General features: G+C 44.7%; 1 protein-coding gene and 1 pseudogene across 3 annotated transcripts; both read left to right on the forward strand.

The window, feature by feature from the left end:
- Nucleotides 1-142,637: 142,637 nt before the first annotated feature.
- GOLGA4 (golgin A4) lies at nucleotides 142,638-900,639 on the forward strand. 3 transcript variants are annotated; one of them, XM_069215119.1, is made up of 26 exons: nucleotides 142,638-143,019; nucleotides 247,404-247,487; nucleotides 266,159-266,257; nucleotides 281,241-281,300; nucleotides 304,214-304,528; nucleotides 318,403-318,450; nucleotides 331,903-331,959; nucleotides 338,031-338,129; nucleotides 371,918-372,050; nucleotides 391,802-391,989; nucleotides 430,062-430,145; nucleotides 447,118-447,265; nucleotides 518,928-519,106; nucleotides 550,819-550,950; nucleotides 580,862-581,014; nucleotides 616,818-621,070; nucleotides 656,126-656,247; nucleotides 665,290-665,420; nucleotides 754,633-754,746; nucleotides 758,265-758,285; nucleotides 758,446-758,514; nucleotides 758,599-758,674; nucleotides 798,271-798,374; nucleotides 848,201-848,287; nucleotides 875,909-875,972; nucleotides 899,914-900,639. In XM_069215119.1, exons 1-25 carry the CDS (start codon nucleotides 142,939-142,941, stop codon nucleotides 875,936-875,938), a joined length of 6,867 nt encoding a protein of 2,288 aa, XP_069071220.1. In that variant the 5' UTR covers nucleotides 142,638-142,938; the 3' UTR covers nucleotides 875,939-875,972; nucleotides 899,914-900,639. The 3 variants fall into 3 exon arrangements, with proteins under 3 accessions (XP_069071220.1, XP_069071230.1, XP_069071239.1); XM_069215129.1 differs by lacking the exon at nucleotides 875,909-875,972; XM_069215138.1 differs by lacking the exon at nucleotides 266,159-266,257.
- A 245,907-nt stretch (nucleotides 900,640-1,146,546) lies between these two features.
- The window catches only part of LOC138260026 (thioredoxin domain-containing protein 5-like), a 25,044-nt pseudogene continuing 18,157 nt past the window's right edge, over nucleotides 1,146,547-1,153,433 (forward strand).

Consider the following 1,153,433-nt stretch of genomic DNA (forward strand, 5'->3'; position numbering starts at 1 on the left):
AATTTCGGGGAAAAATGTTGGAGAAGGTCAAGTTCAGCAGAGGACAGCAGCCCGCGGTGTCCAAAGAGTAGGCATTGTCATTGGGAAGCTGCTGGATGGAGTTGTGGTGAAGATTTCTACGTTCAGTCCACCGGGACAAAGCTGCAGGCTAGAGGCGAAAAGAGTTCCACCAGGCCAGCTACCCTCCGAGAGGAGCCACTGAACAGGATTTGCTGCTGCAGAGAAGAAAGTAGTGGAAGTTACAGTGAAGTCAGACTGACCCATGGTACACCTTGGGCTGATTGGTATGCAGGTGGGTTAGGGTCTTCTGTCGCTTCTCAGACCACTTTTTGGTGGAAAATTGTCTAAGTTCCAAGTTTCCATTTTTGGCTGTTTGGGCACCTTTAGCACCATTTCCAAAAGTCCAGGAATAGCAGGGTACTACTTGGTGGGCAGGATTCACTTCAGGCAGGGTCCAGGTGAAGGTTCAAGGTTGATGGAGCGTGGTAAATCCCTGTAGGTCAGAAGAGGAGGCCAACCAACTATCATTAGAAGTCACTTTGGTAGTCCTGGGACCAAGCAGCAAGACAGACCTCAAGCAGCAGGGCAGTCTTCTGAGGGTACAAGGCTGGCTTCAAGCAGCAGGGCATTCCTCTGCTAGCAGCGTAGCAGAAGGGAAGTCCTCTGCAGTACGAAGCAGAACTCAAGCAGCAGGGTAGTCCTCTGAAATACAAGACAGTCCTTCTGTGTTTTTTTCCCAGGGTTGAACTGTAGTGTTGGTCGGAGGGTCCAATACTGATAACTGATGCCAGCCTTTAAAATGGGAGAAATTTCTAAACTTCCCCCCACATTTGGTTGTGAAAATTGTCCTTCCCCCCCTGCCCAGGCTGTAAGAGGTCTAAGGTAACAAAAGACTGGTGTCAAGTTATTTTTGAGTGTGCTGAGGAAGCCCATTAGAAATGTAAGTGGGGTAGGGAACATCTCCACCTCTCCCATTCTGGCAGGGTGGCCCATCCTGCCAACTTCTAGTCCCCCTTTGTCTCACTATTTGGGAGGAGCACACAAATGGCTACTGCCAACTCCCAGTTGCCAATTCACAGTCATGCGACTTAGGACAAAGGCTGCAGGCACCAAATGGTGGGACAAGAAAATGCCAACTTTCTAAAAGTGGCATTTTCAGAATTGTAACTTAAAATCCAACTTTACCATTAAAGAGGATTTTAAATTACAATTATTTTGAGATATAGCATTACTTTTCTGTCTGTTCCCTGTCAAATGTTAGCACTTATTAAATGCAATAATGTAATCCAATGTTATCCTATGGGAGAGGTGAGCCCCACACTACTGAAAAATGAATACAGGTGTTTTTCACTACCAGGACATGTAAAGCTTAAATGTACATGTCTGGCTTTTTAAATACACTGCATATTGCCCTGTAGGCTGTTTAGGGAATATCTTAGGGGTAACATATGTATTAGAAAGAGAGGTTTAGGCCTGACATATGGTTTATTTTGCCAGATCAAATTAGCAGTTTAAAACTGCACACCAGCTGCAATGGTAGGCCGTGACATGTTTTGTAGAGCTACATAATTGGGTGGAACAATAGGCACAATAAGTGCTGCAGACCCACTAGTAGAATTTATTTTACATGTTGTACCACTTTACTAGTGGCATATAAGAAAATAAAAGGCATCAATCAAGTGTAGGCCAGTTTTACCATGTTTTAGGAGTGAGCTCAAGCACTTTAGCACTGGTTAGCAGTGGTAAGGTGCACAGAGTCCTAAAGCAAACAAAAACAAATTTCCGCAAAAAGAGGTGAGTAGGCAAAACGTTTGAGGGAAGACCATCCTAAGGGCTGTCAGTTCTAACAATTAGCTATAACTACATAGATCAAGGTATTGGCTGTAATTAAAATGGTAAAGACTGATTGGCGAGCTGGAAAATGATGGCACTCCTATGGCTCGACGGTATTGCACCCCTTAAAATGACTATATTGCCAACACTCTTGTATATGTTTCAAACATTAGCATTCACATTAAGAGAGACTACTATGCACACTTACAAAGTATGTGGACGGATTCCATTTGGCTTGCAAAAACGGGCCAAGCTTGGTAAAGAACATTGTATGGTGCCCATTTTACAGCGAGGATTGAGAGTCCCCAGTTTGCTTAGGTATTTTCAGGCATCCCTATTGACATATATAGTAGAATAGACAAGGAGGCAAATAAAAAAAGCCAACGTGAGTTACCTATGCGAAAAACCATGGACTCCAAGGGTTTACAGAAATCACAGCCATATATTTCTCCCATCACATGTGCTAACATTAGAGTATAGGATGCAATGGCGGTCTAGTAAGGTCTGACGTAACATCCTTCCCAAATTACCCCACTGTGGAACAATAAAGAGTTTACACCAGGTAGGGACATAATGAATCAACAGGAGGTGGTTGGATGGGGGTGGTGTAAAACATTACAAAATGTATGTAGTACTGGAGAGGCTAAGTTCTTTGAACAGGTTCCAGGGAGATTTGGCTCTCAGAGTTGGAGTGACATCTAAATACAGCATTGAGTCTTAAGCCCTCTAATCATAGAGAGACACGAGCATTAACGTCCTTTGTAAAATATCTGCTTATTTTTTATTATGAGAAGTATATCGAATCCTGCATTTACATCACCTTCATTGCTGGGAAAAAGACTGGAAAACTACCATTTCAAAAAAACTGGGAAAAGGAGCTGAGAATAGTCCTTGATGCTAAGCAGCAAGAAAATATACAAGCAAGGGCCAATATAGTAGCTACTTATGCTGAGTGATGGCAAAAGAGCTCTATAAAATCCTCTATATAATGGTGCCTAATTTGAGCCAGTGGTTGCCATGGGGGGCACCAGCACTTATTTTTTGGGGCCACCACTTAATTTTCTGCATCAGAAGTGTACTGTGAGTAAAAGGCACATATGGGAAAGATGGAAGAAGAGAAAGATGGAAAAGTGTCACAAAGGGAGAAAGCAGAAAGCTGCAGGAGTGAGCTGAAGGGGTAGGGAGTGGCTGTAAATGGATAAAGAGGCCTGAGATATCATTAAGATTATGCTGCCTTGGTATTCTGTGCTTGCACATTTAATTGCAGCAGACTTGTGTTTCAGAGGAGCGCTTTGAGCACCAGCATATTTTTATCTACAAATTAAGCACTGCTCTAGATCAGTGGTTCCCAACCTGTTGGCCGGGGACCCCTGGGGGTCCGCGAAGCCTCCTCAGGGGGTCCGCAACTGCTTAGAAAATGTAATAATATTCGTTTTTAAATATCAGTAATGACTCAGTGGGGGTCCCTGGATTCCAATAATGAGTCATTGGGGGTCCCCGGGCTCCAGTATTGATAAAATGGGGGTCCACGGAAGTCAAAAGGTTGGGAATCACTGCTCTAGATGGTGCTACATCATGGATAAATGGGTCTCAGGGGGTTCAATGAGTTTGTAGGGGATGTGGGTTGAAATTGGCACGTTGACATACATTTTGTGGTCATGAAATAAAATGGTGTACCTTTTGAGAAGAAATGCTCAAAACTATTCAAGAAGTGTCCGTTTCCATTATAGCAGTATGCCCAAAGTTAATATTGCTTGGAAGCATTTCCAAGGAAGTATACCCCTTTTTCATCCACAAAGATTAAACTATATACCCATATGTTAGTGCTGGATGAAACAATCAATATTGGGATTCTGGGGGTTAGTGGTGATGCCAGCTGAAGCTTGATGGATGGCTTTGTTGTGATGGATGCTGGCCAGGGGGGGAATGGCTCTAATAGCAGAAGGGAAGGAGAAGGATTTTCATAAGCAATGGAATATTATACTGCAATATTTGAGCAGACACTTCAAGGAATTGCTGCGCCCTAAGAGACTGAGAATGCTACAGATTTCAGAGAAATGTATTTGGATGATGGTCACATGATTAGAAAAGGAATAGTACTGAGCAGGAGTGACCATAATTAATTCAGCACATGGCAGAGTAACATTAGTTGTACAATGGCATTACAGTTCTTCAATTTGCGTAGAGAGTAAATATGAATGTGATGTGAAAGATGGTATGGCTGACCAGATTGTGGGGGTGGGGGGTGGGGGTTGGGGTGGGGGGCCTATTTTCTTTTTTGCTCTTTACTGAACTATCAGTTATTTGTCATGCAACAAAATACATTAATAAAAATGTATTTAAACTAAAATGAAGTAAATAAAAATATTTCGAAAGAGTAATCTCTACTCTACTTTGTAAATACGAAAGGAAATGTATTTTCCCATGTAAGAGGTAAAATTATAAGAAAAAAATGCCTGCTCACGATATTAAATATTTAACAGGTCATTTAAAATGAAAAAAAATCACTGGTAAAATAGAAAACAAAAAGCAAAAGGTGGTGTTAACTTTCCTAAATGTTTACTGTATTTCAGCCTTTATCCTCAAACAGATCTGGTCCTCTTTAGGTACATCACCTTCTACCTCCTCTCCCCTCTTGTGCTTCATTTAGCTTTCACCAATCTCTCCCTAATCACGTCTTCAATTTGCCCTTATTGCTCAAACACCTACATCTATGTCTTCTCCAGTATTGAATCATTCCAGTCATAATGCTAAAAGTTTATCCCTCAGCTATACACACCTTCTCAGCTGTTGTTATTATCCTCTATTTGGTACAATCCAAATATCAGGATAGCCAACAAAGTCCTCACGTGGTCTCCCTGGTTGGCTAGAGGTATTACATTGATTTCCCAGATCATCTCTATTAATCAGTTTATCTTCTTTAAGGAATTTCATATCCGTTTCCGAATTCCCCCCTCAGAGAGACCCAAATATGCTCTTATCTTAGTCGTTCTTAAACAAAACTGTCATGGATCGCTCTTTTACTTTTTCTTAGTCCCTGTCAATCCTACAACCCCTCATGATTTCTCCACAGAAATCAAAGCTTCTTTTCTATATAAATAGCTTTCTACTTCAGATTTAGGTAGGGCCAAAACTAAAAATTTCCAGTCCACTTTCTCCATTTCTATATGGAATAAAGTATGGCTTAAAATGCATCATACTTCTTGTTCTGGCAGCACTACTCAGACCATGTTTTTCTATTACAATAGGTTGTTCTAACTCCTTACTCTTTATTCAAAATGAAACTCTTGAACAATAACAACTGCTGGACTTGCAACACTTCTAATGGAGACTTTATTCATATGTTTTTCAATGTCCAAAGCTCTCTTCTTTTTAACAGCAGCAAGTATGGTGCAGACTGTCTCAGTAGTTTGTATTTCAACTCCTCTCGACTGTCAATCTTTTTCTTGGTGGGTGTTCAGATATATGGCCTACAGATAAGACTAAGGGTATATTGGTAGCCTTGCAGGTTACTAACTCTAATTGAAAGAACTTTAATAATGTTTATTTTTTAACAAGGTGGAACTTGGTTTGTCATAACCATAGATTGGATACCGCTCACTCATCCACACTACAGATAGCCAATAAGAGAGATTTTCTACGGATGTCTTTGGCATACCATTATTATTAGAAATGTTGAAGTTTATAAACTTCCCTGAATTCCTTCTATTACCCTTCGTTTTCTTCACGCAATGCACTAAATGGGTCACTGTATACTTCTTGGTTATTTGTACCATCATTACCTTGACGTCTTCTTTTCCTTTTTATTTCCTTATTAAAACGTATGTGGTCTAGTTAATTTCCTCCTTTTATGTTCCCCCTCTCCTTCCTTAAAAAATACGTAAAAACACATAAAATGCTATTATTTCTATGTTGCAAAATTGTTTCCTTGTTTTGTTTGAGAGATATATATTACTTTACATAGGCCATGTAATTGTATTTTGTGATGTATTTGATTCTTCTTCAAAATTAATGCCGTTTCTACTATGACATGTCTCATCTTTTTGTATAATCCAATATTTTGCTGTATTTCTGTATGTTATTTCCTCAGTAAAGCATTTTAAGATAAAAAAAAAAAGAAAAGAGAAAAATAACTCAAATAACGCTTGAATCGGCTTATGGTTTCACACTGGCCAGAAAAGCTGACATTGATAACAATGCAAGTAAAAATCTCTTATTTCTCTTACCAACATTCCACTGCATTATTCTTTAGCTTTCTCTAAACAAGAAAAGCGTGTTGTTTATAACCATGCAAGGGATCCACGTCATATGAAATAGCTCCAGGGTTAATAAGAGTCTTCATCGAAGGGATCAAGTGCTCCTGTGCCAATCGATCCGCTTTTGAAAAACATACTACTACCCACAATTCTATATATTAAATGCAAGCATTTTACATCTTAAGACTGCTGTCGGGGTGGCGCCCGCAATACGAGAAATGTAAATGATAATGGGCGGGGAAGGGATGGGTGAGGTCATGAGTAACATCAGAAATCGTGTGTTCAATGGAAAGGGTACAGTGGTGGAGGCATACAACTGCCTCCTGCTGGACGTGGGGAAAACAAAAATGGAATATTCATGGAAAAGACCTAGGGCGCAGCCGTTGAATAATAGTATTGGGCCTGCAAGAATATTCCTGAATAAATATCCTGATCGAGTATTCTGCTACTCAGTTAGGGACCGGTTCACAAAAATGTTACAGTGCCTCACTTCTTAGTTCCATGAGCGAGCCGGAAGTAACCCCGTGGCTCTGCATGTACCCTGGCATGCTGGTCACCCACCCCTCGACAGGTTTTTAAACCTTATTTTCTGGTCCCCTAGGTCATTGCATAACAGCTAAACACATTACCCACTCCTCCAGTTAAGAGCTCCACAAGGAGCCCAACTTGTGTATGTCTCCAGGACAAAGAATGGCCGATGATGAAGCGTCACTTCGAGGAGTCAGGGCCTTTGTCCTTTTTAGAAAAAGAACTAGTTATTGTGCCTCGTCTTTTTAATGGGTATTTCCATTTAGGTGAGGGTTCCTAGTATTCAAGTATTATAGTTTTTTTTTTTTCATTCATGTAAACCGCTTGAGTTTTGTAGAAGTAAGGAGAGAGTATATCATGATACCAAATAGTGAGTTGTTCCTTCTCCACCACCTCCCCTATCATGGAATATACAAGCCATAATTAAGCTTGGATCACCCGTGGAGTTCAGTAGTAAGTCAGTGGTATTACAAGAGTAAGTCACAAGTTCTCATAGCAAAATATTTATGCATGAAGCCTATAGTATTTCTGCTAAGCAGCATCTGAAGAGAACAATACGGCATTTGGTGCGATAGGCTCTGGCTCTAAGAGCCTGTGTGACATGCAGACCAGAGGTTCCCATCGTGGCAAGGACTACTCAGTCCTTCATCCTCATAAAGTAGATTAAATAAGAAACAATCATAAATGAGGAGCAATATAACCTGCTACTTGCTGGGAACATAAGGTGCCCTCTAAGGTCATGCCATTATTGCCTCATTTTTCATGCAAAAAAAGAGGGTAGGTGTAAAATGCACTGGGGACCCACAAGTCCACAGCTTCTGTAAATAAGATTTGTAACTCTCCATACAGCTCACGACTCCAAATGTGCTTTAATGTAACAAACAAATTGGTTGGCGCACACAGGCCTACCTATTTTAAATATCATTTTTAGGTCAAGCATACGGGACGACCTCTTGTATACTTTTAAGTATGTTTCTTATTTAACTATTTAATTTGTTAGTTTAAGTGTTGTTTAAAAATCCTTGCTCGCTAGTGGTCAGTCATGCCTTTTTCTCCCTGCTTCTTCTGTGTGGGAGCAGGGACCAATTACTGGATAATTATGCTTTGTCCTGTTTATCTGGTCTGTAAGAAACTTTTTTTTACTCCTATCCTGCTCTTGTGCAGGGAAGTTCCCCTTTTCATTTGAGGAGCATTCTTGCTCTGAGTTTAGCTGTAAACAAGGCTATAAATCAGGCTATTTTGGTCACATTTGCTCTTTGTGAGCTCTCTGCGCCCTCTCTCAGGAGCCTGGTGGCTTAGATTTTCTTTACTGACTATGCCTGCCTGCAATCCAGGTGCTGACAGCAAGGGCAGAGGATCGCTTGTTTTCTTAATTACTTGTTTAGTTAATTACTTGTTATAAATAGCATATCTATCGAGACTTTCATTGGCTTGCTGTCCCAGTCTCACCATTGGGCTTTTCCATCAATGATCACAGCTGGGGGCCATCACATACCTGTGAAAACACAACTTTTCCACCAAAGTCGCAGAGCTCTTACCAGCGGACGTGCTCAGCGCTGAGGTGAGGAGATCTCCTGAGTGCGTGTCTGAGGCTGGCCGGAGTATCTGCACCCTGAGGTGTCTGCTGTGTGTACCACCTGCTGTGTGTGTGCCTTGACACTTAGGTAGAGGACAGAGAACTTTCCGCCCAGTCGTCACCACTGCGTAAGTGGTGAGTTGTGCAAGGGATCCTCTGAAGCGGTGCTATATAACCCTTGCCGATCTCTGTGCCCATTTAGGATAAAACCTGCGAGAGCCCATGCCCGTGCCAGCTGCACCGAGGCGCCGCACTTGTTGCAAACTTCAGCTTTCTTTTAACTAACTTTTCTGGTCCTGTGTTTGTTGCACAGTAGACAGTGTTTTTGATGAGTACCCTCAAGAGGTATGCCTTCATAATTTGTAGTAGTGCTGTAACGTATTTTAAGGCTAAATGCTATGTGTACTTGGTGTAGAACTTTACATGCCTAATCGCATCAAGGATCTGTTTATATTTTTCTTGTGTATGTGTTTTTGGTAAACAGCGGTATATACTGTCTAAAAAGTGTAGTTTATCCTCGGCGGGGTTGGGCTTAGGAGATTCACGCCCCCTAGTGCTCCTGCCCCACACACACTTAAATTCACACAAACATGCCTTTATTTACTTCTCGGAGTTGTGCATGTTTGAACGCAGGACTTCAAAAAGCTCCAACATTCTGAATGTTATCCTTAGCCAATGGATGGTTTACATGCCAATGTGGCTAGTAACAGTACATTTATTAGCACAGCAGGGCCTTGATACCTATGGTGATCTCTGTAGAATGCCTCATTGCTGTTCTTTGCCCACTTGAGCGCTCACTGATTGTGACTCTCACAGATGAGACGCATTCACCTCTCCCCCTTCTTCCCTGGAGGTGCTGTTATTTTCCCACCATGCCTTCTGCTTTTATGGGGAGTTCTCGTGATTAAAGCGGGCTTCTGCCAGAGAGCTGCAAGTGCAGACAAAGTGCACACTGCTCCCCCCCACGCATCCATCATCCTGACACAGCACACATGACAGGCTGCGCCTGTCCTCGCTGCTTCCACCACGCAGCCCAACTTTTAATGGCTAGGCAGAGGCAGCAGGGCCTATTTAATCCCCCTCTGCCTCAACACTGCATTAACATATTCATTCACATGTTTACAGCCTGGGGTTTGTTTGTGAGGAACACTGACAAATATGTCCGCACATGGCTGGAGCTAGTAAGCTTGTACGAGGGAGAACATGACATTCACCAGAGATAGATTTCAGAAAGTGTTTTTTGCCTCAAATAAACATCCATTTATATAGCTGGTGTGTTGCATTCTTACTGCAGAGTTAACCTCTGTTTTTGTGGTGGGTATGCTGGGAGGACAATGAATGATCATCGGCCTTCGCCCCTCATCTTTCTCATGCCTGTCCCATAGATCAATAGGTTACTGGACATGCAGCAGAGCTAAGTATGAACACTGAATCTCAGGTGCTGGAACACTATGTGAGCAGCCTGAAACTTCATTTCATCTGAAGCTGGTAACACATATACGTGGGTTAATGCACCTGCGGCAGAGGTCAGCTTGAAACCTTAGCGAAGGGGTCTGACTGAGCCTTTCATCCTTCTCTAGTGCCATCCTTCCCTAGAGCTAACCATTGCTCCTAATAATCATCACAGCAATACAGCTGCCGCTCTGCACTAGTAACTTGAGAAATGTTATTGCTAAATTATGTATTTATTTGGGATATTTGTTTGGCGCAGCTTTCTTCCTCATAGAGTGCCTTGGTGCTGTGCAGGTTCTTACTAGCTCATTTTAGACACACTCTGTTGAACTGTCTGGGCATACCACTGAAGCAGCGGAGGGCCCATTCTGTTAGTATGACACATGTCACATTGTGCCAGCACTCATATCTACATTAAGATTTTAAATGGTGTCTCACGCGAGGTAGCGACTAGTAGGTAATCACTGTAATATCATTGCAGTAGACCTGCTAGCCTTGGAAATATGTAATGCACTATGTCCTTCAGGGGCTAAATATATGGTTACACTGCATTAATTTCACCTGTTTTTTTCATAGGGTTATGCTTTTTAGGGGCTTACAATATGTTTCTTAAAAATTATATTTTTGTTATGGTGGTTTGAGCATTATAGTCTAATGGCAAAAGTTTATTTCTGATAAAGATTATATAAAAATGATATATGTTTTAATAATCTCTCCTTATTACAGTTATGACGATGATTCAGGCCAACTTAAGATCCTTATTACACTATGACTGTTTGGACACTTTTGTGATGTTTGGGTGACCCTTCTAGTTTATTTCTCCTCTGTGGCTGTCTTGTGTCTTTTTTGGGGGAATTGTATTAGCCACCCAGCCACTCTGATGGTGGGGTTGTGAAAGTGGTTTTCTATTGGAATTAGCATGTCAGATTTAAATTAGGATGCTAAATAGCAACATTTTCATTGTTTGCTGCAGATAGAGGAAGACGGTAAATGGAAGTGCTTTTGTTATACGCGGGGCCACTTGAATTATATGGCAGGAAAAGATGACATTAGGAGGCAGGGTGGACCAATGTATGTGGCAAGAAAAGTCCAGTTATGAATTTACAATGCCAATAGCTCTACCTCAAGAAAATGTGAGACCTATTGCATTGCAAATGCTTGTTTGGCTTCCACCAGCTGCCAGAAATGCAATTTTCTCTTCTAGCAGCACCTGGAAATACAATTAAGAGGATATTTTTTTGTTTCATGCTTCTAAGCACTAAGTAATGTTAAAAACACCACGATTAATATATTTAGCATTCCACTCACCACACAAAAATCAGATTAAGCATATTCATCAGTGAATAAATAGTCTGTGCCGGCTTCATAGCCCTGTCACTGCTATAGTTTGCCTGCCCCTGTCAGTCTGATGTTCTTTTCGATTTTGATATGCAGGACAACACACAGGATGTCAGGGATGCCACATCAGGATAAACAACACACCGGAGGTCAGGGATGCTAAAAAGTGTAAAGTGTAAACCGAACAGAGAACGCATGAATGTCTCACTACGAGGCTCCCAGTAATCCTTGAAAGCACTGGTAATTGTATTTGCGAGCGAATTTGAATTACAAGATCTGTAGTAACTCCTCAGATCTGTGGTGTTCGCTTGCTAAAATCAGTTGAAGGCTCCGGTGCAATTTTGGAGAAAACCAAGAGCATCTAGATGAATTGGGAGCGGAAATGCCGTGTCCTCTGATAATTCCTTGTTTCTAAGACCGGCACGAGCTCCCCACTTGTGGTCTCCGAAAAGCTTGCCTCCCTCTTTTACCCTTGTTGCCTGTAAGCCGTGCGGAGGGCAAAGTTACCAAGGGGGTTACCAGGGGCCACGTAATTTCGTTCACTGCTCCCCAGATGCACAGAAAACACATTGCCACAAAGGGAGAAAGTTGTTCAACAAAAACATTGGTAATTGACGAATGAATGTGTCACCACCAGTATCACTTCTTGCCATTTGAGTTTATATTCAGTGGTTAATCAGACATTCCATACAGGCACAGCTACAGCCCCTTACAGGCTTGAAGGCTAGAGGAGATCGAGGCACTGAATCCTTGTGCCAGGCTCGCGCCAAAATCATTGCTGTGGCTCAGCTCGAGATCCTCGTAGAACCTCGAGTTCAAAATGGGCCAAGCCTTCAAATGGCTTCTGCTAGTCCTGCTGCTCACACTTTTACCTCATTGCTCTATCCTGGCATCCCAACCCCTCTTTCCCAGCATTCTTGCTGCACAGGGTCTACCGCCTCCCACACACGAGGGGCTCATTTAAATTCAGAAAGAATAATGGCGAATTGCGCAGTGTGAATCCAGGAAACCTGTGATCAATCCCGGATTCCTCACTGCAGTCGAATAAACTATGTGATCATAGTCAATTATGTTTACTGCCTCCATTTCATTTATCAGAGCATTTGACAGCATCTTGAATTAAATTATCTCAGGATATTAGATGCATAAAATCCTCTCTTGTGCGTGAGCTACATGGAGGAGGCAGACGGCACATGACTTGCCACTTGATTAGCTACTCGCATCGTCCTCAGGGCAGGGTGGGTGGTGGCAGGAATGTTTCCAAGCTCACCCTAAGAAGTTATCAGTACTTACAAATGACTCTTGATAGCGCATCAGATCCTTGATAAGTAAACTTACAAGGAGACACGCCTAGGTCGATGAACCTTATGGACCACGTTCGGGGACTTCCCAGTACGAAATGTCTCTTGTCATCACAGATCAATAGATCAATATCTCAACAACAATCACAATAACTAATCATCAAGCTAATCAGTAACCTTTGATGAGAGTCAATAAGTTGAACACACCATGACCTTTCAATCTTATAATAACCACACCAATTTAGTTAAGTGTTAGGATATTTATTTCCCTATCAGTTACAATCTAATGTCATTTCTGTTAAACTCATTGGCAATTCATCTCATTAGTAACTCTTCAGATTTGCAATTAGAAACGCAATTAATCAATGTATAGAGAATATTCATTCAGTATTAATACGTCATCAATAAGAAGCAACTTAGCAAAATCTCAGTAGTGCATGATTCAACAAAGCAAGAACTCAGTCATTTGTCTATTTGCGTCAAATATTATTGAACACGTCAACTAACCTCGAATTAGCATCAGCATGTTGGGCTTCATGCAAAACAATTTAGCAAACACAAATTTGGAAAACATCTAAACTATGGCCTCTATCAAAAGAGCAGTTGGTACCTAGAAAGAAAAGGCAAACAGACAATTACAATTTTTCATCAGATAGTTACCCATCCAATGGAGCAGTAAACAGCGTCAGTCTTCGTCCTCAGGACATCAGTCGTTTTAATCATCAGCAAAGATAGGACTGGGCAAATTCTCAGTATAGCATAGCTAAGGAACGAGAGCTTCCCTCATATGGAGGAGAAGTAAGTATCAGGTAAAGGAATAAGTAGAGGATGACTTAGAGTATCAGGACGAATAAATGGCAAAGTCTCAAAGGAATGGCCCAAAATGTCTCAGTAGAATGGCAAAGGATGGCTTGGAGTGGAATGTCCGACTTCTCCTCGGATCATGCGGTTAAATCAAAACTGCCTAATTTACTCCTAATGCCTCATTGGATAATATCTGGTGCATCGTTATCTCTGTCCAATAATTCTCCACGCACTTCACTAGAATTTTCCACAAAACACAGTTCTAATCTCGTTGATTGGCCCATGCTATTGACGTCTTCATCGGGTGGAATGTCAGGTAAGAAAAGTTACACTTTACGCTCCAGTCAGTGGCTCTATTGTTTTCTCCTACTCCAGGCAGCCTTGCACCTGTTACAAATTACACTGTTGCATTCAGCAAGAATGTCTCCTTGAGCAAGTCGAGTCTCATGAGAAAGAATTTACTACGGCTACACACACATCTAGCTTCTGGAAAAGTACAGTTTTTTGCCCTTCAAGAAAACAGCACATTGCACGTTAGAAAAATGCAGTTTAGTATGAGACCAGGCAGCTAGGCCCAGACCCTCGCTAAACTAAGGCCTAATGCTTAATGAGCAAACTCCTAATACATGACTCTAATTATGATATGCTAATATAAATTCAAAACATTAGTAATTCAACATTAATAACTTTCATTAGTCTTCGTATACATTGATAGCCACTCCCCGTGGGCACATTTCAAACATGTGCATTATTTTCTACATTAACACATTTACTATGCAGCTTCTTTACACAATATATTGCAAGCTTTTCATATTAATATTGCTTTTAAAAGACACACTCCAACAATCCCTCCTCTGATGACTCTTGTCATCACACAAAACCTTCCCCACAAATTTTACACACTAAAATTCCCTCATCTCAATCTCTTCCCTTATTTGCTTCCCCTTTGATCTTGCCCTGAATAATTTTTCCCTTTGTTTTTCTTCCCTCCACTTATTATTTTTCTCCATCTTCAATTTTATTCTTTTACTAATTTTACATGCCACCCACAAACCAAATAAGCAAGATATAACAATCAATGTCCCCTGTATTATTTTAGACAATATCCCATGCCAAATGTTACTAAGCCAATTTCCCACTGAAGCAAATCCTTTCCCAACCTTTTCCCAAACACCTGGTTCTTTCAAATCCTTCAAGTCCGTACTAACCCTAGTCAAGTTAGTAAGCATACTTCTAGTCTCATTACTATTATCTGGTATGTAAGCGCAACAATGACGCTCATTGAGCATCTTACAAACTCAGCCGTTTTGCGCTAAAAGAATGTCTAAAGCAAGTCTGTTTTGAAGAGTCATAGCCCTCTCCGCAGCAAGTTCAGTATCCATCAGGAGTATAGCCCCTGAAAAGTTTGTCAGCCTGTCATCAACAATAGTAGACAACTTTCGAATCTTTATGGAGTTCAAGATAACTCCCACTGAACGAATTATCGCCCCAAATATGTCTCCTACTACACCAGCAGCAGTCTCTCTCTTTTGTCTAGTACGATGTAATTCAGACAATTTCGGAAACCTTTTCAAGTTGTCAAGTTGATATTTCTTTGAGAAAACTATCCCCAAATAACATGTCCCATACCATCCCTTTGGAAGACGGTAATAAGCATTAAGTCCACATATATAATCGATCCCGGCGATTGCTGTATCCTGTCCATTTAACATGAACGTCCATTTACTCTGAAACAAAAACACATGCTTACATTCACTCATTCCCACAAGCACATTGTCATAGTTTGATTGTGGCCTAGATATACAAAGCTTCCCTACATGTAGTGCATCTAAAGTTAGCTTCCCTTGTTCTCTAATTGCACCATAACCTTCACTACTAGCAAAAGCCTGTTACTGTAATCCTTTCTCTAGTTTAGCCTTCAATGCCCTTCTTCTATCTTCCGTATGATCTAAAAAGCTTTTCTCTACAGGTGTAAGCAAGCATGTCAAGATATTGCGGTGTGCATAAGATGTACTAATCGTTAATGTTGTCTCAAAGAATCCTTTAACTAACTTTATACTATAGTATCTAGCTACCCCACTCAAATCCTCTATGATAGGCACATAGGAAAACACAAGATCATAATTTGAGTAAAAATATTGAATCTCTTCCTGATCATAGAATCTTGTTAGTAACAGACTACAACTTATCCCATACGTTAGTGGCAAACTATGATAGGTAACCCCCTCTTGTACCGAAACAGGAATTTGCGTACACACAAAACAATCTTTTGCATCCATTGTGTCAACATACTCACTCAGCAAGTGATAGAAAACGTTAGTAGATAGTTCCCCTTTCGCATTAGTTCTCTCATGCAAATATCTTGTATCCAGCTCAAACCTCTCCCAAGCTGTTAGTGCAGTGGTAGTCTCAGGAATTGTAGCATTGTTAGTCACACTCTTATCCATTAGAGTCGTACCCACAACCACGACCATAATGAATATCACACACACAACACCCAAACGAACACCCAAATATTTACAACGCCTACTCCCTCTATTATCCTCTCTAATGTCAGCCATGATCTGTAAAGAATCAGAAAGTGAAGTATGGTTAATTCAAACAACAACAGAGGATGGTTAGAATTTAAAAAAAATCTCCTCTCTTTTTTTTTTTTCTTCTCTCAGCAAGTCAAAACAAGCAATTATTTACAGCTCTCAGTTTCACTCCCAGGATCCTTGTCAATTCAGGCTAGCAGCTTGTCAAAATCGTTTTTCAAAAGTCACTTCAGGTTTTCAAAGTCTCATCCGGTAAATTCTCAGTTTCTTTTCTCAGTTTTCTTTTCTTTTTAATTCAATTCTTATGCCAATTCAGTCTCTTCGGCCAGACTCAGGTACCAAAGTACTGACCTGGAATTTCTCGATCAAAGCAAAATGCCAAGAAGTCTTGTTACCATTCAGCTGTTGTTGCATACTCCCATTCAGGACCTGCGTATCTTCTGTTTGCTACTCTATTTCTCTTCAACTTGCAATCACCTTGCAACTCTCCTTCACTTAGATCTTCTCTCCTTGTTGTATCAACCTTTTCCTCTATTGCATCTTCCACAACCACTTCTCCCCTTTTCACTTGCAATTCTGGCCACTTGTCTCCTTTCAGTATCTCTCTGGTCTTTGATATTTCCTGTGGCAAACCTTCGCCCTCCTCTAGCTCTATGGTGTTTTCACTTGATGGACCTGCAATCTGCTCAGGAGGAGTTTGGACACTCTGACTCTCTTCCACCTCAACTCCTTCACCTTCTGGGTCTAACAAATGCTCTAGCTCATTTCCATAATTGTCTGCTTCTGGGAGAACCTACCTCTGATTAGGCTCTCCTGTTGCCTCAGTTGAGATGTTCTCACCGTCACCCCTCTGGATCTCTTCTCCTTCGTCTCTTACTGGAGTGACCAAGCCGTCCTCAACGGGCTCTGCTTCTGTCTCAGTTCCCCTTCGATCACTCTCCAGCCCTGAGACTTCCTTCTCTGTTGTTGGTACTTTCAACAACTCAACTTCCTCATCAGTTGGACACGTCACCTTTTTCGTGTGACTGGCATGGATCCAGTTCGGAATTCCCGCACACTTCACAGCAGTAGTAGTCGTTAGTATCACTTGATATGGCCCCTTCCAACGTGGCTCCAAACACGACTTCCTTACTTGTTTCTTGATCACAACCCAGTCAACAGCTTTTAAGTTGTGTCCTGGATCATTTATCGGTGGCAGGGTGGTAGCTTCCACCTGGTGAGAAAAAGAGCGGACCACATCAGCCAGACCCTTGCAGTAGTCCAACACCATATCATCTGTGATATTCACAAGAGCATTCGCAGACACTGCGGGCAGTCTCATAGCTCTGCCAATGAGAATCTCATGAGGGGACAGTCCTGTTTTCTTGTTAGGTGTATTTCTCATTGACATTAGCACCAAAGGCAACGCATCGGGTCATTTCAAATTTGTGGCTGCACACATTTTCGCAATTCTCGACTTTAGGGTACCATTCATCTGCTCCACTAGTCCTGATGCTTCTGTGCGGTAACTACAATGCAACTTCTGCTCAATATTCAATGCTGCACAGAATAGCTTAACCACCTCGTTGTTGAAGTGACTTCCCCTATCTGATTCTAATGAGATCGGAAACCCGAAACGTGGTATCAATTCTCTAAGCAGCAGCTTCACTACTGTGAGTCTGTCATTCCTGCGTGTAGGGTATGCTTCAATCCAGTGACTAAAGATACACTTAATCACCAACACATATCTCAAACCTCCACACACGGGCATCTCAATAAAATCCAATTGCATTCTGCTAAATGGACCTCCAGCTCTCGCAATATGGCTCAAATTCACCACTGTCCCTTTCCCCGCATTCATCTATTGACAGATGATACACCTATGACAAATCACTTCTGCAGCTTGTCTGAACTTCGGGTTAAACCAGTCAATCTTGAACAACCTGATCATGGCATCCCTCCCAATATGTGCTTGACCATGGTAAACCCTTGCAAATTGTGACAAAAGACTGTTCGGCAAGACCATTTTCCCTTCGTCTGAGACCCATAAGTCATCTGGCCTTTGTACGCATTGCATCCTAACTGAAGAATGCTTCTCAACTTTGCTAGCACGTCCCTGCAACAATCTCAACTCTTCCAACGTGTAAATCACCCTTAATGCGTAACCTGTGCATGTCTCATTTTCTCTTTCGGGTAACAATTCCCACTGATCCTTAAACAATATACAGTTCAATGCGCAGAACCTTGCGACTTGATCCGCATATCCATTTCCCATTGAAAAAAAGTCTTGCGACTTCAGGTGTGCACTGCATTTCACCACGGCAATTTCATGAGGTAACTGAATCGCGTGCAACAACTCCTTAATTCTCTCACCATTTTTCAGTGGTGAACCAGAAGAGGTCAAGAAACCCCTCTGTGACCATAATTAGCCAAAGTCATGGACAATTCCGAATCCGCATCAGCTATCAGTATAGATAGTCACTCTCAACTGGGCAGCAGCATGGCAAGCTCTACTAAGAGCAACCAATTCAGCTACTTCAGCAGAATATACTCTTTCAAGCCAAGACGCTTCCAGGATAACAGAAATCGTACATACAGCATATCCGGCTCTCAGCACACCTACTGAGTCTCTCAAACATGAACCATCGACAAATATAATTTGGTCATTTTCTTCCAATTGGGTATCTTTAATATCAGGCCTCGGTTTGGTGCACATTTCTGTTACCTCAAGACAATCATGTTCTACATCTTTGACATTTTCAACCTCTGTGTTTTCATTTGGAAGCAAAGTTGCCGGGTTCAACACTGTACATCTTTTCAACGTTACATTTGGTGACCCCAATATAATCGTTTCATATTTGGTCAGTCTTGCATTTGTCATGTGCTGCGTTTTAGTACGGGTCAACAGGATTTCAACTGAGTGAGGGACCAGGACTGTTGAAGGATGTCCCATCACTATGCCTTCACACTGTGTGAGGCTTTGTCCAACTGCTGCTACTGCACCCAGACAACCTGGTAAGGCTGCTGCAACTGGGTCCAAAGTAGCTGAAAAATATGTTACTGGTCGGTTTACACCTCCATGGACCTGTGTCAGGACAGACAAAGAACATACATCACGTTCATGACAAAACAGAACAAAAGGCTTCGTGTAATCAGGCATACCTAGAGCTGGAGCCCTGCACATGCTCTCTCTTAATTCAGTAAACACTGTCATTTCCTTCTCCTTCAACACTATGACATCTGGCCCTTCCTTGACTGTCAGTCTCACCAATGGCTTGGAGATGACTGAGAAATTCGGGATCCACTGACAACAGTAACCCACCATTCCAAGATCCTAACATCTCTCCGTGTTGTTGGGGGATTCATCTGTAATAGTGCAGTTACTCTTTCCCTGGATAGCTTCCTCGATCCTTTCTCAATTAGATGACCCAAGTACTTCACCTCCTTCTGGCAATATTGCAATTTCTGTGGGGACACCTTGTGTCCGTTCTTTCCCAGGTGATTCAGTAAGGCAATCGAATCATACTTGCACTCATCCCTCGTTTTGGATGCAATCAGCAAATCATCAATGTACTGCACTAGAGTCGATTGAAAAGGCAATTCCAATGACTCCAAATCCTTCTTCAGTATTTGATTGAATATGGAAGGTGATTCCGAAAACCCTTGAGGAATTCGACACCAACTGTAAACCTTGTCCAGGAATTTAAAACTAAAGAGAAATTGGCTGTCCTCATGAAGAGGCACAGAAAAGAACGCTTGGGACAAATTGATTACTGTGAACCACTCTGCATCGCATGGTATCTGGAACATAATCACAGCTGGATTTGGCACCACTGGGCAGCATTTCACCACTACGTCATTGATCTTTCTCAAATCTTGGACAATTCGAACCTTCCCACAAGGCTTTCTCAGTCCCATTATTGGTGAATTACATGGACTGCTCATCACTTATTTCAAGACTCCCTGTTTCACAAAGTCTGCAATTAATTGCACCACCTTTATAAGGATATCTTGCACCATATGGTACTGCGGTACCAGGGGGAACACAGTATTCAGCTTTACATTGACTTTAACTGGTTCCACTCCTTTTATCAGTCCTACTTCTTTCCCTGTCAAGTCCCACACCTTCTCTTGGACTGTTCCTTGCAAGCCTGCCGGGAGATCAGCCACTGTGAACATCGGGAATAAGTTAATCAGAGGATATTCCTCGTCTGTAGTCTCCGTTTCAGGCTCTGAAACCTGCTCTTCTTCCCCTTCATCATCACTGTATGTCTGAAACTCAATTCCCTCATTGGAACAGATGATTGAACACCTTGCCTTGCACAATAAGTCTCTCCCCAGTAGGGACACAGGACTTGAATCACAGACCACAAACCTGTGCAATCCCTGAAAAGTGCCAAGCTCAACCTGAACCGGATCTCTGATCGGGTTTGTCAGGAGTTGATTTGCCACTCCTACTACCTTGACTGTACGTCCCGAAATTGGCAGTTTCGGAACCTCTGCACTTCTGACTGTAGAGCGTGTAGCTCCTGTGTCAACCAAGAGCGAAATCTTGTGACCCATTACCTTCCCCTGAAAATAGGGCCCTTTCTGATCTACCTCTAAGGACGCTGCAAGCCTACACTCCTCGCTATCTGAACTCTCATCCGACCATTCATTGTTTATTCCATTCTCACCACGCAATGGGAACTGTTGCACTGTGTTATTTTGACTCATTCTTTTACCTGTGGCCTGCTGAGGAAGCATCACCTAATGCTGTTCCATTGGCGCTAAAGGCACTTACATTTGCTGTCTAGGTACCACAGGAACCTGCTGCTGCATTTGTTGCATCTGCATCAGCTGTATACGTGGCATCTGCGCCTGCTGCATGGGTTGAAAACCCTGCATCTGATTCATGTTGTTCTGAAAGTTCGGATTAGGACCTCTCAGCCTCGGCCCTTTCACATTTTGAAATGCACTGACATCATTGCTTTGTTGAATAACCCCCTCCTGCACCATCATCGGGCACTCCCGTTTCCAATGTCCTATGACCCTGCAAGCATGACAAGGTAACATCTTCTTAATTCCCTGTCAGTGGCGGTTTCTGCACGAGGGCGTCGGGGCTCCGCCCTCGTAAACATAAAAAAAAAAAAAAAAAGGTGAAAACAAACTCCCGTAACTCCCAGTCCCTCCCTTAAAGAAATGCACACACCTCTTTCTTGCTTGGGGCTGGGTCACGTGAGATTAGACTGGCAGGATCAGGCCAGGCCCTCCCCTGACTGAGTCTATGTTTGCTGGGCTGATAAGCTCACAGCCTGAGGCCTGTGAGGTCATCAGCTCGGCAAAGACATAGCTCAGAGGACCAGTCTCCACCCCCTAATGACGTGTAGATAAACTTAGCCCAGGGCGCTTCAGGTTGAAGCCCTGTAGCGCTAGGGGCTTCACATCAGTCAGGGTAGTGGAGGATGGTCACCCCACCCTTTCCCAATTCGTCACGGAGGATGGGTGTAGTCCTGTGACAAGTTGGGAAATGGTGGGCGGGGCTTCAGGCAGGAAGGCAGCGGCAAGCTCAAAATCGAGTCTGCGCACTGCGCAGTTTATGCACTGTCAGCAAACACGAGGTGTTTGCTTCCCGCGCCTCCTGCTCCTGAGCAGCCCGCACCAGCAGCAGCACGGCTTCCAGGCGCCTCGTAGCCGTGCTCCGGGCCGGCACCGCTGCCACCCTCGCCTTTCTGCTCTCGCCCCCAGAGGACGGGTGAGGATGGCCCCTGCCTGCCCCCCGGCCTTCCGCGACCGCGACTCCTCCTTTTTGTAGGTAGCGTAGCCGGGACCCAGAGGAGCCCCTGGGGGCAGAAGAAGACGCTGCGTCGCCGAAAAAGACAGGGCTGTCTCTGTTTACAGTAGGTGAGTCATGGCTCGTGTCCATCTTTCATTCCTATGAGCTCTGACCAGTGCAGGTGAACGTTCATACACAGCTCCACTCACTCAGACACGCACATAGGGAGACATTCAAAGTTAGGAACTTGCCAATTTAGGCAAAGGTACAGTAAATGCGTGCAACATCTCACTGCACAGGTTGTAGATAATGAAGGAATAAACAGATTCAGCGTGTCAACGGTTCGGGAGAGTGCATAAAGCGTGTGTCTCTCTGTTGCAGCAGCCTTTGGGTTGAAGCAGCACTGATTTCAGATTTTAAACAACATTTATCTCGAAAACCACAGACTAACGCGCATACCCGTGCATTATGAGGTTAAAAAGATCCCACCACCATTGGGGTCAGATTTGGACCTATAGTTTGATTCAATTGGCAGAAGGCTGGATCCAACTTTATTTTCTAAACCAGGGAGCTTAGAAGTAAGAAAGGTCCCTTGTATCAAGTCACTATAGAAAATGAAAGACTCGATGACGGACCTGCCAAGGGCCAGGGACACCACGTTATTAAAGCACGAAAAAATGCAGGCTGCACCAAATCCAAACATGCCTTAAATAAATGTATGAACACATTGTATTACAGCACTGAAAAATATAACACTTCAGATTCTTGCTGCACTTTTTAAAATTATTTCAGGCACTTCAGGACTACGTGTATGATGCCAATGTGGGCATATTTCAGTGTCTTCAGATTAGATTTTTAACGAGCTGGGCGCTTATTGTCATTACGAAGATTTGCATGTCTGCGGGGTCACGGTGCACCGGGATGCATCATGATTTTCTAACTGAATGCTAAAAAATTGGATATATTACAGTTTAAATTTAGGCTAACAACATCATCTGTGGTTGAAGAAATGTATCACCAAGATATGTGGCTGACCTGACACAGCAAGAATCTAGCGTGTCTTGGCAGATGTATTGCTCACAACCTTAGTTTTCTATCTATTTAGTTTGCAGCCTGGCATCTGGATTACAACATCTGGACAAATTGAGCTGCCTGTTTGATTGGAAACAGAGCACTGGACATTGCTCCACGTACACCACACTTCTAGAGCTGTGTGTACTTGTGTGTCCTGTCATAATATCCATAGCTGTGCTTCCTGCTGGCTTCCGCACACCCACTGAGCTGCTACCGGAGCTGTGCACTTCAGTGCACCCCCCAGGCCTCATTGAGCTCCAGACAGGCCTGCATACTCATGTACCTTTGTCATTCTTACATGTGTACAACTTGGACCCATTCCCATAGTTGTGCTCCAGAGCACCTTCAAGTCATTTCAATACATGTGCTTCTGTGCACTCGCATGACTGCTGCTAGGCTGCCCATTTCTCCTTCCCTTGAGATTTTGTCCGGTGTTCTCCCACAGAATTGCTGCCCAAGCTGCATATTCCATTGTACATCGGAACCATTTTAAGGACTGTGGCAACAGTTTAAGTGGCTGGGCAGAAGAGCTGTGTATGCTCCTGTGCAGCTGCTGAGCGACTTCCAGTGCTGTGTCTGCAGAATTGTTGCTGCACAAAGTATGTCCCTTTTAATTCTGTTTGTGCCTTTTAAATGTTCTTGAAGCAGTTTCTTCCTTCATTGCTCCCACACTGAACTCATTCTCTTAAAGTGCTTTATATACTCTGAGGAGCAGGGAATCCTGTAGAAGCAGTGATTCCTACACAATTGCATCTCATGGCTCAGTTCTTTTTGTTTTAACTGCTTTACTTTTCTCTCGTTTACACTTATTACCAAAGAATAACGTATGGACTGTAAATATGGAATTACAAATTATTTTTCCCTCTGCGTTATCATTACAAGGTAGGTCTGGCGGTGTGGCACTTGTGAAGGGGATCTTTCTTTCCTCAGTTATTTTCTCCTTCCTCTCGGATCATTCTACCTACAAGGGTTCACTTGTTGGCGCTCTTAGCAATAGTCCTTCCTCTTCCCATTACACTAAGGTTATATATGGCCGAAGCAGTCCTGTGACTCGTCCAGATTGAGTCAGATCTGCAAATCAGACTTGTTGACATCCAAGAGTGGGTCTTAGAGTGAGTCATTCCAGTATTGGCTTGCGAGAAACAGTGATCTTCTTTAACTCCAAGAGATACCACCATAATATTGCATTAGAAAAATCGGCCTCCACCTAGAAGTGTGTCCTGTGTACAAAAGCCTATGAAAGCCATTGTTTTTTATTTGAAGAAATCCTGGAAAATGCTTCATTTTATCCCATTGTTTAAAAAAAAAAGATTTGCACAGGAGATGGCCACCCAAAAAATGCTGTGTCCCCTTAATGTGAACCCCAACACCACCCGTCCCCTCACCGCGTGCAGCCCAGCCCCACCACTCTTAAACGTCACCAGCCGCCACTGTTCCCTGTACATCGTTTTGAACTACTACAGTGTTCAAATCTGGACTTCTGTTCACAAAACCTCCTCGAACTCTGCCTCTTACTTGTGCCTGAAACATCCCGTTTCCTTGCGGCTGTTGCACCATCTGCTGTAAACAACCTCCCTGCATTCCTGACTGTGATGCCTTAATTTGCATCACCATCGCTTTCTCTTTCAACTTCCTCTGCTTTAACTCAATCTCGTCACTACAGTATTTCGCATACTGCAACACCTCGTCAATCGGCTTTGCTTGCCAACAAATCAAGTGACTCTTAATCATCTGGCTAATCTCCGGTCTCAACCCTTCAACAAACCTAAACACAAGGTGATTCATGTCCTTCGCCTCAACAACCTCTGTACCACTGTAGTGTTTAAACGGCTTCAACAACCTCTCATAATAGGCAGGTATCGACTCTTTGGCTTCCTGAGCCGTCCGATCAATCTTTTGCCAATCAATATTCTTCGGCGAAACTCTCGATTTCAAAAACTCAATCACCTTGTAGTAATACTTCATCACCTCGGGGGATGGTGCTCCTGTGATTCTGTCCCTTGCCGGTTCCTCCGTCGGCCAATCCACACCCCTCTTGCACTCAAGCCACAGATCAGCTGGAACTATGATCTCAAAAAGAGTATTCAGGTCTTCCCAGAGACATTTCGCTAGTTTCACAAACCTATCCGTCTGCTGATACCACTCTATTGGCTTCTCCCACAGCCTGGGAAAGTCATTCGTAAATGACAGAATGTCACCTCTAGTCCACGGCACATGGACAAGAACCCCTCCAGCCGTTTCTCTCATTGGTAACATCTTTACCGTACCGGTATCCTGTAAGGCTTTTGCTGGCTGCTCTAAGCAGTCACTTTTCCTCTTGTCTCTTTTCTTCGCCCATCTGCCTTCCCACTTTTCTAAGGCTCCCCAAACCTGTGCACTCTGCAGTATTTCCTTGAGGTGTGCCTTCATCCCAGTAGACCTCATGTGCTCAAAATCCTTAGGCTCAAAGTCTAACCTGTAACTCCTCTTCAGATGTTTGGTATTTTCTGAGTCTATTCCATATTTATCTGCCAAATTTGCCAACTTCTGGTGCACCCTACTCACTTCTTTAGTTATCTTTGGGCACAAGTATCTCAATTCTGTTTCCGTGTATGATTCTAACCTGTTCACTCCCATGCTCCTTTCAACAAGTTAATTTGCCTCCATGCCCAACCTCACAAAATTCAGGTATTCATCTCCTTCCGTTCTCCCTGCTGCTGCAGGAGTCATTTGTGGTGAATTTAACTTGTCTAACCAGTCATTCAGCTGTTGGGCTGTCAAACCCTGTAGTGAGATATTCCCAGCCTACGCTAAAGGTGTCTGCGGTATATTCTCACTCGAGATCTGCGGAGTTAACAGTCTCGAACCTGTCTGTCTCATTGCTTCTGGAGGAGCCCCAATCGGACTGAAGTCTAACAAAGACCTAGATCCTTCGAATGTCAGTTCTATTGGAGTCCTCCCTTGAGAGCTCCCTACGAACCTTCCTCTTGTCATCTCTTGAGTCATTATCCCTTGCTCGCACACACTAGGTTTAGCCTGCGCATACAATAGTACTGGTGGACCAACTGTAATGGGCAAAGATATGGCGGCTGGCATCTGCCTGCTTCCCAAAACCTGTGGAGTATTAACTCCCATATTCTGGTTTATTACTGGTGCCATAGCAGACTGCTGTCCTGTGACCGAAGTATAATTCAGGATCATTTGTTGCTGTACCTGGGGCAGTAAAGGTGGAGTGGGATCAGTCTGAATCAGCTTTGGTCTCAAGTATGCCAGCTCCATCGGCACCATCAGATTTGTTGTAGTCTCTAAGATTGGGACATCAGGGTAAAGTCTCTGAACCTGTGGTGGTTGCAGCTGAAATTGCATACCTTGGGCTGTGAACTCGCTAAAACTACTCTGCACCAGAACTGGTGTTGGGACAGGACTAATCTGTACCGGATTCATTGTCACCTTTTCTTGAGTCGAACCTGCAGGGCATGTACTAGTACTCGGTCTATTGTCATCTATTGCATATGGCGTTGGTCGGTCATTCAGTAACTGATTAAGAAACTCATCATCGTCTGAGTCATCTACATCTGACCAGGGCTTCCTAGCCTCTTTGTCTTTGGAAGGACTTTTTTCGGTCTTACAAGGAGGTTTTTCCCCTTTGTCTTAACCTTCTTGAGCTATTGCTGGGTACAGCCTGACCCCATCTATCGTCTCTCTTCTCCAAACTCTCTGTGCATTATCCCACCTAGCCTCCGCTAGTGTCTTTTCTGCCTTCTTCATTCTCCTCTCGAATTTCTGTTGCTGTTGTCGTATTGCCATCAGTTCACAAATTGCCAATGCCTCAAGCTGTGCTGGCTTCGGAGGTGGCTTTAGCTCATTTAGCACCCTCCGCAAATTTTCCAAAATACTTAAATTGAATGTTCCGTGCTCCGGAAACGCCAAACACCCTTCTTTCTCTGTCGCTTTGCACCACTGCTTTAGCCAAAGACATGGCGCGACCCCCTTTTCCTCCATTACAGCGTAAGCCGGTGTATCCTCCGGCGGTATAACTTCCCCTACACTCGCAGTAATATATACGTCTCCCCTCAAAGCACTCTTTAAAGCCTTGAAAAATGTCATTTTTTGCGTCTTTTATTTTTGTTCACAATCGAATCAGGAAATGACTTTAATTCTCTTCGCCTAACTTCTCAACCAATTGCCTCTCACGGACGGCTGACAACCCGTGCGCGACCCTTCTCACTAACCAACCTCTCCCAGCGCAGCACCAATGACGTCACACTCACACACTCTGCAGCTGACAAAGTCTTGTGGCTTGTCTTCCCACTCTCAATTCACACAAAACGAATGCAATATATTGCGAGCACCAACAAAAACAAACTCAAATTAGCCGGTTTACTACAGGAAAAGGGTAACACAATCGCTTCAGAACTTTACAGAGATTTCGCTTAGCCTCGGCCGCTACTCTCTCCTTTTCAGATCCCACACTCGCAAGCAAAATTTGACCCGCAAATTTTACTCTCGACTTGTCAATGGGTTGTTCTAGTGCACTTTAGAACTCACCAAATCTCCATCGAAGTTTCCATTCACTCACTTTGACTCATACACGACTCGTCGATTTCGCCATCGACCTATTAAACTGTACAAATTACAACATACACAAAGTGTCTCATGCACTTATCAATATACTATAGAGTCTTAGACCACGCAGGGTCCGTACATCATCAACAACCACGTGGACAATTTTTGAGCACAAAGCGCCACACTCACATGAAGTTCGCCGATTTCCCTACTCTCATACTGCGGAGTACGCACACTCCTACTAAAACATCATCATCTGGCCTAAAATCCTCACAAACCTCACAATTCACCTGCGGTATGCATAAGCTGTGCAAGCGCAAACCCTACTTCACTCACTCTATCACTAGAACGCCGGGAACATACTCAAACTCCCTTCAGCAAGCTCCGAGATTCCGGGAAAGTCATTCGGGACTTAGGGGCACATCATTTCTCCAATTTGCATAACTGAAAAATAACAATTTTCCCAAAACCCAATTTTCTGACACACCTTGCTTACTTCCAAACCACGCCCATCAATTTCTACTAGACCTTTTGAACCATCAACTCTTTCAAACCGTAGCCCCTCGTTCTGGGGCCCCAAAGGGCCAAATCGTCCGCACTGCTAGCAAAACTGTTATCAACTGTGATCTTCCGTACTGGGGCCCCAAAGAGCTGAACCGTCCTCTGCTACCAGAAACTGATAGCGCGTCAGATCCTTTATAAGTAAACTTACAAGGAGACACGCCTAGGTCGATGAACCTTATGGACCAAGTTCGGGGACTTCCTAGTACGAGATGTCTTTTGTCATCACAAATCAATAGATCAATATCTCAACAAAAATCGCAATAACTAATCATCAAGATAATCAGTAACCTTTAATGAGAGTCAATAAGTTGAACACACTATGACCTTTCAATCATGAATAACCACACCAATTTAGTTAAGTGTTAGGGTATTTATTTCCCTAATAGTTACAATCTAATGTCATTTCTGTTAATCTCATTAGCAATTCATCTCATTAGTTAACTCTTCAGATTTGCAATTAGAAATGCAATTAATCAATGTATAGAGAATATTCATTCAGTATTAACACGTCATCAATAAGAACTTAGCAAAGTCTCAGTAGTGCATGATTCAACAAAGCAAGAACTCAGTCATTTGTCTACTTGCGTCAAATATTAGTGAACACCTTAACTAACCTTGAATTACCATCAGCATGTTGGGCTTCATGCAAAACAATTTAGCAAACACAAATTTGGAAAACATCTAAACTATGGCCTCTATGAAAAGAGCAGTTGGGACCTAGAAAGAAAAGGCAAACAGACAATTACAATTTTTCATCAGATAGTTACCCATCCAACGGATCAGCAAACAGCGTCAGTCTTCGTCCTCAGGAGGTCAGTCATTTTCATCATCAGCAAAGATAGGACAGGGCAAAGTCTCAGTATAGCATAGCTAAGGAACGAGAGCTTCCCTCATATGGAGGAGAAGTAAGTATCAGGTAAAGGAATAAGTAGAGGATGACTTAGAGTATCAGGACAAATAAATGGCAAAGTCTCAACGGAATGGCCCAAAATGGCTCAGTAGAATGGCAAAGGATGGCTTGGAGTGGAATGTCTGACTTCTCCTCGGATCATGCGGTTAAATCAAAACTGCCTAATTTACTTCTAATGCCTCATTGGATAATATCTGGTGCATAGTTATCTCTGTCCAATAATTCTTCACTAGAATTTTCCACAAAACACAGTTCTCATGTCGTTGATCGGCCCATGCTATTGACGTCTTCATCGGGTGGAATGTCAGGTAAGAAAAGTTACACTTTACGCTCCAGTCAGTCGCTCTATTGTTTTCTCTTACTCCAGTCAGCCTTGCACCTGTTACGAATTACACTGTTGCATTCAGCAAGAATATCTCCTTGAGCAAGTCGAGTCTCATGAGAAAGAATTTACTACGGCTACACACACATCTAGCTTCTGGAAAAGTACAGGTTTATGTCCTTCATGAAAACAGCACATTGCACGTTATAAAAATGCAGTTTAATATGAGACCAGGCAGCTAGGCCCAGACCTCGCTAAACTAAGGCCTCATGCTTAATGAGCAAACTCCTAATACATGACTATAATTATGCCATGCTAATATAAACTCAGAAAATTAGTACATAATTAATTCAGCATTAATAACTTTCATTAGTCTCCATATACATTGGTAGCCACTCCCCGTGGCCACATTTCAAACATGTGCATTATTTTCTACATTAACACATTTACTATGCAGCTTCATTACACAATATATTGCAAGCTTTTCATATTAATATTGCTTTTAAAAGACACACTCCAACACTCTCAGTTGTAAGATATAAACTACAGTACTAAAGTGAATCCCACGTTACAAGGGCACCTTTTTTGAAATGTCAAACCTCTTTGCTCTGTGTTTACATGATGTTTGTTGCACGATCTACTGTCCAAATATTTTGGTGGCTCTGCTCGTCCTTGGGCTCTTAGAGCCCAGGCTGAACCCTGGCTCAACTCAGGTTCGACTCTCCCTCTTGGTTTGCTAGCTTGCCCACCTCTAATAAATACAGAGGACGGGATGGGTTAAGAGCAGGCAGTATATGTTGGAAAAAAATCTATTAACTCAGACCTGTTATATAGTTGAGACATTCATTGAAGCCTACTTGTTAATAAACCTTGGTCAAAAAGGCTTGAAGGTACACGGCAGCTTTTGTCTGTGTTGCTGTAGCAGCTTTGGGTCTAGACAGTGATAAGGGTGTGGTATGTGGCCACTGGTGCCTTTTGGAGTAGTGGTGTTGTAGCACACTGTCATTTACAAACAACACATTTTCTGTTGATATGGCCACTAAGTTTGCATAGACATGCAGTTTTACCAGTAAAGCTATATAGTGTACAAATGATAATGTGTGGTGAAGATGGGGTCTGGTAGGTCTCTGGCAATTGCAAGGTGAGTCTGAAGTTTGGCAGTCTTGCTGGGTTCAGTAAGGTCCCCTAGGAGGTAATTGAGGTCACTATGGAGGATGAAGGTGCTGGGGTCGAGGATCAGGCGGTCGACAAAGGTGAGCAATGGTGCTGCCTATGTTAGTGCATGGTTGGGCGGGTGGTGGTAGATGAGGGTGCCATTCCGGGTGTAGTTGGCGATGATGAGGAGTTTGAGGGTAAAGTGTTCCTTGTTGCTCGTGGTGCTTTCTGAGGTGGTGGAGCATCGGATGGCCACTTTGGACAATGATGCCTATTCTGCTTCTGGGTCTTTTTGTTCTGTCCTGTCTTCTGATCTTGTATCCAGAGGTGATTGCCATGGCGATGTCAGGGGCAGATGAGGAAGTCAGTCAGGTTTTGCTCAGGGAGAGCAGGTCTGGTGAGTGGGTGTGTGGCAGATTATAACTTTCTGTGGCATGTTTAGTGAGGGAGTGAGTATTGAGGAGTATGCAGGAGAAGGATGCAGTGTAGTGAGGAGTTGGCTGTGTATGGTCATATGTGTTGAATGTGTTTCGTGCATAAGGGGTGGGGAGGTGTGAGGTGGTTGCGGGAGGGTGCATGTGAAATGGCAGGAGGTGCAGGAGAAAGTATCTTCATTGTTGGGCATGGAAGCGAGGCAGCAGCATGAGGAGACTTGACTGGGATTCAGGGCACAGAGGGTGGTGGTGGAATAATGATGGGATGGTGGTCGGTGTTAGGAGGATTAGGGTCCTGGTGCTGGGCGTGGGTGGGGTAGTGACTGGCACAGATTGGTTTGTCCTTGGCACACCATGCTTGTGTTGCTGCTGCCATGAAGCAGGGGGAAGAGCTTCAGTGGTGGGGAGTGGTGCAACTGTGATGTTGAAAGAAAGCATGGTGCTGGAGGAGGACACAAAAGAGTGAGAAAGGAAGAAGGGCATGAAGAAGCAAAAAGGAAGAAACAAGGAGGTGAGTGAAAGAGGCAAGAATGGGAGGAAAAATGCACAGAAGGCGGCAAAGAAAGCACAGAGCATCAACAAAAAGCGAAAAGTGAGAAAATGGCACACAAATGTCAAAAGAGGGTGAAAAGGCATACGATGGAGCGGAGAATGCGAGAAAAGGAGTGAAAAAGGCACAAGCATAGATACAGAAAACAAAAAAGGGCGAAAAAGGTACAGGAAAAGGAGGCATACAGCGAATGGGGGACAGTGAGAGGGGCAAAAAATTAAGAACAGGGAGGTTGACAAAAAAAGTACAAAAGCCGAAAGGTTAAGGATGAATGGGAGCAGTGCATAACGAGCACATAAAGAGTGAAAGAAGCCAGAAAGAGGCAACGAGGGCAAAGGGGAAGCACAGAAAGTTGTCAGGAAAGACTGAGAGGCACAGCGAGTGACAGTGGGAAAGAGCGCAGAAAAAGTGAAAGGTCGAGGACAAGAGAGAAAGGTGGTCGAGGGTGCCTCGTGGTAGATCAGGAGCAGGAGCGCAGGCAACGGTGCAGGCACAAGGTGGAGGCAGGTGAAATAAGCAACCTACCAACATTCAAGAAGTTTTCTTCCTTTGTTTTTTTATTTGTTTTTAACAAACTAGGATAGTTCGGATACCTACCATTATTTGATTACTCCGAAATATGATCAGGCGTCTCATTCTGTTTGTTCCCATGTATATGCTATATAATAACTATAAATTCCAAACAGTAAGCTCAACAACTCTGGATACCCTATTCAGCTTTGCAGTTCCCTGAATAATTTACCAATTCAAAATTCTTTCATCATTTCTATTCCTTTTCTTAGTCGGCTGACCTCCCAATTTTCATTAGACCACCGCCAGCCCCCACGGAGCTCAATCACTGGGTTCTATAAACATTACTATTTCATTCCACAGGTCTTCTATGGGGCGCCTGTACACTCACAGTCTCTCTTCTACTTGCAGTACTATATACTTGCAGCTTTTGCTCACCCACCAGCACACCTTTCAATGGGACGTGCCTTCAGGTGAGAACAAGTGCATCGCAAAACTTCTTTTAGCCAAAACCAGCGCAATTCCAGGAACTTACATCAAACTTTTTTTGGTTTTCGGGCAGTGGGGTATACCCAGTAAGTATACCTCTAAGCTACTGAGTTTAGTCCTATTTAATGTTCTTTCCATATAGGACGTGATCCCTGACCGGAAGCAAGTTATTATAGGGCTACTCCAGACCATGTCCCAGCCTCTGCTAGCTCAGACCTAGGCCACCTCTTGTCTTCAGTCTTCAGCAAAGATATTTAGTTTGTGGGGTATTAAATAGGTAGTGTGCAAAGATTAAACTGTTTGCATTTAAATCAAGTATTCCTAGAAACCTTATGAGGATATTGCAAGACGGTTTCCCATTCTTTGTTTCTCTGATCCCTACCTTTCTTCCCTTTTCAGACTGCTTTTAGACTTGTCAGGCTTCATTTTATCATTGATAGAAGGCTTTTGTAGAGCCAGGATTACTAGCTGTGTCTGCTCCCAAATATGAGGAGGAAAAGCAGCACCTCCTGCTTTTGTGGCTCAGGAATGTCCGGCCCCCGCACCCTCCATACCATTTGTACAACCGCTTAGTATGTTAAAAACTGTCTTTCTGGTAGCCCTTCTTCCTCAGTCATGGCAGTCAGACTCTTAATTACTCCAGCCTTACAGCAGTTGCTTATGTTGGGTAGCCCATCACCCCTCCATTCTATCATTCTATGGGGTGTACAAAACCCTTCCCTGATAACTAGGAGGCCAATCAATAGGTAGGTCAGGTTTAGCAGGCTTATCTTGATAACTCTCTTCCAACATTGTTGGGCAGTAGAAAGGAGCTTAATTTTTCTCGCAGGACCTTTGAGGACCCTACTATAATTGTGACCAGTGCTCCCTCTTGTGGCTTGTCCTCTCTTCCTATTTGTATACTCTCAAGCCATTTAACCAGTTGTGCAGCCATGCAATATAGCTCATAATTGGGAGCTCCTAAGTTCCTTTCCTTGTTCGGATGCCGCAGTATGGGGGGATACTCTCAGTATGCCCCTCTTGCAGAGTAACTCTTGGAGTGAAATGTTCGATGCCCTGAACCAATCAAGTGGGATTCAAATTGACAAAACTCTCTGCAAGTTTACCATTTTGGACAGCGCTATCCTGACAATGAGTGGGAACTTGAGTGGGTCCCATAATTTTACCTTTCCCCTCAACCTTTACCCTTAGGACATATTACACACTTCATGTCTTTTTGCATCATTGCAAGATGGTGGGGTCTTTATAATGACTCTTTTCTTTACTGTTCTGTTCCTTGCACTGTTCATTATCTTAATCATTGCAGCCCATGCAACTTATCGCAGATTGCAGTTGTGTTAAATAAATACTATTGAAACTTTACTGCATCTTCGTTATTACCTGTGTTTGATTGAGACATGATGTATCTGTGAGAAAGGGGTAATCTCCGTTCAACCACAACACTCACTGAGATGACATACTCTTGAGTCCATGCGTAAAGGCTGCCACAAATCACCATTAACTGTTTGGGTTTTGGTGAGGTGCTGCTAGTGAGCCGGAAAGGTTGGGATTACAGTCGCAACTTGTTGTAGGATAGGCATAGTCACCTACAAACATAAGTACTGTCAGCATTAAACCTGCAGTCTTGCCCAGAGCAAGAGTCCAACTTACCGCAGGCCTGTTGGCTGTATTACCACCACTTTATCACCGACCGCCAGGGTTGTAATGAGGACCTAAATCTTAGAAAACCACTTCAAAACACAATAGCTTCAACTGGGGCAATCATGGCGCCTTAACAGAGTCATTCCCAACAGTCCAACATCACTCATGATAGAGTGCGGGTCCGTTATGAAGTCACACGGACCCAAGGTACATTACCTTGGAAAACAATGAGGAGGGGAGGTGAGGTGTTGCAGGAGCTGGTGTGGCATTGGTTCCTTACTGCTACTGGAGAGGTGAAGCATAGGTTCTATATTGCAAGGCACGGGAGGTTAGGCATTGGTTCCTTACTGTTGCAGGGGAGGTGATGCAGCATTGGTGGTGAGGCACTGGTTCCTTACGGCCCAACAGGGTCAATGAATCTAGCAGGGGAAAATGCGAGTTGTCGATCTTGCAGTGTTGCGATCACACCACTGGATAACAGGTGCTGCAGCGGAGTCAGGTGTCACGGATGACGGTGACACAGCACTTGAGACTCACCCTCTGGAGGGAATTCTGAGGCACTGTGGAAGCATCATGCCTGTGTTGAAGGTCACGGTCATTGCACTCAGTGGGAACTACGGTTCTGGTGCAGGTGGCAGCACAGAGTCGGACAGCGGCGCCGATTCCAAAGTCGCTCTGGAGTCAATGTGCTTAGTTACTTCTTAGTTGCACTAGCGCTCACTTCCAAGGGCCCAGGAACTGGATTTGGCACCACTGGGCAAGTCAGGACTCCCAGCAAGAGAGCCCAGGCACTGGTGGCACTGGTGGGTGAAGTGTTTGAAGGTCCTGAGACTTCTTAACAGGAGGTAAGCTAAGTTCAAACCCTTGGAGAACCTTTGAAAGCAGGATGTAGAAAGCAAGTTTCACTTGTTTCACTCCCAGAACAGAAGCAGCAAGCAGCAAGCCAGCACAACAAAGCAACAGGCAGAGTGGTAGTCCCTCCTACAGCATCCAGCTCTTCTTCCTGGCAGAATGTCCTTATTCCAGAAGTGTTCTAAATATGTGGGGTCAAGGGTCAAGTACTTATACCCATTTCTGTGTTTGAAGTAGGCAAAATTCAAAGAGAAGTCTTTCTAGTACACAAGACCCTGTCCCAGACACACTTCAGGGGGGTTGGAGATTGCTTTGTGTTAGGACAGGCATTGCTCTATTCATGTGTAGGTGTCAGCTCCTCCCATCACTCTAGCGTAGGAAGACCCATCAGCCTGATAATGGGCCATCAGGATATGCAGGGCACACCTCATCTCCCTGTGTATGACTGTCTAGAATAAATGCACAAACAGCCCAGCTGTCATCCTGACCCATACGTGTATTCCACAGACAGGCAGAGTCACAGAATGGTTAAGCAAGAAAATGCTTCCATTCTAAAAGTGCCATTTTCAAACTTACAATTAAAAAACCAACTACACCAAAAATTGTATTTTTAAATTGTGAGTTCAAAGACCCCAAACTCCAGATCTCTATCTGCTCCCAATGGGAAATCACACTTAAAAGATATTTCAAGGCAATCCCTTTGCTACCCTATGGGAGAGATAGGCCTTGCAATAGTGAAAAACAAATTTAGCAGTATTATACTATCAGGACATGTAAAAAAAACACCAGTACTTGTTCTACCTTTTAAATACATTGTACCCTGCCCATGGGGCTACCTTGAGCTTACCCTAGGGGTGACTTACATATAATAAACGGGAAGGTTTGGGCCTAGCAAGTGGGTGAACTAGCCAGGTCTACATGGCAGTTTAAAGCTGCCCACACAGACACTGCAGTGGTAGGTCTGGTACATGTGTTCAGGGCTACTCATGTGTGTGGCACAATCAGTGCTTCAGGCCTACTAGTAGCGGTACAAATAAATAACATAACATAACATTTGATTCACAGGCCCTGGGCACACATGGTGCACTACACCAGGGACATACCCATAAATAAAATATGCCAATCATGGATAAACCAATCACCAAGACAATTTAAACAGAGAGCACTTGCACTGTAGCACTGGTCAGCAGTGGTACAGAGCCCATAGTCCCAAAGCCAGCAAAAACGAAATACAGCATAGGATAAAAGAACAGGAATTCAGAAGCAAAAAGACAGGGGAAACCATGCCAAAAGTTGGCAGGTCTAATTCGTGCCCCTAACCTACCCCCCCCGAGCTGAAAGTTGGGAAAACTACCCAACATCATAGAAGTTCTCATAACTAAGACAGAAGAACCTGGACAGATCATCAGCATTGGAGAGTTCTGTTCCCGGGGCGGTGTTCCACCGTAAAGTCTATTCCCTGTAGGGAGATGGACCAGTTCCCTATAGTTTAGGATTCTCACCCCTCATCTGCATTAACCATCTGAGGGGCCTGTGGTCTGTCTGAATCTGGAAGTGAGTTCCAAACAAGTAGCGTCTTAGCTTCTTCAGGGCCCAGACCACAGCAAAAGCTTCCCTTTCAATTACGCTCCACCTCTGTTCTCTGGGAAGTAACCTACTTTTGAAGGCTACAGGTTGATCTAGGCCCTCCTCGTCTAGCCATGAAAGAATGGCTCCCACACCATGCTCTGAGGTATTTCTCTGCAACACAAATTCCTTGGAAAAGTCAGGAGCCTTGAGCACAGGAGCCGTACACATGGCCTCCTTCAGGACGTCAAAAGCAGTCTGACACGCCTCTGTCCAAATCATCTGACGGTGCTTCTTCCTGGAAGTCAGCTCTGTCAAGGGGGCAACAATGGTGCCATACCCCTTCACGAATCTTTTGTAATACCGCAGACACCTGCCCAATCTAGCACCTACTGGCCTTGATAGTGAGGCCGGCACTCAGCAGAGCCCTCAACACTTCCTGGAGGTAGTACAAGTGGTCCTCCTCTCTAGAGCTGAAGATAGCAATGTCATTTAAGTAGGCGCATTGAAGTTCTCCACCCCAGCCAGGACCTGGTTGACTAGCCTCTGGAATATGGCAGGGACATTCTTCAACCCAACGGGCATCACACAGAAGTGATAATACCCCTCTGGCATTGAGAACGCAAACCTCTCCTTGGCTCCGTCAGTTAAGGAAATCTGCCAGTACCCAGGTATTAGATCAAACATGCTGAGGAACTTGGCAGCTCCTAACCGGTCGATGAGCTCATCAGCTCAGGGGATGGGGTGCGCTTCAGTCTTGGTGAAGCCATTGAGCCCCAAGTAGTAAACACAGAACCTCAGTTCAGGTGTGACACCGGGTGGAGTAGCCTTGGGGACCAGAACCACTGGGCTGGACCAAGGACTGTTAGAGTGCTCAGTCACCCCTAACTCCAGCATCTTAGAGACTTCCTCTTTGATGCTGTTCCTCACTCTATCAGTCAGTCTGTAAGACTCGGGCTTAACAGGCAGGGTGTCCCCAGTGTCAATATCTTGGGTACACCAGTGGGTGACTCCAGGGATGAGTGAGAACATAGAGGCGAAGTGTCTCAGTAACTCCCGACAGTCCCTCTGCTGTTTTACGGTCAGAATAGGGGAGAGGTTCACACCCTCCACTGACCCATTCTGCTCTATGGAAGACAGGAAGTCAGGGAGAGGTTTGCTCTCCTCTTCCACCCCATCATCCGTGGCCAAGAGCATGGTCAACTCTGACCTGTCAAAATGTAGCTTGAGTTGGTTCAAAATGCACAAACCTCAAAGGGTTCCTAGGAGTCTGCATGTCTACCATGTAGGTGACATCACTCTTGTGCTTCTTCACCTCAAATGGCCCAGACCAACAGTCTTGGAGAGCATGGGGTTCTACCGGCACCATCACCCACACTTTCTGGACAGGCTGAACCTCAACTTGAGTTGTATTTTGGTCATACCAACATTTCATGTACTCCTGGCCAGCTTCCAAATTCTTCTGGGTGAGTTTCCAGAAGCGAGCTGTCTGGGCCCTGAAAGCCAGCATGTAACTGAAAATATCCTGGGGAGTCTTCTGATGAGTTTGCTCCAAGCCCTCCATCACCAAACTGAGAGGCCCTCTCACAGGGTGCCCATACAGAAGCTCAAAAGGGCCGAAGTCAACCCCCTTCTGCGGTACCTCCCTGTAGGCAAACAACAGGCATGGTAACAGGACGTCCCACTTACGCCTCATGGGTTTTGAGAAACCCATAATTGTGCCCTTCAGGGTACGGTTGAACCTCTCAACCAAACCCATTGCCTTGCGGGTGGTAAGGTGTGGTGAACTTGTAGGTAACACCACATGCCTTCCACATGGCTTTCATGCACAATGACATGAAATTGGTACCCTGCTCAGATACCTCCTCTTTGGGGAAACCCACAAGGGTAAAGATCCCCATAAGTGCCCTGGCCATGGTGGGCACAGTCACTGTCCTCAGAGGGATAGATTCCCGGTACTGGGTGTCATGGTCCACAGAGACCAAGATAAACCTGTTACCCATGGCAGTCTTGGGATTGAGAGGCTCCACAATGCTCAAAAGGGGTGCTCACGACAGGAAACCGATGAAGAGGAGCCTTGCACCTCTTCCCAGATTTGCCACTCGCCTGGCAGGTTTGACAGGTCCTGTAGAACACATCTGAAGCCTTCCTCATTTGGGGCCAATAGAAGTGGATGACAAGCCTGTCAAAGGTCTTGTCATACCTCGAATGACCTGCTAGTGGCACATCATGAGCCATATCCAGTTGGAAGGCTCTGAAACACTTGTGTACCCCTAGCACATGGGTTGCCCCAGGTTTGGCAACCTTAGGCTCGCTATACAGGAGATAATTCTCCCAATAGATCAGATGAGATCCAGAGGTATCACCAGCTGCCTGGGCTTCAGCCTGTTTTTGAAGACCCTCAAGTGTGGGGCACTCTTTCTGTGCTGCACAGAACTCCTCCCTGGTGGGGCGTCCTTCCTGTTGTCAATGGGTCAGCTAGGTAGGTCCCCCAGTTCGGCCAGTTCTTCCCCTGTAGGTTCCGAGATGTCCCCCTCAGGTCCAGCCTCCTCCTGGACCGTGGGAATCTCAGGACCGGGTTTCCCACACCCTTTGCCCCTCCTCCTCTTGGCAGACTCACGGGCTACTGTTTCAGGTTCCAGGTCCTTCTGATCACCCGCCCTGGTGACCATGGACTGTGAGGTCATGCACACCCACTCTAGCAATCCTAACATTTCCACGTGCGACCTGAGCTCCACCTCCTTCCAGGTGTTATGCTCCATGTCTTTCCCTAGCAGACAATCAACAGGCATGGATAGACTCACAGCGACCCTCAAGGACTTGAGACCCCCCCATTCAAAGGAAACCTGAGCTAATACACATTGGCACTCACTGTTGTCTACTGCTACAATATGGTGGACTACATTAGGGATAACCTACTCCTCAGACACCAGATGACAGCGGACAGTTGTCATACTGGCTCCTGTGTCTCTCAGAGCCTCCACCTGCCTCCCATTGTTGATCACCCACTGTCTGTACTTCTTAGTGTTGTCAGTCATGAGGGTTCTCTGGACCACCTCACCCTCACCCAGGGAGACTGGGGTTATCTCAGGTAGCTCCCCACCATTAACTGGGGCCACCTCCTCCCCAAGCGCTACACTGGGCACCCCTAGTGTCTGTCCATCGGTGGGGGACTGTGCACACTTGGGACACTTGGGTCTCTCCCTGAAATACCCTTCTTGATTACAGGTGAAACACTTAAGGAGTCCCTTCCCTGCAGGCTTTCCTGAAGGGAACCAACCCTTCTTCTCAACAGGGGAATCCTTACCCTGGGAACTAGTTTGGGGCCCTTTTGAAAACTCCTTACTTGTATCTTTGTTTCCCTCTCACCCCCATCCTTCTGCTGTGGACCCTGCCCACCCTTGGCTGAGTCTCCCACATACAACTTCTTGTTGACCTTGGTACTCATCCAGTGGGCAGCCTACTGAGCAAGTTTCCTGGGGTCAGAAAGCCTGCTGTCAATCAAGTGCTGGCGCAGCTCTGTAAAACACAGACTAGACAAGTGCTCCCATACAAACAAATTGTACAGCCCCTGAAAGTCTGTTACCTCGCTGCCCTTCACCTAACCATCCAGTGCTCTGACAAAGGAATCTACAAACTCAAGCCAGGTCTGGGAATCAAGTTTCCTACTCTCTCTAAACTTCCTTCTGTACATCTCTTGTGTCAGACCACAAGTAGCGATAAGGGCACCCTTCATGGTAGTCCGGGTGAGCTCGCTTGCTGCCTCTAGTGCTAACAAGGTGTCCCTCGCTTCCACTGTGAAGTAGTTCCACAGACCAGCCCCCAATCTTTCTCAGGGATCCCGTGCATGTAGAGAGCCCTGAAACCACCAGTGCATGTCATCCTACTTAGTCCCTAGATTCTTGGGTAGGTGCACCCTATTTTCAGACTGCACTGATGAAATGCTGTGACCAACTGTGCTGGCATTACCTTTCAAGGCCAGCTTCTTTAAGCTCAGCTCATAAGACAAGATCATTTTCCTTTCTTCTATGGCCAGTTTCTTTGCCTCCATTTCCAGCCTGAGCCTTTCAGCTCCAACGTGTGCTTCTTAGCTTACTGCCTGTCTTCTAGCTCCTCAGGGGTCACATCCTTTGAAGAAACATTGCTGCCTAACCTGGAGGGTGCCTTTTCCCTGGGTAGATCCTGTTACGCCACTAAATCCACAGGCAGGCTCTGTTTCTCCAGATCCAGACTGCCCAACTTTGCATGCTCATCAGCTTCCCTGGCTGCCAACCAGGCCCTCAGTGCCTTTACCAGCTCCTCCTTTCGAGTGAGGCCTTTTAAAGGATACCTGAACTCCTTGCAGACCTTTTTGAGCAGAGGCCCCATATAGGGTGTCACCCTCTCCTGCTCAAACATCAAATCTGCAATAACTGCTGATGGCTCACCAGACTGAGACATGATTGTGGATGAAACTCAGAAGTTGCCCAAGAATCCCAGAAGGCAAAAAAAGAGAATGCCAAAAAGGAAAAAACAGTATGTGGTTGCTTAATGGTCTGCAATATCGAAGTAGTGCACACCAATCACTGAATGTCAAATACAAATACAAGTCCTATCCTCACCACTGATCACCAATGTTAGAAATGGGGTCTCAAGTAGGCAGTGGTTTGCACCTTATCCAAGTAGGGACCCTCACTCTAGTCAGGGTAAGGCAGTCACACAGCTAGGTTAACCCCTGCTAACCCCCTTGGTAGCTTGGCTCAAGCAGTCAGGCATATTTCAGAAGTAATGTATAAAGTATGTGTACCCACACACAGTAAGACAGTGAAAACAGCACAAAAGTAGTTCACACCAGTTTAGACAAATAGCCAATATTTATCTGAGTAAAACAAGATCAAAACTCCAAAACTCCAACATACACAAGTAAAGATGGGAATTTTCAAAGATTCAATCTTAGTAAAGCGCTTAGAAAAACAAAAGCTCCAACTGAGGCTATCACATTGTCTTGACAGAGTCGTTCCCAACAGTCCAACTCGCAAAGGAGTGTGGGCCAGTCACCAAGTCGCATGGACCCCAGGTACAGTACCTTGGAAAACGATGAGGAAATAAAGATGTTGCGTGGAGTCGGGGTGGTAAGGCACAGCTGGAGCCAGTGTGGTGTATCTTACTGCTACTGGGGAGATGAGGTGTTGGTTCCTTATTGCTAGGCATGGGGGGTGAGGCGTCGGTTCCTTATACTTGCAAGGGAGGTGATGTGGTGTTGGTGGCGCGGCATTGGTTCCTTACAACCCTGTGAATTCAACCAGTCAAGATGCAAGGCGTCGACTTTGCGGTGTTGTGATCATACCATGGGGCCACAGGTGCTGCGGCGGAGTCGAAGTAAGGTGTCACAGACATTGGTGACAAGGCACTTGGTACTCATGATGTAGCGGGACTTTGGAGGTGCTGTGGTGGCATTGGGTCTGTGTTGTAGGTCACAATCATTGCACTCAGCGGGGACCATGGCTCCGGTTCAGGAAGCAGCACGGAGTCAGACAGTGGCGCTGGTTCCGAAATCGCTCTTGGAGTCGATGTGCTTTGTTACTTCTTAGTTGCACTACAGCACAGCACCACAGCTCACTTCCAAGGGCCCATGGACTGGATTTGAAATCACTTGGCAAGTCAGGACTCTAAGAAAGAGAGCCCAGGTGCTGGCACGTGAAGTTTTTGGTGTCCTTAAGACTTCTTAACAAGAGGCAAGTTCGGTTCAAGCCCTTGGAAAACCTTGGAAAGCAGGATGTAGAAAGCAATGTCCAGTCCTTTCACTCCCAGGACAAAAGGAGCAAGCAGCAGGCCAGCACAACAAAGCAACAGGCAGAGTGGCAGTCCCTCCTCCAGCATCCAACTTTTCTTCTGGGCAGAATAGCCTTAGTCCAAAAATGTTCTAAAGATGTGGAGTCAGAGGTCCAGTAGGTAGACTTATTTCTGTCTTTGAAGTAGGCAATCTTCAAAGAGGTCTTTGTAGTGCACAAGACTGCCTTTCCCTGCCCCCAGACACACTTCAGGGGGTTAGGGACTGCTTTGTGTGAGGACAGACCACACCCTATTCAGGTGCAAGTATCAGCTTCTCCCACCACTCTAGCTCAGGAAGACCCATCAGCCTGGTGAAGGGCCATCAGGATATGCAGGGCACACCTCAGCTCCCTTTGTGTGTCTTTCTAGAGTGAATACACAAAAAGCCCAACTGTCATCCTGACCCAGATGTGTATTCAGCCGACAGGCAAAGTCACAGAACGGTTAAGCAAGAAAATGCCCACTTTCTAAAAGTGGCATTTTCAAACTTATAATTAAAAAACAACTTCACCAAAAGATGCATATTTAAAATGGGAGTTGAGAGACCCCAAACTCCACATCTCTATCTGCTCCCAAAGGTAAATTTCAATTAAAAGGTATCTCTAGGCAATCCCCATGTTACCCTATGGGAGAGATAGGCCTTGCAATAGTGAAACCCAAATGTAGCAGTATTTCATTATCAGGACATTTAAAACACAACGGTACATGTCCTACCTTTTAAATACACTGCACCCTGCCCATGGGGCTTCCTTAGACTTACTTTAGGGGTGACGTACATGTAGTAAAAGGGAAGGTTTGGGCGTGACAAGTGGGTGCACTTGCCAGGTCAACATGGCAGTGTACAATTGCACACACAGTCACTGCAATGGCAGGCCTGAGGCATGTTCGCAGGGTTAGTCATGTGGGTGGCACAATCAATGCTGTGGGCCCACATGTAGCATTTGATTTACTGGGCCTGGGCACACCTGGTGCACTATACTAGGGACTTACTAGTAAATCAGATATGCAAATCATGGATACACCGACCACCAGTACATTTTAGACAGAGAACATATGCACTCTAGCACTGGTTAGCAGTGGTAAGGTGCCCAGAGTCCTACAGCCAACAAAAACAAGTCAGAAAATAATAGGAGGAAAAAGGCAAAACGTTTGGGGAGAACTGTGAAAATAGGGCCAGGTCTAACAATGTGGATACAATCAGGGCACAAGTCTTAAATAATTAAGTGTGGGGACCAACCAAGTTAGGCAGTATGCAAGTGACATCACAGCTCGTGATATCACAGAGCATAACATCGCACATGTTATCACAGAAAGTGGCACCACAACCCATGACCTCACAGCAAGGGACATCAAATGTAGTGAGATCAGATCTTAAGACCTCCCACATATGTTTAGCAGTGAGATTTTGCATCAAAGTTGTGACAAAAAAAGTTATGCAATCCCAACATAAGTTCTGGGCCTCAGCTAATACATTTATTGTTTTAAACTACTACAAAGAAATTGGCAACAAGAAGCATGGCAGTAAATCTGTTCTGTTTAATTGGTTGCCTAGTCTACATTTTAAAATACCTTATGGGGTTAACGCTCCTGCTGTATAGATCTTTGTGTGCCCAGTAAATATGAGGGAATACAAAAAATTGTAAGATAATTCTGGAGATTAATGCACTTGCTGTAGAGATCATTGTTTTGTCTAGTCTCAATTTTGAATCAAAGTAGCATATAGGGTTAATATGAATCCTGCAAAGCACATCATGTGACACACAGATGACAGATTTGTATTTTATGTTGACGGATAAGGGGGCTACTGCTTTCAACACAGACATCATTTTATTACTTGCAGTTCATAAATTGTAATCCTTCTAATAAAGCACAGTGAGCTATGAAGGGCACGCGACTCCTACACCTTATAATCCTCACTGTCATATGTAACACATCCTGTACTTTGATTTACACACATATGACTTGTTGTCAATGTATAATGTGTATGTGTGATGTAAAGCACCCAGACACCCTGGCCTAGGATGAGTACTGCCACAAAAGACATAAACCAAACTAGTGATATTTAAATTGTTATTTGTGTAAAAATTGGGACCGACCAACATATCTGACATTCTTACAGTGCATGCATATCTCGTATCTATGGTGACCAATAAAAGTCAAAAGCATGCCTTTGGAAAGTACCTGTAAAATAATATCAAGCTGTGACTTTCCTTTCCTTCTCATTTGCAGGTAGGTGTGAGCCTCCAGACAAAAGAAGGTCTGAAGGCCACTTATCTTCATCCTTTGTATGGGGTCCAGCTGGAATCCGCAATATGAAAGCCTCCTCACCGTCTGCATGTTGCTGCTCAGAATGAAAACAAACAACGTGTAGGCATGGCTGAATATGTCCTGGTGTCTAAAAATGACACTGAGACAGGTTCAGCATAATTCTGTGGGGCCCAATGTCTTGGCAGGTAGATGGAAAAAAGTGGGTAAACACAGCCTACCCACGGCACCCATCAACTTGTGCCTTGATAACAAGGCTCTTCTACACTTCTTCCATCCTAATAGCAACTTATTAAATTTTACATTCAACAATAAAACAGCATTCCTAATACCGACAATACAGTAATAATTGTAACTATATAAACATCTAACACATTAAACCACAATAAAATCTTTGAATTTTTATATTCAACAGTAAAATAGCACTCTTAATAAATAAACACATTTACACATCAACCAATAAATAAATCCTTGTATTTTCCCGGTTGCACTACCCCCCTCCACCCCTAGTAAGCCTAGGAGATGGGATATTGTTACTAGGGTGACCGTCACAATCGCCTGCAACTTCATCCAAAATAGGTAATTTACCCCAGCACCCAGGTCAGATACTCCTGGAATATTCACTTCCTCACAACCATTTTCCTCCCTGTTTACATCCATTTTATCCAAACAGTTAACATCATCCCACCATTCAGCGTTAGCTGCAACAGCATCATTCTCCATATAAGAATTATACTGCACTTCACCAACTTGCCAAAGCACCACACTTTCTTATTACTCAACTCAACTGCCTTTGGGAACATTTTGACACCACTCACTCTTTGGCAACACTCTTCACACGATGTTTACTGTCATACTGTTACTTGTAAACAACTTGTGCTTTCTTAATGTTTTCTTTAACTACTTTGCATGATCACTCTTTTTTCCCGTATCCTGACAGTCAAGCAATATTATTGTTGGTAAGCAGTTCCCTTCGTCTGAGTACTTTGAAGGGACTGTAAGCTGTAAGCACAGGGGTGATCCTGTATGCCCATCCCAATTTGCTGAGTTCCACCTTCCATCTCACCCCAGTTCTCATGGGAATTTGTACACTTCCCTTGTTAACCCTATTGAAGTGTTACATTCCCCTATTGCTGACAAGAAAATATAATGAGTTATGTTTGCTTCCCACCCCAATCTTGACCCAAAAGTATTTTGTGTAACTTGACAAAATTGAAGATGATTATCACTCAATAACACCTTAGGAATTCCTTCTCTAATAAATACTTTCTTCAGAAATGCACAACAGCTTTAGAATCCACTTCTGGCCATTTTGGAAACAACACTACCACAAATTGTGGTGCACCATAGAGATCCAAAATAGTCTGCAGTATATCAATAGCCAGAAATTCACATGGACCTCAATCGGACACAGAGACGGTCTCAAGGTCCTTTGACTCTAGTCAGCACATTCACTCCAGGCCACCAATAAGAAGCTTTCACTCTTAATTTAGCCTTAATGATTCCAAGATGGCCTTCGTGCATCAAATTTATAATTTCCGTCTTCATGGTGCTAGGTGGAACTATCCTACTACTTCTTAACAAGAACCAAAATACTGTAATGGAAAGTTCACTCCTAAATCCCCAATATTGTTTTACAAACTTCATCCAGTACACATTTATTTGGACACCCAACTTGCGTATATTCTCTAATTTTGTTAAATACGTGGTCATCACCATATTCCTTGTTCCATTCTTCTTATTCTAAGATGGCACATAAATTTGCATTTTCAACTGGAGCTACACAATACTCATCCCACTCATTTGCAAATGCTCATCCATATGTATAGGAGACTTAATAAGGAGGTCTGCAACCTTGTTCTGTGCTCCTGGCACATATTCTACTGCATAGTTATAATCAAGCAGCCAACTGGCAAGGGGAAAGATCCTTTATGCCGACTTTTTTAGAACGAAGTCCTGGTTAACGAAAGCGGAACAACGCTTTCTTTAACCACGACTTCGTTATTTTGTGCCTTAACCACGCATGTCCTGAATAATGAACATGCATGGTTAAGGTACAAACAAGGGAATTGGCTGAGGAGGACGACGCAGATGACGAGGCGACGACTCAGGTAAGTGGGGTTTTTAGGTTTTGGGGATGGGGTGGGGGGTCGGGGGTTTTAGGTTTTGGGGTGGGGTTGGGGGGGTCGGGCGTTTTTGGTTTTGGGGAGGGGGTGGGGGGCCGGGGTTTTAGATTTTAGGGTGGGGTTGGGGGGGTGGGGCGTTTTTGGTTCTGGGGAGGGGGTGTGGGGTCGGGGGTTTTAGGTTTTGGGGTGGGGTTGGGGCGTTTTAGGTTTTGGGGAGGGGTGGGGGGGTCAGGGTTTTAGGTTTTGGGGTGGGGTTGGGGAGGTGGGGCGTTTTAGGTTTTGGGGAGGGGGTTGGGGGTCGGGGTTTTAGGTTTTGGGGTGGGGTTGGGGGGGTGGGGCGTTTTTGGTTTTGGGGAGGGGGTGGGGGGTCGGGATTTTAGGTTTTGGGGTGGTGTTGGGGGGGTGGGGCGTTTTTGGTTTTGGGGAGGGGGTGGGGGGCCGGGGTTTTAGGTTTTGGGGTGGGGTTGGGGGGGTGGGGCGTTTTTGGTTTTGGGGAGGGGGTGTGGGGTCGGGGGTTTTAGGTTTTGGGGTGGGGTTGGGGCGTTTTAGGTTTTGAGGAGGGGGTGGGGGGTCAGGGTTTTAGGTTTTGGGGTGGGGTTGGGGGGGTGGGGCGTTTTAAGTTTTGGGGAGGGGGTTGGGGTTTTAGGTTTTGGGGTGGGTTGGGGGTGGGGCGTTTTTGGTTTTGGGGAGGGGGTGGGGGGTCGGGGTTTTAGGTTTTGGGGTGGGGTTGGGGGGGTGGGGGGTCGGGGTTTTAGGTTTTGGGGTGGGGTTCGGGGGGTGGGGCGTTTTTGGTTTTGGGGAGGGGGTGGGGGGTCGGGGGTTTTAGGTTTTGGGGTGGGGTTGGGGTTGGGGGGGTGGGGTGAGGCATGCAGGATCAATGGGTACCTGTTACTAATGACTTTACCAGGAATGCCTTTACAACGAAATATCGTTGTTAAGGCATTCGTGGTAAAGGCATTAGTAGTAACAACGAGGTCGGTGTTCCGACCTCGTTGTTTAGGCACCCGTTGTTTTGTCAGTCGGCATTCCGTCGTATAACCACTGGCAAGACTTGGGGAGTCATTACAACATTGGCGGTAAAAGGCGCTTACCGCCGTGCAGAAGACCGCCAATACACCGCCGCCGTGGCGGCATTCCGCCACAACTATTATGACACACATCTTGGAATCCGCCGAAATTCAGACACCCACACAACACCGCCACACCAAAGGTCAGTGATAAACTGGCGGAAACAAATCCTCCACCTCCACGGCAACAGAAACACGCTCATGCTATTACGACCCACGAATCCACGCGGCGGTCTTTCAACTGCGGTATTCCATTGGCGGTACACACTGCCGCGCTCAAAATACACACACATCTCCAAAACACCGCCACATTGGACAATTCAAAATACACACACCTGATACACATACACACACCACTCCCACACACCCAATACAATATAAAACTATAAAACACACACCCACATCACCCACAAACCCCTATGACAAAAAATTAGACACGAAGGCGACAGAGAGAGAGCACAGAATAGACAACCCCACTACACAGAGGCACACAACACCATCACCCACACAACATCCACGCACAAAACACCACACACCACTACACTCACCACAACCATCACCACATACACCACCCCACACATCACCCACACCACCCCATGGCACGCCAAAGACACCCCCGCTTCCCCGAGGAGGAGCTCAGGGTCATGGTGGAGGAAATCGTCCAGGTAGAGCCACAGCTATTTGGCTCACAGGTACAGCACACATCAATAGCCAGGAAGATGGAGTTATGGCGCAGAATAGTGGACAGGGTGAACGCCGTGGGACAGCACCCAAGAAATAGGGAGGACATCAGGAAGAGCTGGAACGACCTACGGGGGAAGGTGCGTTCAACGGTCTCCAGGCACAACATCGCGGTACAGCGGACTGGTGGCGGACCCCCACTTCCTCCCCCACAACTAACAACATGGGAGGAGCAAGTCTTGACCATCTTGTATCCTGAGGGCCTCGCAGGAGTCGGTGGAGGATGGGACACTGGTAAGTCAATTCTTAACTATCATATCCCCCACCCTACATGCATGCTATCACACACCCCCTCCCTCATCCCCTCCCCTATCACTACAACTCCTCACTAATGTACCCATGACACAAACCACCCATCCCAACACCAAGCCCTGCATGACACAACTAAGCATGGACACCCCTCACTAAAGCATGCCCACTGCACATACCCAGTACACCCCCCCAACCATCACCACACAAACCCACACACAGGAATGCATGCAGTGGGGTACACAAACACCCACCCATTGCACACCATTACACACACACATGCAATAATCATGCTCTCATGCCCCTGCAGGAACCCGAAGGACCGTCACCACACCAGAGGGACCAGACAACACCACTCCACCCCCAGGAGAGACCCACAGTGACGAGAGCAGCTCTGCCCTACTGGATCCTGATGACCAGCCCGGACCATCGTGGGCCTCGGGACAGTCGGTTCCCCTTGCACAGGCACTGCCCAACACCGACCTTCCACCCTCTGGTAACACCAGCACAGCACCCACCCAGCGGGCCCAAACCTCCCTACCCAGGACAGGTCAATCAGCGGTGTGTCCACCACTACAGGGCACCCAGGGTAACCCACCACCCCAACAACAACAGGGACCTGGGGGCAGTGGTAGTGGGCACACGGTCCAGGGGACGGAGGCACAGGAACACAGGGGAACTGGGAGAGCTGCTGTGCGACTGGGGGCGGACAGGCCAAGGGAACCCACTCTCCACGAGGCCCTATCCTCCATCATGGGAGCATACCACCACTCCCAGGAGACGATGGCAACGGTTCTGGACAAGTTGCAGGAGACCCTGCACCTGCAGGACGAACTGTATTTGGGGTTCAGGGAGGAGCTCAGGACCATCAGCTCCGCCCTGGCCACCATCGTAGGGGTGCTGAAGGACATACAGCAGACCTTGAGGGACACCGTGGCACTCCAAGGGGCCCCTGACACTAGCCAGGACGATGAACTGCCCACCACCTCCGCCGGCGCTAGTGGACAGGACGCCCCGCCACAGGACCAACACACCAGCACCCCACCCCCTGCAGACGGACAACCACCACACAAGCGGTCCCTGAGATCCAGGAACAGGACAGAGCAAGATGGCAAGACCCCGCCAGGAAATGAGACCACCCTGATTGTCCTCCCACTGTCCCACTTTGTTACCCTGTCCATACTTTAAATGCCCCAGCTCCACTTCCTATACCCAGATGGGCAGTGCACCTGTGAGACTAATAGACTGGACTCTGCCATGGACACTCCTCCACCATCACCCATCCTCATTTTACAACCCCCTCCCATTTCTGAGCACTTCAATAAACACCCTTGAAACACAAAACAATCTGGAGTCAGTCTGTGATTTAGCAAAAATTTATTATCAATGACAGTGTCATAATGGGTGTACCATTCTAAAGCTAACATACCTATGTCACACATCACAAGCCCTTGAAGGATGCAAGCAGTTGACACGTAGGTAACCACACCTGTGAAACCGTAATGGAAGGGTAAAACTCAGTTACCAAATGTTGACTTAAATCGAAAAACAGGATAGAGGTAGACGTGTGAAAGTTAATGTAATGCTAAAAATGAAAATGTTCTCACCTGTGTCTCACTGGAAATATTGCTGTATGACTGACTCCCTGTTGTCGTTGTCTTCTTCATCAGCTTCATCCTCATCACTGTCCACAGGCTCCACAGGCTCCACAGCTGCTACAACACCGTCATCTAGATCATCCTCCTGCAGAAAAGGCACCTGGCGTCGCAAAGCCAAATTATGGAGCATGGAGCAGGCGATGATGATGTCGCACACCTTCTTCGGTGAGTAGAATAGGGATCCACCTGTCATATGGAGGCACCTGAACCTGGCCTTCAGGAGGCCGAAGGTGCGTTCGATCACCCTCCTAGTCCGCCCATGGGCCTCATTGTACCGTTCCTCTGCCCTGGTCCTGGGATTCCTCACTGGGGTCAATAGCCACGAAAGGTTGGGGTAACCAGAGTCCCCCAATAGCCATACACGGTGCCTCTGGAGTTGACCCATCATATCAGGGATGCTGCTATTCCGCAGGATGTAGGCGTAATGCACAGAGCCAGGGAACATAGTATTTACCTGCAAGATGTACTGGTCTGCCAAACAGACCATCTGGACATTCATGGAATGATAACTCTTCCTGTTCCTGTACACCTGTTCACTCCTGTGGGGGGACCAGAGCTACATGGGTACCATCAATAGCACCTATGATGTTGGGGATATGTCCAAGGGCATAGAAGTCACCTTTCACTGTAGGCAAATCCTCCACCTCAGGGAAAATGATTTATCTCCTTACGTGTTTCAGCATGGCAGACAACACTCTGGACAACACGTTGGAAAACATAGGCTGGGACATCCCTGATGCCATGGCCACTGTTGTCTGAAAAGACCCACTTGCAAGGAAAAGGAGCACTGACAGCACCTGCACGTCAGGGGGGACTCCAGTCGGATGGCGGGTTGGTGACATCAGGTCTGGCTCCAACTGGGTACATAGTTCCTGGATTGTGGCACGGTCAAACCGGTAGGTTACAATGACATGTCGCTCTTCCATTGTCAACAGGTCCACCAGCGGTCGGTACACCGGAGGATTCCGCCATCTTCTCATATGTTCCAGCAGACGGTGCCTACGAAGGACAACAGCGAAGAAACAGTCATTATTCCTCCAGGTATGTACCCACAGTCACACACAAGACTACACCACTCACAAAACCCTTCCTGTATGTGTGCTGAGTGTAGGCCTAGCTATGTGTGACGCAGTAGGAAATGAAGCCATGTGGGCCCCTGAAATGGCGTCTGCCTGACCTCTAAACTGGGACAATGGGATTGTGGGGTAACAGTGCTGGAGTTACACACCGTCGCGGTAGGCGGTCGTAGACCGCAGCGCAGTGCTGCATTGGTTAACATTGGACCCTATGGGTCCCAGGAGCCAATGAACAGGTGCGCTGGCGGTGATGATGTGCACGCCATTTTCTATCCGTTCAATCACTAGATACCTGACCTTCGACAGGAGAGGACCTACACTGCAAGTGCTGCTGTGACCTCGGTCTGGAAGCGACGATGGCTGCTGCATCTGGGGAAAGGGCCCCTGCCTTCACTGCACAGGAGTTGGAGAAACTGGTAGATGGGGTCCTCCCCCAGTACACGTTACTCTACGGTCCTCCAGACCAACAGGTTAGTACTCAGGGAGCACGTTGGATGGGCTAGGCCTGGGTGGAGAGGGCTGGTTGGAAGAGGGAAGGGGGCAGAGTCCATAGAACATTAATGCATGGGAATGAATGGGCCACATGGCCAGAGTAGGGAGGGGGCCACTCACAACGACGGTGCAGTTGGTAATGACTGTTCCTCTTTCCTTGTGCATGTCATGTAGGTCAGCGCCCACCAGAAGAGGGACATTTGGCGTGCCATCGGCAAGGAGGTCCGGACCCTGGGGGCCCACCAGAGACGGGGCACCCACTGCCGTAAGAGATGGAGGACATTCGCTGCTGCAGCAAGAAGACGGCGGAGGCTCAGCTGGGGATGGCCTCCCAACGTGGGAGGGGTGCCCGTCGCACCATGACCCCCCTGATGTTCCGGATCCTGGCGGTGGCCTACCCGGAGTTGGATGGGCGCTTGAGGGCATCACAGCAGACACAAGGGGGTGAGTACAACCTCATTCTGCGGACTTTGCGCACAGTGAAGGTGTCTGGGTGGGGGAGGAGGGCTGTGGGTGTCCCTAGGCCAGGGCGAGTTCGGTAGGCAAGGCCCCTCCGTAATGTAGCCCATGTGGCACTCTACCCCACCTCAGCAGAGTGCCAAGTCGAGGTATAGTTGCCCCTGTGGCATCCATGTGCGCCGATGTCCACCATTGTTATATAGGTCATATCCCAGAAATTGCATGTGCAGAGGGCAGGAGCACGGCGTAATGCAGGGGGCATCTGCGTTTGTCTTGTCCGCCATCGGTAGCGGTATGCCATGCACTAAAACCCTCTTTCTTCTGTCTCCCCCCCTTTGTCTGCTCTCCCTGTCCTTTTGTACATCAGCATCAACAGGCGGAGGTACAGTGGCACCGGAGCACGAGGGAGCTGCATCCCACATGGAGGGCCACACCACGAACTCTGAATGCACCAGTGGATCGGAGGGCGAGGGGAGCTTCACGTCGGCCACCGGATAACCAAGCAGCGACACGGACTCGTTCAACGATGTGGGCTCCCTTGTGGTGGCGGCACCATCTGTGCCCCCCACCTCTACAGGTACAGCCGCCACCTCCCCTACCAGCACCGCCCTCCCAGCAACCCCTCAGCGTTCGCCCCGTGCCCGCTCACCCAGGAGGGTGGGCATCACCTTCGCCCCAGGCACCTCAGGCCCTGCCCCAGTCACCCCTGCTGCCCTCAGTGAGGAGGCCATTGACCTCCTCAGGTCACTCACTGTTGGGCAGTCTACCATTGTGAATGCCATCCAGGGTGTAGAATGAGAGCTGCAACACGGTAATGCATTCCTGGAAGGCATTCATTCTGGTCAGGCTGTCCTTCAGCGAACCCTGCAATCTTTGGCCTCAGCACTGATGCCAGCAATTGTCCCTGTGTCTAGCCTCCCCCCTCCAACTTCCTCCACCCATGCCCAATCTCCTGTACCCCAGCCCATCCCAAGCACACCTACAGACCAGCATGCACACAAGTCAACACACACAAGTAGCTCAAGCAAACATAGGCACCACACACACCACAAGCACTCACGCAAGCCTCAGCCACATACAGACACAACAACATCCACTGCCTCCACTGTGTCCCCCTCCTCCTCTTCTCCCTCCTCCCTCCCAGTCTCGTCTACACACACACCTGCATGCACCACATCTACAGGCACCATGAATTGCACCAGGACACCCAGCACCACAAGCCGCTCACCTGCACTCACCACCTCCACTGCCATTTACATGTCCCCTGTGTCCTCTCCCAGTGTGTCTGTGACGCCCCCTCCCAAAGTACACAAACGCTGGCAGTCACTCACCCAACCTCCATCCACCTCACGACAGCCTCCAATACCTGCACCTGCACCCAAAACACCTAAAGTGACACCTCCGACAACCACCTCCTCTTCCTCCACTCCCAGACCCCCTCCAGCTACCCATCCCAGTGTTCTTCAGAAACTGTCCCTCTGTAAAGTTGACCTTTTTGCCCCCACCCCCTCCAATTCATCAGTCCCGTCGTAGCGCCTCAGCCAAAAAGCCTCCAATACCAGTGGTGCCTGTTCAAGGTTTTTGGAGTGCACCGGCCACCAGGGCAGGCAATAGGACCCGGAGCCAAGGCACTGGCAGCCCACCCCCTGTAAAGGCTATAAAATTGGAGAGTGGACGACTGGACCGTGTTAAGACTCCAGGTGGGAAAACAACTGACATGGGTTCCAAGGGGATTGGAGAGTCAGCTGTGACTCCAACAAAGGTTGGGAAGGGCCAGAGGAAGTCTGCCCAGCCTGTTGTGAGTGTCACGGCGGAGAACTGCGCCATCATTTCCGGCGGTCGAGACACAACCGCCAGCACCGTCATTACTGGTCCAGAGACCACCGCCATAGTCACAGCCCAGGAGGGCCCAAGTATCGTCACTGGTCAGGAGACCACCGCCAGAGTCACAGGCCAGGAGGGCCCAAGTATCGTCACTGGTCGGGAGACCACCGCCAGAGTCACAGGCCAGGAGGGCCCAAGTATTGTCACTGGTCCGGAGACCACCGCCAGAGTCACAGCCCAGGAGGGCCCAAGTATCGTCACTGGTCGGGAGACCACCGCCAGAGTCACAGCCCAGGAGGGCCCAAGTATCGTCACTGGTCCGGAGACCACCGCCAGAGTCACAGCCCAGGAGGGCCTATGTATCATCACTGGTCAGGAGACCACCGCCATAGTCACAGCCCAGGAGGGCCCAAGTATCGTCACTGGTCAGGAGACCACCGCCACAGTCACAGCCCAGGAGGGCCCAAGTATCGTCAGTGGTCAGGAGACCACTGCCACCGCCAGAGTCAGTGCCCTGGAGGGCCCCGGCTGCTACAGCCCCGCTGGGCAATGATGAAACGTCATGCCACACACCAATGTACAGTGTATAGAACGTCATGCCACACACCAATGTCCTTATCAGAACCGCCATGGCAAAGCACCGCTGAACAGTCCTGAACCGCCATGGCAAAGCATCGCTGAACAGTCCTGAACCGCCATGTCAAAGCATCGCTGAACAGGGCAAAGACCGCCATGGCAAAGCACCGCTGAACAGGGCAAAGACCGCCATGTCAAAGCACCGCTGAACAGGGCAAAGACCGCCATGGCAAAGCACTGCTGAACAGGGCAAAGACCGCCATGGCAAAGCACCGCTGAACAGTCCTGAACCGCCATGTCAAAGCACCGCTGAACAGGGCAAAGACCGCCATGGCAAAGCACCACTGAAGAGGGCAAAGACCGACATGTCAAAGCACCGCTGAACAGGGCAAAGACCGCCATGGCAAAGCACCGCTGAACAGGGCAAAGACCGCCATGACAAAGCACCGCTGAACAAGGCAATGCACCAGGTAGGAATGAATGGCCCGCCACATCAGGCATCCTTATCCCATGTGCAGCTGGGACAGTGACAGGACACGACCTTTCACGGGGAGACTCATCCAGTCTGGGCACCAGTCCCCCCCCGGGACCAGTAGAGACCTGCATCAACTTGAGAGACTGTGGCTCTGCACTCCCCAGGATGGCACAGTGGGCAAACCACCCACTGTAGAGACTTGAGAGACTGTGGCTTTGCACTCCCCAGGATGGCACAGTGGGCAAACCACCCACTGTAGAGACTTGAGAGACTGTGGCTTTGCACTCCCCAGGATTGAACAGTGGGCAAACCACCCACTGTAGAGACTTGAGAGACTGTGGCTTTGCACTCCCCAGGATGTAACAGTGGGCAACTCACCCACTGCATAGACTTGAGAGACTGTGGCTTTGCACTCCCCAGGATGTAACAGTGGGCAAACCACCCACTGTATAGACTTGAGAGACTGTGGCTTTGCACTCCCCAGGATGGCATAAATGGGCATGGAGCCCCGTCGTGGATCTGGCTTTGCAGTCATCCGGCTGAGGTGCCCCCCTTTCCCTTCCCCCTGAGGTGCCTGTAGTATTTCTATCTGATGGCCCGGCAGTGTTCTATCCGATTGTGGTCAGGTATCGTTTGTGGACCTCGCCCATGTATTTTTGGACTGATGGTGCACGGACATTGTTATGTACATATCTGCACTACTTCTCGTATTGTAAATAATTATGACTGATTTTCAAATATATATCTGTATATTTTTGTATGACATGTATATTGGCACAATACATTGTTTGACCGATTTTCGCTTTGTGTATTCATTCTTCCGGGGGGATTGTGGGTTGTTACTGTGATTTTTGTTAATGCATTGGTGTGTATGTTGTAATATGCGAGGGTGGGGGTGGGGGTGTTTGGTGTGTGTCCCCCTAACTTTTGCCTCCCCCCCATGTCATAGGTGCAGTACTCACCGTTGTCTGCGGCGCCTACGTAGCTGTTGGTCGTAGAAGAGCAAAAACACAAGGGCAGGGAGTATTTGGAGTTCCGGCTCCATGGATTCCTCGTTCCTCGTGGGATATGTTAAGGTGAGCGTTTTCCCATAGCAAAAGCTGTTTCCGCTGTGTTTTTATCCACGGTGAATCCGCCCCGGAAAAGGTGGCGGATTGGCGGGTTGTAATACTGTGGGTGGTACATTGTCTTCCGCCTGTCTGTTGGCGGTGACCACCGCGCTGCTTGTCTGTACCGCCGTGGCGGGTGAAGTGTTAAAGTGGCTGTCTTTGTTGGCGGTTTCCGCCAGGGTCATAATTCCCTTTTTTTGTCCGCCGGCCTGTTTGCGGTATTACCGCTGCTTTAACACCGTCCGCCAGGATTGTAATGACCCCCTTGGTGTTGCTCTTAACATTCCAGATGTAGTATCAATTTTTGTTTGAGATTTATGGTCCATGCAGAGTATGAATTTAGATCCCCACAGGTACTGTCTGAAGTTTTCCATTGTCCACACACACAGAAGCAGTGCACTTTTAATCAATGAAAATGTTTCTGCTGAGGGTGACAGAGAATAGGAGAAAAAGACAAAACATACTCCCATCTTCTGAAATTTACGCAAATATTATTTCTAATCTTTTCCCACTGGCATCAGAAGTAATCAATGATTCCCTGTAAGATAATAACATTGCAAATTTCACTTTTAATATACTCAGACTCTTTTTGTAACTCCTCTCTCCAGCAGAACTCACAATAATGCTTAAGCAGCTGTCTTAAATCATACATCTTACTAGCATAACTCCTCACAAACTTGAATAAAATTCCACCAACCCTAGAAAATATCTCACCTCATCCTTACATGTGGGGGTGGGGAGCATCTGTAATAGAGCTTAAGATGTCCTTCTTTGGCTGTATGCCTGTTCTGCTGACCTCTTGGCCAAGGTACGTAACCGATTCCACTGCAAATTTGCATTTCCTCAATTCAGCAGTCAGGCCCCTTTCCCTCAAAATGCTTAACATCTTCCTTAGCTTATCATCATGATCTTCTTAGTTTTTCCCCATACCAAGTATGCTGTCCTGAAAAAACACAACTCCTGTCACTCCCTTGAATAGTTGGTGCATTCACCTCTGAAATCCAGCCAAACAGGATTACAAAGGCAGTAATGTCCCTGCTCTCAGGATGCAATGTCACCAGATGGTAGACTGGGGTCAAATCAGTAGTGGAAAACCACTTCACACCTTTAGTGTGCACAAGCAATTCATTATTTTGTGGTAAAGGGAATTTATTGACAACAATGTTCCTACTGAAGTCCCTCAAGTCAATACAAACACACTTGGCTAGAGGCCTTATATGCCACAACCAAAGGGGACAAGGATTCAGTACTCTCCACTGGTCTATAATTCCATTCCTGAACTACTTATTTAGCTCAGACTGCACTTCATCTCTGAACCTAAAAGGTATGTTTCTGACTTTATGACACACTGATTTTGCCCCTACCTTCAATACAATTTTGCAGGAACACCCCTTGAGTTTACCAATGTGCCCAAAAACACGCTAGAGAGCTCCCTTCCCTCTTGCTTCCAACATGACAGGCTCCACGCTGTTGGAATTCAGTACTATACCTAATGCTTTCTGATCCATCCAACCTAATACAGAGGGTCCACTACTGGCAACATACAGCTTGCATTTGGCTTGTCTACATTTGATTATGAACAACACATTTTTGTGTCCTAACATGGGGATTTATTCCCCTGTATAACTCACTGGACACACATCTGGTGACAATAGCTTATTACCTAATTTTTCACAGAAATTGTTATCTCAAACAGATTTGTTTACAATTGAGTAAGATGAGCTTAAATCAATGAATGAATCAATGGTCATCTGATAACCTGGTTTGGTTTTCCTATTACAAATATTCAAATCTGCATGGTTAATGCTCAAAACACAATCTGTAGGAGAACCTTCTTCAACCTCCGAAGATTCAGACTTAGGGGGTCATTCTGACCCCGGCCGGCGGCAGAAGCCGCCGGCCTGGCTGGAACCGCCAGAATACCGCTGCGCGGTCAAAAGACCGCCGCAGGTATTCTGGGTTTCCCGCTGGGCTGGCGGGCGACCGCCAGAAGGCCGCCCGCCAGCCCAGCGGGAAACACCCTTCCATGAGGATGCCGGCTCCGAATGGAGCCAGCGGAGTGGAAGGGGTGCAACGGGTGCAGTTGCACCGTCGTGATTTTCAGTGTCTGCATAGCAGACACTGAAAATCTTTGTGGGGCCCTGTTACGGGGGCCCCTGCAGTGCCCATGCCATTGGCCCCCAGGGGCCCCACGACACCCCATACCGCCATTCTGTTCCTGGCAGCCAAAACCGCCAGGAACAGGATGGCGGTATGGGGGTCAGAATCCCCATGGCGGCGCAGCAAGCTGCGCCGCCATGGAGGATTCCCCAGGGCAGTGGGAAACCGGCGGTACACCGCCGGTTTTCCGTTTCTAACCGCGGCTGTACCGCCGCGGTCAGAATGCCCATGGGAGCACCGCCAGCCTGTTGGCGGTGCTCCCACGGTCGTTGGCCCTGGCGGATTTTACCGCCAGGGTCAGAATGACCCCCTTAGACTTTTCCACCACACACTTCACAGACTTCTATTTCCTCCTGTACAGCTTTGGTCTTCGGCAGGATGATCAAAACTGCCACGTCTGAAACAATAAAGGTTCCTGTTCGTCTTTTGATCTTGAACATAATGCTTTTCTGACCACTCTTGGTCACAGACATCTACTCAGGTTTCAAAGTAACCTTGCACACGACTGGACTGCCAGCATCATGTGCTGTATTGGGTGCACTATTTATAGTAGCTCCTTGGCCCATATTTAGACAGTTTTGCCTTCTTTGCGATGGCAACAACTTCTTATAAGGAAGCATCACCTTTTAACCCATAATCTCTCTTGGAGATTAGAATCACTGGTATGCATGATAACTTGACCATGTATAAGTTTTTCATGCAAAATCCCAATCTTACAAGTAATAGCAAATTTCTTTAATGTTTCAACATAGTCATCAATTGACTCAGAAACACCTTGCTTGCGTTGGCAAAAATTAAACCTGTTAATAGCCACACACGCTGTCAGCTGAAAGTAGTTCTCCAGATCTTCTATTGTATCCTTGAACACATCTTTTTCTCACTTGTTCTAACGTTTGTATCTATTTGCCATAAATTCTCAATCCTCCTGGGCCCAACATTTGCAACAAAATCTTCTTCCTCAACAAAGGAAATTCTTCCAGTGGGTCATCTTCAATAGTTGAGATATATTTTACAAAGATACCTTCCCTTCTGCCCATTTCATTGGAGGTTCCGCATGAACTGAAAAGAAGGTCTGAGGAGAAGTAAGACTGAAGGTTTGTGCAGTAGCATACATGTTCACACAGTACATGTAAACCAAAACTAAATTAACAGGACTTCGTATGAACAGGATGGAGCTATAATTGCGTATGAATTGCATTTGAAAGTTGTCAAAAAGCCTTTAACATTTGCTCAGGAAGTTAAACACAGAAAAGTAATGGAATGGGTTAAGCATAAAGTTCACAAATTGCTTGTATTTATCACATCTAAATATATTCAATAGCTGAAATTATTAAGAAAGCTACCTTGAAATTCCCAGGAACAATGTAGGGGTTGGCTGTGACACACCAACTGAGGTAAAAGCAGTATTACAGAGCTTGGAGTTCTCAACTACAATCAAGCTGTAGCGGCTCGCGGGCCGCTGAAGGGGCGGGCCGGGGGGGGCGACACCTAAAATTAAATTACATTTAAAAAACACCTTACCTTTTTCAGCACGGTCCCGCACTGCTCTGCTCCTCTTCCTTTCTGGCTGCACAGGAACAGGCTCCCAGCCTGCCCTGCAGCCAATCCTGACACTTCCCAAAGCAGCTTCAGGATTGGCTGGGACTGCCCTGGCTGGGCGCTCCCAGGCAGACTGGGAGCCTGTGCAGGCTCTCTTGCCGGGCTGGAGACACCCTAAAGCGCATGTATGTTTGGCCGGTCCGAGATGGCCGAACAAATACACATGCACTCTGAGGGGGGGTGTTGAGCACTCCCCCAGTGCACGTCACCCATGTGGCCCCACCCCCTTTTAAACAAAACGATAATAAACATAGTGTGTTATCGTTTTGTTTAAAAGGTTGTGCAGCTGCCGCTGTTGGCGGGGGCGATGCTCCTCCGCCCATACGGAGGAGCCACCACTGCAGTTAGGATGCCCGCCACATATTGCATGCACTGCGTGAAGGTTGCGTAGAAGACATCACGTAAGAAATGAGACCGAAAGCTTTGCACGTGCAGTGTCTCACAGCATACAACACTGCCACGCACTTACCAGGCTCGCAGTTTCCAACGTGGTGAAAAGGGGCTTCTGAAAACTTCAGAGGAGTCTAGAAACTGCCAACACTGCCCGGATACTGTACAATGCAGAAAAACGTTGCCCGCCTGAATGTCTCTGTCTGGATCATACCAGCACTGAGAACGAGCAGCAGTACACAAATCTCCATAGTCGACAAGTCCACTCATCGCCAACATAAAGTTGGTGTGAGGTATTTACTGGAATAAAGTCTTCATTCAGTATGCTGGTACATACTATCACACATCCGCTTCCAGTAGCTGCATCCAACCGATTAACCGCCTATCATTCCACGAAAGCATAACTCATGCAGAACTCTGCACGAAGGTAACAAGGATCTACCACACATATCTGTCCAATGTTTCCAGCTTACAGAAAACCATAAAACCTGTGTCTAGTGCTCATTCTTCAGCCATCACACTGCTAACCACTGAGTCCTGTAACATACCATTGGTGGTCATCACGCACAACCTGGAAGCACTTCCCACATAGAATCAAAACAAAAACAACACACTTCCAACCACACATCCTACATGGTGTAGCAAGCTACCCATGTAGACAAGCACTTCATAGGGATAGTAAACGCGATATAATTGTTACGGTACAATAAACACAAAACTTTAGAGCTGAGTTATGCACTGTAGTGTAGTTTTTTTTTTTGTATACTGCATTTGTCTATCCGTGTGAGTCATTTGTGTTCTAGTTGGAGTAGGAGTTGTGTTACGTGGGAGAATGTGTGAAAATCAACAGTTGTTGTTCTTCTTAAGTTTAGCTTTTTGAATACATTCTTTAATTTATTTGGAGCCCAGTGTTTTATTGGAGGAACATGACATAAAATAAGTATTGGCAAAGCCAATAGTTTTTGCCTATGCAAGAGGTATTGTCTTTGCTAATGTGTTTTAGACATGCTGTACCCCACCATGGATGCTGTTCAGCATGGCTAAACGTTTGTGGTGTAGAGGAGTGGGTTAGAGTTGAATAATGAAGAGTGGAGAACAGTGCTGTGTACTGAAGTGGCATAGTGTGGAGTCACGTAGGATGGCATACTCTGGAGTGGCACAGAGTAGAGTGGATTGGTATAGAAAGCATTGGCATAGAGTATTGCAGAGTATAGAGGCTTTGAGAGCAGTGGCATTGAATTCAGCGGCATACAATGCAGCATTGTTGAGTGCAGTGGCATAGATTAGATTTGTGCATAGTAAAGTGGAGTGGTGCAGAGTGGAGTGTCACAGAGTGGAGTGGTGCAGAGTGGAATGGTGTGGGACAGACAGGAGTGGAGTGGTGCAGAGTGCAGTAGAGTGGCGCACAGTGGAGTAGAGTGTCATACAGTAGAGTGGTGCAGAGTGGAGTTGGCACAGAGTACAGTATAGTGTTGCAGTGTGGAGTGGTGCAAAGTAGAGTGGTGTAAAGTGGAGCGGTGTAGAGTAGAGTGCTGTGGTGTGGAGTGGTGCAGAGTATAGCGGAGTGGCATATAGGGGGTCATTTAAGACCGCAGCAGGCATTCTGGCTTTCCCGCTGGGCCGGCGGGTGACCGCCAGAAGGCCGCCCGCCGGCCCAGCGGGAAACCCCCTTCTACGAGGATGCCGGCTCCGAATGGAGCCGGCGGAGTCGAAGGGGTGCGACGGGTGCAGTGGCACCCGTTGCGATTTTGAGTGCCTGCTTTGCAGACACTGAAAATCTTAGTGGGGCCCTGTTAGGGGGCGCCTGCAGTGCCCATGCCTGTGGCATGGGCACTGCAGGGGCCCCCAGGGGCCCCACGACACCTGTTACCGCCATCCCTGGGCCAGGGGTAAACCGGCGGGAAACCGCTGGTTGCCCTTTTCTGACCGCGGCTTTACCGCCGCGGTCAGAATGGCCAAGGAAGCACCGCCAGCCTGTTGTCGGTGCTTCCGTAATTTTAGCCCTGGCGGTCGCCGACCGCCAGGGTTAGAATGACCCCTATAGTAAGTATTCATGGTGTGGTAGCACACTGTCAATTGAAATGACCATTACATTTACACAGACATACAATTTTACTAATAAAACTTTACAGTGCACAGACAAAAACGTGTGGAAATTGCATCACCTAATGTAATGATTTGTTTCAGTCATATTAAAGTATTTGTTTCCAACACACTTCAGAAATAACAACAAATTTGCTTCATTTGTGTTCCAAATTCTCATGCATTTGGAAATACTTACTTGTTTAAAGTGCGCTAGAAAAAACTTGTTCCTACCCCCAGTATTCAGCAACGTTGTCACATAAATCCTCTCACTTTGAAGTCAGAGAAAGAAAAGAAACAAGCGCCCTCGGAAGACAGTGCCTGACATTTGACCTCGGTCTTTGAATGCACAGCAAATGTGAAGGGAAAAGGACAAGATTTATAGGCCTGTTTACAGAAAAGGAGCATTCAGAAGGCTACTATAAATATAGTTTGGGCAAGGGAAGATACAAATTCAAGTTGGACGGCCTAAAACAAATAAAGCCAGCAAATGGAAAGCAAGAAAATGTGAGTTACAAACCAAAAAGACAATGGTAAACAAATGGCTGAATGCATTCCTAGGTCAGCTTTCTGAATTGCACCCAGATGTGTGAAAGCTGAATTAATTACTACTGAAAATTTGCATTGATTAATGGTTGAGGGTTACATGAATTAGGCTAACAGAGAAACTAATGTGCTTTGGAGAATGTGCCCACTTGAGTGGCCATCATGACGCATATGGCAAATAATAAAGAATTCGTACTTAAGGTTTTAATAATGCGCACATGTAGAAAAAAATATATATGAGCATTGATTAACTATAGAGGTTTGGGCCTATGTTGACTAAGTCCTATGTTAAGTTTCATGGCATAAATAAATGTCGTGAATGTTTTGTGAAAGCAGATAATTAATGTTGTCCATTATTCACACAGCACTGACCAATCAATTTGTAAATGTCTTAAACTTTCTCATGAGAACTGCCTGCTGTAATGTTCTGTACTAGATGTTTATACATTGTAATTTTGATGCCTGAGAAGCAAAGGTTCCCAGGAGCTGACAATGGCTGCACTGACTTCAGCTGTGATGTGCAACAAAAGTTACCTGACAAAACTGGTGACAGGAACGGGAGAAGAGGAGCCAATCATCGACTTGTGAAAGTCAGTCTAGTTACATTTTAGATTTAGAATTTAGAGACTATTGGTCCTACTGTGAACGTATGATTTACTGACCAATGACAGTGTGAGAAAATGCTTTCGGGACTTGAATTTATCCAGACTGCACTTGGAAGAAGAGTGTCAGACGCTTTGCCCAGCGCAGTTGCTTGTCCTTTTGAGTTACTTTTCTATTCTAGTCCTGTTCAGGTCAAGTCCCTGTCCTTTGTCAGTCATTTCAGGAGTTGAGCAGTTCCTGATGCCCCTTTTCCTCATAACCACCCTTTAGAGTAATTGGGTTAATGCTGATTCTTAGCTTGATGACCTTTAACTTGGTTCAGCTAACTTAGAACCCAATCATGGCTGAGCTATTTCCTTCACCGTCCCGTTGCTGAAGCTGACCAAAATGGATGTCCAACTGACGAAGAGAAATCGCAGCTTGCTGATCCATTGAGGAGAGGTATAATGAAATGTTATGGCTTCTGCTAAAGTTTGTTGTTCTTCTTTTAGGTACCAACGCTATTTTGATAGAACCCTAGTTAGATGTTTTTTAAATAGATTTTTGACTAAATTACTTTTGCATGAAGTCCAAACATGCCATTCAAATTGGAGGGTTCGTTAGAGTGTTACATGGTTACAAATGTCATTAACTAAGACTTTACATTGTTCACCTGTTGAATCTAGATGTATGCCATCTATGTGGTTCAGTTATTGATGCTACTAATTTGTACTGTAACTCTTGGAGGTTCAATCATCAATACATTAGTTAAATTGAGATTCTTTCAACGTTTTGGCCAGCCTGTGTTGTTTATTTACGTGTATCTTTTGGTTTTAAGACTAATCTACGTGATATTAGCATTGTTAACATAGGGAAATAAATCTTCTGATTCTACTTTAAGGTGTGGTTATTCATGGCCGCATGGGTCATGCTGTGTAAATTTTATTGACTTAAAAATTTTAATGATGTTAAATTGAATATGTTGCTGTATTGCTAACTGAAGTTATGGTATATGGTGGAATCACTCTAAGCGTAGTCAAAAGGTCCATTGAACCTCTAACGCATCCCCTTATAAATAAATTACTAAAGACCAAATAAGGCGAGACGCGCTCACAGGTTTTGGCAGCAGAAGATGGTTAGTCTCTTTAAAAGGCCACCATAATTTTCCAGTTAATGATAGAAGAGTCGGATGGTACATCTCCTTAAGAAGCCACCATAAATTTGTCAGATTTTCATGGCAATAACGGAGTGTTGCATCTCCTTAAGAGATCACTATGATTTCCCATATATAACAGCAATAATATTCCAGATCTTGGTAGTGGAAACGAAAGATTATGTCACCCCAAGAACCTACCATGACTTTCCCAGAACCTTGGAGTTTGCCAATGCTTGTTTGAAGATGTTCTCAGCGTTCCTAGTGAAAGTGTGAATGGAGTAGTTTTTGCACTTGCAAGGCTTAAGCAAATCGCAGGTGAATTGTGATGTTTGAGAATGATTAGGTAGTTTGCGTACTCCAATCAAGTTTTTTAGGGAGTTTGCGTACTCCAAAGAGTGTGTGTAGGGAAGTTGTCGAACTTCACATGTGTGTGGGGCTTTGTGCTAAAAAAAAAATGCCCACGTGGTTGTTGGTATATGGACCTTGCGTGGTCTAAGACTCCAGACTAATGGTTATTGTACAAGTATAGAAGATACTTGGGTTGATGTTGTAATTTGTCTGTTTAATTGGTCAATCGGGTGTGGTTGACAAACTCAGAGTGCGTGTTGAGGTGAGTGTTAGTTTTCAACGGAGATTTGGTGAATCCTATGTGCACCAGGAGGACCCAATGATGAGTTGAGAGTAAAATTTGCTGGTAACATGTTACTTGCAAGTCAGGGAAACTGAGATAGAAGGAGTATCTGTTAGAGCTAAATGCCTCAGTTGAAAATTCAGTAAGGTTTCTGAAGCGACTGTGCTACCTACCTGTAGTAAACAGACAATTTGTGTGTTGATTTTATTTAGTGCTCGTGATATTTGCATTTAGTTGGCGCGGATCTGAATTGAGGAATACAAACCAAAGGGCTTTGTCAGCCACTGCGCGTGTGAGTGTGACGACACTAAAGCCACGCTGGGATAGGTTGGTTAGTGAGAAAGGCCGCAAACAGATTGGTAGACAACCGTGAAGCGTCATTGGTTGAGGAGACAGACGAAAAGGATTTTGGGATTGAAATTTACTTCCTGATTCGATTAAAGAGTAGTGTAAGATACAGATATTAAATGCTTCAAAGCTTTAAAGAGTGCCCTTAGGGAAGATGTGTTAATTCCAGTTAGAGTAGGAGACGTTACACCACCAGAATGTACACCCATATACATTGTATTTGAAGAACAAGGTGCTGCGCCATGTCTTTGGTTAAAACAATGGTGCAAAGAGACAGAGAAAAAGGGGAGTTTAGCGTTTCCTGCCCATGGAACATTTAATTTGAGAATCTTAGAAAATCTGAGGAGAGTACTGTCTGACTTGAAACCTCCTCCGAGACCTGCACACTTTGAAGCTTTAGCTAATTGGGGGTTACTGGCTAGATAGCAACAGCAACAGAAATTTGAGAGAAGAATGAGAAAAGAAGAGAAAACTTTAGCTGAAGTGAGATGGGATAGTGAGCAAAAATGTTGGAGAACTGAGACTTTACACAGAATTAAGACGTTTCCTGCAATTATACAAGAGAATGAAAACCATGCCAGAAAGAGTACCAAAAAGAGGGATGCGTATCCTTCTGAGGAAAGGGAGCAGAGTTCAAAGGAATCTAGAAAATATTTGACCTATGATGATGAATCAGACAATGATGAGTTTAGTTTGCAGCTACTCAGAAGTCATTTCCCACCATATGCAGCACATGAGATAGGTCCAAGTACTAGTGCGGATCCTACAGCTCTGGTACATATTGAAACTACATGGTTAGCCACAATGTTCCTACCACTTCTATAGTTCAGACACCTATGCCGCAGGTTGATATACCGAGAATTTATCCAGACATGCCTATTGTAGATAATGCGACAAATGTAATGGTGCCAACAGAACAAGTTTCACAGACGAGACAGATCTATCGGAAAATTACATTGCTCCAAATAGATTCTACTCAAAATTTGCTGCCCCCAATGCAAGCACAGACAGTCCCGAGATACACCCCCATAGCAGGGTCACAGGCAGAAATGTCAGCAATCACAAGTCAGAACGTAGGAGTAATGTACCCTAGATATCAAAATGTCTGACCGAGTCCAGACGCTGTGTCAGTATCTGTTACTATTGGTCCAGTCAAACAATAAAAGCAATTAACAGAGGATTTTGAATTCAAGTGTAGAAATGGAAAGATTTAATTTAAATACAGGAGTTATGTCTCCGATGAAGCAGACTTTTGAAATGACAGGCCCCTTAATTGACTTGAGTTGTTCCAGGACTCCACCGAAAAATCTGGGAAGACCAGAGATAGGTCCCAACCCATTTTTGAGGACACCAGAGACTCCATGCCTAATGTTGCAACAATTGCCCAATGTAAGTAATAACCATATCTAGTTACAAGGTTTAACAGCCCAACAACTAACAGAGTGCCGGGAAAAGATGAATAGTACACCAGGAGATTCAAATAGAGGCAGTTCACTAAATTTGACTAGGCTTAAATTAGAGGTGGAAGAATTAATCAAGGGAACAATTGGATTGAGCAAACTTGACTCATATGGCGAAGATGAGCTGCGCTTTTTGTGCAAACTAATTACCAACAAAGCAGGATTGGTTCATCAGAAATTAGCAGACCTAGCAGGGAAATGCAACATAGAAATTGAGAAAATGAAGCATTTGAGAAGAAGCTACAGATTAGAATTTGACTCAAAAGACATTGAGAACATGAGGATACCAAGAATGAAAATTCACATTAGGGAATTAATCCAGAACATTCAGACATAGGGAGCATTAGATAAGTGGGCAGGCAGATGGGTAAAGAAACGAGAGGAGAAGAAGAAGGATTCTACAAATTTAACTCTTAATGCGCAGCAGACTGATAAACCAGTAAAAATATTACCAATGAGAGAGATTCCCAGAGGGAATGTTTCCCGTGTCCCTTGGAGCAGAAGTGACATTCTGTTGTTTACCAATGATTACCCCAGGTTGAGAGAGAAACCAGTAGAATGGTACCCGCAAACAGATAGGTTTGTGTAGCTTGCAAAATGTCTGTGAGAAGATTTGAACACCCTATTAGAAATAGTGGTTCCTGCAGATTTATGGGTCGAAAGCAAAAGAAGTGTAGATTGGCCAACAAGAGAATCTCCAAGAGATCCAGCTACAAGTGCACCATCTCCTGATGCAATGAAATATTACTATAGGGTTATTGATTTTTTGAAAACAATGATTTTGCCCAAGAATATCGATTGGCAGAGAATAGGCAGGACAGCTCAGGAAAGAAAGGAGTCCATACATGCGTACTATGAGAGATTGTTGCAGGCATTCAAACATTACAATGGTAGAGAAATAATTGAGCCGAAGGACATGATTCATCTTGTGTTCAGGTTTATTAAAGGACTGAGACCTGAAGTTGGCCAGATGATTGAGTCATTTGATTTGCTGGCAAGCAAAGCCAACTGATGAAGTACTGCAATATGCTAAGTACTGCAGTGATGAGATTGAATTAAAGCAGAGAAAGTTGAAAGGGAAGGCAATGGTCATGCAGATTAAAGAGGCACAATCAGGAATGCAAGGAAGTTTTATGCAGCAGCAGCAGGAAAACGTGGTTTCTGAATCAGGCAAAAGATAGAGGTGGAGTTGGAATTGGAAATGTGAACCGTGGTCCCTATTTGAATACTGTGATTACTCAGAATGATATGCAAGCAATGAAAGGAACATTTCCTTGTCAAGCTTGCGGAGGCCTCTGGCATTGGAAGCAGGAGTGTCTCAAATGAAATCAATTATTTTCCAAACATGAGAGGACCAAGAATGAGAGGTCGAAATGTTGGTTTTCAAAACTATGTGAATCAGGTGTAAGGTCCTCAGCCCATGCAGCAGATGCAAATGCCACGTTTGGAGATTTCACAGTCACAGCAAATGTAAAGCCAAGTTCAAATGGTACCAAGAAAACAAATTCAGATACCTGATTCCCCAATGGAGCAGCAGCAGATGATGCTTCCTCAGCAGGGCACAGGTCAAAGATTAACACTAGTAATAACACAATACGCCAATACCCCCCATTGCACAGTGAGGATGAAGCGAATGATGACTGGGGAAGTGAGAGTTCAGATGAAGAAGAATGTGTGTTAGCAGCTTCATTAGAAGTAGACCAGAAAGGTCCATATGTGAAGGGAAAAGTGATGGGTCACAAAGTCTCATTTTTAGTCAACACAGGAGCTACACGCTCTACAGTGAGAACTGCAGAAGTTCCCAACTGCCCCTTTCAGGAAAGACAGTACAGATTGAAGGAGTTGCCAACCAGTATTTGACAAACTTGATTACAGAACCAGATATAGCTAAAATTAGAAACTTCAAAGGATTACACAAATTCGTACTTTGTGACTCGAGCCCAGTTTCCTTATTTGGAAGAGATTTGCTATGCAAAATGAGATGTTCAATTGCCTGTTCAAATTATGGGATTGCCATTCAGACAAATAGTGATGATGAAGATGACCAGCCTGAGGGAAAAGACTGTGACATAGTGAATGAAGAGTACCACTTGATCAGTTTCTTTCCTGTTTTTACAGTACGAGATCTTCCTTCTGACTTACAGGGAACAGTCAAAATGAATGTATGGAATTTCACAGGGAAAGACGTTGGCCTAATCAAAGGAGTTGAGCCAGTTAAGGTCCCAGTCAAGCCAAATGACATTTTCCCACAGATTCTCCAATACCACATGACACAAGATACTATTGAAGGGATTGCCCCTATAATTGCAGAATTTGTAATGCAAGGCATCTTAAAAGAAGTGTTGAGCAGCCCATGTAATTCACCTATAATGGGATTGCGAAAGCCATGTGGGAAATTTTGGATTGTTCAGGATCAATGATATTGTGATTAAATGTGGTCCAGTGGTGCCAAATCCCGCAGTGATATTGTTTCAGATCCCATGTGATGCTGAATGGTTCACTGTAGTGGACCTATCACAAGCATTCTTTTCTATACCTCTTCAAAAGAATAGCCAGTTTCTCTTCTGTTTTAAATTCCTAGATCGATCACGTATATTGTTGGTGTAGAATTCCTCAAGGATTTTCAGACTCACCTTCAATTTTCAATCAAATACTGAAGAAGAATTTGAAGTAATTGGAAATACCTTTTCAATTGACATTGGTTCAGTACATTAATGATTTATTGGTGACCTCAAAGACGAAGGAAGAGTACAGGCAAGATACTATTGCCTTACTAAATAATTTGGGAAAGAATGGACATAAAGGCCCTCATTACAACCCTAGCGATCGGTGATAAAGCAGCATTAATACCGCAGTCAGGCCAGTGGTAAAAAAAATGGAATTATGACCATGGCGGAAACCACCAACACAGACAGCCACTTTAACACACCGACCACCACAGCGGTAGCAACAAGCACCGTGGCGGTAACCGCCAACAGCCAGGCGGAAGACAAGGTTCCGTCCACTGTATTATGAGACACCAATCCAGAAACAGTACACAGAAGACAAAGGACTCACCTCTGGAGACTCAAGGAAGAACCACAACACCATGGAGCCCAAACTGCAGGCGCTCCCCATGCTGGTCTACCTCCTCCTACACCAGGAATACCAACATTGGCTATGACGACCACGGTGAGTGCTTGCGCCTCGCACACAGGGGAGGGGGAGGAAAAAGAGAGTGACACACACACGCAACATGCAACACCCCCACCCCAACAACATACACACAAGCAGATGCAACAATATTACATATTCACCCCCACCCCTCAGGAATAATACAAGGACAAAATGATTTTAAGAAAGTGAGCGTAATAATATAAAATACTAGAAATACGTCTTCAAAAATCAAAACAGTATTTACAGATATACAAATGAAGGGACACTTCCCTGTCAATAATGTCAGTGGGCCACAGGGCCATTTCACTTAGGCCACGGTCCCACTTGACTCCTGCCTCAATATGGAGCGAACACTACTGGGGCATCAGGTCGAAAATACACAGGCACCTCAGGGGGAAAGTGAAGAGAGGGCACCTCAGCCGGAAGATGGTACAACGCTACTGCTCCTGGAGGGGGCTACATGCCCTCTGCAATGGCCTGGGGACTGCAAAGCATCAGTCTCTCAAGTGGGTGGTTTGCCCACTGCTTGGTCCTGGGGAGTGCAAGGCCACAGTCTCTCAAGTGGGTGGTTTGCCCACTGCTTGGTCCTGGGGAGTGCAAGGCTGCAGTCTCTCTAGTGGATGGCTTCTCCACTGGTTATGGAGGGGGCCTTTTGCCCAGTGTGTTTCATCCTGACAAGGAGGAGGTGAGTGGATGCCTTCTTCCACTGGTTCTGGAGGGGGCTTTGTGCCCAGTGTGCTTCATCTTGCCAAGGAGGGGGTGAGTGGATGCCTTCTTCCACTGGTTCTGGAGGGGGCTTTGTGCTCAGTGTGCTTCATCCTGGCAAGGAGGGGGTGAGTGGATGCCTTCTTCTACTGGTTCCGGAGGGGGCCTTGTGCCCTGTGATGCAGCACATGGGGAGTGCAAGGTCACAGTCTCTCACCTGGGTGTCAGATCCACGAGATTTGCTGTGGGCAGGAAGCATGACACTCTATGGAAGCAGGACTACAGTCCATCTGCCAGCGGTGACGGCTGTACAGTGGTGGCAGTGCTGGTGTCCGTGCTGCCAGTGGTGGGGAGAGGCTCCAGCTCTTCCCCTGCAGCCTCGGACGGCTGCCCACTGGGGCTACTGCCAGTGGTGCTGGTGGCGGTGCTGCCAGTCGTGGGGGGAGGCTCCAGCCACCACTTCCCCTGCAGCCTCGGACGGCTGCCCACTGGGGCTGCTGCTGCTGCCAGTGGTGCTGGTGGCGGTGCTGGTGCTGCTGGCAGTGCTGCTAGTGGTGGAGGGAGGCTCCAGCCTTTCCCCTGGAGCCTTGGACGGCTGAAGCGGCATGGTTGGTGGTGGGGGCTCAGATCCTGTCCCTGCACCAAGCCTCCTGTCCCTCCTGCCTGCAGGGGCAGGCCCTTTGCCCTTGCCCTTGGCAGCTGGTGGTGCCTTCTTGCCCTTGGCAGCTGGTGGTGCATCCTTGCCCTTGGCAGCTGGTGGTGCGTTCTTGCTCTTGGCAGCTGGTGGTGCATCCTTGGCCTTGGTAGCTGGTGGTGCCTCCTTGACCTTGGCAGCTGGTGGTCCCTTCTTGCGCTTGGCAGCTGGTGGCTGTTCCTTGGCCTTGCCCTTGGCAGCTGATGCAGGTACACTGCCAGTGCTGATGGGTGTCTCCTTGGAGCCGCTCACACCTGCAGTAGCTGCCGAAACTACAGTGGGCGTGGACTGGGTGGCTGAGGTGCTGCCCTGGGTTCTGCCCACCCTGGCCCGAAGTGAAGGACGGGGGGAAGGGGCAGGGAAGAGGTCAAGGGTGGAGAGGAAAAGCTTTTTAGGGACACTGGGGCGGGAAGAGGGTGAAGGTTTGGGAGTGGAGAAAGAGGGAGTGGTGGTTCAAGGTGTCTGCTGTGTTTGGGTGCAGGTGCATGGGCTGGATGGCTGTTGGGTGTCTGAGTGCTTGCGTTTGTGTACCTTGGGAGGAGGGGGCACAGACACAGTGGGAGAGGACACAGGGGACGTGTGCATGGATGTTGGGGTGGTGACTGCCAGTGAGGGGTGTGTAGTGATAGGCGTGATGGTGATGGAGGTAGTGGATGAGGATGTAGTGCATGCAGATGTGAGTGGAAACGCAACTGGGAGGGAGGTGGGTGAGGAGGAGGAGGGGACACAGTGGAGGCAGTGGATGTTGGCATGTCTGATTTTGGATGGTGTTTGTGTGAGTGCCTGTATGATGATGTGTGGTGCTTGTGTTTGCCTGAGCCACTCCTGTGTGCTGTCTTGGGTGCATGCTGGTCTGATGGTGTGCTTGGGATAGGCTGGGGTTGAGGGGAATGGGAGTGGGTAGAGGAAGTTGGAGTGGAGAGGCTAGAGACAGGGACAATGGCTGCCATCAGGGAGGAAGCCAGAGCCTGGAATGATCTCTGTTGGGCCACCACGCCAGAGTGAATGTCCTTTAGGAATGCATTTGTTTGTTGCAAATGCCCTGCCAGCCCCTGGATGGCATTCACTATGGTTGACTGCCCAACAGAGATGGATCGCAGGAGGTCAATAGACTCTTCACTCAGGGCTGTAGGGCTGACTGGGGCAGGGCCTGAGATGCCTGGGGCGAAAGAGATGCCCACCCTCCTGGGTGAGCGGGCACGGGAAACACGCTGAGGGGCTGCTGGGAGGGCGATGCTGGTACTGGGGTGGCGGCTGTACCTGTAGTTGGGGTGGGCACAGAGGTGTCCACCACGACCAGGTAGCTTCTATCGGAGGAGGTATCACTGTCAGAACTGTCTCCTCCAGACTCTGCTGTGGTGCTCCCCTCACCCTCCGTCCCACTGGTGCCCTCACCGTCGGTGGATTTAGCCTCATGAGCCCTGGGGGATGCAGCTCCCTCCGTCGCCCGTGCCTCTGCTCCTCCGCCAGATGAAGCTAATGCACATAAGGACAGGGTGACAAAACAAAAAGGGGGGAAGAGACAGAGGACAAACTTCGTCAATGCCAGCAACAACAACACTGTTGGCGTACACAACACACAGGGAACAGCCCTAGGCACTAGGCGATGCACTACCAGTTACAATGCTAGTCACCAGGCCATGGAGAATAATGGCTAATGTCAATAGCAGCATACCTGAGACCAACAGAACCCTGCCCAGTAGTAGATGCCCACTAGCATGTTTGGGGTTGGAGTGCAACAGATCCTGCCCAACATGGAACCTACCCTGCAATGAACGACCTTTAGTGATAGGTGTCCATGCAGGTCTGTGAGTGCTGTCCGTGCATTGGTATGGCATGCAGGGCTTGGCATTGGGATGAGTGAGATGTGATGGTGGGGGGTGGGGGACATGGTGATGTGATGGGAGTGAGGGTGAGAGTAGGTGATGGCATGCAGGCATGGAGGTGATAGAAATACAGAGTCCAGTCCTCCTGCTACTCCTGCCAGTCCCTCAGGATGCATGATTGCCAAGACTTGCTCCTCCCATGTTGTTAGTTGTGGGGGAGGAGATGGGGGTCCACCGCCAGTCCTCTGTACAGCGTGTTGGTGTCTTGCTGCAATGGAAAGTACCTTCCCCCGTAGATTGTTCCACCTCTTCATGATGTCATCATTAGTTCTTGGGTGCTGTCCCACGCCGCTGACCCTGTCCACGATCCTCCGCCATAGCTACATCTCCCTAGCAATGGATATCTGCTGCACCTGTGCTCCAAATAGCTGTGGCTCTACCCTGATGATTTCCTCCACCATGACCCTTATCTCCTCCTCAGAGAATCTGGGGTGTCGTTGTGGTGCCATTGGTGTTGTGTGAGTGGTGTGGGTGTGTAGGGTTATGTGTTGGGGTATGTGATGTAAGGTGCGTGGGTGGTGTATAGGTGATGGTGGTGTGTGGGTCTGGTCTTGTCTGTAGTCGTGATGTCAGTCTGTTGGCAATGGTTTGTAGTCGTAAAGGGTTGTGGGTAATGTGGGTGTGTGTTTTATAGTGGTGTGGGTGTGTGGGTGTGTGGGTGTGGTGTGTGTATGGGTGTCAGGTGTGTGTTGTTTGAATTGTCCAATGTGATGTTGTTTTGTATGTGTGTGTGTATTTTTAGCGCAGCGGTATGTACCGCCAATGGTTTACCGCCATTGAATTGTCCAATGTGATGTTGTTTTGTATGTGTGTGTGTATTTTGAGCGCAGAGGTATGTACCGCCAATGGTTTACCGCCATTGAATGTCTGCCATGGTGATTCGTGGGTCATAAAGTGGTGGGCGTTGTTCTGTTGTCGTAACGGTGTGGGTTTTGATACCACCAGTTTATCACTGACCTTTGGTGTGGCAGAATTGTGTATGTGGCTGAATAGTGACGGATTGGTGGGTGGGTGTCATAATATGGTGAACGGATATCTGCGGCAGCGGCAGTATGTTGGCGGCAGTCAGCGTGGCGGTAAGTGGGATTTACCGCCAAGGTCAAAATGAGGGCCTGTGTCCTAGCCCTTTGGTGAGAAAAGAACACGCAGACATGCAGAATAGAAAACACTTGTTGCATAACATGTATTGTACGGAAAAATACGTGCACTTTTAACGTGGCGGTGAAGCTAAGGCTAACTTGGCAGTGAGGCTAAGGCTAAGCTGAATACAAAATGGAGTCTGTAACTTGTGACTTCTAATGTGACGGTGGACAGCTAAGCCAAGTGCAAAGTGGTGCACCATGGAGTCAGTGGTCAAAACACAAATATCACTACACTCCGCCCTTTGACCAGTGACTCGTGTAGCCTATAGGCTTAAAATCAATGTTTTTTCAGTCTAAACATTGTAAGCAAATTAGGAATACATTGTACACAGCAACATAATGATATAATAAGAGCTAATACCACGAACATTCCACCCAAAACTTTGCGTAATTGTCCAAAATCAGGTAACCACTGAAACAACCAGTCTCAATATCCCTTATCCATATCCTGTTGTACCTATTTCACTAATGTATGTAGTGTATCAGGGTGGGCCTGGATAGATTTAGAGTGGTCAGAAAGGTTAAAACAACACATGCCTTCAAATTCCGCACAACCATGATTATGTTTCAACAACAGATAGTCTATAGCAGCCCTGTTTTGTAATGCAGCTTTTCTAGTACCACGCACATCTAATAGAAATTCAGATAAAGCAATAGAAGTATGGTTCATGTTTTTAACCATTAGACATGCTAACTTATTAATCATTCTAGTATTGTATACAGCTAAGCCAGGCAAGGCTACAATAGACTTAAGCTTAGGTACTCTGATTGGGACAATATTTGAATATCTGAATCTTCACTTAATTGCATAGTGTCTCTAGGATAACAAGTATGTATAGAGTTGGATAGAAACATTATGAGTCCCAGGTGTGTAAAAGTACATGGTCTGCCTGTTATGCTAGCTGGAATGTAGAACAGCCAGCCAACTGGCAACTTAACATGTTTAATGTGACTGGCAGCAGTCACAAGCCATGTGATTTGTCATGTTTTTACAATGTCGGTCCGTTCGGTAAAACACAAAACTATGTGTTCCTACGGTATGTTTTGAGAAGTTGATGTTTTCTTTTCTAAATGCAATTGAATGCATTTTCCAACATCACGAGAGTTGCAGGACAAGTGGTAACACATGTCACCAGTAGTAATGTTGTATGTAATTATCTAAGTGAAATTGTCCCACTTCTCATTGCTTGTTTCCTGACAGTCCCTGCAATACTCAGATGGACTGCAGTGGGTTTCCACATCATACTGTTGCACATCTTTATCCTGGTTAGTGGTATTGAAGATTTATAACAAAATGCTTGTTGGTGTTGGTATGGCAATCAAACATGTTGACAAAACATCCACAGTGCTTCTCATGGTGCCCATGCAGAAATCAGATCTGTTGAGCACTGTTTGAGCCAAATGAATCCAAATATTGTCATTCAGATGCAGTAAAGGTGTTGTGCGACGTGGTCGATCAATCAGGTCGAAGTTGGGGGTGTTAGGTCTTTCCCTACTCCACACGCACAAGCCCAAAAGGAGACCAGATGGCACACTCACGGCAAAGGCTAGCAGTAGTATGATCTGTAAAAGAAACAAGTATGATCATTCTCACAAATAACATTGCCCCCCTGTAAGTGGCTTTTTCTCCCAGATGTCCACATTTTTCTTGCACCCAATTAGCCATCCCCACCAACTCAGAATCCTGTATTGCCACTTCTGTCTCTGAGATTTTGGCTTTGTCATCTGCAAGGGAAATCAACCAGGGTCTAATGAGTCAATGGGACACTGAGCATCCACATGACAAACAATAACTGTGCTGTGTTCTAGGATTTCCAAAATTTATTGCCACAACTCTTTACCCCACACCTCCTTTGAGTGGATAAACCAGTTATGTGCATGCCATGTGGGAAGCCCAATGGCTAACCCATTGGCAGTGGACCAAGAATCAGTGTAAATATGACAAGGTCCAGGCAGCTCTTGCTTTAGAGCCTGATACACAGCGTACAACTCATATTGGCTGCTTTTCCGTTCTCCTGTGGTGGTCAACAACGTTTTGGTAACTAGATTATATGACACCACGTTCCAATGTCTTTTGGTACCCACGTATTTGGATGAACCATCAGTAAACCATACGTGCTTCCTATCCTCAAGGGACAAGGATTCAAATGGTGCACCCCATCTCGCTGGTGACTCTTTTACCTGTGGTACCTCCTGCACCCACTCCTCATCCTGTACAGGGGCTTGTGACACCTGTTCATGTAGGGCTGCAGTTCCTGCCGGTCCTGCTTTTGTATGTACCATTTCCAGTGTATGATACTAGCCTCTTATGCATGTCCTATATGGTGAGATTTAGGTGAACTCATCATCCACTGCAGGTCTCAGAGTTACATTATGACCTAGTATTATTTGCTCAGTATCCACTAGAGCCAAATAACAGTCCAAAAGCTGTTTTTTCAAAAGGAGTATAACTCTCCCCAGATTCAGGTAGTTTTCTAGTCCAAAACCCCTGGGGCACCCTCGTCCTTCCTTGTTTTTGCCACATACTCCAATTTGCATATTGTCCCTGAACAGCTACATGTAACTCAATGTCTCCCTCCTGCACTGGCCATAGGTCTAAAGCCTGTTGAATTGCTTCCTTTGCCAAATCAAAAGCACACTGCTGCTCTTCACCCCATCCAAACTCATGCTTCTTCCTTGTTACTTTGTACAGAGGGGCCAAAATCTGACTCAAATGAGGGATCCGATGTATCCCAAAACCCAACAATCCAAGAAATCTCTGTGTCTCCTGCTTAGTGCGGGATGTGGCAAACACGAGCATCTTTTGCTTCGCTTGTGGTAACACGTCTCTGTGTCCCTGAGTCTACTGACTGCCTAAAATCTTCATTTTGAGATGGTCCTTGTGTCTTATCTGTGTTAATCATCCACCCCTTACTCTACAAGAGTTCCACCACTCTCTCCAACTGAATAACTGAATCTGCACCTATTCTTCTGTCTCTCCCTGAATCATCACATCATCAATGTAATGGGTCAATTGCACACCTGGAATGACAGATTCTTCATCCAGGTGCTCTGCCACCAGCCGGTGACAGATAGTGGGACTATGTATGTACCCCATTGGCAAAGATAACATACAAAACTGTCTTCCACTGTGTGAAAATTAGAATTGTTCCTCAAATTCTGGCGCCAAGGGTATAGAGAAGAATGCATTTGAAATATTGATGGTGGCATACCATGTTCCAGTATGTTTCTGAATTCGTTCAATCAAAGTGATGGTGTTGGGACCGCAGCTGTCAAAGGGGGTATATGTTTATTCAGCTCATAGTAATCAATTGTCATTCTGTACCGCCCGTCGGGTTTACGCTCGGGCCAAAGGCGATTGTTCCATTCAGTAGTAATTGGAGCTATCACACCAGCCTCAATCATATCTTTTAGAGTTTCACTTATTTCCTTATGCCCTCCTGGAATGCGGAACTGTTTCAAAGAATTACCTTGTTTGCCGGGGGCACCTTCAATGAGCGTATCTTCAAATGACCCACTCTTATGGCTGCCATTGAAATGTATCTTTTTGTTCCAAACTGATAACAACCATCATCCAAATACAAAGTCATTCCTTTCAAAATGTCAATTCGCAGTATGTATACTAAAAGAAGTACAATCAACACAGTATATTCTCTTTTAGGTGTTCTCCTTATTTTCATTTGTACTGTAATTTGCACAGCAGCCTTCCCCCCAACCCTGTGATGGTGTAATGCGGTCTGTTAAACTTCTTAGGGTTCCCATAAATCAAAGAGGCCTCTGCCCCGGTGTCAACTAAGGCTCAGACTTTTTGCATATTTTTGTGTTTCCAATGTATTTCTAAATCAAAATGAGGTCTGTTATCTCCACGAGCCCATCTTTGTACCGGAGCTTGGCCAGTTTCCTAGTCTGATTTAAACCTGTTTACTTTTGCCCAAGTGAGGTCTGGATATATGCTTTCATATTTGCGAGCAGGCTTGCCCCTGTCCTTGTTCTCAAAAGTTAACCAGTCACTGTCCAGATTTTCCTCCGTCTCTCGTGAGGAAAAATTCTCTCCCTTTCTTTTCCTTCCCCTGATAACTATGACTGGCTCTGCGTTTCACACTTGTTATCTTGCTGGTTTATCTCTCTGCTGCCTTCCTTACCATCCAAACCCCTTTTACGGTATCTCTCCCACAAATGTTTGGTATCTATCCCATCAATCTGCTCTTTCTTGACACCATCTTTTAGTAACGCCGTAAACATGTCTCTCATGGACACTCTGTTGTTATCTGTGTGACCCTCAGATCTTGAAGATCGCTTAGGTTTATCCCATTGTCCTAAATCCCCTAACTCTCTGACAGCCTGTAGCACATCTTTTAAAGCCTGCCCTGTCTGATTAATTGGGAGAGTCATGATTACTTGTTTGTAGGCTGGTGGAGCAAGGCGAATAATTCTGTTGCGCACTGAGACAGCGAGTAGTCCATCTAACAAATGGTGTGCATTTTTCAGGAAAATGGCTGTTTCCATACTTTCCTATTTAAGTCTCTGCATTGCATCTCTTAAGGTGCACCAGGGCTTATCATTAGGCGGCCAATCTGATTCTGTAGGGTACTTATGATTGCAACCCTCAGAGGTTAACTGCAGCAAAGTAATTTGGTGTGGACCTTGAAAACTTCTGAACTGTTCCTGTATGAGGGGATCTGTGCTTAGAGTGCAGAATTTAGAAGCATAACGCCCAAAGCGCCACAATCGAACAATTGCACCATCCAGGTAAGTACTGACTCTCCTGCCCGTTGCCTAAATCTATCTATGATATCATTCTTCTTGCTGTGTGTAGTCTTCTAAGGAATTCATTTTAATCCCTGCATGATTTTGTGGTGTGTGCTGCAATTTTTATCTAAATATTGGCTGTGCATGCACTGCATTCTGCTCCTGTGGGTCCTCCTGTCCCCCACCTTTTTTACTCCCCTCATCACTAGAGTTTGAAAGATCACTGCTAGTCAAAATGTAAGTATCCCAAGATGAATCTGGGCACCAGTCCAAACCAACATTAGCGATGACTAAATTAACCTTTTTCTGATTTATCCTTCCTCTAAGTTTACGATATTTATCTTGAGCTACTTTGATAGGAGCACATTCTGCAATGGTTCGATACATGTCTGCCTTATCTTGCAATAATTTATTTTGACAAGACAACATAGTTACAGTATTCTTTGAGTCAACAAGCTGCTTTTCTACCTGTTCATTCACTCTTTCTAACTATTTAAATTTTTCATGCATTTTACTGTAGGCAGACAAAGGTATCCTCCCCCGTCTGCCAAGAACTGAAAGATCATTCCCTTCAACCGGTACTTTTCTTAAGCAAGACAAAACATCTGCTGGTTCTGCTTCATTCAGTCATACATCCCAAATCTCCGATAAACCAGCCAAATGTGAAAATTCATTAGCTAATACATTATAAGGTGCCCGGCACCATCCAGGAATTTAAAAAACACTCTGTTCACACACGTTTTCAGAAGCAGATGTTTTAGTCTTCTTGCTAAACATATTTTCACTTTTAAACGTACACTTTCAACTTATAATACCTTCCCCTCTGCTGACCTACGCCAAAGTGTTTTGCGTTACTGCTGACCAAGCCAAAATACACACACTGAGAGGAGTCAAAAAGAATCTCTGGAATGCACTTCTTAGTCTAAAGAAGACATTTATTATATCACTTCGCAAGGCTCGTGAAGGAAGTATAAACGAAAGTGCACTTTTAAAATGTGAACAATAAAGTGAGAACATGTACAAGGAATCTTCAATCTATAAACAGCAAATATATACAAGCAAAGATACAAACACCTATATTGATATATTTATTTGTACACAATACAAAGCAAATAATTAGTAAAAATTCATCTGGTGCTTCATCCTTCTCCTGCCAGGAAGTCGTTGACCTCGGTGCGACTGCAACGAGAAAGAGAGAAATCTACCCTCACGGGAAATGTATCAGGCATTCGACGTCTCAATCCTGATTGAGGTTTTTGAATCATTCACTGTCAACCTGGGTCTCTAATATACCTTAAACAGGCGAGGAAGGAGATTTCTAGAAAACCTTTCCTGCTCCACAAGAAGAATTCAGAAATGCTGGCTACTTTAGGTCAGTTTTGAATGAAACAGGTTGGAACTGCCCAAAACTAAACCTTTCCCTGCTGTACATAAACATCATTCTAGTACATCCTTATCTTGCTGACTGACTGACTCCGCCACGTTATGTCCCAGCCCCTTGGTGAGAAAAGAACACACAGATGCGCAGAATAGAAAACACGTTGCAAAACATGTTTTGATGGAAAAATGCTCGCACTTTTAACGTGGTGGTGAAGCTAAGGCTAACATGGTAGTGAAGCTAAGGCTCAGCCGAATACAAAATGGAGTCTGTAACTTGTGACTGCTAATATTATGGTGGACAGCTAAGCCAAGTGCAAAGTGGTGCGACACGGAGGCTGTGGTCAAAACCCAAATATCACTACAGTGGCTACCATAACGTGTATGGCAACTAATAAAGAATTCTTTTTTAAGGTTTTAATAATGTGCACATGCAGAATAAAATGTATTAGTGGATCACAATAATGTACTAATATTATGTATTTGTCTAAGAATATATGAGCATTGATGAACTATAGAGGTTTGGGCCTAAGTTGACTAAGCCCCATGTTAAGTTTCATGGCATAAATAAATGTTGTAAATGTTTTATGAAAGCAGAGAATTAATGTTGTCCATTATTCACACAGCACTGACCAAGCGACTTGTAAATGTCTTTAACTTTCTCTTGAGAACTGCTTGCTGTAATGTTCTCTACTAGATGTTGATACATTGTAATTTTGATGCCTGAGAAGCAAAGTTTCCAAGGAGCTGACAATGGCCGCACTGACTGGAGCTGTGATGTGCAACAAAAGTTACCTGACGAAACTGGTGACAGGAACGGGAGAAGATGAGACAATCATCAATGTGTGAAAGACTGTCTAGTTATATTTTAGATTTAGAATTTAGAGAATATTGGTCCTACTGTGAACGTACGATTTCCTAACCAATGACGGCATGAGAAAATGCTTTAGGGACTTTAGTATAGCCAGACTACACTTGGAAGAAGAGAGTCAGTCATTTTTCACACTTGTCCTTTCGAGTTACTTTTCTATTCTAGTCCTGTTCAGGTCCATTCCCTGTCCTCTGTCAGTCAGTCGAGGAGCTGAGTAGTTCCTTATGTTCCTTTCCTTCACAACCACCCTTTAGAGTAATTGTGTTAATGCTGATTCTTAGCTTGATGACCTTTAAGTTGGTTCAGCTAACTTGGAGCCCAACCGTGGCTGAACCATTTCCTTCCCCACCCTGTTACTTAAGCTGACCAAGACGGATGTCCATCTGACGAAGAGAAATCGCAACTTGCTGATCCATTGAGGAGAGGTATAATGAAATGCTATTGCTTCTGCTAAAGATTGTTGTTGTTCTTTTAGGTACCAACCTCTATTTTGATAAAGCCCTAGTTAGATGTTTTCTAACTATATTCTTGACTAAGTTACTTTTGCATGAAGTCCAAACATGCCATTCGAATTGAAGGGTTAGTTAGAGTGTCACATGCTTACAAATGTCATTAACTAAGAACTGACTTTGTTTACCTGTTGAATCAAGATGTATGCTATCTCTGTGGTTTAGTTATTGATGCTACTAATTTGTACTGTAACTCTTGAAGGTTTAATCATCAATGCTTTATTTAAATTGAGATTCTTTTGACGTTTTGGCCAGCCTGTGTTGTTTGTTTACACCTATCATTTGGTTTTGAGAATAATCTACATGTTTTAGACCTGACAGCCTTAGGGTGGTCATCCCCCAACTTTTTGCCTGCCTCCCTCCACTTTTCTGACACTGTTTGTGCTATTTTTAGGACTCTGCGCACTTTACAACTGCTAACTAGTGCTAAAGTACATATGCTCTATCCCTACAAACATGGGAACATTGGTTCATACCCAATTGGCATATTTGATTTACTTGTAGGTCCCCAGTAAAGTGCACTACACTCTACTGGGACTTAGCACTTTGAATGCTACAAGTGGGCCTGCAGCACTGGTTGTGCCACCCACATAAGTAGCCCCTAACCATGTCTCAGGCCTGTCATTGCAATGCCTAGTGTGTGCAATTTCACTGCCACTTTGACTTGGTATTTAAAGGTACTTGCCAAGCTCTAAACTCCCTTTTCAACATATAAGTCACCCCTAGGGTAGGCCATGGGTATCCCATAGGACAGGGTGCCATGTAGTTAAAAGGCAGGACATGTATGTGTGGTTTATATGTCCTGGTGGTGGAAAACTCCTAAATTGGTTTTCCACTACAGTTGGGCCTACTCCTTTCATAGTATAACATTAGGGCTACCCTCATATACTGTTTGAGTGTTAGATTCTGATCATAAAGGGATAACCAGGTCATATTTAATATGGTCAGAATGGTAATACAAAATCCTGCTTATTGGTGAGGTGGGATTTTATATTACTATTTTAGAAATGCCACTTTTAGAAAGTGAGCATTTCTCTGCACTTAACATCTATCTGTGCCTTATAGCCCGTTTCCAACCCACGTCTGGGCTGGTTGACAGCTCCCTTGTGCAGACCTGTACTGAAAGTGGACCTTGTGCACTTCCAAACCACTCTTTGAAGTCTTCCCCACTTCAAAGGCATTTTGGGTATAAAAATGGGTCTCTGACCCCACCAACAGAAACACTTCTGGGCCAGAGCCTGCAGCCTGTCAAGAGGAACTGCCTGGCTGCCCAAAGGACTCAGCTGGACTGCTTTGCTGTGATGCCCTGCTGTTGCCTTAATGCCCTGCTGCCCTCTGACTTTGCTGAGAAGTGCTCTCCAAGAGCTTGGATTGAGCTTGCTTCCTGTTTTCTGAAGTCTCAGGGCCAAAAAGACTTCATCTCTTCAAGAAAACTCCTGGTGCACCAAACATTGATGCACAGCCTGCCTGACACAACGCACAGCCTGCTCTGCGATGAGAAAATAGCCACACAGCTGAGCCGGAATGACGCAGCCCAACTTCTAGAGCAAAGATCGACGCATCGGCTGTGTTGCAACCGGTAATTCGACACACGGCCCTACCTGATCGACGCAATGCCTGTGATGTCTTCTTGCATTGCCCAGGATTTCCCCTGCATCGTCCCTGGGCATCCAAAGATCCCACCTCGCAATGTGGAACCAAGACTGCGTGCCGGAAAGCGACGCAAAGTCCCTTGCAGCGTGGAAAGAAACAACGCATTGTCTGTGACACATTGGAAAATCCAAAGCACATCTTATTTTTCCACGCATCTCCGCCTCTGCGGTCTCTGTGCGTGGTAATATTGATGTAAACCAGGTACTTTGTGCAATCAAGAGACAAATGTTGATTTCTAAGATTTAAGACACTTTTTAAACTTGCAAAAGTGATATCTCAAATTGTGCTTATTGAATCTTTATTGTTTTGACCTGAATTTAACCAGGTAACTATCTTATATTTTTCTAAACCTGTGTGGTGTATTTGTGTGGTGTTTTCACTGTCACTGTATGATTTACTGCACAAATACTTTACACATTGCCTTCTAAATTAAGCCTGACTGCTTCAGTGCCAAGTTACCAGAGGGTGGGCACAGGATAATGTACATTTTCCTAGTAATTTATGAAGGAAAGTCTTACTTTTATTAAAGACACGGAGGCGAGTATTATGCCTTCTTTTCTTGTTTATTTTAAATAGCAGCAGTCAAGACAAAGAAACTACAAATCCCAAGAGGCAAACGATAGGAGCCAAATAGAAAAAACGTGTTGTTTCAAATGATACACCAATCACGAACAAGCTGCCCCCATAATACTTATCTTGACCGTGAACAGCCCTCTTTTCTTGTGCGAGGGTTTAGAAAGTAACAAATAATGGAATGATAGCACAACATATGCATATTGCCATGAGTACAGATAAAAGTTCTTTGTAAAAAATTCACAACTCCAGAAACGAAATTTGGAAGAACCCATACGTCTGAGTAAACATCATTGCGCTTGACCATCGATGTTGCAGGAGCTCCCATAAGGCGTTGATTAGAGATTAAGACTTTAGGAGGAAGCCTGAGAAGTTGTCGATGACGCTGTTAGGGAGGTAACAAATAATTGGTAAGAAATTGTAGAGGTGGGATAATACTCGCCTTCGTGTCTTTAATAAAATTAAGACTTTCCTTCATAAATTAATAAGAAGATCTACATTTTATGACAAGACCGGGGGCTCCTATTATGCGTTCTTAAAGCAAATTAATTACATTTAACGAGGCCTGTTGTACTGATTTACAAAAAATACTTTAAAAACATTATCGTTAGACCAGTCAGCCGATCTGAGAATGTCCTCAAGCCGGGAACCAGCCCAGAAAGCTTTAGAAGCCATAGCTCCTCTAGCTGAATGAGCACCAAAGGAAAAAGTATCAATGCCAGCTAAGGACATTATCCACTTAACTCATCCAGCAAGAGTAGGGGAAGAGACAGGTTTAAAAGGTTTCCTGAATTAAGTAAGGAGTTGGGATGCTGAGGAATTTCTCAAGTCGGCTGTCTGTTATTCATAAACTTTCAAACATTGACCCACACATAACTTAGGGTGGTCAGGGAAATAGGGATAAAATACAGATGAAAGATTAGTCTTAGTACGTCTACAGATATCAAACAAAACACCTGTTGGAGTAAAATGACGAGCAATGATATCTAGAACTCTTACATCTGAAAGTCGTTTAAAGGACACAAGGCATAACAACATGGTAAGTTTAGCCGATAACTTCTTCAAAGTAAGCACTGAATTATCTGGCCAAGAAACAAATAGGTTTAAATCATCATTGACTTCCCACAATAAACTGTATTTTGGTTATTGAGGATTGGAAAATTTTACTCTCTTCAAAAGACGGCAGACCAACGGGTGTCCTCCAAATGGCTTTCTATTAATGGAAGGGTGAGATTAGGAAATGGCTGATCTGTACACATTAATGGTACGATGAGTCTTACCTTTACTAGATTCCGCTGCAAGGAAATTAACAATAAAGGTTACATCCGCTGAAAAGGAATTAATATGTTTTCCCATGCACCAGCTATGCCATAGTAACCAAGCTGATTTGTACTCCTTCTTTGTTCCTGGAGCCCAAGAGAATTCGATTAAGTTTGACGCTTCTGTCGAAATAGTAGGGAGTGACTAGGATTCCCTGATATTTTTCAGGCAGAAAGGATAAGTAGATTCTATAAGATTAAGCTGTGAGAGGGAACAAGAAAATTGGACAGCAGTTCCGGAAAGGAGGGAAGAAGAAAGGGGGAGTCTACTGATAGTTCCAGAAGGGTGGGAAGCCACACCTGAGATTGCGAAAGGGGGCTATGAGAATCATCACAGCATGTTGGCGTCTTGCTTGTCCTAACAACCTGGTGATCATAATGAATGGAGGAAAAGTATAGTTGGGAGAGGTTGACCAGTCCTGAGAAAAAGCATTGAAGGCTAGTGCTAAGGAATCTGGGCGCCAACTGAAGAACTGGGGAAGCTATGCGTTGAAACGAGAAGCAAAGAGATCTATGTGAAAAGGACCCCATTTCTAATGAATAGTCTCGAAAATCTTGGGATGGAGCTTTCAATCGCTTGAGTCCAGAAGGTGGCGAGAATGCCAATCTGCTACTGAATTCAGATTGCCTGGTAAATACTCTGCATGAACTGAAATCCTGTTTCGGAGGCAAAAGTCCCAAAACCCTTTCGCTAATTCCGCTAAAGGTTTGGATTTTGTGTCCCCTAGCCAGTTGACGAAACCAACTGATGAAATGTTGTCCATTCTGAGAAGAACCAAACAGCAAACTCTGTCTCTTGCCAGGCTTTTGATCGCAAAGGAGCCGGCAAGCATCTCTAAACAGTTGATGTGCAATTTTGACTCCTATAGAGACCATGTACCTCCAGTCGAGATTGGACCACACCGGGCCCCCCAACCCGACAGGCTTGCATCTGATTCTAATACAAGATCTGGGGCTGATGCAAAGATGGTCCTGCCATTCCAGGCATCTAAATGGTCTATCCACCACTGCAATTGTATTTGAGATTCTTGATCTAGGATGATAGAGTCTGAGTAAGTGAGACCTTTTTGAAGATGATGTATCTTCAACCTTTGAATGGCCAGATAATGAAACAGGTCTGAAAAAATGGTTTGAATTGACAAAGACAAAAGGCCTACTATCCTTGCTAGGGATCTGATGGAAAAAGAGAACTGCGTAAAGTTTGAAGAATTTCTGATTTTATGGACTTTATTTTCACTGGAGGAAAAAGAAGAATAGCCGAGACGGAATCCACTAGGAATCCTAAAAACTCTATCCATTGAACAGGAACTAGAAAAGGTTTTTCGTCGTTGATAATAAAATCGAGATCTGTCGAAAGAGTACAAGATAGTTGGACGTGACATAGAAGAGACATACGATTTTGGTTCATAAGAAGGATATCGTCCAAGTAAATGATCAACCTGACTCCCTGAGCTCTGAGAAAACCTACTGCCGGCTTCATGAGCTTTGTGAAACACCATGGAGTGGAAGAAAGGCCGAAAGGTAGGGATGAAAAATTATAAGACTGGATTAGCCATTGGAATTGTAAAAACGTCCTTGAATCCAGATGCATGGGGACGGTGAGATATGCATCCTGAAGATCTAAGCAAACCATCCAGTCACCCTGAAGTAGAGAATCCCTGAGATGTAAGATGGTTTCCATCTTGAAGTGTCGATAAATGACAAAGTGATTGAACTGTTTCAAATTGATAACAGGGCAAATTTTTCTGGGGGGTTTTTGGACTTGAAAACCGAACTGATGAAGCCTGAAGGATCGAGTGAAAAAGGGACAATAACTCGCTTTTGAAGAAGAGTTTGAATTTCTGAGGAGATTAAGTTTGTCATTTCCATAGAAAACTGGGGAGGATGAGGAAGAGTTAACTGAAAAGCTCGATAGTATATCCCTGAACAGTGTTTAAAACCCATGGATCCGTTGTTAGTGACTGCCATTTTGGAAGAAATAGTAAAAGGCGACCTCCTACAATAGGAAGGCCAGAAGATTGACTTACAGGGCTGGGAAGTGTATTGGGAGTCTCTGTTGCCTTTAGTACAGAAACCACAGCTTCTCTGTGGATAGGACTGTGGTCTGTACTCCTGGTAAGAATTGTTGTAGGCACCACGGGAACCTTGGTTGTTGTATGCACAGCCAGCAAAGTGGATCCTGCCTCTGCCGGCCCTGGCAAGAACCTGACTGGAAAACATCTTCTTAAGCGATTGTTGAGCTTTGTCCAATGATGCAAACGTCGCCACATATTTGCTAAGCTTCTTTATGAATAAGTCCCAAACAGGAGACCTTCCCCTTTAATTCCTGAACCTGTAACTGCCAGACTCACCAGCTTTGGATCCAGCTTGAGCAGGAGCCCCTTCCAGCGCTCGTGGGTGATCGTTGAGTTGGCATTACCCAGTAAACATACTGCTCGCTGCACCCATAAAGACAGATCAACAGGGTGAGCAGTAGCATTATCCAAGCGAGCTGCCTCAGCCATGTCCAAAAATGTGGGTTAAAGGCCCCACAATCTCCAGCAGTTTGTCCTGGCATGTGGACCATGCCTTATCCACTCCCTTGAGGGGATCCTTGCTGAACTTTGTAAAATAGGTATGAGGGAAGAGTCAATAGTAGGAGTTACAGTTATTTTTTAATATAGGGACGGACGAGGACATTTCAACCTTAGTTTTGCTCTGACTTGCTTGTCTAGAGGTGTGCGTAGTCTGGAAGCTACCTATTCTAGCTATGGTCCGCAGGAAACCATTCAGTGGAATGTGTATGCTGAATATCATTTGGGTCGAACATAGGAACCCCTTCAGTGTCAGTAATTTTACATGGTTTAGATAATTCTTGAGCCACAAGTAAGGCTTTCTTGGGAGGAGGGGGGGGAAACAAATCCCCATCATCATTGTCAGATTTATCCATATCAGGTCAGCATCATGCAACTCATCATCAGTATCAAGGATTTTAGAAATAATAATGGGGGAAGATAAGTGCTTGGACTTAGACGCACATTTTTTAGACAATTTATTTATGGTTAACCCCTCCCTTAAGGGGGACCTTTGAAGAACCATGTCCTCTGCCTTTTGTGAGGAACCCTCACCAACCAATAGCGCCACCTTAGAATTTTTAGAAGAAAAAGGACGCTTTCTGCTATCCCCCGCAGACTGGGCCAAAATCGTCTTTGAAACCAACTTGACAACAGAGTTTACTACATTTTTGGACAGTTTATCTAATGAAGTAGAGACTGCCCGCTCCACAGAAAGCTGAATAAAATAATTTACATTTTCTTTAATAGCCTCCTCCTCCTCATTCAGAGCATGGGAAATAGGAGAACTGTCCATCTCCATAATAAATAAAGAGAAAAACTGTAAACTTTGAGAGTACTGATGAGGAAAGGGTTAACAACCTCACGAGTGTGAGAGAGTAGCCTCCTTCTAGCCTTGTTACCCCCACTTTTGGCCTGTTTGTGAGTATATGTCAGGATGTTTTCACTGTCTCACTGGGATCCTGCTAGCCAGGGCCCAGTGCTCATAGTGAAAACCCTATGTTGTTAGTATGTTTGTTATGTGTCACTGGGACCCTGCTAGCCAGGACCCCAGTGCTCATAAGTTTGTGGCCTATATGTGTTCGCTGTGTGATGCCTAACTGTCTCACTGAGGCTCTGCTAACCAGAACCTCAGTGGTTATGCTCTCTCTGCTTTCCAAATTTGTCACTAACAGGCTAGTGACTAAATTTGCCAATTCACATTGGCATACTGGTACACCCATATAATTCACTAATATATGGTACTGAGGTACCCAGGGCAATGGGGTTCCAAGAGATCCCTATGGGCTTCAGCATTTCTTTTGCCACCCATAGGGAGCTCTGACAATTCTTACATAAGCCTGCCAATGCAGCCTGCGTGAAATAACGTCCACGTTATTTTGCAGCCATTTACCACTGCACTTAAGTAACTTATAAGCCACCTATATGTCTAACCTTCACCTGCAAAGTTACTTAGTGTGTGGGCACCCTGGCACTAGCCAAGGTGCCCCCACATCGTTCAGGGCAAATTCCCCGGACTTTGTGAATGCGGGGACACCATTACACGTGTGCACTATACATAGGTCACTACCTATGTATAGCGTCACAATGGTAACCTTGAACATGGCCATGTAACATGTCTAAGATCATGGAATTGTCACCACAATGCCATTCTGGCATTGGGGGGACAATTCCATGATCCCCCGGGTCTCTAGCATAGTACCCGGGTACTGCCAAACTGCCTTTCCGGGGTCTCCACTGCAGCTGCTGCTGCCAACCCCTCAAACAGGTTTCTGCCCCCCTGGGGTCCAGGCAGCCCTGGCCCAGGAAGGCAGAACAAAGGACTTCCTCTGAGAGAGGGTGTAACACCCTATCCCTTTGGAAATAGGTGTGAGGGCTGGGGAGGAGTAGCCTCATCCAGCCTCTGGAAATGCTTTGATGGGCACAGATGGTGCCCATCTCTGCATAAGCCAGTCTACACCGGTTTAGGGATCCCCCAGCCCTGCTCTGGCACGAAACTGGACAAAGGAAAGGGGAGTGAGCACTCCCCTGACCTGCACCTCCCAGGGGAGGTGCCCAGAGCCCCTCCAGTGTGTCCCAGACCTCTGCCATCTTGGAAACAGAGGTGTTTGTGGCACACTGGACTGCTCTAAGTGGCCAATGCCAGCAGGTGACGTCAGAGGCTCCTTCTGATAGGCTCTTACCTCTCTTGGTAGCCAATCCTCCTTCCTAGGTAGCCAAACCTCCTTTTCTGGCTAGTTAGAGTGTGTGCTTTGGGGATCTCACGAGATAACGAATGCAAGAGCTCATCAGAGTTCCTCTGCATCTCCCTCTTCACCTTCTGCCAAAGGATCGACCGCTGACTGCTCAGGACACCTGCAAAACCGCAACAAAGTAGCAAGACGACTACTAGCAACCTTGTATCGCTTCATCCTGACGGCTTTCTCGACTGTTTCCAAGTGGTGCATGCTCTGGGGGTAGCCTGCCTCCTCTCTGCACCAGGAGCTCTGAAGAAATCTCCCGTGGGTTGACGGAATCTTCCCCCTGCAACCTCAGGCACCAAAAGACTGCATCACTGGTCCTCTGGGTCCCCTCTCAGCACGACGAGCGTGGTCCCTGGAACTCAGCAACTCTGTCCAAGTGACTCCCACAGTCCGGTGACTCTTCAGTCCAAGTTTGGTGGAGGTAAGTCCTTGCCTCCCCACACTAGACTGCATTGCTGGGTACCGCATGATTTGCAGCTGCTCTGGCTCCTGTGCACTCTTCCAGGATTTCCTTCATGCACAGCCAAGCCTGGGTCCCCGACACTGTAACCTGCAGTGCACAACCTTCTGAGTTGTCCTCCAGGGCCCTTTTGTGACTTTGCATGGACTCTGGTTCACTCTTCTTCCAAGTGCCTGTTCAGGTACTTCTGCGGGTGCTGCCTGCTTCTGTGAGGGCTCCCTGACTTGCTGTGTGCCCCCTCAGTCTCCTCCTCCAAGTGGCGACATCCTGGTCCCTCCTGGGCCACAGCAGCACCCAAAAATCCCCTACTGCAACCCTTACAGCTATCAAGACTTGTTTGGGGTCTTTCTGCGTGGGAACACCTCTGCAAGCTTCATTGTGACGTGGGACATCCATCCTCCAAAGGAGAAGTTCCTAGTCCTCTTCTTTCTTGCAGAACTCCAAGCTTCTTCCAACAGGTGGCAGCTTCCTTGCATTTTCATCTGGCATTTCCTGGGCTCCTGCCCACTCTCGACACTGTCACGACTATTGGACTTGGTCCCCTTGTCTTACAGGTACTCAGGTCCGGAAATCCACTGTTGTTGCATTGCTGGTGTTTGTTCTTCCTGCAGAATCCCCCTATCACGACTTCTGTGCTCTCTGGGGGTAGTAGGTGCACTTTACACCTACTTTTCAGGGTCTTGGGGTGGGCTATTTTTCTAACCCTCACTGTTTTCTTACAGTCCCAGCGACCCTCTACAAGCTCACATAGGTTTGGGGTCCATTCGTGGTTCGCATTCCACTTTTGGATTATATGGTTTATGTTGCCCCTATACCTATGTGCTCCTATTGCAATCTACTGTACCTTTACACTGCTTGCATTACTTTTCTTGCTATTACCTGCATAATTTTGGTTTGTGTACATATATCTTGTGTATATATCTTATCCTCATACTGAGGGTACTCACTGAGAAACTTTTGACATATTGTCATAAAAATAAAGGGGGTGATTCTAAGTCTGGCGGGCGGCAGAGGCCGCCCGCCAGACTTCCCCCTCCAAAATACCGCTCCGCGGTCGGAAGACCGCTGAGGGTATTCTGGGTTGTGCACTGGGCTGGCGGGCGACCGCCAAAAGGCCGCCCGCCAGCCCAGTGCAAAACTACCTTCCCTCGAGGACGCCGGCTCCGAATGGAGCCGGCGGAGTGGGAAGGTGCGACGAGTGCAGTGGCACCCGTCGCAAATTTCACTGTCTGCAATGCAGACAGTGAAATACTTTGTGGGGCCCCCAGGGGCCCCACGACAACCCATACCGCCATCCTGTTCCTGGCGGGCGAACCGCCAGCAACAGGATGGCGGTATGGGCTGTCAGAATCCTCATGGCGGCGCAGCGAGCTGCGCCGCCATGGAGGATTCAAATGGGCAGCGGAAAACCGGCGGGAGACCGCCGGTTTTCCACTTCTGACCGTGGTCAAACCGCCGCGGTCAGAATGCCCAGCGGGGCACCGCCAGCCTGTTGGCGGTGCCCCCGTCATTTTAGCCCTGGCGGTCTTGGACCGCCAGGGTTAGAATGACCCCCAAAGTGCCTTTATTTTTAGTACTTCTGTGTATTGTGTTTTCTTATGATATTGTGCATATGACACCAGTGGTATAGTAGGAGCTTTACATGCCTCCTAGTTCAGCCTAAGCTGCTTTGCCATAGCTACCTTCTATCAGCCTAAGCTGCTAGAAACACCTCTTCTACACTAATAAGGGATAACTGGACCTGGCACAAGGTGTAAGTACCTCTGGTACCCACTACAAGCCAGGCCAGCCTCCTACAACGAGTGCAGGAAAAAATGGCTAAGCTCCACCTATGGGTGGAGAAAAGGGAGTGGCTGGCAAGGAGAAATGTCAAAGGAAAACAGGATCGACCTTCAGAAGGACCGCAATGCCAGCGGTCGGAAATTCAAAGCCCTAAGCCGACGACACAGGAATCCGAAAGATGCTGAGGGCGCAATGGTAAGAATTTGACGTTTCCCCTCAACCATCGTCTAAAATGGCAACCGAAAGCTTAGGACAAAGGTGAAGATTCTAAGCGGCAGGCACGCGCGAGGCAGGAGCAAAAGGAAACGTGAGGCTACAAGCCGTCTAAGGAGAAAAAGTTGCGCGATAAGCAGACGTGCATACATTGCTACATATAAAGTTAGCAACCACAGCAAATAACACCGCTTTAGTAATAACATAAAAAATATATTCTTATCTTGACTGCAAGCAGCAAGAAAAGAGGGCTGTTCACGGTCAAGATAAGTATTATGGGGGCAGCTTGTTCGTGATTGGTGTGTTATTTGGAACTAGAAATTTTTTACCATTGGCTACTATTGTTTGCCTCTTAGGATTTGTAGTTTCTTTGTCTTAACTGCTGCTGTTTAAAATAAACAAGAAAAGAAGGCATAATAGAAGCTTCTGGTCTTGTCCAAAAATGTAGATTATATGTGACTTACCCTGACTAGGATTGTGGTCCCTACTTGGACAAGGGTGTATACCTCTGCCAACTAGAGACCCCATTTCTAACAACGTGATATTAGCATGTTGTTAATATAGGGAAATAAATCTTCTGATTTTACTATAAGGTGGGGTTATTCACGGCCGCATGGTACGTAAAGTTTATTGAATCCAAAATGTTAATGTTAAATTGAATACATTGCTGTATTGCTAATTGAAGTTATGATATATGGTGGAATCACTCTAGGTGTAGTCAAAAGGTCCATCGAACCTCTAACATGTCCCCTTTTCAACAAATTACTAAAGAAAATAAGGCCAGAAGCGCTCACAGCTGCCTCTAGTAAACCAGTCTGGTACGCTGTGACCTAAAAATGACTGAGCATACATGTTAACGTCTGGAAGAAGGAAAGAGTGAGATTTTGAAAAATTGATCAGGAAGTATGGCTATTCATTCACTCACTTGAGTAGGGTGTATTAGATTCTATGTCAGGACCGAAGGCTCCGATTATGCTTCTCTTTCTTCACTTTTTATTCCACAGCAGCCAGTCACAAAAGTTGAACAGAAAAAATTACATGTTCCAAGTGTATGCATAAAACGTGATAACCATAGAGGCAGACCCCCTATATAACGCTGGTAAACATGAAACAACTCCTCTGTCTTTGCTGGTTGGCAGTCAGTTAAGTGCTTTTGTTTTTCCTTATTATTACGCAAATGTTACGGCATTGTGTTTGCGCTGCGAGCGTGTGGTTGTCTAATCATTTATTGCCTGGGGAGCATTTTTATATCTCCCGGGTGAGGCCGATTGGGTTGCATCCCCTGTCAGTGGAGTGGTAGCAAGGGAGTGAGGATGGACGGCGTTGCCGCACAGTCCTCTTTCTATTGCCACAGCTTTTTGCCCAGCATGTATGCGCGAAGCCCGAGTACTTATGAACACTATGAGATGCGTGTTTTTCGTCTCTACACGATTGCTGGCTGTGTTCTCCCTGTTTTACACCCCAAGTGTGGTATTCTTAGGGTTGCAATAATTTTGATACAGGCTGGGGCTTTTTTTGTTTGGGCAGAGCTCCCTCCACATCCTAACTAATATATTTACCCTGTTTCAGGGCTGATATTCTGCCCCATTTGGCCTGCATCACCTATTTTCCTGCTCCTTCGGAGCCCTTTTTGTTTTCTGTCAGCATGGCTGCTTATGATGACCAAGGAAGTGATGAATATTCTGTGGATGATTCTGCTGGATCTTTTGAGCAAGTCTACGCTTTACATGCTGGGATGCGTCAAACAGTCAATCAAGCCTTGGCTCAGGCTATCAGGTCCATTAAACACCACCTTTTTGGTTTTGCAGAGCAGCAAGAATGGGTAATTACCTCAGGGTCTCAGGAGCACACAGAGCCTTCCTTGTCTGGTGGTTCACAAGCCATCAAGTAGGGTAAGAATCTTCATGCTGCGGACTTTGAGAGCCTTATCAGGTCCCTGGCCAGTGATCATGACTATAATGCTGCTTAATCCCAGAAGTCTAAGGCCAAGGAGGATTTAGCTTCTTCCTCGTCTGACCATTCCTCTGATCAAGGGGATGATCCCCACAGAAAGTGCAAAAAGAAGTTGCACCACCAGGAAGAGCCTATCACTGCTCCAAAAGTCCTTACTTTTGAACCCGAAGGACATTGGTCATCCCTGATCTCCCCAATGGTTGCTTCCAGCGGAAGTTACAGACTATGTGGAATCCCACATCAGGCATGGGTTTGAGAGGGAGGTTCGCTCCAGTTTGCATTCTGAATGTCTGAGACCTGATTTTCCCTCCACAGTGACTGAAACCTCTGTACTTGTGTCAACATCAGGACAGTGCGCGCTCTACGGGCGACGTAATGCAATTAACTAACTCTTGTGAAATGTAATAATTCATGCATTATGTATTAATTCAGTATGTTAACCTTTTGCATTGCAGAGATTCATGTTAAAACATCATTAATGCTGTTTGCTATGTATTGCTAATTTTCAAGGCTTTGCTGCAGTATTAAAAGGTGTGGTTAGGGTGTGGTCCCTATTCTAAGCCTTTCTAGAATCCCTTCCTGCAGCCTGGCTGGGTGTGGCACGTGGGCGGGGCCTGGGTCTATTTAAGGGACCCAGCCCAGCTCCACGTGCTCACTATTCAGAGGTCCCGGTGCAGAGCAGCAGCATTTTCCTGAGCTCCTGTTCGGAAGGCCTACCTAGGATTTCCATGCCCTGTCTTCATTTCCTTGGTGATCTTCAAGCAGGGCGGTAAGGCGGAGGTCAGTTCAGGCCCCAACTCTGTTTTCAGAAATACTCGAGTTTTGAGCCTTTTGGTTACATCGTGTGTGTGATGGTTTTCTTGGCATTTAACTCCTGCAGTTTGGATCGACAGTGTGCGCGATCGTATCTTGCCATTTAACTCTTGATGGTTCAATCGGCAACAGAGTGCTTGATTCATTCTTGGCATTTAACTCCTGCAGTTCGGATTGGCAGTGTGCGCGATCGTATCTTGGCATTTAACTCTTGATGGTTGAATCGACAACAGAGTGCTCGATTCATTCTTGGCATTTAACTCTTGCAGTTCGGATCGGCAGTGTGCGTGATCGTATTTTGGCATTTAAACCTTGATGGTTGAATCGGCAACAGTGTGCACGATTCATTCTTGGCCTTTAACTTTCACAGTTCGGATCGGCAGAGTGCGCAATCGTATCCTGGCATTTAAACCTTGGTGGTTGAATCGGCAGCAGTGTGCGCGATTCATTCTTGGCATTTAACTTTCACAGTTCGGATCGGCAGAGTGCGCAATCGTATCCTGGCATTTAAACCTTGGTGGTTGAATCGGCAGCAGTGTGCGCGATTCATTCTTGGCATTTAACTTTCACAGTTCGGATCGGCAGAGTGGGCAATCGTATTTTGACATTTGAATCCTGATGGTTGAATCAATGACAGAGTGTGAAAGTCATTCTTGGCATTTAAACCTTGTGTTTCAGATGAGCGGAAAGCGCAATCATTTCTAGACATTGAAATCTTGATGCACATTTTTTATATTTAAAGTGTATAATAATTCTTAAACAATTGAATCTTGAAGATCTAGACAAAGTGTATCCTTGCAGTATCATTCATGAGCTTATCACAGTTTATTCCAAAAAACCAATGTGTTCATTGATTACTGTTATAGTGTACCTTTGCAGTGTCATTCATGAACCTAACGCAGATTATTCCTGAAAACTAACATGTTTATTGATCACTGTTATTAAGTAGTTTCTATTCAAAGAATAACTTGATTTAGTTCAAGGTTCTGAGCCTCAGATTGTATTCAAAAGAAACTCTCACATGAAAGTTTGCACAATCCTTATTTATTTTCCAGGTATTCAGAGCTAATGAGGTCATGATGTATAAAGGCGCTTTATCATTCATGTTATCAGTCCATAGCTATCCTGAACAAAGTTTATGAGAGTCAAAGTGCATAATCTGATGATTGTGTTCTTAACTTTTCTTCCACAGGTCTCCTTCCACGCTGTTCCCAACCTAAAACCCCTTTCCCCACTTGGCCATTCTTTAACTCTGTGCTATAACGGCTAGTAGAGTTTGGAGCTGCCAAGAGGTGGACATATTGGGAACAGGCGCAAACCCCGAGGATCCGGACTCCCTGACAACTTGATCCTACTCTAGACACTCATTTGAAAAAGTTTTCAAAAGACCCAAAGAAAGGCATAGATCGTGCCTGGCATGGTTGCCAGGACAAGCTTTTGGACATGACTGGCCCCTTGACCAACATTTTGGCGCTTGAATTTCAGACCAAGGATTCTGGCAAGTCCATTGACCCCGATGTTCTGGTGGGTTGGGCTCAAAGGGCCCTGTGCTTTCTGGGGAACGCTAATTGTGGGCTTTCCAATGAACGTAGTTGCTCCATATTGATCAAGATGGATCCCAAATTGGCAGACCTTGCTTCATCTGAGTCAGGTCCTTTGGTTCAGGGCTTGCTTTTTGGCTCTCCTTTCCTTAAGGAACTTTCCAAATTTGCAGCAACTTATGCCAATTTGGACAAGGCTCAAGGGTCTATCAATAAGGTTCTTTGCCCACTTTTTCGTTGGGCTGGATGCTACAGAGGGCGTGCTTTCGGCCATTTCAACCAGCAAGGCCCTCAGCGAGGTTACTATCATCAAGGAAGAGGTGGCTTCCAAGACTACTACTCCTCTGCCTCAACCTTCTCCCCCTCCCATATGAGAGCGGGTCATTCCAGTTTCTGCAGAGGGAGATCTAGAGGCACCCAGTCCTACTCCCAGGACGCAGGATCTACAGGTGAGCCTGATTGTAAGCTCAGAGGTTGTTTTAGGGGGTAGGACAGAAGGCTTTCTGCAAGCATGGAGCAAGATCACTTGAGATGCTTGGGTCCTGGACACCATTCAGGGCTTCAAGCTTTAGTTTTACGAGTCCCCCTCTCAGTCGTTGCCTCCACGTCCGACGTATTTTTCCCTTCAAGAGCCCAGTTTCGTTTCCGCAGAACTCTCATCGCTTTTGAAAAAAGGCGCTATTGTCGATGTTTCAAAGCATCCTGTAGGCTTTCTCAGCTCGGTGTTTTTAATGGACAAGAAAGGGGGTGGCTCCCGTCTTGTTTTGAACCTCAAAGAGTTCAACGGATGCCTGGTTTATCGTCATTTCAAGATGGAGGGCCTCCACTTATTGAGGGATATTCTTCAGAAAGGAGACTGGATGGTTCGTGTAGATTTAAAGGCTGCGTATCTGACCATTCCTATATTTCCTCCCCACCGTCGATTCCTCCAGTTTCTGTGGGAGGGTCTTTGTTACGAATACAAGGTTTTCCTTTTGACCTCTCTTCGGCCCTCTAGTGCTTCACGAAGGTGATGCGGCCGGTAGTCTAATCCCTCCGTGCATTAGGGCTGCATCTAATAATTTACCTCAACGACATTCTTATTATGGCTGAATGTCCCAGTCTAGTCCTCTCCCATCTGGAGTGGTCCATTTCCTTTCTTCAGTCCTGGGGTTCATAATCAACACCCAAAAGTCGGTCTTAATTCCGTCTCAGCGGGTAGATTTTCTGGGCTTTCGGACTGATTCCATCCTAGCTCAGTTGATCCTTCCCCCTCAGAAGATTCATCTAATCTAGAGAGAATTGAGGTTACTGTTGTCCAGACAGACTGTATCATTGAGGGCGATTGACCGCATGGTGGGCCTGCTCTCTTCCTCCATCCAGGCAATATTTCCGGGGCCCCTAAATTACAGAGCTCACAGAGGTTGAAAATGTTTCATCTTCACAGAGGCCTCAGGTATGCAGACCAGGTTCCCCATTCGGAGGAGGCTCAGTCAGAGATGAGTTGGTGGTTGGGCAACATGGAGGCTTGGAATGGCAGGGCTATCTTCAGTTCCTCCCCGGAGATTGTGATAGAATCCGATGCTGGTCTTTGGGGATGGGGGGCCCGTTGCACATCGATTTCCACAGGGCGTCGTTGGTCCAAAGCGGAACTGGACCTTCATATCAATTGTCTGGAGCTTCTAGCGAACTTGTTTGCAATAAGGAGCTTGTCTCCTCTCAAGGCGAATTGTTGTATACTTATTTGAATGGACAATATTTTAGCAGCGAGATATGTCAACAAATTGGGTGGGAATACCAGCCGGGGAGCAGCAATTCAGTTGCGGATTGGCACTCTCGTCACCTTCGGGATGTAAGCAACTGGAGGGCTTCACCCCAAGGTTTTTCTAGCTCTCTGCTCTTGGTGGGGTAATTTCTCAATAGATATTTTTGCTTCCCGCCTCAACCAACAGATGAAGAGATTTGTCAGTTGGAGGCCGGATCCTAAAGCGCTAGCAAGAGACTCTTTCCTCCAGGATTGGTCTCTGGATGTAGGGTATGCGTTCCCACCCTTTTTGATGATTGCCAGGGTGTTGGCTGAGATCCGTCATCAACAGGTGGATCTTATTCTGGTGAATCCTCTATGGAGGTCCCAGGCATGGTTTCCGGTGGCTCTGGAATTGAGTTGCAGACATCCTCTCTTAATCCCGTTGAGACAGAACCTCCTTCTGGATCCTCTGGGCCTTCCTCATCCTCTTATTCTTTTGGGACAGCTGGCCCTGGCAGCTTGGAGGCTTTCAGGGAAAGATGGAGTGTCCCAGCTCTTTTGCAGGAGTCTTCTGCTTTTATTGCGGGATCCAGGTCTTCCAGTACCCACAAGAGATATGCTTCCACTTGGAACCGATTGTGTTCTTGGTGCGGTGCACGGAACGCTGATCCTTCTTCAGCAGATTGCAGTTTGGTCCTGAATTTTCTGTCCTCTCTAGCTTTGTCAGGTTTGGCATATAAATCAGTTAATAATTATATGTCGGCCATTTCGGCAAGTCATTTACCAATAGATGGTAAACCAGTGGCGGAATTACCCATCGTTTGCAAGCTTTTGAAAGGTATAAAGTTAGCTAATCCTCCTCGTCCTCGTTATTTTTTATCCTTTGGGATGTGAATGTAGTCCTATGATTTTTAGAGTCGTGGCCGGCTGATAGATTCCTTTCCAGAAGCAACTTTCGGCCAAACTCACTATGTTATTATGTTTAATATCATGCAAACGGGTTTCTGATGTTAGAGCCCTGGATTTAGCAGGCAGGGTTTTCTCCCCTGAGGGAGTAACATTTTCTATTTCCCGTCGTACCAAGTGCAATTTAAAACCAGTTTTCTATCCTAGTATTTTGGACAATCCAAAATTGTGTGTGGTACAATGTCTGAGAGCTTATGAGGTGAGTACGGAGGAATTTTGTTCTGATATGGGGGGGTCAGTTGTTGATTTCATTGGTTAAACCTTATCATCCTGTCTTGTCCGCCACTTTGGCCAGATGGATTTGCTGGCTCTTGTGTGAAGTGGGCATTGATATTTCTAAATTTGGTGCCCATTCCACTAGAGGGGCCATGGCCTTGAAATCTTTTGCCTTAGCTTCTCGATTGGAGGATATTTTAAGGGCTGCAGATTTGTCGCCTGAATCTACATTTAAAGCCTATTGTGGATATTGCATCTGTAGTTGGGGTCAGCTTTAAACAAGCACAATCGGAGCCTCCAGTCCTGACACAGAATAAAATAGCATTTGCGTTAAGAATTTTAAATTCTATTAAGGACATCAAAGGCGAGGATTATCCCACACGCACTGTTAAAGTATTACTGTCTCAATATTTGATCGTTGTGTTATTGTTTTGTTACAATGTTTTTTACAGTATTTTTCAGTATTTTTAACCTCTCTGTTACTGTCTATATGATTATGTTTTCCTGGTTCAGCTTTATGGCTTGGTTTTTTCATTTCCTTGCAGGTACTGAGGACAAATGATGTGTGGATGTTTCCAGTGTTTTTCTATGGTTATGGAAATGGAAATAGAATTCTATTTCAGGACCGGAGGCTCAGATTATGCTTCTCTTTCTTTACTACTCATAAAACAGCAGCCAATCTCAAAAGAGAAAAAATATCAACTACATTTCCCATATTGCACATCCTAATATGTCCACCAATCACACCTCTCCAGGCCTTATTAGAGACCCGAACACCATCTTGAACCCCTATTTCTTTGCTGCTCGAGCATAAGAAAAGTGCCTCTCACTTTTCTCATATGTTTGCTTTTTACAGAGTGTTACCTTAGTGCTTTGTTACTTGCGTCTTGCTCAGGATCTCTCCTGTCCGCGCGATGCTCAATCTGTGCTTTTGGCCTTGCTTGCAGCATCTGCATTCCTTGGTATTTCGTTTTTTTCTGACCAGCTGCCGTCCGTGACAAGTTGCGGTAGCAGTCGGCCTTCCAAAGACGTTGAGACAGGTTGGTAGTTTTCAGCGTGCGGCGCACTTGGTGTTTATGATAATTTCTTCTGCAGTATTTCTTTTCCCCTCATGGCAGCGGATCTGCGATGGCCCAGAACCTTTCCCTTGTCAGGCCCAGGCAGAGAGCCTGAGACGAGCGCGTAGCCCATTTGGGCTATTTTGGTAGGATTTAATTACGTGCTGTCCTACATTTATTTCTCCTCCTCTGACACTGACAGGACGCCGGGAATTGCATGCATTTTTCTCATTCCTGGCTTTCTGTCAGTGCAGTAGACGCCATACTCAGGCTGTAACAACAGAGTTGGCCCTGAAATTGAGCGGAGTGCACGCTCGTATATATATTGATTTTTCCTTCATAACTTGTGGCTCTCAGGACGTCCTCCTTCTTTGGGGGCTGTTATAATTGGTGGACAGATTTTGCTGAGGAGTCAATAAAATTTTTCTTTGCACTAGGGGTGGCTCCCCCCTTGAAGTCTGAGTGACTTCTGCTATTTGACAGTTCGCTAATATGACCGATTGGGTGCCCTTCGAGGAGGAGGAGTATGGGCATTATGACGAAGATGGTCAGTTTCTGGGCTTTGGTTCAGCAGTCGGTCAGCAGGGCCCTAGAAGCTTCTGTCCCTCTGCCGATCAGTCAAGCGTTGGTGGTAACTCTAAAGCCTTTCACGCAGCAATTGGAGACCTTCGCTAAAACCCAAAGCCTTATTCCCTTACCAGAGAGTAATTCCATTGAAGGGAGTTCTTCCCTCCCTAGTACATCAAAAGATGCTCCCTCCTCTTGGTCTCATGATGGAGTCATGGCCACACTGCACCAGCCCTCTGCTGTTGACCACCAGTACTGTTCACTTCCAGTGTTTTCCCTAGAGGGGTTCATGCTTCATCAGACTCTGATCCAGTGATTCAGAATCATCTGATTCCAGCACCTCCTTACGCAAGAGCAAAAGATCAAAGAAATCACTTTCCTTTAAGACGCAGGTGAACCCCGTTTCTCCTTCCAATCCTTTTCAGTTCAATCCAGAGGACATAGTGCATCCCCGTTCTGCGAATTGGGCTCCTGCGCAGGCGGTAACGTAATACTAACATGGTAAGCTGCGCAGGAGTTTTAACAAAGAGGTCCGCAATAGGTGGCGAGCTGAATGTCCTAGGCCCGAAATCCCACATAAGGTGGCGGAAATGCCTGAGATTGATGCCAGCATGCTAACATTCCTAAAACATTTTGCAAAAGACCCAAAGAAAGGGACTGACCAGGTCTGGCGCTCCAGCCAGGACAAACCTCTTGATCTGACGGGTCCTCTGGCAAACATCCTTGAGATGGCATTGAGAGCCAAGGAAACTGGTGCCTCTATTGACCCCCACATCCTAGCTGAGTGGACTCAGAGGGCGATATGTCTGTTGGGTAATGCCATCTGCGCCATCTCGTCTGAAAGGCACAAGTCCCTCCACATGAGGATCGATTCCAATTTAACGGATCTTGCCACTGCAGATGCGGGTCCCCTGGCAGAGGGTCGCCTTTTCGGCGACAAATACGTAACGACATTTACAACCTTAGGCAAGGCAAAAGCTAACTTAACGAAGGTGTTTCATTCTGGCCTTTTCGGTCGGGTTCGGCGAGTCAGGGGCCGCTCGTCAGGCCACGTATAATATCAAGGCCCCCAGAGAGGAACCTATAAGCGAGGCCAAGATTACACCTGAGGTGGTAGCTTTTTCCCCTCCCGCTCCCATTTCCAACGGCGCAGAGGACAGCGGGGAGGTTCACGGGCTAGCACCCCTACTGGTTACTGAGCAGGTAAGACTTTTGGATTCTTCACTAATTCAGTTGGGGGGTCATTGCAGTTCTAGCTTCACAATTGGATTCGGGTCACTCAGGATGCGTGGGTGTTGTAGACTGTGCAGGGTTTTCATTTAGAGTTTTATCTAACTCCATGTCAACTGTCTCAGTCTCCTCCTCTCTGTTTTTCCCTACCAGAGACAAACTTTGGTTGGTCCCAACAGGAACTCCAGTTTCATATCAATTGTCTGGAGCTACTAGCAGGACCCTTTACGATCAAGACCTTGTCCCCAAGGAAAGACTTATGCTCCATCCTCTTACGGATGGACAACATCTCGGCAGTCTATTATATCAACAAGTTGGGGGGTACGAGATCCCCTCTGCTAACGGAGATAGCTAAGGACTTCTGGCACTGTTGCCTGTCTCACAGGCTGACTGTGGTGGCGGAGTATATCCTGGGGCAATCCAATGTAATTGCCGATTGAAATTTCAGGTACCTCAAAGATCACAGCGACTGGAAGCTGCTTCCCCAACTATTCCGCCTGACCCAGGACATATGGTGTCCTTGCAAGATAGATCTTTTTGCCTCCTGTCTGAATTGGCAGCTGGAGGATTTCTTCAGTTGGAGGCCGGACCCTCTCGCGAGGGCCACGGATACCTCCTACCAGGACTGGTCAGAAGGCCTCAATTATTCTTTTCCTCCCTTTGCGATGATTCCGAGGGTAGCAACTCACATCAAGAAGCAGGCGGCGGAGGTGATTTTGATCACTCTGGTCTGGAAGGCGCAACCGAGGTTTCCTCTTCCGCTAGAGTTAGCCTGTGACTCTCCCCTACTCCTTCCATGGTCTCAGGACATGCTGCTGGGTCCCCAAGGGGAGTTTCACCCTCTTGTGGTGGAGAGACAATTGCGTTTCATGGCATGGAGGCTTTCAGGTAACAGTGGTACTTGCCAGGTTTTTCGGACACAGCTACAAGTTTTATCAGCAGAGTGTGGGCACCGTCTACCCGGAAGCGATATTCCTCAGCATGGAGAGCTTAGTGGAGTTGGTGCATGGGAAGGCACGTGGATCCTGTGGAAGCAGGAATAGTGGAAATAGTAAATATTTTGTCGCAAAAGGCGGCAGAAGGCATGTCCTATAGGACAATAAACAATTTTCGTTCCGCCATTTTGGCGGGTCACGCCAAAGTCGACAATAATCCAGTGGGAATGCATTCGATTATTTCTAAGCTTCTTAAGGTCATTAGAGTTTCTAATTCTCCAAATCCTAAATATACGTTTCTGTAGGTCGTTAGCCTCGTGCTTAAGTTGTTTGAGAGATGGCCTGATAATGAATTTTAATCTAGGAAACAATTATCGGCGAAATTGGCCATGTTGTTGTGCCTTGCAGCATGTCGTTGATCGTCGGACGTGAAAGCTCTGGACCTTGCAGGTAGAGTGTTTACACCAGAAGGTGTTTCTTTCTCTTTTACTAGAAGGACAAAAACGATGTCTGCAAGTATAGAGTACGTTGCATTTCCCTTCAGTTCAAAACTGTGCGTAGTGAATTGTTTGAAACAGTATGAAGAATGTACCAGAGTTTTCAGATCAGATGAGGAGGGTCAATTACTGATTTCATTGCAAAAACCTTTCAAACCGGTTTCTGCAGTGACCAATGTCAGATGGTTAAGAGGAGTGATGGTTGAAGTAGGGATTGATGTTACTCAGTTTGGCACTCATTCAGTTAGAGGAGCTATGGCCTCCAGATCTCTCGAATTGGGAGTGACTATTCAAGATATTATGAAATCAGCTGATTGGTCTTCCGATTCCACTTTCAAGCAGTTTTATTATAAACCGGTGGGTGATATTGCGACAAGATTTTTTCAGTCAGCTTTAAACTAGCATAATCTGATCCTCCGGTCCTGAAATAGAATAAATAATTTGCCAGCATTCGTGCCAAGAATTTTCAATTCTATTAAGGACAAAGAGGCGAGGATTATCCCACCAGGTTGATCTGATAATGTATGGGAATCCTGTATGATTACGTCAGCCTATAACAAACTATGGGGGTCATTACGACCTTGGCGGGCAGCTACTGCCGCCCGCCAAGCGGTAACCAATGCGGCCGCACTCCCGCGGCCCCCATTACGACATCCCCGCTGGGCCGGCGGGGATAAGGCCGCAACATAGGAGCCGGCTCCTAATGGAGCCAGCGGTGTTGCGGCCAGGCGACGGGTGCAGTTGCACCTGTCGCGCTTTTCACTGTCTGCTATGCAGAAAGTGAAAAGCTGGCCGGGGCCCTGTTAGGGGGCCCCTGCACTGCCCATGCCAGTGACATTGGCAGTGCAGGGGCCCCCAGGGGCCCCAGGACACCCCTTACCGCCAGCCTCTTCCTGGCGGTGCAAACCGCCAGAAACAGGCTGGCGGTAGGGGTGTCATAATCCCTAGGGCAGCGCTGCTTGCAGCGCTGCCCTGGCGGATTATCACCGCCGGGGCTAAAACGGTGGGAAACCGCCGGCCCCGGCGGTGCGACCGCGGCGCTACCGCCGTGGTCGTAATAAGGGCCTCCGTACCGCCAGCCTGTTGGCGGTACGGGCGCCACATTACCCCTGGCGGTCTCTGACCGCCAGGGTCGTAATGACCACCTATGTATATGTAATGTCTATATTTCCCCCGCCCTGATAATGTCAAGGTGAGATTGTAGGAGTTACTCTAATGTTCTGTCTGATTATCTCAGGAGCAGAACAAAAAGCGGAATGAGGAACTATTTGGCCTATCAAGAGGTCGAGGTGTTCAAGGACATTCATTGTGTTGAAATCCTACAAGTTTTATCGGAAGAAGTTTGATCCTAGTTGTTTTTCCACACAAGGGGAGTTCAAGATGGTGCTCGGGTCTCTAATAAGGCCTGGAGAATGTGATTGGTGGACATATTATGATGTACAATATGGGAAATGTAGTTGATATTTTTTCTGTTTTGTGATTGGCTGCTGTTTTATGAGTAGTAAAGAAAGAGAAGCATAATCCTCGCCTCTGTGTCCTTAATAGAATTGAAAATTCTTGGCGCGAATGCTAGCATTTTTTATTTTTTTTCGTTGTTCTTCGTTCTTCATGTTCATCTTCTGGGTTGCTCCTCTGCTTTTTGATGGAATCCAGGCAGCTTGTGTTTGAATACACTTTTATTGGATGTTTGAGCAAAGAAAGAGGAGTTGATTCATGTTTACCAGCGTTATAAAGGGAGTCTGCCTCTATGGTTGTCACGTGTTATGCTATGTTATTGAGACTTATATAGCACCAGCTACCCGGAGGCCTCGTATGTGTACACTTGGGATATGTAGTTTTTTTCTGTTCCGGTTCAACTTTTCTGATTGGCTGCTGTGGATTGTAAAATTTGCTAGCAATCATGCCAAGAATTTTCAATTCTATTAAGGACACGGAGGCGAGGATTATGCTTCTCTTTCTTTACTACTCAAAATTCAGCAGCCAATCAAAACACAGAAAAAACATTAACTACATTTCCCAACAAGCTTTGCACAATATGTCCACCAATCAGCAGCTCCTTCACCCTATTAAAGTCCATAACGCTCAGTAGAACTCCTCTTTCTTTGCTTCACGAACTGCCTCACGAAGAGTCCTAAACCAAGAACTTGGAAGAACTCCCACAAAGGAGAAACAACTGCTTGAACACGATCATTCGCCAAGAAAGAACATCCCACCATAATGCACCGGGAAGGAAATCCCTGTTATTCCAACTTTTGCTCCGATCCTAGGAAAAAGGAAAAAAAAATAATAATAATAACAATAATATCCTGGTCATCTTTACAACAACTGTATAACTCGGGAGGGAACATTAAAACATATCCAGATATATTCTCCAATTAACATATTGCCACCCAAAACAACAAATAAACCCTTGGGAGGGATAATTTTTGCCTCCGTGTCGTTAATAGAATTGAAAATTCTTGGCGCGATTGCTAGCAAATTTTACATTCTATGGCAGGACCGGAGGCTCAGATTATGCTAGTTCAAAGCTGCTTGAAACACTCTAGATGCAAAATCACCAACTGGTTTGTAATAAAACTGTTTAAAAGTAGAGTCCGAAGACCAATCAGCTGATTTCTTAATATCCTGCACAGAAACACCCAAACCTACAGATTTAGAAGCCATCGCACCCCGAACCTAGTGAGCTCCAAATAAAGGCATATCAATACCAGCTTCGACCATTACAAGGCGCAACCGCCTGGCAATGGTAGCTGCAGAGAAAGGTTTAAAAGGTTTACGGAGTGAAATCAACAAGCACTCAACAGGCACTCTGCGAGCTAACTCTGTGGTTGCTACCTTAGCCCTGGTGGAGTGGGCTCTCAGTCATAATAGAGGCTGGACTCTCCTCTACTTCGCGGGTCCCGCTGCGGCGCGAGAGCCACTTGTGCAAAACCTCTGAGCTCCACTCCTCTGGGATACCGTCGGACTTGCTGTTTGCTGCTGGTTTGCCTTTGGACTCTCCTCTTCGCGGGTCCCGCTGCGGCGTGAGAGCCGCTTGTGCAAAACCTACAGACAGTTCCAGTGAGGGACTGGGCGAGTGCAGGGGCTGCGAGCGTCGGGACAGGACTACGTCTCCCAGCAGTCCCCGCAAGCCCCGCCCCACTCACAGCCTGAAAAACCACCTCTGAGCTCCACTCCCCTGGGATACCGTCGGACTTGCTGTTTGCTGCTGGTTTGCCTTTGGACTCTCCTCTACTTCTTCGCGGGTCCTGCTGCGGCGTGAGAGCCGCTTGTGCAAAACCTACGGACAGTTTCAGTGAGGGACTGGGCGAGTGCAGGGCTGCGAGCGTCGGGACAGGACTACGTTTCCCAGTAGTCCTGTTAACCCGTGCCTCCTGTCACCTGGCCGCTCTCCCTGCAAGCCCCGCCCCACTCATAGCTTAACTTTTCTCTTATAAATTCAATCAGCTACTTCCGCGTCGCGGGAGCCCGGGACAAGGGCGGGACCGTCTGTGGCCGTCAGGGCACGCAGGAGGCTGTGCTGGGCCCACTCTCTTTCACCTGCATTTCCTTGATCCTACTTGGTATATGAAAAAGGTTCTGGGTATGCCATCATCAGCCCTAGGTGGAACAGCAGCGAAGGAGGGGGGAGCCAACATTGGGACTCTGGACAATTACTTTAAATCGGTAAAGGGTGATGGGGGAATCGAAACCTCTTTGGAGATGCGTAGGACAGAGCGTCGTCGCTCGATTGAACATATGAAAAATAGGCCCCTCAGTGACATAACTCCCTATCCTATCTCCCAAGAGGAAGGTTCCCTCAATGGCAGCCCGGATCTTTCATCCCAAGAAGACGTTCCCCTATTACTCCGGGATAGTTCTCCCATTTCTGGCCCACCTCCTAAACAAACTACGGATATCACTCCACTATTAGTTGCCAGTAGTTCGGCAGTTGACTTATTCACCCAAACACACACCAGAGCCAAAATCAAGATTAATAAGCTAAAGCAAACTGTGGTGGCAGAGGTGTATAACCTACCACCAAATAAACGCAGAAGGAAGATGAGGGGTGGTCAGGGGAAGAAAAAGATCCCCCACTCTGATTTTGGAAAGTCACTCAAGTCCGTACCTATGTTAGACAGGCCTTTAGTTAATGTGCAGAGGGCTACTCCCCTCAAGGGTACTAATATTATTACCACTGCTTCCATTAGCGACAAAGGGAAGAGTCCACTTAACACATTACTTCCCGGTAGCTCTTTGGGGAGCATTGAATCTTTAATTAGATCACTCTTGTTGCCCATTAGCGAGAGCTTGCAGAAAATAGAATTCAGGCTGACCACTCTGGAGGCAACTTTAACCACCCTGAAAATTTTGGACAACAAACAGAGTAGAACCACTGAGTCCATTCTACCAATAGGAACCTTCCCCAATATACAAAACCCACCGATCCACACGGGGCCTCCCTTGGGCACTACTGCCGCCCCTCTTTTACAGCCACTTATGGCTATCCCAGTTCCAATTTTACCTACTAACTCTAACATCCTACCATCAGAAACAGATGGCCCATCACTCCAACGTACACTCCCTGGTAAGCCTGCCCCTAGACCACGAGGACCCGACCTACCACCAGAGGCTAACAGCCTCATGGTGGTGTTGGCTGGTGTTCCCTCTCTAGAATTGGGTGAAAATGAGAACTATCACTCACTCAAGAGGAAAACCATTAAATGGTTGAATTGGAACAGACCTCTTCCAGCTCACCTCAACAATGAGATCATTATGGTAAGAAGGGTACCATGGTTGGGGAAGTCGGGGAAATCAATAGCAGGGGACTGTATCATTGTGTCTTTTCGAGACCCTGGAACAGTACTATACATTTGTGCTGGGTCAAATAGATCACTGGATTCTACCATACAGACTTTGCCAGTTTCTTTCTTTTTCCCTCCCTTTTGCTTGCACCATGACTTGTCACAAGGTAACTGGACAAGGGTGGAACGAAGATCTAGATACAGGGGATATGCTCCACGTCCAGTTTATCGACCTTCGGAGACTTCCTTTTTGGACTACAATCGTTTTAACTGTCTGAATGGTCTGGATGGTGTGGACTGACTGCCCCCAAACCCGAACTTAAATCCTGTGACCTTGGATAATGGTCCCAGTAAACTGCCTGATCTGGCTGAATCCACTTCTGAAAATGACCCTGTTAGAGTAATTGGTGTAGTTTCTGGCTTTGGTACTGGCTCTTCCCCCCACTCCATCCCTGCAATCTGTTCTGTGGCTTCTCCAGCGCACATGAGACTAATTTGGTGGAATGTGGCTGGTTTAGCCAGCAAACTGGGCACCCAAGATTGGATAACTTACATTGAGTCCGGGGATGTTTGCATGTTCCAAGAGACTTGGGCAAGGGAAGATTATAACCATCAAGGTTACGAGTCATTTTCCATCTCGGCTAGGTGGGAGGGTAAGGGCCGCCCCTCTGGTGGACTCACAACTTGGGTGGCTTCCCACTTAGGATGTCAGGCTTCACGCCTACCGGTGCCATCAGATGATATCCTAGTGGTTTTATTAGCCTGGCCGAACCTAGCGAAACTTGCCTTGATAAATATTTACTCCAGGTCAGTGGGAGCTTCGCGTGAATCCCCCACTATAGAGGAGCTTTCAGTATATTTAGCGGAAATGCCAAGAGATATCCCTTACATAGTGGGAGGGGATTTAAATTCCCATTTCGAGCCGTTGGTCGGTCTCGTAGAGGGATTTCCCATGGAAGAAGAGTTCAGGTGGTCAGTACCCTCTGTTGTAGCACCTTCCCCAAAGGCATGGACGCCTGTGGCTTTGCAGATTACTGCTCTCACCCTAAAGTATGGAATTAGAGCCTGCAATGGACGTATTAAGTCTGATGTACCAAGAAAAACCACGTACAACAGAGTGGGAAGAGAGTCCCGCTTGGACTATGCTCTTGTACAGATAGTGAACTGGTCTTCTATCCTGGACTTTAGGGTGGTGGAGAGACTGGATAGTGACCATAACGCCCTTGAACTCGATCTTAGCCATCCTGGGCCAAAGGCCTCCATAACAACCATGGGGAAGTCCAAACCTGAACTACTATTAGACAATAACAGGAGAAGAATCAGGTGGGATAAACTAGCTATGAGCCAAGTGAAACTTTCGAAGCTCTACGCAGGTTTAATCCCCATTTTGGAAAAAGTGGGAGAGCTAGCCAACGATGTGGGCAATATAGTCCACCATGAGAAATTATACCAGGCTCATGAGGACCTTATAAAGGGAGCGGCCTCTGAGCTTTTTACCAGGGTCCAGAATCAGAAGAGGATCCAACAACATAACTCCTTATGGTACAATGCAGTCTGTAGGAAGGCAAAGGGAGAACTCCTCAGATGCATCAAGGAGGGAACAGATAGAGAGAAGCTGCGAGAAAGTAGACGGGCTTATAAAAAACTGGTCATCCATGCTAAAACCGAATGGGAGGAGAACCAGTGGGAGGAGCTTACCTCTTCCCTTGCAACAAGAGACCACCGAATGTTTTGGAGAGTAGTAAACGGGGGGTCGGGGAACCTCCATTCGGCAATAGAACCAAATATTGCAGCAGGGGTGTGGCAGGCACACTTCCAGTCTCTCTACAGTTCCGAGCAGGGAGAAACTAAGATTGATTTCGGTACTGGACTGGTAGAGTATGGCGGGGATTTGATAACAGTGGGGGAGGTGAAGGTAGCACTAATGGGACTTAAAGCTGGAAAGACGCCAGGATTGGACGGCCTGCCCGGGGACCTGTTCAAGCAGGAGCCCGGTGTTTGGGCCCCCTATCTGGCTGCAGTGTTTAATGGAGTTCTGTGTGGCATGGAAATTCCGAGTACTTGGCTGGGGGCAGAGGTGGTTCCTATATTTAAAAAGGGCTCGCCCCTGCTCCCTGCCAACTACAGACCAATCAGTCTAATTGACGTGTCACAGAAGCTGTTTGGCAGGATACTGCTGAATCGGCTTCAGGACTGGGTGGAAGAAACGGGTGCCCTCAGTCCGTATCAGGCGGGATTTAGAAAGGGAGTTTCTACAGTGGACCAGGTTTTTCGTCTGAACGTTATCTATTGGAGGGCAGCAATATTGGAAGGGGGTAGTTTATACACTATATTTGTGGACCTGAGGGCTGCGTTCGACCTCGTGCCCAGAGGGAAACTCTGGAGTGTTCTGGCTGAGATGGGGGTCCCCCCAGACATCCTGATAATTTTAAAGAGATTGCACCATAATAACTATGCTCGGGTCAGGTGCGGGAAATACGGGGAATTAACGGACAGATTCCCCGTTGACAGGGGGGTTAGACAGGGCTGTGTATTGGCACCGACCCTGTTCTGCCTCTTCGTCAACGGGGTAATCACCCATCTCAATGGAACTGAATACACTGATGCCCCAAAATTGAATGGCAGCAGGGTGCCTGCAATCATGTTTGCAGATGACACCCTGCTGCTGTCCAAAACCCCCATGGGGATACAGAGGATCCTTGATTCTTTTGTGGCTTTTTGCACAGATAGGGGGTTAGAAATTAATGCTAACAAAACCAAGTTTATGGTTATGAACCCAACCCCAAGATCACGCCCGAACCCCTTACTGGGAGCTTCACGTTTAGAGAGAGTCTCCACCTTTGAATATCTAGGTGTAACGTTGAATGAAACCATGTCCTGGGGAACTCACCAGACTAGGGTTAATCTTAAATTAGTGCAGACCACTGGCGGCATTGCTCGGTTGATGAGAAGCTCCACATATCGACCGCTGGGGCCGCTTATCCAGATATACAAGGCACAGGCTAGAGGAGCTCTGATGTACGGGGCGGAACTGTGGGGTCACACAGCTTCCTGCAGTTTGTCTATAACTGAGAACAACTTCATTAGACAGATAGTAGCACTCCCGTCCAGTACTCCGCTCCTCCCCCTGAGGATGGATCTGGGTCTGAGACCAATAGCAGATGAATTAGGTCTCAGACCCATAGTCTTCTGGCGAAGGCTATGGAGCACCGAAGAACTCTCTTCTTATAGGGCGGAACTGAGGGAGTTTTTAACCCACCCTAAAGCTCTACAGATCCCGTGGATAAAATATATAAAAAAAGTCCTGTATGGGATTGGGCCTCCCTGACCTGTGGTCGGATCCAGCTAACGCCTCACTAAGGATCCCACGAAGAGCTTTGGTCAGTGCTTACCACGAGCAGAAATTAGTTATGGCCCTAGACTGCAAGAATGAGGGGTCATTAACATCTGTATTCGCGCAAAGCAAGGACTCATACCGCCTGGAGAGGGTTCTGGATGCTATGTCTCCTGTGCTGGCCAGGAAGCTATTTCTCCAATGGAGATATGGCACATTGCCTCTGCGATCTTACACCTGCTCCTGGTCAACACTGCCATCTACCAAGCTATGTCCGACATGTGTGGGAGCAGAGGAAAGCGATATGCATGTGGTCTTGTTTTGTCCAACTTACAAGGCCGCCAGGAAATATTGGCTCCTACCACTTATTAGAAACCTTGGTTTTAAGGAGTACCTCCCGGTGTACAGAATTTTAAAAACTGATGTTTCAGGTCCAATTGTGTTTGCACTAGCCAAATTCCTTACCAATGTCTGGCATATTCGTACCCGTATTTCAAAGTTGCAGGCTCCTATCTAACTTTAAGTTTTCATTTTAATTGTATGGTCTTTTATCTGATGTGTTTCCTGTTTACTCTTCCTTGATGGTTTTACATGTTCATATGTGTGTTTTTTGTGTACATCTTTTATGGCCAAATTGGCCGAAATAAAGATTAATTGATTGATTGATTGAAATCAACAATTAGGCCGTCAGATTCTGCCTAAGAAATCTAGTACACTGTTCATCTAGTACACTGTTCATATTCTTTCAAGCAATCAACAACACACAACTTTTTAGAAAATGTTAATGCAAAGTATTCTAAACTGGTAGACATTGTCTTAGTCCTTCCAGAAATCGAAAAAGAAACACCTTCTGGTGTAAAAACTCTACCTGCAAGATCCAAGGCCTTCACGTCAGAAGATCGTTGACAAGCCGCCAAGCATAGAAGCATTGCTAACTTCGCTGATAATTGCTTCCTAGACAAATCTGAATTATCAGGCCATCTCTCAAACAAATGGAGAACTAAGTTCACGTCCCAAAGGAACGTATACTTGGGAGAAGGAGGATTGGAAACCCTCACACTCTTCAAAAGCTTAGTCACCACTGGATGCATGCCTACCAGGATTCCATCGACCTTGACATGGCCTGCAGAAATGGCTGAGCGAAAATGATTTACCGACCTGTACAACAATCCTTCCTCAGCTTTCTGCGACAAAAAATCCACGATTTGGACAAGCCCGGTTGCCACCGGATCCAAATGCCGTTCCAGGCACCAACTCCTCCAGACTCTCCAAGCGGAGAAATACCTCTTCCTAGTGGAGGGTGCCCAAGCCCTATTGATAAACCTTTTAGCCGACTGCGAAATGTCTGGCAAGTGCCACTGTTGCCTGAAATCCTCCAAACCATCAGCTGCAACTGTCTCTCCAGCACCAGAGGATGCTTCTCACCCTGCGGACCCAGAAGCATGTCCGGAGACCAAGGGAGATGTAGAGGAGAGTCGCATGCCAGTTCCAACAGTATCGGAAACCAAGGCTGAGCTCTCCAAATTGGAGTGATCATGATTACCTCTGCTTTCTGCCGTTTGATCTGAGTCGCCACCCTCGGGATCATGGCGAAAGGGGGAAAAGCATAATTGAGGGACCCGGCCCAATCTTGAAGAAAAGCATCCGTGGCCCTCGCCAACGGATCCGGTCTCCAACTGAAAAACTCCTCTAACTGCTTGTTCAGACGTGAGGCAAACAGATCTATCCTGCACGGGCCGCACAATTGCTGAGTCAAACGAAATAATTGAGGCAGAAGCTTCCAGTCGCTGTAATCCCTGAGATACCTGGAATTCCAATCCGCTACCACATTGATCTGACCCGGAAGGTACTCCGCCGTCACCTGAAGACTGTATTCCAAACAGTAATGCCAAAACTCCTTGGCTATCTCGGCCAGGACGGCCGACCGGGTGCCCCCCAACTTGTTGATGTACCTGAATGCCGATATATTGTCCATCAGTAGAAGAATGGAACACAAAACCTTCTTGGGCGATAGAGTCCTTATTGCAAAGGAACCCACTAATAACAGCAATAGATGTGCAACTGAAGTTCCTTCGGAGACCATCTCCTCCCTATCGAGATGTCCCCGCATCTCGCCCCCCAGCCCCAAAGGCTGGCATCCGATTCTATCACCGTCTCAGGCTGGGAGCTGAAAATAGCTCTGCCATTCCACGCGTCATCCTGCGTCAACCACCAGTTCGTCCATCAGCAGGACCAAATCCGAATAGGTCAAGCCTACCAGAAGATGATGGATCTTGAGTCTCTTTAACACTCTGCCGTTGGAGGGGCCCTTGAAAAATCGCCCGAATTGAAGAGGCCAGCAGCCCCACAATCAGAGCGATTTTCCTCCGGGACAAACAGGTTTTGGCTAAAGCTATCTGAAGCTCCTTCTTGATGTCCCGAAGCCTGGACTTGGGAAGGACCAATAGCGACCTCTCTGAATCTATCAGAAAACCTAAGAATTCTACAGTCTTGGTAGGCATTAGGATCGATTTCTTTTCGTTTATGATGAAACCTAGATCTTGAAGAAGGGAGATGATTGAGAGCCCGTGCTGCTTGAGCAACTCCTGGGATTGCGCCATGATCAGAATATCATTGAGATATATGATCAAGCGGATCCCTATCTCCCTCAGATATGCAACTACTGGCTTGAGCAGCTTGGTAAAACACCAAGGCGCCGTGGAGAGCCCGAAGGGCCGGACCAAATACTCCATCCAACTGCCCCTCCACCGAAACTGGAAGAAACGCCTGTGAGGGTGCCAAATGGGAACCGTCAGATATGCATCTTTGAGATCTAGTCGCATCAACCAGTCTCCCGTCTGAAGAAGATCTGGTAAGAGATGAAGACCCTCCATTTTGAAATGCCGGTAGACAATTAATTAATTGAATTCTCGAAGGTTTAACACCAAGCAATGCCCTCCTCCTCTTTTTTGTACCAGAAAGACGTTGCTGCAGAACCCGGAAGGATGGGGTTTGCAAAAAGCAATCGCTCTTTTCTGGAGCAAATCCAGAATCTCAGAATCGATCACGCTGGCGTCTTGTAGGGAAAAATTGAGAGGAGGAGGAATACTCTCCTGCTGCAGAGTCTGAAAGAACTCCAAACGGAAACCCTGAACAGTCTGCAACACCCATGCATCCTGAGTCACGCGATACCAATTGTGAAGGAAATGCTGCACTCGACCCCCCAACTGAATGACAGAACAATCCTGAAGTCTCACCTGCAGACAAACTTGACTGAGTGTTTGTTCTTGAACCTCCTCGCTGGCCACGCAGACGAAGGAAACGGGAGCAGAAGGGGAAGAAAGCACCTCCTCTGGCATAGTCCTGGCCCCTACTGAAAGAGACTTGCTGGGAGTCTTGGAAGGTTGAAGGGCCTGACGAGCGGCCCCTGACTCGCCCGTCCCGCCAAAAAGGCCCGACTGGAAAACGTTTTTTAAATTCGCCTGCGCCTTATCCAGATTTGTAAAAGTGGTCACATTCTTGGATATATCTTTGACAAACCTGTCACCAAAGAGACGACCCTCAGCCAGGGGACCCGCATCAGCAGCTGCTAACTGCGTCAAGGTAGAATCAATCCTCATGAGGAGAGACTTACGCCTTTCTGTTGATATGGCGCAGTTAGCATTTCCTAACAAACAAATCGCCCTCTGCGTCCACTCAGCCAGAGTATGAGGGTCAACTGGGTCACCAAACTCTTTAGCCCTTAAGGACATCTCCAAGATCTTGGCCAAAGGACCCGAAAGGTCCAACAGCTTATTTTGACACGAGTGCTGAGTCCTGTCAATGCCTTTTTTGGGGTCCTTGGTGAACTTTTTAAGGAAAGTAAGCATGCTGGGGTCAATGATGGGTGTCTCCGCCACCTTATCCGGAATTTCCGGCCTGGGACACTCAACCCGCAACCTATTCTGAACCTCCTTGTCGAAGCTCTTCCTCAATTTATCATGGAGTTAATCTGCCACGGCCTGCGCCGGGGCCCAATCCGCTGAGCGAGAATGAATAATATCCTCTGGGTTAAACGGAAAGGGATTAGAAGGCGACTTAGGCCTTTCCTTGGCATGGGAAGAACCTGAATTCCGAGCCCTCTTGTGCTTACGCAAGGGGCTACTAGAATGGGAGGAGTCAGAAGTGGCTGAATCTGACACAGACGAGACTGCTGCCTCAAGGGAAGATCCTTTGGAAGAAGACGGGAGGTAGCAATAAACGTGGTCAGAAGAAGACTGGGTCAACACCGACATGGCGCCGTCATGCGCCCACGAAGAGGTCTGAGGTTTCGGAGTAGCCGCAGCCGAAGGGCCTTCATCCGTCAACTTGTCATCTGACAAGGGAACCAACCCTTGTTTCTCAACAAAGCATTCGAATTGCTGAGTGAGGGGCTTCAAAGCTGCCAGAACAGCTTGGTTGATCTTTTGCGGTACGGAAACCGCCAAAGCCCTGCTAAGAGACTGCTGCACTGAGGCATTAATCACCTCAAACAAGCCTTCTCCCAACTGAGGACCGAGGGCCTCCTCGTAGCCTTGCCCAAATTCCTCCTCCTCAAAGGGCAGCCACTCGGTCATTGTAGCCCAATACACTGCCACAGGCAATTAACAAAAAACTGTTGCAACACTGGATTCAACAGGGGGGAGCCACCCCAGGTGCAATAGGAACAAATTCCAACAAGGCTCCTCAGCCACAGCCATATAAAAATTATTGCAGCCCACCAAAATATCTGTGGGGGCGTAAATGAGAGCCTAAATGAACTGCTTGGCAAGCATGCCCACCGTTAATAAGGCAGGGAAGCTCAGTTATTGCAGCCAGAGACAGGCGTCTATGTCGATGACAGGCACGTCAGGAATGCGAAAAACTTGCGATTGCGGCGTGCTCTCAACAGCTGGAGGAGGAGAAACTAATGACGGAAAGCGCGTAGCCCAACTAGTAGATCTCGTAGGATTTGGCCTACGCGCTCCGACTGAACTCTCCTACCTGGGCCGTATCATGGAAGACACCGGTCTCATGCAAAAGAGCAAAGAAAAAGACATCAAGGGCCAGAGGGCCAGGGAATCAAAGTAGACGGCAACAAATGCACCTGCCCGATCCGCGGAAGCAGGCGCGTCCTAAAACGCGGGACCCTGCCCGGATCGGAAAAGCCTTGAGAGCAAGAACAACAAGTTTACAATGGGCGCCACAGCAACCAAGCATGCGCGCCACCAAACCAAAATCCCAACACAGGTAAAGCCAGAATAAAGGATAAGAACAATGAGTACTTGTAAGGAAATGCCTCCTTGGCATGGTTACCCCCTGACTTTTTGCCTTTGCTGATGCCAAGTTATGATTTGAAAGTGTGCTGAGGCCTGCTAATCAGGCCCCAGCACCAGTGTTCTTTCCCTAACCTGTACTTTTGTTTCCACAATTGGCACACCCTGGCATCCAGGTAAGTCCCTTGTAACTGGTACCCCTGGTACCAAGGGCCCTGATGCCAGGGAAGGTCTCTAAGGCCTGCAGCCACCCTGGGGACCCCTCACTCAGCACAGACACACTGCTTGCCAGCTTGTGTGTGCTAGTGGGGATAAAAAGACTAAGTCAACATGGCCCTCCCCTCAGGGTGCCATGCCAACCTCACACTGCCTATAGGTATAGATAAGTCACCCCTCTAGCAGGCCTTACAGCCCTAAGGCAGGGTGCACTATACCATAGGTGAGGGCATAAGTGCATGAGCACTATGCCCCTACAGTGTCTAAGCAAAACCTTAGACATTGTAAGTGCAGGGTAGCCATAAGAGTATATGGTCTGGGAGTCTGTCATGCACGAACTCCACAGCACCATAATGGCTACACTGAAAACTGGGAAGTTTGGTTTCAAACTTCTCAGCACAATAAATGCACACTGATGCCAGTGTACATTTTATTGTAACATACACCCCAGAGGGCACCTTAGAGGTGCCCCCTGAAACCTTAACCGACTACCCGTGTAGGCTGACTGGTTTTAGCAGCCTGCCACACACCAGACATGTTGCTGGCCACATGGGAAGAGTGCCTTTGTCACTCTGTGGCAAGTAACAAAGCCTGTACTGGGTGGAGATGCTTCTCACCTCCCCCTGCAGGAAATGTAACACCTGGCGGTGAGCCTAAAAGGCTCACCCCCTTTGTTACAGCACCCCAGGGCACTCCAGCTAGTGGAGTTGCCCGCCCCCTCCGGCCACGGCCCCACTTTTGGCGGCAAGGTCGGAGGAGATAATGAGAAAAACAAGGAGGAGTCACGGGCCAGTCAGGACAGCCCCTAAGGTGTCCTGAGCTGAGGTGACTCTGACTTTTAGAAATCCTACATCTTGCGGATGGAGGATTCCCCCAATAGGGATAGGAATGTGCCCCCATCCCCTCAGGGAGGAGGCACAAAGAGGGTGTAGCCACCCTCAAGGACAGTAGCCATTGGCTACTGCCCTCCCAGACCTAAACACACCCCTAAATTCTGTATTTAGGGGCTCCCAGAACACAGCAAGATAGATTCCTGCAACCTAAGAAGAAGAGGACTGCTGAACTGAAAACCTGCAGAGAAGACGGAGGTACCAACTGCTTTGGCCCCAGCTCTACCGGCCTGTCTCCCCACTTCTAAAGACACTGCTCCAGCGACACGTTCCACAGGGACCAGCGACCTCTGAAGCCTCAGAGGACTGCCCTGCATCTAGAAGGACCAAGAACTCCCGAGGACAGCGGCTCTGTCCCACAAAGACTGCAACTTTGCAACAAAGAAGCAACCTTGAAACAACACACGTTTCCCGCCGGAAGCGTGAGACTTTGCATTCTGCACCCGACGCCCCCGGCTCGACTTGTGGAGAACAAACACCACATAGAGGACTCCCCGGCGACTACGAGACCGTGAGTAGCCAGAGTTGACCCCCCTGAGCCCCCACAGCGACGCCTGCAGAGGGAATCCCGAGGCTCCCCCTGACCGCGACTGCCTGCTTCAAAGACCCGACACCTGGTAAAGACTCTGCATCCGCAGCCCCCAGGACCTGAAGGATCCGACCTCCAGTGCAGGAGCGACCCCCAGGTGGCCCTCTCCCTTGCCCAGGTGGTGGCTACCCCGAGGAGCCCCCCCCCTTGCCTGCCTGCATCGCTGAAGAGACCCCTTGGTCTCCCATTGAATCCTACTGCAAACCCGACGCTTGTTTGCACACTGCACCCGGCCGCCCCTGTGCCGCTGAGGGTGTACTTTTTGTGTGGACTTGTGTCCCCCCCGGTGCCCTACGAAACCCCCCTGGTCTGCCCTCCGAAGACGCGGGTACTTACCTGCTGGGAGACTGGAACCGGGGCACCCCCTTCTCCATTGAAGCCTATGCGTGTTGGGCACCACTTTGACCTCTGCACCTGACCGGCCATGAGCTGCTGGTGTGATAACTTTGGGGTTGCCCTGAACCCCCAACAGTGGGCTACCTTGGACCAAAACTTGAACCCCGTAGGTGGTTTACTTACCTGCAAAAACTAACACTTACCTCCTCCAGGAACTGTTGAAAATTGCACTGTCTAGTTTTAAAATAGCTATATGTCATTTATGTGAAAACTGTATATGCTATTTTGCTAATTCAAAGTTCCTAAAGTTCCTAAGTGAAGTACCTTTCATTTAAAGCATTACTTGTAAATCTTGAACCTGTGGTTCTTAAAATAAACTAAGAAAATATATTTTTCTATACAAAAACCGATTGGCCTGGAATTGTCTCTGAGTGTGTGTTCCTCATTTATTGCTTGTGTGTGTACAACAAATGCTTAACACTACCCTCTGATAAGCCTACTGCTCGACCACACTACCACAAAATAGAGCATTAGAATTATCTCTTTTTGCCACTATCTTACCTCTAAGGGGAACTCTTGGACTCTGTGCATACTATTCCTTACTTTGAAATAGTGCATACAGAGCCAACTTCCTACATTGGTGGATCAGCGGTGGGGTACAAGACTTTGCATTTGCTGGACTACTCAGCCAATACCTGATCACACGACTAAATTCCCAAAATTGTCATTAGAAACTGATTTTTGAAATTTGAGCTATTTTTCTAAAATTTTAAAAGTCCTGCTTGGGCCTTGTGTTAGTCCCTGTTAGCATTTCTTTTAGAGTTTAAAAGTTTTATAAAAGTTTGAATTAAGTTCTAGAGATAGTTTTAGATTCTTAAAAAGTATTCCAACTTTTAGAAACATAGGGGGTCATTACAACATTGGCGGTAAAAGCTGCTTACCGCCGTGCAGAAAACCGCCAATACACCGCAGCGGCCGCGGAATTCCGCCACAGCTATTATGACACACATCTCGGAATCCGCCGAAATACAGACACCCACACAAGTCCGCCACACCAAAGGTCAGTGTTAAACTGGCGAAAACAAAACCTTCACCTCCACGCCAACAGAAACACGCCCATGCTATTACGACCCATGAATCCACGCAGCGGTCTTTCAACCGCGGTATTCCATTGGCTGTGCACACCGCCGCGCTCAAAATACACACACATCTCCAAAACACCGCCACATTGGACAATTCAAAATACACACACCTGATACACATACAAACACCACTCCCACACACCCAACACAATATAAAACACACACCCACATCACCCACAAACACCTACGACCAAAGATTTGTCACGAAGGCCAGAGAGACAGCACAGAATAGACAATCCCACCACACAGAGGCACACAACACCATCACCCACACAACATCCACGCACAAAACACCACACACCACTACACATCACCACACACATCAACACTGAAACCGCCCTATACATCACACACACCACCCCATGTCACACCAAAGACACCCCGCTTTTCCGAGGAGGAGCTCCGGGTCATGGTGGATGAAATCCTATGGGTAGAGCCACAGCTATTTGGCTCACAGGTGCAGCACACATCCATAGCCAGGAAGATGGAGCTATGGCGCAGAATCGTGGACAGGGTCAATGCTGTGGGACAGCATCCAAGAAATCGGGAGGACATCAGGAAGAGGTGGAACGACCTACGGGGGAAGGTGCGTTCAGCGGTCTCCAGGCACAACATCACGGTTCAGCGGACTGGCGGCGGACCCCCACCTCCTCCCCCACAACTAACAACATGGGAGGAGCAAGTCTTGACCATCATGCATCCAGAGGGCCTCGGAGGAGTCGGTGGAGGAATGGACACTGGTAAGTCAAATCTTAACTATCATATCCCCCACCCTACCTGCATGCTATCACACACCCCCACCCTCACCCCCTCCCCTATCACCCAAACTCCTCACTAATGTACTAAGAACACAAACCACACATCCCAACACCAAGCCCTGCATGACACAACTAAGCATGGACACCCATCACTAAAGCATGCTCACTGCACATACCCATAACAACCCCTAACCATCATCACACAAGCCCCCACACAGGAATGCTTGCACTGGGGTACACGCACACCCACTCATTGCACACCATGACACACACACATGCAATAATCATGCTTTTATGCCCCTGCAGGATCACGAAGGACCGTCACCACACCGGAGGGTCCAGACAACTCCACTCCACCCACAGAAGAGGCCCACAGTGACGAAAGCAGCTCTGCCCTACTGGATCCTGATGACCAGCCCGGACCATCGTGGGCCTCGGGACAGTCGGTTCCCCTTGCACAGGCACAGCCCAACACTGACCTTCCACCCTCTGGTAACACCAGCACAGCACCCACCCAGCGGGCCCAAACCTCCGTACCCAGGACAGGTCAATCAGCTGTGTGTCCACCACTACAGGGAACCCAGGTTAACCCACCACCCCAACAACAACAGGGACCTGGGGGCAGTGGTAGTGGGCACACGGTCCAGGGGGCGGAGGCACAGGAACACAGGGGAACTGGGAGGGCTGCTGAGCGATAGGGGGCGGACAGGCCAAGGGAACCCACTCTCCACGAGGCCCTCTCCTCCATCATGGGAGCATACCACCACTCCCAGGAGACGATGGCGACGGTCCTGGTCAAGTTTCAGGAGACCCAGCGCCTGCAGGAGGACCAGTATTTGGGGTTCAGGGAGGAGCTCAGGCCCATCAGCTCCGCCTTGGGCACCATCATAGGGGTGCTGAAGGACATACAGCAGACCTTGAGGGACCCCGTGGCACTGCAAGGGGCCCCTGACACTAGCATGGACGATGAACTGCCCACCACCTCCGCTAGTGGACAGGACGCCCGCCACAGGACCACCACACCAGCACCCCACCCCCTGCAGACGGACAACCACCACGCAAGCGGTCCCTGAGATCCAGGAACAGGACAGAGCAAGATGGCAAGACCCCGCCAGGAAATTAGACCACCCTGATTGTCCTCCCACTGTCCCACTTTGTTACCCTGTCCATACTTAAACTGCCCCAGCTCCACTTCCTATGCCCATATGGGCAGTGCACCTGTGAGACTAATAGACTGGACTCTGCCATGGACATTCCTCCACCATCACCCATCACCATTTTACAACCCCCCTCCATTTTTGAGCACTTAAATAAACACCCTTGAACCACAAAACAATGTTGAGTCAGTCTATGATTTGGTAAAATGTATAATCAATGACAGTGTCAAAATGCGTTTCTAGTTGTAAAGGCAACATACCTATGTCACACATCACAGGTCCTTGAAGGATGCATGCAGATGACACACGTTGGTAAGCACACCTGTGAAACCGTAATGGAAAGGAACAACTCAGTTACCAAATAATCCCATGAAATTACACACAGGATAGAGGAAGACGTGTGAGAGTGAATGTAATGGTAAAAATGAAAATGTTCTCACCTGTGTGTCACTGGAAATATTGCTGTATGACTGACTCCCTGTTGTCGTTGTCTTCTTCCTCAGCTACCTCCTCATCACTGTCCACAGGCTCCACAGCTGCCACAAACCCGTCATCTGGACCATCCTCCTGCAGAAAAGGCACCTGGCGTTGCAATGCAAGATTGTGAAGCATAGAGCAGGCGATGATGATCTGGCACACCTTCTTCGGTGGGTAGAATAGGGAACCACCTGTCATATGGAGGCACCTGAACCTGGCCTTCAGGAGGCCGAAGGTGCGTTCGATCACCCTCCTACTCCGCCCATGGGCCTCATTGTACCGTTCCTCTGCCCTGGTCCTGGGATTCCTCTCTGGGGTCAATAGCCAGGACAGGTTGGGGTAACCAGAGTCTCCTAATAGCCACACACAGTGCCTCTGGAGTTGACCCATCATATCAGGGATGCTGCTATTCCCCAGGATGTAGGCGTCATGCACTGAGCCAGGAAACATAGCATTTACCTGAGAGATGTACTGGTCTGCTAAACATACCATCTGTACATTCATGGAATGATAACTCTTCCGGTTCCTGTACACCTGTTCAGTCCTGTGGGGGGGGACCAGAGCTACATGGGTCCCATCAATAGTACCTATGATGTTTGGGATATGTCCAAGGGCATAGAAGTCACCTTTCACTGTAGCCAAATCTTCCACCTCAGGGAAAATGATGTATCTCCTTACGTGTTTCAGCAGGGCAGACAACACTCTGGACAGCATGTTGGAAAACATAGGCTGGGACATCCCTGATGCCATGGCCACTGTTGTTTGAAATGACCCACTTGCAAGGAAATGGAGCACTGACAGCACCTGCACGCCAGGGGGGATTCCAGTGGGATGGCGGATTGGTGACATCAGGTCTGGCTTCAACTGGGTACATAGTTCATGGATAGTGGCATGGTCAAACCTGTAGGTGACGATTAAATGTCGCTCCTCCATTGTCAACAGGTCCACCAGTGGTAGGTACACCGGAGGATTCCGCCATCTTCTCAATTGTCCCAAATGATGGTGCCTAGGAAGGACAACAGCGACCACAGAGTCAACTTTTTTCCAGGTATGTACCCACAGTTACACAGAACACGACACCAAACACAAAACCCTTCCTGTATGTGTGTTGAGTGTAGGCCTAGCTATGTGTGACGCAGAAGTAAATGAAGCCATGTGGGCCCCTGAAATGGCGGCTGCCTGACCGCTAAACTGGGACAATGGGATTGTGGGGAAACTGCGTTGCCGTTGCACACCGTCACGGTAGGCGGTCGTAGACCGCGGCGCAATGCTGCATTGGTTAACATTGGCCCCTATGGGTCCCAGGAGCCAATGAACAAGTGCGCCGCCGGTGATGATACGCACCGCCGCGGACGTCACCGCCATTTTCTATCTGTTCAATCACTAGATACCTGATCTTCGACAGGAGAGGACCTACACTGGAAGTGCTGCTGTGACCTCAGTCTGGAAGCGGCGATGGCTGCTGCGTCTGGGGAAAGGGCCCCTGCCTTCACTGCTCAGGAGTTGGAGAAACTAGTAGACGGGGTCCTCCCCAGTACACGCTACTCTACGGTCCTCCAGACCAACAGGTTAGTACACAGGTAGCACGTTGTATGGGCTAGGCCTGGGTGGAGAGGGCTGATTGTAAGAGGGAAGGGGGCAGAGTTCAGGGAACATTAATGCATGTGAATGAATGTGCCACATGGCTAGGGTAGGGAGGGGGGACACTCACATCGACGGTGCAGTTGGTAATGACTTTTCTTCCCTTGTGCATGTCATGTAGGTCAGCGCCCACCAGAAGAAGGACATTTGGCGTGCCATCGCCAAGGACGTCCGGACCATGGTGGTCCACCAGAGACGGGGCACCCACTGCCGGAAAAGATGGGAGGACATTCGCCGCTGGAGCAAGAAGACGGCGGAGGCTCAGCTGGGGATGGCCTCCCAACGTGGGAGGGGTGCCCGCCGCACCATGACCCCCCTGATGTTCCGGATCCTGGCGTTGGCCTACCTGGAGTTGGATAGGCACTTGAGGGCATCACAGCAGGCACAAGGGGGTGAGTACAACCTCATTCTGGGTACTTGGCGCGCAGTGGAGGGGCTGGCTGATGGAGGAGGGCTGTGGGTGTACCTAGGCCAGGCAGAAATACGTAGGCTAGGCCCCTCTGTAATGCAGGCCATGTGGCACTCTACCCCACCGCAGTAGAGTGTCAAGTACAGGTATACATGCCCCTGTGGCATCCATGTGTGCAGATGTCCACCATAGCCATGTAGGCCAGATACCAGAAATTGCATCTGTAGAGGCCAGGAGCACGGCGTAGTGCAGGTGGCTGCTGTGTCTGTATTGTCCGCCAACGGTAGCGGTATGCCATGCACTCAACCTGTCTTTCTTCTGTCTTCTCCCCCCCTTTTTGTGCTCTCCCTGTTCTTTTGTGCATCAGCATCATCAGGCAGAGGTACAGTGGCACCGGAGCACGAGGGAGCTGCATCCCACATGGCCATGGAGGGCCACACCACAGACTTAGAATGCACCAGTGGGACGGAGGGGAGCTTCACGTCGGCCACCGGATCACCAACCAGCGACACGGACTCGTCCGCCGATGGGAGCTCCCTTGTGGTGGCGGCACCATCTGTGTGCTCCACTTCTACAGGTGCAGCCGCCACCTCCCCTACCAGCACCGCCCTCCCAGCAGCCCCTCAGCGTTCGCCCCGTGCCCGCTCACCCAGGAGGGTGGGCATCACCTTCGCCCCAGGCACCTCAAGCCCTGCCCCAGTCACCCCTGCTGCCCTCAGTGAGGAGGCCATTGACCTCCTCAGGCCACTCACTGTTGGGCAGTCTACCATTGTGAATGCCATCCAGGATGTAGAAAGGGAGTTGCAACACGGTAATGCATTCCTGGAGGGCATTCATTCTGGTCAGGCTGTCCTTCAGCGAACCCTGCAATCTCTGGCCTCGGCACTGATGGCAGCCATTTTCCCTGTGTCTAGCCTCCCCCCTCCAACCTCCTCCACCCAGACCCAATCCCCTGTACCCCAGCCCATCCCAAGCACACCATCAGACTAGCATGCACACACCTCAACACACAAAAGTAGCTCAGGCAAACATAGACACCACACATCCCACAGGCACTTACACAAGCATCACACACATAAGGACACAGCAACATCCACTGCCTCCACTGTGTCCCCCTCCCCATCGTCTCCCTCCTCCCTCCCAGTGTCGTCTACACTCTCACCTGCATGCACTACATCTACAGGCACCAGGACTCGCACCAGAACACCCAGCACCACACCCCGCTCACCTGCAATCACCACCTCCACTCCCATTTACACGTCCCGTGTCCTCTCCCAGTGTGTCTGTGACACCCCCTCCCAAAGTACACAAACGCAGGCACCCACACACCCAACATCCATTCACCTCACGACAGCCTCCAGTACTTGCACCTGCACCCAAAACACCTAAAGTGACACCTCCTAAAACCACCTCCTCTTCCTCCACTCTCAGACCCCCTCCAGCTACCCATCCCAGTGTTCGTCAGAAACTGTCCCTCTGCAAAGCTGACCTTTTTGCCCCCACCCCCCCTCCAATTCATCAGTCCCGTCGTAGTGCCTCAGCCAAAAAGCCTCCAGTACCAGTGGTGCGTGTTCAAGGTGTGTGGAGTGCACCGGCCACCAGGACAGGCAGTGTGACACGGAGCCAAGGCACTGCCAGTCCACCCCCTGTAAAGGCTCTGAAGTTGGAAAGTGGCCGACGGGACCGTGTGAAGACTCCTGGAGGCAAAACAACTCACAAGGGTCCCAGGGGGATTGCAGAGTCAGCTGTGACTCCTCCAAAAGTGGGGAAGGGCCAGAAGAAGTCTGCAGAGCCTGGTGTGAGCATCACGCCGGAGAAGGGCGGCATCCTTCCCGGCGGCCGGGACGCCACCGCCAGCACCGTCGTCACTGGTCAGGAGACCACCGCCGGAGTCAGTGCCCAGGAGGGCCCAAGTATCGTCACTGGTCAGGAGGCCACCGCCAGAGTCAGTGCCCAGGAGGGCCCAAGTATCGTCACTGGTCAGGAGACCACCGCCACCGCCGGAGTCAGTGCCCAGGAGGGCCCAAGTATCGTCACTGGTCAGGAGACCACCGCCAGAGTCATTGCCCAGGAGGGCCCCGGCAGCCACAGCCCCGCTGGGCAATGAGGGACCGTCATGCCACACACCAATGCCCAGTCCAGAGAACGTCATGCCACACACCAATGCCCAGTCCAGAACCGCCATGGCAAAGCACCACTGAAAAGTCCAGAGACCGCCATGGCAAAGCACCGCTGAACAGTCCAGAGACCGCCATGGCAAAGCACCGCTGAACAGTCCAGAGACCGCCATGGCAAAGCACCGCTGAACAGTCCAGAGACCGCCATGGCAAAGCACCGCTGAACAGTCCAGAACCGCCATGGCAAAGCACCGCTGAACAGTCCAGAACCGCCATGGCAAAGCACCGCTGAACAGTCCAGAGGCCGCCATGGCAAAGCACCGCTGAACAGTCCAGAGACCGCCATGGCAAAGCACCGCTGAACAGTCCAGAGACCGCCATGGCAAAGCACCGCCGAACAGGGCATGCACCGCTGAACAGGGCAAGCACCGCTGAACAGGGCATGCACCGCTGAAGAAGGAAAAGACCGCCACATCAAGCATCGTTATCCCATGTGCAGCTGGGACAGTGACGGGACAGGAACTGTCACGGGGAGACTAATCCAGTCTGGGCACCATTCCCCCTCCAGAACCAGTGGAGAGATCCATCCACTCTGTCTGTCCTTCACAGGATGAAGCACTCTGGGCACCAGTCCCCCTCCAGAACCAGTGGAGGCTGTTATCTACTTGAGAGACTGTGGCTTTGCACTCCCTAGGATGGTCCAGTGGGCAACCCACCCACTGTAGAGACTTGAGAAACTGTGGCTTTGCACTCCCCAGCATGGTCCAGTGGGCAACCCACCCACTGTAGAGACTTGAGAGACTGTGGCTTTGCACTCCCCAGGATACATCAATGGGCATGGAGCCCCGTCGTGGATCTGGCTTTGCACTCATCCGGCTGAGGTGCCACCCCTTCCCTCCCCCCTGAGGTGCCTGTTGTATTTCTCTCTGATGCCCCGGCAGTGTTCTCTCCGTTTGTGGACAGGTATCTTGTGTGGTGCTCACCCATGCATTTTTGGACTAGTGGTGCACGAACATTGATATGTGCATATCTGCTATCTGCAATACTTCTCGTAATGTATATACTTTTGAATGATTTTATAATATATCTGTATATATTTGATACATGTATATTGATACATTACAATGTTTGAACCGATTTCGTTTTATCTTTGCATTCTTCCGGGGGGTTTTGGGTTGTTACTGTGATGTTTCTACATGCATTGGTGTGTGTGTTGTAATATGCGAGGGTGGGGGTGGGGGTGTTGCGTGTGTGTCCCCCTGACTTTTGCCTCCCCTATGTCGTAGGTGCAGTACTCACAGTTGTCTTCGCCGACGCCGGCGTTGGTCTTCGTAGATGAGTAGGAATACAAGGGCCGGTAGGATTTGTAATTCCGGCTCCATGGTGTCCTCCTTCCTCGTGGGATGTGTTCAGGTGAGCGTTTTCACATTGCAGAAACTGTTTTTTGCCGTGTTTTTATCCACGGTGAATCCGCCCCGGAAAAGGTGGCGGATTGGCGGGTTGTGATAATATGGGTGGTACATTGTCTTCCGCCTGTCTTTTGGCGGTGACCGCCGCGCTGCTTGTCTGTACCGCCGTGGCGGGCGGTGTGTTAAAGTGACTGTCTTTGTTGGCGGTTTCCGCCACGGTCATGATTCCCTTTTTTTCTCCGCCAGCCTGTTTGCGGTATTACCGCCGCTTTAACACCGACCGCCAATGTTGTAATGACCCCCCTAATGTCTAATGCAGAAGAGAATGTGATGGAACTCGACATCACCCCTTACCTGAATCTTTGGATGAAAGAGTTAAGGTCTCTCTGCAAAACAAAAAAGATTAGAACTGGTTCAAACCCACCAAAATACAGCTCCAGGAGCTTTTGGCAGAGTTTGCCAAGAACAACCCCTCTGAGGATGACCTCACAGAGGAGGAAGCTATTGATGGGGAGGAAGTCCCACCTCCAGTCCCTCAAACCCTGACTCCAAATGTGATAGTTAGAGATGCTGCTTCTCTCACAGGAGGGTCCAGCACCTGTGAAGTCACTGAGGATAGCCTCAGTGAAGATGACCTACTGTTAGCCAGGATGGTCAAAAGATTGGCTTTAGAGAGACAGCTCCTAGCCATAGAAAAGGAAAGACAAGAGATGGGTTTTGGTCCCATCAATGGTGGCAGTAACATAAATAGGGTCAGAGATTCTCCTGACATGTTGAAAATCCCTAAAGGGATTGTAACAAAATATGAAGATGGTGATGACATCACCAAATGGTTCACAGCTTTTGAGAGGGCTTGTGCAACCAGAAAAGTAAATAGATCTCATTGGGGTGCTCTCCTTGGGAAATGTTCACTGGAAAGTGTAGGGATAGACTCCTCACACTCTCTGGAAAAGATGCAGAATCCTATGACCTCATGAAGGCTATCCTGATTGAGGGCTTTGGATTCTCCACTGAGGAGTATAGAATTAGATTCAGGGGGGCTCAAAAATCCTCGAGCCAGTCCTGGGTTGATTTTGTTGACTACTCAGTGAAAACACTGGATGGTTGGATTCAAGGCAGTGGTGTAAATGATTATGATGGGCTGTACAATTTATTTGTGAAAGAACACCTGTTAAGTAATTGTTTCAATGATAAACTGCATCAGCATCTGGTAGACCTAAGACCAATTTCTCCCCAAGAATTGGGAAAGAAGGCGGACCATTGGGTCGAGACTAGGGTGACCAAGACTTCCACAGGGGGTGACCAAAAGAAAGGGGTCACAAAGACTCCCCAGGGAAAGAGTGTTGAGACATCCAAAGGGAAAAATAGTTAAGAGTCTTCTACAGGGCCCCAAAAACCTGCTCAGGAGGGAGGACCCAGAGCCTCTTCACAATCCAATTTTGGGTACAAGGGTAAAAACTTTGATCCCAAAAAGGCCTGGTGTCGTAGCTGTAATCAGCCAGGACACCAAACTGGAGACAAGGCCTGTCCCAAGAAAGGTTCCACTTGTAACTCTACTCCAGCTAACACTGGAATGGCCAGTCTCCAAGTGGGATCAACAGTGTGCCCAGAGCAAATCAGGGTTCACACTGAAGCTACACTAGTCTCTGAGGGTCGGGTGGATTTAGCCACACTGGCTGCCTGGCCCCCTAATAAGCAAAAATACAACAACTCTTAATTAATGGGCAAAGTGTAGAAGGCCTGAGGGATACAGGTGCCAGTGTCACCATGGTGACAGAGAAACTGGTTTACCCTGGTCAATACCTGGCTGGACAAACTTATCCAGTCACCAACGCTGACAATCAGACTAAAGTACATCCCATGGCTATGGTAACTTTAGAGTGGGGAGGGGTCAATGGCCTGGAACAGGTGGTGGTCTCCTCAAATATCCCTGTAGACTGTTTGCTTGGAAATGACCTGGAGTCCTCAGCATGGGCTGAGGTAGAACTGAAGACCCATGCAGCCATGCTGGGTATCCCTGAACTTGTGTGTGTCAAGACAAGGGCACAGTGCAAGGCTCAGGGTGAAAAAGTGGTGTTGGAGCCTGGAAAAAGGACCCAACCCTCCAAGAGAAAAGGAAAGACAACTGGGGAACCAGTTGCAACACAACAAGAACAAGAGAACCTCTCTTCTCAGGAAGAAGTTCTGCCCTCTGAGGGAACTGAGCCCCTGGATTTAGAACCTTATCAGGTTGAGCTCCTAGGCCCAGGGGGACCCTCAAGGGAGCAGTTGTGTAAGGGGCAAGAAACCTGTCCCTCTCTTGAAGGCCTTAGGCAGCAAGCTGCTGAAGAGTCCAATGTAAAAATAACAGGAACACATAGTCTATTGGGAAGATGGACTCCTCTACACTGAGGCAAGAGATCCCAAACCTGGTGCCACAAGGAGAGTGGTAGTGCCTCAGGAGTTTAGGGAGTTCATTCTAAACTTAGCTCATGACATTCCTCTTGCTGGGCATTTGGGACAGACCAAGACGTGGGAGAGACTAGTCAACCACATCTATTGGCCCAACATGTCCCAGAAGGTCAAGGAGTTTTGTGTCTCCTGTGCCACCTGTCAAGCCAGTGGTAAGACAGGTGGACACCCAAAGGCCCTCCTCATTCCACTTTCAGTGGTGGGGGTCCCCTTTGAAAGAGTGGGTGTGGACATAGTGGGTCCACTTGAACCTCCCACAGCCTCAGGGAACCAATACATACTAGTAGTAGTAGATCATGCTACTAGATACCCTGAAGCAATTCCCCTTAGGTCGACTTCTGCCCCTGCAGTAGCCAAAGCACTCATTGGTATTTTTACCATAGTGGGTTTTCCTAAGGAGGTGGTGTCTGACAGAGGTACCAATTTTATGTCAGCATACCTGAAACACATGTGGAATGAGTGTGGGGTGACTTACAAATTCACCACACCATACCATCCACAAACCAATGGTCTTGTTGAAAGGTTTAACAGGACATTGAAGGGCATGATCATGGGGCTCCCTGAAAAACTCAAAAGAAGATGGGATGTCCTCTTGCCATGTCTGCTTTTCGCTTACAGAGAGGTGCCTCAGAAGGGAGTAGGGTTTTCTCCCTTTGAACTTCTGTTTGGCCATCCTGTAAGGGGACCACTAGCTTTTGGGAAAGAAGGCTGGGAGAGACCTCTTCATGAGCCTAAGCAAGATATAGTGCACTATGTACTAGGCCCATGTTCAAGGATGGCAGAGTATATGGAAAAGGCAAGTAAAAACCTTGAGGCCAGCCAACAGCTCCAGAAGTTTTGGTATGACCAAAAGGCTGCTATGGTTGAATTTCAGCCAGGGCAGAAAGTCTGGGTTCTGGAGCCTGTGGCTCCCAGGGCACTTCAGGACAGATGGAGTGGTCCTTACCCAGAGCTAGAAAAGAAGAGTCAGGTCACCTACCTGGTGGACCTAGGCACAAGCAGGGCCCCCAAAAGGGTGATCCATGTGAACCGCCTCAAGCTCTTCCATGACAGGGCAGATGTGAATCTGTTGATGGTAACAAATGAGGACCAGGAAGCTGAGAGTGAACCTCTCCCTGATCTCCTCTCCACAGACCCTAAAGATGGCTCAGTTTATGGAGTGATCTATTCAGACACCCTCTCTGGCCAACAGCAATCTGACTGCAGGAAGGTCCTGCAACAGTTTGCTGAGCTCTTTTCCCTAACCCCTGGTCAGACACACATGTGTACCCATGATGTGGACACAGGAGACAGCATGCCTGTCAAAAACAAAATATTCAGACAGTCTGACCAAGTTAAGGAAAGCATCAAGGTGGAAGTCCACAAGATGCTGGAATTGGGAGTCATTGAGATCTCTGACAGCCCCTGGGCTAGCCCAGTGGTCTTAGTCCCCAAACCTCACACCTAAGATGGAAAGAGAGAGATGAGGTTTTGTGTGGACTACAGAGGACTTAATTCTGTCACCAAGACAGATTCCCATCCCATTCCAAGGGCAGAAGAGCTGATAGACAAACTAGGTGCTGCCAAATTCCTAAGTACCTTTGAATTGACAGCAGGGTACTGGCAAATCAAAATGGCACCAGGAGCAAAACAAAAGACAGCATTCTCCACACCTGATGGGCATTATTAGTTTACTGTTATGCCTTTTGGTTTAAAGAATGCCCCTGCCAACTTCCAAAGGTTGGTGAATCAAGTCCTTGCTGGCTTGGAGTCCTTTAGTGCAGCTTATCTTGATGATATTGCTGTCTTTAGCTCCAGCTGGCAGGATCACCTAGTCCACCTGAAGAAGGTTTTGAAGGCTCTGCGAGCAGCAGGCCTCTCTATCAAGGCATCCAAATGCCAGATAGGGCAGGGAACTGTGGTTTACTTGGGACACCTTGTAGGTGGAGGCCAAGTTCAGCCACTCCAGCATAAGATCCAGACTATTCTGGACTGGGCAGCCCCAAAAACCCAGACTCAAGTCAGGGCATTCCTTGGCTTGACTGGGTACTACAGGAGGTTTGTGAAGGGATATGGATCTATAGTGACAGACCTCACAGAACTTACCTCCACGAAAATGCCCAAGAAAGTAAACTGGACTGTAGAATGCCAACAGGCCTTTGACACCCTGAAACAAGCAATGTGCACAGCACCAGTTCTCAAAGCTCCAGATTACTCCAAGCAGTTCATTGTGCAGACTGATGCCTCTGAACATGGGATAGGGGCAGTGTTGTCCCAAACAAATGATGATGGCCTTGACCAGCCTGTTGCTTTCATTAGCAGGAGGTTACTCCCCAGGGAGCAGCGTTGGAGTGCCATTGAGAGGGAGGCCTTTGCTGTGGTTTGATCCCTGAAGAAGCTAAGACCATACCTCTTTGGTACTCACTTTGTAGTTCAGACTGACCACAGACATCTCAGATGGCTGATGCAAATGAAAGGTGAAAATCCAAAACTGTTGAGGTGGTCCATCTCCCTACAGGGAATGGACTTTATAGTGGAACACAGACCTGGGACTGCCCGTGTCAATGCAGATGGCCTTTCCAGGTTCTTCCACTTAGAAAATGAAGACTCTCTTGGGAAAGGTTAGTCTCATCCTCTTTCGTTTGGGGGGGGGGGGGGTTGTGTAAGGAAATGCCTCCTTGGCATGGTTACCCCCTGAATTTTTGCCTTTGCTGATGCCAAGTTATGATCTGAAAGTGTGCTGAGGCCTGCTAATCAGGCCCCAGCACCAGTGTTCTTTCCCTAACCTGTACTTTTGTTTCCACAATTGGCACACCCTGGCATCCAGGTAAGTCCCTTGTAACTGGTACCCCTGGTACCAAGGGCCCTACTGCCAGGGAAGGTCTCTAAGGGCTGCAGCATGTCTTATGCCACCCTGGGGACCCCTCACTCAGCACAGACACACTGCTTGCCAGCTTGTGTGTGCTAGTGGGGATAAAAAGACTAAGTCGACATGGCACTCCCTTCAGGGTGCCATGCCAACCTCACACTGCCTACAGGTATAGATAAGTCACCCCTCTAGGAGGCCTTACAGCCCTAAGGCAGGGTGCACTATACCATAGGTGAGGGCATAAGTGCATGAACACTATGCCCCTACAGTGTCTAAGCAAAACCTTAGACATTGTAAGTGCAGGGTAGCCATAAGAGTATATGGTCTGGGAGTCTGTCATGCACGAACTCCACAGCACCATAATGGCTACACTGAAAACTGGGACGTTTGGTATCAAACTTCTCAGCACAATAAATGCACACTGATGCCAGTATTCATTTTATTGTAACATACACCCCACAGGGCACCTTAGAGGTGCCCTCTGAAACCTTAATCGACTACCCGTGTAGGATGACTGGTTTTAGCAGCCTGCCACACACCAGACATGTTGCTGGCCACATGGGGAGAGTGCCTTTGTCACTCTGTGGCTAGTAACAAAGCCTGTACTGGGTGGAGATGCTTTTCACCTCCCCCTGCAGGAACTGTAACACCTGGCGGTGAGCCTAAAAGGCTCACCCGCTTTGTTACAGCACCCCAGGGCACTCCAGCTAGTGGAGTTGCCCGCCCCCTCCGGCCACTGCCCCACTTTTGGCGGCAAAGTCGGAGGAGATAATGAGAAAAACAAGGAGGAGTCACTGGCCAGTCAGGAGAGCCCCTAAGGTTTCCTGAGCTGAGGTGACTCTGACTTTTAGAAATTCTACATCTTGCAGATGGAGGATTCCCCCAATAGGGATAGGAATGTGCCCCCATTCCCTCAGGGAGGAGGCACAAAGAGGGTGCCTAAACCTAGACCTAAACACACCCCTAAATTCTGTATTTAGGGGCTCCCAGAACACAACAAGATAGATTCCTGCAACCTAAGAAGAAGAGGACTGCTGAACTGAAAACCTGCAGAGAAGACGGAGACACCAACTGCTTTGGCCCCAGCTCTACCGGCCTGTCTCCCCACTTCTAAAGACACTGCTCCAGCGACGCGTTCCACAGAGACCAGCGACCTCTGAAGCCTCAGAGGACTGCCCTGCATCTAGAAGGACCAAGAACTCCCGAGGACAGCGGCTCTGTTCCACAAAGACTGCAACTTTGCAACAAAGAAGCAACTTTGAAACAACACACGTTTCCCGCCGGAAGCGTGAGACTTTGCATTCTGCACCTGACGCCCCAAGCTCGACTTGTGGAGAACAAACACCACAGGGAGGACTCCCCGGCGACTACGAGACTGTGGGTAGCCAGAGTTGACCCCTCTGATCCCCCACAGCGACGCCTGCAGAGGGAATCCCGAGGCTCCCCCTGACCGCGACTGCCTGCTTCAAAGACCCGACACCTGGTAAAGACTCTGCATCCGCAGCCCCCAGGACCTGAAGGATCCGACCTCCAGTGCAGGAGCGACCCCCAGGTGGCCCTCTCCCTTGCCCAGGTGGTAGCTACCCCGAGGAGCCCCCCCCTTGCCTGCCTGCATCTCTGAAGAGACCCCTTGGTCTCCCATTGAATCCTATTGCGAACCCGACGATTGTTTGCACACTGCACCCGGCCGCCCCCGTGCCGCTGAGGGTGTACTTTTTGTGGGGATTTGTGTCCCCCCCGGTGCCCTACGAAACCCCCCTGGTCTGCCCTCCGAAGACGCGGGTACTTACCTGCTGGGAGACTGGAACCGGGGCACCCCCTTCTCCATTGAAGCCTATGCGTGTTGGGCACCACTTTGACCTCTGCACCTGACCGGCCCTGAGCTGCTGGTGTGATAACTTTGGGGTTGACCTGAACACCCAACGGTGGGCTACCTTGGACCCAAACTTGAACCCCGTAGGTAGTTTACTTACCTGCAAAAACTAACAAACACTTACCTCCCCCAGGAACTGTTGAAAATTGAACTGTGTCTAGTTTTAAAATAGCTATATGTCATTTATGTGAAAACTGTATATGCTATTTTGCTAATTCAAAGTTCTTAAAGTTCCTAAGTGAAGTACCTTTCATTTAAAGCATTACTTGTAAATCTTGAACCTGTGGTTCTTAAAATAAACTAAGAAAATATATTTTTCTATACAAAAACCTATTGGCCTGGAATTGTCTCTGAGCGTGTGTTCCTCATGTATTGCTTGTGTGTGTACAACAAATGCTTAACACTACCCTCTGATAAGCCTACTGCTCGACCACACTACCACAAAATAGAGCATTAGAATTATCTCTTTTTGCCACTATCTTACCTCTAAGGGGAACCCTTGGACTCTGTGCATACTATTCCTTACTTTGAAATAGTGCATACAGAGCCAACTTCCTACAGTACTTATCTTACGGATGAGCAGCAAAGAGGAGTTCTCCTGAGCCTTATAGACTCTAATAGGGTCAAGGAGCTGCTGATTGGTGGACATATTGTACAAAGCTTGTTGGGAAATGTAGTTAATGTTTTTTCTGTGTTTTGATTGGCTGCTGAATTTTGAGTAGTAAAGAAAGAGAAGCATAATCTGAGCCTCCGGTCCTGCCATAGAATGAAACATTTCCTAACTATCGTGAAGGAAACTTTCAATTCTATTAAGGACACGGAGGCGAGGATTATGCAGTCCTTTCTTCACTTAATTGATAACAGCAAGTTCAAACACAATAAACTACAACTCCCATGATGCCCACAAAAAACCATGACAACAAGTAACCAATCCCAAGTCCATCACAGTGTATATATAAATAACTGGTGGGCGCAGTCCTTCCTCTTCTTGACTGAAGAAAGTTAAGGAACTTGCGACTTCAATCTCCTTTAGAATCACCTCCTACAAGACAAGGAAGCGATTAGACATAGCAAGAGACCAAACTCAAAGAAGTAAAACTCCAAAGAGAGCTAACAAGTATTAAGTAAAATATATACATAAGTATATATAACTCAGAAATATAGCCATAACAAAGCATAAGAAATGCGTCCAATATTTAATCAACACCAAGAAAAATACCATACACCTGCCAAGAGGACTCCTACATCACCAAGCCGGCAGTTCAATCCCGGGTGGGTAATACTAAAAATAGTATATGGGTGGGATAATCCTCGCCTCCGTGTCCTTAATAGAATTGAAAGTTTCTTTCACGATAGTTAGGAACTTTTTCATTCTATAGCAGGACCGGAGGTGAGGATTATGCAGGTTCAAAACTTACTTACCACCAACGAGGTGGCCTCATGGAGTGGTTTAAAATAAAACTTCTTGAAAACCGACTCCAAAGACCAATCAGCCGAACTCATAATATCCTCTAATCGCCCACTGACCAAAATGACCTTGGAAGCCATGGCCCCTCTAGTAGAGTGAGCCCCAAAACGTCCAATGTCAATGCCAGATTCTGACATAATCCAACAAACCCACCTAGCAATGGTAGGCGAAGACACTGCCTTAAACGGTTTCTTGACAGCAATCAAAAGCTGCCTCTCCCCGGGAGGTCTAACCTCCTCAGTGACCACTTCATAGGTCTGAAGGCATCTCACCACGCATAACCTAGGATCAAAACTAGGGTAAGATACAAACCTGGTACCTGTTTTCGTCCGTCGGGAAACAGTTAAAGTAACCCCATTTGGGGTGAAGACCCTGGCGGGCACATCCAAAGCCCGCACATCGGAAACACACTTGCAAAAGACCAAGCACAAGAGCATCGCCAATTTTGCGGAAAGCTGTTTCCTGGATAAGAAACAATTATCCGGTCAAGCAGATAAAAAATTAAGAACTTGGTTCACGTCCCATAACCGCGAATAACGAGGTTCGGGAGGACGAGACAAACAAACCCCTTTCAAGAGTTTACTCACCCAGGGGTGCTCCCCCACTGGAACATCACAGATAGTACTATGTCCCGCCGAAATCGCAGAACGAAAAGAATTATTAGTACAATAGGACAGACCAGAAGAAAAAAGTTCAGCCAAAAAATTGACTATAAATTCAATGGGGGCCCGCACGGGATCCACCGCCCTCTCCATACACCAACTGGCCCATCTGTTCCAAGCCGATCTATATCGCTTGATGGTACCTGGGGCCCATGCCTGTCTAATAAGGGCTGTAGCTTCCCGTGAAAGGCAGAGTTTTCCCAAAGTCCCCTGAAATCCTCCATGCCATGAGATCGAGAAGATCCTGAAGCACCAGAGGATGATGGCGACCCTGTGGGTCCTGGAGGACTCCCGGAACACAGGGGAGTCTGATAGGAGCCATCCAACACAGCTCCAGAAGAGTGGGAACCACGGCTGAGCCTTCCAGATCGGAGATATCAGTATCAGGGACGCTCGCTGGCGACGCACCTGGGCCACCACTCTGGTATCACTGATCGTTCGACCAATCCTGTAAGAAGGCATCCACTGCTCTCGCCCCCGGATCGGGTTTCCAACTGAAGTAAGTCGGAAGTTGAGCATTCCATCGGGATGCAAACAAATCCACTGCACAAGGACCCCAACGGTCCATCAGGGACCGAAATATCTCCGGATCCAGATGCCAATCGCTGGAATCCTTGAGGTACCGGGAATTCCAATCCACCACCTGATTTTGAGTTCCCGGAAGATATTCCGCCGTGACTGAAATCTGCCTCTGAAGACAATAATTCCAGAAATCCTTCGCTAAGTCCGCTAAAACCTTGGAGCGAGTGCCCCCCAGTCTGTTGATATACTGGACAGCTGATATATTGTCCATCCGAAGAAGGACACAACAGGAAACCCTGTCTCGTGTCAAAGAGCGGATCGCAAATGACCCCGCCAGAAGCTCCAAGCAGTTGATGTGGAGGTTCAACTCCTCCGAGGTCCACTGACCTCCCATGGAAATCTGACCACATCTGGCTCCCTAGCCCAACCTGATGGCATCCGACTCGATCACCAGGTCGGGGAGAGAGCCGAAAAAATGGCCTTACCATTCCATGCCTCCATGTTGTCCAACCACCACTGCATCTCCAGACGAGCCTCCGAAGAGAGCTCTACCAGGGCTGAATAAGAATGCCCTTTCCGGAGATGAGAAGCCTTCAGCCGCTGCAGGGGCCTGTAATGAAGAGGACCCGGGAATATAGACTGGATCGACGACGACAGGAGTCCCACAATCCTGGCAATCTGCCAGAGGGAGGTCCTGTCCCTGCGGAGCACCCTGGCGATCTCCTTCTTTATCTTGGAGATCTTGTGCCCCGGAAGGTGCAGCGTTGCTGACGTCGTGTCCACCACAAACCCCAGAAACGTTGTAGATTGGGACAGGCACAGAGATGACTTCTCCGAATTGATCACGAAGCCCAGGTCTTGTAGTAATGCAATAGTCATGTTCGTGTAAGACAGTAGTTGTGCTTTGGACTGGTCCATCAGAAGGATGTCGTCCAAGTAAATAATCAGTCTTGCGCCCTGAGTCCGCAAGAACTCGACCACCGGTCTCAGCAGTTTTGTGAAGCACCAAGGTGCTGACGAAAGACCGAAGGGAAGACACGTGAACTCGTAGACCTGACTCCGCCATTGAAAATGCAGAAACCTGCAGTGAGGGTGGTAAATGGGGACAGTAAGATACGTGTCCTTGAGGTCCAAACGTATCAACCAATCCCCTTGACATAAAAGCTCCCTGAGAAGATGGATACCCTCCGTCTTGAAATGACGATAAACCACCCATTCGTTGAACGCCCTGAGATTTATCACTGGGCGAAACCCTTTGTCTTTCTAATCGACCAGAAAAATATTGCTCAGAAACCCCCTCGGATGAAGAGAGGTCTGAACAACGGCTCCTTTGCCCAGAAGAAGGCGGACTTCTGCATCGATCAGCAGTGAATCCTGTACACTGAATCGAATGGGAGGAGGACGAACCGGTTGAACAGGTGTCCCAAAGAACTCTATGCGAAAACCTGCAACCGTCTGTAGAACCCAAGGGTCGGACGTAAGCCGGGCTCAATTGTTTGCGAAGAGCGCAATCCTGCCTCCCAGCTCTAGAGGGGAAGAAAGAGGGGTGCTCACCTGTACTTCCTCCTTGGGAACTGGAATTTCCCCGTTGGAAACGCGAGGAGCGTCCTCGGCCGGAACCCCTGTTCGGGAAGAAGGTCCCATGACGGCCATCACTCCAGCCGTTGTTGCGCTTGCCTTGGGTCCTGGAGGGGCCTGACTGTTGAGAGCGGCCGGAGGAGCGACCCCTTCCTCTTCCGGCCCCGCCGAAAACCTTCCCGGGAAATATCTTGCACATTGAGGACTGCGCCTTATCCAAAGCGGAGAAAGTAGAGACGTATCACCCAAGATCCTTCACAAAGGGGTCCCTGAAGAGATTGCCCTGGGCTATCAAGCCAGCCTCCGATGTTGCCAGCTCCCTCAACTTAGGATCGATTTTTATCAGGAGAGAGCGGCGTCTCTCCGTGGAAATGGCACAACTGGCGTTGCCTAATAGACAAACTGCCCTTTGCGCCCATCCGGCTACTAGATCTGCCTGCAAGGGCTCCCCTGTAGTCTTGGCTGCATCCGCCAATTCAATAATCTTCGTTAGGGGGCCCAACACATCCAAGACATTTTGTTCTGGCATGACCGCCAAGAACGATCTATCCCCTTTTTGGGATCGCGCATGTACTTCGAAAAGAAAGTACATAATTTTGGGTCCAACACAGGTGTTGCAGCCACCTTGTCCCCCAGCGTCGGCCGAGGACATTCCGCTCGTAAGCGGGCCCGGACCCCTTGCTCCAAGGGGTGTCGGATAGACTTAGCCACATAGGCCGCCACTTTAGAACTGGGGACCCATTCAGAGGACCGAGGATGATAAATGTCCTCAGGGTCGAACATATCAGAATCCCAACCTTCTTACTCCACACTAGAGGTCGCAGATGGGCGCCAAGGCCTCCCCACAATGCCACCCTCATCCGATGAGCCCTCATCATCGGAGTCACCCCCCCCCCGAATGGGTTGATCCCACGAAGGGATCTAGTGCCAGAGCAGCAGCGCTGCCATGCTCTCCAGGTGGGCCATCCTCCCGGCAGGGTACAGGGTCTAGCGTTCGCGAACTCTTGGCAAAGGCCTCCTGTAACCGGGTGAAACCCTCCAGGTGCTCCGCGTCACGCTTCCTAGAGGAAGAAGGAACTTTAGATGTACTGGCCCGAGGGGCCGAATCCCCCAAAACACTCGCTGAGTGGGACACCTTCTGCATAAGCCTGTCCACCCTATCCTGCAGAGGCGCTAAGGCTTTCGCCACCGCCTGCGACACGAGTTTGTCCATCCCCTCATGAATGTTACTCTGAGGCGGCAAAACCTCCTCCGACCCCAAAGATGGGGCGTAGGCGTGATCCAAAAAAGAATCCACTGAGGGGGAAGAAGAATTCATCGCACTCAACAAAACCAACTCAGCGCAAAATATACGGGAAGGACCCAGAGGAACCAGCAGCAAATCGCCACTTACCTCACCAAGGGGCGTCAATAAGAGGGGTGAGAGCACAATAAATAACACCCAACCTAAATACAATGGGTAGCCCCATTGCCGTGCTCCAAGAAAACTTGTGACAGCACCAAGTAAAAAATGCGTGCACAAGAACCAGAATAGTGAGGTTCCCAAAGGGAAATCTGAATGCAGGCTGGCCTGCTCTTACAGCTATGCGGTGTCGGCAAGGGTTGGGGGCCAAAGCGGCAAGCAACCCCGAGGGCGGGTGCTTGCCAGGCCCAGAAAGCGATCGGGAAATCAGCGCGCGAAGCGCTGCCTTCCTTAGATCAGGAGCTAGGCCGTCACTGCACCACGCGCTCGGGCAAAAGCCTGCCGCGCAAGATGACAGACCGGGAATGCGAGGAATGCAGCTACCTCGCACCCGGCACGCCCACGACCAAGCGCTAAAAGCAAACAAGGCTCAACTAGCAAATCTGACAGCAAAAAATGCTAAGCACAAAGGCAATCCCCGATCCCCCGAAACGAGAAGGAGCGAGGACTTAACTGACAGGCAGCAGTGAAGAAAGAGGAAGGACTGCCACAGCCAGTTATTTATAGATACACTGTGGTGGACTTGGGATTGGTTACTTGTTGTCATGGTTTTTTTGTGGGCATCATGGGAGTTGTAGTTTATTGTGTTTGAACTTGCTGTTATCAATAAAGTGAAGAAAGGACTGCATAATCCTCGCCTCCGGTCCTGCTATAGAATTTAAACTGAAGAAAGAGAAGCATAATCCTCGCTTCCGTGTCCTCAATAGAATTTCAAATTCTTAACGCAAATGCTAGAAAAAATGTTACTGTACATTTATGAATGACTCGCTGTGGTTTTCAGACGTAGTTAATCCTTGGAGTTATTTACACCTCGTACTTTTCTGCAGCTTTCTCGGCATTTACATTGGTGAGCAGAGGACACGAACCCGTTTCAAGATGGATCCATCGTGACGTGCAGGTCATGTTAGGTCGTCCTTCTTCTGTGTTTCAATGGAGTCCACCTTCGCCAATGTTTCCTTTTAATTAAAGCTGGTATGACCCTACTGGCGAGCCGTAGCCGGGTTGAACGGAGAGAGCTCCACGTTGCCGCGCATGCGCATCGCTAACCTGTCATCTCCTGGATGGTGCTCAGAGTAGAAAGGGGAGCAGAGGACCCTAAGGGTGACAGCGGGGCTGAGCCTGCAGCTGCGCGTGCGCAAGGACCCTGCATCAGCAGTGCAGACTTCACTGCCCACACTTCCTTCTTCCGGGTTCGGTAGCGCGGGGGCGGGACGAGTTAGTAAGGTGGAGCTACACAGACCCCTAAGTATCATCGCTGTGAGCCGAATCCCCCACGGAGCCCGCCCCCAGGACCCCTCCGACCGCCCACGGGAAAAGCGGTAGGATGTTCAAGAACCTGAAGAAGAAGATAAGCGAGGAGCAGTCACCTCAGAGGAACGTTGTGGGAACCAATAGGCAGCAGCAGGTGAGGAACAACTCTGAGTTGATGGCATTGGGGAATCTGACACAGACTGAACCCGTGGAGGGGGCGAATGTTCTTTGAGAACTATGTATGGATGTTAGCTCGTCTATACAAGCCTAACCTTGCCGCTTCGGGTTGCCAGGTCTATCAGTGTACGAGGAGCAACATGAGTCTGTCTTACAAATATTATTTTGCTGGTGCGTTGTGTTTGACTCATTTGTACACATCTGTCAGATTTTTAGTTTGATTATGTGTGACATTTCCATGATTCAGTGTGACATTTGTCTCTTAGGAGTGATACTTTGAGTGACCCTTCCTGAACAGAGCAAAACATTTATCTCCATATAATAGTGTTACATTAGGAAGGCATCACATTTTTGCAATATAATGGTTTAGAAATTATCTTAAACAGATACCACTTTTTTGAAGCACTTTTGCATGTTGACCAAACCATTTATTTTCTAACTGGGACTCTTTCTGATGGAAAAAGATTGGACCAGAACTCATGATGACTGACATTGTGGAATAGTAAACAAATAGACACACACTACAGCAGCAGCCAGTGATGATTGCCTGCCACGGTTGACACGCAGAGTTAGCTTTGGGTAGCCTGGCTCATAATTATGGAGCTTCACTGGAGGTAATGTTAATCCCCTCCCTGGTCTGGGGACCGATAAGTGCGAGAACCGGATCCTTATAGTGCTCTAGAGGAGAGAGACTGTATCTGCATCCTCACATGCGCCTTCTGATCTGAACAGTCAAAGATCCCACACAGCTGCAGTGTTCACCCAACAAACTTAACCTTCACCAGTACTTGTAAAACAGACTCTTGATAGTGGGTAACCCAGCTCTCCAAATAGCAAAGCACTGAAGCATTTGTAGTTGTGGAGTATTTCATTGCTTCCCCACAAAGTGGAGTGGCTTGTAAGATAGAAAGTAAAATTCAAGCCCAGAATGATAATTTATTGTATCATTAGGGGGAGTCGCGGTAGTGAGGCTGAGGGCACTCTGACCAAGCAGCATGTTTGCAGAGGGCATTATGGGTTTTATTGCTAAAGTTGCCGTAAGTGGCCAGGGTATGTCCAGACGTGGGTCCCTTGCTCACTGTGCCAATGAATTCATGCAAGCCTGGTTGATGAGGGGTGATACTACGAAACTGGTCCCATGATCCTTGTTTCTGGTCCAGATAGACCCTGACCTGGGAGTTCGGGCTGCACTGTTCCCATGGGGAGCAGGGTCGAGGTTTATTTTCATATGGCTGGGTCCACACTGGGGTGGCATGGTGAGCAAAAGAACAATGGATTCAACCCAGATCTGTGACTGGGGGTGAGTGTTTGAAAAGTTTCAGCACTCCATCCATCATAATTTTGTGTTGCTAATGTTAATCCCCTCCCTGGTCTGGGGACAGAGAAGTGCGAGAACCGGATCCTCAAAGTGCTCTAGATAGGAGAGCCAATATCTGCATCATCGTATACGCCTTCTGATCTGAACCGACAAAGATTCCACACAGCTCCAGTGTTCACCCAACTAACGCAACCTTCTTCAGTAACTGTATAACAGCCTCTTGACACTGGGTAACCCAGCTATCCAAATATCAAAACACAGTAGCATTTGTAGTTGCAGAGTATTTCAGTGATTCCCCAAAAAGTGCAGTGACCTGTAAGATAGAGAGTAAAATGCCTGCCCTCAATGTTATTTAATTGTATTAATCTGGGGAGGCGAAGTAGTGAGGTCGAGGGCACTCTGACCAAGCAGCGTGTTTGCAGAGGGCATTGTGGATTTTCTCTTGCCCTCCCGCCCCCCCAAAGCAACCTTGTCATAAAATGAGCATATTGCAGATTTTTTTTTTTTTTTTTTGCAAAACATAGCAATGCAAACTGTAATGTATCATCATTGAAACAAAATTGCAAGGCGTTCGCTGCCTGTGGATAATTCTTGCAGTTGAGATTTTACAGCAAGTTGTGTGAAACAAATGATTCCTTCATTTTCAATGAGCCACTTCTCATACCAAGTCCTTATATCGTGTCTCAGTGTAGCAAGTTCAAAGTTTATTGGCACTGAATGCAGCATAGCTGTCGGGTGTTCCCATGTAATTTCTGACACTGTACCTACTTAGCCAACATAATGTTGCATTCTTGGACTTGTAGTCTCGCGTTTGACATTGAATGTATGGGCTCAGAAATCTCTGTATGCAAAGTAACGTTGACCAAACAGATCAGACCGGCCTAGGGTCCCATACGTGATCACTATGTTAAAATAAAACCCTCTCCATCGCTGCCTGTCAAAATGGAGCTCACTTTACAGTAGTTATGCAGCATGCCGATCACAGATCACGCCCCCTTTGTTAGAGCTGTGAAAGTCTGTCAAGTAGCTGAGACCTGACGTTCTGGTACTATTTGCTAACAATTTCAAATGTTGATTTTGCTACCTTCCGGGCAAACGAAAGCGAGTGTGCAAAACTGGGATTAAGAACAGTTAGATTATTGATTTTCAAGGCATATTGAGAATCTATCACAGCTGAGCTCAACTAAAGCACCATTGGAAAACGAGCCAACAGCGATTCTCTCTTTGTGAGACCATTCTTTCTAGTTTGAAGACACTAAATGATCGGTCACTGGTCAGCTGTCTGTTTTATTGGTTCAAAGGGCTTGGCTGGACCCTCTAGTAGAACTCAATGTATATTCTTAGTGCATTGGAAAACTTGAAATAAAACTTGAACAGAGTACTGTCTCTGACTTTAGCTTTGTGGTGCAGTTTTCAGATTATTTAGAAAAAAATTAAGCTTTAATGATGACTTCTGTGAACACTCCATCGAGCTAGGTACCAGTCATAATAGTTCCTTGCATAGAGACTTTAGCAGACCAAGGAAGGCCCCAAGGCTGAGTTCGATAGGTGCAGTTGTTTGATGGAAATAATGTCACTCTCTCATTTGTTGAATGTCCACCAATTTACATATTTGTGAACCAGGTTAGCAACAGTGTGGTAAGATAAATTATCTATGAGAATATCCTCCACCTTTGCAATACTTTTATTGCTAGATGAGAGAGTTGTAGTATTCCTGCCTCTTTTACCTGACGGAGTTCAAAGTGAAGGCTATAACTTTTATCTTTGAGCGCATTACAAACCTGTCTGTTAACAAGCAATGCTAGAGGTAGGGTCTTGCAATAAAATGCGTTGAAATTCAGTATAATAAAATATGCAGAAGATCCCAGACTACCACCATTTTAAGAGTAACACATGCCGACAGGAGGATCTACAGCCTGCAGGAACATTACATGTTAGTGTGGTGTAAGCGAGCTGTAGCTGGTCAGAGATTCAGCACGTAGCTACTTATTTGAGACACCTGAATGGCGACGTGAGTGACGATATGTCTATCCTGTTAGTTCAACACTCACGCAAACAGTCTCAGCTTGGCAAAATCTGGTGCCACTGACGGGCTGTTTCTTGTGTGCAGGGCATCCTATTGAGGCACTAAGAAACTAAAATGTTTGTAGAACATCTTTATTGGCTGACCTTGGCTGAGAAGCGCGACAAAATCGAAACCTGTTGTGGTGTAGAAAATGTGAAGACATTTGTTAATCTGACTTGCGATGTGTGGCACTTCGCAAGGATGTTCAAAGCAAACATGAACTTAATTTTCCAGAACGCACTGCTTTGTTGAATGAACGCCTGTAACTAGATTCATGGTTTTAAGAAAGCATAGAACGGCCTTGCAGCCTAATGTATTCATGGTGATATCTGCATAGCCATTGGCAAACTCTGTGCTCCTCGTAACTATGACAAAAGCACTTCTCATCTGTAGCTGTACCTTCTTCGGACATACCCCCAGGTGAAATGAGCGCCCACTCATACCTTTGTATCCCCCAACCAGGCCATCATGCTTGTACCCCTCAGTCACGCCAACCTGCCCTCTCTGGCAATCAGAAGAGGGCTCTCCTCAGCTATGGCAATACAACTTTCTTTTGTTCAATCATTCATATCTAGTAAACCTACCCTTGCCATATTAGCACAGTCTGTCTCTGTTGCGTCTCCTGTCCTCTGAACACCCCAGAGCCATTTTGTATTTTGGTTTGAGCAGTGGCGGTTGAGGGGAGACGCCTGCGTCGATATTACAAGAATGGGTCAAAGGGATACAGTGCATTTCACATTTTCTTGCTGAAATGTATTGTATATTGGTGTAGGCATGGCACATCAAACCTTATTAATGAAAGCTAGTGCTTACTAAGAAATGGAAACTATTGTCCTTTCTCCTGACAAGAACCGAGTGCACATGCACTACATTGAATTTTATAGGAAGGAGCAGTTTCGTCTGTGTCCCTATCCCCATGAAATCCTATTACAGTTACTCCTACTATCTCCTCCTTTCCTTTGTGGCTGCTGTAGTAAGTGAGAAAATGAGAAATGATTGGTCTTCCATTTGTAATTTTCCTTTAGTGTCACATTCTCGAAGATACTGTCCCTTAGGTCTTTAATAACCAAGATAACTGCAGTGCATGCTTGCTCCCACATGCACCTTCACACAGGAGAATGTGCCTATTCTTTTCCCATTATTACCTATTTAGGAAATGCAAGTCTCTGCCATCCAGGTCACTTGGTAACTTTTTAGGTCTCCCCTGTTCATCCGGTGTGCCAAGAACTGGCAGGCTTTTGGTTTTCATGTTTTTCCATCTGTTGCAGGATGCTATCTGTTTGATTCTGATGCCTCACGTCTGTCATAGTCTAATCTTGTATCCTGATTAAGCATCAATCCATGCAGTCTGGTTTGGACTACATTAACGTTTGAACTTGTGTCACTTTTTGTAATAAAACCGTCACAGTCTTCTAAAGTTCATTACTTTTATTGAAAATCATTGAAGTATATTTATTAATTCTTCGGGGCACTTCTCTAATTTCTGATCTCAAGAGGGTGTAGTCCTATGGGAGCAAGAGTAGTGTATGTTCCCAGACCTTTTCATGCTTTAGTGATTCCTAAGAGTTTATTTTTTATTTTTTATATTGTGTAGTGACTGGGATTCTACTGTTGCTGGGAGATAATACTCTTGGGAAAGTACCATCTTGCCTGGCATGTTACCCCCATTTTTCACTGTATATATGTTGTTTTAGTTGTATGTGTCACTGGGACCCTGGTAACCCAGGGCCCCAGTGCTCATAAGTGTGCCTGTATGTGTTACCTGTGTAGTGACTAACTGTCTCACTGAGGCTCTGCTAATCAGAACCTCAGTGGTTATGCTCTCTCATTTCTTTCCAAATTGTCACTGACAGGCTAGTGACCATTTTTACCAATTTACATTGGCTTACTGGAACACCCTTATAATCCCCTAGTATATGGTACTGAGGTACCCAGGGTATTGGGGTTCCAGGAGATCCCTATGGGCTGCAGCATTTCTTTTGCCACCCATAGGGAGCTCTGACAATTCATACACAGGCCTGCCACTGCAGCCTGAGTGAAATAACGTCCACGTTATTTCACAGCCATTTTACACTGCACTTAAGTAACTTATAAGTCACCTATATGTCTAACCTTTACCTGGTAAAGGTTAGGTGCAAAGTTACTTAGTGTGAGGGCACCCTGGCACTAGCCAAGGTGCCCCCACATTGTTCAGAGCCAATTCACTGAACTTTGTGAGTGCGGGGACACCATTACACGCGTGCACTACATATAGGTCACTACCTAGTTGTAGCTTCACCATGGTAACTCCGAATATGGCCATGTAACATGTCTATGATCATGGAATTGCCCCCTCTATGCCATCCTGGCATTGTTGGTACAATTCCATGATCCCAGTGGTCTGTAGCACAGACCCTGGTACTGCCAGACTGCCCTTCCTGGGGTTTCACTGCAGCTGCTGCTGCTGCCAACCCCTCAGACAGGCAGCTGCCCTCCTGGGGTCCAGCCAGGCCTGGCCCAGGATGGCAGAACAAAGAACTTCCTCTGAGAGAGGGTGTGACACCCTCTCCCTTTGGAAAATGGTGTGAAGGCAGGGGAGGAGTAGCCTCCCCCAGCCTCTGGAAATGCTTTGTTGGGCACAGAGGTGCCCAATTCTGCATAAGCCAGTCTACACCGGTTCAGGGACCCCTTAGCCCCTGCTCTGGCGCGAAACTGGACAAAGGAAAGGGGAGTGACCACTCCCCTGACCTGCACCTCCCCTGGGAGGTGTCCAGAGCTCCTCCAGTGTGCTCCAGACCTCTGCCATCTTGGAAACAGAGGTGCTGCTGGCACACTGGACTGCTCTGAGTGGCCAGTGCCACCAGGTGACGTCAGAGACTCCTTGTGATAGGCTCCTTCAGGTGTTAGTAGCCTTTCCTCTCTCCTAGGTAGCCAAACCCTCTTTTCTGGCTATTTAGGGTCTCTGTCTCTGGGGAAACTTCAGATAACGAATGCATGAGCTCAGCCGAGTTCCTCTGCATCTCCCTCTTCACCTTCTGATAAGGAATCGACCGCTGACCGCGCTGGAAGCCTGCAAACCTGCAACATAGTAGCAAAGACGACTACTGCAACTCTGTAACGCTGATCCTGCCGCCTTCTCGACTGTTTTCCTGCTTGTGCATGCTGTGGGGGTAGTCTGCCTCCTCTCTGCACCAGAAGCTCCGAAGAAATCTCCCGTGGGTCGACGGAATCGTCCCCCTGCAACCGCAGGCACCAAAAAGCTGCATCTCCGGTCCCTTGGGTCTCCTCTCAGCACGACGAGCGAGGTCCCTCGAATCCAGCGACACCGTCCAAGTGACCCCCACAGTCCAGTGACTCTTCAGCCCAAGTTTGGTGGAGGTAAGTCCTTGCCTCACCTCGCTGGGCTGCATTGCTGGGAACCGCGACTTTGCAAGCTACTCCGGCCCCTGTGCACTTCCGGCGGAAATCCTTCGTGCACAGCCAAGCCTGGGTCCACGGCACTCTAACCTGCATTGCACGACTTTCTAAGTTGGTCTCCGGCGACGTGGGACTCCTTTGTGCAACTTCGGCGAGCACCGTTTCACGCATCCTCGTAGTGCCTGTTTCTGGCACTTCTCCGGGTGCTACCTGCTTCAGTGAGGGCTCTTTGTCTTGCTCGACGTCCCCTCTCTCTGCAGGTCCAATTTGCGACCTTCTGGTCCCTCCTGGGCCCCAGCAGCGTCCAAAAACGCCAAACGCACGATTTGCGTGTAGCAAGGCTTGTTGGCGTCCATCCGGCGGGAAAACACTTCTGCACGACTCTCCAAGGCGTGGGGGATCCGTCCTCCAAAGGGGAAGTCTCTAACCCTTGTCGTTCCTGCAGTATTCACAGTTCTTCAGCCTAGTAAGAGCTTCTTTGCACCAACCGCTGGCATTTCTTGGGCATCTGCCCATCTCCGAGCTGCTTGTGACTTTTGGACTTGGTCCCCTTGTTCCACAGGTACCTTCAGACAGGAATCCATCGTTGTTGCATTGCTGATTTGTGTTTTCCTTGCATTCTCCCTCTAACACGACTATTTTGTCCTTAGGGGAACTTTAGTGCACTTTGCACTCACTTTTCAGGGTCTTGGGGAGGGTTATTTTTCTAACTCTCACTATTTTCTGATAGTCCCAGCGACCCTCTACAAGGTCACATAGGTTTGGGGTCCATTCGTGGTTCGCATTCCACTTCTGGAGTATATGGTTTGTGTTGCCCCTATCCCTATGTTTCCCCATTGCATCCTATTGTAACTATACATTGTTTGCACTGTTTTCTAAGACTATACTGCATATTTTTGCTATTGTGTATATATATCTTGTGTATATTTCCTATCCTCTTACTGAGGGTACACTCTAAGATACTTTGGCATATTGTCATAAAAATAAAGTACCTTTATTTTTAGTATAACTGTGTATTGTGTTTTCTTATGATATTGTGCATATGACACTAAGTGGTACTGTAGTAGCTTCACACGTCTCCTAGTTCAGCCTGAGCTGCTTTGCTAAGCTACCATTATCTATCAGCCTAAGCTGCTAGACACCCTATACACTAATAAGGGATAACTGGGCCTGGTGCAAGGTGCAAGTACCCCTTGGTACTCACTACAAGCCAGTCCAGCCTCCTACATTGGTTGTGCAGTGGTGGGATAAGTGCTTTGAGACTACTTACCACTCTTGTCATTGTACTTTTCATAAGAGAAAAATATACAAAACAAGGTCAGTGTATATACACATAGCCAAAAAGTTTTGCATTTCCTCTTTTCACTCTTTTCTAAGTGCTGAAAAGTACTTCTAAACTTTCAAAAAGTTCTTAAAAGTTTAAAAAGTTTTTTTCTGTCTTTCCAAAAAGTTCTGAAAACTTTTTTCTCTTTGTCTATCACTTTAACTCTCTCTAAAAAATGTCTGGCACAGGCCAAAAAGTTGAACTGTCCAAACTTGCATATGATCACCTTAGCTGGAAAGGAGCAAGGAGTCTCTGCATAGAGAGAGGTTTGAGTGTAGGGAAGAATCCTTCTTTAGAACTGTTAATTAATATGCTTAGAGTACAGGATAAGGCCATAAGTGCCCAATCTGTAGAAAAAGTAGCTAATGGTTCTCAATCTGATCCAGGGACTCCCCCAGGAAAAGGTTCAGGAAAGAAACTTCTCAGCCTGCCCATTACTAGACAGTCTAGCATAGTTGGTACAGAGGTTGAATCACATCATACTGATGATGTGCTCTCACATTATACTGGTAGCCAAGCTGTTAGGGTGCCCTCTGTAAGGGACAGGTCTCCTTCTGTTCATTCCCATCATACCTCTGTATCTAGAAATGTCCCTCCCACCCACCCTGATGACAGATTGTTGGAAAGGGAGCTCAATAGATTGAGAGTGGAGCAAACCAGACTGAAGCTCAAGAAGCAACAGCTGGATTTGGATAGACAGTCTTTAGAAATAGAGAGGGAAAGACAGAAAATGGGTTTAGATACCCATGGTGGCAGCAGCAGTATTCCCCATAGTCATCCTGCAAAAGAGCATGATTCCAGGAATCTGCATAAGATAGTTCCCCCTTACAAGGAGGGGGATGACATTAACAAGTGGTTTGCTGCACTTGAGAGGGCCTGTGCTGTACAGGATGTCCCTCAAAGGCAGTGGGCTGCTATCCTATGGCTATCATTTACTGGAAAAGGTAGGGATAGGCTCCTTACTGTAAAAGAAAATGATGCTAACAATTTCCAAGTTCTTAAGAATGCACTCCTGGATGGTTATGGCTTAACCACTGAACAGTACAGGATCAAGTTCAGAGATACCAAAAAGGAGTCTTCACAAGACTGGGTTGATTTCATTGACCAGGCAGTGAAGGCCTTGGAGGGGTGGTTACATGGCAGTAAAGTTACTGATTATGACAGCCTGTATAACTTAATCCTGAGAGAGCATATTCTTAATAATTGTGTGTCTGATTTGTTGCACCAGTACTTGGTGGACTCTGATCTGACCTCTCCCCAAGAATTGGGAAAGAAGGCAGACAAATGGGTCAGAACAAGAGTGAACAGAAAAGTTCATACAGGGGGTGACAAAGATGGCAACAAAAAGAAGGATGGTAAGTCTTCTGACAAGGGTGGGGACAAATCTAAAAATGAGTCTTCATCAGGCCCACAAAAACACTCTGGTGGGGGTGGTGGGCCCAAACCCTCCTCTAATCAGAACAAGGAAAAGAAACCATGGTGCTATTTATGTAAGATAAAAGGCCATTGGACAACAGATCCCAGTTGTCCAAAGAAAGGCACCACAGCTCCTACCACTACAACCCCTACTGCTACACCTAGTGTCCCTACTAATAGCAGTGGTGGTGGGAGCAAACCTACTAATAGCCAATCCAAGGGAGTAGCTGGGCTCACTTTTGGTAATTTAGTTGGGGTTGGTCTGATTAGGGAGACCACAGAGGCTACTTTAGTCTCTGAAGGGGCTATTGACTTAGCCACTTTGGTTGCTTGCCCCCATAACTTGGAGAAGTACAAGCAACTAACCCTAATAAATGGTGTTGAGGTCCAGGCCTACAGGGACACAGGTGCCAGTGTCACAATGGTGATTGAGAAACTGGTGCACCCTGAACAACACATACTTGGACACCAGTACCAAGTAACCGATGCTCACAACATAACACAAAGCCACCCCATGGCTGTTGTAAATCTCAACTGGGGGGGGGTATCTGGTCCAAAGAAAGTTGTGGTAGCTTCAGATTTACCTGTAGACTGTCTATTAGGGAACGATTTGGAGACATCAGCTTGGTCAGATGTGGAGTTGGAGGCCCATGCAGCAATGCTGGGCATCCCAGGGCATATTTTTGCTTTGACAAGGGCTCAGGCCAAAAAGCAAAAAGGACAGGGAAGCTTGGATCCTGGAACAATGGACCAAGTGCTCCCTAAAGCTAGGGCTAGTAGAAGCAAACCACTTCCTACTATCCCTCCCTCTACAGTGGATTCTAATTCTGAGGAAGAAGAATTCCCTCCCTGTGCAGAACCTACACCGGAGGAGCTGGAAGCAGACACTGCTGAGCTTTTGGGTGAAGGGGGGCCTGCCAGAGAGGAGCTGAGTGTGGCACAGCAAACCTGTCCCACATTAGAGTGTCTCAGACAGCAAGCTGTCAAACAGGCTAATGGGGATGTCAGTGACTCACACAGAGTTTACTGGGAGGACAACCTCTTGTACACTGAGCAAAGGGATCCTAAACCTGGAGCTGCCAGGAGATTAGTGATTCCTCAGGAGTACAGAAAGTTCCTCCTAACACTGGCACATGACATTCCCTTAGCTGGGCACCTGGGTCAAATGAAAACTTGGGACAGATTGGTACCACTGTTTCATTGGCCTAGGATGTCTGAGGACACAAAAGAATTTTGTAAGTCCTGTGAAACCTGTCAAGCCAGTGGCAAGACAGGTGGCACTCCAAAGGCACCCCTTATCCCACTGCCTGTGGTTGGGGTTCCCTTTGAAAGGGTAGGGGTTGACATAGTTGGCCCCCTTGACCCTCCTACTGCTTCAGGCAATAGGTTTATCTTGGTGGTAGTGGACCATGCCACAAGATATCCTGAAGCTATTCCTTTAAGGACCACTACAGCTCCTGCAGTGGCAAAGGCCCTCCTGGGAATATTTTCCAGGGTGGGCTTCCCAAAGGAAGTAGTATCAGACAGAGGAAGCAATTTCATGTCTGCATACTTAAAGGCCATGTGGAAGGAGTGTGGTGTAACTTACAAGTTCACAACACCCTATCATCCACAAACAAATGGACTGGTGGAGAGATTTAATAAAACTCTCAAAGGCATGATTATGGGACTCCCTGAAAAACTCCGCAGGAGATGGGATATCCTTCTACCATGCCTCCTTTTTGCCTACAGGGAGGTACCCCAGAAAGGAGTGGGCTTCAGCCCCTTTGAACTTCTTTTTGGACACCCTGTTAGGGGTCCACTCACACTTGTAAAGGAGGGTTGGGAACAACCTTTAAAAGCTCCTAAGCAGGATATTGTGGACTATGTACTTGGCCTCAGATCAAGGATGGCTGAGTACATGAAAAAGGCCAGTAAAAACCTTCAGGCCAGCCAAGAGCTCCAGAAGCAATGGCATGATCAGAAGGCTGTTTTGGTTCAGTACCAACCAGGGCAGAAAGTGTGGGTCTTGGAGCCTGTGGCCCCAAGAGCACTCCAAGATAAATGGAGTGGTCCACACACAATTGTTGAAAAGAAGGGTGAAGTCACCTACTTGGTTGACTTAGGCACTGCCAGGAGTCCCCTTAGGGTGCTCCATGTCAACCGCCTGAAACCCTACTATGACAGGGCTGATCTCACCCTGCTCATGGCAACAGATGAGGGACAGGAAGAAGACAGTGATCCTCTACCTGATCTCTTCTCTTCCACAGAACAAGATGCTCTTGTGGAAGGGGTAGTTTTGGCTGATTGTCTTACTGCTGAGCAGAAAGATAATTGCATAAATCTCCTAGGACAATTTTCAGAACTCTTCTCCATTGTGCCAGGCACCACTTCTTGGTGTGAGCACACTATAGATACTGGAGACAGTTTACCTGTCAAAAGTAAGATCTATAGGCAGCCTGACCATGTCAGGGACTGCATAAAGCAAGAAGTTCAGAAGATGTTGGAACTAGGAGTGGTTGAGCACTCTGACAGTCCATGGGCTTCTCCTGTGGTACTGGTACCAAAACCCAATTCTAAAAATGGAAAGAAGGAAATGAGGTTTTGTGTAGACTATAGAGGTCTCAACTTGGTAACCAAAACAGATGCTCACCCTATACCCAGGGCAGATGAGCTAATAGATACACTGGCATCTGCCAAGTATCTAAGCACTTTTGATTTGACTGCAGGGTATTGGCAGATCAAAATGTCAGAAGATGCTAAACCTAAGACTGCATTTTCTACCATTGGAGGACATTACCAGTTTACTGTAATGCCTTTTGGTTTGAAAAATGCACCTGCCACTTTTCAGAGGTTGGTGAACACAGTCCTGCAAGGGCTGGAAGCTTTCAGTGCAGCATATTTGGATGATATAGCTGTCTTTAGCTCCAGCTGGGATGATCACCTGGTCCACCTTTGGAAAGTTTTGGAGGCCCTGCAAAAGGCAGGCCTCACTATCAAGGCTTCAAAGTGCCAGATAGGGCAGGGTAAGGTGGTTTATCTGGGACACCTTGTTGGTGGGGAACAGATTGCACCACTTCAGGGGAAAATCCAAACTATTATTGATTGGATTCCCCCTACCACTCAGACTCAGGTGAGAGCCTTCCTAGGCCTCACTGGGTATTACAGGAGGTTCATTAAGAACTATGGCTCCATTGCAGCCCCTCTTAATGACCTCACATCCAAGAAAATGCCTAAAAAGGTATTATGGACAGCAAACTGTCAGAAAGCTTTTGAGGAGCTGAAGCAGGCCATGTGCTCTGCACCTGTCCTGAAAAGCCCTTGTTACTCTAAAAAATTCTATGTCCAGACTGATGCATCTGAATTAGGAGTAGGGGCAGTCCTATCACAACTTAATTCTGAGGGCCAGGATCAACCTGTTGCTTTTATTAGTAGAAGGTTGACCCCTAGAGAAAAGCGTTGGTCTGCCATTGAGAGGGAGGCCTTTGCTGTGGTCTGGGCTCTGAAGAAGTTGAGGCCATACCTGTTTGGCACTCACTTCATTGTTCAGACAGACCACAAACCTCTACTTTGGCTAAAACAAATGAAAGGTGAAAATCCTAAATTGTTGAGGTGGTCCATATCCCTACAGGGAATGGACTATACAGTGGAACATAGACCTGGGAGTAGCCACTCCAATGCAGATGGACTCTCCAGATATTTCCACTTAGACAATGAAGACTCATCAGGTAATGGCTAGTCTTATTGTCCTTCGTTTGGGGGGGGGTTGTGTAGGAAAGTACCATCTTGCCTGGCATGTTACCCCCATTTTTCACTGTATATATGTTGTTTTAGTTGTATGTGTCACTGGGACCCTGGTAACCCAGGGCCCCAGTGCTCATAAGTGTGCCTGTATGTGTTACCTGTGTAGTGACTAACTGTCTCACTGAGGCTCTGCTAATCAGAACCTCAGTGGTTATGCTCTCTCATTTCTTTCCAAATTGTCACTGACAGGCTAGTGACCATTTTTACCAATTTACATTGGCTTACTGGAACACCCTTATAATCCCCTAGTATATGGTACTGAGGTACCCAGGGTATTGGGGTTCCAGGAGATCCCTATGGGCTGCAGCATTTCTTTTGCCACCCATAGGGAGCTCTGACAATTCATACACAGGCCTGCCACTGCAGCCTGAGTGAAATAACGTCCACGTTATTTCACAGCCATTTTACACTGCACTTAAGTAACTTATAAGTCACCTATATGTCTAACCTTTACCTGGTAAAGGTTAGGTGCAAAGTTACTTAGTGTGAGGGCACCCTGGCACTAGCCAAGGTGCCCCCACATTGTTCAGAGCCAATTCACTGAACTTTGTGAGTGCGGGGACACCATTACACGCGTGCACTACATATAGGTCACTACCTATATGTAGCTTCACCATGGTAACTCCGAATATGGCCATGTAACATGTCTATGATCATGGAATTGCCCCCTCTATGCCATCCTGGCATTGTTGGTACAATTCCATGATCCCAGTGGTCTGTAGCACAGACCCTGGTACTGCCAGACTGCCCTTCCTGGGGTTTCACTGCAGCTGCTGCTGCTGCCAACCCCTCAGACAGGCAGCTGCCCTCCTGGGGTCCAGCCAGGCCTGGCCCAGGATGGCAGAACAAAGAACTTCCTCTGAGAGAGGGTGTGACACCCTCTCCCTTTGGAAAATGGTGTGAAGGCAGGGGAGGAGTAGCCTCCCCCAGCCTCTGGAAATGCTTTGTTGGGCACAGAGGTGCCCAATTCTGCATAAGCCAGTCTACACCGGTTCAGGGACCCCTTAGCCCCTGCTCTGGCGCGAAACTGGACAAAGGAAAGGGGAGTGACCACTCCCCTGACCTGCACCTCCCCTGGGAGGTGTCCAGAGCTCCTCCAGTGTGCTCCAGACCTCTGCCATCTTGGAAACAGAGGTGCTGCTGGCACACTGGACTGCTCTGAGTGGCCAGTGCCACCAGGTGACGTCAGAGACTCCTTGTGATAGGCTCCTTCAGGTGTTAGTAGCCTTTCCTCTCTCCTAGGTAGCCAAACCCTCTTTTCTGGCTATTTAGGGTCTCTGTCTCTGGGGAAACTTCAGATAACGAATGCATGAGCTCAGCCGAGTTCCTCTGCATCTCCCTCTTCACCTTCTGATAAGGAATCGACCGCTGACCGCGCTGGAAGCCTGCAAACCTGCAACATAGTAGCAAAGACGACTACTGCAACTCTGTAACGCTGATCCTGCCGCCTTCTCGACTGTTTTCCTGCTTGTGCATGCTGTGGGGGTAGTCTGCCTCCTCTCTGCACCAGAAGCTCCGAAGAAATCTCCCGTGGGTCGACGGAATCGTCCCCCTGCAACCGCAGGCACCAAAAAGCTGCATCTCCGGTCCCTTGGGTCTCCTCTCAGCACGACGAGCGAGGTCCCTCGAATCCAGCGACACCGTCCAAGTGACCCCCACAGTCCAGTGACTCTTCAGCCCAAGTTTGGTGGAGGTAAGTCCTTGCCTCACCTCGCTGGGCTGCATTGCTGGGAACCGCGACTTTGCAAGCTACTCCGGCCCCTGTGCACTTCCGGCGGAAATCCTTCGTGCACAGCCAAGCCTGGGTCCACGGCACTCTAACCTGCATTGCACGACTTTCTAAGTTGGTCTCCGGCGACGTGGGACTCCTTTGTGCAACTTCGGCGAGCACCGTTTCACGCATCCTCGTAGTGCCTGTTTCTGGCACTTCTCCGGGTGCTACCTGCTTCAGTGAGGGCTCTTTGTCTTGCTCGACGTCCCCTCTCTCTGCAGGTCCAATTTGCGACCTTCTGGTCCCTCCTGGGCCCCAGCAGCGTCCAAAAACGCCAAACGCACGATTTGCGTGTAGCAAGGCTTGTTGGCGTCCATCCGGCGGGAAAACACTTCTGCACGACTCTCCAAGGCGTGGGGGATCCGTCCTCCAAAGGGGAAGTCTCTAACCCTTGTCGTTCCTGCAGTATTCACAGTTCTTCAGCCTAGTAAGAGCTTCTTTGCACCAACCGCTGGCATTTCTTGGGCATCTGCCCATCTCCGAGCTGCTTGTGACTTTTGGACTTGGTCCCCTTGTTCCACAGGTACCTTCAGACAGGAATCCATCGTTGTTGCATTGCTGATTTGTGTTTTCCTTGCATTCTCCCTCTAACACGACTATTTTGTCCTTAGGGGAACTTTAGTGCACTTTGCACTCACTTTTCAGGGTCTTGGGGAGGGTTATTTTTCTAACTCTCACTATTTTCTGATAGTCCCAGCGACCCTCTACAAGGTCACATAGGTTTGGGGTCCATTCGTGGTTCGCATTCCACTTCTGGAGTATATGGTTTGTGTTGCCCCTATCCCTATGTTTCCCCATTGCATCCTATTGTAACTATACATTGTTTGCACTGTTTTCTAAGACTATACTGCATATTTTTGCTATTGTGTATATATATCTTGTGTATATTTCCTATCCTCTTACTGAGGGTACACTCTAAGATACTTTGGCATATTGTCATAAAAATAAAGTACCTTTATTTTTAGTATAACTGTGTATTGTGTTTTCTTATGATATTGTGCATATGACACTAAGTGGTACTGTAGTAGCTTCACACGTCTCCTAGTTCAGCCTGAGCTGCTTTGCTAAGCTACCATTATCTATCAGCCTAAGCTGCTAGACACCCTATACACTAATAAGGGATAACTGGGCCTGGTGCAAGGTGCAAGTACCCCTTGGTACTCACTACAAGCCAGTCCAGCCTCCTACATTGGTTGTGCAGTGGTGGGATAAGTGCTTTGAGACTACTTACCACTCTTGTCATTGTACTTTTCATAAGAGAAAAATATACAAAACAAGGTCAGTGTATATACACATAGCCAAAAAGTTTTGCATTTCCTCTTTTCACTCTTTTCTAAGTGCTGAAAAGTACTTCTAAACTTTCAAAAAGTTCTTAAAAGTTTAAAAAGTTTTTTTCTGTCTTTCCAAAAAGTTCTGAAAACTTTTTTCTCTTTGTCTATCACTTTAACTCTCTCTAAAAAATGTCTGGCACAGGCCAAAAAGTTGAACTGTCCAAACTTGCATATGATCACCTTAGCTGGAAAGGAGCAAGGAGTCTCTGCATAGAGAGAGGTTTGAGTGTAGGGAAGAATCCTTCTTTAGAACTGTTAATTAATATGCTTAGAGTACAGGATAAGGCCATAAGTGCCCAATCTGTAGAAAAAGTAGCTAATGGTTCTCAATCTGATCCAGGGACTCCCCCAGGAAAAGGTTCAGGAAAGAAACTTCTCAGCCTGCCCATTACTAGACAGTCTAGCATAGTTGGTACAGAGGTTGAATCACATCATACTGATGATGTGCTCTCACATTATACTGGTAGCCAAGCTGTTAGGGTGCCCTCTGTAAGGGACAGGTCTCCTTCTGTTCATTCCCATCATACCTCTGTATCTAGAAATGTCCCTCCCACCCACCCTGATGACAGATTGTTGGAAAGGGAGCTCAATAGATTGAGAGTGGAGCAAACCAGACTGAAGCTCAAGAAGCAACAGCTGGATTTGGATAGACAGTCTTTAGAAATAGAGAGGGAAAGACAGAAAATGGGTTTAGATACCCATGGTGGCAGCAGCAGTATTCCCCATAGTCATCCTGCAAAAGAGCATGATTCCAGGAATCTGCATAAGATAGTTCCCCCTTACAAGGAGGGGGATGACATTAACAAGTGGTTTGCTGCACTTGAGAGGGCCTGTGCTGTACAGGATGTCCCTCAAAGGCAGTGGGCTGCTATCCTATGGCTATCATTTACTGGAAAAGGTAGGGATAGGCTCCTTACTGTAAAAGAAAATGATGCTAACAATTTCCAAGTTCTTAAGAATGCACTCCTGGATGGTTATGGCTTAACCACTGAACAGTACAGGATCAAGTTCAGAGATACCAAAAAGGAGTCTTCACAAGACTGGGTTGATTTCATTGACCAGGCAGTGAAGGCCTTGGAGGGGTGGTTACATGGCAGTAAAGTTACTGATTATGACAGCCTGTATAACTTAATCCTGAGAGAGCATATTCTTAATAATTGTGTGTCTGATTTGTTGCACCAGTACTTGGTGGACTCTGATCTGACCTCTCCCCAAGAATTGGGAAAGAAGGCAGACAAATGGGTCAGAACAAGAGTGAACAGAAAAGTTCATACAGGGGGTGACAAAGATGGCAACAAAAAGAAGGATGGTAAGTCTTCTGACAAGGGTGGGGACAAATCTAAAAATGAGTCTTCATCAGGCCCACAAAAACACTCTGGTGGGGGTGGTGGGCCCAAACCCTCCTCTAATCAGAACAAGGAAAAGAAACCATGGTGCTATTTATGTAAGATAAAAGGCCATTGGACAACAGATCCCAGTTGTCCAAAGAAAGGCACCACAGCTCCTACCACTACAACCCCTACTGCTACACCTAGTGTCCCTACTAATAGCAGTGGTGGTGGGAGCAAACCTACTAATAGCCAATCCAAGGGAGTAGCTGGGCTCACTTTTGGTAATTTAGTTGGGGTTGGTCTGATTAGGGAGACCACAGAGGCTACTTTAGTCTCTGAAGGGGCTATTGACTTAGCCACTTTGGTTGCTTGCCCCCATAACTTGGAGAAGTACAAGCAACTAACCCTAATAAATGGTGTTGAGGTCCAGGCCTACAGGGACACAGGTGCCAGTGTCACAATGGTGATTGAGAAACTGGTGCACCCTGAACAACACATACTTGGACACCAGTACCAAGTAACCGATGCTCACAACATAACACAAAGCCACCCCATGGCTGTTGTAAATCTCAACTGGGGGGGGGTATCTGGTCCAAAGAAAGTTGTGGTAGCTTCAGATTTACCTGTAGACTGTCTATTAGGGAACGATTTGGAGACATCAGCTTGGTCAGATGTGGAGTTGGAGGCCCATGCAGCAATGCTGGGCATCCCAGGGCATATTTTTGCTTTGACAAGGGCTCAGGCCAAAAAGCAAAAAGGACAGGGAAGCTTGGATCCTGGAACAATGGACCAAGTGCTCCCTAAAGCTAGGGCTAGTAGAAGCAAACCACTTCCTACTATCCCTCCCTCTACAGTGGATTCTAATTCTGAGGAAGAAGAATTCCCTCCCTGTGCAGAACCTACACCGGAGGAGCTGGAAGCAGACACTGCTGAGCTTTTGGGTGAAGGGGGGCCTGCCAGAGAGGAGCTGAGTGTGGCACAGCAAACCTGTCCCACATTAGAGTGTCTCAGACAGCAAGCTGTCAAACAGGCTAATGGGGATGTCAGTGACTCACACAGAGTTTACTGGGAGGACAACCTCTTGTACACTGAGCAAAGGGATCCTAAACCTGGAGCTGCCAGGAGATTAGTGATTCCTCAGGAGTACAGAAAGTTCCTCCTAACACTGGCACATGACATTCCCTTAGCTGGGCACCTGGGTCAAATGAAAACTTGGGACAGATTGGTACCACTGTTTCATTGGCCTAGGATGTCTGAGGACACAAAAGAATTTTGTAAGTCCTGTGAAACCTGTCAAGCCAGTGGCAAGACAGGTGGCACTCCAAAGGCACCCCTTATCCCACTGCCTGTGGTTGGGGTTCCCTTTGAAAGGGTAGGGGTTGACATAGTTGGCCCCCTTGACCCTCCTACTGCTTCAGGCAATAGGTTTATCTTGGTGGTAGTGGACCATGCCACAAGATATCCTGAAGCTATTCCTTTAAGGACCACTACAGCTCCTGCAGTGGCAAAGGCCCTCCTGGGAATATTTTCCAGGGTGGGCTTCCCAAAGGAAGTAGTATCAGACAGAGGAAGCAATTTCATGTCTGCATACTTAAAGGCCATGTGGAAGGAGTGTGGTGTAACTTACAAGTTCACAACACCCTATCATCCACAAACAAATGGACTGGTGGAGAGATTTAATAAAACTCTCAAAGGCATGATTATGGGACTCCCTGAAAAACTCCGCAGGAGATGGGATATCCTTCTACCATGCCTCCTTTTTGCCTACAGGGAGGTACCCCAGAAAGGAGTGGGCTTCAGCCCCTTTGAACTTCTTTTTGGACACCCTGTTAGGGGTCCACTCACACTTGTAAAGGAGGGTTGGGAACAACCTTTAAAAGCTCCTAAGCAGGATATTGTGGACTATGTACTTGGCCTCAGATCAAGGATGGCTGAGTACATGAAAAAGGCCAGTAAAAACCTTCAGGCCAGCCAAGAGCTCCAGAAGCAATGGCATGATCAGAAGGCTGTTTTGGTTCAGTACCAACCAGGGCAGAAAGTGTGGGTCTTGGAGCCTGTGGCCCCAAGAGCACTCCAAGATAAATGGAGTGGTCCACACACAATTGTTGAAAAGAAGGGTGAAGTCACCTACTTGGTTGACTTAGGCACTGCCAGGAGTCCCCTTAGGGTGCTCCATGTCAACCGCCTGAAACCCTACTATGACAGGGCTGATCTCACCCTGCTCATGGCAACAGATGAGGGACAGGAAGAAGACAGTGATCCTCTACCTGATCTCTTCTCTTCCACAGAACAAGATGCTCTTGTGGAAGGGGTAGTTTTGGCTGATTGTCTTACTGCTGAGCAGAAAGATAATTGCATAAATCTCCTAGGACAATTTTCAGAACTCTTCTCCATTGTGCCAGGCACCACTTCTTGGTGTGAGCACACTATAGATACTGGAGACAGTTTACCTGTCAAAAGTAAGATCTATAGGCAGCCTGACCATGTCAGGGACTGCATAAAGCAAGAAGTTCAGAAGATGTTGGAACTAGGAGTGGTTGAGCACTCTGACAGTCCATGGGCTTCTCCTGTGGTACTGGTACCAAAACCCAATTCTAAAAATGGAAAGAAGGAAATGAGGTTTTGTGTAGACTATAGAGGTCTCAACTTGGTAACCAAAACAGATGCTCACCCTATACCCAGGGCAGATGAGCTAATAGATACACTGGCATCTGCCAAGTATCTAAGCACTTTTGATTTGACTGCAGGGTATTGGCAGATCAAAATGTCAGAAGATGCTAAACCTAAGACTGCATTTTCTACCATTGGAGGACATTACCAGTTTACTGTAATGCCTTTTGGTTTGAAAAATGCACCTGCCACTTTTCAGAGGTTGGTGAACACAGTCCTGCAAGGGCTGGAAGCTTTCAGTGCAGCATATTTGGATGATATAGCTGTCTTTAGCTCCAGCTGGGATGATCACCTGGTCCACCTTTGGAAAGTTTTGGAGGCCCTGCAAAAGGCAGGCCTCACTATCAAGGCTTCAAAGTGCCAGATAGGGCAGGGTAAGGTGGTTTATCTGGGACACCTTGTTGGTGGGGAACAGATTGCACCACTTCAGGGGAAAATCCAAACTATTATTGATTGGATTCCCCCTACCACTCAGACTCAGGTGAGAGCCTTCCTAGGCCTCACTGGGTATTACAGGAGGTTCATTAAGAACTATGGCTCCATTGCAGCCCCTCTTAATGACCTCACATCCAAGAAAATGCCTAAAAAGGTATTATGGACAGCAAACTGTCAGAAAGCTTTTGAGGAGCTGAAGCAGGCCATGTGCTCTGCACCTGTCCTGAAAAGCCCTTGTTACTCTAAAAAATTCTATGTCCAGACTGATGCATCTGAATTAGGAGTAGGGGCAGTCCTATCACAACTTAATTCTGAGGGCCAGGATCAACCTGTTGCTTTTATTAGTAGAAGGTTGACCCCTAGAGAAAAGCGTTGGTCTGCCATTGAGAGGGAGGCCTTTGCTGTGGTCTGGGCTCTGAAGAAGTTGAGGCCATACCTGTTTGGCACTCACTTCATTGTTCAGACAGACCACAAACCTCTACTTTGGCTAAAACAAATGAAAGGTGAAAATCCTAAATTGTTGAGGTGGTCCATATCCCTACAGGGAATGGACTATACAGTGGAACATAGACCTGGGAGTAGCCACTCCAATGCAGATGGACTCTCCAGATATTTCCACTTAGACAATGAAGACTCATCAGGTAATGGCTAGTCTTATTGTCCTTCGTTTGGGGGGGGGTTGTGTAGGAAAGTACCATCTTGCCTGGCATGTTACCCCCATTTTTCACTGTATATATGTTGTTTTAGTTGTATGTGTCACTGGGACCCTGGTAACCCAGGGCCCCAGTGCTCATAAGTGTGCCTGTATGTGTTACCTGTGTAGTGACTAACTGTCTCACTGAGGCTCTGCTAATCAGAACCTCAGTGGTTATGCTCTCTCATTTCTTTCCAAATTGTCACTGACAGGCTAGTGACCATTTTTACCAATTTACATTGGCTTACTGGAACACCCTTATAATCCCCTAGTATATGGTACTGAGGTACCCAGGGTATTGGGGTTCCAGGAGATCCCTATGGGCTGCAGCATTTCTTTTGCCACCCATAGGGAGCTCTGACAATTCATACACAGGCCTGCCACTGCAGCCTGAGTGAAATAACGTCCACGTTATTTCACAGCCATTTTACACTGCACTTAAGTAACTTATAAGTCACCTATATGTCTAACCTTTACCTGGTAAAGGTTAGGTGCAAAGTTACTTAGTGTGAGGGCACCCTGGCACTAGCCAAGGTGCCCCCACATTGTTCAGAGCCAATTCACTGAACTTTGTGAGTGCGGGGACACCATTACACGCGTGCACTACATATAGGTCACTACCTATATGTAGCTTCACCATGGTAACTCCGAATATGGCCATGTAACATGTCTATGATCATGGAATTGCCCCCTCTATGCCATCCTGGCATTGTTGGTACAATTCCATGATCCCAGTGGTCTGTAGCACAGACCCTGGTACTGCCAGACTGCCCTTCCTGGGGTTTCACTGCAGCTGCTGCTGCTGCCAACCCCTCAGACAGGCAGCTGCCCTCCTGGGGTCCAGCCAGGCCTGGCCCAGGATGGCAGAACAAAGAACTTCCTCTGAGAGAGGGTGTGACACCCTCTCCCTTTGGAAAATGGTGTGAAGGCAGGGGAGGAGTAGCCTCCCCCAGCCTCTGGAAATGCTTTGTTGGGCACAGAGGTGCCCAATTCTGCATAAGCCAGTCTACACCGGTTCAGGGACCCCTTAGCCCCTGCTCTGGCGCGAAACTGGACAAAGGAAAGGGGAGTGACCACTCCCCTGACCTGCACCTCCCCTGGGAGGTGTCCAGAGCTCCTCCAGTGTGCTCCAGACCTCTGCCATCTTGGAAACAGAGGTGCTGCTGGCACACTGGACTGCTCTGAGTGGCCAGTGCCACCAGGTGACGTCAGAGACTCCTTGTGATAGGCTCCTTCAGGTGTTAGTAGCCTTTCCTCTCTCCTAGGTAGCCAAACCCTCTTTTCTGGCTATTTAGGGTCTCTGTCTCTGGGGAAACTTCAGATAACGAATGCATGAGCTCAGCCGAGTTCCTCTGCATCTCCCTCTTCACCTTCTGATAAGGAATCGACCGCTGACCGCGCTGGAAGCCTGCAAACCTGCAACATAGTAGCAAAGACGACTACTGCAACTCTGTAACGCTGATCCTGCCGCCTTCTCGACTGTTTTCCTGCTTGTGCATGCTGTGGGGGTAGTCTGCCTCCTCTCTGCACCAGAAGCTCCGAAGAAATCTCCCGTGGGTCGACGGAATCGTCCCCCTGCAACCGCAGGCACCAAAAAGCTGCATCTCCGGTCCCTTGGGTCTCCTCTCAGCACGACGAGCGAGGTCCCTCGAATCCAGCGACACCGTCCAAGTGACCCCCACAGTCCAGTGACTCTTCAGCCCAAGTTTGGTGGAGGTAAGTCCTTGCCTCACCTCGCTGGGCTGCATTGCTGGGAACCGCGACTTTGCAAGCTACTCCGGCCCCTGTGCACTTCCGGCGGAAATCCTTCGTGCACAGCCAAGCCTGGGTCCACGGCACTCTAACCTGCATTGCACGACTTTCTAAGTTGGTCTCCGGCGACGTGGGACTCCTTTGTGCAACTTCGGCGAGCACCGTTTCACGCATCCTCGTAGTGCCTGTTTCTGGCACTTCTCCGGGTGCTACCTGCTTCAGTGAGGGCTCTTTGTCTTGCTCGACGTCCCCTCTCTCTGCAGGTCCAATTTGCGACCTTCTGGTCCCTCCTGGGCCCCAGCAGCGTCCAAAAACGCCAAACGCACGATTTGCGTGTAGCAAGGCTTGTTGGCGTCCATCCGGCGGGAAAACACTTCTGCACGACTCTCCAAGGCGTGGGGGATCCGTCCTCCAAAGGGGAAGTCTCTAACCCTTGTCGTTCCTGCAGTATTCACAGTTCTTCAGCCTAGTAAGAGCTTCTTTGCACCAACCGCTGGCATTTCTTGGGCATCTGCCCATCTCCGAGCTGCTTGTGACTTTTGGACTTGGTCCCCTTGTTCCACAGGTACCTTCAGACAGGAATCCATCGTTGTTGCATTGCTGATTTGTGTTTTCCTTGCATTCTCCCTCTAACACGACTATTTTGTCCTTAGGGGAACTTTAGTGCACTTTGCACTCACTTTTCAGGGTCTTGGGGAGGGTTATTTTTCTAACTCTCACTATTTTCTGATAGTCCCAGCGACCCTCTACAAGGTCACATAGGTTTGGGGTCCATTCGTGGTTCGCATTCCACTTCTGGAGTATATGGTTTGTGTTGCCCCTATCCCTATGTTTCCCCATTGCATCCTATTGTAACTATACATTGTTTGCACTGTTTTCTAAGACTATACTGCATATTTTTGCTATTGTGTATATATATCTTGTGTATATTTCCTATCCTCTTACTGAGGGTACACTCTAAGATACTTTGGCATATTGTCATAAAAATAAAGTACCTTTATTTTTAGTATAACTGTGTATTGTGTTTTCTTATGATATTGTGCATATGACACTAAGTGGTACTGTAGTAGCTTCACACGTCTCCTAGTTCAGCCTGAGCTGCTTTGCTAAGCTACCATTATCTATCAGCCTAAGCTGCTAGACACCCTATACACTAATAAGGGATAACTGGGCCTGGTGCAAGGTGCAAGTACCCCTTGGTACTCACTACAAGCCAGTCCAGCCTCCTACAGAAACTCCTTTCAAATTTTCTTTTTTTAATCCACAAACCATCGACACACTACCTGAGCGTCTTGCTGGTATGGAATGTTTTGTAGTCATTTGGTGTACTCGGGCCCAAGTGTAAAAGAAAATACCACTCTTAGTTAATAGTAATTTGCTCTGGGAAAATGTATATTGTACATTTCAAAGAAAGCAGCAGGACCCGGGGCTAAACCTTGCCTTAGGTTCTTAGAGTGCACTCCCAGCTGAATGTGAGGTTTTCTTCGGCTTTGAAAACGCACTAGTGGAATCCTAAATAACAGAGAAAATCAGGTACTTTATTAGTCTAATGTCTATTTTCAGTAGTGCATATATCGTGTTAAGTGAATGTAAAACCTTATCAACTGGTGTCTTTTTTTCCTAAAATGTAAAAGTGCATTATTCTTTAAAACATAATCTTTCAAAGGGAGACTGAAAAAAAGATAAATCCATGTCAGGAAGAGATGGAAATGTAACTAAGTATGCACGCCCTATCTACCATTCCGAATCACCTGTCTCTTGTGAAATATCAATGCCCCTAGTGGCTGTTCCGGTTCTGTAATCTTGCATGTTCTTTTCCAAAGTAGTAGAAGGTGAAGGTGTCTATTGCATCCCTTTTGTGGCCCTCTAACGCGGTGAAGTGAGCAGTGTAAAGTACTAAATAATCTGCACACAAAGTGAAAAATGCACTGTAGTGATTCTTAATGCATCAAAAGTAACTCATGAAGTTTCTTTGGATTGCACAAATGGTGGATGGCAGTTTGGAGTAGGGCAGAGTCGTGATTAGATGGCAGGTATTAGTGTGTGTGATGTGGAGAGTGTGTAGACAAGCTGTGAGCATAGAGATGGGGCTGAGAGATTCGATCAGAGGCGAGAGGGAGTGAAGGAGTGGTGTAAGTAGAGAGATTTTCCGTGAAGTGATGTGAGAATCTGTCCAGGCAGAAGTTTTGGGAAACCTACTTGTACTTCTCCGAGCAGACAGACGCCTACCAACCAGCAGAGTTTCAGACACGCCGTTGTCATCAATGTCATCCCAGCCTCAAGTGGATAAAGTTCTGCCAGTAGGTAGCTATTTACCAGCAACATTGGCATTGCCTTTAGATGACCTGCGCGTTCCCACGTTTGTGGACATGAGATGTTCTACAGAATTAGCTTTGGCTGTGTGGTTCATGCTGCCCACAGCATCTCGGCATCCTGGATCCTGGTTATACAGACCATGAGAAAAAGTGTAGTGTCTCTAGCACCAATTTATTCCTGAACCACGGAATATGAAATAAGGCAGGTCTACGCCTGCTCAGATTTTAACATTTGACATATTGGATGTTCTGTCTCCCTACCTTTATACAATTCATTCTGAATTTGGACACTGATTAGTGTGAGACGTAGGCTTAGATTAACTTTTCATTAACATTAATTAGGTAAACCTTATGCATGATGTGTGCTTCATGGGCAATGATGCAATTATTATTGATTCATCAGCAGAAATGCTTGACATATACTGCAGCCCCTGTTGATGTCTTTGGTACTGCCTTCAAAGTTGTGGGGAAAATGTTATGCCTGTTCATATTGAGAGGAGTTAATGCACACAAATAAACGGAATTGTCTCCATGCTTTTATAAGACAGTGGAACGGACAATGGGTGTTTGCTGACTTTCCGGTAAGACAAGAATGTGTTAGTATGAGGGAAATGCAAACATTAGGAGTAGACTGCAATGATGGTTACTGTTTTTGTGGTTATACTGCTGTACATACTGTTAATGCAGGATCTTAGCTGCTATACTATGCTACGGGAGATGACTGCCCGTCAGGGTGACACTTTGGGTTATTATATACCTTGAAAATGTGAACACTCCGGAAACTCAAGCACACAATCGATCCTAGGTTTGATACACCATCCAGTTGACACTGGAGGAAACTTTTATTGCCAATGAAATGTACAGTACTCTACAAGTTAACTTGATGAATTAGATATGATGTAACAGGATCTATGCTTCTGACTATTTCACGCTGTAATAATTAATGCTCATTATGCTTGTTTTCATGTCTGAAATGAAATAAAAAGATTCGGGGAAAAAAAATGAGGGGAGTGCAAAAAAGCATGGGGATCTGCCAGCACAGACCACTCCACATAAAGATCAAGCTTATAGAGATTTTCCTTCTAGAGAGTGGGGGTGTTGTGGAATCTAAACTGAGTGCAGAGGAAAACAACTTGTTTCTGTATTTTGACATCTTCCCCTGAGGGAGCGTAAATCTTCTGTTGCGTGTTCATACGCTTTCAAACAGCGAATGACACATAGCTTGGGGACCTTGTCGAAGGCAGGATAAGATATCATTCTGGAATCGGTTTCTGTTCTCTTGGAGACATGGAAAGCTACACCCTGAGAAGTAAAGACCCTGCTTGAGATGCTCAGAGCTCTCACATCCAAGACCCTACGGCAGGAAACCAGGCACAGTGGCATTCCCAGTTTTGCCGACAATTCTTTGCGTGAAAGATATTAGTTAATTTGCCAAGATTGAAAGAGGTTCGGAGCAACATTAATGTCCCTCAAGGTTGAATGCCCAGGTTGTGGTGGCAGAGCGAGACAAATACCCCTCAGGAGTTTACAAACCAGCAGGTATTTCTCACAGGAAAGTTTTGAATGGGGAAATGCCCTGAGGAGATGGCCAATAGGTAGGAGTTAACAGTGCAATAGGCCATGCCCTTAGATGCGTGAGAGGCCAGAAAGTTCAGGATAGGGACAACGCCGCACCCCGTGGAATATTCTTTGCATTGAATACACCAACGCAGCCATTTGCACCATGCAGAATTGTACCGTTTGGAAGTGCTGTCCGCCCAGGCTACGGCCAGTAGTCTTTCAGTGTCTGATGAAAGGCTTGGGACTCTCCATCTCTCCGGTAATCCTCCATGCCATGAGAGGAAGATGGCCTTGGAGGAGTAGTGGGTGACTTTGACCCATGGAATCCTTCAGAATATTGGGATCATGGGGAAGAGTAATTGGAAAATCCCAGGAAAGTTCCAGAATAACTGGAAACCACACTTGAGATCTCCACTCTGGGGTGATCACAACCACATGTGCCTTCTGTCTCCACGCATGGGCTGCCAGTCATGTGATCATGGCGAAAGGAGGGAAAGCAGAATCCCTCTCCTTCGACCAATCCTGAAGGAAGGCGTCTGTTGCTAAAACCTGCAGATCTGGCTTCCAGCTGACGTATCGAGGGGTCTGATGGTCCAGCCGAGAAGCAAAAAGTTCTATAGTAAATGGGGCCCCATCGGATCTAACTGCCACAAACTTGTCTGGCCATTCCCTCGAGCACCAATCTGCTATTTGATAGCAGGTCCCCAGAAGGTATTCCGTGACTAATATATTGTAAGCTAGACAGTACGCCCAAAGGTCTTTGGCCAGGTTCACCAGGACTTTGGATCTGGGGCTTCCCAAATGGTTGATATAACAGACCGCTGACAAGTTGTCCATTTCATCAGGACACAGCAATTCACCTTGTCTTTGGGCCAAAATTGAATGGCGAAGGACCCCGCCAAAAGCTCTAGGCAGTTGACGTGTGGGGACTGTTTATTCTCAGACCACTTCCCGCCTGTGTAAAAGTCCCTGCACTGTGCACCCCAACCAGAGCCGCTGGCATTCGATTCTATGGTGATATCCGGGTCAGAGCCGAAAATGGCGCAACTGTCCCATGCTTCCATGTGGGACAGCCATCGAAGCATTTTGGTCTTCACCTCATCCGTCAGGGGAACATGTTCTGAGTATGTCAGACCCCTGTGTAAATGGAAAGTTTTGAGTCGTTGTAGGGCCCTGTAGTGTTGGGGACCAGGAAATAATATTTGGATCGAAGAAGATAGTAAACCCACTATCCGGGCTATCTGGCATAGGGAAGTCGACTGTTTGGAGATTGTCTTCCTCAGTTTTCTGCAAATTTTGGCTATTGTTCAGCAGGGTAAACTGAGTGTCTTGTCCTCTGAGTTGATGACAAAACCCGGAAAGGTAGTTTGTCTGGAGGGCGACAACTGCGACTTTTACATTGATGAGAAAGTCTAGATTCTCGAGGAGGGAAATGGTGTAGTTTAGCTGAGTTCGCTGTCTGCATGGGCATTGGTCCATCAATAGGAGATCATCGAGGTAGATGATCAGACAGTAACCCCTTGCCCTTAGATGTTTCACTACTGGTTTCAGAACCTTGGTGAAACACCAAGGTGCAGGGCAGAGACCAAATGGTAGGGTTGTGAATTCGTAAACCCAACCTCTCCATTGGAATTGTAGGAAGCGGTGATGGGGAGGAAAAATTCCTCCATCCTCCATCTTGAAATGGTGGTAAACCACCCAGCCATTGAATTCTCTCAGATTAGTGACAGGACTTTGCCCATCATCCCTTTTGTCCACTACTAAGAGGTTGCTCAGGAAGCCAAAAGGATGAAGAGAAGACGGGGATATCGCTTCTGTGTTGAGCAATTCCTGTACTTCTTGATCCACCAGGGCCATTTGTTCCTGTGAGAAGGCCAAAAGACACGAGCATGAGGATTAAACGGAGGAGCCGTAGAACTCCTATCTGAAAAGGAGGACCCAAGCATCCGAAGTAAGGGATTCTCAATTGGTAAGAAATTTAGCCAACCGCTCCCCCATTGGTAATAAAAACCCAGACAGAACACTCACAGGCTTGAGATCCTTAAAGCTTATCGGGGCAGGTAAAGGTCCAGTTTTAACTTCCTGTATAAACTGTCTATTCACCGGTATGATTAGATGTTCGTGGGAGCTCAAACCAGGGGGAATGGACCCTAGTCCCCCATAAATGAAGTAATCCGACTGATGGAAGGTGAGTTCCCGCTTGTTTGTATTAATTTATAGGCATCTGATTGCCATAGGCGTACATCATCTGGTAAGCATGCGATGTTCCAATGTTATTGTGAGAAGATTCTGAGACGTATATCAAGCTTATGGTTTGTGAAGGTATTTTTATTTCAGCATGTCGTACGATATATAGATAACACGTAGAACATAAAGAGTGCTCAGCCAACACGTGTTTCGCCCTCTGCGGTTTGTCCACCGGGTCTTTCTCAAGGCCGTATCGTGAGTCGCGTAGCGACTGATTGAATTTTCGCATGCTATTAAGCAGTCACGATACAGCCTTGAGAAAGCCTCAGAAACTTCTCTCACAATAACATTGGAACATCGCATGCTTACCAGATGATGTACGCCTATGGCAATCAGATGCCTATAAATTAATACAAACAAGCGGGAACTCACCTTCCATCAGTCAGATCCTTAAAGCTGGCCTCTTAGTGTCCCTTTGGCACATCTATCACGTTGGCCTCGTCTGGTGGGGAAGAACTCCATGTAATGGGGTTGGTCTTCACTTATGTGGAAGGCTTATCTGGTGGAGCCCTGCATGTAGAATCGACTGGTCGAGCTCCCTCTACCACAACCGGCCCTGATGAAAAAGCATGGCAGGGAAACCTTCCTAATTGAGTACTGAACTTTATTGAGGGATGTGAACATGGCCACAAACTTCAACAGTTCTGTGATGAATGGTTCACCGAAGCGACACCCTTGTGCCACTGCCCCGTCCTCAGTAAAAGCAAGACCCCTAGTTTGGGGTCTACTTTAATTAGGAGGGATCTGCATCTCTTAGCCGAGAGGGCACAGTTGGTGTTGCCTAGTAAAATTATTGTCCTTTGGGCCCACCCTGAGATCGACTCCGGTGCCAATGGTCCAGTTCCAGGACTTTCGTGAGGGGCCTAATGGTACCTAAAAACATGTTCTGGCAAGACATCCAAGATCTGTTGATCCCTTTTTTTAGGATTGTGAATAAACTTTTGCAAGAATGTGCCCATTCTAGGTTTGTTTTTGTGGGTGGAAGAGACTTTGCTGGGCAAGGAGGCACGGGGACATTCTGCACACAATTTGACACAGACTGCCTTCTCCAGAGGTTATCTCCGACGGCCAGCGATTTAGGAACTGACCTTATTCGACGGAAACCATTCTGATGACTGGGGGTGGACTAGGTTGTCTGGGTCTAGCATGTAGGAGGATTCTGTTGCGTGGGGGGTCTCAAAGTGACCTTGGGACGGTCTCCTGGGCCTTGATGGGCCGCCTCGTCATTGGAATCCCCTTGAGAGTCGTCATCATAAGATTCCGCTGAGGGTAATACCAAATGGGAATCCCCGTCGGCATTTAAGGCATCCAGGGAGGTCGGAAGTGAAGGAGAGAGTGAGTGCTCTAAAAACACCTGCTTCACCTTATTGAAAGCTGCCATGTAAACCCCAGAGTACATCCTGCGTTTGAGGGGACAATGCATCCTCTGGTCGCAGACTGTAGAGGGGCCTTTGGATGGGGTTAGAGAGAGGTTTAGGGGGACTGGGTAGGTGTACGCCAGTTGAATCAGGCGCCTCTCCAGGGGGTCGATGGCCGAGGCCATCGCATGGTGAATGGAGGCTTCCATGGCCTTGCAGAATTCGTTATCTATGGGGAGGACCAATATGGTTTCCTCCTCCATATAATCATTGACTGCATAATAGTGTAAGATTTATGGGGCGCACAGGCCTTTGTCCAGTTATAGTGGAAGCCAAGAAAATTAAATTATGCTGAAATACTGATGTCTGGGCTGACTAAGATCAGCATTATAGTGTGTGGCAGGCACAGGAGATTTTTGAATGGACAAACAAGCAGTTTAAGCGCAACCACTGTGGCAAGCCAGAATAGTTAGGCTGGGGAACCAGCTGTGAAGAAACTTGGCCAGATGCCTTATGAAATACGGGGTAATCCCCCTAGGTCCACCTCCCTTTATACAATGGGACTTTCACCTAGGCCTGGCACCTGCAGCTCTGTGGTTATCTAAAGGGATCTATTATTGCTTCTTTTAGTGGCATTGTTTTAATTTCATTATCAGCTGCTATTCTGCAAAAGCGTCATGTGCTAGGGATGACATACTTTGCATCATGTTCTTTTCCTCAGAATCACAAGATCGGAAAGCGAGGTGCACAGAAGAATATTTTGCATTGCTGGCCCCAAGACTGCATAAACAATCCAACGCTTAGGTACATACCCACATCAGGCTTCTGTACATAAACATATCCCCTATAAAAACATCTTGTAGCACAAACGGCATTAGAGGGGATTCCAGACAGACTTTCCATCCATGCTGCATGCCTGTTTTAGGCCAACCTCAGCGTTTGGGTCTCCACCGATACTGATCTGGAGACCGGCAACCTGACCTTGTACCAAGGTAACGGGGGTAGGGTGTGCTTCTCATGGACACTGCATGGACAGGTTTGGCTTATATCGCCATGCTCTCACTCGGGGACTAGAGATTAGGCTTGTAGGTAGGAATTGTATGTCATGACAATATGATAGTTGTTTATATTTACATTTCTAATTCTCACAATCCTGATTTTGTATTCATTATTATCCTAATCATTGCAGCTCATGCATTTTATTGTAGATAGAAGTATTTTCAATAAATGTATTGAAAACTATCCTGCATCTATTTTCTTGCCCGTGTGTGTGTAAGACACTTGTATGTGGGGGAGAAAAGGGCTAGATTTGTTCACCATGATTTTCCCTGAGGGGTTTTCGAGTTCCATGCTATGCTGCCACAAATCGCCTTTACCTGTTGAGCTTTGGTGAGGTACGGCTAATGTGCTTGGAGGGTTGGGCCAACAGCTGCCAACTGGTGTGGGAGTGACTCAATCGCCTACACCACAGAGGTGCTGCTGCTCCAAATCCAGCAGTCTCATTATAAAGCGAGTGTCCTTATGACCGTGTATTCGGAGACAGGCAAAGGCACAGAGTGGTTAAAGTTAGAAAATTCCAACTTTTAAAAGTGACATTTTCAGACTTGCATTTTAAAATCTGACTTCACCATGAGATTGAATTTTAAATTGTGAGTCCAGCGACCCCAAACTCGAAATATCTGTTTTGAGCCAATTTGGAAATCACACTTCTAGAATGTAATAAGGCATCCCACTTTTAACCTACAGGAGCGATAGGTTTTGCAGTAGTGAAAAACAAATTTAAGAGTTTTTCACTGCTTGGACATGTAAAACATAAAAGTACATTCCCAACTTTTTAAATTCAATGCACCCTGCCCTTGGGGCTGTCCCGGGCCTAGCTTATGTGTGACTTGTTTGCATTAAAAAGGAAGGTTTGGTCTGGTAAGTGTATTAACTTGCCAGGTCGATATGGCAGATTAAAACTGCTCCCCCAGGGTCCTCAATGACAGACCTGAGCTTTGCTTGAAGGGCTACTGACATGGGTGGCACAATCAGTGCTGCAGACCCACCAGTACCATTTAATTTACTGACCCTAGGCCCAAATAGTGCACTTTTCGAGGGACTTATAAGTAAATTGAACATGCCAGTTGTGTACAAGTCAATGTTACCAAGTTTTAAGGAAAGAGCATGTGCACTTCAGCACTGGTCAGCAGTGGTAAAGAGCCCAGAATTCTAGAGCCAGCAAAAACAAAATCTGCAAAACAGGAGGTCGGAAGGCAAAAAGTCAGGGGGAACGATGTTTGGTCTAACAATGCGCAAGATGTGTAAAGGAACAACTTTAGATGACGGCTAAATCTTTGAATAAAATCGATTTTAAAATGTACTTGATTTAAAAGAGCTATACTCTCTTGTTTAAGAGAGTCTGGGCAGAACCTAATGGCATAGCCATGTCTCTCTGAGTTACTGAATCCCCTAATGCTAATATTGAAATTTCAAACAGGTCTAAATCCAGTTTTGTGTACAGAAATGGAGTAAAAGCCCTTGTAGGTAGAGACAGTAACTGTGGGTTAAGGGTGTGCTACTTGAATGTACACATTTATATTGATAAGGCAAAACCTGTTTTTATTAAATCTGGGCTAAGGACCAGGATGAGTGCAATAAGGTTTTTATATGATATGCTGCTGTTTTGATGTAATCTGTGCAGCGGGTATGATTTTATTGGCTGTGATGATATAGGTTGCGTTTTATGTGTTTTTGAATGATTTATATAAATTAAATAACACTCCATAGTTTAACTGACTACACTGTTAATACATGTACTTTTACTACTACTGTTAGTGTGTAGAACCTTCTAGAGGGAAAGAAGACCAACCTTTTTAGGGAGGAGCTGAACCCAGAAGCCATTGCTGTATAACAAAGTTTGCATTTTTTCTCTTCTTTCTACTATAGCTGTTTTTCCTGTTACATGTTGTCAAACCTGTTTCTCGCCTCTGCGTCACTATTGTTCAGAACTGTAATGTCTACAGCTGTCGAACTCTGTATATTTTTCAGTTAAATCTCTTCTGTGCATTTCTTTGACAGATTACGATTCTGCATGTAGCTCTTCATTTGTGTTATAACCATTGAAATTCTAAACTCTCTGGTTGAAAATCGTGCCACCTACTTCCCATTTATCTGTATTGTATTCCAAGTGGAGAGGGTAGATGTGTCAGACTTACTAGACCTCAAATTTCAGTTAGGTGAATGTTTCTGTGCATTTGCAATTTAAAAACCTTCAGGATCCATTTTTGCATTCATTTTTTCTTAATACACATCGATTTGAAAGGGGTGGCTCCTTCAAATTAATTTTGGTGTGTGTTGTTATACTATTTGAAATGTTCCACATGGGTTGACGAGGGCCCTCAGGCACTAGTTGGGCGGGGTGAGCTGACTTTCCAGACCATGAATGTATTGCATATTTTCAGTCATTTTAAATTTTAAATAAATTGTATGGCTCGTTAGCTAATTTCTTCGATAATTTGTACTGTAAAACTCACCATTTACCCACCTTGTTTTAAAAGAATTCACCAGGGGAAGAGCCCCTAGGACTATCCTTAATGGGCTGGGTTGGGCCTGAGTGATGGTGAAAGGCCGCCTAGCTTGCCACGTCAAGTTGAGTGGCTGTAACTGTGAGAAACTTGAAAGACCTGCTCCTTAAAACTAGCGTTTCTGATGGGTCACAATCATTTTATGGTACAATGTCTGTATGTTAAAAGAAATCTGTAGTTATGTATACATCATAAGTGCAGCCACTAGAATTGACGCCATATAAATACTGCTATTTTCCTTCAGGAGTTACATCACCTGTTCCTTAATTGACAAAGCTTTTTTTTTTTAATTTAGGCTTTTAAGTTCATCGCTTAACAAAGCAGAGCTCAGAGGAGCATATTTGAAACAGACAAGTGCATATGTGTTTATAGTGTCTGGATTAGCTACTATTCACCTACTGCAGCACACTAACTCCGCGTATCTTTTTACAGTAATGAACTGTGCATTTATGTATATTGAAAGATTTGCAGCGGATATTTCCCCCTTCTCCCTGCATTTAGTCAGGGATGCCCTTACCTTGTAATATGGGCCCACAAAACCCTGAAGAACTACGATTTAGTAAGTGGATGGGTCACAGTATGTTATTGCAATAAACCCCCAACATTGCAAGGTGTGTAGTGTATTGTTCGGCTTACTCAGATGCGATGCTTAACGCCTCACACCAGGCTTGCTAAATATTACAAGTGCTTTCAACTATGGATCAGTGTATTTTGCTGGTAAAGAAATGACACTCCAGGAGTTAACCTTTTGAATCACTTCACGTAGGTTGCAGCATTCACCGGCTCATTCACTCGCACATTATCTTCCATTTGCCAGCGCCCCCTCACTGTTTAACGTGTTGATCAGCTCTTTGCATGACACAAATTTACAGCTTTGCTTGTGTATCTGTTCTTTATGTAATGCAGAAGCTTTAAAAAAAACTCAGTTACACTCTCGGTGCATATTTTTTAACTTAAGACAAGCAGCTAAAGCAGGTTTAGTTACAAACAATGCATTACTTTCCTGAACTACACCGGATTTTAACCACGTTTGTAGTTGTTTTTATCATGGGAATATTCAGAATATGCCGCACTGATCATTATCAGCCTGCTAAAATAAGATCATATTATCTCTGCTTTAAAGGAACTACTTTCGCCTGCTAGGAAACCAGGGCGACATTACAAACCCTTCACATTTAAAAAAATCTCTTTCCATAGCTCGAATAAGACACGTGTCTGCTGACAGGCAACACTCTTGATCTACCATTACATGTCTCTAACCGCCATCTTCCACACTTTTGGTGTTATTCGATTTACGGCATTATCTATTTCTAATAATAATAATGCGTGTTCTTATTTTGTAAAATGGAATGCAGTGGTAGATTTTAGTTTACTCTGCTATTCTTTAGATCAAAACAAGTATAACAACCTACTTGTGTCATGTAGCTTGTCAACTTAATTGGCTTCCTACTTTGAGTCCTGTTTTCCCGTTTCATTTTCCTTCTAAATTTGAGGTGTGCATGTGGCTTTAGGGAATTACGTCGATAAAAGAATGAAGTAAATATTATGCATGGCATTCTGTACTTCTTGCATTGTTGCTTTTATCATCCCTTGTTTCATTAGGTGGCAGACTCTAAAACTATGCATACATTATCGATGTGTTTATGGTGGTGAAGATTTCATGTTATTTCACGTTGAGACTATTTAACGTGCACAGAAAACGGAATAGTCTTCCAATACAATAAGACAGTTGATTGGGGCATGTAGTAGTTGCTGCCTCACTAGCAAGATGACAATCTGTTATTGTGTAGGTTTACATAACCTTCTAAAGCAGTGGTTCCAAACCTGTGGGCCGGGGACCCCTGGGGGCCTGCAAAGCCTCCTCGGGGGATCAGCGACTGCTTAGAAAATTAAACAATATTCACAGATTAGATTTACAGCTTTCAGTAACGACTCAGTGGTTGGTCCCCGGACTCCAATTATGATTCAGTGGGGGTTCCAGTAAAGTCAAAAGTTTGGGAATCACTGTTCTAAAGGTAGAGGACCGGAAGAACCAACATCTTAAGAAGGAGCTGATTCCATAATGTAATGAGCATTCTGTTTAACACATCTGCGACATATTACCATTATTGAGTTGTTATTTAGCTTTTCTAGGGGACAGTCTTATTTCAGAGACGTGAGAAACCTGATAAACATTTATGGTTAAACAGTAGTTTTTGCTTGCTCCTACTTTTGATGGTCAGATCATGGTAAATGCTTTGTAATTTTAGTACGTTTTGGTTTTATAATGCTTTCATCTATCTTCAGAGTCTATGAGAAAATCTTGTATTTCTGATGGATACAACTACCTGTGGATTCCTCAGGACCTTATGAATTCGATCCTTGCGCCAGCATCCGACGGAAAGTCTTCTTCCTAGCTATCTACGTCGACGAGGACGTCATAATGGTACGGCTCCACGTGACTCCGTCTGACGTCATCGTGCCAATAAGAGGTCCTCGTCGGCATACTGACGTCAGTTTCACCTCATTTTTTTTGTGCCTTTGAGGCGAACAGGTGTAAACCGACCATGAAAATAGATATATATAAATATATACGAACACAAAAATCTTGTCCATTGAATCCATATATTTACATTATTACCTTAAATACATGAATATACAAAATATATATACACAAATATATTTCTATTCCAAAAACAATTCTATTCCAGATAAAAGGCTGTTCACACCCGTGGCCCTAGGGCACACAAAGATCTTAGTGGATGCTCTTCAATGCATTTGAGACACCTGCCAATCAGCCTGAAGGGACATGAGTCTAACACGCATGAACAATTCCTGAGTTATAAATGAAAGTACCTCCTCAGTCAGTGATGGGTGTAGGCACTCTACAAGTCATCATATATTCACTCCGTTGCTCTTTCTTCCACCCCTGCCTTCATTCATCCACCTGCACATTCATTCTTGCATTCACACACTTGCACAGCCACAACAAAACGCATGCAAACTCAACAGCATATGGAAGATACATTAAATGAATCAAGTAGAAGAAAAAAATGCGGGCTGCTGCCAAGACATGGTGTGCATATGCTTGCAAATAAAGCTGAACAAAGCAGTGCATGACCACCTTGTAATGCTAATACAAAGATAAACTTTGGGCAGTATCTTTCTTCTGAAAATATTTGGGTGGGTGTGTGTGGGTGTGTGTGTGTGTGTGTGTGTGTGTGTTTTTGTTCACAAAAAAACCGAATGTTACAGGGACGTTATAGGTAGATACTGAATTTACTCGCACAAAACCATAGAAAGCAGTCCTAGTTAGCAGCCCTAGCTATAACTTACACTCCCGCAATGCACTGCTTATGGCCTCGCATATTACTTCACTCATGGCATGGTCAGTGACATCACTGATGACATCACGGGTGACATCATCCAGTCTTTGCAAGTGTTAAAAACGTTTACGTGAGTTAAAAGTGCGTTCAGTTAAAGGTACGTTCAAAGGAATTAAATAAGTTAAATTAGTACTTTTCTATAGCTACTTTCAGTGATAGTATTTGTAATGTATGCCATGTGTGTGTGTGTGTCCATTTGTATGTAAGTGGTTGTGTGAGTGGCTCTACAGTTGAGTGAGTGGTTATATCAATAGTTGTTTTACTGAGTGAGTGGGTTTCTGTGTAGTAGCATGGGTAAACAAGTGGATGTGTGAGTAGTTCTGTTTGTGAGTGACTGGTTTTCTCAGTAGTTGTGCTAAGTGAGAGGCTGAGTGCATCTATGGGTGAGTGAGTAGCTGCATGAGTGGCTCTTTGAGTGAGTTAGAGTGAGTGAGTGAGTTAGAGGTTGTGTCAGTACCTTTATGGGTGAGTTGGTGGTTGTGTCAGTGACTATGCGTCCGTGTCAGTGAATTTATGGGTGAATGTGTACTTGTATCAGTGACGGTACACGAGCATGCATATAGGTGTTAGTTTCTATATGACTTAGTGAGTGGGTGCGTGAGTAACTGGGTGGGTGGGTGGGTGAGTGCGTGGTTGTGTTACTTGTACGGGTGAGTGAGTGGGTGTAGAGGTAGTTTTATGGATGGGTGACTTATTTTCTGGTTGGCTATATGTCCGTATGACGGGTGTCAGTGTGTCTGTATTGCTGAGTAAGTGGGTGTATGGGTATGTGAGTTGGTCTGTCAGTGGCTGTATATGAGAATAAGTAAAGATTGATTTAGCTGTGTAGGTGGCTGTGTAGCTGTCTGAATGGCTTTATGGCTGTATACGTTGGTGTGTGAATTGCATGGCAAAGTGAGTTGTGTGTGTGACTGGCTACATGAGTAATGGAATAGGTGTATGACTGCATTTAACTGAGCAAGTGTTTTCTGTGCAGTTGCATGTGTGTGCGAATGGGAATGTGAGTAATAGAGTGAGTGGTTGTATGAGAGGTCTGTATAGGAGTGTGAATGGGCTGTGAGAGTCTCTAGGTGGATGATGTCATCAGTGATGTCACTGATCATGTCATGAGTGATGTAACATGTGAGGTCATAAGCAGTGTATTGCGGGGTGTAAGTTACAGTTTGGGCTGGTAACTATAACTGCTGAATTTCTATAGTTTTGTTCGAGTAAATTCAGTACCTAACAATAACGTCCCTGTAACCTTTGTTTTTTTTCTGTGTGAATTTCTAATGTTTTTTTTAGTTCTTATTAACTATAACGTCACTGCAGTGTTTGTTTTTACTGAATTTGTGATGTTTTGTAAAATGGTTCAAATATACTAAACTAATTTACTTTTCAGTTGGTCAGGGGTTGCCAAATTTGTCAGTTGGTCAGAATTTATAAAATGTCTATAGGAAATTGTCATAGCTAAGGTTTCTGTGCATTTATCTGGGCTGCTTTCACCTGAGGGACAGAACAGGTTACACATTGTGTGACAGCAGCGCAAATCTCTGTGGCCCTCGTGTGTTGTCATCATAAGATTTAATAAGAATTCACCTCTAGTGTCACAGAAATGACGGAAATGTTACGTATAAGCATATTGAGGACAAAACGCATGTCACACATAAGTAAAATGAGCATGTGCAAGGCTAGACTGTCTGTACCAGGGATCGGGCATTTCCCTGGGAGGCTGGAAGGTTGGGGGTGCTTTTGTTACTGTGGGTGATTTATAGCAGTGCAGCAGTTTTAAAAGCACTGAACAGCTCCTTGTATCTCCAACAGTTTTCAGGCAACAGTAAAAATGCCAAGATAACTCTGGTTAATAATGTAGCTGTTGGAGAGATATCATGTTTTGCCTAGTGGCAGTTTTGAGTCATCTAAGGTAGTGCCAAGAGTTAATGTGCTTGCTGCAAAGAAGGCGTACTATGCATATCACAGAACAGTATTTTATGTGCATAGCTCAGTGTGATATTGCTTTTGCCCCAGAGCTCATTTTGTTACTTTGCAGTTCATAAGTTGCATCACAGGGAGCTACAAACTGCCATGAAAGGGTGCCATACAAACTGCATGGTACACGTTAGAAAGTAGTTTTTTCTCCAGTCTTTTATTATCCTAATTATACGAAAAAGATTTGTTTGGGTAGAAATAAATTGCTTAGTAAAGTCAGCCCTAACCACTATCTCATGTTCTGAATCTTGAGTTTATGCATCCCCAGACCAAGCAATCTTAAAAAAAAAACTCCTACTAGTATGGATGACATGTGAATAGTACGCCCTGTAGTCCCTTGTTCAACATTATCTATACAGTAATTTACACACATATTATTTATTGTCGTTGTGTGTGTGTGTGTGTGTGTGTGTTTGTGTGTGTGAGATGTAAAGGGCTCCAACACCCTACGCTGGTAAGAGATGCACATTAAAACAAATAAAATACATGTGAGGGGGATATGGAGAAATGAGTCACTGTTGAAGAGTGATGGTGGGAATCATTAAAGAACCTCATTAAAGATCACTGTATCCTGGTGCATTGTAAGGCCATTGTTTACTGTGCTTTAAACACATATATAATTCAGTATATAAAGGACAATGTACTGTAAAATGCACAGTTTTTGCAAACTGTTCCCAAATTTTGTCGGAGGGGGGAGAACCTCTCAAGCCCCGTTGTAGTGGTGAGGCTTGCTCGCTCGCTATGCAGCGTATGAGTTGGTTTGACAAAATTTGACAGTCCTGCTTAGGGTTCCCAGTCTGGCCCTCATAATGTGTTAACTATCTTTCTGTATTTTCACTTTGTATTAATTTTTCGACCTTTGTGAATCCTTCCCAAACTGTCCTCTCACGTAGATTCCGGTTTCGCTGTAGATTCGTGGAACTTACCGTGATTTTTACTAAGTGGTAAAATGATATATAGGCATTCTTAAAATTAGTTTGGAGGTGGGAGATTTATTAATTTGTTGGTTTTAGATAGGTTCCCATGAGAAACGTAACTTTATAAATGCGTTTTAATATATATTTGAGTATTCACAGTGACGTTACGATGTCATCGCAACGTCGTGACACAGGAATAAAGAGATCTGATTGGCTAAAACAGACTTCATGTGTGAAAAGGAAGTCTACTTTCAATTTTTCCCCATTTGCCCTTTGCTATAAGGTTATATAGGCTGTTTCAGACCTTTCAGCATTTTTTTCTTTTGGGTTCGTTTACTTCTTAAAATGGCAGCCTCTTCATCTTCTCAGGCTCCAGAGGAAAATTCACCCTCTTTTTCTGAAGAACAACAACCAAGACATAAAAAAAGCATCACTTGGAAATGTTTTTCCATCCCATCAGGCGGAAAGAAGGGTGTGGCATGGCAAGTGCAGTGTAGTGTAAGCATTGTCTGTGGAGCCTGCAAAGAAATGCAGTCATGGGACCACTTCCATATTGAAGCATTTCCAGGTGATGCATCCTAGACATTTATTCCATGCAGAGAAGAAGTGTGATGAAGCATCTCAGTGAAAAACTGGAAAGCTACAGGTGGGAGACCCTATTGCGGTGCCTGGTACAAAAAGTTTTTCTAACCCTTATCCCGATTTAAAGGGCATAGACACTTTTTGTTGCAAGTACAACAAGGTTATTTCTGTATGGGAGCAATCTTTTTTCTGCTATCTAGTCAAGCATTGCCCTAAGTGCTAATGTTTTTTTTGTTTTTCAAAGTTTAACCTGTATACAGTAATTATGTGACCTTGTTTTTGTATTTGTTGTTGCAGGTTTTCCACTTTTAAAAAGCAAAAAACACCCCAAAAAAAGTTCGTTTTTTTTTTTCCATTTTTTTTTTTCTTCAAAAAACAAAATGTCTTATCTGGTTAAAAGCAGGATTAAGTATGTTTTTGTGTATGTGTCTTTGTATGCACCTGTTACATCATGTGTCAGTGTCTGCCTGGGCGTCTTAGTGCATGCATCAGTGTGTCCCTAGATGTATCAGTTTATAGATGTGTGTGGTTGCTGTGTTATGGTAGTTTATGTATGAATATGTGTCTGGGTGTTTTAGTGTATGTATGAGTTTGTGACTGGGTGTCTTATTGCTATAATTCAGTGTCTGCCTGGGTGCTATATTGTATGCATCAGAGTGTTTCTGGATGTATCAGTATATGGGTGAGTGTGTACCTGGGTATGTCATTGTATGCATATCATGTGCTAGGTTATGTTAGTTTATGCATATCATCTGCAAGGTTATGTTAGTGTACGCATCAGTGTGTGCCAGGGTGTGTTAGTATATACATCAGTGGGTGGCAGAGTATATCAGTGTATGCATGAATGTGTGCCTGGCTGTGGTAGTGTATGCACCAGTTTGTGGCTCGGTGTGTTAGTGTATGCACCTGTGTGTGTCAGGATGTATGTGTGTGTACCTGGGTGTGTCGGCATATGGATTAGCATGTGCCTGGGTATGTCTGTTTATGCATAAGTGTGTGCCTGGTATGTCAGTGTTTGCATAAGTATGTGCCTGGTTGTGTTAGTATATGCATTAGTGGATGTCCGAGGGTGTCAGTATATGTATAAGTGTGTGCCTGGGTGTGGTAGTTTAGGCATCAGTTTGTGCCTGGGTGTGTCAGTATATGCATCAGTGTGTGCCTTAATGTGTTAGTGTATAGATATGTATGTGTGTGGGTGTGTTAGCATATGCATCAGTGTGGGCCTGGGTGTATTGGTGTATGTATGAGTGTGAGTCTGGGCGACTTAGTGTATGCATCAGAGCCTGCCTGGGTGTGTTAGTTTATGAATCCGTGTCTGCCTGGATGTATCAGTGTATGGATGTGTTTATTAGTGGATGCATGAGTGCCTGCCTGGGTGGGGTATTGCATGCATCAGTGTTTGCCTGGGTGTGTCACCATATGTGTCAGTGTGTGTCTGGGTGTGTTAGTGTATGCATTAGTGTGTGACTGGGCATCTTACTGTATGCATCAGTGTGTGCCTGGGTGTGTTAGTATATGCATCAGTGTGTGCTTGGATATATCTATGGATGAGTGTATACCTGGGTGTGTCGGCATATAGATTAGCATGTTCCTGGCTATGTCAGTGTATGCATAAGTGTGTGCCTGGTTGTTAGTGTATGCATTAGTAGGTGCCACAGTGTGTCAGTGTACGTGTGTGCGCCTTGGTGTTGTAGTGTATGCATCTGTTTCTGCCTGGGTGTTGTTAGTTTATTCATCAGTGTGCGTCTGAATGTATCTGTTTATTAATTAATGTGTTAGTTTATGCATCAGTGTGTGTCTGTGTTCTGGTAGTGTATGTAAGAGTGTGTCCCTGGGTGTGTCGGAATATGCTTGAGTATGTGCTTGGGTGTGCTAGTGTGTGTGACTGCGTGTCTTGGTGTATGCATATGTGTGTCTGGGTGTGTTGGTATATTCATTAGTGGATACCAGAGTGTTTCAGTGTATGTATGGGTGTGTGGCCGGGTGTGGTAGTGTATGCATAAGTTTCTGCCTGGGTGTGTTAGTATATGCATCGGTGTGTGCCTTGGTGTGTAAGTATACGCATCAGTGTGTGCCTGGATGATTCAGTTTATGGATGAGTGTGTAACCTGGTGTGTCAGTGTATGGATATGTATGTGCCTGGGTATGTCCGTGTATGCATCAGTGTGTGCCTGGTTGTGTTACTATATGTGTCAGTGGGTGCCTGAGTATATTAGTGTATGTATCAGTTTGTGCCTGGGTGTGTCAGCATTTGAATCAGTGTTTGCCTAGGTGTATTAGTGTATGCATCAATATGTGCCTGGGTGTCTTCGTGTATGCAACAGTGTCTAACTGTCTGTGTAAGTGTGTCCCTAAATGTGTATATGGGAGTGTTAGTGCCTGCCTCAGTGTAAACCTGGTTGTGCCAGAGTATGGATGAGTGTATGCCATGATGGGTTTGTCTGTATACAAGTGGATCTTTTAGTGTTTTCATTATTGTGTATTAGTTTGTAACTATAATTACTGATGTTTTATTTGGGTATATTTATGGATATATCATAGTCCACCCATTTATACTGATTACTCGAATCTAGGAGGTCCTTTGAACCCTGGCAAAAGTCCCCCTGTCTCTTCTTGGAACCAATGTGACCAGTTAGAAGCCTCGGGCCACCATGGCAAGTGGGGTGCAGCTCTATGTCCTCATGGAGTGAGGAGTGTGGACCTGGAGGTAGAGGCAATTGGAGATTCTACATCCCAGCTAAATGGGGTGACAGTAGCAATTTAGGACATTGCAGGCGCTTGCAATAAGTTAAAGAACCCAGATTGGTACAAGCTGGTTGCGTCTTGACATTCTCTGTGTTCAAGAAACATGGATGTTAAATCCCTTCTATATAGATGGTTATACATCTTTGTTTCAACCTGCTCTTGCTTCCTTGTCAGGAAGGGCACAAGGTGGTCTTGAAACCTTTGTTGCTCTTAAAATTTTAAACGTATATGTTGCTCATAAATGGTCCTCCCCCACAGTTTTTGGTATCATTGATCTCACGGTCCGAGTAATGTGACATTTTGTTGATAAACTTTTATTATAACAACTTTGCCCATCACAAAGTAAACAAAGAGCTGAGTGACTTTGATTTTATAAATACTTTCCTCGCTCACCATGAGAAAAATATAATTTTAATATGGGTAGGTGATTTTCATATCACCTTGTGCTCGGTTGGTAATAATCATGCTTGCGTTTTTTTACCGACGAACATGAGGATAGGGCTCATTTTAAACATACTAAGCTGGGGGCCGCTTTGTATACGCCGATGTTGAAATACAACCTTATAATTCTTGGCAAGGCCCAGTCAAATAACTCCGATCAGATTCCAACGTTCATAGGGGGGGCTTCAGAGAGTGCTATTGATTTTTTTTTTTTTTTTTTTTTTTTTTTTTAAATTAATTTCTGCAGCTGCTGCACCTCTAGCTTCGAATTTCAATATAATGGTAAACTGTCTTAGTGATCATAATCCTGTATGCTTTACCTTGGAGTCAAAAATACTCAAAAATTCTGCAGTGGCGGAATGCAATACGGGCCTCTTTAAGAATAAAGGACTCTGGCTCAACTGGGCAAAGGTCGACCCTATTATTAGTTTTAACCAGAAAATTGCCCAGGATAATATAGAGTCCATTTTTGCATGTTTGGATGAGAATTGTATTAACAGCTCAGTCCTAATGGAATTTAAAATCTTATGCTGGGCAATTTCTGAAGGTTTGGTCATTCATAATCCCCGCCCTAGGATTTCTTTGCATCACTGGTTTAACGCCGCCTGTTCGGCGGTGCACAAGCATCTAGAGGCGGTGCTTAAAAATTCCCAGCGTAACCCTGTGGACGTTAAAAAGGCTAGGTGTGACTATCAGTCAGCCGTTGAAGAAAGGAAGAGGTTTATAAGAGATGAGGCCTGGGAAGAGCTGGCCCTGGCCTCACCATTTAGGGACAATGCGAGGTTTTGGGTCATCATAAATCGGCCTTATTTTTGTAAGGATGACATGCCCAAATTGGAAGCTATAATTCCGGAGGCCCAGTGGGTGACACACTTCAAGGGTATTTTTCAACCAACTGAAAGTGGCCGCCCCCTTTATGGGCCCCTGTTTGTTTTTTTCAACCAGAGCCAGCCCCAGTACCTCTGAATTTCCCCATAGAAATTAGTGAGGCATTCTTTATACTTGGAAAATCTACTTCTGGTAAAGCCCGAGATCTGGATGGGGTCCCTGTTGATATCTTTAAATCAAACATAGGTTTATGGGCTTCAGTTGTGACAAATGTTTTAAGAAGTGCTGTGGTGGGGGAAATCCCTGAGACATGGACATCCTTGTCCTTATTTTTAAAAAGGGAGATAAATCGTGCCCAGCCTGTTATAGGCAAAAATCTCTAATAGACTCCACAGCAAAGATCCTGGGAAGGGTCATCCTCGCCTGACTTGAGACATGCCAAAGAGAACAACATTTTAACTCCTGTTTAGATTGGTTTCCGGCCGGGTATAGGGACTGTCGAGCAAATACTAAATCTAAGTTTTATTGTTAGTAACTAGTAAAGGCAAAGGGTGGTGCCATCTATTAGGCATTTATTGACCTGTCAAGTGCCTTTGACTTGGTTAATAGGGATATATTATGGAAGATCATGCAGACAATGGGGGTGGATTCAGACTTGCTTATTTCATTGAGACATTTGCACCATGATCTCAAAGTATCAGTCCGATACAGCCCACTTGGGATCTATCGTCTCCAATAAAGTCCATGAGAGGTGTCAGACAGGGTTGTATTTTAGCACCTTTCCTGTTCTTAATTTATATTAATGGTATTACAGCTCATTTATCCCAGGCTGGTGTGGATGTCCCAAAAGTGGGGGATCATTCTGTGCCAATGCTTTTGTATGCGGATGATGCAGTTCTGATAGCTCGCACACCAATTGCACTGTAGAAGCTGTTATATCTCTATACTGGATATATGGAAGGCCTGGACTTAAAAGTAAACCATTCAAAATCATATACCATGATCTGTGGGCCATTACGCCCGAAAATGACGCACTTTAGAATGTGGGGGTACCATTTTAAAATGTACAAAGGATTTCAGTTATTTAGGTATCGTTTTTAGCTCTTCCCAGGATTGGAAATCACACATCTTTACGAAAGTACAACAATTGGAAAGAAATGTGGAGGGCATTTTTCGTTTTGCTAGGTTATTAGGCCACAAACCTCTGGCAGCGATGGTCACCCTGTACAAAGCTAAGTGCATTGCTGCAACTATTTATGGGGCAGGGGTTTGGGTGTTCCAAAAATCAGATAATCTCCAATATATTGAGAATGCTTTTACTCGTCGGTTGCTTGCAGTCCCATAAAATACAGCAAATTTTATAGGAGGTGGTGGGCCTCCCTTATATAACTGATAAAATAAACGTTTTGCCACTCTTATTGTGGATTAAGTGTTGGCAAAACCCAGAGGCAGAATTAGTTAGAGCCTGTATTTTAGATTGTCTAGCTCTAGATAATGTGAACAAGATATCGTGGTTGATGTATGTAAAATTGGCCCTTCAGAATTTAGGTTTAATTGATTGGTTTAAGTCCCCCACATGTCTTCCAATGAACACCAAGTTGATTGTGAATGCTGGGTATGCATTCCGCTGTGGGGAAGAGAGGCTAAGAGGTGTTCTGGTCATGAAATCGGTGGACTTTTATTTGCTGATTGTTACGGTTAAAGCCCTGGAACCATATTTGAGATCAGTAGAGAACCCAAATCACCAGCTTCTTTTAACATATTTTAGACTTAATATGATCCATTTTAAAGTATCTTTCCCGTCACAGTGTTTTTGGCTGCTGGACTTACCCTCCTGTTATTGTGATCTTATCACTAAACAAAGCACTTGACACTTTATTTTATTCTGTCCCCTCTATGCAGATCCAAGAAGGACTTTTCTGACTCCAATGTTGCATCAAGGGTCGCTTAGGCAATACTGTCCTGCAATGGAATTTTTAAAAAAATTAACTGCGATTAATTTGTGGCATGCGGTGTTAAATTTTATTAAGAGTGCAATTCGAATTAGAGACGGGCATGGGCTTGTAAATTAAACCTGAGATTTTAATGTGAAAGAGATCTAACTCCCTCCTGATCTTTTGGAATTGTATTGATTGTGATATTATAAGTTTTATTGTCCTTTGGTATTATTTATATGACCTTTTTTATGTTGGTGCATTGTACTACCTTGCTTTTTATGGCTTATTGCCGAAATAAAGTTGATTGACTGACTGATTCCTGATCTGTAATAAAAAAAAATATTGTTAATATTAAAACACAAAACATGTATTTCATTTTATAGCAATTATACTAATTATTAAAAGATCTCATTATCCCTTTTTCACTGTTCTCACCTTCCATAATTTTACACCATAAATGAAGTGTTTGATAGATACTCATCACTGAACATTGGGGAGAAAAACAATCATATAGACTGTTAAAAAACAAAACAAAAAAAAAAACACATAAGTGCATAGTACGTTATTATAAATTAACATTACCGTGCATTGCACTCACTACAAATAATTAACTATTTTCCCACACTTATTAAGTAGTGTAACAGATATAAGTCTGATATAAGTATTTTCCTATATTAAGATTTGCATAGTAGAATTAATACGTATCAAGGGTGGTAGTAGATGAAAAGCCTTATAAAGACATCACCCTTGGTAGGGTGGATGACGTTGTAGAATCTGGTAATCCGTTAACAAGGAGTAGAGTATACACAATTCTAATACTTTTTTTAAATAATTTTGAAGGTGTTCTTGAGACATTTGTTTGAATGTGACAGTCTTCTTATGATGTTGTGTGCATCCATTTTTACTTTCTAAAAACTAGTTGAATATCCAATAACATGTTTAACTTTAATAACTTGATTCGTTTTTGTTTCTATATAAAATTATTGTTTGCACTGGTTTTTAGCTTCAGATCTGTTTTTCTGTTTAGTGGTATGTCTTTTTTTTTTTTTTTTTTTTTTTTTTAAGGAGTAAGTCCATTTTAATATTCATACACCCTTATAAAGACCTCATCCTTGGGAGGCAGTATGATATCTAAAAAAAAATCAGGCAAGTTATCCCATGCATATTTTAGCACAACTGAGTGTCGGGAACCAAGTAGATGCACCTAAATTTCTCAACATGCATTTCAGCTTACTGTGACGACAATACCAATACTCTGTTCCACGTTGGCACAATTTCAAATTAATCAAGCTGTACTCCAACCTTGATACTTTCTCAACTTTTTTAAACAAACTCCTGTGCAGCTAGGTTTTGAAGGTTTACTTCTGTCTTCAGTATATGGCTTACAACGCTTGAAAATCTAGACAAGTCACTTTTAAAGAGGAGATGAAAAATATATGAAATATGCTGGTGAACTTTAGGATCTTCTGACTATAATCTGGTTGACCAGTATTCAGCTGCTGGTATCTGTATGAGTCAATCATCATAGTGTCCAACTTCTCCAGTGTGAAACAGCTGTGGAAAACAGTGAGCCTCAACTTTTCTCCCACACGCTCATGGAAGCTCCTTTTGCTTCATTTGAAACAGATCAGTGACATCACCAGTAACTCCTTTAGAATGAAGAGGATGGATGCTGTAGTGTTCATAAATTTCTTCTGATCTTGATTGATCCACCTTTTCAATCTGACCACTTGACAGTAATATTTTATCCTTTATATTTGTTATATCTTGAAGAACATCAGCATTTTTATAGTAAATGCTATTTTGCACCAGGTATAATGTTGCTTTTTTTAACCTTATTATTATTCACTAATTCTTGCCATATCTTTTTGTTCTTTGTAGGGACACCATTTACCAAAGTAATAAATGCATCTTCTAAATATTTCATTACTCCTATAGTTTCAATATTCTTTTTGAAATCAAATGGGAAGTGCACAACTCTACCCTTAATACCTTTTTGTAGCTCTGCTGGAGGTAATTTCTCTGCTTTCAGTTACATACAAACTATGGCTTGGAAAGGATATACACATTGTACAACAATTGATTCATAAACATTAAAATCTTGAAGTTCTTGTGGAATTGAAATAAATTCTTACTTGTTATGTACTGTTCTAGCTGGCATTATAGTATCCTCTAACTTATCATAGCAGTACTTGCATACAATTTGTTGTATGGACAAATCAAACTGTTCTAGAAATAAATAAGGAGCAGATTCTTGACATTTATTTCTCATCTCTTCTTCAGTTTTAGAGTACACAAGAATGTTTTGAGTTTGAATTTTGTAGTGAGTGCATCGACAACATACACAAACACAATTTGGTTCCTCTGATGAAATTGTGTTGAACTTTCTAATCTCTTCTGTAAAGTTATCAATACTAACAGCTGTATCTAGTTCTGCTACAGCTGCACATACCAGCACTTCATGTTCCCTATGCTGCTGATCTGGACTAAAGAAATGAAATTCAACATGTTTACAAACTCATTCCACATCTGCTACGGTACCATGTAAAAGTACTTTATTCATTTATCCTAAACATAGAACAGGAGTCTTGACATAGTAAAGCCTCCTAACTAAAGTTCACATTTTTGAGTGGTGTACAGCTAACATTCTAAAATGATTAAGGTGCTTTGGCACACTTTCTTCGATAGACATGCCAGTGAATGTCCTTGTAAATTTTTGTACTTCCTCACTTTGCATGGATCTAATCTTTATTATATACTTATTTTTCTTTTTCAGACTTTTGAAGGGAAATATATGAAGGAAAGTTATCAATATATCAATTGATTCTTGTCGTACACTGCAAATACTGCAGCAGTTCCACGTATACCCAGGTGTCTGTCTACCCCTTCCTTGTACCTCTTCAGCTATCACTTTCTCTACATTTCTAGATACCATCCCCTCTTTTGCAATAGGTCTACCATCCTTCAGCTCATAACATCGTCCAGATGTTTTAACTGCATGCACTAATGTGTTTTCTTAAAAGTAGCTTTCTTCATTAAAATGAGGCTCAGTACTGGATGTATGCTTCCATTCACCACTGAAAATTTTGCAAAGTTACCTCTATTCACAAGGCTTTTCCTTTTGCTTCTCTGCCCCATAGTCAACACTTTTTTACCCAGAGTTCTCATTCTCAGCAGAGTCAAAATAAAAGCTTCCTCTTGAGGGCAAAGGCCTTATCAACTATAGCTTAAAGGTTCCTTTTGTTCGATTGCTTCTCTTCTCCTTTTTAACTGCGGCATAGTTTTTACGAGATTCTGAATTACCCTATTGCAAAACATTCTAACTCTTATTTCCTTAAACTGCTTCTGTCTCCTGGTTAAAGTATCTACTTTATTGTTTGATGTTTTACTCTTAATATCATGCACTCTTTCTCCTATCCTAGCTAACTTAAAACTCTGCTTTCTGTTGACTTGCTTTTGCTCATCTTGCAGTTTTCCACACACTGTTTGAAAAAACGTTTTTGTTTTCCTACCAGCAGCTTTTTTCTCTTTCATGCCTTTATCTGCTTTTTGCCCCCTTTGTTTCTCAGTTGGGAGGGGATAATATCCTTTCCTCTCTTGCTTTCTTATTTAACTTTTTGTTTACATTCTAATATTCTTCATTTAAGCATTAGTAGATTTAAGCATAAGAATTCGACAATTAAAAAAAAAAAAACATTTAACTGATGTACGTACTCACAGATCCACTGAGGTCCTAATGCGCAAATGCAGAGACCCACTCAGATACTTGTGCATGCACTCATAGAGTGACAGACTCATGCTCTATGCTCATATATCATGTATCTATGTATCGTGCCTTTATGCTTCTGTAAATAGGTTTGTCAGTTGCAGGACGGTTGGGAGCCTGGATGTATTACTGGGCATAGGGGTATGCAATTGCATTGTTACTGAGAGATTCTGAAATTAACTTGCCTTACATTTTAACCACAAAGCGCTGTGCTCTATGCCCTACCTACAGCCTAGCTGAGTGGTAACCTGTTTACTGCAATGAGTTTAAATCTTGGCAAGATGTTTTTCTAATTTGAGCTGGCAGTACAGCTGTACACATAGGCTCTGCAGTAGTAGGTGCAAGCCATGTATATGGTACTACTTATCTGAATGGGTAAGTTGTGTCACTACTTGTCTAAATAGCTGAGTGACTATATCAGTGTCTCTATGGGTGTGCCACCTGATGTTGAAGTAAGTATACCAGTATATGACTGGCTAATATAGTAACTCCATGGTCTCTAAATGTGTGTGTAACTGGCTGCACGAATGGCTCGCTGGCTGTGTTGCTGAATACAGAGTCATGTAGCTGTGTGTTCATTTGGCTCTGATACTTGTGCACACATCATTGCTGTCTAACTGTGTACAACATGCTCCAGTACCATTGGATATATAACTGCTGTCTGTGTGTGTGTTTGAATGTATAACTGATGATTTAGTGTCTGACTGGGTGTGTGAGTGGCTCTATCCTCTTAGGAATACGTTTGTCACTTGCAGTATGGGTGGGGGACTGTATATACAACCGGGTATAGGGGTCTGCAAGTGTTGGTGTAGCTCAGTGAAAGTCCGAAGGATGTTTTCATCACAAAGTAACCTGCTTCATGAACTACCTACATCCAAGCTGAGAGATGAGTTTTCTTTAGTAAAAGGAGGGTTTAAGACTTACACGTTTTTTTATTTTAATGCCATACTGAGCTGACAGTAAAACTCCACGCTCAAGCTCAGCAGTAGTAGGCAACAGACATGTTTAAAGGACTACTTCTCTGGATGGATGACTAGGTTTTGTCAGTATCTGCTTACATTTCCGGATGAGTGTATGAGTCCCTGAATGAGTGTGCCACCATATGTCTAAGTAAATATGCCGGTACATCACTGGATCTTTTAGTAAGTCTATACACCTGTAAATGTGCATATAAGTGACTGTATGAATTGCTTCCTAACTGTGTTATTGAGTATAGGGTTATTTAAAGGTCTCTGCAACTTGCTCTGGTACTGCTGGATACAAAACTGCTGTCTGGGTATGTACATTAATGTTTAAGTGGTTCTTTCATTGTCTGAGTGTGTGTGGATTTATGCTTTTGTAAATAGGTATGCGAGTTGCAGTATGGGTAGTAGATTGCATATATACCGGGGTATAGGGTGTGGGTAACAGCACATCTAAATCAGTTAATCCCAAATGCACATTTTTCTCCTTTTATTAACAAAGCACCCTGCTCTTTGGCCTACTTACAGCCTAGCTAAGCGGTGACTTTTCTGAAGTAAAACATGAGTTCAAAGCTTTTCAAGCAGATTTTTACTGCCAACTCAAGGTGACTGTAAAACTGCACAGTTATGCTCACCAGTAGTGTATGCCCAAATAATCGTTATAGGACTAGTTGTCTGAATGAGCAACTAAAGTTACGTGGGTAGTTCACTACATATTGTAGTGATTGTTTGAGTTGCCAGTTGAGTCTGGTACTGCAGTATACACAGGTACTGCAGTATACACAGCTGCTGTTTGGATGTGTGCAAGAATATAGAAGTGGCTCTTTCAGTGTCTGACTTAATGTGTGACTAATTCTGTCCTTTAAAAAAAAAAGCTATGTGAGTAGTAGTATGAGTGGGTCACTAGCTATATATCTGGGTTTAGGGGTTTACAAGTGCACATGTAATGCAGTAAATCTCAGACGACATGTTTCACCTTTTAATCAGAAAGGACCTTGTTCTGTGGCCTACCGACAGCTTAGCTGTGGGTTGAGTTTTCCGTACTTAAAGGACACTTTCAGACTTGTTAGGCAGGTTTTGTAATGCCTAGTCGAGCTAATGTTAAAACTACTCATTGAGGCTCAGCAGTGGTATGCCTGACCCATGCTGTAAGGAAATGCCTCCTTGGCATGGTTACCCCCTGACTTTTTGCCTTTGCTGATGCCAAGTTATGATTTGAAAGTGTGCTGAGGCCTGCTAACCAGGCCCCAGCACCAGTGTTCTTTCCATAACCTGTACCTTTGTTTCCACAATTTGCACACCCTGGCATCCAGGTAAGTCCCTTGTAACTGGTACCCCTGGTACCAAGGGCCCTGATGCCAGGGAAGGTCTCTAAGGGGTGCAGCATGTCTTATGACACCCTGGAGACCCCTCACTCAGCACAGACACACTGCTTGGCAACTTGTGTGTGCTGGTGGGGATAAAAAGACTAAGTCAACATGGCCCTCCCCTCAGGGTGCCATGCCAACCTCACACTGCCTATAGGTATAGATAAGTCACCCCTCTAGCAGGCCTTACAGCCCTAAGGCAGGGTGCACTATACCATAGGTGAGGGCATAAGTGCATGAGCACTATGCCCCTACAGTGTCTAAGCAAAACCTTAGACATTGTAAGTGCAGGGTAGCCATAAGCGTATATGGTCTGGGAGTCTGTCATGCACAAACTCCACAGCACCATAATGGCTACACTGAAAACTGGGAAGTTTGGTATCAAACTTCTCAGCACAATAAATGCACACTGATGCCAGTGTACATTTTATTGTAAAATACACCCCAGAGGGCATCTTAGAGATGCCCCCTGAAACCATACCCGACTACCAGTGTGGGCTGACTAGTTTTAGCAGCCTGCCACACACCAGACATGTTGCTGGCCCCATGGGGAGAGTGCCTTTGTCACTCTGTGGCTAGTAACAAAGCCTGTACTGGGTAGAGGTGCTTCTCACCTCACCTGCAGGAACTTAACACCTGGCGGTGAGCCTCAAAGGCTCACCCCCTTTGTTACAGCACCCCAGGGCACTCCAGCTAGAGGAGTTGCCCGCCCCCTCCGGCCACGGCTCCACTTTTGGCGGCAAGGCCGGAGGAGATAATGAGAAAAACAAGGAGGAGTCACTGGCCAGTCAGGACAGCCCCTAAGGTGTCCTGAGCTGAGGTGACTCTGACTTTTAGAAATCCTCTATCTTGCAGATGGAGGATTCCCCCAATAGGATTAGGGATGTGCCCCCCTCCCCTCAGGGAGGAGGCACAAAGAGGGTGTAGCCACCCTCAGGGCTAGTAGCCATTGGCTACTAACCCCCCAGACCTAAACACACCCCTATATCGAGTTTTTTATGGGCTCCCAGAACCTAGGTAACAAGATTCCTGCAACCTAAGACGAAGAAGGACTGCTGACCTGAAAGCCCTGCAGAGAAGATGGAGACACCAACTGCTTTGGCCCCAGCTCTACCGGCCTGTCTCCCCACTTCAGGAAAAACTGCAACAGCGACGCGTTCCACAGGGTCCAGCGACCTCTGAAGCCTCGGAGGACTACCCTGCATCTAAAAGGACCAAGAACTCCTGAGGACAGCGGCTCTGCTCCAAAGAAGAAACATCTTTGCAACAAAGAAGCAACTTTTAAAGAACACACGTTTCCTGCCGGAAGCGTAAGACTTTACACTCTGCACCCGACGCCCCCGGCTCGACTTGTGGAGAAACAACACTACAGGGAGGACTCCCCGGTGACTGCGAGCCCATGAGTAGCCAGAGTTGACCCCCCTGAGCCCGCACAGCGATGCCTGCAGAGGGAATCCAGAGGCTCCCCCTGACCGCAACTGCCTGCTTCTAAGAACCTGACGCCTGGTAAAGAAACTGCACCGCAGCCCCCAGGACCTGAAGGATCCGACCTCCAGTGCAGGAGCAACCCCCAGGTGGCCCTTTCCCTTGCCCAGGTGGTGGCTTCCCCGAGGAGCACCCCCCCCCCCCCCCCTTGCCTGCCTGCTTCGCTGAAGAGACCCCTGGGTCTCCCATTGCATCCTATTGCAAACCGACGCCTGTTTGCACACTGCACCCGGCCGCCCCTGTGCCGCTGAGGGTGTACTTTTTGTGCTGACTTGTGTCCCCCCCTGGTGCCCTACAAAACCCTCCTGGTCTGCCCTCCGAAGACGCGGGTACTTACCTGCTGGCAGACTGGAACCGGGGCACCCCCTTCTCCATTGAAGCCTATGTGTTTTGGGCACCACTTTGACCTCTGCACCTGACCGGCCCTGACTGCTGGTGTGGTAACTTTGGGGTTGCTCTGAACCCCCAACGGTGGGCTACCTTGAACCCAACTTTGAACCCTTTAGGTGGTTTACTTACCTGCAAAACTAACAAACACTTACCTCCCCCCAGGAACTGTTGAAAATTGCACTGTGTCCAGTTTTAAAATAGCTTATTGCCACTTGTGTGAAAACTGTATATGCTATTTTGCTAATTCAAAGTTCCTAAGTGAAATACCTTTCATTTAAAGTATTGTTTGTAAATCTTGAACCTGTGGTTCTTAAAATAAACTAAGAAAATAGATTTTTCTATATAAAAACCTATTGGCCTGAAATTGTCTGTGAGTGTGTGTTCCCCATTTATTGCCTGTTTGTGTACAACAAATGCTTAACACTACCCTCTGATAAGCCTACTGCTCAACCACACTACCACAAAATAGAGCATTAGAATTATCTCTGTTTGCCACTAACTTATCTCTAAGGGGAACCCTTGGACTCTGTACATGCTATTTCTTACTTTGAAATAGTACATTCAGAGCCAATTAGAGGAGTACTTGTCTGTCTTGGGTGAGCAGGTTGTGTCTGTACTTGGCTACATATCACAGTGTGTGTAGGAGTCCATGTATAGGAGTACCATCAGATGTTCAAGTAAGTATGCCACAATATGACAGTCTCTTTTAGCATCCCTATGGGTCTCTAAATTTGTATTTAAGTGTCTGAAAGAATACGTTAGTATCTGTGTTGGTGAGTACAGAAGCATGTAAGTGTTTCTGCAACTACTTCTCATATTGCTGGATACATACCTAGCTTCTGAGTATTTGAGTTAATGTAGAAGTGCCTCTGTCACTGTCTGACTGGGTGAAAGTAACTCTGTGCTTTTAAAAATATGTATCTGAGTTGATTTAATAGTGCTATACTGTATGTAGTACTTAGCATACGGGTCTGCAAGTTTCAGTAGTTGGCAATATATATTCAGTGCTGCATACATAACTGCTGTATATTCATGTCACTAAATATCTACATAGCTCTGCCTGTCTCTCACAGTCTAGGTAAATAAGAATGGTTTTCTACTTATTTATAAAACTTGTACTATAGGTGAAAGACTGCATATTTCACTTTCGGTAGGGGTATCAAAATACCCAAGTGGCTCACAATGACTTGAAAAAGCATGTGTTCCTATCTAAACAAATGTAAACCTGCCCTATAACATACCTACACCCTACCTTGAAGGTATCTAGTATGTACCTGGTAAGTTTCACGTGTGAATGTTATATACTGTTCCACTCTAAAATTTTTACTATCAATTCTTGGACTTCTAATGCTCATTTATAATGGAACAAAGGAGTCTACAAGTGCCATTGTTCAAACAAAAACCTCATTATACATAATCGTTCGATGGCATGTGTAGCTGCAGATACACATGCTGTGCACATCCCGCCATCTGGTGTTGGGCTCGGAGTGTTACAAGTTGTTTTTCTTCGAAGAAGTCTTTTCGAGTCACGAGACCGAGGGACTCCTCCCATTTCGACTCCATTGCGCATGGGCGTCGACTCCATCTTAGATTGTTTTTTTTCCACCATCGGGTTGTGACGTGTTCCTTTTCGCTCCGTGTTTCGGGTCGGAAAGTTAGTTAGAATCTCGGAAAAAACGGTGTTTTTTCGATCTCCCGTCGGGGCCTGGTCGGCCCGGCCACGTGTGACTTCAAGGCTGATGGAACGGACCCCATTCCGCTTCTGTCCAAAATGCCATAACAAGTATCCGTATACGGATCAGCATCTGGTCTGTACCTTGTGCTTGTCCCCAGAGCACAAGGAAGATACTTGTGTGGCCTGTCGAGCGTTTCGGTCCAGAAAGACGTTAAGAGACCGAAGAGCCAGAAGACTGCAGATGGCGTCGGCGCCGACAGGACAAGAGCTTTTCGAGGAGGAAGAAGAAGCTTTCTCTATCCACGAGTCGGACTCGGAAGAGCTCGAGGCCGAAGAAATGCCGAAAACCGTGAGTAAGACGTTGAAACATAAGACTCACGAGAAGTCAACAAAAGCCCAGGGGACGCCACCGCCAACAGGCCATGGCTTAACCCAAAAAATAGGTGACCGAGCCAAGGCACCGAAAAAGGGCACGCTGGTGTCGAAGTCATCCGACTCCGGTCGAGATACCGCCACACAGCAATCTCGGACCCGAGACATCGGCTCAGAGAAATTTCGGCACCGTGACAGCGGCACCGAACAAATTCGGCACCGAGAAACCACCACGCCGAAAATTACAAAGGTTTCTTCAGAGCCTAAAAAGACGTCCGAAAAAGTTTTGGTTCCGAAACATCCAGCCTCGGAGCCGAAAACCGGTTCCTATACAGAGGAACAAGGATTGTCCTCCCAAATGCAAAAACATAGATTTGGAGAGGAACTTCAAGCTGTAGAGCCAGACTATACTCAAAGGAGGCTCCACATTCATCAAGACACAGGGAAGATAACCACTCTTCCCCCAATTAAAATAAAAAGAAAACTTGCCTTTCAAAAAAAAGGACAAGGAGCCACAGGCAAAGGTGGCAAAGTAAACAACTCCACCACCGTCTCCACCACCATCAGTGCACACATCACCAGTAGCAACTCCTCCACTGATGCACTCCCCGACTCATACTGCCATGAGTCAAGATGATCCCGATGCATGGGACCTTTACGATGCTCCAGTATCGGACAACAGCCCAGACTCGTACCCTGCCAGGCCGTCCCCTCCTGAGGACAGTACATCTTACACACAGGTGATCGCAAGGGCAGCTGCTTTCCATAACGTCACCTTGCATTCCGAACCAATTGAGGATGACTTTTTGTTCAACACGCTATCCTCCACTCATAGCCAATACCAAAGACTACCTATGCTCCCAGGAATTCTAAAACATTCTAAACAAATCTTTCTGGATCCTGTTAAAGGCCGAGCCATAACTCCAAGGGTGGAGAAAAAGTACAAGCCACCGCCAACAGATCTTGTTTATATTACAACCTAGTTAACACCAGACTCAGTAGTTGTCGGGGCAGCTCGTAAGAGAGCGAACTCTCATACCTCGGGGGACGCACCACCTCCAGACAAAGAGAGTCGCAAATTTGATGCTGCGGGCAAAAGGGTTGCAGCACAAGCAGCAAACCAATGGCGCATTGCCAATTCACAAGCACTTTTGGCAAGATATGATAGAGCTCACTGGGATGAGATGCAACATTTGATAGAACACTTACCCAAGGAGTTCCAAAAAAGAGCACAACAAGTGGTGGAAGAAGGACAAAGTATCTCTAATAATCAGATACGGGCTTCAATGGATGCAGCAGATACGGCTGCAAGGACAGTAAATACTGCAATAACAATAAGAAGGCACGCATGGCTGCGCACGTCAGGTTTCAAGCCGGAAATTCAACAAGCCGTGCTAAATATGCCATTTAATGAACAGCAGTTGTTTGGGCCGGAAGTCTACACTGCTATTGATAAACTCAAGAAAGACACTGATACAGCAAAAGCCATGGGCGCACTCTACTCCCCGCAGAGCAGAGGCACATTTCGCAAAACACCTTTTAGGGGAGGGTTTCGAGGACAACCTACAGAAACCACAACATCACAAACAAAGCCCACTTACCAAAGCCAATATCAGCGGGGAAGTTTTCGGGGGCAATATAGAGGGGGACAATTCCCAAAAAATAGAGGAAAATTCCAAAGCCCCAAAAGTCCTCAAAATAAGCAGTGACTTACAAGTCACACATCCCCATCACATAACACCTGTGGGGGGAAGACTAAGCCAATTTTACAAACATTGGGAGGAGATAACAACAGATACTTGGGTACTAGCAATTATCCAGCATGGTTATTGCATAGAATTTCTCGAATTCCCTCCAACAGTCCCACCGAAAACACACAGTATGTCAAAACAACATATAAATCTTCTAGGATTAGAAGTTCAAGCATTGCTCCAAAAAGAGGCAATAGAATTAGTACCAAAACAAGAACTAAACACAGGAGTTTACTCACTGTACTTTCTGATACCCAAAAAAGACAAAACTCTAAGACCTATACTAGATCTCAGAATATTAAATACATACATCAAATCAGACCACTTTCACATGGTTACATTACAAGAAGTAATCCCACTGCTCAAACAACAAGACTACATGACAACACTGGATCTAAAGGATGCATATTTCCATATACCAATACATCCTTCACACAGAAAGTACCTAAGGTTTGTATTCCAAGGGATACATTACCAATTCAAAGTGTTGCCATTCGGAATAACGACTGCGCCAAGAGTTTTTACAAAATGTCTAGCAGTAGTAGCTGCACATATCAGAAGGCAGCAAATACATGTGTTCCCGTACCTAGACGATTGGTTAATCAAAACCAACACGCAAATACACTGTTCACAACACACAAATTATGTCATAGAAACCCTACACAAACTAGGTTTCTCAATCAATTACTCAAAGTCACACCTTCTGCCGTGTCAAACACAGCAATACCTAGGAGCAACAATCAACACAGTAAAAGGAATTGCCACTCCAAGTCCACAAAGAGTCCAAACATTCCACAATGTAATACAAGCCATGTATCCAAACCAAAAGATACAGGTCAAATTAGTAATGAAACTCCTAGGCATGATGTCCTCATGCATAGCCATTGTCCCAAACGCAAGGTTGCACATGCGGCCCTTACAACAGTGCCTAGCATCACAGTGGTCACAGGCACAGGGTCAACTTCTAGATCTGGTGTTGATAGACCGCCAAACATACATCTCGCTTCAATGGTGGAACAGTATAAATTTAAACCAAGGGCGGCCTTTTCAAGACCCAGTGCCACAATACGTAATAACGACAGATGCATCCATGACAGGGTGGGGAGCACACCTCAATCAGCACAGCATCCAAGTACAATGGGACATTCAGCAAAGACAGTTTCATATAAACCACTTAGAACTGTTAGCTGTGTTTCTAGCGCTGAAAGCATTTCAACCCATAATAACCCACAAATACACTCTTGTCAAAACAGACAACATGACAACAATGTATTACCTAAACAAACAGGGAGGAACACACTCGACACAGTTGTGTCTCCTAACACAAAAAATATGGCATTGGGCGATTCACAACCACATTCGCCTGATAGCACAATTTATTCCAGGGATTCAGAATCAGTTAGCAGACAATCTCTCTCTGGATCACCAACAGATCCACGAATGTGAAATTCACCCCCAAATACTGAACACTTACTTCAGAATGTGGGGAACGCCACAAATAGATCTATTTGCAACAAAAGAAAACTCAAAATGCCAAAACTTCGCATCCAGGTACCCACAACATCAGTCTCAGGGCAATGCACTATGGATGAACTGGTCAGGGATATTTGCGTACGCTTTTCCCCCTCTCCCACTTCTTCCATATCTAGTAAACAAGTTGAGTCAAAACAAACTCAAACTCATACTAATAGCACCAAAATGGGCAAGGCAACCTTGGTACACAACACTACTAGACCTTTCAGTAGTACCTCATGCCAAACTGCCAAACAGACCAGATCTGTTAACACAACAGATCAGACATCCAAATCCAGCATCGCTGAATCTAGCAATTTGGCTCCTGAAATCCTAGAATTCTGGCACTTAGACCTCACACAGGAATGTATGGAGGTCATAAAACAAGCTAGAAAACCTACCACTAGACACTGCTATGCAAATAAGTGGAAAAGATTTGTTTATTACTGCCATAATAATCAAATTCAACCTTTACACATCTGCAAAAGAGATAGTAGGATACTTACTACATTTGCAAAAATCTAAACTAGCTTTCTCTTCCATTAAAATACATCTTACGGCAATTTCAGCTTACCTGCAAATTACGCACTCAACTTCATTGTTTAGGATACCAGTCATAAAAGCGTTTATGGAAGGCTTAAAGAGAATTATACCACCAAGAACACCACCAGTTCCTTCATGGAACCTCAACATTGTCTTAACACGACTCATGGGTCCACCTTTTGAGCCCATGCACTCTTGTGAAATGCAATACTTAACGTGGAAAGTTGCATTTTTAATTGCCATCACATCTCTAAGAAGAGTGAGTGAAATTCAAGCATTTACCATTCAATAACCATTTATTCAAATACACAAAAATAAAGTTGTTCTACGGACCAATCCTAAATTTTTACCAAAAGTAATCTCACCGTTCCACTTGAATCAAACGGTAGAATTACCAGTGTTCTTCCCACAGCCAGATTCTGTAGCTGAAAGAGCACTACATACATTAGACATCAAAAGAGCACTAATGTACTACATTGACAGAACAAAACTAATTCGAAAGACAAAACAACTATTTATCGCCTTTCAAAAACCTCATACAGGAAATCCAATTTCAAAACAAGGCATTGCTAGATGGATAGTTAAGTGCATTCAAACCTGCTATCTTAAAGCTAAAAGAGAACTGCCTATTACACCAAAGGCACACTCAACCAGAAAGAAGGGTGCTACCATGGCCTTTCTAGGAAATATTCCAATGAACGAAATATGTAAGGCAGCAACATGGTCTACGCCTCATACATTTACCAAGCACTACTGTGTAGATGTGTTAACTGCACAACAAGCAACAGTAGGTCAAGCTGTACTAAGAACATTTATTTCAAACTACTTCAACTCCTACAGGCTGAACCACCGCTTTTGGGGAGATAACTGCTTACTAGTCTATGCACAGCATGTGTATCTGCAGCTACACATGCCATCGAACGGAAAATGTCACTTACCCAGTGTACATCTGTTCGTGGCATTAGTCGCTGCAGATTCACATGCGCCCACCCGCCTCCCCGGGAGCCTGTAGCCGTTTAGAAGTAGATCTTAAACATTTGTACATTTGTAAATATATTACTTGAAACTTCATTTTGTACATACGCATTCACTCCATTGCTTGGGCACTATTACTAGCATACACAACTCCTACCTCACCCTCTGCGAGGAAAACAATCTAAGATGGAGTCGACGCCCATGCGCAATGGAGTCGAAATGGGAGGAGTCCCTCGGTCTCGTGACTCGAAAAGACTTCTTCGAAGAAAAACAACTTGTAACACTCTGAGCCCAACACCAGATGGCGGGATGTGCACAGCATGTGAATCTGCAGCGACTAATGCCACGAACAGATGTACACTGGGTAAGTGACATTTTCCACATCATGCATGGACCTGTGAAATATGTAACAACATTCACACAACCACTCAGAGATCCTTATATTTCATGGTGATTGTTATGAACCTGAAGTACACATATACATTTTAAATTCATTTTTTCATAATGTAATCTAATTTGAATACCTGAAAATTGAGCTTGTTGGTCATATTTTTAGTTTTTCTGCTTTTATTAGATAGATTCAAATCTCTCAGAAAATATTAAAACTCAGCATAAAAATGGTACACCACTCTCATACAAAGCAACCATTTAATGGCAACCTTTCCAACTTTACACTCTCTGATACTGGTGAAAATAGCAAATCAAAACACACTTTCCATTTTTAACTTTCTTTACTCTACTTGTGAATGGCTATTGTTTGTTAGACCAGTCTTCACTTCTATGAAGAAGCCATAGATTCTAGGCTATTTGTGGGTATTTGCAAATTCTTCGTGATCTTCAGCGCAGCCCCCTGTGTAACTTTGCAACAAATTTGTGAATATTTATGGGGATTCAAAAACATTCTTATTTAAATACACTTTACTACCACATTACAGTTACATAAAAACTCAACATGAGGAAAACAGTTCCTCATTATTGTACATTAACCGTAAAGACCTCTCATTTAAGTTTTAAAAAGTTCTGTTTCTTTAACACCCTTCCCCCAACACTCCCTTACAAAGCTTTCCTTAACAACCCACTAGAAGTACTAGGCCAGACGTGTACTGTATATTTTACAAACTGCACATGAGTGTCCAATTGAAATGCACCAGGTATGCTTGACTCTTTCCAAATGTAACCATATCCAAGATTACATTACATTTTATTTTATTTTAAGCACAGCAAATCACAGACATACTTACTTACTCTTACAAATCATAACCTGATTTTTAACTATCTGCATAGGAACACCATCCAGTGAAAAGTAACCTTTTTTCATAGAACTCCTTCCCTCCATTTTAACTGCCTTTCATTTTCAAAACACCTCATTCTCTACCAGTTGTCGGCTATGAGCATTCTGGAAGCAAGCAGAAATACCTCAGAGTGTGGATTGTAGGTCACAACTTTGTGTTCTGGGCTAGGGAGTATGCAAGAAAGAGTGGCATTGACAGGGACCTGTTTTGGCCAAATGTGGAAATTACTTGGATTGGCCACAGAGGATTAAAGTGGCATCAGTTGCTCCCTTTGGTAAAAACATTAGGGATTCGCAACCCAATCACCTCTTGATTGTGCACTGTGGTGGTAATGACCTGTGCATACTACTGGGGTAGGACTGGAGATCCTAATGAAGGCTACCTTTGCACAATTAATGGTACTTTTCCTTACACTGCCTTGGTATTCTGCAGAGTATGCCAAAGGCATACATGGAAATGATCAAACAAATTCTGTCCACAGATAGACAAAGCCAAGAAACATGTAATTATACTGTTTCAGCATTCCTCAGAGACCATAACATGGGCTCTTTCTATAAAAACAACCTGCACTTTGACATGGATGGAATCTATAGAAGGAATGGAGTTCATTACTCAGACAAAGGCAATAGGGTGTTTCTCACCAACTTGAAACACTGCATCCTATATTATGTGTAGTTATCATCCACTACACAATAAACAAAAAGGGTCTTGTCAGAGCCATCCTATTTCCCAAACAGTAGTTTATTTTATTTTATTTTGAGGCCTTTTTTAACATTTAAAAATTTGAGTATACATTGCTAAAGCACAAAACAAAAGGAGACATTCAATTCAGACCACCACATTTACAATTTACAAGTGCTTAAATGATTCTGTCCACCTCTCTGACTCTGTGTGCATGCATGAGTCTCTTAGTGGGTCTGTGAGTGTGTGCATGAGTACCTCAGTTGGTCTGTAAGTGGATGAATGAGTCTAAGTGGGAATATGAGTGGATGCATTTTATTGCAAATGTTGCAGTGATATTATCAATAAGGCCATAAAAGACATCATGAATGATGTAACATGTGAGGTAATTAGCTGTGCTCATGAGGGTGTGGGATTTAGTTATCTTAGGGCACGAGGTATAGTTACTTGAAATAAGTCGAACTATAACAGCTGAATTTCTATGGTTTTCTTTGTATAAATTCATAACCTAACTATATCATACCTCTAACCTTTGGTTTTTGCAGTGGAAATATTTTATATATATTATTTCTGCCACATTATTCAAATAGGAGAAAAGAAAGTCGCACACAGCATGTCAGCTTCTCAAACCAAAGGCTTTATTTGGTTTAACAATCCAAAGTCTACTTCTAATATGGCAACGCGTTTCAACACCAAAGTGTCTTCACCATGGCCCAATTGAAAAAAATATGTGCTCATTCTCCTCTGACCTTAAATACACCCAGTTCATAAACATTGAAAAAATACAACCATGAACAGAGAACGCAAAAATGGTTTCACTCAGTACTCCATAATTTAAAAAAAGAAAAAAAATAATAATAATATAAACAATCAAATTTTCGTCATTAGGTGTGGAACTAAAATAACACCTGCAACACAGTTACCAATTAATTAATCATTTAACTGTTCCTATTAAAATGAACAGATGCCAAAATTTCCATACATCTCCTAATTATAAGGAAATTTCATTATGTCTTATATATAAATTAACCGATCCCCCATATTTAATTATTATTACATCTCATTCCTGGCCAAGTGGCCACAATTAATCTGTCATCATAACGCAACAAACACACCCTCCCCGTGAAACCATTCATATGTGACACTAATATAAAAAAATCCCACAAATTGTGTCAAATATCAATAGTCAATCCAAAGAAAGCGCCTAATGGAGAAATTGGTGAAAAAAAAAAACCAGGTCACTATTTTTCATCACATCAACCCAACATGTACATAAAGTTCCTCATCCTTGTTCAAGCCCCCCGGTGTTTTACTCACAAGGAGAATAATATAGTCAGATTCCCTTACTCTAAGGAGCCTTTCTCGATCACCACCACTTATATCAAATAAAGCTGAGAAGCTGACACGCTGGGTGTGACTTTCTTTTCTACTATTTGAATAATGTGTCAGAAATAATATATTATTTTGTAACCTTTTGTATCCTTTTGAATGCGGAGTGGCCAAGCACTCCCATTCCCTCCCCCCCCCTTCCACTCCCCTGGGGACCTCCACTGCCTGGGGCTTAAATCATAAGAACTGCAGAGGGGCCGTGGCCGTCCCCCCAACCCCTCCCCTTTCTGCAGCCCCAGGGACTGCCATCTCCCAGGGGCTTGGATGAAAATTAATGCGGTGGGGCCACGCTTTGAGGCTCCCCCCGTGGTCCTGTCACTCTCTCTCTTTTCCATCTCATAATGGGATGGAAGAGAGAGAGAGAGATTTATATTCAATAGTCACTCAATACAATGACTTCAAAGCGGCAAACTAGCAAAATGTTTGGCACAGATATTATAGTTAGGTTTTGATGGATCGCATACCAGGGTCACTTCTGGCCTAATGGTAAAAGTCTTGGACTGTCAGTAGATTGAAGGTTCAAATCCTAGAATCTCATGACAATGTGTTTATTTATTAGTGTTTTGCGGTTAAACGTTCCTAGTGATGTAACATTGAAGTCTTTTTCCCCTCAGAATTTGTGGGTTGAATGTCATAGCCAAGTCTGGCCACTGCACAGTAAGGAGTCACCTCTGGCCTAGTGATTAAGGTCTCAGACATGCACACTGAAGGTTAAGGGTTCCAGTTTAGTTCCAGTTTAGGTGAGTCTGTGGTCATTTTCTGCCTTAGTCTCTTTTGAACTATAAATATTTAAGTTACATAATGAAAGGTTATCTCACTCTTTTTAATTGACAAAAACATTATTTATTTCAATTTGTGCGGAAATATCTAATTCTAAGTATAGCATTCATCAAAGCCTAAAACAACCCTATTTCGCTGTTGACCTGCAGTCAACCCCCTCAGAGCACAGTCAAAGGCTGTGTGTGGCAGTGGTTGGATTAACATATAGTAATGAAAATTACTATAGAAATTCCCCAGTTATAGTTATTTCAAGTAACTAACTCGTGCCCTAAGGTAACTTTAACTTGCACCCTGGACATGCACTGCTAATTGCCCCAAATATTACAGCAATCATGATATCTTTTATAACATCATTGCTAATACCACTGTAACATTTGTTGTAAAATTATTCATTAAAAAACTGTGCATGGCGGGGGGCATTCTAGTTACCTTATGGCACGAGCTATAGTTAGACCCATTTAACATACAACATTCTGAGAACAGCCACCAGCAGTGTACATCAAGGCACAGTCCGCATCATTGAATCTTGTCCAAAATATTTAGATAATTTACCCCAGATCTTAGTGTGTTTCTGTAAACATTCTCTCGCTGCATATATAGGCTCTTCCTGTTAGGCACACCAGTCTATCCCCTCCATGCCACACGTTGAGTGTGGTTGGTCCCAAATGGTTTTGCCATCAATATAGCCGCTCCTACCAGTATTGTGCTCCCCTTGGTAGTGCCCAGATCATCTAGGATTCCCAATAAGGCACTCTTTGGTGATAGTGTGATGTGATATTCCAGTATTCGGGATAAAGTATTACTGATTCTGTTTCTGTGGCGAGATATGAGGGGACATAGCCAAGTCATATGGTAGAAGTCAGCTTCAACTTGGTAGCAGAGTGCGCATGCCAAGGACAATGTCTGACCAGCTAGCCGTAATCACTGAGGTGTGAAGTATGTAATGTTGCAATTGTTGATTCCGAACATCCAGAGGTGGTAGGACATCGCCAGCGTGCGAGGTGCCGTTCATGCTTCACACCAGTCTGTCTTCAAGGAGGCCCACCCTTTCCTCCCATTTGAGTCTGAGGAGACCCAAAGGGCATGGGGTGTTGAGTATCGGAGATCTGCATATTTGAGAGACCTCTTTACGTCCCTGGGACCCCATGAGGAGTTTAGCTTCTAGGGGGTTGTAGCTGGGCAAGTCTGCTAACTCTGTGTTGTGTTCCATAAGTACGTGGCAGAGTTGGAGGTATTTATGGAACTGGGTTTTAGAGAGCTGAGACTGTGTTTGTATGATCCGACACAGCATGCCTGGAAGTCCAATTTGGAATGGTGCACTAGTTTTTTGCCCTCATGCACCATTCCAAATTGGACTCCCAGGCATGCTGTGTCAGAATATTTTCCTGCCCCCACAGTCAAATCACATTACTCGACCATCAGGGCTGTATTGCAGAAGAGCAGTTTGTAGTGGTCCATGGTTTGCCCCCTCATCCCCCACATGCTCAGAATCACCAAACGTGCTAGAGTGTGTGTATCAGAGTGTCTTTCGGTCTGCAACCCCTTAAGCAGAGGTATCTATTGGTCCTCCCCACATGAAACAATCTAGTCCTCGTAAAATAGGCTCTATGTAGTATTTTCAATTGGAGCCTTAGTCCTCTGACTCCCTACTCAAGGTCTGCGGGCTGGGGGCACCCCTTTCTATCTGACAGCTGCAAAAGCATTGCAGCTGACCCCTTACGGCAGACCTGAGGATGCCCAACCCTTCTCAGTCTGCAGCCACCATCTTGCCCGTCCTGCCCTGGGAACTCCCTGTCGGCATCTCCTGCAGAGTGTCCACTTGTCATATGGTGTCCCAGGCTCCTTGCCCCGAGACATCAGTCAGGTGGCCGTTCACTGGAGCTAGAAGCTCACATGGCCATCTTCTTCTGCTGGAATCCCCCCCCCCCCCAATGGTAACCCAGATTTTGTAAAATTAAGCCATGTTGCATAGTTCCACTACAAACTGTAATTATGTCCTGTGGTGTAATTTTAGCATAGGAGTACGGGAACAATATAAATTACCAGAACAGGAGAGGCTGGTGTCAGCTGAACTTGTGTTCTGCTGCACTGTGTCCTTGCATCCAAAATGGAAGTTAGGATGCATTACATGCTAAAATATAACTATAATTGCCACTTCGTGCATTTTATGTCCCACCTGCCGTCAGACATGTAACTTCCCTCAACACATTGATACCATTATAGTACCACATAGGGGCATATGGATACCAGGAGGGACAAGATATCTTATTTTAAGGTTTATCTCCTCGATATGAGATCCCTTCTGAAGCATAAATTAAAACACTTTGTTTTTATCTCAGAATGGAACTCCAACGCCATTTTTCTAACTAACACTTCTTAAACAATGTTCTTCGCCAGATAGCTCCACCATGCTACTTGCTTGTTAACAAGATAACACTCCAATAAAAATGGTGGGGTATCATCATCATTGTTTTTAAACAACCGGCCACCTGCACCATTTCCCCCATCAAGGGCTTTGCACAGGCATTTTTGTTTTTAATCTCAACCTTACTCCCATATATGCCATTTCTGGTGCCGTAGACCTCCAGGACATCCCGGTTCTTTCTCTAAAGTCCTTATAGATGGGCTTGCCGCTTCCCTTATAAAGAAATCTTCTAATTTGACAGTCCTAGAAGATTTTAACCACAGGATAGATGTTAGCACCGATGCCTCTGCAAGATGGTTGTTAGAGGACCTGACCTTCTTAAATCTTGACCAAAAGGAAACGTTTCCTACACAGGTTGCATGACACACTTTGGACTTTTAAAAATCATAATAATTTTATTGGGGGGGAAAAAGCCTTGCCCATTTGCTATTCCCTTCTTTATACCAAGACCTAAGCCTGCAACTAAATGCAGTAGTACAATCATTCGGAAAAGACCTTGGCATCTTGACTCCTTTTTAAGTTTTTCTCCCCCTCTCTTTCTTCTGTTATTTAATATAGCACTTACTGCCCTTGGCGAGGCGATGCAGCGCTTTACAGCGAGTACCACTCTAATCTGGAACCCAATATTAGAGATTAATAATAAATTATTAACCACTTTTTGTGCATTACTTTTGTTAGGTTTGTGGTCTGGATTTCTTGTGTATTTAGTATAGTTTAGAGTAGGGATAGGATGATGATATTGGATTTGAAACAAGACTTAGTAAGATGTGTTTGTAAGTAGTGGTTGTGTGTACCTGTTGGGTGACATGGCTAAAATAAAGAGGGAAAAGTTTGAGCAGGATTTTTGGGGGTTTATAGTGTCCCGAAAAGATTGGGATGAGACAGAAAGTGGAGGGATAGGGCAAAAGTAAAAAAAAAAACTAAAATTATACACACACACACACACACACACACACACACACACACACACACACACACACACACACACACACACACACACACACACACACACACACACACACACACACACACACACACACACACACGAGACTTGGTAAAGTTTTAGGAGCTGGAGAAAAAAGCGTTAAATAAATACCCATATGTGCATAGAGTAGCAATATTTACATGGTTGGTTCTGCACATTTATCTTGTGAAGTCTGCAAAGTCTTTCATTACATTTCTTTAAGGTTTTGTATAAGGCATAAACTCTTCTATGTGTAAATAAATTCAGCATTTATGGCATTGACATGTATCTTATGTAAAATACATTTTGTCACTTTTATCTCAGGGATGTAGAATTCATATGCCCGGAACATATTGTTTGGGGTCAAGGGCAAAAGGTTTTCATGTTTATTGTGTACTTGGGACAAGCAGGCCCAACCCCCTTGTTTTGCTTTTCACTAATGACTGAGCGGAAACACTCATGCTCTGACAAGAATCTCAGGAATGCGCTTCTTAGTCCAAAGAAGACAGTTATTATTTCACTGCGCAAGGTTCCTAAAAGGAGATTAGCATGTTGAAAGCACACGTTTAAAGATGGTCACAGCAATGAAAACATACACAAATGATTCTCCACTGCAATATACCCAGCAAACATATGTATCTACATTATAATGCAAAGCAAATAATCAATAAAAATGCATCACGTAGGGCCTGTCAGGTGCTTCATCTTTCTCCTGTTAGCAAGCCGATGACCCAGTTCGACTGCGAGAAAGAGCGAACTCTACCCTCACGGGAAATATATATCAGGCATTCGACGTCTAAAATCCTGATTGAGGTCTCTGAATCTCCCACTGTCAATCTGGGTCTCGCATATATTTTAAACAAATGAGGAAGGAGCTTGCTGGAAAAACCCCTCCTGCTGCGCAAGAAGTATTCAAACATGCTGGCTAGTTTATGTAAGCTTTGAAAATAACACGTTGGGATTTGGCCACAATCCCAAGGTGCCAAGCCAAAACAAGGCCGTTCCCTGCCGTCTGAGTACATGCTTATCAGCCAAAGCCCTTGGTGGGAAAAAGTATGAAAACAAGACAGAATGCACATTGTACAATGTGAAAAATCACTTGCAGCTTTTAACATGGCATTGTCTAATGCTAAGATAAAGTCTATAGGCAGAATGAAGTTAAGACTAAGCTGAATACAAAAGGGAGTCTGTAACTGGTGACCACTGGACTGCTAAGCCAGGTGCAAAGTGCTGCAACATGAAGTCAGTGGTCAAAACCACACATTTCACTACACCCCTCCAGCACAAACCCTTTGGCTGCCAGTTTTGAGGGAAGGGAACTGTCTGCAGTTAAGGTAATGTGTGTCCATATGTTAATGCTGTTCGAACTTTTACTTATGGTTCATCAATTAAAAGCCTCCATTGTTGGGGTGAGTGCTGTAAATAAATGTTTTAAGGTCACTTCTGACAGTGTTTCCAGTAAAAAAAAAAAAAAAAAGTGAACCTGTTTCAAAGGTTTAACAATATAAGGCTAAGTATAATGCTCCCAAAATATTCTCTGGTTAGTCGCAAATGTTTGTAGAAGCTTGTAAGCAAGAGAGATCATTATTTGCTTTCAAAATAAAATGTTCAGAAAAAAATGCAAGTAGGGGAAAAAAAAAATGTTTCACTACTATGATTTTAGGTGCTATTTCTTTGAAGCGTCTTTTTCTAAAATATGTGGATGCATGCTAGTATTTCCAAAAAATATTCCTAATGGAATATCAGTGTAACCATTTTCAACAAGATTATTTTTTTGTGAGTCTTTTCGTTTCGCCAATGCCTGTCTTGTTTTAACATGGCTTTTGTACCACTTTCATTTTGTGGGAGCTGCCATGCCCTCACCATAGTAACAAATACTGTCAAAAAGGAAAAAGAAGGTTTTGGTCTCAAAAAGCACACATTGCCACCAGCTAAGGGGGCCTCCTTAGCATAGCACCTGCCCCGAGTGAGTCTGGAGGGGGGCCCTCCATGTTCTTTGCAGAGGGGCCCCATCCAGTTTCGTTACACCACTGATTGCCACAGTGGTTCCTGGTAGTGAACAAAACTACTTTGTGTGCCAATATGCTGCTTGTGGAACAGCAAAAGGCGATCACTCACAGTAAAACCACCTGATAGGGAGAGAGAGAAATAAGTTTAATAAAAACAAAATGTCTTTGTTAACGCCAGACCTAATTAGGGACCCGATTCTTAAAGAAATTCACAAAAGTGCACCCGTAGTATATGTCTTTAAATTAGAGGCTTTCATGAATTCACAAGAACTTACAGAAGTAGACCAGGAAACTGTACTCCTAGATAACATTTGTGAACTGTATTTTAGGACAAGCAAATATGCGTGTGTAGATTTGCTCATATGAAAATCTATTCAGTGTTTTACCATTTCACTTTCCCCCAAACCACTTTTTTCCCCAACCCTGGAAGAATTTCTTCTTCTACCCTTGTCGGGGGAGTAAATCTCCAACTTTCTCATTATGGGAAAAGTTTAGAGAAGAGCTGGTGACAATCCTTAAAACATGCAAGTTAGTAGGTTTGCAGACTCCAAGGCATTTCAGCCCTGGAACTATTGCTTACTGCTTCCTCCAGCCCCAGTATGTAGATCTGTCGAAAGGTGGCAAAATAAGGAAATTGCTATAGTAGGGATTGAAATTGCAAGAATTCAAGCCCTACTATAGTAGTAGGCCTGGCATAATCAGGGAGGCTATTATCAGAGCTCTTACATAATGAGATTGCTGCCGTAATTTGTCGCTGCACTACATGACAGCAAAGGGACAAGTAGATTTTTTTTTTTTTTTTACTGGACAATTAGATTTAAGAAGCAACCTTCCCCATGGGCAAGTAGATATTTTATTAAACTCCACACCCCTGGTTCTGCTTATAACAGGATTTATAGTTCAATGTACAGTGCCACATGTATAATAAGAGCTTCATCTTTGTGCCATGAGAAGCATAGTTAGTTATGTCTTAAAATACCGGTGTGGTACACTGTTGTGTTGTGAGTACAGTTGTCATGGGAAGAAGAGCCAGCTCTTGGCTAATCTTCTGAAGTTAAGATGGTTGTTAATGGATCATATGTGTGTGGGTAGTGAATTAAATAGTTTGGCTGCTTGAACAGAAAATAATGTTCCACCCATGTGTTTTTCACACTTGTATTTGGATTGTTAAGGCAGGGAGTTCTTCCTGAGCATAGGTTCCTTTGTTATATGTATTTGGTGATTTTGTTCCTGATGAAGAGTGGTCCTTTGCCATGTATTGCTTTGTGTGTGATATAGTGCAGCTTCAAGGTAGATCTTGTGGCAGGTGGTAACCAGTGTAGGGTCTTCAAGCAAGGGTGGATGTGTGCTTGTGGCTTTACCTCTTAGCATCTAGCAGCATTCTGAATTATCAGTAATCTCATAGTTGACAAAAGAGTGCATTGATAAAGACAATAAGCGTAATCCAGTTCAGATAGGAAAAGAGAGATAGTAGCATGAACATTGTGAGGTAATCCTAAGCGTGCAGTGTTTTTGTTGTCAGAAAGATTAATGTGGCTACCTTATCCACATGTGCTTTCATTGACAGAAGCTTATAAATCAACAACTTTCTCACTATCTGCCAATCAATAATATTCTTCTTTCCTCTCAGTTTGGCTTCTGGGCACGGCACAGCACATAATCAATACTTTTGCCTGTATCCAACCACTTACAGGGATACTGCAGCCTTATCCTCCTTGATATGTCCGCTACATTTGACACCACTTCTCATCAAATTCTTATCCACATACTATTAGAGGTAGAAATTAAAGGGGCAGCCATTTTGTGGATTACCAACTTCTTTGCTGACAGAATGCTGGCTATCAATCTTCTTCTTTTCTCTTCAGAAGCATTGCTGCTGCCTCATGGAGTACCTCTGGTGTCATTATTGAGCCCAACGCTCTTTATCATTTATATGACCCCTCTAACATCTCTGATTTGTAGCTTTGGCTTTGAAGTTCTGTCCTGTGGGGACAACACACAAATCTTGCTATCTCTTACCAACGTGAATCCCTCCATCAAGATGGATTCAGGCAATGCCTTCTCTCGGTAGTGACTTTGATAAATATCACTTGCCTTAAATTGAAATCTGGAAAGACCAAGATTCTGGTCTTGGGGGGAACAGAATGCCACATTGTGGTTGGCCCAGAGATGACTTGTATAACTTGGTGCCATTCTCTCGAGTTGGCTAGGAATTCAGGTGTCAAATTTGGAAACCAACTAATTTTTTGACCTGAAATCACTTTGATTGTGGTGACTTGCTTCTGAATGATTAAAATAATAACGAAAGTGTTTGGGTCCTGTCATAAATGACCGTAAAAAACTGCCAGCTCAATGATTAAACGCTGGTGTAACTTCTGAATATTTAAAGGTAAATAATCACGTTGGAGCCATCATGATCAATTATTCATACCACTGAATGAACTATTTGAGAAAGGATGTTTATTGGCTCATACAGCTTAGTATATCTCACTTTTTATTTTAGAACAGAATTGGTAAATTTCACATTTGTGAAACAATCAAAAACAAATAATACTCATACTCAAAAACAAATAATACTCTCTGAGCAGTACCAACCATGCCCCAAATACACTAAAATCAGTTCACACACCCAATCATATTTCAGGCATACTTCATTAGTACTAGACATACTTCTCCCCATCCAAACCAATTAAAATATGAAATGCTAGGGTCGAAGAACAATCACAAAATATGAGCGGAAGAAAATGTTCATAAACTGATACTAGTGCACACAAAAAATAAATTACATCAGTGTCCTTGACATTATCATATAACTTCACATATATATTTTCTCTCTAGTCTTACGTATAGTGCACATTCACCTAGGTTACTGTTGGTAGCTTGTCACACTCGGAATACTTTACATCGTTCTGCTCATTTTACATCTCTTATGTTTTTTTTTTTTTTTTAATATTTTTTAGGTATTTTTCCTTCCTAACTTTTGGTCTCCTTGCTTCTTAGCTCTATTACCTCATTTCTGTAGGTGGATCTTGAGACATATTCCTCTGCCTCTTCAGACCCATATCCACGTGGTCCTTTCTTTTTCATACTTGGTACAGTATTTTTATGGCACATTATGGTTGCCCCCGTATGAGTTCTCCTTGCGGGATTAAACAGGGATTGCTGGTTCTTCCTCCCTAAGTCTAATGTTGAGTCTATTCAGTATAGGGGCTACACTGTTACCCTTGGAGCAGGGTCAGCTTAGTCTTTCCCTAATGTTGCATAGTCCCAATGGAGGTCTGCTAGGACAATTATCTCTTTTGTTTATCCCAGTGACTTCTCCAGCCTTTGTCATGTGACTGGTCTTTGAAACTTTATACAGCGTATCTCAGTTCATCTTTATGAACCAGCTGACCAGAGGCGGGTTCTTGAACCTTCGTTCTTCGTGAGGGGACCATCAGAACTTATGTACCCCGTTCCCTGTGACTCTTTCTGGCTTACCTCATCCTTTGGATTACAAGCCTGTCTTTTACCCTCGGACCCCCTTATGCTTTCTGTCCCGTGTTCATTACCAGACCGTGTGCCATTCTTATTTTAGCAGCCACCCATTCTCGGGCGCCTTTACTTTGATGTCTCCATCCTAGCTTTGTATGAATTTTTTCGCGGCCTCTGGATGTTGGACAGACCTTCTCGGGATGCGAGGACCTCCTGGCGCCCAGGATGGTCAGTTATTTTCCAAAACAGTATAGTCCTGGGTGGCTTGCGCTCACTGGAGCTGTAGATTCCACCATGGCAATGACCCATATTTGAGCCTGTTATATGTCACTCCGACGGATAGGTTTTGCTTTGTTTTGCCTCATTTCTAGTGCTGACTTGTGCTGACACCGGCGATCGTATATTTTCCCAGTCTTTCCAGGGCTATACTTTATATAAATTGGCACCATTACTTGTATTCTTCTGGAGAGTTGGTCTGTATTACCCTCAAGTACACCCCTTCTTACACAGTTATTGGTTGGGGTCTGCTCCCAAACAGGCCCCTATTTCTGCAGACCTTTCTTCCTGTGACCTAGTTCATATTACCCTAAACTTTCATAGGTCATTTAGCTGCATCCTCTTTTATCCTCCTCTTTTTGGAGTCTCTCGCTAAACCCTGATTGGACCTCAGATCTGTGAGTGCCCCTCTGGAAACAGACGTATCTGATCTGAATGGAACCCTTGTGGGTTCCTCCCTGAGCTTACTTTGTGGCTCCCTTATTTCGCTTCCTACTGCCCTAGGTATGTTCTCTCTGCTTGATCTATAAGATGGCAGTTAGACTACACCCTCTTCACGGCTTATGTGGCTGTCTTTTTATCTCTTAGTGATGCCTACCTTATCTGAGGGGACTCTAGTGTACAACCAATCCCCACTCCACTGCTCCCCTCCAATGTTTTTCTTGATGTATTAGGCAGCCCTGTTTCATCCCATGCTGTGGAGGTAAGTTCCTGAGATGATCCCTTCATGGTGTTGGAGACCTCACATATACCCTTAGGACCCAGATCGAATGTCTTGTCAGCAGCAAGGTGTGATGTATGAAGAGGATTTATGTATTTGCACCCAGTTGGTGGTTGGTATTTAAGGCACTTTAGTTTACTATCTACACACTGGTGTATATTTGTAAGCTTTAACTTTTGTCACTAACTCTAGTTTTGTCTTTTTGTGGCGCAAGTGCAATTACTGTAGCAATATAGTGGTTGTTAAGCCTTTACCTTTGTACAATTGGAGCATAATATTATTAACATTGCAGTATATTGTTATCTTCTATCCGATTTCCTCTCTCAGGGTGGTTCCTCAAACCTTCATCTGCTCGTGTTACTTTTTGCACCCTGAAAAAGGTGGTCTGTACATTGGGACTTAACACCAAAACATGTCAACGCTCCTTGAATGGGTGTCTGAAGACCACAATATGTTTGGAGAGTGTTGAAGAATACTCCGAGTGTTACAAGTTACCAACTATAACAACTTATGTGAATGTGCACTATACGTAAATAGAGACCATAGTGCACCATTGGCTGAGACAAGACAGAAAATATATTCAAAGTTATATGATATCTTTAAGGACATTGATGTAATTTATTTTTTTGTATGCACTCATCAGTTTATTTAAATGTTCTTCTGCTCATTTTGTTATTGGTCTTCGGCCCTAGCATTAAATGTTTTAATTGGTCTGGATGGGGAGAAGTATGTCTAGTACAAATGAAGTATGCCTGTGATATGATTGGATGTGTGAACTGATTTTAGTGTAAGTGGGGAGGGTTGGTACTGTGGAAAGTATTTTGTCATGAGTATTCTTTGTATTCATTACACAAATGTGAAATTCACCAATTCTGTTCTAAAAAGTGAGATATACTAAGCTACATGACCCAAGAAATATATTTCTCAAAGAGTCCATTCAGTGGTATGAATTGTTGATTGTGATGGTTCCAACGTGATCATTTACTTTTAAGTATTCAGGAGTTACAGCAGTGTTTAAATATTTAGCAGGCAGTTTTTTTGTTGTTGTTGTTTTGTTACGTGTTTCTCCTGATCTGCCGCTCTGCATTCTTATTGCCAGAGGCCCTTGTTTGTCTTTGAAGTGATTGGGTTCCTACTCTCCCCAATGCCATAAAGATTGTAGGTCAGGCTCTTATTACATCAAGATAGGTCTGTGTCAACTCTCTATATCTGGGCCTACCATCTTGTCAGATTAGGAAACTTCAACTTGTTCGAAATGCTGCAGCAAGGATCCTCCTTAACTCCGTAACCTCCGCTTCAATTCTGACAAACTCTGGGATTTGCATTGGCTACCTGTTTATAAAAGGATTATGCTTAAACCTCTTTCCTTTGTTCATAGCGCCTTTAATAAGACTGGGCTGTGCAACCCTCAAAATCTTGTCTCTTCCTATTTTCGTTCTAGGAATCTTAGATCTTCTAACTCCAGGCTTTTGTTAACCCCAGGTTTTTGTTAACCCTGAGATAGCGACTGAGTTGTAGGAGAGGTCGGTCCTTTGCGGTTCTCGGTCCCAGAAGGTGGAAACCGAGTCCACCTAAGCTGCATACCATTTTAGATTGCCCTTGCTTAAGCCCAGGACATATTGTTTGGGGACAAGAACAAGTGTCATGTTTATTTTGTCCTTGAGACAAGTAGGCCCAACCGCCTGCAGCACAAAACCTTTGGCTGCCAGTTTACAGGGAAGGGAACTGCCTGCAGTTGAGGTAATATTTGGGTCCATATGTTAATACTTCTCAAATTTGTATTTATGGTTCATCAATGCAAAGCCGTTATTAGGGTGAGCACTCAAAATAAACGTTGTAAGGTCACACTGCACTACTGACAGTAGTTCCAGTAAAAAGAATAGTGAATACACATTTGAAAAGTTTAACAATAAGAGGCTACTTGTAATGCTCCCAGAATCCTCTCTGATTAGATGCAAATATTTGCAGAAGCTTGTAAGCAAGACTGACGATTCTTTGCTTTCAAAATAAAATGTTCACAAAAGCAAGCAAATAGGAAAAAACGTTTTTCTAAGTCATTGTTAAATTTGAGGTACTATTGCTTTGAAGCATCATTTAGTAAAATGTGCTGATGCAAGCTAGTATTTCCAAAAAATATTCATAATGGGAAATCAGTCTAATCATTTTCACAGCAAGATTATGGGAAACATGAAAATAAACAAGCATTGGCGAAACCAACCAATTCAACATTGGTTATCTATCTATTGGTTTTGTGACTGGGTGTCTTGTTTTAACATGGGTTTTATAATACTTTATTGTTGTGGGAGCTGCCAGGCCCTTACCATTGTAACAAACATTAACAAAAACAAAAAAAGTTTTTGGTCTCAAAAAGCACACATTTTCACAGTAGTTCCTGACACTGAAGAAAATTACTTTGTGCGCCAAAATGCCCCTTGTAGAAGAACAGAATGCTGTCACTCACAGTAAAGCCAGCTGATGGATGGAAAGAGCGAGCAATAGAATTTTAATAAAAACAGAATACCTTGGTTAGTAGGTAAAGCTGGGGTGTCTGGCTTGGTGTTTCAATTCACGAGTCTTAAACCCAAGGTCGCAGCCAACTCCTCTACTGGTGCAGCCACCCCTGTAATTTTCCTAGACTGACCCTGGACAGCCCTAGACCTACCCATAGGCTCAACGTGATGGCAGGGCAACAATGAGTCCCTCAGATCATGTTAAATATGGGTTTTACAGTCCCCTGCCATAATTAATTGAGCTCCCCTATTCAACTGGGTCAGCATCTCCACTGTTACTGATTGAGTAGTTATAGGGGCAGATCTTAGTTAAATGTTAACAATGGTCAAGTATTACATCCCTGTGTGAGTAGCAGTTTTGAGCTCAACAGCCAATACTTCCCTACTCTTAGTGGAAATAGCCTTTACAGCTGGAAATAAATCCTGCTGAAATCAGATTACCAAACTGCCTGGAATTCACCCTGCAGGTGAGGGAGCTGAAATCGTGGTCTAAATACGGTTTTGGTTGCCCAAGTTTCATGTAACAATAATATGGTGTTGGTCTATAGAATTACACCATTCTGGATCACCAAGTTTCACTCTAATTCCAGCTACGTTCCATGAGAGTAACTTAATAATATCCCCTGCAGGTGCTCCACTCTGAGCTACAAACTTGGGGTTACAACTCTGCTGCCCCACGTTTATCACCTTCATTTTCTGAGAGCCCTCTTGATTATTGCATTTTGAAACTTTCTCCTCCATAGCGGGCATAAGTGGGGTAAATTCAGTGGGTTATTGACAGTACAAGCCTTCATGCCCCACATGTCTGCCTGCGGCTTTTTGAGTCTTCATTTTATTTTATGAAGGGCACTGCATGTACATCAAAAGGCTGTCAACTCCTGCGCTGACTTGTTATGAATGCACCCATTTAGATAACAATTGTGTCCAAGCCACAGTCCAGCCTACCATAGTTTAACAGTATGATTACTTGCAATTAACTCACAGTAATCCCCCATACATATTCGACAATAATCCCCCACAAAATTTTACTCCTCAAATGCTGGCTTTATGCACTAGTAAACATAATTCATAATTACTTGTCTAACATCTCTTCCTTCGTGATGCTCTAGTCCACTCACTTTATCTATCCCCTTCCTGCTTCTCTACTTCACTCTTCTCAAAACTTCACAGTTTTAAGCCATTCACGCTTCCCACTCATACATTGTCTTGTAGCCACGCCTCTGCTAACAGTCATGCCGTTTATCTGCACATCACCAACCTTTCAAATCTACCAACACCCAATTTCCATATATGTCAAGATAAAACTCCAAAATAGTCAGAATATTGCAAGGGTAATGCTAGTAAATTCTTTCTTTTGACAATTGAACCCCAAGTCTGTCTGCAACAAGTCTTTCTTAATTCCGAAATATTTGACTATTACTCCTTCCCTTTTCAATTTATAGCTATTACAGAACCCTGGATCGATTACAAAAGACACTTCCTCACTAAATGCCCTCCTCACTGATTTTTGGCACTTTTAAATACCCCATGCAGTGACCTAAAGGCACCCATCAATCCACTCATCACTCTTAACTCTTAAATTAATCACAAAAATCCAGAACACCTTACTCGCCAATCTCCTCTCAAATCACTCACCTATAAACTCCAAATATTATTTTTTTGGTTGTTGACACACTCAGGCCATGTCATTGACTCCTAATATCCTTAAACCATGGCTACAGTGACCACACCTCTTGGCAGAATACTACCATATTTGACTTGTAGATGGTCAGTAACCAGCATACTTGGACCACAATATGCAGACCAATCCTTGCTGTTGCTGGTCTGCATTCTGTTGACCAAGTTAGGATAAGATTTAGTACCACAAGACATTGCTTTGCTTTGTTCTCCAGAGATCCTTCAATAATGTTCAGCAGTCACATACATGTTTTGCTCTGCCTGGGCCTCATCAGTACAGTGGCATTCATGAGCCTATAAAGTGCAAGTGAAGAGAAGAAATGAAATAAAAGCAAAGTTATGACAAGTAAGAAAATGGGAAAAATAATCCACTGTAACATGCAGTAAGAGAAGAAGAAATAAAGCCTTGTTCTTTGTGGACCATACATGATACATTCTCCCTCGAAATCTGTAGGAAATTTGCTCTATATATACTATCTCAAAGTGAGAGATAGTGTGCACAGAGTCCAAGGGTTCTCCTTAGAGGTTGATAGTGGCAAAATTAGATAATACTAATGCTCTATTTTGTAGTAGTGTGGTCAAGCAGTAGGCTTATCAGAGGGTAGTGTTAAGCATTTGTTGTACACACATAGGCAATAAATGAGATACACACACTCAAAGACTTAACTCCAGGCCAATATGTTAGGTTTTTATATAGAAAAATATATTTTCTTTATTTTTAGAACCACAAGATTCAAATTTGAAGTAAGTATATAGAATGCAAGGTACTTCACACAGATAAGTATAGAACTTTGATTTAAAACAGTAGTACACCCAGTTTTGGTTAAAATGGCAAATAGCTGTTTTAAAAGTGGACACTGTGCAATAATCAAAACTTCCTCAGAGAGGTAAGTATTGGTTAGTTTTTCAGATAAGTAAAGCACTTAGTCAGTCTCCTGGGACAGTTGGGGGTTCAAGGCAACCCCAAAGCCACAGCACCAGCAACACAGGGCCGGTCAGGTGCAGAGGTCAAAGGAGGGCCCAAAACACATAGGTGCCTATGGAAAACAGGGGTTCTCCGGTTCCAATCTGCTAGCAGGTAAGTACCTGCATCCTCGGGGAGCAGACAAGGGGGTTTTGTAGAGCACTTGGGGGGGGGGGGGGGGGGACACACACAAGCACAAAAACACACCCTCAGCGGCACAGGGGCGGCCGGGTGCAGTGTGCAAAGTAGGTGTCAGGTTTGCCATAGAAAACAATGGAGGGACCGGGGGTCACTCTGGCGATGTATGCAAGGCACAGGGGGGCTTCTCAGGCCAGCCACCGACTGGACTAGGATGAGGGCTGCCTGCTGGTCACTCCTGCACTGGTAGGCGGTTCCTCTCGGGCCTTGGGGCTCCGGGTGCAGTGCTAGGTCCAGGCGTCAGGTTCCTTTGTTACCAGGCAGTCGCGGTCAGGGGGGGCCTCTGGATCCTCTATGCAGGCGTTGCTGTGGGGGTGCAGGGAGGTCGACTCTGGGTGTCTATGTCATTGGAGTTGCCTGGGAGTCCTCTCTGCAGTGTTGGTTTCTCCAAACTCAAGCCGGGGGCGTCGGGTGCAGAGTGTGAAGACTCACGCTTTTGGCAGGAAGTTCGAGTCTCTTTAAAGTTGCTCCTTTGTTGCTGTTTCTGGACAGAGCCGCTGACCTAAAGAGGTTCTTGGTCCTTTAGGTGCAGGTCAGTCCTTTGAGTCCTCAGAGGTCGCTGGTCCTGCTGGATGCGTTGCTGTGCAGGTTCTTTGAGTCTGGAGACAGGCCGGTAGGGCTGGGGCCAAGTCAGTTGTTCTCTCCGTCGTCTCTGCGGGGCTTTCAGGTCAGCAGTCTTATTACTTGTTGTAGGTTGCAGGAATCGATTTCCTGGGTTCAGGGTCGTCCCTAAACACTAAATGTAGGGGTGTGTTTAGGTCTGGGGGGCAGTAGTCAATGGCTATTGTCCTTGAGGGTGGCTACACCCCCCTTGTGCCTCCTCCCTGAGGGGGGGGGGGGACATCCCTATTCCTATTGGGGGAATCCTCCAAAACCAAGATGGAGGATTTCTTAAGGCAAGAGTCCCCTTAGCTCAGGACACCTTACGGGCTGTCCTGACTGGTGGGTGACTCTCCTTGTTTTTCTCATTATCACCTCCGGACTTGCCCCCAAAAGTGGGGGCTGTGTCCGGAGGGGCAGGCATCTCCACTAGCTGGAGTGCCCTGGGGCATTGTAACACGAAGACTGAGCCTTTGAGTCTCACTGCTAGGTGTTAAAGTTCCTGCAGGGGGGAGGTGTGAAGCACCTCCACCCAGTAAAGGCTTTGTTTCTGGCCTCGGAGAGCAAAAACGCTCTTTCCCCCTGGGGTCGGAAACTCGCCTCAGTGGCAGGCTGGCACAGACCAGTCAGTCCTGCACTGAAGGATTGGGTAAAATACAGGGGGCATCTCTAAGATGCCCTCTGTGTGCATTTTTTAATAAATCCAACACTGGAATCAGTGTGGGTTTATTATTCTGAGAAGTTGATACCATAATTCCCAGTGTTCAGTATAGCCATTATGGAGATGTGGAGTTTGTTTTGACAAACTCCCAGACCATATACTTAATATGACCACGCTGTACTTACAATATCTAATACTAGACTTAGACACTGTAGGGTCATACTGCTCATGCAGCTATGCCCTTACCTGTGGTGTAGTGCACCCTGCCTTAGGGCTTTAAGGCCTGCTAGAGTGGTGACTTACCTATGCCACAGGCAGTATTTTGTGTGCATGGCACCCTGAGGGGGATGCCATGACGACTTTGCCTTTTTCTTCCCACCAACACACACAATCGGCAATGGCAGTGTGCATGTGTTAGGTGAGGGGTCCCTTGGGGTGGCACAACACATGCTGCAGCCCTTAGGGACCTTCCCTGGTCACAGGGCCCTTGGTACCACTGGTACCTTTTACAAGGGACTTATCTGTGTGCCAGGGGTGTGCCAATTGTGGAAACAATAGTACATTTTTAGTGAAAGAACACTGGTGCTGGGGCCTGGTTAGCAGGGTCCCAGCACACTTCTTATTGAAGTCAGCATCAATATTAGGCAAAAAGTGGGGGCTAACTGCAACAGGGAGCCATTTTCCTACAAAAACCCATTCACAAGGGATTTCATTGTCGAGAAGATGCTGAGGGTGCTTACATTCTTACACTGGTATTGGGGGTGGGCAGTCCCCTGGAAGCTCAAACCAGACTTCAGCCAGAGGTCTTGCTCTGGCTCAGCTTGAATGAGGTCCTGTTGAAACCTCAAGCCCAAAACGAGCCGAGCTATCAAAAGATTTCATGTGGCTTATTGGTTACAAATGCCAACCATGTAATGTAGTGAATCAAGTTTGAAGTCTGGACTTGGCTCTGCATCCTGTTAATCCTGGCAATTTTTCCTGTGTCATAAAATAACCTATAAAGTAGTCTGCATTGCAAACCTTGACCACAGCAATACAAGTGATGAATTGTTGTTGTTATTATTTTTTTTATTTTTTTACAGGGGAGGAGTGGCCCCTTAGGGAAAGGGTCGCTCCCCAAGGAGGGCAAATTTATTTTAGGCCATTTCTGCCTCCCTTTGGGGAAGATCAGCATATTTTTATCAGGCCAGTCTGCCCCCATGGGGGACAGAAACCACTAGACACCAGTGAACTTTTTTCATTTTTTTTATTTATTTTTATTTTACAGGAGGGGAGCGACCCCTTAGGCAAGGGTCACTCCCCTGAAAGCCAAATTATTTTAGGCCATTTCTGCCCCCTTTGGGGACAGATCAGCCTATTTTTATTAGGCCAGCCTGCCCCAAAGGGGGCCAGCAACCACTTAGGCACGAGAGAGAGACATTTTTTTTTGTGGGGGTGGAGGGCAGCCCCTTGGGCAAGGGTCGCTCCCAATGGGGCACATTACTGTTGGCCATTTCTGTCCCCCTTTGTGGCAGATCAGCCTATTTCTGTAAGGCCCATCTGCCCCTAAGGGGGGCAGAAAACTCACCAGACAATACCCCCACCCCAAATAAATAGGGACAAAGATGTTCTGCCCACCAGTGGGCAGATGGGGCAATTACCCCCCCCCCATCCACTCCCCAGGAGGGGGGCAGAAAGTCTACTAGATGCCAGGGAATAAAAAATATAAAAAAATTGTGGGGTATGGCTAGCACCCAGTATGGACAGGGTTATGCCCCCACCCCAACTAAAGGGGGTAAAAGTCTTTCAGCTCCCCCCGCACACTAAAAGATCTTATCCCAACGGCAAGCAAGAGGACATTTGATTAATTTGGGTTTTGGTTTTACATTTGGGCCACGAGAGCTTGTCTGACTCTCAAAATCGTCCCACTTAGAATGGCGAGGGCTGCACATTTTGGACTTTGGGACGCTGCCATGTAGAGAAATATGCAAAACCTAGACACATCTGAAAACTAAACATTTGGGTGAGTCTAGGGTGGTGTGCTTCACATGCGCCTGCACCAATTTAACACCCACAATGCCCTGCAAACCTCCAACTTTGCTTGAAATCACACATTTTCCACACAGTTTTGTGATGGAACCTTCCGGAATCTGCAGGAATCCACAAAATTCCTACCACCCAGCATTGTTGCATCTATACCGATTAAAAATTCTGCCCCTATTGTCAGCCTAAAATGTTTTTTTTCAAACTGCCCTTTCAGACCGGCTTTGGTTCCCCCTCAATTTCAGCATGTTTTTGCCTCTTTCCTGTTACAGGCACTTAGATCCATGTACAGAAGTGAGGTATCATTTTTATCGGGAGGCTGATGGGAACGTTGGGTGGTATGAAATTTGTGCCCGTGCAGTGATCCCACACATAAATGTGGGGAAAATGTGATATATATATATATATATATATATACAGGGAGTGCAGAATTATTAGGCAAATTAGTATTTTGACCACATCATCCTCTTCATGCATGTTGTCTTACTCCAAGCTGTATAGGCTCGAAAGCCTACTACCAATTAAGCATATTAGGTGATGTGCATCTCTGTAATGAGAAGGGGTGTGGTCTAATGACATCAACACCCTATATCAGGTGTGCATAATTATTAGGCAACTTCCTTTCCTTTGGCAAAATGGGTCAAAAGAAGGACTTGACAGGCTCAGAAAAGTCAAAAATAGTGAGATATCTTGCAGAGGGATGCAGCACTCTTAAAATTGCAAAGCTTCTGAAGCGTGATCATCGAACAATCAAGCGTTTCATTCAAAATAGTTAACAGGGTCGCAAGAAGCGTGTGGAAAAACCAAGGCGCAAAATAACTGCCCATGAACTGAGAAAAGTCAAGCGTGCAGCTGCTACAATGCCACTTGCCACCAGTTTGGCCATATTTCAGAGCTGCAACATCACTGGAGTGCCCAAAAGCACAAGGTGTGCAATACTCAGAGACATGGCCAAGGTAAGAAAGGCTGAAAGACGACCACCACTGAACAAGACACACAAGCTGAAACGTCAAGACTGGGCCAATAAATATCTCAAGACTGATTTTTCTAAGGTTTTATGGACTGATGAAATGAGAGTGAGTCTTGATGGGCCAGATGGATGGGCCCGTGGCTGGATTGGTAAAGGGCAGAGAGCTCCAGTCCGACTCAGACGCCAGCAAGGTGGAGGTGGAGTACTGGTTTGGGCTGGTATCATCAAAGATGAGCTTGTGGGGCCTTTTCGGGTTGAGGATGGAGTCAAGCTCAACTCCCAGTCCTACTGCCAGTTCCTGGAAGACACCTTCTTCAAGCAGTGGTACAGGAAGAAGTCTGCATCCTTCAAGAAAAACATGGTTTTCATGCAGGACAATGCTCCATCACACGCGTCCAAGTTCTCCACAGCGTGGCTGGCAAGAAAGGGTATAAAAGAAGGAAATCTAATGACATGGCCTCCTTGTTCACCTGATCTGAACCCCATTGAGAACCTGTGGTCCATCATCAAATGTGAGATTTACAAGGAGGGAAAACAGTACACCTCTCTGAACAGTGTCTGGGAGGCTGTGGTTGCTGCTGCACGCAATGTTGATGGTGAACAGATCAAAACACTGACAGAATCCATGGATGGCAGGCTTTTGAGTGTCCTTGCAAAGACAGGTGGCTATATTGGTCACTTATTTGTTTTTGTTTTGTTTTTGAATGTCAGAAATGTATATTTGTGAATGTTGAGATGTTATATTGGTTTCACTGGTAATAATAAATAATTGATATGGGTATATATTTTTCTTTGTTAAGTTGCCTAATAATTATGCACAGTGATAGTCACCTGCACACACAGATATCCCCCTAACATAGCTAAAACTAAAAACAAACTAAAAACTACTTCCAAAAATATTCAGCTTTGATATTAATGAGTTTTTTGGGTTCATTGAGAACATGGTTGTTGTTCAATAATAAAATTAATCCTCAAAAATACAACTTGCCTAATAATTCTGCACTCCCTGTATATATATATATATATATATATATTTTTAGCTAAATTTGAGGCTTGTCGAGGATTCTGGGTAAGAAAACACTGGGCATCCAAGTCACACCTCCCGAGACTCCCTTGGGTGTCTATTTTTCAGAAATGTCTGGGTTTGGTAGGTTTTCCTAGATGGCTGCTGAGCCCAGGACCAAAAACGCAGGTGTCCACAACATCCCACACCTCCCCTCCCCCGCTCGCAAAAACAGGTAGTTTTGTATTTGATAATTTTGATGTGTCCACCTACTGTTTTGGGGCTTTTCATGTCACGGGCACTAGGCCTACCCACACAAGTGAGGTACCATTTTTATCAGGAGGCCCAGGGGAATGCTGGATAGAAGGAAGTTTGTGGATCCCCTCAGATTCCAGAACTTTGCAGCACTGAAATGTGGGGAAAAAGTGTTTTTTTTTTTTGTGCCAAATTTTGAGGTTTGCAAAGGATTCTGGGTAAAAACCTGGTGAGAGCGCCACAAGTTACCACATCATAGGTTCCCATAGGTGTCTAGTTTTAAAAAATGCACCGGTTTGGTAGGTTTCCCTAGGTGAGGCCAAAATCCACAGCTGTGCACTTTGCAAAAAACAGGTCAGTTTTCTTTGGGAAAAGGTTGTGTGCATGTTGTGTTTTGGGGCATTTCTTGTTGCATGCACTAGGCCTACCCACACAAGTGAGGTACCATTTTTATTGGGAGACTTGGGGGAATGCTGGGCGGAAGGAGATTTGTGGCTTCTCTCAGACTCAAGAACTTTCTGTCACTGCAATGTGAGGAAAAAGTGTATTCCCTCCCTCCCCCCCCCCCCCCCATATTTTGAGGTTTGCAAAGGATTCTGGGTAACAGGACCTGGCAAGAGCCCCACAGGTCACCCCGTTCTGAATTCCCCTAGGTGTCTAGTTTTTAAAAATGTTTAGGTTTGCTAGGTTTCCGTAGGTGCAGCCGGTGGTAGAGGCCAAAATCCACAGCTAGGCACTTTGCAAAAAACACGCCAGTTTTCTTTGGGAAAATGCGATGTGTCCATGTTGCGGTTCCTGTCGCGGGAATTAGGCCTACCCACACAAGTGAGGTACCATTTGTATCGGGAGACCTGGGGGGAACACAGAATAGAAGAACAAGTGTTACTGCCCCTTGTCTTTGTCTACATTTTTTCCTTCCAAATGTAAGACAGTGTGTAAAAAGATGTCTATTTGAGAAATTCCCAGTAATTCATATGCTAGTATGGGGACCCCCGGAATTTAGAGATGCGCAAATAATCACTTCTTCTCAAAACCTCATCTTGTGCCCATTTTGGAAATACAAAGGTTTCCTTGATCCCTATTTTTCACTCTTTATATTTCTCCAAATGAATTGCTGTGTACCTGGTATACAAAGAAAACACACTTCAAGGTCAGCTCCCTTATTGGCTCTGGGTACCTAGGGTTCTGGATGAACCTACAAGCCCTATATCCCCGCAACCTGAAAAGTCCAGCAGACGTAACGGTATATTGCTTTCAAGAATCTGCTATAGCTGGAAAAAGTTATAGAAGAAAACGTTGACAGAAACTGCTCTTTTTTTTTTTTTTCCACTTCAATTTCAATATTTTGTTTTCTTTTAGCTGTTACATTCTGAAGGAAAACCTTGAATGAACTACACAAATGACCCGTTGCTGAATCCGGATTTTTGTCCACTTTTCAGAAATGTTTAGCTGTCTGGGATCAAGCATTCGTTCACACCCATTTCTGTCACTAACTGGAAGGAGGCTGAAAGCACAAAAAATAGTAAAAATGGGGTATCTCCCAGTAAAATGCCAAAATTGTGTTGAAAAATGTGGTTTTCTGATTCAAGTCTGTCTGTTCCTGAAAAGCTTGGAAGATTGTGATTTTAGCACCGCAAACCCTTTGTTGATGCCATTTTCAGGGGGGAAAAACACAAGCTTTCTTCTACAGCCCTTTTTAACAAACTTTTAGCTGTATTTTGGCTAATTTCTTGGTCTCCTCCAGGGGAACTCACAAACTCTGGGTACCTCTCGAATCCCTAGGATGTTGGAAAAAAAGGACACAAATGTGGCGTGGGTAGCTTATTTTGACAAAAAGTTATGAGGGCCTAAGCGCAAACTGCACCAAATAGCCCAAAAAAGGCTTGCCACAGGAGGGGAAAATGTCATATTTGTTTGTCCCTCTTTATTTTTATTGAGGAAAATTGGCTGAAACCCCTCTTTTTGAACTTTAATGTACTCTTAGAATGTCAAGCTCTGGAAGCATTGTTTAACCCTCCGAATGAAATATTCTGTTTTAGGATTTTTTTCAATTTTTTAAGGCATTTTTAAATTTATATTGATTGTTTCTATTTGTAGGAGGTTTTATTTTTAGAATGTAGTCATTTAAATGGATGTAAGAAGTTTATATGTTGTTGCACTAATAACGTAAATTAAGTGGGTTGTGATATGGATGCACTTTATTTTGTAAATAATATGAACTATGATGTAGATTTTATCTAATTGATTTTGTATTGTCTCTTATGAATTGTATTGTTTATATGAACCTCCTTGGAGTTCTAAAACATGAATAAATAAAATGAATTGAATTGTATAACAAAAGAGCACCATGATGTGGCCAGTGCTGACCGTGAAAGGCAGTGACCCGTTTTCTTAGTATGGGATTGGATATGGGACCTAAAAGGTCATGCAGAGCAGGGAGTTCAGCTCCGTCTGCATCTTTGTAACATCTTGAACCCCACTGGCACCAATGTTTGTGTGTTTTTTTTATTTTTTTATTTTTTTTATGGAAATGGGGTCAAGCAACTAAGGGGCAGGAGATTAAAATGGATGGGCCAAACAATATACAGGGGACGGGCGAGCAGACTGGATGAGCAAAACTGCAGGGGGATGGTGGGAGGATTTAGGACAAACAACCGAGTGAGAGGTTGAAAAGAGGAAGTTGGTGCAAGTAAAAGGAAGAACAGTATCTTTGAAAGCAGCAAGTAGAGGGTCGACACTGGGCAAGGGAAGCAGTACCTGAGCCTTGCTCCATAGTAGGGATATAACACAAAGAGGAAGTGAATCGCACACTTGCTGGCCGAAGAGAAGCAAGGAAATGAGAGTAACAATGAAGCCAACCATTTGTAAGCAATGGGCAGGCTCTAAGCCCCCCTGTAAGTAAACAAAATGTCTTGCAGTGTAAAGTGAGATCTTAAGTGCAGGGTTTCTGGGGGACAGAGAGGACAGAGGGGATAAAGTGTTTAAAGAAACCAAGGTGCCTGCTAAACATACTGAATGGCAAAAAATAACCAACAGGGGCCCCAAAACTTTAGGGACACAAGGGTGAAGGCAGGAGAGCGTTTAAGGAATGGGTGTGGACGTGCTCAAACTGAGGGGAAACCATGCCGTCATTACCACGCAGGTAAGTATTTATACTTTTAATATGCAGTCCTTTACCACGCAGGTAAGATTTTTTTTTTTAATACCACACTTTCTATGTTACTTTAACAATAAGCGAATTTAGAGTTTAAGGATGGCTAGAGGTAAACTGAGATGAGGGTGACTTGAGGTTTACGGGGTGGGTGGAGGTAAAATAAGTTGAGAGTGGCTTAAGGGCTCTGGTGGGTAGAGGGAGAGAGAGAGGTAAGGGTGACTTGAGGACTCGGTGGGTAAAGGTGAGGGTGACCTGAAGGTTATGGGGAGGGTAGAGGCAAAGGAAGGTGATCGTGACTTGAGGATTCAGGGGTGGGTGGAGGTAAAGGGAGGTGAGCGCGACTTGAGGATTCAGGGGTGAGAGGAGGTAAAGGGAAGTGAGCGTGACTTGAGGATTCAGGGGGGTTGGAGGTAAAGGGAGGTGAGCGTGACTTGAGGATTCAGGGGTGGGTGGAGGAAAAGGGAGGTGAGCGCGACTTGAGGATTCAGGGGTGGGTGGAAGTAAAGGAAGGTGAGCGCGACTTGAGGATTCAGGGGTGAGTGGAGGTAAAGAGAGGTGAGCGTGACTTGAGGATTCAGGGGTGGGTGGAGGAAAAGGGAGGTGAGCGCGACTTGAGGATTCAGGGGTGGGTGGAAGTAAAGGGAGGTGAGCGTGACTTTGAGGATTCAGGGGAGGTGAGCGTGACTTTGAGGATTCAGGGGAGGTTGGAGGTTAAGGGAGGTGAGCGTGACTTGATTCAGGGGTGGGTGGAGGTAAAGGGAGGTGAGCGCGACTTGAGGATTCAGGGGTGGGTGGCGGTAAAGGGAGGTGAGCGTGACTTGAGGGCTCAGGTGGCTAGAGGTACGTAGAGGTGAGGATGACTTAATGGCTCAGGGTGACTAGAGGTAAAGACAAGTGAGAATGACGTGATGGTTCGGCAGTGGCTACAGGTAAGGGGAGGTAGCTCCTAGCAATGCAGTAGTGCTAGCAGTGCAGAGCCTTAAGTTAGTAAACATACATAGTTACTGCATGAATTGGACCACGAGGACAGAATAAAAGCTCTTTTGGAAGGAGGTTGGAAGTAGGGGTGTTCAAAATGCGCATTAATGCCAAAAACAAACCGACATTTAGTGCTGTATTTTACCGCAAAATGCATCCTCACAGCAACACATTTTGCTTTATAGAATGCTGCCGAAACGCTAGTACCTCAAACCGGAATCGTTTTCTTGTCTTTCGTGTTGATGGAGCTATTTCTTTTCTTGCAAACAGCTTGTTATTATGCACTGTGACATAATAGTGTAATTTTGGTAATTTCACTTAGCAGATGTAACATGAAAGTTCTGACATAATGCAAGATTACGCTAGCATAATGGAAATTAAGCTCAGGCCTGGCTGAAAGGAAGCCATGACCTCAATGGACGTTTGTAAAGTTTAAGTTATCCAGCAATTTATTTTTCCTGATGGGGATATGGACGAGGAAAAGCAATTGTATCCCCAACAATGAGTATTTACTTTCCTATTTTAATTAAGTTGAGCATGTGTGTTTCTTTTTAAGTACAACCATAGGAAGGGGACTTCGAGCAGAACGTGGTTATTTCGATAAACGTAATAAAACCAATTTAGACTGTGACATGTGAGAAATTATTAAACTGAAAAAGCACTTGTGAAACAGCTGCAGGTCATGCGCTTCTGTTTATAGCTGGGATGCATATGTGTGCAAGCTATTTTTATTTTGATTTCACCCCTTCCTGAGTCACAAAGTAATTTGGGTTTTTGTTTAATAGGTCACTGAAACTATAGGTAGTGTGGCGGGTGTTTTGCCTTGTAGCAGCATTCTTTGATGTGAACTGAGAAGCAAAGGTGGTCCTAATCTCAAGGGGCAATTACTTTTGAGTTCAAGCCAGTAACCGTTGAAGGTCCTAAACACCACTACGTAGCTAAAATCGAAAAACATTTTCTTTCCTGAATACCTTAAACTTAGCTCTTCAAGCTTTATGCTCCTGGCTGATTCTGAGTTCTCACCGAGATAACACAGACTAATCTCTCAAATTCAGAGACCTACGTATTAAAAAGCCAGTCAACGTGGCTATTGCTTTAGTCGAACAAGGACTGCTGGCATATTTTCCCTGAAGACTTACATGCCATACCTATGGTCCACATCAAGACCTAACCAGTTTGGGAGCACGCCCACCAGGCAATGATTGATTAATCACTTTAGCGGAAGAAAGGTTGTATGAAGCATGCTTTTCCTCACCCCACATAACCTTATAATTTTGCCATGCATGACAGTGAGGCCATGTGTCAAAATCACCCATCACACCCAATCTTCCAACGTAGGACATACAGTGCCAAACTCTCCCAACCAAACAAACAGGTATGACTGTAATCTCTCCAGCGGTTTAAGCACTCGGATACCACACTGCTAGAAGTTGCTCACTACATACATGATTGATAGTCTTACATGTAGAGCTTTATAGGGACTGAACAGGCATATTTGAAGTGCTCACATGTGGTTAATATATTACAGGAAAGAAGAATTGTGGTGTTTTTTTTTTTTTGGCAGGTGCTTCACATTGTCATAGTTTCATTTTTACATAGACATCTGGAAAATGTTGCATTTTTCTTTGCCTTAGAAATCCTGTTAATGACTGTTATGAGGATGGAAGTTTTCAGCGAAATTTGTAGACCTCATTTAGTCACAAATTCAACATTTTTCTGTAACAATATGTCCACCTCTTATTTGTGGTGTCTTTCCAATATTGAATTATATGATCATTTATAATTAGTTGCAAAAAATATGTGGGATATTTGCAGGTAATTTGGTTTACCTTTCATTCCAAACCCAATGCCCAAGGTGAATACCATACTGAGTGCCCATGTTTAGTGGGTATGCGTTTGCATCATTTTTCAAACCGTGTTTTTTAAATGATCAGAATATTGATAACAGTGGCAGTGATCATGCTTTTTGGGATGACCGATCCAGAATCTCTCCTTTTCTGACATTGGTGGCTGATGTTCAGGTCCTCCTTTTTCCCTATCTGTTGAACCAGGAAGGAAACCTCTATGACCAGCACCTGTGATTACCGTAAAGTAATGGTTTGTCTTATTTCAGTAGTTCATGGTTTGCCCTCTGGCCTTTTGGTGACCTCCCCATCCCTTGATTTAGAGTTCAGGCTTCATATTGCAGGCTAGGATCACTAGTATGAGGACAGTGTCTGAATCTTGTTTTAGGATCAGAAATTGTAAGTTCTCGTTTTAATCATTTTAATGAAGGTGAACCATACATGGCATTCATAGTTTGGCAGTCTCCATGCTTCTGTGCAGGTGGGTTTAATAGAATGGGCCTATTGATGTTTGCATTTGTAAAGGAATTGGCAGATGGATGGATGAGTTGTAAAGACTAGTTGGCTTGGGGCAGTAGCTTCCATGTGAATATTAAATTAAATTAGAACATTGGAATACTGGGGGCTCCATTGAAGACAATGGAGTGCTGCGGGCTTTTACTGGCCGGTAAAAGCCCGCAGCGCCAACATTCCAATGTTCGCTTTGTTCACAGCAGCAGCTGTGAACAAAGCCTCACGGAGCCCGAGGGGATTTTAATCCCCTCGGGCTCCGTGAACATTTTTTTTTTTAATATAACATTCTGCCCTGAGTGGCAGAATGTTCTAATAGCCTTAGAACCCGCCGTAGCGGGCTCTGCCGGCTATGAAAGTCCCTCTCCCTTGTTAAATGCCCTCTCCTTCGGCTCGGGCATTTAACGCGGAGAGCGAGCCTTTAATAGCCGGTAGAGCCCTCTACGGCGGGTTCTAAGGCTATATTAAAACATTGGAATGTTAGGAGCTCTATTGGAGACAATGGAGCGCTCTGGACTTTTACTGGCTGGTTAAAGCCCAGAGAGTTAACATTCCAATGTTCTTTGTTCACAGCAATAGCTGTGAACAAAGGTCTCCCGAAGCCCGAGGAGATTTCAGTTTCCTCTGGCTCGTGAGGGCTTTGTTTTATTTTTTAGAACATTCTGCCCTCTTTTGGCAGAATGCTCTAATAACCTTATAGCCCTTTCTAGCTGGGCGATACTGGCAATTAAAGTCCCTCTCCCTTGTTAAAGGCCTTCGTCTTTGGCTCAGGCCTTTAACGCTGGAGCGGGCTTTTAATATAACCTTAGAACCCGCCGTAGCGGGCTCTACCGGCTATTGAAGGCCTGCTCCCCGCGTTAAATGCCCGAGCCGAAGGTGAGGGCATTTAACAAGGGAGAGGGACTTTAATAGCCGGTAGAGCCCGCTACGGCGGGTTTTAAGGCTATTAGAACATTCTGCCACTCAGGGCAGAATGTTCTATTAAAAAAAAAAAAATGTTCACGGAGCCCGAGGGGATTAAAATCCCCTCGGGCTCCGTGAGGCTTTGTTCACAGCTGTTGCTGTGAACAAAGCGAACATTGGAATGTTGGCGCTGCGGGCTTTTACCGGCCTGTAAAAGCCCGCAGCACTCCATTGTTTTCAATGGAGCCCCCAGCATTCCAATGTTCTAATGGAAGAGAGAATTCGGTTTGGCAGAGAACAGAGGCCTGGCGATATGTAGAATAATGCACCAGAAACCAAAAAAGGGTCCAGTTGGGATTAATATACCTGAAAATGTTGCATAGAAACAATGACAAACCATATTGAAAGGAAGCGCTCTGGACTTTTACTGGCTGGTTAAAGCCCAGAGAGTTAACATTCCAATGTTCTTTGTTCACAGCAATAGCTGTGAACAAAGGTCTCCCGAAGCCCGAGGAGATTTCAGTTTCCTCTGGCTCGTGAGGGCTTTGTTTTATTTTTTAGAACATTCTGCCCTCTTTTGGCAGAATGCTCTAATAACCTTATAGCCCTTTCTAGCTGGGCGATAGTGGCAATTAAAGTCCCTCTCCCTTGTTAAAGGCCTTCTTCTTTGGCTCAGGCCTTTAACGCTGGAGCGGGCTTTTAATGGCCGGTATAGCCTGCTACGGTGGGCTCTAAGTCTATAAAAGAGCTTAAGGTTTACCAGTTAATCCTTCAGGATGTCCTTTAAAATATTTTACTTTAAGTAAATCTTGTTAATTAAACTCTAAAGTGGCATACGTGTATCTAAAATCTGTATATACTATCCTTATTTTCTTATTTGTTGGCATGGGGATATTCCCTGTATAGTATACAGGGGTGTTCTCCTGCTGTGAGTGCCCAACTTTATGTCTGCATTTGTATCCTGACTTTTATTGTGGCGCAAGTCTTGCACTAATCCAAGCGTGTGTGCAGAGGCCTTAGCCTGTCCCTGACTAGGTGCATTCCTGTGACTAGTAGGGCAATAACAAGCATGCCATAATAGTGGACATAGCACATGAGCATATAGCACATGAAATTAAGGATGCTGCATATTGTGTTTTAGGAATTGATAGCATGACCAGCCATTTTTTCTGTGTCGCTTGGTTCCACTGTTTGAATGCTCAAAGCCCTATGACATCCTGCATGCACGTAGAGTGTGTGTGCGTTGCTTGTAGCACATGTGCATTTTTACGATTCTGTGTGTGTCTGAGTGTTGAAGTCTGTGAAATCGCTTTAGGATGTCACTGGCTTGATGGGACAAAACATGAGGATGGCTACGGCTTTCCCAGACAGTGGAAGTGTATTGCTTCTGATCCTTTACTTGGAGGATAGAGATCTAGACACTGCAGTGAAGAGGATGGAGACGTGGCTATCTTGAGTCAATCTATGTAGTAGACTTTTGTCTAGGGGTTACTGAGTAGTTCTTTTTGCACACTGTCATTTGGTTGATAGTGCTGGTGAGCAGTGGGCCTACAGTTTCTGGCAAGCTGGGAACGGATGTTCCTAGGTGAGGTCTTTCCTTTTGTCTGCCCCTGATTACTGCTTCAGAGATGCTCCTAGCAGCTAGATGAGGACACCTCACACTTCATTGTAGCTTGGTTGTGGATGGATACGTTTGAAGACAGCCCAAGTGCCATCTGCTATGAGAAGTATTCCTCTACACAAAGGCTGTGTCTGGTGAGCAGCCTGAGAAGGACACTTGAAAAAGAACCATTCCAAATCTGCCCTGAAGACTTTTAGACAGTGGATTCACACCCCCTGTTTAAAAAATGAGTAACAAAACATGGTGCCCAAAATACCCCTCTTTGTTCCAGTTCCAAGCCCTCCATGTCCAAGGAAGATGGTGCTCAGCAGTGTACTGGTACTGCTTTTTGACAAAGGTTGGTGTTTGTCTGACAGTCCGTTTCACAGAGGTTGGATGACATCACCTGAATTCCTCATTTAATGTTGGAGGAGTTGAGAGTCTGCCTAGAGGTTTGCAGTGAAAGGGAAGGAGTCTACCTGACACTGCAGGAGGAGAGATCATCTAGAAGAGATGCCTAGCATGTCCCAGGACCGAGGACACCCAGTGAAAGCAGAATGCCCAAAAGCAAGGCCAGGAACGACCAGTGCTGCAGAGGGCCCCACTGCTCTCTTAGGAAGGTTGCTGACAGGCACCACTGCAAGCCTTTGTGATTGCCATGGCCTGATCAGAACTATACCTGCCAGGGTGACTATATAGTCCCCATTGGGCCTGAAACTGCCTGGGTGACTGGGTCAGCCTAGTCGTGGCTGCAACTGTGTCGGTGAAAGTCTGATTGAGACAACAATTGCCATAGGGACTGATGACTCGGTTAGGGCCTGTACCTACTTTGGCCACATAACCCAGTTTGGGCTACCCTTCTTTCTGTGGCCAGATGGGCTGTAGTAGCTGGGGCTGCAGGAGCTATTGCTGCACTTGCACACAAGCCCCAAAGCAGCCACTCACCTCTTCTCTCCGCCAAACTGAGTCTAGGTGGCCCGTTCACCAAAAGGCAGGCCACACTTGCCTTCATCCAAGCCCCTAAGATTGCCTTCAATCGCCGTCGGTCTTCGCTTTCAGGACACATCAAGTTATCAAGTTAATCAAAATAGATATTGTCATTATCACACCTCTGATAGATCCATGTTCTACATGGACACTTAGCAAAAATAATTTTTTACAATCTATCACTAAATATGTCCACATTTCATACTGTTTCCAAAGTACAAGTGGATACATTGTAATAGAGGTTTCTTTCTTCCAAAACCCATACTAAACTAACCGTGGTATGTCTTTTTTGTATTTTAAATAAAACACAGTTTATGATAAACCTAAATACTAACATATCAGTTTCCTATTCATACTGCTCCATAGCTTTTAAGGCAACCCAAAATTGGATAATAAAATTTGAATGAGAAACAACCTTTATTTAATGCAACAACATAGAATGACTAGACTTTTCCCTTGTGAATTTTTTTAAAACGTGTTTTAATTCATTTTATTTATTAAAGAGTATCAGCGCAAGTTACAGAGTTTGTTATGAATCCTATACTTTCTGATACATAGTTTAGTAATATCATAATTGCCCGTCTTGTGGTATAGGTCGAACAGCTTTCATTCCAATCAATTAAACCATAAAACAACCTAGAACGCCCTTCATGTGACCCCTAACCCACCCCCATTAATCCTTCATGTCCGGTCTATCCTCCCAGTAAGCCAATATTAAATAAAGGTGCTTGCAGTCATGGTTCATTCTGTTATTGTGGTTATGTAGTGGGTTGCAGATAAACCCCCCCCCCTTCCCTTCCACTGTTTCTGTACCCTCATGTTGATCAATTAGTGTCCTGTTCTTGCGACGTAGGTGCCTCAGTCACCACCTCAGCATATGAGAGCTGGGTCCTAGTCATCTGGGCCTTTTTGTCATGCCTAGTCCTCCGCAAGTGTATCTTTTCTGCCCCAGCCCACTCCGCAATATCTGTCTCCCACCCAAGTCTTGTGGGGGGCCTGGAGCTACACCATTGCATGGCGATAGTGTTTTGCCACCACAAGGCCCAACATAGTGTAACACCTACTACGTTTCTTGGCAGGGTTCTGTGGAAGTAGACCTAACATACATTTTTCGATCTCCAATGAAACCCACCATCCCGTGATGGCTTTTAACTGGGGAAGTATTTCTTTCCTGATATTTTGTATAATGGGGCAGCTCCATGCCAGATGGAGGAAATCGGCTTCTCCCTCCCGCATTTGGAATATGTATGATCTTGGTGGGGTAGATAGTGTGTAGTCGCCTAGGGGTGAGTTATGCCATATATATATATGAAGTTGTATTGTACAAGTTTAAAGCTTGCCCCAGCTGCCACTTCTTTGACCCCCAAATATATTTTGCTATAGTCCTTAGGGGTTAGTTCTTTTCCCAGGCTCTCATGCCACGTCTTCTCCACCAGCAGGGATTAGTTTATCTGCACACCAAGTTTGGTACAGGTGGGTTATGAGTATGCATCCCCGCAGGCATGTTGAGCAGAAATCTCGGAGATCAATGTCCACGCATGCGCGACGGTCGAAATAGAGAGAGAGAACAGAGTTTTCTAGGCAATGCTCTTCTGGCCTTCTTCGGAGGCCAGGACCAACATCAGCAATATAAATCTACGCGTTCCCCAGCGATCGGACCATAATATGAACACGCTCCTATGCTGAGGTAAGCACAAGGTATAATTATGCAAACCGGACCCACAAAGGGGAATGGGTCAAGCGCGAAAAAGTGTGTGTGCTAGTTTCATTAGATACAAAGGAAGACCCTTTAAAGATTGCTGCCCAGCCCCGCTCTCTCTCCACGGGCCTAATCAATAAACATACAGAAACAGCAAATATCAATCAAAAAGTTGTGAGTACTTATATTCGGCTGCACAGCAGCAAAGAAAGAGGAAGGACTTTAGAGTCTGTGATATTTATAGAGAGAGCCGGCCTGAGATTGGGCATGCTAGGACTACAAGTGCTGTTGAAATATGTAGTTTTGGTTTTCTTAAAGTTTACTGAAAGCTGTAGAAATTTCAGTAAAGAAACAGAATCATAATCCAAAGCCTCTGGTCCTGACATAAAATCCAGACATTGTTAGCTAGTGTGGTGTGAGCAAAGATAAGTTAGTCAGCAGTTCCTGTATCCACAGTTTGCCAGCTTGGCTCAGCAGATAAAAAAATCATGCCCTAAAGTGTAGTTTGGTTGAAAGATGTTTTTCAGGGCAGCATCAATCTACCGTCTTGATTTACAAATGTTTTTATTATGCTGGATATTTTTGTGGTCTTTTTCATATACCCTCTTCTCTTCCATTTGCTCATGTCTAATCTTTTGTTGGTCGATTGTTCCTTTCTTTACTTCGCGTCCTCGTGTTTATGTTTTGTGATTTTCTTTTGACCTCGACAACTTTTAATGTATCCCAAGTAAGGGTTTGCAACGTTACTCGTAAATTAGGTGCAGTGTACTTTGAGGTATTTTGGGCGAAAACGTAATACGAGATCACACCTCACTTTCAAAAGTCGCTCAAGATACTGACAAGGTGAATGGTTCACAGAGAGTTTTTCTCACAACACATTTTCGGTTAAAACATATCTCCAATTCCACATTTTCTTCAGCCAATCATTTAAAAGCAAATACTTTGGGCGAAGTTATCACTTTGAGCACTTGACACGGGTCTGTGCAAGCCTTAGGGAGGTGCTGTGGGCTTGAAAGTCTTTTAAAAATTGAACATATTTTAATACACATTCAACTAAATACTAATCTTACATTTAAAATCATATACAAATTGGCAGTTGAAAAAAACAATATGAACACTCCCTCTAACACCCTTATGATTTTCAGGGGCTGGGAACTAAATAAAGCTCACAGAATTGAACTAATCCCCCTTAAGGCAGACTAGACCTCAGCCTGAGGCAACTTAAATGGTTTGCGTGCTAGCAGACCATAACCAATAAAAGCACAAGACCCAATAGAAGGCTGTAGCAATCATCAGGTGTTAGACCGCATTCAGGACTCTGGGCAGGCAAAGGCTACTGGTCCTCAACCGTGGGAGTTGAGGTTGTTTGCCACTGCTGTCTTGGGTCCATCCTACTATGTCTCTGCAAATTGTTCCCAGTACAAACATTTCCATACTCGCCTTTCAGTGTAGGTAGGGCAAGAAGGCTTCTCATTGAACTGGTGTGGGGTGCTTGGGCTCAGAGCTCAACACTCACTCAGCATACCCAACAACTTGAATGTTCAGTCCAGTGCTTATGGTAGCAACAAAGAAAATACTTCAGTCTCTTAGTTGTACTAACTGCTACACACTTCATTAACTATATAAAAATCCTGTGAGGATGAGGTTGAGGATCCAGCTGCACTGGTCTGGATGGCGCAGCTTTGCTGTAGGAAGTGCAGGCCGGGGGCGTAGATCTGGCAGTTGGCAATCCTTAAGGGATGTGGTCATGACTGGACCACATGTAGGTGCAGTTCCACGTGGTGTCCTCCACAATAGGCAGTTTCATTCCTTGTCCTGGCTGACTGTATGTCTCTGACCAGGCCTTTAACAGATCAGGATCTATTGCCCCACTTGACCTTGTGCAAATCAGCCATTGAAGACCCGACTGTTAAGCAGATGTCCGCCTGACACGGCCCTCAGCAAATTAGCTGTGGGTGCTGACTGGGCCTTCACCAAATCAGCAGCTGCAGTCCTGACTGGGCCTTCAGCAAATCATCAGCTGCAATCTTGACTGGGTCTCAAGCTTTGGGGTTCCCATGAGGAACAGAAGTCAAAGTCTGGGGGTCCTTATGCACCAAGACCCTTCTAGATCATACAGTCTGCCCCTTCTTGGGTGCTCCACAAACATGGACAGGTCTGTCTCAGAGGATAGAAAGGGAATGTGCGGTCAGCTGCCCCCCCCCCCACCAATTTGGTCCTCGGTGTTGCATGCATGCAAATACAGTCTGGAACAGAAAGAACTAAAAGAGCAAACAACACAATAACAAACTACCCAATCCTCCTAATTCCTCCCCCAAACATTTCTCCTTTAGAAGCATCTGTCTCCCTCAAACATTTTGAAAACCAACACTTCAACAATGTAGAGAGCAAAACATTAGCACAGAACCTTCTTCAATGCAGGATAGAGCACGACTTAAGTAGCACATAGGGTGATAGGTTCTTAGTGGATTTGCAACAGGGGTGATGTCACTGCTAGAGCCCAGGTGTGGTACCCGTGCCCGGGTGAGGCCCTCAGTGATCAAGCGGGCAGGGAGGCACTGAGTGATGACCACAGTTCATTCTGTCCCTCTCACTGCGCAGTTCTCTGCTTCGGAGTGATTGCCAAACCCCAGAAGCCTCAGAGGGATACCAAGCGGTTGTCTGCTCCTTGTGTGAGCGCGCTGTCTGGCGCATCCTGGGTCGCATGCGAGGGCCGGGATCAAAATGACCTGCTTGAAGATTTGGGTGCTTGGTTACCCACTCATAGGCATCCTCCGGGGAGTCAAAGAAGTATGTTTTTTTAGAGTTGTGGTTTGACCTTAAGCCTTGTGCGGAAAATGAGCATATACTGAATGTTCATGGCTTTGAGTTTGTTTCACCTCCTCATAGGGCTTCCTGTGCTGTTGGACCATGATTTGACAGGAGTTGTGGGTCAGAGTACCTACCAGTTGGGCTTCACGCAGAATTGCGTCCCTGTCTTTGTAGTTGAGACTCCGACTATGAAGGGCCAGAGGGGGCCATGGGAGAGGGGACTCTGAGCCAAGGAACGGTGGGCCATTCTCAGCCACAAATCAGGGGGACAGTTTCCTCTCAAGTATCCAGGACAAAAGCCAGGCTTCCAGGATCTTCTCAGGGTGCAGGTCCTCAACGCCTTTAGGGAAACATACAAACCACAAGTTGTCATGACGAGACTTGTTTTCAGAGTCTTTGGCATGATCTTCCAGGGTGTTAGCTGTGGTTGCTTATTTGGCTACAGAGTGGGTGGAGACCCCTGCCTTCGCCTTCACCTTCTGACCACTTTGCACACATCTTGGCACAGCAGCGCCACATCTATTCCAACCTCACCAATCATGGTCTCCACCGCTTCTTTAGAAGCCTGTATAGCTTGTGAGATGGTGGCTAGGTCTGCAGTGGCAGCCATGGGTCATGTCGAGGGGAGGGCCAGCTGTGGGGTACAGCCCAGAGGCGCTTGGACCTTTAACTTGTCCATCTTTGTTTGGGTGTGGGCCATGTGATCTTTGCCTTAGCTAATGGCGCAAGGGACCCAGCAGGTCTCTTCCTGCAGGAAAGACGTAAGGATTCACCTGGGGAATCCTATTCAGGTGATCACAGCATGGTTATGTGGGACCGACACACCCAAATGGTCAACATCCATCTTTAGAGTGCCACTGAAACAGTCTGTAGTGTCCTCCACCAGCAGCCCGCAGCAGTGGGTAAGGGCCCCTCTCCCTTTCAGACCCCCAAGAAAACCAGGATCACTGGGTCCAAAGTGTACAGGGCTGGGCAAAAGCCCCATAAGGCATGGGCCCAATTCCCCCACATCACAGGTGCAAGCAATACTCTGGTCTCATTGGCCACAGGGAGGGTCCCCTTCACCCAGCCTGCTTGCCACTGACCACAAAAGGCCAGGGCAGCATGAGCTGCCAGGCCACTGGCAGATCTGGAATGTCGCGTGGGCCGCAGTGATCACCTATGCAGCCCTCAACACTACACTACACCACACCACACCACACCACACTACACCACACTACACCACACCACACTACACCACACCACACTACACCACACTACACCACACTACACTACACTACACTACACTACACTACACGTGGGATCTGCAGCCCCACTTTCCCAGCTCACCACCTGTGAGAGGGTAGTGTGAGTGAACGGCAGGACCCAGCTGCAACATGCCCTAGAAGGCTGCTGTCTTCTCTTCTTCAACCCTGGCTGCCATGGCGGATCATTCACTCACAGCTGTGATTTGGGTGGTTTGTGGGCCCCAAGGATAAAGATTCTGACCATGGCCGGCAGGCAACACCACTAGGCGCGATGAAGGGCTCCACAAGCAGCAGGATTACTCAGGATGCTGGACGAGGTACCGGAGCATCTCTAGGTCGAGGGCTCGTCTTGGCCTGCTCGGCCACGCCCCGTAGCTAACGTTACTTGTAAGTCTACGTTATGTGAGCTTCAATAGTATTCTCAAACGGTGAATAGAATATCATGCTCTTCCCGTTAAATGGGAGAGAGGAGAACCATGAGTAATGGAAGCAAGAGGAGTAGACTAATATGGCATGGACAATTTAAATATGTATTTGTAGAGAAAGCTGATCTATTCAGGAACCAGCTTCGGAGTCAAGATAAAGAGAAAATACTTGAATAACTTTTCTTTTCAAATAACCCTAGGAAGAAAATTCATAATGCAAGTTGGAATCTTTGGCTCTCTACTTTTGAGAAATGCGATGGTGCCCCATCCCAACTATGGGCTTGCTAACTTTTTAGTAAGACATGCAAACCCTAACAACTAGATGTCCACGCTCTGTGCCAGTGCAGCCAAGTATGCAAAGACAATGTAATATATTACTATGTACCTTCATACTTGTTAGTGCCTTTGCTGTAATGCCAATAGCAAAGATTACTTTGTAAGTGGGACGAAAAGAATGCCTATTTATGTAGAAGTAGACAGATACGTGACCGCAAGAACTATGTCTATGCCAATACAGTGTAATCCTAAGAAAGAACGGAAAGAGGTTATGTAAACAGGCCTCGTTATTCCTTGAGAAATTAGAGGTTACAGTAAGCTCCACTGAACAAACTGAATTCCACTAGTCTACTGACATCAGATATATGGCTCAGTTTAAGACTAATACTTTTCAGATCGGCACAATCCACCGTTCAGTCTTTAAAAGAGGGCATTTTAAAATGGGCCTGGAGAGATATATCTATGTCTGTGTGTGTATTAAATGATAAATAGAAAAATGCTTGTTTTCTGCATTGACTACTTCCCAGCCCTTGAGTTTCCTGTCTTTGTTACGATCATCTTCATAAGGTGCCTTGCCTTTCAATTCCTACTGTCTGTTGTCACAGACTTGTTACCTATATGTGCACTGAAGTGAAGCAGGCACATAACTGTTTCACGGTGTAGGCATCTCTGGTGGTTAATAAGGAGATGGCCTATAAGGGTGCTTGTAGTTGAAATTAGTTATTAAATCGTGTCTGATCTTGCTCTGCATGTTTGTTGTCCTATCCTTTAATTTTTGGGGATCTCTGCTGCCCATTGCCTTTTGCTTTTTACCGGTTTGCTAACAACCTGAATTTTCCATTTTGGAGAACTAAAAATGCATTCTATACTTAATACACTTACAGCACACTTTACTGATAACCCGTAGAACTCTTGACAGCTCTTCATACACTGAAAAATTGAAAAAGATAAACTTTAGAGTTTGCAAAAATGTCACTAATCTTCTGGTAGACCCTCCTTCAGCCACTAAACTGGCAAAATGGATAATGTGATCACATAATATCATTTTCTGTTTTGCCAATATTACTAAATGTATTTTAAAATGAATAGTACAAGTGGTATGCCTTTTGCCTTACTGTTTTTTTTTCGTTTCAAATTGAACAGGGTCTTCCTCCAAGTGGAAACAGGAGCCGGACTTCATCATTGACAGGGCAGCAAGATGATGGCAGCTCAACCCCAGACAAAGAGGTTTGTTCTAGCCATGGTTCTATCATTGTGTATTTTAGTGAATAAAAAATATAAAAGGAATGTTTAAGTATAAATGTCTTGGACTGGTGAAATGACAAGGTTTGTTTTCAGTACTGCAGCTCATAATATTCAAAAACAGAAAGCACTTCCTGAGCCATTAGATCCATATTTTGTTGTGTGCAGAATAAATGTTATTTTTCTGGGCTCGTGTTTTAGGAGTTGAGAGGCAAATGATGGATACCAAGTTGCTTGTTGAGCAGACTCCAGTTTGTAAGGAGAGTACACCGACATGGGTTTAGCACCTGACAATGAAGAGCAGCTACTATGCAGCATCATAAACTTTGAAACAAGGAAAAGATGTTGCTAGAGCAATGGGACAATGAAATAAGATCATGGTGTTGTTTCAATGGCCTTATTTATCCAAAGCATCTAATATATTTTCTATAGTTTTTGCATTATATTAGGAATATATCAATATTTCTTGGTTATATAGTCAATGATAGTGATTCTGAAATTATGGTTCACAGAGTAAGGCAATAGGATAGCATTTTTATGACTAATATTTTGGCTCCAATTGAAGAACATGAAGAAAATGTTTCAAACATGTACACATGCATATAAATTTGATCCGTTAAAGTTTTGAGTTAATTGGTGGGACATGTCAAGTTTTACTTGGTCCCAAACGTGCCCTAAAGTGTTAATTTGCTGTTGAAACTCCCATAGGAAAATTTGCTGTAATACGCCAGGAAAAAAAAGTTGCACACTTTTGTGAACAACAATGTTGCTTGGGCAATCTTAGTAGCGACACCCATTTCAAGTTAGTTTTGGTTAAGGAACATGAGATATTTGAGGCGGAAAACAGGTTATAGAAACAAGATTGAAAGGGAAATGGTAAACCTTTCTCTCCCCTTGAACCCATGCAAATGATTCAACAATTAATACTTGGTACTGCGTTTCAATGGGTGTCTAAACATTTAAGGTTTTAAGTAATGAAACTGACTAATTCAAGGGCATACTATTGAGGTCTGGTATATATGTAACTGTATGAGAGATATCAAAACAGTGCCACTTTTATATTCATGGTACCTATTCTTTGCAAAATTATAGTCCTAAAAATCATTATCTTCTAGCTCTTATTATCAAGCCTTACCGCTGACCATATCCAAAAATAGGCTACTGACATTCCAAAAGAACCAAATTCAAAAGATATGGGAGGGGTGTATGTGTAGAGTCTCGCACAATCTACTCATGGCCCCAAAGTACACAGATGGGCCCGCTTGCCCAAATACCTTTTTGGGTGTGAAGAGAGAAAGCATTATCCTGCCCTTCTAGACAGAGGACATAACAAGGTAGTTGATTTGGATTACATGGATGGTACATTTATTTATTGTGTCTAATTAAAGTTTAGATATAGAACGGATGCAAATTATAGTTAATTTGGATAACTATAAATGCAAAGATACTAAAGAACCACGCGTTTACATCTAGGCACTAGGATGAACTCTTTCTTCTTGATCTTATGTTTTTTTTTCAGCCTTTTAGCCATTGGGTATATGCCAGCAGAGCACACTTCTGAACACCAAGCAGTAGATGTTTCCAGAACATCTCAACAGTGAAGACCAGTTAGGCATTACATGGTTAAATAGATTAGATAGACTGAAACAAATATACAGTGACCCAACACTATAATTCACAACTGGAATTTTAGACAAAACATGTAGGCTTCACTCAGCGGCAATGTTGTTCTTTCCTCTAACCCCTATTAGAGAAAATCAAGGAATGAACTGACAAGTATTTTAAAAGTGTGAAGGGGGGGGTCTCTACATAAATGTAATGTTTTAAAGTCCGTGGTTGTTTTTTACTTTTGAATAATGCAGATGTGTTTTTTTTTTTTTTTTAAACTGAGCATGAGAGTTTATTTTTTAACAATGGAGGCACTGGTTAAGCAATGCAAATGGCAGGAATTTCCAACCTCAGTGCTTTGAAGCCCCTTTTAGTAAATGGTGGTATCCCTGAAAATCTGATCTGTACATGGTCCTAGGCCTCCGAAAACCTTCTGACACAATTTGGTACCCAGAGTCTGAGGGAAAGCCTGCATGGCACTGATCAGCTTTTCCAGATTTTGTGAATATTGGAGTTAATGTGTGAAAAAGGCTCTTAAAATTATTCTGCCCTCCTTTTCCGAAAATATTTCCTTTCCTTGATCGACATTAGAGGGGCTAAAGCACTGAAAGTTGTCAAAATGTCATCCCTAGGTTAATGAGAAAAAGTGGATGAATATGGACTAGATTGCCCAAAAACTAACTGGTCACCCACTTGTTAGTTGCTGCCATGAACGCCATCATTCATTACAGTGTCCTGGGATTGATGTGTTGTGTAGTAAGGTGTGATTCACACTGGCTATGGGAAAAATCACTTGATTGAGGAAGAATGACTCCTCTAAATTCCCGCAGTATATCTCAATTCACAATAACAACAATAGGGAGGATATCAGTCAGGCCATATATGCCTGCCAAATGTTGTCCTGTGCTAGTGTTTGGTTGGCTGACTGGGTTTAGAAAACTCTTTTAGAAGTCTAATGTCAAAGAAATTATTTCAATTGTAGTATTTGAGAGTCTAATAGGTAGTGTTTGACCTCAATACTTGTTGGGTATTCACAGTGGGAGTAGAGGGTTAACTGCCTTGTTTCATATTAGTATAAACATATTTCACTAGTGCTTTCTGAAACTTATTTGATTTATTCCAGCTATCAAACTGTTAAAAACTATTTAGTAATTTGCATAATTGTGAAGGAAACACATTTATTCTAAATGAATGTCAGAAAGTGCAACCTGCATACACTTCATATATGATGTGTCAGCATTTTCACTGGTGATCCCTTATTGAGAGCATTGAGCATAATTACATTATGCTTCTAAGTCTAGACCAGTCTCCTTTGTAACAGCTAAAGATCAGCCCTACCAGATTTTGTGTTTCTGGACCAGCAAGTGGGTACAGATTTAACATACAGTTAGCAAAAATGTTTCTTACTTTCTCCACAACTTTTGTCATAAAATACTATTTAATCTGGCCACCAGTTGAATGTTTTACTTGCAGATTTTTTTAATCTAATGTAGTCTTATCTGTAATAGTTTTCTGTGATTGCCTTCTTATGGATGGGCAAAATCCATATTTTCAAAACAGACACACATACACATGTCCGAGTTTATTCCCACCCACCCCCGAGTTTATTCCCAGCATGGGGATCAGGCATTGAACCCTGTGCCCAAACAACCCATTACCTCCAGGTTAGCCACTACGCTTTGGCTTGCGTCGGCACAGCAGCATGGTGCTAGAGCCAAGACAGGATCCAGCTACAGGCCTGTCACTGATTGGACCTCTGCCTCATCTAAAAAAAAAAAAATGTGCCTAAAAAGCGGAGACTCTCTTTCAAAAACACACCACAACCGGATGCTCCTCTGCAGCCTGCGCCTGCTACACAGTCCAAGGATAAGGCTGCCAGGCTTTCAGGCCCCTCCTACCACCACGTTTGCCACTACCGCTTCTGCTTCCACCTCCTGTGACTTCCTAAAAGTCCCCGGAATATTACTCCAACTCAAGTAGTCCTAAATCCTACTCCCTTGCAGTGGACTTCTAGGCGCTCGTTTACCAACATCCTACAGACAATCCTTGGGAGGAGTTTGATGTGGACCTCCCACACCCCTACCAGGAGATTCTGACTTTGAGCATGTTCCCGTTGGAGCTTTCCACCAGATGATACCACTGCATAACGTGGTGTCATTCAGTATACACCTTCCTATCACAAGGTGGACATTCATGGCAAACCTGAGGATGAGGATTTTCTGGTGGAGACACTGTCCAAAAATAAATGCCTCCATTTTATCCCTATGCTACAGGGTATGGTCAAATCTGCCCCAGACATTTTCAGGGAGCCTGTGAAATCCCAGGTGGAGATCAAGTTTAAACCTGCACCATTTGATCCTCTGTACATCAGAAGCCATGTCCCCTTGGACTCCCTAGTGGACTCCACCAGTTGTAAGAGTACGCCATCTCAAGCCAAAGGTAATGTTGCCTCTCTTAATAAAGAGAGTAAGCCCATTGATGCAGCCAGCAATCGGGTGTCAGTTGGTGCTGTCAGACACTGGCGCCTTGCCAATTAGTGGGTTTCTTCTCCAGATACGACCAAGCCTAATGGAAAGAAATGGAGGTCTTGGTCCAACTTCTTCCCAATCAGTATAGGAAGTGTTGGGGAAGAGGTCGGAAAGCCGAAATTTTCGCCATCATACTGTGGACATTACATTCAGCAGATACTCCTGAAAGAGGGGTAATAACTTTGTTTTCCTCTGCTGTCACTCCTAGGTGTGTTTTTCTGGATTTAGGCCAGAGGTCCATCAATATTTCATCAACCTGTCTTTTGACGACGAGCACCTCCTTGCGGAAGAACACCAATATCGCTAAGGCCATGGGTGCTCATCAAGTACCACCAATCGGAGGCTTCTTCTGAAAGCAGCATGCAAAGTGTGGATTGAAAGCTACCCATTCTCCCACACTCAACACAGTCATACCAGTGACACTGTAAGGTCTAGCACCAACAGGGCGGTACGGGATTGCAACATCTGTGTCCCTTAAGGTCAGGCATGTGTCAACAAAAGTGATTTTGCGGGGGTATGGCCTTACCGAGGAATATGGCGGCCACACATTAACTTTGCTCCTGGTGGCCTTTCACTAATCTGCTACCATCCTTCTCCCCACTGCACAAAAATCCCTACCTTGACGCTCCCGGGCCAGAGGAACGAACGGGGGTGGGGCAGATTGTGGCCAAGCCTTGCGGCAGGCAGTGGCAGAAAAGAGGCGCTGGAGACTGTGCTGCCAGGCCTCCAAGCAGAGGAGGTTGGAATTGGAAGCTCGCCTGGATGTGCCGGTGACTAGCGGACTTTGCAGTTGCCCGCACTGATTCGGCTGGGGGATAGCTTGTTGCCCGTCCCCCTCTCCCCCCAACCCCTATGGGCTCCCATGTGCTACACTGGTATTAGCTGGAAACCCCTAATTTCCTCCTATCTGGGGGCGAAGTCTCACCTTGAGCAGGCTGCAAGGGCACGTTCCGGCTTCAGAGGTGGTCAGCCCTGGCGGTGAAGTGGCGTTTTCCTTCCTTTGGGGGGATCATGGGACCTCACGGGGGAAGGTGCAGGTGGAGCACAGCTCCTCATCTAACCTGGGCCGTGACCCACGAAGGATGGACAGCCAGCCCGGCGGAGGCAGGCGAGACCAGGAGAGACGCAGCAGGCCCCCAGGGCAGTACTGCTTACAACAGTGACACTGATATGTTATAAGACTACAGTTCATTAGCCTTGGCCCTGGGGCTCATTACTTAGGCGGTGCCACATTCCTGTCCTGTGTGAAAACCGGTGCCTTCTCTCACTGGGGCCCCTGTGCAGGCTGAGAAGCTGGTGCCGCAGTGGCGAATAGACATTCCAACCTGGTGGTTGGCCTAGTTCTCTGGGGCTCCCAGCTGCACATGTGGGTCCGTACAGACACAAACAGTTCATAATTTTAGGGAGAGTCACCCGGTGACTGATACCGAGCTGCTGCATCATCTCATGGTAGGTTGAGCACGAAAGCACTGCTGGACGTAGTGGGTGGCCCGGGGGGGCACTATACCCCCTGTATATACTGTACAGAGCTACAGGGTCGTATTATTTATTTGGGGTGTGATAGAAGACTGATGGTGTGGGCAGAATCGTACAGTGTTTTGCCAATAGACTCATCTGGCCTTGGGGGTGCAGCCATGTGGCTAGACCGCATTGGTGACAGCTTCCATTGGGCACCCTGGACTGAGACAGGTGGTGGGATGTCGAGAGGCCGGACCGGTGCCCTGGAACTGTCCAGGGCTAGTAGACTGGTACTGGCGAGTGCCCTCAGTGGCGAACTACTAACATACCTGGCATCATTGGGGGTATCAGTCGCCAGCCGGATTGCCATGATCAAGACAAAACCCTTCTGGCCGTCAGACAGAACACCATGGACAAATATGCCCACCTGGGACAAGCAGAAACAGGAGAAAGGAAGTCACTGGTGGGGGTACCTAACAATGTGGCACTCCTGGAGGCCATAACCCTGTCACGAGATATGCTGGATGCTAAAATAGATGTCACACTGCTCCAACAAGATCTTAGACAAGCAATAGAGCAAATAACAGAAGCGGAGACACGAGTATCTGGATTAGAAGACTCAGTCACAGCTCTACAAAAGAATGTAAACTCATGGACGATGGTCACGAAAGAACTTGATGCACAGGTGGAAGACACAGAGGAACGAGCCCTAGGTTTTACCAGCTTTCCTGGGGATGTGAAGGATAGTCATTGGACACATTCATAACGTAGTGGCTCCGCTCACATTGTAACGTAGTGGCTCCGCTCAATTGTGCCTGAACAAAACAGTTCTTCATGTTTCATGGTGGAGTACACCCATAAAGCCCTAGTGCAGAAGCCTCCCCCTGGGGCGAGGCCCTGGCTAGTAGTTTCAATTTTGAACTACATTGACAGATGAAGTCCTTAAGCATGCATGAAATCAAGATAACCTCTTATATCAATCTCACCATATCATGTTCTTTCCAGCTTACACACACATGATGGAACAGCAACGACAATCCTTTGCAGCAGCCATATGACAATAGTGCAACGTCAAGCAGTTCTACATGCTCCTCTATCTGGCACGCCTCCGAGTAGTGTTTAATTCCCCGACACACTTCTTTGATTCTCCAGAAGAGGTCTTCAAGTGGAGGGGTGAAAATATGTGACCTCTATCCCACAGGACACCAGGCCTAGACTCTGACTCTTTGCAGAGGAGAGACCGTCCGGCAAGGGCTCTGGCTAAAGGGTGTCATCGCTTCAGATCCTAGTGGCAGAGTTCTCACAGACATGGAGAGTCCTGAGACCTACGAGCCGGTCCATTTCAGGCTTTCCGTTTATATGCTGTGCTTAGATGGTGAGACTGTGTCTTGAAGATGGGAAGTTCTTTCTTTTCACCCTCTTGTCCCACCCACCCTCGAGCCCCCCTTTTCCTTTTCACTTTGCATGATCTGCAGTGGGAGTGGAAACCTTGTAAGACTGCAAGCTACTGAAGATGTGTAATAATCTTTAGTGTTTACTACCTGTTGGGATAGGGTATTCGTTGGGAGGGCCCCCTTAGTGCCTCATGATGGGACCTAGGTGGGTACCTCCTGCAACAGATACTTCATGGTTCTTGAAGTATGGCGGTGGGGGGAAGTGGGGAAGATTCAGGGGATGTTTCCATCCTTATTGTTGTTATGTGCAGTCCCACCACACACCCACTCCACAGATGGTGACCTAAACAAGCCCATCCTACTTACTCTATTAGTGATTCAACAGACCCAGCACCTGCTAGGCTCCTCTGTGTAATCTCATGGAACATTTAGGGGGTTCTCGATAAGATCAAATGGAGGACAATATTGAAACATGCAAAAATAGTAGGTGCAGATGTATTGATGCTCCAGGAGACACACCTCATGGGCACCAAAGCCCCCTGTCTCGCCCGATATGGCTATAATCAAGTATTCCCTTCTCAATTCACTAGGGGTTCCAGGGGCACTGGCATTCTGATCCAGCAAAGAATCCCATTTGTGCTGGGCAAGATATGTTTGGATAATTATGCCAGATACACATTGATAGAGGGCACCCTTTATGGTGAGCCCTTTACCTTAGGTAGCATATACTTTCTCCGCCCCCCCCCCCCTCAAAATGGGTCAATGATTTGCTGATATGGTGATGCGCCTGTGGAGTGGGCTGCCAAGCAGCCTATCAGTCTTTGGAGGAGATTGAAACTATCTTATGGTCCTAAATTTGGACAGGTGGAGGTCTATGGACAGAGACATAGATACATCCCAATCCAGGTAAACTCTGGCATCTACTCTGGGGCTGGCAAACGTCTGGAGATTACACCATCCATCCATCAATACTTACACATACATTTCCTCGGCCCGAAGATCTTTCTCCCGCTTAGATTACTTTTTTCTTCCCTCCTCACACGCGCACAGAGTACAGGTTTCTGACATTATGGTATGTGGGCTTTCTGATCACTCTCCAGTAGCCATTAGAGTTCCTGTGGGACCAGATAGGCCTGCCTTCCGCTGGCGCCTCTCGCCATGGCACCTGCTCAACCCCACAAAACGCCTACATATTGCATGTTCAATAGAAAAATACTTCACCCTTAATGCGGGCAATGTGGCATCTGCAGCAGATTTGTGGGAAGCCTGTAAATCAACCTTACGTGGCATTGATATCAGTTATTGTACCAAGAAGCGTTGCTGTAGGGACCAGGCCCTTACCGACCTCAAACAATAAACCCAGTTGCTAGAGGAGCACAGTAGACAGACAAATGGTAGTGAAATGCTCCGACTGTAGTGGTGGACTCAACAGCAACACCAACAACTGCTACTTGATGAGGCCAAACAGTCTTGGCGCACTGCACAGAGTAGAATGTATCAGTGGGGGACAAATCAAGTAAGATGCTCAGTAGACTTTGTCAATCTAATCGTCTACCGACCATGGTCCCTATAGTCTGAGATGACTCGGGTCGAATATTAATGAATCCCCGAGATGTGGCTCAGAGTTTTGCAGAGTACTACAAGACAGCATACTCTTAACTAGAAGTGTTGACCCTGGAGTGGGTTGAGGAATTTGTGACTGTCCTCTCCCTCTGGGCCCTTTCGGATACTACCTGTATGCAGCTGGAGCAAGTCATCTCTGAGGTGGGACTTGTGCCTGCCTTATTGAGAATGCAGGATTGGAAACATCTCCAAGAGGCGATACAGTCGGTGATGGATAGTGAACCACTCCGACTCAACTAGCGCCATGTGGAGGTTGTGGTTTTCCCCAAGCCTGGCTGGCTGCCAGAGAAACACTCATCTTACTGCCCGATCTCCATCTGAATATGGAGATGAAACTTCTGGCAAAGACGCTAGCAAACCGACTGACCAAATATATGACTGAGTTAGTGCACCTAGATGAGTCGGGTTTCATGCCTACACACGCTATGTGGCATAACATTATGCACGGCTGTAATGCCTTAGCACTTGCAAGCCGATTATAGGCACAAGCAGTTATGCTCCTAGACAGAGCTTTCGATTCTGTCAGCTGGTTATACTTATTTGTTCTGCGTAAAAGGCTAAACTTTGTTCCAAGATTGACTTCCTATATGCAGTTGCTATACACTTACCTATCTGCCGTGATGCGTGTAGCTGGAGCCTTGTCGGAACCCTTCCCAATTTGTCAGGGTACTTAATAGGTGGTGTCCTCTATCCCTGCACCTGTTTGCGTTAGCTATGAAGCCACTAGCCATATGCATTAGAAGGGATGCACAGGTCAGACGGTTCCAGTGGGACACTGGGGTCTCGGACTGGATCGCTCTCAATGCGGGTTACATCTTTTTTTTCTTACCCAGCTGGAGACCTCGGGACCACGCATAACACACATCCTGCTTAAAGTCAGGGAGACCTCTGGTCTCTATATAAATGCCACAAAATCCCAAATCTTCCCTGTTAATGGCTACACCGGCAAGAGGGCGGCTTTCAATACTTGTGTCTTCGTGTCCCCCAATGCAGGTATATCCTGGGCTTGCTACGCAGCTGCCTCATTGGCTTGGGTGAGGGTGCAGTTTTGGTCACAGTTGCCCATGTCCTTGACTGGCAGATAGGCCATTTTTAAGATGGTCTCCCTGCCCCGCTTATTATATCAGTTACAAAATTGCTCATACATTATCCCCCATTGCATGGTTCTGGCAGGTCAACTCCATCTTGGGGGGGGGGGGGCTTCCTTTGGGGAGGGATTGCACTCCAGACCTGCTTCCAGTCCACCTACTGTGGCGGCACAACAGCTGCTGATATCCAATCATATTACTCAGCTTCCCACCTTCTAGTGGTTAATGATTAGTGCTACGGCCTGCCAGGTGAACCGGTCCATGCAATGGAGAGGTGGGCGATGAAATCCACCGCCTTCCTACATTATTTATGTGACTGGGAGGGATGTCTTCTCTTCTGCCGGCCACTCAGGTAGTCCTTCGAATATGGCAGCACTCCCTGAGGCGGATGGGGTGGTGGGGGAGACTTACATGGCCAGGTAGGGTACTGCGCCAAGTGGTGCAATTGGAGGGTTTCCAGACATGGAACGTTATTGGGATTTCCACCTTGGGAGACATCATGCAGGGAACTGTGTTAAAAGCATTTCAGGTAATGAAGACAGAGTTTAAGCGACACAGCCAATTCCATTGCTATCTCTAGTTGAGACATGTCCTTACCCCATATATTAGACACCTGAGTGATCTTCCAGAATTAAGTCCCCTGGAGGGCAAGCTTTTCATGGAAGACTTAAGCAATCATAAAATAACAAAGATATATCGATCGCATGTTAGTAATACCTCCACACAGTTACCTACCCCTCGACTTGAATGGGAGGCAGACCTGGATCACTAGATAATAACGATTGGGAGAAGGCTGTAGTTGCTCCTAGAGAGGTGGCCATTTCGGCCCGCCTCCTCATGATACAACTTAAATCCCATCATTGATCTTACTATACGAGACATCGCTTGTGGCGAATGGGTGCTATTGCATCACTGACATGCCTTCGAAGTGGTGAGATGATGGCACCTTCGTCCATACTGTGTGGAGCTGTGCGGCCCTGAACTAGTTTTGGAGGGGTACGACCTCTTGCCTCAGCAAGGTCCTCTCGTGGCCGATCCCCAGGGACCCGAAGCTGGTGCTCCTCCAGTGTACAGACAATATGGGGGAAATAGATATAAAAGGTTGCTTCTTTTTCCGGGTCCCACAATTGCTAAAAGAGACATTACCAGAGCATGAAAGTTTGCAACACCCCGTCTTTAGCAGCGTGGAAATGGGGCATTGATCACTGCATGTGGCTTGAGGCGGCGGTGTACCTCGCCAGAGGGTGCCCCAGAAAGTATGGGAAAATATGGCAGTGGTGGACTACCTATAGTGGGATCGTACTTGATCCCATTCACCACATCACACACAGTTTAGACAAAGAAATCGGGAGTTATAGACCAGAACTGCAGGGACATGGCACACTGGAGGGCTGATAGTCATTAAGTGCTAACATACTTGTGATGTGGGATAGACTGTGCAAGTTACAAGTTTACGTTATTGGATACACTGATTGTGATGGTCACTGTCTAATCCGCCGTCAATGTGTCCCTGTTTTTCTGCAAAAACCCAACATTTTTTGGGGGAAAAAAACAAAAATTAACCTGATTTTGCAAGCTGGTGACGCAAGCACAACCATGCAATCTCCTTGGGAGTTCCTAGCTCTGTTCAAACGCTGCAATGGAGGCTGGATATTTAGTAACTATCAAAATACCGAAATGGCAAAATCCCGAGACTTTAAACAACAGTGGCTGAGATGAATTTGTGTGTACCTTTCAGCACTTTATTATTCCAGTCTGTTTGGTCAGAACACCAGAGCAGCCGGTGTCAACACTGAGCTTCGGAAATGTGTACTTTGACTATGGTTGGGAATAATTTGTGAACTTGGAGATAAATAACCACTTTCTGGGATATCTGAAATAAATGGCTACTTTCATAATGGTGTATATGCAAAGTGGTTGGAAAGCTAGTTCGGTGTTTTAGTACAGCGACTTTTAGCAAATTGAAAATCGAATGATAGTCCCCTCTGACACACGCATGCCTAGTAGTGATACAACGTGAAAATCAACTCGTTTTCAACCTTGACCTCTCCTTGGACACGTTATTTGTTGAGTGCCCTTTTTGGGGCTGAAATTTAAGTTGTGAACACTGTGGCTCTCTCCCCCTTTGCAGGATTAGAAATAAGGTCCAGGTGTTAATTCTAGAATTCGTTCTCCTTATATTAGTAATTGTAGCAAGTTTGCAAAGAAATGTAAGTCGCGATCCGCATTTTTCTGCGCTTTCGTGCCTCAGGCTCTTACTTCTGCTGTACACACAACCAACAGTGATTCTTGCTTGCAGCACAGAAGTTGTCATGCGTTGACGCCATCATGACAGTCAGGCATCCTAGCACACTCATCCCCAGCAGACAGGGTGTGACAATTTTGTTCTGCAAGTAGGGTGGTGGATATATAAGAGATAGGTTCTGTAGGTAGGGTGGTGGATATATATCTGACTGGTATTTCAGTGTTCTAAAGAGGGCAGTGTTCTGATCTAGGTCCATGGTTTAAGGCTATATTAAGTGCCTCTACTATTCAGTGATTTATAGTCCTTAACAAAGTCACCGGAGTCTGTCTTGCCCCATCCCACAGTAAACACCCATATGTTTATTTTAAAAGATTAATGATACTACTTGTGTTTGCATTTTAGTACACCCCTATCCAAAGAACTTTACTCGTCTTCACATATTGACTTAACATTATGCTTTGGACACCCATATGATTGTAAATAACAACATGACGACCCTAAAGCCTATTGAAATGGCAATATTTTTGAACTGGGTGGAAAAAAATTCTCTCACCCACCTGGGTACACTGCTGCCGGTTTAAACCTGGAAATTAATCGCATAGTGTGGTACAGTTGAACGAATTGGTATGCTACATGAAACACGGTAGGTACAGTTATAAAAAACAGAGACATTACATCGGCTTATTTAGAAAATAAGGTACAAGCATAGATCCTCAATGACCATGAACTGTATTGGCTGAAACATGGTCATGCTGAAAGGATAAAACATTGGTAACCGTGATGGAGTGCAGAAGCCTGAGAGTGCAGGTAGTGTGTGAATTTGCGGAACAGTCCATCAACCTAAGTCACGACAAAAAAACAATCTATTCTGCCCCCCCACACACACAAGTCTGCCCCAGCTTTCTCAAATTATTCTCCAAGATGCTGCAAAAGCCCATTTTACCGTTAGATTGTTTTTCAAGACTAGATTACATTTCACCTTTGAAAACATAGAGCGCTTTAAGTGAGCTAGAGACGTGCACTTTCTGTCATGTGGATTTGATGTCTCTGCTCTTAGGTGCTGAAACCTATTATCATTATATTAACTTTAGTCATGTCGAAATTGTTTAATGTAAAATAATGTATTTTGTTCGTGTTAGGAACATTCTTGAGACGACCGGCCTTTTCTCTCTCGCTCCAAAAATGAGCTACTAGCGTAGCCGCCTCTGGTGTTAAATTGAAGTACAGCCTGTAGAAAATACATTTCTCAAGCACCATGTTTTCCTCTCGACGCAGCGTAGAAACATCACTGGTAAAACGTATCCTGTCTTTCTCTGGAGGCACCAGCCTTCTTTAGAGTTAAGGGTACTCTCGCTGCCCTCCTGCAAATGTCAGCTGTAGTCTGCATTATGAGCACTTTCAGGTAGCTGTGGAGTCATATACTGCTGACACAGGCAGAACCGGTCACACTTCTTACATGCAGTCAAAAGGTGTGTTAGTGCAAGTCAGACAGACAGAAGTTTTTTGGATGCTATTGATAGAAATACGTGTTTTTTGTTGTTCTTTTGTGGCTGTGGTATTTGTAGTGAATATGTTGATCAATCTGCAATTGGAAAAAATTGTGGAAGGACTTTTTGATTTTATAGGCCTACCAAGATGTTCCCAGAGAACTTGCAGAGTTTGTCAACGTTGAAAGTCCGGTGCTTTGCATGCTGTTATTACACTGGTTTGTGTGGCTAAGTTTATAGGGTTTGTAAGTTTCTAAGGGTGTCTAATGGCCAACGAGGCTTGTACACAGGAAATTGTTTACCTGCAAATATGGAAAGTAATTTGTTAAAAAATCAAGGTGTATTGAAAGACGTGTAAAGGATTTGATAACTTAGAGGAGCTCACTCAGCAAATTGCACCTTTGTGGAATTGCTTAATCCACTTTGAACATAGCAAATCTAGGAGTTTTGTATTTTGTGATGTAAGCAAACATATAGGTCACAAGTGTTTGTGGCATAGCTATGGTATTGATGTTTAATATCTTCAAATAAACCTAGATTTAATTAAGTTAGATTTCATCCATTTATTTGATATTTATCTTGTTTTTGCAAGTAGGTACACAGCTACCTTTGAATTGTGCTCTACCCACAATTGCTTCAGAAGTAACATGCTTGTTGTTTTTGCTAGAATAACACTGGCTGTAATGTGAAACTGCTTCCTAATCTTGGTTCAGTGCACAAGAATTAAATATGTGGTGTGAAAGAAAACATTTCAGTAAGTCATTTTCACTGAGTTTATTTACAAGAGATTTTAAATCCTCCCACTGACCTCTTATTCCAGATATTTAAAGTAAGCTTATCGCAGTGCTACTTTATTGTATTGTTTCCTTCTTATGTTGCCACAGTACATTGTTGTTAGAAGTGGGGTCTCTAGTTGGCAGCGGTTTGCACCCTGGCCAAGTAGGGACGCTAACTCTAGTCAGGGTAAGGGAGTCACACAGCTAAGACACCCCCTTGGTAGCTTGGCACAAGCAGTCTGGCTTATCTCAGAGACAATGGGTCAAGTATTTGTACACCCACACACAGCAACACAGTTAAAACACTACAAAAGGACTCCACAGCATTAAAACATTTTTTTTAATGAGTCTTAATCCGTAGGAATCAATGATTGTATTGCTTTAGCACAAAGTACTTGGGATGCGTCAAAAACAAAGAAGATGTTGGTCACAGGGGTGGTGAGGCTCAGAAAAGCAAAGCGACATGTCTGTTACTTACTGTGCAGGGGAGGTGATGCGTAAATTCTTTCCTCACAGCAGAGGTGATGCGTCGGTTCCTTATTGGCAGGGGAGGTGATGTGTACTTTCCTTGCAGGAAAGGTGAGGCGTTGATTTCTGGACATGCAGCCTCTGTTCCTTACTGTGGTGCGGTGTCAATGACAAATTGATGCCCGGGGGGATGATGTGTTGAAAATGCAAATGCATGGTGTTGATAGAGCCGCGGTGAGACAGGCGCTGCGTCAATTCTTCAGGTGCAAAACAGGCACTGTGTCGGTTTTTCTGCTGCGGTGCATCAGTACATGGATTTTCTGTTTCAGGTGACCAGCTTACACTTACAAACGCTCAGGGACTGGAGTTGGCACCACTTGGCAAGTGATGACTCTCAGCAGAAGAGCCCAGTTACTAGGAGATAAAGTCTTTGTCCCTGAGACTTAACAGGAGGCACACTCAGTTCATGCCCTTGGAGAACATTGGAAAGCAGGATGTAGAAAGCAAAGACCGGTCCTTTCACTCCCAGGACAGAAGGTGCAAGCAGCTGGCCAGCACAGCAATGCTACGGGCAGAGTGGCAGTCCTTCCTACAACATCCAGCTCTTCTTCCTGGCAGAATGCCCTCAGCACAGAAGTGTTCCAACTATGTAGGGTCAAAGGTCCAGTACTTATGACCATTTCTGTCTTAAGTAGGCAAACTTTAAAGAGAAGTCTTTGTAGTGCACAACACCCTGCCTTTCCCTGCCCTGGCCCCAGATACACTCCGGGGGGGTTGGAGGCTGCTTTGTGTAATGACATGCACAACCCTATTCAGGTGCAGGTGTCAGCTCCTCCTATCACTCTAGCTCAGGAAGACCCATCAGCCTGATTATAGGCCATCAGGATATGCAGGGTACACCTCAGCTTCCTATGTGTTACTGTCTACAGTGAATTGACAAACAGCCCAGCTGTCATCCTGACCCAGACGTATATTTCACAGACAGGCAGAGGCACAGAATGGATAAGCAAGAAAATGGCCACTTTCTAAAAGTGACATTTTCAAACATATAATTCAAAAAACAACTTCACCAAAAAATGTATTTTTAAATTGTGAGTTCAGAGACCCCCAACTCCATATCTACATCTGCTCTCAATGGGAAATTACACTTAAAAGATATTGCAAGGAAATCCCTATGCTACCCAATGGTAGAAATAGGCCTTGCAATAGTGAAAAACGAATTTAGCAGTATTTCACCTTCAGGACATGTAAAACTCAACATTGCATGTCCTTCCTTTTAATTACACTGCACCTTTTCCAAGGGCCTGCCTTGGGCCTACCTTAACGTTAACTTACATGTAGTAAAAGGGAAGGTTTGGGCCTGACACATGAGTACACTTGCCAATTCGAAATGACAATTTAAAACTGCACACACAGGAACTACAATTGCAGACCTGAGACATTGCAGGGCTACTCGTGTGTGGCACAATCAGTGCTTCAGGCCCACTAGTAGCATTTGATTTACAGGCCCTGGGCACACCTGGCGCACTTTACCAGAGACTTACTAGTAAATCAGATATGCCAATCATGGATCAACCAATCACCAATACAATTTAAACAGAGAGCATATGCAATTTAACACTGGTTAGCAGTGGTAAAGTGCCCAGAGTCCTAAAGTCAACAAAACAGGTCAGAAAAAATAGAAGGAAGAAGACAAAATGTTTGGGGATAACCCTGCAAAAAGTACCAAGTCCAACATTTATGAACCAGCCATATGTTTCACACCATAACTATATTGATCTTATAATTATGAAACATGCTTGCTCCAAATCATGGAATCCACTGGATTTGAGGTTTCCCGTGCTTTTGATCATGGGGATCATACACCCCCCTCACTTTTTGGTACAATGTTGTATTTTCTAAAAATAAAATCCCTGCAAACAACCCTGCAAATTACACCACTGATTTTAAAAGGGCTGCAGAAATATTTAACTTTGCTTGCTTTCTACTTTACCTATTCAACTAACACAGAGCGTTTTTTTCTAATTGTAAGTATGGCCTTCTATTGCTTAAACATTTCACCAACGCTTAAAGCTTCTGTCTTTGACCCAAATGTAGTTAAAGCTTTAGCTGTCAGACCTGCAAATAAATAATGGCAAGCTTAAGAATACTAGGAGTAAACTTTCAACTGAGCTTGTTGCATCTGTGGCACTTTATTTTAATTTTATTTCTGTGCCCAGAATACTTCATGATCAAGAAAGTAAACTCTTGGATTATTGGGACGGAAGATACGTAGGTTTGTTTAGCACTAAAAATAAACAATGTTACACTTTTGAGGCCAAGGTATGAAAGGGTTTTTTGTATCAAATTGTAGTCTGCAGCCAGTAGCATCAATTTTCACAAGTAAATAAGGATTCTGGTGTATGCTATTTAAAGGTTTATGGTGTGCTGCAGTAACTGAGGTCATTGTGAGCAGGAATAGTAGTACCTAATATGGTGACTGCCATTGTTGAGTTTGACGGGTGACATTTTCAGAATGCAGGCACAGGTTTGCATCATTACTTGGTGAGGTATTTCCTGAAGATTTGACTTTCGAGCTTCAAAAGTTAAACAGATCAGGGCCCTGTCTCATCTCAGGCAGTAGTCCATTCCAGGATCTTGTAACACAACTTAAGAAGGAGTTATTAAGGGTTTGTTATTTCTTGACCTTCATGATTGTAGGCATAGCAGGACTTCGCAGAATATCCTTTATCGTTCTTGTAAATCACTCCTAGGCTGGCATAGGGGACAACATGGAAGTATTATGTCCTGTCAAAGCCTACAAGCATGCTCCCATGTCCTGATGGAAATGCGAACATTGAGTAACGATTCTGGCCTCTTTTGTTATAACCACGATGGGTGGGGGCAAGAATCAGAAAAGAAAATAGTAGCAAATTCTTGCCTTAGATGTGGGTATTACTTTGTTAATAAACCTGAGAAGATGACATATATAGAGTTAATAATGAGTTTAGCACTGAGCCTCTGGTTAGGGCCTGGTGTTGCTTTTAGTAGTCTCAGCACTATAATTACTTTATGTGATGCAGGAAGACTCTTAATTGTAATATGAATTGCTATATTTACAGAGTGCTACATACAATGTGATCGGTTTCCTGGTTAAAGGATGGGACTTAGTCAGATAATATATTTCAAAGTTTTTTGGCTTCCAAAACACCATCCATTGATGTTATGACCCACTACAAAGTTAGTCTCACATGAGCTACTAATAAGAAGTTTAAAAAAAAGTAATTAAATGTAAACTCTGAAAAGATGTTTAATGTAGGAAATGTAAGTTGAATAGCTCTGAGAGTGGTTTGGAGTAGCAGTAACAGTTTTAATTAGGTGAGATCTTTAATGGAGGTATTTTTAAGCCACACATTAATACACTGGTGTGTGATTCATTCAGCATGTGCCATCCTTTAGCCAATTGGGATGGCGTGTCTGGGACTGCTAGACCCATACCTAATTTAGGAAAAGTTAAACTACATGTGGAAAATGCAAAATTATTTTGGTTTAAGTGCCAGGACAGACAGAAAGTTTCGCACACGTGGTAGTTAATGCGATGTCCCTCGATTATGGAATCCAAACTTACAAAGTAGTGAATCAAGTTGATCGAAAGGAATGTGTTTCGCAGTATAAATATTTGATGTGTCACACAAAAAGAAAATGAATACTCTTTCCTGTGTCGTTATTGCATTATTTTCTCACACACCCCATTGGTGTGACTTGTATGATGATCGAAGGATGTTAAATATTATCCATAATGGTTTTACGCCCTACCTGTTTCCTGCTTGCATTTTCCCTTCCAGCACATTTGGACTGTGACACATAAGCGTTGTTCTGGATCTGTCTGATGTGTACTGCTTTTGCGGGACTTGAGATGGGCTATTTTAACTGCGCTGTATGTGTCTCCCCCCTCATTACTGTTTTATTTCCGTCTCCCTGCTACTGCCTCGAATGCCACAGCTGCTGGCCGGGATGATAGCAGAGCCGGCTTTCCTCTCTGAGTACACTATCTTTGCCGTGGAAGATCCCAAGCGGCCTAAGCCACAGACTGGCAGCGCGGTGAGTCCCGCCCGCCCCCGGCCTCCCCCCAGCAATGCCTGTAGCTGCGGGAGGAAAGTAATTCTAGGACGCAAACTAGTACTGCTGCTTCTGGCTTCCAGTTTCACAAAGGTCTGCTGTGCAGCACCCTCCTCTCGCCCCCACCCACGACCTTTAACCCTGCACTAAAATTAGCGCTGCTGTACTGGCGTAGATAATGGCTAGTGTGCTGTCTGTATGCACTGACCTTTTAACAAAAATATTAACATGCTTGTGTCTGTGATATTTTTTCTTCTTCTTGTGGTGGCGCCACACGCCCCTCCTCGTCTTTCCATCACAAAATGACACTGATTTGTTTGTCCGTGCTCAGGAGCTGTAAACGGCATTAAATCCTATTTCCAGTAGCCGATATGGGTTTTAATTTCATTCAAAGCAGATTTTTTTGTTGTTGATTGTTTGTATGTGTTTCAGTTGCGACTCTAAGAAGTAATGTATTATCTTGAGTGTGAATTGCATTAATGTTGCAGTTGTAGCCTGTGGCATCCAGGTTTCGATTTGAAAACAAGTCATCGGTACAGTTTAGCGAAATCAAAGGAAACGCAAGTGGCGGAGTCCTGATGGATAACATTCGTGGCTGTCTTGAGGCTCTCGCCCTTGAGCACCCTGCCCTCTAGCGGATGGATCTGTGAAGCATCGGAAAAAGTAAACTCAAATGTCATACGTTCAAATCCAGGACATGCGAAGAGTGCTTAACATGGGTGTTGTTACCCATACATGTTTACTGCAGTTTATAAATATGTGTGTTTTTTTAGATTAAAATGTTTATTTTTGTATAAGTGTTTGTGATTTTTTGTTTTTGTTTCAAGTACTTTTTTTGTTTAAATGACGTCATCCTTCGGGTTGAACTTTTTCGGCCTGTGCGCGCTCTATATGTTTTCCTACCATGAGCTTATTCTGACTTCGTTGGTGCTTTCTGTTTTCTTTGGAACCCACCTTTATCTTATCCAGTTTGTGCTCTCTGCTGCTGTCAGGCAGTCTTCACTGCATTTTTTAACTTTGGGTGTTACCCATTTCGAGCGATTGCACCACTTCTTTTTTTGCCCTCCTGTTTGCCCCTGTGTACTTCCTTCACTGCCACCCTTTCTGGGTCTTTGATCCCACGCAAACAGGCCTCCTTCACTGCTCTCCACCCTCTTCCCTTCGCAAGGCTGTGCCCCTTTTTAGGTCGAGCCTAGGCAGCACACAAGTGCTCTCTCTTGATATGTTGTAATCTACACCTGTGGGCTTGCGCCATGCCCATCTCACGCTCATCACTTTCATTCGTTCCTTGGCCTGCATTTCAAATTTCCTCTGATTTCGTTGGTAAACGCTATACGTTTGTCTGGCCTTGAGGCTGCTTTGTTACCGCCTTTGAGACTGACCCTATTACTTGGATTATTGCACGATTGGCCCTATACCTTAGTGTGGTGCACTACTTTTTTCTTTTGCTTTGCCGCTTTGCACTACGTGGCTGCATGTTGATTCTTTCTCTTCCTTGTTTTGGCCATGCCACTGTATCTTTGTGGTGCCTGCACACAAAGGCTGCAAGCTGAAGGAGGGTTCTTTTTCATTTTTTTTTTTTTTTTTTTTAAAGTGCAAACTCGATTGGAGGAGGGTTTTCCTGAGGGCATGAAGTTTCATATAGCAAAACTTCAATCTGAGGAACGCTTTACATGAGTACTACATATGTACAAGCTTAGCAGTTGAAAAATATACAAACTGCAGCATTTAAAACAGAAAAAAACACAATGTTTAAAGTGGCTCTCCCGGCACAGCGGGAGAGCCAATACTACAATATTCACTGCACTCAGGAAACTCGCCCCATAATGCTTTGTGGAGCATTTCTTTTTAAAACCATTTTGCCCATAACTCAGCCTGTGGTGGTCCTACCACAATGAGACCACCATCAAATTGTTCAGCACAACACACTCTTTCTGTCTAGGTCATCCATAGGTCTCCACATTAGGTAAAAGAGGGCAAAATAGTAACCTCTTCCACCATTCAATGTCTTTTTAAGCTCTCTCATGGCTGCAACATTTATTTTACAGCTGGGAGTAGTTTGTGTTTTAAGGGCCTTGTTTGTAACAGTATTGTTGTAGGCCTGCTAGGCCTGAAAATGTGTAAGGCACTATGCCCTGTAGAGGCTACATTACTTTCGGCCTTTCTGTTTTTGTCATTATGCCCTCTAGGGGCTGACTGTATGGTTACATGACCATGTTTCCTACAAATGCTATTTTTTATAATGGTGTCCTCTAGGGGCTATTCTAAGCATTACAGTCAAAATACTAGACTATTCGCTGCACTCTAAAAATTGCCCCATACTGCTTTGTGGGGCATTCTTTTTACAAAACATTTTTGCCTATAACGTGCCACACAACGTGCTCTTCTGTCTAGGTCATCTCTAGGTCCCCACGCTAGGTTGGGTGGGTGACCCCAAAATAATAATATAAAAAAATATATATATATTAATGACAATATTTTCATTTTGTGCTGCAGATAGAGGAAGAAGGTAAATGGAAGTACTTGAGTTATATGCAGGGCCACTGTATCATGTGGCAGAGAGGACCAAATTATGCTTCAGGGTTTCCCAGTTTTTGTGGCAGGAAAAGTCAATTTATGAATTTACAACGCCAGTAACCATAACCCAAGCAAATGCAGGCATATTGCATTGCAAATGCTTGTTAAAGTATGTCCCTTGAGACATCTATGCTGTCAGCTAGACTATTGAGTTTCCCCAAAATGATGCATAACATTCAGATATTAAAAAGGCTTTTGCTCAACAGGCACCACTCACTGGTCTGTTAAACTGCTATTTGTATTTTACGTGCACTCACAACAGCATATTCCATGGGGTAATGGGTCAGCAAATTTTACAGATTAGCTCCATTCACTTTGATTGAGTGCAAAAAGTCTAAGTGACATTGTACATATCCACCGAAAAATAGTTCCTGTCTCTTTAGTTGCAAGGCTGGTTCAGAGTGTATTTTTTATATTATTTATTGGCCATATTAACTTTAAATGTCGGCTATGTATTTTGACAACACTCCTTTTAAAGTTAATTAGTTTAAATGAATTGTAATGTAGTTGCCGACAATTTTAGTGTTTGGTTAATTGATAAATTGTTTGTCAACTTCACAAATAGTAATAATAGCGGAAATAAAATAATGAAATGCATGGCATAGATGAAAGGTTTATTGTATAAAAAACATCACCAGTGAAACAGCTGCATCTGAATATTTTTAAATATAAAATCTTAAGTACAACCATAAGTGGTGACAACATATTTTATTTTTTTGTTATTTGTTTGTTTTATGAAATATGCTTGCAGTAAAACCCAATTTGAAAAATTAACCATGGGACATGCTTGCCAAGGCCCGGCGTATTGTCTTTGCCAATATTTATTTCTTGTTCGCAGTGCATCTTTTACAACTGCCTAGTCACTTAACCATCTCTTGTCTGTGTCCATCTTTAAGTTTGTTTATGTTTGTTCTGTTTATAACAAGCTTACTTCTTTTTACTCGCACTCGCCCAATTTGAGGCCACGTCATATTTCTCAAAAGAAAACCATAAATGCCAGATCTGTTAATAGTCCTTTTTTTCGAATGTAGTTAATATTGCCTGTTGGTGGAATTCTTATAATTCTCTATGTAAAGTGGGTACCCGTTTTTTTGGCTTTTGCCGTTCTACTATGCTATGACAAAAAGCTTTGTTACATACACAAGAGTTGTTTCTCAGTAATCTGGATATCAAAGAAAACTTTGGACTATTTGCTGACTGAAAACAGAAAAAACATTTTGCATGCAACAATTACTTCGAAAATTGACTATGCCAATGTCTTGTATTTAGGTTTGACCATCTATCTAATAGTTTGCCTGCAGAAAGTGCTGCAGTAAGGCTGACCTTACACGTCCCTCATCGAGAATCCGTTATGACACGCCTTAAAAAGGTACACAATGGCTGCCAGTAAAAAAAATCCTTCGTTTTGGTCCATGATTCTTTTTACAGTATCTCTCCAAAATTCTTGAGCACTAGTCTTTGCCATTGTCAACAAGCAAGAGCTCTAAAATCTTAGGACGACCTGCCACTGACATGTCCTAAGTTCAGACTTATGACCCCCGGGGGGGGGGGGGGAGGCTTCTTTTACCTGTCTGGCCTCCAGAGCCTGGAATCGCCTCTGCACCATCTTGAAAAAAACAATTTAGACATGAACTTATATCTTGTATCTCCAAATGCAAACTTCATGAAAATATATGTGTTCTTAGCCAACCTCTAGTCTTGGGACACTAGTCTTGCAATTGCGCACTTTATACATTTGAAGCCATGTGCCGTTTAGAAGATACCTAGGACGCTGCACATCAACAGGACAGTAACCTGCTGACAAGGTAAGGAGGCATCGAGTCAAGGACAGCCCCTGCTTCCCTTACCTTCAGCAGTCACTTGAGCTAGATGAGTAAGTGATAAATGTTGCTATGAGATACAAAACGATGAACACATTGCTGTTCTGTTACTTTTTTGGCATTTGGCAAATTGTATTTTTTGGTGCCAGTAATGCTTCCTCAGTACCTTGCTCCAACCTGATGTGCAGTAAGGATGTAATAGATAATAGTTTTCCAAAAATCATTTTCTCCTGCTGCATAGTGATACTTTCTTATTTGGAATAGTTGAAATGGGGCAGAATATTTCATGCTTGGCAGGGCTTGAGGACAGATTATTTTAAGTTTGAGGTGACTCTCTGATATATGGAGTAGCACAACCTGAATGCAACAACAATGTGATTGTCAAGGCTGTAGGCCTCAGGAATCATGAAAGGCAGATGAAATGAAGAATATGTAGCTGTCGATTGTAGGAGCATTAGTACAATAAGGTTTAGTGGAAGACTTTTCTTATTTATTTTATGCCAATTCAGCTAATGGTAAGGTTTGTCCACCGACAATGGTAGGACTTCAGTTTGGCCTTCCTGTAAGACTGTTGATTGTGCTGGGGTCAATAAGGAGAACAATTGCATGCGTTACAGTTTTCGCAGCTTTTCTTCCAGAAGCTTCAGATAACTTGTACTGCTATGTTGGTGATTGTTTTTTTCTGGTGCTCAGGTACCAGTGTGATTGTAGCAATATTTTGGTAATCAAATTGTTTTCATGATATCGTAGTGTGCAGTCTTGATACAAGAATCTATTTTGCCAAATATGAGGCAGTTCCTTGAATTGGCAGACTGTCTATGACGAAGTCCATGCCCCTAATATGCCCTCTATTGGTAATAGTATTAAACCTTATAGCAGTCCTATAGGTGCCCCATGGCTGTTCTGTGATGTGGAAAAACGAACACAGTTATTGACATACACCAGACATGCCATTCAGCATGGCCTGTCAGAAACCAGTAGTGGAATGTCTACAGACATATGTTGCCTATTACCTAGAGGCTTCCATATATACTGAAAATGCTTATTACTGAAGACTATAGCACCAAATGCAGGGCACTGACAAATAGGTAGAGGTAAAGGAGAAACAACCTACTATTAATTCTAGTGAAGCAGCAAATCCACAAATATGTATATTTGCCAATTGATTTATGGTTCTTTCATGCCTCTGCATGACATGACCTGGAAGGGGAAACCCCACAATGCTTCCTGTCAGTTAAAATACCAGTACATTTCCTCTTGGGATAGAAAAGAGGGTTCTCATTGAATTTTCATATGTTCACTTGTATGAATCATTCCCCTTTGTCGAGTTTGGAACCTCCAGTTTTCAATATTAGCATTAAGCACATCATTTTGCTTAATACACACACACACACATATATATATATATATTTTGCTGTAGCAGAGCATGTGTCCCCACTTTAGAGGATTATTCAATGTGGTTATTCATAATGGCAACATTTTGTGTTAAGCACTGTGTTTCACTCATTGATTTATGTGATCCAGGGAAGGTTGTAAGCTCCCTTGCAGTGTGACCCACCAACTTTCCTTACTGAAAAATGTGAAACCGTTCATTCTACCTTCAGGCGTCCAAGATCGCAGTACAGTCACTAGTTGTATCCAACTGGACTGTGGGGGTGGGACCCTGACAGGTTTACCAAAATCACAAACCGCTCCACTCAAGGCAACCCTTTATGCTGCAGCAAGATTGATAACAGGGACACAATGCTTCAACCATTTCACTCCTCTCAAGACTCTCCTCTGGCTTATTTTCGATGCCCAATCCATGTACAAATTATGTGACTGACTCGGAGTCCTACACTACGATGTTGCATGATACCTCAAACATAAGCTCACAATATCAAGAGGTAGTCACTCCCTTAGGAGTACTGAGTCACTATGGCGTGAACCCCAGAGAGTCAGAAAGTTAAAGTCCTACTCTTATGTTTTCTTGCCCTGAGAATATGGAGCTGTCTTCCACCTGAGATTTGTACGAACCTTCCCACCTTAGCCTTAAAAAAATAAGTTTAAAAACTGATACTTAACAGAATCCTCCAGTAAAGCACGATATCAAGGATGACCCTAGGTCCTCTTGACTCCATTCTGCTATAAAGCAGGAGTGTGAGTCTCTTGAACAAGACTCGCTTAATATCAGTTGCCTACAAACGTTTACAGTAGGCTATATTTGTGTGTATACTTTGTCAACAGATTTTATTTGTTCTGTAAAGGGGTGGGTTGCTCTTTATTCAGTGCTCTGAAAACCTCGGGTCATGTATGCCTTTTATAAAATTCTTCAAATAAAAATAAATAAAATAAACATTTAAAATAAATAATGAAGAATGGCTATCAGACTAATAGGATATTTGTTCTTTGTTACTTTGTTAACTTTCCAGTGGTTAATTAAGGGGGTGCAGTTCCCCATGTGGGCAAGATAGCGAAAAAGGTGATCCAGCACCCCATAACCATACTGGGTGGCACCCAATGTCAGATTCTTTTAGACTTACTTTTTGTTCTTCATTTCTGTTGCAAGTCTTTGTCCCTGAGGGAACCCATGATGTGATGAATTATGTCCTGGACCTCCATGATAGGATGGCCACAACACTCAAACTATACCTCACTTGTGAGGCCTAAGTAGGCTATAACTGGTCTGGCTGGAGTTACTTGTGTTCCTGTTCAGAGGAGACCTAGCTTGGCAGTTCAAGCTGGACTGTTCTTATTGGGTAGTGGCATAGTGGGTGAAAAACGTTAAACTGGACTGTTATACGAACGATTGTTGGTGACTAAGAATTTTTGCAAGAATTCCATAAATCATTTTTCTGTTTTTCTCATGCAGCAAGCATAGGTCAATCTTCAGGCTGGTAAAGCACTGATAAAGTGGCGGTACGACCAGAAGGCTAGTCTTACTGGCTACCTATAGGGGCAGGAAGTGTGACCTCTGAAGTGTATTTTCCCTTTGTGCTCTGGAAGACAAATGGTGTGTCCCTATATTGTTGTCCTATGGATTTCTGATCCCAGGTTGACATAGCTGCCACAAGGGAGACCCAGTGTTAAGAGGCTTAAACCTTTAAGTCCAGAGGGGCTGAAAGACTAGCTGTCCTTGCAGTCTCTAAAGCCTCACCCTGGCCTGCTGCAAGGAGATGAGAAAGATGGATCACTAGCAGAAGTTAAATTTACCTCTGATTGAACCACTGCACAGCAGATTAATCTCAAGGAAGTATTGGTTTACCTGGCTCAGTTGTTCTTTCTCTCTCCAGGGGTAACAACCCAATGTGTTGATGACATTGACACTCGGATAACATGCCTGTCAAATAGCGAAATATACTGGATGATAGAAATAGTACAGAAATGCATGAAGGCAAAGGTGATCAAGATGCTGGACCTGTGTGTAATTAAGTGCTCGCTCAGCTCATTGACGAGATCTGAATTACTGGTATCCAAATAAGGGTCAATGAACCTGCACTTTTATCCTGTCACAAAGCATGATGTCCTCCTCTACCACCTTGAGCTGAATAGGTAGTTGATAAGTTGGATGCATTAATGGGAGATCACCTTGACACCTGATGCCTAGTAGAAGACATTTTTCTCCACTCTGTGTGCCTCTGTCAGCTTAAGGTTATGTCTTTGCACAGGCACATGAACTTGGAACTTTTCAGTGCCTTGTCAACTATGTGTTGTTTAGCCTGGAAGTGTTATTTGTGACTTATTTCAGGTCATGTGAAGACCACACGGAGCAGATTGAGCCAGTGCTGATTAGGATTTACGGGCTGTCCTGACAATCAAGACAAGCAAGTGCAACACGCAGAACTTTTACCTCTGGCAGTGAAAGCTCAAGTATTGTTTTTCTGAGACTATCACATTACCGAGATCCAAGTGAGGATCTTCTTTGGCTATTCTAGGCCTTCGTGGACCCTTGTAGGATGCTGTGGGGAATATACAGTCGCCCCTTTGACAGTCCCGACCTTCAAAAAGTAGCCCCAAAAAAAGTTCTGGACTGAGGAGCTTAAAAAAAAAAAAAAAAAAGCCTCAAATGACTTTAAGGTCTCAGTTTGTTATGCACCGTTCTGAAAGCTCCTGACTATGGCCAGCTTTCACAACCGTTCGGGTGGATGCTTTGGACAAATTAGTTGGGGCACTGAAGTGGATGATGGCCATGAAGGATGAGAAACTGAAGATATTCCAATAATCCGTTTTCCTCCAGAATTATACTTCTGTGCAGAGAAAATACATGGTTGTTTCATGGGAATGGAGCATTAGCAAGTTAAATGACTGATTCTCCTTCCTTTGAGCAAGACCAGGTCAGTGTGACATGAAGAGGTGTCTGCTGGACCGGAAAGGTAAGTGCATTGCTCTAGATAGTCATGCTGCCGTACCTTGTGTCCATTTTCCTCTTTTGTTTTCTTTCAGTGGGCTTGATACCCTTCATAGCTTTCTGAGAGTCCTCTCCCCATTTACATGACCTGGAAGTGTACTGTGAGGCAGAGTGGGTACCCAAAGTACACCTCTTTTATTAATCAGTGGCTAATACCCTCTCATCCCTGATTCTGAGGATTGCAGTTGCAGCACTTTGATTATAGTGAAGGTGTATGCATTTTTACCTGCATCCTTTTAACAGAAGATGCCTGGTTGCCTCATCCTTGTGAAAGATATGCCCAGTCTCCCTTTGCCGGGGTTTATTTACCTTCATATGCGATATGCTTAGTAGGTGTTCATGTTTGTACCTGTCAGATCTGAATGAGTAGGAAGCAGTTGGATAGGACTGTCTGGGTGCATGGTGTGGTGCATTAGACTCCACATAAATGTCACAAGAGAAATAGTGGCTGGCTTTGTGTAGAGGTTGCCTAAATCCAGGGCCTGTATGTTCACATTCCCTATCTCCCTAGTAGAGTTATTCTTGACAGGTGCAGTTTTTTAAATTCCTGTCCTTTATAGTAACCACAGTGCCTCTGCGGAAAAACGGTGGAACTCTTTAAAGGATAATGTCTGCTGTATTAACATTCATTATTTGTTTCAAAAAGCTCTTAAAAATTTTTTTTTTGCTCAGGCCTGCTACTTGTTCATCATCCTGGATGAATCTATTTTTCGTGCTGAGATAAACAATGGGACGGGTGATGTGTTTTTTACAAATTTGTATTCATTCACTTTCTCACCTGTCTCCATCTCTGTGTCCCTAAGCATCCACGCATCTATCTCCGTCACGTCTCTCACATACCTGTCCTTGTCTCTCTGCTGTCTCTTGATCAACTTTAAGACCTGTTTGTCTTGCTCCCTCTGGTCATCTTCGCATTCCTCCTTGTCTATCATTCTATTTTTTATGTGCTGTATTTCTTTACTTTCTCTCTTTGCTAAGATGTTCCGAGACCAAAGAGACGTGGAAGTGCATTCTCACTTGGGCTACCCGAGTAATCAACAATACAATAATAATTTGCTATTTTTCTCTTGAACTTCGAGAAGCCAGGATATTGAGGTGGCAACTGCTATTCGTTTTTTTATATGCCTTCAAACATGCCACAGAAGTGGCTGGCACAGGGCTTGAGTCATATGAGTAGCTTCTTCAAGGTGGGATGCCTGATATGTCCTGCGGAATACCTAGTCAACCTGTCTCATAGTCCATATAAACGAACAAGGAATTATTGAACACTCTCAGACTCGAGAAGCATGAATCATCCTCTTATTTATTAATTTTGTACACCACTAACCGCCAGTGCTGGGCACCCAGGCCATCCTGCCTTGAACTCCGAAAGGAGTGAACAAGTCCTGATAAAACAGATGAGGAAATATTTAGCATAGTAAAGGTGACTTCATTGTGGGAAGGACTGTCATCAATTCACCACACCGCATTTGAAGTTGCAGAACAGGTATAAACTTTGCAGTATATATTATATGCGCATATGACCTATTATTCACAATGTCTATTCTGATATATAAGCTACATGCAGAGATCCCTGAGGTTTTTGTTAGTGCCCCACTGAAACCGTTCCACTGTCCGAGCATTATACAAAAGAACAATAATGTAGATATTAGCACAAATGGAAATTTGAAACTACCATTTAAAGTTTATTTTATCTCCTGTAATTTACATGTATATTTTCCAAATAGTAAGATGTGGTTGACATTATAAATTACTTACAATGGTAACGTTTAAAACAAAAGGGAGATAAATTTGCTTTGTGCCTTTTAAAAGGACATCTCAACAAGTAGAACAGATGTCCTTCATAAGAAGTCAAAGCGTGACTCAACCCCATCCTGCCACTCTGTCTACAGCGAAGTCTCAAGGACATCAAAGTGCCAATCGATCTTGCTTCTGATCTCAAGATTGAGGAGAAGATGCACCTATGTGTCCTGAGTTGCCCAGGTCATCGACAACACTGCCAAAGGTTGAGGCCTTTAAGGAGGCCATGCTGTGTATTGTTGGCACTCTTATTGCTCCCTGTGGTGCTCCCTCAAGCCAAAGTTCCACAGAGGCTTCAGTTGGGTTACTGCCAGCAGTTCTGTTCTCTTCACTGTCAGAATCTCTGGAGCCCCCCTCTGCTTCTGCACCAACTCTGGTGCTGACTTCCATTCCAGCTCTCTGAACCTCACCCATCTCTTTCATAGATTCCCAATGTCTGTGGCACCAGAAGGGAACCCTGTTCTGACTCCTATGTCTAACCACAAGCCTAACAGTCTCAGCCCTGACCAAAGTCATGCTCCAACTCCTCTCTACTGCACCCATCTCTGGTGCATTCTGGTTCGCACACTCGTACTACTGCAGAGCCATCCTCAGAGGCCCCATTATGTTTTTGGTCCTGATTCTGAACAGAGTTTGCTGACACCTGGAGAAGACGATGATGATGATGTGAATGATTTAACCCCACATTATGATGAAGAACGTTTATGCATTGACGTATAAGATGTCAGTGAGTTTAATACTTCTGTGCTGATTTTGCCCCTTGAACCTCCAATAGAAGCAAGAGCTTCTTTTGCTCTTATTGTAATTAGATGAACAGCTGAAATCCTGGACCTTCAACTATCTTCCATTGAAGTCAAGACAAATGTCCTAACTGAGGTTTTGCACCCCAGGCCAGCCTCATCGGAGCCTGGTCTTCCATTCAATGAAGCCATATCTGATACGCTTAAGGGTACTTAATTTAAACCTTGCTCTTGCCCACCAGTGAATATTCGTGTCGCCAGACTCCACAGACAGATGCCATGAGACCCTAATTTTCCTATGGAGCATTCTAGCTTTATGGTCCGAGGTTCTACCAGCAAGGTGAATACTAATTCATTCTTTACAATCTCTCCAGACAGGCAGTCAAAAAGAATTGAGATGTTCGAGAAGCAAATGCTCTCTTTGGTTAACCTAGCCTTGAGATTGGTCATTGCATTCTGCTTGTTCTGTGTTTATATGCTCACCCTCTGGGACATAGCCAACTAGATCTTGATGGCAGTCCTGGAGTAGTTTAGGCTTCCCTTGGCTTAAACTATTCAAGATAGTCTGCATGCAACCAAATATGTGATTTGGTTGGGTCTGTATACTACAGACTGCTTTGGATGAGCAGTTGTCTCTAGTGTGGTGCTCCGTTGCCTTGTGTGGTTGCGATCCACAGAAGTTTCTAAAGATGTGTAGGTATGACTTACAGATATGGTGTTTGATGTATCCCGTCTCTATCACAAAAAGGCGGATTCCGCCCTCAAGTACTTCAAGGAAAATAGAACCAAGTTGTGTTCATTACGTCTTTCTACCTGTACTAGATAGTTTTGTCATCCGTTTCAACCCTTCTGAGGCTACTCATGCAACAGTCACACCAGTCATTTTGTGTTCTTCTCAGACCAGCTCCCCTGCAGTATCCGCCCCCATGTTGCTTTAGTTTTCCCATAGCTGCACATGAACACCCGGCGGGAGGCTGCCATAGCTGTACACGAACACCCTGCGGGAGGCTGGATCAAACATTTTATCTAAGGTTGACATTCTATCCCATCAGACAGATAGGCCTCCCAGATCCTCCAACAGTGTTATTCTCTTCTGTTCCTTTCTGACCTGCTTCAGCTTCTAGCCAAAACAGAGTAGCTTTCAGAGGAGCACCTATCAATCTTATTAGCAGAGGTGTGAAATCTACTCTCCAAAAGAGCCATCAACAAGGCTCCAACACCAGGGTATCTTCCTGATTGTAAACCACCTTGGCGGGATCTTTAAACATAAGGGTGGATGATCTCAGCCACCGGCGCCTATTGGATCATGAATGGTGCTTGCTCCCTAGGATGGCGCATAGCAGCTTCTGACAGTTGGAAGAAGCCTTATTGGATCTTTTCACCACCATCAAAGATGCAGTTTCAAAACTTCTATGCATTAAGGTTCCCAAGCAAGCTCTCTAGGAGACGCACTGTGGCTAGAGTAGAACACAGTACTCATGTATGCCTTTTTCCCTTTGCCTTCCCTGCACTGAATTGCAAAAAAGATCAGGAACAACTTAGCACAAGTTATCCCAGTGGCTAAGGATTGTGCCAGGAGAGTGTGGTACTCAGGCCTTCTGAGAATGAGCATCTGCCCTCTCATCAGGCTACTGCTGTGAGAAAATCTTATGTCATAGCAGTGCGGCAGGGTTCTGCACCCATAACCTGCACACTTTACACATTTATGGATTGAGATTGAGATTGAGTGGCAACAGTTGTCTGCGTTCAATCCGTCACTTCTTGGGTTAGGACGTCATCCTCATTCCCCAGTGTCCCTTTACAAAGTCGATTCATGAAAGTAGCTGGGTCGAATTTGTGACCTGCTGTGAAGTCCACAACAGACTCCTTAAAAGCCAAGCTCTGATATCTTTTTGTTTGTTTTGTCTTTGGCACAGCAAGGTCTTGCAGTGGAACTAGTAAATGTTTTTTGCAGGCTTTTTTTAGACTTTTTGCATTTTCTAGACCAACCATCCTTGTTTAAGTCACCTGTTGTAATGCAGTTTATGAAACCTTTGCCACACATTCGCTCCTATACCGTTTGTAGTGCCAAAGTGGGATCTTAATTTGGTCAGGATATTTTGTAGGTGCACCAACATTGGAGCCAATGCACAGCTTCCTGTTACAGCTTCTGACTCTCAAAATACACTTCCTGATTGAGACGAGCTGAAGTGATTGCCTCACTAAGGTTCTCGGTGCAGCCTCACTTCATCACCTTTTTTTCCCCAAACATGCTGGTTTTGAGGCGCAGGGCTTGTCTCTTTGACAAGTCATGACTCCTTTTTATGTTGGGCAGTCCATCACCCCGCCAGCATTCTTTGCTTCACATCACCCCTCGAAAGAGGCTGACTCACAAAAGAACTTTCAGCTTTTACATTGATTGCTCTATAGACTGTTAGGTGGAGGATCAGCTTTTTGTGATGTTTCTTGGGGCAAAGAAAGGTGAAGCGATGCAGAAAAGAACTCTGTCAAGGTGGATAGTCCTCTGTAATAAAATTCCTTTACTCATTGGTCAAGAAGCAGCCTCCAGAAGCACTCGGGGCTCATTCCTCCAGGGCTAATGCTGCTACACTGCTCTACCATGCACGTCTGTCAGGCTGTCATGTGGGTTTCAGTGCATATCGCCTTGATAGCCAGGTTCGATTGGAAGGACATTTCGTCTGTTCGATCCTACAGGACATTTTAGACTGAGCTCACTCTGGTACTGCGTTGGTATTTATTCTAAATATGTAAAATCTTCAGTTACAAGTATTCATCAGAAGAACAAGTTACTGACCTGCGGTAACGCTCTTTCTGGTGGCTACTCTATCTAACTGTAGATTTTTCATTGCCCTCCTACCTCAGGTTTCTGTGGAGTAGCTCCTTTTAGCCTCTAAAAGGTCCCAGCTTTGAGATCTTCTTTAGTTTGACACTTGCAAGGACGCGGATAGTGTCAAGCAAGAAACTGCTGTTGATTTGCAAGGGTGGTACTTATTTGCAGGTCTGCTATGTCGCTTTTGGTGTAAACTAAGGCCAGTGTAGAGTCAAACAGTGCCACCTACTGGCTCGAGGGAGCACTGCAGTGAAAATGTCTTGGTCCAAGCTGTCACCTGGTTAATATTCTGAAGATGAGCAATATGCAGTTAGAGTACCTACGAGAAAGAACATGACATTTTAAATATGACATCACAGACTCTGTGCTGACACGTGTAGTCACAGAGTACAGTAGTGATTGCTTTTATTCATAAATGATTTTGATATTGTTCCTTGAGCACTGCTTTCCACTTTATACATTTTAGGAATTAAAACTTTTTGTTAAGAATCACACTGCGAGATGGGTTATTTTTTGGTCTGTGAACAACATTGTGAGTTCTTGTGTCTAACCTTCAGTACATTCATCACTGCGCTGGCAGAAAATGTACGGTGTGCTTTTTAATTGGTTTACTTAATTCATCCTACAAAAAAGTGCTCTATATAACATCTTTGTTTGACCACGCATGATCATTTAAAAAAATAAAGCCTGCCTAAAATTGTTCTAACTACTCCACTAAATACACTTAAACAGCAAAAGGTGGTGGGTGGCACTGTTTAAAGACTGCTCTTTGTTTCCTAAAGATCTATCCTATATTTCATTCCCTTTTTAGGTTGTATCCAAATCTCCACTTCCCACCTCTCCAGATGCAATTAATGGAAACGAATCTCAGGTATGTTAAACTAAAAAAAAAAAAAAAACAGTGGATGATTGATGTTTATGTGAATGATGTGGTGACACTGTAGCCAAACGGCGATGCATGGGTTGCCCCAGGCACTCTTGCATCTTTTCTTTCCTTTAATCTGTTATCTCGTCTCCTAGATGTCTAAATCTCTTCTCCTTTTTGCCTATATGTGAAGTCTCTTAACACTCTTTCATCATATCCGAAGTCTACCCTTCACTTTCTCAGACATCATGAATTTTTTCCCGCAAATTCCTACTTTTTTCTAGTCTCCTCTTTCCGCAAGCCTGACGCCTCTCCTCCCACGGTATACTTATCTCGTCTTCTGTCTCTGCTTTTCATAATTCTCCCATTCTTCAAAGATTGAAGTTTCTTCCCCACTCCAGCACACCTTCTTTTTTCTCTCCTGGTTCACTTATCTGATGTTTTCACTCTTCTATTTTATGTGCACAGCACTTGCACCTGTCGGCATCTTGGTATTATGAAAACGGATTAAAGCAAAACTGGCAGAGATTACAGTGGATAGACCAAGGATTTAAAGCCCTTTTTAATATTAAAATAGTCTGATTGAGCATGTGTTCTGAGGGTTGCTTGTTCCTGATCAAGGTGGCCAGATAATAAAGGACTTTTCTTCCATCAGATGCTCTGTTTATGACCGACACAATCTGTGTTCAGGAGTCTCTTGACCATCAATCAATCAAACAATCGTACTATTTGTAGAGCGCGCTACTCACCTGTGAGGGTCTCAAGGCGCTTTTGAGGGGGGGGGGAGCTGCTACTGCTCGAACAGCCAGGCCTTGAGGAGTCTCCTGAAGGTCAGTAGGACCTTGCTCTGCTGTAGGTGCCATCCACCTCATCCCCATCGGAGGGTGTTCCAGGTCTTGGCCGCGAGGTAGGAGAATGATCTGCCGCCGGATGTTGTCCTGTGGATGCGTGGGATGGTGGCGAGGGCGTAATCGGCGGAGCGGAGCTGATGGTTCGGGATGTAGAAGGTGATACCATTGTTGAGGTATGTTGGTCCGGCGTTGTGGCGTGCTTTGTGGGCGTGGGTTAGGAGATTGAATGTGATCCTTTTGTTGACGGGAAGGCAGTGTAGGTTTCTCAGGTGGGCTGTGATATGGCTGTGGCTGGGATGTTGAGGATGAGGCGTGCGGAGGCGTTCTGTATCCGTTGCAGTCTTTTCTGAAGAGCTGCTGTGGTTTCTGCGTACAGGGCGTTGCCGTAGTCCAGTCTGTTGCTGACGAGGGCCTGGGTAACCGTCCTTCTGGTTTCGGTGGGGATCCATCTGTAGATTTTGCGGAGAATGTGAAGGGTGTGTTGAAGCAGGAGGACAAGACGCGTTGACTTGCTGGGTCATGGAGAGTGATGAGTCAAGGATGAAACCCAGGTTGTGGGCATGGTTGGTGGGCGTTGGTGTGACTCCCAATGAGGGCGGCCACTAGGAGGTGTCCCAGGCGGAGGGGGTGGGGCTGAAGATGAGAACCTCCATCTTATCCGAGTTAAGTTTTAGTCGACTGTTCTTCATCCAGTTGGCTACGGCCTTCATTCCCTCATGGAAGTCGGTTTTAGCCATGGAGGGGTCCTTGGTGAGGGAGAGGATCAGCTCGGTGTCGTCAGCGTAAGAGATGATGTTGAGGTTGTCATAAGCCATGTGACTTTCTTTCGTTTTTCGAACAAATCTTTTTATTGAGTTTGCATAGATAAAAGACAAGGGGTTACTGCGGGAGATCTTCTCGTAAATGTATAATGCAGTCATACAAAAAACAGCATGTAGATCCTCTCAAGAGAGTGGGAACTGGGGTGAGAAGGGCAGATGTAGAAGGAAAAGTGAGAGATGGGTGGGTGGGTGGAGTGGTTTCTGAATCTGAGGATCGTGGAGGGGAGGGTGGGTGGCTGGAGAATCCTACAGGTAGTCAAAGAATTGAAGGGCCATAAGCCATTGAGGTTGTATTCAGGATTCTGCAGACAGCGTATGAATGGTTGCCATATCTGAATGAAACCATAACACTCTTGGCAGGGGATCTTTCTTCGTCCAATATAGGGCGATCAATTCTTTGGTCGCCTCTGTCGTGGTGTATGTGAGTCCAGTTCATGCACTTCCTCCCCTCTAGTTTGGTAGGTTGTAGCCCCAAGAGGGCTATTAACGGTTCACCAGAAAGGGGGGGGGGGAAGGGTGCAAACTTGGTGTGGTCCTTGATCTCCTTCCAGAATGTTTGAATGAGGATGCAGCCCAACCAAATGTGCCTGAAGGTGCCCCAGTATTTACCACATTGCCAGCAGATGTGAGATGATTTGAGGAACATGTGTCGTAGTCTGGTTGGGGTGAGATACCTCTGGACATTGCTTTGTATGCCGATTCTCGTTGGGGAAGGCTGCCTGGGGATTTGGTATGCTCACCTCCATTATGTCCATGCTTTTGGGGAAATATCTATCTCTAATACTCTTGTCCAACTATTTTGATAAGCGTGAGGTGTTTTAGGCTTGGAGTCTTTAATGGCCAGATAGGTTTTAGAGATTAGTTCTTTCGTCCCCTCAAATGACCTCACCAGTTTATCGAATGGGGTGAGTAGCCTAGTGACAGCCCTAGCATTGGTGAGGTGGAGGGCACAGTGTATCTGATACTCCTGTTTGCATTGTTCAAATGGCTTGATGTTGTTGCTCTGGTTGAGGTCACTAGGGGTTTTACACTCGCCCCTGTTCCTTTCCAAAAATGTGGTATGGGAGAGGGGTGGGCGTGAAGTTTGGATTTCTGGTAATTTGGGGGTGTTAAGAGGCGGTAGGGTGGTGAGACCAGATATCCTGGACTGTTCTAGTTGGGTTGGCGATATAAGCGATTTTGCGGTTTGTGGGGTGTGGGAGCCAAACTGGATCCCACAGAGGGCAGCACACCACTGCTGTATCCATATAGAGACTGTGCTTTTCACTTTCTCGGGCTACCCTTTCTGAAATGTATTGGAGGTGGGCAGCCCAATAGCATTCCAAGAGAATAGGACATGCCAAGCCTCTCCCCTTGTCTTGTGAACATTATCTTTTTTTAGCGCTCTGGGTGTCATGCCTTCCCAGATGAAATCTCAGATGTTGATTTTAGGTCGAGTGCACAAGTGCTTCGACCTGTTGTTAGTATTGTGGAATTTTAACCACACCCACCTCATGCCCATCACTTTCACTCGTTCGTGGGCTTGCCTTTCAAAAATCTTTTGCTATCATTGGTAAATGCTTTACGTTTGTCCCTACTTGTGGAGGTTTTGTTACCGCCTTGCAGACTGACCCTGTTACATGGATAATTGCACGATTGAAGATATATTTGACTGTGAGAGAACTTCTTTTTCCTTTTGTGTCTCTAATTTGCGCTCATGCTCATGGCTGCCATGGCACTTTGAATCGGCTCGCTTTTGTCAACTAAGGTTTTACTTTTAATTTTCAATTTATGTGGCAAGAAAAGTCCAGTTAGGAATTTACAATGCCAATAGCTCTAACTGGAGCAAATGCGAGACACATTGCATTGTAAATGCTTGTTTAGTTTGGTTATGTCCTGTGCGAGTATGGGGATGGGCAGTGTTTGGAACAGATATAGTACCCTGGGGAGGATGTTCATTGTGATGACATTTATGCAGCCCAGCTTTGCCCGCCACCTTCATCAGTCATCGAGGATAGTTTCGCAGAGTGGTTTCCAGTTAGCCTTTGACCAGTCTTTGAGGTGTCTTGTGATAGTAAGACCCAGATATTTAATGAACTGACTCACCCAGTGAAAGGGAGTAGGGTAAGCCAGATGTATGATGTCATCCTCTGGTATTGTAATGTTGAGAATATGGGACTTTGCGGAGTTTAGCATGAAGCCTGACACCAGTTCAGATTCCTCCAGTGATGGAGGAGTGATGCAAGGGGCTGAGCTGAGTTGGTCAGCTTCTTTCTTTTTAACAACAGGCAAGCTGTACATTTTTGGATATATGTAGTGCATAAGCTTTGGGAAGTCTTGGCTAAATGACACCGCAGTAGTCCAGCTCAGGTGATATAAAGGAATTTTCTATTGTTTCCCTGTTGCAAAATGGAAAAAATCAAGTACTCGTAACTTAAAGAAACACATCTTGGAAACAGATTTTCCTTTCGGAGCGTGCATGAATGTAGAGGCACATTTTATTCCCATTTGTCTTGCCAGAGTGATTGAATTAGGGTTAGGTCCATAGACAATAGCCAAAACCTGGTAATTCGTGAAAGGTGTGCAGTTTAATTAATTATGATACATGCATGCATTTACTACTTGAACATAGAATTTAAAATTAAAGATAGAAGGATCAAGTCACTTTCCCTGCCACTTTGAGAATGACCTAGTTATCATCCACATACATGTAAACACATCCCATTGGGTCAACAAGATGAGTTGGTAGAATGAAATACATTTACAAAAAGAAGAGGCCAATGAGCAGACCCCACCCCTTCTACTCTGAGTGTAAGCGCTTTAGGAGAGAATTCATTGGGAGGCATTGTGGTGATCAATTGTCAAAGACCCTTGAAGGAAGAAGTATCAAGTGTCTACAGCTGGTTTACAAACTTGTTGTGGAACATGACTGACAAGTCAAATAAAACTAGAGGAATGGCACATCCATCATTTGCTTTGAGTCGTAGGTCATCTAATGCAGCACCCATCACCAGCTATCTCTCCATTCGACTTCTAAAGCCTTTATATGCATACTACAGAGATGACCTGGCCTGGTTGTTTGCGCTAATCTGTTTCCATTGGAGCAGTGTCAAGAATGATTTGCATATGGATGAGTCCAAACAAAGCTGGCAGGATGTGCAGATTAACTATAGACTGGGATGCGGGACAAGTGTTTACTAGTGGTTGGGATTAAGTCCAGCATTCCATTCATCACTGTGTTTTTGTATACTTCAAGACATGGGAGCCAGCAGCACATTTAAAGTGGTGCAGTTAGCCCACTAAAGAGGAGGAGGAAAAGGATGAGAAAATTGCAGAATTAGGGCTTGTCACATTAATGTCCTTCCTCTGCCCTTTTCTCTATATCTGAGGCACCCAGTTCATACATTGAAATGAACTAAGCTGAACTGTAGCACATCCACAGTGACCGCAGGACACATTGTTATATTGCTCTAACCAAGGCACATTAGCTTATTCAGACCGTAGAGCCATATTAATGAGCAGTGATTAATTGGTTAATTAAACATAATTGCTGTTTCTTATATGACTTTGTAATTCTTTTCTATGGGCACAGGTTGACAGGAGTGTGATAAACTTGACGTTAACATTAGTCTGATTCACACTGTACACATAGTTTTCTATCAGTGGCAGGTCCCTCCCTTTCTCCCAACCTGAAGCCACTGTAGTGACCGATTTGTCACTCTTGGGATGGGGCGGCCACATGGGAGAGGCAGAGATCCGAGGCGTCCAAGCTCCATATGAACCTTTTGGAGCTCAGGGTGATCAGACTAGCATTGAAAGCATTCTTACCCTTTTAAAAAGGGAAAGTGGTGCAGGTGTTCACAGATGACACCACCGCCATTTGGTAATGCAACAAACAGAGCGGGGTGGGGTCGTGGACCCTTTACGAAGAGGCTCTCTGCCTCTGGACATGGCTGGAACATCAGGGCATATCCCTAGTGGTTCAACATCTGGCAGACTATTTGAACATCAGAGCAGGCAAACTCAGCCGTAAATGCCTGGTTGATCACGAATGGTGTCTCCATTCGGAGGTAGTGGAAGGTCTCTTTCAGCAGTGGGGTGAGCCTTGGCTAGATCTGTTCACCTTCACAGAGAATGCACAATGTCAGCTGTTTTGCACGTTGGAGTTTCCAAGACGGCTCTCGCTCAGCAACACTTTTCATCTCGAGTGGAACTCAGAGATTTCGCCTTTCCTCCAATACCACTTCTGCACAGAGTTCTGAAGAAGGTCCAGGACGACCGGGCCCAAGTCATTCTTGTGGCTCTAAACTTGGCATGAAAAGTATGGTATTCCGAACTTTTGAAGATGGCCATCGGTCCTCTGATCAGACTGCCTCTTCGAGAGGATCTTTTGTCGCAGCAGTGGGGGATGGTTCTCCACCCGAACCTGCCCAGTCTCTGCCTTCTTGCGTGGAGATTGAACAGCGGCATCTGACAGCTTTTGACCTTTCACTCAAAGTCTGTAACGTTATCTTGGCAGCCAGGCATCCCTCCACCAAAACGGTATACTCCTGTTGTTGGAACAAATTTGTGGCGTGGTGTACCAACAAGTCTGTTGGTCCTCTCTGCCTCTCTTTCTGAAGTTCTTTTTTTGTTCTTTCTTTAGCCCTGCAGGGCTCTGCTCTGGGAACCCTGAAGGGTTGTTTGTCTGCCATCTTGGCTTTCTGCCGATTGCCCGACTAACCCTCCCTGTTTAAATCTCCCATTGTTGGACGATTTCTTAGGGCCTTAGCCATCTCTTTCCTCTTTCCCCTTTCATAATGCCCCATGGGATTTGAACTTAGTTATTACCTACCTAACCTATCTCCTTTGAGCTGCTCCGCAACTGTCCACTTCGCCTGCTTACTTTGTAAACAGTCTTCCTCTTAGCTATCACCACTGCCCGTAAAGTGAGTGGGCTGCAGGCTCTTTCATCTTCACCCACCCTGACCAGGTGGTGCTTTGTAAGAGGGCTTCTTTTCTGCCTAAAGTGGTCACGTCCTTCGATGTAGGTCAATCGATGACCTTACCTAATTCTTACGCGCCCCCCACACCCTTCTAAGAAAAAGGAGTGACTCCACCGCCTGGACCCAAAAAGATCGCTGGCGTTTTATCTTGATCGTATAAAAGAGTTATGGTGGACAATCAAATCTTTATGGGTTATGTGGGTGTAAAGAAAGATAAGGGAGTGCACAAGAGAACCATCTCTAGATAGGTGGTTCTCTGCATTACAGTGTGCTATGCATTGGTGAAGAAGCAACCTCTGGAAGGCTTATGTGCTCATTCTGCTAGCCTAGGTCTTCAAACTGGGGGGCGGGCCCCCCTTGGGGGGCCTCAAGTGATCCCAGGGGGGGCGCCAAACTCTTATACAGATAACATGCCTTTGTTTTAAGCAGAAGCATGTTATTGCAGTTTTAAAAAGGTAACAGTACTTACCTGCCATGTTTAAATAGGTTTAGACCTATTTAAACATTGCCATTTAAAAAAAATAATTGTGAAAAATTCTGAGGGGGGGGGGCAATGATTTTTATTTTTCAACTGGGGGGGCGCGGCATTAAAAAGTTTGAAGACCACTGTGCTAGAGCAACCACTGCAACCACTGCATTAGCAAGTAAAGTTCCAGTCTGGGACATCTGCCAGGCAGCATCGTGGGCATCTTTGCACATGTTTAGTAAACACTACTACCTGGATAGCCAGGTTCGAAGGCATGGGTACTTTGCCCATTCGGTACTGCAGGGCTTGCTATTATGGTCTTGGTTTGCAGACCCGCTTCCGCGGATGGTATTGCTTAGGTATCTATTCTAAGGTAAGGAATCTGCAACTAGAAGTCTCTATCAGGTGAACAAGTTACTTGCGTTCGGTAACAAATTATCTGGTAGAGACATGTTTTAGTTGCAGATTCCATACCAACCCACCCACCCTCCCCGCTTTGAGAACTGATTTCTAAGGACAGGGACTTTCCTTTCAGGGCCCTAGTTCTGGCGCACCAGAGTCTGTTTTCTTCATGGCTCTGCTTTTCTGGCAGTTGTGAAAAGAAACTGACGTCAACGCGCTGAGGTGGTGCCTATTTACGACCCACAACGTCATATCTGGTGATCACGATGCCAATGACGGACGCGGCGCGCAAGGGTATACTGCTCGAAGAAAAATCTGCACATCTAGACTGGCACCTGAGGGAAATTCTAACGTTAGGAATCTACAACTAAAATATGTCTCTACCAGATAATTCATTACTGACGGTAAGTAACTTGTTCTTTAAAAAATGTTTTCATTACAAAAGGTGAAGGAAAATGGTGAGCATTGCTCAACAAACAAAAGCCACAACCATCCTGCTTGATGGAAAACTTGATATGCGGTAAGGTCTCCCAAGTCTACAACAACTGCCCCGCCCAAAACATTTTGTTTTTACATCTAATCACGTCCTGGAAAAATGTAAAAGATAACAAAAGAGGGAGACTTGAAAATTATGGGGTAGAATGAAAACAAAGATGAAATTGCAGGAGGGTTTTTGGGAGTGCATGTGCTCCAAACATTCTCCCTTGATGAAGAGTGATGTTAGCTTGAAGAACACAAAAGTCACCGCATAAAGCATGACTCGATTGTAGATCAAAAGGTAGAGTGTGTACGTCAGCGCTTCATTTGAGGAGGAACGAGTTAATGCCACCAGTGTCTCTCAAACTGTTCTTAAGTAGATCTGGATGCAGACGAGCCAGAAGCTCTGAAAGGCAAATAATATTAATTTTTACTGTTGTCAAACCACCAAGACCATTAGTCCAGTTTTTCGCAAAAATAACAGTGTATCAATGTTGTAAGAAATTCCTCTTTAAGCAGAGATGAGATGTGCAGAATTCTAACATTTGAAGCACTCCTTATGTTAAAGTTTTTATCCGGTTTTCAAACATAAGGATGATGACTGAAGCACCCATATGAATCTCGAACAACTCTCCAACCTCCCTACATATAGTGGATCTTTGTACCTCCTTGCTTTATGACTCTTCTTTCAAACTTGACACCAATCAGGCCTCTTCTCAAAATTCTAGTCTCATTTTATCCAAATAGTTCTCCATGGTATTAATATATTTTTTGATGTGGTCCAGCTTTACTTCAGTGTTCTCTAAGGTAGACATAATCTGTTTCTGCTCCTCATTAAAGTCTCTTAAGTCACCACTTTCAAGATCTTTTCCCTACTGCATACTACATCCCCTTTGCCAAAAAGTCTTTCTTCTCTGTCTTTTTTGATATTGCTAGTGTAATGCTCCACTGTCAGACTGCACCCAAGCCAGGCAGTAAGCCTAGGCAAGGATGAACCTCACCAGGCATGTATTCCTCCTCTCTGCTCAACCCACCCAGCAGACTATGAGAGTGACATGTGCAGGTTCAGTGCCAACTGTGTTGAGAGAAAAAGATCTCCTCCATGTTTATCCTTTTGCCTAGAGTAAGAAGGCCCCTTTGCTCTGCGTCTCCCTCTCACAGTGTAGTGCAGGGCTTCTGGGGTCACACGTCATGCCATTATTGTGATGCTATTAATTGTGTTTGACCAATGACTTTGTGTTTCACCACTGCACATATTAGTTGTTCAATGTTCACTAGTAGCACATTAAATGTTTTGTTCAGTTTAGCTGCATATTGGCTTTGACATGGCGTTAGACATTACATTTTGTATTCAGTTTAGCTGCCTATTGGCTTTGACATGGCGTTAGACAATACATTTTGTATTCAGTTTAGGTGCCTATTGGCCTTGACATGACATTAGACATTACATTTGATATTTAGGTTAGCTGCCTATTGGCTTTAACGTGGGGTTAGACATTGCAGTTGAGACATTGCAGATGAGCTGTGTTTTTCCAAGCTGTGTTTTTCCACAAGATGGACCAAGACGTTTTCTTCACTCCAGGCCGTAGCTGATAAGAGCACGTAGATTTTTTGTTTACCTCGCAATCCAGTCTGAGAGCAAGTGAGCTCAGGAGAATTGGCCTCTCCAAGGTTCTTCGGCTCTCACACTGAGTTTGCTTTTAAGGATGACTGGGTTACAGAGAGGTAGATTGAATCTGCTTGACTTCAGACAGGAACTAGACGTCAGTTGCCTGTCTCCCGTTTGGGTAGAGAATCTCTTTCTCGCAGTTGACCGGAGTCATCAACTTGCAGACCCCAGAAAGATGAAGCTGAATATAGGCCCTACCGTCTTGCACATACGGTGATGAATTTGTACTTTTATGCTTTGCTTTGAAGTTATGCTATGATATAATCACATATATTTGCTGTGTACATTGCAACTGAAAAGTACTTTGATATATTTTGCTTTCATTGCTGCGACTACTTTTGAACGTGTGCTTCCAATCTACTAATTTCGTCTCTCAGGAACTTGTGGGTGGGGAATTAATAACAATAAATGTCTTCTTTAAACTCAGAAGTGCATTCCAGAGAGGTTCTGTAAGCTCGGTTATGAGATAAGAGGGAAAGCAGAACAATTATCACATTGGACCTGCCTTTCTAGACCAGGGAAACTTTTCACTGCTTCATTTGATGTGCTGTCCAAGATGGGTTTTACCAGCAGTTTTGTCTGCCCCGTCACCATTTCTAACGTTGATATTTTGATTCTGAAAGGTTACAGGTTATTTAGCAGTGTTATGTTTCTTAGTAATTTTAGCGCTTAAAAGTAAGTGAAATAATATTTTAATGCTGTTCAGTGACCTGCAACCTTAGTTCTTCTGATTGGTGGAAGGTAGTCCAGGCTCCTCCCATGAAAATAACAAGTATTTACCCTAATTTGCTTATGTGACCTGGCAACTGAAGCTATTTTAAGTTAGGATTGGTGCCTGGTAGTTACCAAGGTTTCTGATGCTTGGCATATTTGATCAGCTGATTGGCTCATACCTTCTGGACTAACATCCAAGTCTCTGTTAAATAAGGGAATAAGATATACAGTGACATAGAGTGTATCTGATCTGTATGTTTAGTGGTAGTTTTTAAGCCCTCTGTTGCCCACAAAGAGTCAGGTTCCTTTAGACCTGTTTAGGTGGGTTCAGTAAAAGAATCTTATATTACCCGTTCCTTTACATTACACTTAGATTGAAACATTTGGTAAAGATGGACTTGTCAGAGTCTAGATGCTGACCGCTGCTGTAACTTAAAGTACATGATCTGTTGTCTTGAGAAGGTATATACTTGTGAAACCAATCTTAAGGGAGTGTGTGTGTGTGTGTGTGTGTGTGTGTGTGTGTGTGTGTGTGTGTAGGGCTTGCCTCCCAATCTGTATAAGACAGGAGTGTCATAATGTTTACTGAAATAACAGGCATGTATGTCAACAAGCTTGGTGGCAAGTGTACCCTACATTTTTGCCTACTTGCAGTGGAATTATGTCATCTGCTACTGTGGGGAAATGACCTGTTGGGTACACATTTGTTAGGAGTGTTCATTTTATATATATATATACACTGCCTCATCCGGTTAATGTACACCTATTATGAGCAGTAGATGCATAAATATATTTTCTCATTCCTTTTCTAGTCCGGGGATCTCTCTAAAATAAGGCTTTTGCAGCCAGTATGTTTTGATGCTATTACACACATTATTAACTTAGGCCCAAAAATATATCCTTCTCAAACCTGTGCTGTAAAGGACTGGAATGATGCAGGTTGTCAAGGTATGCTACAACGCTTGCGCAACCAGACTGGAATTCTCCCTATACTGGGTGGTGCATACAAGTTGGTAGTGTCTCTTTTAATGGAAGTAAGGTGTGTGCCTTCAAAGACAGAGTGGTTTTGAGTGGCAGTTGGGTGTTGTTGGACTTGCCCTCTCTGCAGGTCACCTCCAAACCTTTTGCCTTCTTCCATCCTCTTCTCTTTATTTCGTTTTTGTTGGCATTAGGACTGTGCACTTTACTACTGCTAATCAGTGCTAAAGTGCTTGTATTCACTTCCTAAAACTGTCTTTCACCTGATAGGTGCACTTAATTTACTTATAGGTCACTAGTAAAGTGGTATGCCATATACCCAGAGCTGGTAAATTAAACGCTACTAGTGGGGCTGCAGCACTGAGTGTGTCACCCACTTAAGTAGCACCTTAAAACATATCTCAGGCCTGGCATTGCAGCCTATGTGCAGTTTTACACTGCCAATTCGACTTGGCAAAATAAACCTTTTGCCTAGCTCGAAATGTGCTTTTGAATATGTATGTGTCATCCTTAGGGTAGGCCTAAACATCCCAAAGGGAAGGGTGCATTGTATTTAAAACCTGGGCATGTACGTTTAAGTTTTACATGTCCTTGTAGTGAATAACATACAGATTAGTTTTTCATTACTGTGAGGCCTACCTTTCAAATGGGACAACATTGCAAGACCTAATTACATTTAATAAATTATATATTTTGTGTGAGAGTAGGTAGAAATATCATGTTTTGTGCCTAAGATATTGTAATTTAAAATCCTCCTCAATGGTAAAGTCAGATTTTAAGACACAATTCTGAAAATGGCACTTTTAGAAAAAAGGCATTTTCTTATTTTAACTACTTGGTGACTGCAGCCTGTTTCCTGGGTCACATGACTAGGTGTAGTTAGCAGTTGGCCTTTGTGTATTCCTCCCAAACAACCGCACAATTGGGGGACTGGATATTGGCATGGTGGGCTATTGGCAGGATAGGGGGAAGGAGCTGTGCACAGCCTCACTTGCACTTCAAAGCAGCTCCCTGAGCCCATACACAAAGAACTTCATGCTAGCCTTTTGGGTCCCCAGACATTCTGGGACCAGTGCAAGGAAGAAAGAAATTACAACATCTTTAGAGAGGGAAACTTCTAATATTTATTCCACTTTAAAGCTGATACCAGATATAAAATTAGGACCTTCAGACCCACTCTTCATTTCACTTCTGGACCTGTGGAGGACTCTGAGGGCTGCTCTACTTCCTGACGCCTGCCAGTGCCCCTCAGAGGACTGCCGTGCTGCTTGAGACCTGTTATTCTACTTTATCCCTGCTTTTATGCTTGAACCCAGGACTGCCGGATTGACTCCAAGGATTAATTGTCTGGCCTCCTGATCAGAGCCTCAGGGACAGAAACCATCTTGAACCTCTCACCTGTACTCAGCCAGAGCGAGTCCTGACCCTCTAATTGGTGCCCCTCCAGTCCTGGACCCTAGAAAGTGACGGTAAAGATGCCCAAGTAGCCCAAATGCAAAACTTGGTACACAGAAAGAATTTCAGCCAAAAACTGCCCTAGGAGCCGAGAGGAGACCAGAACCTAACTGCTCGCTGACTCGCGCAAAGTGAACCACTGGTCAGCCTGACTTCTGATAAGTTCTTATCTGCAGCAGCAAATCCTGTTCAGTGGCTCCTCTCAGAAAGAGTATTCAACCTCATTGAACCCACATTGGCTATGGTCCAGATATAGAAAACTTTACATTGACTTCGTACAGTGGCTCCCAGGCGCCAACGCCTCTGACACAGTCAGCTGTCATGCCACACTGAGCTTTTCATTATGAGACATTTGTTCTAAAAAATTCTTATAAGTCCAAAGGTGAGTGGAGTCTGGGCTCAATCCACTTTGTGTATCTGAATTGCGCTCCATCCAAGTCGGTCATAACATTTCAACTTTGCCCCAATCGTGTGCGAATAGATGTCTGCAGTTGGCACTGTGGTGTTTTACGTGCATTTTTTTTTTACTTTAAGCTATAAATATTCATAACTCCAGTTCACCTGATTGGATTTTTGTTGCTTAAGTGTTTTTCTAAATTAGTGTGACATTTTTCTTGGGTGTGTTTGCACTTTATTACCATTGAAATGCTGCATAAATACTTTACACGTTGCCTGTACATTAAACCTGACTGCTTTTGTGCCAACTTACCAGAGGGTTAAGCACAGGTTAATTTAGTGACTCTTTTGTAGTTCACCGTGGCAATGATTATGGCTGTTGCTGGAAGAGGGCTCACACTGCCCTCAACCAACAACCCTGTTTCACACAGGTACATCTTTTGTCTCCATATTGACCTATTCCTAAAATATGAGCATGTGTCTCTAGTGATCTGTCACCTGACATCTTAACTAATTCTGTTAGAATCCACTTGCATGTGTGTGTCAGCATTGCTCTGCCTGATAACTGTTGGGGTTGTCTCTTCAGCTTTAACCCATTTCTGCACTTCCATCAACCAGGCCAGGAGGTCTGGGAGATTTCCAGCTCATAGCAGTTTTACATTTGGCCAACACGAATGTCCTTTCTGTGAATACAAATATCAGTGTCTCCTTCTTTGGATGAACTATTAACCCATGTAGACAACTCTAAAATTGAAATAAACCAGCATTTCTTCTGTGTGCAGCGGCTTTGTTTGATTTCCTGACAGTACTCCAGTATCTAGGGGAAACCCTCAAACCATCTGATAAAAATCCTGTTTGCCACCCTACAACTGTTGTATTTGCTAAGGTTTCCTTGGATACATTTTCATCACAAGGTTAGATAAGTTCCTCTGAAGATTTAAATGACTACTTACATGGAGAGAGTCAATATAAATCTTTTATATAATTGGGTGGGACCACAGGAAGTACATCACAGAGTTCTAAAGTTGTCTTTGTAAGTTTCTATTCATGATGTGATTGAATATTTTTACTTAATGTGGAGAAGAGGTTGCCACCTTGTCACTCTATGGTATGCATATAGGAAGTACTGGAAGTACACTAGAGAGCTTGGAAGATTATTTCTGTTAGTTGATAATTATGATGTGATTGGGAACCTCTACAAGGTGTTGAAAAGCAACTGCTGTGCACTGCAGCTGACCTGGAGGGTTATCATGAAGTTAGGAGGGTAGCAAATAAGCCAGGTTTCTTGAACTGGGGGAGGTAACGATGCATGCTCTCCTTGATCGGCTCCACTTTTGGGTGTTTTGCAAAAATAGTAAAGATCAAATTATTTAAAAAAATAAAAACCTTAGGATGACATTGGTGAATGGGTTCGCGTTGAGAGAGACATGCCAGACATCCCAAGTATGTTTGATCTGTTGCTTGTTGCACCAGAGAACTGGGCTTTCCAGGTAGCCTAACTGATTTGAAGCAGGTGTAATTACAGGATGGATCTCTGGGCTAAATGTAATTTTCATCTTAGAGACCCGTCTTGCTAAAACTCCTACAGAGTTTCTGAGGTGCTTGTCACAGGGACTTCGCCAAGGAAAGTAAAGCTGAAAAACGTTTTCCCCCCAATGCAGTTTTGTGCTGCATCAGTGTATCCTTGTAGAGAACATAATTATTAGTACAGCATCACAGTTGTCGGCATGTCTTATGTAATCACATCGATGTAGCACGTGCCCAAACACCCCACTTGTTTTCTCAGAGATCGCCAGTCTTTCAGTAGCCTGGTAGAGGAACAATAGATACACTACACCGTGGATGGAAGGGTGCTCTTTGGGGACTTGCTCTGTCAAGGGTCACTATAAAACATTGCGAAGCACCCCTTGGTGACTCGAGTATCGTGAGCCAACTGTCGAGAACCATAAAGACTGATTCAGAAAAGTTGCAGATTTTGAAAAGCTGTACACACTGTTCAGTTATGTATGTCCATACTGGGAGAGAGACAGAACATATTTATTTTCTTTCGTTCATCTAGATTTTAAGTGACAATTTCTGAATATATTACTTGGTTTCTAGTGTGCTGCATATATTGAAATCATCAGAACGCTGACTGGTGTTTAAAGTGTTTAGCCTGTAAACCAAGAGATTCTTATTTTTTCAATAATTACTTTATAAACCCATTGCTCCCTTTTTAGGAGGTGCTTTCGTACTATCAGCCAATATGGTCCTTTGCACCTATTTGGGACTCTTTGATTCCAGTCTAAAGATTATTCTACAAAGCCTTAATACAAGAGTAAATTCCTTGATTTATGTCCCAGGGCTTTTGTACGCTGGATAAAACCCTATTTTTTTGTTTTTCACCTTGTCCTTTAGCTCACTATCCACGAGAGTCTGGTAGTTCAAGGTAAGCAGAACATAGGTCCTAAAGGAAACTTCTATAGTGCTTGGAGTTGGAAGATATCCTATGCAAAATGAAAACACAGTATATTTTCTTCCTCCTGTTGTCAATATAGTTCACTGTTCATAAAGAAACAGACTTCATTCAGAGACAAATGACCCTCGAAACATGGGTACTAAGTAATATAGACTTTAAATGTAAAGTGAATGGCATATCTAAGACCTAACTGAGGCCAGATAGGTTTTTCCTTTTTTTCCTTTTAGAGAAATCACCTGCATGTTAACAGTTTTCTTAGGATGCACTTCTAACCAAGTGGCAGCTCATTCCAAATAAAGTGTACCTTCCTCAGAGCTCAGAAAAGAGCCTCTTTTGCTGCTGTTCTGATGGCACTCAATTGTTGATTAAGATGAAGATGAAAGGTTAAGTTGAACCTCCTCATTGTAACTTTCAGATATCTGTTAGCAGAGTGGATGATAGAAAACAAGCTCCACCTCTAAGACAGAACTGTTGATAGTGAGTAAGAATTCAAACAGTGTCGCTGTATCGCTGAGTCTCTCTTTTGGTGCTTAACTTTGCCTCCCAGGTACCTCAGGCACAACTTCTTAAGGGCTTTACATATAAGAAATTCAATATTGAAAGACTGTTTCCTCTCAAGCTACCTATTAGTGGCCTTGTGCATCTTGAGTCGTCTTTGTACATATGAGAGAAGGCCATTGTAGTCTCTTAGCTGGAATTTAAGTCACATTCCACGATGCTTTTCTTGTCCCAGGGAAAGAAAGAAAGGGCCCCATATACCTTACTATAGATTTTTAGATACTATAGATAGTTTTTACTGTGGTGCCCTGGGTAGGGGGGAAAGTATGACATCTTTAAACTTTAGATTTTGAATAGTCTTCACAAAATCTCAGGTAGTAGGGAGCAGAGATTTCCCAAAGTCAAATTCTTTGGTTCAAAAAATGGTCATCTATGTTTTGGATGCACGTAACTGGAAACAGATCTTTGCCATTCAGTTCTCTGTTTTATTGAATCCATAATTATCCCAAGTTGAGAGGGAAAAATTTAAATATGTCCGTGTCATTCTTGTGTGAATGAATTTAGGGGTGTGGAATTCCCTTAGCACTGCACCCAGTACATATTGTTTGGAGTCAAGGAAAACAAGTTTTCATGTTGATTTTGCCCGTGGGCCAAGTAGCCCCAACCCCCTGCAACACAAACCTTTTTGGCTGCCAGTTTAGAGTACCACATTATGGGGCAAGGAAGGGGATTGTCTGCAGTTGAGGTAATATTTGTGTCCATATGTTTATGCTGTTCAAACTTGTAGTTATGGTACATTAATGTAAAGCCTTTATTATTAGTATGAGCGCGCTAAATAAATGTTGTAAACTTGGACTACGCTACGGACAGCGGTTCCAGTAAAAAATTTCTACACTTTTGCAAAGTTTAGCAATATGAGGCTATGTATAATGCTCCCAGAATGCTCTCTGATTAGATGCAAATATTTGCAGACGCTTGAAAGCAAAATTGAGTATTATTTTCTTTCAAAACAAAATGTTAACAAAAAATGCAACTAGGAAAAAAAACATTTTACTAAACTACTCTGAAATTTTTTGTATCATTTCTTAGAAACATCATCTAGTAAAATGTGTTGATGCATGCTATTATTGGCAAAACATATTCATAATGAAAAATCAGTTTCATCAATATTATAGAAAAATGAAAGTAAACAAGCACTAGCAAAGCCAATAGGCCTGAAAATAGTGGTCAGTCTTTTGGTTTTGCTAATGAGTGCCAGCCTCTCACCATTGTAACAGACATTGGCAAACAGGAAAAATATTTTTTGTTCTCAAAAACCACACATTGCCACAGTAGTTGCTGGCACGGGACAAAAAGATATTGTGTACCATAAGCTCCAAGTATATATATATATATATATATATATATATATATATATATATATATATATATATATATATATACATATATACATATATATATATACATATATATATATAAAAGCAAAAAGGTCTTGGTTAAAGCCAGACCTAATTAGGAGCCCAATTCTTAAAGAAAGTCACAAAAGTGCACCCATGGTAAATGTCTTTGCATAAGTTCAGATTTACGTATTTCATAAATTCACAAGAATTTATAGAAGTAGGCCAGGAAATCATACAGCCAGAAATTATTTCTGAACTAAATTTTAACGCGAGCAAATATGCATGTGTAAATTTGCTCATGCGAAAATCTGTTGAGCATGATTAAGTTCACTTTCCCTCCAACCCTGTGGTCTTCAACATTTTTAATACGGTCTCCCCAATTTCCCTACCCATGCCCCCCACCTCCCACCACCCTGGTCGGAACAAAAATCATTGTACCCCCTTCCGAATTTCTCACAAATATTCTATTAAATTAGCAATGTTTAAATATATTTAGACTTATTTAAACATTTCAGTTAAAGTTATGTTACTGGTTTAAAAATGCAATCAAATACATGATGCCAAATCTTTACTATTAGGATCAGGCAGGACTTCCTAGTGTGCAAACGTATTCACAACGTGATTAATAGAAGTGAGGGTAGAGGTTTTGAAGAGTTTTGGGGCCAGCTTCCTTTTGACACATACTCACATGCTTTCTCATATATATTTAAGATGGAAGTGCTGGCCCATTACAGAATGGCTTACTGCTGCTCATTTTTTCTTTTTAAAACAGTCATGTTATTACCATAATGCTTCTTTTGACCAGAGCCTAAATCCCCCCCCCCCCCCCCCAAACAAATAGGCCCAACCCCCAGTTTGAAGACCCGTGCTTCAATCACTTTGTTCCAGTCCTGGAAGTTTTACTTCTGCCTTTGTCTAGAGAAAATGTCCAAGTTTTCTCAGTATGGGGAATGATTAAACAGCTGATGAAAACCCTAGGAATGAAAGTCAGTAGGGTTGCACAGGCTCCAAAGGGGGAATTCCAACCTCAGAACTATTGCTTCCTGCTTCCTCCTACCACACTATGTAGATCTGCAGAAAGGTTCCAAAATAAGGAAATTGCTAGTATTCAAATCCTACTATAGTATTAGCCTTGGCATACTCAGAGCTATTAAGTAATGCAATTGCTGCCATAAATGTCGCGGTACCACATGGCACTAAAGGGACATGCAGAATCTTTTTTTACAGGACTAGTAGATTTTTACAGGACAAGTAGATATTTTATTGAATTCCCCACCCCTGAATGATCCTGCTATAAATAACATTGAAATCCATTTTTGATGATGGGCTTGAGAAGAAGGTCCATATAGATAAAAGAGACAGAATCATTTTTGTTCATCAGCTGATTGGCCAGCGCTACTTCTATTGCAGAGTGAGAGGAGCTGTTTCAGAGCTATATTCTATATTTTGTCTTTATCAATGCACTGGACACCATTAACTTAAATATGTAACAATGAACTAACCCAATAAAAATGACGCACTGAAACTTCACCATTTGGCCCCAGTTCTCTACTTATATTAACCCAATTGTATGAAATACAATTAAACTAACCCAGATGATGTAGTTACAAACAACTAATGATTTAGTTTATTAGCTAGGTTGTAAAGGTGAGTGAACTCTTCCTATCAGTTCTTGTAGCATTTGACCTTCCACTTTTGCACTACTTATGTTGCCATTTTTCACTTCACTCCCCTTCCCTTCCCTTCTCACATGTCTCCTGAGCAACCACCCCAGGATATCTAACTTAACTCTTCATTCATTAAGTTTAGTAACATATGGAGTTGCCTTCTTTGACATTGAATACCCCTCACTAGCTATCAATACAAGCCAAAAAGACAATTTAAAAGTTCTCCACTCAGCCTGGAAGGCCCTTTTGAATGACCAGTGCAACTGCCACTTTAAAGCAAAGACAAAACTGGCCTTTTTTCCTTTACCCAAGGCCTAGAACAAAAAACATATACCCTACCTTTTTTTCTAAAGTCTGAAAAATGTGTTAACTTAATATCTATACATCTTGAAAGTTCAGGCCCCAGTAATTTCAGTGCAATCAGGGAGCATTTGTCGGTTTCTTTTCCTTTGTTCAAACAATTTCCAACCACAGCACAGCTCTCAATCAATTGCCAACCCCTAGAGCTGCCACCATCCAACTATGAACCCTTGACGCCACCCATCATAATGTTTCCTTTGAAATTGCTCCTTGATTCCTGCATCCTGCTTATGCTCATGAAGCTAACCGTCCTGAAAGTATGAAGAAGTATCCCTCTGCCTACAGAACCTGTGCCATTGCTCAGTTATCAGGACTGGGATTTCTTGTGGTCTTAGAATCCAGCCTGGTTGTGGTATAACAACAAGAATGAAATCAAGGCAAAGCTGAAATCCCTACCACCTTAAGATCTTCCATTTTATTGGACCAACCCCTGTGCCTCATTCACTGCAGTCACCTTTTATAGAAGAGTACTCACATGTCAAACATATAAATGAAATATTCAATATTTTCCCTCTTTTGTTCACTGTCACTTAATCTTGGATCACTAACGCACCATCTTGCAACTTCAAGATTTCCTTCTGCCAGCTTTCATTATCCTCACCCAGGATAGAACATCAGGTCATGGAGCGTTACAAAAGATCTAAGTTACAAGTCAGAGAGTACTTCTGAACTGTATCCTAGAAACAGCCTGTTAATTTGTCTTCCACACTCTGAAAATATGGCAGTCAATTGTTTCACTATCCTTTGAGTATATGGCTTAACACATGCAGACCACCTTGAAACGCACACTCCTTGTTTGGTGACCTTAATAGTTAGATGCTCCCCTCCCCCCCCCCAAACTTTGCCTTGATCCACAACATAGGTAATCTCAGCTTTTCCAACATATTTGCCTCCTCCATTCAGTTAGCCAGTGGTAATCTCCCAGATCCAGTACCCTGTAATTTTAAAATACCTTTCACAATTTTTGTCGGAACATGCTCTTTCAAAGTGTGTTCATTTCTGGTTCACACAGAGCTAAGAGGACACCTTTTCTTCCCTTACTCCCAACCATCAAATCTGCTACCTCTTGATCCCTGAATCTCAAAATTGTCACTGCCGACCTCCTTATCCAAGTGCTAAAAAAGGGTACATTCCCACTACCCCTTAATGACATCTTTCTCCTGATTGAAAAGAATTGGAACATAGCCCTTGACAAAGTAGCCACTTACTCCAAAACCAACGAGAAATCAGTGAAAGCCCCCACTGGAAAGACAGTGGAGTAACTAATACTTACCTCTGATTTCAGAGCAGTAGGATAAATATGTACTTTGGTGAACCAGTTGTCCGTATTATGAAAGCTGACAATCCAGCCAAAGAATGCAGGCAACTCTTGCATCCCAGTCGTCCTTGCTAGCATAATTGTAGCAATTAATTAAGGTTCTCATGCCACAGTTTTTGCAACAAAACCTACACTCTTCACACTAAAATATATCCTGCAACGTCTCCACATTTTGCTCAGAGTTCAGGTAAAAATATTTCAGGTCACTATATTCACCAAATGGTCCATGGTCCAAGAGGGTCAGATATTCAAGATCATCAGTGTCGTAAGGCTCATAGCCTGGCTTGATGAAAACTGCAATTTCAGGTCAGACTTCAATTTAAGATAATCAGATTCTGCTCCCACCTCGTACATGTTGATTAAAAACATGTCAGTACTGTCATGCAGCTTCAAGAATTTCCACAACCTCTAAGGCAGCCACTTTTTTGTGAACTTGGGGTGCACTAGCAATACACACAAACGTAGAGCATATCAAGTTAAGTTGTATAGAGAATTACGTTTCTTGTAAACAATTTCCTTCATACTGGTATTCTTCATAAAGGTTTCTTGCTAATTGTCATTGCATTGTAAACTGCATTTTCCATTGTTCTTAAGACATAATTCAGTTTGAAACATGCAGCTGTTAAAGTGACTAAACTACTTGTCATATTTGTTGTTAAGAACAATCCACCGACCGGGCCAAGTCTGACATCTAAAAGTCATAGAAGGCATGAAGACCAAAAACTCTAAGGGCCTATATTTCACCGACTAGCAGGATCTGTAGTATCCTCATTTAAATTTAAAATATGCCTCACAGGTCCCTGAGATAAATTGTTCGCAGTTACTGTCACTGGTGTTTGTTTGTTGCTTGATGATAACGACGGAGGACAATTCAACAGATTTGGTATGTGCTGTGACATTTCATTCAAATTGGTGAATTGCATCTGAGGTAAATTCTAAGGTGCTCTGACTGTCTAAGTGCTGGTGATCGTTGGAGTGTAGGTGTGTTGAGAGGCTTTCTAGACCTACTTAAAGGACGTTGGATTAGAATTTCCGGGATACACAAAATTGTCTTTTATTGCTCTCTTAATGTTCACAGAAGAAAAACATTCTTGATTCATTGGAATGGACATATTTTTAATTTCTCTTACAACAAAAATAAATGTTCTGACCCTGGATTTGAAGGTCATTAACCTGTAATGTAAACTAGATTTTGTTAGTGAAGCTGAGCTCTTCTTGATGATTCTACTCAAAGGAAAAATTGAATAATGATTTAAAATAATTATGTTTATTTGTAAAGCTTGTTATTACCCACAAGGGTTTCCTGGCTCTGAGCAGGGGTGGGAGCGACTAATCAGGCCTGGGCTTCTGCTACTTGCGGAACTCAGAGCGAGGTGGAGGCTCTGGTGTGTAGTAGTAGGTTGTTCCATGGGATAGAAGTGATGTAAGAGAAGACCCGGACACTGGATGTGAAAGTATTTTGATACCTGCCTCTCGTTATTGGCCCTCCAGCGGAGGCCTTGGAGCGGGAAAAAGAATGAGCTATACATCCATTCAAGATTGACCACGGCATTAATATTTTGTTGCCAGATATTCAGGCCACACTGGATTGTGATCCAGGGCTGCGGGAATATTGTAACAAGTGTTGCACTTTCTTAACATGAATTCCAAGTTCCCTAATAATGAATTCCAAGTTACCTAAATGTTTTAGGTTGCACCTGTGTATAAAACTGCACAAAATCACTGATTTACAAGTGTGTTTAATTGTTAATGCCTAATAACGTTAATTTTCTTTAAAAAAGTGAACTTAGAATGAAATGTTTTGATTATTATGTTTTAAAGTTAAAACATTGTACATTTGAGGCATTCCCCTAATTTCAATAACTTGACCTGCACAAATATTTATCAGCCTTGCCTGGAATGGAAAATGTGTTTGTCAGTCTTTGATAGACCGTATCTCTCTCTGCTTTTAGTACTGTTGAGCTGTCTTCGTTAAAAACAGCTAATTAAAAACAGTCCATTCTGGTAAACTTTTTTTTTTTTTAGAGAAATGATCAGCAGTCTTTTACACAAAAACTCCAGCTTCGAGTTCCCTCCATGGAATCACTGTTCCGAAGTCCAGTCAAGGAAACACTTTTCCGTTCTCCCTCCAAAGAATCTTTGGTACGCAGCGGTTCGAGGGACTCCTTAAATCGGATTGACAGTGATGGTCCCGCTACGACATTCGATCCTCCGTCTGACATTGAAAGTGAAGCGGAAGAGTCATCAACAAACCTGGAAGGTCTCACTAAGGAGCAGCTCTTTCAGCGGTTGCGAAGGATGGAACGCAGCTTAGGCAACTACAGGGGGAAATATTCGGAGGTAGGAATATATCTTTTTACACTGGAGAAATAACTTAAAAAACAATGAATTAAACTGCACGCTATGAAAAGTTAACTTGCATTTTGAAACGTTTGTTCTACAGATGGATGCCACTTGACGTGCTATTGCTTTGTGCTCTTAAGGAGGGTTATTTTTCAATAACTACCACAAAACAATAGTTTCCATGAAAATTGCAGGGTGATTTTTGTAAATCTGTGTGTTTGTTTTGGTGAATAGGCATACATAGCGTATAAACATCAGTGTACTTGCGGGCTCGCATGGTTCTCAAGAGCTGGTCTCTCAAGCAAGCTGTGAATCTGCCCTCACTCAGCGAAAGGACCTTCCTTGTTTAATTAGTCGCAATGATTTATCTTCAACTTCAAGCTTTTCATAAAGTGTATTTGAAGTTCTCCTGCCCCATACACCCCCATAAGACAGTGGAATTGGTGGGATGAAAACCACTTTACTCAGAAGCGTACGTCCTAGCTGTTCCTTTACAGGTGAAACAGCTTTGATTTACTGACCTAGACTTCAGCTGTTGATGAGTGCTTTCCTTCTTAATCCGTCCCAAAACAATGCACACCAGTTCCACTAAAATGTTACCCTCTTTCTGAAGGGGTCACAGGCTTTTAAGAGCAATTATTGAATGATTTGGGGCACTTATGGATAATTTGAGGGACGAATTAAGTTCACTTGAATGGTTTACTAGGGTGGCAACAAGTCATTAATTTTATGTATCACTGAAAAAATTGCAAATTACCTCATTTACTATCCATCATAAGCAAATGCTTTTTGTGAATGTTCTCTGTATGACGTGACTTAGTGTGGCCCTTAAGAGCGATCAGTCAATGTTGTGATTGAAAAGCTACCACGAATCCGGATTTAAATTAAAGGTTGGTATTCTTAACAGAGTACAACATACCCTCTCTTCTTCACACTGAAAAAACACAAGAATGAAATTAACAATAAAATACTACAGTGATAGGTTAAAAAGCAAAAAGGGAATAACAATAAAGAGAAAAACAAAAGCATAGGAATAATGTTTGAAAACATCGGTTCTTGGAAAAAAAAAAAAAAAAACAAGTAACATTTCCTAAGAACTTTTAACGTTGTAAAATAACTGCATGGCATAATCATTTAAGTAACTCAGTAACTTCCTCACCCTTGACGGTCTTTGTCTCATAAAAGCCCTTATGTCATCTCTTGAACTAATGTCTCTCATCCCATCCTCGTCGCCAAAAATAAATGTGATTGAAAAGCTCCCACGAATCCGATATGAAGAATATGTCTTTATTAGCAACCTTCCTGTCGTGGCATCCCCTCTCCACAGCTAGCGGTAACTGCTGCTTCTGCTGTAGCGCTAGGAATTCCATAGCGCAAGGAATGCCATGACAACAGAATCATGCATTCTCAACCTTCGATTTAAATCGAAGGTTGATATTCTTAACAGAGTACAACAGTCAGCAAATGTTCATTTACTAGGATGAAATATGAAGAATGCCAATACAGAAAAGTAAAAAAAAAAAAAAAGAAAAACCAGAAAATGCTAAAATGTATGATTGGGGCAACCACATTTGTGACCTATACTACACTTGCTTATTACGGGATGTTCGGTTATACGTTAAACATTCTGTTAAGATGCTTTGACTGAAAAATGTAATGTTGTATCCGAAAACTACAATTACTAATGAGTGCGGTCACATTTCCTCTAGACTTGTTAGTTGTCTTGGCTAGGAGATTAGAAGGACAAGTACCCATTTTGTTTCAGCATAATCTTCACTTAATAGTTAAACAATCACCTACCTTCCTTTCTCCACATCAAAGCTTTGGGTCTAATTAGTCCTCACCCCTAGGATAATTTGTCTGTTAAGGCAGATGTTCAGATTCTCCTTCCCTCTCTCCACCTGCTTCTTCCCCTCTTCTCACCCATTTTGTTTCTCCTGTGCTGTAGTCCAAGATCCAGAAGGACCTGATGTTTGGCACCATAGCATATGTCTAGTATTCAGAAAAAGCAGTAGAAAAATATCGATACCTGTGTGTAATCTATCAGATCCTTTACTCCTTCAGCCTCTTCTTAGGGAGTTATTTATAATGTTGACCCCACCACAGCGTTTGATGCTTTTACATTACAGTCCACAAAATCCTCTTATATCTGCATTATCGATTGGAAGATGGGAAATCCATCTTTTGGGGCAAGAAGTTTGTTTATGCATTTCTTCTTTCTCCTTTATCACGCAATGGATTGCACATTTATCTGATGTTTTGAGGGTGTTAAAATGTTGCTTGAATGTGGATTTACCTTAAAAAATGAAAGACGCAGCCTTTAGCAAAACAGGTACAGTTGGTTTAATTAAACGCAGTGGCCGGGAGAGCAGTACAGAGTTGGAGTCAGACGACTGTCTTAACATATATTGCTCCTGAGCGCCATTATATACATTTCTCGAAATGTTAAAATATAATTAAATGCATTTTTTGGAGAATGGAATCCGGTCCTAGTCACGGAGTACCAAGTCTGACCATCTGATAAATTGCGTAGGTGGATCTCGATCTTGCATGGACAATAATGCGGGCTAGTAGGTAACATGTCTAGATGTCTGGCATGGGGAGCACGTGATCACTGCATGTTGTGTGTGTGCTGTGTTCTGATTGGCTGAGTGTTCTTAACTTCATGTGGTATCTAAATTTTATGATGTTTGAGAATGTGAACCCCTCCGGCCAAACATGTTTTATTGGGGACCATTGTGGTGTTGCTGCCTATCTGAAGGATCGATCTGGGTTCTTACTGTTTGCAAGTTTGTCTATGGGCTATGTGTCACCCCACCTGTGATCTATCAATCAGTAGCTTTAGGCCTAGGTCGCAGGGCTTGGCTGACCACGTATTTCGGACTCTGGGTTTATGAAGAGGTCACACAAGGTGGATTCAACAACAGTGATGGAGTTCATTGTTATGTATACATATATCATGGCGTACATGGACGTTATTTTTATCAATTTTAACATCCCCCCTCTAATTGAATTTTCAGCTACATTATCCACCCCATGCTTAATGATAGTCACAACATTTGAGGTTTGGCATGTTTCTGTTGTGTCTATTACTATTTCTCTAGTTAATTGCATTCTGCCTAATTTGAGGGATGAATTTTTGCAGCAGGAACTCCCCACTTGTAGGAAATAACACAAAACAGCGCAGGAATGACATGCACAGTCTGATCACCCACCAGAGAAGCCAGGAAAACAAATCAAATAACCAGTCCTGCTCAGGGGCACCTCCCTCCTTCTTCATGCCGGCTTATAGACAATGCAGTGCTTGGATGGCAAAAGTTAGTGTCCCATTGTTCAGGTCGTTGCCAGGGATAAATGTACAACAGGATGCACCAATCTTGGAGCACACCCCACCCTCCATTGTGGTCATCAAATCCAACACATACCCATGTTGCATCACCATGAGGTGGATGGCTCTTGATTCTTCTTTGATAGCACTTAGGCTGAGCTCAGTACTGTACCGCATCTCCCACCTTATGTGCAGCCAGTGGGCATTAGCTTTTGTCAGTGGGGTGAAAAAGGATACTGACCCTCACAAATTTACTTGAGCATCAATGAATAATCTAAATTCTTCCAGAATGTGCTTGTACTGAACCCAGCCAAAATAATCAGCAGGTATTTTTTCTCGTTTTTTTCTGTAGCGAATGTTGGAACAACTCAGACAGGTTTTCTTCAGCGATTACCAGGGTTGGGGTGTGTATAGTCACGAGGGAGCAAAGGCCCTGTCATCCGGGAAGACCTGAGCATAGGCAAATTCTACACACTGCCAGTAGAAATCCATCAGCATGGAGGTGCCCCAGTACATGTCTGGAACGTGCATTATTGCTTCACAATTCTCATTCGTGCCGAACGGGATTGTCCCTTTGCCTCTGATACACATGGAATACAGTGTAAGTTTCCGTACAATTAGGGGTTGCCTCTTCCCTTCGAACCATGTGTACCTATCTACTTAAGCATCCTAGATTTCCTTACATGGGGTATAATATCTCTTGTATCATTGAGGTGGAGGGCCCTACATTGGAACTTATCGTCTGGGTCCATTTGTTATTAAAGAAGACTGCCCTAGTCATCCTAAGGGCCACCCTGGGACCACAGACAGAGGCTGGAGTGGATGCGTTTGTGCATTAGTGCAGTGGTTTTGCTACCTCCAAGAATCTCTTTTCCTGAAAGTCTTGGAGCCAAACAGTGTCCTCCCCTACAGTGCCTCACCTGCACATCCTGTCTAGCTTGGTTTGAATATTGCTAGGCTCGGTGTAAAGGTACAGTGCGGTGGGATTGTTTTCATATTGAGTTAAGTTTACTATCACCCTATGGGGTTCCACTCTACTAGGTTGTAATTTGGCCCTAATCCTACATAAATAGAGATGGATGAGACATTTTCCTTTTTCAAGGCCAATCTTCTGGGATAAATAAAGCCTATCTGTGCCTACGGTGTGTGGTATCAGTGAACAGATATAGCATGGTTTCACAGCGGTCATGTTCTGATACCATGTGTTGTGCAAGAGAGCACCGTGTAGTGCGTATGGTATACTAATAGGTTTAGTCTAATTGTAAATAATGTGGGAAAGGCCCCTATGCAAGCACTGTAGAAATGTCCAGATAGGCTCCATGTGACTAGGCAGATTTCTGGCTATGGGTGGATGCTGCCGCACCCACAGCAAACAGAGGGTATACATTGGTGCAAAAATACATAACTTTTGGAACTTTGCAGGTTTCAGGATGGCTTCCTGGGGAAATACGAGCGGTCTTCTGGTGATCAGGGATGTCTCCTTCTGGCAAGGTGCAGCTGTACTGGGGGTTTCTTTGCTTTTGGAAAAAGAGTTTGTATAAGAAGGTCCATGAACAACAGTCCAGCACTGTTCGTGGTCTTTGTCTGGCACACTTGGGTCTTGTTGGGGTTCTAGAAATTGCTGCTGAAGAGGTGGCGGGCCTTTGCAAAGGTGGTGCACTCGTGGCTCAGTTGCAAACATGTTGAATAAGAGCTGTGGGTTTTAGGTTAGCATTAGAAAACATACATCATTATTTAGTCTCGGCGATACCTGTGGCTTTCTTTTTTACGTACGTTCTGTACATTTATTTTGAAGGTGGTTCCAGATGGCCCAACTATTTTTTGGGAGCGGTGAGTGTTTTTGTTATTGATCACCCAAGTTTAATTTTGCGGGCCACTTGGTCCTCTCTGCTCTCCATGACAGAAGAGAGTGCTTTTATGGGGTGATCTTCATGGAATTATTGCTTTTTCCAAACTATTTTTCTCTAGTGTGTGTGTGTGTGTGTGTGTGTGTGTATGTGTTTCACCGATGCGGGTGGAATCTTTTGACTAACACATGCATGGAGCGATTTGAAAAGAAGTGGTGTGTTGCAATATGGGGGTTGCTGGTGATCACAACATGCTCAGAGGACACGTGTATGCCCCTCTAGTCCCTGCACGTGGCGTGCAGTGAGGTTCTCTGTAATAGTCGGGTTTCTTGGCTATGCCCTTTTTCTGGAAACTTCGTTTTGGACTAATTGTTTGGGTTTGTTGGGTGCTTTCCTAGTTCTTCATGTAATGATGCCTTTATTGCGGTATAACAGAGGGGGTTGGAGAGGTGCTCTGTGGCCCCAGTGTGATATTGATGCAGCAATGACTGGTACCAGGCCCATTGCCTCATCGGTCAGAGCATGGGAGGTCTTATGTGATCTGAACGCTAGGCCGGACACAGCAGTGAGTATATCCGTGCACCTTGCATGTGGCTGTGATGGTAATTTACAGAATCCCTTTCCCTCCCGGCACCCCCTTCTCCCTTAAATCCAGGATGTTTGGGTCTGCCGCACTGGCTCAGATCAGGGACTTCTTCCTGGCAACATGCGACTCTCCCTGTGTTGAGGGGCATGATCTGACAAGCAGTCTTTGGATGTTTGGAAGCCTATTGGGCAGAGGAGTAGGCAGTGCGTTTACTTAAGATGGGAGCCAGGTGCGTGGCCAGGACTCGTCGGCATTTGCCCGATATAGGTGATGAACTCGGGCGACTGTTTGCTGTTGTGAATTTCCCAACTGGCTTGGTGCCATGTTGTTGCTTCATAATCTGTTGGATTTGTGCGTGGACTTTGAAGTTTTATTGGGGACATCATTATCCCAAGAGCGCGGAAACCTGGCTCCTGGCACTGGAACATCACTTTGTTTCGGAACCAAAAGGGGGACCTCCATTGGCCTGAAGGTTACTGGTTTTGGAGGTGCTGCAGATGGGACTACACACCACAAGGGAACCTTGGTCCCAGGCTAAGTGTCCTTGAATGGAAACCGTTTGGTCTGGTTATTGGTGTCCGTGCTAATTGACTTGGACGAGGGTACCTGGGTGCTTGCTTTTATGCAGTGGTTGGGGGGCAGGGGTTGCCTCTCCCCTTGTCAAACTGCCCTGTCACCTGGGGCATGGCCAACAAACCCCGCCTTGGGGAAGGAGCAGCAGAGTGGGGCATACGCCTCTACAGGCACCCGAATGGCAGACTGTAGGGCAGATTCCCGATCATCAAAATGTCCAGCAGCCCTGAGTTTTTCCCGGATGCAAGTAGAGCCATGAGTGTTTCTACTAATGTCACTAGTCTTTGACATGAGTTTTGAAGTGGTTATGATGTGAATGGAAACTTATTGGGGTTTTGGACTACCTACGTATTTGGATTTTGTGATTGTTTAAAGGCTGTGCCCTCCCAGACAGTCACCCCTCTCTGTCGTGGTTGTGGCCCAGGTCCTTGCTGGGCTGGGTTCCCTTTCCATTTCCCTGTCTGCAGTTGTTGTTGCCATCTGTTTGGCCAACCACCTGATCCCTGCTTTAGTGGTGTGGTGGCTGCCTGGTTTTCCTGTGGCTGAACGTAGGATACATTTGGGTTGACCTGGGCTTGGTGTTGTGGATGAGGATTTTGCTGGGACTAGTCAAGGCTTATCGCTGTTTGCTCATGATACGCCTTTAGGTGACTTTGCTCGGTCATGTGACCACTCTGTGGTCTGGGTGCTGCCCGCCTACTTGACCTCAGCAGTTAGGACTGGGTGGAAACCCTCTGGGGTTCTGAGGTCGAACTCCGTTCAAGACTGCATGCTTGCGGCCAATGCAGCTCCTTTGAGGGCAGTCTTTTTTAATTTATGTTGGTCCAGCTTAGCGGTGTCTCTTTGGGCTTACTCCTGCTTTTCCCTGTTTTTTCCTGTTTCTTTCTGTAGTAGTGCAATGTGTGGGTCTGTATTTGGTACAAGGTTTGGTGTCTAATCCTACTACATTGTCCAATCCACTCAGTATTTCAGTGGGCAGCCTCTTTTTGAGGATGTTGTAAAAGAATGCAAACTGGGAGCCCGTTTCAGTCCGTGGCTGTCCTGTCTCTTGTCCCCATCGTTACCTCATTCTGTCTAGAAAGTCAATATTGGTTTCCTCCGGCTTCATGCTCCCCGCCAGCAATCCTCCTACATCCGGGCAGTCATAGAACATTCTCCTCAGTGCCGTTCTTGTCTTTTGTCTGAATGAATTGAATGCAGCCCCGTCATGCTCAGTGTTAGTCAGCTTGACTGCTGGGTTGCAGGCTCTGGAAAACACAGTGTTAGTCTGCTCTCTGAGGTTGCTGAGCAGATTCTTGACATCGCCTATTGCTAAGTTTAATCCTGCGGGGTGTTTTTCTTTAAAAATGAGATCCATTTTCCTGCCCTGTCCATCAGTGGGGACAGTTTGGTCCTGAGCCCTTCTTTGTCCATCTGGACCCATTGCACATAGATGGTCCCTGAAGTACCTTTCTGTAACAACAGGCATATTTTGGCTTGGAGCAGCTCTGCTGGTTTCTCCTCAACATAGCGCTCTCATCTTCTTAAGCATTCCTGCATATGGGAGAATTTCCAATTTGGATCCCCCCTTCCGTGACGAAAACAATTTTCCAAAACCACCATGTCCTCTGGTTCAAAGGATCCTCCTCCAGCCATGGTCTATCATACTGGCCCTCCCTTTCGGTCCAGCGAGCCAGCAGGTGGCAAAATGGTCAGGCGAACCTCACCTTCTTTTCTGGACACTCTCTCTCTAGTGGTGAGTTAGTCTGACTGGATCGTTTGGGAGGAGCAGTGGACGTCTTTTTTGCTGCTCTCCTTGTACGTGTGTAAGGGTGCCATTCTGCTTCTACTATGCCTTAATTTGGTTTGGACTAGACTACTAAGATCTCTTATTTCGTGGTCAGCCTCCGCTGACGATCTGGTGGGGTTCAGGGCCTCCCTTCTGGTTCTACTTCAGAAACCTTTTTGTGTGGAGCCGGGGGCCTAGCTTCGCTCTTCTCTCTGGGACGGCGTGCTGTTCTGCTCTCCCTTTGCGCTTTCCAGGCGATAGCTGTCTCTGTCTCTCTCTCTCTCATAAACCTGTGCCTCTCTTCTAACTCCCACCGAGGCTCCTTTGTTCACTCGGTGCTGTGTGTGGTTCTCCTTGATGAGAATGTGCCCTCACGCTCGCTTTCGGTCATCTCTTCTGTTGCCTGGGCACACCTTGGGGGAGTGTACCCTGTGGTTCCCTCCTCGACGTCAGACTCTGGAAGGCTGGGTTACCCCCCCAACCCACCCCCCACCCAATGGTAGTGTCTCTGTCCAGGACCACTATGAACCTCCCAGTTACCTGAGAGCTCTTTACCAGACGGTTTGGCTCACCTGGCTGCTGGGGTTCGAGCGGCTGAACGTGACGGATAGGGTTCAGGATTTGGGGTACCCTAGCGCCAAACTTGGATGGGGCTGGAATCATCTGTGCCTGCCGGTCTGGCGACACCCCCCACAGCCCTAGATTTAGTGGCTCGCTCGCCGGCACTGGGCCCTCCAGGCCCCATAACTGACGTTTTGTGTAACCTAGTGCAGGAACGGCTGGGATGGCAGGAATCTGAGAGCACCTACGTATGGTGGGGGAAGTGCAGACCCCTTGCTTGCGGGTTCTGGGTGGTTACAGGTTGGGGGTCACCTTGGAGATGGCCCATAGTTCTAACAGTACCTCTCTTTGAGCCTTCTGGCGCCCTATAAATTTGGTCTGAATGTGTGTCCTCGCGTGTTCTGTTATCTTGATTTTGAAGGGTTTCCCCCCCTCTAGCCAGGGAAACGCGTGTGCCTTAGTATGTGCGTGCCTTTCATGGCAAAATTATCTATCTTTTTAGCCTGCATGGGAATCTAGTTTGTATGAGGCCTAACGGCGTCTCCATGATTGGTTGGAAACCTTTAAGAGACTGGTATATTTCTAACTTTCTTGAGTTTTAAATAATCCTAAATTGTACTGTGATTGTGGGGAAATATGTACACAGGGTTAGGCCGGCATTAACTATTAGCTCAACTTTAGACAGAAATGCATCAAACAGACTTTTCACAGTACATTAAACAATTAATATGATGGGTCACAACCGGAAAGAAAGTGCAATGGCTAATTCAAAACATTATGAACTTTTTTTTTTAGCAGCAGAATGACAGATATAGAATAGCAATTTGTGGGAGAAGGATAGCGACTTCTTTGTGTGTCCATTAAATCACTCAAAAAGACAAAGCATTTCAACATGAAATATAGTTGCAATAGTTTATCAGCACCTCAACATCAACAATGCATAAATTGAAAACCACAATGGAAATACAAAGAGAAGAGAGAAAAAAATGGACAGAAAAAAATAATGGCTTTGTAAAAAAAACAAAAAAAAAACCTTAGCCCCCTCCTAGCACATGCTGCCTGTTGCCGAGGGATGGCTCTGCGAGGTACGTGGGACCAAGTGATCTCGATAGTCTGTCAATATCGGCTTGTGAAGAAGCAGCAACAACTTGACAACTGCAGGCCCTCCTTGGCTAACCACAAGCTACACCTAATCTCCAAGATCCAAATCTTTCCCTAATGTCCGAATTGCACCCTATATCACATGCGTAGCATCTGTCACACCCAGCGATCCAAGCAAATAACACCTCTTACTTCTTTCAGTTTTCACAAGTGTTAAGAAACCAATAGCACTGAGAAAACCCTTTTAGACTAAAAATAGGATTGAAGTGTTCGCTCTATATCACACCCAGGGCCTATGTGTACTGTGTGTCACATCCAGTATTCCAGCGGTGAGGCCTCGCTCCTATATCACTTTCAGGGGTCAAGCGTATCATCTGTGACACGCCTAGCGGTCCAAGTGGTAACCTATATCACACGAGGGTCCAAGCGACTAAACAACACTTTCACCTTCCTTAGCCGTGTGCCGACTATCATAGGTGGCCTCTGCGGGATTGCCTCCGAGGCTGCCTTGCGACTACTTAGTTCAGACACATGAAATGTGCCGTATGTTAGATTTCTGTCAGTGGAAGGGTGCTCAAGTTAAATTTTTACACTTCTTCCTAGTTTGTCATACACCAAATGCTGCAACTGAGGATCAGATATAGTCTCTTACTCACTGATGGCAGCTTCAGAGTGGAGCTCTGCCCCACAGATTCAGCAGAACTTTAATCAATTACAGTCTCTGCTCACCTCTTTTGTTACGCAGATGTGAATCCGCCTGGGTGGGGTCCTCATCCTTCAGCTTCAGTCGGATTCAAACATCCAGTCTCTCCTGGCTGGCTCGTCAATATGTTGCTTGAACGTGGATTTACCTTGAAAAAATTAAAGACAAGAGGCGTTTGGCAACACAGGAAAGTTGGTTTAATTTAACTCAGCAGCTGGGAGAGCAGTACAGAGTTGGGGTCTGATGACTGCCACAAGGTATGTTGGTTCTGAGCTCCATTATAAACATTTCTCAAAGCATCCTAGAACACTGATATGCCTTTTTGTTTGTGAAAGGAATTCAGGTATAGTCACTGCAGGTGGGTCTCGAACTTGCGTGGGTATAATGCTGTAGGTAACATGTCTAGATGTCCAGCATGGGGAGCACGTGATCACTGCATGTTGTGTGTGTGTGTTGTGTTCTGATTGGCTGAGAGTTCCTAACTTAATATGGCATCTAACCTTGATGCTGTTTTGGGAACGTGCACCCCCCCCCCCCGGCCAAATGTGTTATGATTGGGGACCAATCTCCTAGGACCATTGTGGTGTCGCTGCCTATCTGAGGGATCGATCTGGGTTTTTCCTGTTTGCGCATTTGTCTGCAGAGTTCGTGTCACCCAACTTGTGATCGGTCAATCAGTTGCTTCAGGCTTTGTCGCAGGGCTTCTCTGACCATGTGTTTCTGACTTGGAGTTGATGAGGAGGTCACTTCGGGTGAATTCGACCACTGTGAGGCGAGTTCTTGTTATGCGTACATATATCATAGCGTACATTGACATAGTTTTTATCGATATTAACAAAATGATTCTGGTAATTTGCCTATCCCAATTTGATCCGGTTCTAGGACACCCTGAGCCTTTCTGTAGTCATTCCAATTCTTTGATCTGTTTGTGGATTCCTGCCATCTGAGCAGTGTGAGTGGATTTTCTGTTCTCCCGATGCCCGTGTGCATTTAGAAACTCATTGGTGTGAATCTAAAAAATGATTTGGGCTGTCAAATGTGTCTCTGCTTGGTGCCAGGGTCTGCTATTAGTCTGTCCCCTAAAGCATTACCCTGTCTATTCACACATTGAGGGTTTTTAAGCAGTGAAGCAGTACTATTGAAACTACATATCGCTTACTCCTGTCAGCTAACAACAATATTAACATCTCAGGAAGCATTGGAAAATCAGACTTCAACAGAAGCGGCTGGGGAGCCAGATGCAGGGAGTTCTCCACAAGGGGACAGTGGTCCCAAGCCGAGCTCTCCCCGTGCTGCTGCATCACTCTTGCTCCTGTTATTCTCCCTGCTTTTTCCCCTGTTTTTGTGAGTGCCTTCTCCTTGCTTTTCCCTCATTCTCATTTCTCTCTCCTAGCTTTTTCCCCAGTTATTTGTGTGCCTTCTCTTTGCTTTTCCCTCATTTTTACTGCTCCCCCCTTTATATATCCCCTGTTTTTTGTGCGGCCTCACCACACAACTCTGATACATTACCTCACTTTCTGAATTCCTCAAGACCTGGCTCTTCGAATGAGCCTGCAGGACCCATAAGCACCTGGATACCCTTTTGGGTGATTAGCCTCGCTTTAGAAATCCTGATTGAGTGATTGATGATTGGTCAGTTCAAGAGAAATGTCTGCATATCAATTGCCTGGAACTGCTTGAGGGGTCATTCACACGGCAGTGTTGGAGTGTTTGGACAAAGAGCAGGATTCAGTGTTCTGTTTTTCTGATGGACAGCATTGCAGCAGTTTATTATATCAGTCACCTAAGTGGGATGAAGTTGTGTGTCCTCTTGGATCTGGCCAAGTACTTCTGGGATCACTGCCTCAAGAACCAAATGTTGGAGTCTTTATAATATCTTCCATCTAGGTTGTGATTTGAGCCTATGGAAAGTAGATCCCACGGTTTTCAAGCTAATGTCAGACAAATGGCTCTTTATGTAAACTAAGACTCTGGCTTGGATCTACAAGGTTTGTTTCACACCCACGGGTGACACAAGTGAACTTGGGTCAATGCACCAGCAATTGAATGTGAAGGTCAGGTTACTGGAGCTCCACAGCACCCCAACCAATACATAATTGAAGTGGAATTGGTGCTTTTTGGTTACTAACAGTCCCTAAACAGAGATTCAGGGACACAGTGGTATTTCGAGATGCCCAGTTTCACTCTTTACAATATCTCACACACAAACTGCACTAAGAACAACACACTTTAATTATAAAGCATTTATTTTTACAGTCTCATCCTCTTGCTTAGTACATCTAAAATACCCATACAGAATATTAATAAAACCACACAAATGCATGTTGCAAACAATTAAAATAAAATTTACATTTCTACCATAGTTAAAATGTAATCTGGCAACCTAACACCCTAAACCCTACTTTAGTGCTCTACACTAGGACACAGTGCAGCTGTCTGCTTGACATATTGTTACTAACCCTTTAAAAAATACATGTTGGCCTTTTCTCAATCCAGAAGAGCATTTTTCTCGTATATGACAGTGTTTGGTTTATCATTTTGCCATCCAAGGAGTGATTGCATTACTTCGACCAAACAAAAATCAGAAATTCAATGAAGTTCAATGAAGGGGTGGTAGAACGAACTATCAATACCCTGATCGTGCTCTTTTTTTTTTTTTATTTCTAGGCCGGAAAAGGACAATTGTACATATAAGGATATAGCTAGTACTCCTTGATCACTTACACCCATGATTCACCAGACCACGAGTCATGGCGGCTTAGGGACTTTCTCCTTAGTTTTTTCACTTCGGAAATGGGTCACAATGGATACGCTAACGTTTCCAGATGGTATATAGTGAAGTAGTCGATATGTAGTTTCCAGCAGGTATATGGTGAAATGCTTATGATAAGGGCTTTACATTAAATCTGTGTTCCACTAGGAGCTAGTGTAGCGCTTTCCAGTGAAGCTAGATAGGCAATTCCTTAACTAAAAATGCACATTTTACTGCCATTGGCACCCAATCCAAGAAAACTGTAGTCATTTGCATGGAAGTTTTGCCAAAAGGGGTCCCTTAACATAACCAGTAGATCTGAGTTTCATCTGAGTCCTGACTGAAATTTGTTAAAAAGCCTGATGTAGTGAAAAACGCAAAAGGAAAATTGTTTACGATGTACATACTTTTAAGTTCCTTGACCGGGATAACCCTTGTGCCCCATCTCTTTACTTGTAGAGTAGTAATAAACAGTAATTTGTGTTGTAATGCTGTAAATGTTGGTGTATTGATGAATGAGTTGTAATTAAAATGTGCTGGTTTAGGTTTACCTCCTACAGTTCACTTCATAACGGCAATCATATTTTGTCATATTCAATTTGTTTAATGATACGAAGAATTGTTACTAATGGACACCATTTGTGTATTTCAGTTGGTCACAACCTACAGAATCGTGCAGAGAGAAAGGGAAAAGTTGCAGGTAAGAACAAGAATTGGTTTACTGTTGTACTGTGTGTTTTGTAAAGTGGTATGGTATTCACTAGTTTATTTTTTTGCTGTGCAGTCCACTAGTTTGTTTGTCTGTCTTTGTAGTATCTGGACAGTTGAATAAAGTCCTTGTTCCGAGTTCGGTTATTGTCTGTAATGTAATGTAATTCGAGATTTATAAAGCGCGTTCCTACTCCGAGAGCATCGAAGCGCTGGGAAGAAAGCACGTAGTAAAAAATAGACAGAGGATAAGAAAAATAACAGAAATAATGAAGATAGAAAAACATCCAATAGAAGAAACTGAAACAAACTAAATCAAAGACCCTGATCTTGATGTACCAAAAAATTAACGAGGAAAGAGCCAAGTTTTCACCATTTTCCTAAATTTCATATAACCTGATTCTTGCCTAATATTCTGTGGGAGAGAGTTCCATCCTCTGGCTGCAGCTACTGTAAAAGCTTTGTCTCCCCATTTGGCTTTGTGTGCGAGGGACCTGAATCAAGTGAGCTTGGGAAGACCTCAAGCTTCTTTTAGGTACATGCAGGAGGAGTCTGGAAGTCAGGTACCATGGTCCTATTCCATGAACTGCCATAAAAGTGAGACAGAGCGACTTAAACTGGATACGCTGCGCCACTGGTAACCAATGTAATTTCATAAGACTCTCTCTAACTGATATACATCGTGGGAGATTAAGAACCGCTCTGACAGCGGAATTCTGAACTAATTGGAGTCTTTTTTATCAGCCCCTTATCCAGATTAAGGAACAGTGCATTACAGTAGTCTGCTTGGACATTACCAATGCCAGGATAGCAGATACTCTCCATTCATGTAACAGATAGGGGAAGATTTTTCTGAGCATTTTAATTGACCATAAACTGATGTTTACCACATGATTAATCTGTTTTTTAAAAGACAGATGTTCGTCGAACAAGATGCCTAGGTTTCTAGTAACAGTAGTGGGCACAGGGCAGTTACCACATTCAGAGGGCCGCCACCGTGAGTTCCATAAATTCTTTCCAGGCCCAAAACATAAAACTTCAGTTTTGGTGGCATTCATATTTAGCCAATTGGTCTTCATCCATTTACTCACTTCCACCATACAATTACTAAACCGATCTGCAACCTCCTCCCATGGCTGATTAATAGGAATAATAAGCTGGGAGTCATCAGCATAGGAAGATGGAATGAAACCAAAAGTACGAATTAGACTAGCCAAAGGCGCTACATACACATTAAACAATGTGGGGCTGAGAGAAGATCCCTGCGGAATCCCACATGGCAGAAGATAAGGTCTAGATTTGAAATCACCACAGCTAACTGTAGTCCATCTATTTGTAAGAAAAGACTTCAAAAGTTTAAGAGCCTTGTCCCTCAAACCCACATGATGCAAACGGGACATTAATAGTGTGGGAGAGATAGTGTCAAAGGCAGCGGATAAATCTAAAAGAACCAAAACGGCCCCCTTACCTTCATCAACCATCCTTCGAATAGTATCAGAGGATGAGATTAGGGCAGTTTCAGTACTATGCCCTTTTCTGAACCCGTGTTGGGAGATATCAAGAGCATCCGCTTTTGTTAAAAACTCGATCAATTCAGAGTTCAACATTTTTTCTAGAATCTTTGCCAAAAACGGGAGACGTGCTATTGGCCGCAAATTACTCATGTCCTGATTATCCCCCTCTGTTTTTTTCTTGAGTGGTACTACTATTGTTTCTTTCCAGATAGATGGGTACTCCCCAGACATAGCTACCTCTTGGTAAATGGGGACCAACATCCGTGCTATTAAATCCGGAACCAAGTGAAAAATGGAAGGAGGACATGGATCCAGAGGGGAGCCCGATTTTAATTTAAAGAATCTTCTTTTTAGTAGTATCCAAGGAATGGGGTTGGAAATATGACATTAGTGACTGGTCATCTGCTGTAGCACTCTCTGTTATCATGGGGAGTAATACTTCGGGAATAATCTGGGTATCAAAGTTGATATGTATTTGCAATATCTTATTTTCAAAATGAAAAGCAACTTTGTCACAGAAACTCTGAGAGTTTTCTAGACCAGCCGGCTTCATGGGCACAGTTAGGGCCTTAATAGTCTTAAAAAATTCCCTGGGGGTATTAATAGCCTCCTTTACTTTGGTAGTATAAAATTTAGATTTGGCCATAAATTGTGCTGCTTTATAAGCCTTTAGAGTGGACTTAAGGGCCACCCTTTCCTCAGGTACTGGATTAAGTTTCCACCGTCTTTCCTACTTTCGATACTTTCTTTGAAGGAGTTTGTCTTTTGTAAACCAAGGGTGACCTGGTTTCTTCTGACTATTATGTGCTTTTAAGTATTTTGCTGTCCTTAGTCCCCCGTTTTGCCTTTCCCCCATAGCTATTATCTAAGCTTGTTCAGAGTTCACTGCTGTGCTGTAATTGTGATCAATACTACTTTGTCCACTAAACACATGCTGAGAATGAAATGAGGACTGATTGGTCTGTCATATTAAAACCTGAGATTAAGGCAAAGCAAAGCTTCTTTCCACAAGCACGTAGGACAAGCATTTGCACAATGTGGTATCGTACTTGCCTGCATACACCAAATGTGAACTGGAAGAGAGGAAGGAGTGAGAAACCACCTTTGTAATCTTAATTTTGTCACTATAAATATTTTTGAAAAGTACAATTTTAGAGGCATTTACCTTAAGTATATGTTGAAAAACGTGGATCGGGATGGCATCTTTAACGAAGCATTCACAATGTGTTCAGGAAGTGTTATGTCCACTCAGATGGCGTTCTGGTTTGCTTAGGAGGTCCAGTACGTTTTCAAATTTAAATTAAACTCCGAGACTTTAATGCAGTAGTTGGAAAATATTTGTGAAACCCTGGCAAAGAAGGGGTGGTAGAAGTTTTTTTTTTAAACAATAAAGACAAATTGTGTTACTGAGTCCTCTCGGTCAAAAAAATAATGTCTCCTCATCCCTTCCTATAAAACAGTAAGCCAAGTTAAACGAAAAGCCATAATTATTGTTTTTGAACTCTGCTAGAATCATCAGTTGTATTTCCCGCAAAGGAAGTGAACCAAAGCTACTGTATAACAAACATTTTGAATGATAACAGATTAAAGGGTATTGACTCAAGCAAACCCTTTTAAAGGGTTAATTGTTTTTTTTTCGATCAAACACATAAGAACTCTTACTTAACATGTTGGGCAATAATCCTTCTCACACGTGCTCATTTTCAAACCTGCCAGCAATGTCTAAAATGTATGCCCTGATGAAGACATGCCAAGCTAAAACAAATAAAAACATTGAAAACGATGAACAATGCACTTTTGAAGATCAACGATCAAGTGCTGATAATAAACAGCAGAAGGAGGGTGAAAGGTGTCAAACATGTAAGGCCAGATGTACGGTTCACTGCTTACTGGCCCAGTTTGTGACTAAAACATAATTTACTTTTTCTGTGAACTCTTTTTATTTGAACATTGCTTGTTACACAGTAGAGAAAAATAGTAACAAAAGTTGATTGCAAAGGAGGCACAGCAATGTCGGTAGCAACGAACATTAGGTGAGGATAGAGTATAAAACAGAGTTGACCTTTTGCAGCCAGCATCATTTCCTTAAAGATAGTACCATGTTCAAGATAGTAGAAGTGTTTTCCCCTCCTCTCCCCTTTAGTCCCTTATTCCTCATTGCCTGGAAATTATTCCAGGCACCCCAAACCCTATCTCACTTCTTGGGCACCCCTACTCTGGTAAAACCACCTTCTCTACTGTCTGGCACAAGTATAGGTCCGATTCCCAATCTACAACTTGTGAGGGAGTGGATTTGCCCCAGGACTATGCTATATTTTGTTTAGCTACCTCTGTCACCAATGACACCCATATTTTCTAATATTTCAGCTATGCTTCATCTCCTGCTATTACATCATTTTCTGAACCCAACTATGTACAAATAAGTTGGTTCGGAAAAAACAGATTTAGAGTGGGTTGCAATCCAACCTACCTAATTAATACTCATGAGGTAGGTCGCAGATGGCTACTCACTCCAACTGGGGGACAACATAGGTTTGGTGGACTGCTAGAGTCAACAGGTAACCATGCCTTTGATTGCTTTTTAGTATTTTTATTTTTTATTTTTTAAATGCAGCTGGTTTTCTATAAAGGAACTGAGAGTGCGTTTAACCCCTTTGCTGCCAGGCCTTTTCCCCCTTCAGGTGCAAGCCTTTTTTTTTGCTGTTTGGGGCAGTTCGCACTTAGGCCCTCATAACTTTTTGTCCACACAAGCTACCCACACCAAATTTGCTGCAGAAGGCGGCTTGTGGTTTTTCACCTTTAAAATTGCATCAACAAAGGGTTTGCGATGCTCAAATCACCATCTTCTCAGCTTTCAGGAACAGGCAGACTTGAATCAGAAAACCACGTTTTTCAACACAATTTTGGCATTGTCCTGGGGACATACCCCATTTTTACTATTTTTTGTGCTTTCAGCCTCTTTCCAGTTAGTGACAGAAATGGGTGTAAAACCAATGCTGGATCCCAGAAAGCTAAACATTTCTAAAAAATAGACAACATTCTGAATACAGCAAGGGGTAATTTGTGTAGATCCTACAAGGGTTTCCTACAGAAATAACAGCTGAAATATAAAAATATTGAAATTGAGGTGAAAAAAAACAGCCATTTTTCTCCATGTTGTACTCTGTACCTTTTTCCTGCGATGTCAGATTTTTTAAAGCAATATAATGTTACTTCTGCTGGACTCTTCTGGTTGCGGGGATATATAGGGCTTGTAGGTTCATCAAGAACCCTGGGTACCCAGAGCCAATTAATGAGCTGCACCTTGCAATGGGTTTTCATTCTATACCGGGTATACAGCAGTTCATTTGCTGAAGTATAAAGAGTGATAATAGGTATCAAGAACCCTTTGTATTTCCAAAATGGGCACAAGATAAGGTGTTGAGAAGCAGTGGTTATTTGCACATCTCTAAATTCCGGGGTGCCCACACTAGCATGTGAATTACAGGGCATTTCTCAAATAGAAGTAATTTTTTTTTTTTACACACTGTCTTATATTTGTAAGGAAAAAATGTAGAGAAAGACAAGGGGCAATAACACTTGTTTTGTTATTCTGTGCTCCCCCAAGTCTCCTGATAAAAATGGTACCTCACTTGCGTTAGTAGGCCTAATGCTTGCGTCAAGAAACACAACATGGACACATCATATTTTTACATTGAAATCTGACATGTTTTTTTGCATAGTGCCTAGCTGTAGGTTTTGGCCTTTAGCTCAGCCAGCACTTAGGGAAACCTACCAAACATGTGCATTTTTAAAAACTAGACACCTAGATGGAATCCAAGATGGGGTGACTTGTGGGGCTCTCAGCGGGTTCTGTTACCCCTCCGGAGGCAGATCAGCCTAAGCATAATAGACCGATCTGCCTCCGGTGGGGGGGGGGGGCAGAAATGTCCTAAAATAAATTTTTTCCCCCGGGGAGCGACCCTTGCCAAAGGTGTTGCTCCCCACATAAACAAAAAAATAGCCCTCGTGTCTTGGGGGTTTCTGCCGCCCCTGGGGGCAGAAATGGCCTAAAAATAATTTGGCCTCCTGGGGAGTGGCCCTTGCCCAAAGGGCTGCTCCCCTCATGTCAATTACCTGAAAAAAATAAATCCCTGGTATCTAGTGGGCGTTTCTGCTGGATCGGGCAGCAGAAATGCAGAGAAAGGCATCAAAGGAAAGGAAAGGCCTTTACTTTACTTTGACGCCTTTCTCGACCCTTCCCCCCCCCCCCCCTCCCCTCCATGTGATCAGAGGAGAAATGCAAAAGCATGGCTCATGGGCAGAGCACTAGCGCTCCCCCATGAGCCAGTCCAAGGACGTAGCCATTACGTCCTTGGCTGCCAACGGGTTAAAAAGAAAAGTTCACTTTATGAAAAATAAAAAGAGAGTTTGTATGAGAGTTGGTAGATCACTGCCGACTGCCTTTCAAACTTGTTTTTTTGACAGTCACGAAAGGGAAGGGGTGTCTTCCCTTTTTTTTTAATTGATTACTTCCCCCAACCTGAGTGTCGGCAAGGTTTTAGTGGTTGATGATTGTTAGTTCTCTCTTGACCCATTGATACATATCAATAGGAATCGCTGTTGGAAGGGACACCTACAACACGCCCATTCCAAATTGCAATTACTTATCCTTTTCTAAACCCATTTTAGAAGTTGGAAAAAAGTTACCAACCTCTAAAATGGCTTTAGTGCATTTCAAAACACAGTTTATGCAGTGCAAACTCTGAATTGGAACACTTGCAACCACAAAAGTGCATTGTACATTCAGCTCTTAGTTAAGATTTGCTGAAACAATTTGGCATGCAGGAATCTTTGTACAGTAAAGTTCGGAAATAGGACAAGAAGAACTAACCAACTTTTTCTTGTAGGTCCCATAAATAACCTGAGGATGAGGATTGATGGCCCTACATGGTGGAATCAATTGAGAACGTGTTTCAAACATAAAGAAAGAGGGCAACTCATACCAATAGAATGCTTCTTAAATTTAGAGTTAGTAAACCATAAAGAAGAATAGAATCTTGTTACTTTTTCTAAGCTTTCAGGAAGGAGCTAATTTTCTTTTTTGCTTCTCAGTCATGCCTGGGCATGTGAATATCCAAGTTAGATAACCAGATCAGAGTTTAGAAGAGGAATAATGGTTAACACGGACAGTTGCGAAAATATATTATATATTTCAGTTAAGAAAATCTGATGTTTATTTGCAGGAAATAACGAAACTGAAGATCTGCCTAAAGGCATGATATACTTTTCATTCCCCAGAACAGTGGTTCCCCCAACCTGTGGTCCGGGGTCCCCGTTGGGTCCGCAGAGCCTCCTCAGGGGGTCCGCAAATGCTTTGAAAATATTATTTACAGATTATTAAAGTAAATATAGATAAAGTGAGTAAATGTAAAACTGAACATTTTAAAACATACTGTAAATGTCAAGGAATTTGAAATTGGAGGCTAAAAATGAAGTTAGTATCCTCAAATGTATTTGTGGGAGCAGCGCAGGTACATCAAACAGAATATAGTACGGACAATGTGTGGCTTAAACTGAATTTAGAAAAGTTCCAGCCTTCCTATTATCATTATTTTTATTTTTTTTTTATTTTTTTTATTTGTTTGTAAATTAGGTTAAATGTGTTATTGTGTGTATATGTTTGATGAATGCTTGTTTCTGTATTTTTTGTGTATAGTGTTATGGTTCAAATAAACAGCAATGTTTAGGATGCTTGGCTTCCAGTAATGAGTCAGTGGACGGTCCCCCGACTCAGTGGGGGTCCCCGGGTTCCAATAATGATAAAGTGGGGTTCCACAGAAGTCAAAAGGTTGGAAACAAATGCTCTAGAGGAAGATGATTTGCTCTGTAAAATTTTCAAGGTTAAAGTACACTGTATCACATTCTTAAATTCTCACAGCCATTGACCTCAGTTTATTAGGTGTTGAACAGCAGTTAGCAGTAAACCTTACAAGCTAGCTTTCCTAACATCATTTAGGGTAATCCCATTACTTACCCTGCAAAAAACCTCTCTACTCACATAAATTCCCTTAAATAATACAACCTAGTATCCAAATACCTTACTAATAGCACCACTTCCCAGAGTGTAATAGGAGGAGTAGCAGGGTCTATCCATGTCATCTTAATTTGTCATCTAGCAACAGTCAATGAAAGCAGATTTGCATTACTTATCATGTTTTCAAGAAATCCTTATCCAAGATATAAAAAATCAAACGTACCATGATACTGTTCAAAGCTACTCTTGAGAGACTCAATCCCTGTGACTACCCACTTATGATATTAATTAAGAAAATTGAGTGGCATTGTATGAAGGCTAGCCACTTTCTGTTGAAATTTCAGACATTTTTATACTTTTAATGTGGCGCAATGAGTTGGTTGCCCCTCATGTAAACCAGGCCACACTTTTGATGCTGTGTGGAACACTCTTACTGGATGGTAAAAGATATAGATTGAGCATTAATTTGTTCTATTCACTTTCATTGCTATCATGTGTGTCCCTTCAACTAATTTGCAGATCCACTCAGTAAAACTGTACCTTTTGTTGGAGGATACTCTACTTTTCTCTCCTGGCTTTCTAAGCCACCAATATGATTGCATCTCCGTCACCACTTGGAACACACAGTAAACCTGTTCCAGGTAAATCTCACAATGGTGTCAGAAAACTAGGATTTGTCAGTCTCATTAGGCTTGGTGCTATCAGTATGACCCCAGTCTTAGAGTGACAGACAGAATATTATACTAAAATATCATTTGCTTCAAATTTTCTGAAAGTCCTTATGTAAACTACCTTTATCTCTATGTCTTTGTGACAACATCAATTTCTAGTTAGATGATGAAATCAAAGCAATTATCTGTTTCCTTCCAGCATAAGGTCACCCAGACTACTGCTCCTTCCTTGACTGATTTCTCACCTGTCCATACAACACTATCTTTCGTTGCCCCTTTTACTGACTGCTCTTGGGAAGCAGCTTTAATAAATCCTCTGTTGGTGGCAGGAATTAATGCCCTGTGAAAGATGGTAATGCTACAGAACTTGCTTTATTAATTTGTTAACTTCCAGATTTATTTGCACAGATTCTTTTTTGTCACATTAGAATGCCTGCTTGGCGACTTCATCTGGTCTTGCAGTCTCTGCCTAGCAGCTAACCTGCACTATGCTTGCCCTCTGATAGGGGTGGGCAAGGGGCTCCCACTTTTGAGCATTACTGCCCTGATGCTCAACTCCAGTGGATAGTGTGGTTTGCTGAGCGCAACTTAGATGCACAGCAACACTGACATCATCAGGGGTGTGGAATTTATTAAAATATCTACTTGTCCAGGGGACAGGTTGCTTCTCAAATCTACTTGTCCTGTAAAAAGATCTACTTATCCCTTTGGTGCCATGTAGTGTGGCGACAAATTATGGCAGCAATCTCATTATGTGAGGGCTCTGATAATAGCCGCTCTGATTATGCCAGGGCTACTACCATAGTAGGGCTTGAATACTTGCAGTTTCAATCCCTACTGTAGCAATTTCCTTATTTTGCCACCTTTCTGCAGATCTGCATACTGGGGCTGGAGGAAGCAGTAAGCAATAGTTCCAGGGCTGGAATGCCTTTGAGTCTGCAAACCTACTAACCTGCATGTTTTAAATACTTTCACCAGCTTCTCTCTAATATTTTCCCATAATAAGAAAGGTTGGACATTTACTCCTGACAATGACAGAATTAGAACTTCTTCCAGGGTTGTGAAGAAAGTGCTGGAGGGAAAATTAACTTGCAAATGCTCAATAGATTTTCACATTAGCAAATCTACACATCGTATTTAACCATGCTAAAATACAGTTCACAAAAATTTTATAGGGGTACGACATATACCATGGGTGCACTTTTGTGACTTTCTTTAAGAATTTGGGGCCACATGTAGGTAGGTTCAGATTTGCGACCCGCAAATTGCGAGTCAGAGCGATTCGCAATTTGCGAGTCGCAAATCCGAGTGATTCGCAAGGGCTTTGCAAATGCCCACCTCATGAATAATCATGAGGTGGGTCGCAATTTGCGACCCCCTTGCGAATGGCGGCCCTCACAGGGATGGTGGCCTGCTGGAGACAGCCGACCACCATGTCTGTGACTGCTTTTCAATAAAGCATTTTTTTTTTTGTAATGCAGCCCGTTTTCCTTAAAGGAAAACGAGATGCATTATGAAAACAAAAAACGAAACGTTTTCGTTTCATTTTTTCAGAGCAGGCAGTGGTCCGCAGGACCACTGCCTGCTCTGACAAAATGTTTACAGTGACATTCACAATGGGGAATGGGTCCCATGGGGACCCCTTCCTTTTTGCGAAAGTGTTAGCACCCATTTGAAATGGGTGCTAACTCCAATTTGTTTGCACCCGCGTTCGTGGTCACAAAACAATCCTACATTGCACTGTGAGTCGCAATTAGGAAGGGAACACCCCTTCCTAATTGCGAGTCGCAAACCCGTTTTGTGATTCGGTAACCAGGTTACCGAATCGCAAAACTGGGTTTGTGCATCGCAATGTGCTTTTTTGCACGTCGCAAACAGCGAAAGTCGCTGTTTGCGACATGCAAAAAGCTACCTACATGTGGGTCTTGATCCCTAATTAGGTCTGGTGTTAACAAAGACATTTTGTTTTTATTAAACTTCTATTTCTCTCTCTTTCGGCTGGCTTTACTGTGAGTGATCGCATTCTGCTCTTCCACAAGGAGCATATTGGCACACAAAGTAGTTTTGTTCAGTGTCAGGAACTACAGTGGCAATCAGTGACGTAACGAAACTGGAGGGTGCCCCTTTGCAAAGAACATGGAGGAGCCCCCTCTCCAGACTCACTCAGGGCAGGTGCTGTGCTGAAGGGGGCCCCTGGAGGGTGGCTGCGGGGCCTTTGTTATGCCACTGGTGGCAATGTGTGCTTTTAGAGTTCAAAAACGTTTTTTTTTTTTTTTTTTTTGCCAGTGTTTGTTACAATCTTGAGGGCCTGGTAGATGCCACAACAATAAAGTGTTACAAAAGCCATCTAAAAACAAGACACGCATTGATGAAACTAAAAGACTTATAAAAATATGTCAGATCAGTTGGCTTTGTCAGTGTTTGTTTATTTTCATGCTTCCCATAATCGTGTTGAAAATGGTTACACTGATTTTCCATTAGAAATATTTTTGGGAAATACTAGCATGCATCAACACATTTTACTAAATGACACTTCATTTGCATCTAATCAGAGAGCATTCTGGGAGCATTATATTTAGCCTCATAACCTAAACTTTTCAAACATGTGTATACACTTTTTTTTTTTGGTACTGGAACCAACGTCAGTAATGAAGTGTGACCTTAAAACATTTATTTACAGCACTCACCCTAATAATGAAGGCTTTCAAATAATGAACCATAAATACAAGTTCGAACAGCATTATCTTTTGGAAACACATTTACCTCAACTGCAGAGAGTTCCACTCTCTGTAAACAGGCAGCCAAAGAGTTTGTGCTGCAGAGGGTTGGGCCTACTTGTCCCAAGGACAAAGTAAACATAACAACTTGTTGCCCTTGACCCAAACAAGATGTCCCGGCGTCGGGCGATAGGAATTCCACATCCCTGCATCATACACTGACATCATACATGGGCATTAGAGCACTTGGTTACACCTTCCGCCCACTAGTTTGAGACCCATGCCCCTTCTGTCTGTAGAGCTGCACTGTTTTCGCCATTTCCTCAGTCTTCTTAACGCCTCAGTGCTGTATGCCCACTTGCTTCCAAACCTCGGCACACACAGAAGGAGGACACACCTCACCGTGGTGGCTATTGCCCCTTGACATGAGGCTTTGGTTGACTGTTTTCAAATACTACATACACTCATTCCATTTGCTGACCTTAGGGACCAATCTGGTCTCCCTGGGGCAGTTCCTTATATACAACTTGATCATAGACACATTGCAAATAATCTAGGGACTATTGCAGCCTGAACCGGCCACACAACAGGTACTTCAATTTCTATTTCTCCTGGGCATGGGTTGCCACCTGGTCACATGATTCACCAAAGCGCTGCACAAGCACACCTGCTTGCCTCTCCACAGTTTGCGACTGGTGGAGTGAGGACTCAGGTAGGGCATGCAGTGATGTGGGGTAGGCCACGATCCTAGGCTACCCCACCATGGGCTCCTGGAATGTGCATTTTAAATTAATACAGTACTATGTCCTGCTTAGGGTATATCTCACTCCTTTGAAAATTAGCTGTTTCTTTCATTGCACAGATGCCTCCTGCCCCCATTGCATGTGTAAGAATGCAGACTTAGACATGTGTCGGTCCTGCCCACAGCTGGCCCGTTACTGGCCTTCTGTTGCGGCTTGCCTTTCCTGTGCCACTGGAGTTTACATACTGTGCTTATAGGGCACATGGCCTCTTGGCTTGTTTAAGCATCCTAAGAGAAAGAGGGCAGTTGCCAAGTTCCTTGACCAGGCTTTTATGTTGGCTAAGTGGGAAACCACATGCACCTGGAAGTCTACTGCCCCCTCCCCCACCCCTCCCCCCTCACCCTCGGCCATTTTCTTGGGCTTGGCTCTGGCATTGTGGGGAACTGCCTTGCAGTTAGATGAGCTGCAGGGTCTTCGTAAGTACCCAGTTATGCACTAGTAGGATGCCCTGCTTGAGGCTTTTACATTTGGGGTGGATGCTTATGACCCTCTACCGCCTGCCCAGCCACTCACTTTCTCCTTTTCCTCCCCTGACACAGAAACCCGCTTCACAGCCCAGCAGTCCAGACCTGTTCACTGCCACAGATGCCTGTTCTGTCACCCCACTTGGCTGCCTCCCACTGAAGACCTTACTCTGTCTTCTTCCTTTCACAATCTCCTCTTCCCTCTTTCTCCCCTTGGTTCAGCCCCTTGTCTGCATTTTTTCAGTTGCTCGACCATTGCAATTTGTCTGGTTCAGTAGCAGCAAATGTTTGGGTGAGTGTGATGAAAGACTGGACACCTCTGTGCGCGGGATGTGTGTGCTATTGTTGTTCACTTATCTCCCCCTACTCTTTTTCTTGCACCTGGACGCAGGCACTTGCCTGTGCTATATACTGTTACCGTGCTATTGATTTGTAACAAATTCATGTCAAGCACTGTTGAAATAACAATACTGTTTGTAAAATGCTTAATACAAATATGTTTAAAAAAATAATCAGACAGGGACAGTGATGCACCATTTGTTATCAGCACAGGTAGATATGTCAGGAATGTTCCCAATGTAGCATGGTCAGCAGCTGTAGCCAGTAGGTCATATCTCCCCTGTTAAAGCTTGGCTCTTTTTGTGCTTGTGGGTCCAAAATGACCCCAAGCTGAACAAAAGCAAAGCTTCTAGCTCGAGCTTCCAGTGGTTCACCCACCTCTTGTTCATAACCATGAGAAAAAGGCCTCTTGGGAGTTTCCTCTACCTGTAAAATATCTCAGTTTGGAGTCTGCATTCACATGCAGTCAGCATTGCAGCATCATGGGTCCGTGAACGTGTTTCGATCATTTGTATATCTTGTCCAAATCTCCATTGAGTTCTCTATAACATTGTTAATTCTTAGATGAAAGGCATACACATTTTGAAATGAAGAGATCACCAAGCTAGTTGAGTTGTAGCCTAGAGCTTTTGCTACATTCATTGCAAGCCCTCATCTCCCATTTAATTTCTGGTCATTAATTTACATAGGATAACATGAAGAGTTTGTAATTAGTATGATCACTTTTACTCTAAGTTAAGTGGTTAATTCAGAGTACAAATAGCACCTTTATAAGCAAGACATTCTGCCTGACATTTAATTATGCTATGATGACTTTTGCTCAGTTTGGCCTCTGCAGTGTGTGTTAGTTTGCTTAAAGTGTTGAGCATGTAGTCATTTTACATTTGTGAATTTATAACCTTATGTTTTCTCTCTTTCAGTCTATTTTGAGCCAAAGCCAGGATAAGGCATTGCGGCGGATTTCAGAGCTGCGTGAGGTGAGCTTCTAGTTCGATGTATCATGTGAATTCCCCAAAACACCAGAACCTCCAGATAAGTAATTTTTTGTCATGGGAGGAGGGGAAGAGAGAAAACAGTTTCTCAAAGGGAGTGTAGGATACAGTCTCCCTAATTGAAAACCGACTTACACAGGTATCCTACGGACCAAAATTGTTACAAAGAGCAAGAATAAAGGAAAAACCCTATTCGGGAATTCCTGTTCTGTTTTTTAGACTCTCACCCACTCTATTAGTGGCATACTTCATCATCAGGTCTTTCCTTGGTCCCTGTAAACCATGATGGGCCAAACGATGTTCTTTGGATAATACCTGGCATGGTCTATGATATAAAAATACCTTAGTAACACCTGGTTTCCTTTTTTGTTGGTGTCCTAGGTGTGGTTAAGAACATGCAATAACTAGGTGTAGCAAAGTAAATTAACTAACCTAGAACTTCTTATATTCTCTCAACATGTGTTTGAAATTGGGTTTTTAGTTGCCACAGGTTTGCGCTCTCTCCAAGTAGGAACCACAGTCCTAGTCAGGGCAAGTAAGATACACACTAGACGTTTACCTGTGCTCACCCTCTTATAGCTTGGCACAGAGCAGCCAGGCTAAACTTAAGATGCAATGTATAAAGTATTTGTTCACACACACTCACACTAGCACAGTGAAAACACCACAAAAGGACTCCACTCCAAAACAACAAAAATCCAACACACACCAGTTAAGTTATGAATTTTTAAAGGTCAAATCAAAATACGGTGCATCTAAGACAATAGCTCCAACCAGAGTGATCAGGTTGGACGGGGCAAATCCAAAAGTGCAGTCCAACAGAGATGGAGGGCGAGCCGTGTAGAGGGGTCACACCCCCGCTGACAGTACCTTTGTTGCGTCAATGCTTGGTGACGATGCTTTGCTCTAGAGGAGGGGATGGATCGCATTTACAGGTGTTGCGTTGTTTCCTAATCTGGCAACCTCATTGATGCATTGATGTCCAGAAGCGAGGAGTACTGGTTCTGATGCATCGGTGCTGTGTTAGCCAAGCCGGGGCAGTATTTCAAGTCGGGTTATTGCATTATGCATTTGGTGAGTGATGTCCGCAGATTCCATGCAGGCACCAGCAAAGCAGCGTTTCTACAGCAGGATGCGAAGGTTCCAAGTGACACGCCGGTGTCATTGTATCAGTTCTTGTGTTGCAGCACCACTCCCACCTCCAAGGACCCCGGACTGGATTTTGCACTGCTTGGCAGAGCAGGACTATCAGCAGAGGAGCCCAGGTGCTGGTAGCAAGATGCAGGTGAAGTCTTTAATATCCCTGAGACTTCCGAAACAGGAGGCCAGATCAGTCAGGCCCTTGGAAAAACTTTAGATTGAAGGATGTAGAGAGTTAGATCCAGTCTTTTCACTCTCGGGCAAGAAGTAGCAGGCCAACACAGCAGAGCAAATCGCAAAGTGGCAGTCATTCCTGAAAGCCCAGTGTTCCTTCTCCTTTTTAGAATGTCTTCATACCAGAAGTATTCTGAGTATATGGTGTCAGAGGCCCAGTACTTATACCCAAAATGGCCTTTGATGTATAGGTAACTTCAGAAGAATTCTATGAAGTGCAAAATGATCCCAGACTGCCAGTAGGGGGTAATCAGCCCTTTGTGTAAGGGCAGGACACAGTCTATTCAGATGTAAATGTGAACTGTTTCTCCTGCTCCCTGCCCGGGACAAGTATCAGTGTGCAGATGAATGCAGAGGTATCCCCTGTCACACCCAGCCCTTCCTGTTTGTGGCTGTCTGGAGAGAATGCACAAATGTTGCTGTCACCTAAACCCAGATGTGTATTCAGATACAGGCTAAGGCACAGAAGTGTTAAAATAAGAAAATGCCAACTTTCTAAAGGCGGGCATTTTTACACCTGCCGTTTAAAAACCTCCTTCATGGTTGTATGGATGTATGTTGAAATTATTAAGCCAGACACACCAAACTCCATATTTCTATTTTTTCCCAGTTGGAAATTACGCTTAAAAGACGTTTTAATGCAACCCCCATGTTAGCCTCTGGGACAGTATTTCACTATCTGGACATGTTAAACTTAAAAGCACATGTCCAACTTGTTAACTACACTGCACCCTTCTATTGGGGCTAACTAAGGCCTTCCTTAGGGGTGACTTACATGTAATAAAAACAAAGGTTTGGCTCTGGGAAGTAGTTACACTTGCCAGGACGAAATGGCAGTTTAAACTTGCACACAGGCTCTGCAGTGGCTCTGGCAATGTTTTGTAGTACTGCTGTACAGCTCCACGTATTTTTCATAGTGAGGCTAAACCTAATTTAAGAAAACACTATGATGGAGTCAGGTCTAATGCGTTTTTTTTTTTAAAGTGCATTAGTGCTGTATGCATAATAGTCTTTTTTTATTATTATCATCATTTTTGCCATGCTGGTACACAGCATGGCTACATAATATTATCAAAGTGTGCAGTGCGCATACCGTACAGCATAAACAAAAGAGAGACCTATAGACTTTGCCAATGCTTGTTAGGTCTTGACACAGTGCCCCCTTCTGGAAAAATCATTTATCCTCCCCATGCAGTTAAAAGAAAAAAAAATATCTGGCAAAAAAAATCCTATCAAATAAAGAAAGGGATTGTGCTATGTCCATGTCTTGTTGAAAATACATTTGGAATCGGTAACATTTGTGGTCAAAATAAAAGCAGATAAATCTATTGTCACAACAATCATCCATGTCAAAGTATAAAACTGTTTCTTTGTGTGTGTGCACAGAACAAAATAGCTACAAATGGCAATAGGTTCAACAAAGACAGCTAGAGAGAAGAAACAAATAAAAGTAGTAACTGAATCACACCGTGATCAGCGGAAGGAGAGCAATCAAGCTGAAGCAATCAGTATTTGTTCCATGCTCCAGCCGAACGAAGAGGAAGTGAAGACAGCACACGTTGGCCAATTAGATTATAGCAAAGAAGAGGGACAATGAAACCAACAAATGCTAAACAGCTGAAAGGCTCAAGCCCCTTGTGTACAATATCTTTCACAAGCAGGAGCACATGCAGCGCACATGAGCATTCGCAAGCAAGACTTAATAACTGCATCAAAAGTGGACTGAAAAGAGTACACATTAAAACTATCAATCAAATGATTTGAGTAAATAGAATGGCAAACAAGAAATAAGTTCAAGGTTCAGTGTGATAGTAAACCATATAAGTATGTTTGTGATGACTTCATTAAAAAATGTGAACTTCTGTTTTTTATTTAAATTTGATAAACTGACAACCAAGACGGGGGTTGTGGATAAGAAAAAAGCAGGAAACGGGCATTGGAGTTGATACAGAGTAAGAAACTTTCAGTGATGAGTGGATGTTGCTTGGAAGTGAGTGGGCCTGTGTTGGGAAAGAGGAACAAAGAACTGAATAGTGATGAGCCGCAGTACAGGGCTAGAATGGCAGTAGAGCACAAATAAGGTTGAGAAATGAGTTATGAACGCAAACTAAGTGAGAAGAGCATTGTTTTTGTTTTGTTATAGTGGGAATTATTTTGTTTTTATTTGTGAGGGTGCTTTGATTTTCCTCTCACTTGGAATTGGCATTCACAAATTATTTGTATTTACGCCTGCAATATTTTGCTTGTAAGCCAGATGCTTCATGGCAAGAAGTTACTCTGGTGCTCTGTCATTCTTTGCGATGCCTTCATCCAAATATAAATGCACATAGAAAGGTTCCCATAGGTGTGCATTCATAGAAATCTTATTTCAAGTCTGCACCTAAGATGATATAAGTAAACCGTACTCTCAATGGAAGGCAAAAATATCAATTCTATGGGCAAAACCATATACCATTTTATTTACTCAAAACTTCATTGTTAAACTTTGTAAAGGGATTTAGAAAATGATCAGTTTCTGTAGTCATGCTGAAAGGCTTGTTTTGGAAAGTTTATTGATATTTACACAATGTTGTATCTACAGCAGCCACAAAGCAAAACATTAAACTACAGGCAGGTGTGTTGACATTTTGTACGTGCAGTATTTAGTGCTTTAATCCTTGCTTAATAATTACATAATGTAAAGTAAGAAATAAGCAATATCTACATGTATCTGTCTAGTAGACCCAGGTACATGAATATAACATAGTGATCCTAACATTTTTAAGAGTGATTCAAAGAGGATTCCTGTTAGTTATCTTGAGTGTCCAAATTGATGTCCTCTTTCCAGGCCTAAGGCTAAGATCCTACCTGCCATCATCAGCAAAAACAACCTTAAAATTCACAAAAGCTACATCTTTGAAAATATCAATATAGCGGTTTACAATTATACTGATTGAAAATTCAAGATCATTCAAAAGTTGCAGAGTAAGTTTTAACAATCATGCGGGAAAACCTCACATGAAGATTATGCTTCAAGTAATTATTATAGGGATTAGTCAGTGTTTTCTAATGAATCATGTCTAAAACATTAGCATATTCTCTGACAGGAACTTGAAGAATATCAATATATCACAAAGTGAAATTGCAGGGCGAATAGGCTTCTAAGAAATCCTAAAAAGACTCCCGCCCAAGGATTAGTACAAATTACCATAAGAGGGTTAAAGCTTGCAGCAAGCTTGCAGCAAGGTTTTTTTTTTTTTTTTACAATCCAGTTTCAAGAAGATATATATGTACTCATTGTAATTCAATCATACAAAGATAAGAGCAAAACCTCATCTTTGTATGATTGCATAATCATATTGATCCAAGAGGCAGGGGCTGATTTTCAAGCCACAAGTGACAGCAAATAAAAATTGCTATGTTATGGATGTACATTAGAAGAACTATTAAAAGTCAGGGTGTCTATTTAGGAGCACAGAACAAAAAGTTCAGACATCTGTTTATACCATAGGCTTATACTAACAGGTATTTATTTGCAGATTGGCAATAGAGTATGCACTCTGGATAAAGGATTGAAAGTTCAAAGGAGGCCCTCAATTCACATTTTAAAAACTGCATAGCTGAAGTTGTTTGTACATTGAAGGAAAACATAGAGTGCAATAAAACCTGGCGATGAAGATGGGTACCAGGATATTGGGTTTGCCAGCTGATGTGGTTCAAGAATCTACTCAAAGTCACACAAATTAGAGGTTTGGGAAGAATTAGATTGCCCTTCAGACTACCATGTAAGATTATATAGAAAGATTTCAGGCTGTCAGTATTATCATTGCTGTGTTGAGAGGCCACTGACACAGATGATTTTGTGGATGTGGCTGCTAAGTTGATGGGGTTTACACTGGACGTGTTTCAGAGCCAAAGTGATTTAAAAAAGGTAGTGGCAGGACATAAGAAAGAGGATGATGAAGCTGATGACACAAGAATCTATCAGGGTGCCTTTTGTGCTAGAAGTGACTTACCAAGCAGATCACACTTTTTTTTTTATATATAAATACAACTACATCCCCTGGGCAGTATTATTAGTGATTAAGATAAGTCGTCCTAGCAAAACATTCTTGTGCTTTTGAAAAATATATGTTTATTTTGAAACATGTTACTGATCATCCTGATTTAGTGCATCACAGCTTTGTTGGACACTGGGGAGGGGAAGGATGATCAAGGTGTTCTTCTCTTCAGAATAGAAAGCAAACTGACAATTTATGCATAATATATTCTTCTACCGCCTCATCCTCCATTAGCTACTACTGACGGGTATAACCAAAGTGCTAATGAAGCTGGATTATTCTAATGAACTAGTTCTGTGCAAGTTACTAGAATGGCTTGGAGAAGGTTCGCATAGGGAGACATCAAAGGTACATTGTTGGTGTATTTTTCATCCCACTGTCTCACTTGCACATATACCATTAGGTGAATACAACTTGAATTATCAACGGGCCAGTGATTCTCCCAGTCAAGCTAAGACATTTCTTCGCACAGCAAACTAAGTTATGTATGCAGCGTCTTCAAAAGGATATTTTAGGTCCACTTTAAACCTTACGAATTATTACAAATGATATCACCCCGTTTTAATTCACTCTATTGTCCCAAGAAGCTCAGCTCATAATATTCAGATTATAAACATATTTACTTTTGGAACTATAATTTAGGAACTACAGATGGATCAACAGGCTAAGAAACATCTCCAGGAGGAGTTTGATGCATCACTAGAAGAGAAGGATCAACTCATCACAGTTTTGCAGACTCAGGTAATATCATACTTTTAAAATGGATTCCCCCCTGTAAAACTATGAAACATCAAACATCTCAAGAGATCTTAGGAAAGTTGACAGATGCATTATGTGTTATAAAATTAAAGGTTGCTGGGAGGTTATAGTTAGGTTCAGATTTTACACGCACAGAACCATAGAAATTCAGCTTTTATAGTAATTTCAAGTAACTTTAACTTGTGCCCTAAGGTAACTATAACTCATGCTCTCGCTATGTAAGTTTTCTCATCAATAATTCTGCCGCAAATGTTACAGTGATTATGAATGATGTTACAGAAGATGTCATGAGTGATATAATATCTGTGGTAATTTGCAGTGCAAGGTGAGGACACAATTCATAGTTCTCTTAGTGCATGAGTTATAGTTATTTGAAATAACTCTAACTAAAAGTTGAATTTCTATGGTTTTGTGCATGTAAAATCTGAACCAAACTAGAACATCCCTGTAAACTTTTTTTTTTTTTTTCAGTGAACTGCTAGTTTTTTTTTTTTTACTGCATTGTGTGTGTGTGTGTGTGTGTGTGTGTGTGTGTGTGTGTGTGTGGGGGGGGGGGGGGTTGTACTCAGGGCCTGGCCCGGCATTGTGCTGCCCTCACCCAAACCTGCGGCTCTAGCCCCCTCCTCCTTGTCATCCATTGTCCAGGTCAATGCCCTTGCTCCCTCATTACAGCCCTGTGTGGCCATTGTTCTGCCACAGCGCTTTCCTTCTGCCCTGAACAGCTATCTTGCTGCCCCATCCACCTCCTCCGTATGCTTTGTTGTCCAAGTCCATGCACCAGCCCCCTCCCTCCTGCCCTGTATGGGCCGATTTGCTGTCGCTACCCTACATTTTGCTTGATGGCGCAACCCACTCCTCCTGCCCCCGTTGCCCAATTCTGTGCCCCATTATTGTCCTCCTACGTAGTCTCTATGCTTAGCTTGCTGTCCCTACCCTCCTTCCACCTACCCTCCAATGCCTGTGTGCATGCCTCGGCTCCCTCCTTTTTACCCTCCATGGTCCAGTGTTCTATTGAGCGGCCACTGCCCCTCCCACCTGCCCAGCCTGATCAGATGGCTGCTGCCTGCCCATGCCACTTCCACCCTGACTGTCCAAGTTCCCTATCCCCTCCTTCCTGTCCTCCATGGTCCATTTTGCTGCCACTCCCTTCTGACCTCCATGATCTGTTGTACTGCAACTGCTCCTCCTGCCTGCCCTGCATGGTCTGTTGGGAATCCCCTTCCCTTGTCCTCTCTTTTCTGTGTCCAGCCCCCACACCTCCATTCTGTCCTCCATGGCCCTTTGTGCACACCCCCTGACCCCCCCCCAGCCATGCATGGTCTTCTGTGCTGCCACAGCACCTCCCACCTTCCCTCTGTTGTCTGTGTGTATGCCATTGTAATAAAGTGAATCCACACCAGATGAAGATATGTGGTAGGAGGTATTTATTACAGCCTCAACCAACAGCCAGCATATCAACTGTCATGCAGAGAACCCTGCATCACAGAACCTCAGAACAAGCTGGTTCCATGCCCAGTGTTCTGGCATGGAGCCATGTTACATCATTACACTTCTTCCTCTTTACATTAGAACAGAAGTAACATGAGAACAAAAAACACATTTGAACAGAAAGAAAAAGAGGGTAGAAAGAACTACACAAAATCACGCAAATGTAAAGGAAACCTGCGTGTTCTGACACTCCGAGTATTATCAGACCTTAAATCAATGTCGGAGGGAAAACGATAAGAAGTATCATCTCTCCTGTCGGCCACACCACACCCCCCAAAATGTGCTACACGACTATGATTCCAGATGCGACCATCATCCGTCTTGACAGCATTTTTAAACAGCTTAATGATAGTTTTTGGAGAGGTATATTTTGACCAATTTTGACACCCAACAGGAGCTTTGACCTTTACTTTATCTCCAACCTCAAAATTTGTAACTTTCGCATTATTCCTTTTATCAACATAAATCTTCCTTTTGCTTTGCAGAGACACTTCTTTGTCTCTCCAATCCCCAATACCATTGTTTTTCAAACCCTTCCCAGCAACCATCCAGCCAGGACACAAACAAGTATTTGGAGACCTTCCCCTGAGCAGTTCAAAAGGAGACTTCCCCGTTGATGCATGAGGAGTGTACCTGTAAGCTGTTATACGACCCTGCAGTTCTTTTCTCCAATCTAAACAGTTTACCTTTGCTAATTGTATACTCTCTTTTAAAGTCCTGTTAAATCTCTCCAAAGCACCATTCGCCTCTGGATGATATAACGCAATTTTTGTATGTACAATTCCACATTTTACAACATACTCCTCCATCTGAGCAGAACAGAACTGCGGACCATTGTCAGAAAGAATAGAGTTAGGAAAACTCTCGCGTTTGAACACAGATTCTAAAAAACTGATCACAGATTGAGAAGTGATCTCTCTCACCAAACTCACCTCCACCCATCGTGAATACAAATCCAGCAACACCAACAGGTAAGGAGTCTGATGTTCTCCATACAATGGCCCCACAATATCGATAGCTAATTCATCCCATGGACTTTTTGGTAAACTTCTGCAAACCGTAGGTGAACATCTTGGTTTGAGCACCTTATCACTAGCTTGACAAGGTGTACACTCCCTAACAGTACGTTCCACCATCAAATCTAATCCAGGCCACCAGAAATCCTGACGGATGCGCTCTTTGGTTTTAGAAATGCCCATATGCCCTTCATGAGCCATGTTCACGATGACTTCTCTCAAACTCAATGGGGGAATCATTCCTGTGCCCCTCATTAGAACACCATCAACAACGGCTAACTCATTCGCAACTAACGACCAAGGTTTAACCAGACTTCGAGACTTATGCTGTTCCAAAAGAGACATCGCAGAACACAATTCACTATCCTTTTTCAACTCATCCCTCCATTCATCTTCCTTTACAGCCCCCAGCGTAACATCACAAACTCTTATGCCACACTCAGCATCACATTGATCATTTTCATCCTGAGATTTATCATTCTCTACCACCTCCACCAATCTCGACAGACAGTCTGCCGTTACATTTGTCTTTCCCGGAATGTATTCAAACATGAAGTTATACTCCTGTAAGGAAATGACCCATCTCCTGATCCTCGAGGAAATTGAGTCCAAACCCTTCTTCTCAAAAATTTCTTTCAGGGGTTTATGATCAGACCTGACTACGAAAGAAGATCCCCACACAAATTTTCTGAACTTGTTTATGGCCCAGAAAATTGCCAACGCTTCCTTCTCTAGAACAGAATACCCTATCTCTGCCCCTTTCAAGCATCTTGAAGCACAAGCTATTAGCACCTCTTGGCCCTTCCTGATCTGAAAAAGAAGAGCACCCAGCCCCTTTATACTCGCATCAGTAACAATGAAAGTGGGATTCCCAGGTACAAAAGCTTGTAAGTTTGGTGCATTCCTGAGATCATTTTTTACTTGTTTAAATTCTGTACCACACTCTTCCGTCCAAACAAACTCTGCATTCTTACACATCAACTTCCTTAGATTTACTGTCTTATCTGCAAAATTTCGTATAAATTTGTTATAAAATTCTGCCATACCTAAGAATGAAGAAACCTCATATTTTGTACACGGTTCTTTTAACATATCAATAGTGTCCACCAAATCCTTTTTAGGACTCACCCCCGCCGTGAAATATGATGACCCAAATAATCCACTTCAGTGACTCCAAATTTACATTTGCTTCGCCTAAGAGATAACCCAGCATCAAGCATCCTTTTAAGCACAGCATGCACCCTCTCATCATGTTCTCTCACGTCTCTCCCACATATTAATACATCGTCCTGGTAGCACTTTACGCCTGAAATGCCTTTAAAAAGATCTTCCATAATCCTCTGAAATACTGAGGCCGCAGAAACCAGCCCAAACGGCATACGCAAAAACTTGAAGGCCCCCATTGGCGTAATAAAAGCTGTTAATTCTTGACACTCTCTACTCAACGGAACCTGATGGTATGCTGATGCCATATCCAGAGTGGTAAAATAACAAGCACCATCCAACGATGATACTAATTCCTCAATATTGGGAAGTGGGAACTTGTCATCCACCACTTCTTTATTTAAGGCACGAAGATCCACACATAGACGGATTTCATTATTTGGTTTACGTGCCACAACAATGGGAGCTAACCACTCCGTTGCCTCTACAGGCTGTATAACACCAGTGGACAACAATTTATCTATCTCTTTTTGTACAGCGTCTTGGACACAAATGGGAATGCGTCTAACTTTTGCCACAACTGGTACTGCGCCCTGTTTCAACTTAATATGGTGATTGTACCCCTTTAAACACCCCAAGGTGTCACTGAACAATTCACCAAAAGCTCTCACAAACTTGTTTTCGTCACCCTCAATAGATTGTACCTGAACAGATGGATGTGCATTAGGATTGAGAATGACACCCAAACGTGCTTGATGACTCCAGCTCAACAAATTATCACCCCTCTCAGCAACATAAATCCTAGCATCAGTGAACCTACCATTGTACTCAATGCAGTCATCAAAATAACCTAATAACTTAATTGGCAACCCACCATAACCTGTAGGTTTAATATTTGGTTTGAACAGTTTCTTCCTTCCTTGAAAATTCTTCATAAAAAAATCCTTTGAGAGAAACGTGATGTGAGAGCACGAATCAAATTTCATTTTGACTCTAACATCCCCCACCAAAACCCATTCAGAGGGATGTTCCACCTCACTCTCACTAACTTGAAAACTGACTTCCTTTATTTCTGATCTAAAATCTCTCCTATTCCTCATCCTACAATTTTTCCAAAAATTTCCTCTTTTTCCGCAAACATTACAAGTAATCCTATTAGCAGGACACTCACTTGCATTAGCCATGTGTCCAAATCTTCCACATCTGTAGCAATTTCCTTGAAAAGGTGTTGCAAACCTCCTATTCCCCTGTGTCTTTTCTGCGCTATTTTCTATTACAACACCTTTCTCACGGACACCCTCATACTTTTTTTTCTTCTCATCTTTTTGTATGACTTGACACTCCACTTCTTGTGCTTTTACACTGACCTTGTCTTCTTTATGTACTTTACTTAGTTCTCCAACACACTTTAACATATGCTCTACCCTTTTTGCAATACTAACAACCTCATCCAACAGTGGCTCGTCCTTTAGCCAGAGTTCTTCCCTCACTTTATCACTGCAACACCTCAGCACAAACTGATCTCTAATCCTTTCTTCTACCAACGCCCCAAATTTACAACTTGAAGCCAACTTCCGTAAAGCCGTAATATATTCTTCAACACTCTCCTCTTTCCCTTGCTCCCGCAAACCAAAATGGTACCTTTCCATAATAGTACTAATCTTTGGCAAGTAATGTAAATCTAGTTGTCTTGCACATATTTCATTTTCATTGAACCCCCTCTGATCAGCTTGCGACAATGGAGGTAGATTTTCCAACACCTCCTGTCCTTCACCCCCTAAACAATGTAACAAAAGTGCCTGCTTCCTTTCACCACTCAAATTCGTACCACACACCCTGGCATAATTCTCAAAAATCTTTTTCCATTTCTTCCACTTAATAACCGGTTCTCCTGGATCTGACAAGAAAAACGGCGGCGCCGTAACATTCTGCATACTCACAAGAGGTGTAAAACACTTCTTCCCCACAATATATTCCAAACCCTACTAGTTGCTAAAAGTACTTAAAGTCCAAAAGGTGTGCCAGTCACCGTATGTCCCAGCACGATGCCGCTATATCAAACACGGGTCTTCAGGTGTGTTTGTCACCGCAGAGACAACCTTTTCAGTTTAATTCATTTTACAACGCCCAATACTTGTATTCCACAAGTGCAATAAAGTTTCCCAAAAAATTGTATATTCCCGTGACCACAAACCAATATAGTGATCCTTATCCAGTCTCCGTCTAAGTTTCAACTTCCAATAGACCGTTGATGTTCTTCTTCGATGTCCTCCAACAATTGCGCTGTAAAAAAAATAATAAAAAAAATTGTTTTTAAATAAAAAAAATTCCTTCTTCCTCATCTAAGATGGCCTCCACGAAACATTTAGTCCGTTTTCTTCAGGAAGTTGGGCTTGCTTTCTCTTTGAGCAATCTTGGATCGTTTTCCTCACTCAAAATGGCCGCAACCAAACATCCAGTCTATTTTCTTCAGTCAATCTGGCTTGTTTTTCTCCTTTCACCACACTCAAGATGGCCGCCAACAATTCCCACAGCTTACAGTCCTTTTTCAATTGCTCACTGACCTTCTGACGTCGTGAAGCATACAGAGACCACTTTGATCCTTAGTAAATGCTCAAACAGCTTTCCACAAAGCCCCTACAACCGCAATTTCACACTTTTCTCCGCTAGAACATGCTGCAAGACGCTCTCCTCTCCCAGCACGTCTCTGTAAGTTATCTCCGTTTTTCTCTTAAATAATCCAAGCTCTTCCTTCTTTGTTGTTGTTGAGGCTGTCCCTTCCTCTGGGTTCCTTTCTCCGCCCCCTCGCGCCAGTGTAATAAAGTGAATCCACACCAGATGAAGATATGTGGTAGGAGGTATTTATTACAGCCTCAACCAACAGCCAGCATATCAACTGTCATGCAGAGAACCCTGCATCACAGAACCTCAGAACAAGCTGGTTCCATGCCCAGTGTTCTGGCATGGAGCCATGTTACATCATTACACATTCTGTCCTCCATGGCCCTTTGTGCACACCCCCTGACCCCCCCCAGCCATGCATGGTCTTCTGTGCTGCCACAGCACCTCCCACCTTCCCTCTGTTGTCTGTGTGTATGCCATTATATTCTCACTGTTGCACACCATTGTGTGTTGTGCTTCCAGTGGCCATTCCGCCTGCCCTCCGTGATCAGCCGGCTGCTCCTGCCCTGCTCTCTTGCCCTCTGTTTTCCATGTGCAGTCCCCTGTCCCTCCCTCCTGCCTTGTCTTGTCCATTGTAATGTCCCTGGCCCCTCCATCCTGCCCTTCGTGGTCTGCTATGCTGCAACTCTCCCTCCTGTCTGTCCATTATGGGCCACTTGCTGCCCTTTCTCTGCTCTCTGTAGTCCATGTGCATAGCTACATCTGCTGCCTATTGCTTTACATGGTCCGTTGTGCTGCACTGCTGTCCTGCTTGCCCTGTGTGCTGTAGTGTGGTGCTCCAACCCCTGACGCTTGCTCTGCATGGTCAGTTTTGTGCATCTACCCATCTCCCTCCTGCCCTCTATTATCGGAGTTCATGTCCCCCAACCCCATTCCTCTCCTGCCCTCCGTGATCCAATGTATCATATTTGCCAACATTTTGAATTTGGAAAAAGGAGGATTTTGAAAAAAACGTACGGAATTGATTTTCCCCATTGGCTTACATTGAAAAAGATGAGATTTTAAGCAGGAGACAGATCAAATGATTTTAAGCCAAAACAGGCTCTATTTTGAGTATCTAGCCTATATCGGGTATGTTGGTATGTATGATTGTACTGCCACTGTCTCTTTCTTCTGGCATTAATGGTCTATTATATTTCCACAGCCTCTCTTGTCTGTCCCGCATGAACGGTTTGCTGCCCTTGCCCCCTCTTTCCTCTGCCCTTCATGGTCTGTTGTACTGCCACTGTCCCTCCCTTCTGCCACGCCAGCGTAGTCAACGTGTCTTCTCTGCACCCTCCTCCCTGCCCGCAATTATCTGAGTCTGTCCACCCGTTATCTGCTACCCCACAGTATTCTAATGCACAACTAGATTGCTCACATTCTATATTTATTACAAAAGTGTGTCACGTCTGACGTCTTCTTGATGTATTCAGAACTGTAATAACTAAAGCGTTTCCTTCAGAAATTATTAAAAATGAAAGGGTCTTATTCTCATGGAAATTATGGTTAGTGCTCTAACAAACTAAATTGAGGTCATATTTTCTAAGCTGTCAAATCGCTACAAAGCACTTTAAAATTATTTGCTATCTTTGTTTTTTATCCAATTGACCATTTGATTATATGTTACACATGGGGCAGAGGATGTGACATTATGGCCAGAGCTCGACAGCCTGTGATTCTGGGCAAATCACTTAATCTCCCCATGCCTAAAACCAAAATGTGTCCTTGTGTAATGTAACTGATGCTCATGTACTGATGCCTTTATCTTTGTGTCAAATCTGCACTGTATAGCACTTCAAAAAAATAAGTCTTTTGCACACTTCTGTTATTGGGCTATACTTGGGCTCCGTAATGGTTATATTTGTGCTACGTTTGGCCCCCTTTTTTTTCCTCTGGTAGCCATCTTGGAAGACTTGTATTGTTCTTAAGCGCCCTAATTTCCTCATTTACTGCAGTGTCCTCAGTAGAAAATGCTTTCAGTTTTCCACTTCTGTTTCATTAAGGGGGCGTAAATTCTGAATGTTAGCACTCTAGATGCTCATTAAAACACTGCGGTATAGGTGCTGATTACCAGGGAGTTAAATGGCAGTCAGCTGCTGGTGTTGAAAGTGCAGAATGTTTTAATGAAATAGAAAAGAAATATATTTGTGATCTCACTTAAAAAAACGTGTCTTAATTTTTCTTTCTATAGCACTAACCATAATTTCTATGACCAAATGAACCCCCTCGTTTTGTTCCTTTCTAAATCAAATGTTTTTAGTCCTACCAGTTTGATTGAATCAAGATGGCTTCAGGTGTGCCATATTTTGGTCATAAGTAAGACTGTTAGCAGTCTAGTTGTTCTTTAGAACACTCTGGGAGGCTGCAGTAGAACTCAAGAGAATCAACTGGCAGACTCCTCCTGTTGGAAGTACGTTTTACTGAGAATGTCAGACTTCATTCTCATATGGCTGAGAAAGGTAGTGTGAATGAAAAATTTGCTAGCAGTTGCGTCAAGAATTTTCAATTATTTGAAGGACACGAAGGCGGCGAGGGTTATGATTCTCTTTCTTTACTACTCAAAATACAGCAGCCAATCACAAAACAGAAAAACTTCAACTACATTTCCCAGTATGCTTAGCCCAATATGTCTTCTAATCACATTACATTATACCCTATTATGAGTCCTTAACACCATCTTGAATTCCTCTTTCTTTGCTATGTTGAACTCTATCTTGACTGATGAACTGAGTACACGCAGCTTGAAAGGACTTCAACAAGACAGGGCCCTCTGTAATTCCTGATCCACTCAACCAGCGAACTCTGGCACATCAACTTTGTGCTGAAAACACTTCTTTTTCATTCCACTATCTGGTCCGTTCCTAACAAATCAAGAAACACACTCATGGTAATTTCAAGTTTGTCAGTGTTGAATTACCTGGGTGGGATAAAAGCCTTATACCCCTAATTTGTTTTTTTGTTTGCTCATTATACAATGTCATATTCATACATTACCAGATCATTAATTGGGTGGGATAATCCTTGTCTCCGTGTCCTTAATAGAATTGAAAATTCTTGACGGAAATGCTAGCAAATTTTTCATTCTATGTTGGGACCGGAGGCTCAGATTATGCTAGTTCAAAGCTGATTGAAAGACTCTTGATGCAAAATCACCAAAAGGTTTATAATAGAACTGTTTGAACGTACATTCTGAAGACCAATCAGCTGATTTCATAATATTTTGCACTGTCACTCCTATCTCTACAAATTTGGAAGCCATCGCTCCCCTAATCGAATGAGCTCCAAATTGTTTACCATCAATGCCTGCCTCGACCATTACCCCTCTTAACCATCTGGCAATGGTCGCAGCAGACATAGCTTTGAAAGGTTTAAATAATTAAATCAATAATTGGCCTGAAACATCGGACCTCAGTGCTCTAGTACATTCTTCTTCATATTGTTTCATACAATTCACGACACACAATTTTGCATTAAATGGATATTCATAGTACTCAATACATGATGACAACATTTTTGTTCTTCTTGGGATATTGAAAGAGACACCTTCCGGTGTAAACACTCTACTTGTAAGATCTAGAACTTTAACATCTGATGACTGCCTACATGCCGTAAAGCATGGAAGCATTGCTAGTTGGCAGATACTTGTTTCCCAGTCAAATAAATGTTATTGGGCCAACTCTCCAATAACTTGAGAACCAAATTCACATCCCCCAGAAACATATACTTTGGCTTAGGAGGATTAGACACTAATGCCTTTATGAAGCTTACAAATGACTGGATGCATTCCGACTGAATTATTATTGACTTTTACGTGTCCTGGCGAAATAGCTGAGTGAAAATTATTTATTGACCTGTAAAATATTCGCTTTTTGCGAAAGGAAGTTTACTATTTCAAATATCTCTGCTGCCACAGGATCCACGTGCCTTTCCTAGCACCAACCCCACCAAGTTCTCCATGCTGAGGAGTATCTTTTCCTAGTAGACGGGACCCATGCTTTTCTGATGAAGCTTGCATGTGCTCCTGAAATGCCTGGTAAGCACCATTGTTGCTTGAAAGCCTCCAGGCCATCAGCTGTAACTGCCTCTCTACTACCAGAGGGTGCATCTCTCTTGGGGTCCTAATAGCATCTCCTGCGAAAAAGGAAGGAACAGGGTAGAATTGCATGCTAGTTCTAGAAGAAGCAGAAACCAAGGTTGCGCTATCCATACTTCAGTGATCAACACCACCTCCGCTGCTTGTCTCTTGATTTGAGTCGCTACTCTTGGTATCATTGAGAAAGGAGGAAAAGCATAATTGAGGTCCCCTGACCAATCCTGGGAAAAAGCATCTGTGGCCCTCACGAGAGGGTACGGCCTCCAGCTGAAGAACTCCTCTACCTGGCGATTCAAGCGGGAGGCAAACAGATCTATCCTGCACTGACACCATACCTCTTGGGTTAACTGGAAGAGCTGAGGGAGAAGCTTCCAGTCGCTGTGGTCCTTGAGATACCTGGAATACCAGTCTGCTATTTCATTGGCTTGCCCCGGGATGTATTCCGCTACTACTACCAGCCTGTGGGTCAAACAATAGCGCCAGAAATCTTTGGCTGTTTAAGCCAGAAGAGGCGATCTGGTACCCCCCAGCTTGTTAAGGTAATGGACCGCCGATATATTGTTCATCCTGAACAGAATGGAACACAAAACTTTCTTGGGAGACAGTCTTGGTGGCAAAGCAGCCTGCTAGTAGTTCCAGGCAGTTGCAACTGGAGCTCCTGCTGAGACCTTCTCCCTCCCGTCGAGATGTTCCCGCATCGAGCTCCCCAGCCCCACCAACTGGCATCGGACGAAATTATCGTCTCAAGTTGCGAACTGAAAATGGCTCTGCCATTCCAGGCATCCACATGTGTCAACTGCCACTTGAGCTCTGCTCTTACCTTCTCCATCAGTGGAACTTGATCTGAATATGCCAGGTCCCTCTGGAGATGTTGAATCTTGAGCCTGTGTAATGCTCTGTAGTGCAGAGGGCCCGGTAATATCGCCTGTATCGAGGAAGCTAAGAGGCCCACAATGCGCTCAGTTGTTCTCAGGGACAGCGAGGGTTGTGCTAAGGTTACATTTTCAAATGTCTCTTGATGTCCTGAAGCTTAGACCTGAGGAGTATCAACTGATATGTCTCTGAGTTGATCACAAAACCCAGGAATTCCACAGATCTGACATGGAAAAGACTCAACTTGCTCTTGTTTATAATGAACCCCAGATCCTGCAAGAGAGATATTGTCATGAGACCGTGCTGCATCACCAATTCCTGGGATTGAGCCATGATTAAAATATCGTCGAGATATATGATCATGAGAATCCCCTGCTCTCGCAAGTGAGCTACCAGAGGCTTGAGCATTTTGGTGAAGCATCAGGGAACTGACGAAAGCCTGAAAGGCAGGACCAAATATTCCAGCCACTTGCCCCTCCATCTGAACTGGAGGAATCTCCTGTGCGGATGCCAAGTGGGAAAAGTGAGGTAGGCATCCTTTAATTCTAAATGAATCAGCCAGTCTCCTGCCTGAAGTAAATCTGACAGTAGATGAAGACCCTCCATCTTGAAGTGCCGGTATACAATGAAATAATTGAAGTATCTGAGATTTAAAACTAACCGGTGTCCTCCTCTCATTTTAGGACAAGACATATGTTGCTGCAAAACCCAGTAGGGTAGGGTTCGCAAAAGGCTATAACTCGTTTCTTCAGCAAATCCTGGATTTTTAAGTCTCTAAAACTGGCCTCTTGTAGGGAAAAACTCAGAGGAGGTGGAGAAGCTCGCTGTTGTGGGGTCTGACAAAATTCAAGATGAAACCCATGAATAGTCTGTAACACCCATGTATCCTGAGTCACTTGATGCCAAATGTGTATAAAATATTGAACTCGACCCCCCAGTTGAATGAGAGATGTATCTAGAAATCTTACCTGTGGAAAAACTTAATTGGAAGTTATTCCCGTCGCCTCCCCACTGACCTCTGCGCCGTGGGAAGCGGGAGGGGAAGAGCGTGCCTCCTCTGGTGTAGTCATGCCCCCGATTAAAAGATCCTCTTTGAGGGCCTTGAGAGTATGGGCGGCCCTACGAGCAGCCCCTGCCTTGTCCGGCCTGACCAAAAAGGCCAGAGTGAAAGACTTTTTCAAGGTTAGCTTGCGTCGTGAAGGCGGTGACATATTTTTCTATGTCCTTCACAAATTTGTCCCCGAAGATGCATCCCTCAGCCAGAGGACCTGTGTCCTCAGCAGCAAGTTCTGTTAAGTTAGAATAAATTCTCATCAGGAGGGATTTGCACCTTTCTGATGACATGATGCAGTTGGCGTTGCCTAGTAAGCAGCTCGTCCTCTGTGTCCATTCTGCTAGTGTGTCGCGATCTACAGGGGCGCCAGTTTCCTTTGCCCTCCAGGCCATTTAAAGAATTTTTGCCAGAGCACCCGATAAATCCAGCAATTTATCCTGGCAGGATCGCCAGGCTCGATCGATCCCTTTCTTCAGGTCCTTCGCAAATGTTTTCAGGAAGGTCAGCATGCTCGCATCGGTCTCAGGTGTTTCTGCCACCTTGCTTGGGATCTTGGGACTAGGACATTCCGCCCACATCCTATTGCGTACCTCTTTGTCAAAGCTTTTCTGCAACTTATTGTGTAAATACTCCGCTACAGCCTGCACAGGCAACCAGTCAGCTGACCGGGGATGCACTATGTCTTCCGGGTTAACTTGGACTGGGTTGGGAGGGGAACCAAAAGGTTCCTGCGCTTTGGAGGAAGAAACTTTCTTTGTTCTTTTAATTTTGTGCAAGGATTTTCTGGAGTGGGAAGAATCGGAGTCACTGGGGTCGGAATTTGATGATGCATTAGCTCCAATGGGAGCCTCATTAGGGGTGAACAGGATCGAGCAATATTGGTGGTCATTCGTGGAGCTTTGTGTTAGTACTAACATGGCTCTGTTGTGAGGCCAAGAGTGGGAGGTGTCTTTAGACTTGCCGGTAAGGGATAGGCCCCCTTCCACCGAACTGGTCTCAGGTAATTGGACATATCCTTGCCTTTTCTCCAACTGCTGGGTTATAGGTTTTAGCGCAGCCACCAGAGCCAGGTTGATTTTCTGCCGAACAGAAGCTGCTAGTGCCCCACTGAATGACTGACTGCTAAACTGAGGCATCCATTGCCTCAGACAGACCGTCCCCTAAAACATGACTGTGTGTATCAACCTCATAATATTGCCCATACTCCACCTCCTCGAAGGGCACCCAATCGGTCATTTTGTATATATAATGCTGTGGAAAGCAGTCAGTCGAAGTCCAGATAATTTACTGGATATCAAAGCCGGAGGGAGCCACCCCTAATGCAATCTTAAATCCAGCAAGCTCCTCAACGTAAGCTGTTTTGATTATTGCAGCCTCGTCCATGTGAAGGGCGTCAGGGAGAGACACAAATGTTAATTATTTGTCTTCAAGAGCGTGCACTCCGCTCTGTGTGCAGGGCCTGCTCTATTATTGATGCTGGAGGGCGGCGTCTATTGCGCTGACAGGAATGCTAGGAATGTGAACAATGTGCGCAGTTTCCGGTGTCCTGTCAGCACTTAGGAGGAGGTGAAATTGACGGAGAACTGCACATAGCCCATTCCTACTAGTATGGCCCAACCGGGCTACGCGCACGTCCCCTGCTCTCAACCCGGGCCTGATCAGGGGAGTGTCCGGGCAACCGCTGGCTGAAGCGCAGCGACAACAAAGGGGACAGTACCTCCAGAAAGGGAAACCGTGCATGATGCGATGCGTCCATGTGGTTTCAGGAGAAGGCTCCTCCTCGCAACTGCACCGACTGCAAGGATTGGATGCGTGCGAAGCGGCCTGCCTGAGAGAGCAGCTATGCCCCATCGAGCAAGCAGCTCAGGGCAAAATCACAGACGTCGAGCGTCCACTAATCAGGTACTGCAAGCGCAATGACACCCAATAAAGCCTAAATCGAATATGAACACACACATTTTTTTAACCAAAGTAATGTACTGAAGAGAAAAGCACTTATTTTGGTCTCCTGAGCAGCAAAGAAAGGGAAAATCAAGATGGTGTTAAGGACTCTAATAGGGTCTAATTTAATGTGATTGGTGGACATATAGGGTTAAGCATACTGGGAAATGTAGTTGAAGTTTTTCTGTTTTGCGATTGGCTGTTGTATTTTGAGTAGTAAAGAAAGAGAAGTCTGAGCCTCCGGTCCTGACAGAATTAATAGAAAATATGCTCTTATTTTAACTTCTGGAGCACCTTCCGTAACCTGTATGGGAAAATCATGAGAAAACAGTTTTCTCTCAAACATAATTCATGAAGTCACAACAAAAGGCTTTTTCACAGGGCAACATCACCTTAAAACACACAATTCCTAAAATTAGTATGGTACCATCAACAAATTATTTATATTGTAACCTGTTTTATTTTGTAAATCTGTTATCACCTTTATATATTCTCCTTTTTGTGACCCTCAAGATCTGCCATTCACTACAATGCATTTCAATGGGGACCATACTTCAGAGTCCCATAAGTGGTGTCATAGTGGTCCATGTTGTGGCCAGACAATAAAGGGGGGGGGTCTATTGGGACCCCCATATATGCCCTTTGGGGTCTGGGTATCCTCACCCCACCCACTTGCATATTTTGTAATTCATTTAATTTTGTAGAACACAGGGACCAAGTCCCTGAGTCTTGTAATGGCTGCCAAATATATATTGTTCACATTGTCACCAACCAATCAGGATTGACTAGTCTCCTTTAAATTGGCCATTCAGAGCATATCTGAACACCAACTGTCCAGATATCTATACCTCTTTTTCCTTTAATATCTCAAAAACTACTGAAAGGATTTGCACCAAATTCCAATGAGCAGGATCTGTGCACCAATAGCTAGCTTACTGCAAATTCTGTGGAATTCCGTTCAGCGGTACGGGCTCCATATTGGAAAATAAATGGGGAAAATGTGTTTTGGGAACCCCCCACTTTTTCTCGTCCCCGCTTGACAGATCACCCCAAAACTCTCAAGACAGCAGTTGAATTGAGTGGCTTAATAATTTTTAAAATTTTGTGAAGAATCATCAAACGGTGCCAAAGGTATTGGCAAAACAAACCTATGGAAAAGACTATCTGTCCTCCTGTACTCAAATGCCAAGAAGGTTCTTGTATGGGTTAGTTGGACCTCCCTGAAAAAATGTTTTGAAATTTGCTGGATCGAGTAGTGTTTTGAGAATAGATCATGCAATTTATGCTGACCCAATGGCAAAGATCAATCTTAATGGGTATGAATCAGAAAAGGTTTTGTGTAAAGAGGGACAAAACAGCGATGCCTCTTTTTCTGTTAAATTAAGCCCTTATCCAGCTGAAACAGCAAATGGAGCCACTGTTCCTCTATTATGAAGCATTCATGGACTGTTTAGGGGCATTCATCAGTGTCACAATCCTATCTGTCTGTCTATCTTTTTAAGAGATGAGGAAGAAACTCAACATTTATTCAGGTGTACTTGTTTCATAGAATCTCTTGCCCTTCCCTAACCTGCAATTATTGTTTGTATTTTTGCTTCACTAAATGTACCTGAAGGGATTTTCAGGTAAGCGTAGCAGAGGCAGCATGGAGTAGCCTGAAGAAGATGCTGGCACAAATAGTTGGAACAGTCTCTGAAGAGAGATAGATCAAAGTGCAGATGCATTCAACAACAAAATATCAGTTTATCTTCAACTGGTATTTTACTATTTGACAAAGTGTTCCCAGTTTCAGCTGTTATATGCTAAAGTGGAGTTTGTTGATAGATAATGTTTTGAACGGAATTCATTAGTGTGACTAAGTGCTTGTTATGTTATCTGATTATTATGAAATCTAATAATACTATTTTGGTGGTGTGAAGTGTTGAGAGATGTCTAAATAGGATCGTGAAATTCTAGATTCCCTTTTGTCTGCTAAATTGGCAGTAACTTCTGATTGGATGATAGAACTATGTCCGATGACAATGCAATGCAAGCAAAGTCTTTGGGACATAACTTGCCATGCAGGATATTACACTTTCAAGAATTTAAGATCATAAACTGCATGTTGACGTCATGTCTTCTCATTGACTGCAATGCATGAATAGAGAGAACTCTAATACAGGCTTATATACTTTAGCAAAGAGTGTAGTTTCAGGTATGTTGTAGTTACACTTCCACAAACACTTAGATTAATTTGCATTCCATCTTGGACATGTAATTAAAGTGTCCGATGCCAGAAGACTTCTATTTCTTTTCATGCTCCTGTTTAGATTCAGCCTGAATCTCTTCCTACTTGCTTCCTCTCCATTCTTAATATTAAGTACAGGAGTGTCCTTGTTGGCCTATGGTTTCTCTCTTCCTTAATTTCGGTGCTCCTTTCTTGCTGAACATAAAATTTAAATCCACTTGGATATGGGGTGCTGATGTGGCCACCCCTCAAGCCAGCAATTGTCCTGTACCGTTTTGCTCACTATTTCTATATTTGAAGTGGAAATGTATGATGTACTTTTTGATGCTGGCTAGTGCTCGGACTATTTGTTTAGTGCATATTACTTATAAATTTAGATATGTTTCTTTCCAGGTTAGTGTGAAAATGCTCAACCCATCAGTCAGAGGTCTGTGAGTGCTTTTTCAAGTCTACTAGGAATGCCACCAAGTGCTTTTTTAATCAAACCCAAGACCTTTTAGGCCACCGTAGCTTGTTCAGTGTATACTGTTTGTGATGTTCGTAGTTTTGCTTTGCGGAAGAAACAAGCATTTGCAAAGCAGATAGGTTTGATCTTTATACTGCAGGCGGATCAGTTGTGTCAATGCTGTGCTAATGTCATACCTTTGTGCGTTCGCAAGTGCTTCTGTTCTTTGTAGCAATGAGGAGTGAGTGCAGGCAATACCAACTGAAAATTTGATTCCACTTAAAAAAAAAAAAAGTGTACCAGACACTCTCCTTGTGAGTTTAGATATAAAATGCTCCATTGAGTATTTCAGTAGAGCCAGAAGGAAATACCCAAAACACTAAAAGCCAGAAGGTTCAGGAGCAATAGAAACCAGTGGCTGACAGAGACTAGTACAAAGTCCCTGACAGCAAGTGTAGTTTGCTCTGTTTTATATACAAATTTTTACACAACATGGATAGCCAAATTTCTAAACGGACCCTGCTACGATACATATCTTTATATTTTGTGAGAAAAGTCAAACATTTCAAATAGATCTTTTGTTGGTGCATATGCTTACATTTCCAAGGTGTCCCCTATTTTGATTTGTAATTGTTCATTGCTGGAACGTACACTTTTTTTAGCTTGAGTCTTTTGATTGGCGTTTAGTAGTTATACAATACAATTATACTATAAGAAACAAGCAATATACTTATTTAGTGCAAAGCAACATGACTCAAACAATATATTGTTGCAGGTATATTATGCCATCAGTGCGTTGATGTACATAGTTAGTAGCCTTTGGAGCTTAGTTCTAATTAGGTCACATTTTTAAGTTTACTTAATCGCATGATAGGCGATATTGCTCTATGGCAGCTTCTACAATACAAGAGTGTTGTTTTGTGTCTTAGGATAAGGCAGTGTGCTGGTGAAGCTAGTGCTTGCTATAGTAACAGGTCCATTCTCTTTAATAAACATATAACCATATTAACATAACCCAACTCATCTTAATAACGGCCCTCCACCCCTTCCCCTCATTCCTTATTTGGGTGTGATTGTGCTTCTAGCACCAAACGCTAGTAGCCTTGATTACTCTATACACAAAAGCACATCATAGTCATCAGGATTAATGATTATGGCCCGTTGCTTTGGCCTGTGTGTCTTGGACTCACACTTCCGTCTCAACACTATCGCCTGTCTCGTACAAAGGAGTGGACTGTATGTGAGATAAAATGGTATCCTAATAATTAGCAATGGGGTGTTTCCGCAGCTCAAGAGTGTCTTCCCTATGTAAAGTCACACTTTCCACTTGTTCCCAATTGACCATCGATCGTTCCCACGCAATAGCCCTTGGGGGCTCAGAGGATTTCCATCTGCAGGTAATGAGACGTTTAGCTACTATGAACCCAAATTCAGAAAGCGAGAAGTAGCCACATGTTTCTTGCTCCTAAGGTACAATCCTAGGAGGCATACTTCCCATTTATGCAAATGTGGCCGTTCAGTGCAGGCAGTTAAGCTTGTTGTCATACCAGACCAATATGTATGCAAATTAGGGCATGTGCAGCAAACCAGCATCTACCTGATTACATTGGGGGCAGACTGCATCTCCTCTATTATAGAATCTATTGATGTATATTAAGCTGAATAAGTTCATGTTGGGCATTGGGTGGCAAGTGTTTTGGGCCTTCTAACAAGGCAGCCCATTCCTTCTCAGTGCAAGGACATATGCTGGAGACTGAGGAGTTGCGGGACAGTGTGAGAGCGGAGCGAATCCGCAAAACATCATATGAGGTGACTGCGCCTGCCCATCACATATAAGTATTGGATCGTAAGAAGCATGGACAGTTCTGGGTCATGTCTCTCCAGTGTTGTCCAAGAGTTGCGATTAATGATTTATCGAGCACAAATCGACCAGGGGGAAGTCAATCCTCTTCCGTTAACTGGCTAACGGGCCTTTTTTATACAGGTACCCCATTGTGTGTAGAACTACAGCGTGCCACATCATGAGTTCCGCAGACGAAGTGGGCTTTCCAACCCTGGGTGTGCCCAACAGTGCTAGCCTCGACGCATATGGATTACATGTTTAGTAGTACGTGGGCATCTATGATATCGATACGCCACCCCCATTAACGGTGATTCAGGCTTCCGCGTGCAAAAGTGAAACAGATGTAAAATGGCGGGCAGGTTCCTACTAGAATAGGATGTGACTGTGTCTGACAGATAAAGACCTGCTAGCCACTTAGCAACCCATTGCATTTGGGCTGCAAGATAGTATTGCTCAAAATGAGGAGCAACTAGACCTCCCTTGTCTGTAGGCAAATAGAGTTTCGTGATGCTACCCTGCATCTTGATTCATTCCAGATTAATTCTCTAACCTATTGGTAAAATGTATGGAAATAGGTATGTAAATGTGTAGGTTGGTAAAGAGATAAAAAAGGCGGGTTAAGACCACCATCTTCAACAATGTCACTCTCCCCACCACCACCAGCGGCAGCGTGCGCCAAAATACCATCTGCCCTTGCGGAGATGTTACTGAACAAGTGACATTGCCCTCGAACAGATCTGTCATAGAGTGGTATACCTGTACCTGCTAATATCGAAATGTATGTCTTTGTCATTCCAATTGTGTCCCATCTAGAATGAAGCATGGATCGTGGAGATCGGTAAGAAAGGAAAATAGACATGACTTTGGTAAAGTTTACATGCAATCTGGAAATGGTTGCAAAATTGGCTATTGTTGCCTTTGATATATAGCAGCATGTCGTCTGCATGCAATGAGATAACATGTATTCCATCACCCAAAGGCATACCCCAGTTTGTCCCATCTTGACCAATTGCCAGCGCTAGTGCTTCAATAGCCAGCACAACAGTAGGAGTGATAACGGGCAGCCCTGTCTCACTCCTCTGTGTACATTTGTGGTATCAAACAGGAGGGGCCCTCTACTGACCCAAACAATCGGCCCAAAGCCGTGCTTGGTGAGCGTAAGTCATGACGTACATTTAGGGATGTATTACGTTTGGGAACACAACCATTTTGATCGGTGTGAACCAGGGATGTGACCAGAGGTGCCAATCGATCTGCCAATTTCTTCAACAGAACCTTTTAGTCAGTGTTGAGTAATGCTAATGCCTATAGGAGCTCACACGTACTGGGTCTTTGTTGGGTTTAGGTCAAGAGATGGCTGCTGCTTCTCTCTGGGAGGCGAATAGAGTGCTGATAGTAGGGGCCTCATCGTACATTTTCAATAAGTGTGGGGACACATGTGATGCATAAGCTTTGTATAGATCCGCCGGCGGACTGTCAGGTCCCGGAGACCTACCAGAAGCCAAAGCCTTGATTGCATCTTTAATTTCTACCAACGTAATAGGGCCATCTAGTGCCTCTTGCTGGTCCATGGTAGTGCAGGGCAATGTCAGGTTGGCAAGGAAGGAATCTTCTGCACCAGAGTTTGCGTTCATTGATGACTGATACACCTGTGTATAATGGTGTGTAAGTTTGTTGAGTATAGCATGTTGTGCATAAAGGAGTGAACCCATATTGCCGCTATAGGCCGTTGAGGCTGTTCTTGGTGAATAAGCCACACCAAAAGTCACCCCTCTTTGTCTTCTATGGTGTAATTTAAACATTGCAGCCTTTCAAGCAGAGTTGTGTTCACTCTCTACCTGTGCCAGCCCCACTACAATAGTGGGGCCCCTAGTTGCCTTTGTTTCCAAGCCCGGTAGTGTGTGTTCTACACTAGATAGGTCACTGTTAATGAGTTGCCTCATGTTTCCTTGTTTCCCCAGGCAATGCCCCTGCAAAGTCACCTTAAACGCATGGCATTCTGTTGATTTATTCAAAGCTGTACCAGTGTTGTCTTTAAATTAGACGGTAATTACAGCTGCCAGGGAGGCTCTGAATGGGGGGTCTTCTAGTAGTGGGGCTGTAGGTGCCAGTGAGGAATGGGTAGTGGGTCGCTCATCCATTGTAGTTTTAAGCTTGGTGATTATGATCGGAGTGCGTGCTTCCCATGTACTCCACCTGTTTTATAGACGGAGGTAATGACTGTGTACCTACCAACCTGTCTATACATACATGTAATTTGTGAGGTGCGGAATAGAAGGGAATATACCTTTGTTTCTGGGTTATGAAGCACCACATATCAACCATTTGCCATCCCTGAGGTCAATCTGACAACATTTGTGTGTTGGAGGTCAGTTTTGTCCGAGATACTGGGGGTGAAGGAGCCATCAAGCGCGGGTCTTGTACACTGTTAAAGTCCCCTCCAGATGCCACATTAGGTCACTCCATTGCAATAGCGTAGTTGAGAGCGTGCTAAAAAAGGAAATCTTATACAAGTTCGGGTGCAAATAGAACCCCTTAGAACTGAGTGGCCGTCTAGACAGCCCACCAATATGACATACTTACCCTCCGAATCTAGCAGAGTGTCCTCTTCCAGAAATGGGGTTCTGGGCCTAATCCATATTAGCACCCCCTGGGCACAGGTGGAGTAGTTGGCAGCAAACACCTGCCATCGCCGTTGTAGTTTGGAGCTTTCTCTGTGAATGAAATGTGTCTCTTGTATTAGCGCAATATATTTGGAGCGGCGTTTCAGGTAGGAATAAACTGCGTAGCAGCACTGTGGCGTATGTATACCTCTCACGTTCCATGTAAGTATACTAAAATGGGTCATATGTGATGGTTAGCATTGCCCACTTGCTGCACACTTGCACATGGCAGCTAAATTGTGGCTGTGCGCATTGTGTATGAGAAGCACTATTGTTAGCTATCTGGGCCAGGGTGGAATCATGGATCATAACTAAGAACACTCTAAATTTAAACAAAAGAACAGGAATACCAAAAGAGCAGAGAGACAACATAACTCCGCCCAAATCAATTGATAAATTGAACTCGGCAAGAGTTAACCAGTCTTGTGACTGACAGGATTAGGCTAGGCAGTCAATGAAGGAGCACCCTTATTGGAGCCCATGCTACTGGCAGATTCTATAACATCGGCCTCCCAAAGTTTTCGTGAGAGCAAGAGAAATTACCCACCGTCTGGTCCAGTGTTTTGGCCCCCATCGTAGTCCCTCACCTTTGCAAGGGAAGGTAAGCAGATGAATTGCACAATACGAGAGTACATACTTCTGCAGCTAGGCTGGGAATGGCAGCGTTCAGCAGTTAAGCACTACAGTCTTCAGATAAGCTTGTCAGATGTATGCAGTGCGACTTCAGGTAGCATTGATGAGTCTGCTTTAGAGAGCCATGTGCTCGAAGAGCCATCCTCGCTGCTGAATTTATAAGTTCCGTCTTCGAATTCCAAACCTCTGTCTTGCTCATGTATCAGTGCAGCAATCTGCAAAGCTTGCCCTCTTTCACGGATGGCCTGTTTTAAGTTGGGGGCGACTCCCATCTGTGTAGAGTGTTGCAGTCAGTATCGTGTGCTGCATTGTCTCGGACGTCCTCTCATTTGTGTCACTGTGTTAGGTCTCGCAGTACGGGCAGCAGCTTTATGTCCCATCGCCTCCAAACAGTCCCATGTGTCTTCAGGTGTGTTGAAGTGTGTCTTAGCCCCGCCGCAATACACAGTCGCGCCGGAAATTGAAGAGCATATTGGATGTCAAGTTTGCAAAATTGACACTTGACTGCAAGAAAGGAACTTCGTTGTTTCTGAACCATTACAGTGTAGTCCGGGAAAAGCAGTACCTTTGCATTATCCACCACAGTCTCCTGTAGTTTGCATGTCTCGTGCAAAATAGCAGCTCTGTCTCTATAGTGTAATAATTGAAATAAGAATGATCTAGGATTAGCACCCCGTGGTGGACTGGGAGCCGGAACTAGGTGGGCACGTTCCACTGAGAAAAAATTTGAGAAAGTGTATTGTGGTAGCAGCTGCTTCAACCACTGCTCAGTGTATGCAACAGTATCCAATCCCTCCACTCCTTCTGGCTGCCCTACTATGCATATGTTGTTACAGCGTGAGTAGCCATCTGCATTCTCTATACTGTGCTCCAGTATCTCCACTTGCTCTGCCATCAGGCGTATGAATGAGTCAATCTGGTGCTGGTTGCATGTCCACATCCCGCATCTCAATTCCCCCCCCCCCCCCCCCCCCCCCCCCCCCACCACCAAGGCCTTCCTCGCTGACTATGACCCTCTGCTCACCCAGATGATATGTGGTTGGAGCATTGCCGGATTGGCCTTGGCGGCGGGTTCCTCCCCCGGTTCGGTTGCCTACGCGTACGGCAGGTGAGCGTCAGAAGCGCATCTCCAGCCGTTCTCATACCTCCCTCCTCTGGGCTATCAAAAAGTGTGCATTTCCTTGGGCTAGAACTTTCAGTCTGGCTGGGAACAAGAGCATGTACTGTAACCGGAGCCACCTGTGGGACCCTACGTCCTGTCAGACATCTTGCCTGGTCACGCCCCCCAGAAGTAAACACTTTAAAATGTGTTCTATGTTTACTCTTATGACCTCTGACTTAAAATTAAAGTTAACAAGGACAGAAAGACCATGTAAAAAATGAATACAGAGATTTCATGTGAAGTTCTACTTAAGAAGCATGTCTTAAGTCTGGGCATTTGCAGAAACTCAAAAGTCAGACAGCTGGTATTTTTCTGTAGGAAAGGTGGCAACTCTACTCCTGCTCTAGAGGCTTCCTTAGAGGCAGATCTTAGGAGAGAAGGCTTCAAAGGAAGCGGCGTCGCTTCCGATTGAAATCGAGGAGTATCATGTCTAACAGTCTGATGTCAAAAATAGGCAATTTGCACACTTGTTTTAACATGTATACTGCAGAAACAACAATTAACGTCAGAACACCATTCTTCATTGAAATATACTTGACAATTCAGTCAAAACTGTTTGGTTTTTTTAAAAACACCTGCATCAGTGTTTAGAGTCATCAGGTGATGCCGAATCAACTACTGTTGATGCTGAGACCATCTTCAAAAAGTCCATCAAAACCCAGATCTAGATCCAAGATAAAATCTCAATCACCATCAATATAAATATTGCCTAGATAGCTTCAAAGAGCATGACAACAAGCCGACACACCAGATTCAGGTACCTCCCTATCTAGGAATACTCCTGAGACAGTACATTCCATCTTAACTGAGATTTCGCCATGTCCCTTGTCATCTCCTGGAATGCCAAGAACACTGGCTACACTTCTGTCTCCTCCAACAAGGCATCAAGCCATTAACTTCATTGTGTCTGTTGGATTGTTTAGCTCAACCTGCTCCACACAACCTCCTGATAAGCCTGTGACTGTGCAACCCATTCCTCAAATGTCTGTCAGAGTAGTTATGACTACTCTGACAGACATTTGAGGAATGGGTTGCACTTGGCTCAGTTTACAGATCTATAGTATGGCGGACTCTGGGTTTCCAGTGGCAAGTGACCTCAACTCTCACGTTTGAGGACAGTGGCCCCTTCCTGCCCCATGTTCCCCCTGAACTGAGTCTGATGTTTCTCTGATTAGGCCCATCTGCTGCCCATTCCCGCGACATCACAAAGGCACTTAATTTGTCACATTGGTTAATCACCATTCTAGAATTTTCTGTTGCAGCCTGTGATCAAAACAACATTGTCTGCCTCATCCCTCTCTGTCCTTCTTATAGTCGTTCTGCCTAATTTGGTTGGTCACAGACACTAATTCTACCCGTAAACAGTTTTCTCCCATGTTTTTCCATTACTGTGAGCAGAAGCAATCCTTGAGTCAAGGCTACTGCGCTATCGGCCACTCACTCCGATGGTGAAAAAGCTTTCCCTGGAGGCTAAGACAAGGCCAAAATACTGTGGTATTCACTCTCTACACTCTTTTTCAGTCACTTTTTTGTTACTCGAACATGGCAGCTGTTATTTTGAGTTCAGTCATTGTTTTTACTTCCTGTGGTCCCATAATGCATACTTCGGAGTCTTCGTCTTGTTGCAAGCATCACACAGGTGTTTCCACTCCTCATGACTGGGGTACAACCTCTGCACTGCCAGAGACGGAATCTGGCATTGTGTGTGAATACACTAGGCTGGTCTCATAGGTGGATTAGATGTGTCTTCTCCAACTAAAAATTGCATCTAGCCGAGCCACTGCCCATAATTGCCATTCCGTTCTTTCGGTCACAGTCTGGTGCTCCTCAGAGCTTGGATGTAGAGGTACTAATCTGCCACCAGTTGGTCGATTCTGAGCACTTTCTCAAAAAACAAACCTATAAATTTGTAAAAAACAAAAAACAAAACTAGAACAGAAATATGAATGAATATCAATCCCAGCAACTAGCCTGTGCTGTGCACTGGAGAATGTGAAGCCAATAGACGGCATTATGTTTCATAGACTGTTATATTGTGCTCGCGGTGTGCTTGGTTTTATGAGAATTGTTTACTAAAAATGACCAAAGGCAGAGTCAGTATTGCAACCTAGATTACTGCCCTTAAAGTAAGTCCGTACTCCTTATATTGGAACAACTCCTACTGAAAGAGCCTTTATTTTGTTTTGGGCCCATGTCCTATCTTGGCTAGTAATGAATATTTACAAGAGTGAAAGTAGGGACTGATGGCAGGCCCACTACTCTCACTACTTTCCTTTTCCCTTGTCATGCGATTTGTCTGTAATGCCAGAGTCGCTCTTCCTTTTTTGAGGAAAATATGTCTGAGGCAGCATACCTGTCTGCCATCTCAGTAAGTTGCATGACACTTTAAGTAAATAGGTTGTGTTGGTTTGAAACGTGTAACTATAGGTTGCATGCTGTGCACTCACCTTCCTTTTTTTTTCACTTTGCTTTTTTTTTTTAAATTTTTTTTTTTATTCTTTTTATTGCAGGTGAAATTACATTTACATAAATCAAAGCTTGGCCCTAATTCTATCTTGACATACAATTTCTATAAACCAATTTAATGTGCTGCCATTCTTTCAGGTACACTTATCCCAGTAGTATTTATTGACCTCTCCTTCCCCATTCCTGACCTAATCGTTATCTAGGTTGCTTATCTTCTCCCATATACCCTAATATCTCCGCAGAACTCCAACCTGTTGCGCATATAATTTTTCTTTTACCCGTTTTGCCTCCCATACCATACACGTAGGGGGTATTGGTGATTTCCACGCCTGGAGAATCAACAATTTGGCTATCAAGGTAGCCACAAATATGATTTGTCTAGAAGAAATACACAAGTCTGCGCATTGCGAGATACCCCATAATGCCACTAATGGGCTAGGGACTAACTCATACGATATCATAACACTAATCCTTTGAAAAATCTTCTCCCAATACCCTGCCAGGTGTGTGCATGCGAAACGCATATGGAGCCAATCCCCTGGGTCGATAGGCAACGAGGGCACAAATATGATGTCTTTGGGTACATTTCCTTTATTCTAGCAGGGGTATAGTAAAGCAACCATTTGGAATAGAATGCAGTTTTTTTTAATTCACCCCCCCTAAGTGTTTTTTGTGACCTCTCGTACTTTCTCCATTGTTATATCCCTGTTTTACACCAAGTAAGGTTTTCTACTTTGACCAAAAATTGGGAAATTGCATTAATTGAACACCCTCCCTGGAGTGTCTTATACCATCTGCCGATGCCCAATTGATTATTATAAAAAGCCAGAAAAATAGCTTGATTGGGGCCATCATTTACTTTTTCCGTTATTTGTATAAAATGTTGAATTTGGCAATAGGAACATTTTAGACTTTCTGGAATGTCATTTTTTCCCTTACACACTACGCTCAAGGTTTTAATATGATCACCTATTACAAAATCCACTAGGGTCCTAACTGGCCTCTTCCCAGTTCTGATCATATCTTTGACCAAGTTTTAACCCTACCATCCATACATCCCAAAGTCTGATTAACGGATGGATCTTACAAATTTGGTATTTGGCTTGTATCAGCAAAATACTAGTCTGGATCATTACCGGTAGTTTATATCTTACCCGTTCTGGGAGGCGGGGTATTTAAGAAATCACGAAAGCTGCATGTTTGTTTCTGCCAACATCTGGTTAAGATAGAAATTGACATTTGGTATTTGCGCAGCTCTTGAAGCCCAATCCAATACAGAAGCTTCATAATAAGTTTGATCATTGGGGAGTGTCAGCCCCCCATCTTCCACTGCAAAAGTTAGCTTCTCTGTCTGTAACAAAGGTTTCTTATGGTTCCTTATGAAATGTCTAATCAGTGAATCCAGCTCGTGAAAAAACTTTTTAGGGACTCTCAGAACTATACTAGAAAAAACAAATAGCAGCAAGGAGAGATTTCTTCATTTTGATCAATGTGGTCCTTCCTATAATCGTCATAGTAGATTCCTGCCATTTTAGAAGTAATCTTTAAATCTTTTTAAAAACCCTTGTGGAATTCAACTGAAACAGACCTGCCAAGTTATTGGACACATATATGCCTAGATATCTAATAGGGCTAGAGGATAAGGATAGCACCTGAATATCCTTTGGTAGAACTGATGTTTCTGCATTATATAAGAGAGCCTCTGATTTGTACTGATTGATTTTGTACCCACCCAAGTCCAAAAAGTCTTAATCTTTGAGAAAGCTCTGTCGATATTATGTAAAGCCACACGAACGTACAGGATCATATCATCGGCAAATAATTTCACCTTAGGTGCTAAGAGAAGCGGAGCCTGTATATGTTGATCCTGCCGAATTGTTGCAGCCATTGGCTAAATGAAAAGCGCAAACAGCACTGGGGACAGAGGACAACCCTGCCACATGCCCAGTGATATATGGACCAGTCCTGCTATTTGTGCGTTTACTGAGACCTTGGCTTCGGCCCCTATGTATAACCTACTTAGTGTCTGAATGAACTTCCCTGGGAAGCCGAATTTACCTAAGACCATAAACAATGCTTTCCATTGAACTAGATCAAATGCCTTCTCAGCATCGAGCATTATGATCACCACTGGATGATGATTATGAGATAAATCATCCATCGCCTGGACAAGAAAACTAGTATTAGTGGACAGCAACCTGCCAGGTAGAAATCCACATTGATCCTCATGTATCAGTCCTTGCGCCACCTGAGCCGTACCGACTCCGAGTATCTTGGGGAATAATTTGTGGTCCTGATTTAGAAGACTAATCAGGCGATATGAGCCCAGATTTTCCGATGGTTTATACCTTTTAACAAAGCTAACCACTACAGCCCTAGAGAATGAAGAAGGGACCTCTACTCCTTCTAATATTTTGTTGAATAGTTCTACTGGTATTTTGGCGATTTGACCCTCTAATACTTTAAAAACCTCCATCGAGAGACCATCTTCTTCTGGAGCTTTACCATTAGGGGCTCCCCGTATTCCCTCTACTACTTCAGTGAGAGTGATAGGGGACGTTAGTATATTCTGTGCTCCTTGGTCTAAGCCTGGCAGTGCCACTGAATCTAAATACTGTTTGATTTGTAAACATTTTGCTTGCATCGTCTCATTATATAGCTTACTATAATGCCAGAGGAATATTCTTTCTATCTCTTTGGGCTGGCTGACCATTATACCCCACTCCTCATCAAAAATAGCTTTTAGCAAATTAGAATTTGATTTCTTTTTGACTGACCAGGCCAAAACTCTACCTGCATGCTCGCTCTCTTTCTACTGCCTCTGAAAACTTGTGTCTCTATTGAGTATCTCCCGAGACAGATAGAAATCCCTTAATTTATCCTGAGCTCTTCCCAGTATTGATTCCGTCTCTGGACTGGGTAGTGATTGATTTCTTTTTAGCGCTTGCTATAACTCCCATTGGAGTAGATTGCTTTTCTCGCGAGCTGTTTTCCCTAGATAGGCCTTAAAAGAGATTGCCTCCCCTCATATATAAGCTTTAGTGGCTCCCCAAATGTTAAAGTGAGAGGCTGAGTCCTTGTTAATCTCGAAGAATTCAGTAACTGATACTTTAAGAGTTGCTACCCAGCCCTCCTCTGACAAGAGGGATTTATCCAATCGCCATTGCGGACAACTCTGTTGATTTCCTGATTGATTAATATTAATCCAAGGAACAGAGTGGTCAGAAAAAGGATTTGCCAGTATTCCTGACCCCTGCCACGTCAGTGCAAATGAAATTAGCATATAATCGATTCTTGATGCGGTATTGTTCCTTTTAGAATAGTACGTGAATTCTTTTTCCTGGGGATGATCAGCTCACCACACATCTACCAATGCTAGATCCAAAATCAGTTTGGAAAGCATTTGACAAGCTCTTGACTTATTCTGCGCTTTGTTCTTACGTGATGTGTCCCATTGAATATTGGGTATAATATTAAAATCCCCTCCTAATTTAAAGTAGCCTGAAAGTGAACACAAATGCGCTTATGGGGACTGTCTTTGTGCTACATCGTCCTCTATTGGGTAGTAAAAACTTACAAAATTAATCACCTTATCTGCCAACATAGCAGTAACTACTATCCATCTTGCCTGCAGATCTCTAAAGACTCCCTTTATCCTCCCTAAAAAGATTCTGGAGAACAAGACCGCCACACCCCGTACTGCGCCATTAGCCGTTGCAAAGAACGAATGGTCAATGCACCCAGGAAGTTGGGGCAACTTAGCATCAACCTTCAAATGGGTTTCCTGCAAAAGGGCAACTTGTTCTTGAGATGTTTCAAGCCAGTTAAGTATTGCTTGGAATTTAACTTTGTTGTTAGCCCCATTTAAGTTGCATAAAGCTACTTTTACCTTGTATCTATTTATTTCTAATACTCCACACTATCATCTCTATGGTCGATTCTGTTTCAGGTGCATTCTTGAATGCGTTCCCGTCCTGTATCTTAACCTTGGATAAAAGATGTAACTGACTGACCTTCAGCTGCATTTGTGCTCTAGCTCCACCGTGCGCTCCCCCCCCCCCCTCCCAGGAGTCGTCGAAGGCCTTGCCCGTCCTGGCCCCTCCCTCCCTTGACACCCTGCACTCACATTCTGTAGGAAGTTGGCTCTGTATATACCATCTCAAAGTGAGAGATAGTGTGCACAGAGTCCAAGGGTTCCCCATAGAGGTTGATAGTGGCAAAATTAGATAATACTAATGCTCCATTTTGTGGTAGTGTGGTCTAGAAGTAGGCTTATCAGGGGGTAGTGTTAAGCATTTGTACACACACAGGCAATAAATGAGAACACACACTCAAAGACTTAACTTCAGGCCAATAGGTTTTTATATAGAAACATATTATTTTCTTAATTTATTTTAGAACCACAGGATTCAGAATTTAGGTAAGTACATAAATTGTAAGGTACTTCACATAGGTAAGTATAGAACTTTGATTTAAAACAGTAGTACACACAGTTTTGGTAAAAATGACAATAAGCTATTTTAAAAGTGGACACTGCAAAAATCAACAGTTCCTGGGGGAGGTAAGTATTGGTTAGTTTCTCAGGTAAATAAAGCACTTACAAGTTCAGTCTCCTGGGCATAGGCAGCCCACCATTGGGGGTTCTAGGCAACCCCAAAGCCACCGCACCAGCAACACAGGGCCGGTCCGGTGCAGAGGTCAAAGGAGGGCCCAAATAACATAGGTGCCTATGGAGAACAGGGTTGCTCCGGTTCCAGTCTGTTAGCAGGTAAGTACCTGCATCCTCGGGGACCAGACAAGGGGTGGGTTTGTAGAGCACTGGGGGGAACACACACAAGCACAAAAACATATCCTCAGCGGCACAGGGGCGGCTGGGTGCAGTGTGCAAAGTAGGTGTCGGGTTTGACACGGAAAACAATGGAGGGGCCTGGGGGTCACTGGCGATACAGGCAGGGCACGGGGGGCTTCTCAGGCCAGCCACCGACTGGGCTAGGATGAAGGCCGCCTGCTGGTCACTCCAGCACTGGTAGGTGGTTCCTCTCGGTCCTGGGGGCTGCGGGTGCAGTGCTTGGTCCAGGCGTCTGGTTCCTTTGTTACCATGCAGTTGCGGTCAGGGGGAGTCTCTGGATCCTCTCTGCAGGTGTCGGTGTGGGGGTGCAGGGAGGTCGACTCAGGGTGTCCACACCGTTGGAGTTGCCTGGGAGTCCTCTCTGTGGTGTTGGTTTTCCTGAAGTCGAGCCAGAGGCGTCAGGTGCAGTGTGAAGACTCACACTTCTGGCGGGGAGTTAGAGTCTCTTTAAAGTTGCTTTCTTTGTTGTTGTTTCTGGACAGAGCCACTGTCCTCTGGAGGTTCTTGGTTCTTTAGGTGCAGGTCAGTCCTCAGAGGTCGCTGGTCCCGCTGGATGCGTCGCTGTGCAAGTTCTTTGAGTCAGGAGACAGGCCGGTAGGGCTGGGGCCAAGTCAATTGTTGTCTATGTCATCTCTGCGGGGCTTTCAGCTGAGCAGTCCTTCTTTCTTCAGGATGCAGGAATCTGATTTCCTGGGTTCAAGGTTGTCCCTAAATACTAAATTTAGGGGTGTGTTTAGGTCTGGGGGGCAGTAGCCAATGGCTACCGTCCTGGAGGGTGGCTATACCTTCTTTGTGCCTCCTCCCTGAGGGCAGGGGGGCAAATCCCTATTCCTATTGGGGAAATCCTCCAAAACAAAGATGGAGGATTTCTTAAGGCAGGGGTCACGTCAGTTCAGGACACCTTAGGGGCTGTTCTAGCTGGTGGGTGACTCCTCCTTGTTTTTCTCATTATCTCCTCTGAACTTGCTGCCAAAAGTGGGGGCTGAGTACGGAGGGGCAGGCATCTCCACTATCTGGGATGCCCTAGTGCGCTGTAACAACAGGCATGAACCTTTAGGGCTCAACGCCCGGTGTTACATTTCCTGCAGGGAGGGGTGAGAAGCACCTTCACCCAGTGCAGGCTTTGTTCCTGGCCACAGAGTGACAAAGGCACTCACCCCATGTATCTGGTTGTGGCAGGCTGGCAGGAACTGGTCAGCCTAACACTGGTGTTTGGACTGGTATTCAGGGGGCATCTCAATGATGACCTTTGTGTGCATTTTTCAATAAATCCCACACTGGACACTGGAATCAGTGTGGATTTATTGTGCTGAGAAGTTTGATTCCAAACTTTCCATATTTCAGTGTAGCCATTATGGAACTGTGGAGTTTGTGTTTGACAAACTCCCAGACCATATACTCCTTATGGCTACCCTACACTTAAAATGTTTTAAGATTTGGCTTAGACACTGTAGGGGCATAGTGCTCATGCAACTATGCCCTCACCTGTGGTATAGTGCCCCCTGCCTTAGGGCTGTAAGGCCTGCTAGAGGGGTGACTTACCTATGCCACAGGCAGTGGGATGTGGGCATGGCACACTGAGGGGAGTGCCATGTCAACTTAGTCATTTTCTCCCCACTAGCACACACAAGCTGTGAGCTAGGGTGCATAATACATGCTGCAGCCCTTGGGGACCTTCCCCAGCCACAGGGCCCTTGGTACCAGTTACAAGGGATGTATCTGTTTGCCAGGGCTGTACCAACTGTGGGAACAAAGGAACAGTTTAGGGAAAGAACACTAGTGCTGCGGCCTGGCTAGCAGGATCCCAGCACACTTTCAATCATAACTAGCATCAACAAAAGGCAAAACGTTAGGGGGTAACCATGCCAAGGGAGGCATTTCCCTACACCTTCCATCTAGTTTTGACAGTGATGATAACAAGTTGGTTTTATTTGAAGGTTTTGAGGTACCTTTGATCTCATCGGCTACCGCCCTCGACACAGACTCGCTGGAGTTTTGCAGCTCCATTTTGGAACAGTGCACGCATCTACTGTCCTGTCTCTGCTGGCTTGTCTATTATTGTTGCCTTGTCTTTTTAGATGGAAGGGTGTTACTGAGCAGGCTATCCCATTGTGATTCCTTGGTGAACAGAGGTTACATGTGCAATCTTTCTATTGCGAGAAGTACAGAAGTTGAATGGAGTGTCTCCATACCATACATACCCAAATGAGTTACTGTCATATTGATCCTTGACTCGATGGATGTCAGTGTAGTTGGTGTCAGTTATCTGGTATAAGCTTTCTTCAATACTGCAAAGCTCTCTGCTTGTCATGTTTTGGGTAGCAACAGTGGCATGCCATGCCTAGGCCCGAAGGCAGAAAAGAAACTAACTAAAATGAAGCCTTTTGTCTGGTGCATTATTGATTTCAGGGAAGGTACTATGAGTCTTCTCAAAACCAAAACTCCTTCTTTGAAGAAATGCACCTAAGACTAAATGGAAAATGAATACACTGCACGTGGATCTACAGAACCATAAACGGAATACTGCGAGTTACAGGCTAGTAACATTTTCCTCTAGCAATTGGCAAGGTGTTTTGTGCGAAAGATGCTTATCCTCCTCTTAGTCCACTAGTGTGGTAGTGAAGTGCACAAAGATGATTTTTGTATTTCGAGTTTAATCCACTTTTTGTTTTATGAAGGAGCTTGTGTCTGATGTCATACGCCTAATTAAATTATAATGGGACATGATGAAAACAAGCTTTATTGGTCCTGAAACAATCATGCAATCTAAGAAAGAAAATACTATATTTGGTCAGATTGTAGTTGCCCAGTGCATATTGTCCACCTGCACCTGACCCCACTTGATCCAAAAGGATAAATTCTGCTACTTTAGCATTATTACCGAGTGCTGTAGGATCACAATGACCAACTACTTGCTTACACCAAGCATAAATGTTCAGACTTTATGATAATCTAAATCAATCAATCGGGTATTTGTAAAGCGCACTACTCAGCCGTGAGGGTCTCAATACATTTTAAATTTATATTTCATCTGATAATTAACCTAGAACTTGCAACTAATGTATGCATGTAGATTTGCATCAACTTCAGGGAACGTTTTATTCCTGTGTTAAACATGTTAAATAAATTGCCATAATCCCACTATAAAAAGTACACTATTGTGATTAACAATACAACAACACTTTTTAGGTGTCGTTATTAAAGCAACGGTTAGGCAGCAGCCAGGCAAATACAGATTTACCTGAACAAACTGTTGAGTCCGATTCTCAGACACAGAACTTGACACAAGAAATCAATTCGGAAAATGCCTTTGTACCAGGAGGTAAGACCTTTTTTTTTTTTAGAGATATATGTACTGCATGCATGGTGAAACTCAATAGCTGTAGAGAATTTGCTTATTATACACATAAGAAGCATAATGTTTGTTTTGACAGTCTAGATCTTCAATTAATATGTTTCAACCATGATGGTGGTCTATACAAAAGTAACAAGTGATCCCTACTTTCTTAGGAGAGACATCCTTTGTTAAATACATCATCATCTTGTGACAAGAACTTTCAAATACTGAATACTTGAAAATGTGCAATATAAATAGATCACAATTGTATTTAAAAAAAATTATGGTTAGTTGTGTATCTGTATTTTTAATCAAGGGAAGCAGATAGACTGATTCAGATTTCAATGATTCCTGAAAGTAAGGTTTGTAGGCAACTGCAGATTCCCATAGAGCAATGTGGGTGTATCTAGGCTTATGATAGGATGTTGATTGTTAGAAACTAAAGAAAATCTTATAAGATACAGAGATTTGCATATGAGATATCCTGGATACCCAGCTGTGGCATATTCGAAAGAATGATTTGTTTATCTCAAGAAATGTCCCATTACATTAGAAAACACTTTTAATAAACTAACAACCAGGTCAGGGGTTTAAGAATATGGAGAGGAACAGTAGGGCACTATAGAAATTAAGAAAAGCTAAATGAGAAACCATGCTTGTTAGAATATGAGAGCCTGTGAGACTTGAGAAATGGTTGATGGTATGAGTGTTTACCGAGGCTGTGATGTAATCTAGCTCCGGGCAGCACCAGGCAATTATAATGCTTTGTTTTCATTGGTAAATGTTTTTATCCTGTGCATTAATAGTGGGAGGGGCAGTTGTTGTGAATTTGTTCATGAATGCTGGTTTGAAGTATATTATTGGATTTGGGCAGATGTTTTTGATAGGCCTTGGCCAAAGGCATGACTCCTGAATCATCTGTGCTTGCCATTATATAGATTTTAATGTTGACTTAGTGTGTTCTCTAGTACATTTGTTAGACCGTAGGCAAGCAGCAGCAGCATTCTGAACATTCTGTAGTTTGACCTTTAGTTAACATGAAGTATTACTGGCAGTGGTCTTAATTTTTTAAAAGGGGCTGATAGTCTTGTAAAAAATCACATCTTAAATAGGTATACAGCAATAATGCAAAAAATATCCAGACCATTGCTCACTTACTTATCAAAGGTTCTAAATAATTTCAGACCAGACAGTGGATTTCTGAATGTAGGGTAGCTTAATTGTTCCAGTTTTGTCATTGACTAATTGTAATGAGTTGATTTTAATTTTGTGTCCCCTTTGGGCATCTTTGTGACTCAATGCAAATGCTCTCAAAAGGAGAAATTTCATATGAACATTTAAGAGATCAAGACAGACCACCTAGCTCTGAATTCTTTTCATCCATCCCTCCATCCCCCTCCCTTCCTCTCCTTCCGTCTTTCCCTCCCTACCCTCCCTGTTGAACAAGCAAGAGTATACTGGTCATGGAATATATTGCAGGAATTAAGAGCCAAAAGGTGGAGAAGCTCAGCAGGTGTTTCTTGGAGCAGCACAAATGAATGTCAATTCACAGTGGTTTCGGAAACCTCTTTGATTCATGTGATATTCCAAGCTTATTTCTCTACGCGACTCAAAACTACACAATGTCTAGACTTTACTTCCAGGGCTTCAGATCCTTTTGATAAACTGGCCATTTCTCTGTACTTTTCCAGCATTCCCTTCATTGCTGAAAGTAATGTCCAAATTAAAGCAGTGCAAATCCAAAATTATTTTTATTCCACCTGACTATCTCAATCAGCGGTGGTATCCAGGCCTTCTAGAACACTGTTGATCCACTGAGAAGTCTTCCATGCAGGTCAACCCTACTATCCATTGCTGAGGTTTACCAATTGGGTTTTGAATATAATCAGTGTGGACTTTAGAAAACATCCAGCTTAATACATGAAAATCCTGATAATAGCCAAACACACTTTAAAGAGGTCTTTTCAGAGAGCTGCATTTTTTCAACCTGCTAAATCTGCTTGCAATTTGCTTGTGTATTTGGTTTCTATTACTGCCCAAAGGAAGTGTCATTCTCGAATCTTTTTTTGTAAAACCATGTGAATAAAGATTCTCTGGAGGCCTTTAATAAAGTGACCCCCCCCCCTTATCACTTCAGAAGGGTGAGTACGTTTTAGGCCATTTGCTCTGATAAACCTTACCTGATTTACAGACTTATTTATCTTTTCATGCTAAAGGCAAGCTTTGATTTTTCAAATCAATGGGATCATTTAGCTGGTGACTTTGTTCTTTACTCTTCAAAGTGATCTTGTTGTTAAAAAGGGTACATGTTGTTACCTAGTTCGAAACAAGGATGTATATATGACTAAACATGGATTTGTAAGCCGTACATACAGAGATTCTAGAATCTAAAATCATCACCAGATGAATAATGACTTGTATGTTTACATGTTAGCCGAAAGTGCATAGACCCCTCTTCTTCCAAGACCTGAAGCTCATGCAACAAAGAGTAAAGTATACACTGCTGCATCTATGGGAAGTGTCTCTACTCCTAATTTCTGATGGATACTTAAAGCCACAGATTACTTACTTTTTAAATCTCCATAGGTGCACTGAAGCATCTGGATAACCATGGAGTTGCTCCCACACTTCATCAGGTGGTGCTATCAGTCTCCCTTACAACTTCATCATGCCTCTGAACGTGATGTCAGTTTAGCTTTTTCTGCACTATATGATGTAGATCTAGAGCTTTGCTTCCAACCTTAATCAGATTTTTCCAAAACATCTTCAAAGTCTTTATAGCATGCAGGGATGCCCCCCCCCCCACCCCAATACAATGGGGTTTTAGTCTTGCCACACTTGCAGGAACCAGATGCAAGTCAAGGACTCACATACTGTCTATCTGCAACCAGAGGCCAACAGAGAGTTGGGAGGTAAGTACTACGTCTCTGAGCACAAAAAGAGGACACAGTCCCATCCCACCTAGCCAGGTCATTCCATGCTCCATTCACCATCCTCTGGTAAGTCGAGGACAAAGTTGAAAGGCAAGTCCAAATGCAGATATAGCAAGTCAGATTGGCATTTGATACCTCTCAAGTGCTCTGGTTCACTGGAGAAGTTGGTTGGTGACCAAAGTGCCTGACTCCGGCTTCAGTATCCTATTCTGAGCTGATGGCAATGATGAGCCTATCTAACCCGAGTTCCCCAGGCCATAATTCTCTCCACAGCAGATTTATGCCTTCAAGGAAGCCCACTTCAGCTATTTAAAATGGTTCCGGTTCCCACTGATGTGCATTTGCACACCGGTGATCTGTCAGGCCTCTTGATGGACTTCCATTGCCAGTGTTGGGCCATGCCTCACCCTTGCCACAGTCCTTGCTCATTTCTCCTGCTGCGATGTCGGCCTCGGTACCAGTGATGTTGGTTCCGGACTCAATACATACTCTACCAACAGATCCAGCGCTAGGTTCAGTGACAGCTTGTCCCATGTTGCTATAAGAAATCACTAAGATGCAGTATGTGGTTGAAGATAACGTCCCTCCTCCTATGCTTGACATCTATTACAGGAGAATTGAGGCCAATTTTATGTTATGACAGATGACATCCAGTGGCTTAAATAGGTTCCCTACAATGAGGATGGTGATGTAGAGGTGGACAATGCACTAGCCCCTCATGATGATGATGGCCTATACGTCAGCCTTTAGAGTGCCAGTAGCCTGGACACTTCACTTGAGACCAAATTAAATTCACCCATGTGGCCTCCTACTGAGGAAAGTGCCTCCTTTGTGGTGGTGGTGCATAGGGCTCTGGAGGTCTTGGACTTGCAGTGAAGACTAAGGCAAACTAGCTCACTGAAATTCTGCAGCCCTATCCCTGGCTACTGTTTAACAAGTTCCTAATTAAGGTCCACACCCGATTGACAAGCCCTAAATAGGGTGAAACGTGTCTTGCGTTGCTTGTATTCTGGTTCAGAGTGGACCTGGACTGAACCGTTCCTGTTGGAGCAGGATCAAAGTTTGTTGATTTGCATATAGCTGGGTCTTATCTGAGGTGGCACTGTGGGAAAAAACAAATGATGGACTGGGATGTGGCCCGAATAATTATCAGTGGCTGAGTTTACTTCAGGTATCCCACTCATCGCTTTTTTTTTTTTTTCAATATTTTCTTGAGATCCTTATGTAGGCATGGTTCAAATCTGGCATGGTGACAATCCAGCTAGGGGCACCTGTACTTTCTCATGCAGCACCAGAGAGTCTAGTCACGTAGGCCTTGATGAGCAAGGTGTGCCCTAATGCTTCTCAACTACTCTTCCTAATAGGGACTCCAGAAGTATTGATAACCTGGGCAAAAGAGTTTTTTAATCTGCCAGTCTAGCTCTCTTGTTCGTAAACGTGTACGTCTTCAGCTGCTACACACCTGCCTCCAGGACATAGCAAGCAAGATTATTTCATCTTTCCTTAGGATTCAAGGAACTCCTTTGCTCAGACTGTACATGGTGACCAGGGAACAACTCAATACATCCAGAGTGCCAGCCTGTAATCCATAGACTGTGTCACCAGGGACATAAGCATTGTTATTTGGTGCCATGCTTTAATGCACGGTACCTGCTTATATCAGAGATATCTAAGCTTCCCAAGAAAGATGGAGCCTGAGACTGATACTATACTTCAGGATTCTGAACAATGCTGAAGCTGGCACAGCCCCTATTAGCTTTGGAACTTAGAAAACTGGATTGTGTCCTTGGAATTGCATGATGCGTACTTTAATGGGCCAATTCTGCAGTGTCACAGGTGCTACCTTCAGTTTGTTATTGGGTTGGAACATTTTCAGTTCACTATCTTTTCCCTGCAGCTTAGCCTTCGCCCCCCCTACTGAGGTAGTGATTGTACCCCATCTTTGCAGGTTGAGGATACATATATTCCTGTACCTCCACGACTGGCTGTTGAAGGCCACTTACCTCAGCAAATCTTGGTTCTCCTGCATTCAACAGTTTTGTTGTCCACCCTGGGTTTCTCTATCAGTGAACTGAAATCATGTTTTCACCAGTACAGATGATTCCCTTTATAGGCACAATCTGGAACACTGACTTTAAAGACCTTTCTGCTGCTGCAACTAATCCATGACATTAAGATTATGCTCCAGATGTTTCGTGCACAAGCCATTTTTCCAGCCTGGATTGTTCTGAGGCTTCTTTGTCTCCTCACCTTGTGGGTACCACTAGATCTCAAGCCCACTGACACATGTAGGCCCTGCAGTAGAACCTTGTCCTTCAATTAGCACATCACTGAGGGATCTATCTAGCAACAATTGTTTTTCGGATTCCACCCTGAAGCATGGCTTTATCCAGGCATCTCAGTTATGAAGGATGCATAATCTCTGGGCTGGGGTGGGGGGACATTTATGTAAAGTGGAGGTCAAAGTACTTTGATCTCTGATGGAGCGGCGCTTCTCTATCTGGCCCTCTAACCCTTTCTGCCTTCTTACAAGGGCAGGTCTGTCAAGGTCCTGATGGACAGCACTACCACCAGATGGTATTTAAGCAAGCAGTCTGCTGAATCTCAGCATACACCCTCCACTTCAAGAGGACTTGCTGTCCAAGCAAGGGTTTGTATCTAAACCTCCATATTCTACCTTTCCATGCGTGGAGATTGAACAGAATCAACTGAGAGGCTTTGATTTTCCATTGAAGGTGGTCCATGTTATTCTGGCTGCTTATAACCAACCCACCCAATTAGTTCATCTGTTCTGGCCATTGTTCTAAATTTAATGCCTGGTTTGAGGAAAGGTATGTTGACTCTTTATGGGATTACCTGTCTGATGTTCTTCTGTTCATTTTTTTCCCTGGGCCAGCAAGGCTTTTTAGAGGGCCCTAGCTAAGGCTTACCTGTAAGCCCTTACGATCCTGTTTGATGAGCCTGATCAGCCATCTTTATTCAAGTCAACTGTTATGATGCATTTCATATTCCTCCAAACTCCATTTATTTTGCCTCAGCAGGTCCTTAATTTGGTTCTTACCTTTCTGATGTGTGTTTCCTTTAAACTGTTGTACAGTTGCACCCTGAAACTTCTTTAGGTGTCTCCTGATTTTTATAGCGAAAGGACTAGGTAGCATTTAGTGGACGATAACCTTTTTTGTGAGATTTACTGGTCCAAAGAAAAGGAAGGCAGTCTCTGACCGCTTTTTCCACTGAGCAGTTTAACAAGTGATTGTCTACAAAAAAAAAAAAACAAGCCAGGAATTAAATATTAGTTTGCAGTTCACTCAGTGTTTTGGCACTATGACCTATGATACCATGATTTTCGTTTTCTCAGCCAACAAACATATTCCATTGTGGAACTTGCAGTTTTGCTTTTAACAGTTCATCATGGGCTCCAATGCCTCAGCATACAAAGTGCTGCTGGCTAAAATGGCAGAACTGCCCACTTGTCAGCTCTTTCTAAAATACATTTTTACAGTCATATTGTCAGCTGCTTCAAAATTCAACTACGTGATAAAAAAAAAAAATGAAAAACAGCTTGTTAATGCTCAAATCCCAAAGTAAACTCTGCTCATATATTTTGTGAGCGTTCACTCGCATCATTAATTAAAACAAGCATTGGCAATGTGAATCATTTTTCCTTACCTGCAGTGAAAAGTTTTATACAGTGTTTCAAAAAACAATAAAGCTACAGCATGGATAGCATAAGCACAATCTTCCCTAACACAGATAGGTGACAGTAGCAAAAGGACCATAACACAGTTGTCTCACACATGCTCGACAGGTACCACCCAGTTAGCTAACACAATACAGAGTGAATGAGAGGCGCAAATGACTGTTTTGCGATTTCCATAAGCAGAGAAGAAATACAAAACTCCTGGAAGAAACAGTCAAAACTCTTGTGGAAATAAGATGCATTTATATAATAATATAGGATGATGAACACTAGTGTGGTATGCATCATCAGTGGGTTCCATATATTGCACTCCTAAGCATTCAAGAATAGTACTGTTCACTGGTTGTACAGTCTCCTAGTTATGAGTTCCCTAATTGTGGTGCGGTTATCTCACCTACGCTTACTTTTATGTTCTGTCAGACCTATATTAAAATTTTATGTGGGTGAGCTAAAATGTTTAATGAACTTTCCCTCACACAAAATGAAAAACAGGAGGGCTGAGCTATCAACCCTACTTCTCTTTTCCGTCTGCATTTTAGATCGTTTCACATTAGCACCTTAGATTATATTATTACACCAGTAGCCTTTCTTAGAAATAGCAAACCACACCTTTTCTGCTAACACAGTTTTATTTAGGCCTGGATGGAGTTCGAGGATTTGTGCTATGCAGAACTCTGCAAAGTGCTGAAAAAATTCTGCAGTGCTACGCGGAGTTCACCGATTGTCAGAGTTTGGGTAAGTGGTGCTGTTTGCGCTGATTTTCAGTGCCAGGAATTTCTCCTGCGCTGTAAAATCAGCACGAATGGCATCATTTGGAGCGCCACAGGGCGCTCAGTTCTTTCTGCCGCTCGAGTAGACTTAGGGTAAACACAAGAAAGATATGAATAAAGGTTTTCACACATTTATTGAAACAATCATATTCTTGCGTAGAAAGAATCAGCTGCGATTATTAGGCAGATGAAACAGAGCACTGTAACCAGTGTGAATAACATGGTGAAAACAATGAACGGTCCAACCATGGTCTTAGATCTGTTTCTTCCTACCTATCACTGCCTGCACTCTAAGAGCATAGCAGATGTACCCTCTGCCCGTTCCTTGGCGATAGGCTGAGAACTCCATGCCCGAGAGCCGAGCCTTGTTGCCGGTCTAGAGTGAAGTTGGCAATCCTTCTCTGCAAGATGGAAGATCAGCGTAAGCAGAGCTGCATGTTGAACACAGGATTTGTTCCAGGACAGTAGAGGCCGGAGTGCTCTTGTGACCAATCTGGGGCAGTGCACTATTTTATATAATCAAATTCACACTGTATTAGAGGCACAGCTCTGATGCAATGATATGTCTAGATGTTAGAAGCTGTCTGAATAGGCAACACAAGCATCTTGTTCTATGTTCTCAGCCTTGAACAGAGTGTACAGATTACATATAGATAAATGCTACCTAAAAACGAGCAGCATGTACAATGTATTCTTGTGATAATATTTTGCAAGCCTCAAGTGTGTAAAATTCATTTGCAAATGTAGCAATTTCAGCCTAAAATGTGTGAAGTATAAAACTAAACTAGAATGGAGAACCAGAGTGGGCCGAAGAAGGCCTCACGAGAAGGGTCACACAGTTTGGTCAAGATGGGAAACTGTGTCTTAAATAGGACCTCTGGGTCGGAGGGCTGAGGCTAACTTTTGCCTTGGGTTCAGCAAAAGCTTCAGGGTGGCCTCAGCACGTTAGGCAAGTACATTCAAAATACATTTTGTATTTTTATAAGATGGGACAATACCATTGGAAACATCCCTTTTCATAGAACAGGTGCAAATTGATCAAAAGCAGTCCTAGCATCCCAGCTTCAGTGGATGTGGACACCTAGGGTTGCATCAGCACAAGCCTTTTCCTTTACAGAGGAAGGTCAAATGGACAGTGGCAATGCAAACTTTAGATCCTCCCAACACCAGGACTGTACAACAGTAAAAAAACAACTCTCTCTCTCTCTCTCTCTCTCTCTCTCTCTCTCTCTCTCTCTCTCTCTCTCTCTCTCTCTCTCTCTCTCTCTCTCTCTCTCTCTCTCTCTCTCTCTCTCTCTCTCAGAAGGCATAATGTGCAGTCTTCCCACAGAACAGAGATTTCATCTCTCACAGAACATGTACAGCAAAGGCATGAGTGACATGTTAAATATAGATAGATTTGTGGTGTAGGTGTTTGTTACGAATATGGATGTATATGTGGATGAGTGAGTGAATATGCATGTTTTGACAAGATTCTCACTTAGGTTCCAGGTCAGCATCCTGAAACTCCTGCTGTTGTCAGTTGGAGAGATCCTGTTTGAGTTGATTCTTTGGAGAAGTAGACATCACCTCATTATTCATTGTTATTCGGGGCAGCCACACTACTGTATAAATGACTATGCCAACTTCTTTGAAAAGTTATTTTTTTTAACTTTTTTTATTTTAGCTTTTTCCAACAAACATACAACATATCACAAATTACATGCTATTGTCCCTACTACCGTGTGTGCCCTGTGTGTTCTGCTGCTTCCCACACCCTCTCCCTCTACAGTACTGTACAGTGGTGGTCTGATAATACAGAGGCAGCCCCTAGGCAAACGAGCTCACAGTGCACTCTCTCAGTTCTGCTGACAAGGGTCAGCAGTGACCATGTAGTGAGTTACATATAGGTCGAGCCCGACTCTTGTGCTCCCCCGCCTGTAGTCTGTCAATTTATGCTGTACAGCGTTCCATGTTATCCGCCACTTTGTCATCCTTTCTAGTCATTCAAATCCATGCCTTTTCTTTTAGGGCCCATTCTTACATGCTTTGTGTCCACAGCTTAACACTCAGGTCCAATCTATACCCGTCCAATCTATGGCTATGCTCTGTTTGGCCAACAACAACACGAATTGTACAAACTTGTATTGTATTTTTCCCTTGCTCTCGGTCTGTGATGCACAATAAGCAGTGTTTAGGAGAGAAAAGTACCTTAGTCTCCTTTGCCCCTCCTATTTTCACGGAAACCATAGTCCAGAAGGCCATAACTTCTTGGCAGTTCCACCATGTGTGCAAAAAGGAGGCACTGTGTTCCCCACACAATAGGCAAATTGTAGATCTAGTAGGATAGATTGTACTCCGTATTATTGTTGCTAAATTTGTGCAGTGCAAGAAGTTAATGTGAAGCAATTTGAACCTGGCATTTCCTGACACTTTCCTGATTAGTTCACCTTCCATTTTTTGTCAGTGAGCAGTTCTTTCAGATCAGCATCCCATGCACATCTAACCTTACATGGATTTCTATCAAGTGTCATGGCTTTGTACATTTTTGTGATTAAATGCCTACCCTCCCCATAGCAAGGAATGCCATCCAGCATGTTTGATGTGGGTGGGATCTAGGGGAATCCCCTCCCAATCCCCTGCGTCATAATGTCAAGTTAAGCATATTGGAGAAATTGTCCAGGGCCAACCCCAAAGGTCTCAGTGGCCTAACAAAAATGAATTGTCTCCTCAGGGTATAGATCACCAAGGTTCTGGCATCCTCCCTCTCACCACGAGCAATCTCCATAATGTCGCCAATACGACAGAAGAGTTGTAAATCCAATATGATAAACTGGTGAAAGATGAATGTCTAATCACCCACATAACAACTCTTCTCCACAGAGACACAGTCTGGTGTACCGCATAGGGGTACATGGAGTCCAGACCATCACACCTCATAAGCATAACCAGCAGAGTCTCTTTCCCATACATTTGCTACGGAAGACATTTTTCCCAATTATCTTTTGCGGTTAACATCTTGGCCTCATGCTGCATAAGCTCTGTGTAGTATTAAAGTTCCAAGTTGGGGAGACCAGAGCCACCTGACTCTTGATCCATGAACAGGACCTCCACATTGCATCTACCCACCCACACCAAGGACACCACAATGCTAGTTAGCTCTTTCTAGTGGTGGTACAAGCAGCATGGCAGGCTAAATATCTTGGAGGTGGCTGTGCATCCTGCCATACATAGGGGAATCTCATTCCAAAGCCACACAGAGAAGTTCAACTCCTCAAATACTCATCCCATATTGTAGGCATATTGTTTTTTGGCAGTCTATGCAACCTGGATGTCCAGGTGATGGAAGCCTTTCAATTCCCAGCGCAATCCCATCAATCAATCAGTATCAATTTGTATAGCGCTACTACTGATCCGTGAGGGTCTCAAGGTGCTGACAGGGAACTGTTCTTTAGAGCAGTTTACCAACCTTCCCTGGGTAAATAAGCTCTTGTGGCAGTTCAATCAAAAGTCCAATACTTTCCCAATGACCCCAACAGGTGCATCAGTCGTGGAAGTGATGTTTGAGGAGTCCTAAGATAGAAAAGAGCATCACTTGCATACGAAAACACCACATGTTTTGTTTCTCCCACTGGTATTCCCCAGTTATGCAGCTCCCTCTGAAGCAGAATAGTGAGTGCCTCCCAGGGGAAGAGCCGATAACAATGGTGATAGAGGTCAACCCTTTCTCATGCCTCGTTCAACATTCCATTGTTTTGAAATTACCCCTTCCGATTTAATGAGTGCCGTAGAGTTTGTATTCAGCAACTGCATCAACCGCAAACAAAAGGGCCAAAGCTAAATTAATTGAAGCACCTCCAACGTGTATTCCCAGCTCACAGTGGCAAAGATCCACTGTGATCAGAGAAAGCTCCTGGGGGTTATCGACGACAGAGTGCATAACATGACAGAGCCTCCTTATGTTCCTAGAGGTGCTTTGACACGGATTAAAGCCACAGTGATCCTAATGAACCAGTTGCCCCACTGTGTCATGGAGGCAGTTGGCCAGGATTTTGCACAGTAGCTTAAAAGCTGGTGTTGATCATAGAGGGTGATAAAACTAGGGATCAGCCTGTGTCCTTCTGGGTTGGAAAGCATATATGTCATGCCTTCTCACATGACTGTGGGAAGCATCTCTTTTTCTCTTGCCTCATGCAATACCTCCAATAACTTTTCAGTCAGGTGGGGTGAAAAGGTCTGATAGAATTCAACTGGGAAGTCATTGCTCCTCAGAATTTTACCTCTAAACAAGGGGTGCCAGTGCTGGTCATATCTCTTCAAGCATTACATTGTATCATGCTCCTCCATTATCTCCCACAGCATCCTGGGCCGATCAAGCCCAGACAGGAAGTCCTACATAATTTCAGGAGTGCAAGCATCTACTCTATGGTATACACCACGAAGGTGTACTCTGAACGTTTCACTTATTTGTATACACAGGTGGGGGGGACCCACCTTAAGACTCCAACTTAATAACCGTACAGGCAATTTACTAGGCCTGTCCCCTTTTTATACAGTCTCTGCATGCTTTGAGTGTCAGTTTGTCCAACCTTTCATCTGTTGTGCCCAAGGCATGCCGTGTCTCAGGCACCTCCTGATGAGCTTCCGGAGTCTCCAATTCTCATTGTTGGGCCTCAACAAGTTTAATTGCCTAGTCTACCAGTTTCCCCCTGTTTTTGCCTCTGTACCTATAATTCAATGCCCAGAAATACAACTCTCATTAACGCTTTCATGGCCTCAAATTCATTTGGTCTCAGGGATGTAGATCCCCAGTTATCTTCCATCTACACCTCAACTGCAGTGATAAGGTCTGCTAGACACACCTCATCTGCAAGCATATCTGGTGGATTCTGTCAAAAGTAATGGGCCCTGTTGTTGCCACCCTCAAATACACTCTAGGAGCAGTGGGAAATGGTCTGGGAGAGATCAACCTTAATATTTGCAGAGACCCATCTGTGGTGGCCTACCCCAGCAACCAAGATACGGTCCAGGCTCCTAAAGGTATTGTGCATTAAGGAATGGCATGAATATTCCTTGGAGTTGGGATTGAGGGCCCTCCAGATATATATGAGGCCCACATTGGACATTACTGCGGCCAGCGCCCCGCCATTCCTGATTTAATGTGTTCTCAGTGGTACTCTCTCCATCTTCCCATCTAGTACACAGTTAAAGTGTCACACCCAAAATACATGGACCCCCAACATAACCCTTGACAAAGTCTTACATGGTGAAATTAAAGTCTTTATCATCTGTGTTCAGAGCATAAGAATTCAGTGTACAGAACTCCTGTCCAGCTAGCATTTCATGAAGCAGGACATACCAACCTTTCACATCCACTGGCATGTAGCTAAGGTGAAATGGTATCCCTGAAATTATCCATTCGGCCACCCCCTGGCATATGCAGAACAAGTGGCTGAGTGCAATTGGCCCTATATTCTTTCGTCAGTTTGAAAGACTCATCTTCTATGAGACAAGTTTCTTGCAAGAATGCAACTGCTAACCTGTGGTGTTTTAGAAATGGCAGGAACCTACGTTGTTTCGTGTAGTTATTAGGACCCCGGGCATCCCATGTGAGTAGTTTTTAGTTGCCTATCATTTTGGGTTAAGTGTGAGTGAAAGTAAAATCACAGCCGTAGACACGATTCATCATTCATCTTCCAGAGTGTGAGGTTACAAAGCACCACCCATGGTTCAAAGGAGCCAAAAGCATGCTAGTGATAACACAACATAGTGCATTGTAGAACATTAAACAATCCCTCCCCATTACCTTCCCCAGATCAACACAGAAAATAAAACTATAACTTTGTTTGCCCATTCTTTCCCGGCTCAAGCAGTAGCCTAGCACAGGTCCACAACAAGTAATGAAACCGCAACTTTTAAGGTTTATTTTAATGTAAAGTAAGATCTCCATTGTATTGCACAGCAAGGAGCAGAGGGACTGTACACAGGGCCTGGCATTTTCCATTGTGCTGCCCCACCAAGGCTTGCGGCCCCTGTTCCTCTGTGCGTTCCATTGTCCAAGTGCAAACCACTGCCCCCGCATTCTGGCCCTGCGTGGCTATTGTTCGGCCATTGCCCTTTCTACCATTGCCCTTCCTGCCTGGTCTGCACTGTTAGCTTGCTGTTCCTAACCACCTCCTCCCTGCCTTCTGTTGTCTGAGTTCATGCACTTGCCCCCTCCCACCTGCGCTGCATGGACCAATGTGCTGTCACAGTTAGCTTGATGTCCCCGCCCACTCCTCCTGCTTTCCGTTGAGCAAGTCTATGCCCCGTCACTGCCCTCTTGCTTAGCTTGCTGCTTTTACCCTCCTTCCCTCTGTCCCCCAGTGTCTGTGTGCATGCCTGTGCTCCCTGTCTTTTGCCCACCATGTTCCATGCAGCTACCCCACCTGTCTACTCAGAGTGTCCTGTTGAGCTGCCACTGCCCCTCCCACCTGCCCAGCATGGTCTGATGGCTGCTGCCTGTCCCTGCCCCTCCACCCTACCCTCCATTGTCCGAGTTCCATGCTCCTAACCCCTCCCTTCTGTCCTCTATGGTGTATTTTCCTTCCACTCTCTTCTGCACTCCATGTTCTGTTGTGCTGCAGCTGCTCCTCCTGCCCGCCCTGCCTGGTCTGTTGTGAAGCCCCTGCCCCAGTTCTCTACCCTCTCTTGTCTCTGTCCAGCTCCTCCCTTCTGCCCTCCATGGTCATTTATGTATGCCCTTGCCTCCTCTCTCCTGCCCCTAACCCTCCTGTTTGCCATTCATGGTCTTTGTGCTGCCACTGTCCCTCCCATCTACCCTGTGTGGTCTGCTTGCAACCCCTGACCCTGTCCCACTTTCCCTCCGTTGTCCATGTGTATGCCATTATAGTCTCCCTGTTGCCCTCCATAGTGTGTTTTGCATCCAGTGTCCATCCTGCCTGCCCTTCATGGAAAGCTTGCTGCACTTGCCCTGCCCCCTGTCGAGACGGGGCCACTCACTTGAAAAGCAGGATGTCTGCAGGGGCGATGGTATTCCCCCAGACCTCCTGGAACACCTCTCAGGACTTCCTGGTGGACACAGAAGCCCCGGCAGATGTCCCAAAATGAAAGGGGGGAGTGGAAGAGAAAGAGACAAAACACTGCCATGTCTTGCCGGTCCAGCCAGGCAACCTGTATCTTTGGTGGGGGAGGGGGGGAAGGTTGTTGTTGACAGAGTGATAGTAGAGTTAGTGCACTCAACTTCCTTGAAACTGAATCTCTCTTTCTGATATGGGCACGCGAGCGGTAGAAGAACACCGGGATGCTCCAGCACTTTTCTTGGATAATAACTTTTGGCACAATTACTAACACTGCATTACCAAAAACTCAAACTGAGTACCATAACAATAAGTACTTCGACACTAGGGCTGGCTTCACTGAGATTCCCTGTTGCACACTACAATTAGAACTGTGGTTGCACTTACCATGCACAAGAAAGACAAACAAGGGCATTAATTATATCACATATAACTTTCCTGCATGCATAGGGTTAAACTAAAAGGAACAAAAACAATCAAATAAATACAAATGTCCGTTCTGGGTTCAAACTGTTAGGGTGGCACAGTTTGGTTTGGTTTCACTGTGTGTGTGAAAAACCCTTCAAAAAGCAAATTCCCCAAACCTGAAACACAGGCATGAATGCCACAATTTAAATCCAAGAGTTATGCTATTAGAGAAAGAAAAGTCACTTAAATGCTCTTTTAAAATTGCACTGTCACTTTTTGTAGACTTGAGCTCAAGCAGCACATTTAGGCAAGTAACTACAATAATAATGTAGAATGTTTAAAAATGAATTTGTCTCTTCAAGATAAGCACTCTGCCAAAATACAAGGTCTAGAATACACTAGCTGTTCTAGGAAAGCGCAGCGCTCAAAGAACAAACTCCGTGGAGAATACTAGTCACTTAGCTGCAGTCTTTTCCGGAGTGCTGGAGGAATGCCTGGTGTCAGCTGGTACAGGAACGAAGAAAAGAATTGCCTCAAAAGTCCTGAATACGAGGATGATAGGAGGGGCTGGACTGCCAAGTCAGATGCTGAGATCAGGAAGCAAAACAAAGCCAAGCAGGGAGGCACGCTTCACTCTGCTATTTATAGCCAAACAGGAAAGCAGTTGAGTATCCACGTATGGATGAAAATAACATCACCACGCCCAATTAGAAGCACATGTCTACACCTGCTCACATTAGTAAACAAGCACTGGCAAAACAAGCATTGATAAAACCAATTGTGTAGCACAGCACATTATGTTTACTTAGAAACATGAAGGTTTAACCAAGAACAGAGATATGATTTAACCCTAATCCCTGGGGATGCTGACAGATAACGCAGGAGGCACCTTGGGGATTCCTGACACCCACTTGCCTTCTCCCCTCCGTTGTCTATGTGTGGGCACCTATCCCCTCCTTCCTGCCTTCCATGGGTCGTTGGCATGCCCCTGCCCCCTCCCTCCTGCCCTTTAAGGTCTTTTATGCTGCAGCTGCCCCTCCTGTCTGTCCTGTATGGGCAGCTTGCTACCCTTGCTCTCTGTAGTCCATGTGCATGGTCCTGTTCCCTTCTTATTGCCTTCCATGGTCTGTTGTGCTGTACTGCCCTCCCAATTGCCCTGAGTGATGTATTGTTCTGCTGCAAACCCTGGTGCCTGCCCTGTAAGGTCAGTTTGGTGCCCCTGCCCGCCTTCCTCCTGCCCTTTGTTGTCCAAGCCCATGCCCTACCCATTCCTCCTTCCCTCATTGGTCAAATGTACATTTGTACTGCCACTGCCTCTGAATGGTCTGATGTGTTGCCACAGCCTCTCTTGCCTGTCCTGTATGGTTGGTTTGTTGCCCCTGCCCCTCTTTTCCCTGCCCTCCATGGTCCAGTGTGCTTCCACTGCTCCCCCTGCTTGCCCATGCTGATCAAGTTGCTGTCTCTGCCCCCTCCTTCCTGCCCTCTGTTTGGCTGAGTCTGTGCCCGTGACCACTGCCTCCCCACAGTTTCCTAATGAACAACTAGATCACTAACATTATATTTATTACAAAAGTGTGACACACCTGAAGTCATCTTGATGGAGTCAAAACTGTAAAACCTAAAGCATTTCTGGTAGAAATTATAAAAATGAGGGGGTCTTTTTCCCATAGAAATTCTAGTTAGTGCTGTAAAAAACTAAAATGAGGACACATTTTATGAGTTCTCAAATATTGACAAAGCAGTTTTAAATTATTTGATATCTTAGTTTTTTTATCCAGTTTCTCACTTGATTATTGGTTATACTTAGGGGAGAGGATGCGCTGTTCTGGTCAGCGCTGCCAACTTTGCAATTGGGGAACCAGGTTGGAGTTTGTGAATTATCACAACATCTGGAGATTTTGGGCAAATCACTTAAAAGCAAAACGATTATGTCCTTCTGTAATGTAACTGATGCTCATGTAAAGCACTCCAATAACTTTGCGTCATGTCTGTGCTACATAAAACTGCCAAAAGAAAAAGCTGTTAGCATACTTCTGTCATTGAACTGTACTTGGGTGATATTTGGGCTTTTTGACTCTGGTGTCCATGTAGGTAGACTTTTTTTGTAATGGAGCTCCCTAGTTTCCTCATTTACTACAGCATCCTTAGTAGAAAATGCTCCCTGTTTGCCACTTAGAGTCCATCAACATGGAGTTCAAATGTGCCGTACTTTTGGCATAAATTGAGAATGTTAGCACTCTAGGTGCTCATTGGAATACTGTGGAAAAGCTGCTGATCACCAGGGGGTTAACTGGCAGTCTGCTGCTGGTATTGAAAGTGCATGTTTCAGTCTGCATGTCGGAATGTTTTAATGAAATAGAAGAGGAAGATATTTGAGAACTCATTTAAAATGTCTTACTTTTGCTTTCTACATCACTAACCAGATTTTCTGTGGCAAAATGACCCCCCCCCCCAGTTTGTTCCTTTCTAAATTAAATGTTTTAAGTTTTACCAGCTTGATTCAATCACGATGGCTTTAGAACTGTCACACTTTTGTCATAAGTAAGGCTGTTAGCGCTTTACTTGTTCTGGGAGGCTGCAGTAGAACCCAGGGAAATCAAATGGTAGACGGCTGCTGGAGAAGATAGAGGGGATTTGCAGAAAATATGCTTTTATTTTTGCTTATGGAGTACCTTTAATACCCTCTGGGAAAATCATGAGAGAAAACAGTTTTCTCTGAAACATGATGCGTGAAATCCCAGCACAAGGTCAGCATTTTTCAGAGGGTAAAATCACTTTAGAAAACACCAAAATTGGTATGGTACAACCAACAAATGTTTTATATTGTAACTAAAATCTGTTATCACCCTTTATATGAACCTGCAGTTCCCTACATTGCATTTCAGTAGGAGTCCATGTCCCAGAGTCCTGTAACGACTACCACAGCATGTTGTCCATGTTGTGGGCAGCCAATAAGGGGGCAAGGGCTGCTTTGGGAGCACTCCTCCTACTTCCAATTGCCCTTTGCAGTCTGGATTTGCTCACCCTGCCCCCCTTCTGTATGTTTTTGAATTAATTTACAGGACACAGGGACCAAGCCCCTGAGTCTTGTAATGGCTGCCAAAACATATCGTTCAGGTTATCACCAACCAATCAGGATTGACGAGTATTCGTTAAAATGGCCAGAGTAAATCTGGCCACCAACTATCCAGATATCTGTACATTTTGAACCTTAATTTCTCAAAAACTACTGAATGGATTTGCACCAGATCACACAGTTTCTGGACCAAGATCTAGCTTCCTGCCGAATTTGGTATAATTCCATTAAACCTTTTTTTGCGCTAGTGCTTCTGAAAGTCTTTGGAAAATGCATATGAATTGTGTGTTTCGGCACCCTCACACTTTTTCTTGGCCCCTGCTTGATGAATCACCCTAAACATTTCCATGCACAAACTAGATAAAAAATAATACTTTTTTGGGCATTTTTCTGAAAATTTGTCAAAGAGTGTAAACACTGATTGAAGTTTTGGCAGCCAATCAAATCGCTGCACGCAATCGTGAGAATTCTCTAATTACTTGTGCACCTGGATATACACATTTAGATTTTCTTTGAAATCTCAAAAACTACTGAATGGATTTACACCAAATAACAAAAGGTGTGCTTTCTGGGCCAAAAGCTACCTTCCTGCCAAATTTGGTGTAATTCCATTCAGCGGATCAGGTTGCAGACATGTCTAAAATCTCTAAGAAAATTAACATGGTAAACTCGCATTTGTTGACACCCCCCTTTTTCTTGGCCACCGCTTGAGGAATCACCCCGAAACTTTTCATGCACAACAACACCCAACCCAACACTTTTTTGGAAAATGTCATGAAGATTTGTCAAACAGCGCCAAAGATATAGTCAAATCAAAAAGCTCTTATACACTTTAATTTGACCCAAAGCAACATATTAGAACAGAAACAAGGTAATGTGAATGAGAACCAACACCACATGATTAGGTTTATTTCGAGTGTTATTTTTCAGTCACCATGCAGTTTAGATCAGCACTGTGCTAAGCATACACTATACTTTGTTAGTGACCAGAACTTGTCTGTTAATATACATGGCATCATATGACATCCACAACAGTAGCTTATGTATCTAGGGTGTATCATTGTATATCATGTCAGGATAGAAAAGTGTGCACACAAGTGCTGCCAATGTTATCTCCAGGGCCTAACCTGCACTCTCAGTGGGAATGCTAAACGAGGCGTGGGTTAAGCAACCCCAAGTCATACCTTTTTCCGCTTGATGAGAGGGCGTGAATCAATGTATATATGGTGTATATGGTGGTTAAGAAAACATATTACCGTCCACCTATTTCTACAGGGGCCGTACAGATACAGCATTACTTCTTCGTCCCCTTCCCTGTTCCTTTCATTACGAAATAAGGCATGAATGCCTTATTTTGTAATGAGCGGAAGAGGGAAGTTTGGACTCAGAGTAATGACATTATCTGTAAGTAATATATGCATTTGTCATTCTTCATGATTTGCGCTGTTTATTTTTTGCTTCTTCTGTGATTAACAAATTACCTGCATATCATGATGGTATTCTAAGCCAATCCCGTGATATCTTTCTTTTCTGACATGTACATGTGCACATCAGCATCTGTTTGGAATTTGAAGGCTGTTGTGTAGCTTTTTAATAACGAGTGCACTACTGAGTATTAATGTGTTGGCGGCATCAGTGCCATATCTATAGGTCAATGGGTAGCAGGGAATATAAGTTAACAGATTGTAGCAGCGTGGTCTGCCCTTTTAAAATTGACTTGAATTGTAAGTATGTGGCAAAGATTACGATTAAAATAGGTGCATGAAAGTAGTATGCTTGTTATGTCTGCAGATGGGAGTGGAGATACCGTAAAAACCCTAGAAAGTCTTCAGGTGAGGGTGAGACGGCAAGAAAATTTACTTCAGCGCTGTAAAGAAATGATTCGGTCTCACAAGGAGCGCAACGCCCAGCTGAGCAGCGAAAAAGAAACATTGCAAGAACAGTTGGAAGAGCGACTGCAGGAGCTCGAAAAGATGAAGGTATGTTACTCTGTTAGTATTTCCATTTTTCATGCGCGAGAAATCAGACATAGTTGGTTGAGAGCCCTACTGGAGGAGGTGGGGGAACCGCAGCGAGACCGGTCATATCTCAACCAGACATACAATTACTCACCCTTCATATGGCAAATTATACGAGAAGGATCCAATGCAAGCCAGTTTCTTGTGTTAGAGAATATAACATTCTCCGGCCGTATTTATTACATTTCATAAACATGACAACTGTTTTGTTTTCCACATAAATATGACAATAAATATAGTACAGCATAATGGTTGCATGGGCATATCTAATACATAAAATCTCCTATCATATATTCCATAGCTAATACATGAATACATTAAATTTCATATCAAATTAAGGAGTCCTAATTGACCACCCTTAGGCCCTTGTGGTGCTGACTGATTCAACTGACTTGACTTAATTGACTTGGACCCAGGGCAACACCCTGCCGGTCTCTCCATACGTTGTCGTATACAAGGCCAACTCACTTGCCCCCTCAAGACAGAGGGAGCTTAGGCCAGTATAACAGCTGTACCCCCAAACAACCATGCAGAGCTATCAATGCAGGAATTCCCCCTGGCAATCATTGGGAGGTGAGCCTTGGCCAACCGGGACATACCTTGATCCCTATAACAACCCACCATCCCCCGTATCACCAGGGCTGTGTAATGGAGTACCCCGGCTGACTATGGACAACCGTGGCAGCGGGCGTCCCCAGCCATCCGGTAGTGACCGCAGTACCACCGCCCCGGATTGAGCTAAATGCTGAAACAATCCATTTTCTTCCACAATTTGCCTACACATATTCTTGATGCCAAGGTTGTCTACCTGTTTTTAGTGGCCAAACAAGACTCCTCCTCTGCCACAGGCCTGGGTGGTTTCCCGACCAACCAGGCCCCCAACCCCCCCACATTCTGTTACTGAGGACTGCAGCTGAAGCCATCACGGCCTTCGAAACCAGACTTGTTGCCCCTGGGCTAAACAATAAACTTTATCCCTGTTGAAGGACAACTGTCCATCTTCAAAATGGCCTGACCATCTTATTCGGGCCTGCCAAAGACGGGCCCCATGTAGAAACCACTCCCTGGGATGACAAGAGACCATGCAATGGTGGAGTGTTGTAGCTCCTTGTTTATGACCTCCTGGGCAAGCTGGCATGTCCCATTCCAACAAAGACCTCTCTTCACTTCCCAGTAGAAGAGAAGGTCTGCTTTTCCGGCCTGTCTTTTAACCCAGTTCTGGGCAGAAGTTGACTTCGAATACCACCTGGCAGTGTGACCAAGGATCAATGTACTGGCTGTAACCATATAACCTAAAGATCAGATTTGAAAGGAGATAAAAGAAGTATCATTAGACATATTAAAAAAGTGCGAGTCAATTGCAGTTACATCATTTTAGGTAGCATGAAGCCCTTTTTCACTCAAACTTTCAGGGTGAAGTTGTGTTCTCCCGGGAATGAGGGGATGACCCTCTCCCTCACCTAACAGGGGGTGAACTTAGTGTTAACAATGATTGTAGACCAGGTGTCTCTAGGGAGTGACTTGTGGTTAACTAGCAGCCTTCGAGCCACCCATAAGTAGCTCTCCTGTGTGTTGGCCAGTCTATCAAAACTAACATATGTTTAAACGACTCATGTACACTTGTCCTCATGTGGACGATACCAAGATTCCTACAAAAATTCTGCAGCTCGGGATGATTGCCAGCAACATAAGTAACCTTTAGTACAAGTGCAGCATTTGAGCACGACGGACCCCTGGGACCAAGTGGTCGCCCCCTCCTAGGTTCCTCAGCTGCACTCCTGCTGTACCAGCAAATCCCCCAACAGGAGCTGACGTTTAAGCAAGGGCTCTGCTGCGACACAGTGAAGTTTGAGAAGTGATGTGATGTTTCAAGCCTGGTGAGAAATTCACACAGCCTCAGACTCATCTCCAGAGCGCTCACTCATATCTCATCCTGAATACTCCCCCACAGCCAGACGTCCAGGAGGGATTTGAAAAGAGTTATATGCTGCACATTAAAAGTATAGAGACACAACATGTGTGAAAAAGAATACTCTTAGAGCATGCAAGACAACGTTAAAAATGTAATATAAACATGGACTGTATCGCGTCTATGGCTTACTTCAAGGATTTCTGGAGTGTGTGTAGCTCAGATCTTGAAAGGAAGCGAGACAGACTTGTCTTCCACAGAGGTGTGCTCTGGGCGAGTGGAGTCCCTACTGAAAAACAACAGGGGAGGATGCCTGCTCATTGATCTACAAGAGAAGTCATCAAATATAAATTAAAACACAAATGAGCACACTCAAGGCGAGGGCATGCACCACCCGAAGGGAAACATTACTAGTAACAAACCCACATGCATGAAAGAAGTGCACACCCAGTGAGTACAAGTGTAGCTCAGAGCGCACAAAACCACCCCAAGCATGCCCTCTAGACAAAGATGTCCACAACTAAGATAGTACAGAAATCCAAAACACATCAATACCAAGAACCTGTTAGCACCCAAGACCCCTCGGCGCCACACGTGAATCTATACACAGTACACCCTAGTGACAGCAAGTGCTCCACGCCTAGTACACACAACAAACAGGTTAACACCTAGGACCAAAACAAAGACCCATCAGCAGGGTGCTTGAATCCTTTCAAGGCACATCCGAGTCCAGCAAGGGTACTACGCTGTGTACAGACAATAAACAGGTTCACAACCCAACTGAGCAAAGGCCTGAGCTAAGCCAGCCCCCAAAATGAAGTACATGAGTTGAACAAAGGCTCAACACGAGCATACGAGAGGTCCAAGCGACTGTCCAAGCTGAGCACGTCAAAGACTAATCTTAGGTAGAAATAACCCAAGTAGATGTGCAAGAGGGGTAACTGCTGCACATAGACAAGAACAAATGTGCCTTTTCTGAATTGCAAGTTAAATAAATCTTCCTTGTATCTACCTACGGTAAGTTCACACTCTATAAAACACATACACCCCTAGGAAAGATCCTAGGGGTGAAAGATAACTGATCAGTAATTGGGGAAGTGAAAAACCACTGCCACTGACCAGGAAATCGCGCAGCTCACAGTAAATGCCGGCATGAGGTTAGCAATGTGAACATTTGAAGCATGCTGAAGATTTTCCCTTTACAAGAAATACTAGGAGACGATGATTCAATTTCGAATCTTTTTTCAATCCTCCACTGCTTTCCTCAAAAAGATCACATTAATCTTGTGTGCAATGTTCGAAAAACAATCCATGGCGAAACCGAATATACACAATTGCAGTCAGAAAGAGCTCCAACAGCTGTACAGCAACGCCACCTAATGCCCTTTGGGAGCAACTGCAATCAAATAACTATCGTAACTAAACGAATGAAGCCTCATAGTCTAGAACGGTCCTTCAGCGCCCTTCTTTAACTGCTGATGTGAAATTTTACACAACACTTGATTAATTGTGAATACTGCACCTTCACACTGAGATCTCTAAATTTTTTATTTATTGGCACTCACTTGGTTGACAAAAAACGCATCACATAACATTGCTCCCGTGTACTAAATATGTTTCCGTCGCCAAAGAGTTTAGACGGCGTGGACACCTGCTGCAGAGATGTGTGTGTAAGCTGCTAGTGAAGGATCTGAACCTACCTGCACAGGTTTCATTTTTTCCGAAGTTGGATAAATGTGTTTTATAAAGGCACCTATGGGAAACCACAGTAGCTTAGAGTGCTCTGTATGTATAAGCAGTAGCAATACTGTTGTAATAATTGTTTCTTGTTACTCGGATTCTGTACGTCCATACTAGCAGTATCACTTAAAGCATTTTATTCTGTAGTTACTGCTGAGTATTTCTTTCAATCTTCTGCATAGGCATTCTATTTTGTATATTTATTATACTCATTATATTCCACTACTGAAACACTCATTTGCAAGGCATGCATTTAAGGTAACAAGTTTGAAATTAAATAGGTCCACTCTACAACTTAAACTACAAAAGCTATTTATTTTTACAGTGCTCCGCCTCCAAGTGGCCACTTCAGTGAGCTATGCAGAAAGTTGCTCTACTAGCTAATTTACCTGAATGTTCCTCGTAATGTTCATGCTTTTATTGTATGTAGTATATGTACTGCACTGGACACTGTACCATTTCGCAGCACTGCTAATCAGGAGTTACTAAGGGCCATATTTATACTCTGTTTGCGCCGGATTTGCGTTGTTTTTTTTTACGCAAATTTGACGCAAAACGAACTCCATATTTATACTCTGGCGTTAGACGCGTCTAGCGCCAAAGTTCATGGAGTTTGCGTCATTTTTTTGCGTGGACACCTACTTTGCGTTAATGATATGCAAGGTAGGCATTCCCTTCTAAAAAATGACTCCGAGGCATGTGCGCCGTATTTATACTCCCGGACAAAAATGATGCCCGGGAGTGGACGGGTCAAAAAAAATGACGTCCAGCCGCTTTTGCGTCGTTTTTTAGCGCCTGGTCAGGGCAGGCGTTAAGGGACCTGTGGGCTCGGAAGGAGCCCAGAGGTGCCCTCCAATGCCCCCAGGGACACCCCCTGCCACCCTTGCCCACCCCAGGAGGACGCCCAAGGATGGAGGGACCCATCCCAGGGAACTTAAGGTAAGTTCAGGTAAGTATATTTCTTTTTTTTTTTTGTGGCATAGGGGGGCCTGATTTGTGCCCCCCTACATGCCACTATGCCCAATGACCATGCCCAGGGGACATAAGTCCCCTGGGCATGGCCATGACTCCTGTCTTTGCTAAGACAGGAGTCATTTCAATGGGGGTTGGGAGTCAAAAAAAAATGGCGCAAATCGGGTTGAGGCGAAAATTTTGCCTCAGCCTGACTTGCCCCATTTTTTGACGCCCAAGCTCCATATTACCCTACGCCGGTGCTGCCTGGTGTAAGTAATTTTTTTTGACGCAAACCAGGCAGCTCCGCCGGCTAATGCCGGCTAACGTCATTGAATAAATACGGCGCCCGCATGGCGTTTCAGAATGGCGTTAGCCGGCGTTAGATTTTTTGACGCACAACTGCGTTGGCGCAGTTGTGCGTCGAAAAGTATAAATATGGCCCTAACTCCCTTGTCAATAAGCGTCATTTTCTCGACCTCCAAAGGATGAAGAACGATCCAGCCCTAATGTATTTCGAACCCTTGATATGTCGTCGACTGAACAACAATCTAAGTGACAAGAACCACAAAGCAGCAATACCGTCAAAGTAACGTCAGACATTAAAAAACATCGCACCGACCCCCAGAGGAGGCCGCTGCTCCCACCCTCCATCAGCCTCGGAGCACACGGCCAGACTCTCCCCACCTCACATCTGATCCCACATGGCCGCCTCCACACAAAGGTCCCTGACACGGCAACAGGGGTCCCCTCTGAAAAAAGAAGGGGAAAACATCCTTCACCTATTGCTGCATCATGAGCCCCAGGGAGGTGACCCTTCAGCAGGTCCATGGAGGGGTCCACAAACGGAGAGGGAAAAATAAGCACTCTGTTGCTCGAGCAGCAAAAAAGGGTGGCAGTAGCGATCGTCAGGGGGCACCGGGCAGCGATGTGTAACCTGGGTGACCTTGCGTGCTACTTTACATGCCCTGCTGCCCCTGACGACTGCCCGGCGACCCCGCCACCAATGGAAGCAACCAATGGTTGCTCACCGTGGGAGAGAGGGAAATTCAAAACGGTGGCCACCGATGGCCACTGCCCCTGACTGGTCCGATCTAGCCCACACCTGTCTTTAGTGCCTGTGACCTGGAGGCTTGGCCCCTTGTCCATAAGCTTAATATCTTTGGCCCAGATGGAGAGTTTTTATTTCTTTAGAGAGGCATCACTGCCCCTCACCCTGAGGGAGGAGAGCACGTGTTTACTTAATTGAGCTGAGCAGGGCATCATCTCGTGCACCACCACCATGGCAGTTAGCCTGGGCCAGTATTTTATTGTACCACATATACAGGGAGTGCAGAATTATTAGGCAAGTTGTATTTTTGAGGATTAATTTTATTATTGAACAACAACCATGTTCTCAATGAACCCAAAAAACTCATTAATATCAAAGCTGAATATTTTTGGAAGTAGTTTTTAGTTTGTTTTTAGTTTTAGCTATGTTAGGGGGATATCTGTGTGTGCAGGTGACTATCACTGTGCATAATTATTAGGCAACTTAACAAAAAATAATATATACCCATTTCAATTATTTATTATTACCAGTGAAACCAATATAACATCTCAACATTCACAAATATACATTTCTGACATTCAAAAACAAAACAAAAACAAATCAGTGACCAATATAGCCACCTTTCTTTGCAAGGACACTCAAAAGCCTGCCATCCATGGATTCTGTCAGTGTTTTGATCTGTTCACCATCAACATTGCGTGCAGCAGCAACCACAGCCTCCCAGACACTGTTCAGAGAGGTGTACTGTTTTCCCTCCTTGTAAATCTCACATTTGATGATGGACCACAGGTTCTCAATGGGGTTCAGATCAGGTGAACAAGGAGGCCATGTCATTAGATTTCCTTCTTTTATACCCTTTCTTGCCAGCCACGCTGTGGAGTACTTGGACGCGTGTGATGGAGCATTGTCCTGCATGAAAATCATGTTTTTCTTGAAGGATGCAGACTTCTTCCTGTACCACTGCTTGAAGAAGGTGTCTTCCAGGAACTGGCAGTAGGACTGGGAGTTGAGCTTGACTCCATCCTCAACCCGAAAAGGCCCCACAAGCTCATCTTTGATGATACCAGCCCAAACCAGTACTCCACCTCCACCTTGCTGGCGTCTGAGTCGGACTGGAGCTCTCTGCCCTTTACCAATCCAGCCACGGGCCCATCCATCTGGCCCATCAAGACTCACTCTCATTTCATCAGTCCATAAAACCTTAGAAAAATCAGTCTTGAGATATTTCTTGGCCCAGTCTTGACGTTTCAGCTTGTGTGTCTTGTTCAGTGGTGGTCGTCTTTCAGCCTTTCTTACCTTGGCCATGTCTCTGAGTATTGCACACCTTGTGCTTTTGGGCACTCCAGTGATGTTGCAGCTCTGAAATATGGCCAAACTGGTGGCAAGTGGCATCGTGGCAGCTGCACGCTTGACTTTTCTCAGTTCATGGGCAGTTATTTTGCGCCTTGGTTTTTCCACACGCTTCTTGCTACCCTGTTGACTATTTTGAATGAAACGCTTGATTGTTCGATGATCACGCTTCAGAAGCTTTGCAATTTTAAGAGTGCTGCATCCCTCTGCAAGATATCTCACTATTTTTGACTTTTCTGAGCATGTCAAGTCCTTCTTTTGACCCATTTTGCCAAAGGAAAGGAAGTTGCCTAATAATTATGCACACCTGATATAGGGTGTTGATGTCATTAGACCACACCCCTTCTCATCACAGAGATGCACATCACCTAATATGCTTAATTGGTAGTAGGCTTTCGAGCCTATACAGCTTGGAGTAAGACAACATGCATAAAGAGGATGATGTGGTCAAAATACTCATTTGCCTAATAATTCTGCACTCCCTGTACACTAAGTAAGGTCTTTGCCCCCCTTCGCTGCATCCACTTTATCTCTGACACAGGTCATGGCAGGAGTCTTTCTGTAATAATGAACTGAGGAATTTGCTTTGATTGAACTGAGAACATTCCTGCAACCTTTTTATTTCATTAAGAACTAGTACTTTACACAGTATATTTAAACAGTTATTATCTTCCTGTCTAACCAGAAACTAATTTTATTGGCTTTGCAAGTATGAAAAGATTGAGTTGAAAATGTTTGAGTTTAAACCTGTGATTAGGTCACAAACAGTTCTCATCATTGAGTGCGTCGTCCACTAAATTTCAAATGCAGATGTAGGTTTTTTTAAGCTAACAACGCAGAAGTTGCATAATGAAAGACGAATGTATGATGCATAAATCTGTCTATTCCTGTAAAGTTCACTAGTCAAAAAGCATCTAGGGTAAATACATAAAATATTCAACTTTTACAGACTGCAGCATATAAAGCAACAACCACTTTTATTAAAGTTAAGGATCTAGGGCATCAGTCTAGGACGGCACCTGCTGTGATACTATTGGACCATGCACGTGCCAATTTGCTGCTCCTTTTTAGGGCTTCTACCCTATTTATGGTATTGCGTTTGCTTTTTCAAGAGGTCCTGCCTTGATGTTTGAACTTGTGGGGGTATTTACGTTTCTTTCTATAGACGTGTACTTGCAGGTTCGAATCTCAACAGGTATGAATTACTTCCTCTTCCTTCTTGGGTCGATGACGTGAGTATCATGAAGTTTGTTATTGCAAAAATGTTCTCCATAATGTGATGTTTACTGATATTCATTAACCTTGAATGGCTCCTACCCCAAGCTGGACATGAAACACTTTTTTAATGAGAAAACATGTATTTCTCTAGCATTGGATCTTTCATAGATTCACATGCTTGAATTATCCCCGTAGTCGAAGTGGGAGTACCACGGTAACCTTAAATATACATAGCAGTAATTGTATTATGCTGGACCTCATTGGCCTACACAGACACTGTTATAGCCTATCCATGTTCTTTAAAAAAAAAAAAAAGAAAAAAGGACCAAATCTGAACTACAACCAATCAGGCGACAGCACCCTCTAGAACACTCCCAACAGAGGCTGTTTCCCTCAGATTTTCTTCCGCACGTCGTGTGAAGGGAGTCTACCAGAGCTCTGTTTCAACTTCTTGTTTCTGTCAGGAAAATTTATTTCAGAGATTTTAGATTTCCAGTGGACAGGATGTCCCAACAAACTAAAAAAGGACTTTTCAGAAATTGTGACAGTTACGGGAGAAAAAGACTTCATAGTGATGACCCCCACAAGAAGTGCATATACTGTCACCGTCCATAAGGTGAGAGATTGCAAGATTTGTTGCACCTTCAGTCATAAAACCCTGAAAGACAGAGAGAGTAGACTTTTGTTATGGCTACAAAAGCAGAAGGGTATGGAATACCCTTTTTCTGAAGAGAGTGAAGCCTCCTCACAGACTTCAGTCCCTAAAAAGGCATAAAGGTGAAGAAAAACTTTCTGCAGTACCTCCAAAGAAAGTTTTAAAAAAATCTAAATACCTTTCTTTAGAAAAACAAAAAGGACAAGAAAGCTCTGCCTCATCATTGTCTGAAACCTGGTTAAAAGCCTTTAAAAAGGTCTACTCGGACCCTGCAACACCTTTGGGGGAAAAAGGCACCTCCAAAAAGTGCTTCTCTGTCGCTGAGCAAAAAAACGGGAAAATACTTTTCAGACTGACGAAAAAGGCTTGTCGACCACAATACTGTTGACAATCACGTCTACACTAACGACGATAACGTCGACGTTCACCATGGCAGTGTCCCCTATGATAGTCATGTTGTCGCCACTTTCGTCGACCATGATCATCACAGATAAAATCCACACACCATCGACGACTTTTCAGCCATCAGATATGCACGTGCCGACGGGGAAATAGTCGACGGGAGACAAACCACCTAAGACTCCTTCGACATCAGATCCATCGACGAGACACAAAGCGAAGACCCCATCGACGAGGCACCTGTCGACGAGGCACCTGTCGACGAGGCACCCGTCGAAGAGGGACCCGTCGAAGGGGGACCCGTCGAAGGGGGACCCTTCAACACCAATAACACCCCCGCCAGATAGAGAAGGATGCCGTCTGGACAACATAGGGAAAAGGTTCTCCTCAATAGCAGCAATAACAGTCAAAGCTGCCAACTCGTTGGTCATTCTAGGCAGATATGATCGCCAAATGTGGGCAGACATGTCCTCTTACATTGACTTCTTGCCCGAGGACGCTAAACTAGAGGCAAAGAAAGAGTTGCGGGAGGGAGAGCGGATCGCAGCCGAAGTGATTGATTGCACAATTGATATCTCACTAACGGGATTTAGACAACTGGCGAGGGCAGCGGTGTTGCGCATACATGGCTGGCTGAAATCTACTTCTTTTAGGCCAGAGGTTCAAAGTAGGATACTTGACATGGCATATGATGGGGAAGCCTCTTCGGCAAGCATATGGATGAAATGTTACAATCCATAAAGGCGGATACAGACATGGCCAAATCCCTAGGTATGTTGCAGTACAAAAGGCAGCCATTTCGAGGGACTAGAGGCAGAGGAAGTTTATTCCTTTTGTTGTGGTTTCCAAACATATAGACCACAATACCAAACGGCTCAAGCAGGTTTTCGACAGCAGTCCGGACAACACCAGAAGCAATACAGATTACCACCTACAGATGCCTATAGACACCCCACGAGGGGAAGAACCGCTGCCCGTGGCAGAGACACGGGTAGAAAACAATGACCATGCAGTCATACCAGCTACCAACCCCCCCTGTGTTGCAAAGATTGGAGGTCGCATCTCTTACCACATCCTTCAGTGGTCGGGGATAACATCAGACAAGTGGGTACTAGATATAGTGTCCAGGGGACATACTCAAGAATTAATTCTGAAGCCTCCAAATACCCCTCCGTCAGGACCACCACCTGCACGGTTAAAAGAGCTCCTCAAGGAAGTATATGCAATGTTCAGAGGGGCAATAGAACATGTTCCAACTCTGCACAGGAACTGGGGATTCTATTCCTGCTTTTTTCTAGTAAAAAAGCCTTAGGGGGATTGGCGTCCCATTCTAGATTTGAGGTCCTCAAACAAGTTCCTGAAAAAACAAATGTTTCGTACGGTAACGTTTCAAGACATTGTATGCGTCTTGAACACAGGAGATCACATGACATCTCTAGACCTCCGGGACGCGTATTTTGATATCCCAGTACATTGAAACCATCTGAAATTTCTCAGGTTCAAAGTAGCTGGTATCCATCTACAGTTTTGTGTCCTCCCATTCGGATTAAAATCAGCCCCCAGAATTTTTACCAAAGTGATAGCCCAAGTAACGGCTCACATAAGCCAGCTGGGCATACAAGTCTTTCCATATATGGACGACTGGATCATAAAGGCACCCACAAGAACTCAGGTGGTAAACCACACATCCACTTGCCTCCAGTTGTTCAAAACTCTAGGTCTTACCATCAATTATCGCAAGTCAATCTTTCATCCCATACAGAAGCTTAATTTCCTAGGAGCGATACTGGATACTATCAAAAGCAAAGTGTTTCCATCTCAAGAGAACAGCGAAAGATTTCTAAACTAGCTCAAAAGTGATCAACAAGAAAGTTTATTTCAGTTCGGAATTACAAATCATTAATGGGAATTATTTCTTCATGTATTCCACTGATCCCAAATTGCCAACTGCACATGCGGGCTCTACAGGAGCCACTAGACACTCAGTGGCTCCAAGTGAATGGCTCCTTCAACATTCAAATTCTCATCACACCGGAAATAAGAACTGCCATGTCTTGGTGGGAAAAACAGACCCACTTTTCCAAGGGCCTTTATTATCTTCCACAAGTGCCTTAATATATAACAACAACAGATGCATCGCTCGAAGGTTGGGGTGCCCACCTTCAAGATCTGCGGATAAGTGGCAACTGGACACAAAAGGACAAACAGCTTTACATAAACCAACTGGAGCCGAAAGCAATAGATCTGGCATTGAAGGCTTTCTTACCAAGAATACAGAACCCCAAAATTCTCATCAGAATGGACAATACCACAAGTATGTTTTAACTGAACAAACAGGGCGGCACAAAGTCTTTGCAGCTTTCACGTCAAGCTCAGATCATTGGGAATGGGCCATAGAGAACCAAATTTCTCTGAAAGCAGAACACTTGCCAGGGCAAAACAACCTCCTAGTGGACACTATGAGCAGGGCATTCTTCCCTTAGCAAGAGTGGGAACTTGACCAACAAGTTCTCAACCAATTTTTTCAAAAGTGGGGCAAGCCAAATCTGGATCTTTCTGGCACATACAAGAACAAGAAATGCCGATATTACGCAAGCTGGCATCCCCAAAAAGGGTTGTGAGGAAATGCCTTTTTGATGAGATGGTCAGGAATCTAAGCCTATGCTTTCCCCCCCGATTCTGCTCATGCCCAGAGTGATCAACAAAATGAAAGAAGAGGGATGTCGTCTCCTCCTAGTAGCACCCAAATGGCCCAGGCAGGTCTGGTTCTCAAAACTCCTTCTGTGTTCGGAATAACCACATGTTCGACTCAGATAGACACGAACCCTACTGACCATGCACCAGGGCCAAGTCAAGCATCCGGATCCTTCATCTCTACACTTATCGGCCTGGCTCCTGAATTCCATGAATACTCCACCTTAAACATTTCATCGGAATGTAGAGAAATCTTGGCCAAAGCCAGAGCAGACACCACCAATAAAATGGAAGCGTTTCTGTTTGTGGTGTGCTGCTGAAGGAGTCCATCCTATGTCGTCGACCCCAGAACAAATACTTCCTTATTTGTTACATTTAGCAAAATCTGGCCTTTCTTACTCCTCAATACGGGTACATGTGGCTGCAATTTCAAGATTCCGCCGTTCTCAGCACACCTCCTCACTGTATTCTGGCAGGATTGTGAAACAATTCCCCAGGACTTTTTAGAGTATTTCCACCGCTACTTAAGCTTCCACCGTTATGGTCTCTAAACATAGTGTTGGGACAACTCATGAAGCCTCCTTTCGAACCAATCCACAGGTCAGAGTTAAAATTCATCCCTTGGAAGACATTGCTTTTACTGGCTCTCACTTCAGCAAAAAGGGTGAGTGACATACAAGCCTTCATCATCAAAGACACTTTTCTTCAGTTTACTCCAAATGGTGTTACACTTCAAACAAATCCTAAGTATATACCAAAAGTACCATCAAACTTCCATCTAAAGGAGCCAGTGGTCTTAAAATTGTTTTTTCCTAACCCACAGACGGTTGTGGATAAAGCGCTGCATTCGTTAGATATAAGAAGGTGTTTAAAGTTCTATCTTCAAAGAACACATAGCATTCGGAAATCGGACCAGCTATTCGTAGCATAAGGAGATACAAGAAAGGGCTCTGCGATATCTAAGCAGACCATTGCCAGGTGGATCAGATTAGCTATACAATTTTGTCATGCCCAGACAGGAAAATCGCTCCACAGTAAGGTTAAAGCCCACTCTACTAGAGCGGTAGCCACGTGAGCGGCACTGTTCGCGAGAGTACCCCTGCATCACATTTGCAGGGCACCAAGATGGTCCAGCCTGCATACATTTACAAAGCACTACTGCCTAGATGGGACGAACAAGATACGGCCGTTGGGCAAGCAGTACTGAGACATCTATTCCATTAAGGTGAGCTTCTCTGGTTATCCCACCTTCCACTTGAAAGGGTTTGTGTTCTCTACTGGGTGAATGTTAACGTTCTTAATGTTCCTATTGCTATTATTATTCATATTATAATTATTATTATTATTTGGTTCTTGTCATTCTCAATACATGTGTAGATTGCTTTCTGATATTCACTGAATGTAGCATCTTTCCTGTTATCGAGGTTATGGCTAGAGGTAAATTATGTAACTGCTCGCTACTCTAATTCAAGCATGTGAATCTATGAAAGATTTAATACTGGAGAAGAAAATTTGTTACTTACCTGTAACTGTAGTTCTCCAGTATTGTTATCTTTCATAGATTCACTTGAGACACACCCTCCTCCCCTCAGAGGCTCCCCTTATTTTTAAAGACTATATACTTCACACTTGTACGGTAAAATCTGAGGGAAACAGCCTCTGTTAGGAGTGTTCTAGCGGGTACTGTCGCCTGATTGGTTTTAGTTCAGATTAGGTTCTTTTTTTTTAGAAAAGAACATGTATAGGCCATTGAGGCATAGTGTAATACAATTACTGCAATTTATATTAAGGGTAACGTGGGACTCCCACCTCGACCACAGGGATAATTCAAGCATATGAATCTATGAAAGATACCAATACTGGATAAGTACAGTTACAGGTAAGTAACTAATTTTCTTTTTATTTACACTTATGCGTGTGCCTACCTTTAGGCATATTTCACAAAAAAGAGAGTCATATTAAAAAGTCATCTGACAACGCTTGCTTTGCACTTAAATTTCAGTAAAGCAAAACTAAAAAATAACAGGCATTAGTCCGCAAGAGTAAAGAACAAACAACACTGTCAACTTTTGCCTTGAGGCTGACCCCTTGTGATCTCACAGGGCACAGCAGCTCCCTCCGAAACACTTCATTTTGGAGTTCTCATGATTGTGTACACATCTTGAGTTAACACTGTCCTGCAAAGAAACCTTCCTCTTGGTCCTATATTTATGAATTCATTAACAAGGCTAATGATGCAGAGCTACGATTACAAGTACATAGCATTTCTTCATTATTTCATCCTTGAATTCAGTAGCATCTGTAGGTGAAATGCCTATTATAAGAGTTTAAGAATGAGGTTGGACATCATTAATCAGATTCCTGTTATGTATTTCATTGCTACCCACTTAACGTAATCATACTGTCCCGTATACTCTAGTACACTCATCACCTACCAGTAGTCCATCTCCCTCAGACTGTGCCGTCAAATACATGTCAGCCATCACCTCAATCATGCCACAGCTTCCACTCAAGACCCCTACCGAAGAACCACACTCACTGAGCACCCTCCCGTCAGTTCTCAATCAAATACACAACAACTTGTAATAAATACTGAAAGGCACATCTTTAGACCAATTCAACAACACACCGAGGACTTCATTTGGCTTATACTTTTGATTTTTTGTACTTTCATCCTAGCAGCCCCTCGCTCCCACTTATTTCGGTATTAAAAATCGTAGTGCATGCAGTCCTCCTTCTCAGGTGGAGGACAACCCATCCAAATGAAAACATTATAGTAAGATAAGCATGCTGTTGTAAATACTTCTCAGACGGGTTTATTGCTTCAGACATGAGTTTAATTCCAAGACGACACAACCTGGCGTTCAGCCATTAATCTCCCTCGCGTCAACCGTCTTCCTCCGAATCTGGCCTCCGCTCCCATTCTAGAACCTAAAGCACCATCATAACACATCCACACATCCTCTCTTGTTCAATAACAAACATTAAATAAGAAGGCTATTTCACAATTACATAAAATTCAAAACTAATAAATACTAATTCTAAAAACAATAAAATTAGAACATTAAAAATAGGAGAAATAACAAAGAATCACATGAAACCAAAATAAAATGAGCAAGACCTTTAGCAATAGATATGTTTTCATAGTTCAAGTCTACTCATAAGGCTGCATGTAGCAGTGTTCATCTAACAAAATCATAACACATGCCCTCCTCATTACAAACACTCCCTAATCACCTCTACTTCACAATCATTCTCCACTCTTTACTCACCCTCCTCAACTGATAACTTTGCATCCTATTTCTTCTGTAAAATCTCAGACATTAAAAATAGTGTGACAGCTATATTTTGAGGTCCACGCCCTCTTTCTTTATAATTCTTATGCTGTGCAACATCTCAGTAAAGCACTGTACTTTGTGACCCGTATTTCCCATCGAGCTAATACACATACTGATAGGAGCCAACTCACCATGTGCTCAGACCCTTTCACACCCCAAATCAATAAAGCTGACTTTCTCATCCCAGTTTGCTATCGTACCAGAATTCTCTCTTCAGTCACTCTCTCAGCACATGCCCAATCAATCAGTCAGAACTTGCAAAGCACGGCTTATCAGCCATGGGGTCTCAAGGTGCTGTTGGGGCGTGTTGCTCACTCGAAGAGCCACGTCTTGAGATCCTTCCTGAACTGCTTCAGCGAGGTGGCCTGTCTGAGGTTGAGTTGAAGTGTGTTCCATGTCCAGGCTGTGTGGTAAAAGAAGGATCTGCCTCCAGCTGTGCTGTTCCTGATTCTGGGGATGGCGACGAGGGCGAGTTGGGAGGATTGGAGCTGCCTGGTGGGGGTGTAGTAGATCAGGCGGTGGTTGAGGCAGGCCAGTCTGATGTTGTGCAGTGCCTTGTAGGTGTGTGTGTCAATAGCTTGTAAGTGATGCTTTTGTCGACCAGGAGCCAGTGCAGGTCCCTGAGGTGGGCAGACGTGTTGGGTGTGGCAGAGGATGTCCAGGATGAGTCTGAATGCTGCGTTCTAAATTCTCTGTAGTCTTGTTTGAAGCTTCATTGTGATGCCAGCTTAGAGTGCGTTGCCGTAGTCCAGTTTGCTGCTGACAAGCGTGTGGGTGACCGTCCTTCTTGTCTTGTTGGGGATCCACTTGATATTCTTCTGAAGGAGGCTCAGAGTGTGGAAGCATGCCAATGAAACGGCACGGACTTGACGGGTCATGGAAAGCATGGGGTCCAGAATAATGCCCAGGTTGCGTGTGTGGTCGGTAGGGGCGTTTCATTGAGGTGTTGGCCACCAGGAATCATCCCAGGCAGAGGGGGTGGAGCTGAGTACGAGGATCTCTGTTTACTACTGCCACAATAATAAAATTCAACCACTACATGCTTCTGCAAAAAACATTGTAAGTTACTTATTACACTTACAAAAATCTAACCTAGCATTCTCTTCTATTAAAATACATCTCACAGCAATATCTGCAGATTAAACATTCAATATCGCTCTTTCGAATCCCAGTCATCAAAGCATTTATGGAAGGATTAAAAATAATTATACCCCAGAGAACACCACCAGTACCTTCGTGGAACCTCAATATTGTATTAACACGACTCCTGGGACCACCATTTGAACCCATGCACTCTTGTGAAATGCAATACTTAGCTATTAGGAAGGCTACCTTCTAAGTTATCACTTCTCTTAGAAGAGTAAGCGAAATACAAGCATTCCACCTAAACCAAACAGTGGAATATCTGTAAGGCAGCCACATGGTCCATGCCTCATACATTCACAAAACATTACTGTGTAGATGTGTTAACAACACAACAAGCCACAGTAGGACAGGCTGTACTACGAACATTATTCCAAACAACTCCAACTCCTACAGGCTAAGCCACCGCTTTTTAGGAAGATTACTGCTTACTAGTCTATGCACAGCATGAGTATCTGCAGCTACACATGCCATCGAACGGAAAATTTCACTTACCCAGTGTACATCTGTTCGTGGCATGAGATGCTGCAGATTCACATGCGCCCTCACACCTCCCTGGCAGCCTGTAGCCGTTATAAGTTGGTTCAAAACTGTAAAAACTGTAAACTTGTAAGTTTGTAAATATACTTTTTAAGGTACATACATACTTACTCCATTGCATGGGCACAATTACTATATTCACTACTCCTACCTCACCCTCTGCGGGGAAAACAATCTAAGATGGAGTCGACGTCCATGCGCAATGGAGCCGAGAGGGAGGAGTCCCTCGGTCTCGTGACTCGAAAAGACTTCTTCGAAGAAAAACAACTTGTAACACTCCGAGCCCAACACTAGATGGCAGGATAATGCACAGCATGTGAATCTGCAGCGTCTCATGCCACGAACAGAGGTACACTGGGTAAGTGACATTTTCCATATAAATATATATATATATATATATATATATATATATATATATATATATATTGTCTGGATTAGCACTTTCTGCATTTTGTACTTCACATCATAAATAAAGAAGATACCTTTCGAGTTGTTGACGGTGCGGGTGTCATTCTTGCGGTGAGCAGCTGAGAATCCAGGCTCCCGCTGCTATTTAGTGACTTTTGGTGAAATATATTTATAATGATCTGGTTTTAATTAGTCTTATGAATTGTTGTTCTTGACGATGAGGTAAATGATTTCTAAGTCAATAAGCAATCTTAACCCAATCTTTATGCCCTTGTTATTGTTAAAAACATTTTAATTGTGGTAAGTGTTTCATCGTTGGACTCTAGACCACTGAGGACTTCCTCTTTCATCCTCTGTGTTCACTCGAAGTGCAGATTAGTCAGTGTTGAAGTTGAGAGGGATTCAGACATGGACAGATATTATCATAGGTTTTCACTTCGGATACACTGATTTCAGGGTTAGAATGTAATTTACAAGAAGTTAGTCTATTCTAGTAAAAATATTGTGGAGGTGATAGAGGGTGTAATCCAAGGCCTATTGGATTGTATAAACACCAAATTAGATTTAGAGTGTTTTGACTTTGAAGGATTTCCATTTGTGCATAGGATTCATTCGGTCTATATTTGCAAGAGGAAATACTCATTTCTGACCCCACTGGAGATAAGGCTCCCTTTAGAATTATCCAAACTTTGTGTGGAATTTCACGTATTCTTTATTTAGACCAGTCCAAAATCTTGGCTTCATCACCTGTTGGTGCACCACCTAATGCTGATTACAATTAAAAGCCTTGAACCTGTGTAATTAGCGATCACCCATCTCTTGACATTATTCATCAGCGAGAAATTGAAAGTTTTGTAATCAATGATATTAGTGAGTACACATGTAGCAGTGTAGTTAGTATGTCCTGTTATGGAGTTGCCATATTGTTGAGTCTAAAGGGGTTTTAGAGCGGTTGTAAAGTATAGCAATAAAAATGTTAGTGTGTCGATCAGGTCTCCAGAAAAGTAGCACATAGAGGAAGGAAAGAGTAAAAGGGATTTAGAATGTGCATGTAAGAAATACATGTCATTTGGACCATGCCCACACCTCCCGTGTCCCCCTTCCTTGCCTCCCCAAAAACTGACAGTGGGCTGTGGAAACCTTGAGTGGCCATAGCCTAAACAGTTCTAGCATCAGACAGAGTAATTAACTTGAACATATGGCAATCATAACAAGTAGTAGCCTAGTGGTAGAAAGAGCAACAGCAGCTTGCATACTTCCAGCACATCAAGAACCAAACTGTGAGGTGAAACGTATTCTGGAATGATGAGAGAGCTATAAAGCCGTTTGTGAAAATACTATTATTGAAGGATTGAATCTGATACCTATTATACTGAACCGAGTTCTCTCATAAACCTATTGGTTGTTTAATAGTATAATAAAATGAATTGAGTGTTTAAGAGTAAACCAACATCGACCCTACCAACAGTGTCAACAACGATTAGTATGTATTCCAAACTTGGATGGAGATTGTATATTACTAGTGCTGTGGTATAAAATTTAGGAGTATAGTTTTTTTTTTTTTTTAATATATATTTTTATTTTATTGATCATTGCATAATACAGAACAAGCAACATCACAAACGGTCCCCCCCCCCCATTATAACAACAGACTGTACATACTACAACCCTCCTCAACTTCAGGATTTATCCCGCTCAGCAAAACTCCAAGCGTTTCTAGCAGTGTGCATCAAGAGCGGGAGCCACATCTCCGGCCCAACCCCCGGACTTCCAGTCGACACAGTCCGCATATCCAGTCCAGGAGTGATTGTCGTATCTGACATCGAAGTCAATAGACCAACAAAAGAGGGGTGAAGCAACAAAAAGAAAAACAAGAAAGGCAGGTAGGGCGCACAAGCCAGGCTACACCAGCCGACCTCAACTATACACAATCCTTAACCCAATGAGGGGGAGCAGGGGAAAGCATCAAACGCGGCAAACACTCATCATTCCGCCTACTCATTCCTGGACATCAGGTACTCACGCAGTGGAGCCCAGATATCCCTCGGCCGGGAACCTTCAGGCATAAGCTCCCAAAAGACCATCAACCCATCCTAACAAAAGGCAGCATCCCGCAGCCATTCAGACCTACGCGGCGCCCGCCCCCTTCCCCAGCAAATGGCAACCCTGCACTTGGCCAATAGCAAAAGTAAGCCAGCCAGCCGCCTATGCGGCCCGTTAATCTCATTCACACACCCAAGCAGCGCAACCCTAGGGGAGATGGGTATCTCAAAGCCAGTTACCACAGCAATTGTGTGCAAAACCTCCACCCAGAAAGCGTGAACTTCCGCACATTCCCACGACAGGTGCATGAAACCTGCGTCCGGCGCATGACAGCGCTCACAGCATGCATCCGCGCGCAGACCCATGGAGTGGAGCCTGCTGGGTGTATAATATAAACGATACAAAAACTTAAAATGCAGCAGCCGTAGCCTATAGTTCGGGGACAGCACTCATGTGGGCACAGCAGCCTCGCCACATTGCCTCTGTGATAGGTTCCCCCACGTCTCTCTCCCACCTGACCCTAGAAGACTCCCCAGAGCCGCCTCTCTGCTCCTGTATGCAGTTATACAGTTTGGTAACTAGCTTACTTCGCGACCGCGCGCAGCACAGCTCCTCCAGAGCATGAAACTCCATGGGCGCCTCCGGCAAGCCTGGAAATCGAGCCCGCAGCAAAGCCCTAACCCTGAGAGCATACATTCGCTGCAACGCCGTCCCGCCACTGTCATCTAGTACCTCCGAAAGGTTAATCAGGCGACCATCCACAAACCAGTCCCCCAGTCCCGTCAAGCCGGCTTCCCGAAGAAAACCACACACACCTCCGTCCTGGAACATCTGAGCATCAGCAACCGCCATAACGGGCAACGAAGGAGCAAACGGTACATTAACACCAGAACGCTGCATCAGCATCCCCCACGCTCTCGCCGTAAATGCCACTGTGTCAACTCCCCTAGGTCGAGACCGATCCTGGCCCCCAAACACACGCAACAACCCATCCGGCCACACCGCATCGCTCTCGGGTGCCAGATGCGGCAAGCATCGAATCGGACGCAACCAGTAGTATGCAAAGTGCGCTTGCGCACAGTTATAGTATAACTCCAGATCCTGAGCAGCAAGCCCACCCATCTCGAACGGCAGCGTCAGCCTCTCCCAAGAGATGCGGGCCCGGCGACCCGCCCATACCAAGCGAATCAGCGCAGAGTGCAGGCGTCGCAGGAAACCCTGCGCGAGCGGAAGTGGGAGGTTAACGAAGAGATGCAGGAATTTAGGAAGAATCACCATCTTCGTAATAGCGATACGCCCAATTAACGATAATGGTAGGGAGCGCCAAGTCTCAATCTTCTCCTCTAGCCACGACATTGCAGCACCGTAATTAGCCAGCCAAAGTGTATCAACATCACAGCTCAGCTGAACTCCGAAATAGCGCACCGGGCCCTCCGCCCAAGCCATGGGGTACCGCGAATCGAACTTCGCCACGCTCGGAGTCAAAGGCAAGACCACCGACTTCGACCAGTTGATCGTGATGCCGGAAAAGGTGCCAAAGTTCACGATCTCGTCCAATAAAATATCCAAGTTTCGATCGGGATTCCGCACGTATAGCTCAATATCATCAGCATACGTAGATACCAAGATAGGCCTCTGTCGGAACTGCAAACCCTTATCATTATACTTCTGTCACAGCCCCGCCGCCAGAGGCTCCATCGCCGCCGCAAAAAGTAGCGGGAACAGCGGACAACCCTGATGCGTACCGCGAGCAACAGGAAATGGGGCCGACACGCACCCGCTGAGACGCAACCGAGCAGTAGGCAGGGTATACAATAATCTAATCAACTGCACGAACCGCACGCTAAGACCCACCCGGGCCAGATGTGCAAACATATACTCCCATTCCAGATTGTCAAAAGCTTTGGCAGCATCATGAAACACCGCCAACGCCCTGTCCTCCGCACCCAAAGAGCCCACCACCGCGAAGAATGTGCGCAAGTTGTGACATGTGGACCTCCCGGGGACAAATCCCGACTGATCCGGGAGCACCAGTTTGGGAAGGAGCGGCTGCAAACGTGCAGCAATCATTTTAGCCAGGATTTTGTTGTCAATGTTAATCATAGAGAGTGGGCGATACGAGTCGCATCGAGCCGGATCCTTTCCAGGTTTAAGAATCGTTACTATCAGTGCCTCCCGGAGTGAAGCAGGAAGGGACCCAGTCTCCAAGGACTCCGCGTATGCCTCCAGGAGGCACGGGGCGAGGATATCCGCATATTCCTTATAAAACGCTGGAGTCAGGCCATCAGTACCAGGAGACTTATCACCAGGCAGGCTGCGGATCGCCGCCGTCACCTCCTCCACAGAAAACGGAACATCCAGGTACGACCTGTGTGCATCATCAAACCACACAAGTGCAATATCCGAAAAAAACGTCTGCGCATCCGCCGCGTCCAGGCCCTCTGGGGCAGCATACAGCTGCGCAAAATACAAAAAACTTACATTACACCATTCGTCCCAGTCACCCTCTCATCCTCAGTGCCAACAACCTCAGTGACATAGTTACTGGCCCAGGGCCTGCGCATCATATCAGCGAGCGCACGCCCAGCTCTCTCTCCCTCTCCCTCTCCATAGCGGCGAGACCGCGTATGCCTCCCCGTAAAACAAACTTCTCTGAGGGAAGCCTCCTCATACAAGGACACCTCTCGTCGGATCTCCGCTAGCACCTCACCCGACCAGCTCTCAGTCAGACGCCGCTCCAACTCCACAAGTCTCCCCTCTATGTCAGCCATCTCCCGCCAAAGGGCCTTCAATGTTCCATACTGTTTCGAGAGGCATATTCCCCTAATGACCACCTTAAATGCCTCCCATAATGTACCGGCCGACCTCACTGAACCCCGATTCTCAGTGAAAAACAACACAATAGCCTCTCGCACGTCCGCCCGAAAGGCAGCATCACGGAGTGCCCCGCAGGGCAACCGCCACATGAATGACTGGCCCAACTCGCTGGGTACCTCCAACACCAATCTAACCGGCGAGTGGTCAGACAGAGTGCGAGGAAGATGATCTACCGATCTCGTCCAGGCCTCCACATCTCTGGTGCCCAGCCAGCGATCAATACGGGACCAGCTACCGTGAACGTAATTCACGCACGTACCCTCTTTAGCATCTCCATGCTTCTGCCTCCACAGATCTACTAAAGCACCACTCTGCATCACCGCCGCCAGCGACTTTGCTGCCGTAACATGCTGCACTCTGGCCACACTCTCGCAATCCATCCTAGAATCCAAAGTCACGTTAAAATCCACATTCGGCCCGTAAACAGCAACAAGCCGGCAGGCTCTTTCAGACAGCGTACCACTCAGTAGGACATATCTGCCATTTGGGTCAACAATCACATCACAGGTACGCCACTGCAAACCCTTGCGCAACAAGATTGCCACTCCACGAGCGTAACTTGAGTATGTCGAGCAGTGGGTCTCGCCAGCCCACCCAGCTCTCAGTCTGCCCAGCGCAGACGCCACCAGATGGGTCTCCTGCAGCATACAAATATAAATTCCATGCCGTTTACCATACGCTGCCACCAGCCGCGCCTTCCGCCTGTCATTGAGCCCACTCACATTCCACGTCAAGCCCGAACCGCAGTCACACTATCAGCCACCACCTCTCCCCCACACGCATACATCACATCGCCAGGAAGCCCAGCCCCACTTGCCAAGGACTTGAAAGAAAACAGCCATAGCAACATAAGGAACAGATGACCCGCAACCCAACAAAGCCCGCTCCCACCCCCTCCCACTCAGGCCCCCCAGTTGGACCATTTCAAAAACCCACCCACTCAACCCCAAAACCCACCCCTTTAAATCAAAAGCACAACTATCAGGACTCATCCTAGGGGCGATAGCCGGCCTATCAGCTCTTCACCCAGTATGCACTAGGGAAGAGGGGCACATGGGCCGAACAGCAAAGCTGTACTCCGGGTGATTTCATGCACGGAGGCGAATCCGCGCACCTCAGCAGCTTCAGCCAGTACCACCAGCCCAGCAGCGAGCCAACTAGTCATTGTCACTCAAGGCAGCACTCTCAGCTCCCGACTCCCCTGGCCCCACAGCCCCCGGCCGCCTAGGCAACCGCTGAGCAAACCTGGCTGTCTGGTTTGGGTCCGTGAAGTACAGTACCTTCCCCTCATGCCGCACCCTCAGCTTAGCAGGATACAGCAAGGAAAATCTGACTCCAGCCTGGTTCAACAATCATTTGGTCGTTAAAAAAGCACGTTGCAGCGCCTGTATGCCCGGGGTATAATCAGGGAAGAAACTGAGTTCTGAGTTTTTGTATACCAGCGGCTTCCTCTCCCTCGCCAAACGAAGAACCGTATCTCGATAATTCAATAGGCGCGCTATAATTGGGCACGAAGGAGTACCCGGCGGAGCCTGAGGCCCCAAGGATCTGTGCGCCTTCTCAACCACCAGCATCTGGGAGAGCTCGCCTGCAAACAGATACGACAGCATGCTCTCCACAAAGTCCTCCATGCGGCCCATATTGGTAGCCTCCGGCAGGCCCACAATGCGAACATTGTTGCGGCGCGACCTCGCCTCCAAGTCCTCATTTTTATTCCGTATCGCCTCCAAAATGCGCTCCATTTGTGCAATCTGGTCTCTATCCCCCCCGATGTGCGTCCTCCATCTCCGACGTACGAGACTCCTTAACCTCAGATCTGGAATCGTGATCATCCACCCGGGCTTTAATGCGTCAAGTTGTTCAGTCACATGGTCCAGCTTCGCATCAATGCCTGCCAGGCTATTCTTGAGCTCTAAAAACATAGACCGCACAGACTCCTCCGGGATTCCCTCTCCGACTTCATCACCACGGGACTGAGAGGCAGGAGCCGCGTTTCTCTTTTTCCCACCCTCAAAGGTGAGCTTTCCTTGACGCTGATCAGCCTTGCCCATGATTCCAGCTCAGTCCATAACCGACTCCTATCTGCACAAAAAGGGTAAATAATATCCAGATCTGAGGACGTCCACAATCAGGCAGCCCCTTCACAGCCACTCAGATTTCGCCTCCGGCCTACCAGACGGCACACGAGGTGGCAGACCAGCGCCAAGACACTCCACACGGCTGGCCAATCCGTGCCAGCTCTACCGTGAGCCACCGCCAACACCACCTCCAGCACTGTGAGTCCTCCGTACACAAAACAGCGTCTGGGCCCCAGTTAAGACCAGCATGCTGGCGCAGGGCCCTCCCCCCCCCCCCCCCCAGCTCCAGGCCCCCAAGCGATCACCGCCGGTCTGGCCGCGACCCACCAGGATCGGTTCACCTCCTCCTGCTCTCCATCGCCCGGCCGCCACGTCTGACCAGTCACTCTCAGGCAGCTCAGTGCATGTCAGCCGACCCAGACCTGCCAAGCAATCCAGAGACGTCACTCCCCACAAGGTGCTCTCCAGCGACACTCCTCTGGCACCTCTGTCCATCCACACGCCAGCAGCAGGCCTCCACGTCCAGCAGAGATCCGCGGGGCCACCAAGCCGGTACCGCCTCCTCCCCGAGACAATCTGCCGCCGGATCTAGCCCAGCTCCGCTCGCGCTCGCCCACACCACCAGGCCGCCGGGGAGCAGAGACCACCAGAACCACCAGAGCCGCGGGGTCCGTAAGGCCGCGGAATCCACGAGGGGCGCGGCTCGATCCAGCTGCCGAATAGGCCTCCAAAGCGTTCATTCGCACAGTATGTTCGCCGGGAGCAGCACCCCGCAGGCGCCCCGACTACCGGAGCGCGCGCGCATACAGCGGCCTGCAGCTAGGCCTCCACCCGCGAGCTGGGAACTTCAGCACGAGTGCCGATCGCGGGCCGCCGCACCCAAAGTGACGGCGAGACCCACCCCGGACCGCGCCTCAATCCGCCTCCGCCAGCGCCGCCCTTTAGGGGAAATAAACGGATAAACGGCCCGCGGCCCTGCAGAGCCTCACAGAGTGCCGGCCATCTTGCCCGGCAGCCAGGCCACGCCCCCAAATTTAGGAGTATAGTTAGTGTCAAAGTTGTGGTTTGCTTGATTGGCTTATATGTAACCATTGTATGTAGACATATTGGCCTATATGTATACATTAATCATTTTTGATGGTTTTTAATTTAAGTATGTTATGTGTGTTGTTTATTATCTAGTGTATAATAATAGTGTGTGTACAGTGGTAGTATATTAAACTGATTAGTATAGAACTCTCAACACAGATGCTTGTTAGATTATATATTATAAAAATCATAGTGTGTATAATAGTGTGTTTAAGTGATTCATATAGAACTCTCAAAACAGAAGATGCTAGTTAGATATATTATAACCATCATAGGATGCATAATTTTAATCAAGTGTCTCACTACATTTGTAGCACAAATATAGTGACAGTATGTTGTATCTGAATAGATGCATAATTAATGTTTGATGTCATGTATGGAGAACTAAGTGTGAACTCTAGATATGATGCAGTGAACGTCCCAAAATGTTATGGTAAGTGCAATTCTGAGAAAATATTACATGTGGCTCATATATATTGTTTAGACTGTTGTGAAAGACGTTAGAAAATATCAACAGAAACATTAATAAGACCAGCTTAGTCGGTAATTAAATGGAATAGGGTCAATCGAGCTTATCAGGTATAGAGTCAGTATGATGATCTCATGAGAACTTCAGATGAGCATTGCAAACTTTTAAGATGAAGTGATTATCATTGGTCCTTTTCAGGTCATGTTAGATTGTCTATGAAGTTACTAGTTCTTAGGGTTAATGAAAATGATGGTCTTCTTATTGAGGGCAAGTTTCATTTGGATACCCACAAATGCAAAGGTGTATTGTTCAGTGATCTTAAGGACTTCTTTAGGCCCAGAAAGCCCTTCCTATGTGAGGCATTCTCTTTGGCGTAGTCCTGTGAAATACCATTGTTTGCCTATTGCCATGCAATTGTTTTGATTTTCCTAATTTGTTTAAGGATTGATTTGTTTCAATGATAATGCAGAGACTTAAAGGTCATGGGTCAAATAGATATCAAAGTCCTTAGCAAACGTTATCCTCAGGACATATGGAACTAAAAAAGGCTGCACTGGATTTTGCATCTTTTTCAGAGATTTCTGTGACACCCAAACAACTCAAGCTTCCTATTCTGTTTCTATTTTCCAGCTTTGTGATTTCCTTTAAGAAATAAGATCCATTTGCTTCTGTATCACAATTTTCTCAACTTTCACTCTTCTTCTGTAAGTCTAATTGAGAGATCCTCAACATCTTTTCTCAGGCCCAGCATTTCTGATTGTAGGAGATATGTGGTAGCTTTAGTGCTTTGAGTCAAGTCATTTAGGATGGTTAATCACTGTAAGTTTAAGTCCATATATGCATTGGGCTGTGACTTCCCTTCAGTTAGTGACTCCGGTATCTGAGGTTCAGACTTGGCTCTCTTCTGACCTGTTTTCAGTTCTTTGTTGTTTTTGGTGTTTTCCTCCTGCGGTTCAGTTATTCTCTATAGACTCTATGTATTGTTTTTTGTGTGTCAGAAGGTGACAGGAGGTGGCTGATAGAATATTAAGCTGCAGCTTCTTAACAGAGAGTGCACGGGTAAAAATACTTTAGTTGTTGACTAGCTCTCACCGACTGCATTGTTCTGTTGTCTCTCATAACAATGAGACTGCTGGATTTGGTTGGCAGCACCACCGGATTGTGGGGTAATGAGTCCAATTCTATACCATGTGATAACTGTCGGCCTAACCCTTCCGATCAGCTAGCAGTACCTTACCACTACCCAACATTAGAGGTGATTTGTGGCAGCCGTGCACATGATATTCTAATTTCTCAGGAAAATCGTGGTGGAACAAATCTTGCCCTTTTCGGTCAGTTACATTCATCTCCGACATACAAATACAAACTGAAGCAGGAATTGGTTGAATACATTTTATTGAATCAACTGCATTCCAGATAAAAAGGCATGTACTGCAATAATAAAGATAATGAAACATAATAATAGCAGAGCGGTGATGAAAAAAGTGAAACCTAGGAAAAGGCCCACCATAGGGTCACGATGCTAGGTTTCAGAATTCCTACCTACGCCGCTAAAGTTCTGTAATGGAGCACAGCAGTGTTAGCCATAATCCGCCCTTCAGTTCCCCTGGGAAGATGACATTCCCCATACCTGAATCTGGTGGTAGCGAGGAGGGCTGTTAGTCTACCGAAAATCTTCTCCCATGTAGGTGAAAAAGATGTCTAGTCTCAGCAGACAGCTGCAATGAAGTGAACAGCAAGTCGTGGCTTCTTCTGGATGGAGTTTTCCTCTAAAATATAGGGGGCAGAGAGGTATTTTGTAATAAAACATCTGATGTTCTAAGAAAACTACCCTCGTAAAAACAAGCATGTTTCCATGAAATGACAGGGGATATGATGTTCTCTTTTGTACCAACAACATTATTGTGTGCAGCCTTCAGCAAAGCACAGAGCGAAAATGTTGTGCTAAAAAAAAAATGAAAACAATTTCTAAGCTGAGCGAACAACAGATAAAAGAATAATAACATCCCCACAAAATGAAGCTTCTGCTAAAATAATAAAAGGAATTATTTTCTATTGTGAAGGGCACAAGCTGCAGGCCTCTGGCTAAAATAACGTGTCCAATAAATGCTTCTAAAATAACCTCACAACATCCTCCCCTTGTCAGTTCAAAGTGTAGAGGTCTGACCAATTGTACTGCATGAAAAATGAACTAAAATATATGCACAAATGTCCAAGTTGACAAGGAAAACATACTGAAGTGGGCCAAATAAAATCGGTCAATTTAGAATTTAGCAATATTGTTAATAAAGGCCGAATGTCAACCTTATATCAAAAGCCATTGTCATTTTGAAAATCGCCAAATATATCCATGACAATTGAATCAAGGAAAGACCTCACTTCAGCAGGTGTTAATGTGACTAAACTGGTGCCAGGAAAACCAAAGAGCACTCCTGTTCCAAAGCCTTGGCTCTAGCCAAGGCAGCAGTTTTCTGTGTAGTGCCAGATGGAGCCACTTAATCCACAAAGGGCAGCTCATAGGAGGCTACCCGTAGCAAATGCACCCTCAGTGTGCCTGTCCGGTAATGAGCCCTCAGCGAGAACATCAACAGATCAGTGTCCAATCAAAGAAAGCGCAGCATAGAAAGACATAATTGCAGTGCACATTCGAAAAAGCACCCAAAGGCAATGAAACACGGGCTGCACACAGTCCCGGACCGGTCTAAATAATAAAGACCAGTTGCACTTCAATTCTTCAAGGATTGGTGCCCCAAAATATGGCATCATGCGTTCACGACAGTTGCGCTTGTGGAAGCGCCATCAGTCCTCCTTGCTGAGATGGGGCAGCCATTAAAAATAAAAAATAGCAACACCAAAATTCCACCAATTAAGGCCAAAGTAATTGGGAATCCCTCGAAAATACCCACAAATATTGAGTTTATTGGCCCGAAGGTATTATACCAAATATAGACGAAAAGTTGCAGACGAACCCAGAACCAACAGCCTTAAAGAAATGTGCAATCCCAGCAGTATTGAACCTGTTGAAAATTTGTCCCACAAGTTCACCAAAGTGTCTCAGAAAGTTTGTATGTAAAAGGGACTGTATCTCTGCAGATGACCTCACTACTTGGAGTGCCGAGGTTTCATGGGCAGATGTTAGCGCTACGTGTTTCTGAAACAATAGAGCTTTTAGTCTGCTTATCTTGTCAAAATATACAATAGAAGTAGCAATATGAGGCCAAATGTCTCCTATGTTTGTCTGTTGCGTGGGAGGAAAAGCATGTTACCACAGCAAGTAACGATTTTGGAGACCGAAACTACGTCGGCAATTCCGGCTCGCATTCCACAACAGCCCTCGCAGTTTAGAAGCACATAACTTCCATTTGAGAGCCCTGGAACACTGGTAAAATCAAGGGTACAGTAACTCCCTTCAGATAACAAGCCAAATTTGTTGCAGAATCGTTACATGCTCCGTGCGAGGATAGCTGTTTGCAAACCATTGAATGGTTCACAGAGGTCTAGCATTCACTGCCACTAAGAAAGACCTCTTTCATGTCATTGAAACCTTTGTACGAGAATGGTAGCTCCCACACCTCATGAATGTAGCTAGTTCCTAGCCTTTCATATCTGCCTACTGGAATGTGTTTCAAGCAAGGTTTGAACTCTAGTGTTGATATAGGCAGATTTATAAGCCCATGAATTAACCATACTGCAGATGGAATTTCTACCCCAGTAAAAGGAAGCTTTTCTAACTTTTCGATGTTCGACATAACATAAGTTGCTTCTTTCTTAGCCATTATTTGTTGCTGTCGCATCAAATTAAATGTGGCAAACAGGTCTTACGCTTTAACGTATTGCCAGAGAACACAACCACTTAGTGTCCAACCCAACTGCATAATGGACCTAAGTTGACTCTGCCACGTTGCAAAGATGATATGTCAGTTTTCATAGTGCCAATTGCAGAAGAAATTATGTTGTTAAGAATGCAAGTGTTGTCAGACAAGGTGTTAATCCCATTATGTACAACGGCTAATGCGTTCTGTAAGTTTTCCTGCTATTTACCTTAACCGGGCAGTGGCTTCTTGTTGTGAATGTTTCCCAATTATGTTGTAAATTGCATGTAAGATGCACTTTATGTTGTCTTCTGGGGCCTAACAGGAAATCTTGAAAGTCTGTGTTATTTGACAGAAGACTGAGATGTTCTTTTAAAGCGTCTAGTGAGGAAATTTTTTACAATTGCTGGCATATTTTCCTACACGGCATGTTGTCACAAAACCCGAATGTTCTGATGATTCATAACAAGGATCTGGTCTGCTCGCTCTGACACCCCCCCATGGAGTTTACAGAATGCACATCACAGCTATTTGTGTCCTCTGGACTTAATAACCACCCACCAGGACTTGAAAGTGTAGTGTTAAATGTTCCATTCTGGACCCACCCATCGAGCTATTCTTCAGTTGCATTAATATATTTTTTACATTTTTAAAATTTTGTGGGAGTGGGAATACTAGGTGCATTCAATTCTTTAATTTTTGCCAAGCATAGACAACTTGTCTGCTGCACTGTCATTCAAAAATATAATTTGTAAAGCGATCAGGCATGCTCTAAATAAAGCTTCCCTTCCCTGTGTTTTCCAATTTTTAGTTCCCTAAACACTCTTTAAGTCAATCGACTTCATCCAATATTCATGGCCTTCTATAGCCAACTAGGAAACAGAGGAATCAGAATAAAAAAATTTGTGTCCGTTAACAGTACATTGTTCATTTCCATTGGAGGCAATTTAAAATAATATGACACAGAATTTTTTAACATTATGCCCAGAAAGATATGTAAATCTTTCCATGTGTGTTTTAGAACTCCTCACTGGTGGTTGGGGGAGTGGGGTAGGGGGAGGTAGGACAGTGTTCCTATTGTGTATAATTAAAAACAGTCTTCCAGGTGCTTGCTCTCTGAGTGAATTTATATCCATAATAATTATAACAGAATATATCTCCATGATTTTTTTTTGTATGGTAAATAGCTTCACTTTCAAACACTGTAAAATATTCAAGCTTAGAAAGCATAGTATCAACTGTTTTTACATCCAGTCATCAGAAACGGCCCCAGTGTCATCACATCATTCAATGAAAGTTTGAAAACATCTGGAAATTGATGAACATCTGTTAGGCCAAATATATCAAAAGATACTTTAGCCCAAACAGTCCCATCAGGAATTAGTATAGCTGAAATGTTCACTAGGGACAAGTCTCAACGAACCTTATGTGAGGAAAGATGTGGTTTTAGAACCTCATCCACCAGTTCGACTGTTGAAAGTTCAGGAAGGTAATGACCATGGATAAGTAAGAAAAGGATTATGACAAATCCAATCCAGAGGAGAACAGCAAGAAAAGGATTATGACAAATCCAATCCAAAGGAGAACGGCAAGTACAGTTAACAAGAGCCATAGATAGTTTGTTTCATAGATGAATAAAATAGTTAATTTCTAGCCAGTTCATCAGCTTACGTGCACTTGACAGTGGTGTTGCAGAAGAAGTAAATGAGTCGGTGAAAGAGTCACTGATGTCTAAAAAATATCCAAAAGCAGTTTGTGCAAAGACTGGAGCTGTGTGAGGAAGTGGAAAACTGGCGAAAGTCTCCTTTGGTGGTTCGTAGGAAACGATTCCATCAGTTTGAGTTGAATTTGAGTAGAATTGCTTGTTAATTTGGTTGTTTCTTGTCGCAGATGAAGATAGTGGTACTAATGAAAGATCATTTTCCACCCTCCAAGCTCGGGGAAGTGTCAGCTTCACTGTTCATTACTTGTAGAGAAACTTCCTGGTCTGTAGGGAGAAGGATTCGGGAACTACCCAGGATTCCTCTAGGTCTGCTGTGTAGGATCACCCACGTGGTTTAACTTTAACATTTTCAATGGAAACAAAGCTGTTTTCCTTTGAACCTGGCAGCGGTGGTAGAATAACAGTTCTGGTACTGTGTTCTCCTAGGACTGGACCAGTGCACGATATGAATGACCAAACTCCTTTTTCACAGCAATCTTTTCTCGCACTAGATCCCCAACTTTTGAAATTCAGCCAGTAGATTGTATTGGTGCATCCCTTATTCCTAAGGAGACGGCACAGGCAGATGTGTTTTCATCACAGAACTGTTGTAATTTCTGCAAGACAGTGACACATTAATTTATGCCAAAAGGTGCGTCTGCCTCCTCCGTATCAGAGTCATAAAGATCTGGAACATAAATTTGTGTTCCAAACTGCACCTCAACTGGGGTGAGCCCCCCACCAGGAACCTTCTGGGCAGATTATTAGGGTGCTCTCTGGACTCCATAAAGGTGATTAAGGCAACTACGACCTGTGCCTAGTGCTCTTGTTGTTAAGGAGTGCTTTAAGTCTTGGTTCTTCCATTCCAGTACACTGTTACTCTCAGGATGGTAGGATGCAAGAAACACACTTGGACCCCTAGCGAAGCTATGGTGTCCTTGAATGCCTACAAAAGCAAAAGCAGGGCTCTGGTCTGAGTGGAATGCCACAACTGCATATGTCCTGATAAAGACCCCCAAATCTTTAATAGCAGTTAGAGCGTCAGCTGATCGTTGTGACCTTACCCATAGAAACCTGGAGCACGAGTCGACAGTGACTAATATGTATTTGTATTAGATGTCAGAGGTCCAGGTACACCACAATGGTCTAGGTACTCACATTGTAGTGTTTTTTTTTTTTAAATAGGAAGAGGTGTCTACGGTGGGCATTTGATGGTGGATCCTTTTATTTGCTGACAGATGTCTCATCAAAGGACATTCCGTTTTGTCTTTTGTATAGACCTAGCCACCAGTAGAGTTTTTGTAGTAAAGAAATAGTAGCCACCACACCTGCATGAGCAAAAGCAACTCCCTCATGTGCCGCTTTTGTAAACTCAAATATTTGGTCTTGGTTGAGGATTACAAGATCACCCACGCCTGGTATTGTTACTAAGGCAGTACTCAGGCTAGTTATGCGGTAGGAATATGTAGCAGAATATGGCTTTGGAAATGGTGTGCCGTCAGCCGAAGCTTTAATAGCAGCCAATGTTTCATCATCTAACCTTGTTCGTGAACAAGTAAGTGCAGCAGCAGAAGCCGTAGCTACTGCTGACTTTGCTGCTTCATCAGCCAAGGAATTGCCTGCAACGTGTATTCCTACACGTTGATGTCCCAATGTATGAACTACATGGGCATTGGGTAGCGTTTCTTTCAGATCCGCTACTCCCCCCCACCCACAGTAACTTGTGTTTGATGGTGTTACCTTTTGAATCTCTAAATCCATTCTGGCTCCAGTAATGCAGATAATCATTGAAGGACTGTAGGCAGTGATATGAATCACAAACTAATAATGTTAGTTTGTCTGGATCCGTGTGTTCTAGTGCCATCACAAGAGACTTGAGCTCTGCTAGTTGTGCAGTCTCCTAAAGTCTGCTTGTAAGTATTTTGTGTAAGGAATTTTCCTCTTTCATGTAGGAACTCACAGCCGTGCAAGCAGCGGAGTATTGGTGTTTAGTGCTTATTTCTGGTTGGGCTGAACCGTCAGTGTAAATAATTGTGTGATATTGGTCACTAGGCAAAGTGTTTGCTGGTATTGGATATTCCAGTCTGTATTGGAGAAATTCTTGAGTTTGTAATTTTGGGTCAAAAATGAAATCTACATCAGTGGCTGTCAGACATTGCCCATTGGGTCCAGCGTGGATGTAATGCTTTTGCATTTGGAATGCTGCCCTTTGTGTCAGCCTCAAGGACTGGGATCGAAGACACAACAGTGATGCGTTTCCCCTGAGTCAGAGGTCTCTTTTTAATGACAGCCATTTGAACAGCAGTCAGAATCTTTTCTGCGCGAGCAAAGCGTTGTTCCGCTGTGGAATGCAAACGTGATTTGTATACTATAGACACAGTATCATCCTCATTAAATGTTACACAGGTTAAGCTAATGGCACCAGCAATTACTATGATGACCAAATGTGTTTTGTTGTCCCTTGTGTGTAAATGTTTTGCTGCAAGCATGTCTTGTTTGCAATGTGTGTGTGTTTGACTGTCCAATATTTGCTTGAATTGTTGGGGCATATTAAATCATATAGTAGTTTAATGCGTTGTGCATAATTTGGGATAAACGTTCTGCCAAAGTTTAAAAATCCCAACAAAGACTGTAGCTTTTTATAGTATTTGGTGGTTGCAGTAGTGCACATTTTTCCAGAAAGTGGGCAGCGAGGCTCTTTCCTAAATCTGGTAACTCGTAACCCATAAATTGGACACTGAGAAAGGCAATTTTTGTTTTCTTGAAATTGAATTTGTAGCCAAATTCGGCAAGTCCTGCAACGTGGGCCACCCGTTTTATATATTGAATGATATCATCATCCGTAGATGTCGTCTACATAGGACAACTCCTCAGGTTCAGTGTTGTGTAAAATGGACAGCCCAGGACTGCTCTTTTGCCCCTAAGGGGGTCTACAATTTTTTTTATGCGGCCTAAACTGCTACATGCTATAAGAGCTCTTCTTTCAGGTGATATATTTTGGCAGAAAAATCAGTTTGAAATATCCAACGTGGTTTTGTATTTTTTTAGCATTATATTGTTAATGAGTGCTATGTGCATTTTGGATAGCAAATGTGTCTGTATGACTGTTTAAATGTCTGTAGTCTAAGACTATTCTATATGAATGGTCCTGCTTAGCAATGGGAAATAAGGGGTTATTAATTGATGAGACACAGGGTTCAGTTACACCCTAGTATTCTAGCTGTGTCAGAATCTCTCTCACAGGTGCTTTAGCCTCATGCTTAATAAGATATTGAGGTTGAGGCTGTGGATGGGACCTAGTTGGTATTATGTGGTAGGGAGAATCTTTATCCCACACCGCATGGTTGTGATACAGCCCAGGGGCTTGTGCTAATGCCCAGGCAAATGTGTAAGTATCTCTTAACTCTACAGGAACCGGGGGTCAGAAAGAAGGTATTATATCTTTCACTCGTTGGATATTATGGACAAATTCTGGTGGCCAATCTTTTTCTGACATATTAAGTTTTCATAAATACTAGTTAGTTATCCCAATATATATCATCAGTTATGGGCTCAGTGTCTCTCTCTAATTGTATTTTCATTTTATACACCCTGTCGGGAGGGGAGTCGCACATGTCTGCAGTTTGGACTTTTAAAAAGTCATCAGTTGCTTTCACCTCCAGATGCTCTTGAAGATTCCGACGAACTATTGTGACCTCAGCTTTGCTGTCTAGCAGAGTCAATGCTCAGTTCCTGTTCGTCAGTAAAACTCTCATCTTGTGTGGTATTTCTTGCAGAAATACCTGCCACATTCTTTTTGAATTATGGTTTATGTTGTGGAAGTTTCTCTTCTTTTTTAGTTGAATCTTCTGATGAGCGTTGTGAATCTTTTTTTGCTTTGACGTATTCTGTTCATTGTTGTGACCACCCACCTCTCTCACTACATTTATCCAGTGAGTCCTGCAAGGAACGGGGTTAGCGTGTATCATAGTATTGATATCTATCAGGAATTTTTAAATTATCCTTATTTCTTAAGTTATAGCGTTTTTCAGAGGTCTCAGAATGTCTTTTTTAGGTGTTTGTTTTTGTTTATCCCAGCGTTTATTAGAACCCTCATCTGCTTGCTTGTTAGAATCCTTGTTAGATTTACCTTCTAACTGTGGTTTACTAGGTGTGGCTCCCAAACTATCCCAACCAATACTTGAATAGGTTTTGGCAATAATCTTAGGCAGCTCACATTCTTGATCATGTGGAGGAACATCCCAGAGCTTCTGGTGTACTCCCGGAGCTACTGCTTCTCCTTTAAGGTTAACTAATATTATTGAGAACACAGTAGCAAAATTATCCATTAATTGCATCCCCAAATCCAGGGCCGGGACAGCCCCGTATTCATCTTGAATTTGTTTTAACACTCCTGGAGGATTGGCTAGTGTTGATGTACGATGTGCGGTAGTGTTGAGTGCGGCAAACACCGTTCCCCAGGTGGAGCAGTTATCCACAAAAGGAACCAGCCCAAATGGCAAGCACATATTGAGAATTGTGTGTTTATCTTGGGGGTCCGTATGAGAAAACGCTACTTCCAGTGCATTTACGTTCTGAGCTAGCCTGGTCAATCGCGAGCAACCGGTAGCTCGCTGAAACCCCCGAGTAGCTTGCACTGTAGCATCTCAATTTCGTAGCTCATTAACATTTAAACATTTAGGCTTTTTTTTTTTTTTGGCGACATTGCCCACCCTCCAGCTGCCCAGATTGGCTTAGCTGAGCTTAGCTGGGGCCAGGCAGGCTGAAGAAAAGGACGTTGGTCCTCCCTGGCCCCATCTCTGTGCCACCTGCCTTTCACAGCCTAGCATCGCACTTTTCATCCTATGTGAGAGTGCCGGTGTGGAGTAGCAGGTTCGGCAGAGGGGAACATCTGGAGCAGGAAAGCGGTGCAAGCAGGATTGAACTGCTACCAGGCCCCACGCCACACTGCCTTGTTAAGCCTTCCACCAATCGGAGCAGCAGGTAACGTTTAAAGCAGCCCTTTGCTTCCCAGATAAGCTCCGCTCCCATAGTGAGCCCAGGTCCTGGCCCAATTATGTATAGGCAGGCGGCTTATTTCTAATCTGCTGTAAGCAGCATTGGGGCCAGTACCAGTATTTTATACTATTATTCAATATTCATATAAAATACTGGCCCCAGTGCTGCTGTTGCTTACAGGAGATCAAATGATACACGTTCCATGGATATATAAAAAAAAACTTTTTGTGGCCCTGGCACGTGGCGTGACAATAGTCATTATTTTCATGCTGCATGCCAGGGCCACAAAAAGTGTTTGTGGCCCTGGCTCTCTTGACAATAATTCATATAAAACCAGTTGGAGACCACTAACCTATACCAATAAACTTGCCTTACAGCAGAGTATGCTTAGAGGAGCATTCAGGTTGCACTTTCTGCAACACCACAGCACGCTGGAAGAACAGTTGATAGAACATGATTGACAGACAGCGCGTGTTCTGATTCAGTTTCACAATATATAAAAGTTTATAATGTTTATTCATTCGTTATGGTGCTTGACTGCTTTTACAACTGAAATTACTTCTTTTCCCAAGGTTGTTTGCCTGAATTGGATTGTCAGTTGGAGCAATGTGCTTCCTCTTTGCCTGAGCACCTCTTTGGTACGGACTTAAGATGGGTGCTGTAATAGCGGCCAGGCCTTACAGGTTATTTTTGGAACTATGTAGGGAGATGTAATTCACCAGTGTGTGGAGTGATGTATGAACACTGTGATATTAGTCTTGCCTTACAGGGCCTTTTTGGAGCAAGTTGGAAGAGCTGCTTTAATTCACCAACGATGCATTCTGGTGTGGCACAGAGCAGGTGGTGAGAAAGCATAAAGTCACTATGGGAGTAAGTGCCATTATTCTTAACTCGTGTTCGACCACCCTACTCCACTCTGCCTCATCCAGTATACAGACTTAACTGTAGCTTGATGTTCAAGATGGGCTCTTAATTTTAACTGGCAGTTCATATGCTGCTCATTAAATTGGAGATAAGTAGTATTGTAATGCAATGCAACATGACTTTACATATATGGCAGGTGGGTACCATCTTGACTTCACCTCACATTTGTATTGTCCTGTGTAAGGAAACTTATGTAATAGGTGAATGTAGTCCACTGGAATGACTGTAGCACAAAATGGTGGTTTCCTCCACAAGGTGAAGGGTTTTAACCTCCTTGGTGTTCTTCCTGGCGTCTGTGCCTAAGTCATCTTATATTATTAGGGAATCTGATTTTTTCTTCTGTGTTGGAGAGGTAAACTTTAGAAAATATGAAATGAATTTTAAGACAAGATTAACAAGAAAGGTTTATATAATATAGATATTTGCAAAATACGCAGAACATTGTTAGGCTAATCTTAGTCATACGTAGGCATCATGTCCCATTATTCAAAGATGTCTGATGTTTCTCTTTGTGTAGCTATAAGACTATTTCCTCCTTGTTGTTTAAATAATATATTGGAAGCTGTCCTAAATGGTAGAGAGAATGAGTACTACAGAGCACTTTAGAAAGTCTAACATTTTTTCATGTTTTTGTACTTTGATTAGGAACTTCACACCAATGAGAAAACCAAACTGATTACTCAACTGCGTGATGCAAAAAATTTGATTGAGCAGCTTGAGCAAGATAAGGTAAATGAAAAATGGAAGGAAAGTGATGAAAACTAAAACTAAATTGATACAACAAATATGTGTATGGTATGGCACAAAGGGGTGGTATCATGAGGAGCAAAGACAATGATGGCTCATGATCTCCCAGTACATATCCAGAATAAAAAAAAAGAAATATGCAACACAGAATGTCCTGGCAACTTTATTGGTAAAAACAGATCTCATTGTAGGGTTCCAGTAGAAACTGAGGCCTTGCATATCATTTGTGCACCTTCGGCAATTGGATTAATGGTTAAGACGTCCTTTGAAATGGTCAGAGTGCATTTTTTGACTCTGGATGCAGATCCAGATTTTTGCTACAAGATATTAGTTCTTAAAAAAATTGTTTCAACATGGGAGAGAGGGTAACTAAAGTACTATGTTTGGTTGTCTGAGTTTGCAGGTCTGATTGAGAGTGTATATTTTTAGATGATATCTTTGAGCTGAGGAGAGAGTGTTATTTTTGGGGTCTCTGGCAATATGAGCTGTGTTGGCTTTACAGAACAGTTGAAAAAGCAATCTAATTTGAGAAAGCTACAAGGTTCTAACATGGTGTTAACCTATTTGGTATTTAGTGAGCGCATGCTCTCTAAAGCTTCATGGCACTAAAGTAGAAAAAGGTCAAATAAAAATCTGCAAAAGAAAGTAATGCCAGTGCTATGAGGATATTAATGTCCGTGGAGCAGATGATTACGGCAGCTTAAGCAGATATGTTTTTAATGCTTTACGGAAGGGAAGCAATTGAGAAATGCCCAGAATATTGTTGCAGGTCTTGTTCCATTCTCTAGCTCTGTCACTGAAGGTCTTCCTGAGGGTTGCATGGATTCAAGGGTCAAATAGCTTCTAAATCACAGTCCTCTGGGTGGCCATATAAGGTGAAATTGGCTTTTAAATAGTATGCAGCTGTGTCATTATTAATATGACCTTAAAAGGGACTCAAGTTTGCACTGGTAACCAGTGTTTCTGGCGCAACATAGGTGAGATATTTTGAAACCTAGGACTGACCATTAGCAAATTAACTGCTGCTGCATTCTGAACTGCCTGTTTTAGTTTAAAAGACCTGTCTGTAATTCCTTGTCAGAAAGCGTTCCCATAGTCAAGATGTGATAAAGTCAGTGCCTAGACTATTAACATATGGTGGGTGCAAATTTTAATAACATGCCACCTGCTTTTCTAGAGATAGCGTACTGTTTATCTAGATATCCAAGTTGTGCACTAACTTGGCAGGATAGGGTCACAGGCTTATAGATGCGACCCAAACGACAGCATCAAGTTCGGCGATGTTATAAGTTGTATTGTTGGGCTGCGCTATACTGACCAAATGACTTTTGCTGGTGCCAATTAAATATGAGCCGCCTGTCATCCGTGTACATGTAAACATTCACCCCTGGTTTGCCTAGTAGCCCTGCCAGAAGTCTCATATAGATATTAAAAAGAAGCTGGGATAGAATGTATCCCTGGAGGACCCCACAAGGAGTAACTCTGGGCTGTGCTGTAAAAGACAACAGGAGCCCTGATAGTAAGAAAACATGGGAACCATTAAGCTGTTGGAGGGTCGCAGTCAATGTTCTTCAGTCTCTGTAACTTTATGACATCTTCAGTGCTGTCAGATGCCTGTGAGAGGTCCAAAGGCTACAAAGAAGCAGTATCCCCACTGTACACCAAAATCCATAGGTCAGAAAGAATAGAAAGACCACCAGTTTGATGCTATGACTGGGCCTGAATGCGACTTGAAAATGATGCAATAGTTTTTTCGTTGATAAATGCTGAGTTGTGGAGGGGACATTTAAGGATTTTTTTAAGCAAGGGGGCTCTGGGACCTTCCTGCTCCAAAGCAAAAGGTGAATAGCTCAGTGATCTCCTTACATGCTAGCTTACATGCAAAAATCTACATCATGATGGTTACTGGACAAAGACCTAATAGTGGTCCAGAAGATTTGACTTGGGAGAAAGCGTCTGATATCAGCTCACAAGAGAGTTCAGTGAAAGAGAAACTACTACTGTTGTTGGCAATAGACCCTTCCGTCCTTCCTAAGATATGTAGTTGGTCGGCATATCTATTTCTGCTGACTTGGCTTATTGTTTTTTTTTCTTATTCATTTGAGTTTTCTTTTGCCAGCTTTCAGTGTGGCATTCTGTCTCTGATCGGGTGCAAATTTGTTTCTGTTAGATGATTGTGTGAAGTGCTTTCAACAGCGATTTATTGAAATTGACAATACCTGATGATAGACAACTGCAGGTTTTAATTGTGGTTTTTGAGCTAATTACAATAATTTTGAGATTCCAATTTCAGATACCTACAAACAGGATGTTATATTCCTGCAGAAAACGGTCTTCTGGAGTTGCAGGGTTCTTCTAATGAAATGGCAAGATTGTTTCTCCACGTCGGAGGAATATGTTTGAAGATGGTTATGTTGCTGGTGTGCCCTGTAGAGTACCTTGTCGTTGATGAGCTTCCTGCTGCAAGAGTCAAAGCCCTGAGATTAGTTCTCTCATTGATGGTTGTTATATTTTTTTGATCCATATTTTGAAGTTGTCTAAAAACATTGAGGTTACTGCGGCTTAATTTGAGGGAGTAACATAATAACAGAGAAATTCTGTCCTAGAGTTGGAGGTGATAAATTTAAAACTGGATATTGTGTCATGGGTGGTAGTTCGTGTTTGATTATTGAGAGCTTTTGGATTCCAGTGCTGAAACAAACATGTTGGTACAAGGTATTCAAAGACACCTTGGGCAGAATTTCAATTCCTTTAGCCCACTATTCAGGTAGTTTTTCAGGATGATTTTATGTTGTGGTGGTATTGCCTATGCATTATGGCTAGTATTAGCCAGTATTTCCTTGATTACGCTGTTTTACCTGTTATTTAAATATGTGCTTCGCATTGATCCTGCCACCTAGTGGTTGGAATCAGAGACTGCTATTGTCGTGTGTGTGCTGCTTAATAGAAATATTGCATTGATGGGCATGCATTTTTGTTTTTTTGATCCATTTTGAGGATTGATCGGGTTGGGTTGACTCTTTTCTATGCCAGGTTGGACAGTCTGCCTGCATGGTGGACCTGTTTTGGAGTTGTGTTGGTATTTTGTTGTGGTGGCAAAGGCTGTTCATTTTCACGCTTATGTTGGTTGCCAGGAGGGGTGGTGAAAGTATTGATACTTCTCATGGATGGGGCAAATAGCTGGTTGGCCTCATCTATTCTATTCTGGTATGTCTTGATGTTTATGGATACCAGGCTGGGGTGTCAGCTGACGTTCCAGTGTTGACTGGAAGTTCTGCAGTGCCGGAACATCATGGCTCATGCTTCTATATTGAAGTCACTTACATAAGTTAGCAGATCTGTCACTTGTCTGCATCAGAACTGATAGTTAACTTGGTTTGTAGTTTCCTTTCAGTGCTGTTTTGGTCATTGACATCCCGTCCCAGCATAGCTAATGGTGTCCAGCATATCAGGTGAGTCTTTTCAATGCCTGGATAAATCACTGGTGTGAGCTGAATGTCAGCTGGGACGATTGTGTGTAACAGTGTCCTTTCCTCTGGATCTGCACGTCGCTGAACAAAAGGCCCACCTTCCGGCGTCACCAACTCAGAAAGCTATTATAGTACAGAGTTATGATGAAGCCAGTCGGGGGGGAAGGGAAATAGGGTGGGGAACAGCAGAGAGAGAGATCTGAAAAGTAAAGGTTAGAACAAATATGCATTTACTCATTCATAGAAATGTAACTCATTAATAGACTCTTGACTAAATGCATCTCCAAGATATCAGGTGGAGACCCCTTTTGAAATGAGGGCAAAGCCCCTTTCTTTGAAACATGGAACAAGAGTAAACTACGACTTCAGAATCATGAGATGGCAAGAACTTTAAACTATGATTATACTCAGAATATCAATCCTGTAACATCTATGTATTCACAACATAAACCTTTGATCATGACTTAGAAAATCTCAAATAATTAAATATGCTTTTCACATCTCAAGCTTTTCAAAGAACAATGAAAACTATGATTTGTTTATCTTCAGAAATACTTTCACATTCACAACAATAAAGGCCAAAAAGTTTTTACTCCTAGAACTTTAAACGCTTCGCTTAATAATACCAGCAAGCGCTTTTACGTGTCTTGCCTTAAAGCACTACGCTCATTATACTAAGGGGGTGCTTTTACTCAAGTGGCCTAAATCACTTTGATTGTTGTGCCAAGAACCTTTTACTCCTGTGAACTGAAGCACTTGAATTGCCGTGCCTAGAGCGCTTTACATCTGTGAACTGAAGCGCTTAAATTGCCGTGCCAAGAGCACTTTACATCTGTGAACTGAAGCGCTTGCATTGCCGTGCCAGGAGCGCTTTACATCTGTGAACTGAAGTGCTTGAATTGCCGTGCCAAGAGCGCTTTACATCTGTGAACTGAAGCGCTTGAATTGCCGTGCCAAGAGCGCTTTACATCTGTGAACTGAAGCTCTTGAATTGCCGTGCAAAGAGCATTTTACATCTGTGAACTGAAGCACTTGAATTGTCGTGCCAAGAGCGCTTTACATCTGTGAATTGAATCGCTTGAATTGCCGTGCAAAGAGCGCTTTACACCTGTGCTCTGAAATGCCTTTGATCGTTGCACCAAGGCTGCTGTACTCTAGAAACTGAAAACGCCTTGCTCGTTATGCTAAGGGGCGCTTTACCTTTTGGAAATAACGACTTCCTCCAAACTTGGATTCAGCAAGGCCTTACCGCTACGAGTACGACCTACTCGTTCTTGAATGCACCATAAAAACAAGGATACTTCGGTTGGATGACACTCTGTCATTCAGGAACTCTGCTTTTCTCGAGAGAAACCCCCATGAGGTCTGGCTGCATCGAAGTCTTCAAAATAGTGAGCAAAAGTGCTTGGGTGTGGCTGGGCTTTATAGGCCTGCCACACCCCAACATGGCTGCTGCCTCTAAAAACATGGGAATTGTAGTCCCTTCATAGAATAGCACTGATAAGTGCATCTTGTCCACCAATGTCCTGAACCTGCAGCTCTATGAGCTTTGCCACAGGGCAGACGACGCTGATGGTCACCTTTGGAACAAGAGGGGATGACAAGTGGTGCGCATAAAGCGCTGCAGAGTCGCGCAACGGAGTTTCGGGCGAGACCTGGACTGCGCATGGCCTTATTCCTGACATTGTGTTTGTTTTTTGGAGGAAGTGGCCTTTGGATGGGCGGAACAGAATTTGGGAGTGTAGGCTGTCTTGGGATCAGAGTTGATGGTTTGACGTAACACAGTTGGAGAAGGAGTGTGCAAGGAGTAAAAATGTTAATTTCTTTTTTGTGTTTTGGCTTGTGAGAATTGGCTCTGCTGATGTTTTTTGGAGAGATGCTAGAGAGGTAAGGAGAGCCAAGATGTTGCGGTTGATTTGTTAGACTTTTTAATATCATTGAGAGGAAGGAATGGTGAGAAGCAGTGGCTTAGGATAGTCGAGGGATGGTCAAGAGCAAGAGATACTGGCTTGTACTTTGAGGGATGTGCATGATAGCCAGGGCAAGATTGCAGGAGAGTTGAACAACGATAAGAGTTATTTAACTCTATTGTGCTTAAGAGGGTATGTAGAGGAGTATTCCGAAGCATCATGAAGGGGAGAGATTGATTTGATAGGGTATGGTTTGTTTTTGCTCTTTCCTGCTCCATTCCTTCCCAGGGTTGTATGTAGACATCGAGGAGAGGGCAGCCCGTATTGTCTGACCGCATTGTTTCAGCTTCTGCAACAAAGCAGAAATTTATGATTGGGTTCCAATCTTGACAGTGGATATGGTCAAATCACCTTGCTTAGTAGCCGAGAGCATTTTAACCTCTGCAGCCGTGTGGCACCTAATGACAAGTCTACCACCGTTGTACTCACGTAAGACTTCCCACTTGAACCTGACAGGTATACCTGACATGTTGAAGTGGCCTCTTTCACCGTTTTGGTGGAGGGTTATTGGGCCTGCACAACTACCACCTATGCCCTACATTGACTTTTCCACCATCTGGAACAATACGCTGTGTCAACATCGCGTCAGAATGTGTCCAGAGTAGTTAAGAGCTCTACTCACTTCCTACCACCTGAGTGGGCTGTCACAGAACACTGTGAGGTGCTCCTCATGTCGAATTCAGCTGAAAACTAATGGGTGCACCCAGCATAATGTGGCTTTGTACCAAAAGTGAGAGATTGAACCCAAATTAAAATACTTGACCAGATTTGTGATTTTAATTTTTTTTTTACAGCTAGAAGGCACAAGGGTAGGGATACATGAAAGAAAGAGGATTGCCACAGAGGGTGTGAGGCCCGCACCGAGTAGAGCATGCATGGCTCACACCCGTGTCTTGTTTCTTGCCCCTTCCCACCTTCAGTGTTGTTGCGTGCCCCTCCTGCCACCTCCCACCCTCCATATTGTTGCTTGCCCCCTTCCTCTCTTTACATTGTTGCTTTCTCCCTCCCGCCCCCAACTCTCCCTCTTGTTGCTTGCTCCACCTACTGTTTGTGTTGTTTTGCCCCCACACTTTCCTGCTGAAACTGAAAAATCACTATGATGTGGTGCAGCACTTTAAAAAAAACTTTCAGACATGCACCCATTTCCCCTGATTCTCCCCACCCCCCACATTCTCTTTACCATTACTTGCCTCCGCCCATCTGCTTTGACTAAAAAAGCAGCATTATGACATGGACGCTAATGGCCATGCCTTAGCACTTTTTTTTCTCCACACCCTCTATGCTGCTCACCCTTTTTCTGAGATACCTCTTGCCACACCCCCCTGCCAGCAATAAAAAAAAAGCCTTGGTTGTGTCATAGCACTTTTTTCTACCTTCAGTCATGCTGCACTGCTGTATAACATGACTAAAAAGTTTGACAAAACCAATAGCTCTTTTACAGGTGAGACCTATTGGTTTTGCCAATACTTGTTTTTTTATAAGTGATGCGTTTGGGACAGTCATTCCCTGATTGTACTGAGTTTCTTGTTTTTAACAAGAAAGCACTTGTATGGTTTACTGGGTATTTTTTTGTGAACCATCCTTATAAATGTGCACGCATTCCCCATGTAAAATAGTGACTTTACCATTAACTACTTGCAAATTATTTTATGTTCAGTATGTTGAAAAGTATTTTAGTAGGGATTGCAAGTTACAGTTCATGAAAATCCGGAAAAAGCACACCAGTCATTCATATGTTGTCTTATGTCCGTACTGTCACTCTTGTGCCCTTTGTCATGTCTCGCAGGTCCCATAATTCGTAATCCATATTTAATGAGCAAATGTATATGCAATACAATATTCCTTTCTCAAGTAACAACACATTAGGAGGTTATTCTGCTGCTTTAGTTGTAGGGTCAAAAATCTGCTTTAGCTACGTGTACCTGCATATTCTCCAAAAAGTGATTTAGTAAGAGAGTAAGTGCATTTTCTCCAGCATTGCATATTCTATTGAATCAAATGCTATTTGAGTACCCCCAACATCAACCTGGTAATCATTCAGTACATAACAAGGACCTTTAACCAAAACAACCTGGAACAGTTAGTTGAGCTCCTATTTACCCAAGCCCTCCTGTCCTGGAGTGATCCCTCCCTTTAGTGCCTCGCTTATTCAGATTCTGTGCATGTCCTGAAAAAACACGCAACACCAAGAGCAAGTCATTTGAGCAAGTTAGAGTGAGAAAGAGTGGCTGGGATGCATTTGAATCTATACGATTCTAAAAAAAAAAAAACATATAATAGAATCTATAAAAATGTATAGCAGCTTATGCAGTATCCTGAGGAATCAGCTTTACAGGTGATTAATGTATTCTTCTCCAGCACTAAATCTTTTATCGATTCATATGATATCTGAATGGAAACCTAAGCAGTCGGACGTCAAACACAGGTGAAGAGTTTGAGCATCATTGTAAATAGGTGCTTCAGCACCACTTGTCACAAAAAGCATCAGCACTTGAAGCTGCATCCAAGCAGTAGCGCTCTCAGAAAGTCTGTGATGACTTCAGGTGGCTGCTTTACAGTTGTCCAAAAGTAGTGTGTTGGCCATCGATGCTACTGTGGAAGCCTTCCTTCTTTTTGGGTGGGCAGTTATTCAATCAGGTAATTGTTAGTCATTTGGTAGAGAAGACTGATGCAGTCTACAAGCTGTTGGAATACGGTGGCTTTGGCTGCCTTCTGGTCTTGCTGGCCCAGTATGGAGGCCACAAACAGTTTAGTTGTAGATTTAGTGTCCTAGTTTTGTTAGTCTAGTAGCTAAATGCCCCTTTTCTCGCAAAGCATATGTAGCTATTTCCCTTAGATATTGGTGACGTGAAGAGCACCTACAAGGGACACCATCTGATTGAGATGAAACTCACTCATCCTTTGGAAAGCTCTTTTCTCCAGTAAGAAACTAAAACTCCTTAGCCACTGTTGTTTAACCAGTGGAACCAACAACAGCAGACCTTTGAAGAAGGGAAGTATTTCTGGTTGAGCAAGCAAGGTACATTCTTGAGGCCTTTTCAGTAGCTTGAGATTACTTTGCCAAGTACATTGTTAAGGATGCATGTTGCAGTCCAGGATTTGCCAAGCACATAGGTAATACTAACAGTGTAGGTGGTAAGAACTGCAGCTGATGTTGTCCCATCTCAGAATGTCATGCACAGAACCTCTTTTGTTTCTAATCATATTGTTGGTACAGCACACCCTGGCGTGACCTGCACCTTCTTGTAGGCACGTATTATACCTAGCACTGATTTTTTTTTTAAATCAACAACCAAAACAAAATCTGCTGAACAGAGTAAACTCATATGTGCCTCTGCAAGTAGATATGTATAGAAGGCTTGCAAAGCCTGTGTTTATCTTGGATTTTAATCATTCCCACACAATAGCTATTTCACCATTTCAGCATTACTGTAGATCAGCGTGCAAGCGTGCCCCTATCTCCACAGAAGACACCCGGAAACCTGCGAACTCCATCCAGTCAGGGGCACCCTCAGACCCGTGCCCACATCACATTTTCTACCTGGCTATTGCCACCATCGCACCAGAGCTCTGACGGACTATCAACCTTTCCATCGAAAAACAGCCACCTTCCCATCCAACTGGAAGCACACAGTGATCAACCCACTCCTAAAGAAACCCTCCGCTGACCCAAGGGATGTGAAGAATTACAGACCCATCTCTCTGCTCCCCTTCCCAGCCAAGATAACTGAAAAGGCCATCAACGTGCAACTCAAGGAGTTCCTCAAAGCAAACCAGATCCTACATCCCTTCTAGTCCGGATTCAGGAGCAACAACAGCACCGAAACAGTCCTCATCGCAGCCACCGACGACATCCGTGCCATACTGGACCATGGAGACATGGCTGCCCTCACCCTTCAGGTTCCATGACTCCGGCATCTGTGTTAAAGCACTGAAATGGATTTGATCCTTCATCACCATCAGAACCCAGAGTGTCAGACTCCTGCCGTTCACCTCGGCACCCAAAGAAACTTGCTGTGGAGTACCCCAGGGATCCTCACTAAGCCTGACCCTCTTCAACATCTACATGACCTGCTTGCTAAAATTGTCGCAGCACAGCCTAAACATCATATCCTTCACCGACGATACCCAACTGATCCTCTCCTTGACCGACGTCCTATCAACAGCCAAGAGAAATTTCCATGACGGAATGAGAGCAGTCGCCTCCTGGATGGAAACCAGCTGCCTCAAACTCAACTCGGACAAGACACAGATCCTCATAATTGGCTCCAACCCCTCCGCCTGGGACGACTCCTGGTTGTCAACTGCCCTAGGAAATGCCCCCACCGACCACGCATGCAGCCGGGACATCATCTTGGACTCCACGGTCTCCATGACACACTGTCTCATCGTCTTGCTTCCACACCCTGTGCCTACTTAGGAAGATTTTCAACTGGATCCCCACCGAGACAAGAAGGACGGTGACCCACGCGCTTGTCAGCTGCAAACTAGACTATGGCAACTCACTTTACGCCCGCATCATACAGAAGCTTCAAACAAGACTACAAAGAATCCAGAACGCAGTAGCCAGACTCATCCTGGACATCCCATGCCACAGCCACATCACTGCCAACCTCAGAGACCTGCACTGGCTCCTGATTGACAAATGCATCACCTACAAGCTACTGATGCACACCTACAAGGCACTGCACAACATAGGACTGGCGTACCTTAACCACCGCCTGACCTTCTACACCCTCACCAGGCAACTCTGATCCTCCCAACTCGCCCTCGCTACCATCCCCAGAATCGGGGTGACCACAGCTGGAGACAGATCCTTGTCTTATCTCGCAGCCCGGGCACGGAACATGCTCCCACTCAACTTCAGGCAGGCAACCTCGCTGAAGCAGTTCAGGAAGGATCTCAAGACCTGGCTTTTTGAGTGAGCAGCATGCCCGCAATAGCACCTTGAGATCCTACAGGTGATAAGTCGCGCTTTGCAAGTGATTGATTGAATGCCTCATTTATTAGCTGCATACCAGGAAGATAGTAGACTGACGGTAGTCTACAAATATTTGTCTTGAAAGAAATGTTGCCTTGCCTGCAGTTGGAATCTGGAGGCTTCCCTTGGCAATGCCCACCTGTTTCTTCCTTCCTGAATGTAATTAAAGAGCTTGCTTATCCCTATTCCTTTCAGGTCATTTAAAAATAAACAACAAGAACTGGAATTCTCTGCTTGGTTTCCAAACCTTATTTGAAAAGTTTACATGTGATTTCATACACAGCATTTTAACACTACTGGGCATTCTATTGCCAGCCTGTTATACTTGGGGCTCTGAAAGACCTGTTGAAGGGCAGATCTCTCTAATGACATAAGAACAGAGGGGCGTGTTCTGAGTGCCTTTAGTTCCCTGAACGTATTGATAGTGAACAGTATCTCTTTACGTAGTCTGACCAGGGAACAAGTGCTGATGTGGTGTTACAAGCATCGAAACACTAAAGTTGTGTGTGTGTGGGGGGGGTGTTTGTGTAACTGGAGGGGACTGGACTATTGTGTCCAGCACACAAGGCGCTAATTAAGCACGTCTTTATCAGATTGAGAGGAGTGTAGGAAGTGGCTGTGTCTTTAGGAGGGAGTTCCCTTTACGGACTAGGTGGTCTCACACACATTATAGTGTCATGCTTCATCATTTGAACACCTAGCCCCACCCAGGTAAGATGATACTACCTGGGAGGACTCAACCTTGTTGTTAAAAGAAGTGCTGTGGGATTTCTGAGATTAAATCTGACTGGATATTACAGAGATCCAGATAAGAAATGAAATAAAATCACCTTACAAATCACCTATTTCAAGTAGAAGTAGTTTAATAAAGGTGTTTGTAGGTAAGAGTAAAGTTGAGAATGATGACTCATAGAGTCTAAAAATGAGGAACCAACATGTTTCTGCCCACACAATGAGCTGGAAGGTCTGGGACATTCATCAGGGTCAGGGATCCCTATCAGCAAAGGGGCATGGAAGCATGCCTAGAAAATAAGCTGAGTAAATGAATGGCCTACCTGAACATTTTGTTCTATGGGTGGCCTAAGGGGAAAATAAAAGACATTGGTGAATTGGAAGTGCCACTACAATCAAAAACACTGCACACAAAGGTGACAAAAATCATGCTGTGAATGTCACACACACACACACACTCTCATGCAATAGAGCAGCAGGCAGGGGAGCCCAATTAGGTGGACTTGCCCTGCGAGATAAGGCGAATTGCCTCTGGCCTGGGAAGTAACGGAGTGGGGGGGGTACCCCTTGTAGTCACACTCTGTTAGAGAAGACAAGCACAAAGACTAAAAAGGCAAAAACTAGAAGTAGGTCATGGCAGTCAAGGAATAATCAAAGGAGATAAAAAGGGCTCATGTACATCACACAAGTATAAGACAGAAATATATGTTCTCAGGGGAAATATGAGGGTGTCACATAGAGTACAGTAGGCTTAAACGTCCGAGAATTGATGGTGGTGAAATCTTGTTGCAAAGAACATAGTTATAACGTGACCAAATTCAATGGGGGCCCCTCTGGTCAAGGTGAAAGAGTTCGCAAGACTTACCACTCCAAAGGTTTACCCGGTATAAGCACCTACAATCCGTCACCCAGCTGCTCGAATGGTGCTATGAGCGAGCGCTGGGGTTTTAAAGGTATGTCTGGTGCTAATTGGCACATCGTTAATTTTTTAATGAGGTGCAGCTGAAGCCGTTCTTTCACGGCTGCAGCTGAGCAGCGCGGCTCCGGGTGGGGTCTCGCAGAAGCAAGAGCCGTTCTGTGGATGACAAGTACATCCCCAATAAGATCCAAGCTAATAGTTACATTTATAACTATTACAATCAATACAAGCATTAGCTACATAGGCTTTATAGGCATGGCAACAGGAATAGCCTACAATGAGGAGGAACTCCAGGCCATCCTCTCTGCACCATCCCTACTAGGAGATTCCTCACTAACCAAGACAATAGCACAAATGGGAGACTGGGACACCTTGATAGAACTGAAGAGAACACAGATAAAAACAATCCTTCACGGTGTATCTGTGTAACAACGCAGCTCTGAATTGACTTCTCGTGACTACTGAACCCCGTATCTTTTTAGAAGATAAGGAATTCAGAAACATTTGGTCACTGATAGCCTGGAAATGCACACGAGATTGGCTTATCTTGATTATAAAAACAGCAACCAGGCTTTCGGAGGCCTTCGTAATAGAAATAAAGGCAGCAGAGAACAATCTTAAAATGGGTCTGACAACGACATCTTTCAAAAAGAAATTAGAAGAAACTAACAAAACCATCAATGAATTTAAAAAGTATCTAACTCATTGTAAAAATCTTCCTTACCATCTGACACCTCCTCGGGGGGTATACGAGCTCTGATTCAGAGACAGACCCCAGTCAATCCGCACGCCCGAGGTGGGGACGACGGGGCACTCCTAGGAAAAGATGGTTCCCACCACATGCAGTCTCCCAGGCTCCCCAGGTAAATATGCCTCCCTGGGGATGGCCCTCTCACTATGGGCCTCCCAATCAATTCCAACCCCCACTCTACCCGGCACCACCGGTATCCTGGGCCTACCCTAATGTGCCTTTTTTAGGAAGAGGTCCAGGAAGGATGAGGGGAAAGAGAAAGGGAGTAAGCTGGAAACCAAGAGAGGAACAATCAGACAGCGAGACACCCAGTACGAGCAAAATATAACAGTTAGAACAACCACAGTGATTACCCTGAGTCAAAAGACATTGAACTAAAAGCTCTAGAGAAGGGCCTAGGCTTTGTTCCTACACCAAAACTTGATATCTTCAAGCTGAGAATCGAAATAGCTGAATTCTTCCGGAAGATAAGACTTAAGACTTTTTTTCTAGACCATCCTGTATCTAATACAGGACTGTGACTAAAATCAAAATTTACTCCCCCAAGTCAACAAATGCCGCCGGAAGTGCTGGCTTTCGAAAAATGAGTAAGCCACAAAATAGATACCTCACGACAGAATCACACTGAGGTTTTCCACAATATCAGTAAGCAAGAAAAAGCAGCCCTGCTAAACCTCACTAACGACACCTCGATAACTATCAAACCAGCAGACAAGGGAGGTGCCATAGTAATTGTGCCAACAGCCATGTACGATAAAGAATGCCTACGTCTACTAGAGAATACCTGGCACTATAAGAAACTGCCTAGAGACCCAACACCAGAAATTAAAGAAGAAATAGCCTTCTTAGTAGGTAAGGGCTTGGACAATGGATGGATCACCAAGCATGAGGCAGCTTTTTTGAATCAAGTAAATCCCAAAACAGCTTACTTTTACATTCTACCAAAAATACATAAGAATAAGCACCCACCTCCAGGGATTCATATAGTATCCAGAATTGGATCCATCCTGGAAACCTCTCTCGCAATTTTGATATTGTTTTTTGTAACCATTTGTAAGACAAATACCAACATATCTTAAAGACACGAAAGATGTTCTTGTCTTACTAGATGGTTTAGAATTTGACAAAGAAAGTGAACATCTGATAACTCTAGACGTCGAGTCCCTTTATTCAAACATCCCACAGGAAGCTACCATTGAAGTTATCAGCACGCTGTTGAATAATAGTGTATGGGACTCTAACACCTCCAGAATTTGCCCTAGATCTTGCACATACAGCACTTACAACAAACTTTTTCGAATTAAAAAAAAGCTTCTCCCTCCAGGTGCAAGGTACCTCGATGGGAAGTACCTTTGCCCCAAGTCTAGCCTGTTTGTACGTAGATCACTTCGAGAGAGAATCCGTTCTGACTGAAGAAAACCCATATTATAACAATATTAAGATATGGAAGCGTTACATTGATGACATTTTCCTGATTTGGAAAGGAACAAAAGATGAAGCAACCACCATTGTGACCTGGCTTAACGCCTTATATCCTTTTCTGAAATTTACATCAACCATAGGCAACCCAGAAATTTCCTTTCTTGACCTTCTCATCACGGAAAAAGATGGCTTCCTGAAGACAGAAGTCTATTAAAAACCAACTGACAGGAATAGTCTGTTACAATTCCAAAGTTTCCATCCACGCTAACTAAAGGAGAACTTACCAGTAGGCCAATTCTTACGCCTACGACGTAACTGTACAGAAATAACAGATTACAACAAACATGCCAAAAAACTCACCAATAAACTACGGGCCAAATGATACCCCGCACATCTTACGAGAAGAGCCGAAAAGCAAGCTCGCTCAAGTAACAGGGATACGCTGTTGCTACCCACTGCAAGGACCGACAACAATGACAATATAATCTGTGTGACAACTTTTAATCCTGTATCTAACACAGTAAAAAAGATAATTAAAGAGGATTAGAAAATCCTAACCACAGGTGACCTCCCGTTCCAGCCCTCCCTCAATGCTTTCAAGAAAGCTAAAAGGATTCGCAATATGATCATCCAAACCCGACCACAGGATAAGCCCCCAAGCAGCAGACAAGGGGCCTTGTGGGACTTACCACCACCGAAAGGCTATTTCCCATGTGAAAATTCTGGTTTAATGTAGACTATACTGTAGAATTTGATGGGGGTGACCCTGAAGGTAGATCCGGGTCTGCAGACACCCTGGGAGTTGATGAACCTCACTAATTGTAACAGAAAACATTTTATTTACATGATAAAATGCCCGTGTGGGCTCATGTACATTGGTATGACTACTTGCATCTGTGAACACCGCAGTACTATCAGATGCAAATGAGACGCCTCTCGGCTGACCGAACACTACATTACCAACAATCACAGTCCCAACGACATGGAGTGGTGTGTCATCGATACACTAAACCACCAAACCATGAACTTGAAGCAGAAACTTCTGTTTTATGAACAGAGATGGGTATTGAGGCTGCATACCGACACCATGGGACTGAACGATAATATTCAATGGTCAACCCTGGGATAATTTGAGGACTCCTACCCTGCTTGTTACTCTCATGTTCTACCTTCACTCTTCCCCTCCCTTCATTCTGTACTTTTTCCTTTTCTCTTCTTCCCTTCCCCCCTTTTTTTTTTCTTTCTCCTTTTTTTCTTTTTGTTTCTTCTTCCTTTTTTCTTTTTTATTCTTTCCTTCTTCTTTTTTCCCCCACTCCCCACCTTTTTCCCACCCCACACCCAAACCCACCCCACAACCCCCCTCTTTTTCTTTCCCTTTCTTCTTCCCCCAAACCCCCTGCTGTCTCTCTCCTCTTTTTCTCTTTTTTTCTTTTCCCCGTTATAACTGCGTTCTTTGCAACAAGATTTCACCACCTTCAATTCTCTGACGTTTAAGCCTACTGTACTCTGTGACACCCTCATATTTCCCCTGAGAATATATATTTCTGTCTTATACTTGTGTGATGTACATGAACCCTTTTTATCTCTTTTGATTATTCCTTGACTGCCATGACCTACTTCTAGTTTTTGCCTTTTTAGTCTTTGTGCTTGTCTTCTCTAACAGAGTGTGACTATAGGGGGTACCCCCCCTCTGTTACTTCCCAGACCAGAGGCACTTCGCCTTGTCTTGCAGGGTAAGTCCACCTAATTGGGCTCCGCTACCTGCTGCTCTATTGCATGAGAGTGTGTGTGTGACATTCACAGCATGTTTTTTGTCACCTTTGTGTGCAGTGTTCATTTTTGATTGTAGTGGCACTTCCAATTCACCACTATCTTTTATTTTACCCTTAGGCCACCCATAGAACAAAATGTTGAGGTAGGCCATCCATTTACTCACCTTATTTTCTAGGCATGCTTCCATGCCCCTTTGCTGCTAGTGATTCCTGACCCTGACGGATGCCCCAGACCTTCCAGCTCACTGTGTGGGCAGAAACATGTTGGTCCCTCATTTTTAGACTCAGAGTCATCATTCTCAACTGAGTCCTTACCCTAGTTTTTTACTCTTACCTACAAACACCTTTATTAAACTACTTCTACTTGAAATAGGTGATTTGTAAGGTAATTTTATTTCATTTCTTATCTGGATCCCTGTAATATCCAGTCAGATTTAATCTCAGAAATCCCACAGCACTTCTTTTAACAACAAGGTTGAGTCCGCCCAGGTAGTATCTTACCTGGGTGGGGCTAGGTGGTCAAATGATGAAGCATGACACTATAATGTGTGTGAGACCACCTAGTCTGTAAAGGTAACTCCCTCCTAAAGAGACAGTCACTTCCTACACTCCCCTCAATCTGATAAAGACGTGCTTAATTAGCGCCTTGTGTGCTGGACACAATAGTCCAGTCCCCTCCAGTTACACAATAAACCCTCCCCCCCCCCCACACCTTTAGTGTTTCGATGGTTCTGTAATCCATTCGGGAGCAAGTGTGGGAGTGAACCACTCCCGATACTCTCTTTTTGTGTTTTAAGTGTTACAAGCATCCCATTGTTAGAGCTGCCGCCTAGTCCTACAGATAGGATGTCATGCTTGGCTGCAGTTATGGACAGGATGGTTTTGATCAGATTTGTGTAATAGCTCTGAATTTCACCCATTGTGTGCTTTCATTAAGGGCATGGTTATTGCGGAGACCAAAAGACAAATGCATGAAACACTAGAAATGAAAGAAGAAGAAGTTACTCAGCTTCGTGTTCGACTCAAGCAGTTGACTACACAGTGTGATGAGCTCCGTGAGCAAAAAGAAAAGTCTGAAAAGGCGGGTAAGAGTCTTGTTACATGTCTCACATTGTGTTAAAGGCACTGCTTAAGTGTTACAAAGATAAACAGCTGAGCAATTGAGCAATATTAGACTAATACATTTTGTTCCTTTAGCACACTAGACTTGACTTGCTGTTCTTTTTGGACACAATTTTTTTTTAAAAAATAGATTACAGTAGAATTGGCACAGTGGCATAAAGTAATTTGGTTGTGTCCTCCTGCAAACTTTGGAGTGAAAGAGCTACAGACTTACTTAGGATCTCTGCTTTAAGATAGACAAACCTTTTGAGCCCAATTGAGTTCCCCTCAGGCTATCCAGGTCTCTATACTATGAACACAGCTGATAATGTAATTGTAGTCCTGCTTGTTTTATTTTACTTGTTTAGGGTAACAACATTCAAGTGTTTCTGTGTATCAGTGATGGCACCAAGATCACTTAAAACCTTAATATTTTACCTATATCGAGGGTCTTTCAACAACTTGCTGATAATGTTTATTTATGCCTCCTGGCACAGTTATTCACAATTTATAGCTCAGCATTGCACTTGGTGACCAGGTCATATTGTATTTCAGGAAGATGATCTTTCCCTTTCTTGTGATACTTTCAATAGACTGTGCAGGTCTTTCTCTGGACTGGAGAGGAGGACTGACAGTGACGGTATGCTGCACTTCCTATACAGCAGGCCGGACTGTTACGGCTGGCAGGAGCCGTGAGTGTTCCCGGCTTTCTCACCTCTTTCACAGGAGTTCAGATGTGGTGGCAGACATCATTGCACTGTGACGAAAGCTGGTGACTGTGGATCACCGGGCCCAAGGTGCACAGCCAGCTAGTGGGCCAGTGGGCCAATGAAATACCAGTAACATGTAGTCATCACTTAATTGCACACCAGACCCATACACGTGGCGGGGGTCCTTTCTTGTAATTGAAAAGTTGGAGTGCACTTTATACTCCGCACAGAAGGCTCAGTTAGTTTATCATCCAATCAAGTGAATAAATCTCCATATTCTTTGCTTTGTGATGTTATAAATGAAAGCCCATTTTTACTGAGACTATTATGGGCCCTGTGCCTCCTGATCTCCGGTCTCAGTTATCATACTGTTCTTGAAAGAAATCCACATTACAACCAACTTTGAAACATCCTTGATGACGCAGCACACTAATTGTTATGAGCTGAAATGAATTGCTTTTGTACATTTTGATCATATGTGTGCTTTGAGATACATACCTGAAAGATGGTTGTTGTAGGGATATGACCTGCTCACCTCTATGTGATTTCTCCACAGTGGGTCACTGAGCACCCTATTTTATGTGTTCTTCTTCTTTATATGTACAGACCAGGGGGACTGGGAGGGATGGGGCTTAGGCATTTCCCTTGACTTCCCACTGTACTAGCAATTGAAACATGACCTGCTGAATGCATCTGATGCTGTCTTCATCCATGCCCAATAAAAGTGGGTGACAAGCCTGACAAAGGTGTTGTCCTTGCCCAGATGCCCTGCCATGGGCTCGATCCAGTAGGAATGCTTTATAATACTGGGGGACCACCAACACATGAGTTGGCTCAGGAACCGTAGGCTCGGGATATGCAATGTCATTCTCCCAATACATAAGATGATCTCAGGTGTCCTTAGCCTCCCGGGCCTCAGCTTACTGCTGCAAGCCTTCAAGAGTTGGACTCTTCCTCTGAGCTTTGCAGCACTCCATCTTGGTGGGCCCACCCTCAACGTGCATCTAGCCAGCTGAAGCACACATCCCAGGGCTGCAATGTCCTCCCCTGTAGGCTCCAGGATGTTGCTCTCAGGCTCAGCCTGCTCCAAGCCCATGGGGGTTTCAGGGCTGGGTTTTCCATGCTCCTTGCCCTTCCTCCTCTTGCCAACTAACTGGGCAGGTTTTCCAGGTCTCCTTGACTACCCTGTAGCGTTTGGACTTTGTGATGAGGCACACCCACTCAGGCAACCCTAACATCTCCTGGTGGGACCTGAGCTCCACTTCTTCCTAGATGGTATGCTCCAAGTCATTCCCTAGCATACAATCAACAGGCATGGCAGGGGTCACAGCTACTTTAGGAGAACCTGATATCCCACCTGACACCTCCTCCCCCCCCAAAGGGAACCGCAGCTACTGGGTAGTGACTCTCACATTTGTTTGCTGCCATAACCTGTTAGAATGTATTCGGGATTACCTGCTCTGAGAACATCAAATTATACCTCTTTACAGTAGTCATCCTGGCACCTGTGTCCTTCAAAGCCTTCACCTTCTGCCCATTGATGGTGACCCACTGCTTTTACTTGGATGTTAGCAGGCATGTGGGCTTTGGGCCCCATCTCTTAGTTGCCCAAGGACACTAAGGCAACCTCTGCTCTTTCACTGGACCACATCTGTAGTACTGATAGCACTGAAGACAAACTTCCTTGTCTTCTTAACCACAAACCCTTTCTTTTTTGGTCAGATTGGGGCTCGGTATGCCCCCCCTTGATACTGTTTGGGGGGGCCTTTTGAGATAGCCTTACTTCACTTTTTCTTTGCTCTCTTTTGTCTGTTTGGAACCCTGGCCACCCTTTTTGTGAATACTGTTCCTGAGCCAGTGGTCTGCCTCCTTAGCAATCTCACTTGGGTCAGAGAACTTACTATCAACAAGGTTTCGACCCACCTCTGTAAAACAGCAGCTGAACATGTGTTCCCTCGCAAACAAATTTTGCAGCACCTTGTCGCCATCCACCATACTGCCCTTCACCCAACCATCCAGTGCCTTGCATAGGTAGTCCACAAAATCCACCCAGGTCTTTTGGGGCAACTTCTGGATGTCCCTAAATATCTGCCTATACTTCTCTGGAGTGATAGCATACCCTTGTGTCCCTCATGAGTGGATATCTCATCCTGTCTCCATCTGTAGTGCCAACAGTGCATCCCTCCCTTCATTGGGAATGTGCCTCCAGAACACCACTCCACAATCTTCCTCATTAGACCCTGTTCATCTCTAAGGCAACCTCATTGGCCTAAAACCCTTGTCAGTTTCATCTCCCACAAAAATGTTATGCACCAGGTCCCTGGGGACAGGGACACTTGTCTCCATTGGGCACTGGGGTATCGCTGCCACCTTTATTGCTGGACTGTGAGAGTTGCTTGGCTTTGAGGTCCAGCTCTTGTTTACTAAGTCCATGAGCCAGCAGAATTTTCTTTTCCTCCAAGACCAATTTCTTCTTCTCGAAGGACTTGGGGCAGCAGCCTCCTCCTTGGCTGTCTTCTTTTTTGCTGCTGCTTCCTCCTTCTTGAGGCTGGCCAGTTGTAGCCTGAACTCCCCCTCACCCTTCATGTCTTCCAGCTCCTCAGGGGACAGGTTCTGGGAGGACACACTGCACCCTGCCCTAGCAGGGCTCTATTCATGCAAACAAGTTGTCCTCCTCAGGTTGCTGCAGCTCAAAGCCTGTGACAAGGCTGCCTCCTCCTCTAAATCCACATTCTCCTTCTCAGGACCATACTCCTTCTGCTCTTCCAGGGAGGGCTGCATCCATTTGACTTCCTCAAAAGCTCTGAGGGCGCCCCCCTTTATGGCCTTCTTCCCCAAATCTAGCCCCCTTCCTTGCAGATCTTCTGCAGCTCTGCCCTGCTGAGGTTATCCATGATGATCAGCTAATTTCCACTCTGAGCAAAAAGTAAGTGAGGGAACTTAAATTTGGAAAAAGGTCAAAATAACCAAATCAAGAACTAAGGAAAGTTAAAACAAAAAAATCAAATTTAATGTCAGATTATTTCTGAGTGACACTTAGCAAATTCAGCTACTGGATCCCATCACTGATCACTAATGTAGAACATTTGGTTTTTGATTCAGGAAGGTGAGAATCCTACACAAGCAACAAACACAATCCTTGTCAGGGTAACCCACAAAAGTTACTAAATTATCTTGTGCTTAACCCTAGAGTAGCTTGGCACAAAAGCGTTCAGGCTTATCTTAGAAGCAGCTTTTTAAGTATGTATGCAGCACAGAGCAATAAAGTGAAGACACAACACAAGATAAATCCCATACACATTTAGAAAATAAGAACCATTGTAATAAATAAAATGACACTAAAACAAATGCAATCCAATCAGTGGAACCAAAGTTATGCATTTTTAAAGTTTTTAATGAGAAATGGTGGCTAATAGCTCGAAGCGCCAACCATGAACTTCTAGTAGTGCGAGACTGGGGTAAAGTCAAAAGTTATGGCCAACCAAGATGGAGCACAGTTCGGATACACAAGGTAAATTGGGCCCGGTCTCAGCTTACCTTTGAACATAAGAAAAAATTGGTCCCAGTCTTGGATTAGATTCAGACTTAAAAAAGAAATTTTTAGAAAAAGTTCCTGAGAAGGTGAAGTTCAGTGGGGTAAAGCAGCCAGTGGTGTCTGAGGAGGAGGCATCGTTGTCAGGAATCTGCTTAACGAAGTCACAGTGAAGGTTTCTGCTTTCAGACTTTGTCACTTTTTTGGAAGTAGAAAATCTCCAGTGGGATGAAGGCGCAGGCTGTAGCTGACGAGGGCTCCATAAGGCCGAATACCCTTACTGAGATGAGCCACTGAACAGGATTTGCTGCTGTAGGGAAGAACGTAGCTGGAGCTACCGCAAAGTCAGACTGACTGGCAATGCACTTTAAGCAGATCAGCAAGCATGTATGTCCCAATCACCTGTTGATTCTTAGGCCACTTTTGGTGAAACATTTTTCTAAGTCCCAGGTTAATTTTTTTGTTGTTTGGGCACCTTAAGCACACTTCCAAGGGTCCAAGACTGATGGGAAACCACTTGGAGGGTAGGACTCACTTCAGAAGGATCTAGATACAGGGAAAGGTTGTTGGGACCTCTTGTGTCCCTGTACCTTGAAGCAGGAGCCCACCTAACTATCCCTTGGAGTAATTCTGGTAGTCCTGGGTTCAAGCAGCAAGGCAGCCCTCAAGCAGAAAAGCTGTCCTGTAAGGGTGCAAGGCAGGCTCCAAGCAGCAGGGCAGACCTCTGAAATACAAGGCAAGTCCTTCTGGGGGTCCTCTGCAGGTCCAGGAGTGAACTGAAGTGTTGCCTTGCTGGTCCATTATTAGTACCTGGTGTCATCCTTTGAAGTGGGAGGAAATTCTAGGCACCAACGCCCCACAATCTTATCTAAGAGGCAAGTTCTAGAAACTTCCTACCTTCCCAGCCCAAGCTCCAAGTAATTTAGAATGACAATCAATCAATCATTAGGTATTTGCAAAGTACAGCACCTCACTCTGCAAGCTTGTAGCCTCTCGTCAAAGAACCATGTATTTAGCTGCCTCCTGAAGTTGAGGAGGGTGTGAGTGGTACGCAGGTGAGGTGGTGGGGGCATTCCAGATTCTTTGCGGCAAACACTTTGGACTTGAACGAGGGTGCGGGTGGTAGAATCGAGCTCTCTGGTGGGCCGGTGGAAGGAGAGTCTGTGGTTGATGCAATTGGGGACGATGTTGTGGAAGGCTTTGTATGCGAGGGTGAGAACCTTGGATTTGTACCTCTTGTCAACCGGCAGCCAATGGAGACTGCTGAGGTGGGGGTGATGCAGGTCCACCTGGGAAAGTCCAAGATCCATTTGAGGGTGATGCTTCACATCCCAACATGGTGGAGTCTGGAGGGTGAGGGTGTCGTGGGAGACAGTCTAGAACGCGGCAGAGAAGTCGAGGAGGATCAGGGCAGCCCTCTCTCCGCAGTCGAGGAAGGACCTGAAGTTGTCCATTGCAGCGATTAGGGCGGTCTCTGTGCTTTGGTTGGTGTAGAAACCGCATTCGGAGGTGTCCAGTAGATTGTCTTTCCAGATGTTCGGAGAGCTGTTGGTTAATTTCTCTTTCCAGAACCTTAGCTGGAAAGGGGAGCTGTGACATAGGGTAGTAATTTTTGAGTTTGCTGGGAGTGGCATGATCTCTGCTTGCTTCCATGCTTCGGGATGGTGGTAGTCCTGTTGGAAGAGTTCAGGATGAGAGCGATAATGCTGCTGATTTCTCTCTCCCCCACGATGCAATGGACGTTGTGTGAGCTGGAGTGGGTCGAACTCATGAGTGCTGCTGTTTCCTGGATGGATAGAGGCTTCCAGTCAGTGATCAAGTAGCTGGGGGAGCTTCCTAAAGGAGCCAGAAGGTGGTTGACGCTGATGGGTTGGGGGTAAAAGTTGCTGTAGATGGCTGTGATTTGTTTCATGGAAGTAGTCAGCTAGTGTGTCACAGAGGGTCTTAAAGGGTTGGATTGTGTATTCAGTGGCTGCTAGGCAGGAGAATTCTTTGAAAATCTTTAAAAGACAACAAGCTGGTGTGAAGTTCTTTGTGAGTGTGGTAGAGGCAGTTCCTTTGAAATAAAAGTGGGACAGGGAGTAGCTTAACTCCTCCCATCCTGGCAAGACCTAGTCCCCCTTTCTCTGCCTGGAAGGAATACACAAGGGCCAACTGCCAACTACAGTCGTGACCCAGAACAAAGGCTGTAGGCACTAAATGTTTAGGACAAGAAAATGCCAACTTTCTAAAAAGTGGAATTTTTAGAATTGTGACTTAAATCTGACTTAAGCATTTAAGAGGATTTTAAATTTGATTTTTTTCACACCAAATATGTCTACTCATGCCCAATCAAAAGTTATGACTAAATAAATGTAATAAGGTAACTCAATGTTATCCTCTGGGAGAGGTAGGCCTCATAGTAGTGAGAAACTAGTTTAGGAGATTTTCACTACTAAGACATATACAACTTTAAATTCCAGCACTTTATATACAATGCAGTTTGCTGTAGGTGCTGTTTAGGACCCAGCTCAGTAAGTATTAAAAAAGGAGGTTTAGGCCTGGCAAACGTTTTTCTTTTCTGCAAGGTTAAATAGGCAGTTTACAGCTGCACACAGGCTGCAGTGACAGGCCAGATACATGTTTTAAAGGGCTACTTAAGTGGGTGGCACAATAAATGCTGAAGGACCTCTAGTAGCATGTAGTTTACAGGCCCTTAGTACATATAGAACAACTTTACTAGGGGCTGACAGGTAAATTACATGTGCTAATTGGGAGTAAGTAATTTTAACCATGTTTAAGGGGGTGAGCACAACCACGTTAGCACTGAGTAGCAGTGGTAAAATGCACAGAGTCCTAATGCCAACAAAAATGGCAATTGATACACAACAGGCAATTGCCACAGCTGCAGAGAAGACCGCTAATATCTTTCAATGTCTTCCAGTGGCATCTTTTCAAGATATAATGGCCTCTCACAATGACAGAAGGAATGTAGATGTTGGTGATGTAAGTATACTGCATTGTTTGGAAAGCAAAGCTAATTTTGCATATAAAAATGCTGCAGCAGTTGAACACATGCAATTGTTACAATCTGGGCAACAGGAGCTATCTCTTGTAACGAGTAAGGTAGTGAAATTCTTGCATTGTTGAGACGTGTACAGTTTATCAGAGGGGAGGATGTTCACGGACTCTGAAAGTCACTTTACCATTATGATAGATTTATCCTTAGTAGAAATGCAGATTTGCAGAACCTGATACTGCATAGCAAAATTTCCCAGAACGTCGATAGGCAGTGCTATTAGGCGTAGTACCATTTCAAGATGAATCACATAAATAGCTGAGCACGTAACAGGAGTAGAAAATGAGGCAGCAGTTTGTGAGATTTCACATTTGAGATTCATATGTATAGGGATATGTTTAAATCAGACTACGAGAACTATTTCTGCTCTGTACACCACAGATTGATCCGTTAACCAAAAATGTGAACCAAAAAATTGCCGAGGCTTTACATTGAGCACCTTCAACAGATACAGCAGAACAATATACTTTTTCTACAATTGCTTCTGTTCATTGGCAGTGATCACACAATGAACAAGGTACGCATATGGTGATAATTTTGGTAGCACATATTAGTTCAGTGTGACTGATAGAGTATTTTAAAACGATATATCTGTCTAGTGGGACGCACTCAACTATGGGCACATCAAACCTACTAACCATGAAGCACAGGGCGGCTATCTTATTTATCCAATTCTAAATAAGACCTTAAACTGAAATAAAAATTATTGATGAAACATATTCTCATACTCTCATCATGCTAATGTTCAGTGTTAGCTCCTGTCTGTGGTTGGACACACATTTCCCCTGTGTCTTCCCAATAGAAAACTGCTGATTGAAGTTTTTCTCTGTAAACCTGGTGTTCGAAGGCATTAAATTGAAGTTTATAAGTGCAAAACGCCATCCTCAAGTCTTCGCTAAGTGACGGATATTCTGAACGAGAGAATCTACCAACATTTTTAATTGATTTGGTCTGGTTAATCCAAGTTTTTAAGATTTTCCAGCTATTTGAAATATATAGCACAAATATTAAAGACAACACTTTTTTGAAAAGTATTTTCTCTTTTGATTTTGATCTATCGCAGAGCCGTCTAGTGTTGTATACTCTGAAGTTGAACACAGGATGTTGAATGAAGTTTATTTAAATAGGATAATTGTATTATGGTTAATAATGCTATTGTTAATTTTTGTGTTTGATTTTTAACGGGTTGCATTTGTTCTTCCGATGCCGTGACTTTACCTGTTATATTAGTTAAAGGTGTGCATTGTTCTCCAGTATTGAATCTTTCATAGATTCATATGCTCGAATCATTCCCCGTCGTCGAAGTGGGAGTCCCCGGTATCATAATAAGTAGTGTACCTTATGATAACAGACTTTAAAAGGAAAGCAAAGCTCAATTTAATAGCCTATCTATTTCCCTTCTTAAAAAAGGACCAAAGCTATACATGGACCAATCAGGCGACGGCACCCTATAGAACCCTCACCACAGAGGCTCCAGTTCCTCAGATTTTCTACCGCACGTCAGGTGGTAAGAGTCTCCCTAAACTCTGCTCATTTTTTATTTTCAGAGGTTACTTCAAGTGAATACTTGTCAGGTCAGCTTTAAAAACGTATATTTTATTACAGCCTGGCCTTTTTAAACGATGTCACACCTGTGGCAAAAAGAGACTTTACTCAGAAGACTCTCACAGTGAGTGTATTTATTGTCTCTATCCAAAGCATACGGTTGTGGACTGCAAAATCTGTAGAACTTTCTCACAGAAAACCCTAAAAGACAGAGAAGGAAGGCTCCTCCTGTGGTTGTGAAAACGTAAATCGAAAGAACATATATTCTTTGGGGAAGAGAGTGATGACTGTGCAAACTGCGAAATCCCACAAGAGAGAAAGATCTTTGAATGCAGAGCTTCCAGGGCCCCACAAAAAAAGCACTTAAAAATCTCATGCAGGATTACAACGAGACCTCCGTCGACTAAAGAGAGTAAGGTACTACCGCCGACGAGCACTACAACTGCAGTGACATCCTTGCTGTCAATGATACCACCATCGACGAGGGTTACTAAGAGATCATCTTCACTGCCGAAACTGCTGTGGACAACCTCATCGTCGACAAAGCCACCGTCGACGACCTCACCGTCTACGACGATACTATTGTCGTCACCATCGATGAAGTTACCTCCAACAACCACGTTGCCTTCAACAACCTTGATGCCTGTAACTGGCTTGTCCCCTGCAGACCAACTATTATGTCCGGAGCACACCTCCCCATGTAAAGTCATGCCATTTCCACTGCATCATTTATTTGACGATGAGTCCGAGGACGAAGGTCCTTTTGGAGTAGCGCACAGCCCATTCATATTGCGGGTTAAGTGCCAGGATGATGAAGAGGATGACGACCAGTACTATCATTCCAATGGTTACCTCACTGAGAACGTACAACAGACCTACCAGCCTAGCAATACAGGATCACACAGTCCAGATGCCACAGGACTTGATTTTTAACCTACAAGCAATGCTGCAGGATTACTATAAATGCCTTCCCGAACCTGCAAAATCTGCACCTCCATCGCAGCTTCAAACACCGGCAAGATCACCTCTACAAATGGCACCTACTCGCCCTTCTTTGCTGTCCTTTTCAGGGATTTCGCTGTCTACAATGCCATTAGCGGATCCACCGTCAGACGATGAACATACATTGCAGGATGAACAGGAAGATGAAGGGGAAGTAAGGGATCAAGCCTCCACGTCTTCAGAATGGGACAACTACGTCATACAGCCATCATCATCACCTCCACAGCTACCTCCTGTTGACTCTCCACCGGACAACATTGGAGGTTTTCATAGTATAATGTGGTGTGTAGCAAAAAGGTTTCAGTTACCTATAACCTCTAAATAAACAGATTGTTTTTTTGTTGTTGTTTTTTTAAGGAACCCAGGGAGAGAAGTCAGGGAAAGCAATAACCAAAATTGATTCCATCTGGCAAGAGTGTATTCGTACTATGAAGACTCCAGCTATCATTGCAGCAGTCATGCTAAGACTGGATCAGAAATATAAAGTTTCAGACAAAGCACCAGCTTGTTTATTAGGACATCCGAAGCCAAACTCTTTGATAAGTCAAACTGCCTAGAGGCGTTCCAAAAACCCATCAGCACCAATTACAACACCATCTGATAGAGATGGGCGCCAACTCGATTCTATTGGAAAGCGATTCTTGAGTATGGCAGGGCTGACAGTTCGTGCAGCTAATTCTCCTGCGATTCTGGCAAGGTTCTAGAGGTAAATGTGGTCGGATATGTCACAATACATAGATCTCCTTCCAGAGGAGCCTAGAGAAGAAACCAGAAAAATTCTTCTTGAGGGTCAGAAGACATCTGCAGAAATCATAGACTGCGCTATTGACATCTCTGCAACAGGTTTTCGGCAGCTAGCAGGAGCAGCTGTGGTCAGAAGACAAGCCTGGCTAAAGGCCACATCCTCTAGGCCTGACGTACAGAGTAAGATTTTGGACATGCCTTATGATGGCGAATCAGTATTCAGAAAACACACAGACTACGCATTACAGGCTATTAAGACTAATACTGACACTGCCAGATCATTGGGTGCGTTGCAGTCGAAAAGGCAACCCTTTTGAGGAGCCAGAGGCAGGATCACTTTTACCTTTAGTGAAGGTTTACAGCCTTATAGACAGCAATATCAACCTTACCAAGGACAGTACTGTTCTCAATACACTCGGCAGTATAGACAACCGCCTACAGCAGCCTACAAGCAGCCAGCTAGGGGAAAACAACCCACCAGAGGTAGAGACTCATCGAGGAAGCAATGACCTAACACCTGCGCAGGCTACCCTACATTCGTAGTTAATACACAAATTAGGAGGTCGTGTCTCCCATTTTTTTCTACCAATGGGCTACTATAACAACAGACAAATGGGTCCTGGATGTCATATCTCGAGGACACACCTTCTAATTTTTCAACAAACCGCCAGATCACCCGCCCAAGGGTCCACCCCCTCCATGTCTAAAGCAGTTACTAAAGGAAATTTCCCTCATGATATCAAAAGGAGCAATAGAAAGAGTACCATCTACTCAAAAGGGAATGGGGTTTTATTCCTGTTTCTTTCTCATCAGGAATAAATCAGGAGATTGACGTCCGATATTAGACCTTAAACAAATATCTCAAAAAACAATCCTTTCGGATAGTCACCTTACAGGACATTCTACAACTTCTAAACCACAGCAACTATATGACATCTATAGACCTCAAGGATGCGTATTTCCACATACCCATTCATCTAAATCATCGAAAATACTTATGATTCCAGGTAGCCGGTGCTCATTTTCAGTTCAAAGTGCTCCCCTTCAGTATTTACAAAGAGGCTAGCCCCCGTAGCAGCACGTCTGAGGCAAAAAGGAGTCCAAGTGTTCCCATACTTGGACGATTGGTTGATCAAAGCTCCTTCACTGCAAACAAGCACAGACCACACAAACATGTGTCTCGAACTGTTCAAAACCTTGGGTCTCACAGAAAATCTTCAGAAACCCTTTCTCACTCCAAAAACAAAAATTACATTCCTAGGTGCAGTTATCAATACCAACACAGACAAAGCAATGGCATCTTTGGACAGACAGACAGATAAGAATACAACAATTAGCTCACAATGTAATCAAAAGAAGGTACATTTCAGTTTGGATATACAAATCGTTCCTAGGAATGCTATCATCTTGCATTCCTTTAATTCCAAACTGCGGACTTCACATGAGGCTAGAGGAGCTAGACAAGCAGTGGAAACCATCTCAAGGCTCCTTCGACGACACCATACAAATAACCCACGTAATGAGATCATGCAGTGGTAGACACAGAAAAAGAATTTGGCAAAGGGACTAACTTTTCTGTCCACAGTGACTTATTACGTAATAACGACAGATGTGTCACTACAAGGCTTGGGCGTGCACTTGCAAGATCTTTCCATCAGTGGGAAATGGACAATCTCGACTAGAAAATGCACAACTATCTCGAACTCAGTGCCATAGCTGTTGCGCTCCGTTCGTTCCTTCCCAGAATCGAAAAATCATCAGCGCTCATAAGAGCAGACAGCACTACATGCATGCACTACCAAAACAAGCAGGTGGGAACAAGGTCAGAAGCCTTGTTGCATCAAGTGCAGGAAATCTGGAACGGACGATATAGAGTAAAATATCTTTGAGTGGATATTTGTCAGGAGCATCAAATGTGCTGGTAGACACTCAGAGCAGATCGACTTCAACCTGCCACGAATGGGAGTTAGACCAGCAAACATTGCAGAACATATTTATCCGATGGGGCACGCCAAAACTAAACCTCTTCGCCACCACGAACAACAGGAAATGCCAGTACTACGCAAGTTGGCATCACTAAAAAGGGTCATGGGGAAATGCATTTTTGATAAGATGGTCGAAAATATTTGCCTGCGCTTTTCCCTAGATTCCTCTAATCCCATGGATACTACGCAAAATGAAGAGAGAACCATGTAGGATCATCCTCATAGCTCCCAAATTGCCCAGGCAGTTGTGGTACACAGAACTTCTGCTGTTATCAGAAAAGCCGCACGTACAGTTACTGCCCAGTTGGGCAAGGCTAACAATGAGCAAAGGCCAGATCTTGCATCCCAATCCGAAGCATCTACATTTAGCGGCTTGGCTCCTGAACACCATGAATTTAAAGACCTAGACATTCCACCTCATTGTAGATAGATTCTAGCCAAGGCTAGAGCAGAGTCTACCAATAAATCATACCAGCTAAAATGGAAATGTTTTTGTATTTGGTGCTACCAAAGAAATTTGCACCCATTTTCTTCCAGTCCTGAACAAAGTTTTCCATATCTTTTGCAACTAGCAAAATCAGGGCTCGCACACTCATCCATAAGAGTTCACTTGACAGCAATATCTTGATTTAGACGAGAGGACAAAAAACCCTCCCTCTGGTCGTCGAGAGTTATCAAGCAATGTATGAAAGGCCTCTTCAGAGTTGTTCCCCCAGTAAGAAAGCCACATCCTACATGGCATCTTAATATTTTCTTAAGCCAGCTAATTAGGGCCCCATTTGAGCCTATGCACAAAGCAGACCTCAAATAGGGAAAACTGCATTGTTAGCACTAACATCTGCTAGAAGACTGGGTGAGATACAAGTCTTTATCATTAAAGAGCCCTTCATGCAGTTCAAGTAGGACAGTATACTCCTTAGAACAAACCCTAAGTTCATACCTAAGATTCCATCAGATTTCCATCTTAACGAACCCATCATTCTGAAAACATTTTTTCCAAATACCCAGTCGACTGCCGAACAGACGCTTCACAGTTTAGATGTTAGAAGGTGCAATAGATTCTATTTACATAGAACACAACAATTTCGCAAATCAAGCCAGTTATTTGTTTCGTATGGAAACTTCAGGAAATACTTTCCAGCAACCAAAGCCACAGTCAGAAGATGGTTTGCTGAAACCATTCAGCTCTGCCATGCAAAGGCAAGGAAACCATTGACTAGTAGGGTGAAACCTCCCTCTACTAGAGCTATATCTACATCAACAGCTCTATTTGCGGGTGTGTCTATCCAGCAGATCTGCAGAGCAGCGACATGGTCTGACAGACACACCTTCACGCAACATTATTGTTTGGAGGAGGCTGATAAATCGGATGCAGCAGTGGGGCAAGCAGTTTTACGCCATCTATTCCAATAAAGTGCGCCATTATAAATTAATCTACCCACCATCCGCTTGCTTTGTATATGCATATGAATTGAAATTACGGACTGCTGATTATTCTGATTCAAGAATGTCAATCTATGAAAGATTCAATACTGGAGAAGGAAATGAGTTACTTACCTGGAACTGTAGTTCTCCAGTATTATAGTCTTTCATGGATTCACATGCGACCCACCCTCCTCCCCATGAATGCTCACCTTTTATTATCAGGCCTTCAGTACTAACTCACCTTTGTGCGTAAAAATCTGAGGAACTGGAACCTCCGTGGTGAGGGTTCTAGAGGATGCTGTCGCCTAATTGGTCAATGTATAGCTTTGATCCTTTTTTAAGAAAGGACATAGATAGGCTATTGAATTGAGCTTTGCTATCATTTTAAAGCCTATTATTTTAATGTACACTACTTATTATGATACCTGGTACTCCCACTTCGATGACGGGGAATGATTCAAGCATGTGAATCTATAAAAGATTACAATACTGGAGAACTACAGTTACAGGTAAGTAACTCATTTTCTTCTTCTCTAGTTAGTTCTGCTACCTGTCCGACATTCCAAACTCCGTCTTGAAAAATAGTAATACAGCTTGTGCAGCAAGGATTTTAGACATTTCCGTAAGTCATGTAACAAATTCCTAAAACATTTTTTTAGATTTACCTTGATAGTGAAGGCCTGTCAGTGTTTTAAACAGTTTTTCATTATGCTGTGCTGAATGGACTTGGATTGTAACCCATAGGTTATTTTTTCAAACGTTTTGTTGTTGAACCCGGCCCTATTTAGTTAGGTTGCAGTTCTGACTTCATATTTGCAGTTCGACTTAATATTTGTAGTTCGACGTCATAGATGTTTTAGTTTTATACAGCAGCCTAGCTACCTGCAAAGCTACTTGGAAGCATTCGAGCACGCACTATTTAGAACTTTGCACATGTTCACAGGTTGCAAAAGCAGCATCCATGAGGAGAAAGTGATGAAAAATCCATTCCACCTTGAAGAAAATGGACATTCTTGATAGAAGCTCACCTGTCCTTCGTTAGTGATAGGGTTCGTTTTTACTGTATTAGTTATAAGGGCACTGGTGTACTTTAGATTCTAGAATAGGAACATTTGCAAAAATAGCACACCTTAGCAAATGAATCGGGAATCTATAAATTGTGACTGGGAACTGTGATTACTAAATAAGAATTCCAGAATTTTTAATTGATAAATGCATATGTGAAAAAGTTACAACTAGTGAACCATGACAAGTACGTCAGACTGCATTTTACCGTCAAGAGGGAAAAGACGGTAAACTGATGCAAATTGTAAAAGAAGACACAAATTGTAACACCAAGTTTCAAAATGCAGACCCTTTCTGTCATGGTGAGATGCACGTTGCTGGGAATTGTGAAGTGGAGGGAGAGAATTTTACACTTATGTCGAATAGAGGTGGAAATGTACGACAGGCTAATAATTTGATACCTCATACTAGAGTTACAGATTGTGCTTGACACAGTTGCCCATACACAACCTAGGTAGACTATCCTTACAGATCTACTGGTTCTGTGTGCACACCAACCCCTTGCACTAGGCAGCTTCTAGAGCACAAAACTGTCCAGGTGGCATCTCTTGCAGTGTCCTGTCCAGAGTATTTAGAATTTTTTGAATGCTCTGTTGTCTAGAATTCATGTACACATAGCCATTCCCATTATCCTCGTGACTTACTGGGCATCAAGGTGTAATTTTTCAGAATTGGTGTGCTCCCTCATTTTATAGGCAGCATAGACGGCACACACATCTTGAATTGTGAGCGAGGTATCTACAAGAATAAGAAGAGTTAGCACTCCCTGAGTACTCCCTAAGTTGTGTGCAATGCAACTCCGTCGTATGCTATCTTTGGAACACACATAACTGCTACATCATTGCCACTGTGCCATATGACTAGCTTGTGGGAGGAGACCCAAGGGGGTTATTTAAGTAATTCACTTCCACTGTACTCTCAAAATGTTCATCAGTTCATTTCCAGTACCTTTGTAAACCTTTGTATCCATGCTATAAGGCGGCAATGCATACGGCATATCACTGTGAATCACAACACCTCATCTGAATTCACTGCTTCAGGGAAAATCTGCACTACACAGCACAAAGGTGGTCCTTGCTCTCCAAGCACTGACAAACCAGCACTTATTTTTGCATTTGATTTCCGAGTTCCTCAGATGCAGATGTGACCTGCATAATGCCCCTTGACACATTACCCCATTATGCATTAGCTCCACTTGTGAAGTGACAGAACTTCTGTACAAGTTTGAAGTTGGACAATTACTCTATCCATTGATTGAGTAAAGGTCTGTAGGTGGGACTCTAAATGTTGTTGGTGATGCCTGTGTGCCACACATTCGGCCTGCGAAGCTGAAAACAGTGTGATAACTTCTTCAAATATCTCAGTCATACTAAGTGTGAGTGTCAAAAAACCATTACTCACAGTGATTTCAGCTTCTGCTACATAAAAGCTGATTTGCCCTGACTCTTTGGGGAGTTGTAGAGTTGTAGAGGCATGGATGTAGCACCCTCCCACTTCTGTTTGTCCCTACTTTATCATTGTCCTCTTTTTCTACATGAATGTCCTCAGGGCTTTATAGGGTGGCCAGGTCTGTAAACCGATGGGGCAGGAAGCATGTCAGAGGAAGTTTAAACTGGAGAGCCTGATGACACAGGCCTGTCCAGTGATTTTGTTGTCACTGATATCTCATTACTTCCGGTGGCTTCCCTAGCACAGTTAGGGCTGCTTAAACAGCTTCTGGTTGAAAGGACCTTGTTATTTTTTCCTCCATGAAGGTGGGTAGCGGTCTGTGTTTAGTTACCCTCGCTCGTTAGTGCAGCCTCTAATACTACCATGGCCATCTTACTTTTTTGTGACCGTAGGATGTACTTCTTATTTCATCCATTGTATAGTTGATCATGCCAACTGCATTAATCCTGTTCTGGATGCGTGTCCATATCATTTAATTTTGTGGGTGGCTTCAAGGACAGCAAGGCAAGATTTCCCTAACAGCTTTCCAGGATACATTATTAAACAAGGATCCATGTGTTAATAACAATTTAACTTTTTCTTTCTGTTCCTGTCAGATTTATCCTTACCTTGTGACTTGTGCCTCGTCATATTGCTTCATGGGTATTTGCTAGTGCTATTTTGCTCTCCTGTACTGCAGAATCCCAGGAATAATGCACTTCCTAATTTCGTGATTTCATCAGGGACTGCTGATGTAATGGTTTCAATTCACAAGTTTTATGAATTGCAGTGTTTGATTCCTTGTTTAGCAACTGCGAATATTACAGAATCGCCATTTTATAACTGCACGAGTATGTACATACAGTGTAGCAAATTCTATTTTGCAAACCGTAGGTTTCTCAAATACCGAATGAGTTTGTGCATTTTGTACATCATGTTATAGATCACAAGCATTGCACATTGTAGGCTTTAAACTGGTTGGGCAAATCTTTATTCTTATTTGCTATTTTTTTATAAAGTTATTTTTCGGTTGAACCGACTTTTTCTTCTGTTTTTTAGTTTGCCTGGTAAGTAATAAACCATTCTTATGTTTTTTTAATAGTAGAATTTCCTAATCATTCGATGTCGTTTTAGCATTCACCGTGTATCTTCTTTTGTTGCTGTTGGGTAGTAAGTTTAGGTTAATACCTACATTTCCTGAAGTTGCAGATTACTAGATGTTCCGTTTTGCAGTACGTTATCCCATTCCAGAAGATACTGAACTTGTTTATGCATCAATTTCATTGGTTATGAGTACATATTTATTGACTTTAGCAGTCTTAAATTTAGATATGGTAACATCGTATTTTAAGTTTGAATGGAAATATTTATTTAGTCATGTTACTTCAATTTGAAAAAAAAAAAAAATACCATGGAAGATGTCTTGTAGAGTTTCAATCAGGTGGTTGTTTGGTACATCTTGTATCTATTTGAGTTTGCTGCACATCTTTAGGTTTTCTTTAGAACATGTTACTGCTTCTCATTGTCTGGTTTTGCTTTCCATACATTGCTAGCACCTGTATTGGGACTGTTTTAGTGCACTGACAGGTTTTGGGTTTTCTTTATTGTCCTCTTCTACATTTTGCATGGCTTCGGTTCGATAATTAGCCACTCTTTTACTTTTTAGCCAGATAGTGAGCATGCTTTAGCTTTACCTAGTTAATGGCTAGTACATTTGTCTTGCTGAGTTAATTCTAACCTTACTATTCTGGTGTTTCAACGTGTGTGTTTTAGAATGTGCATTATGTGTTAAACATTCCACGTGATGTCGTATTATTGAATCAAGGCTGTCATTTTACCTTTTGACGGACTGATGAAACGGTCTGATGTTCAGATTCAATATGTACTTGATACCAGTCTTGTGATTGTAACAGTTGTGTACTATGTTTCATGTGAAGTTCTATACGCAAATGCTGTTTTAGATAACATGTATATTCTTTTCATATAGTAGAATATGTGATAATTTCAGTGATATCTCTTGAAATGACTACTTTGATTTGTTTTAAACTATAGGTTGTTGTTGGAAAAAAAAAAAAGTAATAATCTCACAAATCGCATCTTATTTTTGTACATTCATGCACGCCTTGCCTATAAGTGACTCAAGGTGCCTTTTATTAGCCTTATTTGAACAGGATTGGGGTAAGGGTTTTTTCTTATCTTGTTAACTTATCTTGCTTTTGGGGCACACTCCTCAAAGTTAGTTTTATGTACCTCAGGCAAACTATTGATTTGATAGCACACCAATGGCTGAACATTTTTTCTAGAACTGTGCTGATCTTTTTAATCGGAGATTTTTGCAAATTGGATATATTATCCTTTCTATCAATATGCTGTAACCAGATATTTTGTTCATACACCCAAAAGTGTATTCGAACAGGCCAGTAGCACATAAACGTCAGATGTGGGAAGGCAGTGTCTTGCATTACTCTTTGTAGGCATTTTTTTGATTGTCCTTCAGCAATATTATTTAAAAAATTCGTTTTATTTGGTTTTGAGCTTTATGAACTGGAAATGTTGGAAATAAGAATATACACTAGGCTGGATAAAACAGGCGATTGTTTATATGCATATCAGAGGTCCTCATTAATGCAAGGCTTTATAAATGTTAAAACTTTCAGTCTTGGATATGATTTTATAGCAGATAGTGTAAGGTGAGAAGGTGTACTGGATCGCATGTGAACTCAAAATGTTCATTGTGCGAACTTGTAATTGCTGTTAAAAGTGAGGTCTCTGGTGGACAAATAATTTTTGCATAATGAAGGTCAGAAGGAAAAGGCCACATTCTATAGTTAATAAACAGTAATTTTCTGAAATAAATGTTGGCACAACAGATTGATGATAAGTTAGTGCTATTGTTGCCTTTTCATCTCCTGATACAGCCACAAGTCCAGCTCTGGCTTCCAGATTTCAGTTTATTCTGTACCCCAATTTTTGTATATCCAGAGTTTATATACTGTGAAAACGTCATAGGATCTGTACGTTGTAGCTTGGGAAATGCTGAAACCACCTGAATGAATGGCACTTTGATGCCAGGAGGGTTCAGACCAAGTTGGAGATTGTTATAGTGTAAAGCAGTGGCTCTTAACCTTTTGACTTCTGTGGACACCCACTTAATCATCACTGGAACCTGGGGACACCTTACTGAATCATTATTGGAATCCAGGAACCCCCACTGAGTAATTTCTGGAAGCCTCGGACCCCGGCCTAAGCATTTTTGATGATGCGAACCGCAAAATAATACACAGCGGCTACTCAACGTCCATGATGTATTCTGTATGATACAATTGCACTGCTCCCATGAACCAATCTAATTACTAACTGAATTTTTAGCCTACAGTTTCAAAGTCCTACACATTTACAGAATGTTTTTAAAGTTCAGAGTTGTACATTTTGCTGCTTTATGTATATACTTTTTATCAATCTGTTAATAATATGTAGTTTTCTGAGCAGATGCAGACCCCCTGAGTAGACATTGTGGACCCCAGTGGTCCCTGGACCACAGGTTAAAAAACACTAGTGTAGAGAATATACATTGAACCTCACGTTTATACTACCCTATGTGTATTCAATCTTTTCTAAAATCCTCATGTTAGGAATATTATCATCTTATGCCCTGATGGCTGCATACATTATGTTGGTGACTTTTTTTTTCTTACTGGATAATTGTTAATATTCGTCCAAGTCATTAGGATCTTGCCCTTCATCAATTTTCCTGTTGCTGACAGGCATTTTAACATCTCCCACTGCAAGGGCGTTTGTGTTCCTCTATCATTGTTGTGGCATAACTTATTGCAGTAATCTGGAACTTTTCTTAATCACTCTATCCACAGGTGTCAAGACAACATAAGGTTTGGATTAGCCAGTATGAAACCTGCTACAGAAGACAGCTGTCAGAAGCAGGAATGGTCAGAGGGATCTCTCATTTATGGTGGCATTGTCTGCTCTAAGACAACTGCTCAGTCATTTACTAGTTTTAATACCAGATACAAAATGCATTTTTTAATCAGAAGTTCTCTTGCTCTCAACGTTTATGTATCTCATTGAACAGCGGACTCGTTGAGGCCAATAAAAGCCTTTTCAGTAGTGAAACACTGCTTGTAAAAACTGTTGAATTGGATGAATTCAAATCTTAGAATTGCCAGAGATCTTCTCGCCATTTGCACATGCTTTATTTTACTTTGCACTCCCCTCTGATTTGCCTGAGTTTTCTTATTTGTTCCTGCTATACATTAACATCTGTATAGTGAAGCTTTCTGACTATGATTATCTGCTCTTAAAGCTAGACTTTAAACAAATATGCTAATGGGACCCAGTCCAAACAGAGGCTGTAAACAGTGTAGCACATCACATCTATTCTGTTCCCATCTTCATTGTACGGTTTGGTTTCAGGCCTGTCACACTCCTATAAACCATTAGGTTTTCCTCAGTGTGAAGACGCTAGGTTTAGCTGGTATACTTTTAACCTGAATGCCAATCAAGTGCTCTAATTCCTGTCTAAGCACATACATCAGTAGGCTATTGGTCTCTGAAAGGTGAGTCTTCGTATTACGGACACAGAGACATGAGAGAAGAGATGAATGTCAATAATTCAGTTGCTACTTCTGGTTGTTAACTTCCAGTCACATTATTAAACTCTGGCCAGTTTCAGAGGAGCAGTATTTGCTGGCATGCACAGTCATCGCCAAACCTGTCCATCAATTAGAGGAAGAGTCAGTTGCGGAAGATCCACAGCACTTGCATCTCTTCTGCCCCTCCTCTCTGAGGTGGGAAAGCACAGTGGCTAAACAGGGAAGACAGTGAGAGGAATCCTTCCCACCTCGTGGCTCCTGCTGTTCATGGTACAAAGGTTCCTGTGGGAGCTGAGCCGTTTTCACTTGCTTTTGTAGCCTCACAGGGCCTGTCTCTCGCTTTGCCCTCCTAAAATCCATTGGAGAGTTGAGATCTGATGCAATAAATTGGAACACTTACCGCCCACTGCAATGCCATTGTTCTCAATAGGGTGAATATTATCCACTGTTCTAATGTAAATTACAAAGCCAAATATGTTTTCCCCACATACATCCCAAAGGCAGTAATGTGCTTTTTAGAACATAAAAGAAGCTCCCACCTTACTCTTCCTCATCTGCTCTGTTTCTGGTGAATACACTTTACTGCACATTCCTCTGTTTAAGAACTGTCCTACCAGGCTTCACACTGGTAGGAAAGATTTTACAAACAGTGTCTCTCCAGTGCTGCCAGGTGGTGCTACGTGTCTTCAGCAGCGAGTCCACCTCCAGGTATCATGACTATGGTATGTCTTAGGTAGCAAGCAGCACCCTTGTTTCAGTTCCTATTTTTCTGCACTCCATCAGTATGGGTCTGAAGCGTTCTAGATGTCTCACTAACAATACTCTTCAGCACATGGACAGAGGTGAGTTTAAAAGACTCTTCCAAAAGTTTCAGGGTTTAAGCCTTATCACAAATGCCATTGAAAAAGTCCCCATTGGACCCACAAATCTGCATGTGGATGGTAGGACTGGAGCAAGAGTGCTGCAGCCTGCAAATTTGGTGGATAATTATCCTTCCAGGTTCCATGGACCTGGTATCTTTGCCAAACTCAAACCGGAAACTTGAAATAGCTCTACTGCACCAATACGTGGCTCATTTGCTCCATTCAGCTTTGCTATCCACTCTGGATATGACATCACAGGGTCATATAACCCTTGCGCACTGACCTACATCCCTTTGTTTTCCCCTTGTCATTCAATGCAAATCCATAGTTGCTCTCATATTAATATTTGTTGCCAACATTCTCATTTTTGTGGAGTTTTGACAGGATTTCTCCCTGGAAAACATTAGTGTCTCAGCCATATTGATTCTGCCACAAATAGATATTATGCTTGGGTCTTCATAGTTTCTGTCTTTGGTGCGTGGGTCCCAAATCTCAGTTGAGGTCATGCACTGAAAGTGGCCTCATAAACTCCTAGGACCATTGTGAGAAAGTGAAGATTTTGAGGGGGCAACTATGGTTTTGTTTCATTACACATCCCCTGTAGGAGATTAGTTAAACCGGTGCTCTACCTGGTTCAGTTGCACATGAACGAATTATAGTAATCAACAGACAAACATTTGAGAGGAGGCCCTCAAAACATCACAACAGAGAGACATTTCATTGCTTTGAGTCACAACTGCATATTGCATAGAGGTTTGTCACCTTTGTACTCTAATCTTTAAGTGCTTTAAAGGTTCGATTTTGATGCATGAAGCGCAGATCACAGCCACTTTAGTTTCAGGATCCCAATCGTCAGATTCACCTTTTTTCTGAATGTAAGTTGCCCTAATGTCCGGCCTCGTGATCTCTCCAGTTTTTTGGCACTTGATAGTTTTCTTATTGACTTACAGGCATGTGGTTCGCATATAAGACGATTTCTGACAACTGTGCTGCTTGCTCTCCAGAACGTGAGAATTATTAAGCCCCCAGGTAGTCCTTGTGTGGATGAAACACGTTGCTTGGGCTGACTTGTGTGTTTTTAACAGTATCTTGGATGTGCAGTAAAGAAGATAAATGAGCTATTTGGGTACTAATCAATAATGAAGACCCATATTGATTTTGGAACTGGTGGTTAACGGTTCTGCCATTTGGACTGATGACAGCAACAAATGTTTTCACAAAGTCAATGGTAATTGTAACAGCTTCATTATGTAGATCAGGAGACCATGTATTCAGTACTTGCATTACCAGCTAGTGAAAACCAAGTCCTTAACACTGGTCAGGGGACACCATCAGGAGATCATGAATCACCTCCATGACTTTGGCTTTACAATTAATGCCCACACAGAGACTAACCTTCATAATGACGATACAGGTCACAACCCACTTGAATATCTTTCCTGCTCTTCAGAAGATTGCAAATATATGAAACTCTCCAAACTCTATCACAGTTCTTTGGGTATTGATTTCGCTTGGCCTCATTGCTTTGTGCATTCTGCAGGTCCCATATGAGGGGTTTGTCAAGCCTGATGAAATATTGGCACGGCATGATGGGGACCTCTTGGCTTAGGTGAAGATTTTCCAGTTACCTCATTTGAATCAGCACTGGTGGGAGGTCTCCTCCAGTATTCTCTTGGACCGTTCAGTTCAGCCCTATGCAAACACTGACTAGTGTTGTTACAGGCACCTCCCCCATGTGGGTGACTTGACAGTATAGGGCCTGTGCACCACGTTGGAGCAGCACCTGGCCGTAAATGTTTTCGAGCAGCAGGTGGTCCTTCTAGCGATGAAGGCAATTTCCCTTCCATCTGTGGAAAAAACATTCCACATTTTATCGAATTACACCACTTCCATTCATTACATCAACAGAAAAGGCAGTGTGGGGTAGTGGACCCTGTGTTGGGAGGTGATTCACCTGTAGCCGTGGTTGCAGCTGTGAGAAATATTCTTGGTAGGAGTTTATCTAGCAGGCTCTCTGTGTGATGGTGGAAACCCTCTTGTCTCTCACTGGAGGACTACAAGTCGGTGATGCACCCTGAAGTGACAGAGGTAATCGTCAACAATTTGGGGTGTCTATTTGTTGATCTCCACACCACAGCCTAGGACATGGAATGTCCTGAGCGTTTTTGGCATACACTACTCTGAGTAATTCCCTATGGGTAACCTTCATGTTCAGTTGCTCTCTGGGGTTCTGTGAGTTGTTAGCTGTTTTTTCCTCGGTGTGTGGAGCGGATCTGCCTTGCAGCAGAATGGTAATGTATTCCACCTCAAGCTCCCATCACTGCGGCTACATGCTTGGAGATTGAGCAGTGCCAGTTACAGTCCTTTCACCTTCCTAATGAGATTGGAGGTGCCATCTTGGCAACAAGGAAGCCCACTACCAAATACATCTGTACTGGTCACTGGAACATATTTGTTCAGTGGGGAGAGGAAGAAGCTCTCAATACTTTATTTCACGCTTATCAATTTTTTATAATCTGCATTGTCCATTGCACCACAGGGTCTGGTGACGGCTAAAGTGAAAGGTAATTTTGCTTATCTAACTGCTTTCATGGCTTTTCCTGATCAGCCCTTTTTCTGTACATCGCCATTAGTGGTGCGTTCTCTAAAGGGATTGCTTTACTTGCTTCCTCCCATTCCATTTTATGTTCTCTGTAATATTTGAATCTTTTGTTGACTTTCTTGTATGCATCCCCGTTCAAGTCAAGGCAAAGTTGCCCCATTCAACTTCTTATCCTGAGTTTTATTGTTTAAGACATGCGAGGAGGTACATTTCTCATCTGATTATTATCTGTATCAACATATGCTACTCTTTGCTCATAGTTACCTCCAGTGCACTCTGCAGAGGGGTCATGGTTTGCTGACATCGACAAGATGGCTACACTGTCACTTTTGCCACACTCCGTTGCCTTCAATCTTTGGCATTCAGAGATGGGGTACTTTGCCTTAGCTGTGTTTATTAATTTCTTTGGTTAACCAACACTAATAAGCCCCACTTTCCATAGAGGTTTTTCTTTGGGATGCTTAGTTGATAAATTTGTGGGACGATGTATTCGTCAGAAGAAGTTGCTTACCTTCGATAACATTATGTTCATAGCATGTGTCGGTGTAGATATGCATACTCTGCACAATATTGCCATCTAGTGTTGAGCTTGGATGAATGCAACCTTTTTTTTTCTTTGAAGACATCTTTTAAGTCCCGAGGGATAGTGACTCCTCCTTTATTTGGCAATGCTCACGGGCACCACTGCCTTTGTTAGGTTGTTTTTTTGCTTCCATCGGATTTAGAGGTGTTCTGATCGAGCTCTGCATTCGTCACCTAACAATGCTTTACTGCTTGTCCCACTCAACTACTCAGCTCTCATTCCTAAAGCAAACCTCACAGCAGTGGATACTCCATCTTATTTTTTCTTCTCAACTCCATGTTGTTATATTTTAATTCAATGTTATACTTACCAAATTATACGTATGTAGACCAAATTATATGTGTGTAGTTCCATGAAGGTATAGTCGGTAGATAAGTATGGTTATCTGGTTATTAATATCATTGACATCAAACTGTATTAGGTACTGATAAGATTTAGTTCATAATGGTATGATCCACCTTCCCCTACTGGGAGATTAAAGATGGAATGATCTGTAGGTGGTTGGGATCTGGAGTGCATGATAGAATGTTGGAGTTGTGAGAGAAGGTGATGAAGGAGGAGAAGGAAGGCACAGAGTGGAGAAGAAACAATAAAGTCTGAATTTGAAGTAAAGAAGTTTTGGAGTGGACTTTATAATACTGGCGACGAGGAGTGCGTAAGGGGGCACATTCTTCTTCACCCCTTTTTTCAGGTTGGTGACACTCCACCTATCCTGTGTCCTTCTATTTGACTCTTGAATAAGTAATCTACATAACAAACAACTCGAAAATGTAAATACTCTTTCAAGTATTCGAGTTAAATATACCTTCATAATTGACAGTAAACATGCATGTAGAAAGTCCTGTCATCTGACTAAAAAACGAAGTGTAATCTGCACCGCAATGTTTTGGAGCGGCAAATGCTTACAAAGAAAAGATATGGAGTAAGAAACTAAGCGCGTTCAGAGTGTGTTTAGTGTCAGGAAGTGAAGCCGTGTTTCTGGTAATTGTACACAGAACCATGGTGAACGGCATTCGGGGGTGAAATTTGGAAGCGAAGCAGCACCGCGGCAATTAGCGAGGGAATTCTGTCAGACAAAATTGTTCGTCAGCCAAAGCGAATGCCATCCAGATTCCAAGCGTGTTATTGTCTGGATTGGAAACCGTGATTCATATAAGTGAAGGTAGAACCGCAGGAAACGGAATTTGTGAGTGAAATATAGAACCGAAGAATCACCGCGTCAGTTAACAAGGAAGCGCTGTCACTCAAAGCAAAATTTTTCGGCAGCCAAAGCGAACGGCATTCAGATGTTATATTCGTGTGTCTTCGGAATTCTCTTCAAGCGACGGAGCTTCTGTTTATGTGAAGCCTGACTGGGATTCCATTAGAACTTGAGATCAAGTTCTGTCAACGGCAAAGGTCAAACTTAATTCAACAACGCGGTGACTAAACAGCAGGCCAACATTCTGTTCTGTTAAGGAAAATCGTAAAATTTAATTCTTCGAATTACATTCCCTTACAAGCGTGTACTTCAAAACGCTAACTGAACATTGCTGACAGGCACAGCATTTAAAGAAGCACACATTTGCCTGTTAAGCAATTACGCTGACAGGCACAGCTTATTAACAAATTGGACATATTTTGAATAGTTTTCTCTTCTCTATAAGCATTGATACTGATAATAATATTCTTATATTGGTTATTCAGTACATTTTTACTCGGACATTTCTGTTCTAATTAAATGAGAATGTTTGCACATACAAAACATATGTATTGATCTACTGTAATCGATTATTGGTATTCTAAGGTATAAGTATAATTCAATTCTTGTCAAGGGGTAGTTATTAGAATATTATCTGTAAATTTGTAATAACTGGAACAATGGCAGCAGCAGGGATGTCACAACCAGTTACATTCTTGAATGAGATGGGGGAACCGAATGTACCTTGGAAAGATTGGTTCAAAATTTTTGAGTCTTACTTGATTGCAATTGGAGGGGATAAGTTCAATCCCATTAGGAAGCAACATATTTTGCTTCATAATCTAGGAACTCATGGGAGGAAAATATATGAATCCCTCCCTGATCCAATCTTTCCTGAGGGACAAGCCCAGGATGAGTATGTAACTACGTACTCGAAACTAGAAAAGCAATTTGGAGATAGAATCAATGTAGTTTTAGAAAGACATACATTTTTTTCCCGATGTCAAGGCAAGCAGGAGAGTGTAATAAACTATATTGCGGCTTTAAGAGGATTGAGTACGTTATGCGAGTTCGGAGATTTGAATGATTCTCTAATTAGGGATCAGTTAGTCCGTTGTACTAACAATATTAAAATACAAGAAAAGCTTCTGCAGAAGCAACCAGGGTTGGTAGAAGCAGTTGAATTAGCCAAATCAATTGAACATACAGCTATTTGTCTACAGGAAATTAATTCCACTTCCTCTGAAACACAGGTAAATGAAATAGTGGAGGAAGTAAAAGAGGAGAAAATTCTAAAAATTAAGGGTAATGAGAAACAAAACCAAAGGTATAATAGTAACAAAACACATTTCACTTGTTATCGCTGTGGCAGCAGCAATCACCTTGCCAATTCCACATCCTGCCAAGCTAGATCCGCAATTTGCAGGAAGTGCAATCGTAGAGGTCACTTTGCAAGGGTGTGTAAAGATAGTTCCAAGAATGGGGATAACAAAAAATCTGAAGAACCACCGCAATTAATAAAAAAAAATATTCTACAGGTGAACAGTGAGGATAAAATCAATACTCAATACCCTGTGTGTACAATCGCAATTGATAAAGAGAACATCAGAATGTATGCTGACTCATGTTCTCCATTCACCATAATAGATGCAATGAACTTTCACAAAATTCAAAAGAATGGTATAATTGAACTACAGAATCCAGATATAAGTCCAAAAGGTTCAAACAGAGATCCAATAATCTTGAAAGGCATGTTTAAAAGCATAATTTCTTTTAAGGAGAGATCCACGGTTGGTAAAGTATATGTGGTAGAGGAAGGTTCCAATCTATTAGGTTGGCAACATCAAAGAGAACTGGGGATAACATTAGATCCTAACAATTCTGAACAAGTTATGTGTACTGATAATTCTAATTTGGGAGAAGCTTTCGTTCAAGAATTCCCAGATATTTTTTGTGAGCGGTTAGGATTACTGAAAAACTTCCAGCATAAAATCAAACTCAAACCAAAAAATAAGCCCACGGTGCATAAAGCCAGACCTGTTCCACACCTGCTGAAGCAATTAGTCAAAGAAGAATTAGAAAAGCTAGAGTCACAGGGAATTATTCAACCCATCGAATGCTCCGAATGGTTGGCCCCCATTGTGGTGGCCAAGAAAAATAACAAAAATGAAATTAGAATTTGCGTGGATTTAAGAGACCTAAACAAGAATATCTGGGTTGAGAGGCATCCTCTTCCAAGAATACACGAAATACTGAGCACTATGGGGGAAGCTTCATACTTTTCTGTGTTAGATCTTTCGAGTGCATACCATCAAGTGGAACTGCACCCGGAGTCTAAATGGCTTACAGCATTCACCACTCCATTTGGATCCTACATGTTCAATAGAATGCCTTTCGGGCTGGCATCAGCTGCAGCAGTTTTCCCAAAAATTATGCAGAACATTCTGGGCAATGTGTCCAACACTCTGTACTTCCAAGATGATGTACTTATATACGGAGCGACTGAAATAGAGCATGACAAAATACTTAGGAGTGTCCTAGGAAAATTAAAAGCAGCAGGACTCACATTAAAGAAAGAAAAGTGTAGGCTGAAGGTAAATTCGGTAGAATACTTAGGGCATGTTATATCAAAAGATGGCTTTAAACCCAAAGTTTCTCTTGTTGACGCAGTAGAGAATGCCAGTGCACCTAAAAACAAAGATGAGCTAAAATCCTTCCTGGGCCTTGCCGAGTTTATGGCAAAATATGTAAAAAAAATTCTCAGCGGTCTCTGCGAGTCTTAGAGAGCTGTTGAAAAACAAAGCTCCTTATGAATGGAAGGATGTCCAGGACGAAGCGTTTAAGAATATCAAGTCAGCCATTGTGAATGCCCCATATTTGTGCAATTTTGACCACCGTAGGAAAACTTTCCTTACAACCGATGCCAGCAAGTTAGGTTTGGGTGCCACCTTATCGCAGATTATCGATGGAGAGGAAAGAATAGTAGCGTTTGCATCGAGGACTTTGAGCAAGGCTGAGGCTAATTATTCGGTAATCGAAAGGGAGACTCTCGCATGCTTCTGGGCAGTGAAACATTTTAAATTTTTACTGTGGGGCACTCAGTTCATATTACGCACTGACCATAAGCCATTGGTGTATGTATTTTCTACAAAGGGGTTTAATAGTAGCACACCCCGGATAGCTAGATGGATTCTAGCCTTAGAAAACTTCTGTTTTACAGTGGAATATCTTCCAGGGTATAAGAACTGTGCAGCTGATTTTCTCTCGAGAAGCCCAATTGACTGTATCGAAAACTTTGACACCATAGAGAACCCTATTTTAGCAGTTGACGTACCATCCATTAGTGATGAGGAGTGGAAATCTGCATATCAACAAGATGAGTCTTTAGCTCTTTTGAGGGTGAAGGCGAGAGAGGGGTGGCCTAAGATGAAAAAAGACTTAGAGGACATCATCAAAGACTATTGGGAGGTGAGATTGGAAATTAATGGAAAAGACAACTATATTCTCAGGAATGACAAAATAATACCTCCTCAGAATCTCAGACAAAAAATAATAAAACTTGCTCACGAGGGTCATTTAGGGAGAAGTCTTACGAAGGCCCGAGTAAGAGAAAGATTTTGGTTTCCCAATATGGATTCCACAATTGAGAATGAAGTTAAAGAATGCACCTTTTGTGCGTTAAGTGACAAGTCCAAGATTACACGCAAGACACCCATTTCCCCAGTACAGGTTCCTGACAAGCCATGGACTAAGTTAGCGTTAGACATCATTGGGCCCCTTAATTATACTGGTCTGCCTACGAAATTTGTAATTGTACTTATAGATTATCAATCGCACTGGATCACAACCAAATTAGTTAACATAATTACTACCGAATCAGTCATCAACTTCCTGAAAGATGTGTTTAGCATAGAAGGAATTCCAGAATTTCTTATAACGGATAATGGGGTCCAATTAACTTCAAGCCCAATGAAACAGTTTTTGGATTCTATTGGGGTAAAACATTATACCACAGCCTTATATTGTCCTAGAGCCAATGGCTTAGCAGAACGAGCTAACAGAATGATAAAGGAGTGTATCCAGTTAGCAAGTATTAACAGGTTGAACATTGAGAATGCCATTAGAGAAATGCTATGGGCCTATCACACCACTCCTAACTCTATAACGAAAATATCACCTTTCTCAGCATTACGAGGCAGAGTACCATGTACCAAATTCTTTCCCTCATGGTTGGGGGGGGGGAGGAGACAATGCAAAAATACATCTCCAGGGGCTAAAACAAAAGTAGCAATGTACCAGGAAAAGTATAGAGAAAGGTATAACGCCAAATTCGGTGTTAAAAAACAATGCTGGAGGGTGGGAGATGATGTGATGATCAGGAAACCAGCAGGTTGCTCGAGAAAGGGTTTGAGAGAGTCCAAATTCATGGGACCATATTGCATTTCAAAAGTAAAAAAAAATGTTGTTATTTTAGAAAATGGACAATGCTGGAGCATGGACAGAGTTGCAAAATATGTACCGATCACTGTTAAGGTTGCAGACAAAGTTCCAACTTGGAAGCAACCATCACGGTTAAAGGTCCGGGACAACGTACAGAGATCACCCAGTAGTCGAGTGACCAAGCCGCCTGCATGGAGCAAGGATTATGTAAGATAGTCCAGCAATCTCATGAAACACATCTGAATTCCGGGATCTATCCTATGTTCAAATTCTTGCTAATATCACAATTTTAATTTAATTGACTCCTTGTTAGTGTAAACTCTTCCTCTTCCAGTTTTTGGTTATTTTATTGTGAGGGGAAGATGTGTTATATTTTAATTCAATGTTATACTTACCAAATTATACGTATGTAGACCAAATTATATGTGTGTAGTTCCATGAAGGTATAGTCGGTACATAAGTATGGTTATCTGGTTATTAATATCATTGACATCAAACTGTATTAGGTACTGATAAGATTTAGTTCATAATGGTATGATCCGCCTTCCCCTACTGGGAGATTAAAGATGGAATGATCTGTAGGTGGTTGGGATCTGGAGTGCATGATAGAATGTTGGAGTTGTGAGAGAAGGTGATGAAGGAGGAGAAGGAAGGCACAGAGTGGAGAAGAAACAATAAAGTCTGAATTTGAAGTAAAGAAGTTTTGGAGTGGACTTTATAATACATGTACTTCGAAGAGCTAGCTTTTCTTGGCTCTTTACAGCCGGGCCTTTCTCTGCCTCTTGTCTTTAGCTGGTGAGAATGTGAGAACAGTAATGTAAAGGACACCCTTCCAGTACTGCCCCAGTGCAATTCAAAGTTTCTGTGGGCCGACCATCTTCCAAGTCTTCAATCTCTGCATTTCCTCCGAGCACGACGACACCACGTGCGAGGCCTCCCTCTTCTTTAGGGTGAAGAAGGCTCTTTAGTACTGATGCGAGCAGAGGTGGGCCCTTAGGAAGATACAGAGAAAGGAGTCAGACAACAGCCTTAATATTATTGGGGAGCATGACGTTGAAGTAGCAGAAGAGGCTGGTCCTGCAGAGGCCCAGTTGGTCCAGTCCTGCTCAGAGGCATGCTCCCTGTACGAGTCTGAGGCAGAACAACAGCAGGAACCTGGTGCTTCAGAACCACAGAAGAGGACTTCGATCGTGAGCATGCTCCACACTCAACCCACAACGTGAAGGGGCCACATGTGGAGGCAAAGCAAAGCCTGAGCCAACGTCGGTGTCACAGCCCAAATCAGCGCAACAATCACCCTTTAGGTCAAAGACTTCCTTGACACCAAAACCGTATTCAGTGCAGAAAACACTGATGACAACCAGCTTTTAGGGTTCGGAGTCACCCATCCCCCAACAAGGCGGTAAATTCTCACCAGAAGCATCCGTTTCTTTACACCTGCAAACAGGCAAAATTTCACAAAGCTTCCACCAAAGCCACAGAGGACTGTCTCAAGGAAGAGGAAATTGACTTTTGAGGAACAGATTGCTACTGTAGAGCCTCTTTCAACTCCCAAGCATAAGAGACACAAGGACAGGGGTAGTAGCCCCTTCCCTTCTCAGCTTCCTCTTTCGAAACCATCTCATGCTCCACCTCCTCCATTTTCACTGGAGTGGTCACCACACTCGCCTTATGGGTTGGACAGACCACTCCACCCTACCTAACCCTATGACTCACCCTATGCACCTGAGCCTACGTGTGGTTCGACTATAACATTCATCCGCCTGATGATACAGACCCAGATCTATACCCAACTAAATCCCATAGCCCCCACAATGACACTACTACATAATGGAAGGGCATGCAGAGGGCAGCCGCATATTACAAAGTTGACATGCATGTTGTCCAGGAAGACAGTTTTCAGGTTGAAACATTCTCCAAGATCCAATGCACCCTTCAGTTTTCCCTATGCTTAAGGGTATACTCTGGACCACTGCTGACAACTTTAATGATCCTAATTGTATGTGATGTGTGTCTAATCTTCCTTGATGTTGTCACAACACAAATGTTGTTTCAATTTGAGACATTCACTTTCACCATGCGTTGGAGAACACAAACTTCATTGATGCTCCAATAATTGAAATAAACTTGTTTTATTATTCTTAAACCCTTAGCTGCTTCACCCCCACCACCACCACCACCACCCAGGGCTGAGCCCTTTTTTGGCTATTTGGGATAGTTGGCGCTTATGTCCTTATAACTTTTTGTCCACATAAGCTAACAGGGCAAATTTGCATCCTTTTTTTTCCAACATCCTAGGGATTCTAAAGGTACCCAGACTTTGCGGGTTCCCCTGGAGGACACCAAGAAATTAGCCAAAATACAGCTACAATTTTGTTTTGTTTTTCAGAAAAATTGGAAAAAAATGGCTGCAGAAGAAAGCATGTGATTTTTTTTTCCCTGGAAATGGCATCAACTATGGGTTTGCATTGTTAAAATCCCCATCTTCCCAGTTTTCAGTGACAGGCAGACTTGAATCAGAAAACCACATTTTCAACACAATTTTAGCATTTTACTGGGGCAAACTTATTTTTGCTACTTTTTGTGTGCTTTTTAGCCTCCTGCCAGTTAGTGACAGAAATGGGTGTGAAACCAATGCCGGATCCCGGACATCTAAACATTTCTGCAAAGTAGACAAAATTCTGAATTCAGCAAAGGGTCGTTTGTGTAGAATCTACAGGGTTTTCCAGCAGAAAATAACACCTGAAATTAAAAAATATTGAAATTAAAGTGAAAAAAGCAGCCATTTTTCTCCACGTTTTACTCTGTCACTTTTTTCCAGCTATGTCATATTTTCAAAAGTAATGTACCGTTATGGCTGCTGGACTCTTCTGGTTGCGGGGATATATAGGGCTTGTAGGTTCATCAAGAACCCTAGGTACCTAGAGCCAATAAAGGAGCTGCACCTTGCAATGGGTTTTCATTGTATACCGGGTGTACAGCAATTCATTTGGTGAGATATAAGGAGTGAAAAATAGGTATCAAGGAAACCTTTGTATTTCCAATAAGGGCACACAATAAGGTGTTGAGAAGCAGTGGTTATTTGCACATCTCTGAATTCTGGGGTGCCCATCCTAGCATATGGATTACAGGGCATTTCTCAAATAGATGTATTTTTTTTTACACACTGTCTTACATTTGGAAGGAAAAAATGTAGAGAACGACAAGGGTCAATAACACTTGTTCTGTTATTCTGTGTTCCCCCAAGTCTCCCAATAAAAATGGTTCCTCACTTGTGTGGGTAGACCTAATGGCAGCGACAGGAAACGCAGCATGGACACATCACATGTTTACATTGAAATCTGACGTGTTTTTTGGAAAGTGCCTAGCTGTGGATTTTGGCCTCTAGCTCAGCCGACACCTAGGGAAACCTACCAAACCTGTGCATTTTTTTTTAAACTAGACACATAGGGGAGTTAAGGATAGGATGACTTGTGGAGCTCTCACCAGGTTCTGTTACCCAGAATCCTTTGCAAACCTCAAAATTTGGCAAAAAGATACTTTTTCCTCACATTTCGATGATGGAAAGGTCTTGAATCTGAGGGGAGCCACAAATGTCCTTCCACCCAGCATTCTCCTAAGTCTCCCAATAAAAATGGTACCTCACTTGTGTGGGTAGGGCTAGTGCCTGTGTCAGGACTAGATCACACAACGGTCAATGTTGGTCCTTACATGAGGGCAACTGTTGACCCTGAGGTGATCCATTCCTGATGCAGGCACTAGGTACAGGTACTCAAGTGGAGTAGCGTTTTTATCAGGACAGGTGGGGAAACACTGGGTGGTAGGAATTTTGTGGATCCCAGCAAATTCCTGTAGTTTGCGTGACAGAAATGCAAGAAAGAAATATAGTTGTTTTTTATTCAACATTTCACCTTTGCAGGGTATTCTGGGTAAGAAAACTTTGGGGAATCCACACAAGTCACACCTCTGTGGACTCCCTCTGGGTGTCTAATTTCCAGAAATGTATGGGTTTGGTAGGTTTCCCTGTATGGCCGCCAACCCCAGGACCAAAAACGCAGATGCCTGCCTTACAAAACCAGGTTGTTTTGTGATAGATAATTTTGATTTCACCACATTACAATTTGAACTGTGGATTTTGGGGCTGAACTAAATTGGGAAGCTCCGAAGAGAGCATTCTCTGTGTGCTTGCTGCCGCATACATCTGCTCTCTGCATTGGGCTAACCCGCTACTGTTCTGCTGCACAGACTGCTTGCGAAGGGACAGAAGGACTGTCCTCATCACCTCCCTTATAATCACTCCGACTCAAAAATCACTCCCAGAGTCTGCGCCATAGTCCTATCCCTCAGATGCTGTCTCAGTATCTGCTGTCTCAGTCTCTGATCCTACGTCAGAGCTGTCCTTTATAACCTAAGTGAGGTTAAGAACAGCAGTCATCCAACGATATGCCATCTATGCTACTGGCTAAACTGTCGCTCTAAGACACTAGCCTACGTCGACAGTCACAAAATTGCTGGTGTGTGTGTGTGATATGTGCGACAGTAGAGGTCACCTTACCTTAGCTTCTTTCCTCTATCGGCACGTTCTCTCAAGACACTCAAAAAAAAGACAAACTATTACTTCACCTTGTCACATACCAATTGTGACAGTCTTTAGCGCCTCTAGCGCCCAGTCCAACAGTCATTATTGGTGTTCCCACGCCCATTGCCACCTTCTCCGAATCCCTCACTACCACCCAGCAAAAATGCCCTTCATCTCTCCATTGCCCCCCTCGCACATACACTTCATTTGTATTATAGCGCAGGTAATGGCTGGCTTTACTAATATACTCAGCTATTTACATAAAATGCAGATTAAATCTTTGCAGTAGGCATATAAACCTTCTGCGCTACTTTATGGCATCAAAACTGCCACTAGACAAAAGTCAGATCCTTTTGTACTAGAAACATAATCACAAGACTTACCTGATTTTTTTTTATTGCTGCCTAAAAGCTACAGTTGGAACACGTCAGTTGAAGTATGTACATTGCTTTGAAGACACAAGCTGCAACTGCAAGAGAACTTGTGGTAAATGAAAATTTAAATATATATATATATATATATATATATATCTATATATATATATATATCTATATATCTATCATTCTACCAACTTAACAATCGAGTTAAAGATGCTGCACTCACAGAATAATGATTAGTCCTCTTTTATTAGATAAGAAAAATCCCCACCAACTAACTAGGTGTTAGTTGGTGGGGATTTTTCTTATCTAATAAAAGAGGACTAATCATTATTCTGTGAGTGCAGCATCATTAACTCGATTGTTAAGTTGGTAGAATGATTTATGGGAACAGGTCCTTCCCTGATGCCTGCACCGACGAGTAGAGCGCGCCTTGTGTGTGGACCTGCTGGAGCTCATATATATATATATATATATATATATATATATATATATATATATATATATGTGTGTATATATATATTTGATGGCATGTGTAGCTGCAGATACACATGCTGTGCATTATCTTGCCATCTAGTGTTGGGCTCGGAGTGTTACAAGTTGTTTTTCTTCAAAGAAGTCTTTTCGATTCACGAGACCGAGGGACTCCTCCCCTTTCGGCTAAATTGCGCATGGGCGTCGACTCCATCTTAGATTGTTTTTTTTCCGCTATCGGGTTCAGACGTGTTCCTCTTCGCTCCGTATTTCGGTTTGGAAAAGTTAGTTAATAAACAGAAAATTTGACGGTATTGTTTGCGATCGGTATTGGGTTAGACATAGCACATCGACACCGAAGAAAAGAAGAGCTCCGGCAGCCCTTCGGGCTTCCACGCCTCGACGGGGCGTGGTCGGCCCGACCGCGTGCATCTTCAAGGCTCATGGAACAGACCACATTCCGCTTCTGCCCCAAATGCCACGCTAAGTATCCTTATACAGACCAACATTTGGTCTGTAATCTGTGTTTGTCCCCCGAACACAAAGAGGATACGTGCGAGGCCTGTCGGGCATTTCGGTCCAAGAAGACGCTGAACGACGGAGAGCTCGAAGGCTTCAAATGGAGTCGACACCAGCCGGACACCCCGACGTTGAAGAGGAGGAGACATTCTCCATCCCAGATTCAGACTCGGAGCCCGAGAGTGAGCAGCCAGCGAGGCAACAAACCGTGAGTAAACCAGCCCCGGCCAAAACTCACTAAAAAATCATGAAGGCCCAGGGGACGCCACCGCCGACAGGCCATGGCTTTACCCGAAAGCACGATGACCAAGCATCGGCACCGAAAAAGGGCACACAGCAGCCGAAGACATCCGACTCTGGTTAAGATACCGGCTCAGAATATACTCGGCACCGAGATACCGGCTCCGACCAAACTCGGCACCAAGAGATCGGCACCCCGAAAGCAAAAAAGGTTTCTTCAGAGCCTAAAAGACTGCTGAGAAGGTTTCGGTGCCGAAACACCCAGCCTCGGAGACGAAACAAAGCTCCTATACGGAAGAACAGGGCCTTCCTCACAACTACAAGGCCACAAGTTTGGACAAGAACTGGAGATGGGAGAGCCAGATCATACACAGAGGAGGCTCCATATACAAAAAGGCACGGGGAAAATAAGAACTCTTCCCCCAATTAAAATGAAGCGGAAGCTCGCATTCCATGAAACGGAAATGCAGCCCAAAGCAAAGGTGGCTAAAGAAAAAACACCACCACAGTTTTCTCCACAGCCAACGCCACCACCCTCACCACATCTGTCCCCAATAGCAACACCCCCAATGATGCAGTCACCAACGCACACAGAGATGAGCCAAGATGACCCAGATGCATGGGATCTATACGATGCACCAGTCGCTGATAATAGTCCGGACTGTTACCCAGCAAGGCCATCCCCACCAGAGGACAGTACTGCTTATATGCAGGTGGTTTCCAGGGCAGCTACTTTCCATAACGTAGCATTACATTCGGAACCTATAGAAGATGATTTTCTATTCAATACCCTGTCATCAACACATAGCCAATACCAAAGCTTGCCAATGTTACCAGGCATGTTAAAACACGCCAAACAGGTGTTTCAAGACTCCGTGCCATCACACCTAGGGTGGAGAAAAAATATAAACCTCCCCTATAGACCCTGTTTACATTACGCAACTGACTCAGTAGTAGTAGGAGCAGCCCGGAAAAGAGCAAACTCACAAACTTCTGGGGACGCACCACCACCCGACAAAGAAAGTCGGAAATTCGATGCAGCAGGCAAAAGGGTGGCAGCACAGTCAGCCAATCAATGGCGAATTGCCAATTCGCACGCTCTACTGGCAAGATACGACAGGGCACATCGGGACGAAACGCAACATTTCATTGAACACCTTCCCAAAGAGTTTCAGAAGCGTGCCCAACAGGCTGTAGAGGAGGGCCAAAGTATCTCCAACAACCCACAGCTCCCCACAGAGCAGAGGCACTTTTAGGAAGCCAAACTTTAGAGGGGGGTTTTGGGCCCAAGCCACAGAACCTTCCACCTCACAGGCACATGCAATATCTGCCTATCTGCTGATTACACATTCAACATCAATCTTTAGAATCTCAGTTATCAAAGCATTTATGGAGGGTCTAAAGAGAATCATACCCCCGAGAACACCACCAGTTCCCTCATGGAACCTCAATATTGTATTAACAAGACTCATGGGTCCACCACTCGAACCCATGCACTCTTGTGAGATGCAATACTTAACCTGGAAAGTAGCCTTCCTAATAGCTATCACATCTCTTAGAAGAGTAAGTGAAATACAAGCATTTACTATACAAGAACCCTTTATACAAATACACAAACATAAAGTGGTTCTACGTACAAATCCCAAATTTTTACCAAAAGTTATATCCCCGTTCCACCTAAACCAAACAGTGGAACTCCCAGTTTTTTTTTCCACAACCAGACTCTGTAGCAGAAACAGCATTACATACATTAGACATCAAAAGGGCACTAATGTATTACATTGATAGGACAAAACAATTTCGCAAAACAAAACAATTGTTTGTAGCCTTCCAAAAACCTCATGCAGGAAATCCAGTATCCAAACCAGGCATTGCCAGGTGGATAGTGAAATGTATTCAAACTTGCTATGTTAAAGCAAAGAGAGACCTGCCTATTACGCCAAAGGCACACTCCATTAGAAAGAAAGGCGCCACAATGGCCTTTCTAGGAAATATACCTATGACCGAAATCTGTAAGGCAGCCACATGGTCTACGCCTCATACATTCACAAAACATTACTGTGTAGATGTGTTAACAACACAACAAGCCACAGTAGGACAGGCAGTATTACGAACATTATTTCAAACAACTTCAACTCCTACAGGCTAAACCACCGCTTTTGGGGAGATAACTGCTTACTAGTCTATGCACAGCATGTGTATCTGCAGCTACACATACCATTGAACGGAAAATGACACTTACCCAGTGTACATCTGTTCGTGGCATGAGACGCTGTAGATTCACATGCGCCCTCCAGCCTCCCAGGGAGCCTGTAGCCGTTATAAGTTGATGAAAATTGTATATTATATGTTGATAAAACTTGTACATTTGTAAATTTGTAAATATATATCATTTTTAGACACATTATGTACATACATACATACTCCATTGCATGGGCACCTTTACTATATACACAACTCCTACCTCACCCTCTGCGTGAAAAACAATCAAAGATGGAGTCGACGCCCATGCGTAATGGAGCCGAAAGGGGAGGAGTCCCTCGGTCTCGTGACTCGAAAAGACTTCTTCGAAGAAAAACAACTTGTAACACTCCGAGCCCAACTCTAGATGGCAGGATAATGCACAGCATGTGAATCTGCAGTGTCTCATGCCACGAACAGATGTACACTGGGTAAGTGACATTATATATATATATATATATATATAAATATATTTATATATATATATACATATATATAATAATATATGTGTGTGTAAAGAGATCACTTATATATGTGGGTGTGGTTTTCCTGTGGGCCGATCGTAGCCCCCAGAGAAACCACACACGCATTGACAAAAGTGATGGTTATATCTAATATATATATATGTTTAAATCTATCTACCTATAGATAGATCTATCCATATATATAGATAGATCTATATATTTTTTTAATAGCTGTATGGTTTCCTTGGGGGCCATAGTGGCCGCTTCCTGCTTCAGTTGAGAAAACAAATAGTATTGTCATCTTCTGTGTCTTCCGGGTTTTTTTTAAGTTGAAGAAAAAAAAATCCTCTGGTGCGGAGGATTTCTTTCAACCCCTCAGTGGCCGACGCCCACGCCAATGGGGTTAATTCATCCAAATGAAGCACTTGATGCCGTAGTACATCATGTAAAGTACTGGTAGTCTTGATTTAATTTTACTTATTTCTCATGATTTATGAAGTTAAGCACTTGTAGAAATAATACATCAGATTGAGTACGTTTGGCCAACACGTTTCACCCCTTTAAGTTGGGGGAAAGCGAGGGCTTTTTCATGGCTCGTATCTCCTAATTAACGTTTATCCCAGAATCTGCTTATCACTCTGTTTTATTCTATACTTTGTCAGTGTGAGAGAACCGGACCGCAGAGATTAAAACCAAAGCATACGGATAACTCATTCATGAATTATGACAACATCAAGGAAAATTAGACACTTGTCACATACAATTAGGATTTATTGAATAAGAGTTGGCCCAATTACTAAGGAGTGTCCCAGAGTTTTCTGTACCAAATGAACAACATGATTTAAAATTGGGCACTACAGGCTGGAAGAGGAGCAGGTTGGGCCTCAATACCTAATCAACTTTAAACATCCTGTTAAGGAAGGGTAGTTACACCTAGTGTGGATTAAAAATATAAAACCTTACCCAGTAACCAACCTTACATCAGTGGCCAAGTTAATCTGCACTCGCTAGTGGTCCACATAGTACATAAATGCTAGAATGTCCATCCTACAGAAGATGCTCCCCTTCCTAATAAGTAGAGTAAAAAGCTGAATGCAGTAAGTAGAGTAAAAAGCTGAATGCTACGGGGAAGAGGGTAGCAGTGCAAGTGGCCACACATAGCACTGCCAAGCCAGTTGCTCTGCTTTCTCGATACGAGAGGGCACACTGGGACAAGATGCAGGACCTCCTTAAACACCTCTCCAAAGAAAATACGAAGCAAGGGACAAGAGCTGGTAACAAAGAGGAAAACCATATCTAATTCCACAAACTGCTTGTGCCCAAGACGCTCCCAACATAGCAGACGGAGGGATAAACACCAGACTTCTGGTCAGATGTCATTCCTGGCTTGGTGTCTCTGGCTTTAAACCAGAGGTAGAAGAGGATTTACTAAACCTTAAGTTCGAAAGTGCACATCGGTTCGGGACGCAGATAGACCAGATGCTGAAGAAAATTAAAAAATAAATAGACACAGCCAAGGCTATGGATGCCCTTGAGACATGTACTTCAAGCACATCCTTTCAGAGCTTACAGTGCAGTGCTTAGAGAGCAGGGTGCAGGCAGTAAACCTACCTTCCCAGACCACCCCTGCCTCCTATCAGAGCCAACAGTTTGCCTACCAACAGCAGTCATCCGGGGGATAATCCAGAGGGGCCTACAGAAGCAACAATGTTAGGAGTGTAGGCAAAGGTGGCTCAGACAAAGTAGCCTTCTCCCAACAGTGTCTTCCATCAAACCCCACATCCTAACCCCCAACCGATCATATAGCATATGTCGGGGGGGAAACTTCCAGGGTTCCTTCTTTGCTAGGAAGAGATAACCTCTGATCAGTGGTTTCTCTCCAGTATAGAGCATGGCTACTGCTGTAAGCTAACCGCAACTCCACCGGTGACTTTGCAGACCAGCTCAGCAGGATGCAGGACCAAGTCCATTAGTGGGAACTACTCCTACAAGTTCTACCTGTTGTTGGGGAGTCCCCACGGTTGACCTTAACCTTCAAACAAAATGCCAGAACTCTACCCCCCATGTTCCCACAGTCCATGGGCAATACTTTATGGATTAATTGGTCAGGGACCTTTGCCTACACTTTTCTTCCTCTTCCACTCCTTCCGTACATCGTCTGGAAACTTCAGAAAATGTCCCTCTCTGTCTTTTTGATGGCTTTCACGTTGACAAGACAATGCTGGTTCTTAACCCTCCACAAGATGTCTGTTGTTCCCTGCAAGAAGCTCCCCAACAGGTCGGACCTTATCTCTCGGGACCAAGGCCGAATTAGAGATCCCACTTACAGGCAGCACAATTTAGCATTTTTTCTCCTGAGTTCCTAGAGTGTGGTTATCTCAACCTGCCTCATGAATCCATGGCTATCCTGAAGAATCACACATGCCCCACTATGCAAGCCTGTTACTCTGTTGAGTTGATAAGTTTTACCTGTTGCTGCATTTCCAAGTATCTGAAACCTCTCTGCATTTTGAGATGTTTTCTTTAACTTCCTTTACTTCCAAAAATCAGGCTTGGCCTACACTTCCATTTACCTTCAGTTAGTCGCTGTTGCAGCTTACTTGCAAAACAGAGTACACTACTCTTTATTCAAAATCACTGTCATTGAAGCTTTCATGGAAGAACTCAAACGTGTCATCCCACCCAGAATTCCCCCCTTTCCCATTCATAATCCTTGAAATAATTCCAACCAGACTTATGGGCCTGCCGTTTGAACCACTGCACTCATGCCGTTTACAGTTCCTCAACTGAAAGGTCACCTTCCTTGTCGCTATTACGCCCATAAAATGCATTTGGAAGAGCCTTTCCTATAGGTTCATAATGACAGGATTGTCCTTAGGACCAACCCTACATTTCAAACGTGCTTCCTCCTGTTCACCTCAACCAGACCATAGAGCTCCCTGTCTTTTTCCCCCTGCCATACCCAATAGCAAAAAGGGCCCTTCACACCTTTGGTGTCAAGTGGGCCCTCATGTACTACATTGATATGACCAAACCCATTTACAAAACTCAACAACTTTTTGTTGCTTTTGCTAAATGTCACAAAGGACATACACTGTCAAAGGTGGGCATAGTCAGATGAATTGTCAAATACAATCTGATAGAGGCTTCTAGTTGCAGATTCCTTACCTTAGAATTTCCCCCAGGCGTCAGTCTGGATCCGGATATATTTCTCGAGCAGTACCCGCCATTGATGTCGTGCTTGCTGGATATGACTTTGCCGGTTTTATATAGGCGCCACCCCGGCACAATGACCTCAGTTCTTTACTTTCCATACCAGCATGCGTACAGGTCTGAAGAAGCGCTACTCCACAGTCACTTTTTGACTGGCCTTTTCAGCTTTTTGCACAGATTTTTTTACATTCTGGTGTGTTGAGCTATTGTCATGGAAGACCGGGTTCAAGCCCTGTGACTCCTGCCATCAGATGATGTCTGTGATGGATCCGCACCTCGTGTGTCTTTGGTGTTTGGAGCGTGACCACGACCTGAAGTTGTGCTTCCAGTGCCAGGCCATGAACCAGAAGGCTTTGAGGGAGCTGTCCCTAAAGCTTCTTGTGGCCTGGCCTGGGGCTCTGCATCGCTGTTGGTCGAGAGGAAGGTCCAGAGACCTCTTGTGGATTCCTCACTCTTCGTCGTCCCATTTGAAATCTTCAGGATGCTCGGGTAAGCATGAGAAGTCGAAGAAGAACAAACAGTCTTTGACTTCACCCCATCGGTCTGGTGACATGACAGGGGAAAAGGAGTGTTGTTGCTCTAGGCCTCCGTCCTGAAGCCTACTTCTAAGTTGGCACTGCGCCTCCCTGAGTTTCTGGGAGCCAGAGCCACCCCAGCCCAACTCCGCGAGTTCTCTGAGACCATGCACCTATTTTTGAGCAGTCTGACCCTGCTGTAGTGCCTTCGGGCTCGGCGGGGTTAGAAGGGCCCCCCTCGGATTCCATGCCGGTGGCTTCGGCCTCCACTCTGGAGGGCCCCTATGGATCTGTTTCCAGATCCGCACCAGTGTCGGTCGTGCCCTGCGACCTTCCACTACAACAGTGCAGATCTCGACGCTTCTGACGTTGCCCTGGCCCGCATTTGGTATTGATCCCATACTTAATGCTGACTCTGACATGGAGCCGGACCGGTGTCGCTTGACACCGGTTCCCACTTCTACGAGGCCCTCGCTCCCTAGGTCGGATCCGGACATTTATTCATATGGTTATGGTGAAAGCATGGAGGGGTTGCTGGACCCTTTAGAATACCGTCCTGTGCCCAGTCCATGGGTGAAACCAGTGGTCTAGACACTTCCTCTTATGCTGGCATGCTTTCTCCCTTAACTGTGGCTATGGCGGATTGTGCGTCCTATTCATTGGTGGTGAGGAGAGCGGCTGAGGTCCTGGGCCTCGAGCTGCCTTCTGTGGCTGTGAGGACCAACCTCCTGACTGAGGTGCTTTAGCTTGGGGCTTCCTCTTCAGAACCCCTCATGCCCTTCAATGAGGCCCACACTGATGTCCTGATGAGGACTTGGTCCAAACCCAGCACAGGGGCTCCTGGTAATAGGACAACTGCCCACTGCCATAGGTCTGCGCCTAATGACCCAGTATTCCTGACCCAGCACCCCCCACCTCTGAGAGCTTGATTATCCAGGCCTCTACATTCCCAAGTGCATTCCTTTCTGCACCCCCCGATAGGGAATCCAAAAGACTGGATCAGCATGGGAAGGAAATGTTCTCTTCCTCCAGTCTGTCCATGAACACCCCATGCCTTTTGGGACATTACTCCCATACTTTATGGAACACAGTTGCGCACGTGCTGCCACAGGTCCCGCAGTAGGCTCGGGCCATTCTCTCTCAAGCTGTTGCTGATGGGACGGGCACAGCTAAGTTCACAATACAATGTGGCCTGGATAAGACCGACACTGGGTAGATTGATTGCATCGACGATGGCCTTGAGGCGCCACGCTTGGTCGAGGACATCTGGCTTTTTGAGGAATGTCCAAGCTGCGCTTATAGACATGCCCTTCAATGGCACCCGTCTCTTAGGATAAAAAGCATACTGGGCGCTCGAGTGCTTTGAGGAGTCCTGGGCTACAGCTCATCATCATGTCAGACAGGTGGGTTTTGCAAATAATCCAAAGGGGCTACTCCTTCCCCTTCGAGACTAGCCCTCCATCCATGCCATCATCCTACAGTTGGATGGGGGAGGATCACCTGCCACTTCTCCACAAAGAGGTTACGGCTCTTTTGATCAAGGGAGCCCTAAAGAGGGTACCTGTGCCAGAAGTAGGTCGTGGTTGATATTCCAGCTACTTTCTAGTGCCCAAAAAGGGCATGGGCCTGGGCCCTATCCAGGACATCCTGTCCCTTAATCTCTTCCTCAAAAAGGAGAAGTTCAAAATGCTCACTCCGGCTCAGGTCCTATCTGTCCTGGACCCAGGAGACTGAACGGTAGCATTGGACTTGCAGAACACATATTCCCATATTCCCGTCCTGCCTGCCCACAGATGTTCATGGTAGGCCACAAGCATTTTCAGTTTACTGTGCTCCCCTTTGGCCTTACCAGTGCCCCTCGGGTATTACACAAAGTGATGGCGGTGGTCACAGCTCATCTACGCAGGTTAGAAGTTTCAGTCTTCCCCTACCTCGAAGACTGGCTGATAAAAGCAGGCTCACCCCAGGCTGTTGTATCTCACCTCCAGACTACAGCGTATCTCCTGCATTTGCTTGGGTTGACTAGAAATGTGCCGAAGTCACACTACTCCCTCCCAGATGCTCACTTTCATCGGAGCAGTTCTGGAGACAGTGCATTTTCAAGCCTATCCTCCCGAGCAGCGAGTCCAGGATATTCAGGCAATGATACAGATGTTTCGGCCTCTATCCTGGATTTAGATGAGAATGACTCTGAGGCTGATGGGCCTCGTGGCCTCCTGTATCCTGCTTGTGACACATGCCAGATGGCATATACGGGCTCTGCAGTGGGACCTGAAGTTCCAGTGGGCGCAGCATCAGGGAAATCTCTCCAACATGGTCCAGATCTCAGACTGAACTGCGCAAGATCTGCAGTTGTTGCTTTTGAACCTTGATTGGGTCAGAGGCACATCCCTCTCCCTTCCCCAACCAGATCGACAGTAGTGACAGATGTGTCTGGGCTCCATACCAGTCTTTTGGAGCTCCTGGCAATCAGGCTAGCATTGGAAGCATTCCTTTCCTCTCTCAAAGGGAAAGTGGTGCATGTTTTTACAGACAACACCACTGCCATATGGTACTGCAACAGGCAGGGCGGTGTGGGGTCGTGGACCCTTTGTCAGGAGACTCTGTGCCTCTGAAGATGGCTGGAACATCAGGGCATATCCCTGGTGGTTCAACATCTGGCAGGCTCTCTGAATGCAGGAGCAAATGCCAGAGCAGACAAACCCGGCTGTCAAAGCCTGGTCGATCACTAATGACGTCTCCATCCGGAGGTGGCGCAAGGTTTCTTTCAGCAGTGGTAACAGCCTTGGTTAGATCTGTTCACCTCCGCAGAGAAAGTGCAATGTCAACTGTTTTGCAGGTTGGAGTTTAAAGGCGACACTCGCTCGGTGATGCTTTTTGTCTTGAGTGGAACTCAGGCCTCCTTTATGCCTTTCTGTCAATATCACTTCTGCCCAGAGTTCTCAAGAAGATCAAGAACCACCAGACTCAAGTAATTCTTGTGGCTCCGGACTGGGCACAAAGAGTCTGGTATCCCGAGCTTTTGAGCTTAGCCATCTGTCCTCTAATCGGACTGCCCCTTCGGTAGGATCTTCTGTCACAGCAGCAGGGGATAGTTCTCCACCTGAACCTATCCAGTCTCCGACTTCTTGTATGGAGATTGAGCGGCAGCAGTTGACAGCTTTTGGCCTTCCGCCAGAGGTCTGTAATGTTATCTTGGCAGCCAGGCGTTGTTCACCGAAACAGCCATTGGAACAAATTTGGGGTATGATGTACAATCAAGTCTGTTGACCCCCTCTTTTTCTGAGGTCCTTTTGTTTGTTCTTTCTCTAGCCCAGCAGGGCTATGCTTTGGGCAACCTCAAGGGTCTGCCATCTTGGATTTCCTGAGATTACCTGACCAACCCTCTTTGATTAAATCTCCTATTTTTGGTAGATTCCTGAAGGATCTTACCCATATGCTTCCTCCTTCTCTGTTCATAATGCTGCAATGGGATTTGAACTTCCCTGATGTGTGCTCCTTTTGAGCCACTACACCACTGTTCAATTCAGTTTCTTACTCTAAAGACAGCCTTCCTTGTTGCCATCACTTATGCCCGCAGAGTGAGTGAGCTGCAGGCCCCTTCCTCGAAGCCACCTTTCATTTCCATCAATCCTGCCATGGTGGTGCTTCATACCAGGGCTTACTTTTTACCTAAAGTGGTCACACCCTTTCATGTACACCAATCCATCGACTACCTACTTTTTACTCGCCCCCACATCTTTCTGAGGGAGAGTAGAGGAGAGGCTCCACTGCCTGGACACAAAAAGAGCATTGGCATTCTACCTTGATAATACCAAGGAGTTCCAGGTGAATGATCAACTCTTTGTGGGCTATGTGGGTGAGAAGAAAGGTTGGGCAGTGCAGAACAGAACAATCTCTAGATGGGTTGTACTCTGCATTAAAATGTTTTACACATTGGCTAAGAAGCAACCCCTGGAGGGCTTGCGTGCTCACTCAGTCAGAGCAACACCTGCAACCACTGCGTTAGCACATGGGCTTCCAGTCCTGGACATCTGCCAGGCAGCAACATGGGTGTCTTTGTACACGTTCACCAAACACTACAGCCTGGACAGTCTGGTTCAAAGAGACTGGTACTTTGCCTGTTCAGGCCTGCAGGACTTCCTAGTATGATCTTGGTTTGCAGACCCACCTCCAGGGATGGTATTGCTTAGGTATTATTCTAAAGTAAGAAATCTGCAACTAAAAGTCTCTATCAGGTGTTACTTACCTTTGGTAACGATTTATCTGGTAGAGACATTTCCTAGGTGCAGATTCCTTACCGACTCACCCATCCTCCCCACTCTGTGAACTGATTTCTTGGGATAGGGACTTCCCTTTCAGGGCCTTCCATTTCAGGACCCTAGGTCTGACGCACCAGGGTCAGTGTTATTCATGGCTCTGCACTTCTGGCCTGGAAAGTAATGAAAAGAAACTGACGACAGCACGCCGGGTGGTGCCTCTATACGAACTGCGATGTCGTATCTGGCGAGTACGACACCAATGATGGATGTGAAGTCGACCAACAGCACCTAACAGCGCATAGGCGGAGTGCTCTAGAAAAATCTCCGGATCCAGACTGACACCTGCGGGAAATTCTAAGGTAAGGAATCTGCAACTAGAATATGTCTCTACCAGATAATTAGTTACCGAAGGTAAGCAACTTGTTCTTCAAACCTGCTCCATTGAGGCTGAAACAACTTTATCCTCCGCCTAGGCCACACTGCACATGTAAAAAAGATACCACTATGGCTCTCCTTACGAACATTCCCGCAGCTGATATTTATAAGGCAGCTACATGGTCAACTCCGCACACATTTACCAAGCATTACTGTGAAGATGTCTTAAAATGTCAACAAGCTAAAGTTGGTCAGGCTGTTTTAAGAACTTTATTTCAATCATCTGCACCATCCACAGACTAGCCACCACCTAGGGAAGTACTGCTCTGTAGAGAATGAGTATCGACAATCACACATGCTGTGAATGGAATATGTAACTTACCTGGTAAGTATCTGTTCAGAGCATGTAGGGCTCCAGATTCACATGCACCACCCGCCTCCACTGGATCCATTGGCTGCTGCTGATGTACACTTCTTCATTTACAAACTTAAACTTTTTGCATAAAACATCTTGCATGGTCACCACACTACCCTATCTACTGTTCCAACTGTACGCTCACGTGCTTTGCTAAAAACAGTCTGACAATGGAGCTGATGCCTAAAGGCATTGCCAGCTGAGGTAGGATGTCACTATACCTTGTGACTTGAAATACTGTTTTGAAGAAGAACAAATGCAAATGTCAAAGCCCAACACTAAATGGCAGGAGTATGCAGAGCATATTTCTTCTGATGATACATCATCTCTTTGCGGATTCTTTACTGCCCCTCTATTGCTGTGATTAATAAGACTCCAAGATATGCAGACTTATTATGTTGTTTGTCCCTCTACTCGATAAACGCTCCTCTACTCACACTTTGATGGGATGTATCAGGAACTGACACCATCATGCTTGTTGATATCTAATATACCATGGTGTCCTTATGACAGGAAATGAAGTCCTGAAGATAGCTGAAGAGGCACAGTGAAAACTGGCAGCCCTGAAGTCATATTGCTGGGGGAAAAAATCCCTACCAATCTGAAGACTAGAAAGATAGTTCTTAGATGAGAAATCTGTAGGAAGATAATATATCCACCTCAATTATTTTTACCAAAGGTAAATAGCTATTATTTATTTCATGTTTCTGACCTATGTGTACTCTTCGACCTGCAGGAAGTGCCATAAATTGATACTGAGACTGTTAAAATGTATAGTTTTGGATCACTGGCATTCATATCCTGGATTTAGATGAGAATGCCTCTGAGGCTGCTTGGCCTTATGGCCTCCTGCATCCTGCTTGTGACAGATGCCAGATGGCATATGCGGGCTCCGCAGTGGGACCTGAAGTTCCGTGGGCGCAGCATCAGAGAAATCTCTCCGACATGGTCCAGATCTCGGACTGAACTGCGCAAGATGTGCAGTGGTTGCTTTTGAACCTTGATTGGGTCAAAGGCACATCCCTCTCCCATCCCCAAACAGATCTGACAGTAGTGACAGATGTGTCTGGCCTCCGGTGGAGTCTGGGCTCCATACCAGTCTTTTGGAGCTCCTGGCAATCAGGCCAGCATTGGAAGCATTCCTTTCCTCTCTCAAAGGCTAGTAGAACAGCCTTCATCAGTGGGCATTCTCTTGTTGCATCCCAGCCATTAAAGGCAAGTCTTGCTCCTAATGACCTATTCCCTCCATTGGCTAAATTTTACTTCTGCGTGGCGCAGGAGGTTGTTGGTGAGGAGGAGGGCAAAGCCTATTGAAAAAAGCCCTACAGTGCAAAAGGAAGCAAAGAGCAATGTCTTCAAAGTCTCACACAGTATGCATCATAATTTAGTGATGTTTATTTGGACTAGGAAAATGCACATCTACTGAGAAGTACTGATATCTACTGTGATCATTACAGCAGAGCTTTGTCTAAACCACTCTTAGGTCTGGGTAGTATGTAGCCACAGCAACCTCTCTTCCTTAGCTGATTCTGTAGAGTGAGTACAGTACTCTTAGGTCTTTTCCTTGCAATGATATTCATTGTTTACAGTAGAATGGATGCTTCCATGAGAGAGATCTCCTTTTTGATAATTCTCACAATAAATCCAAGCCTCAGTGGATCCAAGTAATGATGTATATATTTATTATGTATTAACTTTTTTGATGTGAGAACTATCCATTTTGTTTTTAGTACTTAAAATTATGGATTTAAGTGTTTTTCTCTAATATATACGTATATTGTATTGTAATCGTATTTATATAGCGCTTACTACCCCTGACGAGGCGTCAAAGCGCTTTTCGGTGAGTAGCACGCTACTCTGGAACCCAACAAGAATTAGTGATGGATTAGTATCGGAAATGAGTACAGTTTTAGTATTATTATGAGTTAATTTGAGCAGCGGATATGAGTGTTTGTTAGTTAGATTGACTGGAGTAATGGAGGGGTGGAGGAGGAAAGAAATTCAGAAGTGTTAATTGGGAGTATATCCTTCATTTACTCAACCCAAAGGCTTGGGATGTGTAAAGGGGGGTGGAGGAGGGAAGAGTATGTGGAAGGGTTAGGGAGAGCATAGTAGCAGGGTGAGATAAATGCGAGAGAATTTAGTAGGGTTGTGTGGGAGGTCACGGTAGTAGAGTGAGGTTTGGTGAGTTAGATGTGGAAGCGGAGGGAAGAGCTTAGGCAGAGTTATTTAGGAGATGAAAGTAGTAGAAAGGATTTGGGATGAGTCAGAGTGAGAATGGAGGATAGTTTGATAGAGACATGACATATGATAATGGGTAGATAAGTGTGATAAGATGAGAGCAGGAATTCATAGATATCTAGTATAACAACCCACCTAGGAGCCATGCAATGACCCACGAACATGCCAAGCACAGAAACAACATATTCACACACACACACACATATGTATATACACACACACACACACACACATGAATACACACACATATGCACATACAATACATAATTAGAACCATGGGTAAAATATACTTAGTCAAACAGGTTTAAAGAGTGTGTGTATTTTATTGTTATGACATAGTAGCGATACATATTTTCTAAAGAAACTATAAATAACTAGAAATATACACATAATCTGAAAAAAATATTTATCAACATAGGCATATGCAGTTCATAGTTGTTTGAATATGGTGGTTATGAAGGAAAGAGCCAACTTTTCACCTCTTCTTTCATATATACCACTTCTTGAAAATATTCTTATATGGAGGTGTGTACTTTTATATTTAATGGTAACCTCTTTTTAATAAACATTTATCTGTTGATGAAATGGAATGGTACAGCATGCAGTGCCATATAATTAGAGGCCAGGTTGATGTAATGGTAGGAGAAAGTAAGGGAAGCAATTGAGTGGACATAAACCCATTTAGTTGCTCATTTTAGAGAGACATTGAACTACATGCTTGATAGGTTCAATGGGAGCAGTGAGATTAGGAGTTACAAGTATTTGGACTCCAGTGTAGGCTTTGCCACAATGTGGTCTTCGATCCCTAGGTTGGACTCTGTCTTGGATACCTTGGGTGTGACGTTTAAGGCTAGATGTTCAGTCATGTCTCCTTGGTCTTCAATGTAGGTGCAGCTTCTATCTATCCTAGGGCTTTTCCTGCTGCCCCAGGTTTAGTTTGCCTTATGCTCCATTTCAGGCTTGAGTCCGCCCTAAGTGCCTACCAGTTCTCTGGTTTCTATCAGACTCCTATCAGTTCTCTGCTGTCTACCAACAGTTGGTCGCAGTTCATCTGCTAGTCCCAGATCTTCCCACAATTTAAATAATTCATCCTTTCAGATCTGTGATTAATATGACATGTTTGGGGGAGATACAGACACTAAAAAGTACCAGAGGTCACATGACCTGCTTCCAATTAGGCACGCTTGTTCAGCCAATCCCATTGATGCCCCAGTGACACATCTGGTGAGTGAGGGCATGCCATGATGCCTGCAAAAGATTATCCAGCAAAGTTTGCCCTGGCCATAGATACTCAAGCCCTCACAGCGGCATCAGAATATATAGAAGAAGCTGTTTTCTGTGCTATCAATCTCAAAATCCTTTGCATGTCAGTACTGGGTCTCAGAGATAGTCCAATCTTTGTCTCTGAGAATCCTGAAAGCGATGTGTTATGGGGATGGCTGTTTCCTTGAAGGCACAGAATTGTGCTCTCACATGGACATGGAGGCCAAGTCTCTCAAGACATATGAGAAGAAATTGTACCAAATATGCAGTCTCTTCCTGAGGCAGGCCAACACCATCATGGCACGTTAAAGCAAAGTCTGTGGCACCAGTTTAACAGCGACATCCCCTTGCTGCCATACAATGTCCAAGAAGCAACGTTAACCTGGGAAAGAAAGCTGCAGATGAAAAGTGCTGTTGACCTTGTGATCTCATTGTTACTGTTGCCAAGACAATGAACTCTGGTCTGTCCATCAATCGGCTAATATGATTTAGCCCAAGACCCATGAAAAAGTAATTGAGCCCTCCTTTGTTGGATTCCTCAATGGGTGTAGCCCTCCAGCACTACAACATGGGTATAGTCATGGCAAATTTGCTTTGTGAGATAAAATCTATATTACCGAAAAGTGAATTTAGTCTAGGTTGTCCCTTCTGCTTAGACTTCGTAGTTCCAAAATTATACAGAAAGAGGTATTAACAGTATATCGAGTTAACTGATAAAGGCTTCAAGAATGTCAGCTATCATTCTCAAATCGTTTGTAATCAGCTGGTCACCTTTTTAGAAGATAAAATTATTACTATAAGTGGAAACACAGAAATATTGATTTAGTCAACTTCTGATATTACTCCAACACCCACCAATTTCCCGCTCTTGGATTCTGAGGACTCAAAATTACCAACCTACAATTTCTTAAAGCGATAGTAATGAATTGCAGTGCTGGTTCCCCTTTGGATCTGATTCAGGTTATATTTTAACCCACCATTGTTCTCTTTTAGTCCTCTTTATACTTCCCATCAAAAAGTCATCTTTCTCTCTCTCTCTCTTTATTTCTCGTAATGGATGCCTAAGCTTGAGATTTGTCATTAATCCTTTATTGAAAAAACCTGGTCTGGCTAGCACTAATACTGTTAACTGTTGCCTTTTTCTCCTGATATTTCCCAAAATGATTCAGTCTCACATGGCTAAAGAACTACTTGCTCCCTTAGAAAATAACCAGCTTTCTAGATGATGTCCAAGTGGGTTTTAAACTGGGTAGAAGCACTGAACTCGCAATGATTACTACTCCGAATGACCTTTGCCTAATTGCAGTTGAGAGCACTGTATGTCTTCTGTTACTATTAGATCTGTCTGCTGCGTTTCATGCTGTAGACTGTAAAATCTTGCTCAACAGATTATCAGCCAGCATCAAGGGCACAGTATGCCAGTGATTTTCTATCTTCCCATTGCAAAAGGTCATGCTTAGATTTCACCGGTCAAAATCTTTTTCTAAAGGTGGGTTCCTGTCGGGTTCTTCCCAGCCCCCCTACCTTTTTAATGTTTGTTCATGACTATGCATTAATATGCTCCCATGGCATTACATTTTTACTTATGTCAGTGGTATCCACATCTTATTTTGTCTGGATTTTAAGAATAATGACTCTCATAAAATATGTATTTGAGAAATATACTCTTAGATGAACAGTCACTGGTTTAAAGGAACACCTGTAAGGCTAAGGTGCTAGTATCTGAATTTCCCCATCGAGCTCATGCAACTCTTTCTGGCCCTCTTCAATGCATGAATGACATGTCCGAGCTAAGATAGTCAGTGTTGACATTCAGATGACTTTGAAAGTTATTTCTCTTTCATCTTGTACATTTCAGTTACATTGTCTCAGTCAACCTTCTCCCATTAATCACCAGGAAATCAGTAATCTCAGCATTGATGGGAGTCTAGACTGGACCACTGCAACTTGGTCTAACTGGGTATAAAGGTCTCCTTATTAAACCACCTCCAAATCATTCAAAATCAAGCAACCCTTCTAGCTCTTGGTCCTTCTCAAAGGAGCATCACTTGTAACTTGATGCACATTCTAGATTGGCTATTACTTGTTTATTGTTTACGGCAAAAAAAATGTATTGCAAGCTTCCTTTTTATCTTGTTCTATATAATTATCAAATTTCACCCATTACATGCACACTTTGGTGTTCTAGCAAGATGCTGCTTACTTTTCCTTGTTTCCAGCCATCAAAATTAAGCAACACAGCTTTTTCGGTCTTCCCTCCAGCCCTTTGGAATACCTAGGTCAGTGATCTGTGCTTGACTAATCTCATGTAGCCTTCTGCAAATAAATGATTTCTCTAGGAGACCTCCATAAATTCACATTACAATAACATACGATTACATAACAAAATCCATTGCTACACCTGTCTGGTCTATTGTCTCATCTAAACAGCTTCAACAATGAGACAGAACCTGTCTTACCCATGACCCACATCAATGTATACAATCCTTCTTTGGTTCTCTCCAACATAATTCAGTTCCTTGGGCGTTTCTGAACTCCAGAGTCTTTTATCATTTAACCATGATAACAGCCAGTTGACAGATATCTTGATGAGTGGTGGGTCAGTGGTGGCCTAATTTCTCCAGATCCTTCTGAGACAATAGGAGTGCTGCATAATGTCGGACCCGATGCCAGTCCCGCATGCTACCCCATCTTCTGCAACTCCATCTTGTGGACCATTGGGACCAGCTGCTGAGTGATGAGCCTGTGCCAATCCCAGTCCTGATCCTGGCTTTGAGATCATGAGCACACACTTTAAACTTGTGGTGTAAAGCCCAAAACAATCACAGTTATCACCAATTTCAAATTGGCGCTAACCCATTCGCAAATGGGAAGGGGTCCCCAAGAGACCCCTTCCCCTTTGTGAATAGAGCCAATAAAAAGGGTCTGCCTTTAAAAAAAAAAAAGCTGCTTTAATGAAAAAGCATTCACAGGCAAGGTGGGCTGTTGTCCCCAACAGGCCACCATCCCTGTGAGTGCAGCCATTCCCATTGGGGTCGCAAATTGCAACCTGCATCATGAATATTGATGAGCTAGGTAATTTGCGACCCCATTGGGTCTGTAGTACCGTTTGATTTGCGACTCACAATTTGCGATTACAAAACGGATCGCAAATTGTGAGTCGCAAAACAAAAGGGAGTACATCTGGCTCTATATAATCTTTAGGGCTCAAAAAAACGCTTGTATGATCTCAAATACTAATTTCACGTGCCTCCTTGGCACCCGATTATCACTTAGTTTTAAAAAAGTATCAAAACGGGAGTGGTTTTGTTATGACACAGAGAAAAAGTAAAGGCCGTTACAAGGTTTGTGGAAGATAAAGGGCTAATGTATTCTGCATAAATGCGTCTATGGAAGAAGTGCACCTTTGAAGCTGTGAATGCTGTTTAAACACTTCCAAGCACCGTGATATTGATGTAGGGGTGTCTAGTCTATCCAGTTTAATACCTTTTGGCGGCCCCTCAATCTGTTTCAGCAGTGAATTTGAATGGTAGCCGGTGTCCAGAGTAAATGTCGCAGCCTAGTTAGTTTCTATTTTTTCCAGACCATAGAAAAACCTGTGCTGAGTTACCTTCGTTTTGAGGGAGATCTGAATCGCGCTTAAAAAGGTTGCTACTGCTTAGCATCCCTAGACCTGTAATTTGTGAGGGAAGTGTGTTGCGACCACGCCTCTTCCCCTCACAAGATATTTCTGTCCATTCTTTAACATGTTTATTTACAGACTTTTGCAAACTGTAGCAAAATTAGTAAAATCCTCGGGATGTTATTTTTTTTAAATGAAAAAGGCAGTGGACCATTTCAAGCTACTTTTCTGCCTGTATTGCCTTCTACGTTTGTACCATTGGGTGGCGCGCTTGCACTTTTTTCTAAACCAATAACGCAAAGACTATTTTTTAAATGCTGCTGCGAAAATGACAGGTTGCAACAGAAATTGAATTAATATTTATGACAGTGTGAGCAACCGTCCCTTAGAACATGTTAATTTTCTGAAATGTAGATGAGCACCTTTGTCTCTGTTTTCTGGTGCATACATAAACACGTTTAGTTGGTTTTAAGAGTCTATTATCCTTTGTGTGTGGGTTCATCCTTTAACCCATTATTAATGGATTTCGTTAACCAGTTAAAGCATACTCGGCGAGGGACGACGGTTAGCAGTGAGTAAACAGCTCTGTTGCTGGTCAAATGATGCGATTCACTTTTTTATCCAGAATTTAAGTTCAAGTGGTGGTTGACGTTCTGCGGTTTTGTAGTACTCTTGTCATCCTATTCCGACATCATACAATTCGCTCTACAGGAATTTGCATTACAGTATTAGTTGTCCCTCATCACTGCATCTTCCTAGCCCTCAACTCCCTGCCACCTAGGTAGTCATGCCACCGTATCACATGAATCACAACAAGATTGTTTCTAAAAATCTGAACGATGAATTTGTAACGTGTTGTGACGTTTTAGGATATAATAAATAATCATAAAATCTTCCCGGAACGTCTGTTCCATTTTTGATGTTCAGTTGCCCAATCCCCTACCTCATTGTCTCCTATATGTGTTCGTATTGTCTGATGAAAACGGACCCACTCATCGCCCCTCTTTAACTTTCTGTCTCAGGTGTCATAATGAGATGCACAGAGGGGGAGAATTATACGGAGAGAGTGCAGTGATTTCGGTCACCCTTGGCCAGGGGATATTTCTCCGCCCCTTCTCCCGGTGATAAGAAATATTAGTTAAATAATTAAACAATATGCCAGACCTGCCTTTTGTAAGCGCCGTGAATAGCCGATATCCGATTTAATAGTTCTCACTTCACCGATCACAGAAGGCCGAGTATGCCTTGCAGATATTCAGACTCGTGACGTAAATGCCACTGCACATACCCGTGGTGATTGGCAGAAGTGTGCTAAATGCTGGATGAAATATTGTGAGCCAGGTAAAGTGCAACATAGAAATATCCAGCTCTGTTATGATGTTACCATTACAGAAATTATTTTTTGACAACGTCAAGTCAATTAATAATCTGGGAAATTGACTCGTCGCTAATGAAAAAAATGAATTGACTGACATTCCCGACATTTTCCAAAAACGTGCCAACCTGGCCTGCCACCTGATACATATGAGGAAACTGAGCAAATGTACAAATTCTCCTCCGTGCCTCTTACTGCGAGCGTCATTTCCAAATCTTTGATAATTACACGTTCATTCGTTTAAAAATTGAGTGTCCGGAGCATTATGATAAGCAGGTCCTTTGGGTCATAGAGACTGTGTGCTTGGATCCCTCAACGTTGGTTTATATTTCTTAATTTCTTTATTTTTTCTACAAAGACACAGCTTGTTTAAACGTATATTAACACAATTCCAGAAATCTTCAACCAGGACATAACACTAGATTAAAGGGTGAACAGTCTTCCTGTGTGATAATGCATGCTCTCCAGAGGTCCCAGCTAACCCCCAGTTTTCCCACTAGAGGTGAGTGCTCCATTTTGCGACTTGGGTCCGAAAACACAGGAATCCTCTCTCCAGTAACATGCGGTGGAATCGACTCATAATTTATGTAAATGTCTTAAACATTATTTCTTCACGACTTAGAGCTGTCATTTCCATGGGTCATGGTAGCCTACTCCCCTCTGTGATGCAGTCAATGAGTAGTTCAGGGGCTAGAACACTTTCTTATGGCTCCAAGCATTCCTAGTTGACATTATTCGGTTTAGTCCTCTTGTACCTGTCATTTGAAATAGCGTTGTTTGCTAGCTAAAGAGTGTTTCCTATGCAAGAAATGCAGTTGATCAACTATGTCAAAGGCTGCAAATATGTCTGTGGTAAGCATGGCTCCTTGTGCCTTGGCTGTCACTTTATCAACCACTTTCAAATTAACATTTTTCTGGATATTCTTATTTACATTTCGACAGCTGTGACTTAGTACTCTGTGGCGCATATCTAACACAGAAATTCTACCCAGTGAGTTTTGTCAGTGGACATACTTCAACCTAAAGTCAAGTCACTCCTGTAGGCTCGAGGGTGGTAAATTAATTTGTATAAAGTTATAGTTATCAAAGGCTCTATTTTCCCAAGTTCAGAGTTAGACACTTACAAGAGGGGCTTAGCTCTGTAGTGATTTCTTGTGTGTTCTGGAAAACTTACTCTACCAAATGATACTTAATTCATGTGCCAAAAAACCCTTTTCATTATTAAAGAGCCAAAGTTTTGTTTTTTGTGTTTCCAGAAGAATGATCAGTGTATTTATTGTTCCTAACATAGACATTTCTCCCAATTGTTTGACAAAATTAAGTGACGAAAATATATGTTTTCAAATAAAGCCTACGTGTAACTCTTAGCAAAGTAGATCACTGGCATGCTCGCATAAAAATTGTGCCACCATCATCAGTATGATTGTTCTAATTCCTTCCTTTTTTTTTTTTACCATGCACCATTTGAGAAGTTTTTTGCCTGAGTGCCATACAATTTCACTTTGAGGAGATTGTGCATGCTGCTGTGAATATGTTGTCATCAACGCACATTGTTTTTCTGCTTGTGCTCTTAGTGTTGTCTTGTGCCTTGCTGTGATGTATCATGAACATTCTAACTGCATGTGTAACTTCTACGTTTTGACTCCGAAGTATTACATTCTGAAGTTGGTTCAGTTGCTGCTTTTAAAACATTCATTGCTTCGTTATAAACTCAGAAAAAGCTTGCCATGGTGAAAACATTCAGTTCCTGAGATATTTATCATCTAAATTCTGTTGCTATAAAAAGTTTATGTGAAAGCTAGTTATTCACAAGGCGTCTATCATTGCAATGCATGCAGACCTCTCTGAGTTGCAATTGTCTTCTTTATGATGTTGTATTGTAACATACAGTGTTAAAGTAAAAAGAACGTAATTTCTTACACCTTAATGTAGCCCATCAGAGTGGGTATACTGGCAATAATGGCCAGTTCTGATTGGCTTGTACAAAAAGGGAAGAGCCCATAGCAAACGGTATAAGACAGTTAAAACATTCCGAGGTACGGGGACACCATGTCCTAATTCAAAAATTAAAGACAACTCTAACAAGACGAGTTGAGCTAGGGAACAATGGCTTACAGTAGCTTTTTAGGGTCGAGTGCAAAGCGCTCCGTCCCTGGTGTAATCTCTCCATGGGCTTTTAACCACGCCCATGTCGAGCCCATCAGTTTGGTTCGTAGGCTTGCCTTTTAAAATTAGCTTTGATATAATTAGTGAAAGGCATGCATACATCATGCCTTTTCCGGTGTTTAGCCCGCCTCGAGCACACCGGCCAACTATTGAAAACATACGAGGCTCCATGTTTTCCATATGGCTTCTGCACTATTTTTTCTCTATATTTCATAGGCAGCGCAATCTCGCTGGGCAGTAGTAGAGCGCTAGGCATGACATTGTAATTGTGACATGGATAATTGCACTTTTGCCGATAGGTGACACTGCGAACAAACCTGTTTCCTTTTGTGTGTTTGCTTTGCGCTCACGACGGCAGTCGGCTCGCTTATGTGAAACAGTTTTACTTTTCAGTTTATGTGGCAAGAAAAGTCTGGTTAGGAGTTTGCAACGCTAATAGCTTTAATTAGAGTAAACGCGAGACCCAATGCATTTCAAATGCTTGATTTGTTTGGGGTTCTAATCGGTGTGAGCAGTCCCGTTAAAAACTCATAATTGCTAGTGTGAGCTGCAGAAGGAAAAAGGTCAAAAGCTTATTCTGCCCTTTGCTTTGCCCTCTGCTCTGCGAAAGTGCTTTCACCCCCTTATTAGACAGGGCTGTGGGACTAGCAGTGCCATTACATTCCAATGACAGGGAAGCTGCAAGAGGAAGGCGGGTAATGCCTCCTCCTCTGCCTATTTATCAAACTTACAGAACTTCATTGATCTTGTGGGAGAAGGATGGAATTGTCAGAGGTTTTAGATTAGGCTACTGGATTGCTGATTGCAGCATGAAATACCAGTGTTTATGGCCTGGTGCCCCTCCATTGTTCTCAATAGCGTATCAACAGTCCAGAATTAAAATGTATATTCTTTTTGCCTTCGGAAATAAAGATTTCAATTTTAAACACAATTAGGGTTGGGCTGCTGTCCTGATTTACTACAGTGGTAGAGTGAGGTATAATAGGTTTGTTGGGCTGCCAGATTTCAACATTACTTTGTACAGTGGGAATTTGAGGCCCTCTCATAAACAGAGGAAAAAGCATACACTTGAATGTTTAAATATTGATTCTTGAAAATGTACTTAGGCGAACATGGAAAACTAGTGATGATGTTTCGTAAACTTTTAAAAAGTGGTGGCCTGTAAATATTGCACCTCAAACTGCATTGATTAAGCAAGTTAGCCACACTCTTGTCAGCCCGACAGAGGTTTGGACGGTTGACTGTTCCCATTGAAACATTTTAAGAACACTGTATAAAATGTTGCTTAACTTTCAAACAGATGGGCTATCAACATTTTTTTATAGATACTTGAGCCTTCAGATTCCTCACCTCTGACTACCCCAGCTAATAGACAGGATCTAGAAACGTCTGAGAAATCTCTTCTTTTAAGGCAGGCAGCAGTCCCCTTTGGACCACTGTTAGGCCCCATTGGTCCAAAGGTGCTCTGCTTGGATACCCACCAACTGGCCTCTTAGCACCAAGAGACTTAACTTTTTGTTGGTGCACCCCTCACCGAGGTGCCTTGTGGTCCTGGCCTCATCTACCATTACATTGAACCTGGGTGCATTACCACACTCATCCCACCTGCTGAGAAGCTAAAGAGCTGGAAAGGGTGAGTAAGAAAGTGTTCTCTGCTCGATGTCTGCCATTGCAGTCATTCACCGTCTAGTTTTTTGGGGCGTTAAATCCCTGCCCTATGGGACATGGTGGCAATGATGGTTCCAAATTTGCCTGAGTATATTAAGGACCATTTTGAAGAAGAAGTCTGAAGCTGCAAGAGTGCTTTCCTGGATACAGCTGACTCCATTGCAGGACAATGGGATCTTCTGTGTCTCTGCATAAGAATGCTTGCCTGCACTCTATGGGATTCTCTGGCAATGTGCAGAATACCCTAATGGATATGTCATTCAATGATGAGTGATTTTTGATGTAAAGACAGACAACTATTTGAAGCATATTAAAGCTAGAAGAGCTATAGCCAGATTGCTTGTCCTAAAGACGTAATCTGGTGAGCATTAGAAATTAGTCTTTCTCAAGAGAAGTCCTTGGTCCCCCTCCTGCCATGGCCATGATGGTGACTGATGCATCCACCTTTGTGTGTGGCATACATCTGGGGGGAAAAGGAGATCAGAGGCCTGGTCTCCAGAGGAGCAGAGGCTGCACATCAATCTGCTCTGTATGATCTGTTTTGAACGTAAGGGTGCCTTCTTGTCCTTTACTGATCAATCAGTCCTGATCCTGAACCCATTCCAGTTCAACAAACTCAGCATCTCCGGTATCCTTTAACGAGACGCCAGCAACATTTCTGAAAGGATCATCAACAACGCAAACCAAGTCACCCCTGCAAGGAGCTCCACCTCCAGAAGATCCAGCAAGCCTATTAGGTGGTTCACCTCCGAACTATGCACACTCAAGAGAGAATGCAAAAGGCTAGAAAGACGTTGGCGTTGCACGAGGGACCTCGTGGACTGCACCACCCTGAAAGATGCACTGAATAAGTACCATCGCTGCCTCAGAGAAGCAAAGAAGGTTGCCCTACTCAGCCTCATCGAGGAAATCACCAACCACCCAAAGGAACTCTTCAAGATTGTCAAAGAGTTCTCCTACCCCGCAGCCACCTAAAACATGATCTAACCTTCCCAGACCCTTTGTAGCTCCCTTGCAGACTACTTCAGAACAAGATCGCAGCCATCTAAAGCAACTTTCCTCCGCAACCCACCAACATAGACCACCTTTTGACTTCATCTGAGGACTGCGCCGGCCACCTCATCAGACTGGATGACACTATCCATACAAAAAACAGACGCCCTCATGACCTCGACCCACTACGGCACACCCAGTGACCCCTGCACACATTACATCTTCAACCTCGGTCAGGAGATCAACAGCTTCCTCGCTCACAATGCAAAACCTCCATTGAGACTGCCACCATCCCAGAGGCATGGAAACCAGCACAGGTCACACAACGCTCCTGAAGAAACCATCATCCGACCCTAACAAGCTCAAATATTACCGCCCCATATTTCTGCTCCCCTTTTCAGCCAAGGTCCTGGAAAAAGCCATCAACAAGCAACTCTCCAAACACCTTGAAAAACTCAACCTGCTAGACTCCACCCAGTGCGGTTTCCGCTCCAACCAGAACACAGAGACTGCCCTCATCGTTGCACAGATGACATCTGGACCACAGAGAGAAAGTGGGCCTGATCCTCATAGACCTTTCCGCTGTGTTCAACATTTTCACCCTCACTCCAGACTCTACCACATTGGGATCCAAAGCAATGCCCTCAAATGGATCCATGCCTCCATCACAGGCCGCACCCAGAGGTCTGCCCCCCACCCTCTTCAATGGCTACATGACGCTGTTAGGCCGAGTTTGTCCACTTCCATGGACTCAACATCATCTCCTACTCCGATGACACACAACTAATACTCTCCCTCTCTGAATACCACGCCACCCCCAGAGACAACTTCAACAACACCGTGGCACACGTTTCCAAATGGATGAGATCCAGCTGCCTGACACTGAACACCGACAAAATGGAGGTGATCGTCTTCAGAGGCAACCCCTTCCCCCTAGGACGAGTCCTGGTGACCATCCACGCTTGGACAACCTCTGACCCCTACAGACAATGCACGCAACCTTGGCATCATCATCGACCGCAACCTCCTACAGCTTCCGTAACCTCTTCATGCTATGTAAGCTCTTCAAATGGATCCCCATCGAAAGCAGAAAGGCGGTCATCATCAGCAGAGTAGACTACGGAAACGCCCTCTGTGTCAGACTCTTAGCCCAGCTCCTCCACCGCCTCCAGACCATTCAGAACGCAGCTGCAAGACTCGTCCTAGCCCTATCCAGAAGGGCCCACATCACCCCCCACCTCAGAGAGCTACACTGGCTGTCGGTGCACATGAGATGAAAACTCAGGGTTCTCACCACATCAATCAAAGCCCTCCACAACATCGGACTCGGGCCTATCAATCATAGACTCTCCTTCCACAAGCCTACAAGGCTGCTTTGCTCTACAACCCTTGCCCTAGCTCAGGTCCTGAGAATCCAACGCAGCTGCAGCAGAGGAGGCTCCTTCTCCTACCTTGCCACTAAAACCTGGAAAGTCCTCCCCCCTCCACGGCTCCCCAGCGCGCATCTCACATCGTCCTCGACTTCAGGAAAAAGCTCAAGACATGGCTGTTTGAGGAACAGCCACTGGCGCACAACCATCCTCCCTGAGTGCCTGGGTACCCCCTAGGATGATAAGCCACGCTTTACAAATGTATTCATTGATTGATGGATTGATTGATTGATCTTGACTGACAACATGACTGTAATGTGGTTCGTCAACACGTAGGATGGTGGGTCTCAACTTCTCACCATATCAAGCAAAGCCCTCCACAACATCAGACTCAGGCCTATCAATCATAGACTCTCCTTCCACAAGGCTGCTTCGCTCTACAACTCTTGCCCTAGCTCAGGTCCTGAGAATCCAACGCAGCTGCAGCAGAGGAGACTCCTTCTCCTACCTCACCACTAAGTCCTGGAAAGTCCCCCCTCCACAGCTCCCCAGCACGCATCGCACACCCTCCTCGACTTCAGGAAAAAGCTCAAGACATGGCTGTTTGAGGAACAGCCTCTGGCGCACAACCATCCTCCCTGAGTGCCTGGGTACCCCCTGGGGTGATAAGCCACGCTTTACAAATCTATTCATTGATTGATTGATTGATCTTGACTGACAACATGACTGTAATGTGGTTCGTCAACACGCAGGGTAGTGGGGTCTCAACTTCTCTGTCAAAAAGTGAAGCAGCTCTGGACTGGGGCCCACCAACGGGGGTTGCCAGTCATCTGGCCTTCTCACTGAACATGAAGGCCGGCAGCCTCCATATGTGTCATCTTGCCATTCACAAGTGGCGTCTTCACTCAGAGGTGCATGGACACATCTTTCACATGTTGGGCACCCCCTAGGTGGACCTCTTTGCCACTCATGAAAACGTCCCCAGCTTGATGTTGTGTGCCCTCCAGTATCTGTTGTGGGGATCCATGTGGGTGGCATTCCTCTTGAAGTCAAAGTTTCAATTTCCGTATGCGTTTTGTCCTTTAACCTTGATTCCTTGAGTTTTGAGGAAAATTCGCTAGGAGCAGGCCCAAATCATTCAATGCCCCCAGACTGGCTGAGAAGCATGCACCTCTTTCTGAGCTCCGCTGCTTCTTTCTCTTAAGGGGGACCTTCTCTCCCAATCGGGTGAACAGGTTCTATCCCCCAACCTCCAATCTTACATCTTCATTTGTGGTGATTCAGTGGGGTGATGGCAGTTCCTTTCAGCTGCCACAAGAGGCGTTACACTTAATGCCTGTCCTCTAAGTCGGTCTGTTCCAGAAGTTGGAACACATTTGTTGCATGGTGTTCCAAACATCAAGTGGACCTCTTGAAGGTCACCTTGTCTAACATTTACAAGTTTTATCTCTCCTTGGCCCACTAGGGTTGTACATTGGGCACAGTCAAGGGGTACATTGCAACCATTTTAGCTTTTTTGTGTCTTCCCAACCAGTGATCGTTATTTAGTCACCAGTGGTTGTACGGTTTTTCGAAGTGTCTGACAAACATGTTTTCTGGGCAAGTTCACCATCAAACTAAAGTAGCTTCCCTCCATGAGCTGGTGACCCCCTTTCATCTATCGCTATCGCACCTTGCTCACCTTTTTATCACTTGCCCCACTCAAATAAGGAGGAAGAGCCTTTACATCCTCTGTACCTGAAGTGGGCAGCTAGGTACCACATTGACCTCACAATGGAGATTAGGTCTAATGTCCATCTCTTTTTAGGGTAAAGTGGGAAACACTTCAGAAGAGAACTGTCATGCTTTGACACTGCTTTGCATCAAGATCTGCTACCTTTTTGCAAAGAAAAAAAAATCACTGGATGGAATCTGAGCAGACTCCACTAGGTGAAATGTTGGCTATGGGCAGACCCATGATGTAGGTATAGCTTACATGTTCACCAATTATTATAAAGCGCTTTATGACACCAAATCAGGGGTGATAAAGCTCATTTGATGGACTTTCTCTGAGGTTTGGAGATTTGGTAAATTAAACAGTGGACAAACTCACAGATGAAGTATTAATTCTATAGGAAGTAATGGATATGATGCATCAGCTGCGGAGCAGTAAAGCTCAGGGTCCTAATGGTTTCCTGGTAGAACTGTTTAAGGGTCTGCATGGACAGGGGGTCTATTTGACATGTTCAGTGAGGTGAACAGAGTGGCCAGACTGTCTGAACATCTCCAATATGCAGTGCGTCTTATAGGGACATATGTCAATCCTGAATGGAGAAAGCATGATTCTGGCAACGGTGTTAATATGTTCATCCACTTGAATCCACCTGACTGAATCTTGTTAGTTGTCTGTCAAACGATGTGGAGGAATCTATAGCTATCCTATCATTAGTTATTGAAAAAGATTGTCATTCAGTTGAATGGGACACCCATTGCAGTGCTGCAAAAGTTCAGCTTTGGGACAGGGTGTCATGCTTGGCCACAGTCCCTGTATACAAAACTGACTTCTTTTGGAAAAGTAAACAGTGTGTTACCCTTCGCCTTTGGTGTGACGAGGAAGACATGAGTATGTTCCACCTCCTTTCTCCTTTCTGCTGTTTGCACTGCCCATCGATCCTTTGACATCTTGGATTGGAATGTGTCTACTGGAGCGTTATTTTTGCTGTATTCTCAAGCTGGAGATAGATTCCTTCTATATATAGATGGCATCGCAGATAAGTAAATGACATCCTGCTTTACAATCTGACCATTTCTAGGTTGATGCATACTGTTTGAACTTATGGGAATTAAAATGAGTATTGGAATATTTAGTACACCCAATTCCAGGTTTGTCTTCAGTGGTTGCAAGGACCTGTTTGCCATTTTATGAATGTAACTTGGAGGTATGGTTAGCGGTATTTCCCACTGATGTGCGTCACTGGCACACACTTCACCTCTCATGATGGCATGAGCTGCAGTTGTAAAAATTATTACTTTGTCCACATTTTTGTGCATCTTGTAGAATACTTCCTACTGTGTGGCAGGAGCATTTGTTAAGGAAAACCGGGAACAGAAGAACTTAATTTTAGGACCTCTAGAACAGACCTAGCTGTTCTGTATGAGTCAGTTTATGATGCTGTGATGCAGACATCTCTCCCCATAGTCATCACTTTATTACTGGGTTTCCTAGCTAATTTTGGTGAATGACTAGGTATATGCCCCGACCAAGGTGGCGTAGGTTAGTCTGGACCAGATGATAATGGTTGCAAATACTTATCTCCATTACCTTGATGATGTAGGGTGAACTAAACTTCCCAGTGGTGATGTTTTGTAAGCAAAATCTGTAAGATGGCAACCTAGTTGTATGGAAGACTGATAGGGACTTTGTCAAAAAAGTCAGGGTTGCAGGATTTTGAATGTTGAGACCTGATTAGGATTTGCACCTTTAGATGTATTTCTGGTAATGCAGTCAGTAAGTCCTTTGATGCATTGACTATGACCTTGATATTCATGGAGAACACATGAATAAATTAGATGTGCTGTGGCGGCCCACTTGGCTTGTTGGAAGGATATTCCCTAGAATCTAGGGTTATTTCTAGAGAATAGAATAAAGAGAGTGTTGTCCATAGTCCACAAGGCATTTGTTAATAATGTGACCAGCAACGTGGTGCAATGGAGAGCCAAATATTAAGGGAACTAGGGTCCAAGGGAAGATGTAGATTGGGAGGCAGCATTGTGTCACCCATAGAAAGTGACCATTGAAACTATTTTATTTATGATTCAACTTCTAGTCCAGTGCCTGATTTGATTGGTACTTGAATTTCCCGAACACCTCAAATAAGCATACCCAACGATGTTGACTTTTCAAAATATGGCATGATTTTATACTTTCTGTAGTCCAATGGGTTTTTGCTATCAAATGGGGAAACTCAAAGAACCAGTCGAGAATGCAATGGTCTCAGGCCATGGATTGATTACTGATATCTGAAATGGTTATGAATGAAAGTTGAGGTGATGACACCATCATTTTGACAGAGGTTTATGGTTGAGCTGGAGGGAGCCTACGATTAGTGATGCCTTCAATTATTCTTGTTATTATCCTGTTGTTACTGCTTGTGGTGCTTTTATTCCTGACTCACCTGCATGACTTGTTTAAATGTTAAGCAAAATAGTAATAAAGAGGTTTTCAAAATACATTTGTAACAGAAATGGTGCACATTTTGTCAGTTTCACTAATTGTTGATAAAAAAACATAGTATTAAATTGTCTAGGTGTGCATCTTAACATAGACTTTGTCACTATCCAAAAGGCATGTGGTATCTCACTTTTGCTCTACCTCCATTTTCTTTCAGTTTATCATCCAAAACCTTCCAATTATATCCTGACTCTTCCTCTAAAACTACTTGGAAGGGAGAGGGTGGGAAATTGAAAAGTTTCACGGATCCCATAGTTTCAGGTCCTAGACAGAAAAGGTACCCCGAACATTAGACTGCTATCCCATGCCTAGATTTTAGAGCTCCACTCTGTTTACAAATAACTTTAAGGTTCAGTCAGCTGACATGATGTAACTAAAACTATTCTTACTATATCTGGCTTCTGACAGCAGTAGCAATGATAATGTAAAAGAAAGCTATATTTATATGGATTTCGAAATGACTCCGCATCAGATATGAAATTGCCTACAATACGTGCAAAGGAGGGTCACAATAGTGCAAAGAATGCCTACCATTTGCTAAGAATGCCCACCAATTTGCCTGCACGCACACCATACCCAGCACTTAATCTCACTATGGGCACAGCTCTCATCTTTACAGTACTTTCCTGTCACATGCATGACACACAGCATGGTACAAGACATTTACTGTGCTCAGAAAACCGAGAGATACAGGCTATCCCTCTTCTCACTGTTTTTAACACTAATGGACGCAGACCAAGTGACGTTGTGGCCGATGTTTTTTACCGTGTGCTTTTTGAAAAGATAAATCAAGCTATACATTGAAATACCTGTGTGATACCCATAAGTCTCTATTGGGTTCCACTACCTCAGCCAATTAGTGTGAATTGTTTTGGATGGACACACTTTTATAAGAGTAATCAAGGTTCAATAAGCCTTTTTTGATAGAGAGGATTTTGCCTAAGGATCACCACAGAGTGATCATTGGATACACAAAATATAATATATTCATTTGGGGAAGAGTCATTATAAATTTGTCCTGACAAAGGTGGTATGTATGGTTTAAGGCCACAGAAACACATAAACATAAACACGACCTACAGTGCATGGACAGTTACAATATGTCACTGAACATATTCATCAACATCCAGTGACACACTAAGTGGGAACGTATTGTCTTACGAGAAACTAGTTGGAGTGTCTTTTAAATTCTCCCCTTTACTGATGTTGTTTTGTATATTTGTTTTTTATCTTGTTCTTAACTTGGTACATTGATTGTGCTATGTAATTATGCTTTTTAATATATGAATTTTTTATAATTCTATAATTAAATGATATATGTGTTTTTTCCAAATTCTCATGGTATTACATTAGTGTGATTGTTATGAGTGGATTTAAGTTCATTTACGTTTAAGTGATTCATCAAGGTAATTCTTTAGTGTTGTTTGGTTGCTCAAATCTTGTTCCCTTTTTCTGTCTGTTTGTCAGTTCTCTCTTTTTAGCCCAGGAGGACCCCAACATCACACAAGCAGGGCCCTGTGCATAGGATAGTTTCAAGTAGCAAGCAAGTGAGGCACAGTGGCAGGTGTTTGCAGAAATTACTACTGCATACTTGGTTTTGCTCACATTTTATAGGCTACTTCTCTCAATATTGAGCTTCCACGAGGCTCATAAAATTATAACTAGGGGGCATTGATCTTGTGGGACTTTGACCCCGTGGGACGTTGCCCCATATGCACAGATAGTAGAACCACCACTGGTTTTGTCTTCAATGTGACTTTAATATTCTTCATCATGACAAAATTATGTTATAACTAACAGCAGAGGTTATCCTGAAATAGCTTCAGAGCGCACTATTGCAAAAAGAATAACATCTGTAGTGACATTTTAGGTAGCTGTGAGACATAACTACATCTATCAACACAAATTAGAAAATAATATTCCCTATTCCTACAGTATGGGTTTGATTGCTAGGCAAATATTAGTGTCAGTACAAAATTAAACCTGTAACTAGAGAGAAATCCATGTTCAGAACAAATTTATTTTTCAAGTTGAGGTGAATTAAATTAGGAGTATGCAAAGTTGGGCAGCTTTTCATCTGTCCATTTTATAAAGTTGTTAAAAAAATCTTTTTTTGAGCACCACAAAGTTTGTGCCATTAAAAAAAAAAAAGAAAACCCTATAAGGGGTGTGGGGTCATTGAGACATACAGAACACATTTTTATGCGAGGATTGTTAAGGAAACCTTTTTTGAGTGTGGAACATTTCACCCACTGCTTGAGTTTGTGCAAAGTACACAAACCTTACAGCCCTAAAGCTGATTCCTTGCCGAAGAGAGCAGTATGAATGCTTAAATCTGTTTGAACTTTTGTAGACCTTTAGTGCATTCTTGGTAAGCAATTGATCCTTGGCTTACTTTTTGGTAGCTCTGTGTCTGTGTTTTCAACATTTGAGCCCCTCTTTTTAAACACTGTCTTCTGTTCTTTAACAAAGAATAAATCTTTTTGCCATACATACTGCACCCTCATTGTTTAGAAACACACTGGAACAGATTTCGTTTTGCCTAGAAACAAAATTAAGAATGTAATTATCGATACCAAAATCTAAAATGGCGTATTTGTGATGTCACTGCCTAGTGTCTGTGTAAAATAACTTACTTTTGCAAATGTGATGACACAAAACATTTTAAGAAAGAATCACATGGAAAGTATTTACAATACTATAATGTGGTCTGGTTATATGGACACTTGAACATTTGGAGTACAGTTCCTCCCTTTTTAGGAAGACTGTCCATTCTGGCACCTTGAAAGATGTCTTGGAAAGGATTAATGGACATGGTAAGTCTCTAAGAGGGTTAAAACATTTGAGAAGGTGTTGGTGTATTTGAGCTGTGGCTTTAAAATATGGTTGTTGGTTTATCCCTTACCAATTGATAGGTCTTCGTATTTTAAGTAGATTAGCCCACAGGATGTTCACTGTTATTTAGAACATTTCGTAGCATCCAGTAGGTATAGTTTTTGGTAAAGATGTATTCATATACATCAAAGTGTTAATGATCTAATTAAAAACAATCAGAGTTGGTACTAGGATGAGAACTGTCTGAGCCTTTATGAGACTAAATCCTGTTACCAAACAACTAGAACCTTCACTTTACAATAATTCATGTTTAAACCTTTAATGTTTATTTAAAAGTAGGATTAACAGAGAACGCAGAAAGTTGCCTGTCAAATACATGGGTAATCAGCATTTATAATAAGTCAAAGTCAAATAATGCAAGAGGATCAACAAAAGGTCCAACTTCAAAGTAAGCAAATAGACAGAACCAGAGTATAGTTCAGCAAGAGGACTGGCTGTCTGCCTCCACAGAAGGAGCAAAAAAACTCTAAGAATTCATTTTTAAAAAAACAGACGAGGGCAGAGTCTGCGTAGTAAAAAGGTCAGGTAAAGTTTGAGTATAAATGAATAGACAGACTGACACAGAGTCTGCCTCCACAAAGGAGCAAGAAAGCTCCAAGAATAAAAGAAAATACAGACTAGTGCAGAGTCTGCTTAGTAAAAGTGGCAGGGAAAGTTTGAGTATAAATGAATAGACAGACTGACATAGAGTCTGCTCTCTAAACAAATGCAAAAGGCTCTAGCAAATATCCCAAAAAGAAGGCATTTCATAGGGTTTTAGACAGAAAGGCCACACACACATCAGGATGTGAAATAGCATGATAGACCTGGATAATCAAAGAATGTGAATTAACCAATGGCTATTTGAATACACAAGATACATCAAATAAGTTACACATAGTAAACACAGACTTTGCTGCATAATGATATGTTTCGTGTATAAAGGAATTGAAGGAAATGTCAGTGCATTTATGTACCTTGACAGTAACATGTTCAGGGAATGAATGGTGCTTGTGTTCGAACTTGGGTAAAGGGCCTTGAATATTTTAACAACAGGAACTTCTTGAACATGACTTCCTCCGACGAAAGCAAATGAATACAATTGTGGTATTATGAATAAATTGACACTGTAGTGAGAGCTTCTATTTTGTATATTTTTCTGAAATGAAAAAGCACAGAGGTACACATGCACTTATAAAGCTTGTTCATATAAAATAAAAGTGCATTTTCTTTCCGCCTGTGTGACATGTTAGTACAAACTGTTTGAGGCCTAGTCTTGTCAACTTAAGCACATCTGAATTAAGCATTAATTTATATTCTTTAAAACACTTCTACCAAAGCTTGCTTGTTTAGCTGAACACCTGCCCTTAGTTCAGAACTCTGACAATCATGAATCTCTCATTTGTGCATTTCTCTCTCAGCATTTGAAGAGCTTGAGAAGGCTCTTCATACAACCCAAAAGACAGAGGAAGCCCGGAAAAAAGGGAAAGTGCAAATGGATGAGCAGATTAAAGCAATCGAAAAAGCCAGTGAAGATGAGCGCAAGAATCTTCAGCAGGAGCTCTCAAGGGTGAAGCAGGAGGTGGTGGACATTATGAAGGTGACAGTGAAATGCCTAGATAGAAACACTCTGATCATAAATTAAAGCCATTTCATTTGACAGCCAATCATGCAAGTTTTCCATACCTAGACAATATGATTGTGTGGCAAGGGTAGTATTTTTTCCAGTATGCACTGTTTGAAGCATATTGTAAGACCTGAAGTGCAAATCTGTACAATGTTGAGTTTAAGCTTTTCTTCAGACAACTCCATCTGATGAAACAAGTATTAATTTTTCTTTACATTTGTAGTTATTTCTATCGCCATATTCTCTCAAGCATAAACCAAGAAGAGGGTATGTAATCCAGTCAAAGGGCTTGTAAATACAGATAGTTGCATGCATACTGGGATACATACAGTGAAAAAATGTTGGTGATGCAAGCAGGTATATCCTGCTAAACTCCTGCCTTTGAAGTCTTACTCAGCAATCCGTTTAATATCATGTAATCACAAAACTATATCAATTAAAGTAAATAGGGAGAACAAACACGCATTGCATTGGGGTTTATTAATTATCCTACATGCTCTCTGTAGTGCAGCTTTTGCTTAAAATTGTCATTTCCTTTAGCTGATGAGGTTACTTTGAGATTTTGCAAGGAATTCCTAATGAAAGAATCTTGTATTTTGATAGGAATTACTTACATGGGCTCCACTACTGGACTATTGTACATGCTAAATGTATAGAATATGAAACAATGATCAAATTAAGTACAGTGAAGACTGCTTGAGGGGTGATTTAAAAAATATTTGTCTCTGATAAAATGTATCTTTCAGTCCCCAATTCTAAGAAAATTTTGATTTATTTCCGAAAGCCTGACAAATAGCTCTAGTTAGTGGTAACAGACCAGACCCGCATTAAAAAACTTCTGGTCTGCTTGCAGTGCATACTGAAGGATCTTTTGCTGCAACTGATAAATGTAATTTACTCTTGCTCCTGTTGTCTTCCTAGAACTCTTTTGTGCTTGCACAGAAACATCAACAGAAAAGGTGAAATGGCACGTCTCAAGATGCAGGAGTATGAGGACTCCTCTCTTTCCACTCTTAAGAAAATGAAGGTTTTTCAAGACTAGCATGTTAGAGAAGTGCATGTTTTGCATTGTAAAGCAACGTAGTACCAAGTAGTGCCAAGTCAGAAGGGAAACTTCGGTTTGCCAGGTTTAACAGTAGTGTTTCCTCATCTCCTCCTTGACTCAACCACTACTTTAAGGAAGGTGTGAATAGTGCTTTACAGTCCACCAATCTCAATTAAGTGGCTCACAGTTTCCTTGGAAACTCACTGAAGGTAACTGCAAGTTAAACACAATGCAGTCACAGCCTGCAGGGGTGCTTCATGAATAGACCGATTCCCTTTGCTATGCTGGTCACATACTATTTTAACCAAAAGGTCTGGTGCATCTGTAGCTAGGATATTAACTGATTTGGCACATGGAGCTCAATACTTAACAGTGTATTAGAGAATTAGGGGTTCCTCCTTATTAGCACAGAGTAGCATATATCTGTTTACAGAGATGCAGGTGGAAAAACAAGTAGTTTCACATTTCATCTTGAATGGATTCCTCACCTGGTGAATTATCCTTAGGTGCCAGACTGGATCCAGAAACTTAAAAAGCATTGCTTGTGCACTCAGGTAGAATGTGCTGTGTGACACCATGCCAACCTAGTTCCGCTCTGGAAGTGGTGAGCAAAGCCGCATATAGATGTCCCTATGCTTGCTGACATCCATTCCTTTCATTCTGCGCCTTCAGGCGCAGATCCAGAGCTCCACTCCTCTTCTTCATACTTTAAAGAGGAGATTTTTCCCCAAGGATTACATTCTTCTAGTGTGCAAAGGAACAAGTCATCTCCTAAGACTACTAGATTTAAACCTTATATGAACTGTTGCAGACAGATGTCTGTGACAGATCACCATCAGGTGCCTCTGGTTTTTGGGTCTGGTGCACAACTCTAAGCCCTGTGCCCAGATGAATTCAAAAACCACCCGAGAACGTGAAACAAAGTTCTATGTGGTAAAACACCACAGGACCCCAAGCAGGTTTTACTCCTGATTTAAGCCAAAAGTGCGGACCCACTCAGTCATTCCTGCAGTAGACTTTTATTTTAGTCAAAGTCTTGGGGGGACAGTCCAAAAAGAAGCATAAGAAATCCATGTGAGACTTGGCCACTTCTTGCCACTATTGATCTTCAGAAAAGGCACAAGGGCATCACCATGCCCATACATCTCACTCCCATTCCACTGATGAGCTGATTCCAACCATTGTCCAGTTGCAACCTGAGTTTCTGGGTACATTAGTGATATTGCAGCAATTCCAAGCCTTTTAACCAGGCAATGCTGCACATCTTTGGCACATTTCTGGTTCTCTCTGGTGCACCTTCTTGCCCAAAGTATCTGAAGGGTCCTCCATTTGGGTTACTTCTATCTCCTATCTATCCTCAGGGCTGTCTATGTCCCTTGAAACTGCATTGGGTTGCACACCAGTGCTGGTCGGGGTTTGGGTCAGTCGCCAAAATCAGCTACCGTCCCTTGCACATTGACACAAGCACTGTTGCTGCCAGGGGAGGATCCAGAACTTAATATAGTATCGAACTTTCAGCCAATTTTGTCTAGACTGAGGCTGCATCGAGATCTTGAGGTAAAACAGCCGATGCTCATCCTCCTTGACTGAGATTGTATATCATTATCGCGGAAACAGACACTGCACCAAGTTTTTGGTAATGACACCGACCAGAGTATAGTCAGACAACAGTGGGGGTAATAGGCATGAGTTTGCCCCACCCAATAATGAGGATAAATAGATTGTGGACCTTCAAAATGTCAATGTATCGCATACATCACTTGAGATCAAATGTATGGAAACATTAGGTAAGAGGATTTTTTTCGCTGATTGTTGCCCTCAGGTCGGTCAACAGCAGCTGACTCCTAAGATGCTACATCCATGCACTGTGGGACATGGTTGATGAGATCAAACCATTAATTATGATCACAATGCGGGTAAATTGTCATCTAAGGACTAAGGGCCATATGTACGAAAGCTTTTTCCCATAGACACAGAATGAGTAAAATCCTATGGTACATCTGGCCCTAAGTTCCACTGATTGTCTAGAGTGGGCTGTTGGGACAAGTGCCGTGCTTTGGTGCCACACATAAATGAGATCCACAGGCTTCTCTGATGGACATCCCTAATGGACATGCCTTTTGATGGATACCACTTGTTAGATGAAAAAATGGATTCAGTGCTTGTGAGCCTTTTTTCACAATATCTTTATTGAGTTTTTAGAACACCAAAAGTGCATAACCGAAATAGAATATAACCACATTATACATATTATAAACCAGTCATGGACATGAGACAGTGGCTTAACTGCTCCAGTCCTGGAAAAGAACAACAGGGTACATACATTTTGAAGCTCCTACCAATAACAAACAGGACTTCATCCCATGGGAGGAACAGAGGTTTACTACAGAGGCTGGACCACAGTGCAACTTTCCTCTGATGAACAATATCATTCCATCCCTCCCCTCCCCGAATCCCTCCACTCTTGCCAACCCCAGAGGAGTGAACCAGAGATATCAACTGATGCCCATAAACATTAGACCAAAGTTCTTACCGTTACTAATAGCGGGGCAAACCCATATGGATCATCATTCAGGCACTGGGTTGGGAGCGAAATCAGTAGTCTTGTGCCTTTCCTGAGCACCCCTTCTCCTGCTCTTGTGACCAGACGAGTGGCCAACTCCACAAACATATAAACATGGGGCTGTGATAATGTGACCCCGGGAAGGAAATCCTTCCCTCACCTGGCTCCCAAATCCTCTAGGGGTCCCTAGGCCTGTTCCCAAGTTGCCTGAAGGTCTCAGAGATCGCATCATAAAGTTTCATGTAGTCGTTCAATATGCGTATTATAATTCCACAGTCTGCTATTTTTTCTAGCTCTGCAAACCATTCCTTTCCCAAAAGGAATGATGGTTGCCTCCAATTTTGCATGATACACAGCTTAGCCATCGCCAGTCCTGTAGCCCTCCAGCATTTCCTATGTTTGGTGGGAACAACAGCACCAGACATATCATGCAGGAGGTCCATACAGCAGAGGGAAATGCCATAGGAGATGTACCATATCGCAGCTGTGTTCCCCGCAGTGCCAACACGAGTCAGTTAGGAGCAGTCCTGCCATGTGCAGCTTAGCTGGAGACCAGTACCAATGGTGCAGCAGTTTAAAGTATGCACATTTTAATCTAGCTTCTCAGAGTAGGGTATTGTTGTCACTGTCAGCGACACCCAGCCTTTGAGTGAGTAGGTGTGTCCCACAGACATCTGCCAATGAAGCTGGGTGCTTCAAGTGTGGTGATAAAGTGGCAGCAATTCATCAACAACCTGTTCATCCCTGACAATGTTCCCCTGTTGGTACATCGCTTCTTAGTGTATGTGCAAATTGATGAAGGGCCCACTGATAACCCCCCTCCTTTCAGTTTGTCCTCAAAACAGTGCTACATTTGGATATAAGGAGAGGTGGCTGGCTAGGTAGTATGATTCCATATGGGGCAAATGGAGACCACCCACCTTGGTACTGGCATACAATTTGGATATTCAGAAACAGGGGTTGGCACCTTGCTAAGCAAAACCTTTGATCACTGAATCAGTTTCCTTGAGCATCTATTGGAGAAGAGGAAGAGGAAGCAGCACCACTGTATAGTTGAACATTTTCACTGCCTGGACTCTACCCCACTGGAAGAGCTGTAGAGTAGTCCACTTGGCAGTGTCAAGCTTTATCTTGTGCGGCAGAAGTGTAATGTTAACCTCAACCATGTGACTCAAACCTCCATTTAATAACACCTCTCTCAAAATCCATTTCAGGTACATACTTTCTGTGTATTCCCTGGTCATAGCCCTGGTCATAGACAGCACCCAGCTTTTTTCCTTATTTCACCTTGTAACTGGAGAACAAAGAAAAGTAGTAAAAAAAGGTGACTAATGCTGCCAAATAAGTCCGAGGGTCACTCAGTCATCAGGATGTTGTCCACAATAAAGAAAAGACTAGTGTGGCCCTGCTCTCTTCAGAGCCTGCTGGATAAAAGGATGCGCTCAAATGTCCGCTGCCAGCAAGTCAAGGGCCAGTAGAAAGAGTAGCATAGAAATCTATTATCCCTGTCGAGTGCCTCTGCAGATCCATATGGGATGTGAGAAGTGACTCCCGCACTAGATCTGTGCTGTTGTGTCCACGTAGAGCCTCCTCACTTTGCATATAAAATCTGGTCCCAATCCAAACCGGGACATGACCATAAAGAGATACAGCCACTTATCACAGTTGAAGTCCTTCGGGAGAGGGCTGAGCAACAGTGTGCTCTTTTGGCCTTTCAACTACAGTTAGGCAATCAGTTCAGTTTAAATAATAGTACCTGATTACTTATAACCATTGTAATAGAATTAAAATGATAAGAAAGAATAATAGCATGTTAAAAAGTACTAGACGCCTATTAGATCTTGATCATAAGAGCTATATAATAATAAGATGCATATGTAATAGTGTTGTTGCTTCTTGGCTGGAAGCTTCCCCGTGAAGTTATGTAAGTGCCTACAGGTTGACCTGAAGGGGCGCAAGTAGCCCGTTTGGCTCTCTGAAGGTTTGAACAATAGTGTTATGAGCCAGGCTAGATGCTGCCGAGGCATTACTAGTTGCCTGGGGGTTAGTAGGTGCCTAAGTAAGAAGCATATAATCTGTAATTAGTTTTTGGGTGAAGTTCAGTGGCTTGTTTTCTATGGGTCGTGGGCAAAGGAGGGCTCTGAGATTACTGACATAGTTAGCACATCTTGCTAGGGTTCTTACGTCTGTTTGTGCAAAGCATGTCGCAGAAGCCTCCTTGCAGGTGTGGGCACCTTTGAATAAACATGCCGGCTTCAATAGTGACTTCCTAGCAGCCTCTAAGACAGGGCAGCAGCACAGTAGAGGGAACCAAAGACACTTACGGGGTTTAATAGCTTCAAGAAGGTAAGGCTGAGGTTTTCCCATCAGATATGATGCTTTCAGGGGGCATAAGATATGATTCCTCCAGTGATATCGTGTCTTGCTGAAATGATACACGGTGCACCTGTTTGTTGATGGCCCTGTTCTATGATGGCAGATCCACTGTATCGAGTGCCAAGGCTGCTGTATCTATTTGAAGTGATTGAATTACCTTCTGCAGTTGGCCTGAGTTGGGGACCCTGGTCTTTCAAATGTGACTTTCAGACAGGCTTTCAGGGAATTGATTGGAGCCCTTAGTATCCAAATGTAGAATTTCAGAATGTCTGATGCACATACTAGTTGTTGGCTTGATAGTCCAAATTCCAGACGGACTTTTGATCTTTTCACATATCTGGAAAATTGGAAAACTTTTTTGTATCCTAGGGTCTCCACGTGGTCCAAGGTGGTAGCGCAGACCTCCGGGAATGCCTGGTGCCCGTAGTGGAGTGCCGGTAAGAGGCAGGCCTTCATAACTTTCAGCATTGGGGCATCAGATGCACTTATAAAATTATTGTTCCGATTTGCAAGTCAATATGTTATTGCTGCTGCTTTCCTTCTTAATGAAACTTTATGTGCTATGGATTTAGATGTTTCAGAAAACCAGACCCCAAAGTAGTTGTAGTTCTTTTCGTTTTGGTTATATTATCCCCCATTCTCCATGTTAATGTTTGCTTTTTCTTATGGCGCCCAAATATTATAACCTCGATCTTGTCTTGGTTAATTTTGGAAAAGTTTGTCTTGTTGTAGGTGTGGAGACTGTTTAATGCACACTTCAGACCTGCTGTGGTATGGTCCATTATAACGGTGTCATCAGTGTATTGTAGTATTTGAAAGGTCGCATGGCCAAGTTTTGGAGGTAGCAGGCCGCTATTCACTAAAACTCTCCCCATATCTGCAGTATATAGGTTGAAGAGGAGTGGGGCAAGAAGGCAACCCTGTTTCAAGCCTCCCAGGGTAGGGATTCTGGAAGTAACTGAGTGAGGGCCAGTTTTGAAGTGTACCCAAGTCTGAGTGTAAAGGGAAACAATGGCAGCAGGAGGATGGGGGATGCCCCATGTGCTTAATTTCCTCCATAACATTGGTCGGTGGACTTTATCAAAGGCGGAGCTATAGTCAGTAAAACAGGAGAAGAGGGGATGCTGTCCCCTTTGGGCTGCTCGTTGACTTAAGGCAGCAAAAGCTATGATGTTATCCGTAGTTGATACCGTTGGCCAGTAGCCTGTTTGGAAGAAAGGAAGTATGTTGTTTTCCTGCACCTCGGCTTCTAGCTCCCTAAGCAAAAGTCATGCATAGGTCTTCGCCTCTAGGTCTAGCATGGCTATTACTCTGTAGTTGTATGTCACTGTAGGATCTCACTTTTTCAAGACTGTGCACAGAATCGAGCCCATCCACTCCTCCGGGATATGTGTAGTCTGGAAGGTGTAGTTTTAGAGGGGTGTTAGTAGCATGGCCCAGTCCTCCACTGCGCATTTGAAGATTCCAGCGGGAGCCCATTTGGTCCGGGGGCACCATTGTTTTTCATTTTTTAATGAGGCAGCAAACCTGAGTCGTGTTTGTAAATGGTGGCAAATTCTCCATCAGCTGGATGTCCCTTTCCACTTTACCCTGGTCTGTTGGGGCCATATGGTCGCTTGAGTATAACGTTGTTACATGGGTCACCCAGTCTTCTTCTGGAATTCCATGTTCTCTAGTAGGGTGCGGGGATTTTAAATTGCTGACGTAGTTCCAGAAGCGAGTGAGACCTCTTTCCTGTAGCATACCGTGGACTTTTGTGCATTGTTTTGCTACCTTGGAGTTCTTCAGTTCCCAGGCCGCCTTTTTTTGTGCCTTGTGGGCTTCGCTCAGTTGCCTTGCGGTTGTTACTGTGCAGTGGGATTTATGAACTTGCCATGTCCTTCGTAGCTGACTTGTGAGTTTACCGTGATGGTGTTGTGCGGCCTTGTATCCTGCGGCTTCCTCACTCTATTTGGAGGTACTATCCTAGACCCCGATGCTTGAAGAGTTCCCATAAATTCTGTTAGAAGGCTTCTCCATCCAGTGAAGGGTTCATATAGCAGGCTTCTAAGGCCTGTGATGACCTTGCGGAGCCGTTCAGTCACTGGTATGGTGCCTGCCGTCGTCCTTTTCGCCTTCTGATTAGTTTGGATACTTCTATGCTTATGGAAGATCCTACTGTCAGGTGTTTTTCAGGTACAAGACATCCTATTTCTATGTTTAGCGACAATGGATTATGGTAGCTTTCTGTCCTGTTAAGTTTCTCATAGTTTGTAAAGTTGCTATCCAGGTTTTCCGATAAAAACACATAGGCCCTGATTCTAACCGGATGGTCGGCGGGAGCACCGCCGACAGACCGGCGGTGCCCCGCAGGGCATTCTGACCGCGGCGCTTTGGCAGCGGTCAGAAAGGGTAAACCGGCGGTCTCCCGCCGGTTTACCGCTGCCCTCAGAATCCCCCATGGCGGCGCAGCTTGCTGCGCCGCCATGGGGGATTCTGACCCCCCCTACCGCCATCCTGTTCATGGCGGGAAAGCCGCCATGAACAGGATGGCGGTAGGGGGGGGTCGCGGGGCCCCTGGGGGCCCCTGCCGTGCCCATGCCAATGGCATGGGCACGGCAGGGGCCCCCGTAAGAGGGCCCCGCAAGGTATTTCAGTGTCTGCCTTGCAGACACTGAAATACGCGACGGGTGCTACTGCACCCGTCGCACCTTCCCACTCCGCCGGCTCGATTACGAGCCGGCATCCTCGTGGGAAGGGAGTTTTTCCCTGGGCTGGCGGGCGGTCTTTTGGAGACCGCCCGCCAGCCCAGGGAAAAACTCATAATACCCTCCGCGGTCTTCTGACCGCGGAGCGGTATTATGGGGGCGGAATTCTGGCGGGCGACCTCCGCCGCCCGCCAGAATTAGAATGACCCCCATAGTCTGTTGCTGACATACCTCTAAATGTTTGAGAAAGACGTGTTTCAGCTGATGTGAGTTTTATCACTTGTGCTGACGAAACTAGTTTGAAGGTGTTCAGTAGTGAATTCATTTCGTTGTGTGCCTTGCTATTTCTGCTGGTGGCTACCTTGGATCTCAGGCCCCTCAGGTTAAAATCACCTGTCAGAAGGACCTCGTGTGAGGTGTATTCCAGGAGGAGGGATTCCAAGCTGTTGCAGAGCACTTCTGTTGCATGTTGTTTTGATGTTTTCGATATATTATGATAACAGTTAATCAGGAGCAGAGGTCTTTTGCTGTGGCTGATGGTCAAACCTGTGACTTTTGCCGCTTGCAGGGCCAGTGAGCTAGGTGCCGGAGGCACAGCTTTTATTCATCCACTTTGTTTGATGAAAATTGAGTGACCTCCTGAGGGTCTGCATAATAGGCTTGGTTTGCTTGCTGCTTTGAAGAGCTCGTAGTAGCCATATAATGTTGCTGGGGCTAATGTCCATGTTTCCTGCAGGCAAATGATCTCACGTCCTTGCAGGAATGCCACTACTGATTTGCTGTTTAGGACGGTTTTGAGACCTGACACATTCCAGGAGGTTATTGTAAGCTTGACAATCTCCCCAATACTTTTGTCCTTTTTCAGGGCTTGGCTTATTGACAGCATCAGGCCCTGCCACTGGGCAACAGGCCCCTCAGCCCTTTCGAGGTTGGATCCGTAAGACGACCAGGCTATCAGGGGCAGAGTAATTCACAGTCCCACAGCCCTCCTACAACAACTTCAAAACACCCTTAGTGTGTTGTTTGTGGCACACAACCACCCTGTAGGAGGCAGTGTCTGCCACTTCCTCCAGGGTGCGCAGAGCATCACTTCCAAAAGGTGTGTTCTTCAGATCATCCAAATGGGCTTTGTCCTTCCATTCCTTTTCAACCTGCCACATCAACCATAGCAGCTTTAGGAATGCTATCTGTCTGTTCTGCATCAGAAGGTGCAGGCTTCTTTGGCCAAAGGTTCCTTGGAGAGGGTAAGGTTGTAATAAGTGGAGACTGGATGTAATTCCCTTTACCTCCTTGGACCGTAGAAGGATGCAGATCTTCATTCGAATTTGGCTCCTTACCCTTTCAACAACTTTCTGCACAAAGATAAATTTAGGTTGCTTACACTGGCCCAAATTCTATCTGCCTGGGGTCCAGGAAACCGGATAGTGGTGTTGGACCTGCAGGATGCATATTTTCATATTTCCGTTTTGCAGGCTGTTTGAAATTGGGTTACTGGTTCCGTAGGGTGAAACTCTACTCAAGCAGTGTGCTTAACCCTCTAGTAGCTTGGCTCAAAAGCAGTCAGGCTTAACTTAGAGGCAATGTGTAAAATATTTATGCAGTACCTCAAACAGTAATAAAGTGAAAACAAAACACAAGAAAAAACCTACACCAATTTAGAATCAAAGACTAAAGTATAATTATTTGAAACCAAAACTACAAAAATCCAGGTAGTAGAACCAGAGAGATGCAATTTCAAAGATTTCAGGTAAACAAACCACCTAAAAGCACAGAGTGCCACTTGTGGTTATTTGGTCAAGCAAGACCAGGTAAAGGTCACAAATTCAGGCCAACGATGAGCGAGCTTGGGCTGAATATGGAAAATTACCTTCAAAAGTCTGGTGCGAAAAGTTCTGGTTTCAGTGAAGGTGGTCACAAGGAGCAGGAAGAGCGTTGTGCATGGTCGTTGATGTAGTGAGAAGAGCAGTCTGGGTGTTGCAGATGATAGTTGCTGTAGCACGAAATTCTTGTCTGGTGCCGCGGCCAGTCGTTGCTGGAGCTTTACATTAACTATCACAGTAAGCTGTTAATGTTGTAACGTGAAGTGCAGATCTTGCATTGCCAGGCACTGCTGGCAGTCACTGTGGCACAAAGAGTTGGGTTTACTGGAACTTCCCATTGGTGGGCAGCACAGACAGCAAGATCTTGGAGAGAACAGGCCTGTTAAGGGTTGTGAAGAGCCGTAAACTTTAGGGTTTCTCCTTTTCTTGAGAAGAGATCTCAACTGATGCCACACCAAGGGTCCAAGACCTGAAGGACACATTTGGGGGTCAGGAACCTCCATCAGAGGGCAGCAGAGCTCAGGCAGGTCCAGGCAGCAGGTCAGCTGGGCAGCTGCAAAGAGACTGTGGAACTTTTGTCGTCATAGCTCAGAGCAGGAGGTCAGGCAGCTGACCTTGGAGTCGATTCAGCTTGAGATAAAGGGGTGCAGGCCCAGTCTTTCTTCTCAGCAAGCAGGGGACCAGTCCTTTTGTAGTACCCACAGGTCCACAAGTGTACTGAAGAGTGGTGTGAGGGTACTATTTTTAAACCTAGTGTGTTCTTTGAAGTAGTAGTTTCTAGACAATTCCCTTTGAAGTCCTTAAAGTTTCCTGCCTTTCCTGCCCTCACTCCAAACTGGCAGCATGAACAAGGCAATGATGACAAGTCTTCTGTATGGAGGCAGGGCACATCCTATTCATTTGCAGGTGGGGCTGCACCCAGCTCCTCCCCCATCCAATCCTGTCAGTTGATGGCCCATCCAGACATACCTAATCCCTCTATTGTTTGGCTGTCTATGAGGAATAAACAAAATTCAATTGCACCTGCACTCAGCCATGTTACCCAGGAACAGGCTGCATGCTAATGGATGGGACAAGAAAATGCCAACTTTCTAAAAGCGGCGTCAACGAGTCCAGGATATTTGCGCTATGAGCTTGATGTTTTCTGTATCCTGGATCTAAGGAGGAAGGCTCTGAGGCTTCTTGGTCTAAAGGCGGCCTGTATCCTGCTCACCAACCACGCCAGATGACACATGCAATCTCTGCAGTGGGATGATCTGAAGTCTCTGTGGGCCCAGCACCAGGGAAATCTGTCATATTCCATTCAGGTTTTGGAGGAGACTGCTAAATATCTGTTGTGGTGGCTACTCAACTATAGTTGGACCAGCAGTATACCCCCTCCCTTTCCCATCTAGAGTTGATGGTGATGGACGCGCCACTACTGGGTTGGTCAGGAATAATTGTAATGGTGAAGATTAGAGGAGTCGACTAGAGTCCTGACTTTACATGACTTTGCTGAAGTTGTAGGATTTTGTTTGTCTTTGCAGGCCTTCCTTCAAATGGAGGCTGCAACAAACAAGGCATGGAGGTGTCCTGGGTCAGGCAGCTATGCGTCTCTGAAACTGGCAGGGTGGTCAATTCATCTCCCTGGTCGTGAACCACCTGGTGGAATCTTTGAATTCCAGGATGGATGAAGTCAGCTGGTGACACATCGCAGGTCACTAGTGGCAGTTATGCCCGGAGGTGACGCAGGGCTTCTTCCAGTTGTGGGGAGAAATCTGGTTTATCTTTTAGCCACCGCTAAGAACATGCAGTGTCAGCACTTTTGGTGTTGGAGTGCCCAAGAGGCCCGAATTGAAGCACAGCCCTCCTGTATGCCTTCCCGCTGTTACCTCTCTTGCCCCAAGCTCTGAAGATAATTTTGGGCTTGAGCATCTGTCTTCCGAACAGGCTTCCACTTCGGGAGCAAATTCTGTTGCAGCAGCAGGGCAGAGTCTTGCATCCGAGCCTGCGTAATCTGCAACTTCAGGCATTTAGACTGAATGATGGAAGTTGACAACATTTGATTTGCCAACCTAAGCTGTGGATGTCATCCTGGCTTCCAGGTGCCCTTCCACAGTCTGTTTGTGCTGGGTGTTGGGACAAATCTATAGCCTGGTGTGACATCCACAGGACAGAGCCTTTTCAAGTGAAGCTGTCAGATGTGTTATTTGCCTGGTCCTGAAGTGCTTATCAAATGTTATTTATTGTCCTTTCTGGGCTTTTTGCGTTTATCTGACCAAATGCCCATCTTTGAATCACCTGTTGTGATCTGTTTTCATAACGTTTTGACAGATGTTTGTTTACAAACTGTTTCTGATGCCACAGTGAGACCATAATTTGGTCCTGACATTTCTCTTGTTGGCTCCCTTTGAGCAAATAGGCAGCTGCTTTTTGTTGCTTTTTACCCAAAAGAATGTCTTCCTTGTCTCAATCACTTGAGCTTGTCATGTGAGCGAGCTTCAGGCTCTCTCGGGGAAACCACCCTACACCACCTTTGTAGTGGACAGACTGGTACTGAGGACTAGGGCAGTAATCTTGCAAAAAGTTGAGCCCAATCCATCACCCTTGCAACATTCTTTGCACTGCCTTGCCCCTTTGGAAGAGGAGGAGAGACTCCATCAGCTGGACCTCAAATGAGCTTTAAGGTTTTACATTGATTGCACGGAACACCTTTGGGTGGCCGATCAACTTTTTGTTGGGTCTCTGGTGCCGTGAAAGGTAAGGCAGTGCAGAAAAGGACTCTATAGAAGCCAATAGTCCTTTGTATTATAATCTGCTATGCATTGGCCAAAAAGCCGCTTTCAAAAGGCCAAGGCTGTCACCATTGCATTGGCACATTGAGTGCTTGTCCTTAAAATCTATCAGGCTGTGTTGTGGACGTCAGTGTGCACGTTCATGAGGCACTACTGCCTTGACAGGTTGGACAAGAAAGCTTCCTAGCCATTCAGCCCTGCAAGACTTTTTGCTCTGAGTCCACCATGTACACCCTCCAACTTAGGGAGGTACTGCTATGACATCTATTCTAAAGGCAAAGAATCTGCAGTTATACATATAATTCAAAAGAAAGAGTTACTTACCTTTGGTAATGCTCTTTCTAGTAGACACTCGATCTAACCGCAGATTCTCCACTGCCTTCCCACCTCCCTGTTCTATGGAGTGGCTTTCTTTTTACCATCTAAAAAGGCTTACACCCTATAGACTTACGGGATGTTGTCCGTTGCGCACTGGAAAATATGAAGAAAAATCGTCTTAACAAGTAAAAGAAAAAGAGAAGAAACCTCTGGATCGGCCTTTGAAGGTGCATATAGAACGGAACTGATATCAGTGCGCATGACTGGAGTTTATATACGGCTCCATTCATCATTTCCAGAGCAGAGTTGCATGGCGCCAGCAGCCGGCACACAGGAGCATTATTTAGAAATTTCTAGATCCATTCTGTCACCTTGATAGAGTATCCATCTGAAAGGGCTTTGCTGAAGGTAAGTATTTTGCTCATCTGATAGAGTGTAGACTTTAGAATATCCCCAGGCACTAGACTGGATCTGGCAGATTTTCGAGCAGTGCTCCTGTATGTGGGTAGATGGCGTTGTTCAGTGCTGCATTGCTTGCATCTTCTGCGCCATAAGTGACTTGTGGTACCTATCTAGGCACCCCCTCTTTCTATGCCAGATAGCGCTAATCTAGTCTAAGTTACCCCTAGTCACTTTTTGACTGGCCTTTTTTGATGTTTTGTCAAACAAAAATTTGTGGAGAAGTATTTTACTGTTGTGAGGTGTGTTGCCCAAAAAACTGACTGGTTTCAAACAATGTGGTGCTGGTCACAGGCAAATGTCGATGACAGACTCCCACTTGGGGTGTTTGTGGTGCTTGGAGTGGGCCCACAACTCCAAGATCTGCAAGGGCTGCTGTACCATGCATCCAAAGGTGCTGAGCGAGCTCTCCTTTGAGATCATCACCTCCCAATTTCTGTTGACTCGTGAGGTGTCGATCTCATGGAAGGTCCTGGGACCATTTGCAGAGCCCTTCTCGACAGTCACCTTTCAACGAGACGCAAAAGCCTTGGCACACCAGACCCTGCAATTCAGAGGAGCCTGAACCTGGGTTCATACTTTCCCAAAACCGTAGTGACCCCCGCCACGTTAATGGAGTTCCAAGAGGCCTTGTGTCTCATATTTGGGCATCCTGGCCCCGCAGGAGTGCCTTTGGGGCCCGTCGGCATGGGAGGGGCCCCTCCTGGACCGACACCGACAGGTTCAACCTCAGCACCAGTCAGACCCAATGCATTCCATATTAAATCCAAAGCAGAGCTGCTGCTGAGACTGAGACCTTCCTCGACACCCACTTCAGGGCCAACTCCGCTAAGGCCCCTAGCCAGCGCTGCTCCATCATTATTCCAGACTCCAAACCAATTTTTAAAGGAACAGTATTTCTTCTCGGAACATATATGAATATGCGATATCATAAATTCAGAATTTTTGCTATATTTCCAGTAGTTTGAGACATTGAAAAGGGAAGCCTTGTCAACGCTAACAAAATAAATAATAAACTACAAACCAAAAAACGTTCTAATATATTATGCAAAATTTACATATGACAGTGTAGCAACCCTAGAGAAAACCGTGGATCCAAAACCTATATAAAAAAAACATACACATTGACACGTTAACACGTGTAAAAAGGTTTCCAGTCTCACTCAGAAAGACCTAAACTAATTCACATCCATACTGGTGACCTAATGTGTCTCAAAGTGTCACATCTTAGGTTCATTCTCAGTACAGTCGACGACATTTCGACCCTTTACATAATATAGGGTCTCATCCGGACAGAACAGATAGAAGGGGACACCTAAAAAAGACATAAACATGTAACCATAAGTACATCAAAAAAATGTGAAACACTCACAAGTGAAGAAAGAAAAAAAGTGAGCAGAACAACTACCCGATCTCACGATAAATCACTACGTGTGCACGACACCACCATGTAATCATCAGAAACATATATTTACAGGGGTCACTAAGGACTGAACAAAGAAAGGGGAAAAAGGATAGTCCCAAGTCCACCTTTGTTATTTTAATAAATACTTAATCTTTTCAAAGGGTATTTGCCTTGCAGACCAATGCCTCAGATTCACTTTGAATAAAGTGCAAACGCTGACCCTTTGCTCATTGGGTGCTCGAGCTCCTCCCCTCCCCGCGTGCAAATCTAGTTCATGCCTGTGAGATATTTTAGGAGCCGATGCACACATGGAAGGGTGATAGTGGGATTGGGGGGGCAGTGAGAGAAGCATCACCAGCTGCTGAGTGTATCAGAATCTTACTTTTGTTCTGCATTGAAGAACATTACTTCAGCTCTCGGAAGCTCTGTTTCCAACGAGTGGGGCTGAGTAAAACCTTGAATTCGCTAAGGAGCGCTTGGATAAGAAATAGACGTAAACTGTTAGTCATGCAGGGCACTCAGTTACTGCTGAGCGAGATTGTACTGTGTAGGAAATAAAAAGAAAAAGTAGTCCAGAAACCATGCGGAAAACATGGGGCTGCGTATGTTTTCAGTAATTTGCTGGTGCTCTTGAGGAGGGCTAACCCTCAAAAAGGCATAACGTAAGCATGCTTTTCACAAATGAAATCAAGGGAATTTTAAAAGGCAAGACAACGAACGATTGAAAGTGATAGGCGTGACTTGGGTGTGTTTAAAAGCCCAATAGAAAACAACCGATTGGAAGTGGGTGCGCGCTCAGCCTAAAAACACCAACATGGCCGTACCATCTCTTAGACCATTGATATGCAAAGCACGCCCCATGGCTGTATTCAGCCCTTCTGACCTTTACATGTGGCTCCTCTGGCCAACAGCAGTACTGGGTAGTCAGCACTAAACATTAAAAATATGTTAAACTGGTAAGCATTTAAAGGTCAATTGATGTTAAAGAAGGGAAGTAACTTTAGGAACACCTTAATTTTTCAAGACATCTTGCAGCAAAAGTATTATAGTCTCTTAAAAATTCAAAAAGTGTATTTAATTAACATGCAGAACCTTCGTACATCAGATTATATCAGTGCATTGAGAAGAATATTTTTTTTAAGTAATAGTTTTCAAACATTAATGTTTCTAAATTCATATTTTCCCACCACCTTGACAAAAATGTCAGTAGTGAAATAGGAGGCAAGTCAGTTGTTGTGTGCACTCTTTGGGTGGCCTGGGTTCCTATTATACATGAACAACATTACACTTTAATAAATCAAATTATTGCTTAGGATCACATAGTTGGGGAAGCTGGGTTTAATCCCAGGTTTTCTGGTTTCTCATTGTGCAATTCAGCCACTTGATGTATGGATGTATATGCTTCACTTCCCCTACACCCACCTTGCTGACAAACACTGCACCCTCCCTTCCTGCATTCAACCCCCTCGACCAACTGCCACTATTGTCTGCCATCAATGCGACCCTCGGTCACATCACAGACCACATTTTTTGTTCCCTGGGAACATTTTTGCAAGTACCCATGTTTTAGACAAACGTGCTAAAAGCCAGTGCATTTGTGTTGGTGTTTTTAGAGTTGTAGCACAATGCTGCTTTTCACTGTTTGTGAAAACCAATAAGCTGTTACAACATAAAAAATACCATCACTATTGCATTCTCTGTTAGTAAATGATGCCAGTAGAAAATGTGTCAGTGTTTGTTTCTCGACTGGGGGGGAAGGGGCTGGGCTTGAACTATTTTGGGCTTGAGGGTCTATGGGGACACCGAGCCCAGCCAGGGCTTGGCATCTGGCTCTAGCTTTTAAGGGCTTGCCCACTTCTACAGACAAGAAGCATAATCAAACAATATGTAAATATATATACAAGGGGAGATTTCCTGAAGAAAAGTCGTGGATTCTCTGATACACAGCTACGGCTCGTTTTGAATCGCCATGAGAATCAGATAAACTTACTACCGCCACTGTTCACGACCAGTTTGTCTAGTAGAATCACCCGAAAGATGGCTTAAGTCACAAGAAGACGCTGGAATTATGTTAACATTGTTACACCAGTTCATCCCTTCAACCTCCATATATTGGCACAAAAGTTTAAATTGAGTCTGAAGGGTGTATGAGGGCATATATTGCCTCAAAACAAATGCACCTCTCCCTCACTTTTAATAAATAAAATAGCCTTGGTCCATTGTTAAAGAAGTAGCTTGTCTTTAGATATGACCAAGTCACAACACAACAAACCGAAATTCCAGGTGGTCATTGGAGCTTACGTGGCATAGTACTAAAGGCCCAGACAAAACTTTAAGCATAGTTTTTGCTGCATGATGATCATTAATCACACTCCAGTCAAATCGAATAGAGGTACTGTATAGTATAAGGCTACTGTTGTATTTATATGCCTGTTAGCACATCCAGTACAGACTGGCTGGCCAGCTGTACATGACACTGACAATTTAGGTTTTTCTTTATATTTACTTTACTGCTTGTGCTGTTCCTGTATAAAATGTTTTACATCTTAATACACTTTCTGAACTAAACAATTGCTTTCCGGATCTACCTGAACTAAAAATAAAGCATAGGTTTAAGGACTTGCTCGTGTACCTGCCGATAAGAGGAAGTCTGGTATTTACATGCCATGCCCGAGGCACCAAGAGGAGAATCCATTTGCACTGCTTAACTATACAATATCTTACATCCATGTATGCACTAATTCGTATACAGGTGCACTTCTGTGCTTTACTCCATGAAGTCTGAATCCAAAACTACTGGGCTAGTTTGTAAATCTGCCCATCAGTACAGCGGCTAAAGGCTGGATGTATCCAGAATGAAATACTAAATGAAACAGCTGTAAAATATGCACTTGCTTGTCTAGAGTCACAATTTGCAAATCACTGGAAACAAATTTAAATCAACATGAAAACAAGTGAGTATATGTTAAGTATGTAATCTTCTTATGTATATGTCAGCTGTCTGGACCCTTCTTTTAAGTCCTGCAAACCCTCCTTCTAATCATCACTGAGCCCTCAAAAGACCCTGTGTGTGTGGGACGGAGGGATAAGAATTTATTATGGCAGAGAGAGGCTCCGGTGGCTGGAGATTTGCGGGCTGGTGTTCTGCCTGGTGTCACTGGTCCTTCTCTCCCTCTTCCATTCCTTGTTGGCTAGTGCGACTAGCAAATGCAGACAAGCATTTGCAATGCAGTAGGTCTCGCATTTGCTTGAGTTAGAGCTATTGGCATTGTAAATGCATAAATGGACTCTTCTCGCCACATAAATTGGTCAACCCTGCCTCATAATTTCGTCTTTTCCTGCCATATAATTCCAGTGACTCTGCATAAAACTAAAGCACTTCCATTTATCTTCTTCCTCTAGCTGCAGCAAAAAATGAAAATGTTGCCCTTTAGCATCGTAATTTAAATCTGACATGCTAATTCCAATAGAATACCACTTTCACCACCCCACCATCAGAGTTGCTGGCTGGCTAACACGATTCCCCCAAAAACAGACACGAGACAGCCAGAGAGGGGAAATAAACTAGAAAGGTCACCCAAACCTATCAAGAGTGTTGAAACAGTCATAGTGTAATAAAGATGTTAAGTTGGCCTGAATCATGGTCAGAATTGCAATAAGAAGAGATTAGTAAAGCATATACAATTATCATATAAACCTTTATCATAAATACACTTTTGGCATTAGACTGTAATGCTAAAAGCAGCCCTTATATGGCCCCATAACAAAGATATAATTTGTAAGAAACATGGTCATGTAATCATATTGTTAGCCCCTCGAGGGCATACCCCCGGGAAAAAGACAGGAGAAAATAATAAAGTGTAACCATATACTTAGCCTCTAAAGGGTGTGTATAGGGCTAGAAGGCCAACTGCAATGATATTACAAACAAGGCCTTTAAAACAAAACTTCTCCCCATTGTAAAACAAAAGTCATGAGAAAGCTTTAAAGACACTGAATGGTGGTAGGGGCTATTATTTTGGGGTCCGCAATAACCTAGTGTGGTGACCCAGCAATGTTGTAGACAGAGAGTGTTTCGAAGGCGGTCCCTTTGTCCTAGGACCACCACAGGCTGACTTACCAGCAAAACTGTTTTGTAAGAATAATGCCCTGCATAGCACTGTGGGGCACGTTTTTGTGCTGCAAATATTATAGTATGTTGACTGTAATGCTCAGAAGAGCCCATAGAGAGCACCACAAGAAAAATAGCATGTGGAAGAAACATGGTCGTGTAACCAGCCCTTAGAGAGCATAACCACATGAGAAAAAGAATGGGAGAAAGTAATGCAATGTAACCATAGCTAGAGGGTGTAGTGCATTAAACAATTTCAAGGCTAGCAGGCTTGTTGCAGAGATATTACAAACAAAGCCCATAACACATAACCTCTCCCAGCTGTAAAACAAAAGTTCCAACCATGAGAGAGCTTAAAAAGATAATGATAATGTAGGAAGCTGGCTCTGTATATACTGTATCAAAATGAGATATAGTGTGCACAAAGTCCAGGGGTTCACCAGGAGGCTTGACAGAGGCAATAAAAGATAATGCTAATGGTCTATTTTTGTGGTAGTGTGGTCAAGCAGTTAGGCTTATCAGAGGGTAGTGTTAAGCATTTGTTGTACACACACAAGTAATAAGTGAAAACACACACTCAATTACTTAACTCCAGACCAATAGGTTTTTGTATTGAAAAATATTCTTTTGTTAATTTATTTCTAGAATCACAAAATTAATTTAGCATGTAAGTACATTAAGGTACTTTGCATAGTAATACTTGGAACTTTGAATGGAATCAACAATGTACACAGTTTTCTTTAAAATGGCAAAAAGCTATTTTAAAAGTGGACACAGTGCAATTTTCGCAACACGAAAGGATGATGGACGGAGTGCTGAACAATGCAAACACTCACCCCCAGTCATAGATCTGGGTTTAATCCATCGTTCTTTTGCTCACCATGCCACCCCAGTTTGGACCCAGCCATTTGCAAATCAGTCTTGACCCTGTTCCTCATGGGAATAGTCCAGCCCGAACTGCCAGGCCACGCCCTGCCTGGACCGGAAACAAGCATCCTAGGACCGGTTTCAGGGTATCACCCTTCATCAGCCAATCTAGCTTGAATCCAGTGGCACAGTGAGAAAGGGGCCCACGTCTGGGCATACCCTTCCCGCTCAGGGCAACTTTAGCAACACAAAAGGATGATGGATGGAGTGCTGAACAATGCAAACACTCACCACCAGTCACAGTTCTGGGTTTAATCCATCGTTCTTTTGCTCACCATGCCACCCCAGTTTGGACCCAGCCATATGCAAATCAGTCTTGACCCTGTTGTTCATGGGAACAGTCCAGTCCAGTGCAATTTTCAACAGTTCTTAGGGGAGGTAAGTAAAGTATATTTTTTGAGATAAGTAACACACTTACAGGTTCAATCTCCGAGGCATAGGTAGCCCACCGTTGGGAGTTCAAGTTAACCCCAAACACCCAGTGACAGCATCACAGGGCCGGTTATGTGCAGGGGTGAAACCGGAGCCAAAATAACGTTGGCCCCTATGGAGACAGGAGTACTCCGGTTCCGGTCTGCTTGCAGGTAAGTACCCATGTTGGAGGGCAGACCAGTGAGTTTGAGGGAGAACTGGAGGGGCCCCAAATAGGCACAAAAACCACACCCTCAGTGGCACAGGGGCGGCCGGGTGCAGTGTGCAAACAGGGCATTGGGTTCTCATTAGAACTCTATGGAGGGACCTGGGGGTCACTTAGGCGCTGAAGGCAGGGCATGGAGGGCTTCTCAGGCAAGCCGCCGACTGGGCAAGGGTGAGGGCAGCCTGCTGGTCATTGCTGAACCAGTGGTTGGTTTCTCACGGACCTAGTGGCAGCGGGTGCATTGCTTCTCCTGGTGACGGATGTCTTCGTCCCGGACAGATGCAGTCAGAGGGGTCCTCGGGATTCCCTCTTCAGGCGTCGTCATGGGGGTCTGGAGAGGTCAGCCCAGGGTGGACACGTAGTCGGAATCGCATGGGATGCTCTCTGGCTCGTTGGTTTCTCTGCACACAGGCCGGGGGAATCAGGTGCAGAGTAGGTTGGACTCACGCTTCTGGAGTGAGGTGAGAGTCCCTCTAAAGATGGTTTCTTTGTCTTCTTGTTGGACAGGTCCACCATCCACAGGAGTTTCTTGGTCCTCGGTGAAGCAGGCAGTCCTCTGGAGGCTTTTCAGGGGTCGCTGGTCTTGCAAAACGTGTTGCTTCTTCTCTTGCAGCTTTTTGAAACAGGAGACGGGGTGCTATGGCCCAGTTATTTGCTGTCCCCTTCTCTTCTCTGCGGGGTTTTTCTACTCAGCAGTCCTTCTTCTTTCTTGAGTTTGACACATTTTAGTGACTGTCAAACCACGCTAAAATTGAGCTCAGCTGCCCATTGCCTCCGCTGTACAGTTTAATAGACCTTGGGTGTCTTCCTGTTGGCTCCACGTAGAGTGGTGTGTCGTATTTAATCTGCATGCCTCCCAAAATGACTCATTCAAACAGTCTTGCACTATTTTTAGCCCTCAGAAACCTGAAGCCCACATTTACCTACAAACCCTGAAAGTGACACGGCGCTGACTAAAGAGGACTTTTCGTCATACCTTAAAAGCTGCGGTCGGCACTTAAGACTGACCTTGCGGCCTCTTTGGAGACACTCCATGCTGACCTCTTCTCCAAGTTGTCCATCCTCCAGGTTCAGTCGGAGCTCGAGCTCTAGATCTCAAGAACACCTGCCAAACAACGTGTAAATGTCTTGCCTAACTCCCCCACCCTCCTCAATAACAATTATAAGCCACAGTTCCAAAATGCGAGGACCTAGAAAACTGGTCCAACCCGGACAACATCCATCTCTGCAGCATACAGGAGGGCGGAGAAGGACCAGACCTCGGAGCATTCATTGTGGGGCTCTTCTCAGAACTGCTTGGCAGTTCCGATCCACAAATCAATCTCGAACGAGTCCACTGGGTCAGCACCTCTCCTCAGGGCAAAGGGAAGAACCCCAGGGGCGACCTGGCAAAGCTCCACTCATTCAAGAATAAAGAAGTCATCCTGCAGGCTGCACATAGGGACGTCATGTTCACTGTCCCAGGACATTGCTCCTGCCACTCTAACCAGGAGGTAGCAATTTAAGCCAATTACTGACAAGCTACGACAAAGCAATATTAAATACTGGTGGACATACCCGTCTGGCTAGGCTTTTACATGTAAAAATAAACCACACCAAGGTGCGGTTCTGCTAGGAGTTCAGATTTCAGACCCCGATGATACAGCGGACCAAAAGAGGATTTCAGCTACCAATTCTAATGCCATCCCTACTGGCGGACAATGGCTCCCACACCATGGTGTTGGAAATCAAACGAGTAGTATGCAAGGATTATATCTTGCCAACATGTTCTTATTGAATTGGGGAAACAGGTTCCCCTTTGTTACTGTTGTTGTTTTTCAATGTTTTATTATTGTTTTAGTTTCCTGTGTATCTTCTTGATGATTTTTGGTTCATTGGGGGCTAGAGAGGCAAAAGGAGTGCCTCCTAAAGAGATTTCTCCCAACTATGACATATCCTTAAATGCTCAGTTCTGCATACTACACGTTTTATTACATCACCCTCTAAGAGAGACAAATTCTGGAAATACCTCTTAGACCAACGACATGACTAATGAATCTTGACTGAAACACAAAGCATACCCAATGGTATACTGCTCCTTTGCACCTACTAAACATAAGGAAGTGGCCCTCCTTGTTCACTCTTCTCTCCTATTCCAACCTCAAGCCCACAAAACAGATAAGAATATGGCAGGATTCTATTAGTCAAGGGGCTGTATGTGTACCATAGCGACAGTATCTGTCCCAAACTCAGCACAAATTACCTTTCTCCACTCATTCCTCCTGCTATTAGGGGTCTTTGCTGAAGGTGACATTATACTTATTTGGGACTTTAACTTGGTCTGCGACTCACAATTGGACAGCACATACGCGCAGAGAGCAAATACAGGAGGGGTTACAAAGGCACTTAAACATACACTTCACTCCCTCGGCTTGCTTGGTGCTTGCCACATACTCCATCTAACTGCTAGGGATTATACACCCCCCCCCCCCCCCACCATACATACTCCTGCCTAGACCATGTATTCATTAGCCGATCCCTAAAACAAAATCTTTGAAATGTAAAATTTTATCCGGTTGCGATTTCGGACCATGCTCTGGTGGGGCCTTACATTTGACTGGTGTGCTCCAACTCCTAAACTTCACAAATGTTCTTCCCAGGGTCCTTTACCAAGAGATCGGATGTTGTGCGACGAGCTACGGAAATCTATTAGAGTATTTCTGGGAGAATGATCCTTGAAACACTGATATATATCAACCACCTGGGACGCCTTTAAGGCTGTGATACGGGGTAAATGTATATCTCTTGCGAGCCTACTTGCTAATCAGAAAACCCAAGTAGAATGAAACTAGAGGTCTAGCTCCACCTAGCTGAGCCCACCCATAAATATAACCCCACCTTAGGGCATCAAAGGAAAGTTATGGCCTTACAGGGCAAACTAAACTGGATTTACGGCAGCAGGGCAGAGTTCACCTTATTCCGACTTAAGAACTTAATATATGAAAGGGGAAACAAAGTGGGCACTCATCTAGTCCACCAACTGCGACTTAAACATGAAAAAACATACATCGGCCTCATACATAAAGACTCCTCATCTGAAAGAGACAAAAATCAGGCCTTTCAGGATTTATACAAAGCCCCATACACTTTTGAACCAGTAGATGAATAGGCTCAAATGGCCTACCTAAATGAGTGACCCTACCTCAAGTCACAGCTCATCAAAATGAAACTTTGAGCAGCCCGATAAAGGAGGGTGAGATTCAGGAGGCTGTATCCTCTCTCAAGCCACATAAATCCCCAGGGTCTGATGGGTTTACAACACAGTTTTCTAAGACCTTCAGTGTCAAATTAGTTCCACAGCTCACGCTCCTTTTTAATCATATGGCTACTATTACACTGGTCACCCCCACTTTGAGTGAAGCGCTTATTTCATTCTTTCCTAAACCGCATAAAGCTCAACAGTGTGCTTGTTACAGGCCTATTGCTTTGCTTAATCTGGACGCTAAGCTTTACACTAAAATATTAGCATCCCAGCTCCAGGGAATTCTGCCTGACTTAGTCTACCCCAATCAATAGGGATTCATCGAGGGGAGACAAACACATCATAACCCTAGAAGTGTGATCCACCTTGTTTTGAAGGCAACCAAAAAACAACTTCCAGCTGTCCTAGTAGCCCTAGATGCGGAGAAGGCCTTTAACCGGATGGATAGGTCTTTCCTTTTTCACACCCTTCGTAAATTCAGTTTTAATGAACGTTTTATCCATATGGTTCAGGCAAACTATTGTGTTGCATATAGTGGTCAACAGAGTGGGCTCTAAATATTTTCATTACAACTTGGCACACTGCGGGCCTGCCCACTTTTGCCACTCTTGTTGGCTTTTAGCACAAAGCCATTGGTGGCGAAAATATGAGTTACACCAGAGATACAAGGTGTTCCCTTTGGCTCCTATGAACTTAAAATATCGCTCTTTGCAGATGACGTACTGCTGTCCCTCACTGCTCCCACCACTTCTCAAGAGGCCCTACAACTTGAATTATCAACCTATGAGACTGTATCAGGTTACTGTATCAAACATCACAAAGCCTTCATTCTGAGCCTCACCCTTCCATCCCCTGAGATGGCAGCCCTAGCTCCCTTTAAGTGGGTGAAAAGAGACATTACGTATTTAAGAATCAAACTCACCCCTAAGATTTCCAACCTATACCACACTAATTTTCCCCCTTTGCTCTTCCAACTTAAAGAAGATTTTAAACGATGGGTATCCATTTATTTCTCATGGCTGGGGAAAATCAATCTGATCAAGATGTTAGTCATGTCACGGGTGCTATATCTCTTTCAAGGCCTCCCGATAGAGATACCCAGGGAATTTTGTGTGGATCTCCACACATTAGTGATCCGCTTTCTATGGCAAGGAAATAGGGCTTGCCTTCTCTACAAACACCTAAGATTACAGAAAGAAGCAGGAGGACTAGCGCTTCCAGATGTTCAATTATATTATATGGCGGCACAATTACAGATAATCAAAGTGTGGGCTTTGAGAGAATCAAATAAACATTGGCTCCACGTGGGTAGGGCCATAGTAGGCAAATATGTGTGGTATAATCTTTGTAAACCGAAAAAAGATAGGCCTCCTAATGCATAGCTTAGCACACCCACTTGACTACCCTCAAGGTGTGGGACACGGTTATGAGAACATCTGGGTGAACCACTTTCCCTTCCCGTTCCCCTTATATTCCCATACATTTCAGTCTGGCCTCCCCCCCCCCACACTGACTTCAGGTGCCTTTGATAAATGGAGAGAAGGGTGATGTCTTATGACATCAGACCTCTCTCATGGGTGGGACATATCGCCCTCTGAGAACTGCCAGCAAGATTTCGGGCTACCAGATACTGAACAATATCACTACAACCAGTTGAAACACTGGGTGCTGAGCCCTGATATGCATCTCATGGCCACTTGAGAAATTTGTGAGGCAGATGACTGGCACCAAAGGTTCCATCTCTTTCTTATATGCCTACTTTCTTCATGATGTAGTGTGCCATGTCAGTGTCTGGAATGGGGTCTTAATCACCCCAGTTTCAGATTCCCAATGGCAGGAGTTGTGGCATGATATCGCCAGGTTCAGTCATTCATTGGGACTTAGGGAGGCCCACTATAAAATTCTGTATGACTGGTACCTCTATCACATTAAACTGTAAAATATTTTTCCTACAAATTCGGATTTTTGTTGTAGAAGATGTGACCTCCTTGGTGATTTTCAGCACATTTGTTGGGATTGTCCAACTATCAGGCCATTCTGGACTGAAATCTTAGCAACAATATTGGGCTGTCCCATCCCTTCCACCTTGGGCTTACGCTTCGGTTACTTTGGTTCCCTGTGCCATCAAACTGCAAGGGACCGATCTATTGTGTGGCTTTGTCTAGGGGCTGCTAAGATGGCTGTAGCGGGCAACTGGAAAAAAGGTGCAGCGCTGTTGTCACAATGGCATGCTAGACTCTGGCAAAGTTTAATAATGGAATGGGTGACTGACATCCTTCAGGACACGGGTAAGAACTTTGAATATCATTTGGGAGCTCTTATCACCTATTTATCGTAATGACTCCCACTTACTGCTTGTCGCGCTCGCATAAGTGCACTTCACCTCTTTTATGTTTAGATAACTTCTGACTCTGACCCCTGTACCGCCTGGCTGAACACTTCATGACTTAGGCCCTCATTACAACCCTGGCGGACGGCGGTATTTTGGAGAAAGGTACTGCCAACAGGCTGGTGGTACCTTTCCCCAAAATATAACATTGGTGGTTTGGCTCAAGCCAAACCGCCAATGTACCACTCTGTCCACCAGGGCGTTAACAGTCGCCGGGCTGAAGACTTCAGTCTCCAGCCAGGTGGCCGTCACTTTCCCACCCACAGGATTATGAACCTACCTACCACCATGTTTTTCGTGGCTTTCTTACCGCCACGAAAACCATGGCCGTAGGCACTATCAGTGCTAGGGTATTCCTTCCCTGACAGTGATAGGGGTCTCCTACGCCCCCTCCCCCTCCTCAGAGTCGTCCTCCAACCTCACCCTCCCGACCCCCCCACGACATTCATGCACCAACATACACATGCATGCACACACTAATACCCACATTCACCCACGCTTGCATACATACATTCACACATCCACACACACTGACATACATACAAGCATACACACATTCACACAACACAACATACATGCACACTCACACCCATTCATTCACACACCTGCATGCACGCACACAGACACATACACCCACACCACCACCACACACACACACACAAAACATCCCCCAATCCCCTCCCCTGTCGGAGCACCCGACTTACCTGTTTGCGGGGGGTCCACCGGCAGGAGACAGGACGTGGCCCTGCTGCCAGCAGCAGCATCCGCCAGCAGAACACCGCCAGGCCGTATCATGGATCTTGATATGGTCCGCGGCGGTCTACTGGCGTGGCACTTCTGCTGGCAGCAGCACCACCGTCCGCCGCCATGACCGTAGCCGGGATTCCACCATTCTTCTGGCAGAATTCCGACTACGGTCATAATATGGCAGACAGTATGTAGCCACGGCGACGATGTTTTGGCGGCCGTCGCCGCGGCGTTAGGTCGTCATTACCGCCATTGACATAATCAGGGCCATAGTCTCTGTCCCCTGACCTACACCTTAAGCAAGTACTACCACATGTGTTTTATATTGTACACTGTGAAAATATTTTTCTTTTTGGGTTTTGGTTTCCTTAGGTGGGTGGTGAGAGAGTGTCTTAATGGCACCATGACGCTGTTAGATTCTGCAAAGTTACTTTTGAAACTTTCATATCTACTGTTTGTATAAGGAAGTCTTGGCTGTATCATAACTGTGTACCTCATTAGCACTGTATTGTTTTTCCTGTTGACGTATGACAAATGCAATCCATAAACCTAATGTTGTGCCAAAAATTCAACACAAACAGTTTGAAACAACAAAAAAGTATTCACAACAAGTATACATCAGACATGTGACTAAAAGGTGCAAACAATGAAGAAGCTAGCGTTGCTGATTTTCAGCCATCTGATTCTGCTTCTGCTCCCATAGACGCAGTGGGTAATCACTGCAAATCACTGAATACCAGCAAAACCTGTAAAATCACATCTGCGTCATTCACACACTACCTTAACCTTGCTTATGCTTGAAAAGACCTGGTGTAGAAAGTAAGGAGGAGAGCCATGTAGTCACACTATATCAAGAGAGTAATCTAGTCAAATTGTGGTCCCTTGCAAATACCGTCCAAGGAATCCGGTGCCTCCCACATTATAGAGGAGCACTTTCTTCAAACGTCTTACCTTGCTGTGCAACCTATTTACTGCGTGTACCCCCACAATGATCGCTAGCTTTTGGCCTGCTGTCCCTTAAATGTTCACACAAGCGGGAGGTGTAAAGTAACATGACATTCTGTGAGCTGTGTCATGATCGTGGGAGATGTTGTCCCTGCTCAGAAGAATTTATTGGGAGCCAGGCGGACCGCCAGAGATGAAATATCCTGATTTCATTAAGGCCTTTATATTATAATAGCCATGGTGAGTAAGTGGAAGATGTTGTAACAGTCCGGGTTCACATGAACAGTAGTCCCTGCCCAGTCCAGATCCATGAAGTAGGGCATGGTTATTTTAGAAAGCCCCGGATGCGTGCTATTGGAAAATGTAGTCTCACCTGGTAATAAGAGAACTGTGGTGCATATCTGGTCAGAATTCCAGAGGCCGGGCATTGAACCCACGATCAGGTTATTATAATTCATATATATTGTAGATAGTCTAGGATCAGCTGGCATGGTTGGCCTCAAGTTAGTTGCGAAGTAAGGTCTCAGCCCGGAAAAGTGCAGAAATTACGATATAATATATTATAATTTGCATGAAAAATCACAGATGGGCTCATAACAATATTCAAGGTCTTCACTGTCTCGTTGCCTGAGCTTCATACTCTATAAATTTGATATCTATATCTGTATTAACATCCAGATAGGATAATGTCCGCCCCACAGTCATGGTCTCTTTTGTGGACCCCATGTAATTAGGCATACGCATATGTATCTCATGGGGTGAGCTTTAGCCAGAGTATTTTGTTGTAAGCCCATGGGTATGTTCTTTGTTTAAGAGGATCTGAATTATGTTAGAATGTAGAACTGAGATTGAGGGAAAGAAAAAGACAGAAAGAAAGAAATACCATGAAAAACATTTTGGTATAGACTGGAGCAGAGCTTCTTCACCTTCTCCCTTCTGTGTACTCCCCCTGAATCAATTCTGGATTCAGGGAACTCCCACTGAGTGATTATTGAAAGGTGGGGCCTCCCAGCCTAAACAAATTCCATGATTTGGACCTCAAAACAATACCCAAAAACAAGTATACACAAAACAAATGCTCAAATATTTAATATTTCGGGTAATTGCCATCAAGTACAGAAAAGGTTTTCAAATGTTCAATTTTTCTTCTTTATATAAACTTAATTTTATTTGATTCATTTTAATATTATTTAATTTTGTAAATCAGTCGCGTACTCCCTGAATAGGCCTGGTGGACCCATAGGAGTCCTTGGACCATAGGTAAAGAACCACTGGACTAGAGTTGTAAACTGCTACCACTCTCACACCAATGCTTCCCAGGAGCTTTGTATCCTCCTCATCTCTCCACTGCTGCACTGGTGGCCAGTCCCCCTTCTCTTGCTCTTCCAGCTGTTCCAGCATGGCGCCAGCCCTTGTTGTAACTCTCCTGTAAATAAGCCGAAGTGCAGTTATTACCTTCAAACTCTTGGAGCTGTGCACCTCAGTGTAAGAAGGTGAGGACAGGGACTAGATTGTTGCTGTCTGGTGGCAAAAAGTAACTCAGTGTGTATGACATTGGGGGGCTCATGTTTAATAGTGGCTTTAGGTGCTTGTTGAAATTTTTATATGTACATATTAATCTATGATATGTATTTGCTAGTATATTTTTTTCCTGTAGCTTATCTTTTTATGCTGAGTTCTTCTAAGTCATGTTATATTCTTTCACAGAGTCAGCATCTTAATCTGATACAATTAATAATTTATGTTGTACGATCACATTCAATCACAAACAATTAGAGAGTAGGAGGAAAAACAGTCACTCATCCTCAAAATATCCAAGAAAACACAACCAAATGTGACTGCTACAGATAGAAAAACCACCTCCTGGTTCTCTTTTCTACGAAAGCCTCCACTTGAGGTTTTAAGTACAGGGTCTTAGCCGCTGAGGAGGGGGGGTGGGGTCATTCCATTTATAGAAGGGGAAGCCATCGGCTTCCTCTCCCCATCCCCCAGTAGAACAGTGCCACTCGGGCAGACTCAACCTCCTGACGGATCAATGCAGAAGGGAGTTCTTACATGAGTTAGCCACTGGATAAAAACTGGTATGAGATCACTAAACTAAAAATACCTTTTGTTACCCTGGTTTGTCACCTTTATTAATAGGGAACACAGGTAATAATAAAATCAGTAAAAGGTGATACCTCAAGAATTATTACTCGAGTCACCTAGTATACAGCCAACATGTTTCTGCCCATTTTTGTAAGACATAGTGGGTCTCAGGCGTTTTTCAGGGTCATGGATCCCTACTCAGTCTTGCTGGCTGTTCTGCCCTATTCAGTGCAAGGAAAATAAGTGCAGGTCTATCCTACCTGAGTAAGTGCAAAGAAGTTCTTAAGCCACACACAGGGGCATAAAATCACAACTCGTGGTAAATTCTGTGGTAATTTATAAAACAACAAAGCCATCACTCTTTGATAAAACGTGACACAGCACGCATCACTGCAAACACTTATGACGAGTGACCCGAACGCATGCAATAGACCCTCCTATTCATGCTTATTCACTTTCTAGCTACTAACACTTTACAAAAGTAGCATAATGTTATGTCTAGTATTACTAGACTTAATCCTGTAAGATGTATTACAATTTGTTGCACTCTATTGTCACCCTTACCCTAGTTTTGGGGGCTGTCTGCTTCCTGGTCAAGGAAAGGGACAATGCCCTTTGTAGCCAGACTCTGTAAGTTAGAGATACAAAAACAAGGACAAAACACACAACTGCAGACCGACACTCCCAAAACAAAAAGACATGTAAGAAAAAGCATCATGGGTGAAGTTCTTGTCACATTGCATATTACTTATCCTTCAAGTTGCCTAAACCAAATCATCTGGTTAATCAGATCTGCATGCTACATCCACTTGCTCATTTACATCACATAGAGCAATTTAGCGGTGTACATCCAGCTACACGCTGTGTTGTCTGCTAGCCAAAAATGCTACCCAAGCTTACTCTTTGTTTGTCCCATTTAAAATAATAGCAATCACGTAGTCTCCACCACGCCTAAGCATTCTGCTCTACTGTAGTCTGCCCCCTGCAGGAATCCCCCAAATAAGACCCCATAATAAGAGTCAAAAAACGTTTATTTCTTACATCACAGTTTGTTTGGGTGGGAGAGGATCTGCCTTGTTAATTTAACAAAACTTCTTCATATAAAGTATTTCGATTTTAACACATTGTGTTTTTGCCCATCTATGACCCTCAGAAGTCTTCAGAAGAGCGTATTGCTAAGTTAGAGCAGTTGCATGCTGAAGAATTGGCACGCAAAGAACAAGAGCTGAAGGACAGGTTACAGACCCAAGAACAGCAGTTTGCTGAACAGATGAAGGCAGCTCTGGTAAGCTTTTCTTCCACCATTTAATCATAAATGCACCAAAAGTCTCAGAATTACTTATGGTATCTTCTATTAATTTGTCTCTTTTTAAAATTTCCTTTTGTTAAATACGATTATAAATACCTTGCTGACTTAGATTACATCTTGTTTTCAGGTAAGGATCTCATGTTTTCTTTATTTGTGGTTTAAGGTGAATGTCGTTTGGCCTCAGTGTGTGTTGCAGTTGGCATTCATTGAGTGTGCATTCACACCCTTCCCCAAGAATCAGTTTTATTGAAGCGGCATACTATGTAAGCAAATGTGTTATAAAACATGTGAGGGAAAACATATTGAGGTCAACCATTCTCCTGATTCATACAACTACTATTCACTATGTCGCATGGGGCCACGGTCACAACAAGGAACGGGTTCCAAATAACATTTTCTTAGCAATGGGAGCCCCTTAGTTCTTGGTGGCACCAGTTGGGTCACTAAGGATGCAGAAACATATTCAGTGAAATAAGACCACACATTTACTTTCTTCAGAAATGATACTCCTTACTGTTGCTGGGATTTTGTTTTCTGCATCTTGGTCCCTCAGGGAGAGTCAAGTGATTGATTTGTGGGCTATGCACAGTCTACTGGAAAAAGGCACCAAGTTGTCAAGTGGAATAGTTGGGGACTGCAATGTTTGCAGTGCCTCTGTTAGTACAACCAGTGGATTACACATCTTATCCAGCTTGAAGGGTCAGAGGCAGGGGAATTTAATGCACAGTTTGGTTGATGATATGTTCTAACTAAACAGTATTTGGTGCATGTTATCTTTGTGCAGCATACACTTGATAACTGCTATGCTCTTACTCATCTAGATTGGCATCCTTCTGGAGCTGTGTGTCTAATCCTGTTCCATCATTCTCCACTTGTAAAACTATCTGAGTATGAGGTGTCATTGTCCTTGTGTACCTTAGAGATTGCCTCTAGGGTTCACAGATTATGACTCAGCATTGTGAATGTTGTGAGAGCCCAGTTCTAACATTTTGTTTAGCCAAGAGGTAAGTGTCCCCAGTGGATATTGGAAACTGGTACTGATAAGAAGTTTGAGTATTTTGTTGAGGGTGATGGGCGTGAGAATATCCTCTGAAATTTAACAAGATATGAAATACTCAAGAGTTGAGACCTTGGAGCACAGTGGCATTGTGTTGAGGGGATCTGTGTGTACTAGATTATCACAACAGGTTTTCTAAAAGAGCAGACAATTAGCCATTCTCAAGGGCCAGGCAGTGTTCATTATGACTGTCTATGTTTCATCCTTTTATTGCTTTGAACTAAGCATCAAACGTGTTTATAGATTATGCAGGACCTCCCTGGACTTGGGACTGGACAGGTACCTTGGGACATGCATGCTGCATCTGCTTCATAATTGACAGCAGGAGTTTTATTGACAATGTTTGGACCTTGTCAAAAATACAGGGAATGATTTTTGAGACAAGAAGTGAATTTTTATAGAGCGTACTATGAGTAACCCTGAAATTTCCAAGACTTGTGCAAATCCTTGTGATAATCTTTGAGCATGTTTTGGACATTATCTTTAGTAACATGTTGGCAGGTGATCTTCCAAGTAGCTCTATGCATGCAGACATATAGACATATTTGATATTGTTTATCTTGAGCACATACTTTCACTACCTCATAATTCACTTGGTTTCATGCCATAAACATCCACTCTGGTAGTAACTTAGCTTCTAGTTTTTAGCCTTTATTTAAAGCAAGTGGGGTTCCCGTCAAAATATGAGACATAACTCAATATGCACAAAACTGGTCATCCACAACAAACTTCACATCCAATCCAATTGGCTAGTACCAGTTGAATGAGCCTTTTCTCACTTTTACACATATACCACTAACCCTTTAACCCTTGGATGATGAAAGATGGTGAGTGTATGGTTGATGTGAAGAGGGATTTTGTGGGCTGTCTTTCTAAAGGAAGAGCCTGTTTCTCACATGGTAAGTGCATAGCTTTTGCAAAATTATATCTTGAATCCTGAGACCGATTTAAATGCTTCCAATTTCATATGGCTCCAATTCCCAAACTATTTGTGGCAGAGTAGGTATGGTATCCCTCATTAGATATGTGTTTTCAGCCCCAAGGAAATACAGATTTTGCCCATCTTCAATGCTGGGGAAGCATCTGATGACTGCTTTGGACTAATGTTTAAGCATCAGTGCAAAATTCCAGGGAGGGTATGGGGCAGCCCTTGTTGTTGCTCCTGGGGTTATACTACCTTCAAAACAGAATTAATGCCATCCATTCTCCCATTTCTTGTCTAACCCCTATTTCACAAAAGCAAAGTAGATGACACACAAATACTCCTTTTTTTATTTATGTTTATTTCCTTTTCATAGAAACTTGAACAAAACATGAGTCACACTGGCCATTGGCAACATATATGGTGTTCACGCGTATAACTGCTATACAATTTAATAACTGCAGGTAAGTATCGGATAACAGACCCATTAGAGAAAGATAATCTAAAAGTATCGACCGAAGAAATAAAGTAATAACCAAAACCGTTTTTCTCAATGTTACATACATTATGACATAGTTTTGAGAGGGAAAAGAAATCATGAGACTGAAGTGTTTGCTACACACCTGCTATCTGAACAGTTAGGGTACTACGACAGAAGACTCATGCATTCCCAGTTACGATTCAACTAGGTAGCCTAATATTATTGGTCTCATGAAAGTATTGCAAGTCTATCAAGCCCCCTAAGGCAATCCTAAATCCTTTTTTTACGAATTTGCCCAACACTGGGGCCTCTAATCAGCATTTCACCCAAACCATGTTCAAGGGGGACGCTCATCATTTTTGGTCTCCACCTTCAGTACAAAAATATCCCAACAGTCCTCTCCTTGTATTGGTACACCCTGTAGTTTCAGTTTCCGGTAATAATCAGCTTCAGCTCGTGTCCATGTCAAAAGCATTTTCAGCCACTCCCTCACATTAAGGGCAGGCGGTGCCTTCCAGTGCATCGCTATTTGACGCTTAAGTAGGACAAAAGATAAGTCAATAAATTTGTGTATGTGTTTGTCTATTGACGTTCTCGTATGCCCCCTTGTAAGCATGATTTGGATAGAGGGCCAGTGTATGATTAGCAATTTTGCTTGTGATTGTCACAATCTGGTTCCAAGCATGCTGGAGTGGTTCACAGTTCAGGCCATATGATAAAAGCTTGCCCCACAGTGTGACATCGGAGACACTCTGAATTCGGCCCTGGGAACGTTCTAGTTATCCTGTGCGGGGAGAGATATGTCTAATGGAGGTATTTGAACTGTGTGTAATGGAACCAAACCTTACGGGATACCTCTTTTATTTGGCACACCACCCGGTTCCACGGTTCATCGACAACACTGTATTCCATTTCGCCCGTGCTTGTGTGAGCTCTTTGAATTCTCTGTGCTGCAGAGCTAAATAAATGTTGGTGATGGCATGTCTGGTACCCACATGTGTGAGCAGAGTGTGAAGTGTCGGGAAACAAGGAGCCCCTCTACCCTCTGCTCCCCACATGACTAACATCTGTCCCTCTATTGCATAATATGTCAGAAAGTGACCAACCTGCAGATTATATTTATCTCTGAGTTCCTGGAATGACAAAAGGGCTGGATCTATGTATAGAGCACCCATGGTAGCAAGGCCGGCCTTCTGCATGTTGGTCACAACAGCTCGACAAGTCACTGTATTCAGACCCGGTGTCTGCTAAAGTGGGGCCAAGGTAGAATAAGGTAACCCCCCACCTTGATTCAGTGCATGTCTCTCCCAGCACAAACGGGCTACCTTCATCTGCCTGCTTTCCACCAAGTGCTGGAGCCTTGGCGCACTGTGGCCATTTGGGGGGGGGATCACTGGTCCCAAGCCACCACATTGGCCACTGGAGCTGAGCTGCTGCATAACACCATTCATAATTGGGTGCAGCGAGTCCTCCCTCCGTTTGTGGTTTCTGTAATACCTGCAAGGTCACCCGTCTTCTGCCCCTGCCTCAAATCACTTCTGTAAGTAGGCTATGCACTTCCCTAAAACAAAAAAAAAGTCTTAGGTAAATATAATGGAAGAGTTGTGAAATAGTATAGTAGCTGAGGCCACATTAGCATCTTAGTTATCACAACTCGTCCATTGGCAACAGTGGAAGGGAAGTCCAGAAGGGAAGAAACCTACAGATCCCTCTCAAGGCCCTATGTAGGTTACCTTCTTTCAAGTCATCTGGTTCGTGAAAGATCTGTACCCCGAGGTACTTAAAAGTGTCATGGCACCACTTTAATTTACAATCAGGGAGGAGAAACCTTTCCGGGACCGGTACGGGTGCCATTGAGTATATAGAGGACTTGTCCCAATTGACTTTCAGGCCAGATATCTCCCCAAAAGCATCCATCAGAACCATTAAGCGGGAGAGTGTAGAGGGGGTGTCGCACAGGAATACTAACACATCGTCTGCGTATAATGAGATCACCTGGTGCTCACTGTGGACCGGTACACCCTCTTGTCTCGTCTGGAGCCTTAGTTCACATGCCAAGGGCTCCATGGCCAGGGCGAACAATAAAGGCGACAATGGACAACCCTGTCTAGTGCCCCTGTGGATAGCTAAGGCGTCTGATATAGTAATACATGTGTGCACCCTTGCCACTGGGGCGCCATATAGTGTTGTGATCCAGCTCACAAAAGCAGATCCGAATTCCATCTGCTTGAGCATGGCTTCAAGGAAGCCCCATCCCAGGGTATCAGTAGCCTTCACTATATCCAAGGACACTGCACATATTTCCCTGCCTTGATCTGGAGTCAGCTCCATAAGTCAGGGCAATTGTGAGACATTAATGAATGTATTATGACCAGGGATGAAACCTGATTGATATGTGTGCACCAGTCTATGAATAATAGTAACCTGTTGGCTAATAATTTACCCAGGATTTTACAATCCAAGTTCAATAGGGATAATGGCTGATACGATTGTACATCTAATGGGTCATGACAAGGTTTGAGTACGACCACTATCAAAGCCTCCCTAAGTGTACGGGGCAACTGACCTGCCTTGTGTGCCTCATTTAAACCTCCAGGAACTTGGGTGCTAATGTGGCTATGTTTTGTACCTAGTATTCAATAGGGAGACAATCAGTGCCCGGTATCTTATTCCTGACTATCTGTTTTATGACTAGTTTAATTTCTTCTAACTCTAGGGGGGCCTCCAAATCCTCCCTGCAAGTCAGTGAGAGCTTGGGCAGTGCCAGCTCTTCTAGTGCATGCAGTCCGTTGGAGGCGGCTGAGTAACCTAAAATAATAACTGATAATCTTTGAAAGTAGAGTTGATGGCTGTATCTGTATTTAATATTGTACCATCCTGTAAGTGTATGGCACCAATTGGCTGTCTCTGCACATCTTCCTTAACTAGCCACGCCAATATTTGCCAGTGCGGTCTCCTGTATCTATAGTAGCTAAACGTCTTACATAATCATGCCTCTCTAATCGTGTTTCAGAATTTCTATATTCCCCCCTCAGGGTGCACAACTGCTCGACATTATCAGGGTTGACGTGCTGTCTCCCGTTCTAGGGTTGTCATCTCACTCTCTAAACAAAAAAGATCAGCTGTCAGTACTTTTAGAACCCCCCGCAAGTCACCCCCATGCAGTGGCCCCTCACGAGTGCCTTATGAGCCTCCCACTCCAAAGCCCTAAATGTTGCTGTCTTGTGGTTATATGTGAAGAACCTATCAATTAGTTTAGCAAGGTGTAAAGAAATGGCTCCCTGTTGCAGTTACCCCCCACTTTTTGCCTGATACTGATGCTGACTTGACTGAGAAGTGTGCTGGGACCCTGCTAACCAGGCCCCAGCACCAGTGTTCCTTCCCCTAAAATGTACCATTGTATCCACAATTGGCACACCCTGGCATTCAGATAAGTCCCTTGTAACTGGTACTGCTAGTACCAAGGGCCCTGATGCCAAGAAAGGTCTCTAAGGGCTGCAGCATGTCTTATGCCACCCTAGAGACCCCTCACTCAGCACAGACACACTGCTTACAAGCCTGTGTGTGCTAGTGAGAACAAAATGAGTAAGTCGACATGGCACTCCCCTCAGAGTGCCATGCCAGCCTCTCACTGCCTAGGCAGTATAGGTAAGACACCCCTCTAGCAGGCCTTACAGCCCTAAGGCAGGGTGCACTATACCATAGGTGAGGGTACCAGTGCATGAGCACTGTGCCCCTACAGTGTCTACACAAAACCTTAGACATTGTAAGTGCAGGGTAGCCATAAGAGTATACGGTCTGGGAGTCTGTCAAACACGAACTCCACAGCACCATAATGGCTACACTGAAAACTGGGAAGTTTGGTATCAAACTTCTCAGCACAATAAATGCACACTGATGCCAGTGTACATTTTATTGTAAAATACACCCCAGAGGGCACCTTAGAGGTGCCCCCTGAAACTTAACCGACTATCTGTGTAGGCTGACTAGTTTTAGCAGCCTGCCACAAACCGAGACATGTTGCTGGCCCCATGGGGAGAGTGCCTTTGTCACTCTGAGGCCAGTAACAAAGCCTGCACTGGGTGGAGATGCTAACACCTCTCCCAGGCAGGAATTGTCACACCTGGCGGTGAGCCTCAAAGGCTCACCTCCTTTGTGCCAACCCAGCAGGACACTCCAGCTAGTGGAGTTGCCCGCCCCCTCCGGCCAGGCCCCACTTTTGGCGGCAAGGCCGGAGAAAATAATGAGAATAACAAGGAGGAGTCACTGGCCAGTCAGGACAGCCCCTAAGGTGTCCTGAGCTGAGGTGACTCTAACTTTTAGAAATCCTCCATCTTGCAGATGGAGGATTCCCCCAATAGGGTTAGGATTGTGACCCCCTCCCCTTGGGAGGAGGCACAAAGAGGGTGTACCCACCCTCAGGGCTAAGTAGCCATTGGCTACTAACCCCCCAGACCTAAACACGCCCTTAAATTTAGTATTTAAGGGCTACCCTGAACCCTAGAAAATTAGATTCCTGCAACAAGAAGAAGGACTGCCCAGCTGAAAACCCCTGCAGCGGAAGACCAGAAGACGACAACTGCCTTGGCTCCAGAAACTCACCGGCCTGTCTCCTGCCTTCCAAAGATCCTGCTCCAGCGACGCCTTCCGAAGGGACCAGCGACCTCGACATCCTCTGAGGACTGCCCCTGCTTCGAAAAGACAAGAAACTCCCGAGGACAGCGGACCTGCTCCAAGAAAAGCTGCAACTTTGTTTCCAGCAGCTTTAAAGAACCCTGCAAGCTCCCCGCAAGAAGCGTGAGACTTGCAACACTGCACCCGGCGACCCCGACTCGGCTGGTGGAGATCCGACACCTCCGGAGGGACCCCAGGACTACTCTGATACTGTGAGTACCAAAACCTGTCCCCCCTGAGTCCCCACAGCGCCGCCTGCAGAGGGAATCCCGAGGCTTCCCCTGACCGCGACTCTTTGAACCTAAAGTCCCGACGCCTGGGAGAGACCCTGCACCCGCAGCCCCCAGGACCTGAAGGACCGGACTTTCACTGGAGAAGTGACCCCCAGGAGTCCCTCTCCCTTGCCCAAGTGGAGGTTTCCCCGAGGAACCCCCCCCTTGCCTGCCTGCAGCGCTGAAGAGATCCCGAGATCTCTCATAGACTAACATTGCGAACCCGACGCTTGTTTCTACACTGCACCCGGCCGCCCCCGCGCCGCTGAGGGTGAAATTTCTGTGTGGACTGGTGTCCCCCCCGGTGCCCTACAAACCCCCCTGGTCTGCCCTCCGAAGACGCGGGTACTTACCTGCAAGCAGACCGGAACCGGGGCACCCCCTTCTCTCCATTCTAGCCTATGTGTTTTGGGCACCGCTTTGAACTCTGCACCTGACCGGCCCTGAGCTGCTGGTGTGGTGACTTTGGGGTTGCTCTGAACCCCCAACGGTGGGCTACCTTGGACCAAGAACTGAACCCTGTAAGTGTCTTACTTACCTGGTAAACCTAAACAAATACTTACCTCCCCTAGGAACTGTGAAAATTGCACTAAGTGTCCACTTTTAAAACAGCTATTTGTCAATAACTTGAAAAGTATACATGCAATTTTGATGATTTGAAGTTCCTAAAGTACTTACCTGCAATACCTTTCGAATGAGATATTACATGTAGAATTTGAACCTGTGGTTCTTAAAATAAACTAAGAAAAGATATTTTTCTATATAAAAAACCTATTGGCTGGATTTGTCTCTGAGTGTGTGTACCTCATTTATTGTCTATGTGTATGTACAACAAATGCTTAACACTACTCCTTGGATAAGCCTACTGCTCGACCACACTACCACAAAATAGAGCATTAGTATTATCTCTTTTTACCACTATTTTACCTCTAAGGGGAACCCTTGGACTCTGTGCATGCTATTCCTTACTTTGAAATAGCACATACAGAGCCAACTTCCTACATTGGTGGATCAGCGGTGGGGTACAAGACTTTGCATTTGCTGGACTACTCAGCCAATACCTGATCACACGACAAATTCCAAAATTGTCATTAGAAATTCATTTTTGCAATTTGAAAAGTTTTCTAAATTCTTAAAAGACCTGCTAGGGCCTTGTGTTAGATCCTGTTTAGCATTTCTTTTAGAGTTTAAAAGTTTGTAAAAGTTTGAATTAGATTCTAGAACCAGTTATAGATTCTTAAAAAGTATTCCAACTTTTAGAAGCAAAATGTCTAGCACAGATGTGAATGTGGTGGAACTCGACACCACACCTTACCTCCATCTACAGATGAGAGAGCTAAGGTCACTCTGTAAACTAAAGAAAATAACAATGGGCCCCAAACCTACCAAAATACAGCTCCAGGAGCTTTTGGCAGAGTTTGAAAAGGCCAACCCCTCTGAGGGTGGCAACTCAGAGGAAGAGGATAGTGACTTGGAGGACAATTCCCCCCTACCAGTCCTATCTAGGGAGAACAGGGTCCCTCAAACCCTGACTCCAAAAATAATAGTCAGAGATGCTGGTTCCCTCACAGGAGAGACCAACACCTCTGAAATCACTGAGGATAACCCCAGTGAAGAGGACATCCAGTTAGCCAGGATGGCCAAAAGATTGGCTTTGGAAAAGCAGCTCCTAGCCATAGAAAGGGAAAGAAAAGAGATGGGCCTAGGTCCCATCAATGGTGGCAGCAACTTAAATAGGGTCAGAGATTCTCCTGACATCCTAAAAATCCCCAAAGGGATTGTAACAAAATATGAAGATGGTGATGACATCACCAAATGGTTCACAGCTTTTGAGAGGGCTTGTGTAACCAGAAAAGTAAACAGATCTCACTGGGGTGCTCTCCTTTGGGAAAGGTTCACTGGAAAGTGTAGGGATAGACTCCTCACACTCTCTGGAAAAGATGCAGAATCTTATGACCTCATGAAGGGTACCCTGATTGAGGGCTTTGGATTCTCCACTGAGGAGTATAGAATTAGGTTCAGGGGGGCTCACAAATCCTCGAGCCAGACCTGGGTTGATTTTGTAGACTACTCAGTAAAAACACTAGATGGTTGGTTAACTGGAAATGAAGTGTGTGACTATGTTGGGCTTTATAATTTGTTTATGAAAGAACACATTTTAAGTAACTGCTTCAATGAAAAGTTGCATCAGTATCTGGTAGACCTAGGTCCAATTTCTCCCCAAGAATTGGGAAAGAAGGCAGACCACTGGGTCAAGACTAGGGTAACCAAAACTTCCACTGGGGGTGACCAAAAGAAAGGGGTTACAAAAACTCCCCAGGAGAAAGTGGGTGACACTAGAAACAAAGAAAAAGAGTCCTCTGTAGGCCCCCAAAAACCAGAACAGGTGGGTGGGCCCCAAGACACAACCCAAAACAAAGGTGGGTACCAGGGTAAGAACTGGGATGCCACTAAGGCATGGTGCCACAACTGTAAACAGTCTGGGCACCACACCAAGGACACTTCTTGTCCCAAAAACAAACCCCAGAACAAAATTCCAGAGGTAACCAGTGTAGCCATGGGAGATGACTCCTCAGAGGAGGAGGTCTTCATAGCCTTCAACTGGAAACAGGGCCCAACAGGTGAGTTGGAGATTCCAGAGGGAAGTAGACACTTCCACCACCTACTGGTGAATGGAATCCCAACCACTGCCCTGAGAGACACTTGTGCCAGTCACACTATTGTGCATGACAGGCTGGTGCTCTCAAACCAGTACATCCCAGGTGAGACTGCCAGGGTAAGAGTTAGCCTAGACAGGGTCACTAAGAGGCCTGTGGCTTTAGTACCCATAGAAGTGGGTGGCACTCTTAGCTGGAGAAGGGTAGTAGTCAGTACAGACCTCCCCCTTGATTGTCTCCTTGGAAATGACTACCCAGAGGTTAGTCAGAGCCCAAGAGAGGAACTGGTCCAGTGCCAGTCCTCTCCCAAGGATTCTGGAAGTCCTGCCTCTGCAGTAAATGCAAGCAGACCCCAGAAGAAGAAGAAAAGAAAACAGAGTAGGAAGGGTGGACAACCTTTAGCCAAGGTTACAGCAAGCCAAGGAGATTCTGCTCCAGTAGGGGAGAACTCCAAAAATGGCTCTGATAAAGTCCAACCTGACCCACAAGAAGTCCTGGCTAGTCAGGCAACTGTTAAGCCTGAGTGGGTGGCTCCTCAGCTAACAGAAGAAAGAGTGGAAGAAGGGTGTTTACTACAAGATGTGGTAACCCCCCACTCTAATACAGCAGACAGGCACCCTGAACCCAAAGAAGTCTGTAACTTAGCCCCTTCCCTTGTAGGTGAAGAGCTAAGGGTGTGGTTCTGGGCACTGACAGCTGTCAGTGGCCTCTGCTGGGTGTTAGCCTTTATGGCTGCACTATCCTTGGCATGGTGGTCTGACCCCCTGCCAAATAACAAGTTAGGCCCCCTGACCCTGTTGGTCATGGTGGGGTTACTCCAGCTCTGGGTAACCTCTTTGGGTAAGCTAGGGGTGACCCTGGCTAAGATAAGATTAGCAGAGGTGGATACCTCTGACCTCAAAATAGAGAGAATGGGTGAAGACATAAAAAGCACAGACAAGAGGCAGTTCAGACTAGGTCCTATCACTGTGGAAGTGGGTCAGTTCCCCAGAGGGAATGACCTGAACAGGAGGATGTAAGGCAGAGTAGGCCCTGCAACAAACCAGCCATTTCCTCTACTCTTCCTCGCCTGACAGACTAGGAAGACTCTTCCAGCGTTGGCTGAGTCTCCTGGCCTGTGGGCTGGGGGGGGCTTGTGTAAAGAAATGGCTCCCTGTTGCAGTTACCCCCCACTTTTTGCCTGATACTGATGCTGACTTGACTGAGAAGTGTGCTGGGACCCTGCTAACCAGGCCCCAGCACCAGTGTTCCTTCCCCTAAAATGTACCATTGTATCCACAATTGGCACACCCTGGCATTCAGATAAGTCCCTTGTAACTGGTACTGCTAGTACCAAGGGCCCTGATGCCAAGAAAGGTCTCTAAGGGCTGCAGCATGTCTTATGCCACCCTAGAGACCCCTCACTCAGCACAGACACACTGCTTACAAGCCTGTGTGTGCTAGTGAGAACAAAATGAGTAAGTCGACATGGCACTCCCCTCAGAGTGCCATGCCAGCCTCTCACTGCCTAGGCAGTATAGGTAAGACACCCCTCTAGCAGGCCTTACAGCCCTAAGGCAGGGTGCACTATACCATAGGTGAGGGTACCAGTGCATGAGCACTGTGCCCCTACAGTGTCTACACAAAACCTTAGACATTGTAAGTGCAGGGTAGCCATAAGAGTATATGGTCTGGGAGTCTGTCAAACACGAACTCCACAGCACCATAATGGCTACACTGAAAACTGGGAAGTTTGGTATCAAACTTCTCAGCACAATAAATGCACACTGATGCCAGTGTACATTTTATTGTAAAATACACCCCAGAGGGCACCTTAGAGGTGCCCCCTGAAACTTAACCGACTATCTGTGTAGGCTGACTAGTTTTAGCAGCCTGCCACAAACCGAGACATGTTGCTGGCCCCATGGGGAGAGTGCCTTTGTCACTCTGAGGCCAGTAACAAAGCCTGCACTGGGTGGAGATGCTAACACCTCTCCCAGGCAGGAATTGTCACACCTGGCGGTGAGCCTCAAAGGCTCACCTCCTTTGTGCCAACCCAGCAGGACACTCCAGCTAGTGGAGTTGCCCGCCCCCTCCGGCCAGGCCCCACTTTTGGCGGCAAGGCCGGAGAAAATAATGAGAATAACAAGGAGGAGTCACTGGCCAGTCAGGACAGCCCCTAAGGTGTCCTGAGCTGAGGTGACTCTAACTTTTAGAAATCCTCCATCTTGCAGATGGAGGATTCCCCCAATAGGGTTAGGATTGTGACCCCCTCCCCTTGGGAGGAGGCACAAAGAGGGTGTACCCACCCTCAGGGCTAAGTAGCCATTGGCTACTAACCCCCCAGACCTAAACACGCCCTTAAATTTAGTATTTAAGGGCTACCCTGAACCCTAGAAAATTAGATTCCTGCAACAAGAAGAAGGACTGCCCAGCTGAAAACCCCTGCAGCGGAAGACCAGAAGACGACAACTGCCTTGGCTCCAGAAACTCACCGGCCTGTCTCCTGCCTTCCAAAGATCCTGCTCCAGCGACGCCTTCCGAAGGGACCAGCGACCTCGACATCCTCTGAGGACTGCCCCTGCTTCGAAAAGACAAGAAACTCCCGAGGACAGCGGACCTGCTCCAAGAAAAGCTGCAACTTTGTTTCCAGCAGCTTTAAAGAACCCTGCAAGCTCCCCGCAAGAAGCGCGAGACTTGCAACACTGCACCCGGCGACCCCGACTCGGCTGGTGGAGATCCGACACCTCCGGAGGGACCCCAGGACTACTCTGATACTGTGAGTACCAAAACCTGTCCCCCCTGAGTCCCCACAGCGCCGCCTGCAGAGGGAATCCCGAGGCTTCCCCTGACCGCGACTCTTTGAACCTAAAGTCCCGACGCCTGGGAGAGACCCTGCACCCGCAGCCCCCAGGACCTGAAGGACCGGACTTTCACTGGAGAAGTGACCCCCAGGAGTCCCTCTCCCTTGCCCAAGTGGAGGTTTCCCCGAGGAACCCCCCCCTTGCCTGCCTGCAGCGCTGAAGAGATCCCGAGATCTCTCATAGACTAACATTGCGAACCCGACGCTTGTTTCTACACTGCACCCGGCCGCCCCCGCGCCGCTGAGGGTGAAATTTCTGTGTGGACTGGTGTCCCCCCCGGTGCCCTACAAACCCCCCTGGTCTGCCCTCCGAAGACGCGGGTACTTACCTGCAAGCAGACCGGAACCGGGGCACCCCCTTCTCTCCATTCTAGCCTATGTGTTTTGGGCACCGCTTTGAACTCTGCACCTGACCGGCCCTGAGCTGCTGGTGTGGTGACTTTGGGGTTGCTCTGAACCCCCAACGGTGGGCTACCTTGGACCAAGAACTGAACCCTGTAAGTGTCTTACTTACCTGGTAAACCTAAACAAATACTTACCTCCCCTAGGAACTGTGAAAATTGCACTAAGTGTCCACTTTTAAAACAGCTATTTGTCAATAACTTGAAAAGTATACATGCAATTTTGATGATTTGAAGTTCCTAAAGTACTTACCTGCAATACCTTTCGAATGAGATATTACATGTAGAATTTGAACCTGTGGTTCTTAAAATAAACTAAGAAAAGATATTTTTCTATATAAAAAACCTATTGGCTGGATTTGTCTCTGAGTGTGTGTACCTCATTTATTGTCTATGTGTATGTACAACAAATGCTTAACACTACTCCTTGGATAAGCCTACTGCTCGACCACACTACCACAAAATAGAGCATTAGTATTATCTCTTTTTACCACTATTTTACCTCTAAGGGGAACCCTTGGACTCTGTGCATGCTATTCCTTACTTTGAAATAGCACATACAGAGCCAACTTCCTACACAAGGTTATCCCTATTTGGAGGGTCTAGCAAGGCCTCTGATTAGAGCCACCCAGTGGGTATCACGATTCGTTCTCTGCCTCAAGACAGTGTGAGTATCAGAGGTGAACGTCAGAGAGGGTGCGCGACAGGTATTCAGGACCCCCGACTCTCCCGCCCAGTGACTCTCTGCATAAAAACAAGTCTGTTGCTTTTCCTACTTTTTTACACTCTGCCTCATCCTTCTAAGGAAAGGGAGAGACTCCACTGCCTGGACCCAAAAAGAGCATTGGCATTCTGCCTTGGTTGTACAGAAGAGTTCTGCCTGGACGACCAACTTTTTGTAGGGTATGTGGGTGCGAAGAAAGATCGGGCCGTGCACCAGGGTCAAAATGACCACCATAGTCTCTACCTGATAAGGCGTTACTGAAAGTAAGTAATTTGCTCTTCTCAGCAAGGATGCAATAGTTGTAATGGCAGAGTACCAGTGACTTGCGGAGGCAAGCAGGTACTTTGGATTAACAAGTTTCCATCCATATGTATTTCAATTTCAAACACTGGCTACATCTAAGTCCGTGTTTACTGTCATTCCATATTGAGCGTTTCTTAGGGGGACTGATTGTTTGAGGGGTTTATCCTATTACGAACTGTCTTCTCTCATTTAGTGGTTACAATATTGATGTCACCTTAATTGTTTCTCCAATATCTTAGCTAGTCTAAAACGGTCTCGAGAGACCCTCATAAATAAGCTTTCTGATGCTTGGAAGACGTCTGTTGGAGGCTAACATGCTGGACAATATCAGCATGGTGGTGTAAAGCAGAAAAAGAGTAGTGGCATTTCAAGAGGCTCCATTTATGGCATTCAGCCCCATGTTGTTTGCCTTCTCTTTTAACCCAACTAGTCTTTAAAGTCTAGGAGTATTTTCACCTTTCCTGTGAGGGAGGGCGAGGTACACTGCTTTGTATAAATATTCTCAAAGCTCCATAGACTTAACTGATAGCTATAATAATATATGCACTCTGGTGTTTCCTGCATTATCGAGCGCTACCATTGCAGTTTTCTAGCTTGTAGAGATAAGAGGGATCTTCAAATCAGTCTTAAGCACCAATAAGACTAGCAAATGCCAAAACTATCAAATTAACGATGACTTATTTGTCATTGTTTTTCCCCGCTCCTTGTATCAGGCAACATTGAGATGTGCAAAAATTGCCCTAGACTCTTTACTCTGCAAGTGCCTGTTCAGCAGCATATTTATTGCACAAGATCGACAAGTTTAAGTTCTTTTTTTACAAGCCAGCTCCAGTGAGAATGTTCCTATACTCGCACTGTGTCCTCGTAAAGCCCCCTCATTTTGTAACATGCACAAAGCTGGGCTGGCGGTAGCGGGCTTTGAGTGTTTTCCCGGTGGGCTGGAAGGGTGACTGCTGGTTTTTCAGCGGTGGGCCGATTTTGTAGCAGTGCTGCAATATCGGCCCCCATTAACAAAAGAACAATACTGCAGTGCTTCGTACCCCACCAGCTCCCCCTCGCTATCCATATCTCCCCCCCCCCACCACCATCCATATCTCCCCGCCTCCCCCACCCACCATTCATATCCCTCCACCCCCTACACCACAGGGGCTGGTCTGACAAAATTGCCAGGGATGCTTTGGGTTCCCAGTCTGTCCCTGAACATTGCGGTTTCACATATTCAGGAGTTTCTCATTGCGTGTAGAGTCAGGCCAACCCACCTCATCTTGTACCACATATCATCTGGGGGAGAGAGAGAGAGTCATTGTTCTAGCTACGTGTATCTAACATGCGAAACTTGAGATTTCCCATTAACTCTCATGCTGGTTGTCATTGTCTGATCACTCAGTCACGGTTCATTCTCTGTGCCATTCTGATACAAAGAAAGTGCTTTTAGACAGAATTAGCATGTGCGATCGGTCTCCAAATAAGTTTTTTTGTTATATAAACAGTTCTATTATGTCTATATAGAGACGAGTGGGATACACTTATTGTTCCTCCTTATGGCTTAAACAGGACTTCATGAGGTCTGTTAGTCAAATAAAAGCTCAGAGGTCCCACAGAACCATGATGAGGCAATTGCTTAAAAAGGGTTAAAAATATATATATATGTTCGATGGCATGTGTAGCTGCAGATACACATGCTGTGCACATCCCGCCATCTGGTGTTGGGCTCGGAGTGTTACAAGTTGTTTTTCTTCGAAGAAGTCTTTTCGAGTCACGAGATCGAGGGACTCCTCCCATTTCGGCTCCATTGCGCATGGGCGTCGACTCCATCTTAGATTGTTTTTTTTCCGCCATCGGGTTCGGACGTGTTCCTTTTCGCTCCGTGTTTCGGGTCGGAAAGTTAGTTAGAATCTCGGAAAAATCGTCGGTATTGTTTGCGTTCGGTATCGGGTTAGTTATAACAGATCAACAACGACTTTTGAAGAGCTCCGGTGGCCCTTCGGGGTTTTTTCGATTCCCCCCCGTCGGGGCCTGGTCTGCCCGGCCACATGTTTCTTCAAGGCTGATGGAACGGACCCCATTCCGCTTCTGCCCAAAATGTCATAACAAGTATCCATATACAGATCAGCATCTGGTCTGTAACTTGTGTCTGTCTCCAGAGCACAAGGAGGATACCTGTGAAGCCTGTCGAGCGTTTCGGTCGAGGAAGACATTAAGAGACCGAAGAGCAAGAAGACTGCAGATGGCGTTGGCGCCGACAGGACAAGGGCGTTTCGAGGAGGAAGAAGAAAGCTTCTCCATCCATGAATCGGACTCGGACAAGCTCGATCCCGAAGAAACGCCGAAAACCGTGAGTAAGACGTTGAAACATAAAACTCACAAGAAGACAACAAAAGCCCAGGGGACGCCACCGCCAACAGGCCATGGCTTAACCCGAAAAATAGGTGACCGATCATCGGCACCGAAAAAGGGCATGCATGTGGCGAAGTCATCCGACTCCGGTCAAGATACCGCCACACAACAATCTCGGGCCCGAGACAGTGGCTCCGAACAGATTCGGCACCGAGACAGTGGCACAGAAATGGTTCGGCACCGAGACACCACGACGCCGAAAATAAAGAAGGTTGCCTTGGAGCCCAAAAAGGCGACCGAAAAGATTTCGATTCCGAAACATCCAGCCTCGGAACCGAAAACAGGTTCCTACAAAGAGGAACAGGGATTGTCCTCCCAGATGCAAGGACATAAGTTCGGAGAGGAACTTCAATCTGTTGAGCCAGACTACACTCAAAGAAGGCTCCACATTCAAAAAGACACAGGGAAGATAAGCACTCTTCCCCCAATTAAGATGAAAACAAGACTTGCCTTTCAAGAAAAGGACAAGCAGCCACAGGCAAAGGTGGCAAGACAAACAACTCCACCACCATCTCCACCACCATCAATGCACACATCACCGGTAGCCACTCCACCACTGATGCAATCCCCGACTCATACTGCAATGAGTCAAGATGATCCTGATGCATGGGACCTTTATGATGCTCCTGTATCAGATAACAGCCCAGACTGTTACCCTACGAGGCCGTCGCCACCTGAAGACAGTACATCCTACACGCAGGTGGTCCCAAGGGCAGCTGCGTTTCATAACGTCACCTTGCATTCAGAACCAATTGAGGATGACTTTTTATTTAATACACTCTCCTCCACTCATAGCCAATACCAAAGCTTACCTATGCTCCCGGGAATGCTAAAACATTCAAAACAAATATTTCAGGATCCTGTTAAAGGCAGAGCCATAACTCCAAGGGTGGAAAAAAAGTACAAGCCACCACCAACAGACCCTGTTTATATTACGCAGCAATTAACACCAGATTCTGTGGTTGTTGGGGCAGCTCGCAAGAGAGCAAACTCTCATACCTCGGGAGATGCACCACCTCCAGACAAGGAGAGTCGCAAATTCGATGCTGCGGGTAAAAGAGTTGCAGCACAAGCAGCAAACCAATGGCGTATTGCCAATTCACAAGCACTTTTGGCAAGATACGATAGAGCTCATTGGGACGAAATGCAGCATTTCATAGAACACTTACCCAAAGAGTTCCAGAAAAGGGCACAACAAGTGGTAGAAGAAGGACAAAGTATCTCCAATAATCCGATACGGTCATCAATGGACGCAGCAGATACAGCTGCAAGGACAGTAAATACTGCAATAACAATAAGGAGACACGCATGGTTGCGTAGGTCAGGATTCAAGCCGGAAATACAACAAGCCGTGCTGAATATGCCCTTTAATGAACAGCAGTTGTTTGGGCCGGAAGTCGACACTGCTACTGAAAAACTCAAAAAAGATACTGATACCGCAAAAGCCATGGGCGCACTCTACTCCCCACAAAGCAGAGGCACATTTCGCAAAGCACCATTTAGGGGAGGGTTTCGAGGTCAACCTACAGAGGCCACAACCTCACAAGCAAGGCCCACTTATCAAAGCCAATAACAGCGGTGAAGTTTTCGGGGGCAATATAGAGGGGCACAATTCCAAAAAAATAGAGGGAAGTTCCAAAGCCCCAAAACCCCTCAAAACAAGCAGTGACTTCCAAGTCACACATCCCCAACACATAACACCTGTGGGGGGGAGACTAAGCCAATTTTACAAACATTGGGAGGAGATAACAACAGACACTTGGGTACTGGCAATTATCCAGCATGGTTATTGCATAGAATTTCTCAAATTCCCTCCAAACGTACCACCGAAAACACACAATATGTCAAAACAACATATAGATCTTCTAGGACTAGAAGTTCAAGCATTACTACTAAAAGAAGCAATAGAATTAGTACCAGAACACCAGAAAGGAACAGGAGTTTACTCTCTGTACTTTCTCATACCCAAAAAAGACAAGACTCTGAGACCTATATTAGATCTCCGAACATTAAATACCTACATCAAATCAAATCACTTTCACATGGTGACATTACAAGACGTAATCCCACTACTCAAACAACAAGACTACATGACAACACTAGACCTAAAGGATGCATATTTCCATATACCGATACATCCTTCACACAGAAAGTACTTAAGGTTTGTATTCCAAGGGACACATTACCAATTCAAGGTGTTGCCATTCGGAATAACAACTGCGCCAAGAGTTTTTACAAAGTGCCTAGCAGTCGTAGCTGCACATATCAGAAGGCAGCAAATACATGTGTTCCCGTACCTAGACGATTGGTTAATCAAAACCAACAGGCTAGAAAGGTGTTCACAACACACAGAGTATGTCATAGAAACCCTCCACAAACTAGGTTTCACAATCAACTACACAAAGTCACACCTTCTGCCGTGTCAAACACAGCAATACTTAGGGGCGACAATCAACACAGCAAAAGGGATTGCCACTCCAAGTCCCCAAAGAGTTCAGGCAGTTCACAATGTAATACAGGCCATGTATCCAAATAAAAAAATACAAGTCAAAATGGTGATGAAACTCTTAGGCATGATGTCCTCATGCATAGCCATTGTCCCAAACGCAAGGTTACACATGCAGCCCTTACAACAGTGCCTAGCATCACAGTGGTCACAGGCACAGGGTCAAATTCTAGATCTGGTGTTGGTAGACCGCCAAACATACACCTCGCTTCAATGTTGGAACAGTATAAATTTAAACCAAGGGCGGCCTTTCCAAGACCCAGTGCCACAATATGTAATAACAACAGATGCCTCCATGATAGGGTGGGGAGCACACCTCAATCAATACAGCATCCAAGGACAATGGGACACTCACCAAAAACAGTTTCACATAAATCACTTAGAACTATTGGCAGTATTTCTAGCGCTGAAAGCATTTCAACCCATAATAAGCTACAAACACATTCTTGTCAAAACAGACAACATGACAACAATGTATTACCTAAACAAACAGGGAGGCACACACTCAACACAGTTGTGTCTCCTGGCACAGAAAATATGGAATTGGGCGATTCACAACCACATTCGCCTAATTGCACAATTTATTCCAGGAATTCAGAACCAGCTAGCAGACAATCTTTCTCGGATCACCAACAAATCCACGAATGGGAGATTCACCCCCAAATACTAAACACTTACTTTCAAATGTAGGGAACACCACAAATAGATCTATTTGCAACAAAGGAAAACTCAAAATGCCAAAACTTTGCATCCAGGTACCCACAAGATCAGTCTGAGGGCAATGCGTTATGGATGAGTTGGTCAGGGATATTTGCTTACGCTTTTGCCCCTCTCCCACTCCTTCCATATCTAGTAAACAAGCTGAGTCAAAACTAACTCAAACTCATACTAATAGCACCAACATGGGCAAGGCAACCTTGGTACACAACACTACTAGACCTCTCAGTAGTGCCTCATGTCAAACTACCAAACATACCAGATCTGTTAACGCAACACAAACAACAGATCAGACACCCAAATCCAGCATCGCTGAATCTAGCAATCTGGCTCCTGAATTCCTAGAGTTCGGACATTTAGACCTTACACAGGAATGTATGGAGGTCATAAAACAAGCTAGGAAACCTACCACTAGACATTGCTATGCAAATAAGTGGAAAAGATTTGTTTATTACTGCCATAATAATCAAATTCAACCCTTACACGCATCTGCCAAAGACATCGTAGGATACTTACTACATTTGCAAAAATCAAAGCTAGCTCTTCCATTAAAATACATCTTACAGCAATTTCAGCTTACCTGCAAATTACGCACTCAACTTCTCTATTTAGAATACCAGTCATAAAAGCATTTATGGAAGGTCTAAAGAGAATTATACCACCAAGAACACCACCAGTTCCTTCATGGAACCTCACCATTGTCTTAACACGACTCATGGGTCCACCTTTTGAGCCCATGCACTCTTGTGAAATGCAATACTTAACATGGAAAGTTGCATTTTTTATTGCCATCACATCTTTAAGAAGAGTAAGTGAGATTCAAGCATTTACCATACAAGAACCATTTATTCAGATACACAAGCATAAAGTAGTTCTACGAACAAATCCTACATTTTTACCAAAAGTCATATCACCGTTCCACTTAAATCAAACAGTAGAATCACCAGTGTTCTTCCCACAGCCAGACTCTGTAGCTGAAAGAGCACTACATACATTAGACATCAAAAGAGCGTTAATGTACTACATTGACAGAACAAAACTAATTCACAAAACAAAACAAATATTTATTGCTTTCCAAAAACCTCATACAGGAAATCCAATTTCTAAGCAAGGCATTGCTAGATGGATAGTTAAGTGCATTCAAACCTGTTATCTTAAAGCAAAAAGAGAACTGCCTATTACACCAAAGGCACACTCAACTAGAAACAAAGGTGCTACCATGGCCTTTCTAGGAAATATCCCAATGACAGAGATATGTAAGGCAGGTACATGGTCTGCGCCTCATACATTTACCAAACACTACTGTGTAGATGTGCTAACAACACAGCAAGCCACAGTAGGCCAAGCAGTACTACGAACATTGTTTCAAACAACTTCAACTCCTACAGGCTGAACCACCGCTTTTGGGGAGATAACTGCTTACTAGTCTATCTGCAGCTACACATGCCATCGAACGGAAAATGTCACTTACCCAGTGTACATCTGTTTGTGGCATTAGTCGCTGCAGATTCACATGCGCCCACCCGCCTCCCCGGGAGCCTGTAGCCGTTTAGAAGTTGATCTTGAACATCTGTATATTTGTAAATATATATATTACTTTAAACTACATTATGTACATACGTATTCACTCCATTGCATGGGCACTATTACTAGCATATACAACTCCTACCTCACCCTCTGCGGGGAAAACAATCTAAGATGGAGTCAACGCCCATGCGCAATGGAGCCGAAATGGGAGGAGTCCCTCGATCTCGTGACTCGAAAAGACTTCTTCGAAGAAAAACAACTTGTAACACTCCGAGCCCAACACCAGATGGCGGGATGTGCACAGCATGTGAATCTGCAGCGACTAATGCCACGAACAGATGTACACTGGGTAAGTGACATTTTCCATATAATATTTGGAGGATACCACCAGTGTATTTCCCGTTTTTCTTATGAGATTATATAAAAACTAACAGGTGTATTTGTAGAGTGCACGTTCAGCTCTCACTGTTACTGGGCCCTCTTCTGCCAAAGCATGAGGCAAACGCCCTGGCGACACGTACTGTGTGAGTACTTCTTCACGGGGAAATACTCATTTGTAAAACTTGGAGGGTCCCACGGCACCGGAAGGCCTAGTCCAGCCAGATAGGGTGAATGTGGAGGAGTGCTCTTGCTTGGGAACAGAACAGACTCAGAGCAGTGTATGTGAGGAGGCGTTAGTACGGTTATCACCTGGATCTAGCTTTCCTCTACCTAGTGGTGCAAAATATTCGAAAACACTTATTGGTACTACGAAAATTAATCCACGGAGTGAGAGAAAAACACATTTTAAAATCTCGTATTCAGTTTTAGTATTATGCTCGTCTTTCCATGTCTTTTTGTGCTCTGTAAAAAGCACAATATGAGAGACAAAAGTGAAATTGAAAGAAAGGGCAGGAGGAGAATTTGCACTAATTTGACACGGGTTCGTTTGGAATTGAGTTCATATCATTACAACAGGTTGATTTTCAAACTAAGAAACTGACTGTGCGGGTATTGAGCTGTTAAACCTTCGATGCTACAGCTTCTTACGGTACTTTAATTAGCAATCTGATCATTCTTTGCAACTCGTAAAAGGTACCTATACCTTCATTACCTGGCTTTTCACTAGACGAGTTAGGGTGGCCTTGGTCCTCCTCCACATTTTCCTCTGTTACGTAAGCAAATGTTTTGATTGTAGTACACACCACAGTGACCGCAGTGCACGGAAACAGCGTGGCTGCTGGTCACTGCACGATTGTACTTTAGGATTCTTGATTATAATTGTACTGACAGCGAAATGTATCAATCGGGCGCAAATAGTTTTCTCACTTCTTTTGCTGTAAGCGATTTTACTTATGTCGTTACCCACAATAAAAAGTATTTGACAAAAAAAGTGAAGGCTGATCAGATGTTTCCCTTTTAACCAGCAATATGAGGGGTGTACAGCCAGATTTGCGAACTTTCTTTCTCTAAAAGCGTTTTTTTTAAATCAGCAAGTGTTCATTAATAAGGAACTTGTTTGCCTGTTGCTGTAGCTATAAATGGACTACTTTTTCTGACACAGACATGCATGATTCAAGAGCTCATCCCTTTGGGCGACGATGCAGTACACGGAATGCCTTTGTGTCTTGGGAAAGAAGGACTTTACTGCCAGATCTCCTCGATATTTGTAATTTATTTTACTGGAAAGGGCATGTCCTCTGCTCCTCACTATTAGCGTTTTTAGTACCCACAGTAATCTGTTGTTGCGCGGCCTCTTTTTGTTTCATATATTTGCAGTATTTCATCTGAATAGCGGTGGGCAGGGACCGACGTCGACCTATGGATCAGAGTCATAGATTCAAATTTAACGGTAGAGGAGACAATGCATTGTTCTTAAGAATAAACGTTGTGTGTTATGCGCTCTTACATGAAGGTACATATTACTACTGCAGCTTTGGGTTCTGCAGTACTCTTAGTTTGCTTATATTCTTATTCCCCGCAGTAGAGATTTAAACTAGCCAATGTTGACTCTAGTATTCGCTTGATCATGGTCCTGTTGGAAGCATCCAGTAATGAAAAAGATCTGCTCAGTATTTGTAGCTGAAAATTGGTCATGATGTCACCGATGTATCTGGCTGTCCACTGTTAGTCTTTAATCAAATAATACTACCAGAGACTGGATTTTATGTTTAAGGAACATCTCTTAAGGTCCAATTCTAAGAACTGAATACTTCGCTTTTTTTTTTTCAAAATACAACTCATTTAAGGGAAACCAAGCGTTTGACTCTTTTAGTTCAAGCCAATTTTCATCCACCTGTTTTTAGATACTTTTAAAAGCTTTCCCTACTATATCCATAGGTTCACACCAAACACACACCCTCAGTCCCACAGGGGCGGCCGGGTGCAAACACAGAGCTGGGCATCCAATGTTTGTTAATGGGGGGACCCCAGGGGTTACAAAAGATGCTGCAGGCTGGGACCAGGGGGTCGGTTCTGGGAAACCACAGGCTAGACAGACTGGAGAGGCGCCCGCTGGACGTTGGTGGTCCATCGGTCGGATTCTCCAAGGCTTGGTGGCTGCAGGTGCAGGGTCTCCTTGGTCGTCAGGAATCTTTGTCGGATCCGGTCGCGGTCAGAGGGGTCCTTGGGATTCAGGCTGCAGGCATTGTTGCGTTGGCCAGGAGGGGTCAACCCAGAGTGGACTCGTGGTCAGAATTGCCTGAGGACTTTCTCTGGTCTGTTGTGCATCTTGACTCTGGCCGTGGGCGTCCAGTGAAGAGTGGACAGCTCTTGCGGATCTGGGGTGGTTCTGGAGTGCTTTTGGAGTTTTTCTAATGGACAGTGCCGCTGTCCTCAGGAGTTCTTGGTCCTCTGCTGGGCAGGCAGTCCTCTGGGGGTTTGTAGAGGTCACTAGTCCTGCAGGATGTGTTGCCTTTTTGGAGCAGGAGTCTTGAAGATGCAGACAGGCCAGTAGTGCTGGGACCAAGTCAGTTGTTGTATGGAGTCTTCACTGCTGGGGTTGGCTTAGCAGTCCTTATTCTTTCTTCCTTCTTGAGGTCGGCAGGGATCTGGAGAGTAAGGGCTCAGGGGAGCCCATAAATACTAGATTTCGGGGCGTTACAGGGATCAGAAAGAAGTAGCCAATGGCTACTGTCCCTGAGGGTGGCTACACCCTTCCTGTGCCCACTACCTTTGGGGACGGGGTCACATTCCTTACCCTATTTGTCCCTGTTCTCCAAAACAAGATGGAGGATTCTACAAGGAGGGGGGTCACTTCAGTTCTGGACACCTTAGGGGTGGTCACTCCTCCCTGTTTTACCTAATCTTCCCACCAGACCTGCCACCAAAAGTGGGGCTTTGTCTGGGTGGTGGGCACCTCCACTAGCTGGAGTGCCCTGGGGCACTGTAACAGGAGGCCTGAGCCTTTGAGACTCATCTCCAAGTGTTGCAGTTCCTGCAGGGGGAGGTGTGAAGCACCTCCACCCAGAGCAGGCTTTGTTCCTGCCCCCAGAGAGCACAGAAGCTCTCACCCCATGGGGTCAGAAACGTGTCTGTTAGTGGCAGGCTGGCACAGACAGGTCAGCCCTGCACTAAAGAGTTGGGTAAAATACAGGGGGCATCTCTAAGATGCCCTTTGTGTGATTTCTACAGTACATCCAACACTGGCATCAGTGTGGGTTTATTGTGCTGAGAAGTTTGATACCAAACTTCCCACTCTTCAGTGAAGCCATCATAGAGATGTCGAGTTTGTAATGGCAAACTCCCAGCCCTTGTACTTAATATGTCCACACTGCAATTACAATGTCTAAGAATGGAGTTAGACACTGTAGGGGCATATTTATCATGCAGCTATGCACTCACCTGTTGTTTAGTGCACCCTGCCTTAGGGCTGTAAAGCCTGCTAGAGGGTAACTTACCTATGCCACAGGCAGTGGGTTGTGGGCACGGCATGTCGACTTTACCTTTTTTCTCCTCACCAACACACACAACCTGCAATGGCAGTGTGCATGTGTTTGGTGAGGGGTCCCAAAGGGTGGTACAATACATGCTGCAGCCCTTTAGGACCCTCCCTGGCCACACAGCCCTTTTACAAGGGACTTACCTGTGCACCAGGGGTGTGACAATTGTGGAAACAATGGTACAGTTTAGGGAAAAAACTCAGTTGCTGGGGCCCGGTTAATAGGATCCCTGCACACAGTCAAGTTAGAATCCGATATCGGGCAAATAGGGTGGGGGGGGGGGGCAGTTCGGGCGAATACTGCAAACAAGGGCCAGTTTCCTACAGGTGGTACAAAAATAATACGTTTAAGGTGTAACTAACTTAAATTTGTATTTTTTGTATAGTTTGTTTGGTTTGCATAGAAAGGTGGTATACAGATATAGTAATTTAAATGTGGTGCGTACATTAGAAGTTTAAGGCATATCTATTACTTAATATCTAATGTTTGTGCAGTTGACGGTTAGTTTGTAAATGAAGATTAAATAAAGATTTCCTAACCATAAGTGAGTTTTAACTTTTGTTTATTTTTCATTGAGTTTCAATGTTTTCTTTTATTTTTAATAAAAGGGTGTTTCAAATTGTAGAGTCCAGTGCCATTGAGTGGAGTTCTTGTATATGGAGTGTGTAACAGTACAGCGGAGGATAGTGTCACAGATTGTAGTGTAGTAGAATATAGTTCCATAGATTGGAGTGGAGTGAAGTAGAGTTGTGCCATGGAGTGTATGGAGACAGAGTGGAGTACAGTCTTGTATAGTGGCATAGAGTCTAGTACGGTTTTGTAGAGTGGAGTGGCATAGAGTGGAGGAGAATGCGGTAGAATGGAGCCTTAACATTGGCATAGTGTGGGGGTAAAGTATTGTATAGTGGAGTAGAGTGGAGTTAATTGTCATAGAGTGGAGTGTTATGTTGTAGAGTGGAGTGACATGGCCAGGCTTAGCATATAGGCGTGTAAAGTGTCATTGAGTTGAGTGGTGTGTCGTACCGTGGAGCGGTCTGGCGTGTCGTATAGTCTTGGAAAGTGGAGTGCCACAGAGTGGCTTACAGTGTAGCATGGTGTCTTTGTACCCCTTGAACAAAGGCAGCAAATGTTTCCTTCATCTGCCAATGTACAATCAGTTCTGGAAAATTCAGGGGAGATTTGTCAAACAGGTGCAAAGTTATTAAGGTACAAAAATCCAATGAGTTCCTATCTCAGGCAACCTTTACTATAGCTAACACCACTACTTTTTTTTTTTTAACATATATATATATATATAGATATATATATCTATATATATATAGATATATATATCTATATATATATATATATATCTATATATATATATGTATATATATATATATAGATATATATATCCGTCGCCAGTAGGTAGTTATAGTTAGGACCTAGTTTCCTTCGGAAAAGCGTGTTTTGTTATAACTTTGGCGCTGTTTGACGGATCGTCCAGAGATTGTCAAAACTAGTACACCACTTACTTCAGCTGCTGTCTTAAAAGTTTCAGGATGCTTAGTCAAGTGGGGGGCGAGAAAAAGCTGTTTGGGTGGGGGGGACTCCCAAAACACTTTTTCCCCATGTGATTTCCATAAGGGTTTTTAGACACAACTATAGTCCGCACCACTGGGCAGAATTGCACCGAATTTGGCAGAACGCTAGATCTTGGTCCAGAAAGCATGCTTTTTGTAATGTTTGTAATTTACTTTTTGTAATAAGTTCAGTAGTTTTGGAGATATTAAAGCTAAAACAAAATATAGATATCTTGGAACACAGATGCTGCCAACACTCAGCTAGAAAGTGTTGGCAGCCAATTTGGGACTCTGATTCAGCCGATTCCCAAACAAAAATTAAAAATAAAGAAAAGGGGGTGGGGTAGGAGTACCCTGACCGCCCAGGCCCGGTGCTGGGGTCTCCCGCAAAATAAAAAATAAATAAAAAAAGCGCAGTGTCCTGCAGTTGTTTCTGTTTCAGCCCCCAGGTGGGCTAGGTCCCAGGTGAATATAAATTATGGGAAGGGAGGGAGTGCATCCTCCACATGGCTAGTATGGGGACCAGCACCACCCCAAGGCGTGGCCAATGTGAGTTTAGAGGAGGCCCACCTCTGTACACCTTTTCAGGCCCTGAGGGACCACCACCTACGCAGTCCTGGCGTTGTAATAAGAGGAGGGCCGTGGAGGCCTTCCTCCTTGATTAGAAATTATAATGGGGACCAGCACCTCCCTGGGGCTCAGTAATTTTAAAAGGGGGAAGGGGGGAAGCACGCCCCCCACCCCCATACCCATATTTGGCCCCAGGGACCACCACCTCCCTGGGGCTCGCCCCCCCTCTTGGAGCCTTTAATGGCCCTGGGCCCCCACCCTCCAAGGGCCAGCTCCCTGCGTCCATAGATACCCACCCTCAGGACATAGTAGTTTGCTGTTGCTTGCAGTAGCTATCACAGTTCCCACCAGTCCACTCACTGGGAGTGGACTTTTCATCCGTTTTCCTTCCCGCTGCCAAGCAGGCAGGAAAACAGATGAAACAATTTTGGGAGAATGGAGTCTGCCATTTTCCCCTGTCTATCTAGATTGCAACACTATCTCTTCTGTGGTGACTGTAATGAGCTGGATCTTTCGTGTCATCTGCTGGTGAGAGCAGAATCCATTCTTCCTCCACTTAATTACTACCAGTATGCAAATGTGCAAAATTACCTCGATCTTCCCTCCTTTTTCCAGCTTTATGGACAGCTTACCAAAAGACCCCACTGAGTGTTCCTGATGCAGAGGAATACAAGCACATCTTCACCAAACACAGAAGCACTTACTTCATCTGAGTAAGAGGAAGTGCCCTTGTTTGGTGGAGATGCAACTCTTTGTAGAAGCACCCTCTTCTCTACAGAGGGATTCATTATAGCCAAGATTTCAGTAGGAAGACACATTGCCAAATTTACACCAGAGATTGTAACAGGCATTACCTTGTTGTACTTTAGGCAGTGGTACAATGGAATGTGCAATATGCATTTAACAACGAGGTAGCACTTACTAATTAGCCAGTAAAAAATATTCCAATTGGGTAGACATTTTGTGCAAAACTGTGGACTCTTGGATAAGTAAGCAGGTGAGGATCTATTCTGGCACCAATGCTCATTTCACTGAAATTAAACCTCAGTGGGAACCATTTACAAATGTAAGCATGACAGGTTCCCCAGTTAAAGCTCTGCTTCTGTAAAGGACAAATCCGCCCAAGGTATTGAACTTGTCCAAGGCAAAGCAAGGGTGTTTTCTCTGCAATTCCACATGGAAGAATCGCCTGCAGGCAACCCTGCTGCACACGGCCAAAGGCCATGCGTGGTGTGGTGTGGGGTTGGGTGCCAGGCCCTTTGGCCAACTCCTGCCGCACATGGCTAAAGGTTGTGTGTGGCCCAGGGGGTTGTGTGCCTAGAGGGGGTGGTGGCAGGGCCTGCCAGCAGGCCATGCTGTGCGGCCAACCTCTGCCACACACAGCCAAAGGCCGTGCGCGGCGAGTGTTGGAGTATCATAATGTAACTTGATATTACTTAATGTTAAAAAAAAACTTTGAAATTCACAGAAAAAAACAAATGTTACAGGGACATTATAGTTAGGAAATAAAATTTAAAAAAACTTAAAAATTCACTAAAAAAATCAAAGGTTATAGGGATTAAAGTTAGGTGTAGATTTTACATGCACAAAACCGTAGAAATTCAACAGTTATAGTTAAAACTTATCTCAGGGCACTATAACTTGTGTTTTAAGGTAACCATAACTCGCACCCTCGCCATGCACTGCTGCTTACCCCACATATTACATCAATAATGACATCTTTATTATAACCCCAACATTTGCAATAAAATTATTGACGAGAAGCCTTTGCATGGCAGGGCTGCGAGTTATAGTTACCTTAGAGCACAAGTAATAGTGTTTAGTCTAGAGTCATTTGAGATGTGACACTTAGCTTGGGCACGTATAGACCCCTTTCCGATACCAGATTTATATTTTATAGTGAGTGGAAGATATATCTGTGTTTTTTAAGAAGGCCGATTAGGAATCCATATCAATGCAACTTAAACACAGGAACACAAGTATAACCTCTTAGTTACAACAACACTGTATCTATTTGTATTATACATTTTTAATGATTACTACAGTTCCAAGCCTTTCAGCTAATGGTAGTAAAAATATCTTACTATAAATTAAACTGGTTGCAGTGTTCTGCCCCATTACAGTTTCTTTCTTGATGCATGCACTGGAAACGTAGTAGCAGCATCACTGCTTTCTTAAAATTCACTTCACAGCCAACTGTTAAGCAAGGGGCGAGTTTTTGATGTAGTCATCTAGCGCTGTTTCCACAACAGGTGAAGCCAATGCATATCCTATTTGTAAATAAGCTTGTGATGCTTGAGATCTTAAAGTACAAATGCAACTACACTTGGTAAATAAACTATTCTTTCTTATTAGGTGAAAAGTCATGAAGAGTTTCTGAACACAGTACAAGCAAAGGAGCAGGACTGCCTTGCATTGGAAGAATTGGAGCTGCAGAAAAAAGCCATTCAGTCCCAAAGCGAGAATCGACTTCAGGAGCTACAGCAGGAGACAGATATGTTGAGAACAGTAAGTGAAACATAACATCGTTCTATGCACATGCTTTCTGCTACATTACATTGAGTCAAAAGACAGGAGAGCTATGGCTAAGCAGTTAGTCTTTAGATGGGTTTATATGTATAGCAATGAGAGTTACGCTCTCACCGGTAAAGGAGCGACGGATATTGTGCGAGTTTATTCAAATAGAGGGAAAGCCACACTGCTGCACTCCTAGGGGAGAGTCCTGGTCCAAGGCTTCAGCAAATTTCAAGCCACCAATTAGTTTTCAATTGGGATGTTCTCAGAGCACAGCTATCAGGATGTGGAAGTAAGCAATGAATGGCAGTTTGGATGAAAAGTCTCTGCTTAAGCTTTTTGAGGTACATCTTTGGGCAGAATTACTTCCCTTTATTAGTATTCTTTCAGAAGGATAGGAATCTTTATGCATATTGGTTATTGTCTTCCTTCTGCTCCTCTTGCTGAGCGTATGTTGCAGTTTGGTAACATTTCTTAAAGGAAATATTTTTAGTGCACATTTTATTTTGCCAAGTTTTTCTTTCCGGGAGACACAGAAGTTAAGGCAAACTGAATTCACTAAAGCAGGTGGACACCTTTATAAACTCTCTTGAGCACTTCTGGAAATGACATCACATGAATCGGGGAATGGCACTGCAGCTTTTCCAAATAGTTTCGGTAACTGGGATTTGTATAAAAGCTTGAAAGCTTGAAGATTGAGATTCAACCACAGAACTGGGAATGGTTCGAGACGTATCTGCAGCAAGAGACATATCAATCAGAGTGAAAGTGACTGAAGGCAAGTATCTTGTTCTTCCAGATAAATACATTTGCAAGAACACAGTCAAGAAATATTGGAACAAAACTTTAAGGATGACTTGCTGAGCTATAAGGAAACAATAAAACCGCTAATACAATGTTGTCACACTATCATAGAGGATCTATTTTTTTAGATCGAGCGTGCAAGCGCTTGACCTATTGTAAGTATTTTGGGCTTTTAACTACGTGCATCACTTTCATTAGTTTGTGTGCTTCCTTTTCAAAAACCCTTTGTTATCGTTGGTAAATGCTTTCCGTTTGTCCCTCATTGGGGTGGTTTTGTTACCGCCTGGCAGACAGCCCCTGTTACATGGGCGATTGCACGATGGCCGATCTGTTTGACTGCGAGAGAACTTCTTTTTCTTCTTGTGTCTCTCCTTTGTGCTCATGCTCATGGCGGCCATGGCGCTTTGAAACAGCTCACTTATGTCAACTGTTCTACTTTTCATATTCAGTTTAAGTGGCAAGAAAAATCCAGTTAGGACTTTACAATGCTAATAGCTCTAACTCAAGCAAATGCGAGACCCATTGCATTGCAAGTGTTTTTTTATATTGGTGGTTGGCTAGTCATTGCGATATGACTCCAAAAAACGTTGTTGTCTTGGAGTTTGCAGACATCTAGAAGAAGTTCTGCCATCTTGACACGGGAACCATTTTGTGTTGCATCCCTTGCATCTCCACATACCATCTTTCACACTTACCAGTATTGCTACAATAGATCGAGCCAGGCTCTGTATCTTGTATCCTTTGACAGGCCTGCAAAACCTGCTACAGCCCTATGTCCTATGCAACATGGAGGCACTGCTAACACTTCAAAGCAGGTTTATGTGCAAGACTGCTTTCTGCCACTGACATGTGGTAAAATGGTTAGGTTACCTGATGATTCCTGTTTAAAAGCAATGTGCTTTCTTTAGCAGTTGCAGATTAGCTGTGTTTTCAGTTCTAAATTCGAGCAGCCACAGACTTTAAGTTAATTTCCAAAAGCCAAATTACCACAGCTTTTTTCATGTTTTTTTACAGCTTTGTAACATGTTAGGCTGTGTGCAAATAAAAAAAAACAGAAGTGGATAAAAAACACTGCAGGAAACACACCAAAATGCAACTGATCACCTTCCAGCATTAAATGCAAATAAACAGTATATATTAAGTGGACCAGAATATGCACCTTCCATATAGCGCTGCCCCCTGAAGCTTGTGTTAACTTGGAAAGGAGCTATTGGCTCAGGTTGCTCTACAGAATTCTAAGCGTATCAGCTGTTTGATCTCCTGGTCCGGAATCATGCACAATATTAGTTCAGTAGAAACCCCTGTGTCCCACGTAAGTGTGAACTTCACTACACAATAAGTTTTAGTCTTTTCTGTGGGGAAGGAGCTCTGAGCAGTGAACAAGTGGCATCTTCAATTGCAAGTTTTCTGCCTTCTGAATAAAGATACATTGTCTTCCTGGAGTGGTGAGTGAAGTACCTGCACTGATCATATCAAGCCTTTTTCCCATTTAGTCCGTGGTAGTGTCATGTATCAAACCTTTTAAGTGCCATAAATGCAAATTGTTCTTATTTTCCAATGTGGGTCAACATATTTTGATTCTCTGACCTCTCAGAGTTGATAGAGGAATGTTTAGTTATTGTTTCACATACCTGTTATTCTCGTGTTTTAGCTGCTTGTGTGTCCCTCTGCTCAGGGTTGTTAAACTCATAATATGGTACTCGAAACCTTGGCATATGGTATCCAAAGGATTCTTGAACAAAATATTTGCCGTTTTGATCTTGACTACAAAGACCGTCAACACAAACTTGACACAGATGTAAGAGGCTCTAGTTTGGCCACTTGCTCCCAAATTGGTCTTCTGCAATGCTTACAGAATAATTTTCTTCTTTAGCTAGGTATGACATACAAAACATTAATGCAGATCTTATCTGCCTTTCATTGGCTGGCTCCTTGAAACTCTGACAAGGAATGTTTCTTCCACTTTATGGACATGAGACCAGTGATGAGGACTAATAAGTGTTCCATATGATATGTTTGCAGTATAATAAACTTTTATTTTAATGTAACACTTTTTAAGTAATCAACATTGTGCAAGGAGTTGAAGTAAGAGTACAGTACATCATGACTTGTAGCTCAGCATCACGTCTGAAAAGATAAATATTTCAGTTAGTACAATGAGTTCTGCCAGAGATGGAGACAATCAATCAAACTATCTACACTTTTCTGCAGTTTGTGTAGCACTGGCTTGTGTTTTTTTTCTCAGTCTCTCAACTGTCTTGCAGTAAATCAGCACCCCTAGGCATGAACCAATGTGTCACTGTAATTCAGTGGGTATTGAAATTAAGATGGAGCGGCCTTGCAAATCAGGAGGAATTCTTCCAGTGTATTTAATTTAATTCATAGGCCTGACTGCACACCAAATCTGATGAACTCACACAGTTTTGGAGCTAGGATTTGCTCCAGCTCCCACACTTAAAATAGAATGTTGTCAGCACACAGAAGAAGAACCCGAAGCTTGCCAAAAAGTAGCTGAGCACGCAAGTGATATTTCCTAACGACACACGACAACAGCTGAATCCAAAAATGAAACAGTATTGGTGATGAGGCATCAGTGTCATTTCCCTCTAAAGAAAAATAATAGGTTGTTAAACCTGGAATATTATTGTCATATAGGTACGAAGATCGATGTAAAGCATGGTCATCCATCCTATAAAATCTTCTCCAAGTCAGTGCTTGTGCAGTACTGAGAATAGGAAGCACCACTCCTGGAAGGGAAACATATTTTCAGCATCCATTAATACAGAGAATCTACTGAAATCTTGCTGCGCCATTTGCAGCAGAGGAAACAAGGTGGTCATCAACCAGCAAGGCACAAATCGATCCTGCTTCAGCATGACCAATCCAGGCATATGGAAGAATTCTGGAAACAGCCACCTTCCCAGTGATTAGTGTCATTATTGATTAACAGAAGTGGCCTCTAGTAGACTCAATTAGAGGCTGGTTTGCTGGGATTCTGTAGAGTGAAAATGATGTATAAAGAAGGTTGAAGGGTTTCAGTTTCTTGCTGTAGGAAGTTGGCTCTGTATGCACTATTTCAAAGTAAGAAATAGCATGCACAGAGTCCAAGGGTTCCCCGTAGAGGTAAGTTGGTGGCAAAAAGAGATCATTCTAATGCTCTATTTTGTGGTAGTGTGGTCGAGCAGTAGGCTTATCAGAGGGTAGTGTTAAGCATTTGTTGTACACACACAGGCAATAAATGAGGAACACACACTCAAAGACAATTCCAGGCAAATAGGTTTTTATATAGAAAAATATATTTTTAAATTTATTTTAAGAACCACAGGTTCAAGATTTACAAACCATACTTTAAATGAAAGGTATTTCACTCAGGTATCTTAGGAACTTTGAATAATCACAATAGCATGTAAAGTTTTGGCAAAAATGGCAATAAGCTATTCTAAAAGTGGACACAGTGAAAAAATCAACAGTTCCTGGGGGAGGTAAGTAAAGGTTAAGTTCACAGGTAAGTAAAACACTTACAGGGTTTAAATTTGGATCCAAGGTAGCCCACTGTTGAGATTTCAAGGCAACCCCAAAGTTACCACGCCAGCAGCTCAGGGCCGGTCAGGTGCAGAGGTCAAAGTGGTGCCCAAAACACATAGGCTTCAATGGAAATAGGGGTGCCCCGGTTCCAGTCTGCCAGCAGGTAGGTACCTGCGACTTCGGAGGGCAGACCAGGGGGTTTTGTAGGGCACCAGTGGGGAACACAAGCAAGCACAGAAAGTACACCCTCAGCGGCACAGGGGTGGCCGGGTGCAGAGTGCAAACAGGCATCGGGTTTTCAATAGGAATCAATGGGGAGACCCGGGGGTCTCTTCAGCGATGCAGGCAGGCACAGGGGGGGCTCCTTGGGGTAGCCACCACCTGGGCTAGGAAGAGGGTCACCTGGGGTTCGCTCCTGCTCTGGAGTTTGGTTCCTTCAGGTCCTGGGGGCTGCGGGTGCAGTGTCTTTTCCAGGCGTCGGGTTCCTTGAAGCAGGCAGTCGCGGTCAGGGGGAGCCTCTGGATTCCCTCTGCAGGCGTCGCTGTGGGGGCTCAGGGGGATCAACTCTGGCTACTCACGGGCTCGCAGTCGCCGGGGAATCCTCCTTGTGGTGTTAGTTTTCCGCAGGTCGAGCCGGGGGCATTGGGTGCAGAGTGGAAAGTCTCACGCTTCCGGCGGGAAACGTGTGGTCTTTAAAAGTTGCTTCTTTGTTGCAAAGTTGCAGTTTTGTTGAACAGGGCTGCTGTCCTCGGGGGCTTCTTTGTCCTTTTAGATGCAGGGTAGTCCTCTGAGGCTTCAGAGGTCGCTGGACCCTGGGGGACGTGTCGCTGTTGCAGTTTTTCTTGAAGTGGGGAAACAGGCCGATAGGGCTGGGGCCAAAGCAGTTGGTGTCTCCGTCTTCTCTTCAGGGCTTCAGGTCAGCAGTCCTTCGTCTTCAGGTTGCAGGAATCTGTCTTCCTCGGTTCTGGGGGGCCCTAAATACTCAATTTAGGGGTGTGTTTAGGTCTGGGAGGTTAGTAGCCAATGGCTACTAACCCTGAGGGTGGCTACACCCTCTTTGTGCCTCCTCCCTGTGGGGAGGGGGGCACATCCCTAATCCTATTGGGGGAATCCTCCATCTGCAAGTTGGAGGATTTCTAAAAGTCAGTCACCTCAGCTCAGGCCACCTTAGGGGCTGCCTGACTGGGGAGTGACTCCTCACGTTTTTCACATTATCTCCTCCAGCCTTGCCGTCAAAAGTGGGGCTGTGGCCGGAGGGGCGGGCATCTCCACTAGCTGGGATGCCCTGTGGCGCTGTAACAAAGGGGGTGAGCCTTTGAGGCTCACCGCCAGGTGTTACAGTTCCTGCAGGAGGAGGTGTGAAGCACCTCCACCCAGTACAGGCTTTGTTACTGGCCACAGAGTGACACAGGCACTCTCCCCATGTGGCCAGCAACATGTCTGGTATGGAGCAGGCTGGCAAAACTAGTCAGCCCACACTGGAAGTCGGGTATGTTTTCAGGGGGCATCTCTAAGATGCCCTCTGGGTGTATTTTTACAATAAAGTACACACTGGTGCATTTATTGTGCTGAGAAGTTTGATACAGTTTTCAGTGTAGCCATTATGGTGCTGTGGAGTTCGTGTTTGACAGACTCCCAGACCATGTACTCTAATGGCTACCCTGCACTTACAATATCTAAGGCTTTGCTTAGATACTGTAGGGGCATAGTGCTCATGCACCTATGTCCTCACCTGTGGTATAGTGCACCCTGCCTTAGGGCTGTAAGGCCTACTAGAGGGGTGACTTACCTATGCCACAGGCAGTGTGATGTTGGCATGGCACCCTGAGGGGAGTGCCATGTCGACTTAGTCATTTTCTCCCCACCAGCACACACAAGCTGGCAAGCAGTGTGTCTGTGCTGAGTGAGGGATCCCTAGGGTGGCATAAGACATGCTGCAGCCCTTAGAGACCTTTCCTAGCATCAGGGCCCTTGGTACCAGGGGTACCAGTTACAAGGGGCTTACCTGGTTGCCAGGGTTGTGCCAATTGTGGAGACAAAGATACAGTTTAGGGAAAGAACACTTGTGCTGGGGCCTGGTTAGCAGGCGTCAGCACACTTTCAAATCATAACTTGGTATCAACAAAGGCAAAAAGTCAGGGGGTAACCATGCCAAGGAGGCATTTCCTTACACTTACGGTTTTGAAAACATGGCTAGAAGAAATCTTTTGAAAAAATCTATAACTACCTAGTACCCTACTGTTGAACATGTGTTTCATTGCCTCCTATATTTCAGTTGCTTAAGTGGGCCTTATCAGTAGTTCCCTGTCTGCCTTTTCCAGCTCAGACTAGTGTGATCCTTTCTAAGTAGGTTAGGGACACATATAGTTCAGTATTAAAATTCCTGAATGTCCCAAGTATAGCGAAGGCATCCCTCTGGATCTCCCCTTCCTCATCTATTATCTCAGTCAAATCTCCTGATGCCCACTGAGGCAGACTCGATCCAGCCAATGTTCTGCGTGGTCTGTCAGCCTCCCTATATTGCTTAGCAGTATACTTATTCAGGAACCTAATTTCACTATCTGATGTGTTTCAGAATTCCAAAGATTTCTTATATTAAACCCCCCGTGTCTCCTCCATTTTATTCTAACTTATTTATTCTCTAATTTCCGTTTCTCATTCTTTAGCTTACTGAGCCTCTAAAAGCCTGGCAAACCCCAGAGGGTTTAGAAATACATATCCCTGTATTAAAAGACTCCTAGACAATGCTGGCGCTACGCACTCAGTGTACATTAAAATATTCTACTTTGGCAATCTGCAGCTCTGTTTTAAACACTTGGTATAACAGGCCCTTGGATTTGAAGAACCATTCCTTCTATTGCCTTCACCACCAAGCTGAGCCAATGATAGGGATACAGTGGAATGGGTGAAAAGCATTTGGGGCAGAATCTCTAAATCTCTGGCCCATAAAACATACATTTCTCGTGAGCAGCCTTTAGACAATACACAACTCTGCATCTTGGACTGATTAATAAAATCTAAACATACTAATGCTGGGATACCCTATATCTGATAGAGACTTCTAGCTGCAGATTCCTTACCTTAGAATTATCCCCCGGCGTCAGACTGGATCCAGAAATGTTTTATAATCAGTACCCTTGTGCGCCAGTAGGTGGCATCGTTCAACTCAGCATAGCATCATTAGCGGCATCTGCGCCGGAAGTGACACACTGGTGCCTATTTGTATGCACCACCCCAGCACTCTGACGTCAGTTATTTTTTTTTTCCATGCCAGGCAGCACAGATCTGGAGAAGAGCTACCTCCGGTCTTTTTTGGCGGACTCTTTTTTAACTGTCTGTCAACATAAATTTCAGACTTTGTCTCCTGGTGTATCCGGGATGTTCACAAGGAAGGCTGGTTTGAAACCCTGTGGTGCCTGTCACCTACAAATGTCTGTGACGGACCTGCGCTTCATCTGTCTCTGGTGCCTCGAGGGTGACCACAATGCAGAGCTGCATTGTCGTGCCATGTGCTCTGAGTGGTCCCTCAAGCTCCTTGCTGCTTGACCTTCAGCGGTCTTGATCCCGGTTGAGAGGAAGGTCCCGGGATCAGTTGAGAGGAAGGTCCCGGGATCAGTTGCAGAGCCCCTCCAAGTGCTCGTCGTCAGTCGAAGTCATCCAGGCATTCAAGTAAGTCCCACATAAGTAAGAAGAGTAAGAAGTCAAAGAGGTCTTTGTCCGTCAAAGTCATCTGACGAGAAGAGGGAGTGTCCGCATTCGAGGCCTGGCTCTGCAATTGAGCCTGCTCCTGGGCTGTCTCCATGCCTCCCGGAGTTCCTTGCAGCCAGAGCAACCAATACCAAACACCCTGAGTTTTATGAGGCCATGCAACTCCTATTTCAGCCAACCGTCCCCACTGGTGGGCCTGCAGGCCCTGCAGATTTGGGAGGGGTTCCTACTGGTCTTCTGCCAGCAGGTTCACCTCCCCATTCTGGCCCCATGGATGAATCCGGAGCGGCACCGGTCGAGCCACCGCCAACGGCTTCCACCAGTGGCACAGTCCTCATCTTGATCCCCAACTCCGATATGGAGCCGGATGAGCATCGTCCTACTCTAGCACCAACTTGAGGCATTCCAGTGCCCTCTTTGTGTAGGCTTGGACCTGGAGATGATTGTGAGGGACTCTGATGAATACCAGCCCCTGATGTCACAGAGGACACCTGGTGTGAGGATCTGGTGGATGCCAGTGGACAGGACACCATCCCAGATACTGGCTTGATCTCTCCTCCTACCATTGCTATGGAGAAGTGAGCCTCATTTGCTCTGGTGGTTAGTAGAGCAGCCAAGGTCATGGACCCCTAACCTGCCCTCTGTCGCTGTCAAAACAAACATCTTGCTGGAGGAGCTTCAGCCAAGAGTCACCCCATTGGAACTACTTCTCCCATTTAACAAAGCTGTCACGGGCATCCCAGTTGGAGCCTGGTCCAAGCCCTGAATACGAGCTCCTGTACATAGGTCGCATGCCTGCCATCGCCCAACCACAGACAGAGCTTCCTAGTTTCCTCACAACACACCTCACCCCAGAGAGCTTGGTGGTCTAAGCCACCACTTCCAAAGTAAATCCTGGCGCATTCCCTACCACTGCCACTCCCCCGGAGAGGGAATCCAAGGGCCTGTGTACCTCAGGAAAGAACTTGTTTTCTTCCAATAACCTAGCACTACAGTTGTTGAACACACCGTGCCTTTTGGGGCGATATTCCCATTTGCTCTGGTACTCGGTTTCAGAGGTACTGCCTGTGATTTCGAAGGAGGCCCGAGCCATACTCTCTCAAGCTACTGCAGATGGGAGAGACCAAGCTAAATTCTCCATATGCTGTGGGCTGGATACGACCATCTCGTTAGGCAGAGTGGTTTCATAGTCTGTGGCCCTTAGGCACCACACCTGGTTAAGAACCACTGGCTTTTCAAGGGTTGTTCAGGCCTCGATAATGGACATTCCTTTCAGTGGCACCCATCTCTGTGGAGACAAGGTGTACTCATTCCTAGAGAGCTTCAAGGACAGCAGGGCCACAGTCAAGTCCTTTGGCCTTTCCATGGCACTTCACTAAACCCACTCCACCTTTCACTCCTTTCATGGAAAGGGGCTTCCAGCCACATCACTACCTGCCAACCACCATGACCAGAAGGCTTCCAACCGTTTTCCTAGCTGAGGACACAGTACCCACAGGCCTCGTGAGTCAGGTAGCCAGAGTTCATGCAAATTTACCAGCCAGCCTGTGTGCGCCGTCTGGTGGCGTCGTTCGGCTCCATGTGACATCGTCAGCATCGTTGGAGCTGTCTGTGACATCACACTCTCCTATAAAGGCACCACCTCAGAGCACGTACGTCAGTTCTTTTCCTTCCGCGCAGGTTATGCTTGGTTCCGGATTTGAGCTAACCTCTGCTTTTTTTGGCAGGCCCTTTTCGGCCTTTTTTTCTAGTCTTTTCGAAGTCTGTGCAGGATGACATCGAGGAAGTCAGGGTTAAAGCTGTGTGGCGCTATGTTGATGACGGACCCCTATCAGGTATGTCTCTGGTGCCTAAATAGAGACCACGACTCGAAGTTGTGTTCCGACTGCCGGGCCATGGCTATGGTCCAAAAGCTTTGGGAGCGTGGTCTCTGAAGCTCATGTCGGCCCTGCAGTCGACTTTGGTTGGCCCGACTCCTGGGAGGTCCCGGTCCTGATCGAGGAGGAGGTCGCGGGACCGCTCCAGGAGCCCTAAGTCCTCGTCTTTGTACTTGAGGTCCTCTGGGCACTTTGGGAACAGGGAGAAGAAAAAGAAGAAGTCCAAGCAGACTTCGACTTCGCCAAGCCCTTCTGCTGACAAGGCATCTCGGAAACATCAAAGTTCCAGGCACGGTTCTGCGGAACCAGAGCCAGGGCTGACTTCGAGCCTCTCTCCCTTTCTGGGAACCAGAGCGACCCCTGCTCTGGCTGGCTGTTGAAGGCTCCTACGCCCCAGGCTCTCATCATCCACCTTTAGACGACAGCGAACCTCCTGCATTTGTTGGGGTTCACTTCAAACATGCCGAAGTCACACCTGACTCCCTCTCAGAAGCTCCCTTTTATTGGAGCCATTCTGGACACAGTACAGTTTCAGGCTTATCCTCTTGAGCAGTGAATCCGGGATATTCAGGTTACAATACCAATTTTTCAGCCTCTATCCTGGATTTCCATGAGACAGACTCTGAGGCTGTTGGAACTCATGGCCTTCTGCATCCTGCTAGTCAAGCATGCCAGATGGCATATGAGGGTTCTGCAGTAGGATCTGAAGTTCCAGTAGGCGCAGCATCAGGGGAATCTTTCCGACACAGTTCAGATCTCGGAGGGAACTGCAAAAGACCTGCAATGGTAGTTAGTGAACTGAGATTGGGTCAGAGGCAGACTCCATCTGGGAGAGGCGAAGATCAGGGGTCTTTGTTTTCCGGACTCAATGTCAATTTACTGGAGCTCCAGGCGATCTGACTGGCATTGAAAGCATTTTTTCCTGTTGTAAAAGGGAAAATAGTGCAGGTGTTAATGGACAACACCACCGCAGTGTGGTACTGCAACAAGCAGGGCGGTGTGGGGTCATGGACCCTTTGTCAAGAGGCTCTGTGTCCCTTGTGGTTCAACACCTGGCAGGTTCTCTGGACGACAGGGCGGATGAACTCAGCCATCGTTACCTAGTGGATCACGAATGGTATCTCCAGCCAGAGGTGGCGCAAGGACTCTTTCAGCCGTTGGGAGAGCCTTGGTTAGATCTGTTCACCTCTGCAGAGAATGCGCAATGTCAGCAGTATTGTGCGTTAGAGTTTCTAAGGCATTAGTTGCTCAGCAACGCTTTACGTTGCGAGTGGAATTCAGGCCTCATGTAAGCCTTTCCGCCCTTACCACCTCTGCCCAGAGTTCTCAAGAAGATCAGGGACTACCGGGCCCAAGTAATCTTAGTGGCTCCAGATTGGGCAAGGAGAGTTCGGTATTCCGAGCATCTGAAAATGAGCACCAATCTTCTAATCATTACCTTGTAGGAGGCTGGACTGGCTTGTAGTGAGTACCAAGGGGTACTTGCACCTTGCACCAGGCCCAGTTATCCCTTATTAGTGTATAGGGTGTCTAGCAGCTTAGGCTGATAGATAATGGTAGCTTAGCAGAGCAGCTTAGGCTGAACTAGGAGACGTGTGAAGCTACTACAGTACCACTTAGTGTCATATGCACAATATCATAAGAAAACACAATACACAGTTATACTAAAAATAAAGGTACTTTATTTTTATGACAATATGCCAAAGTATCTTAGAGTGTACCCTCAGTGAGAGGATAGGAAATATACACAAGATATATATACACAATAGCAAAAATATGCAGTATAGTCTTAGAAAACAGTGCAAACAATGTATAGTTACAATAGGATGCAATGGGGAAACATAGGGATAGGGGCAACACAAACCATATACTCCAAAAGTGGAATGTGAACCACAAATGGACCCCAAACCTATGTGACCTTGTAGAGGGTCGCTGGGACTATCAGAAAATAGTGAGAGTTAGCAAAATAACCCTCCCCAAGACCCTGAAAAGTGAGTGCAAAGTGCACTAAAGTTCCCCTAAGGACAAAATAGTCGTGTTAGAGGGAAAATGCAAGGAAAACACAAATCAGCAATGCAACAACGATGGATTCCTGACTGAGGGTACCTGTGGAACAAGGGGACCAAGTCCAAAAGTCACAAGCAACTCGGAGATGGGCAGATGCCCAAGAAATGCCAGCGGTTGGTGCAAAGAAGCTCTTACTAGGCTGAAGAACTGTGAATACTGCAGGAACGACAAGGGCTAGAGACTTCCCCTTTGGAGGATGGGTCCCGCACGCCTTGGAGAGTCGTGCAAAAGTGTTTTCCCGCCGGATGGACGCCAACAAGCCTTGCTACACGCAAATCGTGCGTTTGGCGTTTTTGGACGCTGCTGGGGCCCAGGAGGGACCAGGAGGTGGCAAATTGGACCTGCAGAGAGAGGGGACGTCGAGCAAGACAAAGAGCCCTCACTGAAGCAGGTAGCACCCGGAGAAGTGCCAGAAACAGGCACTACGAGGATGCGTGAAACGGTGCTCGCCGAAGTTGCACAAAGGAGTCCCACGTCGCCGGAGACCAACTTAGAAAGTCGTGCAATGCAGGTTAGAGTGCCGTGGACCCAGGCTTGGTTGTGCACACAGGATTTCCGCCGGAAGTGCACAGGGGCCGGAGAAGCTTGCAAAGTCGCGGTTCCCAGCAATGCAGCCCAGCGAGGTGAGGCAAGGACTTACCTCCACCAAACTTGGGCTGAAGAGTCACTGGACTGTGGGGGTCACTTGGACGGTGTCGCTGGATTCGAGGGACCTCGCTCGTCGTGCTGAGAGGAGACCCAAGGGACCGGAGATGCAGCTTTTTGGTGCCTGCGGTTGCAGGGGGAAGATTCCGTCGACCCACGGGAGATTTCTTCGGAGCTTCTGGTGCAGAGAGGAGGCAGGCTACCCCCACAGCATGCACAAGCAGGAAAACAGTCGAGAAGGCGGCAGGATCAGCGTTACAGAGTTGCAGTAGTCGTCTTTGCTACTATGTTGCAGGTTTGCAGGCTTCCAGCGCGGTCAGCGGTCGTTTCCTTATCAGAAGGTGAAGAGAGAGATGCAGAGGAACTCGGCTGAGCTCATGCATTCGTTATCTAAAGTTTCCCCAGAGACAGAGACCCTAAATAGCCAGAAAAGAGGGTTTGGCTACCTAGGAGAGAGGAAAGGCTACTAACACCTGAAGGAGCCTATCACAAGGAGTCTCTGACGTCACCTGGTGGCACTGGCCACTCAGAGCAGTCCAGTGTGCCAGCAGCACCTCTGTTTCCAAGATGGCAGAGGTCTGGAGCACACTGGAGGAGCTCTGGACACCTCCCAGGGGAGGTGCAGGTCAGGGGAGTGGTCACTCCCCTTTCCTTTGTCCAGTTTCGCGCCAGAGCAGGGGCTAAGGGGTCCCTGAACCGGTGTAGACTGGCTTATGCAGAACTGGGCACATCTGTGCCCAACAAAGCATTTCCAGAGGCTGGGGGAGGCTACTCCTCCCCTGCCTTCACACCATTTTCCAAAGGGAGAGGGTGTCACACCCTCTCTCAGAGGAAGTTCTTTGTTCTGCCATCCTGGGCCAGGCCTGGCTGGACCCCAGGAGGGCAGCTGCCTGTCTGAGGGGTTGGCAGCAGCAGCAGCTGCAGTGAAACCCCAGGAAGGGCAGTCTGGCAGTACCAGGGTCTGTGCTACAGACCACTGGGATCATGGAATTGTACCAACAATGCCAGGATGGCATAGAGGGGGCAATATCATGATCATAGACATGTTACATGGCCATATTCGGAGTTACCATGGTGAAGCTACATATAGGTAGTGACCTATATGTAGTGCACGCGTGTAATGGTGTCCCCGCACTCACAAAGTTCAGTGAATTGGCTCTGAACAATGTGGGGGCACCTTGGCTAGTGCCAGGGTGCCCTCACACTAAGTAACTTTGCACCTAACCTTTACCAGGTAAAGGTTAGACATATAGGTGACTTATAAGTTACTTAAGTGCAGTGTAAAATGGCTGTGAAATAACGTGGACGTTATTTCACTCAGGCTGCAGTGGCAGGCCTGTGTAAGAATTGTCAGAGCTCCCTATGGGTGGCAAAAGAAATGCTGCAGCCCATAGGGATCTCCTGGAACCCCAATACCCTGGGTACCTCAGTACCATATACTAGGGAATTATAAGGGTGTTCCAGTAAGCCAATGTAAATTGGTAAAATTGGTCACTAGCCTGTTAGTGACAATTTGAAAGTAATGAGAGAGCATAACCACTGAGGTTCTGGTTAGCAGAGCCTCAGTGAGACAGTTAGGCACCACACAGGGAACATATACATGCACACCTATGAGCACTGGGGCCCTGTGTGACAGGGTCCCAGTGACACATACATATAGGCCACAAACCTATGAGCACTGGGGTCCTGACCAGCAGGATCCCAGTGACACATAACAACCATACTGAAAACATAGTGTTTTCACTATGAGCACTGAGGCCTGGCTATCAGGATCCCAGTGAGACAGTGAAAACAGTGACAAACACCCTGACATACACTCACAAACAGGCCAAAAGTGGGGGTAACAAGGCTAGAAAGAGGCTACCTTCTCACACAACCCCCCCCCAAACGAAGGACAATAAGGCTAACCTTGGCCAGTTGAGACTTTATTGTCTAAGTGGTGATAAGTAGAGAGTAGCTCTGCAATAGACTGGTTACTCCCTTTATCATCCACTATATGGTTACTTCCCTGTGGGGATGTAAACCACCCTGTTTGAAGTTTTTTAGCTAACCAACAATGTGAAGATGTATTTTCAGAGTTTCTATCAGTAAGTTTTAGTTTAGAGCAGTGGGAATTATCCACTGAACCTATTTGTAATGATGGAAATGCCAGACAGGGATGCTGTCTCAGTAAAGCCATAGCTGGACAAAAACTTTGTCCATTTGGCTGGAAGAGAGAACAGGGATGCTGTTTCTCTTGAGTTGGAGCAGGGCAGGGATGCTGTCCTATCAGCTCCACACTAGGGCAGGGATGCTGTCCTAAGTGTTGTGAGGCAGTGCAGAGTTTCTGCACTAAAGTTTCTCTGGGAGGGTTGGAGGGATGCTCCATGTTAACTAAAATGGTGCTCTTTTTCTCACCAATGTTAGTTATCCCACAGAGAGGTACTTCCACCTCAGGGAGTCCAGCTTTGCCAGCTGATGATTCCCTTGGAACAGGTGCCACCCCAGGAGAGGTTTCTCCCACCACAGGAATAGTATCCTGAATGGTAGGGTGGTTAGGGGATACTGTGATACCCTTTTTACCTGTTGATGGAGAGGGATCCTGAGTTTTCAGGCCTTCTCTCCTTTGCTTTTTCATTTCACTTGAAATGAGAGGGAACAATTCCTCAGGGATGCCCAGCATGGCTGCATGGGCATGAAACTCTACATCAGCCCAACCTGAGGCCTCTAGGTCATTACCTAAGAGACAGTCTACAGGTAAGCTAGGTGATACCACCACCTGCTTAGGGCCAGTAACTCCACCCCAACTAAACTGAATTATAGCTAAGGGAAGAAACTTAGTGGAGTTATGGACATCAATAATCTTATACTGTTGTCCAATGATGTGTTGTTCAGGAGGCACTAGGTTTTCAGTCACCAAAGTGAAACTGGCACCTGTGTCCCTGTAGGCCAAGGCCTCAACACCATTTATTGAAACTGTCTGCCTGTACTTATCCATTGTAAGGGGACAAGCAGCCAGTGTGGCAAGGCCAATGCCACTAGGTGTGACAGAAACTGTCTTGGGAGTGACTACCCCAGTTTCTACTATGGACCCAAAAGTGAACCCAACTACACCCTTTGCTTGACTGTTGCCAGCAGTCCCACCACTAGTACCACTACTGCTAGGGGCACTAGAGCTTGATGTATTAGTGGTGGTAGGCTCAGGGGGTTTACCTGGACAGGACTTATCCCCTGGCCTATGGCCTCTGTTTTTACACACAAAGCACCAAGGCTTTTTAATGTGTGCAGGTTGGGAAGAAGAGGAAGAATTTGTTTTATCCCCACCCTCTGAAGAGTGTTTAAGATTTGAAGTGGGATCTTTGGTTTTACCCTTATCCCCATGCTTATCTTGCGATTTTTCACCATCTTTCTTCTTATTGCCATCTTTGTCACCCCCTGTATGAACTTTTCTGTTCACCCTTGTTCTGACCCATTTGTCTGCCTTCTTTCCCAATTCTTGGGGAGAGGTCAGATCAGAGTCTACCAGGTACTGGTGCAACAAATCAGACACACAATTATTAAGTATATGCTCTCTCAGGATTGTGTTATACAGGCTTTCATAATCAGTAACTTTACTGCCATGTAACCACCCCTCCAAGGCCTTCACTGCCTGGTCAATGAAATCAACCCAGTCTTGTGAAGACTCCTTTTTGGTCTCTCTGAACTTTATCCTGTACTGTTCAGTGGTTAAGCCATAACCATCCAGGAGTGCATTCTTAAGAACTTGGAAATTATTAGCATCATTTTCTTTTACAGTAAGGAGCCTATCCCTACCTTTTCCAGTAAATGATAGCCATAGGATAGCAGCCCACTGCTTTTGAGGGACATCCTGTACAGCACAGGCCCTCTCAAGTGCAGCAAACCACTTGTTAATGTCATCCCCCTCCTTATAAGGGGGAACTATCTTGTGCAGATTCCTGGAATCATGCTCTTTTGCAGGATGACTATGGGGAATACTGCTGCTGCCACCATGGGTATCTAAACCCAACTTCTGTCTTTCCTTCTCTAATTCTAAAGACTGTCTATCCAAATCCAGCTGTTGCTTCTTGAGCTTCAGTCTGGTTTGTTCCACTCTCAATCTATTGAGCTCCCTTTCTAACAATCTGTCATCAGGGTGGGTGGGAGGGACATTTCTAGATACAGAGGTATGATGGGAATGAACAGAAGGAGACCTGTCCCTTACAGAGGGCACCCTAACAGCTTGGCTACCAGTATAATGTGAGAGCACACCATCAGTATGGTGTGATTCAACCTCTGTACCAACTATGCTAGACTGTCTAGTAATGGGCAGGCTGAGAAGTTTCTTTCCTAAACCTTTTCCTGGGGGAGTCCCTGGATCAGATTGAGAACCATTAGCTACTTTTTCACCAGATTTGGCACTCATGGCCTTATCCTGTACTCTAAGCATATTAATTAACAGTTCTAAGGAAGGATTCTTCCCTACACTCAAACCTCTCTCTATGCAGAGACTCCTTGCTCCTTTCCAGCTAAGGTGATCATATGCAAGTTTGGACAGTTCAACATTTTTTCCTGTGCCAGACATTTTTTAGAGAGAGTTAAAGTGATAGAAAAAGAAAAAAAGTTTTCAGAACTTTTTGGAAAGACAGAAAAAACTTTTTTAAACTTTTAAGAACTTTTTGAAAGTTTTAGAAGTACTTTTCAGCACTTAGAAAAGAGTGAAAAGAGGAAATGCAAAACTTTTTGGCTATGTGTATATACACTGACCTTGTTTTGTATATTTTTCTCTTATGAAAAGTACAATGACAAGAGTGGTAAGTAGTCTCAAGCACTTATCCCACCGCTGCACAACCAATGTAGGAGGCTGGACTGGCTTGTAGTGAGTACCAAGGGGTACTTGCACCTTGCACCAGGCCCAGTTATCCCTTATTAGTGTATAGGGTGTCTAGCAGCTTAGGCTGATAGATAATGGTAGCTTAGCAGAGCAGCTTAGGCTGAACTAGGAGACGTGTGAAGCTACTACAGTACCACTTAGTGTCATATGCACAATATCATAAGAAAACACAATACACAGTTATACTAAAAATAAAGGTACTTTATTTTTATGACAATATGCCAAAGTATCTTAGAGTGTACCCTCAGTGAGAGGATAGGAAATATACACAAGATATATATACACAATAGCAAAAATATGCAGTATAGTCTTAGAAAACAGTGCAAACAATGTATAGTTACAATAGGATGCAATGGGGAAACATAGGGATAGGGGCAACACAAACCATATACTCCAAAAGTGGAATGTGAACCACGAATGGACCCCAAACCTATGTGACCTTGTAGAGGGTCGCTGGGACTATCAGAAAATAGTGAGAGTTAGCAAAATAACCCTCCCCAAGACCCTGAAAAGTGAGTGCAAAGTGCACTAAAGTTCCCCTAAGGACAAAATAGTCGTGTTAGAGGGAAAATGCAAGGAAAACACAAATCAGCAATGCAACAACGATGGATTCCTGACTGAGGGTACCTGTGGAACAAGGGGACCAAGTCCAAAAGTCACAAGCAACTCGGAGATGGGCAGATGCCCAAGAAATGCCAGCGGTTGGTGCAAAGAAGCTCTTACTAGGCTGAAGAACTGTGAATACTGCAGGAACGACAAGGGCTAGAGACTTCCCCTTTGGAGGATGGGTCCCGCACGCCTTGGAGAGTCGTGCAAAAGTGTTTTCCCGCCGGATGGACGCCAACAAGCCTTGCTACACGCAAATCGTGCGTTTGGCGTTTTTGGACGCTGCTGGGGCCCAGGAGGGACCAGGAGGTGGCAAATTGGACCTGCAGAGAGAGGGGACGTCGAGCAAGACAAAGAGCCCTCACTGAAGCAGGTAGCACCCGGAGAAGTGCCAGAAACAGGCACTACGAGGATGCGTGAAACGGTGCTCGCCGAAGTTGCACAAAGGAGTCCCACGTCGCCGGAGACCAACTTAGAAAGTCGTGCAATGCAGGTTAGAGTGCCGTGGACCCAGGCTTGGCTGTGCACACAGGATTTCCGCCGGAAGTGCACAGGGGCCGGAGAAGCTTGCAAAGTCGCGGTTCCCAGCAATGCAGCCCAGCGAGGTGAGGCAAGGACTTACCTCCACCAAACTTGGGCTGAAGAGTCACTGGACTGTGGGGGTCACTTGGACGGTGTCGCTGGATTCGAGGGACCTCGCTCGTCGTGCTGAGAGGAGACCCAAGGGACCGGAGATGCAGCTTTTTGGTGCCTGCGGTTGCAGGGGGAAGATTCCGTCGACCCACGGGAGATTTCTTCGGAGCTTCTGGTGCAGAGAGGAGGCAGGCTACCCCCACAGCATGCACAAGCAGGAAAACAGTCGAGAAGGCGGCAGGATCAGCGTTACAGAGTTGCAGTAGTCGTCTTTGCTACTATGTTGCAGGTTTGCAGGCTTCCAGCGCGGTCAGCGGTCGTTTCCTTATCAGAAGGTGAAGAGAGAGATGCAGAGGAACTCGGCTGAGCTCATGCATTCGTTATCTAAAGTTTCCCCAGAGACAGAGACCCTAAATAGCCAGAAAAGAGGGTTTGGCTACCTAGGAGAGAGGAAAGGCTACTAACACCTGAAGGAGCCTATCACAAGGAGTCTCTGACGTCACCTGGTGGCACTGGCCACTCAGAGCAGTCCAGTGTGCCAGCAGCACCTCTGTTTCCAAGATGGCAGAGGTCTGGAGCACACTGGAGGAGCTCTGGACACCTCCCAGGGGAGGTGCAGGTCAGGGGAGTGGTCACTCCCCTTTCCTTTGTCCAGTTTCGCGCCAGAGCAGGGGCTAAGGGGTCCCTGAACCGGTGTAGACTGGCTTATGCAGAACTGGGCACATCTGTGCCCAACAAAGCATTTCCAGAGGCTGGGGGAGGCTACTCCTCCCCTGCCTTCACACCATTTTCCAAAGGGAGAGGGTGTCACACCCTCTCTCAGAGGAAGTTCTTTGTTCTGCCATCCTGGGCCAGGCCTGGCTGGACCCCAGGAGGGCAGCTGCCTGTCTGAGAGGTTGGCAGCAGCAGCAGCTGCAGTGAAACCCCAGGAAGGGCAGTCTGGCAGTACCAGGGTCTGTGCTACAGACCACTGGGATCATGGAATTGTACCAACAATGCCAGGATGGCATAGAGGGGGCAATTCCATGATCATAGACATGTTACATGGCCATATTCGGAGTTACCATGGTGAAGCTACATATAGGTAGTGACCTATATGTAGTGCACGCGTGTAATGGTGTCCCCGCACTCACAAAGTTCAGTGAATTGGCTCTGAACAATGTGGGGGCACCTTGGCTAGTGCCAGGGTGCCCTCACACTAAGTAACTTTGCACCTAACCTTTACCAGGTAAAGGTTAGACATATAGGTGACTTATAAGTTACTTAAGTGCAGTGTAAAATGGCTGTGAAATAACGTGGACGTTATTTCACTCAGGCTGCAGTGGCAGGCCTGTGTAAGAATTGTCAGAGCTCCCTATGGGTGGCAAAAGAAATGCTGCAGCCCATAGGGATCTCCTGGAACCCCAATACCCTGGGTACCTCAGTACCATATACTAGGGAATTATAAGGGTGTTCCAGTAAGCCAATGTAAATTGGTAAAATTGGTCACTAGCCTGTTAGTGACAATTTGAAAGTAATGAGAGAGCATAACCACTGAGGTTCTGGTTAGCAGAGCCTCAGTGAGACAGTTAGGCACCACACAGGGAACATATACATGCACACCTATGAGCACTGGGGCCCTGTGTGACAGGGTCCCAGTGACACATACATATAGGCCACAAACCTATGAGCACTGGGGTCCTGACCAGCAGGATCCCAGTGACACATAACAACCATACTGAAAACATAGTGTTTTCACTATGAGCACTGAGGCCTGGCTATCAGGATCCCAGTGAGACAGTGAAAACAGTGACAAACACCCTGACATACACTCACAAACAGGCCAAAAGTGGGGGTAACAAGGCTAGAAAGAGGCTACCTTCTCACATACCTCTTCGGGAGGATCTTCTGTCGCAGCAGCAGGGGATAGTTATCCACCCAAACCTGTCAACTCTGGGTCTACATGCGTGGAGATTGAGCGGTGACAGTTGATGGTTTTTGACCTTCCTCCGAAGTCTGCAGAGTTATTTTGGCAGCCAGGCATCCCTTCACTAAAACTGTATATGCCTGCCGTTGGAAACGCCTTGTATATTACTGTACAGAAAGATCTATTGATCCTCTTTGTACATCTCTGATATCCTTCTCTTTATACTATCCCTTGCCCAGCAGGATTTTGCCTTGCGTACTCTCAAGGGCTATTCTTCTGCCTTAACAGCTTTCTTTGTGGCAGTAACATCTGCCAGGGATGAGATGCAGACTCTTTCGTTCAAGCCTCCCTATCTCACTATGTTCGCAGGCAAGGTGATTCTCAGAACTCGTGCCTCTGTCCTCCCCAAGGTGGTGACCCCATTCCATCTGGGTCAGAATATCACCCTGCCCACCTTCTTTACTCCACCGCATCCCTCTAAAGAAGAGCAGCGACTCCACCGGCTGGACCCAAAAAGAGCATTATCGTTCTACCTTGATCACACAAAAGAGTTCTGAGTGGATGATCAACTCTTTGTGGGGTATGTGGGAGCAAAGAAGGGTCGGGCAGAGCAGAAACAAACCAATTCGTGCTAGGTAGTTCTCTGCATCAAGATCCAGGAATCAGCCTTCTGAGGACTCATTCTACCGGGGGCAAAGCTGCTACCACTGCGCTAGCTCTGGATGTTCCAGTCCTGGATATTTGTCAGGCAGCAGTGTGGGCATCCTTGCACATGTTTGTAAAACATTACTGCCTGGACAGTCAGGTACGGAGAGACGGACACGTTGCCAGTTCGGTCCTACAGGACTTTTTAGTAGAGGTATCCGTGGCCCACCGCCACGGATGTTATGGCTTGGTTACCTATTCTAAGGTAAGGAATCTGCAGCTAGAAGTCTCTATCAGATGAACAAGTTACTTACCTTCGGCAACGCATTATCTGGTAGAGAATCTGTCCAGTTGCAGATTCCTTACACCCACCCATGCCTGCCCGCTCTGCAGATATGTCCAGTAGGGTTAGGGTTTATCCCTTTTAGGGCCCTAGTTTTGCACTGTTGGTTCTATCCAGGACTGCGCTCCTGGTGTGAAAGTTTGTGGGTAAAAGAACTGACTATGCGCACCAGGGTGGTGCCTTTCTAGGTGACCATGACGTCACGGATGGCTCAGATGATCCTGACAACGCCATGCAGAGCGGAATGATGCCTGCGGAGCCGAACGATGCCATCAGCGAGTCCTGGATTTTCGGGCTATGATACTGATGTTTCAGCCTCTGTCCTGGATTTCATTGAGACTTACTCTGAGGCTGCTGTGCCTCATGGCCTGCTACTTGTGACGCTTACTGGTTGGCATACGCAGGCACTGCAGTTGGGACCTGAAGTTCCACTGAGCACCGCATCATTAGGTCAGCGACAGACTCCTCTGCCTTCCTTGACCAGATCTGACAGTAGTGACAGACGTGCCACTCCTTGGCTGGGGGACCGTCTGGGAGAGGTGGAGATTATAGGACTCTGGTCTCCAGTGGAATCCAGACTCTACATCAACCTTTTGGAGCTCCATGCAATCCAGGTGGCATTGAAAGGCATTCTACCCTCCATCAATGGAAGGCTAGTGCAGCTGTTCACGAACAACAACACCGCCATGTGGACTGCAACAAACAGGGCAGGGTGGGGATGTAGAACCTCTGACAAGGGACCCTGCAGGCATTTTTCTCGTGGTTCAACACCTGGTGGGTTCTGACTGCCAGAGTGGACAAACTTGATGGAAGATGTGTTTCAGATCATGAGTGACGTCTGCAAACTGAGGTGGTGCGATGTCTCTTTTCAGCAGTGGGGAGGGCCTTGGTTAGATCTGACATTGCTCATCCACCGCCGAGGATGAGCAATGTCAGCAGTTCTGCACGTTGGAGATTTCAAAACGGCTGTCGCTCAGAGATGCTTTTTGTCTTGAGTGGAGCTCTGATCTGCTCAGAGTTTTCAACATCAGGAACGACTGGGCCCAAGTCATCCTTGTGACTCCAGACTGGACTCTGAGAGTCTGGTATCCCGCGCTGTTGAGCATGTCCATCAGTCTTCTGATCAGGCAACCCCTTTCAGAGGATCTCCTGTTGTAGCAGCAGGGGAGGGTTCTCCACCCATACCTGTAAGAGCTCTCCCTTTATTCATGGAAATTGAGAGGCGACAATTAACAGCCTTTGACCTTCAGATTGAAGTCTGTAATGTTATTTTGGCAGCTTGACATCCCTCCACCAAGACGGAATATGCTGGCTGTTGGAGCAAGTTTGTGGCAGGGTGTATAGACAAACAGGTTGACCCTCTATGTACACCCTTTCCCAAGTTCTTTTGTTTATTCTTGCCCTGGCCCAGAAGGGCTCTGGATTGGGCACATTGAAAGTTATTTGCTGCTGTCAGCTTTTCTGTTGCCAAATCAACCCTCCCTTCTCAAGTCTTGTGTTGTAAATGGCTTTCTTAAAGGTATTCTGCATGTTTTCTCCAGTTCCTTTCATTATGCCTCAGTGGGGACCTCAGTTTGGTTCTTACCTTTCTAATTTGCGCTCCCTTCAAGTCGCTTCATAACTGCCCTCAGGCTCTTCACCATCAAGGTGGCCTTTCTGGTGAAAGTTACATCTGCCTGGAGGGTTAGTTTCCTGCAGGTGCTGTCATTTCAGCCCCTGTACATTTCTTTATGACCAGGCAAGTTGGTCCTTTGGACTACATTTTACGCTCCACCTCATTCCTCTTTGAAAGAGGAGATACTCTACCAGATGGACCCGAAAAGAGTGTTGTTGTTCTACCTTGACTGCACAAAACAGTTCCTGGTGGATAGTCAAATCTTTGAGGGGTATGTCTGAGTCAAGACAAGGAAGGACGTGCAGAAACAAACCATCTGGATTGTGCTCTGTATTACGATCTGCTATGCATTGGCCAAGAAACAATCCCTGGAGGGCTTCCGTGCTCATCCACCATAAACTAAGACTGCGATGACTGCATTGGCATGCAGAGTTCTAGTTCTGAACATTTGTCCGACTGCAACGTGTGCTTTGTTGTACAAGTTCACCAAGCACTACTGCTTGGAAAGCCGGGTCTGTCGAGATAAGCATTTTGCCTGTTCGGTCCTGCAGGACTTTCTAGTCTAAATTAGGTTTGCAGACCCGCCTCTGGGGATGTATTGCTTGGGTATCTATTCTAAGATAAGAAATCTACGGTTAGAAGTCTCTATCAGATGAACAAGTTACTTACCTTTGGTAATGCTTTATCTGGGAGATACTTTATCTAGTGTAAGTTTCCTTACTGACCCACCCAGCTTTGCAAATGGATTTATAGGGACAGGGCTTCCCTTTTCAGGGCCCTAGTTTCACACACCAATGGTCAGTATTGTTTGTGCCTCTGCCCTCCATGGAAAGTCGCGAAAAGAAACTGGTCAGTGTGTTCGGGTGCCGCCTATATAGGTATTGTGCATGTTACCTCCGCCGCAGACGAAGCCAGCGATGCCACATGAAGCGAAACAACGCCACCTACCGGGCATGCAGGGGGGTACTGTTCACAATTTCCAGGTCCATTTTGATGTCTGGAGTGAATACTAATCACAAAAAAATTACCATCCCAGTCTGATGCCCCGGGGATAATGCTAATGTAAGGAATCTTTAGCTAGATAGCCTCTACCAAGCAGAGCGTTACAGAAGGTAAATAATATATTCATCAAGTCCTTCTGAGTTACAGGGAAGACAGAACTTAATTAGCTAATGGGCAGATCGTGTGAAGCTTGTTGACCTATCCATGACGGATAAAGTGCCATATTAAAGTCTCCTCCCCAAAATATGGTGAAGAGGTTAACCTTCATGCGAAGATTGTAAAAAAATAAAATAAAATGGATCATCAATATTTGAGCAATACCTATTGATAGGTGTGACATGCAGTCCACAGAACACTGCTTGAAGCATCAAATATTTAACTTGTGTTTATACTCATCTTGAAATGTTTGGAGGTCAATTCCTTCTGTATCATAACCGCTACTCCACTCTATTATTCAACCACATGCAACAGTTTTTTAATGTTCTCCTGGGCATGTATCAACTATACACTCATCTTCTCAAGTATAAATCTTATAACCTAGCAGACGGATAGTCTGATACAATTTCCATTACCTTTCTTGTGCTCATAAATTATTTTGCTACTCTATCATGATGTCTACCCCTAACTAACCCTTCGTTCTATAGAACATTTAGAACATTCAACCCTATTATGATCAAACTAAGGGAAGCCATGTTGCAGTAGCCACTAAGAGCAGCAAGTGCCCAACCATCTGTGTCCACCCTCCACTCCTGGTGTCACCCAGGAGCCGTCACCTGAATGCCCTCTACAGCTACTTTGCACATAGATGTAAGTTGTTTTGGGATCTCTGTTTGTCTATCCATTTCCAGATCAGATGTCTTTGTTGGGCTTCTAGCTCTCTAACCAACAAAGTACCCATTGACATTCTTCATCTGTCTGCATGTAGGACACTGAGGTGAACCAATAGCCTTTAGGTACATAATTGAGCCATAAACATTCCATTTGGTCCTTTGGGCTCTATCCTGCCTCTAGCTACCCTCTGTCAGGTTAAAGAGAAGCAAATTCCCACTCCAAACTGGAGCTTTTGTCTCTAATCAGTCTCCAATATATCTATTTCAGTATATAACTCACAACCACGGGATTCTATATTAGCTGACCAGGCGATTCCAATATACCACAATCTCTTACTGGGCTGCTGCCATGCAGTTGGACTCTCTTTGGTATCCAACAGGCAGCTCATACAGCCCGATTTTAAATCCACTATGGGTTATGATATAAAGTCATGAGCAGTTAGGTGTAGACTCGGATCAGATCAATTCTCAAAAATGTATGCTTCCTTAACACTAACTGTTGCTGAGGCCCTGTCTTTTTTTTCTCTTTTCACTCATTTGTGACACCAAGAAGTTAGCATATTGACCAGTACAGTTTATGTGCACAAACGTAAGCATTTGAAAAACTTAGTCTAAAGCATGATGCTGTACAGACCATGTGTACTCATATTCAACTTCCTTTATCAGAGATGTTGCTCCCCCTCATTACACCACGTGTGGCGAAGTTCCTGTATCAGTGTGCATTTTGAGTAAAGTCATTGCAGACTGAGGGGTCACTAAAGATGTGTGCCTTCACACTCCACGTTATTTTGTTATGGCTGGGTACAGTATGGAATGCTCCAGCTCAGACTGCTGTGGTATCCTCTCTACTGTTTTAAATGTCCTGCTGACTTCCTGAATTGCCATTGTAAAATGTAGGAAAAGGTTAGGGACATCCCTTCATGTGATATAGCTGCATTCTCTGTTGCCAGTAGCAGTATCTCATCACGATCCCTGTAGTTCAGGAGGTTCACTAGTCAGTTAGTATTGTCAAGCACTGCTTGCTGTCTCTGGGACCCATGTCAGTTCCATAGAATCCAATCATACCCCTTATGGTGTTGTGTTCTTTCTCATAAATGCTTTCCCATTGTATAGCTCCAGTCTATTCACAACTGCCCATATGCTTTCCAATAAGCATTTCTTTATTTCACATGTTTTACTCCATATATATATATATATATATATATATTTATATATATATATATTTTTTTTTTTAAATTTCTTCAGTTAGCAAAAGTAGGTTATATCACAAATATACTTCTACTTCTGTTTTAAATTTGTTTTCCTTCTCCTGCTGTTTTATAATGTTATGTGTTAATACCTATTTCCCATGCCTTGCAACTGTTTGATTTCCAGAACCTCCTTTAGTTTTTCCTCCATGTTGTTTGGATTTTGAGGTTATGAAAGTAGCTTTGTACCAGTCTGCCTTGGATGCTTTCTTTTAAATGTATATATTTCATATTAATGTTGTTAATTCATTTTCACTCTTCAGTGTCCCCCAAAGATTTATTAAGAGTTTTTTTAAAATTTGTTTTGTTCCCTTACAATACAATATAATCATTCTGATTCTGATTTTAAAATTTTCTGTGTGTTGCACATTTCTTTTTCTCAGTTGTCAATAATTCTCTATTTTTACACATTTTACTTTCCAATACTTTTTTTTATCACTCTGTGTATGTGTTCTACAAATCGTAATAAGGCTCATTTCTGTGCTTTTTCAAAATCTGTGCTTGCTGAGCGTTTCTGTTTTATTCGTAAAATTCCCCATATGGGATTCCCTATTTTAGGCTTTGTTGGTGGAAGCCCTCACATGCAAAATGGTGTGTGTGTTTGTAGTCAGTTTTCTGTGTACTGGAGTATAAATCTGGTCCTCCTCAAATATATATATTTGTATGTGATTCTCTTGAACTGTAGGTGAATCGCAAATGAAATTCATTTTTATTCAGTTTCTTAAAGTGTTTTTAAATTTTTTTTCTTCATTATTTTATCCTGTATAATTAATAAATAGATCATCTTTAATGTGTAGACACAGAAATATCTTTTTTACAATTTTGTCAATTCCTTCTCCCCATGCAATCACCTCTTCCACCCATCAGCAGATTTGCATAATAGCTTGAGGAGAAGGCGGTTCCCATGGCTTTATGTAGGTTTCTATTGGAGCAAACCTTGCTGAACTGCAGTGGAGTGCAGCACTGAACAGGAAAGTTTTGTAATGTCAATGAGTGATAGGCGAGACAGTGGTGCACTGTATCCATATTTTTACTGAATATCTCTCAATTGAACAGGAAAACATTCTTGTGTCAACACATCTCTGTCATTTCTTCCAACAGTTTGCTGTGCTGCCAATATAGTAACTCTGTGTGTGTTGGTGGCAGGAGACCTGTGCATGTATACAATGAGTTTACATGGTGCATTAAGCAAACCTTCAGGGTCCCGTAAATAGGATTTGAGATATTTTACCAATGGGGCTAAAACAAGTCTACATGTGTTCAGGTTTTTTCAAATAATGATCCCTTTGTTGGTCTCCCTGATGGCTGTTAAGTTTTTATGGATTTTGGGTATGAAGTAAATGGTTGGAGTAACTGGCTCGTTAATGTTCAAAAACTTGCATTTGTTATCATCTAGTAATCCCTTTTCTCTCCTTCCATGTATTTATTTTTCATACTGCTGTTTCTGTTCCTGTGTTGGATTACTCTTCATTTGTTCACCTCAGTCTGTCATGTAGTAGTCTCTTTGCTTCTTCATTGTAACAGGTTTTATCTATTGACAATGTTCCCACCCTTGTTTGCCAGTTTTATTATTTTGATAATTACTCTTGTAACAGCATCTATGCTGTTCTTTCCTCTTTTGGTATATTTTCATTAATTCCATTTTATGAGCTCGTCAACATTTCCAATTCTCCTTCAACCATTTAATGATAAATATCCCTTTTTTTCAGAAAGCCTAGTATATCACCTCTTAGGTTAACATTTTCAGAATGGACATAGTTATTCCCTGCATTCTTGAATCAAGTGCCAGTAGAGGCAACTACATTTCCAGACATGTTCTCGTCTCAGTTATAGTGTTGGAGGGCTCTAGCGAGCCATGTATATTTAAAAAACAGCTTATAGCATTTTTGCATAGAAAGAACAAATACAATAAATGGAAACTCACTTCTAACCATTTGTGAATACTCTCTGTTCATTCCATTCCATACTTTGTAGCTCCTCTGCCATAGAGACAAAAAAACAGCCATATGCAAATCATTTATGAGGAAGACCTACTGTGACACTCCAGCCCAAACTGATTAGCATGTCTGATCTGAATAGGACATAATTAACACCATCCATGGTTTGACCCTGTTAGCCCTCGTTGGTGAAGCTCCGAACCAATATCTAGGCATTCTCCCAACACTCATATTTGAGCTCAGCATCATTATCTGGGTATACACCACTCCTTTTAGTTTATCTCTCATGAAAGACAGAAGTCAAAAATATGCACATTAGTCTGGCATAACCTAAAACAAATGGTGCAGTCCAACCAGCTATCTTGTGTCATTTTCTGTAGAGATCCCAGTAGAGGGTGTCTCTGAAACATATTCTCTTCCCTCTTAGAAATAGTGGCAGTTCTGGCTTTGATAAACTCCTGTTAGACACTCTGAAATACTGTGGATACCGTGGATGGACCAAATGAGCGAACATATCAGGTTTTTCTCTTTCAAAGGATGATGTACATTCTTCATCTTCAGCAGACTAGCACAATCTAGACACATTTTTTTAATTACTTGATAGGTAGATTTATAGTGGTAAGGTTCGTTCTGAGCCATTCACTCCAGCTACCATATCAAAGAAATTCAAGAAATCTTCAAGTTCCCTTCCACTGTCGACATCCAAGATTTCCACACCATCGACGGCACCGTCGATGACCGCATCGTCAACGGCAGGCTTTACTTCATCGACGACTACAGCGAAGGCCACATTTACAGCTCCGTCGTCGCCAATGATTATGACTTCTTCCCCGTTGTCAACATCTACCATAACATCGGTGAGTTTAAAATACGGTCCCTCATCTGCTCAGATGATAAAAATTTCTAAGAGACCGTCGACAGGGAAGAAGATGAGGTCTCTATCGTCGACGCACATAACGTCTACGTCAACAAGTAAGATGCAAAGCTCTTCGACGATGATTTCACTGACGGCCGCAGTGACAACGGCGCGAACACCTATGTCGTCGATGGCTCCGTGGACGACAGCTCCGTCCACAACACCATTGACGACAACTTCGTCGATGCCCGCACCGTTGACGACAACACCATCGACGACCGCACCATCGACGGCTCAATTTTCTGAGTCTTCAACCAAACAATCTGGAGGATCTCCTTTCTTGCCTCAAAGGATTCTGCCAATAAGGACTAAATCTACTCACCTGTTGCCTTCTCACACATCACCTAGTAAGGTGTCGCCGGCACCCCCACAACATTTGTTTGCTGATGATGAGGAAGGGGACGCTGTATATTCAAATGACGGCCTTTTCCCGGTGACGCGTAGTCCTTCAGAGCTGCACATAAAATGTCAGGAGGAAGATGTTGAAGAGGAGAATGATCAACTCTATTTACAACAAGAGGTGCAGAGTCACACAGAACCTCAGGAGTTGCAACAGGAACAACCTGTCCAGATGCCTGTCTTCTTGATTGCCAACCTTCAGCAGATGATGCAAGATTATTACATTAGATTTCCTCCACCTGGCTCCACTACTCCGGTCCAACCTCCACCCTCACCGCTGACCACTCCCATTCAGCCATCGGATTTCAGGGGATCTATTCCAGTCCCATCATCTGGCCAGGATATTGATCCACCTTCGTCTATGATTTCAAGGAAGATACTAGAAAGTCGATGAGAGCAATACCTATTGTCGACTTTATTTGGGGAGAAGGGCTTAAGGTCATGCAGACCCCGTCTTCAATACCAGCGGTGCTACCAAGGCTCGAAAAGAAGTACAAGGCACCAGATAATTCACCAGCTTGCTTGGTTAGTCACCCTAAGCCGGACTCCGTGATATCCCAGGCAGCTCAGCGAAGGTCCAGGAATCTGTCTTCTCCTTTAACTGTGCCCCGGATAGGGAAGGGCGACCGTTAGATTCAATTGGCAAGAAATTCTCGACTATGGCGGCCACCACGGTCAGAGCAGCAAATTCTCTGGCAATCCTGGGAAGATACGACCGTCAAATGTGGTCAGACATATCACAGTTTATAGACCTGCTGCCTCAGGATAGTAGAGCGGAGGCGCGTAAGATATTACATGAGGGTGAGAAGATCTCGGCTGAGATGATAGATTGGGCCTGTCTTGTCTACAGGGTTCCGCCAGTTAGCCGGGGCGGCTGTACTCAGACGTCAAGGGTGGCTGAAGGCCACATCGTTTCGCCCAGAGGTGCAGTTAAAGATCTTAGACATGCCCTATGATGGTGAACTGTTATTCGGTAAGCATATTGATGATGCTTTTCAATCCATTAAAACAGACACCGAAACAGCAAGATCCCTGGGTACTTTACAGTTCAGAAGACATCCCTTTCGAGGAGCGAGAGGAAGAGGCCTCTATTCTTACAGAGGCGGCTCACACCAGTACCGCCAGCATTCATCCTACCAAAGCCAATTTCACTCCACCATTGGTCAACAGCAGCCGCATACTTATCGGCAACCACCATCTACACACTTCCGGCAAACCTCAAGAGGAAAATCTGCTTACAAGGCCAAAGAAACAGCAAGAAAACACTGACCTTCATCAGTTGCCTGCACCCAACCCCTTTTCCAACACTCTCATAGGGGGCAGAATTTCCGATTTCCTTCACCATTGGTCCCAGATTACATCAGACAGATGGGTCCTCGATATTGTCAGCAAGGGACACACACTAGAATTCAATCAGCGTCCCCCTCACGTACCACCAAGGAGACCCCCACCTACCCATCTAAAGGAACGCCTAGTGCAGATTGCCATCTTGATGGACAAGGGAGCAATAGAGATCGTACCAAGGAATCAGAGGGGAGCAGGATCTACTCTCGCTTCTTCCTTATACGGAAAAAGACAGGAGACTGGAGACCTATTTTAGACCTTCGTTCTCTGAACAAATTCCTCAAGAAGCAATCATTTCGCATGATCTTCCTTCAAGATGTCCTACGCTTACTGAACCAAGGAGATTTCATGGCGTCCTTGGACCTCCAGGACACGTATTTCCACGTCCCCATTCATCCCAGTCACAGGAAATTCTTACGGTTCAAGGTTGCAGGCTCCCATTATCAGTTCAGAGTGTTACCTTTTGGCCTTAGATCGGCCCCAAGAGTTTTCACCAAAGTCTTGGCACCAGTTGCAGCCTACCTCAGGCAGCAAGGGATTCAGGTGATCCCGCACTTAGACGACTGGCTAATAAAAGAAAAAAAAAGAGAGAGAAAAAAAGACCATTTCTTTTTTACTGCTTTCTATGTACTGTGGGGACTCCCATTTCGATGATGGGGAATAATTCAAGCATGTGAATCTATGAACGATACCAATACTGGAGAACCACAGTTACAGGTAAGTAACTTATTTTCTTTCCTCATGGGAAATAAAATGTGCAATTGCTCCAATGCAAAGCCCCTCCTGCATAGTCAGTTATTTCCTGTATACAATTAGACATGCAGAAATGGCTTCGCTTAAACTAAGATGGGATTTCACAAAGGCTTTTTTGAAAGCTTAACCCCTTTCAGCCTTCACAAAATACTATGAAAATCCATTTTTTGGTATCTGGGCCTTTGAGTTGTCATGGAAACAATGAGACAAATGTGTGATAATCATTGCTGATAGAGACTTCCAGTTGCAGGTTCTTTACCTTAGAATTTCCCACGGGCATCAAACTGAATCCAGAGATTTTTCTCCAGCAGTACCCCTGCATGCCATTAGGTGGCGTTGGTTGGGTCTCCGTTAGTCATTGGCATTGTTCATTCCGGATATGATATCACCGGACTTATATATGCACTATCCCAGCACTCTGATGTAATTTCTTTTCTTTCTGCGCCAGCCGCTGCAGATCTGAAAAAGAGCTACCCCTCAGTCATTTTTGACTGGTCTTTTTCGACTTCCTGTTGAAGATTATTTATTGTCTGCATTCCTCGTGCGTCAAGATGTCATCATGGTAAGACCGGATTCAAGCCCTCCGGTTCCTGTCATTGGTCAATGTCCATGACAGATCTGCACCTCGAGTGCTTGTGGTGCCTGGAGCGTGGCCACCATCCGAAGTCGTGCTCCGAGTGCCTGGCCATAAATCAAAAAGCTTTGAGGAAGTGCCGCTCTCGGTCGAAAGGAAGGTCCCAAGAACAGTTGCAAAGCCCCCTTTCATTGTCATCCCACTCCAAGTCCTTGGGATGGTCGGGTAAGGCACAAAAATTCGAGGACGAACAAATGTTGTTTGACTTCAGCCCATCTGTCAGTCGACGAGACAAGGGAAAAGAAGCGTCTTTGTTCCAGCCCTCTGTCCTCTAAGCCTGCTTTTGGGTCAACTCTGTGTCTCACTTCGTTTCCCGGAGCCGGAGCGACCCCTATTCAACTTCAAGAGATTTATGAGGTCATGCAACTCATATTTGGGCAGTCCAACTCTGCTGGAACACCCTCGGGCCCGTGGGGTCAGCAGAAGCCCCCTTGGGCTCCATGCGGGCAGCTTTGGCCTCAGCTGTGTCAGGCACCCTTTGATCCGTTCCTGGATATGAACTGGCATCGGTTTTACCAGGTCAACCTTCCCAGACACCAATGCTCCCGGAGCCACCTTTTCCCTGAGGGCATTGACTCCATCCTCATTGCAGATTCTGACACAAAACTGGCATTGCGCAATATTGATTCAGACTTCGATGGGGACCTTGCTCCCTAGGTCAGATTCTGACCCATATTCTCTTAGGTTGGGGTTCACCCTTTAGAGTACCAGCAGAAGATCCCATGGACTGGTGGTTGTAACTGAGTGAGGCCAGTGGACTAGGCACTTCCCCTGACAGTGTCATGCTTTCTCCCCCTCTGTCGCTACAGAGGAGGAAGTGACCTACTCAATGGTGGTGCAAAGAATGGATGAGATCCTGGGCCTCAAATAGCCTTCTGTGGCAGTCAGGACTCGCCTCCTAACAAAGGTGCTTTAACCTCAGTCTTCTTCTAAATCCCTTTTGCCCTTTAATGAAGCCCTTACTGATGTCCTGTGTACTTGACGCAACATCCAACCCCTGAGAGCTTGTTTATTCAAGCCTACATGTCCGCATTCCCTTCCACACTCCCGGGTAGGGAAACCAAGAGGCTGGACCAACTTGGGAAGAATATTTTTTTCTTCCTCCAGCCTGGCATTGCGATCCGTGAACATCCTATGCCTTTCGGTCTGTTACACAACTGTTATGGGACACGGTTGGGCAGGTGCTGATAAATTAATGGTATTTCGTCCAGCTATTAAGACTATAGCCAAGCCAGATAATGAACCAGGCTTGTATGAAAAAGAGAGTGCACTGCTCAAAGGTGGAGAGGGCTGGTGCAGAGTTATGCACAATAGGCTTGTAGAGGACCTGAAAGCTTACAAAATATGATTGTAGGTCGTCAGGCACAGATTGGTGTTTTGCAGAAAATGACAGTTTTCAGGTACTGTGGATTTTTTAACATTGACGTTGTTTCCACTGGTGCATTAGGTGCAGTGTCACTGAGCTAGAGGGGGCCACTGAACCCTGATTGTTGCCGTATTTTTAAATCAAACAGCAACCAGGTGGCTCATTCCTTCTTTGCACTAGAGCCTTCGCCAACATGTTACACTATTGATTTCAAAGGCCTGGAGAGATGAGCGTCATGAGGCTTCCGATTAGTCGAATAGATCGTTGCAATATCTGACAGAAGTGAGGGTGTAGGCAAAAGGAAAGATACCCCAAATTAAGGGCCTGGGGAATTGGGATGGAAGCAGACCATGTTGTGTTAATTTTTTGTTTATTGGTATACCTTACAAAATGTTATTGTCTCTTCACTGGGATTGACCGGAAAGATGGGAAAAGGAAATATCGAGATATCCGTTAATGTACAGCAGGGTCACACGTCATTGCATAGAAGGGGAGCACATGGTTATAGGAGAGACACTCGCTCTGTCCAGCGCATGGCATGAACAGCTCTCAAGGTATTTTGGGACTTGTAATACTTTTCCTATAAATACAAGACTATAGAGTCATAATCAAAGGAAAAAATATCTGGTCCAGATAAGCCGCTGACTTTTAAGATCGTTGGTAGACAAACTGGCATTTCTACCTGTCTTTGCTGCTGTTCAATGATTTCTTCTAATGTACAGCTGAAGTACTTACTTGATTTAAAATGGCCCGATTTTGACAGGCACCCATGTGCGTGGTATCACTCAGAAGCACACATAGACAGCTTGCATAAACGTACATGTGCACTTCTACATAGCTTCCAGGGATTTTGGTCAGTAGCGTTTGGCATGCTGTCATGGAAAGGCGTAGCTTTATAACGGTGGAAGCAAAACTACTAGTTCCATAATGTGTTCATTTATCCTGGTCCTCTCAGATACATTTTTTACACAGCGCATGTGCAAAAGATATCCGACTCAGTAAATAATTGCAATAGTATCAGACAGAAGCTGATGTCCATCACTGGAAGTCACAAAGCCAGCAGCTTCACTTCTCACGCTACTCCCTCGCACCTTCATTCGCCTTTGGCATTTGAATGCCACTCTGAGATGAACATAAAGCCAAACCTAAAAAGAAATGGACTGGTTCATTGACTAGCAAATGCGCCTTTGTATAGTTTTATTTAACAGTCTTAATTTGACATGATTTGTTTTTTTTAAACAATGTGTTGTACTTTATACATGAATGTACAAGTGCAGTTGGGAGCAAATAATCATCTGAAGAGCCACGTCTTGAGGTTCTTCCTGAAGATGGTGAGCAATGGGCTTTGTCTGAGGTGCAGGGGGAGTTGGTTCCTGCTCTTTGCTGTGATGTAGGTGAAGGATCGTCCTCTGGCGGTGGTTTTACAAATGCGAGGGATGGTGGCCAGGTCCAGCTAGGCGGAGCCGAGGGATCTATTGGGTGTATGGAAGGAGATGCAGGGGTTCAGATAGGCTGGTCCTGCGCTGTGTATGGCCTTGTACGTGTGGGTGAGTAGCTTGAAGGTGATTAGTTTCTCGACCGGGAGCCAGTGGAGGGTCCTCAGGAGTTAGGAGATATGTTCTCAGCATAGGAGGGCCAGGATGAGTTTGGCGTTGGCGTTCTGGATGAGTTGTAGTAAACCTTGTGAACTGTGCACCTGTCCTGCTTTATGCTTGCTGATTGTAGACCTTCAATGCTGTACTCCGATTTCATTAAGCGTTTGCAGTATGATAGAACAGTAGAAAAATGTTGATACTGTTATATATAATGCTAGAATAGTGACTTAGAAAAACAAAATATAATTGTAAGCAACCTGTGTGGTGCTTTAATTTTCACCAAAACAAATGTGAGAAAATTGAAAGGACTACACATCCACAGTATGATTCAATTCAGGAGTATTTGTTCAAATCAAAGTTTTGACTTTAAACAACATGTTCCATGAGACAGTTGTGGCTCAGAGTTGAGGGGTGCGTTTGACTGTAGTCCTTTCTTAAGTGTTTGCTATAAGACACGTTAGAGCAACTGAAATCAGTTAGGAATGAATGAAAGTGTAATATTTTAACTGGTCCATTTTACTTATCAACAGAGAATCCTTGAGTTGGAAAGTTCTCTGGCAAAGAGTTCAGAAGAGGCAAAGCAACAAGGAGATGATCTGGCTGCAAACATTGAATCCGAAAGAAATAAACATAATTCGGAGCTCACTCACATTGAGGACAAACATAGGAAAGAGCTGGAAAAGCTGCGTCAAGAGTTTGACCAGACCTGTTCTGAAAAGCTGCAGCTTCTGAAACAGGAGCATGAGTTCAAAATGGAAGAACTAAGAGATAAGCTCCAGAAAGAGCAGGATGACCTCTTGAAAGAGAAAGAAACGATATTCCATGCCCATATTGAGGAAATGAATGTAAGGACTTTAGAAAAGCTTGATGTGAAGCAAACTGAATTGGAAACACTTTCTGCAGAGCTGTCGGAAGCCCTTAAGGCACGCCAAGAGCTAGAGCAACAGCTTGCAGTTTTTCATGATGAAAGGAAGAACATGGTTGAAGAGTGGGAGAGAAACTTAGAGCAAGAGATAGCCCGACACAAAGAGCAAATTGAAGATTTTAAAAAGGAGAAAGAAATCTCTGCAGGAGCATTGGAGAGCGCCCTCAAAGCAGAAGTCCAGTCATTAGAACTTCAGCTGACAGAAAAGCAGAAACAATTGGAAGAGTTGCAGGCGCAGGAGCAGGTATTAAATGAGATAGCTAAAAAATCAGAAGCTGAAGTCATACTTTTAAGTGCTAAATTGGAGGATGCTTGCCAGTCACACCAAAATAACACAAATGCACAGGTTCAACTATATGAAGCACAGTTGGCGGAGCTGAAGCAAAAGATAACAAATGTAGAAACCGAGAGAGCTCAACTCATTGACAAGGAAGCAGCGACTGAATCACAGTTGAATGTCATCAGTGCTGAACTAAGTTCATTCAAAGCCCAGGTAACGGATCTGAAGCAACAGCTGGAAGAGCAGAGCGAGAACATAATGCAGAAACTTTCTTGTTCAACACAAGAGCATGAATCTGAGATGAAACACCTCACCGAGACAATAGAGCACGCAAAGAAAGATGTAGCAGAAAGGGAAAATGAAATTGCCCAAATAAAAATGCAACAGAATCAGCAGATGGAGGATTTCAAAGAGAAACTATTAGCTGCAGAAAAGAGAATCAGGACTTTACAAGATGACTATGAAAGCAAATTAAAGAATCAGGAAAGCAAGTTTGAAAACTTTAAGCAAAAAACCAAGGAGATTCAAGAAACTCTTAAGAGGAAACTGTCAGAACAAGAAAAGAAATTTAAAATGGAAATTGAAAATAAGCAGCTAGAGTTGAGCGAAAAAGAGAAGCATTTCAATGCAAAAATGTTGGAAATGGCGCAAGCCGGCTCCACAGGCATCAGCGACGCTGTGTCACAACTAGATCACAACCATAAGGAGCAACTCAAGAGTATGTCTGAAGCACACAGGCGAGAGATAGAGGAGATTGCAAAGGGCTGGGAGAAGAAACTTCAGCAGCACGTCGAGGAGCTGCAAGAAAAACATGAACATGAGCTCCAGGAAAAAGAGCAAGAAGTGACTGAGGTAAAGCAGAAGCTAGACATCTTTGGAAGTGAAAAGGACGAAGCAAGCAGAGAAATTGCACAGCTAAAGGAAGAACAGGGAAAGAAAGACCTCTCTTTTAACGAGTTACAGGAACAATTAAAACAGGTATGCACTCAGGTCGATACTCTGTTGCATGACGAAGCAAGGTTTAAATCAAAAGTTGAAACTTTAGAGGCTGATTTAAATCGGACCTTGAGTGAAAAGTCTGCTCTCCAAGACCAGCTTGGTGAGGTCATAGCTGCTGCCGCAAAAGACAGTAGCAGAGTGAATGAACTGGTTGAAATGCTCAAAGAAGCAAACGAAAAACTTGAGACACTTGAATCCTTGCACACTAGAGATTGTGAGGATTATGAAAAACGGTTGAAAGACAAATTTGTAGCTGCTCAGCAGAAAGAAACCGAGTTCAATGAACTATTATTGGACTGTTCTTCACATTTGAAGGCATATTGCACAGATATTGATGCATCATTAAAAACAAAAAACAATGAACTTAATGCAAAATGCAGTGATAAAATTAACCTTCTAATTGCAAGAATGACACAGTGTCAAAATCAGATCATTAAAATTAAAGAAGCAGTTGTGGTAAAAGCAGGAAAAATTGTTGACTTGGAAACCCAACTTGACCAAGTAACATCCCAGCATGCTTCGCTGGAAAGTTCCTTGCAGCACTCTATGCAACATTTGCAAGACAAAGAAAAGGAAATTTCACTATTGCGAGAGGAGCTTCACTGTCTGAAAACAGAAAAAGAGTCTTTACAAAAGGAAGGTGGGCAGCATCAGGAGGTTGTAGTTGAGAAGGAAGGTTTCATCACGCAGCTGAAAAAGGAACTTTCTGAAAAAATGAATGCAGTCACATCATTGCAAGGAGAACTCAGGGGAAGAGAGTCCAAAATTGAAGCTCTGAATGTGTTGGTCAGTGAATTGAAAACCAACCTCGAAAACAGCATAGGTGTTGCAGAAAAGGAAGCTGCCACTTCTGCCCTACGCAAACAGAGTGAAGAGGATTTGATGTCAAGGGTTGAGACCCTCAGCCACGAGAAAGCATCTGCTCTTGAACAGGTCGATCAGCACAAAAACAAGCTTGCAGAATGGAAAAAGAAGGCAGAAAATCGTTTTACTCAAAACCACAATACCATCAAAGAGCTGCAAGCAAAGCTTGACATGCACAATCAGCAAAGCAATCAGAAGGATGAGCAATTGCGCAAATTGAAGGAAGAACTGGACAAGCAAAGCAAAAGCTTAGATAGTTTGAAGGCTGAAGCACAGCAAATGCAGATTGTGAAAGAGAAAAAAGAATGTAGTGTCACAGCAGAGTTGGAAGCCAAAAAAGCCCGAATTGAAGAGTTAGAAGGTTTCATATCCAAAGTAACAAGAGAAAAGGAATGTTTGGTGGAGGAGATGAGGAAACAAAGTTATCAAAAGGAGGCCGAACACAAAGAGCTGGTTCAGCAGCTTCAGAACGCTCAGGTTACTGTTTTTGAAAAAGACAATAGATATATGGAGGCTGAGCAGAAAGTGCTAATTTTCGAAAAGGACATTGCAACATTGAAAACTGAGCTTGAAACCAGACAGAGGGATTTTGATTTGTTAAAAGCAGAAATCGTGAAAAGCAAAGAAGAAGAGGTGAAGGCCCTAGAAACTAAACTTGCCGAAAGTATTGTCCGACATACCGAACTGAAGAAGAAGGCAGAGCAAAAGATTGCGGCTGTCAAGAAGCAGCTTTTGTCCCAAGTTGAAGAAAAGGAACAGTGCAAAAAAGATTTAGACAATCAATTGCAAGATTTGAAACAGAAAATGCAGGAAAGGGAGAACAGGGTAAAGACTTTAGAAGTGAAAATAAAATCGATAGAGGATTCATCTGGGTTCGAGAAAGAAGAAATGCAGCGGGAAGTCCAGAATGTTAAAGCAGCAATAGAACAAGAGAAAGCCAGCACTCTGGAAAATGTGCGCCAGATGTATGAAGAAAAAATATCCAGTTTACAGAAAGATATTGTTGAAAAGGAACAGCAGCTTCAGAAACAGAGGGAAAAACTGGAAGAGAAACACGAATCGGAAACAAAAATGCAAAGCACATATGATGATCTCTTGCAAAAGCTGGAGCGCATAGAGAAGGAGCGACAGCGTCAACAGGCCACAGTTGGTAGACTCCAGAAGGAACTTGAAGCTTGTAGAAAGCAGCATGACTTGTTATTGAATCAACATAAAGAGAAAGAGGTAGAACTACTGAGCCTTAAGCAATCATTACAGCTTAAAGAGACAGAGATGCAAGAGATGGGCAGTAAGGTTGATGATTTAAAGAAAACACTTAATGCAGGGGAGCTCACTATGAAGGAGAAAGATGAGACTTTAGCTAAAGATCAAGAAATGCACAGACTTCAGATAGAAGAGTCGACCTTGAAACACAATGAGACACTAAAAGCTCTTCAAGAGCAACTGGAGAAAAAGGATGACCTTATTAAAACATTTGAGGAGAACGTAGCAGAGAAAGTAAAATCAGATTCTGAAATCCAAACATTACTTGGCGATATGCAATCACAGCTGAAAGAACTGAACGTGAAACTGAAAGAAGCTGAGAAAGAGAAGCAAAAACTTTGCAAAGATCTGGCCAGTGCGCAGAAGGATCTGCGAGTTTTGCGAAAGGAGCAGCAACAAGAATTAGAGATACTGAAGAAGGAATTAGCAGATGAAGCAGACCAGAAAATCAAGTAAGTACACATTATTTTAACATTAGCTTCTGTGTCATTGGTGTTAACAATACATTGCTCTTTAAACATACATTTCTAAAAGCTTCATCAAATGTATCACCTCCCACTTGTGCTCAGATACTCGTGACTGTAAAATAGATTGATGAATGGTTTATCTATTCTAATTTTGCTTCAGGCCTAGTCTGGTATTTTGCACGTCCACATCTTCTTCTTTGTCTGGCCTTATTCATAAATAATTCCAGGCAGCAACAAACATAGTCGTAGGTTCAAAATATCTTTTAAGCATTTCATTATCTTCACAACCAGTCATGGCAGATAATACAATAGACAGTAGAAACGTTTTTCAGACAGACTCATCAAATAATTGCAGGGTTTTCCGAAATGCCCTACTATTTATTGTGTTGTGAAATGGTTAGTAAGTACATACATCTTGCGAGAATAGTCCAGCATACATGTCACCATTCTCTTCCGATGCCCTTCAGACATGAAAAGATGTAACCCTTGTCACTTTCATTTGTGTAAAGTTTGCACGTTTGGGCTAGAGGTTGCGAGGTTAGACCCAGCAAATTTCATTCCACATTCTTTTAGGTTTGGAGAAGCCACCAGTGGCTTAACTTGTTCTTGTTTCATGTAAAAAGATTGGGCGTGAATTGCTTCAAATTTATTGTGTTTGTCAGTCCCTTGTCCTCACATGTATTTCGTTAGGTAATGGTTTTGTGCCTTTTCACTAAAACTTAAGTATTTTAGTGTATCTGGAGATTGGCCCATGCACCGAAACTGCTGGTGCATTCTTACCAACATTTCTTAACAAATCACCATGCATATCCACAGCTGCTAAAACAAGGATGTGCTTCCATTGTATGAACAGCGAAATGCCCATGAAATTCAGCGGAGACTCATGGATGGGAAAGAACCTTTACTACAATGCCTTTACAATGCATAACAAATTTGTTCCCCTATTTTTCATCTCTTTAATCACCCATTGTTATCACTTTTTGGCCCTGATTTTTTTACTTCATTATTATGCAGATGGAATGTACTTTGCAATTCGTAATTTTGAAAACTCTTATGCTGTATGTAGTTATATGTTTTTTTTTAAACCGGTTTTATTGGGCTAATCAGTTTTTATCGATACAAATAATGGGATTGTATTGAGTACCTATCAAACAGGTTGTGTAAAGAACTATAGAACAGATGATAATAAATCAATGACATTATTGTCAATTGTTCATACCAGTTTGATCTTAAGAATGTAACAGGGCTCATCTTGTGGTTGTGTTCTGTCTGATAGCAGAAAGCTATGCCCCTCTTGCTAGGTAACCTGATGATATATTGATAGATGCCAGCCGCACAAGGAACTGCTCAAAGTAGTCAGAGACTATTCCAACCTGGCAGGCACAGACAACACTATCCACCCTTCACAAGACCTCTACAACGCCCATTCGGACTACTTTCACAGCAAGATCACCATCTTGTACAACAGCTTTGACCCTCAACCCACATCCTCAACCTGAGCAGCTTGGACCAACCAGCGCACACCAACCGCACAACCACCACCTGGACTCAGCTCACCTTTCAATTCACCTCGGCCATCATATCATACATCCACTCAGGGGCATTCTCTGACCCATACCCTACCACTATTTCAACCTTAGAACCAACCTCATCAGCACCAAGCTCACCTGCCTCCTCAACACCTCCATTACCGCAGCAGTCTTCCCAGACACATAGAAACATGCAGAGATTAGACCACTCTAAAGAAACCATCCGCGACCCCAGCAAACTCAAAAATTATCGATCAATCTCACTGCTCCGCTACCCCGCCAAACTACTTGAAAAGGCCATCAATCAACAGCTCACCGGATACCTGTGTAGGAAGCTGGCCTGGCGTGTGGTGAGCACCTCTGGTGCTGTCACCTTTTACCAGATCCAGGTATCCCCTCTTAATGAAATGTAGTCAGTGTCTAGGAAGCCAGGCTCTCTAGATGTAGCTGTGGATGAGCAACCAAGACTTATCCAGGAGACATGCAACACTTATTCAATACCACTGTAGTCACACAGGACTTAAACACATGAAACAAACACATAGGGGGTCATTCTGACCCTGGCGGCCGGTGACCGCCAGGGTCACCGACCACGGGAGCACCGCCAACAGGCTGGCGGTGCTCCCGAGGGCATTCTGAGCGCGGCGGTTCAGCCGCGGCCAGAAAGGGTAAACCGGCGGTCTCCCGCCGGTTTACCACTGCCCTTGTGAATCCTCCATGGCTGCGGAGCGCGCTCCGCAGCCATGGGGATTCTGACACCCCCTACCGCCATCCTGTTCAGGAACAGGATGGCGGTAGGGGGTGCCGCGGGGCCCCTGGGGGCCCCTGCATGGGCATGGGCACTGCAGGGGCCCCTGTAAGAGGGCCCCGCAAAGTATTTCAGTGTCTGCAAAGCAGACACTGAAATACGCGACGGGTGCAACTGCACCCGTCGCACCCCTGCAACTACGCTGGCTCAATTCTGAGCCGGCGTCCTCGTTGCAGGGGCATTTCCTCTGGGCCGGCGGGCGCTCTTTTGGAGAGCGCCCGCCGGCCCAGAGGAAATGTCTGAATGGCCGCCGCGGTCTTTTGACCGCGGTGCGGTCATTCAGCGGCGGTACCTTGGCGGACGGCCTCCGCCGTCCGCCAAGGTCAAAATGACCCCCATAGTGTTACAAAAATAAAGGTACTTTATTATGGTAACACAGATGCCAAAATTCTATATAGGCCATACGCCAACTGGAGGTAACTAAACACGCTATTATATGTACGTTAGTAGTCAGGAATTAGCATAAAATTAAATAGAAAACAGTGAAAGCAATAGTAAGTACTGAAGGCCCTGGGGGTGGAGGAGACCAACCCAAATACTAAGAAAGTGGAATGCAAAAGTTGGGCCCCATCCCAATGAAGTGGAATCGGTAGAGGGGAGCTTGAGGAACTAGGAACCTCAACAGGCAAGTACCAGGGTGCCCCCCCCCCCCACCAGTGACAAGGAAAAGAGAGGTAAGTATTTGGTTCTCCCCAAACCCACCAAAACGACTTCAGAAAAGGATAATGCAAGACCCAGGCAAGACTGCAAGAAACCAAAGGTGGATCCTGGAAGAGGAAGACCTAGAAAGGAAGGGAACCAAGTCCAGTTCACGTTGGAGTGTCCAGTGGTGACAGGAGCCACTACCCATCCGTCTGCGGATGCAGGACCAGATCGACGGTGAACGAAGACAATCAGCAGTGCAGCACTGGAGCAGCTGAAGAGTTCCTTGAGTGATGCAGTTGACGTCCCACTCCTGAAGAAGGATTTCAGTCGGTCAGTGGTGTGGAAAAACCATCAACAAGCCTTGGGAAAGACAAATGTTGTTGGAGAAGAAATGGGGAGCTGCTGGGGACCAGCAAGGTCCAGGAGAACTCAATCCATAGAGGGGAGTCCCGGGTGACCCTCGACAGTGAGAAGTGTCACAGGAAGAGGAGGCAGCCCCCACAGGTGACGCACAGGCAGCAAGCACAAGAGCTGCGGTGAGGCCCACGCAACACACCTTGGAAGGAGTCCCACATCGCAGGAGCAGCACACAGAGGGCTGTGCTTCACAGGGAAGAGTGCTGGGGACTGGGGCTTTATGGAGCCTGAAGGTCCCTTGCAGGAAATTCCAACAGGCCTTGGTAGCTGCAAGAGATGCGGTGCATGGGGGTACTGTCCTGCGTGGAGGGACAAGGACTTACCATCTCCAAAGTTGGACAGCTGGTAGAGAGGACCAACGGGACCACCACCTATGATGCAGGATCCATGCAGCTCTGGAGGAGAGGAGATCTATGCAGCTGATCATTGTTGCAGTTCGTGCCTGCGGATGCAGGAGAGTAACTCTTTCACTCCAAGGGAGATTCCTTCTTGCTTGTCATGCAGGCTCAAGACTTGCCACCCTCAGAGATACACATCTGGGGAAATCTTGCAGTTGCTGGAAAGAGCTGTGGAAACAAAGTTTCAGAGCAGAGTCACTGTAGTTGCAGATTGTCGGTTCCTGGAGGGTCCAGTTACAGTTACAGTGGCCAGAAGGTGAAGTAAACGTTGCAGAGGAAGCCTGCTTGACTCTTGTACGTCTGATCTGAGAACCCACCCAAGAGGGAGACCTTAAATAGCCCTGGAAGTTGGATTGGTCACCTGTCCACTCAGATGTTCCCAGAGGACTCTGCCCAACTTGGATTCAAAATGGCAGAATCAGGTGGCCACCTTGAGGAGCTCTGGGCACCACTCCTTGGGTGGTGATGGACAGGGGAGTGGTTACTCCCCTTTCCACTGTCCAGGTGTGCACCAGTGCAGGGTCTGGAGGTCTCTGAACTGGTGCATATTGGTTTATGCAAGGAGGGCATTGGGGAGGCTACCCCTCCCAAGCCATGTAACACCTATTTCCAAAAGGAGAGGGTGTTGCCTCCCTCTCCCAAAGGAAATCCTTTGTTCAGCCTTCCTGGGCTTGAGCTGGTCAAACAGCAGGAGGGCAGAAACCTGTTTGAAGGGTGGCAACAGCATGGGCTGCCCGGAAAACCCTAGAAAGCTGGTAGGAGCAATGCTGGGTGTCCACTAAGGAGACCCCAGAGTGCTTGGAATCGTACAACCAGTACTGGCAACAGTATTGAGGTATGATTCCGACAAGTTTGATACAAAACATGCCAAGGTTTGGAGTAACCATTATGTAACTGGACTTAGGTAGTGACCTATGTCCAGTACACGGGTAAAATGGCTTCCCCACACTCGCGAAGTCCAGGAAAATGGAGATGGAGTTCATGGGGGCACCTCTTCTCATGCAGGGGTGCACTCCCACACAAGTACCTGCACCCTGCCCTCTGGGCTAGGAGGGCCTACAATTGGGGTGACTTACAGTGACCTGGTGCAGAGACCTGAAGTGAAAGGGCGCATGCACCTTTTGACGCAGGCTGCAATAGCAGGCCTGCAGACACATTTTTCATGGGCTCCCATGGGTGGCATAATACATGCTGCAGCCCATGAGGAACCCCTGGTGTCCCAGTGCCCTGGGTACCATATACTAGGGACTTATTTGCGGCACTAGTATGCCAAATGTGGAGTGTGTGAAGTCCCAGCAACTAAATTTAGAAGGAGAGAGCACAGTCACTGGGGTCCTGGTTAGCAGGATCCCAGTGAACACAGTCAAAACATACTGACTTCAGGCAAAAAGTGGGGGTAACCATGCCAAAAAGAGGGTACTTTCCTACACCTGGAGCAAAACATCCTGGTGGGCATCTCCCAATCAGGTTTCCAAGCCAGCAAGAGCACAGAGACCACACTTGTTGCAGTCACAGATGACATCAGAACACTCCATGATTAGAGAGAGACCGCTGCCCTTCTCGACCCATCAGCAGCATTCAACACCGTCTCTCACCACACTCTCACCAACAGACTCTACAGAATCAGCATACAAGCTAATGCCCTCAAATGAATTGCCTCCTTACGACAGAATGCACTCAGAGCATCCGGTTGCCTCCCTTCATATCTGAACCGAAAGACATCATATGCGGCGTACCTCTAGGATCATCCCTTAGTCCCACTGTTCAACATCTACATGTCGCATACCCCTACCCTCACCCACGGTCCCGGTGGACATCATCAGATCCCACGGTCTCAACATTATATCCTTTGCGAACGACACACAGATCATTCTCTCGCTCACTGAAAACCCACCCACTACCCGGACAAACATCTTACCGTCATGACTAACGTAGCCAACTGGATGAAAGCAAACTGCCTCCAACTTAACTCAGACAAAACAGAAGTCCTAATCTCCTTGAGAAACACATCCATTTGGGACCACAGCTGGTGGGTATTCGATCTCACACCCACACCTACAGACCATGGACGTAACCTTAGCATCATCATTGACAACAAAATGACCATTATGCAACAAATTGGTGTAGTTGCCTCCTCCTGCTTCTTCACCCTCCACATGATACACAAGATCTTAGGTGAATCCCAGTGAACGCAAGGAAAACCGTCACCCAAGCCCTTGTCACCAGCCGCCTCGACTGTTGCAATTCTCTCTATTCTGGCATCCCCACCAAACTCCTCAAAAAGCTCCAGACCATACAGAACACGGCAGCCTGACTCATCCTGAACCTCCCTAAGTGTTCCCACATCACCCCCACCTCAGAGCACTAAACTGGCTCACTTTCCAAAAGAGATGCCAGCTCAAGATCCTGATGCATGCATACAAGGCTTACATGACCAAGGACCAGCCTACATCAGCCACCAACTGCACGCCTGTCAACCTGCCAGACACCTGCGCTCCTCCTTAGTAGCCCTCGCACACACACCTTGAATCCATTGCAGCCGCAGAGGTGGCTGCTAGTTCTCCTACACCACCACCAAGGCCTGGAACACCCTGCCATTCCACCTCCGCACAGCACCCTTCCTAACGGACTTCAGGAAGAAACTCAAGACCTGGCTCTTCAATGGAGACCTTGCACCCCAGCGCCCAGATACTCCCAGGGGTGATAGTTCAGCGCTCTACAAATAAATTGATTGAAACTCGTTGATTATCAAACCTTGATTAAGTATAATTTCTGAGGAAACAAAACAACAACAAAAAACCGAACCCCTCATCCCTCCGCTTTTCCCACCCCAACTTTTCAAGAGGTTTGGTACAAACAGAGATTTCTGTGTGGAGCAGCTTACTGGTTCTAATCCTCGACGTTGGATGATTTCTGTTGGAGCCTGGGTGCATCAGCTTTTGATCCCTGAAGATGATGCATACAACAAAGCAATTGTGGCAGATCATAAAGATTAGGGTTATCAGGTAGTGCAGTCCAAGGAGCTTAAAACGGACCAGGGAGGGAGTAGCAGTCATCGTAGCCTGAAGGCTAGTTATCATCAAGGGCACTCAGGGGAAAGGGGCATGGGTTCAGGACATTTTGTGTCCTTTTCCATAGGATGTGTTGGGTGTTCCGCACAACCCTTGTTGCTCTCCTCTTCTGCCCAGGTGTTCACTGCTTACTTCCATATTAGAAGTGGCAGAGGAGAACAGGATTTCTAGCACATTGTTATGGCTTGATTAGGTAGTAAAAACAATAGGTCTAAAAGTTTGGTCGTTACTTTGGCCCTATTATGATGGGTATATTGTCCCAGTAAGCAGGCCTCCATTTGATCTAATTGTGGGTGGCCTGTCACCAATGACAACATCCTCAGAACACCCCCACCACCAAAAAGGACTGAAGAGAAGTGCAGTGCCACATCATGTGCGGAAAATCCATTGGAGTATATTGGCATCTTGGACAGTTATCAGCCAATGGAGCATGGTGGGGTGAGGTAAGCTTCGTGGGGTGAGGTAAGCTTCTTGGAGAATCTTAAATTAAATACTTTTGAAATTCGCAGGTGACTTTCTGTGGGTATTTCAGTGCTCTGTTCCAATCGTTCTTGTTGTACGCTTGTTCCACGTGCACCTCTCACTAATCTCTAAGCCGTTGTAAGGATACACCATCATTGTCCTTATTAAATCAGGTAATAAGTCCCTACCTGTGATCTACAGTATGCAGTCTCTGTATCACTGCGTGTGTGGGGTGTTCCCCTCAGTCATCTGTCCACAGCTGGTGAAGCATATGTATTAATCTGCCACGTAAAAGGAACTGACTCTCATGTAGTCCTGTGTTATCACCTATTGTCTGGAAAGATATGAGTCCTCCTTTCTCACCCCTCCCCCTGCCTCGCCGTCACAGAGTGTCTTTCTCAGTGTAGTCATCCCTACTGCCTCCTGCTATCTGAACGGCTCTCCTGATGCAGGAAAATTCAGCAGTGGAGTAGTAGGCGCAAACGGTACTGTTGTGTGATTATACCAAATGCATTGTTTCAGGACTGTTAATGCCATCCTAAGTAACAGGGATGGATTACGAGAGTTCAGTGGTCGAGAATAACTGTGTGTGCAGCCCTCCTCTCCCTCGGATCTGGGCCGTTCTTATTTGTGTTTCTCCCTGATGGAGTCCCACTAACCAGTAAGACGGCCATTGGCGTTATGATATTTAATACTATCTTAAAATCTGCCGCACCCATGCCTCTGGTAGTGGGGAGTCTGAGCTTTCCTAGGCTAACTCTTAATTTTCCCCAGCCCCAGAGAAGCTCTATCAATAGAGCATCAAGGAGGCAAAAAAATGGATGCTGGAATGAGTAATGGCAAATTCACTAACTAATAAAAGAATTGGGGAAACATCACCATTTTTGACACTGCTATACGGCCTGGGATCTTGAGAGGTAATTGAGATGAGAAGGTAACCTGGGAATGTAAGGCATAGATTAGTTTGCCCAAATGCATGGGTATACCAAGATACTGAAAAGTGCGAGGAGCCCAATGGAGTTCCCTGGGCCCTAAGAAGATTGGAGTTACAGAAAAGGCCTGTGTGAAGGGAAAACACAAGATTTTGTGTGATTAACCCATAGGCCGAAAGCTTCACTGAAGTCTTGCAGAATTTGTGCATTTGGTGTCAGATTTATTGTGATGTTATGAATATAAAGCAGCATGTATCTGCAAAAGAGAAATTACAGTCCCTCCTATCAGGATTCCTCAGCTGCAACCTTGTACTCTAAACCTAATAGCTAGAGGCTCCATCGCTAGTGCGAACAGTAACAAAGACAACGGACATCCCAGTCTAGTGCCTCGGGCAATTGTATAAAGCTCAGAAATGTGCCGTCCAGTTTTGACTCAGGTGCTTTGCTCTGGATAGAGGAGCTGTAGCCAGTGAATCAGTGAATTGAGTATAACATAATGAGTCAGGATATCCCAGTCAATGGTATTGAAGAACTTTTCGCGTTCCAGGGCCAAACCAGCCTATTGTGGCCAGAGTTCCAGCACTGCTCAAACATCTGATGATAACGCAGAATGTTGAGAGAGGTGCTGTGGCGGGGAATTAACTTGTTTTCGACCTGTGTGTGTCAAATCGGGCAGTAGAGAGAGAGCAGCTTGTGTGCCAGAAGTTTACTTGAAATTTTGTATTCCGTGTGTAATATGGAGATAGGCCTATAAGAGGATAGTAAGTGTTCATCTCGACCAGATTTAAGTAAGGAGACCTCAATCGAGGTGTTACACTTGTGCCTGCAGGTTGGAATATAATTTGGCATTGTGAGTCCAAAAGGCTTGATTAATTGTGCCCTGTGTGCAGAGCAGCTGTCCATCTTGACAGGTACAGCTGATATAAGCATTTGTGGGTTGGGGGGAGGGCTGTTTAAGGAGTCATGCTGTGAGTCTGCAAGTCTTTCCTCCTTCTGCATGGGATTTAGCTATGAAGGTCTCTTGGGCCAGACAGCACAAGCACTGCAAAAGCTTGTTCTGTGTATGTTTAACCTTACGCAGAGATTTTGTGCACTCTGGATGCTCTATAACTGCTCATTCCATGCTCATCAGCAAATGTTCTAGTCATTCGAGTTCAGAGCATATTGCTCCGCTGCACCAAGCATAGTTTGAATACAGGTACCTGGTTCCACAACCTTAAAGGCTTCCCACTCCACCATAGAGGGAGTATGCAGTATTATAGGTTATCTGAAAATAATTAGCAATGGCTTCCTGTAATTCCTCCTGGCCAAATGAGTCTTCCTACCACAGTGGTTAACGTTTCCATGTAGGGATCTGGGTAAGTATCTCCCTCAGTGAAAACCGACCTCTAGTGGGTTATGATCTGACAGCATTTTGCCTAGGTATGTTGTGTGATACACTGATTGCTGGAGCAAGCCCGAGAAAACTTTCTGATCTAAACGTGTGTGCGTAACCTGTGTGGGGGTAAGTAAAGTGACTATTCGTTCATCCTTGCATTTCTACTTTTCTGTGAGTCTGAGGAATCACTTTCTTAGCCAAGCACTCAAAGAGTTCTAGCATTGCACACTATATGTGAAGTGGGTAAGGTTTGGTGGGAGAGAATGAGGTCTCTATCCAGCACGCTTTTAAAGTCTCCCCCAAGTCTTGTAGGTATATCCACCCATTCGGCCATTTTCTGAGAGATCACTTCCAGGAAGGCTGACCTGGGAGAAATAAATGCTTCCCAGGACCATGGGGTCGCCATCCAAATTTAAGCAGTACATATCGTTGTTGCAGGACTATGTGTTCCTCTTTTTAGTGAAGGGTTCCCCAGCTCTAAGCCATATTTCAGCACCTATAACATATGCAGAATAATTAGGGTAGAATATTTGTCCCTTTCCCATGCCATAAGATGAGTTTTTCGCAGGAATAGGGTCTGTGCTCCCCTGTGCCACAGCTGCACCAGGAGTTTGTCACTTGGTAACTGTGCCCTGCCTCCATGCTTTCCAAGTTGTGGATGTATGTCTACCTGTAATCATGTGAAGATCTAAAACCTCATTGGATTCCCTGATGTATTATTCTGGGAGGCACCTTACTCAGTTTTTAAGTGGATACTCCAGAGTATAAGCTTTCCATCTCGTGATGAACTCCTGATCAGTTGCAAAACGGCAGGCCAATGAAAACCAGTGGAAAACTAGAACTACAATTATAGCTATAAGAAATGGAAAAGAAAGCTGTTGCTTTGAGGTGGTTCCAAAATTTGGGACAGTGCTGTTTTAATTAAAGTTCCTCGAATTACAGCCTGTCACCTATTTACCAGGTCCCCATTATGGAGAGAAATATGTAGAGTTCAGATAGTTGAGTGTAAGTTGCTGCTACAAACTGGTGATCCCTGGATTTTCCTGTCCCTCAGGCCGTGGATACTTCACATCGGGAGAGGATGGGTGAGTGGGCCAAGCTGTGCGATTAAGCATGGAGACCTGCTGTGTTAAGCACCGGAGTACAGTAGTTGGATTGTGCACGGCCAGTCGACAATAGATGGAGGGACTGCTGAGGTTTACATCAGTTCATCTGCTGTTTGCGGAGTCACTAAAGGGCCAATAAAGGAGTTGTTACTATATTCAAATTTCCTGTCTTCCTTTGACATATCACCAGGTGTCAGGGGGTGGGGAGTCATCCTGTAATGCCACAGCGGCGAGGGCTGCCTCCTTCTCAACCCACATCTGGCATCTGAGGCTGTGCCGCAGAAGAAGCAAGTTTGTTGTCTTCTCACCTCGTCTTGCGACAGGAGTAATCAGATGTTGGTCGACCCGTGTCCAGGCGTCTTCCAGATCTGTAAAGAAATGGGCCCGCTCATTGGCCAGGACCTTCAACTTCAAGGGGAAAACCAGAGCATACGTCTGGCCGAGTACCTTGAGCCTGGTGGAGGTACACATCCACTTCATCATTATGTAATCTGGGAAGATCAGGATTTTGGGGTTGTCTAGAGTTGAGGGAGGCCTGTAGCTGGAATCTCATATGCCCTCTCCACATTGGACACAGATGATAGGCCCTGTGGTGCAACAGTAGTCTTTAGCCCATTTTCAATGTATAACGTAGTATCTATGCCTATATGAATGGTGTTCCTCCTGTTCCGTCCCTCAGCATCTCTGATACGTAGTTCCTGGAATTTGATCCTCTCTGTGAGGCCCACTGAGGTATTTCCCATAGTGGTAGCCTGTGGGACCACGTCTTGAAGGGTAACTTAGTTTTTTTAAATTCTGGTACACAATTTGTGTTGCACTTCACATAGCAGTTTTAAGTCTATGGTCTAAGTGCCAACTTTCGCTTTCAGGGCAGTGTGTGTCTCCAGTGGCTGCCAGAACTTGGTCACCTTTATCCTGGGTTGTTTCTTCATGTGCTGCCTTAAAAAGATTCTGTAAGAAGAGAACTCCCTGTGATGGTCCACTATGGCTTCCCTTGGGAGCTCTGGGCGTGTCCCTCAGCGCTTTGACCCTGCCAACTGCGAGTTTTGGATGGGAGGCCTGTGTGGGAGTTCACTGGTCAGGCAGCATGCAGAGCCTACCTGGCACTTGTGAGGCAGGTTCTGCTGCCCACCTGGTCTGCACAAAGAGCTTTGATGTGTTCCATGGTTCTTAAGCCTTCACTGCAGGTAAAAGGTAATAGGGCAGATTGTGTCTTCTGTCCTTCACTGTGGCTGATGGCAAGCCGACCTGGATAATGTATCACAATCCTTCAGTTAACAGCCTGTTTTTTTATAGTCCTGCCTTCATCTTGTGCCAAGGCGGTAGGAGGGCAGCTATCTAGGTCCATGAGGGTCCCAGTAAGATGGCGAATGAAGCACTGGTAAGGTGTCAGTAATTGGGTTAAGGAGCCGGTGGGGCACCCTGGCGCCCGCACCTCATCCATTGTGACTCACCGGGGCCCAGCTCCTTGTCTTCTACAGTTCCTCATCCTCCCAAGCTTCACACTGCTTTCCAGGCTTCTGGTAATCAGGGGAGGGTGGGGGAACCGTTATGACTATCCTGTTTGCTCTGCGAGGGAGGAGACATCAGGAGAGCCATACACCTCAGGCAGGTTCTGAGTGAAGCAGACTCAGCTTGCTACAAACCTCCACAGCCCGTGGAAGTGTCCGGCAGCTGCACTTCATGCTCTCAGCTAGCAAACCTCACCTGGCCACCAAATCATGCGGGGTGCACCATGGGAGACCCCAGTATGCTTGCCCTGCTTGCTCTCGTTTTGGGAATTATCAGCTTGGCCACCGGGTGCCCACTGTAGACCTCTTGGGGGCCACTGCCACATGATCTTGGCCCTTTCCTTCTCAGGGTCTGCCTGGTCGTCAGGGATGGGACATGTGCTATTTCTAATGCTAATTGGGCTTGATCCATTCTCACGTCCTTGCGGACGTAATGGGATAGTGACTAGCTGGAGTAGAGATCTCAGCTAAAACACGTCCAACATGTTCAGCGGTTAGCCACACCCCTTCTGGAGTCGTTCTCAACTCTGATTAAGGGTACTATTGGTGCCTTGTTTATCAACTACAATATTTTCCATAATGTACAGATCTGAACTACAGAGATTGTCAAGGAGTGTTTTTGCCCTTGTGTTTTTTTTTTCATTTGATTTGGGACGCACTCAAGGAGACAGTTAACAACTTTCATGTGTATGCCTAGTGCAGCGTGGCACTGTGGTTTACTGAGAGGGCTTAATCTTCCTTTGGGCAGTCAAAAAGGAAATTTGAGAGACCTTCAAAGCGCCCATTCCTTAATCAGTACAATCATCACACAGAAACTCAGCTGCCATGCACAGGGAGGAACATGAGAAGCATCATATTCTGCTGCCCATTACGAAGGAGGAAGATCACTTTAACTGTCTGCTGCAAGCACCATGTGAACAGAGGAAGGGGAATGAGCAACACTTATATAAGTGATGCCCCTCTGAGTCCAGCAGTGGGAGCATCACTCAGCAGGAAGCTACAGTGAGTTATTTTGTTATGGCCCTGTTCAAGACTGTCATGTTCGGTACATGATATTCTAACTTGTATTGCAGTTCCAGGAGCTTAGGAGACAGTACCTATTTCTTATACATATTATGACGTCAGGCATGTTCTTAGAACACTATAGGGCTTAATATATAAACACCACATAGGCTTAAGGGGGGCAGGGGGCATTCCAGCTATGGCTGACCTGTGATGTACACCATTCCATTGACAGCTTCGCTGATCCTGACACTGACTCTTCAGCCAAAGGGGAGAGGATTGCCATCCAGACAACAGGCGAGATACCCCTTGCCAGCCGTTTCAGGTATGAGGTTGGGAACATTCTCTTAGACCAAGCCAGACAGAAGGGTCACCACTGCTATACTCTCAGATTTTAGACATGAGGGTGTAGGTAGGAATCTTTAGGCTTTTAGGATCTAAACAAAATGGTGGGGTTGTTTATCTTTTTTACCCTGATGGCAACATTGATCACTATATTATGTTTCATCTGCCTAATTATCTCAGCCCATGCTTTTTATAATCAGATGCAATTGCTTCAATAGATGCATTCAATAGATAAATTCTGCCTTGGTGTGAGTCTTTGTAACTGAGCGAAAGGGGAATGCTCTGCTCACAATTTCTTCTCTGAGGAATCAGTGTCATGCTTAGGTTGTCACAAATCAACTTTACTTCCTAGGTCTAGGTGAAGCACTGCAGGCTAGCCAGGAATCAGGCTCACAGCTTCCAGATGGTCTGGGACTGACTCAGTCCCCCACACATGGTGGTGCTGCCACCCTAAAACATGCAGCCGTATTAACATAATAGGAACCACAAAACACTTTCCAGTCCCACAATTTTCCATGCATCTCTCCTCACCAACTTAAATATGCCTCTCCTTGCAGAAAGGACTGAGCAGAAATCTTTGTGATTATGTGCCCTTCCCTCCTGTGAGTGCGTGCATTTGTTGCCCTCCCTTTGGGTGTTGGACTTTCTGGCTATGTGTGCTGACTGTATTTGTTACATGTTATTGGACAGTTGTAGAGTTCTCATACATCTGTGAGTGTTTTGTGATGCTGGAGGATAATGAACTACACATATGTGCTTGTTGACCTAGTAAAAGAGCTACAAAATAGCCAATTTGTCAGAGTAATCAAGTCTACAAAGAAGCATACAAGCACAGTAATTCAGTTTTCACAGTTTGTGTAAAGATTTAAAAGCATCTTCTACCACCCCTCAGGTCTCTTAGGAAAATGGTTCTGCTGAGAAAATATGGATTATCACTATGAACACCTTTTTAAACGGTGCAAATAACGTTTAAGTTTAAACTTGCCTGAAAGGAAATGTCAGTAGATAGATTGACGAAATTGGATTTGTGTAATGAATTTGAATCGAACCCGACCACCTCCAAGAACAATTTCCACGAAGGAATGAAAGCAGTCGCCGCCTGGATTTAAGATAGTTACCTCAAACTGAACTTGGACATAACAGAAGTCCTCATCCTCAGCACCATACCCTCTGCCTGGGATGAGTCCTGGTGGCTCAGCGCCCTCGGAAACACCCCTGCACCCACCGACCATGCCCGGAACCTCAGCATCATCTTAGACTCATCGCTCTTAATGGACTGACAGGTGTGCCCAGTCTTATCAGGTTTCTCCCACACCCTGTGCATGCTTCTAAAAATCTATAAGTGGATCCCCACCGAAACCAGAAGGACAGTCACCCAGGCCCTTGTCAGCAGCTGCCTCGACTACGGCAATGCACTCTACGCTGGAACCACCGCCAAGACCTGAAAAAGACTACAATGCATCCAGAACGCCTCCGCCCATCTCAAGAACACCCCATGACACAGCCGCACCTCCACCCTTCTAAGAGACCTACACTTGCTGCCTATCAACAAGAGAGTCACCTTCAAGCTTCTTACCCACACGTATAAGGGCCTACACAACGCAGGTCCAGCCTACCTTAACCAAAGAATCTCCTTCTACACTCCCTCCAGGCAACTCCGCTCTGCCAACCAGGCTCTCGCCAACATACCCCGCATCCAGAAAACTACAGCCGGAGGAAGATCCTTCTCCCACATCGCCACCAAGACCTGGAACACCCTCCCCATCCACCTCAGGCAATCTTCTACCCTGTCACAATTCAGGAAGGACCTCCGAAGGACTTCAACTGATCCTCAGCCCCCCCTCCTCCCACAGGGCCTTGAGACCCTCACGGGTGAGTAGCAGTGATTTGAAAATCCCTGATTGATTGATTGAATGCTGCTAGACATGTAATAATGTTATTTTGCTAATATCCGATACATATCATCGATTCAGAGGTTGTACATGACAATAACAAGCCAGTGCTTTAACAAGCTTGTAAATTTTGTCAAGAAGTTCTTCAGGATCAAGTGTAGCATTGTGTAGTAAACATTTTATCCCCATCCTACCCACCATCCCTGGAGTGTCCTAAGCTGGGGTTCCTTGAATTTTCCAGAATATTTCTTCGTCAAGGTGTTGTCACATTCAAAGCATCAATGGGGAATATTGCTGCGTCTATGAGAGGGTATGTTAATAATGTATACCTGGCAATGTATGCCTGGAGTTCAGTGTTGAGGTGTGGGGGGGAGGGCGGCGGGGGGAGGCACCCACCAGGACCACTGGGGATTTGAGAGGGGAAGGCTGTGCCAAGGACAGCTAAGTTGTACGAGAGCATATGTCTGCCTCCCTTGATGTTGAATTTAACAGCTGTTAGTGGCAGGGGGTTCTGAGGATTTATCGTCTGCATCTCCGTTATGCTTAAAGCCTATTACCAACTCATCCGATAGTAATGCAATCAGCAATTACAATTGACAATGCAAGCCCCCTCATGCCAAGTATTCAATTAAGATATCCTGAATTTTATGTGTAGTTGGGCATTCTTTTTGACAGGCTCTAACCAGGTAGTGTCAAAGACAAAGATATTGTTGATGTGCTTGGCACCAATACATCTCAGTTGTTTGTTGCATCCTGTGCTCCATGATCCATTCAGAAAGGGCGATTCTTTCAGATCTCTTCAATCTTAACCTGGAATCCAGTGATCTGGTTTGATCTAAGATGACCCTTAGGTTTAAGTGGGGGCAAATAGTTGCACTTGGGTTCGGAATATGTAAGTGAAACTTTCAGTTCACAAGCAGTGAATTTCAAGAGCGTGTATGATTGAGAAGTGTTTCCTACCATTTACTGAGCATGTTTCATGCAAAAAGAGGCCATCTGTGACAACAATGCAAGGATGTGTTTATGACCACTGTGGTTTTGTTTACAAGTTCTTTCCTTCTTGGTTGGTGCATGAGGTGGGGCAGTGGCTTTATCCAGGGTCGTTCTGTTGCGGGGAATATAGCTGTGTTATAATTTTGCTAAATAGTACTAATATTACAATTAAGAAAGATTGAATATTTGCGTAATTTGTGCCAGGTGTGAGCAGAAATGGCCTTAACGCTTCTGTGGACTCTGAAGTTCTACATTTTGCGGCTGGAGCAATGGGTCTGGACAAGAGTGCCTACAGTTAGAAGTTGCCATGTATCTTCTTCCAACAGTGGGGAACTTGGGAGCTGTAACTTAACTCAAGAACAAACATTTGAATGCTAATGTCAACTATAAATGTCATTTGGCCAAGATGCTCATTGTTGCGATTAGGGCCATATCTATCTGTCTGTCTCTCGGTCTCTCAGTCTATCTATTTATCTGGTTGGAAACCAAAATCTTAAAAACCACTGAAATGAGCTACCTACGATTATGTAAACTAACTTTAGCTGAAGCCCTAGGCATGCAGTTATGATCTCTTATGTAATACTACTCATTACGTATTAAATTACATCACTGGTGTCCTATCAAATTGACAATATCAGTGATGACATCATCCAGTGTTGTCAGTACTGTCATCAGCGTTGCGCCGCAGGGATTATCCACAAGAACAGACCTTTTGTGGGATATACCAAATCCGTGGATATCAGACCAAGTACAAGAAAATTAGGCCTTGGTGAAATTTAAATTACACTGGCCTGATGTAGAGAATTCTGTGTTTCATTTGTTACAAGAAATTCCTGAATTTACACAACTTCACATAATTATGTAAAAATGTACTGCAAAATGTGCTATTCATGGACATTTTTTTATAGCAAATGTACCGGAGCAGCAGATCTTGAGCACCTATGCTTTTGCTTTTTGCACTATTTTTTAGCACAAAATGCCTCCTCGTGTGAAAAATTTAGAGTAGGACACATTTCATGCTAACATACAATGCAAAATGACTGATGAGCGCCTTACTTAATTTCACCATAATTTCAGGTACATTTTTCACACTCCTAGAGATAGTATGGAGCCTTTGGATTAGGTTTTTTAGGATAGGCTACCAATATACTGTTCACTACTCTCATCAGGTGAAAGGGTAAGAAGTACTCTCCTAAATAGAAGACAGATGGGACGTTAGCACTCTGCCCACCAGGATATATCCTGTCTAATCAAATGATGGCAATATGTGAAATTTAGAATTATTGTTAAATCAATACAGTTTGTAAACAAAAAACACAGACCCTGTCCCCAACTGTCTACGAACAACCAGTCCGTACTGCCCATTCGGCCAGGCACTAGGGACAACCATCTGCAGATTGCCCTACCCTGCTGCATGCAGCCAGTTCTCCATGAGAGGCCAACTCGGCCTTCAGGCAGGTCCCACACTAAATCCTCTGCAGTGATAAACCCCCAATGTGCTTTCAAGCACACATCAGCAAGATGTTGCCGTAGGGGCTGGCCTTTGTCCAAGCCCTGCACCCAACCCTCAATGGGCTGCCAATAATTGTTGTATATGACCTTTAGCTGTGCTCAGTGGTGGTTGGAAAGAGGTCATGACTAATCTAGACCCTGCATTGAAATGTTTGCGAACCGCCAACCACCGCTGCACATTTTCTTCAGTTCTGCGCAGCATTGGCTTGAATCTGCACCCATCTTTTTGTGGGTAGTTGGTCACTGCTGCAGGCAGTCAAGCTATGCTGCATACAGTGGTAGGTCCCATTTTCATATTTTCTTTTTTATGATTCTTTAAGGGTTCATGGAGTAATTTTAACAGCAGTGTCCTGGATGATGTCAACAGTGATGTCATTTGAGATGTCAAGACTGTTGTCATATGTGAGGTCATAAGCAGTGCATGGCAGGATGCGAGTTATGGTTAGTTTGCCTAGCTATAATTGGCGCATTTCATTGTTTTTTAAGTTTTGTTTTGTAACCATATCTTCTTTTTTTTTTTTTTTTTTTTTTTACTTTGGACTTTGAGTACCTGCATCCTGTAATGGGAGCCTCAAAAATATTTCTGATGTTGCAGCCAACCAATCATGGAACTTCAAAACTAGATTTGCCGAAATGTTCTATTTAATGGTCCAGATAGCTCTAAAAAATGTCACTTCTTAATATCTAGACTGTAACGTTGTATAAACACTAATTACTGTAACTAGTTCTCAAATTTACAACAAACAAAGCAAAAACACTAACTTGCATAAAGTTGTACATTCATGTGAAGTTTGGTGTAATTCCGATCAGCTATATTTTTTCTGCATCAGGAAGCAAAGAATCCTGTGGGAGTTAGAATGGGAATGTCACTGTTTGCACACCATCCACGTTTTTTCTGTCAACTGCTTGACTGATCCGAAACTTACCATGAAGATTCCAAAGGGGATAAGTTATTTTGATAGTTTTGTGAAAATGCATCAAACAGTGACAAAGTTATTAGCAAAAATGTATTTTTAATCGAAAGTCTGACCTAACCATCACTACGCAGGCATTCTCCAACAACTGATCCATAAAGAGTAGCCAGGAATCACCTTGTACTCTCAAAGTAACATACAGGTGCATAACTTAAAACCTCCTAACATTTCTTGGAGTGTTAGTACGCAGGAATGAACACCCAAACTGTTCCACAACCTAATGAACCTCACTGTTAGTGGAAAACAAAGTACATTACATAACAGAGGCACATAGTATAATGCAAACTTCATGAATGGCAACCACTCCCACTGAATAATTACATTAATGTCATATTTTAACATTGCAAACAACCCCACTAATTAACTAAATTATTGCCATATTTTAACGTTGCAATCAGGCCAATGCCAAGCAGGCGACGTTTTGACCTCCCATGACTTGAGGACAGGTATGTTGTAGAACAACACGGTCTCATTTCGATCTCAAATGTCCTTAGGCATTGTCTGACCCTCAGATCAAATTCACGAGCATGCTTCGGGTAGTCTTTCTTCAACATCTCAAGACATGTCCCAATCAGATATCAGATATCAGCTTTGCGCCTTCTTTCGTGATATCGATGTCTGTTTAACCAAAGCCTCCATTCCAACCACCATGTCTGGACTCCAAGTCATTGGTGAGTCTCACAACATGACCCAGTTGCACTGCTGTGCCTCCAAACACCACATTATCTTCTCCCAGCACTGACTGACTCGCATCGGAGATAAAAGTTCCTAATAACCTTGTGTTGCACAGTATCGAAATACCTCTGTTCTGTGCTTTGACCACAGCAATAGCAGGGACAGCAACACCACCTCTGGTGACTACATACTGGGTGCCATAGCATATGCAGAATGCCCTCAGCTAGTGCTCTTAAAGACTGCACGCTGTCCTCCTAAAACTCAGTCAGGAATCATGCAGTTGCCAGGATTCTTGCTCTTCACATGGCTCATGCCCTTCTAGCAATTCAAATATAACTTTTGTCTCTCGTTAGAGCAGTGATCTCAGAGACTTCTAGCTGCAGATTCCTTACCTTCAAATTCCCTGGTGTCGGCTTAGAATCCAGAATATGTTTGCTGAGCAATACCTGTGCGTGCCGTTGGGTGGCGTCGTTCGGTTCCGCGTGCATCGTCAGCGATGTTGGAGCAGTCTGTGACATCACAGTTGTCTATATAGACGCCACCTCGGCGTGTGTACGTCAGTTCTTTTCCTTCCGCGCCCATTAAGTGCAGGTCTGGGATCAAGCTACCCTTTGCCTTTTTGGGCGAGCCTTTTTTTCATATTTTATCGAAGATCTTCTGTCATCTGTGCGAGAATGTCCTCTAGGAAGGCTCGGTTCAAGCCATGCAGCACCTGTCATCACGCGATGTTGGTGACGGACCCCCATGAGGTATGTCTCAGGTGCCTCGACAGGGACCACGACTCGTCGTGTTCTGACTTCTGGACCATGGCCCTGAAAGCTTTGAGGCAGTGTTCCCTAAACCTCATGGCGGCCTGCAGTAAACTTCGGGTGGCGCGACTCCTCAGAGGTCGCAGAACCGCTCCAGGAGCCCCAAGTCCTCTTTGTCCCACTCAAGGTCCTCAGGTCATTCGGGGAAGAGGCACAAAAAGAAGAAGTCCAAGCGGACTTCGACCACGCCCGTCGGCCGACGAGATGTCTTGGGCATGTTGAAGTTCCGAGCACTGTTCTGCGGAGCCGTTGCTAGGGCCGACTTTGTGATTTCCCCACCCCTCCCCTTCCGGGAGCTGGAGCGACCCCTGCTCAAATAAAGACATTTTACGAGGCTATACCCCTTGTTTTTGAGCAAGATGCCCCCGCAGGTGGGTCTTCAGCAGGGGCCCCATCAGATTCGACACTGGCGAGTCCAGCACTGTTGGGGACCCCAGGATTCGATAGCAGATCCAGACCGGTGCCGGGTCTGACGTCGACACTTCCTCCACCACCGGTGCCCGCTGGTGGTGGTAGCCCCATCCTCATTCCTGATGATCCGGAGCCGGAACGACGTATGACGCCGATTCCGACTTCGACAGCACCGACTAGGCCCAGATCAGTGCCTGAAGCCTATCTTGAACAGCTGGACACAGGTGAAGAGTGGGAGGGATCTGAGAACCCTTTAGAATATGGATTTGAGCAGGACTGGTGTAAGGAGCCTAGGGGAAGCCAATGGACTGGATACTTCCCCAGATGCTGGCATGCTCTTACGTCCTTCTGTGGCTACGGAGGAGGGGGCATCTTATGCCATGGTGGTGCGCAGGGCAGCTGAGGTCTTGGACCTAGATTTGCCTACGGTGCTAGTCAAGACTAATCTCCTGACAGAGGTGCTTCAGCCAGGGGTTGCTACATCAGAGCCAATGTTACCCTGCAAAGAAGCCCTTACAGATGTCCTTCTGGGGACATGGTCCAAACCTCGCACATGGGCTCCTGTGAACAGGACAATCGGCCGCCGCCATCGACCAGCTCCAAACGACCCTAGTTTCCTCACCCAACACCCCACCCCAGAGAGCTTGGTGGTCCAAGCCTCCACTTCCTGTGGTGCCTTCCCTTCCGCTCCCCCGGATAGGGAATTCAAGAGGCTGGACCAACTTGGAAAGCAGATGTTTTCCTCCTCCAGCCTGGCATTGAGGTCGATAAACACTTCTTGCCCATTGGGCCGTTTTACCCAGACTTAATGGAATTCGGTGGCACAAGTGCTGTCCCAGGTCCCGGAGGGCATACAGGACACTCTCACCCAGGCTGTTAAGAATGGGAGAAATGCAGCCAAGTTTACCATCAGATGTGGCTTGGATACGGGCGACTTGCTGAGCAGGGCGACTTCTTCAACAGTGGCCCTCCGATGCCACTGGCTTTTCAGGTGATGTCCAGTCGAATTTGATGGACATGCCTTTCGATGGCTCACACCTTTTTGGTGAGAAGGCAGAATCTGCACTTGAGAAATTCAAGGGTTCTCCACCTACAGCCAGATCGTTTGGCCTTTCAGCACCTGTTAGCCAGCAGTCTGCCTATCACCCCTTTCGAGGATTCTGAGGGGCACGGTACCACACCAACCACAGGCTAGCCACTGTCTTCCCCCAGCCCCCCCCCCTCCCCCCCCGGCTTCACAGCATCCCAATGCGAGGACGAGGTCATGGTACCTTCAGACCCTGAGGGTCTAGCCAGACGTCGTCCACCATCTAGCCCCCCCTCTTCCGCAAAGCCCAAGGCCTCCTAGTATGGTTCTGCAAGACCATGTCCGTCCAGTTGGAGGGAGAATTCAATTTCATCTCCCTCACTGGCGGTCCATAACATAGGACAAATGGGTCTTGCAGATCATACAGTAAGGGTATTCCCTCCCCTTCCAGTCTTTCCCTGCCTCTATCCCTCTGGTAAAAGAACGGCTGATGTAGGATCATTTGATCTTAGTCTGCGAGGAAGTTACGGCTCTGTTGGCCAAGGAAGCCATAGACATGGCCCCGATGTGAGAAGTAGGCAGTGGTTGTTATTCCTGCTACTTTCTGACCCCAAAAAAGAACAAGGGTCTTGGCCCTATTTTGGATTTGAAGTACCTCAACCTCTTCCTCAAAAAGGAGAAATTCAGGATGCTCACTCTTGCTCAGGTCTGGTCTGTCCCAGACCAAGGAGAGTGGATGGTAGCGTTGGTCTTGCAGGACGCGTGTTTTCACATCCCCATCCTGCCAGCCCACAGGCGTTACTTGCGGTTCCAGGTGGGTCATGAGCACTTTCAGTTAACTTTGCTCCCCTTCGGTCTCACCAGTGCCGCTCTGAAGTTCACCAAGGTGATGGCGGTGGTGGCTGCCCATCTGCACAGGTTAGGGATTTCAGTCTTCCCCTACCTCGACGACTGGTTGTTGAAGGCTCCTACGCACCAGGCTCTTGTCACCCACCTTCAGACCACGGCGGCCCTGCTGCATTCGCTGAGATTCACTATAAACGTTCCGAAGTCACACCTGACTCCCTCTCAGAAGCTCCCTTTCATTGGAGCTGTTCTGGACACAGTGCAGATTCGGGCCTATCCTCCCAAGCAGCGAGTCCAGGATATTCAGTTTGGATACCGATGTTTCGGCCTATATCCTGGATTTCGGTAAGACAGAATCTGAGGCTGTTGGGACTCATGGCTTCCTGCATCCTATTAGTCAAACATGCCTGATGGCATATGAGGGCTCTGCAATGGGACCTGAAGTTCCAGTGGACACAGCATCAGGGAAATCTTTACAACACTGTTCAGATCTCAGAGGGAACTGCAAAAGATCTGCAGTGGTGGTTAGTGAACTGCAATTGGGTCAGTGGCAGACTCCTATCCCATCCCCTACCAGATCTCACAATAGTGAAGATGTGTCACTTCTGGGATGGGGCGGCCACCTGGGAGTGGCGGAGATCAGGGGCCTTTGGTCTCCGACAGAATCCGGGCTCCATATCAACTTATTGGAGCTTCGGGCAATCCAGCTAGCATTGAAAGCATTTCTTCCTGTTGTGAAAGGGAAGATAGTGCAGGTGTTCACGGACAACACCACTGCAATGTGGTACTGCAACAAGCAGGGCGGTGTGGGGTCGTGGACCCTTTGTCAAGAGGCTCTGCGTCTTTGGACATGGCTGGAACAGCAGGGTACAACCCTGCTGGTTCAACACCTGGCAGGTTCTCAGAACGCCAGGGTGGACAAACTCAGCCGTCGATGCCTAGCGTATCAAGAATAGTATCTCCATACGGAGGTGGCGCAAGCACTCTTTCAGCAGTGGGGAGAGCCTTTGTTAGATCGCCTCGGAAGCGAACGCATAATGTCAGCATATTGCATGTTGGAGTTTCCAAGGCCGCAGTCGCTTGGCGATGCTTTTCGTCACGAGTGGAATTCAGGCCTCCTATATGCATTTCCGGCCATACCACTTCTGCCCACAGTTCTCAAGAAGATCAAGAACGACCGGGCCCAAGTCATCTTAGTGGCTCCGGATTGGGAACGAAGAGTCTGGTAACCCGAGCTACTCAGAATGAGCATCACTCCTCTGATCAGGCTGCCCCTTTGTGAGGATCTTCTGTCGCAGCAGCAGGGGAGGTTTCACCACCCGAACCTGTCAACTCTGCGCCTTCATGCATGGAGATTGATCAATGGCAGTTGATGGCTTTTGACCTTCCTCCTGAAGTCTGTAAGGTTATTTTGGCAGTCAGGCGTCCCTCCACTAAAACGGTGTACACCTGCTGTTGGAAACACTTTGTATATTATTGTATCGAAAGGTCTATTGACCCGCTTTCTGCTTCTCTTTCTGACAGTCTTCTCTTCATTCTGTCTCTAGCCCAGCATAGTGCTGCCACAGGGATTCTAAAGGTCTATCTTTCCGCTTTATCGGCATTTCTGCGGCTGCCTGACCAGCCTTCTTTGTTCAAATCTCCCATTGTACATAGATTCCTCAAAGGGCTTGTACATATGATTCCCCCTATGCCCTTTAATATGCCTCAGTGGGACTTAAATCTTGCCCTCACATTTTTCATGTGTGCTCCCTTCGAGCCTTTGCACAACTGTTCCCTCCGACTGCTCACCATCAAGACAGCCTTCTTAGAGGCAATAAGATCTGCCAGGAGGGTGAGTGAGGTTCAGGCGCTTTCATCAGAGCCACTGCATCTTACTATCCATCCAGATAAAGTGGTTCTCCGAACTCGTGCCTCTTTCCTCCCCAAGTTGGTGACCCCATTTCATCTGGGTCAGAACATCACCCTGCTCACCTTCTTTGCGCCACCGCATCCCTCTAAGGAAGAGTAGCGACTCCACCGACTGGGCCCAGAAAGAGCGTAGTCGTTCCACCTTGACCGCACAAAAGAGTTCCGAGTGGATGACCAACTCTTTGTGCGGTACGTTAGAGCAAAGAAGGGTAGGGCAGTGCATAAGCGAACAATTTTGCGCTGGGTCATACTCTGCATTAAGATATTGTAGGAAGCTGGCTCTGTATATACTATATCAAAATGAGATATAGTGTGCACAGAGTCCAGGGGTTCCCCAAGAAGCTTGACAAAATAATACATAATACTAATGCTCTATTTGTGGTAGTGTGGTCAAGCAGTTAGGCTTATCAGAGGGTAGTGTTAAGCATTTGTTGTACACACACAAGCAATAAATGAAAACACACGCTCAATGACTTAACTCCAGGCCAATAGGATTTTATATAGAAAAATATTATTTTATCAATTTATTTCTAGAACCACAAGATTAATTTAGCAGGTAAGTACATTAAATGAAAGGTACTTTGCATAGTAATACTTAGGACTTTGAATAGAATCAATATTGTAGACAGTTTTCTTTAAAATGACAAAAGGCTACAGTTCCTGGGGGAGGTAAGTAAAGTACAGTTTCTGAGGTAAGTACTACACTTACGGGTTCAGTCTCTGGGGCATAGGTAGCCCACCGTTGGGGGTTCAGGGTAACCCCAAACACCCATCATCAGCAACACAGGGCCGGTCAGATGCAGAGGTCAAACAGGAGCCAAAATAACATGGGCCCCTATGGAGACAGGGGGTACTCCGGTTACAGTCTGCTTGCAGGTAAGTACTGGCGTTGTCAGAGGGCAGACCAGGGGGAGTTGGAGGAGTACTGGAGGGGCCCCAACTAGGCACACAAACCACACCCTCAGCGGCACGAGGGCAGCCAGGTGAAGTGTGCAAACAGGGTGTCAGGTTCTCAATAGGACTATGTGGAGTGACCCAGGGGTCACTTAGGCGCTGCAGGTAGGGAACAAGGGGGCCTCTCGGGCAAGCCACCGACTGGGCAAGGGTGAGGGCCACCGACTGGGCAAGGGTGAGGGCCACCTGCTGGTCATTGCTGCACTGGTCGTCGGTTTCTCTCGGGTCTGGGGCCTGTGGGTGCAGTGCTTCTCCAGGTGTCGGATATCTTCCCCCCGGGCAGTTGCGGTCAGGGGGTTCCTCGGGATTCCCTCTGCAGGCATAGTCGTGGGGGTGCAGAGGGTGGACATGTCATTGGAGTCACCTGAGGATCCTCTCCGGCTAGTTGGTTTTTCTGGACACAGGCTGGGGTCATCGGGTGCAGAGTAGTTGGACTCGCGCTTCTAGAGTGAGGTGAGAGTTCCTTTAAAGATGGTTTCTTTGTCTTGTTTGTAACTGCGCATTTCTCTAAGAATTGTGGCGCTAGGCTCTTTCCTTCATTCAACAGCTCATATCCTAGAAACAGGACACTGAGGAAGGCGATTTTTGTTTTTTTGATGTTGAATTTGTAGCCAAATTCAGAAAATCTGACAACAATGCGGGCTACCCGTCTTAAATGTTGTAGTAATTCATCAACCGTAAGATAGATATCATCTACATAGGACAATGCTTCAGGGTCAATCTTGTGCAAAATTGCAGTAACATGAGCTGCGAACAGTCCTGGGCTAATCTTATACCCCTGAGGTAAACAACTGAATTTTTTCTGGGAGCCTAGTGCACTGAAATTTGTTAAGTCTCTACTCTCAGGCGCTATATTCTGGCAGAAAACACCATTGGAAATGTCCAGTGTTGTTTATATTTTTTACGCACTATATTGTTCATTAGTGCGGTGCTATGCGAGTTTTTGATAGCATAAGTGCGTGTATGACTGTTTAAATGGCTGTAGTCTAAGACTAGTCTATATGAATGGTCTGGCTTAGCTACTGGGAATAATGGATTATTCATTGGCGAGACACAGGGTTCAATCACGCCCTGGTACTCTAATTGCATGAGTATTTCTCTCACCGGTGCTTTTGCTTTGTGTTTTATATGATACTGCGGTTGCGGTTAATTTTTAATAGTCCACAGGAGTTTCTTGGTCCTCGGCGATGCAGGCAATCCACTGGTCCTGTAGAACGCGTTGCTTCTTTTCTTGCAGCTTTTTGAAGCAGGAGATGGGCTGCTAGGGCTGGGGCCGAGTCAGTCTCCTTCTCTTCTCTGCGGGGTTTTCAGCTCAGCAGTCCTTCTTCTTTCTTGAGGTCATCAGGAATCTGCTGATCTGGGTTCAGGGCTGCCCCTAAATACTAAATTTAGGGGTGTGTTAGGGTCAGGGGGCAGTAGCCAATGGCTACTGTTACTGAGGGTGGCTACACCCTCCTTGTGCCCACTCTCTTTAGGCAGGGGGGACATCCCTATCCCTGTTGGTCCTACTCCTCCAAAGCAAGGTGGTGGATTTCTCAAGGAGGAGGTCACTTCAGCTCTGGTCACCTTAGGGGTGAACCTGACTGGAGAGGTGACTCCTCCTTGTTTTTCTCATTATCCCTCTGGACCTGCCGCCAAAAGTAGGGGCTTGTCCAGAGGGGTGGGCATCTCCACTGGCTGGAGTGCCCTGGGGGCATTGCAACACCGGGCCTGAGCCTTTGAGGCTCACCGCCAGGTGTTAGAGTTCCTGCAGGGGGGAGGTGTGAAGCACCTCCACCCAGTGCAGGCTTTGTTTCTGGCCCCAGAGAGCACAAAGGCTCTCACCCCAGGGGGTCAGAAACTCATCTCTTAGTGGCAGGCTGGCACAGACCAGTCAGTCCTGCACAGAAGGATTGGGTAAAATACAATACAATCCAACACTGGCATCAATGTGGGTTTATTATTCTGAGAAGTTTGATACCAAACTTCCCAGTATTCAGTGTAGCCATTATGGAACTGTGAAGTTCGTTTTGACAAACTCCCAGACCATATACTTAATATGACCACACTGAACTTACAATGTCTAAGAATAGATTTAGACACTAGGGGCATAATGCTCATGCAGCTATGCCCTCACCTGTGGTATAGTGCACCCTGCCTTAGGGTTTGAGGTCCGCTAGAGGGGTGACTTACCTATGCCACATACAGTGTTGTGTGTGCATGGCACCCTGAGGGGTATGCCATGTTGAATTTGCCTTTTTCTCCCCACCAACACACACAATCTGCAATGGCAGTGTGCATGTGTTAGGTGAGGGGTCCCTTAGGGACGTTCCCTGGTCATAGGGCCCTCGGTACCACTGCTACCTTTTATAAGGGACTTATCTGTGTGCCAAGGGTGTGCCAATTGTGGAAACAATGGTACATTTTTAGGGAAAGAACACTGGTGCTGGGGTCTGGTTAGCAGGGTCCCAGCACACTCTGTCAAGTCAGCATCGATATCAGGCAAAAAGTGGGGGCAACTGCAACAAGGAGCCATTTTCTTACAGGTATGCTACGCATTGGCCAGGAAGCAGTCTCCTGAGGGCTTGCAGGCTCATTCTACCGGGGCAAAGCTGCTACCACTGCGCTAGCTCGAGGCGTACCAGTCCTTGAGATCTGTCAGACGGCAACCTGGGCAACTTTGCACTCGTTTGCAAAACATCACTGCCCGGACAGTCAGGTACGAAGGGATGGGTACTTTGCCCGTTCAGGACTTTTTAGTGTAAGGAGTACTATCCGCAGCCCACCGCCAGGAGGTTATGGCTTGGGTATCTATTAAAAGGTAAGGAATCTGCAGCTAAAGTCTCTATCAGATGAACAAGTTACTTACCTTCGGTAACACCTTATCTTGTAGATTCTCTATCTCTCTGCAGATTCTTTACACCCACCCATGCCTTCCTGCGGATATAACTAGTAGTGTTAGGGTTTCTCCCTTTTCAGGGCCCTAGTTTTGCACAGACAAATGTTGGTTCTATCCATGACTGCGCTTCTGGCGTGGAAGTTTTGTGGATAAAAGAGCTGACGTATGCGCGCTGAGTTGGCGTCTACATAGACAACCGTGACGTCACAGATGGCTCCAACGACGCTGACGAAGCCACGTGGACTCGGGCGACGCACATGGAACCGAACAACGCCACCCGACGGCGTGCGCAAGGTGCTGCTCAGCAAAAAGATTCCGGATTCGAAGCTGATGCCAGGGAATTCAAAGGTAAGGAATCTGCAGCTAGATAGTCTCTACCAGATAATGCGTTACCGAAGGTAAGTAACTTGCTCATCAAGCTCATAAGTGATGTATGAGGCCATTTAATGTGATACTTGAATTCAAGAGGCACCATGTGCAGTCGTCACAGTACGCTAATACTAATCGGGCACACAGTACCCCACCCCCCCAAAAGGCATTGACTAGCCTATGCTACAGTCATCTTAATTGGGAAATCATAGTGCACATTTACCAACCCTTCTCCTTATGTAACATCACAAATTGAATGTTTAACTGCCTGCATCTTCATAGGTCTTTTCAGAGTTCTGTTTACCATAAATGAGGTTTTCCATTGTCTCGACATCACTATCCCCACAATACTTTCCCTATAACACTCTCTTCATAGCATTATCCTTAAGCTGAAAATATACACACCACAGTGTTTAACTCTGCACACCAAGCTCAGTGTCCTTGCCAGACCTTGCCCACCCTCCTTACTGAACTCCTCAGCCAGTGGATTTGAGGGGTGGGATGGCCCCAAATTAGTCCTCGTTTGTTACAGAGGCATCGTCCTTTTCTTCTCATAAAAGTCCTCCTCCCAAGCCAGAAATGGCTCCCCACTACCATAGTCTTACTGCATTTTCATGCAGTGTAGGAGGCTGGACTGGCTTGTAGTGAGTACCAAGGGGTACTTGCACCTTGCACCAGGCCCAGTTATCCCTTATTAGTGTATAGGGTGTCTAGCAGCTTAGGCTGATAGATAATGGTAGCTTAGCAGAGCAGCTTAGGCTGAACTAGGAGACGTGTGAAGCTACTACAGTACCACTTAGTGTCATATGCACAATATCATAAGAAAACACAATACACAGTTATACTAAAAATAAAGGTACTTTATTTTTATGACAATATGCCAAAGTATCTTAGAGTGTACCCTCAGTGAGAGGATAGGAAATATACACAAGATATATATACACAATAGCAAAAATATGCAGTATAGTCTTAGAAAACAGTGCAAACAATGTATAGTTACAATAGGATGCAATGGGGAAACATAGGGATAGGGGCAACACAAACCATATACTCCAGAAGTGGAATGCGAACCACGAATGGACCCCAAACCTATGTGACCTTGTAGAGGGTCGCTGGGACTATTAGAAAATAGTGAGAGTTAGAAAAATAACCCTCCCCAAGACCCTGAAAAGTGAGTGCAAAGTGCACTAAAGTTCCCCTAAGGACAAAATAGTCGTGTTAGAGGGAAAATGCAAGGAAAACACAAATCAGCAATGCAACAACGATGGATTCCTGACTGAGGGTACCTGTGGAACAAGGGGACCAAGTCCAAAAGTCACAAGCAACTCGGAGATGGGCAGATGCCCAAGAAATGCCAGCGGTTGGTGCAAAGAAGCTCTTACTAGGCTGAAGAACTGTGAATACTGCAGGAACGACAAGGGCTAGAGACTTCCCCTTTGGGAGGATGGATCCCCCACGCCTTGGAGAGTCGTGCAGAAGTGTTTTCCCGCCGGATGGACGCCAACAAGCCTTGCTACACGCAAATCGTGCGTTTGGCGTTTTTGGACGCTGCTGGGGCCCAGGAGGGACCAGGAGGTGGCAAATTGGACCTGCAGAGAGAGGGGACGTCGAGCAAGACAAAGAGCCCTCACTGAAGCAGGTAGCACCCGGAGAAGTGCCAGAAACAGGCACTACGAGGATGCGTGAAACGGTGCTCGCCGAAGTTGCACAAAGGAGTCCCACGTCGCCGGAGACCAACTTAGAAAGTCGTGCAATGCAGGTTAGAGTGCCGTGGACCCAGGCTTGGCTGTGCACAAAGGATTTCCGCCGGAAGTGCACAGGGGCCGGAGTAGCTTGCAAAGTCGCGGTTCCCAGCAATGCAGCCCAGCGAGGTGAGGCAAGGACTTACCTCCACCAAACTTGGGCTGAAGAGTCACTGGACTGTGGGGGTCACTTGGACGGTGTCGCTGGATTCGAGGGACCTCGCTCGTCGTGCTGAGAGGAGACCCAAGGGACCGGTAATGCAGCTTTTTGGTGCCTGCGGTTGCATGGGGAAGATTCCGTCGACCCACGGGAGATTTCTTCAGAGCTTCTGGTGCAGAGAGGAGGCAGACTACCCCCACAGCATGCACAAGCAGGAAAACAGTCGAGAAGGCGGCAGGATCAGCGTTACAGAGTTGCAGTAGTCGTCTTTGCTACTATGTTGCAGGTTTGCAGGCTTCCAGCGCGGTCAGCGGTCGATTCCTTATCAGAAGGTGAAGAGGGAGATGCAGAGGAACTCGGCTGAGCTCATGCATTCGTTATCTCAAGTTTCCCCAGAGACAGAGACCCTAAATAGCCAGAAAAGAGGGTTTGGCTACCTAGGAGAGAGGAAAGGCTACTAACACCTGAAGGAGCCTATCACAAGGAGTCTCTGACGTCACCTAGTGGCACTGGCCTCTCAGAGCAGTCCAGTGTGCCAGCAGCACCTCTGTTTCCAAGATGGCAGAGGTCTGGAGCACACTGGAGGAGCTCTGGACACCTCCCAGGGGAGGTGCAGGTCAGGGGAGTGGTCACTCCCCTTTCCTTTGTCCAGTTTCGCGCCAGAGCAGGGGCTAAGGGGTCCCTGAACCGGTGTAGACTGGCTTATGCAGAATTGGGCACATCTGTGCCCAACAAAGCATTTCCAGAGGCTGGGGGAGGCTACTCCTCCCCTGCCTTCGCACCATTTTCCAAAGGGAGAGGGTGTCACACCCTCTCTCAGAGGAAGTTCTTTGTTCTGCCATCCTGGGCCAGGCCTGGCTGGACCCCAGGAGGGCAGCTGCCTGTCTGAGGGGTTGGCAGCAGCAGCAGCTGCAGAGAAACCCCAGGAAGGGCAGTCTGGCAGTACCAGGGTCTGTGCTACAGACCACTGGGATCATGGAATTGTACCAACAATGCCAGGATGGCATAGAGGGGGCAATTCCATGATCATAGACATGTTACATGGCCATATTCGGAGTTACCATGGTGAAGCTACATATAGGTAGTGACCTATATGTAGTGCACGCGTGTAATGGTGTCCCCGCACTCACAAAGTTCAGTGAATTGGCTCTGAACAATGTGGGGGCACCTTGGCTAGTGCCAGGGTGCCCTCACACTAAGTAACTTTGCACCTAACCTTTACCAGGTAAAGGTTAGACATATAGGTGACTTATAAGTTACTTAAGTGCAGTGTAAAATGGCTGTGAAATAACGTGGACGTTATTTCACTCAGGCTGCAGTGGCAGGCCTGTGTAAGAATTGTCAGAGCTCCCTATGGGTGGCAAAAGAAATGCTGCAGCCCATAGGGATCTCCTGGAACCCCAATACCCTGGGTACCTCAGTACCATATACTAGGGAATTATAAGGGTGTTCCAGTAAGCCAATGTAAATTGGTAAAAATGGTCACTAGCCTGTCAGTGACAATTTGGAAGTAATGAGAGAGCATAACCACTGAGGTTCTGGTTAGCAGAGCCTCAGTGAGACAGTTAGGCACCACACAGGGAACATATACATGCACACCTATGAGCACTAGGGCCCTGTGTGACAGGGTCCCAGTGACACATATATATAGGCCACAAACGTATGAGCACTGGGGTCCTGACCAGCAGGATCCCAGTGACACATAACAAACATACTGAAAACATAGTGTTTTCACTATGAGCACTGAGGCCTGGCTATCAGGATCCCAGTGAGACAGTGAAAACAGTGACAAACACCCTGACATACACTCACAAACAGGCCAAAAGTGGGGGTAACAAGGCTAGAAAGAGGCTACCTTCTCACATGCAGGTCCTTAAAAACTTGTCGCAAACTGTTAACGCTAGAGGGCAGGGTCTTCATACAAGAGCCTAGAGACACTCAGGTCAGATGTAAGTTCTTTATTTCATATTAGGCCCTACGGTTACAGCAACAGCAGGTAGTTCTGTCAGGGCTCCATTCTCACTCCAACTGTTGCTTTCTCAACGTGTTTTGATCCACGCAACCACCAACATTCTATCATTCACTGGCCGCTTTCAAGACACCAGTTCAGACTCACTTGTAATGGTGACACACAGGATACTGCATATGGGTTTTACACTGTCAAATGCGCTTTCACTATCCCAGTGAGGCTGCTGGATTCGTGACGCAGTATCACCTGAATTGTGGGGAACTGAGTCCAATTCCACTCCATGTGACAACTGTCGCCCAAGAGCAGGGATGATTTGTGGTAACTGGGGGCATGACAAGAATGACTTCTCAGGGAAATTGTGCTGTATCTGATCTCATCCTTTTCTCTCAGGTACATTAGTCTCACACATGCAAAGAAAAACGGAGGCAAAGAATGATTCAATAAGGTTTATTTAGTCAGCTGTGTCTTTGATAAAATGGCATGAATTGCAATAAGTAGGATGATAAAATACACTAGAAGCAAAATGTTGACACGGAAAGTGAAACACAAGAAAAGTCCCACCATACTGTCACCATGCGTAATATATGTGGTTCCTACCTAAGCTGTTAGAGCATAGCATGATAAGCTCTATTATGCCCTTCAGGTTGTCCCCCTGGTAAGACATCATCCCCCATACCTGAGCAAGGAAGCTTGTTCTCTAGAGAGATACCATCCCCATGTAGGCCAGGGAACCAGTAGTTTCAGGAAGCAACTACATGTCAAAGTCAATCAGCATGCAGTTGTGGTCATTTGGCTGGAATCTCCCTCTAACTGCATGGGACAGACGTGTTTTGTATAATAAAACAGCTGCTGTTCTGAGAAAAGGTCCCCATGTAAGGATGTGTATCAGTATGACTGCACATCACCCAAAACAGGCATACAAGTGACAAGAACCAATGTGATGATGGAAAAAAACTGACTAAAGCATTGAGCTGTAGGAAATTCATTGTGTGAACACCCATGGGTGTGCACATATATCATATGTAAGAAATAATTCATAAGAAGTATATCAGTGTAAGAAGGGCAAGAACAGTTAATAGTAGCTTGAGATGTTCTTTCTATGGTTATGATTCATGGAAATATTGAATTCAGAGCAAATGAGAATTAAATTATGGAAGAGAAACGACATACACATGAGAAAATGTAAGATGTGAAATGTGATATGGAGGCAGAAACAATTGTAAAATAAAACAAATAAAAAAATGTATGTGGGTGGTGGTAAGAGATAGAGAAGATGTTCTGTGTGGTCACAAAGATAAAATGCACTGGGTGGCAAAGTAGGTGGTTACGCTCAGGTTTTCAAGTTGAGAGTGGAACGGTTGTGCATGGTGGTGGTGGAGTGTGCGGAGTTAGCATGGGAAAAGGCGATAAAGATTTTCAAGGTGGAGGAGTTGGGGTTGCATGTTGTATTTATTCCTAATGTGTACCTTCAAGTTTCTTGATGCTATGAGTACTATAGACAGCAGAGTAGGGGAAGACCAACTGAACAAAAGTATTTTTAGACTCTTACAGTATAGTCCAGAGTGTGAGAGGCAGCTTTATTACAGGAGGATGGAATTCTTGAGTTTGGGCCATAACATTCTGAAAAATCTGTCACATCTCACATGCATACAACACGAAACCACAAGAAGTCATTGACACTCAGATTTAAGGATTTTCCTAGAGACATAATGATTGATCAGGTTTGAGAGGAATTTAGGACCTGTTGAGTAAAAGGCCCAATGTACAACACAGAAAATCTCAAATTGTTTATATTTTCAACCAACAACGAGTGTGAGTCATGCACGCTATTAATATTAAGTACTGTGCCTAAAACATTCCCCTTCTTTGCCCAGCAGTACGATTGTTTAAACCATCTATCTCGGGCTCTGAGCTTGGACCGTTGCAGCCCCTTTGTTTTTTTTAACTTAGTCCTTGAAGTGTTAGTGTTTTGAACTTAGTCCTTGAAGAGTGTTGTATGCTCTAGGCATACAATGCCTTATTTAACTCTAAGGAGTAGTGGAGTTATAGATTGTGCGTCAGTTGCACAGAAAAATTGGAGTTAAGGCCTTTGTCATAACCAGTCCTAGAATTCAATATACCACCAACCACAGCGGTGCAATAGGTTTTTCTTATGAAAGGCAGGATATGATGATCAGAGCTGCACAAATAGAAACCTCTTTTAGATTACTTCTGGTAAAAGCAAAGAGAACCATAGTGGGTTGTGCAGTAGTTTATTTTTTCCGTTGACATTTCTCTGCATAATGTTTAAAGTATTTTTTTCTCTCATTCTAAAGACATGAGCAGGAAGATATGGAATTAAAGCACAATTCCAAAATAAAGCAGTTAATGAGGGAATTCAATACTCAGATGGCAAAAAAGGAGCGCGAGCTGGAAACTGCTGTCCAGGAGACAATCAGTAAGTACTTTTCTGAAGAAAATGCTGATTGATAAAAGAACGTATGTTCTGTCATGCTTTATTGTTTGATTCAAATGTTCACAATATATAAGCAACTCTTGAAAGATCACAGTTAAGTAGGTGTAAGAAATTATTTTTTAAATGCTCATCCACTTATGGAGAAACACTTCTTTACAACCAGAATATGTTACAGAATGTGGTGCTGTAATTCTATATTTTTTCCACTTACCCCACTGTGTTTACTTTGATTGTGTGACTTTGAGCTGTCCGATACCTATGTGTAACTGGCAGAGACCCGAAACTCTATGCCACTGGACAAAAGTAAAGATATTAAACATTTAGTCCCTCCATTTGTGTGTACTTCTTTATGTCAACTACAATCCATGCATCATATCCAGCAGAACTGACCACATTTTGATCTCTATTTCTGGAGGATGAAATGGAATATAAGAGTTTGACCTGCTTCTTGGTGCTCTTCATTTTGCCCTTATTCGCCACAAATTTCAGATTTTATTTTTGTCACAATCAATCCCTGAACCACAGAGTGCATTTCGTAAATTTTCTTTCACGTTTATTTTTATCTTGTGAAGCTGGTACATACAATTTGTGCTACTGCATTAACCCATCTGAAAAGTCAGCATAAAAGCCTTGATTTTCATTCTCAAGATCTCACGATTAGTGTTTTTTTTTGTTTCAAGCACAGAACACCTTTAATTTTGTTTTCATTCAAGCCCCTCGTGCACTAAACTAATGGGCTTTCACTCTAGATAGGTGAGATAATATCACACAATTGGTTAGTAGAATACTAATTTGGATTGCCAATTGCATTCATGACCATGCCACCTGAACTACTTTAGGATGCTTCTTAGCTAAATACCTGCCACTTGGTAATGCCAATGGTGTTGATAATTCATTCTTTAAGTTCTGAGGCTGGGATTCAGGACTGTAGAATCTGACTGATCATCTGATGCTATAGATGTTGGTTGCACAAGTACTTGTAATCTAAGAATAAAGGATAGAACAGTCTTGGTTATTGTACAGCAAGCATTTTTATTGTTAAACCACATCATTAGGACAGGGACAAGTGCCTGATCTGTGCTCACTTTGTTAAGCAAACCCCAAGTTTTCATGGTAATGAACACCTATTAAAAGTTCTGGATTCATTTTGAGACAATTGTGTTCAGCTTCCCACTTAATACATCAGGCTTTTAATTGGCCTTTAGATTCAGTCTGTTTATCATGCTGTGAAGGGCTATGCCCTTTGAAAGTACATAGAGCAGTAACAGTCATGCTTAAATGTTGCCTATTGTTAGCTGATAGCTGGAGACCCATAATACAAATAGTCGGCAGTTTACATTATGTTTCCACTGACGCAATGCTGGATGGCATGTTAATGAAACCTTTAGTCTAATGAAGGGGATTCTATTTCAGTATGGTACTGAGCAAGTGACAGTGTTTTCTAAATCAAAGGGAGTCGTGATCATTGCTCCTGCCCTTCACAATACTGATCCCCAGTTGCCTTTTATTGTGAAGACGGGTGCTTCATCTTTCCCCCATGGATGCATTCTTGTCACAAAGGAATTACTCAAAGGAATGATCGTCACCCGTTAGTCTTCTATTCTCATATACTCACCAACACCGAGTGTATCTGAACCATATACAACAGGGTTATTAGCTAACAAAGAGGCCTTTTACAATTGGTGGGACTCGATAAAAGGAGCTACTCACAGGATAACATTTTGAACAGATCATAAGGACTTTTCAGTCATGTCCAGTGTTCATTATTCTTTTCAAGATTACATTGCCAAGTAATTTACTGGCTGCTGCATTGACATGGGAAAGACGATGAACTGTCAAGCAATAACGAGGAAAAAAAGTGGAATGTATCCTGTCTCCAAATATATTAGGGTTTTGTTCAGCTGGTCTAATTCGCCTTGGAATCATTCTTTGTCTAAGGTCATGCAAGCTTGCAGCCCCTTCATTATAAGGAGTGGTTATAACAATACTTTGTAAGACAAAAAGAGGGGATATTCCTTTCCATGGAGAGGAATGGTTTATTCCTGACAAGAAATTACAAGAGCAAGTTTCTTTTTTGAGCTACATCTCTCCAGTTGCTGGTCACTCAAGAAAACGAAAGACACTAGACCTGCTTAAAAGACATTTTGGTGGCTCCACTTTAATAAGACCGTCCAGAAATATGTATAAAAATGTGTGCTTTGCTCCGATGCAAGGCATCTCACACTCAACCCGCAGGGTTTCTTCAGCCACTTCCCACACCTCAACAGTCCTGATCCATTGTTTTCAGGGAACTTTTGGTGAAATTGGTATAATAAACTATTTCTCCAATAAAGTACACTTTAGTCCATGGTGAAACAAAAACAAAGAAAACTCCCTACTGCCATTGAGCTGGTGCAGATTTTCCCTCAGTCACATCTTTAAGTTCCGTGGTCTTCCTGATAATATAGTGACTGATCAAGGCAGTCAGTTCACTGCACACTTATGGTCAGAGTTAATGAAGATGTTAACGGTAGCACAGTTTAAGTCCACAGCCTGTCACCCTCACACTGAGGGGCAAATGCAGAGAGTTGATCGATCAGTAGAGCAGTATTTAAGATACATCCTTATAAATCATCAATCAGAGTGTGTCAGATGCATTTCTCTTAAAGACTCTGCCTATTACTCTTTGCATTATTCTTTGGGAACATCATATTTTTTCTGTACGTTTAGCCACAATCGTAATATGTTTCCTAATAATAAGTTGGCTGGGTCTAGGCTACCCTACGTCTCAAAGTTACTCTTACATACCAGGAACAGATAACAGGCTGTATAGTAATGTAATTTGAAAGCTAAGCTTGCTTTTAACGCTGATTTACATACACAGACCTCCCAACTCTATAATATAGAAGTTGATATGTGGTTCGCTACTAAATTCCTTTCTATTCCACGGTCACTCCTTAAATTCACGCCTAGGCTTATAGGGCCATTTTAGATCTTGAGAGAAATTGTGAAAAGCAACCATTAAACTGAATTTCAGAGATCTCGGGACCCTGCTGATTTTGTGCATGGCTGCTAATTACAATTGAACAGCTCCTAAACAGTTCCTCAGTGAATCAAAACACCCTACCAAGTGCTAGGGGTGGAAGTTGCTCTTTTCTTTTAGGATTTTGTAGAGTATATTTAACACCCTTTGAGACACAGCTCTGTGTGTGGCACAATCTTGTGGTTGCTCTGGATTTCTGCTCTTGACAGTTCATACACTCGGCTTACCATTGTCATATTTGTTTTATTCTTACTTTTTGGTTCCTTTCAATTCCTCTTGCCTTGAGATTTGAATTTAATATTTTGTTTGTCAATTGTGTTCATCTGTCCTGTTTGTGATCATTGTGCTGGAACCTTCTCTGTTGCGCCCCTGGGGTCAGCGCTAGTATCATGGTTGACCCATAATCTCATCACAATAACTGTTTCAGAGCAGGGTAATGGGGATACTGTTTATTTTACTTGCATTTACCTGCTTAGCTTAGTACTAATTCTTGACTGCTTACTAGTCCTATCCATAGCATGTATTCTGCATCATACCCTAAGGTGGCCAGTTTACTATTTATAAGCCAACCACCCAGTCTGATTTTTTTTCCCATGTACACTCTCCAATCACATGACCTTCAGCATCTCCCATCCGGTTCCCATTTTCCTCAGCTTTGTCTGTTTAGGTAAGTGAGTTGTCCACACCTCCTGGGAGATCTGTGAAAGGCTGGAATTTGCAGCAAGTTCAAGCTGAAAAATAATGTAGATCTCATGGTAGAGAATTGCTAAAGGTGTTTGGAAGCAGAAAAAGGTTGGACACAGCTGTTCTTCTATTCAGTAGCAAAGAATCAAAGTGATTCAGTTTTGTTGGCAACAGGTAGAAGTAATGGTGAATCTGTCCCTAAGAACAGACTTTACATGAAAGCCCATGAAGATCCTAACAGACTTAAATGTCACACAGGCCATCTCAGATACTTAGGAATGTGGTTCACGCATATCTGGGTAAGGAAAGGGTTTGAAATGTAATTCTTTTCATAGTCCCTTAAAATCACCTGTGAGGAAAGATAATGGCTTCGGCTTAAAATCTGAAACTAACTGAATTTAGTCAGTTTTATTTAGAAGCTCAGCCTTAACTCACTACCATTGCATTACTCCTGACCTCACATGAGATCATAGATGATATCACAAGTTATATCACTGGTGACATCATGTATCACCTCATAATTGACATCATCTGTGACTTTGAAGTCCACTGCATGTCTGGCACCAACAGAAACATCAAGTGAAGATATTAAGGTCCTGTAGTGAATGTCTGTCCTTGGTGGATCCTCCTCTCCTGAAAGAAGAGAAGATACTTCCTTTTGATCCTGGTAGGAGTTGATTTGGAAAATGACTCCACCTTCTTTATCTAATATTGATCTCTGGCTAGACGTGACTTCAATTGAATTGAATATGGTTCTTACAGTGGTGCTTGTTAAGCTTAGATCCACTCTATAATCTGCCAGATGAAAGAGCCTTTTTGCCCATTTTCTTTTGTGCCTGTTTCACAGCGGAGATCTGGGCCTGCTTTGTCCACAGTCATGGCAATAATGAGATAATAGTGGCTTTACTGGAGGCCTTGATGTTGGAAAAAAGGGAATGGTGCTGGGCATTAGCATGGCAGCACCAAAGTATGTTACAGGGGTATATTTGTAAATCCTTCTGGTGGTACATCCCATGCCTTTATCTGCATATTTGTGCCAGCTGCTGCTCCCAGGCCCAGCTAAAAGTTGGTGTTGTCTGTGGTTTGTGAGTGATCTGTGCATTTTCTACCACTGAGAAACTTCTGTTTCTGACCAGGGAAGTGAGGTAAGTTCCCATTGGCCATAATGAGGCATTGCAGGACTTGTAATGTAAGTAAATTGAATAAGGCTCCTGACATTGTGATGAGCATGATGGTTATTTTTTACTCCTTAGGGTGATTACAGTCCTCTCAATTGCATGGCTGAAGAGGGCTCCTACTACTGAAGGACTAAGGGCCATATGTACCAACACATTTTCCCATAGACACAGAATGGGTAAAACCCTTTGATACATCTGGCCCTTAATCTGTCCATGGAACTCATGATGAAACCATTCTTGTCCCTTTTACTGATTCCTTCAAATATTTGATAGCAGACATGTGAAAAGCTAGTTTAATTACCTCTTATTTCCAAGTCATTCTAAGGAATAACCACCCATGCAGGAGGGCATATTTTATTTACTAAATTACCCAGTAGTTAGTAGTTCAAGCTGTCTGTTTCTGGAGCCGGCCCAATGCCTTTCATAATTAGAAGTTGGACAGGAGGGTTGGACAGGAAGTCAGAATGTGGGTCCTATAGTGAAATAATTTTTTTTTTTAAGGTCATTGATGTTTAGGTCTGTGAATGCAGTCTGTAATTTATCGAGCCGTCAGTATGCTACATCAAAGTTACTTACAAGGCGGTAGTCTAGTTCCATGATGAAGGAGCATAATTAGCTGGTGGGACGGAGTTATGAAAACACATTCAATATAATTTAGTATTGGTACTAGATATGGTGACTTTTTTTTCCTGGATGTGGACACGAAAATTCTATGCAAGTTTAACTGTGGAAAAACTATTTGAAAAGATTAGATCATACCTGCTTTCTGAATTCTGGCACACAGCAAGGTATTTTGTTTGATACTTCTAATTGCTTTTCTCCCCAAACAGACTTTTTGGTCAGTGCCGTTATCCCTGCAAAGGCCTATATTTTCCATGGATCATACTATTTTTAAGATAAATTTAGGTCCAGGAAATAGCTAGGGCTTGAGGAAGATTGATGTAAACTCTTTCCGCCAATATAGTGTCATGTACAACTCAGAATACATTACTTTGATAATGCCACTTATAGCATATAACGTCAGTGGGAGGCATATTGTAGGAATTCTTTGATTGAGAAACACCGATGATGGACTGGTGGCTACTGCAGATAGTAATCAAATATGCACTGTTTCTCTCAAGAATGTTTCTTCATCCTTACCCAGCTCCCATCCACCAGAACAAATTGGAAGATGTTTCCCAGTTGCTTTTGCCGTCAGAGAGGTTTTCAGGACCAAAAACAGGGTTCTATCTCAGATGCTTCATTAGTACAAAAAGAGAAACAAGAAGGTTGAGGGCCAGTTTTAGATCTATGATATATTAACAAATACAGATGGGAAGTGAATTTTTAGAGTGATCTCTCAGGTGCAGATTTTAGCAGCACTAAGATAAATCCCTTGAATAATCTTGTGAAATGCTTAATGCATATTTCTGTCTTCTGGTTATTCTGTTCCACAGGAGACATCTTTACTTTGTAGTAGAAGAGAGCATTACCAAATCGAGGTGTTGCTCTTCGCTCTCATTGTTGTATCCCCCCAGTTTCATATGAGAATACTAGAACTCAACTATACAGTTAGTTTCTCTCTCAATTTTCCAAAATCAAAGCTAGTGCCATCCATGATAACACAATTGAACCCTTTACTGATGAAGGCTTTTCTAGCTCTTGAAAGGGATTATCACTTTAAAAAGATGATTTATTTAAGCCAGACAAGGTAATTCAAAGAGTTGATATTCTGAGAATGTCATGCATTACAGCGCCTTGCATTATTTGCTGCCTTGGATAACTGCAGACTTCATTGGGCTGTGTTAATCCCAGTTGGGCACCAGATCTGCTGCAAATAACATAGATTGTTGCTATGGTCTTTTATAGTGGTTACAGGGCGGCAGTCTGTTGAAGATTTAAATTTGTTTATACCTTTCAGGTTCAGATGGCACATCTGGCAATCTTGGACATTTTTAGTCATAGTTCAGTTTCTCCTCTTCAAGTCATTTGGAAATTAGGAACATCAGGTTGCCTTTGGTAGCTCTTCTTATTTTGTTCAAGGCAATTAAATGTATGTGTTCTCAGAAACCACCACTGCTGTGAATTATGCCAACCAATGTGATGGGGTAGAGTTTTGGTCAGTGCCTCTCAAGATAACTATGTAAGGCATCTTACTAGGAAATGGAGAGCAATGTTTAATCAGATGCGCTAAGCATTCTCCAGTTATCTTAGTCTGTGAGGAGACTGCATCTTTATTTAGCCCCTCATTACGAGTTTGGCAGTCCCATCAGGGGACAGCCAAACTTGAGGGGAGGATGCTACTGCCATGGTGGCGGCGTTCCCCCCCCCCCCCCCAAGCGTATTACAATTTCCCCGCTTGGTTGACTGGTGGGAACATTGTAATACGCATTCCTGCTGGTCTGTTTGGTGGGAACTGTGCTACGATATAGCACTTGGATCCCTTAATGGAGCAGGGTGTCCAGCACCTTTAGAATGCACACTGTCTGCACAGCAGAGAGTGAGCATTCCGATGGTGCTGGGCAGGGGGGCCCTGCATTGCCCATGCCATGGGCATGGCCAGTGCAGGGGCCCCCTTGTGGCCCCCTGCACTTGTTCTCCTCCAACCTTTTCATGGTGGGGAAACCGCAATGAAAAGGCTGACGGAGAGCAAAGTTGTAGTCAGCCTGGAGGTGCTGAGTTCAGTGCTGCCCTAGCTGACTACAACCAAGATCGTGGTAAGCCCATTGGGAACAATGTTCCAGGTGGCGACAGCTGTCCCATGGGGGTCTGATTGGCACGGTTGCAGTTGGACGGTCCGACCGATCGGTGTGCAGGGGTTCAACAGTCAACGCAAGTGTGGCCATCCTCGGGTCACCACACTCGTAATGAAGCCCTTAGTCCCATAATGTTTTTAAATATGGAGTGTTCCTCTAATGCATCTATTTGTACCTAACCAGAATGGACGTTTGTGTTAGAGCTATGGTGGTGAGACCACTTGGATTGGATTGGATTACCATCTTGTGTATGACTTTACACCTTTTCTGGTCATTCACATGGTATTGAACGGATTCAGAAAACATCTAACAACATTGTTCGTAGAGGCTTTGATTGGCCTCAGAGCAGATAAAGCATGGATCTCTGGTTTCTCCAGAAGGGTAGGTTGGAAAGGGTGCCTGTTCTCTCATCTCTTCTTTCTCAGGCAATAAGTTTGGAGCGTTACATCTAGATATGAACATCTTACAGTTGCTCATTTGGTTCCTGAAAAGCTAAAGTTTGTTAGACATGTTCTTTCTGATGAGATATTCAGTGTCACGGTAAATGATAGATGGAAGAGCACCAGGCATGTTTACAAATGTAGGTGGTTTTCATTGTTAATGTATGATTTCCATATTTCAATGCAGCAACAGAATACTACTTCACGAAAAGTCACGAACCATAGAGAATGTAGTAAGAACCAGGCCCCTTAGGAATTGGATTATATGCTTGGGATAACCTACTGAAAGAAGTGGTTTTTCATATGTTTAAGGGGTTAGTAGTTCAAAAGTGCAACATGAATAGTTTCCACTGTTGGACATCAAAAACATACGTGGCAAGCTAGGTTGCTAATGCGCTAGTAGTATAATAATCGTAGTTAACACTAATAGAGAGGTTTGCAGTATGTTTTTGTTTATTGACCAACGCTCATTTCGAGAAATGTATTTGATCAAGTTTTAAACTATACAATGTAAAGTTTGTCACACAGCTGTTGAAGGTGATAAGGTTGACTTGGCCTGTTTATTTCATCCATTTGCAGCACGAAATCCTGTTTTTCTTTTCTCCAGAATTTGCCTTTACACTTACATGGCAAGCTAACAGGCAAACGTCTATTTACATGTTCTGCACTTTCATATAAACAAAAATCATCAGAATATAAAACATTAAAATATTTATAAATTTACATTTTAGAAATACCTGTAGGACAAATACATATGTGCCACCTTTTTGATTTCTGAAACAAAATAAATGTTCCACATTAGTCAAACTGTTGCCTTCACTTAAGCATGAAGAAAAGTACATCCTTCTTTTTTTATTTTTAGTGGCAACACATCTGCATATTTCCAAACCGTAGATTTGATAAGATACAGTAAAAATTGGTTGAACAAATTCAATATTCTAATCTTAATTATATTTTTCAAACAGGCAAAGCTCAGGAGGTAGAGGCTGAATTAATGCAATCACACCAAATAGAGGCAACCCAGCTGCATAAAAGAATTGTTGAAAAAGACGATGATTTGAAAAGAACAGTTACCAAATATGAGGAGATCTTGGAGGTATACAAGTTAAAGGCTTTAAAATGACTGTTTTTGCAGTGAGTTGTTCCATGTTCAAAGTGCCATTTGTCTTCCAATTTCAATGTAATCACGTTTTTTTTAACAGCCCCACAAACTTGTATTCCATTGTGGATCCTTGTTCAAACTTCTGCTTGATCCAATTTGAATCTCTTAGCTTTTGGAAGTTAATAACTGTTCAATGAGATAATAACTGTTCAATTTTAAGTACCTATCAACTGAAGTAGGTTGGGCCACTCCTGTTCTTGAATTATAAAAGCCATTTTTTCTAAGCACATAAAGGCACTAACAAGTATATGCTCAAGTGTGAGTTTTAAAGTGGGTTGCCTTCATATGATTCTATACAATTATCTTTGTGCATCAGTAATTTGTAGATCTCACCTATAGAAATCTTTTACCTGTATGCTGCTGACACCAGCAGTAAATAAAATGGGCTTTGGGTCAGCCCATTGCTTACCAGTGGTTCTGCCAATCTTATATGCTAACTTCGTATTGGATGACTTTCCTGCCTCTTTTCATGTTTGTCCCTACATTTTATCACAACTTCTTTACCACTCTTTTTTTTGGATGACTGGTATCCTTCCACCTCTGCAATCAGGGAACTACATTTTTCCACCTCTGCAATCAGGGAGCTACATTTTTCTATCTGATAGAGACTTCTAGTTGCAGATTCCTTACGTTAGAATTTTCCCAATGCGTCAGTTTGGATCCCTAGATTTTTTTTCGAGCAGTACGCTTGGGCACCGTTAGGTGGGGTCGGTCGACTTCACATCCGTCGTTGGTGTTGTGGTCGCCGTGATGACGTGGCTGTACTTAGGCGCCACCCAGGCGTGCTGACATCAGTTCTTTTCTTTCCACTCTACGGGCAGATCCTGAAAAGAGATACCTGGGTCACTTTTTGACCGAATTTGACCTTTTTGTTGTTGTTATTTTGGACTTCTTTGGTGCATCGAGGGATGTCTCGAAAGACCGGCTTCAAACCTTGCGACATCTGCCACCGCATGATGTCGGGTGATGGACCCGCACCTTGTGTGGTTGTGGTTTCTGGAGCGTGACCGCAACCCAAAGTCGTGCTCCGAGTGCAGTGCCATGAACCCAAAGTCTTTGAGGGAGCGGTTCCTAAAGCTCATGGTGGCCCGGCTCGCGACTATGCGTCGATCTCCGTCTTGCTTGAGACGAAGGTCTTGAGACCGCTCGCGGAGTCATCACCACTCCTCATTGCCCAATTCCAGATCGTCAGGACATTCAGATCACAAGAAGAAGAAGAAGTTGATGTTCTTCAACTACACCCCATTGCTCAGCCGATGCGGTGCTCAAAGAGTGTTGATGCTCCACGCCTCCCTGAGTTTCCGGGAGCCAGAGCCACCCCTGCCCAGCTAAAGGAATTTTATGAGGCCATGGACCTCATCTTTGGGCAGACAAAACCTCCTGTGGCGCCTTTGAGGCCTGGAACTTGGGTGGAGGCCCTTTGGGTTACGGCCGGCGGCTCCAGTCCTGGCTTCCAAGGGCCTCCGGATCCATTCCTTGATCTGTGCCGATGCCAGTTGCAGCATTTCGTCCTTCCCCAGCGCTGGCTAAGACATTGACGCTCCTGTCGTCGGTTGGGCCCACAATCTACGTCGACCCAATCCTCAACCCTGACGACCTGAAGCTGGAATGGTGTTGATCAATGTTGCTTCCGACTTCGACTGGGCCTACTCATCCCAGGTTGTATCAGGCCCTTATTATTATGGGTACGAATATGAGGAAGGATTAAAGGGGTGACCCTGGACCCTTTAGAATACCAGCTAGACAGCCCTGACTTGGTCTGGACCCAGGAATTGGACGAGGCTAGTGGTCTGGAAACTTCTGGAGGCAATGTCTTCCTTTCTCCTCCCACCGCGGCTACGGCAGAGGGAGCGTCTTACTCCATGGTGGTCAGTGGGAAGGCTGAGGTCTTTGGCCTTCAGCTTCCCTCTGTGACAGTCTGGACTTAATTCCTGACAGAGGTGCTTCAGCCTGAGGCTTCCACTTCAAAGCGTCTCCTTCCATTTAATGAAGCCTTCGCCGATGTCCTTCTGGGTACTTGGTCCAGACCCAGCACAAAGGCTCCTGTGAATGGAACAATTGCCCGCCGCCACCGGCCTGCCCCAAACGACCCTAAATTCCTATCCCAATATCCCATGCCTGAGAGCCTTGTCATCCATGCCTCTTCATCATCTGGGCTGCTACACCCATTCATTGTGGGATACAGTGGCAAAGGTATTGCAGCAGGTCCTGGAGGAGGCCCGGGCCATAATCTCCCAAGTCGTTGCTGATGGGAGGGAGGTGGCTAAGTTCACAATTCGTTGTGGGCTGGACACGACCGACTCACTGGGCTGATCAGTGGACTTGAGGCGCCATGCCTGGATGAGGACGTCTGTTTTTTGGGGGTGATGTCCAACCGTCTCTCATGGATATGCGCTTCCATGGCACCCGTCTCTTCGTAGACAAAGCGGGCTCAGCGCTCGAAAGTTTCACGGAGTCCTGGGCTACACATTATTCCCTTGGCCTCGTGACTGCCCCTTGCCCAACAGAGTCCGTTTTTTGCCCCTTTCTTGGCCAGGAAAGGGGCTCCCTGTCGTGTCCTTTTCTTGCCAGCCACAGAGCTGCACATGCTACCCAGCCAAAGCATGCCTTGGACACAGAATTCCACATGTCCATGGGGACAGGGGACCAGAGGTCTGCCCAGTCCACTCCTGCCTCCAAGCCTTCCTAGTCTGTCCGACCATCTCAGTCCAGTTGAAGACAGGGTTCGGCATCACCTGCCCAACTGGGAATTTATTATGATGGACAGGTGACTTTTGGAGATTGTCCGAAGGGGCTACTCCTTCCCCTTCGAGACTGCCCCTCTGGCCATGCCTCCAACCTATGGCCGCTTACCGGAGGATCATCAGGCACTTCTCCGCGAGGAAGTCGCAGTTCTCTAGGCTCAGGGAGCCATAGAGAGGATCCCTCTGCCAGAAGTAGGTTATGGTTGTTATTCCTGCTACTTTCTGGTGCCCAAAAAAGGACAAGGGCTTATGTCCTGTCCTAGATCTTCAGGCACTCAATCTCTTCCTCAAGAAGGAGACGTTCAAAATGCACACTCTGGCTCAGTTCCTGTCTGCCTTGGACCCAGGAGACTGGATGGTAGTGACTTGCAGGATGCTTACTTCCAAATGCACTACTTGCAATTTGTGGCAGGTCACAAGCACTTTTATTTTACTGTGCTCCACTTCGGCCTCACCAGTGCTCCTCGGCTGTTCACAATAGTGACGGCGGTGGTTGCAGCTCATCTGCACAGGTTAGGGGTTTCATTTTCCCCTACCTCGACAACTTGGCAGTTAAAGGAGTACATGCCCCAGAAAGTCATCTCCCACCTTCAAACTATGGCGGAACTTCTGCACTCACTGAGGTTCACTATAAACATGCCCAAGTCACACCTGACTCCTTCTCAGACTCTCCCTTTCATGGGAGCTGTTCTGGACACAGTGTAGTTTCAGGCATATCCCCCAAAAAGCGAGTCCAGAATATTCAGGCTATGATTCCAGTGTTTCAGCCTCTATCCTGGATTTCGGTGAGAATGACTGAGGCTGCTGGTCCTTATGGCCTCCTGCAGCCTGCTGGTGGCTCATGCCAGATGGCATATGCAGGCTCTGCAGTCAGACCTGACGTTCCACTAGGTGCAGTGTCAGAGAAATCTCTCTGACATGGTCCAGATCTCGGAGGGAACTGCGAAAGACCTGCAATGGTGGCTTTCGAATCGCGATTGGGTCAACGGCAGATCCCTCTCCCTTCCCCAACCAGATCTTACGTTAGTGACAGATGTGTCTCTCCTGGGATGGGGTGGCTGTATGAAAGTACACTCTTGTTGGCATGCTTACGCCCACTTTGTGCCTGCTATCAGTGTGCTTAAACTGTTTTCACTGGGGTCCTGCTAACCAAGGCCCCAGTGATTGTGTTCTCTACCTCTAATTTTGGTTACCTTGGACCTTTGTGCACTCCACAATTGGCATACTGGTGTCCCCTTATAAATCCCTAGTATATGGTATTTAGGTACCCAGGCATTGGGATACCCGGTGGCCTCCATGGGATGCAGCATGTATTATGCCACCCATGGGAGCCCATACAAAATGTGTCTGCAGGCCTGCCATTGCATGCACCTTTCAGCACAGGTCACTGTAAATCACCCCTGTGGTAGGGCCTTCCAGCCCAAATGGCACAGTGTATGTGCCTGTGTGTGAGGGCACCCCTGGATGAGCAGAGGTGTCCCTATGAACTCCAGTTCCAATGCACTGGACTACATAAGTGCGGTAAAGCCATTTTACCTGTGTACTGTGGTCCAGCTACATAATGGTAACTCCGAACCTGGACATGTTTGGTTTAAAACACGTTGGAATCATACCCCAATACTAATGTCAGTATTGGTGGCTTGATTCCATGCACTATAGGGGCTCCTTAGAGGACCCCCTCAGTGTTGCTCCTACCAGCCTTCCTGGCTTTGTGGGCAGACACGCTGCTGCAGCCCCTCAGCCAGGTTTCTGCCCTCCTGCTGCTTGACCAGCTCAGGCAGGGAAAGGCAGAACAAAGGATTTCCTGTGGGCGAGGGAGGCGACACCCTCATCTTTGGAAATAGGTGTTACAAGGCTGGGGAGGAGTAGCCTCCCCAGGTCATCGGTATGCTTTGAAGGACACATTTGGTGCACTCCTTCCATAAACCGGTTTGCACAAGTCCAGGGACCCATGGTCCCTGCTCTGGCACGAAGTTGGACAATGGAAAGGGGAGTGACCACTCACCTGTCCATCACCACCCCAGTGTTAGTGCACAGAACTCCTCCAGGTGTCCATTTGATTCTGCCATCTTGAATCGAAGGTGGGCAGATGCACGTGGAGCATCTGAGTGGCCAGGTCAGGCAGGTGAAGTCACAGCCCCCTTCTTATAGGTGGCCACCCTGCTAGGTGACCAATCCCCCTTCCTGGGTTATTTAGGGTCTCCCTCTTGGGTGGGTCCTCAGATGTGACGTGCAAGATTCAAGCAGGACTCCTCTGCATCCTTTACTTCATCTTCTAGCCACAGGTACTGCAACTGGACCCTCCAGGACACAACTATCTGCAACTCCAGCGATGACTCCGCTTTGCAACATTGTTTCTTCGGCTCTGTCCAGCAACTGCAACATTTCCCTGGCTGTGCATCCTCTGCGGGCGACGAGTCTTCAGCCTGCACAAGGAGTAAGAAGGAATCTCTTTCGGAGAGAAGGAGTCACTCCCTTGCATCCGCAGACACCAACTGCAACAACGACCGGCTGCGTGGATCCTCTCTCCTCTGGAACTGCGTACTGCATCACAGATGGTGGTTTGGAGTGGTCCCCTTGGTCCTCTCCACCAGCTGTCCAACTTGGGAGAAAGTAAGGCCTTGCCTCTCCTTGCAGGACAGTACCCCTGTGTACCATGGCTCTTGCAGCTACCAAGGCTTATTTGTTCCTCCTCCAAGGGCTCTTCAGGCTCCATGTAGCCCTGGCCTCCAGCACTCTTTCCTGGAAAGCACAGTCTCCTGCCTTCTACTCCAGTGACGTGAGACTCCACTTTAGGTGTGCTGAGTGGGCCTCATTGCGATTCCTATGCCTGCTGCCTGTGGGTCGCTACCTCCTCTTCTTGTGACTCTCCCTGCTGCTGAGGGTCACCTCGGGCTCCCTTCTTGTGTTGAGTCCCCTGGGGCTTGCTGGTCCTCCTCAGCCTTGCAAAACAGTCTTCTCCAACTCTTGCATTTGCCAAGGCTTGTTGGTGGTTGTCCAACACCACTGACTGACTGCATCACGACTGCCAATGTGGGACATCACTTGCATCACTTCTGGAACTCCTCTTCTGCTCCTGTGATCCACTGCTGACTTTCTTCATCCACCGTCGACCTGGTCCTGCATCCACAAAAGGGTGAGTAGTGGCCCCTGCCTCAGCCGGACACTGCAACTCGAACTGGACTTGGTTCCCTTCCTTTGCAGGCCCTCTTCTGTCAGTACCCACTTTTGGTTTATTCCAGTCTTGTATGGGTCTTGCACAGTCCTTTTGCAAAGTTCTCCTATGGATTTGGGGGAAAACCAGGTACCTACCACTTCTCTACTGGTCGCTGCGGGCACCCTGGTACTTACCTTTTGGGGTTCCTAGTTCCTCCAACTCGCCTCTACTGATTCCACTTCCTTGGGTGGAGGACTGCCTTCTGCACATCACTTACTTAGTATATGGTTTGGTCTCCCCCAGGGCCTTCACTGTTTGCTATTGTTTTTACTATTTGCTACTGCTTTCTATGCTAATCACTCACTTCTAATGTGTACATAATAGTGTGTGAGTATTGCCTATTCAATATTTTAGTATTTGTGTTACTGTAATAAAGTACCTTTATTTTTGTAACACTGTGTGGTTCCTTTGTGTGTAAGTGCTGTGTGACACTAGTGGTATTGCATAAGCTTTGCATGTCTCCTAGATAAGTCTGCTCATCCACAGCTACCTCTGGAGAGCCCTGGCTTCCTAGATACTGTTTACGTCTCACTAATAGGGGATACCTGTTCTCCCTGACTCTTGGTCAAACTACATGGTGTGAACACACCATTGACACAGGTGACAGTTTGCCTGTTAAAAGTAAAATTTACAGGCAGCCTGATCATGTCAGGGAGTGCATCAAATCTAAGCTGCACAATATGTTAGACCTGGGAGTTATTGAGCCCTCTGACAGCCTCTGGGCTAGTGCTGTAATTCTTGTTTCAAACCACAATCCAAAATGGTAAAAAGGCGATGAGGTTTTGTATGGACTACATGGATCTCAATACTGTGACTAAAACAGATGATCATCCTATCTCAAGGGTAGATGAGCTCATCGATACACTAGCTTCTGCCAAGTATCTGACCACTTTTGACCTGACTGCTGGCTATTGGCAGATCAAGGTGTCAGAAGATGCTAAACCAAAAACTGCGTTCTCCACTCCTAGTGAGCACTATCTCTTCACAGTGATGCCCTTTGGATTAAAGAATGCACCTGCCACATTCCAGAGATTGGTGAACAAGGTTATCCAAGGCCTGGAAAGCTTCTGTGCAGCTTATCTTGATGATATATCTGTCTTTAGCTCCACCTGGGAGGACCACCTGGTCCACCTTGGTAATATATTGGAGACCTTGCAGAAAGCAGGCCTCATTATCAAGGCCTCAAAGTGCCAGATAGGGCAGGGGAGAGTGGTTTATCTGGGCCTCCTAGTAGTAGTATCCAACCACTATAGGGTAAAATCCAGACTATTCTGGATTGGACTTGCCCCTACCACACAAACCCAAGTAAGAGCCTTCCTAGGCCTGACAGGGTACTACAGGATGTTCATTAAGAACTATGGCTCCATTGTAGCGACTCAAAATGACCTCACCTCTGAAAGGATGCAAAAGAATGTTTTGTGGAAAGCTGGCTGCCAAAAAGCTTTTGATGACTGTAAACAAGAAGCTATATCAAGAAGCCCTGTCTACTCCAAGCAGTTTATTGTGCAGACAGATGCTTCAGAGGTAGGGATAGGTGCAGAATTATCTCACATGAATGAAGAGGTCTAGGAGGAAGCTGTAGCTTTCATTAGCAGGTGGTTATAACCCCCTTGGAAATGCATTGATCAGTAATAGATAAGGAGGCCTTTGGTGTGGTCTGGGCTAAGCTGAGGGCATGCATATTTGGCACTCACTTCCTTGTTCAAACAGACCACAAGCCCCTCCTATAGTTAAAACAAATGAAGGGTGAAAATCCCATCATCCCATCCCTACAGGGAATGGACTATGAGGTGGAACACAGACCTAGGAGTAACCACTCAAATGCAGATGAACTCTCCAGATATTTCCACTTAGACAAATGTAGACTCAACGGTGCAAGGTTAGTCTTATTGTCCTTCGTTTGGGGGGGGGGGGGAGTTATGTAGGAAAGTACCCTCTTTTGACATGGTTACCCCCACTTTTTGCATGCTGTCAGTGTGTTTTGACTGTTTTTGCTGGGATCCTGCTAACTTGGACCCCAGTGACTATGCACTCTCCCTCTAAATTGGGTTACTTAGGACTTAGCACACCCCACAATTGCTATACTGGTGCCCCCACATAAGTCCCTAGTATTTAGGTACTTAGGTACCCAGGGCATTGGGGCCCAGGGGTTCCCCATGGGCTGCAGCTTGTATTGTGCCACCCTTGGGAGCCCATGCAAAATGTGTCTGCAGGCCTGCCATTGCAGCCTGTGTGAAAAGGTGCATGCACCCTTTCACTACAGGTCACTGCACCAGGTCACTGTAAGTCACCCCTATGGCAGCCCTCCCTAGCCCTGAGGGCAGGGTGTAAGTACCTGTGTGTGTGAGGGCACCCCTGCATGAGCAGAGGTGCCCTTATGAACTCCAGCTTCATCACAGCCGGACTTCGTAAGTGCGGGAAGCCATTTTACCCATGCACTGGACAAAGGCCACTACCTCTGTCCAGCTACTTAATGGTAACTCCGAACCTGGGCATGTTTGGTATCAAACATTTCGGAATCATACCCCACTACTGTTGCCAGTATTGGTTGTATGATTCCATGCACTCTGGACCCCCAGCATTGCTCCTGCTAGTCATCTGGGATTTTCCAGGCAGACTGTGCTTCTGCCACCCCTCAGACATGTTTATGCCCTCCTGCTACTTCACCAGCTCAGGCAGGGGAAGGCAGAACAAAGGGTCTCGTGTGGGAGAGGGAAGTCATACTCTCTCTCTTGGAAATAGGTGTTACGTGGCTTGGCAGTGATAGCCTCCACAAGCCACTGGTATGCTTTGAAGGGCACATTTGGTGCCCTCCTTACATAAACCAGTTTGCAGCAGTCCAGGGACCCCCTGTCCCTGCTCTGGCGCGAAACTGGACAAAGGAATGGGGAGTGACCACCCCCCTGTCCATTACCACCCCAGGGATAGTGCCCAGAGCTCCTCCAGGTTTCCACTTGATTCTGCCATCTTGAATCCAAGGCAGGCAGAGGCCCCTGGGAGCATCTGAGTGGCCAGGTCAGGCAGGTGACGTCATAGTCCCTTGCTAGTAGGTGGTCACCTTGCTAGGTGACCAGTCCCCCTTACTGGACTATTTAGAGTCTCCTTCTCGGAAGGGTACTCAGATTCGACGTGCAACATTCCTGCAGGATTCTTCTGCATTGTTTACTTCATCACAGGGCCACCGGGACTGCAACTGGACCCTCCAGGACCCAACAATCTGCAGCTCCAGTGATGACTCTGCTCTGCAACATTGTTTCTCTGGCTCATTCCAGCAACTGCAACATTTCCCTGGCTGTGCATCCTCTGAGGGTGATGAGTCTTCAGCTTGCACAAGAAGAAAGAAGCAATCTCCCTTGAGTGTAGGTGTCACTCCCCTGCATCCTCAGGCACCACCTGCAGTGACGACTGGCTGTGTGGATCCTCTCTCATCTGGAACTACTTGGATCCTCCATCACAGGTGGTAGTCTGGAGTGGTCCCCTTGGTCCTCTCTACCAGCTGTCAAACTTGAGAGACAGTAAGCCCTTGCCACTCCTTGCAGCTACCAAGGCTTGTTTGTTCCTCCTCCAACAGGCCTTCAGGCTCCATGTAGCCCTGGCCTCCAGCACTCTTCCCTGCAAAGCGCAGTCTCCTGCTTGCTGCTCTAGCGACGTGGGACTCCACTTCAGGTGTACTGTGTGGGCCTCACTGCGAGTCCTGTGCCTGCTGCCTGTGGGTCCCCTGTAGGGGCAAATTCCTCTTCTTGTGACTCTCCTTGCTGCTGATGGTCACCTGGGTCTCCCCTCCTTGTGTCGAGTCCCCTGGGCTTTGCTGGTCCACTTCAGCCTTGCAAAACCTTCTTCTCCAACTCTTGCTTTTGCCAAGGCGTGTTGGTGGTTTTTCAGCACCACTGGCTGACTGCATAATGACCGCCGAAGTGGGACATCACTTGCAGTGCTTCTGGAACTCCTCTTCTGCTTGTGTGCTGCACTGCTGACTTTCTTCATCCACCGTCAACATGGTCCTGCATCCACAGGAGGGTGAGTAGTGGCTCCTGCCACAGCCGGATACTCAAACTCAAACTGGACTTGGTGCCCTTCCTTTACACTCCTCTTCCTTTACAGGTCCTCTTCTGTCAGAATCCAGCTTTGGTTTCTTCCAGTCTTGTCTGGGTCATGCACAGTCCTTCTTCTGTGGGTTTGGGGAAAAACCAGGTACTCGCCACTTCTCTCCTAGTCGCTGGAGGGCACCTGGTACTTACCTTTTGGGGTTCCTAGTTCCTCCAGCTCCCCTCTACTGATTCCAGTTTCTTGGGTGGGGGACTGCCTTTCGCACGTCACTTACTTAGTATGTGGTTTTGTCTTCTCCAGGGCCTTCACTATTTTCTCTTTTTTTTTTTTTAGTATTTGCTATTGCTTTCTATGCTAATCACTCACTTCTAATGTGTATAACAGTGTGTGAGTAATGTCTATTCAGTATTTTAGTATTTGTGTTACTATAATAAAGTACCTTTATTTTTGTAACACTGTGTAGTTGTTTCATGTGGGCTGTGTGACTGTAGTGGTATTGCATAAGCTTTGCATGTCTCCTAGATAAGTCTTAGCTGCTCATCCACAGCTACCTCTAGAAAGCTCTGGCTTTCTAGACACCATCTTCACTACCACTAATAGGGGATACCTGATAACACCATAGGTGCTCACCACACACCAGGCCAGCTTCCTACATGTTCCTCTCCAGGAGTGCTGATTGGGCCTCCTAGCAAATTACTATGCCTGCTGCCAGTGGGTTGCCTGTGGGGGCTGCGACTCCTTCTGCTCACTATTGCGACTGCTGAGGGTCAGCCCGGATTCCCCTCCAAGGGTCGAGTCCCCTGGACCTTGCTGGTCCTCTTTAGCCTTGCGACTCTTCTTTTGCCCCCATCTTGCTTTTGCGAAGGCTTGTTGGTTGTTTTTATAACCACTGACCATCTGCGACCTGGTGACCAACGTGGGACGTCATCTGCACTGCTCCAAGGTCCTCTCTGCAGCTCCTGGGCTTCACAGCTGATCTTTTCCTTCCTCTATATACCTGGATCTTCATCCACAGAAGGGTGGGTAGTGGCTCCTGCCCCGTCTGAACACTCCATCGTGGATTGGACTCTGTCCCCTTCTTTTGCAAGTCCTCTTCTTCCAGAATCCACCTTTTGGCTTTCTCTGATCTGGTCCTGTTCTTGCACAGCTCCTTTTCTAAGTCCTCTTGTTAGTCCTTGGTAAGACCAGGTACTTATCTCTGCTGTCCTTGGTCGCTGGGGGTCACTTAGGTACTCTCCTGTTGGGGTCCTGAGTTCTTCCAGCTCCCCTCTAACTACCCCATACCCTTGGGTGGGGGACTTCACTTCACATTCCACTATTCTAGTATATGGTTTGGCCCTCCCTTGGGCCCTTACTATTTTCTACAATTCTTGCCAATGCTTGTTGTTTCCAATGCCAATTCCTAATTATTATTATTATTTTTATTGTGTGTTAGTGTATATATATATATATATATGTTCGATGGCATGTGTAGCTGCAGATACACATGCTGTGCACATCCCGCCATCTTGTGTTGGGCTCAGAGTGTTACAAGTTGTTTTTCTTCGAAGAAGTCTTTTTTCGGGTCACGAGACCGAGGGACTCCTCCCATTTCGACTCCATTGCGCATTGGCGTCGACTCCATCTTAGATTGTTTTTTTTCCGCCATCGGGTTCGGACGTGTTTCTTTTCGCTCCGTGTTTCGGGTCGGAAAGTTAGTTAGAATCTCGGAAAAATCATCGGTATTGTTTGCGTTCGGTATCGGGTTAGTTACAACAGATCGACACCGAATTAAGAAGAGCTCCGGTGGCCCTTCGGGGTTTTTTTCCATCCCCGTCGGGGCCTGGTCGGCCCGGCCACGTGTCTCTTCAAGGCTGATGGAACGGACCCCATTCCGCTTCTGTCCAAAATGCCATAACAAGTATCCATATACAGATCAACATCTGGTCTGTAACTTGTGTTTGTCACCAGAACACAAGGAGGATACTTGTGAGGCCTGTCGAGCGTTTCGGTCCAGGAAGACACTCAGGGACCGAAGAGCAAGAAGACTGCAAATGGCGTCGGCGCCGACAGGACAAGAGCGTTTCGAGGAGGAGGAAGAAACATTCTCCACCCAGGAGTCGGACTCTGAGGAGATCGATCCCGAGGAAACGCCCAAAACCGTGAGTAAGACGTCGAAACCAAGAACTCACGAGAAAAGCGCTAAATCCCAGGGGACGCCACCGCCAACAGGCCATGGCTTAACCCGAAAAATAGGTGACCGTTCATCGGCACCGAAAAAGGGCGAGCTGGTGTCGAAGTCATCCGACTCCGGTCGAGATACCGGCACACAGCAATCTCGGGCCCGAGATAGTGGCTCAGAGAAGATTCGGCACCGAGACAGCGGCACCGAAACGGGTAGGCACCGAGAGAGCACGACGACCAAAGTAAAAAAGGTTTCGTCAGAGCCGAAAAAAGCAGCCGAAAAGGTTTCGGTACTGAAACATCCGGCCTCGGAACCAAAAATAAGTTCCTATTCAGAGGAACAAGGACTGTCCACACAAATGAAGACACATAGATTTGGACAGGAATTACAGGCAATAGAGCCAGATCACACACAAAGACGGCTCTTTATTCAAAAAGATACAGGGAAGATCAGCCCTCTTCCTCCAGTCAAAATGAAACGCAAGCTTGCCTTCCAAGACAAGGACAAACAGCCACACGCAAAGGTGGCTAAACAAGTAACACCGCCACCATCCCCACATCACTCTCCGCAACCATCACCGGTAGCCACTCCACCAATGATGCAATCCCCAACTCATACAGGAATGAGTCAAGATGACCCTGACGCATGGGACCTTTATGACGCACCAGTGTCAGATAATAGTCCAGAATGCTATCCAGCTAAACCATCGCCACCAGAGGATAGTACAGGCTACGCACAGGTGGTGTCAAGAGCAGCGGCATTTCATAATGTCAGCCTTCATTCAGAGCCCATTGAAGACGACTTTCTTTTTAATACACTGTCGTCCACACACAGCCAATATCAGAGTCTTCCTATGCTACCCGGAATTCTAAAACACTCCAAACAAGTGTTTGAGGAGCCTGTTAAAGGGAGAGCCATTACTCCAAGAGTAGATAAAAAATATAAACCGCCACCAACAGACCCAGTGTACATTACACAACAGCTAACACCAGACTCTGTTGTAGTGGGAGCAGCACGCAAAAGAGCCAACTCTCATACTTCAGGAGATGCACCACCTCCAGATAAAGAAAGTCAAAAATTTGATGCTGGAGGCAAAAGGGTGGCGGCACAGGCAGTAAACCAGTGGCGTATTGCTAATTCGCAAGCTTTGCTAGCCAGATATGATAGGGCCCATTGGGATGAGATGCAACACCTTATTGAACATTTACCCGAGGAGTTCCAAAAAAGAGCGCAGCAAGTAGTAGAAGAAGGACAGGGTATCTCCAATAATCAGATACGGTCAGCAATGGATGCTGCAGACACAGCTGCTAGAACTGTCAACACAACAGTAACAATAAGGAGACATGCATGGCTGCGTACATCAGGATTTAAACCAGAGATACAGCAAGCTGTGCTGAATATGCCATTCAACGGACAGCAGTTGTTTGGGCCGGAGGTGGACACTGCGATCGAAAAACTTAAAAAAGACACTGACACGGCCAAAGCCATGGGCGCACTCTACTCCCCACAGAGCAGAGGCACATTTCGAAAGACACAATTTTGAGGGGGGTTTTGAGGGCAAACCACAGAAGCCACAACCTCACAAACAAAGCCCACTTACCAGAGCCAGTATCAGCGGGGAGGTTTTCGGGGACAATATAGAGGGGGACAATTTCAAAGGAATAGAGGAAAATTCCAAAGTCCCAAAACTCCTCCAAACAAGCAGTGACTTCAAGGTCACAAATCCCCAACACATAATACCTGTGGGGGGGAGACTAACCAAGTTTTACAAACATTGGGAGGAAATAACAACAGACACTTGGGTCTTAGCAATTATCCAGCATGGTTATTGCATAGAATTTCTCAAATTCCCTCCAAACATCCCACCGAAAACACACAATATGTCAAAACAACATATAGATCTTCTAGGACTAGAAGTTCAGGCATTGCTACAAAAAGAAGCAATAGAGTTAGTACCAAAACAACAAATAAACACAGGAGTTTACTCCCTGTACTTTCTGATACCCAAAAAAGACAAGAGTCTGAGACCTATACTAGATCTCAGAACATTAAATACCTACATCAAATCCGATCACTTTCACATGGTTACATTACAAGACGTAATCCCACTGCTCAAACAACAAGACTACATGACAACACTAGACCTAAAGGATGCATATTTCCATATACCAATACATCCTTCACACAGAAAGTACCTAAGGTTTGTATTCCAAGGGATACATTACCAATTCAAAGTGTTGCCATTCGGAATAACAACTGCACCAAGAGTTTTTACAAAATGCCTAGCAGTAGTAGCTGCACATATCAGAAGGCAGCAAATACATGTGTTCCCGTACCTAGATGATTGGTTAATCAAAACTAACACGCTAAGACGGTGTCCACAACACACAAAATATGTCATAGAAATCCTCCACAAACTAGGTTTCTCAATCAACTACACAAAGTCACACCTTCTGCCGTGTCAAACACAGCAATACTTAGGAGCAACAATCAACACAGCAAAAGGGATTGCCACTCCAAGTCCACAAAGAGTTCACACATTTCACAATGTGATACAATGTGATATATCCAAATCAAAAGATACAAGTCAAACTGGTGATGAAACTACTAGGCATTATGTCTTCATGCATAGCCATTGTCCCAAACACAAGGTTGCACATGCGGCCCTTACAACAGTGCCTAGCATCACAATGGTCACAAGCACAGGGTCAGCTTCTAGATCTGGTGTTGATAGACCGCCAAACATACATCTCGCTTCAATGGTGGAACAGTATAAATTTAAACCAAGGGCGGCCTTTCCAAGACCCAGTGCCACAATACGTAATAACAACAGATGCTTCCATGATAGGGTGGGGAGCACACCTCAATCAACACAGCATCCAAGGACAATGGGACATACAGCAAACACAGTTTCACATAAATCACGTAGAACTGTTAGCGGTATTTCTAGTGCTCAAAGCATTTCAACCCATAATAAGCCATAAACACATTCTTGTCAAAACAGACAACATGACAACAATGTATTACCTAAACAAACAGGGAGGCACACACTCAACACAGTTGGACCTCCTAACACAGAAAATATGGCATTGGGCGATTCACAACAACATTCGCCTAATAGCACAATTTATTCCAGGAATTCAGAACCAGTTAGCAGACAATCTCTCTCGGGATCACCAACAAATCCACGAATGGGATATTCACCCCCAAATACTAAACACTTACTTTCAAATGTAGGGAACACCACAAATAGATCTATTTGCAACAAAGGAAAACTCAAAATGCCAAAACTTCGCATCCAGGTACCCACAAGATCAGTCTCAGGGCAATGCGTTATGGATGAGCTGGTCAGGGATATTTGCTTACGCTTTTCCCCCTCTCCCACTCCTTCCATATCTAGTAAACAAATTTAGTCAAAACAAACTCAAACTCATACTAATAGCACCGACATGGGCAAGACAACCTTGGTACAGAACACTACTAGACCTCTCAGTAGTACCTCATGTCAAACTACCAAACAGACCAGATCTGTTAACACAACACAAACAACAGATCAGACACCCAAATCCAGCATCGCTGAATCTAGCAATTTGGCTCCTGAAATCCTAGAATTCGGACACTTAGACCTCACACAAGAATGTATGGAGGTCATAAGACAAGCTAGGAAATCTACCACTAGACACTGCTATGCAAATAAGTGGAAAAGATTTGTTTATTACTGCCATAATAATCAAATTCAACCCTTACACGCATCTGCCAAAGATATAGTAGGATACTTACTACAATTGCAAAAGTCAAAGCTAGCTTTCTCTTCAATAAAAATACATCTGACCGCAATTTCAGCCTACCTGCAAATTACGCACTCAACTTGATTATTTAGGATACCAGTCATAAAAGCATTTATGGAAGGCCTAAAGAGAATTATACCACCACGAACACCACCAGTTCCTTCATGGAACCTCAACATTGTCTTAACACGACTCATGGGTCCACCTTTTGAGCCCATGCACTCTTGTGAAATGCAATACTTAACATGGAAAGTTGCATTTTTGATTGCCATCACATCTGTAAGAAGAGTGAGTGAAATTCAAGCATTTACCATACAAGAACCATTTATTCAAATACACAAGCATAAAGTAGTTCTACGGACAAATCCAACATTTTTACCAAAAGTGATCTCACCGTTCCACTTGAATCAAACGGTAGAATTACCAGTGTTCTTCCCACAGCCAGATTCTGTAGCTGAAAGAGCACTGCATACATTAGACATCAAAAGAGCACTAATGTACTACATTGACAGAACAAAACTAATTCGAAAAACAAAACAACTATTTATTGCTTTCCAAAAACCTCATACAGGGAATCCAATTTCTAAACAAGGCATTGCTAGATGGATAGTTAAGTGTATTCAAACCTGCTATCTTAAAGCAAAGAGAGAGCTGCCTATTACACCAAAGGCACACTCAACCAGAAAAAAGGTGCTACCATGGCCTTTCTAGGAAATATTCCAATGAACGAAATATGTAAGGCAGCAACGTGGTCTACGCCTCATACATTTACCAAACACTACTGTGTAGATGTGTTAACAGCACAACAAGCCACAGTAGGTCAAGCTGTACTACGAACATTATTTCAAACAACTTCAACTCCTACAGGCTAAACCACCGCTTTTGGGGCGATAACTGCTTACTAGTCTATGCACAGCATGTGTATCTGCAGCTACACATGCCATCGAACGGAAAATGTCACTTACCCAGTGTACATCTGTTCGTGGCATTAGTTGCTGCAGATTCACATGCGCCCACCCGCCTCCTCGGGAGCCTGTAGCCGTTTAGAAGTTGATCTTGAACATTTGTAAATTTGTAAATATATTACTTTAAACTTCATTATGTACATACGTATTCACTCCATTGCATGGGCACTATTACTAGCATACACAACTCCTACCTCACCCTCTGCGGGGAAAACAATCTAAGATGGAGTCGACGCCCATGCGCAATGGAGTCGAAATGGGAGGAGTCCCTCGGTCTCGTGACTCGAAAAAAGACTTCTTCGAAGAAAAACAACTTGTGACACTCCGAGCCCAACACCAGATGGCGGGATGTGCACAGCATGTGAATCTGCAGCGACTAATGCCACGAACAGATGTACACTGGGTAAGTGACATTTTCCATATATATGTTCGATGGCATGTGTAGCTGTGGATACACAATGCTATGCATATCGATTCCGACATCTAGTGTTGGGCTCGAAGTGTTACAAGTTGTTTTTCTTCGAAGAAGTCTTTTAGAGTCACGGGATCGAGTGACTCCTCCTCTTCGGTTCCAATGCGCATGGTCATCTACTCCATTGTTAGATTGTTTACTTTCCGCCGTCGGGTTTGGACGTGTTTTCTCTCGATCCGAGATTTTGATTCGGAAAACTTTAAAATAAACCTTCCTTTTCGTTTGTAGTGTATCGATCGCGTTATTCATCTTCCATCGAAATAGCAGTACCGTCGGAAAATAACTTCGTTCACTCTTCGGGGCGCACGCGCCCAACTCAGGCCTATTCAGGCCGACCGCGTGGAGACCACCCTCATGGCTCGGACTCCATTCCGATTCTTCCTTCGGTGCCACGCTAAGTACCCATACACAGACCAACATCTGGTTTGCAACCTCTGCCTTTCTCCAGACCATCGGGAGGAAAACTGCGAGGCCTGTCAATCCTTCCGATTGAAAAAGACTCTGAAGGACCGAAGAGCAAGAAGGCTGGAAATGGCATAGAAGAGCGGAGAACATTTTGACTTTCCAGAAGAGAAACAAATGCAGACATCAGTCTCTATCCGAGACACAGAGTCGGAGCAGGAATCCGATTGGTTGGGGAGCTCACCTAAACAATTATAATATTCAAGGACAATGGGATGTCAAACAGAAACAGCTACACATAAACCACTTAGAGTTATTAGCTGTGTTTCTAGCCCTCAAGGCCTTTCAACCTCTTCTCACACAGAAGAATGTTCTTATAAAGACAGACAACATGACAACCATATGCTACCTCAACAAACCGGGAGGGACACATTCATCCCAACTGTCCATTCTAGCCCAAAAAATTTGGAAATGGGCAATTCACAATCAAATTCATCTATTAGCGCAGTACATTCCAGGGATAGACAATCAGTTGGTAGATATTCTCAGCAGAAATCACCTACAAACACACAAATGGGAGATTCATCCTCAAGTACTTAAAAAGTACTTTCAAAAGTGGGGAACACCAAACATAGATCTATTCGCAACAAGCGGAAACACAAAATGCCAAAACTTCACATCGAGACACCCACATCCCCTATCCAAGGGCAATGCTCTATGGATCAATTGGTCAGGGATATTTGCTTATGCTTTTCCCCCTCTCTCACTCCTTCCATTTCTGGTCAACAAGTTGCATCAAACTTCACTCAGCATGATACTCATAGCACCAACATGGGCACGTCAGCCATGGTACACAACACTACTAGATCTATCTGTAGTACTGCACTCCAAACTCCCATGCAGACCGGATCTGTTAACACAAAACAAAGGTCAAATCAGACATTCAAACCCCAATGCTCTCAATCTAACAATTTTGGCTCCTGAAGTCATAGAATTTGGAAATTTACAGCACCCATCAGAATGTATGGAAGTTATTAAACAAGCAAGAAAACCCACTACTAGACAGTGTTACACAAACAAATAGAAAAGATTTGTCTATTACCGTATAATCTAAAAATATAGATTCTCTTACAGCGTCAATACAAGATATTGTATGCTATTTTCTTCATTTGCAAAAATCAAATGTAGCATTTTCCTCAGTAAAAATACACCTAACTGCAATATCGGCATATTTACAAACTATTCAACATAGCTCTTTATTTAGAGTTCCTGTCATTAAAGCTTTCATGGAAGCCTTAAAACGCATCATTCCACCAAGAACACCACCAGTTCCAGCTTGAAATCTAAATATAGTGCTTACAGGACTTATGGGACCACCTTTTGAACCCATGCACTCTTGCCAAATTCAATTTCTAACATGGAAAGTTGCCTTCCTAGTGGCAATTACTTCTTTAAGAAGAGTAAGTGAAATACAAGCTTTTACTCTTGAGGAACCTTTCTTCCAAGTAAAAAAAACACAAAGTTGTACTAACAACAAATCCAACATTTGTGCCAAAAGTAGTCTCACCATTTCATATCAATCAAACAGTGGAACTGCCAGTCTTCTTCCCACAGCCAGGTTCTGTGGCAGAAAGAGCTCTACATACATTAGACCTCAAAAGAGCTCTAATGTACTACATAGACAAAACTAAACAATTTAGAAAGTCAAAACAACTTTTTGTGGCTTTTCAACAACCACACACAGGCAATCCTATATCAGAACAAGGTTTAGCAAGATGGATTGTAAGGTGCATACAAAACATGCTATTTCAAAGCAAAAAGACAACTTGTAATCATCCCTAAAGCACATTATACGTGAAAGAAATGTGCAACAATGGCTTTTTTAGGAAATATACTAATAGCTGAAATATGTAAAACAGGGACATGGTCAATACCTCATACATTTACTAAACACTACTGTGTGGACGTATTATCCCAACAACAAGTCACAGTAGGACAAGCTGTTCTACAAACATTATTTCAAACAACTTCAACTCCTACAGGCTAGCCACCACTATTTTGGGAGGACAAACTGCTTTGTAGTCTATGCATAGCATGTGTATCTGCAGCTACACATGCCATCGAACGCAAAATAAAATGTCACTTACCTAGTGTACATCTGTTCGTGGCATGTTCTGCTGCAGATTCGCATGCACCCTCCCACCTCCCCGGAAGCCTGTAGTCATTTAAGTTAACACGTTAGTACATATGTATATACATTTACATTTGCATGAACATCTCTTTTTTCACTTATATACTCTATCTCTCCTTCCTTTACCCTCTGCGTGAAAACAATCTAATAATGGAGTCGATGACCATGCGCAAAGGATCCGAAGAGGAGGAGTCACTTGATCCCATGACTCTAAAAAACTTCTTAGAAGAAAAACAACTTGTAACACTCCGAGCCCAACACTAGATGTCGGAATCGATATGCATAGCATGTGAATCTGCAGCAGAACATGCCACGAAAAGATGTACACTGGGTAAGTGACATTTTCGATATATAGTGTGTGTGTACTTACTTCCAATTGGGGGACTGCCTACAAATAATCTAGTTCAGTGTTATTATAACAAAGTACCTTTATTTTTGCAACACTGTGTGGTTCCTTTTCAAGTGTGATAAGCTACAGTGTGACTTCTGTGGTATTGCAAGTGCGTTGCACTCCTCCTAGATAAGTCTTGGCTGCTCATCAACAGCTACCTCTAGAGAACCCTGGCTTCCTAGACACTGTCCTCATTCACTAATAGGGGTTGCCTGACCTAGTATAAGGTGCCAACACCATTCCCCACCTGAACCTATCCAGTCTCCGCCTTCTTGCGTGGAGATAGAGCGGCAGCAGTTGACAGCTTTTGACTTTCCTCCCAAAGTCTATGATGTTATCTTGGCAGCCAGACATCCCTCCACCAAAATGGTATACGCCTGTTGTTGGCATAAATTTGGGGCATGGTGTCCCAAACAAGTCTGTTGACCCCCTTTCTGAGGTTCTCTTGTTCATCCTTTCTTTAGCCCAGCAGGGCTCTACTATGGGCACCCTAAAAGGTTACTTATCAGCCATCTCAACCTTTCTTAGATTGCCAGACCAACCTTCTTTATTCAAGTCTTCCATTGTTGGATGGTTCCTTAAGGGACTGACCCATTTGTTTCCTCAGAACTCATTCATTGTGCTTCAGTGGGACTTGAACTTGGTCTTGACTTACGTTATGGTTGCCCCTTTTGAGCCACTGCACAATTGTCCCTTACTGCTCCTAACAATCAAGACTGCTCTTCTTATTGCCATCACCTCTGCTCGCAGAGTAAGTGAACTTCAAGCTCTGTCTTCCAAACCATCATTTTTGTCTGTCCACTCTGACAAAGTGGTGCTTCGTACAAGGGCCTCCTTCTTTCCTAAAGTTGTTAACACCTTTTCAAGTGGGCCAATCCATTACTTTGCCCAGTTTTTACATCTCCACCCCCACATCCCTCTAATGAAGAGGAGAGACTCCACCGTCTGGATCCAAAAACAGCATTGGCGTTCTACCTGAATCATACAAAAGATTTCCAGGTGGACGATCAACTCTTTGTTGGGTATGTGGGTGTGAAGAAAGGGAAGGAGGTGCAGAAGCATACTATCTCGCGATAGATACTGCTCTGCATCAAAATGTGCTACGCTTTGGCTAAGAAGCAACCCCCCTGAGGGCTTTTGTGCTCATTATATCAGGGCAACTGCCACAACCACAGCGCTAGCATGCTGAGTTCCTGTCCTGGACATCTTCCAGGCAGCAACATGGGCATCCCTGCACATGTTCCCTAAACATTACTTCCTGGACAGTCAGGTCCGCAGACACGGCTACTTTGGTCGTTCAGTTCTGCAGGACTTTTTTGTGTGATCTTGGTTCACAGCCCACCTCCGAGGATGGTATTAATTAGGTATCTATTCTAAGGTAAGGAATCTGCAACGTGAAGTCTCTATCAGATGAACAAATTACTTACCTTCTATTACGATCTATCTGGTAGAGACATATTCTAGTTACAGATTCCTTACTGATCCACCCATCCTCCCCGCTTGCTAACTGATTTCTAGACACTGGAATCCCCCTTTCAGGCCCTTAGCTCAGGCACACCAGTTTCAGTGTTTTTTAAGGCTCCGCGCTACTGGCTTGGAAAGGCGTGAATAGAAACTGACTGCAGCTCACCTGGGTGGCACCAGAGTACTACCACAGTGTCATCACCGCGACCACGATGCCAACGACAGATGCGGAGTCAACCGACGCCACCTACTGGCGCTCAAGGGTACTACTCGAAGAAAAATCTCCGAATCCAGTTTGACGCCTGGTGGAAATTCTAAAGTAAGGAATCTGCAATTAGAATATGTCTCTACTAGATAAATCTTTACTGAAGGTAAATAAGTTTCTCTTCAGTGCTTCATGGGAGTGAATGTGTTACCTTGCTGTATTCCAGCTCAAAACGCCTACCCTTCTGATATGAGTGACTGAGTTTACAACTGCTGTCACACCAATGCAGTTTGGGCTTGGTGCAATGAAATTCCTTTTGGGCAGTGCATGGAGGGTGGAATTCCATAGGTTGTCCTAAGCCAAATGCACTATTCGTCAATATAGTTGGTGAGTCATCTGCTCCACCACTGTGCACAGTCTGTCAGTTTTTGGTGCTATGGGCCTCCAATGACAAGGAAAGCAGGTGGAAGAATAAGGGCCTCACTGGGAGCTTTAAGAAAATGTGGTTATTTAGCTCTGGTCTGGCTCTGCCACGATTTTATTTTATATTCCTCACCTAGGAGTGTAACTGAGGACAGTGACTGTCCAATTTAATGACCTTGACAGATCAAACCACTCATACATGTTATTTTATGAATCAATCAAAATTGTCTCTTTGCAGAGAATGGCATTAGGTTAAAGGGCTAGCTTTTGGCCCTAGTTATCGAAACAGGTATCCTTCTTTGCGATTTCATAAAAGATTTTTAGAGAAAATTTGTAGAAACTGGTTTCAGCTTGGATTCTAGAAGTAATCTTAGCCATGCATGTGAACAGCCACCCCTACAAAGATTTGTCCAGTGGTGATTTGAAGTTTCTTTCAACTTTAAGGGTTAGCCAGACACAGGAGTTTCAGTGAAAAAGCCTTTTACAAAATTTAATAAAAGTAATTTACCATTGCACTTCTTGTGTAATTTTTGCCCAGCACTAAAGGGCTAACATTTGAAGTCTGGTTGCCTGCATGGACACAGCTAAAGAATGATGAGTTCCGCAATGGCAAGAGAATGGGATAGAGGGAAGTATGAGTTTTCAGTCCTGGAGGAGATGGAAGAGAGGGCCTTTTCTAACATTATGCAACCATAACAAGGATCAAAAGATTATGAGGGAGAAAGAAAGGTCCTCAAAATGCGCCACAAAATGGTCAGCTTAACAAGGTCCAAAGGGCGAGAGCTGTTGAATGTTGGCTAATGGTGTGTACCTAAATAAAGGAAAATAAACATCTGAGCCAAGAAACCATTCACGGCTAACCAAAAAATCAGTTTTACCAGTGATTACAATGCAGACCTTTCTGGGGAAGGAGATGCTAGAGCTGCAGAGTAACCTCAGGAGGGAGGCCTCTGCACCAACGTGGGTGATGTGGTCATAGTGGGCCCAATCTTGGGACAGTAAAAACTACCCAAAAGAAGGACTGTCTAAAAGCCACAAAGGCAAACAGTACACAAGGGATTATAAAAATAAATGAACAGTGTGTAGAAAGCCTTTTAACCAGTCAATTGCAGCTAAACTAGAAACCACAGTAGGTCACCTAATATAATTCAACTGTTGGTTATGTTCATGCACAGACAAAAGTGGGTAATCAGGAGCAGCATTCTTTCCACTGCTACTGCTTCTCTTGTAGTTTTACTGCAAGCGGAACTCCCTTTGTCCCCCAAAACTGTGTTTCTCACTCATAGAAGAGGAAACTCTCAGCCTGGAGCAATGATGGATGTCTGTCAAAAACTTTGGAGGATGCTTTCAACAGAGGTACTGAACAAGTATCTCCTAACAGGCCTCTCTCATCAAGACGGTTGAACATACCTAAATAGCCATTGCTGTAATACAGGGCACTGTCCTGGTGAATCTGCACTGTAGACTGTCATAGTTGCAGAGAGGAATTCCAGTAGAGTTTCTTGCCTGTTTACTCAAATTGACTCCTTCGATGAAGAGGCGCTTCAAAAGCAATTTCACCCTTTGATTACTAGATCCTAATGTCAACCAGGCCCTTTTTCTATTTTCCCATTCCTCCCAACACTCTGCTGAATGGGAAAGCCTGTAATTTCCATAGGAAAAGGAACTAAGCTTCTTCAAAATTATACCAGTAGTCCCCTCTAGATAGTAGTATTATGGGATTTATCCCTATCTCTTTATAAGTAGTCAGGTTTCTTGGGAAGGGAGCTAAAGCAGATGGCCCTAAGCTTCAATTGTGTGTCCAAATGAAGGGTGAAAGGAGGTCGGAGACTGAATAATACCATCCCTAATAGCAAGGTAACTTTCTTGTTAGACCAGAAATGGGAAAATAGTTGCAGCCCTGGGGTGACCTAGTGACTGCAGGATGACTTGCTGATACCATTCCATTAATGATACAATTAATCCATTTATTCCACTCACAAGTGGCAGGGAGTTTTTTCTCACCACTTACCTTTTGCTAATAATATATGGTTTATTATATTTTGAACTTTGGTATGCTTATTGTTATGTATAAATAAAAGCAGGGGGTTAGCAGTTAAAAAGGGGCATGTAAGCATTAGCCACATGATACATTTGATAGAGTTTCGGAGGTCTCAAAGGGCCTTCCTTACAGATGACCTCCAGGAGATAACTTTAATACAGCAGCAAAAACTTAATATCGTCTGGCATAGGTACCCATGTTCAATGAGGCAGACCTATAGGCAGACCTATACTTGAGGAACTGAAGCTGATACCACAGCAACCCAGGTTTGTGTGGTCCAAAGATTAAGGATTAGTCAAGTAGCCCTGTTGAACAGGGCCCACAGTCTAAAGTATCAGTGCCTTGGAAGTGTCATAACCAGCATAGGTTCATATCACTGTCGATGTGTGTGTTGACACCACCCTGGACCAAATCCCAGACACCCTGAGCCTAGTGTATGGTTAATGGGTGTCCTTGTAATATTTGCTGATTTACGATGTAGAGATACTCTACTGGTAAAAGTCGATGCAGCCAGTCATCTCAATATTATGCCCCCTTTACCAATAAATTAACGAAAAAGTCCAAGAAGGGGAGCTAGGCTGCTGAATATAGGAGACGGTGACCGAAAAGGATAGTGCAGAATTCACTCTGGCCGTGGTGTTTAAAAGGGTTGGATCGCTACCTGCCAATCGCAAATCTGCTGTTAAGTATAAGTTCATCACATGCTAGACAGGTATTTTGCCCTTTCATGAATAAATTGAAGCAACAAAGAAAACTATAAACTCTAGGAGGACTGGATTTTAAAGATGTGCACTCAGTCAGTCTGGTGTTAGTCAAGAAAGAAGCTTTACTTCTTTTCTCCAGAGAGAATGTTGTTTATGCCATCTTTGTTTGATTTAATACAGTACACAAGAGATAATGTATTGGCTCTGGACTTACATATGCTATGTAAGACTGACCTAGTGGCTCATTGAGCCAACACCTAGTTTCACAAGAGGGACACAAGGTTAATTAAAACAATCTTAACCTATCCAAACATGGAGAAGGGAAGCTATGCAAGTGTGCAGAAATACAAGAGCCTTTGTTGATGAAGTATCCTCAAGGGCCGGGGTGTGGAGGTATAATAAGGAATGTGTTGAACACCTACAGCAAAAAGAAACATCAATGAATATCTTACCTGTAACTTTGATTTGTGACCTCCCCACCCCTAGATTCTTGAGAGAGGTGTGCAAACATCTGTGGCAGGGCTGACCTGATTTGGACCTGGAAATTATCCTGAGATCGGCTACGGTTTCCAGCATGTACCGTTTACTGATGTGAAGCAGAGTAGCTTTACAACTTAATTCAGCCATGTAAACTGCCACTTGTGGTTCAGGGATAGTGGTGATTTAAAGTGGCAAGTATGCTGGTAAGGTTGGGGTCTGATCGCCAGCCTCTTTGAAGGATGGTGGTTATAGGTGTTTTTGTATGCAGCTCCACATACTTCAGTAGTCCTGTGCATCCCTCCACAGAAGTTTGGCAGCTAGTGTTGAAGTATAAGTGTGATGTCTGTAAGTGACTGAACAAGGTTAATATTCCACATATTAAATGGATAAATATTAGTAAATATCTTCATATATCCTTCTCTTTACACCTCACCTGTATAGTTCGTATAGTAATCCGAATTACATTGTGTTCTGCTGCAAAGCTTTGGCATGTCATTTTAGAAGATGGTAAAAAAAAAGAGGGGTGAGCTGAGATCTTGACTTTCTCAGGCTGCATGGCTGCTTATGGTAGCCTTTATTTTAATTTCTTATAAAAACCCGTTAATTAATTAATCCATTCACCAAACTGGACATACTTGTATGTCAGCATGCAGTATTTGCCAATTTGGTGCTTCTATTGTACAAAGTACGTTGTGTTCGGCTGCAAATTTGTGGAGTCTCATTTTGGAAGATGGCAAAAGGAAGAGGGAGGAGCTGAGGTCTTGACCTCCTCGGGCTGCATGGCTGCTCGTGGCAACATTCATTTTAGTTGCTTCCAATACCAGTTAATTAATTCATCCATTCGCCAAATTGGACATACTTGCACTACGGCTTATAGTATTTGGCAGTTTGGTGGTTCCATTGTGCTTTGGCTATAATGGTAATTAAATCTGTATTTCCAAATAGGCAACAGCGAATAAAGAAATGGGTGTTTGTAAGTTATTTCAGGACCCACCTCTCATTTATGTTTTTTTAATTGAGTTTAATATAAATGAGGCAATCAGTTGAAATACAATGTGGAACATTGATCCAACGTGTAGATCAGGAGTATCTAACACAGGATCAGTAGTGCTAGATCAATATTCGTTTTTCAGAATAACCACTATGTAAACAAGTCCAGGTATATTAAACAAATGTCTATCTTATTTGGGTACAAAACATCAGGCTTTAATTTAGCCTTCTGAACATATGTTGGGCTACTTTGGTGTAGATGTCTGATGTAGTTAATCGTAATCAAATATTTATAAACATTTACTTACAGTTATGCTTTCCCAGTAGAGCTGAAGCCACCTAGCCAATGTGATGCTTGCAGAGACCTCTGGCAGGGGTTTAAGCTTCTTTTCACCTGTGATGATAGTTGTCAGTCATAGAATCCTAATTCATTACCTCTAGAATACACATGGCAGGAAGGTCTCAAACAGTATGTTTGTGGTGTGTGTAGCGGTAGATAGACATGCATTGCATAGTCATGCAATAAATAGTGTTGGGCTCAGATGTGTGCAACTTGTTTTTGTTTGAAGACGTCTTTTCGAGTCCCGCTGTGTGGTGACTCCACCTGTTGTAGACAAGCACATGGGCATCAGCTTCATAGTGAGATTATGTGTACGGGAACTCTGGTTTAATGCCACCTGGTTTTATCACTGAGCCTTTGGCACCGTCACTCCAAACAATCCCACTTTTCAACGGTCCACCGTCCGGTGTTTCATCAATGCCGTTTATTCGTGGTCGACGAATTCTTAGCAGCAGGTCTCTGTCCCTTTGACTTTCATCACTTTCAACAGTCAGAAAGGTCCACGTAATGAAATGGACTACTTTTCACTTTTACCCATCTTACCACACCAAGTATCCCAGAACAGACTTGCATGAAGTTTCTAACCTGTGTCTGTCACCTGACCACCAAGAGGAATCTTGTGTGGTGTGTCTTGTGTTCTGTAGTAAGACCCTTCGTAACTGTAGGGCATGATGCATTGCCTGAGCTTCCATGGCACAGCGCCGGGGAGACAAGGGCACTCCTGACACCTTCAATAAAGGTGAGGCAGACGCTCTGCAGCAGCCAGGTGCATCTGGCACAGAGAAGAGGTGTTCTCGTTGAAGTCCGGTGTCTAAACCGAAGGGCCCCTGCCAGCCCAGCAACTGTTGCTGAGGACCGCAGTGAGTACCACTACCACCCATCCTTCTGCGGCACCAACATCGAGCCCTCATACTTCTTCAGATGGCTCCTGGCCACCACTGCCTCAGCAGCGAACTATCGAGCCAGGCCTGACACCCTTGAAAACCTTGCTGCTGAAATCCACCTCAAAGCCTCGTCCCTTGACTTCGACCGCCGGTTCAGTGTCGGATCCATAGATGCCAGCTCGGCCACTTTCGGGGTTGATAGCTTCGGAGCCACACCTCTTTGGGGCACTCTGGATGCCAACTCTCTTCAGCTCCTTCCATGCCATCTTTAGAAGAGTTTGACCAGCCCATCCTGCAGATGCTCCAGGAACGTTTAGACGTTTTAGACACCAGCCAGCAGAGGATTCACATCCAGCTGGGAAGGATCCTGTCTAAGTCTGCTCTACTACCCAAGGATCCTCACAAGAGGAGCCTAACTTTCGAGGAGCCCCTCAACCCTCTGTCAAAGAAGATGCCCAAAAAGTGTCGGTGTCAGGACAGAGGCTTCTCTCTGCTGCTGTCTATTCCAGGACTCCTCTACCTCCTCCTTCTGCTCTTCGTCCTCCTCCTCCACTTTTTTCCTCCTTCTCCTCCTCTTCTTCTTCCTCCTTCTCCTCCTCCTTTTCTTCTTCTGCCTCCTTCTTCTTTTCTTCTTCCACCTCCTATGACCCTCAGGTTCCTGACCCTTGGATCGACTACCAGGCTGATTCCCTCAGGAGACACTGACCTTTATTTATACTCCACCAAACCCTCTCCCCCTGATAATACCACCTACTACCACGGAGTTCAATGCAGGGCAGCTGTTTCCATAGGTTTAGGCTGTATGTTAAGCCAGAGGATGATCATTTCCTGCTGGAAACCCTCTCCTCCACATAGAGATTCCTGCAGTGTTTGCCCATGTTAAAGGGCATGCACAAGCCTACTGGGGACATCTTCAGAGAACCTGTGAAAGCCAGTCATCAAGACCTGAGTTGACAAAAAGTTTAAAGCTTCTTCTTCGTTTCCCAGCCCACAGGGGGATGTGGCCCCTTCAGCCTGGAAGAGCAAGAAAATAGATGCTGCTGATAAGCGTGTGGCAGCCCAGTCTGCCACGCAGTAATGCATCACCGACTCTGTGGACTTGCTCTCTCAGTATGATCACGCCCGCTGGGACCAGATGAACGATATTATCCAAAATTTCCAGAGCAATGCTGCAAGTAGGGGTATGAGTTGGTAACAGAGGGTAAGATTATCTCCAGTGCCAACATCTGGTATGCCCTGGATGCCACGAACATACCTGCTCATAGCATTAATTCTTGTCTCCTTCTCCGTCGCCATGCATGGCTATGTATCTCCAGTTTTAATCCTTCTTAATGTGCCCTTCAATGGTAAGCATGTTTTCAACCCTCAGGTCGATAAGATGCTTGGAAAAAATTAAGCACACTGATACACGTAAAGGTATGGGTGCCCTACAAATTCCCACTGCCCGCAGCTCCTTTCGCCGCCTACAGTACCACAGCCAAGATAGTTGCCATGCCGAAGACTTTGACCACCTACACCAGACAACAGCAGCAGACCCCCTTCACGGTGTTACTACATTTGAGGATATTGGAAAGGGCAATGGCAAGAGCAGCTCCGAAAGGAGCCACCGCCCCAAAACAGTGAAGCTCTCCTCCTGCTCCCCCCCCCGACCATCCAGTTTCTGTCGGGGACATTGCAGGGGTATCTGCCTCACTGGGAGGTAATTTCCTCTGACTATTGGTTTCTAGATATCACACAGTATTGTTTAGAACTCACCAATCCCCCCCCAAGCCCACACAAGTTGTCCACAGAATACCAGCTTCTGCTCCAGGACGAGATGCATGCACTACTTGCCAAAGGGCCATAGAGCCAGTGTTGCCACCTTATCATGGCAAGGAGGTGTACTCTCTGACCTCTTTGCAAGAAAGATGGCTCCCTCAGGCCTATACTCGACCTCCGGCCCATTAACAAGTGTGTTGTGTCTAAACATTTCCATGTGGTCACACTTCAGGATGTCCTCTTTCTATTGAGGCAAGGTGACTTCATGACCCTCTTCGATTTGAAGGACAACTGCTTATATATTCCCATCCACTCCGTCATCGAAGATTCCTGGGGTTTGTGGTGAGTGGACAAAATTATCAGTTCAAGGTGCTGCATTTTGGGGTCAAAACAGCCCCTAGAGTCTTCACCAAGTTTATAGGCATGGTTAGCGGTCACCTCAGGTGTGGTGGCATCCACATGTTCCCTTACCTCGACGACTAGCTGTTCAAGAGCACCACGCAAAACCAATGTCTGGTGCACATGCGTACAACCATAGACCTTCTTCACAAGCGGGGCTTCACGCTAAATTTGACAAATTTCATCATCAGCCCCTCCAAGTACAACCCTTTCTCGGGGCTACTCCAGACTCAAGATTAGGTAAGTCTTACCCATGCCTGGCTGGGATCAACACTTTACAAAATCTACTACCTCTTTTTCAGTCAGATTGTCAGGTAACAGAACAGTAATGCGTTTGTTGAAAATGTAGCATTGTGCATTACAGTAGTTCCTCATACAAGGTTACATATGCATCCCTTATAGTAGTGCCTAGAATCACAGTGGTCTCAGGAAGAGAGTCTTTGGGGAGGATCTAGTGTTGATTTGGGGCTATGCACATGTCTCGCTGCAGTGGTGGGCGACCAACAACCTGTTCCTAAAGCGCCTTTTCTAGACTCAGTTCCGCAGAGACCGTCACCAAGGACGCATCACCGGATGGAGAGCGCATCTGCAAGATTACACAGTCCAGAACTTGTCTGTAGGAAGCATTTTGTGCACTATTGCACCAGGACCTCCACATAGGGCACCAGGAATTGCTGGCTATTCAGTTTGCTCTTTGAGCATTCCTTCCACTCATTCACAACAGGGTCATTTTAGTCATGAACACCATGGCCATGTTTTATCTACAAAAGCAAGGGGGCACATACTTGCCCCAGATGTCTGCTGTAGCCCAGAGCCTCCGGAGGTAGAGAATACATCACAAGGTGCAGTAGGTCATACAGTACATTCCTGGTCTGGACAACGACTCAGCTGACCTGCTCAGCAAGATGTATCAACAAGTCCATGAGTGGGAAGTCCAACACCAGACCCTACTCATTTACTTCTGGTGGCGGGGGTTTCCTGCCATAGGCCTGTTTACCACTGCCAAGAATGCAAAGTGCCAAAACATTTTTGCTAGGTTATCACACCCGCAGTCCTTGGGCAATGCACTATAGATGAACTGGTCAGGGATATTTGTCTATGCTTTTCCGCCTATCCCTCTCTTGTCGTTTGTTAGTTCTCAAGCTGAGGCAGACATCCCTTGTCCTTATCGTAGCGCTTCAACCTTGGTATTACACTGTGCTGGAACTCTCTGTGGCTCCTCACAAGAAGCCGGACCTCCCATGCAAAACCACCAAACTTTTTGCCACCCTAATCCTCAGTAACTCAATCTTCCGGTCTGGGTTCCGAGGTCAGAGAGCTTGGGTATCTTTAACTAATGTAAGTACATTCTTCGCAAAGCACAGAGCTACTACCAAGGTCTGCTACACAGTCGAATGGAAGCGTTTTGTGCACTACTGCTTTCCAAACCATATGACTTCTCTCACACCGACAGTGCAAAACATTGTTTATTGCCTCCTTCATTAGTTGGACCTTGCCTACAACTTCATTTGGTTACTGTAGGAGAGCGCCAGAGGAAACCCAATCATGGCGCTCTCCGAACGCCTCGCCGGATCGGCAACCCCGTCGTCATGGAGACGCATCGGGAGGGAGGCGGAAGTCGGCCCCGGAGTTCCGGGTTGTGGAGAGTGAAGAAGGGCACGGCGGGACGAGATGGATCTCCTCCCCAGGACGTAAACCGGAACCCGAGGGAGAGACGGCGGAAAAGCGCGAGACGAGGAGAAACGGAGAGCCAGACGCCCGAGAAGAGACGGAGAGAAGCGTCAACCCGGAATACCCGAGAAGAGAGACGGAAGAAAGGACGGAAGAGCCACCCCGAGAGGAGACGGAGAACGCGACAGCCTGCCACGGCCCAGGAGGGTCGTGGCTGGACAAGGTACGTGCCCTAGTAAAGGGCCACAGCAGAACCCAGGGAAGGGGAAGGGTAGGAAGAGAGGGGAGGACTGAAAGGGGGAGGAAAGGGGAGGAAGGGAGACAGGGTGACTACCTCTAAGGGGAGAGCGCCTGAAGCGGGGCAAGTTCCCTGGGCACCCTAACAACCACGTATGCTGCCTGACACTAGGAAAGAAACCCATTCACCTCCCCACTAAAAAGGTTAGAGTAACCCTTCCGTCACTTCCCCCCCCCCTTCCTAGTTCACCTCCTCTCCCATACCCCCACACAGAACCAAAACCGTGCTTACCCTCCCCACTTACCGGCTGCCACCTTGTTTTTGTTCTTCCGAGGAAACCTGCCGCCAAGATACCGGAACACGCCACCTGGAAGAAAAAGGAAGGGAAAGGAATAAGCAACCCACCTGAGATGGATAGAGACCAGAGAGAGAGAGAAAAGGAAAGGAAAAGAGAACCCAGAAACACCGGTTACTCACAGACTGTTCTAAGTTATTCTCCCCCTTATCTACCGCCAAGAACAATAAAAAGCACGTAAACCCCTATAAAGGGTAGTTAACCTCATTGTTTGTGTCCTCTATCATCCATCTCCTACAGTGGTGTCAGAAGTGGGATTTGGACAGATACGGGATAATGGAGGACAAGTCCAGCATGGAAGAAATGATTAAACAGTTGGCCGAAGGGCAGCGCCATCTCCAGCTAGTCTGGGAAGCCCAGCAACGAGAGGCCAAAGAGGATAGGGAGGCCCTACAGTCGGCATTGAAAAGCCAGGCCACCATTATGGCCAATAATCAGCTAGTTCATGAGACTGCCATACAAAAGCTGACCGACACTATAGCCGCAAGTAAGGTGCATCCCAATGTGCCCAGTTCAGTCCTACAAAAATACCAAGAAGGAGAAGACCCTGACTCGTTTTTTACGAACTTTGAGAGAGTCGCTTCCAGTGCTCAATGGCCGGCAGAGAGGTGGGGTCAGTATATAGCTCCCCTCCTGACAGGAACCCTCCAATCCGCTTATCAGGCCGCAAACCCGGGAGGTGTCACCCCGTATGCCGAGATAAAGAAGAGTATTTTGGAACGAGTCGGACATGATGTCGAATACTATAGAACTAGGTTCCGGAAAGTAAGATGGGGACCCCATGAAGACCCTCGGACATACTATTACCGGGTGAAGGATCTAGGGTTGAAATGGCTGGGACCACTAGGAGCGGAACGTGAGGACATAAGTAAGGCGATTATTCTGGAGCAGTATCTAGATTCCCTACCGCCCCATACCCGACACTGGATCCGACAACACCCCAATATAGATACTGAGACAGCGGTTGATCTAGCTTGTGCTTATCACAGATCAGGAGAGGGTAAACCACAACCCGTCCGCCCCATGGGGAAACCACCAATAACCCCTACTCAATTCCACACACGACGAGCAACCGAAGAGACCGGCCTACCTAGAAACCCGGAGAGAAGCCCGATGCAGCAACCCCAATGTTTTAACTGTGGGGAGTGGGGCCATATCGCTCGTGGATGTCCCAGAAAGCAGGAGGGTATAGAGCCAATGGAGATAGGCATGACTAGAGGCAGAGTCTTATGCCTAGGAAAGAGTAGTGTGTCCTTTAAGTACCCCCTGATGGTCAACGGAAAACTTGTTATGGCCTTAATTGACTCCGGGTGTAGTCAGTCAGTAGTCCGACGTAGTCTGATTCACCAGATACCACCCCCTGAGGACCAATGGGTTACGATATGCTGTGTTCATGGAGATCGAGCCCAGTATCCGCTTCTCAACATAGACATAGGCTGGGACGGACATATAGACAGTCTGCCTGTGGGGCTCATGGACAACTTAATAGAGGAATGTGTAATAGGAACGGACTATCAAAGGTTCGACGACCTCTTAGACAGGACCAGACAGAAAAACCCAGTGGACAACTGGTGGGGTGACGCGCCATTCCGAGATGATGCTATACCTAGCCATCCCACTAGACGGAAGCTAACACGAAAGGAGAGGAGAACGGAGAAACAGAGATACGCCTGGCAACAGGACCAACAAAACAAAGAAGGGGTCATGGCCCTCCTAGACGCAGCCCCCACATCGTTTAGAATGAGTCAACACGAGGATCCCACCTTAAAACATGCTTGGAAAAATGCTAAAACCGCCTCAACTGGAGAGGTAGGTCCTTACTTCTTGACCTCAAAAGATCTGTTATATAGGGTCACCACCAAAACAAATGGGGAGAAAAGACAGCTCGTCGTTCCCGAATCCTACCGAACCCAGATACTCTTCCTAGCCCACAACCAACCAGGGGGAGGACATTGTGGCAGGGAAAAAACGGAAGAATACTTACTCAGGCGGTTTTACTGGCCGGGAGTATATGCCCATATCAGAAGGTACTGCGCTCAATGTCCTAAGTGCCAACTTGTGGAGCCAGGAACCCTCCGTAAAGCACCGTTGCAACCCCTACCTCTGATTGATATACCATTCAAGCGGGTCGGTATGGACATAGTTGGTCCTCTGTTACCATCTAGTAAAGGGCATACCCACATTCTCGTGCTCGTAGACTACGCAAGTAGGTACCCCGAGGCCATTCCCCTTTCCAGCACCACTACGAAAAACGTAGCACAAGCTATGATATCTTTTTTTTCCCGGGTAGGATTTCCCGAAGAAGTCCTTACAGACCAGGGAACCCCATTCATCTCAGGACTGATGAAACAAATCTGTACATCCCTAGGGGTTCAACAGATAAAAACATCTGTCTACCATCCCCAAACGGATGGATTGGTCGAACGGTATAATCGCACCATAAAAACCCTTTTAAGGAAAGTGGTGAATGAGAAAGGTAAGGACTGGGATCAGAAGCTTCCCCTAGTATTGTACGCGATAAGGACACATGAACAATCCTCCACTGGGCATAGCCCGTTTGAACTGGTATTTGGGAGACAACCAAGAAACCTTCTAGATATGGCAGTGGAACTCTGGGAGGAGGAGGAGAACGAAGAACGTCCTATCCTAGACTATGTCCATAAGTTAAAAACCCAACTCCAATCAGTATGGGAGGACGTAAGGCAGCATCTAACAGAAGCCCAAAATAACCAAAAGACTTACTATGACCAGGGTACCAAACTCAGGATCTTACAACCCAATGACAAAGTGTTAATCCTCAGGCCCACCTCAGAGCACAAATTAATTGCCAAATGGCAGGGACCATACAAAATCATAAAAAGAGTTACCCCCGTTACCTATTTATTAGAATTAAGAGATAATCCAAGGCGAACCCAGATTTACCACATTAACCTATTAAAGAAATGGGAAGAACCCGCTAGCAATAACTTAGCATTAGCGAGGGGATGTCTGATCACGCCAACTCAACCTTTAGGGTTGGAATTGTGCCCCACCTCACTGTATGAACCCCAACAGCTCCCCAAAATCAGTGAGTCCCTTTCCGAGATAGAGACCCGACAAATGACGGAGTTAGTCCACCGTCATGCCTATTTTTTTTCTGAACTACCGGGGAAAACAGCACTGGTCCAGCATCACATTAGAACCCCGGAAGGAAAAGTAGTACGACAACGACCTTATCGAATTCCCGAGGCAAGGAAAACCCTCATAGAAGAGGAAGTCGATAAAATGTTGCGTTTAGGAGTTATTGAAACCTCTACCAGCACTTGGTGTTCTCCGATTGTCATAGTGCCGAAGCCGGATGGCTCTATCCGCTTCTGCATTGACTTCCGGAAGCTCAATGAGATATCCCTTTTTGATACATACCCCATTCCTCGGGTAGATGAAGTCTTGGAGAAGATAGGGCAAGCCCGATATATGACCACTATTGATCTGACAAAGGGGTATTGGCAGATCCCCTTAGCACCCTCGGACAAGGAAAAAACGGCGTTCGTATCCCCTTCAGGCCTGTATCAATTCACGGTACTCCCTTTCGGGCTTCATGGTGCCCCAGCAACGTTCCAACGACTAATGGATCAACTACTAAGACCCTACCATGATTTTACAGCCGCATATCTTGATGATATTGTTATTTTTAGTTCTACCTGGTCTACCCACCTCCTTCACCTGGATAAAGTGTTCTCCGCACTATCCGTGGCCGGGCTTACCGCCAACCCAAAAAAATGTATACTAGGGCAGACCCAGATAGCCTACCTAGGTTACGTTATTGGGAATGGGCTCTTGAGTCCCCAAAAGGATAAAGTAGCCACCATTCGACATATTCCCCTCCCTACCACCAAGAAGGAACTTCGCTCCTTTCTGGGGCTAGTTGGATACTATCGAAGGTTCATCCCTCAATACTCTACTATCACAGCCCCCCTTACGGACCTCCTAAAAAAACAATATCCGACGGTCCTACCTCCTTTTTCCCCCTCCCAACTTCAGGGATTCCAATGGCTCAAGGAAGCCCTTACAACCGAACCAGTATTGCGTTGTCCCGATTTTGCCAGGCCCTTCCATCTTTTTACGGACGCATCCAATGTCGGGTTAGGGGCCGTGTTGGCACAACCTGACCGCCAGGGACATGAACATCCAATAGTCTACATCAGTAGGAAGCTATTACCTAGGGAAACGAACTACCCCACTATAGAAAAGGAATGTTTGGCCATTAAATGGGCAATCGAATGTTTGCAGTATTACCTCCTGGGACACCCATTCATTCTCTTCACCGATCATGCGCCTTTGACATGGTTGGCTTCCCATAAAGACACCAATTCCAGAGTACTCCGCTGGTTCCTTGAACTGCAACCCTTTACTTTTCAGATCCGCCATATCCCTGGGGCTCGACAATGTCCCGCAGACTTCCTCTCCCGCTGCCCTGACTCCTCGGGCCTATACCAGTCCCGATCGTGGGAAGGGGTGTGTAGGAGAGCGCCGGAGGAAACCCAATCATGGCGCTCTCCGAACGCCTCGCCGGATCGGCAACCCCGTCGTCATGGATACGCATCGGGAGGGAGGCGGAAGTCGGCCCCGGAGTTCCGGGTTGTGGAGAGTGAAGAAGGGCACGGCGGGACGAGATGGATCTCCTCCCCAGGACGTAAACCGGAACCCGAGGGAGAGACGGCGGAAAAGCGCGAGACGAGGAGAAACGGAGAGCCAGACGCCCGAGAAGAGACGGAGAGAAGCGTCAACCCGGAATACCCGAGAAGAGAGACGGAAGAAAGGACGGAAGAGCCACCCCGAGAGGAGACGGAGAACGCGACAGCCTGCCACGGCCCAGGAGGGTCGTGGCTGGACAAGGTACGTGCCCTAGTAAAGGGCCACAGCAGAACCCAGGGAAGGGGAAGGGTAGGAAGAGAGGGGAGGACTGAAAGGGGGAGGAAAGGGGAGGAAGGGAGACAGGGTGACTACCTCTAAGGGGAGAGCGCCTGAAGCGGGGCAAGTTCCCTGGGCACCCTAACAACCACGTATGCTGCCTGACACTAGGAAAGAAACCCATTCACCTCCCCACTAAAAAGGTTAGAGTAACCCTTCCGTCACTTCCCCCCCCCCCTTCCTAGTTCACCTCCTCTCCCATACCCCCACACAGAACCAAAACCGTGCTTACCCTCCCCACTTACCGGCTGCCACCTTGTTTTTGTTCTTCCGAGGAAACCTGCCGCCAAGATACCGGAACACGCCACCTGGAAGAAAAAGGAAGGGAAAGGAATAAGCAACCCACCTGAGACGGATAGAGACCAGAGAGAGAGAGAAAAGGAAAGGAAAAGAGAACCCAGAAACACCGGTTACTCACAGACTGTTCTAAGTTATTCTCCCCCTTATCTACCGCCAAGAACAATAAAAAGCACGTAAACCCCTATAAAGGGTAGTTAACCTCAGTGTTTGTGTCCTCTATCATCCATCTCCTACAGTTACATTTAGCTGCTGTGGCTACTTACCTGAAAATAGGTAGCACACTTCGCTTTTCAGGGTATTAGTCATTAAGGCCTTCATGAAAGGGCTTAAGCTGGTTATCCTGCCCCAAACGCCTCCTGTCTGAGTGTGGAATCGCAACATCATCCTAACTAGGCTTGTGGGCCGTCTTTTTGAGCCCACTTAAGTTTCTTTCATGGAAGGTAGCCTTCTTTGTAGTCGTTACTTTCCAAAGGCAAGTCGGTGAGGTACAAGCACTGACCTTAGAGGATCCTTTATTTTTCTTATTGATTTTGCAGGAAGGAAAACAACAACTTTACAACCAGCTTAAGCACATTAAATAGTGGTGACAGTTGCATGTTCAGCAATTAACGTATCCATTGGTCACAGTATGATGTCACAGATCAGGCATTAACTGGGCATTAACTACAAAGGCATATGCAGCAGCTATTTCGTCTCCTCTCCTCCCCAGTGCAATCACAGCATACCATGTTACCATCTATTTTCACCCTCCCCAGCGATAGAGACTGATAGTCCTGTATCTGGTTTCCCATACCAGGACTCCAACAGCGCACAATGTGTCCAGCCATCTCCCACCTTGAGAGAGCTCTCTGCTCACTCAGCAGCTTCCCACTGTATGGTTGCTCCTTGGATTCGATTTTTGGTCTCAATTACCCCCCGATCCCCCAGGACTAGTGGCGTCCAGGTGGGACAGCAGATATGTCCATAGTGGGTCCCATACGTCTCTGGACCTGGAGTTCAGAGGCAAGGTATCAGCATACAGTGTCAATTGTTCATTGCAGTAGACAAGGTCAGATAGCCACTCCTTGAATTTGGGAAGCCCACCCCCTACCTCATTGGCATGCCTTTCTTCGTTTAGCTAATAGTAGTGCCAGCACAGTGAACTTTATGTAGCAGGGCTCTACCCACTGTGTATGACCCAGCATTGCAAGTAAAGGAGTGAGTGTTGTGCTTGTCATTTCTCTCAGTGCCATGTCTATATCATGTCAGTATTACACTATGCAACTGCACTCCCAAGCCAAATGCATAAAGTCCACTCCCTCCGCATTGCATCAATGGCATCTGTCATTATCCCTTTGTCCATATCTGCAGAGGCAACATGGCATGTAATATGCTCTGCGCAAGTTTTTATAGTGTATAATAGGAAGCCTACTGCTGGAGGCGACTTCCCCCTTGTGCCACAACATGCAGCGCATACGTCATCTGTCAGTTCCATCTCAAGTTCTGTCTGCTGTTCTGTACGGGCCAGAATGCTTCCTATGGATGCTTCGCTTTGAATAGTGCTAAATAGGGTAGAGACCAGATGACGCAGAGTATCAGCCTGTAATAATGTTCAGAGTACGTGGTTCTGCTGGGAATCGAGGGTGACCACCTTGATGCTGTGTTGAATCCTAAGGCACATGAACGTGCCCAGTGGGGTGGTCGCCCTGCGTGTATAGATCTCCCCAGCTTGCACAACCCATCCTTTTCAAAATGCCTTACAGGTCACCTCCCGGATGACCGATAATAGGGATTTATTTGGTAAGGCGACAAGCCGGGAGTAAAGCAATGTTAACTCTGTGCACCTTGCTAATCTATGCCATGCAGCAGTGGTACACACCACTGTTGATTAGAAGTCCAACGTAGCGCCCAAGTAAACTTACAGAGGAAGCAGGCTCATATACCCCTCCTCCACCGCCAAATGTGGCATGTATGGAGTAGGCTTAAACCAGTGGAAAGGGTAGTAGTCAGGAGCCTTAAAACCGTCCTGACTAAAGGGGATGGTAAGGACGTCCTATATGGTTCCGGCCTGCCCCTCTCCCCATGCCAACCTCACCATTTGAGTTTGGAGTGCCTGAAAAAAAGCTTGCTTAGGTCTGTATGGTATGTTTAAGAAAAGATAGAGAATCTTAAGGAGCACAACCATCTTCATCTGGCTTATCCGGCCTGCTAAGCACAGCGGCAGGGATATCCACCTGGTAATGCTATCAGTGATGGTAGTTTATGCCACTCCGTAATTAGCCTTGAGTGTTTCCCTCCTTGTCCAGAGAGAGCCGCACTCCGAGATACCTGAGCTCAGTTTAACACCACTGTAGTGCATAGTCCAGGGCAAATAGTCACGTATTATGCGTCAGTGGAAGGATCTGGGATATCCCCCAATTGATCTGTCTTCGTATAGTTCACCAAAACGGATAAGCTCCTGCAAAACCCTGTTAAGGCTGACTCGAGGCTCCCTCAAATACAAAGTGATATCATCCGCATACAGTGACACCAGGAGGTGCCTCCAAGGATAGCAGAGTGCATATTCTTGATGATTCTGTAGGAGCCCGTTTGCCAGGGACTTCACTGCCAGCGCAAAAAGAGGCGACAGCAGACATCCCTGTCTGTTTCCCATGTACACAGGTATGGGGTCCGACACCCCACCATTCATGTGCACTCTTGCAGTGGGGTGGGTGTAGAGAAGGAGTATCCACTGCAGGAATCTCCCTGGTAGTTCTGTAAGGCGCAGCGCCACCATTAAGAACCCCCATTCCAAGGAATATAAGGCTTTAGTGGCATCCAAAAAGATCGCCACCTCCTCTATCTCTGGGTCTATAATCCTGCATGACTGCATACAGGGTTCTCAAATTGTGGAAGGTTGACCTTCCCAGGACAAATCCCGCCTGGTACGGTTTAATGAATGACTGGAGTAGCAGAGAGGGTCAATTGGCAAGTAACTTAGCTAGTATTTTTGTGTCACAGTTTATGAGCGAAAGATGTCTGTATGAATTGCACACATCCGGGGGCTCTCCAGGCGTCAGCAGAGCCAGGATCTACGCCTCCCTTATAGTGGGAGCAGCTCACCCACCTCCCTCGACTCGTTATACACCTGATGTAAAACAGGTATCAGTGGCGTGGTCTGGCCACGCGCAGAAATGGATGCCTTATCCCAGAGCTCCGAGAGGCGGCAGGCCCTAGACGGGGGCGGGGGCACCCGGAAGGCCGCGCAGTTCCTTTGTTGTGGGCCGGGAGACTCTCGGAGTGCTGCACCACAACCGGGAACACGAGCGCGGCACTCTAGGCACCGTATCAGGCTCCCTGCCGGACAGGGTAGGCGGGGCCTAGACAGCAGCCTGCAGCAGCAGCCTCGCAGACCCAGGAAGCAGAACTCCTGGAGTAATTCAGGCAGGCCACAGTACGAGAGACCTGCTGCCACAGCCAGTTTCAGTAAAGTGGCTCTAACGAGGGTCCCTCCTTCCATCTTTCACCTGGAGACCCTTCCTACCTACACTCTTCTCCCACCGACGGAGCCCCATATGCGGCAGTCTGTTTTGGCCTGCAACCATACGAGGAGGATTTGGCTGCGACGGGGGAACGACAGGGGGGGCGTGACGTTTCTATGACCCCCACCCATGTCTGTGAAGGTGACTTATTAGTGCTGTTCCAGGGATACCCTGGGGACTGCTCCCTCCCTCCCCACCACCCCTTACCCCAGCACCCTTCTGGCATCCCCTCCCAGAGCTCCCACCGTCAGCGTGCCCCTAGACCAATAGGGGGACCCCTCCTAACACGATCAGCCCCCTCCCCACCAAGCTTGGAGCTGTGGACTGTGAACTGCCCTACTGCGACGTGCCTCGACCCGCCTCATTGTAAGTAACCTTCAGTCTTCTTCTTCTGCCCACCCTTTTGAGGTTGCACACTCATTTACCTATACTACGTAGGCCATTGTACGGGAGGACTATCACAAGAACCCTGGGCCCCGCGATCTCTCAGAGATACCACTGTTCACTGGCTCTGGCTATCTTCCTCCCCACACAGTACCATCAGCTAGGCTAGGAGATGTGGTTAGGACACCTTGACAGAAGGGATCTGAAGAGGGTGGAGCCCATAGGTGGGGGCTCTTTGTGACTCTGGGTCTACGGATACCCTGCAATAAAAATGTGGCAACAGTGGAGGACCATCTCAACACCACTCCTGGGTGCGACCAAGAACTTTTGTATCTCCGCAGTAATCTCATTAATTTGGAGGACAGGAGCCACAGAGACAACATCTGTTTTTTTGGATCCCCAGAACAAATAGAAGGGACAAATATCTAGACATTCTTGCAGACAACCTTCCCCACACTGAGGGGCTTAACTTTCAACATTCCATTGGAGTTTCAGAGGGCACACTGACTGTGTCACGGTTTTCAATGGGCTTACCGTCGAAGTTGAGAAGAGTTGGGGAACGACCCCGGTTCCGGCAGGTTCTGCTCTGGCCGAGGTAGGGGCGACCCCTTCCGGTAGCCACGGTGCTGTTTGACAATAGCAAGCCACTACAGTCCGTGCCCTCCAGAAGGAGTCCCAGAGGAAAAACCCCAGTAGGGTAAAAAACCTCCAACAGGAACTCCCTGAAACAGAAGGAGGATACCAAGGCGTTAGAGCTGAAGATCCGGAGTACAGGAAGACTGGAAACGAAGACGGGTCAGGAAATACTGGATTCACAGGAAGAAACCAGTCAGCGCGACTACCACCAAGGAGTGTTGCAACACAATGAACAAGCAGCTGAATTCCCCTTATATACCTCTAGACAGGAAGTAGGAAACAGGAAGTAGAAACACCACCATCTTGGATTGGGGAAAAGAGTATAATAGTGAATCAGGTACATGCGTCTAAACAAAGAAAAACAATGCATGCTGGGAAGAGAGGAAGTGGGCAGCATGCTGGGAAAGGAAAAGGCAGGCATAAAAACACCACCATGTGCAAGGGTTCGGCTTTTGCCTGGAGACATTGGTAAGTGGTGAGCAGATGTTTAATTCATTAGTACAGGAAGACTTGATTTAAAGCGCACTAAATGTGCTATGCGCGGTCAGGCCTGAAACCCACTCGGGGTATCAACCCCTGCCGCGTCTGCCTTTGCGGCAGAACTTAAAGAAAGGGGCGCGGCGAGTGCCGCGACCCCTGACCAGGCCTCTTCTCCCGCAGCCTGTGCGCCAGCCGCGGCCTCTCCCGAGACTCGCACACAGGCCGCGGCATGAAGGGAATGCCGTGCTGCGGCGACCCGAGGCCGCGGCCGCCGTAGGAGCCGCGCCCGCCGCGGCGTGACAGACTAGGCCCAAAACATCCAGACCCCGTCCAATCATTGCCTGTCTCATGCGCCAAGGGCAGGTCGGTCAAATGCTCCTTATGGCTTGAGCTCACAGACCATTCAGAACAGGAGACTACGAGGTCTGCATCACAGCAGACTTCTTGAAGGAGACCAACGACCGTAGAAAAGCATTCCTGTCACTCTGACCCTGGCTCTGCCAACATGGATGTGAAATATGGTCTTTTCGACCCGGCATGGATCTGGATCACCAAAGATGGAACTTCCAGGTACTTCTACGAACCAGAGGACTTGTGGCTCTTATGGACACCCTGTCTCCACAAGTAATGGATACGACTCCCATGATCCGACTTTTAGGACAGACTGTTGGCGCTCAGGGCACGCCACCTCCTCCAGCCACCTTGGAAGTAGAACCCCGTCAATAATGATCTTCACCTCAGAGGCATGGATCCAGAGAGACTAGCGAGGGTCCATGGTGATAGAGATCAAATACTGCAGGTGGTGGCACACCATATTCAACTGTCAGACAGGGACAAATCGCACTCCCTTTTGAAACCGTTTCCTGCCCCCACCTGACACCACAGTGAAGGCACAGAACATTTATTGCACGAGATGCTTGATCGATCTGCGGGACTCTCACCCCAGTATCGGCGGACAGATGAGTACCTTGCTGCATTGTGTTAATTGTTAATTAAGACATCCAAGTCCCAATGTATTTAAATTCTAGTTCGGATTTACTAAATAGTCAAGATATAACTAGCTTAGTGTCTTGGTCTATAGTGTTGTTTTTTCTCAAGATTCTGACATCTGTGTCTTTTCTTCTCCCCACCTCCCTCTCTTTCTCCACTTGCCTTCTGATTGCCCAGGTGGCATGCCAGTGTCCAGCTAGAACAATTGCCAAGAACGGGTGATATGTTGAATGGAAGACATAGTATGTAAGACATAGGATGCAGTCTATAATCTTCCGGTTAAGCCGAATAAAGTTATTATTGGGCCCTAAACCCACAATGTTTTATTTAAAATATTCCACAAAGCATCTTTTATATATATATTTTTTTTTGTTTCAACTGATGTTGGAACTGGACTGATTAGGCATTCCGGACTCTGCGATTGCAAACCGATATTATTTATGACCAGGCTCACCTCTGTATCATTGAACAGATAAGCATCTTGCATTGTTGGTAACGACATCCTAGCTGCTGTGTACTTAGAATATAGTTCAGATTTACTAATTAGTCAAGATACATCTTGCTCTGCATTCAGGTCTGTAGGGTTGTTTCCTTTTCTCAGGAGTCCGACCTCTACGTCCCTCTTTCTTCCCCCTCCTTTTCTTCCTCTACTTACTTTATCATCGCCCCTTTGGCGTACCAGGGTCCAGCTAGAAATGTGCTTTGTTGAATGTAACACGCAGCATGTACGATGCAGTGTACACTTTTCTAGCTAAGCCGAATATGGTTATTAACGCGGCCTAAGCCCATAATATCTTATATTTCATTTTCATGCTTAAACTTATGTTGGTACCGGGCTGATTAGGCACCCCGGATTCTGCAAATGTAAGATAAAATTGTTTATGACCAGGATAGTACCATAGGTTCCATTACCCCATACCCACCCCATACCACCTCCTCTTCTGCATACAGTGCTGTATCGTGTCCACCCACTCCCACCCCACACCCCCCATCCCCTCCCCCGCCTTGGGACCCACACCCCCGTGACCCTGTGTCTTACACACTAACACACTTCCATACCCACTTGCATGCTCTCAATCCTGAATCATGATTACAAATCTTCTACGCCAGCGGCTCCCTGAGTGTGCCCTGCCCCCGGTTGGGGCCCTCCCGGCCGACCATGCAGGTTCCACAGGTCTAGACCCGAAGTCCCCAGTTTCGGACCTTTTGGGCTCTAGCCCTACCCATGACCGGTAGGCCGTCCTCTCTACCCCTCTCTTCTTCTCTCTTTGTCTCTTTCTTCATGCTCTCTCCTCTTCCTTCCCTCTACCACTTCTTCTCCCCCTTGACTGGTTTCTATCTTTTGAGTTCGACCGCAGATCCTTTCCCTGCCTTCCCCATCCCACCCCTGTTTGTTTTTCTTCCCACTTCCTCTGACTTAGGAAGTTCGAGACACCCTCCTGTTTTCTCTAGATCTAGAAGAACCCATTTTTACTCCCGCAGACCTATATGACGACCCCAGGCATGGGGACCACTCTGCCATTGATCATGGAATGTTCATGGTCTCACCCATTATATCAAAAGAAAGAAGGTCCTCTCTTATTTGCGATCCAAAGACACCGATATTGTCCTCTTGCAGGAAATTCATCTGTCATCCTTGGAATCCGAAATATTGCGCCATGACTGGGTAGGTAAAGCGCTCTATAGCGGTAGCCTGCCGTCCCCATGGTGGTTCTGGTTCTTTACGCAAATGTGGGGTCACGATTCTTCTTCGCCATTCCTTACAGTTTAAGGTGCTCCAGTCATGGTCAGACCCGGATGGACGATATATCCTTACCAAACTCAATAATGGAGGTCGCACACTATGCATTGGGTCCGTGTATGCTACTACGGCTCCAAACATTCCTTCTTTCTACACCTAAACCGCCTTTTGACAGAGATCAGTGCCTCTCAATATCTCTTGGGTGGAGATTGGAACCTGGCCCGAGACCCGATCCTCAACAGAACAAGCAGCTTGGACATTGCAACAACACGGATAGGGCACTGTGGGAAGGCGTAATCTCAGACCACGGATTGGTAGATCATTGTTGTTTAACACGTCCGGCGGACCGAGAGTACACTTTTATATTGCCGGTTCACGGGACACAGTCAGATTAGACTACCTCCTTGTCTTGATCTCCAACCATGCCCAAGTTAGTTTGGCGATAGACTTGGGCCTGGCTTCTCCCGGCCATAAACTGTGGTGTCTAACGTTACCACGCTATAATACGCCGCAAGGTAAAGATCAACTACATGCCCATGTCTCTGTCTGTATAACTGACAATAAAGATTCGGTCTCTTCTCCTCAAGTCTTCTGGGCAGTGGCAAAGGTGACAATCGGAGGACAACTCATGAGAGACGCAGCCTTTGGTAACACCCAGAGACTCTCTCGCCAACGAGAAATAGAAGGATTACTAGCAACATATATCCACGATTATAGTGTATCTCCCTCCCTGGTCGCGCGCTGTTGTCTCGAGATGGCAAAGATGGAGATCAATGCATTATATACATCCCAGGCAGAGTACGCCCTGCAAAGGATGAAAGGCAGACACTATGAGCAGGGCAAAAAGGCAGGTCGGTTTCTGGCAGCCCAGCTATGTCAGCGGGAGGCAGCACTCACCATCCCTGCCATCCGGGACGCTCTTCACCCACCCACAGGATATAGCTGATACATGTGGATGCTTTTATCAAACCGTCTTTACCCCCAAAACGGGAGAGGATCATGACAGACTGGCTGCATTTTTTGAGGGCGCACAGATTCCCAGCCTTACCGAGGAAGGCAGAGCTCTACTAGGAGGCGAGATCAGCAAAGAGGAGATCATACATGCGATACCCAACCTACTCTACTACCAAGCCCCAGGGTAGGATGGATTCCCATGGAATATTCCAAATGAACTGGAGCAGATACGGTGGCCTCCCTCTACGAAGCCTTCCGGGGTGCGGAGAATACGGGATCCCATTATATACCATTTCTAATAGGGGGTCCATAGCGGTCCTCCTCAAACCAGGGAAGGACCCATTACTATGTGGCAGCTATCGTCCCATCTCCCTTCTTAATGTAGATGTTAAGAAACTGGCTACCATCTTTGCGTCTCGCCTCAAAAAAGTAATTCCGTCTCTTATCCACCACACCCAGGTGGGTTTTGTACCTGGACGCTCCTCCAGAAACAACCTCTGCACCCTAGCGCATACACTTGCGCCACCAGAATCTCCAAAGAGGAGACTGTGGCTCTCTCCCTTGACGCTGAGAAGGCCTTCGACCGGATCGAATAATGGTATCTTTTTGAGACCCTGAAACGCTTTGGGTTAGGTGATGGGTTAATCGCCAAAGTCAGATGGCTGTACGACTCACCCATGGCACAGGGCAGCTGTGGGGGATTCCTCTCTGGCATGTTTTCTGTCAAACGGGGAACCCGACAGGGTTGTCCAATATCACTGCTGCTATTCCTATTGGCAGTTGAGCCCCTGGAAGCTACTATCCAACGGACACAGACCATAGCTGGTGTCCCTATCCCAGGAGGCCGCTTCACGATTTACCTGTATGTAGACGACATATTGCTCACACTTACGGACCCCTTGCTTCCATTCTAGCGCTGCAAGATATCCTGGCAGAATTCGAAGCACTATCAGGATATAACATAAACTGGGATAAGAGTGAAGCTCTACCCCTGTCCCCAGTAACTACGAGTGCAGCTCTTACGACGCTTCCGGTTCCTGGAAACAATCACAACTTAAATATCTGGGGATCCTAGTCAGCAGGGGCCTAGCCCCCCCAGCCACACCTTGCTCATCTGGTTATACAGACCTCGCTGGACTCTTGGCACCGGACTCACAGCCTTCTGGGAGTAGACCCGCGGAGTCACACACACGCACCGCTCAGGGGCAATACTGGTTTCTTAATAGGGGGGAAGCGGTTGACTGGGAGGTCTGGCGGGCTAAGGGCATCCTATCCATTGACCAACTCTTAGACAATGGGACTGCTAAAATTGTTCCCGGAGTTACAAGCTGAATTTGGACTCCCTGACCAATGTTTTTGGCAGTACTGACAACTCTCACATTGTCTCCGGAGCCGTTTGGGGACCCACCCGTGAACTCCACAACATTCACCGGTGCGTGTGTTTTTACGAACCTGGGGCTCCTTTTGGTGAGTGACTTCGGGCCTACACAACCTCTTGAATCTACATATATTTTCTCTACCCCTTCTCACCTCCCTTTGGACCTGATGGCAAACCCAATTGCAGGTAGACTGCGATACGGAAGACTGGACTGACCTATTGGAGCTGCGGGGGGCTCCAAAGGCAAGAATGAAAGTTTGCCTTTTTAAGACTCTACACGACTGGTACTGGATACCCCAGAAGCTTAGAGTGGCTGGACTATTGTCCCAAGTGACTTGCTGGCGATGCCCCCACCCACGTTGTGATTTATTGCATATACTATGTGACTGTCCGAATATACAACTATACTGGGAGGCAGTTGGGGTCACACTGAGAGAGATTCTACCCTTGCCGCCCTCTCTTCCAAACACCCTGCTTCTTTTGCATGACACTGGAGATATCCAAGACATGTCCCGTATACAACTTTGCCTCTTGCATACAGCACTAACCGTGGCTAAACTTTGTATCCTTCGAAACTGGCGTACGATCGTGCCCCCCTCCCACGATGAATGGCTGTCAGCAGTGTTCCAAACTGCTGTCCACAAACATATCATATATACCCTACAGTACAAGACAGAGATATTCCTGCAAACCTTGACCCCCTTTCTCCGACTAGCTAATAATTAAATCCCCCCCCCCCCAATCCTTCCTCTATGTCCTTCTCCCCTACCCCCGAGCTTTGGCATATTTACACCGATAGAATCGTTCTCGAGCCACCGCTTCCTCAGGTTTAATTTCCAATCTCTGGAGGTCGGCTCGAAGAGCCCCACCCACCTCACAGCTTTTTTACCAAGCAGATACCTCTCATGGTGACTTTGAGGGCCTCCCACACCGTGCCAGTCTTGGGGACAGAACCAGTGTTTCTGTCTAGGAATTCTACAATGTCCTGTCTCAGTTCCTCCCAGAAAGGCATGTTCAGTAGTATTTCAGGGTTTAGTTTCCATGTCTGTGCATTCATTGCACCAGTAGTTACCTCCAGCATCAGTAGGATGGATGAGGGATTGGAGTATGTTCTCTCGAGATGCTGAACCCCACGGATCCAAGCCAGCACCCAACCCCCCCTCGAGACCAACCAATGGTCTGTGCGGGACCAGGTGTTATGTATGCTTGAATAGTATGTACCCTCACGGATGTCGGCATGGGCGTGCTGCCATGCGTCCATTAGATGACTTACTTCCATAATGTTATTAATGTTTTGTTGCTGTACTGCACTGAAGTTGGGCCGGTCCCGACCTATCCACCTCAGCATGTAGACCTAAATTAAAGCCCCCTCCCCACAGTATAAAGTTGGATGCAAGGTCAGCCATCAGTCCCCACAGCCTGTCGTAGAAGGCAAGGTCATCCATGTCTGGGCCATAGCAATTAGCTGTTAGTATTGAGTGAGTGCCCAACCTATCCTACACCATGGTGTATCGTCCCTGTTCATCGTTTATCAATCCCTTCAGTTGGAAAGGACCCCCTTCTAACAATAATCACCGTCTCATGGCGGAGGAATATGCAGAGTTTTGTCTACATGCGGCCCATCTAACCACGAACGTCGTTCCTGTTCTAATGGCAAAGTGTGTGTTTTTGTATTAGGGCTTTGTGAATGTTGTGCCTGTCAAGGTAGGCCAAAATTTGTCTTTGTTTACACGGGCCCCCCAATCCCAGCACATTCCAGGTGAGGCACCTCAGGGACTTATGTGTGGTAATCTTATGTGTTTCGGTGATGTGCTGTCTCTCTTGAGTCAGCATAGATATAAGATGCCTTAATGTAACCCATTGCGCAAAATGTGGTAAAATATCTCTAGCATTCCATGATAACCATTAGAGCTATAGTCTCAGTCTATGCAGATTGATAGTATTGGTCTAGTTTCAATAGGGCAGGCCTTAGAGTAATCATTATTACGACAGCCAGTTGCATCAGGGCTGGCAGGGCAGAACAGCGGCTGGCTACCCCATGTCCAAATAAGGCGTGGTTGATCCAGGGCGAGACTCTCTATTACCCTTTGTAGAATGGCCAATATTATTTTTACATAAGAAGTCTTGGGCCTGCTGCAAATTCGCAAATACCTGCTCCTTTCCTTTCATAGGTGATGCACAGTCTAGCAGTCGAGCATAGCATAGGGGATCTGTGCCTGCCAGATCTTTTGTTTTACAGCTAGATATTTTTTCTGGGCCTCCTGCACCATGAGAGTGAGGGTAATGTGGTGTCAATTTATCCAGATTTCAAAGTTCAGAGGTTGTTGCCCTGTAGCCAGCCAGAGTATAGTGTTGCGGTCTTTGTAGTTTAGAATTCTGGCAAGTGGGGGGCGTGTCACCAGAGATCTGTGGGCTCTTTCAGTATTGAAGACTTCAGACATGGAATCGCGCCAAACAAAGTGAGGAGCAGCTTTTCTACATAGGTCTCCATTTTCCCGGTGTTTGTCATTTTGGGCACAGATGCCAGATGTCATGCAAGTGGGCGCAACTTCAGGGGAATCTATCTGACATGGTCCAGACCTCGGAGGGAACTGCAATGGTGGCTTAAACATGAGATTGGGTCGGAGGTAGATCCCCTTCCCCAAACGGATCTGACAGTAGTGGCTCCTGGGATGGGGTGGCCATGTGGGAGAGGCAGAGATCAGAGGCGACTGGTCTCTTGCAGAATCCGGGCTCCATATCAGTCTGTTAGATATCTGGGCGATCAGACTAGCATTGAAAGTACTTCTCTCTCAAAGGAAAGGTAGTGCAGGTGTTAAAGGATACAATGCTACCTCCATGTGGTACTGTAAACAACCAGGGCGAAGTAGGGTCGTGGACCCTTTGTCAAGAGGCTCTGCGCCACTGGACATGGCTGGAACAGCAGGGTATAACCCTGGTGTTCTCTCTGAACATCAGAACAGACAAACTCAGCCAACAATGCTTAGTTGATCACGAAAGGCATCTCCATCCAGAGGTGGTACAAGGTCTTTTTCAGCAGTGGGGAGAGCTTTGGTTAGATATGTTCGCCTACGCAGAGAATGCTGAATGTCAGCAGTTTTGTGCATTTGAGTTTCCAAGGCGACACTTACTCAGCAATGTTTTTTCATCTCGAGTGGAGCTCAGGCCTCCTGTACGCCTTTCCGCCCATACCACTTATGCCCACAGTTCTAAAGAAGACTAAGAACAACCAGGTCCAAGTAACCCTTGTGGCTCTGGACTGGGCACAAAGAATTTGATATACAGAGCTATTGAACATGACCATCGATCCTCCTATCAGACTGCCCTTTCAGGAGGATCTTCTGTTATAGCAGCAGGGAAGGGGTCTCCACCCAAACCTGTCCAGTCTCTGTCTTCTTGCGTTCAGATTGAGCAGATTTTGACCTTTTGTCTGAAGTCTGTAATGTAATCTTGGCAGGCAGGCATCCTTCCACCAGAACGGTATACATCTGCTTTTGGAACAAATGTGTGGCATGGTGCACAGACAAGCCTGTTGACACAACCCCACCTGCCCACCCCCTCCTTCTGTCCCTCTTTATGATGTTTTCTTGTTTATACTTACTTTGGCCCAGCAGGTCTCTGCGCTGGGCACTCTTAATGGTTATATTTCTGAACTCTGCTTTTTTGAGGTTGCCTGGTCAACCTCCTTTGTTTAAATCCCATATTGTAAATAGGTTCCTTAACGCACTTACTCATATATTTCCTCCATCCCCATTCATTATGCCCCAATGGGACTTGAATTTGGCTTTGTTTTTCCTGTTGTACGCTCCTTTCTAGCCTTTCCACCATTGTCCTCAGGCTTCTTACGTTGAAAACAGCTTTCCTTGTGGCCATTACATCTGACTACAGGGTGAGTGACCTGCCCTACCTTTTCATCTATTTTAACAAAGTGGTTCTTCACAAATGGGCCTCATTCTTCCGAAGGTGGTTATACCCTTCCACTTAGGTCAATCCATTAACTTGCTAACTTTTTACGCACCTCCACTTCCTTCTAAGGAAGAGGAGAGGCTCCACTGCCTGGACCCAAAAAGAGCATTGGTGTCCTGTCTTGATCTTACCAAAGAGTTCCAAGTGAGTAATCAACTCTTTGTGGGTTATATGGGTGCTAACAAAGATCCCGCAGTGCAGAAGAGAATCATCTCCAAATGGGTTGTACTCTGCATTAAATTATGCTACGTACTGGCTAAAAAGGGACCCGTGGAGGACTTGCACGCTCATTCTACCAGAGCTAAAGCTGCAACCACTGCATTAGCACACAGAATTTCAGTCCTTGATATCTGTGAGGCAGCATTATCGGCATCTCTGCACACATTTAATAAACACTACTTTGTGTACTGACAGGTCCATAGGGACGGGCACTTTGCCAGTTTGGTCCTGCAGGACTTTCTGGTTGGAGCTTGGTTCGCAAAACCCCCCCTCTGAGATGGTTTTGCGTGGTTATCTTTTCTGAGGTAAAGAATCTGCCATTAGAAGTTTCTATCAGATGGACAAGTTACTTACCTTCAATAACGCCTTGTCTCGTAGCAACAATTTCTAATTGCACATTCCTTACAGACCTACCCATTCTGCAAACGTATTTCTAGAGGCAAGGACTCCCCTTTCAGGGCCTTAGTTTAGATCCACAAATGGTCAGTGTTCTTCATGTCTCTGCGCTACTGGTGTGGAAAGCTGTGAAAGAAACTGACGTCAGTGTGCTGGGTTGGTGCCTATGTATGACCCATGACATCATAGCCGACGCTGACAACGGACACAGAGCCTATCGGCGCCACATAGTGGCATGCAGAAAAATCTCCTGATACAGATTGATGCCTGGGGAAAATTCTAAGGTAAGGAATCTGCAACTAGGTAGTTTCTACCAGGTAAGACATTACCAAAGGTAAGTAACATGTCCATTATGCCTTACAGTATAGAAGATACATGAGAGATGAGTGTACTAACTTGTTTTGCTTTTTATTTTATCACATTGTGTTGGTGAATTATTGGATTGAAAATGTTTTTTATGTGTAACCAGTCTAGCATATCATTTTCTGAACACTCTTGTGTATCCAGGAAATTAGGAGAATTTACACAATGCACGTAGGACTGTATGAAAATCACTGCAGCTTTATCCTATTGATTGCTGATATACATGAGGTACCAAGGATTTCTGTTTGATGTGGTGTGACTTTTTCCCTTAGAAGTATGAACCTGATCAACAAGAGCCTTGTACATAAGTACAGTTTGTTTGGACTTTTATATATAAATCGTTGCTAGGTAGATAAAATAATATTTCAAAAGGCTTTTTGCGATCAGGATATTGGATTATTACTTGCATGTATTTGCCATGTGACTGATTATGTTTCCTGATAGTAAACTACATCTCTTATGAACTTTGTTGTTTGCTATTCATTATATAACGTAACTGTTTCTTTAGCACCTTGAACTGCGAAGGAGTTGTGTGTGTTTGTGTGTCATAATGACAGTTTGGTTTGTGTTTGAGGCTGATTAAGCACCAAATGTTGGCCTTGTAGTGCATTGTTTTTAAATATATTTTTATTGCAATTTTCAAAGTGTAACATCCCACGGTAAACAGATAGCAGTTGTGCATATGCATTGGGTATATGAATTATGGTTAGACAATCGGAGGAACATGAAACATATTTAAGGCAACATTGAGCCAAGTGAGTCGCCGTTCCAGTAGGACCATGGAGCAACGGCCTACGATAACGGTTTGTAAGCAGCGAATTGTCTTTTTTTTTTTTACTTTTCATTATAATTTCTCAACACAATGGGAAAAAATAGATGGAAACTATACGTTCGATGGCATATGTTGCTGCAGATACACATGTTGAGCACAGTCCGCTGCCTGGTGTTGGGCTCGGAGTATTACAAGTTGTTTTTCTTCGAAGAAGTCTTTTTTGGTCACGGGACCGAAGGACTCCTCCCTCTTCGGCTCCATTGCGCATGGGCGTCGACTCCATCTTAGATTGTCTTTTTCCGCTGTCGGGTTTGGACGTGTTCCTTTTCGCTCCGTGTTTCGGTTCGGAAAGTTAGTCAGAATCTCGGAAGAAAGCGTCGGTATTGTTCCGTTCGGTATCGGGATAGTTAGGTACATCGACACCGATCATCGGAAGACTTTGGGGTAGCTTCAATCGATGGAACGGACCCCGTTCCGTTTCTGCCCAAAATGTCACAGTAAGTATCCTTATACAGATCAGCACTTGGTCTGTAACTTGTGCTTGTCCCCCGAGCACAAGGAGGATACCTGTGAGGCCTGTCGAGCCTTCCGGTCCAGAAAAACACTCCGGGACCGAAGAGCCAGGCGTCTACAAATGGCGTCCACGCCGACAAAACAACGTTTCGACGACGAAGAGGAAACATTCTCGGTTCCGGACTCAGAATCCAGAGACTCCGACGTCGAACAACAACAACAAACAGTGAGTAAGACGTCGAAAATAAAGACCATCGAAAAAACAAAAGCCCAGGGGACGCCACTGCCAACAGGCCATGGCTCGACCCATAAAACCGGCGACCCGTCGAAGGCGGCGAGAAAGGGCACGCTCATAGCGAAGACACCCGACTCCGGTCGAGGGACCGCCATGGAGCAACCTCGGAGCCGAGATAGCGGCTCCGAGAAGCAAAAACAAGATGCCGGCACCGAAAAACATCGGCACCGAGACACACTGCCGAAAGCCACAAAAATTCAGTCGGTACCGAAGCCGAAAAAAGATTCTCTCTCGGCGCCGAAAAGTTCCACACCTCCTTCCTACACAGAGGAACAAGAAATAAGTGGCCAGATACACAGATTTGGACAAGAGCTCCAAAGTGTAGAATCAGACTACACACAAAAGAGACTGTACATCCAACAAGACACAGGGAAGATATCAACCCTTCCCCCAATAATGAGAAAAAGAAGGATCGGATTTCTCAAGGATGACGCACAACCACAAGCCAAAGTGGTTAAAAAAGTCACGCCTCCGCCCTCTCCACCACAACAGGCATCGCCGGCACAAACTCCGCCACAAATGCACTCACCAGCGCAAACTACTATAAGTCAAGATAATCAGGATCAAGACGCTTGGGACTTATACGACACCCCAGTGCCGGACAATGATCCCGATTCATACCCCACAAAGCCGTCACCGCCAGAGGACAGTACCTCATACTCGCAACTAGTGGCTAGGGCAGCAGAATTCCACAATGTCCAACTGCATTCCGATCCTATAGAGGATGATTTTTTATTTAACACCCTCTCGGCTACACATAGCCAATATCAATGTCTCCCAATGCTACCAGGGATGTTACGGCACGCAAAACAAATTTTTGAAGAGCCCGTAAAATCAAGAACCATCACCCCAAGGGTGGATAAGAAATATAAACCACCACCCACAGACCCAGTGTTTATTACTTCGCAGTTACCACCTGACTCCGTAGTAGTAGGGGCAGCTCGCAAAAGAGCAAATTCCCATACATCTGGCGACGCCCCACCTCCGGACAAAGAAAGCCGAAAATTTGATGCGGCAGGAAAAAGAGTCGCATCACAGGCAGCCAACCAATGGCGCATCGCAAATTCTCAAGCGCTGCTAGCCCGATATGACCGCACACACTGGGATGAGATGCAACTTCTCATAGACCATCTTCCCCAGGAATACCTAAAAAGGGCGCAGCAAATAGTTGAAGAGGGACAAACGATCTCGAACAATCAAATCCGCTCTTCAATCGACGCAGCCGATACTGCAGCAAGAACAGTCAACACTGCTGTCACCATAAGGAGACACGCATGGCTCCGCACTTCAGGGTTCAAACCTGAAATCCAGCAGGCTGTCCTTAATATGCCCTTCAACGAAAAACAACGTTTTGGCCTTGAAGTGGACACAGCCATTGAAAAACTTGAAAAGGACACAGACACGGCCAAAGCCATGGGCGCACTCTACTCCCCGCAGAGCAGAGGCTCTTTTAGAAAAACTCCATTTAGAGGGGGGTTTCGTGGCCAACCCACAGACACCACCAGCCAACAAACAAGAACCACACCCTATCAGGGTTCATTCCAAAGGGGAGGTTTCAGGGGATATAGAGGGGGTCAATTCCCAAGGAGTAGGGGAAAATTCCAAACTCCAAAAACACCTCCACCTAAACAGTGACTTTCAAGTCACACAACCCCTTCACTCAACACCAGTGGGGGGAAGACTAAGCCAATTCTACCAATCTTGGCAGCAGATTACAACAGACAATTGGGTACTAGCAATAATCCAACATGGCTATTGCATAGAATTCCACAAATTCCCACCAAACATCCCTCCAAAAACACGCAAAATGTCACTACAACATTTAGAACTTTTAGGACTAGAAGTTCAAGCACTACTGCAAAAGGATGCAATAGAATTAGTACCAGTACAACAAAAAAACACAGGAGTTTACTCCCTGTACTTTCTAATTCCAAAAAAAGACAAAACATTAAGACCAATATTAGATCTCAGGACACTAAATACCTACATCATATCGGACCACTTTCACATGGTCACACTACAAGACATCATTCCACTGCTCAAACAGCAAGATTACATGACCACATTAGACCTAAAAGATGCGTACTTTCATATACCGATACATCCTTCTCACAGAAAGTACCTAAGGTTCGTATTCAAAGGAATACATTACCAATTCAAGGTGTTGCCATTCGGAATAACAACTGCACCAAGAGTATTCACAAAATGTCTAGCAGTAGTAGCAGCACATATCAGGAGACAACAAATACATGTGTTTCCTTACCTAGACGATTGGCTAATCAAGACCAACACAGTAAGAAAGTGCACAAACAACACCACATATGTCATACAAACCCTTCACAAACTGGGTTTCTCCATCAACTATACAAAGTCACACCTCGAACCGTGTCAGACACAACAATATCTAGGGGCAACCATCAACACATCAAAAGGAATTGCCACTCCAAGTCCACAAAGAGTTCAAGCATTCCACAAAGTAATAAGTGCTATGTTTCCAAACCAAAAGATACAAGCAAAATTTGTGCTAAAACTTCTAGGCATGATGTCATCATGCATAGCCATTGTCCCAAACGCAAGACTACACATGCGACCCTTACAACAGTGCCTAGCATCACAATGGTCACAAGCACAGGGTCAACTTCTAGATCTGGTGTTGGTAGACCGCCAAACATACCTCTCGCTTCTATGGTGGAACAGCAACAATTTAAACAAAGGGCGGACATTTCAGGACCCAGTGCCTCAATACGTTATAACAACAGATGCTTCCATGACAGGGTGGGGAGCACACCTCAATCACCACAGCATTCAAGGACAATGGGACGTACACCAAACAAAATTTCATATAAATTACCTAGAACTGTTAGCAGTATTTCTAGCGTTAAAAGCCTTTCAACCCATAATAACACACAAATACATTCTTGTCAAAACAGACAACATGACAACAATGTATTATTTAAACAAACAAGGAGGAACACACTCAACACAATTGTGTCTCCTAACACAAAAAATATGGCAGTGGGCGATTCACAACCACATTCGCCTAATAGCACAATTTATTCCAGGGATCCAAAACCAACTAGCAGACAACCTTTCGCGAGATCACCAACAAGTCCACGAATGGGAAATTCACCCCCAAGTTCTGAACAATTACTTTCAAATTTGGGGAACACCCCAGATAGATTTGTTCGCAACAAAAGAAAACGCAAAATGCCAAAACTTCGCATCCAGGTACCCACACCGCGAATCACAAGGCAATGCTCTATGGATGAGTTGGTCAGGGATATTTGCATACGCTTTTCCCCCTCTCCCTCTCCTTCCATATCTAGTAAACAAATTGAGTCAAAACCAACTCAAACTCATACTGATAGCACCCACATGGGCAAGACAACCTTGGTATACAACTCTACTAGACCTTTCACTAGTACCGCATGTCAAACTACCCAACAGACCAGATCTGTTAACACAACACAAACAACAGATCAGGCATCCAAACCCAGCATCATTGAATCTAGCAATTTGGCTCCTGAAATCCTAGAATTCGGACACTTAGACTTCACACAAGAATGTATGGAGGTCATAAAACAAGCTAGAAAAGCTTCCACTAGACACTGCTATGCATCTAAGTGGAAAAGATTTGTTTGCTACTGCCATACCAATCAAATCCAACCATTGCATGCCTCTACAAAGGACATAGTGGGATACTTACTACATTTGCAAAAAGCAACCCTCGCTTTTTCATCTATAAAAATACACCTCGCAGCAATATCTGCTTACCTACAAACTACTCATTCATCGTCTCTATTTAGAATACCAGTTATTAAAGCATTCATGGAAGGGCTAAAAAGAATTATACCACCAAGAACACCACCAGTTCCTTCATGGAACCTTAACATCGTCTTAACAAGACTCATGGGTCCACCTTTTGAACCCATGCATTCCTGTGAAATGCAATATTTAACGTGGAAAGTCGCATTTCTCATTGCAATCACATCCCTCAGAAGAGTAAGTGAAATACAGGCATTTACCATACAAGAACCATTTATTCAAATACATAAAAATAAAATAGTTCTAAGAACAAATCCAAAATTTCTACCAAAAGTAATCTCACCATTCCATTTAAATCAAACAGTAGAATTACCAGTGTTCTTCCCACAGCCATATTCCGTGGCTGAAAGGGCACTACATACATTAGACATCAAAAGAGCACTAATGTACTACATTGACAGAACAAAGTTAATCAGGAAAACAAAACAACTGTTCATAGCTTTTCAAAAATCACACATAGGAAATCCAATCTCTAAACAAGGCATTGCTAGATGGATAGTCAGATGTATTCAAACATGCTATCTTAAAGCCAAGAGAGAATTGCCTATTACACCAAAGGCGCACTCAACCAGAAAGAAAGGTGCTACAATGGCCTTTCTAGGAAACATTCCTATGAGCGAAATATGTAAGGCTGCAATCTGGTCTACACCTCATACATTTACTAAACACTACTGTGTAGATGTACTAAATGCACAACAAGCTACAGTGGGCCAAGCTGTACTAAGAACATTATTCCAAACTACTTCAACTCCTACAGGCTAAACCACCGCTTTTAGGGGAGGTAACTGCTTTATAGTCTATGCTCAACATGTGTATCTGCAGCAACATATGCCATCGAACTGAAAATGTCACTTACCCAGTGTACATCTGTTCGTGGCATTAGTCGCTGCAGATTCACATGTGCCCTCCCGCCTCCCCGGGAAGCCTGTAGCCGTTTAGAAGTAAATCTTAAATCTTAAACATTTGTACATTTGTAAATAATTATTATAAACTTTTTATGTACATACGTATTCACTCCATTGCATGGCCACTATTTATAGCAAACAACTCCAGCCTCACCCTCTGCTGGGAAAACAATCTAAGATGGAGTCGACGCCCATGCGCAATGGAGCCGAAGAGGGAGGAGTCCTTCGGTCCCGTGACCAAAAAAGACTTCTTCGAAGAAAAACAACTTGTAATACTCCGAGCCCAACACCAGGCAGCGGACTGTGCTCAACATGTGAATCTGCAGCGACTAATGCCACGAACAGATGTACACTGGGTAAGTGACATTTTCATTACCACCCTCCCCATGGAGACTTACCTCTAAGGGGAATGTCTGATCAGTCAACCTTTGGGGCTGGGACTGTTTAAAGAAGCCAAGATGTCAAGGGTGTTGGTAATTTAGCTGAACAATAAGGGAAGAGGTTTGGGTGTCCTATGATGGTCTGGCTGTAGGTGGTGGGAAGGGCATGGGCTCGTGTTGAGGAAGCTAGAGTGGTCGGGTGTCATCCTTGATGAGAGACGTTAAGTCTTCGGAGAATTGTGTCCCAGTAGGTCGCCAGAGGATACTTCTGTAGACCTTGTTTCTCTTCCCTAGGGAGAGCCATACTACCTGCCTGTGCTCATTGAATTACTTCCACTCACCATTAAGGTATCAGAGGAGGAAAAGCAGATTTGCATTTCGTCGCTACTGCCCGCTTTTCCAGGAGTAGAGAAAGGGCCATGAAGCGAATTGTGGCTGTTTTCATTTTGGGATAGGGAACAAACCAAGCAGGCAGTGGCATGCCATATCAAGTTGTTATTGGCTTGTGTCCCAAGAAGTGTCTGTCAATACTGTGTCCCAATAAGCTTGTAACACTCCATAAGCCCAGAACATTTGGCGCTAGATTGCTGAGTCTGACCCACAGCATAGTACCCATCTGCAGCAGAGGGGTTATATTAGGTTGAAGTATTCTGGTGTTAGGTAGACACTAGGTAGAATGCAGCTTTGTATATAATTAAAACAATTAGTCCCATGAATCTTACTGTGGTATTCTATGTCCTGAAGCCACTCAGAGTCATTTAATGGTTACCTTACAGATTCCTAACTTCTGGTCCTCAGATGTCAGTGCGGTAAGGGGGTCCTGTGTGAATGCCTGGTATGGCCAGTTCACTAGACACCTACTGTTTCCTACAGAGTTTAGTGCTTGCAGTAATGGGTCCTGGGCTGTTTCCAGGCCCCGGATGTCCCAGTATACTTGCAATGTTGGTTTGAGCTACCCATAGCTCAGGAACACCTTGCCGTCTAAACCGTTGAGGTCCTGGAGTTTTTGGTAAGTCATTAGCGACCCATCACCAAAGAGGTCACCGAGGGTGGTATTGGTCCTTGCAGTGCATTGTCCAATTCAATTGCATTTGTCAAGAGCTAAACGAATGCAGCTTCAATTAAATATGTTACTTTTAGAAATCAAAGTGCTTATCATGTTTTTAACACTCACCTGGAATTTAATCTAGCACACTGCAAGAAGGTTCTCATGCCTATATGGAAGTGCTTCATGGAAGGCTGTACTGCCCAACATTTTGGGGAAAATGTATTGATAGTAAATCTGGGGAAATATATTAATGGCAGTTTATGCAGTTTCTTTATCCTTTAATAAAATAACTACTGTGTTTTTTAAACATCCAAATAAACAGACATTAGAAATTTAAAAAGCGAGTTGGCTGGAGTAGCTAATAAGAGGCTGGACTTCAGTGAGTGTTTAGCAATTCAGGTCACAACATAAGTACTGAAGGGAGTTTTTCTTGTATGTAGGCGTCAGTCGTGCTAACAAGAAAAAACACTACAACCACCAGCTCACAGTGCCTTCTCAGAACAAAATGCCGCTGCAGTCGTCTTTAATCTAGATAAATTTGCAAGTAAATGTTGGTCTTTGAAGGTTGTTTTAACTTTGGGGGTTTTTGTGGTATTCTAGCCCCTGTCTGCCATGCCACTGTGCTGGGATGTAATGCACTGTCCTACTCCTGTGCAGTGTCAATGTGAACCTGTGAGTTGAGCAGTAAACAACACCTAGGCAGGTCCTTATCTTTCAAAATAACCAGATTACTTGAAGAAGACCGAAGTATAGCCATCAGCTGACCGCCAACATCCAACTAAAATGCTTGAATCTTGCCTGTTAGTTGGTGTTGGTGCAAATAAGTGCTAGGCAGGAGCAAATTATACCATTTATTAATGTGCATCACAATCTGCTATGCAGTGGCAAAGAAGAATCACTTGAGGGTACTAGGTCTTATTCCACTAGGGCCATGACTGCTCCCATGGCACTGGTCAGAGGTGTTGTGGTGTCTGGCATTTGCCAGGCCAACTGGACCATTTTGCACACATTTGCACAACAGTATTGCATGGCTGCTTAGGCAATGAGTAATAGCTTTTTCGCTAAAGCGGTAAAATTTCCAGCATGCCAACATTAGAATACATGAATGTGCTAACATTACTTGTGTACTTCTGACTGGCTTTTCATAAAGAAGAGGAGTAGAACTCCCTTGACAAGTTCCTCAGGTAATCATAGTCTCCATTGAAGAGAACTTCTTCATGTCCCCCACTCGATGTCATAGCTGGCCAGTGAATAAGTAATCTGCTAGTATCTGTAGATCTTGTTGTCATATAGATCATGATATCATTATAAAGAAAGTCTTAATAGTGTCCTGGCCCACAGTATCATCATGCTTAGAGATTCTGATCAGATCCCACTGTGTCCCAAACATCAAGCTGAACGACTTCACCTAGAGCCCTGTTCATGGGGAGTTGGGGACTCCTTTAGATAGTACCCCATTCCTGCCAGTTGCCACAGTGGCTACATTCCATATCTTGAACACCAGTGTACAGCTTTTAGTTAATTTACACTTGTCTTCCTCCCATGCTAGTAATGCATTCAGGTTGCTTTGATCCCTACAAACCTTTCAATCTTGACCTTGTGCTCTCCTGTTGGCTGGGTCATTAGCAACCACTAGCAGGGAAGTGATATAGTAGATGTCTTCCCATCCCAGAGTATTCTTGATCTTAGTCCCAGTCTTTTGAATGAACCACCTTGGAGCCACAGTAAGGAGTGTCCTAAGGAACAAATATACATTTTGAGAGTAATATCATCTTGAATATGTCTAAGATCTCTGTTAGCAAGCCAGGCATTTCCTCCAGGTCTGGGCATCATTAGTGACGTTGGTGAGTACAAGGTATTTGATGTTTTAAAACAAAATTGCTTCCGAGTTCTAATGATCTCCAACCCAATCCATTCCATTCCTTCTAATTCTAAATTTGAACCATCGCAATGATTCAGTATCCCAGGCACGGAATTAATTAAAGGTAGATTTGTTCCCAGTTAATCCAGTCACCAAGTGCACTGTAAATTCTTGAAATCTGAGCTAGGTGTACCTGGAGTCCACTGTGTAAAGCAGGCAATCATCCATACTGAGCAAGTTACTGCTTTCATTCCAGAGTCCTTCTGAAAACCCTCACCAGCCAGTCCGCTCATATCCAACAAGCCAGAGGTTTAATGGACTGAGTGAATATCCTGGGGTAGAGTGAGCAAGCCTGTGCATCTCTGTGCTTAGATTTAGGTAGCAATACTTCATTTACCTGTACAGATTCAGTAGGTGCCACTGGTGGGAGTGTCTCCACAGGATTAGAATTTTAGCACAAAGCGCATCCTCTCCAGAACCACAAGGAAAAATAAAATTTCAGTGGAATCACATGCCTTCTCCACTTTAAAACCCAGAATGGCAGAATGCCTCAGCATGTCCTGCTAAAGCATGCATAGAATAAATGCAGTTAAAGAGTCTGCAAACGTTCAGTGTAATGGATCTTCGAGGCATAAAGCCAGGCCAAGCTTCGTAAATAAGATACTAAACATTGAAAGGAGCCTTTTGGCCAGCTTTTTGGTCCTGATCTCTGCTTCAATATTAAGGTTTGACATAGGATGATGAGCACAGCACTCTTTTTACTTTTTTTCTCTTAATGTGTTAAGTTTCTAACAATGTGTCATTGGCCTTCTGTAGCTTTATAAATCCCTTGCCTTGTTATACATTTAAGCTGCCCGACTGTGATGTAGATGAACTGTATAATTCATCTAGGACCTTCTTTAGTCCAGGAACTTTCCTAAATCTCAGATGGTTTATAACGTCAGTGACCTCATCGACTGTTAGTGTTTGTTCCATGCTTGAGGTCTTCCGTCACTTTGGAAACCATGTGTCTGAGTAGATCTACAATTGTGGTTTCATATCCTCTAGTTGTCCCACCTTATACTCCTATCTTTTGCAGCATCTGCTGCGTTCCTATTTAATCTGTTTTGATTTTATCAGTCATTATATTCTTGTAATTCTCACATGTTCAAACCCTAAACGCTATAACCTTGGTGGGACTGAAGTATCTTCAAAATTGCCTTTATTGGCTCAGGAAAATGTCCTGAAGTCCTCTAACCGTCTCATTCTGAATCAGCCATTTAAAGTCCAGTATCTGATTGGACCAGCCCTATGGTTTCTTGAACGTTGTAAATTAAGGCTTCTTTCCTACAAACAATCAATAATCTACTAGTCCCTAAATTTATATGCATGTCATTAGCCTCCAGATTATACCTACCACTGGTCATATGTAACGGGGTCGTCAGAGATACCCCTACCCATATACTGAATATTGGGATCAGTCATCGATGTTTGGTATAAAGAGATCATTTAGCAACAAGGAGCAACAGTGTGTTCCAAAAAAAATAGTATAAGGGCAGATACAAGAATTGTAACATTTTTGCAGCACTTGCATTGTGCCATGTCTACCAGGTTACTTCATGGAATCATGGGTGACTATAGTGAGTCTTTTAGATTCGTTTCGGGTGTCTGGCAAGGTTTTCTGATAGCCCCAGCCCTGATTATTTTAAGTATTAATACTCTCGAACCCACCTTATTGGAAATAAGACTGGACATAACCCAGTCGGGTCTAAACTCATTCCCAACCTTTTGTACGGTGATGATGTAGGTATAGTCGCTATACAGCTAATGGCCTTAACAAAATTTAATAAAAGCTTTATATCCTACTTGGAGATCTGAGCACAAACTATTCAAAATCCTAAACCATCGTACTGGGGCTCAGGTCTACTAAGACCAGCACCTTTTCTGTCATATTTTGGGATGGCCCAGGTTTTCTCCCCACTTTGGGATAATCTTTGATAACAGTACCCATTAATCCCATCATGTGTCACTCAGAGGTCTTTTTTATCCCTACAGTCTGATGTTTGTAACTTCGCCTCCAGATTGGGTTACACCTCTCTACCACATACGGTTACATTACACAACACGAAGTGTGCTGCTTAAGTATGTTATAGTAGAGGTGTTTAGAGCTTTACTGTTTCCAGAGATTTACAGGTCGAGGAAAACCAATTTTGTAGACTGTTGCTAGCACTGCTAAAGAGTCGTCCCCATTATTTGTGATAAAAGAAATTAGACTTACCTATGTATAGAATTCTCCAAGGCCTGCTCCTGTTGTGATTATCTGCCTGGTCTTATCCTCGTCCAGACTGAAACAGACGAGTAATCAAGGACTGCTTAATTTAGGATTTCCATCTTAATTCTAACTGGCTACGGTGTATAAAATCGCTGTCAAGAGATGGACAAACCCAATCTTTTTGCCAATCCAAACAGCATTACTCAATTGTAATAAAAACGTGCTTAGAACACTTTTTAGCAACCAATACATTTCTTCAGGGAGGCCCTTGAACTCTTAAAGCCTGGTGTGAAATCCTTGCTTGCTTTTGATCAAAACACAGTAACCTGTGGAACCGCATTTAATAAATGTTCGAAATACCTGGGACCGTTCCTGTTTGACATGTTTTGCAGTGGGTCTTTTGCATTATTATACAGAATAGACTCTTTAGACTTTCCTATCTAAAGAGGAGTTGGCCATCTGACGTTTCAAAATGTTCTGGCCTTGCTACATCATCGCCTCATAAACTGACATGCATTTTATGTTTTTTGCACATTTTATACATCGCCTAGAGATAGATTTCTTATCCCAGAACTTAAAATGGCTAATTGTACCCAGTATAGACCTGATTTTCTTTTTCTGTGTCACTTACTGATCCTTTGGTGTGCTTGTGTGTCAGTAGCTTGCTGTCAGCTGCTGTTCGAATCAGGAATAAGATGGACTCCTAAATTTCAAGATCTCATTTGCTATACTGTATTAGCCATTTTTAGGGTCGAGCATGCGTCGCATGCGCTCACGCATGCGTATTGCAGCAAGACGCTTTAGGTATTAGAAAAGGGCTCGGAGCCCTGTCGACTGTCTGTGTTTTTCATTGGTTCGTGGGCTTGCCTATTAAAATCTGCTTGCTTTCATTAGTCAAAGGCATGCATACGTCATGCCTTTTCCGGTGGCTAGCCCTCCTTGAGCGCATCAACCAAGTACAGAAAACATGCAAGGCTCGCTGTTTTCTGTCCGGCTCGTGGACTACTTTTTTTCTATTTTCCTAGCGCAATTTCGCTTGGCAGAAGTCGAGCGCTTTACACAGTTAATTGCACTTTTTTGGGTTACGTACATAAATGCACTTTTGCCGATAGGTGAAAAGTCGGGTTAGGAGTTTACAACGCTATCAGCTCTAACATGAGCAAACGCGAGACCCGTTGCATTGCAAATGCTTGTTACTTATTGTAGGAGGCTGGCCTGGCTTGTAGTGGGTGCCAAGGGGTACTTAAACTTTGTACCAGGTCCAGTTATCCCTTATTAGTGTAGAAGAGGTGTCTAGCAGCTTAGGCTGATAGAAAAGGGTAGCTTAGCAGAGCAGCTTCGGCTGAACTAGGAGACGTGTGAAGCTCCTACTATACCACTGGTGTCATATGCACAATATCATAAGAAAACACAATACACAGATATACTAAAAATAAAGGTACTTTATTTTTATGACAATATGCCAAAGTATCTCAGTGAGTACCCTCAGTATGAGGATAGCAAATATACACAATATATATGTACACAACACCAAAATTATGCAGTAATAGCAATAGAAAACAGTGCAAGCAATGTATAGTCACAATAGATTGCAATGGGAGCACATAGGTACAGGGGCAACACAAACCATATACTCCAAAAGTGGAATGCGAATAACGTATGGACCCCAAACCTATGTGAGCTTGTAGAGGGTCGCTGGGACTGTAAGAAAACAGTGGGGGTTAGAAAAATAGCCCCCCCCCCCCAGGACCCTGAAAAGTGGGTGCAAAGTGCACCTAAGTTCCCCAAAGAGCACAGTAGTCGTGATAGGGGAATTCTGCAAGGAAGACCAACACCAGCAATGCAACAACGATGGATTTCCGGACGAGAGTACCTGTGGAACAAGGGGACCAAGTCCAAGAGTCACGATCAAGTCGGGAGTGGGCAGATGCCCAGGAAATGCCAGCTGTGGGCGCAAAGAAGCTGCTACCGGATGGTAGAAGCTGTGGATTCTGCAAGAACAAAGAGGGCTAGAAACTTCCCCTTTGGAGGATGGATGTCCCACGTCGTGAAGAAGCTTGCAGAGGTGTTCCAGTGCAGAAAGATCGCAAACAAGCCTTGCTAGCTGCAAGGGTCGCAGTTAGGGTTTTTGGATGCTGCTGTGGCCCAGGAGGGACCAGGATGTCGCCAATTGCGTGAGGAGGCAGAGGGGGCGTCCAGCAAGACAAGGAGCCCACTCAGAAGCAAGCAGCTCCCACAGAAGTGCCGGAACAGGCACTACGAAGAAGAGTGAGCCGGAGCTCACCCGAAGTCACAAAAGAAGGTCCCACGACGCTGGAGGACAACTCAGGAGGTCGTGCACTGCAGGTTAGAGTGTCGGGGACCCAGGCTTGGCTGTGCACAAAGGAAATCCTGGAAGAGTGCACAGGAGCTGGAGCAGCTGCAAATCACGCGGTTCCCAGCAATGCAGTCTAGCGTGGGGAGGCAAGGACTTGCCTCCACCAAACTTGGACTGAAGAGTCACTGGACTGTGGGAGTCACTTGGACAGAGTTGCTGAGTTCCAGGGACCACGCTCGTCGTGCTGAGAGGAGACCCAGAGGACCGGTGAAGCAGCTCTTTGGTGCCTGCGGTTGCAGGGGGAAGATTCTGTCGACCCACGGGAGATTTCTTCGGAGCTTCTAGTGCAGAGAGGAGGCAGACTACCCCCACAGCATGCACCACCAGGAAAACAGTCGAGAAGGCGGCAGGATCAGCTATACAAGGTTGCAGTAGTCGTCTTTGCTACTTTGTTGCGTTTTTGCAGGCTTCCAGCGCAGTCAACGGTCGATTCCTTGGCAGAAGGTAAAGAGAGAGATGCAGAGGAACTCTGATGAGCTCTTGCATTCGTTATCTAAAGAATTCCCCAAAGCAGAGACCCTAAATAGCCAGAAAAGGAGGTTTGGCTACTTAGGAAGGAGGATAGCCTAGCAACACAGGTAAGAGCCTATCAGAAGGAGTCTCTGACGTCACCTGCTGGCCCTGGCCACTCAGAGCAGTCCAGTGTGCCAGCAGCACCTCTGTTTCCAAGATGGCAGAGGTTTGGAGCACACTGGAGGAGCTCTGGACACCTCCCAGGGGAGGTGCAGGTCAGGGGAGTGGTCACTCCCATTTCCTTTGTCTAGTTTCGCGCCAGAGCAGGGCTGGGGGATCCCTGAACCGGTGTAGACTGGCTTATGCAGAGATGGGCACCATCTGTGCCCATCAAAGCATTTCCAGAGGCTGGGGGAGGCTCCTCCTCCCCAGCCCTGACACCTTTTTCCAAAGGGAGAGGGTGTAACACCCTCTCTCTGAGGAAGACCTTTGTTCTGCCTTCCTGGGCCAAGCCTGGCTGGACCCCAGGAGGGCAGAAACCTGTCTGAGGGGTTGGCAGCAGCAGCAGCTGCAGTGAAAACCCCGGGAAAGGCAGTTTGGCAGTACCCAGGTCTGTGCTAGAGACCCGGGGGATCATGGAATTGTCTCCCCAATGCCAGGATGGCATTGGGGTGGCAATTCCATGATCTTAGACATGTTACATGGCCATGTTCGGAGTTACCATTGTGAAGCTATACATAGGTAGTGACCTATGTATAGTGCACGCGTGTAATGGTGTCCCCGCACTCACAAAGTCCGGGGAATTTGCCCTGAACCATGTGGGGGCACCTTGGCTAGTGCCAGGGTGCCCACCCAATAAGTAACTTTGCACCCAACCTTTACCAGGTAAAGGTTAGACATATAGGTGACTTAGAAGTTACTTAAGTGCAGTGGTAAATGGCTGTGAAATAACGTGGACGTTATTTCACTCAGGCTGCAGTGGCAGGCCTGTGTAAGAATTGTCAGAGCTCCCTATGGGTGGCAAAAGAAATGCTGCAGCCCATAGGGATCTCCTGGAACCCCAATACCCTGGGTACCTCAGTACCATATACTAGGTAATTATAAGGGTGTTCCAGTATGCCAATGTAACTTGGTGAAATTGGTCACTAGCCTGTTAGTGACAATTTGGAAAGAAATGAGAGAGCATAACCACTCAGGTTCCGGTTAGCAGAGCCTCAGCGAGACAGTTAGGCATCATACAGGTAACACATACAGGGCACACTTATGAGCACTGGGGCCCTGGCTGGCAGGGTCCCAGTGACACATACAACTAAAACAACATATATACAGTGAAATATGGGGGTAACATGCCAGGCAAGATGGTACTTTCCTACACAACCCCCCCCCCAAACGAAGGACAATAATTTAGCCATGACCTGATGAGTCTTCATTGTCGAAGTGGAAATATCTGGAGCGTCCATCTGCATTGGAGTGGGTACTCCCAGGTCTATGTTCCACTGTATAGTCCATTCCCTGTAGAGATATGGACCACCTCAACAATTTAGGGTTTTCACCTTTCATTTGTTTTAGCCAAAGTAGAAGTTTGTGGTCTGTCTGAACAATGAAGTGAGTGCCAAGCAGGTATGGCCTCAACTTCTTCAGTGCCCAGACCACAGAAAAGGCCACCCTCTCTATGGCAGACCAACGCTTTTCTCTAGGGGTCAACCTCCTGCTGATAAAAGCAACAGGTTGATCCTGGCCCTCAGAATTAAGTTGTGATAAGACTGCCCCTACCCCTAATTCAGATGCATCAGTTTGGACAATTAATTTTTTGGAGTAACAGGGGCTTTTCAGGACAGGTGCAGAGCACATGGCCTGCTTCAGCTCCTCAAAAGCTTTCTGACAGTTAGCTGTCCACAATACCTTTTTAGGCATCTTCTTTGAAGTGAGGTCATTAAGAGGGGCTGCTATGGAGCCATAGTTCTTTATGAACCTCCTGTAGTATCCAGTGAGGCCTAAAAAGGCTCTCACTTGAGTCTGAGTTGTAGGGGAAACCCAATCTATGATAGTTTGGATTTTCCCCTGAAGTGGTGCAATCTGTTCTCCACCTACCAGGTGTCCCAGATAAACCACTTTCCCCTGCCCTATCTGGCACTTTGAAGCCTTCATAGTGAGGTCTGCCTTTTGCAGGGCCTCCAAAACTTTCCATAGGTGGACCAGGTGATCATCCCAGCTGGGGCTAAAGACAGCTATATCATCTAGATATGCTGCACTAAAAGCCTCCAACCCTTGCAGGACTGTATTCACCAACCTCTGAAAAGTGGCAGGTGCATTTTTCAAACCAAAGGGCATTACTGTGAATTGGTGGTGCCCTCCAATGGTAGAAAATGCAGTTTTTGCTTTAGCATCTCTGATAACTTGATCTGCCAATACCCTGCAGTCAAATCAAAGGTGCTTAGATACTTGGCAGATGCCAGTGTATCTATTAACTCATCTGCCCTGGGTATAGGGTGAGCATCAGTTTTAGTTACCTGGTTGAGACCTCTGTAGTCAACACAAAATCTAATTTCCCTTTTACCATCTTTGGAATGAGGTTTTGGTACAAGTACCACAGGAGAGGCCCATGGACTGTCAGAGTGCTCAACCACTCCCAGTTCAAGCATTTTCTGAACCTCTTGTTTTATGCAGTCTCTGACATGGTCAGGCTGCCTATAGATCTTACTTTTGACAGGCAAGCTGTCTCCAGTATCTATAGTGTGCTCACACCAAGAAGTGGTGCCTGGCACAGTAGAAAAGAGTTCAGAAAACTGACCCAGGAGATTTATGCAGTGGTCTTTCTGCTCAGCAGTAAGACAATCTGCCAAAACTACAACTTCCACTAGAGCATCTTGTTCTGTGGAAGAGAAGAGATCAGGGAGAGGGTCACTCTCTTCTTCCTGTCCTTCATCTGTTGCCATGAGCAGGGTGAGATCAGCCCTGTCACAGTAGGGTTTCAGGCGATTGACATGGAGCACCCTAAGGGGACTCCTGGCTGTGCCCAAGTCAACCAAGTAGGCAACTTCTCCCTTTTTCTCAACAATAATGTGGGGTCCATTCCATTTGTCTTGGAGTGCTCTTGGGGGCCATAGGCTCCAAGACCCACACTTTCTGCCGTGGTTGGTACTGAATCAGAACAGCCTTCTGGTCATGCCATTTCTTTTGGAGCTCTTGGCTGGCCTGAAGGTTTTTACTGGCCTTTTTCATGTACTCAGCCATTCTAGATCTTAGGCCAAGTACATAGTCCACTATGTCTTGCTTAGGAGCTTTTAAAGGTTGTTCCCAACCCTCCTTCACAAGTGTTAGAGGACCTCTTACAGGGTGTCCAAATAGGAGTTCAAAGGGACTGAAGCCCACTCCTTTTTGGGGTACTTCCCTGTAAGCAAAAAGGAGGCAAGGTAACAGGACATCCCATCTCCTCCGGAGTTTTTCAGGGAGTCCCATTATCATTCCTTTGAAAGTTTTATTAAACCTCTCAACCAGTCCATTTGTTTGTGGATGATAGGGTGTGGTGGACTTGTATGTCACACCACATTCCTTCCACATGGCCTTTAAGTAAGCAGACATGAAGTTGCTACCCCTGTCTGATACCACCTCTTTTGGGAAGCCCACCCTGGAAAAGATTCCCAGGAGGGCCTTTGCCACTGCAGGAGCTGTAGTGGTCCTTAGAGGAATTGCTTTAGGATATCTGGTGGCATGGTCCACTACCACCAAGATAAACCTATTGCCTGAAGCAGTAGGAGGGTCAAGGGGGCCAACTATGTCAACCCCTACCCTTTCAAAGGGAACCCCAACCACAGGCAGTGGAATAAGGGGTGCCTTTGGGGTGCCACCTGTTTTGCCACTGGCTTGACAGGTGACACAGGACTTACAAAATTCCTTTGTGTCCTCTGACATTCTTGGCCAAGGGAACAAGCCTGTCCTAAGTTTTCATTTGTCCCAAATGTCCAGCCAAGGGAATGTCGTGGGCTAGAGTTAGGAGGAACTCTCTGTATTGCAAGGGAATGACCAATCTCCTGGCTGCTCCAGGTTTAGGGTCCCTTGCCTCAGTATACAAGAGGTTGTCCTCCCAGTAAACTCTGTGAGAGTCACTGACATCCCCATTTTGCTGTTTGACAGCTTGCTGTCTTAGACCCTCTAGTAAGGGACAGGTCTGCTGTGCCACACTCAGCTCCTCCCTGGCAGGCCCCCTCCACCCAAAAGCTCAGCATTGTCTGCTTCCAGCTCCTCTGTAGGTTCTGCACAGGGTGGAAATTCTTCTTCCTCAGAAGTTGAATCCACTGTAGAGGGAGGGATAGTAGGTAGTGTTTTACCTTTACTAACCCTAGCTTTAGGGAGCACTTGGTCCATTGTTCCAGGATCAAAGTCACCCTGTCCTTTTTGCTTTTTGGCCTGAGCCCTTGTCAAAGCAAAAATATGCCCAGGAATGCTCAGCATTGCTGCATGAGCCTCCAACTCCACTTCAGCTGATGTCTCTAAATTGTTCCCTAGTAGACAGTCTACAGGTAAATCTGAGGCAACCACAACTTTCTATGGACCAGTAACCCCCCCCCCCCCCCCCAAGTAGAGATTCACAACATCCATGGGGTGGCTAAGAGTGTTATTATGAGCATCAGTCACTTGGTACTGGTGACCAAGTAGGTGTTGTTCAGGGTGGACCATTTTCTCTATTACCATGGTAACACTGGCACCTGTGTCCCTGTAGGCCTGAACCTCAACACCATTTATTAGGGGAAGTTGCTTGTACTTATCCATATTAAGGGGACAAGCAACCAAGGTGGCCAAATCAATGGCACCTTCAGAGACTGACACAGCCTCTGTGGTCTCCCTAACAAGACCAACCCCAACTAAATTACCAAAAGTGAGCCCAGCTACTCCCCTGGTTTGGCTATTAGTAGGTTTGCTCCCACCTCCACTGCTACTACTAGGGGCACTAGGTTTAGCAGTAGGGGTTGTGGTAGTGGGAGGATTGGTGCTTTTCTTTGGACAACTGGCATCAGTTGTCCAATGGCCTTTTACTTTACATAAATAGCACCATGGTTTCTTTACTTGATTAGAAGAGGATTTGGATCCACCACCCCCACCAGAGTGTTTTTGTGGGCCTGATGAAGACTCATTTTTAGATTTGTCCCCACCCTTGTCTGAAGACTTGCCATCCTTGTCACCCCCTGTATGAACTTTTCTGTTCACTCTTGTTCTGACCCATTTGTCTGCCTTCTTTCCCAATTCTTGGGGAGAGGTCAGATCTGAGTCCACTAGATACTGGTGCAACAAATCTGACACACAATTATTAAGAATATGCTCTCTCAGGATTAAGTTATACAGGCTTTCATAGTCGGAAACTTTACTGCCATGTAACCACCCCTCCAAGGCCTTCACTGAATGGTCAACAAAGTCTACCCAGTCTTGTGAAGTCTCCTTTTTGGTTTCTCTGAACTTGATCCTGTACTGTTCAGTGGTTAAGCCATAACCATCTAGGAGTGCATTCTTAAGAACTGTAAAAGTATTGGCATCACTTTCCTTCAGAGTAAGGAGCCTATCCCTACCCTTTCCACTGAAAGATAGCCATAGGATAGCAGCCCACTGCCTTTGAGGGACCCCATGTACAACACAGGCCCTCTCAAGTGCAGCAAACCACTTGTTAATGTCATCCCCCTCCTTGTAAGGGGGGACTATCTTGTGCAGATTCCTAGAATCATGCTCTTTTACAGGATTACTATCTGTAATACTGCTGCTGCCACCATGGGGTCCAAACCCCAACCTCTGTCTTTCTTTTTCTAAGTCAAAGGTTTCCCTGTCTAGAGCCAGCTGTTGCTGTTTAAGCTTCAGCCTGGTCTCTTCCACTCTCAATCTACTGAGCTCCCTTTCTAACATTCTCTCATCAGGGTGGGTGGGTTGGGCATGCTTAGACACAGAAGAATGGTGTGAAAGAACAGAAGGAGACCTTTCCCTAACAGTTGGCACTCTAACAACCTGGCCTAAAGGAGTAATCTCCCTACTGTGATGAGAACTCACATCAGTACCAGCCCTGCTAGGTGGCCTGCTAAGCGGCAGGTTGGAAAGAATACCATCTAATACTTTAACTGGGGCTACCCCAGAATCAGAGTGTGAACCATCAGCTAATCTCTCACCAGATGTGCCAGCTATGGTCTTATCATGTTCAATGAGCATATTAACTAACAATTCTCTAGAGGGATTCTTCCCTGCCCCTAAACCTCTATCAATGCAGAGACTCCTTGCACCTTTCCAGCTAAGGTAGTCATAAGTAGTGCTGGTCAGATCCAGAGTTTGACCTGTACCAGACATGATAGAAAAAGGTTTAAGGGACAGAAAAAGAAAGAAAAAGTTTCAGAACTTTTTAAGGAACAGAAAAAAAACTTTTTCAACTTTTAAGAAACTTTTTGAAAGTTTAGAGGTACTTTTCAGCACTTAGCAAAAAGAGTAAGAGAAGAAAAGCAAAACTTTTTTTTGGTTAGGTGTACATACACTGAACTTGTTTTGTATATTTTTCTCTTATGAAAAGTACAAAATGACAAAGTGGTAAGTAGTTGCAAGTACTTATCCCACCGCTGCACAACCAATGTAGGAGGCTGGCCTGGCTTGTAGTGGGTACCAAGGGGTACTTACACTTTGTACCAGGTCCAGTTATCCCTTATTAGTGTAGAAGAGGTGTCTAGCAGCTTAGGCTGATAGAAAAGGGTAGCTTAGCAGAGCAGCTTAGGCTGAACTAGGAGACGTGTGAAGCTCCTACTATACCACTGGTGTCATATGCACAATATCATAAGAAAACACAATACACAGATATACTAAAAATAAAGGTACTTTATTTTTATGACAATATGCCAAAGTATCTCAGTGAGTACCCTCAGTATGAGGATAGCAAATATACACACGATATATGTACACAACACCAAAATTATGCAGTAATAGCAATAGAAAACAGTGCAAGCAATGTATAGTCACAATAGATTGCAATGGGAGCACATAGGTACAGGGGCAACACAAACCATATACTCCAAAAGTGGAATGCGAATAACGTATGGACCCCAAACCTATGTGAGCTTGTAGAGGGTCGCTGGGACTGTAAGAAAACAGTGGGGGTTAGAAAAATAGCCCAACCCAAGACCCTGAAAAGTGGGTGCAAAGTGCACCTAAGTTCCCCAGAGAGCACAGAAGTCGTGATAGGGGAATTCTGCAAGGAAGACCAACACCAGCAATGCAACAACAATGGATTTCCAGACGAGAGTACCTGTGGAACAAGGAGACCAAGTCCAAGCGTCACGATCAAGTCGGGAGTGGGCAGATGCCCAGGAAATGCCAGCTGTGGGTGCAAAGAAGCTGCCACCGGATGGTAGAAGCTGTGTATTCTGCAAGAACGAAGAGGGCTAGAAACTTCCCCTTTGGAGGATGGATGTCTCACGTCGTGAAGAAGCTTGCAGAGGTGCTCCCTTGCAGAAAGACCGCAAACAAGCCTTGCTAGCTGCAAGGGTCGCGGTTAGGGTTTTTGGATGCTGCTGTGGCCCAGGAGGGACCAGAATGTCGCCAATTGCATGAGGAGACAGAGGGTGCGTCCCGCAAGACAAGGAGCCCACTCAGAAGCAAGCAGCACCCGCAGAAGTGCCGGAACAGGCACTACGAAGAAGAGTGAGCCGGAGCTCACCCGAAGTCACAAAACAAGGTCGCACGACGCCGAAAAACAACTCAGGAGGTCGTGCACTGCAGGTTAGAGTGTCGGGGACCCAGGCTTGGCTGTGCACAAAGGAAATCCTGGAAGAGTGCACAGGAGCCGGAGCAGCTGCAAATCACGCGTTTCCCAGCAATGCAGTCTAGCGTGGGGAGGCAAGGACTTACCTCCACCAAACTTGGACTGAAAAGTCACTGGACTGTGGGAGTCACTTGGACAGAGTTGCTGAGTTCCAGGGACCACGCTCGTCGTGGTGAGAGGGGACCCAGAGGACCGGTGAAGCAGTTCTTTGGTGCCTGCGGTTACAGGGGGAAGATTCCGTCGACCCACGGGAGATTTCTTCGGAGCTTCTAGTGCAGAGAGGAGGCAGACTACCCCCACAGCATGCACCACCAGGAAAACAGTAGAGAAGGTGGCAGGATCAGCTATACAAGGTTGCAGTAGTCGTCTTTGCTACTTTGTTGCGGTTTTGCAGGCTTCCAGCGCTGTCAGCGGTCGATTCCTTGGAAGAAGGTGAAGAGAGAGATGCAGAGGAACTCTGATGAGCTCTTGCATTCGTTATCTAAAGAATTCCCCAAAGATGAGACCCTAAATAGCCAGAAAAGGAGGTTTGGCTACTTAGGAAGGAGGATAGGCTAGCAACACAGGTAAGAGCCTATCAGAAGGAGTCTCTGACGTCACCTGCTGGCCCTGGCCACTCAGAGCAGTCCAGTGTGCCAGCAGCACCTCTGTTTCCAAGATGGCAGAGGTCTGGAGCACACTGGAGGAGCTCTGGGCACCTCCCAGGGGAGGTGCCGGTCAGGGGAGTGGTCACTCCCCTTTCCTTTGTACAGTTTCGCGCCAGAGCAGCGCTGGGGGATCCCTGAACCGGTGTAGACTGGCTTATGCAGAGATGGGCACCATCTGTGCCCCTCAAAGCATTTCCAGAGGCTGGGGGAGGCTACTCCTCCCCAGCCCTGACACCTTTTTCCAAAGGGAGAGGGTGTAACACCCTCTCTCTGAGAAAGTCCTTTGTTCTGCCTTCCTGGGCCAAGCCTGGCTGGACCCCAGGAGGGCAGAATCCTGTCTGAGGGGTTGGCAGCAGCTGCAGTGAAAACCCCGGAAAGGCAGTTTGGCAGTACCCGGGTCTGTGCTAGAGACCCGGGGGATCATGGAATTGTCTCCCCAATGCCAGGATGGCATTGGGGTGGCAATTCCATGATCTTAGACATGTTACATGGCCATGTTCGGAGTTACCATTGTGAAGCTATACATAGGTAGTGACCTATGTATAGTGCACGCGTGTAATGGTGTCCCCGCACTCACAAAGTCCGGGGAATTTGCCCTGAACCATGTGGGGGCATCTTGGCTAGTGCCAGGGTGCCCACACACTAAGTAACTTTGCACCCAACCTTTACCAGGTAAAGGTTAGACATATAGGTGACTTATAAGTTACTTAAATGCAGCGGTAAATGGCTGTGAAATAACGTGGACGTTATTTCACTCAGGCTGCAGTGGCAGGCCTGTGTAAGAATTGTCAGAGCTCCCTATGGGTGGCAAAAGAAATGCCGCAGCCCATAGGGATCTCCTGGAACCCCAATACCCTGGGTACCTCAGTACCATATACTAGGGAATTATAAGGGTGTTCCAGTATGCCAATGTAACTTGGTGAAATTGGTCACTAGCCTGTTAGTGACAATTTGGAAAGAAATGAGAGAGCATAACCACTGAGGTTCTGATTAGCAGAGCCTCAGTGAGACAGTTAGTCATCACACAGGTAACACATACAGGGCACACTTATGAGCACTGGGGCCCTGGCTGGCAGGGTCCCAGTGACACATACAACTAAAACAACATATATACAGTGAAATATGGGGGTAACATGCCAGGCAAGATGGTACTTTCCTACACTTATTTCATTTCTTTGTTGAGATTTAATTTTTTACTCGCTTTTATGATTTTTATGTTGAATTGATCGCCTTAAATAAGAGTATTGCTCATGTTTGGTTACTCTATATGCTTTTCAATCTGAGCTTCCTGGCTAGTTGTGCAGCCACCACAGATCAATATCCATCTACATACCACGAAGCTGAGCTGTCAGATCTTTCGTATGTGATCATGTTAAAGTCCCCCCCCCCTATCATATAGGGCAGTGGTTCCCAACCTGTGGTCCGGGGACCCCTGCGGGTCCGCAAAGCTTTCTCAGGGGGTCCGCGACTGCTTAGAAAATTAAAAGATATGAACAAATATTGACAAATTAGGTCCCGAGCTTCCAGTAATGACTCAGGCGGGGGTCCCCAGATTCCAATGATGATTCAGTGGGGATCCCTGGGTTCCATTAATGTTAAAATGGGGGTCCACATAAATTAAAAGGTTGGGAACCACTGATATAGGGCATGTGTGGATTTTCAGTCAGTATGGGAACCGATTCATCAAGTGCCCAGCCCTTCAATTGTGGGGGAGGATACACACAGACAGTAACAAATTAGCTCCTTCCCCTTTTAACATTGACTGCCACATAGCACCAATTTAGGTCTGTCCATCTACTTGCAACTGCAAATGTTCACATAGAAAGCTACTTCACCAATATGTGAATTTGCCATGCGCTGGTGGTTGATAAATGCCCATTCAAACAAAGTAGCTTTGTATACCCAATAGGTGGGTGATCTGCAAGATCATCAAGTCAAGCTTTTGCCATTGTTGAAACTTTATATCCATGCCTTAAATGATTTTATTCCACAATCTGTTAACATTTTATGTTATGAGCTATTTGTTCTTGATGTATCCTGCCAAATACCTAACCCTACTCATCATAGGTATACACTCCGGCCTCACCATTCCCAGCCTTCTTGCACATATATTTTGGTATTCTCCTTAACACCGCCACCTTTCAAGAAGCACACGGACTTCACCAAGTTAACAAACCCACCCCTATCCTTATCTACCCATCCAACCAGTTCACCCCTTATTTCTATATGTGGACTTTGAAATAACCAACACCACATTATAGGAAGTACATGTTGCCCCTAAATGGAGAGAGAAGATTTAAAATGTTGAGAAGGAATTACTTATTTCTCAGTCATGACTCAGCAGCCCTCCTTGACAACAATATTTACTGGAGCGCAGCTGAGGCAAAAAAAAATAATCCATAGAAAACATTTAGGGCAATAAACATCCAGGAGTCATATAAAACATACAGTTGTAGTATAAGCCAGGCTGGATCATATACTTCTTGGCCAGCTTGCATTGTGATCCATCCTGACAAGATGGATGACCCCCTATGCTTGACTTGTGACTTTATCAGCAGGACATGAGAAGCTCACCATATCTGGCAGAGGGCATGTGTATAAGGTATAGACACTGGGGGGGACATAACCTCCTCAGTGTCAAACGTCATGGTGTACGTAGCCCTCCCTTGGCTAGAACGGTATTTCCCCGGATTGCCATGTGACAAGATTTGCACTCCGTTAGTATTGGGGACATGGGTTGAGTAGTGTCAGGCTCTCCTGTCCCCAAGGAAGGGATGTTCTGCGCTGTAGTCTTGCAACGGAGAGTGCTCCCTCTAGCAAGTCCCACAGTTCCTTTGGTTTGAAAATGTACCATGACTTCCCATACCCTATTATTCTGAGATTGGCAGAAACACCTAGCTCCCTGAGCCACTCTCATGATGTGTTAAAAAGCTCCTGCTCTGCTTTTATGCAGCTTGTGCAAATCAGCAACAAGTAGCATCTTTGTATTCTCTTAAGAATGTGGGCTTACTCTTCTTGCTTCCCACAGGATGACTTCTCTATCCTGATAATTGAGGAGCCTGGCAAAGATTAACCCAGTCGGAAGATTGGATGGTGGAGGCTGCTTATAAGCACTACCCACGTGTGCCCACAAAATGCAAAAGAAAATACCCTAGGTTTCAGTACTTTTAATATCCATTCCTCAGTGCAAAATCCTATTCTTGGGCCCTCAGACTTTTCCTGGGTTCTGATAAATATAACACAGATATGGCATGATTGTATCCCCCACTCTCTGTGAAAATGATTTGGTGTCACCTGTAGTTTCTGTAGTTTGCTTAGCTGTGTGAACTTCTCGTACATATTTAGAATTCCATTTTTCTTTTTACTTGACACTCTGAGACCCTGAAACCTATCCTGAAAAGATTCATTTCTATATTTACAATGTTTATCTTGTGCTCAGGAGTCACTCATGAAATATTAAGTATGTACACTATGTTCCTGATACAGAATTGGTACTGCTGCTGGGAGGAAGAAATCTCATTGCTATCTTGTGCAGCACTCATCATGATTCTACAGTGAGAGTTCTAGAGAGCATAGATTTCTAGTTAATTCACCTGATGGTGCCTTGTTTACTAACACTGCCCGTTGTTAAGTCCAGTTACCTGTAACAAAGTACATTCTTAGATATGGTGCAGCAACTCAGCAAAGCCATTTCACTGTAAGGCGGCAAAGATATGTGATGCACCTCGCCTTAGGCAACTGACATTCAACCCCAGGCCACAAGTGCTTTTCTCTAGCATGTTTTTTAATCAGGCTAGTATACTTGAAGGATCTCTTCGCAACCTTCCATTATCTAGTTCACATATGCAGTCTAACCTGTGAGGAACAAGCTGAGGGTTAAAAGTATCAGCAGTCTGAGCAGTTCGAAAATCATCAACCTAAATAGTCACAACCAATACGGGTGATGTAATTTCAGGGAGCAGACCACACTAGGTGGGAGGCTGATGCTGCTGCCATTCTGGATTTCTTCTTTCCTTCCTCCCCTCAGCCTACAAGATTGGCACACAGTGCAGCTGCTAACCTGGGAAGTGAAGTGGTCTGATCCATGTGAAGGCAAAAAGAAAGGCCAATCCCAAGCTATCCACTGTATTGCACTGCATCCTTTTAACTCCTTCAGATCCCAACCACAGCACAGGCCTCTTTATCAGTGCATATATAAACTTCAGGAATATACTTCCAGAAAGTCCAGGGTGTCCCCGAATGGGCATCATGACAAAAAACGTAAGCTGAGTCACACCAGACAAGAAAAGAGGAAGGGGGCTGGTCTACAGTAACAGTACACAGTGAGTGTTCTGTTATTTAGGATACCGAGATGCTCTGGCGGCTCAGGATAGTTCTCCAGTCTCCCCTTTCTGATAATGAAAAATCTGCCAGGGTCCAAGTTATTTCTCAGGAGACCGCTCCAGCTTGCACCTCCCAATGTCTTTGCAAGTGCCTCCAAATGGTGGTTCCAGTGGTACCTAGTAGCTATCACACTCCTACAAATTTGACAGTTTTGACTATTATATGCCACTAAAAGCTGCAAGAATGGCCCTAGCCTGCTGATATTTATTTATTTGTAATAATATATATGAAATTGCTTAACACTCTGAAGATGTACTGTGTTTAAAAATAGACAGATAGCACTACTATGTGGCAGTCCTTCTGTTGTTGAGAAATAAGTACCGGAACTGAGCACTTGCATACAGTGACACAAATTAAGCACTGGATCGACTCAGGATGACTGCCTTTCATCTTTCCAGTATTGAAAAAAGAGCACCTTGAGATGGGATCATGGCCTCACCTTTTCTTAACAACATCACAGCAAGTCCACAATCTGTTGTAGCAAGCACTATGGAAAATCAATTATTATAAAGTTGGATTATCTATTCTGCTCTTTCACGACACTAGGGTTAACATGCCTCTGCAAAGGTGATGGGCTGGAGCTGAAGGTTAATCAGGGCCAGATATACCATTCTGCAATGGTGACATTTCCTCATTAGACTGTTGCCCAAGGGGTGACTTTAGGATCACAATTGGCTGCATGACCAACCATAAAAAGACTGCTTTATCCAAATACCAGGGTGCCAATAATAAATACAGTGAGTCTAATGCACTTTAGGATGAGTGGAGTGGTTATTATTTTTATTTTTTGCTAGCTGGGTTATTCACTTAAAAGAATGGTGATTCTCACCCACTACGGTGTCCTTCTTCATCATTGGGTCCCTCCCACTCTGGTCCTCACTTGAGACCACAGGGGGCTCCAACTGTAGCTTTTTGTGAGGTTGAGGTGTTTTGAAATTAAGTTGTTCATTGTGCCTCTGGGTTACAGATTGTCAGAGAAGTTAATTTATACCTCCCACACAGTACGGTATAATGCAAGGAACCTGAATAACTGAAAATAATACCTCCACTCATCTCCTTAAAGCACGGTCTCACTGTATCTATTATTAGGGTCCTGGTATTTGTTGATGCGTGGGTGGCTATACCTTTAACATCCTGTAATTTAACTGATAACCTCTCACTCCCGGTTGTATGGTTGATACAACCATTAAAAGCCCACAGTGCCCCATTCTAGTTGTGGCCTCCTCCATGGGGCTAGTTTGAACATGTTTGGCAAGGTTGATTTTGGTTTCCAGTCCAGCGCTCATCCTAACTGGAAACTGAAATCTTAGTATCTCCTGTCACCAGTCAGGTAGGAAACACTGCATTTAGGTATGCGTAGGAGCACTCACCGTGCTGGTTCGAGTCTATCCTATGAAACTACAGAAAATGTCACCCTTTTCAGTAGCCTGCTTCCTGACTCAGCTGTTTCTCTTAAAGAATGCCAGCCTAGGAAGGCATTTTAGGTGAAGCGTGCAAGCGCTTTGACCTGTTGTAAACAAAGTGGGCTTTTAACCACGCCCACATCACACCCATCACTGTCATTCATTTGTGGGCTTGCCTTTCAAAAATCCCTTGATGTCATTGGTAATTGCTTTATGTTTGACCTACCTTGGGCATTTTTTTGTTCTTGTCCTCATTCACCTCCCTAACCAGAAACAGGATGGGCTCTTCAAGATCTCTTGTAACATTAGAAAGTATCCTTCGACCTTGTATCTGATATCTCTGAGGAGGCCCCTGCTTGAAGTGGCCAGAATCACTGATGTGTCCTGGCATTACAACCCGACTTCAGAGCATGTCACAGGATCAATGATTAGTGTAATCATAGGACAGTCATCACATGGGCACTCATAAATGTTCCATTCCTAGCCTCATCGCTAATGGGAGCTAAAATGTGTATCTTCTATTTTCCACCTCCTTCACCTCAAGCTTTAAGTTGTAAATTAGAGAATCCTTCCACACAAGAGATACCGCAGAGGGCTAACCTATCTTTTGCATATCTCCCTCTGGGCTAGTAATACAATATATATTTTTTAAAAGTAACTTAGCCCTGTCTCTATTTAACTTCACTTGATCTTGGAAGCTTCCAAAAATAACATGAGAAGGGTTAACCTGGCAGTTGATAGAGAGAATTTCACTTACTGCCACCTAGACATCCTCCCAAAATTGACTGATCTGAGGGCACTTCAAAAACATGTGCAGGTCATTGGCACAACCCACTCCGCATTTCTTGCAGCTGACCAGGTTGCCAGGTGTCAGTTTTGATAACTTCTCTGGGATCCCAAAAAGGCTGGATGATTGGAAAACATGTTTTCTCCTTAGAGAGGCAGGTTTAACTGTGGTATACAAAAGACTAGTAGATAATTGCCATACATTTCTTATCTGTGTTCCAGGCAAGTGTTCTCCCCAAATTTCTTCTGACAGAGTAAATTCTCTGTGGGTGATAGCCATCACCAACAAGTACCATCTTGTCACTTCCTTCTTCATTGGGGCCATCTGATATAGTAGCTCTTCCAGCTCATTGGAGGACCCCACCTTTTCATTCACACTCTGCATCCAGTTCTTCATTTGGAGGTATTTAAATTTAGAAAGCTTCCCACTCATTTCTATTTTGAGATCCTCCCAGGACATCAAACCTCCGCTGTGACAGAGTTGGCACAATTCCAGAAACCCAGCCTCCCTCAGTGGCATAGCCAGACTGTCGCTAACCCACTTCGGCGAACCTGGGGAGTCCCATGTAGGAGCAAGCTTGCTATGATATGGTAACTTAATAGATCTCCTGACACCATACCAAAGTTCTACCAGGTTTTGCAGCATATTAAACCTCACCTTTTTAAAGAACTTGGGGTCTCCGAATTTGTATAAAAGCCCGCCTGTGTTTCATGAATGATTTCTATCATTATTTTGCATATGGGCCCCAACCCAGAGTCGCCCAGTCCATTCAATAGCCCTTTTCCATCTTTTAAGAAGAATGCCCATGCGTAATACTGAAGGTGGGGCAAAGTCAGCCCCCCTTTCTCTTTCTTCCTTCTCAGCTTTTTCCAGGCAATCTTGCCCCCTTTGCAGCCCAGATAAAGCTGTTCATTTTACCCTTAAGTCTGCTCAGCGAAGCTTTATTAAACATCAAGGGTATTGAGTAAAAAGATGAAAGCGAGGTTGGCAATATAGACTTCTTAATTATATTGATTCTTCCTAAGATGGTGAGGGGTAGATGCGCCCAACTCCTCAATAGCGTACAGGAGTCTCTCATAACCTTCGTAAAATTAACTTCTACGATTTTATTTATATCTTAAGTAATAACACCAGGTACCTCAGTTCCTTTTTTCCTCGGACACCCTTCCACAGCATGTTCCAAGCCATAACTTCTGTCTTATCATTATTAACAGCATATCCAGCCACCTTCCCAAATTCCACTGTCAGCTCCGCCAAAAGTGGTATTGTACGCCTTAAATCAGTTGTATAAACTATTAAATCATCAGCATAGAGGGAGACTTTCCTACACCAGTCCATATACCTGAAGGGTGTTATCCTCTGTTCTCCCCTAATTTTACATGCTAAAGGTTTTATATATAGATTAAACAACCGTGGGGATAGTGGACATCCTTGCCTCATTCTTCTTTCAATTTTAAAGGGTTGAGTTAGAGAACCATTAACCAATATTCTAGTATAAGGATTTTGGTAGATCTTTTGCAGTGGCTGTGTGAACTACCCTCCCGGGTTAAAAATGACACAAAGGGTATTCAAGTATGTCTAGTTAACCTTGTTGAAAGCCTTTGTAGCACTTATCATAACTACCGCCAAGGTTACCTCACATGTATTAGCTAGATGTATTGAACCTATTAAAACATGTGTCTACTCATGCATATATCTGCCTTTCAAAAACCCTTTCTCATCCTCGTGTATAAGCCCAACTATAACATCACTTAATCTATTGGCCAAAATCTTTGGAAATACCTTGTCACCACAATTTAACAGGGAAATGGTCCTATACGAATTGAAACTCTTACAGTTTTTCCCTGGTTTTAATATTACAATAACAATAGTCTCTTTCTATGACAGAGGGAGCCTATCACCTGCCTCCAAGATGCCATCACATAGGTCCGTCAGAACCTGCGTTATGCTACTACCTAAGACTTTTTAGATTTCCATTGGTAATTCAATCTGGCCTGGTGCTTTCCCTAATTTACCAGACTTTATGACCTGCTACACTTCAGTCTGCCCTATATGCTCATTGAAGACCATGTTGTCCTCATCACTCAATGTGGCCAAATCTAACTCCTTTACCCAGCTCTTAACTGCCTCTGGTGACACCTCTTATTTTTCTGAATAAAATGCCTCAAAAAACTCTGAAAGGATTCCCCAATCTCCCTGCCACTTCTACTTATGACCCTATTCTCATACACTGTATTTCATTAACTGTATTCATGACTGACTCTGATTTTATTTTCCAGGCCAGTAGTTTGCCACAGTTTTCCTCATATTAAAAGGGCGCCATCCTATTCACTTCGCACCCCTTCCCGATTCTACCCTCTATCTCAACTAAGAGCTCATACCACACTTCCTGATCTGACGTTCACAATTGATCAATTTCCTCGTCATCAAGATCCAGCTGTGCCAATCTCTGCTCTATCTCCTGCACGCACTCTTCCAGCCTATTAATTTCTTCCTTATATACCTTCCTCTTGAACGAGCCCAACCTCATCAAGCTCCCCCTTAAAAAAGTTTTGAAGGCATCCCACACCATAGCAGGAGGGGTGAACCTGAGTTTAAACAAAAGAACTCCTCTACTTCCGCACGTAGTTCTACTACCACTTTCTCATCTTATAATAGCATTCTGTCCAAAGTCCATCCAATCTGGCCGGTATTCCCTGTTAACCGAATAGTCAGAATAAGGGCCGAATGGTCTGACAAATGATCACCCACATGCAACACTTCCTCCACATTCTCCTTTAAAATCCCATCTATTAAGACATAATCAATCCTTGACTGATACCTATATTTTTTATTATTGTAAGTGTATCCGCATAAAGAGCCCATGCTCCATACATTGTATTGTCCCAGCTGAGACATCATGGTTATCACTTGAAGTCGCATTTTTCGTTTATCCTCGATCTACTACCTAATGTTCTATCCAATTCATAGTTCAACACAAAATTTAAATCCCCCATTCAGGTAATGGGGTCAGAAAATTTCAGCAAGTGTTGAAATAGTACCAAGGGTGCAATGACATCATTATTAGGCCTGTAATATCCCGTGGGGGTATATGCACATTCATACACCACCAATTTCCCCTTTTCCCATCCTCATCTACTACACTCTCCTGAAGGGTGAGATAGGATGTTTTTTTAAGTAAGAGGACTACTCCTTTAATACCCACATTCTGGCTAGTACACACAAGTTGTTGTAACCACCTTCATGATCTAAACAACTCTATAACTTATTCCTTAGTCAGGTGTGTTTCATGTAATACCAATACATTTGCCTGGGAGTCCTTCAAATATTGCAGCAGAGTCCTTCACCTGTTCTTCACCCGTAAGCCATTCATGTTCCAGGACAGAAACCGCAGCACTTCTACCCTCTTCATCTAACATATGTTTTATCTCCAAAATCAACTTGGGTAACCCCCTGAAACCATCCACTTCTCAACCACTTTTGAGGACATATTTTTATTTTTTTCCCCCTCATGCTCTCCACCCTGTATCTACCAAACAATCCCCCCCCCCCTCCCCAAAACCTCCTATATCCCAACCTTAATCCATAGCGGTCCCTAGGAGAACCCTCTCTACCTACTTTCTCATGACACCACCGCCTTTGAGAGGGACCCCTGCTAAGCACAAACTTATGTGAAACAAAAAGACTAACAAGCGCACACATCAACATTTCGTGACCTTGTAACTTCTAAACCATGGCCTGTCTTAAAGGGGGACACCAGCCGGGGGGAGTGGTAGACTACACTCACTATCCCTCTTGACTGCCCCTTTCCAAATCCTTGATTTGAATCATCCACTTCAATGCAGTCCTTAAAATTTGACATTTTGTTATTTGCCATGACTCTCAAAGTAGTGGAGAACTTCAACTTGGCCGTGGCCTCCAACTTCTTTAACACATCCCTCCTCTCCCTCCAGCTCCCATTGCCTATTAAGTGTTATATTTGAGAGATCAGATCTGATTTCAAAGGGGACTCTTTCCACCGTAGGTGACTTCTGCTTCAACACAGTCGATAAAATGTGTTCTCTATTTGCATATGTGTGAAAATTAACCAAAATCTTCCTCGGCTTGTCTCTATTAGGGCGCTTCCTGAAAGGGTCCCTGTGTACCCTTTGATTTTTCCCTTGCAATATCTTCTTCCGTATCCTCCACTTGCACCCCTTTTGTGTTCAAGCGGACCAACAGGGCTTTCAAATCGCCACCCTCCTTCTCCTCCTGGACATTTAGAAATCTCATTATTCCTTCTTTGATTATTTTTCAATTATTCTAGTTTGGTTGTCGTACCCTCCTCCCCAGGTTCCAGTCTCTGTGTTTCCTCCTTATTTCACTCCACTGGTTCTTTCAGGGCCCTTACAGCTTCCTCCAGGGCAGCTGTTCTGCCTGCCAGATCATCAAGCTTTTTACCAAGATCCTCACACGAGCCTCTTATCTCTTTCTGATTTATTTTCGAGATCTCAAAGTCAAACCCAACTTCCATGGCTAGGGATCTAAGCATACCTGTAATAATAGACTGATTAGGAGACTCTTATCTGCAACTTTGCTGTGGCTCTACTTCATTTCCCACTAAAGCTTGTTGTGATGCCCCCCTAAACAAAACTGTAGCAGTGGTCTCCAGCTCCAGCTGGGAATTAGACCGTTCTGACTGATCAAGCTCGGGCATTTGAAGACGATAGTTCAATGACAATCCATTTGTAGGATCTGGACAAGGGCCATTGCTTTCATTTCCCAGTTCACCCACCTCTCCTGTATTTAAGTGATCCAAAGCCTGGGGCAGTTTTGTTACCGCCTTGCAGACTGACCTCAGTACATGGATAAATGCACAATTGCTGATATACTACAGCATGGGTGAATATTTTTTTTCTTTTTTCTCTCCCCTTTGTGCTTCGTGGCAGGTATGTCCATCACAGCATGAAAAGCGGCAATAAGAAAACTCCATCGCCTTTATTGTAGTGCTGGACGCATTGTTCACAGTTTTACCTAATCAAAGTAATTTATTTTGGCTGTCCCCTTTATGCTCCATAGCTTTCCCAAAAACACTAATAATTAATAAATGCTTTATGTAAAAACACAGAAACCCACAACCCCCGCTCTCCAGGCACAGCAGGAGAGCAAATACTACAATATTCACTGCACTCTGGAAAGTCACCCCATAATGCTTTGCAAGCATTCTTTTTCAAAACAGTTTTGCACTTACCGCAACCAAAATGTTTAGCATGACACACACTTTCTGTTTGGTCTTCTAGGTTAGTGGGAACCCCAAAATAATAACCCCTCCCTCTATTCGGTGTCTTTTTGACCTCTCTCATGGCTGGAACTTTTTTTTTTCAGTTGAGAGTAGTTAGTGTTTTGTCTTGTTTGTAATAGTTGTGTTCTAAGGGCCTTACCATTGCAGTAGGTCTGCTAGGCCTGAACATGTGTTAGGCATTACACCCTCTAGGGGCTAAATATATAGTTGCACTACATTAATTCGTCATTCTGTTTTCATGTGGTTATGCCCTCTAGGGGCTGATTATATGGTTACATGACCATGTTTCTTACAAATGATATTTTTATTGTGGTGTCCTCTAGGAGCTGTGCTGAGCATTAAAGTCAACATACCACAATATTTACTACACCAGATAGTCACGTAATGCTTTGCAGGGCATTCTTTTACAAAACATTTTTGCTCATAAGTCAGCCTGTGGTGGTCCGAGGCCACCTTTGAAACGTTCACCACAACCTGTTCTTTCTGTCTAGATCATCTCTGGGTCCCCAGACTAGGTTAGTGGGGCCCCAAAATAATAACCCCTCCATCCATTCAGTATCTTTTTAACCTCTTTCATGGCTGGAACTTTTGTTTTACATTTGAGAGTAGTTTGTGTGTTAAGGTTCTTGTTTGTAATATCATTGCAGTAGGCCTGCTAGCCCTGAAAACGTGTAATGCACCACACCCTCTAGGGACTAAATTTATGGTTACACTGGAATACTTTCGGTCATTTTGTTTTCCTGGTATATGTTAACATAACCATGTTTCTTACAAATGCTCTTTTCATTGTGGTGTCCTCTAGGGGCTGTTCTGAGCATTACAGTCTAATGCCAAGCGTTTATTTTTGATAAAGGTCTTTATTGGGTATATATGATAGGTGTATATGTTTTATTCATCTCTCCTTATTGCAATTATGACAGTGGTTAAGGCCATCTTAACATCCTTATTACACTAGGACTATTTGAGCACTCTTGATATATTTGGGTGACCCTTCTAGTTTATTACTCTTGTTACTCCTCCGTGGGTGTCTTGTTTTGGGAATTGTCAAAGCCAGCCAGCAACTTTGATGGTGGGGTGGTGAAAGTGGTATCCTATTGAGATTAGCATGGTAGATTTAAACTAGGATGCTAAATGGCAACATTTTCATTTGTGACTGCAGATAGAGGAAGAAGGTAAATGGAATTGTTTTAGTTATATTCAGGGCCACTGGAATTATGTGGCAGGAAAAGACCAAATTATGAGGCAGGGTTGACTTTTTAGGTGCCAAGAAAGGCCCAGTTATGAATTTACAATGTCAATAGCTCTAACTCAAGCAAATGCGAGACAAATTGAAATGCTTGTTTACGTGGGAAGTGGTTTGGGGCGAGAGTGTCTTTGTTATTAGAATTAAACACTATTATGACTAATGCAAGGAGCCTTCGAAATGCAGGTTTTTAACTTACAGAATAGCAGTTATAAGTACTTCCTCCAAATAATACATTATTATAGGGACGATTTTCTACCTTGCTAACTGGTGAAATGCACCCCTGTTGTTTACTTCATGCACTGAAAAGTTGGTTAATTTACGAATGTCATTCAAAAATCTCCTGTTTTAGGCTCGAGAAGAAGAAATGACAGCTAAGGTGGCTGAGCTGCAGGCGCAGCTGGAAGAACTACAGACTCAATACGCACAGAAGGTGGCAGAGCAAGAGAATAGGAGTGCTGATGGGGTGAGCTGGCATTTCAGTTTGTTTTGCGTTGTATAAATGAATAGCATTCCAATGCTTATCTCTCTGTAGATAAAACTGTTTAGCTAGAGAAGTAATGAAGGGCCACTTGAAGGCATTCTTAGAAAGCCGTGCATTGTCTTGAAGAACAATGTGGTTGCTATTTCAGATTGTCTAATTGTTGATAACTAAAGCAGTGTTTTCCTGACTGGTGGATGTCTCATATGTTTCCCTTGCATACTGCATAATGCAGTAGTTTAATTGTGTTGATGTGTGTTGTTCACAGATCCACTAACACTGCTGAGCAATATTCTGTGTACCTTTGCTCGACGTTGTGACTTTATAGTTGAGTCTGGTGGAAAGAGAATGTAGTTCAAAACTAAATTGAATACTTATCTATGAATTATAATAATGTGCACCACAAATTAAAGACCCAATATCAGTTGCCATCATATCCTATTTACAAGCTCTTTAGATCTGTTTGCAGTGTTACAAGAGTGTGAATCATAGGTAGGCATCTTATCCTGAGAATGAAAGCGGTAACACTCAGAATGATGCTAGGCAGCCAAGACTGATTGTCCTATCCCTTTTATGGCAGAATAGTGGTGCTAGAAGGAGCAAGAAGGGGGGGAAAGTGTAGGAACAATATTTTTCACCTCTACAAGACGCCAAACTAAACGAGCTGTTTAGGCCGGGTTCATCAGGCTGGATCCTAGTGCTCGAAGCGCTGAGAGTGGTTGATAGGTCAGTTTCTAGCTGTATACCGAGACTGATAAACTAAATGAAATACTTAAATATTCACAATGACATAAAAAGGCAGGAAGTGTGCAAATGATTCAGAGTATTAACTGCTTGACAGTTATCTAACTTCTGACTCTGATGTCCTGTCCTCTTGCAACATTTCATGCATAACCCTTCCTCCAACAAACCCTTCCCATCGGGTTTGACTGTATTTACTGATATGGTTAATCTACAGGACTCCATTGTTTAGTCTCGATCTGACAAGGTCATCAGTTCTATTCTATTGTGGACTAGTCCCCTCTGTTTGTCACTTAAGCACACCTTCCAGAATAAAACACCTTCCACCCTAAAGCTAAACTTTTCCAATCAGTTCAAATTTATTTCTGATTTATTTTCCTCCAGCATTGTCTGGTTTAGTCCTCTTGCAAACGTTTAATTTCTTTTCCCAGCTCCATGTTCATTAACTGGCTGGTGTAGTTGTATTGTTTTCATCTGGAAAACCATGGATCTCCTTTCCTACTTGAATCATGTTGGAGATGTTCCAGGAATTATCTTGATTTTCTGACTGAAGCAGGTCTTCCTCAGTAATAAAATAAACCTCAACGAAACATTGATTCATAAGATCTCATGTTAGGCCCTTGAACATTTCTGGATTATCCAGGAATCCTTAAACTTTAATGCTATGCCCCCACCAACTCCACTTTTCAGCAGCAGCTTTTAGGATCTGAATGGTTTATTTATAACAAAATAGTGCGGAATATTCAGAAAAGTGTTGCTGTTAGGCCTGATAAGTGCCACCCATCTTCTCTCATCCCTCCTATGTCATTATTCTGGCACCCAGTCTGAGCTCTCCTCATCTTTGCCTCACTTTTTAGTTCAGAATTTGACTGTATTAGCAGAACCTCACTATTGTCTTTGCTCCAAGTTCCTTACTTTCTCGCTTCTGTCCTCGTCCCTGCTGACTGCGGTCAGTTGCCGGGCTCCCACAATTCTCCAAAATTCTAAGTAAGATCTTCTGCCCAAAGATGACCATGTTTCTTGTAGACCCCTCAGATTCTAAATGTCATCTACTCTTAGATCTTCCCAGGATGTGATAATGAAAATTATATAGTATCCATTTGGTACAACATTGTTTTTCACTAAGAAGGGTTCCCACTGAATGATTGTCTATATGTGTATTTATTTATTTAGTTATATATTTATTAGATAATTTTTAGAGTGCTCTGTCATTTGGATATATTCTTCTGTTTTTCTAGAACATTCAGGCATATTTGATATTGTTAAAGAATATTAGGGATAACTGTGTTGTTACTTACTTTTGAATGGCACCACTTGGTGGTGATTTAGAATTCATGGGATTTTTCAGTGATGGACAAAAAGAATGGCCAAGTTCTGCCACTATTGGAAAAAATCCTAAATTAGTCCCAGGTGATGCCACATGTTGAAGTTTACAGAGTTAATACCAAAGCCAGTTTCCCAAATTTAAATTGGAGGAAAGTGGATGAACTTTCAAGAATTGGAACATCCTAAGCAGAAAGGCAATCAAGTGATGGAAGATGACAGACCAAGTGCGATGTTGTGCATCCAAGTGCGCTCATAATCCCATCGACTTGTTGGTCACGTAGTATCCACGGATTCTTTTGGTTGTGTGGAAGAAGGCTATTCTACGTTAGTCCCAGGTGGTGGCAATTCAGCAGTGAAAGACAGTAAATTGTATTGTATGTTTATAGGATATCATTTTTCAGAGTAGCAGCAGAAACATTTGCGTTTCTTATTGTGATTGGAGAATTATTCCAAGTTGCTTTCTACAATTACTCTAAATCGATTCTGTGACATTAACTCATATTTAATAGAGTAGTTTATGAGGATGTTGTATCCACATTTTGAAATTAATGGAAAGGAAGTATGGGCCAGATGTGGCAAAATGCTAATTTGCGACTTGCAAATTGCGAGTCCCTGCTACTCACAATTTGCAACTCGCAAATTGGTATGCAGTACGGTGTCTCAGACACCGTCTGCGACTCGCTATGGGGTCGCAATGACCCACCTCATTAATATTCATGAGGTGGGTCGCTAATTGCGGCCCCATAGCGAGTCTAGGCACTCGCAAACATGGAGGCCTGCTGTCATCAGCAGACCTCCATGTTCGTGACTGCTTTCAATAAAGCAGTTTTTTTTTTTTTATTGTATCCCGATTTCCTTAAAGGAAAACGAGCTGCACTTAAAAAAAAAACGAAACCTTTCGTTTCGTTTTTTTTTTCAGGGCAGGTAGTGGTCCCTTGGACCACTACCTACCCTGAAAAAATATTTGTGGGTCCATTCACAAAGTGGAAGGGGTCCCATGGGGACCCCTTCCAATTTGCGAGTGGGTTACCATCCACTTGAAGTGGATGGTAACTGCGATACCATTTGCGACCGCATATGCGATCGCAAATGGTATTGCATGCCACTCCGAATCGCAAATAGGAAGGGAACACCCCTTCCTATTTGCTATTCTGAAATGCATATTGCGAGTCGGTCCCGACTCGCAATATGCATTTCTGCATAGCAAAGAGGCATTTGCGCCTCGCAAACGACGGCGACGCGCAAATCCTTTGCTACATCTGGCCCCATATTCTGTAAAGACATACCGCAGTTGGTAGGCCAAGTTTGGGTAGTTATTCTGCTGTATTACTTATTTTCTTTCAAAAAAGTGTGTTGAAAGGAGATTAGCGACTTGCAGTATGAAAATCGAATTGTAAGCATTTAGATCTATAACAAGTTATTTTATTTTGTTGTAGGTAACAACTGACGATCTTCAGGTAAGAACCATTTTCACTGTATAACCACGTATTTAAAAAAGTGGAAAAGTAAATGCCACTGCACAACGTTTAAATGGGAGGCTTCTTTACCAGCTATTTTGAACACCTGATAGTAAAATAAAGGCGGTCGCCCCGTCTCATTTGCTCTTCGTCTTTGCAGACACAGCTGTCCGAGAAAACGACTCTCCTTAACGAGGCCAGGTTGAAGGAGCAGGAGTTCAGGGAGCAGGTATGCGTGCTATTGAAATGAAAGTAAGAATGTGTATGCGCTCTTGGCTCCTGTGCTTTGTTTGATACGTTGTCTTTTTCCTAGATTCACACGCTAGCAGATCAGCTGAGACAATATGAGAGGAACGTGTTCGTCACGCCACTCGGAACGCCGTACAGAGGTTTGGCACCTTTACATTTCTTCTACATGTAGTGGATGATAGGCATACATTGTATGTTTGTAACATGTTTCAAAAATTAGCGTGAATTAAAGTGACAGCTACTAAGTCTTGTTTCTCATCAGTTATTGCTGAGCTACTTCTCGGCTCTGTTTTTTAGTGTTCACTACGTTTTTATTGATGTTTAAAGCTAATAAGATTCAAATAAACCAACAAGACCTTCCTCTTCACCTCACTGACCGCGCCTTTACATATTCAGTGTTGAATGACCTAGTCTGCCATTCTGATGTACGGTGAAACGGGTATTGTCCGTTTGTGGGAGCATTCGCGGGCACTCAGTCACTTTCGTTCTTCACCTCACTGAGATAGCTTGTTTGACTGATTAGACCATAATGCTGACCAGAGGTGCCATCTTTCTCAGTTCACAGTGGATGTCAGGGAACCACCCCAGTACTAGGTCCCCTGACTCTTCGAGGAGCTGATGTGCTAGATCTCTTCCTTTGCTTTCAAGACTCCCTCTCAACCTATCTCATTTCTGTACATCATGTGTGATTGCGGCTGTCCCTACTCATCTCCTCCAGCTACCAGATTTACTAGTGTGGAGGCGCTTCAGAGCAAGATGCAGTCTGAATAACAGCTTGGTGGCCGTTACTTCCAGTGCATTTGTGATGCTTCTCCTTCTCAATAGTGTGCCCCAATGTTTGTCTTTGACACTCTTCCTTAGTTCTGTCTGCTACTAGCCATGGAAGCCAGCCTTCTGTCTCTCTCCATTCTTGGAGCATTTTATATATTCTGCAGAGATAGTGTCCCTCCTCCAAGACCTTCTGTAGAAGTTTTTCGAAGGCAGTGAGTGGCCTTATTGCTGCAGCCTTCACTTCCGCTCGCAGGCTCCAGTGTCAGACTTGTGCATCTAAACCTTTCTGCCTTGCTAAGGCCATACTGTTTTTAGTTTGTTCAAATGATTTAATGGCCCCTTTGTCAAATATGTCTCTTATCATAATGCACTTCGCCAGTGGCCAGTTTTGAAAGGCCTCCCTACCCAAACAGGGCACAAACGCTGGATTGCCCTTCATAGGTGTAAATTGGGCTGCCTAGTGCCTTAGTTTTATCCTAGCCTGCACCTGTTTTAGATTCTGAATGTCAGATTTGTAATGGCAGAGCAAAACATGTTCAGTGGTCTATCCTTTGTGCTAAGGCAGACAATGGCAGGGGTCGACCCGATACAGTGTGGTCCAGAAAACACCTGTGCTTATTGGTTCTGCCCTCAACTTTTCTAAAAGGTTTCTAAGGTAAGATGTTTGATAGTACCGTAAGGCTATTGGGACTACCAGACCCCCATGACAATGTGGATAGTAACTCATACTGGCCAGTACCCTCAAGTTCCTTTTGCCCCTCTTGACTGCAATGCATATGCCTTCCCATTCTCTTATCAGGCCTCACTCCACTGCCCAGAGAATGGAATGAAACAGGAATAGCAACCTAGGCAACACTACCATCTTGATGGTTGCAATGCATCCATGCCAAGACAGGGCTAGCTTGTGCCACCTCTTCATGTCCTTTCTAAGCTCGCTGATTAGTGGGGAAAGTAATCTGCATAGGTCCTTGCTACAGACTGGATAGCCTAATAGCCAGCTATTTGAACTAGGGCTGTGTTTCCCTGAGGGAGAAATGTGATGGTGCCCAGTCTTGTACTTCCGTTGGGTTATTGATGCTAAAAATACCAAACGTATGCGCATCATTCTTAAGCCTGAAACATGTTTAAGGTTCTGCGTTCCCTCAATAGTGGTGGTCAGGATCCCTTGCATGAAAACAAGAATTGTATGCATTTAGAAAGAGTTTAGCGCAAATCCTACCATGAAAACGATAAGCAGAGGTCAAGATAGTCATTAAAACCTTATGTTAAAAATTGCCGCATTGCCAGAGCCTCCTACTACTCGGAAAAAATCACGACAGCACAAAACTGTCCCAAAACTCTCACCTGGTAAAAACTTTATCCCACTAATGTATCCCCTTCTGTATCTCTATCTCAGCCTCAGAGCAACAAAAAGGTGGCTGATACTCAGGTCTCCTTTTCTTCTGCGCCCGACGATGACAACGTTCTTTCACTAGCAGAGATAGATATTACTATTGCTGCTCCTGTCTGCTCTCAACTGTTCGCAAGTGAGGAGAGTACCCTCTGCTCTGTTTCAACTTGCTCTTTGAGGTCCATGGACCTTTCAACATTTACTATGTTTCTTAATTCTATCAAATCAGGATCACTGTTATACCCGCTTTTGCTTCTACGCTAACTATGTCCACAACTCCTGGAACTAACAACTCAACGTCTGAACTCCTCACTTTTAAAAGGTTGACTTCCCACAACATGGAAACATGCAATGATAAGACCACTTCTTAAAAAAACCCAGTCTTGATCTCCTAAATTAGTCCAACTACAGGCCAATATCACTCTTGCCTATAATGGCCACAATCTTTGAAAAACATGTAAACCAACAACTCACAGCTTCTGTTGAATCAATGGTCTTCTTCATCCCTCTTAATCAGGTTTTAGGGCTGGCTATAGTACGGAGTCAGCCCTACTGTGTGTCACTGAACAACTAAGGTTCCAGCTAGATAATGGCAGTACCACGGACCTTATTTTGTTGGGCCCTAGTGCTGCAAGTGACTCTGTAAACTGCAACATACTGCTCCAAAGATTGGAACAGATGGGTGTGCATGGCCAGGCAGTGACCTGGTTAAGAGAGTTTCTGCAGGGCCACTCTTTTCAGGTCTAAACATAGTAGCACTGCTTAAAGCCTTGTCCGCTTTCACCTGGCGTACAACACGGTTCTACACTTAGTTCGACCTTGTTCAATATTTATGTGTGGCCATTGGCGGATATCATGGAAAGCTGTGGTCTCACTCTTTTCTCATAAGCAGATGACTCCCAGATTGTTGTCTTGCTGTCAAGGAGAATCACAGTGCTGATGCTTTAAATATCTACCTCAAGAAAGTGGCCGCCTGGATGAACAAGAACTCCCTCGAACTGAATGGGGACAAGACTGAGATTCTCCTCGTGGGCAATCAACCTCACCTCCGGTGGCCCCATTTGAAGCCTGAGGTTCTCATCGCATCTCCTACCCCACTCCCGTAGATAATAATATTGTTTTTTGGCTGGATAATAAGGTCTCAATGAACCATCAGATTACTAAAGTAGTGTCCACCTTTGGAGTTCTAAGATGGCTAAAGAACATAGTTGGCTGCCTTCCCGTCTCTGCTCAGAGAACAGTGATTCAAGCACTGTTTATTTCCAGGCTGGGTTCAGCAATATTCTTTAATTAGGGGTCCCCAAGGCCTCACTTAAGCAGCTTCAGGTAGTTCAGAACGAGGCCGCAAGATGGATACTTCTACTGCAAGACTTCCTCAAGATCTCCATTGACTTCCAGTTGAGAAGCAAATCCACGTTAAAGCCCTGTACTATATGCATAAACTTATGGCAGATTCAGGTCCCCAATATTTCAGATCTTCGGTGCCAAACTGCTCACTGCGCTTCTGCAATACAAATCTCTCCACAGTCACCAAAGTGAGGTGTACCCGTGAAAGGGGCCGGTCTTTTTCCTACTTTGGCCCCAAGCTGTAGAACACTTTGCCTATTGCTAAGAGATCATGTTGCCCTTTCTCCACTTTGTAAAAGCTTTTAAAGACCTGGCTTTTCTGAGTTTGAGTGTGGCGTTAGTCCAGGTCGATTTACCATGAAGTGCTTAGCACTGGCAACCCTGTTAGGGTACTCTGCACCCTACAAATGTCTAATAATAATAATAATTAAGGATGGTCAGGGAGCCCATTATGTCACCTGCAAATAATGATACATTGAATTTGTCAATTCTCAATTTTGCCCCTTCAATACCTGGTGTGCCATTTAAGGTGTATGAAACCTCACGTCATTCATCACACCACAGGGCACATTTTGTGGCATGCCAGTTAGCATGAACACAGCTTCTGTGATGTCCAGAAGGTCATGAAAAAACGTTTTGAGGACATGTATGGCGTACATGCCTTTCAGGATCGTGTACATATGTTTCACTGACAAAAAAGGAACATCTAACAACATTGCACGAGGTCCTGAGGAGAGTCTAGAAAAGTGGACTAATGTAAATTGTTGCAACCTTTTGTTGAGGATTTAGCAGGTCTTCAGCCTAACTAATATAGTCACAAAACTGAGCTTGATATCTGCAATCAAGTCACCACTATCCAGCAGCAAAGAAAAACTTTCATTCTTCCAGGGTATGTTCTACCTAATATTTGTGAAGAATTATTACGCAGATAAAGTAGAGCCTAAGAGACATTTGATCAAAACAAAATGCTGACTTCTTTTGAGGAGAAGAACCTTAAAAAGGCATGACGATACATGAGGGTGAAGTACAAAATACTCTTGTTTTACAGTCATTTGATGAATCTTTGAATTCTATAACTGCTACTGCAAGTGAAGTGGGACTGGGTGCTGTATTAAGCCAGTTTGGATCACAAGAAGGAACACTAATAATGTTTACTTCTCGTAAATTAAGAGACTGTGAAATCAAATATTCCGTCATAAACAGGAACTTTTGGCATATGTGTGGGCATTAGGCAAATTTAAATGTGTTTTTTCTGTGGGGTAGACCATTTTTGATCAGCACAGGCCGCAAACCACTAGTGGGTAATCTAGTTAAAGGCAATTCTGATAGGATATCTCCATGTGTTTCAAAGCTAGCATTGAAATTAAACACATATATGCTCATCATAAAATAAATTAATGGCGAATTTTTTGATGCAGCTGACGGTGAATGGTGTGGCAAGGTTAACAATATTACTGTAGCATCTTCAACTAACGCACCTGATAGTGAGCAAACTGTGAGTCGCAAACAATGGATATGTCATCCAAGCTGATCCTGATTTTACCTTGGTAACTAGAGTTATTATCTGATAGAGACTTCTAGTTGCAGATACCTTACCTTAGAATTTTCCCCCAGGCGTCAGACTGGATCCGGAGACTTTTCTTAGAGCAATACCCTTGCGCGTTGGTAGGTGGCGTCGGTCAACTCCGTAGGCGCCGTGATGACATTGGGAGTAGTACATAGACGCCACCATCGCGCAGTGACATCAGTTCTTTTCTTTCCGCACCACGCGCTGATCCAGAGGGAGCTACCCAAGACTATTTTTGGGCCGAATTCGACCGTTTTGTCAGGCTTTTTTGGTGCAAGCTTGGTGCGTCGAGGATGTCCCCGAAGACCGGGTTCAAGCCTTGTGAGAACTGCCATCGGATGATGTCAGTGACGGATCCTCATTGTGTTTGCCTGTGGTGCCTCGAGCGCGACCACGACCCGAAGTCGTGCTCCGAGCGTCGGGCAATGCACCTGAAGGCTTTGAGGGAGCGGTCCCTAAAGCTAATGGCGGCCCAGCACTCGACTCCGCGTAGGTCCTGGTCTCGCTCGAGAGGAAGTTGTCGAGATCAGTCGCGGAGTCCTCGGGTCAGGGGAAGAAGAAGAAGAAGTTGAAGAAGTCCCATCGCTCTCCGACTTCACCTCGTCGCTCTGCCGACGTGGAGCGAGCACCCACGCACTAGGCCTCTGTCCTCGGAGCCTACGTCTGGGTCGACTCTACGCTTCCCAGAGTTTCCCAGAGCCGGAGCGACCCCCACCCAACTTAAAGAGTTTTACGAGACCATGCACCTCATCTTTGGACGTGCCGACCCCGATACGGCGCCTTCGGGCCCAAGGGGTTTGGCTGAGGGGCCTTTGTGGTACACCAACAAACAAGGCGGGGTAGGGTCCTGGACCCTTTGTCAGGAGGCACTATGCCTCTGGACATGGCTGGAACATCAGGGCATTACCCTGATGGTTCAACATCTGGCGGGCTCTCAACGCCAGAGCAGAAGAACTCAGCCGCCGACGCACTGTCGATCACGAATGGCGTTGGAGTTTCCAAGGTGGCACTCGCTCAGAAATGCTTTTCGTCTCGAATGGAACTCCGGCCTCCTTTACGCCTTCCCACCTATCACCTTTCTGCCCAGAGTTCTCAAGAAAATCAAGTACGACCGGGGCCATGTTATCTTGGTGGCTCTGGACTGGGTTCGAAGAGTGTGGTATCAAGAGCTATTGAGCATGTCCATCGTTTCTCCACTCAGACTGCCTCTTCAGACGGATCTTCTGTTGCAGCAGCAGGGGACTGTCCAACCTCCGCCTTCATGCGTGGAGATTGAGCGGCAACAGTTGAAGGCATTTGCCCTTCCACCTGAAGTCTGTAATGTTATCTTGGCAGCCAGGCGTCCATCGACTAAAACTGTATACGCCTGTCGTTGGAATAAATTTGTGGCATGGTGCACCAACAAATCTGTTGACCCCCTTTCTGCCCCTCTTTCAGAGGTTCTTCTGTTTATTCTTTCTTTAGCCCAGCAGGGCCCTGCATTGGGCACCCTTAAAGGGTATCTGTCTACCATTTCCGCCTTTCTTAGGCTTCCTGATCAGTTCTCAATCTTTAAATCTCCTCTTGTGAGTAGGTTCTTGAAAGGGCTCACCCACTTATTTCCTCCCACTCCCTTCATCATGCCTCAGTGGGATCATAATCTTGTACTTACTCACTTGATGTGTACCCTCTTTGAGCCAATGCATAATCGTCCCTTTCGGCTCCTCACATTCAAAACTTTCTTTCTCATCGCTATCACTTCTGCTCGCAGGGTGAGTGAGCTTCAGGCCCTTTCTTCAGTGCCTCCATACTTGTCTGTGCACCCTGACAAAGTGGTGTTACACACTAGAGCGTCCGTCCTTCCTTCCTAAAGTGGTTACACCATTTCATGTAGGCCAGTCTATTACTTTGCCGACCTTCTACGCACCCCCACATCCTTCCCATGAGTAGGAGAGACTCCACCGTCTGGACCCAAAAAGAGCGTTGGCGTTCTACCTCAATCGTACCAAATATTTCCAGGTGGACGGTCAACTCTTTGTTGGCTATGTGGGTTCGAAGAAAGGAAAGGCGGTGCAAAAGCGTACCATCTCTCGATGGGTGCTTCTTTGCATCAAAATGTGCTACGCTTTGGCAAAAAAGCAGCCTCCTGAGGGCTTGCAGGCTCATTCTACCAGAGCAACTGCTACATCCACTGCGTTAGTACGCAGAGTTCCTGTCCTGGATATCCGTCAGGCAGCTACGTGGGCATCCCTGCATTACTGCCTAGATGGTCAGGTCTGTCGGGACGGCTACTTTGGTCGTTCAGTCCTGCAGGACTTTCTAGTATGATCTTAGTTCTCAGCCCACCACCGAGGATGGCATTGCTTGGGTATCTATTCTAAGGTAAGGAATGTGCAACTAGAAGTCTCTATCAGATGTACAAGTTACTTACCTTTGGTAACGAAATATCTGGTAGAGACCTATTCTTGCGAACTGATTTATAGGGACAGGGATTCCCCCTTTCACGTCCTTAGCTCTGGGGCACCAATCTCCGTGTTCTTAGCGGCTCTGCCCCTGGCATGGAAAGTCATTAAAAGAAACTGACGTCACTGTGCGAGGGCGGCGTCTCTGTACTACTCCCGACTTCATCACGGCAACCACGACACCTGCGGAGTTGACCGACACCACCTACTGACGTGCAAGGGTATTGCTCAAAGAAAAATCTCCGGATCCAGTCTGACGCCTGGGGAAAATTCTAAGGTAAGGAATCTGCAACTAGAATATGTCTCTACCAAATATTTTGTTATCGAAGGTAAGTAACTTGTACATTAAGGGGTGATCCAGAGAAAAATACTTGGTGTTAGCTTAAGGTTGTACTGGAAAATCAAAGTTGAATTAACTATTAATGATGGAATAATCATAAGAAATGACACATTAGTTATACCCTTCTACTTGAGGCCTGAACTCCTTGCACTTGCCCATGAAGTTCTCTGGGAGTGACAGGTACTAAGAAAAGACTCTATACAAACTGCTGGAGGACCTCCATGGTCAAGGATGCTAAAATATATATATATATATATATATATATATATATATATATATATATATATATATATATATATATATATATACACACATGATTGTCATGGTTGTGTCAATGCAGACAAGATCCTCTAAGCACCTACAAGCTCACTCACACCCATTATCCATCTTGCAGTTGTCATTGTGGACTACTGAAATCAGTGTATTCATTTAATAATCCTCTATAAACTTGATCACAATTTATGAATAAAAAATAAAAAAAAACTTTAAAAATCTAAAATGTATTTCAACATAAACTAGATGGTTTGTTTGATTCGTGGCAAATAAGGGATGCTCTAAAACAGCAATTGCTGTTTATTGTGCATTATTACTAGTATTGATTTTGTGTTTTTTGTCACATGAGTAATGATACAAAGTCAGAACATCATGTCTTGATTTAGAAGATGATACCCACAGTTACAAAACATTTCAAAAGAAGTTGTATACAGTGATGCAAACTTCTTGCAGAGAAATTATTGTGAAAGTGACGGACACCAAATCTGAACAAACTGTTTTTTGCACAGTAAAGAAAGCAATTAACAGAATACTTAAAAAAAAAAAAAAAAAAAACTTTTATTTGTTTTTCCTTAGAAAGATGTTTGTAATGATTGCTATATTTAATTTAGCAAATTAATTTGGCATTTGTACATCACGTCCATGGCCTGTTCACTGTTATTTCATAAATCCTGCAAAGATGAGTAATCACCCTTTGAACACTTTTCTGTCTAAATTAAAGCATTGGTTAGATGTTGCTTAACACATTTATTTATTTTGGAGTTTTCTATAGCGCTGGCAAGACCTCAGGGTATCGGAAATTTATGTCAGTGTATGTTCATTACAAATGACCAGTATAATCACACATCTGAGATAAGATAAAAATAAATCAGTGGTTGAGCATGAGGGGGGGAAAATAACAGGGGATGGATGCAGGGAGAGCTAAGGGTTGAGGTCATGTTTTGACCGCCGATTGACATCCTCCTGGATGAAATGTTGATTGAGTGGCAGATCCTTTGGCTGTCTTTTGAAGGGGTTCTTCCTGATATGTACTGGAATGAAGTTCCGGATTTTAGGAGCATTGCTTGAGACGGAGCATGCCAGGGTCTTTGTGGGCTTTAGGCGGAATGAGGAGTAAGGTATTTGAGCTTCTTAGGTCTCTTAACTAATCTACCTTTTTGAGTTTTGAGGCAAGTTAAGCTGGTTTCCCAGTGTGAAGAGCTTTGTGAGTGAGACAAGGAGTTCTGGAACTTCAGCGAGCTTCAATTGTGATCCAGTTCCGTTATTTCAGCAGAGATATGGTCCTATTTTTTATTCCTGTGATCATTCTGGCTGCTGCATTGAGAGTGGTTCTGAGGAGTGCAAGGTAGGATAGCACAGTGCCTGTGAGGGTGGGTTTCCTGTAGTCTAATCTCGACCACACCAGGGCTTGTGGGGCAGGTTTGAGGTTGTTCGGTGGTAGGTAGGGTTTGATTTTGTGCAGAAGTAAAAGGCACTCACCACACTGTTCTTTATATGATTTTTCATGATCAGTTTGGAGTCCAGTGTGATCCCTAGAGATTTGGATGAGCCATCTATGGTAACATTGCACTTAAGAGCGTTTAAGGAGTTTACCCATTTATGCATCTGGGGGGTTGTTCTGTCTTTGATATGAGCAGAATTTCTGTTTTATCTTGGCTGAGTTTTAGGTGGTTTTCGAGAATAGCCAGTGTTGTACTTCCTTAAGGGAGGCATTTGGTCGGTGTACTTCGTCCAGTGAGGAGTTTTCCAGGTAGAGCTGGGTGTAATCTGCTCTTTAGATTGAAGGGGATGTTTGCTTGGTTGAGAATGAGGGCGAGAGGCTCCATGTAGATATTGAACAGTGTAGGTGATAGAACAGAGCATTGGGGAACGCCATGGGTAATTGGCATTGTGTCAGAAGTCAGATTACTTATTTTTACTTGTTGAGAAGGTTTTATAGAAAGGATGTGAACCAGCATAGGACCACCCCTTCTTTGTTGATCATTTTTTGGAGGGAATTCAAGAGAAGCTGTGGTCGAACGCTTTCGAAGGCCGCCCATAGATCTAGGAGTATGAGCAGGCAGCATCGATCTGTACCCAATGATTTGTGGAGGTCATCTACTACGTTCAGGATAGCGGTTTCCAGGTGCAATCTTTTCTGAAGCCCGATTGATGAGTGTCCAAGAGAATGTAGTTGCTGATGTGTTGGTTTAGTTTTATTATGCAGGTTTTATGAGAAGCCATATGCTGTATCATTCTGTTGAGGATTAATGCTTGTAATTTACAAGTTATTTTTTTCTGTTGAGTGCTCGTCTTTGGAGTTTCTGAGGCCACAGACTGGATGTGGCTATTTTTATTTTCACATCAGTAACAGCCAGCCTGTGCTATGTGTCATCATTACCACAATAAAATGATAGGTTCATTACAAAAGTGCTATTCAGGTTTGTGGTCTTTTTTTTTTTTTTTTTTTTAGGGGTATGCTGAAATCTCATAATCTGCGGTTAGGATCAAAAGATTTAGTCACCTTCCCACCACCAACCTATGGTCATCCTTTGAGCCCTACCAGTGTCAGAACACATAAAATGAAAAAAAGACCTTACTGGTAGAACCTGCCCCTGCCACTTTTAGATCACAAAATTACCTAAGGAAACATTGCCTGCAGCTGTATTGATGCTGATGACCAGAGCACCGTCTGCATTATAGCATCATAGACTAATGACTGGTGCACCACCCTCTGGTTCAGGTTGGTCTACTGCATCATAATCGGCACCAGTGACGACACCTTTGCACCTTATCTATAAACAAATACGTAGCAAATAGAATGCATCTTACTCTACGTAAGCCACTCCACTGTATGCTATTACACTCTACCTCACGCCACTCCATTATACACCACTCCACTATATGCTACTCAACTATTCACTATTACACTCTACGCCACTCCGCTTTGCTACACTTCGCTCTGTGGTACGCCACTCTATGCTATTATACTGTACACAACTCCACTCTATGCCAGTCTACTCACTATTAAACTGTATGCAACTCTACACCTCTTCTCTGTATGTGAGTCTGCTAGATGCTACTCCACTGTACGCTACTCCAGTATATGGTGTTCCACTCTCCACCAGTATACTGTATGCCACTCCACTCTATGCTGTTCCACTATATGCCACCCCACTGTTTGTTACATCACTGTACGCTACTCCAGTGTATGCCACTCCACCCTAATCCTCTTCCTTTTATATTATTCAGTTGGATCCCACTCCAATTTACACCACTCCACTGTATGCTATTAAACTCTACCTCCACTCCAGTCTACACCACTCCTTTATACGCCCCTCTACTGTACGCTACTCCACTTTGCACTACTACACTCTGCCAGTCCACTCTATGTAATTACACTGTATGCAATTCTACTCCACACCTCTTTTGTGTATGTCACTCTACTGTATGCCCCTCTGCTACATGCTACTCCACCATATATTATTCCACTCTATCCAATTCCACTGTGTGCCACTCCTTTGTATTCTAATCCACTGTGTGCCACTTAACTGTATGCTACTCCACTCTACACCATTCCAGTGTATGCCACCCCACTCTACCCCAATCCATTGGATGCTATTCTATTTGACGCCACTCCACTGTACGCTATTACACTCTACCACATTCCAGTGTACGCCACTCCAGTTTACACCACGTCACTGTATGACACTGCACTGTACGGTACTCCATTTACGCTATTCCAGCCTGCACCACTCTAGTGTACACCACTCCACTCTTCTCTATTCCACTGTATATCATTCCACTATATTCTACTCCCTCAAAGTCACTCAAGGGTACACCACTCCATAGTATGCCACTCTAGTCAGTTGGACACCACTCCACCCCACTCCAGTGCTACTTTACTCTACTCCACTCAACTGTACACTACTCCAGTCTACGCCACTCCAGTCTGCGCTATTCTACTCTGCTTTTCCACTCTACGCCATTCCTCTGTACTCCACTCTACGCTATTACACTGTACGCAACTTCAGTCTTTTCCTCGCTGCTGTATGGTATTCCACTGTATCCCGCTCCACTCTATGCTGTTACACTTAACCCTACCCCACAATACAAAGCTACAGTCTAAACCACTTCACTGAATTTTGTTCCACTGTACGCTACTACACTCTACTCCATTCCACTTTATGCTACTCCACTGTATGCTACTCCAATCTACACCACTCCAGTGTACTCTCCTCCACTCTGTATAACTCCAGTGTACAAACTCTACTACACTCAGTGCCACTCTACTAGACTCTACTCCACTCTGTCCCTGTACACGCTACTGTCCAAATTTGCACTCATCTCTGTCCGTACACGCTATTGTACAATACTCTACTCCACAACATTTTCTAACACTGTACCATACAGCACTCAACTCTACTGTACGAGACGCCACTCCAATTTATAACAGTTTCCTCAACTATGCTACGCCTCTCTATGCTAATCCACTGTACCCTACTCCACCTTACAATGTTCCACTCTGCCACTTCACTCTTCGATACTCCACTGTACACTATTCCACTGTAAGCTACTCCACTTTACGGTAATCCACTCTACTCCACTCCACATAGCTCCCTTCTGTAGTGGTCTACCACACTTCATGGCACTCTACTACATTCTACGCCACTTTGTCCCTGCACACTCCACTGTCCAACTCTGTACTCCTGTACACTCCTACGTACAAAACTCTGTGCCCCTCTACAACCCTTTTCTGTAGGACACAGCATTCCACTCTACTTTATGAGACCCCCAACCAATTTATAACAGTTTGTGACATGTGCCACTCGAGTACACTCCATTACATGGCAGTCTACTCTACAATTTTCTACGCTACAACACACCAGTACACTCTGTTGTACTTCACTCCACACTGTTACACCACTCGACTCCACTGTATGAGACTTTACCTCACTCTACACAAAAATCAGTCCACTCTACAGAACTGTACTCTGTGCACCTCCACTGTACAGCATTCTGCTACACTGTAAGCTACTCTCCAACACTTTACTCTAGGCTATACCCCTTTATGCCACTGTACAACACTGTACTATACTGTGCGCTGCTGTACAGCACTCTACTCCCCGAAACTCTAGTCCACTATACAACAATGTACACAACTCTTTGTATGCCAGTGCACCCCACTTTACTCCACTCTGCTATGACACATCACTCCACTCTACTCCACTCATTTGCCATTGTAGTCTAACACTGTATGCCAATCCACAGTACCACACTCTACAATACTGTACTGTACAGCACTCCACTCTACAAAAATCAGCTAAACTGTATGCCACTCTACTCTGCTGTAGGCTGCATCACTTTCCAGTACCGCTGCAACACCGCTCTACACTCTACTGTACAATCCAGTACTCCAATTTATGAAACTCTACTTGACTGTATGGTCCGCCACTCTACTGCGCTCCATGCCACTAAAGCCTACAACACGCCACCCCACTCTGCCACGTTTTTCCACTCTACGCTACCCTACTCAAGTGTACTCCACTCTACTACATTTTATCCCACTCTACGCTACTGTACTATATTCCGCTCTTTGCCGCTCCACTGTCCGGCAGTGTACTCCACTATATGCAATTCCACAACACTGTACTGCACTCTATGCCACATTTTTCCATTCTGTGCCCATCCACTCGACAACACCCCATCCAATTTCTCCCTACAATACGCCACTCCACTGTATTACGCTCCACTGTACTCTGACACTCGACGTGATGATACTCCTTTCTGACACTCTACTTCACCCTGCTCCTCTCTAAAACAGTTTACTCCACTCTGACAGTCTACAAAACCCTACTCTACTGTTTGACACGCTATTCCACTATACATGAGACATACATGGGACACCATGCCACTATACTATATAACTCTACTACACTGTACAATACGGTCTTCTCCGTTTGATTCCAATCTGCAATATTCCAGTCTGTGACAATAAACTTTACAACACTCTCCTCCACTGTACTGTACGACACTCCACATAAAAACTCTCCACTTGCAACATTGAACTCTACAATTTGAAACACATCTTAAGGAAAAATGTTGAAAAAAAATGTTAATTTCAATGAAAAACTTAAAGCTTAGTTATAATTATGAAAACTTATTTCCCTTAAACAAACCAAGGAGTAGCTCATCTGTTCGTTTGTCATTTGAGAAAAAGCAAAAAATCCCCAATTCCTACCACCAGGTTTTACCTACACAAATATAGGTGAAATAGATTCTTCTTCTGAGAGTGATTTACTGACACCAAAGGGGAACAATTACTGTTCTCAACAGAAAAAAATTGCAGTGGTTTTAGAATTACTGTTAGTTATGATAGAAAGGAAGACCAATCTCCTTGCAGATCTTTAAAGCCACCTTGATTGGTCACATAACCTATTGTGCCATGTAATAGTTTACCATAGCCGATTCTTGGAGCAAACTCAGTGCCCGATGTTCACTATTCATTGTGTAGGGACAGAGACCAACACCTTTTAACCCAAGTTTTTTGACATGTCAAACACTACTAGGTCTAGCAGCTGCAACATCATCACAAAAATACATATATAGGTTTTGTGAAGGCTTGTGCATCGCCTTTCAATTACTTTAGAACACTAAGCTGATGATACGGATGCATTTCAAAGGGAGAGTCAGAAGTTACAGTCCAATCAGATGGATTGAGAACTGCGTCTAATATGTTTCAGCTGCGATGCTTGTGCTGTTCAGAAGCAAGTCGCAATGTCTCAGTTTGAATAATTTAGCCTCTTAAAGCTTAATGGGTTATTCAGATTTGAAGCTGAAAGACATTGTTTTTGGTTGAGACAAAGTGTGATGCCTGTTTCTGCAGGGTTTCTGGGCAATGCCCAGATATGCTTTAAAAAAGTCTAAGGGTCTCCACAGCATGCTATTAAATAGAGTCAAAAAGTACAGTGTTGTGGGATAGAAAGTCATTAATTTTGTATGTCTTGTACTACAAGCTGTAAACGTTTGATGTCTCCTGACCAGGTAACTGAAATAGCTGGCCTAGTCGCAAACAGGTTGCTGGATCTCATAGGGGACCCATCGTTTGGCTTCTTATGGATGAAGAGGATCCCAGGGCTCATTAAGATTTTTCTGGAGGTGTCCGAATAGTTTGGAAGCGATTTTAATGTGGAAAATTAAAAGTCCAATTACAAAAGCGACACCAACTGTCCGCCTCCATTGTTAAACCTACAATAGAAAAGCCCATTAAATTGGACGGAGATTCATGATTCACTAATAGCACTAAACTCCTTCCTCACTATAATGCAGGAAAATGGATCCAGAACGAAAACAGAGTACACTGCCACCCCTGTATTTGATGTAAACAACCATGAGCAGTGCAACACTATTTTCTAGTGTAAAAAATGCTTTCGTGTCATTTCCCAGGTTCTCCTCCTGATATTTGGCAGTGTTATGAAGATCATTCAGAATAATAAATCTTGGTTAAGAAACGTCTATGAGAAGAAAATCGTACATCTCTTCAGTAGAACCATTTGTAGTACATAATGTATTTTCCCATAGATTTCTTAACACCCTCTAATCCTTCAGCTTTTGAGAACATTAATAATTATTTGATAAAACGTATACTACTATTTGCAGTTGGCTTTGTACTGTACTGCTTTCCTTTGCAAACCCTAGTAATCCAGCTAAAACGGCATGATTGGGACGTTTCTGGACCCAATGCATCACTTTACCGTTGACAATGGCTAACCCTAGGTATGGCTGCACTGGCGCCACCTAGTGCAAGAATGAAGTAATGTAATTGGCAAAGAGCCAGATGCAGTATGCCATTTGATAAAATATGAAAGTTGAGGAATCTCCTGCGAGAAAGAGCACCAACTAGAACAAGCATTGACAAAGCCAATAGGTTTTGACTTTTTTTTTTCTTATGCATTCTTACTGACTGGATTATAAATATTAGAAAAAGGTTATAATAACGTTTGTTTCAAATTAGATAAGCCATTAATAGTAGTTTATGTTGTGATGTATGTTGAATTATTATCCCAGAGTTCCAAAATTGTAATTTGTACCTTATTTAAGATAACATTGTATTAGAATATAGTAATGTGTAGTTAGTAAAGTGCCACTTGCTGCACCACTCAAATCTTGCCCCGTTTAACTGGAAGGTAACCGCAATTGTGGATGCCTGTTTAGTAGTCAAATATTGCAATATTTGGTGTTTAGACCATCTATGACAACTTTTGGCCCTGGTGCCACTGCACTTGCTGCACCATTCATATCATGACCTTAATGCCTGCAAAATAACTGCACCTGTGTCTGCCTCTTTAGAAGTAAAATGTAGTAATAATTGGTATCTGATAGAGACTTCTAGTTGCAGATTCTTTACCTTAGAATTTTCCCCAGGCGTCAGACAGAATCCGGCGATATTTCTTCGAGCAATACCCTTGCACGTCGGTAGATGGTGTCCGTCGACTCCGCAGGCATCGTTGGCATCATAGTCACCATGATGACGTCTGGAGTAGTACATAGACGCCGCCCTCGAACAGTGACGTCAGTTCTTTTCTTTCTGCTCTACGCGCTGACCTGGAGAAGAGCTACCCTGGCTATTTTTTGGCTGAATTTGACCGTTTTGTCTAATTTTTCTGTGAAAATTTGCTGCGTCGAAGGATGTCCGTGAAGAACGGTTTCAAGTCTTGCGAGGACTGTCATCTTACGATGTTGGTGACAGATCCTCATCAGGTTTGTCTGTGGTGTCTCGAGCGCTACCCCGACCCGAAGTCGTGCTCCGAGTGCCGGGCCATGCACCCAAAGGCTTTGAGGGAGCGGTCCCTAAAGCTCATGGCGGCCTTGCACTCGACTCTGCGTAGGTCCTGGTCTTGCTCGAGTGGAAGGTCTCGAGATCGGTCATGGAGTCATCACCACTCGTCTTCTTCCAAATCCTTGGGTCAAGGTAAGAAGAAGAAGAAGTTGAAGAAGCCCCATCGCTCTCTGACTTTGCCCCATCTCTCGGCCGATGCAACACGGGAGGAGCATCAACACACAAGGCCTCCTTCCTCGGAGCCTGCGTCTGGGTCGACTCCGCGATTCCCCAAGTTTCCAGGAGCCGGAGCGACCCCCGTCCAGCTTAAAGAGTTTTATGAGGCCATGCGCCTCATCTTTGGGTGGTCCGACGCCGATACGGTGCCTTCGAGCCCAAGGGTTTGGCTGAGGGGCCTTCTGGTTCCACGGCGGCTTCAGCTCCGGCCACCAAGGTCACCTCCGGATCTGCATGCGGATCCGTACCTGCGCCGGTCACACCCTTGAGACCTTCCCCGGCGCGGGGTCGTTTATCGATGCTCCCGAAGTCTGTAGTGCCCACTATCTACGTCGACCCAATTCTTATCCCCGATGACTCTGAGTCGGAGCGGCGCTGGCCGATGCCGCCTCCGACTTCAATGGGGCCTATTCACCCCAGGTCGGATTCGGACCCTTTTTCTTATGGGTACGAATATGGGGAGGGATTGGAGGGGTCCCTGGACCCTTATTGTAGGAAGTTGGCTCTGTATGTACTATTTCAAAGTAAGAAATAGCATGCACAGAGTCCAAGGGTTCCCCTTAGAGGTAAGATAGTGGCAAAAAGAGATAATTCTAATGCTCTATTTTGTGGTAGTGTGGTCGAGCAGTAGGCTTATCAGAGGGTAGTGTTAAGCATTTGTTGTACACACACAGGCAATAAATGAGGAACACACACTCAGAGACAATTCCAGGCCAATAGGTTTTTGTATAGAAAAATATATTTTCTTAGTTTATTTTAAGAACCACAGGTTCAAGATTTACAAACAATACTTTAAATGAAAGGTACTTCACTTAGGAACTTTAGGAACTTTGAATTAGCAAAATAGCATATACAGTTTTCACACAAATGGCAATAAGCTATTTTAAAACTAGACACTGCAATTTTCAACAGTTCCTGGGCGAGATAAATGTTTGCTAGTTTTGCAGGTAAGTAAACCACCTACAGGGTTCAAGTTTGGGTCCAAGGTAGCCCACCGTTGGGGGTTCAGAGCAACCCCAAAGTTACCACACCAGCAGCTCAGGGCCGGTCAGGTGCAAAGGTCAAAGTGGTGCCCAAAACACATAGGTTTCAATGGAGAAGGGGGCGCCCCGGTTCCAGTCTGCCAGCAGGTAAGTACCCGCGTCTTCGGAGGGCAGACCAGGGGGCTTTTGTAGGGCACAGGGGGGGGACACAAGTCAGCACAGAAAGTACACCATCAGCGGAACGGGGGCGGCCGGGTGCAGTGTGCAAACAGGCGTCGTGTTCGCAATAGGATTCAATGGGAGACCAAGGGGTCTCTTCAACGATGCAGGCATGGGGGGGGCTCCTCGGGGTAGCCACCACCTGGGCAAGGGAGAGGGCCACCTGGGGGTCGCTCCTGCACTGGAGGTCGGATCCTTCAGGTCCTGGGGGCTGTGGGTGCAGTGTCTTTACCAGGCGTCGGGTCTTTGAAGCACGCAGTCGCGGTCAGGGGGAGCCTCGGGATTCCCTCTGCAGGCGTCGCTGTGGGGGCTCAGGGGGGTCAACTCTGGCTACTCACGGTCTCGTAGTCGCCGACGAGTCCTCCCTGTGGTGTTTGTTCTCCACAAGTCGAGCCGGGGGCGTCGGGTGCAGAGTGCAAAGTCTCACGCTTCCGGCGGGAAACGTGTGTTGTTTCAAAGTTGCTTCTTTGTTGCACAGTTGCAGTCTTTGGGGAACAGAGCCGCTGTCCTCGGGAGTTCTTGGTCCTTCTAGATGCAGGGTAGTCCTCTGAGGCTTCAGAGGTTGCTGGACCCTGTGGAGCGCGTCGCTGGAGCAGTGTCTTTAGAAGTGGGGAGACAGGCCGGTAGAGCTGGGGCCAAAGCAGTTGGTGTCTCCGTCTTCTCTGCAGGTTTTCAGCTCAGCAGTCCTTCTTCTTAGGTTGCAGGAATCTAGTTACCTAGGTTCTGGGAGCCGCTAAATACTCGATTTAGGGGTGTGTTTAGGTCTGGTGGGTTAGTAGCCAATGGCTACTAGCCCTGAGGGTGGCTACACCCTCTTTGTGCCTCCTCCCTGAGGGGAGGGGGGCACATCCCTATCCCTATTGGGGGAATCCTCCATCTGCAAGATGGAGGATTTCTAAAAGTCAGAGTTACCTCAGCTCAGGACACCTTAGGGGCTGTCCTGACTGGCCAGTGACTCCTCCTTGTTTTTCTCATTATCTCCTCCAGCCTTGCCGCCAAAAGTGGGGCTGTGGCCGGAGGGGGCGGGCAACTCCACTAGCTGGAGTGCCCTGGGGTGCTGTAACAAAGGGGGTGAGCCTTTGAGGCTCACCGCCAGGTGTTACAGTTCCTACAGTGGGAGGTGAGAGGCACCTCCACCCAGTACAGGCTTTGTTACTAGCCACAGAGTGACAAAGGCACTCTCCCCAGGTGGCCAGCAACATGTCTGGTGTGCGGCAGGCTGCTAAAACTAGTCAGCCCACACTGGTAGTCGGTTAAGGTTTCAGGGGGCACCTCTAAGGTGCCCTCTGGGGTGTATGTTACAATAAAATGCACACTGGCATCAGTGTGCATTTATTGTGCTAAGAAGTTTGATACCAAACTTCACAGTTTTCAGTGTAGCCCAGACCATATACTCTTATGGCTACCCTGCACATACAATGTCTAAGGTTTTGCTTAGACACTGCAGGGGCATAGTGCTCATGCATTTATGCCCTCACCATCTGGTATAGTGCACCCTACCTTAGGGCTGTAAGGACTGCTAGAGGGGTGACTTATCTATACCTATAGGCAGTGTGAGGTTGGCATGGCACCCTGAGGGGAGTGCCATGTCGACTTAGTCGTTTTATCCCCACTAGCACACACAAGCTGGCAAGCAGTGTGTCTGTGCTGAATGAGGGGTCCCCAGGGTGGCATAAGACATGCTGCAGCCCTTAGAGACCTTCCCTGGCATCAGGGCCCTTGCTACCAGAGGTACCAGGTACAAGGGACTTACCTGGATGCCAGGGTGTGCCAATTGTGGAAACAAAGGTACAGGTTAGAGAAAGAACACTGGTGCTGGGGCCTGGTTAGCAGACCTCAGCACACTTTCAAATCAAAACTTGGCATCAGCAAAGGCAAAAAGTAAGGGGGTAACCATGCCAAGGAGGCATTTCCTTACACTTATGAATACCAGGATGACCCTTCTATGGACTGGGCTCAGGAATTGGGCGAAGCCAGTGGTCTGATTACTTCTCCTGATGCCGGCATACTGTCTCCTCCTACCGTGGCTACGGCGGAAGGAGCAACTTATGGTATGGTGGTCAGTTGGGCAGCTGAGGTCCTTGGTCTCGAGCTTCCTACTGTTGAGGTCAGGTCTAATCTCCTGACAGAGGTGCTTCTGCCTGGGGCTTCTACTTCAGAACCCCTTTTGCCCTTTAATGAAGCCCTCACCGATGTCTTTTTGGGTACCTGGTCCCATCCCAACACAGGGGCTCCTGTGAATAGGACTATCGCTCGCCGCCATCGGCCTGCTCCAAACGACCCTAAATTCCTGTCCCAACACCCCACGCCTGAGAGTCTTGTTATCCAGGTTTCCTCTTCTTCAGGCGCATTCCCTTCCGCACCCCCGGATAGGGAATCCAAAAGGCTGGAACAGTTTGTCAAGAAGTTGTTTTCTTCCTCCAGTCTCGCGCTGCAGTCTGTGAATACCGTATGCCTTTTGGGCCGCTATACCCATTCTTTGTGGGATACGGTTGCGCAGGTCCTGCTGCAGATACTGGAGGAGGCCTGTGCTATCATCTCCCAAGCTGTGAACGATGGGAGAGATGCGGCAAAGTTCACAATCCGTTGTGGGCTGGAAACGACCGACTCTCTGGGAAGATCGGTTGCTACGACGGTGGCCTTACGACACCACGCCTGGTTGCGTACTTCTGGTTTTTCTGGGGATGTCCAACGGTCACTCATGGACATGCCCTTTGATGGCTCACGTCTCTTCGAAAACAAAGCGGGCTCGGCCTTGGAGAGATTCAAGGATTCCCAGGCTACGGCTCGGTCCCTCGGTCTTTCCTCTGCCCCTTTCCCACCACAGTCTGCTTTTCGCCCCCTGGGGCTCCCTGCTGCGTTCTCCACCCAGCCACTGTGCTGTTTGCCCATGTTTAGCCTCTGTGTGGGCGGGGACGCGGAATCCCACATGGCCGTGGGATAGGGAACCAGAGGTCTGCCCAGTCCACCTCTGCAGCCTCCAAACCCTCCTAGTCCGTCCCCTCACTCCGTCCAGTTGGTGGCAGGATTTGACATCACCTGACCCACTGGGAAAACATCACCACGGATAGGTGGGTTTTGCAGATAGTTCGAAAGGGCTACTCCCTCCCTTTCGAATCTGCTCTACCAACCATGCCACCATCCTTCAGTCACCTCCCAGAGGATCATTTGGCGCTTCTCCACCAGGAAGTCACAGCTCTCTTGGCCAAGCGAGCTTTAGAAAAGGTCCCTGTGCCAGAAGTAGGTTGTGGTTGTTATTCCCGCTACGTTCTGATACCACAAAAGGACAAGGGCTTACGTCCTATCCTAGACCTTCGGGACCTCAACTACTTCCTCAAGAAGGAGAAATTCAAAATGCTTACCCTGGCTCAGGTTCTGTCTGCCTTGGACCCAGGAGACTGGATGGTAGCGTTGGACTTGCAGGACGGTTATTTCCACATCCCATCCTGCCTGCCCGACAGACGTTACCTACGATTTGTGGTAGGTCACAAGCACTTTCAGTTTACCGTGCTCCCCTTCGGCCTTACCAGCGCCTCTCGGGTGTTCACGAAAGGGATGGCGATGGTTACAGCTCATCTGCGCAGGTGAGGGGTCTCAGTCTTTCCCTACCTCGACAACTGGCTGTTGAAGGCAGACTCACCCCAGAAAGTAGTCTCCCACTTCAGACAACGCGAACCTCCTGCACAAGCTGGGGTTCACTATAAACGTGCCGAAGTCAGACCTGACTCCCTCTCAGATGTTCCCTTTCATCGGAGCGGTTCTGGACACAATGCAGTTTTGGACTTATCCTCCCAAAAGCAAGTCCAAGACATTCAGGCTATGATTCCGATCTTTAAGACTCGGTCTTGGGTTTCGGTGAGACTGACTTTGAGGCTGCTGGGCCTCATGGTCTTCTGCATCCTGCTAGTAACACATTTCAGTTGGCATATGTGGGCTCTGCAGTGGGACCTGAAGTTCCAGTGGGCGCAGCATCAGGGACATGGTCCAGATCTCGGAGAGGACTGCGAAAGATCTGCAGTGGCGGCTTTTGAATCCGCATTGAGTCCACGGCAGATCCCTCTCCCTTCACCAACCAGATCTCTCCATAGTGACAGATGCGTCACTTCTGGGTTGGGGCGGCCACATGGGGGAGGCGGAGATCAGAGGACTGTGGTCTCTGGCTGAGTCTGGGCTCCATATCAATCTTCTGGAGCTCCGGGTGATCAGGCTTGCGTTTAAAGCATTCCTTCCCTCTCTCAAAGGGTAAGTGGTGCAGGTGTTCACGGACAATACTACCGCCATGTAGGTCCTGGACCCTTTGTCAGGAGGCACTACGCCTCTGGACATGGCTGGAACATCAGGGCATTACCCTGATGGTTCAACATCTGGCGGGCTCCCTCAACGCCAGAGCGGACGAACTCAGCCGTCGATGCAGAGCCGATCACAAATGGCATCTCATCCGGAGGTGGCGCAAAGCCTCTTTCAGCAGTGGAGAGAGCCTTGGTTAGATCTGTTCGCCTCCGCAGAGAACGCGCAATGTCAGCTGTTTTGCGCATTGGAGTTTCCAAGGCGGCACTCGCTGGGAGACGCTTTTTGTCTCGAGTGGAACTCCGGCCTCCTTTCCGCCTATACCTCTTCTGCCCAGAGTTCTCAAGAAAATCAGGAACGACCAGGCCCAAGTCATCTTGGTGGCTCCGGACTGGGAACGGAGGGTATGGTATCCATAGCTATTGAGCATGTCCATCGATCCTCCACTCCGACTGCCTCCTTACGTGGATCTTTTGTCGCAACAACAGGGGACGGATCTTCACCCAAACCTGTCCAACCTCCACCTTCACGCGTGGAGATTGAGCGGCAACAGTTGACGGCTTTTGCCAATCCACCCGAAGTCTGCAGTGTTATCTTGGCAGCCAGGCGTCCATCAACCAAAACTGTATACACCTGTCGTTGGCATAAATGTGTAGTATGGTGTACCAACAAATCTGTTGATCCCCTTTCTGCCCCTCTGTCCGAGGTTCTTCTGTTCATTCTTTCTTTGGCCCAGCAGGGCTCTGCTTTGGGCGCCCTTAAAGGGTATTTATCTGCCATTTCGGCCTTTCTTAGGCTACCTGATCAGCCCTCACTCATTAAATCTCCTATTGTGAGTAGATTCCTAAAGGTACTCACCCATTTATTTCCTCCCACTCTATTTATCATGCCTCAGTGGGATCTCACTCTTGTACTTACTTAATTGATGTGTACTCCCTTGGAGCCAATGCATAATTGTCCCTTGCGGCTCCTCACCTTCAAAACTGTCTTTCTTGTTGCAATCACCTATGCTCGCAGGGTGAGTGAGCTTCAGGCCCTTTCCTCAAAGCCTCCATACTTGTCTGTGCACCCAGACAAAGTAGTGTTGCGCACTAAGGCTTATTTCCTTCCTAAGGTGGTTACACCCTTTCATGTAGGCCAGTCCATCACTCTGCCTACTTTCTACGCACTCCCACATCTTTCCCATGAGGAGGAGAGATGCCACCATCTGGACCCAAAAAGAGCGTTGGCATTCTACCTCAATCGTACTAGAGATTTCCCGGTGGAAGATCAACTCTTCGTACTAAAGATTTCCCAGTGGAAGATCAACTCTTCCTTGGGTATGTGGGTGCGAAAAAAGGGAAGGCTGTGCAAAAGCGTACCATCTCTCAATGAGTGCTTCTTTGCATCAAAATGTGCTATGCTCTGGCCAAGAAGCAACCTTCTGAGAGCTTGCGTGCTCATTCCACCAGAGCAACTGCTGCTTCCACTGCGTTAGCATGCAGAGTTCCTGTCCTGGATATCTGCCAGGCAGCTACGTGGGTGTCCCGGCACACGTTTGCTAAGCACTACTGTAAGGAAATGCCTTCCTTAGCATGGTTACCCCCTGACGTTTTGCCTTTTGTTAATGCCAGTTATTATTGAAAGTGTGCTGGACCCTGCTAACCAGGCCCGAGCACCAGTGTTCTTTCCCTAAACTATGCCTTTGTTTCCACAATTGGCACAGCCCTAGCACACAGATAAGTCCCTTGTAAATGGTACCCCGGGTAGCAAGGGCCCTGTTGCCAGGGAAGGTCTCTAAGGGCTGCAGCATGTCTTATGCCACCCTGGGGACCCCTCACTCAGCACATGCACACTGCCTCACAGCTTGTGTGTGCTGGTGGGGAGAAAATGACTAAGTCGACATGGCACTCCCCTCAGAGTGTCATGCCCACCTCACACTGCCTGTGGCATAGGTAAGTCACGCCTCTAGCAGGCCTTACAGCCCTAAGGCAGGGTGCACTATACCACAGGTGAGGGCATATGTGCATGAGCACTATGTCCCTATAGTGTCTAAACCAAACCTTAGACATTGTAAGTGCAGGGTAGCCATGAGAGTATATGGTCTGGGAGTTTGTCAAACACAAACTCCACAGTTCCATTATGGCTACACTGAAATCTGGGAAGTTTGGTCAAGCTTCCTAGCACAATAAATGTACACTGATGCCAGTGTGGGATTTATTGTAAAATACACCCAGAGGGCATCTTAGTGATGCCCCCTGAATACCAGTCCGACTCCTAGTGCTAGGCAGAGCAGTTTCTGCCAGCCTGCCACAACCAGATGAGTTTCTGGCCATTTGGGGTGAGTGGCTTTGTCACTCTGTGGCCAGGAACAAAGCTTGTACTGGGTGGAAGTGTTTCTCACCTCCTCCTGCAGGAACTGTAACACCAGGTGGTGAGCCTCAAACGCTCATGCCTTTTGTTCCAGCACCCCAGGGCATCCCAGCTAGTGGAGATGCCCGCACCTCCGGCCACTGCCCCGACTTTTGGCGACAAGGCAGGAGAGGATAATGAGAAAAACAAGGAGGAGTCACCCACCAGTCAGGACAACCCCTAAGGTGTCATGTGTTGAGGTGACCCCTGCCTTTAGAAATCCTCCATCTTGAGATTGGAAGGTTCCCCCAATAGGATTAGGGATGTGCCCCCCTCCCCTCAAGAAGGAGGCACAAAGAGGGTGTAGCCACCCTCCTGGACAGTAGCCTTTGGTTACTGCCCCCAGACCTAAACACACCTCTAAATGTACTATTTAGGGGTGACCCTGAACCCAGGAAATCAGATTCCTGCAACCTACAACAAGAAGAAGGACTGCTGACCTGAAAGCCGTGCAGAGACGACAGAGACGACAACTGACTTGGCCCTAGCCCTACCGGCCTGTCTCCAGACTCAAAGAACCTGCACAGCGACCCATCCGACAGGGACCAGTGAACTCAGAGGACTGCCCTGAAACCAAAGGACCAAGAAACTCCCAGGATCAGCAGCACTGTTCACTAACAGCAACATTTTTGCAACAAAGAAACAACTTTCAACGAACTCTCCCTTCCCGCCGGAAGCATGAGACTTCTCACTCTGCACCCAACGCCCCCGGCTCGAGCTCAGAGAACAAACACTGCAGAGAGGACTCCCAGGCGACGGCGCGAGTAACCTAAGTCGACCCCCATGCACCCCCACAGTGACGCCTGGAGAGAGGATCCAGAGGCTCCCCCTGACCGCGACTGCCTGGTAACAAGGAACCTGACGCTTGGACCAAGCTCTGCACCCGCAGCCCCCAGGACCAAGAGGAACCAACCTCCAGGGCAGGAGTGACCAGCAGGCGGCCCTCTTCCTAGCCCAGTCGGTGGCTGGCCCGAGAAGCCCCCCCCTGTGCCCTGCCTGCATTGCCTAAGTGACCCCCCCCGTCCCTCCATTGCTTCCTATAGCAAACCAGACGCCAACTTTGCACACTGCACCCAGCCACTGTGTCCACTTTAAAAAAAGCTTATTGCCATTTTAACCTATACTGTGTGTACTACTGCTTTAATTCAAAGTTCCATACTTACCTGTGTGAAGTACGTTGCATTACATGTACTTACCTCAAATCTTGAATCTTGTGGTTCTAAAATAAATTAAGAAAATATATTTTTCTATATAAAAACTATTGACCTGGAGTTAAGTCTTTGAGTGTGTGTTTCTCATTTATTGCCTGTGTGTGTACAACAAATGCTTAACACTACCCTCTGATAAGCCTACTGCTCGACCACACTAAAATACTAAATAAAGCATTAGAATTATCTAATTTTTCCACGATCAACCTCTAAGGGGAACCCTTGGACTCTGTGCACACTATCTCTCACTTTGAGATGATATATACAGAGCCAACTTCCTACAACTACTTTCTGGACAGTCAGGTCTGTCGGGACAGCTACTTTGGTCATTCGGTCCTGCAGGACTTCCTAGTATAATCTTGATTTGCAGGCCACCACTGAGGATGGCATTGCTTGGGTATCTATTCTAAGGTAAGGAATGTGCAACTAGAAGTCTCTATCAGATGTGCAAGTTGCTTACCTTCGGTAATGACATATCTGGTAGAGACATATTCTAGTTGCAGATTCCTTACCGCCCACCCATCCTCCCCGCTTGCGAGATGATTTCTAGGGACAGGAATTCCCCCTTTCAGGTCCTTAGCTCTAGCGCACCAATCTCAGTGTTCGTAGCGGCTCTGTGCTCTGGCATGGAAAGTGGTTAAAAGAAACTGACGTCACTGCGCGAGGGTAGCGTCTATGTACTACTCCCGACATCATCACGGCGACTACGACGCCAACTACACCCACAGAGTCGACCAACGCCACGAGAAAGGGTATTGCTCGAAGAAAAATGTCCCGATCCAGTCTGACGCCTGGGGGGAAATTCTAAGGTAAGGAATCTGCAACTAGAATATTTCTCTACCAGATATGTTGTTACCGAAGGTAAGTAACTTGTACGTTTAGTGGACTTTCTAGAGTTTTTGGCGTGGTGCCACTGCAGCTGCTGCACCACTAAAATCATGCCCTAGTGCCTGCACATTAACTGCACTTGTGACTGCCTGTTTAATAGTAAAATATGGCAATATTTGGTGTATAGAGGAGTTCTGATAACTTTTGGCCCTGGTGCCACTGCACCTGCTGCCCCATTTAAATCATTACCCCAGTGCCTGCAAGATACCTGGACTTGTAACTGCCTGTTAATAAGTTGCTGAGAAAATAACAGTTCGAAATAAAACTGCCCAATTATGCAAATTACTTTTCTATAAAAATGACTGGTAATTTAAGAAACAAACACACAAATAATTTTAATATTTACAACTGTTATTCATCAGAAATGTAATTATTAAGTAATGAAAAACACAACATAATGGACCCACTTGCTGCTTGCTTTACATCTGCACTTGATACTCCATTGCAAGATTGCTGACATGTTTACACGCATCTCAACATGATCTTTTTGTGATAAATACTGACAAGTAACCAATCACCAAAAAGCGTAAGGTGTACTTGGACCACACTTCACGTGACAGCAAAAGCAGAGCAGAAGGGCAGGAAGTGACCTGCTAGCCAATAAAAAGCAAGGAAATTCAAGTAACGTTGGAGCGAGGTTTGAATGAACTAACGGGAAGTTCAGGCAAGTAAGGGGCGAAGTAGGGGTGCGGTCTTAGTCCCTTTAAAGATTTGTTTCAATAACATAAGACTTTGCAAGCAGGCAAACCTAAAAATTACTACTGAAAAGAATACGTTCCATTTTAAGCTCACCTTCCATACTAGAGGCATGCAGGCACAGCTTGTATCTTATTCCTGTGCCTGTTAAATTTATTGAGGATAATATATAAGGGTAATTATTTTGCTGGGCCTTTTAGTTCCGTAGTAACAGGATGTGTTACACCAGAATTCGGGCAATGTTCAGTAAACGACATCAGGCAAAGATTGCTTCTAGAGAGTTCGTCTTTAGGTTAATAAAAAACTATTCGTTCTGGATTTCAAATATAAATATATTTCTATAAAAAAATCTTTAACAGTAGAAAAGTAAGTTTTAACCAGACACAAAGCTGTTGTAACCAAAAAGAAGCGCACATTCCTTTAAGTATATGTTTAAAAAAATCAGCAGTGACGATCCCTCACTAAAGACAAATAAGTAGTGAAAATTGAGTTGCTACTTAAAGAAGGAGTGTATCAAATGGCCTAACTTTTAGCTGCAAAGACGGTGCAGTTTAATGCTGTTTGTAGGGCTGCATTTTCTCTAACTTATAGGTCAACATGAATTGGTCGTGAATTGTCATTTATATACATCAAAATAGCCCATCTGTCCAACTAAATTACCAGAAAGGGCCACGGGAGGGGCAACTCGGTTTTGACTGAAGCAAAACTAGACCACAACCACTTTGACAACTCCAGGAGGGTTGTTTACATATAGGCTAGAGAGCCGTGTTGTAGGACCTTAAATGGAAACTGTTTTATGAGCCTTCTCCCTTCAAAATGCACACCTGGTGACTGATCACTTTAAACACGTGACATCAGTCCGATGGTTTAAAGCTGGCAATTTGATAAGTGCGCTTTGTCTGTTTGGGTATTAGTGTTCTCCTTAACAAAAACCTTCTCCCGATTTGGAACATTCAGGAAATGAAGGGTTTGTTCCTCAGCAGAGAGGTTCGGAAATGCTGGGAGCCTGCCAAATGAGGTTCCTGTTTCTCTGTCCCTCTCTTGTTGTTTTCCGTCATACATTTATAAGTCCCCATTTAACTCCGGGTGTGCTGGTAGTAAGAGGAACATTTTTTCTTACCGTGATGCAGTTTTAACTTGTGATTGATGTAGTAAAATAATGTAGTTTTAATATTAAACCCACAATGTGTGCACACGATAATGTGTATGGCTTTCGAGTTTTCGCTGATATTGTGAGGAAGATAATGGCATTGTTTGCCATCAATATATTGGAGATGGTTCTTGTATAAACATTCAGTTGGTATCGGGTTTGGAGTTGTATGAATTACAAAAGAAAATTGGACATGATTAAAACTAAATAATAATGAATCAGGGCTAATTTGGTGGTCCAGCTCCGTTTTTTTCTGCCTCTTTCTACCAATGAAACCATCGTAGACTAAGGCAGGAAGATGAGAAAAAAAACTCCTCAGAGCGCGAACAGGAGGCTCACTGCACACGAGGGACATTTTATTTTTTAATATTGTAAAATCAAACACGAACATTCGTTTTCCCATGGGAAGTTGTCCTGCAGGCTTCTTTACTAAAAGCACTTTGGCAAGGTAAAACCCCTGGATGTACTAACATCCTTCATACTCTGAAGAACCCTGGGACAGCTTCGGTACGACAATCCCACACTTTTGAGTCCGGAAAAAGGAAAATAAAATCTCTTCGTGTTATAATAATTATCATCTGTTTTTCAAAAGTAGTTACCTGATATCTGACAGTAATCTTTGAAAAAGCAACTGATGCCTCCAGAACAACACCGAAAAGGCCTCATCGTTCAGTCGAACTCATTCACGGTTGTCTGGGAGGCTGCAACACCTCCAGGGCCCTAGTTTCAGTAAGAACTATAAAATACAGTTAAATATTGCATACCGACTATTTTGTAAACTCGTGGTAGTTAATAAGGCATTGCCATTCTATCAAACTGCATACTAAACCTCATTCTAATAAGCGAAATCTGCCAAAAGGGATAGCTGTCACCAAGCCGATTTGTTAAGGATGAAACTCTCGAAAGCCATGTCGGTATGATATTTCTTTCGACTATTTTTTTTTTTATATCCATGTGGGCAGTAAGTTACCAAGTTTTCTGACTTACATTCTGTAAACCGAGAATTTTAGGTGGGCCTCCAGATTCCACGATTAATGGCGTGCAGGGCCTGGAGGTAATACAGCGCGAACCTTTTTTGTTCCTTGCCTCTCGGGGCATAAGCTGCTACCCGTTTACTTGGATTACGAATCAAGAGATAGTAGGTGTTAGGTCATGTAGTAATTCTGTAAATTGAGGGAAGAGCTTGAAGGAACCAAGTGCACAAAATACATGCCATGTCCTTATGAAAACTCTTCCACCAAAAATGTTTCTGCTTAATAAGGTGAAATTCTTCACAAACCGCATTATGTTCTTGTCTTCTTTTTAACTTAACTTCTAGAGTTCTCAGCAGGTATCCTGGCATTCTGACATGCTTGTAGTTAAATGAAGTGCATCTTAACGTGCTTTGTGTAGTACTTTTTGGATCTGCACTCCAGAAGTAATGCGGCATACGGGAGACTATGCTATGGATGTCTCCCTGGAGGTGTACTGACATGGACGGATATTCCTCCTTGTCATCAGGTAATAATTGACACAATATGTGTTGCAAGCAAGGAGGTTGATGCTGGTCTGCAGCATGCCTTCGGGGGAGTTTCAAACAAGGGATGAACAGCACTACTCTGTCTTTGTTTATGCGAGGTATTGAGTTCAGGAAGAAACTCAGCAGGAAAGGCTTAAAAGCCAAAGGGCAGAAGCAGCAAAATGTATACAGCATGTTCATTTTTTATAAAAGGCGCACGCCTCGCATTCCAAAAGGATTTTATCATGTTGGAAGCTTGTCAGAATACTTCTGGAAACCATCCTATTGATTGACTTCATTAGAAAAGCGCAGTGAGAGAGAGTCCTTATAGAGAACATCCCTTTGTGTTGCACGTTCATAATGAAAAGTAAACCAAACTCCTGTCTTTTCTTAAATACATAAAAATACTAGGACAAAGTCACAAAGCCTTTTTGACTCTCTCAAGCTATTGCTGTTGAGTTTCTCATGAAAAAGAGAACATCCATGAAAAGCACAACCCAGTATCTTGAGAGAAGGGTAACTTTGCTGTCAGATCTAGCGCTATTCTTTTCATCGTTGTACCTGGTTTAGAAAATTGATATTGATGTTCCAAACTCAAGCCCTTTTGCCTCAGTGCGCAGTATTGAGAGTGTAATGGACAGTCTAAATTCACTGCATTGTTCAATTGTATTCTTTATCTGTGTGTTTGTACATATTGTGATGTAAATACAGTGTTATATTACTAAGTCAATTTTCTTTACTTCTGTTGATAATCTTTGTTGGTTAAACACGTGCTTCCCCTCAATGAGTGGGCTTCAGCTTTCATCCACCCAATATGCTCATGAATAGGGTATTGTAAAACGGAGGTTCGGAGGGTTAGCGGTGTAGTATATTTATGAAGACTACAGGAATGATTACAAAACGTCAGTGTTACCATGGATTGCATCACAGCAATGATTTGTCAGGAGCCATGGTCTTTAGCTTGGACCTCTTTATTCCTCCCTTGCAACCTCTGTACTTGCATTTGAATCCTCTGGTTGCAAAGGGCATGGTTCTGCCTTCATGATAGGAAGCTCTCTTAAATGTTCTCTGCAAGCGGTTGTCACATATTGTCTTCTGTTTCCCTTAGACTCCACCAGAGCATTGTAGTAACCTCTGCTGGAAATAAGGAACTAACCCTCTCCAGAAATTGAAAATAGGTTCACTGGGGTCAGAAGACAGGAGTAGATGTGCCCTATCTCTCATACTATACCATCCATCCATAAAGGGGGGGGATCCCATGAGGGCGATCTGTAACACCACTGTATGCTTTGTAATCCGCATGTAATATGTGCATTGAAGCATAACTTTACTGCATTCAGTTCCTCTCCTTTCCAAATGCACCACTGAATCCCCACAGGAGGCAAAAAATCCCACTCAGCTTCTACATGGGGCTACAGCGTATGTTCTTTCAAAGTGAACTCCAGGATTGAAGTTTGGTGAAGTAATGAGTAATTGGTGGTCGGAACAGCACCTTGTTATGATGGGCAGTACAGTGATATTGATTAAACCTTTAGGTTTTTCATTTGGATACTTTGCCTTATAAAGTGTGAAATATCTGGAAGAGAAACACTGGGGTGTTTGTCGAACCCATATACCTTATAATTTTGAAGATGCCGGTAGCAGGAATTACTAGTCTCATTGGAGTTAAGGCCAACTTGTAACGAGGGGCTAAGTGGGAAAGTGCCTGACAATGTCCAATTTATTCTTAACCCAGGCATCTTCTCTAATTGTTAGTCTCCAAAGCCTCCTGAAGGGTTGTTTTCAGGGTTTTCCAAATACCACATACAATGAAATAAGAAACTCCATCATTATTCACCATCATTCCCCTTTACTCTATCTCTGTTCTGAATATCACTGCCCATGTATGTGTCACTAAAGTGAACAGTAGGCATACCTCGCATGTGTCTCCGTGCGCTACTTCTTACATGGGTCCTAGTGCTTGCATCCCTGAAGAGCAGTTTTACCGCGTGGAGCAGACTTACTCTAAATCTCTAATGATGTAGCAAATACAACAGAAACATGCAGGACTCACATTTAAATCCTCAGTGCCCATGGTGGCCTTTGCATTCAGTTGATCCATACTCCATTGTTCACACTTCCTTATTAAAACATTACTCTGTAAGTGTCTGTCAGTCAGCAAATACAAGAAGCCATACTCCCCCCTTCTTCTCCAACTCCTTACCAGAGTCTATATTACATTGAACCTATAACGTGGCACAATAAAGCATTACAATTGGGCCTGCATTTGCTGCAGTTACTTTAACCATTTATGTTGAGTGTTTCCAAGTCTGTTAGGTAATAAGAGGCTTTTCTGTGGTGGGGGTTGAGTTGGCCATATTCAACTACTTTTGTAAATGTATGTTGGTGCTGATTGAACTAGATGTCTTAAAATCATTTTGATGATCTGCATAGGTGATGGTCCTGCGAAGTTGCTTGTGAGTTTTGAATTGCTCTGTGAAGTTAATAAGATGCCCAGCATGTCTAGACCTCACAACAGTTTTGTTGGCCCTTTTGTTAAGAGATGTCAAAATGAGCATCACCAGTCTACCGCATCTTTCACTGGATCTGCTTCTTCAAAACTTATTATTTCCCCCCACTCCACCACTAGCTTCTTCTGTGATGTATGGTCTCATATTTTACCAATGTTTGGAAGACTGTCCCAGTGCTTTCACAATGGCTACACCCTTCCTTTTCATCCCCATTCCACGGTTTTCCCACCTTCTGCAAGGACGTGCTCTTCATAGCATTGTTAGTGGTGCATTTGGAATAGAAGGGTAGGGGCTTTTACTGCCTTTGTTGGTTTCCAAGAAGCACACGTACCTCAGACCAATTTTTGATCTGAGGTCCCTAAACATCCCTGTTTGGCAACAAATGTTCAGAAAGGTGTCCTTGAACCAGATCCTCCAGGTCCTCTATGTGCAGATTTAGATGGGACAGCTGACTATTCTGGATGCCCATTTCCAGCCTTTCTTTCCTGCTTACAGGTATTAGGTCCTCTTCACAGTAGGTTTCCAGCACTACCATTTTGTGGTATTATCATTTGGTCTCACAGCTGTTCCGTGAGTAGACATCTAAAGAGCTGACTGTGGTAGGTTCCCTCTTTTATGTCAAAAGTGGTTTTGCTTTCCACATGGGATAGTCAAGAACCTTCCTATCCTTCCTTCACTCCCTTCTCCTACCAAAGAAGAGCAGGTGTGCTATCCTTTACTTTATAGGCTGTAGAAGATTGGGTTGATGATCATCTTTTTGTGGGCTTCACTGGAGCCAAGAAAAAAAAGCAATGACCAAGTATATAATTTCACATAGGTCACCATTTGTATCAAGAGTTACACCTTGACCAAGACTGACCTTCTGATTGACGCACTCTTAGGGCTATCACAGCTTCTACTACCCTAACAAGAGACACCCCACTGGCTGATATTTGCCAGGCTTGCCATCACAGCCTCTATTACCCTAACAAGAGGCATCGTGCCGGCTCAAATTTGTAGACTTACCTTTGCTGAGCATTACAGTTTAACACCTCAGGCATGCAGTGACGTATATGTCGCTAGGGGTATGTTACTTGACGTCCTTGGTTAATTTACACCAATTACTCCACGTGTGGAGGCTATTGCTTGGGACTCATAGTCATGATTGAAGTTTGTAGCAAGAAATTTCAATTAAAAAAAAAGTTTCTTACTTTAGTTGATATTTCTGTGGATATTATGTCTTAATACAGATTCCTCACCACCCTTCAACCTCACCTACGGAGATTTTTTCCCATTTAATAAGATATGTGATGATGTTTCTACTATTATGGTTGAGAAGGTCTCTTGGTTCCTCTCTGTAAGCCTCAGTGAGGTGCAGACAAATTGTTCTATATAAAGTCCAATGCCATCAATTCCTGGGTGGCACAGCCACAGTTGGTGGTGTGCAGTGCCACCTAGCATTGCTAGAGAACTTCTGCTGGGTGGAAAGGGGGCAGTGGGAAGGTTTCCAGGTTTAGTCCGATGCCTGGAAACTACTGATGTGAGAAATCCTCAGGAAGATGTGGTATCCACCAGAACAATCATTATAGTAGTTAAGGCACTTTTTTTAAAATCTATTCCTTTGTTGCCGCCTCCAAGAAATAGACAGACCAAATCCCTTCAGTGTTTACACTTTTTTGAACTCATTACTAACCAAGGATGTGGAATTTGTTAAAATAACTACTTGTCCATGAGACAAGTTGTTTCATAAATCGACTTGTTCTGTAAAAAATCTAGTTGGCCTTTTGGTGCCTTGTAGAGCTGCGACAAATTATGGCAGCAGTCTCATTATATAGGAGCTCTGATAATAGCCTATCTGATTATACCAGGGCTAATACTAAGATAGGACTTGTATACTAGCAATGTCCTTATTTTGCCACCTTTCCTCAGAGCTACATCCTGGGGCTGGAGGTGGCAGTAAGCAAAAGTTCCAGGTTTAGAATGCCCTTTTGAGTCTGTGCAAACTTACTAACTTGCATGTTTTAAGAGTTGTTTCCATCTCTTCTCTAATCTTTTCTCATAGTAAGAAAGGCTGGAAATTTACTCCTGAAAAGAGCAGAAGTAAAACTTCTTCCAGGGTTGGGGAAGATGTGGTTGGCGGGAAAGTGAACTTGTAAACATGCAATAGATTTTTGCCTGAGCAAATCTACACATGCATATTTGCTTGTGCTAAAATACAGTTAACAAATGTTTTCTTGGAATACGATTTCCTAATCTACTTTTGTAAATTCTCCTGAATTAATGAAATACGTAAATCTGCCCTAATGCAAAGGCATATAACATGGGTGCACTTTGGTGAATTTCTTTAACAATTTGGATCCTTATTAGGTCTCCCAAAGAGCATATCAGCACACAAAGTTGTTTTGTTCGGCGCCAGGAACTCCTGTGGCACTGTGCGCTTTTTTGAGACAAAACAATATTTTTACCATTGCTTGTTACAATAGTGAGGGCCCCCGCAGCTCCCACAACAAAGCTTTACAAAAGCGATGTCAATAGAAGACATGGATTGACAAAACCAAAAGATTGGCCACCATTGTTGGCTTTGCCAATGCTTGTTTATTTTCATGTTTCCCATAATCTTGTTGAAACTAATTTCTCTGATTTTCTGCTAAGAATAGTTTTTGAAAATACGTCAACACATTTGACTAAATGATGCTTCAAAGAAATGATACCTAATGTTTACAAGTAATTTAGCAGAAATTATTTTTCCTAATTCCTATATTTTTGTAAACATTTTATTTTGAAATCAAACACTCGTCAATCTTGCTTTCAGGCTTCCCCTAATCAGGGAGCATTATATGTAACATTTTGTTAAACTTTGCAAACATGCGTACACTTTTTTTTTTTTTTTTTTTTACTGGAACCACTGTCAGTAGTGCGGTCCGAGCTTACAACATACAGGGAGTGCAGAATTATTAGGCAAGTTGTATTTTTGAGGATTAATTTTATTATTGAACAACAACCATGTTCTCAATGAACCCAAAAAACTCATTAATATCAAAGCTGAATATTTTTGGAAGTAGTTTTTAGTTTGTTTTTAGTTTTAGCTATGTTAGGGGGATATCTGTGTGTGCAGGTGACTATTACTGTGCATAATTATTAGGCAACTTAACAAAAAAAAATATATACCCATTTCAATTATTTATCATTACCAGTGAAACCAATATAACATCTCAACATTCACAAATATACATTTCTGACATTCAAAAACAAAACAAAAACAAATCAGTGACCAATATAGCCACCTTTCTTTGCAAGGACACTCAAAAGCCTGCCATCCAGGGATTCTGTCAGTGTTTTGATCTGTTCACCATCAACATTGCGTGCAGCAGCAACCACAGCCTCCCAGACACTGTTCAGAGAGGTGTACTGTTTTCCCTCCTTGTAAATCTCACATTTGATGATGGACCACAGGTTCTCAATGGGGTTCAGATCAGGTGAACAAGGAGGCCATGTCATTAGATTTCCTTCTTTTATACCCTTTGTTGCCAGCCACGCTGTGGAGTACTTGGACGCGTGTGATGGAGCATTGTCCTGCATGAGAATCATGTTTTTCTTGAAGGATGCAGACTTCTTCCTGTACCACTGCTTGAAGAAGGTGTCTTCCAGGAACTGGCAGTAGGACTGGGAGTTGAGCTTGACTCCATCCTCAACCCAAAAAGGCCCCACAAGCTCATCTTTGATGATACCAGCCCAAACCAGTACTCCACCTCCACCTTGCTGGCGTCTGAGTCGGACTGGAGCTCTCTGCCCTTTACCAATCCAGCCACGGGCCCATCCATCTGGCCCATCAAGACTCACTCTCATTTCATCAGTCCATAAAACCTTAGAAGAATCAGTCTTGAGATATTTCTTGGCCCAGTCTTGACGTTTCAGCTTGTGTGTCTTGTTCAGTGGTGGTCGTCTTTCAGCCTTTCTTACCTTGGCCATGTCTCTGAGTATTGCACACCTTGTGCTTTTGGGCACTCCAGTGATGTTGCAGCTCTGAAATATGGCCAAACTGGTGGCAAGTGGCATCGTGGCAGCTGCACGCTTGACTTTTCTCAGTTCATGGGCAGTTATTTTGCGCCTTGGTTTTTCCACACGCTTCTTGCGACCCTGTTGACTATTTTGAATGAAACGCTTGATTGTTCGATGATCACGCTTCAGAAGCTTTGCAATTTTAAGAGTGCTGCATCCCTCTGCAAGATATCTCACTATTTTTGACTTTTCTGAGCCTGTCAAGTCCTTCTTTTGACCCATTTTGCCAAAGGAAAGGAAGTTGCCTAATAATTATGCACACCTGATATAGGGTGTTGATGTCATTAGACCACACCCCTTCTCATTACAGAGATGCACATCACCTAATATGCTTAATTGGTAGTAGGCTTTCGAGCCTATACAGCTTGGAGTAAGACAACATGCATAAAGAGGATGATGTGGTCAAAATACTCATTTGCCTAATAATTCTGCACTCCCTGTATGTTCAAAGTGCTCACCCTAATAACAAATGCTTTACATTAGTGAACCATAAATACAAGTTCTAACATCATTAACATATGGACACAAATATTACCTAACGGCAGACAATTCCCTTCCCTGCTCCATAATGTGACACTCTAAACTGGCAGCCAAAGGGTTGCACCTCGGGGGGGAGAGGGTAGGAGGGCTTGGGCCTATTTGTCTCAAGGACAAAATAAACATAAATATGTGTTGTCCTTAACCCCAAACAATATGTCCTGGGCATTGAGCTGTAGGAATTCCACACCCCTGCAAACTTTCACCCATGCATTTTATTGGCATTGAGATAAGTCAGGTTTATGTGTCATACTGTTGAGTATGACATTAACGTGGAAACATTTCTGCATTTGATGTTAATGACAAAAGCTACCATCACCTTTACTTTTCTTTTTTTATCTAAATTATTTGAAAAGGCTTATAATATTAATGAAGCTATTAATTATTTTGTTTGTATATGTGGTGCATTTAAGTTTGCATCATGCATCTGAGAAAGTACTTTTAGCTCCCATTGTCAAACCCCTGGGGAGGGGCACAGTGCATGCAGTAGCTAGTGCACCTCCGCTATGGGCGCTGGGGTCATTTGCCTTTAATGTCCCTCAGTTCCTTCTACTATTGCTCTGCAAAACTGAGCCAAATTCAACCCCTTTTGCACTTGACTCCAAATGGTAGCAGTGACAAGCAGTCACAAGCTTCTCAGGAAGGTTTTGTGCAGGTGCACAAACTCCGAACTCAGCAATCACCCAGAAGCCCAATAATTAATCATCCAACACAGTGTCTAATTTTAATAAAGAAAAGTACTTTAGTACATACACAAAACTTACTACATTCAACAGGCTACAGGCACAATCTTTACAGGTACTTGGGCTTGTGTGCCCGGAGACCCGGTCCTCACCTCAAACAATATCCTGTATCCCTCGTTCTGGGTACTAAGAAGGTCTACCCTTAATGGTTTGAGTTCTAGGGCATATATATCAAAGCTGAGATGTAAATTACTAGAATCAGTTATTTTAAAACAGTCCCCATTTCTTAGTTCTTGCAGCAGTATTTAAGTCCTTTTCCAAAAGCCAGCAAACACCCTTGCAATGCACTTTTCTCCCTCCAGCTTCTGGGAGGAGGCACCCCAGCTGGAGTTTACTCTCACATTTGGCAGGCACGGTGGACTTTGAGTCCTTGCTGGCATTCGAGGATCCAGCAGCAATGCAGTTCTTTCATAACCCTATCCTGTGCCCTTTCTTATATGAGTATGTAGGAGCACAGTCTGATCGAGCACACTACTCTTGCTGAAGTTTCACAGTGCACTTTGGCACACATCTGTGGTGCAGTAGCGCAGTCTTCTTGGACACGCTTCTCTGGTGTAGTGCCACCTTCTGCGCTGACACACTTCTCTCATGTAGTGAGGCAGTCCATTTCAGTAGGCTTCTTGATGTGGTTCCTACCTGTCCTCTGTGCTTCCCAGGACCTGCAGATCCCATTAGCTGGCTGACCCATTCCACTGGCGATTAGACTGCTTTGGTGTTTCTGATCCTTCAAACCTCTACACAGTTGGCAGGCTCCTTCCTCTCTCAGCAGAAGATTGGCTTCATGGATGTGGTCAAGTTGATATTCAGGGAGTAAGGACTAAGAATTCAGATGCCTTGTGAATTTGATAATCGCACCTGTAAAGGAATACCTTAAGCTAAGAAAGGAAGTTTTACTCAGTAAACTTTAGAGATCTGGAAAAATAAATATAAGAGTATGTTTCAACTGAAGGACTTCATGCACTAAAAAAACACAAAAATAGCAGTGATTTCAATATATACTTTTGGTGACCGTAATGAATGGTATTTAGTCTGCACAGGCTATGTTATGAATCATGAACAGTTTTTGTGTAAGATTTATGAAGAGATTTTACTTGAAGAAACTGCTATGATAGACAGTTGTGATGCCAGACAGAAGAGAAGCAAAGAATCATGTGCCACTTAGCTGAGAGCTGTGTTTTTCTATTGTTTTCCATTGCTTTTTCCTGTGACTGCTGAGCCCTTTGGTGGCGGAAGTTATGTCAATAATATGCAGAGTATATAAAGCTTGTTGCCAAAATATTAAAACAGATTGTGTTTGACCCTTTGTTGTTCTGTCATGCATGTCTATTTTGTTTACACTCAACATTCTTTATGGTGATATCAAATGATTGTCCAGCCAAATTGTAAATATTTGTGTTCTCTCCTTTTTTTTTTTTTTATCACCAGAAGGGAGTCATCGACAAACGGATGTGTCTGCCTTTGGAGAACCTACAGAATTTGAATATTTAAGGAAGGTGATGTACGAGTACATGATGGGCAAGGAGACCAAGGTATATGTGATAGCCTTCCATATCTTTTTCTTCAACTCTTGGCACCTGTCATGTGATGTACCCTTTTGGTTTTGTTTTGCCGGTGTTAATAATGATACAGTGCTAGCTGTTAATGAATATTTCTACATAGAAAAGAAGACAAACATATAGGGCTTTTGAACGTATAGATGAACATTTTATAAGGGAAAATTAACTGCCATCTTCAAAGTGCCTTTAAAAAGAATTCCTGAATTTGTCATTGTTCTCATTATTCTTTATTTATCTGTCACTTGCACTGTCCAAGTTCACTTGGATCAGTTATTTCAGAGCAAGCTGGAGTGGTAAACAGGCAGTCATGTGGACACTTTGGTAAAAGCTGAACCTAAAAAGGTCTATAAAACTTTAAGGACATGTTACTGAAGGTTTCATGGATCTAGGGCCATTTTTGAGAAGTTGTCACTACAAAACCTTTGTCTAAAGAAATCTAGTACCTCTAGGTGTAGGTGATGTTTGAAGTTCCAAGCTGTCTTTGTGGAATGTTTTTTGATCATAGGTTGGCAGTTTTCAAGTCTACACAGTTTTCCCAGTATTTATACACATTTTAACTAACAGTCAGTGTAGTTCTTTCAAGGATGCCATGGCAGGGTTGTATGTTTAAAGGCTGAACATTGCTGTGGTTGCAACTTTATATAGTTTAAAGCCTGCTGGTCACGGAGTGAGGTAAACCAGTGTAGAGGAGAATTACACAGACAGGCCTGTAGATAATAACTAATGATTCCTTGAGATGAATTTATATAAATAAATTTAGGTTCCTATAATGGAGGAGACTATAGCTTAACAGTGATTCTAGTTGTTTAATCTCAGCCTTGAAAAACAAATAGTCAACATTCCTAATTCCTAGGTTTTAAGGATGTCGATACAGATGGGGTCAAGACCTAAGAAGTCCGTTTATTGAACAGACTGACTGACAGGCATGGTGGCACAACACAGTTTTCTGCCATTTACAGCAAGTTTGTTTATTGCTTCCCCACCTTCAGACACTCAGTTGACTGGTAATGTTGGTGGACTGAACTGGTGATGCCTGATGCCTTAAGAAGTGTGGTGTGAACAACACGCTGGATCTCATCAGCACACGTGCTATGAGATAGAAGCCTTCAATAACTTCTGAAATGTGGTGAAATTGAGCCCCGGGAGCCTCTGCTTCAAGTAGCTGACATTAGAAGAGGACTTCAGAAGGAGAATGCTCCAGGGCAGCATGCTTTCAAGTGCTCCCAAGTAATCTCTGAGACACTGAACTAGTCCTTTGTATGCTTAGGCTTTCTCTCACGCATTAATTCATTTTTCAGGTAATGTCATCAACTTCAATTGCATTACATTAGCAAATATCATTTATTTTCCTTTTATTCTTTTATTCTTATGTGAGAATATTTTGCATGCCCAACTTATCCCCTTTCCTCAAGGAATAGCTCCTCCACTTTGCACAACCTTGTAGCTTCTGAACATTTAATTATCTTTCTTTAATAACAGGTGCAATGTTGGTTATGTCTACCTTAGTTGACTGGAAGGTGATTGATGTACACAGCTGCAAAGAGTCCGTGGGCTAAATACTGTATCAAGGTGTGCTTGGGAAGCACACTCACAAATACTGTGGCTTGAGTGAAGTGAGGATCCAAGAGTTTATCGAAATTTGAGAAAAATGTAAAGGCTTGCAAAGAAGTCTTAGACTTTTATAAGCCTTATTTTTTGTTAGTCGGTTTCAATCAGTAAGTAGCCTCTTCCAAAGAATGACCATCATCAAGGTATGTTTGTGCAAAAATGGCGATGTTCATAGTATCATTGTTCACAAATCTTCATTCCATTAAAAACATGGATTGGGATGTTGCTTGTATTCATCTTTTATTACTGCCTTAGTGTGCAGGAAATAATTTGGAATTTTACCAGTGAAGGGCAAGCACTGAAATAGAATTCTATTTTAAGAATATATAAAAGCAAAATTGGTCCATATTGCCTCAACCTTCTATACTCTTCACACATAACTTCTGATAATCAAGGGGAAATGTCTGTTTGGTATGTTAAATACCCTCATGTCTGATGCTTCACAGTGCTCTAGTTCTGTGACATATGCTTGCACAAGCCTTTGTTTTGTTTGGTGTCCAACAAGGCTCTACCTGACTGCCAAATAAGGTTTCTACACACATTTTGATCATTTATAGTGTTATTTTGAATACATAGATTGTGTCCCAAAAACATATCACCGTTGTCTTCTGTGTAAAAAAATTAAATAAAAATAATTAAAAAAAGGTATTTTTTTTAATTTTGTCATACCATCGTCTTTTCACTCTCATTTCTTATTCCTAAAATGTTGTATCCCCGAGAAGTTTCTTACTCTCATTTCTTATTCCTAAAAAGTTCAGGTCCCCAAGAAGTTCCTTCTCAGGGACCTGAACTAGGGACCTGAACTTCCACCTCGAAAACACCAATGACAGCAACTCGATCTCCTTGCCCGACAACCTCACCAACCTCGGACTCAATCAACTCGTCACATCTCCCAACCATTCCGCCGGACACACGCTCGACCCCATCTTGTCCGCCAGCAGACACATCACCTTCAGCCACACCACCGAACTCCACTGGACCGACCACCGCTGCGTCCACTTCACCTTCAGTAAACCCACCACCCACTACCTCCCGCAACCGATCCCCCGCAGCAGCTGGAACAAGATCACCAACGACCGGCTGATCTCCGCCCTTGTCCGAGCCCCACCAGCTGACTCCACCGACACCAACTTAGCCGCCTGCAACCTCAGGCAATGGATCGAAGACTGCGCCAACATTCTCGCCCTGTTCAAAGAACCCTCTCACAACTGCACCACCAGTAAGGCCACCTGGTTCACCACAGACCTCCAAACAGGTCTGCCACAAACTCAAGAGCAAGTGGCGCAGGAAAAGACTCCAGCCACCCACACTGCCCTCAAGAATGCCACCTGCAAGCACCACCAGCTCATCAGAGCCACCAAGAGATCCTCCTTCAAGGAACGTATCGATAACATAGTGCACAACAGCAAAGAGCTCTTCATCATCATAAAGGAACTCTCCAACCTAGCTCCAGCACCAACAACATCCAACCTTCGCAAGACCTCTGCGACTCCCTCGCCACCTTCTTTCAACGCAAGATCACTGACATCCACGACAGCCTCAACAACTTGACCTCACCAGCAGCCACCAACACCTCCGACTCATCGCTCCCCAACCACACCAACCTCCTGCTCTCCTGGACACACGTCAACGACACCGACACCATCAAAGTAATGAACACCATTCATTCCGACTCTCCATCTGACCCCTGCCCGCACTACATCTACAACAGAGCAAGCTTCATCATGGCCCCCCAACTCCATTTGATCATCAATAACTCCTTCGAGACCGCCACCTTCCCGGAAAGCTGGAAGCACACCGAGATCAACGCCTTACTCAAGAAACCCCAGGCGGACCCCAAGGACCTCAAAAACTACCGGCCCATCTCCCTGCTTCCGTTCCCAGCAAAGGTACTCCAGACGATCGTCTCATTCCAGCTTTCGCAGCAATCACAGCACCGAGACCGCCCTCATGGCAGCAACCGACGACATCTGGACCCTCCTGCACAAAGACGAAACAGCAGCCCTCATCCTCCTGGACCTCTTGGCCGCCTTTGACAATGTCTGCCACCATACCCTGCGCACGTGCCTCCACGACACAGGGATCTGCGGAAAGGCCCTGGACTGGATCACCTCCTTCCTCATCGACAGAACGCAGAGAGTCCGCCTCCCACCATTCCTATCTGAAGCCACCAAGACCATCTGCTGCATACCACAGGGCTCCTCCCTCAGCCCGACCCTTTCCAATGTCTACATGGCACCGCTCGCCAAAATCGTTCGATCTCAACATCATCTCTTATGCCAACGACACCCAGCTGATCATCTCCCTCACCAAGGACCCCGCAACAGCCAAAACCAACTTCCACGAGGGAATGATAGCTGTCGCCAACTGGATGAAGAACAGTCGACTAAACTCAGATAAGACAGAGGTCCTCGTCCTTGGCCCCACCCCCTCCGCTTGGGACGCCTCCTGGTGGCCACCCTCACTGGGAGCCGCACAAACGTGCACCAACTATGCCCGCAACCTGGGTTTCATCCTTAACTCATTGTTCTCCATGACCCAACAAGTCAACACTGTCTCGTCCTCCTGCTTCAACACCCTTCGCATGCTCCGCAAAATCTACAGGTGGATCCCTACCGAAACCAGAAGGACAGTTACCCAGGCCCTCGTCAGCAGCAGACTGGACTATGGCAACGTTCTCTGCGCGGGAACCATGGCAGCGCTCCAGAAAATACTGCAACGGATACAGAACGCCTCCGCATGCCTCATCCTCAACATCCCCCACCACTGCCACATCACAGCCCACCTGAGAAACTTGCACTGGCTTCCCGTCAATAAAAGGATCACATTCAAACTCCTAACCCACGCCCACAAAGCACTCCACAACGCCGGACCAGCATACCTCAACAATCCTCTCACCTTCTACACCCCGAACCATCAGCTCCGCTCCGCTAAACACACCCTTGCCACCGTCCCATGCATCCACAGGACAACATCCGGCGGCAGATCCTTCTCCTACCTCGCGGCCAAGACCTGGAACACCCTCCCCATCCACCTACGGCAAACCAAGGACCTACTGACCTTCAGGAGACTCCTCTAGACCTGGCTATTCGATCAGTAGCAGCTCCCCCCTCTCTCAAAGCGCCTTGAGACCCTTAGTGGTGAGTAGCACGATCTACAAATACACTGATTGATTGTTTGAGTGTAGCTGTCTACAATTTGTTTGCTCTTCCCTTAATCATTTTGGGCAAATAGCCTTTCTCTAAAGTACTACATTCTTCACAGAGCTAAAACGAAAAAATAATCATTAACTCATTTATCAAAGGCGAACACCAAACTAATGCATTTCTTAGTTAAGAGTATTGTGGTACCTTTATGTTTTTCTTCTGTTTCCAAGCCATACTGTCTTTTATGATAGTGGGTTGCTTAATAAAAACACAGTTGGTGCGCTTTCTTGTATGCATGTGTTATAAGTTTTGAAGCAGTGTATCACTAAATAAACGAAACAACCATGAATTAAACATAATCAGCCTCCTCATAGTATACTTTTAAACAATTAGAAATGTCTTACCTTAGTTAGCATAGCACAGCAGGAGCTAGGTGTCATTCTGTTGAGTTTAAGAAGACATTCTGAGTTTCTGACTGAAATGAGTAAGATAGATATGAGGCAGCCTTAAAAAGAAGGGGAGAGTTAGATGTACTAGGATACTAAAATACTATCTTAATACTCGGGGCGCAACTTTTTTGTAATAGTTTATTTAGGTTAAATCAATCATGTTGTAACAGCTTTCTTAAGCATCAAGTAATTCACAGCATATATATTGCTGGCACTCAATAAATGATTTGTCTGACATTTTGTAAATAAGGGCACCATATTGAACAGTTCATTTCTTCAGTGTCCCTGGTCATCTCAGTGTCTGCTGGATGCAAAGAGTGAGATTATTACTGAGCAGAAATGGAAAAGCTGTGGGGAGAGTTGAAAGTACTTGACTGCTAAAGCAAGCGTTAACTGTACTTTGCCATATTGAAGGTGTCAGTATGCCTACAGCGGGTATGCTGAAGCGTGATTCAGTGTTTGTCATTTTGTGGTGGTAAGAATCCATAAGACACTCTACCTAGTAATGTGAATGTGTGGTAACAGTTATAATAGAGGAACCATAACCTTGTTGGAATTACAAAGATTCTGAAGTGTTACAAGGATTACCCAGAATGATCCAAGAGTTAGGTTAAAAAGGATTCGGTGCAAAAGAAGATAAACGTATGCAGCCACTTTGAAAGTATTAGTGTTTTTTGACCCTGCATTTTCAAACCTGTAGTTACATTTGGTAACAATAATAAAGGAAAATATCTGGTGCACTGCATTAAAGATGTTGAAAATGTTACTATGTACATGAGGTATCTAGCTGCAAATGGAACACATATCACGATTGGCTATATATGTTGTGGAATGGAAAATGGATCCTATTCCTAACGTCAAAGAAAAAAAACAGGAAAAATATCAAGAAGTCAAAGTAAATGAGAGAAATCAGTTCTATCTGGCTTATGTTACATAATATTTTTCAAAATATTCTGACGCAGTGGTATTTTGGTGATGGATTCTCTCCTTACTTTTGTGTTCATACAAGTGGGTTTTCATTTTTCATTAAGTATTGTCCGTACGAAACGTCCCACATGGGCATATAAGCATGTACATGCAACTAGTGGTGCTACATGTGGAAAATGTATGAATTTTATACTTCTCTCTTCTGCTTGGGTGTGATACTGTGTCTCCAGCAGCTATGTTATTATTATTACAGTGTCCACAGTTGTAACACAGGAACTTTTGGAATTGTCAGTAAATTGATTTTGATGGATGTAGAGTTGCAGCATTCTGTGTCTTTGATAGTTTTAATTTGTTGGTATGCAAGCAATGGAGGTTTTTTAAAACCACCTTTACTATCTGGTGCAGATGTCAAAATTGTTCAGTGGTGTAAAGTAGGTTTCCTCACATGAATGCCTTGTGTACTGTATTTTGATAGGAGTGCTGTTCTTTCATTTCAGGCTTTTGATTTCCCCATCCATAAATGATCTTTTATTTGAGCAGGCACTCTTCCTTAATATTTCATTACTATGTACTCTATTTTGAATGTATTGCCTATGGATTTCCCCCTTTTATTTGTATTCACTTTTTCTAGATACTATTCTTTTAGTTTTCAAAAGATGGGAATACAGTAAGCATTCATTAAGAGTTAATGGATGAAAACTTGTGTAGTTCTGTCAGTTATTTCTATCTGTAGGCTAATTGTAAAGGGAAGTTTTGATTTCTCATTTTCCTCCTATGACTATTTAAATATCTGAGAATGTTATGATGCTTTCTTCATTATGTATGAAATGTATAGGATCAATCTTCAGATTGAATTCACTAATTTGGTTTGTAAAACTTTCTTTTTTACTGACTCTTCACTTCAGGAAGATATCTATATATCCAAAGATTGTGATAATGTCTTTGTTTCACATGTCATCGATGGCCAGTTTCAAATTTTGTCATGGATATGTTTGTGTAGCTGTGAGCTGCTCAGGTGCATCTATGGATACTCTACTTGACTGTAGAAAAAATAGTTGCATGGTGTTGTCAATTTCTAGTTTACTGTTAAATGCCCACGCTTCTGTTGCTTGTTCACAAGGAATAGATGGGTAGAATGATCGTACATTAGTGGTGCACAGAATTATGTTTGTATCCTCCCTTATGTTGATTTCTTTGATTGTTTTCTTAAAAAATCTGGGGTACCTTCTAAATATAATACACATGATTGGTTGTAGGAAATAATGTATTTCCATATAAGTTCTTGAATTGAACACAAACCTGGTACTATTGGCCTAAACGTACGCCATGTACAGTCAAGGACAGACAGGTTCACTTTGTATCTGTCTTGAACAACATATAGATAATTGGTCTTATAAGATTGGGTTTTGTCATGTACTGCTTTGGGCAGGCACTGATGTATTCCTCCAAGCAGTGCTCTACTGTTATTTTTGTGCAAGTCTATTACAGACTCTTGTATCTGACCTTTGTTTAGTACAAATAGGCATTTGCATCTTCCACATGTTCTACTACCTTGTTGTTGTATTCCCCCCGCTTTGTCCAATAGTGTCAGTTAGGATCACATTTTCCTTATGGATTAAATACAGTTCTTGTCAGCTTGCAACATAGTTTAATTGTTTGGTCTCATTTTGAAGTAGAGTTTTGAGTATGTCTAGTTCTAATAACTTGAAATAAAGATTTTGGTATACATTTCCTTGTTTTCAAGATATTATTGATATATGTAATGCAATGCTTTGCTCTGGCTTCCTAAAATCATTTTCCTCTTTCCCGTCTGGCTCTTTAGTTTTCTGCTGCAATGATTATTAAGAAAACAGAGTCCTTTCATGTGCCTCAGATGTTGTGTTTGTTTCTTTTCTTTTCTTTTTTTCTTTTCTTTTTCTTTTTTTTAAATCTGATGTTTTTGCTACTTCCCTCATCTGAAGGAGTTCTGATCCCATTTGTTGAATCATTTTGTCTTTTTCTGTATTTTTTTATTACGTTGGCTTCTACCCATGTAAGTACCATCCATCATAAAATCCATTGTGTCTTCTTTAAATCTGCTTGTTTTATACTAATTTCCTTGTTTTTATTAGTTTCATCTAATGTTTTCTTCCATTCCCCTTGTAGAACTTTTTTGGGATGTCCATTTTATGTCTGGCCTGCTGCAGCATGCATGCGCTGTCGCTTGTCAATGATCTGTTGTGTATACAAAAAACCCTTATTTACCATTCGTTGGCATCATTATCATTCTTCTTTGCTGCCTTCTAATTCGGCAGCGCATATCAGTCGTCACTTCCTGTGTCATTTATTAATATTGTGCATAGACCAAGTACAAATGTATTTATCTAAAGAGGACCATTTACCATCCCCCTAAGGAACAGAGAAAAATGTCATGGATAAAACAGTGCTGTATATTAGTGAAAGAAAACAGAGTGGCACTGAGCCAGTCTGTAACGCGCCATCAATAATATATTGTTCATTGGCATGTGTGTCTGTAAATACACATGCTCTGTATACTCCTGACATCTAGTGTTAGGTCCAACGTGGTGCAATTTGTTTTTCTTCCAAAAAGTATTCAGAGTCACAAGATCGAGTGACTCCTTCTCTCTGTGATATTGCGCATGGGCATCAACTGCTTTGTTAGATTGGGTTCTCTCTGCCATCTGGTTCGGACATGTGTGTTTTCGCTCTGACTATTGACTCAGTTTGGTTCGGTTTTCTTATTACCTTTATTTATTATTGTCCTCTCTCGCGCTTATACATCTGAGTTCTCTCCTCTTTTCATCGGGTTGGACACTGATCAACCACCCTTCGGGGCGCCACCGCCTGCTTCAGTCTTGCACTCCACACGGCACCAATGGAAATGCTTCCCTGATGGAACAGACTCCATTCTATTTCTGTCCTCGGTGCACGCCAAATTTCCGCACACAGACCAGCATCTCGCGCAACCTCTGCTTCTTCCCGAATCATCGTGAGGCTGACTGTGACCACTGTAAATCCTTCCACTCATAGAAAGCGTTTCAGGACCTAAGAGCTCGTTGGCTGGAGATCGCCCAGAAGATACTGGATGACACCTGACATCTTTGGAGAGAAGCCTGCTCACGAGGAATTTGCACAGGAGGAGGCCCTCTATATTCAGGACAACTGTGACATTGAAAGCTACAAAATCACTTGCTGCCCAGCACGAGTACCATGGGTCCTGCCTGCCCACCATAAGACTTTAAGAAAGACTTTTGAACCCCTCTTCGAGGTTGCTGGTCCACCACGATGCTGTGGTCCGTACTGAAAGACTGCTTTGGATGTTCGGCCCCTAGGTTCTGCGCCAAAAACGTCCATTAAGGCCACGGCCATGTCCTTGACATCAACCTCCATTTCCTTGAACCGTGAGATCATTTTAGTTTTGATCTGAACCTCGGGACCGAGCCCGCAGCCTCCAGCCTCTACTTTGGTGCTAACCAAACCACACTGACCGAAACCCCCTGTGTTGAGATTTTCGGAGCATAAATCCTCGCAAACTGGAGACTCAGGCCAGTCTCCCACGGCCCATTCTTCGCTTAAGCCAATTTTGGAAACTATGGATTCTTGTCAGCGCAGACTCCAAATACAGAAGGGTGCAGGCTGGATTATTGCCACTCCTTCCTCTCTTGCTCTTCCCAAGAGAAAACTCTGTTCAGTGGTATGTGTAGCTGTAGCTACTTATGCTTTGCATAAGTCCGCCAGCTAGTGTTGGGCTCGGAGTGTTACAAGTTGTTTTTCTTCGAAGAAGGTTTTTGAGTCATGTGATCGAGTGACTCCTCCTCTCGGTAATACTGCGCATGGGCATCAAGTCCTTCATTAGATTGTCTTCTCTCCGACGTTGGGTTCGGACGTATTTCCTCTCGCTCCTGTGGATCTCGGTTCAGGCCTTCTGAACTTTTTCTACCTTTCTATAATACCTTCGGTATTGTTTTGATTGCATTTTCTACCTGTAGTCGATCCGATTAAAACCGTTGGGGTCGCTTTCTTTTTCCATTTAAAAGGGACCTCGCCCTTTTTGGGCTCTCTTTAATGTCGGGCATATGGAACAGACTCCGTTTTGATTCTGTCCTCAGTGTCAGGCCAAGTTCCCGTGCACCGACTAGCATTTGGTGTGCAAAATCTGCTTATCTCCCGACCATCATGAGGATACTGGTGACGCCTGCGGGTTATTTAGATCGAAGTAGGCTCTCTGGGACCGAAGAGCTCATCGACTAGAAATGGCGTCCAAGTCTACAGAGGACACACCAGACATTTTCGCTGAGGAGAATGCGCAGGAGGAGGAAGAACAGAATACAGCGCTTTCCATTAGAGACTTGGACTCCGACCACAACTCCAATGCTGACAGCCACCCTTTACCTCCAACGCAGTACGTGAGTACACCTGCCCTGTCACACCACCCACTGACATTGAAAAAGTCTCCAGCAGTGGTCCTCAGTCCTCCACTGCCTTCAGGCCATGATCAGATCCGAAAAGCAAGTCCAGATGACCATCCTTCGGGTTCAGCACCGAGAATCAAAACCAAGGTGCTTTAGGCACTGGCAAAACAGACTGGTCTGGCTGTTTCAGTATCAAAGCAAAAATTACAGACATCCATTTCGGAACCAAAAAAACATTCATCTATTTCAGAGCCGATAATTTCGGTCTGAGTAAAACACTTGGCGCCTAGGATGTCGGAACCAAAAGCTCCAAGTGGGAAAATTACTACCCCCACTCAAGAAACCTCAGAAATACAGCCAATTCTAGAGGTTATGAACACTCAATAGCACACGTTACAAATACAGAAGGGCACAGGAAGGATAGTTGCCTCTCCTTCATTGGCTATAAAAAGAAAATTATCCTTTCAAGAGACCCTAAATGCTGGACCTCCATCAAAAACGGTCTCAAAGGACAAGGAGAGAGAAAAGACGGTGCAGAAACAACCTTTGCCACCACATTCTCCTCTTCTTCTTCTTCCCATACCACCACCACCATCACCCACATACCAGATGCAAGTCTCCACAGACATCCTCCGCATCACCACACACGGATGATTTCAGTGACATTCAGCAGGACATAGACCCATGTGATCTAAATGACCCTGACCCAATGTAATGACGTTCAGTAAACCAGATTTATAACCTGCTAAACCTTCTCCTCCAGAAGACACTTCAGCATACAGTCGGGGAATAGCTAGAGAAGCTGCATACCATTATGTGCAGATGCACACAGGACCCATAGAGGAGGATTTTCTTTTTAATGCTCTCACATCCACTCATAAAGAGTACCAATGTCTCCCAATGCTACCTGGGATGCTCAGACACTCAACAAACATTTTAAAGCACCAGTGAAGGCCAGGGTTATCACTCCTAGAGTTGATTAAAACAGGGGATGCTCCTCCTCCAGATAAGGAGAACAAAAAGCTAAACACTGTAGGGAAAAGGGTTGCCTCACAAGCAGCAAACCACTGGAGAATAGCCAACTTTCAAACTCTTTTAGCTAGGTTGACAGGGCCCATCGCTACCAGAGCACCAAAAGCGCAGACAACAGATAGTTAAGGAGGGACAAGCAATCTCAAATAATGGCATTAGATGTGCTACAGATGCAGCTGACACTGCAGCTAGTGGCATAAATACCAGCATAGCTGTTAGAAGCCGTGCATGGCTCAGATGTTCAGGCTTCAAACCTGAAATTCAAGAGGCAGTTTTAAACATGCTGTTCACAAAGAGCATCTCTTTGGGCCGGAAGTGGACACAACCATAAAAAAGTTAAAGAAAGATTCAGAAACAGCCACGGCAATGGGAGACATTATATACTACACCTGCTAGAGGTACCTTTTGCAGGCCACAATTCAGAGGTGGCTTCAAGCAAGCAGCATCCACTTCACAACAGAAACAAACCTTACAATTATATTCAAGAGGTTCCTTTCGGGGCTCATACAGAGGGTCTAATAATAGAGGAAGAGGCAAGTCGTCCACTTCCAGAACTTCCTGTATTGCAACCAAACAGTGACTCACTCACCATCCCGACACTACATACATCTCCTGTGGGAGGAAGGCTGGTAAATTTGTATCCAAAATGGCAAAACATCACTACAGACAAACTGGTTCTGTCAATTATCTAATATGGTTATTGTCTAGAACTCAACACCACTCCACCAAACATTCCCCCTCGTTCACACAGACTTACTCAGGACCATCTCAAATTACTGAAAGAGAAGGTACAGTCACCCATATCTCAGCAGGGATCAGGACTATATCCACTGTACTTCCTAATACCAAAACAAATGGTACATTAAGGCCAATTCTGAATCTCAGATAACTCAACCTATATATTCTTTCAGAACATTTTCACATGGTCACTCTACAAGATGTCATACCCTTACTGCAAAAGGGAGATTACATGACACCATTAGATATCAAGGCTGCATATTTCCACATTCCCATACGTCCAGTACATCGCAAGTAGCTAAGATTTGTCATCGCAGGAAAGCATTACCAATTCAAAGTACTAACATTTGGAGTAACAGCAGCACCTAGGGTCTTCACCAAATTCTTAGCTGTAGTTGCAGCATTCCTCAGAAGACAAAACATACTTGTTTTCCCATACCTGCACATCTGGGTAATAAAAGCTCATGCAAGCCAAATAAGCACACTCAATACACAGTAGATCTTCTTCACAGGTTGGGATTCACCATCAATTATTTCAAATGCCTCTAAAACCATTACAAATACAGCCGTATTTGTGAGCAATTCTCAACACTCACTCAGTATTAGCATTCCCAAATGTAGTAAGGATTCAAGCATTTCAAGATCTAATAACTCAATAACATACTATTCCATAGTCCTGCTTACGATAAACAACAAATTAAATGGATTATACCTCTTTACAGGACCATGGACTTTCAAAACTGGTTTGCAGCCCTTAAAATTTTTAGGTCTAATACCCAGTGTGCGGTAGTATTTGCCCTAGCCAGCTACTTAGATGAAATCTGGCATGTGAGAACAAAAAATGTTAAAGCCATCTCATAAATAGGAGCCTATAATGGGAATGTTTTCTACTTTTATCTTATTTATATTGTTTTTATTCAGGAATATACTTGATCTATGATAGTTATTATGAAAAACTTTGTATTTTGCACGATTCTATAATATGGCAAGAATCTTTTATAGGGAGAATGTTTTACATTGTAGGATTTTTATACACAGTCTATTTTTGTAAAATTGTGAATTTGTGATGTGCTTTTATGGTACTTGTTTTTTAGTGGTGGTGAAACTATTAGGAATGATGGCCTCATGCATAGCCATAGTTTCAAATACAAGACTGCACATGTTACCCTTAAAGCAGTGCCTCTCACAACAGTGGTCTCAGTCACAAGGTAAACTTCAGGATCTAGTGTTGTTGGATCGCCAGACTTAGAACTCTCTGCAATGGTGGAACCATGCCAAACTGTCAAAAGGGCTGACCTTTCAGGACCCTGTGCCATGGACCACAATCACAACAGTTGCATCACAAACAGGTAGGGGAGCTCCTCTGAACAACCTTACTATACAGGGACAATAGGACTCCATCTAACAAACCTACCACATAAATTACCTGTAATTCCTAGTAGTATTCCTATCACTCAAAGCATTTCTGACACAGATTTCACACAAAGTAGTGTTAATACGCACAAACAATATGACAACAATGTATTACCTGCAAAAACGGTGGGGGGGACAGTCATCCCAATTATTCAGATTTGCACAGTCAATTTGGACATGGGCGATTTACAACCACATACAAATAGTTGCGAAATATCTCCCCGGGATGAACAATCAGCTAGCAGAACTATTAAGCAGTACGCAGCAACAAGTCCACAAATGGGAAATTCACCCCCAAGTAATTCGGAAATACTTTCAAATGTGGGAAACATTAGACATAGATTTGTTCACCACAAAAAAAAAAAACTCAAAATGCCTAAGCTTTGCATCCAGGTACCCACAATCCAAGGGCAAATCTCTATGGATGAACAGGAATATTTGCTTATGCTTTTCCGCCTCTCCCACTAATTCCATTACTGGTAAGGAAGATGACACAAACCTCAGTCACCTTGATTCTCATAGCCCCTACATGGGCACGTCAACATTGGTACACAACACTGTTGGATCTATCTGTGGTACCTCATCACAAGCTTCCAAACAGACCAGATCTCTTGACACAAAACAGAGGTTAAATCAGACACCCCAATGCCAGCACACTCAATCTTGTGATATGGCTCCTGAAGTCATAGAGTTTGGTTATCTTAAACTTCCACCTGAATGCATAGATATTTTAAAAGAGGCACACAAACCCACAACTAGACATTGTTATGCTGCCAAATGAAAACATTTTGTGTACTATTGCCAACCTAAAAACATATACCCACTTAAAGCTTCAGAGCAGGATTTTGTGCGCTATTTGTTAAACTTATAAAAAGAAAACTTGGAACACTCCTCTACTAGGCTTCATTAGCAGCTATAGCAGCTTATCTTCAAAACTGACAACATATTTCACTGTTTAGAATTCCTGTTATAAAAGCATTGATGGAAGGACTTAAGAGAGTAATTCCATCTAGAGTTACTCCAGCTCCTGCTTGAAAATTAAACATTGTACTCATAAGGCTTATTGGCACGTCATTTGAACCCATACATTCTTGTTCTCTAAAATTCTTGTCATGGAAGATTGCTTTCTTAGTAGCAATAACTTCTCTAAGAAGAGTTGGTGAAATTCAAGCTTTCCCCGTGGAAGGGCCGTTCTTTCAAATTAATAAAGACAAACTTGTTCTCAGAACAAATCCAAAATTCCTACCAAAAATAATTTTAGATTTTCATATCAACCAGTCTGTGGATTTGCCGGTCTTCTTTCCACAGCCAGACTCAGTTGCTGAAAGAACCCTACACACTCCTTATGTTAAAGGAACTCTCCTGTACTATATAGACAGAACAAAAGACTTAGGAAAGTTAAAACAACTTTTTGTTGTATTTGCAAAACGTCACTAGGGTAATCCTATTTCAAAAAATGGATTAGCTAGATGGATAGTCAAATGTATTCAGACTTGTTATATTAAAGCCAAAACACAGTCAACAGTAGCTCTTAAAGCTCATTCCACCAAAAAGAAAGGCGCTTCAATGGCATTTCTAGGCAATATACCAATAACAGACATATAAAGCTGTTAAATGGTCTACACCACACACACATTAACTAAACACTATTGTGTAGATGTGTTAGCTCGCCAACAAGCAAATGTTGAACAGGCAGTACCTAGAACACTGTTTCAGGCTACACCATCTCTTACAGATTTACCACTGCTTATTTTGGAGGGGACTGCTTTTCAGGCTCTGCAAAGCATGCCATTGAATGGTAAATGTTACTTACCCAGTCAACATCTGTTCATGGCATGTAGTACTGAAGATTCACATGTGCCCTCCCTCCTCCCCGGAGCGTATCTCCGTTGCAGTTCCATATATTGTAAATATGTATATTCGTTGCATGAACATCTCATTTCTTATCTATTTATATGCGTATATACACACTCTTTACTTCACCTGCCTGCGGTAAAACAATCTAACAAAGGACTCAATGCCCATGCGCAGTATTATCTAGAGGAGGAGATACTCGATCTCGTTACTCGAAAACCTTCTTCGAAGAAAAACAACTTGTAACACTCAGAGCCCCACACTAGATGGCGGACTTATGCAAAGCATGTGAATCTACTGCACTACATGCCATGAACAGATGTAAAAGCTAAGTAACATTTACCTTCCATGAGGCTTTGGACATTCCTGCTAAAAGGAAACCAAGGACAAGGCTACTAGCCCTGCATGTAGGCCTTTACCACCACCTCTTCTGCCTCCATTTTCGCCTCTGGCCCCTTCTCCTCCCCCTCCTCATTCTACCACTTTGCCCTTACCAGGGGATTACACACCTCAGGGTTCTCCATTGTTTTCCACTTGCGGTTTAGGGGAGTCTCAGGATGACAGACACTTGTGATGCATGTGTCCCCCTGACCCTGTTCCCTCCAATGACCCTGCACACCCCTCACCATCTGAGGACACTACCTAAATTGGGATGAAATATAGGAGCTCCTCCAATTCTTACCTGATGAGCATCGTAAAAAGGGGCAGTATGTATTCACAGAGAGGCAGTTCACTGCTAATAACTACATCAGGTGCACCCTGGATGCCGCAGGCACAGCAGCTCTCCGCATTGTCATTCTTCGGAGGCATGCTTGGCTGCGTTGCTACAGTTTTAAAGCTGAAGTCCAGCAGGCAGTCCTCAGCATGCCCTTGGATAAAGAGCACCTATTTGGGCCCCATGTGGATACCACCTTAGAAAAACTCAAAAGGGTGTGCCTGTCAGTCCACGACTCGGAGAGGCTAAACCAGGAGCACTTAACCCTTCTCATCTCAAGGGGGCCATAGAGCCTGTTCTGCCACATCAATGAACAGGAGTATACTCCCTATAATTCCTGATTCCCAAAAAGGACTGTTCTTTCAGGCCAGTACTCGACCTCAGGCCTCTAAACAAATACATCCTTTTGGAACACTTTCACATGGTCACCCTTCAGAATGCTATTCCACTCCTACAGCAAGGTGACTTTATGACAGCTCTAGATCTAAAAGACACCTGCTTTTACATTCCAATTCATTCTGCACATCGGAAATACTTAAGATTCATTATTGCAGGCAAACACTAGCGGTTCATGGTCCTTCCATTCGGAGTTACTACTGCTCCCAGAGTTTTCACAAAATCCTTAGCCGTAGTCGCTGCACACTTGAGGTGGCAAAACATTCATGTGTTTCCCTGCCTTGTGACTGGCTCATCAAAGCTAGCGTGTTGCACCAGTGTCAGCAACACACTGAGTTGACAGTGGGACCTGAGCTTCACTAATAACATTCCCAAATCTCACCTCCAGCCTGTACAGGTACAACCTTACTTATGTGCCATCTTGAATGCAGAGCTAGGGTTGACATATCCCAACCAGGCGCATGTACAGAATTGTCGGACCCTACGCCCTCAATTTTAAGAGAACCATATTTACGCAGTAAGGACCATTATGTGCCTGTAAGGGATGATAGTCTTTTCCTTCACCATTGTTCCACTTGCCAAGACTACACATGCATCCCCTACAACAGTGTTTGTCATGCCAGTGGTCTCAGTCACAGGGTCACTTGGAAGATCTAGTGTTGTAAGACCGGCAGAGACACTGTTCTCTGCAATGGTGAAGCACCCCCATCCCCTTGAAGGGGCGGCCCTTTCTACACCCTGTGCCTCAAGTCACACTGACCACAGACACATCACTCACCGGTTAGGATGTTTACCTTCAAGACCTGACAGCACAGGGCCTCTAGGTTGCTAGTCTCCAGTCCCTATACACTGGTTGCCTGCGGCTTCAAGCAATATTCCTAGCCCTGAAAGCATTCCTTACTCATCTGTCTCACAAGGTTGTCTTAGTCCTCACGAACAACATGACAGCCATGTATTACTTACAGAAACAGGGGGGGTATGGTCTTCTCAGTTCTCACAACTCTCTCAGACCATATGGAAGTGGGCCCTTCACCACCACATTCACCTGGTGGCAGAGTACCTATCTGGGATGAAAAACGACTTTGCAGACATGCTCAGCAGGATGCAGCAACTAGTCCTCGAGTGGAAACTCCACCCACAAGTCTTTTAGTCATACTTTGCAAAGTGGGGAACGTCACACATAGACCTTTTCACCACAGCAGAAAAAGCAAAGTGCCCATGCTTAACCTCCAGGTATCCACACCCTCTATCTAAGGGTAACAGTCTGTGGATGAATTGGGTTGGGGATATTTGCCTACGCTTATTCACTTCTCCTCCTCATTTCATTTCTGGTTCAGCAGATCAGGCAAACATCTCTGACCATGATCCTTCTTGCTCCCACTTGAGCATGCCAGTCTTGGTTCACCACACTCCTAGATCTATCAGTGGGCCACACGAGAAGCTCCCGAACAGGCCGGACCTTCTCAATCAAAAGCAAGGTCAAATCAGACCCCAAGTCACTCAACCTTGCGAATATGGCGCCTGAGGTCATAGAGTTTGGCTACCTAGGCTTACCTGTGGAGAGTATGGACTTTCTCAAGGAGCCTGTTATGCTGCAAAATGAAAACGTTTAGTTTGCTACTGCCAGCCCTAACGCATTGACCCCATTAAAGCTACAGTGTAAGAAACCAGTGCAGAAAGCAAATATAGCCTACACTGTCATTCGACTGCATGTCGCAGCTATAGCTGCAGTTCTACAGAAGAGAAAACATTTTTCCTTGTTCATAATCCCAGTTGTTAAGGCTTTCAGGGGGAAGGCCTTAAATATGTAATTCCACCTAGGGTACCCCCTGCACCATATTGGAACCTCAGCATTGTGCTCACCAGACTCGTGGTTCCCCTTTTGAGCCACTCCATTCATGTCCACTTCAATTCCTCTCATGGAAAGTGGCTTTCTTAGTCCCCATCGCTTTATTCTGGTGTGTTGGTGAGCTACAGGCACTTACCTTGGAAGAGCCTTTCTTCCAAATTCACAAGGATAAGGTAGTGCTTTGCACTATTCCCAAAGTTCTCCCTAAAGTGGTTTCACAGTTTCATGTTAACCAGTCTATTGAACTTCCAGTCTTCTTCCTGCTACCAGACTCTGTTGCAGAAAGAGCCCTTCACACTCTTGATGTCAAAAGAGCTCTGTTCCATATTGACAGAACCATGGAGTTGAGGAAAATCCAAGCAATTCTTTGTAGCTTTTTCACCACCTCCTAAAGTTAGCCATATATCCAAATCATGCATAGCCAGATCGTTAGTTAAATGTATACAAACTTGTTATGCTGAGACCAAGAGACCTTTACTGGTTACCCCAAGAGCATACCCTACTAGGAAAAAGGGTGCTACTGTGGCCTTCCTTGGAAGCATTCCTATAGCTAACACTTGTAAAGCAGCTACTGTGTGGGTGTGCTAGCACACCAGTAAGCCTATATTGGTTAGGCTGTGCTACTTACACTTTTCTCACCTAGGACTGTTCCCAAGGGGAACTGGATCAAGACTGATTTGGATATGGCTGGGTCAAAACTGGAATGGCATGGCAAGCAAAAAAATCTGATTGATTAAACCAAGATGTGTGACTGGAGGTGAATGTTTCATTTGTTCTGCATTCCGTCCATCATCTGTTGTTTTTTGCATTTGTCGCCCTAAGTGGGAAGGATATGCCCAGATGTGAGTCCCATGCTTGCCGTGCCACCAGATTCAAGCTAGCCTGGCTGATGAGGGGTGATACCTCGAAACGAGTCCTAGGATGCTTGTTTCTGGTCCAGGGGAGGACCTGGCCTGGCAGTTCGGGATGGACTCTCAAGATTGATTTGCATATGGCTGGGTCCAAACTGGAATGACATGACAACCAACAAAAACTGATGGATTAAATCCAGATCTGTGACTGGGGGTGAATGATTTGTTCCGCATTCTGTCTATTCTCTGTTGTTTTTGCTGTTCAGTATGTGGCACAAGGTATTTGATGAGCCATTTCTATACAAGTTAATCCATTGACTCCCTGTTCCCACCACAGTATCAGACTACCCCATTGTTTGTTTTCAATTGTATGTAGTGCAAAAGTGTTGGTGCCCTCTACAGTGTTTCACATGTTCAGGAATAGGACAACGAGATTTGTGTACACAGAATCACCAGAGATACAATTAAGTCTCATTTCAAAATGTTAGCATGCTAGTCAAAGGAAAAAGTTAAGGTGAACAGTAACGGGACACTAAAACATATATATAAATGCATATGAGATCGTTGAAGGTACAAAACTGATGCACAAGAAATCCGTAAGAACAATGGATGGAATTACAACAAGGAAAGTGTACAAGTGAAAGGAGGTAACAGTCAAAGGTAAACGTGGTACAGAAACAAAGCTTAGGTCAGGAGAAAGAGGGAGTGAATTATTAGAGAGAGGCCTTAGTACTGAGAAGGATGGGCTAGATGAAGTAGTGAAGAGATGCACAGTGACCGTGATAGAGTCTCATAAGTGGTTGCTGGTGATGATAAATGCGGTTACACTTATCTACTTTAGAAATGTTAAATGTTTCTTTGTTGTGGCTCGGGGCTCACTGTGTCTTCTCTTGCAGTTCACCTTTTCTTTTAGGTTTACACCGTCTTGCTAGTATTAAAGTTTTTTTCATCAAAGCTACCTTTTTATAGCTCTTGTAATTCTTTATTGGACAAGAGACTCTGGTATTGGTGATCCGCAGTTGTAGCTACTGGAAGATTATTATATTACATTGCTATATGACATAGTGTACACAAATAACTGCATTTACAAGGTGAAATACTTTTGAAGAGTTAATGAATCATGAACGGTGGCTTTTTGCGTTTATAAATAGGATTTTCTCTGTAAAAATTCCGCCAGTATGGCGAGTTTGCATGTGAGGAAGTGTGTTCTTAAGAGCTGATTTGTAGGTGTCCAGAGTACCTTTGTTAACGAGCAGATCTCAGTCTTACATGTCTGTGAGATTTTAAGGCTATTTGCAGCTTGTTCCCTACCTCCTCCATTGTAGATTTACTTCTGTCACGGACAAAAGTAAATGCGCATTTGTGGTGGGAATGGGATGGCAATCTTTCACCGCAAAGAGATGCACAGTGACCGTGATAGAGTCTCATAAGTGGTTGCTGGTGATGATAAATGCGGTTACACTTATCTACTTTAGAAATGTTAAATGTTTCTTTGTTGTGGCTCGGGGCTCACTGTGTCTTCTCTTGCAGTTCACCTTTTCTTTTAGGTTTACACCGTCTTGCTAGTATTAAAGTTTTTTTCATCAAAGCTACCTTTTTATAGCTCTTGTAATTCTTTATTGGACAAGAGACTCTGGTATTGGTGATCCGCAGTTGTAGCTACTGGAAGATTATTATATTACATTGCTATATGACATAGTGTACACAAATAACTGCATTTACAAGGTGAAATACTTTTGAGGAGTTAATGAATCATGAACGGTGGCTTTTTGCGTTTATAAATAGGATTTTCTCTGTAAAAATTCCGCCAGTATGGCGAGTTTGCATGTGAGGAAGTGTGTTCTTAAGAGCTGATTTGTAGGTGTCCAGAGTACCTTTGTTAACGAGCAGATCTCAGTCTTACATGTCTGTGAGATTTTAAGGCTATTTGCAGCTTGTTCCCTACCTCCTCCATTGTAGATTTACTTCTGTCACGGACAAAAGTAAATGCGCATTTGTGGTGGGAATGGGATGGCAATCTTTCACCGCAACCAAATGGAGGCGCAGCAGAAAAGATATCTCCACAGGGAAAATATTTTCTCCTTAGTGAAACAAGAAAAGTATAAAAATGCAGATCAACCTCACTCGTTTTTCTGTTCCATTTACGTGTGCTTAAATAAATATTTTAATGAGTACTCCAAGGAAGCTGTGACTGTTGTTTACTAGAAACATAGACGAAAGGTGTCAATTTACGTTTCCCCACCACTCTTGTGAATCATACCCAGTGTGAAGATCAGTGTCTACAGTCCACAGATGATTTCCTGCCCGGCTCTTTGTTTAAGCCCTTCTGTATTCGTTCTCGTTCTCGTAGTAGATTGATGATTCTATTACTCTCTAGCTCCCTTTTTCCCTGTCTTGTCTTCTGCTTTCAGGTTGAATTATTTAGAAACATATTTTCTCTACAGGCTTTTTTTGACTGCTTTGAGAGTTTATTCATTGTTCCATGTTAGTGCATCTGGATTCATAAAACAGCCAGTACATTTCTAACTTCTTAAATAAACAGGAACACGTCTTTAATGAAATATATAATCTCGACACTGGCCCTTACATTTTTTGTTCTTCATTTTCCCTTACAATGACTATTAAATGTACCTGTTTAAATATTATTTATTTGTTTCCCAACGGAGTAAAATAATTGGAGAGAATTATGTGTAATTAATAACTATTAGAAACTCTGGGGAACAAAGATGTAATGTTTGCTTTGGCTGTTTTACACAAGCCTACAGATATTTTTTCCAGTAAGTCACTCGTTTGTGCTTCACTGTGTCGTGATAAACTCCTGAAGTAAGGATTTACAGGGGACCTCCTATAAATAATTTGTAATTTGTGTTTATAGTCACTTTACTAATCTAGTCTTTCTCACTTGGGTAAATAAAAGTAGTTATTTGAAATATGGACCTGCACTATGAATACAGAGCATTCCTTAGCAGAGGTGGATACGATGTGCGTCACCAGAATATCTGTAAAAGGTACAGCACATTAAAAATGTATTTAATAGTTTTGTGCAAGATACTGCCACATTTTGTGAACACACTAGGTATCATCCCAAACTTTTAATTTTGGCACGATGAATCCTTTGTCAGGAATCAACTGGTAGATCATGATAAAATGTGTTACATTTCTTAACATTTCCTTACACTGACAAAGAAATTCCCCCAACACCGTTGTCCCAGTCTGCCAAATTCCCCTCCCTATTAGTACCTGCCCCAATTAATTTGTTTACTGCCCACCCCAGAAAACAGTGGTGTAGCGATTGAATCAGATCAGATTATCTTAGTCTCTGTTATTAAATAATGTGCCCACAACAAAGGCTCTTACTCTTCTCCTTCTGCCTTTGCTATCCCTCTCAGCTCCATTGTTTCCCTTCAGCTGTCTCCCTCCTTCTTTTCCTCCTGTCCCCTGCATCTGTCCTGATAAGCATTCCCCACTCTGTATCTGCTTCTGCCCGGTTTCCCTCTTCCTTTACCAGGCAATGTTGGTTAAGCCTGTGTCCTATTTGCATCTTCTGCTTGTGGTGTTTAGCCACTGTACACTTTACTCATTCTACCCACAACCTGTGTCACTTTCTTCTTCCTCCTCCTACCCTCCATATATCATACAGGTCCACCTCCATATTGCTTGGCCCATTTGCCCTTTTGCCTCTTATCCCTACCTTAGGTGCAAAATATTACCTTATCCTACTTTTAACCTTAATATTCCTCCCTCCCCTGAAAGCAGTTTGCTTGGTAAGGAAGAGACCCCTTCAACTGAGTATATCCAGCAGGGAGAACTGACTGCCAAAGGAGCCCCTGACTTGATATGATTCTAGCGGTTTACTTTCCCAGTGCCATCCATTGAAATGTCCTAGATTCACTGGGTAGGTGTTTAAAAGAACTGTGTAAGCCTGGACACTGTGACAGAGAACCACTTTTGTCAGTAGTTTAACCTACTAACAGTATGTATGCAAACTGTTAGTCAGGGGTATAGTAGCTGGTGCTGTTGTTCAAGGGGTGAAAGATGGTGAATGAGTGGTGTAGGAAAATGCCACTGTTGGCATGGTTCCCCCCTAACATTTTGGCTTTTGTTGATGCAAGCTTTGATAGTGTGCTGGGACCCTGCTAACCCTGCCCCAGCACCAGTGTTCTTTCCTTAAAACTGGACCTTTGTCTGCACAATTGGCACAGCCCTGGCACACTGATAAGTCCCTTGTAACTGGTACCCCTGGTACCAAGGGCCCTATGGCCAGGGGAGGTCTCTAAGGGCTGCAGCATGTATTATGCCACCCTGGAGACCCCTCACTCAGCACATTCACACTGCCTCACAGCTTGTGTGTGCTGCTGGGGAGAAAAAGACCCTCAGGGTGCCATGCCCACAACCCACTACCTGTGGCATAGGTAAGTCACCCCTCTAGCAGGCCCTTACAGCCCTAAGGCAGGGTGCACTAAACCACAGGTGAGGGCATAGCTGCATGAGCACCATGCCCTACAATGTCTAAACAAAACCTTAGACATTGTAAGTGCAGGGTAGCCATAAAGAGGATATGGTCTGGGAGTTTGTCAAACATGAACTCCACAGTTCCATAATGGCTACACTGAATACTGGGAAGTTTGGTATCAAACTTCTCAACTGGATAAATCCACACTGTTGCCAGTGTGGGATTTATTGAGAAATGCACACAAAGGGCATCCTAGAGATGCCCCCTGCATGCCAGCCCAACTGCTAGTGCTAGGCTGACTGGTCTCTGCCAGCCTACCACTTCCAGACTAGTTTCTGGCTGCATGGGGTGAGTGCCTTCGTGCACTCTGTGACCAGGAACAAAGCCTGTCCTGGGTGGAGGTGCTTCACACCTCCCCCTGCAAGAACTGTAACACCTGGCTGGTGTTACAATGCCCCAGGGCACTCCAGCTAGTGGAGATGCCCGCCCCCAGACACAGCCCCCACTTCTGGTGGCAAGTCCGGGAGATAATGAGAAAAACAAGGAGGAGTCACCGCCTCAGCCAGATCCACCCCTAAGGTGACCAGAGCTGATGTTGACCCCCTCCTTAGAAAATCCTCCATCTTGTTTTGGAGGATTTAGCCCTATATGAATAGGGAAGTGCCCACCTCCCCAAAGGGAGGAGGCACAAGGAGGGGGTAGCCACCCTCAGGGACAGTAGCCATTGGCTCCAGCCCTAACACCCCCCCCCCCCCTATTTAGTATTTAGGGGCGACCCTGAACCCAGGAATTCAGATTCCTGATGACCTATAAAGAAGAAGGACTGCTGACCTGAAAACCCTGCAGAGTAGAAGGAAGACGACAACTGCTTTGGCCTCAGTCCTACCGGCCTGTCCCCTGATTCAAAGAACCTGCACCAACGACTCATCCTGTGGGCCTAGCAACCTTTGCCGACTCAGTGGACAGCTACAAAGGACCAAGAACTCCAGAGGACAGCGGAATTGTCTACGTCAAGCAAAACCATCTTTAAAGGGACTCTCACCTCACTCCAGAAGCGTGAGTCCCCACCACTTTGCACCCGACGTCCCTGGCCTGTGTCCAGAGAAACCAATGACCCAAAGAGGATCCCCAGGCGACTCTGATGACGTGTTCACCCTGGGCTAACCTCTCTGCACCCCCATGACGACACCTGCAGAGGGAATCCTGAGGACCCCCTGACTGCGACTGCCCGGAAAAAAGAACCCCGACACCTGGGAGAAGCACTGCACCCGCAGCCCCCAGGCTCAACCATCGGTGCATCAGTGACCAGCAGGCGGCCCTCACCCTTGCCCAGTCGGTGGCTGGCCCGAGAACCCCCCCCTGTGCCCTGCCTGCAACGTTTGAGTGAGCCCCGGGTCCCTCCATTGATTTCAATTAGAAACCCGATGCCTTGTTTGCCCACTGCACCCGGTCGCCCCTGTGCCACTAAGGGTGTGCTTTGTGTGCCTACTTGGGACCCTCCCAGTGCTGTACTAAACCCCCCTGGTCTGCTTCCAGAGGACGCAGGTACTTACCTGCCAGCAGACTAGAACCGGAACACCGATAATGTCTCCATAGGCACCTATGTCATTTGGGCCCCTCTTTGACCTCTGCACCTGACCGGCCCTGTGTGGCTGGTGCTGGGTGTTTGGGGTTGACTTGAACCCCCTACGGTGGGCTGCCTACGCCCCAGAGACTGAACTTGTAAGTGCTTTATTTACCATATTAAGCAACCTGTACTTACCTCCCCCAGGAACTGTTGAATTTTGCACTGTGTCCACTTTTAAAATAGCTTATTGCCTTTTAATGCCAAACTGTGTACATTACACTTCTGATTCAAAGTCCTATCTATACCTGTACAAAGTACCTTACATTTAATGTACTTACCTGCAATTTGAATCTTGTGGTCCTAAAATAAATTAAGAAAATAATATTTTTCTATATAAAAACCTATTGGCCTGGAGTTAAGTCATTGAGTTTGTGTTCTCATTTATTGCTTTTTTGTGTACACCATATGCTTAACACTACCCTCAGATAAGCCTAACTTCTCAACCACACTACCACAAATAGAGCATTAGTATTATCTATTATTGCCTCTGGCAAGCCTCTTTGGGAACCCCTGGACTCTGTGCACACTATCTCTCAATTTGAGATAGTATGTACAGAGCCAGCTTCCTACAACTGGTTAAGCACAAACAGCACTGAACAATCTAATCGATTTAGATTTTTTTATTTAAAGAAAAATTGATTTATAAGATATTTTTTACAGTAAGAGGGTATTTCACTTACTGTGAGTTAGGTAATTAATTTGTGTGAACACATCAGCGCTTTGTGTTCCTGGATCCCCTCTTTTGTGATACCGCTGACTGTGTCCCATTCATCACATTGCCTCCCTAGCTTGTAAACCGTTCTGCTGCATTACGCTCAGGCTCTTTCCATCTTACATTGTTGAAATCTTTTTTCTGCTTCATTGTCCCTGAGTCAACTTCGCAGCCCAGTACTATTACTTCTGTGCAGATAAAAAAGTAGACACTGGAGACTTAACAAAGCCCTCTGGATATTGCTGCACAGAAGTGGGAGCCAGGATGGAGACTAGAACCCCAGTCCCTTAAAGACAGTGGTTACTGCACATTTCAAGATAGAAGATAGGGTATGCAACTGAGCCAGCTGTGGTGCTCACTTCATTGTGCTCCAATTCAAAAGATAGCTTACAGAGGATCACATATCATCATACAACTTAAGCACCATCAAACACCAATAACGCATCAGACATACCCAATTCCACACACACAATTAAATAATGTGCACTGCTGCTGCATCACCTGAATACATCAACATATATCTCAAAACAATCCCTACACTAACTACCCCACAGCTCTACCCCCAAGTGGGTAGCTTTCAACAGTCTTTCAGAAACTAATGTCAACATTATACTGAACACACTCAAGGCTAGCTCATAAGAAGGTGACACACTAGGTTCTTCCACCTTAAAATCTATTTACAGAGAAGCCCTCACCTCCACCCCCAGCATAGTCATTTCCTCCCTCAGCCAAGGAACCTTCAGCGATATCCTACAAATAAAAAAAGTCCTCATACTCATGAAAATGCCATTGTTGGACCCTGATGATTTCACTAATTTCTGCCCTTGACTTTTCTACCCTTCCTAGGAAAATTCATTAAGAAAGGGGTCTCCCTTCATCTTCTGAAGCGGATCAAAAAGAACAAACATCTACAAGATTACCATTTCAACTTCAGATCACACTTTACCATTAGACAGCCACTCTCTATATACTCGGTGATAGCCTCCTTATCGATGCAAGAAACAAGTCTTGCCTCCTGATCTTGCTTGACCTCCCAGCAGCCTTGGGCACTGTTGACCATAATGCATTTTTTCACTTCCTGGAAACCATGCATGGGTTTCTCTGACACATAATTTAAGTAGTTCTACTCCTCCTTAGCCAATGTTTTGTACAGATGGGATCCACAAGATTCCAAAATCTTGGTGCCTTCAAATGAGTATATTAAGAGAAATTCCTTTCTCCTGCCTTCTTAACTCTCTCCCTCCAGGCATGCGTTACCTTCAAGTTAGTTGTAGTACCAAGATGGCCATCAGAAGCAATATACAGATCTACCAGACCCCCTCAGGTTCACAGCAGCTTTAACTTGTTTCCTTTTTTTATTTGTTCTATTTCATGCTATATGGTATACATTGCTCTGGATATTAATTCTGCTTGTCTTTTCCTCCTAGCCATACAAACTATAAATAAATTATTATGTAATTAATATGTAAGTGGCCCCCTCCTTGGCTATTTTACATAGTGTTTACAGCTCAGGTTGACGCTACCGGACTAGACAGAAATAAAGGTATCAAGAGCCTTGAGATTACATTTTGCAAAAGGAAAGAATCATTTTTCTTATGCTGCCTTATTCAGGGTACAACATTTATATGTTGTGGTCACAATAAAGAAAGACTCAAATGCACATTGCCAAGCTAATCATGACCCTCTCAAATCACCTTCACAGCCTGCTATATTATCTGTAAGATGGATAACTCAAGCCCTCCATAATATCTGGGCAACAAGGTCAAGATTATGGTGGATCTGGCAACAGTAGCAGCCCCAGCTGCCGTTTTTATCCCAGAAATGACAAGCAAGTGAATATGAAAAGTCAGGTTCTTTTGCTACAGACTGAGGACAAATAACTACTTAGGACCTGTAATGTCCATCGTTCCACTTCCAGAAGGAGACAAACACCTATCTCGTCAAACAACACCTTGTGTAACATATTCACCAGACTTCTGAAGTGACTGTCCCCGGTTCCATCATGTAGCATCTCCCCTTTGCCACTGTGTAGTCCCCTTTACTTTGCATTGTACCCTGACACTGTTGGATCCATTTTATTGTTCGACGACCTGTTGCTTTGCACTTCAGTTAGTGCTTTATATCTCTCATGTACACACACACACACATCTGTATTTGTATCCTGCACAGAAAGAACCCAATATGTGCTGATTTGCTATATAACGTTAGTGATGCAATTCTATTACTGACTGGTTTGCCGCATGGTAGATTTTCTCTGCTGGATTAAACAGCCTTTCAGCTTCAAATGCCTGTGGTCAGGTTATGGTAGTGCATCCCACTTCACCCGTGCACCTAGTAGACCCGCCAGGATTCCTCCAGGTACACGACTATCAAATCCTAAGTCCAGCACTTTAAGAAAATACATATTCTCGCTTGTCAGATTGTAAATTTATAATCAAATCTCCGCATGCTTATTTATACTTTTATTACAAACCCCCCTAGAATGTCTGCCTACTTAGAAGGAAAATGATGCTTCTCTGTTTACAATCTACTGCACCCTTATCAGCAATTGACTCTTCTGCTGCCATCTTAATTTTGCTATCGATTAACGCCCATGAACTGTTGGGCATAGGAAGAAAAGTTGTTTTACTGAAGGAGTGTTGTTCAGTTATGAAGTTGTTGCATATAAAATACAGGACTTGAAGATTGCTTGTGCTAGTGATCCATTAATAAATCAACTTCTAATTTAAAAGGCATACCCCACACTTTCTGAGGAGTATTTGTTAAACCTATAATAACTGATAAAACCCCACCAAAAGGGAGACAGTCCTCATTAGTGTAAACAGATAAACACTGATAAGTATCTGCACAACCCCAACCATTAAAACAAAGGAACTAGAGACCTCAGGCTTAAACATTTATTGCAAAGTGCAGTGATAGGAGGTGCCTGTAATGAGTTTTGCCACCAAGCATGTGGAATAGTGGTGAAAACATGACATAAGACTTTCCACATACTGACAACATTCATAGTTACAAGGTATCCAATTGGTGTGTGTGATACTTCTGCTAAACCTAGCTTTTTACCCAACTGCACTAAGGTTTTATAAGATACTGTGCTGTTGGCAGAGTTGACCACCTATACAACAACATAATAGTCAATAAGGAGCAGGTGAGTGGCCCCCTGTCCAGGAATTTGATTAACAAAACATTTGATTATAGCATTCTTACTCCATTAATCTATTGATAGTCCTGTAAACCAGACAGAGTCCTCCTGACAGGTTGAGTTTGAGAGAAAATTAGATGTTGGAGAGGGTAATGAGCTTTGAGTGTGAGGATGCAATACACAGATTGTCTGTGCTTGGACCAGTCTACCATAAAACCATTAGACAGACTTCCAATTGGATAGCATTACATACCCTGCGTTACTCTGCTTTAAATGAACTATGTGCTTTATAACAATCACTGTAAAAAAACAAAAGAACATGTTTAGTAAGCACTGGGAAAACACAGTGTTTGTCTGATTTGAGGGGTGGGGGTAAGGCATCTGAACAAACAATGGTAAGCACTGACCTCAAAATGTTGGAAAAGTCAAAGAAACCAATTCTGAAACCATCAAAAAATAAACATTGAAAACAGGACAGCCTAATTATACTTTAGTAAACCCAGCATCATTTTCACTAGATATAAACATAATTGAGGTTTGCTGGAAAAACTGTTGTTATCTCCGAGTGAAACAAATGTTATTGTAATTTAAGTTTTTTTTTTTTTTTTAACTGCTTTAAGCACACTGTAACAACAAGACTTTCTGATGGATATTTCTAACCACAGAAATCTCACCTTGTGAATATCCCTAAGTGCCAGGTTGGACTGGAAAACTAAAAAAGCAGTGCTCCTGCAGGCCGTTAAGTGGTGCTGTGTGACTCCACGCTGACTCTGTTTCACTCCAGAAGTGACAAGATCGAGCCTTATATAATCGACACCCATGCTCACTGACATTAGCTCCTTTCTTTCCACACCTCCAGACACAGATCCAGAGCTCCACTCCTCCTCTCTTTCATTCCTTGGAGAAATATTTTCCTATGATTCTCACTCCTGAATGATTCCATTGTACAAGGGAATATGTCACCCCATAAGGCTACAGGTTTAAACATTGTAGGGACTGTTGGCAGCAGATGTCTGTGGCAGATCCTAATTAGGTGTGCCTCTTGTGTTTGAGTTTTGCACATTATTCCAAGGTCTGTGATTACTGCGCCCTGATGAAACCGAAAGCCATCTGAGAATGGTAAGCAAAGCTTTGCATCGCAAAACATGGCAAGGCTCCATTCAGGCCCCATTTTCCTTGAAGTCGGGAGGAAGGGGTGTACCTGCTCCTGAAGTTACGTCTGCTGGAAATTTTCTTCATGGCCAAAGTCTTCTGGTAAGTCCAAGATGAAACACAAGGCCACACAGGACTCTGACCCTTTCCTGCCAATCTTGTTCTCCAGAAAATGTGCAAAGGCATCACAGTGCCTCCAGGTCTCACTCCTGTCCCAGTTTGAGGCCCAACTCTGTCTCTTGCTGTCTGCCCCCCAGTCAGCCAGATTCTTGCCCTCCTTGTGCTCCATCTTCTGGTCTTTGCCTTTTGTGCCTTTTTTCTTTGCCTTAGTTCCTTTCCCTTTTGTGCCTGCATTTGCCTAATTTTTTCCCTCATTTCTCTCCCTCCCTTCCCTTTCTCCCTCCTCTTCCTCCGGCTTGTTTTTGCTGTCACTTGTTTCCCACCTCCCATTAGCCCTGCCCAAAGCCACCCAGTGCCTATCCGTCCTCCCAGGACCTACTTAATGGAGGCCACAGCGTGACCCCATTGAGCAAGTCTCAGGCCTAGCTCTCTCTTTCGCTGTAGGCCCCGATGAGCCAGATTCTTGCCCTCCTTGTGCTTCATTCTTTCCTTTGCCTTAGTGGCTTTCTCTTTTGTGCCTGCCTGTGCCCCATTTTTCCCCTTCTTTTTCTAACTCCTTTTATCTCCTTTTTCTCCCTCCTTCTCCTGCTTGTTTTGCCACCTTTCCAGCCTCCTGCTAGCCCCGCCCATCACCACCCAGCACCCCTTCTTCCTCCCAGGACTTACTTAATGGAGGCCACAGCACAGCCATGCTGTTGGCACCACAAAATGAAGGCTCAGCTGCACTCGTCCGCACCTGGAGCGCGCCCAGTGCCAGGAGTCCTGGTTCTCCTATACCCCAGAATCATTCCACCGCCAAACTCTGAGCCCTTAATCATGGACGCCACGACAACCGCTGCTGCCGCACCTCCCCTCAATCCATGGTTGGACCTTTCTCCTGCATCCACTGTTCCTTCTCCTGCATCATCAGATCACCCACCAACACAAAATCCACCACCACAAGAACCAACCAACACAAAGCACCTACTTCACAACTTGCCTGCCTCCTCAGCAATACACACTTGCTTTAAAAACACAGCACTGAAATCTGGAACCTCATCACCATCCTCACTCCCCACATAGTCTTCCTCACTGAGAACTGGCTCACACCCATGTCCGCTCCAGACATAGCCACTAGAAAACCCGACATATACAAGATCACAGACTGAGACACCCACCAACAAACTGAGGGATCGCTATCATCGTCAAAGAAAACATCCACTTCACCGCCGAGACAGAAGAGACCACCCAGGCCATGGAACACTTCAACTTCAAACAGACAAAAAAAAACACTGTCAGAGGCCCCCTCGCCTTCAGACCACCTGGACCACGCCCATCTTCTGCACTGTTATCCCCGACTTCATCACCCCTCTCGCCATTCACTCCAAAGGCTACATCTTGTCTGGAGATGTGAATTTCCACCTTGACAACTTCAGCAACACTTCCACCGCCAGCCTCCTTGACAGCATGAATAACATGGGACTGGGGGCGTGGCCAAGATGGCGGCGATGGCAGACGTGTGAAACGCTGCTCTGCTGCGGCCTGTTCGCCGGCCTCGGATATCCTTTACCAGGCGCCAGCAAAATACTAGCACCTGGGCCCGAAACAGTTGCAAGCACGGCCGGGGATGAAAGTGGCGTTCTGGGGGACTCCCGCTGCAAGAATTGCCACAGAATGAGACTCTGGGCCTGCAGGACGCCGCAACCATTTTGAGCCGCTGTTGGGAGGTGGAGGACCCCGAAGAGGTAAGCGCAGACTCTTGCGGTTGTTGATCCATTCCCCCCGAGGAGGAAGAATGTTGCGCATGTGACCGGATGGGAGTGACCATGCCTGGGTCGCTGGGCCGTTGGAGCTGCTGCCGGGGGCAGAAGAAGACCGCATTGAGGCCCCCAACGCATGATGAGGACTGAGTGCATGGGCCGGGGCCTATGTGAAGCCGCGATCTGCCGGACCTGGGCAGGTGAGGCCGCGGGCCCTATTGGAGCCCCCTGCTCCCCTCCGACTTAAGACGGTGAGCAGGCAGCGTAGGGGGGCGGACTGCGGCAAGGATCGGCTGGGAGACGGGGTGGCGCGGACCAGACCTTTGGGTTCCCGCAGCTATGCGGCCCGCACCCCCCACTGAGAGGAAAGATTGCTTGGAGAGCAACTTGCCCGCACCCCCCTCCCGCTGACTGCTTGGTTGGATTTGCCTCCCCCCTCTGGGTGCAATTGTAGGGGCTGAGGGTCCTGGGGCTTCAGGAGGCCCATTGCACCGTGGGGGAGGCCGGAAAGGACTTGGGAGGGAGGCCCGACCCCTGCGCTTTGTTGTCTGTCATCGCAGGAGCACCATCTGCAGACATGACCCCACGGGGGCACAAAGAAAAAGGTAATAGTGTGCCCTATTGCAGGGGCCCCCTCCTCAGACACTACTCCCGCATATGCCCTGCAAAAATCCCCCCCGCCCAAACTCCCCCTCCCCCTGTCCTGCCCACATGGATCACTCTGGAGGCTGGAGTAACCATTGGAGGCCCACTGGTGGGGACCCAATCATCCTGAGAAATATCTTCAGACAGGAGGGTGCTGGGGTGCAAGACATAGGGCGCTGAATGGGCATAGTCACTGGCTGGCTCAGGAGTGCGGCCCAGAACAAGAGAAAAGCTGGGTCTTAGTCGTCCTGACGGGCCCTACCGGGAGGAGGACTCCCAAGTGGAGGCGGGGGAACTACAAGGAGTGGCCCCCAGTGACCTTCCTTCCATTCATTGAGTGAGTGGTGGCTGGACCATAGCCCTGATACAGCATAGGCCGGTACGCATTAATTATCTCTGCATGGGGAAGGCCAGCAGAAAAAGAAACCGGCGAGGTCCAGGAGATGCCGCTGATGGACCGGACACACTAGAACAGCGAGACATTCCCCCAAAGCTGGAAGGAGGCACTACCCTGGGTGATCTACTCCAAGAAATAACGGCCTCTCGTGAGGCTCTAGAAACAAAAATTGATTCCCTGGTAGCTGAGTTTGGCCTACTAAAAGACGATCATCGCCGGTTGATTGAGAGAGTAATGGTGGTGGAGAGAGAAGTAGCGGACATACCAGCTGCAGTGGTAAGTACAACTAACTGAACTGAAAAACAAGGTCATGGTCCTAGAACAGAAAGACACAGAATAAGTCCAGGCGTAATAGTGTATTGATTCTGGGAATACCCGAGAAAGCATAGGGCAGAGACATGGTCACCTTCCTTGAATAGTGGATCAAAGATGAAATAGCGCCTTCCGGGCTACCATCCTTTTTTGCACTGGAAAGAGCACACAGAGTCCCATCTCATCCCCCTTTGCCTGGGGCCCCACCTAGAGTGATAATAGCGCGCCTCCTGCATTATGAGGACAGGGACACACAATTCTAGCACAATCTTGAGAAAAAGGGGACATCATGATGGACAATAATAAAGTAATGCTATTCCCAGACTATTCGAGGGAAGTCCAAACCCGCTGAAACACTTTCCTGGCTGCAAAGAGGAAACTGAGACAATTCGGAATGTTGTATGCAATGATCTACCTGGCCCGGCTGAGGATACGATCCCAGGGTCTAGCCATTTTCTTCAACACCCCACAGGAAGTGAGGTCTTGGATCGAAACACAATCTCTGCAGGACTCAAAGGGCGTGCAGGCCTGGCAGGCGGCACGCCCGAAACGTACTAGGCGGCGGGGGGGTGCAGCAAGGGGATCCCCCCCACGGCAGAGAACGCGCAACAGGCCCAGCCAGCATCAGACATTGGCATACGTGGTGGAGTGAGGCAGGCTTGCTCCATCGCTACCACCAGTGGAACTCAGCAGACGAACGGGGTGCCATCGAAGGAGCCCAGAGCCCTGGAACTAACCATTCAGAATCAACATATCTATCAGACTCTGAGCAGGATATTTCTCTGGTCACCCCCAGAACAGCAGATGAACTCATCTGAAACCGGTGGCAGCTGTGATCAACAGGAGGATCCCTGAGGAAGCCTTCTTAGAGTGGGCGACCCATCCAGCATGATGACCACCTTGGGGCCGGAAGCAGGAGACTGGCCCGGCTTGAAAATTGGACAGTACACAGCAAACATTTCAGCATGAGCTGGGGCCATCTCCCAAATCATTATGCAATGACTGGGCTTCCCATGCTTACATTTCTATGGCTGGTGGAACGGGCCGCACTGGCACGGGACCCTCACCCTCCCCTCATCCGGAGAGGTGAAGGATACCACACTGTTGGTATCTTTGAACTCAGTTTGGACAGGAATGACTTTGCCAGTCCAGGGGATGGGGAGTTAAATTGCTGTTTGTTCAATGGGGAGAAAGTGCAGCATGCCACAACACAGGGGACATAAATACACTACACATGAGCCTATGGCCCTGGCACTCTCTAGAGCGACCTGCGGGAGGGACTAGAGTACCAACAAATGATTGTACCGTACAAAATGCCAGAACCCAAGTGTTATAATATAATTTCCTGGAATGTGAGGGGTATCCATACATTTACTAAACGGTATAAAGTATTCTCATATGTGTCCTGTAGAGGTGCACATATTGCATTGCTCTAGGAAACACACCTACTGCAGAAGGAAGGACAAGCCCTACAGAGGAGGTGGAGGAGACAGCTGTACTGTACAACATACTCAGGATTTGCGAGAGGAGTGCTGATTTGGGTCAACCCTGGGATCCTGTTTCATTGCACGTACCATAGGGTGGACCCACAGGGGCGTTTTGTGGCGATCCAGAGACACTTGGATGGGAGAGACATCACTGTCATTAACATTTATGCCCCAAACGTTAATCGGGCAGGATTCCTTAACAAGCTATCCTGGGGAAGTACTAATTGGAGATGACTTGTATAAGTGACCCCGACAAAGACAGATCACACCCTCCTCTGTATGGGACTGTGATCCATAAACTAGCTTGCTCATTTCAGGGCTAGGAGAGCAACTGGGCCTTGATGGACACGTATTTCTCCTTAGTTTACAGTTTACATGTGCGGTTAGACAAATTCCTTGGTTCCCTGCCACTTTATCAGAAGATTCGTGATGTAGAATACTTGACTAGAACCATATCTGATCATAACCCCGTACTACTGTATTTGCTCTGGGGCACAGACCCTATGCCCTTACCCACATACCCACTCCATCCAGAGGGGCTCTTGGACGCTCCCTTTTGGGGGAAAAATAGGATCTTGTATCTTATGCAGAGAACGCAGAATCAACGGGTTCCAGAGGGATGGACTGGGCCGTTTCAAAACGGTCCTAAGGGGTCCGTGGGGATACGACGTACCCTGTTGCAAGAAACGCTGGCCGTGGAAGCAAAACTGAAGCACGAGGACATTGAACTAGCGGAGGGGAGGGGGACCAAAGAAGCGGTATTGCAGGCCAAGGAACAGGTGGTGTTCCAAGTGGAACGTCTCCACTGTCACAACTACAGATAAAAACACTCGAGACTCAAGACAAGGCTGGCAAATTGTTAGCATGGTTGGCCTCGCCGAGCATACGAGGGTCCCCAATAGTAGAGATCCAAGTAGATTCGGGACATACAGTCACTACACAGGCCAAGATTAACTGGGCTTTCCATACCTATTATGTGGGATTGTACATAAGTAAATCGCATGTCACCCCTTCTGAAATTGCAGAATTTCTGCAGCCTCTGGCCTTCCCTAGACTTGGGCTAGAGGAGGCAGAATCACGGGGGGAATAACACTCACAGAAGTACGGACAGCCATACAGCATACAGCATTTATCAAGAGGGAAGACACCAGGGTCAGATGGGAGTTTTATGTTACCTTCATGGAGTAAATGACGCCTAAGTTAGTAGCAGTCTCCAATGAATCCAGACAACTGCAGACTCTCCCTCCCACGATCAGACAGGCATTGATGGCCCCCCTATTAAAACCAGAGAAACCATCGCATGATATGAAGGTCTGTCCATTCTCAACACGGACTACAAAATTCTTAGTAGAATCTTAGCCTCTCGGCTGCTAGCCCATATGCCACAGTTGGTACACTGAGACCAGACGGGCTTTATCCCAAATCGTAACACAGCCCAAAACATCCATTGGCTATTTTTAATATCAGAGAAAACCCTGAACATTGCACCACAGGCGGCAGTCTTAACCATTGACATCATAAAAACTTTTGACAGCTTAGAATGGAACTTCTTGGGGGAGGTATTACTAAGGTTTGGGCTGGGCAGTGGATTCTTTCGCTGGGTCAAACTCTTATCCGCGGAAGCACACGCAAGAGTTAAAATGGGTGCTTTCATATAGCTGAATTTGACAATAGATCGCGGCAGGGCTGCCCACTGTCTCCCTTATTATTTGCTCTGGTGGTAGAACCTTTGGCCATCGGTGTTCGCTTGGGGAATGATTATAGGGGCCCGAATATACAGGATGTGCACCAACAGATCGCATTGTACGTGGATGACATTTTAATATTTTTACTGGATCCAGAGAGAGACCTGACAGGGGCCCAATTATTACTATGCTCATATGAAGAGATGTCAGGTCTGCAAATAAACTGGGAGAAGACCTGTCTGTTCCTGGTCTGTCAGAGAGCCCTCCCCCCGAGTGCCCAGAACCTCATCCCCTGGGAACCGCACCAGATTACATATCTAGGAGTAAGGATATTCCATGACCACAATGATATGTTACAGGGTAACATCGGCAGAGCAATGGGTTCCCTAAGACAGACCATAGACTGCCTGTCATGGGGCGAGTAGCCCTACTAAAGATGGTGGTGGTGCTGCGTTTGCTTTATTACTTTGGCGCATTACCAATGAAAATCCTGTGGGCCATGTTTAAAGATTGGATGGGATGACACTATGGGGGTCATTATGAATACGGCGGTTTTCACCGCCGTGTTCATGCTGGCGGTCTTTCCAGTGACCGCCAGCCTCCCTGGAACCCTACCAGCCGTATAATGGACATTCTGCTGGGCCGGCAGGCGAAAACATTGTTTCTGCCCGCCGGCCCAGCAAAATGCCTGGCCGGGACATTGCCGGCGGCTCCACAAGTAAATCGGGCAGTGACCTGCTTGATGGGGCACTGCACAAGGGCCCCTGCACTACCCATACCAAGGGCCCCGGAGCAGAAAGGCTGAGGGAATCAGGATCATTATCCGAGAGGCAGCTGTGCTGCCCTGTCGGATAATGATGCTGTCCACCGCCAGGCTGCCTGTCGGAGGGTGAGGGCCGCCTATGACGGGCCTCCCTGGCTTCATTATGCGGCGGTGTGGGCTGCCATGCCGGATGGCGGGATTTCCCGCCATCGCGGGCATGGCGGCCCACACAGCCAAGTACATAATGAGGGCCTATATCCCTCTTAGGGGGTACTGGGCACAAAAGAGTTGCACTAACTACTTTGCAATGTCCCACTTCTGATGGGGGTTTAGCAGCACCAAACTTTGAGGACTACTACTTGGCAGCACAGCTGCAATACCTCACGCAGTTTCAGTGGAGCCAACAGAGCCCACCGAACAAAAGACGGTTGGGCACTCCCTCAGGTACTGGGATCACCTGACTCCCTAATCCAGAGCAGTGGGAGATGAGGAAGCAAAGAGTGGTGGCCTACTGCTGGATCAGATGTCTCAGAAAAACAAGCACTAAATGTCCCTTCTCAGCGGACCTTCCACTTGATTATTTGGTTACATTAGTCCACAGTGCTCACGGGGGGGCAGAGGGGGGCAGTCCATCGGCTTCAGCGGGCAGGGGTGCACCGGGTGGGGGACCTTTTATAGAGGGACGCTGCTTGGGTTTCATGAACTGCAGGCAGAGTGGGACATTAGTTCACAGCACTTTCTATTACATGGGGCCATTCTGTCGGGGAACTTGATGTCCATGCTACCAACAAAGCAATGACTTGTACAATGTGAAATTCATACTGATTTCAGGCCATGTTGGTCACTGAAAGTCTCCCGATGTTGGTTATCGAAAAAGCATTAAAATATGTTTATAAAAAATCAATTTGGCAAGGCCAGATGTGGGGTGAAAGATCTGTGCACAATAAAGTATTGCTTACAAGATCCTAAAAAAAAAAAAATGAATAACATGGGACTTACCCAACTCGTCACCGACCCCACCCTTAAAGCAGGACAACCATGGACCCCATTTTCACCTCTAGCAACAGGGTCCAGTACGGCTCCATTACCGAACTAACCTAGACTGACAACTCCATTGTACACTTCAACATCTCCAGCCTCTGCACCTCAGCCAGTGAGCCATCCACCACCGCAGCTGGAGCAAAGTATGAGAGAGCCAAAGGGCTGATGCCTTCAAACCAATCATGCTTTAACAATGCATCAAAGCTAGACCAAGCTGTCAAAAAATTCAAATCCTGGATCACGGATTGTGCCAACATCATTGCTCCCATTAAGATCAGCAGACACAGGAGATCCACCAAGTAGGCAAGATGGTACACCAAGGTACTGAGAACAGCAAAACACCACTGTTAGCAGATGGAAAGAAGATGGTGCACAAGCAAGGACACCTCCGACAGCACCACCTAGAAAACCTCCCTCAATAGCTACCACTGTCTATTGAAACAAAGAGGAAAGCCTAGCCGACCGCATTGAGCCCAGTTTTAGTGACAGCAAAGAGATCTTCAACATCGTCAGAGTTCACCACCTCGCAGCCACAGAAAACAGCATTACCCCCGCCTAAGAACTGTGACAGACTCGCCGATTTCTTCTTCTGCCAATTACCACCATCTATAAGAACTTAGAATCCCAGCCCAAGCCCTCAGATTCCTTCACACTCTCCCCACGATCAACACACGTCACTGACTTACTTCATGGGACCAGCCCACTTCTAGGACACCACCAACATCATGACCTCTATTCACTCAGGGGCCCGAAAGGTCCGCTGCCCACACCACATTTTTAACCTTGGGAGCAGCAGGATCAGCAATGAGCTCACCACCCTCTTCAACGCCTCACTTGCCCTGGCCACTTTTCCCGAAGACTGGAAACATGCAGATGTTAAACCACTCCTCAAATAAACGTGCTGACCCAAGCAAACTCAATAACTATCGCCCCATCTCTATTCTCCCTTTTCCAACCAAACTCGTGGAAAAATCCATCAACTGACTACTCACAAAATATCTGAAGCAGAATCTTCTCCTAGACAGCCACCAATCTAGATTCCAAGGCAACCACAGCATGAAACTGCCTTGATCGCAGCCATCGATGACATTAGAGCCTTCCTCCAACAGGGGGAAACAGCAGCACCATGTCTCATCACACCCTGATCAGAAGACTGCATCACATTGGTATCCAATGAAACGTCCTTAAGTGGATTGCCTCCTGCCTCAACAGGTCCACCTACCTCCATTAATTTCAAAACCCAAGGACATCTGTAGTGTCCTTCAAGGATCATCACTCAGCTCAACCCTCCTCAACACCTACATGACCTACTTGGCCAACACTGTTGAATCCCACAGACTAAACATCATATTCTACGCAGATGACACCCTACTTATCTTCTCGCTCTCAGAAGATCCCGCCAGCACAAGAAACAAATTCCACTGGTGCACGACGAGCGTCACCAACAGGATGAAGTGCAAATGCCTGAAGCTCAACACAGGCAGAATTGAAGTGCTGATCTTCTGCAACACCACCATCCCTTGCAATGACTCATGGTGGCCCTAGGAACTAGGACCATCACCCAAACTGACCGACCATGCCAGAAACTCAGCATAATCCTGGAAATCAAACTGACCATGAAGTCTCCGTACAACACAGTCGCTTCTGACTGCTTTTGCACATGTTGCATTTTACGAAAAGTCTTCATATGGCTCCCCCTGATCACCAGATATACTGTAGCTCATGCCCTAATATCCAGCCTATTAGACTTCAGCAACAAACACTATGCTAAGATCACCACACCCCTTTTGCAGAGACTCCGGACAGTAGAGAACTCCGCTTCCAGACTCATCCTCAAACTCCCAAGACAGACCAGCATCACCTCCGCACCGCAGAAAACGACACTGGCTCCCCATAAAGAAGAGCCAATTCATGCTCATGATCCATGCCTGCAAAGCGCTGCACAACCAAAGGACCAGCCTACATCAACCGTTGCCTGAACTTCCTTCACCCTACCCGAGAACTATGTGTCACCTCCCTCTCATTCACCTGCACCCCCTCATCCACTGAAGCAACAGCGAAGGATGCTCCTTCTCCTACCTCACGGCGAAATCCTGGATAGACCTCCCTCTGCAGCTGCAGACTTCCACCTCTCTACTGGAATTCTGAAGAGCTCTCAAGTCCTGGCTGTTTGACTCAGTCACCTGAACCATTATGACCCTCAAGCGCCTGGATACTGACCCTCAAGCGCCTGGATGCCCTTATGAGCTATATAAATGCACTTGATTGATTGATTGGTTTCACCTTTAGTCCGGATGCACCCTGAGTTTCTAGGTCCATTGGGGATGCTGCAGCGGGTCAAAACCTTCAGAAAGGCCATGCTTTACAACTTTAGCACCCTTCTGAGTCTTTAGTTGCACTCCTAGGGGTGCACAGCCATCTTGTAGGAGGAGGCAGGGCATCATATCCAACAGGTGAGTTCTTCAAATTGTCCAACATAGCTGCGCCCTGCCATTCATTTTCAAGACACTGCTGTGAGAGAAGATCCTCCAGAAGAGTTATCCTGATCGGAGGACATATGTTCAGGACTGGAAGTTCTCTTGGCTCATTCCAGAGACACTAAATCACTTGGGCTGGACGTCCTGATCTTTTCTAGAACTTGGAGCAGGAAGGTATTCGGGGAGGTGAATAGAAGTCCCATGCTCTACTTCTCTATGCAGAACGCATCCCAGATGGAGGGCATTATAGGCAATGCCAGCCTCCAAAAGCTGCAAAGACCAGAACCCTATGATCTCCAGCCCTCCCCTGTGGCCACTCTGGGTGGGGACTGTGTAATGTCTGCCGGTTGTCCAATTTCAGTTAAGCAGCCACCACTGCAGACCTTTTGCAGTGATCTCCGACACCTGGGTGGAATTGGAGAGGTTCGTCTGGTGCTTGGCCCACTGAGACTTCAGATCTCACTGCAGGGCTTGAATGTGCCATCTAGCATTGTCGACTAGCAGAATGCATGAGGCTAGTAAGCAAAGATGCTTCCGAGTCCTCCTCATTGAGTCCCAGGACCAAGGAGGTTGCAAAGGGAACATAGCTCAAATGTTATTGATTCGATTTGTAGGAAACGGCCGAAAACAACTAAATCATGGATGGCTTAAATTAAATGAAGCCTCTGCAAAAGAGTCTGGTGTGACTGTGGCCGGTTGACGGAGAACCCAAACCATGTTTGACGTTTAAAATAGTAGCACCTTTTCATGTTAGACAAGCCATTACTCTTCCAACCTTCGGACTCATCCCTCAAAAGAGGAGGAGAAACTCCATTGTTTGGGCCCAAAGAGAGTGCTGAGCTATTTACATCGGAGTACAATCAGATCTTTGTGGTGTTCTTTGGGGAAGGCAAGGCAGTGCAGATGCTGACAGTCTCACAATGGATAGTCCTCTGTATTAAAATCTGCTATACATTGGCTAGGAAGCAGCCTCTGGAAGGTCTGTGGTCTCATTCTACCCTAGCTAAGGCTTCTGCCACTACAGCCACGTAGACGTCATTGCACACTCTCATGAAGTACCATTGCTTAAAAGCCAGGTCTTTTGGGATAGGCTTCTTGTGCACCCGGTCCTGCAGAAGTTTTTTAGTCTGAGCCATTCCACAGATCCACCATCTTGGAGGTACTGTCTTGGTATCTGTTCAAAAGGTGAGGAATTTGCAGTTTGAAGTCCATCAGAATCACAAGTTACTTATCTTCTGTAATGCTCTTTCTGGTGGATATTCTAACCACAGATTACTCACCGCCCTCCCACCTCACTGTTCTTTGGAATGGCGCCCTTTTCCATCTAAAAAGGCCCCAATTTTGGAATCTACACACTGGTCCATTCAATTAGCTGATAGGGTCCAGGTCTGTGGGCCTTGATAAGCTTACAAAAGAAGGTGACGTCATTGCACATAGGTGACGCTTATAAGTGGCTTCACTCATCATTTTTGGAGCAGAACGGGGTTGACGAACAAGTTACTTACCTTCGGTAACGCCTTATCTGGTAGAGGCACAGATTAGCCGCAAATTTCTTATCTTAGAATTCTCTCCAAGCATCAGACTGGATCCAGAATTTTTTCTCAGCAGTTCCTCTGTGCATCAGTAGAGAACATTGAGCGACTGCATTTATTCCCTCCTCCGATGTGCTGACGTCAGTTTCTTCAGTGACTTCAAGCCACAGAACAACACAGAGCCCCAGAGAAACTGGCAGTGAAATAGTAAAACAATGTAATAGTGTATATGCCAACCAGAAAAGAAACAACATGTTATGAGACGTACAAGAACTAGAAAATGCTCAAAATCACCCCAAGCGAGACTGAAGAGCACATAGATCGCAAGCTGGAAGGATGGGTGGGTTGATAAGGAACGTGTGGCTAGTCTGTGTCTCTACCAGATAAGGCGTTACCAAAGGTAAGTAACTTGTTCATCTGATAGAGACAACTAGCCGCAGATTCCTTATCCTAAAATTAGATACCCAAACAATCCCCCCAGTTTTGTAAAGAACAACCTGGTAACACGGAGGAATAACCAGACTCGAGACAAAAGAGGGCGAGAACATACCACAAGTTACTCATATGAAAAAACGACCAGCATATCCACAGGGGAAATGCTAAGTCAGGACTGGTAAGTGAAAGAGTCAACAGGAATCTAGGCAGTGATCACACTCATAAGGGAGTGACACTGTGGAAAACAATAACCAGAGATAGACCAGAAAACGTATAAAAGAGTCAAAGTAGAAGGACAAGCGTAAGCGTGCGATACAAACAATCTCACAGTCAGAATGAGATAACCCAGCAGGTGCGATATATGACAAACACACACACAAGCCAAGACAGGACACAGGTTGTCAGGCAAAGAACACATGAAAAACTGAGAGTACAGGCAGACCTGTAATAGTTGTGTCAGAAGGAGCTGGGAAAACTGCTCCAGGCCCCAGTGGGATGATACAAGCAAGCCCTGCGCAGAAGTGAAAAGTGTACGGACATGCACCGTGTTAGGGTCTGAGAGAAATGCAAGAGAGAATTCTGAAGTGGAACTGGAACAACACGGTAAAAGAAATTTACTTTTCTGTGTGAACTCAGAGCAAGAAGTGAATGTGAAAAATAAAACTAAGAGAAACAAAAGAGCCCCGACAATGAAAACAGGCTTGAAAAACAATAATGCAGCCTGACATGGGAACCAGCAGCAAAATAAGCAGCCGCACACAAAGGAACCCACTGAACTATGCAGCAGAAAAGCTCAGAACATATCAAAAGGAGCATGACCGAAAAGCAAACCAGTCATGGCACCCCAGAGGAAGATGAGGTCAGCAAAGTGACATGAGTTTGGAGACATGTGAATAGACAAGAGTCTGAAAAGCCCACTCCATGAATGAGCGAGGGTCTATGTATCAAAAACACCAGATGTATACAACACAGAACCATCCCTGTGCCAGAAGGATGGAATGTACAGGAAGGAACTGACAGAATCAGTGCACATGAGCAATGAACAGGTAGACAAGAGACACCTGTGAAGGAAACAATCCCCCCAGGTGTGCACCGAAGGGGACCAAACAACCTGTTGTCCGCATATCAACCAAGAATAATGGAAGGAAGACGGACGGAAGTAAAAGATAGCACGCTTCCCAAGCCATCATAATGAACAATGAAGGAGAGAAAAAGGGCACCAAGCAAGCTGCAGAAAGCCAGCCCAGACCAGGGATGGAACAGCACCATACCCTTCCAGTGGAAGTGGGGTAAAACTGAAGAATGTAGCACCAGGAAAAAAAAAAACAAGAACAAGGAATACCCCTGTTTAGGCTAGAAGGAGGAACGGCACTGCCTCAAGAAGAGGGAGTACGAGAAAACAATCCACAATATTCTGTGGGGAGAGAAAGAACCTGTGAATAACAGTGCAGGGGGAGCACGAGCTCAGGAATTACCCAAAAGGAGCGGGCAAGAGGTCACATGGAAAGAGAAGAAAGTACCTACCAGTGGAGAACACAGTACTAGTACTAGTAGTAATACTGTACCGTTTTTTTTCATAACACAAAATATAGTTGCATTGACTAGCCGGGAATGGGGGAGCAGGCGCCACTAAAGGTAAGAGATGCTATCACTGAACTAGGGCATTAAGGTCTTGGAAGAAATGCGAATAACGTAGGTTATGTTAGAAGCGATCAAGAACACCCTGAAAGGCAGGGCGGGAAATCTTGCCACAAGCACCAATATGAACATGAAGCAGAGGAAATAAGGACAATTGAGAACCCATTGAAACAATGGGAAAATAGTGCACACCTAGCTCATCCTCTCCCTCATGAGGAACCCCTCTATCACCAAGAACAACCTCCACACCGGACTCCTCGCCATCACTAATTGGATAACAGCAAGCCACCTCAAGCTGAACTCAGGAAAAACCGAGATCATCATCTTCGGGCCCAACAAGTCAGCATGGAATGACTCATGGTGGCCGACCACCCTAGGACCACCCCGACACCCACCACCCATGCGCGCAATCTTGGCTTCATACTAAACTCGTCTCTTTCCATGACTCAGCAAGTCAACGCCATATCGTCCTCCTGCTTCAACACCCTCCGTATGCGACGCAAGACATTCAAGTGGATTCCAATAGAAACCAGAAGAACGGTCACCCACGCCCTTGTCAGCAGCAGACTGAACTACGGCAACCCCCTCTACGCGGGGACCACAGCCAAGCTCCAGAGAAAACTCAAGCGCATCCAGAACACCCCAGCACGCCTCATCCTCAACCTCCCTCGCCACGAGCACATCTCCGCCCACCTCAGAACCCTACACTGGCTGCCCATCAACAAAAGGATCGTCTTTAAAATCCTAATCCACGCTCACAAAGCCCTCCACAACATTGGACCAGCCTACCTCAACGAACAACTTAACTTCCACATCCCGACCCGCCAGCTCCGCTCCGCTGACCTCGCAACAGTCCCTCTCATCCAATGCACAACTTCTGGCGGCAGATCCTTCTCCCACCTCGCTGCCAAAACCTGGAACTCCCTCCCCACCAAGCTACGCAAGACCCAGGACCTCCTAGCCTTCAGAAAGCGCCTCAAAACATGGCTCTTCGGGCAGAAGCACCCTCCCCCCCTACCCCAGCGCCTTGAGACCCTGCCAGGTGATTAGCGCGCTTAACAAATTATTGATTGATTGAAAATAAACTTCCTAGAAGACATAATAAGAGGAAGCGACAGCAGAGGTGAGGACCCTACAAAAAGTAGGCAAGAAATGGCTCCGGAGGAGTACAACAACACATTCTCCACACGGGAAGAAAAACAAGGTGAATGCGTAAGGTAGCTTACTGTCAAACGCTCAAAAGAGCAAATGTCCAACCCAATCTCTATACCAACAGAAACGATATGAAAGATGCCTCGGGTAAACTAAAGGAGAGAAAATGGTGTCAGAACACACAACAAAAAGAGAACCACAAACCATGGCATGAAAAGACCAAGAGTAGGAGGATGGATCTGCCAGTAGAGATGGTCAAATGATAAGAGGGCACTCAGCCTGCCTCAGAAGTGGAGCTGCAACTTAATATGACGAAAATCCGCCAAATATAAAAACGAAACTGAGAGATGTAGCTCACATAGAAAGTATGCTGATAGATATGGTTTGAAAAGTACTGTTATGGGCTTTGGAATCAAATCCCTGGACAGAGACGCCTACACCAGCAGAGGCACCAGACTATGCCACCGAACTACAGCTCCGCTGAGAGAATCAGCAGCATTGAAACAACACAGAGCTCTACCAAAGGAAGTGCAACAATATCCAACGTGAATTAAAAAACACACTGCAAAGAACAGGAGGAGACTCTGAAGTGACTCAGAAGTCAAAGAACTTCAAGAAATGCAATAACATACAACAGAAAAATGTAGGAACCTAACAGGACCCACACTCGAGAAGAACCTGGCAGTTCAACTATAGTTGCAATGAAGTAGTGCAAGTGCATTAGAAGAGGGCCGATATTAGTCTCCAACAGTGGAATCATGAAAACGGAGCAAGGCCGAATCTGCATACACTCCAAAAAGAGACGCGCCATCAAATGGCAAATCCACAAGATGAAAAATTTGAAGCTGACAACCAAGCCCTGCGACGTACGGGCAACAGAGGTAGCCATGATCCGACAAATGGAATTAGTAGAATCCATATCTGAGCGGACTGTAAATCAAGTAGCCTGTTGACCATCTCTGTGGTGGTAAAACGAAGAGCAGCACTAGAAGAGGTGAAAATACGCCTGCCAGCAGCATCCAGCTGACTAGAATCTGTGTGGCGGAGTCAGAGGAATCTGCTCCAAAGCAGGAATGCCGAAGAATTCCTGTGCCGGCCGATGCCTGTGTGTGAGAGAATGGTCCACCGAAGGACCATAGACAGGCTGATTCCAGACACCTAGAAGAATGTCGTACAGAGCTTCGCAAAAAGGCAGAATGGGTTCAGTGTCGGATTGATCTGGATTAAAATTTAATAACGGATTGGTAGATAATTGCACCATAGGAAAGTGCAAGTTCAAAACATCAGCCACTCGCCTCAAGACATCTGCGAAGGCAGTGCTGGCTTCTGTCGCTGATCCAGGGGACGAGAGTAGACTACACGCCGGTGAGAAGTGTAAGCCACTAACAGTGGCTTAATCAAGCACCCAATCAGAAGATGAACCCGGAAGGCACCCAGTAAAGAAAGCATGAGGATGTGCAGGAGGCTCAGAAAGTAGGTTCAGCACAGGAACCACATCCAAATCACATGGCGCTGCTCCCGGCTTCAGCCAACGCCGAGTGGGGGAAGCTGCATCGGAAGCAGTGGCATCCAACTCTGATGAAATCAGTATAGGAGTGTCAATCTGAGTCGACTGACCCAATGGCGCCATAAGGGGCGTTGTGACAACAGGATTAGACGGAGGTCATATGAGGCCGTGCACCGGCGCTGATTCATATCTGGAGCTGAGAGTGTGAACGGGCACCGAGGTGGAAACCACCGGCAGAGACCCTGTCAAAGCACTCACCACCTCTATAGGGCCCAAAGGCGCTCCAGAGGGGAGGGGAGGAACCAAAGATGGAATGTAGGGACGCATAGTAAGTTCGCATTTGGTCTATAGTCGCCCCGGGATACGGCGGAAGGGAAGGGGTCAACTTGTGTGCAGACTCTACAGGAGGAGACTGCGGGGGCAGTGACGCCAAAGGGCATGATGCAGTTCAGGAATATTTACTTGGAGACTACCCAAGGCCATCGGAACCATCCAATAACAACTCCTGGAACGTTCCCAGGACAGTGAAGAAGATGATGGACTCCAACGAGAAGAGGGCTTGTCCGCTTGCGCCATGAGGAGCTTCATGCGATGCTCCCTCAAAGTCTTCGACTTCAAACAACTGCAGGCGTCGCCGTCGTTGGCATTGTGATCAGATCCAGACACAATAAACCGATGGAATGGGGATCTGTGACCGACATCTGCTGGGAACAGGATCCACAAGGTTTAAACCCAGAAGGCATATACACTATTAGAGTGTAAAAGTTAGACAAAAATAGCAGGAGATTGGGTACAAAATGGCCAAAATGTCCAGTGGTACTCGCTACACAGGATCCGCATTGCTGCGCGGAAATGAAGAAACTGACGTCAGCGTGTCGGAGGAGGGAATATATGGATTCTGCTGACATCATGTCCGGGGACGACGTCGCTGCGCATTCGCTCTACGCCTTCTACCGACGTGCAGCGTTACTGCTGAGGAAACATTTCTGGATCCAGTCTAACGCCTGGGGAGAATTCTATGATAAGGAATCTGCAGCTAGTTGTCTCTGTCAGATACATAGTTGCACAATGCCACCTACTGGTGCCCATGAACACTGTTTTGTGAGTTTCTGGATCCAGTCTGGCACCTGGGATATTTACAAGCTGAGGAATCTGTTGCTAGATTGAGGATGAACCAGAAAGAACATTAAAAAAGGTAAGTAGCTTGTTCTGCTTATTTGGGGGTATTGAGAGGTGAGGGATTATGCAGTAGTGGGGGAAAGGTGAAATAAAGATTTTTATTCAAAGAAAACAATGATGGGTACAATACAACATTGAACCTAGAAAAGTAGTGCTATGGAGATTGAATACAGCTAGAAACTAAGCAAATCATAAACAGCAAAGGTGTACACATTTGGGTAGAGGAATGCAATGGGAGAGCTACAGGCGAAGGGAGAACAGCCTACAGATTCAGTGGCTAAATCTGTAGGCTATCTGGCTTCCCAGCAATCTCATTTCTAATTTTCCCCATGATGTACAATGGAGATACGTCAGTGCACTTTGAAAGATCTCAACGTTTTTGGTGAAAAAATAGATTATATGATTATGGAAATCAAACGATCCTTGCAATCGTTTTCTTTTTTGGGGATATTTGACCTTCCTAACTCTTTTCATACTGTTGACAGTATCATGTGTCATTTTGTACCTACAACGGTTCACGAGGAGAGCAGCTGTCATTGTACAGATTTAAAAAAAACTTATTTTATGATAATTTATAATTATGAAATCCTCCAATAATACCCATGTAGAGCTACACGTGAAAAGAACTTCGCAGAAATTCTGCATACAAAAATGATCTTTGAACACAGAATACATTAACCGACCCTAGTACCAGCAAATAAGTATGGAAAAATACTGCTGTTATTTGTACAAGCTATTCCCCAGACTTTTACTTCAACAACCGCCCTGAAGACCTACATCAGCCTGTTCTGTTGCCGGGAGTGACACAATCCTTTCACATAGGTCATAATTAAATGGCTCTAACAAAAGAGCTGTCACTTTCTTTTACCTAGTATAGTTTCTGGCCTCCAAGAAAGCTATTTCCTCTTTACTGAATTTTTAATACTGGGCACATATTTCCAATAAAAGAGAAGTAAGAGTCTAGTCCACTTGTCAGCCCTGCTTCTGTTTGATAGCTATCACTGTGGCTTTAGAGGAGATAGCATTCTCCATCGATGTAATCCAAAACTCCTTCTCGAGATGAGGTACAATGCCCTAGTCTTATTGTTCTGCTTCTTTCTTGCAGAATATCATATTCATTAATTGGGATATCCATGTATCACTGTAACCTGACCTCATGTCTTCAGTGTCCTCCACGACATTGGTTACATGTATTGTTTTCTTTTCTGTTTTAGACAATGGCAAAGGTGATAACCACGGTATTGAGATTCCCACCTGACCAAACGCAGAAGATCTTGGAGAGGGAGGAAGCTCGACCACTGGTAAGCCTTACTGTAGCACTAAAGTAATAGCAAAAAAATGCTTGCTGTCTTCCCCTATCAAGCTTCATCACATTCACGTCGGTCATCTACCTTGGAATTTTCTACTCGGCTGTGGTGTGTTGAGTTTTGTCCATGTGCATAGTTTCCATTTATTTTGATGTATACAAATAAAGACATAGAGGGTGACTGCAAGAGAAAAAATCACCAGCCAGTTGTTTTCCAACTCTGAAGGTCTTTTGTGTGCAGACAGGGTGGTTTTCACCCTGAGCCCTTCCCTGCACTCCAGGTGCTCATTGTGGGTAAGAATTCTCGTCGTTATACATACTGTTATATATTTATAATATGTGGAGTGAATAATCTCAGAATAAATGGGCCTTCATTATTTTCTTAACATGATGTGTGCCGACATAAGAGCATGCTTGCAATAAAATGATAGCACTGCTGTCTTGTAACAACCTACTACAGGCAAGTAGTAACCCTCTCCTTTAACCTCAGACTTCTCCTTCCTCACGAACCTGACCCTAGTTAAATCTCTTTGTGGCATATCTATTTGCAGTCAACCCATTGTGTATGCTGGCTCTGTCCCAGCCGTCTCGTGCAGTTTTTCAACGCAAGGAGAATCCGCTGTGAGAGAGGAGACGTGCATGCCGTCCCACCTATCTGCCTCCTGCAGTGCTCAATATTAGGAGAGGCCATGACACAAGAGATTGCTCATGCCGGTGCCATGCACAAAAAAAAAGACTAGCAAAATTCCTTGTCTCTTTTCCATTACATAAAACTGGGACCATTGCTCAGTGAATTGAACACTCACTGTAGAAGCACAGGTAACAATTCTGAATCCCGACAAGGCCGACTCAGTGTTCTACAACTTTTGCAGTTGAGTTCCATTAAATTAAAAAAACGCGTAGAAACAGTAGTGGGATGTGAAATGCTAGATGAAAACAAATGAATATTATTACTAAAATGCTCCACAAGGCCCATAGTGATACCAAAGTTCAAATGAAGGGGGGTGGGATCCCCTAAATTTATGGGAACTTATACTCCCAATTGTACTTTTAAAAACATATTGATACACACCTTGATTACTCATGCCTTTCAGCAACATGCCTGAAAGTGGTAATGGAACTGCTTGGTGACTTGCAGGATCCATATAATACACATTTGTGGGGGTACAGTTGAGTGCTTCAGTGGATGCATTATGAGTGTTCCCATTTTGCCTCAAGAGGGCAGTTTTTACGTTGACTTTCAAAAGGTCTTTATTTTTCGTTGGTCAAAGATATGGATGACTACCTCAAGATAAAAATGATAAAATTATAGACTGCCAAATGTTGCCACTTCTGGTGATGTTGCCATCAACAATGTAAAGTGGCTGAGTTTTTTATTGTAAAAAGGCAAGTGCCTGAAACGACATACTTTGCAGTAGTGGATTCTTTGGTAATGCTAAAGGTCCCTCTCAAAGTGAATATCCCAAGATTATGGGCCAGACAGAGCTTGTAGTTGTCCTGTGCTGAAGTGCCGTCTGGTGCTGCACTTCAGAGGAAAACACAAAGGCGTTGAGTGGAAAGTCCTGTGCCCAGTGAGAATGCGATCCATGTCTAGACAATGAGCTATACCTATGTAATCTCGCAACCATTAATCTTTTTCTCTTTCAAGGAAAAAAAATAGGGTAGATGCGCCTCTTGGTTTGGCCCAACAAGCCTGGACTCGAGCTTACCTGCTCAGGCTAACAAAACACCAATCCCACAGAGCAGTTTTTTCTGTCATCATCATGTTTTTGTCAGAGACAAAGTGTCCCAGCATGAGTTTGTGTCTAGGAAAGCAATGTTTGGGAATAGGTTCAGCAAAACGTGAGCAACTGTATGTACAAGTGGCTGTCTTCAGTCGTTTGGAGTTTTGAAAACCTCTTCAATGCCTTCATTAAGCGTGCACTAAGTTCCTAGAGGAGGAATTTTATTCTCAGTTGACACATGCTTCTCACTCATGGGTACCATGACAGAGCAGGGTCTGTGTACGGCACTGCTCTGAAGTTTGGTGGAAGAGTAATTGTAATTGCATTTACGTAGTGCTTACTACCCCTTGCGTGGTGTTGAACCGCTTTATGACGAGTAGAACGTAACTCAAGGTTAGTGGATAATCTAGTGGTTAAGAGTTGGTTATCGAAATTAGTCATATGCTCTCAAGAAAAAATCTTTGCATGCATTTACTCCAGTTAATCTATGATAGATTATAGTAATGGGTTTCTGAGGTTCAAAGGAGCATTCTTCAGTTAAGGGACTCCTGAGATTCTTGTGACAAATACATTGACTTATTTTCATCCTACAGCGTGCTGTATCTTTACCTTTTTGTCACACAAGAAGCCATTGGTTTAGTTTTAGTTATCATAGGGTATAAGGGCAATATGCATCTATCAATTTACAAAGAGCATTGTGTCAGATATTTGACATCTCAGTACACACACAGTGGCTGGAAGTGCCCAAGTGAAAATATTGTCTCTCAAACCGTGGCTAGTTATTTGCTTTTGCTGATCTCTTAGTCTACCACAATCTGGTTTGATATCTCCAGCAGAGCTTGTAGGCTAGGTTCTCCAATTCCCCGTCTTCAGCACTCTCTCCATGGGCTACTCTTGTCTCTTCTTTATATTACTTTTTACTAACACAAACAAAATAATGTTTTATGTTTCGAAGTTCAGTGATTGAGAGGAACAGCAAGACATAAAATTAAGCATTCCCGTAAGCAGTTCTAATATTAATTGGCAATCTATCGGCGTTATATCTTCGAAATAAAACAAAATATGAATTTGATGCAAACTTAACAATTGATTCCATGCTTTGACCAAACGACCTAAGCCACTGAAATGACTAAAACAACAGAGTTTGGCATTTCTGTTGGAAATTGACATTCATGTTCTCTTTAAAGTGTACTTTGGATTACTCTGATTTTTACTGAACGAATAGACACCGCTGCAGCGGTAGGACTGTTGTGTTAACACTAGGCACGGAAAGTAAGATACGTGAAGATTAATCCAAGATAAACAAAACCATCACCCCTGGCTTTCGACCTTCCAAGTTGTACTTTGGCTCCTTACCCCCAATGTGTTGCCTCCTTAGCCCCATCGTTACACCTCAGTCATCATTCCTTTATGAAGCTGCTGCATGTTATCTGCAGATCTTGAAAGTCTCAGAGGAGCACTCCGTAACTCGGCATGTTCTATTTATTTCTAAAGAGTCACTATTTTTCTTGCTGTTTCATCAACTCCCTTCCAGTGCACTCTGCAGAACTCCCATGGAGCCCTTGGGAAAGTTTAAAGATCAGCTTCGTGGCTCCATCTGACAGACGACAAAATAAAATGTCTGCCAGCAGCATGGAAGGTTAAACTCCCCTGGGAGTCTGCTGAAAGAGAATGGCTTCCGAACCATCAACTAAGGAACATAAAACACAACTACTAAGCGATTCACTAACTACGTGTTTGTCTGTTATCATTATCTTTCCTGGAATTGTAGCTACTTTGATGTTTACTAATCCTTTGATGTGCTGTCTGCAGTGAATAAACAAGGTTAAATGGCAGCTCCTGGGATTAACTTGGACTACTCCACTCCCTTTTTAAGAGCACGCTTAGGTGGAGGGCCTTTCTTTATAAAGGGGATGCAGCCAGGCCACAGAAGAAGAGAGAAATGCCATTTTGAAATGTTTTGCCCGAAGGTGCAAAATATGTGGTTCAAAACTAGCAGCTGTTTAGTTACATGAATACAACAAACCAATCTGAAAATGTAATTTATTATTTTCTCTTGTGTTGAAATGTTTGTATTTGTTCTTTCATTGCATTATACCTCATTTTAATGTTACCTGCAAAAGAGCGGCAACATAAGACTAATGTATATCATGATCGGAGGCTATTCCGGCTTAGCAAAGTTTGTGATCAACATTACAATATCTAGCTTCGCTAACAAAGGGAGATTTGTTGGGTAAGTATATAGTTATATTGCATCCTCTTAGTCAGTGCCTATTTGTGCTTGTTAGGTAGAGACCAGATAATTGGTATCTGCTGAAAGAACATGCCAACACATTCCACCCCTTTTCAATAAAGTGTTTTTTCCTGCTTATTTTTGTTGGGGTTTTCCATAGCCATTTTTGGCCAGTTTCTTGCTTTGATCTGCAGACTTTTGCGTCTGCTGCTGTGAGATTGACTTTGGAGTGTCATCCGTAGTGCCTGTATCTGAACAAGCCATGTCCAATAGTGTGAGAGTAGTTGTGCGATGAGTTTTCCCCGGTAGGGTGTGTCATTGTTGCCTGTCTGCCATTCCAAAACCCTGTGAGGGTGAGGAGTTTTAATGTTGCCTCTGCATGGTGTATTACAGCAGGAGTGCAAGTTACTTGGTCCTCCGCTGTCAGATGTGTCGATCTGTCTGCTTAATACTTGGTAGACTTTGAGTTCTACTGGGCACAAGTGTGCTTTCCTAAGTGCTTTTGGAATTTTTCCTGTGTGTGTATGTGCAATGTGAGTGGCATATGTCACCCATAGGTGCATCTGTTCTGTGTGTTTTTCTACCTTCTGGAATGCTTACTTTCAACTCCGTCTCAATCTCTGTTTGCTCTTATTCCTCATATACACCGTTTGTCTGTCTCATGCCTTTTGAAATGTAGGTTACTAGTTTTTACTTCTCAATCCCTCTTTTAATGGTCTTTGAAAAATTACTTCCTCATGTTATGCCTCAGCATTTTATTTCCTGACCGCTTGGTCTAGAACTACACATCTGCACAAATTATATTACCCTCATCTACTGTATGTGTATTGTTGATGTTTTAAATACTTTTGTGCATCTCTAGTGCTCCAACCTCCCTCCGCACTATACAGGTGTAAATCTGTGCCTCTCTTGTCACAAGGTTTCTCAGGCAGACCGCTCTGATATATCTATTCTGTAAAAGATATGGTCCTCAGAACTTGAACATTTTTCTTAATGAAGCTAAACAATCATTTATACAGTATTTACACAAAACCTCTTTTCCGTAAAGGACATATCTTTTATGTTTGATCAATGCTCAATTTGTCTGTGTTGGACTCTTCTCTAAAAACGTTCCTACTTTTGCTGGCACCCTAAGGCACACTGCAGGTTTATGAGAATGGATTTGCTTTCTCTAGCCAAATGAAAATGAAGGAACTCAATAATTACAATCTCTAGGAAAGGCAAAGTACAGAAGTGATCTCTTTTTCATCACATCACCCCTGTTACAGCCCATGGCGTGGAAGGTTACAATAGAGTTTTGACCTCCCTTGGACCAATCATTGAAGGTAGCTGTTATGGTTTCTTATTTCTCTAATCAACAGTGTATTGGATATTCACTGTCAGTTCTGGTTGCACTCTTTTCTTCATGACCTTATTACTATATATCAGGTTGACGAGGGCTGCTCCTGTGTAAGATCAAGAGTTGCTCCCTCCATCATGACAATAAAACACACCACAGGAGGACATGTAGACCCAGTTGAGACCTGGGTAGGAAGTGATATTTGAAACAATGTCTCAACAGTTGTCAGTAAAAATACAATTCAATACATAATAAATAATAACACAAAGGGGAAGCATCCAGAAACTTACTGCATTTATATTGTCATTTCAATAAACATAAAATAGGCAGCATCAACATTTCTCAAAAATAAGTGCAGTAAATAAAGTAAAGTGTACACATAGTGCCTGTGTGCGGCGCATGTGAAATATGTTAGCAGGAAGAAAGAAACAGCACACAGGCAAAAATTATATCTGCTTTTAGTACATGAAGCAAAAACAGGAAAAGAGGATTTAAAGAATATCATGTAGTCAATCACAAAAGCCTAGTTTCGCTGTGTAAACTGTTGATGGTGTTTCAACCCCAATTACATAAGGGTCATCATGAGGACAATAAAGTGTAGAAAATGTAGTGCTGCTTAAAGAAAACAGATTAAGAAATTAAAAGTGAAAGAAAAGAAACACAACCAAGGCTGTATTAAGAATGCATACACCTAAAGAACACCGACCTGGTAGTTATGTTGAAAAAAGTAGAGGCCAATATACTGTAGAGATGACCAGAATCAATCACCAAATCCTGCAGCAGGTCATGGCTGCCAAGTGGTACTACGTATCATCCCAGTGACCTACAATTTAAGATGAACTCGTACGTAAAAATAGCCAATTAGATTAATGAGATGAAGTAAAAAGGACATAAAACTCAAATAAAGCTGAACATCAAGAGCTAATCAAAGTACTGAAGAGCAAAGAGGCATCAGGTCCAGTTACTGATCTAAAATGTTCATCAATATCGGGGGGAAAACCAGTAAACAGTGACACAGGCACAGCAAGAAAAAACTAGACCACACTCTACAAGTCCGCCTACTTGTACCCCAGGGTCTGGGGAAGGGAGAGCAAGTTACTATTTAAGAGAAGGAGCACATGTATGAAATGTTGCGGGATTACTTGATATAACATTACGAGATATTGATGGTACCCAAAATACGTAATCAAAACGGGAGCCTACGCCATACAACTAAAGATAGAGAATATTGTACCAGCCCTGGAGGGGGAAATGAAAGAAAAAGGACTAAACAATGCATAGCAGCCCTTCAGAAAGATAGAGCAAGGTCAAAGAATGATAATGCAGATACAGACAATCATACATACAATCTAAGATCAAAGAATGATAAGTATTGCATAGAAACATATAATTTAATATACTCACATAAAACAGAATATTCACACGTAGCCAGATACCTCTATACAAAGCCCATGTAACAAGAAATTAATCCAAACATTTCATAGTGTAGAGAATGGATAAGTTCTGTCACAAATAGTTCTTCTTTAACTGCACTCTGGGTGTGGCCCTCTCCCACAGGAAATTGTTCTGCCTTCCTCTGTTTGAGTTTGTCAAGCAGCAGGAGGGCAGAAACCTGTCTGGAGGGTGGCAACAGCGTAGGTTGCTTGGAAAACCTGAAAGACTGGTAGGAACAATACTGGTGGTCCTCTAAGGAGCCTCTAGAGTGCATGGAATCATACATCCAATACTGGCAACAGTATTGCAGTATGATTCCAACACGTTTGATATCAAACATGCCCAGGTTCGGAGTTACCATTATGTAGCTGGGTACTGGTAGTGGCCTGTGACTTCCCCACTCTTACGGAGTCCAGTGAAATGGAGCTGGAGTTAGAAGGGGCACCTCTGCTCATGTAGGGGTGCCCTCACACACAGGTACCTGCACCCTACCCTCTGGGCTAGGAAGTACTACCATGGGGGTGACTTACAGTGCCCTGGTGCAGTGACCTGTAGTGAAAGGGTGCATGCACCTTTTTATGCAGGCGGCAATGACAGGCCTGCAGACACATTTTTCTTGGGCTCCCATGGGTGGCACAATACATGCTTCACCCCATGGGCAACTCCTGGTGCCCCAATGCCCTGGGTACATAGGTATCATATACTACGAACCTATTTGGGGGTACCAGTATGCCAGTTGCGGGGTGTGTTAAGTCCTAAGCAACCAAATTTAGAGGGAAAGAGCACAGTTACTGGGGTCCAGGTTAGCAGGATCCCAGTGAACACAGCCAAAACATACTGACAGCTGCAAAAAGTGGGGGTAACTATGCCAAAAAGAGAGTACTTTCCTACAGTATGCATCCTTAATACAGCCCTGTTTTTTTTCCTTTTCCTTCACTTTTAATTTCTTCCGCTGTTTTCTTTTGGCAGCACTACATTTTCAATGCCTTATTTTCCTGATGATGTCATGACCCTTAAGTAATTGGAGTCGAAATGTTGACAGTTTGTACAGCGAAACTGGGCATTTGTGTTCTATTACATGATATTCTTTAAGTCCTCTTTTCCTATTTTTTGTTTTGTGTACTAAAATCAGACATAATTTTTGCCTGTGTGCTGTTTCTTTCTTCCTTTTAGTGTGTTTCACAAGCGCCGCTCACAAGCACTTGTTAAAAAGCAGTGTGTTCACTTACCATTATTCACTGCCCTTATTTTTTAGAATTGTTGATGCTGCTATATTTTCCGTTTATCGAATTGACAATATAAATGCAGTAACTTTCTGGATGGTTCCCCTTTGTGCTCTTATTTATTATGTATTGAATTGCTTTTATTTACTGATAACTGTTGAGACTTTGTTGCAGATATCCCCTCCATCAGGACAGCATCTCCCCTGCCTAGGCAGAGCAGTGTAACTGTTACAAACAAAATTATTTTTTATCTGATGGAGAGTTCTAGCTGCAGAGTCCTTGCCTTAAAATATTCCCCCTGCATCAGACTTGATCTGGAAACTTTCAAATAGTACCTCAGCGTGCTATTAGGTGATGTTAATCGTCTCCACATTGGCATCATCCTCGCCGGAAGTGATAGGTGCAGTGCCCTTATAGGCACTACCCCAGCGCACTAACGTCAGTTCGTTTTTGGACTATTTTTTTTCGATGGTTTGTCAAACTTTATTGAGTTTATTTCCCAGTGTGTAGGGATGTCCCCTAAAAAAAAAGCCTTTGGAGTTTAAACCCTGTGTTAAATGTCTGTGGCAGACCCCCACGTGCTTTGCCTCTGGTGCCTGCAGCCAGGCCACGACTCCAAGGCCTGTGAAGACTGTTGTGCTGTGAACTCCAGGAGTGTCCCTGAAGTTCCCTTGGTCGCTTGATGCCAGTCAACTCTGTGACTTTCCAAGTCCTGGTCACGCTGACGGACCCAGACCCATTCGCAGAGCTGTTTCCGGTGCTCGTCATCATGTTCAACACGATCGTGTAAGTATCACAAAAAGTCTAAAAAATAAATTTAAAGTAAGAAGTTGAAGTGCTCTTCAACTTTGCTGCACCAGTCCAAATCTTCAGAAGAGTTGCAGGAACATGCTACAAATCTTTCAGGCCATGCACCTCATATTTGTATGTGCCAAGCCCTCTGGGCTGGCTTCAGGCCCCATTGGTTTGCAGGTGCCTCCACTCTGCGGTTTTGCATTTAGCACCATATCTGCCACTGGGATCTGGTTACTGATCTGCGTCGGCCCCGGTCGTGACACTGCAACCCTTCCCAGGGCCCGTTCCACTGACGTAGTTTACTCTGCCGCTGATGCTATGTACTAGTGCCAATACCATGGTCATACCCGAGTCCGATACAGAGCTGCGACACCCAACATCTACTTTGGCACCGTCTGGAACTTGTTCATTCGAGTCAAAGCCAGTGCCCACTTTCGACAGGCCCTGTGAGGAGTACAATTGGTGAGGATCCCTTTGGCTATCATAAGAACTGAAAGAGGCTCGGAAGATAACTGGTACAAGGAACTGGTGAATGCCAGTGGTTTGGTTACCTCCCCATACACTGACTTAGTCTCTCCTCCTAGCGTGTCTGCAGAGGAAGGGGCATCTCTCTTAATGAATCCCTCATGGATATCCTGCTGGAGGCATGGGTCAGGCTCTTCACAGGGGCTTGTGTGCCCAGGGAACCCAGCTTTCCTCACCCAGCACCCACCCCTGAGAACCTGGTTGTTCAGGCCTCCCCTTCCAAAGTTCACCCTGGCACATTCCCTAGCACACCACTGGTAGAGAATCCAAGAGGCTAGATACCTTTGGCAAGACAATGTTCTCTTCAGCCAGCTTGCACTGCGGTTGGTGAACACTGCATGCGTCTTGGCCCTATACACCCACACAGTTTGGGATTTGGTTGCGTAAGTGCTGCCCACAATCTTGTTGGAGGCACAGGCCATCCTGACCCAGGCTGTTGCCAATTACAAGGATGAAGTTACTATTCACTGCAGACTGGATAAGATTAACTCGCTAGGCAGATTGATTGTGTCATCACTGGCACTTGGACGCCGCACCTGGCTGTCATCTACTAGCTTTTGGGGGGGATGTCCAGGCTTACCTTATGGACATGCCCTTCAATTACACCGCCTCTTTGATGATAAGGCAGATTCAGCACTCAAACACTGTAAGGACAGCTGAGCCACAACCCAGGCGGGTGATCTTTCCATGGCTCCATGCCAGCCACCATTCTGCCTTTCAACTCTTCAGTGGCTATGGTAGGGGCTACCAGCCACATCCATTCCCACTCAGCCACGAAGACCAACAGGCTTCCTAGTCCTTTTGTGGCTGCAAGCACAGCTTCCACAAGTCTTACGGGACCCAAGTCCAGAGGTCCTCCAGCAGCCTTCTGCTCAGTCTTCCCCCTCACCGCCCAAGTTCCCCAGCTCCCTCAGGTTCCAAACCCCTTTAATTTGCCCTCAGACAACCACAAACAAAAGAGTGGTGACAGGATCCGGCAGCAACGGCCCCTGGCAATCCATAACTTCAGAGAAATGGGTGCTTCACATTGTTCAGTGAGGTAAATCCTTCAATTTGCAGGAGTCCCACTGCCCATACCACTATCCTCAAAATGGCACACCGAGGACCACTTCTCCCTGCTCTGTCAGGAAGTACAAGCTTTATTGTTAAAGGAAGCCATCAAGAGGGTGCCGGCATTAGAAGTAGGTTATGGTTGCTATATCCCCTACTTTCTGGTGAAGGACAGAGGCCTGCACCATATATTAGACCTGCACCCTCTCAACTCCTTCCGAAAGAACAAGAGATTTAGGATGCTCACGTTGGCTCAGGCCCTGTCTGCCCTGGACCCTGGAAACTGAATAGTAGCATTGGACTAGCCAGATGCCTATTTTCACATCCCCGTCTTGTCTGCCCACAGGTGTTACTTGCGGTTCATAGTAGGGCTAGAAGACTTTTGGTTCGATGAGCTCCTCTTTATCCTTACCAGTGCACCACGGGTATTCTCCAAGGTGATGGCAGTGGTCGCAGCCCATCTGCAGAGGATGGTGGTTCCAGTTTTCCCCTACCTCGACGACTGGCTGTTGAAGGTGTGCTCTCCCCAGGCAGTCATCTTCCACCTCCAGACTACGGCAGACCTCCTGGATTTGCTGGGGTTCACTATCAACATGCTTAAGTCACACATGACTCCCTCTCATATGCTCCCTTTCATCTGACACACTTCAGTTTAGGTATGTCACTTGGAACGGCTAATCCAGGATATTCAGGCTATGATTTTGATGTTTCAGCATCTATCCTTTATTTTGATAAGACTGACAATAAGGCTGCTGGGCCTCATGGCCACTTCCTGGTGACGCATCCCCGCTGCAATATGCGGGCTCTTCAGTAGGACCAAAAGCCCTAATGGGCACAACATCCGGGGAATCTCTCTGACCTGGTCCATATATCAGAAGCGTAAGAAAATGGGTGTACTATATGGTTGGGTTGGGGCCCTAATATGCTGTACAATTATATGTATCGCCTTGGGTCCTGTCAGAGATATTTACTTACCTTTCAGCTCAACCCTTTGGTAGCTGTGGCACAGAGCGGCAAGGCTTAGCAATGGAACAATGTGTAAAGCATTCAACAGCACCAAACAACGAAATAAAGCCACCAAATAAGAAAGACTCAACAACAATTTACAAAAATAGAGCATATTTTTATTTCCTTGATGACTAAAATTCACCAGATGGTTCTGGAAATATGAATTTTTCAAGCATTTAAAAACTTCAAGTGCAAACAAGCATTGGCAGTCAAAAATAATTCCAAACTTTTAAAAACGTAAAAGTTTGAATCACTAAGTTCACCTACTCTGACCCTGGTTCGGCGACCACAAGTGACAGGATAAGGATCTAGAAGTCTTAAGAGAAACCTTTGGACATTTACCTGGCCACCAGAGTGTTTTTAAAGCGAGCTCCAACCTTTACAGGAGAACCGCCATTGACTTCTATGGAGTGGTTCTGATGCTGAGGGATGCAGGTTTAAGGATGCTCATTGGTTGCTCCAGATGCTGTGCGGTCCATGGGGTGTAGTCCAGTTGAGTCCTCCGTCCACAAGTGAGTGGGGGTGACTCCGGCCACAGATCTCGGGGTCCCACAAAGTCTTCTATGCAGGCGTCAAAAGGCTGCGGATGAAGCCCTTTAGTTCTTGCAAACGCAGTGGTTCCGGTGCAAACATTTGGTTAGGGGGAGTGTCCCTTGGGGTGGAGGAATCCTGTCACAACCAACACCCATGAGTCAAGCAGACTCGGATGCAAATTTTGGCTATTTCCAAATTGTCCATCAAAGAGCCAGGTGTCCGGTAGTGGCAAAACAGCTGCGGTGGCTACCAGGAATGCTATTTGGGCTCTACCAGCTTTAATGTCCCGAGTGCCATTCTGAGGGGCCAGCCAACTGTACTTTGGAGTCTCTGCTTCAGATTGGGGCCAGGAATCAACTTTTCCCCGAGCCAGGCAAGCAGAACAGTGTCAAACTCTGCTAGCCCAAAGTACAGCAGGTGCAGTCACTCTGAGATCGCAGTCTCTTTGTGTGCTTCCAACGGGTGCAAAATGGTCTTCTCCTCATTTGTCCAAATCCAGCAAGTACTAAAGTTTCTGCTGTCCATTGTATCCCAGTAAATTGCCCAGAAGGGACTTCACATTCACTAGCCAATGAGCTAGTAGGTCCCCTCCTATCTGGTGACACAGTTCCAGTGATGTGTGGCATCTGGCTATCCCAGAGTGCATCTTGCACACCACAGCCAACATGGCTGAAGTCTTCCCCTTTAATTTGATACCTTACATGACATAGTTAGGTAACCTCTGTCATAAGTTAGGCGCATTGTTGTGCCATCTATTAACTCTGCTCTTAGCTTATAAGGCTACATAACTATCATCAGCAAACACCAATACTTTAGGGCTTTGCTGTTTAGAAATATCAAAAATATATGTCCAGCTTAACAATAGTTAGCTCCTTGCCTTAGGGCTTCAGAGGCCTGCCTTAGAGGGTATACATATATTTATGTATATATATATGTTCGATGGCATGTGTAGCTGCAGATACACATGCTGTGCATTATCCTGCCATCTAGTTTTGGGCTCGGAGTGTTACAAGTTGTTTTTCTTCGAAGAAGTCTTTTCGAGTCACGAGACCGAGGGCCTCCTCCCCTTTCGGCTCCATTGCGCATGGGCGTCGACTCCATCTTAGATTGTTTTTTTTCCGCCATCGGGTTCAGACGTGTTCCTCTTCGCTCCGTGTTTCGGTTCGGAAAAGTTAGTTAACAATCGGAAAATTCGACGGTATTGTTTGCGCTCGGTATCGGGTTAGTGATAGCAAATCGACACACAAAGAAAAGAAGAGCTCAGGCAGCCCTTCGGGGCTTCCACTCCTCGGCGGGGCCTGGTCGGCCCGACCGCGTGCGTCTTCAAGGCTCATGGAATGGACCCCATTCCGCTTCTGCCCCAACTGCCACGCTAAGTATCCTTATACAGACCAACATTTGGTCTGTAATTTGTGTTTGTCCCCCGAACACAAAGAGGATACGTGCGAGGCCTGTTGGGCATTTCGGTCGAAGAAGACGCTGAGGGACCGGAGAGCTCGAAGACTTCAAATGGCGTTGACACCGGCCGGGCACACCGACGTCGAAGAAGAGGAGACATTCTCCATTCCAGATTCGGACTCGGACGAGCCCGAGAGTGAGCAGCCGACGAGGCAACAAACCGTGAGTAAACCTGCCCCAGCTAAAACTCACTCGAAAATTATGAAGGCCCAGGGGACGCCACCGCCGACAGGCCATGGCTTTACCCGAAAGCATGGTGACCAAGCATCGGCACCGAAAAAGGCCTCACAGCAGCCAAAGACATCTGACTCAGGTCGAGATACCGGCACTGAATATACTCTGCACCGAGATACCGGCTCCGACCAGACCCAGCACCGAGAAATTGGCACACCGAAATCCAAGAAGGGTTCTTCGGAGCCGAAAAAGACTGCTGAAAAGGTTTCGGTGCCGAAACACCCAGCTTCGGAGCCGAAACAAAGCTCCTATACGGACGAACATGGCCTTTCATCACAACTACATGGCCACAGGTTTGAACAAGAACTGGGGATGGGAGAGCCAGACCATACACAGAGGAGGCTCCATATACAGAAGGACACAGGGAAAATAAGTACACTTCCCCCAATTAAGATGAAGCGGAAGCTCGCATTCCATGAGGCGGAAATGCAGCCAAAAGCTAAAGTGGCTAAAGAAAAAACACCACTACAGTTTTCGCCACAGCCATCACCACCAACCTCACCACATCGGTCCCCAATAGCAACACCCCCAATGGTGCAGTCACCAACGCACACAGGGATGAGCCAAGATGACCCAGATGCATGGGATCTGTACGATGCACCAGTCTCTGATAATAGTCCGGATTGCTACCCGGCAAGACCATCACCACCAGAAGACAGTACTGCTTACATGCAGGTGGTTTCCAGGGCAGCTACTTTTCATAACGTAGCATTGCATTCCGAACCTATAGAAGATGACTTCTTATTCAATACCCTGTCATCAACACACAACCAGTATCAGAGTTTGCCAATGTTACCAGGCATGCTAAAACACGCCAAACAGGTGTTTCAAGACCCAGTCAAGAGCAGAGCCATCACACCTAGGGTGGAAAAGAAATATAAACCTCCCCCTACGGACCCTGTGTACATTACTCAACAACTGACTCCTGATTCAGTGGTAGTAAGAGCAGCCCGGAAAAGGGCTAACTCACAAACTTCTGGGGACGCACCACCACCACCCGACAAAGAAAGTCAGAAATTCGATGCTGCAGGCAAAAGGGTGGCAGCACAGGCAGCCAATCAATGGCGAATTGCCAATTCAGTGGCTCTATTGGCAAGATACGACAGGGCACATTGGGACGAAATGCAACATTTCATTGAACACCTTCCAAAAGAGTTCCAAAAGCGTGCCCAGCAGATTGTAGAGGAGGGCCAAACCATCACCAACAATCAAATAAAGTCAGCGATGGACTCAGCAGACACAGATGCCAGAACAGTAAACACGGCGGTCACCATTCGGAGACACGCGTGGCTACGTACCTCTGGATTTAAGCCAGAGATCCAGCAGGCTGTGCTGAATATGCCTTTCAACGGACAACAATTGTTTGGGCCGAAGGTGGATACAGCAATAGACAAACTAAAGAAAGACACTGACATGGCCAAAGCCATGGGCGCGCTCTACTCCCCACAGAGCAGAGGCACTTTTAGGAAGCCACACTTTAGAGGGGGGTTTCGGGCCCAAAGCACAGAGTCTTCGACCTCACAAGCCAGACCCACATACCAGGGCCAAAACCAAAGAGGAGGCTTTAGGGGGCAATATAGGGGTGGACAGTTCCCTAAAACAAGAGGGAAATTCCAAAGCCCAAAAACCCCACAAACTAAACAGTGACTCCAACGTCACAAACCCCCAACACACAACACCAGTGGGGGGGAGACTCACACATTATTACCAGAATTGGAAACACATAACTACGGACACGTGGGTCCTAGCCATTGTCCAACATGGTTATTGCATAGAATTCCTACAAATACCACCAGACGTGCCTCCAAGAGCACACAACATGTCCAAACAACACTTAGATCTGTTACAACTAGAAGTCCAAGCATTGTTGCAAAAAGAGGCAATAGAACTAGTACCCAACCATCAAAAAGGAACAGGTATTTACTCCCTGTATTTCCTAATTCCAAAAAAGGACAAAACACTGAGACCCATATTAGACCTCAGAACACTGAACCTTTACATCAAATCAGATCACTTTCACATGGTGACACTTCAAGACGTGATTCCCTTGCTCAAACAACAGGACTACATGTCAACATTAGATCTCAAGGACGCTTACTTCCACATACCTATACATCCTTCCCACAGGAAATACTTAAGGTTTGTAATACAAGGCGTGCATTACCAATTCAAAGTGTTACAGTTCTGGATAACAACAGCACCAAGAGTATTCACAAAATGCCTTGCGGTAGTACCTGCTCATATCAGGAGGCAGCACATGCACGTATTCCCTTACCTAGACGATTGGTTAATAAAAACCAACACTCAGCAACAGTGTCTTCAACGCACAAAATACGTCATAGAAAGCTTTCACAACCCAGGGTTGTTTTTAAACTATCAAAAATCACATCTACAACTGTTGTCAAATACAACAATACTTAGGAGCAACAATCAACACACAAAAAGGGATTGCCACTCCAAGTCCACAAAGGGTACAAGCATTCCAAAATGTAATACTAAACATGCACCCAAACCAACACTCTCAAGTGAGGTTTGTGATGAAACTTCTAGGCATGATGTCTTCATGCATAGCCATTGTCCCAAACGCAAGACTACACATGCAGCCCTTACAACAGTGCCTAGCAACACAATGGACACAGGCACAGCGTCAACTTCAAGATCTAGTGTTGATAGACCGCCAAACACACTCCTCGCTTCAATGGTGGAACCCTATAAATTTAAACCAAGGGCGGCCATTCCAAGACCCTGTACCTCACAACGTGATCACAACAGACGCTTCCATGGTAGGGTGGGGAGCACATCTCAACCAGCACAGCATACAGGGACAATGGCACGCTCAACAAAAACAACTTCATATAAATCATCTCGAACTACTTACAGTATTTCTAGCATTGAAAGCATTTCAACTGTTAATAGCTCACAAACACATTCTGGTCAAAACAGACAACATGATAACAGTGTATTACCTAAACAAACAGGGAGGGACACACTCATCACAGCTGTGTCTCTAAGCACAAAAGATTTGGCATTGGGCGATTCACAATCACATTCGCCTAATAGCACAGTACATCCCAGGAATTCAAAACCAGTTAGCCGACAATCTCAGTCGAGATCACCAACAAACCCACGAATGGGAAATTAATCCACAGATACTACAAACTTACTTTCAAAGCTGGGGATCACCACAAATAGACCTATTCACAACAAAAGAAAACGCAAAATGCCAAAACTTCGCATCCAGGTACCCACACCCTCACTGCAAGGGCAATGCGTTATGGATGAGTTGGTCAGGGATATTTGCTTACGCTTTTCCCCCTCTCCCACTCCTTCCGTATCTAGTAAACAAATTGAGTCAAAACAAACTCAAACTAATACTAATCGCACCAACCTGGGCTCGCCAGCCATGGTACACAACACTACTAGATCTGTCAGTAGTACCCCATATCAAACTACCAAACAGACCAGATCTGTTAACTCAACACAAATAGCATCGCTCAATCTAGCAATCTGGCTCCTGGAATCTTAGAATTTGGACATTTACACCTTACACAAGAATGTATGGAGGTCGTTAAACAAGCAAGAAAACCTACTACAAGACATTGTTATGCAAATAAATGGAAAAGATTTGCTTATTACTGCCATAATAATCAAATTCAACCACTACATGCGTCCGCAAAAAACATTTTAAGCTACTTATTGCACTTACAAAAATCAAATCTAGCTTTTTCGTCCATTAAGATACATCTCACAGCAATATCTGCCTATCTGCAGATTACACATTCAAAATCACTCTTTAGAATCCCAGTCATCAAAGCATTTATGGAGGGTCTAAAGAGAATCATACCTCCAAGAACACCACCAGTTCCCTCATGGAACCTCAATATTGTATTAACACGGCTCATTTGAAACCATGCACTCTTGTGAAATGTGGTACTTAACCTGGAAAGTAGCCTTTCTAATAGCTATCACATCTCTTAGAAGAGTAAGTGAAATACAAGCATTTACTATACAAGAACCCTTTATACAAATACACAAACATAAAGTGGTTCTACACACAAATCCCAAGTTTTACCAAAAGTTATATCACCGTTTTACCTAAACCAAACAGTGGAACTCCCAGTCTTTTTTCCACAACCAGACTCAGTAGCCGAAAGGGCCTTGCATACATTAGACATCAAAAGAGCACTAATGTATTACATTGATAGAACAAAACAAATTCGCAAGACAAAACTATTGTTTGTAGCCTTCCAAAAACCTCATGCAGGGAACCCTATATCCAAACAAGGCATTGCCAGATGGATAGTGAAATTTATTCAAACCTGCTATGTGAAAGCAAAGAGAGACCTGCCTATTACCCCAAAGGCACACTCCACTAGAAAGAAAGACACCACAATGGCCTTTCTAGGAAATATCCCTATGACAGAAATCTGTAAGGCAGCCACATGGTCTACGCCTCATACATTCACAAAACATTACTGTGTAGATGTGTTAACAACACAACAAGCCACAGTGGGACAGGCAGTATTACGAACATTATTTCAAACAACTTCAACTCCTACAGGCTAAACCACCGCTTTTGGGGAGATAACTGCTTACTAGTCTATGCACAGCATGTGTATCTGCAGCTACACATGCCATCGAACGGAAAATGTCACTTACCCAGTGTACATCTGTTCGTGGCATGAGACGCTGCAGATTCACATGCGCCCTCCTGCGTCCCCGGGAGCCTGTAGCCGTTATAAGTTGATGAAAATTGTATATTATATGTTGATAAAACCTGTACATTTGTAAATTTGTAAATATATATCACTTTTAGACACATTATGTACATACATACTTACTCCATTGCATGGGCACCTTTACTATATACACAACTCCTACCTTACCCTCTGCGGGGAAAAACAATCTAAGATGGAGTCGACGCCCATGCGCAATGGAGCCGAAAGGGGGGGGGAGTCCCTCGGTCTCGTGACTCGAAAAGACTTCTTCGAAGAAAAACAACTTGTAACACTCCGAGCCCAATACTAGATGGCAGGATAATGCACAGCATGTGAATCTGCAGCGTCTCATGCCACAAACAGATGTACACTGGGTAAGTGACATTTTCCATATATATGTACATACATATATATATATATATATATGTATATATATATATATATATATATATATTCTCACAAATGGGTTGCACACTCGTTATTTATTAGCCATCAAGCAGCGTAGACAAAAGTAAATAAAGAGGCTTTGACAAACTCATTCCGCGCTCCGCCTTCCTCAGTGTCAAAGCTGCCGGAGTGTTCCCAATATATAAATATCTATCATGATTTCAATGCTGTAGCAGTCATCCAAATAGTGAATGTGCTTACAGATTTAGCTGATAAAAATCCACATAAACCTGGGAACTGTCATCTTGCCCCGTGCGCTTGGTAATTCATATTCTGTGCCATCAATACATAAAATAGTTCACACTACAAAAAAGTTCTCAACTCAGAATTCCTTACTGTTCTTATGAGCATCGATATTGCCAATCCTCCCCAGGTAGTGTAATTATAAACGAAACAGTGCATTTGCCCCAACTTGATCAATACATGTCCCTGTTCAGCCATCATTAAACCGCGTGGGCAAAGTGGCAGCCATCATGGCCTAATAAACATTTCATATAATCTATATGTGAAAACATTCAGACAATCATCAAAAAGAATCCTCAAAAAAGGCCACTGTGACTCTCATACACTATATTCAAAATATCTTGCCATTTGTCTGGGAGTACTGACTCAAAACTCATCCTGGTAAACATTGCGAGATAGGCTTCCCCAATTAGTACAGCGGTGGAAAATACACCTCAGGGAAGCAGACCTTTTCTGACCCACCCTATTGGAACAATGGAGAAATGATTTCAAGGGTCTAAGCATGAAATATCCCTCATGATGTTGTGTTACAAATTATTTAGCCCATACTATATTTAATCCTAAATAGGCAAGACATTCTTCCAAATATAACGCCTTGGATGGGAAAAAACTGTTGTTGACTGCCCTACTGTGTGTACTTCATGATATAGGGAACTCCACCAACTGTACTAATATATGAAAGGAGCAATCCCCAGGTGGTTCTCTAACCAATATATATCCACAATTCCTCATCACTATTGACTCCTGAGGGTCATGGTCTGTGACTCAATGATATAACATGATCCAGTTGTCTCAGATTGCGGGTCCTATCACATCCTCCCTCATATCTTAAGACCTGATCAATAGAAAAGAATCGTAAAACACTGTTGTCACTTTTGTGCTCAATTTGAAAGTGCCTGGCCACTATATGCAACATATCTCCATTCTTGATGGCAAGCATGTGTTCCAAAATTCTCTTTATGGCAGCATGTACAGTGCTTATGACATACCACTTGTTACATGGACAGATAAGAACACATATACCACAAAACTAGAATTGAAATTCAATAGTTTTTTGATAGGTTTCTGCAGTCATTTCCCTGGCACCTTGTACTCCTTGGCTCTTGTACTCGATTTCCATGCTTTACCGCTTGTGGAAGAATAGAAACCAGTAGTTGGAAACATCTCTTTTCTGCATCTCTAAAGTGGCTATGCACCAACATATCCTTTAGTGAAATAATCTGGGTGGCTGAGGGCAGACTCGGACCTATTGTCTGGTCAGTTTGTAAGATTCTCTGTTTTTCTTTTTCAAGAATCTTGGATGAATATGTAGAATCGGCTGAGAAGGTTTTAATTAGCCTTGCCACATTTCCATCCTGTTCTCTGCCATCAGTAGCTGTACAAATAACTGTTGTCTGTCAAACATGTGTGTCTTTTCCACTACTTGATTAAGTATACTCCTAGAATATCCTGTTTGTTGGAATCTAGACAGTGCATCTTTATCTGCTTTGAGAAATTCAGCCGGTGCACTGAATTCTCACTTCAGTCTGCAATGGCAGCTGAAAGTCGTGATTTACTTTGTCACACACAGAGTGGCACAACCAGTGCTGCAGCTCTTCCACGGACAGCCAGCCTTACATTCCCTTGGTACCTGGGTACCATATATTAGGGACATAAAAGTAAGTCAGCACATGCCAATTGGGGGGTACCCAATTAAATATATCATTTTAAAGGGGTAAGAACACTGTCACTGAGGTCTGGGCAGCAGGCCTCAGTTCACTCTCAAAGTCGAAAACCAGCATCCAGTGGTCCAAAATGGGGCAAAAAGTTGGGGAACCGGCAAAGAGCCTGTTTTCTTACAAGGCGGAACAGCAAAACACCTGCTGTGGCAGACCCCTCTTTCTTTCCCACCCAGAGCTCACAGTGGTGACAGATGCAGTATTCCTGGGTTTGGGCAGCCATCTGACTGTGGTGGAGATCAGAGGACTCTGGTATCTGGCGGAGTATCAACTCCATATAAACCTACTGGAGTTGAGAACAATTGCCTGGCATTAAAAGCTTTTCTTCCTTCCATCAAGGAAAGGCTGTTTACAAACACTAGGATTGCAACAAGCAAGGCGGGCTGGGGTCGAGGACAAGAGACCCTGTCTCTCTGGACATGGGATTTTCCTGCTCATATACACCTGGCAGGACCTTTGAATGCCAGGGCAGAGAAACCTAGCCATTGATGGCTCATGGATCATGAATTGCATCTACACCCAGAGGGTGGCACAAGGTTTAGCCACCTAGGAAAAATCTAGGCTAGATCTATTTGTAACTGCCGAGCATGTGGAATATTGGCACTTGTGCATGCAGGAGTTTCCAAGGTGGTTCTCTCTCTGAGATACATTTTGTCTGAAATGAAATTCCAGCCTCCTATATGCCTTTCCATCTATAACACTTTTGCCCAGAGTTCTCAAGAAGATCAAGAATGACCCAGCCCATGTCTCTCTTGTGGCTTCTGATTGAACAAGCAGAGTATGGTGTCCTGAAATCCTGGGCATGAACATACGTCCTCCAATCAGACCACCTTTTCAGAAGAATCTCCTTTCACATCAGCAGGGCATGGTCGTGCACCCAAACCTGCGCACACTCTGCCTTCATGCTTGAAGATTAAGCGGCTGCAACTCAGAGTCTTTGATCTCCCTTCTGAAGTCTGCAATGTCTTTCTGGAAGCCAGGCATCATTCCACCTGACAGCATACACCTGCCTTTGGGACTGAAAATCTTGATCCCCATTCTTCACCTTTGTCCAAAATGTTATTTATTCTATTGTTAGCCCAGCAAGGCTTTGCTTTGAGCACAGTTAAAGGGTATCTTTTGGCCATATTGGCTTTTTTTGTTGTTGCTGGATCAGCCCTCCCTATTTAAGCCACCTGTTGTGACTTGTTTTCTTGAAGGACTCCAACACATGTTCTCTCCAAACCTCTTCATCATGCCCCAATGGGACTTCCACGTAGTCTTTGACGCTCTTGATGTTCTCGCCCCCTTGAGCCTAGGAATAACTGCCTTCTACATTTTCTTACCAAAGTAGACAACCTTTCTAGTGGCCAGAAAGGATAGCAAACTGCTGGCACTCTATGTACACCCTCCATACACTAAATGTTTTCCAGACTAACTGGTTATGAGAACATATGCCTTGTTTCCATCGAAAGTGGTCACACCCTTCCATGTCTGCCAGGCCAACACACTGTTGACCTTCTTTAATCCACCTCACCCTTCCAAAAAGGCAGAGAGACTCCATAACTTGGACCCAAAAAGAACATTATCGCTCTACATTGATCAGACTAAGGCACACCAGGTGGACGATCAACTCTTCATTGGGTTTGCCAGAGCAAAGAAAGGTAGAGCTGTGCACGAAGGAACCATCTCCAGGTGGACTGCACTGTGCACTAAGATCTGCTACACGCTGTCCCAAAAGCAACCCCATGAGGCTTTGGGGGCTCATTCCACCAGAGCCAAGGCTGCGACCATTGCGGTAGCTCACAGAGTGCCTGTCCTTGACATCTGTCGGGCTGCAGCAAGGGCCTCTCTGCACACGTTCTCCAAGCACTACTGACTGGATAGTCAGGTGTGTTTTGATGGGCATTTTGTCCATTCTGTCCTTCAGCAGTTCCTGGTCTAAATTTGTGTGCAGAGCCACCTTCGGGGAGATATTGCCTATGTATCTATTCTAAAGAAGGAATCTGCAGCTAGAATTCTCTATCAGATGTCCAAGTTACTTACCTCCTGTAGTACTTTATCTAGTAGAGTCTCTGTCTAGCCCCAGACTCTTTACCGATCCCTCCCACCCTCCCCGCTTCTGCAAACTGATTTTTTCCAACTAGGGAATGTTCCCTGTAGATTCTTAATGTCTGCACACTGGTCCATTACATTAGCATTCTTTTGTGGCTCTGTGCTTCTGGTGTGTAAATGCCACGAAAACAAACTGATGTCAATGCACTCTGGTGGTCTCTCTCTCTCTATGTATGTATGTATGTATGTATATATATATATATATATATATATAATATCTGTGTTTGTGTGTATCCCACCTACTGGCCCATAGAGGTACTGCTCTAAAAATTCGGGTCTGATGCCTGGGGAATAATCGAAGGTAAAAAATCTGCGGTTAGATAGTCTCTACCAGATAAAGCGTTACCAAAGGTATGTATAGTGTTCTTTAAAACATTTTATTGGTTTTAACATTTAAAGTTCAAATAATTCCAGGTTCAATCTCATATAGTCTCAACCAATCACCCCCCTAATCTGAGCACACTTCAGTTACTGCTCTTCACATGTGTTTTCCTGTACACCCTAATAGAAGGTAATTCCTGTCATGACTGTCTTTGTCCTTCATGTTATAGTAGTAGAACAGTATAATATGATAATTCCCTATTACCCCCACTACACGTCCTATATTTTATTGATTTTCTTATGGCAGCCCCTTGCTTCAACTACTGCTCTTCACATTTGTTTTACTATACAATCTGATGGAATGTAATTCCTGCCATGACTGTGTCCTTCATGTTGTAGTAGTAGAACAGTATAATATGATAGTTACCTATTTTCCCTCCACACATCCTATATTTTACTGAATTTCTAATGGCAACCCCTAGCTGAGTGTATTGTTTTATCTGCCTTCATGCACCAGTTTTTATTCTGGGCCCAATTCTCTTTCAAAGCAGATAACAGTGCACCCCACATTCTTTCACTGTCCTTTCTGGCCACAGGAATTTGTTAGATCACAATTAATTCTTTCACGTCTGGTCATGGTATTGCCCTTCTATATTCCAAGTAGAGCAATTTCCACTGGCATTTCCAATCTCACCCGGTTGTTTTCTGTATTAGTTGTCTAATTAGACTTTGTATCACAGGGCATGCCTTTATTATGTGTATGAAAGTTCCCACCTGCCCTCAACCCCTGCCACAGATATTACTGATAGGCTGGTTGTGCTTGATCTGGTCTATTGCTACTGTTAAGTCTAATAGCAACATGAGACAGGCATCACTGTTATCAAGAATGTGGTGTACTTCATCACAAAGTTTTATATGTCAGCTCTGAAACTAGATTGATAGCTGGCTAGTAGACCTTCCTTGGTGAGGTAATTGTTACTTGGTCGGTCATGGTTAAGAATGTTACGATCGTGCCTTTATACAGCAGAGCTAGGCAAATCTTGCTGCTTCCTGCATCACTACTACTATTTAAAGTACATAGATCATATAGGATCAAATACCAGACATGTTATACCGATCTTGCATGCTCCGGCCTCAAATGATAGCAGTGAGTATATCATAAACATCTGTATCAATATAGATGAGGAAATGCCCCCAGTTGAATCACAAAATTACCCTCAGGTACCCGAAATAAGCCATCCAAACTCATCATTACACCGCATTTAAATATCAGCTTCATTTTGTCTCCAAACACGAGTTTGCTTGGTTCTGAAAGTACATCCTGCAAATTCAAACTTTTTATTTTGAGTTATTAGCCTAAATTAAGGAAAGGTTTCTGGAATCCCACTCATTACTATTTCTTTATCAGTTCTTATACCTCGTTTGGGGTGGCACAGCCAAGAATAGGCCTTCGTTATTGCATACCTTGTTCAAGAAGGTTGAGATTTCCAAGCGACCAAGGGCCGGATGTATGAGGCTTTTTGTAAAATGCTTTTTTGCAAGTACCAACCCTATTTTGCGAGTCGGTGACCTAGGGTTCGCGACTCGCTATTAGGAAGAGGCGTGCCAAGGATTTCCCTTCCTAATAGCAAGTCGCACTGGTATGTAGGAATGTTCTGCCACCAGGAATGCAGTCACAAAATATTTGCAGATTGTCACCAACTTCAAGTTGGTGGTAACCATTCTCAAATGTGAATGTGGGTACAAACATTTTTTAAGAGCAGGCAGCGGTCCTATGGACAACTGCCTACTCTTAAGAAATGAAAGCAAAACGTTTCATTTTTCTTTTCATAATGCATCCCATTTTCTTATAAGAAAAACGGGCTGCATTACAAAGAAAAGAAAAACATCTTTATTTAAAAAGCAGTCACAGATATGGTGGTCTGCTGAGCACAGCAGGCCACCCTCCCTGTGGAGGCTGGTCATTCCCAATGGTTCTCAATTTGTGACCTGCCCCATGAATATTAATGTGGCAGGTCCCTTGAGACCCATTTGGGAATCGCAAACAGTGTTAAACACACTGTAGTACATAGTTTGCATTATCCCAATGGTGAGTTGCAAAAATTTGCTGTTAGGAAATCGCAAACCTAAAGCTACATACATCTGGCCCCAAGATCTTTCAGATGAAATCCTTCATGTGATCATGGTGCAAGGATGACAGAGTACTAGGACATTATGTACTGTTGTTAATTGGCAAGGCGCTGTCCTTTTGTATTACAGAGTTGGCAGCCCATTAGTTTGTTCAGTGGAAAGCACCCTAGTGTTTCTTACTTTGGCAAAGTTCTGATGTGGCTGTTCAACACATTCCATCAGTTTTTTTCTTTGGTAACTCAGTTGTATAAATTCTGCCAATTATCTCGTTTATAAGCAAACTTCCAGACTCTGGGCCTAATTATGGGTATGACAGTCCTAAGACCATCGTATTCGCTGTGGTGGTCTGACCTCCACAATCTTGGCGGTCTGACCACTGGATTAACGATGCTGGTGGTCAGACCTCCAGGAGACCACCACCTCCTCCAGGATCACGGATCCCGATGGGTTGGCTGCAGTGCAAGTCATGGTTCAAGCATGGCGGTGTCGATGTCGGCACCGCCGTGCTGATCATGACTTTCCTTTATGCCAGACTTTTCATGGCGAGGTCACTGCCATCAGAAGTCTGGCGGATAGACAGGAATGGGGCCACAGGGGGGATCGTTGCACTGCCCATGACCATGTCGTGGGCAGTGCAGGGGGGCCCCTGTCAGCACACTCGGAATGCCGCTGCAGACAGTGTGCATTCCGAGTGTGCTGCCAGCGCAGTCAATGTGGCGACATTGGCCTCGGCTCTTTGTGAGAGCTGAAGCCAATTCTGGCAGACTGTCTGCGCCAGCCAGCCGGAATGGGAGTTTATAATACGGTGAAGCGGAGGCCGCAGCTTGGCGGCCGCCTCCCCACCATCATATTGGTGATCCGGTGGTCGGACTGCCAAATAAATAATGAGGCTCTATGTATAGCTGATATTTCTTATTTTGACAACAAACAGCTGTTTTTGTTGCCATTACACTACCATAAAGAGTTAACAGCAGGCTTGTCCTCCTTCATCTTCACAAAGGAACCTCTTAATATTAATTTTCATGTATTGCTTTTTTCTGAAGGTGAATTGCCCACTCTACCCTATATAGTTTCATAGGTGTGATGCTAAAGGGAGCTGGAATCAATGCATGTCTTGAGAAAAAGACTCGAATGAACATACTACTTTTAAGCTGCTAATGACGGTTGCTTCAATTGGTGGACATCTTTGTTACAACATTTTGGTTTATAGTCGATTTATTAACTACATATGACTCAACGAACAACTTTCCCTAATAAGTTTAGTGCGCATTCTACTGGCGAGCAATGGGCCACAACTCCATGGTTAGGGTGCCTTTCCATTTAGGGGATTTATAGGGCAGCTGCTAGGTTATTATATCATGCTTTCTATTTGTCGTCTTGATTCGGATGCTAAACCCAGCATTGTCTCCAAAATCTGTAGTTAAGTACATCTTTGTATAGCACAGCCTTTGTGGGTCGTCCCTCCTTCTAAATCACCTAAAGATTTCAGTGGCATTCTTTCCAAAGACGCAGAACCAGCAAAAGAATAGTATCCACTAGAAGTATCTTTCATTTGGCAAAAAGGGTTTTCATGGATGCCGTCTTTTTCTGGTAGTTACACTACTTGACCTCCGGTTACCTTGAAGGAGGATCTGGTGCCTCTGAATCTGAGGTACTGTGTTGACACAGTTTATCCCTTCTACATCGTCACTCCAGTGGTCACCACAGAATTTCTGCACAATTTTTTCAGCCTTAATGCGAGGGAAGAACGCCTACAGTATCTCAGCCACAGTAATGGAAAAATTTCAAAGAGCTAGAAAGATGCAAACGAAATACAGTGTGTGTAATACACGTTATTGTTTAAGGTACGTAACTTCCTGCTGTACTTTATTTAAAAATGCAATATTGCACAGTAATGATGCATACTGGAAGCAGGTGCGGGCAGTTGTTTAGACTGCTTGCGCTTTATGTGCCAAATTTTGGAGCTGATGGAATCAGTTTTCTGGTCTCTACCTGGCAGGCTGTCTTCAGATCTGTTTGTAATTGGGAATAGTCTGGATTTACATAAGTAGCAGATAGCCTTTACCAGGCCGTAAGCTAGCACGCTTCCACAGCTTTGGATACACCCAACCCCTCTTATATTAAATTATTTTTTGAGAACATGTTAAATGCCAATATTTGTACTTTGGTCCTGTTATGAGAAAGGGCTTTACATAAGCAAATGGAGAAATTTCTTTAGCCTCGGATAAAGAATGTGGACTAAGTTACCGTACATATATCATGATATGCAAATGCACTAATTCCATGGGTCTCGTGTTTATATATCTGTGGTACAGTCTTTAAATACGTAAATGGCAGCATGCTCGTATTAATATTGTGCACTAAGCTGTTTTCTTCCTGGCTTTGTAGTTCATCCCACCTCGCAGTGGTATCTTCTGAATATGTCATCAGTCTGTGCTTAGGTAGCATGTGGGTGAGTGAAGATTAATACATACTGCATGTTTTGTCATGTTATTAATCTTTTGATTTTAATTATTTCTTTCACCTTTGCTCACTTTCATTTGCTACATTATGCCTTCATACTGCAAGCTTCTTTAATTTACACTGTGAATGTATTTTGTTTCTTTGCAATAAATTCTGTCCGCTACCATTCAAATTAATATTATGTCTAGCTAAATTAAAAGGACAATCTCTGAATTGATTCGACTTGTGGTATGAAGCCATCAATGTGACTGCTAATAAACCACATCTTGTTGTTGTCTGTGCCCGTATGCCACTGAAGTTGCTGTCTTGTTTGTTTGATAGTAGCATTTACACAACCTGGAGGAAATAGCAATTGACCAAATAATCATTTTGATAGTATGCGTATCATTTTTTAGACACCTGCTTTTAGTTTAAGATGGAAGCAAGAGAATGCATTGGCAAGAAGGCCTCGTGTTTCACCATTTTTGAGAGCAGAGGATATTTTTTTTAATTTTGGCACCATTTGCTCCACAAATGCAGTGTACTTTGACAGTATCAAGGCATTGCTGCATTCAGCAAAGAAATAGCATGGTTATAGTTTACGCAGCGCCTAAGGGCTATTCTTGGTGGTGAAGAAAACACAGACACCTTAATAAACAAAGTCAATCTATTAAGCATTTATTGTGAAATTATTTGCCATATTCTTAAAATAAACTATGAAAAAAGCATAAACAAATTAATAAATAATTGGTTACTTTGCAGCAAAGAATTACACACGGGTATTTGAAAAACCTCACTCGACAAGGTTGCAAGCATAAATATACATTGAAATTTGTATTTCATATGTAATTTTCCCTTCATACTTTTACAATAAGTAATCACAATCTCGACTGAGGCAGAGTAGAGCTTTGAAGTAGTGATGGCGTGGCCTTTGGCTCCAAGTACTTCGCATGCTGCACTCTTAATGTTTGAAACACGAGAATCCTATGATGCACTTAGGACCTGTCAGAGCAGCTGGACGCTGTGTTTTCATGTACACACAATCACACTTTCACCCGAAATGCTTTGAAGTGTTTGTGGGAAGCAAGAGATAAAAGCACCAAATGTCATTCACGCACTTTGTAATTGAACCAGAGACCTTGCAGGTTAACCTCCGTTTAATGTGCTCACCTCCTTCTCACTTGGGCTTAAGTAACACCGTGCTGGCAGGTGTTCTTGAACCCACAGTTGCTCCTCCTAAGGAGGTATTACATTCCACTGCCAAACTCTCCCACATGACTATTTCATCGCGTAGCCCGGCTATGCCAAAAATCGAATTCAAAATGGGATGTGTAAATGCACATCAAAATAAAACCTCCTTTCTGGGGAATACACTTTCTCGAGCAAACAAAGAGGCCTCAAATGCAGGCACTATTTATGTGGCTGGTGGATCTAATATAACCTGTCACAACCATTCATGTTGCGGTGTTATGTTGTGCTTATTCACTGGCGTCTGTGATTCTTAGTGTGCTGCTAAGCTCCCTGATGCACCGTAGATCGGTGTCTTCTATGAAACTGTTTCATCTGTGTGTTTAAATAATCCCTGTGTTTGAGTCCTAATGCTGAAAAGATGGATTCAAATTCTTCCTGACGGGCCACAGTATTTCAGGTTAGCATAGGCCACAGTGATCCAGTGAAGCCGTTTGACAAAGAATATGTATTGCTCACTGAGCAAGCGATGGGACTTGCCCTCTCTTCCTTCAGCTTAAACTACACCTCCTTTGTCAAGCTAGAGCTCTTCCCTAAATTCTGGCCCCTTGACTGAACAAGCAGCAGTTCTCAAACTCTCCACCTAGGGAAACCTCACCACCAAGAGGGCCACACATTGGACCTTAGTCCCTGCTTGAAGGTAATGACAAACACATCAAATGTCAGAAAGCAGTAAAGACATGGCTCCTCCTATCTTTATAAACACAAGAAATAGAGGGATTTACATAAACTGTTAACAAGTATGCGCAGCTGTGATTTTCTCACACTCCGCCGGACTTCATATATGCCACCTGCGGCACCATGTTTGAAACACATCTTTGAACCTTAAGCACTTCTACCATGATCTTCCACAAAAAACCTACTACATCAAAAACCATTCCAACCACACACCTGCAGGAGTGCCCAACAACCAATGGCAGTCAGAGCACTTGGCAGACTTGTCATGGGTATAAAGTGCTACACAGAGACTCCAGTACAAGACGTACAGAGATTTACAATTGCAAATTCTTCTTGCTTAGCGGTATACATTTTCAGCCTTGTGTATGTCGGTTTCTGTAGGATCAAACCTTCCTAACATGCAGGTGTGAAGTGAACTTTGTACTCAAGGAGGACATACTGTCCAGGGAACCAACATGATGTGAGAGCTCCAAGTTAGGTTTTAGCTTGCCCCTCTACCAAGGTGCATCTAGAACAGAGTTGTCCGGTGTTGGTCCAGAGGGGCAGGATCCAGGTCAGATTTTCCAGATTTCAACTTAGAATAATTTTAATATCTAATTAACTGTATGGAACTCACTTATTCCATTGATCAATATCCTGAAAAAAATGCCACAGATGTGGCCCTCCGAAACGTCTTTGGTACCAGAGCTTTAGTGAAGAGGTTCTTCCTTTCAGAGTCAAACTAAGCCCAGTAAAGAGTGCGAGAATTAAGTGCATGACAAGATATTTGATTTAGAAAGCTAGTGCAGAGTGACGAGTTTGCATGATGTACTAGCTTTTGAAATAGTAAGCATCATAGCATCCACGTAGTCTAGTTACAAAGCACATTGTTCATATGCTGTGGCACAGTCTTTCCATTTATCTATGCATTTTGTCAAATACATTTATTCTCATGTGGAATGCATGGAAAGTACCAAAGAATAGTAAGAACTTTGCCACAGCGTACTACCCATGGATATGTAGTTTCAGTGCAAAAAGATGGACTAATTTGCAGTTGTTCAGAGGAATTCCACGAGTTGATGCGGTGTTACTCTGCATCAGTCTTGAAGAAGTAAAATTTGCATGGCAAACGTTTAGGCAGTTTCTGCTTTCATCTAAGAAAGGGCAGCCACTACTGAACAGGAAGGATATGCTGCTTGTTACTTCAGAAGTGTCAACTTTAGTCAAAGCGCGTTATTTTGTGGCCTTGTGATAAATCTTAGTCAGTACAGTGAACCTAAGTTGATTATGATGCCAAGGAAATGACAAAGACAATACTCATGATTGTTTTGCTAGGAAATGTTATGGCCAGTGCCATAGGTGTGAGCTGTCAGGTAGCCTGGTTTATTTATTGTGAAAAGAACTTGTCAAAGCCAATACGCTTTTAAAAGTGGTTTATTATCGCATTGTGTTACTGGCTGTAGACGGGTATTTTGGTACATGAAATCTCACAGATTACTGTAGTAGGTAATCTATGATTCTTAGGTTTGTCACATATTCCAACAAATCCTGTGTGGGTGGAGGGGTAAAAGATTTTTACTGTGATAATCCTTGTCAAGCCCTCTTGAGAGGTGTTGCATGTTTTGACACACTTTGTCATTTTATAACTGTATGCACGATGGTTGCCAGTTTATATGCATTTCAGTAAGGTCCTTGATGGGTATGGTGTCAAGCCAGTGGTAAAGGCTATGGGTCCTGTTGGTTTATTGGGAAAAGGTATGTCAGTTTCTATAGGCTTGATCTGCTTATTTTGAAAAGTTATGGCAAATCTAGATACATGATTTACTTAATGTGAAAAGTATGTGTTAATGGCAATTGGCTTTTAACTGTGATTTGCTGTTGCACTGTGCTAAAGCCTGGCAAAAGGCATTTTATTACATGGAATCCCACAAATGACCTAATAGGCAAGGGTTGAGGTATTGGTGACCCACTTGAACAAGCTGTGGAGATAAAAGATTAGCATTAGGATATTCCCTATTACACTCTTTTTGGGAGGTATTTTAAATAGTGTTGACAGCAGTAATTTTGTTCATATTAGTATTTTTATTACTGTTTACCTGATGTTCACCTTGTGGGAAAGCTTATGCTAAATGCAGTAGGTTTGACTTGTTAGGGTGACAATTAAATTATAAAAGCTATAGGCCTGATTTGTTCATTGAAAAATGTTATGAGAGATGCTGGAGTTTACATCTTTTGATTATCAAAAGTTATGACAAAGGCAGTGGGCTTCATTTATTTATTACAAAACGCATATATGTTAAGGATAATAGACCTATCAGAGTGAATTGTTACTGGGCGGTGTTAAAGCCTGCAGTCATGTATTTTGTTGTATGAAATATAAAATCTCTGACATTACATTTATAGGGAAGGTTTCCGTGATGATTACCCCATTTGAGAAACCTCAGTGATAGAAGATTTGCACTGTAATAGTGCTTGCTAGAATCTCTTCTGAAGGCCTGACAGGATTAGTTGTCTGCCAGGATCTTGTAATAAAGAAATAATTCAAATACATGCATATGCGCATTTTATATGGTGATGTGTGTGTTTTTATATATTTATAAGTAAATGTGTGTGTTTGTTGCTTTTCTAGCTCACTGTGGATCACAATGTGCTAAACCTAGCCTTAAAAAAACTCCACTACAAAAAAAGACATTTCAGGTGGGCAGATTTAGTATTGTTGATGTTGTCGATGCACTGCGACAGGAGCAGCTCGCTCTCTACCTAAACCTGGAAACTACCCAGCGTTCCTATCTTTGTTTTGCAAAATTTATGTGATGCTTTAAGCAGGTGACTGTTTGTTTTTGGACCTATACTGGGTGTCCCCTGTTTCGAGACAAAGTTATTCTTCTGTGAGGAGGTCTAGTGAAAACAAGAGTTATGTTTATTTATTCTAGGTGAGCTTTGTTGATGTTTGACAAATCAAAAGCTCTACTACTGTGCCTGCAGTGGTAAAAGACTTTTGTCATTTTTCAACTGAATGGGAGGGAGAGAGCATACCCTGATGTGCACACAATTCGCTCAGATGCTTTATGGTAAATGCAGTGCATGATAACACTTGCTTTAGTTGAATGTCTTTAGTATTCCCCATTGTTGATGTAGCCAGTGCTGGGTATCTCTAACCATGCGTTTCAGGATATTTTCCTTCTTCAGTAAAGAATAACACCTTAAATTTGGTGTTGCTGATAATGCTGCTCACAGACTTCTCATGTTTCTGTACCACACACCAAGTGCAGATGCATCTCAGTTAGCTTGCCAGCCCAATAACTCAAATGTGTGTGGAATTTACTAAAATATCTACTTGTCCGTGGGACAGGTTGCTTCTTAAATCTATTTGTCCTGTAAAAAAAAATCTACTTGTCCCTTTGGTGCCATGTAGTGCTGCAACAAATAATGACTGCAATCTCTTTATGTAAGAGCTCTGGTAATATCCTCTCTGAATATGCCAGGGCTACTACTGTAGTAGGGCTTAAATACTTGCAATTTCAATCACCTACTATAGCAGTTTTCTTATTTTGCCACGTTTCCTCAGATCTACATACTGGGGCTGGAGGAAGCAGTAAGCATTAGTTCCAGGGCTGGAATGCCTTTAAGTATGCAAACCTACTAACTTGCATGTTTTAAGGATTTTCACCAGCTCTTCTCTAATCGTTTCCCATTATGAGAAAGGCTGTAAATGTACTCCTGACAATGGCAGTAGAAGTTCTTTCAGGGTTGGGTAAAAAGTGGAGGGAAAGCAAACTTGTAAATGTTCAATAGATCTTCACATGAGCAAATCTACATATGGATATTTGCTGGTGCTAAAATACAGTTCACAAATTTTTTCTAGGAGTCCGATTTCCTGGTCTACTTCTGTAGGTTCTTGTGAACTCATGAAAGCCACTAATTCATAGACATACCCCATGGGAGCACTTTTGTGACTTTCTTTAATATAGGGTACCTAATTAGGTCTAGCGTTAACAAAGACATTTTGCTTTATTAAACTTCTATTTCTCTCTCTATCGTCTGGCTTTACTGTGAGTGATCGCATTTGCTCTTCCACAAGGAGCATATTGCCACACAAAGTAGTTTTGCTCAGTGCCAGGAACTACTGTGGTAATCAGTGGCGAACGAAACTGGTGGGGGTCCTCCTGCAAACAACATGGAGGCCCCCCCTCCAGACTCACTCAGGGCAGGTACTGTGCTGAGGGGGGACCCCTTCGTGGGGTGCTGCGGGGCCTTTGTTACGCCTCTAGTGGCAATGTGTGCTTTTTGAGACCAAAAACTTTATTCTTTTTGCCAGTGTCTGTTACAATGATGAGGGCCTGGCAGCTCCCACAACAATACCGTGTTACAAAAGCCATGTCAAAACAAGACACACACTGATTAAACCAAAGACTCACAAAAACATGTTGGATCGGTTGGCTTTGCCAGCGCTTGTTTGTTTTCATGCTTCCCATAATCTTGTTGAAAATGGTTACACTGTTGTTTCCTTTAGGAATGTTTTTGGGCAATACTAGCATGCATCAAAACATTTAACTAAGTGACGCTTTAAAGAAATAGCACATTAAATTTCCTACTTGCATTTTTTTCTGAACATTTTATTTTAAAAGCAAAGAATCATAACTCTTGCTTACAAACGTCTGCAAACATTTGCATCTAATCATAGAGCATTCTGGAAGCAATAGACTTAGACTCATATTGTTAAAATTTTCGAACGTGTGTACACTTTTTTTATTTTTTATTTTTTTTACTGGAATCACTGACAGTAGTGCAGTGTGACCTTAAAACGTTTATTTACAGCGCTTACCCTGATAATTAAGGCTTTTTATTAATGAATCATAAATACAAGTTCAAACAGCATTTTGAATGGGCACACATATTACCTCAACTGCAGACAGTTCAGTTCCCTGTAAACTAGCAGCCAAAGGGATTGTGCTGCAGGCGGTTGGGCGTACTTGTCCCAAGAACAAAATAAACATTAAAACTTGTTGCCCTTGACCCCAAACAATATGTCCCATGCGTCGGGCGATAGGAATTCCACATCCCTGTCAAAGGAGCCAATAACAAAAGATGGGAGAGCACTCTGATTGGCATGCCAGCAAATAGCGAGAACATTCACTTTAGTTCAAAGCCTTTAACTTCCTAATTTGGGGATGCTGGCATGCTGCACACAGACTTTTTAGGTTTGTGTACCACTCCCAGAGCAGAGATGATTCAGTGGCTCCTCACTGGGTGAAGAGTGTGTGCAATCCGGAACTTCTGGCCCTGAGCACATGTCCTGTGATTCGGCTTTTTCTTCAGGAAGTCCTCCTGTCATAACAGCAGAACATAGTTTTGCATCTGAGCCTGCACACCTTGCACCTAAATGAATGGAGATTGATAGACAGTTGGTGATGACAGTTGAATGCTTTCAATCTCCCACCCAAAGTGGTAAATGTCAGCCTACCTGCCAGGTGCCTGTATACCAAAAATCGATTTATGAGGAGGCTGGAGAATTTTGTTGTCTGGTGTTCTTCCTGTGACTTCTTGCTCTTACCAGATCAGCCATCTCTCTGCAAGTCACCCGTTGTGATGCGTTATCAGAAGGGACTTACATGTTTCCGCCAACACCTTTTGCCATACAACAATGGGATCCTAATTTGTTTCTTTTCTACCTGATGTGCACAGCCTTAGAACCGATGCACAGTTGTTCCCTTCTCCTGTTAACTATTGCCATACCATCAGCCAAACGAGTGAGTTAACTTCAGGTGTTGACTGTGGTACCACTCTACACTTTTTTCTTCTCCGACAAACTAGTCCTCCAGAAAGAAGGTAGTTACACGCTTCCACAAGGGCCAGTCCATCACCTTGCCAGCTTTCTATGCACTGACTCACCCCTTCAAGATCGGAAAACGGGTTCCTTCACCTCCACCCTATAAGGGTGCTCAGTTTCTTCGTTGATGATCGTACTAGGAAGATTCCAGCGGCATGACCTTCTTTCGTCAGTTTCATATGAGGGAAAAGGGGTAAAGTAGTGCAAAAGAGAACCATCCCCTAATGGATTGTTATGCATCAAGACCTACTACGGGCTAGCAAAGAAACCGCTCCGAGGCGATTTCCACTCTTATTCCATCAGAGTGAAGGCTGATACTATGGGGCTGGTGTGTGGTATGTCATTTCTGGACATATGCCAGAGAGCTATGTGTGTGTTTCTCATCACGTTTTACGATGCACTACTGCTTGAACAGCCAGTTTCGGAGGGACAGGCCCTATCGGTCCTGCAGGACTTCCTCGTCTGAGTCATACCACAGACCCCCCCCACCTAGAGAGAGCACCAGGGAGCCTGCTGTGAACAATAGCCTGGGCACGATCACCGCTGAAGCTGTGGTGCAGTGCAGCGTGATGAACAGCAGAGGTCCTAGCAGTGGCCTCCTACCTCACATACCATGATCTACCAGACACTACACTACGCTGGCTGGCTGGCAGATCCATGGTGGAAACAGAGTAAGGCAGGTATCTCAGCGTCTAAGAGAGTGAGTGGCTTACTGGGCTGGGCCACGTGACCAGTGCGCACCAAGAATTGCTAGGTGGCTGTAAAGAAGCCTGCCATTGGCTTAAGAGCAATGCAGTCCACACTCCCCCTACACATCGGAAATGCGGCCTGCCTTGGGGCCACCAAGGAGTCAATCGAGCAATTCCTTCAGTGCGCAGGGGCTGCCAGAGAGCGCCAGGAAGGCCTAATATCAGCAGCAGAGATAGAGTCTGAGGCAGTACACTGAGGCTACGGAGAAAACCCCCACTCCGGGTACTGCACCACCTCAGGAGATCTATAGCACGGTCTGAAGACTGTGACTGAGCCCTGTATGCATGTGGTGACTGGAATTCATAGCCGGGACATTCCACGGGCCAACCCGGTTGTATCCTCTCTGTCCTCCCCTTTCAAAATGAGATCATAGTCTAGTTTGAGACTTGAGGGACCCCCATGGTTTTGAGATACTAGCAACGCTAACCACTGCTAACTCTGGGTGGGTCTCTCCAACCCCCCCCTTCTCTTACAGCAGTCAATCATGAGACTAAAAGGCCCCAAACTGGGGCCCCTTCGGTGCTCCATGATGAGACTGCGTTCCAAGACAAATCTATACATGCCCCTACAGTGGAAAGAGCCCTGTAGGATCGCCATCCAGATTTGATGTCCTCTTACAGGCTGTACAAGTCTTGCAGCCAGCCCTGGAGCCCAAACTAGATGCCTTAGTGCAGGATGTGGGACTACTGTGAGTGGACTACAAGAAGCTGTAGGACAAGGTGGACTCAATGGAATCTGACATGGTAATGATCCAACCCATAATGGCTGAGTTCCACAATCTACCACCTCCGGAAGAGGGTGTGGTTCCTATGATCGCAAGCGAATGGTGCTGAAGGATGTGCCTGCCAAAACAATATTTGGATTGTGAACACCCCATAGGGCGTAGAAGGCCCAAGCATGGACCTGTTTCTGAAGGAATGGCTAGTTACCATGGTGCTGGAGGGGCACCTTTTTCTCTGCTGAAAGACTGCACAAGGTCCCTGGCAGGCCTGTGCCGCCGTGCTCTCTATCCAGACAGGTGGTAGCCCGGTTGTTCAACTACAGAGACGGAGACCACATCCTCCAGGCCAATAGACCTGGAGCCCCTGGGCAAACAGCTGAGTCAGCATCTTGACTGAGTACAGTGCAGCTGTGCAGAAATAAAGTGAATCCTTCCTGGATGTCAAGTCTTGTCTCGGACCGTTGAACCTGTGGTACGCCCTAATGTTGAGAGTCATGGACGGAGGTACAGCATGATTCTTCATATTGCATTGTGAGACATGTGCCTGGTTGGAAACAAAGGGGATCTCTGGATTCGTAGACTCATTACATTACATGAAGAATCTATAATAAGTATAGTACGTTTAGTTCATAGAAAGTTTGTGCAATGCTGTGATAACATAGTTTAAACTTTTGTCCAGAGGCAAGTGACTGCACCATATAGAGATCTCAGTGATTGTACTTAACCTTTTCTTGAGGAATATGTTAATTATTCTGTGATTCACAAGTTTTTAAATGTTAGAGCTTGGTGTGTCTATAGAGTTTTGATTTTGATGTAGAGTAACTTAACATTGACATGCACCACTAGCTTCGGTTGCAAAGCCGATGGCTGCACTCCATGCTGATATGATTTAATTAACTTTCATGGAAGATAATTTCAATTTCATTACATATAAGGAATAGAGGAAAGTCCTTTGATTGGCTGACAGTTGCTTACATGGTGACTGGAGCTTCTGCGCTAAGGTGTCATTTAGTTAGGCACAGCTTAATCTTTAAATATGCTAATTAGACAAAAGGTGATGATGGGCAGGGAAGCCTAAAACATCCTGGGATCCGCCCTTATGTCGTCAACGTAGGCTCCACAGGGCAATTAACCAGTCCTCCTTTGAAAGGTGAAAATCGATGCCTTTGTTTTCCAAGCCTTCTAAAGTGTGTGCTTTCAGAGTCTCTGTGCACTGCATGGAAAGAGCTGTTGGGTGGGCACCCACACTTGCAGCTAAGAGGGAACAGTGCTTCAAACAATACTACAGTGCTATGTATACCATCCCAGTGAGGAACCTGAGAATCCTTTGTGAAAGACTACCTAGATAAAATCACATGACCCGGATCACCAAACTACAAGGATTTGACCTAGAGGAGCCTATTTCCCTTGAGGCGATGAAGTAGGCGTTTAAACATATAGCTACGGGGAAGATGCCGGTCAACAATGGCTTGCCTATTGAATTTTATGCGATATATGCCTCACGTCTAGCACAAAGTTTGTCAGTGCTTCTGGAGTCAAAAACTAAAGGACTGTTGCTCACCTCTATGAGAGAGGCCTTGTTAGTGGCCCTTCCTAAAGCTGGGCAGTATCCTTTAGAGGTCGGGTCATACCCTCCCTTGTCCTTACTCAAATTTGACTGCAAGATATTGGGGAAAATCCAAGTAAATCAGTTAGCACCTTCAGTCTATGAAGTCTAGGACAGGTCCCGGCCAGAAAAAAAGGACCACTGGGTAGCTTCCTTAGACACCGAAAAAACTTTGATAAATTGTATTGGCTTTATTGGATGGAAGTGCCTCGCCAATTGGGAATAGACCCAGAGTTTCTGGGATGGGTGCGCCTTCTTTACCCCCACCACTCGTATGGGTCTTTATGGGCAAAGTGGTTTCTGACAGCTTCCCAGTTTGAAGAGGGACCAGGCTAGACTGCCTACTTTCACCCTTGGTCTTTGCTCTGGCAACGAACCTCTAGCGTGCCTGCTACAAGCCTAGGGTCCTAAGTGGGGCCTTGAAATTGCAAATAGATTGCATATAATATTGTTGTATGCTACTGATGCACTATTTTATCCCTGCAATGACCCCAACAAGCTAGGACTCCTGATGACCTCTCTGAGCAAATTTGGAGGTGTCTGGCGTACATATAAACTGGAGGAAATCGTACGTTTGTTCCTGCTAATATCCTTATCGGAGGAACAGACACACTCGGTACCAGCAGTCGAGATTCAGTGGCACTTTGACACCTTCAAGTATTTAGGAGTCAACATTTACCATGAAGAAAGTGACCTGCTAGATTGCAATCTTGGTAAGGCAATGGAAGCGATACATCATTCAGCTTTCCTTATGGTGCTTCTTACCTCTTAAGCTCATAGGCTGAGTGGCCATTTCCAAGAAATTAGTCCTTCACTTTTAGTTATATTTTTTTGCTACTCTGCTGGTAATAATCTGTCAGCTGTTTTTCAGAGTACTACGTCCACTATTAAAAGCTCTGGCAAACGTAGGGTTGCCCTCTCGAGACTATATACACCACTGGTGGAAGGGTGACTGGGTGCCCCAAATCATCAGTTGCATTACGTTGCAGCACAGTTTCAGTGGCCAATGTGTTGGCTAGCCAGCATCCATAAACCGGAACAAGATGACATCTTTCCGTGACTCTGATTCCTACATATTGCATTCCCGAATGACAAGGGGGAAGGTTACCACTCTCAGGAACATGCTCATGGTAGTAGTAAAATGTAGTTGGCAAATGTATCCAGTCATGGATCAGGAGGGCTCCATGTGCACTAGAATCATGCTGTGGACCCTTCTTGACTGCCACCAGGTCACACAACACCTGTTCATGGCAGGAGGCGGGAATACACACCTGGGGCATCTTTTCAAGGGGGCTGTGAATCCCCTTTGAGGAACTGAGACCCAGTACAGCATAGGGCATGGACGTCAGTTAGTGTTCGCCAAGGGTTGCAGTTGCAACCCACTGGCTTGCCCCTTGCCACCCCTCGAATCAGTGCCTGAAACACCAGGTCAGCTCATCCTAATGGAAGTAGGTTGGGGCTCTACTTCTCTGGTGTTATGTCTATGGGTATAATAAAAATGAGTAGTTTTCTTGAATATGACAGTATATGACGGATAAGGTAAGTAGGAATGCTTTTAAATGTATGTTGTATGTATGCTTGCGGGTGAGAGTGTGGGTGAATGTGTGGGTATTTCGGCTACCCCTTGCATTTTGGTAAATTGACACCCATGGCATAGGGCCAGGCAGCTTCCTCTTGCACAGCGCACTGCTGAGCAGACTGAAGCCGAAGTGGGACACCAGGCAAAGAGCTGGTGATCTTTATGGGACTGCTGGTCATGCACTAGAACTACTGCAAGGCCATAACAGTGTTATATAATCTACTGTTGCAGATGCGAGACGTTTAAGATTCAATGTCCATTTGTGACAACTGTAGGTAGATCCCCTACACTTAAAGATCACAGAGGACAAATGAGGATAACGTTTGGGTAGCATTATATCTGATAGAGACTTCTAGTTGCAGATTCCTTACCTTAGAATTTCCCCCAGGGGTGAGACTGGATCCGGAGACTTTTCTTTGTGCAGTAACCTTGCGTGCCGATAGGTGGCATCGGTCGACTCTGCATCCATCGTTGGCGTCATGGTCACTGCGATGCCGTCTGGGTCGAATATAGGCGCTGCCTAGGTGCGTTGACGTCAGTTTCTTTCTTTCTGAGGACGTACCCGATGACTGGGTTTAAGCCTTGCCAGGATTGTCAGCGACTGACGTCGGTGATGGATCCGCATCTGGTCTGTTTGTGGTGTCTGGCGCACAACCATGACCCAAAGTCGTGCTCCGAGTGCTGGGCCATGCACTTGAAGGCTTTGAGGGAGCGGTCCCTAAAGCTAATGGCAGCCTGGCGTTTGACTCCCCATCACCATCGGGTCTTGTTCGGGAGGAAGGTCCTCGAAGTCATCGGGACATTCGGGTAAGAAAAAGAAGTCATCGAAGGCCAGGCATTCTTCGACTTCACCCCATCACTCGGACGATGCAACGCGGGAAGAGCGTCAATTTTCTAGGCCTCAGTCCGCGGAGCCTACTACTGGGTCCGCCCGCGCCGCCTCGACTTTCCAGGAGCTGGAGCGACCCCTGCCCAACTAAAGGAATTTTATGAGGGCATGTGCCTTTGCAGCCTGAGGAGTCGGAGGGGGGGCCTTCGGGTTCCGCTTCAGCCACCAAAAGTCCCTCTGGATCTGCATCCATATCCATCCTGGAACGCGTCGCACCACTGAGACCTTTCCCGACATCAGTTGGGCCCACAATTGACCTCTACCCGAACCTGGTCCTCGATGGCCCAGAGCTGAAACAGCGTCAGTCGACGCTACTTCTGACTATGATGGGGCCTAACCGCCCCAGGTTGGATTCAGACCCTTTTTAATATGGGTATGAATGTAAGGAAGGGTTGGCGGGGTCGCTGGACCCTTATGAATAGCAGCAAGAAGATCCAAACATGGATTGGGCTCAGGAATTGGGCGAGGCTAGTGGTCTTGATACCTTCCTAGACACTGGCTTGCTGTCTCCTCCTACCGTGGCTACGGCGGAGGGAGCTTCTTACTCCATGGTGGTCAGTAGAGCAGACTGGGTCCGTGGCCTTGAATTGCCTACTTTTGCAGCCAGGTCTGATCTCCTGACAGAGGTGCTGCAGCCCAGCCCATCTGCTTCTGAGCCTCTTCTTCCATTCAATGAAGCCCTCATCGATGTCCTTCTGGGTACCTGGTCCAAACCCAGCACAGGGCTCCTGTGAATAGGGCAATCACTCGCCACCATCGGCCTGCCCCGAACGACCCTAAATTCCTGACGTGACACCCCACGCCTGAAAACTTGGTCATTCAGGCATCTTAGTCATCTGGTGCATTCTTTTCCGTTCCCCCGGATAGGGAATCAAAAAGACTGGACCATCTTGGGGAAGAAGTTGTTTTCTTCCTCCAGTCTGGCATTGCGGTTGTTGAACACTGCGTGCCTCTTGGGCTGTTATACCCACGCCTTGTGGGACACGGTCACACAAGTTTTGCCGTAGATCCCGGAGGAGGCCCATGTGATTGTCTCCCAGCTGTTGCTGACAGGAGAGACGCGGCCAAGTTGACCATACGATGTGGGCTGGACACGACTGACTCTCTAGGTAGATCGGTTGGGATGACAGTGGCATTATGACGCCACGACTGGTTGAGACCTTCTGGTTTTTCGGGGTTGTCAGCAGACCCTCATGGACATGTCCTTTTGATGGCTCTCATCTCTTTGGAGATAAGACGGACTTGGCGCTGGAGAGATTTAAGGACTTCTGGGCTACAGCTCAGACCTTTGGAACTTCCACTGCCCCTCACCCCCACCAGTCCGCCATACTCCCCTTTCGTGGCCACAGGAGGGGCTCCCTGTCACGTCCCTTTCTCAGCCACCATGCCACGCATGCTATCCAGCTTCTGTGTGGCCATGGACATGGAACCCCACAGGCTTGTGGGAAAGGGACCCAGAGGTCTGTCCAGTCCACCCCTGCCCCCGCTGCAGTCTCCAACCCTTTCTAGTCTGTCCCCCCACCTCCAGCCAGTTGGCGGCAGGATATACTATCACCGGCCCCACTTGGAATCCATCACAATGGACATGTAGGTTTTGCAGATTGTCCAAAGGGGCTACTCCATCCCCTTCGAGACTTGCCTTCCAGCCATGCCTCCATCTTTTGGCCACCTGATGGAGGATCATTTACCACTTCTACGCGAGGAAGTTGCAGCTCTCTTGGCAAAGGGGGCCATAGAGAGGGTTCCTGCACCAGAAGTAGACTGTAGTTGTTATTCCCGCTACTTTCTGGTGCCCAGAAAGGACAAGGGCTTACATCCTATCCTCGACATCAGAACCCTCAATCTCTTCCTCATGAAGGAGAAGTTAAAAATGCTCACCTTGGCTTTGGTCCTTTCTGCCTTGGACCCAGGAGACTGGATGGTGGCGTTGAACTTGCAAGACACTTATTTTCATATCCCCGTCTTGCCTGCCCACATGCGTATCCTAGGATTCGTGGTAGGTCACGAGCATTTTGAGTTTATCATGCTCCCCTTCGGCCTTACCAGTGCCCCTTGGGTGTTCACGAAAGTGATGGCTGTGGTTGCAGCTCAAATGCGCAGGTCGGGTATTTCAGTCTCCCTCTTTCTTGACGACTGGCAGACAAGCCCCAGAAACGAGTCTCCCACCTTCAGACTATGACAGCGCATTTCATGCATATGCTGGGGTTCACTATAAACATGTCGAATTCACACCTGGCCCCCTCTCAGATGCTCCCTTTCACCAGAGCTGTTCTGGACACATCACAGTTTTGGGCCTATCCTCCCGATCAGCAAGTCTGGGATATTCAGGCTACAATTCCGATATGTTTCAGCCTCTATCCTGCGTTTCAGTGAGAATGACTCTGAGGCTGCTGGGCACCATGGCCTCCTGCATCCTGTTACTGACACATGCCAGATGGCATATGCAGGCTCTGCAGTGGGACCTGAAGTTCCAGTGGGGGCAGCATTGAGGAATCTTGCCGACATGGTCCAGATCTCGGAGGGGACTGCAAAAGATCTGCAGTGGTGGCTTTTGAATCAAGATTGTGTCAAAGGTAGATCCTTCTCCCTTCCTCAACCAGAATTTACAATAGTGACAGGCACGTCACTTCTGGGCTGGGGCACCCACATGGGAGAGGCGGAGATCAGAGGCCACTGGTCTCCGGCAGAGTCCGGACTCCATATCGACCTGCTAGAGCTCCGGGCAATCAGACTTGCGTTGAAAGCATTCCTTCCCTCTATTGAGGGGAAAGTGGTGCAGGTGTTCATGGACAACACCACCGCCATGTGGTACTGCAACAAACATAGCGGTGTGGGGTCCCGGACCCTTTGTCTAGAGGCGCTGTGCCTCTGGATATGGCTGGCACATCAGGGCATTTCTCTGGTGGTTCACCATCTGGCAGGCTCGCTGAACGCCTGAGCAGACGAACTCAGCCATCGATGCATAGTCGATCACGAATGGTGTCTCCATCCGGTGGTGGCGCAAGGCGTCTTTCAGCAGTGGGGAGAGCCTTTGTGAGATCTCTTCGCCTCCGCAGAGAACGTGCAATGTTTGCAGTTTTGCACGTTGAAGTTTCCAGGCGGTTCTCGCTTGGCAACGCTTTTCGTCTTAGTGACGCTCAGGCCTCCTGTACGTCTTTCTGCCAATACCACTTCTTCCCAGAGTTCTAAAGAAGATCAAGAATGACTGGGCCCAAGTCATTCTTGTGGCTCCGGACTGGGCACAATGAGTATGGTGTCCAAAGCTATTGATCATGGACACAGATCCTCTGATGGGACTGCCCCTTTTGGGGGATCTTCTGTCACAGCAGCAGGGGAGGGTTCTTCACCCGAACCTGTCCAATCTCCGCTGCCTTGTTTGGAGATTGTGCGGCTGCAGTTGACAGCTTCTGACCTTCCACCCGAAGTCTGCAATGTTATCTTGGCAGCCAGGCGTCCCTCCACCAAAACGCTATACGCCTGTTGTTGGCATAAATTTGTGGCATGGTGCATGGACAGCTCAGTTGATCCTCTCTCTGCCCCTCTTTCTGAGGTTCTTCTGTTCAGTCTTTCCTTAGCCCGTTAGGGTTCTGCTTTGGGCACTCTTAAAGACTATTTATCAGCTATCTCAGCTTTTCTTACATTGCCAGATCAACCTTCTCTTTTTAAGTCCCCTATTGTGGGGAGATTCCTCAAAGTCTTACTTATTTGTACCCTCCCACTCCATTTATTATGCCTCAGTGGACCTCAATCTTGTCCTCACTTACTTCATGTGTGCACAATTGTCTTCTGTGGCTCCTTACCCCCAAGAATGTCTTTTTGGTGGCTATCACCTCTGCTCACAGAGTGAGTGAGTTCCAAGCTCTTTCTTCGAAGCCCCTGACAAAGTAGTGCGTAGCACAAGGGCCTCCTTCCTTCCCAAGGTTGTCAAATCTTTTCACGTGGGCCAAGCCATCACTTTGCCTACTTTTTACACACCCCAACACCCTTCTCATGAGGAGGAGAAACTTCACCGTCTGGATCCAAAAAGAGTGTTGGCTTTCTATCTTAATCGCACTAAAGATTTCCTGGTGGATGATCAACTCTTTGGGTATGTGGGTGCGAAGAAAGGGAAGGCGGTGCAGAAGCATACCATCTCACAATGGGTGCTTCTCTGCATCAAAATGTGCAAAGCTTTGGCAAATAAGCAACCTCCAGAGGGTTTATGTGCTCACTCAACCAGAGCAACTGCTGCAACCACAGCATTAGTATGCAGAGTTCCTGTCCTGGACATCTGTCAGGCAGCATCCGTGGGCGTCCTTGCACACGTTTACTAAACATTACTGTTTGGACAGTCGGATCCACAGAGACAGCTACTTTGGTCGTTTGGTCCTGCAGGACTTTTTAGTATGTTTTGGTTTGCAGCCCTCCTCCGAGGATGGTATTGTTTGGGCATCTATTCTAAGGTAAGGAATCTGCAACTAGAAGTCTCTATCAGATGAACAAGTTAGTTACCTTCGGTAACTAATTATCTGGTAGAGACATATTCTAGTTGCAGATTCCTTACTGACCCACCCATCCTCGCTGCTTGCGAACTGATTTCTAGGGACGGAGATTCCCCTTTTAGGGCCTTAGCTCTGGCGCACCACTTCAGTGTTCTTCATGGCTCCGCGCTTTATTGTGGAAAGTCGTGAAAAGAAACTGACGTCACCGCACTGAGGCTGCGCCTGTATTCGACACCAACGTCATCACGGCACCGACGACGGACGCAGAGTCGGCTGACGCCACCTAACGGGGCGCGTAAGGGTACTGCTCGAAGAAAACTCTCCGGATTCAGTCGACTCCTGGGGGAATCTGCAACTAGAATATGTCTCTACCAGATAATTTGCTACCGAAGGTAAGTAACTTGTTCAACAGTCTCTAGAAATGCGTGGCTGAAATTTACACTGTTTAACTACCTGCACCAAGTGTACTTGACCCTCAAGCGCATGAGGCGCATGTATCGAAGTGCATCGTCTGAGTGCACACGCTGTGCAGGAATATCTACAGGGAGTGCAGAATTATTAGGCAAGTTGTATTTTTGAGGATTAATTTTATTATTGAACAACAACCATGTTCTCAATGAACCCAAAAAACTCATCAATATCAAAGCTGAATATTTTTGGAAGTAGTTTTTAGTTTGTTTTTAGTTTTAGCTATGTTAGGGGGATATCTGTGTGTGCAGGTGACTATTACTGTGCATAATTATTAGGCAACTTAACAAAAAAAAATATATACCCATTTCAATTATTTATTATTACCAGTGAAACCAATATAACATCTCAACATTCACAAATATACATTTCTGACATTCAAAAACAAAACAAAAACAAATCAGTGACCAATATAGCCACCTTTCTTTGCAAGGACACTCAAAAGCCGGCCATCCATGGATTCTGTCAGTGTTTTGATCTGTTCACCATCAACATTGCGTGCAGCAGCAACCACAGCCTCCCAGACACTGTTCAGAGAGGTGTACTGTTTTCCCTCCTTGTAAATCTCACATTTGATGATGGACCACAGGTTCTCAATGGGGTTCAGATCAGGTGAACAAGGAGGCCATGTCATTAGATTTCCTTCTTTTATACCCTTTCTTGCCAGCCACCCTGTGGAGTACTTGGACGCGTGTGATGGAGCATTGTCCTGCATGAAAATCATGTTTTTCTTGAAGGATGCAGACTTCTTCCTGTACCACTGCTTGAAGAAGGTGTCTTCCAGGAACTGGCAGTAGGACTGGGAGTTGAGCTTGACTCCATCCTCAACCCGAAAAGGCCCCACAAGCTCATCTTTGATGATACCAGCCCAAACCAGTACTCCACCTCCACCTTGCTGGCGTCTGAGTCGGACTGGAGCTCTCTGCCCTTTACCAATCCAGCCACGGGCCCATCCATCTGGCCCATCAAGACTCACTCTCATTTCATCAGTCCATAAAACCTTAGAAAAATCAGTCTTGAGATATTTCTTGGCCCAGTCTTGACGTTTCAGCTTGTGTGTCTTGTTCAGTGGTGGTCGTCTTTCAGCCTTTCTTACCTTGGCCATGTCTCTGAGTATTGCACACCTTGTGCTTTTGGGCACTCCAGTGATGTTGCAGCTCTGAAATATGGCCAAACTGGTGGCAAGTGGCATTGTGACAGCTGCACGCTTGACTTTTCTCAGTTCATGGGCAGTTATTTTGCGCCTTGGTTTTTCCACACGCTTCTTGCGACCCTGTTGACTATTTTGAATGAAACGCTTGATTGTTCGATGATCACGCTTCAGAAGCTTTGCAATTTTAAGAGTGCTGCATCCCTCTGCAAGATATCTCACTATTTTTGACTTTTCTGAGCCTGTCAAGTCCTTCTTTTGACCCATTTTGCCAAAGGAAAGGAAGTTGCCTAATAATTATGCACACCTGATATAGGGTGTTGATGTAATTAGACCACACCCCTTCTCATTACAGAGATGCACATCACCTAATATGCTTAATTGGTAGTAGGCTTTCGAGCCTATACAGCTTGGAGTAAGACAACATGCATAAAGAGGATGATGTGGTCAAAATACTCATTTGCCTAATAATTCTGCACTCCCTGTAGATCAGGGGATGAAGTGACGTACAATCTGACCGATATCAGAGGCACACAGATCACTAAGGAACGTGTCCCTTGTCTGCTTCTTATGGAGCTTTGTTGACCTGGCTGTCGTCTAACGAAGTGCCGCATTGCATTGTCCTGGAGGGCAATGGCGAAGCCTTGCATTCTAGACTGGCTGCGAGATGTGAAAAAGTGGACAGATATGGAGATTTATTTGCTGTCTGCCATTGATACAGAGGGGACGAAAGCATAGCTGTGATGCCTGGAATGTGTACTTGAAATTGGTGGAAGCCAAATCAGGTGTGCAACCGCCCTTGAATAAACATTTTGGTTTATGCCACTTGTGTTAGCTGATCTGTTTGTTTCATCGGGGGTGAAGACATACTGTGAAGATCTATATGGGGCGGGAGACCACAGGCTACGACGATGGCCCATTATACACAATACTATAATATGACTGTATCCGGACAGTTTGCATGTGATGGTTGTTAAATTTTTGGTTTAATACTAAAACCTAATACATGCAGAACAATGTACTTGACCAGCCTCTGCGTTGCAAGGGCACGGTTCCCCCTCAAGGAGTGTATGTTTATTAGAGGTGGCCATTGGCACATGACGATGGTAACAAGCTCAAGTTAACTGTTAAACCCAATAAAAACTGAGTAAAAAAAAAAGTTACATGAAAGATGGTGGTGAAGCCACCAGATTGTAACAGGTAAAATACGACAAAGTTTATAGGTAGCCAAAGTACATTTGTTATGTACCATCAGATTTTTTGAAGCATATGGGAGCCATGTAACTTTTGCAGTAAAGACAAGAAAGTGGTAGATTTATTGCAGGGAACACTGTCGTTTATACATATATTGATAATGCTGCAGTAGTATAAGAAGATAGAAGAGCCAACCACTAGTTACTTTATACAGTGGAAACAACAATTAGCTACATCGTGGCCCTAGACTGGATGCAACTACGCATTTGTACACTTCAGCAGGGTCTGCAGCGAATACAGAATACATTTCTTTATTTTAAAAAACAGTGTAGGGCAGACAGCCAACCCCTCTGGAGGACAGTAAGCAGACCATGCAAATGGAGCGGCTGATGTTGGCTTAATTCTCAAACAGGCTTCTTGTTTTTCATAATAGATCATGATTACCCTTTAATCATCGTTGGCACCATTCAGGGTTACAGTAACAGATGATGTTCAGTGCAACATGTTACTGTGGCTGCTCATGGTTTATTCATTTGGGCAACCAGTGATGTTGGAACTTTTCAAATGGAATTTATGTGAAAATCACTGTTAAAGTCTTGTGGCAAAACTTTCATCCACAAAACTTGTGGCTCCCCCATTCTATTTAGAGTCAGAAGCAGCGCCGTGTTTGTGATGTCAACAACCTTTGCCCAACAGCTTGCCGGTCAATGGGTAAGCCATATATCAGGTCATTGTCTGCCTTATTTATGTAGACAGTCTGATGTAAATTTCTCAGTCCCATTTTATAATGACCTCCGTCTGCTTTGGAATGCAGATCTGATGATGCCAGTATTTCCCTGGCACCTTGGGAGCATACATTGAACAGGGGCGTAGCTTCAGGAGGGGTGTTTGGGGGTGTTACATCCCCCAATAAATGTATTTTCTAAAGAATACTTTTGCTTTCAGTCAGTTATGGTGAGGTGTCTGTCGGGTTACACCTGGTATTTATGCACACACACACACACTGACAAAAACATGCACACATTTCTGTTTTGAAAGCTCTAACAAATGCTCATTATTTGACAAAATATTTTTTTCCCTCACTTATTACTTCTACCAATTTGCATACCTCTCCCTTTCCACTGCCTCTTGAGCCCCTCATGTGCCCTGCTTGTCACGTAATGTATTTTGGCATTATGTGCCAACGTCATTGCTGAGAAATCTGAAGCTCACACCCCTCCCAGTCTCACTGACCAAGCTACGCCCCTGACGTTGAATGACAATGGTGCAAAAAACTACCAAGTTGTAAGAATTAGGTTTTCTAAATTACAGTAAAACACTTTCATACCCTGCTCTTGCTGGCTTCGACCATTGCCTGGCTGTGGCAGAAATGAGGGTCCCACACCTTCAGCTTTGCTCTGAGGGTCCAGCTTTTGTGAGGCGTTTGGCAGGGAGAAGAACATGGATTCATCCACACATCCCAACCCTGTGTTTCCAAATCCCTAACCAATGATGCCTTTGTTGCTGGATGCCTGTATTCAGTGAGGTTTCTGCTGCTTGATAGCCACAGGCTCAAGATTTTCAACATTGTAACTGCAAGGCAAGACGATAGAGTATTCCCTTCCTGGTCTGCTCAGAACATTCCTGTCCTGCCACTGCTCTGTCCCACTTCTTCCTCTCCTTTCCTTCTACTCTTGCTTAAAGGACATATTGGCACTTTTGTGAAAATGGCCTGGACATGTTATTTTCTGTCACTCAGCAACTGAGCAAAAAACAAGGGGGGACCTGAAAGCCAGCACATGCTTTTTGTGGTGGTAACTCTGCCCATGCTGCCTGCTGCACTTCATGGACAGGGTGTCAACGGGAACCGTTTATGCCACATGTGTCTAGATACAAATGCATAGTCACAGCTTTCTTATTCTATTTTAAAGTTTGCAAATGCTGGTTGAACCTTCCTTTTGCAAATGAACAAGCCTCAGCTCCCCAGTGATGAATTTGTCTGCAGAGTGTTTGTAAATGGACCTTCATCATCCATTTTTGTTCTTAAATAGCAATACTTGTTTCTGGTTCCATTCATTTCATTCACAATACTGAATATAGGGTCAGATATACGAAGCATTTTACAGCTGCAAACACCTTCTCCTAAAATGGGACTGTGATCCCTTATCGATTCAGTATGTTGAAGAGTTGTGTTTTAGATACCCCTTCCAAGTAGTGAGTAAGTATGTAATATATCTATGTTTTACAATTGAAATGTTGAAAAGTTGCAGACTGCTAAGTTATAGTCTTAACCCATTTGCAAAAGGGAAGAGGTCCCTTTAGGGCCCCCTACACATTGAGAATTTGTTTTAAAAAATTGCCGGAAAGTAGGCAGTTGCCCAGGGAACCACTTCTAAGTCTCAAATAAAGTTATAAAGAAAGTAACGTTTTTTTTTTTTAATGCAATACAACTTCCCTTTAGTAAAATGTATTCTATTTATTTAAAAAATAAAAATAAAGCGTTAATTGAAAAATGGTTAGATGTGGTGGTATGATGACCACCTACGAAGCCACCATCCCTGCGATGGCCTCCAATCGGAGTGAGTGAGAATTTGCTGCCTACTTCAATAATATTCATGAGGTAGTTTGGATAACTAGCTACTCTGAATGGAAATATTACAAACTGACCTGGGTATAGAAGTTGATTTGTAAAATTCTTTACTGGTTACACGAATAGTGGTTGCAAATTCCATAGGTAGTACATCTAGCCCTAAAAGTTAGAAACAGGACATTTGATGCTCACAGTGCTCTTTAATGCAACAGAAACATGAGGAAAAAGATCTGAATACATTTTGCATATGGTGAGGATTGCTTTTAGCTCAAGTGCAATCAATACAGTATTTGTTACATATGAAACCCATGTTTTAATTTACTGTTGTTTGCAAGAGTTTGTAAAGCTATTGTGAGGTAGATTTGTTTTCCTCTTAACAAGTAGTGTATTAATGTTCCAACATGCCTTTATGCCTCCAAGAAAGAGAATAATGAGGATTACATAATCCTTTGTAGAATTGTACTCATTTTAATATTCTTTGATCAGTTGCACAATCACAGGATTTAAAGACTATAATTAATAAGTTATGACCTTGATAATAGCAAAATGTGCCGTTCTCTTTCAAGGAATTATATTCTTATGATTTATAAAGTGCCAGAGTATCACCATAGCTTCACGAAGGGCAGGAATACCACGGTCATCCAAGTAATATAGTATTAGATTTGACCAGACAAGTGGATTTTCTTTTATGCAATATGGACAACCCTTGGCATCAGGAGGCAGTTCTCCTTTAAATGATGTATTAATAGTATTAATAAGTGTCTTATTTTTTCAATGCTAACTATTTTTTCCTCAAATTTTCTTTGTAGTCATGGCTTCGGACTTCAACTTGAGGATATTTTTAACACTGATATACTGTCATCAATACTACTTAGAAACCAATGGGTTTCTTTTCTTTTTTGTTTGAGAACTGACTATGCTGTGTGTAAGAAATACCTTCTGCACTCCACGGTCTTCCTAAGATGAGGTACCAAAGGAACGAGCGTTATGGACACAGAAGAGACTGCCTTTAGTGACACAAAGGGTGTTTGCCTTCATAGTGACATGTTTGGTGTGTTTTATGCTGTTAAACCTCACTATGTATTTTATTCTAAGGAATAGGGTATTTAATAATTAAAATGTCTCATTAATTTACTTTGCCGCCAGACTGACAGTAGCTCTTAAAATATGAATTTAATGATTTATCTCTGCTTTTTAACCTTATTTGTAAGATTGGATAACGTGCAATAATTGTGTGAGGTGATGGTTTCATTGATTTTCTTTTGGATTAGACAATTTAATTGACCCTGGACTCCTTTTCATGTTTGATAGTTTCTCAATGACTGATTCTTTAAACTTTTAGAAAAAATGAGAACCTAAATTGCAGTACCTCAATTGTTTACTCTACACTTTTGTACTTATATTTTCCAGAGATTGGTTACACTATTGTAAATTGTAAATAGTTAATAAATAATTGTATCATATGCTGCCCTATACCTGTTACAATGTTGATCTGGGATACAAAGAGATAAATAAAATTTTATTTACTGTACAAATCCTGGGTCATATTGATTTGCTACATGGTGGGCCTATTGACTAAGTTTCCTCATTCTACCATCTCTTATCTCGTCTAATCTTTCCACATATTTTTATGGTTTAAATCTTTATTGCTTTTCAGAAACAACAACATAGAATGTCAGATGATTTAAATTACTCAGTTATCTACCCAACAAAGTTCCCTAATCATAAAGCAGTTGGCAAAAGCTAGAATGTCTTGCTATCCTGAGGTTCCCGTCCATGTCAAAACCAGTAAAAAAGAGGGCTGTTGAGTGAAGAGGTATGGCAGAAGTTCAAGCAGAACACACTGAAAAATGAGGGAAGTTCTTTAAAGATGATCTGCTTCTCCTACCTAATAGTCCTCTTAACTACACTCTCCAAGAACAGAAATTCAGGATCTCACACACAATATGCTTACGGTTTGCAGCATGTACCATTATAGATCACATGTTCTGCACACTGCTGCTGTCTTATCTAGCTCAGAACATTACAAGTTGCTTTTTTTCAAAGGAGACGTTTTGATTTCAAGGTGACTTGTGAACCTTCCACTAAAACAATAATTCATTCAGATACAATCGCCACATCACATTTTTTCTGCCATTGGTGTGGATGTGTTTCGACTGATATGTGATCTCTGTGTTCCAGAACAACTTTATAATTTGGATTTCAGATGATTGGTGCACTGATATTTGCAAGACATCAAGTATTTCACTTATGTCAACTACTTCCACACCAGACTCTAAGATGAGGCTGGGACCAGGTTGCTTTCAGCATAAAACATTTGGGGAGAGGATATGGAGAATACACCTTTTAAACTTTGCCCTCACACAATACTAAATTCTTGTGGTCAGGCAGCATCTAGTTTGTAATCTATGTCTTCAGAGGAATTTCACTGAAAATGCCTATTCAGTGTGAAACCTCCTCCAGTCCAATAAGACTATTTGGCACCAGAGTGACAAAAAGTCACTGTCTGCCATAGAGACTGAAGACGTCAACGATATTGACTCCGATAAGGGGGGGGTGTCCCTTCATTTTCCTGGAAGACCATCAGAAGCAGAACCCCACATTTGTGTTCTCTCAAGATTCCTACTCTGGAGACTTTGCAGTCCCTTTGATGAAACCTGCGCCCAAGTCTATAACAAAAACTATGTTCAGGCCTTGGTACAAGCTGTGCAGGCCCAGAGCCGCAACGAGAATGAGACACTCTCCCTACATATTCTGATCATCGTCCCTATTGGCTAATTTGAGCGAAGTCTCAGTGCCATAGCAAGGAATGGCCTCAAGAATGCCATGCCATAATGGATCTTCTGCCAAACAAGGCTCAAGAATCAACACCACCATTACAGTCGAGACTGTTCAATACTGAGAAACGTCTTTGATGCTGGAGGTCTCTTGAAGCTAAGGCAACTAGTTTTGATGCCAAGAGGGAGGTGACCAGCTAAGCGGTCGGAGGGCCACGAGGCCCACAGTGGCTACTCGACCAAACTTTGGTGGTTGAGGCCTTTTACTCTTGATGTCCCGGGGTCTCACCTACTTAGGGTCCCAATAAACTGGGCCAAGTACCCCTTCTGCTCTTGACTTGCATTTGTAACTGTGGTTAAGCTGTTAAGGCTCCTTGGGGCGGATGTAGATACAGGCCAAGTACCCCTTTGCACTTGACTTTCATATGTAACTGTGGTCGAGCAGTCAAGGCTCTCTTGGGGCGGATGTACATACAGGTCAGTAAACAGGACTCATAACTCAAAGTGCAACCAGTAAATCAGTGTCCAGCCTAATACTTGCTTTTATAAGAAAAATAAGTATTTCATTTCTAACTCTAAACATGCAAAGAAATGTTACACTCAAATGCAACACCTTGTGGTCAGGGCTCTGGGAGTTGTCAGACGAATCCCTTTCCCACCCTTCTTCGTATAACGTGTTCAGGGTTAATCCCCATTCACTTATGGCCACGTCAAGGAATGCAAACTAGTAGGCCATACTCATCCCTTTTGACCTTTTAGGAACTTGGGTACTGATTTAGATCTGGGTGGAGGGGAATACGCTGTTAAAAAATGTGATATATCCTGTCTGTTGTATTAGGATCCCGTTATGTCCTACAGGGATCGTAATATGGTGGACGGGATATCTGTCACATTTGTAATGGAGTATTCCCTCGCCCAAATTTGAATGAGGCTCTTAGTCAAAAGTGTTTACAGTGCAGCAGCACCATTTGCAGCGAGTTCCCCTGGGGCCAAACAGGCCCGGTTCATGGTTTATGTGCTCTTGGAGCACAGAAGATGCAGCGGTCACCTTCAAACACACACAGCTGCAAGTCCTGCACAATTCCCAGGGGTTGGGCTGTTTGCAGCCCACACTGCTGCATGACTAGTGCACCCCCTGGAGGCACACAAGGAGAGCAATAAAAGAACATTTCCGAGAGGGAAAGATCATCTCTAAAGCCAATATCCGGTATGCCCTTGATCCAGCTAATACTTTCTCTAGACAAGATAATGGAAGCATCCTGCTCCATCTTCATGAGTAGGTCCAGGTCTTAGTATTCCTTCCAGACGTTCAACAGCAGCCAGTACATCTGCCATTCGAAAACAGTACATATTCTACCCCCACATCTCATCCATCTGTGCTCCAAACTGATGCTGACACTGCCTAAGCTGTGAGCATCCAGTAGCATCAGCAGAAAAAGAGTTCCTAGACAACAGTACCAACCAAAGCAGTCCTCTCACAAAAGGCAGCAGCGAGTCTAACAGGGACACTCCTCCAGGACTGGCTACTGTACCAAATCAAGGGATGCCCAAGGTAGAGGCACATCTGCCAAGCAGCAATGATCTGATTGTTGGCCCCCTGGCCACCCAACACCCGTCGGGGTAAGACTGGGGTTATACTCTTCCCCTCAGCCCCATTGGTGCGTGCTCATGTGTGCTCTCCATCATTATCGATGGCTACTATCTAGAATTCTACACCACCATTTCAATTTACTACCCCGTCCAACCAGTATCAGCAAGGGTAACTTCAAGCAGCTGGTGGAGGAGGTACGCCCACTCCTTACCAAAGGCACTATGGACATTGTACCAGCACATCATTGGGGAAGAGGAGTGTACTGTCTGTACTTCCTCATTCCCAGAAAGGACAAAACCTTGTGGCCGATCCTCATAGCACTTCAAGATGAGAACTCTGCAAGATGTTATTCCACGGTTCAGTGCGGGAGACTATACGGCAACCCTTGACCTCAAGGACACCTACTTCCATATTCCCATACACCAAGCCTAACACCACTATCTCAGGTTTGTGGCAAGTGTAATTCATAACCAATTGAAAGCGTTACCTTTCAGGTCACTACAGTCACTGGAGTGTTCACAAAGTATTTAGCAGTGGGATTTGAAGAACGATCATGCCCAGTGCTTCGAATACACACAACTGTTCGCCTACTTTACCAGTTTTACAAAGTAAAAAAAAGTCACACCTCTGTCCTCAACAAATACGTTTTCTTGTGCAGCATACACTATGCAGCCACAGGGAAAGCACACCCAGTGATGAGAATCTGCTTTCCATTTACCAAACAGCGGATCCTCTGATAGTGAGAATGATCATAAAACTGTTGGTAATGAGGGTGTCAGGTATTGCCTTAGTTCTGAATGCTCTCTAAAGGACTGCCTTTTCAGAAAGTGCTCACAAGTGATTGAGAATTAGGAGTACCTAGGATGTGAAACTGCAGGGGTGCAACCAGGGCAAGCTGTTACTGAGCAGGTTGTTTCTCGACCCACAGCCACATATGACCATCCATACATATACCTCGTTTATGGAATGGGAAGCTCATGTGGACCCTCACAGTCCAGGGTCAGTAGTCCCCCAGCACCTGCTGCATAAGGTGATTCTCCTTTTCTCCCAGTTTAACTTCCGTTTTTGCCTTTACACGACTGGGCAGGACCCTCCCTCGCTGATTCTCCTTTTCTCCAAATTTAACTTCCGTTTTTGGCTTTACAAGACTGGGCAGGACCCTCCCTCGCTGATGCTACAGGAACACAGAGAAAATATGATCCCTCTGCCCCCATCACTGGACACGAAGGTAAGCAACCGGTATTGGCTGTGCACGTTGAGGGGGGGTGGGGTTCACTGCACATGTGCATGGGACCACTGCAGACATGTACGTCCGAGTATTTTTTTAAATTACTGTGACTAAATTACTGTGACATGCATTGGGGACCCTAGTGAGCCAGACACTGGTGGGGACACAATGATACACAACACATATAGAACACATACATAACTGTCGTTATGGGCTTAGTATTAATTGCCAAATGGATGCCGACACCACAATTACGGTACATTCACACTAGTCAACTGTGCTGATGTGTGCACATTGCAAGGGGACATGTACCTGTCATGTTGTGCTTGAGTTGTGTGTGTGTGAGTCGGTACGTGTATATGTGTGTGTGATGCGATTGGTAGGGTGAGGTAGAGGGAGGTGTAGTGGGTGATGTGGTTGTGTCAGTTTGTGTGCCACTTGCATATGGCGTGGATGTTGTGTTGTATGCAGAACTCAGGTGCATGTTGTTGTGTGGCGGTCGCTGTCGTTATGTGTGTAGTTGTGCTTGTGTGTGCATGTGTTTGTGTAGATGAATGTGTTTGTTGTGGTTGTATCGTATGTGGGTGCAGTGTCATTAGTATGTGTATGCTGTGTAATGGATGTATGTGTGATTGTGGCATGTATGTGTTGTGGTATAATGGCAATGGATAATGGTGTGTATGTGGTGTGTTGTCATGTGTGATGCTGGTAGACCCATATGTGAAGGTTAGACTGTGTGTGTGTGTGGCTTACCTTTTTTTTCCGCGGCCACTGGCATTGTCTGATGTCATTTGGGTCCAGCTATGTCTTCCCTCTGTCAGCAAACAGCCTCTAGTACAAACAGCCTCTAGTACACTGCCTGTTCAACTGTAATATCTAAATATGGCCGGTGGGAACCCACCTGCCTGACGACCAGGGAGAACACTCTGCCATGGTGGTCTACATCTAAATAGGCAGGTGGAAGACAGTCGACTTGGTGTTCTTCTTGGGTCTGCCGCCCCTTGGCGGTGCGACCGCCAAGATCTAAATCAGGCCCTATACCATTTATGGTGTTGTTCTCTGACAGGAGCACAAATGGGACGAGAGCATTCATTAACCTACATGGATATTAGGACTGGCTTGGTAGTGCAACTGTCACCTACATTTTAACCTACATCCATATTATTTTACTTTTCTTTGCTTATTCACACATACTAATCCCTTCCCACTATATCTACTTGCAGTACTTAACATTATCATGCAACATTCTTTTAAGCCAGACATATTGACAGTGCCAATGATTGTTCAGTCAGTAGAAGAAGCAAAGTGGTTATCAAAGTAGGCCAGTGTATACATGATTTATATGGAACAGTGTGATGTTATGAATGTGTGTGTGTGTGAGGGAGTGTAAGGGGTATGGTTGAAGATGGATTGGAGCTGCCAGGATATAATTGGGTCTGAAGAATGAAGTAGCCTTGAGTGGAACTGGATAAGACCAGAAACCTGGAGCTGGCTGGAACCTGGAGTAATGTCTGCTAGGAACAAGACTAGGGAGAAGAAACACATACAGAGCAACTTACAATACTAAGGGAAATGGCAAAGAAAATAATGAAGTACTGCGTAGTGTAGTGGTAGACTACCTCCTATAAATGAAAGTTTGTCTGGTCCGTGGAGAATGATCCATCTTTAACTAAAAGAGATCTTAAGAAGGTACTTCACAATTATTTGCTAAATTTTTAGGAGACTCCTGCCAGCCCTTATGGAAGAACAACACTCGGGGCACAGTCGGAGGTACACCTCGTCCACCCAATATTTTCACAAAGTGGACGGCGTCCACCCTGCCAAGTAGTTGTGCCGCAAAATAATATGCTCAATGCGTCTCCGTGTTTAAACACCACGACGCGTTCAGTAGTGCCTGCACATCGTCTGTTTTCCTTCTGAGCGGTAACGTACAGGCGGCAGTGAGGGGGCTTTTTTATTTTAAACTCGAGCTGGGAGCCAGCACCGAGGCCGAAGTTAAGTGGCCATCAGGCCTCCTTTTGTTCTCACTGGAAGTATTTAGAGCCTCACACCTACCTGCAAATGCAGTGCAGGGGGAAACAAAGGCACAGGCCTGTTGTCACTTCACAAGCACACGCAACTGCTTAGAAATTTGAATAATATTAACAGATTAGGTCCCCAGCTTTTAGTAATGACTAAGTGCGGGGGGGCCTGGATTCCAATAATGATTCAGTGGGGGTCTCGGGTTCCAGTAATGATAAAGTTGGGGTCCACAGAAGTCAAAAGGTTGGGAACCACTGTGTTACATAGAATAGTGATGGTTACAAGGTGTAGGAGTCGCATGTCCTTCATATCTCACTGTGCTATATTACGATTACTGTTTGTGAACTGCAAGTAACTAAAGGAACTCCATTTTTAAAAGCAGTAGCACACTTACCTATCTTCATGAAATAAAAATGTCAATGTGCTTTGCAGGAGACACGTTACCCCTCTATGATACTTTGATTCATAACTGGGACTAGACACGACACACATCTGTCCAACAAATGAGTTAACCACCAGAGTTATCTTTCCATTATTATTATTCCCTGAGATTTACGGGGCATAAGCTCTCTGCAGCAGGTGCCTTAACCCCATAAGAGTCTTTAAAATGCAGACTTTGCAACCAGTATACAAAACAGATTTATTTCCAAGTTTCTCATTGTGTCAATTTCTTTGTGGCAGAGACATTAAAACAAATGTTGAATATGAGGCCCAGATTTTGCGTCTGGGTTGTCACTTTTTTGGCACAACCCCCAACACAAAATCTAATTTGTTAAATCTGGTAATTAGCTCAAACCTACTTCTTATAAGCCTGCTAAACATATTTATGAGGTCTGAAGATCAGATGTCACTTGTGATGCCACGTCCTGTGAGGTTATGGGTTGTAATGCCACTTCCTGAGATGCCACTTGCGCTGTCATGCATCATGATGTCACATGCTGTGATATCACATGCCATGATGTCACTTGTATACTGTCTAACTTGGTTAGTCTCCCCACTTTGTTTTGTTTAGGAATTGTGCCTCGACAAAACTAAATTGGTTCTTGTCTTAAGGCCTCAGACCTCACTGGAACTATCTAATCATAACAGAAGGGTTTTATCACAAATACACTATGAGAAAAAGGGCCAGAGCAATGGGAAAAACTACAGGACAAATGTTTAGGGAAAAGGACTGGATCCTATGAAATAGGGAAAGGACAAAGGTGATAATACAAGAACAAAGCTCCTGGAGAGGGAAGACAGTATTATATGAAGCAGAGAAAAGAGAATGATAATCAAATACAGAAAGAGAAGCCAGGCTAGACCTAACTAACTTAGAAAGCAAGGCATACCTAGGAAAGGCAGACAAGCAACTGGAGCAAGGGTAAGAAGCCCGGAAAAAGAACAAGGAACTCAAATACAGTACAACTAATCTGCTTACAAACAAGCACAGGAGCAAAGCGCTATGAACTAAAATTCGGCACATGTATTTGGAAACAGAAGTAGCTACAGCTCCAAGATTGTACTGACAAAGGTGCTATAGCACCAGGACAAGTTTCAGGAACAGAAAGAGGGATACCACCTGACCAGGATTCGGAAAGAAAAGCAGCTTTAGCATCGAAACAGTAAAATGGGCCAAGGAATCAAGTTACAGGTCCTTCCGCATGCGCTAGAAGTTAGCCTTAATGCAGAGCAGCAGCCCGTATTATGTAGCACACAGCTCTGTGGAGGTGAACAGGTGCAAGCAGACAGCCAGGGGTGAATCATTACTCTACAGTTTGAAACTAGGAATCTGTGTTGTGCCTTGAAAGTGAAAGCTGCGCTGTAACTAGTAGAGGGAAAGAGTGAAGAAGGCATAAGAGGTGAATAAGGACACCAGGAACAAAGCACAGATGACAGCAGAGACAGGTGAAAGTCAGGAAGTCTATATATGATTGTCCATAAATCTTTAGGGATTAGGAAACAATCGGACATTCAGGACTACAGCCCCAAGACTTGATCTCAGCAAGGTTTAAGGATGGCAAGGGCTTCATAGACTAGAATTCATCAATATGTTGGTAGGGCTAAAATGTCACAGAAGATGAACCACAACAGCACATCGCAGGGTCTGTACATCTCAAGCACTACATCAATCATTTCATCACAAACCATATTGCCACAGCTACGTATTTCACACACACATACATATAAATTATCCATGTTGACCCCGTGGATGGATTTGCACAAGATTTGGCATTTCACTAGCTTAGGTAGGCTGAACGGATTTACATCAAACTTGGCATGAATGAACAACTTTATTTTGTTGTAAGTTCGATATTAGCATTTAAAGTGCTTTCAAGCAGGCTTTGCAGGGTGAACACTGTTGTATATCTGCTGTTAAACTTTTGTAAATCACATTTTGATATATTTTTTTTTTTACAAATGTGATTGGTTGGAGAATCGCGTGGAAAAAAATCAGCCATCTTTAGAATCGCAAGCCAGCACTGACTCTAGAGAGGTTTGCGCTGTAGAAGTTTTTTTCCACAGCCAGGAGGGGCCACCACCACAGGAGCCTCACCCAACGGGGTGCTGAGGGGGAACCCAAAGACGTGAAAAAAAGGAGTGTTTAAAAAAAAATATTTGACACACAAGAGAGATTGTGATTTTACTGGCAGCTATAATTCGCACACCAAATGCAGTGCTTATGGTCTCACAATATACCAACAAATAACCCTGAAGAGTAAAATGTATTTAAACGACAAAACCTAATTAAACCAATACATGATCGTATGTTCAAAGTCCACTAAGTAGTAAGAATAATCTGCAAGATGATATTCTAATTTAATTTGTTTCATTAAGGGTGACATCATGAGTATTGCTTCTAATGGATACTTCTAACCACATATTCCCCACCTTGTGTCAGACTAGACCTGGACATTTTAAGAGCAGTTTTCCTGCATGATTACAGATGGCATTGTGCAGCTCTGTGCTGTTAGAGGGCAATCTGTTAATAAAATAAGACAGATCAATTTGACACAATAATATAGGTTTAATCGATTTCCAGCTGGGAACAACAGGCAGTCTCAACATAGAGGCTATGACTGAAGTTCAAAGTTCTGCTTAAAACACCAGTAGCATTTATACTGTAAAAACCACAAAAACTGTGGTTAAAAGTTCAGCATTGACGTAAGCAACTACAAGCAGTACAGATAAGATAATGAGGTGCATCTGGAAAGAAGCACTTGCACTTGTTGGCCTCATGGGTGGGTAAGTTACACTGACGGCATTCACCATATCTATCTTTCTGCACAACAAAAGATTATATGTTGCGTGCTGCTCATGGTAGCCCTGCCGTGCAAATACTTATCTGTCTCTTGCACAGTTCCCCTTACCACAATATGAATGACTTGTGGTTTTTAGGACCCTTGTGCTAAGGCAGGATACACCCTTTTGTTCCACCCTGTTCGTGCTAAGTGAACATTTTGAAAGCAACAGTTGGTGCAGCTTTAAAGAAAAACTCTCATTCCAATGTGGCTTGGGCCTCTTGTGTGTTTCAGCACAGTTAACTTAACAATGCAGCATGTGTATAAGTTTCCTAAGTAATAAGTGTTTGTTTGTCCTAAATATGACCTGCCTTTTCTATTGAACCCACAGTCTGTCTTTTTTTAACATGTCATGTATTGAGCCTTTCACTACTTACATTCGTTTACAACTATCTCTAGCCTAAAATGTTTGTATTGGGATTTTGGAACTTATGTTTGTTTGTATGTGATGTATTCCTATTCTTTACATCATTCCCCCCTCTAGTTGATTATTCAACTACTTTTCCTACCTTCCAATCTACTAATGAAACTAGGGGAATCACCACATACCCACTACTCTGTCCCTCCCAATTTAGCTGTCATCCTTTTGCAACGTGCTGTTATTACCTGAAAAATAAGACACATCAAAAGCAACAACACAATCAAAGGCAGCAAGGCCTTGAACAACCCCGACATCCAGGATGGCACCCATTCGAACCAGCCCTCGAACCACCCATCAGGGGCACCCCCCTCATCGATCATTTTCTTTTGTAGATCATGCAATATCTGAATGGCCTGAGTTAATGTCCCATTGTCTGCATCATTGGCCGGCACATAAGGACAACAGGCCGATCCAATCTTCTTACACACCCCTCCTTCCATGGCCGTCATTAAATCAAGTACATATCTGTGTTGCATTACCGTCAGCCTAAGGGCTCGGAGTTCTTCCTTGATAGCATTGAACCCATCTTCAGTTGCCTTTATGGTCTTCATCAATTCAAAGCGCGTGATCTGCAGCCAGCGTGCAGTTGCCTTCGCCTGAATGAATGGTAGGATGCTACCAAAAAATATTTGGGCCTCATTAAATAGTCTATGTTCCTGTGGAACGTCTTTCCACACTTCAGTACCAAGAAACTCAGCAGCTCGTTTTGTCCGGTAATGGTGAAGCAAGGTTGTTGGACGGCTCATGGGGAGGTCATGTAACTGAGAGATGTCCACACCTGGTATCACCAGCAAGGGGGTGTGCAAAGTCACCAGGGAGCATAGTCCATTCCAGTTCGGGGGTAGTTGCATGTGGAGCCGGGCCCCACACATCCAGTAGTGATCCATCAGGCTGGAGGTGCCGCCCTGCATATCAGCGTTGTAGGTGGTGATGTTGCAGTTGAGGTTACTCCCCACCTTCACTGTCCCTTTCCCTCTGAAACAAAGAGAAAACTGTGTTAATTTCATTGCTATTCTAGGGTGTATGGTAGTCCCTGTCCATGTATATCTCTGTATGTTTGCATCCCATATTTCCTGACACTGGCCTATTATCTTATTAAAGCTTAGTGGACTTTGTGTCTTGGTACCATTCCATAATGATATTACTCTACATGAGAACTTGGCCTCGGTATGCCATATATCATGGGCAAATACTGATCTTGTGATACTAAGAATTGGCCTGCCTGCGCAATCAGGGGGAAGGGGTTTAGCTAAATAGTTACTACATTCAGATGATGGGTAAGTCCTTCCAAAAATACCTCGACGTAATACCCATTTTTCCCAATCTGGGTGAAACATTGTTTGCCCTGCTTCCTTCATTCTTGATATCTCTTCCATTATCTCTTTTTTTTCCTGTCAGGACTTGTAGGACTTCGGGGTGGTGTCAAATCTAGTTGTGTTAACTCGTGCAGTAGTAGGACTAACATGAGTTGGCTGTAGCTGTGCTCTCATTCTGCATAAAAAGAGGTGCAGGAGACAATGTGTAATGTTTGGGGATACCTCTTTAGGGAGATGCAATTTATCTACTCCAGCAGCATGGGGGATGAGAGAGCATACATAACAACTGGTGTTGGATGTGGATGTGCCTATACTGTGCATGTGCTGATACTACACATTGTCAAACAAAGCAATATGGAGAGGGTGATGGTCAGTATCATTATCAACAGTTCTACGCATGCGTGTAATAATTGATCTAGGATCAAAAAATATATATATATCCAAGGGCTAAAAGCAGCAATATCAGTGCAACGAGGAGGAAAAACAAACATAAAATACATAACTTAAAAGAAGAATTGTCTAAGATTGAAGCTTTAGAGGGAGGCTTTACTCCGGTTGCTTCTCCTGTTCTCCCCCCTCTTTTTCCTGCTCGGTGTCCAAAGGAATGGATGGCATGGTTGGGGCCAGGTGGATGTCCTGGAGGTGGTACCATGGTTTGTGGCCTTGGACGTTCACTGCTGTAGTCGTGCTGTCTGTCACTGGTCAGGGTCCATTGAATTTGCAGTCCTTCCACTTTCTGACAAAATTGCAAATATATACTAAAGTTCCCAAAGGTAATGGTGTTTGTTGATCCTTTACAGGAGATGCGTTGGCGCGCTTCTTGGCTGCACGTGTAACCTGTTTAGAGAAGAACTTTGCAACTTTGGTTAGCTCAGACATGAATTCATTCATTTCAGTTTGTACAACTTCAGGTGTACTCTCAGTCTCCAATTTGTCTAGTTGATGGCACAAATGGGCTCATTGTTCTACCTGTCACTATTTGATGAGGAGTTAAATGATGATCTGATCCTAGGGTATTTCTCAAAGCAAAGAGGTCTAGTGGCAGACAGTAGAGCCATCTCTTTTTCAATGTCACACATAGTTTACTTATTCTGTTTTTGAGCAGGGCATTAAGACGCTCCACAATTCCATTGCTTTGCAGATGATAAGCTGAGGACAATTTGTGTGTTATTCCTAACAAGATGGTGAGGTGAGAAAATATATTATTGACGAAATGGGTGCCATTGTCGGATCTGATCCCCTCAGGGACACCCCACCGCGGTATTACCTCACAGATCAAAAAATTTGCAGCAGATTTGGCATCACAGTGAACACAGGGTCCTGCTTCAATCCACCTTAAGAATGGGCAGACTACAACTATAAGATAGCAATAATGATTGTATCTGTCAATCATATCGATGTAGTCAATGTGCAATTCCTTAAAGGGACCTTGTGGGCGAGGTAATGTAGAAGCTATTACCTTAAAGGTGGGATTTGGTGAATACTGCTGGCAGACTGTGCAGGTGTGTATGTACATTGTAATCATCGCATGTAAGTTAGGGGCAAACCAATCCTGACGTATTTGGAGGGACATATTGTCTCTAGCAGTATGTGAAGGAAGATGTAGCTGGTTTAGAGCTATCAGTAGCAATGCTTGGGGCATGACAGGATTCCCTGTTGATATTTGTCTGTATATTAAATCTGTTCCTGTCTGTGTGCATCCTCTGGCTTCCCACAACAGTTTCTCATGCTCTGGGGCATTTTCTTGTATCTCTCTTATATGCAGATGAGCTGTCTCTGTGTAATGTCTGGATGCATTCAAAGGGTCTGAAGATGTCAATGTTTTACTAGCTAACAAAACTGGTATGTGTATCACTAAGAGGGCGTGTTGCTGCATCTTTGGCTGCCCAATCAGCCAGGGCATTTCCACTGGAAACAAAATCCTGAGCATTAGTGTGGGCTGCGCATTTCACTACTGCAACTGCATGTGGCAGTGTTAAAGCTTGTATCAAGTCCTCCAAAAGGGGGCGGTGCATGACAGGGCTTCCATCAGACTTGAGAAATCCCCGTCTATTCCACCGCATAATGCTGGAATGCACTGTTGTAGTGACATAGGCTGAATCAGAATATACTGTTATTGTTTCTCCTTCCCCTTGTTTGAGGGCTGCCACTAAAGCTACTAATTCAGCAGCCTGGGCTGAATATTGAGATGGCAAAGTTATCTGTTCAGTTATCTGCAGGGTGTCTGAAGAGTTGTGCTGCATCGCTCAGACCACTGCAGCACCTGTATGTCTTACCCCTGTGTCCTGATCTATTGTGGAAGATCCATCCACAAAATATACAACACTACCTGTAATGGGGTCTTCTGTTGCTTGGCTACACTCATCTGGAGTATATGTGGCACAATCATGGGCATCATCATCAGTGTCTGAAGTGGGGTGTGCAAACAAGGTAGCAGGATTGACTGTGTGGCATTTAACCACCTTCAAGGATGGTAATGATAATATTATCGCGTAGCCTGATACTCTGTGTTGTTAGTGTTGATTAGCTTTCTGAATTATTGCAAACACAGCATGTTCAGCATACAGTGTCAAAGGTGCACCCATGACAATGGGAGCACTTTTCTCTACTGCAAAGGCTGCTGTGGCTAGTGCTTGTTCACAAGGGTAATGATTTTTCATGACAGAATCAAGTAGGCCACTAAAATATGCAATTGGTTTGTGGCCTAAAGGATACTTTTGGGTGAGGACAGCTATCATCGCCTGGCCATTACAGTGGCAAAAAAGAAAAAACTCATTGTAATAGTCTGGTGTTCCTAACACTGGTGCATTTGTTATCTCTGTTTTTATCTTACTGAAGGTTTGTTTCATCTCCGTAGTCCGTGCTATCCTGACTTTCTGTGTTTTCGCCTGTTTGATAGATGAAAGCAGTGGGGATATTAAAGTTCTGTAGTCAAAAACCCATTGTCTGACATAATTACATAAGCCTAGGAACTTCTGCATTTCTTTCACAGTCTCAGGTTCTGTCATCTGCTGAATGAATTCTGCTCTCCCAGGCATAACTCTGCGGCCTGATGCTGACAGTAGTTGCCCCAAGTATTGAACTTCTTCCTGACAGTACTGTAATTTGTCCCTGTCCACCTTGTAACCTCTTTGAGCAAGGGTGCGCAACAGGGACACAGTGTCCTTTCTACACTGCTCTTCTGTTGGACTACAGATCAGTAGGTCATCAACATACTGCAACACTGTGCTGTCACATTGAAAATTGGTGAGGTCATTCTTGACCGTCCTGTTAAAGACACTAGGGGACTCACAGTACCCTTGAGGTAATCTGGAATACAGGTACTGTGAACCACGATAGGAAAATGCAGTCAAATAATGACTGTCTTGGTGCAGGGGAATGCTGAAAATGCATTCTTCAAGTCTATGACTGTAAAGTATCTAGCATCTTGGGGTATGTTGATTAGGATGATGGAAGGGTCAGGTACTACAGGGAATTCTGGTATCACTATGTCATTAAGTGGGCGCAGGTCTTTAATCATGCGCCACAAATTTCCCTTGGCCTTCTTTATAGGGTAAATTGGGGTGTTGCAGGGGGATACACCTGGGTATATGACTCCCTGCTCCACCAATGCCTGTATAACAGGTGCAATGCCCGCCTCTGCTTCTTTGGATAGAGGATATTGTCTCACTCTTGGCAGTATTGCTCCTTCCTTCAAAGTTATTCTGAATGGTACTGCTGTGCGGACGAGGCCTACATCATAAGGGCCTTTTGTCCATAAGTTAGAGGGTACCTGCGCAAGGTCATTATCTTTGATAAGACTGGAGACATTTATTGGTATCACAGGCCTTGTCTCCAGTGTGGTGCGTAAAGGTACACTGTTTTGAAAAACAATCTCTGTCCTTCTAAAGTCATCAGCAAACAACTGGTCATCTGATATGTCACCCACCTGCATGTTGGGATCATAAAAGAAGACACATGCCCACATCGCACCAGTGTGGTCACTTGCCATTAGTGTCCCATAGGTGGGGGACACTTCTAGAGCCTCTATTTCCAGAATGAGGTTTATGTCTAATGTTTCAAAATACGGGCCCTGTTGTCTAAAGAGAAAGTTTTTGAGTAATTCAACTAGTTTCCCTGTCAGTTCCGGTGTTTCTGCTATGATGGTGTACACTGCTCTAGTAAAGGCTAAAATGTCTACAGGTCTGGCTCTAACTTGGTTACAATTGAGGGTGTGTGTAACCATTGTCATGATGCGTGTACTAGATACTCCAGGTGTTGAACAGATCATAGTCCCATCCTCTTCAAAGTGAATAGTCATATTTAATTTTGCCATGAGATCACATCCTAGCAGATTAGCTGGTGCATTTGGGGAGAATAAGAAACATCCATCAACATACCTCCCCCCTATTTCCATCTCCACAGGTTTAGTGAATGGAACCCTCATTACAGCCCCGGAGAACCCATGTGTGTCCATTGATAAATTTGACAATGGCAGTCCCTTCTCACGGATACAGGACCTAGTGGCACCAGTGTCGATGAGAAAGGTGTACTCCTTGTCATTTATGGCTACCATCATAGTGGGTTCCTCATCTGGCCTGTGGGTTACCGATAAGACTGGACACATGAGACTTCTCCTTGGGCACCTTCATTGGGCATATCCTCCCATGTAGTTTTGCTGGAATGGGTTCCCTCCCCTGACAGTTACCACTCCTTGTAAGTTCTGGTGCTGCAAGGTGGGCTGCACTGTCTGCTGTGGCCCAAACTGTATTTGGGGCACTGATTGCGGTAACTGCTGAGGCTGTATCTGTGGTTGAGGATGCAGTTGTATTTGGGGCCGTGGGAGATATATCACTTGGGGACTCGTGGCAGGTTGTGCTACAATGCCACCAGCTGGTACCATTTGTTGGCCATAATTTGCCCTTGTCTGGTTGCTAAGTTCATCTTCCTTTTTAAACCTACAGTCTCTAATGAAATGTCCTGTCATTTTGCAATAGTGGCATGTCTGTCCACTCTGGAATGTGTTTACTCTATTTCCCCCAAACCTTCCTCACCCTCCTCTTCCATTATTCCTGTTATTGCTTCTCTGGGCATACTTGTAGGGATGCATTGGGGTGCCTGAAGGAGGCATTCCCAGGGACACTGCAGCTAACTGGGTGGTGGCAGTGGCAATTCCTTCCTCTGTTTTCTTGGCTAGTTTCTGCTAGACCAATTTAGCTGCTGCTTTCTCTATTTTATCTTTCTCGCTCTTTTCCTTTTCTTGTCTCTTCTTACAAAAATGTATTATGTGTGCTTGTATCTCTGTCCATGGTTTGGCCTCCAAGGCCACTATATTATCTAATCTATCCTGCACTTCAACTGGCAGACCCTTTTTTCACTATATTGAAAAATAGTATTGCATTCTGTCCAGTTACATCCCAACTCTCCCCCACTTCCTGTGTCCATTTTTCCTTCATTCTGCTAAGGAATTGGGCTGAGTCCTCATTTGGCTGCATTGTTTGTGCCATGAAGGACCCAATGTCTGGCCTGTCTGGATACATTTTCCTCAGTTGTTTCCAAACAATTCCCCTTACTCTATTAAAGGGTGCCCCATCACATTTTGGGTTAGTCAATGTCACATCCTTTACTCCTGCCTTTGTGAACAGTGTGTCTGTCTCATCTCCTATAAGGGAACTTAGTAAACTCTTAATGTCCCCTATTGCAAGAGTAATCCCTGCAGTATGTTTCTCCAGAGCTGCTATCCATTTCCCAGCACCCTCAGCAAGTTGTGGCAACTGTTTTTTAAGATTGTCTTTGTCCATCTGGGGCCATGGTGTATATTGAGGCGCCCCTGGGCCCTTGAATATCAAGGGCAGTTGTGACAGGACTGTAGTCCTATTGCCAGTAGGGTGACGAGAGTCATACTTACAAGCATATCTCTGCCACACCCTTAATATTTTCTGCATATAGGGATAATCCCAGTAAGAATCCCCTGCACCCTGAAAAATGCACATTTCTGCATTAGCCATGTCTCGGGGTTCAAAGGAACCCTCTCGCGGCCATGGTGTCATCTGTGATGCCAATCCTTTTGTCCAACCTGTGTCAGAGTCACCAGATCCTCGGGGTCCGTGCACGTTCCCAACACTTCCACCACAAGACAGCTCCAATACTCTGATTAGATTTATCACAGAGTCTAAGAGAGTCCAAGTGGGGAAAAGGGGATTAGGACGGGAACAGCTGGGAAGGAGACCTGTAGGAAGCAAAAGGTTAAAACACAACATCAAAATTACATCTCATGAAATCAGTACCATGCTACAACTCTAAGCTTCGTCTTTTCCGAAAAACATGAACAACCCTAGAATAATCCTAAAACTGACTATGCTTTAGATGACCGAATACCTGAGGAGGAAACAGGAAAAGTTAAATAGGACTTTCAGATTCAAGTACTTTCTTTAGCATGAGAATCAGGAAACACTCTGAGCAATTTCTAAACAACCATATGAATCTCCTTTTAGGAATACATATCAGGAACACACAGAATTACCTCTAGAACTCTGGTATTGTGTTGTGTTCATCTCAGAAAAAACATTGGGAAGTAAATTGCGCACACTGCAGATTTTTATATGAGTATTAAACACCATAAAGGTTTGTGCACCATGAAATCACACAACGTAGATTCAAGGAATAAATCATGCGACGTGTCAACTTGAAATGCTACCAAGAAAATGTCTTAGAATGGTAGCGCACAGTAACTTACACTATTTATACACGAGGAAAGAATTGCGCGTCTTGCCGATTCAAATGCCACCATACAAAAGCCAAGAAATGGTAGCGCACAATGAAGAACATGAAAAAACACTCAAGGAAAGAATCGCGCGTGTTGCCGATTCGAATGCCACCATATAAATGCCAGAAAATGGTAGCACACAATGAACAGCATGAATTACACACGAGAAGTGAATCGCGCGTTTCGCCGATTCGAATGCCACCATGTAAATGTCAAGAAAAGGTAGCGCGCAATGAACAACAAAGTTGAATGCTCATGAAACGAGTTGCACGTCTTGCCAACTCGTAAAACATCATGTAAATGTCAAGAAATATCAGCGCGCAATGAACAATAATGTAATAACGAAGTCAAATCTTTATGGAATAAATTGCGCGTCCTCCCTATTTGCAAACCACCATACAAATGTCAAAAAATGGCAGCGCACAAGTAATCTGTTATCCATTTAAGAATTAAAATCAAGAATATGAAGATTCTCAATTACGGTGTTGGGAAATGTCCAAACACCGTCTTACCGCCTGGAAACAGTGATCACCAATGAGAGATGAGTGCAGAAGACTGGAAAATCCAAATAGGCAGCCGGGACAGGAGCTCAGGAAGAAGCTGCTGCTCTGCACCAGGACCTCTGAATAGTGAGCACTGGAAGTTGGGCTGACTCTCTTTTATAGAGTCTTGGCCCAGCCTAGAACCACGCCCAGGCATGTTGCAGGGAAAGTCTCCAGAAGGCCCTGGAAAGGGACCACACCCTAACACACTCTGAATGTCTGCAGCAACACATTGTAAATGTACAGTATTTATAAGCACCTTAAAAATGAATCTTTTGGATGGAATTCTGCAATGCAAAAGGTTAAACAATAACATATCATCACAATGCATAAATTACTTTATCTTGCGAGTGTTGGGTTTTTCCATTCTAGATGCCCGTAGAGCGCGCACTGTCCTGGTGTTGACAGTACTCCCCTCTCCCAGGCGCGCTCTAGGGCCTGGTTTATCTGGATTGAGACGATTAAAGCGTCTCAGAAGTACTGGAGCATGAACATCAGATGCGGAAACCCATGAATTACTTTCAGGGCCATAACCTTTCCATGAGATTAAGTACCATAGGTTACGCCCTCTCAGTTTAGAGTCCAACACTTTCTTGACTTCATATTCTTCTTCCCCCTGTACTAGAACAGGAGCTGGATGAGGGCGGACCTTTTGGACTGCCTTGTTTAAGAGGGAAGTATGGAACACTGGATGAATCCGTAATGATTTTGGCAATTGTAGTTTATAGGTCACAGGATTGATTTGCTGAAGAACAGTGTAAGGACCTATAAATTTGGGGTTGAACATGTGCTTCGTCTTGAAGTCTATATGTTTTGTGGAAAGCCACACTTTGTCACCAGGTTGATACTGCGGTCCCTCACAATGTTTCTTGTCATAATGCTTTTTGTATTTTTGTTTGGCTTTTTCTAAATGTTGTTGAATCGATTTCTGAGTTTGATGCAAATGTTGAATGATATCTGACACAGCTGGAGTGAGAGAGCTTTCTTGAGGAATTGTGATGGGCAAGGTGTCAGGATGATAGCCAAACAAACCAAAGAAGGGTGTAACACCAGTAGAAGTGTGGAAGGAGTTGTTGTAGGCTAACTCAGCTAACCAGAGCATTGATGTCCATGAATTAAGTGCTTTTTCAGCGTAAGCACGTAGGTATTGCTTCAAAGTCTGATTTAGTCTCTCTGTTTGACCATCTGTTTGAGGATGGTGGCTAGTAGATAGGGTAGATGTCACTTGGAGTGTTTTACACCATGTCTTCCAGAAGTTGGAGGCAAATTGCGATCCCCGATCGGAGAGGATCACTTTTGGCAGTCCATGATAACGAACCACTCTATTCAGTAAGATAGTTGCCAGTTCACTAGAGGTGGGTAATTTCTTACAGGCAATGAAATGTCCATATTTCGTGAGACTATCTACTACCACCAGAATTACTGAATGCTGTTGTACCACTGGCAGACCTGTAATAAAGTCTAAAGAGATGTGTTCCCACGGACGACTTGGGGTTGGGAGTGGGTGTAACAAACCTTTCGGTTTTGAATGACTTGTTTTAGTGCGAGCACAGACTTCTCAGTTGTTTGCCATTGTTTTTACATCCTTTGTTAAGGTAGGCCACCAAAAATAGCGTTGGATTAATTCAAGAGTTTTAGGAGTACCAGGGTGACCTGCTGTAGGTATAACATGCAACCAATGAAACACTATCTTGCGAAGTTTGGTAGTGGGCACAAACAAACGAGCATCGTAAAAGGGTAATCCTTGCTTGATTGATCTTTTCGGATCTGCTTGGGCCCATGCCTGCCATTTTTCAACAGTGAATGAATTGCGGATGTCTTCAAAGAAATCTTCTGTTTTTATGATACATAGGACCTTGTCAGGAGCAATGATAGCTCTGGAGGTTTGAACTGCAGGCAATGTGGTAGACTCTTGGCGCGACAAGGCGTCAGCTTTGCGATTATCTTTACCAGGCCGGAAGGTTACCACAAAATCAAACTCGGCAAAAAACAGCATCCAGCGTAATTGCCGAGGAGTCCAAAGTCTGGCAGGAACTCATGAATTGAAGATTGCGGTGATCAGTATATACTGTGACAGTATATTTAGCTCCCAACAAATGATGTCTCCATTCTTTAAAGGCGTCACGAATCGCCAGAAGCTCTTTTTCAGCAATGACATAGTTCTGTTCGGCTTCGTTCAACTTCCGAGACATGTAAGCTACAGGATGAAGCTGACCAGTGTCTTTGTTTCGTTGTGACAAGACTGCTCCTATCGCCACATCTGAAGCATCAGCTTCCACTATGAAAGGTCGATCCGCATCTGGATGAGTCAAGACTGGGGCAGTGGAGAAAGCTTCTTTCAAAGTTGAAAAGGCTTGGTCTGCTTCTGGGGACCATACAAATGTTTCTTTCTTTCTTAATAACTTAGTAATTGGAGCCACTGTCTGGGAGAAATGATTGATGAACCTCCGGTAAAAATTTGCAAAGCCCAGGCAACATTGTACATCACGAACAGACTTTGGGATGGGCCATTCAGATACGTCTTTTACTTTCCTTTCTGCCATCACCATACCCTGAGGGGTAAGGATAACCCCTAAAAACTCAACTGTGGTAACATGAAACTCACACTTGGTTAGCTTGCAATATAAATGGTGTTTACGAAGGGCTGCCAAAATTTTCTTGACATGTTGAACATGTTCATTCTCATTGTCTGAGTAGATCAAAATGTCATCAATGTAAACTATGGCAAAGATATCAAGGTACTCTCTAAGAACGTCATTTAAGAAAAATTGAAATGCTGCTGGAGCATTGCACAGACCAAAAGGCATGACGGTGTATTCAAAAAGGCCATATCTTGTTTTGAATGCCGTTTTCCATTCGTCACCCTCTCTCATTCTGACCAAATGGTAAGCACCTCGAAGATCAAGCTTCGTGTAGATTTTTGCTTTCTTTACTTTTTCCAGTAAGACCGGAATTAGAGGCAAAGGATATTTGTTCTTGATGGTGATTTTATTCAAGCCCCTATAGTCGATAAAAGTTCGAAGCTCTCTGTTCGCTTTTGGAACAAAAAACAAAGGAGAAGCTGTTGGAGACTTAGAGGGGCGGATGAAACCATTCTCTAAGAATGTATCCAAGTATTTTCGTAAATGTTGATTTTCATGTTCTGACAGGGCATACACACGACAGTTGGGAAGTATTCCCCCTGGGACTAGATCAATTTGATAGTCATAAGATTTATGAAGAGGTAAGTTCTCTGCTTCCTTCTCATCAAATACATCTTCATAAGACGAATACTGTTTGGGCAACTGAACTTCTTTCTCTGCGGTGGTAGCTATGTAAGAATGGCGAACTTCCGATTCTTGAGTCCTTTGGAGACAATGTTCTTTACATAGCACTGATGAGAACATGATCTTTCGTTCAGCCCAATTAATCTCTGGATTGTGATGAGTTAACCATGGCAAGCCAAGGATGATCCCATACTGGGGAGCATGGATCACGTCAAGGATGAGTTCCTCTTTATGTTTCTTTCTTTGATTTTTACCTTCACAAATTATTGTCAAGGGGACAGTCTGAAGAGTTATCAGACCTTCAGTCAAGAGTTTTCTATCAACTTCCTGGATGGTTTCTGGAGTCTTCTTTTCAATACATGAGATCCCCCATGCACAAACCAATTGGGCGTCAACAAAGTTTCCGGTAGCCCCAGAGTCGACTACAGCCTTCTTGAAATAGGTCTTTTTCTTGACCTGAACTCTTATTCCCAATTTTAGATGTTTGGATTGTGAAGGATCCACGGTGACACCCAAGAGCAACCCTTCTCTGTAACTTGGGTGCTTTAGATTTTCCGACTCGACTGATGCATTGGTTGCAACTTTCTGAACTGGGCCTCGCTTGCTCTTTGTTTTGATTGGACAATCTTTGGCGAAATTACCTTTCCGCCCACAATAGAGACATTGCCCATTTTTTCTGCGTAGATCCTTTTCGTCTTTGGTCAAAGGTCTCCTGATGGTTCCAATTTCCATCGGTTCCGGCATTCTTTCTCTCGGAGTTCTTGAGTCTTTGTTATCATGAGCATGCCAAGAATGTTTTTCAGTCTTTTTACGCGTTACTTTTCGTTCATTTAAATGATGATCAAGCCTCAAGACAAGGTTTATTAAATCTTGACAGTTTGCAGGTTGTGGGTCGATTCGCGCTAAGATGTCTTTTAGCTCCTCTTTGAGTCCCCTGTAAAACAAGGCTGCTTGTTTTTCTTCAGGCCAGGATGTCTCAGCGACCAGCCGATTAAAGTTGGCTAAATATGACACAAAGGGGGTCATTCTGACCCTGGCGGCCGGTGACCGCCAGGGTCACCGACCACGGGAGCACCGCCAACAGGCTGGCGGTGCTCCCTCGAGCATTCTGACCACGGCGGTTCAGCCGCGGTCAGAAACGGAAAGTCGGCGGTCTCCCGCCGACTTTCCGCTGCTCGGGAGAATCCTCCATGGCGGCGGAGCGCGCTCTGCCGCCATGGGGATTCTGACACCCCCTACCGCCATCCTGTTCCTGGCGGGTCTCCCGCCAGGAACAGGATGGCGGTAGGGGGTGCCGCGGGGCCCCTGGGGGCCCCTGCAGTGCCCATGCCAATGGCATGGGCACTGCAGGGGCCCCCGTAAGAGGGCCCCGCAAAGTATTTCAGTGTCTGCAAAGCAGACACTGAAATACGCGACGGGTGCCACTGCACCCGTCGCACCCCTGCAACTCCGCCGGCTCCATTCGGAGCCGGCATCCTCGTTGCAGGGGCATTTCCGCTGGGACGGCGGGCGCTCTTTTGGAGAGCGCCCGCCGGCCCAGCGGAAATGTAAGAATGGCCGCCGCGGTCTTTTGACGGCGGGACTGTGGCCGGCGGCCTCGGCCGCCCGCCACAGTCAGAATCACCCCCAAAGTTCTGATTCCCTTGGCGTAAGTCTAATAATTCACGATCTGCTGACTGTGTTACAGTTCTACGATCGAAAACTCTCTCAAATTCACGAACAAAATTTTTCCAGTTGTACAACAGGGGACTATTTTTACACACAAGAGGAATAGCCCAGGTAGCTGCATCTCCAGACAGATATGACAACAAGAAAGCTACTTTAGACTGGGCATTGGGGAAAGTATGTGGTCTGCAGGTGAAGTGAAGTTCCACTTGAACCAGAAAAGATTGCGCTTTCAAGGGATCACCTGAGAAGCGTTCTGGGGGAGCTAAAGGAATGGCTGAAGGAACATTGAGGGAAATGTTAGTCGGACTACCTCCAGAAGTCTGAGAAGAAGTACCTGGCCAAGACACACCTGTGGGACTTTGTTCTTTCTTCTCAACCTTATTCTGTAACTGACTCACCCTCTCAGCTAGACTATTTGTCAAATCCTTTGATGATACCACTTCTGACTGGAGCTGGGTGATAGCCTTGACTAGCTCGTCCAGTGTGGCCATGCTGAGAACATACACAAACCAGGAGGATAATAATTCGTGGGCTCACTATTCTGTCAGAGTCACCAGATCCTCGGGGTCCGTGCACGTTCCCAACACTTCCACCACAAGACAGCTCCAATACTCTGATTAGATTTATCACAGAGTCTAAGAGAGTCCAAGTGGGGAAAAGGGGATTAGGACGGGAACAGCTGGGAAGGAGACCTGTAGGAAGCAAAAGGTTAAAACACAACATCAAAATTACATTTCATGAAATCAGTACCATGCTACAACTCTAAGCTTCGTCTTTTCCGAAAAACATGAACAACCCTAGAATAATCCTAAAACTGACTATGCTTTAGATGACCGAATACCTGAGGAGGAAACAGGAAAAGTTAAATAGGACTTTCAGATTCAAGTACTTTCTTTAGCATGAGAATCAGGAAACACTCTGAACAATTTCTAAACAACCATATGAATCTCCTTTTAGGAATACACACAGAATTACCTCTAGAACTCTGGTATTGTGTTGTGTTCATCTCAGAAAAAAACATTGGGAAGTAAATTGCGCACACTGCAGATTTTTATATGAGTATTAAACACCATAAAGGTTTGTGCACCATGAAATCACACAACGTAGATTCAAGGAATAAATCATGCGACGTGTCAACTTGAAATGCTACCTAGAAAATGTCTTAGAATGGTAGCGCACAGTAACTTACATTATTTATACACGAGGAAAGAATTGCGCGTCTTGCTGATTCAAATGCCACCATACAAAAGCCAAGAAATGGTAGCGCACATTGAAGAACATGAAAAAACACTCAAGGAAAGAATTGCGCGTGTTGCCGATTCGAATGCCACCATGTAAATGCCAGAAAATGGTAGCGCACAATGAACAGCATGAATTACACACGAGAAGTGAATCGCGCGTTTCGCCGATTCGAATGCCACCATGTAAATGTCAAGAAAAGGTAGCGCGCAATGAACAACAAAGTTAAATGCTCATGAAACGAGTTGCACGTCTTGCCAACTCGTAAAACATCATGTAAATGTCAAGAAATATCAGCGCGCAATGAACAATAATGTAATAACGAAGTCAAATCTTTATGGAATAAATTGCGCGTCCTCCCTATTTGCAAACCACCATACAAATGTAAAAAAATGGCAGCGCACAAGTAATCTGTTATTCATTTAAGAATTAAAATCAAGAATATGAAGATTCTCAATTACGGTGTTGGGAAATGTCCAAACACCGTCTTACCGCCTGGAAACAGTGATCACCAATGAGAGATGAGTGCAGAAGACTGGAAAATCCAAATAGGCCGCCGGGACAGGAGCTCAGGAAGAAGCTGCTGCTCTGCACCGGGACCTCTGAATAGTGAGCACTGGAAGTTGGGCTGACTCTCTTTTATAGAGTCTTGGCCCAGCCTAGAACCACGCCCAGGCATGTTGCAGGGAAAGTCTCCAGAAGGCCCTGGAAAGGGACCACACCCTAACACACTCTGAATGTCTGCAGCAACACATTGTAAATGTACAGTATTTATAAGCACCTTAAAAATGAATCTTTTGGATGGAATTCTGCAATGCAAAAGGTTAAACAATAACGTATCATCACAATGCATAAATTACTTTATCTTGCGAGTGTTGGGTTTTTCCATTCTAGATGCCCGTAGAGCGCGTACTGTCCTGGTGTTGACAACCTGCTAGGTTGTCAGTAAAAGGGACAACATTATACCAACTATTTTGATACTGAACTACTATTTCATTGGGCATCAAATTATTGCCAGGACATACAGGGAATGCATGTGCCATGTCTTTCCTCAGTGTCATTTTTCCTGCCATATCAAATGTTCCCTTTCTCTCATATGGGCGTGCATGCGCCCCATCAAATACTAATCTCTGTAATTCTCTTGGCTTCTTTTGTAATGTCTGTCCTATCTTATTGTTTTCTTCTCCCTCACAGGCATATTGTGACTGTTCCTTGTTATGGTCCTCAAGAAGGGACATTCTTTTAACATGTTCAGTGATGTCATCTAATGCCCCTTCTGATCCTTTGTAGGATTTTTCTAAATCCATATCTTCCAATGTTTGTATTGGGTTTTGGGAACTTATGTTTGTTTGTATTTGATATATTCCTATTCTTCCTACATCAGTGCCAACACCCTTCCACTCCTGAAATTATATATGTGCCAACCATGTGCGTTGATGTCAATTCCTTTCTTTTAGCGATTTCAGATGCAGATCCAGAGTTTTTCCTTGATCTTTAGGCCAACTTCTTTTTAAAAATATTACCAGTGTGCGAGGGAAATGTTCACCCCATAAAGCAACATGGTTTAAACTGTGGAGGGACTGTCTCAAACATTTGACTGACAGATTCTCACAAGGTTGTTTTGTTGTGCCTGATGTTGCATCATGACTCCAGGGCCTGCAGCGACTGCACGTAGATGAACCCCTAAGGTGAGAGGGAACTGTGAGGCCAAACTCTACATTGCCAAGAGACTCCTCACCGCAATCAGTCTAAGTCTAAAGGAAGGCATTGTTCCCATGGTAGATAGATGTCGTAGGCAAAATCATTGTGCAAGTAAAATAAAAAGCACAGGTATTTGTAGAAGGAATCAGCTCTTCCCACCATTCTTGTACTCCAGAGAGGATGCTAGGGCATCAACATGCCCCTCAGTCTCACTCCTGATTTAATTGGAGCCAATTTTGAGTTTTTCCCAATGCTCCCTAAATATTGAGGTCCGTCGGCAATGTTGCAGTAAGTTGAGGAGGCCTTGCTGCATATATGTGCCAATTTACAGGCTTCCTCTAGTAGTCCTTAAGGCCCCGTGAATCTGCTGAGGCCTCCGTTTGGACCTCCACCGGGTCTGCCCTCATGCTGTCTGTGCTCCTTGGGTCAGTATGGGTTCAGCACTGGTTCTGCTGTAGGCTTCAGTTATGGTGCCCTTCCCTGCACCGTTTTTTCTCGAATCAGTCAGATGATGATGTACAGCTCTTAGTGCTGTTAGACTGAGCTGAATCCATCACAACCTCGAACAAATTCATGCCTGACACTGACTGGCAACCCCTCTGACTCTAATACTTTGCCCTTACCATATTGTACAGTCCAGACTACGCAGTCTTTTTGGCCCTGGTACAGACAAAAACTAGGATGACTGTGTTCCTCAATATGACGAGGAAAACTGGTATGAAAAGTTTCAAAATGTCAGTGGGCCGGACAGCTCATCTAATACTGGCCTTGCATGCCACTCAGGTCCTGTCACAGAGGAAAGTGATGGTTATGCAAGGAGCAGTTGAAGTTTTGTTTTTACAGCTATCAACCATGGATGTGAAATGTAATGTACTGACAGAAGTCTAGCAACCTGGTTAGTTTCCCCCATTTCTACTATTGCCACTTAAGAAAGTCTTTGAGGCACTTGCTCTAAGTCCTGTTCAGGCCTGTCTGTTAACAGACAGGATGCTTGTTGGTTTCCCTACCACCTGACCACCCTGCCTTTCTTACATAACACCCCCACCAAAGAGTCTAATACAGGCGTCACTAGCAAAGTCAATCCTAATGTTTTCTCTACCACTGCCTGATCGGCATATGACATGAGTAGAACATTTTTATAAAGGTATTTTTACCTCCACAAGCCTCGCTATGCAATCAGTAAATGCCAGATGTCTGCTTGGCCAATACTCACATTCTATTCTGGATATGAGGGCACACATTTTACCAGGTGTTCTGGACGACCTTTGGGCATCCTTCTCTGATGCTATTCAGTGCTACCACAATGCTGCAAAATTTGTAGTAAGATCTAGTTGGGATACCACTGATCATTGGGAAACGGGTCATGTCCCCAGGTATCCTTAATGTTGTTTGACGACTTGTGCCTTTTCAGTAACAAAGCCGATTCAACATTGAAACATTTCAAGGACAGCCGAGGCACAGCAGTTTCTGCTCCCATAAGGCAATTCCATCAGCCATTTTGTCCTCTGTTGCTGCGGAAGAGACTTTCCATTTCACAAATCTCAGACTGCTCCTCCAGTGCACAAGCCTTTCAGCTCCTTCATGGCAGAGCCCACAGTTCTCAGAGACAACAAGGACACCATTGGCTACTTGCAGCTCAGGCCCCCCACACCTCCAGCAGTCACAAAACTATTTTAGTGTGTCCTTGCCGACGCTATTGAAGGCAGGATCAGATATTTCCTCCTCGGTTGGCAAGCCATCCCAGCAGAAAAGCAAGTCCTTCAAAATATCCATCAGGCCTATGACCTTCCTTTCCTTTCTACCCCACCACACCTTCAATCACCTACAGGACTGTTCATGGAGGACCATATGTGCGTGTTACGGTAGAAGTGCAGTTCATTTTGTCCAAAGGAGCCCCAGAGAGGGGTCTGTCCTCAAAAGTAAGAACTGCATTTTTCTCTCAAAACTTGCTTGTGCCAAAAAGGCTAGAATCCTTTGTCCTATTTTAGATGTGCACCCTCTCAACTTCTGCCTGTGGAAGTGGCACTAAGTAAGAACTGCATTTTTCTCTCAAAACTTGCTTGTGCCAAAAAGGCTAGAATCCTTTGTCCTATTTTAGATGTGCACCCTCTCAACTTCTGCCTGTGGAAGTGGCACTCTTGCCCAGGGATGTTTCGAGGCTAACAGTATTCACAAAGATAGAAATCCCATATTTTATGTGCATTGTTATCCGGAGTGCTGTAATAGGAAACCTCGGTAGGTCAAGCTGCAGTCTGTTTGGCAGGGATCTATTTCAGTGTTTGTGCTTTTGCAGGGGGCATACATGTGAACCACTACATGCACTCCTCAATGTTGCATTCATATTGCAAATGCAAATTTGGTCATTGAGGTCTGCTTTCCTCTGCAGTCTTCCATACCAGCATTCAACAATTTTTGCAAGGAGTCAGAGTACAATTCCTGATTTTTTTTATATTTATGAGACACATTCATTTGCAACTTTTAGAAAAAGGTCATTTGTGGTGCGAGGCCTTCAAGTATCCTTCAAAACTCAAGTAGAGAGGCTGGTCACAATGCAAAGAAAAATTGGGATGCAACCAGCCTCTTTCATGCTTATTTGAGTTAAGGTTTACGATGTGAGCAACTAGGGTCCCATTGTAGACCACACAATTTCAGTATTACACAGTGAGACCTTGTGAGGTTGTCACTTTTTTTTGTGAATCAGCTTGGGTTATCATTTCCTGAAGTTTAATCTTGCCTCCATTTACCCAATACCCATATAGGTGACAGAGTACTGACTAAGCTGGCAATTTGGCCAGTTAGGAGTTGTCCTGGATGCAGACATACCTAAAGACAACTGTTTTTTAGGTTGGTAACTCAATGTTTACAAAACATCCAGAATATAGCTCAGCGGCTACCTAGAAGTTAGGTGAGGTATTACTTTGGCCAAAGGGTATAACTATAAACTAGTAGTGGCCCCCAGGCTTTGCCAACACCATCTTCTATTTGGTTGTAGATAAGAGGCCTTCCGCATATCAGTCTGCTTGAAAAGAGGATGATGCTTTCCTTCCCTTAGCAGTTGGTTGGTCCAGATCTTGACAGACAATACACCGCAAGTGGTATATCAATAATTAAGGAGTGGGGCACTCATCTTTGCTGTTGAAAAGTGCTATAACTCTTTTCTTGGGTGTAGAAGCAAAGATTGGCTGGTATGAAAACCATCTGGTGGGCTCTCTGAACGCCAAGGCTGACGGCCTAAGTTGGTGTCATTTTGACATCCATGAGTGGCAGTTCCACCTAGTAGGTGGTCCATTACATTTTTGCTCAGTGGGGTTCCCCTCAGGTGGGCCTGTTTGCCACCCGCAACAACACGCATTGTCTGCAGTTCTTTGCCCTCCAGTGTCCATTGCAAAGATCCCTTATTCCTCTGATTCTGAGAAAGATTCTCCTAAACCGGGCCCAAGACATTTTCGTTACCTCTGATTGGCTGAGAAGAGTGTGGTACGCATATCTCCTACACTTTTTTCTATGTTCCCTGATCCATCTTCCTCTCAGAGCGAGCCCTAAGTCCTTGTTGGGGGGGCAAGTTCTTCACCCCACCCTCCAGAGCCTCTGCCATCTTGCATGGAAATTGAGTGGGGACACTTGAGTTTGTATCAAAAGGGGGGGAACTGGGAGATTTAATGGTCCAGTGTACAGCCTCCTGGGTATAGTCTATACATATGTACAGTACCACTGTTCCAGAGAAAAGAGGGAAGAAAACACAGGGTGACCCTACTGTCAGAAGCACAAGCCCTCACACATCCATTTGGATGTCATGCTTCATCATAGGGCCTGCTCCTCGTCAGACCAGCGCTGCAATGTCTGACGGGCTTCCTATAAAAGGGGACTCTTTGCCGGAGGTCTTTTATGGTGTCACAGTGCCTTGAAAGATAGAAAGTCGGACAGTGCCGCCTAACAACGTCAAAAAGGAGAGCAGAAAAATAGGGTTAAAATTGGCTCAGAACCCTTCTATCCATCATAAATTTATTGAATCAGACAAAGGTTGAAGCCAAGTTTAAAAAAAAGCACAGATGGAGTGTCTTGAGTTAATGCTCAACCACTCACTCAATCAGAAAACATGGAGGGGAAAAGCACCATTATGTGACTCCCTCTATAATGGGTTGACATGTTTCGTGTCTAACTGGTCCAAAAGGATCCAACGACGCTTCTTCAAATCCAAAACAAAATACTTCTCCAAAAAAAGGGTTGTAGAGACCTACCTGTGTCTGTGAACGTCAGTCAACTTGTCTACGGTCACTTACTTTCTAGACGATGTATTATAAATAATTCTAGTATGTAGGAATCGCCCGTCCCAGATTCTGTAAACGGACCTCTAGGGAACACTTGCCATGGGACTGTTGCATGTTAGGCAACCAGTCCCACACGGAAGACCTACCCCTACGGCAGTGTTTCCTGAATGCAACTCCAGAACGCTGTCAGCAACACTTTTACTCAGTGGGGTTCCCCTCAGGTGGGCCTGTTTGCCACTCGCAACGACATGCATTGTCTGCAGTTCTTCGCCCTCCAGTGTCCATTGCAAGGATCCCTTATTCCTCTGATTCTGAGAAAGATTCTCCAAGACCGTGCCCAAGACATTTTCGTTACCTCAGATTGGCTGAGAAGAGTGTGGTACGCATATCTCCTACACTTTTTCCTGTGTTCCCTGATCTGTCTTCCTCTCACGGCGAGCCCTCTGTCCTTGTTGGAGGGGCAAGTTCTTCAACCCACCCTCCAGAGCCTCTGCCATCTTGCATGGAAATTGAGTGGGGATACTTGAGATTGTTCTAACTCCAGCTGACATACTAGATGTTACTCTGTCTGCTCGCTATGATTCTATCAAGACAGTGTACTTCGGAAGGTGGAACTGGTTTGTCGCCTGGTGTACTGAGATGGCCAATTGATGGACATTCGGAAGTTTGAGCTCTTGTTACAGCGGCACCGCTATGCTGTGGGGATGTCATGGGATATCTAGCACCCTTGTTGGCCTTCCTCTGACTTCTCGACCAGCCATCCTTGTTTACACCGCTCAGTGTTTTAACATTTCTGAAGAGCTTGACCGGTTTCTTTCACCCTACTTCATTTGTAATGCCACACCGGGCCCTCAATTTGTTTTTGATGTTTATTCTTTCCCCATTTGAACTTTTTCATAGGGCCAAATGAGACTTTTAGTGTTTAAGATGTTTTTCTAGTTGGCATCACCTGAAAGCAATTGCTCAATGTCTTCCCTCCTTTTAATTGTTTTCCTCCTACCAAGTAGGTCCTTTGAGCCAGAGCTGCTTTTATTAACAAATATTTCTGAATTCAGTCTTGCTGCCTTTCATATTTAGATAGTGCTAAATCTGCAGGTATATAGAGTATCCACGGAAAAGTTGTTACTGTTACAAAGGTAAGTAACTTTGACTTTCGCACAAATCCATTTTAAACTGAAAGGATTGACTGGGTGCAAGCCAGTCAGTGATAGTGAAAATGCCTGAGTAAGTGAGGCAGCATGGCTGGGTTTGTCATTCAATTCCTTGCAGTCATTAGACCACAGATCTCGGCTTGAATTTCATCAAGAGAGATACACATTGCATTGTAGTCCATTTAGTGCTCCTGATATGTTGAATACATAACTACAGCAAGTCATGCCTTCTGCCAATGTAAGAAAAATGCCTTCAGACCAGATGAGTGAAACCAGGGGAAGTTCAAGCCTTTCTTTTGAATATGCATTTTGTGTAATAGCTACTTCTAACTGCAGGTTCAACACCTTTTAATTACTACAGGTGACAGACTGGATCCAGAGATTTTTCTCTGCATTGCTCTTGCATGCCAGCAGGTTGTGTTGTGCAGTTCCACTTCAACTTCGTTCCACCCCAGAAGTGGCATCAGAACTGGATATGAGCCCCCACCCCTGCATGCTGACGTCAGTTCCTTTCTTTCTGCACCTTTGGATGAGGATCTCACCCTCGCTCCATAAGATTTAACTCAATTTCGACCAACTTTTTTCTTCTCAAAATTATTTTTCTAGTATTTAAGGGACATCTCCCTACTGAAACCTACAGGGTTTAGGCCCCATAGGGATTGCAGATGTCTGTGACTGAGCCCCACAATGTATATGACTTGGGTCTAGGGTTGTCACACAACTCCAAGTTCTGCGATAACTGCACCTGGATGAATACTAAGGCAATCCAGGAGCACAAAGCCAAACTCTGTCGCTGAACATCAATCAAAGATCGCTAAGACCTGCCCTACTCAAAGTTGAAGGCACGGATTCACTCTTGCTCTTGAGGCTGTTCCCTTGAACAATCTTCCTCCCACGTCAATTCTTCAGGTAAGTCCAAACAGAAGAAGAACCACAAGAAGGTGAAGCTGAACTCTTCTTCGGTCTGTTACTGCCAAGCAGAGAAGTTGCTGAGCTTCAAGGTGTCTCTCTGTCAATTCCACAACTGATATAGGGTCTCAGGGAGGCCATGTTGAGTATTTTCACCACCCTTCAGACTCCCACTCTTGCGCTTTTGGCCCACCAGATCCAAGGAGGCCTCATGTTGGATTACTTTTGGCAGATCCATCCTATATGCTGTCTGTGACTCCTGCCTTTTGTGTGGGGTCAGTCTGACTCCAGGACAGATGCCCATGCCAGCTTTGAAGCTGTGCATGACCAATACCAGTTTCTGCCACATCAGCGCTACTTCTGATGTTGCTGAAGCCAGGCGATGACCTGTGGTCTTCTCTGACTCCAAGATAAACCTACCCCCACCTCAATAGCAGTTGAATCTAGCACATAATCCAACACAGCCTAACCTCATTCTGATTCTGACATAGCACTTTCACTTCCCAGGAGTCACCATCAAAAACCCCAGAAACTTTTGGGCTCTGAATCAGAGCATAGCCAACATGGTATGGGAAATGACAATGTAGATGATGGTAGCGATGCATCCCACTACTATGACAATGACAAACTTTGTATGGAGCTTTAGGATGCCAGTTGCTTGGATACCTCCCCTGACACTAAGTTGAGTCCCCACCTTGCCCTTCCACAGAAAAATCTGTTTCTTTCACTATTAATTTTGCTGCCAAAGTCCTTGAATTACAGCTGTCATTTATTGAGATCAAGACAGATGGCCTGACAAAGGTCCTGCAACATTGGGCCAGTAAACAGGCAAGTGGTTAAAAGACCTAACTCTGCCCCAAGAGACCCAGCCTTCCTTATTCAACATCGTAGACCCGAGAGCCTCATGGTCCAGGTATCCACGAGTAGACTAAACCCAAATTTGTTCCCTACTGCTCATCTAGACAGACAATCCAAGTGGATGGAGACGTGAAAAACTGATGTATCTGATAGAGACATCTAGCTGCTGATTCTTTTCTTTAGAATTCTTCCCTAGGTGCCAGACTAGATCTGGAAATTTTTCCCATCAGTACCTCTGTGTGTTGGAAGAGGGCATTGTGTGACTCCATAGTGACATTGTCAACTGGATGTGATGTGGACAGAGTCCATAGAATCCCCTCTCCAATGTGCTGACGTCAGTTTCTTTTTTTCCACCCTTTCAACACAGACCTGGAGCTGTTTCTTAGGCCGTTTTTGGCCTAGTTCAACATTTCTCTGTTGATGGAAGTGTGCCTCCTTTTTTCATATGTCCTCAAGGTTCAAACCTTGTGGATCCTATGGCAGGCAGATGTCTGCCTCAGACCCTCATACTGTTTGTATGAGGCGCTGCGGGGAACACCACAACTCTGAGGCTTGCGGCTCTTGCCATTGCCTTCGGCAGAAGACTTTACAGGAACAGCATATTAAGATTCTGGTCGCGTGACCAGCAGAGGCCCCAGGACTTCGTCGGTCTCAATCTAAGTCCCGGGAGCGATTACAAGACGATCCTAGGGCCGTTCCTGCGAGCGTACATCTCCTTCAACTTCGAAACACAGGCGGTCAAAGTCGTTGCATCCATCTACATCACGTAAGTCCTGCATTCCCAACACTCTCTCCCAGCCTCCGGCTGAGGAATCTGCACATGAGTCCACCCCACGCCTCCCTGCCTTCCCTGGAGCCAGGGAGACTTTGGCCCAGATGCTGAATTTGTTATGATTCCCTCCATGCCATCTTTGGCCCCTCCTGCTGGTGCGCTTTCGGACCCCAAGGAGGTGAGAAGTATCCTACATGACTCCATGCCTGCGGGTTCGCTATTGGCATCAGGTAGGCCCTCTGGATCAGTATTTGGATCCGTACCTGCTCCGGTTCCCACCTGCAACATTGGAGTTCGATCACCTGATGTCGGCTGCGGCAGTTGACGCTGAGACAATAACCCTCACTGATGACGAAGCACCAAAACCAGATGGAGTCGGGTGCGGCACCAGTGGTGCCGTCTGGTTTGGACATCTTCCCTAATCCTTCTAAACACTCCCTTGCTGTTTTTCCTATGGGGCAACAGGCTTTTGGAGGTGACGGAGAAGAGCTGGGGTATACCAACCCCATGGATTAGACTGTCCAGCCTCCTCTAGAGGGTAGTTGGTTGATGGAGCTGGGTGAGGCTAGTAGCCTTGAGTCCTCACTGGCTTTGGACCTCCTTCTCCCCTCACCCCCCCCCACCAGCCTTGTTACAGAAGTGAGCTCCTCCTTTGCTGAGGTGCTGAAGAGGGCAGCTGTGGTCCGAGATGTGCAGCTCCCTTCTGTGGAGGTGACCACTGACCCATTGATAACAGTTCTTCAGTAGGGCCAAACAGGAATATAGTGAAGCACTATATGATATTTTTTTAGGCCCCTGTGGACCGGTCCATAGACACTGGCCTTCCCCTGGGGACCCAGCTTCTCTCTTCTGGCACCCCACTCCAAGACGTTTTGTGGTGCAGGCCGCTAGGTCCTCTTCTGACCCCATTGTCCCCTCTAAGGTTCCTCTGGACAGGAAGTCCAGATGGCTGGAAAATTGTGTAAGAAACAATTTCTCCTCAGCCAGCTCAGCCCTGCAGTAACTAAACACTGCATATGTTCTGGGCCACTTTTCCGATGTTTTGCAGAATTCCATGGCGTGCCTGCTGCCTTCGCTTCTAGAGGAAACCCGGAGCGAGAGGCAGCTAAGTTTGCAATAAAATATGATATGGATATCACAGACTCAGTAGACCGAGCCAGGGCTCATTCTGTAGCAATGTGCCGTCATGCCTGGCTACGCCACCCTGGCCTTTTGGAGGCTGTACAATCTACTCTGGAGGATATGCCCTTTGATAGTGCCTGCCTGTTCGGCATTCATACCGTTTGTGCATTGCAACTCTTTAGGGACAGCATCGGTGGAAAAGACTCTTAAATAAGTCTATTCCTCTACTCCCTTATTTTTTGCTTCATCACCTTTCCACCTTTTGGTAGCACCCAGTGCGGTGTTCCTGCATTGTGCAGTTGTTATTATTATTATTTCTTTTGGCCTGTCCATAACAGCTCTTCGCTTCCGCTATCTGGGAGGTATTTTCTTTGTGGCCCCAAGTGGGATTAAAACGTGATGGAACAGAGTTTTTTTCTTTTTTCTTATGCCCATGAGATAGTTATCTTTATTGTATGTTCCCTTCTCTAGATACAGCGTCTTCTTTATACCTTATAGGCATTACTAAGTTTGTTTCCCTTATAGGGAGCATATAGATTTTCCACTGGATACCCTTATTCACCAGCAAAACAGTCACTCAAGCACTCATCCCTGTTCACCTAGACTACGGCTATGGCCTCTATGCCGGAACCACAAAGCAACTTCAGACCACCTCCAAACCATACAGAACACTTCAACAAGACTTATCCTCAACCTCCCCAGAAGAACCAGCATCACTTCCCATTTCTGGGCCCTCCAGTGGCTCCCCGTACAGCACAGATGTCTCTTCAAGCTCCTCACACTCGCCTATAAGGCCCTCCAAAATGCCGGATCCGCCTAGCTCAACAACTGCCTCACTTTCCACCATCCGACCAGGGAACTCTGTTCAGCCACGCTCGCCCAGGCACATGTCCCCCACATCCACTGCAAACAATTCAAAGGCACTCTTTATCCTAACTTGCTGCCAAGTCCTGGGACGATCTCCCTGCACACCCCCCTCACCGGAGACCTTCAGAAAGCATCTTCAGACCTGTCTCTTCAACCACCACTTCCCACTGGACCAGAATTGCAGCACCACCTCAGCGCCTGGAGATCCCCCCGCCTCGCAAATCCGCGCTCTACAAGAAATCCCTGATTGATTGATTCGTCAGATAGTCTTACCCTTCATTCTATTAATGCTAGCTGCCTATTAGGTAGTTATTTGCATGCCCTGTGGGATATGATTAACAAGATCTTACAAACAGTCCACAAATCATTCTGGATGGCAAAGGCATAGCAAAATATGTCAACTGATCCAGGCTGGACACTACGGACTGCTTAGGCAGGGCAGTTGGTACCAGTGTGGTTCTTCAGTGCCACATGCAGATGAGATCCACAGGCTTTTGGTTGATGTCAAAATATTCTTAATGTATATGCCATTTGATGGCATCTGGGTCTTTGGTGACAACACAGACTCAGCACACTTCTTCAGCCTTTCTGGACCTGAGGAGCAGTACCCCAAGCAATGACAACCCTTAAAGGCTTTTGAAGTGGTTGGGGTCAAAGTCAACACCAAGGCCCTCTAACCAGTGAGCACTATACTGCCCAGTCCCCCACCCCTCCTGGTGTAGCTTTCAAGTCAATTTAGTTTACCCTCAGCAGCACATGGCCATCTTGTTGAAGGCAAGATAAGTTATTACCCTCATGAGTGGTGGAGCATTACATCTGACAAATGGATAGTCTAGATCGTTCAACAAGGAAATGCTCTGCCATGCCTGTCAGATCTTCCACATATTTCATCCACATCAGAATGGTTGTTGAAAGGTGATTTATCCATTCCACTACAGGAAGTCCAGGTTTTCTTTTGTTTAGAAAGGAGCCATGGAGAGGTACCAGCATCGGAAATACAGACTAGATGTTATTCCTGTCATTTCCTTGTGCCAAAGGAAGAGAGAGGCCTTCATCCCATGTTAGACCTTCACCCTCTCAATAGCTTCCTGAAAAAGGACAAATTCAAGATGTTGACAGTGACTCGGGTTTTATCCGCGCAGCATCTAGTATACTGGATGATAGCACTGGACCTCCAGTACACCTATTACCATCCTGCAGTCCCACGTGTGCTAACTGTGGTTCATGCTGGGCCAGGACTATTTTCAGTTCACATTGCTCCCCTTTAGCCTCACTTATGCCCCTCGGTGTTCATGAAAGGGATGGTGGTGGTCGCAGCACACCTTGAGATCTTGTGGGTACCAGCTATCCCTACCTTGACGACTGGCTGCTGAAGGCGGGCTCGCCCCAGGAAGTCACCAGTCATCTGCAGAGGACTGCAAATATTTTAACATCATTGTGATTCACTATAAATATAACAAAGTCATGCCTGACTCCTTCCCAGATGCTCCTGTTCATCTGAGCCGTTCTGCATATGGTACAGTTTGCACCATTCCATCAGAGAGAAGAGTCCAGGACATTTAGGATATGATTCTGATGTTTCAGTGTCTGTCCTGGATCTCAGTACAGATGGCTCGAAGGCTCTTGGGGGTGTTGGCATCATGATAGCCACATACAGCAGGTGGCACATGTGGACTCTGTAATGGGACCTCAAATCACAGTGGTCACAACATCAGCGAAATCTGTCCAATTGTATTCACATTTCAGAGAAAACTGCAAAAAATCTGCATTGGTGGCTTCTGGACCACAATTGGGTCAGCAGAAGGCCCCTCTTCCTAATGCACCCAGAGCTAACAGTGGTCAAGGATGCATTGCTGTTGGGTTGGGAAGATCACCTGGGAGAGATTGAATTCAGAGGAGTCTAGTCTTGTGCAGAGACCTGAGCTATTTGCTTGAAGTTGAAGGCATTCCTATCCACATTCAAAGAAAGTTTGGTTCAGGTTCTCAGAGACAACACTACCACCATGTGGTACTGCAACAAGCAGGGGTGAGGTTCTTGATCCTGTGACAGGAGGCTCTATGCCTCTAGAAATGACTGGGGTTTCAGGTTTCATGGTTTCACTCATCATGTATCATCCAGTGTGCAATCTTTGAACTCCAAGGTGGGTGAACTCAGGCAGCTATGTAAAGCAGGTCACACATGGCAGTTACATGTAGAGTTGGCACATGGCGTCTTCCAGCCTAGAGCAGAGCACAGGACTCGTATGTGCCTTCCCACTTCTACCTCACTTGTCAAGTTCTGAAGAAAATTAGGACTTTCCGGGTCCAGGTTATCCTAGTTTCTCCTTATTGGGTCATGAGAGTGTGGATGAACGTATGTCCTATGATGAGGTTGCCGGTTCTGGAATATCTTCTGTCATAGCAGCAAGGTTCGTCTTGTAACCAAGCCTGACCAGTCTACCCCCAAGGCTGACAGTCTACCCTTCCATGTGTTGATATTGAGCAATGACAGTTGACTGCTTTTGACATTCCTCCCCTTTGGCAGTGTGCTGCCAAAGTCTTTGTATCACAGATGCTATCTATTGAGATCAAGACAAATGGCCTGAAGAAGGTCCTGCAACCTGGGCAGGACTCCACCGGACCAATCCTACCCTTCAACAAGGCCCTCATGGACATAATATTGTGCAGTTGGGCTGGTAAACAGGCCAGTGACTAGAAGACATAGATCTGCCTCAGGAGACCCTGCCTTCCTTATTCAACATCTTAGGCGTGGACACCCACTACAAAATCTGTTTATGCAGGGAGCTGGGGCAAAATGTGTAGCCTGATGTAATTTGAGCCATATCAACCCACTGCAAGTAAAGTTCTTGTATGTTTTGCTTTTTCTGCTGTCTTTTAGCCCAGCAAGGGCTTCCAGTGGGTGCTGTTGAATATTGTCAGCCTTTGCAACCTTTTTTTTTTTTACTGGATGAATCATTCTTGTTTAAATCCCCTGTTGAGATACGTTTTCTTAAAGGTTTAGTTCACATTTTCCCATCCAAACCTTAGGTGATGGTGCAGTAGGATCCTAGGCCCTCGTTATGACATTGGCGGCCAACATACCGCGACCGCGGTGGTATACCGCTATGCTTATAATGACCCACACATAGAAATCCACCACTATACAGACACACACACACAAGTCTGCCAGCGCATAGGTCAGTCATAAAATGGCAGTACCAAAACCCACACCGTTACGACAAACAGAAATACACCCACAGCATTATAACCCACAAATCACCATTGGCGGTACATTCCGCTGCGCTCAAAATACACACACACATATAAAACAACACCATGTTGGACAATTCAAACTACACACACCTGACACACATACATACACCACACCCATACAGTTACAACACTATAAAACACACACCGGCGTTACCCACAACCCTTTACAACAAAATAAAATTGACAACAGAGAGAGAGACACCCAGGAGCACACACTGAATCAGAGCCACAGAACACCATCACCCATACACCATTCACGCACCACACAGCACACACCCCAACACATCTCCCCACACACCCTAACACACACCACTCACACTACACCCATGGCACCACAAAGACACCCCAGGTTCTCAGAGGAGGAGCTAAGGGTCATGGTGGAGGAAATCATCCGGGTAGAGCCACAGCTATTCGGATCACAGGTGCAGCAGGCGTCCATTGCTAGGAAGATGGAGCTATGGCGGAGAGTTGTGGACAGGGTCAACGCCGTGGGACAGCACCCCAGAACAAGGGATGACATCAAGAAGAGGTGGAACGACCTACGGTGGAAGGTGCATTCGGTGGTGGCAAGACACCAGACAGCTGCACAGAGGACTCACTTAGCCAACCAAATCACAACTCACGCAAGCCAAAGCTGCCTTGGAAATAACAACCATAGAGGGAAACATACCCATGCACAAGATGTCACATGCAGTAACAATAACACTACATTTACATCCCCACAGGACCCCCACATAACGTCACTGGAGAGGAGGTGCCAGCAACATCCAGTCCCCCCACAGAAGAGGCCCACAGTGATGACAGCACCTCTGCACACCATGATCAGGATGACCAACCTGGCCCATCAGGGACTTCTGGACAGTCGGTGACCCAGCCACAGTCGCAAACCACCACAGAGCCTCCCTCCTCAGGAATCACCACCACAGCACCCACCCAGCGGGCCCATACCTCTGTCCCCAGGACACGTCAATCAGCAGTGTGTCACCACTACAGGGACCCCAGGCATCCCCACAAACATACGACGATCAGGGTCCTGGGGTCAGTGGCAGTGGGCACACGGTTCAGGGGACAGAGGCACAGGACAACAGGGAAGCTGGGAGGACTGCAGTGCGACAGGGGGAGGACAGGCCAAGGGAACTGCCTCTCCACGAGGCACTCACCAACATCCTGGGAGCATACCACTATTCCCAGGAGACCATGGGCCAGATGCTGGCCAAGGTGCAGGAAACCTAGCGGCTGCAGGAGGGACAGTACCTGGGGTTCAGGTAGGACGTGAGGGACATCCACACCACCCTGGTCACCATTGCAGGGGTGCTGGCAGACATGGCCAACACCATGAGGGAGGCAGTGGCACACCAACGGGCCCCTGACACTAGCCACACCGATGAACAGCCCTACACCTCCGCTGCCGCTAGAGGACAGGAGGCCCGCCACAGGAACAACAGGCCACCAGCACCCCACCCCCTGCAGAAAGAGAACCACCCCGCAAACGGTCCCTGCGATCCAGGCAGAAGCCAGAGAACATTGCCAAGACCTCCACCAGGAAATAAGACTCCCCTTAATGTCACCCTTGTGTCCCACTATGTCACCCTGTCCACCTTGAACTGCCATTGCCCCACTCCCTATGCCCCCTTGGACAATGCATCTGTGATACCAATAGACTGGACTCTATCCTCGACATTCCTCTACCATCAACCCAGCCCATTGCAATACCCCCTACACTTACTATCACAGAAATAAACACCCTTGGAACTAATACAAGTATGGAGTCTGTCAATTGATTGAAAAATGTATTAGTTTAACAAGCTGTAAACATTGCATGTCAAATGTACAGTTATATATACATAGGTATGACCTGTAGTGGGCAGCAGTAAACACAACAGGAGCCAGAGTGAGGTACAGATATCTGAAATTAGAGATGCCAAAGGGTACAGTATGTGGCCATAGATTTTGGAAAATCAGGCCACCATGTACAATGTCCAACACAAAACTGCAATGGAAGGTGAAGTTACAGTCTCTTACCTGTGTGTCACTAGAAGTACTGTTGAATTATAGTAGTTCTGTTGTCCACATCCTCTTCCTCTGCCTCCTCTTTGTCACTGTCCACATGCTCCACCGCTGCCACACGCCCATCTCAAGCCTCATCCTGCTGTAGAAAAGGCACCTGGCGTCTCAAGGCCAGGTTGTGCAACATGCAACGAAGATCTGGCACACCTTCTTGGGTGAGTAGCATGGGGATCCACCTGTCAGATAGAGGCACCGGAATCTGGCCTTCAGGAGGCCACAGATGCTCTCAATGATCCTCCTTGTTCGCCCATGTGCCTCATTGTAACGTTCCTCTGCCCTTGTCCTGGCATTCCTCACTGGGGCCAGTAGCCATGAGAGGTTGGGGTAACCAGAGTCACCTGCAAATATCGAGGGATACCTGTTAGCCAGACATTCACCCTTAGGGCGCACCCCCACACCCATATACCAACAGACACTGGGTTGGGACCATGAGCTCACCTATTAGCCACACCCTGTGCCTCTGGAGTTGAGGCATAACATATGGGATGCTGCTATTCCTCAAGATAAAGGCATCATGCACAGAGCCAGGATACTTTGCATTCACATGGGAGATGTACTGGTCCACCGGGCACACTATCTGCACATTCAGAGAGTGAAAGCTCTTTTGATTTCTGAACATCTGTTCATTTCTCCGGGGTGGGACAAAGGCAATATGTGTACCATCAATAGCACCAATGATGTTGGGGATATGTCCCATTGCATAGAAGTCAGCCTTCCCTGTGGCCAAATCCTCCACCTGGGGGAATACGATGTAGCCGCGCATGTGTTTCATCAGGGCAGACAACACTCTGGTCAGCATTTTTGAGAACATAGGCTGTGACATCCCTGATGCCATGGCCACTGTCGCTTGGAAGGAACCACTTGCCAAGAAATGGAGCACTGACAGGACCTGCACTAGAGGGGGATACCTGTGGGGTGGTGGATAGCTGAAATCAGGTCTGGCTCCAATTGGGCAACCAGCTCTTGTATTGTGGCCCTATCAAGTCTGTAGGTTAGGATAATGTTCCTGTCCTCCATTGTCACCAGGTTCACCCGGGGTCTGTACAGGGGGGTATGTCTCCATCTCCTATTCTTCCTCAGCGCTTGAACTCTAGGGTGAAAAACAGTGAGCAGATGGTCATATTCAAATATATACTCAGATTAATATGCCTTGCTTTTTGTACAGAAACTCAATGTGAACGTGTAGGTCCGTTGATGTGCCTATGTCTGCTCTGACACAGTTGGGTGCCATGGGCTGTGCCCCCCTGAAATAGCAGCCACCTGACCTGTGAGGAGGGACAAGTGGAAATGAGGTAATTCTTCTGACGTTGTGCGCCATTGTGGGAGGCGGTCGACGACTGCCGTGCAACACATCATTGGTTATCATTGGGGCCTACAGGTTCCACGAGCCAATGGTGATGTACGCTGGTGGTGATGGTACGCACCGCCGTGGACGTGACTGCCATTTTCTATCCATTCACTCACTTGCTACCTGACCTTCAACAGGAGAGGACCTACACTGCAAGTGCTGCTGTGACCTGTGTCTGGCTCAAGTGTCTGGGGAAAGGGCCCCTGCCTTCACTTCGAATGAGTTGGAGAGACTGGTGGATGGGGTCCTACCCCAGTATCGTTTACTTTATGGTCCTCCAGACCAACAGGTGAGTACACTGTGAGCACGATGCGTGGGGCATGAATGTATAGAGTGCTGTGTGTGTAAGCCTCGTGTAGGGGGGGCTGAAGGGTCCTGGGCAGAGTGCTGAATGTTCGGTGGGCAATGTCTGTGCGTAAGGGGATGGGAGGGATATGGTGGGCCATGAGTATAACAGTCCGGACGGTATGACTAATACCTTTTATAATGTATCTTTTTCTGCAGGTCAGCGCCCATCAGAAAAAGGGTATTTGCCGTGCCATCGCCAAGGAGGTGTGGGCCCTGGGGGTCTTTGACAGGCGGAGCACCCACTGTCGCAAACGGTGGGAGGATCTGCGCCACTGGGGAAGGAAGACGGCTGAGGCCCAGCTGGTTCTGGCCTCCCAATGAGGAAGGTGTGCCCGTCATACCCTGACTCCCCAGATGTTCCGCATCCTGGCGGTGGCCTATCCAGAGATGGGCGCTTGAAGGCATCACAGCAGCCACAAGGGGGTGAGTACAGATTCAGAATCATGAATTTGCACGCGTTAAGGTGTTACCTGTGTGGGGGATGTGGGTCTGTGGGTGCCTCTAGGCCAGGGCGTCCATGGCAGGGTAGGTTCCATGATGGGCAAGCTCAGATGCACTCCAACTTCAATAATGCTAGTGTGCATCTTCTACTGGGCAGGATCCTATGGGTTTCAGGTGTGCAGCTAATGGCGTTAGGCATTGTATCCCATGGCCTGGTGGCTAGCATTGTAACTGGTAGTGCATGGCCTAGTGCATAGGGCTGTTCCCTGTGAGTTGTGTACACCAATGGTAGTGTTGTTGCTGGCATTGACCAAATGTATCCTCTGTCTCCACCCCCACCCCCTTTTGTTTTGTCACCCTGTCCTTGTGTGCATTAGCATCAGCTGTTGGAGGAGCAGAGGCACAGGTGACGGAGGGAACTGCATCCCACATGGGCCTGGAGGCCGAATCCACCGAAGGTGAGGGCACCAGTGGGACGGAGGGCGAAGAGAGCACCAAGACGGAGACAGGAGGGGACAGTACTGACAGCGACACCTCCTCCGATGGAAGCACCCTGGCAGTGGCGGACACCTCTTTGCCCACCCCAACTACAGGTACAGCCACCGCCCTCCCAGCAGCCCCTCAGCGAGTTTCCCGTGCCTGCTCACCCGGGAGGGTGGGCATCTCCTTCGACCCAGGCACCTCATGCCCTGCCCCAGTCAGCCCTGCTGCCCTCAGTGAGGAGGCTATTGAGCTCCTGAGATCCCTCTCTGTTGGGCAGTCAACCATACTGATTGCCATCCAGGGTCTAGCAGGGCATTTGCAACAAACAAATGCATACCTGGAGGGCATTCACTCTGGTGTGGCGGCCCAACAGAGAGCATTCCAGGCTCTGGCCAACTCACTGATGGCAGCCATTGTCCCAGTCTCTAGCCTCCCCCCTCCAACTTCCTCTACCCAGTCCCATTCCTCTCAACCCCAGCCTATCCCCAGCAGACCTTTAGACCTGCATGCACCCAAATCAACACACAGAAGTGGCTCAGGCAAACACAAGCGCCACACTTTATCCCACAGACACAAACACAAGCACCATCCAGATGCAGACAAACCAACATCCACTGCCTCCACTGTGTCCCCCTGCTCCTCGTCATCCACCTCCCTCCCAGTTGCGTCTCCACTCACACCTGCATGCACTGCATTCTAATCCACTACCTCCATCACCAGCACACCTATCACAACATGCCCCTCACTGGCAGTTACCACCCCCACATCCCTGCACACGTCCCCTGTGTTCTCTCCCACTGTGTCTGTGCCCCCTCCTCCCAAAGTACACAAACGCAAGCACTCAGACACCCAACAGCCATCCACCTCACAACAGCATCCAGCCCATGCACCTGCACCCAAACACAGCAGACAGATACCTCCTACAACCACTCCCTCTTCCTCCACTCCCAAACCTTCACCCTCTTCCAGCCCCAATGTCCCTAAAAGGCTTTTCCTCGCTACCCTTGACCTATTACCTGCCCCTCTCTCCCCGCCCACCATCCTTCACTTCAGGCCAGGATGGGCAGAACCCAGCCCAGCACCTCAGCCACCCAGTCCACGGCCACTGTAGTGTCTGCAACTACTGTAGGTGTGAGAGGCTTCAAGGAGGTACCCGTCAGCACAGCCAGTGTGCCTGCGCCACCTGCCAAGGGAAAGAAGGGGCCGCCAGTTAGCAAGGGCAAGAACAGGAGACCAGCCAGCAAGGGTAAAGAGGCACCACCAGCCAGCAAGGGGATGGAGGCACCACCAGCCAGCAAAGGGAAGGAGGCACCACCAGCCAGCAAGGGGAAGGAGGGAACACCAGCAAGCAATACCAGGAAGGGAACACCAGCTGGCAGAAGCAAGGAGGGCCACCATCTGCCAAGGGCAGGAAGGGGACAACAGCTGCCAAGGCCAATGTAAAAGGAACTGACGCTGCAGGCAGGATGGATCTGGTGCCTGGGTCTGGAGCAGCATCTGGGCAAACAACACCAGCCATGGCACTTCAGCCACCCGAGGCTGCAGGGGAAGGGCTGCCAGCATCGCCACCTGCACCGCCAGGAGCACCATTGCCAGCAGCAGCAGCCTCAGTGGGCCGCCATCTGAGGCTGCAGGGGAAGGGCTGGAGCCTCACCCCACCACTGACAGCATCGCCACCTGCACCACCGCCATAACTGCCACCTGCACCGCCAGCAGCACTACTGCCAGCAGCAGCAGCCCCAGTGGGCAGCCATCCGAGGCTGCAGGGGAAGGGCTGGAGCCTCCCCCCACCACTGACAACACCGCCGCCAGCCCCCCAACTGCCATCCACTGAGCAGCCATCACCGCCGGCGAGCAGTGTTAAGTCGTGACTACATGGGCTGTAGTGCGTCCTGGCCCCTGCAACACCTGTAGGTGTGACACCCAGGTGAGAGACTGTGACCTCGCACCATCCAGGATCAGAATCACAGGGCACAAGGCCCCCTCCAGAACCAGTGGAACAAGGCATACACTCACCCCCGCCTTGCCAGGATGAAGCACACTGTGCACAAAGCCCCCTCCAGAACCAGTAGAAGAAGGCATCCACTCACCCCCTCCTTGCCAGGATGAAGCACACTGGGCACCAGCACTCCTCCAGAACCAATGGAAGAAGGCATCCACTAGAGAGACTGTTGCTTTGCACTCCCCAGGACCAAGCAGTGGACAAGTCACCCACTTGAGAGACTGCGGCCTTGCACTCCCCTGGACCAAACAGTGGGCAAACCACCCATTTGCGAGACTGTGGCATTGCACTCCCCAGGACCAAGCAGTGGGCAAACCACTCACTTGAGAGACTGTGTCCTTCCACTCCCAGGACCAAGCAGTGGGCAGACCACCCACTTGAGAGACTGTGTTCTTGCACTCCCCAGGACCAAGCAGTGGGAAAACCACCCACTTGAGAGACTGTGGTTTTGCACTCCCCAGGACATCGCAGAGGGCATGTAGCCACCTCCAGGAGCAGTGGCGTTGTACCATGTTCCGGCTGAGGTGCCCTCCATTCCCTGTCCCCTTGAGGTGCCTGTGTGTTTTCGACCTGATGCCCCCGCAGTGTTCTCTCCGTATTGAGACAGGAGTCAAGTGTCACCTTTGCCTATGTGTTGTGGCCCTGTGGGCCACAGACATTTTGGAGTGGGCATTGTCCCTCCATTTGTATATAGTGTACATACTGTTTAGTGCTTTAAGGACGTATTTATCTAAATGTGTAATATTACACTCACTTTAATCAATTCCTTTTGTCCTTGCGTTATTCCTGAGGGTTACGGGGTGTATATGTGATGTTGTTGCATCTGTTTGTGGGGCTGTTACCTGTTGCATGTGCGTGTCACTCTCTTTTTCCTCCCCTCCTCCATTGTGTGCTAGGTGCGGTACTCATCGTGGTCATCTTTGCCGCCGTTCGTGTTCCTGGTGTAGGAGGAGGTAGACAGGCATTGGAAATATGTGCATTTCGGGGTCCATGGCGTCGTGGTTCTTCCTTGAGTGTCTAGAGGTGAGTTGTTTCCCTTCTGTGTACTGTTTCCGCCATGCTTTGGATTACGTTGGTACCGCCCCGGAAAAGGTGGCTAATTGGTGTGTCATAATAGAGTGGGCGGTACATTGTCTTCCGCCTGGCTGTTGGCGGTTACTGCTGCGGTGCTTGTTGCTACCGCCGTGGCGCTCGGAGTGTTTAAGTGGCTGTATGTGTTGGCAGTTTCCGCCGTGGTCATAATTCCATTTTTCTTACCGCCGGCCTGTTGGTGGTATTACCACTGCTTTATCACCAACCGCCAGGGTTGTAATGAGGGCCTTAATCTGGTTCTCATTTTCCCCATTTGAGCCGATGCACAGCTGCCTTTTTTGCCTTATGAAACTTAACAGTCTTTCTCTTTGCAATAACCTTAGCTCGTCGCAAGAGTGAACAAGTTCTGTCTATTCAACCTTCATACATCACCTTTTTCCTGGACAGACTGGTGTTGAGCACCAGAGTGGCATTACTGCAGAAGGTTATGACTCACTTTCGCATATGTTAATCCATCAATCTTCCAGCATATTTTGCTTCACTTCACCATTCAAAAGAGGAGGAGAGACTCAATCATGTTTGTTTACCCCAAAAAAGCCTTGTCTTTTTACATCAATCATACTAAGGATCATTGGGAGGACTATTAGCTCTTTTATGGGTTTCTCAGGGGGCGAAGAATAGTAAAGCAGTATAGTAAGGACCATATTGTGGTAGAAAGTACTCTGTATTGGTCAAGAATCAGCTTCCTGTGGGTCTGAGATTTTATTTAGCCAGAGACAAGGCTGCTACTACTACACTGGCACGAGGAGTACCTGTTCTGAATCTCTGTCAGGCTGCACTGTGTAAGTCAGTTCACACATTCATGAAGCACCAGTGCCCCATCCCTATCATATACCCCATCCTGGAGGTCCACAGAAACTATCCCTGCTTTGTGTCTCAGAGGATTCCCTTTATTGGAGCCAACCTAGATATGGTTAACTATGAGTGTGTTCCCATCACCGCAGAAAGTCTAGAGCATTTAGACTATGATCCTGATTTTTCAAGTGACAGCTACTGCCCCAGCCTTGATTTTCCTGCACAGCGCTGGCAAACATGCAAGCCATACAAAGAAATCTTTGCCTGCAGTGAATCAAGTATTGGGGATGTCTTTCGGAAAGGATTTGGAGCTCTGACTGGGAGGTCCAGGGCCTGTAATAGTGGATGATTTAGGCAAACCTGACATGTGGAAGCCTGTTCTTTCCTGCACCTCCAGAGGTATGAGCGGTGATGGTTGTGCATGCTTTAGGTTGGGGGAGTCACCTGGATGAGGTGAAGATCAGAGGTCTCTGGTTTCTCATGGTGCATTACATGACATCAATCTTTTGGAGCAGCACCCATTTTCCTAGGTTTCAAGGCATTTCTTCATTCCATCAAGGATAGTTCAATGCAGGCACTGACAGACAACACAACCACCAAGTGGTGCTGCAACAAGGAGGGTGAATTGGGATCCAGGGCCTACTGTTTAGAGGCTATGAGGATGTGGAGGTGCCATGCCCTTCACTTGTCTGCCATTTCTGATGGATACTTCTACCTGCAGATTCCCCACCTTTGAATACCCCAAGCACATACTGAAATCTTTTGCAATAGGACCTCTGGTGCTGGTAGATGGCGATGGCTCCATCTCAGTGCTGAAAATTAAATCATGGTGACCTCACTGGAGCAATAAAGCAGCCACCTCGACGTCACATCCATTTTTCCACACCTTTACATGCAGATCCAGAGCATCTCTCTTCACCTCACATGAAGAAAGAAATTTGTCTCAGTGTAGGAGATAAAACCATCCCCTGAGAAACAAGGGTTCAAGCTCTGTCAAAAAAGTGATAGCCAAATGTCCACTACACATCCACACAATGTTTGTCTGTGGCAACTTGGCTGGAGGCATGACTGGTTGAGGTGTGGTTTTTGTGTTAAGTATAAGCCTAAGGCAAGAAAGAAATGGAAGGTCAAGCTTTATATGGCTACGCCAAAGGATGACCACCAAGGCAGTCATCACACTGGATCTTGTTTTAGGGCCAATACAAAATCGAGGTCTCCCCCTCTCTCACTTCTCCCTCATCTAAACCATTGAGGGAAAAAAATGTGATGCCACAAGAAGAGCTTTTCCTCTTGCTGGAGGTCCTGTCCAAATGTATGTCTTCATATTCAAAATGTGAAGTGTTAGTGGTTGATCACATACCCTCCCTACTTGTAAATATAACTGTGACGTGACATTCCGGAATGTGATATTTCACAATTTCATTTCCTAGTGCTTCCCCCTATCTCCAATATTTACCTAAACCTCAGCTAGTGGAGAGCTAGTCCCTGCAACCGCTTTTCCTACACAATACGGTGCTGACGTCTGTGCCTCTACTGCCTCTGCTTTTGGCATACCCTGAGTTTCAAGTAATTTGAACGGATCTAGCATCCTTTCTCCAAGCGACATTTCAGAAGGTGGAGCTCCACTCTAGCGTGCAAACCAGCCTTATGTGTCTGTATGGTCCTCTATTTGACTCCCTTTCAATGCTGAATGTTCCTTTGCTGCTATGTGCGCCACTGGTGCAAGAAGGCGTTCTTCTGATGTCAGATCTTTACCTAGCTACTATTCTGGTGCTGACTCTGACCCCAGAGCCGGCATCCAGTTCAACCCCCAGCAATATTATGCCACTAATAATACTGCCATCTCATAAGCCAACTCTGCTCCCTGTCACAAAAAATTAGATGAAGAAGGGAGAAACAAAGGACCTTTGAAGCACAGAAATAAAGAAAAGATAAGACTACATACTTTTAATTGGAGCATATTTTCAACTTACTTGGTTTGGACTCAGACCAGGTCACAGATAGAACACCCTCTTATGAACTTCCATTCTACTAGCTTCTCTGACCTCACAGCCCTCCAGGATACTTTGGGCTGGATACTTCTGCTTAGATTGAAATAGATGTGCCCCCTCTGGCCCAGCTCTGCCAGAAATGGCTTATTTTCGTTTGGTGCTGAAAAAAGTTGACGAAACCTGAGAGCTCCCCTTTTCTTCAGTAGAACATTGTGGTGGCATCCCGATAGACATTCTACAAAGAGCCACACCATCTAATGAGTCCCCTCTTCCATTTAACAAAGCCCTTACAAAGGAAATAATTGAACCGTGGTTACATTCAATTACTACTTTAGAAGTTACCTGAGCTATAGCATGTTATTATAAGCCAAATGCTAATGATCTGGTCTGCCTTGCCCTTCGTCCTTTCTGTGAGATCTTAGTAATTTAAGCCTTTACCAGAACTCAACTGAACGCCCCACTCACGCTACATAAGGTTAGTCCAAAAAAAGAAAGCAGACTAGAAAAAAAATTCTTCAGGGAGTTTGGGACTATGCCTTTTTAAAGCTATATGCCTTCTTGGCTGCTGCTTGCACACCCTAAGGGATATGGCAGCTATGGTGGTCCCCAGTCACCTCACCACCTCAGACCTAGTTGTGCTATGGTGGTACATGATGGACAGGGCGCAGTTCATAACATAATCAAAGCAGGGCTAGACACTGCTGATTCTATTACACCTTCAATATCCTTTAATCTCCTAAGGAAACATGCCTTGCACAATTCCTCAAGCTTTTCCGGGGGAAATCCAAAATACTTTAATTGACCTTCCTTGTGATGAGGAAACACTTTTTGGCCAGAAAGCTGTTACCGATATAGAAAGATTCAAGGAAAGGCAAGCCATAACCAGGTCCTTAGGATTTCCTTCTGTATCGTAGGATTTCCTTGTATAACCTTGTTTTCAGACCCTCCACCTAACTAGCACTGCTTGGGAATCTAATCAAAGGCGGGGAATCAGCAGGTAGAAGTATCCATCAGAAGGAATAGTTACTTACCTTTGTTAACAGTCTTTCTGGTGGCTTCCTCACAGGGCTTTAGAGCACATGTTCTGAAGAAAAGCCATATTTTATACACATAATTGTATATATCGATACTTAGCCCGTGCCATGCACAGTGTTGTCATCAGTGATGTCTTTTCAGATGTTGTAATGATGTTATCAATAATGTAATGAAGATGTCATGAGTGACTTTATATGTGAGGGCATAAATAGTGCATGGCAAAGGTGCATCAAGTATAACCATAGAACCAACCACAAGAGGGCCCTGCACTTTAGCTAAAGATCACTGAGCTCCAGCAAGGGGTGCTTCAAAAATTATGGTAAGCACTCCTCGGTCATGGGTTTAATGACCCAGGAAACGTACTTGTTTTGTTAATGTTTCTGGGGGGCTGTTGTACCTCCTGAACCCCCCCTCAACATTTCAAAAAATGCTTTGTGGAACCCCTACCCCTTCTAAGGACATGAAATGCTCCACATAATATATTTATGAAGCCCTTACAGGGCATTTTGGATCACTCCTTGAAAGCGCACAGAATGCTAAATAAGTGGCTTCTGCTGCCCAATTATTAATTGATTCATTTTTTATTTAGTTGTTTGTTGTCCCAGTGCCCACCCATGACAACCACTTGGTTATTTTTGTTGGGGGCCTCTGGGAGAGTCCCAGTGCCCGGGCTCCCTGCAAATGACTGCATACGACTTCCAGGAGCCGGCATCCCTTTGTTCTCTTTTTTAAACTGGGGTGCCCCTGTGCCATACCCAAGGCACCCTACATCATTATTATTATTTTTTTATTTTGGACTGAAAGGGTAATCCCAGAACCCATGCCAGATCCCAGAAAGCTCAGCCAGCCCCCTTTTTTTCATTTTTATTTTTATAAATGGGATGCCTTGGTGCCCACCTAGGGCACCCCACAACAGTTTCAAGGTTGGAGGTATGGGGAAAGCCACAAAAACCCAGCAGCCCCACTAGCTCCCGTCCAGCACCCATCCCGGATGCAGTAGGAGCCAGCATTGCTCCTACCCTACAGCAGCTGTTCTTTTGTTCCTGCTGAGCAGGAGCAATTATGTGTTTTCCTGCCTGTGAGAGTGCAGGCAGGGAGAAATGTTTGTATTCACAACTGGCGGGAGCAGCTCTTTCTGGGGAGGAAAACCACAGGGTTCCGGGAGTTGGAGTCCCCTGGAGGCCATGCAAGAGCCAGCCCTGAAGGGGGGGGGGGGGGGTCCCAGAAGAAGAGCGCTTATCCCATCTCCTTTAAATGTAAGATGTGGCCCCCATGAGATGGCGTCCCTGGGCCTGATGAAAGCTTGGAGAGGAGGGCTGCACAACATCTCCTCTTTTGATAAAATACGGTCCCAAGAGTTGGGATCCCCAGGTCCAGAAAAAGGCTCAGGGAGGAGGGCAGCACATACCCATACCCAAAAATTATAAAATCGTCAACGCCTTGACATACCTTGGGGCTATTTTTTTTTGTTTGTTTTTTAAAGTGCAGGAGCACATGCTTTTTTCAACAATTTTTTCCATGGGTTTGTGGATCCACCACAGATTAATGGTAGAAAATAAAACCCTGTTTTTTGTCCCAGGGACATCCCCCAACCAGGACTGAGGAGCTGGGTATCCCTATACTGTCCCTTTATATGCTTTTTGAACTTTTTTTCAGGACTGGGAACTCCACGTCCTAAAATGTCTGTCACCACATCTTTGTTGATGTGCTGGCAGTCAATCAGATCTTATCTTGAGATCTGTCGGTTCCACCAATCCTCAGCGGTATGACATATAACTGATGTTTTTGTGCCTTCATTTCAATAGAACTTCTCAACGGATTTGCATCAAATCACAAAATGTAAATCTTCTAGACCATGATCTAGCTTTCTGCCAAATTTGGTGTAATTCTCTTCAGCAGTTTTTGTGTTACTGCTGTTCAATTTTCCTATGGAAAAAAATGAATGGGAGAATGAGTTTTGGGTCTCCCGCCCCTCTTCTCAGCCCCTGCTTGACAGATCACCCCAGCACTTTCCACATAGGAGCTGACATGGATGAGACTTTTTTGGGGGAATGTTTCATGAAGATTCATCAGACAGCACCAAAGTTATAAGTAAACCAAACAAATGCTTTTCCTGTTGAAATGCAGACCTAACTATAACTACTCAGTGGCAAACACCACTGGGTAATATATATATATATATATATATATTTTATTTTTTTACTCTGTAGTTATAGAGTTCTGTTTTTCCACCAATGCTTTTTCCCTAGACGTTTGTATTGTTCATAGACCGAAAATGGCTGAACGATTTCTTTTAAATTTGGCAGGATTATATATTATGATGCACAGATAATCCTCTTGGGTACTACAGGTAAGAAGGGTAAGTATTTTTTTAAACTTAGTCATATCTGTTATTGAAGTATTTCACAAATCCATCGGAGTAGATAGCAAAAGCAAGGCATTTTGTGATTGGCTGGTGACTGCTTTTACTAACTTGAAAGGCGGCCATGTTATTTTCTGTACACTATGGTTGTGTTCTGCGTTACTCCCTTAGATATAGGTAAGCATTAGTTTCATATTTTTCTTTACCTATTACCACCATTAATAGGAAGGGGAAATTATTTATAGGTTGCTATATATTTATTTTTTTTATTACAGAATGACGCATTACTTCCTAGGAAGTACAGCAGTCCTTAAGAATAATTTTTTTTTAAAGTTACCAAATTAAAATGATACTGTCCTACTCTTTGGTTTTAAAAAAATGGTGGTCATTATGACATTGGCGGTGAGTAATAAAGTGGTGGTAATACCGCCAACAGGCTGGCTGTAAATACTGCCAAATTATGAACATGGCAGTGATACCTCCCATAGACAGCCAAAGTACCACGACAACCGCTGGGGCGTTAACACCACTGACCACGGCGGTAGCCATCAACAGCCAGGCAGAAGACAAGGTACCGCCCACCATAATATGACATAGCAAACCACCAGGATTTCCGGGGCGGTACCAAAGCCATCAAAAGCCTGGCGGAAACAGAACAAGAAAATGAAGGACTCACCAACAGGTACACAGAGGATTCCGCCATGGAACCGGAACTTCAAGTATTCCCAATGCTATTCTATGCCATGGCCCTCCTGGAACACCAACGCCGACGAAGACTAGGACAGTGAGTACAGTCACCTAGCACACAAGGGAGGGAGGGAGGAAATGTAGAGTGACACACACAGCACACACCATTCACACACACACACACCCCATACACAGAACCAGCAGCTGAGTTAAACCAATGTCACAGGACACACGTTAAAATAAAACAAGAACAATTATGAGAATCAGCACACACTGTAATTTGATGCCAACCGCCACCACATTGTCCATTTGATTCCAGATGCAGGCGACAATGTTCAGAATGGGCCAATGGCCAGTCCAAAGTACAAAAGGGCCACATGACCATAGGGCACAGCCCAAGACCCAACTTGACTCCTGACAAGTTCCGGAATCCACTGTTCAGGGGCATCATGTTGGAAATGGGCAGGCACCTAAGGGGGAGGGGGAGGTGTGGGGGGCACCTCAGCTGAAGTGGGGAACTTGCCACTGGCTCTGGAGGGGGCTCCATGCCGATATGTCTTTGCTGGGGAGTGCAAGGCCACAGTCTCTGAAGTGGGGAAGTTGCCCACTGGTTCTGGAGGGGGCTCCTTGTACAACAGTCCCTGGAGGGTGGCCTTCCTGCCCTCTGCTGGAGATGAGGGCTGGTGTGTCTCTGCTGGAGGTGAGGGCTGCTGTGCCTGTGTTGGAGGCTCCTTGCCCTCCGTTGGAGGTGGGTGCTCCCTGCCCTCTGCTGGAGGTGAGGGATGCTGTGTCACTGCTGGAGGTGAGGGCTGCTGTGTCTCTGCTGGAGGTGAGGGCTGCTGTGTCTCTGCTGGAGGTGAAGACTCATTGCCCTCTGATGGTGGAGTGGGCCTCTTGCCTTTCATTGGTGGTTGAGTGGGAACTTTAACTTTCATTGGTGGTTGAGTGGGAACCTTCACTTTCATTGCTGGTGAAGGGGGATCCTTGGCAATCTTTGCTAGTGGAGGGGATCCATGTGTCCCCTCTTGTGACAGGTCCCCTTGGCCTTTTACATGTCAGTTGTGTCTTTGCCTCCAGGACTAGGAGGTGCCTCCACTGTCCCCGTCTCACGTCCCTTGCTTTTCACCACCCTAGTCCTCCCTTTCTGAGCCGGAGGTGTGCTCTCAGTAGGAGTGGCAGCCGTCACACTCTGGGGCCCCTTTGTGCCAGCAGCTGATGATTTGATGGGAGCAGTGGCAGACTGTTTGGCTAAGGTGCTGGGCTGGGTCGTTGGGACCCTGTTCTTACGGGCAGATTGGGGATGGAAGGGCAGGGAAGAGGTCAAGACGTGCAAGGAAAAGCTTCTTAGGGGCGTTTGGGTGGGATGTGGGAGAAGCGATGGGAGTGGAGGTTGGGGGAGTGGTTGTCAGAGGTGTACATCTGCTGGACTTGGGTGCATGTGCACGGACAGTGTGCGTGTGTGAGGTGGATGGCTGTTGGGGGTCTGTGTGCATGCGTTTGTATCTCTTGGGGGGGCAGACAGGATGGGAGAGGACAAAGGGTACACGTGGATGGATGATGTGGAGGTGTTTGCAAGTGAGGTGTGTGTGCTGCATGATATGGTGATGGTGGCTGTTGATGGAGTGTATGCAGGTGTCAGTGCTGATGTGACTGCGATGGGGAGGAGGAAGAGGAGGAGGAGACAGTGGAGGCAGTGGATGTGGATGTGTGTGCAAGTGTCTGTTTGTGTGAGTGCATGTGGCCTGAAGTGTGCTGCCTGTGTTTGACTGTGCTACTCCTGTGTGATGTTTTGTGTGCATGCTTGTCTGTATCTGTGCCTTGGATGGGTTGGGATTGACGAGACTGGAACTGGGAAGTGGTAGCTGGAGGGCGGGGCGGTAGAAACAGGGACGCAGGCTGCCATCAGAGAGGAGGCCAGACCCTGAAATGATCTCTGTAGGGCCGCCAACTCACTGTGGATGCCCTCCAGGTATGCATTGCATTGCTGCAGCTGGGATGCCAGCCCCTAGATGGCATTCACAATGGTTGACTACCCTGTATAGATGGATCTCAGGAGGTCAATAGCCTCCTCACTGAGGGCAGCAGGGCTCACTGGGCCAGGGCCTGAGGTGCCTGGGGCAAAGGAGATGCCCACCCTCCTGGGTGAGCGGGCACAGACAACTTGGTGGGGGGCTACTGGGAGGGCAGTGCTGGTACGGGGTGGCGGCTGTACCTGTAGCTGGGGTGGTTCCGTAGTGTCCGCCACCACCAGGGAGCTCCCATCGGAGGAGAATCAGAGTCCGTGTTTTCACCTCCTGTCTCAGCCGTGGTGCTCCCCTCGCCCTCCGTCCCACTGGTCCCCTCTGCGTCAGTGGACTCTGCCTCCTGGTTCCTGTGGGATGCAGCTCCCTCAGTCGCCATTGCCCCTGCTCCTCCGCCAGATGATGCTAATGCACACATGGACAGGATGTCAGACGATAATAGGGGGGGTGAGAGAAACGGAGCACCTGGTCAATTACAGAAACACCACCACAGTTGGCATACAGATTATCATCACACACAGGGATCAGGCATCACTATACATCGCACTGGCATTGCATTGGCTAAGTGCCACAGCAAGATGAGAGCCAACCACCGCCAACTGCACCCTTCATGGGACCCACTAAGCCCTGTCTGACATGGAATGCTACCTATCTAGGTTACCAGATTTTGATATACACCCATTTACCTTGAGCTGGATCCCACAGCAATGGCTGAGTTGGCATTAAGGGGCTCCGACTAACTGAAACCCACCACCAGGATCCCATGCCACCCAAAAATAATTGTTTCACACTCACTGTACTCACCCCCTTGTGGCTGCTGTGCTGCCCTCAAGAGCCCATTCAGCTCTGGGTAGGCCACCACCAGTATGCAGGCCATTAGTGGGGTCAGGTTCTGACGAGCACCCCGCCCTCGTTGGGAGGCCATCCCCAGCTGGGCATTTGAAGTCTTCCGGGCCCAGTGTATCAAATCCTCCCACCTTTTCCTACAGTGGATGCTCCATCTGCTATAGACCCCAGGGCCCACACATCCTTGGCGATGGCTCGCCACAATCCCTTCTTCTGATGGGCGCTGCACTGCAGAGGTGATACAGACAGGAGGACACCATTAACCATACAATCCAGCCAGTCACACATATGGCCCAAAAATACCATTTCCATCTCTATTGGCACACACATCACCCGACCACTGCATGTACACTACCACCAGACATATCCCCCACCCAAATTACACACTGCTAGCACACACATCTCCATGCACCCTTGTCACATGCATCATGCCCATGGTGTACTCAACTGTTGGCCTGGAGGCCCATACAGCTGTTCATACAGGGGTAGGACCGCATCCACCAGGCGCTCTAACTCCTCCACAGTGAAGGCAGGGGCCCTTTACCCTGTCACACGGGCCATGGCAGGATCCAGACACAGGTCACAGCAGCACATGCAGTGGAAGTGTTGTCCTGTGGAAAGTTAGGAATCAAGTGAGGTTTTAGACAGAAAATGGCGGTCACACCTGCGGCGGTGTACACCGTCACTGCCACCGGTAATCCCCATTGGATACTGTACTCCATAGACCCCCATTTTAGCCAGTGAGGAACAGCACGGCGGTGCAAGACCGCGTTCCGACATGATGCCCAACGCCTGCAGAGTTACATCACTTCCAGCTGTCCATACTTACAGGACAGGCGGTCACCATTTTATGGTGGTGGACAACATTCAGAAATAGGAAACTGCATCATTGCTATAAATTGCACATACATTGCCATTCACATTGTCTGATTACATACGTACACTGAGGTGGTGGTTCCATTGTTCAGATTGTGACACCCTACTCCCTCTTATGTCCCTCAAATACCTACCACTGCGGAGGAATAGGAGGAGGAGACAAGACCTGGTGTACAGACCCCTTGTGGACTTGCCTACACTGGAGGACAGTCACGTAATACTGACCTATATACCGGACAGGGCTACAATCAGAGCTGCGTACTCAATTGGAGCCTGATCTGATATCAGCTATCCGTCATCCCACTGCGATCCCCCCCTTGTGCAAGTTCTATCAGTGTTCCATTTCTTGGCAACTAGTTGTTTCCAAGTGACAGTGTGCTTGGCAGTCAATGTTCTCAATAGTGCTGGCAAGGATTTTGTCTGCCTTGGCCAAACACATGTGCAGCTGCATCGCTTTCCCCCAAGTGGAAGATCTGGCCACTGTGAAGGCTGGATTCTATCCAATTGGCAGAACACATATTGCATTTGTCCCCACCCGCTCCCCCCGGCACAATGAACAGTTATTCAGGAATCAGAAGAGTTTCCACTCACTTAGTGTGCAAATGGTGTGCCTGACTGACCAGTACATCTCCCACATCAATGCCAAGTATCCTGGATCGGTGCATGACGCCTTTGTCCTGAGGAATAGCAGGATCCCAAATGTGAAGGTACACCTACAGAGGTTCAGGGTGTGGCTAATAGGTGAACCAGAGTCCCCACCCACTGTATTTCAGTGTATACCATCAGGTGTCATCCCCCAAACCATTGTGTAAGGCCAATGTTTGTCCCTTAATATTTGCAGGTGACTCTGGCAACCCAAACCTATTGTGGCTCCTGACCCCTGTTAGAAATGCCAGGACAGGGGCTGAGAATTGGTGTAATGATGCACATGTGTGAACCAGGCGGATCATAGAACGTACCTTCGGACTCCTGAAGGCCAGGTTCTGATGCCTCCATCTGACAGGTGGATCCTTGTGCTAATCCCCTGAGAAGGTTTGCCAGGCAGCCGTTGCATCATGCATGTTGCACAACCTGGCCCTCAAACTACATGTGCCTTATCTGCAGGAGGAGAAGATTGGAAATGCCCCTGTGGCAGCAGTGGACCCTGAGGACAGTGAGGATGAGGAGGCAGAGGATGAGGATGTGGACAACAGAACATTTGTATTTGTATTTTGTATTTGTATTTATAAAGCGCATTCCAGCCGTAGCATCGAAGCACTGAGGAATGAATGAAGCAAGTGATTCCCTTAAGAAACCCCTGGAACGGCGGGACCGGTTAACAAAGCCCGCCCTAGCTAGAAAAAAGCCACGTTTTTAGCTGCTTCCCAAAAGCCAGGTGAGTGTCTTCTTTCCTGATGGGCAGTGGAAGAGTGTTAAAGAGTTTTGCATCCACCACCGAAAAGGTTCTGTCTCCCCATCTGGCCTTTCAACAGTGAGGCACTGAAATTAAATTGAGAATAGAAGATCTGAACAGACGGCTAGGCGCATGCTGCTGCAAGGATGAACAAAGATATTTGCAGCCTTCCAAGTGAAGAGCCTTGTGTGTGAGGCAGAGTGTCTTAAAAATAATGCGCTTTTCCACAGGTAGCCAGTGCAGCTGCCTCAAGCTGCTACTGGCAGACGCTGAGTGCGGGAGATCCAAGACAAGGCGAGTCGCTGCATTCTGAATCAGTTGTAACCTATAAAGGGACCCATTGCTAATCAATCAATCAATCAATCAATCAGGAAGTTGTAAAGTGCACTACTCACCCGTGAAGGTCTCAAGGCGCTGAGGTGGTATTGGGGGGGAGGTGCTGCCTCTGCTCGAACAGGCAGGTCTTGAGAAGTTTCCTGAAGGTAAGGAGGTCTTTGATCTAGCGAAGGTGGGTGGGAAGAGTTCCACGTTTTGGCGGCAAGGTGCAAGAATGATCTATCGCCAGTTGTAGTTCTGCGGACGCGTGGGACAGTTGGGAGGGCGAGGTCAACGGGGCAGAGATGCGGGGTCAGGGTGTAGGAGGAGAGCCGTCTGTTGAGGTATTCTGGTCCGGTGTTGTGCAGTGCTTTGTGAGCGTGGGTGAGGAGTTTAAAGGTGATTCTCTTGTTGACTGGGAGCCAGTGCAGGTTTCTCAGGTGGTCTGTGATGTGGCAGTGGCGGAGATGTCCAGGATGAGGCGTGCGGAGGCCCTCTGGATGTGTTGCAGCCTCTTCTGGAGTTTGGCCATGGTTCCTGCATAGAGGGCTTTGCCGTAGTCCAGTTTGCTGCTTGCGAGGGCTTGGGTGACTGTTCTTCTGGTTTCAGTGGGGATCCATTTGTAGATCTTTCCGGGCCATGCGGAGGGTGTTGAAGCAGGAGGAGATGATGGTGTTGACTTGCTGGGTCATGGATAATGAGGAGTCCAAGATGAATCCTAGGTTGCGTGCGTGATCGGTGGGAGTCGAAGCAGCTCAGAGAGTGGCAGATCATAGAATGTGCCTTCGGACTCCTGAAGGCCAGGTTCTGATGCCTCCATCTGACAGGTGGATCCCTGTGCTACTCTCCTGAGAAGGTTTGCCAGACAGTTGTCCCATACTGCATGTTGCGCAACCTGGCCCTCAGATGACATGTTCCTGCCGTCTGTGAAGTCCCTGTAGATCTTTAAGTTCCTCAGTATACCAAGTATAACCCCCCCCCCCCAGGCTTATGACTTAATTTAACGAGAGGGGCGAGTGAGTCAATGGCCGCTCTGAGCCCATACTCAAAACCCTCCAGCGTGGAATTGCCCTGTTCCCTGACCTGATCCCAGCCTGCCTTAAGGGCCCAAGCAAAACTCTGCCCCTCAACCCTGTGCCATTGCCTGGATAGCCTGGGGGCTAGGGGGACATTGGTGGAGACTATCGTACTTGCTACCTTAAAGGTAAGCAAGTGATGGTCCGTCCAGTCTAGAGCTGTATTCTCCAATAGGGTGCAATTATCGTGACAGATAAAAATGCAATCCAGAGCATGTCCCGCACGATGGGTGACTCACAAGTCCATACGGTCCCAATCAAGGCTTAACATGAGGTCGAGAAACGCACCAGTGGCCGAATCTTGTTTATCTTCTAGATGTATATTGAAATCACCCATCATTATGGCCTTTGGGGTTAGCAATAAGTTCAATAATAGCAGGCCAGAGGGAGAGAAAAGCGTTCTTAGGACCGGGGGACCATAGATTAGAAGTCTCTCGAAGAGTATTGTGTACTGTAAACGTAACTTGAGGTAGGCCCCCTCACAAATATCAGGTCTTACGTTGATGGATTCAAGTGCACAGTGCAATTTGCACCTAAAGATCGCCAGACTTCCTTCCCACTTGCCGGTCCTGTCGAGTCTAGAAACATCAGTTATACGGCAGTACTTCCAATGACACACAGGTGAGACAGTGGAACTGACCAGTCCTCTGATTATTTATCCACTCAGTGTGGCTGTAGCATGATGGCAACCAATTATTTTGCATCTCATCGGACTGCCACCTATGCCTTCTCATTTTGCAGATGTTGGTGTTATTACCACTGTGTATTGATGTGATGACTACAGACAGCTACAGGTCATTATTTGTATGCTATCACAGAGTTCAGGTCATTTGCATAAGATGTAACTGTTACCATAATTGCACTTTTTCTTAACATAAAGCACTATCACTAAAGTTGTGTTCAAGGTTGTTTATTGTAGTGATATTTTTAGATGGAATAGTGCAATGGAATGGGGTGACGATAGAGGTAAGTCCAGGGTATTGGTCTAGTCTGTTTGTAGCATGGGTCCAGTGTCCAAGGTGCCATAGGAAGGGGAACATAGGTAGTTCAAAGTAGACAAGGTGACAGAGTGGGACACAAGGGGGACATTCAGGAGGTTCTCATTTCCTGGCGGTGTTCTTGGCAAGTGTCTCTGGCATCTGTCTGGGTCGCAGGGACCATTTGCGGGGTGGTTCACCTTCTGCAGGGGAAGGGGTGCTGGTGGCCTATGGGACCTGTGGCAGGGCCTCCTGTCCACTAGCTGCAGCAGATATGGTGGGCTGTTCAATTGACTGGCTAGTGGAAGGGGACCACTGGTTTGCTGTATATTCCCTCATTATGTTGGCCATGTCAGCCAGCACCCCTGCTATGGAGACCATGGTGGTGTTTATGACCGGCAAATCTTTCCTGATCTCCTGATGGTCTACCTCCTGCAGCAGCTGGTTCTCCTGCATGATGTCAAGAATCTGGCCCATCTTGTCCTGGGATTGTTGGTAAGCCCCCAGAACATTAGTGAGTGCCTCCAGGACAATCTGTACCCTGAGCCTGTCCTCCCCCTGGGCACAGATGTCCTCCCAGTGTCCCTGTCCCTCTGTGCCTTTGTCTCCTGACCGGTGTGCCCACTGCCACTGACCCCAGGACCCTGATTGTCTTGGCTATGAGGTGTGGACTGGGGTCCCTGTACAGGTAGGCACACTGCTGATTGATGTGTCTTGGGGACAGAGATGTGGGGACATTGGGTGGGTGCTGTGGTGTTGGATACTGAGGGGGGAGGCTCTGTGATGGACTGGGACTGGGAGTGGGCTGGGGTGGCTGACTGAGCAGTGGTCCCTGATGGACCAGGAAGTTCATCCAGATGTCCAGAGTTACTGTCATCAATGGGGGCATCTTTTGTTGGGAACTGGATAGCCGTGGCACCTCCTCGCCGCTGGGATTGGCTGGGGCACTTGCGGGGATGTAAGTGATGCATTATGCTTCATGTCTGTGACATATTGTACATCCCTGGTTCCCCTATATCCTTGATGTTGCCCTGCCGCCTTTGTTTGTGTATGGTGATGTATTGTGGGATTGTTTGTTCTCCATGCTGTGCATGCATAGGTGGTCGGTGTGCATGCAGGGCTGGGAGGGCTGTACATGCAGTGGGTAGGCATGCAGGGCTTGGCATTGGGGTTAGTCATATGTGTAGGTGCACTATGTGGGATGGAGTGGAGTGATGGGAGTCAGTGTGAGGGGGTGAGATGGCATGCAGGTGGGGGGGGGTGATAGTTCATAAATATTGACTCACCAGTGTCCAGTCCTCCGGCAACTCCAGTGAATCCCTCAGGATTGCCAAGACTTGCTCCTCCCATGCTGTTAGCTGTGGGGGAGGAGGTGGGGGTCCGCCACCAGTTCTCTGCCTGGTGAGCTGGGCCCTTGCTGCCATGGAACGTACCTTCCCCCATAGGTTGTTCCACCTCTTCCTGTCATCCCTTGTTCTTGGATGCTGGCCCACTGCGTTCACCCAGTCCACAATTTTCCACTATAGCTCCATCTTCCTTGCAATGGATATTTGCTGTACCTGTTCTCCAAACAGCTGTGGCTCTACCCTGACGTTTTCCTGCACTATGACCCGCAACTCCTCACGTGTGAAACGGGGGTGCCTTTGTGGGGACATGGGTGTTTTGTGGTGTGTGTTGTGCAGTGCTTGTTGAATAATGTGGTGGGGTGTTGGGTGCATGACGGATGGCTGGGTGTTAGTGGTGTGTGTAGTTGTGTCTGTGATTTGCGTGTCTGTCTCGTGGCTATTTTTCGTGTTCGTAAAGGGTTGTGGGTAATGTGGGTGTGTGTTTCATAGTGCTGTTGGTGGGTGGGTGTGGTGTGTGTATTGGTGTCAGGCGTGTGTTTTTGGTATCGGCCAATGTTCTGTTGTTTTGTATTTGGGTAGCCATTCTGACTGCGCCGGTGTGTACTGCCTATGGTTTACCGCCATTGAATGTCCTCCATGATATGGAGGGCATTGTTTTGTTGGCATGACGACGTGGGCGTTCGTACCAACTGTTTAACACTTACCTTTTATCTGGCGGATTTGTGTTTGTGGCAGTGTTCTGTCAGTTTAGTGTGTGTGTGTGTGTCATAATATGTTCGCTTCTGCAACGGTATGTTGGTGGCCGTCACCGCGGCGTCATGCAGGATTTACCGCCAATGTCATAATGAGGGCCATATTGTCCTACAGTATATTTTCAATTTTTTACATATTTAGGGCCAGATGTACCAAGAAGGCCTTTTGCGAGTCGGCAATAGCGATTTTTAAGAAATCGCTATTTCTGATTCGCAAAATGCAATGTATCACATTTGCGATTCGGTAATAGCGATTTCTTAAAAATCACAAATGCTATTACCGAATTGCAAACTGCAATACCGGCCCCCATTTGCATCTATGGGCCTGTAGGCCCATATTTGCGAATATTTTGCATTTCCAAAATTGCGATTTCTTAACTGGAAATGCAAAACCCCAGGGTGCTGGGGGCCTAAGACCCCCTCTGCTGCACCCCAAAAAGTTTTTTAGGACATGTAAGGTGCACACATGCCAAAAGGGCATGTGTGCTTTACATGTACATTTTAAAAATGCATTTTAAATGCATTTTAAAAATTTGCACATGGTTACTACCAAGTTCAACTTGGTGGTAAATAGCGATTCTTTAATGCCCAATTCGCATTAAGGAATTGCTTCTTACATGTGCTTAGAAATCGCAAATAAGGAATCCTTATTTGCGATTTCTTATTTAGAGAGTCACAATTTGCGACTCACTAAACAGGGTCGCAATTTTAAGGAATCGCTATATTAGCGATTCCTTAAAATTGCTTCCAGAATGCCTTTAATACATTCTGAAATGGCTTTTTGCATTCACAAATGGGCATTCGCACCGTTTGCGAATGCAAAAAGCTTTCATACATCTGGCCCTTAATTTTTACAAAAAACTGCACAGAGTACCGTGGTAATATCTAAAAAAGATGCAGTTCCCCATAAAGTGCTGTAAAAAAATATACAGAAAAATATGAACAAACGTGTTTACCTATTACCCTTGTAATAAGGGTGATAATAGGTACGGAACAACAATAAAACCTACCGCAAACATATATGTAAGGCCCTAACCTATAACACAGTGAAACGCAGAACACAGTGCTGAAAATGAAATGGCAGCCTTTTGCATTTTGTAAAGACAATTAACCAATCAGATACTGCCTTTTCATCAGCCTGTACCGCAGTATACTGCAAAGTTACAGCGGCACAATATATATATGTAATATATATATATATATCATTATTTTAACCCTTATAACTTTAACACTACTTATGCTGTTTACACTTCATAATCTGTAATCCTGATGTATTATTTCTCTATGAGTTCCCCTCTTCCATGCTACATCTGTTTCAAGTACCACTGTGCCTCTCCACTTTACGTCACTCTACTACATTCTATGCCATTCCACTACTGACCTCTACGCTATTAACTCTATGCTGTTCCATTATACACCACTCCAGTCTATGCCATTCCTTTGTACAACCCTCCAGTCTGTTACTCCACTCTACTTTATTCAGCTGTGCACAACTCCACTGTACCACATTACACTCTTTGCTCACTCCTCTCTTGTTTTGCTTTCCTTCTCTTATCTTATGACCGAGCTTACAAAACTTCTCTGGAATGCACTTTTTAGTTTAAAGAAGACATTTATTATTATTACTTCACCACGAGGTTCCTGAAAGACGAGATTAGTAGGTTGAAAGCACACTTTAAAAGTAGTCACAGCAATGAAAGCAAAATATTTAAAAGTACTTCTCAATCGCAATGTACACAGCAAATACATGTGATTATATTATAGCATAACTTCAAAGCAAAGCATAAAAGTCAAAATGTTATCACCGTAGGGCCTATCTCTGCTCGTCATCCTTCTCATGCCTGCCAGTTGATGACTCCTGTTCAACTGCGAGAAGATTTTCCACCCAAACGGGAGGCAAGGCAGCTGACGTCCGCTCCTGACTGAAGTCCTGGAAGATCTTCCCTCGCTGCTGCCCAGGGCCACCGTTAAAAGCAAAAATGCTGGCTCAGTGTGGGCACCGAACAAGTCTGGAGAGTGGCCAGGTCTCCAAAATTCACTTGTTCCCAGGCTGGATTGAGAGGTAAACACAAAATCTACGCTTTCTTATCAGCTAGAGTTTGGTGTGAATTCAATACGAAAAACACAGCTTGGTCAGCCACGTGGAAAAACACAGCTTGGAAAAACACAGCTCATCTGCAATGTCTCAACTGCAATGTCTAACTCCACGTTAAAGCCAATAGGCAGAATGACATGTTAAAGCCAATAGGCAGCTAAACTGAATACAGAATGTTATATTTAATGCCATGTTAAAGCCAATAGGCAGCTAACCTAAATACCAAATGTAATGTCTAATGCCACGTGAAAGCCAATAGGCAGCTAAACTGAATACAGAATGTAATGTGCTCCTGATGAACATTGAACAACTAATATGCGCAGTGGTGAAACACAAAGTCATTGGTCAAACACAATTAATAGCGTAACAACTCTATGCCACTACAATCTGTACCACTCCACGCTATTCCACTATATGCACTCCACTCTAAGGCACTACACTCAATATTATTTCACTTTACCACACTCCACTGCACAATATTCAACTGTATGGCACTCTATTCTAAGCCACTCCACTGTCTACAGTCTATCCCACTCCATGCTACACCACTCCACTCCACAACACTCAAATCTACAGTATTCCACTCTACACCACTCCACTGTAAGCCCCTCCAGTCTACGCTATTCCATTGTTCCCCTCTACATGGTACCTTATTGCACTCTGTGCCACTCCACTGTACGGCACTCAATTCTACACTGTTGTATAGCTAATTTAGCCATGTTTTAGACACGTTGTTTTAAGCTAACTAGGCCTGCCACTGTGAACTTTAACCCTGTTACATTTTATTTAGCATTGCTTTATTTTTCTATCAATAGCAGTATTTGCAGTGCTGTTTTATTTTCTTTAACTCGTACTTTCGCCTAAGAAAGCATCACGTTCTAAGTAGGGCATTTAGTTCACTTTGTGCTTTCTCCAAGGCTACAGTCATATAGGGTTGCCGACAAATGTGGTATGCTGTGTCTCCAACATTCACAGAAAAAGCACACTCATACGTGGGGACTATTTCTTAGAATGTCCGCTGTTTTATTATAAAGACACCCCTTTGTCCCAGACACATTCGACGGAGATTCCAGCCAGATGACCACCACTGCATGCTGATTGCTGACCGATTCGCTGCAGCTACTTGCCTAGAAGGCCGATCTCTACTCCACATGGGGACGGTGTCTCTGTAGAACACAGGCTTCTCACTCCATGTATGAGGGATGGTGTACCCCCGGGGGGGAACCCAAAGGGCGGATTAGGCTTAACACCCTGTGCTCAGACATAGCGTAGGTAGGAGAAATATATAAACACTCCTAATGATAGTATGGTGGGACTATTCTTGGGTTTTACTCTGTTAGTTACCTGCTTGCTTTTATTGTGGTTTATCATCCTAGTTATTGCAATAGATGCCTTTTTATCTAAGTAGCAATTACTTCAATAAATCCTTACTGAAATATATTCTGCCTCTGTTGCTTTTGCCTGCATGAGACTTTTTTGGTAACTGAGAGAAAGGGATGGGATCTGATCGACCACGATTCCCCTGAGGAGTCATCTTGTTATGCGCTCGGTTGCCACAATAATCTCGGCTAGAGATGAGACACTGCTAGTTAGTCTGAGAACCCGGATTAGGCCAACAGGTGTCATGTGGTGTGGAATTCCCCTTAGTGACTACAATCCATGTGATCCTGTCTCCCAAATCCGGTAGCCTCATTAGCATAATGAGAACCTACGCAACATGGTGCCACCAAAGTTTGGTCAGGCACTAATATTCGGATCCTCCTATGTATCTCTATCTTATTTAAGGCTAAGGACACCTCGATACTATATACGGAGACGTCCGTGGTATTGAGGATTTCCTCCTCAGCTAAATAGGTAGTACCTACTTTGAGCTGTAGGGTGCTCAAGCTTGAACCTTAAATGGACCAATCTCCACTAGGTGTCCTTATCTCTGAACATACATTTACCATTAAAATGGCAAACCCACAACGGATAGCAATTGCAGTAAATATGCGACCACCCCTTTCTGCACATTTATTGGCAAATGGCCTAACGGCCCAGGGTGGTCCAGTTACATTTGTTGTTGAGGCTCATCCAGCCTATAGAACAGAAATGTGTTTATTTTTGGGTCACCTTTCCAGCACTAGATGGGAACACAAACACATTTCATCACTATACACTTGCAACCATACCTACACAATACAGAGCTTATGCATATTTAGAATTACCTTTATCTTATCAAGACCATAACACCTGGCTTGATGGCGCCCTACCGCACACAATGTTACATGTTAGGTCCTCTGAGCAATGATGGCCCGACCTGGCCTTTATTGGCCACACATACACCACACCCTGAAGCAGTAACCTTAGCGGTAGCTGAAGTTCGCCGCCTATATATAGAGCTCATGACAATATACAGACTATTAGTACAATTTATATGGAAATATTAAATACTAACCTAGCACGTGCTGCCCCAATGCAACAACATGCAGTGATGCCATGCATTAATCTGGCAACTCTACATTCGATCATAGGTAAAGTACCCACCAAGCGGGAGGAAATTCTGTTTTGGTTAGCTCAAAAACATAAATGCACTGGAAGCAGTTTTTCCTCATACAGGACCTGAGGATAAACAAAGAATTCTCACTATGTGCTTGCCATTCGGGATGGTTCACACAGTTGATAACCGCGATACAAGGGGCACCGTGTTTGCCACGCACTATACTACCGTACACGGTACACCAACACTTGCCAATCTTCCGGAGGTGTTAAAACAAATTCAAGATGAATACGGGGCTGCCCCTGCCCTGGAGTTGGTGATGCAATTAATGGGTAATATCTTGAATATTATTAAGTAATCTTAAAGGGGAAGCAGTTGCTCTAGCAGTGCGCATGCGGCTTCGTGATTTTCCTCCACAGGATCAAGAATGGGAGCTACCAAAGATTATGGCAGAAACCTATTCTAGTATTGGTCAAGATAGTCTGGGGGTCAGACCAATTAAACCACAATGTCAAGGCAGATCTAATAAAGATACTACCAAGCAAGCACCTGAAGGTTCCAAAAAACGCTAGAATAAAAAACAACAAATACCTGAAAAAGAAAGGGGAGAATCTCTGCATGATGAGACCCCACAAAATAGGTATAACCGTAGAAATAGGGATAATATAAAAACGCCTGATAGAGATCAATATACTGATACACGCCAATCTGGTTCCTTTCAGGACTCACCGGAAAAACACAGTAGGAGAGGTGGGCGGTCAGAGCAGCGAACTGAGTATGTGAAACCAAGAAAGGACTTGCTCATCTGAAGTTTCAGTAAAAAAAGAAGAAAAACTTCCCCAACAAAGAACCCAATTTAAAAAGAAAAAAAGTGGCAGCAGTTACAATTTGACATGCCACTCAAGAAGAGGGTTTTACTGAAGAACAAGAAGTGGTCACTGACACTGCTTGACAGTGCAGTAGAGGTCACAATAGTCCAACAGTCTCTTCAAGATCATCTGGAGGTGAAAGCAACTGATGACTTCTTGCAAGCTGAGACTGCAGGCAGGAGTGTCTCCACACCCGATGTACAGAGTAACCATTCAGTTAGAAGGGGACATTGAATGCATAATTGACGCTATCTATTGGGACCGCGTAGTCTCTATTTATGATATTTATCTGACTGAAAAAAATTGGCTGCCAGAATTAATCCGTAATCTCCCTTATGGAAAAGATGTGATTGAAAAATCCTTCTGTCCCCTTGTTCCCAGAAAGCTCATTGAAATGCATGCCATTGATTGGGCATTGGCACAGGCACCTGCGTTATTTTGCAATCACGTATGATGGGACAAATATTCTCCCTACCAATTAATACCAATAAAACCCCAACCGCAACCCCAATACCCTATAAAATATGATGCTAAATCACCTGTGAGGGAAATCCTCAATCAATTGGAGTACCAGGGTGTCATTAAACCCTCTGACTCATCTATGAATAATCCCTTATTTCCAGTCGCTAAACCCGACCATTCACATAGAATAGTTTTAGACTACAGACACTTAAATAGTCACAAAAAAACATTTGCTATACAAAATGCACACAGCACTTATGAACAATATAGTGCGCAGAAAAAACAAGACGACCTTGGATATATCCAATGGGTTTTTCTGCCAAAACATAGCACCTGAAAGTAGGGACCTAGCAAGTTTTAGCGCCCTTGGCTCTCAGAAAATTCTGCCGACTCTCACAGGGGTACAAGAACAGCCCAGGACTGTTCTCAGCTTGTGTAACGTCTATTATAAACGACATTGACCCTGAGGCGTTGTCATACGTGGATGACATTTATCTCACAGACAATCACCACATGCAACATTGAAGACAGGTAGCCCGCTTTGTTGTAGGATTTGCTGAAATCGGCTACAAATTCAACTTAAAAAAAATTAAAATAGCCTTCCTTAGTGTCCTGTTTCTGGGATACAAATTGTCAGATGAAGGCAGGATCTGACAAATTGGCGCCCCAATTTTTAGAAAAATGCGCACAACTACAATCTCCAAACTTAATAAAAATGTTCCAGTCAGTATTGGGCTTTTTTAACCTTGGCAGAACATACATTCCAGATTATGCACAACGCTTTAAACAATTGTACTACTTAATACGTCCTAAGCTTACTGGTAATTTTTGGACAATCGAACACACACGCATTCTAAAAGCTTTGCAAAAAGACATGCTCGAAGCAAACCACTTGCATACAAGGAACAATAAAAAACATCTGGTCATCAAAGTAATTGCTGGTGCCATTGATTTCACCTATGTGACATTCAATGAGGGTGAGACCTTCACAATTGCATACAAATCACACTTATATTTTACAGCTGAACAACGCTTTGCTCCCACTGAGAAAATCCTCACTGCTGTCCAGCTGTAGGTCCTTAAAGAGAGACCTCTGGCCCAGGGGAAGCACATTATTGTTGTCTCCCCGTTTCAGCCCTTCATGCTGTTACCAAAGCAAGCGTTCCTAACGCTAAAGCACTACATCCACGTTGGATCCAATGGGCAGCGTCTCCGACAGCCACTGATGTTGATTATGTCTTTGACTCCAAATTACAGACCCAAGAATTCTTACAATATGTACTTGAGTCTCCAGTTCCAGCAAATACATTGCCTATCGAACAATATTATAACATTTTGTACACTGATGGGTCAGCCCAACCAGCGATAGGAACAAAACATCAATACTCGCGCAGTCGTGAGTGGTTACATGAAGGATGGCAAGTTCCATCCACAAAATACTTACACACAGACTCTAGGAAATTGCACACAACAACTTGCAGAGCTCAAGGCTCTGGTGATGGCACTGGAACATGCAGATCCTGAGCAGATGACATTGGTTGTCTGTGATTCGTACTGTTGTGTCCACTCCTTCAATGAATATCTGCATTACTGGCGCCAATATGGGTTCAGAGATTCAAAAGGCAACACTGTTAAACACAGACTTCTGTGGGGGAAAGTAGTGGATCTGAAGGAAAGACTACCCAATGTCCATGTTGTACAGACACTAGGACATCAGCGTGTTGGAAAACATGTTGAAGGCAATACTCTGGCTGATGAAGCCGCTAAATCAGCAGTAGCTACGGCTTCTGTTGCTGCAGTAACTCGTTCTAAGCTAAAAGTGGATGATGAAACACTGGCAGCCGTGGAAGCTTTGGCTGACGGCACACCTTTTCCTAAAGCATGTCCTGCTAAATATTCCTACAGAATGGCAGGCGTGTTTGATGCACAAGTAACAATACCAGGTGTGGGAGTTCGGATAATTCCCAATAAAGAACTAAGACGTGCGTTAGTAAAAGCAGTGCATGAGGGAGTTGCTTCTACCCAGGTTGGTGTGGCGGCTACAATATCAATATTGTTATCACAATATTGGTGGCTGAGTCTATATAAACAGACCAAGCAGTATGTCCTTTGTTGTGACATCTGCCACCAAATAAAAGGGTCCACTGTGAAACGCCCACCTCAGTCACCCCTCCTAATTTCCAACAAACCATTACAATCTGTGCACTTGGACCATTGTGGTCCCCTGACACCAGACAGTGCATACAAATACATCCTAGTCGCTGTCGACTCATGCTACATATTTCTGTGGGTTTGGCCTCAATGCTCGGCTGACGCTTGAACTGTTATTAAAGATTTGCGAGTCTTTATTGGTATATATGCAGTTGCGACTTTCCACTCGGACCGGGCCCTACTTTTGCCTCAAGGGCTTACAGGGGCGCCATTGCTTCATTAGGGGTCCAAATGCATTACTCGTCTCCATTTCATCCTGAGGGAAATAGTGTTGTGGAGTGACAAAACCGAGATTTGAAGCAACCCTTAACAGCTAGAGTATTAGGCACTGGTCATAGCTGGCCTACACACCTATGTGGAGTCCATAGAGCACTTAACAATCTGCCTAGAAGGTTCCTGGGGGGGCATACATCATATGAATGTAATGTATGTTCCAGATCTTGATGGTCCTGGCATGGAGGGGGCGGATACATCCTTTGACATAAACGTACGTGTCACTGTCTTGCAGAACTTACAACAGTTCCGGGATGACAACGCATCTGCCAATGCTGCCTCCTCTGGAATCAGGGATGTACCAGTAACATCTACCAGCTAGATTCCTAAACTTGGGGATCTAGTGCATGAAAAGATTGCTGTGAAAAAGGAATTTGGTTCTTCTTTTTGTGCAGCGGTTCCAGTCCTGGGAATACACGGTACCAGAACTGTGATACTACCACCACTGCCTGGCTCTAAAGAAAATCGCTTTATCTCCATCGACAATGTCAAGCCACACCATGTGACCGATCCTACACAGCAGACCTATAGGACTCCTGATTAGTGCCTGAATCCCTCCCACTACAGATCAGGATGTTCCCCTACAATTCTTCAACAGAAACGTTGATACCTCTCCAAGCTTGGGGAGAGTGGAAAATAAGCTTTCATTGGTTCCACTGACAACCTCTTCTACATTGATTTCTGCCAATATGGATCAATGTTCTACAAGTTCTACACAAACAGATGTAGTAACTTACTATACACCACTGAGGGAATCTTCAGAAGCTTCTCCTCTTCAAACTACACCACCAGCATTTGTTTGCACAGATGATGGTTATTTCGTCGATGCTGACGACTTTTCTTCAGAATCATCCGCCTCTACTGCAACAGAACTGTCAAGAGCACGTAAGCTGATACATTGGCTTAAAATTAACTATCTTATACGACCATGGATTTATCTGTGGTTTTTATTGACTCTACTTGCCTTTCTTCTTTGGATTGGATTTGTCATTGTTTTCTTTCTTCTGATGCATGGTCATTTTCTTCCTGAACGCTCTACAATTGAACCGGTGGATGAGGTCCTAAAACCACGTTTTTAATCGCATAAAATTTGCAGAGACTTATCTCTAGTGAACATTACAGCTATACCAATTCCGATGGGATTGTTTGGGACAAAGTATTATTCAATATATATGGGCCAACTGAGGTCATTCAAACACCATACGTTTTTAAACTTTCCATGACTGATGTAATCACACCCAGAGTAGTTTCTGATGATTGGTATGTGAAAACTGTTGATGGTATGATGCCTGATCTAACGTATTCTACAGTATTTGAAAATAAAGATGTGTACTAGTTTAAAGGGAATTATGGTGATATGTTCCGTTATAATTACTATGGACTTTATTTCATTCAAAGAGCAAGTATCCCAAAGACTCTTTTTAAATATACACAATGGGAACACTGCCCGACTCCATCAGTAGGCAGTTCTAAAATGTATACTAAAAAATGTGCATATTTTTCTGGGCACAATGTTAAGAATGCTGAGTCATATTATTTTAAATTGCCAGAAATGGGAAGCCAACATGTTTTATTGACAAATACAAAATTGATTTACTCTGATTCATTTGTTTCCTGATTGGCTATAGAAGGCAATGGTATTGGTTGAAGTCAGTTGACTTAAAATTTGTGTGGGGAAGATAAAATTGGCAAATAAGAGGAAGAGAACAGTACAACAAACAAGCTGTTTAGGATTAGCAAACAGGAAGGAACTGAATGCTCCCACTATTCTGACCCCTGCTAAATTTTACAAATGACAAGAGTATATAAATGCATCCAAAGATCAGCTCAATAAATGGGTCCAGAATGGTACATTTAACACATCACTTTCACTTCTTGGTGGGTGGTTATTGTGGCCTGTAGACACCAATGGGTGCCATTCTCGTTTTGTTAACTCCCTGGGGGGGAGGGGAGAGGGGTTGAGAATGAATAGGCTGTACCCTCGCTATGTGTCCTCAGAACACTCGGTTATAGTGACAACATATAGTGTAGGGAAACTATGCCAGCAAATAGCGAATTGGGCAGTTTGCGATGTGCAAAATCCACTTTGGCATGTTCCAACCCATTTTTGCGATTCAGTAAACTATTTACCGAGTCGAAAAAAGGGATTTGCGAGTCGCAATTAGGAAGGGGTGTTCCCTTCCTATTTGCGACTCGCAGTCCCATGTATGATTGTTTTGGGACTACGAATGCGGTCGCAAAACAATCGCAGTTAGCACCAGTGTCATACTGGTGCTAACCCATTCGCAAACGGGAAGGGGTCCCCATGGGACCCCTTGCCCTTTGTGAATGGCAGTAAAAACATTTTTTCAGAGCAGGCAGTGGTCCTATGGACCACTGCCTGCTGTGAAAAAATGGAACAAAAAAGTTGTCATTTTTTATTTTTGAAATGCATCTCGTTTTCCTTTAAGGAAAACGGGCTGCATTTAAAAAAAAAAAAATGCTTTATTTAAAAGCAGTCACAGACATGGTGGTCTGCTGTCACCAGCAGGCCACCATCCCTGTGAGGGCGGCCATTCCCAAGGGGGCCGCAAATTGCGACCTACCTCGTGAATATTCATGAGGCAGGGCATTTGCGACCCCCTTGCGAATCGCAAATAGTGTCATTGACACTGTGCAACATAAGGTTTTGCGACTCGCAAATTGCGAGTCGCAAAACCAACCTTTGGTACATGTAGCCCTAGATGCTGTCAAAGAACATCTAAGTCTCCTGTCCAAGAACATAGATTTACAGGATTTCCTGTTAGGCCCCAGAAGACAATGCAGAAAACACTTCTTATATGCTATATATTATGAAATATGAAAGTGTTCCCAACAAGAGGCGGCTGCCCGGTTAAGGCAAATAGATCAGGAAAACTGATAGAAAGCGTTAGCCGTTGCAGATAATGGGATTAACACCTTGTCGGACCGAGTATACACCTTAAATAACAATGTATCCTCTGCAATATAGTACAGAGTGATGCATCATTTTTACAACATGGACAAAGTCAGCTAAGATCCATTATACAGTTAGGTTGGACACTATAAACATTGAAATCAGGTCGTGTTCCCTGGCAACACTTAAGCGCAAATGAGATTTTTTCCACATTTAATTTGACACAACAACAACAAATAATGGCTCAGAAAGAAACAACATATGTCATGTTGAATATTGAAAAGTTAGAAAATGTGCCTTTTACTGTGGCTGAAATACCATCTGCTGAATGTCTAACACATGGGTTTATAAATCTGCCCATTTCAACACTTTAATTTACATCCTATTTGAAACACATTCCAGTGGGCAGATATGAAAGGCTGAGAGATAGTTACATACACAAGTTATGGGAGCTTCCTTTCTCGTACAAATGCTTCAATGGCATGAAAGAGGTCTTTCTTAGTGGCAGTGAATGCAAGACTTCTGTGAGCCATTCAATGGTTTGTAAACAGCTGTCCTTGCATGGGGCATGTAATCCCTCTACGGCAAATTTAGCTTGCTATCTAAAGGGAGTCCCAGTCCCCTTGACTAGACCTGTGTTCCAGGTGCTCTCCAATGGCAGCTATGTGCTCCTTAACAGTGAGAGCTGTTGTGGGATGTGAGCTGGAATAGCTTACATCATTTTGGTCTCCCAAATTGTTACGTGCTGCAGGAATGTCCTTTTTCTCCCTATGCATTTTCAAGAGTAGCAGATGTTTGGCCTCATATTGCTACTTCTGAAGTTGAGCAGAGTAAAGGCTTTATTGTTTCTAAAACATGTGGCGCTTACAGCTTCACGCAGGACCTATGCGCTTCAGGTTGTGAGGTCATCAGCGGAGATTCAGTCCCTTTTAACTACAAACTTTCCGAGGCACTTTGGTGAACTCGTGGGATGAATATTTAATGCGTCCAGTACTACTGGAATCACCCACTTTTTTAAGGCTGTCGGTTCTGGTTTTGTTCACACCTTCTCCTCCATATTCGGTTTAATATCATCAGCCATACATTCTACATTTTTGAGTGTTTTCGAGGGCTTTCTGATTACTTTGGCTATAATAGGTGGCATTTTGCTGTTGCTACTTTTTCTGCGTAGTAACTGTCCCGTCACAGCAAGGAGCACTGGAAATGCTACTGCCAGCACAACTGTGTCGTGAACGCATGATGCAGTTTTTCAGAGCACCACTCCTGGAATAACTGACATGTGACTGGTCTTTGTCATTCCGACTTCTTTTTGATTGTGTGCAGCCTGTTTTTTGATACCTCTGGTGCCCCTTTGAATGCGCACAAAACGTTTGTCTTTCTACGCAGCGCATACTTTCATTGGATGCTGATCGGTTGATGTTCTCAATGAGGGCTCATTATCAGACATGCACGTTGAGGGTGCATCTGCTACGCGAAGCCGTTTATGAATTGCCTTTTATGGATTCCGGGCCTCTTAACTCTATGGAGGGCATTACACGGAATGCTGCTGCCTCAGCTGGAGCTCAGGCTTTGGAACACGAGTGCTCTGTGGCTTTCCTTGGATATGATTTGGATATTTGACCACCCCTGCCGAAGTAGAACGTTTCCTCGCTTCAATTGTCCTGGATGTAATTGGTGATTTCCAAAGAGACACAGACTGCTGAATTTGACTTGTTCGAATTGTCCTTTTCCTGCCTCTGTGTCTCTTAACTTGTCACTATTGACATATATATATTTTTTTAGCATTAGAGTTAATCGATTTTTTTTAAATCTTACTTTTAGCTTTTAAACCACATTTGACTGGCAAGGGGAGGGAGTTGAATAGCTATTTGAGCCATGTTTTAGACATGTTGTTTTAAGCTAACTAGGCCTGCCACTGTGCACTTTAACCCTCTTACATTTCCTTCAGCATTGCTTTATTTTTCTAGCAATAGCAGTATTTGCGGTGCTGTTTTATTTTCTTTATCTCATTGTACTTTCGTCTAAGAAATTATCACGTTCTTAGTAGGACATTTAGGCCCATATATATACTTTTTTAGTGCCACATTTGCGTTGTTTTTTTACGCAAAATCGGCGCAAACTTACAAAATACAATTGTATTTTGTAATTTTACGCTGATGTTGCGTCAAAAAAATGACACAAATGCAGCGCTAAAAAAGTATAAATATGGGCCTTAGTTCACTTTGTGTCTTCTCCAAGGCTACAGTCAGATAGAGTTGCCGACAAACGTGGTATGCTGTGTCTTCAACATTCACGGAAAACATACTCATACGTGGGGACTATGTCTTAGAATGACAGCTGTTTTATTATAAAGACACCCCTTTGTCCCAGACACGTTAGACGGAGATTCCAGCCAGATGACCACAACTGCATGCTGATTGCTTTGCTGCAGCTACTTCCATAGACGGTTGGACCCCTGATCCACATGGGGACGGTGTCTCTCTAGACCATAGGCTTCTCACTCCAGGTATGAGGGATGGTGTACCCTGAGGGGGGGAAACCCGAAGGGCAGATTAAGCTTAACATGCTGTGCTCAGATAGAGGCCCTCATTACAACCCTGGTGGTCGGTGGTAAAGCGGCGGTAAAACCACCAACAGGCCGGCGGTAAAAAAAATGGAATTATGACCGTGGTGGAAACCGCCAACATAGACAGACACTTTAACACTCCAACCGCCACGGCCGTACAAACAGACAGCATGGCGGTCACCGCCAACAGACAGGCGGAAGACAATGTAGCGCCCACTCTATTATGACAGGCCAATCAACGGGCGGATTCAACGCGAACAAAAACACGGCGGAAACAGGACTTGGAAGGGAAAACACTCACCTCTACACATTCCACGAGGAACCAGGACACCATGGAGCCTGAACTCCAAATACTCCCTGCGATTGTCTTCCTGCTCCTCTAGCAGGAGCACGACCGACGGCAGCGATGACCACAGTGAGTACTGCACCTACGACACAGGGGAGGGGGGAGAGAAAAGGGCGTGACACACACACGCAACACCCCCACTCCCACCCTCACCTACAACAACACACATACCAATACATGCTGAAACATTACATTTACATCCCCTCAACCCCCCTGGAAGAACGCAAGGACAAAAGGAAATGATTGTAACCATTGTAATCAATAAACATCCATTAGTCCAAAATTTATATACACTATAAACAAATATGTACACCACGAATTCAAGTCCAGGTACTGCACCTACATAGTCCGTGGACCACTGGGCCCAAAATGCATGGGCGAGACCCACACAAGATACCTGATCGAAACGGAGAGAACACTGCAGGGGCATCAGATCGAAATAAAACAGGCATCTCAGGGGGAAGGGAAGGGGGGCACCACAACCGGATGAGTGCACGACGCCAGCTCCACGAGGGGGCTCCAAGCCCATTGATGTATCCTGGGGAGTGCAAAGCCACAGTCTCTCAAGTCTCTCCAGTGGGTGGGTTGCCCACTGCTTTATCCTGGGGAGTGCAAAGCCACAGTCTCTCAAGAGGATAACAGTCTCCACTTGTTCTGGAGGGGGCTTTGTGCCCAGAGTGCTTCACCCTGCCAAGGACAGAGGTAGTGGATGCCTTTCTCCACTGGTTCTGGAGGGGGCTTTGTGCCCAGAGTGCTTCATCCTGCCAAGGACTGAGGTAGTGGATGTATCTCTCCACTGGTTCTGGAGGGGGCTTTCTGCCCAGAGTGCTTCATCCTGCCAAGGACAGAGGTAGTGGATGCCTTTCTCCACTGGTTCTGGAAGGAGCTTTGTGCCCGGAGTGCTTCATCCTGCCAAGGACAGAGGTAGTGGGTGGATGCCTTTCTCCACTGGTTCTGGAGGGAGCTTTGTGTCCGGAGTGCTTCATCCTGCCAAGGACAGAGGTAGTGGATGCCTTTCTCCACTGGTTCTGGAGGGGGCTTTGTGCCTGGAGTGCTTCATCCTGCCAAGGACTGAGGTAGTGGATGTATCTCTCCACTGGTTCTGGAGGGGGCTTTGTGCCCGGAGTGCTTCATCCTGCCAAGGACTGAGGTAGTGGATGTATCTCTCCACTGGTTCTGGAGTGGGCTTTGTGCCCAGAGTGCTTCATCCTGCCAAGGACAGAGGTAGTGGATGCCTTTATTCACTGGATCTGGAGGGGGCTTTGTGCCCAGAGTGCTTCATCCTGCCAATGACAGAGGTAGTGGATGTATCTCTCCACTGGTTCTGGAGGGGGCTTAGTGCCCAGAGTGCTTCATCCTGCCAAGGACTGAGGTAGTGGATGTGATACTCCACTGACAGTGGGGCAACATGGAAGCTGCCCAGGCCCCTGGAACTGACCACCAGCCACGTACGGATGACCACTGGGGATGGCAGCCATGTCTGCGGTGATGCCACTGGCTCAGGTTGTCGCTGGCTGCTGGCGGGGCTGGTGCCGGTGTCATTAGCGGCAGTGCTTGCGGTGGTCATTGTGGCGGCGGTGCTTGCGGAGGTCATTGTGGCGGCGGTGCTGGTGACTGCCTCACTGACTGCCGTGCTGGTGGCTGCCTCACTGACTGCTGTGCTGGTGGCTGGATCACTGACTGCGGTGCTGGCGGCGGTGTCTGTAATGGCGGTGCTGGTGGCTGGCTCACTGACCGCGGTGCTGCTGAAGGGCTCTGTATCTGGGCTGCTGGTGGCGGTGTCCTATGCGGTGGTGCATGTGGATGCTGCTATTCCTCAGAATGTAAGCATCATGCACTGAGCCAGGAAACTTGGTGTTCACATGGGAGATGTACTAGTCGGCCAAACACACCATCTGCACATTACTCCACTGCACTCTACTCCACTGCATGACACTTTACACACTCTGTGGCACTGTACAACACTCCACTTTACACTGCTCCACTCTACTACACTCTACTCCACCCTATGTAACTTCACTCTACAACACTCTACTACGCTGTCAGTTTTTTAACAGTGTACTCCACTCTATGTTCCTACACTACACTGTGCAGCTTTCTAGTACACTATATGCGCCTACACTCCTCTGTACAACACTCTAATCCACTCTAATACTTTAAGTCTATGACACACTAATCCACTATGCTGTACAAGACGCCATTCCAATTTATAACACTTAACTCTACACTATGCCTACTAGCTTCTAGTTCACACCATGCCACTGTACTATACAACATACAACTGCACTATAACACACTTTACTCCACTGTACACTATGCCACTCCACTCTACACCACTCCACCCTACGCCACTCTACTCTATGCCACTCCACTGTAAACCACTCTACTCTACACCACTCCACTGTGGGCCACTCCACTGCACTCCACTCTATGATATTACAATGTTTAGGCCTGAGACCAAAGTGAAAGAATAATTTCTTCAATTAAATCAAAACTGTTGATCACATGTAGTCACTTGACCTAACAGGCTCACAGGTTCTTTATTTACAATTGACCTAAATTAATTGGCTGTTTTGCTTACACCCATGTAGAGCATCGTTTTTGGTCTCCAGTTCCCTAGAATATTTGCATTAGTGCTTTCTACACAAATTAAGTCTGGATTATGAATGAAAGTATCTTTTGTGCCATTGATAGGTTTAGGCACTCAATAAGTCATTATACCTTCTCACCATCACTTGTCAGAGCTGCAGGTGTCTGTCTTACAAACATTTTAGTAAATAGTCTACTTTTGTGTTAACCCCTTCTCTCCAGGCCTTTTCCCCCTCCTGTGCTGACCCGTTTTTTTGGCTATTTGAGATAGTTTGCGCTTTGGCCCGCATAACGTTTTGTCCACATAAGCTATCCATGCCAAACTTGCGTCCTTTTTTTCCAACATCCTAGGTATTTTAAAGGTTCACAGAGTTTGTGGGTTCCCCTGGAGTAGTCCAAGACATTTGCCAAAATACAGCTAAAATATGTTTTGTTTTCAGAAAAATTGAAAAAAGGACTTTGTGTTTGCAGTGCTAACATCACCATCTTCCCAGCTTTCATGAACAGGCAGACTTGAAATCAGAAAACCAAATTTTTTAACACAATTTTGGCATTCTACTATGACATACACCATTTTTACTATTTTTTGTGCTTTCAGACTCCTTCCAGTTAGTGACAGAAATAGGTATGAAACCACGGGTGGATCCCAGTCAGCTAAACATTTCTGAAAAGTAGGCACAATTCTGAATTCAGCAAGGGGTCATTTATGTAGATCCTACAAAGTTTTCCTACAGAAAATAAAAGCTGAAATAAAAAAAAACTGAAATTGAGCTGAAAAAAACAGTCATTTCTGTCCACGTTTTCTTCTGTAACTTTTTCCGGTTATGGAGGATGAAAGCAATATACTGTTACGTTTGCTGGACTCTTCTGGTTGTAGGAATATATAGGGCTTGTAGGTACATTAAGAACCCTAGGTACCCAAAGCCAATAAATGAGCTGCACCTTGCAATGGGTTTTCATTCTATACTGGGTATACAGCAATTCATTTGGTAAAATATAAAGAGTGAAATATAGGTATCAAGGAAATCTTTGCATTTCCAAAATGGGCACAAGATAAGATGTTGAGAAGCAGTGGTTATTTGCACATCTCTGAACTCAGTGGGTCCCCATACAAGCATGTGAATTATAGGGTATTTCTCAAATACACTTCTTTCTTACACACTGCCTTACATTTGGAAGGAACAAATGTAGAGAAAGACAAGGGGCAATAACACTTGTTCATCTATTCTGTGTTCCCCCAAGTCTCCCGATAAAAATGGTACCTCACTTGTGTGGGAAACGCCCCCAAAAAACATGGACTCATCACATTTTACATTGAAATCGGACGTGTTTTTTGGAAAGTACCTAGCTGTGGATTTTGGCCTCTAGCTCAGGCAGCACCTAGTAAAACTTACCAAACCTGTGCATTTTTTTAAAAACTAAACACCTATGGGAAGCCAGGATGGGGTAACTTGTGGTGCTCTTACCAGGTTCTGTTACCCAGAATCCTTTGCAAACCTCAAAATTTTGCAAAAAAACCCAACTTTTTCCTCACATTTCGGTGATTGGAAGTTCTAGAATCTGAGGGTAGGCACATATTTCCTTCCACCCAGCATTTCCCCAAGTCTCCTGATAAAAATGGTACCTCATTTGTGTGGGTAGGCCTAGTACCCGCGACAAGGAAGGGTCCAAAACACAACATGGACACATCACATTTTTCTTATGAAAACTGACCTGTTTTTGCAAAGTGCCTAGCGGTGGATTTTGGCCTGTAGCTCATCCTGCACTTAGAGAAACCTAGCAAACCTGGGCATTTCTGAAATCTAGACACCTCTGGGGAACGCAGGATGGGGTAACTTGTGGCGCTCTCACCAGGTTCTGTGACTCAGAATCCTTTTCAAACTTCAAAATCTGGCAAAAAAACACTTTTTCCTCACATTTTGGTGCTGCAAAGTTCTGGAGTCTGAGGGGAGCCACAAACTTCCTTCTACCCAGCATGCTTACACTACTCCCGATAAAAATGGTACCTCACTTTTGTGAGTAGGCCTACTGCCCGAGACATGAAATGCCCCCAAACACTACATAGACACAACAAAATTATAAATTACAGAACTACCTGTTTTTGCAGGGGGGCGCACCTGCGTTTTTGGCCCTGGGCTAAGCAGCCATCTAAGGAAACCTACCACACCCAGACATTTCTGAAAACTAGACATCCGAGGGAGTCCAGGGAGGTGTGACTTGTGTGGATCCCCCAATGTTTTCTTACCAAGAATCCTCAGGAAAAATCTAATTTAGCTAATTTTCCCCACATTTCTGTGTGGGATTACCACACCGGCACAACTTTTCTACCACCCAACGTTTCCCTCAGTCTCCTGATAAAAATGATACCTCACTTGTGTAGGTGGGCCAAGGGCCTGAGACAGGGAAGAGCCAAAAGCATGTTGAAACTGAGGGGGAACCAAAGAGGGTCCAAAAGGGCAGTTGGAAAGAAAATATTTTTTAGGCTGACAAGTGGGGCATAATTGTTATCGGTATAGATGCGACAATGCTGGGTCGTAGGTATTTTGAGGATTCCTGCAGATCCTGGAAGGTTCCATCACAATAATGTGAAGAAAATGTGTGATTTCAAGCAAACTTGGAGGTTTGATCAAAAGAAAGAATGGAGCACACTATTATTAATTTACTTCCAATAATAATTGAAATCCTGAGTTCTTTGATTCTATTTAAACTTCAATGGACAATCATGGTACAGTTCAAATACATAATAGGTTCTACATATTAGCTACACTATTTGAAATTCACATTTAATACAAACAGAAACACACCTATACAAATAAAACTAATAATCAAAATAACAACAGAAAATTAAAGAGATAAATGTCACAAATGTGACACAACTCGTCTGTAAAGTCCATATCATTGAACTCCAGAGACTTAAAAGTCAAAAGACACCCAAGTCCAAATAGTCCGTGACAAGGGTGTATATTGTCCCATATGTTGACTTGAAGCAATGCAGTTTCTTAGTGTCCGATGTGAAACAATTCACTGCAGAATCCGAACCAAATTCAGCCGCTGACACGTGTTTCGTCCCTAAAAGGACTTTCTCAAGGCTGACAAAATGAATTGTAAAGGTACTTACTGCAACTTAATGTCCCATTCAAATACCAATCATTGCCTAAAAAGCATGCTATTAAACCAAGTGTCATAAAAATCACCACAAGCGTGTCAAAAATCTAAAAACTATGGATCGTGTAAACATCGAGCCATTATACCAAAATATTCCAAACGTCAAAAACAATCTGTGTAGCCTAAATAAATGTGGAAACCAGCCTATTGAGTCTAACCCAGTGATATCTCTAATGTTCACCTTCGAGGGAAATGAATTTAGTTTCAGTTATCATGCAAATAATAGACATAAATCAATTATTTTCATGCAGGTTAGTGCTGAATGTATCACCAAAGTGGTGTAAGAATGCATGAACCCATAATTGATTGGAATAGTCACAATATTTGTTAGTACCACCTGTGAACGTATTCCATTTAATGCCCCTTTTTGAGGGAGATATTCCGAAATTTTGTACCTCATCCCTTCGCATTTGGTATAAACTTTTCAAAGTCTGCCTGTCCAGTCGGGTACTGCGGTGCTACCCATCTGTAAAGTAACCAAAGCAGTGTCTCATAATATTATCAAAGCACCCGCAATGTCTAATCACAAATATCCACATATGAATTGGACCAACCTGTACTTATTTCATTTCCAATGGAAAAATTCCCGATGAAGCGTAATTTTCTAACCTGGCAAAAGAGGACATGTATTTTAAATAGGTCGCTCTGAAATCCAAACACTATTTGTTCTGTAACGCATTTGAAAAATGAGAAAGGGTTTGATAATCTTGGTGGCATTAAATTAATGCGTTTCCATAAGTAAAAGAGATAACCTCTAGAGAAAGCGCCAACTGTTACCAAATATCCCTGTAAGTTCCAATTAGCCAATGCGTTTAGTGTATCATGGACTCATCCATGCAGAAAAGCTTCACATTACTTTTGACCGCTATGCGGTCGAATCCTACCTTACTGGACTGTAACTTGGAGGTTTGCAGGGCATTGTGGGGAAGAAAATGGTGTGGGTGCATGTGAAGCACACCACCCTGGACTCACCCAGATGTTTCATTTTCAAATGTCTCTATGTCTTGTAGGCTTTTCTAGATGGCAACGTACCAAAGTCCGAAAAGTGTATCCCTCATCATTCCAAATGGGACGATTTTGAGAGTTAACCAAGCTGTCATGGCCCAAGTATAAAATCAAAACCCAAAATAATCAAATGTCCTCTTGCTTGCTGTTGGGATAAGATCTTTTACTGTGCGTGGGGAGAGCTGAAAGACTGTTACCCTCTCAACTCTCATAACCATGCCCCTTCTGGTTGGTAGCCATCAACCCACTATTTTTTTTTAATTCCCTGGCATCTAGTAGGCTTTTTGCCCCCCCCCCTCCCGGGGCGTGGATCGGGGGTAATTGCCCCATCTGTCCACCGGAGGGAAAACCAACATTGTCCCCATTTCTTTGGGGCGGGGGTATGGCTATACCCCCACCCTCTTTTTAAAAAAACAAATCTTCCCTTTTGTCTAGTGGGCATTACTGCTCAGAGATACATGAAAGGAAAAGCCTTTCCTTTTCTTTCATGCATCTCTGATCCCACGCCCCATTGGAAGACAAACGTAAGCTCTTCTCTTCCGATCGCGCTGGAAACTGATCTTCCAGTGCGATGGGGCAACCTCTGATGAGGCCAGTGAGCGATTGTTCCTTCCTTGGCCTGGATGTAGGACAAGCTGGTCTCGAAGGGGTTAAAGTTGAAGCATTGCCGCCACATTTAGAACCAATGTGTTTGCCATCTTGGAATGGTTAAATAATGATACAGTATGGACAATGGCATTTCATAGTGATCTCCGGGTTTAGAGGAAGTGGCCTCATGGGATGCGACATACTGTAGATTGGCAAGAAAGAAACCTGTCAGAATTTCTTGGATTACTGTAGAATATTTTTTAAGAAGTATTAAAATAAGAAGAGGTGAAGCAGTAAATGAAAGGGAAACTATAAAAGGGGAATATCCAAAAACGAATATGTGGACCAACTAGCCCTGACACTGAGGCACAATCATTTTCAGGTGGATGTTATGTGATCAGAAATGCCATCATTCACAGATCAAGAAAGCCAATGACTGATGTGAATTAAACCATTACTCCATGAGTTTGCTGTCATGGATTGAACCAGAGTGTATATGGCGCTCAGACCCACCAATTACAGAACATATCTGATTCAAAGGCCCTCTATATGTCTGTATACATACATATATATATATATACATATATATATATATATATATATATATATATTTTTTTTATGTTTGTATTATATAATCATTTTTATTGCAAAGTTCTCTGCGACAGCTTCTAGAGAGGTCCTAGCAAGAATAATTACAGTGCATTTCTCTCCTTAGGGTTTGTCACAGACAATAACCAACTGCAAATTATTCCCTACAAAGGTAATCTGTGACATTTCATTTAACAAATTACCTATCTGTGGGCTTTAACGCAGAATAATAGCGAGTCTACTCCTAAACGCCTACTCACTCTAATGTGCTTTTCACATTCAAAATTTCAGGCCTGTTGCCTTCTATCTGAGCTTTTTGTTATCCCTACAGTTTTTAGCCAGTGGATCACCAACACCAGAACCCTTGCCTGCTATAGTAATATGTGAAATTCCATGTGACAAAATACCTGCCTACAGCTTTTAGTGCAGTATAATAACAACCTACCCTAGCAAGCAGTCAGGAGCGGCATCCATCAATTGTGGAGCTGCTCGGTGATGATAACCTTGCTACATCCTGGGTGTGGCTAAGCTACTGAAGATTGAAACAAGCCGCTTTGGCCCAGTAATTTCTCCGCTCAACAGAGTGCTGCAGGGGTCCATGGGGGCTGCAAAAAGGGTCACGCTGCCAAGACTGTCGATAGAGCAAGTGGGGGGGTGCTCTGCCCACTGCGGTCCTGTATCTGTTACACCCATGGAACAGTGGTAACCTGACTGGCCCTGGCGCTGCCTGGCCTACAGGAGAGACTGCTGCATGCTGGCTGGCTCCTCCTCATCATACTACGGGACAGTGTGCTGCCTGTTTTTACGGATTGAGGGGCTACAGTGCAGACAATAATTAAAGGAGGGGACCCCCACCCCCGAAGAGCTACCCTCCCTGCGCTGCTGCCTGAATCCAACTTGGGGGCTGCCTACCATCACTGCTGGTGACCTCCAGCTCAGTCTTAGAGAGCGGTACGATCTACGGAGGATACAGCTGGGCTTGTGCTGCGAAAGAGCGCACATGTCACTCACCTGGACCATGACTGTTGGGGCCTGGCTTGTGCCCAACAAATGACCTTGACTGCAGGTAGAATGCAGGGGGTGCTCTCCGCCCACTGTGCCGCTGGGTCATGCACATTCCTAAAAAGGCAGTGATCTGCCCGGCCTTGGCGCTGCTGGGCCAATGACGGAAACTACCACCGGCCGGTCGCCTCTCCTGATTATTCCCACAGAGGGGACCAGCGGGACTGAGGGCTGCCTGGTTTTGCAAAACAGGGGGCTGCAGTGAAGGCAACAACCAAAGGGGGGGAGACCCCTGGAGGCTACCCACTCCTAGATGGTAACAGCATCAAACAGCGGAGAGGCCTGGAGCACCAGCAAGAGGGATGCTGAGATGACTCCTAGGAGACCCAGAAGAATGTCGTAACCTTCCGGCCATACTCCTGTAGGACTTTGGGACCTGGACACCTATAATCGATATACCTGAATGTAAAAGTGCATTTCTGGGGTCGGCCCCGTAGTCTATGCATACAGTGATGCACTGGAAGACCGTGAGCCTCAGGCTGTACACCTCAGGCTGGGAATGGCTCTGGATGGGCTGACTATGAACCTGGCCAGTAGTGGTTACAAGGTATACTGAGGGTCTGGCACAAGCACCTAACCTGTAACCACAGAACTATATGGGTTACTTATAGTTGATCCTCCACATCCCCCTGGAGGACCCTGAATAGCCATCCTTACATAAGCACATAGACAATACCCACCTCTACAAGAAACTACTTAGCGAGAATGAACATGGGGAAGTCCTGAACCAGATAATCTCAGGCAGGAAGTTCAAGACCTGCAGACCCATGAAACTGGAACTGCCGGAGGGGATGGCCAATATGCAGTCTTCTTATGCAACTCTAATTTGATAACATCCTGGCAGCTATAGTGGATACCAAAACTGCCCTCCAGCAGGATATCAGTGCTGTGTCTTTGGGCCCTGGGTCTGCTGTGTGCTGAAAAACAAAAACTGGCTGATAGAGTACAGGAGGTAGAAAGGGGTACGAAGAAGTCCGCCCAGCACAGAAAGACCTTGCACACCAGATCGACAGAGTACACATCTTGAGTGCCGTGAGTACACATCTTGAGCACCGTGCTGAGGATGCCGAAGGGTGCAACAGACTAAGGGGCACGTTTATGGAAAGTTTCCCTGCGCCCTTTAGCACCCCCCTACCACCACCATGTATGCGTCATATCTAAAATACAGCGCACCATGGTGCAGGGTAGGGGGCAATTGCGTCATCTTACATGACGCTATTGATGTACTTTGTAGGAGTAGCAACAAAATATTGACACTACTCCTGAAGAGTACATAGGGCCCCATTCTAAAGAATGGAAGGTCCCTTTTAATGCCTGCTCTTGAGCAGGCGTTAAAAGTGCCATAATAAAATGGCCATTTTTCCGGCTCCCCTCACGGGGGAACATCCCCATTGCATACATTATGCCTGGCGCAGGCATAATGTAGCGCAAAGGATTACAGGGTGGCGCAATGCATGCATTTTGGCCTCGTTGGGCCACATTAGCATCAGAATAAATGACGTTAATGTGGCACAAGGTAGCGATAGGGGCCTATAAATATGCCCCTAAATAACATCTGCATAGTGGGGCTTCCTGAAGGCATTGAAGGGGCAGATATGGTGACATATCTTGAGAATTTGATCAGATCAATCACGCTGTTGACTCACTTCACTTTCTTCTTTGTGATAGAAGAGGCTCACAGAGTACACGGTATGCCACCCGCACCTGGTAGATAACCATGCACAGGCATCGCCAAACTGCTCCACTTCTGAGACAGGGACACTCTGCTACTATGAGCCAGAATGGAGGACCCTTACCAAGTGGGGAGTGATAAGTTGACTATGTTTTCTGATTACACACTGGCTGTCCAAACTGAATGGGTCTTGTATACTGAAGTAAAAAAAACACTCAGGGACAAAGGTATTCAATACTCACTGATGTTCTCTGCCAAACTGAAACTCATCATTGATGAGAAGACGCACTTCTGTGAAACTCCTCAAGGTGCATGGCACTGGTTTAAAAGTTATAGAGTGGAATGGACGGCAATACAAGTCAAGAGGAAAACATTGCCACCCAAACAAGAAACCTTGAAAGTTTAGGGGTAAAAAACCACTACGGAGCTTGACTAAGGAACAAAAGGATGAGGAGAAAGAGGCAGCAATTTGAGCGGCAGCAGATCTTGCCATCCAACGTGACTCAGATCATGAGATGGGAACCGACCCAACAGGAACGGCAACAGATTCAGACACGGAACGATCCATCCTGGAAGGGATGACCTACCAGTGGTAACCCAGCAAACAGCTGACGTCCTGATTTGATGTTCTCTTTAACTACGCCCCTGACAAAAATTGCCCCCTGCTTTAGTGCCAACCTGCTTATTGGTCCTGGCATAACCCGACCTTACAGAAGAGGCACCAGCAATTCAATGCTACAATGCAGAGGCACTCTGCATCTTAGCCCTAACATGAGAAATGAGTGGTGTGCTGTCTGGCTGCGGCTGGAATGCAGTGGAAATAAGCCTGGGCTTTGACACCCTTGTTACCTTAAGCTCTGGCTGTAAGTACATTTACTGGGAATTAACACCATGATCAATGACTCATGCACACCACCCTCCCACCACGACACTCACTGCTAAGGCATGGTGGACCCGCAAGTTTGACTCCTTTTTGGAACTTATCTTGTTAGGCAGTTGGCCATTGCCATTCGTCTCTGGGGAGAGGCAGTTCACAGTTGGGGATTTGTCTTTTTTGTATAATTTCTTTATTGCATCTGGGTACTGGATAATTGGATTTGTGATACCTTAATGCACTTGGTTGCTGTGGCATCCATGAGATGGGGATCAAGGTTGCTTATAACTAGTTGGTGGACCCGTCACAAGGTATACAGTATAAAACATGGAATATCCGGGGACTCAGATCTGCTATAAAACACTGTCTACCTTTTTTGCCACATGGGGGGGGGGGGGGTCCACAAAGTGATGTTGAAGGAAATTCATATCATGGGAGTACAAATTGAGCGTCTCAGACAGAGATGGCGCAGACAACTATATGCTACCTCCTATTCAGTATATGCATGAGGGGTATTAATTTGGGTCAGGGATGGTACCCCCTTTGTATCCATCAGGAAACTGGTCGACAGGGTTGGGAGATATATCCTGCTTCATGGCAGATTAATGAGTAAAGAGGTGATACTTGGAACAATTTGTACCACGAATTAAGATCAGCTGCCATTCCTCCACTCACTGTCGGCACTGTTGGGCTTGATGATGCATAGGGATCTTTTACTGGGTTGCAATTTTAACTGTGTGGGGGTGGATGTCATCCTGGACTGCTTCACTCCACCCCTCCAAGGGGCCTGGCCCACAAGCTTGAGATATGGTTTAAAGAGTGGATACGCCAATGGGCACTAACAGAAATGTGGCAGATCTAACACGGCCAGGAGCACGATGTCTCTTATTATTTGCACAAACATGATCTGCACACTAGAATAGATGGAATGTTTGTTTCTGGGAGTCTATGTAATTATGTGAAGTTCACTAAATATCTGAGCTGTACCCTCTCAGCTTTTAGCCCTCTTCTTATAGCCTCCTGTCCTCTAACCGATAGACCTGCGACTCCCCAGTGGCAAATCCAACCAGCCTCACTGGAGGAGGATAGTTATAGAGAACTGCTGGGCAAAACAATAGCGGAGTTCTTTGCCTTGAATCAAGGGTCGCCTCATCCATTCTTGTGGAATGGGAGGCCTTCAAGGTAGTGGTTAGAGGACAATGCCTGGATCAGATGGTGGACATTAGCCGAGAACTACACAAAGAACTACGCATGTTAGAGATCTCCCTTCACACCTTGGAAACAGACAGGCAAACAGACCCCACTGTTGGCTTAAAACTCAGCGAAGCCCATAAACAGTACAATGACATGTTGCACAGACTGAAATTTATCTGTTATAAAACTTACATAAGCAAGGTGCACGATGAGGAAGGCAAGTCAGAACGGCTCCTAGCATGGCCGTTACACCCAGAATCCTGAGGTGCCCCTATTGCCCACCTCACCACTGCCACAGGGTTACATATTCATGCTCCTGGTCCCTTTAAAGGTGAATTTCGGAACTATTATGATGCCCTGTATGGACGTCCTGAAGCCCTATCTGCTCTGGCACAATCTAGCTTTCTTGCCCTATCCATGCTCAACATGGATTTAAAAATTCTCAGCAAAATCCTGACAAATGGTATTCTACCATACATGCAGAAATTGGTATATGAAGACTAGAACGGATTTATGCCAAACAGAAGCATGGCCCTTAATATGTTTAAATAAGGAGGGGTGTCTGCGGTGGGCGTTTGACGGTGGACCCCTTAATTTGTTGACAGATATCAAAACAAAGAACATATTGCTTGGTCTGTTTGTATAGACCTGGTCACCAGTAACAAGCTTGCAATAATGATATTGTGACCGCCACACCAGCATGGGCAGAGGCAACCCCCTCATGCGCTGATTTGATCAACTCTGGTCTTAGGTCTTCATTGTGAATTACTCGAACTCCGATGCCTGGTATGTTTACTTCTGCATCCAAGAGGCCTCCCATTCAGTAGGAATATTTAGCAGGAAATGCTTTTGGTAAGGGTGTGCCTTCACCCGTGGCTTTCACGGCAGCCCATATGTCATCGTCCAGTTTCGTTCTAGAACGAGTTACTGCAGCAACAGAAGATGTAGCTACTGCTGATTTGGCTGCTTCATCAGCCAATGTATTTCCAGCAACGTGTATTCCAACGTGCTGGTGTACAAGTGCATGTACAACATGGACATTAGTTAGTGTTTCCTTGAGTTCTGCTACTTTACCCCACAGAAGCCTGTGGTTGATGGTGTTTGATGGTGTTACCTTTAGAATCTCTGAACCCATTCCGGCGACAGCAATGTAGACATTTATTGAAGGACTGGACACAATAGTACGAATCACAGACAATTGGTGTTAGCTGTTCAGGATCCGTGTATTTCAATGCCATCACCAGAGCCTTTAGCTCTGCCAGTTGTGCAGTGCAATTCCCTAGGGTTTGCGTGAAAGTATGTTGTGGATAGAATTTACTACCTTCCATGTAGCCGCTTACGACTGCGCAAGCAGCAGAGTTTTGATGCTTTGTGCCTATTGCAGGTTGTGCTGAGCCATCGGTGTACATGACTCTTTGATACTGATCAATAAGCAATGTATTTGCCGGAACTGGGTATTCTAGTTCATACTCCAGAATTCTTGTGTTTGTAATTTTGGGTCAAAATTATAGTCTACGTCAGTGGCTGTGAGAGACGTTGCCCATTGAATCCAACGTGGATGTAATGCTTTACCGTTTGGAATGCTGGCTTTGGTAACAGCCTCAAGGGCTGGAATTGGAGATACAACAATGATGTGTTTCCCCTTGGCTAGTGGTTTAATGACTACCATCTGAACAGCAGTGAGAATTTTCTCAGTGGGAGCAAAACGTTGTTCTGCTGTTGAGTATAAATGTGATTTGTATGCAATCGGGACTGTCTCATCCTCATTGAATGTTACATAGGTGAAACCAATGGCACCAGCAATTACTCTAATGACCAGATGTTTTTTATTGTCCCTTGTATGTAAGTGTTGTGCTGCAAGCATATCTGTTTGCAATGCTCTGAGAATGCATGTGTGGTCGACTGTCCAAAATTTACTGGAAAGGTCAGGACGTATTAAGTCATATAAAGGTTTTATGCGTGATGCATAATCTGCAATGTATGTTCTACCAAAATATAGAAAACCCAATAGGGATTGGAGTTTTTTGATGGTATTTAAAGGTTATAACTGTGCGCATTTTTCAAAAATTGTGGTGCTAGGCTTTTTCCTTCACTTGATAGCTCGTATCCCAGAAACAGGACGCTAAGGAAGGCTACTTTTGTTTTTTTGAAGTTGAATTTATAGCCGAATTCGGCAAATCCCACAACAATGCGGGCTACGTGTCTTAGATGTTGCAGTAATTCATTGTCCTTGAGGTAGATATCATCTACATAGGACAATGCTTCAGGGTCGATGTCATGCAGTATTGAAGTTACATGAGCCGCGAACAGTCCTGGACTGTTCTTATACCCCTGTGGTAAACAACAGAATATTCTCTGTGCGCTGAAACGTGTTAGGTCTCTACTCTCAGGCGCTATATTTTGACAGAAGAAACCATTTGAGATATCCAATGTAGTTTTATATTTTTTGCACACTATTTGGTTCATAAGTGCTGTGCTATGAGAGATTTGTATAGCGTATTTGCATGTATGATTGTTTAAGTGTCTATAGCCTAAGACTATTCTGTATGAATAATCCGGTTTAGCTACAAAGATTAACAGATTATTTATTGGTGAGACACAGAGTTCGACTACACCCTGGTATTCTAGTTGTGTGAGGATTTCCCTCATAGGTGCTTTAGCATCATGTTTTATTAGGTTTGGGGGTTGAGGTTGGGGTTGATTTTTAATTGGAATTACATGATAGGGGGAATCTTTATCCCACCCTATGTGGTTGCGATATAACACGGGTGCCTGTGCCAATGTCCAATCAATGGCGTAGGATTCTGCGAGCTCTTCAAGAACAAGAGGCAAAAAAGGTGGTTTGATAACCTCTTCCCCATATGGGCAAGTACGGACAAATTCAAGTGGCCAATCCCTTTCGGCCAGGAGAATTTCATATATGTTTACGATGCAGTCCCAAAAGATTGCGTCAATTGTGCGTTCAATGTCACCTTCTATGTGTAACATTACTTTGTACACCCAGTCAGGTGTGGAGACACGCATGTCCGCATGTCCGCAGTTTCAACTTGTAAGAAGTCATCAGTTGCTTTCACCTCCAGATGCTCTTGAAGATTCCGGTGAACTATTGAGACCTCTGCTGCGCTTTCTAGCAGAGCTAGCGCCCATGTCTTGTTCTTCAATAGAGTCCTCTATTTGAGTGGCATGACGAATCGCAGCTGCTGCCACTTTTTTCTTTTTAAGTTGGGTTTTGTGTTGGGGAAGTTTCTCTTCTTTTTTAACAGAAACCTCTTTAGAGCGTTGTGATTCCTGCCTCGGTTTCACATACTCAGTTCTTCGCTCTGACTCCCACCTCTCTCACTGTGTTTTTCCGGTGAGTCCTGAAACAAACGAGATTGGCGTGTATCAGTATGTTGATATCTGTCACGCGTCTTAATATTATCTCTATTTCTGAGATTCTGGCCCTCATTACAACCCTGGTGATCAAAGACCGCCAGGGCTGTTTTGACGGAAGCACCGCCAACAGGCTGGTGGTGCTTTACATGGGATTACGACCGCAGCGGAAGCGCCATGGTCGCACCGCCGGGACCGGTGGTTTCCTGCCACATTGGTCCCGGCGGTTGTAATCCCCCAGGGCAGCGCTGCCCAGGGGATTACGAGTCCCCCTCCCGCCAGCCTTTTCATGGTGGTATGAACTGCCATGAAAAGGCTGGCAGAAAGGGTAGTCGCGGGGCCCTTGGAGCTTTCCATTTTGAGCCTGCTCCCGTGTTGCGGCTGAGATCCCCACTGGGCCGGCGGGTGGAGACTAGGTTTCCGCCCGCCGGCCCAGCGGGGTTCTCCAAATAGACACAGCGGGAGTGCGGCCGCGCAGCGGAAATGAGGACCTCTATCTCTTCTGCGGTGTCTCCGTATACGGAGAGTCTCCCCTTTCTTTTTTAGGTGTTTTTTTTTTTTTTATCCAAGGTGTTTTTAGAACCCTCAGGTGCTTGCTTGGTAGAATCTTTATTAGGTTTACCCTGAAATTGTGGTTTTATGTGTCTGGCCCCCAGACTATCTCGACCAATACTAGAATAGGTCTCCGTGATAATCTTTGGCAGCTCACGTTCTTGATCCTGTGGAGGAATGTCCCGGAGCCGCATGCGCACTGCTAGTGCAACTGCTTTCCCTTTTAGGTTACTTAATATGATTGAAGATAATGTGGCAAAATTGCCCAGGAGTTGCATCCCCAAGTCCAGGGCCGGGCCAGCCCCGTATTCATCTTGAATTTGTTTTAACACTTCCGGAGGATTGGCAAGTGTCCGTATACCGCGTGCAGTGGTATAGAGCGTGGCAAATACCGTGCCCAAAGTACTGCAGTTATCTTCTGTGGGAACCATCCCAAATGGCAAGCACATAGTTAATATTCTATGCTTATCCTGAGGTTCTGTATGGGGAAATACTGCTTTCCGTGCATTTATTTTTTGAGCTAACCAAAACAGAATCTATTCCCGTTTGGCGGGTACCTTATCCATGACTGAATGTACAGTTGCAGGTTTAATGCCAGGCATTACTGCATGTGGTTGCGCTGGCACAGCACGTGCTGGGTTTGTATTTAATGGTTGCATTGCAAACTGTACTGACCGTTTCCATAAGCTCAGCATATAAGCGACAGACTTCTGCTACCGACAAGGTTGCTGCATCAGAGTGCAGTGTATATGTGGCCTATAAAGACCAGGTAGGATCATCATTACTTAGAGGACCTAACCATACGTTTATAATTGTATGTGGTAGGGCTCCATCAAGCCAATTATTATGTTCTTGATAAGATAGAGGTATTTCTAGATATGCATATGCTCTAAATTGTGCAGGTATGTTTGCAGGTGTATAGTGATGAACTGTATTTGTGTTCTCATCAGCTGCTGGAAATGTGACCAAAGAATAGAAAATGTCTGTTCTGTATGCTGCACAAGCTTCAACAGCAAATGTTGAAACAGTCCTCTAATAAAACATTCTTGGAGCCTGGAAGGTATGCCGCCATCACATATATTTGATGTTGAAGGCAATAATGCTAAGAAGGCTGTCGCTAGTTCTGTTAGGGCTCATGAACGAGTGCCGTCCAGGCGATTTATGTACTGGACTGTGGAAAATTGTACATCCTCAAAAGGACGCAACAAGAGACCCTGTCCCACATTAGTGACCTGCTCGCGAAGGATCCCACCAGGAGCTCCAAGCAATTGATATAGAGACTGAGCTCCTGTGGGGTCCAACGTTCCCCCCCATTGAGATCTCCCCACATCTGACTCCCCAGCCCTGAGCCTCCATGTGGTGTAGTCACCATTGGAGTTCTGTCCGTGCCACCTGAGAGAGGGATATCAATTCAGAGTAAGTGACACTGCATCTCCGCTATAGTGACCTGTAGTATAGGGGACCCTGGAAGATGGCCTGGATTGAGGGCAAAAGGAGTCCTACAATTCTGCCCAACTGCCTGAGGGAAATCCTGTCCCTTCTAATGACCTTCCTTGGTTCCTTCTTGATCTTGGTCACCTTCGGGGCTGGAAGGCTGAGGGAAGCCGTTTTGGAGTCTATGAGAAACCCCAGAAAGGTCATAGACTATGAGGGAAGAAGCTCTGGCTTCTGCTGATTTATTATGAACCCCAACTCCTGGAGCAGAGCAATAGTCATGTTCGCATTGAAAAGCAGTTGTGAGCGGGACTAATCCATCAGGAGGCTATCGCCTGGATAAATGATCAGATGCACCCCCTGAGTCCTGAGGAGTTTCACCAATGGTTTGAGCAGTTTCGTGAAACACCACAGTGCCGATGATAGTCCGAATAGGAGAGACTTGAACTCGGACACTTGTTCCGTCCATAGAAATTGTAGAAATCTGCGATGTGGGGAAAAAATCGGGACCGTCAAGTAGGTGTCCTTAAGGTCCAGCCGAATCATCTAATCCCCTTGCAAGAGGAGGTCCCTGAGCTTGTGGATACCCTCCAACTTGAAATGTCTGTATACCACCCATTCATTGAAGGCCTGGAGATTGATAACCGGGCGGAAACCTTCGTCTTTTTTTTCTACCAGGAATATATTGCTCACGCAACCCCTGTGATGGAGAACTGATCTGTGTATAGCCTCCTTCATCAAAAGATCTTGAACCTGTGAGTCTATCAGCACCATGTCTGCGTCCGAGAAAAACAGAGGTTTTGGGAGTGACTCCTGGACTGGGGTTCCCCAGAATTCTATGTGGAACCCTACGACTGTCTGCAAGACGCAAGCGTCTGAGGTTATGTCTGCCCACTTGTGTGCAAACCTTCGCATCCTTCCCCCCGAGAGCCCGAGGGGAAGAAGGGATAATGCTTACCGTTAGGGCCTCCTGGGGCATTTGCTCCGCCACAGGTACTTCTCCCAGGTCTGTTCTTCCCTATTCCCCGGTTGGGGAAGAATGTGCCTTGACGGCCATCTCGCTTTCCGTTGTTTCTTTTGCCGTGTTACTGGGGCCTGGTTGGTAAAAGCAGCCGGAGGAGCAATCCCTGCCTCTTCCGGCCCCACCAAAAACCTTCCCTGGGAAAATGTTCTTGATGGAGGTTTGCACTTTATTGAGCGCTGAAAACGTAGCCATGAATCTTCCCAGTTCTTTAACGAATGGATCACCAAACAGGTGACCCTGGGTGACTGCCCCTAACTCTGATCCTGAGAGCTCCCCCAAATTGGGGTCTATCTTTATTAATATTGAATGGTGCCTCTCCGCAGAGATGGCGCAGTTGGCATTTCACAGAAGACAAACTGCCCTCTGGGCCCAGCCTGCCACGATGTCCTTAGGCAGGGGACTGTCTGTGTGCTTTGCCTGCTCTGCCAGCTGAATAATCTGTGTCAGGGGTCCCAGCACGTCCAATAATTTGCCCTGGCATGCCCTCCAGGAGCGATCGATACCCTTTTTGGAGTCTTTGGTGTACTTTGCAAAAAAAGCACACTGTTTCGGGTCGATGTCTGGCATCACCGCTACTTTGCCCGCCAAAGTAGAACGGGGACATTTGGCCCTCAATCTGGCACACAACTCCTTATCCAGGGGTTGCCTAATTTTGCTGGCAATGTAGTCAGCAACTTTCTGCTCTAGCTGCCATTCCGAGGATGTGGGATGGTATATACCATCGGGGTCAAACATGTCTGAAGTGGACGTGTCCCTCTCCTTTGGGTCTGGCGTGGTCGTAGCTGGGCGCCATGGTCGACTGGAGTCTTGATCCTCTGCCCGTATAGGTGACCTCCTGTCAGGGTCGAATATGGCCTGAACCTCTTCACCAATCTCTCTGGGCCATACCTCCTCCCGTGCTCGCTTTAACACACGTGCACTCCTGTGGAAGGCTTTGGTGAAGCGTTCGAAGCCCTCCAGGTGCCCTGCTTGACCCGTTTCACAGACGCTCTCCAGATCATCGCTGTGGCACGAAAGAGCGCCCTCTGGTGGACCTGATGTGTCACGGTGTGATGAATCTGCACTCGGTCTGAATTGCCTGCCGTGCGATTGTCAAGTGGCAGAAGTTATGCAAAAAAAAAATGTAATCAAGCAATAAGCACACAAAGCACTCTAACTTGCAAATAGCTCCACGAGGCAGTAAGGGATAATATGACTTAACTGACACTCGAGCAGTGAAGAAAGAGGAAGGACTATAGCAACAAAGGATATGTATGGACAGTCGGAAAGGGAGAGGATTGGATACTGGTTACCATGGAGATGTGTTAGACTCATGGGATTTGTAGTTTTTACGTTTTTATTGTTGAACTTTGAACTGGATGTTGTAATAAATAGTGAAGAATGTTATGCATGATCCTCACCTCCGGTTCTGACGTAGAATTAAGAGCAGTTAAAATGGGTTATGATTATATTAAGTTTAGCTGCATGTGTGTGCAAAATTGTGTCAAATAGTTTTAGACAACAGCTCAAAAGAAATTAACTGTCTGAGTATCCAAGCGTTCTGCTTAGCTACTCCACTGAGGTATTCCCCACAGGATCTCCACAGACGCCATCTTATAGCATGCAAATAATGAGCCTGTGATGACCAAAACCTTAAATTCAATGGATGATGTGTGTCAAATCTTTCCACATATTGACCAGATCAGCATTTCAATTTTATATCCATACGGACCTTTAATTCAAATTAATATATATCGCCCCAGACAAAACAAAACCCATCCATATACCCACTGAATCTCTATATTCACCATCTTATGAGAAACCAAGTAATGTCAACAATTATCCTTAGTAGCCATTTCATCTAAATCGAACAACACAGCTGAAAGAAAGTTCAAAAATACCAGCTTCTCACATGCATTTGATGTTATAATGTTAAATAGCAGCAAGATCTAGAAGCCACCATTGCTCTATTACAAAACTATGGCTCCCTCTCATCCATGGCAGCAGGTTTTCTACATGTGATTACAGCATAATCAAATCCAAAGAATGTCACCAGCAGTTTACCATTCTGGGACTGTGTAATGAAATTCATTGTTCAAGTTCAACCCCATTAAAACTGATCTAAGGGAACAGATCCACCTGGCCTCAGCAATTGTCAGTGGTATCCCTGTCCCCTCCCCTTTCATTACATATTACATCAACCATATCTGGGGAGTTCTAGGATGATTTGTGTGTATATGCACTTCATACAGGAACTTATCAGCATGATGTTTTATTGCTCTGATATGTTCCTGTATCTGCATTTAATGGTTGTGTGTTGCTGTCTATGTAGATTTTGTCACAGGCAAAATCCAACACATAACCCAGAAATGTGATATTGCAATTTATAAATGTGTTGATTGCATTTTCCTTCCCTGTCTTACATCGAAATTTGGTATTCTTATTCCACCCTACAGGGCATATACTACAGCCAACACGTGTAAAATCCATCAGTCCTAGGTGAAATCCAGGTTCTATCTTTATTTTCCAAGCTTGTACTTCTCACATAAATATTGTAGAGATAGTTTTTCAAAGTCATTCCCCTCTGATACACTACACAGGGATTATTTGTATAATACCCGTAGGAAGAACAGATGATTTAAGAAGGAGCCAGTTTTTTCTCAGTATGCCAAAAATATGTCCACTATAGACATTATACTGTGTGATAAATAAAACCTCATCCTTCATCTTATTCTTCTTGGGTCTATTATATGTCAGGATGTGTTTGCCATTTAATAAACTCACTTTATTCTCTGCCTTCTGTAGGCATTTTTCATTGTACCCACGGTCCTTAAAAACCTATCGAATCACATCCAATCTTGTCCTAAAATGAGCATCCTGACCACAGTTTCTCAGTGCCCACAAAATCACTCCATAAGGGATTGCTTAAATGGTCATTTTGGGGTGAGAGCACTAGAAGCATGTAAAACACTCTTGCAGGCTGTTTTCTGAAAACATCACTATGTATAGTATTTGGTGCATATATAGCTGAAGCTCAATAAAATCAATTTCTACTTTATGATGTTTAAGAGTGTGGCATACATTGAATTAATTATGGTTAAGAAATGCATGATAGGCAGGGAGCTCCTCCTCCGAGCCGTTCCATATAATCAACATATCATCAATGTATCTGGGATAGAATATCATACTGTTACTTCAATTATGAGCACCTAGGTCCCAGGTAGCTCCCGCCCATACAGGCCCATAAAAAGGTTTGCCTAGGAAGGTGCAAACCTGGAACCCATCACGATCCCCTGCTTTTGGAGAAACCAAGACATATCATGCAAGAAAACATCATTTGGTCAGAATATCTCTAGACATTTTCAGCAACATTTGTGTATGATCGTAGTGGCTCGCACTGCACTTTTACAGATAAAACTTAAGGCCCTCCAAGCTATACTCAAGCTTAATACATGTATAGCGGCTCGCCACGTCCAAACAGGAGTTGCCCCCTCCAAAGAAAATCCTCCAATTTACACAGTACATCTTTACTATCACATAAATATGACTTTAAATGCTTGACAAAAGGTTTCAAAAAGCTATCCACGTATTATGCCATGCACACTGTGGGAGATCCATTTCCAGAAACAATAGTTTTCCTCTGGGGGAAAGGCCCCTGCCTTATAAATGTTTGGAAGTGCATACATGCAGCAGTATGCAGGGCTGGTCACCTGATGATATTTGTACTCTGCATCAGACAGCAGACATTGAACATGCCAGCCAATCAGCCGCACATTAATCAATCTCTCTATAGCAGGAATGGTGTTGACCCTCAAATTCTAATAACATGTGCATGTTTATGGACTTGTAAAGTGTGCAAATGCCAATCAGCGTCTTGGAGCTAGTGTCTTTTATGATAACAACCAATACAGGGTCGTTGTTCTTAGTAAGACAGGGATCATGACAAAGGAGTAGAAGAGAGGCCTAGAAAGAAACAGAGAAGAGCCAGGTTTTTAGTTGTTTTTTTACAGGTAAGGAGATTGGGCTTAGCTCTAAGATAATCAGTCAGTGCGTTCCACCAGTTAGAGCCAGAGAAACTCCGGCCTCCCCTGTGTTTTGCTAGCTCTGGGAACGATCACCTGCCTGGCAGTGCTAAATCACAAGGTATGGCTAGGGGAATAACATTTAAAAATCTCTCAGAGGAAGATGGGTCCTATCTGATGCAAGGCTTTGTGGGCACAGTAGAGGGCCTTAAACTTAATATGGGCTCTATCAAGAAGCCAGTGCAGCTCCCTTATAGCTTGTGACAGTGAACATCTTGTGATTGTCCATTGATCTCATTTATGTAATGTAATCATCTCTATCCATAATTTCTATGTTTCCCCCTTGGGTGCTCACTGAAGTAATGGCAGTGGTTGCTGGACATCTGCCGAGGTTAGGGGTACCAACCTTCCCCTACCTCAACGACTGGCTGTTGAAAGTGAAATCGCCCCAGGCAGATGTATCCACCTACAGACTTCATTGGACCTCCAGCACTCGCTGTGGTTCAGTATAAACGTCCCAAAGTCACACCTGATTCCTCTCAGAAGCTCTATTTCATTGGACCTGTTCTGGATGCAGTATAGGTTTAGCTTCATCCTCCAGAACAGCGAGTCCAGGATTTTTGGGCTATGATTCTGATGTTTCAACTTCTCTCCTGCATTTCAGCGAGACTGACTCTGAGGCTGCTGTGACTCATCGCCTCATGCATCCTGTTGCCAAAATATGTCCATTGGCATATGCGGGCTCTGAAGTGACATTTGAAGACCCAGTGGTTACAGCATCAGGAGAATGTCTGTGACCTGGTCCAGATATCTGAGGGATTACTACAAAAGCTCTGCAGTGGTGCCTCACAGATTGCAATTGGGTCAATGGCAGACTCCTTGCCCTTCCCCACCCAGAGTTTACAGAAGTGACAGATGCATCACTTCTGGGTTGGGGCTGCCATCTGGACTCTGGTCTCCAGCAGACTTTCAGCTCCACATCAACCTGTTGACGCAGATCTGACTGGCTTGAAAGCCTTTTTTCCTTCCATCAAGGGAAGGCTAGTTCAGATGTTCACAGACAACACCACTGCCTTGTGGTATTGCAACGAGCGGTGCAGGGTCATGGACCCCATGTGAAAAGTCCCTGTATATCTGGACGTGGCTATAATGCCGGGATATTTTCCTGGTGGTTCAACATCTAGGGGTTCTCTGAATGCCAGAGCAGCAAATCTAAGCTATTGATGCCTCAGGGATCATGAATGGTGTCCCCGTTTGGAGGTGGTTCAGGGTCTCTTCAGAGGTAGGGGAGAACCTTGGTTAGATCTATTTGCCACCACCTAGAATGTGCAATGTCAGCTCTTCTGTGTGCTGGAGTTTCCGAGGTGGCTGTTGTTCAGAGATGCATTTTGTCTCAAGTGAAGCTCAGGACTTCTGTATGGCTTTTTTTGTTGATACCACTCCTGTCCAGAGTTTTCAAGAAGATCAAGATTGACCAGGCCCGAGTTATCTTCAGTGGCTCCAGACTGGATAAGGAGATTCTGGTATCCCGAACTCTTGATCATGAGCATCTGTCCTTTGATCAGGCTGCCCTTTGGGAGGATCTCCTGTCACAGCTGCAGAGCAGGGTTCTGCACCCGAACCTGTCCACTCTCCACCTACATTCATGGGGATTGAGCGGTGACAGTTGAGAGTGTTCGACCCCCTTCCTAAAGTGTGATATCTCCACATGACAGCAGGCATCCCTCCACGGAAATGATTCATGCCTGCCGATGGGACAGATTTGTGGCTTGGTGTGTAACCAAATGTGTTAATCCTTTGTAAGACACCCGCTAGATGTTGAGCCACCAGGAAAATATCCTGAAGTTATAGCCATGTCCAGAGATTCAACGACACTGAGGATAACTTGGGCCCCGTCATTCTTCATCCAATGCAAGCAGTGTTTTTAGTGGAAGCACACAAATTCAGCCCAATTAAATTCAGTTCTCAGGGGAATTAATGTGTGATTGGAGCCTTAACCTCTCTGTCAGTATAATTCTGAAACTCTGTTTTGTTGATCTCATAGGGTCAGGTGGCAGTTGCACTTTCAAGCCAGACCTAAACAGCCATGTAGATAATTGTACTCCGGGGTTCTCAAACACAAAACAGCACCCTGAAGTCTAAAGTTTATGACTACCCTCCTCCCATCTGTGCTGCTGTCATAACAAAATTAAACAATGTAAATTATCTAGTTATCCAAGACAATTTAATAGCATTGCAATGTTTTGTGTGCCTGCCCCCTAAAAGTTGAATCTTATTCAGCTAGATAAAAAACCACAATGGGCATTGTTTTGTGGAGGGCAAGCATTTTTTGTGGAATCACACAACTTCAGCTCAATTAAAATATGTAGTTCTGGCTCCCAACATGTGGTTGGAGCCAAAACCTCTCTCCTGGTGGTTCTCACATAATTGCCTGTCAAGCCAGATCATAAAAAAGGAACTAGGGGTGAGCCTGTTAATTATCAATGAATCCCCTATTAGACATCTATAGTAAAGCCTATGCCAATATTCTTTTGAATGCATAAGAAAAATAGGTTGACCAAAAGCAGGTAATCCCTTTTCATCAAATCAGATCTATGCCCAGGTTGACAGCATAGGAGAGGATGTGGTGTAACAGCCAGAGCTGCTGACTTTAGAGCTGGGAAACCCAATTTGAGCTTTGGCACCACATCCTGTAATTCTGGGCAAATTACAATCTCCCTGTGCCCACCAAAACATTAATGTGTCATTGGGTAATGGTGCTCATGTAAAGCACTCCAATACCTTCGGGTTGAGTTCACGGTATATAAAACAGCAACAAACACAAAAAAAACACAACAAGCATTTGCAATGAAATCGGTCTCACATTTGCGAAAGTTAGAGCTCTTGCCGTTGAAAATGACAATGTTTTTACTTTTTTTATGCAGTGGAGTGATGATATTTGTATAGCGCTATTGCCATTTGTATGACCTTGTGGCGCTGGAGCACCAGAAAATTGGAAATAGGTTATGAGGGAGGGGAGACGAGTAATATGCTGGCTTAAAAGAGATAAGTAATAACATCCTGGAAAACGCAAACACTCATAGGGAATGCAAGATAAAGTAAAGCATGTGAAATGTGAACAGGAACAACATGGTTATTATTCATAAATAAATGAGTGTTTTTGGCTGAAATGCTAAGGACATTATAGGACTGGGAAGGGGCCCGTTTCAATGTTCATTGCTTATATTCTTACAAAATATAAGCAGCATGGTTTAAAAAGATGACATCTCTGAACACAGAGCAGCAGAACACTTTTTATAAACTAAAATAAGGAAAACAGGTCATAAGGATCATGTTAATCATTTTCCAATGTACACATCAACCACGTTTTGCAGTACATCCAGAAATGGTGCACATCCCAACCCTGGGAAAACAATATTGTTTAAAGAAAGACAAGAAAACAAAAGTAGTGCAAACTCTGTAAAGTGGTGCTAATGTGTGTGGTTGTGAATAAGCCAAACTGGCCACTTTGCGACCACTCGGTTTTGCTTTATTTAGAGTTCTTGATTTTGATTTTTTGGAATTTAAACCTTTTTTTCCTCTGCGTTTGGAGGCTGCACTTTGGAAAAGAAAAATATCAGAGAAGGATGACATTTGCTACCAGAGTGTTATTTTGTTAGTAGCTGGCTCATCGCAGACAGCGGGGCGGAAGGGCGGGGAGGGTCTCACTTGCTATTTTGACACCTCATCGGCTCTGTGTGCCAGGCCTGGGCCCCTGACACCAGCACAGCAGTGTTTCTCTAAGGACAGCAGACTTCACATGAGCTACTGGCAGCGTAAAAAATGAAAACATGAAGAGCGGCGTCCATGAAGCAGGCGCTGTGCTTATAAAATAAGACCATTCTACAATGCAAATGCCATTGGAAACATGAAACACGGCGTCCATAAAGTGGCACTGTGCTCATAACACAAAATTAGTCTACAATGCAAATGCCATGGGAAACATGAAGTGTGGTGTTGGTGAAGCGAGCGCCGTGCTCATAAAACAAAAGCGTTCTACAATGCAAATGCACTCAGGAACATAATGAGCGGTGTACGTGAAGCAGACGACATGCTGATACAGGAGTTGAGACACACTAAAATAATAGTGCGCACAAAAGAATGTAAATAAAAAAAAAAGAGAAAGACCACATGTAACAGGGGCAGTCCTCATGAGAGGTTACAAAAGTGCAAAAGGCGGGAGTAGTAAGCATTTGCACCAATCAAAAGCAAGCATTTAGGAAAGACAGTAAAATGACCCAATTAAAAAGATGGACGGTACTTAAAGCCCATATTCTAGATACATCATGTTTCAAAGAGACAGTGCATGCGCTGCCTAGGTGGGACCTAAAATTAACCACCTGAGGTGGAACAATGGTATGTTTGTGCACTACATCAGTTACACCACCACACTTTATGGCATGGCTTGTTCTCTTTTGTGGTGGAAAACTGCTGCTTCGGGCGTCCCTGCTGTTCTGCTAAAAGGTGTAATTTCACCCCATTTAGAGGCATGGTTGGCACCGGTCTATAGTTTCAAGACATATTCTAACCAACAGAGCGCTAAGCAGGCACATGTTTTGGCCTTTGTTTAACCTTTGGTTTGCAGATATTGAGCGAGTTTTTAAAAAGATGTTTGTATACAAAATTTGAATTCTGATATTTCACATATAATTTTTAGTTTTTAGTTATTTGTTAATAATAGAAATGCAGTTATGTAGATATAAATTCTTTAAGTTTTTTTAGTATTTTTCCTGTTATCACAAACATCTTGTTTAGCATATTTTCCATTTGGTAATATCAAGTTAGCCATAACATGTTAAGAGAAAAAAGTGACTATTGATTTGGTTTGTTTAATAGATAACACACTCTATTATAAACTTTTTTGTAATGATAATATACAACAAATATTTCAATAAACAATCAAGACATACTTAATGTGTCTTCTTGTCAAATCTTTTTATAGTTCTACCCTGAAACTTCAAACTCTGAAGATCGTTTCTCACTATAGTCACTTCTGCATGTCGTATCAGTGAGGTCCAAGCATTGTCAGCCCGGCTCCATAAACAACCTTGTTCCCTGACAACCAGCTGCTTTAGACTTGTCCACCTCTTTTCCGAGAGTCAATTAAAGTTTGCTGAGTGGCTGCCATGTTTCATGTCACTAATCAGCAAACGTTTTTATCTACAAACTGCTAAAACGGGAATTCATTTTTGTAAAATTAAAAGTTAATGGCACTGACACCCTTGGCTTTTTGTTCCTGGTTTGGTGGCCATTTGAATTTTTTTCTGTTTGGGACTGCTAGACTTTTCCTGGACTTCCCAAATAGAAAAAAGAGAGTATGGGAGACTGTCAACTCTAAATAAGGTGGGCGGTATGAGGTACTTAGACTGAAGGTTTGAACCCCACTGGGCTGACGGTCTAAGGTTTCCATGTTAAGGGAGGTGGTGGCATCGCCGACTGAGAGATGATTGTCCACCTGATTCTATATAGAGCAGGCTGAGCATCAGTTGTAGAGTACCTTGTCCAACACACATTAAATAAGCCCTCAAGTTACTGTCAGTGATGCTCCACAATTGAGGGCGCAGAACATAGGAATGAATAAACTGACATCAGCACCCAGGGGTGTTACCTACATGTGGCTCCATGTCAGAATGTTCGAAGACAGGACAGAGTCATGATGAAGGCCGATGGCACCGCCAGACAATGCACAGGAGCTATTACAAGAATTTCTAGTTCCAGTCTAGCACTAATGGAAATTCACAAAGTGAAGAATCCCCGGTCAGAATATCCACCAGTAAGAGCATTGCCAAAAGTAAGTCATTCATTCTTCTGTGCGTAAAAGACTACTGCAAGCTGTACTACACTGACTGCTGTTCTTAGCAGAAGAGGTTCTCACAAATCATAGTACTAAGTGACTGCAGTGCATGAACGTTCCTTGCAAAGCATGATCCATGGACAATCCTTATACATCTAACAGAGTGCCAGGGTGCACATGCAAGGCCCACAATTTGTACAGTTGGGCCCAAGTAAGAAGTGTTATCATGTTTTCTAAGGTAATGCCTATGCCACTTTAGGAAGTGCTTTTCTGTTCGCAGTCCTTCGGACAAAGCCAGGGAGTCTGGTGGGAATCTTCCTTTGTTTCTGGGAAGTTTGACCAGCACAATCGTTTCCAAATAGGGCCTATTTAGTGATATAAATCAAATGAGAACTGCACATAGTTAAATTGTACATGATGCTATCAGGCAAGTACATTGAGATGAAGAAGGTTTCAGAAGCGAAGGACTGTGCTTGAATTAGAAAGGCCCACTCTCTCGACTCCCCCAAAGAGAGGTCTCTACATCTTATGTGTTGGACTCACATATAGTCAGCTTCTAGCCGTGTGTTGTCGGACGACCTGTTGTGTAAAATATCAATACCTGGCGTGGCCTTTTGTCAGCTCATTGCACATGACTGATTGGCTTTCTTTCCTATCTCATTTGTTTGCTTATTATTTGATGGATTTATTTTTCTTGCATCTGTCTCTCACCTGCAGAATAGTTTCGTTATCAACCCTTTGTCTCAATTACATATACTTCCACTGATTAGATTAAGGCAACTACTTTTTTCTTCTTCCTACAGTACTCCATGTGTTTTCTTTCTCTATCCCTCGTGCCCCTTCCCCATTCAAACCTCCAACAACATGCACTCCTTGTTACCCTCCCCCGAGTCGATCCATTGCTTCCACTTCCCTCTTTAACCTTTTTGGGTTTTTTTCCCAAACCCCCTCCCCCCCCCCCAGCTCCTTTGTTGCTTCATCTCCCCTCTGCCTTATTACTTTTACAACTCTCTGCTATGTTCATGTACTTGCCCTATCTTCACCCCCTACACGCACACTCTCATTGCTCCTCCATCCCTCCATGTATATGTTTTCTAACTTTTTCGGAAGGCCTAGTATCTTCAATTTGCTGCTGGTGAGCTCCGTTCTTTATAATGCACTTATCTGTACCTTAACTTGTGTTTTCACTTTACTACTACAAAGTGTGCCATCTTGGAATGGTACATAAAAAAAAAGCCGAAATAGCCGCTGCAGCATCATGGCGAATGCGTGATGATGCTGCATAGACGTTTACATCACCACGCAGTGGCGGTCATTTTGGCTCCCCCCCCCCCCCACCGCCCCCCCGCACTGTTCAGCATCGAAAACAAGAATTTTTTTAAACTTTTTGCTTATGCTATAAAACAACACGCTTTGAAAAAGCCAAAATGTAGGCTAACACCTTTGAAAGGCAAGACCCACTTGACTTTGCAACTGCTTGTTTTCTAATGTTTCCTCTTAATTGCTTCCTATTTGTTAATAACGTTTTAAACCAACCCCTATTGTGAAATGTAGTTTAGGTTGTTGTCTGCACCATTACTGTTGGAGGTATATATGAATTGGAGGATCACCTTTGAATTTTTAATTGCACTATTTGTTTTTGATGGAAATCTGGAAAATAAAAGAGGTGTTAATTTGCTCCTGTTCCAGCGCCCATGCAGACTCGGGGCTTCTGCTTTTGATGACCCAACCTGTTAGTAATTTTTAGGCATGACAACTTCCATTCAGCTGTCAGCTCATTCAACATCTGCGTTCAATGAACTGCCTTGAAAAAAAGGTGAGTTTTTTTTCTTGTATGTCTGAGTTGGGGAGGAAGGCGGATGAATTCTGTCAGTCAGATGTCTTGATGGCTTATCTCATCTCCCTTCACTAACACGAGCGTGGCTTGCATTGCTTCAGCCTGTCGGGATGCCTCAGGAGCGCAACTCACAACAAAGACTTACAGCAAATAGAAGCTCCTTCGAACCTATTTGAAAATAATGTGAACATATTAAGCCTACTGGAGTTGCTGTAGTGTAGACGGATACACTACATAGGCGTACTACACTGCGTCTAATTCCATAACCTGTTGTTTGACTGCACGCTGTATGTTGTAGAGTACATATGAGGCATATCATACATATATGCCAACATTTTACAACTGGAAAGTTTGAGATTTGAAAAAAATGGTGGAATCCATTTTCACCATTGGTATGTATTAAAACATAGGCGACTTTAAACAGAAGACAAGTAAAATAAATCTTTTTTTTTTGCTTCAGTAACCGTGAATGTGCCTCCTGACTCGGGTCTTTTGGCGTTTATGTTATATGAAAGCAGGACTCTTAGGACCTGTTCTATGGCTCAGGGGCGTAACAGAGGCCCCTGCAGCTCCCGCGGTGCAGGGGTGGGCCAGGCGTACCCTTACCGTGGGGAGACCTACAGCCGTACTGATGTGAATGTGGGGGACCCTTTCAGCATATCTTGGGGGGGGGGGGGGGGAGGGGGGGGAAGGGGGTGTCACATTTTGTTACGACACTGCCATTGCTTAATCGTCTTTTTATCATTTCTTTCGATACTGAGAGCCTAGAAGGGTGTGTAATTGAAAGCTCCAAACAAAATATACAAGGGAACATGTACAAAAACGGGGTAAAAATCGGCATTGAATATATTGTAGCTCTTGATTGAAGATTAAAACAGAAGTTATTAGCAAGCCACCAAATTCCCACCGACATCGGGGAATAGGAAAGAGCCAGCAAGAACATCCAGAAGCCCAGTAGAAGTCCTAACTGAAAGAAACAACAAGCATTCACAATGCAATGGGTCTCGCAGTTGCTTGAGTTAGAGCTATTGGTGTTGTAAATTGATAACTGGACTTTTCTTGCCACATAACTTGGTCACCCATGCTTCCTAATTTGGACTTTTTCTGCCACATAATTCCAGCGTCCCTGCATATAACTAAAGCACTTCAGTTCACCTTCTACCTTCATCTGCAGCATGCTCGACCTAAAAATGAATGTAATTTGCAATTGCAGGGATGTAATTACTACGTTTAATTGGCAAACGTTTAAAAGGAATGGACGGCTTACACACAAAAAGTTGTTTTTTAAAATGCATTTACACACAACCGCGGCATAAACAAACAACCTTGACATGAACAAAAAAAAATCTAGCTAACAGCAAACATAAGCGAAGACACACGAGCAATCATATGCTTTTAAAAATGCATTTATGTTCATCCATGACAGAACCAACCCAAAAAACACACATTAAAAGAAAACAGGAAAGAAAACACACGAACAATCGTATTAATCCCTTTCATGCTGAGGTAAAGATCCTTGATTAATAATTCAAGTAGAAAAGACGACAGTCCGTCTGCAAATTAATATACACGATTTTGTTTAACGTCTTAATTCTTAATTAACTTCGCATCTCAGTCCTCCAAAAATCTCAAAAGAACAATAAAGAGCCAGTGTCTTAGTCCTGGACGTGGAACGGCGCCTCCACCCAGCAGTGTCCCACATAAAGCGCTACATTAAAAAAAGCACTACATTCATGCACTGTAACTCATAGGTGGTTAATGAACAAAGACACAATAAAGCTCATAGAGGTCAGGCAGCTTTGTAAGACCACCCCCCCTCATAAAGTGCTACATTCATGCACTGTAACTCACAGGTGGTTAATGAATAAAGACACATTAAAGCTCACAAGGGACAGACAGAGCCCTGAGTCCAGCTCTCTCACATAAAGCGCTACATCCATGCACTGTAACTCACAGGTGGTTAATGAAGAAAGACACATTAAAGCTCACAGAGGTGAGACAGAGCCCTGAGTCTACCCTTCCCACATAAAGTGCTACAATCATGCACTGTAACTCACAAGTGGTTAATGAAGAAAGGCACATGTTTAAAGCTCACAGAGGGAACCCAGAGTCCCCCCTCCCACATAAAGCGCTACATTCATGCACTGTAACTCACTAATGGTTAATGGTTTCTGCAAACATAATAAAGCGCAACAATGTAGCAGCACTTTCTTTTAAAATTGCTTTTGTATACACAAAAAGCACAGCTACATTATAGCACTTTATTACAGTTGCTATATGTTACATTATGATGTTATAATGTAGCAACCGTAATAAAGCACTATAATATAGCGGTGCATTCTTTTAAGATTGTCTTTGCAACGTTCTAGGCTATGGTGTGCTATGGTGTTGTTGGATAAAAACAGTTTTTATTATAGCAGTGCTTTCTTGCGTGCACAAAGGCAATAACGAAAGTGCTGCTACATTATATCGCCTTATTACAGTTGCTACAACATAACATTATATTTTGTCTGATGTCACATTCCTCATCAATGTATTTTTAAATGCAACCTTTTGTGTGTTTATCTGCTTATTTTGTCACCACGCAACTTTGGTTACCATATAAACACTCAAAAGTTGGTTTTTAAAATACATTTGCACAGAACCGCAACATGTAGTGCTTTATTACGTGTGCTACCACGTGGAACAAAACCAGTGTTTATATTAAGCAACGTGGTATAGCTTGATGTGCCATATCATATTGTTGTAAAAAGAAACAGATTTTTACATAATGTAACATAACATACAAAACTGAAATGCCCCAAGGCGACCTTAAAATTAAGTCAGAAAGCAGGAACGAATTTTTAAAGTTGCTTGTAACTACCTAAAAGGTAAACATTGTCTTTACGCTAGTATAATATAGCAAAACATACATAGCTGAAATGCCCCAACGCGACCTTAAAATTAAACAGAAAGCAGGAGCGATTTTTTAAAATTTGCTAGTAATTACCTAAAAGGCAAACATTGTCTTTATGCTAGCTTTATATCGCAAGCTTATTGTAAAGTGAGCTAACAAACTTGAAATGAATCAGCCACATTCCCTGCAAAAATCTATAGTTATAGTCACTGAAACATGGGTTTTTGCTGATGTGCAGATAGCGAGGAAGCATTTGTAACACTCACTGATGGCAAGTGCAGACTTTCTGCACAGTGGCTTTATGAATGCACCACTTTAAGACATCAATGCGTCTCTTAAAACCAATAGTCTAAAAGAAAACCGATACTCATGAAGTCATAATATAACTATTACCCAGGAAATTGTGCAATGATAGTTATAAAGCAACTTTCACATGAATGAAGTAATGTACACTTCTTTTGTACTGTATTAAGTAGATTTCACACAGTCTATTTACTGCTCTAATATTTTCAGAAGGCAATCGCCTAAGAAGAATTGCCTAAATGCATATAGTTGAAGTGAAGCATAAAACATTCCATGACAAAAGAAATAAACCAAAACCAGATGGGAGGAGGGTTGAGGGGCCATCACTAGCTTTAACAGGAGAAAGCGTGGCGAACTGTGATGGGCAACAAAAATGATCTCTTAGTGACAGCTCCCTGGGCGGGAACTTAGCACACAAAGGAGGGACATTTAGCACAATGCTCCAATAAAAGTGAAGCATTTAAGACAAGCACAAAAAATAATGAATGGCAAGAGTGGGCATGGTTAAAGCCCATATACTGAACACAGCATATCTCGGCTTAAAAATCAGAACAAAAATTGTAACAAAGATACAAAAACCACAATGAAAAGTAAGGGAAAGACTGCATTGCCACACATCTGTCACTTATAAATGCCTCCTATATGATTCAAACTGAAACTGACATCCCCCGCTCTGGACAGACCCCTCCATCTTGTAAAGGACAGTTGTTAATGCTTGTCCTAGCCCCTTTCCTGAAATTAATGGCATCAGTTTGACACATGGATAAAAAATACATGTTTGACATCCCTTGAGAGCGCTGAACTCTGCAGTTTTGCCACCGACCTTTACATTCATTGCTCCTAGTAGCTTATGGTGTATCCCTCCAGGTGATCGCAAGCATGGCTCAGAACCCTTCAGACACTGCTTATCCTGTTTGAAAAGTTTAATTGTTTTCCATTTTAGAAATATGTACCAGCAGCAGATACAATAAACAAATGATACAGAAAGGATTCCCTGTGTAATTAGGATTCTACATGCATTTGTATTAGAAACTAAAAAAGTAAAGCAAGAAACACAAAACATTGAACGCATCTTTAACCTAACACTGCTACGGTCGATAATACACAATGTAACAAGTGATGCAGAATGTAAGAATTTTTTGCATGTGTGGTATACTGTACAAGTCATATACAAAGTAGGTAAATTTTAAAAATTTGTTGAAGCATATTATCCTGTACTGGAAGGGTAGCCTTTCATTAACAATTGTATGCAAAACATTACGCAAACCCTCATTGCGCTAATGTGCAAAGGTGAGCGCGATGCATAGTGCTGGCAGCTTGATCATGGGCCAGTGCACGGGGTCAGAGCAGGTTAGCGTCATATCTCTGTAGATTTGGGATTTTCCTGCTCTCACCTTCTCACCATCGGTGTAATAATGAAGGATGCTTGCAAGATAAAGACATGTGACATGTAAGTCCACAACAGGAGATGGGTGGCCTTCAGTTGTCCTCGAAGTGTAGCTGCCACTAGTGCAAAAAACACACATCTTGTCTCCTCTGCCCACACGTTTTTAGGAACCAGATTCTGACAAATGGGAGAAAAGACTGCTAGTATACTAGTCTTATGACTGCATGTTATTCGCTCACATATTTTGTTCTTTGAATCAATTCCATGCACACTCCCCCACACATAACTATAATTAAGGCTTTCAGTTTTCCGTTTTCCGTTTTTACTGATTTGTACAGATAAAAACATATAAAAAAAACATCTAATTTCGTGGCAGTATTTATTTTTAAATATGGATAAATACAGAAAATAGAGTTTCTTCTGGATGTCCGTCACTAATGTCAATCATGAGTGCAAGGTAAGTAGCTGTGCAGGTTGCCAGGAAAGGGGGTTAAAACATTTTTTAAAAGATTTCCTAATGAAGCCTATATAACTATAGCAGTGTAACTGTTTAAGCTGTTCTACAATGGAAATGGTTTCACATGACTACACTGTACTCTAAATGGCTAACATCCATTCGACAGTCAAACATAAGTAAACATTTGTTGGTTGAATAAATGTTTACATATATCTATTGCAGCTTTGTTTTTTACATTAATCACAAAATAAATATGGTTAAATACATATAAAATGTGCAAAAAAAAGTATGGATAAATATAGATGGAAGTGTTAAAATATATATATGATAAAACCAAGCGTTCTAACTATAATACATGCAGGCAAAACGTGTGTATCGCCTGTTTCAAACCACTACTCCCTAACAGGATAGTTAAGTACGAGAAATGCCATGTTAGCCATCAAAATATTCAGTTTTCACATTTGTTTATGTTGGGGTCATACCAAAAAAGGTTGCAAGTTTCAGGAGCTTCAAGCATTTATGAACCTCCCATGACACAAGTGTTTGCTGGCCATGGTTCAGTCCCATGCGGGCAGGAGACCCAGGCTTCTGAAGGGCTCCCAAAGTGCTTCATTTGAGTCGGTGGGTGCCAGTGGTTCCTTATCAGACATTCCCCTAGAGCAAGAGAAGGGAAAACACAAACAGGAAAGAAGAAAGAAGGGATCACAGAAAAACTGTCAACAAGGGAGAAAGCAGGAACCTGAAAGAGTGAGATAAAGGGACAGGGAGTGTCTTGCAGTGGATTAAAGAGGCATGGGGTGGGTTCAGGACTTAGGCCTTCATTATGACTGCAGCGTTCTTTTGCCAAGACCGCCACAGCCGGGGCGGCTGGAAGACCGCCAGTGATGGCGGTCTTCTGACCGCCGTATTATGAATGCCACCAGATATCTGCACCGCCGGCAGTCGGATATCCTGCAGCATTCATCACGGCGGTCGGCGGCGCTTAGGCAGTTCCACCGCCGGCACCGCCATGCCAGAAAAAGACCCCCCACAGAATTACTACCAGTAATCTGTGTGGTGGTCTTCTGGTGGTGTGGTGGTGCCGGTGGTGGGAGTGCTGGTCCTGTCCCCTAAAGGAGGAGCACCTCATCGGACGAGGTAAGTGCCATCTACAAGGGGAGGGGAGTAGGGGTGTGTGAAGGGGTGTGCGTTAGTGTGTGTATGTGTGTCATGAATGGGGTGAGGAGGGAGGGAGAGTGTCTGTGCGTGCAGGCTTGTGTTCCTGTGTGCGAATGTGGCGATGGTGATGTGTGTGTGTATACATGTGGACGGGGGTGTGTGCATGGGTGAATGTGTAAAGGGTTATGGGGGTGTGAGTGAGTGGGTGCAGGTGCGTGTATGTTTGTATGCAGTTGAAGGGAGGGGGTGAGGGATGTAGAGTGTATGCATGTGTGTGTGATGTGTATGGGTGTTTATGGTGTCTAATAGGGTGAATGTTGTGAGTGTGTGTGTGAGTGGGGGGGTGTCTGATTGTGTGTGATTTTGTGTGTTTGGGTGCATGTGTGCAGAGGTGTTTTGGAGGGTATCCTGGTGACAGGAACACAAGTTCCTGTTGTCGGATATCTTACCACCAGCATTTTGTGGCAGTGAGACCGCCAGGAAAATGCTGGTGGTGTTCCAAGTCAGAATAACCTCGGCAGTCATCCGACTCCCACCAGAGCTGCAGGTGGAAACCTCCCGCCTGGCGGGCCACTGTAAAGTGGCGGGACGGACGGGCACGCGGCGGTTTGGCAGTGGCCAAACAGCCGCTGTTGTAATGTGACAGTCTGCACCTCTGGTCCCGCGGCAGTGAGACTGCCACAGTGGCTCTGTCATAATGAGGGCCTTAGTATTCAGCGTGGAACATTTAATAGCACCAGCCGCTGTCTTTTGTGCAGTGCTTTGGGAGACACCATTCATTATGTTATAAATTAAGCACTGGGCTTTGGTGAGTAAGCAGCATCATGAAGTTACCATGGCTCAGTTCAACGTACATACTTGAAGGAACACAAATACGATTATTGCCATCCTCACACCACCACTGGCACAGTGGCGCTTTATGGCTCGGCACCAATTAGGAACGATGTGAGGCAGAGACAAGAGCCTTAAAGAGGTGCTTGAGATCTCTGGGGTAATTAGAATGGTATTTCCGACAAGAGCAGAAACTTTCATGTACTAAGGGATTCTGCTGTATTAAAGACAGGTGGGGAGGGGTCTAAGTAAACCAGAAAGTTCAAGCAGAAAGAGAAGGAGGTCTGGTTTACCATACTTTGTGTCACATTTGCGGCATGGTGGACATATGGTGCAGCAGCAGAAATAACTCTGCGCAGGGGACAGCATTGTCAGCAAAAGCCTCGAGCCACCACTTGCTGTTTATTTATCTTGTCGGGCCCAGATTGAAAAGTGGCAACAAAGTATAGTAAAGGCCGGGTGGCACTCTACATCTTGAATGGCAGTGCCAGCGCTGAATTCCTGAAGGGAGTGTTTGTTTTGCAACCACAATGATAAGTAAAACAATGATGTGAAACCACAAGAATTTTCAACAGCACGAGGGGACAATAGTTACATATGAGCTCACACACTTTGGTGGTGCGTAGAATGGATGGTTTACTATGTCTTTGAATATGATGTTTTCCGTGTCAAAAGAAAAAATTGACAATAGTGGGAACAGTTTTTTTTCTCAGCCAGGAGAAGGGCTGAAAATGTGTGGGCTTCTAGCTACCAATCTTTTAAACTCATGGAGATGCATCAAGAAACTGAAAATATAGCATCAGAATACACATTAAGCTGGACAAATTGGCAGAGTTGGTGCTTAAGTTTGAGAAAACGGTAGACCATTGGATGGGGACTTCAGAGAGCAGCAGATGAAATCCCTTCTAACATTTATGGGTATTAAATAGGTAAGGGGTTTGAACCAAGCCATGGTAACATAAAATATACAACTTGCAGCTAGCACAGAGCGTATTGAACTTCAGATGAGGGTTGTAGGACTGCAGATGATTGACTTTCCAAGGGGAGCAGAAGGAGATAGCCTCAAAATGTGTGTGCAACATTGGGTTCTAGGTCAGCTAGGTCCTACCCAACAGGAGCTTAAAATGGAAATGGTGACCTGCCATTATTTGAGGTGTTGGGGAAAGTGACAATGATGGAGATAAGTGACAATTGTGGTCTTACTTAAGAAGGAAGTGGCACAAGGCACAGAAGAATGGGAACTCTTCTTTCAGTTCCTCTTATTGTGCCACCACAACCTAGGGCAGTGGGTCAGCCCACTTCATCCACTGGCTGTCTTGCAATGTACCAGCATTTCTTTGCATTGCACATGCACACTTGCCTGAAAAAAAGAGTGCACTTCAGTGCCAGGGCTAGTGTACCTAAGCTGTAGAGCCACTTCTATATTTTCATATTTTGTACGTTTGCCTATTGTATATATTTGAAAATAAAATAAAAAATAAATGTGTAACACTTACAAAGGCCAGAACTATTGGCTTTACCAATGCTAATGTATGTCTAGCTTCCTAACAGATATATTAACTGCATTAAAGCTGTTTCCAAGAGTATGGTTGCTGAGTTAGAGAGAAAAGGCATGCAAAGACCTGTAGTACACTTGAATGGCTTTGTTGAATCACCACTGAGACCTGTGGTACCCGATTCAGCTTCTTTTAAAGGTTAAAGCACAGATACTGGAGCAGATCAAGATGGTGGTCAGCACGTACAGCTTTTGTAAGCAAGGAAGATAAATTAATTTTCTCTCAGAATAACAAAGAATACTTTTTTAACAGTAAAAGAAACAGAAACTAATAACAAATGGAGCATTAGCTTTACCTAGGTTGCTTCATTCAATTATACTATCTATCATGCCTTCACATGTGTAACTCCATCATTATTTGTGGTAGGGCCATGAGGGTAAGACCGCTTGGTTTCAGACAGCAGCCCCACAGATCAGACCCCTTTTTCTCATTGCACAAAGTTTCACATATGCAAAGGCAGACAGAGAAATGCAGGGTAAGTTCCAATTCATTTATTGAAGAAACTGCATTCTATGATAAAAGGCATCAGCTGCAATTATTAGGAAGCTGAAAAATAACACAGTGGTAATTGTGACCTTTAGAGAAAAACAATTCTCATAAGCATAATCATAAGTCTAAGAATTCCTACCTACTCTTATAGCATTTAACATAAGAGCATAGCAGTGTTAGACCAACTGTCTGTACTAGTCAATGGAAGGAGCCCCCAACCCCATACCTGAAGTAAAGCAGGGGCCTGCCTATCGGTCCGCTGACAGTCCTCCCATTTGGCTGGAAAGACAAGGCCAAGATCAGCAAAGCTGCGACAAAGTGGCACACAGAGTAAAATGGCTGTCTGGAATGTCCCCTCCACCCTATAATGGACAAGGTGTTGTTAAATAATGCATATATGGTGTTCTAAGTATGGGCCTGACATGTAGATGTGTCTAGGGTTTGAGGTTTGACTTCAGGACTCTTGGAGCAGCGGTTCTGAGTAAATTATTGTGTACAGGCTTGAGCAAAGCACAGAATGAAATGCGTGCAATGGACTAATAAATGTAGAACACGAACATCAATGCCTTCTTAGAAAATATGTGATTACGAATCTAAAAACATGCAAGCTAAAACCAAGCCATGCTAAAATGTAATAAAATGAATAAACAAATAAAATGTGTATATAGGTAAAAGGGCACAGGCCGCAAGCCTGGAGCTAAAATAGGTGTGCCCAGGTAAAGCGCTGAAATGAACCCACGACACACTCCCCATCGATGGTACAAGAGTGCAGGGCCAAGGACCTAAAACAAACTACACTTCTGCTATCTAAAGCATTCTAAAATAAGGGAAAGGAGATAAAATGTCCAAGTTGACAAGCAGACAAGGCTGAAATATGTGGCGTCAATAAAAAAACATGACAATTTAATCATTTTTGGAAAAATATCCAAAATAGCCAAGTTAACAATAATCTTGGTCTTTCAGGAGGTCTCCAAGTGTATTGATGGAAAGGGAATCCAGGATGGACCCCACACTTTTGCAGGTGATAAATCCACAAGCTTGTCAGATAAAAAGTGGAAGGAGCACATGTTCCGTTGCCTCAGACAGAGCAAGGAAGAAGCATTTCACGCAGTGCCAAATGTTGTGTCCCCGGGAGCCAGAAAATCCATGAAGGTGGCTTATAAAAGGCTGCAATAAATGTTTTCTCATTGAATGGTTCCAGCAATGAACCCTCATTGAGAACATCACCAGATTTACATCCATAGATGGTACATGTTGCAAGGCAAGACACACCTCCAGTGCAATTTTGAAAGGGCCCCACAAGCAGTGAAAGGCAGGCTGCACACAATTAAGGACTGGCCGAAATGACAATGACAGTTCCTGCTCAGTTATTCCAAGAGGGATGCTCTGAAGTGCTGCATCATGCGATCACGACACAGGTTGGCTGGTGGAAGCTCAATCATTTCTTGTTGTTGAGATGGGGCAACCATTGCAAATCAAAAATAGCAACAGCAGGATACTGCCAACTAACGCCAACGTAATCGGAAATCCTCCAAAAACACTATAAAAAGTGTGTGTATGGCTGAAGGTATAACTCCAAAGACAGTCTGTACAGTGCTGACAAAACCAGAACCTACAGCCTTAAAAAAGCGTACAATCCCAGCGGTGTTAGAAGCATAAAAGATGTGACTGAATAATTCAGCGAATTGTTTTGGAAAGTTGGTATTTAAGAAGGACTGTATCACTGCAGACAACCTTGCCACTTGGAAGTCATAGGTTTCAAAGGCTGATGTGAAAGCCATGTGTTTTTTAAACAAAAGAGCCTTCAGCTCCCTCAGCTTGTCAAAATGTACATTATAAGTAGAAATATAAGGCCACAAATCTGCTACTTTTATTTCATGCCTGGAAGGAGTATGTTCCTGCAACAAGTCACAATTTTAGAGACCTAAATTACTTAGGGAACACCTGGTCTCATTCCACAGCAGCCTTGATCGCTCAGCATTAAGTAGTTCCCATTCAAAAGCAAATAAAACACTGGGTGAATCAAAGGGATGGGAGTTCCCTTGAGATAGCAAGCCAAATTTGTAACAGAAGCATAGCATGCTCCATACAAGGACACCTGCTTACAAATCATGGAATGGCTTACAGAAATCTTGAATTCTGTACTGCTAAGAACGACCTGTTTCACATCATTGAAACATTTGTAATCATAGGGTAGCTCCCAACCTCATGGATATAACTGTCTCGTTGCTGTTCAAATCTGCCTACAGGAAAATGTTTCAAACACAAAGAGAATTGGAAAGTTGAAATTAACAGATTAATCACTCCATGTATTAACCAGATTGACAATGGTATTAACGCTATAGTAAAAGGTAACTTTTCTAGCTTTTCAATGTTTATCATAATGTAACTAGCTTCTTTCTTAGCCATTATCTGTTGTTTCCATGTCAAATTAACTGCAGCAAATAACTCCTTAGATTTAACATGTTTCCAAGGCACCAATCCATTTTTAAAGTCCACCTCAACTGCATAATGAAAATAAGTTGACTTTGTGCATGATGTAAAAATGACATATCAACTGCAGAAGACACAATATTGTTTAGTGTGTAAGTGCCGTTGGACAATGTGTTCATACCATTATCGACTACGGCTAAAGCTTTCTCTAACTTCTCCTTATGTATTTGCCTTAACCTGGCAGCAGCTTCCATTTGAGAAAGCTTTCAAATTTAATTATATATTGCATATGAGAAATGTTTTGAGCACAGGTTTTTAGGACCTAACAAGAAATCTTGTAAGTCTACATCTTCTCAATGGAGACTAAGGTGTTCTTTTACAGCTGTTAATGTGGAAGATTTTAACCATTGTTGACAAAGTTTGTCCACACTGTGTATTGTCACAATACCATAGTGTTGTGTGATGAAGTAATGAGGATCAGGTCTACTCGCTCTAAAACCCCTTGTGAAGTTAACAAAATGTGCATGGCAACCATTTGTGCCCACTGGCCACAATAACCACCTGTTGGGACTTGAAAGTGTTGAATTAAAGGTGCAGTTCTGACCTCAACCATTGAGCTGTTCTTCAGTGGCATTTAAAATCTTTTGCCAATTATTAAATTGAGCTGGTGAGGGAATACTGGGTGCATTAATTTCTTTTATTTTGCCCAATCATAAGGATCCTAAGTTGTTTGTTGCATGGTGTCATTGAGAAATATAATTTGTAACGGAATAAGGCATGCTCTAAATAAAGCCTCTCTACCCTGTATTTGCCAATCTCTTGTTTCCCCCATACTCGTTAAGTCAATCAACTTCCTCCAATACTCATAGCTGTCTTTAGCCAAGTGGGAAACAAATTTTCCTTGCTTTTGAAGGTGGTAATTTTAAATAATAAGACTTTGATTTTTTAACATCATTCCCAGTAAAATAAGAAAACTTTTCTGTATATGTTTTAGAATGCCCCACTGGTGGAATTGGACAATGTTCCCATTGTGTTTAGTTATAAACTAGTTCTGGGTAGAAAATGATGTCCGTAATGGTGATAAAACAGTTCCCCCTAATTCGCTGTTCTCATATTAATATTTTTACTTTCAAATACAGTATAATATTCAAGCTCAGAAAGCATAGAATCAACTGTTTTTACATCCCAGTCATCAGAAACAACCCCTGGTGTCATAATATCATTCATTGATACTTTAAAGACATAAGGAGTTTGAATCATTTTTGTAGGACCAAAGATATCAAACAGTACTTTATCCCAAACAATCCCATCAGCAACTGGAACAGCTGAAATGTTCCTAAGGGACGTCTCTTCAGACCTTATGTGAGGATGGGTAAGGTTTTAAAACCTCATCCACCAGTTCAACAGCAGAGTGTACACAAGATAATGGCCATGTAAGAGCAGAAAACAATGACAAAACCAATCCAAAGCAGAAAGGTAAGCAAAGTCAGAAGTATCTACAGATAATACTATGGGCAAACCAAAAAGTTATGTTTAACCAACATGTAGAGCTTAAGTGCTTTTGAAATAGGTACTGTATATGATGGTGAAGGATTTGAAGAAAAGTTGTCAATGTCGGCAAAGTAACCAGAGGCAGTCTTTGCAAAAACTAGAGCCGGTGCAGGTGAAAGGGAGCTAGTAGCTGTATCCATTGGTGGTCCATAATAAATTATTCCATCTGTTTGTGTTGCATGTGAAGAGTGCGAATCAACATTTTGGGCATTTCTTTTTGAATGAGTGTGACCGGAATCAACAAAAGTTCATTCTCCTCCCTCTCCATGCTGGGGTAAATAATTTCGGCATCGTTGAGTGCTTGAAGAGGTAACTCCTGGATGGTAGTGAGAGTGGTATGGGAACTACTCAGGAGTCCCTTATGGTCTCCTATGGAGGATCAGCCACAAGTTGCAATTTGACATGGCCAATTGAATCAAATATATTTTCTTTAGAACCAGGCAGTGGTGGTAGAATGACAGATCTGGTACCATGTATTCCAAGGACTGAAAACAGTGCTCTATACGATGGGCCAAACTCCTTCTTAACAGGCATCTTTTCACAAACTAGATCCCGAACTTTAGGAATCCAGTCTATGGATGTTGGTGGCAAATCCCTCATTCCCAAGGTGGTAACATTTGCAGATGATTTTTCAGCACAGAACTGTTGTAATTCCGGCAAGATAGTGACATGTTCAGTTATGTCAAAAGGTGTTTCTGCCACCACTGTGTCAGGGCCATCAAGTTCTAGGACATACATAGGTATCCCAAACAGGACTTCATGACGGGTATGTCCTCCAAAAGATGTTCCATACAGGTGATGAGGCCAACCACGACCTGATCCTAATACTCTAGCTATTAAGGATTGTTTTAAGTCTCAGTTTTTCTGCTCCACAATCACGTTTCCCGTGGTATCATATGGAGATGAGAAATGCACTTGAACACCCATCATTGCAATGGTGTCCCTGAATCCCCTGGAGGCAAAGAAAGGGCCCTGGTCAGAGTGGAATACAGCACCTGCATATGTCCCAATGAAAACTTGCAAATCTTTAATAACAGTTTGAGCATCAGCCGATCATTCATAGAAATCTGGACCATGATTCAACGGCAGCAAGAATATATTTGTATGCACCATCTGGTTGTAAGGGACCACAATGCTCCCTCACAACCATTGCAATGGTTAGTTGGAAACCAAGAGGGATGTCTGCATTTGAGGCAAGAGGCAGAATGTTGGTGGAAATTAGGTATTCAAGTTCATATTAAAGAAATTTTTTAGTCTGTAGTTTTGGACCAAAAACATAATCAACATTAGTGGCAGTCAGAGAGGTAGCCCATTGAATTCAACGTAGATGTAATGCTTTTTTGTTCGGAACGCTTGCTTTGGTAACAGCCTCAAGGGCTGGTATTGGGGTAACAACAATAATGTGTTTCCCTTTGGCTAGTGGTCTCTCCTTTATGACAGCCATCTGGACAGCAGTCAAGATTTTTTCTGTGGGTGCAAAACACTGTTCGGCATTGGAGTACAAATTGATTTATATGCTATGGGTTCAGTGTCATGTTCATTGAATGTAACATAGTGAACCCAATAACACCAGAAATTACCCAGATTATCAAGTTTGTTTTATTGTCACATGTGTGCAACTGTTTTGCTTCAAGCATGCTTTGCTGTAATGCTCTGAAAATGCATGTGTTCAGCTGTACAATGTTTGCTTGACAAATCTGGACAAATTAAATCACAGAGTGGTTTTATGCATTGGGCATATTCTGGCAATGTAGGTTATGGGGCCAGGCTCTTTCCCTCACTTGATGGTTTGTATCCTAAGAATTGGAAACTCAGAAAAGCAATTTTTGTTTTCTTGAAATTTAATTTGTAGCCCTGTGCAGCTAATCACAAAACAATGTGATCCCCCCTGGCTAAATGTGTGTTGAACTCGTCATCTGTCAGATAGTTGTCATTGACATAAAACTAAGCCTCAGGATCAATATCATGTAAAATTGATGTTACGCGGGCTGAGAACAATCCTGGACTGATCTTATACCCTTAAGGGAGTCTACTAAATTTACTTTGACAGTCGAGCTTCATGAAGGCACTTACATTCCTGCTTTCTGGTGATAGATTTTGGCAGAAAAAAAAAATTTGAATATCCAAGGTTGTTTTGTGTTTGTTTTTACACATTATGTTGTTCATAAGTGCTGTACTATGTGAATTTTGTATGGCGAATGTGCGTGTGTGACTGTTTAAATATCTGTAATCTAAGACTATTATTTACAAATGGTCCAGTTTAGCTACGGGAAATAGGAGATATGCAGGGTTCAATTATTCCCTGGTACTCAGGGTGTGTGAGAATGTCCCACACTGGTGTTTTAGCGTCATGTTCAATGGAATATGGTGATTGTATTTGCGGATTGGATCTTATTGGTATAACGTGGTAAGGGGAATCCCTTTCTCACCCTACATGGTTGTGGTACAGCGCTAGTGCTAATGGTTAGATATTTCAAAATGAATTAAAATCAGAGAACCTAAAGGGTGGTAAAATGCACCTAAATTCACAAGTACATGGGCAGTAAAAATAGGTCAATAACTCATATATGTAACAACAAACGGCAAAGTGATAACAATATAGTGGTTTTAGTTATTTTTGTAATATGTAATGTATTGTAGAAACACGCTCAGAATCAGGTAGCCAGACTTAAACTAAAACTCACTCAGAAGTTGGTAACACATCGAGATAGTCAGAAAAATAACTCCATTGGCTTCCATTGATGGACGAGGTCAAATTAAAAATACTTTGCACCATGTATAAGACTTACTGGAGCAAATGCCCTGCCATCTCAAGGCACTGGCATTCAATTAGGTTCTAAAGAAATAGAAGCATTGAGGTAGGGCGCCTAGTGTTCACGGATCAAACTCTGAAGTGCACTCTGTCCTGCTCTGAGATAAGAACATAAACTGTTCAGAGGTGCCTTTCAATTTGAAATCAACATAACCCTAGTTGTACCTTTGAAAATATCAACACTGCTTACAGAGTCTTAGCTGCTCTCTAGAATGTATCTTAATGAGACAGTTCAAAAGATAGTGACCCATGAAAATCTCAGAGACACGTCTCTCACAATTTGAACAGTTGACTATACACTTTGGAGCACATTCATCAAAAAATCCTGCAGCAAGTCACCTTGCTGTGCTGCGTGATAGGGAAAGGGCAGGAATGCACTGCATTGTACATTATTCTGCGCATTCCTGTCTTTTCCCTCTGCTGACACACAATGTGCTGCCTAGTGCTTAGAGGGCACTCTTGCACCATCCTGAAAGGGTGCCTGCATTGCAGACAGGATTGTTTTTCTGCAGGAAGGGGCACCTTCCTGCACAAATACAACCCTCTGCAGCTTTTTCGTCTCTCTTTGTCTCTACATATAAAGAGTAAAAAACAAGGAGAAATACAGATATTTCTCCTCGTTATGCCTCTCTGGTTAGGCATAGCATTTTAACACTTTTCCAGGTCTGCCACTAATTGTAAATCTGAGAATACGCCAAAATCTGTGGATGGATGCGTGGAGTACCCATACTCCACCCATGGAATGCCTCCCTGGAGGACATTAACACAATGCAGTGATTTGTGCTATATTGTGTTATTCTAGATTTATCAAGCCACTCAGGAGTATGCAAAGCTGGCCTTGCATGGCTTGATAAATCCGACTTAGGTTTTGTGTTGCCTTTGCACACCCTTGCGTGGTGCAAGGGTGAAGCACAACCTACATTAATATGCTCCATTGTGTTTATGACATACCATCACTATTGCAATTGCAGTAAATGTGATATTTTTTGCACTTCTTATAAATCTAACACCATGGGATTTGAAATTTAACAGGAGTAATTAAATGTCACCTATCACACATTTAGCTGTCAAAAATGTGGCATTACATTTATATCAAAATCTGTATGCCTTGTATTTATAGGGTCTTTTCTACTGTTACATTTCAGCATGCTTTCAATTTAATGGTGGAAATATCCAATGGTGCGATCTTCATTGCATTTGGTAATTAAAAGCTACAATAAACATTACAACAGATATAATTGAGATTTCTGCTTAAACTGGTGTTAAGGATAGTTAAATATCGGAGAACTGGTAATCCAATCAGTATACCAGAGCTCAGGCATTATTCCTGAGAGGCGCTTACTAACAATGTGAATACATTCCATCTGTAAATATTATTCTGAAGTAATCAAAAGGTGACATGTCAGCATAGCACAAAACCCCCATGATAATAAATATACAATTTCATCTGCATAATGTAACTTGTAAGCTTGCATTGAGAAGTCAATTTTTAAGTCAGGCCTAGGCAGTGCATGTGCTGTCTCTTCGAGACATGTTGTAAACACTTTGTGGGCTTACAGCCTGCCCACGCCTTGTATTTGTGAGTTTGATTTTCCTTTAAAAAGGCTTGCTTGCTAGTGGTTAATCTTTCCTCTTTGTTGCTCCTTTTTGTCATTTGTTTCCTCCCAAGATGCAATGCCTAACTACTGGTATCTTTCCACTTTGGTGCTTATCTATTCATGTCTGGGACAATTTTTTTCTTTCTTTCCTGCCCGTCTTGTTGAAGCTTCCCTTTTGGTGAGTTCCTTTTGGCGCTTTAAAGGCAGAGTGCATGCTAGTTGAACATTGTCACCCTTCATAGAGCACGCGTCATGCAAGGCAGCCACAAAATTCGAATTTATGTGCCTTCAATTACGACCATTCTCAGTCTCCCAACGTGAATTGAGGTACTATTTCTTCCCTCCTCATTCTTCATTTTAAGTTTCACTGCTCTCCGCACCTTCTGTTCATGCCCCGAGGTTTCCTGCTGGTGGCTTTCTTTCATAGCACCTACCAACATGCTAATAGTACCTGTTTAGTGTACTTCGACTGCTGATGTGAATGGCACCATTTCACAAGTTCTGAGAAAGAGAATTCTTGCCTTAAGAAGTTTACTTCAATTATTCTTACCCACATACAAACATTACAGGTGCAAGGAAGTACATACAGTAAATAAACAGAGTACAATTCATGAACTAAAACAAATACACACAGGACAAGGAACTCACACCTCACTAGGTGAGCGGCCCGCTGTGTGTTGGTGACGGTAAAGCAAACAAAACCTTTATTTTATCTTTGAAGTTTAATTTAGAGCATACCTAACTCCTGTGGGCAACAAAGTGATATGCAACAAGAGGGACTTCAGTAAAACAGAGAATCAAGAAATACCCTTCTCACACAAGGCCTGAGAAACAGGAGTGTGTTTCTCAGCCTCACCCCCTGTGCCATCCCATTTTCCCCCACTGTGCAGCCCCCATCGAGCCCTTCCCTTCTAATTTGAATCAGGTTTTTCCATCTGTGACATGCTGACCTTTCCTGTGTTGTTTTTTTCTGTAGTCCTCCGATCTGCAACAGGCATCTGCCTCTCATGTTTAAATTACTTGAGAAAATCTTTCACAGAACAATGCACAACCTTTTATAGGGCAAATCAATCGCTTCCTCTGAAGATTTATGTTATATCTTATCAGCCTGGACTATCAAGGACATGCAACAATATTAGTCTGAGCCTGGGGAGCTTTGCAGTTTCCTCATCTCTCTGGCACTGAATATCAAATAACTAGAAAGATATGGAGTAAAGAAGAAAATGGGACCCCCTCCCCTGTTCAGCGCTCTGCCGCAGAATATCCAATAGCTAGAAAGATATGAAGAGAAGAAGAAAATGGGACCCATTGTGAAGAAGAAAAAAAAGAGGCCTCCAGTGCCTGAGGCCCTGGTAAACAGATGAGTGGGTGAAGGGCCTCTGCAAACATATGCATGCAACATGCATCGTTTAACTCACAATTTCATTACCTCAAAGAAAATAAAAAGAGTACTATTGGTTGAGTATTAATTAACAGATATTAGGTGTAAAAAATAATTTACTTTGTCATGTGTGTTATGTAACAAAAGCTCTTACACCTTGATTTATCACGTTTCCTGATTGTGAAGTGACAGTCAGTGTGGTCCTGATGGGCTGCTAAGTATGAATGCAGACTGTGGCATTGTCCAGCTGTTCTGCCTTTGACTCTGGCCACCTGATCCTTGCCAGGTCAATGATCAAATACAATGTTATTTTGCCCTTGAAGTGATCGGATACACAACACAGAGTCCTCTTTCTTACCACATATACAGCCCATAACCTCTGTCTTACCAACCCATGGCCCTTTGTCTCACAAGATAACAACCCACAGCCCTTTTATTTACTCTCCACCATCCTCTGTATATAGCCTGTGCCGCTCTTTATTTCTGTATACTTAGCCCCACCTATTCTCCCCACTGATCTAGCCCTTATTTTCCTCCTAGATGCTTCTCTTCCCCCTAGGTATTGCTTCTATTACTCTAAAATATAGCCCCCAGTCCTCTCTTTCTTCCTAGATATAGCCCTGCCCTTCTCTATATCTCTCTAGGCATCATCCCTAGCCCTTCTTTTTTCACTGGGTTATCCCTTCTTTTCTCTCTCACTACACACACACATATATATATATATATATATATATATATATATATATATATATATATATATATATATATAAATATATATATATATATATATAAATATTTTTTTATATATATATATATAAACATATATATATATATATATATATATATAGATATATATATATACGGTGTCATTCTTTATTTTGGCACAAGGTGTAGCCCCTAGCTCCCCCTATTCTCTCTGTATACAGTCCCTTTCACCGTTTAGAGCATAAGGAACAGCTCCTACCCTCCTTATTTTCTTCTTGGGCATAGAAACTTTACCTCTATTTCTCTCTCTTTTTCTCTCTAGGTATATCCCTAGGTCCTTCTTTATCACTCTGAATATTTGAAACAGCCTCCGCTTTTATCACTGATTATAATGTCACCTAGCTTGTTACTTACAAGGCTGGTGGACAACGCAGCTGCCCATGAGACCTGTTGCTTACATTACACTAACAGTGGCTTTAGGTCTCCCCCTTTCAATCATTGGCTTGTTTAACTGGTTTCTTTCAGACACCGACTTGAGAATTTGTGAATCAGATATTGATTTAGTCCTTTGGAGTGTCTTTCTTTCTGCTACCCTCACCCCTCTCATTCCTACCGCCTATACATCCCTCATTACCATGTGTGCTCCTCATTCCCCCTGCCCAATACTGTCATGTTCCTACCCCTCTTATCTTGTTCCCTGTTGTCTCCTTTTTTACCCTTCCACAACACCCTCATGTTCATCATGCACATCTTTCCCTCCCAGCGACTTCTCGCTTGTACCACTGAGGTAAGGCATTTTTTTCACCTTGCCTTCCATACAGTCCTCTTTTTGTTTCTATGGCAAATGTATGTCAAGTGGGAAAGAAACATTAATTTCTATGTCTTTGAAATTAAAGAAGAACTATAATGAATGCTCCCTCTCCCTATATTTGACATAGAAAATAGAAACAGGTCTACATCAAAGGCAAAGAAGCCCTATATAGAGGCACACTTTTATTTAGTTGATTTTAATGTGCTTAGGCATTAGCGCACTTAAAAGCGTCCTATTGTTTTTTCTGATGCTTATTTCACTTTGTCAACTCTTTCCCCTATCAATACCACTAAACTACTAGTTCCTGCTACGTGTACCCATGCTTTCCTTTTTAGAGATGAGCCTGCGAGAGAATGAGCTAGTGCACAGGTTTTGAAATACATTCCTTCCCATTATAATCTACCTCACCCCGATCCAATCCACCCCATTCCTATCTACCCCACTCAATCCATTTCACTCTACCCCAATCCAATCCAATCCAATCCACCCCACTCTATCCCACTCAACTCCATCTCACTCTACTCCAATCCAATCCACCCCACTACCTCAATCTACTCCTACACTATTTCACAACACTCTGAACTGAATTCTGCTCCCCTCTACTTAACCCTATGCCACTCTACTCCCCTTCTATACTCTACCACACTCCAACAAATCCACTCTATGCCACTACTCGCCTACTCCTCTGACACTCCACACCACTAACTTTTAGCCATGCTGAACATCATCCACACTGGTGTACAACATGGCAAAAACACATTGCCAAAGCCAATAGCTCTTATAGAGAAGGGACCTATTGGCTTTGCCAATGCTTGTTAAGGTTCTGACGTGTGTTGCACACTGCCCCTATGAGAATTTACATTCCATGTCTGGCGCCAAGGTGCTCACTGCTACATCTGTGCAGTGCATGCCTCCTTAAGTAGCAAATAGATGCGTGTAGCTGATTTTCAGCACTCCATGCTGCAATATAGTCCTCTTGATTGGAGTCTGATGAAAACCTTTCCTTCTGGCAACCAACCAGCTCTTAGTTGGGCGTATGTAAGAGCTACTTGTCTTAAAAACGATCTAATGCCTTAAGTTAATGCAACCATTCATAATACATAAAGGAAAAAAAACTAGATGTAGCAAAACATACTGATATCCTAAAACAAAGTAATGGGTTACTGGCCATAAAAAAGACTGTCACAGTGGATTATTTATGGCCAACAAACCAATGCCATCAATATTCATGCCCACTGACATTATATTCTTAGTTTATGCACCTATTTATTAGAACAAGGATGCCATACAAGAAAAACAGGAAACATACAAAACCGTAAAATAGGCAAGGCAAAAGCAAAAGCAAAATTATTTAAAACATCTGCCACACAACAGCACAGAATTAGCAAATAAGCAAAATAGACCTGCATACTTTACAATCTCAGCTCAAAGCTTGTTAAACACAGTTTTCAAATACACTCTGGCAGCCACATTAAGCGCATCGTATGTTAAACAAATGTATTTGTCATATAGTCAACTTACATGTTTTTCTTACTAGCCTCAACAAGGAGCCTCTACTGCTACATTTATTCATTCTGAAGCACACGTGCCAGTTTTATTATACTTTTGCACCAGTGTTTACACAAAGCCGCGCAAATGACGGGACCAATAAACTATTTCGCACAACACATGTGCTGATAGTTCCCGTGAGTTCTCCACTAAAGTAGCTATGGGCCTGATTCACAAAGGTAACTTACGGTTTTCAGTAGGGTGCAAACTTACTCAAAAGTGTAAACTTACTCAAAAGTACAATTTATGAATCAGACCATGTGTTGAGGAAAGGTATCCTCCTTACTATCTCTGCAAAATTAGCATTACAGACAGGAAACAGCATAAACGCACTTATGTTTTCAGGAAAACCAGATCTACTAAATGGTATGACCTGGAATCCTAGCACCAAGTGAAACAAGGAGAAGCACAACCTGCTTAATATTGTGTAGTTTCTGTTAAATCATACATTTTAAAGAGCTTACCTTCGGGCGGTTGTCTGATGTTCAAATTTATATTGGAGTACCAATCTCACACTAGGCACTGTTCCACGCCTTGGCACTGCACTACAGCACTGAACTTTGCAGTAAAGTGGCGTTCTTAGCATAAGCACAACTGATGACATCATTGGTGTGCGACTCTTCACAAATATGACACTTAGCAGTTTTATCATCCACAAAATGGAGTGATACAGGTTTTTGTGTAAATCTGTGCTGCATTTGTTCAACAAGTGCTTTTTTTTTTTATTTCTAAAGATTTGTGTTGCTTTTTGTTTACCCAAAGATCAAAATACACTATGTGCTCTTATATACCGGGAGGTTACTATACAATTGAATAAAACAGTATATAGATTGTATTTGTTTGATTATATATGTATCCTGAGTATCTCATATAACATGGTACATGTTTAAGAGGAGGGAAAAAGGACGGGGGCCGGCGGCAGGGAGAGAATAAAGTGAGAAGAGAAGAAAAAGAACCTAGGGAATTGTATAAGACCTGAACAATCAGTTTCTTGAAATACCTTAGGGCGGGTTAATCTTTTGCTAATATATCAGAAGTTTGTACCCTAAAAGACAAGAGGACTTTGTGATAAATAATCGATTAAGTATAAGGTTATCAACACTCCTGAAAAGGCATACCCACTCCCACCACGTGTGGTTTGATATGTTGTTATAATTTTTCCAATTTGCAAGGATCGTTTTGATACCCATTGCAAGCAAAATGCCAATGAGGAAACAGTCTCTACATGTCAGTGAGTTTAGTGTATTTGATTCTGATGTTTCATGTACACCCAGGGAGATCCCTATGGTTCACAAATGTTTCTAAATGAAAGTGCATTAATGTAAATGTGATGGTGTAGAATTCACTGAAACTGACTAGCTCAAGGTAAATTCTCACTTAAAGTATGATCTTATTACCTTATTGAGCTTTTCTTAAATGCTATATTGACCTACTTGATATTTTCTATTCCTCCTCCAAGGTGAATTTAGTACTAGCACACTTTAGTTCACTGAGAAAGTGGCAACCAAACCTCCCATAGAGTGTGGTTGACACTCTGGAGGGACTGCATTTATTATATTCAGGGCCACTGGAATTATGCAGTTCGGGAGTACCTAATTAAACACCAAGATTAAATAAATTGCGCAACAAGGAAACACAAATATTGCAGGATAATGTGGCACATTTTAATGCAATATTCAATATTTTGTCATTTCACACATTAACACTGTATGGGCAAACGTTTCACCTCATTAATATCAGTTTAACACTTGAATACAGCTATCAGCAGCAGAAAGGTGCCCTGCCTTTGCGTGGTGAAAGGCCTGCTACTGAGCGGCAGCATGTGTGGTAGCATTTTTAGTCATTTTTAATCCATTTGAGCCCGAAACATATTTTTTGTTAAAAAGTGTAAATTATGTAAAAGATGATGGATTGAGTGACAAATGCAACAAATCCATAGATATGCAGAAAACACTGCTGCTGCGGAATCACATAATTGCATTGGTCCAGATAGTAATGTGCCTGACTTGTAGTCAGAAGGCGTTGATGGATCTTTGGGATCCCTCGCCTCCAGTTGCACAGAAAAGTCAGAAGGTCAGAAAATCTGTAGCACTCTTCGGTTTTATTTTTAAAATGAAGAATACATTCTACACTAAATGGAGGTATTCAAATATTGATTTACTTTATTTCATGACATGAAAGTTTTAAAAAAAATTAGCCAGCCAACACGTGTTTCGCTTGGCTAGATTCCCCCTACTTCTTTTTCAGGGCAATAAAATTGTAATAGAAAATTTGTCACTATCAGTAGGAAAAATTCAATAAAAAAGGCACATATCTGAGGACCGGTTCGTCAGACTGATTCTCCATATACGGACTTTCTTAACTTGTCTGTAAGACCAATTTGTAGGCAAACAGCAACAAAATGTTAAAGTCACCTATAAATTGTAGGGCTTAAGGCTGAGTTTGTAGGTATTTTAAACACAGTCAACATGTGACCAGTGTTCTGTTTCAGAGCTCTTAAAGGATGAAGCTCAGATAAGCAAGAAAGTCAGTGCAGGGAATGTAGCAATAGATGCTTGTGGCATGCTATAAAATGCACGGTAAGACTAGAGGTGTCTTCTCAGCAATCCTTTCAAGCACTTCTACAGAAGGTGCAACATTACCACCCCCCCCCACCTTTCTTGGCTAAGCTGACCCATAAGGGTGAGTCCCTTACCTTGGCAGTGTGCTTAATACTGCCAGGCTCCAAATCTCTCAGTGAATGAAGTGATATGGCCTTATGATTGTGCCCAGTAAGCACTGGACAACGGGTACCGCGTTTTTCAACTTTGGATGTTTAAATATATGCCAGACATGCTGTACACATGCTGAACAGGTTTAGAGGCTATTTCGGCCTCAGGGAGTAGTGGGGGTTAAAAACAACTGATTGAGTTGGTATGTGACAAACAGAACATCCCGGGGTGCTAAGGAAAATGTCAGAACGTATGCACGATCTGTGGGGTGGTGGAATGGCATGGTCATTGTTGGGCGAGACTTATTGCAGAGCATGTGTGGCTTCCTAGTTGAATTTCCCTCTCCGTGTCCCCACCACCCTGTAAGGATGCCTATGTGTTGTATTTACTTGTTTATCACAGTTTAAAAAATTAGACCTTAGCAGGTAACTGAGCCCTTTGTTCCCCCACCTGCCAGACATTGACACTGCTAGCTGACTTCAAGACAGGCAGCCTTAAAATATTGCGTGTGCCGTCTAAATTTAAGAGCCTGCCATGAGAAACCACTTCAACTTTTCAGCAAGGTCAGGCGGTTGAGATTTTTTCTGGAGATTAATCATGCCATCAGAAATGTTTAAAAGGTTAACGTTTGCCGGAGCTAATGCAGCAAAAATATCTTTTATGACCCTGAAAAGTTGGCTCTGCTTTCTCGCATCGATCGGCCTTAAGATTGAAAGATTGACTGGCCTAAAATCTGCACGCAAAAACTGCAGTAAGTGCTGAGAAAGGAAACACACAAAAATGGGAAACTGAAGTGAGGCAAGCTGTAAGGCAGGTTTTCTTTCTGACATAGAATTTGCACAGGTTCATCTCTAATTAAGTGGACGCTTCAAAGGGCATGTACCCTGGCTAATATTGGACGAGAGGCATCTTTCATCCACTTCCTTTTTAATGTATAATGGGGAAAGAATAAAGCATTGCTGATTCCATGTCAAGGTTGAAGATAAGGTGTAAAGTCAGTGGGATGCAGTGAGTCGCCTGAGTGAGCCTCACAGGTGTGATGGAGCACTGGCCTCTTGTCCTTATCATTACTCCTTGGATAGATCTTTTTAGGATGCCTGAGTGGTGAAGTAGAGGTAGTTCAATTTCACAATCCAATTGATAGTGTAATCTATTTGCTCACACCTTAAGGACCAAGAGACGAAAAATAATTTGAAATTTATTTTGTTACAAATTAAGGGTTAAACTAATGTAAATGAATCTCAAAAACATGCTATATTAGTACACAGGGCCTGATTTAGATATTGGCGGACGAGTTACTCCGTCACAGCGGTGACGGATATCCCGTCCGCCAATATCTAATTCCCATTATATCCTAGCGGATTTAGGTATTGGCAGACGGGATATCCGTCACCGTTGTGATGGAGTAACCCAATTTACATAGTAATGCCCTAAGTGCCCTAGGGTAACTATAACTGATGCCCCCGCCATGCGTAGGTATATGATAAATAATGTTACTGCAGCTCTTACAGTGACTTTATCAATGATGTTATCAAAGATGTCATGAGTGCCGTAATTTGTGGGGTAATTAGCAGTGCATGGCGAGGACACGAGTTATAGTTACCTTAGGGCACGAGTTACAGTTACTTGAGATAACTCTAGCTATAACTGGTGAATTTCTATGGTTTTGTATGTTTAATATGTGAGCCTAACTATGATGTCCCTGTCACCTTTTTTTAATTTAATTACTATGTTTTTTTAATTCTATTTCCTAACTATAACGTCTCTGTAACCTTTGTTTTTTTTCAGTGAATTTCTGTTTTTTTTTAACTTTAACGTATAGTAATTCTAATTACCATACGTTAATCCAACCACAGACGCGCATTGCCTTTGGCCATGTGCAGCGGCACTTGGCCACATGGTCTGGCTTCCGCCAGGCCTTGAAACCAACCCCCTATAAGCACCCAACCTTGCACCGTGCACGGCCTTCACCCATGCGTGAGGGAGGTTGCCCGCAAGACCTAGCCTGTACCCAGACCCTGCGGCCAACACTCTCTAACCACTCAAACCCATTTGGCTGTGCACGGCAGGAGTTGACCGCAGCTTCTCTGGGTATGAAAATAGGTGTGAGAGGGTGTATCTGTGGGTGAGAGTGGCTGTTAGATTGTCTATGTGGGTGTGAGAGTGCGTACGTCAGTGTTTCAGTGGGTGCATCAGTGTGAGCTCAGGTCTCTGAGTGGGTGCACAAGTGTCTGAGTGTGTCTGTGAGTGGGTGAAATTGATTGAAAGAGAGACAGAAAGAGAGAAAGAAAGTAAGAGGGAAAGAGATACAGTTTTTTTTAGGCTTTAATATCTGATATACTTAGAATTAGATATTTGTGTTCGATTTAAAATAAAAGATGTGTTTATTATTTTTAAAGACTATAATATTTTTTTTTAAAAGAGAGAGAAATTAGTCCAGCTGGACTCGATCCCATAAAGCTCAGTGTGAAGGTCTGCGACCTACACGTGGGGCTATGTGACAAGATGTATCTTTTCAATACTTTTATTTGTAGATAAATAACTTCTGGTACAATGAACATCCACCCTTAGGCAGCCCATGAATCTTCCATCTCTCCTTCACCTTCGTCCTACTCCAACCGTCCTCTCTGGAATCCGCATCACAGGATTCCACCTATTACCTCACCATCCCTGGAACCCCACACGACTGCACAGTGAATTACAATGCATGAAACCATAACACATCTCCCCCTTTACAACCCATTAAATAAATTACAAAAGAAAACATTGTAAAAGAGAATAACTATAATACAACATTTACATAAAGAGCTTTGATAAACAAAATTAATACAACAATGTAAGCATCATAAATACAATGAACAGAAATTACATTTCCAAGGTGTAAAACATTTTCACAAAAAATGCAATATCCTAATATTTCACAAAATCTGAGAGATGCTTCAGATAAACTCTGTTCCTTACACTCCGCCTCAACTTCTCCCTTACACCTGGATTGGTTTCCTCACCCACATTTGGATCGGGTTGCAATGAGTCCTTCAATTCCCTAGTATTAATACACTTGGCAAGACGAGACATACTCCAAACTTCTCCATCCTCAAGAACAACCACATTTTATTTTATTTCCACAATTTTCTTAGGTCCAGAAAATTTAGAAACACCTTTTTGACACCAAACAGGTTTTTTAATATACACTAAATCTCCTTTGGACCAAATCCTTTGTTTAACACACATCCTTCCATCAAATCTCTTCTTATACCTATTTTGGTTCTCAACAATTCTGGCCCGGACAGACTTACAATCAGGTACATCTTCTAATTTCTGGGATCCAGAATGCAACCATGAAGGATTCAACTTGGAACCTGCCAATCTGCCCTTCAAAATACGGAAAGGAGACATACCTGTGATAACATTGGGTGCATTCCTATGAGCCCATAACTTTTCTCTTAAAACACACTTCAACGGCAATCTATGCTCAAGGGCTACCTGAACACTTGCTCACACCAACTGATTCATCTTCTCCACCAATCCATTGGCTTGGGGAGAATATAAAGCAGTACGGTGATGAGAAATAGCCAAATCCTTAAGAAATGACTTCATCTCCAAAGAAGTAAATTGCACTCCATTATCCGTAACAATAATCTTGGGAATACCCTCACACGCAAAAACTTAAGTCAAAAACTCAATCACATTCTTTGTAGTGATGGAACTTACACAGCTAGCAGTAACCCATTTTGAGGTGTAATCAACAAGAACAATTACAAACCTCTCACTAGGCGGTAACAACTCAAAAGGTCCAACTAAATCCAAACCTAGTTTGACCCATGGCTCATCCGGAACCGGTAAAGGAGACAAAGGGGCTGTTCGTACCACTTTAGATTTATCATTACTAGCACATTGCACACAATCCTTAACCACTGCTTCAACTTGCTTGTCTAAACCCAGCCACCAATAGCGCTCTCTAAGACTAGCTTTGGTAAGATTCTTACCCAAGTGTCCATCATGGGCCAAATTAATTAATTTCCCATGCAAACCAATAGGAGGAACTAATCTATATCCCCTGTACAAATTCCCTTCTATGATGCTAAGTTCATCTTTAACACCCCAGAACGCACCAACTTCTACCAAACATTCATTCAAACACGGCCACCCTTGCACCACATAGTTCATCACTGTACAACGAACAATATCCTTACTGCATTCCTCACTCCATTCTTCCGCATCAAGAGCAGTCTCTTTAATCCATGATACAAGAGTAGGCTCCTCAATACCACCATCCATCACTGCCATTCTAGAAAGAAAATCTGCAGGAATATTTTTTTTCCCCGGATAATATTCCAATGAAAAGTTGAAATCCAGTAAACTCTCAACCCAACGCCTAATCCTAGGTGTGGTGTTCTCATTATTCCTGCATGCAAACAATTGTACTAAAGGTCTATGGTCACTTCTGAGAGTAAATGGTAGACCCCAAAGATAAAACTTGAAATGGTTAATCGCCCATGTGCAAGCCAGAGCTTCGCGCTCTATTACCGAATAGCGTTCTTCCGCTCCCCTAAGGGAACGTGAGGCAAAAGCAACCACTCTCTCCTCTTCATCAACCAGTTGAGATATTACAGCACCCAGTCCCTTTAAACTGGCATCAGTAGATAAAATAGTTTTGCGTTTAACATCAAAATGAACCAACGTAGGCAATTTGCCAATGTCTTCCTTTACTGCCTTAAATGCTTCATCACACTCTGGAGACCATTCAAATTGTACACCTTTCTTTAAAACCATTCCAATAGGTTGAACAACACATGCAAAGTTCCTAACAAACTTCGAGTAATACTCTGCAAGACCAAGAAATGACCTGACTTGATCTTTATTAATAGGTGTTGGTGCAGACAAAATCGATTTGGCCAATTCCAGCTTGGGTTTAATGCCATCTCCAGAAATGGTGTGACCAAGAAATGAGACTGTGCTAACTCTAAACAAACATTTTTCCCTCTTCAAAGTCAAACCGTTACTTCTTAGTTTATCAAGCACAGTTCTTAGAACAACCTCATGCTTGACTGTATCTTCACCATAAACAAGTATATCATCTTGAAAAAACAAGACTGAATCAAGACCCTTGAGTACCTCTCTCATCACTCTCTGAAAACAAGCAGCAGCTGAGGCCAGCCCAAAAGGCATCCTCAGAAATCTGAACGCTCCCAAAGGAGTAACAAAAGAGGTAAGATGTCTCGACTCCTCGTGAAGCATAATCTGGTGATAGGCTGCTGATAGATCCATGACACTGAAAACTTTAGCACCATTAAGCATAGTCAAAGTTTCACTGATATTTGGTAATGGTTGACGGTCCACCCATATAGACTGATTAAGACCTCTAAGGTCAACACATAATCTTATTTTTTTACCATTGTCTTTAGGGACCAAAACTATGGGGGCCAACCATTCAGAAGACTCAATTTCTTCTATGACTCCTAAATCCAACAATCTATTCAGTTCTTCCTGTAATGGCTGTAACATCAAATGGGGAACTTTCCTTACTTTGTATACAATCGGTTTGGCACTTGACTTCAAAATGATCTTATGTTTAAAATTCTTTAGTAGACCTAATTTGTCACAAAAAACTTCAGGAAACTCAATGGCAAACCCCTCAACATCACCCATTTTGGAAACTGAAAGAACCTGGTCAGGAGCATTTGGATTCAGAATTATTCCCAAATCTCTTTGATGACGCCACCCCAAAAGATTATTGCCACGCTTAGCAACATAAACTTTTCCTACGGTCTCACGCCCTTTAAATTTAATTGACATTATGGAGTAACCAAATAAATCAATTTTCTGTCCGCCATACCCAATAGGAGCAATATCAGGTGGAATCAATTTGATGTTATCGTCTCCAAAAATTCTTTCCCAATTCCTGTCACCTATCAATGTAAAAGGGGATCCAGAATCAGCAAGTACTGAAACAGTTCTCCCCAAAATGTCGATATCACATTTAGGCATAACAAGTTTATCACATGAAATTTCCTTAGATTGCAAATCCCCAGCATCCGTGTTATTAATACACAATACAATTTGCTGACTATCCACAGGCTCCCCCAACCATATTTATCTTAGAACTTCTGCAAACCTTTGCTAAGTGTCCTTTCTTCCCACACTTCCTGCAATTAACATTCCTTGCAAAACACTTAGGATTGTTAGCCAGATGACCAGCATTTCCACACTTAAAACATCTAATTTTAGAATCTCTCTGTACATTATTACTGATTCTCATCTTTTCAGCAATTTTATGTACTAACTCATTCTCACAAATGCCATCTGAAGTTGAAATCGCAGCTGACATAGCTGTTTGTCCAGAGTCCATATGAGTACCAGTAATAGGACCCACATCTTTTATTTCCTTAACCCAAAGAATGGCATGTTCAATACTCTCAGCAATTATAATAGCTTCATTTAGCGAAGGATTCTTGGCCAACAACTTTTCTTGAACTCTGGGATTGTCACACGTCTGAGCCAATGTTTTAAGTGACGCAATGTAATTTCCAACTTTCTCATCTTTCGCTTGATGTCTCATAAAAAATGTATGTCTTTCCATAACAACGTTGATGCAACCATCAAAATGTTTTTTGAGCATCATGAGAGACATTTCATACACATCTCTTGGTTCACCTTCAGCAGAACCAATGTTTATAAAATCAAGGCTATCATAAATGTTACGTCCCTCAATCCCCAAATTGTGCAATAAAATTCCCTGTTTCCTTGCTGGTGAGAATTTCTCTCCACCAATGCCAATCAAATCCGAATCAAATAAGTTTATCCATTTCTTCCATGGCAAAACAGGTTCACCGCGTTCAGACAAAAATTTAGGTGGTTGAGACATGCTGAGAGGAGAATGCTGCGACATAATTTGTGTTAATAAGAGATAACAAATATATAAGAAGTTAAGATAGTTTAACTATATACATTAAATAAGAATCTTAACACAGTTCAAAATAAGTCAGCACTCTAGTTATTAGCTCTTAAAGCGGTGTCTAAATAACTTGTTTGTGTTCCATAGTTCTAAATAGGTCAGCAGTCTAGATGTCGGCTCTTTATATCTCTTCTGTTTTTTATTTTTTTATTTTCCTTCCTTACTTCCTGTGAAAAAAAAAATATCGAGATCGGCACAACCGAACTGGTTCCCTTTCAAGAACGAGGTAAACTGCTCCAAATACTTGTACTTGAAAAGAAATACGCGTTCCTGCAGCGTATGTTAGACAACAACAAATCGGAAATTCACGCGCGCTCAATGCCAGGCGCGTTGCAGCACAATCGTCATGCGCATGTACACTAACGGTACAGTTTGGAGTTGAAATTCAGATTAAAACGCGTTGCAGCACAATCGTCAAGCGTGTGTACACTAACGGTACAGTCTAGAGTTGAAATCACACAGGTTCAAATGAAACTCCTCAGAAGATTAAACGTGAACTTCTCATTCGTAGTATAAGCGTCAAATGCTTGCCGTATGTATCACTTGTATCCCCAAATACACACAAAAACATACGCGTAAATCCAAACAGCGTACTTCTAAGAATGCACACGTCTTCTAAAACAGTATTTCAGCTCATGAAAAAGCCCCCCAAAAAAACCAAATCACACTTCCGGTCGTAGTTGAGTCCTTCGTTTCCCTTGCAGCGCTTGACACTCCAGAAAAACACAATGAATATAAAACACGTGGATTCTTGAAAAACGGTGGATGTTCGTCCCGTAGCTCGTCGCCAATGACAAGATGTATCTTTTCAATACTTTTATTTGTAGATAAATAACTTCTGGTACAATGAACATCCACCCTTAGGCAGCCCATGAATCTTCCATCTCTCCTTCACCTTCGTCCTACTCCAACCGTCCTCTCTGGAATCCGCATCACAGGATTCCACCTATTACCTCACCATCCCTGGAACCCCACACGACTGCACAGTGAATTACAATGCCTGAAACCATAACACTATGTGTTTTTTTTGTTGCCCTTTATGGGCTTTCTGGGACCGCAAGGGAGGCGTAAAGGGCTCCCCGCAGTCCCTATTTATTTATTTATTTAGAACATTCTTGTAATATTTTTTTTAAAATAAAAAGCCCTTATGGGTACCTGGCCCTGTGGGGGAAACCTTAAGGCTTCCCTCGCAGCGCCAGTGCTTCAGCAAGCTTTAACAGCTGCTCCGTGCTCGCTGAAGCATTTCATCTCTGTCCCCTGCACATGTGCAGGGGACAGAGATAAAAGCTTCGGATTTTGACAGCTGGACCTGGTTTACAGGTCTCGTTGTCAAAATCCGAAGTGTTTGTTGTGGCTAGGCTGCAGCTCCGGAGCTGCAGCCAAGTCACAGCAAACATCTATGTCCTGGGGTGAGCACCCAGGGACATAGCAGGACATGGCCCTGGGTGGTGGTGGTCCCCAGGGTCATCTGTGGCTCGAAGAAGAGGGGCTGCGTGCCCCCCTCCAACGAAGACATAGCCACAGGGGTGGTAGTCTTTTAAAAAATATTTTCCCTGAGGAGGTGGTGGGCCCCAGGGCAGGAGGGGGGGCACACAGCGCCCCGCACATGTAATATTAGTCCTGGGGAGGTGGTAGTCCAAGAAAAGCTGCCAGGACTTGGCACACCCGGGGGGGCATTATATAAACGTTAAATTTTTCAAAAATATTTCACAGTGGATCCGTGGTTGTACAATAAAAAAAAAAGCCTTTTAGCCCTGGGGGCTCCACCACCACAGCTAAAGGGTCAGGTTGTCTGTACTCTGGCCCCTATTATTTTTTTTAAAGCTTTTTTGTAGAGACTCGGCTTCAGCCGATTCCCAAGATGGCTGACAACACTTCAACGACTTCTGTTGTTGAAGTGTTATCAGCCAATCAAATCTCTGCATAAGATTGGGAGGGGGTCGCAAATCCTTCGCGTCCCCAGATATAGAAATTTGTTTTCCCCTTAATTTCTCAAAAACTACTGAATGGATTTACACCGAAAACAAAAAAAGGTTGCTTTCCAGACCGGATTGTTCGGATCACTTCCTCTTCCCTTTCACTCTTCACAGCACCAAACTTTTATTATGAGATGAGCAAAGAAACCAAAGTATGTGGCCATAGAATTCAAAGTCATAGACTTCTCTGTGCTGAAAACTAAGCTCTCTGCAAAGTTGATGAACTCCCAAATAGATGTAATACAATCACAATGATAAACCATGATATCACAGCCATGAATAAAGATGTGGAACGTGCCGTGCTTAAATAAAAAATGACAAAATAAAAATATATACTCACTTTCTTTCCAAGAAATTACACGAAGAAAGGAAACACATAAGAGCAAAACAGAGAGACTGCCTCACTAAAGCTTATATGCACCAAGCCTTACGAATCTATGAATCAGATGCAAATCTAGGAAAATCACTTATTCCAGGTCAAGGCATTCTTCTTCAAATCGGAGAGCTATATAGCTAAACTAAGCACCCTATGAAACCTTTGGGGATTGTTAGTAATCTCCCTTCCCAGCTGTCTTGATAGTACAGATGCTGTGAGAAAACCTTGAGCTTCTATTGTAAAAAAATAGAAACTATAGAATTCTTACTCACCTCCGATAAATTGGATACACTCACCTATGTCTTAACCTTTGAATCTGTAATGAAAGCACTTAAAATACCACTCACTTACCGCACTTACAACATGGGAATGTGTGCATGTCTTTTTTTCTCAGATCTTCAGTGTGGATAATTGGACTGAAAATGATGAAAGATTTTTATATTACAATTGTTTTGCCGCTTAGTTCTCTTTGGATAGCCCCTCTAGGAATTTATGCACTAAATATAAACACCAGCAAAAAAGGGCCCCAGCTCACTAAAATTTAGCACTCAACACATCTTTAAATATGTTATGGAAATACTTTGCTGCACACATCCTGAAGGGGTGAAGTTGGCACCAGCAGAAGATAAAAGACTTCAGCTGCAGGCACTGACAGAGGAACAATGCAACAACTGTGCCACCACCACACAGGAGCCTATGAGTTAATTTCTGAACATGGCCAGCATAGAGGATGTTGTAGGTGGCAATTATTCTGGAAGATGTTGGAAAGCGTGATACACACCCACACGTATTTATTGACACACTCAAGGCATAGGTGATGCAATCCATGAAGGACTGAACATTGCAGGACTGAATGCAACCTAACTTACCTCAATGTTCAGCCCACTTGACCCCTCCCGTGTGGTAGGATCCGCACACACAGATACAGATGTTAAAATGCTAGCTAGGCCCACCCGCCCATCTGTGTGTGCCTGGCACTTTGGCATTACGTGGCACATAAGGCATGCATTTTATAAAGTCTTTTGACATGCGCACGTCAGTAAAGGCAGGTGAACCTTCAAACAAGAGGGACGTAAATGATCATGAAGGAGAGTGTTTTCAAACCTTAGGAGTTACCAAGAATGGTTCCTGAGTAACCTCAGATAAGTCAATGGGCTGAATGATGAACTACTGTAACAGGCCTGTTACAGTGGACTGCAGATACTTCCAGATATGCTGTTGAAATGCTCAGTTAAAAAAAATCTTTTTATTGAGTTTTAATAGTTAAATACTTACAGGTGTAAATCTATTTGACGCCTACAAGTTACTTTGATACTTACTCCACGGATCATAATAAGCAATTTTGTGCAGACATAGCAACAACCCTCATTAATCCAGTTCTCTGTATTCCCACCATTGACTCCAAACCTTTTCAAATTTCCTGGGGCATCCCCTAGCTTTAGAGACTGTATATTCTACGCTCAAACACCAAGCTAGGCCAGTTTTCTATTGTGTCATCGTTGGTGTCTCTCTTCTACTACTAATTCTTACAATGTTCCGTCTTGCCATCACCAGTTCTATGTTGCAGGAGAGAGTAGTGTATTTGGGCAAAGTCTGATCACCCTGTGTCCCTAGTCTAGCCAGTGGCCGGGCAGCTGTAAATTCGTTCGACAGTACCCTTTGCAAACACCCACCCACCTGAGACCAGAACACTTCTATTTTAGGACAGTCCCAGATTATGTGCACCAAAGTGCCACTCTGGCCATAGTTTCTTAAGCATATGTCGCCCTCAACCTTACCCATTTGGAGAAGACAATGTTGTGTGAAATATGCCCCATGTAGTATTTTTTGTTGCACCAGCCTAAAGCTGGATCTGATTGCCACCTACCATGGGCAGAGAAGGGCCTTTCCCCAATCCTCATCGGACAGCCTTCCCAGGTCTGCCTCCCACCTGTCCAGTACATCTGTTACGGGTGGCAGACTGTCGTTTAGCAGTGTCTGATAAATCTGGAAAATTGTGTGTCTGTGTAGAGAGCCTCAAGGATTCTAAACACCAATAGAGTTTCCTCCGGCACTCCATGTAGTGCCATTTGGGACTCTACCAGGAAGAACTGACCCTGTAGTGCCTCCTAGTTTAGACAATTCGATCATATTGTATATTTTGCATTCCAGTATGCAGAGGTCGCCCAGATCTGCCAAGTCCCACAATGGAAATTCCAGCAACAGCTGCCCCTCCCAGGCCATTTTGGTCATGGATATCTTCCCTGTGTTGACCACTAGGTCTGTTTGCCTCCTATCTGCCTGTATCAAGGGCTCTCGTTGAGGGGCAAATGGCTAGTTATTTACCACTAAGATATGGGCAACTCTATAATAGAGACTCATAGGGGCTGCAAGCCGCCTTTTGCAGTGCTATATGTGGTGTTTCTCCATCCCACAGATGTCATTTTGTAGAGGATAGCCTTGCCTATGGAGGAAAGAGGGAGGGATCTCCAGTGGCCAGCAACTTTCCTGTATTCTTCCAGAACCGGACCCAAGTTGGCTCTCTGAAAGTATGTCAGGTCCACAGTAACTTGGATCCCCAAGTAACAGAAGCACCTCGAGGACCAATGCAATGGGCCTGCCCAATCCGTGGTGGAGCCCAATCCACCAAGGTGAAGGACACAGACTTGTGCAGATGTATGTGGATCCCTGAGTATTTGCCAAAGATGCCCAGGATTTTGAGTGACCTAGGGATGGTACGAAGAAGGTCAGCCAAAAATAGCAATATGCCATCTGTGTACAGGGAGATAATGTCCTCCAAATTTGGGGCCCACTGTAGACCCCTCAGCTGGGTATCCACTCACACCCAGCACTCCAAGGATTCCAAGGCCAGGGTGAGCGACAGGGGAGAGAGTGGACACCCTGTCTCATCCCTTGTCCCAAGTTGAATTCTTTACAGTCAGCCATTTCTATGTACTGTAGCCAATGATTTTGCGTTTAGGAGATGGATCCAGGATATAAACTCCTTCACAAAACCCATCTTAGCTAGTACTGCAAATAGGTATTGCCATTCGTTTGAGTCAAGGGCCTTTCCAGCATCCAATGACCACAGGACAGCAGGTTCACTCAGGGCTCGTCGCATAGCCAGGCATCTGAAAACGCGCCACAAGTTGTGGCGGGGTGAGTGCATGGGAATAAATCCTGATTGGTCCGGTCCAATGAGTTTATCGATCATTTGCAGGAGACACAAGGGGAATGGGGAAGGTTGTAGGAATGGGTAATGGGGAAGTTTGTAGTCGTCAGTCTAAGATCATAGGGTAGACATCCCCTCCTCTTTGCTTCACACAACATTTTACGGATCGGGCCACAAACCAGTCTCCAGGTGTATTGTAAGAAATCCAGGGGTGAGGAACCAATTAGGCCCTGGTGCGTTCCATCCCTTATGCTGGTGTAATGTCTTTGTGATTTCTCCGGCCCTTATTTCCCCTTCGAGTGCCATTGTTTCATCTTAGTTGAAAGCCGGGGTAGGCAAGTTCCATATGAAGTCCTGGAGGTCGATTTTCCCCATTTCCACAGCTCTGGGGATATATAACTTTGCCAAGTGTGTGGAGAAGGCCCCCGCTGTGTCCTCCATGGACTGTACTACCACCTTTCCTTTGTCCACTAGCTGACATATCCAGCGTCTCTTGTTCGCTAATCATGCTAACCTCTTACCTGCCTTGTTGACTGTAGGAAAGTACCATCTTGCCTGACATGTTACCCCCATATTTCACTGTATATATGTTGTTTTAGTTGTATGTGTCACTGGGACCCTGACAGCCAGGGCCCCAGTGCTCATAAGTGTGCTCTGTATGTGTTACCTGTGTTATGACTAACTGTCTCACTGAGGCTCTGCTATCCAGAACCTCAGTGGTTATGCTCTCTCATTTTCTTTCCAAATTGTCACTAACAGGCTAGTGACCAATTTCACCAATTTACATTGGCATACTGGAACACCCTTATAATTCCCTAGTATATGGTACTGAGGTACCCAGGGTATTGGGGTTCCAGGAGATCCCTATGGGCTGCAGCATTTCTTTTGCCACCGATAGGGAGCACTGACAATTCTTACACAGGCCTGCCCTTGCAGCCTGAGTGAAATAACATCCACGTTATTTCACAGCCATTTACCACTGCACTTAAGTAACTTATAAGTCACCTATATGTCTAACCTGTACCTGGTAAAGGTTGGGTGCTAAGTTACTTAGTGTGTGGGCACCCTGGCACTAGCCAAGGTGCCCCCACATTGTTCAGGGCAAATTCCCCGGACTTTGTGAGTGCGGGGACACCATTACACGCGTGCGCACTATACCTATGTCACGACATATGTATAGTGTCACAATGGTAACTCCGAACATGGCCATGTAACATGTCTAAGATCATGGAATTGTCATCCCAATGCCATTCTGGCATTGGGGAGACAAATCCATGATCCCCCGAGTCTCTAGCACAGACCAGGGTACTGCCAAACTACCTTTCCCGGGGTTTCACTGCAGCTGCTGCTGCTGCCAACCCCTCAGACAGGTTTCTGCCCTTCTGGGGTCCAGCCAGGCTTAGCCCAGGAAGGCAGAACAAAGGACTTCCTCAGAGAGAGTGTGTTACACCCTCTCCCTTTGGAAAAAGGTGTCAGGGCTGGGGAGGAGTAGCCTCCCCCAGCCTCTGGAAATGCTTTGATGGGCACAGATGGTGCCCATCTCTGCATAAGCCAGTCTACACCGGTTCAGGGATCCCCCAGCCCTGCTCCGGCGCGAAACTGGACAAAGGAAAGGGGAGTGACCACTCCCCTGACCTGCACCTCCCCTGAGAGGTGCCCAGAGCTCCTCCAGTGTGCTCCAGACCTCTGCCATCTTGGAAACAGAGGTGCTGCTGGCACACTGGACTGCTCTGAGTGGCCAGTGCCAGCAGGTGACATCAGAGACTCCTTCTGATAGGCTCCTCCAGGTGTTGCTAGCCTATCCTCTCTCCTAGGTAGCCAAACCTCCTTTTCTGGCTATTTAGGGTCTCTGCTTTGGGGAATTCTTCAGATAACGAATGCAAGAGCTCATCAGAGTTCCTCTGCATCTCTCTCTTCACCTTCTGCCACGGAATCGACCGCTGACTGCTCTGGAAGCCTGCAAAACTGCAACAAAGTAGCAAAGACGACTACTGCGACCTTGTAACGCTGATCCGGACGCCTTCTCGACTGTTTTCCTGGTGGTGCATGCTGTGGGGGTAGTCTGCCTCCTCTCTGCACTAGAAGCTCCGAAGAAATCTCCCGTGGGTTGACGGAATCTTCCCCCTGCAACCGCAGGCACCAAAAGACTGCATCACCGGTCCTCTGGGTCTCCTCTCAGCACAACGAGCGAGGTCCCTTGAACTCAGCATCTATGTCCAAGTGACTCCCACAGTCCAGTGACTCTTCAGTCCAAGTTTGGTGGAGGTAAGTCCTTGCCTCCCCACGCTAGACTGCATTGCTGGGTACCGCGTGATTTGCAGCTGCTCCGGCTCCTGTGCACTCTTCCAGGATTTCCTTTGTGCACAGCCAAGCCTGGGTCCCCGGCACTCTAACCTGCAGTGCACGACCTCCTGAGTTGTTCTCCGGCGTGCTGGGACCTTCTTTTGTGACTTCGGGTGAGCTCCAGTTCACTCCACTTTGTAGTGCCTGTTCCGGCACTTCTGTGGGTGCTGCTTGCCTCTGAGTGGGCTCTTTGTCTTGCTAGACACCCCTTCTGTCTCCTCATGCAATTGGCGACATCCTGGTCCCTCCTGGGCCACAGCAGCATCCGAAAACCCTAACCACAACTCTTGCAGCTAGCAAGGCTTGTTTGTGGTCTTTCTGCACGGAAACACCTCTGCAAGCTTCTTCACGACGTGGGACATCCATCCTCCAAAGGGAAAGTTTCTAGCCCTCTTCGTTCTTGCAGAATCCACAGCTTCTACCATCCAGTGGCAGCTTCTTTGCACCAACAGCTGGCATTTCCTGGGCATCTGCCCACTCCCGACTTGATCGTGACTCTTGGACTTGGTCCCCTTGTTCCACAGGTACTCTCGTCTGGAAATCCATCGTTGTTTCATTGCTGGTGTTTGTCTTCCTGGCAGAATTCCCCTATCACGACTTCTGTGCTCTCTGGGGAACTTAGGTGCACTTTGCACCCACTTTTCAGTGTCTTGGGGTGGGCTATTTTTCTAACCCTCACTGTTTTCTTACAGTCCCAGCGACCCTCTACAAGGTCACATAGGTTTGGGGTCCATTCGTGGTTCGCATTCCACTTCTAGAGTATATGGTTTGTGTTGCCCCTATCCCTATGTGCCCCCATTGCATCCTATTGTGACTATACATTGCTTGCACTGTTTCTATTGCTATTACTGCATATTTTGGTATTGTGTACATATATCTTGTGTATATTTGCTATCCTCATACTGAGGGTACTCACTGAGATACTTTGGCATATTGTCATAAAAATAAAGTACCTTTATTTTTAGTATATCTGTATATTGTGTTTTCTTATGATATTGTGCATATGACACTAGTGGTACAGTAGGAGCTTCACACGTCTCCGAGTTCAGCCTAAGCTGCTCTGCTAAGCTACATTTTCTTTCAGCCTAAGCTGCTAGACACCCCTCTACACTAATAAGGGATACCTGGACCTGGGGCAAGGTGTAAGTACCCCTTGGTACCCACTACAAGCCAGGCTAGCCTCCTACATTGGTTGTGCAGCGGTGAGATAAGTACTTGCAACTACTTACCACTTTGTCATTTTGTACTTTTCATAAGAGAAAAATATACAAAACAAGTTCAGTGTATGTACACCTAACCAAAAAGTTTTGCTTTTCTTCTCTTACTCTTTTGCTAAGTGCTGAAAAGTACCTCTAAAACTTTCAAAAAGTTCTTAAAAAGTTTGAAAAGTTTTTTTTTCTGTTCTTTAAAAAGTTCTGAAAACTTTTTCTTTCTTTTTCTGTCCCTTAAACCTTTTCTATAATGTCTGGTACAGGTCAAACTGTTGATCTGACAAAAGTTGCTTATGACCACCTTAGCTGGAAAGGAGCAAGGAGTCTCTGCATTGAAAGAGGTTTAGGGGTAGGGAAGAATCCCTCAAGAGAACTGTTAGTTAATATGCTCATTGAACAGGATAAGACCTTAGTTGGCACCTCTGGTGAGAGATTGGCTGATGGTTCACACTCTGATTCTGGGGCACCCCCAGTAAAGGGATTAGAAGGGAACCTTCCCAACCTGCCCCTTAGCAGGCCACCTAGCAGGGCTGGTACTGATGTGAGTTCTCATCATAGTATAGAGGTTACTCCTTTAGGCCAGGTTGTTAGAGTGCCATCTGTTAGGGACAAGTTTCCCTCTGTTCATTCTCACCATTCTTCTGTGTCAAAGCATGCCCAACCCACCCACCCTGATGACAGAGTGTTAGAAAGGGAACTCAATAGATTGAGAGTGGAAGAATCCAGGCTGAAGCTCAAGAAGCAACAGCTGGATTTAGATAGGCAAGCATTTGACTTAGAAAAAGAAAGACAGAGGTTGGGGTTTGGACCCCATGGTGGCAGCAGCAGTATTACAGATAGTAATCCTGTAAAAGAGCATGATTCTAGGAATCTGCACAAGATAGTTCCCCCTTACAAGGAGGGGGATGACATTAACAAGTGGTTTGCTGCACTTGAGAGGGCCTGTAATGTACAGGGGGTCCCTCAAAGGCAGTGGGCTGCTATCCTATGGCTATCTTTCAGTGGAAATCTTAGCTGGACATTTAGGGCAAATGAAAACTTGGGACAGGCTTGTCCCCTTGTTTCATTGGCCTAGAATGTCAGAGGACACAAAGGAATTTTGTAAGTCCTGTGAAACCTGTCAAGCTAGTGGCAAGACAGGTGGCACTCCAAAGGCACCCCTTATTCCACTGCCTGTGGTTGGGGTTCCCTTTGAAAGGGTAGGGGTTGACATAGTTGGCCCTTGGCCCTCCTACTGCTTCAGGCAATAGGTTTATCTTGGTGGTAGTGGACCATGCCACCAGATATCCTGAAGCAATTCCTCTAAGGACCACTACAGCTCCTGCAGTGGCAAAGGCCCTCCTGGGAATCTTTTCCAGGGTGGGCTTCCCAAAAGAGGTGGTATCAGACAGGGGAAGCAATTTCATGTCTGCTTACTTAAAGGCCATGTGGAAGGAATGTGGTGTGACATACAAGTTCACCACACCCTATCATCCACAAACAAATGGACTGGTTGAGAGGTTTAATAAAACTCTCAAAGGAATGATAATGGGACTCCCTGAAAAACTCCGGAGGAGATGGGATGTCCTGTTACCTTGCCTCCTTTTTGCTTACAGGGAGGTACCCCAAAAAGGAGTGGGCTTCAGCCCCTTCGAACTCCTATTTGGACACCCTGTAAGAGGTCCTCTAACACTTGTGAAGGAGGGTTGGGAACAACCTTTAAAAACTCCTAAGCAAGACATAGTGGACTATGTGCTTGGCCTAAGATCTAGGATGGCTGAGTACATGAAAAAGGCCAGTAAAAACCTTCAGGCCAGCCAAGAGCTCCAAAAGCAATGGCATGACCAGAAGGCTGTTCTTATTCAGTACCAACCAGAGCAGAAAGTGTGGGTCTTGGAGCCTGTGGCCCCAAGAGCACTCCAAGACAAATGGAGTGGACCCCACATAATTGTTGAAAAGAAGGGAGAAGTCACCGACTTGTTTGACTTAGGCACTGCCAGGAGTCCCCTTAGGGTGCTCCATGTCAATCGCCTGAAACCCTACTATGACAGGGCTGATCTCACCCTGCTCATGGCAACAGATGAAGGACAGGAAGAAGAGAGTGACCCTCTCCCTGATCTCTTCTCTTCCACAGAACAAGATGCTCTAGTGGAAGGTGTAGTACTAGCAGATTGTCTTACTGCTGAGCAGAAAGACCACTGCATAAATCTCCTGGGTCAGTTTTCTGAACTCTTTTCTACTGTGCCAGGCACCACTTCTTGGTATGAGCACACTATAGATACTGGAGACAGCTTGCCTGTCAAAAGTAAGATCTATAGGCAGCCTGACCATGTCAGAGACTGCATAAAACAAGAGGTGCAGAAAATGCTTGAACTGGGAGTGGTTGCGCACTCTGAAAGTCCATGTGCCTCTCCTGTGGTACTTGTACCAAAACCTCATTCCAAAGATGGGAAAAGGGAAATGAGATTTTGTGTTGACTACAGAGGTCTCAACCAGGTAACTAAAACTGATGCTCACCCTATACCCAGGGCAGATGAGCTAATAGATACACTGGCATCTGCCAAGTATCTAAGCACCTTTGATTTGACTGCAGGGTATTGGCAGATCAAGTTATCAGAGGATGCTAAAGCAAAAACTGCATTTTCAACCATTGGAGGGCACTACCAATTCACAGTAATGCCTTTTGGATTGAAAAATGCACCTGCCACTTTTCAGAGGTTGGTGAATACAGTCCTGCAAGGGCTGGAAGCTTTTAGTGCAGCATATCTAGATGATATAGCTGTCTTTAGCTCCAGCTGGGATGATCACCTGGTCCACCTGTGGAAAGTTTTGGAGGCCCTGCAAAAGGCAGGCCTCACTATCAAGGCTTCAAAGTGCCAGATAGGGCAGGGGGAAGTGGTTTATCTGGGACACCTAGTAGGTGGATAACAGATTGCACCACTTCAGGGGAAAATCCAAACTATCATAGATTGGGTTCCCCCTACAACTCAGACTCAGGTGAGAGCCTTTTTAGGCCTCACTGGGTACTACAGGAGGTTCATAAAGAACTATGGCTCCATAGCAGCCCCTCTTAATGACCTCACATCTAAGAAAATGCCTAAAAAGGTATTATGGACAGCAAACTGTCAGAAAGGTTTTGAGGAGCTGAAGCAGGCCATGTGCTCTGCACCTGTCCTGAAAAGCCCCTGTTACTCCAAAAATTTAATTGTCCAAACTGATGCATCTGAATTAGGGGTATGGGCAGTCTTATCACAACTTAATTCTGAGGGCCAGGATCAACCTGTTGCTTTTATCAACAGGAGGTTGACCCCTAGAGAAAAGCGTTGGTCTGCCATAGAGAGGGAGGCCTTTGCTGTGGTCTGGGCACTGAAGAAGTTGAGGCCATACCTGTTTGGCACTCACTTCATTGTTCAGACAGACCACAAACCTCTACTTTGGCTAAAACAAATGAAAGGTGAAAACCCTAAATTGTTGAGGTGGTCCATATCCCTACAGGGAATGGACTATACAGTGGAACATAGACCTGGGAGTACCCACTCCAATGCAGATGGACTCTCCAGATATTTCCACTTAGACAATGAAGACTCATCAGGTCATGGCTAGTCTTATTGTCCTTCGTTTGGGGGGGGGTTGTGTAGGAAAGTACCATCTTGTCTGGCATGTTACCCCCATATTTCACTGTATATATGTTGTTTTAGTTGTATGTGTCACTGGGACCCTGCCAGCCAGGGCCCAGTGCTCATAAGTGTGCCCTGTGTGTGCTACCTGTGTTATGACTAACTGTCTCGCTGTGGCTCTGCCATCCAGAACCTCAGTGATTATGCTCTCTCATTTTCTTTCCAAATTGTCACTAACAGGCTAGTGACCAATTTCACCAATTTACATTGCCATACTGGAACACCCTTATAATTCCCTAGTATATGGTACTGAGGTACCCAGGGTATTGGGGTTCCAGGAGATCCCTATGGGCTGCAGCATTTCTTTTGCCACCCATAGGGAGCTCTGACAATTCTTACACAGGCCTGCCCTTGCAGCCTGAGTGAAATAACATCCACGTTATTTCACAGCCATTTACCACTGCACTTAAGTAACTTATAAGTCACCTATATGTCTAACCTTTACCTGGTAAAGGTTGGGTGCTAAGTTACTTAGTGTATGGGCACCCTGGCACTAGCCAAGGTGCCCCCACATTGTTCAGGGCAAATTCCCCGGACTTTGTGAGTGCGGGGACACCATTACACGCGTGCACTATACATATGTCACGACATATGTATAGCGTCACAATGGTAACTCCGAACATGGCCATGTAACATGTCTAAGATCATGGAATTGTCACCCCAATGCCATTCTGGCATTGGGGAGACAATTCCATGAATCCCCGAGTCTCTAGCAAAGACCCGGGTACTGCCAAACTACCTTTCCCGGAGTTTCACTGCAGCTGCTGCTGCTGCCAACCCCTCAGACAGGTTTCTGCCCTCCTGGGGTCCAGCCAGGCTTGGCCCAGGAAGGCAGAACAAAGGACTTCCTCAGAGAGAGGGTGTTACACCCTCTCCCTTTGGAAAATGGTGTCAGGGCTGGGGAGGAGTAGCCTCCCCCAGCCTCTGGAAATGCTTTGATGGGCACAGATGGTGCCCATCTTTGCATAAGCCAGTCTACACCGGTTCAGGGATCCCCCAGCCCTGCTCTGGCACGAAACTGGACAAAGGAAAGGGGAGTGACCACTCCCCTGACCTGCACCTCCCCTGGGAGGTGCCCAGAGCTCCTCCAGTGTGCTCCAGACCTCTGCCATCTTGGAAACAGAGGTGCTGCTGGCACACTGGACTGCTCTGAGTGGCCAGTGCCAGCAGGTGACGTCAGAGACTCCTTCTGATAGGCTCCTCCAGGTGTTGCTAGCCTATCCTCTCTCCTAGGTAGCCAAACCTCCTTTTCTGGCAATTTAGGGTCTCTGCTTTGGGGAATTCTTCAGATAACGACTGCAAGAGCTCATCAGAGTTCCTCTGCATCTCTCTCTTCACCTTCTGCCACAGAATCGACCGCTGACTGCTCTGGAAGCCTGCAAAACTGCAACAAAGTAGCAAAGACGACTACTGTGACCTTGTAACGCTGATCCGGACGCCTTCTCGACTGTTTTCCTGGTGGTGCATGCTGTGGGGGTAGTCTGCCTCCTCTCTGCACTAGAAGCTCCGAAGAAATCTCCTGTGGGTCGACGGGATCTTCCCCCTGCAACCGCAGGCACCAAAAGACTGCATCACCGGTCCTCTGGGTCTCCTCTCAGCACAACGAGCGAGGTCCTTTGAACTCAGCAACTCTGTCCAAGTGACTCCCACAGTCCAGTGACTCTTCAGTCCAAGTTTGGTGGAGGTAAGTCCTTGCCTCCCCATGCTAGACTGCATTGCTGGGTACCACGTGATTTGCAGCTGCTCCGGCTCCTGTGCACTCTTCCAGGATTTCCTTTGTGCACAGCCAAGCCTGGGTCCCCGGCACTCTAACCTGCAGTGCACGACCTCCTGAGTTGTCCTCTGGCATCGTGGGACCTTATTTTGTGACTTCGGGTGAGCTCTGGTTCACTCCACTTTGTAGTGCCTGTTCCGGCACTTCTGCGGGTGCTGCTTGCTTTTGAGTGGGCCCTTTGTCTTGCTGGACACCCCCTCTGTCTTCTCACGCAATTGGCGACATCCTGGTCCCTCCTGGGCCACAGCAGCATCCAAAAACCCTAACCGCAACCGTTGCAGCTAGCAAGGCTTGTTTGTGGTCTTTCTGCACGGAACCACCTCTGCAAGCTTCTTCACGACGTGGGACATCCATCCTCCAAAGGAGAAGTTTCTAGCCTTCTTCGTTCTTGCAGAATCCACAGCTTCTACCATCCGGTGGCAGCTTCTTTGCACCCACAGCTGGCATTTCCTGGGCATCTGGCCACTCCCGACTTGATCGTGACTTTTGGACTTGGTCCCCTTGTTCCACAGGTACTCTCGTCTGGAAATCCATAGTTGTTGCATTGCTGGTGTTTGTCTTCCTGGCAGAATTCCCCTATCACAACTTCTGTGCTCTCTGGGGAACTTAGGTGCACTTTGCACCCACTTTTCAGGGTCTTGGGGTGGGCTATTTTTCTAACCCTCACTGTTTTCTTACAGTCCCAGCGGCCCTCTACAAGGTCACATAGGTTTGGGGTCCATTCGTGGTTCGCATTCCACTTCTAGAGTATATGGTTTGTGTTGCCCCTATCCCTATGTGCCCCCATTGCATCCTATTTTGACTATACATTGCTTGCACTGTTTCTATTGCTATTACTGCATATTTTGGTATTGTGTACATATATCTTGTGTATATTTGCTATCCTCATACTGAGGGTACTCACTGAGATACTTTGGCATATTGTCATAAAAATAAAGTACCTTTATTTTTAGTATATCTGTGTATTGTGTTTTCTTATGATATTGTGCATATGACACTAGTGGTACAGTAGGAGCTTCACACGTCTCCTAGTTCAGCCTAAGCTGCTCTGCTAAGCTACCTTTTCTATCAGCCTAAGCTGCTAGACACCCCTCTACACTAATGAGGGATACCTGGACCTGGTGCAAGGTGTAAGTACCCCTTGGTACCCACTACAAGCCAGACTAGCCTCCTACATTGACTACCTTGTATAGCTAGTGCTGTTTAGCACTAAAGAGGGACTTCACTTCCTCTTCTACTAGACTCCTATATTCATCCCTGATGAGGAAAATGTGATGTAGCTGCTCAGGTTGCGGTCACAGAACATAATCACCTTTCATTTCTACTTGCTTGGCCTCCAAATCTACTGCCTTTTTAAACTTTCCTTTCTTTTTCCCTGCAGTGTGGGATATCAAACTTCCCCTCATAAATGTCTTGTAGGTCTCAAAACACAAAACCAGTGTTTTCCTCAAAGTAGTGTTCCATTGGCAACCGTTAACATCTGTCTTGGGGACCAATCTCTCAACTTCCAAGGGTCTATCCTCCATCCCCTTCCCCCTCCTAATGCTGCCGCCACTCCAGTTGCATGCAGATAGGCGAGTGATCTGACATTCCCCTGGGCATATACCTGGTGTCACTATACCAACTTCCTTGTGCCCAGGGCACCAATATGTAGTCCAGTCTCCACACAGATCCCCCGATCACACTCTGTAAGAGTACCGTTGTTCCCCAGAGTTCGAATCTCTCCATACGTCAAGCAGTTCTGCAGCCACCAAGAAGATGTGTAAACGCGTGTGAATCTGTCGGGTGCCCCCATCTATGTTGAAGTTAAAGTTCCTACCACTATCATGATGGCCCATGGAGCCTGCACCAACGAAAGCCCCATCTTTGAAGCTGCTGGGACTACAGACCCGGGAAAAGATTCCAGGAAGCTATAGCTGTGAGGTCCTTATTCCACTCTCCCAAAAGTGTTGTGCATCATCCGCCCAGATCTGTCCAGGTAGGAATCACTGTGAGCAGGAGAAATCTTTTAACCAGAGTTCCCACTCCCCTTGAGCCAGTTGTGCATCCAGATTGGACAGGGACTATAGCCCTCATTATGATACTGGAGGAAAAAAACGCCTAACACCACGGTGACGTCTGCCAAAAGACCATTGCCACGGCTACCGGTTGTCCTCCGTATTAACCACAGCCGGATTTCCGCCAGAAGGATGGAGGAAATCTGGCTGTGGCCATGCCGGTGGATGTTGGTAAGGTGGCACTGCTGTCCGCAGCAGCCCTACGCCAGTAGACCGCCACCAGCCGTATTATGAGAAGTAATACAGCTTGGCGGTGTTCTGCTGGTGGACGCTGCTGCTGGCAGCAGCGCCCCATCCAGTCTCCTGCCGGAGGACCCTCTACACAAAGGTAAGTGGGTGCTCCACAGGGGAGGGGGGTGTTGTGTGTGTGTGGGGGTGTTGTGTGTGTGTGGGGGTGTGTGTGTATGTCTGTGCGTGCGTGTATGCAGGTGTGTGTTGCGTGTTGTATGTGCGTGCATGTCTGGAGGTGTGAGTGCAGGTATGTTGTGTTGTGTGAATGCATGTCTGCGTGTGTATGTGAGTGTGTGCGGATGTGTGTGTGTGTGTGTCTGGATGTATGCATGCGTGGATGATTGTGGGAATGGGTGTGTGTATGCGTGTATGCGTGTGTGAAGGGTGGGATGTATGAAGGGGGTCTGGAGAGGAAGGGGGTTGGGGGAATCTGGGGAGGGGGCAGGGGTGGAGAAGACCCCTATCAGTGACAGGGAAGGGATTCCCTGTCACTGATAGTGCCTACCGCCATGGTTTTCGTGGCGGTAAGGAAGCCATGAAAACCATGGCAGTAGGCAGGGTCATAATCCTGCAGGCGGTACAGAGACGGCCGCCGGGCTGGAGATTGATATCTCCAGCCCGGCCGCCATTACCGCCGTGGCGGTTGATGTGGTACATTGGGGGTTTGGGTTCAGGCAAACCGCCAATATCATAATATGGTGGAAAGTACCACCAGCCTTTTGCCGACCGCCGGTGTCGTAATAAGGGCCTATGTATCTGCCTCTTCCCAAAAGGTGCAAGTATTCTCTACTTAGTGAGTCTCCTGGAATAGGACTATGTCTGAAATTTAAAAACCGCAACACCACTTCTCACATCAGTTTGTTCTCCAAACCTGTTCATGTTCCAGGACAGGATTGTAAGCCTCTGGCTGGGTGTGTGAGGGTCCCTGCCCATGTGAGTCATTCAGGCCCTTGTACTCATCTAGTCTGTATGCTATACTGCAATCTCCTTCGGGTGTCTGCTGAAGTGATGGAACTCCCCTCCCTCACAGACTGCAGGTGTAGAACTACCTGCCTCCCCAATGCCTGGGGTGTCTGTAGCCCTGAAATGAAAATACACAAGAGAGAGACAGAGAAAGAGAGAGCAAAAATGCAAGCTTAAACTCCCTTTTGTGGCAAGAAATCGCTAAAGATGCCAAGGTTGTGTGAAACAAAATGGTTCTGAGGAACCTACAAGAATACCATAGATTGATGGTTCCCAACACCTTGGTAGGCAAATACCACCTTGGTGGACTCGACGATTACTAGCATTTCTTATATAAACGATTGCTGGATTAGTCGCATGGATCCAGATAAACAACAAAACTACCAAAAGGTCAACCCAAGGATTTTTCTTTTTTGTTGGGTACATTTGGTATAGTTAAAAAACAAATGTCAGGCCTATGATGAGATAAAAGCACACAAATGAAGAAAAGAAAAAATAATACTACTCTCATCATATCAGGGGAACCACCCTGGAAAGATGCATAGTTCTTAAAAACTGCCCTCACCCACTAATAGTGGTATGCTTCATCATAGGGCCTGCTTCAACATCCCTGTGCGAGGCAACATCAGGGATGAAGCATAAGGGATTGAGGAAAACAATACACACAAATACATAGGGGTCTACTCTGCAGGATAGAAAAATAAATAAAACTACCTCATGGAAGTCCAAATCCTCTTTATTGATGTATTCCTCGGGTAGGATAAAAATCACTTTCGGTGATGCCATAGGAGTATTAGCGCCCCTTCATCCCTACTGCCTGCTTTTCTGTCTAGATGTTTTGGTGATTTAGTGATCTCCTCTTTGGGTTACTCGGCCTTCCTCGGGACCAGAGATCCCACTTCTTCAATGTAGGGGAGAAAAGATACCTTTATCAAAGAAGAAATTACCTCATTTTGTCAATATTGTGTAATCACACTCTGATTATTCTGAAAACAAAAAGGTAAATAGATATCAATACTCAAAACTTAGAATCACTGTGTCTCCCTAAAGCTCACAAACATCAGCCCCCATCCAATGTTTATTACTAAAAAGTTTTTTAAGCTGATGCTTCGTAAAGGAAATTCCTTTTGTGCAAATGACAATCCACACTTCACATAGCACCCAGAGAAAACGTGTCAGTCAAGGGATGTGCATGTGGAATATGAATACTGCTTACCAAGTTTCACTGAGAACTTCTATGAAACTGGGGAGCTTGACCTGAAGCGTCTCCCTGTGTCACACACTGTTATATAAACCAGAGAGCATGTTATGCATCTAACCGTCTTTATGATATTTGTGGCCTTCTGCCCCTTGTACAACTCAGGTTTCTACTTCATTGAAGTTATCGGACACTAAACATCTGGGACTGTACCCCAGAGATGGGTGCATCTCGTTTCGGTACCACCAGATTATAATATGTGGGACACCCATTCACCTGGTTGATCCTGCCATCACCCACTCTGTTTTTGTACTTGTATCACTAATTTAAGGGATGTCCCTGTTTGACCACTACCGTTCTGGGCAACTGTATCAGTAAAAATGGTCATATATCACCCTGCAGTCCCTGGTTGTCCAAAGATAGATGGACGTACCAGTAAACATACACTTTGACCTGGTTGATCCTGCCGCCACCCGCTCAATAATTTGAAATTTCTGTTTACATGTCTTGGGCCACTCTCGTTCAGCCCCCATTGTCCTGGGCGGGTGTTATTGTCAAATATATGTGATTAGTCCCATCACTCCCACTAGCGGCATTGTTTACCCCTTTATCAAGTATAAAACCAGTGCTTTCTATGGCAGTGTACTCAAACCTTCCCTTGCCATTCTAAGTCAGAGCCCTCGTCTACTCACTTCATCAAGGGAAGGCCATCACTGGATCCTGCTGGACGCCGCACTGTTAAGGTACAGCACCATCTCCAGTCCTTCCTTTATTACCCTGCCTCGGGTTACGTGTGAATGACATGCCGATCACGTAGGCGGTAGGGGATTGGGCCAGGTTGTAAATGTCTCTGTCGCTGGATTCCACAATTCTCAACTGCGGGGCCTTCTTCCTTCCATTCTCTAGTCACCACCCTTTGGGACTTAATAGGGTAGTATGTTTTTCATAAGTAGGTGTCATGGAGGACCTCCTTTGCTTATATACATTTAAACACAGAGTCTTATCTTTTAAAATAGCATGTTCAGGTCACTCTATTGTTCTCACTGAAGGTCAATGATATTATCATAAGTGTGTACAGTAGGAATGTACAACCACCATGTTTCCAATGTCTCCACCATCTTCTCTTGTTTGTGTTCCCTTCCTGTAAGGCACCTTGCAAGAGGTTCTGTCATGCAGTTAACAACCCTCCCAAGATATACTGTCACTGCTGTTCCATGTTGTAGACAGTTTAACTGATGCCAAGGGATATCATCATTTAGACCAATTACATGGATTTGGATCTGAAACATCCATTTCTGTTCCCATTTGACAAGGAAGTTCTTTACATCCATCACCTTCTGTGGAATATTGGGCTTATCCTGCACTGTCCATTTAATGTCATTAAGTGTATGTTTTTGCTCCAACAAATGTGCTGTTAGTTTGGTTATATTTTTCTTGCACTTAATGTTACTCTTATGTTCCATGATCCTTATCTTTATCTTGCAAGTTGCCATCCCTAAATATAGTAGGTTACATGGACAATGGATAAGATAGATAACTTTATCTGAATTATAATTAGTATGTTTTGTTTGTAGCCATGCAAACCTCAGTTTCACGTCCACTGATTTGGAGTCCATTGTTAACGGACAAACACTGCTTGAGCTGCATACTGTGTGTCCTGCTACTGGAGGGAGTCCGACTCATCTAGCTGTACATCTATGCCAACATGTTTCAGCCATCTAAAAAAGCCTGTGTGGATCTATGGCCCTCTTCAGGGACCTTGTGCTCCCAGCCTATCTATACTTTAATTCCATGTGGAGATCATGAGGCCTAATGCTCTCATACCTTTCATTACCTAATGACATTTGATCTATACCCATAACTTATCGGATTAGGGTACTAGTAGGTGTATGTGAAGGCACTTCCTCTTGACGAATGTGTGACTACAGAGGGGTGTCTCTCTGATCTGACAGGGAATAATCTGAGCCCCTCCCCATAAATTAAGGTGTTGATCAAATGTCATTAGGTAGTGAAAGGTATGAGAGCATAAAGCCTCATGGTCGCGCAGGACTATCGCACAGGTATGGGAAGTAGCCAGTAATACCCATTGTAAGCTAGTGCAATTTTACTTTATACACTAGACATACCTGACCCCACACCATCTACTCAGAGCGTACCCGATGCACACTGGAAGTTGTGCTAGATGTGGCAGGACCCAAACAGACTTTCCGCACATGGCCTGGGACTGCCTGCGAGTCTGACAATTTTGTGATGAAGTGAGATTGGAGGTGCTAAGAATAACAAGATTGATAGTGGACCCTTCGGCCCTACATTGCATCCTAGGACTGATGCCCTTCCCTAAAAAAGAAAAAAAAATGAGTTAAAGGTTCGTGCAGCTGGGTTTAGTGTTGGCATGTAGGCGCATAGCTATACACTGTGCCAGTCCTGAGATCCAGAGGTTGGATAGGTGGAGAGTAGACTTCCTGGAGTGGGCTACAGCAGAGGAATGTCACCTGCAAATGTCCATAACGACGAAAGTGCAGAGAGGGACCTTGAGGACTGGGGTGTAATATGTTAGATGAGTTGAGGGGGAGTGCAGTACACGTTGATCAGGAGTTAGACTCAGACACATCAGGAGTTATAGACGATTACCCCAACACTCCACCCAGTGGTAGCTTCATACATGACGGGTGTGATGAAACATCAGGCCTGGCCCTGTCCGCTCCAACTGAGCAATTAGGAGTCTCCACAGTTCCGTATTCATAGACACTAATGCCTTACCTCTGGATACTTATTTTTTATTGGTGCATGAATGACGGGTGATTAAGTGTGCCCGATACAGTCAAGTGAGTAACCCTCTCTGCAAGGGTCTCCCTCTCACCCTAGATTGCGTGTCTTCTGTGTTCTTGATACAACAATGTGTACTGTATAATGTGATCCCTCTGATGCACCACTGTTATGTATTATACATTATATTTAAAAACTCAATTATTATTTTTTTTTAAAAAGACTCATGATCGCTGCAGGGAACCAAGGTATAGATAGAGAACACAGGTGCCCTGAAAAAGGCCATAGACACAAACAGGCTTTTTTAGATGGCCAAAACATGTTGGCGTAGATGTATGGCTAGATGAGTCATAGTATCTCATCGTAGGCCTGACATATTTTTTTAATCATACCAAATGTACCCCAAAATAAAGGAAAATCCTTGGGTTTTTCTTTAGGTGGAATCATGCTTCTATTTGAGCAAGCTTTTATGTAAGAACTCCCAGCAGTGGTTGAGTCCACTGAGGTGGTAATTGCCTACCAAGGTGTGGGGAACCAACAATTATGAAGCAAGACACAATAAGTTGTGATTGAGATGTCTTTAACAAAATCTTTTGAAGTCCTGTAGGTTCTTCAGAACAGTTTTATTTTACATAACCTTGGCATCTTTAGTGTCTGTTTCCCTCCCATACGCAACCTCAAAAACCTGTTATTGGTTACTTTATCTCTTCAGAAGGGGGTTCAGTAGTCCAATGTTTTTGCCCCACACCGCGGTCTCCTTATGTTGCTCACCTCTGGTCATCTTGGCTATTGTTGCTCACGTCCTGCTCAGGTCACTCCATCTCCCTCCAGGGCCTCTCCACCATCCAGCGGTGGTGCTGGCCTCAGTTCATTTGCTCCAGTGGGGGAACCGATGGCCCCTTACTCTTGGGATCCTCACTGGTCGCCGGCCCTCCAGCCAATCCTATGCGTCTTCCAGAGAGTACCAAAACAAAGATTTCCCCTCATTCAGAATGAGCAAGTTAGCTGAAAATTGCATAGAGTAGTGAAGGATACATTTGTAGAGTTCTTGCTTAGTCCTATCAAATGATTGCCGCTGTGCCTGTGCCTCCTGTGTACAGTCTGGGACGACCATCACAGAGTAGTTTTCAAAATGCAGAAGTCAGTGTTGCCATGCCCCACTAAGAACCACATTGTGGTCTCAGAAGTGTTGAAGTTGAGCTAAGATTGGTCTAGGTTGTCCACCTGGTTTTGGTTGCATCCGTTGCACCTTGTGAGCCCTCCCCACTGGGAAGTGTGGGGACAGTTCACTAGCTGGTAGATAGGATATCACAAAGTCTATGATAACTTTCTCCACCTTGGCTCCCTCAGATTTTTCAGGGATACATGTGAAGAGCATGTTGTTGCAGCGGGATATGCCTTCCACGTACTCTGCCGTGGAGTGTAACATATGTGTGGTATTCTTAAGTTGACAGACCTCGTCTGAAAGGGTTTTGATGGAGGCTCATGTCCTGAAATGTTGACTCAGTAGTGGTGACTATTTCATTTAGCTTCCTTATATCATTACCAATTAAAGTGAGATTGACTGCTACTGTGTCCATTTTTGTTTCTAACACCATGTGGAAATCCATAATGGCCTGGAGGAGTTCTTTCAGGGTTTAGCTTCAGTCGTCTGTCTCTGAGCCGGTCTGTTCTGGTGGTCGGTCCCCTCCGCTGATTTCCCGGGTTGCTCTGAAAGCATATTTCTCTTGTCGTTTGAATGAGGCAATCTTGTGACTTTTATCCCACATGATAGTAGGCTATGGGTGTGCTCCCTTCGCCAGGTATTCCCCCAGGGTCCTCACTGACTTTCAGTAGGTTTTCTCCTCCCCTTAGAATGCGTCTAGTGGCAGTGGGGAGGGATGTGGGGGGGACCCTCAGCTCCCACTGAGAAGGTTTGGTTCATGAAGTGTACCTGATTTACTGTTTGGTACCTGCTTCCTCCTAATGCTCCCTGGAGTTGGCCAAACCGGGAGGGGGATGCCTCCACCCATGGAGGCAACGTGGTCAGTGTTATGGCCCTCTGCACACTCTTCAGGCCTCGTGCAGCGACCACCTCATATCGTTCCATACTTTCCCCTCTGCAGCCCTCAGAGGTGTCCCAGGATCCTTGCTCCTGTGTGAGGCTCACAGACTCAATGTTGTTGGATCCCGCAGAGCCAAATCCCAATCCATCATGGTATGGGTAAAGTGCTGGACAGTGTTCCCCGCCCAGGGGCAGAGCTCATGCCTGTGGCCGGTGCTCTTTGCTGGCAGCCACCACTATCTTGGCTACACCGCTGCTCACCATATCAGGCCACCACTCGGGGTATTACCCCGGCTTCCCACCTAACTCTGTCAGATCCCAGTGCATATTCTCCTGATTCACTCTGTGGACGGGCATGGTATCAGATGGATTTTGCTGCCTGGTGGAGACGTTACCCAAGCAGCTAGTGCACTCCTCCAACGTTGGCTGCCATCTTGTCTGTGCCACCACTCAGCACATCGGGTCTCCCTTCAGAGTATTACTCAGGATCCTGGGGCTTTCTGCCAAGTCAGTCTCCTCCCCAGAGCTTTGGTGACCGGCAGGCTTCCACCTCTGCCCCAGGGAGCCCAGGATTGCTGCCAAGGCCTACCTTCACCAGTGGGAGCTCACACTCCGGACGCCATGTTCCTTTGGTGCCAAAATCACACCCTGGAAATGCACAGTTGTGAAGAGACAGGGACACTGAGGTTTTTTGAAAGGTGATCCATGGTGTCGGTTGTAGGTTTGCAAATTGTTAAGCACCAGTTAATGTGTCAGAGTATTTTATTTTTTATTTTTTTATTTGTACTTATTTACGTTTGTACCCCATAATACTGAATATATTGCAACTACTACCCACGGTGTATGTACATGGTTAACAACAGACACAAAGGGAAAAAAAGAAGATGAGAATACATAGATAAATTGGATTATATTTTATTTAAGTATTAGAAATAGGTGTCTTTGGGATGTCTATGTTGGCTGTTGGGGTGTGACACCTAGGTCTGTAGTTGGTGGTTTAGTAGTAAGGGGATAAGAGAAAGGGTGCAATTGGTACTCCTCTAGTGTCAGTGGTTTGAATTGGACTGTATCACCTTCATTTGCTCACTGCATTGTCACAATTCCATATACGTTTTCCTTGAAAGGTTCCTTTTTTAGCATCTTGTCTGAAGATGAGATAGTTTGGTTGACATCAGTGGAATGCAGGGCTGGAATATAACAAAAATCAGCCCTGGCAAAAAAAAATTAAAACCAGCCCCAGATTGTAAGAAGCTGTAGCTAGAAATGGACCATGGGGGCATGGTTGAATCATAACAAGCCATTCTGCTCTTCAAGCATCCCCCTAGCTTTCCGAAAACCAGAAAAGTGGCAGAACGGCTATTGCGGCCCTGTTGGAACATACTGAATGCTTCGAACCTTGAACATGATATTAATTGTCTTTGGGATATCAATTAGTGTATTTAGTGTAGGAATGATGTAGTCCATTTTTTCAGACGAAGGGTTAGTTTTGCTGCCTGGGTTTACAGTATTCACAACCTGTTAGTCAGGTTTTTGGTAGGCCTATATAACCTTTATCACGAAAGTTCAACTGCACCATTACTTCGTATCTGACCAGCCCACTTGTTAGGCCGTTTAGAGGAGCACTTTATTTTTCCCAGTGTGAGCATCTGCCAGTTGGCCCCTTTGTGGGCAATATTTAGTTAAATAGAGGTGGGCAAGACAAAATTCATAAGGAGAGACGAGCTATAGCTGAGCTATGGGTTTGGCTAGAACCCAAGAAGCACAGTGTGAGTTGAGTCTTTGAAAGAACCATCAAGTATATTACCCAGTAGACAACACATAAAAGACTGGTCAAAATTTAAAAGGATTTTATTTACATTTGTGTTTCAGTTTAATACATTTTAGTTTATTAAACCATAGTTAAATGAAGTGTTTTATTTAGGACTAACTCTAGGCTGCAGGAAGTGGCAGGTCGGTGAAAACCTTTCCCTAAGTATGTAACTGCTACAGACATGTTTTCTTGCTCATGCTAACCGTACTTAAAGGAAGCGGTCATCTCTAATGCTTCTCTCTTTCACATTTTGGCTCTCCGGATGAGAAAGTGGTGGTTAGCTTCCTACACGGAGAAAGTTTATATTATTGTTACAACTAAAAATTGTCTTCCTTTCTCACGATCTGTCTCTTCGCATCTGAGCAGTCTCTTTGTTTCATAAAGCCTCGTGATTCCCGTTGAAAGTCTGTTTGTAGATTACAATATGTGTGTGTCCTGCCTTTGCCTGGCAATGCTTACTTAGGGTGCAGTTGCTGGGGAACCTCCATGTTGCCCAATTTTGTGACAAATGAGGGTCCAAAGGTAAGATGGAGGTTTTTCCAGTGGGAGTTAGGTGGAGGACGGCCTGGCGTTTTACTCACTGAGTAGGTCTGAAAGTGTTAGGTTGCTTAGAAATTAATGAAATATGAAGTCCAATTGTGTTTATTGACTACATTAAAACTAAGAATTGAAAACTGAAATAGTCGTCTGGGTAGGTGATAATGGGATAAACCTGCTTGAGTAGATACAAAGAGGTCCAGGATAACAGTAGTTAGAGATGGGAGTGGAATCCATGGTTTAGAGCAGGATGCTCTGGAGAGTGCAAGAGGGAGGGCAAGGGATGTTTAGAACCCTTAGCAGAGATCCTAGTGGATCAATGTGTGAATGAAAGATGTGCACTAATTTAATCACCCTGGAATCTCTGCAAGCCTCAAAATACAGTGACAAGGAGCGTGCAAAGGGGCAGTGTACAGTTGTGAAAGAACTTTCCTCCCTCAGTCCATGAGAAAAGACAAGAAGAGCTGTTAGACTGAGACGGGAAGAGCTATTAGACCAACATTGTGTAAAGATTTTCAGATCTGGCACTTTTTCTATTAATCTACGTTTTGTCACGCTTATCACTATTTGTCAATTGTTACCTGTTAAGGAACTGTTATATTGTATGGTGCTCTCTTATCCTTGGGCCTTGTTCGTGCTTTAAAAAACTCTCTAAATAAATATAGCTGAATGAATAAACCCTCACCCTTCATACGCCTTAATACCACCCCTTCTAAAGGGTGAGCTGTAGCTCTGCTAGAAACGCTACTGTGTACCTAGTCACAAATAAGGGCATACAGAGTCGATGGGGGCATCAGATTTAGGGTAGAAAAAGCCACAGCAAAAGGGACTCCTGACCATGAGATGTACCACCAATGTGGAAATACCATGTGTAGGTATTTTGAAGAGTGGAATAAGTGCACTAGCGGTGAGGATAAGAAGTATTTTTTGGAAGACGTTACTCTTGATATTGAATGCTGAAACAACCTTAATACACAATGGAAGGGTCCTTGATATTAATCTGCCTCAGAACGGTGGGCTGTCTTTTTATATTGGCAGAAAGAAGCCATGAAACATCAAGTTTTGGGATTGAAAGGCACCCATGAGAAACTGAGGTAGGAAATTAGCCATTTGAGTGACAGGGTTCGAACTTATGCCCCCAAAGTGCTTCCTTCTCCTTATATGATTCCTGTAATTACTAGTGAGAACTCAAAATGGCAGGAAGAGGAGGATTTACTAGATGTTCTTAATTGCTCTATGCCAGTAGATGTGCCACAGGACGCATCCAGGGATAGAACGGTGGTAGCATACCGACAGGTACGAGGACAAAACAAGAATGCAACACTATGACAAGCCATCTGCAACCTCCTATACGGTTTTGCTCAGTAAACCATCATTCCGGTGCAATGCATTAAAGTATCTGGGTTTATAGCCCAGCTATCACCCAGGATAGTCAAAGAAAGGCCACATGCCAGAGGGCAAGAGAGACTAACGGAACACCCAGATTAGGATGACATCCCTCGCCTGCGAGCAATGAAGACAGTGATGACCCATGTGATATGTTATGTTAAAAAATGTGTATAGTGCATGGCTGCTCCAACAACAGAGCTTCCCAGCGCTGGGCCTAAGTGTGAAAAAAGCAGATACCAGAGTAGGGACCCAGGAACAGACAGAACCCTATACGTTCTGGCTCCATCCAACCTGATGCCCTTCTGCCAAGGAGAGAATACTCATGCCCTGGAGAAGAAGGTTTGGTCACTGTCTATGTTCCCTGGTTCTGGCTGAACTAGTAAACATCAAGTGGCAATATCCCAGTATATGAGATAACAAACGTTTTGTGAAGAAGTATTGCAAAATGTATTTGAACATGACAGACCTACCTTGGCTGATATTAATCAATTGCCATGTATTATTATGCCGAGGTAAATTAGAGATTAAACAAGTCAATTGGTCACAACAAACACCCATTTTTGTTCCCAAATTTCTTTATTCAGATTTTGCAAATATTATGGCACATACAATTATATGAAAGAGAATCATCAGGATAGCTTCCTGATATGAACAACGAAAGGTTAAACAACGACAAATCGGTAGGTAGTGTTGACTCATATCTCCTAAGTGAGGAAAAGGGCCGGGGTTTCAGCATATGTGTCCCCCTTTTATCTGTGTAAGGACTGGTGTAGTAAACAAGCATTGGCATAGCCAAAAGGTCTAGTGTTTGGGACCTTATAAGTATTTAGCCATGCAACACCTTAAACGTTTATCAGAACTAAACAGTGTTTGTGCATTCCTTCATTCACTTGCCATTAGACTGTAATGGTCAGAACATCCCCTAGAGGGCACCACATTAAAAATAACATTTGGAATAAATATGGTCATGTAACTATATAATCAGCCCCTAGAGGGCATAATGACATGAAAAGAGGAGGGCAAAGAGCATTTCTGTGTAACCATATATTCAGCCCCTAGCGGACATAGTGCATTACACATTTTCCATCCTTGCAGGCCTGCTAGAATATTATTACAAACAAGCTCCTCAGAACATAAACTACTTCCAGCTGTTAAGCAAAAGCTCCAGCCATGAGAGAGCTTAATAAGACATTGAATGGTGAGAGAGGTTAGCTTGGGGACCCAGAAGATGAGCAGGACAGAACAAGCACATCGTGATGAACGTTTTGGTGGTGGTCCCATTATCGTAGGACCACCACAGGCTGAATTATGGGCAAAAATGTGCTGTAAAAGGAATGCCCTGCAAAGCATTGTGGGCCGAGTTTCCCAAGTGCAGTAAATATTGCAGTATCGGCTCTCCGCTGTGCTGGGGAGAGCCGCGCTGAGGGTTTCCCTTGTGCTTTTTCTATTTAAAAGGCGTCAGTTTGTATATTTTTCAACTGCTAGACATGGGAAGAATTTAGAAATGGGGCTATATAACTAAAAAAGAATCCCCCTCCAGCTTGCTGCCTTTGCCACAAAGAAACAGCGAGATGCCAGAGGAAGAAACAACATCCTGCCATAAGCGCAAAAGTGTAGAGGCAAAAGAAAAACGTAGTGCGCTGACACTAAGGTATATGGCCGATTGTGCAATAATCCATGTAACAGGGTCAGTCTCCAAGGCGGTAACAAAACAGCCTCAAGGCGGGACAAACCTAAAGCATTATCTGTCAAACCAAAATTTTGAAAGGCAGGCCAAGGAACAAATGAAAGTAATGGGCATGGTGAAAGCCCACAGAAGTAGATTACAGCATGTTGAGAGAGTGCATGTGCGATGCCTAGGCTCGACCTAAAAGAAGAGAGAGAGAGAGAGGTCAGAATGTCCACGGGAAGGAGGGTGGAAGGGGGGTGCACAAGCAGGAGGAATAGGGAAGCATTACGCACAGACATACTTGTGGTTGCTTATGCACTTATGTTGGTCTGTCTGTCTATGCATGGGTCTGGAGGGGAAGCCAAGGCAGTAGGAATGCATGCGCAGGGCATAATCACATTATATTTTCCATTTTCTTGACTGTCTCATTTGTGCACATACATACCAGTCTTTTTACTAACTTATCCAATCATTATTGACCATCAGGCAATCCCAGAGATGGTCAGGGTACTGCGGGACCAGCAGGGGACTGGGGGGGTTTAACACTTCTGTGGTTGGCTGAGAGCTCGGGTCTGCATTCCTGGCCACCCTACTCCTATCGGTACCCATGCGCTTGATCATTTCACCCCAGTTCTCTAGAACTCCCTCGGCATTCTCATCATGGCGTCATGACATTCCTCGGCTACTGCCCACTCTAGTAAGTCTGCCCTCCACTTATTTCCTTCCGGTGGCGCCGGTCTTGTCCAGTGAGTAAACACCTATTGATGTACCTGCTCTTGTTGCTGCTAGGGATGCATTTTTGAAAGCTGTTTTGAAGTATGTGTGATCAAAACAAAGCTACAACTCTGGCTGATTATTTGGAGCATTTGAATGATGTATTTGATATTTGATCGTTATTGTGGTATTGCTACTTAAAATGTTCAAGTCTTTGGTGCTACATTTATTCAGGAATTGCTGCCTAAAGTACAGGAGCAGCTGCATACGATGGTAAAGTAAAGGTCTTTCTGCACTGGTTTCCTTTGCCAATCATTGATTTGCTGAGCAGGAAAGGAAGAAGAAAACTGCCTAAATCAAGCTAATATATTTTCAAATGCAACTCTTCCAACAAATGGTCATGAGGAATGGCATGGTAGACTGATGATGGTGGGTAAGTGCTGGGAAAGTCCAAATGGACCATGGGTTAAGGAAGTGGAGATTTGGCTGCACTTGTGGCTCCTCATGTTTCAATTGTGGGTAGTTGTGCCACTGAATATGTGATTGTCCTTACCTAACTAAGGGTCCTCATGAACAGTTCAAGCAACCTGAATTCATTCAGACTTGACAAAGCTCATAGTCTACCTTTTAAGACATCCCAATAGTGCCTGATCTCTCTCCGAGTACTTTAATCTCTAGTAGATCAAAGGGGGCTGTATCTGCGATATGTTGTTAACAGAAAGCTCAACTCATGTCTTATTTATACTGGTGGTTGTATGTCTGCACTGAAAAACTCTGAATTCTCCTCACTGTCTCTCTGAGATTAGTCCTATTGATACTGGGGCTTGTAGGTCTGCAGTGAAGAACTCTGAATTCCCTTCACTTCATCTCCCAGATCAAATTATTGATGCAGTTGTTTGTACACTTATGTTCTGCTGCCTCCTCCATCCCAGCACATCCTGATAGTCAGTATCTTACTGCCTTCATATTCTCTGGGTAACAAAACATGTGGTCTTACCCCCACCAGGGATATACAAAATCCCCTTCCACATTTTTACAGGCTCTCGAAAAAAATCAGGACACTCTCATCTTCATACAGAGTCTAAACTGGTTTAATCTGTTGGTGATCTGTTAGTTGCTACTACCTCATTAGACCAATTGAAGGTTGCCTTCCTCTAACCACTCACTGAATTAGCTATAAAGATGCACAAGTTGTCAATTTTTTTTACAGTTTCTTTATCCCATATTTGATACTTAGATCATGACATCCCAGCAAGAGAGCAACAACTCTCTGCAGACCAAACTGATGGCACCCATAAGCTATTCAGAGGTATCACAGTCTCCCAGGTATGCACTCTTTTTGTGATTAAGGTTTTCTGTAGTGAGTGGATCCAGGTTAAGCCAACAGTGGCAAACCATTGGATGATTTTGTATGAAAAAACACCCTAGATTTTGGCCATGGACCGGGGAGGGGGAAACAAGCAGTATTATGTCTGAAAGAAGCATTTTCTTCTGCACCTGCACTTGGCTTACCTGATTACTCCAAACCTTACACATCATATTGAAACCAAGGATTTTGCTGGAGGAATTTTGGTTCAGGATCATGATAAAAAGAAACCTAAATGTAGTCCATTGCTATTGATGTTGTTTCAGCCGGGATGCCCGTGCCTGTGTGCAGCTGTCTGTCAAGATAGGGCTTCTAAGAATATTGTGTTTGGGTTCCAGTTTACTGCTGCTGTACACTTGCTGTAGCACCATTATTACTAGTCACTGTGTGCACCTTTTCATCTGAAGATAGTCAAATGAGGAAATACTGTTTTCATCTTAAGATATTCAAATTAGGAAATACTGTTATGGTTTGTATTTCACCGAACCAAACCTGGAGTTGATTTCCCTAATATACTTTTGCTAGACACTGATTTTAAGCATTATGTCAATACCTCATGCCTCAGAAATTATACTGAAACTGTGGTGCCAGGATTGCCATATGTACTTTATATTATGTTCTTGGAAGCCATTGTGTACCAAGTGTTCACTTTTCCCAAGTGGCTGAATTGATTGCTCTTATGCATGGTGCTGAAAACACTGTAACAATCTGCATTGACTCATAATATGCTTTTGGGTACTGTTTGATTTTGAAGTAGCTGAATTGGCTGCTCACATTCATGGTGCTCAAAAACACCATAACAATCTTCATTGATTCAAAGTATGCTTTTGGGTAGCACTTGATTTTGAGCTCCTTTGGATGGAACAAGGATTCCTTACATCTGGTAAACTCACCACTGAAAAATGATCCTATGCAAAGGGCTTACATGGTGCTCTTTGGTTACTGTCTAGATTTCTACTGTTAAATATGGTGCTCATAAGAATGTACAAGATGAGATGTCTAAAAGAAATGCCCTAACTTACCAAACTGACAAAAGGCTGGTCTATTTCCTGATTCTGATGTTATTTTATTTTACCCATGCCCTCTCTGAAAGACCATGCCAAACTACAAGAATGTGTGGCTAATGTGGGAAAGGGGGTTTGGTTAAAAGTAGGCCCGGGTGTCATTTTCGGTATGCTGGAACAATTTGGTGTAATCTTGGGAAATTTGCATTGTAACTATACACAATACCTGAGATTACACTGTGATGCCACTTTGTGTAAATTATATGTCAGTTCAGTGAAAATTCCCTTAGCCTGATCATAGAAACAACACTATAAATGTGAGCTGTTTTTCTTTAATGCGGGCACGATAAAATAACTCAAAACGTCATTTCACATTAACTATTTTACAGGAGCAGACCTTTCAGGTAATTGTTAAGATCAAAATGCATATTTTAACTCATTTATTTATATTGGTTTACAGAGGAAAGTGCCATAGAGTGGGGCTATTGTACCCACAATATCAACCTCTTTTGCCTGTCCTGAAGCCTCCACACTGTGCTCTGTTCAGCACATGGTCATTTTGGATGAGGAGTTGGATTTTGGAAGGAAAGCATCACTTTGTCTGCAACCTCTGCTGCATAATCTACCCTTGGAAGCTGGAATCTTTACTGGTTTGGAAATCAAGTACCTTCTGTGTAGTTATTTGCAAAATGTGTAAATGTGTTGATAAGTACCAGTATTTTTTATCTTTTTTTTTTTTTTTCATTTTGGGTGTGCATTGCTGCTGGCCTGGAGTTTGGAGCAAGGAATGGTGCCTGCAGGCCCATGTCAGATTAAGGAATAATAAACATTTTTGGTTGGTTGAGGCCTGGGATTACAAAATGTCCTCATTTTCCACTGTTTTTGTATAGTTTGTCCACATTTTTCTTCCTGCTGTGGTGTTTTGTTTTTTACTTTTTGAGGCCCTAATCTGATATACGCCTTGGGTCTATTTTCAAAATATTTTTCACATTCTCACTGCTAGAGTTGTTTTTATTATTTAGGGGCTTGGGATTGGCCATGTATTGATTCCAACGCAGGTTAATTTTTTTGTTTGTATGTTTCAGTTTTTGCATGGCCAATGAATGGTTCATATTTTGTGCAATCCTTTCCCTACAATCCTGTAAGTGTTGTTGGTGGAGGAGGATGAAGGGTCTCTAGCCAGTGTAGGGGAGCCATGTTCTCTTTGTTTTCCATGACTCTTTTTTTGCTGACCTTGTGGGCGATCATAATTGTGTGAAGCCAGTGTCTGTATGTGTGTGCTGTGGGTAGCCATTTTGTCTTTGTTCTCCATAACTTCTTCTTTACTGGGCATGTGGAAACCATCATTTTGTTGTACCATTGTGTGTGTGTGTATTTGTGTGTGAGACATGTGGCCATTTTCACTTTGTTCTCCATGCTTCTTTCTTGTTGGCCATGTGGGGAGTGCTCACCATTTTGGAAGCGTGTGTCTGGCCATTTTGACTTTGTTCTCTGTGCCTCCTTCTTGTTGGCTATGTGGTGAGCGACCACCATTTTGTGGAGCCAGTGTGTGTGTGTCTTTGATTATCATTTTATTCCACTTTTAAAAAGTATTTTCTAGGGGTATTGATAGAAGCCAAAGTTGTTGTTCATTTTTTGTTTTTTCCTAATATAGTTTTCCTGATTTATTTGTTTCTATTTTTTGGCTTATTTGTCCCAAGAAAATAGTTGTTGTTTCTGACTAATTTAATTTATTTTTTTCCTGACTTCCCCTGCCTCCCAGAGGGGCAACTATGAACACATTGAATTGATTTTGCCTCTGTTGCCTAGGGGGTCCATAGGCACTGGAGGGACATCAAGTATTTTATTTTAATGAATGCAATCAATTGTTTGCCTGCCGCTCATTGGACCTTTATGGGCTCTGGAGGGACACCAGGCATTTTTTATTGCTTTATTTGATTTTTGCTTGCCCCATCCATCCTATCTTTCCATACTGACCATAGTTAACCATTTTTCCTGTCTCGCATAGAATTTTTTTTTCAATTAATTTCATTGATTTTGGATGCCTCCCATATCTCCCATATGGGCCTCGTGGGCCCTGGAGGGACAACAGTCATTGGACCCCCGGATATAAGGTATTTTTAAAATTACTTTAGTCAATTTTTATATCATAGTTATGATGATGATGGTGATGATGATGTGTTCTCTTGACAAGATTTGCCAAAACTCTCTCTCTTCCTTCTTTCCTGAAGGTGGGCAAGAGGATACTGACTGTGATGGTGAGAAGTTGGTTAATTAGCTGACACTGGAGTGCAGAGACCTCTCTGCTAAGTGCTTCTGCAGGTGATGCAGTGGTAGAAGATGTAAAGAAGAAGGCCTCAAAGAAGCAGGATCCTGCCATGAAATCTGCAAACGAGGAGAAGACGTCTTTTGTACCAAATCCTCAGCCTTTTTTCAGCAATAGGACATTTCTGCTTCACATGCTTCTGAGCAGGAAGGCACTGGGAGGAAGGTCACACTTGGATCAACAACTGTACCTCCACCAAAATTGAAATAGATGTTTCTCAGCAACAGTGACCACAGTCATGGCTTAGAGGAGTGAATCTGAAATCGAATTGCCCAGCACCAAAGCGAATCTTCACTGGAAACCGGATAGCAATGAAGTAGAGTGCTGTTCAGTGCATCCATCTCGACACAGAGATATGGACCAATTGTCAAGCCAAAGACTACATGCCCATCTCTTCACACTAAGGCCGATATTTATGAGGCCCTTGCGCTTAATTGAATCACTTTTTGTGATGCAATGGTGGCGGAAACCACTATATCATCTTGGTGAAACCACACAAATCCACTTTGTGTGGCTTTGAATTGCCTCATAAATATGGAATAAGGCAGCACAAATCGCTGTGTTGCCTTACTCTGTGATAGGAAGGTGTTTCATGGGACTTGTGGTGGGTAATCCCACACAAAACCCATGGATCATGACACATTCTCAGATTTACTTGACCTTGTAAACCTGGAGATGCACCAAAACCTTACGCCTCCCAAGGGAGGTGCAAGGAGGAGAAATGTATTTATTTCTCCTTGTTTATTTCCTCTTTCTATGTGTGCTGCACAAAAACAATCCTGCATGCAATTCAGACACCCTTGCACCAAAGTGCAAGGGTGCTTGCTTGGCGCTAGGCTCCCAAAACCGCACCAGCACAATGGGAAAGGACAGAAATGCCCTGTATTGCTCAAACACGGCACATTCCTACGTTTTCCCTTTGATGCGGTGCAGTCAGCAAGGCGACTTGCTGCGCTGCCCTGTGCCAAAATCTCATAAATATAGGCCATGGTCTCTTCAAAGGGGTTAAGCAAAGACTTACCTCTAGTCTCAACTTTGCTTATGCTTCAAAGCATTTGGTAGCATGCAACGGTTGCTGTGCTTTTCGTAGAGAAATCACATAAGCTGCAAGCATCCTGGAAGAAGTTAATACCAAAGTCTACAAATGGCTTCAACCCAGCGGTCTCAGCAGTTGAGTCGTTCCGTCTGACAATGGCAGTAATATTGTCAAAGCCATGGTTTATTGAGGATACTTCGGTCCTATGTTTAGCTTATTGACTCAACCTAATTGTATAGGACTTCCTCAAAAATGAAGATGTAATCAACATCATACTGGTCATCTGTCACATAATTCACACTCATTTTAGCCATTCCTTGAAATCCCATAAGCAACATGCTAATAGAGTATTTGTGAAAGCCCTCATACAGGAGATCCTAATCCTTTGCCTTCTACAAACCTACTTGAGCAGTGCAGATCAATGATTGGATACTACAAAAGAGAGGGGATGCAGCTGTCAAAACTATGACAATGGTGGTTGACAAATGAGGGCTATTGGAGTGTCTGACCCAAATATGCCTTTTGAGATTTTGCCAGTGGAAATCAGCAAGGAAGATTAAACAGTGAATTAAGTTATTCCATTATATATGCTGCAATGCCAATTGAAGAAGGTGGAGCAAACACACACAAATATAATTGAAAAAGCAGCTGCCTTTGTTAACAGCTTATTCTTTTGTGGGAAAGCACAAGTCAAAGGCTGCACAAAAGTATTGTGTCCTGTGATGTGTATATTTGTGCCATAAGACTGGATCAACGTTACAAAAAAGGTCTACCCACTTCATTTCTTTTTTCTTAAGTTGATGGCTCCCTTTAAAAGAATTGTATTGTCAGAAAAGTGAGGGACTCAGAAGATGAATGATTGCAACTTTGAGGCAATAGCATTGATAATACAGTTGCCTGCTGCTAAACCTACAGCACCAACAGCAATATGTTCACTCCTAGTATCTAGTTGGTTTATCAATACTTCAGAACCTAAATCAAGTGCTTAGGTGTAGGTAATTCTGAAACAGAAGGTGGTGCAAAGCTATTTGATTTATAAAAATGAACCCTATTGGCATGTGGAAAGGGAACTGTGGCTTAAACTCAGTAGGCTGGCAATAAAGTATATTGCATGTAATGTAGCCAGTGTATCTTGCAGGAGGGTGCTTAGAGCTCCTTGGGCAATTGTCACAGTCATATTGACCAATCTCACTCCCCAAAATGTGGGGAGACTGTGATAAAAATAATTAAAATGAATAAAGAATTCAGACCCAGAAATTATAGGGTTCCACAAGACAAACCATGGATGAGGGTAATTACTCAGGCATCGTAAGTGTGTATTGTGTGATCATCCTCCAGATGACCTTCCTGAATTTTGAAGATGAACTGTACTTTCTGAATTTGAAAAATGAAGAAGTAACACAACTGAAATGTCTGCATTAAAAACCATTATTTTTTTATTTTTGCTGTGTGGTGAATGTAAATAAGTGAAATGACTAGTGTGAAAAGCATTGATAGACAATGAGGAGGACAAATCCTTTTAGGGCTCACCGAGCAGTGCGCATGCGCTGTTGCTGTGAGAAGTATTGTGTACAATAAAGGGCTTGGAGCCCACCCATTACATACCATTCATTTGCTCCTTTTTCACTCTTCTTTTCTGCCTTTTAATTGGGAAGCAAAGGTCACTTGTCAGTTCTGTTCCTTTAGTGGAGCATGGACGAAGGGCAGATTAATTAAACTTAATCAGTGTCCGTCAGCTATTCACATTGTGATTCAGGCACTATTTTGTTCGCTGCCACCACCTGGTTTCTTATTCGCCTTTGTTGCTGGCCTGTTGTTGATTGCGTCTCCTCACCACCCTAATGTCATTGCTGCTACCACCTCCTGTGGCATTGTTGCATGTTTGCCATTGGACTGGCAACATTGAATGCTTCCTTGGGGTGATGTTTCATCCGTGAATGACCCCTTTTGGAGAGGTATTATAACCCTTCACTTTTTAGTCTACACTCCAGAAGATCAGATTGAAAAGCTGATATTTTGTACTTTATTGTTCACATTGTCAGAGGTTTTGCATGGCCCTGTGTCACTTGAGTAATGTAACACAGTGCAAATCACTGAGTTGAGTTACTCTGCCCAGTGAGGTTGAGAGTGGGTGTTTCCTTGCTTCTACTCTGGAATTTGGAACATTTCCAGATTTACTATGACTGCTAGACCTGGGAATGCGTGAAAATGCAACACCTCCCTAGGTGAGGCGAAACAAGGAGAAATATCTTTATTTCTTTTAATTTTTCCTTTTTGTATGTGTGCTGCAGTGTGCTAAAAAACTCAGGTATGAATGAGTAAATGATATTAATGAAGTGCGAGTGTCTAAAGTAATTATCCGATCATATCTTTGCATTTGCAAGAAAACAGGCAGGTAGACTAAAAATTTGGGGGTGTTTTCTGACCAGTCATAAGTTTACCTGAGAAGCAACATAAAATAAATAATCTCCCACATCAAGATATCAGGATCCATTGAGTGCCTGGTGGAGCAAATTCCCCCATAAGAAAACATTTATTTTCACATGTTTCTAAAAGTAGAAATCATTTGGAAAGTCTCACCAAAAAGAAAACCTCGGCTGCGTTGATGTGGGTCTCTCTCACAGTGTCACTCTGTTTCCGTGACCAAACAATTCATTATGACTATTTATTAACTGCCAGAACAGCACAATATATAATAGAGGTAAAGCAGTATGGAAACTACAGTTGCTTGATGCTTAGTTTGTTTTCTTCCCAAGCAGCATTAAGTCCCTGGTGGCAATTAGGTATTAAAATGTCCACTTGAGTTGGGACATGGAAATTGATATATTTTCTGCTTTCATTCTAGTACATCATCTGTGACAACACTGTGAGGGCAGATTTTCTCTCCTGGTCCAGAGTGCACGATATCATCACACAGTTTTGCCATTTATATGCATTGTAAATGACAGATGATAACATTACCCTATTTGATGGTACTCAGTTTGTCACCTTTGGAATGACGAATGGTTGATTTAGCCCTGCTTGGATTTAAGCTTGTGTCTGTCAGGCTTTTCTGAAATTATACTTCATAATAGTAATATCATAAATGGCTTTGGTTCAGCTTCCTTCAGCCATGGCTTTGATGGAGTGTCACATAAAGACAGACAACTCCATTGCTTAAATGCCATTAGCAGTGCAGCATTAATCTTCCTCTTAATGTTTGCTGTTTCTTTCTCACACATTCTACATGTCTTGTGTCATCTCTCTCCAGTGTTGGTTTTCCCTTTTCTTTATTGTGTTCTTCTTTATTTATTTTTTTAATTGGCACATTGTGGTTTTATCTTGGTTTCCTCAGTTTCTTCTCATGCTTTTCGTGTCTGTGTTCCTTCCGTGTTTTTAACTGGGCTGTTTTTTTCCAGTGGTGGTATTTCAATTTTCTTTCACCTCTTGTTATTGTTTGCGTACTTTTCTTTAGTGTTAAACCTGAAAGATGTCGGACCTCAGGTTAGTGCACTAGCTGGGTGCCCCTCGTTTCTGGTTTCTCCTTTCTTCAAGGACACCCTTACAGTTTGCATGTAAATGAGGAAGTTTGTGCAGAAGAAAAAGAAAAAAGTACCCGCAAGTAGAATTGGATTTCTTTCTGTAATTCGTAGTTGATATTTTCACAATAACTAGTGATGAAGCTGAAATGAAGGTTTTAAATTTATTAGCGCATAAACGTAGTGTGAAATAATCATGTGTGACTTTAACCGAACTAATAAAGATTGTACGGGGACAAAATGTGCCCTCAGAGTAGTTTGCCAACATTTATAAGCGTGCTTTATATAACGTGATGTATTAGAATTGCACTAATCCGACATATTCGTAAACGTGTGCTATGATTTGCTTGTTTGAAATGTTTTAGCTTAGCATTACTTTAGTGCAGACTTCGGCCTAGTTGCCTGGTCTCACGGGTTTAGATGCTCGTATTTTTCCAATGTGTTATTAAACGTGTATTTCTGCTTGAAGCTGTACTTTTCCACTGAGATCGTTCACATGCTTATCTTAAGGTTTCGTGCCAGCCTGGCATATTTTCTCTTTACTCCAAGGTCGATCTGCAGGTGCGGACAATGGAAGCTCTGAAAGTGAGTTAATTGGTATAAAATGTTGCAACTTGCGTACCCGTCTCCAAGGATAATGTATGCTTAAGTAAAAGCTTGAGAACTGTTGTTTTTGATTGGACAATTTGAAGCTAACCTATGAACCCTCCAATGGAAGACCCTACTGGATTTGAACTGTTGTCTATTTAAACCAGGTGCACGAGAAGAAGGTAGCCATTTGCAGCCATTACGGCCATTTGCAGCCAATACAGCCATTATTGCCGTTACCCGCCATTTTGCAGCTATTATGGCCCACCTTGCTGCGACGCCATTTTGAGAGACTTTGATGCTTTCTCTAATCGAGAGAAAGAGACTTAAATGATTCTTACCCTAGAGACTTTAACTTTGATTTGTCCCTTTGCATGAAGTAATAGTCTATCTTGCCGCCGTGAGGCAACTGCCCCGTCCACCCCTGCCCCTTTGCCCCCGTCCCATGCTGATCGAGAAACGGTACCTGTGAGACGAAGACTTCCTTGAATGCTGATTGAAATTGGTAAATATGAAAGGAAATTGTACAATTGCATTGTGTTTCTTTTAGGTAACCAACTGCTGATTTTGATAAGAGCCCTAGTTAGGAGTTTTCTAAATTGATGTTGCTAAATTGTTTTTGCATGAAGTCCCACATGCCGATGCTAATTTGAGGTTAGATGAGGATTCCTTTTGTTGCACGATGCAATTTGAGACCTTGTTATGCTGACTAAATGTATGTAATTAGTCCATTACAGATTATAGTTTTAGTGATTTGCATTGCTATTATCGAATGCCTTGTTATTCAAATGCTGCATAGATTGCACCTGTTTCGCCGCTATGGACAGCTATTAATGTTCATTTATGTTTATCATTTGGTGTTGAGACACATCTATATTGTGCTAGCTTTGTTAATATAGGGAAATAAATTCACTAACTTTGAATAAATTGGTGTGGTTATTCCTGACTGAAAGGTCAGGGTTCGCCGAAATGTATTCTGGATTAATTGTTAAGTGTTATGTTGATCAGGGCATTGCTTACGTTCGTTATTGATTGTTGGTTCGAGTAAATTGACTGATTAAGGGTGGAGAGGGTCCCACTTAGCCAAAAGATTCATCGGCCTAAAGAGCTTCCAAAGTACCGGTAAATTACTAGTACGGAACGCTCTATCAGTAGATGGTAGCAGAGGACGGTTCCACCTTTTGGGACCCCGTATTCTTAAAGTACATGGTGTTGAATTAACGGTTACGCCTTTTGAGACCCCACTCGAAAAGTTGAATTAGATTTTTCTTGGATAAAACTGATTGGGAAAATGATGATGGGCTAGGTCCACCGCGACTTTCCCGGGATCTCGGAGCTTGCGAATGAAGAGAATGGAGGTGTGGAATCGGCGTTGGCGGTACTAGTGATGGTATGAGTGAAGTTAGGGTTTTGCGCTTGCACAGCTTATTGCCGCAGATTGTGTGAGAAGGTTGCGAGGATTTTAGAGAATAGCGGAGGTGCGACTCCGAGTGTAGAAGTAGGGAAGTCGTCGAACTTCATAGAAATAGCGGAGGTGCGACTCCGAGTGTGAGAGTAGGGAAGTCGTCGAACTTCATGTGCATGTGGCGCTTCGTGCATAAAAAGGTCCACGTGGTTGTTGTTGTTGAGACGGGCCCTGCGAGGTCAAGAGACTCCGGAGTATGTTGTTTTATGTTGTGGTCTGGGCGGTTTAGTAGGTTGATCGGGCGTGGTCAACAAGTCGGTACGTGTGTTAAGGGAGCGAAAGAAACTTCGACTTCGGGCTTTGACAAAATTCTAAGTGCACTAGAATAGATCACTGACAAGTTGAGAGCAGAGTCTGCGGGTCAGATTTGCTTGCGAACGTGGGGACCGAGAAAGATGGAATAACTGCCGAGGCTAGTGAAAAATCCCTAAGGTCCTGAAGCGATTGTGTTACCCCTCCTGTAGTAAACCGACAGATCTGTTTTATATTTTTGGTAGCTCGCGATACATGCCAGAAGTTGTTACGAGAGGAGCTGAGTGAAGGAGGACTAGCCGCGAGGCTTTGTCAGCCGCAGTGTGTGTGACGTCACTAGGAGCCGCGCTGGGATAGGTTGGTTGCAGAGAAGGGTCGCGCACGGATTGGACGCAGTCCGTGGGGCTCGATTGAAAGGGGAAAGGCAAGCGAAGAGTATTCCGGGAATTAAAGTCACCTATTGATTACATATTTTGTGAAACAAAAGACGAGAAAAAATGAAATTTTTTTAAAGCATTTAGGAGTGCGATGAAGGGGGAGTCTTACATTAAAGCGAGCGTAGGAGAGGAGACGCCGCCCGAAGGTACACCAGCTTACATTGTAATGGAAGAGAAGGGAGTAGCTCCGTGCCTTTGGCTAAAGCAATGGCACAAGCTGACAGAGAAACATGGGAGCGTAGCGTTCCCGATTCATGGGACATTCAATATAAGGATCCTAGAGAATCTGAGATTTGCGATGTACGACATGAAGGTACCTCCAAGGCCAGCACAGTTTGAGGCTCTAGCAATTTGGGAACTAATGGCTAGACAGCAGCAGCAAAATAAGTTTGAGACTAGGATAAGGAAGGTAGAAAAGACACTAGCGGACGCTAGGTGGGATAATGCACAGAAGGTGTGGAGGTCAGATGTATTGCAGGGGATAAAATTGTTTCCCGCAATTACTAAGGAAGAAGAGGAGACAGGTAAGAAAGCTACCTGTAAGACAAACAGGAGGTGTTCCAAGGATAGACAGGACGAGGAAAAGTTGAGAAGAGAGGAGGAGTTAGAGGATGAGGAGTTAATAATGCAATTGTTGAACGACCGTCCACCACCTTATGCGGAGAGTGGACAAGGTCCAAGTACCAGTTCTGCCCCTCCGGCACCGGTACAGAACAGTGAAACTCAGAGTTCAGGAGCATCATCGGGATCTAAGGACCCGAGTTTACTGTTCACCCCGCAGATACCGCAGGTTAGGAGAATATATCCAGACGTGCCCATGTTGAAACCAGCAGAAAATTATCAGCCGCAGATCCCAAGATACTACAGCAGTGACCACAGTACGGGAATGATTCTAGATCCAGCCGCAATGGGAGGACAGAATGGTCACAACCCAACACTGGCACAAGCTGAATCAACCCAGTTTTTGATGCCTCAAAAGCAGATGCAGGGGGGAACAGCACATGCTCAGATGAGGGGGAGTCAGATGGACATGCCGGCAATGATGACCCATAGTGTGGGAATGAACATATCTCAGAACATGGGAAATGGACAGAACCCAGATGCGATATCACTACCCATTACTGTAGGTCCCCCGGTACCTTTGTACAGTCAGCCTAACTTAGGAATGAGCGGTCAGGGATCAATGCTGCAGAGTGGGACAGAAAGGAGGTGCATAGAAAACACTCCAGGGATAACTCCGATAGCGGCTCAGCCAACCGGATCTGGGTCCTTGATGGAGTTTAGCCCCATATGTGCTCAGTCAACACTGGTGAGGTCGAGTCCCCCACTGATAATACCTCTGTCATCAAATACTGAAAAGTTGCCGCAACCATCAATGGCAGTTGATGTGAATGCTACACTGATGGGGCTGAATGCGCAACAGCTGTCACAGTGGTTCAACAGTCTGAATTCCACACAAAGTTCAGCCAGTGGGAAGGGAGAAGATTATCTGAATAGGGTCAGGTTAAATATGGAAGCACAAGAATTGGTGGAAGGGACTATGGGCGTGAATAGGTTAGAGTCCTACTCGGAAGAAGAGCTGAGGTATCTATGTCCCAGGATTACGAGAGAAGTGAACAAAGTACATAAAAGCTTGCAGGAAATAGCCGACAAAAACGGGGTTGACATAGACAAGACAAAACACTTGAGCAGGAGCTACAGGTTGGATTTTGGGACCACAGACTTTGAACACATGAGGTCAGCAGGCATGAAGGCGCACCTTAGAGAATTGCTGCAGAGTGCACAAGTGTGGAGGTGTTTAGACAAGTGGGAAAGTAGGTGGGTAAAGAGAAAGGAAAAGAGGAGGGACAGTGCTACAGAGCACAATGAGAAAAGACCACAGAGTAGCGAGGCAGTAACCATGTTACCAATGAGGGAGACAGCAGGGGGAAAATTAATACATGTACCATGGCACAGAAGCGACATTCAGTCTTTTACGGACGATTTTCCCAAACTGAGAGAGAAGCCGATTGAATGGTATCAACAGACTGACAGGTTTGTTAAGCTTGCAAAATGTCTCTGGGAAGACCTGAACACTCTCTTTGAGATTGTGGTTCCGGCAGATTTGTGGGAGGATTGCAAAAGAGCTGTAGGTTGGCCGACAAGTGAACCAGAGAGAGACAGGGATACGGGTGCACCATCACCTATGGTGATGAGCTTGTACTATAAGGTGATTGAGCATTTGAAGACGAAGGTTGCCGCGAAAAATGTGGATTGGCAGAAGATCGATCGAACTGCCCAAGAGGCTAAAGAGTCGATTCATAGCTACTATGAGAGGTTGTTGAAGGCGTTCAAGAACTACAGTGGCACGGAAACAATAGAGGCGAAGGACATGCTTCATTTTGTGTTTAGATTTGTGGAAGGGCTGAGACCAGAGATAAGTCAGATGATAAAGTCGCATTTGATTTGTTGGCAGTCGAAACCTATTGATGAGGTGTTGAATTATGCGAAATACTGTAGCGACGAAATTGAAGTGAAGCAGAAAAGGTTGAAAGAGAAGGTGATGATGATGCAGCTTAAGGCAGCTCAGACAGGTTAGCAAGGTCTGCAAGGGTTGCAAGGGTTCCAACAACAGGTACCGCAACCGCAGCCGCAGTTGCAGGGAAATATGGCGTTTCAGCCACAGGCGAGAGGCAGAGGCAGAGGAGGTTTTGTGAATAGTGGTCCGGATTTGAACACTGTTGTGAATGGTGTGCAGGCAATGAAGAAGGTGATGCCGTGTCACGTGTGCGGAATTGTCGGTCATTGGAAACGCGAGTGCCCGATGGTGGTGCAGGAAGGTGCAGGTGCAGGTGTTGGTCAGCAAAACAATGATGTCAATGCATTTCAGACAATGAGGGGACCGAAAATGAGAGGTCCAACCCCAAATTTTCAGACCGTAAATCAGTTGCAGGGATTACAACCTATGCAGCCGCAGCAGATGCAGATGCCTCGTATGCAGGTGACGCAAATGCAGCCAATGCAACAGCAGTTTCCCATGGTACCTAATCAGCAAATGCAAATACCTTTGGCACCAATGAGTCAGCAGCAAGTGATGGTTCCTCCACAGGTCTCGGGTCAGGTAATGAATACAAATGGCACCGTACAACAGTTCCCACTACACAGTGAGAGTGGAATAAACAATGTGTGGGAGAGTGAAAGTTCAGGAGAAGAAGGAGATTGTGTGCTTGCAGCATCCTTGGAAGTTGATCAAAAGGGTCCGTACGTGGAGGGAAGAGTAATGGGTCATCGTGTCTCATTCTTGGTTGACACTGGAGCCACACGTTCAACTGTTAAGAGCATTGAAGTACCAAATTTACCACTCTCAGGAAGGACAGTTCAAGTGGTGGGAGTAGCAAACAGGCACCTGACAAACCCAATTACAGATCCGGTACCAGTCAGCATTGGTAACTATCAAGGGTTACACCAATTTGTGGTATGTGACTCAAGCCCGATAGCACTGTTAGGGAGAGACCTATTGTGTAAATTGGGTTGTTCAATTATGTGTTCGAACGAGGGAATTAAAATACAGACGAGCAGTGATGGGGAAGAAGAGGACAGTGTAGAGGGGGATGAGATGGAAACTGTCGATGAAGATTATCCTCTGATTTGTCTCTTCCCGATGATAACTGAAGAAGATATTCCAGCTGAATTACGGGAAACAGTCGGAAAGGAAGTGTGGGATATGACAGGGAAAGAGGTGGGATTGATGAAAGGAGTGGAACCAGTGAAAGTGACTGTAAAGCCCAATGCAACCTTTCCCCAGACCCCACAATACCACATGGCACAAGACACCCTCATGAAAGTTGCCCAACTCATTGACGAATTTGTAAAACAGGGAGTACTGAAAGAAGTGTTAAGCAGTCCATGTAATTCACCAATCATGGGACTAATAAAGCCGAGTGGAAAGGTCAGACTCGTGCAGGACTTGAGGAAAATAAATGACATCATAGTCAAATGCTGCCCTGTAGTACCGAATCCAGCTGTGATAATGTTCCAGGTCCCCTGCGATGCCGAGTGGTTCTCAGTCATCGACTTGTCACAAGCACTCTTTTCGGTGCCTCTTCATGAGGACAGCCAATTTCTCTTTTGTTTCAAATTCTTAGACAGAGTGTACAGTTGGTGTCGAATTCCTCAAGGGTTTTCTGAGTCACCGGCAATATTCAATCAGATTCTAAAGAAAGACTTGGAAGCATTAGAATTGCCATTCGAGTCAACCCTAGTACAGTACATCGATGACTTACTGATTGCATCAAAGACAGAAAGTGGCTGCACAGCCGATACCATTGCTCTGTTGAACCATTTGGGAAGGAATGGACACAAGGTGTCTCCTTCCAAATTGCAGTTTTGTCAGAAGAAAGTGAAATACTTGGGTCACCAAATAGAGAAAGGGTCACGGAGAATAATGAAGGAAAGAATAACGAGTGTACTTCAAATGAGTCCACCAAAGACAAGGAGGGAGGTGAGGAAGTTTTTGGGAATGGTGGGTTACTGTCGTCAGTGGATTCCCAACTTCTCGACTCTAGCCAAGCCTTTACTGAAATTGACCCAGAAGGATGCCTTGGATCAAATTGAGCTGAAAGGAGATGAGATGGATGCTTTTGTTGAATTGAAAGAATGCATGTGCAGGGCTCCAGCTTTAGGTATGCCTGACTACACAAAGCCTTTCACATTGTTTTGTCATGAACGTGATGCATGTTCTTTGTCTGTCTTGACTCAAGCCCATGGTGGCATAAACAGACCAGTAGCGTATTTTTCAGCTACCTTGGATCCGGTCGCAGCAGCACTTCCAGGGTGTTTGCGCGCCGTAGCAGCAGTTGGTATCAGCCTCACTCAGAGTGAAGGAATAGTGATGGGACACCCAGTAACAGTCATGGTCCCTCACTCAGTTGAGATACTTTTGACCCGCTCCCGAACGCAACACATGACTGGAGCAAGACTCACAAGGTATGAAACGATAATTCTGGGCTCACCGAATGTGCAGCTGAAAAGGTGCACTACGTTGAATCCAGCAACATTGCTCCCTGGAGAAATTGCTGAAATTGAGAACGCTGAAGACGTCGAGCATGACTGCCTTCAGGTGACTGAATTTTGCACAAAACCTCGACCTGACATTAAGGATACTAAGCTTGATGAGAATGACCAAATTGTTTTCGTTGATGGTTCATGCTTAAGAGATGGGATGGGAATTTTGAAAGCAGGATATGCTGTATGTACTGTAACAGGTGTCTTGGAAGCGGGGTGGCTTCAAGGAGTCTATTCTGCACAAGTAGCAGAACTTGTAGCCCTTACAAGAGCATGTCAACTGTCTGCATTGATGAAAGTCACCATTTACACTGATAGTCAGTACGGGTTTGGGATTGTGCATGATTTTGGACAACTATGGTCACAGAGAGGTTTCCTGACTTCTTCAGGATCCCCAGTGAAAAACGGGGAAAGAATAAGGGAATTGTTACACGCCATTCAAATGCCAGCCGAAGTTGCAGTGGTAAAGTGTAGTGCTCATACAAAAGGACAGGACTATGTTTCTCTGGGAAATGCATATGCGGATCAAGTCGCAAGATTTTGTGCCTTGAATTGTATATTACTCAGAGATGAATGGAATTCGATAAGTGAACCAGAACTCGAACCAGCTGAAGCATTTGCCTTGAAGGTCGTAGATACAATAGATGAATTAAAAGCATTACAGAATAACGTCAGGGAGGATGAAAGAGATTCCTGGATCAAATCACAATGTATAAAGAGACCAGACGAGTTATGGGTTTCAAATGAGGGAAAATTTGTTTTGCCAGATAGTCTCTTATCACAGCTTGCGCGGTTCTATCATGGGCAAGCTCACCTAGGGAGAGATGCCATGATAAGATTGTTCAAAACTGATTGGTTTAACCCCAGATTTCGTCAAGCTGCAGAAGCAGTTTGCCATCGATGTGTCACTTGCCAGCAGATGAACCCAGGAAAGGGAACAGTTGTGAACGCGAGCCACATTGGCAGAGCCAGTGGCCCGTTTAGTCGAATGCAGATGGACTTCATTGAGATGCCTGTGCATGGAGGTCTGAAGTATGTGTTGGTGATTGTGTGCATTTTTAGTCACTGGATTGAGGCATACCCCACACGTAGAAATGACAGCCTTACAGTTGCAAAGCTATTGTTGAGGGAGTTAATACCACGTTTCGGATTCCCGATCTCTTTAGAATCAGATAGGGGAAGTCACTTCAATAACGAGGTGATAAAGTTACTTTGCGCAGCGCTGAACATTGAGCAAAAACTGCATTGTAGCTATCGCCCTGAAGCCTCAGGACTGGTGGAGCAAATGAATGGTACACTGAAATCAAGAATGGCGAAAATATGTGCATCGACAAATTTGAAATGGCCTGACGCATTGCCCTTGGTGCTAATGTCAATGAGAAACACCCCTGATAGAAAGACTGGATTGTCTCCGCACGAAATTCTCATGGGCAGGGCTATGAGACTTCCTGCAGTTCCCGCAAACGCGCTTTTGAATATTACGGATGATATGGTGTTAGACTACTGCAAGGGTCTGGCTGACGTGGTTCGCTCTTTCTCTCACCAGGTGGAAGCAACCACCTTGCCACCGATCCAAGGTCCAGGACACGCACTGAAAGCAGGTGACTGGGTCGTGGTAAAGAAGCACGTGAGGAAGTTGTGTCTGGAACCCCGTTGGAAAGGCCCTTTCCAAGTGATCCTGACGACAACTACCGCTGTGAAGTGTGCGGGGGTTCCCAACTGGATTCACGCCAGTCACACAAAGAAAGTGTTGTGTCCCACAGATGAGGAAGTTGAAGCGCTGAAACTACCAGTGCCTGATAAAACAGTGCTGAGCGCTGAGACAGAGCAAAATCAAACTGAAAGCGAACAGGCAGAAACGGAAGAAAGAGAGATATTCTCTGAGGACGAAGAGACCAACTCGCTTGGGGGAGACCAAGGAGAAAGTTCAGACAGCGACGAAGCAGCTGAAGGTGACAAAGAACCTGAAGCAGCTGAGGGTAGCAAAGAGCCTGAAGCAGCTGAAGGTGACAAAGAACCTGAAGCAGCTGAAAGTGATAAAGAGCCTGATGAAAGTAACGGTGACGAAGGGCTCGAAAGAGGTGAAAAAGCAGGAGAGCCTGATCAGAGGAGGGCTTTCCCAGAAGCAGACGATGGAGAAAAAGAAAAGGAGAACATGATTGATTCCCCAGAAGGAGGGGACAAGGCAGAACAGAACGAAACAGTTCAAGTTTCCCCAGAAAAGATTGCAGGTCCATCAAATGGACACGGTGCAAAGAGGAGACTAAGTATATCACCAATAAAACAAAGGACTAAAGAAAGTTTGGATGACGGAGAAAGGCCAAAAGTGAAAGAGAAAAGAAAGGAAGTGACTGTCGTGGTACCATCCTCAAGTGAAGGAAAAGACTTGGCCAAAGAGGAAAGTACCAGCGAAGCAGAGTCGAAAAGAGAAGCAAAATTGAAAAGGAAAAGGATACCGAACAGAAGGTATTCCGGTCCTGAATGGGCATATGTAGTTCATGACGATTGGACTGACGAATTTGTATCTCTTAGCCTCGAGAACGAAGAAGAAGAGATACCAATAGAAAAGAAAAGTTTTATGGACTCTGTTGATTGAAAAGGTGATAAATGACATTGCTTGCTACAATATAACGTGGTACAAACAACCAGCTGAGACATTGCTAAACCGGATGAGACACTTGCTGAACTGATAAAAGACTGAGTTATTGCCGAATTGAGACAAATGCTGCTAACCGATAAGTGGCTGGCCTCCTGAAGAAAACTGTGTGAACATTGTGCTCGCTCAGCTTTGTAACTGAATTGCTAAGTAGTTTCTTTTACAGGTGCTTCCAGCTCTCTGATTCTATACAGATCATGACTGGGTACGCTACACAAAACAGTAGAAAGAAATATTGTAAATATGTGTGTATAGGCTTGGTAATTGCATGTGTACTAATAATAATGGCAATAGTGCTTGGAATGCATGGTAAGGGTGAGAATGAGAAAATTGATGCTTCTACTTTTGCTCCTGTTACTGTCACTGAACTAACTGCATTGAAAAGATTAGAATTAGATGAGAGACACTTGCATGATAAAAAGGAACTCTCGTATAATGTTTTCTATCGCTTATTAACAGAATATGTTGAGACTATGGATGCGAAAGATTGTTATGTGTGCACACAGATACCGACATCAGTAAAGGAAGGGGTGACTTATCACCACATGCCTCTTACATACGGGATTACATGTAGTATAGTAATGTCTAGGTTTTATGGTCAGACTAACATACAGTATTTTTACTCGAATTATGATGTTACCTTTGCATATGTTCCTATAATAGCGCAGCTAAGCCAGATTGCTAAAGATTGGGATGCTAAAATAATGAGGGAATTTTTCGAGCCAATGCAACCTTTTGAAACGGCTCACGCTCATAGGGAAAACCTTACCTGCTCGCTCTCTGCAGTAGAAATAAGCTTTTTAGATCGCACAGATGATAGAAGGGCACAAATGAATGCGAAATTAGAAAAAGAGCTACATAAGAGGACTTCAGTAGACAATTATGATTTTGCCGCAATAAAGACACAAGGGAGAATAGCTTTAGATGCTTGGTATGTAGGGAAATTTTGTATATATCGAGGTGAATCTTATTATGATAACGTTTTTGTAGGAGCGAGTGAGTGTAAACATACGTTTATCTTTAAGGCCAAATGGACATTCATGATGAACGGACTTGACCCTGTCATTCCAGGTGTATATTACATTTGTGGGTATAATGCCTATTATCGTCTTCCAAAGGGTTGGTGGGGAAGATGTTATTTGGGTATAGTGTTCCCAAAGGTTTATCAACTGGATGACCTATCGATGATTCAAAAGACATCTGGATCCCATCGTATCCAGAAAAGAGAAACCGCAGCTGCTGTGGTAGGAGATATATTTGGAGCCATGATTCCTTCATTGGGAGTTGTGTTGAATTCCATCAAAATAAGAAAGTTGTCTACTATAGTGGATAACATGTTGACAAAGTTTTCAGGTGCTATAATCCTGATAGATGCTGAACTTGCAGCGGAAAGAGCCATGACTCTTCAAAATAGGCTTGCTTTAGACATTCTTTTAGCAAAGGATGGCGGCGTTTGCAAAATGCTTGGTGCACGACACTGTTGTACGTATATTCCAGACAATAGTGTGAAGATTAAAACAATGCTTGCTAATCTAACAAAAGAGAGTGCAGACTTGAAGGAACTGAAAGAACCAGGAGTGTGGGAGAAGGTTGGAAAAGGACTTGCTTCAGTGGGAAATTGGATTGGGGGAATTTGGAATGGAACATTATTGAAAATAATACAAGGAATATTAATAGTACTAATTTGCATATTTGGAATTTGGGGAATAAAAAGGGGAATAATAATGATTATGGAAAGAATTAGAAGAAGGAAGGAAGAGAAAATGATGAAAAGAATGGCAGAAGAATACAAAGCGAAAACTAGGGGAATTAAAAGGAAAAGAGAACTGACAGAATTTTAATGGAATAAAATTTGTGGCCATGATTTGGTGTGATGACAAGTAGTCATCAGAGGAGAGATTGATGAAGCTGAAATGAAGGTTTTAAATTTATTAGCGCATAAACGTAGTGTGAAATAATCATGTGTGACTTTAACCGAACTAATAAAGATTGTACGGGGACAAAATGTGCCCTCAGAGTAGTTTGCCAACATTTATAAGCGTGCTTTATATAACGTGATGTATTAGAATTGCACTAATCCGACATATTCGTAAACGTGTGCTATGATTTGCTTGTTTGAAATGTTTTAGCTTAGCATTACTTTAGTGCAGACTTCGGCCTAGTTGCCTGGTCTCACGGGTTTAGATGCTCGTATTTTTCCAATGTGTTATTAAACGTGTATTTCTGCTTGAAGTTGTACTTTTCCACTGAGATCGTTCACATGCTTATCTTAAGGTTTCGTGCCAGCCTGGCATATTTTCTCTTTACTCCAAGGTCGATCTGCAGGTGCGGACAATGGAAGCTCTGAAAGTGAGTTAATTGGTATAAAATGTTGCAACTTGCGTACCCGTCTCCAAGGATAATGTATGCTTAAGTAAAAGCTTGAGAACTGTTGTTTTTGATTGGACAATTTGAAGCTAACCTATGAACCCTCCAATGGAAGACCCTACTGGATTTGAACTGTTGTCTATTTAAACCAGGTGCACGAGAAGAAGGTAGCCATTTGCAGCCATTACGGCCATTTGCAGCCATTACGGCCATTTGCAGCCATTACAGCCATTATTGCCGTTACCCGCCATTTTGCAGCTATTATGGCCCACCTTGCTGCGACGCCATTTTGAGAGACTTTGATGCTTTCTCTAATCGAGAGAAAGAGACTTAAATGATTCTTACCCTAGAGACTTTAACTTTGATTTGTCCCTTTGCATGAAGTAATAGTCTATCTTGCCGCCGTGAGGCAACTGCCCCGTCCACCCCTGCCCCTTTGCCCCCGTCCCATGCTGATCGAGAAACGGTACCTGTGAGACGAAGACTTCCTTGAATGCTGATTGAAATTGGTAAATATGAAAGGAAATTGTACAATTGCATTGTGTTTCTTTTAGGTAACCAACTGCTGATTTTGATAAGAGCCCTAGTTAGGAGTTTTCTAAATTGATGTTGCTAAATTGTTTTTGCATGAAGTCCCACATGCCGATGCTAATTTGAGGTTAGATGAGAATTCCTTTTGTTGCACGATGCAATTTGAGACCTTGTTATGCTGACTAAATGTATGTAATTAGTCCATTACAGATTATAGTTTTAGTGATTTGCATTGCTATTATCGAATGCCTTGTTATTCAAATGCTGCATAGATTGCACCTGTTTCGCCGCTATGGACAGCTATTAATGTTCATTTATGTTTATCATTTGGTGTTGAGACACATCTATATTGTGCTAGCTTTGTTAATATAGGGAAATAAATTCACTAACTTTGAATAAATTGGTGTGGTTATTCCTGACTGAAAGGTCAGGGTTCGCCGAAATGTATTCTGGATTAATTGTTAAGTGTTATGTTGATCAGGGCATTGCTTACGTTCGTTATTGATTGTTGGTTCGAGTAAATTGACTGATTAAGGGTGGTGAGGGTCCCACTTAGCCAAAAGATTCATCGGCCTAAAGAGCTTCCAAAGTACCGGTAAATTACTAGTACGGAACGCTCTATCAGTAGATGGTAGCAGAGGACGGTTCCGCCTTTTGGGACCCCGTATTCTTAAAGTACATGGTGTTGAATTAACGGTTACGCCTTTTGAGACCCCACTCGAAAAGTTGAATTAGATTTTTCTTGGATAAAACTGATTGGGAAAATGATGATGGGCTAGGTCCACCGCGACTTTCCCGGGATCTCGGAGCTTGCGAATGAAGAGAATGGAGGTGTGGAATCGGCGTTGGCGGTACTAGTGATGGTATGAGTGAAGTTAGGGTTTTGCGCTTGCACAGCTTATTGCCGCAGATTGTGTGAGAAGGTTGCGAGGATTTTAGAGAATAGCGGAGGTGCGACTCCGAGTGTAGAAGTAGGGAAGTCGTCGAACTTCATAGAAATAGCGGAGGTGCGACTCCGAGTGTGAGAGTAGGGAAGTCGTCGAACTTCATGTGCATGTGGCGCTTCGTGCATAAAAAGGTCCACGTGGTTGTTGTTGTTGAGACGGGCCCTGCGAGGTCAAGAGACTCCGGAGTATGTTGTTTTATGTTGTGGTCTGGGCGGTTTAGTAGGTTGATCGGGCGTGGTCAACAAGTCGGTACGTGTGTTAAGGGAGCGAAAGAAACTTCGACTTCGGGCTTTGACAAAATTCTAAGTGCACTAGAATAGATCACTGACAAGTTGAGAGCAGAGTCTGCGGGTCAGATTTGCTTGCGAACGTGGGGACCGAGAAAGATGGAATAACTGCCGAGGCTAGTGAAAAATCCCTAAGGTCCTGAAGCGATTGTGTTACCCCTCCTGTAGTAAACCGACAGATCTGTTTTATATTTTTGGTAGCTCGCGATACATGCCAGAAGTTGTTACGAGAGGAGCTGAGTGAAGGAGGACTAGCCGCGAGGCTTTGTCAGCCGCAGTGTGTGTGAGTGTGACGTCACTAGGAGCCGCGCTGGGATAGGTTGGTTGCAGAGAAGGGTCGCGCACGGATTGGACGCAGTCCGTGGGGCTCGATTGAAAGGGGAAAGGCAAGCGAAGAGTATTCCGGGAATTAAAGTCACCTATTGATTACATATTTTGTGAAACAAAAGACGAGAAAAAATGAAATTTTTTTAAAGCATTTAGGAGTGCGATGAAGGGGGAGTCTTACATTAAAGCGAGCGTAGGAGAGGAGACGCCGCCCGAAGGTACACCAGCTTACATTGTAATGGAAGAGAAGGGAGTAGCTCCGTGCCTTTGGCTAAAGCAATGGCACAAGCTGACAGAGAAACATGGGAGCGTAGCGTTCCCGATTCATGGGACATTCAATATAAGGATCCTAGAGAATCTGAGATTTGCGATGTACGACATGAAGGTACCTCCAAGGCCAGCACAGTTTGAGGCTCTAGCAATTTGGGAACTAATGGCTAGACAGCAGCAGCAAAATAAGTTTGAGACTAGGATAAGGAAGGTAGAAAAGACACTAGCGGACGCTAGGTGGGATAATGCACAGAAGGTGTGGAGGTCAGATGTATTGCAGGGGATAAAATTGTTTCCCGCAATTACTAAGGAAGAAGAGGAGACAGGTAAGAAAGCTACCTGTAAGATAAACAGGAGGTGTTCCAAGGATAGAGAGGACGAGGAAAAGTTGAGAAGAGAGGAGGAGTTAGAGGATGAGGAGTTAATAATGCAATTGTTGAACGACCGTCCACCACCTTATGCGGAGAGTGGACAAGGTCCAAGTACCAGTTCTGCCCCTCCGGCACCGGTACAGAACAGTGAAACTCAGAGTTCAGGAGCATCATCGGGATCTAAGGACCCGAGTTTACTGTTCACCCCGCAGATACCGCAGGTTAGGAGAATATATCCAGACGTGCCCATGTTGAAACCAGCAGAAAATTATCAGCCGCAGATCCCAAGATACTACAGCAGTGACCACAGTACGGGAATGATTCTAGATCCAGCCGCAATGGGAGGACAGAATGGTCACAACCCAACACTGGCACAAGCTGAATCAACCCAGTTTTTGATGCCTCAAAAGCAGATGCAGGGGGGAACAGCACATGCTCAGATGAGGGGGAGTCAGATGGGCATGCCGGCAATGATGACCCATAGTGTGGGAATGAACATGTCTCAGAACATGGGAAATGGACAGAACCCAGATGCGATATCACTACCCATTACTGTAGGTCCCCCGGTACCTTTGTACAGTCAGCCTAACTTAGGAATGAGCGGTCAGGGATCAATGCTGCAGAGTGGGACAGAAAGGAGGTGCATAGAAAACACTCCAGGGATAACTCCGATAGCGGCTCAGCCAACCGGATCTGGGTCCTTGATGGAGTTTAGCCCCATATGTGCTCAGTCAACACTGGTGAGGTCGAGTCCCCCACTGATAATACCTCTGTCATCAAATACTGAAAAGTTGCCGCAACCATCAATGGCAGTCGATGTGAATGCTACACTGATGGGGCTGAATGCGCAACAGCTGTCACAGTGGTTCAACAGTCTGAATTCCACACAAAGTTCAGCCAGTGGGAAGGGAGAAGATTATCTGAATAGGGTCAGGTTAAACATGGAAGCACAAGAATTGGTGGAAGGGACTATGGGCGTGAATAGGTTAGAGTCCTACTCGGAAGAAGAGCTGAGGTATCTATGTCCCAGGATTACGAGAGAAGTGAACAAAGTACATAAAAGCTTGCAGGAAATAGCCGACAAAAACGGGGTTGACATAGACAAGACAAAACACTTGAGCAGGAGCTACAGGTTGGATTTTGGGACCACAGACTTTGAACACATGAGGTCAGCAGGCATGAAGGCGCACCTTAGAGAATTGCTGCAGAGTTCACAAGTGTGGAGGTGTTTAGACAAGTGGGAAAGTAGGTGGGTAAAGAGAAAGGAAAAGAGGAGGGACAGTGCTACAGAGCACAATGAGAAAAGACCACAGAGTAGCGAGGCAGTAACCATGTTACCAATGAGGGAGACAGCAGGGGGAAAATTAATACATGTACCATGGCACAGAAGCGACATTCAGTCTTTTACGGACGATTTTCCCAAACTGAGAGAGAAGCCGATTGAATGGTATCAACAGACTGACAGGTTTGTTAAGCTTGCAAAATGTCTCTGGGAAGACCTGAACACTCTCTTTGAGATTGTGGTTCCGGCAGATTTGTGGGAGGATTGCAAAAGAGCTGTAGGTTGGCCGACAAGTGAACCAGAGAGAGACAGGGATACGGGTGCACCATCACCTATGGTGATGAGCTTGTACTATAAGGTGATTGAGCATTTGAAGACGAAGGTTGCCGCGAAAAATGTGGATTGGCAGAAGATCGATCGAACTGCCCAAGAGGCTAAAGAGTCGATTCATAGCTACTATGAGAGGTTGTTGAAGGCGTTCAAGAACTACAGTGGCACGGAAACAATAGAGGCGAAGGACATGCTTCATTTTGTGTTTAGATTTGTGGAAGGGCTGAGACCAGAGATAAGTCAGATGATAAAGACGCATTTGATTTGTTGGCAGTCGAAACCTATTGATGAGGTGTTGAATTATGCGAAATACTGTAGCGACGAAATTGAAGTGAAGCAGAAAAGGTTGAAAGAGAAGGTGATGATGATGCAGCTTAAGGCAGCTCAGACAGGTTAGCAAGGTCTGCAAGGGTTGCAAGGGTTCCAACAACAGGTACCGCAACCGCAGCCGCAGTTGCAGGGAAATATGGCGTTTCAGCCACAGGCGAGAGGCAGAGGCAGAGGAGGTTTTGTGAATAGTGGTCCGGATTTGAACACTGTTGTGAATGGTGTGCAGGCAATGAAGAAGGTGATGCCGTGTCACGTGTGCGGAATTGTCGGTCATTGGAAACGCGAGTGCCCGATGGTGGTGCAGGAAGGTGCAGGTGCAGGTGTTGGTCAGCAAAACAATGATGTCAATGCATTTCAGACAATGAGGGGACTGAAAATGAGAGGTCCAACCCCAAATTTTCAGACCGTAAATCAGTTGCAGGGATTACAACCTATGCAGCCGCAGCAGATGCAGATGCCTCGTATGCAGGTGACGCAAATGCAGCCAATGCAACAGCAGTTTCCCATGGTACCTAATCAGCAAATGCAAATACCTTTGGCACCAATGAGTCAGCAGCAAGTGATGGTTCCTCCACAGGTCTCGGGTCAGGTAATGAATACAAATGGCACCATACAACAGTTCCCACTACACAGTGAGAGTGGAATAAACAATGTGTGGGAGAGTGAAAGTTCAGGAGAAGAAGGAGATTGTGTGCTTGCAGCATCCTTGGAAGTTGATCAAAAGGGTCCGTACGTGGAGGGAAGAGTAATGGGTCATCGTGTCTCATTCTTGGTTGACACTGGAGCCACACGTTCAACTGTTAAGAGCATTGAAGTACCAAATTTACCACTCTCAGGAAGGACAGTTCAAGTGGTGGGAGTAGCAAACAGGCACCTGACAAACCCAATTACAGATCCGCTACCAGTCAGCATTGGTAACTATCAAGGGTTACACCAATTTGTGGTATGTGACTCAAGCCCGATAGCACTGTTAGGGAGAGACCTATTGTGTAAATTGGGTTGTTCAATTATGTGTTCGAACGAGGGAATTAAAATACAGACGAGCAGTGATGGGGAAGAAGAGGACAGTGTAGAGGGGGATGAGATGGAAACTGTCGATGAAGATTATCCTCTGATTTGTCTCTTCCCGATGATAACTGAAGAAGATATTCCAGCTGAATTACGGGAAACAGTCGGAAAGGAAGTGTGGGATATGACAGGGAAAGAGGTGGGATTGATGAAAGGAGTGGAACCAGTGAAAGTGACTGTAAAGCCCAATGCAACCTTTCCCCAGACCCCACAATACCACATGGCACAAGACACCCTCATGAAAGTTGCCCAACTCATTGACGAATTTGTAAAACAGGGAGTACTGAAAGAAGTGTTAAGCAGTCCATGTAATTCACCAATCATGGAACTAATAAAGCCGAGTGGAAAGGTCAGACTCGTGCAGGACTTGAGGAAAATAAATGACATCATAGTCAAATGCTGCCCTGTAGTACCGAATCCAGCTGTGATAATGTTCCAGGTCCCCTGCGATGCCGAGTGGTTCTCAGTCATCGACTTGTCACAAGCATTCTTTTTGGTGCCTCTTCATGAGGACAGCCAATTTCTCTTTTGTTTCAAATTCTTAGACAGAGTGTACAGTTGGTGTCGAATTCCTCAAGGGTTTTCTGAGTCACCGTCAATATTCAATCAGATTCTAAAGAAAGACTTGGAAGCATTAGAATTGCCATTCGAGTCAACCCTAGTACAGTACATCGATGACTTACTGATTGCATCAAAGACAGAAAGTGGCTGCACAGCCGATACCATTGCTCTGTTGAACCATTTGGGAAGGAATGGACACAAGGTGTCTCCTTCCAAATTGCATTTTTGTCAGAAGAAAGTGAAATACTTGGGTCACCAAATAGAGAAAGGGTCACGGAGAATAATGAAGGAAAGAATAACGAGTGTACTTCAAATGAGTCCACCAAAGACAAGGAGGGAGGTGAGGAAGTTTTTGGGAATGGTGGGTTACTGTCGTCAGTGGATTCCCAACTTCTCGACTCTAGCCAAGCCTTTACTGAAATTGACCCAGAAGGATGCCTTGGATCAAATTGAGCTGAAAGGAGATGAGATGGATGCTTTTGTTGAATTGAAAGAATGCATGTGCAGGGCTCCAGCTTTAGGTATGCCTGACTACACAAAGCCTTTCACATTGTTTTGTCATGAACGTGATGCATGTTCTTTGTCTGTCTTGACTCAAGCCCATGGTGGCATAAACAGACCAGTAGCGTATTTTTCAGCTACCTTGGATCCGGTCGCAGCAGCACTTCCAGGGTGTTTGCGCGCCGTAGCAGCAGTTGGTATCAGCCTCACTCAGAGTGAAGGAATAGTGATGGGACACCCAGTAACAGTCATGGTCCCTCACTCAGTTGAGATACTTTTGACCCGCTCCCGAACGCAACACATGACTGGAGCAAGACTCACAAGGTATGAAACGATAATTCTGGGCTCACCGAATGTGCAGCTGAAAAGGTGCACTACGTTGAATCCAGCAACATTGCTCCCTGGAGAAATTGCTGAAATTGAGAACGCTGAAGACGTCGAGCATGACTGCCTTCAGGTGACTGAATTTTGCACAAAACCTCGACCTGACATTAAGGATACTAAGCTTGATGAGAATGACCAAATTGTTTTCGTTGATGGTTCATGCCTAAGAGATGGGATGGGAATTTTGAAAGCAGGATATGCTGTATGTACTGTAACAGGTGTCTTGGAAGTGGGGTGGCTTCAAGGAGTCTATTCTGCACAAGTAGCAGAACTTGTAGCCCTTACAAGAGCATGTCAACTGTCTGCATTGATGAAAGTCACCATTTACACTGATAGTCAGTACGGGTTTGGGATTGTGCATGATTTTGGACAACTATGGTCACAGAGAGGTTTCCTGACTTCTTCAGGATCCCCAGTGAAAAACGGGGAAAGAATAAGGGAATTGTTACACGCCATTCAAATGCCAGCCGAAGTTGCAGTGGTAAAGTGTAGTGCTCATACAAAAGGACAGGACTATGTTTCTCTGGGAAATGCATATGCGGATCAAGTCGCAAGATTTTGTGCCTTGAATTGTATATTACTCAGAGATGAATGGAATTCGATAAGTGAACCAGAACTCGAACCAGCTGAAGCATTTGCCTTGAAGGTCGTAGATACAATAGATGAATTAAAAGCATTACAGAATAACGTCAGGGAGGATGAAAGAGATTCCTGGATCAAATCACAATGTATAAAGAGACCAGACGAGTTATGGGTTTCAAATGAGGGAAAATTTGTTTTGCCAGATAGTCTCTTATCACAGCTTGCGCGGTTCTATCATGGGCAAGCTCACCTAGGGAGAGATGCCATGATAAGATTGTTCAAAACTGATTGGTTTAACCCCAGATTTCGTCAAGCTGCAGAAGCAGTTTGCCATCGATGTGTCACTTGCCAGCAGATGAACCCAGGAAAGGGAACAGTTGTGAACGCGAGCCACATTGGCAGAGCCAGTGGCCCGTTTAGTCGAATGCAGATGGACTTCATTCAGATGCCTGTGCATGGAGGTCTGAAGTATGTGTTGGTGATTGTGTGCATTTTTAGTCACTGGATTGAGGCATACCCCACACGTAGAAATGACAGCCTTACAGTTGCAAAGCTATTGTTGAGGGAGTTAATACCACGTTTCGGATTCCCGATCTCTTTAGAATCAGATAGGGGAAGTCACTTCAATAACGAGGTGATAAAGTTACTTTGCGCAGCGCTGAACATTGAGCAAAAACTGCATTGTAGCTATCGCCCTGAAGCCTCAGGACTGGTGGAGCAAATGAATGGTACACTGAAATCAAGAATGGCGAAAATATGTGCATCGACAAATTTGAAATGGCCTGACGCATTGCCCTTGGTGCTAATGTCAATGAGAAACACCCCTGATAGAAAGACTGGATTGTCTCCGCACGAAATTCTCATGGGCAGGGCTATGAGACTTCCTGCCGTTCCCGCAAACGCGCTTTTGAATATTACGGATGATATGGTGTTAGACTACTGCAAGGGTCTGGCTGACGTGGTTCGCTCTTTCTCTCACCAGGTGGAAGCAACCACCTTGCCACCGATCCAAGGTCCAGGACACGCACTGAAAGCAGGTGACTGGGTCGTGGTAAAGAAGCACGTGAGGAAGTTGTGTCTGGAACCCCGTTGGAAAGGCCCTTTCCAAGTGATCCTGACGACAACTACCGCTGTGAAGTGTGCGGGGGTTCCCAACTGGATTCACGCCAGTCACACAAAGAAAGTGTTGTGTCCCACAGATGAGGAAGTTGAAGCGCTGAAACTACCAGTGCCTGATAAAACAGTGCTGAGCGCTGAGACAGAGCAAAATCAAACTGAAAGCGAACAGGCAGAAACGGAAGAAAGAGAGATATTCTCTGAGGACGAAGAGACCAACTCGCTTGGGGGAGACCAAGGAGAAAGTTCAGACAGCGACGAAGCAGCTGAAGATGACAAAGAACCTGAAGCAGCTGAGGGTAGCAAAGAGCCTGAAGCAGCTGAAGGTGACAAAGAACCTGAAGCAGCTGAAAGTGATAAAGAGCCTGACGAAAGTAACGGTGACGAAGGGCTCGAAAGAGGTGAAAAAGCAGGAGAGCCTGATCAGAGGAGGGCTTTCCCAGAAGCAGACGATGGAGAAAAAGAAAAGGAGAACATGATTGATTCCCCAGAAGGAGGGGACAAGGCAGAACAGAACGAAACAGTTCAAGTTTCCCCAGAAAAGATTGCAGGTCCATCAAATGGACACGGTGCAAAGAGGAGACTAAGTATATCACCAATAAAACAAAGGACTAAAGAAAGTTTGGATGACGGAGAAAGGCCAAAAGTGAAAGAGAAAAGAAAGGAAGTGACTGTCGTGGTACCATCCTCAAGTGAAGGAAAAGACTTGGCCAAAGAGGAAAGTACCAGCGAAGCAGAGTCGAAAAGAGAAGCAAAATTGAAAAGGAAAAGGATACCGAACAGAAGGTATTCCGGTCCTGAATGGGCATATGTAGTTCATGACGATTGGACTGACGAATTTGTATCTCTTAGCCTCGAGAACGAAGAAGAAGAGATACCAATAGAAAAGAAAAGTTTTATGGACTCTGTTGATTGAAAAGGTGATAAATGACATTGCTTGCTACAATATAACGTGGTACAAACAACCAGCTGAGACATTGCTAAACCGGATGAGACACTTGCTGAACTGATAAAAGACTGAGTTATTGCCGAATTGAGACAAATGCTGCTAACCGATAAGTGGCTGGCCTCCTGAAGAAAACTGTGTGAACATTGTGCTCGCTCAGCTTTGTAACTGAATTGCTAAGTAGTTTCTTTTACAGGTGCTTCCAGCTCTCTGATTCTATACAGATCATGACTGGGTACGCTACACAAAACAGTAGAAAGAAATATTGTAAATATGTGTGTATAGGCTTGGTAATTGCATGTGTACTAATAATAATGGCAATAGTGCTTGGAATGCATGGTAAGGGTGAGAATGAGAAAATTGATGCTTCTACTTTTGCTCCTGTTACTGTCACTGAACTAACTGCATTGAAAAGATTAGAATTAGATGAGAGACACTTGCATGATAAAAAGGAACTCTCGTATAATGTTTTCTATCGCTTATTAACAGAATATGTTGAGACTATGGATGCGAAAGATTGTTATGTGTGCACACAGATACCGACATCAGTAAAGGAAGGGGTGACTTATCACCACATGCCTCTTACATACGGGATTACATGTAGTATAGTAATGTCTAGGTTTTATGGTCAGACTAACATACAGTATTTTTACTCGAATTATGATGTTACCTTTGCATATGTTCCTATAATAGCGCAGCTAAGCCAGATTGCTAAAGATTGGGATGCTAAAATAATGAGGGAATTTTTCGAGCCAATGCAACCTTTTGAAACGGCTCACGCTCATAGGGAAAACCTTACCTGCTCGCTCTCTGCAGTAGAAATAAGCTTTTTAGATCGCACAGATGATAGAAGGGCACAAATGAATGCGAAATTAGAAAAAGAGCTACATAAGAGGACTTCAGTAGACAATTATGATTTTGCCGCAATAAAGACACAAGGGAGAATAGCTTTAGATGCTTGGCATGTAGGGAAATTTTGTATATATCGAGGTGAATCTTATTATGATAACGTTTTTGTAGGAGCGAGTGAGTGTAAACATACGTTTATCTTTAAGGCCAAATGGACATTCATGATGAACGGACTTGACCCTGTCATTCCAGGTGTATATTACATTTGTGGGTATAATGCCTATTATCGTCTTCCAAAGGGTTGGTGGGGAAGATGTTATTTGGGTATAGTGTTCCCAAAGGTTTATCAACTGGATGACCTATCGATGATTCAAAAGACATCTGGATCCCATCGTATCCAGAAAAGAGAAACCGCAGCTGCTGTGGTAGGAGATATATTTGGAGCCATGATTCCTTCATTGGGAGTTGTGTTGAATTCCATCAAAATAAGAAAGTTGTCTACTATAGTGGATAACATGTTGACAAAGTTTTCAGGTGCTATAATCCTGATAGATGCTGAACTTGCAGCGGAAAGAGCCATGACTCTTCAAAATAGGCTTGCTTTAGACATTCTTTTAGCAAAGGATGGCGGCGTTTGCAAAATGCTTGGTGCACGACACTGTTGTACGTATATTCCAGACAATAGTGTGAAGATTAAAACAATGCTTGCTAATCTAACAAAAGAGAGTGCAGACTTGAAGGAACTGAAAGAACCAGGAGTGTGGGAGAAGGTTGGAAAAGGACTTGCTTCAGTGGGAAATTGGATTGGGGGAATTTGGAATGGAACATTATTGAAAATAATACAAGGAATATTAATAGTACTAATTTGCATATTTGGAATTTGGGGAATAAAAAGGGGAATAATAATGATTATGGAAAGAATTAGAAGAAGGAAGGAAGAGAAAATGATGAAAAGAATGGCAGAAGAATACAAAGCGAAAACTAGGGGAATTAAAAGGAAAAGAGAACTGACAGAATTTTAATGGAATAAAATTTGTGGCCATGATTTGGTGTGATGACAAGTAGTCATCAGAGGAGAGATTGATGAAGCTGAAATGAAGGTTTTAAATTTATTAGCGCATAAACGTAGTGTGAAATAATCATGTGTGACTTTAACCGAACTAATAAAGATTGTACGGGGACAAAATGTGCCCTCAGAGTAGTTTGCCAACATTTATAAGCGTGCTTTATATAACGTGATGTATTAGAATTGCACTAATCCGACATATTCGTAAACGTGTGCTATGATTTGCTTGTTTGAAATGTTTTAGCTTAGCATTACTTTAGTGCAGACTTCGGCCTAGTTGCCTGGTCTCACGGGTTTAGATGCTCGTATTTTTCCAATGTGTTATTAAACGTGTATTTCTGCTTGAAGCTGTACTTTTCCACTGAGATCGTTCACATGCTTATCTTAAGGTTTCGTGCCAGCCTGGCATATTTTCTCTTTACTCCAAGGTCGATCTGCAGGTGCGGACAATGGAAGCTCTGAAAGTGAGTTAATTGGTATAAAATGTTGCAACTTGCGTACCCGTCTCCAAGGATAATGTATGCTTAAGTAAAAGCTTGAGAACTGTTGTTTTTGATTGGACAATTTGAAGCTAACCTATGAACCCTCCAATGGAAGACCCTACTGGATTTGAACTGTTGTCTATTTAAACCAGGTGCACGAGAAGAAGGTAGCCATTTGCAGCCATTACGGCCATTTGCAGCCATTACGGCCATTTGCAGCCATTACAGCCATTATTGCCGTTACCCGCCATTTTGCAGCTATTATGGCCCACCTTGCTGCGACGCCATTTTGAGAGACTTTGATGCTTTCTCTAATCGAGAGAAAGAGACTTAAATGATTCTTACCCTAGAGACTTTAACTTTGATTTGTCCCTTTGCATGAAGTAATAGTCTATCTTGCCGCCGTGAGGCAACTGCCCCGTCCACCCCTGCCCCTTTGCCCCCGTCCCATGCTGATCGAGAAACTGTACCTGTGAGACGAAGACTTCCTTGAATGCTGATTGAAATTGGTAAATATGAAAGGAAATTGTACAATTGCATTGTGTTTCTTTTAGGTAACCAACTGCTGATTTTGATAAGAGCCCTAGTTAGGAGTTTTCTAAATTGATGTTGCTAAATTGTTTTTGCATGAAGTCCCACATGCCGATGCTAATTTGAGGTTAGATGAGGATTCCTTTTGTTGCACGATGCAATTTGAGACCTTGTTATGCTGACTAAATGTATGTAATTAGTCCATTACAGATTATAGTTTTAGTGATTTGTATTGCTATTATCGAATGCCTTGTTATTCAAATGCTGCATAGATTGCACCTGTTTCGCCGCTATGGACAGCTATTAATGTTCATTTATGTTTATCATTTGGTGTTGAGACACATCTATATTGTGCTAGCTTTGTTAATATAGGGAAATAAATTCACTAACTTTGAATAAATTGGTGTGGTTATTCCTGACTGAAAGGTCAGGGTTCGCCGAAATGTATTCTGGATTAATTGTTAAGTGTTATGTTGATCAGGGCATTGCTTACGTTCGTTATTGATTGTTGGTTCGAGTAAATTGACTGATTAAGGGTGGAGAGGGTCCCACTTAGCCAAAAGATTCATCGGCCTAAAGAGCTTCCAAAGTACCGGTAAATTACTAGTACGGAACGCTCTATCACTAGCATCTAATAAACTCTTTAAAGAACCATTATTGAAAAACATCAATTATTTGCCTAAGCCTAATTTAACCTTGCAAGAGTAGAAGGGTAGATTTGATGGTAGTCTCCCCAAGTAGGTTTAGGGATTGTGGAGGTTAGCCACAAATAACTAAAAGGAGGGACAAGAAAACATGCTGAAACTGATTGTAAACCATTCATGTACGGTTGCCTAAAGTGATTATATTCTTATGTCACAGAGTACCTCTCCTGGCAGAAGGAGTGAGTCTTACCACTAGAACTTGAAGGGTCCTGCTCAAAGTATCACCACACCTGTCATTCTTTTCATAGGAGTCAAGTTACACCAGAATCATCTCTCTCTCAACCCTCCCTACCCTCAGGATCACACATAGGTGTCAGTTGCTTCTTCTGATACTAGCCATTAACCTTAACAGGAAGTGGTGGAAGATCTCTGCTTCTGAAAAAAGTCACGAGAATTCAGGTGAGTGGCCCTTGGTGTTAAATCAGCCTTGTGTCCACAATGGACAATGTCAGAAGAATGCATGGGCACCATTTATACGAAGTACCGTTTTTCTTAACTTTTATTATAAATATTTCTGAATGGTGTATGTCATTGCCATTTTGGATTCCAGCCTAGATAACTATAACTATAAGTATAAATATCTTGGAAGTCTATTGGCTACTAAAGACTAAGGGCCTCATTAAGACCCTGTCGGTCGGACCTTAATACGACCGCGGTGGTAGAGCTGTGGTTGGACCGCCAGCACTGCCATTTTTCATCTACACGGCGGTCTGGTGGTCCTAATTCGCCAGCCAGGGCAGTGCTGCAAGCAGCGCCGCCCTGGGGATTATGACCTCCTTTTCTGCCAGCGGTTTCATGGCAGTAACCCCGCCATGAAAAGCCTGGTGGAGACGGGATGCAGGGTGCACTTGGCATGGTCAGTGTAGGAGCCTCCCTAGCCACTGCTGCATCCTACGCACTACAACGTTGCTGCCGGCTCTAATATGAGCCGGAGACAATGCTATAGGCCGTTTCAAGCTGGGCCAGCAGGTGGAAACTATGTTTCCGCCCGCTGACCCAGTGGGAACTCGTAATGGGCCTGGCGGAGAGGCTGCCACATTGGCGGTAACCTACCCATCGGGGCTTCGACAGATGGGCTTTTCTACTTAGGGGCCTAAGTAGGTTAACTTAACTGTCATCTTCTTTCCATGGTGGATGTGATGTTCCATGCTCATGGAATTTCGGAAAGCTATGTTTGTTTCTAAAATGTTTAACTTAATTCAACCTAACCATCCAATCATTGATATCCTAACACTTTCCCCAAGTTGTGAGACCTATTGTCCTTTTAACTATTTCCACCATCAACAGATTTGACGGGCTGGATGTGGATCTCCTGTCACTGATGATCATCCTTCCTGAGGCAGTCCTCGACCAGGTGGCTAGAGGTGGGTAGTTTCAGCAGAAGAAGAAAATAACATGAGTTGTAGTATCCACTGCAAGAATATGGTTCTATAGTTAGGCAGCCAAACATTTTTTGGTTGCTGGTTCTCTAGGGTCACTGGAAGTTTTTGCCTAATATATCTGAAATTAATTATTGCTAGCCAAAGTATACTTCTAGATTTTATAAATCAGACACTCAAAAATTCAACTCTATAAAAGAAATCATAAAAAATTCCTGCAGCCCTAGAGAACCAGCAACAAAATAATGTGTGGCTGTCTGACTATACAAACATTCTTGCTGTAAAAGAAAATGACAATGGGATAATGGCTAGCAAAGGGTAAGGAAAACAATGATTAAAGGAAGAAAAGAATGGAGAGGAGAAATGTAATGAACTTAAATTAAGATGAAAACGAGATAAAGAAGAGAAAAACAAGACAAGAGGAAAAAGGCTGCAGAAATTGAAGGGAATATATGTGGAGGTGTGAGTAGTGAATGGACACTAAAGTAGATAAGAGAAAATAAAGAAAGAGTTAGTAAATATAGGAAATCAAATAAATACACAAGGCCATGATGTATATTAGCCTAGTGTGAATACATGTTGAATACAGAAAGATTAAATAGGTAAAAACACGTCTTAAGAAGACGTGCTTTGAAAAGGGCTGTGACAGCTTTGCCTTCGGGCTTGGACTTCCAGGCCCTCTTCTATGGTGGTGTTAAATGAAGGAAAGAAAATGAAGATACTGATCAGTGGGACTTGCTATAGTAATATTCAATCACATTTAATATTTTACAGGCAAAACAATCTACTACTTAACCATCCAATCATTTTCTCCTATTTCATCTCAGACCTAAAAATACTTCCCTGTCCTACAAATTATTAACTAGAAATGATATTGGAAATCTACTAATTACCTACATTTTCATTATGAGCACAATAAAGCTGTGTGCAATTGACCAGTTTTGCACTGCATTTCTGAGGCCACCACACTGGTGATCTGTCAACCCAAGCAAAAGCATACCTTGATCACCATTAAACAGAACCCCGGTATCAAACAGTATGACTCACTTGAAGTCCACTCCTGAACCAGTCCTAAGTCCTGACACTCTCCCAATCATTTACAAAGTCTAAAGAACAAATACCTATATAAAGAAACAATACCTGATATGTATTTAAATGTATGTATATATATATACATATATATATAGTCACTTTAAAACCCAACAGGTCACAGGGATGTTGTCTTAGGTTCACATTTTAGTCGCACCAAACCATAGAAATTTAGCAGTTATAGTTATCTCAAGTAACTATAAAGTTGCACAAAACCATACAAGTTCAGCAGTTATAATTATGATTATCTCAAGTAAATATAACTTGTGCCCTAAGATATCTATAACTCATGACCCAACATACACAGTTTTCTCCTGAATAACTTCACTGCAAATATTACATTGATATTGTCAATGATGTTATCAAAGGTGTTGTAAGTAAAGTAAAATGTGGTATAATTAGCAGTGCATAGCGAGTGCAAAAGTTATTGTTACCTTAGAGCACAAGTTATAGTTATTTGAGTTAACCAGAACTATAACTGCTGAATTTCTATGGTTTTGTGAGACTATGGTATGAACCTAACTATAACATCCCTGTAACCTCTGTTTTTTTTCAGGGAATTTTTATGTTTTTTTAACTAAGTAATTTAAAATTATTTTATATTAATCCAACCACTGCCGCGCATGGCCTTTGGGATTACAAAGGGATTACCTTACCTTTTTCCAAAAATGTTTTGCCCTTTTTGTATTTTTTGTCTCTTGTTCGCATATGATCCACCCTACACATGTACTTCCTTGATCTGAAAAGTTGGAGGGTTTCCCCGTGCCCAGCTAATTATGACTGCCGATTTTAAACTGTCTTTTCATTTGACAAACCTGAGTAACGTTTGATTTTTGTATCTCAGATAACCTTATTAATGTTTAGCATTTTTCTTGAATGCAGAGTTTTATTAATGTTAGTTCTCCTGAACTCATTTTGTCCCCTTATGCAACCCTTGGTGATTTTGTATTGTTATGACTTTGTTTTGCGAATTGCCTATATGACTTTGAGCTTAAGTTTGTAATAAACCCCTTAAACTTATTCCTGCCTGGAATTTTCCTTGTATGGCCACATCAGTCATACTGTATAACTTAATTGGTTTGTATTGAAATTATGTTAATGGTTGTACCATATCCTAGGCAGGGTCCAAAGATCCGTTGACCTTGAAGGACACTGATTTCTGCAATGGATAAGAGGTGTTGCTGCACTAAAAAACACAGGCCCTGTCCTCTTCTCATCAGAAACACATTGCGTGAAGTAAACTCCTCATGCCTAATTTGGGAATGAGTCTCCTCTTGTGGCACTGGCACACGGTTTGCAGATGTATTAACTACGGTGGTATGGGGGTACAAAAAACAAGAGAGACAGGGGAAAAATAAAAAATAAAAACACAGGGAGTTGGAAAAGGAGTGAGACAATGGGGACGGTAGGCAGGAATGAGATGGATGGAGTTGCATTAGTCAGGGAAAATAAGGGAACACAGCTAGGAAAGTGCCCCTTCCTGTTCCAAATGGGCACATGTGTACATCGTGCTTTATGCTATTTTGTTAAAGTGAAATTCTTCTGTGCATAATTTTTGTGCTTGAGATGCAGGAAGTGCATTTCGGGTAATCACGCATCCTTTGTTTGAAATTTCATCTAATTATGCTAGTAAAAGTTATGCAAATTTTACAAATACTATAAAAAAGGTATGTGGTGGAACAAGCAATGGAGAGTAGTTGCGCTATAAATGCTACTTCCAACTCATGTCAGACCGTACCATAGTGTTACCCATGTAAGCAGATTCGCTGCCCACCTCGGAGACACACACCTGCCCTGTTGTGACAATACTTTCTTGCGGTTCCTGGAGCAGTACAAGAAGACCCTCAACCTTTTATCGTGTTGGATTTATGGTAAATCTTTCACTGTTTCTAAAGAAGTAGTATCCATGGTTCCTATCCCTTTCAAATAAGCTAAACAATGTCTTGAGTGGTACCTGTTTGAGTGCTTCCCTTCTGAATGTGACGATGCATCTATCCACATTTGCGTTTTACCATGGGGCTTCCATCTCCCTGATAAGAAAATCTCATCCTCTACTGTTCACTTTGTCACCACTTCTTATGAACTAGGTTGTGAAACTGGAAATGGCGGCACTATCTTTGTGGACCATAGTTATTGGGACTTCTCCTACTCTGTCTGGCCTGATTCCAAATTATCTCCTTAATATTTAGAAATCCCTTAAGTGGTACTACATACCTGTGATATGCCCCGAACATTTTTCACCTGTGAAAAAAGGGCCTATGCCAGTGATTCCCAACCTTTTGACTTCTGTAGACCCCCACTTTATCAATACTGGAACCTGGGGACCCCAGTCAATTATCATTGTTGGAATCTGAGGACCCCATACTGAGTCATTACTGAAAGCTGGGGACCTAATCTGTTAAAATCATTAAATTTTCCAAACAGTTGCAGACCCCCTGAGGAGGCTTCGCGAACCCCCAGGAATCCCAGGACCACAGGTTGGGAACCACTGGCCTATGCTGAAGGGTTGGTCTGGATCCTGGTATCCTGCCAATGCTGTACTAACCATAAGACACACTCACCCCTCTGTAACAGGCAGTTCATCAAGATTTCGCAGACTACCTGTTGCTTTGCCATCTTGTTTCCTAGCTGATGAGTAGAACTGTCTATCTACACAATCCATCAGAAGGCAAAGAAGTGAACGTTGTGGCAAACTCAACTGCATATGCTTAATTTCTGGACAACTGGAAACCCAATGAACTGTAATTTTACAGTGTGGATGGCTTTTGATTTTGTCTTGGCTGCTAAAGATGAAGTTTGTGCAATGGTAGGCTGCAAATGTAGCACTGTTATAACAAACATCTCCCTAGGCACACATGAACAAATTGATGGAATATGTAAAAATGTTAAGAGCTGGCATGCAATTGTTAGCGCCCCTGGTCATTAATAAGTAAACTTACAAGGGGAAGCGCATAGGTCAATGAACCTTTTGATTCGCATGGAGTATCCTAGTTAGGATATGGTCGGTATTTCCCAGGAATCGATGCACAAAACTCAATAAACATTAGTCATCATTAATAAGAATCAATAAAAATCACACCATGACCTTTTAGTCATGTATAACTACAACTCATGATATGTTTTCGTGATTTTATTTCCCTATTAGTTACAATACTAAGTCATGAGATTAATTAAAACGCAATTCAATTCAATCAAAATCTGTATTAATTTATTAGAAGGCACCAAAAACATAATCTAATCAAAACTTGCATCAAAGGGTATTCTAAAGCATTAGAATAGATCAACAGAAGAAACAAAGGCAATAGATCTTTTCTAATCATAGAGTTCAGCAAAACAGTCTGTCAGTCATTTGTCTCTGAATCTGTCAATGTCATGTAAGGAAAGCCTCATCCAACCCAGATTACTATCAACATGTGGGACTTCATGCAAAAACAATTTAGAAACAGGAATTTAGAAAACATCTAGACTAAGAGTACTATTTAGACAGCGCAGTTGGTACCTCGGAAGGAAAGGTACAAAAATATAATTCAGTCACATTGTCATATCTACCTACCCTCGGTATGGATCAGCAACAGAGCCAGTCTTCGTCCTCAGGTCATCAGTCGATCAACATCACATCAGGCTCTCAAAGAGTATGAGCCCAATGACTGAATCTCGAATCACCTCTACGATCTCGTAGTCTCGCACCCGTAGCATCTAACATCTCCCATCTAACATCTGCCTCTCATCTCTCTGTCACGTTTATATATCAAAGTTACCCAGACTATCCCCCAATTTCCAATTGGTCAATTAATCACAAGTTATGACTCTACCCAATAGTTGTACTATTCCAAATCTATGTATTCTAATATTTCACAGTTCACATGTCGTTGATTGGTCCGCTTTACAATGTCCTTATCATCCGGCTTGTCAGGTATAAAAAATGTTGCATCTTCTTCTCCAGTCAGTGCCTTCATTGTTCGAGTCCTGGGAAAGTACACGTTATACATTATTGGTTACATATCTAGAACATCATCTCCTGTCCGTCGGTTGTCACAGAAGGTCTAGTTAAGCATTTTATTAAACAATGAGCAGTTCACGGTCAGTTCATCTCGTCAGCATTTTTCTATTAGACGTTAAGAAATTCAGCTTTCTGCATGAGGCCTGGCAAGACTAGGCCAAGACACTGGCTAAGTTAAGGCCTACAATTACTGCAAGACATGTTATCATTATCATTACTTATATAGCGCATAAAACTGCCCGGAGGCCTCGTAGCGCTTTAGCTGCAAAACGGTCAGTGTCACCATCTAAAATCGTATAGAGATTAAGCTTTAAATAGCCAGGTTTTCAAGGCCTTTCTAAACAGAATCTCTTGTGATGTTGATCTGATATTAAAAGGAAGGCTATTCCATAGAATGGCCCCTTGATAGGATAGAGATCTTCCTCCCCATCTCGCTTTTTTCACTGTCGGAACTGTGGCCAGCATAGCTGAGGAGGATCTCAGTGATCTGGTCGGGCTGTAGACAGATGCCAGGGTTTTGAGCATTTCAGGGCCCTGATTAAATATGGCTCTATGAAAGTGACATAAAGCCTTGAACTGGATTCTTTTATCTACTGGAAGCCAGTGTAGGGATGATATTACAGCCCTTATGGAGTGATGTTTAGGGGTATTTAAAAGTAAACGTGCTGCTGCATTTTGCACCCTCTGCAGCCTCTGGATCACATATCTTGGTGCTCCCACAAACAATGTGTTGCCATAATCAAGACGGTAACCTATCAGTGCCTGGATAACCAGCCTCCTGGCAAGTGGCGGAAGTATTATTAGAACCTTCCTCAAAGTTGTAAGCAAAGCGAAGGAGGTTCCAGCTATTCTGTTGGCATGTTGTGACATTGAAAGTTGAGGCTCTAACCACACTCCAAGGCTTTTAATGTGACCTTTAGGGGGCGGAAGAGTGAGAACTCCACTTGATGTACTTGGATTGGTGGTGGAAGCTTTTGGTAGCCCAAAAAACATGACTTCTGTCTTATCATCATTAAGTTTCAGTTTACTTCCTGACATCCAGGTCGCAACTGCTTTCAGACAGGGACCCAGTGCTGTCCCCATGTCTGAGTGAGCATTAGAAAAAGAGACAATCAGTTGAGTGTCATCTGCGTAGGACACCAACTTCAGTCCAAATGATTCGATGATTTCTGCTAGGGGTCGCATATAGACATTGAAGAGTAGTGGACTCAAGGCAGACCCCTGTGGAACTCCACAGTTGCTGAGGATACGTCTGGAAGTACATGATCTATCTAAGACCTGGAAGGATCTTCCATGAATAAACGATTGAATCAACTCCAGTGCAACTCCCGAAATGCCACATCCTTGTAGTCTATCTTTGAGAATATTCAGATCAACAGTGTCGAATGCCGCGCTCAGATCTAATAAGATGATGGCGGTTTCCATACCTTTATCCATCCTCTTTTTTGCTTCTTCTGTGATTGCAACCAAGGCAGATTCCGTCCCATGCCGTGGTCTAAAAACCACCTGGGTGGGATGTAGAAGCTTTTTTACTTCCAGAAAAGTGGATAACTGAGTGTGTATGTACTTTTCTGTTATTTTGGCCATTATAGGTAACAGGGAGATTGGTCTGTAGTTGGACAAAATTTTAGAATCCAAATTAGTTTTTTTCAAGAGAGGCTTGACGATAGCCAATTTCCAAGAATCGGGTACAATGCCAGAGGCTAACGAGGTATTAATAAGATTTGTGATTACCAGACTTAACACTGGAGTTCCCAAACAGAGAATCTGTGGGGGGGCAGGATCAAGTGGGGGGCCAGATTTAGTTAGGCCCAGTAATCTAGTCACTATATCTTGGCCAATCGGGATGAAACTTGTTAAAGCGATTTCCTTCCTGACCTCCAGGTTGGCCAACACCTGATCTCCACTCTGGGTGTCAGGAAAAGAAACATATAGTTTTAACTCTCAATATGACATATTACTACATCATTTTAATACGTTTTCAACATTTTATGTATGTTAATCACTCTTTTAGTACATTTTGTGAATTCTAGTGGCCTTTTTCCGAGGTCACAATTTCAAACTTGCACATTATTTCTGCTTTTAATGCCATGGTACGTCCCCAGTTTCAATATGGGGTGGATGTTTTAACATTTTCTGGGAAACTAAATTGGGAGACAGAAGAAAGCATTTGCGTAAAGCGTATGCTCTCATTGCCCCCATCAAGTACGCTACCAGCTATAAGAGCAGAATGTCAACTGACGGCATGGACTTACCAGGGTCTACAAGCTGCACTGAAATTTTGGCTAAGTATAAGAGATGAAGGGATTTGTAAAATCGCGAGATTGTGCAAAAAAGAAATAACAAGAAGTGAGTTACACTGGGCATTACAAGTGAGAGGACGGTTAGAAAAGATCTGCGTCCTCTTACGCTTACCCGGCAACCAGTGGTGTGGTGCTCAAATCTCGAAGCAAAATCTACGAACAATGGTGAAGGATAGGACAAGAGAAGTAGATCTGAAGTATTCAGAGAGCAAAATTTCAACTCAGGCTATGGTAGGCGGATGGAGGACTCCGGAAACCTTTCCCTATATAGAGGCACTACCCAACCCAAGATTAAGGGACTTAGGTGGTCATTCCAACCTTGGCGGTAAAAGGCGCTTATCGCCAGACAGAAGACCGCCATAACACCGCCGCGGTCACGGTAAACCGCCACGGTCATTCTGACCCACAACAGGCAAACCGCCAAAATACCGCCATCCACAAAAGTCCGCCACACCAAAGGGCAGCGATAAACTGGAGATGACCAAACCTCCACCGTCACGCCAACAGAAATACGTCCATGCCATTACGACCCACGAATCCACGCGGCGGTCTTTCAACCGCGGTATTCTATTGGCGGAACACACCGCCGCGGTCGAAATACACATACTCGTACAAAACACTACCACATTGGACAATTCGAAATACACACACCTGATACACATACACACACCACTCCCACACACCCATTACAATATAAAACCCACACCCACATCACCTACAAACTTCCACTCCTAGAGATTCGTGAACACGCAGCGAGAAAAGACATCCGAGCACCCAGACGCCCAATTCACTGTCACCCTGCAATATTTGCATGCACTTCACACAACACAACAATACACATCACCACACTTAGCACCACACAATCCATCCCACACATCACCCACACCACCCCATGGCACCTCAAAGACACCCCAGGTTCTCAGATGATGAACTCAGGGTCATGGTGGAGGAAATTGTACGAGTAGAGCCACAGCTGTTCGGGACACAGGTGCAGCACACCACCATTGCCTGGAAGATGGAGCTATGGAGCAGAATAGTGGACAGGGTCAACGCTGTGGGACAGCACCCAAGAAATCGGGACGACATCAGGAAGCGGTGGAACGACCTACGGGGGAAGGTGCGTTCCATGGTATCAAGGCACAACATTGCTGTGCAGCGGACTGGCGGCGGACCCCCACCTACTCCCCCACAATTTACAACATGGGAGGAGCAGGTCTTGAACATCCTGCATCCTGAGGGCCTCGCAGGAGTAGGCGGAGGAATGGACTCTGGTAAGTCTCATCTTCACTACTTCATCCCCCCACCCCACCAGCATGCCAACTCATACCCCCGCCCTCACCCCCACCCCCACCCCCATCACAACTACCCCTTGAAAATGTCTCACCATCACAACCCACCCATCCCAAAACTTAGCCCTGCATGCGACCCCAATGCATGGACACCCATCACCAAAGCATGCCCAATGCACATCCCCATCACCCCCCCCAAAACACCGTCACAACAGCCCCCACAAAGGAATGCCAGCACTGGGGTACACGGGCACCCACCCATTGCACGCCATTGGCACACACAGAAGCAATAACCATACTTTTATACCCCTGCAGGACTCGAACGCCAGGTCACTGCGCATGAGGGTCCACAAATGTCCACTCCACCCCCAGAAGAGGCCCACAGTGAGGACAGCAGCTCTGTCTCCCTGGATCTAGATGACCAGCCCGGTCCATCGGGGACCTCGGGACACTCGGTTCCCCTCAGACAGCCACAGCAGACCTTCCCCCCTCTGGGAACACCAGCACAGCACCCACCCAGCGGGCCCATACCTCTGTCCCCAGGACACGTCAATCAGCGGTGTATCCACCACTACAGGGAACCCAGGTTAACCCACCACCCCAACAACATCAGGGACCTGGGGGCAGTGGTAGTGGGCACTCGGTCCAGGGGACGGAGGCCCAGGGAAACAGGGGAACTGGGAGGGCTGCTGTGCCACAGGGGGGGGACAGGCCAAGGGAACCCACTCTCCACGAGGCCCTCTCCTCCATCATGGAAGCATACCACCGCTCCCACGAGACGATGGTGACGGTCCTGGCCAGGTTTCAGGAGATTCAGCTTCTGCAGGAGCAACAGTATATGGGGTTCAGGGAGGAACTAAGAAACATCAGTTCCGCCATGGGTACCATCGTAGTGGCCCTGAATGAGTTAATCACCACATTGCGGAACACTGTGGCACCTCAAAGGGCCCCTGTCACTAGCATGGACCAAGAACTGGCTACCACCTCCGCCGGCGCTAGTGGACAGGAGGCCCCGACACAAGACCAACAGGCCACCAGAACCCCACCCCCTGCAGAAGGAGAACCACCCCGCAAGCGGGCCCTGAGATCCAGGAAGAAGACAGAGTAAGATGTCAAGACCCCCGCCAGCAAAGGATACCGCCCTGATTGTCATCCCACTGTCCCACATTGTCACCCTGTCCAACTTTAAACTGCCCCTGCTCCACTTCCCACAGGCATTTGGACAATGCACCTGTGATACTGATAGTCTGGACTCTGCCATGGACAATCCTCCACCATCACCCCTCACCGATTTGCAACCACCCATCCAAATTAGAGCACTTGAATAAACACATTTATTGCACATGAACAATCTGGAGTCTGTCTGTGATTTTAACAAATGTATTTGACATGACAGTGCCAAAATGTTTATCCACATTGTGATGCCAACAAACCGCTGTCACACAGCTGTAGTCCATGGGGAAACAAAGCAGATGTCACGCAGTGGGGCCCACATCTCTGAAAACGGAAGGGAAAGTCACAACACAGTTACCATACACTGGGGGAAAAAGTCAGACAGTAGAGAGGTAGGAGTCATTAAGTAAATGTAATATGCCGGTGTCTACTCTTACCTGTGTGTCACTGAAAATACTGCTCTATTACTGTGTTCCTGTTCTCTATGTCGTCCTCTTCGGCTTCCTCCTCTTCACTCTCCACAGGCTCCACAGCTGCTACAACACCACCATCTGGACCATCCACCTGCAGAAAAGGCACCTGGCGGCGCAAAGCCAGGTTGTGAAGCATACAGCAGGCCACGATGATCTGGCACACCTTCTTTGGTGAGTACATTAGGGATCCACCAGTCATATGGAGGCACCTGAACCTGGCCTTCAGGAGGCCGAAGGTGCGTTCGATCACCCTCCTAGTCCGCCCATGTGCCTCATTGTAGCGTTCCTCTGCCCTGGTCCTGGGATTCCTCACTGGGGTCAGTAGCCAGGACAGGTTGGGGTAACCAGAGTCCCCCAATAGCCATACACGGTGCCTCTGGAGTTGACCCATCACATACGGGATGCTGCTATTCCGCAGGATGTAGGCGTCATGCACTGACCCAGGGAACTTGGCATTAACATGGGAGATGTACTGGTCTGCCAAACACACCATCTGGACATTCATGGAATGATAACTTTTCCTGTTCCTGTACACCTGTTCACTCCTGCTGGGGGGTACCAAAGCCACATGTGTCCCATCAATGACACCTATGATGTTGGGGATATGTCCAAGGGCATAGAAATCACCCTTCACTGTACTCAAATCCCCCACCTCAGGGAAAATTATGTAGCTCCGCATGTGTTTGAGCAGGGCAGACAACACTCTGGACAACACCTTGGAAAACATGGGCTGGGACATCCCTGATGATATGGCCACTGTTGTTTGAAATGACCCACTTGCTAAGAAATGGAGTACTGACAGCACCTGCACTAGAGGGGGGATCTCTGTGGGTTGGCGGATGGGTGACATCAGGTCTGCCTCCTGCTGGGCACACAGTTCATGTATAGTGGCTCGGTCAAGCCTGTATGTCAGAATGACATGTCGTTCCTTCATTGTCGACAGGTCGACCAGCGGTCTGTACACAGGAAGATTCCTCCATCTCCTCTCATGTCCCAGCGGACGGTGCCTAGGAAGGACAACATCGAGCACAGAGTCAAGCAACCCACAGGTACGTTCCCACAGCTTGCATACAACACGATTCACTATGCATTGAATGGTTTGTATGAGTGTTGAGGAAAGGCCTAGGTATGTGTGACACAGTAGAAATTAAGCCATGTGGGCCCTTGAAATGGCGGCTGCCTGACCTGTGAAGTGTGACAATGGGATGTGAGGTCAATGCGCTGGCGTGGCACACCGTGGCGGTAGGCGGTCAAAGACCGCGGCGCAAAGCCGCATTGGTTAACATTGAAACCTATGGGTTTCACGAGCCAATGACGATGTGTGCCGGCGGTCGCGGTACGCACCGCTGCGGTACGCACCGCCGCGGGCGTGACCGCCATTTTCTATCTACTTAATCACTCGATACCTGATCTTCCACAGGAGAGGACCTACACTGCAAGTGCTGCTGTGACCTCGGTCTGGAAGGGACAATGGCTGCTGCGACTGGGGAAAGGGCCCCTGCCTTCACTTCTGAAGAATTGGAGAAACTCGTGGAAGGGGTCCCTCCCCATGCGCTACTCTACGGTCCTCCAGATCAACAGGTAAGTACACTGGGACCATGCTTTGTGGCCAATGCCTGGGTTGAGTCGGGTGGATGAAAGATGGTGGGGAGGGGAGCGATTGAGGCATGCATCAAACGACAGATGAGAGCATGTGCCACATGGAAAGGGTGGGGATGGGGGGCCACTGACATCGAGCATGCAGAAGGTGATGATTTTTTTTCTCCCCCTGTACATGTCACATAGGTCAGCGCCCACCAGAAAGTCGCTATTTGGCGTGCCATCGCCAAGGACGTCCGGACCCTGGGGGTCCACAACAGACGGGGCACCCACTGCCGGAAGAGGTGGGAGGACATCCGACGCTGGAGCAGGAAGACGGCGGAGGCTCAGCTGGGGATGGCCTCCCAACGTAGGAGGGGTGCCAGTCGTACTTTGACCCCTCTGATGTCCCGGATCCTGGCGGTGGCCTACCCCGATTTGGATGGGCGCGTGAGGACATCACAGCAGACACAAGGGGGTGAGTACACTCTCATTCTGGTGACTTTGCGCGCAGTGGAGGTGTCTGGGTGGGGGAGGAGGGCTGTGGGTCTCCCTAGGCCAGGGCGATTTCTGTAGGCTAGGCCCCTCCGTAAGGCATGGCCCTGTGCCACCCACCTCTGTAGGGTGCAAAGTTCAGGTATCCATGGCCCTGTGTCATCTATGTGTGCAGTTGTCGTCCATAGGCTTGTAGGCCATGTCCCACTGATTGAGTAGTGGACCCCAAGTGCGCGGCGTAGTGCAGGGGGCTTCAGTGTCTGTCTTGTCCGCCAACGGTAGCGGTAATCCATGCACTCAACATGTCTTTATTTCTCCCCCCCCTTTTTTGTGGTCTTCCTGTTCATGTGTGCATCAGCATCATCAGGCGGAGGAGAAGTGGCATCGGAGCACGAGGGAGCTGCATCCCACATGGCCCTGGAGGGCCATGCAACGGACTCTGAGTACACTAGTGGGACGGAGGGCGAGGGGAGCTCCACAGCGGGGGCTTGTGCTGATGTCAGTGGCAGTGACTCGTCCTCTGAAGGGAGCTCCCTTGTGGTGGCGGCAACATCTGTGCCCCCCGCATCAACAGGTACAGCCGCCACCCAGCGCACCAGCACTGCCCTCCCAGCAGCCCCTCAGCGTTTGCCCCGTGCCCGCTCATCCGGGAAGGTGGGCATCTTCTTCGCCCCAGGCACCTCAGGCCCTGCCTCTGTCACCCCTGCTGCCCTCAGTGAGGAGGTCATTGACCTCCTGAGGACCATCATTGCTGGGCAGTCTACCCTTTTGAATGCCATCCAGGGTGTAGAAAGGGAGGTGCACCGGAGTAAAGCATACCTGGAGGGCATTCATTCGGGTCAGGCTGCCCATCAGCGATCGTTCAACGCTCTGGCCTCAGCACTGACGGCAGCATTTGTCCCTGTCTCTAGCCTCCCCCCTCCAACTTCCTCCACCCAGACCCAATCCCCAGTACCTCTGCCTATCCCAGACACACCATCAGACCAGCCTGCACACGCCTCAACACCCAAGGGAAGCGCATCCAGACATAAGCACCACACATCACACAAGCATTCACACAAGCAACATCCACATGCAGACACACCAACAGCCACTGCCTCCTCTGTGTCCCCCTCCTCCTCGTCTCCCTCCTCCCTCCCTGTGACGTCTCCACTCACACTTGCATGCACAACATCTTCAGCCACTACGTCCATCACCAGCACACCCACCCGAACACTCCGCACACGTGCAGTCACCACCCCCACTACCATTTACACGTCCCCTCTGTCCTCTCCCAGTGTGTCTGTCACCCCCTGTTCAACGCAAGCAGCCACCCACCCAACAGCCATCCACCTCACGACAGCCTCCAGCCCAAGCACCTGCACCCAAAGACACCAGACTTCACACTCCTACAACCACATCCTCCACTCCCATACCCACTACACCCACCCGCCCCTCTCTTTCCAAATTGCTTTTCTTTTCCAAACTTGACCTTTTTCCTACAACTCCCCCACCCCGTCCATCTCATAAGACTGCAATCAGCACCTCAGCCACCACCAAACCAGGACCTATCATGACTGTTGTCCAAGGACTGTGGAGTCTCCCACCCTCAAGGGCAACTACTTCTGCTAGGAGCCAAGGCACGGCCAGCCCACCCCCGGAAAAGCACCCAAAAATTAGCAGTGCCCGGCGCGAGAGGCCACGGACACCAGGGAACAAAATCCCTACCCTGGCTCCGGCTGCAAGTGGGGTGCCACCTGGCACACCGCCTAAGGTGGCAAAGGGCCACAGACGACCAGGGAAGGGTGGGAAGGGCAGCACGCCCGACAAGTCCGGCAGCAGGCCAGCTGCCCAGGAGGGCCCCACCAGCCCCATCCCAGGTGTGCAGGAGGACACCCAGAGGCCCGGTACTGCAGCCCAGGAGGGCCCCGCAAGCCAACAGACAGATGGGCAGGAAGGCCCCGCCAGCCACATGTCAGGTGACGAGTGACATCCATGCCTGGGCCGGAACCGCTGCACTGGACACTCATCTCAAGAACCGCTGAACTGGGCCCTTTCACTCAAGCACCGCTGAACAGGGCACCGCCGTCTCAAGCACCGCTGCACTGGGCACCGCCGTCTCAAGCACCGCTGAACAGGGCACCGCCGTCTCAAGCACCGCTGAACAGGGCACCGCCGTCTCAAGCACCGCTGAACTGGGCCCTTCATCTCAAGCACCGCTAAACTGGGCACCGCCGTCTCAAGCACCGCTGCACTGGGCCCTTCATCTCAAGCACCGCTGAACTGGGCACCACCGTCTCAAGCACTGCTGCACTGGGCCCTTCATCTCAAGCACCGCTGAACTGGGCCCTTCATCTCAAGCACCGCTGAACTGGGCCCTTCATCTCAAGCACCGCTGAACAGGGCACCGCCGTCTCAAGCACCGCTGCGCTGGGCACCGCCGTCTCAAGCACCGCTGAACAGGGCACCGCCGTCTCAAGCACCGCTGAACAGGGCACCGCCGTCTCAAACACCGCTGCACTGGGCCCTTCATCTCAAGCACCGCTGGCCCATTGGCAGAAGGGGCAGTGCTGCATTTGTGTCGGGCAGGGCTGCACAAAGCACTCTGGGCACCAGTCCCCCTCCAGAACCAGTGGACACTGTCATCCACTTGAGAGACTGTGGCTTTGCACTCCCCAGGATGGTAGAGTGGGCAACCCACCCATTGTATGGACTTGAGAGACTGTGGCTTTGCACTCCCCAGGATGGTAGAGTGGGCAACCCACCCACTGTATGGACTTGAGAGACTGTGGCTTTGCACTTCCCAGGATGGAACAGTGGGCAACCCACCCACTGTATGGACTTGAGAGACTGTGGCTTTGCACTCCCCAGGATGGAACAGTGGGCAACCCACCCACTGTATGGACTTGAGAGACTGTGGCTTTGCACTCCCCAGGATGGAACAGTGGGCAACCCACCCACTGTATGGACTTGAGAGACTGTGGCTTTGCACTCCCCAGGATGGTACAGTGGGCAACCCACCCACTGTATGGACTTGAGAGACTTTGGCTTTGCACTCCCCAGGATGGGACAGTGGCCATGGAGGCCCCTCGTGGATCTGGCATCGTGTACTCATGTGGCTGAGGTGCCCCCCCTTCCCTTCCCCCTGAGGTGCCTGTAGTTTTTCTATCTGATGCCCCTGCAGTGTTCTCTCCGTTGGTGTCAGGTATCCTGTGTGGGCCTTGCCCATTTGATTTGGGCCCAGTGGTCCACGGACAATGACTCCTAAAATTATCGGACTTTTAATATTTATGTATATATTAGTTTTAAATGTGTGATATTTTTATAAGCCAATAATACAATATTTTCGATTGTTTATGATCATTTCCTTTTGTCTTTGCATTCTTTCGGGGGGGTTTGGGGGTTGTAACAGTGATGTATTGCTATGCATTGATGTGTGTGTTGTAGTGGGTGAGGGTGGTGGTGGGTGTGTCGCGTATGTGTCCCCGTAATTTTTTCCCTCCCCCCTCCCCTGTGTCGTAGGTGCAGTACTCACCGTTGTCTTCTGCGCTGGCGTTCGTGCTCCTGGTAGAGGAGCAGGAAGACAATGGCTGGTAGGATGTGTAGTTCGGGTTCCATGCTGTCCAGATTCCTCGTGGGGTGTATGGAGGTGAGCGTTTTCCATTTCAAATGTCTGTTTCCGCCGTGTTTTTATCGGCGGGGCTACCGCCCAGGAAAAGGTGGCAGATTGGTGGGTTGTGATAGGGTGGGCGGTACATTGTCTCCCGCCTGTCTGTTGGTGGGGACCGCCGCGCTGTTTGTTTGTCCCGCCGTGGCGGTCGGAGTGTTAAAGTGGCGGTCTCTGTTGGTGGTTTCCGCCAGTGTCAGAATTCCATTTTTTTTAACCGCCAGCCTGTTGGCGGGTTAGCCGCCGCTTTAACACCGACCGCCAGGGTTGGAATGACCCCCAAAGTGTTACAGTACCGAATTGGGTTGAATCCAGGCTATAGGGATCCTAAAGTAAAAGCATTTCTTAAGGATACCCAGGGCCTATGTACATGTAGCTTACAACAGAAGTATAGTATTCAACACCTACTTTTGGACTGTTATTGGTTTTTAGAAGTCCGTAAGAAGTTTTTAAAACCAATTTTTAAGGAATATATTATTAAGAATCAGGGTCAAGCGCTGAGGCTACTTATAGACGTGAGATTTTTTAATGTAACCTGTGCGCTGGGCCTATTTTTAAATGGTTTAAGAGGGGTTTTAACCAGACTTATAGGGTCCGGCATAATGTAGGAAGCTAAGGGAATTGGAGAGTTTTAACCTCTATAATTGATTATTTGAAAATTATATCGGTGGAAGGTATTATAGAAGATTTGCCACGTTATAGCGAAGCGTGAAGTAAAATGCTGAGCACTTTATATTGGAAATTGCACTTTATGAAATTGTAAGAACTTGAGTTTTATTAGAATTGTATGTGGGATAACTTGGTTAGCACATTGCACTTTATGATATTGTAAGGAGCTGAGTCCTGTTAGAATTATATGCAGGATAACCTGGTTGGCATAGTGCGTCCGGAAGATTTAGGGGGTTATTCTAACTTTGGAGGAGTGTTAATCCGTCCCAAAAGTGACGGTAAAGTGACGGATATACCACCAGCCGTATTACGAGTTCCATAGGATATAATGGACTCGTAATACGGCTGGTGGTAAATCCGTCACTTTTCTGTCACTTTTGGGACGGATTAACACCTCCTCCAAAGTTAGAATAACCCCCTTAGTCTGGAAATGAAATTGGTTTAAGGGTGGAATAACTTAATGAATTATGTAAGTAGAGCGGGTTAACAAGAATTAGATTGAATCAAGAATTTGGTATGTGAATGTATTATGTAATAGGAAACCCTTTTTTTAAATGAATGTACACTCTACTGTTTTTACACTTTTAAGGTTTATGCCAAATAAAAGGAATTCATGACAGTAAAACTTGCACATGATTTTTCTACATTAATCATTTTCTATCAAATTCATTATTCAGAACCCATAAACATTAATTAATCATTTTTAATTAAGTCATTTGCGTTAACACAATCGATGGCTGTGTGAGTTCTAAAGGATGGGGTATTTGGTCTTTGCTGAATGATACTTTTGGTGGTTGGGGAATGAAATGTTTTGAAACTCTATGGGTCATCATTTTGCCTTTGTATTCATTTACATTTTTGTCTAACTTTGGTTTGACCTAGTCAACCACATCTGCTATAATGATGGGTTCCTCTCTGTCTTACACATTGAAAATATTGATGATGATGAAATGGATTGGAAATCTGATTATGGTTCCTGATTAATATTTTGAGCCTGACATGGGCTTGGCAGTGAATCAGTAAATGTTCATTGATGTGTCCTAAGTTGGAGTAATAAATAGTGCATGAGGGATGGGTTGTCGATAAAAAACATTGCCCAAGTGTAACAGCTGCAGCTTTTTCCTTGCTGATGCTAAGAGCCCTTTTATCATGCTTAGAGCCTTTCTTTCACATCTTGGCTCCGGAGGCAACAAGTGTTGATTAGCTTGCTCAGGCAAGAACGTTTACAATTTTGTTACAACTTGAAGTGGTCTTCTTCCTTTCTCATGTTCTCAGCCTCCGGCACTTGTGTACTTCTGTTGTTTCATACGACCATGTGTTTCCCATTGAAAGCCTGTTTGTAGAGTACTATATAATTGTGTCTTGCCTTGCCTAGTAATACTGACTTCCCTACCCTTGCTAGAGGACCTCCGTGTCAAATGATTATGTGAATCCAAGATGCATGTTTTCTTTTTGTCAATAAACATTTTAAGTATTTAATTGGTGGGAGTAAGGGGTTTCTTTGACACGTGTAACATTTGCCCATGGGCACACAGTTTCACCAGGCATGGAAGCTGGGATGTCAGCCCAAATTGTTAATTCACAGTTTAGCCTCAAGAGTTACCAGAAGTTACATTAACCTTTTTCTAGATTTACAGGAAAGGACAGTGCTATGGGCAAAGTTTCCTTCCGAAAGCTAAATTAGAAAACTGTGTTCAATGTATTCAATGAAGTTGACTTGCAAAGTATAACAATCACACAATAAATTGAATTCCCACTAAATAAATATTTCTAGAAACAAATTAACTTAGTTGCCAATAAATAATATATTTCTCGATATCCAAGTAAACCGAGTGTGACTCAATTACAATCTAATATTTTCAGTATTGGTATGCTCTCTCTCGAGTCTTCCCTGACCACAAAACGAATTCAGAATAAGCTTCACCGTTCCGGGGGTAAGTGTGTAGATCAGCTAGCTGTTTTCAGCGTACACAAAATATGGAACTCCATTCAAATGTAACAAATATGGTGTACAGTAGCACGTGTACATGTAAGTAATACTGGCGATGAAACAGAACAGAGATCAATCCACCTGCCTTTTTTAGATTTAGATTTCAAACAAGCATTTGCAATGCAAAGGGTCTCGCATTTCTCCGAATTAGAGCTATTAGCAGTTGTAAACTCACAACTGGACTTTTCTTGCCTCATTAAATGGGGAAAAAAGTGCGATCGCGCTGCTACAATTCACTCGTAGTGAAACCTATCGGCAAGAGTGCAATTATCTAAATAACCGGCAAAAGTGTAATTAACTATGTAACACGGTCGATGTCATGCAAAGCGCTCGACTTCAGCCAAGGGAGATCGCGCTGCGAAAAAAAGGAAAAGTAGTCCACAAACGAGATGGAAAACAGCGAGCCTCGTATGTTTTCAGTACTTGCTCGCTGCGCTCGAGGAGGGCTAACCACCGGAAGAGGTATGACGTATGCATGCCTTCCACTAATGAAAGCAAGGAGATTTTAAAAGGCAAGCCCATGAACCATTGAAAGACACTGATGTGACATGGAGGGTGCTCCGAGCCCTTTTCTAACTACTACAGCGTCTTGCAAGCGATACGTGTGCGCAAGCGCATGCTATCGCAGGCTCGACCTTAAAAAGGGAGGTATAAGGGTTTGTTTCCACTCATGGACGACAATTCACCAAAATGCCCTGGGTACCACTTTCGCTCACACACACATACTTAGCATACACACAAATTCACTTACACACACTCTCTCTCACATAAACACACTCTCACCCGCAAGTACGCACACGCCATAATTAAAAAACATTTTAACCGAAAGAGAGTGGCCAAAACCAAATGCAGGCTATGGCCAGCAGTGTGAGTAGATGTTTTGATTAATTGTTCAAGGGTAAAGACTTCTAAGGTACTCATAAATTGCTGAGCCATTTTACTGAAAGGGTCGTCCACATGGAGATTGTGATTGCCCGAAACTATATAATTGGCATTGAAAGAGCGCAGTTGGCCCAGAGTGTCCATCAAGGTTGGCAACGCCGTAGATCGTGCATGTGGGGGATGGTAAATCAGCACACCTGACACTGTAAAGGACGGGGACACAGTCATTGAAAACGGCACACCTTCAATATTGTCCAAGTTGGCTAATTTAGAAACTGAACAGTAAAATGAAGAAGGATGTATATTCCCAGTCCCACCACCAGTTTTATTGTCACAATCAAGATGTTTGATAGAAAAACCCTGAGGAATAGCTAAGGCAATATCAGCCGCCGAAGTGGCCTTCAGCCAAGTCTCCGTAAGAAACAAGGCATCCCTGTTATTATCACTTCAAAGATCAAATATGACCAAGGCATGTTTAGGTAAAGAGCGACAGATTAGAAGCCCAGCCCTAAAAAAATCTTTTAACCCTGGGAAAAGTGATGTCTTTATTACTATTATTATTAGGGCAAATAGTATTGATAGGACTTTGAAACAAAGAGAGCGCTCGTTCTCTAGGCACTAAAGGGAACTTACACAGGAGGCACAGTCCGAATCCAATTTAGCTTTCTAAGGCACATCAAGAAACATACAGTGCTTGAGACATGAGGCAAACAGCTCATCTGAGGAATATTTAATTAGGAAGGGTTTCTGGGAGGAGTCACCGGCAGCAAGACTGGGTGCTGGATGCGGTCGGGATGTGGATGGGCACAGATGATCTTGTCTTAGGCACACCTGCTGTGCACATCCACTGCACGTCCAGTCCATTGGGCGTTTAAGTTCCGTAAAAGAAAGAACCACTATAACGCAGCCTGCAGAAAATGGCAGCTCGTGATTGATATTTGGAAATAGTAAAAGTAATCCCCTTTACACAGAACGGCCTAGAACGCTACTAGACATGAGCGATCATGGTGCCAAACCAGCCTCGATACTAAAAACACTAAAAATAATTAAAAAACAGTATGTTTTGTTATTATTCGCTCTTAGTGTAATAAAAAGTGACCAAAAACAAAGAGAGCGGAGCCACAGCTGATTTCCAAAAGGACAAGCTGCCACTGTGTTCCTGGCACTGAATTTGCAACCTCGGAGGCCAGGGGTCGCAAAGGCAGTGCCAGGGATAGCAAAGGGGATGCCAGGGGTCGCAGCTATGATCCCTGGCGTCTCCTAAATGATGTCCATGTTCCCACTCAGTCAGAAAATACTTTGGGGTAATTTATAGTTTTGCGGATGGCATAATTTCCATCAGGGTGATGGAAAACGTGACTCAGTCACCCTCACAGACATCCCGTACTTCAGATTTAGAGATGTTAGCCCTACTAACATCTCTCTACATTGAAAGGAACTGCCATCATGGGATTTCCGGTCAGTATAGGAAACGTTTGACGGATGAGACCATTAGACAGTTTTTTGTTTTTGAAAAACAGACTCTCAGAGCAGGAGTGTTAGAAATGTGGTCTCTAGTTTGTCCAAATAGGGACCACAATCCTAGTCAGGGTAAGTCACAAACAAGTCACAAACAATTCAAATTATCCTGCGCCCACCCTCTGGTAGCTTGGCACTGACAGTCAGCCTTAACTTAGACGGCAATGTGTAAAGCATTTGTGCAATAAACCATACAGTAACACAGTGAAAACACCACAAAAATACACCACACAGGTTTAGAAAAATATATGATATTTATCTAGTTAAATTAAGGTCAAAATAATAAAGATTCAATAAGCACATGTTGAGATATCACTTTTTCACTGTTAAGAAAAGTCTTAAATCTTAAAAAATCAACAGTTGTCTCTTGTGTGCACAAAGTACCTGGTTTGTGTCAAAATTATCACCACAGAGGAGGAGATGCATGGAAAAATAGGGTATGTGTTGGATATTCAAATGTGGCACAGACAATGCATCGTTTCTTTCCACGCTTCAAGGGACTTTGGATCGATTTCCAGCACGCAGTCTTGGTTCCTCACTGCGATGTGGGGATCTCTGACTCCCAGGGACGATGCAGGGAAATCCTGGGTGTGTGGGACGAAGTCACAGGCGTTGCATTGGTCCGGTAGGTGATGCATAAAATTTTCGTTCGCATGACAGGCGCTGCATCGATTCTTCACTCAGGAAGTCGGGCGGCATCATTTCCGCTTGGCTGTGCATCGATCTGGTAGGGCTGTGCATCTAATTTCCATTTGCAATGCAGGCGATGCGTCGATCTTCACTCAGAAAGTCTGGCTGCGTCATACCGGTTCAGCTGTGCGGCGATTTTCTCAGCGCAAGGCAGGATGCGCCTCGTTTCCAGCAGGCTGTGCATTGATTTTCAATGCACAAGGAATTTCCTTGAAGGGATGAAGTCTTTTTGGCCTGAGACTTAAGAAAACAGGAGGCAAGCTCGATCCAAGTCCTTAGAGAACACTTCTCAGCAAACTCAAAGGCCAGCAAGGCATCAGGGCAACAGGAAGGCAGTAGTCATGCACAACAAAGCAGTTCGGGTGAGTTCTGTGGGCAGCCAGGCAGTTCCTTATGACAGGTTGCAGGTTCAGGTCCGGAAGTGTCTGTTTTGGTGGGTTCAGGGATCCAGTTTATATACCAAAAAATGCATTTGAAGTGGGGGACAGTTCAAAGAGTGGTTTTGAAGTGCACAAGGTCCCCTTTCAGTACAGGTCTGTCTGCCAAGGTCCCAGTAGGGGGGTTAGGCAGTCCATTGTGTGAGGGCAGGCCACTAGCCTTTGAAATGTAAGTGTCAGGCCCTCCACCCTTGCAGCCCAGGAAGACCCATTCAGTATGCAGATGAGTGCAGGTGTGACTGAGTGTCCTATGTTTCTGGTTGTCTGGGTGGAATACACAAGGGAGCTGTCAACCAGCTCGGCCCAGACGTTGATTGGAGACAGGCTGTAAGGCACAGATGGATTTTAGGTGCAGAGAAATGCTCACTTTCTAAATGGCATTTCCAAAATAGTAATATAAAATCCAACCTTACCAATAAGCAGAATTTTCTATTATCATTCTGGCCATTCTAAATATGACCTGGTTACCCCTTTCCGATCAGAATCTACCACTCAGACAGGATATGAGGGTAGCCCTAATGCTATCCTATGAAAGGAGCAGGCTTCACAGTAGTGGAAAACAAATTTAGGAGTTTTCCACTATCAGGACAGATACAACACACATGTACATGTCCTGCCTTTTACCTACATAGCACCCAGCCCTATGGGGTACCCAGGGCCTACCTTAGGGGTAACTTGTATGTAGAAAAAGGGGAGTTTAGGGCTTGGCAAGTATTTTTAATTGCTAAGTTGAAGTGGCAGTGAAACTCCACACACAGGCCTTGCAATGTCAGGCCTGAGACATGGTTATGGGGCTACTTATGTGGGTGGCACAACCAGTGCTGCAGGCCTACTAGTAGCATTCAATTTATGGTCTCTGGGCACATGCAGTGCACTTTACTAGGGACTTACAAGTAAATCAAATATGCCAATTGGTGGTATGAACCAATGTTACCATGTTGGTAGTGAGAAAGCATATGCACTTTAGCACTGGTTAGCAGTTGAAAAGTGTGCAGAGTCCTAAAACCAGCAAAAATTAGGTCAGAAAAAGAAGAGGAGGAAGGCAAAATGTTTGGGAATGACCCTGCAGAGGGGCCATTTCCAACAAGGAACGTGTTTATAAAAAATAAAAGACTAATGATCCCACACCATGGAAGTTATCTCTCATGGTGTAGGGATCAGTAGTACTTTTTTTGTGTCCCTCGCTGCCAGGTTTTAACTGCGGGGACAGGCAGGAAAAAACACATAATGCTGTCTGCAATATATAGGGCAGATGGTGCTATGTGCTTCCTCTGACAGACACTACTCTGTCAGGAAGTTGAAAGAAGTATTCCTTCGACGAAGCCAACAGGGGCTCTATTGACAGAATATTTACCAGCCCCTGACTCTACATGAGGTGGGTGCACTTAACTTGGCAGACAAGGTACTCTGCCGTGTTTGCAACAGAGTACCCTCTCTACCTCATTCTAAATCTTCCCCTTTATGCTGCTAATTATAATGTGTCCATTTTTTAATTCTTGAAATCTAGCAAGGAGTTATCAATGGTTTTGGAGGCAGCTTAGAGATCAAAAGGAACTAGCATCACACACAATCAGAGCTGTCCAATAATCTTTGTAAATGCTTTAATTTATTTTACAATTTGTATCGTGCTTCATACTTCTGACGAAGCTTTGTAGCGCTTTGGAGTGGCTGAGTAAGAAGCTATTTCACTTCTTGTGCATGGATGGGTGAACGTGGGTTTATAGAGAAGCCTGTTTGAGAAGAGTTCCTGCACGAGATTCACAGGGTGCACTACATGAATGGCGGCTAGCTTGTTTCTTCAACTAATCATGGAGTGCGCACCAAAGAACAAACTGAAATAGAATTAAAATGCATACTTTAATTATCCTATGATAAGGGAAATTGAAGTGTGGTTGAGGGTGGCGGAGCTTCCCCCCAACTAAACCCAGTTAAATAAGGATTATCTGGACCCCTACAAATCCGAAAGATGTGGTTACCAAATTTAACCAGTCTATAAGCATGAGTTGTAGATTGCCCTTTGGGGGACCACTTAGAGCCCATTTTCACAAACACCCAAAATCACTACTACTGCACTTCGAAGGATACAGAAATTTAAATGGATAAAAGTGGTGAAGATGAAGATTACGTGTGCAGTACTGCTGTGTTTTAAAATAGTTTCATGCTAGTTCTCACTAAAGAAGGGTTTATGGCTCTGCTAATGTAGCCTTTAATCACGTTTATGGTTTTAAATGGCTTCATGAAAAATGTATGGTAGTCTGTTGTTATTCCAGGTCAATTTAGACAGCTTTAGTACACTGTGATAAAACCAAAATAAAGGCCTTGTGAGGGGGTGGCTAAGAGATATGCATGCCGCAGCAGTCTACCAGGATGCCATGCTTCACAGTGTGTATATTAATCAGTGTGCAATGCCCACTTGAATGAGAAGGGCGCCACAATCACTGGCAAGTCTTTTTACAAGAGTAACATAATTCACACAGTTAAGATGCTCGGAAATACATTTTTGAGGCAACGAAACCGCGCCCAGAGCATGGATCCTCTTGAAAACTTACCGCAAGTGGACTTTGGATTTACGAAGAATAAAGATGAGAATCAAATGATTTGCAGGTATATAAAAGGGGAGCCCTAACAATGAACATTACTCTTTGTATTGCATGTTTGTCTCCCCACTCTCCATTAATAATCCTCAGCAAAAGAAAACGCATTGCTGAATCAGTTTTCCTTGCAAAATATTCTGCATATTATTTTTAAAACAACACATTCTCTGATACCAGCCTCTTAATATGTCGATGAGTTGTGTATGGGAAATTATAACATACATCTGTACTTCGGTACTTCACCACACTCAAAATAGTTCCCTAGAATATGTTGGGTTCATGGCTCTCCTACACCAGGAATAATATGAAAGAGACATCTTCTACAGGATGCAAATAAAGCGAGAATAAATGTCATATTAAAATATGATCACAAGCATATCATTTTGCAAACTTCATTCTTTTTACTCTGACAACCACACTAACCACAACTGCACTCCCCAACAACTGAACACTGGGTCTCTGCTAGCAGCAGAGACCAAAACAAATATCTAATCTTGGATTTCAAGTCAATTCCAACACTATCCCCCATTCTGGTCTGAAACTCTGTCGGAATGCTTGCCTTACTTTCCATTGTTCTTTTCTAGCCTTACCTGACAACAATTCCGCTATTGCTCATTCCAATTACTAGAACTGCTTTATTGGAATGCCGTTACACTTAAGTTCTTCTAGAACTACTTCGCTGGAATGCCGTTCCACTTGAGGTCTGTACCTTTTGTAATTCCATTTCACTTAAGGTCTGTACCTCCTTCAGTTGCCTGAAACCTCATCTCCAAAGATCACCTTCTCCATCGTGAGCTAAATTCAGCTCACTGAATTTCTCAGTATCACTTCCTCGATGTCCCCTCTCCTCCTATAATCTTCATCTCCTATCACAGTTCAGTTATATCCTTAATATAATAAACCATTTAATATATGTTCTGTTTTCCTTCATGTTCTCACTTTGAATCTTATGACTTTATGTAAGGCTGATGCCACCACTGCTCATATTTACCTTTTTCTTACTATATAAATGTTGGAAATTGAGTTATTGGTTGAGGGGGTGAATCCCTACTCAAGCAGCAGCCATACCCTTTGTCAAGGTGAATCACAAACAAACCCTAAATTAACCTGTGCTTAACCCTCTGGTAGTTTGGCACACACCAGTCCGGCTTAACTTAGAGACAATGTGTTAAGTATTTATGCAGCACTTCAAACAGTAATAAAGTGAAAACACAACACAAGAACAATCCCACACCAATTTAAAAACATAGAGTAAAATGTAATACATTTTTTTAAACCAAAACAACAAAAATCCAATCAGTAGAGCTTGTGAGTATCTGGTTGTGCAAGACTGAGTGGAAGCCACAAGTTCAGGCTAATGGTGATGAAGTGCGGGCCGGATACAGGGACCAGTCTGGTCCCAATGAAAGAGCTACATTCAAAAGTCCATTGCAAAGATATCCGTTCACAGTGGAGGGGGCCACGAGGAGCAGGGAGAGTGCCGCGGATAGTTGTTGATGTAGCAAGAAGATCAGGCTAGGTGTTGCGGACAATTATCGCTGTAGTGTGAAGATCCTGTCAGGCATCATGTATGGTAGTTGATGGAGATTCGCCATGGTGGTCACCACGGGCTGTCAATGCTGTAGCGTGAAGTGCAGATATTGTGTTGCCAGGTACCACTGTGGCGCAAAGAGTAGGGTTCACCAAAGTTTCGTGTTTGCAGGTGGCAAGATGTAGGCACAAACAGGCCCGTTCACAGTAGTGAACAGCCCAAACCTTCAAGATTTCTCTTTCTTTTGGGAGGGGGGAGAGCTCAAGTGAGGACATGAGTGGTGCCTCTTGTAGATCAGGAACTCACTCAAGCAGAGGCCAGCAATCAGACAGGACCAGTTGCAGATCCAGGCAGCAGGTCAGCTGAGCAGATACAGGGAGGCCTCTGGAGCGGGCTATGTTTCTGTAGCTCAGAATAGGAGGTCAGTCAGCTGAGCCTTGAAGTCACTTCAGCCTGGGATGAAAAGTGCAGGTCCAGTCTTCCTTTATCAGCAAGTAGGGTGGCAGGTAGCAGTGCAGCAGGCAGCAGAGCGGCGGTCCTTCCGACAGCAGAGCAGCACAGCTCTCATACTTCTGTAGTATTCACAGGCCCAGAGGTGTACTGAAGAATTGGGTCTGAAGGTCCATTGTTTTAATGTGGTGCCCACTTTGAAGTAGGAGATATTCCTTGAGGCTTTCAGCCGAGGTGCTTGAAATTTTCTGTCTCCCTGCCCTGGCCCCAGCTTGTCTGGGGCCACAAAAGACTGCTGTCTTCCAAATGTGGTAGGTGACAGCTTCTTCTCCTCATCAAATCAAAGATAGCCCATCCTGTAAAGCCCCTTCCCCCCTTTGTTTCACTGTCTGGGAGCAATACAAAAAGATCAACTGCCAGCTACACTTAGTCTTGTGACTCAGGATACAGGCTGCAGGCACCAAAGGGTTATGACAAGCACATGGCAAATTTCTAAAAGTTACATTTTTAGGATTGTGACCTAAAATTTGACTTTATAATTAAAGAGGATTTTAAATTACAATTCTTTAGACACCAAACTTAACATTCCTACATGCTCCCAATTGAAAGTTATCACGTAATAAATGTATTGTTATCTTAAGGGAGAGGCAGGCCTTGCAGTAGTTGAAAAAATTACGAGTTTTTCACTCCCAGAACATGTACGATATATATGTACATGCCCAACTTTGTAAATACACGGCAACCTGCCCTATGCACCGTTTAGGGTAAATACTGGAGGTGACATATATATTAAAAAGGAAGGATCAGGATGGCAAAAGGTTATTTTGCAAGGTCGGAATGGCAGTTAAAACTGCACACACAGGCTGTAATGGCAGGCATGTTTAAAAGTCTACTTAAGTGAGTGGTGCATAAATGCAATACCACTTTTTACTAGGGACTTACAAGTTTCAATGTGCCAATTGGAGGTAAGCCAATTTTACTATCTTTAAGGGAGAGAACACACACATATGAGCACTGGTTAGCACTGGGAAAGTTCGCAGAGTCCTAAAGCCAGCAAAAATGAAGTTAGCAAAAACAGGGGGGTGGAAGGCTAAAAGTTGGGGGGAAACTACACCAAGGATGTAAGGTCCAACATTACAACATTTCCAGTAGAAATATAACCACTTCTAAACAAATACAAAAAGAAAGAAAAGAAAATAATAGAGGAAAATCATGGGGCTATGAAACCTTACATAAGTAACAATAGAGAGAGAGCATATTATTTGCCTTCTGTCTTTAAAACAATCATTACTTTTCTAATTTGCGTAGCTAGGAGGACTCATTTTATTGAATGACTGGATGCTTCATAGCACACATACGTAAAGCCTATTGACAACAGTCACTGTGTATGACCGTGAAACAAGATGTGCACAGAGTAGTTATTTTTTAGCCCAACTAACAAAGATTGTCCTTCAGTTTAGCACCATGCCAGAAACTTTCTAGGGCATAGAGTCACCAGAGGAATGTGCAAGATTATTTCTTCTCTTTTACCTTGTCCTTCATGAAAGTGGATACTTTCTAACACGTATATTCCTGAGTAAGTCAGAGGTAGAATTGCTGTTGCGACGAAACATGTGATGGCTGTATGAAGGGTTAACCTTTGTACTTGAAACACTCTTATGAAAGAAGAAGTGAAGGAAGCATTTATGGATCAAATAAACAGGATATCAGAAACACTACAACTCCTTAGTGGACGTATTTAGTTATTTTCATACTCTGGAGTGCTTGGGGCAATTTATTACATTGGCTTTATCCCTTTCTTGGGTTATAATTGGGTTGTAAAGCAGCCGACCCCTCCTTTGAGCTCCTTGAATTGATTGGACACTTGGACACATTCCCAAATTATTTTGGAGAAAGCACCTGTTTTGCCTGAATGTCATTTGTTTTTTGCCCTCAGGTCTAGTTTCCATGTGAAGGAAAATGGGAGATGGACAATGAGTCGCAAATCAAATAGAATTTATGATAGAGACTTAAAGGGCCTGCTTAGATGGTAAAAGATTATCACTGGAGGTGCTGGTCCTAGAATGTCATTTTATTTTGAATTCTTGGAAGGCAGTTGGCCTAAGAAGATATTGTAATTGAAAAGTCAGAACTCCTAAAAATTATTGACCATTTCTCCCAGGGATCTGGACTGAATATGTCCTAGCAATGGTGTAGTAGGTAGCCATTTGAAGGAAAAGCAAAAAAGGAGTTATGCTCCATGTGAAACTTGTGCTAGTACATTAGCCTGTACAAAATATTAAATAACTGATATGTAACATGGACTTCTCCCAAAAACTTGTTCTGCTAAACGAGAAAGAGTCACATCTTGGACCCCACTCAGACCTTCTTGCACCTGCCTCTAAGACAAGCTCTGAATTGGAAAGAAAATGGCTTTACTGGCCCAAGTGTCCAGGTGGTCAAGCCACCATTCCTGCTCCAACTCTGATACTTGCTTTAAGTGTAGAGTGTCTTAATAAGATATCACCCTTCACAATTGAACATTTTTAATTGGTTGGAGGGGTACAGAGAAAACACCTAGATGTAGGACTCTTTACAATCTTCTGTTTTCTCCAGGGAACAAAAATGAAACAAATACTTAAGGCATCTCAGTTATGTCTTGAGGTTGGACACATTGGAAAATGGAAGATGTAGAATGACTTGCTCTGAATCCTCAGAGAAACCCAGTAATCCCATTTATGTGAAGACGTCAATACAGATTTATCACAGGGGCTTATGAACCCAGGCATAGAAACAGAGAAATGACTGACTGAATCTGATATGGAAGAACCAAATGATCTTGAGCCATGAACATCACATATCATCAGCCCACCGATATTGCAACCAGTTTGAGGAGCTTCATAAATTATCTGGATTGGGGCAAAAAGAAGTCACATGGACTAAAATTAAGGAATATGTTATTGTCTAACGGAACAACTGGTCTGATGAAATCGTTTAATGATTGTGAAGGAACAAACAATATTTACCACAGTTTATGTATAAATGAGACAGGGAAGGTTTAACATCTAAAAGGAATTATTGGGGGAAACTGCAATGTATTTTCCCATTTCTTTAATGGAATTGACCCAAGCGATAAATCATGGACCTGAGGTCCAGTGTCATTGAATGCCAATCTCCACATTTATAATTAATCTTGATAAAGAGACACTTTCTGTGTGCCATGGATATTTCAAAGTTCATGTTTGAGTGAGAAGCCGTGGAACATACAAGTGTTGGTCCTGGCAAGGAAGCCAATTATATCAATATTTTTTTTTTGTGGTCCCTGCCTTATTTTAAGAGTACCACAAGTCTGAGTTGATGAAAAGGGGAGCCACCAGCTTCTTGGGAAACATAGTTTGGGACATGGTGGTTTGAGTTAAATATGTAATTATGTTGTAAATGCGGCAAGTGTATGCACACCTTGCTACAGAAGCAGAGTTTAAATACTACATGAAACGAACGGTTGAGCTTTGCTTCTCTCGAACTTTTATCACCCTTTCCAAAAAAGAACATTGGCAAGTATGTCCTTACATGCATTGGGAGGAACGTCTTTGCTTCTTAATTTTTTTTAGAAATAAAGGTAAACTTGACTAATCCACTGTTTTAGTGGTAGAAAATAGAGCATTGTTGTCTGCATAAGTAGTTGTGTCAATAATAACTGTTTTTTATAAGAAGGGTGATCTTTTTCTCTGCCAGAGGATCTGAAAGATGATTTAAAACCACTTGTTTTCTGTATTGGACCAACATAAACCATCCCGTCAGAGTTGGAACTACAAGTTCAGTGGTATGGTTAAGTGAACTTGACTGTGTTTAGGCATGTGCCCCCTTTTTAGGTTTGGCCTGCATGTGCACGATTGCGTGCTGTGCTTTCAAAATCGTTTGTGATTAAAAAAATCTTAAAAGGACTTACAGCCTGCCGTTCCCATGCATTTCTTACCATGGGTAGCTTTGCCAGTCACTCTAATTTTCTTGCTTGTCAATGGTCAGCAGCAGCTTCTCACACTATTTCCTGTTTTCTTTCCTTGGCTTCAGCTGTTCTGTGGAGCTTGAACAAAGTACTGTTTTCAGCAGTGGCTTGTGGCTGGCCACCAGTATCCTTCCACTGGCTGTGTGCTGTCAACAAACTTTCTCTTTTACTTTCTTCTTTGCTTGTGGTGCATATGCATGCTTTTGATTTCAACCGGGGGAAAAGGCTACACAAAGTGCTGCTATGTGCAAGTTTTGGCCTCACACAAAACACCCAAAGCCATCTGCATGTAAATTTATTTTATTCGAGACAGCCAGTCGCTGACTGAAACATCCGCCGCTTTCTCATCTGCGCTTTCTTTCTCTGAGCGACTGACATCATTGGCCGAGATGTGATACCTCATGGTGTACTGAGGAGATTAAACAACTATTGGCCAAGCTTACTCCTATACAACATTAGTATATATCTAAAACATGAATAAAAAAAATGTAGATTGAAGTAAGCATATGGATCCCTTTTCACTGATACTTCAACAACAACAGTATTGTGATGGTATGTGGCGTTATGCAACCAGAGTAGCTGACTCTGGAGCTGGGGAACTGATTTCGACCCTCTGCGTCAGGTCAACAACTTGTGGTTCTGGCCAAACTTTTTAATCTCTCATTTCCTCAAATAATAAAACCCAAAACAAAAAATGATAGTGACCTTGTGTAATGTAATTGATGCTCATGTAAAGCGCTCCAACATCGTTAGGTCGAGTTTGCTCTATATAAAACTGTAAAATAAGCAATGCCCGTAGACTATTGATGTTTCATGAATCATTCGTATTTTGTATTTTGGTAAACAGCAAAGCTTTTGCAGCAACTGTACAATAAAGCAGCTTCAGTTTTATTGGCTTGTGTTGAGTAATATGTACTATGAAAACAGGCTTTCAAGACTTTCCCAGAACAAGCATTGGCAAAGCCAATAGGTTTTACCTCTACGAAATCTATTGGTTTTGTCAATGTTTTTTAGACATGTCTCACAGCCACACTGGCCGCTGTGGTAGCATGTCTTAAAGTTTAAAAAAAGCGCTGTAATGTAACCAGCCTTGACCATGAGAGAGCGCAACCTGGTTGTGCCATTACGCCTCTTAAAACGTGAAATAAAAAGGTGGTTGTTTTTCTACTTAACAAAAGAAATCTGTTTTAACGCGGTACACGGTAAAATATATGAGCTAAGTGCACAGACTAATGTGATGCTTTATTTATGCCATATTTTATCATTGTTTGAAAAAAAATATATGTTACATTGTTCTTGAAATATTATTCTTTATAATCATTATATATTTGACGAAAGAGACACATATAATTTATATAACTCGAAAGTGTATTCATGTTTAATTAATTTGGCCAGAGTGAAGGCCCATATATATTTATCTGTGTTTTAACCTTCAATGTGCAGTCTGCCTTTGAATGTTATTCTAAAGCTGTAGGTCTAAGGATCAGAGACCTAGTTAATAAGGGAGCTCATTGTTTAAGATGATGAGAAAAGTTTGGTGGAATGCTTATCGAAGATGTGAGGAGTATCCTGAGCTGGCAGCTGTAACTCTTGTGAAATTCCAGAGTGCGAGGGTGTACCAAGGTTGACGCCGAAAACCCAGAAGGCCAAAGTGTCAATTAGCAAAGTATAATTTGTGGATATGTTTTTAAACTAGGAAAGGCATTTGCCAATTAGATCATCCTTGGAAGATACAGGATTTAAGTGTGGTTTAGTTAGCGTTGAGATTCAGATACCCTCTATCTTTAGCTGAGAGAGGACCTTACTTAGAATCTTCTCTTGAACGCTAATGTTTGTGGCTTCAAGCCATCATACGTCTCTTGGTGGAAACTTCTCCAGAAGCTCTGTTGTGTCGACTACTTTCCTGAACCCGTAGAACATTAGCATAGTTATGATTTTAGATTACATAGTTAAACAGGAAACCTTGGATTCGAACTTTATGCATCAATTGTTTTTCCTTATTTTCTGCATTATCGCTGTTGAATTAGTAGTTTTTTACATGTTAGTTAAGTTTTATATTGTACGACGTTTGATTCACCTTTGGTTATTCTCTACATTTATTCTATGATTTTGAGACTCATATATGTGAGCCTGACTTTGAGTCCAAATAAAGCCCTTAGAACTATAATTTAGTCTCTGAGATTGAATGTGTGACTATTTAGTTACACTGTAATTATTTTAAATAGTTAGATGCATTGTCTCCTCAGTCTTCGGAACAGAGAAGTAAAATTCATCGGACCCCCGAATTTTGAATTAGGGCCCAGTGCGGGATCAAGCACATTAAAGTTTAGTGGTAACCGAGTCATTGTGTTTTGTTTTTTAACTTTAAGACATGCTGAGCAGCAGATAGCACTGCTGTGTGAAATGTAAAAAAACATTGACAAAACCAAGGCGAAACCTATTAAATTCAAATTTCAAATTTAATTTATTAGTTAATTAAAACCATAAACATTAAACACACATACAAATCGCCAACAAAATCCATCTAAAAAAAGCACATGTTTAACCTTCATAAAAAGGTGAAACCTATTGGCTTTGCCAGTGCTTGTTTCCTCATGTGGCAGTACATATTACCTTCCAAAGGCGTCTTCTGGAGGCGGCCAAACTACAGGCAATGTTGTCATTCCCTGCTCTTATCACTGGGCAAAGGACTACTTTTAATGTAACTGCTATCTTGAGGAAACCTATGAGTCATCCCCAAGTCACAACAGACATAAGGAACCAAAGTGTGAGTACCATATCATGGTCATTGATAACCAGAAGCTAGAGGAAATTACCAGGGAATATTGAAGCTGTCATGATTTTCTGTGAGTGCTCTCTTGTAGGCTGTGTATGTTCCACGTAGCACAAGTACTCTGCCTGCCAGTGGGATTACTCTGCACAGGTACATGACTGCTCAAAGTAATTTGAGTGATTACAAGTGAAATTTATAGATTGACAGCAGATAACTTAGTAACCAAACTGAGGAAATATTTAGGAGTCAGAACTCGAGGCTGGTAGTGGGGTCATGGAAGGAGAGCTTATCCACCTCTTTCTCTTAGACAGGGCACCCTCAGCGTGTTGAGTAACACACCTTAGGACAATGCTACCCCAGAGAAAAGAAACATCACAATAATAAATCCTACTCTATCGGCGGCCCAGAACTCATGGTTGTACTTATCGGGGTCAGGTAGCACTGTAACTAGCCTCTCATCTACTAGGAGAACCAAAAGGGTAGTAGCATTGCCCAAGTGGGACTTTAGTCTTGGAATCTTCAGTATGCAAGTCAAATTAATGGAGGAATGCCAAAGGGTAGCACAGTTCTAAACGGAAAAAGATGGGATGAGAAAAATAGTAAAGCCCTGCTACAGAGGGAACCAACTACAAAGGAAACAGAGGAAAGGAAAAAGTAATTGTGAGGAAATGCCAAACGGGTGCAAACTGAAACAGAATCGATCAGAGGGATACCAACAACTGCTGTTGCCATGCACTGTACTCCATTTTTGCTGACCTTTTAAATGGAGTGGACTCTCATGACCTGGAAGTGAAATTAGTTCTTGACTCCACTGGCCTGTGTTTCACAGTCCTAACTGTAAAAGGACATGGCAGTCTACACCTTCCCACCTTCTAGAGCTTCCAGGCTTGCATATGTTTGTACCACTGCATTAATTTGGTAGTGCCTTGTAAAACAATACCCTAACTAGCTGGAATGTTTTTCTACAGACTAGAATTGACAAAACTGCTCAAACACTGCAGAACTTGAACATTAAACATTTTTAGATTACCAGCAAATTGACTTGTTTTTATATAACTTTATTACTTTTGGCACGACTCGGGCGACTACTGGCAGCAACATTGATTTCCTGATAATTGTTACTCTGCTAACTGTAAAGATATTAAAGTCACTTTTTCCGAGCCTACTCCAGGTATACATTGTGCTTTTGTGAATTCTCATTCACTGCTCGCTATAAAGTGGAAATGCAAATTTTGCTAGAAGAGCAACAGTGTAACTGCTTGTTTATCACAGAATATTGGATAAAGGAAGACTCTGACCCAAATCACTCATATGGCCTTATAGTCATGCTAGTGGGCCATATCTGTAATTAAAAGCCTTATCCAGTGTTAAAGGCCAGAGGCGAGGGCCTTTAACAAGAGAGCAGGACTTTAATTCAGTATAGCCGAGCTACGGAGGGCTATAGGGTCATTAAAACATTTCACCACTAAAGGGGGGAATGTTCTAATAAATAAAACAAAGGCCTCAGGGGCCCGAGAGGGGCCTGAGGGGAAAGAAATCCCATCAGGCTCCGTGAGGACTTTGTTCACAGCAACAGGTGTGAACGACAACATTGGAATGTTGGAGCTCTAGGCTTCTACCAGCCATTAGAAGCTCGGAGCCCTCCATTGTTTTCAATGGAGGGCCCAACATTTCAAAAGTCTAATTAGCAATAGCCCAGGCATATGTCCTACTAAGCTAACAGGTGCACTAGGAAGGGAGGAGGAGTTGAGTTGAGACATCGGTAAACAATTAACTCAATTGAAATACTTTATTTTGGTGGTTTGCCATAAAAGCGTGCATATAAACATTACAGTAATAAATATAGACTTTTATATTATTAACTTAAGATCAGTAAAAAAGAAGTTCTCATAATAGAAAACAGAGACCAATCAATCCCTAATCTACAATGTGCTCTGTTTCTTGGTTGCCCTATATGACTTGTCACTGTATATTACTTAAACTGTCTCTATGAGGGTCTTGTTAGCTCCACATGATCAGCTTTCAAATTCTTAAAACCTCTTCGGCAATAAAATAAAAACACTGGTTAAAACTTTTATACCCCACCTAGGCTATTACCAATGATCATTCAGAACATGGCTTCTATGTTAGTTATAGGAGCTAACCAACTCTCGATCCTCATAAAGTGTCAGTGCAAACATCGAGCCTCTGAGGGTCCCTACTTTTCTTGAGTCCTTGAACTTACTGTAAAATATCTCCCCCAGTCCCCTCCCGAGCCAGAGCCCTATCTCTTCTAGTCCACACACCCAGGAGAAAATGGCTCATTGGGTAGACTAAAGTCTTGTCTGTACTTGTCCTAAACAGGCGCAGCCCCACTAGGTAATCCCCAATCCCCAGGGATAGGCAAACTGGCCTAGGCCACAGCCACCTTGAGGCTCAGTGCCCAGGGCAGACAGTAACAATATGATTGACCATTTTGGGCATTGATTTACACAGGGGGCATAAGGCAGATGGCCCATCTCCTTGCCACAAACTACAGAAAGCGTTGATGGGCAAACAGCCATATCTAAAGCGCAGATACAATTTTTTTGCCCTTTTTGGAGTAACATAGTCCAGGAAATCTTCAAATTTAGGCACAACTTTAAACTCCAAATATGTTTCTGTAAGATGACCCAGGTTTCCCTATGCTGTTGGCGCTCCCTAATGTACCGCCAATAAGCCACCTTAACTACCTGTTTGTCTTCTCTACGCATTTAACTGGCTGTTCCCAAAGTGCTTCAAGCTTCAGCTTTTTAAACCATGCGAAAACAAAGTACAGACATGGGACTTTCCGAGCTAAGTCTAGCCTTACCAAGTCTCTTAGGCATGCACTATATGTGGCCAACTCGGGGTAGACCAAACCCGTACCCAATAGAGTACGGGTTTTAACTGTATTTGATCAGTCACCCGATTAATACCCATATCATATCTCAAGGGGATAAGTAGGGTACTAGTTGGTACGGCCGGTAACGCCCTAATAAAATTGTTTTCAACTACCTCTATCCTATGTGTGTTAGCATATCCCCATATTTCTGCACCATGGGTTGCTGCAGTAAGGGCCTTAGCTCAATAAACCTCAAGAGCTGGTGAAATAGAACGAGTGCTTGTAGCTCTAAAGAAATTAAGAATGGCGTTAGGTCTATGTGCTAGTGTTAGGGAACTTTTTACTACTTGTAAGTCCCATTTTAGTTTTGAAGACAAGGTAATACCCATATAATTAAATTCTGACACCCTTTCAAGGTTGGAATCACCCACTTTTATGCTCCTCGTTCTTACTGTAGAATTTTCAAAGACCATATACTTGGTCTCAGAGCAATTTATCTCCAACCCCCTTTCACTGCAGAAAGACCTGAATTTTAACACCAGATTTTACAGTCTTGACTTGGAAATTAGCAGTGAGTTATCTGCAAACAGAAGAATAGGGATTTACCCACCATTAATGGTGGGGGAATCATTTATACACTGACCAAGATATTCAGTGATGTCATTCATGTATAAAGAAAAAATGTGTGGGAGCCAGCACACACATCCTTGCCGAATCCCCCAACTTATTGGAATTCTAGATCTCACTTCTCCTTGTCCACCCCAGCGGACCTGGGTGTAGTTCCCACTATGTAGTCTGATCAAGATGTCCACTAGACTACTAGGGGCTCCCATCTTCCTTAGGACTCGCCACAAATTATCACATGGAATTAAGTCAAAAGCAGCCCGAAGATCAACAAAAGCTCCGTATAACCTCTGACTTTGGAGGAAGACCTGCTTCCAGTACAATACTGAAAACCTAAATACCTGATCAATGGTACTTGTCTTGGGCCGAAATCCTCCCTGCAGGGGAGAGAATACCTCTTCGTTAGCTGCCCAACCCAACTGTTTGTCAAATACCTGCCTGGCAAATATTTTTGGGAAATTATCCAGCAGGCTGATAGGGCGATAGTTAGCAGGGCAGCTCGCGTCACCCACACAGGAATAATTTCAGCCCCTTTCCAGGTATCCGGCATTCTGCCCCCGCTTACTGTTGCATTAGAAAGAAGGTTTATGTACCCAGCCCACACTCGAGGTTCTGACTTGTACAGGTCTCCGAGAATTCCATCCAAGCCAGTAGCTTTAAGAGGTTTCAGACTATCTATAGCTCCCAGTGTGTCTTCCATTGAAAAAAAGGTTAGAAGGCTAACTGACTCACACAGAGCTATACATGGGTTCTCCGCCCCTGTAGCCATATTAGGGTCTACTAAGGGGCTCACACTGTATTGGTGTGGGGGGCCATCAGGAACCTCCCTCTTGTCGTTTAAGCTCACTGAATATAGAGCACCAAAGTGTTCCTCCCACTTATCTGGTGCAATATTACAGCACCTCAAAGTACCCAATTCACCAGTTCCATCAGATATTATAGCCCAGAAGGCATGATCATCTCTTAGCTTCAATGCCATGTGTAGCTTTTGCCAGTTTTCTTCATCTCTCTCTTTCCTTGCCACCCTTTGAGCCTTTCTATACTTTGCTCGTGCACACTTAATGACTGCTCGGCTACACTCCCTTATGGCGGTTACCAGCACCAGTTTAGTCATCCTACATTCCCGATTAAACCAATGTGGATGTTTTGCTCCCGACTTTTGGCTGCCTCGGTGTTCTCTAGAGAAAATCAATTCAAGTTTATCAAACAGTGAACTATTAGTTTGTAAGAAAAGATTAGGATCTACAAGCAGAGCTTCGAATTCATCTAAAAGCTGTACAAACCACTGATAGATCTCGGCGTGCGCTTCCTGGTCGGCCAAGACTCTAGTCCACGTTACTCTTTGCTGGTTATTAGAGGTACTGGGTTCCGGCAGGGCTGAAAGTCCCCAGTTGGAAGACCTAACAAAATTCCCTCCATTAAGCAACACAGCTAGTGGGCAATGCTCACTCTCAGTGGTGCTAAGTACCTCCATATCCACCAAATCCGTCCATAATCGCACATCCATCTGGATATAATCAATAACACTCTTCTGTTGCCCCCTTCTAAATGTGGGTGCTTGCACTTGATCTGAGCTTTTTCTCCCATTACAGGCACGTAGTCCATGAGCCGCCACCATTGCCACTATCTGTAGGGCCATATGGGAAAGATGACATATTGGCTTGCCTACCAACTGTGGAACACCCCATTGCTCATCCTCTTCCCTGATTACCATGTAGAGAGCAAGACACGGTTCAAATAAAGTATTAAAATCACCAGCCTCTATTAATCTAGACTTACCTTTATAAGTTTCCACTAACGTTTCAAGCATGACCAGAACCGAGGACTCCCGGTTTGCTGGCAATGAACTTGCTTACACATTTAATATCATTAAAGTTAATCCCCTTGGGGATCTTAAACTAATGCCCATTAAATCAAGGGAGTCTATCCTCAGTAATTTATGCCTGCAAGCTACGTCGTTTTGGACCAAGATCATAAGTCCCTCCATTGCCCGGCCCATTTTCCTTGGTGGCAGGGCCTCCACGCTACAAGTGGTAAATCCTCTAACGAAGACTTTGTTAACATCCCATGTTTCTTGTGACACACAAACATCATGTTTCCCTATAAAGGAGTTCCACTCTTGATCAGCCACCTTAGGGTTCACCCCTGCCACATTCCAGGAGATTAGTGATAGGTTCGTCCTGTATTCAGATACCATTTCAGAAGAAACACCCCTTTGTATATCGCCCACTGGTTTACTGGAAGCCCCCCCAAGGGAGCCTCTGGAGTTGATTCGTTGACAGCTGGTCCGGGGGGGGTGTAGAAATTCTCATGTCCATCTGTAGCCCTGATAGACCTAGTCAGTCTAACTGATTTAGCGTGGATAGTGGGTAATAACGGTTCCGAATGGGTACCTTAAAGGTAGTATGTTGTATTACCCCGGATTTGTAGTGATCAGTGTTTGTCAGGCTGAGTGTTCCCATTACTTCTTACTACTGGGGGATAGTAAAAAACAGGGCTAACACTCTAATACCCCTGTTTGCTTGGCTTTTTTCACTAATCAAATTAAACAGGGATTGAACACAGCTAGCTGTCTTGAAGCTCACAATTATACAGTCACCATGTGAGGCTTTTGGGGTTAGTAATAATTTCCTCACAATGGACCTGTGGCCAGCCCGACTCTTTCCGTAGCCAATGTGCAACTTTATTTAGTAATGATTTATGCAACTCACTTGTTCCTCTTGGTAACTGTGGGACATTCTCTAAAAGGATAATGTAGGGGGTGCACTCAGGAGGAATACTAGGACGTATATCAGGGGTGTCAAAATGCGAGCACACAGTCCCAGATTCCTCTGTACCACTAACTGGGTCTCATACCCCTTCCACTTCACCCACACGATGTCCACTACATGGGTGTTGGGGAGGTCCATTCGTGGGATCTTTTTTTGCAAGTGGTCCTCTTTTCCTACTTGTTGCTTGGTGGATCAATAGTTCCTCTCCGTTCCCTCTCAGGCGTGCTCTCTGGGTGTCAGGGATTCCACAGGGCTCTTGAGTCTTGTCACTACATTCCTCCATAAAGTTGGTAAAGGAATCTCTTTAGGCAAGCTCAAACCATTTAATCATAGCCTCTATTGAGTTGAGATGCTCGATTAGAGTGTGCAATTTTAAGTCAAGGATGCTACATAATTTTTCTTTTATCTGTTCAGATATCACCCCCTGAGCCTGTCCGAGTTCCTGCCCCATCCCATTACCTGCCCCCTTTTTGAATGAATGGAGCCTTTGGCTACCAGCTGGTTGCTACCACATGTATGTATGTATGTATGTATGGGGGTATTTGTAAAGCGCATTCCAGCCCGGGGGCATCGAAGCGCTAACTAAGGAGAGGCAGCAATGTCAGTGAAGAGAAAGGTGCAGGCTATCGAGGAAACAGCCAGGTCTTAACCCGTTTCCTAAAGATAAGATAATTATGCTCTTTTCTGAGATCCAGCGGGAGAGAATTCCAAGTCCTAGCAGCCGCTATAGTGAAGGCTTTATCTCCCCACTTCACCTTCTTGGTGCGGGGAACCTGGATAAGAAAGGTACTGGCAGATCGCAGCAGCCATGTAGATTGGTGCCACTGAAGTTTAGTAGTCAGATACTTGGACCCAATCCCGTGCGTGGCTTTATGAGAGATACAGAGAGCCTTAAAGGAAATCCGTTGGGCTATAGGGAGCTAATGAAGATTTCTGAGGCTTTCCTTAGCGGAGGCAGATCGAGGTAGATTCAATATTAATCTAGCAGCTGTGTTCTGCATCAGCTGCAGTTTTTTAAGAGATTTTTTATCCAAGTTAAGCAAGAGGGCATTACCATAGTCCAATCTGGACATGACCAAAGCCAGAGTGGCAGTAACTCTCCATTCTTTTGATAGATAGGGAAACATTTTCTTCAGTTTCCTCAGAGTCCACATGCAGGTTTTTATGGTCAGATTGACCTGAGGTTGAAAAGATAAGTGGTCATCGAAGAGAAATCCTAGATTCCTAGACGTGGAACCTGGTAGGGGCAAAGTGCCACACTCTTTGGGCCACCAATTAGTGGACCACTGAGCCCTACCTATCCCAAAACAGAGAACTTCGGTCTTATCACAGTTCAATTTTAGCCAATTGGCCTTCATCCATCTGCTAACCGCCGACATGCAGGCGTTGAACCGAGCCGCGACTATCTCCACATCTTTATTGATAGGAATAATAATCTGAGTATCACCTGCGTATGAGGTTGGGGTGAAGCCAAATGAACGAATTAGTTCTGACAGAGGGGCCACATAGACATTAAATAAAGTGGGGCTAAGTGATGAACCCTGAGGAACCCCACAGGGCAGAAGGTAAGCAGGGGACCTAAAGTCTCCGCTGCTTACCGTAGACCACCTGTCCGTAAGAAAGGACTCAAGAAGCTTCAGGGCCTGGTCCCTGATACCCACATGATGTAGACGCTCTAACAGAATGTGGGGGGCAATGGTGTCGAACGCCGCAGAAAGGTCCAATAGGACCAAAACAGCACCCTGTCCCTCGTCAACCAACCTCTGAATAGTATCTGATGAGGAGATGAGGGCAGATTCTGTACTATGGGACTTCCAAAATCCATGTTGAGAATTATCAAAACCCTCAGCAGCTGACAAAAAATTGATCAGTTCTCTGTTGATACATTTTTCAAACATTTTAGCCAGCAGAGGAAGCAGAGCTATGGGACGAAGTTGGTTAAATCATCATGTTTCCCGGTTTCCTTCTTTTTTAGAGAAATAATAGTAGTTTCCTTCCAAGCAGAAGGATAGATGCTGGAATTAAGAACTTATTGGAATACGGGGACCAGCGCAGATGTCACCAACTCCAGGACCAATTGCAGAATGGCCGGAGGGCAGGGGTCTAACGGCGACCCCGATTTGCATTCATGAAGCAGCTTACAAATCATGTCTTGGGATGGCATATTAAACTTGGAAAGTAGCCTACAATTGTCGAGTGTGGCTGAAAGTGGAGCGGAAAGGAGCCATGCCGGGGGGGTGGCCGGGAAGGAGAGCCCCTGAGTCTTAGCTATGGTAAAGCTGGAGTGAATGTTTAAAATTTTGTTTTCAAAGAATTCTGCAACTTTATTGCAAAAATTTTGAGAGTTTTCCAGCTTAGGCGCACAAGGGGAGGTGGTAAGGGCATTAATAACTCTCTAGAGGAATTGGCAGCTTTCCTAATTTTTACCGTAAAATATTCTGATTTAGCTATAAAACAGGCCTCCTTGTAACAGTTTAAGGTGACTTTTAAGTGAAGTTTCTCACTGGTATCCGGATTAAATCTCCAACGACGCTCCTGTTGTCTGTATTTTCTCTGGAGTGCTTTGAGGTCTTTAGAGAACCAAGGTTGGCTGGGATTTTTCCCCAGGCGTGGAGCATGTACCTTCTGAGGAGCTAATGAATTAATCGCCACAGAAATTCCCTGATTAAAACGGGCCAGTGGCGATAATACGGACATCTTAGGATCCTTCCAGCTACTTTTTAGTGCCGTTTCCAGGGGTTTAGCTTTAATACTTTTCCATTGTCTATCAATGTCCATCTTAAATGTTTATGATTCCTTTCAGGATCTGGTCGTATCCTCTTCTCTCTTGTTACCAACTCATCACCTATACTACGTGTGGAAACAAAATCCAAGGCTCCAAACTCCAAGGGATCATACTCCTGCTCAAAACCTGTTCTGGCTCGTCCACACACCCCTGGGTCCCAAATGCCACAAGGTCATCAAAGGGCATAACCTCACTATTCCCCCCCTCCCAACCTGCTCTTCATTATTTGTAGCGCCTAGTAATGGGGCCCCCAGCACCCCCAGGGGAGGAGAACGTAAAGAGGATACAGAAAGCCGACGCTCTGCTAACTCAATTTCCTTATCAATTATCCCCACAGCACTTATTATAAATTTATCCATACTTGACTTGCAGTGACCTACTTGACCTGTAGAATTCACAGGCCCTCGGACAGCCTTGCTAGTTGTCTTACTGCAAGACGTTCTAGCTCTAGGCATGCTGTAAGAATGAAGTAAGAGTCCCCAGCAAGCGCTAACCAGAGGCTCCAGCTCTTAGCTCCTAACAAACTTCCCACAGCTCATGAGATTGCAAATAAGGGTCAAATAAATGGGCCCAGCCCAGCTTCTTCTGGGCGATGATGGGCGAAGACGGGCCCTGTTTTGCCCTGGTCTTCGCCCGGGCACGTCCCACACTGCAGGATGCGGAGTTCGTTATGTGCACCTTGGGGTGCCGAAAATGGCAGTATGCAGCTTCCCCTGCCGCCTGGACTGCTGGGGGATGTAGTGCTGCCCTCCCGGTCACTTTGCCAAGCTCCCCGCACTGCAGGATGTGGAGTTCGTTATGTGCGCCTCCGGGCACCAAAAATGGCGGTATGCAGCTTCCCCCACAGCCTGGACTGCTGGGGGATGTAGTGCAGCCCTCCCAGTCACTTTGCCAAGTTCACCATGCTGCGGGATGCAGAATTAGTTATGTGCGCCTCTGGGTGCCGAAAATGGCGGTATGCAGCTTCCCCTGCCACCTGGACTGCTGGGGGATGTGGTGCCGCCCTCCCAGTCACTTTGCCAAGTTCCTCCTCAACACTCAATAGTGATCTTGGGTGACCATCCTCTGGGTGTGTGTGAACGATGGGTCCATTGAATCTTTCTCAGCCAGCAGCTCGGGCAGGTAGTGATAATCCATTTACCGGGAGCGGTAGCAGAAGTGACTAGGACAAGCAGCCCGGGTACGAACCGATGAACAGGGGGCCCTGGGGGTGCGCCGTGGTTTCCGTCATCCGCCAGACTTGTGTGCTCAGCCCCTGTGCTAGCTCCTGCTCCCAGCCCCGACCGCCGATGTCTCAACAATTAACTGTTCTACATGGTTCTGTTGGAGTGTGAAATAATTAATAAAGTTGTGTGATTAACTGAAAGAAAAACGTGCGTTTAAAAGTGCATGGCTGAAATGAAAACGAGGCCGACGCTGATAATTATATAATTATGATATTTTGAAAATGAAAACAAATCTCTGTCTAGTTAAATGTATTTTATGTTTTAGTGACTGAGAGTAATGAAAAATAATTATTACATGCTCGGAAAATAAATAGTGTGAGTTTTATGAAATGTTGTACTGCACATTTATCTATGTTTTTAAACAGGCCTATGCTAAACTAATTCAGAATGAAATAATGTGATGCTTAGAAATTGCTGAGATAAATGGAAAGTCACTGCCAAAGTGCCTATCTTTTCTGAAACATCCTGTGTGATGATTTAATGTCCGAGGGAAATGTTCTCATGCTGTAACATTTATATCATTTTATTTAACTTACTGATAGATAATGTTCCACAGAAAACAATGGCTTTCAGTAGTTTTAGTTTATGTAGATGAAACTTTTTATCTATGCAACGGAAACTGGCAATGATGGTAGAAGAAGCTGAACCAATGAGAGACAGAAATGAAAACAAGAATGCAAGGAGGAAAAGTTATTTTAATGTAATTGGTTCTGTCCTAACCACCTCAAAGCCTGACCAATGGTGTAGTAGCTAGTTATTTTCTTGGGTTTTAATATAGCAATGTTTAGGTGATGAGTTTTCAGATTTATTCTTTTGCTGAAGCAGACGTATTCTCTCTTGCTCCATAGCAGACTGTTTCTTTTTTTGCCGAAGCACAGAAATAATGTGCTGTGTGCCACCTACAGTTCAGATGCATTAAGGCCAAATATTACTGACCTGTTTTCCGATATGTCACTGTTCACTGAAGATGACCAGAAGATGCTCAACTAATGAAAATGTTGCTGCCTGGTATAACTTAATGTATGCATTTATCTTTCTTGCAGGTTTCATGTTTTTAGAAACCCAACCGCTATTTTTGCTAGCGCCATAGATAGATGTTTTCCAAATTAGTTTTTGTCTTCTTTTTCTTTTTGCATGAAGCCCAACATGCTTAATCTAGTTAGGGTAATAGTTAGAATGTCACATTCTGAATTTGGCTGCGCAGAATAACTGATGTGTATAATACATCTGTGTTAACTCAATGTACTCAATCTAAAATGTGCATCTGATATTGCAGTTATTCTGTATGGTGATTCTTGAGTGCCTCATAATTCATATTTTGTCAATGCTGAGATTCTTTAGAAGGCTTGGTCACCCTGTGTTATTCATGTATCTTTATAATTTCGTTTTGCGCTTGATTTACGTGATTTTAGCATTGTTAATATGAAGGGCAATACATGTTTTACTGAATCTAATGATTATTAATGATGACATTCTTTGGTTTTCTTTATTATTGACTTTGTTTTGTTCAGAGCCAAACACTCACACCTAAGTCCAAAGGTTCATTTGACCTCATGAGAGTAGATGGCTGTCTACCTTACGTGTCCCCTTAAAAATGAATTATCAAAACACATATAAGGTAGGACGCGCCATCAGTTCACACTCTCCTTGTAGGATGCAGTAATGCTAACTGTTTCATTATCCATCAGTCACAGCTGTATGGTGACAATAATGCTTATATATTGCCCTACAGGCCCATCGAAAAAACTATCTATGCTCACTTCAGGAGGTAATAGCCACTGCCTACCTAGACTCAAATTTTCTGGTTGCCCTCGGTGATTTTAATATACTCTTTGATAATATTAAAGATATCAATACCTTGGAATTGGCAAACATTTCATCATCCTTTGAACTACATCAGTATGTTGTTTTCC

The sequence above is a fragment of the Pleurodeles waltl genome, chromosome 2_1, assembly GCF_031143425.1.
Source record: "Pleurodeles waltl isolate 20211129_DDA chromosome 2_1, aPleWal1.hap1.20221129, whole genome shotgun sequence".
Lineage (NCBI taxonomy): Eukaryota > Metazoa > Chordata > Amphibia > Caudata > Salamandridae > Pleurodeles > Pleurodeles waltl.

What these genes read in the sequence shown, in the direction of transcription:
- GOLGA4 (XM_069215119.1), top strand. Translation starts at nt 142,939, where the DNA reads ATGTTCAAGAACCTGAAGAAGAAGATAAGCGAGGAGCAGTCACCTCAG. An exon ending in AACAGATGAAGGCAGCTCTG is followed by an intron (nt 550,951 to 580,861) that starts GTAAGCTTTTCT and finishes CTTTCTTATTAG; the next exon opens with GTGAAAAGTCATGAAGAGTT. An exon ending in ACTCGGAACGCCGTACAGAG is followed by an intron (nt 758,675 to 798,270) that starts GTTTGGCACCTT and finishes TTTTATCACCAG; the next exon opens with AAGGGAGTCATCGACAAACG.